This window comes from Dermacentor variabilis, chromosome 10, assembly GCF_050947875.1.
Source record: "Dermacentor variabilis isolate Ectoservices chromosome 10, ASM5094787v1, whole genome shotgun sequence".
NCBI classification, from domain to species: Eukaryota; Metazoa; Arthropoda; class Arachnida; order Ixodida; family Ixodidae; genus Dermacentor; species Dermacentor variabilis.
In genome coordinates, this window is record NC_134577.1 from 42,236,451 (window position 1) to 43,211,005 (window position 974,555).

At 48.1% G+C, this 974,555-nt stretch overlaps 4 protein-coding genes, 5 long non-coding RNA genes and 1 pseudogene across 12 annotated transcripts; 4 read left to right on the forward strand and 6 right to left on the reverse strand.

The window, feature by feature from the left end:
- Window positions 1-2,277: 2,277 nt before the first annotated feature.
- LOC142559510 (uncharacterized) lies at window positions 2,278-4,879 on the reverse strand. The gene is made up of 3 exons (XR_012823137.1): window positions 4,795-4,879; window positions 3,606-3,683; window positions 2,278-2,326 (listed from the first exon to the last, which is right to left on the reverse strand). It is a non-coding gene; the product is annotated as an uncharacterized LOC142559510 (long non-coding RNA).
- A 7,831-nt stretch (window positions 4,880-12,710) lies between these two features.
- On the reverse strand, window positions 12,711-15,872 carry LOC142559511 (uncharacterized). Its single transcript, XR_012823138.1, has 3 exons — window positions 15,541-15,872; window positions 13,860-13,946; window positions 12,711-12,887 (listed from the first exon to the last, which is right to left on the reverse strand). It is a non-coding gene; the product is annotated as an uncharacterized LOC142559511 (long non-coding RNA).
- A 2,518-nt stretch (window positions 15,873-18,390) lies between these two features.
- On the reverse strand, window positions 18,391-23,406 carry LOC142559512 (uncharacterized). Its single transcript, XR_012823139.1, has 3 exons — window positions 23,252-23,406; window positions 20,266-20,353; window positions 18,391-18,531 (listed from the first exon to the last, which is right to left on the reverse strand). It is a non-coding gene; the product is annotated as an uncharacterized LOC142559512 (long non-coding RNA).
- Window positions 23,407-26,979: 3,573 nt separating this feature from the next.
- On the forward strand, window positions 26,980-31,885 carry LOC142559513 (uncharacterized). The gene is made up of 3 exons (XR_012823140.1): window positions 26,980-27,123; window positions 29,147-29,221; window positions 31,396-31,885. It is a non-coding gene; the product is annotated as an uncharacterized LOC142559513 (long non-coding RNA).
- Window positions 31,886-60,138: 28,253 nt separating this feature from the next.
- LOC142559514 (uncharacterized) lies at window positions 60,139-117,598 on the forward strand. The gene is made up of 3 exons (XM_075671098.1): window positions 60,139-60,680; window positions 114,182-114,371; window positions 116,160-117,598. The coding sequence occupies exons 2-3, from the start codon at window positions 114,282-114,284 to the stop codon at window positions 116,409-116,411; spliced, it is 342 nt and encodes a 113-aa protein (XP_075527213.1). The 5' UTR covers window positions 60,139-60,680; window positions 114,182-114,281; the 3' UTR covers window positions 116,412-117,598.
- A 63,431-nt stretch (window positions 117,599-181,029) lies between these two features.
- LOC142560412 (uncharacterized) lies at window positions 181,030-579,469 on the reverse strand. Of its 2 annotated transcripts, XM_075672505.1 has the most exons (8): window positions 579,404-579,469; window positions 488,662-488,750; window positions 413,703-413,744; window positions 315,680-315,865; window positions 312,063-312,147; window positions 196,194-196,254; window positions 186,149-186,209; window positions 181,030-183,501 (listed from the first exon to the last, which is right to left on the reverse strand). In XM_075672505.1, the coding sequence occupies exons 4-8, from the start codon at window positions 315,791-315,793 to the stop codon at window positions 183,331-183,333; spliced, it is 492 nt and encodes a 163-aa protein (XP_075528620.1). In that variant the 5' UTR covers window positions 315,794-315,865; window positions 413,703-413,744; window positions 488,662-488,750; window positions 579,404-579,469; the 3' UTR covers window positions 181,030-183,330. The 2 variants fall into 2 exon arrangements, with proteins under 2 accessions (XP_075528620.1, XP_075528621.1); XM_075672506.1 differs by lacking the exons at window positions 488,662-488,750; window positions 579,404-579,469 and adding an exon at window positions 419,626-419,690.
- LOC142559515 (uncharacterized) lies at window positions 293,384-296,819 on the reverse strand. The gene is made up of 3 exons (XR_012823141.1): window positions 296,390-296,819; window positions 294,386-294,595; window positions 293,384-293,552 (listed from the first exon to the last, which is right to left on the reverse strand). It is a non-coding gene; the product is annotated as an uncharacterized LOC142559515 (long non-coding RNA).
- A 111-nt stretch (window positions 579,470-579,580) lies between the features above and the next one.
- LOC142560413 (uncharacterized) lies at window positions 579,581-815,516 on the forward strand. Of its 3 annotated transcripts, none has more exons than XM_075672508.1 (2): window positions 579,581-579,626; window positions 807,587-815,516. In XM_075672508.1, the coding sequence occupies exon 2, from the start codon at window positions 808,017-808,019 to the stop codon at window positions 812,475-812,477; it is 4,461 nt and encodes a 1,486-aa protein (XP_075528623.1). In that variant the 5' UTR covers window positions 579,581-579,626; window positions 807,587-808,016; the 3' UTR covers window positions 812,478-815,516. The 3 variants fall into 3 exon arrangements, with proteins under 3 accessions (XP_075528623.1, XP_075528624.1, XP_075528622.1); XM_075672509.1 differs by lacking the exon at window positions 579,581-579,626 and adding an exon at window positions 744,460-745,161; XM_075672507.1 differs by lacking the exon at window positions 579,581-579,626 and adding an exon at window positions 801,007-802,329.
- LOC142562624 (U2 spliceosomal RNA) lies at window positions 765,635-765,805 on the reverse strand (annotated as a pseudogene).
- A 35,136-nt stretch (window positions 815,517-850,652) lies between the features above and the next one.
- Window positions 850,653-854,610, forward strand: LOC142560414 (uncharacterized). Its single transcript, XM_075672510.1, has 3 exons — window positions 850,653-851,870; window positions 852,658-853,081; window positions 853,684-854,610. Exons 1-3 carry the CDS (start codon window positions 850,972-850,974, stop codon window positions 854,194-854,196), a joined length of 1,836 nt encoding a protein of 611 aa, XP_075528625.1. The 5' UTR covers window positions 850,653-850,971; the 3' UTR covers window positions 854,197-854,610.
- Window positions 854,611-974,555: the final 119,945 nt, after the last annotated feature.

Consider the following 974,555-nt stretch of genomic DNA (forward strand, 5'->3'; position numbering starts at 1 on the left):
TTTTCTTCTTAAGAGAATAAAAATTTCATGCAGTCAGGAGTTAAGTATTTACCAGTTACTCTGTCTCCAGAAATGAACAACGTGTGACCTTCATGCTCATGCTGACAGTCCTGGCAAATACTTACAGAGACTTCGGTTTGTTAAATAGCATCATGCGATACCAAGAGCCCACAAGCACGGGAGTTTAGGGACAGTGAATATAGTTCAGAAAAACGTATCCATCATACGGAGCAAACTTTGCTAACGAAAATTCAGCTTTCCAACTGAGTCGATTTCAAATTTGGCGAGCATTGAATAGTTGGTACATTCAGAAATCATGAGAAAGCGTGCAATATAATTGATTACACGCGTGATGTACATTCTTGCGTGTCACTCAAAAACAAATTTTGCAGGCATACTAATTTCATTAGTCGAGGGAATGTTGAAAGCATTAACATCGTCGCCACCGTACGGAATCCACCTGAAAAAACACAGCAACATACGGATTAGGTAAATGTTGAGGAAGTTTCGGAGAATAGGCCCATAAAAGGCATGTTCGAAAAACAAATTTACGCGAAAAGCATCACATGGAGCTACTTCATGCTGTATCATTTTTATTAGTTTTTTGAGTATTAGGGCGCCCTTTTCAGTATTAGGGCTAGCGCTTGCGTTGTGAAGAATAATAATTAAAAAAGAAGCCTTTATATTACGTTTGTTAGGGCAGTTTCTAGCATGGGTGCACTATACACGTGAATGAAAGCGGAACATTTTTTTACTAGCGATCCCATTATTCGAAAGAAAAACTGCTCGTCATATTGGGCCCGATGTTCGTTAGTTAGAAAATGGGTCGTGGCGTTTTAACCGACGTCGCTACGAAGGCTTTTTAAAATTTTATTTCGGATATTCCCAAGACACAGTGAGAGAGGAACATAGGAAGGCAGGGATGTTAAGCAGTGAAGAGTCTGGTTGACTACCCTACGCTGGGGGAAGGAAGAAGGGGAAGAGAGAGAAAGAAGACAGAAGGTAATAATAATAATAATAATATTTGGGGTTTTACGTGCCAAAACCACTTTCTGATTATGAGACACGCCGTAGTGGAGGACTCCGGAAATTTTGACCACCTGGGGTTCTTTAACGTGCACCTAAATCTAAGCACACGGGTGTTTTCGCATTTCGCCCCCATCGAATTGCGGCCGCCGTGGCCGGGATTCGATCCCGCGACCTCGTGCTCAGCAGCCGACAGAAGGTATAGAGACGTGCACGGACACCATATATATATATATATATATATATATATAGTTGAGTCAAAGCCGTTCGTGCAAACCAGACGTTCCGAGAAAGCACAAAAGTGCCTTCACTGCCTTGTGAGCCGATGATCCGTGGGGGCGGTGCTTTAGTACGGTCTGTTCACTCAGAGGACGATAATTCTAATTTGCTCAATGTGTTGGGCAAATGTCCTTGTGCTCGAAATTGAGGACAATGGCACAATAAGTGGTCAATGTTTTCCTGACATCCGTAAAGACCACATGCAGGACTATCAGCCAAGGATATTCCCAAGAAAACGTGGAAGCCAATAGAGACATGTAGCCTATATGAAGATGAGGCTTTTTTTGACGATTTGTTTTCGAGTCAATAAATCGGGACAGTCATTCACGCTTCATTGATTGAAGGGATCAGCTACTGTTATATAGGGTGTGGAAACGGGAGATGAAGAAATGGGGACAAAAATGTTTTTTTATTTTTTTGCTGGGCATGGGGGGGGGGAGGCGGAATCCGAGACGTTCGTGTCACCCAACTCTCTGGAAACATTGTGCTCGCAATCATCAATATCATCAGAAGTTGTCATCAATACATGCGTAAAACTCTGTTTATTTTTTGGGGGGGGGGGTAGGGGTGGAAGTGACTCGCCCACTGTTCACTTGCCCAAATGCTCTTTTTTTGTTTGCCAGAATCCTCCGGGATTCTTAGACGTTCACGTTTCGGTATTTGCAAAAAAAAAAAGCCAATAAAGAAAGTCATACCAAAAATAAAGACAGGCTATCTCTCAAGGGTGGGCCATCTTTTGTGGGTTTTACGATGCTTCGACATAGAGCAAATGAGTTGTTTTACATATCTTCCTTCCAAATACACAGACCCTCATGCCATTCAGCCTATGCGATTACACGGTCACACATCCGGTAAACACGCAACGTGATGATTAGACGTGCCGTTGAAAGAGGCGAGAAGTAAAGACGCTAACTCACAGCGGGCCTTCCTCGTGAAGGGACGCATATGATTTTATAATTGAGTTCTCCTGAAACTTCACGAAAATCTCCGCGAATGAGTCTTTATAATCAATGTCTCCAACCTGAAATATATCAAAGTAGACCTATGTTTACACAACAACAACAACAACAACAACAACAACAACAACAACAACAACAACAACAACAACAACAACAACAACAACAACAACAACAACAACAACAACAACAACAACAACAACAACAACAACAACAACGTAAAAAAACCGTAATGCGCCATCAACTTATGCACACTTTTTTGCAACAATTCCTGATACGTATTACGTGAGCCTGGAATTCTGAACAGTAGTTATTTGATGTAGAACATGTGTGCAGTGTGGTGAAAAAGGTATCGTCGGGCTTCCGAAAGTCAGCCATTTATTTGTCTTATCTTTGAAGTTGCCTTTCGCGCACTTAGGCGGAGGCTGTAACCGCGGGTGTTGACCCAAAACGTCGACTTCGGCTTTTTTTCTCGAAATGATTCGAAAAATTCTTCGCTGCGAGAGTCCGAATTCACTTTATTCCTAGAACACGAAGCCTTGTGCGATGCATATTTGCATATTTGCATATGCAAAAGAAAAGCGTTTTTGTCTTCCCGTACTATCTTGCTCTCTTATATGCTGAGCGAGTAAGGGCAAAAGAAAACGAAAGCAAGAGCTAAATGACTTTTCGAAGCATTATTTTCATTTTCTCAGTTTCATCTTAGTCCTTTCAAAAATGGATATATTTGTATTGAATAACAACTTCAAATTCCATTCTAAGGCGCTATGCTTTGTTCATAACGTCTTGATTTGTAAGCTAGCCGTACTGCACATGTAACAGAGACACAGACAAGGAACACACACAGATGCTCTGTACTAAGAACTCCTTAATATTTCAGTGAACCCTCGTCATATATTAATACTGTCATGAAAAATTTCGAATAATGCCCTCGGCGTGGCGTGGCCGAATACGTATGATGGCAAAGTAAAAAAGAATTTCACGCAGGTAAAGCTTTCGCAAGGGGAGAATATTTACGCCTCAGGCATCGACGAGTCGTTTACTATGTTTCACGTTTCTGAGTTTGGTGCTGCGTATTGCTTAAAGTACGTAGCACGTTTCGCCAGTTTTGTTTGCGAAAACAGTATATGCATGACGAGTGTCTAGCAAAATGCTAAACAGTGTTAGAACCCTGGATCACTGTCGTTCCGGTGGCTGAATATCTTAAGATGTGTTTCTTTTGCAGTGTAGTTTAGATATTAACAAAAGGGGCAATATGCGATTGCATGACAAAGGGCGAGAGAAAAAGGGCTTGCTAGGGATGTACGACGTACATACCCACTATTATGCGAAATGATAACTTACTTGATCAAAATGCTTATTCAATGCAGCTTCCTCCAGGCTAAAACCAGAGTGCCCAATGTACGGCCTTAGCGTCCACAGCTGTGAAGATTAGCATACGAGTACGAATAAATGAGGGGCTTTTAAAAGAAAAAAAAAACATGACCTCAACAGTTTCTGCGTAAACTTAGAAAAACACGTTTATCGCAAAAGTTATTCATCGCATCATGCGCAAGCATATAATAATCATAATATATTTTAACTGTATTATTTCTGGCTAGTAAACCTTCCCGAATTGTTTTACGAATGTTGCAAGACGAAATGTAGCACAGAAACTTATTTGTTTGCAATAAAATAAGATGGGTGGAGCTCTGACGATTATCGATTGATTTTTTTTTTATATTCCGGACAAATAAGGTTAAATAAATGGATGTTCTTGTCCCGTCCCGGAGTGGTTGCTAATTATAAACGCTGGTAGGGGGCCTGTTAATACGCAGAAACGCGTGCTTTTGGTATACCACGTGTACCATCTCCGTGCCACCTAATTAGCATGCGCACTTATCATTCACCTGTCTCTCAGGGACGGTGATGGTTGGGGAAACATGAATATCTTTTGATTCTGTCCCATTTTATGTGAGCAGGCGGGTACGTAGGCAGGCAACGCTTTTCAGTTGCTCTGTGCTCTTATGTATTCGTAATCTTTGCTATAAAGCCAGCGGGAAGATGAAGCAATTCCGTAATCTTTTAACGGGAACCCCAGCGAGTCCCTACTCGTTAGGGCCACCTTATTTCTGTTAGGTAACAACCACAAGTTAATTGTTTGTGATAAATAGCTGCTGAAGATTGCGGCAAGTTCCCCAATTTTTTTTTTACTCGTTTATTCCGGCGTTGGAGCAAAATGTCCTCGGATAACTATTTTTCCTTTAGTTTCTTTCCAACTTCGAATCATAGACTCGAATCATAGACTTCGTTCTTCCCATTATCATCCCCCATTGTGACCCTTTTTCTTCCCCTCTTCCCCTTCCCTTACGTAGAGTAGCAGGCCGGATGATCCATTATCCGGCCGACCTCTCTACATCTTCCAATCATTAAAATACTTCTTCTTCTCGAATCATAGACTGATGCTTTAGCGGAATCGTTATGCAAATGTGGTTCTCATTTATTGGGTTTCCTATATATATTTCGGAAGGGTAGCGAAGAGGGCATAACGTACTTTGTGCAAGGCCCTTCTTCTAGTTACTAGGTCCATCCAGGGCGTCGTCCGAAGGCGCCTGTGGTAGGCTTTGCCGATGTTGGAGAGCAGGTTTCTAGCCTGGGTCAAACAGTGAAGCCAGTCTCCAAAAAGGATCGTGTCAGCCATGTTGGTTTGTTCTTCATTCGTTTGCGCGCACGTAAATGGAGACACTGAACGTGTTTCCTAGTGGAAACGTTATAATCAATCGCATACGCTCAAGTGTCGCTCTGTTTATAGCGTATATACATGGAGATGACCTCATTAGAGCGCATAGCTTAGCGTCGCTGATGACTTTACTTACTAGGTGTCTGATACGCTTGTGCACAGCAAATATTAGTAGACGTTTTTTAATCGTGAATGGGCGGAAATTCTAAGGGCAAGTAAGACAGTAGCATAATATCCAAAATACAACGTCAATAAAAAGGGACTGTAGCTCATTTTCGAGGTTATTTAAGAGCGCGAGAAACAATATTGAAAAAAAAAATTGTTACTGTACTTACCATACCTTTATGGACCAGCAAGTTGCTGTTGTAAATAAATATTCGCACTCGAGTAGTCGGATGCGTTAAACAATACGTTCGCATATAGCCTACCGAGGCTCGCCTCCACACTCCCCGTTCCGCCAAACGAAGTATAATGAAAATAAAAGAAAAAGGAAGGAACGCAAGCCCGAATAAAGAGAAAGGATATTTGTTTGGGTGAAAGTGAACGTGAATGTGCAAGTGAAATCCGTTGCTGCATAAGAACGAGCAAGTAATAACACTTAAGTGGAAGTTTAGTAATTAAGTTACAGGAAATGTACTGCACTTGTCTGCATTGATTGCTATTTTCTGTATTTAGTTGACAACTACAGCATGAGCTCTTGCGTCTACCAGACACTGTAGCCAAGCTCATGGAAAGTCGAAGATGGAGTTTTTAAGCCACAAGTATGATTACACCACAAGTTGGCTGCTTCTCCGAATATGTGATTCTGTTTTAAGCAAGCCGTTCATCGAGCATTGAGGCCCTGAGTCAGAGTAGTCGCCTTATTCTTTGACTTATCTAGTTATGTTTTATTGTTATCTTGTTGTGGTCTTAACATCTATTGTTGGTTCAGCTCATCGCATTTTTCAGAAGATTTTTTTTATGTTATTGCGCTTACCTGTCGGGTATAGTTAGAGAAATATACGGTAGGTCAACGTAATGAATGAAAACCAACCACAGCGTCCATAGTAAAATAAAAATAATATGCAGGTCGCACTGATCCCGGGAAAATGTGCCAGTGCGAAGCACTTGCTGCACAACGCATGCGATAAAATGTTTTGACGCTACGGCTTGCGAGTGCTTTACTCTGTTGGGACTCGCTTGCGGGCCATTCGAAACCGACTAATGTATACCCTCTAAGCACTCGGTTTTACGCATCACGACTTTGTCATGAATCATGCGCTATGATTCCAAAGCGATGTGTAGTAGAGCCCACGCATCACGACTTTGTCGTGAATCATGCGTTATGATTCCAATGCCATGTGTAAAAGAGCCCACGCATCAGGACTTTGTCGTGAATCATGCTTTATGATTCCAATGCTATGTGTAGTAGAGCCCACGAGGCCATCTTAAGTACATGCCACATCTCCATTATGAGAAAAAGGAAATATCCCTATAAGTGCATGCAGCTTATGCAGTTTAGGGACATATGCAGTTTAGAGTTACTGCATATGTCCCCAAGGGTAGCATATACCGCAACTTTGACGGCGCTGAACCACAGGCACTATCGGCTGTGTACGAGAGAGAAGGAGGGTGAGAATGGGCTGACGTCATCACTAAACATTTGCCCATACAACTGGTTTGGCGGGCACAGCGCGGAGGCTGGAATTGAGGTAAAGCCCCCTAGAAGCTTTAAATTGACGGAACGCCTAACGTCACCTGAAAACACAAAGTAAGATGCCTAGCATATGCAGGGCTTGCCCGAGATTATGGGCGCGCCCGTGCAATAGCGGAGGTTGCAGCAGAGACAACCGGGAAACCCTGGCACGCAAGACGCTGTCGCTGAAGTAAACGCGACAGCTGCTGCATACAAAACAATCGCGAGGGAGAGAACGTTTGACGTCACTCTCAAATATCTGCTCCCAACAGCCTTTGCGGGTGCGGCGTGGAATGTGCGAATGTAGCCACCCACATGACCAGACGACAGGAAAGGAAATCAGGGGGAGTGAGCCCATGAATGCATCGCAGTAAAATGTAAGCGACAAAACTCGCTACGCAGTGTGAAGCAGCAATAATGAGGCATCAAGACGTGTTGGGTCGTTTTTAGGGCAAACTGCTCTGGGTAAAGTATGACATGTACGCTTCCGTCGCGAGCGCAAGCGGTTCGCTATGTCCGCCAGCCGCAGCTCCTGCGACACTCCGCTCGTCCGCTTGTAAATATATATATATAGGTCTGTGACGCCCTCCGAGAACCGTCGCGCGCCGCCGGATCTCGGAGTCCGCGGCCTGGCGCTCGTCTTCGATTTTGTTCCTGCTGCAACGGTCTCGTCTGCGTGCTGTGAAATTGAAGCGTAGTAACACAGATGGTTGACATCTTTCTTAGGGCTAGAGATTCTCACCTCCGCCTTCGCCTCGAACGGAAACGTGTGTTCCATGTAGAGACGGCCAATGAGCTCCTTCATGGCCTTTCGCAACAGTGTAATGCAGGTGCTCGAAGCCTGGTCGTCGCCGTCGCCGGCGCCGCGCGATTTATTTGTGGGCGGAGGATCGTCAAGCGGATCGCCATGCGGAATCCAGACATGTTTGCTGATTTCTAGCGCCTTTACGACGCCGATAAAATTGTAGAAGACCACACTGGAGAGGAAAAGAAGGAAAGAGAGAAGGTTCGATTGCTCGGAATAGCGCTTGTCATATAATATTTAAACGAAGACATTGCTGGGAAACTACGACAGCTACTACAATACGGATTACATTGCATTTCTGTCTTCACATCACAGAACGGACGCACGCTTTTACAAAACAAGTTTGATGTACACTCTGCGCAGGTGGAACAAAATTAGATCCTACTGTCCTCAGAACTGTGTATGAGTAGACTGCGCTACCGTGGGGCTAACAAAAACCAACAATGACAATGCTAACTGAAAAACAGCAGGTTTTTTTTCTTGTTGGAAGGAATTACACTTCGTATAAAGCCCACGTGTTTTAAGGAGAAAAATAAATAACAGAAACTAGTGGCGAATATTGTTAATGTAGGCGAATAGCCGAAAGCTTCTGCAATATTATTCCATTTACTAAAGGAACGATGCGCTTTCAGGTTCTTGCAGTGAGGATACTTAGGCAGCGTTCGGTGTTTCATTGCGTAATTCTGCAGGCTCTTTCAAGAAGTGCGTGTGACAAAATATGAAAAAAAAAGAACTTCGTCGCGTAAGGCGACAATTGTTAATCCAGTGGGCTTCCCAATTGCGATTGCAATAGACTTCCTTGCTTCTGACGTCACAATTGCACAGTGCGAGGAAAACAGGCCTTCGGATGCTCACGGTTTAAAGCGTTTGACGAACTCGAGGGTACGGACGATGTAGTTCAGAGCGACGACCGCGATCTTGTCGGTGTCGCGCAGTGTGACGTTGGCTGGCCGCATCTCTTGGTTCAGCAGTTCTAGAAGAGGAAGCTTTGAGGTGGAAGAGAAACAAAATCGACTTGCTCTTCCATCATAGAAATAGGATGCTTAAAATTCGTGAGGAACATACACGTAGTACCAACACGCACAAACACAGAAAGAAAGTAGACGTAAAATATTTTCTCACTTTACCCCAGGAAGGCGAGCCTCCGCGCCTTTGATCGCTTCCTTGGAGATGTTCTGTGTAACATTTCTTCTCTCTTCAAGTGGCTGCACAAGCTGCAAAAAGAACGAGAAGGGAAGTGCAAAAAAGAAGAAGGAAATAAAGAAAGACACTGCGTCACAAGCAACCAGCTTGAGTTGCGTGCGAAGGCGACAGCGTATTTGATCTTTAGGCCACACAACTGGCTGTCGGATTGATTGTGCAAATGTGGCTACGCCAGCATCGCTTCAAAAGACGGCATAAATACAGCTTGCAATTTAAATTGGTAGGAGTAGGTCCAGCTTATTAACTGCTGGTGGACTGTGTAGCTAAATCCGTAAGGTAACCTACACAAGTCCCAATCGTAAAGACTAAGATGCTTGATTACTTGGTAGGTTGGTTGGTTGATTGGTTTGTATTTATAACTGATTCCCACTAGTGCCGATTGGCCACGAATCGATTGGATTAGCCCGAAATAATTAGTGAAATAAATAAGACAACGAGAAATTTTGACTAAATTAAAGGAAAAGTAAGATAAGTCAGAATCGTTGACTGTTGGGCCAGTTGGTGAAGATAAGACTGTTTCGCCGAGTACGCCTCCTTCCTCTTTGTGTCAAAGTTCACTCCATCCTGGGCTGCAAGTGACGGATGCAGCAGGCTTAATTTGCCATCGAATGACGCTTGATTCAGAAACAGTGAGTCTTGTATGGGTCCCCAAATGAATTTTCATCATAGGAAGACGTGCTTCATGCTAACAGCAACGCTCGAGGAAGGTGTCAGTTTATCCCCGTAACTATAGAATGTATGGTGCCACTTGAGCATTACAGACGCTTCGCCCAAGTGTGTTCAGGCCGAATTAGTTCAGCTTCCTGAAACTTGCCTTGTTCGATTTTTTTTACTCCTTTAAAACACAATGTAGACGGTATTTAACGCTAAATAATTAAGTAGGCCCTCGAAGACACTGTGAAAATCCGTGACGCCAATGCAAGCTGGTGCTGAAATTTCAAGGAGGTGTCGCCACCCGTATTTTGTGATTACTCCTTTCCGGCTTACCAAGGGTGTTAACGGGCTAAAAGTGGTGGTTTTGAAATTGTAGAAGGGTAATTTACTAATACAGAAGAAATAATTTTTTTCTTTAGTGTCTCTTTAATACCAAAGGTATGTCACCAAAATGAAAAACTCTTTCTTTGGCTTAAACACAAGGATTAGTAGCTAAAGGCAGAACATTAATATACATGGAGAAAGTAACAATCTCCTAGTGATTTTAGAAAAAAAAAAGATTTCTTAGTCTAAACAGAGAGTTCACGATGTAACATCGTGTGGCATGTCACCGTGTTGACGCTAAAATCTAGATTTTCGTTTCACGTGATGTACATCAATGCACTTATGCGGTAAATAAACTCCTATTGTATTCTATTCCATCTCGCTTCATTCAAAACGCATTCGACGACCACTTTTCGTTGTCTTTGACCATGCGATGGTCTACATCAAATTAATGCCAAATTTCTCGCAAGGTTACTGCCCTAAGTACGCGGAAGAGCGTGAAAGGTTGGGCAACGACCTCAGGCGTCTCGACAGCGCACCGTTGTTGGAGGATGTTATTTTAGGCCCTTGGCCAGATGCTCAATCGAGTTTGAAGGCCATCCAGGCATTACTGAACTTTTTAAAAATTACTGGCCTGGATTGCAGACTTTGAGCATGCCAAATTGCTTGCCATATCTTCTACATCTTCCTTCTATCGTCATCGTCACCCATCATGCACCTCTTTCTTCCCTCCTTCTTTCCCTCTTCCCCTTCCCCCAATGACGAGCAGCTGGCTAGAGGAATATACCTCAGGCCGACCTCTCAGCATTTCGTATCATTAAGCTTCTCTCTCTCTCTCTCTATGCTACATTGTAATTTAACGACTTCCGTAACGTTCCGCATTGTATCAGACTTCATATTCTTAGAATTTAAAACAGCGTGAAAGACGGAACACAAGTAAAAGAAGCACACAGACACGGCGCTGCCTTCGTACGGCGAATACACGCGGCCAGAGGAGGCATTCTACGCTGTCATACGAAGAGCCCTCAGGCTTACGAACGAGGACGTATTGAGAAGTTGCACGCTCGTGGTATATCTTCGGGCGGAAGGCCGCCATTCTCACAGATCCTTACTGCACCTTTAATGCGTGTTACCAACGTCCGTTGTCAGAACCTGATCGAACCCGACTAAAGGTAGTTGAGCGCGGAGAAATACAGGGACAAAGGAAGGCGCAGTGGACAGACAGGTATACACCAACGAGCCCGCATCTCCACCCTGATCGAGCCACGCACTTTTACGCTAGAGTAGTCTTTCAATCAGCTATTCTCACCACCATCGACTATTCTCTATACCAATAACTATAGCTAATATATCAACTTGACCAGGTACACATATGCGACAAATTTCCAAGTTTCTCAAGTAGGAAGCTAGAAATGTCAGGTGGTGTGACTTCGAATGAAGGCATCGTAAGGGCGTACTTGGCGTGCGCACTTAACCATGTGATGCCCAGACATAGTCTGATAGTCACATAAAAAAGGAACAAGTGAGCCACTTGCTCACTCTATCTCGCGAAATAGAGAGCGCACTTGGCCCACCATGAAAACAACAATATTTAATTTGTTTTATTTTTGAATTAGTATAAGCGAACAATTATTACTTGATTTGCTGAACTATACTTAATGTAAAAAGCTGAGCTAGTTGAAACTTGAAAATCTGAGACATTTCCAGCGCTTCAGGAGAAACATTGAAACGGCGATAAAAAAGAGAGGAACAAAGTAAGAAAGCAGGAAATAGGCTATATTGAACTAGTTTTACTGCGTAGAAAAATATAACCCCGAAAAGTCAAGCGGCATGCTCAAATACACCAAGGCATAGCGCATACGTTCATGATTTTGAACATTTGAGTGCGACAGAGTTTATCCTGTTCCGGGGTACTCTCCTGCACATTGCCAAATTACGCCATATTGTCAAATTTTGTGCTGACGGCATTTTGAGCCAATAAAACAGGCCGTGCCAGCCCTGTGATCCAATCGGAGTTGTAAAGGTGGCAAATTCGACAGTACGACGGAGTTTAGGAATTTTTCAGAATCGCAACCCTGCAACACTATTGTCTCTTTCCTATGTTTGTTTTCCCCCTGAAGCACTGGAAATGTCTCAGATTGCTGGACCACTTACAGGCAAAGCTCGTTCTAGAGGTTCAAGAACGCTATTATAGGCTATGCGTTAAGTTTCCTCGTAAATAAATAAATGAGATAGGTGACATATCGAACTAAGTGTTGCGCAAATGACACGTAGAGCATTACACGGCTAACTGCAAGAAAAAGTTAGCTGCAGTCTGGAAGACGCACTTACATTCTCTAATCCCCTCTTGAATTTCAAGACGCTTCGGGCGAAAGACTGCAGATCACCGTCGGTGGCGTCTGGCCGGAACATCGATGCCAACTGCATGACACGTTTTGAACTCCAGGGCAATATGTCACTGGGACTCCTCACGTCTTCAGCCCCATCCAGTGGGGCAGTCGATTGTTGTAACTGCAATTCGAAACAGTATGAACCCTGAATCACTGCCTTATTCAGTTGAAATTCCGTTGACATTCAGTTGAAATTTCACAAAAAGCCGCAATACGGCTGGTGTGTGGGCTTCTCCTACGTGAACGGCGCAGGTGCCAATAGAGGCTCCATATTATGCAGAAAAGCTGCGATAAGCAAAGCATAGAGTCTCTGTTACATAGCCCCGCAGTAAAACATGCACGTAGAGCGTGCCTTCCTTCCCACACCTCTGGTGCGGCATCGATATGGCATAGATTTGCGAGTGTGATAATCATCAGACAATGAAACAAGGCATCTAAGATTTGCAAATCTGTCAACGGTATCAAAGCAAAACCACAAAACCATTTCGTCTTCACGGCAGAAAACATTAAAATTCATATTTGTCGGGGTGCTAAAAAAGAACTAAGGAACATCAGAAATGAACACTTTAGATGGGCTTCCTATACGTACAAAACGGAATTCTCACCCGCTCTACGTGATGGAATTTCAAGTGAGAAAAAGAAACAAGTACCTGGACTATTTTCGCTGACGTGTTGTCATTATCCTTTACCACGTGAACCGAGAAGAGTGACGTCAACCTGGTCATCCGAAGAACGCCCGCGAAGTCCCTGAAGGGGCTCAGCGTCTCGTTGCCGACCAAAGGCCACAAGCCTAGACCGTCTTCAGCTAACAGCTTCCTCAGGATCCTGATTCCTTCTTCCTTGCTCATTTCGTATGCTGCAAAGACGCAGAACGCAAGCTGGTAGCTCTCCACGCAAACGTGCCTACCGCAAGCAGGAATTGATTACAACGAAGGCGCCGAATAAAACAACGGACGAAGGAAGGAGACACGAGACAACCATGCAGACAGCCACGTAAGCAGGAAGCTTATCGAGTGATTCGACGCTTCCAAGAGATCAGTGTATTACATCTTGATTCGTCGGGGCAGATCGACGGGACCCAGATGGGAAGCGTCCAAATGCTAATCGTCGCTCCATTTTGATAGTCGGCTTATAATCTTCAGTGGGACGATGCCCGATAGCCTCATTCAAAGTGTTTTTGTGGCTTGGTATAAGGTTGGCAACAGAGGATATTCAGCAGAGCGCGATTTAGTACAGTTTATGACCATACCTTTAAAAAATATTGTCGCCGATGTCCTGTTTTGTTTTGACATCCACACAAGCATGGGCATTGGACAACACCTCCACTTTCTTGTTTTTATAGTTTTTTCTTCGGACATATAAATCTGTATGCGTGGATTGCTTTGATAAGCTTTCGCTAGACACTTAAGCAGTAGCCGCGTACTGCATATAAAATCGTATGCGCTGAACTAAGAGGTGCTAGAAGTTTTCATGACACATTCGCCAATATCTACTACGTTGCAGCGTACTTCACGCAGGACGTATTGTCCTAAAGGTACTTGTGCTTTCTGGCGAGCCCTTGACCTGCTTATGACAGCAAAGCGGACGTGTCTCTTGTTGACATCCCCAGCATTTCCTTCCATAAAAAAAAAAGTGTTTCTGTCCCTTCTGCAGATTAATGTGGAATCGTGTATCTTAGACCACGATTTTCTGAAGGAACAGGGAATATATGTTTTTCGTTTTTTCGTATTTATTTCGCTTAATTCTGAGTCACGAAGCAGGTGGAACTTGTTCGCGTGCTCGTCGCCTCTTTAGAACTAAAACTGCGCTCTCATTTCTAGATACTTACCGTCCCTCATGCAGGTGTGGTAAGCAACGCCAAGTTTTTCAGTCAGGTTCCGGGCGTGTGTGACGTTCTTCATCGTCTCCAGCAATTCTGCGCCGCGTGAGATAAGCATAATCATCCCGACTGCGTTACGGCAAATACTTCGGCCCGTATTTTCAGAATAAGGCAGGAAAAAGGAGGAACGAATTGCACACCGGCTGCGTCGTTTTGCAAAATCGTGTTCGTGAAATTGTACGTCTGCACCTTCACAGAGTTCAAGTGTACAAACGTTGCTTTAACGTGAACTTAGCAGTAAAAAAAACATTCGCATTTGTCAAAAGTACATAATGGTCAGGTCCTGGTTCACCTTATCGCTGCTCTTTTATTCCCTACCGTCGGAGAACAAGAATTTAAGTCTAGCGATTAATTGCGTGCGAAAGGTCCAACATTCCAATATTGCCGGAAGAGCTCTCCATGATGCGCTACTCTTTCTGGTAGTACTTGTTAATGGAATAGCTGTACGTGTCGAATAATTATAAATTTAGCGCCAAAAAGACGATAATAGCGAGGGTAGGACATAAAAACAGGGCGTGCTCTTTTCTGTTGTTCGTCCTGTCATTATGTCCTCCTCTCTCTGTGATCGCGCTCTTCGCGCTAAATGCATTAATATTTGACAGCTTCTTTTTGCTTTCTGTTTAGTTGCAATTATGTCAACAACTAATTTTATTGACGCTCCTTTCATTTGATAAAACATTTGGCAAGATACGACTCTACTGAGTGGTATCTACTGAGTGACTCTACCGAGTGGCAACAATATTGTATGCAATGGAACTGACAACAAGAACAAAACAAAAGAAATATTCTATTGGAAATTTTTGTAAATGTATTATTTTTTGTTGTGTTTCATATTACCAGCGCCTTAGAAATTGAAAGCGAAGGGAAGAGGCAGACACCAAGCACTGCATGTTTCCGTCTCGCTTATATTGGTCTGGTAGCATGAATAAAGAATTTAGCAACCAAATTGCCCGCTTGACAGAATTGCTTGCAATTTTCATAGCGGTTTCATCTCTAGTGCATAACAAAGCTTTATGTCTATGCCGTTATCAATCGAGTTTCATCATATGCAATTCAATAAGGTAGTAAGTGGGAACTACTGATCTAGCATAGTTCAGATTTTGTAAAACCAGTGCTTAAAGGAAGCGCAAGGAAAATAGGTGCGCAAGTCTTCCTCTTTGTTTTGTCTGAGAAATTTGTTTTGCTTGCTGGAAATTCGTTGCGTGCGTGTGTTGCATTTGCAATAGCTGTGGTTTTCGAAAACTTCAACTGCACCAGAAACGTATTCCCGAAACGAATAGGTCCTACTAGTTTTTAGTATTTGGTAAACTCTCGAAGAGCAACAATGTCATCTACTTTGTATGGAAACTTATTCTTCACTGCGTTATTCAACACGACCACCTGTGGTCGCCGTCATTCCAATTGATTACTCGTGTCGTTCTCGCTTAAGCACAAGTTATTCATTTGAACGAATTATTCACAGCAATTTCATGGTGCACCTTGTGAGCCTTTTTCCACCTGTCTACCTCGCCACCAATCTTTGAAAATATTGTTTCTGGAAGCAGGCGTTCCCGCAGAGTGTTCGCTACAGCGAGTGCTGCATGTTCGTGCACACATTCACTACAAAACATTATAATTGAAGTTTAGGTACCTTTGATGTCCCTCTGCACACTTTCTTCAATAATATGGAACACGCCGTAGTTCTGGAGTCCCTCGGGAATAGGATTCGCGTCGGCCCACCGCGCGCAAACATAGTCGTAGAAATCCTCGCATGGATCCGCGCTTTGGTTGATGGAATCCAGGATGATTTGTGCTGACGCAGACACAAGAGACGTAGTAAGAAATTCGTTTAAAAGCGCTCGGTTAAGTGACTTGTGACACTTGCGCGCTTGTATGTGTGCTGTGTCTTTCTTTTTCTGTTTACTTTTTCTGTTTCCACATCTGCTACTACCTCCATGATTGCTTTTTGTGTTAAAAAATGGAGCACAACACAAATTGCGCTTTTCTTCTGGCCCTGTTTGTTTTTTTCTCCGCAGAAAGCAATTGTGAGTTACCACCAGCTATCTTAGCAGCCAACCTGCTGAGTTCCTCTTTTCTCAAATTATACAATCAGCCACAAATGATCTTATTTGTCAAAAATTAAAAAGAAAACGATATAAACTATGTGTATACCGTTCAGAACTTATACGTATTATACGTGCTGCGACACACGCCAATGGTGACTTCGAACACATTCAAGCGAGCCAATAAACCCATAAGTGCTATTGTTTTCCTTATCATGGGCAGAGGAACTGTTGCTACTGCTGGAGGCATATCGCTGCTAGATCGGCAGATGAAGCTTGGACGGTGCTAGGTCTAAGTGCAGACTGCAGCAAACATTGAAATATAGCAGTTAAGCCTTCATGACACACACACACACGCACACACACACGCACGCGCACACACACACACACACACACACACACACACACACACACACACACACACACACACACACACACACACACACACACACACACACACACACACACACACACACACACACACACACACACACACACACACACACACACACACACACACACACACACACACACACACACACACACACACACACACACACACACCATCCATCCATCCATCCATCCATCCATCCATCCATCCATCCATCCATCCATCCATCCATCCATCCATCCATCCATCCATCCATCCATCCATCCATCCATCCATCCATCCATCCATCCATCCATCCATCCATCCATCCATCCATCCATCCATCCATCCATCCATCCATCCATCCATCCATCCATCCATCCATCCATCCATCCATCCATCCATCCATCCATCCATCCATCCATCCATCCATCCATCCATCCATCCATCCATCCATCCATCCATCCATCCATCCATCCATCCATCCATCCATCCATCCATCCATCCATCCATCCATCCATCCATCCATCCATCCATCCATCCATCCATCCATCCATCCATCCATCCATCCATCCATCCATCCATCCATCCATCCATCCATCCATCCATCCATCCATCCATCCATCCATCCATCCATCCATCCATCCATCCATCCATCCATCCATCCATCCATCCATCCATCCATCCATCCATCCATCCATCCATCCATCCATCCATCCATCCATCCATCCATCCATCCATCCATCCATCCATCCATCCATCCATCCATCCATCCATCCATCCATCCATCCATCCATCCATCCATCCATCCATCCATCCATCCATCCATCCATCCATCCATCCATCCATCCATCCATCCATCCATCCATCCATCCATCCATCCATCCATCCATCCATCCATCCATCCATCCATCCATCCATCCATCCATCCATCCATCCATCCATCCATCCATCCATCCATCCATCCATCCATCCATCCATCCATCCATCCATCCATCCATCCATCCATCCATCCATCCATCCATCCATCCATCCATCCATCCATCCATCCATCCATCCATCCATCCATCCATCCATCCATCCATCCATCCATCCATCCATCCATCCATCCATCCATCCATCCATCCCATCCCATCCCATCCCATCCCATCCCATCCCATCCCATCCCATCCCATCCCATCCCATCCCATCCCATCCATCCATCCATCCGTCCGTCCGTCCGTCCATCCGTCCGTCCGTCCGTCCGTCCGTCCGTCCGTCCGTCCTTCCATCCTTCCATCCTTCCATCCTTCCATCCATCCATCCATCCATCCATCCATCCATCCATTAGGAGCACAACTATTATAGCTTTTTTGTGATTGGTGTCCCAATTTTTATCTATTTCGTATTCCCTTGATGAAGACAGAGAACTCTTTTATTAAGGCGCACACAATTTTGGCGACGTACAAAGGCCATCGCCGAGTATTGGCGTTTCCAGTATATGTATTCATATAGGATTAATGGTTCAGACGCCTATCATGCAGCTAGGATTACCGGTATTATTGGGAATCCCCGTAATTCCTAACGGACCCTGCTCATCACTATACTTGCTCTCTGTATGAGCTGGGTAGGGGTTCATTAACTTTTAGGCATTCATTGCGCGACTGACTGTAAGCTCTTGCAGTGGTGAAATATGCCATGGCAACGCAATTGGTTTATAAGTTATATATTTGCCTTTCCCCCAAAAATACGCATGCTCACATTCCAAGCAAAGATCAAGTATTGGAAAGAAGTTAGGCTATGTCTAAAGCACATACATTGACAAATTATATGAAAATAGGCTTTGAATTTATTAGGCGGTACAAGCGCCCCTCAACATGTATATTTTGTGGCGTTTAAGTTTTGCCGAAATGCGCAAGGCCGTGGAAGTTTCAAGACAGGAAGAATTGGTCGTTGCTTTGCTTACGGTTTTTCTCGATGTGGTCCGTCTTGCGTACGATACGAGCGAAACTTCAACTGAACGTTTGAATAAATTCATATAGGGTGGTAGTCAAGCAGTACGCCTTCGTTATACTTAGTTATACTTAAATTACACTTATACTTCTCTATACTCACTCTGTTGTCGAGAGGACTCCTTTGCGGCATTGGTACTGCACACAGGGATCAGTAGAATTGTAAGTCCTTCCGTCCTTGATAATAACTTTGTTTGGTAGCGGCAGCTTACAATGATCTACATGGTAAAATGACGCCAGTCAGAAGTTATCACATGCGGGATGTGGTGCGGATTTGATCGCACAAAAAATACGCAACATTTTCAACAACAACAAAAAAAAACTAATATTACGTCTTGTATCCGTATCTCTGCTTGAAACGGACACCAGCGAAAGGTTTTCACCGAAACATCCATTCGGGACGATGATCGAGAACGGACTGGGTGCGTTCGGAAATAGACTTTCAACTTTACAATTTGACGCCAATATTTACATGAATTTCTTAAATAACAGCAACCTTCCTCTAATTCATTGTTCCACCTTTTCCCGCGGCGGCTTTAGATAAAAGTAATATTTATTTATTTATTATTGCTATTTTTTTCATTCGTTAGCATAACTGGAAGAACCGGAGTTGTGAATTGGTAAAAAAAGAAAAAAGGAAGAAGGACAAGAAGAAAAATAAAACACAAGAGAGTTAGACCTACTCCACATCCACAAATCATTGACTCAGTAAGGTGCTAACAACAGGACAACTACAGAACGCCCACGATGGGGGCAACTGCTGTAATGACTATCACCGCGACGCATATGGCGGCATCAGACAACAATGACACGGCACCGACAACGGTTGCGTAACGACGACGTCAGCGTCAAAAAGACGACGACGGCGGCACGTCAATAATTTTTCGAGTGACGTCAAAGACCGCATAGGCCTCTGTTTGTGAGAACTGTGAATGGCTACTGTACAGAAATCCTAACTACAAGCGCCTGCGCTTCCCTTGACCAATGATGTCCAAGTGTGTGTCTACTTGAGGAATTAATTCCTATGTATCTGTGAAGTGACGTAAATGCGCCGCGATGCAATAGGATGTACAACGTGCATTATGCGTGGTCTTATATTCATCTTGCTTTTCCCAGGCAGTATTTCATTGAGAAGTAAAAGTCGCCTTAGTTACAAAAAGGAATCCAATTTTCACGCATCCATAAAGAGAAACGTGTACAAGAAAGGCCTAAAACACGATAACACGAGTGAACGCGCTCTTATATGTTTTAACCGTAATCCAACCTGCGCCGTAAGTTTAAAAGCATGCGAGTGGCCTGTAGCTAGATAGAACCAAGGCAATTTTATTTGCGCCGCTTAGAGCAAGTCAGATTAGTTTTGTTGTATTTCGCCTAATTACATAATTAGCAAACTAAGAAGCGCTAAAGAAAGCCCGCAAAACGCATACACACACACACACACACACAATAGAAAGGGCCGTGCGACTCGTTGCCTGGCAGTTTTCGCTTGCTTTTGTGGGCTTCTTTTGGGCTTCTAAAAAATACATTTATGAAGTACTTATAGAGCACCGGAAATATGGGTAGGAAATGTCTCATGCTAGCCTAAAATATTCTTATCTACAAGTTTGCTCTGATTATACTATCTGGGAAGATGAATAATTCTTAATTTAATTTTTAGTTTTACTTCGTAGCTCCTTTTACACTATTCATGCAATATCAAGAAAAAGAATTGCTACCTAGTCATTTTTATGTAACTATGAGCAGTCAGCATACCGGCATCTCTACATGCACGCTTTAGTGACTTCAACAAGCTAAACACAAATATGAGTGCCTCGCTTCGAATGCAGTCACACTCGGTCATGTTTTATTATGTGCATGGCTGTCATTCTGGACTCGCGATACGCTCGAGCGGCAACTCATCGGACCGGAAGGAATGGTTTATGAAAAAAAAAAATGTTGGAATAAAAACTCACTTGCGCAAAACCATCCCCAAAGGAATGTAGCGGCAAGGTAAGCACAAAGCATGATTACGCCTCTGTCGCTTCGATTTCTCCCGTGCACCTGAAATACAAAAAAAAACATATCTTTATTGAGTGAACTAACAAAGTAAATCTAACGACCGGCACGGCAAGTTGGTGCGTACAGCGCCCGCCATATTAATCTCTAATCTTACCTAAGCCTTTAATCTCAACAATGTCATCTTCAGAGTTCGCTGGTTTTTATGACAACGCTCAAAAGCTAAACAATTTGATCATTGACTAAGTTACGTGTAGTAGAGCGGGGCATAATGTTTAACGTTAGTAAAAATAGGACTTGTCCGACATCTTCACGCTTGCCTTGGGCTTTCTTGTGCAGGTTTGCCTAACATTTAACCCGACAAATTGTATTTGGCGAAATTGACTGGCGGCTTGCCGTCTTCTAAGAAATTAAATGATCTGATTGTGTTTGAAGCCGCATTCTGATAAATGTAAGCTGTTGTGGTGTTTCTATCACAGCCTGTGTACGAAGCGCTGCTGTAGAAGGTAAAAGAAAGTTTGGTAAATATTTGATAAAAGGTATAAACTGGTCAAGAGACACGGTAGAAAAAATTAGCCTGCTTTCGTCGCCTAGACAAAATCAGTGTTCGGACCAAGGTAATATTATTTTTAAACGCATAATACAAAAATAAAGTTACTTTTCTAGGGTGCCATTTTTTAAATGTCCTTCTTTGGGTGGTTAAAGGTATGAATGAAGAAAGGTATGAAGGTGGTTAAAGGTATGAATGAAGAAAGGTATGAAGGTGGTTAAAGGTATGAATGAAGAAAGGTATGAAGGTGGTTAAAGGTATGAATTCAGTGGGCGTGGGTGTGGTCGTGCGCTGAACGTTCTTGTTTTCAAAGACAGTAGAAAAGATTGGCAGAAATGATGTGCATCCACAAATATGTAAAGTGAATAACTCAAATTACTGAGATAATCTGGACATTTCATTCAGGTTCGCCACTTCATCGTCATTAATTACAGGTTCATCTCCACCAACATTCGATTCCGAACGAAATTGATTGATCTCCAGGGACTGCAATAGCTGGAACTTCGCTTGCATTTGTGTTAAAATTATACTTTAAAAGGAAGCTTTCGCTTGAAGCCAACTCCAATTTCTTTGTTCAAACGTATGCAAGACACAGCAATGCTCTCTTTAGACAACTGCTGGACTGGTTTGAGTTAAGTTTTGTTGTGAGAGGCAAAGGTAAATTATAGCAACTCCAGGAAATTTTGATTCAGGGCATACGATGTTTTTTTTAACAGAAGCTTTACAAATGAAAGTTTAAACGAAAACGCATGTACAAAGGCTACAACTTTTTAAATCTGTCAGAAAAACAGATGTCGCCGTTCTGTAAACTGCACCTGTAAGAACACTTAAAACGGACAACTTTTATAAATGAGTTTACAGCTTATATGGAACTATTGCACTGTTTGGTGCAGTTTTACAAAAGCGCTACCCACGAATTAGTGGTGTATTTAACGACAATGTCCAATACAATAATTTTGTGAGCTTTAGATGCATTATTAGGCGCCGTTTACATAACTGGAATATCGTTCTTATATTGCTCAGAGACAGAATACTCCAACGTAAGGTTCTTATTTTTAATTTGAAATATTCAGAGATTTTTCTAAAAAATTGAGGGGCATGAATTGATTTATTAATGCCATTTGGACATAAGTGCCAGAGACCTCATAAAGATCTATGCAGTCGATTTTGCGAAGAAGAGTTGCTCCGTTCCCAGGCATTTAGATAGGAATTGTCGAGCTACAGCTTTCTATTAAGCTGCTGTCGCTCTTATATTATCTTCTATTAAACGTAGGCGGTAACATTCACGCTCTCAACCACATTCGTGATTCATGTCCATGTTATATGTGCTCGCAGTACCTGCATGAAGTGCCTCCTCCCTTCCCCCCTCTCCAGCCCCCTTACCCTGTCCATGCTTCCATATTATTTCCTTTCTCGGTAACTATCGGCAACTCACGCAAGAAAAAAAGAAAAAGAAAGAAAGAACGATATCAACACATTCGCAAAAACGGCATTTCAGCAACCGTTTTAACGCGTACCCACTAGATGGGCTAGTTCATACTAGCCATTAAACAGATTTAGGTAAGTCATTTTAGCTCAAGCTAGCTAGGTGACTATGTTTCGCCGCACCATTTCAAACTGTGTGCCAAGAGGAATCGTCAAACATTTTTATGACTTTTATGACTTGGATCTGAGTCGGCTATTTCTAGTATTTCAACGTTTATTTAGAGAGCTACATTTTTTTTCCCTGTTTCAAGGTAACATGACAGCTTCGACTTAAACTTGTTTCCTTACTGCGGCAGAAGCTGGAACATCTAATGGCAGCTGCAGTCATATTTGCACGTATCATTATGTACACAACGGCGGACATAGCTATTATGCTCACTGCGTTGTTGCGCCCACCGTAAAAGATTTACTCGCTATAAAAGATGGCGAACCAATTAAACAGCTGTTCATTACAAAGTGTTCTACGAGTGCATTACAAAGTGCATTACGAGTGCTCCTCTAGGAGTTGTGTGAAGGGTCCGTAGGTAAAAAAAAAAGAAGGTAGGCACTGTAAGAGCGATGCCGAGTAAAAACAAGCGCATGAACAACAGCAATAAAAAAACGGAATGTAGTTAAATATTTGTTACCCAAGAGAAATCCTGCACAATGGGCGCTCAAGTGCTGAGACTTCAACGCCAGCTGAATGAACCTTCAAAGAACCTTCAAATACTTTCTGTAAGTTACCAGAAACGTATGGTGCGAATATGGCACGAATATGGCACGAATATGGCGTGAATATGGCGCAAATATGGTGCAAATATGGCGACTAGGCTTCACTCGCGAGAGAATCACTGCTCCGCCATAACAGGACTCAATAAATCATTGTCCTACGTTTCATCAGGAGCTCTGTGACGCGTTCCGCATCTCACCTGTGACGAAACGTTGAACGTGTCAGTGTATAGGCTGCCTTTCCGTGCGCCCTCGTCGATCAGATGCCCCAAGTTCCCAAAATCGGACTCGATAACGTCAGCAACCGAGCGCCAACCAGCCACCGTAAAAGTAGTGACGTCACCCTGATGGCGTCAGCTACCACGTATGCAAGGCTGTTTTCGTACTGCGGAAAACAGTCTTAAGTCGATTGTTCCGCGGCTTTTGATATGAAAAAAGAAGAATGCAGTGACTGTCATAGCAGTGTAGCGGAACCTGCGAAAAATAACGATGCGTAGAGGACAGGAAAAAAAAATATATATGCAGCTTTAATGTAGCTTGCGGAGGTCGGGAAAAAATATTTTACCCGCAGCTGCGCCTGAACAATAGCCTCCTCTAGAATGCGAGAAGTTGATGTAACAAAGAAGCGATCTGGAGGACCGCGTTCAAGATGGACTATTTATACCTTTCGTTTTTGACAATTTCCTGGTGTCATGTATTTTTATTTTTCTGATGTAAGCGGCGTGCGCTGCGTTATAAACGTAGTCAGCTAGATTACATGTGTTAATGCCTTTCCGCACTTTAGTAGAAACGTGCAATACCGTTAAAAAATGACGCTGTGGAATCGTTGCCCATTTAAGGAACGCAGGAAATAACAGGAAAATTCTTGGTCCCTTTTGTGGATTCGAACTGTTTGCACGTTTTTTCAGCACCAACTGCCTTTATTTGCGGCTATTTCGACGCAGTAATATTAGTGTACGTTCCTTATATGCAACCTGTCAGTGCCTACTGAATGTTGTATTATATTCGCCTACTAATTGTTAGCCGGACTCTGACAGCACGCTAATAATGAACTAATGTACATGCATACTACGGAATAATAAAACTGAAAAAAAAAATCTCTCGCTATGAGGTTGATTCCATTGTGCATGTATCCAGCTCGACGCAAAAAGAAAGAAAAGGAAAAGAAAGAGAGAAAGAAGCGAAAAACACACCCTATCTGCGCCTGCTGTGCAGAGGCCATTATGTGTCAGCTTCGGTAGTCTAAGCGAAAAAAAAAAACTGAAAAAAGTAAAGGGCAGCACAGCTGCACATGTTAGGACCTTTCTATACCGTATATATTTTGGCGCTTGATTCAGATTATTAGGGTAGGAGATTCGAAACAAAATCGTAATTTTTACTGGGCAAGATTTGCCGGTGGACATGCGAATTAGCGCGATCGTAAATACGGTCGTAAATAACTGAGTCTTACTAATTACCTTCCTAATTACGTGCTTTCAGGGGCATGTATTAACCCAGTACTGCGTTGCAAGTACAAGTAAAATTACTAGTACGATGTTTAAGAATCACCCGCTTGGTGGATTAGCGGATATGGCGTCGCGCTGTGAACTACGAGGTCGTGGGATCGAATCCCGTTCGCGGTGGCCGCATTTTCAGGGACAGAAATGCATAAACGCTCGGCAAAGAACTCCAGGCGGTCAGAATTAATTCGGAGTTCCCCACTAAGGCATGATCGAGCTTTTCGCACGCAAAGCGCCTGAATTTCCTTAGATAAGCTTTTCCAAATCCCTGAGTGCGCGCGAAAAACAGATATCGCATCACTGTAAACTAAACAAGTCGGAGCGTATAAGCCGAGCAAATTTGATATGTGAATTTACAGCTTACGTGAAGAGAGTTATAATGCTCTGGAGCGCTTTGCAAGAAGTCCTACTCACAACTTCGTGCTATAGATGAAAGTGGCCTATACCACATCAATTTCTTCCGCTTTATATCTCTTAATAAATGCAGAAGATATAGTTATAGTATCCTAGTATTACTGAGTTACACATTTTGAAACTTGTATCCTTAAATTTCTTTTTCGTAAGGAAACTGGCTGCTTAAATTAAAAAAAAAACTGTTTTTTAAAGTCATTATGTATCAAGTTTTTTTTTAAGTGCAATAAACCGCTTCAACACCGAGTAAAACGATTTCTCCGTTCACTTGTATTTAGATAGGAGCCCCCAACTAAAGTTTCTTGAATGAGTAAAGGCAAGTCACAAAAGACCAGGATTGAAGAAGGACACAAAAGACAGGACCGGCGCCTTTTTTATCTCTTTATAGCAACCAAGGCCTTTTCACGAAAAACACCAGTCGGCATAACAGCAAAGCCGCCCTCCTTATCGGCCTGTAGCGCTAGAAGGTCGTTATTCTCCAGAACCTGCGAAATCTCCTGGAGGTCAGGCACTCTCGGTGAAATGGATGCACCACTCGCCATCAGGCAAGAAACACCGTCACTTACAATTATTTCTTTTTCTTCTTGGTTCATTCCGCGGCTGGCCACTCTTCTCACCATGGCAAGCAATTCTTGGCGCTGGGATCCTTGTGTCAGGCTGAACTTCTTGTTAGTTTCTTGTTAACTGTTTCTTGTTAAAAGTTTCTTGTTAACTGTGGAAGAGCGGGCTCCCTTGCAACTAAATGTGCCAGTAACACGGAGCACTTTCGAGGACTATTGAACCAAGTCGGGATCAAATTTCTCGGTCGGTTGTGATTTGCGCACTTCCGCAGTTTGCGAAATAGGGCCAAGCGTGACAGACAAATTCGATCCCGGTCGGGCTCAATCGCGATCGGAAGTGCCTAGTGTGACCGGGGTACTAGTGACCGCTTTACCAATAGCGCAACTAGGAGATTAAAGCGAAATTACGGAGTTTTACTTGCGAAATCTGCGATCTGATCGAGAAGCCCGCCGGGTAGTGAGTGACTCCGGGTCAATTTCATTAAAGTGCACCCAATACACGGTAAACGAGCGTTATTGCGGCACAGTGTTGGTCAAGATATACGGACTGCATTAAAAAAATAGTGGTTAACCGCGACTGAATGAAACCAGTGACGTATGGTTTGCCGTCATGTGGTGCTCCTTAGAATATTTCTTATATTGCGCTTAATTATGTAATTAACTAAGATCTATTACGCAAGGAAATTACATGCACTTTAGCGCCGAGTGCGTTTTGCTACGCTGTAGAGGGCATTCCAAAACGACCGATCCAATTTTTTGTGGCAACGTGCATATTGGGGGGTGATTTTTTTCCGGCGTTTAAAGAGAGTCCGCGAAATATGTAATGAAACCACGTGACTAAGCGCATGCGCTACCGTAAAGAGAACGCTGAGGTATACGCGTAAAAGCATAAAAAAAAGAAAGCCTAAAAAAGAAGTATTCACCGGGAGCCTCGCGTGAGCAGTTATCTCGGCCAGACATCTCATCCGGAATGCCGGAGAGCGGTCTGGCCAGTTGTCTAGCAAAATTGTCGAGTCATTGCCAGCCGAGCAAATAGGTGGCCGTCTTCGAGATAAGGCTGACGTATGAGCGCACTCGATTCCAGATACCGAGGTGATGCGACAGTCTCAGGGTGTGCTTCTTGTGTTTTCTTTAGTTGTGCGTCACGACATACGTCAAGGCGCGAATTTCAAATTCTTTAAGGTTAATGCGCCACATGGTGGTGAACGGAGGGAAGGCAAACGAAATTTATCTAATTCGTAGGTATGGTTAGGTGACGCGAGCATCAAAACGAAAGAGAAGTAATTTGAAATGAAGTTAAGAGACACTATGTTATTTTCTATTCCTTTTCACTAAAGCAAAAAAAGTTTTGCGTGTAAAAGAAGTTATACTTTGCGACTCGGCCATATGACTCGGCTTTCTTGCGTCACCCAGCAGCGAGCCAATGGCAGGCCAGACATGCGACAGACGCACGACGGAAGCGTGCGCGGCCGCACGCGCGTTGGACGTGCTGTTTCTTGTTTTTTTTTTTTATTTCGCGTAAATCGCGCAAACTCTGCGACGTCTTTGCGGGTCCCTGCTGCTCTTCGGCGCGGCGCTCCTGCGGTATTTGACGACGGCAAGGTGAGAAATTTCGCTTGGCAGTGTACGCTGCCTTTCGAGCAATTGAGGCTTAGGTTAGGGCACGGCTGAGGCGCAGTTAGCGAAGGACAGGTCGGCCGCTGTCGCGCAGTTAGTTCGGCGTGCGCTGAATGTTAGCGGGACAATGTTTTTCTAGCGCTAAGTACCGTAAGACGCAACGGGAATGAAAAGGACACTGGATATGAAGTGGGCACGAAGTGACGCAGAGGACCGCTCCCCTGTGTCACCTCGTGTCCGCTTCATGCCCAGTGTCCATTTCATTACCCTTGCGTCGTACAGTACTTAGCGCGAGAAAAAGGAATACACACCAACTAGCCCAGTTCATAACACTTGCTGGGACAAGTTTTTTTTGTCGTTTTCTATGGCCCGCAACAATATCCAACTTATTTCGGGACTTCTTAGCGCATGCCGGCCGCCATGTGACGCAGTTAGCAAAAGATAGGTCGGCCGCCATGGCGCGGATAGTTTGGCTAGTACTGAATCTTACTGGGAAAAGCTTAGCGACAAGGTACTGAACCTTACTGGGGCAAAGCCGACGGTTTGTGTTGGAGTGTGCGCGCTTCTTCAATTTGGAATATGGTCTTTGCTCTCTACATCACGTTTTCATTTATTGCGACAGCAGTTGTATGGACATTCCAGGCGCATTTCAGTCGTCGTTGCCGTGATGTTCCGTATGAAGTCCAAGTCTGATAACATCGTAGCCGCGCGCCGTGTGCTGCGGGGGCGAGTGAATGCGTGCGAGAATGAGCCAAGGATGGCGGCTCGATTGGGCGCATGCGAGGAAGGAAGGCGGATATAAAGCGCGCCACATTCAGTCACGCGCTAGGCACAGGGACGGGCAAAGGGCGGCGGGGGTTGCGTTCTACCTTGGCGGCGGCTGCATAAGTCGCAGCTGAGCGCGGGCCCTATCTCGAAAGCGATCTGTAATGGGAACAGTCGAGGCCTGCTAAGGGCAGATAACTTTGCGTTCCCTGCGTTCTCGCCGCGTAGTTCGCGTTGAAGCGATAGGCAGCACGCGGGTCATTTCACTCTGCTGCAGCTGCCGCTATTTCAAACGCCAGCGTTTTGACAGCCAGTGTCAGCGGTCGTCGAGTGAGACGTGTTAATGTTTGCCCGTGCGCGAGTGGCTCTATGCATGTATGGGATTCTTTAAAGGTGTACACGGCCGATAAAACTATCTTCGTATAGCTGTCTAGTAATTGCTATCAAATTGGATGCTTCGCCTTGCGGATGAGTATTTTTTTTTTTTTTTTGGCAAGATGAACCGATGAGGTAATTCATTCTGCGTGTCTTTTCCCGTATCCCAAATTAGTGGCGCCGTTCTTGATGAAATAAAATTATCTTGAAATTGGTTTGTGAAGGGGTTCCAGGAACGGAATTCTAGGAACGGTATTTGTTTCCTTGTACCTTGTATTGTACTACAAAGAAAACGTTATTTGAACGAACTGCTCTGCCGATAGGAATATTGCAGCGGTCTTGTGAAGTTCAATGAAGGCGCTTTCATCTCGTTCCGGTAGCTAGTCGAGAAACGACGAAGCAGTTCCCTTTCCTAAAGATGACGATAGTACGTACTGCAAAATACAGATAAGGCCTCTGTCGGGCGTTCTGCTGGTCATCACAATGTCACGCGCATGCTATAGTATCACAGGTGGCAAAAGGCTGTTTCGCTCTCTCACGATTTCTTTATCAATACGGCAAGTTGGGCGAATCGGCAGGCTAGCATCGTCCAGCTCAGCGTCTTTGTCGTCATTCTGTCGCGCTGTTTGATTTCTGCGTTTGGACGTTGCCTTCGCCGCAGTAGAAGGCGCTGTAGCCTGCACTGTTATCGCGGCTTGCATTTACCTTGGCTGCCATTTTGCCATATGTCGGTGCATGTGGTTGCGTGCAAAAATGCCCACCTGCTTTCGTAAATAGCATAAGCTTCTGCGGTGACGCCGCACCTCGCGCCGCTTTTTCGGAAGGACCACAGAGTGACTGAAAGAATGCTGGCTGCTCATTTATGTAGGACGTTCCTGGGGCTCGTGGTTCGACCAAAGCAGAGATGGACAGCCGGGCCAAGCTGCGTTTTCCAGCAGACGAGGTGAGACCACTTCAAGCAACGGTATTGACGTAATTACGCACAGTCAGCATTTCGCGTAGCAGCTATGCAAAGTGTCTTCCGCTCATTTCTGCACGAAAACGATTTTTTCCTGCTCGGAGAAGTACGCGTGCCAATCGTTAGACAAGTGAACTACAGCCGACAGTTCAATGCAGCGCGCCAATGAATTTAATGTCGTTGCGTTGAAAAAAGCCTGTTCGTTCCACATTCCGAAACGTAAATCAAAACGTGAAAAAAGCGCGTTCAGTTGCTATTGCAGGCAGCTTTAAGTTTGCCGGCATTTTGCCATGGTTTTGCAGGTTTCTGTCGTGGCACCGTCGGCAGAAAACATGCCGAGTCAGGGATACGCCAAGAAAGAAAGATTATGCAGATTCAAGGCACATGTTTGAATGTATTTGAAGCGAACCCTTATATTTGTCTTGTCAACTCATGGCGTTGCGTACAGTTAATTTGATCCTATGCAATGAGTAAATCGATGCTATGTTTATACAGAACATTTGCCTCGTACGATATTTAGTCGTGCTCTATACCGTTCAGAAGCTATTCCGAGACGCGAACAGCAATTGACACGTATGCACTTTGTTGGACGTTTCCCTATCAATGTCACGAAGACGATGTGAGATGCGTGACAAGGGAAGAATGCTGTTTACAAGTAGTGCTCAGAGTTCTGGGAGACATTTGCCATGACGCTTCGTTGTTGCCTCGAAACGTCGCTAATATGGGCGTATTCGAGACAGTTGTAATCTCGCAAGAAAGCGCGGTTCAGCAGCTCTGCCTAGAGACGGTCATGTGCATAAACCCTTGCAATTTTTAAAATATCGCGCGACCGAAAAGCCGATCAGCGCCGTACCACGAGGCGTATCGGCGAAATGATCAAGTGTATGCGCATGACTGATAAGCAAAGCCGAGTGAGTCTCCTCGGCTAGCTGTTCTAGTAGGCTCAATCAGCCCTTGTGCTTTCTGCTGCATTATCTGTTGCTTTTTTTTGTGAACGCCTAACACAATCACGTGGAGAGTGGGAGCATCGAGGAAGACGAGACATGCCCACAGATGTTGTTTCTGGACTAGATACGAAATGGAACTGTATCGCGCCATCTGGCACAGTAAAGAGCTGTTGTGATCGCAGCATCGGACAATACATAACGCATATATACAGCCTGTCTCAGCAGTGACTTTCGCGCTGGGTTTAGAATGCCTCCTCGAGTGCCAAAAGAAATCTGAGAGGCTGCGGTATGTATGTCGCTGCACAGTGCATCCCAGGGAGATTGCAAGCACAGTAGATATGACGCAACCCACTGTTAATCGTGCAGGCGTTCAGAGATACAGGTGCATTGGTGATGCAGCAAGAAATCTGTCCATCATACTACTGAACAAGAGGACGCTGCCTAGGCTGCCGTTGCTGATGCTAGTCCTTCCACGACAGCTGGTCAGGTCAGAGATGCGGTCGGCTTCGACGTCACCGCAGAGATGGTTCGACAACGGCCTTTTCGAAGTATTTCAGGGAACCTAAGTGCTGCCAAGAAGTCGCAGTTTCCGATGAGGCGAGGGCAGACAGGTCCGCGTTCGCTCCAGCCCATCTTCACTGGATTGCAGATGACTGACGAAACTTTGCTTTCCTTGACTAGACCACGTTTTGTACCCAGTGCAGCCAAAAACAGGTCAGTCGACCAGACCTCAGGAGGTGCATATTATTTCCGAGTTTTATTAAGTTTAATCCCGCCCGTTTCCATGCATCCTGCTTACTGTAATTGTATAGTGATCCGTCTTTACGACATCATGCCCATAGAAACATGCGTCGAAAAGCGCTGTAATTTTGCATCTAAGTAATCGATAATATTCAGGTAAGACCCCCTCCACTTCACTTTCATTTACTTAAAGACCCCTCACTGAGTGGATTACATAAGGGGTGGGGTTCACAAATGTTTATTCTAATTGGTGGCCACATGAGTTCAATGAATAATATTAAGTTTATCCGCAAACGTCAATGAACAGGTCGTTTCGGCTATGTGACGGGCGAGGCCTTTCCAGTCGGTTGATGATCGGCAGAAGAAAGATGCAGAGAAGGTAGTAGTCTACGTTCAGCAAATCGGGGCCAATGGGCGCAAGAGTGTCAACGTTTGGGGCATAACCAAGGATGGCCTTCAATCTCTACGCAGGACTCAAGGACGAATGTGCATTGAGGCCAGCATAGCAATCAAGGCCTGCTTCCCTGTGTTCTAGGTCGTCATTTTCCAGCCGGACACTGCTGGCATCGGCAAGACTTGTCACCCGCCCACACGTCACGCTCTCTGCGAGCGAAATTGCAAGATCTCGGCGTCATGACACTGTAGGTTGGCGGCCGTTAGCAGCACATACGAATACTATTCAAAACATTTGGGGCATAAGGAAACTCAACCTGTCAAGGATGTAGGCCCATCACGCAAGTTGTGACGAATTGTGGGCTGCGAATGAACAGTGGGAGGCCCTGAAAATGGAACCCCGACACCGTTCCAGCACTCTACGACTCGCTGCCGCGTCGTGTTGCCGAGTTCGTCTACTCTGCCGGTGACCTTTCTTCGTATTGACAGATCATACAAATACACAAAATGAAGCATTCTCTCCATTTTTTAGGTTCAATAAACAGCAAAATAAAGTTATTTGTCATGACTTTGTGTCTCCATCAATGTCATCGTGGTCGCAGTGGCTAAAGCACAATGGATAAAGCAAAATCTTATATAACGAAGTCCGCAAATGAATTGAGGTGTCCTAATACGTGCATATTTTATTCTCCGCGAAAGCATGCGTAATTATAATAAAAACCGTGCAAATTGGCAAGCTTTAAAACAGATTAAGTGGAGGCAAGCACGCCTAGCTGTGGGCGTGCGTCGTTGCTGTGTTGCGTCGCTGCTCCTCGTTGCTTTAAGCAATTGCCTGTGCAAGGCGTCCATAAGAAATAAAAAAATAAAAGGAATCAATAACGCAGCAGAAAGCACGGGGCGATTCCGTCAAGCAGAACAGCGCAGTCGAGGAAACTTCCAGTGTACTGCGCTTTGCACGCACGCGCGTATACTCTTGCACATTTCACTGATTCACTCCTTTGCACGGCGCTGATTGGCGATCTCTCAATGTTCAAAAATTGCAAGGGTGTACTCTGTTGCAGTTACGTGCTTACGTCGGTGAGTATCTTTGAAAAGTAATCTTATCAGTAGGGTAAATAACAGTATCTTCGAAGTTCGTCGAGGCACTAGGTTAAAATTTAGAACAATCGTGTTTACGTGGCCCATGCTGCCTCCTGGGCGAGACCAGTGTTATCGCATAATATTTGTGGGCAATATGGAGATTCAGTCTTACGTTCACTTTTTGTACCTTTCGGTTCGGGCACTGTTTTTAATTCTCTTGACTACATTCTCTTTGAATTACTTGCTGACCCCAGGGATCTGTTACATTCTCTTAGCAACCTGTAATAATACTACTAATGACAATGATAATAATCAGTTAAATGCCCAGCGCTACATGATTACGCAACAATGGTGATGGCATGACGAGGCGATGGCTGTGTCGTCGGTGGCTTGACTTAAGTGCTGCGGCAGGAAAAATTTGCAGCGCGCGCTGTCCAAGGTTTATGGATGCAGTTTTTAGCTTTCTTTGCTTCTTTGGCCCATTTACCTTGATTATAGATGGTCAGTGGTCTGTAGTCGATGGTCGGGCTGATCAACAAAGTCTCGTTAGTTCGTTAGGTCACTCGTTCAGTCATCCGTTCATTAGTTCGCTCGTCCAGCCGTTTGTTCGTTGGTTCGTTGGCGATCATCGTAGATAGTTTCTGAAGTTTATTTTTCCCACAACACTTAAGTAGTTATGCCACCGTCGTCATTGTCGTCATCACATTCTCGTCATATCACCGTCGTTTTATAATCCTGTGGTTGTCAAGCTCAGAATGTCAGTGTCGTCGTCGAAACGTTTCACTGTCGCTATGCCATCGCTGTCGTTAATGTCATGCCTTCGTTGGCTTGATGCCTTCGTTGGTTTTGTCATCGCCGTCATGTTGGCGTCATAACCGAGCTTCGTCGCGATCGTCACTGGCATTGCCGCCGTGTTGCCGTCTTGCCGTAGTCGCCATCGTAACATTGTCGCAGTGTCAGCGCCACAGCTGTTGTATTGGCACCCTCGTAGTTATTGTTGTACTTTAAAGCCGTTGTCATCCTTCGCTTTGTCTGGCGTTCGTTGTGACTTCGACTTGTCATATTCTCTCTCTCTCTCTCTCACGCACGCACACACGCACGCACGCACGCACGCACACACGCACGCACACACACACACACCTTACGAGAAGAGGTTGAATTATCTTGGAACACGGCACGAAGGTTCCTTTTAGGTAGCGAGATAGGTAGGCATACAGACCCACATAGCGGAGGATAACGTAACCACCACCTAAACACCTTAAACAGTGTAGTAGGAGCAGCTTTAGTATGCGATTTCCACAGGTTGCGTATTTGTTCAGATGTGTATACTTTATACCAAAGCTTTAGTTATCTAACCTCATGTGTTTACGTGGCTTCTGCTGGTTGGTCGTTCGGCAACTAGGAGTGTGTGTGCGCGTGTGAAGTTTATATATATATATATATATATATATATATATATATATATATATATATATATATATATATATATATATATATATATATATATATATATATATATATATATATATATGTGTAACTTCACACGCATATGTATAGAATCACAGCATCCGGCACACAAATAGTTGAAATAGAAGCACGTAAGAAAATAACAGGACGTTATTGACGTTTCGGACGGGGCCTCGCCTTCATGGATACGTCATATATCCAGATATCTTAACATATAATATCTGGATATTATATGCATGCGCGAGTGTCACATGTGCTTCGCGTGGCAGTGCCTGCAAATGGCATATACATAACCCCAGTATACGGACCGGCAATGTAGTGCCAATGTGCACTTCTGTTCGATGTAATAAAAAGAGTAAATTCCTGCGTAATATCTTAACATATAATATCTGGATATTAGTATCTCTGAAGCACACATACGTCTTGATGAATTAGCATATTACAACGAATTGATTATTTAGTGCACTTGATGTTCTTTGAAATAGCTATTCGGCAGATTCAAATACGTGTGCGACTGGGACACGAGACATACACAATCCCAAATGTATATAAACATGTCATACTTCTCTGTGCACACAACAGTCATCACCAATTTTGCATCGACAAGCATCGAAAGACAGGGAGGTTAGCCAGTGAAAGTACCGGCTGGCTACCCTGTGTTGTGGAAAGGCGTAAAGGGAGTAAAGTGCGATCGAAGTAATAAAGGTACAGAAAGATTAGGAGAGAAGACAACGAGGCGATTAGTTATGTGCGCCCTAGTGGTATATTACACCCGTAAGTTCTCTTCCGCGGGCCTAGCTAATTAGGAACTTCACACAGCTCACGGTATGTTTGTCCGTCTGCTGGTCTGTTAGTCCTTATCTGATCTGTTCCACGCCAGCTTAGGGCACAGGGCAGTCCAAGGTGTGCTGCGTAGAGGATCGGGTTGCTCTGCTTAGGGAACAGGGTTCGTTATCAGCCTGCAGACCAACTTGTGTCACTTGAGTTTTAACGGTACGCGCCGCTCCTAAATGAACTTGTTTAACGTTATCTTTAGTCAGTGTGCATATTCCTTTAGGTATGCGCCGCTTCTATAATTTCTTTTTACGTCAACTAGGGCGACTGGGGTGCTCAAGTGGCCTGGTGTCTTGGTTCCCGCCCTGCAGACCTGGTGACGAGTATTGCTGCCCGTACAGCAGACTTAGAGGCCAGCTCTTCTATCAGCCTGGTGTCTTGCCGTCAACCTTGTGCCACCCGTTCTTGCGAAGTGGTATCTTGCTGTCAATTCTACGGGCCTAATGGCCAGCTGTTGTAAAGACCTGGTAGGATAGGATAGGAATAACTTTAATAAAGTGCCGGCAAACGACGATTTAACGAGTCGTGACGCTGGCCAAGCGTCGACCCGGGGTTATACTCTACTGTGCACTAGCACCTGGTATCTTTCAATCCACCTTGCCGGCTTAGTGATCAGCTGTTCTAGCGGCCTGATCTACCGCTTATCGGAAGATTGCACGTGCGTTAAGGAATCCCATGGGGCAAAAGTTTATTTCTATCATAGTTTCTTTACAAAAACGGCAAGTTGGGCGAATCGGTAGGTCAACATCCTCGAATGCCTGGGTAGTGTGCATTGAGTGCTCGTTAGAAAACCCCCAGGTGGTCGAAATTAAACCGGAGTCTGGCACTACGCCGCGCCTCATAATCATATCTTGGATTTTGCACGTAAATTTGAATTGGAATTTTTGGCTTGGTTTAGGCAGCTCGGGAACTCGTAGCCGAGTCAAGTTTCGTGTCCCAGTTGATGAGGTGAGCACAATGCTTGCAACTGTTCTGACGTAATTACGCTCAATCAACCTTTTGTGTAGCCACTATATGCGAAGTTCTATCACGCTGCTTTTTTGCTGTAAGCGCTTTATTTTTTGGTGCCTGTGAAGTAGGCGCATCAATGGATAGTCAAATGCACTACACCTTCTTGTTCAGTGCAGCACGTCGCTGAATTTGATGTTGACGCGTAGAAAAAGTAACCTGTTCTTTCCGTATTACGAAACGCTATTCCAAACTGATAGTGAATTCAAAGAATACTGCGGGCAGCTAAGCTATACATCTGCCGAGCTATACATCTCCGGAGCTTTCGCCTTCCTACTGATTGCTTTCGTGGCACCATCGGTGGGAAAAAATTTTGAATCGGTAATACGCCGAAAAACGTGAGTCATGCAAAACAATAATAATAATCTTCAAGACTCACATTGAAATCTGTTTGAAGCAACGCTTTCTTTATTAAACGCTATACAACTAACGGAGACGTTGAATTTTATTCATACAATGAGTAAATTCATGGGTAAATGAGTAAATGAGTAAATTCATTCATGCATCTCGTACAATATGTATATTGTTGCGTCGCAGCGTTGGCAAGCTATTCCGAAATGCAAACACCAAACCAGATGGGTGCACAGTGTTAATGTCTGTGTATCGATGCGACGAGGACAAGTGTGATGTGTGTTGCTTTTCGAGTAGAACGGTAACGACAAGGGTATGCAGTGAAAAGTACGACATATTCGTATTCATATGTACTCGGGTCGTATTAGAGACGCTCGTAATCTTGAGATAGCGTGGTTTTGCAGCTTTGCGAACGTGGTCCCAGAGGACCATGTATCCTCTGCTGTATAAGCTACGTCCTCAGGCCTCTGAATATCTGAAAAGCGATCGTATCATTATGGGAAGGAAGAGATTCTTCGCCGTAGGTCGAAACACTAGAAAAAAATTTAGAACGATCGAGGGTACGTGGCCATGCTGCTTTATTGGTGAGGCCAGTGTATCGCATAACATTTTGTTTCCTCATTTCTTTGTGGAGAACTTTTGAAACATTTGTGTTCAATACTGACCTTCTGTCTTGTGTTCACGTCTGTTTGTAGCTTCCGGAAACTCCATTTTCACTTCTTTGTCGTTTTATACTCAGTTATTTTCTTACATTCTGTTAACAACCTATAATAATATAACAATAGTAATATTAATAAAATACCATTACTACTACTAATAGGCGTCAGGGACATTCTGAGGACAACAAGATTGCGACACAACGACGCTGACATGATGACGGGGTGATGACTATGTCGTCGGTGGCATAACAAAACATTTGTGGGAGGAGAAAATGGCCACTTTAGGCAGGAATAGCGCATGCGTCGTCATGGAGGATGATGCTTAACAGCGGTAGGGGGCGACAACGGCAGTGTGCACTGTAGAATGCGTCTGGTTGCAACTTTTACACGAATAGCTTTCTTTCCCCTTTCGACCGTTATCGTCGTTGTTCGGTGGTCGATGATTGGTTTTCGGGTTCGGCAAAGAAAACGTTCGTTCTTAGTTCGTTCGTTCGTTTTTTTTTCAATCATTCATTCAGTCAATGGTTCGTTCGTTCGTCAGTTCGCTCCTGCAGTCTTTCGTTTGTTCATTCCTTCACTCTTTTGTTTGTTTGCTCCTTCAGTCATTCGTTACGTTCTTAGTTCGGGCTATTTATACGCTGATACTCATCGCCGATGATTTCTGCATTTTCTTCCTGCCACAGCAGTCAAGCACTTCTGCGACTGACGTCATAGTCACAATCACATCGTCATGATGTCGTCGTGACTTTGTAATCTTGTAGCTGTCATGCTCAGCATGTTGGTGTCATCGTCATCTTCTTTGTCATTGTCGTCATGCCGTCATGCCGTCATCGTTTCCGTATCTCATTGTAGCCTTTACGGTGCTGTATTCTATAAGCCCCTGAAGTGCTTGTCATCGCCGTCATGTTGACGTCATAATCAAGCTTTGTCGCTGTCGTCATGACCGCGTCGACCGCGCGTTCGTCTTGCAGTGTTAGTCCTTGCGGCATCGTCGCAGTGTTTGTGCTATCGCTGTCACCATGGCGTCGCCGTCATTTTTGTCCTCCTTCAACGCCGTTTTCATTCCTGAGGTTGTGTGGACGTCGTCGTACTATTGCCTTCGTATACTCCCTCTCTCTCTCCCTCTCTCTCTCTCTCTCTCTCTCCCTCCCTCCCTCCCTCCCTCCCTCCCTCTCTCTCTCTCTCTCTCTCTCACACAGGCCAGATGAGCGCACACTCATGTGCACACACACTCACACACTGTTATTAATTAGGTTTCGAGATTAGTAGGCACGCAGGCAAGCGGCAACCCGCCGAGCAGATAACCTTAAGTACCTAAACAGTGCAATAGGAGCAGCTTTGATATTCACATCTCTCAGCTTTCGGAATTATTTAGATATGTATTTTAAAGCAAATCTTCCACTGCCCACTCGCCCGGGTTTAACGGGGCTGCTGCTGCTGAGGCGGTCGGCAGGGCGGACATATTTGTGGATATATGTATAGAAAACTAATATCGGGTGATCATTTTTATATTTTACAGAACTTTTAGGCATCGCCCGCGGCAGATGGTGAAACCCATGCCATCCTAAAAATTGGTTCCTAGTGGATATGCCTTGCAACCTAATCTGAACATGTGCCATAAACTGATCTTCGTGAACTTTCGCCGATTAGTTGATTGTATGTCGGTTTTTTGTGAAATTATTGTCAGCTTCTTGAAGCACTTGAGATGGCGGAATAAAATTACGCTATCTACCACAAGAGTTTTTTAGAAATTCTGTAAAACGTACGAATGATCACCCCGTATGTGTGTCGAGTGCAGGCACCATCAAACAGGCTTATATAACCTCTGTATGCGGATCAATAACGTAGTAGTAAGATAGTAGTGATTAGAGTAAATTCCTACATAACACCTTAACATCTAATACATGCACTCAAATATCCTTGAAGTTCACAGACGTCGATATGATTGGCACATTATATTTTAGTGATAACTTAGGGAACTTGATTGATTATATGACACTGTGTATGCGCCACTCGGCGTGTCAATTCTCGGCCGAACCCCCAGAATCTGTGTGGTACAGAATCCTTAATATAACTAGACATGCGTAATACCTCTTTGTGCATACACATTTTATCGCCATATTTCCCTCGAGAAGCATAAGAAAATTTTTGACCATGTGACATCGCTGCGTTGATGTTTGACGCTGTGTAGCTACTTGATTTAGTGCTTGAATTGCAGCATAGCTTGTGAATATTTATGTATGTATTTATTTATTTATTTATTTAATTATTTATTTATTTATTTATTTATTTATTTATTTATTTATCCATCATACCTTACAGGCTTCTGTATGGAGCATTGACTAAGGGTTAACATGATAAAATAAGCAAGCAAACGCATCCAAATGCAGAGTAACAATATTTGCGAAGCTGTACTGCAACATAAAAAATGTTTCATGACCGCAGCCATACCCAAGGAAAAAAATATAGCGGTCATCACCATCAGCCTATTTATGTGCTCTCCCAGAGATTTTCATAACCTTTGACTTGCGCCAGCTGATTGCATCTGAAGTCTGCCCCCCAACTTTCTTTTTTTGTCACACCACCTAATCTCCTGCGGTTCTCGACTGCACTTCTCTTCCCTTGGCACCCAGTCTGTAAACATTAATGCACCTCCCGTTATCTCCCCTACGCATTACGTGGACCGCCCAGCTCCACATTTTCCTCTTAATGTTTGCGCATATATTGGCTGCCCGATGTTTGCTAACTAATCCACATCTCATTCTTCTTGTCTCTGAACAATATTCCTATCATTTTTCCTCACAAGTTTGTTAATCCCCAAGTGGGCTCCTTATATTGGTGCCCATACCCCTTGCAAGGGGATAGCGGTAAGCTGTTATGATTTCGCAACGCGTACCGTATAGGATCCAACTGATCTTACTTTGCTGTAAATTTACTTGCCGTGATCAAAGTAAGTTAGGCTATCACATTTTCTTAATGCACATTGATATTCAACCTTCGTCTTAATCTGTCGGCTGAGCTACACCATAGCAGTCATGCATTACGTTACTTACGAATTCCAATAATCGAAAATGAATTGCATAGCGTAATGATATTCACGTTATAATTTTGGCACCAATAATCTCGTAAGATTATAGCCACGACTTGATCCTTTTAGCGAATCTTATCACAAGCGCTGCAGTCCTTAATGTGGAATAGGTGGAAGGTGAACTCTGTTATTCGACAATCGGGGATCACGTAAGCAAATCCGCGAAGTGCGTTAAGCAAGGTCTAATGAGCGTAAGCAATATGTCAGACGAATATGTTGCCGTCCAGCTTCCAGGCGCACAGTCATCGTCGAAATTTGAGACTCACAGGAATCTTGCCTATTCATAATAAATAAAATGAGAGAGCTATTTGAGGTAAACTACGGCGCTTCGGTTTGTGATGTGTTAGCATCGCAGGGTTTCGGTTGTCTCCTGTCAGGAGTTGCGGTATCGTGGCCTTTGCGGAATTGGGGCTTAGGCCCTTCTTCCCAACCTACTATATTGCGCTTTGTTCGTGCGTTTTGCTTTTTTCTCTAATGAGAGAAAGTATATATTTGCGACTTTTTGATAATGATTAATTTGTTGGTAGCTGGTGCTGTCCTTGCGTGCTTCGATCGGGTTCGCCTGTTTCGTGCACACGACCGAGGGCGGGTTCTGGCGCTCTGCAAAGCGGGCTATCTTTCGCGAGGTGTCAAGAGTGCTGTCGGCTGTATACATCATTGAGTCCGGGGTGTGAGTCTCGCGAAAGTGTCAACTATCTCCATAATTGGTCGCTCCATAATACACACCTAAATTTGCAACGTGCAAACAGCAAAATAAAAAGATATGATCAATGGCGGACACATTTAGGACTTGCCGTTGGGTCCTTTCGTCGCTAGGTTGCAGCTGACGCAGTCACGCGCAACCTAGTACAAGTAACGAAGTCTTTCTCTGCGCCACAAATAAAAAAGAACGAAAAGAACTGATGGCATATTGAGTTACACTTCTCGGAGTACCCAAGACAATTGACGACTGAAATTTTGTGGGAGATCACTGCGGCGTTTGACGTAGTGATCAGAGTAGAACCTCATGGTTTCCTGTGCCCACCTTTGTCTGTGTGCTCCTCACATACGCGTTTAATGTTTTCTTTTTTCCTTTATTTATTTCATCGGTACCACCAACGAACGGCACGAGATCGTCCTGATTGTGTCGTGGACCCATCTGTCAAGCAGTGACATTGCTGGCTTTTCCTGCATTGTCACCAGGACCAGCGTGGGAAGCAGCACGATGGCCCACTCTACCAGCCGCACCAGCAGGGCTAGCGCATCGAAGACGCGACTTCTTGCGTCCTAATCTTTCCGAATACTTTCACTCTGCAAAGGTAATTTCGTAAAAACAATTTCGCCCACACTCGAGGACGCCAACGGTTCCTATGACGCTTAGGAAGGTAGCGTGAAGAAGACGCTATAATAAAAAAAAACATAATTAGTGCAGTCACAATTATGATAATCGAATCTTGTGATTAAAAATTAATACGCTAACTGGGTACGCTTGAGTTGACCCAGTGAAGCATCGCATGAGGAACAGGATACAAGTGGCAGAAGTACGTTCCCTAACAATTAAATGTTAATTGAAAATTAGCGTGAGAGCACGTGCGTTGTACACAGTATGAATTTGACTCAACTTTCCAATAAACATTCAGTTCTCAGACATGATTCGTGTGCGCTACTTCAGTGGCTATATTTTCACTCCAGCACCCCCGCAGAAACGTGTCTTCTCGATGTACTTCGCATTGCTATCGTATACTCTTATACCGATTGTAAAAATTTGTCTGAAGCTTCCCATTAAGCAGTCTCCCAAAATCCCCGAGTTGTTTTGGAATATTCTACACCATAATTTAGATCTGCAGCAAAAGGAAGCACATTAGGCACATTACGTCGATGGCGACGCAAGCCAGTTCGAAGTTATAAAACTGCCATGCGTGCTTACCATTGGCCGTTGTATTAATCGAACCCGCACATTTTCGAACGAAAACACAAAAACTAAGAAATGACTGAGTTGGTCCCGTGTTCGTTTTCAGGCAACGGGTCGGAATTTATTGAGCAGACTGACTCAATACTGATAGCATAAGATAACGGCACAACGCTGCCTACAACGATATTAGTTCTGTGCACTGCGGTGTGTTAGAGTTGTAACTTGCAATCAGTGTGGGTTGTATTTTTGGAAACTTCACCTAGTTCGCGATACGTTTGTTTGTTTCTTAATCTGTATTTTGCATGTTTCACGCCAATATGGTTCATGGAGTAGTCCAAAGTCTAGTCTAGAACGTCGAGCTGCTGTGCTGACGGAACAGGTTTCGTTACCAATTTTCAGACCAACCTGCGTTCCTGAGTAGCCGACCTTTGTATGCACTCGTCAATGAACTCTATCTTTAGTCACGGTGCATGTTCCGCTAGGTATACGACGCCCTTGAATGAATTTTCTTCGCGCCAACAATGAACACTGGGCTGTTCTAGCGGCCTGGTGACGTGGTGGCCAGCACTTCTTGAGCACAGCCATCTCGATGCCCACGCTGTGGGCCAGCTGGTCAGCTGTTCAATCGGCCTGGTGTCTTGGTGCCTGCACTGCAGACTTCGTGATCTCTGTTCTGGAGGCCTGGTGACTCCCCATGCTGTGGACCTGGTGGCCAGCTGCTCTAGCTACCTGGTATCATGCTGCCCGCTCTGCTCGCCTGGTACCCAGGACTTTTAGCGGTCTGGTATATTGCTGCCCGCCTTGCGGACCAAGTGGATGGCAGTCCTGGCAGGCAGCCTGGTTGTTGCCTGTCCTGTGGGGCTGCTGGCCAGATATTCTGGCGACATGGTCTGCTGCTGATCAAAAGATCGGGCTTGCGGTATAGACACGCATCAGAAAAAATGTTGTTTCTTTCTATTACAATTTCTTTATAAAGAATTGCTGGTTGGGTTAGTTGGTGGGTTAACATTTCCAAATTAGCGACTCTGCTGACTTCGTTCCTTTGTTTAGTTACGGCCATTTCCCTGTATATAAATGTTGCGCTCGACTCAATTATCGGTTATGTAGGCAACCCCGATATCGCGGCATGCTTTCGCCTAGGCTACCGTTTTACCTTTGTCTATGCCTGCACTTGCACGCAAGAGTGCTTACCTGCTTTGCGCTGTATAAGATGAATGACCCGTACCAACTAGCTCGCGCCCAAACCCTTCTGAAACTTCACTCTATTCGTGATAGGTTTGTCTGTCTGTCTTGTGGCTTGTTAATCCGTATCTGACTTCTTTAACTCAACCTTAGGTCAGGGAGTAGTCCACGGTCTGATGTCTAGGACACCGGGAAGCTGCGCTAAGTGAACAGGATTCGCGACCAACCTTCAGACCAACTTGTGTCACTGAATTTGTGACAGTGTGTGCCGCTCTTCAATGAACTTATACTACGCTATCTTGGGTCACTGCATATGTGCCATTAGGTGGGTGGCGCTCATGAACGAACCTTTCTTCACGCTAACTAGGGTTACTGGGTTGTTCTAGCGGCCTGGTGTCTTAGTCCCTCGCCTGCAGGCACGGTGGCCAGCAGTTCCAGTGCACTGTTATCTTACTGCCCGACCTATGGACCTGGTGGTCAGCTCGTCCATCAGCCTGATGTCTCGCTGCCCGCTTTGCCGATCAGGTGACCCTCCCGTTCTAGCGAAGTGGTATCATGCTGCCCACCCTGCAGATCTGGCGGCCAGCTGTTCCGGCAACCGGGTATATTGCTGCTCAATCTACGATCCTGATCAACAACTGTGGTAGCAACCTGCTGCGCCGATGCCCACCCTATAGGTACTGATTGGTAGCTGTTCTAGCTACGTGCTAGGTCGCTGTCCACCATACGAGTCTGGTGGCCTGCTCCTCTAGCTACCTGGTTTGCTGCTGATCAGAAGATCACGCGCACGCTAAAGAATACCAAGCGGCAAAATTCTGTTGATTTCTATCATAAATTCATTAAAAAACAGCAAGTTGGGCGAGGCGGTAGGTCAACGTTTTCGAAATAAGCAACTACATTGACATCAATCTTTTTGCGATGTTTCAGTATGGCTACTTCTTTCTATTTAAACACGGCCATTGTCCGTAAGAACGCGCGATTCAGCCAGCACATATATCTCAGATTCCTTTCGTGTCGGCTGACATTTTGATTATGTTAATTTCTGACCTGTTAGGAAAAGTGATAAAAATGGTGGAGCTAATATTATAAAAGCTAGAGGCTTCTCCTTTTTAAATGGTAAATAATTTGCGGAAATTCGTTTATGTATAGCGTAAATAATTGTCTCAGAAAGGGACTTTCAGGTGGGAATGATCTATGCGTTGAATCTGAGCTGTTAGGAAAAGCGATAGAACACAGTGGCCCTAATATTCTACAGGGCTAACGCGTTTTGCTTCTAACGGGGAAACTAATTTGCACAAATTCATTTATTCAACGCGTATATAATTGTCTGACAAGGAGACATGAGGGTGTGAATGATTATGCGTTGATTCGGCTCTCTTAGGAAAAGTGATAAAGAGGTGGCGGTAATATTCTAAACGGCTAGATCCTTCTCCTTATTACGTGGCAAATCTTTTGCGGAAATTCGTTCGTTAGTCGAGTAAATAATTGTCTCAGAAAGTGACTTTCAGGTGGTATTGATGTATGCGTTGAATCTGAGCTGTTAGGAAAAACGATAGAACACAGTGGCGCTAATATCCCAAAAAGCTAACGCTTTCTGCTTCTAACCAGGAAACTAATTTTTCGTAAATTCGTTTATTCATCGCTTCAATAATTGTCTGAAAAAGGGACTTGAGGGTGGGAATCATCTATGCGTTGATTCGGCGCTGTTAAGAAAAGTGATGAAGTGGTGGCGTTAATATTCTAAAGGCCTAGAGGCTTCTCCTTTTTACGTGGTAAATTATTTGTGGAAATTCGTTTCTTAGTCGAGTAAATAATTGTCTCAGAAGGTGACTTTCAGGTGGGATTGATCTATGCGTTGACTCTGAGCTGTTAGGAAAAGCGATAGAACACAGTGGCGCTAATATTCGAAAGGGCTAACGCGGCCTGCTTCTAACGGGGAAACTAATTTGGGCAAATTCGTTTATTCATCGCTTAAATAATTGTCTGAAGAAGGGACTTGAGGGTGAAAATGATCTATGCGTTGATTCGGCGCTTTTAGGAAAAGTGATAAAGAGGTGGCGTTAATACTCTAAAGGGCTAGAGGCTTCTCCTTTTTACGTGGCAAATTATTTGCGGAAATTCGTCTGTTAGAAGAGTAAAATAGTCTCAGAAGGTGACTTTCAGGTGGGATTGATTTATGCGTTGACACTGCGCTGTTAGGAAAAGCAATAGAACACAGTGGCGCTGATATTGTAGAAGGCTAAGGCGATATGCTTCTAACGGGGCAACAAATTTCCGTAAATTCGTTTATTCATCGCTTATATAATTATCTGAAAAAGGGACTTGAGGGTGGGAATGATCTATGCGTTGACTCGGCGCTGTTAGGAACAGTGATCAAGAGGTGGCGTTAATATTCTAAAGGGCTAGAATCTTCTCCTATTTACGTCGCAAATTATTTGTGGAAATACATTTGTTAGTCGAGTAAATAATTGTCTCAGAAAGTGACTTTGAGGTGGGATTGGTCTATGCGTTAAATCTGAGCTGTTAGGAAAAGCGATATAACACAGTGGCGCTAATATTCTAAAGGGCTAACGGGTTCTGCTTCTCACGGGGAAACTAATTTTTCGTAAATTCGTTTATTCATCGCTTGAATAACTGCCTGAAAAAGGTACTTGAAGGTGAGAATGATCTATGCGTTGAATCGGCGCTGTTAGGAAAAGTGATAAGGAGGTGGTGTTAATACTCTAAAGGATTAGAGGCTTCTCCTTTTTGGGTGGCAAATTATTAGAGGAAATTCGTTTGTTATTAGAGTAAATAATTGTCTCGGAAGGTGACTTTCAGGTGGGATTGAACTATGCGTTGACTCTGAGGTGTTAGGAAAAGCGATAGAACACAGTGGCGCTAATATTGTAAAGGGATAACGCGGTCTGCTTCTAACGGGGAAACTAATTTGGGCAAATTCGTTTATTCATCGCTTAAATAATTGTCTGAAAAAGGTACTTGAGGGTGGGAATGATCTATGCGTTGATTCGGCGCTGTTAGGAAAAGTAATAAAGAGGTGGCATTAATATTCTAAAGGGCTAGAGGCTTCTCCTATTTTCCTGGAAAATTATTTGTGGAAATTCGTTTGTTAGTAGAGTAAATAATTGTCTCAGAATATGACTTTCAGGAGGATTGATTTATGCGTTGACTCTGAGCTGTTAGGAAAAGCGATAGAACACAGTGGCGCTAATATTGTAAAGGGCTAACGCAGTCTGCTTCTAACGGGGAAACTAATTTGGTCAAATTCGTTTATTCATCGCCTAAATAATTGTCTGAAAAAGGTACTTGAGGGTGGGAATGATCTATGCGTTGATTCGGCGCTTTTAGGAAAAGTGATACAGAGGTGGCGTTAATACTCTAAAGGGCTAGAGGCTTCTCCTTTTTAGGTGGCAAATTATTTCTGGAAATTCGTTTGTTCGTAGAGTAAATAATTGTCTCAGAATATGACTTTCAGGTGGGATTGATCTATGCGGTTGACTCTGAGCTGTTAGGAAAAGCGATTGAACACAGCGGCGCTAATATTCCAAAAAGCTAACGCGGTCTGCTTCTAACGGGGAAACTAATTTGGGCAAATTCGTTTATTCATCGCTTAAATAATTGTCTGATAAAGGTACGTGAGGGTGGGAATGATCTATACGTTGATTCGGCGCTGTTAGGAAAAGTGCTAAAGAGGTGGCATTAATATTCTGAAGGGCTAGAGGCTTCTCCTATTTTCGTGGCAAATTATTTGTGGAAATTCGTTTGTTATTAGAGTAAATAATTGTCTCAGAATGTGGCTTTCAGGTGGGATTTATCTATGCGGTTGACTCTGAGCTGTTAGGAAAAGCGATAGAACACAGTGGCGCTAATATTGTAAAGGGCTAACGCGGTCTGCTTCTAACGGGGAAACTAATTTGGGCAAATTCGTTTATTCATCGCCTAAATAATTGTCTGAAAAAGGTACGTGAGGGTGGGAATGATCTATGCGTTGATTCGGCGCTATCTGGAAAAGTGATAAGAGGTGGCGTTAATACTCTAAAGGGCTAGAGGCTTCTCCTTTTTACGTGGTAAATTATTTGTGGAAATTGGTTTGTTAGTAGAGTAAATAATTGTCTCAGAATATGACTTTCAGGTGGGATTGATCTATGCGTTGACTCTAAGCTGTTAGGAAAAGCGATAGAACACAGTGGCGCTAATATTGTAAAGGGCTAACGCGGTCTGCTTCTAACGGGGAAACTAATTTGGGCAAATTCGTTTATTCATCGCCTAAATAATTGTCCAAGAAAGGTACTTGAGAGTGGGAATGATCCATGCGTTGATTCGGCGCTGTTAGGAAAAGTGATACAGAGGTGGCGTTAATACTTTAAAGGGCTAGAGGCTTCTCCTTTTTACGTGGTAAATTATTTGTGGAAATTCGTTTGTTAGTAGAGTAAATTATTGTCTCAGAATGTGACTTTCAGGTGGGATTGATTGATGCGTTGACTCTGAGCTGTTAGGAAAGGCGATAGAACACAGTGGCGCTAATATTGTAAAGGACTAACGCGGTCTGCTTCTAACGGGGAAACTAATTTGGGCAAATTCGTTTATTCATCGCCTAAATAATTGTCTGAAAAAGGTACTTGAGGGTGGGAATGATCTATGCGTTGATTCGGCGCTGTTAGGAAAAGTGATAAAGAGGTGGCATTAATATTCTAAAGGGCTAGAGGCTTCTCCTATTTTCGTGGCAAATTATTTGTGGAAATTGGTTTGTTATTAGAGTAAATAATTGTCTCAGAATGTGGCTTTCAGGGGGGATTCATCTATGCGGTTGAGTCTGAGCTGTTAGGAAAAGCGTTAGAACACAGTGGCGCTAATATTGTAAAGGGCTAACGCGGTCTGCTTCTAACGGGGAAACTAATTTGGGCAAATTCTTTTATTCATCGCTTAAATAATTGTCTGAAAAAGGTTTGTGAGGGTGGGAATGATCTATGCGTTGATTCGGCGCTGTTAGGAAAAGTGATAAAGAGGTGGCATTAATATTCTAAAGGGCTATAGGCTTCTCCTTTTTACGTGGAAAATATTTGTAGAAATTTTTTTTGTTAGACGAGTAAATAATTGTGTGAGAAAGAGACTTTCAGGTGTGAATGATCTATGCGTTGAATCTGAGCTGTCAGGAAAAGCGATAGGACACAGTGGCGCTAATATTCTAAAGCGCTAACGCGTTTTGCTTCTAACGGGGAAACTAATTTGCACAAATTCGTTTATTCATCGCGTAAATAATTTTCTGAAAGAGTGAATTGAGGGTGGGAATGATGTATGCGTTGATTCGGCGCTGTTAGGAAAAGTGATAATGAGGTGGCGTTAATATGCTAAAGCGCTAGAGGCTTCTCCTTTTTACGTGGAAAATATTTGTAGAAATTTGTTTACCTATATATCGCGTAAATAATTGTCTCAGAAAGGGACTTGCAGGTGGGAATGATCTATGCGTTGAATCTGAGCTGTTAGGAGAAGTGATGAAACAGGCGGCGCTAATACTATAAAGGCCTAGAGGCTTCTGCTTTTTACGTGGGGAGCGATTTGTTCAAATTCATTTATTCTTCGCGTAAATATTTGTCTAAAAAGCAACTTTCAGGTGGGAATGATCTATTCGTTGAGTCTGAGCTGTTAGGAAAAGTGGTAACACAGGTGGTGCTAATAATATAAAGGGCTATCGCTTTCTGCTTCTAACGTGGCAACTAAATTGCGCAAATTTGTTTATACATCTTCTAAATAATTGTTCTAAAATGTGACTTTCAGGTTGGAATGATCTATGCGTTGACTCTGACCTGTTAGGAAATGTGATAAAAGAGGTGGCGCTAACATTATAAAGGGCTAGATGCTTCTGCTGTGAACGTGCCAAATAATTTGCGGACATTCGTTTATTGATCGCGCAAACAATTATCTGAGACAGAGGCTTTCAGATGGGAAGGACCTATGCATCGAATCTGAGCTGTTAGGAAAAGCGATAGAACATGGTGGCGTTAGTATTCTAAAGGGCTATCTCGTTCTGCTTCTAACGTGGAAAATAATTTGCGCAAATTCGTTCGTTCGTCGCGTAAATATTTGTCTCAGGAAGTGACTTCAGGTGGGAATGATCTACGCGTTGACTGTCAGCTGTTAGGAAAAGCGATGAAACACGGTGGCGCTAATATTATAAAGGGTCAGATGCTTCTCGTTTTTACGTGACAAATAATTTAAGAAAGTTAATTGATTCATATCGGATAAATAATTGTCTAGGAATGTGACCTTCAGGTGGGAATGATCTATGCGTTGACTGTGAGCTGTTAGGAAAAGTGATAAAAGAGGTGGCGCTAATATTGTAAAGCGCTAGGTGCTTTTCCTTTTTACGTGGCAAATAATTTGCGGAAATTCTTTTATTCATCGCCTAAAGACTTGACTAAAAAGTGACTTTCAGGTGGGAAAGATCTATCCGTTGAATATGAGCTGTTAGGAGAAGCAATAGAACAAAGTGGCGGTAATATTCTAAAGGGCTATCGCCTTCTGCTTCTAACGTGGAAACTAATTTGAGCAGATTCGTTTATTCATCGCGTAGTATTGCCGAAAAAGTGACTTTCGGATGGAAATTATCGATGCGTTGACTGTGAGCTGTTGGTAAAAGTGATAAAAGAGGTGGCGCTAATATTCTAAATGGCTTTTAACGTGAGAAATAATTTTAGGAAATTCGTTTATTAATCGCGTAAAAAATTGTGTCAGAAAGTAACTTACCTTATTACAGATAGATTTTATGCACTCTAGAGCGACCATTCTTAAGGCCCCTTTACTGTCGCGTCACATCAATTTTAGGGACTCCTACCTACACTGCGAACCCATCACCACGGACCTGGCGCTCTTTGGCCATACCTGGCCCTTGCGCCAATAAACACCATACATTCGTTCATTCACGGTATGTTTGTCTATCTGTTGGTTTGTTAATCCTCATCTAATGTGTTCCACACCAGCTTAGTTCACGGGGCAGTCCAAGGTCTGGTGCGTAGAGGATGGGGCCGCCCTGCTTAAGGAACAGGGTTCGTTACCAGCCTGCAGACCAGCTTGGTATGCACCGCTCCTAAATGAGCATGTTTCATGTTATCTTGAGTGAGTGTGCATATTCCTTTAGGTATGTGCTGCTATTCAATAATTTTTTATTCACGCCAACTAGGGTCACTGGGGTGTTCAAGTGGCCTGGTGTCTTGGTCGCCGGCCTGCTGACCTGGTGGCCAGCTCTTCTACAGCCTGGTGTCCTGCTGCCCGCCTTGTCTATCAAGTAGCCATCCGTTCTTTCGAAGTGGCTTCTTGCTGTCCATTCTATGGTCCTAATGGCCAGCTGTTGCAAAGACCTGGTATCTCTCAGCCCGCCCTGCCGGTCAGCTTTTCTGGAGGCCTGATCTATCGCTTATGGGAAGATTGCACGTGCGTTGAGGAATCATATGTGGCAAAGGTCTGTTTATTTCTAACATAATTTCTTTACAAGAAAGGGAAGTTGGACGAATTGGTAGGTCAACATCCTCGAACGCCTGTGTAGTGCGCATTGAGTGCTCGTTAGAAAATACCCAGGTGGTGGAAATTAAACCGTAGTCCGGCACTACGCCGTGCCTCATAATCATATTTGATTTTGCACGTAAATTTGAATTGGAATTTTTGGCTTGGGTCAGGCAGCTCTGGAACTCGTAGCCGAGTCATGTTTCGTGTCCCAGCTGACGAGATGAGCACAATGCTTGCAGCTGTTTTGACGTAATTACGCTCATCAACCATTTGTGTAGCCGCTATGTGCGAAGTTCTTTTACGCTGCTTCTTGGTGAAAGCGCTTGATTTTTGGCGCATGTGAAGCAGGCGTGTCAGGGGATAGTCAGATGCACTACAGCTTCTTATTCAGTGCAGCACTTCGCTGAATTTGATGTTGACGCGTAGAAAAAGTAACCTGTTGGTTCCATGTTACAAAACGCAATTTCAAACTTTCTGACAGTGTATTGAAAGAATACGGTGGGCATCTATAAGTCTTCCGACCTTTCGCCTTGTTCTTACTGATTGCTTTCGTGGCACCATCGGTGGGAAAAAAATTCGAATCGGTAATACCCCAAAAACATAGAAGTCGTGCAAATCCAAAAATAATTATCTTCAATGCTGATATTGAAATCAGTCTGAAGCAAAGCTTATTTAATTAGCGCTATACAGCTAACGGCGACGTTGAACTTTATTCATGCGCAGAGTGAAGTAAGGCAATGTTTATGCATAGGCTTCACCTCTTAGAATACGTACATTGGTGCATCACAGCGTTCGCAAGCTATTCCGAAATGCAAACACCAAACCAGGTGGGTGCACTGTGTTAATGTCTGTGTATCGATGCCACGAGTACAAGTACAATGTGTGTTGCTTTTTGAGGGAGGAATGGTAATGACAGTAGTATGCATTGAGAAGTAGGACACATTCGCATTGAGATGTACTCAGGACATATTAGAGACACTTGTAATATTGAGAAAGCGTGGTTTGGCAGCTTTGCGTAGGTGGTCCCGGAGGGCCATGTATCCTCTGCTGTACAAGCTACGTCCGTAGTCCTGTGAATATCTTAAAAGCGATCGCATCGTCATGCGAAAGAAGAGATTCTTCGCCGTTGGTCAAAGCACTAGAAAAATTTAGAACGATCGAGGTTCCGTGGTCATGCTGCTTTACTGGTGAGTCCAGTGTATCGCATAACATTTTGTTTCTGCCTATGCCTTATTTCTTTGTGGACGACCTTTGCAACATTCATTTGTGCGCAATATGGACCTTCTCTCTTGTTTTCACGTCTGTAGCTTGATTTTCACTTCTTAGTCGCTTCAAACTGAGGGTTATTTTCTTACACTCTGTTAACAACCCATAATAATACAACGTTAGTAATATTAATAAAATACTATTACCACTACTACTAATAGGCGACAGCGATATTCTGAGCACGACGACAAGATTGCGACACGACGACGTTGACGTGATGACGGAGCGATGACTATGTCGTCGGTGGCATGACTAAACTGCTGTAGGAGGGAAACAAGTGGCTACTCTAAGCAAGAATAGCGCATGCGCTGTCATTGACGACGATGCTTAACAGCCGTGGTGGCGACAGCGGTAGTGTGCACTGTAGAATACTTCCGGTATCAATTTTTAGGCGAATAGCTTTCTTTCCGCTTTCAACCGTTTGGTCGTTGTTCGGTGGCCTATGATCGGTGTTCGGATTCGACAAAGAAAACATTCGTTCGTTCGTTTTTTTCAATCATTCATTCAATAAATGGTTCGTTTGTTCGTTCGTTCGCTCCTGCTGTCTTTCGTTCGTTCATTCCTTGTCTTTCGTTCGTTGACTCCTTAAGTCTTTAGTTAGTTTGCTCCTTCACTCTGTTAGTTTGCTCCTTCAGTCATTCGTAAGGTGTTTAGTTCGGGCTAATTATGCGCTGATAATCAACGCCGATGATTTCTGCACTTTGTTCTTGCCACAGGAGTTAAGCAGTTCTGCGACCGAAGTCATAACCACCATCGCATAGTCATCATGTTGTCGTCGCTTTGTAATCTGGTGGCTGTCACGCTCAGCATGTTGGGGTCGTCCTCTTCTCTGTCATTGTGGTCATGCCGTTATCGTCGTCGTTTCCGTATCTCATTATAACCGTTACTGTGCTGTCTTCTTCAAATCCCCGAAGTGGTTGTAATCACCGTCATGCTGACGCTATAGCAATGCTTCGTCGCTGTCGTGATGACCGCGTCGGCCGCGCTGTCGTCTTGCAGTGTTCGTCCTTGTGGCATCGCAGTGCTGTCGCTGTTACCATGGCGTCGTCATTTTTGTCACGCTTCAGCGCCGTTTTTCGTACTTGACGTTGTGTGGACGTAGTCCTACCATTGTCTTCTGATTGTCACTTTCTCGCACACAGGCCAGATGCGCGCACACAAACTCGCACGCTGTTATTAGGGTGCGAGATAAGTCGGCAGGTAGGTGGCGACCCGCAGAGCAGATGATAGCGTAACCATAACCTTAGCAGTGTAATAGGAGCAGCTTTGGTATTCACATGTCCAGCTTGCGCTAGCTCACCCGAGTTTGGGGGTTTGTTGCTGCTGAGTCGGTGGGTACCTTGGCGGTTATATTTGTGGATATGTGTATGCGAGACTAATACCGGGCGATCATTTTTGTTTTAGAGAACTAAAAAAAATCACCGGTGGCAGATGATGAAATTTTTGCCATTCTCCAATTTCGTTTCTAGTGGATATGCCTTGCAAACTAGCTGGTTAGAATTCGTAAATCGCAACGTGTGACATAAAGTAAAGTTAACTGGTAAATGTTCGTTGATTATTTGACTGTATCTAGGTTTCATTGTGAAATTAGTGTCCGCCGCATCAAATATTTCAGATCGACGAATGCAACTAAACCATCTACCACAAGTGAACTTTAGAAATTCTGTAAAACGTAAGAATGCTCACTCGCTGTGTCGAGTGCAAGTGCCAGCAAACAGGCTTATGTAACCTCTGTATGCTGATCGGTAAGGTGGTCCTAGTGCACACCTTTGTTATCTGCAGTGAAAAATAGTAAATTCCCACATGAACCCTTAACATCTAAAACCTGCGCTCAAGTATTTCTGAAGCGCACAGACGTCGTAATGACTGGCGCTTTATTTTCCATTGATTATTTAGCGAACTTTATTGATTATATGACATTTAGTATGAACCACTGGGCGTGTCAATTTTTCGCCGAACCTCCAGAATAAGTATGTGGTACGGAATCCTTAATATAACTAGACATGTGTAATACATCTGTGTGCACCCACATTTTATCTGCATGTTTCCCCGGAGGAGCATAAAAAAATCTTTCTCCACGTGACATCGCTTCGTAGATGTTTGACGCTGTGTGGCTAACTGATTTAGCGTTTGAATTTCAGCATAGTTTGTGAAAGGTGTAATACATATTTATTTATTTATTTATTATTTATTTATTTATTTATTTATTTATTTATTTATTTATTTATTATACTTTACAGTCTCCTCTATGGCGCATTGACTAAGGTTTTGACATAAAATAAGCAAGCAAACGGATCCAAATGCAAAGTAACAATAAATATTAGCGAAGCTGTACTGCAATATAAAAAAACTTACATAACCGCAGCCATACCCAGGAAAAAAATATTGCAGTCATCATCATCAGTGCGTTTATGTTCTCTCCCAGAGATTTTCATAACCTTGGAGTTGCGCCAGCTGATTTAATTTATATCTGTCGACTTTCTAATTTTATCACACCCCCTCATTTCCTGCCGTTCTCGACTTCGCTTCTCTTACCTTGGCGCACATTCTGTAAACTCTAATGCCCCTCCCGTCATCTGCCCTATGCATTACATGAACCGTCCAGGTCCATCTTTTCCTCTTAATGTTTGCTAGAATATTGCCTACGTGATGTTTGCTAACTAATCCACATCGCAGTCTTCGTGTCTCTGAACAGTATTCCTAACATTTTTCTTCTTAAGGTTGTGTGTATGATCCTCAAGTGCCTGCTGCGTATATTGGTGTCCATACCCTTTTCAAGGATAGCGGTAAGTTCTCGGTTATTATTTCGTAATGCGTACCATATGAGATCCAACTGACCTTACTTTCTGTAAATTTACTTGCCGTGATCAACGTCACTTAGGCTATCAAACATTTCCTTAATGCACAGTGATATTCAACCTTCATCTTACTCGGTCGGCTCAGCTGCGCAATAGCAGTCATACTCATCTTAAAGCTTTTTGTGCGCAAACAAACAGGGACGAAGAATAGAAGAAACACAAGGACGAGCTCGTCATTGTGTTTCTTCTATTCTTCGTCCCTCTTTGTTTGCGCACAATAAGTTTTAAGATGAATATGATCCAACTAGGCCGACTCGCAGTCTTGCAGCAGTCATACATTACGTTACTTACGAATTCCCATAATTGAAAAATAATTGCATAGCGCAATTATATACACGTGATAATTTCAGCACTAATAATCTCGTAGCGTTATAACCGAGAATTGATCCTTTTAACAAAACTGATCGCAAGCACTGCAGACCTTACGAGACATGGGCGGAAGGTGAAATCTGATGTTCGGAAATAGGAGATCACGTAGGCAAATCTGCGAGCTGCATTAGGCAAAGTAGAATAAGCGTTAGTGAAATGTCAGAACAATATTATGTTGGCGTCCAGCTTCCAGCTGCAAAGCCATCGTCGAAAGTTGACACACCCGAATCTTGCATGTTCATAATAATCAGATAAGGCGAGAGAGAGATACTTGAGGTAAATGGCTACAGTGGTTCGGTTTGTGATGTGTCGGCATGGCATGGCTCCGGTTGTCTCCCGTGAGGAGTTGTGGTATCGTCGCCTTTGCGAAATTAGGGCCTAGGCCCTTCTGCATTACCTGCTACGGTGCGAGTTGTTCCTGCTTTTGCTTTTTGCTCTAATGAGACAACGTATCTACTTTTACCTCTCTACGCGCACTGGAAAGAGTGCTGTCGGCTGTGTACTTGGTTGAACCCGGGGGCGAGTCTCACGAAAGTGAAGCTATCTACATAAGTGATCGCTCCAGAATACATCCCTAAATTTGCAAGGTGAAAACAATAGTAAAAACATACTACCAATTGCGGACACAAGCAGGGATCTTTGTCTTCTCCTTTCGTCGCTAGGTTGCAGCTGATGCAGTCACGCGCGAAGTGAGCGTCACTAGGAGTAGCGAAGTCTTTAACTGCAGAAAAAATAAAAAAAGAACGAGAAAACACTGATGGCATATTGAGTTACTTCTTGGAGTACCCAAGAAAGATGACTAAAATTTTTCGAGAGATCACTGTGGCATTTGATGTTGTACAGAATAGAATCTCGTGATTTCTTGTGCGGCATCTTAGTATTTGTGCTCCTCACATACGCGTGCAATGTTTTCTTTTTATTTATTTATTTCATTGGTCCCGTGAACGAACGGAACGAGATCGTCATGATTGTGTCGTGGACCCATCTGGCAAGCAAAGATGATGCTGGCAGTTTCTGCAACGTCACCGGACCAGCGTGGGAGGCAGGACGATGGCCGACTCTACGAGCGCATCGAAGACGTGACTTCTTGTCCTAATCTTTCTATTGAATTTCACTCGGCAAAGGTAATTTCGTAAAAACAACTTCACGCACACTCCAGAACGCCAACGCCAACTCGAGGACGCCAATGTTTCTTATAACGCTTAGCACGGTAGCGTGAACAAGATGCTATAACAATGAAAAAAACGCATAATTAGCGCAGTGACAATTACCTGACTAATGTTATGATAAAAAAATGCTAACTGGGTAAATTTGAGCTGACCCAGTGAAGCATCGCTTGAGGAAAACGGCACAAGGGGCAGAAGTGCGTTGCCTCACAATTAAATGTTCATTGAAGGAGAGAGAGAGAGAGACAGAACGTTTATTTGCACCCGCAAGAAGAGCCCCGAGGAGTCAAGAGTCTTCCTGTCTCTTCGGCTTGCTCTTCCCCTTTCAGCTGGCTGATGCTCCTTGGAGCTCAGCGGTGTCCAGGGCCATGCGGATGACTTCTCTTTGGTCATCTTCCTTCGAGCTGGTCATTAAAGTCTCCCAGGATTGTCTATCCCTATCTGGTTTATTATATCTAGGACAGGTCCATATTATGTGGATCATGTCCGCCTTTGCCCCGCACTGTTTGCAATTCATGTTCTCAATGCTATCGTGCCATCTCTTCAGAATGTAGGGGTTGCAGATCACCCCCGCTTGGAGTTGCCTCTATGTTATCTCTTCTTGCTTACTTAGTTTCTTATGCGCCTCTGGCAGTGTTTTCCTTCCCATTCTATAATCGAGAATTTCGCTGTAAGTGTTTATGGCTTCTTCTTTTTGTAGGGGCTCCCTGGCTGTAGAGGCTGCATTGGTGTACCGGTAATTAAGCTCTCGGGCCAATGCATGCGCTTTCTCGTTGCCGGGCAAGCCTTCGTGGGCAGGAGTCCATATAAGGTTTACTAATTCTTCTGGAATTGGTCCTTTCTTCAATATGTTGAGCGCCTCTTTGGAGATTCTCCCTGCGGTATAATTCCTGATAGCTGTTTTGGAATCTGACACTATGATTTTGACCCCTTTTTGAGTAAAGGCTAGGGCTATGGCCACCTCCTCTGCAACCTCCACTCTGTTTTGCAGGGTACTGCAGCTCTTTGAGTTCTCACCGTTAGCCTGTGTCGTCACTGAGACAAAACCTGGTCTGCTTTCATATTCTGCTGCATCCGTGTAGAACACCCCTTGCTTTTTATCTAGTGATTTTTGTAACGCTTTAATCCTGTCTTTCCTCCTGTCCTGGTGGTGACTGGGATGCATATTCTTCGGGAGTGGTGGTATGCGTATCCTGTCTCTGATTTGTGACGGTATGGCTCCCGTGTTTCTTACTTTAATGTTAGTTTTGTATCCTAGTTTCTCTAGAATTCTCAGACCACCTCTGCTTCGCATTAGTCTCTGTTGCTGGGAGACTAGTGTGGCTTCGATCAACTCTCCTAGGGTGTTTGAAATGCCCATGTTTAGTATCCTATGCGTAGTTGTGCGTGGTGGCAGGTTTAGGGCTGTTTTAACTCCATTCCTAATGAGGATTTCTATTTTGTTTTTCTCGGCCCTTGTTAGTTTAAGGTACGGTGTAGCGTATGTGATCTTGCTGATCGCGAAGGACTGTACTATCCTTAATAGGTTAGCCTCCCTCATGCCTGCCTTCTTGTTGGCAATTCTTCGGAGTAGGCGGCATGTTTGGCTTACGCTCATTTCAAGCTTTCTAATCGTTTCCGTATTTCTTTCATTGTCCTGAATGTGCATGCCTAGCACTCGTATAGCTTTTACGTTTGGAATCGCGTCCCCATTAACAGTGAGTTTTATCCCGTGGTTAGGGATTTTCTTTCGCATTTTCTGTGGACTGATGAAGAGAGCCTCCGACTTCGTAGCTGTACATTTAAGTCCGGCTTTTTCTAAGTGCTCTTCAATTATATTGATGGCCTTTTGCAGCGTTTCTTCTATGTGGGCGTCACCGCCTCTATTTATCCATAGGGTGATGTCGTCCGCATAGATCGTATGTCATGGGCCCTGTAAGTCCTTAAGTTTGTGCTGCAGTCCCATCATTACTATGTTAAAGAGAGTGGGTGAGAGCACAGAGCCGTGCGGTGTCCCCTTATTACTGAGCTCTATCCCTTTCTCCTGGTTACCTCCTAGACTGACCGTTACTGTTTTGTCAGTCAGAAAGTCCTTTATATACTCCTAGGTACGTCTCCCTACGTTTAGGCTATTTAATTGTTCTAAGATTGCCTTGTGGTCTACGCTGTCAAATGCTTTGGCCACGTCTAAGCCAACGATGACTTTCGTGTCCTTCGTTTGGTGGTCGATAATTTGCTCTTTAAGCTTTAGCATGACATCGCACGCAGATAGGTGTGCTCTGAAGCCTATCATTGTGTCAGAGTACATGTCTTGGTCTTCCAAGTATCTTTTGATTCTAGATTGTATCATGTGTTCCATTAGTTTCCCGACGCATGACGTGAGGGATATTGGTCTGAGGTTTTCGAGACTCAACTTTTACCCCGGTTTTGGAATTAGGACTAATTTAGCCTCCTTCCATTGAAAATTAACGTGAAAGCATGTGCGTTGTTCATAGTATGCATTTGACTCAACTTTCCAATAAATTTTCAGTTCTCAGGCATGATTCGTGTGTGCTACTTCAGTGGCTATATTTTCACTCCAGCACCCCCGCAGAAACGTGTCTTCTCGATGTAGTTCGCTTTGCTGTCGTATATTCTAATACTGTTTGTAAAAATTAGTCTGGAGCTTCCCATTACGACGTCCCTCAAGATCCCCGAGTTGTTTTGGAATATTCTACCCCATAATTTTGAGCCGCAGCAAAAGGAAGCACATTAGGCACATTACGTCGATGGCGACGCAAGCCAGTTCGAAGTTATAAAACTGCCATCCGTGCTTGCCGCTGGCCGTTGTAATAATCGAACCCGCACAATTTCAAACGAAAACACAAAAACTTAGAAATGACTGAGTTGGTCCCATGTTCGTTTTCAGGTAACGAGTCGGAACTTATTGAGCCGACTGACTCAATACTGATAGCATAGGATAACGGCACAACGCTGCCTACAACGATATTACTTCTGTGCACTGCGGTGTGTTAAAGTTGTAACTTGCAATCAGTGTGGGTTGTATTTCTGGAAACTTCACCTAGTTCGCTGTACGTTTGTTTGTTTGTTTCTTAATCTGTATTTTGCATGTTTCACGCCAATATGGTTCATGGAGTAGTCCAAAGTCTAGTCTAGAACGTCGAGCTGCTGTGCTGACGGAACAGGTTTCGTTACCAATTTTCAGACCAACATGCGTCCTTGAGTAGCCGACCTTTATATGCACTCTTCAATGAACTCTATCTTTAGTCACGGTGCATGTTCCGCTAGGTATACGACGCCCTTGAATGAATTTTCTTCGCGCCAACAATGAACACTGGGCTGTTCTAGCGGCCTGGTGACCTGGTGGCCAGCACTTCTTGAGCACAGCCATCTCGATGTCCATGCTGTGGGCCAGCTGGTCAGCTGTTCAATCGGCCTGGTGTCTTGGTGCCTGCACTGCAGACTTCGTGATCCTCTGTTCTGGAGGCCTGGTGACTCCCCATGCTGTGGACCTGGTGGCCAGCTGCTCTAACTACCTGGTATCATGCTGCCCGCTCTGCTCGCCTGATACCCAGGACTTTTAGCGGTCTGGTATATTGCTGCCCGCCTTGCGGACCAAGTGGATGGCAGTCCTGGCACGCAGCCTGGTTGTTGCCTGTCCTGTGGGGCTGCTGGCCAGATATTCTGGCGACATGGTCTGCTGCTGATCAAAATATCGGGCTTGCGGTATAGACACGCATCAGAAAAAATGTTGTTTCTTTCTATTACAATTTCTTTATAAAGAATTGCTGGTTGGGTTAGTTGGTGGGTTAACATTTCCAAATTAGCGACTCTGCTGACTTCGTTCCTTTGTTTAGTTTCGGCCATTTCCCTGTATATAAATGTCGCGCTCGACTCAATAATCGGTTATGTAGGCAGCCCCGATATCGCGGCTTGCTTTCGCCAACGCTACCATTTTACCTTTGTCTATTCCTGTACTTGCACGCAAGAGTGCTTACCTGCTTTGCGCTGTTTAAAATGAATGACCCGTACCAACTAGCTCACGCCTAAACGCTTCTGAATCTTCACTCTATTCGTGATAGGCTTGTCTGTCTGTCTTTTGGCTTGTTAATCCGTATCTGACTTATTTAACTCCACCTTGGGTCAGGGAGTAGTCCACGGTCTGATGTGTAAGACACCGGGACGATGCGCTAAGTGAGCAGGATTCGCGACCAACCTTCAGACCAACTGGTGTCACTGAATTTGTGACAGTGTGTGCCGCTCTGCGATGAACTTATTCTACGCTATCTTGGGTGACTGCATATGTGCCTTTAGATATGTGGTGCTCATGAACGAACCTTTCTTCACGCTAACTAGGGTTACTGGGTTATTCTAGCGGCCTGGTGTCTTAGTCCCTCGCCTGCGGGCCCGGTGGCCAGCAGTTCCAGTGCACTGTTACCTTACTTCACACCCTATGGACCTGGTGGACAGCTCGTCCATCAGCCTGGTGTCTCGCTGCCCGCTTTGCGGATCTGGTGACCTCCCGTTCTAGCGAAGTGGTATCTAGCTGCCCAGCCTGCAGACCTGGCGGCCAGCAGTTCCGGCAACCTGGTATATTGCTGCTCAATCTACGATCCAGATCAACAACTGTGGTAGCAACCTGCTGCGTCGATGCCCAGCCTATAGGTACTGATTGGTAGCTGTTCTAGCTACCTGCTAGGTCGCTGTCCACCATACGAGCCTGGTGGCCAGCTCCTCTAGCGACCTGGTTTGCTGCTTATCAGAAGAACACGCGCACGCTAATGAATAACAAGTGGCAAAATTATGTTGATTGCTATCATAAATTCTTTAATAAACAGCAAGTTGGGCGAAGCGGTAGGTCAACGTCCTCGATATCAGCATCTATATTGACATCAATCTTTTTGCGATGTTTCAGTATGGCTACTTCTTTCTATTTAAACACGGCTATTGTCCGCAAGAACGCGCGATTTAACCAGCACATATATCGCACATTCCTTTCGCGCAGGCTCACATTTTGACAATGTTAATCTGGTTCAGTGAACAAGTGCTTAACTGTTCTAGGGAACAGCCTTAGCTCATACTGTCCGAACGAAATTCGTTCTCATTTGAAATCAACATGAAGTGAATACGACGGCTGCTCGTCTACGTAGGACGTTACCGTGCCTTTTGATTCGAACAAACCGCCGTCGTTGTGTAGCTGCTTTGGCGTCGTGTGCCTAAGCCCGAGAGCTCGTGATCGAATCTCAGCGGCCATGGCTGGATTTCGTTGGGGGTAAGCGCAAATACGCCACTTTCTGAGCAGAGTTCACCGTAAAGAACCTTAGCTGGTCGGAATTAATCAGAAGTTTGACACTAGGCCTTGTCGTATAATCATATCGTGGTTCTTGCACGTAAAAGGCTGCAGAATGGCTGCAGTCTTTGTTTCGACTGTTTTCGTCAAATGTCATTGTTCGGGATCGGCAAACGAAATGTTGGTTCGATCATTCGTTAAGTCAACGGTTCATGGGTACAATCGTTCATTTCGTTAGTTAGCATAAGTTAATCAGCCCACGTGGATATGCAGGAGGAATCATCCAAGCGTTGACTATCAGCTGTTCAGAAAAGTGAAACAACACGGTGGAGCGCATATTCTAATGGGCTACAAATTTCTGCTTTTACCGGGGAAAAAATTTACTCAAGTTCGTTTATTCCTCGCGTAAATCATTGTAAAGAAATGCATTGGCAGGCTGAATAATATATACGTTGAATCTGAGCTGTTGCGGGTAGTGATAAAACATCGTGGCGCGATTAAAATAAAGGGCTATAGGCTACTGCTTTTAACGTGGAAACAAATTTACGCAAATACGTTTATTCATCGCCTAAGTAATTGTCTCAAAAAGTGCATTTGGTGGGGGAATAAAATACGCGTTCAATCTGACCTGATAGGAAAACGATAAAACACAATGGCGCCTTATTTCTAAAGGGCTAGAAGCTCCTACGTTTAACATGGCAAATAATTTGCGGAAATCCGTTTATTCATCGCGTAAATAATTGTCTCAGAAAGTTACTTTCAGGTGGGAATGATATATGCATTGAATCTGAGCTGTTAAGAAAAGTGATAAAACAGGTGGCGCTAATATTATAAAGTGTAGGGGCTTCTACTTCTAACGTGGCAAACAAATTACGGAAATTCGTTTATTCATCGCGTAACTAATTACAGGAGAAAGTTACTTTCATGTGGGAATGATATATGCATTGAATCTGAGCATTTAGGGAAAGTGATAAAACTCGGTGGCGCTCATGTTATAAAGGGTAGAGGATCCTACTTTTGAAATTGGAAATTATTTGCGGAAATTTGATTATTCATCGCCTAAATACTTCTCAGAAAGGGACTTTCAGGTGGGAATGATCTATTCGTTGAATCTGAGCTGTTAGAAAAAGCGATAGAACATGGTTGCGTTAATATTCGAAAGGGCCAGAGGCTTCTGCTTTTAACATGGCAAATAATTAGCGCAAATTCGTGTTTTCATTGCTTAAATAATTGTCAAAAAAAGTGACTTGAGGGTGGGAATGATCTATGCGTTGATTCGGTGCTGTTAGGAGAAGTGATAAAGAGGTGGCGTTAATAGTCTAAAGGCATAGAGGCTTCTCCTTTTTACGTGGCAAACTATTTGTGGAAATTCGTTTGCTAGTCGAATAAATAGTTGTCTCAGAAATTAACTTTCAGGTGGAATTGATCTATGCATTGAATCTGAGCTCTTAGGAAAAGCGACAAAACACAGTGGCGCTATCATTCTATAGGGCTATCACGTTATGCTTCTCACGTGTAAACTAATTTGCACAAATTCCATTATTTATCGCGTAAATAATTGTCTAAAAAAGGGACTTGAGGGTGGAAATGATCTATACGGTGAATCTGAGCTGTTAGAAAAAGCGATAGAAAGCAGTGGCGCTAATATTCTAAAGGTCTAACGCATTTTGCTTGTGACATGGAAACTAACTTGCGCAAATTTGTTTATTCATCGCTTAAAAATTTGTTTGAAAATGGGACTTGAGGGTGGATATGATCTATGCGTTGATTCGGCGCTGTTAGGAAAAGTGGTAAAGGGGTGGCGTTAATATTCTAAAGGAATAGAGGCTTCTCCTTTTTAAGTGGCAAATTATTTGTGGAAATTCGTTTGTTAGTCGAGTAAATAATTGTCTCAAAGTGACTTTCAGATGGGAATGATCTATCTGTTGAATCATAGCTGTTAGGAAAAGCGATAGAACATAGTGGCGCTAACATTCTAAAGGGTTAATGCATTATGCTTGTGACATGGAAACTAATTTGCGCAAATTCGTTTATTCATCGCTTAAAATTTGTTTTGAAAAAGGGACTTGAGGGTGGGAATGGTCTATGCGTTGATTCGGCGCTGCTAGGAAAAGTGATAAAGAGGTGGCGTTAATATTCTAAAGGGCTAGAGGCTTCTCCTTTTAACATGGCAAATTATTTGTGGAAATTCTTTTGTTAGTCGAGCAAATTATTGTCTCAAAAATTGACTTTCAGGTGGGATTGATCTGTGTCTTGAATCTGAGCGGTTAGGAAAAGCGATAGAACACAGTGGCGCTACTATTCTAGAGGATAACGCGTTCTGCTTCTCACATGGAAACTAATTTGCGCAAATGCGTTTATTCATGGCTTAAATAATTGTCTGAAAAAGAAACTTGAGGGTGGGAATGGTCTATGCGTTGATTCGGCGCTGCTAGGACAAGTGATAAAGAGGTAGCGTTAATATTCTAAAGGGCTAGAAACTTTTCCTTATTACGTGGCAAATCTTTTCGGAAATTCGTTCGTTAGTCGAGTAAATAATCGTCTCAGAAAGTGACTTTCAGGTGGGAATAATCTATCCGTTGAATAATAGCTGTTAGGAAAAGCGATAGAACGCAGTGGCGCTAATATTCTAAAAGGTTAATGCGTTATGCTTGTGACATGGAAATTAATTTGTGCAAATTCGTTTATTCATCGCTTAAAATTTTTTTGAAAAAGGTACTTGAGGGTGGGAGTGATCTATACGTTGATTCGGCGCGGCTAGGTCAAATGATAGAGGTGGCGTTAATATTCTAAAGGGCTAGAGGCTTCTCCTTTTTACGTGGCAAATTATTTGTGGAAATTCGTTTGTTAGTCGAGTAAATAATTGTCTCAGAAAGTGACTTACAGGTGGAATTGACCTATGCGTTGAATCTGAGCGGTTAGGAAAAACGATAGAACACAGTAGCGCGAATATTCTAGAGGGTTAACGCATTCTGCTTCTAACGGAGAAACTAATTGGCGCAAATTCGTTTTTTCATTGCCTAAATAATTGTCTGAACATGAGTCTTGAAGGTGGGAATGATCTTTGCTTTGATTCGGCGCTGTTAGGAAAAGTGATAGAGGTCGCGTTAATATTCTAAAGGGCTAGAGGCTTCTCTTTTTACGTCGCAAATTATTTGTGGAAATTCGTTTGTTAGTCGAGTAATTGTCTCAGAAAGTGACTTTCAGGTGGGATTGATCTATGCGTTGAATTTGAGCTGTTAGGAAAAGCGATAGAGCACTTTGGCGCTAATATTTTAAAGGGATAATGCGTTCTGCTCCTAACGGGGAAACTAATTGGCGCAAATTCGTTTTTTCTTTGCCTAAATAATTGTCTGAACATGAGTCTTGAAGGTGGGAATGATCTATGCGTTGATTCGGCGATGTAAGAAAAAGTGATAGAGGTCGCGTAAATATTCTAAAGGGCTAGAGTCGTCTCCGTTTTACGTGGCAAATTATTTGCGGAAATTCGTTTGTTATCGAGTAAATAATTCTCTCAGAAAGTGACTTTCAGGTGGGATTGATCTATGCGTGAATCTGAACTGTTAAGAATAGCGATAGAACACAGTGGCGCTAATATTCTAAAGGGCTAATCCGTTCTGCTCATAACGGGGAAACTAATTTGCCCAAATTCGTTTTTCATCGCCTAAAAAATTGTCTGAAAAAGGGACTTGAAGGTGGGAATGACCTATGCGTTGATTCGGCGCTGTTAGGAAAAGTGATAAAGAGGTGGCCGTAATTTCCTAATGGGCTAGAGGCTTCTCCTTTTTTAGGTGGCAAATTATTTGCGGAAATTCGCTTGTTAGTCGAGTAAATAATTGTCTCAGAAAGTGACTTTCAGGTGGGATTGATCTATGCGTTGAATCCGAGCTGGTATGGATAGCGATAGAACACATCGGCGCTAATATTCTAAAAGGCTAATGCGTTCTGCTCATAACGGGGAAACTAATTTGCGCAAATTCGTTCATTCTTCGCGTAAATATTTGCCTGAAAAAGGGACTTGAGGGTGAGAATGATCTATGCGTTGATTCGGCGCTGTTAGGAAAAGTGATAGAGGTCGCGTTAATATTCTAAAGGGCTAGAGGCTTCTCCTTTTTACGTGGCAAATAATTTGTGGAAATTCGTTTGTTAGTCGAGTAAATAATTCTCTCAGAAAGTGACTTTCAGGTGGGATTGATCTATGCGTTGAATCCGAGCTGGTATGGATAGCGATAGAACACATCGGCGCTAATATTCTAAAAGGCTAATTCGTTCTACTTCTAACGGGGAAACTAATTTGCGCAAATTCGTTCATTCTTCGCGTAAATATTTGCCTGAAAAAGGGACTTGAGGGTGAGAATGATCTATGCGTTGATTCGGCGCTGTTAGGAAAAGTGATAGAGGTCGCGTTAATATTCTAAAGGGCTAGAGGCTTCTCCTTTTTACGTGGCAAATAATTTGTGGAAATTCGTTTGTTAGTCGAGTAAATAATTGTCTCAGAAAGTGACTTTCAGGTGGGATTGATCTATGCGTTGAATCCGAGCTGGTATGGATAGCGATAGAAGACATCGGCGCTAATATTCTAAAAGGCTAATCCGTTCTGCTCATAACGGGGAAACTAATTTGCGCAAATTCGCTTTTCCATCGCTTAAATAATTGTCTGAAAAAGGGACTTGAAGGTGGGAATGATCTTTGCGTTGATTCGGCGCGTTCGGAAAAGTGATAAAGAGGTGGCGGTAATTTCCTAAAGGACTAGAGGCTTCTCCTTTTTACGTGGCAAATTCTTTGTGGAAATTCTTTTGTTAGTCGAGTAAATAATTGTCTCAGAAAGTGACTTTCAGGTGGGATTGATCTATGCGTTGAATCCGAGCTGGTATGGATAGCGATAGAACACATCGGCGCTAATATTCTAAAAGGCTAATGCGTTCTGCTCCTAACGGGGAAACTAATTTGCGCAAATTCGTTTTTTCATCGCTTAAATAATTGTCTGAAAAAGGGACTTGAAAGTGGGAATGATATTTGCGTTGATTCGGCGCTGTTCGGAAAAGTGATAAAGAGGTGGCCTTAATTTCCTAAAGGGCTAGAGGCTTCTCCTTTTTACGTGGCAAATTCTTTGTGAAAATTCGTTTGTTAGTCGAGTAAATAATTGTCTCAGAAAGTGACTTTCAGGTGGGATTGATCTATGCGTTGAATCCGAGCTGTTAGGGATAGCGATAGAACACATTGGCGCTAATATTCTCAAAGGCTAATGCGTTCACCTCATAACGGGGAAACTAATTTGCGCAAATTCGCTTTTTCATCGCTTAAATAATTGTCTGAAAAAGGGACTTGAAGGTGGGAATGATCTTTGCGTTGATTCGGCGCTGTTCGGAAAAGTGATAAAGAGGTGGCCTTAATTTCCTATAGGGCTAGAGGCTTCTCCTTTTTACGTGGCAAATTCTTTGTGGAAATTCGTTTGTTAGTCGAGTAAATAATTGTCTCAGAAAGTGACTTTCAGGTGGGATTGATCTATGCGTTGAATCCGAGCTGTTAGGGATAGCGATAGAACACATTGGCGCTAATATTCTAAAAGGCTAATGCGTTCTCCTCATAACGGGGAAACTAATTTGCGCAAATTCGTTTTTTCATCGCTTAAATAATTGTCTGAAAAAGGGACTTGAAAGCGGGAATGATCTTTGCGTTGATTCGGCGCTGTTCGGAAAAGAGATAAAGAGGTGGCGGTAATTTCCTAAAGGGCTAGAGGCTTCTCCTTTTTACGTGGCAAATTCTTTGTGGAAATTCGTTTGTTAGTCGAGTAAATAATTGTCTCAGTAAATGACTTTCAGGTGGGATTGATCTATGCGTTGAATCTGAGCTGTTAGGGATAGCGATAGAACACATTGGCACTAATATTCGAAAGGGCTAACGCGTTCTGCTTCTAAAGGGGAAACTAATTTGCGCAGATTCGTTTTTTCATCGCTTAAATATTTGTTTGAAAAAGGGACTTGAGGGTAATAATGATCTATGCATTGATTCGGTGCTTTTAGGTAAAGTGATAAAGAGGTGGCGGTAATTTCCTAAAGGGCTAGAGGCTTCCCCTTTTTACGTGGCAAATTATTTTTGGAAATTCGTTTGTCAGTCGAGTAAATAATTTGCTCAGAAAGTGACTTTCAGGTGGGATTGATCTATGCGTTGAATCTGAGCTGTTAGGAAAAGCGATAGAACACAGTGGCACTAATATTCGAAAGGGATAACGCGTTCTGCTTCTAAAGGGGAAACTAATTTGCGCAAATTCGTTTACTCATCGCTTAAATAATTGTCTGAAAAAGGGACTTGAGGGTAGGAATGATCTATGCGTTGATTTTGCGCTGTTAGGTAAAGTGATAGAGGTCGCGTTAATATTCTAAAGGGCTAGAGGCTTCTCCTTTTTACGTGGCAAATAATTTGTGGAAATTCGTTTGTTAGTCGAGTAAATAATTGTCTCAGAAAGTGACTTTCAGGTGGGATTGATCTATGCGTTGAATCCGAGCTGGTATGGATAGCGATAGAACACATCGGCGCTAATATTCTAAAAGGCTAATTCGTTCTACTTCTAACGGGGAAACTAATTTGCGCAAATTCGTTCATTCTTCGCGTAAATATTTGCCTGAAAAAGGGACTTGAGGGTGAGAATGATCTATGCGTTGATTCGGCGCTGTTAGGAAAAGAGATAGAGGTCGCGTTAATATTCTAAAGGGCTAGAGGCTTCTCCTTTTTACGTGGCAAATAATTTGTGGAAATTCGTTTGTTAGTCGAGTAAATAATTGTCTCAGAAAGTGACTTTCAGGTGGGATTGATCTATGCGTTGAATCTGAGCTGTTAGGGATAGCGATAGAACACGTTGGCGCTAATATTCTAAAGGTCTAATGCGTTCTGCTCATAACAGGGAAACTAATTTGCGCAAATTCGTTTTTACATCGCCTAAATAATTGTCTGAAAAAGGGACTTGAAGGTGGGAATGATCTATGCGTTGATTCTGCGCTGTTAGGTAAAGTGATAGAGGTCGCGTTAATATTCTATAGGGCTAGAGGCTTCTCCTTTTTACGTGGCAAATTATTTTTGGAAATTCGTTTGTCAGTCGAGTAAACAATTCTATCAGAAAGTGACTTTCAGGTGGGATTGATCTATGCGTTGAATCTGAGCTGTTAGGAAAAGCGATAGACCACAGTGGCACTAATATTCGAAAGGGCTAACGCGTTCTGCTTCTAACGGGGAAACTAATTTGCGCAAATTCGTTTACTCATCGCTTAAATAATTGTCTGAAAAAGGGACTTGAGGGTAGGAATGATCTATGCATTGATTCGGCGCTGTTAGGTAAAGTGATAAAGAGGTGGCCTTAATTTCCTAATGGGCTAGAGGCTTCCCCTTTTTACGTGGCAAATTATTGGTGGAAATTCGTTTGTCAGTCGAGTAAATAATTTTCTCAGAAAGTGACTTTCAGGTGGGATTGATCTATGCGTTGAATCTGAGCTGTTACGAAAAGCGATAGAACACAGTGGCGCTAATATTCGAAAGGGCTAACGCGTTCTACTTCTAACGGGGAAACTAATTTGCGCAAATTCGTTTACTCATCGCTTAAATAATTGTCTGAAAAAGGGATTTGAGGGTAGGAATGATCTATGCGTTGATTCTGCGCTGCTAGGTAAAGTGATAGAGGTCGCGTTAATATTCTATAGGGCTAGAGGCTTCACCTTTTTACGTGGCAAATTATTTTTGGAAATTCGTTTGTCAGTCGAGTAAATAATTCTCTCAGAAAGTGACTTTCAGGTGGGATTGATCTATGCGTTGAATCTGAGCTGTTAGGAAAAGCGATAGAACACAGTGGCGCTAATATTCGAAAGGGCTAACGCGTTCTACTTCTAACGGGAAAACTAATTTGCGCAAATTCGTTTACTCATCGCTTAAATAATTGTCTGAAAAAGGGATTTGAGGGTAGGAATGATCTATGCGTTGATTCTGCGCTGTTAGTTAAAGTGATAGAGGTCGCGTTAATATTCTATAGGGCTAGAGGCTTCTCCTTTTTACGTGGCAAATTATTTTTGGAAATTCGTTTGTCAGTCGAGTAAATAATTCTCTCAGAAAGTGACTTTCATGTGGGATTGATCTATGCGTTTAATCTGAGCTGTTAGGAAAAGCGATAGAACACAGTGGCACTAATATTCGAAAGGGCTTACGCGTTCTACTTCTAACGGGGAAACTAATTTGCGCAAATTCGTTTACTCATCGCTTAAATAATTGTCTGAAAAAGGGACTTGAGGGTAGGAATGATCTATGCGTTGATTCGGCGCTGTTAGGAAAAGTGATAGAGGTCGCGTTAATATTCTAAAGGGCTAGAGGCTTCTCCTTTTTACGTGGCAAATAATTTGTGGAAATTCGTTTGTTAGTCGAGTAAATAATTGTCTCAGAAAGTGACTTTCAGGTGGGATTGATCTATGCGTTGAATCCGAGCTGGTATGGATAGCGATAGAACACATCGGCGCTAATATTCTAAAAGGCTAATTCGTTCTACTTCTAACGGGGAAACTAATTTGCGCAAATTCGTTCATTCTTCGCGTAAATATTTGCCTGAAAAAGGGACTTGAGGGTGAGAATGATCTATGCGTTGATTCGGCGCTGTTAGGAAAAGAGATAGAGGTCGCGTTAATATTCTAAAGAGCTAGAGGCTTCTCCTTTTTACGTGGCAAATAATTTGTGGAAATTCGTTTGTTAGTCGAGTAAATAATTGTCTCAGAAAGTGACTTTCAGGTGGGATTGATCTATGCGTTGAATCCGAGCTGGTATGGATAGCGATAGAACACATCGGCGCTAATATTCTAAAAGGCTAATCCGTTCTGCTCATAACGGGGAAACTAATTTGCGCAAATTCGCTTTTCCATCGCTTAAATAATTGTCTGAAAAAGGGACTTGAAGGTGGGAATGATCTTTGCGTTGATTCGGCGCGTTCGGAAAAGTGATAAAGAGGTGGCGGTAATTTCCTAAAGGACTAGAGGCTTCTCCTTTTTACGTGGCAAATTCTTTGTGGAAATTCTTTTGTTAGTCGAGTAAATAATTGTCTCAGAAAGTGACTTTCAGGTGGGATTGATCTATGCGTTGAATCCGAGCTGGTATGGATAGCGATAGAACACATCGGCGCTAATATTCTCAAAGGCTAATGCGTTCTGCTCCTAACGGGGAAACTAATTTGCGCAAATTCGTTTTTTTATCGCTTAAATAATTGTCTGAAAAAGGGACTTGAAAGTGGGAATGATATTTGCGTTGATTCGGCGCTGTTCGGAAAAGTGATAAAGAGGTGGCCTTAATTTCCTAAAGGGCTAGAGGCTTCTCCTTTTTACGTGGCAAATTCTTTGTGAAAATTCGTTTGTTAGTCGAGTAAATAATTGTCCCAGAAAGTGACTTTCAGGTGGGATTGATCTATGCGTTGAATCCGAGCTGTTAGGGATAGCGATAGAACACATTGGCGCTAATATTCTAAAAGGCTAATGCGTTCTCCTCATAACGGGGAAACTAATTTGCGCAAATTCGCTTTTTCATCGCTTAAATAATTGTCTGAAAAAGGGACTTGAAGGTGGGAATGATCTTTGCGTTGATTCGGCGCTGTTCGGAAAAGTGATAAAGAGGTGGCCTTAATTTCCTAAAGGGTTAGAGGCTTCTCCTTTTTACGTGGCAAATTCTTTGTGGAAATTCGTTTGTTAGTCGAGTAAATAATTGTCTAAGAAAGTGACTTTCAGGTGGGATTGATCTATGCGTTGAATCCGAGCTGTTAGGGATAGCGATAGAACACATTGGCGCTAATATTCTAAAAGGCTAATGCGTTCTCCTCATAACGGGGAAACTAATTTGCGCAAATTCGTTTTTTCATCGCTTAAATAATTGTCTGAAAAAGGGACTTGAAAGCGGGAATGATCTTTGCGTTGATTCGGCGCTGTTCGGAAAAGTGATAAAGAGGTGGCGGTAATTTCCTAAAGGGCTAGAGGCTTCTCCTTTTTACGTGGCAAATTCTTTGTGGAAATTCGTTTGTTAGTCGAGTAAATAATTGTCTCAGTAAATGACTTTCAGGTGGGATTGATCTATGCGTTGAATCTGAGCTGTTAGGGATAGCGATAGAACACATTGGCACTAATATTCGAAAGGGCTAACGCGTTCTGCTTCTAAAGGGGAAACTAATTTGCGCAAATTCGTTTTTTCATCGCTTAAATATTTGTTTGCAAAAGGGACTTGAGGGTAGGAATGATCTATGCATTGATTCGGTGCTGTTAGGTAAAGTGATAAAGAGGTGGCGGTAATTTCCTAAAGGGCTAGAGGCTTCCCCTTTTTACGTGGCAAATTATTTTTGGAAATTCGTTTGTCAGTCGAGTAAATAATTTGCTCAGAAAGTGACTTTCAGGTGGGATTGATCTATGCGTTGAATCTGAGCTGTTAGGAAAAGCGATAGAACACAGTGGCACTAATATTCGAAAGGGATAACGCGTTCTGCTTCTAAAGGGGAAACTAATTTGCGCAAATTCGTTTTTTCATCGATTAAATATTTGTTTGAAAAAGGGACTTGAGGGTAGGAATGATCTATGCATTGATTCGGCGCTGTTAGGTAGAGTGATAAAGAGGTGGTGTTAATTTCCTAATGGGCTAGAGGCTTCCCCTTTTTACGTCGCAAATTATTGGTGGAAATTCGTTTGTGAGTCGAGTAAATAATTTTCTCAGAAAGTGACTTTCAGGTGGGATTGATCTATGCGTTGAATCTGAGCTGTTAGGAAAAGCGATAGAACACAGAGGCACTAATATTCCAAAGGGCTAACGCGTTCTGCTTCTAAAGGGGAAACTAATTTGCGCAAATTCGTTTACTCATCGCTTAAATAATTGTCTGAAAAAGGGACTTGAGGGTAGGAATGATCTATGCGTTGATTCTGCGCTGTTAGGTAAAGTGATAGAGGTCGCGTTAATATTCTAAAGGGCTAGAGGCTTCTCCTTTTTCCGTGGCAAATTATTTTTGGAAATTTGTTTGTTAGTCGAGTAAATAATTCTCTCAGAAAGTGACTTTCAGGTGGGATTGATCTATGCGTTGAACCTGAGCTGTTAGGAAAAACGATAGAACACAGTGGCACTAATATTCGAAAGGGCTAACGCGTTCTACTTCTAACGGGGAAACTAATTTACGCAAATTCGTATTTTCATCGCCTAAATAATTGTCTGAAATGGGGACTTGAACGTGGGAATGATATTTGCGTTGATTCGGCGCCGTTAGGAAAAGTGATAAAGAGGTGGCGGTAATTTCCTAAAGGGCTACAGGCTTCTCCTTTTTACGTGGCAAATTCTTTGTGGAAATTCGTTTGTTAGTCGAGTAAATAATTGTCTCAGAAAGTGACTTTCAAGTGGGATTGATCTATGCGTTGAATCTGAGCTGTTAGGGATAGCGATAGAACACATTGGCGCTAATATTCTAAAGGTCTAATGCGTTCTGCTCATAACAGGGAAACTAATTTGCGCAAATTCGTTTTTTCATCGCCTAAATAATTGTCTGAAAAAGAGACTTGAAGGTGGGAATGATCTATGCGTTGATTCTGCGCTGTTAGGTAAAGTGATAGAGGTCGCGTTAATATTCTATAGGGCTAGAGGCTTCTCCTTTTTACGTGGCAAATTATTTTTGGAAATTCGTTTGTCAGTCGAGTAAACAATTCTATCAGAAAGTGACTTTCAGGTGGGATTGATCTATGCGTTGAATCTGAGCTGTTAGGAAAAGCGATAGACCACAGTGGCACTAATATTCGAAAGGGCTAACGCGTTCTGCTTCTAACGGGGAAACTAATTTGCGCAAATTCGTTTACTCATCGCTTAAATAATTGTCTGAAAAAGGGACTTGAGGGTAGGAATGATCTATGCATTGATTCGGCGCTGTTAGGTAAAGTGATAAAGAGGTGGCCTTAATTTCCTAATGGGCTAGAGGCTTCCCCTTTTTACGTGGCAAGTTATTGGTGGAAATTCGTTTGTCAGTCGAGTAAATAATTTTCTCAGAAAGTGACTTTCAGGTGGGATTGATCTATGCGTTGAATCTGAGCTGTTAGGAAAAGCGATAGAACACAGTGGCGCTAATATTCGAAAGGGCTAACGCGTTCTACTTCTAACGGGGAAACTAATTTGCGCAAATTCGTTTACTCATCGCTTAAATATTTGTCTGAAAAAGGGATTTGAGGGTAGGAATGATCTATGCGTTGATTCTGCGCTGTTAGGTAAAGTGATAGAGGTCGCGTTAATATTCTATAGGGCTAGAGGCTTCTCCTTTTTACTTGGCAAATTATTTTTGGAAATTCGTTTGTCAGTCGAGTAAATAATTCTCTCAGAAAGTGACTTTCAGGTGGGATTGATCTATGCGTTGAATCTGAGCTGTTAGGAAAAGCGATAGACCACAGTGGCACTAATATTCGAAAGGGCTAACGCGTTCTGCTTCTAACGGGGAAACTAATTTGCGCAAATTCGTTTACTCATCGCTTAAATAATTGTCTGAAAAAGGGACTTGAGGGTAGGAATGATCTATGCATTGATTCGGCGCTGTTAGGTAAAGTGATAAAGAGGTGGCCTTAATTTCCTAATGGGCTAGAGGCTTCCCCTTTTTACGTGGCAAAATATTGGTGGAAATTCGTTTGTCAGTCGAGTAAATAATTCTCTCAGAAAGTGACTTTCAGGTGGGATTGATCTATGCGTTGAATCTGAGCTGTTAGGAAAAGCGATAGAACACATTGGCGCTAATATTCGAAAGGGCTAACGCGTTCTGCTTCTAAAGGGGAAACTAACTTGCGGAAATTCGTTTACTCATCGCTTAAATAATTGTCTGAAAAAGGGACTTGAGGGCAGGAATGATCTATGCGTTGATTCTGCGCTGTTAGGTAAAGTGATAGAGGTCGCGTTAATATTCTATAGGGCTAGAGGCTTCTCCTTTTTACGTGGCAAATTATTTTTGGAAATTCGTTTGTTAGTCGAGTACATAATTCTCTCAGAAAGTGACTTTCAGGTGGGATTGATCTATGCGTTGAATCTGAGCTGTTAGGAAAAGCGATAGAACACAGTGGCACTAATATTCGAAAGGGCTTACGCGTTCTACTTCTAACGTGGAAATTAATTTGCGCAAATTCGTTTATTCATCGCTCAAGTAATTGTCTGAAAAGGGGACTTGAGGGTGGGAATGATTTATGCATTGATTTGGCGCTGTTAGGAAAAGTGATAAAGAGGTAGCGTTAATGTTCTAGAGGGCTAGAAGCTTCTCCTTTTTACGTGGCAAATTATTTGTGGAAATTTGTTTGTTAGTCCAGTAAATAATTGTCTCAGAAAGTGACTTTCAGATGGGAATGATCTATGCGTTGAATCTGAGCTGTTAGGGATAGCGATAGAACACATTGGCGCTAATATTCTAAAGGGCTAATCCGTTCTGCTTCTTAAGGGGAAACTAATTTGCCCAAATTCGTTTCTTCATCGCCTAAAAAATTGTCTGAAAAATGTGACTTGAGGGTGAGAATGATCTATGCGTTGATTCGGCGCTGCTAGGAAAAGTGATAAAGAGGTTGCGTTAATATTCTAAAGGGCTAGAGGCTTCTCCTTTTAACATGGCAAATTCTTTGTGGAAATTCGTTTGTTAGTCGAGTAAATAATTGTCTCAGTAAATGACTTTCAGGTGGGATTGATCTATGCGTTGAATCTGAGCTGTTAGGGATAGCGATAGACCACATTGGCACTAATATTCGAAAGGGCTAACGCGTTCTGCTTCTAAAGGGGAAACTAATTTGCGCAAATTCGTTTTTTCAACGCTTAAATATTTGTTTGAAAAAGGGACTTGAGGGTAGGAATGATCTATGCATTGATTCGGCGCTGTTCGGAAAAGTGATAAAGAGGTGGCGGTAATTTCCTAAAGGGCTAGAGGCTTCTCCTTTTTACGTGGCAAATTATTTTTGGAATTTCGTTTGTCAGTCGAGTAAATAATTCTCTCAGAAAGTGACTTTCAGGTGGGATTGATCTATGCGTTGAATCTAAGCTGTTAGGAAAAGCGATAGAACACAGTGGCACTAATATTCGAAAGGGCTTACGCGTTCTACTTCTAACGGGGAAACTAATTTGCGCAAATTCGTTTACTCATCGCTTAAGTAATTGTCTGAAAAAGGGACTTGAGGGTAGGAATGACCTATGCGTTGATTCTGCGCTGTTAGGTAAAGTGATAGAGGTCGCGTTAATATTCTATAGGGCTAGAGGCTTCTCCTTTTTACGTGGCAAATTATTTTTGGAAATTCGTTTGTCAGTCGAGTAAATAATTCTCTCAGAAAGTGACTTTCAGATGGGAATAATCTATCCATTGAATAATAGCTGTTAGGAAAAGCGATAGTACACAGTGGCACTAATATTCGAAAGGGCTTACGCGTTCTACTTCTAACGGGGAAACTAATTTGCGCAAATTCGTTTACTCATCGCTTAAATAATAGTCTGAAAAAGGGACTTGAGGGTAGGAATGATCTATGCGTTGATTCTGCGCTGTTAGGTAAAGTGATAGAGGTCGCGTTAATATTCTATAGGGCTAGAGGCTTCTCCTTTTTACGTGGCAAATTCTTTGTGGAAATTCGTTTGTTAGTCGAGTAAATAATTCTCTCAGAAAGTGACTTTCAGGTGGGATTGATCTATGCGTTGACTCTGAGCTGTTAGGAAAAGCGATAGAACACATTGGCGCTAATATTCGAAAGGGCTAACGCGTTCTGCTTCTAAAGGGGAAACTAATTTGCGCAAATTCGTTTACTCATCGCTTAAATAATTGTCTGAAAAAGGGACTTGAGGGCAGGAATGATCTATGCGTTGATTCTGCGCTGTTAGGTAAAGTGATAGAGGTCGCGTTAATATTCTATAGGGCTAGAGGCTTCTCCTTTTTACGTGGCAAATTATTTTTGGAAATTCGTTTGTTAGTCGAGTAAATAATTCTCTCGGAAAGTGACTTTCAGGTGGGATTGATCTATGCGTTGAATCTGAGCTGTTAGGAAAAGCGATAGAACACAGTGGCACTAATATTCGAAAGGGCTTACGCGTTCTACTTCTAACGTGGAAATTAATTTGCGCAAATTCGTTTATTCATCGCTCAAGTAATTGTCTGAAAAGGGGACTTGAGGGTGGGAATGATTTATGCATTGATTTGGCGCTGTTAGGAAAAGTGATAAAGAGGTAGCGTTAATTTTCTAAAGGGCTAGAAGCTTCTCCTTCTTACGTGGCAAATTATTTGTGGAAATTTGTTTGTTAGTCGAGTAAATAATTGTCTCAGAAAGTGACTTTCAGATGGGAATGATCTATGCGTTGAATCTGAGCTGTTAGGGATAGCGATAGAACACATTGGCGCTAATATTCTAAAGGGCTAATCCGTTCTGCTTCTAAAGGGGAAACTAATTTGCCCAAATTCGTTTCTTCATCGCCTAAAAATTGTCTGAAAAATGTGACTTGAGGGTGAGAATGATCTATGCGTTGATTCGGCGCTGCTAGGAAAAGTGATAAAGAGGTGGCGTTAATATTCTAAAGGGCTAGAGGCTGCTCCTTTTAACATGGCAAATTATTTGTGGAAATTCTTTTGTTAGTCGAGCAAATTATTTTCTCAGAAATTGACTTTCAGGTGGGATTGATCTGTGTCTTGAATGTGAGCGGTTAGGAAAAGCGATAGAACACAGTGGCGCTACTATTCTAGAGGATAACGCGTTCTGCTTCTCACATGGAAACTAATTTGCGCAAATGCGTTTATTCATGGCTTAAATAATTGTCTGAAAAAGAAACTTGAGGGTGGGAATGGTCTATGCGTTGATTCGGCGTTGCTAGGACAAGTGATAAAGAGGTGGCGTTAATATTCTAAAGGGCTAGAAACTTCTCCTTATTACGTGGCAAATCTTTTCGGAAATTCGTTCGTTAGTCGAGTAAATAATCGTCTCAGAAAGTGACTTTCAGGTGGGAATAATCTATCCGTTGAATAATAGCTGTTAGGAAAAGCGATAGAACACAGTGGCGCTAATATTCTAAAAGGTTAATGCGTTATGCTTGTGACACGGAAATTAATTTGTGCAAATTCGTTTATTCATCGCTTAAAATTTTTTTGAAAAAGGTACTTGAGGGTGGGAGTGATCTATACGTTGATTCGGCGCGGCTAGGTCAAATGATAGAGGTGGCGTTAATATTCTAAAGGGCTAGAAGCTTCTCCTTTTTACGTGGCAAATTATTTGTGGAAATTCGTTTGTTAGTCGAGTAAATAATTCTCTCAGAAAGTGACATTCAGGTGGAATTGATCTATGCGTTGAATCTGAGCGGTTAGGAAAAACGATAGAACACAGTAGAGCTAATATTCTAGAGGGTTAACGCATTCTGCTTCTAACGGAGAAACTAATTGGCGCAAATTCGTTTTTTCATTGCCTAAATAATTGTCTGAACATGAGTCTTGAAGGTGGGAATGATCTATGCGTTGACTCGGCGATGTTAGAAAAAGTGATAGAGGTCGCGTTAATATTCTAAAGGGCTAGAGGCTTCTCCTTTTTACGTGGCAAATTATTTGCGGAAATTCGTTTGTTATCGAGTAAATAATTCTCTCAGAAAGTGACTTTCAGGTGGGATTGATCTATGCGTGAATCTGAACTGTTAAGAATAGCGATAGAACACAGTGGCGCTAATATTCGAAAGGGCTAATCCGTTCTGCTCATAACGGGGAAACTAATTTGCCCAAATTCGTTTTTTCATCGCCTAAAAAATTGTCTCAAAAAGGGACTTGAAGGTGGGAATGACCTATGCGTTGATTCGGCGCTGTTAGGAAAAGTGATAAGGAGGTGGCCTTAATTTCCTAATGGGCTAGAGGCTTCTCCTTTTTTAGGTGGCAAATTATTTGCGGAAATTCGCTTGTTAGTCGAGTAAATAATTGTCTCAGAAAGTGACTTTCAGGTGGGATTGATCTAAGCGTTGAATCTGAGCGGTTAGGAAAAGCGATAGAACACAGTGGCGCTAATATTCTAAAGGGCTAATTCGTTCTACTTCTAACGGGGAAACTAATTTGCGGAAATTCGTTTTTTCATCGCCTAAAAAATTGTCTGAAAAAAGGACTTGAATGTGGGAATGACCTATGCGTTGATTCGGCGCTGTTAGGAAAAGTGATAAAGAGGTGGCCTTAATTTCCTAATGGGCTAGAGGCTTCTCCTTTTTTAGGTGGCAAATTATTTGCGGAAATTCGCTTGTTAGTCGAGTAAATAATTGTCTCAGAAAGTGACTTTCAGGTGGGATTGATCTAAGCCTTGAATCTGAGCGGTTAGGAAAAGCGATAGAACACAGTGGCGCTAATATTCTAAAGGCTAATTCGTTCTACTTCTAACGGGGCAACTAATTTGCGCAAATTCGTTCATTCTTCGCGTAAATATTTGCCTGAAAAAGGGACTTGAGGGTGAGAATGATCTATGCGTTGATTCGGCGCTGTTAGGAAAAGTGATAGAGGTCGCGTTAATATTCTAAAGGGCTAGAGGCTTCTCCTTTTTACGTGGCAAATTATTTGTGGAAATTCGTTTGCTAGTCGAGTAAATAATTGTCTCAGGAAGTGACTTTCAGGTGGGATTGATCTATGCGTTGAATCTGAGCTGTTAGGAAAAGCGATAGAACACAGTGGCACTAATATTCCAAAGGGCTAACGCGTTCTGCTTCTAAAGGGGAAACTAATTTGCGCAAATTCGTTTCTTCATCGCCTAAAAAATTGTCTGAAAAATGTGACTTGAGGGTGAGAATGATCTATGCGTTGATTCGGCGCTGCTAGGAAAAGTGATAAAGAGGTGGCGGTAATATTCTAAAGGGCTAGAGGCTTCTCCTTTTAACATGGCAAATTATTTGTGGAAATTCTTTTGTTAGTCGAGCAAATTATTGTCTCAGAAATTGACTTTCAGGTGGGATTGATCTGTGTCTTGAATCTGAGCGGTTAGGAAAAGCGATAGAACACAGTGGCGCTACTATTCTAGAGGATAACGCGTTCTGCTTCTCACATGGAAACTAATTTGCGCAAATGCGTTTATTCATGGCTTAAATAATTGTCTGAAAAAGAAACTTGAGGGTGGGAATGGTCTATGCGTTGATTCGGCGCTGCTAGGACAAGTGATAAAGAGGTGGCGTTAATATTCTAAAGGGCTAGAAACTTCTCCATATTACGTGGCAAATCTTTTCGGAAATTCGTTCGTTAGTCGAGTAAATAATCGTCTCAGAAAGTGACTTTCAGGTGGGAATAATCTATCCGTTGAATAATAGCTGTTAGGAAACGCGATAGAACACAGTGGCGCTAATATTCTAAAAGGTTAATGCGTTATGCTTGTGACAAGGAAATTAATTTGTGCAATTTCGTTTATTCATCGCTTAAAATTTTTTTGAAAAAGGTACTTGAGGGTGGGAGTGATCTATACGTTGATTCGGCGCGGCTAGGTCAAATGATAGAGGTGGCGTTAATATTCTAAAGGGCAAGAAGCTTCTCCTTTTTACGTGGCAAATTATTTGTGGAAATTCGTTTGTTAGTCGAGTAAATAATTGTCTCAGAAAGTGACTTTCAGGTGGAATTGATCTATGCGTTGAATCTGAGCGGTTAGGAAAAACGATAGAACACAGTAGAGCTAATATTCTAGAGGGTTAACGCATTCTGCTTCTAACGGAGAAACTAATTGGCGCAAATTCGTTTTTTCATTGCCTAAATAATTGTCTGAACATGAGTCTTGAAGGTGGGAATGATCTTTGCTTTGATTCGGCGCTGTTAGGAAAAGTGATAGAGGTCGCGTTAATATTCTAAAGGGCTAGAGGCTTCTCCTTTTTACGTCGCAAATTATTTGTGGAAATTCGTTTGTTAGTCGAGTAATTGTCTCAGAAAGTGACTTTCAGGTGGGATTGATCTATGCGTTGAATTTGAGCTGTTAGAAAAAGCGATAGAGCACTTTGGCGCTAATATTTTAAAGGGCTAATGCGTTCTGCTCCTAACGGGGAAACTAATTGGCGCAAATTCGTTTTTTCATCGCTTAATTAATTGTCTGAAAAAAAGGCGACTTGACGGGGTGAATGATCTATGCGTTGAATCGGCGATGTTAGAAAAAGTGATAGAGGTCGCGTTAATTTTCTAATGGGCTAGAGGCTTCTCCTTTTTTAGGTGGCAAATTATTTGCGGAAATTCGCTTGTTAGTCGAGTAAATAATTGTCTCAGAATGTGACTTTCAGGTGGGATTGATCTAAGTGTTGAATCTGAGCGGTTAGGAAAAGCGATAGAACACAGTGGCGCTGATATTCTAAAGGGCTAATTCGTTTTACTTCTAACGGGGAAACTAATTTGCGCAAATTCGTTCATTGTTCGCGTAAATATTTGCCTGAAAAAGGGACTTGAGGGTGAGAATGATCTATGCGTTGATTCGGCGCTGTTAGGAAAAGTGATAGAGGTCGCGTTTATATTCTAAAGGGCTAGAGGCTTCTCCTTTTTACGTGGCAAATTATTTGTAAAAATTCGTTTGCTAGTCGAGTAAATAATTGTTTCAGGAAGTGACTTTCAGGTGGGATTGATCTATGCGTTGAACCTGAGCTGTTAGGGATAGCGATAGAACACATTGGCGCTAATATTCTAAAAGGCTAATGCGTTCTCCTCATAACGGGGAAACTAATTTGCGCAAATTCGCTTTTTCATCGCTTAAATAATTGTCTGAAAAAGGGACTTGAAGGTGGGAATGATCTTTGCGTTGATTCGGCGCTGTGCGCAAAAGTGATAAAGAGGTGGCTTTAATTTCCTATAGGGCTAGAGGCTTCTCCTTTTTACGTGGCAAATTCTTTGTGGAAATTCGTTTGTTAGTCGAGTAAATAATTGTCTCAGAAAGTGACTTTCAGGTGGGATTGATCTATGAGTTGAATCCGAGCTGTTAGGGATAGCGAAAGAACACATTGGCGCTAATATTCTAAAAGGCTAATGCGTTCTCCTCATAACGGGGAAACTAATTTGCGCAAATTCGTTTTTTCATCGCTTAAATAATTGTCTGAAAAAGGGACTTGAAAGCGGGAATTATCTTTGCGTTGATTCGGCGCTGTTCGGAAAAGTGATAAAGAGGTGGCGGTAATTTCCTAAAGGGCTAGAGGCTTCTCCTTTTTACGTGGCAAATTCTTTGTGGAAATTCGTTTGTTAGTCGAGTAAATAATTGTCTCAGTATATGACTTTCAGGTGGGATTGATCTATGCGTTGAATCTGAGCTGTTAGGGATAGCGATAGAACACATTGGCACTAATATTCGAAAGGGCTAACGCGTTCTGCTTCTAAAGGCGAAACTAATTTGCGCAAATTCGTTTTTTCATCGCTTAAATATTTGTTTGAAAAAGGGACTTGAGGGTAGGAATGATCTATGCATTGATTCGGCGCTGTTCGGAAAAGTGATAAAGAGGTGGCCTTAATTTCCTAAAGGGCTAGAGGCTTCCCCTTTTTACGTGGCAAATTATTTTTGGAAATTCGTTTGTCAGTCGAGTAAATAATTTGCTCAGAAAGGGACTTTCAGGTGGGATTGATCTATGCGTTGAATCTGAGCTGTTAGGAAAAGCGATAGAACACAGTGGCACTAATATTCGAAAGGGCTAACGCGTTCTGCTTCTAAAGGGGAAACTAATTTGCGCAAATTCGTTTTTTCATCGCTTAAATATTTGTTTGAAAAAGGGACTTGAGGGTAGGAATGATTTATGCATTGATTCGGCGCTGTTAGGTAGAGTGATAAAGAGGTGGCGTTAATTTTCTAATCGGCTAGAGGCTTCCCCTTTTTACGTCGCAAATTATTGGTGGAAATTCGTTTGTGAGTCGAGTAAATAATTTTCTCAGAAAGTGACTTTCAGGTGGGATTGATCTATGCGTTGAATCTGAGCTGTTAGGAAAAGCGATAGAACACAGTGGCACTAATATTCCAAAGGGCTAACGCGTTCTGCTTCTAAAGGGGAAACTAATTTGCGCAAATTCGTTTACTCATCGCTTAAATAATTGTCTGAAAAAGGGACTTGAGGGTAGGAATGATCTATGCGTTGATTCTGCGCTGTTAGGTAAAGTGATAGAGGTCGCGTTAATATTCTAAAGGGCTAGAGGCTTCTCATTTTTACGTGGCAAATTATTTTTGGAAATTTGTTTGTTAGTCGAGTAAATAATTCTCTCAGAAAGTGACTTTCAGGTGGGATTGATCTATGCGTTGAACCTGAGCTGTTAGGAAAAACGATAGAACACAGTGGCACTAATATTCGAAAGGGCTAACGCGTTCTACTTCTAACGGGGAAACTAATTTACGCAAATTCGTATTTTCATCGCCTAAATAATTGTCTGAAATGGGGACTTGAACGTGGGAATGATATTTGCGTTGATTCGGCGCTGTTAGGTAAAGTGATAGAGGTCGCGTTAATATTCTATAGGGCTAGAGGCTTCTCCTTTTTACGTGGCAAATTATTTTTGGAAATTCGTTTGTCAGTCGAGTAAACAATTCTATCAGAAAGTGACTTTCAGGTGGGATTGATCTATGCGTTGAATCTGAGCTGTTAGGAAAAGCGATAGACCACAGTGGCACTAATATTCGAAAGGGCTAACGCGTTCTGCTTCTAACGGGGAAACTAATTTGCGCAAATTCGTTTACTCATCGCTTAAAAAATTGTCTGAAAAAGGGACTTGAGGGTAGGAATGATCTATGCAATGATTCGGCGCTGTTAGGTAAAGTGATAAAGAGGTGGCCTTAATTTCCTAATGGGCTAGAGGCTTCCCCTTTTTACGTGGCAAGTTATTGGTGGAAATTCGTTTGTCAGTCGAGTAAATAATTTTCTCAGAAAGTGACTTTCAGGTGGGATTGATCTATGCGTTGAATCTGAGCTGTTAGGAAAAGCGATAGAACACAGTGGCGCTAATATTCGAAAGGGCTAACGCGTTCTTCTTCTAACGGGGAAACTAATTTGCGCAAATTCGTTTACTCATCGCTTAAATAATTGTCTGAAAAAGGGATTTGAGGGTAGGAATGATCTATGCGTTGATTCTGCGCTGTTAGGTAAAGTGATAGAGGTCGCGTTAATATTCTATAGGGCTAGAGGCTTCACCTTTTTACGTGGCAAATTATTTTTGGAAATTCGTTTGTCAGTCGAGTAAATAATTCTCTCAGAAAGTGACTTTCAGGTGGGATTGATCTATGCGTTGAATCTGAGCTGTTAGGAAAAGCGATAGAACACAGTGGCACTAATATTCGAAAGGGCTTACGCGTTCTACTTCTAACGGGGAAACTAATTTGCGCAAATTCGTTTACTCATCGCTTAAATAATTGTCTGAAAAAGGGACTTGTGGGTAGGAATGATCTATGCGTTGATTCTGCGCTGTTAGGTAAAGTGATAGAGGTCGCGTTAATATTCTAAAGGGCTAGAGGCTTCTCCTTTTTACGTGGCAAATTATTTTTGGAAATTTGTTTGTTAGTCGAGTAAATAATTCTCTCAGAAAGTGACTTTCAGGTGGGATTGATCTATGCGTTGAACCTGAGCTGTTAGGAAAAACGATAGAACACAGTGGCACTAATATTCGAAAGGGCTAACGCGTTCTACTTCTAACGGGGAAACTAATTTACGCAAATTCGTATTTTCATCGCCTAAATAATTGTCTGAAATGGGGACTTGAACGTGGGAATGATATTTGCGTTGATTCGGCGCCGTTAGGAAAAGTGATAAAGAGGTGGCGGTAATTTCCTAAAGGGCTACAGGCTTCTCCTTTTTACGTGGCAAATTCTTTGTGGAAATTCGTTTGTTAGTCGAGTAAATAATTGTCTCAGAAAGTGACTTTCAAGTGGGATTGATCTATGCGTTGAATCTGAGCTGTTAGGGATAGCGATAGAACACATTGGCGTTAGTATTCTAAAGGTCTAATGCGTTCAGCTCATAACAGGGAAACTAATTTGCGCAAATTCGTTTTTTCATCGCCTAAATAATTGTCTGAAAAAGGGACTTGAAGGTGGGAATGATCTATGCGTTTATTCTGCGCTGTTAGGTAAAGTGATAGATGTCGCGTTAATATTCTATAGGGCTAGAGGCTTCTCCTTTTTACGTGGCAAATTATTTTTGGAAATTCGTTTGTCAGTCGAGTAAACAATTCTATCAGAAAGTGACTTTCAGGTGGGATTGATCTATGCGTTGAATCTGAGCTGTTAGGAAAAGCGATAGACCACAGTGGCACTAATATTCGAAAGGGCTAACGCGTTCTGCTTCTATCGGGGAAACTAATTTGCGCAAATTCGTTTACTCATCGCTTAAATAATTGTCTGAAAAAGGGACTTGAGGGTAGGAATGATCTATGCATTGATTCGGCGCTGTTAGGTAAAGTGATAAAGAGGTGGCCTTAATTTCCTAATGGGCTAGAGGCTTCCCCTTTTTACGTGGCAAATTATTGGTGGAAATTCGTTTGTCAGTCGAGTAAATAATTTTCTCAGAAAGTGACTTTCAGGTGGGATTGATCTATGCGTTGAATCTGAGCTGTTAAGAAAAACGATAGAACACAGTGGCGCTAATATTCGAAAGGGCTAACGCGTTCTGCTTCTAAAGGGGAAACTAATTTGCGCAAATTCGTTTACTCATCGCTTAAATAATTGTCTGAAAAAGGGACTTGAGGGTAGGAATGATCTATGCATTGATTCGGCGCTGTTAGGTAAAGTGATAAAGAGGTGGCCTTAATTTCCTAATGGGCTAGAGGCTTCCCCTTTTCACGTGGCAAGTTATTGGTGGAAATTCGTTTGTCAGTCGAGTAAATAATTTTCTCAGAAAGTGACTTTCAGGTGGGATTGATCTATGCGTTGAATCTGAGCTGTTAGGAAAAGCGATAGAACACAGTGGCACTAATATTCGAAAGGGCTAACGCGTTCTACTTCTAAAGGGGAAACTAATTTGCGCAAATTCGTTTACTCATCGCTTAAATAATTGTCTGAAAAAGGGACTTGAGGGTAGGAATGATCTATGCGTTGATTCTGCGCTGTTAGGTAAAGTAATAGAGGTCGCGTTAATATTCTAAAGGGCTAGAGGCTTCTCCTTTTTACGTGGCAAATTATTTTTGGAAATTTGTTTGTTAGTCGAGTAAATAATTCTCTCAGAAAGTGACTTTCAGGTGGGATTGATCTATGCGTTGAACCTGAGCTGTTAGGAAAAACGATAGAACACAGTGGCACTAATATTCGAAAGGGCTAACGCGTTCTACTTCTAACGGGGAAACTAATTTACGCAAATTCGTATTTTCATCGCCTAAATAATTGTCTGAAATGGGGACTTGAACGTGGGAATGATATTTGCGTTGATTCGGCGCTGTTAGGAAAAGTGATAGAGGTCGCGTTTATATTCTAAAGGGCTAGAGGCTTCTCCTTTTTACGTGGCAAATTATTTGTAAAAATTCGTTTGCTAGTCGAGTAAATAATTGTTTCAGGAAGTGACTTTCAGGTGGGATTGATCTATGCGTTGAACCTGAGCTGTTAGGGATAGCGATAGAACACATTGGCGCTAATATTCTAAAAGGCTAATGCGTTCTCCTCATAACGGGGAAACTAATTTGCGCAAATTCGCTTTTTCATCGCTTAAATAATTGTCTGAAAAAGGGACTTGAAGGTGGGAATGATCTTTGCGTTGATTCGGCGCTGTGCGGAAAAGTGATAAAGAGGTGGCTTTAATTTCCTATAGGGCTAGAGGCTTCTCCTTTTTACGTGGCAAATTCTTTGTGGAAATTCGTTTGTTAGTCGAGTAAATAATTGTCTCAGAAAGTGAATTTCAGGTGGGATTGATCTATGAGTTGAATCCGAGCTGTTAGGGATAGCGAAAGAACACATTGGCGCTAATATTCTAAAAGGCTAATGCGTTCTCCTCATAACGGGGAAACTAATTTGCGCAAATTCGTTTTTTCATCGCTTAAATAATTGTCTGAAAAAGGGACTTGAAAGCGGGAATTATCTTTGCGTTGATTCGGCGCTGTTCGGAAAAGTGATAAAGAGGTGGCGGTAATTTCCTAAAGGGCTAGAGGCTTCTCCTTTTTACGTGGCAAATTCTTTGTGGAAATTCGTTTGTTAGTCGAGTAAATAATTGTCTCAGTATATGACTTTCAGGTGGGATTGATCTATGCGTTGAATCTGAGCTGTTAGGGATAGCGATAGAACACATTGGCACTAATATTCGAAAGGGCTAACGCGTTCTGCTTCTAAAGGCGAAACTAATTTGCGCAAATTCGTTTTTTCATCGCTTAAATATTTGTTTGAAAAAGGGACTTGAGGGTAGGAATGATCTATGCATTGATTCGGCGCTGTTCGGAAAAGTGATAAAGAGGTGGCCTTAATTTCCTAAAGGGCTAGAGGCTTCCCCTTTTTACGTGGCAAATTATTTTTGGAAATTCGTTTGTCAGTCGAGTAAATAATTTGCTCAGAAAGGGACTTTCAGGTGGGATTGATCTATGCGTTGAATCTGAGCTGTTAGGAAAAGCGATAGAACACAGTGGCACTAATATTCGAAAGGGCTAACGCGTTCTGCTTCTAAAGGGGAAACTAATTTGCGCAAATTCGTTTTTTCATCGCTTAAATATTTGTTTGAAAAAGGGACTTGAGGGTAGGAATGATTTATGCATTGATTCGGCGCTGTTAGGTAGAGTGATAAAGAGGTGGCGTTAATTTCCTAATCGGCTTGAGGCTTCCCCTTTTTACGTCGCAAATTATTGGTGGAAATTCGTTTGTGAGTCGAGTAAATAATTTTCTCAGAAAGTGACTTTCAGGTGGGATTGATCTATGCGTTGAATCTGAGCTGTTAGGAAAAGCGATAGAACACAGTGGCACTAATATTCCAAAGGGCTAACGCGTTCTGCTTCTAAAGGGGAAACTAATTTGCGCAAATTCGTTTACTCATCGCTTAAATAATTGTCTGAAAAAGGGACTTGAGGGTAGGAATGATCTATGCGTTGATTCTGCGCTGTTAGGTAAAGTGATAGAGGTCGCGTTAATATTCTATAGGGCTAGAGGCTTCTCCTTTTTACGTGCCAAATTATTTTTGGAAATTCGTTTGTTAGTCGAGTAAATAATTCTCTCAGAAAGTGACTTTCAGGTGGGATTGATCTATGCGTTGAATCTGAGCTGTTAGGAAAAGCGATAGAACACAGTGGCACTAATATTCGAAAGGGCTAACGCGTTCTACTTCTAAAGGGGAAACTAATTTGCGCAAATTCGTTTACTCATCGCTTAAATAATTGTCTGAAAAAGGGACTTGAGGGTAGGAATGATCTATGCGTTGATTCTGCGCTGTTAGGTAAAGTGATAGAGGTCGCGTTAATATTCTAAAGGGCTAGAGGCTTCTCCTTTTTACGTGGCAAATTATTTTTGGAAATTTGTTTGTTAGTCGAGTAAATAATTCTCTCAGAAAGTGACTTTCAGGTGGGATTGATCTATGCGTTGAACCTGAGCTGTTAGGAAAAACGATAGAACACAGTGGCACTAATATTCGAAAGGGCTAACGCGTTCTACTTCTAACGGGGAAACTAATTTACGCAAATTCGTATTTTCATCGCCTAAATAATTGTCTGAAATGGGGACTTGAACGTGGGAATGATATTTGCGTTGATTCAGCGCTGTTAGGTAAAGTGATAGAGGTCGCGTTAATATTCTATAGGGCTAGAGGCTTCTCCTTTTTACGTGGCAAATTATTTTTGGAAATTCGTTTGTCAGTCGAGTAAACAATTCTATCAGAAAGTGACTTTCAGGTGGGATTGATCTATGCGTTGAATCTGAGCTGTTAGGAAAAGCGATAGACCACAGTGGCACTAATATTCGAAAGGGCTAACGCGTTCTGCTTCTAACGGGGAAACTAATTTGCGCAAATTCGTTTACTCATCGCTTAAAAAATTGTCTGAAAAAGGGACTTGAGGGTAGGAATGATCTATGCAATGATTCGGCGCTGTTAGGTAAAGTGATAAAGAGGTGGCCTTAATTTCCTAATGGGCTAGAGGCTTCCCCTTTTTACGGGGCAAATTATTGGTGGAAATTCGTTTGTCAGTCGAGTAAATAATTTTCTCAGAAAGTGTCTTTCAGGTGGGATTGATCTATGCGTTGAATCTGAGCTGTTAGGAAAAGCGATAGAACACAGTGGCGCTAATATTCGAAAGGGCTAACGCGTTCTGCTTCTAAAGGGGAAACTAATTTGCGCAAATTCGTTTACTCATCGCTTAAATATTCGTCTGAAAAAGGGACTTGAGGGTAGGAATGATCTATGCATTGATTCGGCGCTGTTAGGTAAAGTGATAAAGAGGTGGCCTCAATTTCCTAATGGGCTAGAGGCTTCCCCTTTTTACGTGGCAAGTTATTGGTGGAAATTCGTTTGTCAGTCGAGTAAATAATTTTCTCAGAAAGTGACTTTCAGGTGGGATTGATCTATGCGTTGAATCTGAGCTGTTAGGAAAAGCGATAGAACACAGTGGCGCTAATATTCGAAAGGGCTAACGCGTTCTACTTCTAACGGGGAAACTAATTTGCGCAAATTCGTTTACTCATCGCTTAAATAATTGTCTGAAAAAGGGATTTGAGGGTAGGAATGATCTATGCGTTGATTCTGCGCTGTTAGGTAAAGTGATAGAGGTCGCGTTAATATTCTATAGGGCTAGAGGCTTCACCTTTTTACGTGGCAAATTATTTTTGGAAATTCGTTTGTCAGTCGAGTAAATAATTCTCTCAGAAAGTGACTTTCAGGTGGGATTGATCTATGCGTTGAATCTGAGCTGTTAGGAAAAGCGATAGAACACAGTGGCACTAATATTCGAAAGGGCTTACGCGTTCTACTTCTAACGGGGAAACTAATTTGCGCAAATTCGTTTACTCATCGCTTAAATAATTGTCTGAAAAAGGGACTTGAGGGTAGGAATGATCTATGCGTTGATTCTGCGCTGTTAGGTAAAGTGATAGAGGTCGCGTTAATATTCTAAAGGGCTAGAGGCTTCTCCTTTTTACGTGGCAAATTATTTTTGGAAATTTGATTGTTAGTCGAGTAAATAATTCTCTCAGAAAGTGACTTTCAGGTGGGATTGATCTATGCGTTGAACCTGAGCTGTTAGGAAAAACGATAGAACACAGTGGCACTAATATTCGAAAGGGCTAACGCGTTCTACTTCTAACGGGGAAACTAATTTACGCAAATTCGTATTTTCATCGCCTAAATAATTGTCTGAAATGGGGACTTGAACGTGGGAATGATATTTGCGTTGATTCGGCGCCGTTAGGAAAAGTGATAAAGAGGTGGCGGTAATTTCCTAAAGGGCTACAGGCTTCTCCTTTTTACGTGGCAAATTCTTTGTGGAAATTCGTTTGTTAGTCGAGTAAATAATTGTCTCAGAAAGTGACTTTCAAGTGGGATTGATCTATGCGTTGAATCTGAGCTGTTAGGGATAGCGATAGAACACATTGGCGTTAATATTCTAAAGGTCTAATGCGTTCAGCTCATAACAGGGAAACTAATTTGCGCAAATTCGTTTTTTCATCGCCTAAATAATTGTCTGAAAAAGGGACTTGAAGGTGGGAATGATCTATGCGTTGATTCTGCGCTGCTAGGTAAAGTGATAGATGTCGCGTTAATATTCTATAGGGCTAGAGGCTTCTCCTTTTTACGTGGCAAATTATTTTTGGAAATTCGTTTGTCAGTCGAGTAAACAATTCTATCAGAAAGTGACTTTCAGGTGGGATTGATCTATGCGTTGAATCTGAGCTGTTAGGAAAAGCGATAGACCACAGTGGCACTAATATTCGAAAGGGCTAACGCGTTCTGCTTCTAACGGGGAAACTAATTTGCGCAAATTCGTTTACTCATCGCTTAAATAATTGTCTGAAAAAGGGACTTGAGGGTAGGAATGATCTATGCATTGATTCGGCGCTGTTAGGTAAAGTGATAAAGAGGTGGCCTTAATTTCCTAATGGGCTAGAGGCTTCCCCTTTTTACGTGGCAAATTATTGGTGGAAATTCGTTTGTCAGTAGAGTAAATAATTTTCTCAGAAAGTGACTTTCAGGTGGGATTGATCTATGCGTTGAATCTGAGCTGTTAGGAAAAACGATAGAACACAGTGGCGCTAATATTCGAAAGGGCTAACGCGTTCTGCTTCTAAAGGGGAAACTAATTTGCGCAAATTCGTTTACTCATCGCGTAAATAATTGTCTGAAAAAGGGACTTGAGGGTAGGAATGATCTATGCATTGATTCGGCGCTGTTAGGTAAAGTGATAAAGAGGTGGCCTTAATTTCCTAATGGGCTAGAGGCTTCCCCTTTTCACGTGGCAAGTTATTGGTGGAAATTCGTTTGTCAGTCGAGTAAATAATTTTCTCAGAAAGTGACTTTCAGGTGGGATTGATCTATGCGTTGAATCTGAGCTGTTAGGAAAAGCGATAGAACACAGTGGCACTAATATTCGAAAGGGCTAACGCGTTCTACTTCTAAAGGGGAAACTAATTTGCGCAAATTCGTTTACTCATCGCTTAAATAATTGTCTGAAAAAGGGACTTGAGGGTAGGAATGATCTATGCGTTGATTCTGCGCTGTTAGGTAAAGTGATAGAGGTCGCGTTAATATTCTAAAGGGCTAGAGGCTTCTCCTTTTTACGTGGCAAATTATTTCTGGAAATTTGTTTGTTAGTCGAGTAAATAATTCTCTCAGAAAGTGACTTTCAGGTGGGATTGATCTATGCGTTGAACCTGAGCTGTTAGGAAAAACGATAGAACACAGTGGCACTAATATTCGAAAGGGCTAACGCGTTCTACTTCTAACGGGGAAACTAATTTACGCAAATTCGTATTTTCATCGCCTAAATAATTGTCTGAAATGGGGACTTGAACGTGGGAATGATATTTGCGTTGATTCGGCGCTGTTAGGTAAAGTGATAGAGGTCGCGTTAATATTCTATAGGGCTAGAGGCTTCTCCTTTTTACGTGGCAAATTATTTTTGGAAATTCGTTTGTCAGTCGAGTAAACAATTCTATCAGAAAGTGACTTTCAGGTGGGATTGATCTATGCGTTGAATCTGAGCTGTTAGGAAAAGCGATAGACCACAGTGGCACTAATATTCGAAAGGGCTAACGCGTTCTGCTTCTAACGGGGAAACTAATTTGCGCAAATTCGTTTACTCATCGCTTAAATAATTGTCTGAAAAAGGGACTTGAGGGTAGGAATGATCTATGCATTGATTCGGCGCTGTTAGGTAAAGTGATAAAGAGGTGGCCTTAATTTCCTAATGGGCTAGAGGCTTCCCCTTTTTACGTGGCAAATTATTGGTGGAAATTCGTTTGTCAGTCGAGTAAATAATTTTCTCAGAAAGTGACTTTCAGGTGGGATTGATCTATGCGTTGAGTCTGAGCTGTTAGGAAAAGCGATAGAACACAGTGGCGCTAATATTCGAAAGGGCTAACGCGTTCTGCTTCTAAAGGGGAAACTAATTTGCGCAAATTCGTTTACTCATCGCTTAAATAATTGTCTGAAAAAGAGACTTGAGGGTAGGAATGATCTATGCATTGATTCGGCGCTGTTAGGTAAAGTGATAAAGAGGTGGCCTTAATTTCCTAATGGGCTAGAGGCTTCCCCTTTTTACGTGGCAAGTTATTGGTGGAAATTCGTTCGTCAGTCGAGTAAATAATTTTCTCGGAAAGTGACTTTCAGGTGGGATTTTCTCTGCGTTGAATCTGAGCTGTTAGGAAAAGCGATAGAACACAGTGGCGCTAATATTCGAAAGGGCTAACGCGTTCTACTTCTAACGGGGAAACTAATTTGCGCAAATTCGTTTACTCATCGCTTAAATAATTGTCTGAAAAAGGGATTTGAGGGTAGGAATGATCTATGCGTTGATTCTGCGCTGTTAGGTAAAGTGATAGAGGTCGCGTTAATATTCTATAGGGCTAGAGGCTTCACCTTTTTACGTGGCAAATTATTTTTGGAAATTCGTTTGTCAGTCGAGTAAATAATTCTCTCAGAAAGTGACTTTCAGGTGGGATTGATCTATGCGTTGAATCTGAGCTGTTAGGAAAAGCGATAGAACACAGTGGCACTAATATTCGAAAGGGCTTACGCGTTCTACTTCTAACGGGGAAACTAATTTGCGCAAATTCGTTTACTCATCGCTTAAATAATTGTCTGAAAAAGGGACTTGAGGGTAGGAATGATCTATGCGTTGATTCTGCTCTGTTAGGTAAAGTGATAGAGGTCGCGTTAATATTCTAAAGGGCTAGAGGCTTCTCCTTTTTACGTGGCAAATTATTTTTTGGAAATTTGTTTGTTAGTCGAGTAAATAATTCTCTCAGAAAGTGACTTTCAGGTGGGATTGATCTATGCGTTGAACCTGAGCTGTTAGGAAAAACGATAGAACACAGGGGCACTAATATTCGAAAGGGCTAACGCGTTCTACTTCTAACGGGGAAACTAATTTACGCAAATTCGTATTTTCATCGCCTAAATAATTGTCTGAAATGGGGACTTGAACGTGGGAATGATATTTGCGTTGATTCGGCGCCGTTAGGAAAAGTGATAAAGAGGTGGCGGTAATTTCCTAAAGGGCTACAGGCTTCTCCTTTTTACGTGGCAAATTCTTTGTGGAAATTCGTTTGTTAGTCGAGTAAATAATTGTCTCAGAAAGTGACTTTCAAGTGGGATTGATCTATGCGTTGAATCTGAGCTGTTAGGGATAGCGATAGAACACATTGGCGCTAATATTCTAAAGGTCTAATGCGTTCTGCTCATAACAGGGAAACTAATTTGCGCAAATTCGTTTTTTCATCGCCTAAATAATTGTCTGAAAAAGGGACTTGAAGGTGGGAATGATCTATGCGTTGATTCTGCGCTGTTAGGTAAAGTGATAGAGGTCGCGTTAATATTCTATAGGGCTAGAGGCTTCTCCTTTTTACGTGGCAAATTATTTTTGGAAATTCGTTTGTCAGTCGAGTAAACAATTCTATCAGAAAGTGACTTTCAGGTGGGATTGATCTATGCGTTGAATCTGAGCTGTTAGGAAAAGCGATAGACCACAGTGGCACTAATATTCGAAAGGGCTAACGCGTTCTGCTTCTAACGGGGAAACTAATTTGCGCAAATTCGTTTACTCATCGCTTAAATAATTGTCTGAAAAAGGGACTTGAGGGTAGGAATGATCTATGCATTGATTCGGCGCTGTTAGGTGAAGTGATAAAGAGGTGGCCTTAATTTCCTAATGGGCTAGAGGCTTCCCCTTTTTACGTGGCAAATTATTGGTGGAAATTCGTTTGTCAGTAGAGTAAATAATTTTCTCAGAAAGTGACTTTCAGGTGGGATTGATCTATGCGTTGAATCTGAGCTGTTAGGAAAAACGATAGAACACAGTGGCGCTAATATTCGAAAGGGCTAACGCGTTCTGCTTCTAAAGGGGAAACTAATTTGCGCAAATTCGTTTACTCATCGCTTAAATAATTGTCTGAAAAAGGGACTTGAGGGTAGGAATGATCTATGCATTGATTCGGCGCTGTTAGGTAAAGTGATAAAGAGGTGGCCTTAATTTCCTAATGGGCTAGAGGCTTCCCCTTTTCACGTGGCAAGTTATTGGTGGAAATTCGTTTGTCAGTCGAGTAAATAATTTTCTCAGAAAGTGACTTTCAGGTGGGATTGATCTATGCGTTGAATCTGAGCTGTTAGGAAAAGCGATAGAACACAGTGGCACTAATATTCGAAAGGGCTAACGCGTTCTACTTCTAAAGGGGAAACTAATTTGCGCAAATTCGTTTACTCATCGCTTAAATAATTGTCTGAAAAAGGGACTTGAGGGTAGGAATGATCTATGCGTTGATTCTGCGCTGTTAGGTAAAGTGATAGAGGTCGCGTTAATATTCTAAAGGGCTAGAGGCTTCTCCTTTTTACGTGGCAAATTATTTCTGGAAATTTGTTTGTTAGTCGAGTAAATAATTCTCTCAGAAAGTGACTTTCAGGTGGGATTGATCTATGCGTTGAACCTGAGCTGTTAGGAAAAACGATAGAACACAGTGGCACTAATATTCGAAAGGGCTAACGCGTTCTACTTCTAACGGGGAAACTAATTGACGCAAATTCGTATTTTCATCGCCTAAATAATTGTCTGAAATGGGGACTTGAACGTGGGAATGATATTTGCGTTGATTCGGCGCTGTTAGGTAAAGTGATAGAGGTCGCGTTAATATTCTATAGGGCTAGAGGCTTCTCCTTTTTACGTGGCAAATTATTTTTGGAAATTCGTTTGTCAGTCGAGTAAACAATTCTATCAGAAAGTGACTTTCAGGTGGGATTGATCTATGCGTTGAATCAGAGCTGTTAGGAAAAGCGATAGACCACAGTGGCGCTAATATTCGAAAGGGCTAACGCGTTCTGCTTCTAACGGGAAAACTAATTTGCGCAAATTCGTTTACTCATCGCTTAAATAATTGTCTGAAAAAGGGACTTGAGGGTAGGAATGATCTATGCATTGATTCGGCGCTGTTAGGTAAAGTGATAAAGAGGTGGCCTTAATTTCCTAATGGGCTAGAGGCTTCCCCTTTTTACGTGGCAAATTATTGGTGGAAATTCGTTTGTCAGTCGAGTAAATAATTTTCTCAGAAAGTGACTTTCAGGTGGGATTGATCTATGCGTTGAGTCTGAGCTGTTAGGAAAAGCGATAGAACACAGTGGCGCTAATATTCGAAAGGGCTAACGCGTTCTGCTTCTAAAGGGGAAACTAATTTGCGCAAATTCGTTTACTCATCGCTTAAATAATTGTCTGAAAAAGGGACTTGAGGGTAGGAATGATCTATGCATTGATTCGGCGCTGTTAGGTAAAGTGATAAAGAGGTGGCCTTAATTTCCTAATGGGCTAGAGGCTTCCCCTTTTTACGTGGCAAGTTATTGGTGGAAATTCGTTCGTCAGTCGAGTAAATAATTTTCTCGGAAAGTGACTTTCAGGTGGGATTTTCTCTGCGTTGAATCTGAGCTGTTAGGAAAAGCGATAGAACACAGTGGCGCTAATATTCGAAAGGGCTAACGCGTTCTACTTCTAACGGGGAAACTAATTTGCGCAAATTCGTTTACTCATCGCTTAAGTAATTGTCTGAAAAAGGGATTTGAGGGTAGGAATGATCTATGCGTTGATTCTGCGCTGTTAGGTAAAGTGATAGAGGTCGCGTTAATATTCTATAGGGCTAGAGGCTTCACCTTTTTACGTGGCAAATTATTTTTGGAAATTCGTTTGTCAGTCGAGTAAATAATTCTCTCAGAAAGTGACTTTCAGGTGGGATTGATCTATGCGTTGAATCTGAGCTGTTAGGAAAAGCGATAGAACACAGTGGCACTAATATTCGAAAGGGCTTACGCGTTCTACTTCTAACGGGGAAACTAATTTGCGCAAATTCGTTTACTCATCGCTTAAATAATTGTCTGAAAAAGGGACTTGAGGGTAGGAATGATCTATGCGTTGATTCTGCTCTGTTAGGTAAAGTGATAGAGGTCGCGTTAATATTCTAAAGGGCTAGAGGCTTCTCCTTTTTACGTGGCAAATTATTTTTTGGAAATTTGTTTGTTAGTCGAGTAAATAATTCTCTCAGAAAGTGACTTTCAGGTGGGATTGATCTATGCGTTGAACCTGAGCTGTTAGGAAAAACGATAGAACACAGGGGCACTAATATTCGAAAGGGCTAACGCGTTCTACTTCTAACGGGGAAACTAATTTACGCAAATTCGTATTTTCATCGCCTAAATAATTGTCTGAAATGGGGACTTGAACGTGGGAATGATATTTGCGTTGATTCGGCGCCGTTAGGAAAAGTGATAAAGAGGTGGCGGTAATTTCCTAAAGGGCTACAGGCTTCTCCTTTTTACGTGGCAAATTCTTTGTGGAAATTCGTTTGTTAGTCGAGTAAATAATTGTCTCAGAAAGTGACTTTCAAGTGGGATTGATCTATGCGTTGAATCTGAGCTGTTAGGGATAGCGATAGAACACATTGGCGCTAATATTCTAAAGGTCTAATGCGTTCTGCTCATAACAGGGAAACTAATTTGCGCAAATTCGTTTTTTCATCGCCTAAATAATTGTCTGAAAAAGGGACTTGAAGGTGGGAATGATCTATGCGTTGATTCTGCGCTGTTAGGTAAAGTGATAGAGGTCGCGTTAATATTCTATAGGGCTAGAGGCTTCTCCTTTTTACGTGGCAAATTATTTTTGGAAATTCGTTTGTCAGTCGAGTAAACAATTCTATCAGAAAGTGACTTTCAGGTGGGATTGATCTATGCGTTGAATCTGAGCTGTTAGGAAAAGCGATAGACCACAGTGGCACTAATATTCGAAAGGGCTAACGCGTTCTGCTTCTAACGGGGAAACTAATTTGCGCAAATTCGTTTACTCATCGCTTAAATAATTGTCTGAAAAAGGGACTTGAGGGTAGGAATGATCTATGCATTGATTCGGCGCTGTTAGGTAGAGTGATAAAGAGGTGGCGGTAATTTCCTAATGGGCTAGAGGCTTCCCCTTTTTACGTGGCAAATTATTTTTGGAAATTCGTTTGTCAGTCGAGTAAATAATTTGCTCAGAAAGTGACTTTCAGGTGGGATTGATCTATGCGTTGAATCTGAGCTGTTAGGAAAAGCGATAGAACACAGTGGCACTAATATTCGAAAGGGCTAACGCGTTCTGCTTCTAAAGGGGAAACTAATTTGCGCAAATTCGTTTTTTCATCGCTTAAATATTTGTTTGAAAAAGGGACTTGAGGGTAGGAATGATCTATGCATTGATTCGGCGCTGTTAGGTAGAGTGATAAAGAGGTGGCGGTAATTTCCTAAAGGGCTACAGGCTTCTCCTTTTTACGTGGCAAATTCTTTGTGGAAATTCGTTTGTTAGTCGAGTAAATAATTGTCTCAGAAAGTGACTTTCAAGTGGGATTGATCTGTGCGTTGAATCTGAGCTGTTAGGAAAAGCGATAGAACACAGTGGCACTAATATTCCAAAGGGCTAACGCGTTCTGCTTCTAAAGGGGAAACTAATTTGCGCAAATTCGTTTACTCATCGCTTAAATAATTGTCTGAAAAAGGGACTTGAGGGTAGGAATGATCTATGCGTTGATTCTGCGCTGTTAGGTAAAGTGATAGAGGTCGCGTTAATATTCTATAGGGCTAGAGGCTTCTCCTTTTTACGTGGCAAATTATTTTTGGAAATTCGTTTGTTAGTCGAGTAAATAATTCTCTCAGAAAGTGACTTTCAGGTGGGATTGATCTATGCGTTGAATCTGAGCTGTTAGGAAAAGCGATAGAACACAGTGGCACTAATATTCGAAAGGGCTAACGCGTTCTACTTCTAACGGGGAAACTAATTTGCGCAAATTCGTTTTTTCATCGCTTAAATATTTGTTTGAAAAAGGGACTTGAGGGTAGGAATTATCTATGCATTGATTCGGCGCTGTTAGGTAAAGTGATAAAGAGGTGGCCTTAATTTCCTAATGGGCTAGAGGCTTCCACTTTTTACATGGCAAATTATTGGTGGAAATTCGTTTGTCAGTCGAGTAAATAATTTTCTCAGAAAGTGACTTTCATTTGGGATTGATCTATGCGTTGAATCTGAGCTGTTAGGAAAAGCGATAGAACACAGTCGCACTAATATTCGAAAGGGCTAACGCGTTCTGCTTCTAAAGGGGAAACTAATTTGCGCAAATTCGTTTACTCATCGCTTAAATAATTGTCTGAAAAAGGGATTTGAGGGTAGGAATGATCTATGCGTTGATTCTGCGCTGTTAGGTAAAGTGATAGAGGTCGCGTTAATATTCTATAGGGCTAGAGGCTTCACCTTTTTACGTGGCAAATTATTTTTGGAAATTCGTTTGTCAGTCGAGTAAATAATTCTCTCAGAAAGTGACTTTCAGGTGGGATTGATCTATGCGTTGAATCTGAGCTGTTAGGAAAAGCGATAGAACACAGTGGCACTAATATTCGAAAGGGCTTACGCGTTCTACTTCTAACGGGGAAACTAATTTGCGCAAATTCGTTTACTCATCGCTTAAATAATTGTCTGAAAAAGGGACTTGAGGGTAGGAATGATCTATGCGTTGATTCTGCTCTGTTAGGTAAAGTGATAGAGGTCGCGTTAATATTCTAAAGGGCTAGAGGCTTCTCCTTTTTACGTGGCAAATTATTTTTTGGAAATTTGTTTGTTAGTCGAGTAAATAATTCTCTCAGAAAGTGACTTTCAGGTGGGATTGATCTATGCGTTGAACCTGAGCTGTTAGGAAAAACGATAGAACACAGGGGCACTAATATTCGAAAGGGCTAACGCGTTCTACTTCTAACGGGGAAACTAATTTACGCAAATTCGTATTTTCATCGCCTAAATAATTGTCTGAAATGGGGACTTGAACGTGGGAATGATATTTGCGTTGATTCGGCGCCGTTAGGAAAAGTGATAAAGAGGTGGCGGTAATTTCCTAAAGGGCTACAGGCTTCTCCTTTTTACGTGGCAAATTCTTTGTGGAAATTCGTTTGTTAGTCGAGTAAATAATTGTCTCAGAAAGTGACTTTCAAGTGGGATTGATCTATGCGTTGAATCTGAGCTGTTAGGGATAGCGATAGAACACATTGGCGCTAATATTCTAAAGGTCTAATGCGTTCTGCTCATAACAGGGAAACTAATTTGCGCAAATTCGTTTTTTCATCGCCTAAATAATTGTCTGAAAAAGGGACTTGAAGGTGGGAATGATCTATGCGTTTATTCTGCGCTGTTAGGTAATGTGATAGAGGTCGCGTTAATATTCTATAGGGCTAGAGGCTTCTCCTTTTTACGTGGCAAATTATTTTTGGAAATTCGTTTGTCAGTCGAGTAAACAATTCTATCAGAAAGTGACTTTCAGGTGGGATTGATCTATGCGTTGAATCTGAGCTGTTAGGAAAAGCGATAGACCACAGTGGCACTAATATTCGAAAGGGCTAACGCGTTCTGCTTCTAACGGGGAAACTAATTTGCGCAAATTCGTTTACTCATCGCTTAAATAATTGTCTGAAAAAGGGACTTGAGGGTAGGAATGATCTATGCATTGATTCGGCGCTGTTAGGTAAAGTGATAAAGAGGTGGCCTTAATTTCCTAATGGGCTAGAGGCTTCCCCTTTTTACGTGGCAAATTATTTTTGGAAATTCGTTTGTCAGTCGAGTAAATAATTTGCTCAGAAAGTGACTTTCAGGTGGGATTGATCTATGCGTTGAATCTGAGCTGTTAGGAAAAGCGATAGAACACAGTGGCACTAATATTCGAAAGGGCTAACGCGTTCTGCTTCTAAAGGGGAAACTAATTTGCGCAAATTCGTTTTTTCATCGCTTAAATATTTGTTTGAAAAAGGGACTTGAGGGTAGGAATGATCTATGCATTGATTCGGCGCTGTTAGGTAGAGTGATAAAGAGGTGGCGGTAATTTCCTAAAGGGCTACAGGCTTCTCCTTTTTACGTGGCAAATTCTTTGTGGAAATTCGTTTGTTAGTCGAGTAAATAATTGTCTCAGAAAGTGACTTTCAAGTGGGATTGATCTGTGCGTTGAATCTGAGCTGTTAGGAAAAGCGATAGAACACAGTGGCACTAATATTCCAAAGGGCTAACGCGTTCTGCTTCTAAAGGGGAAACTAATTTGCGCAAATTCGTTTACTCATCGCTTAAATAATTGTCTGAAAAAGGGACTTGAGGGTAGGAATGATCTATGCGTTGATTCTGCGCTGTTAGGTAAAGTGATAGAGGTCGCGTTAATATTCTATAGGGCTAGAGGCTTCTCCTTTTTACGTGGCAAATTATTTTTGGAAATTCGTTTGTTAGTCGAGTAAATAATTCTCTCAGAAAGTGACTTTCAGGTGGGATTGATCTATGCGTTGAATCTGAGCTGTTAGGAAAAGCGATAGAACACAGTGGCACTAATATTCGAAAGGGCTAACGCGTTCTACTTCTAACGGGGAAACTAATTTGCGCAAATTCGTTTTTTCATCGCTTAAATATTTGTTTGAAAAAGGGACTTGAGGGTAGGAATTATCTATGCATTGATTCGGCGCTGTTAGGTAAAGTGATAAAGAGGTGGCCTTAATTTCCTAATGGGCTAGAGGCTTCCACTTTTTACATGGCAAATTATTTTTGGAAATTCGTTTGTTAGTCGAGTAAATAATTCTCTCAGAAAGTGACTTTCAGGTGGGATTGATCTATGCGTTGAATCTGAGCTGTTAGGAAAAGCGATAGAACACAGTGGCACTAATATTCGAAAGGGCTAACGCGTTCTACTTCTAACGGGGAAACTAATTTGCGCAAATTCGTTTTTTCATCGCTTAAATATTTGTTTGAAAAAGGGACTTGAGGGTAGGAATTATCTATGCATTGATTCGGCGCTGTTAGGTAAAGTGATAAAGAGGTGGCCTTAATTTCCTAATGGGCTAGAGGCTTCCACTTTTTACATGGCAAATTATTGGTGGAAATTCGTTTGTCAGTCGAGTAAATAATTTTCTCAGAAAGTGACTTTCATTTGGGATTGATCTATGCGTTGAATCTGAGCTGTTAGGAAAAGCGATAGAACACAGTCGCACTAATATTCGAAAGGGCTAACGCGTTCTGCTTCTAAAGGGGAAACTAATTTGCGCAAATTCGTTTACTCATCGCTTAAATAATTGTCTGAAAAAGGGATTTGAGGGTAGGAATGATCTATGCGTTGATTCTGCGCTGTTAGGTAAAGTGATAGAGGTCGCGTTAATATTCTATAGGGCTAGAGGCTTCACCTTTTTACGTGGCAAATTATTTTTGGAAATTCGTTTGTCAGTCGAGTAAATAATTCTCTCAGAAAGTGACTTTCAGGTGGGATTGATCTATGCGTTGAATCTGAGCTGTTAGGAAAAGCGATAGAACACAGTGGCACTAATATTCGAAAGGGCTTACGCGTTCTACTTCTAACGGGGAAACTAATTTGCGCAAATTCGTTTACTCATCGCTTAAATAATTGTCTGAAAAAGGGACTTGAGGGTAGGAATGATCTATGCGTTGATTCTGCTCTGTTAGGTAAAGTGATAGAGGTCGCGTTAATATTCTAAAGGGCTAGAGGCTTCTCCTTTTTACGTGGCAAATTATTTTTTGGAAATTTGTTTGTTAGTCGAGTAAATAATTCTCTCAGAAAGTGACTTTCAGGTGGGATTGATCTATGCGTTGAACCTGAGCTGTTAGGAAAAACGATAGAACACAGGGGCACTAATATTCGAAAGGGCTAACGCGTTCTACTTCTAACGGGGAAACTAATTTACGCAAATTCGTATTTTCATCGCCTAAATAATTGTCTGAAATGGGGACTTGAACGTGGGAATGATATTTGCGTTGATTCGGCGCCGTTAGGAAAAGTGATAAAGAGGTGGCGGTAATTTCCTAAAGGGCTACAGGCTTCTCCTTTTTACGTGGCAAATTCTTTGTGGAAATTCGTTTGTTAGTCGAGTAAATAATTGTCTCAGAAAGTGACTTTCAAGTGGGATTGATCTATGCGTTGAATCTGAGCTGTTAGGGATAGCGATAGAACACATTGGCGCTAATATTCTAAAGGTCTAATGCGTTCTGCTCATAACAGGGAAACTAATTTGCGCAAATTCGTTTTTTCATCGCCTAAATAATTGTCTGAAAAAGGGACTTGAAGGTGGGAATGATCTATGCGTTGATTCTGCGCTGTTAGGTAAAGTGATAGAGGTCGCGTTAATATTCTATAGGGCTAGAGGCTTCTCCTTTTTACGTGGCAAATTATTTTTGGAAATTCGTTTGTCAGTCGAGTAAACAATTCTATCAGAAAGTGACTTTCAGGTGGGATTGATCTATGCGTTGAATCTGAGCTGTTAGGAAAAGCGATAGACCACAGTGGCACTAATATTCGAAAGGGCTAACGCGTTCTGCTTCTAACGGGGAAACTAATTTGCGCAAATTCGTTTACTCATCGCTTAAATAATTGTCTGAAAAAGGGACTTGAGGGTAGGAATGATCTATGCATTGATTCGGCGCTGTTAGGTAAAGTGATAAAGAGGTGGCCTTAATTTCCTAATGGGCTAGAGGCTTCCCCTTTTTAAGTGGCAAATTATTTTTGGAAATTCGTTTGTCAGTCGAGTAAATAATTTGCTCAGAAAGTGACTTTCAGGTGGGATTGATCTATGCGTTGAATCTGAGCTGTTAGGAAAAGCGATAGAACACAGTGGCACTAATATTCGAAAGGGCTAACGCGTTCTGCTTCTAAAGGGGAAACTAATTTGCGCAAATTCGTTTTTTCATCGCTTAAATATTTGTTTGAAAAAGGGACTTGAGGGTAGGAATGATCTATGCATTGATTCGGCGCTGTTAGGTAGAGTGATAAAGAGGTGGCGGTAATTTCCTAAAGGGCTACAGGCTTCTCCTTTTTACGTGGCAAATTCTTTGTGGAAATTCGTTTGTTAGTCGAGTAAATAATTGTCTCAGAAAGTGACTTTCAAGTGGGATTGATCTGTGCGTTGAATCTGAGCTGTTAGGAAAAGCGATAGAACACAGTGGCACTAATATTCCAAAGGGCTAACGCGTTCTGCTTCTAAAGGGGAAACTAATTTGCGCAAATTCGTTTACTCATCGCTTAAATAATTGTCTGAAAAAGGGACTTGAGGGTAGGAATGATCTATGCGTTGATTCTGCGCTGTTAGGTAAAGTGATAGAGGTCGCGTTAATATTCTATAGGGCTAGAGGCTTCTCCTTTTTACGTGGCAAATTATTTTTGGAAATTCGTTTGTTAGTCGAGTAAATAATTCTCTCAGAAAGTGACTTTCAGGTGGGATTGATCTATGCGTTGAATCTGAGCTGTTAGGAAAAGCGATAGAACACAGTGGCACTAATATTCGAAAGGGCTAACGCGTTCTACTTCTAACGGGGAAACTAATTTGCGCAAATTCGTTTTTTCATCGCTTAAATATTTGTTTGAAAAAGGGACTTGAGGGTAGGAATTATCAATGCATTGATTCGGCGCTGTTAGGTAAAGTGATAAAGAGGTGGCCTTAATTTCCTAATGGGCTAGAGGCTTCCACTTTTTACATGGCAAATTATTGGTGGAAATTCGTTTGTCAGTCGAGTAAATAATTTTCTCAGAAAGTGACTTTCATTTGGGATTGATCTATGCGTTGAATCTGAGCTGTTAGGAAAAGCGATAGAACACAGTGGCACTAATATTCGAAAGGGCTAACGCGTTCTGCTTCTAAAGGGGAAACTAATTTGCGCAAATTCGTTTACTCATCGCTTAAATAATTGTCTGAAAAAGGGACTTGAGGGTAGGAATGATCTATGCGTTGATTCTGCGGTGTTAGGTAAAGTGATAGAGGTTGCGTTAATATTCTAAAGGGCTAGAGGCTTTTCCCTTTTACGTGGCAAATTATTTTTGGAAATTTGTTTGTTAGTCGAGTAAATAATTCTCTCAGAAAGTGACTTTCAGTTGGGATCGATCTATGCGTTGAATCTGAGCTGTTAGGAAAAGCGATAGAACACAGTGGCACTAATATTCGAAAGGGCTAACGCGTTCTACTTCTAACGGGGAAACTAATTTGCGCAAATTCGTTTACTCATTGCTTAAATAATTGTCTGAAAATGGGATTTGAGGGTAGGAATGATCTATGCGTTGATTCTGCGCTGTTAGGTAAAGTGATAGAGGTCGCGTTAATATTCTATACGGCTAGAGGCTTCTCCTTTTTACGTGGCAAATTATTTTTGGAAATTCGTTTGTTAGTCGAGTAAATAATTCTCTCAGAAAGTGACTTTCATGTGGGATTGATCTATGCGTTGAATCTGAGCTGTTAGGAAAAGCGATAGAACACATTGGCGCTAATATTCGAAAGGGCTAACGTGTTCTGCTTCTAAAGGGGAAACTAATTTGCGCAAATTCGTTTACTCATCGCTTAAATAATTGTCTGAAAAAGGGACTTGAGGGCAGGAATGATCTATGCATTGATTCTGCGCTGTTAGGTAAAGTGATAGAGGTCGCGTTAATATGCTATAGGGCTAGAGGCTTCTCCTTTTTACGTGGCAAATTATTTTTGGAAATGCGTTTGTTAGTCGAGTAAATAATTCTCTCAGAAAGTGACTTTCAGGTGGGATTGATCTATGCGTTGAATCTGAGCTGTTAGAAAAAGCGATAGAACACAGTGGCACTAATATTCGAAAGGGCTTACGCGTTCTACTTCTAACGTGGAAATTAATTTGCGCAAATTCGTTTATTCATCGCTCAAGTAATTGTCTGAAAAGGGGACTTGAGGGTGGGAATGATTTATGCATTGATTTGGCGCTGTTAGGAAAAGTGATAAAGAGGTAGCGGTAATTTTCTAAAGGGCTAGAAGCTTCTCCTTCTTACGTGGCAAATTATTTGTGGAAATTTGTTTGTTAGTCGAGTAAATAATTGTCTCAGAAAGTGACTTTCAGATGGGAAGGATCTATGCCTTGAATCTGAGCTGTTAGGGATAGCGATAGAACACATTGGCGCTAATATTCTAAAGGGCTAATCCGTTCTGCTTCTAAAGGGGAAACTAATTTGCGCAAATTCGTTTTTTCATCGCCTAAATAATTGTCTGAAAAAGGGACTTGAAGGTGGGAATGATCTTTGCGTTGATTCGGCGCTGTTAGGTAAAGTGATAGAGGTCGCGTTAATATTCTATAGGGCTAGAGGCTTCTCCTTTTTACGTGGCAAATTATTGCTGGAAATTCGTTTGTCAGTCGACTAAATAATTTTCTCAGAAAGAGACTTTCAGGTGGGATTGATCTATGCGTTGAATCTGAGCTGTTAGGAAAAGCGATAGGACACAGTGGCGCTAATATACGAAAGGGCTAACGCGTTCTGCTTCTAACGGGGAAACTAATTTGCGCAAATTCGTTTTTTCATCGCTTAAATATTTGTTTGAAAAAGGGACTTGAGGGTAGGAATTATCTATGCATTGATTCGGCGCTGTTAGGTAAAGTGATAAAGAGGTGGCCTTACTTTCCTAATGGGCTAGAGGCTTCCACTTTTTACGTGGCAAATTATTGGTGGAAATTCGTTTGTCAGTCGAGTAAATAATTTTCTCAGAAAGTGACTTTCAGGTGGGATTGATCTATGCGTTGAATCTGAGCTGTTAGGAAAAGCGATAGAACACAGTGGCACTAATATTCGAAAGGGCTAACGCGTTCTACTTCTACCGGGGAAACTAATTTGCGCAAATTCGTTTTTTCATCGCTTAAATATTTGTTTGAAAAAGGGACTTGAGGGTAGGAATTATCTATGCATTGATTCGGCGCTGTTAGGTAAAGTGATAAAGAGGTGGCCTTAATTTCCTAATGGGCTAGAGGCTTCCACTTTTTACGTGGCAAATTATTGGTGGAAATTCGTTTGTCAGTCGAGTAAATAATTTTCTCAGAAAGTGACTTTCATTTGGGATTGATCTATGCGTTGAATCTGAGCTGTTAGGAAAAGCGATAGAACACAGTGGCACTAATATTCGAAAGGGCTAACGCGTTCTGCTTCTAAAGGGGAAACTAATTTGCGCAAATTCGTTTACTCATCGCTTAAATAATTGTCTGAAAAAGGGACTTGAGGGCAGGAATGATCTATGCGTTGATTCTGCGCTGTTAGGTAAAGTGATAGAGGTCGCGTTAATATTCTATAGGGCTAGAGGCTTCTCCTTTTTACGTGGCAAATTATTTTTGGAAATTCGTTTGTTAGTCGAGTAAATAATTCTCTCAGAAAGTGACTTTCAGGTGGGATTGATCTATGCGTTGAATCTGAGCTGTTAGAAAAAGCGATAGAACACAGTGGCACTAATATTCGAAAGGGCTTACGCGTTCTACTTCTAACGTGGAAATTAATTTGCGCAAATTCGTTTATTCATCGCTCAAGTAATTGCCTGAAAAGGGGACTTGAGGGTGGGAATGATTTATGCATTGATTTGGCGCTGTTAGGAAAAGTGATAAAAGGTAGCGGTAATTTTCTAAAGGGCTAGAAGCTTCTCCTTCTTACGTGGCAATTTATTTGTGGAAATTTGTTTGTTAGTCGAGTAAATAATTGTCTCAGAAAGTGACTTTCAGATGGGAATGATCTATGCCTTGAATCTGAGCTGTTAGGGATACCGATAGAACACATTGGCGCTAATATTCTAAAGGGCTAATCCGTTCTGCTTCTAAAGGGGAAACTAATTTGCCCAAATTCGTTTCTTCATCGCCTAAAAAATTGTCTGAAAAATGTGACTTGAGGGTAAGAATGTTCTATGCGTTAATTCGGTGCTGTTAGGAAAAGGGATAGAGGTCGCGTTAATATTCTAAAGGGCTAGAGGCTTCTCCTTTTTACGTGGCAAATTATTTGTGGAAATTCGTTTGGTAGTCGAGTAAATAATTGTCTCAGAAAGTGGCTTTCAGGTGGGATTGATCTATGCGTTGAATCTGAGCTGTTAGGAAAAGCGATAGAACACAGTGGCACTAATATTCGACAGGGCTAAAGCGTTCTACTTCTAACGGGGAAACTAATTTGCGCAAATTCGTTTTTTCATCGCCTAAATAATTGTCTGAAATGGGGACTTGAACGTGGGAATGATATTTGCGTTGATTCGGCGCCGTTAGGAAAAGTGATAAAGAGGTGGCGGTAATTTCCTAAAGGGCTAGAGGCTTCTCCTTTTTACGTGGCAAATTCTTTGTGGAAATTCGTTTGTTAGTCGAGTAAATAATTGTCTCAGAAAGTGACTTTCAAGTGGGATTGATCTATGCGTTGAATCTGAGCTGTTAGGGATAGCGATAGAACACATTGGCGCTAATATCCTAAAGGTCTAATGCGTTCTGCTCATAACAGGGAAACTAATTTGCGCAAATTCGTTTTCTCATCGCCTAAATAATTGTCTGAAAAAGGGACTTGAAGGTGGGAATGATCTTTGCGTTGATTCGGCGCTGTTAGGTAAAGTGATAGAGGTCGCGTTAATATTCTATAGGGCTAGAGGCTTCTCCTATTTACGTGGCAAATTATTGCTGGAAATTCGTTTGTCAGTCGACTAAATAATTTTCTCAGAAAGAGACTTTCAGGTGGGATTGATCTATGCATTGAATCTGAGCTGTTAGGAAAAGTGATAGACCACAGTGGCACTAATATTCGAAAGGGCTAACGCGTTCTGCTTCTAACGGTGAAACTAATTTGCGCAAATTCGTTTACTCATCGCTTAAATAATTGTCTGAAAAAGGGACTTGAGGGTAGGAATGATCTATGCATTGATTCGGCGCTGTTAGGTAAAGTGATAAAGAGGTGGCCTAAATTTCCTAATGGGCTAGAGGCTTCCCCTTTTTACGTGGCAAATTATTGGTGGAAATTCGTTTGTCAGTCGAGTAAATAATTTTCTCAAAAAGTGACTTTCAGGTGGGATTGATCTATGCGTTGAATCTGAGCTGTTAGGAAAAGCGATAGAACACAGTGGCGCTAATATTCGAAAGGGCTAACGCGTTCTGCTTCTGAAGGGGAAACTAATTTGCGCAAATTCGTTTACTCATCGCTTAAATAATTGTCTGAAAAAGGGACTTGAGGGTAGGAATGATCTATGCATTGATTCGGCGCTGTTAGGTAAAGTGATAAAGAGGTGGCCTTAATTTCCTAATGGGCTAGAGGCTTCCCCTTTTTACGTGGCAAATTATTTTTGGAAATTCATTTGTCAGTCGAGTAAACAATTCTCTCAGAAAGTGACTTTCAGGTGGGATTGATCTATGCGTTGAATCTGAGCTGTTAGGAAAAGCGATAGAGCACAGTGGCACTAATATTCGAAAGGGCTAACGCGTTCTGCTTCTAACGGTGAAACTAATTTGCGCAAATTCGTTTACTCATCGCTTAAATAATTGTCTGAAAAAGGGACTTGAGGGTAGGAATGATCTATGCATTGATTCGGCGCTGTTAGGTAAAGTGATAAAGAGGTGGCCTAAATTTCCTAATGGGCTAGAGGCTTCCCCTTTTTACGTGGCAAATTATTGGTGGAAATTCGTTTGTCAGTCGAGTAAATAATTTTCTCAAAAAGTGACTTTCAGGTGGGATTGATCTATGCGTTGAATCTGAGCTGTTAGGAAAAGCGATAGAACACAGTGGCGCTAATATTCGAAAGGGCTAACGCGTTCTGCTTCTGAAGGGGAAACTAATTTGCGCAAATTCGTTTACTCATCGCTTGAATAATTGTCTGAAAAAGGGACTTGAGGGTAGGAATGATCTATGCATTGATTCGGCGCTGTTAGGTAAAGTGATAAAGAGGTGGCCTTAATTTCCTAATGGGCTAGAGGCTTCCCCTTTTTACGTGGCAAATTATTGGTGGAAATTCGTTTGTCAGTCGAGTAAATAATTTTCTCAGAAAGTGACTTTCAGGTGGGATTGATCTATGCGTTGAATCTGAGCTGTTAGGAAAAGCGATAGACCAATGTGGCACTAATATTCGAAAGGGCTAACGCGTTCTGCTTCTAACGGGGAAACTAATTTGCGCAAATTCGTTTACTCATCGCTTAAATAATTGTCTGAAAAAGGGACTTGAGCATAGGAATGATCTATGCATTGATTCGGCGCTGTTAGGTAAAGTGATAGAGGTCGCGTTAATATTCTATAGGGCTAGAGGCTTCTCCTTTTTACGTGGCAAATTATTGCTGGAAATTCGTTTGTCAGTCGACTAAATAATTTTCTCAGAAAGAGACTTTCAGGTGGGATTGATCTATGCGTTGAATCTGAGCTGTTAGGAAAAGCGATAGGACACAGTGGCGCTAATATTCGAAAGGGCTAACGCGTTCTGCTTCTAAAGGGGAAACTAATTTGCGCAAATTCGTTTTTTCATCGCCTAAATAATTCTCTGAAAAAGGGACTTGAAGGTGGGAATGATCTATGCGTTGATTCTGCGCTGTTAGGTAAAGTGATAGAGGTCGCGTTAATATTCCATAGGGCTAGAGGCTTCTCCTTTTTACGTGGCAAATTATTTTTGGAAATTCGTTTGTCAGTCGAGTAAACAATTCTCTCAGAAAGTGACTTTCAGGTGGGATTGATCTATGCGTTGAATCTGAGCTGTTAGGAAAAGCGATAGACCACAGTGGCACTAATATTCGAAAGGGCTAACGCGTTCTGCTTCTAACGGGGAAACTAATTTGCGCAAATTCGTTTACTCATCGCTTAAATATTTGTCTGAAAAAGGGACTTGAGGGTAGGAATGATCTATGCATTGATTCGGCGCTGTTAGGTAAAGTGATAAACAGGTGACCTTAATTTCCTAATGGGCTAGAGGCTTCCCCTTTTTACGTGGCAAATTATTGGTGGAAATTCGTTTGTTAGTCGAGTAAATAATTCTCTCAGAAAGTGACTTTCAGGTGGGATTGATCTATGCGTTGAATCCGAGCTGTTAGGAAAAGCGATAGAACACAGTGGCACTAATATTCGAAAGGGCTTACGCGTTCTACTTCTAACGTGGAAATTAATTTGCGCAAATTCGTTTATTCATTGCTCAAGTAATTGTCTGAAAAGGGGACTTGAGGGTGGGAATGATTTATGCATTGATTGGGCGCTCTTAGGAAAAGTGATAAAGAGGTAGCGTTAATTTTCTAAAGGGCTAGAAGCTTCTCCTTTTTACGTGGCAAATTATTTGTGGAAATTTGTTTGTTAGTCGAGTAAATAATTGTCTCAGAAAGTGACTTTCAGATGGGAATGATCTATGCGTTGAATCTGAGCTGTTAGGGAGAGCGATAGAACACATTGGCGCTAATATTCTAAAGGGCTAATCCGTTCTGCTTCTGAAGGGGAAACTAATTTGCCGAAATTCGTTTCTTCATCGCCTAAAAAATTGTCTGAAAAATGTGACTTGAGGGTGAGAATGATCTATGCGTTGATTCGGTGCTGTTAGGAAAAGGGATAGAGGTCGCGTTAATATTCTAAAGGGCTAGAGGCTTCTCCTTTTTACGTGGCAAATTATTTGTGGAAACTCGTCTGGTAGTCGAGTAAATGATTGTCTCAGAAAGTGGCTTTCAGGTGGGATTGATCTATGCGTTGAATCTGAGCTGTTAGGCAAAGCGATAGAGCACAGTGGCACTAATATTCGAAAGGGCTAACGCGTTCTGCTTCTAAAGGGGAAACTAATTTGCGAAAATTCGTTTACTCATCGCTTAAATAATTGTCTGAAAAGGGGACTTGAGGGTGGGAATGATTTATGCATTGATTTGGCGCTGTTAGGAAAAGTGATAAAGAGGTAGCGTTAATTTTCTAAAGGGCTAGAAGCTTCTCCTTTTTACGTGGCAAATTATTTGTGGAAATTTGTTTGTTAGTCGAGTAAATAATTGTCTCAGAAAGTGACTTTCAGATGGGAATGATCTATGCGTTGAATCTGAGCTGTTAGGGATAGCGATAGAACACATTGGCGCTAATATTCTAAAGGGCTAATCCGTTCTGCTTCTAAAGGGGAAACTAATTTGCCCAAATTAGTTTCTTGATCGCCTAAAAAATTGTCTGAAAAATGTGACTTGAGGGTGAGAATGATCTATGCGTTGATTCGGTGCTGTTAGGAAAAGGGATAGAGGTCGCGTTAATATTCTAAAGGGCTAGAGGCTTCTCCTTTTTACGTGGCAAATTATTTGTGGAAATTCGTTTGGTAGTCGAGTAAATAATTCTCTCAGAAAGTGACTTTCAGGTGGGATTGATCTATGCATTGAATTTGAGCTGTTAGGGATAGCGATAGAACACATTGGCGCTAATATTCTAAAGGGCTAATCCGTTCTGCTCATAACGGGGAAACTAATTTGCCCAAATTCGTTTTTTCATCGCTTAAATAATTGTCTGAAAAAGGGACTTGAGGGTAGGAATGATCTATGCGTTGATTCTGCGCTGTTAGGTAAAGTGATAGAGGTCGCGTTAATATTCTATAGGGCTAGAGGCTTCTCCTTTTTACGTGGCAAATTATTTGTTGAAATTTGTTTGTTAGTCGAGTAAATAATTCTCTCAGAAAGTGACTTTCAGGTTGGATTGATCTATGCATTGAATTTGAGCTGTTAGGGATAGCGATAGAACACAGTGGCGCTAATATTCGAAAGGGCTAATCCGTTCTGCTCATAACGGGGAAACTAATTTGCCCGAATTCGTTTTTTCATCGCCTAAAAAATTGTCTGAAAAATGTGACTTGAGGGTGAGAATGATCTATGCGTTGATTCGGCGCTGTTAGGTAAAGTGATAGAGGTCGCGTCAATATTCTATAGGGCTAGAGGCTTCTCCTTTTTACGTGGCAAATTATTTTTGGAAATTCGTTTGTTAGTCGAGTAAATAATTCTCCCAGAAAGTGACTTTCAGGTGGGATTGATCTATGCGTTGAATCTGAGCTGTTAGGAAAAGCGATAGAACACAGTGGCACTAATATTCGAAAGGGCTAACGCGTTCTACTTCTAACGGGGAAACTAATTTGCGCAAATTCGTTTATTCATCGCTCAAGTAATTGTCTGAAAAGGGGACTTGAGGGTGGGAATGATCTATGCGTTGATTCGGCGCTGTTAGGAAAAGTGATAGAGGTCGCGTTAATATTCTATAGGGCTAGAGGCTTCTCCTTTTTACGTGGCAAATTATTTGTGGAAATTTGTTTGTTAGTCGAGTAAATAATTGTCTCAGAAAGTGACTTTCAGATGGGAATGATCTATGCGTTGAATCTGAGCTGTTAGGAAAAGCGATAGAACACAGTGGCACTAATATTCGAAAGGGCTAACGCGTTCTGCTTGTAACGGGGAAACGAATTTACGCAAATTCTTCTACTCATCGCTTAAATAATTGTCTGAAAAAGGGACTTGAGGGTAGTATTATCTATGAGTTGATTCTGCGCTGTTAGGTAAAGTGATAGAGGTCGCGTTAATATTCTATAGGGCTAGAGGCTTCTCCTTTTTACGTGGCAAATTATTGGTGGAAATTCGTTTGTCAGTCGACTAAATAATTTTCTCAGAAAGTGACTTTCATGTGGGATTGATCTATGCGTTGAATCTGAGCTGTTAGGAAAAGCGATAGAACACAGTGGCACTAATATTCGAAAGGGCTAACGCGTTCTACTTCTAACGGGGAAACTAATTTGCGCAAATTCGTTTATTCATCGCTCAAGTAATTGTCTGAAAAGGGGACTTGAGGGTGGGAATGATCTATGCGTTGATTCGGCGCTGTTAGGAAAAGTGATAGAGGTCGCGTTAATATTCTATAGGGCTAGAGGCTTCTCCTTTTTACGCTGCAAATTATTTTTGGAAATTCGTTTGTTAGTCGAGTAAATAATTCTCTCAGAAAGTGACTTTCAGGTGGGATTGATCTATGCGTTGAATCTGAGCTGTTAGAAGTTATAAAACACGGCGGAGAAAATATTCTCAAGTGTTATATGCCCCTGCTTCTAACACGGAAAGTAATTTACGCAGAAGTGTTTATTAGTCACGTAAATAATTGTCATTAAAAAGGCATTTGCTGGTGGAATGATTTATGTATGGAGTTTAGCTGTGAGAAATTATAAAGTAAGGCAGAGAGAATATTTAAATGCTTATAGGCTTTTGCTTTTAACGCGGAAAGTAATTTACGCAAATTCGTTAATTTATCGCGTAAATCATTGTCAATAAAATGTTTTTCCAGGAGGAATGATCTATGCGTTGAATCTGAGCTGTTTGATTTTATAAAGCAACCGGAGAGATTATTTTAATGGCCATATGCTTCTGATATTAAAGCGCCATGTAATGTACAAAAACAAGTTTATTCATCACGTAATGAAAAGTCACTAAAAGTGTACTAACGATATCCTCAGTAGACTTTCTCTTCTTTTAATCTTTCCGTCCCCTTTTCCCTTTCCCCAGTGTAGAGTAGCCAACCGGGCTCAGTCCTGGTTAACCTTCCTACCTTTCATTTATCATTTGCTCTCTCTCTTAAGGGGGAATGACATTCACTCATGAATGAATGAGTGACATTGCATGTCATCTGACTTCTGTCTGTGAATTATTCTTTCGATAAAAGTCGTCCAGCTAGATTTAATTGTTTAATTTTAGCCCTAGCTTTATGGGAGCATGTGATGCCGTCAACTTTCTTTGCCTATCCGCCAACGCAGTTGGTAGTTTATTAAAGTAGTGTGCCTGTCGACATGGCTGTTTACTGCAGACGGCGATCTACCTCGCGTCGTTATGGTGAAGATGTCATAGTTGGATGGATGGACCGTCATGATGACGATGCCCGCCCTGGTGGCCTGTTGGACAAAATCAGTTTAGAACGTCAGTGAAAAATGGGTTGGTTTAGCAAGGCTACATCTGCATGAAGGAGATAAACATCACTGAAGTTAAATGTGTCATCAGCAGCAGGCATCATCATCAGTAGACATTTCGCCCGGAAATGCAATCCAATAGGCATTGGCAAGTGCTATTAGCAGTTAAGAGTAGGCGAGAACATATGGTGCCATTTATTGTCATGGAATGCCACTGACAGTTCTGCACAGAGGTCGGGGTTTGCCTCGCATCGAGTCATGTCGTATAAAGAACAGCGGGTAGGTGGTTTGCATAGACTGCCCACAGGCATCGCACCTATTACCTGGTGTATTGTAGGGGCAAAGTTGTTTCAAATGTTTCATGCTGGTTATGCTATATAACACTAATAACGACTGCAAAAGGTTTTGACAGTCATGTGAAAGACAAACCTAAAGGTAACGCTCTTTTGCACTAGCTTTTATATGGACACATGCTGTAGTGTTTTCCAGGCCATACAGTACCCCTGTGGTAATCCGTTGTTTATTAAATTAAAGGAATGAACGACGCAAAATTACTCCTGATTGCTCTCTAATGTGGCGGTAACTGTTTAGCCTGGTCAATTATTCAATAAACTCAGAAAGACGAGTATATGTCATTCTCACTGTTGCCTTGGCATCATCCCAGGTCGACCTGACTTCTGCAGCAGTGAGGTGAACATCTCCTGCAGCATGCTCATCTCAAGCCACATGTAGCAGTTGCGAGCAACGTAGGTGCCACAGTGTTCATGCCACTGGCAAGGCTGGAGCACACTCTGCTGTCCTTGCGCAGCCGGATGCTCCACTTTGGACGTCGGTTGGCCAGGATGTCCAGCAAGGTTGAACCTTCTTGCTCAGCGTTTTTAAGTGCAAAAGTATTTTGTTTAATTGACTCGGCCGCTGATATTTTGAGATGTGTACGTTCTGCTACGTTTTCACATTTCATGTCAGCGATGCACCGTTTCTACATTTCACGCTAACAATCAACGACCCGTGGATGTAGATGTCAATGTAAACAAATGCACCGCTTCGGTTAATCTGACTCGCAAGGCTGCGCGCTAAGACTTATTCAATATGCGAAAGGTCTAAAGTATGTGTAAAAATTATACAGAGCGAGTTCCAACTGCTGAAATCAGCGACAACAAACTCTAAGGCAGCCGCGTCCGCAGACTGAACTCGGCACGCCTTTAACGGCCGCATTGCTGGCACGAGAGCGCGCTCAGGCTTGCTCATCCGGTGGTCGATGATTGCGACGTGGCTTCCAGGTACGACATTGCTTCCGTGAAGAAGCCAGTCGCGATCGACGAAACGCGTAACCGATGCAGACTCAACATGCGTGCAGCTCCACAAATCGAAGGGCGAAAGCCCCGGCTCCCTTCCAAAGCGTTGCCAGCGGCATGCGACAGAGCGCAGCACAGAAAAGTGAAAAAGTCGGATTAGAAACGAACGCATGCTGTAAACTACTTTTCCTTGGTGAGCTGAACATTTTCGGTCTAATCCTGAGCTTCGGAATAATTTGCTAGTACTGAAGCAAGTAAATCACATTTGGGGGCAGCATCAGCGTAGTTTCAAACGTGAACAATTCTGAAAATACTCGGGCATATCGTCCCGTTCCCAAGTTCACCTGCATTTGTTTATACGATTTGAATTAAGACACCAAAACCTACACGAGAGACTATTGCTACATGCTTAAACAGAGGCTACATAGCAATTATATTCCATGTACCTACCTCACCAGAAATTCAATTCGGTTATTTTCTGATCAGGTTTGTATTTATGCTGATGGTACTGTGGTTCAGAATTAAAATCTAGTTAAAGCCCATTGGCTAAACTTAGGCCCTCAAATTAACAGTGCGTAATTGCGGGTCTGCGTATGAAACATCTTCAGCTAGCTTAATGTGAGCCTTGCAATCGGAGCAGATAAGAAGCACTCGTTTCTGTATCGGAATTCGTACTCCGCCGATTCATTACTTGGACTCGTGCTTTTGACGCACACTGGCTCGCTTCACAAATGAGCAGCGTGCCACTGACAGGTTCCTATTTGAAATATTCAGTTCTTTGCAATTAATAAGGCGGGCCATGAAATGGCGTATATATTCTGGCTGGAATTGTCCCCTATGTAGCACGTGGGTCGATCTGTGCTTTTGAAACGAAACGCCGACTAGATGCATGCGCAACAGCACGAGAACGTTGTGGCGTTCAAATGTTTAGATAATGTCCAGTCGTCTAGTTTATATGAACTCTGTTGTGTATTCGCTTGATGAAGAGCATTGGGATTGTATTATTTTTCGTACATAGCCAATATATGTGTTTCTTTCAGTACTCGTCACCATATTACTAACCACGTAAAGCCCCCTTTCATATTGATCCGATCAGCAGCCTGTTAGATACTGCAAATAAATAAAAAATAAATACATAAATAAAACGGACTATAAATGGGCTATATCCTGCGTAAGCGGCGCTAGGAAGCAGGGTCTGTAAATTTCGCCCTTCCACTTTCCATAGCACTAACTTGGCATCGAACAGTATGCGAATTCCTGACAACTGAGGAAAACACGCGGGAAGCATTTATTTCTGCCTAAAGAAGTTGCCAGCCCACTCAATTTTTTTTTTTTTGTTATTTCCAGAGCAGCGTGCTCACCGGAAGTGGCGATGATGGCGAGGATCTCCCCACCACGGACTTCGTAGAATCCCTCGATCTGAAGCAACCTGGTGCGCGAGCCACCGAGCAGCCGCTGACCCAGACTGGAGAGGTTCAGCTCGAACGCCAGGTCTCGAACTCGCGTCAGCGAGTCCAGTTTCACTGTCACGATGACGTGGCCATTCGCACCGTTGCTGAAAAGTACGACAAGCGCTTGGTTCCGCACACACAAAAATAAAGTCTGAAAACACCGCAGGCCAAAAGGCCAGAAGACGACGACGATGGCGACGTTTAACGCCCATGACGTGCAAGATGTCTTACACTTCACGTACCACGACTCGAACTAATAAGTGTTTCCGGGGTACGTCCTGGGTAGCTTGAGGTGAGTTACGGGCGGGTCTTCGAAATAGAGCACCGATAGCACGGCGGCTTACCGAGTTATCTAGTTGGTGAAGGGGGGAGGGGAAGACAAGGAGTGGAATGTTGGTGGAGTGCATGACTAGCTGAAATAACGAAAAACCCAGGTACGACTGCAAAATTTGCCGGAGACTTTCGCGGTGGCGTATGTTATTCGCCTACTGTTATTCAATAAGCGAAGAGCTTCGTTCAGGATCATTTTTAACCCTGCAATGCATAACGCGCCTTCTGATTACTGCGACGTTCGAGACTGAATTTCAAATTTCTGCACGTGAAACAGAAGTAGCGACATATATTGCAGCAGAGTTTCACACGTGAACAGCTTAGGAATGTAACTACTAGCTGCAGTGCTAGTTATGTTTGCTGAAGCTATCTTCAGTATAAGTTTGCGCTCCATGGCGAGAAATCAAGTTGTACTTGATTCGTGTAAAGCGCTGTTTGGGCATTGCAGGGTTTAGTGCGCCCAAATACGTTTGGTGTCGGTGTTGTTGGATGCTCTGAACAGCGAACTCGTCAAAGTAAGTACTTGAAAAACTGCAGCAATGGATAGCGAAGCCTGAAAGGACACCACACCACGCTACTGCAAAATTTGGAGTTCGTCTGGGAGGCATACCGCAGGTTGAGTAGAATAGAAGACGTCGGGATGATTCATCACTCGGAACTGGCGCCTATGTTGTGTAGCAGGCAAATTTACGCGTGACATTAGGATGTTAAGCAATCGCCGTATAAGAAAAAGCTTGTTGAGCATCGGAAGTACTTTCGTGCTGTTCTGTAGTTTTCCGCGTACTTGTCTTTCGCGTTCCACAATCCTCGCGAACAGCCGTGCTTACTAGCCGGAGGCTTAGTTTCTCACTATAACACCTAGAGGGTAATCTGGCGCCACCGTCTATGGGAGTTTCTTAAAGGGGCACCGTGCCGTCATGGGAATGACTGTATATGTGTCTGCGAGGCTCGTGTTGGCTGGTGTTGTAAGAGGCTTCGTCTAAAACGTGGATATGGCTACGCAAATAACGCGTTCTCCAAGTAAAATCATCTTTAAAGATGTAATATGCGTGAATGAAAACCTTGTCGTCTGTCCTCTAACTTTAGCGGCCCGCTGATACTTTTTACGTAACATGTAGTCGTACGCACAATAAGTTCTCATAGTTAAACAAGACGTGTTTTCGCGTAATAATGAAGCTAAAACAGCTTTTCACGTGCTGTTCTAGTAGAAAATGAATCATTGTGACGGAACGGTACTTTCCAAGCGCATCTTCAAAGTGTCCTGCCTCTACGAGAACGATGCCAATCTGAATCCACAATATACCGGCATTCCCATGCATACCACAGCGCAGCAGCGCTAGCTTTCCCTCTAGGTGATGTAGTGAGAAACTCTATGGCCGGAAGCTTCCGTTAAGCTGTTCCAAACGTACCTCTAGAATGGATTTAGTTTTCTCGCACAGATACAGCCTTCTGGGTTTTACGATCTCCAGGACTTCGGAATTGCCACTAAGAATTTGTGATAGTATTTGTTTTCCCCTGCCAGCGTTACTTTCTATTCCCGGCACCTGTCGTTCTAGTAATGAATTCGATGTCATATTTGTGAGAAATTTGCACTTTCGGCGTCATGTGCGCGCATGTATACGGCGTAAATTAAGGCGAGAATGTTCGGTTTTTGATCGTCCCTCAATTTTGTTTTTTACAGGGCCGGAGGAATGATTTTTGTTGGTGTACGAATGGTTGAGCTTCGAAATAAAGTTACGGTGTGTGGAATTAACGGCCGTGCTTGTCTGGTCTCTCTTCGCTAGCATTTTATTTCAGCGTGGACAGGCGTCCGAGTGTCGCCAGTCAATCGACAACTAATTCTGTCAAAGGGGGACGTGGGTCTTCTCATAAAAGGAATTGAACAGCTTGCTATAACCGCTCCTCGCAGTGCTACTAAACCGGGTCAAGGATTCAAATAACTACAGCGTGTTCAGTGACGCCGAATACAGTTCCGCTACGCTGCTGCAAAGTGTACACAGAGTGTAGCGTAATGCGCACATGAGCACGCGGATAGAGCATGTGGTATGTTGTCGGCAGAACGAACTGTGTGGCCAGCTAGGCAGCAATAGCGGCCCAGCTGGCCAAGCTACTGGTCCACAAATAAACAGCGTTTGCTGTGCCGTTCCGGTAGTCGAGCGGCTTGAGTGTTGAACTCGTATCCTTCAGGACGGCAGTTCGAATCCCGGTGCCTGCATCGCTGAAAAAAAAAAGGCAGCGATGCGGATGCCGGCGCTCGAAGTGCCATCCATGAAGGTTCGAGGTGGACCGTTAAGGCTGGGTCTCGGACCCCAGAGGACCTCCTGCATCGTAGAACCGCCGTACGCATGGCCAATGCGCGGATTGAAGGCGGTGCGGACGTCGGCACTATGACGCAGGTGACCCCCTGGGAGTCACGGTGCCGTACAACTGGGTGCCGGAACTCCAAGTGCCGGAACTGGGAGTTCCGGCACCCAGCTGTACTCTCGGCCGCCGGAATGTGGCGGATAAGAGGGAGTTTTGTGTCATGGTGCACATCATTTCCTCTCGCTATCCCCCGGGTATCCTAAGAGGGTGGATACCTGCTGCTTTTGTGGGAAGTGCGAAGCGCACCCCAGGGAGAACGGCGACGAAGAGAGGACGTAACACCCCCAGAGGCAACCTACCTGTGAAAGACCCCCCCCCTAGAGAAAGCGCCGACCCAGCCCCTCCCCCAATCTTTTGCCGCGTGATCTCCATAGAGGTGGGCTCCTCTCGCGGCAAAAGAGGGAAGCCGGGGGTTCTCTTAGAGGTGGGCCGGGTCGGCTTTCTCTAGGGGGGTTCGGTCGGGCCGGGTCGGCGCTTTCTGTGGGGGGTGGGGTTCGGTCTCTTAAAGGTGGGCCGGGTCGGTTTTCTCTATGGGGGGGGTCTCTTACAGGTGAGTTTTCTCTAGGGGTGTTCTTCTGTTGTACTCCGTGGGGTGCGCTTCGCACTTCCCACAAAAGCAACAGGTATCCACCCTCTTAGGATACCCGGGGGATAGCGAGAGGAAATAGTGTGCACCATGACACAAAACTCCCTCTTATCCGCCACATTCCGGCGGCCGAGAGTACAGCTGGGTGCCGGAACTCCCAGTTCCGGCACTTGGAGTTCCGGCACCCAGTTGTACGGCACCGTGACTCCCAGGGGGTCACCTGTGTCGTTGTGCCGACGTCCGCACCGCCTTCAATCCGCGCACTGGCCATGCGTACGGCGGTACTACGATGCAGGAGGTCCTCTGGGGTCCGAGACCCAGCCTTCATGGTCCACCTCGAACCTTCATGGATGGCACTCCGAGCCCCGGCATCCGCATCGCTGCCTTTTTTTTCAGCGATGCAGGCACCGGGATTCGAACCACCGTCCTGAAGGATACGAGTTCAACACTCAAGCCGCTCGGCTACCGGAACGGCACATCGAACCCTGTTTATTTGTCGACCAGTAGCTTGGCCAGCTGGGCCGCTGTCGCGATCTACGCTCACATAGTCCGTTCTGCCGACGAGATAACGCATGCTCTATCCGCGTGCTGGCACCCGCTCATGCGCACAGGCCGCGGTCAGTCACGTTGGCTGCGCTGCGATGCTAGACTCTGCGTCCACATTGCAGTGGCTGAGAGTAACAGCGCCGTGCCTGGAATGCAGCCGAACTATCATACACGCTTGAATTATGTTGCAATTTGTGATCCGGTTTGGTACACTCCACAAACAGTTGCACCTATTGCGGTGTATGTTTGCCACACAAGAATTACCATCATTTGTATTTCCCGCATTTGTTTTCTTTAGCGCTGCGAGCCCAGTACTTGCAAGTTACGAACTGCATGCGCGTTGTCAGCCTGCCAGAGCGTTCTGGACTGGAAAGTAACGAACGCAGCGTTTTCAAGAAAAGGAAACGCAACCAAGGCCGATGATGATTATTATTGTGTGGAAAATATACACACCAAAGGGTGCAAGTGTTCCTACATTGAAGTGCTGTGACATGCTGCCATGTTCGGTGATAAGAAGGTGTTAGAACAAGTATCCCTTTGACAGAACAATTCATTTGTTTGCCCTCTCCGCTTGGCTGGTGCCATTTTGTCCACGCTTAAAGAAAACTCCACACGGCAGCGTAAATATGAACGCGCTATTTTGTAGGTAGTGAACGGGTCCTTCGTATGAGATACTATTCGTGAGGAAAACGAAGTGAGAATGGACACGCACGGCCTTCATTCAACGAAATTTTATTTCCAAGCTCTTAAATATATTGTTTGGACACACGCACACACATAAAGTGAAGAGGAGGCCGCCTATAAGCAAACGAATCTTCTCACCCTTTAGTTTATGCAGTGCACATGCGCACACGACGCAGTGAGTACGAAAATACGTTATGGATGTGATTTTGCTTCACGTACGTCGAAATTAACAATGGCACGGAAATCGAAACACTTTCAGAACGTCTTAGCGGAGACTCGTAAATCGTGAAGAGCGTCCGTAAGAGCTTAAAGACGGTAGCTGCACGAGGGAAGGAAGCAGCGATTCTAGAGGCAGAAACTTCAAACAGCATTAACAAAGCATTGGGCTAATCACCACGCACACCTGTTCTTACCAAGAGGGTGGAGCACACAAAAGAAAAGCATGCGATAAAACCACAAGACAGCCCGAAAGTACATGGAATGCAATTCGTGCATTCGAGTGGCTGAACCTTCAGGGGGCCAAGACCTCGTCAGGCTTTCTCGCCTTTAGTCTGCCTCCCGCAGGGAAATTTTGTGTACTTCCTGCAAAACAAGCATGTTTGATTGACTGACTCACTGACTGACTGACTGATTGTTATACGGCGATTGCACATACGCCAGTTGGGCGCGGCACGCGATAAGGCATCCCTCATTTTTTCTAACGTACCCATCCTGTGCCATGTGAAGACGCACTGTAAATACTGCAGTGGAAGTCACGTGTCTCACTCCAGGCTTCGTTGTCCATGGCTGCAGTTTTCAGATACCTACTTTGAAGAGTTTGCTGTTCAAAGCACCAACCACTGAAACGAACAGTACTTCGCAGTACTTAAACCTGCAATTCTCAAAAACAGTTCTACATTCGTAGAATTTTGATTTCACGCTATGTAGTGCAAACTTCTACTAAGGATAGTAGAATTTGTGAGTAAAGATAATTAGCGCTGTAGTTGGTAATTAGATTCCCGAGCTATTCAAAGCCGAAACTTGGCTTCCACGAATATAGCTTATAACGTTTTACCTGCACAAATTTGAATTTAGAAGCCGCAAACGGCGCAGTATACGGAAGGTGCGTTATGTATCACAGGTTTAAAATGGTCCTGAACTACCTTGGTGGGTTTGCGAAAAACACAGCAGGCGAATAGCATGCGCTGCTGTAAACATCGCCAAGCTTTGCAGTCGTACGTGGTTTTCCGTTCAGATTATCATGCATTCCACCAACATTCCACTCCTTGTCGTTCCTCTCCCTCTACCCACTGTATAACTCGGTAAGCCGCCCTATTATCGGTGCTCTACTTCGATGACCCACCCCAAACTCTGCTCAGCCTAGTCAGGACCTACCCCGCAGACACTTATTAGTTCGAGCCGTGGTACGTGAAGCGTGAGCGAGCTTGCACGTCATGGGCGTTACACGTCGTCATCGTCGTAGTCGTCCTCTTCTGGGCTTCTGGTCAGCGGTGTTTTCAAACTTTATTTTTGTGTGCGGAGCCACGCGTTTGCCGTAATTTTCAGCAACGGTGCGAATGGCCACGTCGTCGTGACAGTGAATGTGGCTGCTGTGACGCAGGTTCGAGTCCTGGCGTTCGAGCTGAACCTCTCCAGTCTGGGTCAGCGACTGTTCGGTGGCCCGCGCATCAGGTTGCTCCAAATCGAGGGATTCTCCGAAGTTCGTGTTGTGGATATGTTCGCCATCATCGCCACTTCCGGTGAGCCACGCTGCTCTGGAACTGTGACAAAAAAGAAAAAGAAACATGGAGAGGGCTGGAAACTCCTTCAGGCAGAAATAAATGCTTGCTTCGCGTTTTCCTCACTTATCAGCAATTTGCATACTGCTCGACTGACAGTCGGTGCTGCGGAGAGCGAGAAGAAATTTACGGACCCCGCTTTCTGGCGCAGCTAAAGTCGCATCTAACCTCAGTATAATTGACTAATTTATTTCTCGTCTTTCCTTTCTTTCTATATTTATTTATTTATTTACAGTACCTTACAGGCTCCTCATCGGAGTGATGTGTAAGGGGCCATTACATTGTTAATGAGAAGGTATGGTGAAAGGTACAGAAAAAAGATAACATGATACACAATGGGCGGTAAAAAGCCAAGTGATACTCAAACCACAACGCATCACAACACGCGAAAAATAAGCAAGAACGTCCCCTAGGCTGTCTACGAAAAAAAATATTTATAATCAGAATGCTCATCGTCAAGCAAGGATGCAAATAGAACAGTGCGTATGAACTAGACTAGACATTATAAAAACCTTCGAACGCTGCAACCCACGTGCTCCACGCCGGACAATTCTAGCATGGAAAGACAGGCCATTTTATTGCCCGGCTTATTAACGGACAACAACTCGAAATATTTCATATATTTTCCTGTCAATGGCATACTTGTGCTTTGTCAAGGCAGCCGAAGTGTGTCAAAAGCATGAGTACAAGTAATGAATCTGCACAGTATGTAAATTGTGATACAGAGACGAGTGCTTGTTGTCTGCTCCAATCACAAGACACACATCAAGCTAGTTCAATGAAACGTTTCCTAGCCAGTGCAATAAATCCATAAAATTAGCATGAAGACCCAATTTTTACTACTGTGCAACGCTTCCCATCTGAATCATTGCACCATCAGCATAAATAGAAACCGAGACACAATATAACCGATTGCTATGCCTGTTAAGATAATTATGGAATCTAATTACTACGCAGTCAGTTTTAAACATGGATTAGTAGTACCTAGTGTACGTTTCGGACTCTTATGAAAAACACATTTACAAATGCAGGTGAACTTGGAAACTTGGAAACGGAACAATGTTTGAATAATTTCAGGATTGTTCTCGTTTGGATTTGCGCTGATGCTGCCCCCAATTGTGCTTTATTAAGCTCGCTATTAGCAAATTATTCCCATGCTCATGATTCGACCGAGAATGTCCAGCCTACGAAAGAAAAGCAGTTTACATCATTCTTTCGTTACTAATACACCTTTCTCAGTTTTATGTGCTGCACTCTGTTCCATGCCGCTGGGAACTTTTTGGAAGGCAGCCGGGGCTTAAACCCGTTGATTTGTGCAGCTGCACCCATGTTGAATGTGCGTCGGTTACGCGTTTCGTTGATCGCGGCTGGCATCTTTGTTTTAGCAATGCCGTACCTGGAAGCTGCGTTGCACCCACCGACCACTGGATGAGCAAGCCTGAGCGCTCGGTTGTGCCAGCAGTGCGGCCATTAAAGGCGCACCGAGCTCTGTCCGCGAACGCGGCTGGCTTGGAGTTTGTTGTCGCTGATTTCCGCACTTGAAACTCGCTCTTTGTATCACTTTTGTACATACTTAAGGCATTTTGCATTTCCAATAAGTCTTAGCGCGCAGCCTTGCGTGTCGGATTAACCAAAGTGGTGCATTTGTTTGCATCCACATCTACATCCAGAGATCGTTAATTGTTAGCTTCAAATATCCTGGAAACGGCGCATCGCTGGCATAAAATATTGTCAAAATGTAGCAAAAGATACATATCTGCAAATATGAGTGGCCGAGACACATAAACAATATATTTTTGCACTTCAGGATGCAGGGTAAGAAGGTTCGACCCTGCTGGACATCCTGGCCAACCAACATCCAAAGTGGAGCAGCCGGCTGCACGATGACAACAGTGTGTTCATGTCACCGGCAAGGCTGGAGCACTGTGTCGCCTACGTTGCTCGCAAATGGCACATGTGGCCCGACATAAGCCTGCTGCAAGGGATGCTATTCACCTCGCTGCTATGGAAGTCAGGTCGACCTGGGATAATGCAGAGGCAACAGTGAGAATGACATATACTCGTCTTTCTGAGTTTATTGACTATTTGACCAGGTTAAACAGTTACAGCCACGTTAAACTGCAATCAGGAGTAATTTCGTGCCATTCATTCCTTTATTTCAATAAAAGATCGATTACCACAGGGTTACTATAGACTGGCAAACACTATAGCATGAGTCCACATAATGGGAAGTGCGAAAGAGCGTCACCTTAGGTTTGTCTTTCACATGGGTGTCATAAATTTCTGCAGTCATCATTAGTGTTCTATAACATAACCAGCGTGAAACATGTGAAACGACCTTGCCCCTACCATACCAGGCAATAGGTGCGACGCCTTTGGGCAGTCTATGCAAACCACCTATCCGCTGTACTCCATGCGACATGACTCGATGCGAGGCAAACCTCCGACCTCTGGGCAAAAATGTAAGTGGCATTCAATGAGATTAAATGGCACCATATGTTCTCGCCTACTCTGAACTGCTAAAAGCTCTTTCCACAGCCTTATGCATTGCATTTCGGGGCGCAATGTTATCTACTGATGAAGCCTGCTGCTGATAATACATTTAACTTCAGTGATGTTTATATCGCTCAAGCAGCCACGTTTCGTTTGTTAATGCAGATATGGCATTGCTAGAACAGCCGATTTCTGTCTTGAACATCCTAGGCAGCTTCATGCTCATCAAGTATGTGCGACAGGCCGCCAGGACGCGAATCGTCATCATGACCATCCACCAACCCACCTATGATATCTTTACCATGATGACACCGAGGTAGGTCGCCGTCTGCAGTAAGCCGTGTTGAATGTCTGGAGTGTGCGATAACGGGAGAATGAGGTAATATACTGCCAACTGTGCTGGTGAATGGGCAAAGAAAGTTGAGTGCATCACAGGCTGCGGCAACGAATAAAGCAATTATATGCAATTGGACGGCTTTTATAGAAAGACTTCATGTCATTAGCCTTCTCTGTCAACTAATCTCTCGCAGAACAGCGGATACCCGAGTATGGATAGTCAGTGACTCGATCTGCTTTTGTTGCCTCAATGCGCCAGATTTCGTGTAAATACGAAGTCTTCGCTCAATGTCACTATTGCTTTTGTTTGTCATGTCATGTTTGCCAGCAAAGTTTTCTCGTAGACGTCATTTTAGGCTTGTCTTGCAGCACATGCAAGGCAAACAGTATATATACATTGCGTGTAATATTACAACCAGTACTAATTGCGAACTGTAGTTCCGTGACGCAAGCAGCCAAGAATATTTGGATGGGTACTAAATGTTCTCCTAATTTGCATCTAGTCGCATGTATAAATAAAGAAGTGTCAAGTTCTACAACAGTATCTTCTCTTTCTTCTCTAAAGAGGCATTATATTGAAGGGCCGCATGGTGTACCACGGCAAGCAACGTGGTTTACTGCCGTAGTTATACTACATTGACTATCCTTGTCCGGCTTTCTAGAACCCCTCCGACAACAACATGAGCCTACGTTGCTTCCTGGCTATTAAAATATATGCCTCTCAAAACTAGTGCCACTGAAAGCTAATGGCACACCAGGTCACAGGCAGTCGTTGAACGTGATTTTAAAGAGCACTATAGGTGCCTCCTATATTTTGGGGACAATCATAACATCAGCTTTCATCTTTCTCATTCACTATTTTGCCTGTATTTAACTTTCAATAGGAGTGTGTGAGTAATGATTTTCAAACCCGAATCAAATACTAATCGAATAGCGTCAGAGGGGAAAGTAATTTAATATGGAATACATTACGAATAATTCTCTATGAATAATAAATAATTATTAATAGATACCTATTATTATAATAATAAAACTAATAATAGAGAACTTTATGAACAGTTCTATATTAACGATGAAAACTTCCGTTTTCAGCATTAATATGTAGTAGTCTTGACATCGCAATATATTCACGCCATTACTAAATTTGTGTGAACAGATTGCATGTTTCGAATTGCAGTTTATTAAAAAGCACAAATAAAGCAACAAGGTCACATAGGCAGTTTATTATCATACTCAGGACTCTTAGATAAGTGGGGAAGATAGCAGTCTAGCACAACAAAAAGGGAAGGAAAGCGGAAAGAATGCACAAAACACATTAAAGAGGCTAAAGTAAAACAATGATGCATAAAGAATTTTACGCTATACCTTACACACCGCAGTCGACCTTGTGACGCTGGACAGCATGCCACCAGAGGCGGTGTTCGAGTCCAGCCAGCGAGCCGAGAAATGTGTTGAGGCGCCGGCAAGGGACGCTTTCCCACCCGGATCTTCATAGCAATGCGCCCATGGACGTCTACAGGGCGGGGTTCTTTGGACAGCTGCTGGCCCTGTGGTTATCAGTGCACGCTTTCATAATCACAATCTTTCTATGATCTTCTGCTCTCTGATCTTTATGAGAACCCTCGTTAACCTTTCCGTAAAGCCTGCCTTCCTGAACGTTTTAAATTATCTTCTATAAAAAATCTATAAAGGATTGTCGAAAGCTTTTTGTGTGAGAAAGATGTTTGGTTGCTGCAGGCGCGCGTCAGCACAAGGGTGACAAAGATTGCTACTACTTTTAGTCACCTAGGGACACTTCAGATTCAGATTCAGATTTATGGGTTCCAAAAAAAAGAAGTAATTACATGACAAATATACAGACGAGGGTCCCAAAGTGAAAGAACTGTAGTGAGATCCTCGGTTAATAACAACATTGATGGTGATATCAACAGTCAGCAAATTAGCGTATTATAAACAACATCTACAGATTAAATACATCATTATACATGTCATTTACAATCAAACACGAAAAAGCACGTTATAAAAGAAAGTCGGAAGAAAGCATGGATGAAATACAAGAAATGTCATGCGAGATAAAAGTCAAAGGTACACCGCCAGATCTTAGTTAAGTTATCGCAGGAAATGATGCTTAAGGTTATGTTTAAAAATTGCAAGAGAAGTACAGGATTTTATGGTTGATGGTAATTAATTCAAAAGAGAAATTGCAGCGAAGGAAGATGTTTTTTTGCCTTAACTAGGTATGAACCATGGGTAACAAGAAATTGTTGTTAGCCTCAAATCTGGTCATACTTTTATTCTGTAAAAGGTCAGTTGCAATGAACGGAAACGTAAGGTTATTATGAAACAACTTGTGCAGTAAGACGAGTGTATTAAACTGGAACAAATAATTGATAGGCAAGATATTATACGCGCGAAATAACAAAGAGGCATTGGATTGCATGGAGCTAGAAGTTATAATGCGTATTGACTGATTTTGGATATGTTGAATTGATGATAAGTGACAAGCGTACGTGTTGCCCATGAAACAATGCCGTAATTAATGGGTCTATGAATGACCGCATAATACAAAGCTAGCAGAGCCTCACGAAAAAAAAAAAGGCGAGCTTTGATTAATGCACGTATACCAAACGCAGTCTTGTGCTTGAGATGTTGGAAGTGAGAGCGAAATGTAAGGTTAGGGTCAAGATGTATCCCAAGAAAAGTGACATCGGTGCTAACGGGAATTGAATGAATTCCAAGCTTTACTTCAGGAGTAGAAGTTAAGGCCCTTTGAGCACTTTTGAATAACATAAATATATTTTTTAAAGGATTAAGAACTAAGTAATTGTTGTTACACCATTTTATAACTTTACTTAATGCAATATTTAACATAGAAGTAAGAGTAGTAACAGATTTGTCAGATGAAGATATGGTTGTGTCATCTGCGTGTAAAATGCAATGAATGTAGTTGGTGGAGTTGAGAGAATCCGGAAGATCATTAATATATCAAAGGAAAAGCAAAGGGCCCAGAACTGATCCCTGTGGTACACCTTGGTTAATACATTTTGTTACTGAGAAAGTATTTCCTGCATGTACTGTGTATGGCCGGTCAAGTAAATAATTTTTAAGAATGTTAGCGCAGGACCGGTTATACCATAAGAGTCAAGTTTATTAAACAGGACTTGATGGTTAACTGTCATAAACTTTACTGAACTCTAAAAATACAGATGCGACTAAGTTTCCCGATTCAATACATTTTTTTATGTAGACACTTAGAGATAGAACAGCTAGATTCGTGGAACTTCCTGGGCGGAAACCAAATTGATTGTTCTTTAGCAATTTAAACTTTGTTAAGTAGTTATTAAGACGTTTAACAAATAATTTCTAAATGAGTTTACTAAGACAGGAAAGAATTGCAATTGGTCGGTAATTATTAAATGTGTGTTTGTCGCCTTTTTTAAACACAGGAATAATCTTGGATTTTTTTTAAAATGAAGGGAATGCACCTTCTTTGAACATAAGGTTGATAATATTACAGAGCGTGTCGTAAACTAAATGCGCAACCAGTTTTAAATGCCTGACACAAATATTGTCTAAGCCAGGCCCTGTATATTTAAGGTTAGCAATCGTGGAGCACACTTCATTTGGTGTAGCTGGTAACAAGAAGAATGATTGTGTCGTACGGCTCAAAGCATTATGAAACTGCGCTTGTATGTTGTTATTAGTGTAAACAGAAGTAGTCCCAAAAAGCATTAGCAATTTTGTTGGGCTCAGAAAGAGTGAGACCATTGTAATTTATTTTGGTTATAGAGGCATCAACAGACCATTTGTTAAGAAAAGAGTTCAGTAACGGCCATTGCTTTTTGGGGTTATCCTCATTCTGATAAAATTTATTTTCGTAGGACTTTTTTTCGCCTGTTTAAGTAAAACATTCGTAATTTACAGTACCTACTATAGTGCCTAGCTAGTCTAGTATTAAAGGGCTGACGTTTAGTTTTCTTGTACATGTTTTCCTTCTTTCTTAAACTTTCTAGAAGACCGTCCGCCATCCATGGGTTGCGCGGATATTTATACTTTTTCCCACATTTAACAGTGCGCGTGTTAGTCGAAACGGCCAATAAAAATAAAGTGCAGAATTTGTTTAGTGCTTCTTCGGGATCAGACATAGAATTGGCGACCAATCAGTTTCACTGATGGCTTGAATAAAGGTATCTGCTCTAAATACGGAAGTAGCTATTATCGTTCTCATGTATTTCATTGTTACATGTAAGAAAAACTGGAAGCTGATCGGTTATGTCAGTATTAATAACCCCGGAGCAAGGCGATGGTGATATGTTAGATAACACGTGATCAAATAAGCGTACTGCTCCCACGAGAGGCTACCCTAGTTGGGCAGTCAATGAGTGATTCAAAACCGAATCCAGCAAAACAATTTGTGTAAGTTGTGTACGAGGTAGCTTCAGTGTCAAGTAAGTTAATATAATATCACCTACAATCACCACATCCTTATTTTCAAAAGCTAGCTTGGACAATACTGCATCAAGAGAAAGCAAGAAATCGTTAAGGGAAGATGACGGTGAGCGATAAATGCAACCAAGGATCAAGTCACTTTCTGAGACAATTATTTACTCGACTAACAAACGAATTTCCACAAATAAGTTGCCACGTTAAAAGGTGAAGCCTCTAGCCCTTTAGAACATTAACGCCACCTATTAATCACTTTTCCTAACAGCGCCGAATCAACTCATAGATGATTCCCACCCTCAAATCACCTTTTAAGATAATTATTTAGGTGATGAATAAACGAATTTGCCAAAATTAGTTTCCCTGTTAGAAGCAGATCGCGTTAGCCCTTTAGAATATTAGCGCCACTGCGTTCTATCGCTTTTCCTAACAGCTCACATTCAACGCATAGATCATTCCCATCTGAAAGTCACTTTCTGAGACAATTATTTACTCTACCAACAAACGAATTTCCACAAAAAATTGGCCACGTAAAAAGGAGAAGTCTCTAGCCCTTTAGAACATTAACGCCACCTCTTTATCACTTTTCCTAACAGCGCCGAATCAACTCATAGATGATTCCCACCCTCAAGTCACCTTTTAAGATAATTATTTAGGCGATGAATAAACGAATTTGCGCCATTCGAGGCAAACGCCCGCGCCTACGCCAAGGTTCAGCAGATTTGTATGGCAAGTGTCGTCATAGAAGTGGCGGCCTACGTGGCTGCGTCGGACGACACATGTAAAGGAGTGATCCGCGGAATCAACGTGGACATCAGTGACGCAGAACTGACGGAGATGATCGTCAACCGGAGAAACCTCGGCGCTCTGGGGGTTCGAAGAATCAAGAAGGCAACAGCAGTGATCGTGTTGTTCGACGGACACAAGGTCCCCCTAAACGTCGTATGTGATGGTGTTCGCTACCCTTGTTCCTTGTATCGTAGGCAAGTAAACGTTTGTTATGCGTGTGGAGAATTGGGCCACAGGTCCGACGTTTGCCCGAAGGGCGAAGACCAGAAAAAATGCCGCGGATGTGGCATGCTCACACCACCAGAGGATCATCAATGTGATCCCAAGTGCGCCATCTGTGGTGGGGCTCACCAAACGGCAGACACGCAATTGCAAACAGCGCTTCCAGGTGCCATACATCGTGCGCCAAAAACGGCGGCGCCGTAGGCGCGCACAGCACGCGCAGCGGGCGGCAGGACCGCGTGGCTTCGACGCAGCTAGCGGCGGAGAAGCAGTGGCTGGAGAGAAACCCTTCTACTCCCCTCATCGCAACATATCGGCATCGAGAGGACGCTCCCGCTCCCGATCCAGAGGGCGATCCAGCAGATCGCGCTCTCGCTCCAGAGGGCGCGACAATAGCAGCAGACGCTCCCGTCCGAGAGGACAATCGGGTTCCAGGGTCCGAATCCAGGAACCAATGTACTGGGCAGACAAGGCCAGGATGAACATCTCCAGCGCCAAAATGGTAACACAGGGCATCTCGCCGGAGCATAAAAGAGAGCAATCTAAGATTTTAATGCTTAAGAAGGAAAATGCAGAGCTAAAAGAGGCACTACAAACACTGAGGGCTGAGTTCGAGCTCTTCCATAACTCACGTGAACCCCGCGGAGTAGCCTTACCCATCCCAGTTCAAACAGACGGGTCGAATAAACGCAAAGCTATTTCCCCCCCCCCCCTGCGACCACGGAAAGTGAGCCAATGCAAACTGAGGAGTCCCCCGCTCAGGACCCTAAGCCAGAGCCAAACATACTCGCGTCTTTGAAGGTAATTGAGGAATCGCTCACGCAGATAAGAGAGGCCTTAGCTATTCAATCTAGCACTGCCGAGCATATGGACAGTAACATCTCCCACCTAACACGTAGAGTTGGCATCCTCGAGTCTAAAATGAAAATGATAGACTCTAGCAAAATCAAAAGCATCTCCACTGGCACCACTGCAAAAGCTAAGAAAGTACAGCAGAATCCCGATAACACGAGTCCCCTGCAGGCTCTGCTAGTTCAATAGAAATCAAAATGGCGGGACAAACCGGAAACCTAATTATCTGGCAGTGGAATTGCGCCAGCTTCTTAAGGCGCAAGGCTGCTCTATTGCAGCTCATCAAAGCACAAGCGATAATGCCGCACGTCCTGCTCTTGCAAGAAACACTTAGTGAGAAGGTAAACTTATCGGGCTACCGTTCGGTTAGCCAAAAAGGAGAAAATGGCAGAGGTATCGCCACACTCGTCAGGAAAGACACCTCTTTTCAGGAGCACGAAGTCAAAATATGCAACTCGGATAAGAAATCCGGTCTTGAGGCACAGTTAATTGGAATCATCCCCCACGGAAACATCCGACGAAACATTTTCATTCTCAACTTGTACAGCTCTCCTTCCGTTCATAAGCATAATCTCCGGTCACTACTAAATAGGGTCGCAACCGCTGCGAAATCGCAGCCCTTAATAGTCGCAGTAGATTTCAACGCTCCCCACCCGACTTGGGGTAATGTAACACGAACAAAGAAAGGAGCCAACCTAGTTGCAGCGAGTACAGACCTAAACCTGACGCTGGTCTCGGACCCACGTTTCCCCACGAGGCTGGGAAACTCGGTCGCCAGAGACACGACGCCCTGATCTCAGCTTGACTAGAAATGCTGTGGCCACGTGGTCCTACTTACAGGAGAACTTGGGGAGCGACCACTACATAACAGAACTCAGGATGGAAATACTAGCAGCTCCTCCCAAAACCTATAAATACACAGACTGGGACCTCTTCAGGAAAATAAGAGGTGAAGATGAGGCAGTATACGACACGTTCAGTGAACTGCTTGTACAGATACAAATGGATGTCGAGAAGGCCACCAAGGAAATAATTACGGATTTTGATGCCCCAGGGATGGACGTAAGGTTAGCGCATCTCCTGGAAGCCAAACGCTCTCTCCTCGAGAGATGGAAGACACAAAGACTCAATCGCAGGCTACGGAAAAAGATCGCGGAGCTCAATAAACTCCATTGAGGAGCATTGCTCCGAACTTAATAAACAACAATGGAGAGACGCCTGCTCGGCAGCGGATGGAAAAATGCGCAAAGGAGGCAAATGGACCCTCTTTAAACATCTCTTAGACGATGGACAATCCTTATGTAATCAGAGACTAGTCATAGACCGATTAATTAATAAGGAAAAAATGGAAGGCATCTCAGAGGCCTCCATATTTCGGAAACCAGCGAACAAATACCTTCCAATTGGCCAAAGCACAGGTTCTCCCCTCCCTCAGTATGAGGGCGCGCCTGCCCCAGAGCTGGACGTCCCCTTCTCGGAAGCAGAGATCAGGGAAGTACTGCACAATTTAAACAGAAGGTCTGCCCCAGGCACCGACGGAGTTACAAACCGGCTCTTAAGAAATTTGGACGACAAAGCAATTCAAGCTTTAGTGAAGGAGATAAAGGAGGTATGGGAGGAGGGCGTTGTACCGGAGAGATGGAAGAAGACCACAGTGGTCTTAATTCCCAAGCCAGGTAAATCACCCAGCTTGGAGAACCTCCGTCCTATCTCTCTTACTTCTTGCATTAGCAAAGTAGCGGAACATGCAGTGCATAACAGGATATCGAGACATATTGAGCGCAAGGAACTATTCCCGTACAATATGGTTGGTTTCAGGCCCTTGCTTTCAACGCAGGATGTCATGCTCCTGCTCAAAACACAGATAATCGACTCTCAAAGCAAAGATGTAAAAGGGGTCCTCGCACTGGATCTATCCAAGGCATTCGATACAATTGCACATGACTATATCCTTCAGGAGATATCGGCCTTGAACTTAGGAGTTAAATTCTTCTCCTTCGTTGCATCCTTCCTCGAGAGCAGGACGGCGGCCATAAACTTGAGGCAATCAGTCTCGGAATATTTCACACTCGGAAACAGAGGTACTCCCCAAGGGGCAGTTATCTCACCCCTTCTGTTTAACATAGCAAAGCGCAAGTTGTCGGAAAGCCTTGCAGGAATTCCTTACGTAGGTCATGCATTATATGCTGACGATATTACAATCTGGTGTCCTGGAGGATCGGAGGCTACGGTCGAACAAGCTCTACAGGAGGCTCTGGATGTTACAGAGTCTTTCTTGAAAGGTACGGGACTGGCACTTTCGTCTGGAAAGTCGGAACTCCTGCTGTACAGACAGGCTATACGAGGTGCTAGGGGACTCACCCCACTCGATCAGGTGCCCATTAGCATTCGTACCAGAGATGGGCGCACCATCCCGAGAGTAGACTCCATCAAAATACTAGGGCTTTCAATAAACTCAAAGGGATGCAACGCTAGGACTATAGCCCAACTCACCACGAAAACTGAAAACATTATTAGATTAATTATGAGAGTGTCCAACAAGAAAGGTGGCATAGACGAGGATATACTCTTTAGGGCTCACCATGCTTTCCTCATCAGCCATGCCATTTACATAGTCGCGGTCCTCAATTGGACGAAAACAAAAATGGAGAAATTAGACACGCTTATGCGCAAAAGTATCAAAAGGGTGATCGGCGTGCCAATCACGGCTAGCACAGAGAAACTCATGACATTGGGAGTACACAACACAACTTCGGAATTAATAGAAGCACAAAGATCAGCACAAATTATTAGATTATCAAACTCCAAAGCAGGCAGAAGACTTCTGGATGCGGCAGGCCTCCGTCCTAGCTTCAATCAGGGAAATATCACGCAACTTGATATTCAGACAAGGAACTCCTTTATTGTAGACCCTTTTCCAAGAAATGTCCACCCCCAACACAATAAAGGTCGAAGGTTAGCGAGGGCTAGAACTTTCTTAAAGGACATATCCGGAACGGAGACCTTTGTTGACGCGGCGCGACACGCCAGCGCCAACAAGTTCTCCGTAGCCATAGTCGATGACAGGGGAGAACTCCTCTCGGCAGCCTCGCTGAAAACCTCCTCGGCCGATGTGGCGGAACAGGCTGCTATAGCTCTCGGATTACTGGACTCAAAACGCACAACGGTGTACACGGACTCCCGAGCAGCCGTTAGAGCGTTCGCATCGGGATTGATAGCCAAAGAAGCCGCCAGGATTCTAAACGGCAAACACCCCTCTGACATTGTTCACCATATAGTCTGGTTCCCAGCTCACGTGGGACCAGACGTATTACCAGGTCACCTGAACCCCAATGAGATAGCCCACGACCATGCGCGAGGTTTCGTATGCCGCGACGGGATGGTGTCTCGGGAGAGATCGGGAGAGCTCGTCCACAGTGATCCACTGGTTACTTTTCATGAAATCACCCCTCATTACAGAGGGAATAGGCAGAGTTTTCCTTTCCCCCATCACAAGCTCAACAGGCCACAAGCTAGCACGCTTCGCATGCTCCAGACGGGGTCTTACCCCTCTAGAGGCTTTTTGAACAGCCTCCACCCGGACATCGATCCACTCTGCCCAGATTGTGGCACTGAATTTAGCTCATTAAATCACATGCTCTGGCAGTGCCCCGTGTTACAGGATTTTAATACAGAAGAAGACTGGACGAAGGCCATCACAGACCCGAGACAGTATGTCCAGCTCCTGGCTGTCCAGAGGGCCCGTGAACGAGCGGAGAGGCATGGCCTCTCTGTTCCGACATGGGACTAGCCAACGGCTGGGTAGAGACCTGCAGGCCCCCGCGTAGCTATTCAGGACCCCAATAAAGTCGTTTGCTGCTGCTGCTGCTGCTGCGCCAAAACGTTTCCCCGTTAGAAGCAGAACGCGTTAGCCCTTTGGAATATTAGTCCCACTGTGTTCCATCGCTTTTCCAAAGAGCTCAGATTCAACCCAAAGATCATTCCCACCTGAAAGTCACTTTCTGAGACAATTATTTACTCGAATAACAAACGAATTTCCACAAATAATTTGCCACGTAAAAAGGAGAAGCCTCTAGCCCTTTAGAACATTAAAGCCACCTATTTATCACTTTTCCTAACAGCCCCGAATCAACGCATAGATCATTCCCACCCTAAAGTCACTCTAAGGCAATTATTTACGCGATCAACAAATGAATTTGCGCCCATAAAGTTTCCCCGTTAGAAGCAGAACGCGTTAGGCCTTTGGAATATTAGCCCCACTGTGTTCTATCGCTTTTCCTAACAGCTCAGATTCAACGCATAGATCATTCCCATCTGAAAGTCACTTTCTGAGACAATTATTTACTCTACTAACAAACGAATTTCCACAAAAATTTGGCCACGTAAAAAGGAGAAGCCTCTAGCCCTCTAGAACATTAACGCCACCTCTTTATCACTTTTCCTAACAGCGCCGAATCAACTCTTAGAACATTCCCACCCTCAAGTCACCTTTTGAGATAATCATTTAGGAGATGAATAAACAAATTTGCGCCGAAAAGTTTCCCCGTTAGAAGCAGAACGTGTTAGCCCTTTGGAATATTAGCCCCACTGTGTTCTATCGCTTTTCCTAATAGCGCCGAATCAACGCATAGATCATTTCCACCCTCTAGTCACTTTTTCAGACAATTAGTTACGCGATGAACAAACGAATTTGCGCAAATTAGTTTCTCCGTTAGAAGTAGAACGCCTTAGCCGTTTGGAATATCAGCGCCACTGTGTTCTATCACACATGAGACTGCGCTGAGAAATTTGACTACAGTTACAGAACTAGGTGGCGCTAAGCTCCGCTCGTACATCCCCCAGGACAGTGGTTCAACTACTGGTGTCATCTACGATGTGGACGTCTCCATATCCAGCGCCGACTTGCCGATCCTAGTGAAGCCTGCCGTTGATGGCGTCACCATAACACGTGTATCGCCTCGGCACATCCCGCTGTGTGAAAATTATATTCAAGGGCGAGACTTTCCCTTCGCAGGTCAAGGTGGGCCACTTTAGACACCCTGTGCGACCATTCATCCCAAGGCCAATGCAATGCCGCAACTGTATGAGGCTGGGACACGTGAGTGCCGTGTGCGAGAACACGAGAGTTTGCTCACGCTGCAGCGAGCCCCACGCTGCAGACTCTTGTGCAGCCACGGTTCTCAAATGCACCAATTGCCTTGGGTCCCATGATGCTTCCTCGAAGGACTGCCCCAAAATTAAGAAGGAAAAGGCGATCTTGAAGCAGATGGCGAGAGACCATTCGTCTCGTCGGGAAGCTGTTGCGGCCGTTAGAAAGCGACGTTGCCGACGCAGCCGGACTTCAAAGAACGCTGATACCTCTATGAAGAGTACGCCCCACCTGACATCACCTCCTCCTCTGCCCCGTAGGCCTGGGGCAATCCAATCTAAATCGGACAAGGCCATGGCGGAGAACAATACAACTTGGTCCTCACTACTTAAGCAACAGCCAAAGCCAGAACAACAGCGGAAGTCACAACCAAAGACACAGCTGATGCCGCAGCCGATGCCACAATCGGTGGTATGGCCGATTCCACAGCCGGAAGAGGTGTCACAGCCGGAGGCGATACCGCAGCCGATGCCACAACCGGAGGTGATGCCGCAGCTGATGCCACAACCAGAGCCGGAGCCACGTCAACTGATACAGCTGCGCACGGCTGTAGAGCGAACAGCGCGAGTTCCTGACAAATTGTCTGAAGAAGACCGGCAAGTCGTTATGATGCTCCGGTCTCTAATGAATACCCTTCGAATACTCTTAAATAGCCTGCACACTCCGTCAGCGCGAAGTGCAATGCAAGTGCTAGATGCTCTCAATTCAATACTTGCAACTCTTGAGTAAGCATCATGGCTCACCCGCATCATTATATTCGCACTGAAGTCAGAACGGTTGGGGTTTAGCTTAAAAATATACTGCCACGCACTGCAACGTACTGCTGACGCCCACCGGATCCTTGGTCTTCACTGGTACCTTCAACGTGCATCACCAGCTATGAACGTATCGACGGAGCACTTGCTTTGACTTGACTGATTTCCAACCACTTTGCTACGTGCACAGACAGTGTTCCCTCTATCCCGCTTTCCTCTTTCTGTTCCCCCTTTCCCTTCCCCCAGTGTAGGGTAGCAAACCGGACGCTCGTCTGGTTGACCTCCCTGCCTTTCCTCTCTTTGCTATCTCTCTCTCTCTGTGTTCTATCGCTTTTCCTAAACGCTCAGATTCAACGCATCGATAATTCCCATCTGAAAGTCACTTGCCAAGACTATTTATTCCATTAACAAACGAATTGCCACAAATAATTTGCCACGTAAAACGGACAAGCATCTAGCCCTTCAGAAGATTAACGCCACCTCTTTATCACTTTTCCTAACAGCGCCGAATCAACGCATAGATCATTCCCACCCTCAAGTCACTTTTTCAGACAATTATTTACGCGATGAACAAACGAATTTGCGCAAATTAGTTTCCCCGTTAGAAGCAGAACGCGTTAGCCCTTTGGAATATTAGCGGCCACTGTGTTCTATTGCTTTTCCTAACAGCTCAGATTCAACGCATAGATCATTCCCACCTGAAAGTCACTTTCTGAGACAATTATTTACTCTACTAACAAACGAATTTCCACAAAAAATTGGCCACGTAAAATGGAGAAGCCTCTAGCCCTTTAGAACATTAACGCCACCTCTTTATCACTTTTCCTAACAGCGCCGAATCAACTCATAGATCATTCCCACTCTCAAGTCAGCTTTTAAGATAATTATTTAGGAGATCAACAAGCGAATTTGCGCCAAAAATTTCCCCGTTAGAAGCAGAACGCGTTAGCCCTTTGGAACATTAGCGCCACGGTATTTTATTGCTTTTCCTAACAGCTCAGATTCAACGCATAGATCATTTCCACCTGAAACTCACTTTCTGAGACAATTATTTAGTCTACTAACAAACAAATTTCCACAAAAATAATTGGCCACGTAAAAAGGAGAAGCTTCTAGCCCTTTAGACCATTAACGTCATCTTTTTATCACTTTTCCTAACAGCGCCGAATCAAAGCATAGATCATTCCCTTCCTCAAGTCACTCTTTTCAGATAATTATTTACCCGATGAATAAACGAATTTGCGAAAATTAGTCTCCCCGTTAGAAGCATAACGCGTTAGCCCCTTGGGATATTAGCGGCCACTGTGTTCTATCGCTTTTCCTAACAGCTCAGATTCAACGCATAGATCATTCCCACCTGAAAGTCACTTTCTGAGACAAGTATTTACTCGACTAAGCAACGAATTTCCACAGATAATTTGCCACGTAAAAAGGAGAAGCCGCTAGCCCTTTAGAACATTACCGTGACCTCTTTATCACTTTCCTAACAGCGCCGAATCAACGCATAGACCATTCCCACCCTCAAGTGCCTTTTTCACACAATTATTTAGGCGATGAATAAACGAAGTTGCGAAAATTAGTTACCCTGTTAGAAGGAGAACGCGTTAGCCCTTTGGGATATTAGCGGCCACTGTGTTCTATCGCTTTTCCTAACAGCTCAGATTCAACGCATAGATCATTTCCACCTGAAACTCACTTTCTGAGACAATTATTTAGTCTACTAACAAACAAATTTCCACAAAAAAATTGGCCACGTAAAAAGGAGAAGCCTCTAGCCCTTTAGACCATTAACATAATCTTTTAATCACTTTTCCTAAGAGCGCCGAATCAAAGCATAGATCATTCCCTTCCTGAAGTCACTTTTTCAGATAATTATTTACCCGATGAATAAACGAATTTGCGCAAATTAGTCTCCCCGTTAGAAGCATAACGCGTTAGCCCTTTGGGATATTAGCGGCCACTGTGTTCTATCGCTTTTCCTAACCGCTCAGATTCAACGCATAGATCATTCCCACCTGAAAGTCACTTTCTGAGACAATTATTTACTCTACTAACAAACGAATTTCGACAAAAATTTGGCCGCGTAAGAAGGAGAAGCCTCTAGCCCTTTGGAACATTAACGCCACCTCTTTATCACTTTTCCTAACAGTGCCGAATCAACTCATAGATCATTCCCGATCACAAGTCACCTTTTAAGATAATTATTTAGGAGATGAACAAACGCATTTGCGCCAAAAGTTTCCCCGTTAGAAGCAGAACGCGTTGGCCCTTTGAAATATTAGCCCCGCTGTGTTTTATCGCTTTTCCTAACTGCTTAGATTCAACGCATAGATAATTCCCACCTGAAAGTCACTTGCTGAGACTATTTACTCCATTAACAAACGAATTTTCACAAATTATGTGCCACGTAAAAAGGAGTAGCCTCTAGCCCTTTAGAACATTAACGCCACCTCTTTATCACTGCGCCGAATCAACGCATAGATCATTCCCACCCTAAAGTCCATTTTTCAGAATATTATTTAGGCGATGAATAAACGAATTTGCGAAAAATATTTTCCCTGTTAGAAGCAGATCGCGTTAGCCCTTTAGAATATTAGCGCCACTCTGTTCTATCGCTTTTCCTAACAGCTCAGATTCAACCCATAGATCATTCCCACCTGAAAGTCGCTTTCTGAGACAATTATTTACTCGAGTAACAAACGAATTTCCACAAAAATTGGCCACGTAAAAAGGAGTAGCCTCTAGCCCTTTAGAACATTAACGCCACCTCATTATCACTTTTCCTAACAGCGCCGAATCAACTCATAGATCATTTCCACCCTCAAGTCACCTTTAAGATGATAATTTAGGAGATGAATAAACGAATTTGAAGCAAAAACTTTCCTCGTTAGAAGCAGAGCGCGTTAGCCCTTTGGAATCTTAGCCCCACTGTGTTCTATCGCTTTTCCTAACAGCTCAGATTCAACGCATAGATCATTTCCACCTGAAACTCACTTTCTGAGACAATTATTTAGTCTATTAACAAACAAATTTCCACAAAAAAATTGGCCACGTAAAAAGGAGAAGCCTCTAGCCCTTTAGACCATTAACGTCATCTTTTTATCACTTTTTCTAAGAGCGCCGAATCAAAGCATAGATCATTCCCTTCCTGAAGTCACTTTTTCAGATAATTATTTACCCGATGAATAAACGAATTTGCGCAAATTAGTCTCCCCGTTAGAAGCATAACGCGTTAGCCTTTTGGGATATTAGCGGCCACTGTGTTCTATCGCTTTTCCTAACAGCTCAGATTCAACGCATAGATCATTCCCACCTGAAAGTCACTTTTTGAGACAATTATATACTCGCCTAACAAAAGAATTTCCACAAATAATTTGCCAGATAAAACGGAGAAGCCTCTAGCCCTTGGGAACATTAACGCCACCTCTTTATCACTTTTCCTAACTGCGCCGAATCAACGCATAGATCATTCCCACCCTCGTCACTTTTTCAGAGAATTCTTGGGCGATGAATAAATGAATTTTTGCAAGTTGGTTTCCACGTGAGAAGCATAAAGTAATAAGCCTTTAGCATAATAGCGCCACTGTGTTCTATCGCTTTTCCCTACAGCTCAGATTAACCGCATAGATCATTTCCACCTGAAAGTCACTTTCTGAGACAATTATTTACTCGACTAACAAACGAATTTCCACAAATAATTTGCCACGTAAAAAGGTGAAGCCTCCAGCCCTTTAGAATATTAGCGCCACTGGGTTCTATCCCTTTTCCGAAGAGCTGAGATTCAACGCACAGATCATTCCAAAGTGGAAGTGACCGTTTCTGACAAAAATTTACGCAATGAAAAAACGAATTTGCGAAAATTATTTGGCATGTGAATAGCAGAAGCGTCTGGCCCTTTCGAATATTAGCGCCACCGTGTTCTATCGCTTTTCCTAACAGCTCAGATTCGACACATAGATCATTCCCACCTGAAAATCCCTTTCTGAGAAGTTTTTAGGCGATGAATAATCGCATTTCCGCAAATTATTTGCCACGTTAAATGTAGAACCCACTACCCTTTATAATATTAGCGCCACCGCGTTTTATCACTTTCCCTAAATGCTCAGATTGAATGCATATATCATTCCCACCTGAAAGTATCTTTCTGAGACATTTACGCGATGAATAAACGATTTTGCCGGAATATATTAGCCACGTTAAAAGCAGAAGCTTCTAGCCCTTAAGAATTTACGCGCCTTCGCGTTTTATCACTTTTCCTATCAGCTCAGATTGAACGCGTATATCATTCCCTCACCAAATGCACTTTTTCAGACAAGTGCTTACGCGATGAATAAACGTATTTGCGTAAATTTGTTTTCACGTTAAAAGCAGTACCCTATGGCCCTTTAGTATAATTTCGCCAAGATATTTTATCACTACCCGCAACAGCTCAGATTCAACGCATATATTATTCAGCCTGCCAATGCACTTTTTCTTACAATGATTTACGCGAGGAATAAACGAAATTCAGTAATTTTTCCCCGGTAAAAGCAGAAATTTGTAGCGCATTAGAATATGCGCTCCACCGTGTTGTTTCACTTTTCTGAACAGCTGATGGTCAACGCATAGATGATTCCTCCTGTAAATCCACGTAGGCTGAATAATTTATGCTAACTAACGAAAGGTGCACGATATAACTAATGAACGAATGCACCCATGAACCGTTGACTTAACGAATGATCGAACCAACATTTCGTTTGCTGATCCCGAATACTGACATTTGACGAAAATGTCGAAACAAAGAAATTCCCATTCTGTATCCTTTTACGTGCACGAACCACGATATGATTATACGACAAGGCCTAGTGTCAAACTTCTGATTGATTCCGACCAGCTAAAGTTCTTTAGGGTGAACTCAATGCTCAGAAAGTGGCCTATTTGCACTTACCCCCAAGTAAATCCAGCTATGGCCGCTGAGATTCGATCACGAGCTTTCGGGCTTAGGCACACGACGCCAAAGCCGCTATGCCACGACGGCGGTTGGTTCGAATCAAGAGCCACGGTAACGTCCTACGTAGACGAGCAGCCGTCGCAGTCACTTTATGTTGACTTCAAATGAAAAGACCGAATGTCGTTCGGACAGTACGAGCTAAGGCTATTCCCTAGAACAGCTAAGCACTTGTGCACTGAACCACATTAACATTGTCAAAATGTCAGCCAACGCGAAAGGAATCTGCAATATATGTGCTGGCTAAATCGCGCGTTCTTACGTAGAATGGCCGTGTTTAAATAGAAAGTAGTAGCCATACTGAAACATCGCAAAAAGATTGATGTTAATATAGATGCTGATTTCGAGTACGTTGACCTACCGCCTCGCCCAACTTCCTGTTTAATAAAGAATTTATGATAGAAATCAACAGAATTTTGCCACCTGATATTCTTTAGCGCGCGCGTAATCTTCTGATCAGCAGCAAACCAGGTCGCTAGAGGAGCTGGCCACCAGGCTCGTATGGTGGACAGCGACCTAGCAGGTAGCTAGAACAGCTACCAATCAGTACCTATAGGGTGGGCATCGACGCAGCAGGTTGCTACCACAGCTGCTGATCAGGATCGTAGATTGAGCAGCAATATACCAGGTTGCCGGAACAGCTGGCCGCCAGGTCTGCAGGGTGGGCAGCATGATACCACTTCGCAAGGAGGTCACCAGATCCGCAAAGCGGGCAGCGAGACACCAGGCTGATGGACGAGATGACCACCAGGTCCGTAGGGTGGCCAGTAAGATAACAGTGCACTGGAACTGCTGGCCACCGGGCCCGCAGGCGAGGGACTGAGACACCAGGCCGCTAGAACAACCCAGTAACCCTAGTTAGCGTGAAGAAAGGTTCGTTCATGAGCGCCACATACCTAATGGCACATATGCAGTGACCCAAGCTAGCGTAGTATAAGTTCATTGAAGAGTGGCACACACTGTCACAAATTCAGTGACACCAGTTGGTCTGAAGGTTGGTCGCGAATCCTGTTCACTTAGCGCAGCTTCCCGGTGTCCTACACATCAGACCGCGGACTACTCTCTGACCCAAGGTGGAGTTAAAGAAGTCAGATACGGATTAACAAGCCAAAAGACAGACAGACAAGCCTATCACGAATAGAGTGAAGATTCAGAAGGGTTTGGGCGTGAGCTAGTTGGTACAAGTCATTCATTTTATACAGCGCAAAGCAGCTAAGCACTCTTGCGTGCAAGTGCAGGCATAGACAAAGGTAAAACGGTAGCCTAGGCGAAAGCAAGCCGCGATATCGGGGTTGCCTACATAACCGATTATTGTGTCGAGCGCGACATTTATATACAGGGAAATGGCCGTAAGTATTCAAAGGAACGAAGTCAGCAGAGTCGCTAATTTGGAAATGTTAGCCCACCAACTAACCCAACCAGCAGTTCTTCATAAAGAAATTGTGATAGAAAGAAAAGACCGTCTTTCTCATGTGAGTCTATACCGCAAGCCCGATCTTTTCATCAGCAGCAGACCATGTCGCCAGAATATCTGGCCAACAGTTATACAGGACAGGCAACAACAAACCAGGCTGCCTGCCAGGACTGCCGTGCACTTGGTCCGCAATGCGGGCAGCAAGATACCAGACCGCTAAATGAACTGGGTACCAGGCGAGCAGAGCGGGCAGCATGATACCAGGTAGCTAGAGCAGCTGGCCACCAGGTCCACAGCATGGGGAGTCACCAGGCCTCCAGAACAGAGGATCACCAAGTCTGCAGTGCGGGCACCAAGACACCAGGCCGACTGAAGAGCTGACTAGCTGGCCCACAGTGTGGGCATCGAGATGGCTGTGCTCAGTAACTGCTGGCCGCCAGGTCACCAGGCCTCTAGAACAGCCCAGTGTTCATTGTTGGCGCGAAGAAAATTCATTCAAGGGCGTCGTATCCCCAGCGGAACATGCACATTTACTCCAGATGGGGTTCATTGACGAGTGGAATATACAGGTCGCCAACTCAGGGACGCAAGATGGTCTGAAAATTGGTAAGGAAACCTGTTCCCTCAGCACAGCAGCTCGACGTTCTGGACTTTAGACTTTGGACTACTCCATGAATTATATTGGCATGAAACATGCAAAATACAGATTAAGAAACTAACAAACAAACAAACATACCGCGAACTAGGTGCAGTTTCCAAAAATACAACCCACACTGATTGCAATTTACAACTTTAACACACCGCAGTGTACATAACTAATATCGTTGTAGGCAGCGTTGTGCCGTTATCTTATGCTATCAGTATTGGGTCAGTCGGCTCAATAACTTCCGACTCGTTACCTGAAAACGAACACGAGACCAACTCAGTCATTTCTTACTTTTTGTGTTTTCGTTTGAAAATGTGCGGGTTCGAGTAATACAACAGCCAATGGCAAGCACGCAGGGCAGTTTTATAACTTCGAACTGGCTTGCGTCGCCATCGACGTAATGTGCCTAATGTGCTTCCTTTTGCTGCATATCTAAGTTGTGGTGTATGTTCCAAAACAACTCGGGGATTTTGAGGGACGTCTTAAAGCGAACCTCCAGACTCATTTTTACAAACGGTATTAGAATATACGACAGCAAAGCGAAGTACGTAGAGAAGACACGTCTTTGCGGGGGTGCTGGAGTGAAAATATAGCCACTGAACTAGCGCGCACGAATCATGTCTGAGAACTGAAAGTTTATTGGAAAGTTGAGCCAAATGCATACTGTGAACAACGCACATGCTTTCACGTTAATTTTCAATGAACATTTAATTGCGAGGCAACGCACTTCTGCCCCTTGTGCCGTGTTCCTCAAGCGATGCTTCACTGTGTCAGCTCAAATTTACCCAGTTAGCATTTTTTATCATAGCATTAGTCAGGTAACTATGACAGCGCTAATTATGCGTTTTTTTTTTCACTGTTGTAGCGTCTTGTCCACGCTACCGTGCTAAGCGTTATAAGAAACATAGGCGTCCTCGAGTTGGCGTTGGCGTTCTCGAAGGTGCGTGAAGTTGTTTTTACGAAATTACCTTTGCCGAGTGAAATTCAATGGAAAGATTAGGACAAGAAGTCACGTCTTCGATGCGCTCGTAGAGTCGGCCATCATGCTGCCTCCCACGCTGGTCCCGGCTACGTTGCAGAAATTGCCAGCATCATCTTTGCTTGCCAGATGGTTCCATGACACAATCAGAACGATCTCGTGCGGTTCGTTCACGGGACCAATGAAATAAAGAAAAAGAACATTGCACACGTATGTGAGGAGCACAAGTACTAAGATGGGGCACAGGAAATCATGAGGTTCTATTCTGTACAACATCAAACGCCACAGTGATCTCTCGAAAAATTTTAGACAACTTTCTTGGGTACTCCAAGAAGTAACTCAATATGCCATCAGTGTTTTTTCGTTCTTTTTTATATTTGTGATGCAGAGAAAGACTTCGCTACTTCTAGTGACGTTTACTTCGCGCATGACTGCATCAGCTGCAACCTAGAGACGAACGGACAAGGCAAAGATTCCTGCTTGTGTCCGCCATTGGTAGCAAGTTTTTACTTTTGTTTTCCCCTTGCAAATTTAGGGATGTATTTTGGAGCGATCACTTATGTAGATAGCTTCACTTTCGCGAGACTCGCCCCCGGATTCAATGAAATATACAGTCGACAGCACTCTTGCCACTGCGCGCAGAGAGGCAAAAGTAGATACGCTGTCTCAGTAGACCAAAAAAAAAAAAGCAAAACGCAGGAACAACTCGCACCGTAGTAGGTAGTGCAGAAGGGCCTAGGCCCTAATTTCGCAAAGGCGACGATACCACAACTCCTCACGGGCGACAACCGGAGCCATGCGATGCCAACACATCCCAAACAGAACCACTGTAGTCCTTTACCTCAAGTATCTCTCTCTCGCCTTATCTGATTATTATGAACATGCAAGATTCCGGTGAGTCAACTTTCGACCATGGCTTTGCAGCTGCAAGCTGGACGCGAACATAATATTGTTCTGACATTTCACTTATGCTCATTTTACTTTGCCTAACGCAGCTCGCAGATTTGCCTACGTGATCCCCGATTGCCGAACAACAGATTTCACCTTCCGCCCATGCCTCGTAAGGTCTGCATTGCTTGTGATCAGTTTTGTTAAAAGGATCAATTCTCGGTTATAACGCTGCGAGATTATTAGTGCTGAAATTATCACGTGTATATAATTGCGCTATGCAATTCTTCTTCAATTATGGGAATTCGTAAGTAACGTAATGTATGACTGCTATTGTGTAGCTGAGCCGACAGAGTAAGACGAAGGTTGAATATCACAGTGCATTAAGGAAATGTTTGATAATCTAAGTGACGTTGATCACGGCAAGTAAATTTACAGAAAGTAAGATCAGTTGGATCTCATACGGTACGCATTACGAAATCATAACCGAGAGCTTACCGCTATCCTTGAAAAGGGTATGGGCACCAATATACGGAGCAGGCACTTGGGGATCATACACACAACGTTGAGAAGTAAAATGTTAGGAATATTGTTCAGGGACAAGAAGACTGTGATGTGGACTAGTTAGCAAACATTGCATAGCCAATATTCTAGTAAACATTAAGAGGAAAAGATGGAGCTGGACGGTCCATGCAATGCGTAGGGGAGATAACGGGAGGTGCATTAGAGTTTACAGAATGTGCGCCAAGGGAAGAGAAGCGAAGTTGAGAACGGCAGGAAAAAGAGGGGGTGTGATAAAATTAGAATGTTGACAGACTTAAAATGCAATCAGCTGGCGCAAGTCCAAGGTTATGAAAATCTCTGGTTGAGAGAACATAAACAGACTGATGGTGATGACTGCAATATCTTTTTCCTAGGTATGGCTGCGGTTATGCAAGTTTTTTCTATGTTGCAGTACAACTTCGCTAATATTTATTGTTACTTTGCATTTGGATCCGTTTGCTTGCTTATTTTATGTCAACGCCTTAGTCAATGCGCCATACAGGAGACTGTAAGGTATGATAAATAAATAAGTAAATAAATAAATAAATAAATAAATATCTATTACACCGTTCACAAGCTATGCCTCAATTCAAACGCTAAATCAGGTAGCTACACAGCGTCAAACATCTACGAAGCGATGTCACGTGGACAACGGAGATTTTTTTATGCTCCTCCGGGGAAGCATGCAGATAGAATGTGGGTGCACACAGATGTATTACACATGTCTAGTTAAATTAAGGATTCCGTACCACCTACAAATTCTGGAGGTTCGGCCAAGAATTGATACGCGCAGTGGCTCATAATGAATACCATATAATCAATAATGTTCACTAAATAATAAATGGAAAATAAAGCGCCAATCATTACGACGTCTGTGCGCTTCAGAGATACTTGAGCGCAGGTTTTAGATGTTAAGGTTTCATGTAGTAATTTACAATTTTTTCACTGCATATAACAGAGGTGCGCCCTAGGACCACCTTACCGATCAGCATACAGTGGTTACATAAGCCTGTTTGCTGGCACTTGCACTCGACACAGGGAGTGAGCATTTTTACGTTTTACAGAATTTCTAAAGAATCACTTGTGGTAGATGGCTTAGTTCCATTCCTCGACCCGAAATATTTAATGCGACGGACAATAATTTCACAATAAAACCGAGATACAGTCAACTAATCAACGAACATTTACCAGTTAACTTAATTACTTTATGGCACACTTTGCGATTTACGAATTCTAACCAGTTAGTTTGCAAGGCATATCCACTAGAAACGAAATTGGAGAATGGCAGGGATTTCATCATCTGCCACCGGTGATTTTTTTAGTTCTCTGAAGCAAAAAATGATCGCCCGGTATTAGTCTCGCATACACATATCCACAAATATATCCGCCAAGGTACCCACCGACTCAGCAGCAGCAAACACACCACACTCGGGCGAGCTAGCGCAAGCTGGAAATGTGAATACCAAAGCTGCTCCTATTACACTGTTTAGATTATGGTTACGCTATCATCTGCTCTGCGAGTCGCCGCCTACCTGCCTACTTATCTCGCACCCTGACGACAGCGTGCGAGTGTGTGTGCGCGCATCTGGCCTGTGTGCGAGAGAGTGACAATCAAAAGGCAATGGTCCGACTACGTCCACACAACGTCAAGTACGAAAAACGGCGCTGAAGCGTGACAAAAATGACGACGCCATGGTAACAGCGACAGCACTGCTATGCCACAAGAACGAACACTGCAAGACGACAGCGCGGCTGACGCGGTCATCACGACAGCGACGAAGCATTGCTATAGCGTCAGTATGACGGCGATTACAACCACTTCGGGGATTTGAACAAGACAGCACAGTAACGGTTATAATGAGATACGGAAACAATGACGATGACGGCATGACCACAATGACAGAGAAGACGACGACCCCAACATGCTGAGCGTGACAGCCACCAGATTACAAAGCGACGACAACATGATGACTATGCGATGGTGGTTATGACTTCGGTCGCAGAACTGCCTAACTGCTGTGACAGGAACAAAGTGCGGAAATCATCGGCGTTGATTATCAGCGCATAAATAGCCCGAACTAAAAACCTAGCGAATGACTGAAGGAGCAAACTAACGAGAGTGAAGGAGCAAACTAACGAAAGACTTAAGGAGTCAACGAACGAAAGACAAGGAATGAATGAACGAAAGACAGCAGGAGCGAACGAACGAACGAACCATTTACTGAATGAACGATTGAAAAAAACGAACGAACGAACGTTTTCTTTATCGAATCCGAACACCGATTATAGACCACCGAACAACGACTAAAACGGTTGAAAACGGATAGAAAAATATTTGCCTAAAAATTGATACCGGAAGCATTCTACAGTGCACACTGCCGCTGTCGCCACCACGGCTGTTAAGCATCATTGCCAATGACAGCGCAAGCGCTATTCTTGTTTATAGTGGCCATTTTTTCCTCCTACAGCAGTTTAGTCATGCCACCGACGACATAGTCATCACTCCGTCATCACGTCAACGTCGTCGTGTCGCAATCTTGTCGTCGTGCTCAGAATATCGCTGTCGCCTATTAGTAGTAGTGGTAATAGTATTTTATTAATATTTCTATTGTTATATTATTATTGGTTGTTAACAGAGTGTAAGAAAATAACTCAGTTTGAAGCGACTAAGAAGTGAAAATCAAGCTACAAACGTGAATACAAGAGAGAAGGTCCTTATTGCACACAAATGAATGTTGCAAAGGTCGTCCACAAAGAAATAAGGCACGGGCAGAAACAAAATGTTGTGCGATACACTGGCCTCACCAGTAAAGCTGCAGGACCACGTAACCTCTATTGTTCTAATCTATTTCTAGTGTTCTGACCAACGGCGAAGAATCTCTCCTTTTCCATGAAGATACGATCGCTTTTCAGATATTCAGCGGACTAAGGACGTAGCTTATACAGCAGAGGATACATGGCCCTCCGGGACCACCTACGCAAAGCTGCCAAACCGCGCTTTCTCAATATTATAAGTGTCTCTAATATGTCCCGAGTACATCTGAATACGAATGTGTCCTACTTCTCAATGCACACTACTGTCATTACCATTCCTCCCTCAAAAAGCAACACACATCACACTTGTCCTCGTCGCATCGATACACAGACATTAACACTGTGCACCCATCTGGTTTGGTGTTTGCATTTCGGAATAGATGATGAACGCTGTGTTGCACCAATGCGCATATTGTACGAAGTGAAGCCTATGCATAAACATTGCATGAATTTACTCGGTGCATGAATAAAATTCAACGTCTCCGTTAGTTGTATGGCGTTTAATAGAAAAAGATTTGCTTGAAACGGATTTCAATATGCGGGTTAAAGATTAATATTATTTTTCTTTTGCATGACTTCTATGTTTTTGGCGTATTACCGACTCGAAATTTTTTCCCACCGATGGTGCCACGTAAAGCAATTAGTAAGCAGTAGGCGGGAAGCCGGCAGACGTATAGCTGCCCACAGTATTCTTTGAATATACACTATCAGAAAGTTTGAAATTGCGTTTCGTTATACGGAACGAACAGGTTACTTTTTCTACGCGTCGATATCAAATTCAGCGAAGTGCTGCACTGAATAAGAAGCTGTAGTGCATCTGACTATCCATTGACACGCCTACTTCACAGGCACCAAAAATAAAGCGCTTACAAGACACAGCATAAAAGAACTTCGCCTATGGCGGCTACAGAAAAGGTTGATGAGCGTAATTACGTCAAAACAGTTGGAAGCACTGTGCTCATCTCGTCAGCTGGGCCACGAAACTTAACTCGGCTACGAGTCCCTGAGTTGCCTGCACCAGGTAAAAAATTCCAATTCCAATTTACGTGCAAAATCTAAGATATGATTATGAAGCGGGGTGCGGTGCCGGACTCCGGTTTAATTTCGACCAGCTGGAGTTTTTCTAACGAGCTCTCAATGCTCACTACACAGGCATTCGAGGATGTTGACCTACCAATTCGTCCAGCTTCCCGTTCTTGTAAAGAAATTATGTTCGAAATAAACAGACTTTTGCTACATGTGATTCCTTAAGGCACGTGCAATCTGCCGATAAGTGGTAGATTAGGCCGCTAGAACAGCTGACCACTAAGCCGGCAGGGCGGGCTCAGAGTTACCAGGTCTTTACCACAGCTGGCCATTAGGGCTGTAGAATGGACAGCAAGATACCACTTCGCAAGAACGGGTGGCTGCTTGATCGACAAGGCGGGCAGCAAGACACCAGGCTGTAGAAGAGCTGGCCACTAGGTTCACTGTACGGGCAGCAGTGCACAAGTAGGGAAGAGCTGCTGGCCACCACGTCTGCAGGGCGACGACCAAGACACAAGGCCACTTGAACACCCCAGTCACCCTAGTTGGCGTAAAAAACATTTATTGAATTGCGGCACATACCTAAAGGAATATGCACACTCATTCAAGATAACGTGAAACAAGTTCATTTAGGAGCGGTGCGTACCGTTTAAACTTCAGGATCTGCAGGCTGGTAACGAACCCTGTCCCTTAAGCAGGGCGGCCCCATCCTCTACGCACCAGACCTTGTGCTGCCCCGTGAACTAAGCTGGCGTGGGACAGATTAGATAAGGATTAACAAACCAACAGATAGACAAACATACCGTGAATGAGTGAATGCATGATGTTTATTGGCGCAAGGGCCACGTATGGCCAAAGAGCGCCAGGTGAACAACGCACATGCTTTCACGCTAATTTTCAATGAACATTTAATTGTGAGGGAACGCACTTCTGCCACTTGTACCATGTTCCTCATGCAATGCTTCACTGGGTGAGCTCAAATGTACCCAGTTAGCATATTTTTGCTCATAATACTGGATAATCATAATTGTGACTGCGCTAATTATGCTTTTTTTCTCTACTATAGCGTCTTCACGCTACCTTCCTAAGCGTTATGAGAAAGGTTGGCGTCCTCGAGTGTGGGTGAAATTGTTTTTGCGCAATTACCTTTGCCGAGTGAATGTATTCGGAAAAATTGGGACGCAAAAAGCCACGTCTTCGATTCGCTCACCTTGCTGGTGCGGCTGGTAGAGTCTACCATCGTGCTGCTTCCCACTCTGGTCCTGGTGACAATGCAGGAAAGGCCCGCAATGTCATTGCTTGACGGATGGGTCCACGACACAATCAGGTCGACCTCGCGCCATTCGTTCGCGGTACCTATGAAATAAAGAAAAAAGAAAACATTGCACGCGTATGTGAGGAGCAAAAAGGCAAAGGTGCGCACAGGAAACCATGAGGTTCTGTTCTGTACAGCGTCAAACGCCGCAGTTTTTCCCGCAAAATTTTAGTCGCCAACTGTCTTGGGTACTCCAAGAAGTGTAACTCAATATGCTATCAGTGTCGTTTCGTTCTTTTTTATTTGTTGTGCAGAGAAAGAGTTCGCTAGATCTACCGACGTTTACTTGAGGCATGACTGCGTCAGCTGCAACCTAGCGACGAAAGGACAGGACAGCGAGCCCTACTTGCGTCCTCCCTTGGTAGTGTGTTCTTACTTTTCCGTTTCCACCGTGCAAATTTAGGGGTGTATTGTGGAGCGATCCCTTACAGAGACAGCTTCACTTTCGCGGGACTCGCCCTCGGACTCACTGAAGTATACAGCCGACGGCACTCTTGAAACTGCGCAAAGATAGCCAGCCTAGCACAGCGCCAGAACCGCCCTCATTCGTGTGCAGAGAACAGGCCAACACAATTGAAGCACGCAAGGACAGCACCAACTATCAAGAAATGATTCATTTTGGAAAAGTCAAGAATAAATATGTTCCCTCATCAGGGCCAAAAAAAGCAAAACGCAGGAACAAAGCGCAGTATAGCAGCTTAAGGGCATAGGCCCCGATTCCGCAAAGGCAACAATACCGCAACTCCTGACGGTAGGCAACCGAAGCCATGCGATGCTAACACATGCCAAACACAAGCGCCGTAGTCTTTTATCTCATCTCTCTCTCTCTTTCTCGCCTTATTTGATTATTACGAATATGCAAGATTCGGGTGAGTCTCTCTCAACATTCGACGAACACTGCGCCTGGAAGCTGGACGCCAACATAAAAATCTTCTGACATTTTGCTTATGCTCATTGTACCTTGCTTGACTCAGCTCGCAGATTTGCCTACTCTATACCCAATTATTGAATATCGGATTGACACTTCCTTCAATGCCACATTATGGACTTCAGTGCTTGTGATAAGTTTTGCTAAAAGGATCAAGTCCTCGTTATAACTCCACGAGATTATTGCTGCCAAAATAATAACGTGCATATAATTACGCTATGCACTTCTTTTTCTATTACGGGAATTCGTAAGTAACGTAATGCATGACTGCTATGTTGTAGCTGAGCCGACAGAGTGAGACGAAGGTTGAGGTTTAATTTTAGTGTGCATTAGATTAAGGTAATGTTTCACAGCCTAACCGACTTTGATCACGGCAGGTAAATTTACAGGAAAGTAAAAACCAGTTGAGTCCTATGCGGTACGCATTACGAAATCATAACCTACAGCTTACCGTTATGCTTGAAAAGGGTATGGGCACCAATATACGGAGAAGAGACTTGGGGATTAGTAAAAAACATTGAGAAGAAAAATGTTAGGAATATTGTGCAGAGACAAGACTGGGCAGGAAAAGATGAAGCTGCACGGTCCATGTAATGTGCAGGGGAGATAACTGGAGGTGTATTAGATTTGCAGATTGGGTGTCAAGGGAAGGGAAGCGCAGGCGGGGACGGCAAGAAATTAGGCGGTGTGATAAAATTAGAAAGTCGGCAGACTTAAGGCGGAATCAGCTGGCGCAAGTCAAAGGTTATGGAAATCGCTGGGCGAGCACATAAATAGGCTGATGGCGACAACTGCTGAATTTGTTTTCTTGGGCATGGCTGCGTTCATGCAATCTTTTCTATGTTGCAGTACAGCTTCGCAAATATTTATGGTTCCTCTGCATTTGGATCCGTTTGCTTGCTTTTTTTTATCACCTTAACACTTAGTCATTGCTCCATACAGAATCCGGTAAGCTATAATAAATAAATAAATAAATGTAGCTGCGGGACTGTCAAGCTGCCTCTACAGAGAGCAGCTTTTACCTACAGCTTCCTTCGCCAGTGTGATGAACATTATTATTATTATTATTATTATTATTATTATTATTATTATTATTATCCATTACAGCGTTCACAAGCTATGCCACAAATCAAACGCTAAATCAGGTGGCTACACAGCGTCAAACATCTACGCAGCTGTGTGACGTGGACAAAGGCGATTTTTTTATGCTTCTCGAGGGAAATATAGCGATAAAATGCGTGTGCACACAGAGGTATTACAGAAGTCTAGTTATATTAAGGATTCTGTACCACATACAAATTCTGGAGGTTCGGCCCACAATTGACGCGCCCAGTGGCGCATACTATCTGCCATATACCCATACAGTTCACTAAATATTCAATGAAATATAAAGTACCACTCATTACGACGTCTGTGTGCGTCAGAGGTACTTGAGTGCAGCTATTAAATGTTAAGGTTTCATGTGGGAATTTACTAGATTTCACTGCATATAACAGAGGTGCGCACTAGGACCACCCTGCTGGTCAGCATACAGAGGTTACATAAGCATCTTTGCTGGCACTTGCGCTCGACACAGATACGAAGTGATCATTTTTACGTTTTACAGAATTTCTGAAGATCACTTGTGGTAGAAAGCTTAATTGCATTCCTCGATCTAAAATATTTCAGGAGGCGGGCAGTAACTTCCCAAAGAAACCGAGACACACTCAACTAATCAATGAAAAGTCACCAGTTAGCTTGATTACAGCACACGTTGCGATATACGGATTTTAACCAGTTATTTTTTAAGGCGCATCTACTAGGAACAAACTTTCAGGATGGCATGGGTTTCACCATCTGCAACAGGTGATTTTTTTTCTGATGAACCTAAAAATGATCGCCCGGTATTAGTCTCGCATACATATATCTAGAAATATATAAGCCAAGGTACCGACCGACTCAGCAGCAGTAAACACATCAAACCCGGGCGAGTAGGCAAATGAAATTTCTCTTTAATATACACACTTAACGGAAGACTGAAGAAGCAAACGAACGAACGAATGAACGAACGAAACAATGACTAAATGAATGAACACCTACCATCGACCACCAAACAACGATGAAAATGGTCGAAAGGGGAAAGAAATGTATTCGCCTAAAAGTTGCAACCAGAAGCATCCAACAGTACACACTGCCGCTGTCGCCACCACCGCTGTTAAGCATCATCGTCAATGACTGCTTATGGGGGCCATTTTTTCCTTCAACAATAGTTTAGTCATGCCACCGATGCCATAGTCATCGCCCCGTCATCATGTCAGCGTCATGTCGCAATCTTGTTGTTCTCAGAATGTCGGTGTCGCCTTTTATTAGTAGTAGTAATAGCACTTTATAAATATTACTTTGTTATATTACTACAGATTAAGAGAACGCAAGAAAATAACTCTCAATACGAAGCGACAAAGAAGTGAAAATGGAGTTTCCGGAAGCTACACACAGACGTGAACACAAGACAGAAGGTCCACATTGCACATAAATAAATGTTTCAAAAGTTGTTCACAACGAAATGAGGAAATAAAATGTTATGCGATACACTGGCCCCACCAGTAAAGCAGCATGGCCACGTAACCTCGATCGCTCTAAATTTTTTCTAGTGCTTTGACCAACGGCGAAGAATACCTTCCTTCCCATAATGATACGATCGCTCTTCAGATATTCAGAGACCTAAGGACGTAGCTTATACAGCAGAGGATACATGGTCCTCTGGGACCACCTACGCAAGGTTGCCAAACCGTGCTTTCTAAAGATTACAAGTGTCTCTAATATGTCACGGGAACATATGAATACGAATGTGTCCTACTTCTCACTGCATACCCCTGTCATTACCATTCTTCCCTCGAAAAGCAACACACATCACACTTCGTTTCATCGCATCGATACACAGACATTAACACTGTACACCCACCTGGTTTGGTGTTTGCATTTCGGAATAGCTTGTGAACGCTGTGATGCACCAATGTACATATTGTACGAGGTGAAGCCTATACATAAACATTGCATGAATTTACTTGGTGCATGAATAAAATTCAACGTCACCGTTTGTATAGCGTTTAATTAAAAAAGCTTTGCTTCAAACCGATTTCAATATGCGGGTTGAAGATTAACTTTATCTTTGTTTTGCACGACTTCTATGTGTTTGGCGTATTACCAATTCGAAATTTTTTCCCACCGATGGTGCCACGAAAGCAATCGGTAATAATAAGGCAAAATGTCGGAAGACTTATAGCTGCCCACCGTATTCCTTGAATACACTGTCAGAAAGTTTGGAATTGCGTTACGTAATACGGAACGAACAGGTTAGTTTTTCTACGCGTCAACATCAAATTCAAGTGCTGCACTGAACAAAAAGCTGTAGTGCATCTGACTATCCATTGACATGCCTACTTCCCAGGCACCAAAAGTAACGCGCTTACAGCAAGACGCCGCATAAAAGAACATCGCATATAGCGGCTACACAAAAGGTTGATGAGCGTAATTACGTCAATACAGTTGCAAGCAATGTGCTCATCTCGTCAGCTGGGACACGAAACAAGACTCGGCTACGAGTTCCCGAGCTGCCTGAACCAAGCCAAAAATTCCTATACAAATTTACGTGCAAAATTCAAGATATTATTGTGATGCATGGCGTAGTGCCGGACTCGGGTTTAATTTTGACCATCTGGGGGTTTTCTAGCGAGCACTCAATGCTCACTACACAGGCATTCGAGGATGTTGACCTACCAACTCCTCCAACTTCTCGTTCTTGTAAATAAATTATGATAGAAATAAACAGACTTTTGCCACATGTGATTCCTTAACACACGTGCAAACTTCTGATAAGCGGTAGATCAGGCCGCTAGAACAGTTGACCACTAAGCCGGCAGGGCGGGCTAAGAGATACCAGGTCATTGCAACAGCTGGCCATTAGGCCCGTAGAATGGACAGCAAGATACCACTTCGCAAGAACGGGTGGCTACTTGTACGACAAGGCGGGCAGCAAGACACCAGGCTGTAGAAGAGCTGGCCACTAGTTCCACTCTACGGACAGCAGTGCACAAGTAGGCAAGAGCTGCTGGCCACCAAGTCTGCAGGGCGGCGACCAAGACACCAGGCCACTTGAACACCCTGGTCACCATAGAGTTGGCGTAAAAAAAAAATTTTTGAAGAGCGACGCATACCTAAAGGAATATGCACACTGACTCAAGATAACGTCAAACAAGTTCATTTAGGAGCAGCGTTTACCGTTAAAACGCAGTGACACAAGTTGGTCTGCAGGCTGGTAATGAACCCTGCTTTCTAAGCAGGGAGGCCCAATGGTCTGCGCACTTCACCTTGAATTGCCCCGTGACCTAAACTGGCGTGGAACAGATTAGATAAGGATTAACAAATCAACAGACAGACAAACATACCGTGGGCTGCGTGAAGTTCCTAATTAGTTAACCCCGCTGAAGGGAAGTTACTGGTGTAATATACCACTAGGGCCCACATAAATGATAGTCTCGTTGTCTTCTCTCCTAATCTTTCTGTATTTTTATTAATTCGATCGCCTTTCACTACCTTTAGGCCTTTCCACAGCACAGCGTAGCCAGCCAGTACTTTCACTGGCTAACCTTCCTGTCTTTCAATGCTTGGCGATGCAACATTCGTGATGACAGTTGTATGCACAGAGAAGTATGACATGTTTATAAACATTTGGAATTATGTACCTCTGGTGTTTCAGTGGCACACGTAGTAAAACCTGCCGAATAGCTGTATCGAAGAACATCAACTGAAATAAAGAATCAATTCCTTGTAATTTGTTAACTCATCCGGACGTCTGTGTGCTTCCGAGATACAAATATCCAGATATATGTTAAGATCTTACGTACGAATTTACTCTTTTTATTACATCGAACAGAGGTGCACATTGGCACTACATTGCCGGTCAGTATACAGGGGTTATATATATGCCATTTTCTGGTACTGCCATGCAAAGCACATGTGACACTTGCGCATGCGTATATATGACATATCCACGAAGGCGAGGCCCCGGCCGGAACATCAATAAGGTCCTGTTATTTTTCCTACGTGCTTCTATTATTTAAACTATTTGTGTGCCAGATGCTGTTATTCTATGCTCCACTGATTATATATAATAATATATATTACTACATACACGCACACTCCTAGTTGCCGAGCGACCAACCAGCAACAGCCACGCTAAAACCATGAGGTCAGACAAATAAAGCTTTGATTTAAAGTATACACATATCTAAGCAAATAAGCAACCTGTCAAAAGCGCATATATCAAAGCTTCTCCTACTACACTGTTTAAGATTTTTTAGGTGATGGTTACGCTATCCTCCACTTTGTGGGTCTGTATGCCTACCTATCTGGCTACCTAAAAGGACCCTCCGCGCCATGTTCCAAGATAGTTCAACCTCTTCTCGTAAGGTGAAGTGTGTGTGCGTGCGTGCGTGTGTGCGTGTGTGTGTGCGCGCGTGTGTGTGCGTGTGTGTGTGCGCGTGTGTGTGTGTGTGTGTGTGTGTGTGTGTGTGTGTGTGTGTGTGTGTGTGTGTGTGTGTGTGTGTGTGTGTGTGTGTGTGTGTGTGTGTGTGTGTGTGTGTGTGTGTGTGTGTGTGTGTGTGTGTGTGTGTGTGTGTGTGTGTGTGTGTGTGTGTGTGTGTGTGTGTGTGCGTGCGTGTGCGCGCGTGTGCGTGTGTGTGCGTGTGTGTGTGCGTGCGTGCGTGTGCGCGCGTGTGTGTGTGCGTGCGCGTGCGCGTGTGTGTGTGTGTGCGCGCGTGTGTGTGTGTGCGTGTGTGTGTGTGTGTGTGTGTGTGTGAGAGAGAGAGAGAGAGAGAGAGAGAGAGAGACAGAGATAAGGAAAGAGGGAGAGAAAGACAATATGACAAGTCGAGGTTACAACGAACGCCAGACAATGCGAAGGATGACAACGGCGTTCAAGTAAGCCAATAACTACGAGGGTGCCCATACAACAGCTGTGGCGTTGACATTGCGACGAAGTTACGATGGCGACTACGGCGAGACGGCAACACGGTGGCAATGCTAGTGACGATTGCGACGAAGCTCGGCTATGACGCCAACATGACGGCGATGATAAAACCACCACAGTGGTGCGACGAAGGTATCACAAGAACGACAGCGATACCATAGCGACAATTAAACGTAGGCGACGACGACGCTGACATGCTGAGCTCGACAACCACAGGATTACAAAACGACAACGATATGGCGAGAATGTGATGATGACTAGGACGTCGGTGGCATAACTACTTAAGTGTTGCGGGAAAAATAAACATTTAAGAAACTATTGACGATGAACGCCAATGTAAACGAATAGCCTGTAGGAATCAACGAACAAACGGCTGGACGAGTGAACTAATGAACGGATGACTGAACGAGTGATCTAACGAAAACGAGACTTTATTAGCCCGACCATTGACTACACACCAGTGACCACCCATAATCAAGGTAAATGGGCCAAAGAGGCAAAAAATCTAAAAGCTGCATCCATAAACCTTGAACAGCGCGCGCTACAAATTTTTCCTGCCACAGCACTTAAGCAGTCATGCCACCGACGTCATAGCCATCACCTCGTCATGCCAACATCATTGTGGCGTAATCATGTTGCGCTAGGCATATCACTGATTATCATTAAAAATTATAGGGTTTTACGTGCCAAAACCACTTTCTAATTATGAGGCACGCATTAGTGGAGGACTCCACGAATTTCGACCACCTGGGGTTCTTTAAGGTGCACCTGAATCTAAGTACACGGGTATTTTCGCATTTCGCCCCCATCGAAATGCGGCCGCCATGGCCGGGATTCGATGCCGCGACCTCGTGCTCAGCAGCCCAACACCATAGCCTCTGAGCAAGTAATATAAGGCCCATAGAGTTCGAGATTATCATGAAATATTGAGAAGAGAAATGTTGCATATAACGTTCAGCGACAGAAAGACAGCGATGTGGATCATAAAGCAATCAGGGGTAGGCTATATTTTCGTTTACATTAGGAGGAAAAGCTGGAGAAAGGCGGAACATGTCATGCGTAGGGCAGATAACCGGTGCATTATTAGAGTCGCACAATGGTTGCCAAAGGAAGGGAAGTGCCGTCGAGGACGGCAGGAAATTATGCAATGTTAAAATATTCGGAAGTTGTCAGGCATAACAATCAATAAGGTGGCGCATGACAAGCGTTATTCGACATTTCTGGGTGAGGACAAAATAGGCTGACGGTGATTATGATGACAGCTGTATGTTTTCCTTCGGGGTTCACTTCATTTTCACTGCTTAACTTTTTTGAGGTCACCTTATTTTATAAATGCAATGAGCTGCAACGTGTAACCAAATGAACAACGTAATCAGTTTGGGCAGTAACCAACAAAATTAAGCGACAAAATACTCGAAAAGATAGGAGCTACCATTTATCTTCCGTCAAGTATCCCACTGAGGCAATGCATTACAAATGTACCAGTTGTTTTACGGCGAAGCTGCTTATGCGGACCCTGTGCCTTCGTTGTCGGAGTTCGCTAAAGCTATCATCATCCAGCAATGGCTCAAGCGTCTTCTTCCGCTGCTGGCTCCGTTGCCGCTCGCATTCCAGCGTAGAATTTCACTTCTGTCGTCGTAATGGAGAGGCAACGTTTGCGGGGGTTTGAGCCATTGTTCAAGGGGTTATGAACCTGATGGACAGATTTAATTTTGAAGCAGTTTAACTTTGAAGAGTCGCAAGTGGCAATACCGGGTGGATACTGCTAACCACGCCATCGAGGAAACTCGAGACATCGAAAGCAAGCGACAGCGGTGGACTGCAGGCATACCGTCAATGACGTCGTTCTCTCCCTCGCAGTGTGTATAACCTCAAAGTGAAACACAAATACATGAATCGTCAAAGCAATCCAACCAATTGTCAAAACGATTGCATCGACCGCATCTCCAGTGGTGGGCTTTGCATCCTAAACATGGAGCTTTGGATTAGAGCTTCCGCACATTCCATCCCAGCTACAACTATGGGCAGACCACGAGTAGCGCATACTTCTGAGGAAGCTGCCTATCGCGAGCGTCAGCGAGAGTTGGCTCGTGCACGGGCTCGTCGCCGTAGGGCCTGCCTCACGCGCAAACAAAAAAAAATCGCTTTGTCCGGTAAGGCGAAGGTGCCGCCCGAGTCCAAGGAATTCGAGCCGCCGCCTGAGGTCACCACAACAAAAACTGCCGGACCATTCCTTACTAAAGCTTCTTCTTCTTCTTCTTCTTCTTCTTGAGAACCACAAGAAAAACAAAAAATACTCATAAAGCATGCTCGCCACGCGAAGCATGCCTAAGCAAAAGTGAGTTGATAGGATGGTGAAACAAAAGATTTACAATGTAGATTACTTGCGAAGTTTGACTTGCATGGTACAATACTCGGTGTAACTAATACAGCTTTGCTGTTCGATCATCTTCATGGACTGGAAGGAGCGGTGATGTTTTGTAATGTGCAAGTGTGGTATTCGTTGCTTCATCGCAAAAAATTGTGTTACCCCGGAACGGATGACACGTGGCATTTATATTTCTCTTGTTTTTGATTTATTTTGTCAGAAAATCGCACTATGCTTGCGGGCTTCGCTTCGATTAGTTCATTTATTCACTATGAGAATAATTGTGTTATATTACGGATGAGCCCAAGTTGTAAATGTTTTCATAAGAATGTTTTATTTTCGCCAGAGGCAAGTGCAAGTACATTGGGAGGACTAAAAGTAAAGAATTGGGTAGGATTACGTGCTTTCTGGAGTAGCAAGGTGCAGAGCAGAGACTAAATGATTGCGCTGTCTATCAGCTTATGATTTTGTTGAAAACGGTGCAGCATATATATAATTGACTTATAGAGAACCAACGCGGCACATGAAACGTAGTCATTGCATGTGCAGGAGTGTTATTTTGCTTCCCGTATCGTCACGCTACCGTACGTCCTGCAATGTCCAAGTTGGCTCAAGTTGTCCTTTCGAAATGTCTGATACATGCCACACGTAAACTGAATTATGCTGATCCGCAAAAATATGTTGCAACATCTGTGAAGGGAAGCCTAAGTGAAGCGTACAATCAAAAGTTATACAACTAAGGACGATGCGTATAAATGTGTTTACTTTCATCCTGTTGAGTTTGTAAATCAATACTGTGTTTGCGTTTATTAACCACAAAGATCTAAACTTTATTCTCATGGATATTTTTTATATTTCTAGTCTACACCGTTTGCAATCAATGCCGAAATTACAACACTAAATAAGGCGGACGCACAGTCTTAGACAGCTACTCAGATATGTCATGAGGACAAAGGCAACTTATGCTTGTCGATGCAAGAATGGCGATGACAGTTGTACGCACAGAAAAGCATGACACACGTTTATATACGCATAGAAGTTGTGTCTCTCGGCTGTCCCAGTGTTATACGCCGAGGGGAACATACCGACAGGATAATTGAAAGAAAATGAAGTGTTTTCAGGAATCAATTTATTATAATGTGCTAATTCATTAGGACGTCTCTCTGCTTCAGGGATACTTATGTGCAGATATTGCATCATAATATTTTATGTAGGAATATACGCAGTGTTTATTATGCAGAACAGAGGTGCGCACTGGCACTACTTTGCCGGTATTCATAACGAGGTTAGATGGAGATAGAGAGAGAGAATGAGAGAGCTTCACATTAAATCATACATTTACCTCAACATCTGAGCAAGCAGAAGCGTATGCTCTTAAAGATTCTTCTATTACACTGTGTATATAGTTTACGTTATGTTTACGCTATTTGCCACTGTGTGTGGAAATGTATATTTGCCTAACTATCTCAGACACAAGTAATTGCTCCGCACGGTTTTGCCAGATGTTTCATCTCCTTTGCCATGCAAAACATTTGTGTGCGTGTCCATGCGTGTACGTTCATACACGTGCCTGAGTGCGTACAAAAGAGAGACACTGAGAAGGCAATGTACGATGACTATTCGAATTGAAGCACGACAAAACTGACGAGGACGTGATGGTGACAGCTATAACACGTACACTTTGATGGTGTCGCAAATACGACCGCGGCAAAATGACGACATGGCCACGGCAGTGATGAATGCGACCAATGTTGACACTGACGACAATTAGACGACGATGACATTACTGCAGGGGTGGGAATAAAACCGCATATAACGAAAACAATGATATACGAAAACAACAAAAATCAGGTCAACGTCACAGTGACACGTAAACGATGACACCGACATGCTGAGCACGACAACCACAAGATTACAAAATGACAGTAATGTGATGATTATACGATGATAATTATTATTATTATTATATAGCTGTTGGTCCATAATTAACTTCTCAAGTTTGAATAGACAACCCAAGTGAGATACGGTGAGATAAGAAAATGCAGACGGTGCATATTGCACACGAAAAAAAACAGGCACGGTTAGAAACAATGTTGCAAGCTACACTGGTTTTTCTAATAATGCAGCGTGGGGAAGGACCACCCGATTGTTTCTCATTTTGACTAGGTTCATTGACCAACACCAAGGAAACTGTACTTTCCCACATGAAACAATCACTCTTGCTATACTCAGTGACATAAGCACGTAGCCACCACAGCAGACAGAACGTGGCCCTCGCTGGCAGTCCACGAAAAGCTGCCCAACTGCGATTACACGAAATTGCGATCTCCCCGGATATGTCCAGAAAGCATGTGATTACAAATGTGTCCTACTTCCCTGTGCACACACCTGTCATTAGCATTCTTCAATAGACAAGCATCACGCATCGCCGTCGTCCTCGTCACGTCGCCACACAGACGTCTCGGACTGTGCGTCAGCCTGATTTGGTGTTTTCATTTCGGAACGACTCTGAACGTTGTAGCACGAAGTTCTAAAAGCTATACAAGAAGAAGGTTGCAATGTGCATAAACATAGCATGAAATGAAACAATTGTGCGCATCGCCGTTCATTGTATACCGTCTATTAAAAAACATTTCACTTCAAATAGATTATTACATCGGCTTTCGGCCAGCATTATTCTCCACTGATGCTGCCACAAGAGAAACAATAAAAAAACTTGCTGTATCAGCAAGTTTTGAATTGCGTTTTAGGATAAGCGGCGAACATATTTTTTTCAACTACGAGACATCAAATTCAAAGGTAGGCTTCCCTCAACAAACAGACGTAGTTCATTTGTCCAATTACACATACGCCAACTTCACGAGCACTAAAGAGAGAGTGGTTACAGAATAAAAACAGTAGAAGGTACTCCGCATTGTTGCCGCACCAAAAGTCGATTAAGCATGATTAATCCAAAGCAGTCGTAAGGATTGTGCTTACGTTGCATACTAGTAGGCTGAACTCGACCCGGCTGTACGTCCCCGTGTTCCTTAAACCAAAAGCAGCCGCGAAGCCCTGCATCAATGAGCAGCGAGCATTGACCGATCCACTTATTGGTGTCTTCAAAAAGGGTGGCCTGAGTTGCGCTCCTCAGTGGCTATGGTGCTAGGCTGCTGAGCACGAGGTCGCGGGATCGAATCCCGGCCATGGCGGCCGCATTTCGATGGAGGCGAAATGCGAAAACACCCGTGTACTTAGATTTAGGTGCACGTTAAAGATCCCCAGGTGGTCGAAATTTCTGGAGTCCTCCACTACGGCGTGCCTCATAATCAGAAAGTGGTTTTGGCACGTTAAACCCCATAATCTATCTGAGTTGCGCTCACGCATGAAAGGCTAAAGGTATTAACGAAAGAATGTGAGCACTCACTCGCCCAACCGCACGCATGGTCAGCGGCAAAATAGCAGCCAACGCGAAATCAACCCACGATATCGATTCAGACTACATCTCCCGTTATTGCACCGAATCCGATCTTGAAATATAAGGTAATGGCAGAAATCAAACAGCGCGAAAAGAACGAACTTGACACAGACGCTGAATTTGCGTATGTTAAGCAACTACTCGCCCAACTTGTCTTTTTCATTAGGAAATTGTGATAGAAAAAGTTTCGGCCACCTGTGATTTCATAATGCACGCATGATCATATGATCAGCAGCCTATAGGAGGCGATAAGAAGAGCTGGCCACCAGGTCAGCAGGGCGGGCATCGAGATACCAGCTCGCTAGATCAGCTGATCAGTAGGTCCGCAGGGTGGACATCAAGGCACCAGGCTGCTCAAACAGCTGGCCACCAGGACAGCACGCCAGGCTGCCAGATCCCATCGAACTAGAGAGGTTGGCCACCAGGTCCGTCGGGCAGGCTGCAAGACACCAGGCCGCTAGAACTTCCCTGCGAGCCAAGTTGGCGTCAAGGGTATTGATTGGAGCACAGCACGTACACAACGACACACAAAAAATTAGTCTGCACATAATCCAAAGCAACTCGAGGATTATTGGAGACGGCGTAGTGGGTAGACAGGCTGATTTTTACCAGAGGCTATACGGTTCGAAACCGAAGCGCGTCGACAATACTTATTTCACTACTGGCATTCTGGAGTGATAATGTAGCTGTAGCGCACTACCACTGGTCACAAAAGACGAACGCCCAGCATGCTGACGGTGCGCGAGCAGTGGCTAAAATATAAGTTGTGGACTGCAGGACTGGTGATGATGATTATTGCTTTATTTATTTTTTTACTTTGATGTTTGCTTCCTTTTTCACTGCTTCACCTTTGGGCGGTCGCCTTCGCTGATAGACGCAATGAGGTGCAATAACTAATCAGACGAACCAAGGCTGCCAGATTGGGCAATAAGCCACAACATTAAGCGACAAATATTCGAGAAGGAAGGAGGTATCGTTTATTTTCCCTCTCAAGCACCGCACTGGGGCATTACGGTACAGATCTGCCGGTTGGTTTTTGTCGTGCGTGAGTGTGGCATTCGTTGCGCTATCGCCAAAAGATATGATACCCCGCAATGCATGACATACAGCATTTATGTTTCTCTTATTTATTTTTAAGAACATCGCGCTATGCTTCCCTGCTTGGTTTCAATTAGTCCGTTAATGCACCATGAGTATGTATGTGTTATACTACCAAAGAGCCCAAGTTACAGTTTAATCAGCAGTTTTATATACGCGAGAAGGCAGGTACACTGTAAGTAAAAGGAGTCAAGAATTTAGTTGGATAACGTAGTTTCTCGAGTAGCAAGTCGAAGATTAGAGACCTAGCGTTCGCGCTGCCTATCAGCTGATATTGTTCAAAACGGTGCGCCGCATATGTAATTGACTTGTAAAGAACCAACGCGGCATATCAAACGTAATGAAGTACGAAATGTTAGTAAGTGGTCCAGAGTAGAATATTATTTGCCGTATCCTCGCGCTGTTGTACATCCTGCAATGTTCGAGTTGGCTCCAAATTATCCCTTCAAAATATTTGAGGCATGCCACACGAAAACTAAATTATGCTGATCCTCTGCAAATTTTGCAAGTTATGGGAAGCCTAAGTGAAGCATACAATCAAAAGCTTTACAACTAATAGCGAAGCGTACAAATATGTTTACCTTCATCCTGTTGAGTGCTAAGCCATACAGTGTTTGTTCATTCACCACAACAATCAAAACTTTATTCTCATGAATTTCTTTTTAATATTTGTAGACTACACCGTTCACAACTTATGCCGAAATTCAAACACTAAGTAAGGCGGACGCTATCTCGCACATCTGCGCAGCGATGTCACAAGCACAAAGGCAACTTATGCTTGTCGATCCAAGACTGGCAATGACAGGTGTACGCACAGAGGAGCGTTACACACGTTTATATACATCAAGAAGTTATGTACCTGGGGTGTCACAGTGTCACACACCGAGTGGAACATACCGACAGGATCATTAAAAGAAAAAGTGCACTGAGGAATAATTTTTTTTATAATGTGCCAATCAGTTAGGATGTCTTTGTGCTTCAGGGAAACGTATGTTCAAATATGTTATAAGTTTATATTATATGTAGAAATATGCGTATTCTTTTATTACACAGAAGAGAGGTCCAGACTGGCAATATTTGCCGGTATTCACACAGGTGTTATGTAATAACGTTTGGGGGTACTTCGACGAGAGGCGTATGTAACTTAGCACATGCATGCTGTCCCACATAAGTTGAGCCAAAGCTTTAAAAATGAAAGGCACTCCGGACGCGAGTTGAACATAATGCATAATGCTGGCACTGGCCTAGGGTTGCTCAGGCTATTGTTTATTTTCCCCTTAACTAGCGCATTAGTTATGTTTAATTAATCAACTTTTTAACTATTGACTGCGGACCCCAAGTGTGATGCACAAAGTAGCAGAGCACCTTGAGGAACCTCTCACTTAATTGTTGCCGACACGATATATCTCACATGGTCCTTTTCTCCGCGTTCGAAAGAAAGCCTGCGCCGAACTCCACCTTCAGATTACAGGTGCCTCACTCTGCCCAGATTTGGCGCGATTACAAACGTATCCTAGTTCTCTGCGCATACACCTGTCATCAGACTCTTCCCTCGATGGCATCACACATCGTCTTTGTCCGCCTGGCATCGCTACGCAGACGTGTCACAGTGCGCGTCCGTCCCATTTGGCATTTGCATTTCGGAATAGCTTTTGAACGGTGTAGTGCACAAATGCAAACATTCTATGAGGTGAAGTTTGACACCATTGCAGGGCATAAACATTCGTGAATTGACTCTTTGCATAGGATACTAGTAGTTGCACAGGTGAAGTTTCATGATTAAATTTGACAGAAATAACAGCCCTGTCTTCATTAAGAATAAAGCTTCGCTTCAAATAAATTATGAGATATACGCTAGCTCTACATATAACTTCCCTTACGGCGCCCTTTTTCTTTTCTTTTTGTTTTTCGCGTATACCTGATTCCGTATTCTTTCCACCAATCATGCAACGACAGAGGAGAAAAAGCACAGGACAAAACGTCGACAAACGTAAAGCTGCCTGCAATACTCTTTGAGTGCACTTTCAACAAGTTTCGAATTGCGTTTCAGAATTACGAATTGACCCGTTTTCTTTTAAATGAACTGAAATCAACTGCAATGGGGTTCTGCACTGAACTGGCAAGCTGTAGTGCATTTGCCTAACAGTTGATGCGCCCACTTTGCGAGCCGGAAGGAAAAGCGCTTTGCAGCAGAAATGACCCGAACGCGTATATCCAATCACTGCTATAAGCAAACTTAGTCTAGCGTAACGGGTCAACTTCGAAAGCAGCCAGCTTGGTCTGTGTTCACCTTGTGCGCCGGGAAGCGGAACTTGGCCTGCCTCTCCGTCCCGCCGTTGTTCGCATCAAGCGAATACGGCAACGGCCAAGAAACACAGACGCAGCAGTTTCGCTTTGGCGGCATGCTTCCTGACACTAAGCTGCAAAGAGGACCTGCTTAGTTCGAAACGAAACACGGTTCATTGAAACCTAACGTCACGTTTGTTTGATGCAGTTCTCAAAATGAAAATGAGTACAGCTGTACTTGATAACAACTACAGTTATACGTCTACTTGAATGTACACAAACACTCGAGGATTTTACATGCAGTGAATTGTCGTGATGCGCGCGGAAAACAGCTACGTCTCCGTGTACATATTTACCACCCAATACCCAATACCACCCAAGTTAGGACTAAATAAAGTAGCAGCAATCGGTATTTCGGAAGGATGGAATTGCCACAGTGCTCCGCGCATTCTTGCACCATAGATCACTGCACTGTGGTTGCCAAACTACTACAATCGCGTTCACAGTTTATTAATTCCAGTACGGAAGCTGGAATCAGTAAACTGCTCATTAGTAAACTATTAGTAAACTATTAGTAAACTAGTACGGAAGCAGCGATTTTTGTATTCAGGGAGAGAATAGCTATAAGAACTCGCTGGAAGTTCACTTCTTTAAAGTGCCTCAGTTTCCCTTTAAATAAGAACTCGGTTAATAACAGACCTCTCGGCGCGTGATTGCGTCACGACGAGTCGGTCAGGTGGTCTTCGGGTACACGCTGAAATGTTTGGTGGCCGAAAATCACCCCGCAGGCTCGTTAGCATGCACTGACAGCGTGGTGCATTGCGGGTGTTATTTCTTTCTTTGTTGGTTTCGAGTGCTTCCGCAGGGCCGGATGGTTATGCCAGCGAGTTGTTGCGCAGTTTGACGCGTAAATCGCCAGAAAACAAAAGCAGTGGTATCGTCTTTTTCCTAGGCAGCAATGTGAACAACAGTTTGCTACTGCAGCAAACACGCATTTGTACTTTCTGCCAACGTGGGTTAATGCCACATGGGCACTTTCGATCGCGGCAGAGCCAGATCTAGATGGAGTGCTGCTACGCAGGCTTTTGCGATCCCAATTTCGCTCGATCCGGATCCATTCAATCGTGATCGAGCTTCTTAAACGCGATCGCCGATGTCAATCGTCTGCACCACTAAAGCTCAGTGAGCTCTACCGCATACATGCCCGATCATGTCCCTCTATGGCAAGCCGAAACGCCTTAAGCGGACAGTACGGTTTCATTCCACGACGTCGCAGAATCGCAAGTCGGCCTTCTGATCATCTTTCGAGCTGTCTATAAAAGAATGATCAGGAAACATCTTGCCGCTGACGAGCAGCTGCAGGCAGCGAACTTGCGTGATTGGGGAAATCCATCGCACCATAAACCAGGGTAGCCATGACACGAGGGACATGTTTCACCCATCAGCTATTTCCGCACGTCTCATACTTCGCTTTGGGCACGGCGCGTGACGTCACGCCGTTTACGCAATGCAGCATAAGTCAATTCTCTTAGGTCGCCGTAAAAGCTTGAATATAACATTATCAAGCGCTTTCACACTCGCACGAACAGCTTCGCTGTAACCGCATGATAGCAAACTTTGAATAGCAAACTTCGGCGCGAGTTTGGTCTGCCAGATAAGCTCGCATTTGGTCAACCAGGTGAAAAAGATGACGCCATCCAGAATGCCTGTGGCATTGAGCTATTGACAGTCACGAACTGAACGAACGTCCAGTGGAAGGATCGGGCTTCACGGGAACCCCAATTCTGCCCTTTATTTCCCCCTCTGCGAGCGTTAACTGCAATTGATACTGTGCCTAAAACTGAGTTTTAGACTCGAATACTTCGCTATCTATTCTTGTTCCTGGTATTTTATGCGAAATATTAAGATTAACTTACAGAAAGGGCTTTAAGTTAATTTAGGCAGTTTTACATGCCAAAGGCACGCTATTATTATGAGGCACGCCGTATTGAGGGAGGGTAGACTAACGCATTAATTTTGACCATCTGGATTTTTTTAGCCTAAGGGTTCTAAATTAGTCGCACTGAACCACTGATGGCACCTCCAGCTTTTTGCTGTTTGTCTATTGCTGAACACGAAGATGGCAGAGAAACAATTACACCTGCTGGCAGTAGTGAATTAAGAAACCAGTTAACTAGGTTTACCAGTGTTCTTTGTTAGCTAACAGACCTTACGAAAGTTCAAAGTTGGCATTGATTGAAACTGTTCATTGTACTGACAGGCCCTGTCCTGTCGTTTGAACAGATTTCTTCAATTGAAGATGGGGATGCCACAAGGACATCATAAACACTTCTGAAAGTGCCTCGGTGCCAGGACAACAATAAGGTCGCTACAGCATTTAGGATAGCATGCTTGTAGCGGGCTAATAAATTTTATACGTAGTAGTATCTGCGGCAAATCATGGCACCCAAAACCGAATCGTTGAATGACCGGCACCAGGCGTCACATGAGCTCCTATAGTGGCGCCAATTACGGAAGCGCATAGAAAAGCTTTGACCTCGCTAAATCTCGACCAATATTTTCGCCACTTCTTCAGCAGAGAGACTTGCACGTGCGCTGCACTGTCCGAGAACAAGCATTGCAAGTAGCCACTGGTACTATTTCATTCCCCCTGCTTCCGATCAAACCGTCTGACCGAAAGTAGTGCGCTAACGACTGCGCGCTTTAGCTACAGACCTATACACATCAGGCTTACAGGGCAACGCAATATTCTGCGCCAGAACTTGGCACAAAACGCACAAAACAAAGCCTTCATCGGGATTCCCCAGCAACATTTAAAGCCATTCCTTTTTTTTTCTCACTACCGTGCCTACGCCTTGGGAAAGTGGCATTTCACTAACTTCCGACAAAAATTATTTTGAACCATTTTGAAAGAAAATTTTCAGTTCGACTCACCTTGTTTGCAGCCAGCGGCTTCCGCAGGCAGCTCTCGATACCGTTCTGTCCCTTCTCGGTGAGAGTGCGCAGGCTCGGCTGTTGCCAAGGCGACCGAGCCGAGTAGTCCGCCGTATCTGCGGTCTCATCTCCCCGTCTTTTCTCCGGCGCGTGCTAAGTTCGCGCTTTCGCACTCGTCTATCGCCCCCAACAGTAGAATATTCGTCGACACGTTCGTATAGGCTCAATCCCGGCCATCGCGTTGCCAAACGCAGATTCGTGAAGCCTTGTACACTCTAAGAACAGTTTACACCCTTTTGCTTGCCCCTTCAGCCACACAAAAATAATCGTCATCTGCCTTGATGCGTTTCCTTTCTTTATCGCTGCGAGCCCAGAACTTTCCAGTAACGAATGGCACGCGCGTTATCAGCATCGAACAGTTTACACCCTTTGGAGTGCCCCTTCTGATAACGCGCGTGCCGTTCGTCACTGGAACGTTCCGGGCTTGCAGCGATAAAGAAAGGAAACGTATCAAGGCAGATGACGATTATCTTTGTGTGGCAGAAGGGGCAAGCCAAAGGGTGTAAACTGCTCTTAGAGTGTAGGCCTCTCGCAATCTGGCATCGAATATTTGTTGGTTCCCATCGCCGGCGCGCCGCGTATTCGTGTAGCGAGATTAAAATTATTGCAAAAATATTACGATAAACGTACATCAGCGATCAAAAGCATACGGACCACAGGCTCGCTGAAAGGACTTTGTTCGTGATTCATATGCGCAAATTGAAATTGACGAATGCTCCGGACAGCTTGCCATGCCAAGTTTCGACTGATGTCTTCAATTTCAAGTTACAGCAATTTCGGGGAAATGAAATTGGCCTAATCGCGAAATCTTTAGTCCGTACAATTTTTTTTTTTTTTTTGCTCAGAAGAGTGTGCATGCCACAATTCGCAGCATTACATGCTATAGCGAGTAAAATGAGTACTGTACTCGTAGCTGGGCGTGCAATGCAGATAAGTTCGATTGCATGATGCAGGACACATTCTCCATTAACGAACAGCCAGATAAATTGTACGCGATCACTTACGAAAGAAAACGCGCCGAGGGGCTAATTCGCTCCCATCTATCACCGGCAGCGCTTGACAGAAGGTGAGGGAAAGGGTTCGAGGCGCTTTCCAGTGTTGACAAATTTCGATGGATCTGTACACATGCTTAATTTTCGTGTTATTTCCCTACGCACTGTGCAGGTCTTTGTCGAAGCCGATCGTACGAATCATTGCGCTCGTGAGAACTCCTGGACAACCATGCCTTGTGTGAGCCCATGTTGTCTAGCGGGACTGCCGCACTCTTTTTCTACCAAACCTCTTGTGTGCCGATGGCCGCCCCACTCCTCGGAACGAGTAGTGCCCGACACTTCGCTGATGCACGACCTAGTTCTCGAGTTGGTCAGAGGACAACCTGACGTCCGCGCACCGGTCGCCTTGTCCGTCCAAACGAGCCAAGACCAGCATTCTACTATGTGGGTCCCCGTCAACATGACATTAGTCGAGCCCCTCCATGGCAGGGATTGTGTCGCCGTCCATCTGCACGTCTATAGCACGAGCTTCGAACGCGTGAGTGATCGACCCTAGTGGTAGCGATCCAGAGGAGCGCGGCAGCTGACTGCTTACGGCGCCTCCGCAAGAATACCCAGCGCCGAGTTCAGGCGGCCCTCATTTATGGAACGCAAAAAAAAAATTCTCGGTATCCCCAAGCGACGACAAACAACATCACCTTGTTTCTGTTCAGATACGTGCCATTTGAATATCCTTAAAGTTTGGCTCAAGTTAAGTGAAACACCTTCTATGTGATACGTCTTCTGCAACCTGGGGCCTCGAACTATTAAGCGATAACACGAACCACCACTTCGTGTACGTATTTGTCCGCTTACAGACACATTTAGTGACCACAGTCACTGAACATTGCAACAGTGGCATTCAAAGGAAAGATAATCGTGAGTGTTGCTTTCGTTAAAATTCGGGTGGCCGTATGAAATGGTGAAGGGTTGCACGGCTTTGGAGCTTCTTAACGCAATCATCGAGTCTTAACTGACGGTAGAGTCATTGGACTTTGTAGCCATTAATGACACATGAGCACAGCTACATTAAAAAATTACAATAAAGGCATCGGAATCGAACGAGGGGCCTCACCTTCGTATTAACCGGAAGTATGATCAACGTTCGTCGATAGCACTCGGCCACGGCCTGATGCCCGAGCTCAGCAGCATGGTCATATCGATAATTTTGTGCTTGCTTTAGCGACCACACTACCAAAACCACAATATTTGAACAACTTTTTGGCACGTTTCGCGAGTACCTGTTGTAGCGAGTTGAAAGCGGAGGCATTGGAAGCTCGTGAAGCCCCTACATTAGAATCGGCGGAGTAGTTCCCTTGAAGGTAATTTTTTCTTTGCTCAGAATTCCTCTAAAAACAAACTCCCCCTCGCCCCATTTTTCAGACCCCACTATATATGTTCGCAAGCCGATTTCAAACACATTTTTATTCGTAAAAAAAAAGAACAGTACCATTCATTTGGGGTGCAGGGATAGACAGCGAGGGATCTATTATATCTGACGTTTCGCCTTTGCACACAAAAAACTTGTAGAGATATATCTAGAGGGAATATAATGTCAGGCATCTAGTCTCCACGAGCCAACATTCGCTGGCGACTGAATGAGGACACCAGCTCCAGATCCTCATATCCTTAGTTTTGTTGAAAACTTTATTGTTCGTGGTAGCTGTTAGAGCGACGCCCGCGTCACACTCTCCGTGCCCTCTGGAATGCTCGAAGGGGCCAGAAGCTACGGCTTGCCTTTGACGTGGCGCTTTCTTTTTCCAAAGCCATTCCCTTACATTTTTCATGACTGATCTTCAAAATTGTTTCGTGACGCTCTATCACAAAGTGGCACACTAAGATTGTATTGCTTAGGACAAATCTTTCCAACTTGTATAGATGCGCCAGCCAATCACGTTCCCTCATTTCAGCGACGTCATGGCCAAGGCGCCCTTTTGTCGGCCGTTATCCAACAGTTAAGATCCTCTGGATGCCGTATTCTAGAACGCTCATTCGCTCAACGCTCCGCCTCGACTCAAGAGTGCGTCTGCCAGCGCCGCCCTCCGACAGAAGCAGTCGCTGCGCTTCATTTACACTTCACGCTTCAGTCGACAGACGGCGCAGCACTCACTTTGTTGGAGTGGAGGAAGAGCATTGAGTCAAGGATCGTTCGAGAATACGGGCGTTAGTTTGGGCTCAACATGTTGTGCTTGATACCCCGGGTACCACGGCACAGCCAGAAAATGTGATAAATTTTCGCCGTAGACGCCGTAATCTCTCTTTCTTTTATTTCTTACCTTTTTCTGTGGTTCTTGAGTTCCTGAAAGATCTTGCAGGCTGGCCTAATTTGCCTTACCGTGCTACGGAGGTTGCAGTCTGCGTGGCGCTTGACGTGGTGTCCGGCGTTACTTCTGGACGATCCTACTCACCTTGTTTGAGTCACTTGGCTTGAAACGACGGCTTTCGTTTGCGTGAGCTTTCTTTGTTAAGTAAGGACGTGTGTTCAGAAGCCTTAGTGATGATTTTGATGTAGTCTGAATCACGATCGTCTGAGCGGTCCATCGGTCAATTTAACCATCCCCGTTCAAATAAATAAATAAAATAAAACGATCAGGCCGACGCTGCGCGAGACCGCGCGCGGTCAGGCCACATGCTGGTTTCATGCGCTATACGACAAATTAAGCAGAATTAGGTAGCATCTGTGTGGGTCGCTAGCGGTGGCTGCAGCAGGCCACTCGACCACTCTAGGCATGTGTTTTTCAGACTGCACCATTTGATGACTCACTTCTTCTCCATACCCCTATTCTCTTCAAGAATGCGCGAGTGCTGGTACATCGTAAAATGAAAATTTTTGCACTATTGCCATTTTAGGACTGCCTTAATGTATAATCGTTAAGTGAGTAAAGTCCCCTAAGCACGGAAAAACGAAAATAATAAATAGTGGTTGCGATGCCTCCTTGGAGATCCCCGAGTACATCACGGAGTAGCAAACTGGATATCTTACGGTTAACGACCCTGCCTTTCTCATCTTTTTTATCTCTTTCTCACGGTTCCGCCAAGGGTTTAAGCGCCTGTTCGGGGCTCTTTGTCTATCGATAAACCGTTCGATTACCTTGCCACCTAAAGAAACCACAGAATTGCACTGACAGCTTTTAGAAACTTCTGAGAAGCTATAAGTAATCAATAACTATATAAATAAAAGCCTCAAGGACGGGAAAGTAGCGAAATTCCTAACGTCAAGATTATATACAAAAATGAAGTTGGGGCTTCAGTTCCTCCGCTGTAACAATCATCTGTCGTCCGTGAGCTAAATAAAATCAGCGTATTGGAAGAACAATACCACAACAATTTGACTTAGTGATTTCTCTTTATTTGTTGCTTTATAATGAAGATTTCTTTATTTGTTCCTTTAATATCAAGGGGCGACTGGCGCCTTGTATGCCGTGTTCCTTCTGTCTCCTCCCTGAGCGCCGCGCACGACTTGCCGGCGTTCTTCGGCCGTGGCGTCTTGGTACAGGACCTCGGGTGAAGCCCTCGGCGCGGGTCTGGGGCTCGGCAGGCACTACTGCTTCGTCGTCTTCGTGAAGTGGTCGCCAACCAGCGTCCAGATGAGCTGAAAGCATACGTATGCGAAGTAAACGAACTAATAAAGCCCTGCAGGTTGGTGCTTTTCTGGTGTGTCTCGATAAACCGAAAGGTTCAGTTTCATTCATTCATTCATTCATTCATTCATTCATTCATTCATTCATTCATTCATTCATTCGCCGCTCAAACACTGTACTTCAGTGCTTTCCTCGTTTATAAACTGAAGCATTTTGTTGTATTTTAAATAAATGCAGACTTAGTCGTACTGCTATAACATGTTCTCCCATTTGCACAGTACATGGAGGGAAGGAGGTTGACGAAGAATTACCACGGAAACCGGTGTGCAGGTGTTATGAGTTCCTCATGTTTTCCAATATTGAATTACGCTAATTAAGATGAGTAGTGGAACGATCTGCTAAAAGCATGCACGCTGTAATGGCAGTTACATGTGGCACGATCGATACCACTAAGATCTCGAGCGCGGACGCAACATGTGACATCACCGTTATTTTTTTTATTCGTTTTCTTGGACACACTCGGCAACCTCTGCTCCCCCATCCCCCTCCCTCCCCTTCTTCGCCCACTTGCCAACCCCTACCATTTTCTTGTACAGTAAACCGGTGTTAAGACGAGCGCAGTTAAGACAGATCTTCGGATATAAGGACCGTTGTACTTTCAGTTGGTTTCTGATAGCCCCATCGCCAAATAAAACCGCTTAAAAGGCACCGCTAACGGAGTTAAACCGAACTTCCGCGATCGTTCCTGAAACTTGCTACTCGGCCTAGCGCGAGGGCCTGCGGACTATGCGTCGACTATGGAACATTTAAGAACGCGTTCTTAAATTCGTTAATACTTGCGTTATTAAATGTTCGTGCAAGCCGGCCTTGGAAGAGGTGACTCTGCTAACTACGTAAGAAGCAAGAGGTGATTCTGTAGACAAAAAACAACTGCGCAAGGGTCGACGAGTGATGAAAACTTGCAGGCATGACACCAAAAACCGTGATCGAGGCAGTCCTTAATGTGCCCCTTCAGTCTCATGGTTATGGTGAGGACACTGCTCAGTGGAGCCCGCGCATGATGCACCGCATAATGACCCGGATCATAAGGACCGTGAAGAAATTTTTTTCAGACTAAGAAAAATGTCAGATTCTGTGATAGTACACATGTTTGGAAAGTTCTGGCAAATAAATATATTGATCAGCTTAAAAGTGCACAAAACAATGCTTTGAACCAATAGATTGTTTTCCCAAGAAGGGTTTCCAGAATTCAACAGCTCGCTGCGTACAGGAGCAACAATGCGTCGCTCAAAGCCAACAACAAAAATGTCTTCAGCAGCATTTCGAGACAGGATTAACCCAATCCCGCAACAGGCAATTTTTCTTTCTGCCTGCGCGACACAGTTTAATAAATGGCGGATCTCAGACATGCAACAGGTTGCTGCGTCTGCAATTTTCTTCGCACTTCTGATTTTTCCCCCGTACGCATTCTGCCAGCCATTACTGGATAACCTACGTGTAATATGCCGGAATATGATACACATATCAAGACTAAAGGAAAGCAGCCCCGCAGACTTGTTCAACTTCGAAAACTCTCAACAGAATTTTATTCAGAGCTATTCGTACGTCTACTGCGACGCACTGAGCCCACAGACTGTTAGCTGCGCCATGTTGGTGAACCGAAAAATCATGTGTGACTGCCCTTGGTGCACTGGAAATCGACACAGGTCGCGCAAACACGACAGAGGACAACCGCGGTGTTACCGGCCCCACGAAGGGCTGAGAACAGCACCGAATTCGAGAAAGCCATTCACAAGATTATTTCAACATTTACTAGCATTCTGATATAAATTTAGAAAAACTATCCCTTGCCAAATAAGGTTCAAAACTCAATGGGATACTGCAATATTTCGTGGCACCTTCAGAGGAACGATATTCCAAACCAGTGATAGGTCACATCATTCCAACAAAACGAATGTGCCACAAACATTGACTCTTCAGCATGCTTCATTAAAAATGTGCGCAGAAAAGAAATTACTTAAAGGAGTTGGTCAGGAAGAAAGTCAAGCGTACGCATACACTTCATTTTGTCGCTTTTTTCGTTGTCCTAGGTGCAATATAGGGTCTCAGATCATCAAATTTGTCGAGAAGAAAGTGCCCCTTGACACTCAGTTTTGTTAGCGTAATAGACCGCCGCTTATGTCTTCCACGCATTATAAAACCAGCCCATGTTCCCCATTTTTCCTGTATTTCAACCTGAATGTCAGCCACACGTCGTTTTGTATACTCATGCCTAACACTTTCCGTATCCCCCGCTCGTTACACGGTATATGTAACTGTACGAGAACCTAATTTCACTCGCACGAAGCTTCTTTATCCACAGGTAAAATTACTCTTCGCCAGTTAAGCGCTACTTGCAAGCGGCTTGCGGTGTTCCGTTTGATTCAATAAATCAAGCTACCAAACCTTCCCACATAACCTTGTTCTTTTGCTACAGAACCTGCGCCATAAAACTGAAAGACTGAAAGAATGCAAATGTTTATCGCACATTTTATCAGTGCAATAATTTATACGCAGTGTAACACAAACGAACTTCTAGGAAATTATGTTCACCGGGATAATACACGCATTACTGCAGCTTACTGTTTCCGCCCCACAGCAAATATAAAATACCGATACCATAACACACAATATCGCCTTCCGCCCAAAAATTACTGCACCAAACGCGGCTCGTAGGCCTCAAACGAACTCGCCTCACACACGACGGCACGACCACAGCTGGTCACGTTACTGGAATTGTAGCTGGGTTGTGCTATACCATCCCAGTTTAAACAATACTCAACTTTTTCCTGGCTGTCTGAGGCCGTTTATCACGTGGTTCACATTCGACAAAACACCAATAAGGTTGACGAGAACAATATAAAGTACAGAGTGTGCTCGATCGATTTGGCGATGGTTCTCCAATGCGACCGTCAGCTCAATTGACTCGCTCATTGTTTCGGTGTCACGTAGTTCGCTTTCGAAGCCGACGTCCATATGCTAGAAAAAGGGTTGTCCTCCGAACGAACAGCGCAAGCATGGAGGACGAGAATCTCGGACTCCCTGAAGAAATAAATTTATCGCTTAGCTTTCTTTGCCTCTTTTCCGGACTTTCTGGGCGCTGCTGTGATGGTCGGCAAAGGCCTTTGTCAGGCCCTTCTGCTTTTGCTCCTGTTTCTGTTCCTGCACAGAAACAAACAAAATAAAATGAAAAAAAAGGTCTTGCCGTGCGCGCCACTGTATTTCTTGCAACACCACCAGATGGCGCTGGCCTCTGCGCATCCCGGCCGGCGCCGCCGCGGATCGACGTGCGTAGTTTGCGCATATGGCACGTGCTGTGCCTGCTTTCCTATGCAACAAAATGCATTTGCTGGGGTGTGGAGGTCACGTGTTGGCCTGTAGTAGTGTAAACATTACAAACGTCCATAGCCTGAAGAGAGCGCTTGGAGCTGGCGTCTCCACAGCGTACTGGTCCTGTATGCAGAAAGAGCATGTAAACACATGCCAGCAAAATGGCTCCAAAGCGTACAACCCAGGCTCGAAAGCGTCGCGCTGAACGCAGCGAAGCGTGGTGCATACAGCGAATGCGTGTACACAATGTATACGCATAATTTCGTAATAATTAATTGAGTTACCTACAGCCCCATCATTCAATTAAGGTTAAACATTGCTGCTACGATGAGATATGCCAAGTGGCGGCAATGAGAACGCTCAACTCTCAGAGATTAGGAACACTTACGAACAACAACGTCTCAAGCAAACATGTCTCCTTGCGTGTTCTGTGGACTACGCAAACAGCAGTAGTTCAAGTAAGGTAACGTTTAACGTCAACCGCCACCATCGTATTGGACTAAAGGCTGTATAAATTACACATTCGCCGCCAACATCGCCGCCAACATCGCCGCCAATTATCGTCAATCACAGCAAACAGCATGCAAAGCCTCGCTTACATCGATTCCCACAGTGCGTGGGATCCGCACATTTTTCTTTCATGTGCGTCCCTCGAAGGTGGCGGTTGTGGGCGTTATTTTCCCATCGTGTAGTTCTCGATCGCATCGACAAAACGCCCGATACTTCAGCGAGGCATCCTGCCGGTCTATACGCCCCGCCCAAGTATAGCGAAAAATAATTGATCTAGCACTCGCACCACGAGTGCCCCGTCCAGCACGCTTGCGCCGTGTTCGATGAAAGCATATTATATAAGCGTGCGGGACGTGGGGGCGAATCATTCACGAGTTTCGAGAAGTGAGCCACTCACGATTTATTGATGCAAGGAGGTTCGCGTGACAGAAAGAAGCACTAGAGCTACGAAGGACGCTGTATTGTCGGGTTCGGGGCAAATTTTGACCACCTGCGGTTAATTAGCGTGCACCTAAGTCAAAGTACACAAAGGTTCTTCTTGTGTTTCGCCCAGGAGTCACGGGGCGAAATTGAAGAAAATTCGGCCAGCAAATTTATTAATCTAGCCCTCGACCTCTTCCTCAGCAGCGGAACGCCAAAGCCGTTGGTCCACCGCGGCTGGCGAGCGAGTCATCCGGGTAGCGAAGATAGGCCGCTGCGCTGATCGCGCTGGGCGTATCTAACCACGCTCATAGCAGGTAAACGCATTAGCCATGTTTGAGGATTCATTGGTTGCAAATCTAACCCAGTGTTACGTCCCACAAGACAATGGTTTGTGATTGACGCTGCAGTGGGCAGCTTCGCACGAACTTTGACTGCTTGGCAGTCGAGCGTTAAAGTTTGGACGAGTTGGTGCCGATTCATATCGATGGAGCTCGCGACGCAAACGCGCACTCATGAAATAAGGGAATGGCTTTGACGTTCCCTAATATCAAGCTACAGCTGTTCTACGTGCAGCAAGAGTCTACTCTAAACGCAACGCGAATCCAACCATCGACGTCGTGGAAAGCAACAGAACGTCACAGCAAACTGAGTCACGGCGCACTGATGTCCCGAGATGTGTGAGCATTGCTGCGACAGCTGCATTGAGAGGTGTGAGCAACGGTTACTACAAATCTTACGGTACGAATTATGTGGCGCGTATGACAATATCGCTTACTTTCTTTTGCCTGTCGTCTGCACGCGGCCGCTCAGAAGAACTTGATCACGCGTGCACAGGACTTTCCGTACAATGCACTGGGAAGCTACACAGACAACGCGTCGTTTCGCAGGTCCTTTAGTTGTGACACCAACAAAAGTGGCCGAACGTCGCATGATTCAAAAACCGATTTGTTCATTGATGTCAAGTTTCTAAGCCTTCGAATTCCCCAGTCACATCTGTAAGATATACAAACTAATACGTTCGGTCAAGCCTTCCTTAGTCTCTTCTCAATAGTTTGTGCTACCTAATAATCGAACCCCCTTCCATACGTTTACCGTAAGCATTCTTACAGAAGCCATAGTTCTCGCATTAATTCGTAAAATTTTGATAACGGTACCGTGAGCTTATGCGCCTATAGGTCTACAAATAAAGTGGTTCACTAAGTCGCGGGTTCAGTACCCGGCTGCTGCGGCGGCCCCATTGGGATGGAGGGGAATAATATATATGATAATTATTACAAATAAAGGTTCAACAATGTGTTGAGGGTAAAAATGAGAAGGTCGACGTATATGGTGGTTGAAATGATTGTATCATTAAATGTTGATTATATATCTCTAGTCTATCTCTTCGGTCTCTTTAGCATGGTCGGTATTTACTCATTTCATATTTTATTCCTGTCGTACTTGATTCGCAATTACTTCGAACTCGTCTTCTTTAGCGTCGACGCTCAACTGAGCCTCCCCCCCCCCCCGCCTTTCTTTAAGGAGGTCAGTTTGGCCGATCCCGGAAATAGCGCAGCCCAAAGTGCCATCTGGTTAATTTACGAGTTTATTAGCGTTGAGTACGCGTATACCAGTAATTTCGCCCACGCAGCGACTAATTCTTCCTTCATGTGGGCACTTCCGAAGCCACCTTTGAGGCGCCACTGTCTCGTACTAGCCTTGCCTAGTCCAAGCGGATTCACTGCATTTGACAAAAGCACGCCGTAAGCGGCTTCGCCTCAATGCAACTATATTTACGGCGGTGCACCCTTTACAGGGATAAAGCGCAATGTGGTCATTCAATGCGGAAGCATTTCTACAACTTATTCAACGAGAAAAACCGTCCGTCCGTCACGTAAGACGATCGCTTTTCAAGCTAGAGCCCAAAGCAACGACAGAATTCACCTTCGTGGTGACGCTCGCTTCCACACAAACGGAGCGGCGAGAACCCAGCGCTCACGAAGCTCTGAGCACGCCGCACTCTGCCCTATTCGCAGATCGCTTTCAAAATAAGGGCCTGCGCGTATCGCCTCACCGCGAACTAAGCGGCGAGTACACAATGCACACGAAGCTATCAGCAGTCAGCGCTCTCTGTCCCCATCGCAAATCGCTTTCAAGATATGGCCCGCGCGGCCGCGCCATACGCTGCCAACGCCGGGGTACAGTTGATTACGGTTCATAATGGTTCCACGCGGATGGATAAGGCGCTAAAGAGCGATAACGGCTTATAAAGGTCGTAACGTCATAAGCACTTCTCGCGCAGCAATCTGCAATAGTTTGCTTGCGTACTCAATTCATCTTGCACCGCCGTCAGCAGCAGTACGTGTCGCAGCAGCGCTGTCGTTTATGCTGGTCCGATCAAGTTTCATAATATTGATGACGACACCGGGCTGCGGGGAGATGCGCAAGTGGCACAACGCTTATGCACGCCTAGACAACTCCCACGGGAGTTTCGGCGTAAATTGTTTTAGTATATCAGCGTTAATTACGCTAGTATTGTAAACATTACCTACTCAGTGACTCATTATCGTTTCCTGCGGGCACCGCCAAGGCGCCTTCCAGCAACCATCGTACAGCACGCGGTCTGCTTAGTCCAAGCAGCCGCGCTCCATTTCCCCAAGGTATGCCGTACGGCGGCTTTGCCTCAGCATGTCTATAACTACGGCGGTGCACTCTTTACAGGGGTATACTACTTCCCGGGTACTCTTTTACTACATTGGCTCTAATTACGCCCACAGCGTTAATTTTACTCAGTCTGAAACTGATTCTCGCTTCTTATATCATTGACTCCTAGATTTTCCGTACCGCTTACGACTGTCTACTGTGCTCTAGAGGCGCAAAATTGCGGTTTTTGTTCTGGAATTTATTGCAAGATACCCAGATCCTGGATATCTAAACCCGCGTAAGTCAGCTAAGCATACATTGTGCTAAAGGAACCAGAGCTCGTGAAGTTAGATTTAGGTGCACGTTAAAGAACCCCAAGTGGTTGAATCGCTGGTCAATGATAGACCAGGTTTTCCAGAGGAAGAGCTTCGTGGCCCGGCCCCCATATTCGCAGTCACTGTGGTCCATAGCCGCTGCCGCAGTCGGAAGGGGGCGCCGCTGTGGACTTGGCGGCCGTGTCCCGCGCTTTGGCCGACATGAGGGAGCGGATGGCGCGTGCTCTGAGCTCCAGCTCAAGGATCTCCATCTGGGCCGCAGTGCACATGCTCGAGATGTCGCGGTACTCCTGCGGAAAAGTAGTCACTTTGCTTTACAGTTTGACGTCATCCGTCCTATCTTATAAAGCTTTGTGGAGGCGTTTGACTATTCACTTATGTCGGCAATCATTGTCGATGGTTCCTGCAGCGCTATTGTTGTGTTATTGTTGTGCAGCGCTATGTTGAAGTTAGGAAACCTTTTCCCTACCTATTCTAAGATGCCCCCCATCCCCTTTCACGAAATGAAAAATTTATTAAAGTAATTTATTTATTTATTTATTTATGTATTTATTTATTTTGTAATGAAGAAGAAGAGCACAAGAACAAGGCCAGCCAGATCGTCTCTTCCATGCCTGCTGTGCAACCAGTGGGCCAGCCGGATCGCCAGTGCTTGGCACGAGTGTGAGCCGTTCGGGAAACTAGCTGTTCCTGCTCTGCGTCACCTGCCTCCTCGGCTACGAAGAGACGTTACCCTAGGAACTGTTCAGTGCACCCATTACAATTGATGGAAGGTGCGGGGTACTCAAGAACATCTACACCCTGGAACTCCGGTCTCGGACCCTGCCTCCCGTCATGCCTGACTCTCCCCAGCCGACGACGCCGCCACCCCCCGTTGCCTGCTCTGGCGCTGTCCCGCAACGCCATCCAGCGGTTTTCAGCGGTTTTCAGATAAACAGGACGTCAATTACTGGTTGGCTACGTACGAACGGGTGAGCTTGCACAATCGATGGGATGATACCGCCAAGTTAAATGCCGTCATATTCTACCTTGCGGGAGTGGTTCACCTGTGGTTTAAAAATCACGAAGCCGACTTTCAGTCCTGGTCCGCGTTCAAGACCAGTTTCGCTGCAGTTTTCGGTCGCCTTGCCGTCCACAAGTTGCGCGCCGAGCAGCGGTTACGAGAGCGAGCGCAACCCGGTGAAACATTCACCTGTTATATTGAAGAGGTTCTCGACCTATGCGAACGTGTGGATGCATCTATGCCGGAAAATGACAAATTGAAGCACATTTTGAAGGGCATCGCCGATGACAGTTTCCAAATGTTGATCGCCAAGAACCCGCGCACCGTAGCAGAGCTCATAAACTCGTGCCAAGCACTGGCGATCCGGCTGGCCCACTGGTTCCACAGCAGGCATGGAAGAGACGATCTGGCTGGCCTTGTTCTTGTGCTCTTCTTCATTACAAGTTATTTATTTCCTATTGTGTGAGCCTTATCGGGCTGTTACATCATGGGTGTTTATATTAAAAAGGGAAATAAGCAAGTAAATTGTAGCATACAGTCCAGAGTAGTAGCGAACTACAGTTTTAAATAAATACGGTGTGTCATGAAGAAAGATTCAGAGTTGAAAAATAATTATGCGTGGTTTCGGAACCAATCCCACCATCAACGCCTTTCCGGGGAGATCATTCTACCATGCGAGCTAATCAGGGGGGGTAGCAGATCGCAGGGCGATGCCGAAATGATCAAGGACTCTAAGCGCAGGGACACTGAACATGGCGAATCGATTCTCCGGAAATCCGCATGCAGGCGGAGGAATGAAAATTATTCTCATGGAGATCACTATTTCCCGTTTCGCGACGCGTCTACCCAGCCGCCTGCTTAACTCATACGGTGAAGCGACCGCCCCGGAAAGGCATTACTGCAAGGTTCAATCTCCGGACCAGGACGAATTTCGCTTTAACTGGACTGTATACAAGATAAATATGGTGACAATTTGTCACCATATATGTCACCATAGAACCCTTTGGTGCTAAGGCGCACATTAGGTCCCTGGCACTTTCCACTAATTTACCGTCAAAGACTCGATTTCCTATTTGATTACCTTCAAGCATGTGGCTTCCTCTAAAACCTGTAGCTGTAATTCCGACTACATATTTCGTATATAAAGCCAGCGTTGCGGTCAAAAAAATCCACATTATTCAGACAAGTGGGACTAAAAAATCAAATCAAGATATCAAGTTGCGTAATGTTTTCTTTTTTTTTCACTGTATTCTTCCCTAAATTTCTCCCCTTTATTTTCCCTCTCCCTTTTTGCAGTTTACTAAGCGAGACAACACTTCTACGCCGGCAAAACTCTCTGTTCTAACACATTTTTCTCTCTCTCAACTGCGAAGCCTTCTCTTGAGAAACACGCATTGGTTTCACGCTAACCTCTCGGATAGGTGACAATTCTTCATTTCGCTTAACTTTCTCCGCACTTATCTTCGCACAACTTACTTGTCATATACCCTCTCCTTTTCATATCGACTCGAGAAACTGTTTGACAGCGCCGCCTATCGACTGAAATAGTCACTGCTTTTCAATGACAATTCAGACGGATTTCTGAAAGATAATTTTGCGACGACAAGCTCTCAGGCTCTAGTGCACTGAAGCGAACGCGTGCGGCATAGAACCTTATTTAAAGTACTCGTAGTAGCCACTTCCATAAAGCGCAGTGTCTCCTTCAATAGCAGACACCACGCTAACATAGCAGAGCCCCTTAAGTAAGATTATTCACGTCCTCTAGTGATGAAAACACGCATCGAAAGAAGCTGCAGTAATTTATCCGAAACTAAGCCTTACAAACTCGACCAAGTCGCAGTTTTATTGCACATGCCGAAAAGCAGAAAACGCGACTGTACTGGTGTTTATGCATTTATTCGCCTACAAGCCCATGCTGTGCACCATAGTCTTACCTGTTCGATGCTGCTGTTTTTCTGCGCTCTCTGAGACAGGATGCCTTGAAGACTGCGATCGCTGGAACAAAGAAGAAAATAAAGTTTGAGAGAGGCGTCTTAGCTGAGAAGTCAGCTTGAAAAGAAGTTCTGACTTAGTATTGGGAAAGGGAATGAGAGTAAAGAGTGAGCGAGAGAGAAAAAGAAGTGATGATGATGAGAACTAAAGTGGTGGTCTGAATAAACACGAACAACGTAGTATTTTTAAAGTGTCAAATCGAGGTCACTCATACACAGGAGCTGGTTGAAAGCATTTAGATCATCTAGCCAACGACGAGCGTCCGGCCAACATCCGAAGAGAACTTTTCCGCACAAAAGTTGATGGTTGAAATGTTAGAAAATGCACAGCATGCCACGGGTAGATGCGCAACACGTGTTCTGTAGTTTCGGGTATTATTCCGCACTCCTCGCAGTCCTGGCACTTTGAAAGGCCGATAAGCTACAAGTACAAACCAGCGAATGGCGATCCTAGTCGTAACCTGCGCAGCAAACTTGCGCGACTTCTCTTTACGGTGGGTGGTAACTACAGTCGCACGTCTTCATTGACTCCATGAAGAGAGCGATGACAGTAACTCGACGGCACACCATCTAAGATAAGTTGATCATGACACTAGCCCAGGGGAGCTGGAAAATCTTGGCTACAGCGAATGGCCTCCGCGCTACCACAGGTGGACGGGGAAATATGCGCGGGAAACGAAACTACCCGAGCTAGACGAAAATAAATCTTCAGTAAGCGTTCTGACGCCAATAAAAGATAGATATAATGAGCGATGCACACGCTGCATGCCACCATCGGCTCGGTGAACCTCACAGTAACCAGGACATGTCGAAGGCCATGATTTTGCCGCGATGTTTTGGACATCAGCTGTTGCCTATCATAGTTCGGAAATGCGATAGCCGCGAAAGCTCTACTTTAGAACCCGTGGAAAGCTCCCCTGGCCTGATGCTTTTCCGTCTCCATTTTCTCTTACATTTCTGTCTCTGCTGTATACCTAGCCCACAGGCAAAGAACAGCGATAAGGATACACATGCCCGGCGATTCTGTTGCTGGTCACACATCGCGCGCAGGTGGTGGCGTGACCTTGTAAGGAAACACATGCTCCTGCGGTGAGCACTGGGTTAGGAAGTCTCGTGATTCAGAACGCCGACATTCCAAGTGCCCGAGCACACGCCTTTAAGACAGTCATGAGCAAAACCCAAAGCACTTAAGCGCTTAATCCACCAAAATAAAAAAACACTTTTTCGAATTCTTTTTGTTATCATTCGATTGTGTTCACCTGTTGCCATGTTTTCGTTTATGCAGTGGATGCACTCGCAGCTCCTGCTCGGGACATTACAGTAAAAGAAGCTTTGGAAATACGAGTGCAGTATTCGTCCAAAGTTCGTCCTGCGTATCCTTTTCAGAGTTCTCTCTGTGCTTAGTGCCAATATATATTTTATTTCACCGGTCCCACTAGGTCTGACTCGGCTTTCTCATCTGTCTGCACCAGAAGGCGTTCATCCGGTAGGGCTGCTTGTCCAATTCCCAGCCGAAGCGATAGTCATTAGTGACGAAACGAATAAGGGAATCACTCAGAATCACGAGGCGGGAAAGACAGAAGCGCACGAAAAAATCGGGAGAACAAGCTGACGACCAGAGGGAGCAAACGAAGAGGCCCTAGCTGAGAGAGAGAAAGAACGAGAGCGATAGCGGGAAGAGAGAATAGAGGGACGTAGTGCCGCACGAAGGAACGAGGCAAAGGAGCACACACCCGAAAGCACGAAGTCGCCGGTATGAAAATTTCGCAAAACTGCGGCGATGTCGGCAGGGAAGTTGCGCAGCGAGCTGGCGGTGGAAACGGACGCCTGCCGCGTCAATTTCATGGCGTTAAAACTGCGAACTGGAGACCAAATCTGTCTGTACAAGGAAGAAAAAAAAAAAAGAACAGAACGAAGTACGGGCGAAAAACGGGAATGGGGCTAAGGGAAGGAGGAAGGGGGCGGGGAGAGGGTGATCAGAAGCTGAACTCAAAACGACGCGACGTCTCAAGGGGGCGTTGAAGAGACGGGGACGTTAAGGATGTGTACGTGCGTGGGGGGCGTGAGGAGGGGGTAGGGGCAAGTGGGGGGGGGGGGGCGTTCGGCAACAGTGACGGTGTGCGCGTGCGCACGCCGGGCTGCGCACAAACGTTCTTCTTGGTTTACAGATCGCGAGAAAGATGGAGGGTTGAGAGTAGATGCGCACTTGGAGAACTAAAGCACTGAGAAAGTATATAGTGCAGGTATACGGCACTTTCAGCCCGGGCAGAAAAGGGGGGCACGGGAGGGAGGGGGGGGCGAGCAGATGGGGAACGGGTTAGAGCCGAATGGAGCCGCGCTGGATGGTGAAAGGAGCAGGAGCGAGAAAGACGGAGGTGTTTAGAAGGCGTGCGGAAAGGGGGAGGGCGTAGGAGAGGGGGAGGCACCGGCATCGCCAAAACTACCGGGGAAACATTTTTGCCGCGCTTACACTCCGTAATGAGCGTTTATGATATACAGTGGAACGGCCGAAGGAGGAGGTCTGCTCGCACCCCCACTGCGCGGACGGAAAGAAGTTTTGGTAAAGTACAACGGCAGTCGGTTGCAGAGATGTAAGGGGGGAGTGGGGGGGGGGGAAGCGGTTTTGGCGCGTAGTCAGGAAAACGCGGAGCAGAGAAGCGTACTCGTGGAGTTGGGTTGAGTGTGTGTGTGTGGGGGGGGGGGGGGGCAGGTTGTGCCTCGCGAATAACGCTGAAGGCCGGGGAATGCGAAAAAGTTAGTCTGTTTGGTCTTTACGGTTTTTCGCTCCGCCGCCGGTCTTTCGTTCCTTACCGGCGGGCGCACCGGCGCGACGACGGGGGCTAATTTAGCGGCGGACGCGAAAGGGGCGCTTGCGTCTGCGAGAGCTCCGGGTTGCGCGCGGACCGAAATTCGAGCACCTCGCGAGCGCGCTCTCTCTTAATTGTCGAGCCGAAATTAGGCAATGCGCGCAGGCGCCGACTGCGGAAGGAACGCACGGGACAGACAGACGGAACCGACTCACGCACACTCGCGCGCCAGAGTCGTTGCTTCGGAGGAGAACACTTAGGCTCGCTTCGGCGGCCGCACGGCTCTCTTTTACGGAGCAGAGAGGAAAAGAAACTCCGCGGGCCCAGCGGACGGGTAAATCAGCGAACTGGTGGCTAAGAGGAAAACGTTTTTATAGGCATAATCGACGCCTCCGCTGTTCCAGCTCTCTCTCTCTCACACACACACACGCACATTCGTACTCTCTATCAAAATTGCCGCGCGGCTGCCTGTTCACCACCCGAGCCACTTAAAAGGGGGAGGACGGCGAGGAAATTAGAGACGCTGCGAGATTAGGTAATAAACCTACTGCACGGTGCGCGGCTGAACTGGTCTGTCCTTTATTATGGAATGCAGCAGCGTCGCGCACCGCTACGTAGACGTGCGGCTGGCTCGAGGAAAACGAATGTTTCAGAGGCGTGCGATTATTAGGAAACACGAATCTAATGCGCCTCTGTTTCGAGCGATGACATAGGATCCGGAAAATTAACCATCGACTCCTTCCAATATTCGATTGTGCACGAACGCCTAGCGTTTCGACGATAACTAAATCCTGACTATGACGGTGACGCAAGCTTGAAGTTCTTCGGCCGCTTTTGGCTAAACGGACATTCGGTTATCGCTGCGTGTGTCGAATGAAATAAAGCGGATCATTTTTAGCGCGTTTCGTTCCAGATATATTTGCTTACAGGAGGCGATAGATATTTGAGATTCGATTCGATGTTCCGATTCCGTTTTGGCTTGTATTGATATTCGGTTAGATTGGAATAGTAAACTATACTTGGACTACAACAAAATTTTCGCTAGCTCACACCAACGCGTTGAAACAAAGTATATGGGGAAGAAGGCGGGGAAGGGGGGGGGGGGGGGGAGGGCGAAGCATCTACACATGACCTTTGAGCTCGCCCATGAACAAGAATTACAGTTCATCGGCCTAAAGTCAGTATTTCAGCAATATGACGAGTGTAGGCGCTTTTGTTTTCGCAGAGCTCAATCAAGTCAAATCAACTCTCAGTTCCTGGGCACAGCAGTAATAAATGGTAAATAAATATTTTACTGAGACATAGTCTCTCGGTCTTGCCTAGATCAATATAAATTATATGGACTAAAAGGAAGCTCAATAACAAACAAAACCTAACTATGCGACGGCATAATTAGATCGTGATTACTGTGACGTCACAACACCTCCGCGTGCGTGCGGTACGGGCGACCTTGCATGTTTACGCGGTGGCTGTAAGGCAACTGCAGGCCAACACCTTCCTCAACCTCCACTTCTTACGTGCCCGCTACGCCGCATCTTATTCCCCCCTTTCTCCGGGCGGTGGAGGTGACCCGGCGTCACCCACCCACCGCCTGGACAGAGACATTATTCCAATCATGAGTAGCTTCGAGGCTGCACTAACAATCAAATGTTCAGCAGGCGCCAGTACGGCGGGCCCGCGGCATGTCCATGGTCATTGCAACCCTGGACTAAGGGTCCTACCCTTATCTTTTTATTCTCTAGGTTTTTCCTTTCTCTCTCTCTCTCTCTCTCTCTCTCTCTCTCTCTCTCTCTATCTCTCTCTCTTATATCTTACGAAGATGCTATTTCAGGCACACTGCCGTGCACTCATGTACGCTCAACATACCTCGAGCTTTATGTGAGATATCTCCAAAGTGGGTGAGGTCCGCCCGTAATGCCATAAACAAATGTGCGACCGATCGTAGCATAGAACCACCGTCTTCCAGCAAAGCAGCCTGATGCTCTAACCATCAGGCCAAAATCGCACGCATGCTGCTCTCGCACAAAATACGCTCTTCGTAACGTCTGGCGCGTGCGCCACGCGTCAGTGCCTGGCATTCTTCCCCTCATGACAGCTAGCGCTTCGAGGCGCCGTGCTACTGCACTGCCATCTTTTCTGTCACCTCCATATTTGGTGACGTTCGCCTATAATGCAAACGCACTAAAAAGAACGTGGACCAATGTAACCGCCATTGAAGCATCACCAGAGCAATGATAAGTAAGGGAGAAATTTAAGCATTTCATTTATAGAGGAGAAAACTACTTTCCGATTCATTGATAGCCGCGAAAGGAGAGAATGGAATGAAAGTGCAAGGAATTATATCACGCTAACAAGGACCTTTGTAAGAAAAACACAGCAGCACTGTAAGCCAGCACTGTAAACCAATTCACACCCTTAAGGACTCTTAAAGGCCCAATTTGGTCTACAACTTCTATAAAGGGTGTAATAATGCTAGTTATATACAGGAAGCACCTTTAAGGATGCAAATCTGTTAACGGTGTCACACCGGTTGAAACGGAATGCTAGCGCGTATCAGCACGCGGCAGCGAATAAGATGCACCGGCAAGCATTTCGACCGCAATAGAACACTGCAGCTCAACTTGCGGACGCAGCGCTGCACTAGGCTGCAATTATGGTGATTAAGTAAATGTTATAGGTAATCAAAAGCAGAAATATTGGAACTGCTGTAACTTGGCACAGGAACGACACAGAAATTTTCAAACACTTTCCACTCATTCACTTCTGACTCGCAGTTTGTGTACCTTGAGCATCAATCGAAATTCAAACACGAAATTACTGATCAAAGTGCTCATTCCGCGTAATCAGTGAAACGGACGACTTGTAATTAAGCTAAACTAAGCTACTGCTACGAATTCACACGAAGCTGGAAAGGGAGCAACGCATTTGAAGTGCTTTCAGCATGCTCGGGTTTTAGTTAAGATGTGCTAGCGACACGTCTAACTGCTTTTAAAACTTTGAGTCCTCGTTGTGTATGTCTATCTTGTATTAAGGAGATTACCCTGCAATAGCGCGCAACAAGTAATGAAACCACACGATGCCGATCAGAAAGCGACAAGCGACGAAGTAGTTAGCCCAGCGACATGTGAGGAATGCAGAAGATGAAAGGAAGTGTGCCGCATTTATTAGGCAATAGGTCGACCTCCTTTTTCTTTCTTGAAAATGTTGCCCTGAATGAGCTGCCAACCTGTATTCGAGACCAAATAATCTCGACCTATATAACAAAGCTAGCAAGAGTACCAAGCTGATGGAGTTCCTTCGTCGCACCCACCGTAAAGCCAGTCTGGAGATTATCCACACTGGCTTTAAGAAACGCCGCATATTTATCGCGCTCGAAGACACCGAGGACAACATCATTTTGGGTGCAGAAGAGGCCTGCGAAGGGGCCTACGCGGGCGACTTCTCTAGCTATTCCGAGGAAGATGCAGCTTGTGGCATCGACTAACGAAATTTACTAGTCGAACTTACGGTAAATAAAGGTGTGCCATACTTAAAGTTCTTCGTTTTACTAAAATGATGTAGGTCCACCTATATTCGGATTGTTATTTTTTTTATTTCTCAGCGAGTTCAATATATACGGTTGGGCTTATGTTCTTGTTCGACCTATCTTCGAGTAAATACGGTAGGCCACGTCACAATACACTGTCAGGTTCCAAAGACACAGATTGAAATGGGCCTTGCGTTTCGATAGATAGTCTGCCCCGATCTATATATTATTTTTATATTATTTCATATCTCCTTCTATAATCTTTCTGCCATACTCAGAGTAATTTGCCCCTTTTTCTCAACAGAAGCAGTCCTGCCAGTCTTTACACTGGCAGACTCAATGTTTTTTTTTTCTTTTCCTGTTTCCCCTTCATATTTCGACATCTAAAATGGGTGCTTGAAACTCGCCGACGATGACGCGTTTCCGGCTCTGCAGTCGCTTCCGGCGCATTCAGCCAGCGAAAGCATAGCTTTCTAGATGTATCTCTGTTATTTGGCGGAAACCGTCGCTGGGGTATGAATTTGAACACCACCTATTCGTCACTTCAAGCTTACATCTTTATGTAAACTTTGTAGTTGTTTGAATTCGACGTTTTTCATTAATTTCTGCATGAAAAGCTGGTTTCTTGGCGCAAATGTTCAGTATTAGAAAAAAAAAAACTACCAAACCTGACGGAGAAAAACAAAATTGCTGGCCTTTAATGGCTAGAGACAAGCGGCTTTAATCGGAGACTCAGTATTATTATAGCATTGCCATATGGAGTTTAACGCAATCGAAATTTATGAGGTAAAGCTACCACATTAGGGAAGCCTTTTAAATTGGCCCCTCTCTCTCATTCAAACGCCCATTAAACGCCTAAACTGTATCGTTAGGGAAAAGAAGACCTAATATTCTATACTGCAGGTCACCGAATTTCGAATTATGGCACGCGAAACTTTAAAAATGCGTGGGAAATCAAGCAAGAAGACAAAATTGTAACAATACGTTAACGACTCCTTATCGCCGCAACGAAATGATATGATCATGCAGAAAGCAATTTTTCGGAGCTACAAATATTTTAAAAGTACTGACTGTTGGGCGTGTTGGTAATCCATACTCAAGGAGGAATGGCGCAAACGAACAGAGACTGCCCTTGTCCGTGCTTCTACCTCGTCCCAGTTCGTTTGTGCCATTCTTCCTCAAATACTTTAAAGCGGACACGACAAATATTTCCCACAACAGTCAAAAACGCACCCTTCACCCCGTTTACGTCAGCTCTGCAAATGTTTCATTCGGAAAATGTTCTTTCGGTTTAAAAACCATATGTTTTACTTTATCTTGTCTGATTTAAATGCTCCATCGGGTACAATATACAAAATTGCACGCATAATCTTTTTTTTTCTTTTTTTGCAGAGCTGGGGATATGTAAGTTCAACGTTTATCATGTTTTAAAATTTCGCTGCCTTCTGCAAGATCTTCAAATCGTCAGAACACGATTCTGAGACCCACCGGGCGCTAGAAGCAGGCTCTCAATTTGTAACGCAACGCATGTTATCCAAACGGCTTGAGCGGCTGCATGGTATGAACACTTCTGTATTCCTCTATGGTGAAAATTCAAATCGCAAGTTCGGGCGGGACCAGCCGCTGTGGGTGCAGGTTCCAGACGAAAGATGGCGCTATGTGACCACGCTCTGTGAATGTTCCTTCCACGAGTCGCTCGCCTGCCGCTTTAAGGGAGAGTCGCCTTCGTGGACTTATTTTTATATCTTGCTTCCTAAGATTCATTTTCCGGTCAAGGGACTCTAAGGTGCCGACCTTCCACAATTCCTTGTATACTGTCACGGGTCTTGCTTTTTTTTTGCCGGTAACCGTGTATCGCCGGATTATCACTATCATCCAAGTTACCGTTCGGCGCAAAACGCGCCTACTTTGTCCGAAATTTCGTAGATGTTGTCGATTCTACAGCGAAAGAGCCTTGTCTAATCTGATTGCGGGCTAAACACGAATTCTCACCGCTATCGTTGTGCTTTGAGTGTTGCTTGTGTACGTATTTGTTTTCTTTTTTAACGGGGTAATAATTGCAGGGAGGGGGAATATTTCCGACCAATGGCAATGCTTGCTTCATCGCCATCAAAACCCGGTGAAATACTGCAGCATTTGCGGTCTGTTTGGAGGGAGATTTCGCTCGACAGCTCCTATATTATTGTAAAGAGGAGAAATCTCTGCTTTTTGAGGGCTGTAAACTCTGTAAAAAAAAAGACATAGCGCAGCACTGCGAACTGCAATATGTAGTCCATTTGAAAAAAAAAAAGATCTAATGAATTACGCAGTTTGTGAATATCAGTTTTAGGAAGCTAACGTAATTGGCTTCATAATTTTATGTAAATTGTCGATGAATGTGTTGATTGTTTGCGATTAAGTGACATACTTGTAAGAACACTAAAACAATCTGCGAGGTTTGTCTTCCTCTTTTCTGAGTTTGTGGAGTTGTGAACGCGTTTGCTTTGTATTTATTTATCTATTTTCACGAATCTTTGAAGAAACATTGAAACCTCAAATAGATATAGGCTTTCAACGGCAGCTGGAATTACTTTTCTCAAACTAGGCTATTTGAATTCTCACCACAACAGTACTGTGTATATAAAATCCCAAAACAATTTTTTTTTTCGCATTTCCTTTTGCCCGCTCGTGCTTCCAATGTAGGGGTCACTGCCCCGTCAAGCCACTCGCGGCAGCAGCTTCTGTGGCCGTCTCTGTCCTTGCGTTGTTTCAATGAAATACAAACTTATTTACATTTATTAATTATTTAAAATTCATGTGCGGGCTCTGTCGATGTTCATTAGGAGAATGTTGGGCCGTGCATGTAATTAACGATATGGCTCAAACTATCCTAAGCCCGTTAAGTTATACATGCGCAGATGGAGGACTGCGTTTTCTTTGTTTGTTTATTGCTTTCAAAATTCAGGACGCACAGTCAGTATTTCAGTACAGTATTTAAAGTTTTACCAATCAGCAGAAACCTAGTGTGCTATATAGCATTTGGATTACAGTGACCACAAGAAATTCAAAACAGTTCCGAAAACACGTTAATTCACTCAAGTTTATAGTACACGAACGCTTTTGTGTAAATTGATGTCACGTTATAGGCTTGCAATAACATATAAAAACACAACACGGGAAATTTAGGCTTGCTTGCATAATTAGCTTACGTTTCCGCAACAAGACGGTCACACTCACCCTGGCTTGATGAGCGATAAAAGATCTTAAAACAAAAAGGCCGGTGCTGTCACCGCTTCGAAGTTTTCCCTCAGCACGCACTGACGTCACGAATTTAACAGCGTCTAATTGGGGTGTAGCTGATGACAGAGAACGACGAAGTACACAGCATTTTAAAAGACCCAAAAACTGAAGCTGACAAGTTTCTAAGACTTTTCTTGCGCCAACACGGCTCAAATATGAGAAAATGCTTTGGAAGCTGTGACGTCAAACTGACGTCACGGAGCTGAGATTACGACGCAAAACGTTAAGGGAAAAAAAACAGAGTTCGGCCTTACCTCTGTGAGCAATAATAAACATTCCTTCTTGCCAAACATATGCAAATAAAATTTAGAGAAAATATTTACAGAGTTTAAACTCTTTCAGCGTTTATTTTTAACGTCCCTTTAAGACTACCCACCTCGACGGCTGCAGGCCGGCGCCGTCCTTTGAGTTCGATGTCCACAACTTCACGAGCGGATCTGCGTCAGAAAGAGGCAGGGACACGCGTAAGGTGCGATGGAACGAAGTATTTCCGTGCAACTTCAATACTCCGAACAGAATAGCCGGTCATGCAACGAATACGTAAGACTTGATGCCGCACGACGCCATGTCGGCGAAGTTGAACTCGGAGAGGTGGATACTGGAGCCAGCTAATGAAGCAACAGAGGTCAAAATGAAACATTCGGCCAGGAAGGATATAGTTTTGCTTGAGCACATCAGGGAAAGTAATTCTCCGACCGCCGAAGCTCGCTGAAATCTTAATTATGTCTAGAAAGAAAAAGGACGTTCAACTTACGAGGTCACAAAGCATGCGCTACACTCAGTGCCGCTGACAGCACGTCACGGCCTAGCTTAACCTGACCTAGCCTATCCTAACCTAACCAAACCATACTTCACCTAACTTTATGTAACCTAACTTTAGCTGAACATTACCTAGCCTTACCTCATCTAACGTATTAGGTTAGGTTAGGTTAGGCAAGGTAAGCCTAGCCTAGCCTACCTAGCCTATAGCCTGCCTATTACGCTATGGGCTTCACAGTACATGGCGTGCAAGCACTTGTTTGAACTCGAAGGTCATTTTTATGGCTAAGATAAACAAACATGTATTTAAACCATTGCTTGCTGGAACGATTCAGTGATTTGGATGAAAACAAAAAAAAAAGCTGTCACTTAATTTGGTTCGTCACCTCGATACGGCGTATTATTTAACAATACAAAATCATAGAAAGTAAGAAAGTAAAGTTACTACAGCACTGTAGGAGTTTCTCGACATATGTGGAGGAGTTAGTGAGCTTAAGCAACAATAAAATGATGGAAACAAAATTAAAGGTCTTTTCCCAGGAAATACGTAAAACTGCACGTATGTACAATTAAATACAAAAAAAAATCACGAGAACGAAATACTAGGTCAGTCCTAGAGTATATGCGTAAATGCACTCAAAGTTGGACAAAAGTAATGATAGCACCGAATGAAGTTAAACAACGAAAGCGAGAACAAAACAACATTTGGATTAATAAAATATGGAGGTTGCGAGTTGCTGCAAGCTACGTAAACAAGAGTTACGTTTCAATACAATAAGTGGTACAATCTGTAATCGAATCGGTAATAGCACAATTGGTAATGGAATACAAAGCACACACAAGCGATAAATGTTGCACTTGTCATAGAAACAGTGACTTTGGAATGCTTCCGAGTACTGCGCAATTAATCAAAAAAGGGAAGAAGTATTCAGGTGAAAGCGGGCCTTGTCAACCTGGTGGGCAAAGTTTGTTCCCAAAACCGGAACATAAACAGGCTTTACACAGCAATAGAAATATTTAACCAGTTACACGCAAGTCAGCTGCATTAAGTAGTGTCCTGATAAGAGGGGGGAGAATGTGCAAAATAGTCCAAGTCGGAAACGAAAGCAATGATTACGAGTGAATTTATTGTCAAAACTTGAGAGAGCAGAGAGGCACACAGTAAGATTATACACAAAGTAAAAAAAAAATTGAATGATAGGCTCCCATTCGCCAGCGTCTAGCCCCCCCCCCCCCCCCCCCAAAAAAAAAAAAAGGTTTAGAAAGTGAAGAGTACGACAAGATGCATGTAACGTGCACGAAAATACGCTTTCTCAATTTGAAGTGAAGGCAGTGGCCATCCGTTTCTCACGAGAATCCAAGAAAGAAACACTCGAGATTTACCGTTGCAGCTCTACAAACGAGACTCTATAGGGTGCTGCCGGAATACTGACAGAATACTTACGCGCACCAACACGACCGTGAAGCAAGTATACATTGAAACGTAACCAAGCACTTGTAGCAGCACCGACGTCGAGGAAGATGAGGAGAACGGCAGCTGGCTAGGGACATTGGACTGTTTAGGATACAAGACAAGACAGGCCATTGCCTAGGAAGCGAAAGGGCGCGCGTGGCTCAGAATTCACACGCGGTCGGCGCGAGGGCCGGTAGATTGATTCGCCGAGGAATGACCGTTAGCTAGAGCCTTCTGCTCAGTAAAAACATGCTCCTGTTTATTGTGGCTCATCGTCATCACTGATTTTGCACAGCCACGTACTCTTCAGTACACACAAAGGAACCTGGAAGCTTTCTTAACTTTTGTAAGGCTTCCGCGTACGCGAAATTCGAATTACCTCTTAAATGTAACTCTTAAATATACCTCTTAAGTATTAACTCTTAAATGTCAGCTCTGAAAAATCAGAGGACACCTAATCATTTCTTATGAGTTGTGAATGCGAAAGCGTTATTGCCCAATTGAACGCAGCTGAGCGGTCCTTCAAATTTTGAACTCCTCGTGGGCAAGCGAGCGCGTTGAGACGATTGGCGCGTTTTGATTTGGCCTTACCGAGGCTCAGTTAGAACGCAGGCGAAAGCTACTGCGGACAAGTAGCGGACGAATAACACAGGCTTCTGAGAGCGACAGTGACCTGGCGTCGCGGCAATGCCCTCTCCCCTTACGCAACCCCTGACGCGCTATCGCGTCAGCTATCGCTATCGTTCCCTTTCGCATTCTCTGCTTCGTCAAGGCGCGCCCGTGAGGTGGCGCCGCAGCCAATGGGAATCTACCTTCCGTTTCGCTGCTACAGACGACCGACGATGGCTTTTTCGCTCGCTCAATGGGTCATTTGAGGCTCTCGCATCAAAAATTTGCGCGTTACATTCTCTGGGGATGGCGTTTATGACAGCCCTGCAGCTATGCAGTGCTTCAGGAAGTGGTCGAGTATGCCTGATAGTCACGCAAGCGACGCCGCAGCTAGTCGTCGAACCATTTGAGCGCCGCTGAAAGCAAAACGTTCAACACGAATGCCGTAAACCGTCGAGCAGTTGCTGACCCGTCACACGCCGAGCTGCAGACAACTCAGAGTTATTTCTTAGGGGGAGGGTAACGTGGCAGTTATTTTCTTCTGCAACAAGTATATCATTTTGTTTAGCTTGTATAGCCGGAACCGAAGGCACGCATTCTCACATGCCGGAACTTACAGAAAGTTTTACCACCGATGACGGAATGTCGCGGTCACCGAGAAATGAGCTCGGGCGGTTTCGGCGAAAACCGTACAACCGTGCAAGCGCAAATGAGAACAGACAGTCGAGAATCGGCACGAGGCACTAAAAACAGGCCGGACACGCATTCCATTCGGTGCAGCGTAACTACAGTCGGAACAACTGCGCGCGTTCTCGGCGAACTCTGAGAACGAAGTTGCCGGTAAGCTACAGCGCTCGCGAGTGGAGAAGCATTTCGGCCCATAAAATAACCACAGACAAATCGTCGTTTGCGACCGTTACACGAACTATCACAACGCGAACGCTGCGGGAGAGAGTGTTTTTTTTACGGGCACGCCACGTTAACCGGTGCATGGGGTATCCATGCTCGAAGAGCAGTGTACAGAGTGGCAAAGAAGATGCGTTGAGACTGTGAGGTAGGGAGAGCGAGTGAGGGGGGAAGCATGTGACACTGCTAGAGAGATGAAACACATAAACGAATGGACGGACGGAGCGACACGAAGGGGCGGACTGCGTGACGCCAAGTTATTCGCCTTTTTTGACGGCCGAACCAACACCCCGAGGAGCTTCCATACCACACGACCCCCACCCCCTTTTTCGCATGCTGGACATCTACAAGCGACGGCTGCTCGCAGGCACGTCCAACGTGCCCCCCTCTGGGAGCTGCAGCGGCCATCGAAGAGCATTTTTTCTCCAAATTCGCCGCCCGTCGGACGCTAAACGACCGGAGCAATTTCGGGCAGCAATGTGAACGGAGGGTGGGAAAGGAGGAAGCGGCAGAAAAGGAGAACGGCACAGTGGCGGGAGCTCATCACGATGCAGCCGAAACAAAAGAAACGGAGAAAGAACGTTAGAGGTACATAACTGTACACTACGACGAAATCCCCCTTGCACTCTCGGCGACACGCGCTAAATCATCGGTCAGTGAGCAAGGGTTGCATTCCGAAGAGTACTTTGGCATAGTTACGCGTTCGCGCGGGCTCGACTTCATTTCTGCTACCGCCTTTCCTGAGATCGACGAGAAATATGCGAGCGAGAAGGATAAAGAGAGACAGAAACGATCACGTGAAGAGGGAAGGCGCTTTTGAAACCACTCGCGATAAATCGCGTGCCTTCGTGGTCGCACCATGGGTTATACACAGTGCAGAACTTTTCGCAGTCGTAATTGTGCGCTCTGAGAGATTCGCGGCAACCTTAACGTTAAGCGTTTAACGACAACCTTAAGGAGGCCTCAAACAGCTGACAACGTAGCATAGAAAAGACCTCGACGGACTTCAATCTCCTAACTTTACCCGCCGTGGTTACTCAGTGGCTATGGTTTTGGGCTGCTGAGCACGAGGTCGCGGGATCGAATCCCGGCCCCGGCGGCCATATTTCTATGGGGGCGAAATGCGAAAACACCCGTGTACTTAGATTTAGGTGCACGTTAAAAAGCTCCAGGTGGTCGAAATTTCCGGAGCCCTCCACTACGGCGTGCCTCATAATCAGACAGTGGTTTTGGCACGTAAAACCCCATAATTTGATCTTGTAACTCTGTCATAGTTCATTCGTGTTGGTTGGCAGCGCTTCGTGATTCAAGGCTACACGCTGGTTTCCTGCGCATTGCAAAGCTCTCGATCTGCTTCTGATCACGCTTTAATAAATACGTATGGCTGTATCAGTGGCGTAGCCAGAAATTTCGTTCGGGAGGGGTTCACATTTGAGTTCGGCTTCCTCCTTATAGAATTTGTCGAGGGATCAAATACATGAATAACTGCATTGCCAAAGATGCTGCAAACGAATTCTTGAACGCTAAGCACTGCCAAGACAAGTTAAATACGAATTTTTTTTATAGAAGAATATACTAGTATGTCCCAAAAATTGCGCGAGAAATAACTGATATCAATGCTTCCATGGTGTTTTTTTGTCAATTTATTAAGTAAAGAACATATCACACGAACTTGTGACATATATCAGTTCGAAACCAGCAAAACAGTGCATGCTGCTCATATAAATAATGTAAAGCCCATTAAATGAACAAGTTGAGGACCAATATTTTAATGCAACTTTGTTATTCAAGAACAATGTTCCCATTTTTGCACATATGCAATGGCCAGGGAAAAATATCCATGACGCTGTCCTTTGTTCCAATACATTGCGCAGGAGCAGCTGTCGTTGTTCGTGTATTGTGAGTAATTGCACCGAAATTAGAGTCTCAACAGAGAGAATATATAGAAAGCAGAAGTTCTGCAAAATTTACGGGGGCGAGCAAAATGAAAGTGAGCCAATTCGAATATATGACAAACGGAGTAATTTATTTAAAAGAAGCCTACATGAGAATTTAGACATTTGTCCCACTAACTAACGAGTCGCGTGATTCCCGCTTCGTGGAACACCTTGTGTTGTTGCTTCAAAAAGTTTGCAACTGACTATCTCACGTAATCGTCCGACACGAATCATGTTCACTTGACCTGTTTTTTCAATTGCCCCAAAATGTGGAAGTCCCAATGCCACAGGTCTGGGCTGTATGGCGGATGTTGCAGCGTTTCCCCTTTGAGCTTTGCCAGTTTTGTGTTAACCAGATCAGCGACGTGGAGACGGGCATTGTCGTGGAGCAAGACAACCTCATTCGTCAATTTTCCACGTCGTTTGTTCTTGATTGCGACACGGAGCCGATCCGGCGCTTCACAATACCGAAAACGATTCATAATCTATCCAGGTTTAGCAAATTCGATCAGTAATTGCCCCTAACGATGGAAAAAGAAAGTCAACAACACTTTTCCGGCGGTAATGACGGCCTTTGCTTTCTTTGGGGGTGGTGAATTCGAATGTTTCCACTTTAAACTTTGCCGTCGTGTTTCAAGCTCGTAGTAGTGGCACCATGATTCGTGCCCATTCACAATTTCAGACAAGAAGTCGTCACTCTCAGTGTGATACCTGATCAGATGAGTCAAGGCACCGCCAAACCTCTCCGTCTTCTGGCGGCGGTTATAAATGTTGGCCAACCGTCGCGCACACAAGAGCCGATAACCTAAATGTTCATGAATTATAGTGTGAACTGCACCGTGAATGAAGTTCACACGCTCTGCCAGTTCATCTATGCTTATATTCTGTTCTTGTCTAATCAGCTAATCAACGTTTGCAATTGCGTTGGGGGGGGGGGGGGATTGCAAAGGTTGATGAGATTGCACGTTGTCATTGGCCCGGTCTTGGATCGTCTTTCCAACTTTCAAGTCCTTTTTTGAACCGTTTGCTCTAACACTTCACAGTGGCTAATGAAATGCAATGTACCACGTAAAAGGTAGCCATATAGCTAGAAATTTCTTTTGGGGAAACACCTTTCAACTGTCAAAAACCTCACGACACCACCCTGTTCAACTTTTTGAGCGCCCATTATGTCACGTAATCATGTTGAATCCAGTGTATGAAACCATTAAAAAACATGTATCCTCACACGTGCGTGTCACTTTTGTAAATGAGAGATGCCTCTTTACTACGCTCATGCCTCGCAGATAATGAACCGAACCATTATTGCGCGGGGTGGGTTGGCTCACTTTCATTTGACTCGCCCGCGTACAATAGAAATGCGAAGACACAATGGAATATACAAATGCGAAGATAGAGCTTGATAAAGGGCAAAAAAGTGTCAGTGGAAACAAACTTCACTGCACGTATACACAAAACCTCGTAACAACAAAATTAAATATACGTATAAGTCTCCAATGAATCTAGGTATATAAGAAAAAGTCATTGAATGTAATACGCCATTACAAGGCAAGTAAACATGTTGCGAAATCACAGATTCACAGATCACAGAAACCTAAGCCCCCCCTCCCTCCCTCCCTCCACTCCCTCTGATAATCGCGCGCGGCGGAAGGCGGCGCGTTTCCTCCCTGCTTTTCTCCCTTGCGCACACAAGCCACCATCGTCGGCTCACCCATGTCACCGCTACGCTTTCACTCGCACATGCAGCATGCGGCGCGCGGTGACTATGTTATCAGATGTGGACTTTGCACGAGACTTGAGGGAGACGGCGACGGCAGGAATGCGCCTGGAGTGTCCACACAATTGCTGTAGTAATAATATAATGAGAGTATCCGACACGTGAAGTTACATTACTTTCTGCAAAAGAGCAAGTAACAAAATCAAACTCTCACCACGCGAAAATTCGCTGCGCGGCAACAATGTCTTTTTCTTTCTTTGGTAGGGCGGGGGCACCTAAATGAAGAAACGCGAAGGAAAGCATGTTGACCACAATCGAATGCTACTTTGGGCACCTACCGAAGGAATATCGAAGGAAACGTGAGAAGCTTGGTCCACAGAGAACCATAGGCATACTGCTCGGTATCCAACACCCGCGAGACAAGAATTTCCGGAGAGGTTGCGCTCAAGCGAACGCGTTGCAATTCTTCGAGCCCCCACAGTGACGGCGGCGAGCGACCATTGTTTTCTTTTTCTCTCGTCTGCTAGCCATAAAGCGTCCAAAACGCTGCCAGGCGAAAATCCACTCGGCCAGAGAAAAACGAACGCGCACCAATGTGCGCCGCGCGGTGGTCGGGGCAACACGAGAGAAACGCATGCGCTCTGGCTGGCCTTGACAGCCCGCGGGCAGCGAGAACAAGAAAATTGGATAGGCTGAATGTGGGTGCTCGCGAATAAAAGTCAAAATAGAAAAATAATTGAGAACGCAGTTGCCTTTGCTGGCTTTAGTGTATTCACAGTTGGCGCAGGTGAAAAGAAACGTTGATATTCTTTTCAGTTGAATGACGGCACAAATAAACCTTCACAACGCTTCGTCTCATCAGACCTCGCTGCGAGCTTTGTCAGCTTTAGAGTAGTACACTATAGTCAACTTTGGCTTGTCTCGTTGTATGGTCCGATGCACGACTTTAGCAAAGTCTATGCAGCTTTCGCGTCTAATGTTTGTGACAACATTAAACCCACAAAGTTTCGCAATTGAAAATTTAAAGCATGTCTGGAAATGTCAATGCCCGTTTCGCATCAGAAGTTTGTAAGAACATTATAACCACAAAAGTTTCGGAATTGAAATCCATGCGCTCCGTAGATTCCGCGGTCTCCGCGAGATGCCGCGACGAGCCCGCTCGCCATCTAAACGCCCTTGAAACTTTGTGCTCGGATGTGAGTCCCGGTGCATGAGCGTTGCTACGAAATGCAGCCAGAGTTCGCAATGATCGCGCCGAAATGTCTTTTCGAGCATAAAAAAGACATCCTAGACGAAATCCGGAATAATTCCCGGCGACTGGGATCGTTTTGGTCGGCGGTGCATGACAGCACAAAAAAATTTCGGGGGGGGGGGGGGAAGGTGAAGACCCATAAGCCCCCCCCCCCTCCCTCTGGCTACGCCCCTGGGCTGTATATAAAGTTGATCAGAATGAAACACACACGAGCTTGGTGCAAGAAGTGAGTCCGTCGTATTCTAACGCGCAAGAAACTCGCACACTCTTAACAACTGAGCCCGCGACTGCGCACGATCAGTGCTCAGCAAACGCGACTCCCAAAGACGCGCAATCCCAGGTCACGTGAAGCCGCAGGCATAACGTTGACATCAGGCTCGTAAAAGGTTGGTACAGTGAATTCTCCACACTTTTCTGCATATTCAACGTCAAAAGCTGCGTAAAAAAAAAAAACGCAGGTCGTAGCGGTGTTTCGCCAATGCTGATCATTAAGGCGACTGAGCAGCCCTCATGATCGCCTCGCGGAAAAAGTAAATAATAAACGAACACACGCTGGTAAAGAAGGGTATGTAAATGAAGGACACTGTTCACTTCAACAACGAAATAAATACAAAGAAAAAACATTGTTCTGCCGCTTTTCTTTTTTATTGACCCATCTTTCTGTAAGATTCGTTCATACTCGCACGTTGAATTGCAGCGACGGACAACACGGGTGCATTCGCATGAGCTCTGCGCCCCGCACTTACAAGCGAATGCGCAAGTACGAAAACTAGAAGGGGCAGCGGACTGAAGTCGGGGGGAGGGGGAACGCTTTTACTCGGCTATGGGTCCCCGTGCGCAGCGCTCGAAAGAGTAAGCAGCGAATTTTCGCACCGTGCGTATAACGCGACTATACCGAGCTCGCCTCCGCGGACGCCCTGGGCGAGCTAGCCGTCAGGCCCAGGGGACTGCGTCCCCGGTTCACAGAAGCAGAGGGGAAGTGGGCGAGAAAGAAGAGTTTTTCCGAAGCGAACACGGGGACGCGGCCGGCGCGGTATTTCAATTTGCATAATTCGAATAATTAATGAGCTAAACGAACGGAACCAGTAAAGAAAATGTTAATTGGACCTGCGGCGAAAGGCCTCCCTCACCACCGCCTCCCACACCTTTCTCGCGCTCCTGCCTGGTCGGCATACTTGCTATGCAGATACTGTATTTGCTCCGAGCTTTTCTCTGTTCGCGCCCGCCTAGTCGATGCTCGCTCGCCTACCCCGCTTCATCTTATCAACCTGCGAGTTTAGCGGGTTATTCCGAGCCATGGCGTTGTTTTCGCTAGACAACGAAGACAACAAGCACGACTATAGCGCTGTCGTTCCACTGGCGCGTCACGTAAGAGTGGGCGACGCCGCAGAGTGCCCGCAGGCAGGATTTTCAGCGGAGCGCTCCCGCGAAAGCGCGCCAAATTGGACACGACAGGAGGGTAAGGGAGAAAAAAATGAAAGAACAAAAAAGAAAATGATCGAAGGTTACGCGGAGCTCTAGCTTTGCATCATAATTGTCATCATCATCACTATCACCGCCACCAACTCAATCATCATCATCATCATCAACAACAACATCATCATCATAATCTAGTATGTCCAATGTAGGACGAAGGCTTTTCCCGTGAGTCTACAAAAACCCCTTCCTTGTGCCAGTCGACATATATATATATATATATATATATATATATATATATATATATATATATATATATATATATATATATATATATATATATGCGCGAGCAAATTGTTCAATTTCATCACATCACCTAGTGCGCTGCCTTCCGCAACTCCGCATCACTTGGCACCAACTCGGGAAGGGAAACTCTACATGCTTTATATGCACAAAATTAAAACTCCGCAACCATTTCATGTTCAGTAACCCATACTAGACGTTCGTCATCAGGACATGCACGCTGGTAGACTATAGTATTTTACTGACACAGAAGTTGGAAGCTAAAGACAATATTTACTGCGTCGTTCTATTCGATGTGCCGCCATCGTCAAGACGACAACGTTATCGAAATTACATCGTCAGGCCACCGCCTCAGCTTCACCCTCACCATAGTTATTTTATTTTATATGTACTGCGGACAAGAGGCTCACGGAGGTAAAGCAAATATAAAGAAAAGAGCACGATGGAGAAAGCATGTGAATAAAAAAGAAAAAAGAAGCTTGAAAGTGAGAATACAATTGTCACGAAACCAAAGGACTCCAGTTAGCATTGGTGCGTAGAAAAATAAGAATGCAAAGTAGCGGGTTAAAACACTGTGATTATTGCGGCGAGTTGGTCTCATCATTAGTGGATCGACATACTTTGGCGGGTCGGGTGCTAGTTTGTTACAGAATAGTTGTCACTGAGTATGGTGAAATTCGCCCACGCCCGGTGCTCGAACTCCTCGTTACGGTGTGCTGTTGGGAGCCTGACTAACCACAGCGCTATCACGCGACTCTGGAAGGAGAAGGAGGAACGATAAGGGAGGTCACCCAGGTTGATCACGGTTGGTACCCTGAAACTAGAGAAAGGGAACTGAAAGATGAGAAGAAGGAGAGAAGCTCATCGCAGTATCCACGTATGCACACGCGCAATGAAGCGTTCGTCATTCAGTTCGCAACGAGTGGTCATTCATGCTGGTACGTCTCCACAGACGCAGCAGCGCTATTGTGGCTTTGCACATCGCGGAACTCGAGGCAACGGTCCCAAATGTTCTCGTATACAATAGGCATGTCGTCTATGCGCAGTAACGCTGTGCGAAGGGTAAGCCTCTAATCTTCGTGCGATGGGGTAGCCACGCAAGAAGTGGTATCAAGCTTCTCTTATTCAACGTGTGTTACTGCTTTCCGCAGCTCTGAATTTGTTAGCTTGTTTGGCGTTTCGTGCTCCACGCAGACTCTGAGAGTCGCGGCGCCTGTGCGCGCCTCTCGGACGCCACAATTACTATAGGGGGCAAATACACCATTGTTACTGAGTACGGTGCAATTTGCCGCTTCGCCGGTAATCAAACTCACGCCCGTCGGGTGTCTGCTGTTGAATACATCGCAAAGAAAAAGGTTATACAAAATAAAACGGCAGAAGAAACGTTTGTGTCGTGTTTTTGCTGCTGTTTTCATTCCTAACACCATACATCATACACCAACCAGACCAGCAGCAAGCTCTCCTAGAGAAGAATGTTTTTCTTGAGAAGGTGGCGGCGTTCGCTGTCAAAGCTCGCTGCCGTAGCAGAAAATAAGCCGAGCCGAAGGAATTTCTGAAGCATGCTGAGCTTTTACAATAAAAATGATAGGTATATTTGTAGATATTTTTATGTCTATTTCGAGCACATGTAGGCAGAAATAAATGGGGATCGCTGAGAGGTCCCTTCATCCGGCACTGGACAATAAAATACGCTGTTTAAAATGATGTTGAGTGCATACGCGGCGTATTTTTCGAAAATTCTTGCACTTTGTGAAATCTTCTTGATAACTTCCCCTCTCAAGATCTGAAATAGCACGCCAGACTGGCAAAACATTCCAGGTTTCACTGAGTAATTTCACCCTTCGGGCTGTCACGCAAGAAAACGCGAGCCGTAGGCAGATTTTTCATTTGCGCGGAAAACTTGAAAACCTGGCCGGGACATCGCGTATCTCCACTAAGCTCGCACGATAGGCTCGTTTGCTTGAGAGGCAACTTACACTAAATCCGCACAGCCTTCTGCACGTGTGCTTGCCTGTGCACATGCGAAAGCCTGCGCAAGTTTCGCTTTGCACAGAGTCCGCACGAGCAGTGTAACCCGAAATCTCGCGCGCCTTCCGCACGCGGGCGGAAGGCCGTGCGGATTGTGCGCAAGTCGCCCCCTTAGGCAATGAATTCGCGCATATACTACGAGCCGCGCGTGCAGTATTCGGACAAGAATATCGCGTTGCAATGACGCTTTGCATTTTTTTTTTTTTGCACTGTATATTTTCTTCATGGGCTATGAGATCGTCCAGGTTACCATACAGTAAGAACGAATATATTAGGTGGCCGATACAGCAGAGCACGGCACAATCAATTGTAGAAAACAAGGGAACGACAGAAATTGAATGGATTAGGGCAGTCGTCCTATGTACAAATACGTGCTCTTTATTCGCTAAGAACTGGTGAAATATCACTTTTAATTTACTGCGGGACGCGATGCCCCATCTTTCAAACACGATCGAACTATGCTTTGCGATCAACGGCGAAGGCGGCACAGCAAGTAAAACGCCAAGCGAGGAGCAAAAGTCGTTCGCTTAACGTGCGCAAGAACCTCGTTCCCGCATCGAGCGCCCCACGGCGGCGAAGGCATGCGAAACATGGTCGACCTCGAACGCAGCCGGACATGATGTAAAAATGGAAAAAAAAAATCTGAAAAAAAAGTAAGGCTTATTTTCGATCGACATGGTCGGCGTTCTTCTGGCACGCTTCAACGTGTATGTATAAGAGTCCCTCCCAGGCGCGCATGTACGTCTTTACGCGAAAACGTTAATGTTTTAATACCCTCGCTAATAGTTTCGGCGCGTGAATGGAAAAGTGGAAGTGGGGAAAGAAAACGAGGGTACTCGAACTTCTGGAGAGAATTAAGGCAGGGGAGAAACAACAAACATTGCCTTTGCTGCCCCCCTCTTCCTCTCCACCACCCTTCCCCAAATTTGTCCCTTGCATTCTTACATCCCCTTTCCATACTAGCCTTGCGCAAGCTTGGTCTTTACGCTAGAGAATCGGCGAGTGGAATAGGGAGATCGGGAGGAAGCGAGTCCACTTCGGCAGGCGGGCGATTCTAGCGGAAAATGCGCGGGAAAATGATGAAGAGCTGTAAAGAGAGAGCGAAAGAGTGTATCGCGGGCGGGCAGTTTGCGCGGGAAATGAAGTTTCTTGTCTTTTCTCGCGCGCTTTCCCAGAAGTGGAAGGAAGGCGGGGTCGTATATAACCGTTGCTCAACGCGCGACGCGGCGGCGGCGGCCGTGCGGTCGCCACGCGCGCTACAGCGAAGCGCGCGCTATAGCGGAGGGAAAATGCGCGCGCGGAAAAGAGCGCCCAACATCAAGTGTAGGGAGAGGAAAAAAGATGGAGACGAGCAGAATTGGAGCGTCGGGAGGGAGGGGAAGCTGTGGCGGGCGTCGGGCGCGTGGTCGTTGCAGTTGATGAAGGTAATTTGATTTGCATAATTTGCATGTCTAATGAGCCGGCAGAGCTCTTCTGGAAGTGGGGGAAGGGATATGAAGGAAAAGCGCTCGTAGTGAGCGGAATATGCAAAAGCACTTTTCAGACGTCGTTCCCTTGCACGGGCTTCTTTTTCGCACTGGCGCCCAGAGCAACATGCGTGCCTGAGCGCCAGCTATGGCGGCACGTTGGTGTATAAACTCTGTCGCTGCAGCGCGGGAAAGCGCATTATATTATACGGGGGGAAAAGAATTTCCGCGCGTGCTGCAAACACTGTTTTGGCGCGACGCGTGGGGTTGCATCGTTAGTTTCGAAGCGAGGAGACGAGAAGAAATTAGGGACGCAAGACCGGGAGGATGGGAGAGGGAAGAACGGGGAATTGAGGCAGGCGGCGGGACGTAAGGAAGACCGATGCCTAACTACGCACCCTTTGCCCAGCCTTTTGCAATCCTCTCCCCCTTTTTCCCTCCTCCTGAGGCCGCAGCGGTGTGCAGGCGAGTATATATTTGAGGGGCAACAAAGCGCTCACGGCTGATGGGAGAAACGGGTGAAGAAAAGCGGGCTCGGACTCGACGCTTTTAGGGCATCGTGTTCGGGCAGTAATTGTTCCTACTGCTATTTCCGCGGACACACGGTGTTGAGGGGCACTAAAGATCAAAATAATTGAAGCTGCACTAGCAAATTATCCTTCCACAGACACGCAAAAAGAGCATATCAAGTCTTACTGCGAGAACAGGTCCGATAAACAGAGAAGCAACAACCAAAGACGGCCGGGTGGTGAAGCCACCCGAAAGTGACTGCACCAGCTGGTCTTGACGTCACTCATTTGGACTGTGTCTGCTCCAGCCTAAGTAATCTTTCTTTTTCTTGTTCAAGATGGACTGCACTGTATTGTAAACGAGCCGAAGACCAAACCTTTACCGAGCGACAGCACGGCGCAAATACGAAAAGAAACTGAAATCCGTGACGTCGCAGTCTTGTGGCGATTCTGGATTTCGGCACGAAAAAAAAAAAGAAATATCAACCATTATTTTCTATTCTGGTGTTCAACCTATTACCGCGCAATCAATAATGAACGTTTGGAAGGATGCCTCGTCAGTCTAAACTGATCTCGCGTTTCTCTTTAGTGTCCCTTTAAGCCCGGTGGGTTAGAGGCCCAATTGAGTTACAACCCGTATTTCTTCCGCAGGTTTGACCAATCTACCATTTCTCTCTTCACATTACCAATTGAAGTGGACGATCTTAAGCAAGCGGTGAGAAATACTCGCGCCAGTTGAGTAGGAAGTGCGCGTTTATGCTACGCACGGCACGGAGGGTGTTGTGACGGCGGCCGCATATGCTAGAATCAGCGAAAACGCCACAAATTAAGTGACCCGTCGGAACGCAACGCAACTACGACTTGCCGGTCAAAAACAAGTTACACGAAGGTGAGGCACGTCATGGCATCTGACTTTGAAATAATGTAACTATGCGCCATCCAACTGTTCGGGAGAGCCAGTAACGTCGTTCTACCGTTTAGGACGCAACTAAAGAAATGCGCAGAGAATTCTGCGTCGCTTGCGTCGAGATAAAAAAAAATGTGGGTTCTTAAGTGCCAAACCCACTTTCTGATTACGAGGCACGCCGTAGTGGGGGACTGCGGAAATTTGGACCACCTGGGGTTCAGTAACGTGCAGCTAAATCTAAGTACACGTGTGGTTTTCGCATTTCGCCCCCATCGAAATGTGGCCGCCGTGGCCGGTATTCAATCCCGCGACCTCGTGCTCAGTAGTCCAACACCGTAGCCACTAAGCAACCATGGCGGGTCGCGTCGAGATCTCCAAACTGTAAACGCAAAAGCGCAAGTCCGGGAAATACAGCAGGCACGCCAACCTGACGGGCGTCCACTTTGAGACACAGCACATTGGGCAAGCGAAAGAAGCTCCGTATAACAGTCGAACGCCTTCACAACGAAGTGCCTTGGGCCTGCGAACTCCTTCGTTATACCGGTCACTTCGTAGTAAAAGTGGCCAAACCGCACCGCTTGTACAGGTCATTTCGTTGTGGAGGGGTTCGTCGCAGGGGCGTACGACTGTAGACGGTTTTGCAAACCCCGTGGCAACAGCAAGCCTTCTGTCGTGATGTGCGCAGAGTCATGCGAAGAAGAGTGGCGACAGCGCATCGGCGCCAGACGCAAGTGCTCGAACGAGTGAAAAATTAAAAGTTACCATATCGCTCCCACAAGGCGGCCCTAAAGTTCTTCTACCTCCACAGTTGTTCCAAGTTTTGTCTTCCATGCTCGACAGAGTTATGCCTCGGAATTTGGAGTGCGGTAGCCCACAATCAAATGTCACGAAAGAAAACACTGGCAGCGCACGCCTTTTATGTTAAAGCTTCTCAGACTGAATATTTAAAGTGCGCAACAATGAAACAGAAGATGGGCGCACGCAAGAGGCCGCGTTTCTACCAGACATCTCGCTTTCGCGCATACCGTTGGCCGCCAGCGTTTCTCGGTAAACATTACGGATACATAGGCTGCAGTTGCCCGGAAGCGTGAGAAGCAGTCAGGGTTCTTTGATTGCTATCGCGTTCCACTCTTAAAGGCGAAGCTTAAGCGTCCTCCAAATCTTCAGTCGCTGCCACCCGAAGAGCACGGCTCAATACATTTTTAGGGGTGTGCAAATACACGGGTGTGTGAAACTTTTGAATCACGAATCGAATAACGTCCTATTTGATTGGTTCTTTGAATCGAATAGTCAATATTCGTCAATGCGTATATTTTTTGAATACTTTTCGAATATTTCAGAACGTAAACTGCGCCAAAATAAACTTAAAATTGAAGGAAATGTGCGGCAAGCTTTCACCCCCACGAGCATAGTATAAACATAAAATATGAGAACTTGCGTAGTGGAGCAGGCTACGACACTTAAGTAGTCATACTTTACAGGCAGTACAGCAATCATTCGCTATACGCTGTACATCGTATATTTGTGACTGTGTTTAGAAATTCTCCCGGTATTGAGACGCATCTCGGCGGGGTCCACAATGCCAACAGCCTCCCGAAGATAACGCGAAACTTAACAACGTAAGTCACAAAATTGCAGCCGCAGACAAGTATGGAGGGAGCTCAGCGAGCTTTGATAAAGCGTCGTAACGACGAGCCGCACTTCGCCGCAATTTTTCACCGGTGTGTTAGGTGACATGCTCGTGCTACAACATAGTTAACATCGAAATATAAGAGAGAGAAGAACGCAGGCACCTAAACCACGTTGCTTGACTTTGGTTTCCATAAATAAGGCGACGAAAGACGACCTGCCTGCACGCCTTGTTAAGCAGCTCGGAACGCGTAGTGGGTGAGAAACGTCCGCAGAATAAAAGCAAAAGCTCGATACACCACGCGTCAGTTTCTGTCATCAAGAACAGAATGCGGGGGGGGGAAAAAAAGCAACGTAAACTTGAGGCGAGAGAGACGGGCGAAAACGAAGAACGAGGGAGAGCCGGGGCAGCTGGCGAGAATATGCGAGACTTAATTTTCGCCCACGAGAATCTGCATCTTTCGGCGAGAAGCAAAACAGGCGAACCTGCCTTAACCACGCTACAGAGGGGAACGAAGAGAAGCAAGAAGAGGCAGGGGGCGGAAGGTTTTCAAGCCGAGCCGAGCCGAGCCGGGCGAAGCGCCTCTGGAGCCTCACCCACGCACGTGTAGAGGCTCCTCCATCATCTCGCACGCATCCACAAAACTGCTCCAGCCTAACCAACCTGCCCCCTCCCCCGCCCCCTTAAAGACTGCAAAACGAAGTCAACCGAGCGAGAAAGCCACAACGCACGAAACACTCGCTCCACCCGGCTCGCGTATATGCGCTCCGAGAAGCACAGCGCGAGAGGGAGGCGTGAGTAGAACGCGAGCTCGCATATCGTTAGTTATATTTAACGATGAACTCGCCAAGCGCCCCCGCCGGCCCGTCCAACACGATGCAACTGCGCGCTAGCCGTACACAGAGCTCGCGATGCGATGGCAACTTCGCACGACGCCGTTGTTTTGCGAGTTCCGTGGTCTCTGTTTTTCTTTGCACCGTCGCTCGAGCCAAGAGCGTGCTACGGAGGCGCCCGGTTTCTAAGGGGACCGCCCCCCCCCCCCCCCCCCCAAAGAAAGGAAAAGACTGGCGGACGTGTACGCATACGACGGAGAGTTGGGGCCTATATACACTGTAAGCGGGAAGGCTTCCGGCGCTAATAGCCGTCTGGGCGCGAAGGTGATTAAATTCAGATGTTTACCGTTGGCTGCAGGCTACCGCGCCGGGAACGCGAAGGAAAGGAGTAAACGAAAACCGACCATATCTCTCTCGCTCTCGCCATCTTTAGACGGGAGGGGAACGGGCGTTTCAGGAACGGTTGGCTAAAGCCGCAAGCGCGCGCAAGGTATACGGCAAAGGATGTGTTTCGTGTTTCGTCGAGGCTCGAACGCTTGTGGCGAGAAAGCGCGCAGCGGAGCGCTGATATTTTTATTTTTGTCCCCGCGCCCAACCCATCCCTGTAACAACCGCCGTCCTCCCAGCGAGCGAAAAAGGGAAACCAAAAGGGCCACCGCCGAGGTTTAAGGTCTTCCTCAAACTTTTCTCCGCAAACACGCCGGTCGTTAAGGAGGCCTGTAATAGTATACACGGGGCCTGGCGCCGCCAGCAGGGGGCCGCAGATAACCGCGCTTTGTTCTCGTTGCTTGGTTTGTTTCTGCTCTTCAAAGCGGGAACTCGCGCTTGTCGCTTCGCCCGTCGCCTCTTTGCAGTCTTGAGCGGATAGTTTTCGCAAGAACCTCGCCAGTCCGCGTCTAATTTGTCATCGCCGTTGCGTCACGACGCCGTACCGACCGGGCGCCAGCCGGCAAGCCCGCCATTCCTTCGTTTCTTCTTTGGCGTTCGTATCTACCGGCAGCGCATCGGCACGTTCGTATCTACCGGTAGTGCATCGGCACGGCCACGTTAGGTGTGTGAGCGAATTATTAAGCTTTTTATTGCGCAAGAAGGTGAACAATGGCAACACGGTGCTACATGAGCATTAGTGCAGGTCCTTGAAAAAAATCAAGGGCGTGTGAAAGTGAATAAAAATTATTACCGCACTTGTCATTTGCGTAAAACGCATGGTTTCTGTTGGTGCAATTTTTCTCTTTTTGGAATCGTGCGTATTCCAGCTTTCATGATTTCTCCCGGTTTCCCGTGGCTCTCGTAACCCAGTTCGCGAGCTTCGTGTTTGAAATGTGGAAATCCCGAAGTATCAGAATGAAACGTCCATAGCAATGATTGCGCTTTGGCAACTGTTATTATCTGTTATGTTATGGCAAATGTTATTATTCATTGCGAACACACTCTCGCGCGTTTGGCGGTGCCCAGACAGCCAAAAAACTGACGCAGGTCAAAGTGAAATACGAATCACCCTACTGGAAGTGTTAGATGGCTATTGTTCTTTAAAAGGGCGCACAGCCACGGCAAGTACGCCTCTATAGAACGCTCTACTACTGGCCTACGAGAAATCTACACAGTATCTCGGCCAACCGAGTCTGCAGCGCTATCAAACTTTAGCGTTCACGCACCAACGCACTCTTCACACGCGTGCACGTTGCATCTAACTTTGGGTGTCATCCCTCAAGTAGCTTTACCGCGAAACTAATTCACGAGAAGAGAGCAGTATGCACTCACACTACCGTTTGTTCTTCCCGGGACGCCAGAAGAAAGGGCAGAAAGTCGGTGTCTTGCACCTTATACGCCACCGACTTCACCGAGAGCGCCGAACGGCGGCGAGAAAAACGCTGACCCCCCCCCCCCCCCCCCCCCCGACGAAGTGGCGGTCGCGAAAAATGCGCGCCCCGCCTTTTGCGCCTTCAAAACGCCGCCATGCCGTTTACGCAGTCTCTGTTCGTGCGCCCTCACGGAGCGCGCCGAGAAACGTGCCCGCTCCTTAATTAGCCAGTTTGCAGTAAAACATCCAGCGCGTCGCCACGAGCGTTTCTCTCTCTCCCCTCTCTCTCTCCTTCGTTCTTCCTCGCAAACAAATTTTCGCCGGGGTAAACAAAAGCCGAATTTGAAGGATTACACCGCCTGCAACGGCGGCGGCGGTGGCAAGCGGCCGCCCCAGAGAACCCCTCCACCCTTCCTCTCGCTTTCTGCCATGAAAACGCTTCGCTCGGCAGACCGTTTCCGCAACAAAACCTAGTCGCAGCAAAAGCGTAGCTACAGCAGACCGCGGGCACGGGTGGTGGTGGCTTCGGGTGCGGAGGTCTGGAAAAGGATGCAAGCGTGCAAGGGAGCGGGAGGGAGATGAGGAAGGGGGGACTAGGTTGGTAATGAAGTTCACGTAAATTCCTCAACACTTTCCGGGAGAAAGCCGCCGCTGCCGCCGCAGGCAGCTGGCTTTCCCGCACGGCATGACGGGCTTGAATCGCACGCACGCCACCGCGGTGGTGGCGGCGAAAAAAAAAAGAAAGCGCGCCACGCCACTTCGTGGCACGTGTGCGTCGTTCGGGCTTTTCGCAACGTCAGCGTGATTTGGTCCGTGCTGAAGTAAATGCGGAGGCAGCAATTGTATGTACGCCACGGAAAAACGTGCTAGATCGCCGCTTTCCAACATTCTTTTCTTTTTTACCCGTATCCCGTAGTTTCGCCGAATGCTGACGTTGCCGGTGGCACGAAATACAAGGCTTTCTTTTTCCGAAGAGCGTTTTTAGAGGGGATTTTGGAGTGTCAACAAAAACCTGAAAGTCCAACTTACTCGCTCTCTGTCATTTGGGTAAGAGATTACGCGCCAACTAGATACGGTGGTAACTTCTCAATGCGACAATGTTCTAAAGCAATTTACTAAAATAAAGTAAAAAAAACCCTCACCAGCAGCTGCGCTGTCATTCTAGTCCTTTTTAATGCGATCTCATTACACTCAGGCCTCACTCACTTTAGGGGTACCTATCTGAAGAAACAATACGGGCGGGCCCATACCGAAAGCAGTGCAGCCCTAGCAAAGCGTCTCAAAGCGCTGCCAAAAATGTGGGAAACCCGCACGTGACGCATGTGTTATGTGTGACTACAATCGAGCCAGATGGTATGCGTTACACAGGGCTTTCACGTGCCTGTTCTCACAGTACGCGCGTTTGAAATGCGTGAACTTGCAAATAGGGGCAATAAAGAAAAGAAAGCGATAACGAAAGAAAGCGACCACTGGGCTGCTGCTGTGTGCCATATGTAATTACAATCAAGCTACTTGATACGCGTTGCGCACGGCTTTCAGGTGCTTGTTCTCTGAATACGCGTTGAAATGCGTGAACTTGCAAATGCGGCAATAAAGAACAAAAAGGCGATCATGGCCTGATGCTCAGACCACTGGGCTGCTGCTGTGCTGGAAGGTCAAGGTTCCATCCAACCATCGGTCAGGCATTTTCTTTCTCTTTTATAGCATTACAGGCGCACTTCAGCCACCATGGCAATACCTAATCAGAAAAATGGAAGTGTGTGCACGAGGTTGCAAGTTTGTAAGAGATACGAGATAGAGGCACGTCACTTCGATGGACGACTGCGTTCAAAGTCGCCCGAAACGCATGCGCGCTCTCTTGTCGAGACTTCACAGTCAGCATCGCATACTTAATGAATCAGCGGCGCGATGCTATGGTCCCTTTTTTTTTGTAGCTTTTTTGAAACGGCACACAGGGCGCACGTGACAGAGCAGTATATGGAGCCGTATTTCTTTGCCATCTATATATATATAAAGTGAGAGTCTGCCGGGATCCGGTATTTGAACAGGCACTTGTAGGTTGAGGACGCACGTACGAAAGAAACGATGCTTTATTTCTTGCGTTTCGGCCGGGTTCAGGCCTTAGTCAGGGAAGGCCGTACCCCGGCCGAAAGGTAGGAAATAAAGAATCGTTTTTTTTTTTTTTCGTACGTGCGTCCTCAGCATTCAAGTGCCTGTTCAACTACAAGATCCCGGCAGATTCTCATTTTATATATATAACGGGTACGCCAACTATCATGCACCGAGATTTAAAGATATGCAATGGCACGTAGCTGGACAGAACCAAGGTAATGTTGTTTGCCGTCGCTTGGAGATACTCAGGTTATTTTGTGCTTTGCACCTGATTACATAATCACTCCTAATTAATTAATCAACCTCAAGAGAAAATCAAGAGAATCAATGAAAAATTGTAAAGCAACACGACAAACTCCCGATACAGCTTTCTGCTGCTCAATACGTACTACATAAAAGTGTTTTTCCGAGCGTGAAAGAGGCCCGCGAGCGGTCAGTGGAACGGTAATTTTGCCTTTCCGTTGATGAGTTGCATTTCAGACCTTATGTTTTTAATATGTTTTTCGACCTTTGTGAACGTCAGTTCAGAAATTCTAAGCCATTCACAAGACATTTTCCATTAATTTTGCCTTCAGACCATATCTTTTTCAGCTGTGCTCACCAAACTTAAATTCAAATATATAACAACTGCTTTATAACGACAGCATTCCTTCGGCGTGTATGAACTGTGTTTATGCTGGAAAGGCCTGAGTGTCATGCTCTACCGACTGAACTAATCAGGCGATGAAAGAACTGAGAAAAAGCTAAAGCGTTCACTGAATGTCATAAACACGGTGCGGTACGTTCGGCTGACCGCATTAGATGTGCCTCAGGGTTCGCATCTCGAGCTGCAACATGTGTTTGGACCGCAGTCTATCGTCGCCCGCGCATCCGGCACTACAAAGGCGCTCTTTGCTGAGAACTTTATTATTGTCCTGTAGAAGGCGTTGTCACCTGCCTGGCTAGTCCCATGTTGGGACCGGGAGGTCAAGCCTCCTAGCCCTATAACGGGCGTATTGGACAGCCAGGACTTGAGGGATATGATCGTGCAGTTTAATCATTCCTAAAAACCGATTCCGGGAAACGTCAGGGCCGAGCGACCCACACTCCCAGAGCATGTGTTCAAGCGTGCATATCTCCTTTTTGTCAAGCTGGTGCATTACAAAGCCGGTCCGCACCACGTAGCACGACCAGACTAGAGCACATGAGCGCTAGCACGCACTCAAGCCCAGTCGTGCACAAAGCAAACGATGCGCATGCGCACTACAGTTCCACGTAGCTGCGGTCTGCTACGTAGTGTAGGTAGCGCGACCGCCGCGGGTTGCCGCGACGAGTCCGCTGGCTAAGCGCACCGCGGCTCGCTGAGGACAACCGCGTTTGGCTTACGTTTGGCGCGTCGCAGGCGCCACAAACGGAAGCAGTGGAGTCTACGTGAACATCCAAAATCAAATTTGAACTGCGCGCCAGGGTGACGCTCAGGAGGCGGAGCGTTGTGGGTATGTTCCACTCCACCGTAACCTTCGTGGCGCACGGTATTGAAGAAGGAGCGGAAGCAAGGCGAAGGGGGTTGTTTGACTGCCGACAACTCCACTTCTTCTGAACACATTGAATCAATTTTGCGGCAAAGTATTTGTGAAATAGCCTATTTAGACTTGAAATGCGTTTCGCCACTTCGATAAGAACTTGTTCAGGGCCGCTTAAGTGTCTTATGCCCCAGGTGCATCAATTAATTTATCAACACAATGACCTGAAGTAGCATTACTGCCGCATTACCATCTTATGTGACTCAAAGGCAGCTCTTCAGTGTCTGATGTCTCCTTTCAACCATGGACCAAATGAGCACCTAGTCGCAGACATCCGACTGCTCCACCATCACGCAATCAACAAGGGACACAACATCATCTACCAGTGGATACCGGGACACTGTGGAATTTCAGGAAATGACAGTGCGGATGACGCTGCCCGGTCGGCTCATGATGGTGCCCAGATTATACCCATACCGCTGTCAAGAACAGACGCAGCCACAAGTCTTCGCTCCCTCGCCCGCGAGCTTACGCAGAATCTGTGGAACACCAGTGATTTCACGAACGCACGTCTCCACAAATTGGATCCACGTCTGCAACTCCGCCTACCACCAGGGTTGCCACGAGCGGAAGCAACACTTCTGTGCCGCCTGTGGCTCGGCGTGGCATTCACGAACTCATATTCATTCCGCATTGGCATGGCCGACAGCCCTACTTGTGACACCTGCGGCTGCGAGGAGACGATCCAACACCTCCTATGTGACTGTCCCCGTTACGCAGTGCGAAGAAAAGTGCTCGTGACCGCTCTCGCAAAACTGGACAATCGCCCCTTTACAGAGGAAAAAGCTCTAGGACATTGGTCCAGACGGGCTTCGGCACTCAAGGCCTTAAGGGCTTTGTTGAAGTTTTTAAGGAACTGCGAATTGTGCGACCGCCTTTGAACGTTGTAGCGCGTAGTTTCGCGTTACTGTGTGAATTTTCTCTTTTTTTTCCATTTTTTTCCCTCTTCTTCTTTCTCCTTTTATTCCCTTTACCCCTTTCCCCAGCACAGGGTAGCCAGCCGGTACTTACACTGGCTAACCTCCCTGTCTTTCCTCTCCTTTGTCTCCTCCTCCTCCTGCCGCATTATGTCACGAGGAGGCAAACGCGCACTAACGTGCTACGCCAGAGTCTAGATTTCTTGCAGGTCACAGTCTGCGACACCTGCTAAAGCTCTCCCTGTGTGCTTGCGCAACCGGCACAAGAAACACCACAGAAAGCTAGTTTCTCCGCATCAAGATTCATTACGAGGTGAAGCCCACTTATTTCCTTCCCTTCGCTTCGCAGTTGCTGCATCAAAAGCAGGCGTATTTTCAGTGTGTAAACGAGGACCTTAGGACAACCTTACAAAGAAACAAAAGAAACTAACTAACTAAAATCCTTGGTGTTGATTAGGAACAACGAACTAATTGTAATCGTAGAGTACTTTCATAATATTTTTCCGGTCCTGAAGCCTATAGGCTCGTAATGACGTAAACAGCAATTAAAATTACGTTTCGCGTCGTGTGAAGGGTTCTGGCATTCGGTCAGATGATGCAAATATGCGCGAATGTCCACGTAATCCGTTTAATAGTTCACAGTATACTTCAGCCCGTAGAAGAAGCGGAGTGCTCCGTCAAAAATAACCAGGACGATGCATCGCACACGACGAGTGTGCACTAGAACATGGCCGACGTTACTGCAGAGAAAACAACCCGTAGCTACGGCTTTGCGCTGCTAAACGCGAGGTCGGTGGTTCGATGCCGGCCGCGGCAATCGCATTTCCACTGGGGCGAAATGCAAAACGCTCGTGTACTTAGACTCAGGCGCACGTTAAAGAACCGCACGTCGTCAAAAGTCTCCCACTAAGGTACACCTAATAATCATGTATTGTTTCTTTTCTTTTTTTAGTAATTAAAACCCCAGATTTAAACTGTGGTACACCTTCGGAATGTTAAAACACACACACTGATATTTCCATTGACATACGTCACTGGTTAAAAATCAAAGAGAGAACTCAAATCCCGTGACACACAAACGAATACGCACACGTACAGTGAGATCCATTCGTAAAGGCAACATATGAGCGTAGAGCTCACGCGAATTTCTGTCTTTATTTTTTATGGAAAGTGCACAATCGCTTGGCCTCACAGCAGATAAATTGTGGCTGGGCTGGTGGCGATGACACCGTTCTGTACGCCACCGTGATATACACTGGCATCGTTTCAGCCGGCATCTGGAAATAGAGCGCCAGCGAAGTGTCAGCCGTGCATTAGAATGCTCTTTTCTTTTTTCGTTAGGAGGAACAGTCGGCAGAGTACAGCAATATTTTTGGCAGCAGACGAACGACAGAACTATTCGCTAGCTCAACGAACTAATCTTCAATCGTCGGATGGACGCGGCCGCGAACAGTTACTGTCGCCAAACTACTGTCGACTCTTTCAACTGGGTGGAGTAAACGATTACCGAAGCGGAGGAAAGTCTTACCCCAGCAACCTCGTGATGAATACAAATCGCAGTACAACAAAGTAAAACGTGGAATCCATTAACTACCCGGGAAAGCTACGAGGACGGTGACGCGTGTACGAATGGGAACTGAACGAACCTCGACAGCTAAGCGTAAGGTTAGAAATGTTCTCATCAGCTCAGCAGGTAGCGACGCCATGGCAAGAGCGCACCGAAACTTTCTGAAGCTTTTTGGACGATGGGCCGTAGTTATAGGCGTTGACAGTTAAAAGGGAAAAAAAGAGATTATGATGATATCTATCTACACACGCGCACACACACACACACACACACACACACACACACACACACACACACACACACACACACACACACATATATATATATATATATATATATATATATATATATATATATATATATATATATATATATATATATATATATATATATATATATATATATATATATATATAGCGAGAGACAGACACAGCGAGGCAGAGCCATAAACTCTGAGCGAAACGAGCAAAATAAGGAGTGTTCGCGTTTGCTGACGATGACGGCTTTCAGCGGTGGTAAAGAGGGGGAAAGCAAACAGCGGTGAGAAAGCACACGAGCCGGCATGTTCGGCGAAAAAAAAAATAAAACAACGTTCACCGTCAGCGCTGGTGGTGGAAACGTCATCAGGTTTCTCGCAATTCGATAATTGCACTCCGGAAAAAAAAAGGCAAGTCGTGCGGGAAAGGCGGGACCGGGAGGAAGCAAATGAAGAAGAGGAGCGGAAGCAAGATTGATTTGTGTCCCCGGGAATTAAGTTAAAGAGAAAAAGCGGCGAAAGCCAGCGGCGGGAGTTTCGCACCACGCGGTTTCGAAGGAAAGGTAACCGCATCAAAGAGAGAGAGAGAGAGAGAGAGAGAGAGAGAGAGAGAGAAAAGGTTCCACGTGCTTATGAGAGGTGAAGAGTGACTCGCCGAGAGTTGCAAAGGGAAAGGGAGAATGCAACGTTCGTCAAAACGCAACCTGCCAAACTTTCTCGGCAGTTATCACACTGAAGAACGTTATGAAAGAACGGAGTCATCACCGAACGCAGATGAGTGGGTCGAGATTAAAACAGAAGTCGATGGTGTTCCGCGCTCTCTCGGCGTCACTACACGCGTTCCAATGGTCGCTGCATCGGCTGCCGTAATATGACGCTGTTTCACCTAACGCATTGTTCTCTCATTCTCTTCACAGTCCTTGAAAATTTCCAGCGGTCACGTGAACACTCCTTTCCCTTCAAATTATCGCCAATAATTCTCGGAGGGCGGGGGAGGGGGCGAAAATAATATTCTTGGAGTAGTAAAAAAGATGTAAACACGACAGATTCGTCACTCCGTCACACAGGATGTTCGTAAGTTCAGATTGACGACCTTTAAAGGTATACTTTAGAATGCATGCCTTCCTTCGAGAATGCTAGTTTGCCTGTAATTCAGTCTATGTGTACATCAAGCTCCAGATGTCCTAGTCGCCCGGTTGCTAGTCTGCAACCTGCTGGCCGCGGACGCCATCGCTACATCTTACGTCACTGTTCGGTCGCTATGCATATGTACAGTACTCACGGATTAAAACAGGACATTCGGAGCGCGTGGCCGTCGCTACATGCAGCGCCGCCCGTGTGTGACCATAGAACCAAAGTGCTGCATTGTGGTATAGCGCGAGGGGGAGAACATCTACGGTACAGAATTGCTCCTTCCGGTCACCAACGAGCCGGCCTGTGGTTTAACACACTGCCAGTGTGGCGCTGCAAGGCTTGCGCGCCTTCGTGTGCCGGCCAAAATGGCTCGACGGTGCGCGCCTGCGCGAGCAGACGACGCTCTCGTTACACGCGCTTTGGCGATGCGGCACGCATGCTGCGCAAGCAAGAGACGGGATTCAGCTACGAGATTGCGCCTTACGTGCGTACGTAGATATGATAAACATCTGCACAAAAGAACAGCTTATTTCGTGCGAACACCTGCGGAGTAGCCGACGAGAAACTGCCTTCTTTAGTTCAGCCCCGAAATGATAACTCCCGGCATTGTTGGTCGTACTGACGTCAGCAGAATCCGAGCCACAGGTAGTTATATATAGCGAACACAAGGCGCGCCTCCGTTTCAGACACGAGCAGGAATGCCAGGCATGCCCATCTCGGAACGGATGCAGATTGTGACTGTCTGCAGCAGGTTTACCGGAGCAACAAATCGCCGACATGACCGGACGCCCCCGCTCGTCGGTGAGCAGAAACAGAAGGGGGAGATAGAAAGAAAGGGAGACAAGCACGAACAAAGCGCGCACACTACAGAACGGTAGGGGGCGGCATTCTTAGAGTCTGTCGTGAAGCCCTGTAGACCGCAAGAACGTTAATAGCGCGAATAAGGCCTTCAACGCGGATGTTCTTTCGGAGCATTGGCCTAAAGCTTTTAGTTCTGAAAGTGGACGATTGTCCAGCTGGTCCAGTACCCTGCACATCACTTGTCTCTCAGCACTGTATCGCGGGCAGACACAGATAATGTGTGCGAGCGTCTCGTCGATGTTACATGTGTCGCACGTGGGGCTGTTGGCCATTCCTATGAGGAAAGCATAGGCGTTTGTAAACGCAACGCCTAGCCACAGACGGTAAAGCATGGTCTGTTCACGTCGTGGTAATCCAGGCGGGAGGTGCATCCGTATGTCCGGAGACAACGAACGCAACCGACACATGGTGAAAACATTTGAGTCCCACAGGGGCAAAGTGCACTCGCGGGACATCAATCGCAGCCCAGCCGCAGCGTCTGTTCGCGAAAGCGGAATGAAGACTCGTTGGCCACTGTCATGTGCCGATCGGATTCTGCGGGCTTTCAAGACGGATGCTCGCTTCACAAATCTGCCCAGAGAACACCGACCGAAGGTGACGACCGACTCTGACGACGAGCGTATTGTCAAAGCAGCGAGACGAAACCCGAAGTTGACGGCGAAAGAAATACGAAACGACCTGGGACTCGCAGCCAGCACACAAGTAGTACGCGAGCGCCTTCACATGGGTGGCCATCGTAGTTGTGTGGCGGCGATTAAGCCCTTCATCTCTGCAGAAAACAGGACCAAGTGGCTGCTGTTTGCATAGGAGCATCGGTTTTGGACAGTGGAAGAGCGGAAGAATGTCATTTTTACGGACAAGAGCACGTTCACATCAAAATGGGACCAGCAGCAGCGAGCGTGGAGGACACGAAGCACGAGGTAGGTGGACTCCTTCACAAATTCGGGGGTTACACAGCTTCTCTAAAAAAATCCGCCAACGTTTATCTTTCTTTACATTCCCGTAGCGCATGATAGATGGGATAGATGGTATGTGGCGGCTAGGCATGCGTTTTCATCAACAACCACGTTTTATATTCCGTGCGCTCCGCTACAGCGAGCAGAGAGCGCACGCCGAAAAACTTTTCACCGGCGCCTAGTTTCGTGCGTTGGACACAAGCAGTTAGTAGAAATGGTCACTAAAGGCAGTGCATTCTGCCAACATTCAAGAGCAGGACTCTCTATCGTCGCGGTTATTAATCGCAGTGAAGTAAAATAACGCCTTGTGTTGTTTCCACTTCTTTCACCCAGGTTCGACGCCCCCAATCTGCATCGTGTTGCAAGCAACGGTCGATGTAGTGTCAACGTGTGGGGGTGTATTTCCAAAGACTGCCTGGGTCCGCTTGTACGCCTGGACGGCCGCTTTAATGCCACAGCATACTTAGGCCTCCTCGACACCGTCCGTATGCCGTACGCCCTGGACGGCCCATTTAAGGACTGCTTGTTTTACTTCCAGCGCGACCGGAGCCCAGTTCACACCGCAGCACCCGTGACTCGCCTGCTGGACGACAGGTGTGTGTGTTGGTGTTGAACTGGCCTCCGCAAGGTGCGGACATGAATATTATTGAGAATGTATGGGTTGAAATAAACAAGGCTCTGTTTCGTCGGCCGCTCCACAGGTGTTCTTCGTACAACCTGTGGGCGGCTGTTCAAGAAGAATGGGAGACGCTAGCGCGTTCATCCTTGCCTGATAGCCTCTACGAAAGGAGTAGATTTTAATGAAGAGAAAGGAGAGCCTCTACGAAAGCTTGCCACGCAGAATGGTCGCCGTATTCGCTGCTAGGGGCGAAGCAACAAAATGTTGAGACTTCGTTTAAACGTTGCACGAGGACAGGCCTGTGACTGGTTTTCTTTTTTTTTGTCGTTACAAAACTGACGAAAAACTTTCTTTTCTTTTGTGCAAGTGTTGATCATGTCTACGAAGGCACATACGGTGCTATCTCGTAGCTGAATCCTGTGTCTTAATTGCACAGCATGCGTGCCGCATCGCCAAAACGCGTGTAGCGAGAGCGTCGTCTGCTCGCGCACATGCGCAAGCAGACGATGCCGCAAAACGGGAAGTGCACATCGCCGAACCATTTTGGTCGGCACACGAAGGCGCGCAAGCCTTGCAGCGCCACGCAGGCAGTGCGGTAAACCACAGGCCGGCTCGTTGGCGACCGGAAGGAACAATTCTGCTTTGTAGATGTTCTCCCCCTCGCGCTATGCCACAATGCATCGCCTTGGTTCCATGAGCGTCCACGGGCGGCGCTGCATGTAGCAACGGCCACGCGCTCCGAATGTCCTATTTCTGTGAAAGCATAGATTGAAACAGGCACGCTAGCAGTATACACCAGTTCGAAGTACCAAATGACTTAATGAAAAATAGCCCCTACATTCTCATATTTTCCCGCAGTATTTGCTCCATTTCCTTGAAGTACATTATAATGCGATATACGAGCTCGTAGAGCTCGCAATGTGCTCCCCTGTAGAGTTCACCAAATGTCCGTCAGCAAATAACTATTTGTGACGAGAGCCTCGAGGTAACAGTGATTGTAACGACTGAGAAGAAGCCAATACACGTTCGTGGAAACACGGGGTAACGAATGTGCGTGCACGCCAATACTGAACAGGGGGATCATTTCTAGGGACACAAGAACGCGCGGCTTAGAATATTAAAGAGCTTGAACTCCGGGGTTTAACGTTTCAAATCTGCGAATTCGGCTTCAAGAAGCAGCGCACTGGAACACTGGGGCGATCAACCAGCTGGGGTTCTTCAACTTGCACAGTACGCGGACGCTCTTGCATTGCGCCTCCATCGAAATACGGCCGCCACGGTAGGGCATTGAGCCCACGACCTCGTGATGAGCAGCAGAACGCCAAAACCACTGCGCCACGGCAGCGGGTCTCTGAGTGGCAGTGCAGTTTTGAGAAGAAGTATTTAGGTCTGTATCCCCCAGGAGCACGAATAACTGCGTTCCAAAACGCCGTTATAAGCTGCGAGTGGTAAGCAGAGCTTAGATGTTTGAAATCGGTTACAGATGGAGCGGAAGGCTGGTCGTGTTGAAACTCGTGGAGTCGCAGCAATGACAGCGCCGTAACATCACGAGGCGGCGAAACAGCTCGGACATTCTGTCGAGCTGCTTAGCTTGATAGAACGTTCAAGGTGTAGGGACATTTTCCGCATCGCGTCAGATCGCAGTGGGACAAGTCCGGATTCGGACTACAAGCAACATAACTCAGCGCGTTTGTTTCCGGTGAGTTAAGTTGGTCTCAAGCTCAATTAGGCAGGTGGTGGTGGTGGTAACGTTAATTCGGTGCACTTCGCCGGTGCGAAAGCACGGCCGGCTAAGCACCGCCAAATAAATGTTCGGCAGGAGAGAACGACTTGTCGTTGTTGTTTTTCGCCGTAAGACAAGCACCGGCGCCTGCCGAGAGGTCTGAAGCCACTAAAAGCGTCAGCAGCGTAGCTCAACGCGCAGAGTTGTCGAGCTTAACTCGCATAGCCGGACACAAAAGACACAAGAGGAGGCGACAAGGGCGCGACGCGAGCGAACTTTTTCGGCAGTCGTCGTTCTCGGTCGCTTTCTCGCGCGACGACTTGCGAGCGCCTTTAGGGAGGGCGGAAAAATTACCACGCGCCGACGGCTGTGTACACAGGGAGGCGAGGCGAGGCAGCTAGTTAGCACGACTCGGACGCCGCTTCGTCAAAGCTGTACCCCGCGCGACTCCGACGACGCCACGGAAAAAGTTTTCGCGGCGAGTAAGAGCGAAAACACGAAACGCGGCGAAAACAAAAGCGAGGCCTTCGCGCGTGGAGAGCGCTTGTGCTCAGTAACCGCGAACGCGAGCGGCGCCTCTCGTAGGAGAAAGAATGCTAGGCGCGCACGGAGAAGTTCTTGAGGCGGAACAACTCGAAAACTGCCCGCGCGTGCGACACTGCGTAACCGCCACGCGCATGCGCAGTTTTGGTTTTGTTTGCAACTCTCTCTCTCACTCTCTATCTTTTTTTTTCGCCATGCAGAACTTCGGAAAGCGGTGCGGCAGAAGCCCACCTGGTGAGGTTGCTGCGTCATTTCGCTGCCGGAAAGTGAATTCTGGGCACAGGCTTTGCGAATGAGGCAGCGGTCGCTTGTACGCTGTTTCCACGTGGTACATCGTCTGGCTCTGCAGCAGTGTGACGGATTTAACTCCAATAAGTTTGAGCATTGAAGTAACGCGCTCGCAGAAAAGAAATCGTAGGTCGAGGCTCTGCACAGCCAAGCTCAGCGTTTAGAACCTTCACCCTCCAGCAAGGATTTCAGGGTTCGTGCCGTACTTTGAGTTCGAAGTCATCATCTCGATCGTTTGGCAACTTAACGACGTCAGTAAACTGAACACATTCAGTCTCGCTCTGCACATAAAAGTGTCAGAATTTAAAAGTTTATAAGTTTGTAGCTTGCGATATAAAGTTAGTTACGATAAGGCACGATACCAGAGTAGACAACACGATAAAAAGGCGATAGTACCCGATACTAGAGGATAGGATGCAATAGTACACGATACAATACGTTGCGGTGCATTCAATCAAGCTCCACTGTGAAAAGAGGCGCACTTCCGTCACTACGCGCTACGTCTTCCAAAACTACAACGACGGCGTGGAACAAACCTTACAGGCACGCTTTTGCACAACCCACTGCGTCCCTGCGCGCCTTTTTCTCGCTCGCACTTATTTAGTCCGTTTACTATCGCATGCGTCTTCACCCGCTAAGTGCATTTGCTCACCACCTAGTTTTGGCCGTCGCTGCGAAAAACACGAGAAAAGCTACAGCCGTCCTCGAGCTGGCTCAAAACCAAACACACTTCCTCCTTTCTCGCAAACCAGCCCTTCTTCCCAACCACTCTTGCTCACGACGAAAGGCCCCCTTGTTCCCGCCGAAAACAAAACTTTCGCGCGGAGCAGCGCTGTGAAAGGACCAAGAAAAAGCGCGCGAACGCCGAATGCGCGCGCGCGCTTTTCGAGCGAGGCACTCGACACGCGCCGTAGGCCGCGACGCGAAATCTCGCTGGCTGACGAACGAAAGCGCGGGAAAACAAACAAACAAAAGAAACGGGGAATAGAGAAACAAGGAACGACGTAGGGACGTACGAAGTCAGGCATGCGTGGAGAAGCGGTGAGACGGGCTAGTGATGTGGGGAAGGGGTGAGCTGCGCGCGCTTTTAATCGTGTTACCGCGCAAACCGAATTAATCCAAAATTTTCTGCGGACGAACCCAGGCACGCTCGGCATAACCAGCTCTCCTTTCCGCCCTTCCCGGCTCGCTCCAGCGCTCCAACGCGGGAAAATGCAACGACGTGTACTGTCTCGCCTCGTCTACAGGCACGTGGAAAACATTGTTGCGTCTTACTCACAAACTTCGCCTTTCGCGTGCGCGTACAATTTCTCCGCTTTCTCTTCGTGTTCCTCTCCCTCTACTTACTCTAGCGCTTTGTCTGTTTCGTGCCCCGAATCTACGTAAACACTAATCAGCCTGAGCTGCTACCTGTGGGCCACGACCAAGTTTTGTTGTTATGCAAACGTCGGTTCGTCGCGCGAGTCATAAAGATGCGACGCGCATAGGTCTGAACTCATGCCACGTTGGTGCAGAAAAAATAAACAAACAAGTTATGTCCTGCGCCGCGATAGTAAAAAAACCTCGTTATAACGAAGTTGAAGGCGGAGCCAGAATGACTTCGTTACATCCATTACTTCGCTTCATCCATCACTGCGTGTACTGCAGTATGAATCCTTATGAAGTTTTCCAGGAGAACTCCCTTTACTTCGTTATATCTCGTTTCGTTATAACGAGGTTTGACTGTAAACAAATATGAAGTAGGAACTGGCAGCTGACAAAAGCACTGAAAGTGAGAAAGCCCAGATACATCGACAACACTCCTTGACCGGTATTGATTCTGATTCGGCGACAAGCAGCCATGCACGCATATAATTGTGTTTGCAAGTGTTGCCGCTTTCTTTCCTCTGCCTAAGTTCGCCCAATAAAAGGTTTGACTCTTCGTTCACTTTTCTGGCATCGTCTCTGCGTCATACCCGTCAATGACCCTTCACAATACATCATACATTCCAGGAATCACCTTCATCTGGGATCACCTTCATCAATTGTATCCAATTCCCAGTGTCTACGCTGGAATATAGGCAAAGCAATTTAACCACCAGACATTCTGATTAATTCTGAACCTTTAAAGTTCGCTGAAAGACTGGCTCTCAAGCCTCACCGGGGTATGAAGCTCTCCATTGGCCTATTTCTAAAGCAATGAAAAATGACACAGCTAAACAGCGACGCCCATAGGCTTGTCGAATGAAATCGCTCGCAAACTGCACGAAGTATCTGAAGGAAAATCCAACGCTGCGTATCTCAGAGGCGTACTGTGCAGAATCTTCGACCTTTATATAACCGCAACTATTTGTGCTGCCGTCTCTAATTTACTTTTCTAGCCTGTTACTAGCGCCCATCCACATCACGCCGCGCAGGACTTCTCTTTCCACGCTGCGGCTAAACGTCGGTTCCCTGCAAGAGGCGAATTAAGGCGCGCAGCCGTCGAACCGCGGCTGTACCCCGTTTCACGGCTCAACTCATTCCAACGACAGAGCGGCGGAACGCGAAGCGATGAAGAAGGGGAGTTGAAAACAGACGCAAACACACGCAGGAAAACGAAGAAGAAAGCACATAATCGCTACGCTAGGAGAAGTTGCACGTTACAAGAAAGAAGAGACAAGCGAAGCTGGCACGGAGGCCACGCGCAGTGCGTTATTTGCCATGTGCGCAAGCTGCGCGAAACTTGCGTCCGTGCGTGCGTGCGTGCGTGCGCACTTTCTGGCGACACTGCAGCCCGACACGGACGCGACATTTCCGCGTCGCTGGCGTCAACGTCGTCGTCGTCGTGACTCAATCACGCTCCGGCGACGTTTTCCATCTTTGCGGGCGTCCTCTCGTACCACCCTCTCTCTCTTTCTTTTATATTTCTTTTTTTTTTCTTTTCACCGCCGTCCAAATTCACTTTGTTTTACTGCCACACACAGCAGAAAACTTCTGCCGAGCGTTCAATTCCCCAGCATCGCCACGCGCTGTCTCTTTTTCTTTTCCGTTTCTTCTTTTACCGGATTCATAGGGCCCCGCCTTTTCCCCCAATTACCTCCGCGCAGGCATTTTCGTGCCGCCTCCTGCACCGACTAAGTTTGAGTGCTGAAACAAAAAAAAAAAGAACAATCAAATGATAAACACCCATAAGCAACGGGTACAAATGACGAGCACTTGTGAACGCGAATAGGGTAAAAAAACGATAACATATACATACACATAAAACGAAGGAAACAAGAGTTAACGCGGCAGCTATGAAGACCGCGGGCCGGCTTCATTATCGTCAAAACTTTCGGCTGGTGGAAAACAAATACGCGGCCGCGCTCATTCGCGAGAAGCGAAAAACGGAGAGATGGTCTTCGCTGAAGCGGGCCACAACAGCGGCGCGTCAACATCCAGTCGACGCCGCGAGCGCAATCACGTAATCAAATAAGAGGGTCGAGGAAATAAACAAAACGCTTAAGAGGGATTCAGAACGGCTGTAAATGCGATAGTAAATTACAAAGCCAAGCCACCAGGCTCGGAGCGCCGCAGCGTAACGAAGACCAAGTCTCTTGAAGCGTACACGATGAAGGAAAGAAAGAGAGAGAGAGAGAGAGAGAGAGAGAAAAAGAAAGAAAGAGTGCCCGGCGAATCCGACTGCAACAGTAATTTGCCGGCCCTTGTTCAACTGGGTTCTCCAAAAAATCTCGAATTTCCTCTTAAACCACAGTTGCGAGAAAAATCATGTACACCACCGATGCAGCCTTATTCATTCGCAAACAAGGCGGGTAGGCTGGACTAATGTGGCATACAGTTCATGCCCGCGCCTGTTCAACCAGTGTAACACACTCAGACAATTCTACGCTGTACGGCCGTGCTGAAAAAGAAATTAAGATTTTTCTCTTCTTCCGATGCCACGGTCGATAGACTTCAGCTTCATGCTGCACGCCTTGACTGTTTGTTCTTCAAGCAGAGCGCACGCACTCCGTATATAAGAGAGCTTTTACCTGCCGACAGATCATTTTGGGGAGATCCTGGAACCTTGGCTGAGGCAGTGGTGCGAGGAAGGCCACAAAAGCGTTCTTGATACTCTTGGAGGCAAGTGGACCGCCAACGGGAGTGACTCTTACAATGCCGGTGAACGTTCCTCTGTGAGCTTGCGCGCGTTCTCTCTCTTATTCATTGCAAATCACTCTTTGCCTCGACTATGCATTTTCTGGTAGGTTCACCCGGTAGGTCTGTCTGGTGGTCTATCTAGTGGTCTATCTGGTGGTCTATCTGTTGGTCTATTTGGGAGGCCTATCCGTATTGCCTATCTGGTGGTATACCTGATGATATAATTAGTGGTACACCTGTTAGTGGTAGGTCTTCGTTGTGGTCTATCGAACTTCGGGATCAGCTCAGGTTGTAACGAAAAATGCAGCAAAATATATTCGTCGGGTGGCAATAAATCCGCTTAGCACACTGATTTAAACAAGGTACAGCTGACGCAGAACGCCACGCGACATTGCTGAAATTCCAGATTGAGAAGATATGGGAATATATATATATATATATATATATATATATATATATATATATATATATATATATATATATATATATATATATATATATATATATATAAGCATAATCGTGTATAAGAGCATTTGCGCTTGAGCGAGCTGGCAAAACTGTAACTGATGTGCAATAAAGTTTTGATTATATACTTCAGCAGACAGCGTGCCTTATTCGGTGTAGTAGGGCACAGTCTACGATACAGAAGCCCATTTCTAGCATTTCTTGCCCCAATCCTGCAATTTTGCGAGTAGAGCTGTCACCTCGCCTCGATTCCAAGTGTACCGCCTTTGAGATTGGTCGCCCTCGCACAGTGGTCTCGTCGTTGTCTCCTAGGTGCCATCGTCATCATGACGTCCTTGCGCCCGCTGCCGCTGCGTACCTTACAGCATACAGAACAACTGCTCGCCTTGCGCGTTACGCCATCTGGTAATCATTTTTGCAATCCCAAACGAACTTGGAGTGCCAGGTACCGCCAAAAATATCGCGCAGTTTCGCCAGAAGGACGAACCAATGAATGCGATAGCAGCATGTTAGAGTATTAAACAAAGTGTAAGACTCACAGCTGCAGTGACAGCATGAACTGAAGTAAACGTAAGCTAAGTCAAAATGAGCCGTTGTGCAAGGGGCCCTCTGTTTGAATCCTGCCATCGGACAATGTCATTTATGTTGAATGATTAAAGCCAACGTTTTTCTTAGCGACTTAACCACAACCTTTCAGCACCGCGTATGTTTCAAACCTCTTTCCTGGACCCATCCCAGAGGTAGTGCACAGCGGCACCAATAAAGTTACATGATTTCCAGGTTGGGGCTCTTTTACTGCTTCGGAATTTTAATATATAAGTCTGAGAAGACTTAAGATAAAAGGCATGCGCTGTCTGTGTTTTGTTTAATGACATTCGTTTGTGGGCTACCACTCTCAAAGTTCTGAGGAATAATCTTGACAGGAATGTAAGACCTGGTATGAGCAACTTTAGCAATAGAATGGTGTGGCAATATAACCCACGTATACAGCATGTCATATAGCCTGGCATGGCAGATAGCATATATGTACCTAAACATATACGGAACCTCACAGCGAAACCGACGACAAAAATTCGCCTGTAGTGTCCATAGAATTTCTATCGCAATGAAATAAAAGCGTCGCATAACAACTACGATATTATCAATGCACTAGTTCTTCGTGGTATTTTGCGGTTTTAGCTTTTCCCACTTTGCGGTTCGTATATTTTCTGTGGCCAGTCATGTGACCTTGAGGGTGACCTTGATGCGTTCATGCATATGTTGGTATTGCAGAGCGTTTTTCTGCCGTTTCCAGATGGTGGAACAGTCTTTGTAGTAACGACGCTTCATTCAGCAGGACCGCACGCCGAAAGGTATGACACTGGCCATGATGATGAATTTATATATGCGTGTGTGCATACAGATGAATAATATGAAGGGTGAATATCATGATGACACTATTTCTTCCGTGCGCGCAAGCGGCGAACCTGGCCGCTGGTTATGGCGGCGAACACCGCACCAAAGGCTTTTAACACGAAACATGAACCATCTCGGGGGCACGGTAACGGCCGTCAAAACGCGTGAGAACGGAAGTGACGCGAAAGGTCACTGGCGAAGTTTGTTCCCGAACAGTATAGGGCCCGATAACACGGGATTGAAACTTTTTCGCATAATCCGGGAGCTCAATCTGGGGTCCCACAGCAACCATTCCTCTACAGCGCAGAAGGAAACGACACGGTGGGACGCATTCATCGTAGCGAGTTTTGAGGTCTTGTTCACTGGCATCGGTGTTGAGGCCGGCGCGGTGACGACACCAGGCAATTCGCGAAACGAACTGCTCACACATCGCTGTCGACTTGGCAAGGGGACACCAAAGAAAGACGTCGAAGAGCGTGGTCCGTTGACGGCCGTACCCGGAGAAGAATGGTGAGTACCCCGTGCTGCGATGCACGGCGGTGTTATGTGCGAAAGCCACGAATGGCAGAACTAGATCTCAATTCGTGTTGTCAGGGTTGAAATGCATCGATATCGTCTCGGACAGCGTGCGAAGAACGCCCTCTCAGGGGCCATTTATTTGAGGGTGGTAGCGGGTGGTAAGTAACCAGTTGTTTGACGACGGTGGTAGCGGACAGCGAGAAAGAGCATCGGCACCCTAGATGTTTCTTTCCAGATTTGTAGGCGACGTGGAAGTCGTGTTCATGTAAGCGAAGTATCCAACGACCGAGACGTCCCGATAAATTATTTGGCGCCGCCAACCGCCACAAGGCGCGGTGGTCAGTAACGACCGTAAAGTGGCGGCAGTGCAGATAAATAAGGCCGAAATTTTTTGGATGGACCAAACAACGGCGAGGCACTCAAGCTCGGTGATCGCGCACTGTCTTTCCCCGCAGCTATCACCGGGCGACTTGCGTATGCGAACACCTGTTCTTCGGAACTTTTACGGCGTTGCAGAAAAACAGCGCAGATACCGTGGCCGCTAGCGTCAGTATGTCAGAAGAGTGGACGCACGCGATGCAGTCTCAAATGACAAAGCACCGGTTCTGGCGAGATGCCAGGCTTGAGGGAGCCAAAAGCAGTTAGGCATTCTACCGACCATACGTAAGGAGCTCCAGAAGGACGGAGTCGATGGAGCGGCGCCGAAAATGGTGGCTAGTCAGTGGTCACCTACGAAGCACCGGAACTACGAAGCTTGGCCAACGAAGGCACACAAGTCTATGGCGCATTGAGGCACGGGGAAGCGAACGACGTCGGTAACCTTATCGGGGTCAGGTCAAATCCCGCTCTTCATGACAAGGCGGCGGAGTACTTTAATTGCTTCGCTGGCGAAGCAGTCACTTTTTTGTATTCAGCTGAAGGCCAGCAGCAGTCAGAAGGCATGTCAAAAACGTCGAAAGGGAGAACTAAAAATAGAACAGAATATGAGTAGTTGAGCGGTGAATGTCAGACATCGTTTCTGTAGGAAATAAAAGAATTGTGTTCTCTAATTCGCGGTAGTGGTGTGGCACATTCAACAATGATGATCCTCCGGGCGTTTACTGTACATGGAGCCAGTGTTCGATCTGGCTTTACCTCTACGCATTATCACGCAACACCCGAAGTGGCACAGATCATCTTTGGGACTATTTCCTGGGCACACATTTCAATTCTCCCCCAACCCCAAACCGGTTGAGATTACAAAAAGGTACACTGCACACTACGAGTATTTTCTTATATAGCGAAAACAGGTTAACATTTCTTTTTATTGCAGCGCTAGTTTCAAAAGGGAAGGTTCTTGAATCTTGTCTCATGTTCACGCTGCACAATTCTTGCGACGTCCCATCCTCTTATACATAATAAGACAATCACATATATCATTATACAACGGCATAACTATGTAGCAGACGCTTCCCAAATTTGTCCTTTTTTGCGCTCCATTTGAACCTTACGCATTCCTATACAATATTACACAGTTATACAAGATTGGTATCCCACACTTTGCAAATCCCACCTCTTTGTTCTTATGATGTTTGGTGCGTGTGTGTTTGCTTCCTTTTCACTCAGTGCGATATCACTGACATATATAGTTTAACATAACTTATTGTGAAAAATCTCGAAGTTCGATTTCACGACTAGGAAAGGAGTGAGTGTTTACGCTAACGTCACCTCCACGCTTTTTTATGCTTATACCGCAGTGGCACTGATTACCACCGAGATTATTTCGCTGGCACATCTTTACAATCTCTCGCAACCGCAAGCCATTTGCAATAATAATAATAAAAACATACACCGCACTCGACGCATATTGTTTAAACGAATGACACTGTGACAAATGTCGCAAGCACGAAATCACATTTCTGCGCTAGCGAGATAAAAGTGCGATGACTTCGAGTGACTGCTTGAGCAATTGCGAAGTGCTTGCTGGTGCGGCGGCGTTGTGGAGTATCGTACTAAAATTTGCGAGCTGGGGAAACCCTGCGCTCGGTTCTGCATGCGACATCGGTGAAGTAGCAGAGCCAGATAAACTTAAGTTATGAGTGACTCACTGATTTTTTTCAAGACAGCCATTATGCGAACGCTGGAGGCGCGTTCATGCCGCCGCAGTTCTCTGCCTCTATCAACAGCGCATGCGTGTACCACGCGCTCAGGGTTAGGACGTCTTCAGAGACGTGGAATGCGACTGTCTATAAAAAATATTGGCTGGGGCTTAGCTAAAGTTAAGCCTGGATATCTCGAAGCGAAAAGGTTCGGTGATGCTTATGCTTTATCTTATGTTTATGCTTTATGATTTAGCCTATGGTTATGCTTACAGTTTAGCTTATGGTTATGCTTTATGATTTAGATTATGGATATGCTTACGGTTTAATTTATGGATATGCTTATGGTTTAAGTTATGGATATGCTTACGGTTTAGCTTATGGTTATGATTTATGATTTAGCCTATGGTTACGCTTACGGTTTCACTTATGGATATGCCTTGGTTAGCTTATGGTTATGCTGTACGTGTGCCTTGTGTAGTTATGCAAATTGCTTATCAATGCATCAATACCATAATCAATGTCTTATCAATACCATAAGTTATGCACTATTATTAAACTTCTTTAGTCATCATTGTTGGGCACATTGTCTTGCGATTTCTGTACAGCCACAAACACAGCTCTCTGTATCGGTAGTATCACTCTCTTCTTCTTCCATGTTGAATGCGCACGCCTATTCTCTGGCAAGCGGTTATACAGTCGGCCTCCGCGATAAACACGCGCTTGCGGCGAACGTCAAACGACGACGCATAGCGCGCGGCAGTGGCCACCTGCGCCGACTCCGAACACGCTTACGGAGCCAATTCCGACATACGCCGGCTCGCGCGAAGCGCGGTGTTGACTAGCGTAGTGAAACGACCAAGCGAAATGGACGCACTGTCAGCGCAACGCTCAGCCACCCGAGGTGGATGAGCGTAGGGCAGCGTTCTACCTTCCGCCGCTGTCATGAGCTCCGTGCGCATGCGCATTATGAGCCCTCACACCAGTAATCTAGTTGAGCTGCTGCGTGTATGTACTTCTCTGGGTGAAAGTAACAGTGAACGCCAAGCTAACCTTGTCCAATATTTCACCGCGCGCCACTAACTAACGCGAACTGCTTCTCGTCGGTTTCATCTCGTGCACCGCTGAGCTGCAACGCCTGGAACGCCTGCAACGCCACAGGCGGGATTCCTGGTTACGCCAGCGTTGTGAGACGCCTGGTAGATGTCAAGGGCGCTGTTTCTTTCTGTCCAGCAGGAATTACCTTGGCTTGCTGCACAGCGCCGACAATTCTCAGCCGCGTGCAGTTATAACACCGTCAGAGCAGCTGAAGCGCAACGCCAAACCTTGCAATCGCTGCGAATGCTTGCCCTTCGGGCGAAACTGCCAACTTTGACAACGTGAGCCGAGGTTACGTGTATTCGTCACAGATCATGTGCCAACTATGCATTACGCAGGATTCGCTCAGATTCTTTCTATACTTCTTCTGTATTAGAATTTATTTCATTATTTGTACAGGGCGTGTAGTGTGTATCTTTCAATCTAAGATTGCGAAAGCTTCTGGTTTACAATTATTGCTAATGATATTTTGCTCTCGTCTAGCATTCTCCTTTTAAGTATGTGTTTGTTTAGCCACGACTCTGAGATAGTGGGAACTTTCCACACTTTCGCAGTTAATGAACAGCAACCTTCACAGGGTGCGATCTGCATTACTCCTTATTCATATGTCATACCACAAAGGTTCCTAAAAATGCGTACGTAACATTATTATTATTATTATTATTATTATTATTATTATTATTATTATTATTATTATTATTATTATTATTATTATTATTGTCGTCGTCGTCGTGTCGTTGTTGTTGTTGACCAATAACACCGGTGTACATGGGACAAGAATGGCTAGTGTGAACAAGTTCCTTATTGAAAAAGTGCACGAATGTACATACAGAAAGTCGATCCCAAAGCAGCAACTACATGTGCAGGCTAGACCACGTTTAATCTACATTAATAATAGACTAATGCTAAATCAAAGAGGGACTAATGTAGTCTAGCTTCAGCGTGGAATCCTTGGTTTGATCGTTGTTCTCCGTGCACACACACACACACACACACACACACACACACACACACACACACACACACACACACACACACACACACACACACACACACACACACACACACACACACACACACACACACACACACACACACACACGCACGCACACACACACACACACACACACACACAAACACACTTGTGTCTGTTTCCAATAAACAATTTGTTGAAGCCACCACTAGTCCTGCGTTCTTCCCGATTGACCTTCGTATTGCGCGTTTAACCAACTGCAATGACAACATAGGCCGAAAACGTCCCAGCCTCCAGACTTATCAACACCCAAAGGACGCTGTGGGGGCAAGAACACGACGTGATGGGGCCCCAAACAACGATGAAAAAGCCAGAACCTACGTTCTTAACAAAGCCCCATCAAATCGTAGGAATCTGTTTGCACGACTCGTAACGTCAACCACGACCGAGAGGTTGCGACGTCATATTTCTCTCCCCCAGTAATATGAGCACGAAGCTCTAACGGACGAGCTAGCATAGCTCCACGTCGAATGACGACACCGTCAGCTGTGAATTCTTCGAACGAAACGACAGGATTCGGGGCTGCGAAACCGGAGCGAGACGTAGTTGCAACAGCGCTGGCCCGGGCTTCTCATTTGACTCGGCTTTGCAAAGGTGCGCGTAATTCCATTAACTCTCGCGCTGACGGCGCGCCCAATGCAGCCACAAACAAAGCAACAAGCGCGGCGGGGAGAAAGCCGCTCTCGAATGGCCGGCGTCTTTTTAAGAAAAGCACAAAGAAAGAAAATAAGACAGCGGGCGTGATCGCATCCCTCGAGCTTCGCACGGAAGCCGTCAACGTTCATTTGCGGGCAAATTAAAAAAAAAAAAAAAGCGCGGCTCAATGAAACGAGGCGAAACCGCGCGGACAGAAAACGGGGTGGCGGGGGAGAGCGCGAAACAAACAAAGTTAAAGGATGCAAAGCAAGAAGCAAGTAAACAGCAGAGGACGAGAAAGAAGCATGCGCGCGTCACGTTTTCGTTCGCAAGCTTATAGCTACTGAATCTCGGCGGCAGAGAGAATGCGGGGAGAGAATAAGGGGCGGGGGTTGCATGGTTAGAGGATGGAGTCGAGCGTCGTTCTCCGGTGTATAAGGTGGGTTGGGGGCTTGCGATATTCGTCGCTCAATCAAATTATAAAGTCCTTGTTTGCTAGTATTTCCTTCGTTTTGCTTTCTTCCCGAGCGTGGCGAGGAGGAAACTCGACCGAAAAGAATTGGGATGTCGTAAACTGTAGCGTGTGTCAGTACGCGAGGATTGCTGTCACCGCCGGACGAGGGGTGCGACGAAGAGAGGAGACGGAGGGAAAAGGGTGGAATCGAGGACACGAGAGGAACGCGTCCGCGGGCATTCCTGCGCCCGAAAAGAAATACTCAGAAGTGCTTTCCGCACGATCTGAATTTCGCAGAAAAGGATCCGAAAGCGGAGGACTCGGTACGAATTACTGGATGAGGCCGGTATCGAGTCTGGAAAACGAGGAAATTGATTTCTGCTGCGTACCATCCTTGCTAATGCCGCCGGTACGGTCGCAAGAACGACAACGATATTTACATTACGCTGCCAATGTTTCAAATCAATCAATCAATCAATCAATCAATCAATCAATCAACAGACAAGATGCAAGTAATTGTCTTCGATGTGTTGCACTCCTTGATTCAACTACGAAGCCAGATGAACTTGCTCGGTTATCTGTCTCCTAACATAGGTAGTGAACTAACGCCACGCTGATCAGTTGGGATGATTTGCAGAGAAGCGGCATATCAAGCGTAATTTACCCAGTTACAAAAGGGTAAGCTCCATGAATTTCTGAAGGTGTAGCGACAAACAGCGCTTGTTCACGCATAGAACTTAAGCTTAATAATAGGGCGACATAGACGAGGACGAGAAAGACCAAACAGGTGAAGTTGTCACTTGTCGACGGTCTTGTGCCTGGCTTAACTACGTGTAGTGGAGGCCGAGCTTATATATGTTAGTTTTAGCTTTTAGAGCGAAGCTGTTAAGGGCTAGTTTACCGGCTATCATGTCCGCGTGTAGAAGAAAATCCCGAAGGTAGTGCAATGCCGGGCCGACCCGCGGCGGAGGTGCAGTTCGCCATTAAGGAGCCCCCATACACAGCTTCTTTGGTCATCCTTGTTCACAAAGCGGAAGGGTTTTGAGTTTTTTTATGTAATGCTGTCCTTTCTTTGTATTGCAATGAAAATGAATAGAAGAGTCGCTGTAGCCGTTTGCTAACGACCGCTAGCAAACGGCTACATTTACATATATGCATATGTACAGGGTGGCCATCTTTAAGTTGTACGGAATTTTTAAAAATCGCCTGTTGCAGATAACATAATTCTTGTCCTTGAGCTGCATTATTGAGAGATGGGGACATTACTTGCACCAGAAATCGAAACGCATATATATCTTATTAGTAAAAAATTATAAAGTAACTTCTTAATGCATTACTTTACGGCACAAATTGCAATTTACGAATTGCAGCCGGTGAGTTCGCAAGGCGTATCCACTTGGAATGAATTCCCAGAATGACATCACTCTGCAGACATAATTCATCAAATTCGCCGTAAAATTCCACTGCTCTTTCACTTAGTTTTTCAACAAAACACTTGTTTATGCACTGAATCACGAAAGTAACTGGGACGCCCATGTATTTCGACCCACAATTTGGGAAGCAATATCTCGAAACTGGTGTCATCCTGGTAACTCATTCCAAGTGGATACTTCTTCGAAGCTCACCGGCTACTATTCGTAAATTGCGATATGTGTGCCGTAAAGCAATAAATTAAGAGGTGGGAATTAGTGAATTTTGGTCAATTAGATGAACGTGAGTTTCGATTTCTTGTTCGCCTCTCCGAATAATCCAGCTCGAGGACAAGAGTTACGCTTCCTGCCACAGGCGATTTTTAAAATTTCCGTAAAACTTTAAAAATTATCCCCCCGTATCAATTCTTGCAATACATTGTAGCACTTAAAATAATGAAACAACTCAAATGCAGCCCCACCACAAGAGTTATCTCTCGAGACCTTTCGGTTGAGGCAATAGGCGCGTATATCTGAATTACAGATGTTCCACGTAGACGTACGAATGAGAACAGAAAAACTTCAAAACCTCGCTGCGCGCGCCTTAGTACAATTTTAGGAGGAATCAAACATATCAGAAAAATTCTCAGTTATACAATAATTATTGCTCGAATTGTTATTATTAACAGGCGCCCTTAATTACATGTTCATGACGTCTTCGTATTCACGTAGCATTTGTATTTGTTGTGTTTAGAGTGCGGCATTAAAGTGCCCAACATCATCTGTGTGAACGTCTTCGTTTTGTGAATATTTATGATGTGTGAACTCATGTATTGCATGTGAACATTCGGTCACGTGAGCACATTCGTTTATGTTGTAGTACTGAGACTTAGCAAGTGAATGTTCGTTTATGTGTTTATAGTCAAATTTTCTGATTGCCGACACCTTTCCGCCGATAAGTATCATGTAAGAGAAGAGGCGTAGCCGGCACCACACATAGGCGCCAACTTCTCCTTAAAGGCATTTACTAAAGGAGAGAGAGGGAAAGAGAGAGATAGACAGGCACACGATAGGAAGTCAATCGGTCACATATGATGATGTCTTCAAAGAAGTGTTGCAGTGCCCTCATTGTCTTATGCTGCACTGCTCTTTAAGGCCATGGACTCAATACATCTGCAAGTGGGAAAACCCCGGTGTCAGTCAATTAACGAGAGCTATCTTCCGAGGTGCTCTCTATGCGTAACATGCTTGGGGAGAGTCGAAGAGTAGGTGGCATACGTCCTCGTCGCTTCGGCCCCACTAACATGTTCGTTCCGTCGATCGTTCTCGTTTGGATCACTGTTGGCCATAGTCGTGCCTTATTCACTAAACCAGCGCGTCATAATTCTAAATCCTTTCAGAGAAGCGGAGAAATCTCGCTCGGCAGGATCACCGATGTTACTGCACTGGTTGCCAAAAGGTTACCTATGCTTGCGATTAAGGCTTTCACAGTTGAGTGCAGTACGCTTCCATTTTATTTTCTTCTGTTTTTTCTTCAACAACATATATAATGTAGTCGTTAGAGAACGGAATATAAGAAGGAAGTCTCGGCGTCAGACACTCTACTGGAAACCGCTTTGTTTAATGTATATCAATCAGAACGTCAATAAAATATAATTAGAATAACAGAATGTATCAAGAGTAACCAGAGACAGCTTAAATAAAAATCGTAGACCTCCCTACAATGCGATGCTTCTGGAAAGCAAACACGCGCAAACCCAGCCGAAATGTGTCCCGCGGTCGTCCGAGTTCCAAAGAATGCAATGACGAGAAAAAAAAAAAAAGCGGTGGCATTAGTGATACCACCTAAGGACAAAGAGAACACAAAAAGGAGCAACCTGATTACCCGCCATCAAAGGCCGGCTGCCACCAGCTGTCGGCCTTCTCAATTCTGGCTCAATTACGGGCGGCATTGAATTACATCGCCGGCGAGAAAACGCAACCCGGACACCGGTGAGAGAGGGGGGAGAGAGGGGGAAACAAAAGGCACTGAGAGGGCGGACGTAAGAAAGCCAGGACAACACCAACGATAAAAATGAAATGGTAACGTTTCAAAACAAAACAAAATAGGGACAGCCGGAGGAAGGCACGCCAATCGGAGAGCGCGCATGCGCGAGCTCCAAGTTCATTACGCCGGAGGCCCGTAAATGAAAGCGACTGCGTCTCGGCGACGAGACGTTCGCAGGGGCCGCGCGAAGTTTCGCTCTCTCCCTCTCTCTCTCTCTCGTCAGCACGTGTACGACAGCGGCGGCCCCCTAATTTCATTAAAATGCGTCCTTAATGAGGCATAAATTGAATTAATATTCTGTCGTGCCGCGTATATATATATAACCCTTTCTTCCCTTCCACGCGCCTTCGCGTTTCGCCGTCACAGCTCGCTCTCGTACCTCGCGTTTACAGGCGAGCGGGCAGCCAGGCGGGCAGCGCGGAGCTCATGAAGACGTCGCGAGTACACAATTTCGCTAAAGCAAAACGCTGAAAAGCGACGCAGTATATATACATATATATACATATATATATCGGAGCAAGTAAGTTCCTTCGTGACGACAACGAAAGCGGCAGCCCAGAGCCAGCTACAGCCTTTAATATCGCCGCCAGATACGCAGCGTTTCCGATCGTTCTGCAAAAAAAGGGGGGGGGGGGGGTAGAAGACCGTTCAGAAGTCTTCGTTATTAGCGCGACGTTAATTAAGGTTCCTGCTAAGCACACGCCGCGCCTATATATACGCACGCACTGTCGAGCAGCAGCCGCAGTGAAGCGCGCGGTGTTCGCATTAAAAACGGATTAAAGTTCTCGCGTTCGCAATCCGCGGTGGTCTTTTCGTACCTCGGATTCGCGCACCGCGCAAAAGTGGTTGCGAGGGCCGAACGAATGAGAGAAGCGGAGGAAGGAGAGGGGGAGGGTGGAGCGAGACTGAGATTTCGGCGGCGCCCGGCTATTAACGGGTCGCGTTTTTCGAACACTGCAGCGACGAGTGAGTGAGACTCCGATTTCACCATTCAAAGCGTTTTGATGATGGCGCAAGTGCTGTGTGCGTGTGGCCGCCAGAGAGCATGAGGAAGTGATTATCGATAGAGAGTGACCGCCCCAGACGCGGTGATTTTTTTGGTAGAGGCAGCCTTGCAGTTGCCCTCAGAAGCTTCCTACCCAAAAATGCATGAATTATCGCTTCGTGATCGGCGTTTCAACGCGTGTTAAGAATGTCGTGTTGCTGTAGCAAAGTAAACAGCGCTTCGTTCGAGAATAGTGACGAAGGTGGCTCGCTGTTTCCTCGAAAAAGCTGGCTTACTTCGGCATGTTCTTTTCTAAAAGCCACTCTCTCACTTGACCGGGCGAGAAATCCGTCACGTTGCTATCGATGGGCTGTCTTTGCAGCCTGCTCCTAAATAAGCGTACGTCTAGGAAGGTCGCAGATGATCTTTGAGCTCCACAAGCTTAACTTCGCGAAAGGTTCCGAGTTTCGTTATTTTAGTGTTCTCCGTGCGATTTTTTTTTTTTCATTTTCAGCGGAAGGTCTGAACCAATAAATTTCAAGTAAATCTCGTACGCTTTCACTCAGAAAGAAAGATTTGCGTTTCCTTCAAGTCAGAGAGGAAGCATCGCGCGCTAGCATAAGAACCAACGAACGCCTCCATTTTTAATAAGGTTACGTGCTTGAATGCAAAGGTGAAACAGCTTTTGCGTTCGGTTGCTTCAAAATGCTCAAAAACTGCTACTACTTCGCCTACATTAAAGAAAATCAACTGACCAGCGTTCCGTAAGCACAAAACCATATGACAAATTTTTCAGAGGTGCGTAGTTAAGGGCCCTTTCGTGTGCCAAGCTTTGGGATCATCGCTTCACAAATGCCACATTCAAGGTACCATGGGTGGCAAGGTTCAAGGTTCACCATGGGTGGCAGAGCGGCAATCAACGCGTCTACTCTGAAAAAGAAAGTCGCGAGAACAAGTTTCCCCAAGAGCGGCCGAAAAAAAATCTGCGGTGATCCAGAAGAGGGAAAAAAAAGAAGAACTAGAATTAACGCCGGCAGAATTCACTGAATGAAGTCCTTCTTTACCCTAACTCGTACTTTCCCGGCGTAAACGTTCTTCTTTTCTGACGCCTATTTACCGAGAGCCGACACGTTTCTGGTAGAACGCCGCAGCCGTCCTCATGGCTCAGGGTTTCGCGTTCCGTAATTGCTTCAAGCGGTGTTCTCCCATTTCTCGCGTTCCACGAGGAAACCGGGGCAGATTCCAACGGGTCTCGTAAAAGGAGCGTGCACCGCGAAAAACTTTCGTTCGCAAAACTGTTATCTCGGAAAGATGGCAAAACAATCACCCTAAAAAAGAAACACAGGGAAACAGAAAGTGTTTGGAACGTGTACGTCGGGTTTCGAAACTGGTCGAGAGAGCGTCGGTTACCAGAACCCGGAGAAAGACGGGGAAAAAAAAAAGCAATGTATAAGAAGTCAGCCACGATGAAGAACCGGCGCAGTAGTCGCGGCACCGAAGCCAACGGAAACCGAAAGCCCATTACTACGTCACGCCTCGCTAAAGTTTCAAGACAGTCGGGGACAGATGCAGGGTCTGGCATACGCGGGTCACGAAAGCCATTACTCGCCGAGCGCCCGCGATTTTCTGCCGCAAAGTGAGCCTATATACGGCTGCGAGTCGTGGTGGCAACTTGTCGGGCGCTCGCGCTCGCTTCCCGTGGCATCGGGGAACGCGGAGAGCGTTACCCGGAACCACACGCGGTGTCCAATGACCGGCAAAAACGCGGCGGCCCCTCCTGCCCGACCGGCGGCGCGGAGACGAAAAGATGAAGCGAGCCAAGCGTTCATATGAGCCAGCAGCTAGCGAAACTCGCGCGATAACGCTGAGCAACGGACATTCATCATAGGAGCTAAAAAGAGAGAACAAGGAAAGCGAATGTTGCATCAAGGTAGATAAGTTATCAGGTGGCGGCCCTATCACTTCCACAACTCTATACAACCTACTATTCTTCGAGTGCTAAGTGCACGGACGGCATTTTCGAGCGATAACTTTCGGGGGACATACTGTTACTTTCACGGCATCTCGCGCAACCCGCCGCGGTTGCTTAGTGGCTTCGGTGTTGCGCTGCTAAGCACGAGGTCGCGGGATCGAATCCCGGCCACGGCGCCGTATTTCGATGAAGGCGAAGTGCAAAAACACTCATGCACTTAGATTCAGGTGCACGCTAAAGAACCCCGGTGGTCGAAACTAATCCGGAGTCCCCCACTACAGCGTGCGTCATAACCATATCGTGGTTCTAGCACATAAAACTGCATAATTTAGTTTAACATTTCGCGCGACTCGGAACCGGACGCGTCGGCGTCTTACGGCCGACAATGTTCCTAGCACTTGTGCCAAGACTGCTGTCTCTGCGCAGTACCAGGAACAGAGTCAGCTGCATAGTTCAACACGTCCGGTGCCGAGTCACGCAAATATGGCTGCACCCACGAAGATGATCGCTCCGGAAAGGTTGTGCTAAGAGAATTCGGTGCTCTTTTTGTAACGAGATGAATTATCTCCACGAATCAACTTTTCATCCATAATAAACCTATCTCGCTCTCAATCTATGTAGTAACAGGAAACGAAAGTTAACCTATACGACGATCAAGGTAATAGTGTCGGAGTATATCACTGTCGTAACATTAGCTTCGGACTTATATTGAACTCACAGCTGCCCATTTGCTTCTTCCCCAAGTTCCTCGACGAAGAAGAATTAAAGAGGAGAAATTAAAGTAACGGGCTCCAACCGACCCGTACACGGAGCTCACCGCTTCGTTAAGCTTAACAATGTTCACGCGTGCCGAAACACAACTGCCCCGAAGCCGTCGCTAAAGCCTAGCGCTTGCCCTCACGCAGAAGTCAAGCGCTCGCAACACCACCGTTCCCGCGTAACGGGCTTCGGTCAAGCACGGAAACGGTAGGGCCTCCGGTCTCCGAGCCACCACAACGCCAGCGAGTACCGGCAACGCGCCGAGGGCGAAGCTGCGCAAATTGCTTCCGCGTGTCGACCCGCTAATTATTTCGTTCATTGGAATTTTAAACTGCAATCAAGCTTCTCGCCTCGCCGAGGAAGAGCAGGGCACGATTTCCAGGCTAGTGGCAGCGGCTCCACAGAACTGCCAGCTTTACTGCGCGCATAGTCGAGGAAACGGGCTCTCGGAAAACGCGCCAACACGTTTCCGGTGCCCCCACCCCGCTCTCTCTCTCTCTCTCTCTCTCTCTCTCTCTCTGTTAAACGTTGGTTCCCTCCAATTCTCACACACTCCAATACCTTTCCTCCTTCCATCTCCGCACTCCCCCTTCAGCTTACCTTCCTTAATACCAAGCTTTCCTCTCCAAATTCTAACCTCTGTCACTCCACAAATCTCTCTCTCTTTGTCAAACGGTGTGTCCCCACACTCTAACGCCTCCCTCCCCCTCCCCCCCTTCCAATCCCTACCGTTTACCTTCCCTAATGCCTAACTTTCCTCTCCAATTTCTCACCTCTACCCACCCTACAAATAAGACTGCCGAGAGAGCGGAAGTGGGGCGGGAAACAGGAAGAGGCGGGAGACGCTCGTTTCCACAAAACTGCTTTCCGCTCAAACTCCAATCGGTGAAACGAGCGGAACTGAAGCCAGTTCATCCCCCCTCCCTCCCCCCGCACTCACTCCCCGAACAATTAGCGGCGCGACGTCGCCGCGCCGAACGTCATTTCAGCGCTCATTCAAACGGATGAACTGTCGCGACTTTTTTCGTAACGTCGGGAAAATACGTGGGGAGGGAAGAGTCAACAACAACACAATAACTGCACATTTAGCACACGGCAATACCGAAACTCTTCGCATGGTTGAACGCTGTGATGACTTAACGAGGTTTCCTCGCTCGCGGAATAAATAGTTGTTCATAAATTACGCCGCGTGGCGCGAGCAATTATGCCGCAAATTTCAAATCGGGCGCGTAAACATACTGGCGGAAATGACTCAGGAGGCACGCAACCCGTTTAGAAAAAGTTCAGGTGCGATAATTAAACGAGACTAACAAGACGCGGCGACTGTGCTTTCCTCGTTTCCCTTGGCTACCCTCCATGCACGCCTTGCTTTTTTTTGTCTTTCTTTCAGGAAGGCTACATACCTTCCCTTGTTAGTTCATGTTCACTGCGCGGACAAAAAGCCTCACTCAGTCTGATGAATAAAGCCGCAGAAGAGAGGCAACGAAGCTGCCAAGTCTTTCCCAAGCTGCGTTCCTGCAAAGGCGTGCTCGTTATCAGAAGGATATTAACAGTGTTTCGTTCCGAGCTTTCTTATTTCCTTCAGCTCATGCATTTTCTTTGTTTCACGCAAAATAGAGTGAAGGAAAGGAGGGCAACAGTGCCGGCGCCCGGTTGGCTACCCTACACGCGGGAAAGGTATAGGAGGGAAACGCGTGACACTCTTGCAGATGTGATGGAACTATAGAGCCCATTAGGTGCAATTGTCCAAACTTCGGCTATTCATCCTCACGATCAACGTATTCTCTATTCTTTCTGTCTACACCCTTTCCCCTTCTCCCAACGCCCAGTAACGGGTCAGATCATTGATTCAGGCCAACCTCTCAGCTTTTCTATCATAATAAATACTTCTCGGCTCTTCAACAATATGCTTTTCGCACTAATCTCGGATCGTTAGATCAGAGACCCCTCACAGAAGCTAAGATACTGGTGCCTTGCCCCAAGAACTCTAGTACGAACACGGAAACCAACGCTCTAATGCGCCTTGCTAAGAGAACCGGACTAGATGAGTGCTTGTCACAATATACGTGAGTGAACCTTTCGCGTGAGTAGTCATTGTTACCGTTCCGATTGAGAGTTAGTCGCCTGACGCAGTGAATGCGCGAAAGGCTACGACGTACTCTTACTGTGCACAGGGTAGCAAGGAGGCACTTCTTGATAATGCGCGAGGATGTAAGGAAAGGCTGCGGTATGCAGAGCACCGTCTTTAGGTAAAGTTATTGCATTTAAATTTTATTGTGTTAGGGTTCTTAGGGTACTTCACGCACTTTTCGAGGGCCAACTATCTATTTATGTATGTTCACCACCTATTGTGCCAGTGTCCTAAGTTTGAAGCACAGAGCAAACCTATGAGCACCGCATTCAGGAAACTAGATGATCGTCTTCTGAGTGAACAGACAATACTAGAACACCAGCCCCACTGAACGTCCGCTCACAAAGCACTAAAGGCTCTTTTGTGCTTTCTGAGAACTCCTGGATTGTGCGAGTGCCTTTTGCTCTGAAGTGCTGTTCATCCACGTCTCTCTACCCTCATCTCTTTCTTTCTCTTCCTTTCTTCTATTCCCTTTCTCCCTTCCCCCAGCACAGGGTAGCCAACCGGACTCTTGACTGGTTAACATCCCTTCCTTCCTTTTATTTGTCTCTCTCCCTCTCTTGTATCCAACCGTTCTCCAGCCTACCTGGGTCCCTGGTAATCCATTATTGAAGGGGTAACGAATTGGGCTGCTGTGCTGAGGGAACATGGTTCCAAGCCAATTGTAAGATCAATTTCGGTCACTGAGTATGAGGCAATGTATAAATAGGTGCTGCACATCAACGAACCTCTTTCGCAGTGACCATAAGTCATTGTGAAAACGCGACTGGGATAAAGCTCTTTGACGCCGACTAGAAGCACTGCGTATTTGTCAATGGCTCCGTATGGGTCTTCAATGACTGCCTTTGATGTCAACCTCGGTACGTGCCAGTAGGTGCGGGCCGATCTTCAATGAACGCCTTTGACGCCAAGTTGACTAACTAGTTACGTGCGATTGGGAATGTGCCGCTCTACAGTGACGAAAGTAATCCCTTAAAATTCCCCTATGCTGAGCGCAAACGACGCCACATCACGAGGGTTCCTCAAGAACAGCAGCGCTACACATTAGCAGGCTGCGATACAAATGTACTGGGTACGTTACACTTTTCAACGAACGCCTTTCACGGCAACCTTTCAGCGAGCTGCGCCACGAATGCATTGGCTATGCGCCACGAATGCATTGGCTATGCGCCACTCTTACACGGGCCTCTAGCCAACTTGAGTCACTAAGCATGAGCCACTGAGTGTGCGGCGAGCGAGGGAACTATTCTCAGCGTTCGCATGCACCAGCGCGCCACGCTTCTCATCTCGTGGCCCACGCGCGGACTTCTCGGCAGCGCCACTAGATGGCGCAGCGTGTCCAGGAAGAAGCACGAGAGAGGAGCCGAGTTCCCCGCATGAGGCGTTTCTCAGCGTTCGCACGCACGGGCCGGCCATGCATTTCGGAGGCCACGCGCAGGCTTCGCGGTGTCGGCGGCGCTAAATGGTACCGAGTGTCTTTAGGGAAGCGGGAAAGAGGAATGGCGCTGTAGTATACGCCTCGCACATAACTCGTCGTTTCGACGGGGGCAATACGTTGTGTAGCTAAATTGATTCGATGCTAAACGCATTAACGTCGACAGTCATTGTGAGATGAGTTCTGGCGAATTTCATCTATCTATTTTTACTTCCCCGGGGACAAAGAAAAGGAGCGGGAGGGGGTCCAGATCCAACGCTCAAACCAAACCATACGGAGACCCTGCTGATAACTGTAGTCTGCCACAGACAACGTGCAGCGTTATGCGAACGCCAGAGGAGCATCAGTCAGTGTGAACCAACCAAAGTGTGATGAATGAACATTACAAACCTTTCTAAAAACACAAGGAGTTGCAGGCAAGAATGTGGAAGGTCCTTTGTGTTCTCAAGAGGAACTCCCGTTTCCACACACTAGACTGGGCACAACAACTGAAATCTTTCTGTATCTCCTGGCTGGTTGCATGAAGAGGCGCTGAATCGTGCTCCCTAAGGTGTCGCAGAAAATAGCACCTCTTCTGCGCTCAATCTCTCTCTCTCTCGCTCTCTCTCTCTCTCTCTGCATGAAGTCCAAAGTGTAGAATCGCTACGTCCTTTCTTGAATTACCACGCTGTCGTATATACAAAGACCTTGTCTTTATAAGATGCAGTAGCTTTCTGAAATGTTTGAAGGACTTATTTGATGAACGTACGGTAAATACCTCAGGGACACTGCAACTACAACCGACGCTTAGGTGTACCAGCTGCCGGCCTCGATCACGAGGCTTAATTTGCCTGTCCACGACCAACCGCGCCACCACAAAGATAGGCGATGCTCTCGAGTAAGGCCAGGCGTCAGAAATCTCGATCTGCGCATAGAAACTGTACAGAGTCGGACAAATGTTGTAAGCCTGAGCTGTTTTGCTCTATCAAAACAGCTCGGGCTTACAGGTTAATTTTGTCAACCAAAAGAAAAATTCGAGCGCGAATGCACACTGTAAAGCGTGCTCTGCCACCTGCATATCATTTGTGAAAGAAAGCCCGCTACCAGGAGAAAAACAAGATGATTGCAAATGAGCGGGCGCAGTAGGGGCGAGAAATCGCCAGATAGACGGACCTCGCATCTTTATACATGTAATTTAGGTCGCGCGCTCTATCGTACATCAAAGCACACGCGAGCGCATAAAGTACGTACGCTACGCACGTACACAAAAACCATTCCTGCGCATTAATCTTGCCACAGTTCCCAGCCATCGCGGCCACCTCGGCGGGCCGCAACGACTCGTCTACAACTAAAGCACCGTGACGGTGACGTGTGGTCGATGCTGTCCTTCGGCAACGCCCCTTTCTAAACCGACGTCCCTGGTTCACGTAGGGGCAGCGCGCTTCCCCGCGCTATTCTCCGCGTTCGCCCTTTCTCAACCTCCTCTTCCAACGCGTGCGAAATGCCCGGCAGAGAGACCGATTCAGGGTGCCTTCCATCAACCATTATTTATGCAAACCACACACACACACACACACACACATACAGACGTAGGGACAAAAAAGCGCTCGGTACGAGACGCGCCGGCGGAAAAGCGAGACTAGCCCGTCGCCCCCCAGCGGGCGAGCAATTGAGGGCGGAACTCGCAATCGTAAATGTGTGTGTATTTATGTCACCGCGGCCCCTCCGTGTAAGCCGCGACGGGCTCGGACCATCAGGGCCGAAGCTCACGTATGTACTTGTGGTAGTAGTAGCAGTAGTAGAAGTAGTACTCCAGCCGCAGGTAGAGGCGCATGCTAAACGTGAAGTATATTGCCCGCTGCGCGCCGCTGGCTGCTGTTCGGAAACGAGTTTCGCATTCAAAACGAGCGCGCTCTCTCTTGAGAGGGCGGGGAGCCATCAGTTCCCACGGAGTGGAGTCGCGATCATGAAAACTGCGGTACACCCGAAGGATAAAGTACCATGAAGAGAGAGAGAAAGGTAAAGAAAAGACAGGGAGGTTAACCAGAGATTATCTCCGGTTAGCTACCCTATACCGGGCGAGGGGCTAAGGGATGCGATAGGTGAGAGAGAGAAAAATAATTAACTTTACAATTATAGTTACTGGTGCCACAATAAACGTTTCGGTCGTCTCTTTGAAGTCGATCTGTATCGAAGTTTTCTAAGACTATCTAAGTACGAAGTTGGAGTGACTAGAGAACGATCACTGTAGAACTTATAACGTGTAGTAGTGCCTGTTACGCATTGGGTTATGTCGACGCCGACTCAGTGAGGCCCCGCGGGGCACCGGCGCCACAGCCTTATCACTCTGATGAGATAGAATGGGCTATCCCATGACTGAATAAGCTGTGGCTATCAGACTGAGTGTCGAAGCGTCTTTAGGTTGACGATCGTATCGTATAAGCTTGAGCTAACTTCAAAGACAAAAGCACGCGCAAAAAGATACCGACAAATAGTTCGCCACTATATTATACTAAACGAGCAAACGGTTTGCTCAAGGACAGAAAAATACCCTTTAAGAAGTGTGTAGAGTTCGCCTTCAAAACTTGTCTAGCGATTATTCCTGGCCAGAGAAAAAAGATACGTAAATCGTGAAAGCAATGAACCATGTAAGAAAAAAAAGCGAAGATTAATAAATACGCTCGAGGAGGTGGACGAGGAGAAAAATGAGTTATTGAAAAAAAAAAGAAAGGACAAGCAGGTGTCTAGAGACATGACGAGTGAAAGCTAGTTTAATGCGGTCAAAAGATGCTCTCCAACTATAGGAGAAGTATCTCATCATCAGTGCAACAGTATATCAGTCTCAGTTAAATAGTCTTAGCGTATCGTACCCCAATACTAGTAAACCTGGTGGGTGGGCGGCAATAAAAGCGCTAAATGCGAAACATTGAGACGCTCTGCGTAGAAAAACTCGCTCTGAGACGTTGTCGCGTGGCAGGAATCTTCTCTCAGAAAGCAAACAAAAAAAAAGGTTCCAGAAAATGCCTCCATCAACGTTAATATATTGTTAACTCTCCAATATAAAGTTATTATAGCATAAACTTTAAACGTACTGAGAGTAGTGCTCGCTTTGCTTGGGCGCACCACGACAATCTGCCGCCACCAGTGCAGCCTATCGTTGCTCTGGCGCTGGTAATGCGTACAGTTTAAAAAAAGAGACTTTAATAATGTGCAGCGAGGTAGTTGCAACATTACCAGCGCAGTGCGGCACCGTCAGATGTCATTACTGGAGATATACGTTCTCTGGGCTGATTCCAGATGACGATGCACATTTTTGGATGACATAAAAGGAGGCATGATATAACACTTGCAAGAGGCAGTCTTTGGTAGGAGACGACAAAGCATCCTATAGCAGTCGAACCAAACTAAAGCTTTCGTTTGTTCGTGAACGCTCGCCCACGTTTCACCCGTCACCGGGCACCAGCAAGGCTTCTAACGCAACAGAGTTGACGATTTGGGTGATGATTTGAATTACAAAAGTAGCCGCTCGTATTTGTGAGCTTCAGCGCTAAACCAGAGCAGACAGAACGAGATAAGGGAAAGAAAGCCCACAGATCAATCCACAGCGCCACATGTTCGGACACACGGCTGCTCCGTCACAGGACAGGTAGACATCCCGAAACGGTGGGCTTCAGAAAAGAAAAGAGCGAGAGAGAGAGACCAAAGCAAGGGGAGGAGTAGGACTGCTAGTCTTGCATGTCTGTCTTTCGGCAGCCGACCATTGGCGAAGGTACGTACCATCGTGGAGCCACTTTTAATGTCCCGCGCGGCAGAGCGCTTGTCACACGGCTGAATAATCCTGAACCCATTTTCATTTCGCAGACGACGCCTTTCGCATTTATACCGCTTCCACTCTCCATCCCCCCTCCCCGCACCTCGCCCCCCAGCCCACTTGCCCACCTTCCCACCGTGCACATCCTACTATGCAACAACCCTTCGCCAACATTCATGTCGGTCCCTCATTGAGCTTGATGATTTTTTCCCGCTTCGTTATTTCACTTCGGTCACGGCGAGAGGGCGGGCTGTGAATCCGAAATGACGAGCACTGTAGAGGGTGTCCAAAAAAACGAAAAATGCTGGAGGGAAGTCAAGCCACCACGGCGCCTACCTCGTCGTACAACCATCAGCGGAGCGAGACGGCGCGTTTTTGAGAAGAGCTTGCATTCGAAATTACGGCAGGCCGGCCAGCCGTCCGCCCCGTGGGTTCATTAATATGGACACTTTCGGTGGGGGCGCCTGGCGCACGCAGCGCTGCGGCGACGAGTACAAAAAAAAAAAAAGAAACGGGTTTCGATGGTTTTTCTACCTCAGCGACAAAGGCAGCATTCAGCACTAAGGCCAGGTTAATCAAAAACTGGTGACCGTCAGTGACGTCACTACGGTGAACGCTTGATAACGCTAGGGCCAAGTCGCAAAGACACGCCCGAAACGTTAAAGAAAGTGTGCATGATGGTAAAAGGAACACCGCGCACGTCGTCTTCGGTATGGGAAGATTTTGTAGGAGAACGAGCTCGTGATAGAACAATATTTAACGCATTTCTGGCTTGTCTTTTGGGCGTGCGACGCTAACCGGCGAGTTCATTTTACACTGCACGATGACCTGACGACTTTAGGGATGACCAGGTCACGTGCACCACGCGACATTAGTTTTCACCGGCGATCATCTGGGTAACGTCGTGACGGAGACTACGACGCATCCACCCCGTAGCCTGACACGGCTGCGTCGACGCCAAGACACGCCTCACCAACAATGCGGCGGGAATGGTTTACATAAAACTGCCGCTTAAACACGCACTAAGAACATGGAAGAGTCACGTGACTTCAGAGTTGCCGAAGGTCGCATCTATTCTTTAGAAAGAGAGTGAGAGAGATAAGATAAAGTCAGTGAGATTACCCAATCGCACGTCCAGTTCGGTACCCTCCACTGAGGTAGAGAGGATATAGGCACCAGAAGAGAGAAAGAAGAAGGGGACAAAGAGAGCTAGTATAAGCACAGACTGTGAAAGCACACATCGCATCAGTAAACTGCCGCTGAGACATGTCGGCTTGATCTGCAGCAGTCTCGTTGCTCCTTTTGCGCCGCCGACGTCCCGCGGACGTGGTACAAGCACATTCATTCTCGAAAACGTTCCTTCCATTCCCTACGTTGTACGAATTACCAAACGTGTACCCAAAAGGATGGCTAATAATTTTTTTCCTCATAACTGAAGAGGTTAGTCAAGCGAGACGATTCGCCTGATACCTCAAGGTGTAATAGATGAGGAATTTAAAAAATAGGTTGAGAGAAAAAGACTTAAAGGAGACATGCAACCTCACGCGAAGCACACTTGCACGACAACTCAAAGAACTTTTCAGTCGTTTACTGAAGCATGTACCCCGCAGCGGGGCTAATTCGAGAAATAAATACACAAGAGAGAGTCGGCAGCGATAAACGCAGCCCCACATCGTCGACACGGCAAGAACAAAGTGCATGGACCCGAACACAAAACCCACTAATCTTGTTCGCTCTTTCGGGAAGCAACAGACAATAGAACGTAACGTCACTCCGTTAAGAGCCTAAAACCACGCAGCCGACAATAAAGCAGATAGAAAAAAAAAGCGCAAATGGAAGGAACAGGGCAGTACCAGCCTATGCGCTTTCATGGCTGTACAGCCGTACAAGCGTAACGCTGTTTTTTTTTTTTTTATTACTGCCATCCCGTCGCTCAACAAACTTTCGCTACACTGTGTACAGAAATTAGCAGGGCATTTGCTCCACACGGGACAAACCGCGCCGGCCGATAACATCTACGAGCCTGTGCTGAGAAAAAAAAAATAAAGAGCCGGGACGTAGCGGATGACCAAATGAGAGAGAGAGAGAGAGAGAGACGACACGCGAAATAAGCGGCGCAGCCAAAACGACGCGCATGCGCACGGGTGGGCGGTGCGACTTTACTTGACTGTCAGGGCTGACTCTGCGGGCACGGCGAATGACAAATTACAAATTCGAGTCATAAAAGCGTCGGGGCCGCCGCTTTAATTACGTAAACGAGGTTTTTCGCTCTTCCTAATGGTTCCGTAATGTGTTTCAAAGTTGCCCCAGCAGTCGTTTCGCAGGCGTGTTTGCGTACGGACGCGGCGCAGGAAGGGTAATGAGCGGAGGGAACGTAAGAAAAAGATATAACTCAAAGAAAGCTAAAAACGGGAGAAGGCAGCAAGAGAATGCAGAAAAAGAAAAGAAACAGGTAAATGTTTGCTGCTCTGAAACAATCACGAAACAAGCAGACTTTCTCTTGCAATAGAGTACCAGCTTCAAACATCGACGCATCCTTAAGGGCCTAAACTAGTACCAGTTTAATTAATATTTAGACCCGCCCTTCTGCTTTGCCTCTCCAGGTCAGTGAGCATGCATTGCAGTTGGTCCCCTGAGTTACTAAGCAAGGCAATATCATCAACGAATCGCAAGTTACTAAGGTATTCTCCATTAACTCTTATCCCCAATTATTCCCAATCCAGGTCTCTGAATAGCTCCTGTAAACACGCTGTGAATAGAATTGGAGAGATCGTATCACCCTGCCTGACGCCTTTCTTTATTGGGATCTTGTAGCTTTCTTTATGGAGGACTACGGTGGCTGTGGAGACGCTATAGACATCTTTCAGTATTTTTACATACGCTACACCCTGATTTCGTAATGCCTCCATGCCTCCATCAATGAAAGCTTTATTTAAGGTTTGGTTATATTCCGCACATTTCTCTGTCATCTGATTGATAGTGTGAATGTGGTCTATTGTTGAGTAGCCTTCACAGAATCCTGCCTGGCCCTTTAGTTGACGGAAGTCTAAGGTGTTCCTGATTCCATTTGCAATTAGCTTAATAAATACTTTGTAGGAAACGGACAGCAAGCTGATCGGTCTATAACTTTTCAAGTCTTTGGCGTCCCCTTTCTTATGGATTAGGATTATGTTAGCGTTCTTCCAAGATTCTGGTACGCTCGAAGTCATGAGGCATTGTGTATACAGGGAGGCCAGTTTTTCTAGAACAATCTGCCCACCATCCTTCAACAAATCTGCTGTTACCTGATCCTCCCCAGCTGCCTTCCCCCTTTGCATAGCTCCCATGACTTTCTTTACTTCTTCCGGCGTTACTTGTGGGTTTTCATATTCTTCTTGACTATTCTCTTTTCCATTATCGTCGTTGGTGCCACTGGTACTGTATAAATCTCTATAGAACTCCTCAGCCACTTGAACGATCTAATCCATATTAGTAATGATATTGCCGGCTTTGTCACTTAAAGCATACATCTGATTCTTGCCTATTCCTAGTTTCTTCTTCACTACTTTTAGGCTTCCTCCGTTCCTGAGAGCATGTTCAATTATATCCATATTATACTTCCTTATGTCAGCTGTCTTACGCTTGTTGATTAACTTGGAAATTTCTGCCAGTTATAGTTTAGCTGTAGGGTTAGAGGCTTTCATACATTGGCGTTTCTTGACCAGATCTTTCGTCTCCTGCAATAGCTTACTGGCATCCTGTCTAACGGAGTTACCGCTGACTTCTATTGCACATATCTTAATGATGCCGGTAAGATGCCATAAGATATGGCGTTCAACCTGTCATCAAATAAACAGGTTTCGAGAGACGGCATAACGGGGGACTCCACATACATCAAGACCACTAGGGTGAACTTAACGTACATCTAAATATAAGTACACGACCGTCGTTGCATTCCGTTCTCGTGAGAATACGGCCGCCGCGACTTGGAAACGAACCCGCGACTTGGGAACGAACCCGCGACCTCGTACTCAGTCGGAGAACGCCACAGCCACAGCGACGTGCCAGACAGGGACCTAAAAAATGGGGAAAACACCTCGGTCTGCGACGCCAAAGGCGAGGCGGACGAAGATGTCGACAACGCAGTCAACGCCTTCGAAATTAGAGAGTGGAGAGACTCTTCTTGCCTCGGAAGCACGGTTTATGAATGTGAGGCCGAGGAACCACGTTACGCTCAGCCGATGCGAAGAACAGCTGGATTCGGCGCACAGACTTACAGCGCAGTCGACTGTACATGCTTAGTACATACTTAGTGCATACTTAGTGCATACTTAGCACAGTATGTACATACGTAGTACAGTCGCTACCGCCGATGACAAATTTATTGCGCGTGATCGCACCGATGCACGTGAAACTCGAGACTGCCAGACGACGGGAAACGCAAGAAAGGAGAAATTCCTGCGCCCTGTACGAGTCACGCTGTTGAGGGCACCTTTAAAAGTCAGTTACAAACTTCCGTTGCGAGTATCACCACTAAACACAGGGGACAGAAAGCGAAGAACCACGGGACACCGTGCTGTGACCCATCCTTATGTGTTAGAGTCATGTTGTGCTAGCCTAATATGTTACAAACACGGAACCGTAATGTACTGTGGCATTTGGTCATTCGTCACGCTTGTAGAGTACAGCGTACTTGAGTGCGAGGGCGAATATATGCTTGACAAGTGCTTCCACGAGTCTTCCATGCATACTGAACCATATACACTTAGCTCGACGTACCTTTCCCGCCACCATCATCACATGGTATCATTTTGATGTAATCCGTTCATTACATCCTTTATTCACCATCGTCCGCCTTAGCGGTGTGGCCTTGGTCTCTAACGTAAGGGCAGGCATCGACACACCGCAGTAAGCGCTGTCCCATACACTGACAAAAAAAAAAGAAGGCTGTAATGACAGGAAAATCAAACTTGGCACCTGAAGCAAGGGCGTAAAAGCTGTGAGAAAGACAGAGAGACAGAGAAAAAAAATGTAACGAATACTTCGGCACGTGGGCGAGAAAGGCGCGTCAACCGTGGCCGCCGTCATTACCGAATTTCATCAACCGGCCCCGAAAAAACTCCCGTGGAGGGGGAGGGGTTGCAGCGGCGGCCCGGCAATTACACACCGCGGGAACAACGTCCTCCCGTTTGCCTTTTCTTCTCCCTAAAAAAAGTGCCCGCTCGGGATCTCTTCCATGCTCTCTCTCTCTCGGGCTCGCGCAAAAACGGATGGACTGCTACAGTGTCTACCCTTCCCCCCCCCCCCCGCCCCCAACAGCCCCTCGCCTCAAACTCTCACTCCGTCGCCCCTCGCGTCTCGAGCTGCTGCCTACGTCTCGCTTAATTATGCCAGAAAAGTTTCAAGCTGCGGGCCAGCCTTGTTGCAAGCAGCGGCGTACGGCTCGCCTTGTCTCTTTCCTTTTGTTTGGCCCGCAAGGCTGCAAGGGCACACTCACTTGGGCGACGGGAAAAGCGGTGGACCGGCTCGCGCTTCGCATCGCCTCCCTCTCTATCCCTCCATCCCTCCCTCCCTCCCTCTCTCTCTTTATATATATCTACTATAAGGAACGCGGAGGCGAGAAAGTGCGCGCGTCTCGTGTATACGGTTTTCCGACGACGACCTCATTACGTCGAAACAGCCAAGCCGAGCCCGAAGGGTTTGCGACAGTGAGGCGCCGTTGGGTTGGATATGGGGGGCGGGGGGGGGGGGGGAGACATTCGCTTTTCTCGCTTCGGCAACACTTTATCCCCCCTCCGGCGACCGCAGCGTTGACGTCGGACGGCCGCTTTATTAATAAAATAATTCTTAATAACGAGGCACCCGACAGCTCCGTCACAGTTAAGTTGCGAGTCAATCCAGCGACGCTCCGTCGACGTCAACCCTTCGGGCCCTCGCGACGCTACTTTGCCCGGGGTCTTTGTTTACTTGCGCAAGACTCTTCACGCCCTCTTTTTTTCGTCCTGCCCTTGGGGCGCAAAAATAGCGGAGCCTGTTTTGTAGCCGTTGATTAAAAGAAGGTGAAAGAGGCTCTGAAACGCTTACCGCGTTCACCCTTTCATGTGATTCGATACTTGATCTCTCGACCTTTCTTTCAGCAAGATGCCCGCAAGAGCGTCATATGTTACGAAAGGCAGCAGTGTGGTTTTTCAACCGTTATGGGAGCAGCACGAGCCCCGAGATCGGGCAATGAAAAACAGCGCTCGCGATCTCGAAGGTCTGTGCTAACTTGGTGGTTTTGTAGCGTCTCATTCTACGTGCAATGCTGAAGAAAATCCAGCCAACCGAATTTAAAGGCCGCACACATCCTCTACACAGAAAGTAAGAAGGCGTTCTCTTGATCGAACCTCGTTAGAAAAGACAGAGCCGTCAGCTCAAACGTGATAATCGAAGATACGTAGGGGTGTGCAAGTAAGCTATTTTTAAGACCGAATCGAATACAAATCGAACAGTGGCAGAAGAAAATTGAATCGAGCACTTTTCGAATGGTTATCTAATGATGAATCCCAATTTTCGCAATTATTATAAAACAATCTTCACCGTACTAAGGACGCCAAGTTCCTGTCATTGGATAGCTCATTATGAAGCGCTGTTCTATAAAGGCACGAGTGGAACATTAAGACCTAACAAACATTTTTTTTTTCGTGCACAAAACTCTCCAGAGAGTGAGGATGGTCGCTGCATAGATGATAATGTATACGGCTTCCTGATTGACGTAACCTACTCCATTAAGCAATTTCTAAATTTTTTCTGTGAATGCTATGCCCACAGGTATGAAAATTATCGTAAGTTTGCTGGAATTTCCTGCCTAATTGGGCACTGTTAACCCACTAAAATGCTCCAAAGCTATTCGAAAACTATTCCGTTCGATTCCAAGGCCGAATTAAATACGGCATTCGATACATTATTCAAGAAGTTTCTTCGAGTACTCGCACACCCTCTAACGATGGAGTGTTAGCGAGTTACTGACTGCTCTGTAACGCATTTTCTGACGTGGCTCCAATGTTTAGCCGCTCGAAGTAATTCCTCGTGCGTATAAAGACATTAGAAATTAATGCAAACCGAATCAAACGGTATGAATATTACTAGGGGGAACTACTGTCGCGCTACTTGGCGTCGGACGAAGCGCAGCGAGACGCCAGGACAGGGGGCGCACAACAGGGAACAGACACACAGCGACAAACAAAAACGGATTCACGTAAGCGCAGTGTGTGCGTCATTGCATCTCGTGCGCGTGTCCTGGCGTTGCACTACGCCTCATCCGGGTTCAACATGTCTGACCGACAAACCGACATCGCCACCTTCGTCGACTGAACTTGTCCAACTGCCGGGACGGCCATGCTTATATTGCACGAGTCTGGCTGTCAACGTGGAAATCATTTTTCTTTGATTCTAAACCACGTCAAAAAACACGTGCATGATTTCACCACGCGGTGTGCTGAAGTCGTCGAATCGTAGCAATAAAGAAAAAGGCAAAGAAGGCGAATCAGGACAATATAAGCATATACAGTGAGTTTACGTTACGTGATAAAAACTGTGTTCACTATTTTCACGGAATGTCAGTCGCTTGCAGAAATTTCTGGAGGGGCATTCGTGTTCGCCTTTGCTGCGTGTCTGTGACATTTAATCCAGTCACTGATCACTGATGTGCGAACGCCCACTATTGATTGATTGATTGATTGATTGATTGATTGATTGATTGATTGATTGATTGATTGATTCATTAATTCCTTCATTCATTCATTCATTTTAAAAGAAAATAAATTTCCATTTCGTCCCCACCTAAGTGCGCCCGCCACGGTCGTGAGTTGGACACCCTACCTCGTGCTCAACGGCAGAACGCCATATTCACTGCACAATGGTGGCTGCCACTTTTCGGATAACAGGTGCATGCGGCTAATACACGCATAATACACGTGGCGATATTGAAAAGACGGATAGCGCAAAGTATCAGAAAGCAACGAGAAAGAACGCACATGAGCGGCGCCCCCTGTCCATCGAAGAAACGTCGAAAACAGTGCTTTATCTCCGCCTCATATTTGTCTTTTGTACATGCCGACAAAGCATCGCGACAATAAAAAAGCGCGCCTAATCTTAAGGGAATCTTCGCACGCTCTGTTCCCGCTGAAATAAATAGGGTCACGGAGGGGTACATTAAGGGGAACAATGGGGCCAGCTCCCCCCCATAAAACCTTCTTCAATAACGTACGCCACGTAATGACGTTACTTTATTTAAACTATTCCTATGCGTTCATTCCCAAGGCTTTCTTTGAAAGCAATTGTTTCTCTTTTTAAGTGTATAGCTGTCTACCTCACGTTTTTTTTTACATTTTTATGTCTAGGTTAAACACCACGTCTCTTTCTTTCTCTTTTTTTTTTTTTTACTGCCTTTCGCCCCACGCACTTGCTTTTTTATCACTCGGCTGGCTTTTCTTCCTTTATTTCTTTCCTTTTCTTTTTTTTTTCTAGATGCTTTTATACACGAGGCCCAAACTCCCTACCCCATGGCTCTCCTCCACCCTGCACCCTCATCGCCCCCCGACCCCTGCAGGGCAACCTCGGAACCCTCCTCTCCCGGGACAGTTAAGGTGGGTGCGGTTCGTGTTTTTAATACCACCCGCACACGCGCCTCCGCTAGAAATAAGGTGTTCCGCGGGCCGGAAACAATGCGCCGACCTCGACGAAGCTTAATGACTTTCTTATGCTGTCGCCGTGCTCCTAGAAGGAAAAGCGCGCGCAATGTGGAACGGGGCAGTAAAAGGAAAGCGGCATCGCGACAGCATACGGGCTTGAAAGTAATGAAGAGGTGAAAGGCCACAAAACTTATTAAGGAGGCTTTAGAGCCTTCGCCGCAATTTCTTTCTCGTTTTTCACTTGATGGTGCATTCATATGCCGCATATATTGTTCTTAATGATATTAGTCACAACGCCACGTCTTCATTTTGTCTTGCTGGATTAACATATACAAAGTTTTCGAAGTTAACTTCGTGTACCAGGGGTTTCATGTAACTTGAACTAAGCATTTAAAAAAAAGAACAAAAATGAAAAAGCAGTACACTTTACGCGAAAGACAGGAGCTGCATGCTTTTCGCTATCGAGAATTCAGTCGCTTACACATTTTTTAAGTGCACTTAGTGATCTAATCAGCCAAGTTCGAACATGCAAATGTTTAAGTATTCGTATTAGTTCACACGTTCGATTACAGAATTTGTAGAGGGCGCTCACGAAACAACCAATACATGCTCTTTTCGCGATGTTATCTTTTACGCGGTGCTTCTCTCCGGAGCTCTGAAGAAAGCCGGCAAAGTATACAAAAATCTGACCTCAAAGCGCGTTTGCGCATCTGGCCTCCAGCGTGCCCAACCGAGTTTGTGTTCTGTAGTGATGTTTCTTTTATTTGTGTTCCGGAAGGCAGCTTAGAGAGAAAATGAAATAAAATGAGAAGCGGAGAGGTCAGCCCACGTGGGAATATTCGGATTACCATCTTGCACCGGAAAATGAGGGAATAAAAGATAAAGGAACGGAGAAGTGCACAACCCGAGCGTGGAAAGCGATAAGCAGAAAAAACATAACACCGAAGCGTTAGGGTCGAACGCCAGCAGTTCGAAGAAATTGACCCATTTTCTCCGTTCACTCGCTTTTGTGATGCCCATCTTTCGCGCACAATATGGTTGTATCTCTACTCGAGATGCCAGCGATTCAGTGCCAGAGCAATCTTTCGCTAATGAAGAAAACTAGAACAAGTATCCCCCAAAGAAAGAAAGGGCCAACTAAGGGTCGACGTTAAAGAAGTCAAGGTCGACGTATATGCTGCTTCAAATGATTCGATGAATAAATTCCGATTATATCTTTCTGTTCTCTCTCTTTTTCATGTTCATTATTCGCTCACTTCGTATCTTATTCGTACAGTGTTTAATTCATGCGCAATTACGTCGACCTTGCCTCCTTTAGCGACGACACTTGGATAACTTCGTCTTTTCTGACAGTAGTTGCAAGATAGCCAGATCCCAGATGCGCGAAACTTATTTGAAGTCAGCGAAAAGGACCTCGTCTTCAAAAGCACCCAAATTCGACGGCCGCGGTGAGAGCGTGGGGGGATGCGGGAACATCCAGGATGTCCCGTGCGCCCGTATAAGTTAGCTCATGTTCGGCAGAAGGCACTAGTGGAAAAAACTCTTATCAACCCGCGGTGTCCACTGCTAATCATACTCCTTTTGGCTATACCCTTATTTTCTTACTATTGCTACGTGATATCGGCACGGAGAAGTATAATTTGATAGCATTTTCGTGTTCATACAACGCCTGCAAGTCATCTAACCGATGTTCTTTTTTTTTTCATGCAAGAAACAAACCTAGTCGAAGGAGAAACAAGAAATGATCTCAATAAGGCTAAGCAGTGGGAGCTTTCGGAACAGAAATCCACTTTATCATTGGCTCCCAATTTCCATTATCCACGCTTCTCATGGAACAATATTTGGTGCTCTTCAAGAGAATTTGAAGTTTCCTTTACAAACCTAAGATCCCATATTCCGCCTTTAAATTTTCGCTTACACAGGTCTCGTCTAGCTGTGTGCCTCTGTTATTTTTCAATTTACCTGGATCTATTGAATTTTTTTCTCACGCCGGCGATCTCTGAAAAAAAAAAAGAAAACGCTTAGAAGTAATATTTCGACAAATTAGTCTCATAACCGCGCCAGCTATATTCCTTTCGGGGTACCTTCGCTGATATTCAGCCACATAGATCCTTTGTTCACAATTTATACTTTTGTTAGGAACACAAAAAATTAACTTGTTGAATTTCTAAAATTATCAGTCATTTCTCTTATTTTAGTTTCTGATATCAAATTAGTCTATCACAAATTTTCAACCATTATTTTATCATTCTTCAATTTATCTTTCTGAAACCCATACTCTGCTATGCAAAAAAATATTACTTTGCTTACAATGCTAAAAGAAAACAAATGTGAAACGGCCTCCTATTTAGTCAATCCCCCGCAGTGTGTAATGAGCTAGTATTTGGGCACAAGAACGTGAAATAAACAGCGATAGCCGCCTTGTTAGCCTGGTCACTTGTATTTCTACAACTATGGCGTAGTCGGATACGGGACCTTCTGCTACCCGCATGAGCCGCTCCGATTTTCCACGGACAACGTGCACCGACATTACAGCCGCCCGTGAAGATGGCAAGTCTGTGAACGTCGCACAGTGTGTCCGCGGTGATTAGTGGTCCTGTTCAGATCAGCATTAATCATATTCCCCTTTTGCGGCTGCTAGCTTGACTCCCTGAAATACAACGCTGGCCCGGGCTCTCAAGCTTGCCACGAGTGATCGTCAGCATGACGCAGACGAATCGCGTTGTTGCAAGTTTCGCGGTCCCACCGCAGCGAATCCAGCCTTCGCGAAAACGGAAGTAACCTTTCGTAACCAGGACGCAGATAAATAATCTCCGATTTGATGGTGCTAATATCGGACAACGGGCCTGCGTTACTTAGCGAAAAGCTTCAAAAGCGGCAAGGAGCCGTGGCGTCACGCTGCGACGTTGTGCTACCTGTCCCCCGCAAGCAAATGGAATGGCGGAGGATGTGACACGGAATTTCAAACAATTCACGTCGACGTATCCAAGTATTAAAGGCTGCTGGAAATGGTGCCCGGAAGCGGCTCTGGCTCATCGGAACAGGACTCATACAAGTAGGTTTCGGTGCAGTCCATATTTCTGCTGCCTATATGGTAAGGTTCCAAAGCTAAGTGCACACAAAGAGCTCGTGATTGCAGACAGGTACTACTGAACGAGCGTTGCAAAACTATCGGGGGAGTGATACAGATATAGAAGTGCCACGAAGTTTCGCTTTGACAAACGGCGCCAAGGCCACATACCATACGTTAGACTGCGAAACCTGGTGCTCCTTTGGAAAGGACTACCGCCGAAGCCAAGATTCTAGGACCTCTTGAAGTAGTGAAATTATCGGTGCCACAAGGTGTACTCAAGACTGTTGGGTGCATGAATAATGAACAGCTGAAGTTTGCAGCCGCAAACAACGTTCTTCGCTATCACTCCAAGAGGGGTGACGCAGAAAAAGGAGGAAATGTAAGGTAGCCGAACAATAAGAAGCGACAAATGATGTCATTAAGATTAATAAACACCGATGGCCACCTTGTTGGCCTGGCCACTTGTTCTTTTACAAGATACCCAGATCTCGAATACGTCAAACCTGGGTGAAGTAAGCTCAGAAGAGCTTGTCTTCAAGAAAGCTTTTGCTCTAAAATAGATAGGTCACTGCCGAAACCTTAGTAGTAAACTCTACGGGGCTGGACGAGAGAAAGCAGAAAAAGAAAGATCCTGGTGCGTGAACAAGAAGTGAGCAAGCCTGATAACGTGGGCATCAGCATGGTATAGTCCCCTACATTTGTCAGGAAAGGGAGAAAGAACTGCAGCGTTGCTTCTATTGGAGAAGAATTACTATGCTCACGCGACCTGCCTGCAAGGAGGCCAGTCTGCCCCGCCTTTACAAACACGCCACTGCAACAGGATTCCGAAGGGAAATGTTGGTAATTACGAGCATCTATCCCTTTTAAAAAATACTACGCAGAAAGAATACATTGTGACCTCCATAGCGATTACGTCATGCTTACGGCATACATGGTCATTATGTAAACGTTTTATATATTTTAAAACAACCGTCTGCGACGACTACACCATCCCCCCTCCCCCACTATCACCACACACACACACACACACACACACACACACACACACACACACACACACACACACACACACACACACACACACACACACACACACACACACACACACACACAGTCCTTTTAGATTAGTCGCACCATATGAGTTTATAAATAAACAGTTGAATTGAATTATGGGGTTTTACGTGCCAAAACCACTTTCTGATTATGAGGCACGCCGTAGTGGGGGACTCCAGAAATTTTGACCACCTGGGGTTCTTTAACGTGCACCTAAATCTAAGTACACGGGTGTTTTCGCATTTCGCCCCCATCGAAATGCGGCCGCCGTGGCCGGGATTCGATCCCGCGACCTCGTGCTCAGCAGCCTAACACCATAGCCACTGAGTAACCACGGCGGGTAAATAAACAGTTGTGTCATGTTAGCTGTCATCAGCGTTTACGGAACACTTTGCGCCTTAGCACAGTACCCGTCATCTCCATTGCACACAAGCAAAAAACAAGTTCCTGTTTTGCTCGTGCACACTCGTTTCAATGACCTGTGCTTCGGAACAAAAGCATTAGACACACTTGTGAAATGTGGTTGGCTTAACCGCACAAGCCCAGTCAGAACCTCAAGCCGCTCAACCATCCAGATTCATTCATACACTCACTCTTTTGCTCGCCAACGAATTGGCTCGCTCGATAACATATCGCCTACAAATGCAAAAAGGGTGCTATGTGTTGGCGCAACGAATATACAGTGCAGGGAGAAAAAGGCGAGCGAGAGGCTTCTTTGAATAGATAACAAGATCGCAACCTAGAACTCAACTTTTTACCGCTTTCTTAGTTACTAGGCCCTCAGCACAGGCATACATCAATAAAGAAATCTTGCTACGAGTTTAATAAACTACAATACTACCAAGGCGGACACGAGCGACAAAAAAAAAAAAAGAAGCAAATCCGATAAAAGTAAATTTCACCGACGGGCAATTCAATCGTCTCCTGTTTCTCTTGGCTGGCGGTACCACCGCCGCCTCCAATTCCATTCTCCTCCCGAGACCCGGCAAGGCAAACACCTAAATTCGTTAATTAACCACAGCCTTAATAAGTGCACACACATACCCGCGTCTCTGAGAGTTCGCCGCCGCACGCTTGCAAATCAGAGCCCCAAGGCTAAACTCTCCGCCGCACTCGGCTTAATTTACTTTCGTCTCAATTGTTGGCCAGCCCAACGAATCAGTTTCTTTCTTCGTTCCTCGTTCTCAAGAAAGCATACACACACACGCAAACGACAGCCCTGCTCCAAATTCCAAGGAAACAAAACTGAAAACTCAGTAAAACGCGAAGCAGATGTAAAACTACGCCCCATACAAGAAAACGGAGGATTCAATTGGAGAAGTTCAACTCGGGAGGTTCCTCTTGCGGTTTTGATTGATTTTCCTGTATACCTGATTTGCATCGAGGAATTAGCAGCTAATCATACGAGCAAGACTGCGGGGCAGAGCTACTAAAGTCAATCTAAAGAGACGCACCAAGCTAGAAATCGAAAAAGGAAGGAGAAAAATTAGATAAGAAGTCCCGAAATGCAAACGCCAACCCGCCATCTCCTTCCCGTCCCAAGGCGAAGCTATGAAAACACTAGTAGACTAAGAAAGCCGTTGCACTAAGTATTGCTGTTGATTTGTTTGCCCAATTTTTCTTTTTCATTTCTGTACTTCCCGCGGGCTCGTTTAGTTGCGCCGAAATCTCTTTCTCGACTTTCACCCTCGCACGGAGAACGCAGGCGCGCGGCAACGTCGAAATAACCGAGTTTGAATAAGGTAAGCGGAGGCGCTTCGTAACTGAAAATAATGAAATAATCAATGGTATAGGTGGGCAGGGGGCGGAGGTGTAAACTCTGGAGCTAGCGTGGATGGGTGTCTGCACGTGTGTATTTGTGCTCCGTGGGATGGCTGCGGTTTTCGCGCTAACACGAAACTTGCTCTCCCCGGCGGGCAAAGAAGCTCGAGAAAAGGAACAAGCAGAAGGTGAGTGAAAACATCGAAAAAGAAAGAAAGTATTGGCAACTGCGAACTGGGGGCGCGGGGCCGGGGGAAGAAAATTTGCATAGCGAACAAAGCGTGCAGAGACGACCCTGGGGCCGAAAACTGCGGAGCAAGATGAAGAGGAGGGAGCCGGAGCTTGTTTATTTGCGTTCATCAGCGCGCGCGCGCCCGGCGCTGTCGGCTTATTAATTTGCATAGACAACGCGAGCACAACGCGAGCGCGGGAACGAAATACGGAAAGGACCGAGGGTCGCAAACGCGCAGCTACAGCGACGAATTTCGGCGCGGGAATTTACATCCTGCCTGCGCTCTCACGAGAGAGGCACAAGTGCGGTTTTGCGAATGCGGTTTGTCGTGTGTGTATACGGTCGTGGTCGAGTGAAAACGCGATAATAAGAGAACGCGTGGAAGCCTTCTTTAAGTCCGGGCATGGAGCTTGCGGCTTCCCTCTGAACTTTTAACAACCTGCATGCGCTTACGTTGGCAGATTTGAATCCCTGGCGCTAATATCTTGTTATTATGGGCCACTTGCTTCGTAAGAGAGGTTTATAAACGTGGAACGGCCAACGGTTTGCTCGCGATAGGCGGAACTCATTTGCGTACGCCTAAAGGGGGAAAAAATATATCAGGCTTATTCAACGCAACAGCTCTCCGATGCCGCGTCTTTCTATCAGAAATGTGGCCACGTGTCGAGGCCCCGATGGGCAGGAGGCACGGCTTCTGAGATAGGTGTGCTGGCGCTGTCATCGCGCGCAACGCCGGATCTCGGGGGCCATGCAGGAGGCACAGAGTTTCCTACAAAAAATTGCTTAGCGTGCTCTGGCGTTACGATCGTTCGGCTACCACGGCAATGATGGTTATTACACAGATTCGTCTGATCTTCGTGCTTGTGTGTTAAATGGTTATCCTGACGGGTTTTTTTGTTTTTGTTTTCTTATTAATATAGTCGCTGTTAAGAGGAATCTATAGCTCGGGCCCAACTCCGGCGCGCCCTATTCAAGTACATGTAAAACGCAAAAATGTTTTTCTGAGGTAACCGCTGGACCGATTTTAATGAAATTTGTTGCATCTGAGAGAGAAAGCTAAATTGTAGTGACTGTTGGAAGCGGAATTGCTATTTAGGGCCTGAATTTCGCTAAAAAGATTTTCAAATATTCAACCATTTGAAAAAAAATAGAAGCACAAAGTTTACAAATTCGTAGCTCTGCATCAAGAACAGATATCGCGGTTCTGTAAACGACATCCATTAGAGCATTCAAAGCGGACAAATTAGATATGTCATTTTACATCTTGCGTGCATTTGTTACGTTGGTTACAAGGGTTCTGCAAAAAGCTGTATTTTTTTCTATACATGTGTAACATATCAATTTTGTCCGTTTAAGATCTACTGTTAGATTCCATTCACAGAATTGTATTATCGTTTTTCGTTCTTGAGTTACAGAGTTGTAAACTTGACAGTTTCGTTTTTGGAAATGTTTTATTTTTTCCCCATTTTTAATAAATAATTGACTATCTAATTCATTATTTCAAAAACAGCAGTCACTAGATTTTAAGTTTTTTTTTTAATGCAACAAACCTCATCAAATTTGGTGCAGTGGTTGCCGAGAACAACGTATTTTTCTTTTACATGTATTTAGATAGGAGCACTCGAGCTACAGCTTCCTCTTAAGCTGTTTTTCTTTACAAACTTCCAAGAGTTAAGTCTTCTAAGAACAGTAAGCCAATAACTTTGTGCGCACGTACGCAATCATTGCCAATTCTTTAATTTTGCGACGGAATATATCCTTACATATGATCGGTTTCCAAAGCCGGAATGTCTTCTGCAGCCAAAAGCGCGGAGTGTTCGGATCAGTTTTCGCCATCCGAGGTTGTTTAATGTACACTTAAATATAAATACGCGAGCATTTTGCATTTCGCCACCATTCAGATGCGGCCGCCACGGCCAGGGTCGAACCGGCGACCTCGTGCGCAGCAGCTCGGCGCCATAGCCAGTGAACTACAGAAGCGAATGGCAAGAGTGTTCGTGAACGCTATCGCTGAAGTGTCCTGTGATAGAGTAGAACGGAAAGGAAAGCTTGTAAATGTTCATTTTCTTTTTGATGCGAAAGCACTGTCTCACGAAGCGGAACCTCCAGTGGCGTGGCCGGAGATGGTGCAAAAAGTCACGTGATCACAGAGACGCGCTCGTGCCCCTGCTCGCGCGTTCGTCATCGTCGTCATCTTCCGCAGACGGCTCCGATGCCGCTCACCGTGCCAGCTTTCCCACACTGCCCCTCCCTCTGCGAAGGCGCTGACGGCACTGGCCCATTGCCAGTCGGTGCGGTGATGTCGGTGAGTTCTGTCGTGCCTTCCGATAGGCGAACCTTCGACGGAGATGACACAAAAGGTCACGTGGTCACAGAGACAGACCGCGCCGGTGGCCGGCCTATATATATAGCGCCGAGCGTCATGCCGGCGCCATTCGGTGCAGTGATTTTAGTGAGCTCTCTCTTGCGCTCCGATGGACGAGCCTTCGACTTCGACTTCCCAGTCAGTAGCGACGCCCGGTTCCTTTGGACGTGTACGCAAGCGCGCGAACGAGGACGAGGTACGTGATGCGAGAAATGATACAAGGCAACGTGAAAACAATACCATTACCTTCCGCAAAAGAAGTCGTCATCGGGAAGATGCTGCAGTGCTTTGGCATTCATCCACGTACACATACGATGACTTTAGTTTCTTTGCTCTTTAAGGATACCGTGACGGCCGCACATTTGAGACCCGGCGAGTGCCACTCAATGTCATTGCCAGTATCAATTTACATCTAGTTACCTCTGTACTGGGTTTAACATGATCTTTAAATGGCGCACGTGGTATAAGAGGCTGTAGTTCTTTACTAACAGATTCTTTCTTTTATCTCTCCTTCTCAAACAGTTAGCGATTCTGAATGGTCCTCGAATGAGCCATTCAGAGCACTATCGTTTCGGGTAAGAACCATTGGCCCTCTTTGGCCATATCTGGCCCTTGCGCCAATAAAATCTATACATCATCATCGGGTAAGAACTTCGGTTGCTGGAGCATCATCAATTCGATGCGTCCCGGTATCACTGAAATAAAAGCGAGTGCAGCAGCATAATCAGTGACCGCCAATTATAAGCGTTTTCCGTCACATAAACAGGGTAGAGATAGAGAGAGAGAGAGGAAACCGAAGAATGGTAACAAAGTTATTGCTAGTTTGCTACCCTACACGAGGGCAATGGATAAGGAGAAAAAAATGAATAAAGGAAAGTGTGAGAAGGTGATGCCTAGGCGCACCTGCATCGTTCGCTATCCAAACTGGGGTAGTCTAGACCAGTCATGATTGGGAACTGCACAAGTTGTGCGTTTCTTGTGTGGAGGTAACGCCCAACACCAGGGCCCCCAACATCCCCTGCTCAATGAGCGGTATGTCGTCCGACCGGTCTATCGTAGCACGCAGAGAACTTTTCTTAGTAAAAGAATTAGGCAGTGGCAGACGATATGTGCTCAACAGCCTCGCCGCAAATGCACAAAACTAACACGAGGGCGCAACAAGAAATCGAGCCCTCGACCAAATCCTCGTTACGAAACCGCAGAACGTGCGATTCATACGAAAGAGGTGCCGTGAAAAGTGTTCCGTTGAACACAACGTACCAAATAACACCTCCGAGCCGGCCAGGTATAATGCCCAGCGATGCGAAGAAGCCACAGCACTTCATGCGCGGATGCTGAAATTGCAAAGGAAGAAAGAACATAAAAGCTAAATTTTTCCCCATTTCGTTCAAAAAATAAAAAGTCACGAGCGGGTAGCATTTTTTTTAATAAGAAGTATTAGTCTACGTCAACAAAGCTCGCTTTTGAGATACAAATGGAAAAGTAAACTAATAAAAAAGCAAGCGCAAGTTAAGTTGATCACAGTCATCAGACTCTTTCACTGGATCCTAACGAGACCGAACGACGTGATGCCACACAGAATGAACTCAACGGTGCGTCAATTGCGCGCCAGGCAATGTAATGAACTCTGTCAACGACTGCCCTTTTACTCGAGAAGCGCGATATCCCAAAACGACATAAAAAAGAATTTATTACAAATCGAAGCAAGCGAGTCTTCTTTCTTGGGTGAGTGCTTTGCCCCAATGTAGACAGACAGGAAAAAGAGAGAGAAAGGGTGGGAGAAGAGGAAACCGAGAGTTAATCGCACTTTTAGCCCCAGTTCAGATCTGAACTGTTCAAACACGACAGAACCGTCGTAACACCGCTGCTCGTCAAACCGAAACTAAACGGCGGGAAATCAGAGAGACGCTGACGTGGCTAAGTGTACTCCACCGTGGAGCTATGTAACCGAGAGTACAAAAACTACACACACAAAAAAGAGAAAACGAAACGAGTGAACAAATCATTTTCATTACCTCGCGAATTACGGCGACGACAGAAACGCCAACGAATCTTCGAACAAGAGAAAAAATAAAATTGACAAGAGCGTGTTTGATCAACCGCAAGCAGAAGTAAAAGGGGCCCACAAAGAAGGGCAATTTCGGCCACGTTTTTACGCCGATACCCACAACCTATCTGCCTGTTTGAAGAGAGTACAGAAAGAACGCACGCACATCACAGGCGTACGGCGAAGTTCCGGGTCTTGCGCATTCAGATCCCTCGGCTGAGCTCCGCTCTCTGCGACCGCAGCACCGCTTCCGTATCCTAACTCCGGCTCCATAAAATCGCCGTTAGAGCAAACCTTGGAGAGCGGGGTTCAAAGACGAAGGAAATAAAAACTGCATAGGATTCGTTTCGACTCCTAGACCTTTCTGCGGCGACGTCGAAAAGAACAAAACGTTATAAAAGAACGACAAAATATAGATGAAGCGCCACCGGCATTCGCTTGTTCCACTCCCCTTCGCATCCGATTTCCACCTTCCATTCGGCACTGAATCGTTCCTTTATTTCACACTGCCAAATTAGGTTTCCTCCCCAAACTTCTTCATTCATTCTTTCTTCCTCTCTCTCGCGACCCTTGCCTTTCTGCGCGGCGCTCGCGAGACCGAAATTAAATTTCACTTCCCCGAGAAAACGGAATTCGATTGGAGAGCTGAGACGCGACGGCGTAGTAACTCAATTCAACGCACCGGGACTGAAAGGGGAGAGGAAGAGAGAGAGGGGGGAGCACGGCTTTGAATGTTGAAGGCGATGACATGAAACAGAGAGAAAAAAAAAGAAAGAACGAGGAAGAAGGGGGAGGAAGCCTGGGGAAAAGAGGGAAGAGAAGGATAGAGTTCCCTAATATGAAAACTCTGTGGGATGGAAGAGCAGCCTGGACGGAGTTTAAATGGCCTCGAACGGCATGCAAAGAAAAGGGGGGAGGGGGCACTTCGGTGAGGAGAGGATGGAATATTAGTGGATAGAGGATACACGGAAAAAGGGACAGCGAAGAAGGTTGAACACGGGCTAGCGAGCGAGCGGTATGAAAAGGGAGAGGGTGGGAAAAGACGCTAGAAGAGCCGAGCCCGTAATCAGTTCGATGCATTCGCTGCAAAAGGAAATAAACAAGGAAGTCCAATCAACTGTGAGGACGAAGGCAATGCGCGAGGAATGTCAGAAAGACGACAGGAACGCGAGGAAGGCAGCCTGGAAGGCACAGCGAAGAGTGACCTAAATTCAGCTTCAGCGGGAATACGCAACTCCACTTGTTGCTAAGCTAGTTGGTTCGTGCGCATTGTGGTGCAATGGGACGAGAAATAAAGCGAAGAGCGAGACAGGAAAGAGACGATCCTTACTGTCCTCGTCTTACTTTCGCGTCCCATTACACTATAACGGGTTATGTGCAGAAAAGGCACGGACGAGAACTGAGGCACGCATAGGAAACAGCTTCCGTACGTGTGTTTATGTGCGCCTTAGTCATTGCCCAACTGTGCACGAACAAGAGGTCACTTTGACCGGGGCCGGCGTTTCAACAAGGCGACAAGTCTTCGTGGAACGCTGTTGAAAAATTGACTCTCCAGCTCAATCATTCCTTTGTTCTCACCTACTGCACATCAATTCAAGCCTCCACCAACTTGTGAACATTTGCCTTGTATGCATAAAAATTAAAGCATGGGGTTTTTCGTGCCAAAACAACTTTCTGACTACGACGCACGCCGTAGTGGAGGACTCCGGAAATTTCGATCGCCTGGAGTTCTTTAACGTGCACCTAAATCTAAGTGCACGGGTGTTTTCGCATCATTTCGCCCCCATCGAAATGCGACCGCCGTGGCCGGGATTCGATCCCGCGACCTCGTGCTCAGCAGCCGAACACCATAGCCACTGGGCAACCACGGCGCGTGCCTTGTACGGATAGTCATTTGATGTGTTTAGCGTGTCATGACATGGTACTCGTAGCTAGCTTGTCCAAGAGAGAGAGAGAGAGAGAGAGAGAGAGCAAGTACAGGCACGGAGGTTACCCAGACGGTCGCCCGGTTGGCTAAACTGCACGGGGTTAGGGGATCAAGAATTAAAAGAAAAAAGACGAGAACGCAAAAAGAGAGGTAGAGTCAACTTGCACCACAGTAGACTCTCGGTGTCTGTAAGCGGTTTCTCAAGTCCGTTGATTTCAGGAAAGCTATATAGCACGCTTATCTTCCTGGATTGATGATGAAGCCGCCCAAGAAGTTGAACAACACTGAGGTTATTCATCGCTGCTCATTTCCCTTCACGCTGTTTATCCCTTCGTTTTCAACCAATTGTATAGCAGTGAGTGTTGGGTAGTCGGTCTGAGGTATGCTGCTCAGGCCAACTACTTTTAATCAGCAATCATTAAGAGCGTCTTTTGAAATTCGCAGGCACTGTAAAACGGCGAAAATTATCGGCGTAGAGGAGGGACCGGCGAGAATTAGACATGCGCAAAGGGACGTTTCACACTCGGTCGTTTGACAGGCGAACAAAGTCGATTCTAATAGTCACCATATTCCCTGTTCATCTAACTCGTTCGAATTTCGACACTGCCTGAGTAGGGAAGTTCTGGGTTCTGCCTTTTGGCACACAAAATGCACAGGGACAGTTTAGACTGACGTAGACGAGCCCTTTGTCTACGTTTGCCTAAAGCGTCCCTGCGTCTTTTCCGCACTAAAGGCTAAAATGGAATACAAACATGCCCAAACTTACGTCCTTTCAAGTTATGGGTGTTGAAACAGGCAGCGTTGAAGTAGGCGTACCGCATGTTTTCCCAGTATCGACAGGAAATAACTTGTCCCAGCGAAAGTAAAGAAGTGTGAAAGTGCCGGACTCTGCAAGAATAGAGCAAACCTTACGAATACACTAGGTGCGAATATATATATATATATATATCCGCTTGTTATATATGCCAGTGTAACCACTGTCGTGGTTAAAATAAGTGGTCTTTGCAAGAAATAAATAAAAACGCACGAGAGAACACCGAAGCGAGGCCCACTCGATTCAGAAAGTTGTCTTCGTCGAGATCTTGACAAAGATGGATCAATGTAATCGAAACGACCACCAGACTTGTATGGGACAACACCTAACCTGTTTCACATCTCTTTTTCCACGGCGCGTTTTCGATATCTCTGCCTCGAGATTTTGACTTCCAATTTGCTCTTGTCGAACGTATTGTCTGCTACGACAAATCATGGAGAGCATGACTCAGCAAGAGAAAGAGTGAGAGATTTGCACGTTCATTTGTTTCTTGCCCGTAGGTACGCGTTCCTAGAGCCGCACAAAAGAATGCAACATTACTGAATGGCATACAAAAGTAGTCTGCGCCGGAACGAAAGCAATCATATTAGAAAATGTTCTGGCGCGTACACTAATTAAACAGCCACGTACGAGAAAAAAAAAGAAGACAGAAAAAAGAATAATTTGAAGGCATCCAACGAGCGCATGAAGACTGGGAGACCCTGCACTAAAAGGATTCGCTTAAGTAACCGTATCACGCAGGCTAGCAAGCAAATTAAGAGCGCAAAAAAAAAAATAGAAAATCAAATTTGGAGTACAGCTCACACAGTGCAATGCGCAGAAGGGACCCTGCGAATCAGCCAAGAACTGAGAAAGAAAAGAAACAATGGAATTCCAGGCGACAAAGTGAAACTCACGAGCGTAAGTGGCAAGGAAAAGGCAAGAGCAGGGTGTTTACCGGCGAGAGGAAGCCGGGGGCATCCTGCAAGCAGGGCAAGAAAACAAGGAGAGCGAGCGCAAACGAAACGCAGCAGCCGCTCTCGGCAAGTGGCATTCCACGGAGGGCGGGCGCGTTCCGTTGCTGAAAAGGTCCCGGCGCGCGGCAAAAGTGGATTAGGGGGCACGCGGGCAGCACGGGAGTCCCGGCGGCTAATTAAAGAGTATTTTAAAAGGAAGGGGGCCCAACCCGCGAACGGTCCGACGCTAAAGGCAGCCCCGCCCCCTCCCTACCCCTCTCTTCGCGCGCGGAAGTTTAAGCGGACGAGAGGCACGGCGTGGCGCATCCTGCTCGGGATGAAGATGCACACTGACAGCGAGCGCGAGGGCGGAGGAGACGACGAGAGGGAAGATGGGGGAGCCTCGCACATGCGGCGGGCGCACTGTTCCCCGCGACGCGCTTAAGGCAGACACCGGAGGTAAATTATTGGCCCGAGCTAGATCGATACGTTATTTCGTCTATAAGTCGATCGTAGCTTCCTGCGTTGCCGCCAGACTCTTTGCGTGGAAAACTGCCGCAGACGGTCCCGCCGCTGCTCCCGAATTTGAACAGCCCGCGCCGAAAACGGACGAGTTGACGCAAGCTCCGCGTGACCTCCTCCCTCCCTGCCGCTTTCGGCGGATCAGTCGGTGCTGACGTCACAGAAGAGGTTACCAGAGTCCACAACCGTCGGATGCACTTGCTCGAGGTCGTCAGTTCATACTGCTTTCTGGGCCACAGAAAAACCTGTACTGTTGCATGGCCCACATACAACGCGTTTTTGGTGAAATATCCGGAAATAACAACGGCGCGGTTCGGCGGCACCTTCTATCAGCCACTCAGAAAATTACACCTATTACCTCCACGATTTCTGCACACATCTTCATGTATTTTTTACTTTATTTCTCGAATTTATTTCTGGGTGATTAGACACATAACACAGAAGGACCTATCCCAAGAAAAGCATTGCCTGATGGCACATGTCGGAGGCGTTAATAACAAACAACAGGCTTAAAGAACAAGTGCAAACGGAATGCATAAATTCCTTTTCAAAGTGACTATGACTGTGGCTAGAGGAGTTCAGACAGTGAACTCCTCTAGCCACAGTCATAGTCACTTGAAATCCAAGACCAGGGCGAACGATGCCCCGAAGTCAATCATCGAAACGCCATTTCACGACATGACCTACTTTCGGCCACGGCATGGGCCGACATTCAACCGGACCTACATGTATGCGAGAGGCCTGGCTCAATGGCGAAACACGGCTTGCCACACGCAATGGCAATGCACAGTGCGGACAGGAAAAATGCGCATTTGCGCTTCGCCAAGGCGACACAAACAGCCGAGAAAGAAGGGCACGTTCTTCGCGGTACGCGTCGCGTACAGCCGGGCTGCGTGCAGTCCACGGAACGGAAAATTGAAAGCGGCTTCTCCGCACGTGTCACCCCGTTCGCCCAACGAAACGTCAATGTTTATTTGCTCTCACGAGATAGGCTTTTTTTTCTTTCATGCATCGGAAGTGAGTGGGCCCTCCATCTTTTGGAGTGGACATATAGGCTTCGATTCGCGTTTGTACTTTTTCCATTATCTCAAGCAACACGCGAAAAACGACGAATAACGCACAGGAATAAACACATCGGGGGGGGGGGGGGGGGAGGAGCTGTGAGCGGGTTGGCCAGGGCCGACATTTCCGGACGCTGTTTTGTATACAATGCTAAACGGCGTCCACGGCGACGACGTTAAGCAGGAGAGAGCTGCCTCGCGAGAACCACTTCGCGATTTGAGAACGCGCCTGCTTTATCCAGTGTTTTATCGGCATTTCCCCATAGACGAATGCAGATAGGCGGAAATAACGGCAGGAGTAGGTACAGAGGTAACACCATACACACATGTCACCTTGTGCAGGAAGCTGCGGGCATCGCTCCGTCTAAGCGATATGATAAAATGCGCGCGTAAGAAGAAAGCCGAATTTGCAACCGGTAATGCGGTTGCCACGAACGTAAAAAAAAAAGAAAAAAGGAGAGAGAAAAAAAGAACGAGTGTCGCTCCACGTGAAATGAACCACGTAAACAGAAAGAATTGAACGTCCACAAGCGAAGCAGTATTTGACATTTCAGGTAAATAAGCACAACATCGATTTGCAAGAGAGAGGGAGAGACAGCGAGAGAGAGAGAGAGAGAGAGAGAGAGAAAAGGAAAGACAAAGCGGAGCGGAGAAAGTAAGCCTGAACGAAAGCCTTGGCTACGAGCAGATGCGCTGGAAAGAACACACACACACACACACACACACACACACACACACACACACACACACACACACACACACACACACACACACACACACACAGAGAGAGAGAGAGAGAGAGAGAGAGAGAGAGAGAGAGAGAGAGAGAACTGCTAGCACGCTTGAAAATCGTTACAAACGCTTCCTTTGCAATTCATGACGCCAGGGAATCCACTTTACTCTCGCAAATACACACACATACGCGCGCCCGGTCCTTCCGTAAGACACTATTTGTACGCAAGGCAGAGCCGCTTATTTTTACATTATTTTTTACCAGCCTCTTGAAGCGAGCGTTTTGCGACCGCACGATGAGACAAATATAAGTAAAAAAAATAGGAGCCAATATGAAAACGCGCGCGAAAGCGCGCTACATGCGAAGCAACTTGAGCGAAACACATCGTCCGCGGGTTATGTAAATTTAATTTACCTTCCGCTAAACCTCGTGTCCATTCGAGGCCCATGTTTGCGGGTCGTCGGGCGGGATTCTTCATTTTCCTTTTCTTTTTTTCTTTTTTTTTTTTTTTTTTTTGTTTCTCGCAGCCTTCGGCCGTGCGTCGCTGGAGGGGCTCAAAGATGAAATGAAAAGGCCGGCCACGCGAGCGCCCCATATAGACACGCGCTTATGTTGCATTTACGTTCCGCATTACACCTCTATTTTTTAGCGTCTTTTTTTTTTTCTCTTTCTTTCTTTCTTTCTTAGCCAGTTTTCACATGGCCATCGCGCTGAGCAGGATGCTCTTATTACCATTCTAGAACGGCGGCACCAGAAAATAAAAACGAGATATTAATAATAATAAAAAACGAAATACGGTGCCGCAGTGACGTTCTTGCTGGCACCCGAAATAAAGAGGGAAATAAAACGCCGCTCTTCAAATGCCAGTTTTGTTTGCACTGGACGCAAAGTCAATAAGCGTGCGCGCACGTGAAAACCGTTTTCCGCCTGGCGGAGTACCGCGCTGTCCTTTTTTTTTTTTACTTGATTTATTAACTTTCTTTTCTCATTTCGGCGTGTTTGGCATTGAAAGAACATTGCTAGAACGGCGGAAACGAATCGACGATTGGGTAACCTATATGAACTCGGCGATGCCCGTATGTATACGTGAGCTCCGCGGTTGCCCGTGAGATGATGGCGAGCGGAAAAAAAAAACCAAGCATTGATCGAGTTCGCTAGATACGTAAGTCGGACGGTGCCCCTTCAATTCGGAACGAAAGTTCGCCCAGAGAGCCAAAAACGAAGAGGAACAAAAGAAAAATGAAGGAAAACATAGTCTGAGCAAATGTCTCGGCATTTAGCGAGAACATGCAAAAATGCATGATTTACTGCGCGTTCGCCTTTGGTCATTAATCTTACTTCACGTCGGACAGACGGGCCCCGTTTCGAAATCACACATAGACAGAATCGCGCTCACCTGCAGGACTTGCGTTACTTTCCGTTCTCTAAAAAAACCAAGCTGACGGTCATTCTTGAGGCTATGTTGCGACACGTACCTCGATCACATCGATTTAGAGTACATCAGGTACCGTCTAAAGCCAAATATTTATTGAAGATGATGATTTATTGGAATCCCCTTTGAAACGGAGCGGCGAAAAACAGACACCTAGCTTGCTTCAGTTGATCAGTTATGCTATACAAGCTTCTCATTATAGCATTTCTGTATGCATCTCCTTAATTACATTTTTTTTTTACTTCCTCGTAACTTCTGCATTTTGTACGGGCTACCTATGTCTGTAACGGATCCGGTCGTATCAATAGCTTCGCTGCTGTTTTTTTTTTTTTTTTCTGCCAATTGTGCCGTGGTTGGTAGCGCCACCTATACTCGTGGTCTCGAAAATACGGGTACGACGCCAGCACACCTCCTCAATGACGGCTTAGCGCAAACACAAAATAAAGAAAGCGTTCTAATAGGCGTAATTAATTAAAGCTGAAAAACGGAATCCCGGGCTTACCCTTTCGGCAGGTGTGTGTGCGTGCGTGTGTGTGCATGTAGTCCTAGTAGGTGAGAGAGAGAGAGAGAGAGCGTGTGTGTGTGTGTGTGTGTGTGTGTGTGTGTGTGTGTGTGTGTGTGTGTGTGTGTGCGTGCGTGCGTGCGTGCGTGCGCGTGTGCGTGTGCATGCGCGTGTGCAGGGGCAGAAAAGTGTGTCGGGTTGACGTAACCTACCTCACGCCGCGAAGCTCCACACGAGAGGGCGGGTAGTGTTTAACGACGGCTTCCTTCTCGCGTTTGAAAAACGCAAAAAAAGAGACCACAGAGAGAAAAGCGGGGACCCTTTTTCGCTGAGTAATCTTGCCTCTCTTGCGCCTCAAAATGCGCCTTCGCCTAAATATGCTAAGGAGCACGACGCGCTTCGCTTCGTCGGCTGCCAAAAAACTTCCGCCCAAACGGGATACACAGTCGTAAAGAGGTCCACACATAGTCTGTAAAGGCGAAGCGTCAGTTTTATTGTCGTCAGTGGCCGGCCCCCGTTATTGGGACGCACTAAAGACAAGGCTTGCCACTTCGCAGTTGGTGTTCGGCGCCCTGCCAGTCTGGCGCGACAGTCGGCGGCGACGGGAGGAATATGTGTCACGTGGGCACGTTCAGCGTATGCGCCACCCAGCCCTGAACAATACAACTTCAATACAACGTGCAGTTGAATACTGAGCACCAAACGAACTCGCAGTGACAACGTGTCAGTGTCCATTGGACTGCGGGAAGCTCGAGCAGCATCTCCCTAATCGGAACTCTACGACACATAACGGTAATTTAAGTCATTTTAAAATTTAACTCACGGCGGAAGTTATGTACGAACGGGTTATCGAGGCCGAGGAAGAAGCTGGAGAGGAGCCGCAAGAGAATCTGCCTAAAAGCGAGGTGAGGGGAGAGCGAGAGAGTTCAAAGTTCGTTTACCGCACTCCGGAATGTCGGGGAGTTCTTAGTGAAAAGGGGAGAATTTGGTGTGTATCTCAGCCCACCGGTCACAAACAAGAACAGTTTTCGGAACGTGGTATTCGGGGAAAAAAAATTTTAACGGCAGCCAATGTGCCTACCGTCTGCGCGAATGCGTCGCCAATAGATCACATCCATGTCATCAATAAGGTAATTTAGCAATCTTCAGAGTACAATCAAGCTACGTGCTTTCATAGATTATGAAAAGGCATTTGATTCAGTAGAGATACTATCAGTCATAGAGTCAATGCGTAATCAAGGAGTGCGGGACGCATACGTGAATATCATGGAAAATATCTACAAAGGTTCCACAGCTACCTTGGTTCTCCACAAGAAAAGCAGAAAATTACTTGTCAGGAAAGGGGTCATGGAAGGAAACACAATCTCTCCAATGCTATTAACTGCACGCTTAGAAGAATTATTCAAGCTATTAGACTGGGTATGTTTAGGAGCGAGGATCAACGGCGAATATCTTGCCCTATTCTAGATAACATTGCCCTATTCAGTAACACTGGAGATGGACTGCAATAAATTATTGAGGATCTTAACCAAGAAAGTCCAAGAGTAGGACTGAAGATTAACATGCAGAATGCAAAGCTAACGTTGAATATCTTTGCAAGGAAACAAGAATTCATGATCGCCAGTTAGCCCCTAGAGTATGTACAGGAGCATGTTTATATAGGTCAATTACACACAGGCGACCCTCACCATCAGAAGGAAATTAATAGAGGAATAAAAATTAGTTAGGGTGCATACGGCAGGCATTACCAAATCCTGACTGGGAGCCTACCACTGTCGTTGAAAGGAAAAGTGCACAATCATTGCATCCTAGCGGTGCTAACATATGGGGAAGAAACTTGGAGGTTGAGAGAGAACCTCGAGAACAACTTAAGGACCACGCAAAGAGCGATAGAACGAAAAATGTTAGGCGTAACATTAAGAGACAGGCAGAGAGCAAACGCGGATAGCCGATATTCTAGGGGAAAAATGGAGCTGCACAGGCCATGTAATCTGTAGGGCAGATAACCTGTGGACAATTGGAGTTGCAGAATGGGTGCCAAAAGAAGGGAAGCGCAGCCGATGACAGCAGAAAATTAGGTGGGGTGATGAAATTAGGAAATTTGCAAGCGTAAGTTGGAATCAGTTAGCGCAAGACACGGAAATTGGCGATCACTAGGAGAGGCCTTCGACCTGTAGTGGACTTAAACATAGGATGCTGCTACTGATGATGATGAATGCGGCTACCCTCTATTAGAAACGCGCGCTGCATACATTTCCCAGCAAAGCAAAGTAGAGAGGGAAGAAAGCGATTATTCTTTCTTCCTGTTTTTTCCCTCCCTTCTCTCTTCCTTCCTTTCATCATTGCTTCATTTCTTTCGTTCTTTAGTGTGTGTGTGCGTGAGCGGGGGGGGGGGGGGGGGGGAGGGAGAATTTCACTCTTCGAAAACTGAAGATTGGCTACACATAGTTGCCTTCGCGCTAGTTTGAGTACAAGGAGGGAAACCGGAAAAGTGTTCTATTGGCTGCCCTATATAAACAAGGCAAGGAGGAAGGAGCTTCCCGAAACACATGAGCGCAGGAGTATCACGCGGCGAAATGCGATCAAACAGGCCCCCTGATACGGAACGCGGTGGCACCTTCGAATCCTTGTGCGCAGATGAGCCGCGAGGTCTCAGTTCCCGCATCTCGCTCAACAAGGTGATGGGCTGCTACAACAAGTGAGCCGTTGCTACGAAGCCGGCGGGGCGCAACGACAACCCGAAGTAAGCACAACGCCAAGGCTACACAGGCGCAGGAACAACTCAACGAAGGCAGCTACAGGCGTAGCCGCAGAACGAACACGCGTAGCGAGCATGAAGAGGTACAGCTAAACACGACAATTTTTAATTGCAACGCCAAGCTTACTTACGTTATCTTTTTTTTTTCTTTAACGCAACCCTTTCTGCTCGAGACTGTGCGTTCGCGAGCCAGTTCCCCCCCTCTCTCTCTCTCTGTCTCTCTCTCTTTCAACCTCGAGGGCGAACAAAAAAGTGGGTCCACGCCGATGCGTCTCCCCAAGAACGCGCCTCCCTCTGCCACCTCTTCAGTAATCAAGTTTTAATCTCACAGGAATGGCAACTCCATTATACTAGTCAATTACCGCGCCATGTGACCAACTAATTTAATTAATCAGCACCACCGGAGTGGCAGTCGCAACTCCGCAGAGTAAAGGAGTAAGAAGGGAAGGGGGAAGAAAAGGAGCGGGCGCCGCGGCGAAGCAGGCGACTGTCCGAAGCCGTATGGCACCCGGCCGTAATTACTTTATAAAGTTCCTAATTAATGTTAATATCGCGCCAGCCAGGGCGACGACAACAACGCCGCCGCCGACGACAACGACACGCGCAGCCGAGTCACACTAAAAAAAACAGAAAAGAAAAGAAAAGAAAGAAAGACGCGTGAAAGTACGTCCTCCCCACGACGACGTGGAAGCTAGCAGAAGCGCGCAGAAGGATGCGAGGAAACGAAAGCAAGACGTCACTCTATGCCGGTAGATGGAGCACCTTCAACGCCCTCTCGAGACACGCGAGCGCGCGCACTGTTCTCTTTGGCAGAGTGCACTTTCGTAAGACACTGCAAAAGCGAGCCTCAGGGCAGCCCGCGCATAGTTTTACGCGATGTCGGGAAAATTCCTCTCCCAGCGCGCGTAATGAACGAACGCATGCTCGTCGGAGAAAGGCTCGAGAGAACGCAGCCAAAAGATGCAACAAGGATGCCGCTTTTTTTTTTTTTTTTTTGTCGCGAGGAAACTTCAGATGGTGACGTCATGAATACTTACTGCGAGTTTTAGACGAGATTCGCGGCAGATCGGTTCGAAGTGTGACAGATCAACACCATCCCACGGTGTGAGGTAAACGATGACGCTTTCTTTGCGGGCTCTAAGCCCTGACGACAACTTCATGAAGGAAACGCACAGCGCAAGCGCCACTTAAGTGGTAAATGTAACGCTGATAAGGTCGAATGAACAAGTAACAGCTACGTGCTAACGCAAGTGTATGGTGCACCTTATGGAAGTAATTAAGCGAACGCGGTAGGTAGGACAGCATACTCGGCCACTGATACAGGCATGCGAGCACAGCAACCCCTACAGTTACTGTGTCTACCTATTCTATAATGTGGTGCGGAATCTTGAGCCTGCCGTGAAATCGCGCAAATGAAATATATTGCCGTTCAGGTAAGCTCGCTGCATTACGATTCATTTACCCGCGATTTCGTGACCACAAAAAAAAAAAATCTAAGGCAGCACGTTCCTCTCGATATAACGTAGCCAATAATCATCCATGCAATCAAAAAGGGCGCCACGCCCCCAACCCTCGGTAACTTGGCAAGTACATCGACCCTCTTACCTTCGCTTACGGGCTGCCGACTGGCCTATCACCGTCACGTGATCGATTACCGCCATATGTGGACTACTCCTCGACGGTGTCTACCGCCACGTACGTCAGCCACCTAAGTAAATACATTTTGTAATCTGTGTCGTGTAAAAGAATAAAACCTCTTTTACAATTTGACATGCCCCCCCCCCAAACCCTCTCGCATAAAAAAAGAAAAGAAAAAACTATCTCAGGGTGCTGCGCATCCAGTAGCGGAAACAGAGCACGTATCCTGCGAAGATCCCTGAGGCGATACTGTCGCCTTCACGTGACGTAGTGCTCAACCAGCCAATCAGCCCGCGCTTGACGGCGGTACTATCGGCGAAAATGCTCGTCGCAGAATTCGTCCCCGGCTTGGAGTCCGCCAATGTGCTCTTTATTCTTTTTTTTTTTACGAATACCAAATGCAATAACAAACGGAAGAAACTATAGCAGGCACAGTGAGCACCGAATAAACGTGAGACAAATTCACTCACACCCGAGTTTGAGAGGCAAACGTTTATAACGATAAACGTTTTGAAAGAAGCGTGGCATGAAGCATTTGCGTACCGCTAATGCTTGAAAGTGCCTCTGGAACGACCGCACATACAAATTATGCGAACAGTTAGTGCAAATGATATGAGGCGCGAGGCGAACTACGGTACGGCAAACCAGGTATACGGCCGCGTAAAAAGCTCTTAGTTGCAATACAAATAAAGCGGCCGTGTGGGCGGCCTGTAAAGATGTATTTGCCACGGTTTTAGCCGCAAACGGGGCGAAGCCGTCTCCCATAAGCAGTGGCTGGTGCAAACGTTCCAGAAGAATATCGACGCCCTGTAAATGAAAAATAATGCACAGCGGAACCCGTATGCAACAAAAGTAGCGACTAATAGCATTGTAACCGCTGTGTAATAAATTAAGACGCTAAAGAAGTCAAAAAGCTTTTTTTTTTTTTTAGGAACAACGAGACCCTCGATTCGATTTATTTACGGCGACTTCAAAATGGTACAATCCGAAGCCATTCACCAACTGTCTTTCTCACAACTCGTTGACTGTTAGCACGCCAGACTCTACACTAAACCAGCCCATGCCCTATAACCTGACGCAGGAACATGTAAAACTGCAGACCGCGTTTCTCACACCGACGTAGAAGAAGACAAGTGATTTACGATGCACAGAGAAGCCGTCATGCACAAAAACAAATGCGAAATTTAATAGTGAAGAAAATACATTGTCAGATGAAGCGCAGTTTCGCAGTACCGTAAACAAAAAGTAGGGAAAAAAAGGAGAGAGAGAGAGAGAGAGAGAGAAAGAGAGAGAGAGAGAGAGAGAGAGACTGGAGACACCCGGACGCAGGATGCGGTAAGTGCGGCTCTCAAAGTGCGCCCCCACCCTCGCTTTTTTTTTTCTCCCACCACGCAGTCGTGTTTTGCAACGCCCGGGCAGCGAAATTAGTATTCATGCAAATTCAGCGATAGTTCGCCCGGTCTATGCCGCGCACGGGCACGCGCGCTCTCCACAGGGTGCGTCTTTGGCGCGGCAGAAAAAAATAAATAATGAAAACCTCGAGCACGCCCCAAGAGACCGACTACCGCGGTATCGCGCGAGCCGAGCTGAGTGGCCGAGCGAAAGGGTGGTGTGAGTGCCAACTCATCAGGAAAAACTTGCGAGTTCGCGCGTTTTCGCCGCGTGTGTAGTAGTATATTACCGTGTTTACTCGTTTTAAGACCCCCCATTCCCCATTTGGAGCGTGAACACTTACTGATTTCTGCAAGCCGCATCTAGATGGTAGTAGGTATCACGCGCCGTTCGAGCAACTTTGACGTCATGATCGTCACCGCGTATTCCACCGAATCGCGCGTCACGCTTCCAGCGCGATTCTACGGTATCGGCTTTGCTGCAGAGCGTTGTTTAGCTGCGTAGTGTTTTTCGGGCGCTCGTTCCGCTGGTGACCGCGTATGCCGTGACATTCAAGCTACGGGAAATGATTTAGGCCAAAGAAAACAGTAAATATGCGGCGGGGAGAATGTTAGAAGTGAAAAATAGATCTGCGCGTCACTTACGGTGGGCGCCACTGAGGCGAGTTCCTGAAACTACGACGGCAGCGCGAAGCTGACGACTTGAACAAAAGCTTTCATGGTCGGACGCAAGTGGCTGCGCTATTCTGCATAGCAGTCTGACCGCAGTTCGAGGCTTCAGCGAGTAGCCACGAGCCTTGCTCGTGTAAGACGCGCATGCTGCGGGCTTTACACGAGTCAATGCGGTATACAGCCGGGAGGGACGGGGAACGCGGGAAACTCGATTTGGGTCGGCGCGGTATGGAACAGAAAAGTAGGGAAAATAAACTGAAAGCGAGTTTTAGCTCCAGAAACCACTTCGAGGTAATGCCGGCGTTCCGTCTATATACAACACAATGGGTGGCCGGGGCGGTGAAAAAAAGTTCTTGCGCCAACGGCAGCCTGGTTGCGAGTTGCGCGGGGCTCCGTGCGAGGCGATGACGAGGGGACGTCCACGTGAAGCGTAAATTGTGGGACAGGCGAAAAACCGAGGGCTTCGGGTACGTACATACATATATAGGCAGCTGAAAAGTGGGAACAATGCCAGGTACAGTAGTTATAGCTCGAGGGAGTCGCCACGCGCCCGAGCTGAAAGTTTTGCGAGCCGTTCTCTTGTAATTAGCGCCATTACCGAGAGCGGGCTGTAGGCGTGAAAGACGCGGAAGCACACGCACACGCACTTACGCACGCACACACACACACACACACACACACACACACACACACACACACACACACACACACACACACACACACACACACACACACACACACACACACACACACACACACACAAGAGAAAGATCTCGATGGCGAAACACAAAAACGCAGCGCATAGGCGATCGCGTCGAGCGGTGTTTTGGGGCATTAAGCAGTGCGCATCCGTTTTCTTTTTCTTTTTTTTTACGTATAACCTACAAACAGTGGTTGGATAGGGCCACAAAATGGATGCTCAGGGTCGGAAAAGGCAGTCGTAGCCTTCAGAGGTTTAGGTGAAGTGATAAGTTCAAGAAATCGGTGCCTATTAGATCGAGTCGGTTCACGAAGAACAGGGATAACAGGGAATAACTGGGAGAGGCCTTCGTCCTACAGTGGACTTAAACAGGATGGTGAAGAAGAAGCATAAACTTTATTGTACGAAGGAACTCCGTATGGTTAGTATGGTTAACATGGCGACGCAATAACGAATGTGGACACACAGCAGCTTTTGCAAAATAACTTTATTGCACGAAGCACGTGAGTTTATGTAGGCACGGTGAGTTGCTTATCAGCACACGTGTGATGGGTTTAAACGGAAGAGCATGCGCAATGAACGGGTTATTCAGCCAATTCATGCTGCAGATTTTAATGACGATCATGATGATAAGGAGGAAGAAGAGGATGACGGCTGCGATGATTGCTGTTTGAAGAAGAAATTGCGGCAGAACTCATCTCACGACGACTGTCGAATGTGGTTGAGCCAATGTAGAAACACAACGTATTGGCACAGTCAAAACGAGTTTTGGATCAGGCGTGTACTGCAGCGGGACTCCTCTTTCGCGCTTCCCTATGAACACTTGGCGCCATCTAGCACTGCCGCCGCAAAGCCTCTAATTGGCCTCCGAAATGCGTGGCGCGTCGGTGCGTGCGAACGCCGAGAAACGCATCATGCGGCAACCAAGCTCCTCTCCCGCGCTATTTTTCTGGACACGCGGCGCCATCTAATGGCGCTGTCGAGAAGTCTGTGCGTGGCCTCCGAAACAAGCGCGGCGCGTCGGTAGCTGCAACGCTCAGAATGGTTCCCTCGCTTGCCGCATACTGAGTGGCGTATACTCAGTGACCCAAGTTATCGACAGGTTCATTGAAGAGCAGCACGTGCCCATTGCATCTGTGGCCCAGACTGCTCACGCATCGCGTCCAATTGTGCTCAGCATCGGAGAAATTTAAGGGATATTTTTTCCCATTGTAGAGCGGCGCATTCCCAGAAGCACAGCTACCCAAGTTGGCGTCAAAGGCGTTCATTGAAGAACGGCACACACCTACTGGCAGACGCTAATGACACAAGTTGGTAGCAGAGAGTTTATTAAAGACTAGCACAGACTGAGTGGTACATACCCAGTGCTCAAAGTCGGAGTCAAAGAGTTTCTTCGAACAGCGGTGGCTAGCCAGTCCCACATCTACATTGACCCATGTCGGCGTGAAAGAGGTTCGTTGAAGAGAGGCACGTATGTGCACGTTAGCACATACTCAGTGACCGAAGTTGGTCCGATAGTTGGTTCCAAACCCCATTAACTCAGCACAGCAGCCCGACGTGCCAACGATCCGACCACTGACTACCCAGTGAAACTGGTAGACGAGAAAACGGTTAGCTACAAGCAAACAAACAGATAGATAGATAGATAGATAGATAGATAGATAGATAGATAGATAGATAGATAGATAGATAGATAGATAGATAGATAGATAGATAGATAGATAGATAGATAGATAGATAGATAGATAGATAGATAGATAGATAGATAGATAGATAGGTAGGTAGATAGATAGATAGATAGATAGATAGATAGATAGATAGATAGATAGATAGATAGATAGATAGATAGATAGATAGATAGATAGATAGATAGATAGATAGATAGATAGATAGATAGATAGATAGATAGATAGATAGATAGATAGATAGATAGATAGATAGATAGATAGATAGATAGATAGTCAAACTTAGAAAGTACGTGAAGTTCCGAAAGATTGATTAAAAACACGGTGACGTGCAATAACTGTAGCCCTCTGCTGTTAAGCTTATGTAGCCAGTAGTCAATAATGCGGCTAAGTAATGAGAATGCTTTTGTGCTAATTGGCTCACGTTACGCTTAAAATCTTCCTCGTTCACTCACTTGAACTTCAGAGAGGTAGCAAGCATCTCGCTGAAAAGTTCTAACGCAGAAACACTCTCGCGCGCGAACGCACTCACACAAAGTTCTTGCGGTTCCGAGCAAGTCGCCCGCGGATCCCGCGGTCCGCCCTCGCACAAACACGCGAACGACGTGCTCACAAGCCCCGTCCGCCAAGTGACGAGACATTTCGGTGTTCACCGTCGGTGCGGCCAACCCTGTGCCACGCTCTATAGCCGCTCTACGGAAGCTAACTTCCCGACAGCGTGCGCAGGACAGGGGCCGGTCGAGCGCATTAGGTGGTCATCGTCGAGAAGAGACGAAACTCTTACCTGCAGCGTCGCCATTCACCGAGATGGCAGCACTCGGCGCGACGAATTTGCGTTTCAACCGTCCGGCGTAGGGAGTTTAGACGAGCTCGCGTCCCCTCACGTGGCACTCTGTCGCGCTTACCACGAACGACAGGGCTCTCTCTCTCCCTCTACCCGGTTAGGCTACCGCAAAGATCGTTTCCTGCGACAAACGCTGGCTCGCTCCGACGGATCCGGCATTCCGCGCGGCCGCGGGTGAAAATTAACTCAAGGATCCGAGAAAGGCCAGTTAAGAGCGGTGCGGCCACGCTAGCGCAGCTTCGAGAGACTTCTTGGCGGACACCGCTTCGCATACTGCAAAATGACCGCGACGGTGGGGCCCCGGCCCACGGTGAGGGGAAGTATTCTTCGCGAATATTTAACGATGCATGAGTCTGCCGCTGTGCTCGCGCCGCCCGCGCCCCTGCGGAAAAGAAGCCATCAGAAGTGGCGCTCTAACGGACGGTGTGGGCGCGCTGAAGTTGACAGACAAATGCGCGCGCACGCCGCTAACGTCGCCCGAACTCGGGAACTGGCGAAAGCGTCTTTGACGAGGCATCGTTTCGCTTGCGCGGGAGAAGCGCCGCGCGCGTCTGTGTGCACAACTCTGTCGCGTCATCTCGGTTGCAGTGGGGGGTGCGACTTTTGCTGAAACGTGGAAATCGCACGTCAGCGGCTAAAGCGCTCGCCGCTCGCTTGACGACGCGCGTCGGGAAGGTGAGGAGCTTGCAGCAGCACTTCTCGGACGATACGTAAGCGCGTGCGTTGTGCTCATCGCTGTGCGCACGTAAGTTGCGTTCGTTGCGATCGAATGGACTGATCAGCCGTAGAACTGGACGACAAGTATCCATCATAGAACGGAAACGTGTAACTACGTAGTGCGGCTACTGGAGATTAAGAACAACGAGACAGGGACCATATGGACGTACACAAAGTGCAAACGAATTTGCGCTTTGTATGAGCTGGTCTCGTCCCTGCGGTTCAACTTTACAACGCTGCTTTTTAAACGCAAATTATGTCGCTATTAGAAACAAAAAAAAACTGAAAGAAAGAAAACCTAAGAGGAGTGACTGGAGTGACCGACTCCATAGTATTACAAGATCGTATCATTCAATGGTTATCTATAGGCATAGGAATGCTTTCTGCATGATCATCATCTGTGAGTTCTGATATTATAGTCATCTGCTGCTGTCTACGAGTCCACTTCACCCACGGGCAACCAGCGCTGGCCAGGAGGCGCTACAGCAGCTTGAGTGTGCAACCTAAATATGCTGAAACGATCCGACAGGGATGCTTTAAAAATGATGCGACGCTATGGATGAGAACACAGGCGCGTTAGCTGCTTTAGCTCTATGCGTTCCGCCAAGAGAGGGAGAGAGAGAGAAAGGATGCATAGAAACGGAAGTAGGAAGTTCCGGTTGCCTATCCTACACGGGGAGGGAGTAGGGGGATAAAAAGAGAAAGAGAAAGAGAGACGACTACGAACAAACAGCGTATATTACAGTTGTAGAGGCGGCGCTCTTAAAGTTTATCGTAAAGCCCCGTAGACCGCAGGAATCTTATCCATCTGAATAGCGCGAACAAGGCCTTCTGCGCGGAGGTTCTTTGGAAACAGTGGCCTAGACCTTTTAGTTCTGATAGTGGACTATTGTCCAAATGGTCAATCACTGTGCACATTACTTGCCTTTCGGCACTAACGCAGGGCAGACACAGATAATGTGTGCCAGCGTCTCATCACAGCTGGACGTGTCGCACGTGGGGCTGTTGGCCATTCCAATCAGCAGAAAAAAAAAACAGAAAAAGATGCAGCCTCAAATAACCCAAAAAAGAAGGCCCAAGTGTGCTTCCTCAAAGAAACTATGCCCCCCTCCTCCCAAAAATATCATCTTACAAATGTCAGCGATTCCCGCCGTGGTAGATTAGTCGTTATGGCATTCCCTTACAAAAATTTTTTAGTAACATTTTATAAACCGTCTTTAGACACCGTAACAACTTCCTAGTAACCTCCTACCGACTATTGGCCACCGATATTGAATTGAAAGTATAGACATAGAATGTCGATAGAATTCTTATCGACTGCTTATTATCTTATGTCGGTAGAAAGTGTCAACTGTGAAGCGACTATTTATTGGCTACCTTTATACATCCTAACAACGTGCTAGTAACATCCTGTCGACTATTCGCCACAGACAAATAGTTGACAGGATGTTAGTAGGAAGTCGTTAGGATATATAAAGGTGGTTAATAAACAGTCGCTTCACAGTTTTTAGGAAGTACATAAAATTTTATTCAGAGGTAATTACTTTTGCAATTATATATTGCAAAAATAAGCTTTCATTGTCTCTGAATAAAATTTTTATTTACTTCCTAAAAACTGTGCAGCGACTATTTATTAACCACCTTTATATATTCTAACGACTTGCTAGTAACATCCTGTCAACTATCTGTCTGTGGCGAATAGTGATTTCCAAGTGTCTAGGTGTGACATGCAACAGAAGAAGACAGGTTTACATTTGTGCTTGAACACATCCATTTAATATCCCCGGGCTAGTAATGAGGACGAGTTCTCCAGCTGCCCTGAAAGTAGGCTGAAATGTTGCGTTGTGTAGTCTAGAAAAGAGAAGAAAAAAGGCAATATATTAGTTTTGCTGCAGTGACATTGCAACACACCATGCATCTGTTTCTTAAAAAGGAAGTGCACAAGACACAAGTTTTCAACCCTGTGAGCTCTAAACATCTCCACCTGTTTTGTGCAAAGTCCTAAAATGCATGAAATGACCGAATTAGTGCATTAGAGCTGGGAGCGTGATGGATGTGTGTAACACCAACAGATGCATGACACATAAGCTCTATCATACCAATTGTCATCTACAAACAAAAGCTGTAAATCAACTTCAGTTTAATGAACTTCGATATTCGTATTGTGACCAGTACACGGAAGTTTCATGTGTGAATTATCTTAGGAAAGGCAAGGTGCCAGTCAGAACTGTGCTGCAGCTTTGCTTGGGCACAGGTACATAAAAGAGTTGACTTTTGTGTTGCACTTAAGAACCACGAAATGATACAAGCAACATGTAAGCAGTTGAACAGGCATTATGGACATTCTACAGCAAGATTAGAAAATGCCTTTGCTGTGCAGGCAGACATTGTCAAAGCGAGCTTGTTACTGAACATGTTAGCTTTCCACAAGAAAGGATATTATATTATCAGTGCATTCATATGACCAGGGCCTCTATCACAAAAATACATATGCCAACAGTAATGACAATTTTCTAGTTATGGTGGCAAAGCTTGCATTATAATATGCTATTTTAATCAGGTTAATAGCTATTTTAGCAGGAAAGAAAGGAGTATACCCTAAGATAGCACTGAAATTGCCATGAAAGGAGTTTTGTTGAAAACTGCACAAAGAATATTAAGATGCTTCTTTGTGACACACACACCTAGTATGGTGTTGACCTTCTTGGAATCCAACGGATCCTTCTGTGGAAGGCATTTGACAGCCGCCCAAAGAAGGACCTCCCTTCAATGTCTTCTATTGAAAAAGGGGCTTTAAGGAGGCGCTCCGCGAAGTGAAAGCCTGAGTTGTTAGCATCCAGGCACAGCCTCTTCAGCAGGCCCTTTTCAACATATACACCGCCACCGATGTCTACCTGTGAAACAATACAACAAGCACAGATTCATTTTATACACATATGATCAAGGAATGGTTAGGAAATAGGGTAAGGTTTGCAAAAACAGAAGTAGCTGCTCTTGTTGATTTGGTTTAAAGAACAAAGCAGCCTTACGTATACCATACATGCATTGTACTGAGCTGTGTACTTTTACGTAAGACTAGAAAGTACTGCGAACTTCAATGCGAAAGAAAGACATGCATCTGCCTAGCACTAAGCAAATGTGTGCCACCCCTTGACACAGAGTGAGATCTGGTGCTGTTTTAGTGATTAGCAGACATTGAAAGCTTCAAGCCTCATCGAGTATTGGGCCAAGCTGTGCTCGATTAGTGACACACAAGTGCTCGAGAACTATCAAACAAGATGCAATTGTCTTCAAATACAATTCTGACTTCCCCTTGCAGACACGCTGTTTTCAATTTACTGACTGCACTTAGGTGTAAAGACTTTGTCTGACAGAGTGAATCAACCACATACACAAGCAGCATTTTCATAGTTAGCATAGTCTTTAATAGGTACTGATACCTTCAATTTAGAAAGCCCTCTATATTGGGCCTCATCAAACTAATTTCATAAAAGGTTTGTCAAGGTAGAAGCATAGAACTTTAGTCATTAGAAGACAGGTGAAAGGAGTTAATTATTGCAATGATTACTGAAAATTAAATTTTAGACAGCTCATCCCTATGAGAAATTGATGCAAGCAGTTTGTACATGTCACATAAGCATTTAGATATCAAAAATAGGGATTAGAGAAAACCCTCCCTTGGAGGTTCATTAGTGCAAGCAGCCATGCCCTAAGAGACATAACTTCTTTTTCTGTAGGCAGAAAGAGGCTCGAGTATTTTATTGACACATATATGTGCCCATGCATATATGTTGTCTCTGTTGTAAACCTTCTTTTTCATGTACATGCAAGGTGTGTTTATAACATCTCATTGTGCACAAAATTTGCGTAATAATTTAAAGACCGCGATTTTGTAGCGATGCTATTCCTTTTCGCTATTCGTTAGTAGTCTGACCGACGCCCCGGCCCGTGCTACGTACTGCAACTGCCGGCCGTTAGCGGTGGGCGAGAAGAGTGATATAGAATCGAGGGGTAAGTAACGCTACAAAATCGCAGTCTTTAAATTATTACGCACTGCCGTAACCTACGATTGCAAGAGCTGACATCTCGTTATTAAGATTTGGTTGGTCTGTGTTTCTTAAAGGCCGGCGTTTGATTGAAATGTCTAGATTAAAAATAAACCTCGTTATTGTAATATCGGCCTATATCCGCTCTAACACAGAAGACAAATACGCGAAGACACTCAAGAACATAAACAATACACACAGGTTCTCGCGACGCGGACCTCCAAACCGAACTGTATACATACAAAAACCTTCATACAAGCTTCTATCTGCTTAAGCGTCAAACATAGCAATCGTGTGTCAACGCGCAAAGCCCATGATACATCGACGTATACATTACACATGTACTTTACTTGCGGGAATGCCTATATAGCGAATAACTTCTTGCCAGGAAACTACCGAACGAACACCAACTTTCAATGTGTTTTCATAATTGTGTGCCCATTCAGGCATTGCAATCAAGGCGGGTAGCAGAATGCAAGTACGTTGTAACATCAGAGGAAGCTTTCGTGAAATTGCTTGCTAAATGTGCACAGCAACATGGCTAACATACGATAGGAAAGCGCTTTGCTCTAGCTAGTTACACAACGCTCATTACGTAAATCATAAGCTTCAAGAATGCGCGCAAGCGCCAAACTTGCTTACCTTTCAAGACTTGGCAAACGCTCCTTCGTCTAACAGGTACAGAGGCACCGACGTTTCTCTGGCGCAAGCACTGTAGAACTTGCGATGAACTCCAGCTCCACAAAAGCACAACCTTCAACAGTCTTCCATACACTACGATTCGAAGCCCCAGTACCAGACTTTTTCACGAGAGCGCGGGCAGGCAGCTCGGCAGAACAAAGGCAGCTCGGACGGGCGCTGTACTAGGGCACTCACTGTCGACACTGGTGGATCGCTCGAAACACACGGCGAACTAATGGCGTTACACGAGTCCGGAGGGTTTGGGATGGTTACTGCACACGACAAGGAGCACATTTTGTCTAGGCACTTCTAAAATATAACTCAAATACCACCTAAATGCAAGGAGCATTCACTACAACCAACGTGGTGTGTCGACCAAACAAATACTGCCGTAGCGCCACTCTGCGGTTTTTAGAAAAATGTATCGTAAATAAAAAAATTGCGTGTTTTTTCCTAATAACATTTCGTAGGGTCCCTTAATATATTTTTTGGGTCCAAAAGAGGGTATATTGTACTTTGTGATACGAAGTTTAAGGAAATCTATATATAATAAAAACGAAGCGGATGTTGCCTTCAAGATTCGCAATTGCTTCAGGTGCATGCAGCTTGCAAAAGCACGGCCTCCGAGATCGGACTTTGTCACTCAAAGGAAGCCGTAGCTGGGAGGCGGACAGGCATTTAGGCCCCAATCGTTGGATTTACAGTGTCTAGGTAGGCTTCCTTATTTATAAAGAATATACAGGGACTTAAGCCGAACCATGAGCGAGCTATACAGACACACGCGGTACGATTCGGTGTCTGATCCGACGTCCGGCGCTGCATGCTCCGGCGATTCGGGGGGGGGGGGGGCACACGGTGCATGCACATGTGCGCATGGCGTGCATCCGAAAGATTGAGCAGCGCGTAAGCTCCGCCCACATCCAGCTCCCCAGCTTGAGCTCATATCCACGTCGAGAAACGCAATATCAACAGCTCTGCACAACACTGCTTCGCTTTACGCGAACACTGTCGATAAAATTATCCCCCTGCGAGTGACAGAACACTTCACGACGGCGCGTTGTCCACTGACGGCTCCACTAAAGCCAGCGATAGGGCCGGTAGGCATAGCTAGGCGGACGCTGCGGCCGACGGCGCTTGCGATCCAGCCCGAGCTCGTCGAAGAGTGCTTATTTTTGCCAAAACAATTAACACTGTACACATTAGGTCGGTCGTAATTAACTACAATTGGTTTACTCGACGCAGTCGTTGCGAAGGGCAAACGTGCAAGCGAAGCGAGCGGCCTCGCTCAGACGGTCGGTGTGTGATGTCTGCCCGCGAAATGCCCTCGCGTCGCGGCTCCCGATCTCGCCAGTAGCTTAGTGCTAGTGTACTAGGCGCTGGTTTGAATAACAGGCACACGTTCGAGATAATTTTACTGAACTGGTAACTATTTCATGTCGGAAACAAACTGCAGCAGGCAAAGAAAAAAAAACTGCGAGTAACCGGCCAGCCAGCACCGCCTCCGTTGGACGATGAAAATCTGCCCGGTTTGTCGCACGCCGGACGTCCGATCCGGCGCTTCGGCACGGCAAAACACCTCGATTCGGGCTGCCGTTTCGGCGCGTCGGACGCCGGGTCGGACACCGAATCGGACCGTGTGTCTCCCGTTTTGGTTGGCGAACTCGAGCCGATCAGCGCGCCGTCCGTGCAGCTCCGTCTGCTTGCAATGGTGCATGGCCTACGGACTTCTTTGACACCTACTGAGCACGAATTCATGATCACCGCTCATATACACGCTTCCCATGGCGCTAGCTGTCGTGTTTTCAAGAATACGTGCCCTCATGTTGAATTGGTGCGACCATATTTCCTCTTAGCGTCCGGTATTAGAAGTAATTTTTTTTCTATGAACATTCTACTATCATCTGTTACTAGGAAGTTGATTAAAAATTAGGAAAACAGTTACTGTGCAAAAAAGCATTTTATTTAAAGCAGCCAGTCTTTGCATATTCATTTATAGTTGAGATTATATTATCTGTTCATTTTTCACTAAATAATTTTTAACAACTTTCTAGTAACCAGTGTTACTAGAAAGTTGATTGAAAATTGAGGAAATTTACACCTGTGCATGAAACAAGACTGTCTTGCACCAGCCATGTTCACTGAATAATTATAACCTTATTTAATAATATTCATGCATGTTTTGTAACTTGGGTTATGTACTTTAAGAACATAATTATTTTTATTGACTTCCTATTGAATGGTGTTTCTAAAAAGTTAAAATAGTGTGTCTTAACTTTCTAGTAACTTTCTTTTTACATACTGAAGTTAGAAAAGAAGCAACCAACTTTCTTTTGACAAACGTTACTAAAAAGTAAATGTCAATAGGATGTTACTAAAGTTGATAGGAAGTTGATAAAAGTTCTAAAGAAAGTAAGGAAGCATTTTTGTATGGGTTGCACTGCCAATCTCGAGGTAGCAGGTTCGATCCTGGCCACCGCGGCCGCATTGCGATGGGGGCGAAATGCTAAAAAACACTCGTGCGAGTTATAGAACCGCAGGTGGTGAAAATTATTCTCGAGTTCGCCAATGCCGCGTGTCTTATTAATCATATCGTGGTACTGGCACGTAAGATCCCAGACTTTAATTTCTTTCATTGAAATTCTCGCAAGGGTCTCAATGATTACTGCTATACATTTTTCTCCAATGACTTCAACATATAAAGGTCCGAGCTGCCTGCTTCACTGTGAGCAGTCCCTATGAACTATATGTGGGATTCAGACTTCAGCCATTTGGACTTCAGCCTGTTAGCGAAAGCGCTGAAAGCACCCGGAAAAAAGTAACGAAATGTTATCTAACGTGAACGCTACTGCGACCGTAATGGAGAGCAACCAGCTGCTGAGTGAGTGAGTGAGTGAGTGAGTGAGTGAGTGAGTGAGTGAGTGAGTGAGTGAGTGAGTGAGTGAGTGAGTGAGTGAGTGAGTGAGTGAGTGAGTGAGTGAGTGAGTGAGTGAGTGAGTGAGTGAGTGAGTGAGTGAGTGAGTGAGTGAGTGAGTGAGTGAGTGAGTGAGTGAGTGAGTGAGTGAGTGAGTGAGTGAGTGAGTGAGTGAGTGAGTGAGTGAGTGCGCTATGCAGTACTGAGCGTATCCATCCAGCGCAACCTTTTAGAAATCTTAGAGCCACCTAGCGACGAAGTTTTACAATCAGTTGCGGGTACACACTATGTTGCGTCATCCGACAGCCCCATTTTCTCCCCCTCCGCGTACGTCCATTTCTTGATGAAAACAAATTTGCCACGCGCGGCTTGCGCTGGTCGCGATAAGGCTGTTGCGTACGAACATTGTGAGCGGCACGGCATCAGCCTAGCGGGTGAATTAGCCCGCTTTGTCACAGGGACATCGCATTTGCAAGCTCGGACAGATTCAGCCCCCCCCCCCCCAAAAAAAAAGCACTTCACGAGAGGAAAGGAAAAAGTGCAACAAACAATTGTTTGTTCGTTCTCCACACCGTGCTGTTCTTAAAAAAAGGCAACACATGCAAACAAACAAACAAACAAGAAACTGGGACTCTGATGACCGAGAGGGACGACGCGGGCGACAACAGCAACAGCGTCGAAATGCGGCTTCACTCTTTAATCACAATTTAGCCTCGCGAGGAAAGTGGGGCTGAAAGCTAGAAATAAGAAGAAAATATCAGTTACAATAAACAGTAGAAAGGCCGTCAGATGATGCTTAGATGTTAATCGGGCGGCGAGTCTCGAAAAATAGAAAGAAACATAATAAATGTAATTACGAAGATGTGAACACACGCACCGAGACCGCGCGAAGAGAGACAGAGTCAGCGGAGTGGATGAAAAATTCTACAGGGTTGGTGCGTACGCTTGGCACCACCGAGGCTGAGTAGTAAAAAGTAACAAGAGAAGAAAAAATGGCGGAGAGGGAGAGATGCGTATCACCGTCGCTGTTCAAATTGGGGCTCTAATTAGCCGCAACGACACCACACGGCCATCCCTCAAGCCAGCGCCGTGCAACCGCTGACAGTTCAAACTAGAGAAACAAACAAAACAAAATAGCGTGCGCGCCAGGCAACGGAAAGACTATGTTTAATGACCTCAAATGTGCGGAGCGTGGGTAGAAAGAAAGAAGGAAAGAAAGAAAGAAAGAGTGACTGAACTAGAGAGAGAGTGAAAGAAAGAAGGCTCGGGCTCAGCGCGGCGGTTCAAGCACCAAGAAAAGAGAGCGAGGAGGCGACGGCGCGCGAAGAAAAAAAAAGTAAGCAAGTAAAGTGAGAGTACAGCAATCGCGATGTTGTCCTAAGCACAGTGTGAAGGGAGAAAAATAAAATAATAATAAAATGAATTTAGGCCCAACACCGTAAACTCCGTTCACTTCACGGCTCCTTCTCTTTCTCGAGTTTCCCTATTTGAAAAGTTCGTTTAAGTTCTCGAATCCTTCATCGTATATGCAAAACGTTGTTGCTGCAACGCTCCCGATGCGGATCACAAACGCGGAAATCCATAGCGGACGCAAAAAAAAAAGAAAAAAATTCGCGACGTGCGTGTTTAGGAGTGTAGAATTATATGGTTATAAAGACAAGCTTTTTTTCGTACTTTCACACTTCACCCGCACGCAGACACTGAACACGGCAAATCGTACCTACAAGCCCAGACCCAAGAAAGAGAAGGAGCGTACCGAAAGCTCGTAACTGGGCGGGCTGGCTCTGAATCACTTTTAAAATCATGCTTAACACGAGGGACAAGAAAAAAGAAGCAAAACAGAACACAAGCGTCGACTATCCCCCGTTCAGTGGAGGAGAGGAGAGGAGAGGAGACAAAGGAGAGGAAAGACAGGGAGGTTAGCCAGTGTAAGTACCGGCTGGCTACCCTGTGCTGGGGAAAGGGGTAAAGGGAATAAACGGAGAAAAAGAAGAAGAGGAAAAAAAATGGAAAAACGAAAATTCACACAGTAACGCGAAACTACGCGCTACAACGTTCAAAGGCGGTCGCACAATTCGCAGTTCTCTAAAAACTTCAAAAGAACCCTTAAGGCCTTGAGTGCCGAAGCCCGTCTGGACCAATGTCCCAGAGCTTTTTCCTCTGTAAAGGGGCGATTGTCCAGTTTTGCGAGAGCGGTCACGAGTTCAGTGAAAAAAAAAATAAAGGAACAGCACGTACGGTGCACGTCACCACTCGTGTAGGGCGCGCGAACGGCGCCCTTACTTTTTTGGCAGCTACCGTTAGACGTCGCTGGCTGCCTCCGCAGCGTGCTCTACACAAGAGTGACGCGCACTGTACTGTAAACGCCTAGCAATACAGTGCGCGTGCGCCACCCGAGCGGGAAAATATCCATCAGCCGAACGTCCGTGGTAGTAGCGGCCGATCGTGAACCTCAAATGCTGGCTACGCAACTACTGATCGCGGTTTAGTTGCATTCGTCGCCCTACCTTTTCTGACACGTAAGATGGAGGGAGCGATGGGGAGGTCCGGGAGGCGCATGCGCGCTGTCTTGTTTCTTATTTATTTACATGCTGTATTTTTCTTTCTTTTTTGTACAGCGAACGTTCAGTTGTAGTCGGCGCGCGCGTCCCGTCTTCCTTCTGCTTGTCCTTCGCTTTACGGGCATTTTTAAAAATGTTACTTGTTACCACTTTACCTCCCCCTCCCCTCTCTCCCCAGTGTAGGGTAGCCAACCGGATCTTTTTCTCTGGTTAACCTCCTTGCCTTTCCCCTTTCCTCTGTCTCTCTCTCTTTAAAAATGAAACGAAAACAATCTCGTATTCAGAGAGCTGCCGCTGTCACTTAACGCTGCAGCACGTAACGCTTATAAAAGCAAAAGGAAAAAAAGAAAACACTGCAACTAAACTCAGGAGAGCTCGGAGAGAAAGCTGGGCTTGGAAAATGCTAATCTGAGGACCGTTACGCCGGCGTGCGGAAGAGAGAGAGAGGTAGAGAGAGAGACAAAATGTTAAATTCATTTCTTCAAAGCTGGGAAACAAAAGCTGTCCCGAAGAATTAACAAGAGAGCAGAGGAACCTTTTAAAGCCCGGTCGATGAAGCGATGGCCAGTCAGAAAATGACACGTGATGACAGGAGCGGAGGTGATGATAATGGGTGCCCTGGCGTTAATCACGGCTCATTAGCACTAATGATGAGCTGCGAGAGAACGCGGAAGACAGGGAGGGGGGGGGGGTCTCCCCAAAATGATGTTTTCACTGAAAAGTTACTTAATCAGCAGGATTTCCTTCTTTTCGTGAGGAACAAAAAACACACCGCTTCGCTCTGACCAAACGTTCCAGGTTTCCGTCAATTCCGTCATGCACAGTGGCGTAGCTAGGTCGTCTGGCACCCGGGCCCCTTAGATCTTCTGTCACCCCCCGCCCCGGGTGTGGCCGGCGGAATGAGGGGTGTCTTCAGATGTATATGACACCCCCCCCTCCCCCTGGCCCCTTGCAACCGGGGCCCACGGCCCCCCGGCCCCCCCTGTTGCTACCCCACTGGTCATGCACGTACCTGTGTGAAGAGACCATCAGTCACCTTCTGTGCCACTGTTCTCGCTTCGATAATCAACGTGCGACTCTCCAGTGTGCCTTGAATAGACTGGATGACAGGCCATTTACGGAAGCGAAGATCTTGGGAGCCTGGCCTCACAGCTCATTGGCCCGGAAAGCAGTTCGAGCGCTTTGTCGCTACCTGAGGGCAACAGACTTGAGTGCCCGACTATAGACATCCTACACCTAAGTTCTCTCTCTCTCTCTCTCTCTTTCACTCCCCATTCCCCTCCCCACGTGTAGGGTAGCAAACTGGACTCAGTCTGGTTAACCTCCCTGCCTTTCCGTCTTCCCTTCTCTCTCTGGTGTACCGGATGTCCCTGGATTCCATCACGCAGACCGATAAGAAGACTATCGCAATCAGAAGAGTTCCCGTTGAGAGTGCCCGGCAGCTTGCAGCTACCCTTAATAAAAAGTGTGCAATAGCGGTACTTACATATGGGGAAGGAATTTGAAGGTTGGCCATGAATCTTGAGAAAAAGTCTATAGGACTGCGCAATGAGCGACGGTAAGAAAAAAAAGTCGCAGTCTCGTCCGAAACGTGAAGCATTGATTGTTATAGCAAAAATTTAGGCAGCTATACGAAGTAGGGGTAGTAGTTTTATCACCCGTATAGAGGGCAGTAAACATTCGCGTACTAACTAAATTGACAAGGATGGCGCCACGCGCGCAAACGCAAAGAAGAACACGGCCAACGCCGCGGACGCCGACACCGACGACACCGGCTTTTCTGCGACACGAGCTCCTTAACGCTATCGCGTTAAAAGATCGCGTTCGATGACCACGGGTATTCGATGTCAGAACACTGGCGTGATCATGAGCGGCGGCACCGGCGAGCGAACGCTTCCTGTTAGCTTCAACGCGCCTCCCAAATTTGAGAGGCAGCAGCGGCGAGCGAACGTTTCCTGCTGTCTTTAACTTCAACGCGTCGCCGAAACTTGAGATTGCGCGACGTCCAACACTATAGGCTCGCGGGAACACAGTGCACGCGAAGCCGCGCACCATCTCGGCTCGACCACTGTTGCGCCCGCCGCAGATTACTGTAAAAAACGGGAATATAGGTCGAACTTTTTTGAGAAAACCGCGGCCGAAATTCGACTCCCGTCTTATACACCGGTATACCGGTCACTTTTTCCCGATATATACCGGTATACCGGTCACTTTCTCCCATTATATACCGGTTTCTTTATATATATATTTAAGAATTAAAGTTCGGGGGGAGGGGGTTACCTACATTCCTGTACTACCTATATTCCGGTTTTTACGGTACCTCCGAGATTGGGCGCGCGCGGCCGCGTCAAGCGCGGCCATGGCCGGGCTTCCGTGCCTCACCCAACGCGACTGCGGCTCAATAAGGACGGTCGCTTGTTGCTCGCCCGACGCTGAGGCGCAATCAGTCGGCTCATTCGTGGATGAGACTCTTCAACGGGACAGTTGTGCTCTTTGGCTGTTTCCGTGCGAAATCGGCAGCAATTATATACGGTGTAAAAAAATTTAGCAGCGTCAACTTTTTTGTCTGCATTTCGGGATACGGTTATAAGCTTCAAGTCCTGCGCGCTTCGAGTCCACCGTTCGGGCCAATCGCATGTCTCTTTTAGTTAGAAAAGCAATTATTCTCACTTGCACAATTACTTGTCTAACTACTATAACGAATCCTTTTTAAATGGATGCCTATGTGGTAAATGAAATCCAGAGGAAATCATTTATTTATCTCAGCTTTCCTCATTTTAAGGAATTTTGAACGCATTTCATGAAGAACCCGGTATATCGAATCGTGTTATTGTAGCCCCCGTCTCAGCTACGCCTACAGGTGTGCCAAAGACCGGCTTCGTCTTTACGGAACGACTTAGTGTCGTAGCAAAGAATGCCCAAATACCCTAGTGCAAATATACCCTTTCAAGAGCATAATTGCTTAACTGAAATAAATTTACTGTGCCTTCTCTCCCAAAGTTTGGCGCGTCTGCCACGTCAGCTCCTTACCGAAATAAGTCCGCCCGCCCTGGACGTATTCCAGTGGTAAACTGTGCTGATCCCTGAGATGGTTTAATGAAAAGTGTGCCGACACCGGAGATGGTGTAATCCATGGTCACGTGGGTCGCATGGAAGTAGCCTCCGCGGCTTGCCGGGAAGGCACGTGGTCGCTACGCTACGAAGCGAGGAGCGGAAAATGAACCGTTTTCCAGCACTCAATTAACCGCTACGCGAAGGCTTCGCTTCCCACAGATTTGCGTTGAATCTGCAAAATTTTAGCCTGCGGCGCTATTCGCTCGACGTGTGTTTCCGACGCCGTCCGTACGGTGATTTTTCATCGTTCTCTCTTATTTTTTTTTCCTTTGCGCCATTTCGCCTCTTGTATGGTGTATACCTTTAGCTGGCATGCGCTGCGTCTCGTTGCCCGCTCGAATCTTTCTTTTCAATGAATAGGGAGAAGTCGACGCCATTCTCTGGGGCAAGAAACACAGTATACACGGCGGGCTCTAGCGAAGCGGCCTTTGTTGTTGGATATAGGCGCCTGGAAACAAGAAATTTCCCGAAAGCGTTTGAAAAAAATCATCATCATCATCATCATCATCATCATTGTGTTTTATGTCCACTGCAGGACGAAAGCCTGTCCCTGCGGTCTCTAATCACCCCTGTTCTGCGACAACCGATTCCAACTAGCGCCCGCGAATTTTCTAATTTCATCGCTCCACCCAGTCTTCTGCCGTCTTGGACTGCGTTTCCCTTCTCGTGGTATCCATTCTGTAACCCTAATGGTCCAACGGATATGGTTATCTAACCGGCGCATTAAATGACCTGCCCAGCTCCACTTCTTTATATGCTCCCTTTTCGAAAATTGTGGGCTTTAACGTCCCAAGTTAGTTATTATTATTATTATTATTATTAGTAGTAGTAGTAGTAGTAGTAGTAGTAGTAGTAGTAGTAGTGTTGATCAGGGTTGTTGAAATAAACGAACTTGGTGTGCTTTTCGATAGTACGTTAAGCTTTTCCACCCACTTTATGCGTGCAGCATTACGAGGCCTGCGCATGCTCGATTCCGTATGCAAACTAACGAGAGAATTCGGTACCGAACTTTCTTTTCCAGAGATTGTTTGCATCCACACGGCTCCCTTTATTTGAATACACCTCAGGGGTGTGGAATGGATCAAGCGATCCATACAGAATATATACTAGTTGAGCGTGCATTAAAGAAAAAGTTCTTGAACGTATAAACATCGCTTTTTGACGGCACGGACTTACAACTTTCCGTGTCTGGATAATCGTCCTACAATTCTGTCATTTAGCTGCAGACGTAGACGTACCGACGTCCTTTTTTTGTGCAAAATCATTCGTAAAATTATCACGCATACAGATGCACCAGTTTCTGTTTCACTGCTGGTTTCGCAAAAGACTTCCATGGAATATGGGCCTTTAAGCTTTCCTGCCTTTTTTAAGCAGACACTCGCCTCTCCACAGAATACAAAGTATATGCAACTGTCATTTCATCTAGTTTCATGTCGTTCAAAATGTGCTTTCTGTTCCGAGCTTCGCACTTTCTCATGAGGCTGATCTTTTCAGCTGCAATCCTCTCCTGTTTTCTCATAGTTTCTCCCTCCTTTCGTATATGTACTCCATATCTCAATTGTGTGTCATTGCTGCATTTTTGCCCATTATGCAGCTGTTCATGCAGTTATTCTTTGTTTTTGTTTTCTTCGTTTTCATTTTAATTCAAATTGTTGCAGTCGATAAATTTTAGTAGTAGTTCTTTCAAATTTCTGCCATTTTTGTTTTAATTCATCTGTGCGCCAACGCTCAGACCAAAGCGTTGTTCCTGGACACGATAAATAAAAGATTGATTGATTGATTGATTGATTGATTGATTGATTGATTGATTGATTGATTGATTGATTGATTGATTGATTGATTGATTGATTGATTGATTGATAAAGCTACATACAGTTTACGCCTTGCCAGCTAACGAGGTTAATTAATGAAGACGCCCGCATAACGATCATCTTCGGTAACGATTACCAGGAAACGCAGCCTTCACTCAAAGCCATTAAGGAGAGAAGCTCGGGGGCTAGCAAGCATTGTTCGTTGACGATATCATCAAGAAAACGCGTTCCTCACTTTCAATTTACTCAAAGGAAACAATGAGTACTGCAGTTACCGCTATGAAAGCTAAACATTACGCGCGTCAACGGGTCGCCAGGTGTCGCTTTAAACGCTGATCCGCGAAACGAGCTCGTTAGTTGTGGTCCTCTTCAAATGTGTCCGCGATAAAGAAAGGCCGTTTCGATACAACAAAGCGACATACGTTTGAACGAGCTTCACTAATGTCGCTATTCTCCCACAATCTGTAACGACCGTACAAATTTTGGTGATTATTAAGGGACCATGAAATGACATGGCGCGAGGCATTAGAAAGACGTTCTTATCACCGCCTTTATCGCATCGAAACACGGTGACGTTTATCCCGAGGGCCGTATTTATCGGAAATCGAAGCCCACAACATTACAGAGAGATATTTATCGCAACGGCGTACGTTCCATGCCGCGCTTAACTCCTTTGTAGCGCACTATTATTCTCGGCTCTTCGAATGGCATTGTAAACCGCTCTGACGTACGGTAAGATATCCACAATGTCTGACAAAGTTTCCCAAAGGACAACTTTCCCAAAACGTGGGCGCATGCGCGTGCGATGCAGAAAGCGGCAGACCAAGCGAACAAAAAGAAAAACCGTAAGGCTCAGTTCACACTCTCTCCCGCGTATGTCGAAGGCGTTCACATTCGTTTCGTCACCGCCACCGGCGCCTTTGCCAGATCTATACCTGCCGTGAGCACATTTGTCTGCATCGTGGCGTACGTCACCAGACCATTTCAAACATCCTGGTCACCTAAACAGGGTGTTTCACGTGACTTGAACAAAGCTTGAAAATGTGCCAATGCCACATGGCTGGACAGAAGCAAGGTAAGGTTGTTTGCCTCCCCTTGGAGACAGACTATTTTTTTGTATTCCGCCTAACTACGTAAGTAGTCTTAATTAATCAAGTTATCCGTTATTATATTTAGATGAAAAGCACCAACGACCAAATTGTAAGCCAATATGAGAGACTCCCGATACATCTTTCTGCTGTTCAATACGTGCTACATCAAAGTGTTTTTCCGAGCATGAAAGAAGCCCGAGAATACACGCGAAATTTCCGCGCGACTGGCCGCTCGAGGCAGCGCTTAGTAAACACGCTGAGCGCTACTGAGCAAACATACAGATTTATTGACAAACACACACATACCAATGTGGCACTATGTGTTTAGATAAAACATTACTTCACAGACGATTAAGACCCAACAAGAGTTCAATGCACTCAACACTATGCACAAGAGGCACTGTACGAAGTTTCGTAAGGATCACAAAACACACCTCGCGTGTCACAGTACCGCGACAATCATGGCAGAATCTATCGCACACCTACAGAGTCTGAAAACAGCATCGTGACATGTAGTTATCTAGTTCTCTGTTCTGTTATGTAGTTATATGACGAGACGTGAGGCGCCTCGTCTGCAAGACCGCCAACCTCTGTGCGTGTTTTTGGACTCCTTTCTCTACTTTCACGACCACCTGCGGCTCTTTGACAACGCCCCAAATGCATGGGATCGAACCCACGGCCTCGAGATAAGCTGCGTAAAGCCGTAGGCTACCGCGGCGGGCCTTTCTTCCGCGCCTTCCTAAACTCCCGTGCGGAACTTCGCAAATGTTCGTGACATTTGACTGCCTTCAATGGTTCTGCAGTGTTTTTTTCATGCTTTAGCATTGTTTGCCCTGCGGAGAAGAGTAACTGGGGCAATAAAAGGCCCCGACCTCTCCTCTAAATTCCTATCAATAGAAAAAGGTATTTTAAACTCGACGTTGTAACGAGTAAAAGATATATATATAAAAATAAGAATAGCGCGAAGCACACCAATTGCAATAGCCGTGGCCATTCCTAAGCCGAACGCCTCACAGCAGAACACGTCAATTGTAAGAACATCTTGAGAGATTGTGTACAAAGCGGTGAAAAAAAATTGTGGCAATGTAATAGGGTTTCTCGACAAACATTACTGCTACCAAATGCTTAAAACTTGAAAGACCACTGACAGACAACGTTGCCTGTCAATGGTTGCACTCGCCGTCAAATCATTTTGCAGTGTAGTGCAGACTACGACTCCTTTCCCACAATACCCGCACCCCGTGACTTGCCTTGCACTAATAGATACGTACAAACGGCGCAGAATAAACGGTAAAGACAGGCCACGAAGACGCAAACGGGGAGTGCACTTCGAAGCTGCTGACGTAACGCGCACATGGCAACGAGGACGGAACATCTCGAACGACAGAACGTTTTCTTTCGTGGCTAACCTCCGGGCGCCCGCGGCGAAACATGCTGCACGTCAACTTCCTCCTCCAACGTGCCGCGCGCGCTATACGTGAACCACGGTGCTTTCGAGCTTGCCGTCCTTCCGCTGCGGACAACGTGTACGACATAACGCGAAAAACGAAACTATAGACGCCGCATCCTCCGCATGCGCAGCGCCCGCGCACGTCAGTGGCAGTGGCCTTTCACGGGTCGCGAGCGCGGGCGGCGAAGCGAGGTTCTCCATCGCGACCCGACGACGAGACGAGAGACTGCGCGTTATAAACCGCGAGCCGGAAAGGGGGGGAGAGGGAAATAATTAAAACGCGAGCTAAAGACGACGCTCGGCGTCCGCGGCAGCATTCACGGATGCTGAACGGCTTAACGAGCTAGCTGTGGCGGAAAGGGAGCGTCTTCGCGTTTTGGGACACCGAAAAAAGCGGCAGGGGAGGGGGGCTGTCGGCACGTTGACAGCTAGCTGCGCCCGGGACTCCTTCAGTCACTGGCGCGAACGAGCCGCAAGACGCGAGTCCTCTGAAAAAAAAATAATAAGTGTGAGCGAGCTGAAAGAAGCGGGTTTCGAAACACCTCCACCCAAGACGGGCGAAGGATCCTGCCTTGTCGCTATAAGCACGTCGTTTACACGTGTTAACCGTCTACTTGAAAGAGTCGACGCTGTTTAGAGGACAAGGGATGCGGGCGCCTCGGCAGCAATGAGAGTGCGGCCCGCAAGCAACTTCAGGTCCAGCGTCCTACAAGCATAGAACGCCTGAAAACATCACTCAGTTATGATGAAGGAAACAGCGGGCTTGGTTTCGAGGGTACAGTATAGGTTTCGCAAGCAATCACTGCAAAGAATGCTACGCACTACATGAAAATGAAAAGCGCAACTGTTTAATAATACAGCAACTGCAATATTAAGCAATCATTATGTTGTACTTAATAACAGCCGACATACGTACTGCAATCTCATAGACTACATCCGAAGTACGAAAGATTTCACCGCCAGGCCTCGCCACTTACTGGTTTTGAGACTTTCTTTGCCAACTTAAAATTATAATCCCTACTGTAATCGCGAACAGCGTGCTCGATTCTATGACTCCAAATAATTATAATTTCATTTCCATCAACGTCTCGCAACACATATTGGCCACTTGTCAGTCCCTTTAATGGTGCTTATTTAATGACATATATAAAACAGTACTTTGCTTAAAATGATGAGCTTACGAAGGTATTTGAAGCCAGAACGACGACGTAAAGGCAAATATACGTGTTGACCATCACTCCCATACTGGCTGACAAAATATCGCGTTGGAGATTCGTGCGCCCGCAGGTAGCTGGCGGCAAAAGTACAGAAGTTTGTGTATTCATCGAAATTCACCTGTTCAAGCCTAGATGGCGGTACTGATTTTTTGGGACACGAAACGGAAGGACGAACGGAACGGAGCAGAAAACGACCCCGGACACCTAGCCAAAGACTACTACGCATTAAAACGATCGAGTTTTCATGTTTGCTCGACGTGAGAGACGCCCATTTGTGCGTCTTAGAATTAAAGAAACACCAGTCATGCTTCAAGCAGGAATGATGTTGATTTACTGCGTATTAACTGCAAGATCGATATGTACAGTTGTGATTACCTGCAGGGGAAAATTGTTGAAGATGTATTCGGCTCTATTTTGCCGCACGACTGCGACACACGGGTTACAGTGATACGTCTAATGGTGAACCATTTCACTCGTTGCAAGCGAATTTAGTTTCTCGATTTCACCAAGTGACTCGCAAACTTCTTCATTCGCTTGTACAAGCGAGTAAAGAATGAAAAAGCCCAAGGAAAACGTTACGTATTGCTTTTCCTAGGCTTGTTTGGGATCGAGCTACCTTGGGAGAAAAGAAAAAATGCACGTAACTTGATGAGCTTCAGAACAGTGGCTAGCCGGGCTTCTTGATACGACAACATGCTTCAGCAAACAGCCCAATAACGGAACACAGAAAAGGGGCAGCGCTGTCGTGTGCCCTTTTCCTGCGTCCCGCTCTTGCGCTGTTCGGTGAAGCATGCGTACGTAATTTGATGCGCTCTGGATCCCTCGCGCACCATCAAAGCTGCAGGTGGACTGAGACATCATTCATTTAGACCAGTAACTATAGGTCAATGAGCAGCAACCTCAAAGCTATCTCGATAATTGCTGGTTGCAGTGCTGGCCTGTACAGAACGGTTAACGGGTGATTTACGACATTCGCTCCCATTGCAGCCCGCCTGACGCGGCAGGCCGCATTCTTTTTTCTTTTTTTATTCCAGCGGCCGTGCTGCACTCTAAAAACAGTTGCACCCTTTGGGGTGTATATATATTAGTCACACAACGATAATCGTCACCTGTCTTGCCCGCATTTCCTTTCTTTAACGCTGCGAGCACGGTACTCCCAAGTCACGAACGGCATGCGCGTTATCAGCATGACGGAGCATTCTCGACAGGAAAGCAACGAGCGTAGCGCTTTCAAGAAAGGAAACGCAAGCAAGACACACGACGATCATTGTTGTGTGGAAAATTCACACCCAAAAGGGTGCAACTGTTTCTTTAGAGTGTACCACTTTCTCGTGACGTAGCAAACGGCGCGTTGTATGATTCAAGCGGCGTTGCTCAGACAGCCAATCAGCGCGCGCTGAAATTGATCTGTGACGCCACAGAAATTTAGTGCCTACAAGCAACACTGAAAAGTCAAAGCAAGCGCTGGCCTACACTTACCTTGGAGAACCGCCAGGAGTCGCGCGCGGGACATTCGTTGTAGTTGCACCATGCAAAGTTGCTTGAGCTCTTCCAGCGGTATGTGCTGACGACGTCGTTACCACCGGAAATGGATGGGGGGGGGGGGGGGGGGGGGGGGAAGAAAGAAAACACGACATCAAAGGGAGACAAAATGGGTGTCACCAAACGATCGCTCTGCGGCAGTGGCAGAGAAAGCTTAAAGGTGAACTAACATGATATTTTCGACTTGTAATTTCCTGCGTTGAATGAAAGGCCTTCGACCCCGAAACACTACGATACATACTGGGAAGCCTAGGCGCTCCCTAAATAATTTGCCATATACATATAGTTGAAACACGATCTAACGAAACACGATTTTACGGAGTTCCCGATATAACGAAGAAATTTCCATTCCCAGGCAAGTACTCATAGGGTTCAATGTCATCATCAACACCATTAACGACGCAAGGTTGGCCGAACTTGATTTAACGAAGTTTTTCCGTGAAATAAGTGAGTAAAAAAAGCGGTGATCTCTTTCTGATTTTGACACATACGGGTTCGTCTTCGAGCATGCGCTCGAAAGGTATCGCGTTATAACATCTAGGCACCGTAGTCACATCGCTACTTTTATTTTGACGAGGCTGCACGCCGCGTCCATGCACGGAACAGCCGACTCAACACCGCCTCGGTACACTCTAAGAACAGTTTACACCCTTTGGCGTGCCCCTTCTGCCACACAACAATAATCGTCATCTGCCTTGATGCGTTTCCTTTCTTTAACGCTGCGAGCCCGGAACTTTCCAGTAACGAACGGCACGCGCGTTATCAGCGCAGAACAGTTTACACCCTTTGGCGTGCCCCTTCTGCCACACAACAATAATCGTCATCTGCCTTGATGCGTTTCCTTTCTTTAACGCTGCGAGCCCGGAACTTTCCAGTAACGAACGGCACGCGCGTTATCAGCGCAGAACAGTTTACACCCTTTGGAGTGCCCCTTCTGATAACGCACGTGCCGTTCGTTACTAGAAAGTTCCGGGCTCGCAGCGTTAAAGAAAGGAAACGCATCAAGCCAGATGACGATTATTATGGTGTGGCATGCAGAAGGGGCACGTCAAAGGGTGTAAACTGTTCTTTGAGTGTAGGGTCGGCGGTTGCCGCTTTGGTTATTTCATCGTTTATGCGACAGATGGCTGGATTAGCGGCCAATACAATGCCGCGGTAGCTTTTGCGCGTCGGCACCTTACAGTTTTAGATTTCGAAGGACCAAAAAATGTCTTTCTAGGTTTTACGAAGTTACCGATTTAACGAAATAATTTAAGTGTGCCCATCACTTCGTTAAATCGAGTTTCAACTGTAATAGCATTCCTACGAACCAGTACGCATGTAATTGGAACGCCCTTCCTCTTATCTGTTACTATTATTTTCCTCAGGTATTTTTTTTTGTGTGTGTGTCTTTCTCTTTACCCTCTTTCCAACCCCTATTTCCCCCACCCCAGTGCAAGGTAGGAAACCGGAAATTAGCATCTGGAAAACTTCCCAACCTTTTCTCTCTCTCTCTCTCTATCTCTCTCAACGAACCAGTACAAACTCGTTCTGCGAAAAAGCGAGCAGGAACGAATGCTCAAAGGTGACTACATTCTGTGTCCACGTGATCGCCTGCTTTACTATGACGTCATGATGCACATCTCCTGGGAAAAACAGAAGTGCTTCGTAGAACAGACCCTATAAAAGCGTATTTAGTCCGCTCTGAGGAATGCCAGTATTTTTTCTAGGGTTTCGACGTGCAAGAACTTCATATAACGAAAAAAAACATATTGATAATACAGAAATGAAACCTCGGAAATTTCAATACTCATTTAAGCATGCAACACTTTGGCAGGTAAAATGCGCGAAATATAAAGAAAGCTAAGCACGCGGTAAATTACTGTGTATATTCACCCACACTTGAGCGGGAAAGAGGACACCACATTGGTAGCGCAGCCTACATATTTATTAACATGATTCACTTTGCAGCTTACATTAGAATTACATTCTGCTCCCCTTGCTCGCCTTTCGATACCGCCGGACAAATAGTCCTCAATTTTCCTGGAGCCAAAATGACTAGCTGCACCCCATAATAACATGCAACGTTCTTCAGGCCATGGGACAAGCGATGTACATAGGGTACAACTACCACGTTCTTATTCCTGCTTTTTCCTTCGGCATCCTGCCTCCTGGAGTTTTTTGCCCATTTAATCAACTTCTCAGAACTGGTTCCTTACCCACCCCAGTGTTAATGACTCATCTATACCCAAAATTATATGTGAGTGATGTGTGCCGCGAGTGCCAGCGGGAGAGGGCCACCCTGCCGCACATCCTATGGGATTGCACCAAGTTCCCCGATGAAGCTTCGACAAGTACAACGATTCCGCCGCGACTCGCGGCTGCGGCGGAATGCTACGACCACGAAAGCCAAACCTGGGCCGTCCACCAGGTCTCGGCGGCTCTTGAAAGACAAAGGCCGAGCGAAACTGACGGAACGTTGCCCCTCAGGGCGACCGACCGCGGGAGTAACACGCGCTGGAGTTGAGTAGAGACCACCTGCTGAGAAGACGTCAGGGCCCGCGTCACGGCGCCATTTAGTCATGGTGTCGTTCTGCATGCCACTACATCAAGTTGTTTCTCTCTCTCTCTGTCTGTCTGTCTCTCTCTCTCTCTCTCTCTCTCTCTCTCTCTCTCTCTCTCACACACACACACACAGAGCTTCACGTTATTAAGCTACTCGCGTAACCAGCTTCCTTCAGCTTGAGTACCTGACGTGCGAAGGAATCACCCAATGCATGCCCGCACGTTTTTACCAGGGCGGCTGGAAGTACGGAGATGCAAATCTCTACTTTGGAATGACCTGAGGTGAAGTTCAACAGAGGCCTGGCAGAACGGGGGAAATATTCCCAACAGACATGGTCGTCAAAAAACGTCGTCTAAGATCAAGGTATTGCAGTTCATCCTCTTATGCTTGCTACTTGATCTTACCTGTCGACAAGACGTATATAGGTTATGCAGGTGAAGGCAAAGCTTCTACATAGAAACAAGACAGTCTTAATAGACGTCCACATAACGGCTTTCTAAATGTGCACTTATGAGGATTACAGACGAATAAAACAAAAACAAAACGTTAGGAAATGAATACCTGACTCTGTGTAGTCAAGCATATGTCAAGCACGCATGACATATGCTACCATCTGACACCACTGGCGCCGAGCGGGTAACAAAGTGCACAAAATAGCTACTCTGAGCCGCACACTGCAAGATCTTTAAGACAGGCGCAATATGTCTTTATAGTTGGCGTGACAACTAAACGTTCACAAACTATAGGTCCGTGCACTCTCTCGCGAGTCTTAACTGGGCCTCACTTTACCGTCAGATCAGTAAATGCACGCAAAAGCACACACACGCTGTATCGAATGCTGACGCAGAAGCAAAACGCTAGGCCCTTGTGGGCGCTCACCCGTTAGCCGTCTGCGGTAGACGGTTACGATGAGATTGGCAGCGAATATTTCTTTGCTTTCCTGCCTTCCTATTTAGTTGCCCATTGTTCATTTACTCTTGAAATAGACAGTCAATTACTACTGCTATACCTGCAATTCCACGGGAGTAAGAATATTCAGCTCGTCGGGAGCGAGCGCACCGAAGGCCTCCTCCAGAAGATGCTCCCGGTGGTCGACGAAGGAGGAGAGGTCATACCACGTCATCGCGAGGCCACGTCAGTCACTCGTCCCTCCTTTCCAGTGGCACGAGAAGGAAGTCGATCCACGGCCCGGTATCTGCAAGAACATGTGACAGGGGAGTTGAGTTGAGTTGAGTTGTTGTAGGCTACTGGTGGGATTAGCCTTGCAGTTGCTGCCGGCAATTGCTCCACCGTAGCGACACTTAAAATAAATAAATCACATAATCAGACACAAACCTCCCAATTACAAATGGTCACTCCTCAGCTCACCATGTGGAAGCCAAATCCGTGTCCTGTAGGTAATTTAACAGAAGGCGAGAGACCTCCTTCCTACACAATCGGTTCCCGCGCGGGAAAACAATGTCCTGAAGAGAACTGTGAGGAAGACCTGTGTTCTTGAGGGACCGGAATAACACCCTCCTTTCCGCGTTATACACAATACAGCACATTAGGTAATGTTCTATGTCACCGTACACACCACACGTTGAACATAATGGTGATAACGCCAGGCCAGTCTTATACTTCCACGCAGGGGTACGAGCAGAGCCCGTGCGAATGCGGAGCAGTAAGGTGGCTTGGTTTCTTTTGAGACCCTTGATAGAACATGTGACAGGGCTCACTGTAATGCCATGTGAAATCGTGGACGATCTGTGCTCTGTTAAATGTAGCGAAGAAGAGGCGGACGGGCGATGAATTCGGAAATTTCATAGTGTGAACAGTTTAGTCGATTCTAACTAGTGAACTTGCTTCAGCGCTGACAGACCCAGTAAGGGGCATATGACACACGAAGCTCTACTTTCAACTAATTTATTTCATGCGCTGTCGTCTTTAGATAGATCTTGCGCCCGTTATTGTGCCTATATCTGTCAGCGCCAAATTAATTTTGATATGAATAACTAACTCACCAAAATTACCACCCTGACTGAATCCTAACCAGCTCCGTTGGTGATACCGTGCGAAATATGTAGCCAGGCGACGCTAAACAAATGGATAGTGGACTGAATTTAACGGCTTAAGTGCCGTGACGTATTCGCAGAGCCAATAAAGGGTCATGCGAGCCGCATATGATACATTTGCTATATTTGCTACATTGATACATTTCATATGATACATATGAAAGCATGCATGTTAATCATGCATGCTTTCAATTCCTACAGACCATACAAAAAAGGAGTGACAGCGATGGATACAGAAAGGTCGTTTCAGTCGATGCAAAGGCGACGAAAACAAGAGTCACGATGACAATTCGTAGTCTAATAGGCGCCACTGCAGGCTTCCGTTATGTGGGAAAACCTCTCGTTTCAGTGTCAAGTTGCAAATGTTAAGCCCTTCGAAAAATGCCAAAAAATCGACTCTACTTGCGAGGTGATGGAAAAATATCGCCGGTGAATGGTCTCAATCATGCGAAGAGAGACAGAAAACGAAGCCAGCAAAAAAACATATGCGATGTTAATCACTAAGCCTAATCGAAGCGTAGAAATGGTAAAAAAGTGAGTTCGCCGCAGGCGGGGACCGGAGCCACCTGAAATTGTTGGCCGGGTTGTTGCAATTATAACGCCATATTTCGCTGAAAATGATCCACTCGCAAAGTCACGAAGCCGTTAAAAGCCGATAGGACGAAGCAATAAGGCAAATTCACATATTATCCATAATTCCCACGCTGGATGAGCCGCCGTAGTTGCAACTCCCGCAGGCACTATAGCGCCAGAGTTTCCTGCAATACTGTTCGTCGAAAACGCCTACGCGCCGCCGTCCACAGTCATCTCCAACCAGTTAGCCCGTCGACATGCATTGAGCCGCAGCAGCGCTGTGTACTTGTGGCAGCCACACAGCATCTGCCATGTGTTTTCATACCTCGAAAATAATGTTCCTCGTTCCGCCGCTTTCGCGGCTGAGGACCCTCTAAAGCAGCATCATGGCGCGCGCTTGCGTAGCTTAAACCGCTGCTCGCGGAGTAATAACCCACACCGTGGCGAGCACTCAAGCCTTTCCCTTAAGAGGTATATGCTGTCTACTACAAGCAACGTTCCTCGGAGACCCGGCGTGCGAGGCAAGCGAACGCGGTGGTATAGGCCGACCAAGAACACCGCATAGAGTACGAGAAACGGCAAATGTTCAGTGAGACGCCCTGCAGTGTGCAGAACCGAGAGAGAGAGAGAGAGAGAGAGAGAGAGTCTCACTCTTAGTAGTTGTTCGCGAGAGAAAAATTTTCCGTGCGACAGATCGTTAACGCCTCGAGAGCGAACCCGGCATCCAGGAGCCAGCCGCGAGAGTTGATTAATATTAATAACTCGCGGCAATTAACCTGCATACACAACGCGCCTTCCCCTCCCTCCATCATTGCTCGCCATCTTTCCTCGGGAGACGTAGCCGCTTCCGTCGGTCCCGAGCAAACAAACGTGCGACCGAGCGAGGCGTAGGAATATAATTATAAAGACACAAATAAAAATAACGAATATGCAGCGCACGGCGAGTGAAGAGAGGGAGGCCGCGGACTGAGACAAAGAACAGCGTTGGCAGCCGCGAATTGGACGCACGTGCTCATGCACTGGAGGCGCGTGAAAATCGCCGAGGCTAAAACAAACACCTGCTAAGGGTGAGAGGAAATTTATCTCGCTATATATAGCTGCGGTCGAGCGCTTCTACAACGAATGCCTGTATACAACGAAATGACCCGTTTAACTAAGGAACGATTCTGTCCCGATTCTATACGGGCGTTGTACTTCGGCAATATGGAGCGGCCGCGCGCAGTCACGTGGGTTTTATCTTCAAGGCTATCTGAAGGCCAACAGCAGAGACACTAAACATACAGCAGAAATTTAGTAGCTGACTTGTGAAAGTTTCGTATCGTTTCGAATTACGTAATGTAGAAAGCAAATAAATGGTCAGCAATTTCCAGCAGTGGTGTGCCATACTCTATTCATGACCAATAAAGTTTGACCGCGAAGCGAGGCATTTCAAGACCAGACTGTGCTTGCTTAGACATAAGGCATCAGTAGGGAAGCCGTGCTCTAACCTTTGAAGGGCGGATTTCGAATCTGTAAGAATGACAACAGGTTGAGGCGTACAAAACCGTAGCTTCTTTAGAGCTGCTTCAATGGCAACGCTTTCGGCCGTTGTGGAGGACACGACTGCAGTGAAGCGAACGGACCAATCGTACTTCAAAGAGGGAATGTGAAAAGCAGCTGCACTACGCTCGGTGCAAAATCTCCATATCAAAGGCTTCTCCATACGACTCCAATGGGTGCCATGACACATAGGTATCATAGGCAACGAGATGGCGGACAGCCTCGCCCATAGAGCGCTGTCTGGGAATCCTTGAGAAATGTGCCTCAAGAGGACAAGAGACTCTTCAGAGAAGCGGTGTCGTGCCACTTCAGTTCTTTGTGGAGCTCACCTCACAAGCCATGTGTGACCAAGGGTCTCAAAAGAAACCAAGCCACCTTACTGCTCCGCATTCGCACGGGCCCTGCTCGTACCCCTGCGTGGATGTATAAGACTGGCCTGGCGTTATCACCATTATGATCAACGTGTGGTGTGTGCGGTGACATAGAACATTACCTAATGTGCTGTACTGCGTATAACGCGGAAAGGAGGGTGCTATTCGGGTCCCTCAAGAACACATGAGTTCCTCACAGTTCTCTTCAGGACATTGTTTTCCCGCGCGGGAACCGGTTGTGTAGGAAGGAGGTCTCTCGCCTTCTGTTAAATTACCTACAGGACGCGGATTTGGCCTCCACATGGTGAACTGAGGAGTGACCATTTGTAATTGTGAGATCTGTGTCTGATTATGTGGTTTATTTATTTTAAGTGTCGCTACGGTGGAGCAATAGCCGGCAGCAACTGCAAGGCTAATCCCACCAGTAGCCTACAACAACTGAACTCTGCAGCTCAACTGTGACTGTGCTTGGAGCCAATGTTCGATCTGGCTTTACCCCTACGCCTTATCCCGCAACCCCAGAAGTAGCACAGATCATCTTTGTGACTCTTGCCCGATGCACATATTTCAATTCTCTGTTACCATAAACCATTTGAAACAACAAAGGATAACATTGTATCTGTAGCGAGTATCTTTTTACATAGGTAAACGAAAATACAATTTTTTTTTATTGCAGGGCTAGTTTCAATGGGAAAGTTTATTAAATATTGTCTGATGTTTACAACAACCTGCATAATTTTCCAATCGGTTTTTGTTGCAAATCCGCCAACAGCCCTAGGCGATAGGTCTGAATGGCCGGGGTCAAGCCCGCACAGGCTAGGCCCGAGTCGTTCTGACGTATCACTGAAAGCTAATGGCGGATTTTAAATAATAAACAGACTAGAATAGCTTTACTTTACACCGGCCAAGCGTTTCTCCTTCCACTGCCACTGTTCAGCGTTCCTGCCGAGCTGGTGTGTGTACGTCGTATTGCTCTGAGCGTAACGGGCATTTAACCCCAAGTTAACGCTATCTGGTATTTCACGGGACACCGACAACCGACGGTTTCCCGTTTCCAATGTCTCGTCTCGTGCGCCATCCGAGGTGCGACGCTCCTCATAACGCCAGCGTTTTGAGACGCCTGGTGGCTGCCAGGGCGCCGCAGGAGTTGCCGTGCGCGATGCGTCACTACATGTCGCACCCGCGTGTAGTTAGGAACCGGTCCGAGCAGTTGAAGTGCAGCACCGAGCCTTGCTATCTCGCTCAGCGCTTCACCGTTTGGGCGAAACTGCCATTTTTTTTTTATCACCTGCTCGACGAGTCTGTTCAGCAGTGCCTTGTCGTTCGATCCAGCTGTTTCGTTAGCTGCAATAGGACTTCCTCTGGTCCTGCTACCGTGTTATTATGGAGAAATGCTAAAAGCGGAGGGCGGCCCTTAGAGTTATTCTACGTGGCTTTCGAAAAAAAATGTTAGTAACCCTAAGTGCCCCGCTATTTCGCACCATTTCTCGTGCATAACTCGAGAGTTGACGAATGCGTTAGTTGGAGTTGCACAAGTGCCCGTCAATGATTGTCCGCTACCCTCGGACCATGTCCGCTACCACTGTCCACCTGCTGTACGAGTCCAATCCTACGGCATCTTTATTCATTCGATTGATCGTGTCGTCTCCGTGAGAAACACCGTTCCATAACGTGTACAATCTTCAATATTTCAACGCTCAGATGGACTGAGCTAGCTGACCCGCTCAACCGCGTCCATCAGGGCTCAGCCTCCGACTCTGTTTCTCGAAGCTGTGGAATCTGCGGCGGTTTACGTAACTTTGCACTGAACTCGCATATACCTCGCACACGGGATGCTCCTTTCCCGACCTCTGCTTAACACTAAACCGGGCACTCGCCTAGGAGTGCGTTACTACAGCTGCCCTAGTCCCTTCTGACCACCGTGGCATACACCTTGGTACGTTCATATTCCTCCCAAGTCGTGGCCCCCATACCCACTTCGTCCAGTCCTATAGAAATAACATTCGGGCCACCTGCTCCAACTTGCTGCTCTTATGCCCCAGAGAGACAAGAACTTGCCAAAGCTTTCCAAAAACTGGACAATCGGCCGCTTTCTGTGCATGTGCTGCTGGAACACCGCCCCCATCGCCCGACGGCCGATAAACCGGCGAAGGCACTTTTGTGCTTCTTAAGGACGACGGGCTTGTGCGACCACCTGTGACTATTAATGCAATTTCTGTAAGACTGCACGCGTCAGCGAACTCACCGCAATTTCCTTCTTTCCTTCTCTCCTCTCTCTCCCTGTGATCTCTGTTTCCCCTTTCCCCTCTCCCGCTGTAGGGTTGCCAACCGGACGTTATTCTGGTTAACCTCCCTGCCTTCTACTTTTCTCTTTCCTCCCTCCTCCTATGCCTTGCGATACTGCACTAGTTGAACCCAACACCAACTATACGTACGACCTTTATACGTCCAAAATGACCTCCCTATAGCGTCTGACGCCGCCCATTCAAACGCTGTCGTCGTAAACACCGCGCACCGTAGCTTACTGGCAATGTTATAACGTTACGCAAGCGCAAGGGGCCAGACGTTCCGTCTTGGTAAGAAAAGCCACTGCCACGGCGACTTGCTCGCTGCTGAACAACCACAGCGGGAAGTCAAGGAGGAAGTCCGAATCACCCACTAACGTTTCCTCGAAGACACTGCCAAGAGAGCGGTTAGAGAAACAAGGCTATTCTGAGCATACGTAAACTCCCATTCAGCCACCAATTGTCCTCAACGTGTACAGCTAGCACATCCTCTTTCAATCCCCTTTGCCCCTTCCCCGGTGCAGGGTAGCCTACCGGGCTCAGCCTGGTTAGCCTCCCTGCCTTTCCCTGATGACTTCTGTCTCGCACACCGCCGTCTGTCCCCTCCGAACCTACCGATAATCCTCTCATACCTGCCTAGATTCCTACCCTACATATAAAAGTCGAACATGCTTTAGAGGCAGTGTCGCACATTAAACCATTTCAAAGCATCGGTCCCGACAGCATTAGTTCCATGGCCTTCAATTTCGCAGCTGCATCTGTGGCCTACATCCTCTGCTCCCTCTTTCAAAAACAACTAGACTCGGGAACGTGTACCGATGCGTGGTTACATGTTTACGTCCCGGCTACGAATATACGGGCCCTGGTGCGTGAGTAGGCCTCCTATCGTCTGTCGTCCCATCTCCAACGCGTTTATCGTGCGTCACAACTTCAAACATGTCCTTAACGCGAACACTGACACGTATATTGAGGTGCATGATCTTTTGTCTCCGGCTTGGCACAGCTGTCATTGCAACCGCAGTTGCAAAACAGCTCTTGGCACCACGGTACACGTAACAAGTACCCATCTTGATCAACACACTCCTTGCGACCTCATTCAGCTGGAACCGTCTCGAGACTTTGACCGTCAACCGCATCTCACCCTGCTTGTTAGCATCGAAGTGAAGGGTATCTTTGGAGCCGTAATCTGCTGGTTATCATCACTTCTCAGCAACCGCACCAAACGTGTTGTCTACTGCAGCGGCTAAAGTTTGGTGCCCCTGCGTCACGCGGTTCACAAGTCATCAGGTTATTCACAAGTCATCGCAGGGAATGAAGTGCCACATGAACAGCGTTCCTCTCGACTAGTGCGCATCGACAGAAAGTTCACTTTCTGCCGCTGCAAGTTCAAAATATGCGATTCAATCTTTACATTTATCGTTGCGAACGCACGGTGCGAAGTACTTTTGAGCAGGCGTTGGCGTGGGCTCGCGACAGCCCATGGAGACAGAGTCACCGCGATGGCCACGGGGGAGATTACGTCGGGAAGATCTGGTAAGGTGCCGAAGGCGTCACTGCTTCTTTGCTACGCGTGGCCCCTTTCTCCCCCTTCCACCGCAGTAGCTTAGGGGCTGTGGCGTTCTGCTTCTGAGCGCGAGGTCACGGCTTCGATTCACGGCCACATTAAGATAGAGGGCAAAAAGAACACCATGCGAACGAAATTAATCGGCAGCCCTATGCTACGACGTCTCCTACAGCCCAAGAGCTTCTTTGGGACATTAAACCCCGCGAATACGTCAAGTGCATTATGCGCCAGACATTTCGACGAACTGAGTCCATTCCACGACGCGCGAGCGCAGACAAAGCGCAACGACCGCCTAATGCGAAGCTATCAGATGCGCAGTGCGCAAGAGCGCGATGCCTTGGCTGTGCGATATCGCATGCTGCGATTCGCTTATTTCTACCAGCTGGGAGCGCTTTATTCTGCATGTTCCCGAGGGAAATCGCTCTTGCAGAAAAACTCGATGCAGCGAGTTTACTTATATCCGCCTCGCTGCGTAACTCCGGCACCCGCCAACAGACCGAGGGAGGCTAAGAGGTGTTTCTGAATTCGAGGAGGGCAAGCGAAGCTTAGGCAGCGAGTGGCACAATGCAGTTCGTGCCTCCGGTCTGCATAACGTCGACGGCGCCACACGAGAACATTAATAATCGTAAACAGCGGGGACGCTTCGCGAACCTTCGTCGTTATCACGGGGAACAGAACGACGAGAAGTAGAGACGGGTTGTTTACTCCACGCGGAAAATGCGAGATGGACCTGCTTTCCTCAAATGTCCCACGGTTCTTCTCTGGGTTCTCCCGCAAAGCTTGCCTCGCAGCAGTCTCAATGAGAAAAAAAAGACCAATTAAAAGAAGGCGACCTCGCCTAGCTGCGCATAAACATTTGACGAACGCACGGCGCGGGAAAGCTTCTGCTTCGTAACGCTCGTGACCGAGGAAGATCTGCGGCAGACTACAGCAGCCGCAAGAACAAAAACAATCGGACTCGAGGGGTAGCGCGACGCCGGCAACACCGCTCGGTCTCCAGTTCTCACCTAAAACCCGGGATAAACAGGACTCGTCAACCCCTACGCGCCCTTCATACACGAGCGCCAACGCCTATCCCACTACAAACCCTGCGCCCTCTAGCGGCAGTTGCACGACCGAGGTACACAGCCGAAACCCGTAAAGGTGTATACGCGGCAGGGACGTGGCAGTTGCAGCGCTGTAAGACAACTGGCAGGGGCTTGGCATCCTCTCGTAGAACAAGCAGCGATCCAGTTCGTGGCCGACACTCGACGAGCGCACTAAAAGCGTCCGTTTCCCCGCCGACTTTGTGTACACAGGGATACGACACTGCGTGCACCGAGCACCCGAGTTTGTGTACTCTCGCACTCTCTCGCGTATTTACGGAGAGCTCAGGGCTTGCGACGAGGCCACTAGGCGATGGGTGCCAGAGAGAGAGAGAGAGAGAGAAAAGGTGCCAAATAACAGGTTGCGATATAGCGGTAAAAGTCTTATTAGAACGAGAGGCGATATACGAAGAAAACAAAAAGCGACCTGCTACCCCGAGCGTAGGCGTCGGTAGGAAAATGAAGGGGCGGTGGGAAGCGGTAGGCGAATACCTCGAACGCGGGAGGTCTCTGTGCGACAAACAGGGCTTAGAGTTCGCGCAAAAGCAGCGGGCGTCAACCGGCATCAGAAGCGTTAGCGTGGAAGCATAAAGAAGAAACCGCGGTGAAGTCGGCCGAAAGTTAGAAAAGAGGAAGGTGTGTTTATACCCGTCGACGCGCGGGTAATGCTTGCTTACGAGCAAAGTTGGTCCTCGCACTCGCTCTGTTCCCCCAAGGTTCCCATGGGGGACAGGCTTGAAATGCAGCGGCCGTGTACGTATACCAACTTGCCGACAGCGTGAGCGCTAAAGCCTCGTCGGAAAGTCAGATCCCCTCCCTTTTTTCTTGATTCGTTTCTCTTTTTTGTTACATCACCTTGTTCCTTTTGTTTAATCTTTCATAACAGCTCCTGCTCCCAGCTTCCCCCGCTAGCTCAACCAGCGCAGCGAATCGCTGTACATTCTCAACCGTGAGAAACAGGCGAAAACTTGAGAACGGGCGGCGCACTTTGTGTACGTGTCGTCTGCGCATCGTCTGCCGGACTTCTGCTCTATGAAGTTGAAAATAAAGCACAACAAACCATGCCAATTCACCCGGGAAACGAGTTCACTTGACTGGGGGGGGGGGGGGGGGGGGGGGGCGGACTTGTATGCTATAGGCATAGCGGGTGCCAGTGATGCGCGGTTTTCATTTGTAATATACCACCTCTGGCGGGCGGCTGACAAGGCGCGATTTTTCGCTGGCTTTTGAGAATGGCGACAAGAGCAAAAGAAGTGCACAGGAAGGAACTATAGCCTTTCTAGATAACGCGTCACAGCAGAAGCCAGCCGGAACGACGAAAGCAGCTCAGGCGTAGCTAGCGCAAGTCGTCGCCTCGCGTGGGCTTCAGCTGCCTGGAAGTTGACGCAGCAAAAGAAAAGACGATGGGGGATAATGCAGGGCTGCTTAATCCGGACAAAAAAGAGCGAAAGTTGCACAGTTCTGAAAAATAGACGTTGCGACGCAACTCCGGCCGAGAACGGAAATGTAGTTGCGGTTGTAACAGTTGTCACGCGAGTAGCTCTTTATAAGCACTGTGCACGGGACTTTTACAAGGATGTCGCAAAGTGCTGGTACAATCTCCGCGGTGTGCTCTGGCAACCGAGGCTGAGCTTGAGAACAAGCTTGGAACTGGCCTTGGAACCGAGCTTGAGAACGAGCTTGCAACTGAGCTTGAGAACGCGCTTGGAACTGAGCTTGAGAACGAGCTTGGAACTGAGCTTGAGAACGAGCTTGGAACTGAACTTGAAACTGAGCTTGGAACTGAGCTGAGGCCACTTTGGTGCAGAGGAAAACCCGGAGTAGGGTAGGCGGACATTCGAATGATTGTACTTCCTAATGGCTGACACCGACTGCATCTAACAATCGCACAAACCATTAGCATGCTCCAGAACTACGATTCCGGTTAATTGGAGCCAAGTAAGGAAGGTGTAAACTTTTCATGTTGCATTCCTATGGAAAATTTCAGATTTCTTAATATCTGCAAAATAAAAAAAGTATTACCCATTGTAGGTAACTTTTCTGCAAAATACAATAAATTTCACAACACGGCCAGCGGTTGTGCAATTCCGACGATAGCGTGTCCTTGTGCATTTCATACGCACATTTGGGTTGGAAAAATGTTCGGGCACGAGAAAAGAGGATTTCGCAGCAAAAGCTTCTTCTAACGCTTGGCCGCGCACACAACTAAAACGGTGCCTGCTAAAAACCGTCTTTCGGTGAATGTTCCGTCCGTTCCACTTCAAGCGCGCCCCTTCGAGCACGGCGCGCGCGCGTTTCGTTTTCTTTTTTTTTTCTCTCCGCTAAACATTCGTCCATCTCATCCGGAACGACAACCCAAAGTTGTTCGTTCTCACGAGACTTTCCTTCCGCACACTTTCTCCCTCTTTCACCTTCCACGTACATAAACTAAAACCAGCTGACGATACCAGACGACAGGACTGCTGCAACGTACAGGCAAACATAGCAAAACCTCCCCATCCGCCTAACACCCGCACGAACAAACATACAACCCATTCCCCCAGGTCTCCCATTCCGCCCCTCCTCCCCCCGCCTACTCCCCACGCCCACTCCAAAATAAACTAGCAGCCCACCCAAATCGCGAGAAACGTGAGCTACTACACAGCCAAGGCGACGGCGGCGGCGAAATGGGAAAACAACAACAGCGCGGCGACGGCGCGAAAGCATTTCGTTTGCGCGCTAAATGCACCGTTAATCCGCTGGAGAGCGAACAACGGCGTCCTCGTTGTCGCCGTCGCCGTCGTCCTATAGCTCCCTGTTATATGGCTGCAGAGAAGGAAGCGCGCCGGGAGACTGTGGGCTTGTTTTACGCCTATCGCCACATCCTCGACGCTATATATATACGCGCCGTCGTTTCCTGCACCCTCGTTTTCTCTGAGTCGTTCGCAAACAAGGACGCAGTGGAGGGAAAAGGGAAGGAGGGGGGGAGGGGGGGGCACGTGAAAAGCCGCAGATGTGACAACGCCCCAATCCTCTCGACAGGACCGGGAGATGGTAACAAGGAGAACTATTACACTTAAACACCCCGGGCTTTACATTCCATTTCTTCGCTACTTTCCCTCGGCTGCTGCGGCCGCTGCAAAAAGAAAAGAAAGAAAAAAAGAAAGGTTGGGTGCTACTATGAAGACAGCAGTTGCGGGTGGAGGAACTCTCTACTGATGTGTAGAACGCGTCGGGATTTGGCAATAATCTGTCGAGCAAGCGGCAGCGTTTTCACTGTCGTCTCTTCTTCGCTGGTGTAGGCGTACACACACGCGTTACGAGCGTTTCGCTATGCGGCGTACGCATCGCGCGCGCGAGTCAACAAGATGAAAACGAAAGTATGCGACTTATTTGCATTCAATGATAATTGCAGGGTGGTCGGAGAGTACACGCGGAAACTGTAAGCCGCAGGTTTTACTTAATGCTCGGATGACTACACGAACCACTTTGAGTACATTAGGTAAGTTCGCAATTAACGTTCGGCCTCGAGAAAACAAAGGCAAATAAATCATCGTCGGAGTAAAAGAAAGAAGGAACAACAAAAAAGGAGGACGGAATGAGAGGATTTCGCTGAGCGCACGCTGAATATACGACGAGGTGAAATTAAGGAATCCAGAGAGGCGCGCAATGGGGTTGGACGGCTCGGCGATATTGACAGTCGTCGAGGGATGAAATATTAATAGAGGCTATACGTGGGCACAAGTCTTTGCTCCGCTGCTCGTGAAAACTTTCCGGGCGAGTGTTCTGGGGCGCTTCGCGTAGGCTCGCGTAAAGAGCATTCCCTGCGCAGTACGTGCTGGGAAAACTCATCTCTTGGGCGCCCGACTAAATCATTTTCTTTTTGCTCGCACAGTTCCACTTTTCATGATGGTAATAAGCAGAGAGAGAGAGAGAGAGAGAGAGAGAGAGAGAGAGAGAGAGAGAGAGAGAGAGAGAGAGAGAGACAGAGACAGAGACAGACAGACAGACAGACAGACAGACAGACAGACAGACAGACAGAGACAGACAGACAGACAGACAGACAGACAGACAGACAGACAGACAGATAGATAGATAGATAGATAGATAGATAGATAGATAGATAGATAGATAGATAGATAGATAGATAGATAGATAGATAGATAGATAGATAGATAGATAGATAGATAGATAGATAGATAGATAGATAGATAGATAAACCCACAAATGAAATAAAGATGAACGTTTTGCTCTAATTATCTATGACAATATGTTCGAACTCAAAAAGAAGTTAGTTTCCTTTTTTTGTACAAAAAGTGTGATCCGTGGTCACAAATAAAGGTGAGCATTTTGTTCTAACTTTTCAGGACACAGGATCGCGTCCGAGAATCAGCAGGTTAACCCTGTCAAGAAACATCGCTGCGACCAAGGACTGGGTTTGGTGGCAGAACCGAAACTTAGGGAACGAAACCACTGCCCGTAGCAGCGGATCGGGCGATATGAACGCTGGATACACTGACCGGTCCACTGAGTCCAGATTCAGAGACGAAAAACAAGAACAGAAAGAAAGCAAACACGCAAAAAAAAAGATTAGTCGTGAGGGGGAGAGAAAGGCCGCAGAAGCGTGGCGTGGTGTACGTAGTGTGTGTGTGTGTGTGTGCGTGCGGTTTCAATTAGGACGTCCAACGCCCCGAATCTTGCACGCATGACGTCAGCCGTGCGTCTCAATTCACTTTATATTCCGCGCTTGCGCGACACTCGTCGGGGGCAACAGTACAGGTCGGGCTTCACTGCGCAGCACCAACCGGCGGCCCAGAGAAGGGAGGCTGCTCCGCCGGTGTAGCGGCGCGCCCTGAATTAGCCCGGGCTTGGCCGCAATGAAAAGGAGAGAAAAATAAAAGGAAAACGCCTCGACGCACTGGACGTAGAGAAGATTATGGATGAGAAGAGAAAAAGGCGTCGCACTGCCGTCGACTCTTTGGAGCTATAAATTGCCCCCTCAGTCGTTGGTGCGAGTCGAACACGGGGCGGCGAATCGGAGCGACGAGACAGCGTCGCACTGGAGCGGGGTTGTTGCTCGATGCGACACCATACCGAACTCGAAGTTGTTCGTTAGTGCTGAGAAAAAAAAAGCACTCAACGGCCCTTATTAAAGAGACGTCAAGTCAACTTCAACTGGTCAAGTTATTCTTCAATACTATATTTTTCATTTGTTTAGCAGTGAGAACTGCTTCCCTATAGACATCATTTTTAACTGCCCGAAAAGCAAGCACCCCGCGGAGAACAGGACACACGTAAGCGTGTTCTCAGTGAGCTGCGGGTACTCTTGTGAGCTGCAGATTAGTCGACCATGGCGTGTGCTCACGACGCATGCGTGGAAGGAAGCAAGAAAGACTTACGAAGAACAAAGGAGAGGAGTACAGCCAGCCGACTCACCGGCGACGGTCGCTGTAAGCGTTGCCTTCCCGCCGCAGATGAACAAACTGGAGTCAAGCACCAAGCAAGCGCCCGTAGAGATCAGCCGCAGGCGTTACCGGCGCTAGAGAAAGGCTGTGGGCCGGCTGCCATATTACGACCCAGAACGTCTTCAAGAGCCGCCATGCATCCATCGGCGATAATATGCCACTAACCGTGCTAGCACCGTCAGTTCACGTACCCATACGCAAAAAAAGGACATTCCTCGAGGAAGTGGTACTCTGTGAGGACAGTGTAAGCAACCATCTGAGACACAGATGACAGTTCAAAGACGCAGAAGGTGACCACAACTTCCGTGCTTCATTTTCACACTGCAGGCAAGCTGCTAGGTGCTACACTGCCAGGTGGGACAGAGTACCCCGTGCCGCAACAGCGTAGGTCGATTGCGTGGAATTTTCTTTAAACGTTTCATACAGGGGAGGGTGAGGGGGGGAGGGGGGCAACAATGGCGTACTACCAGTGCCTGCAATCACGGATTGTATTTATTGGAGAAGGCTCACGGAGCGCAGCGCAATGACACTCTCTGCGCTGTTTCATTTAATGCGATCGAGTTCGTCTCCTTTACCGAGACTCCAGCTATGCAAGACCAGCGATGGCGATAGTCGGCGATGAATGTGACGCTACGGCATCGCCCCTGAAGACGTAGAAACTGACGAGCGGATGCTCGCGCGCATAAAGCAGACTCAAACCCGCTTTTTGAGAAGACCGAAAACTCTTTCTCAATTCCAAAACTATTATGCTGCACGCAACCCACTCGGCCGCGTTGACGTGAGACTGCTATCGGAAGTAGAAATGTCGGGACCTTGGAAGAAGTGAATGCGTTTCTCGAAGGCGATTGGACTACGCGAGCGCTTGCGACAACACGCGAGCGAAAATTCGTCTGCGAATGTGGGCCCCACGCTCACTCTTTCCTTCTTCCTTCTTATATTTGATTTCTTCTTCTACGTGTGTAGGATAGCCAACCGGCTGCGACCGTGATCAACATTCCTACCTTTCCTACTCTATCTCGTACTCTCTCCAAGAGGCCCCCCTAAATTACGTTCATTGAACATCCACCTTAATAATTTTTATCCAGACGTTTCCCGCTTTCTTCAGGCTGCACTATGGCGAGGCTTCAAGTGAGTCATGGAGTTCATGAAGGTACCTTTTGTCGGTAAGCATTAGAGAAACTGCAGCCGCTTAACTTATAGAATGGTGTAAGTTCACGTGCTAAATGCTCCCAGTTCCACGTGCGCAGCCAACGAAAAAAAAACACAAAAGAACTAACTTTACTCTCCTCCGTCGCTTCTATGAGCACTGAATCCAATTGTCGTCCTATAACACCGACACGCGATTAACCGCTATATATTCTGACGCAGGTACGCCTACTTCCGAGCGGTTACAGGACTCGCGACTGAACATTCGACAACTGCCGCTCCAGGAAGGAGGCAATAAATTTGTCCAGATTGGATGAGCCGTACGTTATAATCAGGACGGAGAGCGGAGCAGTAAGGGGAGAAATTATTTCCACTACTTGTTTCGCTCAACCATTGCCGATTTTCTCTTTGCTACGCGCTTTCCTTCTACTGGCCCGCTGCGCACTGTCCGCCTAATAGAGCTCATAAATCCGTGCTGGAGCGCATTTTACGCGGACGTTCACGAAAAACATGCGCACGCACATGTACAAAAGCACACGCGCTCACGCTGTACGCATTGCGAGAGAGAGAGAGAGAGAGAGAGAGAGAGAGAGTGGCCTGCTTACGGGCCAGCTACTTTCCGTTGCCCGTCGCGTCCGACGTCGGCAGCCGGGTAGAACAAAATCGCGCTCGACCGTCACCTGTTACGGTCGGCCAAGCTCAAACACCCTGCGCTCTCAAATTACACCGCGCACCATCGGTCATTTGGCGCCGCCGACCACCAAAGAGAAGGGGGGCGGGCGAAGCGGGGGGAGCGGGGTGGCAGGATGCTACGGGTACCGCGCGTTGTTGCTGCGCCCCAAGAATCGGCGCAAACAACGATTTGGCAAAGACGAAAAAAAAAAATGTGGGCCGGCGGAGGAGAAGCGACGTAGAAACCACGAGGTGCGCGGAATTCCGCTCACGCGTCACCCGCGAGACGGGAATACCAAATCGAGAAACCAAAAAAAAAAAAAAAAAACACCAGCCATGCTTCTTGAAAGGTGAGGCTTTACGGCAGACAACGGCCGGCACGTGATCAGCGGAGGTGTGTCGTTCGATCCGTTCTCGTGATTCTAAGACGACCGTCTGAGAGACCTAGAGGTGGAGCTGGAATAGAGGGAAGGCAGGGAGGATGACGAGGCGCGCGTCGGGTTTGCTACCCCGTGCAGGGGGAAGGAAATACAGGGAGAAGAGAAAGATAACTAAAGGGCGCCTCAAACGATTTGGCCTCTAACCGCTGATCGCGATGTCTATACGGTTCCATTCGCAGCTGTACCTATGACAACGCAGCGGGAGCAAAGACAAAAATAACGAAAATAAGAACACGAAATACGCCGGCGTGTTGAAAACATGGCAGTCAAGTGAATTAGACTCTTATGGCCAACGTGTAGCTTAGGCAAGTAAAAATAAAAAATAATAAAAATAGCTATAACATCACTGTAGCTCGAAGGCAGGGTTCCCAGAATGGGGGACCAGGCCTGCGAATATCCGTTTATTTTCACTCACGTCGGGAACGCATAAACTGTATTATAGAAATAAAGTAGTAGCCAGAATGATCACAAGTTTACAATATCCTGTATGTTAAATAGCACACTCCAAAGAGAACAAGTCGAGAGCTTAGATGCTTCGAGCAAGAAAGAACGCTTCATCGGCATCGATCGTGCAGCCTCAAAAGTCATTGGGCCCTATCCAACCGTGAAGTTGTCAATGCACAACCGAGTGCTATGTTAGGCGCAGCCGCGTATGTTTCCATAAATGCCACGCGGCTTAACTTATAGGTAAAAACCCCCGAAATTCAGCAGCCACCGATTCTGCTCTTTACGAAAGTACTTCGCAATTTCAATGGCAATACCTTTCAACGGCCACCTAAGTTCCTATAATATGACACATATCGTTATTACAATGGTCTGAAACTGCCGCCTTAGATCATCGACGAAATCAATTCTCTTTCCTCCCTTGGAGTGAAAGCAACGCGCGTGGCGGATGAACGATCGAACGCACTTATTGCTCCAATACTGCCCTGCTCTCCACCAGGTGGCGACAGACGTAGCGTGCAGGTAGAGTTACTGTATATGCTACCGTAGGTAGCAGAGTTGCGCGTAGGTCCGCCATCTTGCCTGAGAAGCAACCAAGTCTATGCGGCGAAGCCGCACTCCGTTTTTGCAGGCGACATGCCTAGCGTATCGTCGATCGACCGTGGGCGCTTTTGCATCGCTGTGCACCGCTTTTCCGCCTAATCGCAAACAAAGCGCATCGAAACAGCTGACTGGATTAGATTGTGAAGAAAAAGGCGCTGCCCTTTTTTAGCGCGCGCCGTAAGATGCAGCGCGTATATTAGTTGTTTTTTGGACTTGCATTCACTTGTGCACTTTCTCCGCCCTAATAACGCATGGGCACTCGCGTATCTAGAATAGATTGTGTATTCTATATACGCCGATCAGAAGCAGCATTCGTGAACCGCGACGGTAACGATTAGATCGCACCGAATAAACTTAGGGAATATGGTGATGTTATTTTATAGATTCCGGAAATCCTACAAAAAGCTTTGTGCGAAAAAGCTACTTCACAAGGTAGTATAAGGTTCGAAATAACATAGCGTATTAAAAACTGGACGAACGTTAGTAATTGAGGTCAACAATCAGATACGTTAATAACCTTCATTCGCTTGAATACTGCTTGGCACTCAGGTTTTGTTTCAACAGAGATAAATACGCTACTAAAAGCAGTGCTCTTTTAGCATGTAAACAGTAACAAAGAGCACCGAGCCGCAACTGCCTCTTTTTTGGCAGTAAAATCACAATGCGAATTTCAGAGAAAAAAGCAAAAACACTAGTGTATGTGCGTGCAAATATTGTGATGTAGTGAGCTTTATCAAGTGGTGCTCTTTTGCAAAGGGAACTGTACTAAATATAATGAGGCCCATACTTGCTTATGTGCCATAGCTCTCAACATGTAGCCAGTCTAAAATATTACTGGTCAATCAATGACCAACCATTGATATTTCGACTCTGGTACCCCATTAGATCTTGTGTAGGAACATATCCATCTACCAGCAAGCAATGGTTATCAGCTACACCTGCAAGTGTGATTTCATTATGTGCCTTTTCACTGCAGGGATTCCAAAAGTAGCCTTCTGTGGGAGTGTAGCGAAAGTTTTTCTCACAGGATTGACATAGCTACATTATAGGGAATAATTCAAAACACAGTTAGGCCCTTACCGTATGTTAAATGACGACATTCATTCCTCTTGCATCCTGCTTCACATAAGCTGTAGTGGATTAAATATATTTACTTAGTAGTAACCTCTTTCATATTCAGAAACAACCCAAGCAGTGCATAATCATGAAAATGTGAGCTGGCTTTTTTACGACACTTCTGTGAAAGCAGTGTGGTGCATCACATGCAGAAAACTAGTAACTCCAGCTAAATCTCCTGTATAACTCTACGTGCTTCCATTATTTAAAAAAAATCCAGACTTGCAGTAGCTTTTAATATTCCAGCTGTGGATTTTTTAGCACAGCCCAAAAAGCACGTAGCTGTTAGTCAAGCAATTTCATCTCATACACACTTGACGCAATAGGCAGTTGACTGAAAATTTGTTTGTTCAGGTGTCTTTACCTGAACACCCTTCACTAGTTTTACAAAGGAAGAAAAACAATTACTGCAGTAAGGTGTCACGAGGCAGGCCGACGAAACAAACGTGAGATGCGCTGCGCACGTTGCGTTGTTGCTACGCAGCTAGCACGCACGTGAACAGCGAACGGCAAGATCGGCCGGATTGGATTTGAATTTGACTGGCGATAACTTGTGTCAATCCAGTTCGCTGCAGCGGCGGCGTCGGGAAATACAAAAATTGGCCCGAACATCTGCTTCTCCGCAATGCACGGTTGCTTGGCTACCACGTGATGACGTTCTGCCAATAGAGGCGCTAGCGGCGTGATAAAACAGACGCGCAACTCTGCTACCTGCGGTAGCACATACAGTAACTCTACGTGCAGGTGGTAAACGAGCTTCCGTTGTACTCCTCCAGCGCAAGAGAGTATTGTTAACGTGAGACATATTGGGATGAGCCTTTACGTTAAAATCTTACGCTACGCCGACAGCAGCATATACGGAGGGGAGGAAAGGGGGGGGGAGGGGCCCCAGTCCACAGTTGCGCAGGTACGACGTGCGTGGCTTCAATAATTCATCCCGCGATCCGCGGTGGCTTCACGAGCGCGCCCGCCTGCAAAGCAGCCTTGCGCGGGTCTACTTGTCCAGTCCAGTCGTCATGGATGCGTACTTTTTTGTAAGCGGCATATATAGCGCATGTAACGCAGCATGCCTGCATTTCCTACTCCACCCAACCAACTGGCTCCCATTTTCCTTCTATTCTCTTTTTTTTCCAACCCAGACACACGTTTGTTCAGACCCTTTCACTTTCGCGGAGTTTCCTGCGCGTTTTGATGACCGTTTCTTTTTCTTTCTCTCTCTCTCTCTCTCTCTTGAGCATGTTAGTTTGTCAGCGGCGTATGACGCAGTGTAGTTTTTCATCTCGCAAAGTGGGATTCGCCGTACTGATCTCTCCCGCGCGCACGAGGGTTTTGTTTGCGCTTTCTTTGCCGAGAGACCGAACGTCGCGGGTACGCCGCTGTGAGGCTCTTGCTCGCGAGGCTTAATAATGCATATTCTGTGGAAAGTGGACGTCGGAAGGCCGTGTGTATTACGAACGGACGGACATCCGCAACGAACTGGAATCTTCCCTCTAACATACAGGATGATGCAGCACAAATTACAATCTTACAGCGTGTCCAGCACTAAAGATTCCGCGCGTGAACCGAGCTCTTGTACGTGCGTGCTTTATTGTTCCTTTATTGACTTTATTGGTTATTGGTCCTTTATTGGAATGCCAGCAGGCATTCTGAAAAACGGCGCTAGCGGCCGGACCATGACAAGACGGACAACACAGGCAGTGTCGTCCGCGTTCGAGTCATCTAAGTCTTTATTATTATTATTATTATTATTATTATTATTATTATTATTATTATTATTATTATTATTATTATTATTATTATTATTGCGATCAAGACTTGTCCTAAGGCATAATGTTTACTGTGCACTATATGTGTGCTGTAAGACATGTGTTGCGCACGAATTCAAGCCCTGTTTTGCGGCATCTGTCGTCATGTACCCAGCGGTCACATGTTGTCGTGGCACTGCACCACAGGCCAGCTTGCAGTAGGACACCGGGTCGCAGCGCTTGTAAGCCTGGGCGAGTCCAAATGAGCGGTAGGCCTCCGCTTCCGTCAGTGGAAGGGGGACAGTACGGACACGTTGCAGTCACTGGAAATTGTGGCCAGCTCCAAGTAAAGGCGACAGCCGGGCTATGGCCACCACCACGGCCAAGAAGCCTCGAAGTTGTTAGCGCTGTTTTTCGGAATATCAGTGCTTAACCAACTAGCCCAACTTTTTTGCTTGTTGGTGCCCTTGCTTGCTTGTTCTTCAACCACACCAGCAATTTCCAAAGCTCCGCTTCAAAGTCGTCATGTGCCCGGGTATCATTATACATGTGCGAGTGGTGTCCACACGCTGGAGGGGAATATGTATTCGATTAACGCACCATCAGTGAGCGGCAGGATGAAACTCACTGTCAGCCATCGACTTCTAAAACGTGCTTGGAATGGCTATTCTGGGTGAGCAAAGTACGCCGATGTAAGATACCGGTTGATTGCGTTTGTTTACGATGCTTGCGGATGCCTTTTGCCATTGTGATAAAAATAAGTGCAGTTTTATGGTTTGTTCTGATATCTCTACGAACACAATGAATGCTCTATGTGGAGTATATCTTTCATCAGATCTCGGGGACAAAGACATAGTCAAGCCGAAGCTGTAGCTTTTCGTCTGTGCCTCTGTCCTCTGTGTCTTGTGAGGATGCGAAATAAATAAAGTTCAAGTTCAAACACGATGACCGTGTTGGGCCTAGGGTTGGGTTTAAAAAAAAAGATAAAAATTTAATTGTCGTTCAACGGACCTTCTATTGCGCAATCGTTTCGTTTGCCCCCTTCGAGCGCTTCAGAAGCTTCGCGAAAGAAATTATGTAATTTTGCGCTGCCTACAGTGCGCTGCTATTGTGCACGCTACTTCGCAGACCCGCAAATGTCCACACAAATCAAACTTGACGCCCAAATATCCTAGTTTTCTAGAAAGTGTCCACAGCTTTAATAAATCAGTTACGCTAGCTAACCAGCCATTAATCAGATATGCTAACAAATGTTTCCTGGAACCGATAAAGTCAGTATGTTTTGTTTCATTTTTTTTTTTCTGTCGCAGCGAATTTCTTCTCTAAAAAAAGCTTAGTGAGACGCCAGAATTACTGTCCCAACCTCATCTATTTCATCATCATCATCTATTTCATCATCATCATCATCATCATCATCTTTCATGACCAGTGTAGCACGAAGTCTTGCAGTGAACAAAAGAGTGGTTTCATATTAGCCCTGTCTTCCCCCAGCTGACCCCATCTCATACCAGCAAATTTCCTAATTTCTTCCTACCACCTAATTCGGTGCCATCCTAGACTGCCCTTACCTTTTCTTGGCACCAATTAAAAAGAACAAAATATTGTTTTCAAAATTTCATTCTAGAAATTTTATATGCCTCAACTACGGGCTTGAATCTAACTATAGGTAGTCAAATGACCCCAGACTTGCAACAGAGTTCATGAATAAAACACTGACCATTTCGTTCATCCACTACCGGCGGCGTTTAATTACGAAACGAAGGCGTTGCCGACGCCAACTCGACGGAGCAAGCGTATTCGCATTCTCGCTGCGGTAAACAATATTCAAAACAACTCATCAAGCGAATGCGTCACAGAAACGCGCCTACGAAATGGGCGAGCGAAATGCAGGGCCGGCTCACTTCCTTCGAGTCATTTTGGGCATCTGTGAAATGAGCAGGGGAAACACTGAAGGCAACCAACCAACCTTTTGTGGCAACCAGTCACGCGTCACACACTCGGCGAGGAATCGATGGAAAACTATTCTCGGTGGTTTCCAAGTATACATTAGAACTCTGGAACGCAAGACTTTCTCCCTTTCTCTCTCTTTTTTTTTTTTTCCAATGGAGGCGAGCACGCCAAGGAAATTAAGCTCTTCGCGCACTGGAAGGCTGCAAACAATGGACACACACCGACCGATGCACGCCGTGAAAGAAAAAAAAACTAAGAAAACAAGGAACAAGAAATTAAAAAAAAGAAATATAAACCCGAAATACCAATCGTAAATAAACGAAACAAAGGAGCGCGGCGCTCTGAAGAAAGCTGCCAAAGGGCGGAACACGACATCCTCTAAAGTCAATAACGGTCGAAAAGAAAAGAAGAAGACCAAAGGAAAGTTCCAAAAGGAAACGGAGACGAAATAAAAAAAAAAAAGGAAGACGTGCGTTCAGGAGGCAACTTCAACAGGAGGGCAGGCTGAAAAGAGGAAAAGTCATCAAAGCTGCGGCCGAAGTCATTTAGAGCGGAATAATGCCCTTTGACAACGCGAAGTCTCCCGCACGAACAGCAAACAGGGGAGTCACGAATGCCATTTCTTTTATTTCTCCCTCTCCCCCACTGCACCCCCCTTCCTTACCATTTTTTCTTTTTTTTTTTTTATAGCTGAAGGACGAAGGAGTAACAGTGCGAATGTATAAACGCGCGTTGCCTCCGTACCGCAGTTGTCCAATAAGTCTATACGCGTCGGTACGGAAGTTCTGGCGTTGCGCCGCAGGTTGAGGGTTTGTTTGAAAGTGACTTGCGTAGACAAAGGTGAGGATTCTAGTCTGTGATGAGGAAGAGGCTGTAAAGGAGAAACGTGGACACAAGCGTGCGTGTGCATGTTCGTGCACGAATGCACTCATGCCCTCACATTACTGAAGCTCAACTCACACTATCACTAACTTATACCGCCACTCACTCACTCACTCACTCACTCACTCACTCACTCACTCACTCACTCACTCACTCACTCACTCACTCACTCACTCACTCACTTCATAGCGCATTGACTATCTCGCTCGCTCTCTCGCTTCACAGTCACGCTGTCAGGCACTCACTTCCTTACATAGTGACTAAATGAAACTGTCATTCACTCATACAGTCACCCACTTACACAGTCGTTCACAAAGTAGGTGATTGACTGGCCATGTGAGCAAGTGAGTCAGTGTCTGCGTTATTGAACAAGCTGGCGAGTGAGGGAGAGAGTCAGTGAGTGACTACAAATGAGTGAATGAGCGAACGAGTGACCCGCACTCTCACTCAGTCACTCGCGCACTAACTAACACGCTTAGCGACTTGCTCACTCACCTCCTCACCCACTTACGCGCACATCTGCCTATTCAAAAACATATTCACTCACTCATACTGTTGCTCACTCAATCTTGAACAGAAACTGCGCGCGGATAACTGGCAAAACATAAATGCCAGCGCATTGATGATTCAAAGCACGGTGAGGCAAGAAAATGGTGCCGCAAGGACACGCGCCGGCTACGAAAAGCGACGAATGGCTAGGAAAATGTAGAACAGAAAAAAAAAATGTAAACCAGACGAACGACGACAGCAGTAAAATATTACCCGTTCAATATCGCGGCGGAAAGAAAAGGAGTTCCGTGTCATCGGCAAGCCCACAAAAGAAACCGTGGTCGAATAAAACGCGAGCCCAGTCGAGGGCGTAATTTTTCCGGCACACGAAATTCATCGCTCGATAGGGATCGAAAAACAGAAAGTAACAATTAAAAAAAACACAAGAAGGAACCCTGCATGTAACGCCATCTTTCCCCCGCCCACTTCACCTGTCCTATAAGAAAAACTTCACCGAGCCGTGGTAGCAATAAAAACGCGCAGAAAGAAACGAGCGTAAATTGAGACAGCAGCATTGAGAAAAAAAAACACGAGATAGCTAAGGAACACGAAATGTATAGCCGCGTCCGAAACCGCGAGCCATCGGGCACACACAAACGCGAGCCACGCACATCGAAAACGACTCGGAACCCGCATGTGCGGTTGTATTGAATTTCTTTTCCAACCTCTTGAATCGAATCGACCCGCCACGCGTATACACACCGATCGACGTCGACGACGACCGCAAGTAGCGCGAAATCGCAAGAAAAGAAAGAAATAGCGGGGAAACCGAAAAAAAGAAATAAAAGACTACTTCGAAATCCGACACCAGACGGCGTAACCACCGAGTGTAAAGGGGCAGGCCCGACGCAGTTACATACACTTCAATCGTTGCACGGCTTCGGACACATCTCGCCTCTCCAGCACTCCTGCTTTCTTTTTATCTTTCTCTCTTCTCCTTTCTTTCATTCTTTCTTCTTCTTCTTTTCTTTTGCATACTGATTCGAAGGGCCACTTTTCAATGCTCGTCTCCACTCCCTTTCCATGATGTGTTCTTTTCTTTTCTCCAACTTTCTTTTTCTTTCCCCCTTTTTTTTTTGCACGTGCATGCTTTAGTGGGGCTCCGTTTGCTGTGAGTCCTTCGTACAGCCGACGACCGTTTTATTCGCAATTGTATTCCGATGCCGCCGTCGCGGCCGCCGTATAAGCGCAGGAGACAGATCTATAACTTACAAGAGCGGTTTCCCGTCCCATCGCAGGGCACGCACTGGTATCGCTGCGTTTCCGGTATAAGCGCAAAGAGTCTCCGAAAACGGCGAGTGTTTTCGATATTTAAACAAGGCTGTACCCAGCTCGTTGGCGATGCAATGCAAAGAGCAGAAACGTCGATGCGATCGACACGTCCATAGAAAAAAAAAGTATGCTATGTCAAAAATGACCGCAAGGAATAGGAGACGACCGCAGGAGTACATTCGAATCGCTAATGCCTCCTCCGTATTTACATATTTTATATTTTTTGTGAGCGCTGACGGAAAGGAAAAATAAAATAATGCTTTAAACGGCCTCTGCCAGCGCTTCCTCCGCAACACCGACGGGCCGAAACAAAACAAGGCTGAAATGCACGGCGCACATGCAAAGCCGGTTCAGTATTGACACGAAAGCAATCGGGACTTTCCTGTTCAAATATTCATGCAGGCGCCAGTCCAATGTAGTGGCAGTTCAATGCCGTTTCGCGAGGGTACGGTGTCGTATTTTACGTCCTCAGGAGTGAGCAGGTGGCAGTGAAAGAAGGCTCCGAATAGCGCGCTACATGAACCAATATTTAGTTCTCCAATGTTTAGGCGTTTCACGTGCTAATACGAACGACATAGTGTTTCGGCGAGGACGCTCCACAAAAGAGTTTTTTTTTTTTTTAACTGAGCTGGTTGGCTTATAGATAAAGCGAGTTTTGAACAGCTGAACTGAAAACACTGGACAAAAAGAGACAGACAATGACGTCCTTCTATGTCTCCCTTCGACCCGTGCTTTCTGGTCAGCTGGCCCAAATTCGTTTTAAACACTGGGCAATCCGGAGTGAGATGTCACGATTACTCCCGAAGTGTAATTGGCTACGATTACCAGGCCCGTTCATGGCGTTACATGTCGGCCGGGAAGGCGTGGCGTCGTCATCGGGACGGCTCGTAAGCTGCGGCCTTGTGTCCTGTTCCGCCTGGCTATGCGCGTCGTCTTGCCCACACGTCCGGCGATCAGCTTGGGAATAACGAGGAAATACTGAACCACCGGCCTATGGAATTTCCGTTTCATAGTTACCGTTGAAAGAAGGCACTCGGGTGGAGCCGGCATGTTTTGCAAGCCATGATCCGCTCGAAGCCAATATCCTCCTCCTCCTCCTCCTCCTCCTCCTCCTCCTCCTCCTCTTAAGTTGCGTACCCATAATTCCCACATAAAACGGCCATGTTCAGTTACCTCGTACCCGCTTTCGCTAAAACATTTTACCTAATTAAGTTACCTGAACAAAACACCAGGCTTGTGCGAAGCGAATAGAACACGTAAAGCATGCTTTCCTGCTTAGATACCGCGCTTGAGGCAGAGCATTCCGACGCAGTTCTGCGAAACTGAGCGAGAATTGAATTGGATTCTGGGGTTTTACGAACCACATCCACGATTTGATTATGAGTCGCGCCGTAGTGTGGGACTGCGGATTAAGGTTTGCCAGGTGGGGTTCTTTAACGTGCACCCAATGAACAGTACACGTGCGCGCTTGCATATCAACCCCATCGAAATGCGGCCGCCACTAAATGCGGCCGCCGATTTAGATGCGAAGTTAAGAAAAACTTCGTCATACTAAATAGTCTGACGACGTGCACATCGGCGTATACGGCTGACAGCGTTTCTTGCACTGTAGCAAGCTCGGTACCTTCACACAGTGCCAAGAATACTATCAACCGGGTTACAAGGTGTCTCACCTAATCTTAATGAAGCTGTTAAAGAAAGTACAATGTACAATTATCAGGCCCACGGAGTTCAGACATCAGTTCCCTTCCGCAAACAGGATAACACTTCTGTACTAATTACATAAAAAAATAAAAACGGTTCACTAAAAAATTCCGAACTAAGGGCAACACCTCCAATGGGAAAGCTGTTATTGCATTATAAAACATTCCATTTACTCGCTTTCAGCAAGCCCTGAAATGCGAAATTCGTTTTTACGCGTTCTAATTACACCGCGCGAAGTAGAAGAACTGCCGCGTGATTACACACCCAAGGGCATTAACACCGCCGACCCCAACAGTGGCTTGAAGGAACCAAGACCGTTCATTGGCTGACTCGACGACCATGTGACCGTTGCGTAGGATGCAATCGTCACGCGAAACACCCAGCTCGTGATCAGCGAAGGCTAACGCCAATAACAACAGCTTGCTACATGCAAGCGATTATCGGGTTCGAGAATGAACGTAGTCTTTTTTTCTATTTTTTGTGCATAAACTGTGAGACCATTGGTTTGGCTGCGCGCAGGCGCGCAATCACGTGTCCCTTTTCGTATTTTACGTGCTACGATTCCAACGCTTCACGTAGGATCCAACATGTGAGTTGGAACTGCATTGGAATCGCATTTATTTATTAACGCGATAGCGTTAAGGAGCTCGTGTCGCAGAAAAGCCGGTGTCGTCGGCGTCGGTGTCGGCGTCCGCGGCGTTGGCCGTGAGCGATAAATCACGGCAGGCACTTCATAAATAAAAAGCAACTTCCAAGATGGGCTGGGTAGGAATCGAACCAGGGTCTCCGGAGTGTGAGACGGAGACGTTACCACTGAGCCACGAGTTCGATGTTTCAAAGTGGTACAAAAGCGCCTCTAGTGAACGCGGTGTTGCCTTAGAAACGAGCTGTTTCTAAGGCTCCGGCGTGCGTCGCTTGCTCAGGCGCACATTTCGTTGTCGCGCCGAACGCTGCGTTGCTCGACGCTCACCGCGTCCGATGCGGGGCGCGTAGTCGCTGCGGCGTAGCCCATTGTCTTACACCCCTTGGCGGGTCGACGGGAACGCTGTCGCGTTCCACTCTTGAAGGCGAAGCTTAAGCGTCCTCCAATTTTTATTATTATTATTATTATTATTATTATTATTATTATTATTATTAAAGTATGGCACGATGAAGTTGAAGTTTACTCAAAATAGGGAAAGTACACAGGAAATCTTGTACAGGACAGCTTAATCCCTAGCTCAAGGCTAGTTGGCATCCATGCTAGTTATAATTCACAGTCTTACCGGCAATACTTCAAAGTATTAATAAAGCATATATACATAAATGTTCCTTTATAAACATAAGGCAGGGTACGTGTAAGGGCTACGAGAAACCTACAGAAAGGAATTTGTATTTAGCAAATTGTACACTGCAAGTGAAAAAGGAAAACAGATATGCACATTAGCGAGATGAAAACCCTATGCAGATAATAGTAGTGAGTGATAATGGGATTTCACTGATATTGAAAAACATTTTGCTCCAGTGAGACATGCCCGACCGCCAAATTGGCGCGTAAGAGCGGCACACATCGAGTGGTACATGACTATTGACCTAGTGGCACATGTCCAATTGCGCATACACAATGACCCAAGCTGTCTGTTGACAAACGATCTATTCGAACACATACCCAGTCGGACATGCCAAGTGGAACATTCCCAGTGGCTCGAAAAAAAGTGACGAGAAAAAGGTTCGAAACGGACATCATACTAAAGAGTGCGCGAAGTTCCGAAATAATGCCAATCGCATTAAAACGAAAAGCGTAAGCATATTTTATTCCGAACAACTGTTAAATTCACAACGCAGACGCTATAAGCGTCGCGGACATTATCAGAACTCCTCGTGGTGATCTGATCTGATTGAAAACTGCGCCGACGGTAAAGTAACGCGTGTTCCACATGTTTAGAGGAGCTTGGTGAAATAGCACCATTACACGTTGCAGGGTTGAAGGCCGAGCGTGAAAACACAAACACGTAAAGCGTGCTTTTCTGCGTAAACAGTGTGTACAATGAGAAGCATCCTTACAAGGAGACGTCTGCGTTCCCTTGTGCTGACTCCGAGAACAGGCTACTGAAAGGCTTGCTACCTCAAAACCATAGCTGTGCACCATTGAGGTCGAAAATTTATTTATACACTTCGATAGAGTAAGATAGGGGCCAGATATTATTGAAAAGAAGAAATAAACGGGACTCGATCTCGTTATCTATTTATCACTTATCTATTTTATCGGAAACTTATCTCGTGCGACGGTTGTAGATTCTTATGAGCGGAAGCAGTACGTTATAGCCATGCAGTTGAAGAGTCAAACGCAATGCATCTCGCGAGAACACATGGTGCGTGTTGCTTTCACTTGTAAATAGACAGCTTAGAAGTAGGGGGGCACTGAGAACCATTTTTCCTCTCGAGTTTTATGCTAGATGTGGGGCCTGACCAACCTCTTCCGTTTTCGTTGAAAAAAAAATCCCTCCCTCTATTCGAGGGCCGTGAAGTCGTACTGCTCTTCACCTGAAGCCCACCCAACCCGGACGACGACTTCTGCTCTTACGGGATAAATCGTTTTCTGCACCCTTCGCCAAGCGGGATCTTGGCGGGAGATCCAATAGCGCTTTTTCTGTGTTCTCTTGCCAGTGCGAATAAAGTGTGGAACAGCTTCAGTAAGGCGTGGTCTAGCGTGCGAATTTCTCAACGTTAACGCCTCCTATCCTGTAACGCAAAGCGTGAACAAGCCAGATGAGCTCGCTTGGTGGGCTGAACAACGTCACAAGCAAAGCACTCTAGTAACCACAGAGGAGTGTGTCAAGTGTTGGAAGAGCAAGGAAATGGTCTGGTGCAAAGCAAGGCCACAGGCGACACTTATGAAAATGTCATAAACGCAAAAAAAAGGGGGGGGGGTGAGGGGGGATGAAGACACGTACAATCATAGACTCGAGTTTTGTCGCAGTAGCTCAGGGAAAGTTGCTTTCTTTTTCTGTTATTTTGATACAAGAAACCAGCACCTGCCAAAGTTGTCACGGAATATTTCGAGAGTTGTACGCTGACGCGACTTGGCACGCGGATGTCTTCTGACGGAAAGAGAGGGTCGATTCCCGTCAGAAACAGCGCAGGGAGGGGGGGGGGGTGCGGTGGGCAACTCAGAGGGGCCAAAATCGATGTGTCTTTTCGCTCAGTCTCTCTCTTTCTATGTATCTGTATTTTCGTCATTTTCTATTACGTGTACCGGTACAGCTCGAAGCCACTGCTGCAGCCATTCAACTTGACGCTCCATCATTTCGCACGAACGAGCCCCGCACACGACCGCTGTCGCCAGATGGGGTGGACGCGGCTTCAAACCGAGCGCCCTGCGTGATTTGAGGTGTGCGTGCGGCACAGCGAGGTGAACGTAAGGAGTTGCTTGCCCTGTCACGTGCACGGGTCCATTGCGTATAGCGCTGTGCCACGAGAACAATCGAGAGAAAGCCATCCGACGGCGTAACTATAACGACAGACAACCATAACTATAGAATGTCTAGACCTTGAGAATGACTCGGTTTGCGGAAACCGTCCGTCCCTCCCTGACCTAATGAGAGCTCCATCGCGTCTTGCTCAATCGCCGGTCGACAAGAAGAGTTTCGCGCTACCACCTGACGATGTTTCGCTGCTTGTAAGCTCTAAACGCAGCTTGCTGTGCACGTCTGTCCATCCCGTGACTCCGACAACTACTGTCATCGCCAAGTCGATATCGCATTTGAGTCGCCGTCAGTACACCCCGTCTGGTCCTCAGCTTCGCGCTCGCTAAAGTGCGACGAAAAAAGTTCAGCCTAAACCTGTACATAAGAAGTAATACTTCAGAGTCGGCGCTTAATAGTCTTAAGATAAGCAGGCGAACGTACAAGAGATATCACCGCAAGTGGGCGCAGGTGGGTGCTGGACGCCCCATAACTGCTGCTTTGTATATTGTGCGGGCTTTTGCGTGTCACGCAGGTTATGAGTGTGGTGATGCCTAAGCGTATATTTTGGAAGCCGCGCCAGGCAATGCTATAGCGCACAACCACGACACAAAGATGAGACTGCTCGTGAGAAGACGGTGGTGCCCTCTACGAGAGCCTGCTGACGTCACCGTATATGCGTTCCGAAACGGAGGAACCCTTTATCTCTATTGTCTTTTTTCTTTTCTCTCGCGCTATTCTAATTAAAATTGCAACTCTCGCACGAAAGGCTTGGCGACAACCAGAATGCGCCTTTTCGAAGTTACATCATAATCACTCACTATTAATGGAAGGTGATAAGTGCCAACTCGAAAAGAAATACGTTGACACGCACATTCTTGCGAGCGTATTTTAGATTCCTGCGTTAGTTACAAGATTTACAGCATGTGAGCGTGCATTGTGAGCACAAGCTGGCTTCAACTCTACAATGACAACGTACCACTAATGCTGTTAATTGAATGCCAATTAGGTTGTTATAGTTTATTAGTATTTCCGACGATAGTTATCACATGTACTCTAGAAGCAGAGACAGAGAGAGAACAGAAACGAAAGAGGTTAACCGGGCGGAAGTCGGATTCGCTACCCTGCACAAGATGTAAAGGGATAAATGATCATGACAAAAACGGAACGTTCGCCGCCGTTAAAGAAATGCCACCGAAAAAAATATATATATTTTCCCTACTATTGCTTTCTCGATACTCACTTAGTTTTTGCCTGCAACACAGCTACAGTTATTCCCATCTTCCACGTCCGACGTGATTTGTTAGTAGTGACGGGTGTGATGCAAAAAGAAAAAAAATAGAAGCAACCGTAAATTCTGCCTCAATATTTGCTGCATTTTTGTGCCGGCCATAACAAAGTCACAACGGCGCCAATATTCGTATCCAGCCATCGTCAAAACGTGCGGGCCAATTAAAAGCGACATCCTCGGACACCACACGGGCTATTATATGCGCTTCATTATTGTTTCTCGTCAGGCGTAAAGCACGCGTCGGTTTACAAAAGCGCAATACAAAATAAAACGAGGAGTTTTAAACGCGGAAGACAAAACGCAAATTTTTGCAGCAGGTTACTGACATGGTGTCCAATACTCACGTGCCAATTAAGGCGTTGCAAATCAAGTAGGCTTCCCGTTAACGCGTTGTTTCGTGTAGGCTTCACCCGCCGCGATGGCTCTGCGACTGCGTCATTGTGGTGCCGTGTGCAAGGTCGCTGATGTTTCATTCCTGTAGCGTATAGACTCTCGCAAACAGTGCATTTATGTGCTTGCGGACATTCGGATAACCACAGGTAGTAAATTATATCCCGGGGCCCTCCAATTCAGCGTTTCTAATAGCCCACGTGGAGCTTCGGGACGTGGCAGTGGATAAGTTAGGTTGCCTCCTGTAATGTGCACTGAGCCCCACATCTGAGCCCTAGCTTGCCCTCGTTACATACCAACTGGTTTCGTTTCCAGTGAGGAAACGTTTTCAGTGGCAGTGTTCGAAGCTTTGGTCATCGTGCTCTCTGCGGTGGCATGAAGATGAATTCAGTGCGCGGTAAAGATGAGCTTTTTTCGTAGCTATCCCCCTACGAGAGTGAAAGAAGGGAAATAAAAGGGGCAAAAAATAACGGAACAGAAGTTGCGCGTGCTGCAAAAATAAATGACCAGCTCGGTGCATTACGATAATAAAAACCTCGGTGATCGCAGACCACGCAAGTGGGGGGGGGGGGGGGGGGAGATTTTGTTGATGACGCTGTCAGCGAGCGCTCGCGTGCCCTTATCGGTCGCCAGGGGCCGCAACATGTTCTCAATTTCATTACGGAGGAAAACAAAAGAGAGAAGGCGTACGCACGCACGGACATTACCGGCGCTCACGTGAAAAATGCGACCGGGGCGCCGAGGGGACAGTTGATACTGGCGCAGGGTTCAGCAAACAAAAACGGACCGGAGACTCTCAATCAATCACTTTGGCTGCGCGGCGCGTTATAGCGAGGTAAAGTAACCGATGAAAAATAGCGTACACTTGTAGCGAAGAAAAGGAAGAGAGACGAGCAGATAAAGAAAACGGAACGACGACGACGTCGGCATAAACAGTAGCGATAACCTCCAAGTGTCCGCCAAGCGACGGCTGCGGTGCGGCACAAAAGCCGCGGCAATCGACGAAGCGGCTCTAATCTAGAGCGGCAAACGTATGCACCTTTGGGGAAGCACGTATGTTTCAAGTTTCAGGTTTCGAGTTTCAGGTTTCACTTTCAGGTTTCACATTCAGGTTTAAGTTCCAGACTTCAGTTCCAGATTTCATTATCAGGTTTTAGGTTAAGGCTTACACTCAACAATGGTGTCACTTGTAACCAAGTACACAAATGTACAAGTATGCGTATACAAAGAAGCCCCAAAGTTAAGAACTGTTAGGAGGACTCTCATACACGAACGAGATAACAAACGAATTTCAACACACAGCGCGTATGGTATCTGGTGCCGCGTAATCCAAAAGTAACAGAGAAAGAAATTCGTGATTCGAAGACTATGCAGAGTTTACCACAACTGCGCACATTTTACTGAAATGGCAGCACTGGAGTTCAGTAAGAGACAAATTGAACTTCTGGCGTAAAAGTATAGAATACAGGAAATGAATGGACATTGCACTACAATAAGAAATTCTTTCGTGACTTGTTAGCACGAGTTATGTATATCACGGGCCGATAATGAACGCAAGCGAAATGTAAAAAATGACGACGTTGGTCGCGCTAGCTACCGCAACCTCCCAAACAGGATGTTAATAAATTTACCCTTCTTTGCATCCGTCCGTCCAATCGAGTTCAATGAAGTTCAATCCATACTTTATAGGATGACGCGACAGCCTTGCCTCTCGCGCGACAACCATTCTTTTTTTTAACAATAACTGTTTGAAAGATAAAGCTTGCTGCTATTAAAAATAACTCAAAACCGCAACTTGCTGCAGTCTATGATGTTCGAATTAATCAATTTTTTTCTTACGCCGCCACTCATGGATCACCGGGTACATCTTTTCTCTTAAGAAACGGAGCCACTAGAGCGCAAGGATGTGGCTGAGTTGTAGTTGTGTCATGTGGTAACCGATGAAATCATAGGGAGGGAACGCTTATGACCGCAAGGACGAGAGTCCGGCTCCCTCCTCAGACCATTCAAGCGGCATGGATGTAATAAGAGGCGCACCGGAAGCATCCAGAGAAAAAAACTGCTGTCGGTCGTGCGGTGGTTTCGTTTCTAGCGAGAAAGGCCGGTATTTTAGGAACACCTGATTCAGACAACTATACAAGTAACAGGTGCGGATGTTTAATAGTTGACGGTTGCGCGTCACGAACCACGTACGCTGTAAAGTCTGTCGCCAGCTACAATTCTTTGCTTGCTGTTTCTTCTGGCGTCATACCGACCCGGATGCGTGCATCACGGGTACAGTCTCACTTACAGCATTGCACCACAGGAATGCGGCAATGAGGTATCGATAGACTTGGCCAATGGAGATATTGAGGCCTGACATCAGGTACAGATAGAATAATGTACCAGCTATAGAGCGATGTCCTGGTGCTAAAGAGGATGTCCTGAACCTGGCAACGTTTAACGCTAGAACGTTATCTAGTGAGGAGAGTCTAGCAGTGCTACTGGAGTAATTAGAGAGCAGTAAATGGGATATAATATGGCTCAGTGAAGTTAGGAGGACGAAAGAAGCAAATACAGTGCTAAAAAACGGGCACGTCCTGTGCTACCGGGGCTTAGCGGAGAGACGAGAACTAGGAGTCGGATTCCTGATTAATAAGGATATAGCTGGTCACATAAAGGAATTCTATAGCATTAACGGGAGGGTGGCAGGTCTTGCTGTGAAACTTAATAATAGGTACAAATTGAAGGTCGTACAGGTATACGCCCCTGCATCCAGTCATGATACCAGGGAGTCGAAAGCTTCTGTGAAGACGTGGAATCGGCAATGGGTAAAGTCAAAACCAAATACACTATACTGATGGGCGACTTCAATGCCAGGGTACGCAAGAAGCAGACTGCAGACAAGTCAGTGGGGGAATACGGCATAGGCTCTAGGAATAGCAGGGTAGAGCTATTAGTAGAGTTTGCAGAACAGAATAATATGCCGATAATGAATACTTTCCTCCGCAAGCGGGATAGCCGAAAGTGGACGTGGAGGAGCCCGAATGGCGAGACTAGAAATGAAATAGACTTTATACTCTGCGCACCCCGGCACCATACAAGATGTGGACGTGCTCGGCAAGGTGCGCTGCCGTGATCACAGAATGGTAAGAACTCGAATTAGCCTAGACTTGAGCAGGGAACGGAAGATACTGGTACATAAGAAGCCGATCAATGAGTTAGCGGTAAGAGGGAAAATAGAGGAATTCCGGATCAAGCTACAGAACAGGTATTCGGCTTTAACTCAGGAAGAGGACCTTAGTGTTGAAGATATGAACGACAATCTTATGGGCATCATTAAGGAGTGTGCAATAGGAGTCGGTGGTAACTCCATTAGACAGGATGCCAGTAAGCTATCGCAGGAGACGAAATATCTGGTCAAGAAACGTCAATGTATGAAAGCCTCTAACCCTACCGCTAAACTATAACTGGCAGAGCTTTCCAAGTTGATCAACAAGCGTAAGACAGCTGGCATAAGGAAGTATAATATGGATATAAGTTAACATGCTCTCAGGAACGGAGGAAGCCTAAAAGCAGTGAAGAAGAAACTAGGAATAGGCAAGAATCAGATGTATGCGTTAAGAGACAAAGCCGGCAATATCATTACTAATATGGATGAGATCGTCCAAGTGGCTGAGGAGTTCAATGGAGATTTATACAGTACCAGTGGCACCCACGACGATAATGGAAGAGAGAAAAGTCTAGAAAATTTGAAGTCCCACAAGTAACGCCGGAAAAAGTAAAGAAAGACTTGGGAGCTATGCAAAGAGGGAAGGCGGCTGGGGAGGATCAGGTAACAGCATATTTGTTGAAGGATGGTGGGCAGATTGTTCTAGAGCAACTGGCCACCCTGTATACGCAATGCCTCATAACCTCGAGCGTACCGGAATCTTGGAAGAACGATAACATAAACCCAATCCATAAGAAAGGGGACGCCAAAGACTTGAAAAATTATAGACTGAGACGTGGCAGTGGATAAGTTAGGTTGCCTCCTGTAATGTGCACCGAGCCCCATATCTGCGCCCTAGCTTGCCCTCGTTACATACCAACTGGTTTCGCTTCCAGTGAGGAAACGGAACAGAGTTCGCGAAATTTCTGAATACGCCACCTCCAACAGAGGTCTGCCCGATAAAAGCGTGCATAAATCACTCTTAGAACGGTATAGTGTATACATGTTCACATTTTCACATAGTTCATAGTGTTCACCTAGTATATGTTCACATTTCTGAGCAACAATAAATTGGAAGTTAAATGGGAGCATACTTTAGTAACCTGCATCAAAGGTACACCGAGCCTTATAACATACTTCCATAACATTTCTGACACACTCTACAGCGTAACCTCTTGCATAGGCATACAGTCGAGCACGCCGTCACCTATAAGTACTGTGAGTTAGGTATAAATACCAGTAGCTTATGTTTAACCTACATTGTATAGGTTACTCGCAATGCTAGGCTACGATCATGGTTACCGTGCTACACTGAGCGTTTCGAAGCTCCGAGACGTTTATTGCGTTGGCAGAATTTCGCCTAGCTTATCAATAACTTCTAAGTTATCGGCGAGCAAATTTTCGACTTTAGCAGAAGTGTTTCCACGACAGGACTGCGCAGAGGTTGCAAAAAAAAAAAAAATCTGCAGATTACTAATATTCTTTTTTTTTCCTTATTTGCTGTCCCGAAAGCTCTCCGAAGCACCTGCACGTTCGTGATTGCGAAAGGACTCGTACCGGGACTGTCGACCGCAAGACTACGGACGCTGCTAGAGACCAAGAATGCTCTAACGGCCTCGACAACGTCATGCGTTGGGACTGCGCGCCGGAGCGTTTCGCGCCCTCAGACATTCTCTACCGCGGCGGAAATAACATTTTTTTTTCCTCTCCGGTGCCTCGTTTCTTTGTTTTTTTTTCTGTAAGCTAACATCCCCGTTTACTTCTTTTTCTGTTTATTTACATTTTGTTTGTCTTATAGCCTTCTACCCATCCTGCCATCCTGAAGTCCATTTCCGCTGGGCCGGGGCCGTCGTTCACAGCACCGACCGCTCCGCTGCCGGTCAAATCGAAACAACGCCGGCACCAGCGCGTGCGGTTCTCTATTATGCAGAACTTCCACGCGCAACGAGAACAACACACTGCATATTCGCTTTCGAACACACACGCACGCACGCACGCACGCACGCACGCACGCACATACACACACATACTCACTCGCGCAACCGCAAGTTCGACGCTGCCCGTTCGCCAGCACCCTCGGGACTGTTAAGATTTCCGCTCTTCTGAATAAACAGCTCATAAATGATTGAGGTTCCCAGTGGCGAGATCGCGTCGTCCGCGCGTGTTCGAATGTACGCCCAAATGCCGTCGCCGATTGCCGCACGAGGTCGCCCCGAGCGTGTAGGAAGTGGTGGTGTACGTAGAGCACGTGGAAACAAATACGTACAGAACATTGCAATAGATTACTTTTAGTGCGCTGTACTTAAAGCGAGGCTCATTTCCTGCCGAGTGCCTCCGCCTTCATACTCGGGACCTATTACTACTCCGTCGATCTCACTTCTTTCGCCTACTCCGTCGAAGACAATCTAGAAGAAAGCTAGTCTATATGGGCTATTACAGCCAAGCTGTAAGGCTTTATATGTCGAAAGTAGTGGCACAATACAAGAAAGAAGGAAGGGAAGGCGAAAAGAATGACTTCCCTCTAAAGAGTCATTCCCTTTCTGTTTTGCTCTCTCCCTTTCTATCTCGGCTTCTTCAGCTCAGCCATAAAAGCCAGAGCTTACACTAAACGGTCGATGAGCCCGGCGCCATCAGCAAAGAGTACTGGCGACGATCATTTTCTTCTCGCAAGCGAAGAAACACTCTACCATTTAGTGCGTCCGAGCCAGCCACGCACAAACATTGGCGCCAAGCACCTTTCCAAGGTTCTTCCGTCTCGCATGCGAAGAGGTCCTCGTCGATCACCGGCGGTATACGTGAGGGCGCGACGTAGCGGGTTGCGACATTTCCCGTTCACAAGAGAAGCTAATAGATTCGCAGATCGCGGAAACGTAAGATATCTTTTTTTTATCGTTCCATTTTTCTTCTCTTAGCTTCGTCGGGCGGGCCCTGTTGTGTACTCTGTTTTCTTTACCGCATCTCGCCACACGCACGGGCGCGCTAGCGGTCATGTTTGTTCACGCACGCGAACGATGCCTGCGTACGCATAACGGGCGGCCGGGCGGCCCGGCGCTGCCCCGGATCGCGTCAAATGTTTGCCTTTGATCATGCCTCCGGAACACGCCACAGAAATTGATAACTCGCCGTGCAATTTGTGAGGTCGACGCGCGCACTTCGCGGGCAGCGTATGATGACGCACACAGCGTACAACGCACCACAGCCGCGGCAAGGTACGGTGAGCGAGCGAGTGCGTGACACACACACACACACACACAAGTGCAATGGCGAGTCAGGACAGGCTATGTACTATGCAGTGTCCACTTCGGTTTTGACAAGGAGGACGGACTATAGGAAATGAGCGCAGTTTTGGGACTAAAAGCCTTCCACGCGAGATCGCGCGTTGCCTTTGATGTTTACTGGTGCGCCTCGACGCCGGACCTTCTCGGAACGCGGCGAACAATCTGAGACGGGAAGTATGGCAGCGGTCCGGGAACGTTTGAAGAGCTGTGCAGGAAATGTCTCAATATACATAGCAAGCCTGTCGTGTGCGGGGACATTATTTCAATACGTTGCAGGACAGCCTCTAAGAGGGGCAGCCTCCAGCGCAGCACTCTAGGATGGTGCTTACTTCCTTTCTTCTGTTTTTTTTTTTTTCATTTTTGTTCTAGGCTTCGAACTCTCTATCTCGCGGCAGTAACGAGAAGTTTGACCTGGGGAAGACGGCCGTTCCCGTACTCAGGGACGGACGAGGCTCAACGGGAAGGTATTCACGTTGGTATTCTAGTGACGAAACTGATTCACGATTTAAAGTTAGCGCGATTGTTAAAGCACCGCACACACAGTGCGGAGAATCTGCGTTCGGCTCCCCCTCTGCGACGAGCTATCTTATTGGACGCTTTCGCCACCCTTTGCCTTATTATTGCCAAATTTCGAATAAACGTAACAATTCATCTTCGCGCATGCATTATGTAGCTTCGCTGTCTGTTGCTTGCTATTGCTGTGACTAACCAAAAATCGAGACACTCAGACCCCCTTATTCGCCTCGCTCGTGATACATGCAAATACACTAGAGCTTGCATGGCGTCACACCCTGACATGAAGCTTCTTTCAGACAGGTATAGCGGTAACTCTATAGGCAGGATGTCATTTAAACGGACGATGCTCATAAGATGGTTGTCATGACCTCACCGGTTCTTTTTTGAGCACTGCAAGTCGGCAAAAGCATTGCATTCGAGATCAGTTTCCATTCTGGGTGAGCTTACGCTCGCTCAGAATGGACGCCACCTATTGAGTTCAAAAACTCGACGACGTTTGGCTTCACCATTCGCACTGCTTAGCGTATGGCATTCTAGGCAGATGATGTCAGAGCAGCGATTTTGTAGTGATGCCTTTTCCGGTCCCATTCCTTTTCGCGCTTCGTCAGTGGTTAGAGCGACGCTCCGGCCGCGTTATCAACCGGAACAGCAGGCCGTAAAGGATGGTTGATGAGAGTGATAAGAGCAGCAAAGAATTGAGCGTAAGTCATCGCTGCAATATGGCGGACCTAACACACGTGAAGCAGTTATACTATATCTCAGAGAAGTGGGTTTCACAAAAAGAACTTTAAAGATAGTTTACATGCATTAAAGGAAGTTTCACGGGCGAATAACATACGAGTCAAGGAATGTAAAGAAATTAAAACTCGGTGGAAAAGGATGAAACGCGTCGGAAGTGTCTAAATGCGCCTGCAGAGTCCGTGGTCGTAAAATATCGACTACGAAGGGCAACATTTGACGTATGTACGTTCTGTCTAGCAACAGTTGCTACTGCGACAGTTTCTTTTTAAGACGTCCGTCGCACGTGCGAATGGAAAACATAAAATAGTATAAATCACGATCACTGCTGAAAGCGACCGTGCAAAATTACAATGCGGCACGCACGAAGAAAATCAAAGCAAACGCTACCCACGTAAGCGCCTCAATAACTCAGAGCAAACTCCAAGCCACAATTACGCGCCAAATCAAATGGCCCCCGTCGCTTCGGCGAACATACTAATCAAAGCATCGATTGGCTTCTTTTTATAAAGACAAATAATGCGATGTGGAGAACGACAAGCACGGCTCCGAATTACATCGCTTCGTTGTATTACGTACATACGAATACGCCTGCTAGCTCGTATCGCTTTATAAGGACCTCATGTATATAACCTGCCCGCAAGGAAGGCTGCGCCGCGAACGTTGCAATGCAAATGTTATCTCCGTCATTTTCGAGGCCGGCAACAACCGCGAAGATCGGCTTTCTCGAGCCCAATCGTAGCATGCATAAAATAACCCCGCGCGGGGCTCCGATTAACCGCGACGACCGCGCACAATTTAAGCGCAAACACAGTCACCTCTTATCTACACGTGCTCCTTGAAAACGTAAAATCGAATCTCCGACTGACCGGTCGAGGCGCAGTCGATTGAAACGACCATGCACGCCCCCCACGCCCCCCCCCCCACCCCCGCCTTCCCCACACAACGTCGGCAGTCGCTTCGCGGGGGATTCGCGAAGCGACAGCTCAATTCGCCTCGAATGGAGACAAATGGACGCGAAGCTGAAATTGAAGCTGTCCGTTGTTTGTGGGGGAAGAAAGGCGGGCGGAACAGGCGGGGAGATACCAGGCTGCCAACGAGCGAGGCAACGCGAGGCGCTCGGCCGAAGAACATGACTAACGCCGCTTAATGATCTGTTCGGGTCTCCGTTACATACAGTACGAGGATTGAAGAGAGAGAGAGAGAGTCGTTTTCTAAGATAGGATAATACGGTTTGAGGAAATGACAGAGACGCCACGTGTTCTATGCGCACTACGAGTGGCCGCTCATCGCTGTCTGTACTCGAGAACGGTGGTTCGCAATTTTCGTAAATGGACAAACGAAATCGGGAGGAGTGTGTCGTGCCTGAAGCGGGAGCGAAGCGAACGGTAACACCAACGCAGCGATCTATGCGAGTTTCAATGAATTACCGTATATACTGGCGCGATTGCCGCACATATGTAAACGCCGCACCCAGAATATTGTAAACAACAATAATGAAGAGAAATATATTTAAAGATTACCCGTGCATAAGCCGCAACCTTAATTTTCGAGAAGGCTGGCAGTATTGTCTCTTTCGGGGTGCAAAAATTCCGAAGCTTTTCTTTTTTTTTTATCGGTGGTGAAACAAGGCAGCCGTGTAAAATTTTCCGCGCCTGAAAGTAGCAAAAGCATAGCCTCCGAGATTTAGCGGCTGCCTTCGAGACGCTGCTGTCGCTGGTCTGTGGAGCGTCACCATTTATTCCAGCCGGCAGGTCACGCACTACGGAAATAGACAAGAATAGCCAGAGTCAGTACAAGCGAGTACTGTGGTTCAATAAAGACGAATACCATCAAAAATACTCACAAGAAAATGTGTCTTTTTTCTCCGTGTAAGGGCCGCACCCCTGATTTTCATCCCAAATCTCGGAGATTACCCGAGTGTATATGGTACTTCACTTCAAACCTAGAGATAGCAGCTCTATAGGCCTGTGCTTTGAGAATCGGACGAGAGCAAAATATATTGAGCGAAGCTAAAATTTAAAAAAAATGTTCACGCTGACTCCAAACAATAGCAGCAACAACAACAACGAGTAAGCAAAAGAGAAAAACAAAGTGAAGTGCAGTAAATGTAGTTGTACGTAAAGAATTGCATGTAATTATTACTTGTAATCAATTACGATTTTGGTAATTTTGTGATTTCACCATCATGTTGTTTACTTGGTAACGCTCGCTGTAATTAAAATAATTTTTCCAGTAACCAAAAATTGTAACCAGTTACAATTTTTTTACTTAACAAGCCGTAACAGTCGACGCGGCTTTGAGCACTTAATGGGACACTAAAGGCACATACTAAGTCGACGTGGACGATTTAAATACCTTTCCAGAAACCTCGCAACGCTTGTTTTGTGCCAAAAAGACCTAGTTTACGAGAAAATTGTACCTGAACTGTCCGAATACATTTCTCGAAATTCAAATCTCCCGACACCCAACCGGGAATTGGTGACATTTCATACGCCATCAACGATCTTTGCTGCCGTCCATGCTTCCGTCGGTGAGCAAAACTGCGCCCGACAGACGGCGACACCGAGCCAAGACAGAGCGGCAGATTCGCCGCTGCAGCTGCATTTTTACGCGAGAGCGGTAACGAGCTCCTGTCGCAGAAAAGCTGGTGTCGGCGGCGGCGTTGGCCGTGTGCGAAAAATCCCGGAAGGCAATTCGTAGATAAAAAGAACTTGTAAGGTGGGCTGGGTGGGGATCGAACTAGGGTCTCTGGAGTGTAAGACGAAAACGCTACCACTCAGCCATGAGTTCGATGGTTCAAAGCGGGATAAAAGCGCCTCTAGTGAATGCGGTGCTGCCTTGGAAACGTGCCGTAAAAAGTTATACTGCGGTGTATATTGGTAATTATGAGCATGTAAATTACAGAAGTCGCAGTTAAACGAGCAGCGAAGTACGTTTCCGCTACATTTCTTCTGCGCATGGCGCATGGCGCATCTTGCGGCAAACACAGAAGCCTCCCTCATCGGAATGTACGGCGCTGCCCCGACAGGTGGCGCGCCACTCGCCCGCTTCTCCCCTTCTCGTTGGAGCGCATTGGGGCCGTGCGGGGACCGGTGCGAGGATGCCCCAATACTTTTGCGTGCATGCCGAGCGAATGAGTGGGCGGTGCGAACGGGGTGCGATAACTCTATCGCGTTCCACTCTCGAAGGCGAAGCTTAAGCGTCCTCAAATTTTTGTTCAAGTGACGTAGACCGTTCGGGCATCCCGCGACATCACATGGAAGTTGAATTCTCTGCTACTCGCAGTTTGCTCGAGTTTCGCGAGCCAGCAAAACGAGCGCAGCACTACACGATGAGAAAAGTACTGAAACGCGAAAGCGTGGGCGGCGCAGAGTCGAGTGAAAACGAAACCTTTCGACCGCCCGCGTCGTTGTCAACGGTAATTTCAATTAGTTCTTTTTTGTAAACATGAAATGCAACTCCACAAGTAGTATTTTATTTCATCTTATAATACAATACGAGGATGTCTTTTTGCAACGAGTACTTGAGTACTAGTGACAGAATTTAACTGAGCAGTGCTTTCGTCATCGGGCAAGTGCTTTAATGTGCCGGGGGAGTCTCTAATCATGTCGTGCATTTAGCTCGAGTTATCGATTACTAAGGCTCTGTTCGCGATAATATTGACGCCTTAGAGATTCTCGAGCACTAATTTATCACTTTAGCTTTACTTAGTATTTTCCTTTGGTGTCCCTTTAAATAGGGCGGGAACTACACACTTCAAAGGGATGAGAGCACGTACTATCGCACTCGATACGAGCTCCAACACGCCAGCCGTGGCTTTAGCGACACTCTCAAAAAAAAAAAAAGTGGGGAGAGTGTCGCAATTGTAAATGCGCAGCCAGGGCCAGAGGCGGCACAACACTGTCACCTCACAGCGGGAACCTTTCGACGACACTTGTAGCTTTAGGGATGGATCAAGTTAGGAGGTTCGGAGAACAACGATATTTGTGGGTCATAACGTTAGCCACGCAACGAAGCTTTCTTGCAGCGTCGGTTCTGGATACGGGGATCGGAACTGGTCGGGCTCCTACACGGGCGAAACAGGGGGGTGGGGGGTGGGGGGGGGGGTCGTTTCTCTATCTCTTCCATGGAAGCGCTTACTAGGCAGCCTTCATAGGCGGTTAACTGCTGCACTATTCTTATGTGCTTAGTGCAGTTCATGAGTTTTCTAATAAAGGCAGAAGCTTTCGGCCGTTAAACGAATGTTTCTACGTCTGATGCGTGACTCACATGCACCTGTTTCTGTGGTGGTAACACGCGAACAGTATCTTTGGGGCTGAGGAATATCCAGCTAGGTATTGGCTCACATTAAAGATTTGGTCGACTTCTCGAGCAGCACGAACGTTTGCTGGCGTCTGTTACAACTGGACGTTGCGGGTAAATGGCTAACAAGTGAAGGGCGTCGGCAGGAGGTCCGCCGTATGTTGGCCAAGAAATTAAAATGGCGCTTCTATGGTTGCATAGCAACGGCCACTTCGGACGCTGAAACCAGGGAATCGCCAATGGACGACTTTTCAGTATCTCACTGGCCGTATCACGAGCGCCTTGCCTTAGCACCAGCAACAACCAAGCGCTGGGCTTCATAGAGGGCCTATACCCGCGCATCGGGTTATTCAGAACCCCAATCTTGCGAGCAAGGTGTTCGTCAGTTACAACTTAGCGCTTCTCTCCGGTGCGCCCCTTATGCAAGTTTTCGGTGCGGCCGCAGTTGTCATCACAGGAATGCGAAGGAAGATTAAGGAATAAAATTTTGAAGGGCAATTCTTAGTGAAGGTAACGTGTGAGGGGTTGCAGAGCACGCATTGAAAGAGCGAAGTCAGCTCGTTCCATTTACCGTATTTGCGCAATGTCAATAAATGTAGGGATGAAAGTAACGTTGAGTAATTCATTCCTTTTTAGTGATTTCTCAATTACTTTCATAGAGCAGTAACTGGTAACAGTATTCACTTACATTTTGGAAGAAATATTTCAAATCGGTTATTTTTTTTTTCCTGTAACGTGTACAAGTCTGGCAGTAATGCAGGCTAGGTGCCTTTATTTGCTGTCGTTGTTGCCGCAACGGTGAAAGTACAATTTGTCTTTTAGAGAACTAAGAGTTCAACACAAATGTAGTTGATAGATGTAACGACGCATGATTGCTGACACGAATGACTGCTGCAGTTACGCATGAGGGATATTTTTTTCTTTTAGTGGAGGCTATAATCTTCTAGACTGCCTAAAAAAGACATTACTAGTTTGTCTTCTACATAGCAGTTCTTTAACGTGCTGATCTCACTGGTGTGTGGTCCTTACGTGCACAAGAAGAGACTTGTGTGGACTCCTTCACTCCTGTATAATCAGCGACCATCCCTGGACTGTGCTTTCACTAATGGTGCCCGTGGATGAGACAATTAACCTTTGTGTGCTTGCGTTCGCGTGCGTGTAGGATTTTTTAAATACATTTTATTAGTTCTTGTTCTTTTTTTTTTTTCTTTTTTCTTGAGTAACCAACCTAGAATTTTGGCATCGCCGACTGTGACGTGGCCTACATTGTTATGCTTCTAAATATAAATCAAAAAAGCATTAATTTCTAAGTGTAAGGACTTTAGAGATTACTCAGCGAGCGCATTCTTCATAAACAGTGAGCAGCGTGAAATACAACCATTTTTCTTTTTCGAAGTATGGTGTCCCGAGTATGCGCCTCCTATAGCGTTTGACTACAAAGGCTCTTAGCAGTCTAAGATCGAAGTCCGTTTTTTGTTCCTGCCTCATAAAGACAAAGCGAAAGGACTTTATTCGTATTATATTAATAAAATTTTCTTTTTCTATATGGCCAATGCAAGATTACTACCGTGTCCGATTATTATGATATGCGGGATCTCACGTTAAGTCCCCTTCCAAGCCGTGTAAACGCCGAAAGGTATCGAGTAGTTAAGACAGGATGAGCAGGAGTGAGCACAAACACCGCACCAAGTGCAAAGAAAACAATCATCAGAATTTGCTTAGTGTGCGCAAGAATGAACGTTAGTGCCAGTTGTCATTAAAAAGACGTTTGTGTACGTATCTTGTGCTCTCTATAAACGTAAAAGACATCACCACGGTCAATAAAGAGATACAGTGCTTAACAGATGATTTGGTAAGAAGGTTAACCGTAAGCGCATCCAGTCCGCTACCGGTATTTTCCACGTTACGCTCCTGCGTTACGGGATCCAAAACAATGTTCGGAAATCTGCTCCGCCCAACGAAATATGGAGTTAATGGAGCAACATAGTTGGCAATACAACACGTAAAGACAACAATTAAGAAACCTTACGCAGATTTCAAAAAAACTTAGCCACCGCACCGCAATACTCCACTCGGAACTCAACGTCACACGCTGAATAACAAAACGAAAAGCCTAAACAAAATGTCCAGCCCTTGTTCGGCATACAGAGTTTAAACGCCGCCGCAGTTGAACACCACGTTGCTTCTCACGAGGATAACACAATCTTCCATTCTTCACCTCCACATACCCCTGCCTCCCTCCCCCCTCCCCCCACCAAAACATAATAACAACGCAGAATACGTTCCGCGGGCCTGGCACGTTTTAGCGTACATCAACTATTTTTGCAACACAGCTGGCACCGCTCTTTCGATCAACGCACGCTTTAACGGCTTTTCGGGTCTAATAAGTTGCGCGCCAACGGCTCGGGGGCAAACTTTCTCGCGCATCCATCGACAAACAAGTCGCCCTCCAGACACGTTCGTTCGTCCGGTAAGCGCGCCGCGTTCTTGCAGAACACTCCCGAAAAAAAAAAGGAAACAAAGAAAATTCCGCACATTTCTCCCAAGCACAGAGATTGACAGGGAGCGACGAGAGAGGAAAAACGCCGCGGATACAGGCGGCGGGCGTTGTCCATCCGACGGCACGCTCCGAGACCCGCCGCGCCACCGTTGTTTAACTCGGCGACAAATCGCGCGAGTAATTGAGAAAAGACGCTCCTGCCGCCAGCTTATACGGGAAAGAGCAGAGAGAGAGGGCGGGAAGAAGGGGTGGACGGGTGGCGTGCTGGTACGGCTCGCAAGAAGACCACAAACAGCGCGCGCATAGGAGGCCAAACGAAACGAACAACGGCTTATGAGCAGAGCGACGCTCGAACGTACTTCTTTCTCCACCGCCTTTCTCGCCCCCCCCTCCCCCCCACCGGTAGCACCCCACCCTCCCTTCGGGGGCTACGGGCTTATTAACGGTACCGGCCGCCACTCAACCCTACTGGCTCGCTGCAGTTTGCCCGCTTTATTGTAGACGGCCCAACTCCCCTCAGCTGCCCGTCTTTTTCGGCCATCGGCTCTCATTTCACCTGCTGTTCTTGCCTCCACAAAAGTTAAGCCGCGCGGGCAGCAAAGAGGGGAGGGGGGGGGGGGCAGCGGTAGGAGCACGCTTGAGAAACGCGCGAACGCGCTGCACCTTTTGAAGGTGCCTAACGCTTCCAGCCGCGCTACGAACGACCTGACAGCGAAGCTGGCAGCCTTCACCGTACAATTTCCTCCCTTGCGCTACTTAATAGGCGTGCAGTCCACTTCGCGAAAATTATTTCGTTTTTATCTACCGCCATAATCCTCTCCGAGAACCTCGCGCGTTTAGCGCTGTCTGCGTGCACCTGTTTCGTCTTCAGCGGTGCAACTTTTAGCTAGACTGTTGGCTCGCCTCTCGATAATGATATTTAGTGTCGCTATTCTTCCTTTTTACGCAAATTTGTTTCGTTTGCCGAGTGACAAGGAGCAGCCGGTGCCACCATAAAGGCGCCAACCTCTCCTAACATTCACTTCAATAAAAAAAAAAAGGCGCAGTGAGCTCAGAGGCGACGGTTCAGCGTGCTGCACAACACCTCACGAGAAGGCTAAGGTGGACCCGCGCATCGGATTCACCCAATTTGTCTATTAAAGCCTCCTAACCATTGCTCAAAACTTGCGATCATGACACTTCGAGGGAGAGAAACAATCAACTGAGCGTCGACGAGACATAGAGAGAAGGGAGGAAAGAAAGGCAGCGAGGTTAACTATAGACTTTTTCCAGTTGGCTACATTAGAAATTGAGCTTCAGCCAAACTGACGCAGTAACAACACAACCACAATAAATAGTGTCATAAAGTGATTAAACGGCAGGGGGCGTGCGGCACTCGGGAAGAGTAGAGTTACTGTATATGCTACCGTAGGTAGCAGAGTTGCGCGTAGGTCCGCCATCTTGCCTGAGAAGCAACCAAGTCTATGCGGCGAAGCCGCACTCCGTTTTTGCAGGCGACATACCTAGCGTATCGTCGATCGACCGTGGGCGCTTTTGCATCGGTGTGCACCGCTTTTTCGCCTAATCGCAAACAAAGCGCATCGAAACAGCTGACTGGATTAGATTGTGAAGAAAAAGGCGCTGCCCTTTTTTAGCGCGCGGCGTAAGATGCAGCGCGTATATCAGTTTTTTTTTTTTTTTGAGTTGCATTCACCTGTGCACTTTCTCCGCCCTAATAACGTATGGGCACTCGCGTATCTAGAATAGATTGTGTATTCTATATACGCCGATCAGATGCAGCATTCGTGAACCGCGACGGTAACGATTAGATCGCACCGAATAAACTTAGGGAATATGGTGATGTTATTTTATAGATTCCGGAAATCCTACAAAATTTTCGTGCGAAAAAGCTACTTCACAAGGTAGTATAAGGTTCGAAATAAGATAGCGTATTAAAAACTGGACAAACTTTAGTAATTGAGGTAAACAATCAGATACTTTAATGACTTTCCTTCGCTTGAATACTGCTTGGCACTCAGGTTTTGTTTCAACAGAGATAAATACGCTACTAAGAGCAGAGCAGTGCTCGTTTAGCATGTAAACAGTAACAAAAAGCACCGAGCCGCAACTACCTCTTTTTTTGGCAATAAAATCACAATGCGAATTTCAGAGAAAAAAACAAACACTAGTATATGCGCGTGCAAATATTTTGATATAGTGAGCTTTATCAAGTGGCGCTCTTTTACAAAGGGAACTGTACTAAATATAATGAGGCTCATACTTGCTTATGTGCCATAGCTCTCAACATGTAGCCAGTCTAAAATATTACTGGTGAATCAATGACGAACCATTGCTATTTCGACTCTGGTACCCCATTAGATCTTGTGTAGGAACATATCCATCTACCAGCAAGCAATGGATATCAGCTACACCTGCAAGTGTGATTTCATTATGTGCCTTTTCACTGCAGGGATTCCAAAAGTAGCCTTCTGTGGGAGTGTAGCGAAAGTTTTTCTCACAGGTTTGACATAGCTACATTAAAGGGAATAATTCAAAACACAGTTAGGCCCTTACCGTATGTTAAATGACGACATTCATTCCTCTCGCATCCTGGTTCACATAAGCTGTAGTAGATTAAATATCTTTACTTAGTAGTAACCTCTTTCATATTCAGAAACAACCCAAGCAGTGCATAATCATGAAAATGTGAGCTGGCTTTTATACGACACTTCTGTGAAAGCAGTGTGGTGCATCACACGCAGAAAACTAGTAATTCCAGCTAAATCTTCTGTATAACTCTACGTGCTTCCATTATTTAAAAAAAATCCAAACTTGCAGTAGCTTTTAATATTCCAGCTGTGAATTTTTTTAGCACAGCCCAAAAAGCACGTAGCTGTTAGTCAAGCAATTTCATCTCATACATACTTGACGCAATAGGCAGTTGGCTGAAAATTTGTTTGTTCAGGTGTCTTTACCTGAACACCCTTCACTAGTTTTACAAAAGAAGAAAAACAATTACTGCAGTAAGGTGTCACGAGGCAGGCCGACGAAACAAACGTGAGATGCGCTGCGCACGTTGCGTTGTTGCTACGCAGCTAGCACGCACGTGGACAGCGAACGGCAACATCGGTCGGATTGGATTTGAATTTGACTGGCGATAACTTGTGTCAATCCAGTTCACTGCAGCGGCGGCGTCGGGAAATACAAAAATTGGCCCGGACATCTGTTTCTCCGCAATGCACGGTTGCTTGGCTACTACGTGATGACGCTCTGCCAATAGAGGCGCTAGCGGCGTGATAAAACAGACGCGCAACTCTGCTACCTGCGGTAGCACATACAGTAACTCTAGGGAAGAGAGGCGAGCAGGTTGGGCGGCAGCGTCTGCGACAAACCTATGGCATTCTGCGTAACCAGAGGCATACAAGGCGCGAGAGTAATGCTTTAATGTAAATTGCACTCTGGGCATACTTAAGCCAATTTCTTTATCTGTCTATCTAGCCTCTTTATGGCACTCTTAAATAAACAAAAATCATTCGAAGTTTCTCCGGTGTTGGTCAGAACCAAACCCGCGTCGCACGGGTATCTCAAGCATAGTAGCCCGACACTTTAAGGGCGCTGCGCTACGTATGCCCGCGGGTAGCCGGGGATTATTTGCGCGCGGTAGCACGAGCTGCCGTGTCACGCATCTCGGAGGTCATGTAAAAAAGGGGGGAGTTCACGCGAAATTAGCGCGCGCACCGCTAGATGGCGCAGCGCGTCCAGAGAGAACCGCGAGAAAGGAGGCCGGCTGTAGAGCACTGTAGATACATGACGTGTTTCGGCGGTGTCAATACGGTAATCGCATTAATCGGCAGTCATCGTGAGATTGGTTCTGCCGTAATTGTTTTTGTTTAAATTTAAGCCTTTAACGTTCCTACTGAGATGTAACTGTACGACTAATTAGTCCCTGAAGGTTATGACCATCATCAGCGTTCAGCATGCTGCGTAACCGCAGCGCCCTGCGTCGTGAAGCACTAGGGCGCATATTGACCGATTGTGCCCTCCGTTCAACGCCTTGCCTTCAAAGCTGAAAGGGTTCGATCTCGGCAGATGCGCCTATTTATTCATTCAACAGCCACGATTACCGATCTCGACTAACTGCGCACATAACTAATCAAACGTGTAATGCGGAGTTCAGCAAGGTTGAGTGTCTTCGAGCTGGTGACGAAGTTCGCCGTGACGTTGCTTAAGTGTTAGCGATCTGGTTAGTCCGAGCGGTAGAACAACTTTACAAGTTACGCAGTTGTTAGAAGCTCCACTCCCGAACCACGGCCAATTATTTGAAAAGCTGGAGTGACCATCTGCTGTCCGGACGGCGTCCTCCTTTTGAAGGTGCAGCGATCACTCTCACCGACTGCGTCCCAGTGGTTGATGACGGTGGTGGTACACATCTAGGAGCTATTTTCAAGGAATCCATATGGGTTTGCATTGTAAAACAGACAACGCTGCACCTTTGAAAGGCAAATTTCCTATTTACATAAAATTTATACTTAAGAGGAAGCTTTAACTCAGGGACTCCTACCTCAATACGTGAGAAAGGAGAAATTGTTTTTCTGCGCAACCACTGCATCAAATTTGATTAGATTTGTTGCAGTTAAAAGAAAACGATCAAATATAGTGAATGTTGATGGCGAATTTTCCATTTAGGCTGTCAACGGTTTAATAAAACTCTTTAAATTCGCAAATTCTACCGAGAACAAAACTATAACGCTTACAACTCTGTAACTCAGCATTGATAAAGGACATAACAATTCTGTGAATTGCATCTAATAGTACATCTAAAGCGAATGAAATTGATGTGTTAAAACATGGCTCTCACACATATCACTAATATACGAGCAGGACTTTTGCAAAACCCTTATACACAATGTAACGAATTCACGTAAGACAAAATCCACCATATCCAATCTGTCCGCCTTGAATGATCTAATGTATACACGCTACAGAACTACGATACCTGGTGTAGGTCAACAGCTTCAAATTTGTGAAGTTCCCGCTTCTATTTTGTCAAACTTAGGAATCTTTGAACATTCCTTTTTAATTCAGGCTTTCAGTCGAGATCACGCTTCCAACAGTAACTAGAATTCTACTTTCTCTCGTAAATGCAACAAATTTCATTAAAATCGGCCCAGTGGTATCTCAGAAAATCGTTTCTGCATTTTACATGTATTTCAATAGGAGGCATCGGAGTTGGGCCCAAGCTAAAGCTTCCTCTTAATGAAAAAAAAAAAATATCACGCTCACACCCAGCAGCACGGTCGACACTAATTTATACAATTTCAACAACGCTTCCCGCTACTATCGTGGAGTTCTCGCACGGACATAAGCGTGAACCCCCCCATCTACGATTATACATACTCGCTCTTCTCACCCCGCCGAACCAAACAGAGCGAGCAAAGCGCGTTTCTCCGCACAGCAATCGTAAATGTGGAAAAGCCCGCTTTCGGGTGTGCTTTAATTTGCGGTTTGCAACGAATGCATTGAGAACTGGTGAGACGCGTTGAACGCAGAAAAGGGAAAGGGACTTTATGATTGCCGCGAACCAGTACTTCGTCCGTATGGTCGGTACAGTAGTTTCATTAAAGCTATGCAAAGCTTCTAAACACTAATGATTGCGCGTCCCGCTGAGTCCCAAACACTGCATGCAGCAAAAGACCCCGTCAGCTTCTTTCGTTCCTCCGTGCACCGAGTTCCCTTAAAAGACCTTGTGATAAACGGTGCCCCTTTACCAAATGTCACCGATGAACCTTGGGTTGCAAATACTTTGTACATGCTATAATGAGGTGCTGGTACAATAGGCATCAATTATTATTAGGCGGGTTACCGTACTGCCTCAACAAGTTCCAATGTTTCGGGTATTTGTATCTAACCATTTTCCCGTTAACCTGGATAACTGTCCTGCCCAGTAGTCGAAGAGCTCGAGTATCGGGCTGCTGTGCTGAGGGAACAGGGTCCGAAACCAAGCATCGCGCTAACTTGAGTCGCTGAGTATGTGGCAATGTGTACATATGTGCCGCTCTTCAATGAACCTGTTTCTTGCCAACATGGGTCACTGTACACACACACACACACACACACACACACACACACACACACACACACACACACACACACACACACACACACACGCACGCACGCACGCACATACATACATACATACATACATACATACATACATACATACATACATACATACATACATACATACATACATACATACATACATACATACATACATACATACATACATACATACATACATACATACATACATACATACATACATACATACATACATACATACATACATACATACATACATACATAGCCCCCGGAAAGTGCGCGAAGTATCCTAAGAACGCTAACGCATTGAATTACCCTTTAAATGTCTCCAATGGTTGGCAGGATCGAAGCCACGTCACACGCGTTGCTCAAGGAGAGCGTTCCAACGATTTAGCAAGTAGCGGCACAAATGCACTGGGTATGTGCAGCTTTTCAACGAACGCCTTTCACGCCAACACTTTAGCAATCTGCGCCACGAAACGTCGCGCTCTTCAAGGAACCTTTCGCCAACTTGGCTTATTGAGTATGGGCCACTGAGTGTGCGCCAAGCGAGGGAACGATTCTCAGCGCTCGCATGCGACGGCGCGCCACGCTACTCGTCTCGGAGGTCACGCGCGGAACCTCTCGGCAGTCCACTAGATTGCGCAGCGCATCCGGAGCGAAGCGCAAGAGGGGAGTCCGGTTGCCGCATGAAGCATTGCTCGCGTTCGCACGCACCAGCGCAGAATTCATCTCGGAGGCCATTCACAGGCTTCGCGGTGGCGCCGCCAGATGGCGCCGAGCGTTCTCAAGCAAGCGCGAAAGAGGAGTCCCGCCGTAACACAGGCCTCATACATAACTCGTTTCGACGGTGGCAATACGTTGTGTCGCTATATTGATTGAATGCTATACACATTCCCGTCAACAGTCTGGATGCGAGGAGAACATTGACCACTTATTGTGCCATTGTCCTCAATTTCAAACACAAAGACAATCTTTGTCCAACGCATTCAGGAAATTCGATGATCGTCCTCTCAGTGAACAGACATTACTAGAGCACCATCCCCACCGATCATCGGCTCAGAAGGCAGTGAAGGCACTTTTGTGCTTTCTCAGAACGTCTGGTTTGCGAGAGCGGCTTTAACTCAAGTACTGTCCGTACACGTATCTACACCTTCTCTCTCCATTCTCTCTCTTCCCCTTCTCCCTTCCCCAGCGTAGGGTAGCCAACCAGACCCTTGACTGGTTAACATCCCTGCCTTCCTATATTCCTCTCTCTCTCTCTAACCGTCGACAGTCAACCCGAGATGGGTTCTGCGGCAATTTGTTTAGTGTCCCTGTGAAGATTTTGCCATGTTTCAAAACGAGTGCGAGGACGCGTGCCACGCGCAGGCTTCCGTAGTAGCCATCGACGAATGCGCCAGGATGGTCGAAGCGAAAGGAGGCGACGAGCAAGCAACTTTGCGATTAACCTAATACGAGGAGATATGTTTAAGGACACTAAAGTAACAGATAATGGCCCGGCGTTCCGTCCTGCTGTGACGTTTAGTATCGTCGGCACTGTGTGAAAGCCTGTAATCCTTGTCGGAAGCCTTCATCGTGTTTGTGCAGACAGGTTCTTCTCATATCTTCTTGATCACCGAGTATTATCTACCCTCCCGCGCAGTGCGGATTAGCCAACCGGACGGTTACTCTGTTTAATCATTCTGTCATTATATCTATTTTATCTCTCTCCCTCCCTCCCTCCCTCCCTCCCTCCCTCCCTCCCTCCTCCCTTGCTCTCTCTCTCTCTCTATCTGCAACAGCGTTGGCTACCTTTTGCCACATTCCGATAATACAAAGGAGCGGTGAGAAATATTTGCAAGGCACAAATGAAAAGAAAAGAAACTAGAAAGAAACGAAAAAGCTCGTTTATCAACGAAAAAACATTCCAGACGCCCCAGTCAGTTGCAACATGTGGGAGAGAGTTTGAGCCAACTGTATACCGATACCTGAATTTCCAATCAGGATAAGTAGTGCCTTGTTCCTATACACCACGACGCAACACGCTCATGACGAGAATAAAACGGTAAATTGATTTTCTGCACCCCCCCCCTCCCCCACTCACGCACCCGGCCGGTGATCAGACGTCGTTTACGGACCACAGGGGTATAAAAACATAGAAAACATAATAAAAAGATGTACAAAGAGAGACCGGCATCACAAGTGTACGACGGTGACGCGACCCAAAAACAACCAACTTTCTTTTTTTCTATTTCTCCCCTATTACAGGAATCGGCCATCTTTCGCTCCTTACCGGGCAATAACGCTTTCCCAATATATAGAAACGCGGCGAGAAGAAGCGCTGTTCTTTATCTGACTTCTCTCTCCTCCTTCTGAAACAGGCGACCGCGCGGGAGAAACGACTGCGTCGTATTTGGCTCACGCAGGCAACGTCCTTTAGCTTAGATGGGCGGCCTTGACGAATCAAATAGAAATGGAGGCTCGCTTTATCTCGATCACTCGCCGTTCCCCACGTCCGGCGCTTTTACGGCCCTCGTCGACAGCGATAAACGTCGCTCTACGGAAAACACATACGACGGAAACTCGTCGCACGTGGCGGACATCTTCGGAATAAAGAAGAAATAAATGAATTAACAAAAGGTAGGGAGGAACTAATATTCGGAATTCCAAACGTGAATGCAGGAGTTATAGCTACTCGACCATACTGGTGGTACTATCGAACATGCAAGGCAGTTGGTAATCCATACTTAATACACTTTAAGGCAAAGTTTACAAAAACCGCGAAGGGACACGAACGGAACAGGCGCTAACTTCCAACTAACGTTCAATGTAAGATGTGAATACATGCGGAAAAACAGACAAAAAGAAACAGAAAATACAAGAATGAACATAACTAATCATTTTATCGTAGCGTCTAGCATGTGTGCGTTACTAAACAGTTGTCACCAACTTCCCACAAGAAAAATTATTTCTCTGGCAGATAACAGAAGAGACGGTGAGCTGACGCACACAAAAATATCACTACTCCTTACTGCAGCTTCCACGATACCGCGCGTGCACAGATTTTTGTCTCTAAACAAAAGTGCAGAGTTGTCAAGATATGGCTTTGTTGCGTTTCGCCTGCGACACGTGGTTTTGCCGGCGCGACGGCGGCGGGGCGGCGGACATTTTGGCCCGATCGTCGTCACCGCAACACTCATCGCCAGGTGTTTCCAGGCGCGTCTGCGGCGATGCGACCGCCTAGGGATTTCGTTCCAGTCATTGTGCCCGAAACAGGCGATGCCAAAGCAGGGATCTCCTTCCAGTTATTGGGCCCGAAACAGGCGATGCCAAAGCAGGGATCTCGTTCCAGTCATTGTGCCCGAAACAGGCGATGCCAAAGCAGGGACCATCTTCTCGTTACAGTCATTGTGTCCGACCGGCAGCGCCACGACAGTGTGCTGCGCAGCGCCACGACCAGGTGCTACGAGATCGTGCGCAGCGCCACGACATGGTGCTACGGCATCGCTACGACAGTGTGCGTCACCATTAGCCCATTGTACTTTCACGTGCTCGTCTTTTGAGGGGTTCCTTCTTGCCCTCAACTGCGAGAGTATAAAAACAGCTGCCCCCGGACGCCAGAGGAGGGCTCCGATTTCTTCCGTTGAGTGAAGTGCTCTCCCGTCTCTCTACTTCGGTCAAACCTGACCGCCAACTCTTTGCGATGTTAAAATAAACAAGTTGTTTCGTTGTTACCTGTCGACTCATGCTTTGCCGGGACCTTCGGATGCTTGCAGTTGTACCCCAGGCCGCCAGGCCAACGCTACCCTTGGGGCTTGCGACCCAGGTACAACCACGGGCGTCAGCGCCGAGTTCCCATCCGATCGCTCCAGTGTCGCGATCCAAATATCTGGTTGGCAGCGGTGAGATCGCCTACGACTTCAAACAACGGTCTGCCAGCGGCGAGATCGCGACAACGGAGGCCAGCAGCAAAGAGATGCAGTTGACTGTATGCTGAGCAGCTCAACGTCGATCCGGGAGCAGTGCAACGAGCCCGTGTGACGACTGGTTGCCTGCAGCGGAACGACTGCGCGGAATTCCTGCCTGCGAGGTTTGGTGAGTGCGGGACTTTCTTCTACTGAGCTTTGCCAGGCTTTTTGTTAGTGTCAGAAACAGAGCTGGTAATTGTGGTTGTCGTTGCTGCCGGGTTAGTTTGCGGCAAGACAATAGTAAGCAGTAGAAAAAGCAGCATTCAGAGCAGCCATGGATTTGAAGTCGTTGCGCAAACCGAAATTGTTGGAGCTTGCAAGAGAGTTGGGTCTGGATGTCTCAGACAAACTAAGAAAACCGGAACTGATAACGGCTATTCTTGAGTTAGAGGCTGAGGATGACGAGCTGTCGGAATGCCTTGAGACTATTGAGGAGAGGTCAAAAAGACAGGAGCGCGAACTTAAAGAGCAGAAAGAAAAAGAAGAGCGCGAACACGCTTTGGAAATGAAGCGTCTCGAGGTAGAGATGGAACGCGCTCGTAATGGAAGTCAGGCACACGGTGCAGGAGAACGCGTATTGTTCAAAATGACTGACCTGATGCGGCCGTTTAAGCTTGGAGAGGACATTGGTTTGTTCCTGGTTAACTTTGAGCGAACGTGCGAGAAGCAGGGGTTCTCTCGGGAAACGTGGCCACAGCGCTTGCTCACTTTGTTACCCGGCGAGGCGGCCGACGTAGTCGCTCGCTTGGATAGAGAGGAAGCAGAGGATTTCGACAAAGTAAAATCGAGTCTGCTAAAAAAGTACCGGCTGTCTGCGGAAGCGTTCCGTCGGAAGTTTCGGGAAAATGAGAAGGGCAAAAGTGAGTCATATACAGAGTTTGCGTATAGGCTTATGTCGAACATGCAGGAGTGGCTCAAAGAAGAGAAAGCGTTTGGTGACCACGATAAAGTTCTGCAGTGTTTCGGGCTAGAACAGTTTTATAGTCGGTTACCGGAGAACGTGCGATACTGGGTCTTGGATAGGCCAGACGTGAGTACGGTGGCTAGAGCCGCTGAGCTAGCCGAGGAGTTTGTGACGCGTCGAGCTCGCGGAGCTAAGGACGGTCAAAAGGGTGAATTTGGCTCCAAGTCTGAGAGGCCAAGGTTCACGCCCATGAGATTTAAGGGGGACACGCGTAGTGAGGATGTGAGTGAAAGCAATCCGACCAAACGTAAAGAGACGGCAGCCGAAGCCAAACGCAGAAAGCGGTTCGAGATGAGGCGAGCGGGCGTTTGTTATACGTGCCAGAAGCCGGGTCACTTTTCGGCGCAGTGTCCGGAAACAACACCAAAAGTTGTGTTTTTTTCAATAGGCAGCACGGACGAGAACATGAAGCTTCTCGAGCCTTACATGCGAGACCTCCTCGTAAACGGGAAAGAGTGCCGAGTGCTTCGCGATTCCGCAGCTACGATGGATGTAGTTCACCCGTCTTACGTAGAACCCCATATGTTCACGGGCGAGTGCGCGTGGATCAAGCAAGCCGTGGAAGCTCATAGCGTGTGTCTGCCGGTAGCAAAAGTGCTTATTGAAGGACCTTTCGGAGCGCTTGAGACGGAGGCGGCAGTGTCATCTATGCTGCCACCCCAGTACCCGTACCTATTTTCAAACAGGTCCGATCACCTCCTGCGCGAGAAGGGGCTTTTGTTTGGTGAAGCTAGTGTTCAGGCCTTAACCAGATCGAAGGTTCGGGAGCTCGCTGCAAAGGCGGTAGTTGCGGGGCCGACGTTATCAAACAACGAAAAAGGGTCAGAGGCGCAGCAAGCTGATATTCAGAGCACGCCCGAACTGAATAGACTTGAGTCTGTAACGTTAAAGGCACCAGATACTGGAGAGGAAACGCCCGACGCGGGAAAGTTAGAAGAGCTATCTACTGATTTGCTCATCGCGCCTACGTCAGACGGACTTGATAGGTTGCTAAAAGTCAGCCGGACGGCTTTGATAGCCGAGCAAAAAAAGGATGGCAGCCTGGAAAACGTGCGCTGCAATGTCAAAGACGGTATCGCCAGGAAAACTGCGCGTTTTGTGGAAAGAGGTGGAGTCCTGTACCGGAAGTATCTAGACCGAAGAGGAGTGGAGTTCGATCAGCTGGTCGTGCCTCAATGCTATCGTCAGGATCTGTTGCGCTTGTCACACGGGGGTTCGTGGTCCGGACACCTAGGAGTTAAGAAAACTAAGGACCGTCTCTTGCAAGAGTACTATTGGCCAGGGTGTTTTCGGGACGCAGACCATTTCGTGAGGACATGTGACACTTGTCAGCGGGTGGGCAAACCAGGGGACAAATCGAGGGCGCCGTTGAAATTGGTACCTATCATTACGGAGCCTTTTAGACGGCTCGTTATTGATACTGTGGGACCTCTGCCGGTAACAGCCACGGGGTACAGACACATTTTGACTGTGATCTGCCCAGCGACAAAGTTCCCTGAAGCAGTGCCGCTTAAAGAACTCAGCTCAGTTGAGATAGTTAATGCACTACTGTCCATATTTGCGCGAGTTGGTTTTCCTGCAGAAATTCAATCAGATCAGGGCACAGTGTTTACTAGCGCTTTGACGACAACTTTTCTCGAAAGGTGTGGGGTAAAGCTGCTACACAGCTCAGTGTACCACCCACAGTCGAATTCCGTTGAGAAGCTCCACTCCGTCATGAAGCGCGTGTTGAGAGCCTTGTGTTTTGAACATCAAACTGACTGGGAGCTGTGTCTGCCTGGGGTGATGTTTGCTTTAAGGACCGCGCCGCATGCGGCTACGGGGTTTTCGCCAGCTGAACTGGTGTACGGTCGCTCGCTTCGATCTCCGCTTCGCATGCTTCGAGAATCGTGGGAAGGTAGGGGCGACGACCCAGTCGTGGTGGAGTACGTACTTAAGCTCCTCGAACGCTTAAGAAGGGCACAGGAGTTGTCAGGTGAAGCAATGGCAAAGGCCCAGCAGAGGGCCAAGGTTTATTATGATCGGACAGCCAGGGCCCGTCGTTTTGAGGTTGGCGATGAGGTCATGATATTGCGCACATCGCTAAACAACAAACTAGACGTGCAGTGGGAGGGCCCAGCGCGAATTGTTCAGAAACTGTCGGACGTTAACTACGTGGTAAGTCTGCCAGGAAAGCGGAAAGCACAGCAAGTTTACCACTGTAATCTGCTCAAACCTTATAGACAAAGGGAAGCAGTGGTGTGCATGATGGTAAACGTTCCTGAAGAGCTTCCGGTCGAGCTTCCGGGACTAGGCTCAGTGACGAACAGGGAAGACACCGGTCAAGTCATTAGTGACCTTATCAGTAAAGCACCGCTGTCGCCTGAGCAGAAAACCGAACTACACCAGCTATTACAAGAGTTTCAAGGTCTGTTCTCTGAGAGGCCTGGTAGGACTTCTGTACTTACTCATGATATAGAACTTACCTCCACAGAGCCAGTACGATCCAAGGCGTATCGGGTGTCACCCCGCCAGAGCGATATTATGGAGGCTGAGGTAAAGAAAATGCTACAGCTCGGTGTTATTGAGGCAGGTGAGAGTGATTATACCTCCCCTTTGATTTTAGTTGAGGTACCGGGCAAGGAACCTCGTCCTTGCGTCGACTACCGCAGGCTTAATTCCATCACTAAGGATCAAATTTATCCGATCCCTAACATCGAGGAGCGCCTTGAGAAAGTTAGTAGCGCTCAGTTTATTTCCACCCTAGATCTTGTCAGGGGTTATTGGCAGGTTCCACTTACAGAAGAGGCTAGTAGGTATGCGGCGTTCATTTCACCAATGGGAACATTCCGTCCTAAAGTGTTGAGTTTTGGTTTGAAGAACGCGCCATACTGTTTTTCAAGTCTCATGGATAAAGTGTTGCGGGGACAGCAAGAATTCGCTTTACCGTATCTAGACGACGTAGCGATATTCTCCGCATCCTGGTCTGAGCATATGACACACTTGCGGGCAGTGCTAACCCGCCTGCGCGAAGCAGGCTTGACAGTCAAGGCTCCTAAGTGCCAGTTAGCACAGGCCGAGGTTGTCTACCTCGGTCACGTTATTGGTCAGGGTCGTCGCCGCCCCTCTGAAATAAAAGTGGCCGCTGTGCGAGACTTTCCGCAACCGCGCACAAAGACCGATATTCGGTCGTTCTTAGGTGTCGCCGGCTACTATCAGAGGTACATCCCTAGGTACTCTGATATCGCGGCTCCCCTGACGGATGCTCTAAGAAAGACAGAGCCTCAAACAGTCGTCTGGGACGAGACAAAGGAAAGAGCTTTTAGCGCCCTAAAGAGTGCCCTAACAAGCCAGCCTGTGCTACGATCGCCAGACTATACAAAAGGGTTCATTGTTCAGTGCGATGCTAGTGAGCGAGGCATGGGCGTTGTACTGTGCCAACGGGAAAATGGAGAAGTAGAACACCCCGTCCTGTATGCTAGTCGTAAGCTGACCAGTCGTGAGCAGGCGTATAGCGCCACCGAGAAAGAGTGTGCATGTCTCGTGTGGGCCGTTCAGAAATTGTCATGCTATCTAGCCGGCTCGAGGTTTATCATTGAGACAGATCACTGCCCTCTCCAATGGCTGCAGACCATCTCTCCCAAAAATGGCCGCCTCCTGCGCTGGAGCCTCGCTTTACAACAATATTCCTTTGAGGTGCGTTACAAAAAGGGGAGTCTCAACGGTAACGCCGATGGCTTAAGTCGAAGCCCCTAACGTAGGAATCAGCCTCAAAATTGTTTGTTACTGATGTTTTTCTTCCTGAGGCAGGATTTTTTTTAACATATTGCTTTTGTTTAGTGTTTCAAAGTGATGATATGCTTTCTAGTGCAATTTTTCAATTTGTGGACGCGTTCTGAGTGATGCTAGACTACTGTAAGGAACTAGGCAGTGGTATAAAAAGGGGAAAGAGCCTGGCAGGGCTTAGTGAGGGTTGTGCCGTGCTTGCTGACTGAGCGGTTGAGTTTTCAGCGTAGTTCTAACGCTTGCCGGGAACGAGAACAAAAATGTGAACTTTCCCGAAGTCACTTTGCAGTGTCCCGTGCGAACCTGAACGAGAGAACGAGGCCTTCTCTGTGCGCTGCGCTCAAGAAACGTCAAGGGACGCCCGACTTCGGTTATGAGCATCATCGAGCGACATCCCTCCGGACAGCGGATGCAGTCCCCTGTCCATCGGGATCTCCTTTCCCCGGCGGGGCGGTCTGTTGCGTTTCGCCTGCGACACGTGGTTTTGCCGGCGCGACGGCGGCGGGGCGGCGGACATTTTGGCCCGATCGTCGTCACCGCAACACTCATCGCCAGGTGTTTCCAGGCGCGTCTGCGGCGATGCGACCGCCTAGGGATTTCGTTCCAGTCATTGTGCCCGAAACAGGCGATGCCAAAGCAGGGATCTCCTTCCAGTTATTGGGCCCGAAACAGGCGATGCCAAAGCAGGGATCTCGTTCCAGTCATTGTGCCCGAAACAGGCGATGCCAAAGCAGGGACCATCTTCTCGTTACAGTCATTGTGTCCGACCGGCAGCGCCACGACAGTGTGCTGCGCAGCGCCACGACCAGGTGCTACGAGATCGTGCGCAGCGCCACGACATGGTGCTACGGCATCGCTACGACAGTGTGCGTCACCATTAGCCCATTGTACTTTCACGTGCTCGTCTTTTGAGGGGTTCCTTCTTGCCCTCAACTGCGAGAGTATAAAAACAGCTGCCCCCGGACGCCAGAGGAGGGCTCCGATTTCTTCCGTTGAGTGAAGTGCTCTCCCGTCTCTCTACTTCGGTCAAACCTGACCGCCAACTCTTTGCGATGTTAAAATAAACAAGTTGTTTCGTTGTTACCTGTCGACTCATGCTTTGCCGGGACCTTCGGATGCTTGCAGTTGTACCCCAGGCCGCCAGGCCAACGCTACCCTTGGGGCTTGCGACCCAGGTACAACCACGGGCGTCAGCGCCGAGTTCCCATCCGATCGCTCCAGTGTCGCGATCCAAATAGCTTGCACTTGCAGTCTCGGCAGTGGAGCGCCACGTCCTCCTTTTTTCACGTTCCTGTCTTGCTCCCTTAACCACTCGTTTAGACATGCAAGGCAACCTTGCGTGAGCTTAGAGCAGAATTCCTCATTACTTGTTTGAGCTAAACAACAGTTAAGAGTGCAGGAACATGTGTGCGCTCACAGCAGCTGCAAAAGTTGTGTAGAAAGCGCCTTTTTGGCGCTACCCACGGTTGGGCACATGGTTACGTCGAGAGCTGATAGCAGACATTACAACTTTTAAATAAGCATCCACTTACAAAAAGATCGGGCGGGAAGACAAATTGTGGGGGTTTATCCGCGCAATTCTGGTTTCACGTTATGGTGGTAAAGTTCGCGCGCGTTACCTGTGAGATATCGGTGAAAAAACGGTGAAAACCGGTACTCATTAATAGAGATTTGAGCGCAGCTCTGTACAGGATTTCATTTCGCGATATATTGACTGGTGCCGACAATGTGTCTCGCAGGGCCCTTTGCAAACGGATACAAGTGTGGCTGATCTCACTAATCACGAGATCGCGAAAGGCAGTGCGTGGGTGACGCGTGGGCGCGATTCACAGCAGCCGCTGCAGACAGACAGCCGCTTATGCAGCGCTTTGGTTTCATATATGGTATCGGTGGCGTGATCGGTGAATAGACGATGGCGCTACTCTGGCACCATCTCGTAGCCATCGACGCCGCAAAGCCCACCATGCGTAGCACTAGACTTTTCTACTCACGCTTTCGCCATACCCTCCTCCTCCTCCGTTTTCCGCCTCGCGCTCTCTTCGCTATCGCTGGCTTTCATCACCCGCTGTACTCAGCGTTCGTTCTTTCATCCTCCGCTGAGCCCGTTCGCTCTCTTACGCTGAGGACTCCAAAGGACGCCGCAGGAACGGGCGCCTAAGATCTGCGCTCTAAAAAATTGAAAATGCAAATCTTCGGGAACGGTCACCGCGCGAAGTCATAACTCTTGCGGTGACCTAGCTGTGCTTCCTAGATCGTGCCAGCGCCCCTGGAAGCTCGTAGCAACGTGACACGATTCGAAAATAGATGCAACTGTGGTGCAACCTTAGCGCAAGCTTGGTGGCGCAACCCACCGCCCCGTTCCAAAGGGGGCGGTCGGTTGCATCCATCCGTCCAGGTAGGACGACTGGATACCGCGCAGGCAGCGCTAACATCGAGGGCTTCCTACTCCCAGGGCTACTCTTTATACACAAACAAATGCCTAAGAAAATGGACGGTAAGGACAGCGGCCACGGTAGCGTGCTTTGTAAAACACGGCACGCGTAATACAACATAGGTGGGCTCGGCTCCCACCTTCGTCAAGTTATCTTTTCGTCCACTATCACTTTCTCCTTTCCTTATTATTTATAGATTTAAGTTAAACATAACACTTAATTTTCTCTATGTTTACCTTGGCTTCGTTATCAGCATTCGGCCCATTTTTATCTGCGATTTCATTGCTATGAAGTTGAGGCGCACGGTGCAGCTAAGCGTTGTCAGCAATGCACGGGCAAATGTGGCCCGTCATCTTACCCACTGCATGCGCTCTCCTGAAAGTGTCCGTGCTCGTTCCAGCTTGCCAGACCATATCTCTACGACGATAGGAAGGTTACCGTCTACTACAGACGTCTAAACAGGTTCAAATGCATCCAAGTCGGGAAAATGAACAGCGTTCCACTCTGCTCAAGCTGCCAAGTGCGCACGCTGGCACCGCGCGGCTAGGCGCGCTTCCAGCATACGCCGCCAGATGGGGCAAGGCGGCGCGGTAGCGTCGGGGAAATCGAGGAGCGCGAAATACGAAACGGCAGTCTTCGCGATGCTGGTTCCGCGGCGTACTGACACACGAGGACCTTGACTCACCACTCGCATTCACCCCCCCCCCCCCCCCCCCCGCCAAAACTTATCTCAGAAGCGTGAGGTAGAGAACTTTAGTCAGTGACAATGAATGTAAGTGGATGTTAGCACTAGGCAAGTCACTCCAACACCGATGATTCGCATTTGTCATACACTGTGCATGAAACGCAAGCTGTTGAAAACGCTCGACAAGGCAGCCAACGAATAAGAAAAAATAATGACCTGTGCACAACCGATACAATTGAAAGAAAGACCACAGGAGATGGACGTCTAGCGTTGGGTTGCGTAAATTAAAGAAAGAAAGAAAGGAAGAAAGAAAGGAAGAAAAAAAGAAAGAAAGAAAGAAAAAAGTCGTACCAGTGTCAGAAGGGACACCCGAGTTCCGTTGAAGAAATAGAAGTGAATTCGCGTTTGCTTCAGCCCAATCGTGAGCTCTTGAAGTACAACAAACCTTAGATAATCTGTATTCTCCAGCGACGTTCACCGCCGACAGGTTTCAGCATCAATGTATGAGAAGGCAAACACGAAGCTACCAACACGTTAGGCCGAAAAGCGACCCACTTCCTGCGGTGTAATTGGATTGCTCTTATCTACACAAGTTCTCGTCACGCCTATGATACTGGCGGTATGACAGTTTTTTTTTTTTTTGCATTTATTATTTTTCTTTCCGCTCGTCCGAGTTCCTTATGACCGAAAATGGCCCCATTCTGATTTACAGGCGAAATGGTATTTCATAACAATATTAGAAGTTGCAAAGCTATCACCATCAATGCTGGTGCAAGGTAAGATTACTATCAATGATTCCGACCACCTCCAGAAAATTTAATCAGGCACTTGAACATTACGACCTAACTTTCCAACAATGTCCGCTGACAAACACTCGTCCCGTAATTATCGACCCATTTCGCTAACATGCAAATGCTGCAAATTATTTGAACATGTTATAGCTTCTCATACATACGGTCACCTTGAATCAAATAACATTTTTTTTTTCTAATCAGCATGGGTTCAGAAAAGGCTTTTAATGTGGCAGTCACTTATTTGAATTCACGACTGACCTTCACATTAACACGAACACTAACGATCAAATCGATTGCCTCTTTCTTGATTTCGCTAAGGCGTTCGATACTGTACCTCATTGCCGTTTGATTTCCAAATTGTCTGCCCTGTGTATCGATTAATTAACACTGTCTTCGCTACGTAACTTCTTGTCTTCCCGTCAGCAATTTACAGTGGTCAACAACATTTCGTCAAACCTTTGCGACGTCACGTCCGGTATCCCCCAACACAATGTGCTAGGTCCATTACTCTCCTTAATATACATCAACGACTTGCCCGCTAACCTTTCATCCTCAGTTAGGTTGTTCGCTGACGGCTGCGCCATCTACCGCAATATTAAATGTTTTGATGATCATTCTACTCTCTAATATGTCCTTGAACTAACGTATAGATGGTGCGTAGCTTGGCATACGTCCCTTAACGCCCCAAAATGCAAGTTAATCTCGTTTAGTCGAAAGCGCACTAACTCAGTGTTTCACTATTTGATTAACAATACCGTAGTTCCGACTGCCTCCTCCTACAAATATCTCGGCGTTTACCTTTCATCGTACTTACCCTGGACAACGCATGCAGCAACTCTCTCATCCAAAGCTTCTCAATCCCTCGGCTACCTGCGTAGAAACTTGCGCCACGCGCCTTCCAATGTACGAAAATTAGCATATCTTACTTATCTTTGTCCACAACTAGAATACGCTTCATCCACATGGCGCCCATATCAAGATTATCTGATCCGTATGTTGGAAGCTGTTCCGAACAGGCCAGCCAGATTCATCTCTGGCAAATATGACTACCACTCGAGTATTACTCGAATAAAACAAGACCTTGCATTTCAGTCATTGGAAGATCGCCGCATCATTGCTCTTTTATGTCTGTTTCACAAATACATTTACAGTAATATATTTCACTGTTTGCCACTTCATACCCCTGTGCACACATCTCGACACATTCACAACACACTTAGTTTCATGGTCAAACACAGGCGTTCAATTCATCACCACTACCTAGAGATATTGCACACGGGAATGGTCTCCTGGATCACACTGCATCCATCTCTAATCGTGAAACATTCCGTGACAAGCTGAATTCGATGCCTGTTAATATTTTATAACCATGTTGCACTTTGCTATTTTGCTGTCATGTAATTACTGTTGCCCCCCTTGCACAGTGCCCTTCAATGGGTCTGTAAGGTATTGTGAATAAATAAATATAACGTAATTTTATGCATACAACGTACATATGTGATTTCAAGGAACAATAACTTAAATTAGAGTGCTTAGTGTATACGGGGTGTCTTATTTTTTTCTTTATTTATGAAGAATATTAAAAAAAATTACCAGAGGTCTATCTATAGACAGCACAACTCTAATGCTTGAACCGTACCGCTCAAAGAGGAGGCCACCACTTGCACAATACATTGAAATGCACGATTCCCTAATTAAGAAATGTTCACTAAGTTATTAACTAATTACCCTACGGGAGATCTTCAATATTACAGATTCTCAGGATGACAGCAGCTGCGAGACATGCATTCCCAAAATATTCGAGGAAATACATTGGCGTTTCTGTAATTTTTATGCTTCAATGCCAAGAAACAGCGTTTTCCAAAAAAGAGGTAAGTGGAACGACATTGCATTTTTTTTTCCTCAAGTTCGACGCAGATACGTCGAGACCGGTGTCATCCTAAAAATTCGTTCCGATTGGATACGCCTGGCAAACTAACCTGGCTACAATTCACAAATTGCAATGTGATCCGTAAAGCAATTAGATAAACTTGGTTAATGAAATTTCGTCATAGAGTCCATCATGCACTTCGGCTTATTATTATTATTATTATTATTATTATTATTATTATTATTATTATTATTGTGGTGGTGGTGTGGTAATGATGATGATGCTGTCTTTATTTGTGTCCCGTAAAACATACACCACACGGGAGACCCGCAGTAATGGTTGTCATGAATGACAGCCTGACAGAGCCGTAGGCCCCCCATAAACGGAGCAGTTACATAACGACAAAAAAAAGCATATAATACATGCTCACGTTTGGAATTGCTCTTTTGAATTGTAAAAATTCTGCATAGGCTACAAGAACATGAAAAATATATTAAATTAAACGACTGGTACCATTAACCGGACATTCCGGCGATTTTTTTTATTGTTTTTTTTTTCTTTTTCAGACAAGCCGAGGGTGTCACCGTGGGCGAGTTGGGCAGTTCGTGCAACAGCCTGTTGCGCCAGTTCAGCATGTCACACTGATTTTGGCAAAACACGGACGTGGTAAGTGTGCCTGTCAGTCAAGCGAACTCAATTAGGTGTGATACAGAAAGTGAATGGCAATCAATTTCCCTTACGCCAAAACTTAGGATTTTGTCACCACGTTTTCGAAACGACACGTCATAATTATTAGAACGTTTCCCGCCTTCTGGCCACGGAGCATATAACTAACACGTTGTTATGATCAAAAGCTGACTAAATTAGCTGTAGAGTCTGTTGACGCTGGGCAGGCAATGCACAATAAACAAAAACATCGTTACGAGACATTTCAGAAGCTTATTTCTATCAGCATGAAATATTGAGGGACACTTATCCGCTTAAGGAAAATAGCGGTTACTGCTAAAATGTCCTCTTTTTTTTTTCGCTGGCCGTTTTTCCTTATTTATGTCGTGTAATTGAACGACAAAGAAGGCACCGCGAAAAATATTTGAACGTGAATCGTCAAAATGCCTGAACGTCATCAGAATGTCAGTGATCTGAAAGTGTAAATAGAATTAAATGTGAATAACATGACGAAACGTCTCCTACAAATTAAATGCAGATGCATTTAGCATTTTAGGAAATCGCGTTTCATCGACGTATACGCCTGATTTACAGACAATACCACAGAAGCATCGTGCAAAGGTTCAGCCAAAGGATCCACGGAAGACACCTGCCTGAGGGTCTTGAATGGACAATGAAAAGAAAAAGAATAACAAATTTTTAATTACGGATCCGCACTAATATAATTTAGGCCTTTCGAAATGAATAAGGGCGTAAATCGGTCTACAACCCACACCCTTACAGCTTTCTGAATAGGGGTGTAAATCAGTCTAATAATCCGCACCATTACACCCTTAATAAGGGTGTAAAGCGGCCTATAACGCACACTCTTACACCCTTTTGAATAAGGTTGTAAATCGGTATATACCTCACACCCTTACACTCTTCAATTACTTTACAGTGTAGGCTTTTTATTGAGCAAATGGGCTAGGAGAAGGGAGCTTAAGTGTGGCTCACTGTGAAAACTACGAACGCGAAGTCCCATAGCAATTTCAAGGTCAACTGATACGAAATTTTGGGCCGCGTGAAACGCAGAGTTTCGGATAGCGCAGACACAGAACAGCCTCCGTTCGAAAAGTTACGTTTAGAATACGAGCGGATGCGCCAAGAAAGGCTAGCAAAAGGAAAGATGTTTTTACACCGAAACTGAAAAAAGAAAAGAAGACACGCCGCCATTACAGCTCGCCGGAAGTGACGCACTGCTTGGAACGCGCGGTCCCACGGCACGGATTCCGGGCTTAGGCCCCGCAGAGCGGCTTCCCGCGGCGCACAGTAAGAAATCTCGGAGGCTACGCGCTGGTACTTGCCGTTATACAGCGCTAACAACGAGGTGCACGAATAGTCTACTTAGCCGCTATTTAAAGGCTGCTTGCAAGAACATCAGACAATCACCAGTCCTGCAGCTTTGCTACGACTGCTTCAATATACGCATATACTACACTGATCATGATTATTAATCATGACACGTCATGATTATTAGAACGTTTCTCGCCTTCTGGCCGCGCAACATATGCCTAACACGTTGTTATGATCAACAACGTGTTAGTGCGAAAGACTCGAGACGTACTGCAGGAGATGTGCCGGTGTATGAGAAAGTGCGGCGTCGTATGCGGACTGGGGCTGACCACTTGATAACGTCAAACAGAGACCGAAAAAGTAAAAATAAGTTGAACTCTAATAATAAATTAAGCTTCTGTAATATCGAAGAAGCAAATATCACCGTAACAGAACCTTGATAACCTGTAAAAAATGCATAAAATACAAAAACGGTCAGTGGCGCCACCGTCTTGAAGTTATCGCACAATCTCGCCGTGGCGTACGTCATGAATTTGACAGTGTTCTTGCGGCCTAATTAGTTCTTTAAGAGTAAAAAAGAACAACATTGTGCTCTAAAGCATGCCAAAGACCTAGCATGGCAAGATTTAGGTACATTTAGTGTCCCACAAAGACTAAGGTGCGAGAAAGTAATTCGAAATCAATGAAGCTAGATTGACGTATATATACCGGCGCTTAGATTTCACAGCGGAATTCACGAACTGGAAGTTCGGCTTCAATTTTCTGCACAGGAATCTCTCTTACCGACCGACAGTGCAGCATGCGCTCGAGGTCTGCGGCATCGAAGAAAATATCGACCACCTGCTTTGCCACTGTCCACGATATGCCCCATAAAGACAAGAACTTGCCAACGCTCTCCAAAAACTGGACAATCGGCGGCTTTCTGTGCAGGTGCTGCTGGAACACCACCCACATCGCTCGTCGGCCCATAAAGCGGTGAAGGCGCTTTTGTGCTTCTTGAGGACGACGGGCTTGTGCGACCATCTGTGCCTATTAATGCAATTTCTGTAAGACCACACGCGTCAGCGAACTCACCGCTAATTTTCTTCTTTCCTTCTCTCCACTCTCTGCCTGTCATCTTTGTTATCCCCTTTCCCATTCCCCCAATGTAGGGTAGCCAACCGGACGTTACTCTGGTTACCCTCCCTGCCTTCTGCTTTTCTGTTTCCCTCCCTCCTACTCTCTTACCGCGAAATTAATGAAAGTTTTAAAAAAATGTTTTCATTTCTTTTTTTCAGTATAATCTGATTGGGTGCTTCTGTTTAGTGCACCTTCATTAAACGATAAATTACTGCAAATGAAAGCGGATGAAAAAGCAACCCTCGGCCAGTTGTTTCTACATTCACTTTCATTTTCATTAATTTATGATTTCATTAATTCAAATAGTAGGTACAACTCCCCCTAATGTTGTCCTTGGTTGTTGGCTTCTCATACTATGATAAATCAAATTCGGACCCGTCGGTTCCCTTTCTTCTCCTTCATTACATTACGATGGTCTCGAATCCGGCAACATTGATGCCTTCAGGTAGCATGTCTGGGTTTATTGACCAGTTGCCATCCCCCAAAATAGATCACATACTCGTGATGCCTGTGACAGAACGGATGTCGCACATCCGCCGACTAGTCTCGTGAGTGATGGCGCTGGCTAACGTTCGCAGGGTTAGTTGCAGTAGATAGAACATAAATGCCCCTGAAAGCGGATGGGAAAACAGCACCACGCTAGCTCAACTGGTAAGAGCATCGCACATGTAATGCGAAGTCGCGGGTTCGTATCCTACCTGCGGCCAGTTCTTATCCCCTTTCACTTCGATTAACTTGTCCTTCGTTTAATTCAATTATTAGGTACAAGTAATTTCTCCTACGTTGTCCTTGGTGTCTTTGTCTGTTGGCTTCTCTCATGATATGATTAATAAAAATCGGGCCCCCTCGATTCTGTGAAGAAAGGGCGGACCTACAACATATGGTTTGGGCTTGTCCTCGTACACCCATACAGAATAAAATAATTAAGACCAGAGAGCAGTGGGAGACCGCGTTGCTCAGCTGTGCACCCGAAGACCAACTCAAGGCAATCCAGCAGGCCGAAGATGCCGCCAGGGCCCAAGGGCTCAAGGCCGTCATTTAGGTAGAGGCCTAGGTCTCAAATCTGCTGTGCGCAAATAAAGTTTATTCCTCCTCCTCCTCCTCCTCCTCCCTCGGTTCTCCTTCTTCTCATTCACATATCTACCGCCGCCTTAACAAGATCATTCTCAAGGACGCCCACACTCTTCCGCGTACAGACGACGCGATTGGCAGTGTATACGAAGCGCAGAATCCTCTTTTCTCTCTAGATTTGCGCTCAGGAGCAATGTACCCATCGCAGATGCCGATGGGCCGAAGAGAAGACAGCTTTTGTCACACCCGAACGGTTATAGTAATTTAACGTAATGCCTTTCGGACTTTGTATGCGCCCGTAACGTTTGAACGCTTGAAAGACACGGTTCTGCGCGGCTTCAAGTGGCACACGTCCTTGTGCCACCTTGACGACGTTGCTGTTTTTGCTCCCGACTTTACCCCGCCCCTTCACTACTTGTAAAGGCGTTTATTAGTCACCGGCGTTTGGGACCGACCGTTAGAGCAGGGCGCGGAATCTCACCACGAGTGGCGTCTCTTGAGAGCAGCGCTGGTGAGGATGGCCCACTATAGTGTTCTTCTTCAGTTACTATATATATACCTTTTTAAACCCTGATGAAGATCGGTCCACCGATCGAAACTGGTGAAATTAAATACTTGTTCTGTTTACCTTGTAGCACCGCTCAAGTTCTTTACGTTTGAAAAATAGCCTGAAGAACTCCTCTTTATATATTTATATATATATATATATATATATATATATATATATATATATATATATATATATATATATATATATATATATATATGTGTGTGTGTGTGTGTGTGTGTGTGTGTGTGTGTGTGTGTGTGTGTGTGTGTGTGTGTGTGTGTGTGTGAAGAATGTCTAGAATTGGCCTTTCTTTCTGCAGGGTGCGTCAGTACAAAGCTGCTGGTGGTGAAGATGGTGGTGATGAGGTCAAGGCCGAGAATGAAAATAAGTAAGGCAAGCTAGGACAATCTATTATAGAAAGGCACCCGTCTGAGGACAACTGGTAAGCTAAATGAGAAAAAGCGGGAGGGTAGGACAAAAAGAAAACTAAAAGACACTCCTTACCTGTATAGGTTCTCATAGTGGCACTGTCACCTTTCTTTTTTTTTCTTTTTTGCCGAATGCCTCGCTCGATCAAGCCGACACTGCCACGACCGCGTACAAAAAGGCTTTCCCAAGAAAGCGCCGCACCGCTATAGAGAGGCGCGCAGCCGCCGACACAACAGCTGCGACTCTCCAATCCCTAATTACTCGAAGGAGAAAGGCGAGAAGAGAAAGAGCGAACAGCTAGCGCAGGTAAGAGTAAAGCGCAAGCGAAAGAAAGAAATGACTCACACTCGCGCCGCGAGTGACTTGGTTTGCCTTGCGCGCGGGCGAATCCGCTCTTCTTATACACTGCACCGCGAAGTGCCGTTTCCTTACAGTGAACCCCAGAAAGCGTAAAGGACAGAGCATTCGCGCCGAGCGGTAGACCAAACATGGAGTTTGAGGTCAAGCTAGAGGAGGGAGAGGGCATACGGGACAGACAGGCACAAGGCTGAGCCCAGTAGGCACACCCTTCAATAGCGAAGGGGGAATAAGGACTGAAAGGTGCACGAGGAGGAGAGTATAGTTCCCACTTTGCCCGGGTACGCAAGCAATTAAGGGTTCGTCGTTCTGACACGCCGCGGTCGCTTAGTGGCTATGGTGTTGGGTTGCTAAGCACGAGGTCGCGGGATCGAACCCCGGCCACCGCATTTCAATGGGGCGAAATGCGAAAATACCCGTGTACTTAGATCCCCCACTAGTTCCCGACCACGGTGCGCCTTATAATGAGATAGTGGCTTCGGCAAGTAAAAACCCCGTAATTCGATTTTTTTAATCGCTTCGTTACCATCAAAAGTTTGGAAGTTCCCGCACACGTGACCAAGCCAGTCGCTGGCAAGCGCGGAAGGAACCTGCCATGTTTATTCCTTTCTACAAAGTACTCAATACCTTACTGGCCAAACGCTCCTCATTCTCTTCAGCTTCGGGCTAGGCAACATTTGTGCCATTCGGCGGCCCTTCCAAACACGGAATGGCTTCGCAAGTTTCGACAAAGGCTGTACCTCGAGTGATAGGAAAACCAAGCCTACTATCAAGAGAACGACGGAAGGCTTAGGGCTGAACGGCGCCAACTGTTTGGCAGCGCAAGTATAAAGCTGCGCTTTCCCTCGCGCGAGGCTCCGAGTCGACGAATCGGGGGAGAAATCTTAACGCCATAAAAAGAAACAGAAAAGATACGCAAACGCGCAGATAAATCACGTAAGGAACGCGAGCACCAGCTTCGAAACATTTCAGAAGCGTGAAAGCGAAAACTACAAGAGAAGATAAAAGTTGAGTGGGGGAACGAAAGAGGGGGTTCGGGGAGCTTCGGGTTGGAGGAAAACCGTGCCGGTATCCTCCGCCCCCGCCCCAATTTCTTCCAAAACTGCAACGGCACTGGCTAGCAAGGAAACCACGGAGGCGCCGGGAGAACGGTAGGGGAAGAAAAATGAAAGAAGGCACTTGAGAGAGCAACGGCGGACGAGGCCGCCCGGTGAAACTAAAAACTAGAGCGCTCGCGGGCACACACACGCACGCGGCGCGACTTAAATCCCGCCTCCCGACGGAGCAAGAAACGCCCCGCGCGCCAGCGGCGGCGGCGCTTCCCAAAAACTAGAAACCCGAGAAAAACAGCCGTTTTCCGCAGCGCGCCGACGAAAAACGGAGAGCGGCTTTTTTTTTATCACTTCCTTTTTTCGCCGCTCTCCTTCCACTCGCTCCTCCAAGGCAGCGAAGCGCGCGGCACCCTCCAGCCACCGGAATCCTCCACGTTCTGAGGGCGCGCGCTCCGCCGCTGCCGCAGGCCGCCGCCGCTCGCGAAATCGCGCGGAGAGAGAAAAAAATCGGCGCGCTCGCGACAACCGTGACGTCACGCAACGCCGTTGGCGTCGGCGCCGTAGCGCCGGCGCGCATGCGTCCTGACGCCGTGACGGCGGCGCCGGGGCTGCTCCCCCCAGCGCCAAACCCCGCCTTTACTGCGTCCCCCGGAGCCGGCCCTCCCGGGGCGACCGCCCCCCCTTCACCTGAGACCCAGTCCCCCCCTCCCCTCTTATACCCCCCTACCGCCGCCTTTTCCACATTACCAGCCCCTCGCCCTCTTTACCGCGACGCAACGCGCGCTACGCGGCGCAGCGACGGCCGGGCTGCTCGGCGGTGGGAAGCGCAGCGCGGCGGCGTTTTTTCGCCGCTAGAAGCCACGTGGTCCGTATTTATAACGACGTCACCTCCTCGCCGCGCGCCACGCGCGAAGGGGAGAAAAATTTCCGCAAAGAAGCCGTGGTCCCGTCGCGTGCGCGTTTTAATATCGCGAGCTCGTGCAGCAGCAGCAGCAGCGCGACGACGAGCAAGCCGCCGCCGCCGCCGCAGCCGCTCTCGGCGTTCGCTCTCAAGCGCCGGCGTTTTCGACGGCGTGTTCCTCCGGACCCGACGCTCGCGCCGTGACGCGCTGCAGGCGCAACCTGGGCTTCAACGCCGCTCCCTGGGGGTTTCTCGCGCGCGCTCGCTCCGCATGACGACGGAGTCGACGGCGATCCCCGCTGCTTCTTCTTCTACCGTGTGTGTCACTCGGTGCCCCGCCGTCACTGATCGTGAACCTTCGCCGTCTCGAGACGGAACGATCTCGACACGTCTCTGCGACGCTTCTCCCTCCGCCCCTGTCGCCACTCCCCTTCGTCTACGAGTGTCGCGCGCCACCCTCGCGGAAGAGGCGCGGCGAGGACGTCGCCTCCGGCGCCGCGACAACGTCTCCTAGGCTGCCGTCCAAGGGACGACGCCTCGAGCCCTCCGAGGGCCCTTCTCTCCCATCTCGTTCTCTCGCACAAACCGACGTGGTAGCGGTGGTGCTTTGGAGCGAAGCCGTGAACTTCCTTTCGGTACAGTGCGAGTGACTCGCCCGAAAGAGAGGGTGACGATCAGGGGGCCGAGAAGTGTTCTCAAGGGTCGTCACATCCCTCTCCCCGGCCGGGTCTCCAAAGGCGCCGCATACCAGGACTGCTTCGCCTTTCTTGGACCGGAGTCCGATTGAGAGAGGGAGCGTTTGTGTCCGGGAGGTGGGGAAGAGCAAACCCGACAATGATCGGAGGAGGGTAAACGGCGACGGGCGCGTGATTTGCGAGCGTCACTCCTCCGCTCCCCGCGTTTGTGTGCTCGATAGCGCGACACGCACGCACGCAGCCCCACACCCTTGCTCGACGTCGCGCGTTCGTTATTTTCTTTTCCTTTCTTTTTTTGTGGTACCGGCGAAGGAGCGCGCGGGGACCCCTCGCCGTCGCTGTGCGTAGTATAGTACCTGTAGGCCCCGACGCGCGCTGGTGTATCTATCCTCTGCACGAGTCTTACAGGTAACAGAGCGCGCACGTGTTGATTTTTCTTTCTTTTTTTTTTTTCTGTCCGTCGCTGTGCGTCGTCCGTACACATCTGTCGTGTTTCCGTCGACGTGTTTTCTTTCTTTGGCCTCAAGTGAGTCCATTCGCTATAGCCACTGTACCTAGAAGCCGCCCTTACCCAAGTCCGCAACCAACCTGTGTGTCTTCTGCTCAGGCAGGTGACCAGCCGAACCGTCGGTGATTACACCTCAATCACGGAATCTGTGCGTACGTGATTAGTGTACTTGTATCGTACGTTAGTTGTCGTTATCTTTAAGCTCGCCTGGTATGATCTATACGCGAGCTAGACTCAACGTCGTCGCTAGAGACTGAAACTAAGCAAAACTGAACTGCCAACACTGAAATCTGTGCACGCAGCCACTATAGTGTTCCCTGCTGTCACGTGGTGCGCGTTTTCTTCCCCCTCTCTGGATTACGCTACTCCCCCGATGACAGTGCGTGACTACGTCTATAGTTCTGCGACGGTAATGCCGGACACGGGTTGTGTGTGAATTCTGAACGACATTATTGTGCTCGACTATGACCTCCGAAGCGCCGCGCAGCGTTGGATTAAGGAGGCTGTGTTGACACAAAACCCATTCGCTTTGCTAGTGCACGTCGAGACGTCATCTGGACAGGCTTCGGATATTTGTGCGTCAGCTTTCGCCACTACCAAGTTTGCCAGCGAGCCGGCGTCTTCGGCTTCACGTAAGTACATCCTTCAATTGTTCTTCTTTCTTTCTGTTTTTTTTTTCTGGGGCTGCCTCTATGCACCGTAGTAGGAAACAGTGGGCTCATTGCAACAAGACGCGTGCTTCACAATCGTCGATGTAAAGATTCGGAGCCTTCAGACACAGTGCCGTACCAGAAGGATTGCCAGCCCAGTATGCCTTTCTTACAACCTTACACGACAAGCTTACGCATGATTATGCGATTTCATCAAATAAAAATATTAATACTTATACTAACGCATCAAGCATCTTAGACTACAACTCCAAGAAAGACAATGACAGACACACAGCGCCACGTACAACGACGGGTAGTGGCAACTGAACTGTAGGCTTCACTGTATGAAAATGTTCGCTATATGGTTCGATGACCGGAGCTCGAGACTCTCCAGCGCCTGAATTAATTGCAACGAGCAGTGTAACCTCAATACAGCCATATCGCCTGCGCCAGTTACTTTCAAAGCAGCTCGGAATCCAAGGACTTTCCCGGGCACGTTTCGCCTGAAAGCTACGTGCCTTGCGCGTATACATATGAGCGCACCACGCGAAATTATACCACGAACAAGGTCAAATAAACACCTGTGACGCAATACAACGTCCCTGTAGCACACCAATGAAATTCTGGCCGCATGACCTGTCGATTTGTCATGGCGGCGACCAATGAGGCTGCGGCACCGAATGTATTGGCCAATCACGGTCAACCCAGGCCACTGGGCCTGTGTATTACTTTGATCGGCCCAGAAAGCGTGCCCATGCCGAAGCAGTTTGGAGCGAGAGAGGTGAAGAGGGCGGAGGTTCGTCGATGTGTCGCGCATCGTAGCGTGAAAAAAAAAAAAAGAAAAAAGCGAGGTTTATGCTAGAATGGTACCAAATCACACACATTTAGCCCATTGCATTGAATCCTGGGGAGTAACGTATGGCTCAGGTATCTCGAGAGGCTTAGCCGACCGCAAAGAACGCGCGGTGAGAGTTGTAATGTACTTGAAGTCAACCTATCACGGTGCACCTGCTTTTCTAGACCGTCGTCATTTTAGCATACGTGCACCACGTGATATGCAGCCGTCTACACGATTGTGTAACACGTAGCCGCTGATGACGTTACAATCCTTGTTTCACTCGCTTGCGCTCGTCCCGTATCTATGCATATCAATCACATCGAGCATTGTCACTCAACAGCGTGCGCATATGCAAGGTTCGCAAGGGATTTATAGAGTGTTAACCTTTTTTGGCTATAACCATATTTACATCACCTACACGGAATACCAAAGCCTACGCTTATATCAATGCACTCAACCTGCCTGCTCGCAAAAAGAATGTTTCTGGAACGAGATTAATCGTATTTAATAGGGCCCTAATTTGGAATTCTATTAGAAAGATGTTCAAACGAATAATCTTTTTTTTCTTGTCGCCGCTGAATGAGTTATTAAATATGCGATTACCTGTTATGTTGAGTCATGAAGTTCCTGTATATATTGCTCGTATTACTTCGAAATATTGGCGTGTGCTGTATATGCTGTGTTGCTGCAAGAGAGAGAGAGAGAGAGAGAGAGAGAGAAGCCTCTTTGTTTCGTATATAGCCGCGATGGCTGTAAGGTTTGACAATGTTCTGAATTTGTACTTGTAAATTTTTGGGCGATATCTGCAAAAAACAAAAATATTTCAATATCCTTAAAGAACTGGGGGATTTACCGTGCCGCTGTGGAGGAGGGGGGTGGGGGGAGCTACGGATTAATTTCGACCAGCTGAACGTCTCTGACGTGCGCTGAAATCTAAGTGGACGAGCATTCTTGCATGCCACCCCTACCGAGATGCAGCCGGAGCGTCCGGGATTCGAACCCGAGACCTCCTGCTCAGCAGTGCAGCGGCCATATATCCACCGAGCCACCATGGCTGGTAATACACGAAAAAAGTGCGACAGATTTTTTTATTCGGGAATTTCGTCCGGTGCATAATTTTTTTTTGTGTGTGTGTGTGTGTGTGTGTAGACGTCCTATATGCCTTTGTCAATCTGTGAAAAGATCTTCGTCAACGAGTGCATTTTCTATAAGCCTTCCGTTTAAGGAACAGCATATTGGAGAAACGCCGCCAAATATAGCAAATGAGCGGTGCACACAGTGAAAGTGCTATATGCGCCGATTACGTTTACTTTTTTCTTCTTCACGAATGCAAACATGCGACCACAGAAAGACTGAAAGCCGAGCAAGTTCGTAGAGGGACTCGCGTCACTGAGAGGCAGGCTGGCAAAGACGGACACAAGAGAGAGAGAGAGATCGTAAGGGAAAGGCCGGGAAGTTAGCCAGGCTGAGCCCGGTAGACTACCCTGCACTGAGGAAAGGGAGAAAGCGTTTGAAAGATAACCTAAAAAACAAAAAAAGGGGGGGGGGGGCAGAAAGCAAACTCCAACTATCAGCTGAAGGTCGCACAGTGGACGGAAGAGAAAGAAGACACAAAACCTATGCGCGCATGCTCTGGCAGGCACCGCCAACCCGTCAATCATGGACGCGTACGTTCACTCGCGAAAGATAACTGTACCGGCCTAAAGCTTCCGTGTGCAAGATAATCGCGAGGGTCGACGTAAGCACTTGACACACCGCTGTTAATGATATGTGCCAAAGACTCGATCATAAGGCAAACGTCTTCGCCCTCATGTCATGAACAAAATCGGTACTGAGTGCCAAAATTTTGGAGTTAATCTTGCAATCTCGAAAGTGCAACGAAAAAAAAAAAACATTACACGATGTTCTACCAGTCAACAAGCGTCTATGTTCACATAATATCTGACTGGTCCAACATGTCGTGCCTTGCTTCTTATTTTCCGCCATTGTGCGACCTTTAATTTGATGGTCGGTAAGAGTGCTCTCCTGCTCGTTTTACTTGTGCCCTTGTTTGCGCGCCTGAATTTCGGTAACATGGAATTATAGAGTTTTGTAAATCACATCATCACATCACTTTATTACTGTAAAGAACCCCGTTTAGGGGGTATTACGTAAGGTATTACATATTACATGATAATATATTATCATAGGGAGCTCTGACACTGCGAAACGGAATGCAAAGATAGAAGCCTAGCGAAACCATTATAGGTTTCGCTAGGCTCTCAGGTCTCAGAAGCATTGCGATTCAAAGAAGAGGGATGCGTCAACCTGTCAGCAGTCGAGTTAAGTAAGAGACCATTAGAGTATTCGGCAGATGAGAAGAGCGGAAGAGACAGAACCGGAGTCACTGCATGCGTATGTAATGGTATACAGTATAGTGATAGAGGTTTTAGACACGCAAGTTAGGATCGATATCGGATACGCAAAATGCTAGATAGCGATACCTGTTCTAAAACCTGATTAAATCAAGCCAGCTAGCGGACTGCTTGTCCTGCCCCGTTTCAAAGGGATCCCAGTAAACAACATTATCATAGGTTGACATAGCCGGAGTTGTCACAGGCATAGGTAAATGTGCAATATATAGATAGAGGTTTTAAAGGTACACTAAAGGAAAATATTAAGTCGAGCTAGATAGTGAGGTTAGGCTTCTGCATTAACGAATCCCTCATCATTATCGAGAACAGAGCTTTTGAAAGCGACAAAATGACGAAACTTGAACATTAGAGCGCCGCCACCTGTTGTGAACTAGACTACTCCTGTGACGCCAGCACTGCCCGATACAAGGATGCCACGTGGAGATTCCGTCTACTCGTTCGTTTTGGCGCGGGCGGTTTAAATTAAGTAACTGTAGTGCGAGCATTCAGTGGCAATATTCTACGAAACAAGCGCATAAATGGCACACAGAAAGCGACGATACACTTCTATATGAATAATCTATAGATCTAGCTCGACTTGCTATTTACCTTTAGCATCTCTTTAAAGAAAGATTGAATAAATTCTGAGGTATCACGTGCCAAAACTACGATCTGATTATCAGGTACGCCCCGGTGGGGGGACACCGGATTAATTTTGACCACCAGGGGATCTTTAACCTGCCCCAAATGCACAGGACACGGGCGTTTTTGTAATTTAGCTCCATCGAAATGCGACCACCGCGGACGGGATGCGATCACGCGAACTTCTGCTTAGCAGCGCAACACCATAGCCTGCTTAGCCACAGCTGCGCCGGTTTACCTTTAAAGAAGAGAGATGTGGTCAAGAGGTAGGCAGGATGCTAGACTGCAATAGATGTATAGAATACCTGATCGAATCAAGCAGGCTGGGCGACTAAATGTCGCAGCCATGTTCTAAAGGCCGGGCCAGTTGAGACCATCATCATCGTTCAGCTACCATGAGAATGATGGCTATCACGTAAATTTGTCCACTCATCAATATTGTGGCTTCAAACGTTGTTGTCACGCTATTTATTACGCGAGATATCTTTTCAAACTTCCAAGCGCTAATAGTGTCTTCATTTTTTTTTTTTTTTTTTGCGCAGCAAGGCGTCTCCACAAACATACGTAGTCATTGCGAATCGTTGCATTTGTAACGCAATAATTTGCTGGAAGCAATCCATATGCGAAGTCACAAAGCCGTCTGAAGCCCGTATAAGGAAACTCAGGCCAATCCACGTACGACCCATGGTTCTCACGCTGGCTGAACCGGCATGTCCACCTGCAGCTCAGCTCACGGAGACATTATGGCGCTGGAGTTCCCACTAGTAATTTTCGTATGAATCACTGTGCTTGGAATAGAACAACCAACGTCACGTGCAGACTCGATCGGGCGACGCCCTTACATCGAGAACAAGTTATCTAAATATCCTTATTTGCATACGAGGCTAAAGAATCAGGAAACTAGAGATTATATGCAGGCATGATTTAGCTGGGGGATCAGGCGGATTCAGCTTCTGTACGTACAAAGGCGACACACGCAAGCTTCGCGTTTGTAAACAAGAAAACTATGACGTCAGTAGCGCCGCAGGCGCATTGGCACATAAAAAGCAAACTCTTTTTTTTTTTGCTATTTCTCGTAGAGCCACTTGAATTCGTGATCGCAATAACCTGTGGCTTCCTGCACGACAACAAAAGACTGTGGACCAACAGAATCCGGTTCACGGTAAGGGACGGCAGGTAGCTATCAGTATGACGTCATGGCCTGGAACTGCTGTATAGGCGATGAAGATCACTTAACAAAAAAGTTAGTCGGTGACGTCAAATTCTAATCACCTATTGACACAAGTACATCGGTAATTTTTCTCCCGGTGACCGTTTTCCGTCTTCTAATTACTGTTACGGCGCCACACGCTCGTGCTCCGCGGCTATTAATAGATGGCACATGGTACATTCCAGCGTATTTACTGCTGCTAGTGCGTGTTCGAGAATATACGCCACGATTCGCGTCGCGCGCGGAATGTGATTGGATATGCCCCTCTATGGAATCGGCGACAACATTATGGAAATTTCGGATGCACGTACAGGCGCGTCTCGTTCATCTTTTACCAGTGAACGCGCGTTTCAGCGTCTAACCACTGCTGCAATGTGAACGGACTGGAGCGGAACGCTTTCGTCGGATACGACGAATCCGAATTGGGCAGAAGCGATTGGCTTTGGGGTTTGGCAGCTTGTTTATTCGAATATTTGTGTTCCTAGAATTGCTGAATGGGAATTCGCATTATAGGGCGAGTTTTCTTGCCGGATATCTATCTATCTAGAGAGAAGAGAGGGAAGGCAGGGAGGTTATCCAGGCACACGTCCGGTTTGCTACCCTGCACTGGCGAACGGGTATGGGGATCTAACTAAAGATATTGGCCGATCCCGAATGTAGTGCTAGTGCAGTCTAAAAAATGTGGCCCGTTCGCCTGGGTATGTGCCATTCGGTATGTTCCCAGACAATGGGTGCGTGCATGTCTTCCATGAACCTCCTTGGCGCCAACTTGGGTCACTGGGTCTTTGCCACTGGTCAGGCGCGGACTTCGCGGCGGCGCCGTTAGATGGCGCAGAGTGCCCAGAGGGAAGCGCGACAGAGGAACACGGCTGCAGTACACGCCTCATCGGTGACGCGTTTCCGCTATTCGCATACTCGGATAGTCATCGTAGATTAGTTCTATCTTGTAATGGTTCTGTCCAGTGGCCGCAAAGAAGAAACCGCGGCCGTTGAGCTTCGGCGAAGTGGCACCTTCCTGCGTACCCAATGTGGTTACAGTTCAAATCAATCTCAGTCTTTATTTCGCATGCATTCATTTAGAAAGAATGAACGCTGGGACAAGAACTAAACACTGCTTTTTTGCAGCTTGACAAGGTTCTTGCCCATATTCATGACAACGGGGACATAATAAAATAAAGTTTGTACACTTTAGTGCGTGCAATCTTCAATCAATGACAATGTATAAGTGAAAATGTGTTAGGTGAAATGTATAATCCGTGTTACAAAGCAGTGTGTTTAGTCAGTACAAATGACATATATGAATATACAGTATATAACAGATACACATAAATATTTTTGATTTCTGAAGGGTTAAAAATCATTATATTACATTCTATTAACATACGGAAACACAGACACCAAATAAAGGTGTCTATAAATGTCTTACAGGTTACATCCTATATGCGAAAATGTTATCAAAACGTAAAACCACTTCATTAAAGGAGGTAAGCAGTGACTTCCCCTAGCCAAAGGAACGTTATAAAAATAATTACTCAATTCGAATCGGCAAATCTCGTATTGTTTTCCTAATCTCAGTTATCTCGACACCGTTTTCATATGGTTTATTTAATAACGAGGGGACGCGATTGGTTAAACGATTTTATCCGTAATTTGTACGGTGCTTAGCATTTCTGCACACGATCGGTTTGCTAAATTCACTACCGTGTTTCAAGGGATGTTCGACGTGCTCCGGTCCGGCAGCAATGGCGAATGAATAGTTTTTCTTTACTCGTAATGCCTGCGGCCAGCAATTAGCTGGCGCACATGATTTGACCACTCGATTCAACTATTTTTATTAAAAAGGTAGCATGTCTTACTCAACAATTAATTGATATTTAATTACTCTACAATTACTAGGTTCCCGCTGAGACGCGCACAAAGCATCGCCCTACCATTCTGAATTTCTTTCAAATGGAGTTTGCCACGGATTGGAATAAAATTACGAAACTTTGGCACAGCTGTCGACAGTGCTTCACAACGTGACTCAACGGGATGTAAACAGACAGCGAGGTGCACTGGCCCAAATATCACAGGAACATGTAGAACGACGAGCTTAGGTGGCCGTTACCTGTGCCCGTAACTTAGTATATGTCACTGTGTCGTTTGCTGATATATATAGCTGGCAATGGCCACAACCAACGTCTGGTTATCTCGTCCATCGCCGGCACGCGTATCACGCGCCTGAATGCTGACAGATAAGGAACAGCTCTTATGCATCAATTAGCATCAGCGAATACGAGAACCGCATGTAACAGACAAGAGGTGTCATGATTAGAATACATCCCAGCTAAATATGGTCACAGAGCGCAACTGTGCATACACGTCAAACGGCCACGCGTCACCTTTGAGAAAAGTTAACCGAAGTTAATGAGTGTCTCTGCTTTTATGACAACTATTAAGGGAACTATTCACGCCGTTCAGCTGATTTTAAGATTGGGGGGGGGGGGGGGGGTGATTATGAACTCGCTCTCCCTTGAGCGTATTATCAATGACTGTGAGCATACAATGCGGCTCAAGGCATAGTTAGACGATTATAGGTTTTACTGGCTCCAAATAGTTGTAAACGGCATCCTCCCGGCTATTTCACTTGGCTTTTCTGGAACGTGAGTGGCGCCCCATCTGCGAATTGGGCGCGAAAGCCGCAGTCTGTACTATAAACGCTTTCTCATGCAACGTCATGATCATGACGCACTATAATACGTCATTTACCACAATGAAAAGGCAAGCTAAGCTTCCACATATACAATGAACCAGTAGCTTACGGTCGCAGAGATCTTTCCACACTCAAATCCCTCCGCTCCTCAATTATGCAATTAGTGCGATGACAAAACAGCGGAAGAAACTGTTGGTATAACCGTGACAGGCTATATACGCCGGTTCATACTAAGCGTGCAGTGCCGTGGAAGCTGCGCAAGAAGTTCGGTTTCGAAATGTACAACTCCGCGCGTTCCATCGGCAAGCTTAGCGGGTGCGCAGGCTCGCACGAGCCCAGCGCAACCACGCTGCGCGTGATGCTGCCGCGACGAAATAAATATGGCAAGTACGAGCAGCACTCGTACGCGCCATCGTCATGTCAGGAAAGGCGAAATTTTATTTCGCATGAACTAACGATAGTAGAAACCATGGATGAAGGAATTAAACTAGGAGGGAGCGTCATATTTCGTAGGCCAGCTCTCCGTGAAGACATCCCTTTCACTTTTTATCCTTCAAAATGTCGGCCCAACACGTGACCCACCGTTCGGCGGAGTGGGCCCAGTGTGTTTGGTTTCAGGTAGGTTTTAACCGATACGCACTTGGTTCGGGCACTTTGCCAACCACTCGGCGCACATTGAAAACCAGATCTGCAGACTTCAGTGATTATTCCCGCACTGAAACCATTTACTACGACAACTGCAGCACCTTCACCGCAATTCACAGTGAAATTCAATGGCTTTCTTATTTTTAAAGTGCTTATTGAGAGTACACAAGCTCAATACAATATCTATAGAATGTCAAGAAGACTTTGGTCGGACAGGCCCTCGCAACAGACACTTGCAAGTTAACTGCGGCCTCCGAAACTCACGCACGGAGGTGCCACCACTCTCTGAATCTGTGAAGGGAGCAGAGCCAAGCACAAGTTACATCAAGCCTCTAAGGTGCGCCATAGTGCAGTGGCATGAGACTTTTTTTCATCTTCTTTTTTTCCATACGCTTTCACACAATTAGGCTTCTGCCGTTTAGGAATACTGGCGGTGCTCCATCCGGCCTGTTCATGTTGCTGGGTACGTACTGCAGCCTCTGGAAATTTTAAATGTGCGAGATCGACATGACAGAAGCGCGTGATATGCCAGATTTTTTATTTTCGTGAAACATGTGAGAAGTGCCTATCCTGTGCAGGAACTTCCACCGGGCTGCATGCACTCGGTTTAGTCGAGTTATGAGTGAGTGTGTATAGCGATGTTAACTCTGTAATATTTTCTGGTCTGTCTGTCATGCATGAAAATATAAAGGAAGCCCCATGGGCGCATCGGTCAGCGCGTCTGTAGCTGCCAAATGGTTATAGCCGCATGGCCATGGGTCCGAATCCCTTTGGCAGCGGTTAATGTTTCGTTTTTCCTTACCTTGTGACGATAGTGCAGGTGAGAATTAGTAGGTGGCCTGGCGACAAGATAACAATGACGGTTGGACTTCACAAACGCGCCTCACAGCTCTTAATTGCTGTGGCAGTAAAACCTGCACTGCGTTATCTACGTTGAGTTTTCAGGACACCACGTTATAAAATTTATATTTTTATGCGGCACAGTGTCTGCGTATAGGACACAGAAAGAAGGAAATGACGAAAGGAAGCAACACAGACTCTGCGACATTTCAGATTGACTTAGTGACTGAGATTAAAAGTGAGCAATTATTATCGTTGGCTTCTATTCTCTTGTTAACGTTTCTGCAAGCGATCTTTTTTTTTTTGTTGTTGGTCGTGGTGGTGATGCTTTCTTCTTTGTCTTTTTGTCCACGTTTCACTGAGCACCCTTTGCTTTATAATAAAGGAAGGTAACATATTTCCGTTGATATTTATATGCATTTCAATAATGTGCTGCTGTTGTTTACAGCATGTCTTAGTTTATTTTTTTCTGTTGGAACGAATGCCTTAAGAACAATAAACAGTTGTGCACATTTGTCGTAGCGGGGCTGTTGCTTTTTCAAACTGCGTTGACCGCACATTTTGGCTATGTCCCGCTCTTTCTTGTACAAAAAGAAAGGAATAAAGATTATTCATTCATTCATTATCGTTGCCGACACACGCAATGTCATACGTCGGGGACGGGCGACTTCGATCTAAGAACGTTACAGACATTTATTACGCCAACATTGCGCATCTCACGGCGGTCTCATCTTCTTAAGTGGACAAAGACTGTTACGAAAAACAAGTACTTCATTGTTTATTTCTCGCTCTCTCTCTCTCTCTCTCTCTCTCTCTCTCTCTCTCTCTCTCTCTCTCTCTCTCTCTCTCTCTCTCTCTCTCTCTCTCCGCGTTGTGCGCCGGGTACACGAAGTGGTTTCATTACGAGGTAGATAGCGCGCTTCTCAGCTCGTCCGAGCTGCATCCGAGCTGCATTCTAGCTTAGCATGCGTCATGATATCCGCCATAATCGACGCATGTCCTTGCAGCTATAGGAGCGGGCCAGCTGGCGCGAGACAAGGTTAATTGCAGGTCGCTGGGAGAGGCCTTCATCCAGCACTGAACAAAGATTATGATGACATAATTATGGTATCAACGACTGTGTGCACATCACGCTGACTGAGGGCGAATAGCTGCTAATGTGCGTGTATTTCGGAGGCAGGCAACAGTCAATGCTGTAGCGGACGACGTTGTAAACATGGCGAGGAAGAAGTTGTTCTCACTTTTTGAGGCAGTCATTAATCCACACACATTGCACTTGCAAGAAACGCTGGGCATAATGTCTACCTAGCGGCCGCAGCGCTATGGAATTGTTCAGCTATACTATGGCAATGGTTGTGGGTTCGTCTGATCTGCGCGCTTGCGGCTTCAGACGCTCTTGTGGCCTGAATTATTACCCTTGATCTTCCAAGGTTTCTCAGGCAAATACATCCAAGCTCAAGACGGGGGCTGACAGATGGCGTAGCACACTGTGGTATAAAGGTTATAAACAGGGATAATGTGCCTCAGAAAGGCTGGCCAACGTTTCGATAGTAGGACCTATCGGCATCGAAACCTTGGCCAGCATTTCTGAGGCACCTTATGCCTGTTCACAACCTGCAGGCAAATACATGGTTTTCTATATTTCGGCAGGACGATTGGTCTCTGTGCACATACGTAATCGTGTGAATTGTTGCATTTATACCACTGCACATTGTGCAGTCAAACATGGAGGAACGAAAGAACAAGGCGGTAGCATTCAACACGACTGAAGCCGAGCGAGTCTGCCAAACACGTGATCGTCACGTCAGAGCGCGCCGTAGGTTTCAGTGCGCCCGATATGCAGGAAGAGCTACGGCACAGGGCAGCCGAAGTACGCGTCGTTGAAAGAACTATCGGCAGGCGAATATTCTCGGTCAATACGCCGAGTCCGATAGGGTCACGTGCTGGGCTGACACGGCGAGGCAGAAAAAAAAAAGTTAAGGGAATGGCTTCTAGGAAATTTCGTTTGTCAAGGCTGTCTGTGTGACGTAACGCTTCCTCCTAGTTTACTTCCCTCCTCCGTGCAGTTGCAAGGTACATGCGCTGGCCACTACGACATCACGCAGCTTTGGCGCTTGGTAATTTGTATGAGAAATGAATATGTCTAACCCATACAGACAGTAAGACAGCGGCAGATATTAGAGAGCAAACGTCGTAGTCGATATTCTATGTTCGGAATTAAGAGAAAGAAATGGAGTTTGGGCAGGTAATGTGATGCGCAGGACACACAACCAGTGCTCTATATTATAGCTAGAGTATGGGCGCCAAGAGAAAAGACGCGCCGTCGAGGACAGCAGAGTTTGTGTGAATGAAAATAAAAAAATTGCAAGCACATAGGATGGGGGTCAGCTGGCGCAAGGCGGGTAACCGGAGATAACTTGGTAACTGGAGGTAACGTCGACCAGCAGTCGACGTAAATACACAATGATAACGACGATCATCATGATAATGACCATGACAGCGACGACTTAGCTCGCACCACGCTGATTGAGAGTGCATGGTGGCTAAGAAGCACGTATACTTCGGAGGCAGCAAACAGCAATGTTCTCATACGGACGACGTCGTGAACGCCGCCAGGAAGAAGTTCTCGCTTTTTGAGACGAAGGCGATGTCTCACTTTGAGGGCCTGCTGCTGACGCAGTAGAGGAGTTCGGATCCTGAGCAGACGTTGAAGTTTGCCGATATATACTTTTGCAAATTCGACTACAATGAGACCATAGCGGAAGCTTGCCGGACCACATATCCAGCGCTGTCATGGAGCGTTTTGAACTGAAATATCGCTGCAGATTCATATGGTATAAGACCACTTTTGCTGTTTACATAGACAATATACTGTGTTTCATACATAGCGTGTGATGCTGTGGAGGCTAGCAAGGCTCCTTGAAGTACCTATACCCGCGGTGATTGCTTAGTGTTGGGCTTAGTGTTTGGTGTTGGGCTGCTAAGTACGGGGTCGCGGGATCGAATTCCGGCCACGGCGGCCGCATTTCAATGGGGGCTAAATGAGAAAACACCCGCGTACTTAGATTTAGGTGCACGTTAAAGAACCCCAGGTGGTCGAAATTTCCGGAGCCCCCGACTACGGCGTGCCTCAATTCAGAAAGTGGTTTTGGCACGTAAAACCCCATATTTTAATTACTTCTTGAAGTACCTATGTTCGCACCACGAAATGTAAAGGTTTTAAACCTGATAAATGTACAGACTGTGTTATACAACTACTCTTGATCACTTTGCTTTTCCTTCTCGGGTTTTTTGTTTCGTCGCGGCAGCGTCACGCGGTTGCGCTGGGCTCGTGCGAGCCTGTGCACCCGCTATAAGCTTGACGACGGAACGCGCGGAGTTGTACATTTCGAAACGGAACTTCTTGCGCAGCTTCCACGTCACTGCACGCTTAGTATGAACCGGAGTATATAGCCTGTCAAAGTTCCGGTATTCGTCACCGCTGGTAAACAGACAACGGCGAGCCGCGATAAGCCGGCGAAACAGAAGCACGCAACCTTTAGTTTTATTCCGTCACTAATGGCAAACTTTCAAATCAATGCCGTCTTACGTCACGTTGTGCCAACATTAAAACGCGCATTTAAGTTGGTATATCAAGTATGTGTGTTAGCGATATGTAATGTTATGTGCGCTAAGTACGTTAACGCTTGCCTTCATTGTTTCCGCGATAAGCTGTTTGATCACAGTGAACGAAGTAGGTATTGCACGTTTTCATTGACGGATTAATAGTCTCAGCGATCACCTCAAAACTGATGAGTGCAAGCTATCCTGAGCAACCTCAGTCGAAGCTCAGGTTTCTCGTGAAGCTTTTGTTAAAATATTTTTTTTATCCGTTGCCGTAGTCTCGTAACTTGAAATGTATAACGAACAATTTGTCCAGAAGGCCGATCTATTTTACTAGTGCACCCGTGGAACGTGTACAAACGTTAAATAAATCAGGATTTCTACTCCTAAACTTGCCAGCTGCTGCTGACACGAGCTCATTCCCTTACCCAATCTGGCACCGAACTTCAAGCCCCAACAATCAGGGCGCTGAGCCATAGGGGCTGGACTGTAGAAAAGAGCGCGTCTCCCTTTCTACAATCTCTCTCTCTCTCTCTCTCATCGGTCTCGCATAGGCCCCGGACGGCTGCCGGTTTCGCTTACTGACGTAGCCCGCCAAGTTTAGCGAGAAAGAAAGACATTGCCGGCAATATCGAGTAGCAAGTGTGCGTTAAAACCTAAGCCCGCAGGTTTTCAACACTTTCCCTCTCTACATAACGCCAATTTTACAAGGCAAAGTTGCCGTAACTTATACTAAAAAAACATTATGCATAAATATTAAGGCGCAATGCACATGTCTTTTATCTAAAAACTTAAAAATAGACTTTCCGCACAGTGGAAGAACCTAAAAACACGCTTTGCGTTCCGGCGCAGGTGACTGATAAGGCCTGTGACCGGAAGTTTCTCGGGGCCGCACTCTCGCTGCTGTGATCGCTCGAGCGAAACACTCTATACCTATGCACTGTACAGGATGTCCCAGCGAACTTAAGCCAAGGCTTTAAAGAAATCCAAGGACACCTAAGCACTTATGAGGTGTGAATACGAAAGCGCTAATGTCCTATTGAACGCCGCTGAGCGGTACTTCGAGTTATGAACTCCTTGAGGGCAAGCGAGCACGTTGACATGCTTGGCGAGCGCCTCCTATGATCTAATGGGGACGCGCTATCCTCCTGCGTGTTACGCATTAATAAAACAATTCAGCGATGCTCTCCGGATCAGTGAAATCTCTGAGCCGCTTTCGGAGTGAAAAAAAAAATTGCTGGACACCTTTCCGATTACTAGTAGCAATCCGTTTACGAAAAAAATGTCACCTGTCACCTTTATTATTGAAAGCGCTGACGTGCACATGCCATGTTGCAACTCATATTGAGCACGATAGCACGTCGACTTCATTTACAAAGATTACTTCCCAGTATAAAAGTACGGGTGCAGTCATTGACCACGCGACCCTTTTCTTCATGTTATGGCGCTAAGTTGTCATTAATTACCTATGCAGCGAAAATACTGAACATTCTCATGCTACACAAAAATTCTATTATCGCGCTTTTATATGCAGCTGTTGAAACAGAACATTAAGTGCTGGCTCTCCCGTAATCGAGAGTAGACGTAAGCATGAAATGGCTACCGGCAAAGCAGATTGGTTAGAGTAATTACGACGATTACTCACAGCCATCTCACAACTACCCGAGCGGACCGGACGCTGCCGGCCTGGTCACGCAGCGTGGCGCCATCTCTCGAAGGAGGCGGCGCAAAAACCCTCGCCGCGGAACTCACGGACCGCTGGCGTTAAAAAGAGCACAGTCAGCGCCAAAATATGACAATCAAGTGTATGGTGCACTTTACCTGCCTTTTGTGACGTCGCTATTGGAAATGACAAAAAAAATAGAACAGCATACTAGAAGTTGCAGCTTGAGTGGTATTGCGAACAAACATTAGTAAGAACTCGGAAGCAATATTTTTGTAACTTGCTTGGGCAGTAACTAATGTATGTAACGCGGTCTTAAACAAAGGGTTGGGGAGCCAGAGAAAGCATATTATTGAGTTTTTACTGGCTGCCCGGATGACGTAATTTTGTTCTCGGAACAATGCCCGGATGCTCTCGTCTGACCGCCCGAATAACGGCTATGCCTTTTGGCTCAATGTCACTCGAAGGTCGCCGACAAGAGGAGCTAAGAGCATTTCATACTTAACATCTCATGCTTAAAATGTTATGTGTCCATCAAAATTAAATAGACATAATTACTATTTCAGTATGAGAACGATATAATCAGTAGACTCATATTGTTCGACCGTGTAAACAACACGGGTTTGGTTTTAATTGCACTACAGACGAAATCGACAAATCAGATCGCTGATTTAAACGTCGCAACCGATTGATGCTATTTCGCCTTAAAGCAGAGAGCCTTTATATTCCTTTCAGCTAGGCGACAGAAATGAATGTAAGCAATCTGTATTTGCCATTTCTATCAGCTTTTGGCAAGAAGATTTTTTTAATATACAGGTATACGTATACGAATCCCACAGGCTGTGGTAATCGGTTTAATGGTGCGTGAGAGAGGGACATAAATAATAAGGGAAAGGTAGGGAGGTTAACCAGGCTGAGCCTGGTAGGCCAACCTGCACTGGGGAAGCGGGAAAGCGAACTGAAAGAGGAGGAGGATCGTCTAAGTGCTCCAAAGCTGTACGAAGGACACTCCTCTCATCGTCGTATATAGGGCAGCCACACAAGTATATGTTTGGTCGTTTCTTCTACGCCACATCTGCTGCAATTGGGACTGTCCGCCATCCCATTTAGGAATCAATTGCGAAGTTTTCCTTGGTGTCCAGGAACTCTGCTTTTCTTTAACCAAAATCTGATTTTGTGTGTGTGTGTGTGTGTGTGTGTGTGTGTGTGTGTGTGTGTGTGTGTGTGTGTGCGTGCGTGTGCGTGTGCGTGTGTGTGTGTGTGTGTGTGTGTGTGTGTGTGTGTGTGTGTGTGTGTGTGTGTGTGTGTGTGTGAATTGTCCAAGCGCCTAACGCGTGGGCAGCACGCGCCAAATTCAGCTACCCCAGCTGTAGGAGAAGCTGCTGAGGCTCGGCCACCGAAGAATGGGTCGCGTCATGCTGGGCACGCGTCGCGCTATACTTGTATGGTGACATTTGTATGTTTTCATTTTTCAACCCCACGATGCGTATTTACACACTGTGCTCTAACATTACGCTGTGAGGGACAATAGTGTGCGTGGCTACTGATTATAAAAACTTCCGGTGTTTTGTGTCAGCATAGGGTCAACGCCTCGGCCACGCATCTGACATTAGCAATCATGATATGTTGTTCCGTGCCGCTTTGTAAATCCCCACCTGGTAAGACGTTTGACGTGTCTTTTCACCAGTTCTTTGTCGTAGAAGTGCAGTGTTCTAAACGGAGAAATAGTAAAAGAAAGACAAGAGAGAACATTACGATAAATGGCAAGTCGCCATCGACCACTGTATGCAGCAAGCGCAGTTCCTTCAAAGTGATTATGTTGATGAATGCCATGTCATAAAGCTGCGTCCAGGCTCCATGCCAAGTGCCTTCAAACAATATCCGTCCTATATATTTAATGCTGAGCGCAAAGAAGACCAGCAGAAAACCCACAGCTCCCGTGCCTAGACAATTGACTGGTCTTCGATTGCCCAGAGAGCGCGAACATTGGTCATGGGATACGGTCGGCCTGACTTATCTCGGAAAAAATTATCAGACTGCTTCTCATCAACCACGTGACCACTGATAAAAAAAATGAGAAAGCGCTAGCTTTTGCCAGCAATTGCCGCCAAGAAAGTACTCTCGGTCGTACTTTGCGTCTCTGGGGCAAACGCAGCTTCAAGAAAGTCAATTGTAAGTGCCATTGTAGCTTATCAATGTGACACTGGTTTTGGGATTATCTCTAATTGTTCTGCAGTGCACCGGCTATATTACCGGTCAGCAAGCACTTGTAAATGAACTGTCTTTTTCGATGTCTTTCCGAAACGATGAGCGTTTCTTTTTTGTTACTTGTGTTTTTTTACGACAAACGTATGTACAGAAAAAAAAATGCGGGCATCACTAATATTTCGTGTAGTCAAACGCGGGCCTGCATGTTTCTATTATTATTATTATTATTATTATTATTATTATTATTATTATTATTATTATTATTATTATTCGCAGCTCGACTTATCTTTCCGCAGAGCTGGGCCTGCGATCGCGCTCGCAGCTAGCGAGAAAGATGAGGGATTCTACATGCAAGCGCTAACAGAACTTGCATGTAGGTTTTCTAACAAAGGTTCGCCCACAGCGCTCCCAGATAGCGGCTGTCGCCGGTGGCAGACGCTCCCCTTGCAAATGCCGCAAGGCAGGATCGCACGCGGAGGCCAGTTCGGTCGCGGTTTAGCCTAGGCAACACTCGAACGCAACAACAACGCAGCAGTGCATTGCATGCAGCGTTCCAACGCGGTTGTTTCACGTAGCACAACAAACGCCTTGCTCAACGTAACCTTTTGCCTCTCCAACAATGGGCTTTGCAGTTGTGTCGGCGACCTGGCTGGCCTCCGAGATTGCGTCATCTCGGCGGCCGCACTAATGAATTAGCGGAGGTGGAGTGGCGTGCTGGCTGTGAATGGAATGGCGATGCGAGCAGACGACGGCAGCAGCCAGGAGAGTGACTTCCGTTCACGACGCTTTTGGGGGTGAAACTTCGAACAGTACCCGGCAGCTAGGTAACGTGACCGTCACGTACCCTTCGGCTAGAGCTAGTCAGAGAGGAATAGCCGGACGGTTTGCGGACAGTCCGCGGCTGCACAATCGAAGCAGCCTATGTGCAGACACGCCCCAGAGACACGAATCTACCGCGCGCGCACTCCACACAGAATCGAACTCTTCCTGCTGAAAGTATTTCTCTTAACACTTCTTCGCACACGTAAATGACGCGGTCAGCTTCCACTGCTATACGTTCGTTGGACAGTTTTACCTTATCCCTAAAGATGCTCACGTTTGCCGAGTTTGCGGACAAGTGTGTGGCCGCAACAAAGGAGGTAACGACATCTGGTGACGCAGAGTCTGACGAGAGAGCATAAAGAGCTAATACTGCAATTACTTATACATTCCACTTAACTGCTGGTGTAAAGCGTCGGTAACGACGTAATCGTTAATCTACAGTAGCTTCACCACTTTCCTTAGACGATAACACTTACGTGATAAAAAAAAAATATAATTGAAACGCATTATAGTTAGAAAAATCGTCACTACATGTCTATCCTTGCTGCTGCGGTACACGGCTCCGGTAACCCGGTTATCCGGTTTACGGTTAAGAAGTTTGCGGACTCTCAAAAGCTCTTCATTGTGTGTCGACGTTGTCCTGCTTCGCGTATACGGGCGAGCTACCTCTGGCGTTCTAAGCTGCGCTTCGCTCTGCACAGAAAACGTTCCGCCTTTGATCCAACGATTCTTTCAAGATTTTTCAGTTTTCCAGGCCCGTAAGTACATATTTTCAACCCGTTTCGTTTGTGGGGGCCATCGCTTCTCCAATTGGCCTATAAAACTGCATTAAAAGTGCGGACAGCCAGGCAAATTGACACGCTTGTCAACTTCCTTATGCTCAACCGGTCATCCGCTAAGCAGAAAACAATAATGCACCTGATGAAACCATGGTAGCGCAAGTAATAACCGAACAGAAGGAACGCATAAGCGGACACCACAGGTGGGGCCCCGTCTAGTGTTCTTTCTGTTCGTTTTTTTTATTTGCGCTACAGCGGCTCAGTCAAGTACTAACCAACTAGCCCAAGAACAGGTTATTCTAATGTGCGTGGTTGAGGAATAAATATGGCACTATCTCCGGGACAGGGGGTCCATCGCTCGGGATACCAGCAAACACCCGAAAAGTGCGCGGACATAAAAGAGCTAGAAAAATATATGCGCTAAAAACCACCGATATTGAATGCTCCCGGTTAACTGAGTCTGCCGCGTGCTGAGTCTGCATCCGCTAGTTTAGTGATTATAACTACGCACGAATAATTTGCTGAAGGTACAACCAAGTTCAACGAGAAGTTCGATGGGCCACGTTAGCCACTGCGAAAACGCAGTTTGTTTCTGGTAATGTCTACAACCACATGAGCCGGTGAGTCAATTCTCTCTATACAAAAAAAAGAAAGAAAAGAAGAAGAAGAAGACAAGCGTAGCGTAGCTGATTGTACAATAAACGTAGATTTAGGTACTCTGATTGTGAAAACGCACTAGGTCATTCCCGAAGCGTCACGAGTACATATAAAGTTTCTTTCAGTGGCGTATGCATGCCACGCCCTGGAACCCCCTCCCCTCACCCCCACCCCCGCCTAGGCGATTTCAACTATTCAATTTATCGACGGTCACACGCAAATTTCTACTGAATGCGATATCAGTCGTATGTTCTATAATATAAAAATTACGCTTTCGCTTGTTCTTGTATACATAACAGCCCGTTTCACTAAGGCGCCGATGCACCAAGTTCTCGAGCAGGAAAACTATCAGGCTCATTTGAGAGCGAACTGCAGACGCCATTGGGACAGCAGAAAGTAGCACTCGTTTCTTCTAAATGTCTACAACAGCAATTCACGCCGCATTTCTGCCATTTTCGGTGTAGTGACACCACACATCAATTTGTAAGACTACTGGTTCACTGACATTACGTATAACAGGTATTCCAGGTTTATTGTACGCCAAACGAGGAATCTGGCCGCACAACTTAAAGCCATTCTGTCTTCGCCATTGTCCAAAATAGCGTTACTATTTGCTCTATGCGCTAAAAACCACCGATATTGAACGCTCCCGGTTAACTGAGTCTCCCACGTGCTCAGTCTGCATCCGCTAGTTTAGTGATTATAACTACGCACGAATAATTTGCTGAAGGCACAACCAAGTTCAACGAGAATTTCCCTAGCAAATAGCAACTCCACCAGGTTCCGGCACTTCGCAAAGCACGTACACGCATTTGCCTCATTTTCGTTCTTGTGGATCCGGAAGGCTTTGCGGACTTCGCACATTCACCAATATCAACAACGTATTGCGTTATGAAGTGGAACAATTCACAGTGAACACACACCTCTGCGCGGCGCCTCACTGACTGACTTGTTGTGCTGGAAAAGCAGTTATCGCCCAGAAATTTAGAAAGACGAAGCGTAATGAATGACGCCCCAAGAACGTTTGAAACCACAAGCCCAAAGCTTAAACAAATCCAGGTAGAATGCCCATCCTTCACATGATGGCTGAACGATCGCTGCACCAGAGCTCCCAGAAGTAAAAAAAAAAAAAAATGTTTGTAGGAAGTCCTATCGCGCTTTTAACTGCCTCATCGCACCTGAGCCGAGCTGCACAATGCCATTACTCACAAGAACTGCCGTCGCGCTGTAGTTATAACACATGGCGATCGCAAACGAAATTACATTTTCTCGTCTACTATCCATTCGGCTGATTACGCAGTGAAATCACTTATAAAACGGTTGTGTATACTTGCAGTAATATATGGCGTGCGAATACACTTCATCAAGAAATGGTAACACGGAAAAGAGAGAGAAGGTGCTTCGGTGAAGCTCAGAAAATACTGCCGGCGTGTATGTAGCTGTACCTACGTGCAGCTTTTCATAAAGAAAGATATTGAGGACAAAAAAGCACAAGGGAGAGAAAGGTGGCAAAACTAATTAGAAAAAACTTTCTGTCGGCTGAGAAATATGATATCGAACCATCCCCTGACCTGCAGCCGTAAGATGCATATGTAGTTTCAAGTCGCATGGCTCGAACCACGTCCGGAGACAAGGATGTGGCCGAAGGATTTCCTTTTAATCACAAACGAACAGCTTCGCCGTGGGTAGCGTTTATGATCGCATAACTGGCCGCAGCCATTTTGAGTATCAACGAATGCAGTCGCCCGACTGCATCCCACGACTGTATCGCGAACGTTTTACGCAGCGTGACCATGACAAAAAAGACAGGGTTGGATATGCCTGCGACTATCCGGTCCCTTCCTTCCTTCCTTTCGCCCTCGTGACTTCGGCAAAGGGTGCAAGCATCTAAAATTTATAACAGCATGAAAAAATTAGGCAGAACCTAACTCACAATGAATGTCGACATCAATTCGTTTAACACCGAATCAATATAGGCGACACAACGTATTGCCACCGTAGAAACAAGTTATGTATGACGCGTGCGCTACAACGAGACTATCCTTTCGCGCTTCCCGAGGAATACGTGGCGCCATCTAGCGCCGCCACTGCAAAGCCTGCGAGTGGCCTCCAAATTACATGGCGCGCCGGTGCGTACGAACGCTCGGGAACGCGTCGTGCGGGTAACCGGGTTCCTCCTTCGCCCTTCTATCTGAACACGCTGCGCCATCAAGTGGCGATGCCGAAAAGTCAGCGCGTGTCCTCCGAGACGAGAAGCGCGGCGCGCCCATGCCCGAGAATGCAGAGGATTGTTCCCTCGCTTGCCGCATATATATCCAGTGGCGCATACCCAGTGAGCGAAGTTGGCGAGAGGTTCTTTGAAGAACGGCACATACTCAGTGTACTGATAGCGCAGCTCGCTAAACCGTTGACGCGAAAGATGTTCATTGAAAAGCGGCACATATCCAGTTCATTTGTAGCACAGCCTGCTAAAGCGTCTGAGAAAGTAAAGCCCCTTAAACTTCGTAAAGTAGTGCTACGCTTTGAAGAATGCCGCCTCCTCCTCGTGTGCTCTGGCCGAGGCCGACGCCGCGTCGCTATTGGCCTAGTGGCATCACGTGGGCCCTCGCGCAGTGCATCAGCGCCACTTTTACTCGAGAAGCGTCTACGGAGTGGCGAGGAGCGCATGTTGGCGCCGTTGCTACGCTCGAGCAGTGTAGGAGGCGCCACGGTCGAGGAGGGAGCGTGAACGAGAGGAGAAACGAGGAGGAGTGACGGCGGAGGAGGAGAGTGTCGCTTCTTTACGAAGTTCAAGGGGTCTTATGAGAAAGTTGTTGGCAACGCCACCGCGCGACTTCAATGGTCACTACGCTCCTCGCCGTCCGTTCGAGTTCAATAGTGAAGGTGCGCTTTCTGGAGCGACTCCTCGTCGTATAGGCAATGCCCGAGGCACATTACTGAGTTGCGCAGCGGCATTTGACAGCCAAGGGGTGGCGCTGTGCTCCAGACGGTCGAGTGGAGGAGTACAATCGAGACGATGCACGTTTGTGAAGGTGGGAGCGAAACTGCAACCGTCTTAAATTATGTAAAAAGCTCACCTTTGCTGTCTTCTGTGCGACACCTTGCTGAAGGCGAGGTTGCTGCAATTGAATGAAAAGAAACCTAAATGTGACGTTTCACTGATAGCAATAAAGAAACGCAGCCAAATATTCTGAACACGGTGCATAGTCCTCTCCATTGTAGCACGCCCATGCCTCATGACCAGCGTTCCTATTTCTTTCTTGACTGGGCGACCTTCGCACTGCCAAAAATTTCGGCCCTGCTGTTTTCCAGAATTAGAACGTTCGTTTTTCAGAACATAGTGCCGAATGTTTACTACATCTAATGCTACCAGTTATACTCCCCATCATCACTGCCTGTGTCATCAAAATTACAGGTAAAAGGACATCCGGTACTGATTATCATTTGACTTCGAGTGAAATTAGATACGATGACCACACCTACGACGGACACAGTTTATCCAAGTGCAAGACACTGAATCGTATTTTTGTATATTTATTTATTCCACTCTCATATACAGGGCAACTTACAAAATGAACTCTAAATTTTCTTTAAGGGATGAAATAATATTATTCGTAGTTTCACGAGAGTTAATCATAAAAATCAGGCTAATAACATTTTTTACACCGAGATTGAATCCAGACCGAGGAACCATAGACAACATCTCTGCGGAGCAGTGAGTTGAATACCTTTATCTACCTTTATTTATTTCGGAATACTGCAGGCCATCAATTGGCCCAAGCAATAGGTGTTACACCACACATGATTACAAGTGATTAAAGCAGAAATATTACCAGTAGCAATCGCAATGTCACGTCAGCAACACATGAAGACTCAAACTGCAAAAGTGGACGGGTACAGTGCAGCTACAAAGTCGTTAGCTTCAAGAATATCTAGCGGTAAAGGAATTCCACTGTTCCACAGAACTATGTGTTGGAAGGCTCCGGATAATTCCTAACCACCTGCGCTTGTTCAAAGTGCATCCAGAGGGCGGTGCACGAGCTTTCTTGCGATCCGCCCCCGTCGGAATGGGGCCCACGTGACCGGAAGTCGAACTTGCGACTTCCTGCTTAGTAGCAAAATGCCATAGGCACAGAGCCACCAAGGCATATGAGTAATGAGTTTATAATAATTTATAATAATTTCTTGCAGAAAAAAAAAACCTGGGGCCGTGTTACCACTGTTTCCAGCAAACAAAGCTGACCAGTTTGAAGACTCCCTTCGTTTGCGTCCGTCTACGCATTTTGAACACGCCGCCAGGTGCCGCTGCGTTGCTCTATCTCTTAAAGCCCCTTAAACTTCGTAAAGCAGTGCCACGCTTTGAACAATGCCGCCTCCTCCTCGCGCGCTCTGGCCGAGGACGACGCCGCGTCGCTATTGGCCTAATGGCATCACGTGGGCCCTCGCGCCGTGCATCAGCGCCACTTTTGCTCGAGAAGCGTCAACGGAGTGGCGAGGAGCGCATGTTGGCGCCGTTGCTACGCTAGAGCAGTGTAGGAGGCGCCAGGGTCGAGGAGGGAGCGTGAAAGAGAGGAGAAACGAGGAGGAGAGAACGTGGAGGAGGAGAGTGTCGCTACTTTACGAAGTTTAGGGGGCTTTACTATCTTTGAGATATGAACGAACATCGTGCGCAAATTTGATTACGTTTACGACCACTGCGTTGAGGAATTTGTGAACTTTCGTGCATAATCGAGGCATGGCGCTAATAACCGGAGGCGCGCTTGTTGAAGCGCTTCGTACTAAGCACATATATAGCGCGCTAACAACGCGCTGAGCTGCGCTGGTTGCGTAGTACTTAACTACAATGCATATTATCACGCCAATAAGGACAGCACTATATATATATATATATATATATATATATATATATATATATATATATATATATATATATATATATATATATATACATATATTAATAGCTTCTTCTTAACTGTAGTGTTGTCCTCGTTCGCACGACCATCTCTATAGCGTGCTATACGCAGAATGCCTCTCGCATACACTCAGCTTTAGAGAACTATGCGCAGCTACACAACAAAGGGTTTACAGGAAGATGAATACTGAAAATGATCAACAATGGTCTAACAAGGGAAGCCTTAGCCATGCAAAAACGTTTGAACAAGGAAACCATGCTACTCGCAACAAAAAGATATTATAAAAACGACCCAAATAAATAATCTTTAAAAAGATGGACTCACGTATGCGCATCCCATCACCACGATGGATCTGTATACACCAAGTTACCCAACTTTCGGCTCTTTTTTTCGAACGAAAGTGTTGCTCCAGTGCCGACTGTTGGGTGTTCCGGGTTCCCTGAATTCACGAGTGTTTCTTCGGTGAGCTATCTTTGCGTCTGCGGTGCGGTCTACGTCTGATCAACTGGCCGCATGCCAACGAGCGACGTGTGAAATTGTGATTACCCGATACCAACAGCCATCAGACGATATGCGTATTCGTACAGAATAGCGTTTTCCTGTAGAAAGCCATTAGCCTATTGGCTCCATTAGCGCGGCGTCAGAGCACAACAGTATAAACTTCCATTTTACATCCGGTCAGGATTCCTCAGCGTCTATTCTATAACGGAACACGTACACCACGTTACATCGCTGGCGCCTACGCCGAGGACAAGCTGCCAACTGTGTTACCTGTCCGCCAACGGTAGTGGCAGAACCTTCAGGCCCATTAGTGCAAGCGCATCACGCAGCGTGTGCTTGGTGATCGGCCAACAGTCGCCAGCGCACGATATTTGATTCATAGCCCCAACTATTACGAGAGAGCAGAGACCGCAATAAATGGACTTTTCAACATAGAATATTTCTTTCTTCTTTCTGCCTTTATTTTCTTTACCCTTTTCTTCAGCACAGGATAGCCAGCCGGTACTTGCACTGGCTAACGTCCTTGTCTTTCCTCCCCTTTTGTCATTCCCCCCCTCTCTCTCTCTCTCCGTAAAATCAATGAACTGTAAAATTTAATGTTAGCGAGTGTTTAGACAACGCTGTGGGTCCCATTAATACCTCTCGCGGTTAGTTGGCCAAAGAAAAAGCGGAAATTCGTGTGTTCTAGGCAACTTGTGGAGTGAGACACTTACCTAAATTTCACTTTACCTCGGAGAAGCTGAAACATCCGCGAAGCAGGGTTCTATAGATAGTTAAGTCGTGGACGCTGACGGCAGTGAGAGCTTCATGGCGATCAGCGAGGCGCCTATCGCGTATTTGCTTTGGATATAAGCCCATCGTCTTTTCTGCCGAGTCACCACCAGGATGAGTATCCCCAGTGGCCCACTTACTATGCTACTACCGTTAACATCAACGCCTTAGTCGTTCAACGCCGACTACCAGCGGTGCCCAAGTGGAGCCAACGAAGCCGCGACGCCTGCTCGAAGGTGCGATCCCGCACTTCGGCCCTTTAAAGCTCCCTACGTTCGATTCCTGCAACAGGGAAACGTGATAACCTTTCGTATATTCCCTGCCTGCGCTCTACTTCTTTTTCTGCTTTATCTGTATGTATAAGGAGGTTTTGGTGCCTATTATACGGCGTCGTCCACTCCTCCTCTCTAAATTCATACATTAGCTCAAGACAGTTTCAGACAAAGACTACAGAGAAAAGACTATAATGACAAAGTTCTTTAGTCCTAAGGCATTTGTCTAAGTGCCCGTACCCATCGCTAGAGATGTTTAATTTAATTACGGGGCTTTTGTTGCCAAAACCACTTTCTGATTATGAGGCACGCCGTAGTGGGGGACTCCGGATATTTCGACCACCTGGGGTTCTTTAAGGTGCAGCTAAATCTAAGTACACGGGTGTGTTCGCATTTCGCCCCCATCGAAATGCGGCCGCCGTGGCCGAGATTCGATCCCGCAGCCCAACACCTTGGCAGCCTAACACCATAGCCACTAAGCAACCACGGCGGGTTGCTAGAGATGCTGTTATACGCGAGTTTACACCGGCGACGCGCCGTCTCTCCATGCTTCAATCGCGCGCGACGTTTCGATATAGACGTAGCACACTCTTTGACAACAGCCACGCCTCGTACGCGTCGTAAATAACACTCACTTTCCTCGCTGGATATGGCCGTCTCTCAAGCCTGATTCCGAACGGGGAAAAAGAAAAAAATAAGTCCCGACGAACCGAAAGTGTCCATACATCTTGCTCTCTGACCTCAGGTCCAATAACATACCATAAAAGAAAGAAAAAGAAAGTGGAGGTGCTCAAACGGCAAAGAAGTCAGACATCGTTACCGAAAACAGATTCGACGCAAGCCGCGCGAGACGGGCGGGAGTCGACGAGACGGCGTTACCGTGTAGCGCCTGCGAAACATGCATATATACGCCGACTTCTCCCGGTCACTCGCAAAACAAACCTGACGATAATAACATGCGAGCATGAAGGAGAAGGCCAGAAAGGAGTTCAAAAAAAGAAAGAAGCGGGTTCGGCTGGGACAACGAAAGGATGTGACGAGGTGTAGGGAGGGGGGGGGCAGGGGGATAGAAGCACACACTCGGCGAGAAGATAACGAACCTTTCACGCAATCGGCCTCAAAAACTCCTCTCGGTAGCGGCGGCAGTCACCGCGCGCGCTACCGGGTTCCCGCACCTGCGCCTCACGAGCACGTGCCGGAGAGAGAGGCCGACAGAGAGACCCAAGCACGAGAGAGAGAGAGAGAGAGAGAGAGAGACGGAGGGAGAGGCCGACGACGAAGTGGGTGAGGAGGGTGACGGCTTCCACAGCGCCGCTCGTTGCCGCCCGCGCGTCCTTCTCGGTCGCCAAACGCGCGGAGGAGACGGCGGGCCGGCGACGCGGATCGCCTGAGTTGCGCGCTACGTAATTTGCATATGCGCTCGCGTCGCGCGGAGGGTAAAGGTTCCGGGGTCTCGCGGACGGGACGGGGTGGGGGGGAGGGCAGGGGCGAGAACGGGCGCAGAGCGAAAATGCGGGTAACTGGGGAAGAGGTGGTGCCGCCGCTCTCTTAGATACAGAAACGTAAGAGAAGCCATCGGCAGCAGAGAGACAGGCAGACGGACAGACGAAAGGAAGTCCTGCGTCAAAGCATGGCAAAGTGAGCGTGGCTCGCTGGAGCCCTCTGTTGCACGTAGATACAGTGAACACTTGAAGTGAGAGCGATGAGAAGAACAAGCGTACTACTCATCCACGGCACCAGGTGGAGGAAATAAAGTTGATAGGCAACCCCACAGAGAACACCTTCGAGACAGTCAATGTGTTACACTTTACTTTGTTTATCTTCTTTTTCTACACTTAATTTCTTTTTTCTTGTAAGCGGTCTCAGAGGCGATAGAGAATGGACACGCGAGCGGGGTCGTGCCGCAAAGAACTGAAACCGAAAGCAATGACAAAGCCGCGCGCGCGCGCCGTGAAATCCGGCCACGTGTGTAAGCGGTCTCAGCGCTGGCGTTGCTGCGAGGACGCTTCGCGATTGAAAACGCAAACGAACGAACGAAACGAATACACAGGTACACACGCGCGCGCAATAAAATAGGAGAGACGGAGAGGACAGCCGACAGCAAGGCGGGGGGTGGCAGCAGGTCGGACGCGTGTGTTCGAACTAGAGAAGCGGCTGAACAGGGCAGCGAAGTACGGCTTAAGGTGTCTAGAAGGTGCTCTGCTAAGGAGGGGCGGGTGTATAAAAGCAGGGGAGGAGGGAAAGGGAGCTCAGGGAGTGAAGGACAAGTGAGAGGACGAGGAGGAAGGGGGGAGTTGGAAGAGGGGGAGGAGCTCAGACTGATTTGAGCTGGCGCACGTGGCGGAGTCATAAAGCAAGACACAAGAAGCAGCAGCGACTGTACGGCAGCGCGGCTGTAACAACAACGGCAGCGGTAGCGCTCGGGTGCGCGCTGCGAGGAATGCGCCCGGTAACAAGCGGCGCGCGAGCCACGCGTCACAAGGAGCGCGGCGTGGAGCCGAGATAGAAGAAGAAAAAAAAAAACACATCCGCGCCGGACTCACTCGATGATGAATCAAGATCAGCAGCGACAGCGGCCGCGGAACGAACGCTTCGGCGATCGGGAGGGATGGAGTGCGGCGCGAAGCAGGGACAGGCCGATTAGAATAAGACCGAAAGCCGGGGGAATGTCGAACGGACAAGGCTGCGCGGCAGCGGTGGAGGGGGGAGGGGGGGGAGGAAGGAAGGGCAGGAGTCGGAGAGCCGTCTGGCGAAGAAGGCAGGCAAGGTCGATAGAGGGCGCTCGGGGGAGAAACTGTTATACATGCAAAGGAAAAGCGAAACGTCATTTTCAATGAGGGCCCCTTTGTCTTCTCGCGTATACTTGGCGCGCACGGCACCTGCATCGAAGATAGACTCGTACTTATAGGTGCGAGGATGGCGCAGCTACGTAGCATGCACTGGAAGTTGGTATTACAACGCCCCGCGGAAGTCAATCGCGCTCCGGGTGACGTATCACTGCCAAAAGTGTTATTGAAGCCTATATGCCGAAAAAAAAAATAACATTCTCGTGCGCGGGATCGCGTTTAAGGTCGCGGTTGCTGGAACCAAAATATTTTCGTCAAAAGCGATCGACAACGATGCCGGTGGGCCCCCTGCCTGTCATCTACGAAAAAAAAAAGCAAGGGTCCGATGAAACGACCCAAGTGATGGAAAGCGTCACCTGCATATTCGATTGATCCGCGAGATCAAAGATTAACTGTCGTCTATCGTCGGCTGCTAAAGCGACCCTTGAGCAGTACAGTGGTGGCTGCGATGAGGAGCACTGCGACAGGCACGTGGTATGCTGTCTTCTTCGCTTTATGTTGCATCTCTTCTTAGTTTGAAACTCACCGACGGGTCGAGCCCCCACACAGATGCAAAGTATGGTGCACTCTCAATGGGAACACTTAAACGTGGCGACGCGAACGCATGTACGATACTTAGTCAACTTTATTTGAAGGTATCGCATGAATCGCCATGCAGACAGTTGTCCAAGCGAGTGTAGCCCGCACGCCTTCATGTCATATCTCTGCTGCGATTGATCGCTATAAGTTTTAACTGGATGTTCACTGTAAAAGTGCACTGTACTAGCTGTACGCATCGCCTCTAAGTGGATGGGACAGCGTGTAGTAAACCTGAGATCGAATCGTGCGGAATTAATCGAATCTCGTACAAACCGAATCGATTAATAGGCGAGTCAGAAAACGGCGCCCCCTTCGCCCCGCTCTGTCTTTCCATCCTTCTACAATATGCATTTTCCTCTGGTTTCGCTCATTTTTAATTCCAATTGAGAAGACATGCTAGCCTAGTTGCGTCCCTACGTATTTAAAACGCGTACCTCCTTTTCGTTTATAGGCCTCCGTCCATCTCGAAGCAAAAATAGGGAAACTAGGACTATTCGTGCAAAATCTGTGCGGTTCACTTATGGGAGATAGACAGAAAGAAACGAGTCAGGAACCTCAAAAATATTAAGATGTGTGCAAGAAGTGGTGGAATCCATGTTTTTACCCGCCGTGGTTGCTCAGTGGCTATGGTGTTGGGCTGCTGAGCACGAGGTCGCGGGATCGAATCCCGGCCACGGCGGCCGCATTTCGATGGGGGCGAAATGCGAAAACACCCGTGTGCTTAGATTTAGGTGCACGTTAAGGAACCCCAGGTGGTCAAAATTTCCGGAGTCCTCCACTACGGCGTGCCTCATAATCAGAAAGTGGTTTTGGCACGTAAAACCCCAAATATTATTATTAATCCATGTTTTTGTAAAGCGTCCGCGCAATCTTTTCCCGCATTTACGAAGCTCTGAATTATTGCGGCATTATAACTGTCAAAACTGCCGGGGCAAAAAGAACGCCCCGCGACTCGCGTGAGAGGAATAGTAGGATGAACAGAACATCCGTGAAAAAATAAGCCGGGCAGGGTAGAGGAGGCAGATGAAAGGGGAGAGGAAAGCGAATCTATTCCGGTGGCGCGGCGGGCGGCATTTGGTTCCGGCAGCCCCCGCTACCAAACGAACTATTGTTGTTCGACTTAGTAGTCGGCAAAATGATTGCGACGGGCGGTGGTTTTCCGTTTCTGGTTCGCCTTCTCGCCACGTCGAATGCACTCTTCTCCCTTGAACTCTACCCGGTCTTTCCAGCTATCTTTCACTCACATTTCCTTTTTTCTTTCTTTCTTTTTCTTTATCTGTACGTGCGTTTTTACTTACCCTTGCGTAAGCAGCGGCGAAGGCAGGTTTCGGTTGTTGTGTCTGTTCGCATGGCTGCCCTAACCTCGTTTCAAAACACTAACGCCAAATGTCTTCTCATCGGCTCATAAGTATGAATCGTAATTCAAGTGTTCAAATATTCGTTTTTTTTGTGTGTGTGTTTGTGTATGTTTGTGTGAACTGCTCACACTATAACAGGATCCTTCGCATTTCTATGCACTTCACCCTGCGGCCTGCAGCAAGCCGCCTACAGCGTACGCCAGTGAAGCTGCGTTTTCGGTAACCAGTGTTCACGGTCGCACATGCCACCTCCACCTGCAACTCTGTCTCACTTCTACCACCCTCTATCCAACGATCCCAACTTTTTCATTATTATGCATTTCTTTTTCTTTCAGTTTTTGCGAACTCTTAACAGGTCCCAGCAATTTAGGACCTGTCAAAGGTTCGAGTGCGGCTCACTTGTGTATATACTGTATATATTGGCTTGAACATACTGCACTCCGGGTTGCATAGGCTTAATTCATCAGTTCACGTTGAACTAAATCTACGAAATGCTATTGCGCGGTGTGAGACAGTAATTATGAGCTACGGTCGCGTCAAACAATCAATGACATTAGCGAGAGAGAGAAAGAAAGAGAGAGAGCATACTTATTGGTGTACTCAGGCTCGATATACCATGCCTATGAATACAGATAAATATGTATTTGAATGTGGCGCTTAAGCACGGCGAAAACAGGTCTGTGTGACGTCATATATTTCAAAATATGATCATCAAAGCATGATCGTTCACCGGGACAGTGAGCTCTTTTTTGACTCTCTTCTGTATTACCATATTATTATTTATGCATTAAAGTATTACCGTAGTGTCACGCAATGCTTAACCAGTTCGCAAACAATACTACTACTACACTGGCGTACCAGATTTCACTTAACTGCTGGTGCGCTCATGAGCGTGCAAGTGGCACGTTCATGAGCCTGCACTTCCTTTTATTGTTTTCCTTCGACGAAAACACCGACGTACGCGAAAGTGCTTCAAACGTATTGTAGTTGGACAAAGCGTCACACGATGTCGCTACCAGCTATGCTTATTGCCGTCCACGGCTGCGGTAATCTGCTAACTTTTAAAACGGTACGTAGTCATGGGATAAGCTAAAGCTCAGTATTGTACAAGAGAAGTTAATTGTCACTTCGATTTTTTTCTTTAATTATAGTTTAAAGAGAAAGATATAAACTCAAAGACATGCAGGATAACTGCAAGATACCTCCGGGCGGTTCCCCTGTACTTGTGAAGGGGAAGCAGGAGGCGAAGAATTGGCACGAAAAGAAGGCATGAATGAACAATATAAACTTTTTTTCCGTGTGGGCGCTGTCACGCCGTCGGTGAACGCACCACACAGTTATACACGGTGTCAATGTGCCGCTGACCCATACAGCGTCATGCATTGCCGCACAGTGTCAATTCGTCACACTATCCGCTACATTAGCAAGTAACGCTGCAGCGCCTTTGTAGCGGCTCGCGCTGATGCCGGTGTAGGCTAGTGTCCAACAATTTTGCTTTCCGCGAGTTGGGCGCTCGCCCAGCTGGTCTAAGAAATTGCAGGTAAATCGAATGAACCTATAAGGTAACGGTAGTAAACCTGTCGAGACAAAACTCTGCCTTCAAAGGAGAACGTTCGACACAGATCCAAGGATTGCTCAAGGTCTCCGCGCGCCATGTCTAACGACCACACACGAGTACAAGCAGCGCTACTGCACGCCTCTCGCCACCTCACCACCCTTGAAGAAGGAGAGCCGGTCCGGCTCTGAAAGCGTCAGTTATACTTCAAATACAATTGCGGTTGTAGCTTCAGCTGCTACCCGCATAGCTGCAGACGCCGCTTGACGCCAGCGCCTCCGAGACATTTGGTAAAGCACGTCTCATCGACGGCCACCAAGCGTCGCGCGCCTCAGGACGCGCGTAGACGCGAGCCTTGCAGCCGCCACGTGCCACAGTGACGCTAGGAGAGCGCGCCGGCGCGCGCCGTAGGACCACGACCCGGCTGCGACGACACACGCACGCCTCCGTGCCGGTTCTCCTCGCCACCTTCCCACCCTCTCTTCTGCCCACTTGGGCCTCGGCACAGCGGCGCCTGCTAGCTACTGCGCGTCGTACAACGGCGGCAGCAGCAGAGCACACATCCACACGCGCGCGCACCGTAACACACACGGCGCTGCAGGAGGCGGCCGCCGCTCCGTAAATCAACGACTGCGCGATAACGATCAGCGACGCGACGCCTCGCGACCGCGCGACCACAGGTATATATACATACACGCAGACGGCGTCGCGCGGCCGCTGCGCGCTATGTCATTGGAAAAAAAAAACAAAACAAAAAAAAAACAGGCCCGCCTGCGGTGAAGTATGTATACTGCATGCGCCGCTGTGAATTGGGCAATCGGACGCTTCTCCCGCACAGTTACACGCGCTCTAATCGCGGTACCATTTGCGAAGGTGTCAATTCGTCGCATTTTGTAGATGACCGGCTGTTTTCAGCTTAACTGACGACAATAGGGGAAGTTTATCGCAGCATATATAGCTCGTTTTCACAGATAATTTGCGTGATATAGCAACAATGTAGACATTCATTTTATCACGCACCATTTAACTGACCACATACTAGGCACCACATCATTCCCAGTACCATGTTTCTGATCACCTGATTTGTCTCTATTGATATCCCTTGCGTACTGAGTTACAGTTTGCCTTTGCATACCGACCATCTTTGATCGTTTGTCGACGTTAGAATGCAAGTATGCTCAATTCTAATGCTTCATTTCTGAGTTTAAAGAAGCGCATGTGCCACCGTTGCAGGAAGCATTCTTGGTTTGGTGCAAGCTATCCGTTAAAGGGGCCCCGAAATGATTTTGACGTTTCCGTAGTAAGGTGCTCAGTCCGTAGGGTATGTGCTTCCGATTATTAAGAGACGTATTTAAGCGCTCCGCATAATTAATATAAGACAAGAGCAAACGTGCATCCCTACCGATCGCAGCGTCGCCGTTCCCCCGGCGTTTTTTAGCCGCCACTTTACACGCCCCCTACCGTGACCGTGACGTCACTCGTGCGAGCGATGCGATTGGATAGCCACGTTACGTCATTGGGAACCCTTGAAACATCCGCTGCATGCCCCCCCCCCCCCCCCCCTCACTGCTGACGGCTACAAAGAAATCTTACGACCGAAGTATAGAGACAGTCATAGTATTTACATGTTATCAGGCAATTATCAAACCAAAATAAATGCCACATACGGCTGCTTTGTAGTTCGGACATTGCACATACGCTCGCAACAGTGCGGCGAACGCCCGCGGGGGCATCCGTCTCTATCCGCGTCAGGTAACGCAGGCTACACACCATTGCACGCAATGCCGCCGCTCTGCTACACCTGCCGCGTGAACGTCGTCTTTAAATTTCGCTATGGCGTAGCGCATGCTTAACGAGAAAAGCTGCCTATCGGAAAGAGACGCGGGAACAAACTGGGTTCAAATCGACCAGAAGTCGATGAAATTTGCGTCAGCGCTAGGAGGAGGAGGAGGAGGAGGTAGGAACGCAGCGATGGCCGCACGGTGTAAAAAGTTGAGGGGCAACACCGTGGCTTGAGGGGAGGGTACAGCTTCACCGCTCGTAGCTGTGTCATTATAGCGCGCTAACGTGAAATTCTTGTGAGAAAGCATTCCATTAGAGACACCCTCCATGTCTACAGGCGTACGCCAGAAAAAAAAAGCGTTTCAGGAAACCTTTAACGAATCGCCAAGCTGATAGTTTCGTTTTCTGTATAACCGGGAATACTGGTTCTTTTCTAAGCTTCTGAAAGGTTTCGCCTCTTAACCCGCCCTATATAACCCGCCCTGGTGGCTCGAGGTCGCGGGTTCGATCCCGGTCGCGGCAGCCGCGTTTCAGCGGGGTCCCAATGCAAAAGCGAAACGGTGCATTGCGAAATAAGTGAAATTCCCCTTGAGAGCTTCATAGAGATGCATAGTGCACTGCATGTAATCATGGATATAACTAGGTAATGGATACAGCGAAGTAATTCTGGCTCCCACGTCAACTTCGTTATAGCGGGATACTACTGCATACCCGTATAGCCACGGGTATATGTAGCTATAGATTACCAATTTAGCAAACTCAAATTTCGTTGCAGTTGGTCTTTAAGTCGTCTGCAGTGTTCCCCATTTTTAACCAAAGTCGGCGACGACGACTCCTCAGCCCTGATAGACCACTTCACAACAAATTCGCTCCGAGATCGTCAAAGCGCTACAGACAATACTCCGCCAAGCCATCCTCCACGTTCACAGCCAACTGGGGTACATTGTCGCGAACAGAAACCACAGGCAAGAATACGGTCACGGCCAGTCATACAACATAGAACAGTCAGCGACAGTTACCAGCTTATTCGCTCCCGCCGCGCACGTTACAAAGGCGGCGAAACGCGAGTGCTATAATATATACATACAACGGCGCCGACCAGTTGTTTTTCTGCATCCTCGCGGGCGCCGAGCAGAAACGCGCAACAGAGAGGGGCACGGCGATGCGATAGGGTAAAACACCCCAAAAATACAACGGCTAAAGCAAAGACAGAAACAGTAAAATAAAGAAAGGCTGGTCGGACGAAGGACACGCAGCAACAGGGACAGCGGGGAATGGAGATCGGCAGGGGGGGAGGGGGGGGGGAGAGTGTCGACAGCAGTGTGTCTCGCGGTCGAGCCACAGCAGTACGCAAGCTCCGCCACCGTTAATCGTCCGTCGGAGTGTCGCCCCCCCCCCTGCCCTCATCTTCCCCCTCTCTCCCTCTTTCCCGCTACCGCCGTTCCTGCCACTAATTGCGGGTTTATGCTGCCTTAATTTAAAACGGTGAAAAAAAAGAAAAGGGAGGCGATAAGAGAGGCTTCCCGGCGTGTAATTAGGAGAAGCGGCCGTCGCGGGCCATCGGCTCCGCTCGAAGGGAAGCACGCCGGTGTAGCAGACTTGTTAAAACATCTGGCCGGTGTATATTTAAATAAGTGACCGCCGCCGCCGCCGCCGCGCTGTACGGGCCGTGCGGCGCCGTTATCTTTTTTGTACATCTCGTCGTCGTCGACGGGGGAGAAAGAAGTGCGCGAACAGCTCTCCGCGCTGACGCGTACGCACATCGAATCGGTTCGTCGGTCGTCGGTGCCTCGATGGGCTGCGTAAGCTGCGGCACCTACAACCTCACCCTCCTACTCCTTCCCCCCCCCCCACCCCACTTCTCGGACTCTAGATGGCGTGGTCGTCGGCGGACTGGAAAAATATAGATTTACAGTGCGCGTGCGTGTGTACGCGTATGGAGACGTCATTTGGCGCGTCGTCGTCGTTTCCGCTTCCTCAACTTGTCATTTTAATTCGTCTACGTTATAAGACCTCCCTCTCGCTTTCTCTCTCTCTTGAGTCGGGCTCGTCACACCTTCACTGGTTGCTTCTATGTTAGCTTTTTTTGATCGCAGTCAATCTTTCCTCTTTTACTTAATGACGCATTCGTACGTAACTTCAGCGACAAAACTGTATTTTCTCGACCGAGACTTCTGGGCCCGGATTCAAGAAAAGCTCTCACGCTAGAATTGTTCGTAAGAGAAAATTTCAACCAATCCTGATCGAAGCTGGACATATTTATTTATTTATTTTGTGTTGTGCCCTCAGGGCTAGAAGACACTACAGGGGGAAGTGGGTTGGGCGGAATAAGCACACAAAAATAGATGACAATTAAGACGAATAATATTGTTAACGAAGACCACCAGCCAATGGCGAAGAGCAATTACGATTGAAAAGTGTTTGTTACTTCAACCACTGCTGCTTAATCTTTTGTCTTCGTCCCTCTGGTAGACTTAAAGGGACACTAAGTCGACGTGGATTGTTTAAATACCATTCCATAAACCTCACAATGCTTGTTTCGTGCCAAGAAAAAGCTTATTTTACGAGAAAATTGAATCTGAAGGGCCCGAATACCTTTTTCAAAATTCAAATCTCCCGCCATATAACCGGGGGAGTAGTGACGTTGCATACGCCATCACCGCCCTTTGCCGCCCTTTGCGCCGGACAGACGGCGGCACCGAGCCAAGACAGAGCGGCGGATTCGCCGCTGCAGCTGTTTTTTGGTCGAGTGACGTAGACGGTGCGGCATTTCGCGACATCACATGGAAGTTTAATTCTCTGCTGCTGGCCGTTCGTGCGAATGTCGCGAGCCAGTAAAACCAGCGCAGCGCTACGTGATAACGAAACTACTGAAACGCGAAAGCGTGGGCAGCGCAGATTCGAGCGAAAACGAAACCTTTCGACGGCCCGCGTTGTTGTCAAGGGTAATTTCAATGAGTTCTTTTTTATTTAGGAAAATGAAATAGAACTGGACAAGTAGCACTTTATTTCATCTTGTAATACAATATAAGGATGTTTTCTGCAACGAGTAGCTGAGTGCTAGCGACAGAATTTAACTGAGGAGTGCTTTCGTCATCGGGAAAGTGCTTGAACGTCCCGGGGGAGTCACTAATCATGTCCTGCATTTACCTCCATGTCTGGATTATTAAGGCTCTGTTCGCGGCATTATTGACGCCTTATGGATTCTCAGGCACTAATCTGTCACTTTAGCTTGACGTAATATTTTCCTTTATTGTCGCTTTAAGAGCGCCGCCATTGCAGAATTTGACAATGTGATGAAATTTTGAGCGCCCAGAATTACCTCCCTCGGTCGCTGTCTCAATGACCACCTCTGAGGAGAATACAGTGACGTCGAGAAGGAAAGCAAAGGCACATCAGACCTCAAACTGCAAGAAACTGCACCTTCGCTGCCAAATTTGACAACTCTACTGTTCGAAATCGCAAACAGTAGTCAAGGCTTATTATCGAGGCGAAGATGATACGCGAAGAAGAAGAACAAAACGGATCAGTACACCTATAGATTCAGTGACGCTGACGGAAAAGGAACTTTGGCTTTGGGATGTCACGTGATCGCAGTGCAGTGTTGATCTCATGCTCGCCGTTCGGGGCAGTGCAGTTCCTTGATGAGCAACAATCGTCGGGAGCTGTTTACCCGTCGTGAAAAGAACACGCGGGTTGTTATCGCCACTTCTCGGCACAGTAACAGATGAACAGCTTGCTTCCACACTGAGACTAGTGGCGAAGCAAGCGACCACTAGTGCGCACCCGTACGCGCTAGTGCGCGCTCACATGGTGTGTTTCATATTTCGCGGATTTATGACGGAAAAAAAGTAAACACGCGACGGTGTACCTTGCAGGAAACACTTCATTTTTACGTCTCTTACGATTCTCAACGACCCCCTAATTGACATCTTATCAATTAGAACAAGAATGAAAAATTTAGCTATTTTTTTATTTAAGACTTGAACGTTAGGGACCAAAATTTGCTCGCGATTCCTCAGCAAGGCTCGAAATAATATGCGCTGCGTTTTATTCGCGTAGAATAACCGGTGATTTTTGTTTTCTTATCTCCGTGTGATATAGTTCGTAAACCCTGTATATTTGATAAAAGTGTTTCTGACACACTATGTGTTTCCCGTCCTTTCTGTCGTCCACGGCTGTTAAGCGCCCTTACACGTTCGTAATGCTCAGCCAATTCGCGCAGCTAGCTTGTTGACCAACTTCATGAAAAGTGTCACAGGAGCTAACTTTTTTTTATAAGACCTAGTCGGCCGACGTGTCGACAAATGTCACGGACCAGGAATCACACTACACGCGAGCATTGGAAATGCTCGCTGCTGTTCCATGTCACGCAGTACCAGACACATACCTCGGGTCTTGCCAAACACAGTTCGTGTTTGGCCGTCATTGCCTGCAGCAGCAAGATAGGTTTGGAAAAGAATATCAAGGACACACCCAACGTACTTCGCGGAAATCGCAACGAAAAGCACGAGCGAGGGAGAAAAAATGAGCACCGAAGGAAGTTCAAGCAAGCAAGGACACATAAGTCAACCACATACACTAACAGGAAATTCCAAGCAGATGCAACCACCGAACAGGATCGTAAATGTGTTCGCTCCCTTACGCACGAACTTGATGACCCCTGCCAGACTAATTGATAACGGATGGCGTTTTGCCTACCAAAGCCGCACCTTGCCCCCGAATGTCGCTGTTGCGGTTGACTCCGCGTTAATTTAAGACCACCTGGGGTTCCCTAGCTGCGTCCACGTCTCAGTACACGGACGCCTTTCGCATTCCGCCCTTCTCGGAATGCGGCTTGCACGTTCAGGAACCAACCACGACTTCGTCTACACGGGCAACCTTGTGCCATCGCTTTCCTCCGACTGCAACGATTGGGCATTGAAAACCGGTGGTACTTTTCAAACCCTACGCAGAACAACGTTGTCCTGCCCCGTAAGATGTGCATTAAACAAAAAACAGAGTATGAAAAAACAGGAAAGGGGGAGTGTATTCGGATTCTATTCTTTATGACCTCAATTGTTAGACCGTACCAACGACTATATGTCGCCGCTATCGCTGCTGCTTCGTCTGCGTAGTCGTTGCTGCGGCACGTATTTATCCGTGTTGCACGGGTACTACAACCACTAGTATAAGGATCAGCACGTCTAAGACTATACCAGTTCCACTGCTGGTAGTAGAAGTAGTTGTTGTATTACTGGCACAACCAGTTCTATCACCAATGCTGCTGCTGCTGCTGCTGTTACTATTAGCAGCAATACTACCAGTATTAAAGCACCTATAGTAACTACTACTACCAGCTTTCAATACTGTTATAGTAGTAGTAGTAGTAGTAGTAGTAGTAGTAGTAGTAGTAGTAGTAGTAGCAGCAGCACCAGCACCAGCACCAGCAGCAGCAGCAGTAGCAGTAGTAGTAGTAGTAGTAGTAGTAGTAGTAGTAGTAGTAGTAGTAGTACCACTACTACATGAACTAGTGCTGTCCCTAGAACAACTACTTCTGCCAGTAACACTGATACTAGTAGTAGAAGTAACTATTATCGTCGTGGTCGACCGGGTTATCCTAAATGTTACAGCCTGTTCGCTACGCGCATGCGAGCGAGCAGTCCAACTTCGGGCATACTGTTCGGCGAGCCTCGCTCCGTCCCATCTTCCTCCTCCTCCTCGTCAGTCATCCGTTGTTTCCCTCTCCCTCGGGCCTCGTGCGAGTTTCTGTCCGTGCCTTCAAAGCGCGGTGCCGAGCGAGCGTCACGAGGCGAAGCTGGCGCGCAGCCGAGCGCATCACAGTCGTGCAACAACGGCGACGCGTCAGGTGCCCCGACCGCCGGCGCCTCGTTCAATAAATCGATCACCCCCGCGTCCTTCCCTCCTTTCTTTGCCGTGTACGCAGATATCAGACTCGATATAATACAGACGGCGTCGGAAGACGACGCGAAGCAGTACGTCCGGGCGTGTGCGTGTGTGAGTGCGTGCGTGCGTCAGTGAGTGAGTGAGTGAGTGTGAGTGAGTGAGTGAGTGAGTGAGTGAGTGAGTGTGTGTGTGTGTGTGTGTGTGTGTGTGTGTGTGTGTGTGTGTGTGTGTGTGTGTGTGTGTGTGTGTGTGTGTGTGTGAGTGAGTGAGTGAGTGAGTGAGTGAGTGAGTGAGTGAGTGAGTGAGTGAGTGAGTGAGTGAGTGAGTGAGTGAGTGAGTGAGTGAGTGCGTGCGTGCGTGCGCGCGTGCGCACTCACGGCTGCACATTTCCCGGCGCCACGTGTGGGATCGCTATCTCCCATACAAAAATTTCTCCATTCGCTCCGCAGAAAGATCACGGACGCTCACCCGAGAAGTCGATAGACTGTCTACAGTCAGCCTATAGACCAGCGCCGTCGCAACTTTTCGCTGATTAGGATCGACACATTGTAAGAAAGCTCCAGAACCTAGGACGATGGACCACAAGAAAGAAAGAAAGAAAGAAAGAAAGAAAGAAAGAAAGAAAGAAAGAAAGAAAGAAAGAAAGAACACGTTTATTTACTCCTTTTTTTCCAAAGCCACCTGTAAAATAAAAATGAATACGTCTACAGGAAGGCGCAGCAGCCTACGACTCCCCACGTTCGCTGCTTCAAGCCGTCGCCCATTTCAAGCCTTTCCGGCTCTTTTTTTTTTTTTTTTGCGCAATCGTGAACCCATCTTTTCTCGCTAATTAATGGAAATGCAGAGAGGAAAGTTAAAACTGACTTAGTTCGGCTGTTCAGTGCGTCTTCCCCATCGCTAGACAGTGTATAAAGGTTGCTTTCAAGATTCCATTTTGTGTTGCGACATGCAACAGGCGGAACTATATTCCTCCGCCAACATCTCACTGAATTAGGCATGCATTTACTACTTGCACTGTTCATAACAGTTGCCCACCGTGCTAATTGCAATCAATCAATCAATCAATCAATCAATCAATCAATCAATCAATCAATCAATCAATCAATGAAATGTAATCACAGATTTCGTTCCTCGCTGTTATACACTCGTAAAGAAATAGAAGTTATGCAAGCATGAGTAAACCCGACTGAGGACAGCTTACAAGCATGACACTTAAAAGCAAGTGACGTTGACACCATCCTCACAATTCCATCCACGACCACTTCACACAGAGAGAAAGACATAATGAAAAGACCTGCAGAGAGTAAAATATTCAGGATTCCTTAACCATCTCCCAAGCTAGCCTAACGACAACGAAAATTGATGACGAAAGCGACGAAGATCTCAGCGATGGATTTCCCCGAAACAGCGGAGTATCCGGCTTCAACATTTTATATTAATGTTATTTTATCCTTGGCACGCTTACGTAATGATTATGATGATGACAGCAGCATATTTTTAACAGCATAGGGACGCGTACATAAGTCTGGCGTGTTTATTTTGAGCTGTCCAAGCAAAGCAACGCATTCACTGAACAGTCTGATGGCCGTCGCCAATATCGACAGCGCAGTACTTAACGACTCGAACACTCCCCGTGCCCTTACTTCAGCACAAATGTAACGAAATAATCTCGGCACCCGCTCTTCGACTGCGCACACGCATAAAAGGGGACAAAATAGAGGGCGACACGGTAGCGGCGCGTAACAAGTCGAGACGAGCCAAGCTTGCTCTGTGCGCCGATGGCCCCTCTTTAAAGCAGGCGCGAAAATATTCCGTCCGCTCACGTACACGTCGTCAACGACGGAGGACATCCGGGCAGCTTTCTTTCTCTTCTTTCTGCCCCCCCCCCCTTCCCCTCCCAACCATCCCGTTTGTCCTTACGTTTATTTCGGCCCGGCTCATTTGTCTCCTGTTTCCGCCATCGCCTCATTTGCAAACTTTCGCACTTAGCGTCGAAGCGCAAACGTAACAAAAAAAAAAAAAAAAGAAAGAGGAGAGAACGGAAGGTGTACGGCATTAGTTTAACACACACACACGTGGGCATACACGGTGCGGGACTGTCACATCGCGGAAGCGTGCCCGGGCGCTGAAAAATCAAATGATAATTACTCCGGCGCTGCAGAACCGACAAACCTTATGACGGGGACGGTGCTGGGCAGAACTACCGCAGTCCGCTAACGAAAAAAAAAAAAAAAAAAAGCAAATAAAGAAATGAAATAGGAGAGGACGACGAAGAGATGAAACGTCACGCGGCTCGGTGATGTCGCAGTTTACATAGCGACAAAAAAGAAATACAAGAGAATACGGTTTAGCAAAAAAGTGAGAGAGCCGAAGTTTCGGAGAAAAGCAAGAAGTCCCCCCCCCGCTCCCCCGCTTTACATTTCTTATTACCGGAGAGATTAATATTTAAGCATCCCTCACGCCTCCCAGGCGAAGCACCCCTCGGTGTGTCCATCGTGTCTCTCGTCACTGAAGCACATCTATGCAGGAAAGCGACGGGAACAAGGGAACATAAGAGAACAGGAACAGAAGCAACTGATGGCACAGAACGGTGACAGAGACAAAAAGAAAAAGAAGGGTAAAGGAAATATCACGAGATAAAACCGATGTGCGAGCAGTGAGAAAGGGTACTGTTTGTTCAAATGCGAAAGGGTATCGCTTGAGGTGACGACGACGTCGTTTACAACGACAAAGCGGGAAAAGGGGGAAGCGAACCCTGACAGAAAGTTTTTCAGAGAGGGAAAGAAAAAAAGACATCGAGCTAGCTAAACGTTCCGAGGTGCGTTTGTTAGGGGGAGGGGGGGGAGGGCAATGACTACGGATAAGACGAGGGGGAAGCCAAACAAAGCGTATTGTCCTTATCTTCTGAAAAGGAGTCCCACGCACTACGGGTAGCTAAGTAGCCATGGCGCGGCGCTACTGAGCGGGTTCGATGATATTAGCGATAAGATATTCTTTGGTTTCACGGTGTTCTTGCAGCTTCCCGTATTCTTGATATGGGCGTTCAGTTCAACGGAAGAAAGCATGCGAGGCCCCTCATCAAAAGAATAATAACGATAAATTTTTGGGTTTGACCTGCCCGGACGACAACGTGATCACGAGGCACGCCATAGCGGGAGACAACGGGTCAATTTCGGCCGCCTAGGTTTCTTCAACGCGCGCTTAAATCGAGCTACACGAGCGTTCTTGCATTGAGCGTTCTACTGCGCCAGGTTCAACGCTACATGAAGAGAGTCCGTTGCCAGCGCCGGGGCAGAGCATTTTTTTGACACTCCGCAGTGTCTTCAGGTGCCGGGCCACAGACCTAGCACCCGCACAACGCTTACAACGAACGCCACAAGGGTAAAAACAAAAAAAAAATCTGCAGAACAATTGCTAGCGTTCGTACAAAGTGGTCATTATTTCAATATGCATACTCGGGCACTAACAGACACGCTCAACCAGCCTGATGCTGTGTGCTCGCAAATAAATTCCGTCAGAGAGCACGCACTTCTATATAATATACCCCTTCGTGTAACCTCTCCGTATTTTGATTTGATTTGATTCAGTTTGTCGATTCATCCTACATTCGACAGGAGTCTGGGACGAAAGGCCGGTAGCCTTGAAGAGGACCCGCCTCCTTCTAAACAGTTTTGCATCGGTATACATCATACAACATCGCGTTTACAGCAGTCATCGATACATATCCCAAAACAAAGCACTGTTTAAACGAATTCCGCTGAGAACACTCGTAACATACAACAATCACCTTCACATGTAAAGAAAACTTTGAACATTTTACGCTAATACAAATTTTAATAGTACGCTTTTTGTTCACATAAAAGAACGAAGAATGACTGATGATGACCTCATCGTCGTCATCATCATCACCGCCGTCATAGTTTGTCTACTGCAGTACGGAGGGCTGCCCCAGCAATCACCAATTACTCCTTGTCTAGCGGCAGCTGACTCCAGCCTGCAAAGTTCCTAATTTCTGAAACCTCCCAATTCGCTGCCGCTATACGACTGCGCATACCTAACAAACGAGCGACGGAACGAAATAATGGTAGGCGCAACCTTGAGACCCAAAGACAGCGGTGTCGATTAGCGAGCGAAATGGGGCAGCCACGATTCTAGTTGCGCCAGTGTACGCCTGTGCATATCGACGCACCACTCCTCCTGTAAGCGCTCACGTACGACTAACGAAGAGCTACCGCTCCTTCTCCACGAGATGAGGGGGGCCCGAAAAAGAACGAAAGCAATTAAAAGGCGTTCTCAATAAAACGAAATTATCGACGCCATCAGTCACTGCAGGAGTGGGGGATCCGGCAGGCACACATTCCCTGTGGACGTCACGTGCTTGTTCTTCGAATCAGTTTTTTGCAACGTTCTCTGGAGGTGGAACGGCAAATATTTCTTCACTAAGGACGCGTCTACATCACTCCCCCTCCCGCCTCTCTCCGTCGCCCCCCCCCCCCCTCCTAACACCCTCCAAACCTTACCTGTTTCACTTTTTCAGTGGCAAAGTCACGTTTCACCGTTCGCCCCTCCGCCGGACCGAAGCGACGAGTTTGCATAGTTAATTGCGGACAACGCCAACAGCTCGCTGCGTCGCGCACCTGCGCTGTCCGTTGTTTCAATTCGCCTCCTCGTCCCCACTTTGCAAACGTAATTTATTTTCCTGTCGTCTTTCAAGCGCCAGGCACGCGCACTGCTGTCAAGGACAGAACTTGACATAACGTCGCCAACTCGGGCAAAAAAAAAAAAAAAACAAAGAAACGTAAGACAATGGCATGAATAGCGAGCCACAGAACAGATACGAACTGCAGCGAAAAACGCCGTACAGGAAAAGCCGACGACCGGATTTGCATACAGCAACGCCAAAGTGAAAAAAAAAAAAAAGGAACACAAGAACTCGAAAGACGGATACCGTGGCCGAAACTTTACGACGCTAATTTCTTATCACAAACGCACAACACACGGGCGACAAAGGCAAGCGCGGACCCTCGTTCAAACAAGCCCTAGGGGTAGACCGGCTTCGCATAATCCTCTTCGCCCGTGTTTCTTTATTTATTCTTATTTTCGAAACGAAAAAGGAAAGCGAAAGACGATAAGCAAGCAAACTGTACTACTAGACGCTCTCGGCCGGCCGTTTGGGAAGCCGAGGCGCAGAAACTTGTCATCATCCACCACGAACGACGAGGACATTTAGGGCCTCCGGATATATAAATTTTCTCCCAATTTACATAAGGCCAGGCTTCCACGGCACGCTCATTCCACGGCAGTGGCCGCAGGAGCGCGTAGGCAGTGTGGGAGAAGGGAGGGAGGGGTGTCCTCTATTATACGACCCCTAGCTCCCTGTGCTCGGCTCTCCACCTCCCCCATCGTAGACCCCTGCTCTATACGCATAGAAACTTCTCAAAACATTTCACTCCCCCCCTTCCCCCCCATGCTACTGCCTCACACACACACAAACCCGGTCTAAACCCCGAACGCTAACAGCCAACGCACTTTCGTGCTGGCGCGACCTAGACTAAAACTTGTCGCGCTCGCCTTCTCCTGGGAGTTTGAACTGCTCGTTATCGTCGCTGTTAATGCGAAGAAAAACGTCGGAGGAAACCAGAAGTTAAGAAAGAAAGGAAAAGAAAATGAAGAAAATGGACAATATATACGCTGCCCCATAACGAGAAGCGACGTAGGAAGGAGGGCAGAGAAATTAATTTTCATTCGAATATACCGCGCCTTGCTTCCTTCGGCTTGGCCTGAGCTTGGAAAAGTTGAAGAAAGAAGGAAAGAAAAAGAAAGATGAGTAGAAGCCGGTGTTCCGCCATGATTGTTTCTTTCTTTACGTTCTGGTTCTGCATCGTCAGTAATACGAACACAGTGAATAAGCTGCAGCTGCAAAGGCCTCGGTTTTAACTAAGTGTTCAAGAAATGTCAAGCTACGCACTATAGGACAGAAAGTAAAGGAAAAGAAAGAGGAGAGAAAGGGAGAAGATATAACGGAATAAGGAAGCCAAGTGCGCGAGAACTTTTACGTTACCAACAACCGTTGTTCAGCGCACTTTCTTCGGAGGCGGCAGCAGCAGCAGCAGCAGCCGCAGCCACTCCCATCAAGTAACGAGCGAAATTCATAATCGAAAAAAAGAAAGAAGAACAACAGAGTAAAGGCTCGCGGAATATTAACGCGCCTCATTTCGGTGCTGTAAAGTAAGCATTGCGAACGAAAACCGAGTTTCTTAAACAAAGAGACGCGTCTTATACTTTTCGCGCATATAATCACGCATACCGAGACGGACGGTGCTGGTGTTTAGGAACTTGAAACAAGAAGGAGAGCTGTAGAAATGGGGACAAGGCTCCGGACGAGAGAAGAAAAAAAAAATTAATGAATCTGGGAATGAAGACAGATAACCCGAAAAAAAATTATTAAACATACGCCGAAAGAAGCGACCACTGCAGACCGAGCCGAGGAGTTGTCGCTCGTCGTCACCGTCGTCGACATGCAAATGAGCGAGCGAGGTCGTTAAGTCGAAAAATTTAAATTGCAAATTGCAGGCCCATGGCAGAGCGAGCGTGTATTACAGTCTTCTTCTTTTTTTATTGTTATTATCGTTATTACTGGGTATTTTTCCCGTCCGGGTCCCTTCCTGCCAATTAGCATACAATAAACATAAGTCATTTCCGGCCACACTTTCGCCACTAGCGACAAAAGAAGGCCCCTTCTCCTGCATGTAGGCACGACCTCTTCCTCTCCGCTCAAACGTTTCATTTTTGGCAACCTCCTCAGCCTCCTTCTTTATTAATAGTTTTTTCTCCGTCTTCCACGGCATTAAGCGTTTCCTCGGCTTCTTGGACTGACACTTTTTAGCGTGCGGCTTCGTGCCGTGTTTTATTTTTTTGGCCACGAGCCGCGCCTGCGGCAGGCCTAATCTAACTCCCAAGTCTTTGTTAAAGAGTGCCGCAGGCGATATTGCATAGGCGTATGTATATGTACGTTTGTGTATTGCCCGTGGAGCCGGCTCTGATGAGAGAAGGGAGACGATGCATACATTGAATCCGGAATTACAGCTAATGACAAGCGGGAGCGTGAATATACGGGTATAGCAGCGTCGGCCTTATAATCATTGGCGCGGCCGAAGCCGCGGACGAAACAAAGGCGGGAAATATGCGCCGGGGCGGAACGTCCAGAAACGTTAGGTGACCGAGAACGAGTTTTATTTATTTATCTATTTCAAAGGAGTAACGGTGACAGAAGAAGCAACAGCAAGAATACAATGTAACACCTGACACAATCATGAGAATCCATTCGATAGGGCCCTCAACATTCCCACAGAAAACCTTTCGGTCTAATCTTGCTCTCAGAGCGAATAGCCAACACCAGAGAACAGCACGTTACAATGCAATCTGTAACGATCGTCCTTTCATGGAATCATGAATAAAACCTAAGGTACTGGCGCTGAAAAAAATATATATATTGTTCTCTCAATTCGACAAGGAAGTAGGAAAGTAACGAGAAGTGCTAGGTATCTACGTAGGATAGGAAACTATGGACTCGACTCGTGAGAAATTGCTGAACCGATCGTGGTCCGCATTCGCCCGGTCCACTTGCCACTGCGAATGCTTGGTGGAGCTGACAGTACGACAAACAATGCGAATTTCACCGCAAGTTCGTTTCTTCGCGAAAAATGGCTTGCGACTGGAACACCAGGCAACCTGTAGGTGACATCGTGTCGCATAATGTGCCGACTTGGAATTTCTTACGGAGGACGCTTTGTTAAAGGAGAAGCTAGCGCTTGAAACGCGTTTTTGCTTGGTGGAGCTGACAGTACGACAAACAATGCGAATTTCACCGCAACTTTGTTTCTTCGCGAAAAATGGCTTGCGACTGGAACACCAGGCAACCTGTACGTGACATCGTGTCGCATAATGTGCCGACTTGGAATTTCTTGCGGAGGACGCTTTGTTAAAGGAGAAGCTAGCGCTTGAAACGCGTTTTTGCTTGGTGGAGCTGACAGTACGACAAACAATGCGAATTTCACCGCAACTTTGTTTCTTCGCGAAAAATGGCTTGCGACTGGAACACCAGGCAACCTGTACGTGACATCGTGTCGCATAATGTGCCGACTTGGAATTTCTTACGGAGGACGCTTTGTTAAAGGAGAAGCTAGCGCTTGAAACACGTTTTGTGAAAGTGCCACCGCGGCACAAAGTGCTGTCGCGGGAATCGATACTTAAACGTCAGTTCAGAGAGTGCAGTTACCGAGTACGGAATTCGCGACTCAAGGCTGCGACTAGAGCACCGTGGTGTGCTAGCATCCATCATTCATCGTACCCCCTATTCTAGGCGCCATCGTGCACCAGCCCTCTTTTGTACCGTTCCTCAACACAGAGCAGCAGGTCAGACTGCATAGCTAGGCGTAGGCCGACCTCTGCATTTCTACCAATAAAGTTCCTACATGGAGAGACTAGCTGCTGCAGGCTGTACGGTGTTTTAAGCGTTGTCCTAGACACCTGCAACCCAGCTGCTCCGAGGTTCGCATCGGGGACAAGCTGCCTGGAGACGTGGTTGCGTTGGCCGTCGTCGTGGTCGTTGTTCTTTGTCGCAACTTTTTCAACCAATCCAAATCGAAGCGAGGTACGCAGCCCCGAGCACGCACGCTACAACGTTTCCATCATCAAAGTTGTCAGCGCCGCCGTTGTAACCTCGAGCGAGGAAGAATCATTTATTTTGGGTGTCGTTTGCCACAACCGTGGCGTGCTCAGTGCGCGCCGCGCGGCGTATAGTATCACTCGCTTCTCACGCTGCGTCCACAAAGCCGTTAAAGCAGATGCGACCGGGAGTGCATAAACAAAAAAATTTCACAAATACGAAAGTATAGAAAACGCGCACCAGCGAAACGGCGAACAGGCGCTGTAGAGGCCCAGCGTGGTCCAGCAGAGGATACCGGCCGGAGCAATCCAGCCAGGCTGCACCCAGACGATCCCGAGTCACGCCACCTCACGCGGCGACTTGTTAAAAGTAAATAAACGGCGGCGGCGGCTGCAGAAAAGTTGTTTCAGGCCCGTGGCACCCGGCCCGCGTTATTTCCTCAAAACACACCACGAGCCCGCGTGCATACGCTACTGAAGCGAGCAGCGATAAAACAGCCGTAGAAAAAGAAAAAAAAAAGTAACATTACGCAGATGCACCCGAAGCGACACAAAATAACGTCAAAAAATAAATAAAAAGAGCCGGAGCTTCGAGGCCGATGTCCAGGCGGGATAGAATCATTAACTGTTCGGCACGTGTTAAGCACACGCACGCACGCACGCACGCACACACACACACACACACACACACACACACACACACACACACACACACACTATACAGGGGGAGTGACCGTCGTGGTATAAAGTGGGTCTGAAAGTGAACACGAGCTCAGGCACGACGCGACAGCGCCCGGGGAAGTGCAGGGGGGGGGGGGGGGGGGAGTTGGTAGCGCAGTCTTCGTATATACAGCCCCGGAGCATGCTTACGTATATGGTATATGCCAGCGCCACACCGACGTAAGCTAAAATTTGCGCCCATTAATTAAAACCGGGGAGGGGGGAAGGGGGTGCCTCGCGCGCAACTTAATTACGAAAACGTCGATGCGACGGTGACACAGCCCCGGACCACCGCAGCCGCTGAAGAGCGAAGGGGGCCCAACGGGGGCGGGCAAGGCTTATAATACTCCGGCGTCAAAGGGAGCGCTGATGCGGTTGGCACATGCGTTCATAAACGCAGCGTAAGTACTCTCCCCCTTTTTTTCAGGGCGTCGTGTACGCGCGCGCCATACCTGTATACTTTCCGAAAGGAACGAGGGGGGGAGGGGGAGGTAAGGACGGTGGGGGAGAGGAGGCGGAACCTAAAGTGACTGCGGTCAGAGAGAGAGAGAGAAAGAGAGAGACACACACGTAAGCCAAACGACAGCCTGTTCCGAGTCTCGCGAAAGTTTTAACCGCGCTCGGTTCACGGGGACGACCCCCCCGCGACGTCTCGGTCGCGCCGCTGGGACTGCGGCGAATTTGAATAAAACGTCGATCAAGGACCGGTAGAGGGGAAGGCGGTAGGGTATGTGTAACTGCAAAGTTCTCCCTCGGTTCTACGGCCGTACAACGCGAATGGTTTTTTCAAGAAGGCAGGCTCAAAGCCGTTGCGCGGCCGTGTATTAAACGCGCGCACTCGCAATTAAGAGACTTCTAATAGAAGACCGCCTGCCCCCCCTTCCCCCCCTCCTTCGTGCACGCTCGAAGTCCCTCCGTTGCGAATGGAACGCACTCGCTTGGGACAAGTGAAAGGCCGTTGTAATCATTTCACTGGACGATTGTCGCGTACACGTTAAGTTTCCCCCTTTCCTCCTTCGGCGAAGTTGGACGCAGCGTGCAAGACCCCTTTAAGTGTAATTGGTAATGAGACACTAAAATTGCGTGGTTCTAATTTTTCTTTTCTTTTTTTTTTTTTTTTTTTGGGGGGGGGGGGGGGGTCACAGCTCGAAAGGCGGAAGCATCTGCACTGTGCTACCGCAACTATTCGTCTAAAGAGAGCGAAACGTTGGAGTAAATGGAGAGTGAATGAAAGCACGGCGACGGTTTCGAGATGGAGTATACAGCAAATTCGTAAATACGGGTGCGCCAACTAAAGCTAACGCCCCGCCGAGGACGTGCTAGCGGCTTCCGTTAGAAGCCAAGCGCGCGGTTCGCATTCGGTCCGCGTTGCGTGAGGTGCGCTTCCGGAGTGCGACGGTGGTGATTTTGGCGACATCGTAAGCGACACCAATAGAGCGTTACAGGCCCCTTCCGAGAATGAAGTCAGCGTGCGCCCTTCACACGTGAAGCAATGGAATGGTGCTAAGCGTTTGCTAACATATATAGCTTAAAGCTACCTTATAGCCTAAAATGCCGCCATTTCAAGGTCGTAGGTCGTGCGTGCTTTCATGGTAACACGAAAGCGATTGGTCGGCTACTTCTCCATCCATGAGAATTGCTTCTTAGAAAGAGCAGCGCTTTCGAGGCTCTTCAAAATATAACTGCTGTCAGGACAATCCGCAACGCAACATGCAGTGTGCTCCAGTTTACTTAACGTGCTGGACTAGCACCTTCACACGCTATCTGACAGTCAGGGTTGCAGATCGGACAGTCAGATGACATTGTGTGTACAGCGGTATCCGCAATCCCGGCGCTGCTTCGAAGATGTATCGCAAACACAACGAGGCACGACGGAGCGAGGCGAACACGGGAGGACAACGTTGGCGAGCGCTCTTTCATCCAGAAGCGCCAACTAGCCCATATACCTGGCAGTCATCAAGCGATTCAAAGGCAGGTACGGATAGCCCAGAAACGACCAGACAAGTCTTGCGCCATACGGAAACACAAACTGAACACAACCGCTTGTTGCGGCTAGAGTGGTGTTAAGGGCATGGAATCCACCAAGCCCATCGATTACGACGTCAAGTTGTAGAAAATGAAGGAAAAAGGGTTTATTGGCTTAGTTACACGGCTCCAGTACGGAATCCGACTCCATGCAGGAGCTAGTTAAACGTCTCAGTTAACATCAGGACCCTCTGTTCTCACTCACGAAAAATCTCTGCTTTTAATCCCGTCGTCTTCCCTAGGCGAGTCGACTAGGGAATCTGAAGACTGCACAGCGGTAAATCACCATCGTCGACTCCGTTACGATACCACGCCCATGCTATTCATAACCCGCGGTAACTCCGCCTCGAAGAAACTGGTGTTGAGACGTAACAGGCTGCACTGCTTTGCAGTGTTTGTTAGTCACAATACACAAAAATTTTATATCGCGAATTGTGGACTTCACCTTTCTTTATATTAGCTTCTTTTTTATTAGCTTCGTGAAAGTGTATGACAATGTAAACAAAAATCCTTGTGCCTCTGGTGTCGTCTTTGCCAGTATGTGGGTGAAGGACTCCCTCAAGCTATCCTTCAACGGCTTTTTCCCTTCACCTCCCATCACATGTATCGTGATAAGCCAATAATCAATCATTCGATCGATCAATCAATTTATATTGCTTGTTGAACTCTTGGTGCAGGAGGCTACTCGGCAATCTTTCACTCGACTTGACCTGCGGTCAGGTGCGGAGCCACGCACTTCCCGAATCGGTCGTCGACCATCCTGCTCTTCGCTGTTCGGTGAGTCTGAAGGAGACGCGCTGCTAATACTGCGACGACGTATGCTCCTACACGGTGTTTACGCGAGCCAGCAAATGTTTACTGATGGCTCCATGCGGCGCGACTGTATAAGAGAGATGTGCGGAAATTGACGATACATCGAAAGCCTGTCTGCTTTTCCGCGATTCGTCTGTCCCATGCGAAGGCAAATCGCTAACTAAGATTCTTGTGAAACGAAGGATGCAAGGAAAGCCTCAACGATTAGCAATCGTTGAAATCGAAGCACTTTCGTTTCGGAGAGCTTTCACTCGCCGAAAACCTAATGCCATCAAGCGTTTGAAGCGAGAAACGAGGGATCTCTTTATACTTATTGTTCTACCGTCACCGAACCGCAAAGGCATTTAGCCACACAGATACAATGAGGCAGAAAATTCTATACTCACCCCTTACTGCCGATACTCAATGTCAGTGATTCTCAAAGTTTGGGTCGCGGACTTGGGGTCACTTCATATAGCTCATCTAGTAAGACTACGTGAAGTTCATGATAGTAGCCTGCTGGGCCAGTAGGCGTGCCATATCGTCAGCCCTGTTGGCCCTGTACGACTACATCTTGTGATGTGTTCGAATGTAGACGCGCGAATCACTGCTTCCGTGAACAAATCTTCCAGTAAACGTCGGTTCTTCGTGAGCGTCTGTCCTGCCACATTTTTCTTCACCCCTGCCGGCAAATCGCTCATACGTTTACGTTAGGCTATGTGAAGTTTTGTTATTAACGCTTTGTCAACCGAAAGTGGCATTATTAGCCCTGATTGAGTTCTGCGAACCTCACTTTCTCTTTTTTAACGAAATACGACTGAGGAGGCGCACAAGTATACGTAAAAACGGAACGAATACACCTATAAGAAGCATATAAAGGTGCCGAAATTCAGCCTTCGCTTTACGTGATATTTTCCGCGTCTCCTTTCCGATGCTCCCCCCCCCCCATCCCACCCAACCCCTCCCCACTTTAAAATGTTCACTTTGAGTGGGAAAGAAATAATAAATGAAGTTAGTCCTAACGAATACTTTGACTTAGCTCGCGGGCTTTAGCACTGTTTAGTTGAGGTTTTAGTTCGTCAACAAATGGACGATCCGCCGAACGCGAGGCGCGGCACACCGCGCCAGGATTCGGCAAAGCGTCAATTTGAGGGCGAGTGTGACGGGAGTAACTGGTGTATCTGTTGGGAGCCGGGCGAGTAAAAGACTGTGGGATATTAATCTTGGCGATCAGCAGAGGGAGCTAGGAGCCGCTAGAAGCGAAAGACTGCCACGGGAGCACCACAAATCAATGAACTGTTTTTTTTTCTTTCTTTGTACGTATGTATACTCGTTCTTCGTTGACGTGTGGTAGCTGAAAGGGTTCATGAAGGGCCAACGTTCAAGAGGCAGTCATCACCAGTGCTCGCCGAGCGCGTGTTTTCTTTATTTTTTTTTACGTGGTGCAAGGTTTCCGAAAGGAGATGCACAATGTTCTATGCATGCGATCTGTGAAGGGTGTGGCCTGTAAAAGTTTGCGGACAAAAAGAAAACGCAGTATGTGGCTTTATGTGCTCCCAGAAGCACTGTTTTCGATATGCCTATTCACTGAGATGGGAGCGACAGATACAGATATATATATATATATATATATATATATATATATATATATATATATATATATATATGTGTGTGTGTGTGTGTGTGTGTGTGTGTGTGTGTGTGTGTGTGTGTGTGTGTGTGTGTGTGTGTGTGTGTGTGTGTGTGTGTGTGTGTGTGTGACTGTCTTTTTCCAACGGTAAAGAACAAATGCTCCGATGCCCTGAGTCCTGGGCGTTGTACGGAACGAAGACACCGAGAAGTACCAAGAACAAGCCGGCCCGAAGCCGCCGAAAGACGCCAGTGCAGGTTACGGTACGAGGACGCTTAATTAATACGAGTCGAAGGCTTGTTATGAGCGGCACAACGGGTACATTCACTCGCCAGGCACACCCAACGCGCGCGTGAGGCCGAAAAGAAGAATGAAAGACGGTTGACGCGCCGCGCGAATCTGACCGAGGCAGGCAAGGCCTCGCGAAGAGTCCCGTGTAGAGCGGCGAAGCGAGCGGTCAGACAGAAAAAATACAGGGCGCGAGCGAAAGGGACAGACCGGGTTCGCGGTAATCAGGGCGGCGATAACGATCGCGAACACAATGACAGCGTTTCGAAAGGGCGGGATGTGCGCGTGCGCGCGGCATAGAGACGGAGCAGGGCGAGGAGCGCTCGCGATAATTTAATCCGGCAGAGCCAGGGCGCCCCCCCCCCCCCCCCCCTACAGACAACCTGTGCCGACAACGTGCCCGCTTTTGCGCGCACGCACGCGAGGGCGTCTCACGAGTCTAGTACGTCGCGAGAACGACTCGGACACAACCTCGAGAACGCGCCACGATTGCGCGCCGATCGGAACAACGACGCGCGCCAAGTCGATCATTCGCGGCGGGCCCGATGCACCGTAATTCCTCGCGAATAGCGCGCACAGGGTTGTCCTAACGTACAGAAACAGAAGTGTCGGATTTCGCAGGTTCAGCTAACCAGAGAGAGAGAGAGAGAGAGAGAGAGAGAAGAATGAAACCAATGAGTATATCTTTGTATTTGTTTTTTTTTTTACTTTAACGTCCCGCAACCTCTTTTTATTGTCAAGCTTAAGCAAGCTGACATACTAGCAGCGCAAGCACTCCGCATTGCTTTGGTAACTAGACAGTCTTGCACGTCAGGTCACAGGCAACATAATAGAGCGCCAATCACAGCGTGAACTGCGTTGCTGGAGATAAGGCGAAGATAAGCGAATCCGATAACAATGACAGTTTCCAACGCTTTCCGAACATCACCACGGTGGCCCCGAAGACGTCAGCGCCAGCCACCAATAGGAAAAATAATGCGGTACCCCACGGGCATAGGACATACGGCGAGCGCTAGTCAAACTGTAAGAAAAAAGAAAGAAAGGAGGCGGCTATACGGAGTAAAAGAAAGAACCGGTGATCGCGGATCCAGAAAGAGGTGGAGAGAGAAAGACTATAAGAGCCGAGAGAAGGGACGCGTAGAAAAAAGAAAAAGAGGGCGGAAGAATATGTCCAGAAATTAGCAGTGTCGGCACGCAGCCCCTACAACCAGCGACGGGGCGAGCCGTCACGCAAACGGAAGACGCTCCTCCGCGGCTGCAGAAGCAAGCAGCAGCAGCAGCTTCAGAAGCCAGCAAAGCTCCTCGACGGTCTGGCATTGCATCGCGCGGCGGCGGCGGCGGCGCGGTGGTCGAGAAACGCGAAGGCAGCAAGCAAGCAAGCAAGCAACGGGCGGCATCCCCGCCGTGCAGCTCGGGGTGGTGGTGGTGGGGGTGAGGCGATGGGCGTGAGCCTTGATGGATCGCGCTATAGGGACACCGCCGACGGAGCTGCCGCTCGGCGCGCACAGCCCGAGACGCCTTCGCTGCCGGCAGCGGACGGGCGAGCAAGCGATGCCGTGGTCCAGTATAATACGCGGCAAGGCAGCAGGGAGGGCACGCAGCCCCGGCCCGGCAGCGTGTGTACGCCTGTGTCAGGCTCCGTTCTGGCGATCGTCCGGTCCCGGCGTGTACACGCCGTCCCGCTGCTGTCCTTTTGTGTTTTTGTTTTTCCTTCCTCTTTTATGCTATCGTCGCGGTCGCGCGCTGCTGGAAGATGCGCCGACGACAATAGACCGGGAGAAGCAGAGTAAGCGAAAAGACGATGCGGGAATTGAAGGAGAGAGACACGATCGGCGGCAGCCCGTGGCAGCCGGTTGCGACAGCGTGTGTGGCGAGAGAGAGCGGGAGGAGCACGCAAGGTGGGAGACAGTGGGACAGATGAGAGAGAGAGAGGGTGACTTATTAAAAATGGAAGAGGAAGCTACGTGTACTTCACTGTCACTTCTTCGAATTAATAGACGGTTAACACAGAAGAAGACGAAGAAAAATAAAACACCGAGGGCGTGTTAAATTATAAGAGTAGAGTGGACCAGGGACACAGCAAGGTTAAAGTGGTCATTAGAACTGCGAGACGCGTTCACCAACGAAGCTGCACAGTAGGACTATACGCAGGAACGGGCTACATGACAGAGATTGGGCTAGCTGCGTTTAAATCCGGATATGTACACCTAAATGTTTATAGCTCTGCACAGTGCACATGTGGAAACTTCAAAGATGCAAGCGCAAGCGTTGTCCCCTGACTTATTCTACTCGCGTGCTTTGTGACTAAGGTAATGCTCACTTGACAGACGGTTATAAAAAAAAAATAGTCAGGAAATCCTTATAAACAGCTCGCTGTTGGCCCGACTATGGCAAGTAGACGAGTTTACCTGCCAGAAAAATCCGCGTACAGTGCCCGCTCCTTCTCTCCGTGCCCTGCCCAATTGCCCTGGTGCCCATGTCTCACAGGCTGTTTAAAGGCGCAGAACGGCCGCGCAAAAAAAAAAAAAGAAAAGCCGCCTCAACGCGGAGTTAAAACAGAAAGTAACCAGCGCGCTATCAAAGGTTCCCACCTCGCCCAAGTACGTTCCGCAGTACAGCCCTCAGCTTCGTTCAAAAGAAAGGCCGGACAGGCGCACGCACAGCGCGCGCACATACTCGTACGCAAGCACTTACAAACATACGGTAGGGTCTGCCCGTCAGAGGCAGCAGCAACGGCAGTAGTAACTCAAACGAATGAACCGGAGAAGCAGGCGGAGGCCGCGCGGTCAAGGAGCCAAGCGGGCGCTTCCGGTATGTGCAACAGAATCGGCTCGCTTCTCCGTGCGTATATGCTGGACGTCTACCAGACGGCGCGCGCTATACCTCTACGAGCCGTCGCTGTCTACTTCTCCGACGCCCACGTAAAGGTCTTCGCCGCCGGTGGCAGGGAAGAACCGCTCGGGCGCCCGGGTTTTAGCATGACTGCCGCGTACAGCGTTCGCATAGCGCATGTGCGAATAATACACGATCGCGCCTGCGCCGTCCCTCTCTTCTGATGAGCCTCAATTAGCGGGAAGCGGGCGGCGGCGCGCGTAGAGAAGAGACCGGACTCGTGTATCTGGTATGCGCGCCCCCTGACGGCCGATGTGCCGAACGAGCGGCATACGCACACGGAAGGCCTCTGGATGCCCGGCGCGCACAGTAGTGTGTTGCTGGCGCGGAATTCAAGAGCGCGCTCTCCACTGCAGAAGCTCGGTAAACGAGTGGAGGTATACTGCGAGTGGTTCTGGTGGGGGTGGGCTATGTGAGGGTGGGGGGGGGGGGGGGAGGAGAGGGGTACGATGCCGATGCCCTCGCTTCTGCTGCTGGTGCCCGGCCGTCATGGGCGGACCTGCGCAAGCTGCAAGACGCGGGCTATCGTGAAATATGGCGGCGTCGTGAAGCGTGGGCGTCCGGCCCCCTTCGGCGTGCCCTCTTCGAGACGAGCTGAACAAGACGTTTCCCATAGGTCGCCCCATCGCTACGGGCCCACTACGCGTATATATAGATGTTCCCCGGGCGGGCACGTTACATGCGAATGAACCTGGCCTCTCGTGGTTTACATTCAGCGGTGAAGGCGGGTGGGTAGCTGCATGCGTTTGCAGTCTCAACGCGGCTTGAGCAAATGTGAGTGACCCTTAGCTGGGGAGACTCGCAGAAGGCTCACCGCGGAAGCTCGAGGAGGGCAGAGCTAAAGAAGGGCACCGCATTTAATCAAAGGCGTGTTTCTGATTCCGACAGAGTAGCTAACGCTCGCAGAACACGTTTGCAGCAGCTATATTAGGGGTCAAGAGTCCTAAGAGTCCACACACAGATACGTAAAGCACGCGTATTGTGTTCCATGTTTTCGGTATCACGGCCCCTTTTACACACTGAGCTGAATGCGACGTGTGGTTGTCGGCAAAGAATACGCTTCCCCGAGGATTCTTAACCAATATCTTGTGCGTACAAAGTTGGAAATTCGTACATTAATTTGCACGTTGCCTTCAATCCATCTCAAAGGTAAATATTGTCAACACGGAAGGATGAACTCCTTAAAACTTTGCACAGGCAGGCGCCAGCTTGTCTTGTCTCCAAATATTGGCTCATGCCCACTAAGGGGGAGTGGTCAATAAGCAGGCAGTTTCAAGTACGTTTACAAGAATTAAAACACAAAGTAAATTTGCATAGCAGAGCGTGAGTGAAAGAAATATAGTTCAGAAATTCGAAGAAAAAATACTGTTAAAAATCTTCACAATAAGTAACGTGACATAAAAAAGTGAAATCATAGGGATGATGACAGCAAACTTCGTCTTTGTCGTTTCAGTTCGCTAGCCGTCTTTTTCACCGCGACAATATGAAAGCGATTACGTAACATATTCACCTCGGCTGCGATGTGAGGTGCATTCAGAATTGCTTGACAGTGGTTTAATCATGTCATGTCGACGAAAAAAGCGATTACGAAGCCCGCATCGAATGCCGCGAAATTACGTGAACATCCAGCACGCAGCGTCCACGTGGCATTCACGTCCCATCCAGTCGCCACGCGATCTTGCATCTTCGTGTTTGCGTTTATGCAAAGAACAACAGTTTTCACGGCATATCAAGCGCGAGGAGGCGGTCACTTTGTGCACGTTCATGGAAATGCTGCTTCTCACTTCTAACAGTGGCATGTAAACAACGAAAAAAGAATTGCTGTTTAAGGGGGGTATAAATTCTTGTCTTACAAAAGGCATCGTACGTATCGAGAACGCGAAACGTTATTGAACTCCATCCTAGAGTTTCTTTGTACGGTGCACCGGTTTGTATGGTAGAATTCCCACCGACTATGTAGTGCCAGTGAGAGCATCTACGCTTTGCGTAATTAAAGAATAAATCGCGACATAAAACCTGTGCGCAAAAAGTCGGCTCATGGGTATCATTAAGGCGCGCAGATCTGTTAATGTAATTGCGCACGATATCCAACCCCTTCTTTGATTTCCAGTATTTCGGCTAGACCGCACTATATAGCGTGGGACACGGGATCTTCTGGCTAACCAGCTACCTCCAAAATTCTTAATATAACATCGATATCGACAGTGATTGGGGTTTGGAATTGGAAATTCTGATTGTCCTGACATTAGTAAAACGTCTCAAAATTTCACGTCCTTGTCCTTTTCCGCAGGCTGTTCTACAATTTCCCGGGCCTGCGTTAAACGCTACTTCTTCCACCACATCGAGTTTCACGTTGCCTACTTAAGTACTTTGACTTCTTTTAAATGCAGGAGGCATGTTTCCAGAGTGCCACCCCTGGCTACGACACTGCAATTTGAGGTTCCTTTTACTCACCCCCATTTCTTGATGCGTAAATCTGTTACGTGATTGCTCTGATTGTGCAGTTTGCATTACGTCTGTAACTTTTTTCTTCTTTTTTCTTATTTTCATGTTATTTGTTTCTATACTGATATATCTTTGATCTTATAAATGAGCACTGTTTATTATTGCCGATTTCTTTTTTTCTCTCTTCTTTTATATTTTAGTGCCCTAAGGCGCCAGTCAGCAAATAATACCCGACTTGGAAAAGTTATTCGGGCCCTCACCTGTCTCAAAAGTCTCAGGATGACAGGATGGATAGATGAAAAGGGACGGTCAGCACGGCTGTCACCGTTCTTCGATGGCACCGCCATACCGTCAACTGGCCAGCGAAAATTGGGGGGGGGGGGGGGGGGGGTCACTACACAGCCAAACACGCGAGACCGCGTCTAGGAAAAAGACGGCCGGTCCGCGGCGGGCTGCGGTCGTCACAGTGGTGATTGAAACGGAAGACAGGGGCGTGTGCGCTAAGGAACAGGCGCCGTCGCGCTCCCTCGCGGACGCACGGACAGCTTAAGAGACAGGCGGAGTGTGTTATTAGGATTACGGCACCGGACGACTGACACGACGCGCCAGCTTTTCAACCGTGCGCGAACTCGCCTGTTCCGCGAATCAAAGTAAGAGAAACGAGAGCGCCTTTAGACACACACACACACACACACACACACACACACACACACACACACACACACACACACACACACACACACACCTCTCTCTCTCTCTCTCTCTCGTTGCGTCTGAGTACGCGTTGTCCACGTGCCAGTCACTTTCTTGCCGCGGAAGGGTGGGTGAACAAGAAGACGCCGAGCTCCGACGAAAGCATCGACGACTCCAAGGAGGTATACGAGCTCAAGTATAGAGCACGGGAAGACAGGTTAAGAATGGACGCAAATTAAGAGCCGCGCGCAATTGACGGACGTCCGCGCAGCGATACTGCTGCTTGACGTATACGCACGTGTTGTCATGTCATTTCCCTGGGCGCGCGTGGTCTGTGAAGGGACGTCTTTAGGTTGCCGCTTGAGGAAGACGCACTCAACGCCGAACCCAGAGAGAGGCTGACTGACACAGTTCGTTCACCTGTATACGCGGACCTTCGGCTCCGTTTGCCGTCAACAGTTTCTCTGTTAACCCATGCCGGTACGTTCTCGCTCGTGTGGATCTCTGGAAATGACGATCGTCAGCCGTTTTTCTTTCTTTCATTGTGCATAATTATTCAAGGTGTTGCCTTCGAGAAGCAAGCCAGAATAAGAGACGAAGCGAAGTTCGTGCACATGCTGCGATAAATACGTATGCAAGAAAGTAAAGGCCGGATCCGTCGCTGAGCAAGTCGCTAAGATGCTTGTGACAGGTCTGGACAGGACTCGCCCTACTTGTACAACACAAAAATTTTTAGGCGTGAAAGGACCGTGACACTTGGGAAGGCTGTAAGTACCCACTGGACGGCTATTTTTCACGCTTTTTTTTTTTCAAATAAGTTCGCCCCTATTTGCAAACACGAAGCCAAGATATCGGAGGAAGACCCTGCGCACGATTGCGAAAGTCGGTGAAGTCATTAACTCTTGGGGAGCCATCTTTTTTTTTTTTTTTGCGCGCACGTTCTTGTATACACATTTCCAATATATAAGCTGGAAGCGTGTCGATTTCAAGTGGCGCTGCCGAAGCCTGCGCGCACGACGGAACGCGCCAAGAATCGCGGATCACGACAGCCGCGCCCGCGCTCGAACTCGCATAAAACCGTTCCGCGCGGTGCATAGACGTACAAGGCACCGCGAAAAAGAACACGCACGTTTTCAGACCCTCTAGCGAATGCAAACGCGCGCAAAAAAAAAAAAAAGAGGCAACGGCGAAAAGCCACGCTAAATTCGCCTCCGCCAGGGTTAAGGCGAGCTCCCGGCGCGCTTCTTGCGCAAGCGGGCTAGAGTTATAAGCACCCGATCATGGACGCAAAGAATCTGCGTGAGCGTGTGAATAGGTAAGGGGAGGGGGGGCGTGGAGTAGGGGGGGGGGCATGCCGGTGGAGGTGGGGGGGGGGGGCGGAGTAGGAAGCGGTGGCCTATGGCCGCAGCCCTCGGCTACCTATTACTCCGGCCAGACGCAGATTACGCGAAGCCAGTTCGCCATCACCGGCACAAGCTTATGTGCCCTATAGACATGCGCACCACCGGTCCCCCCTCCCCCCCCCCCCTCCCTCGTTCGAACCACTGCCTCCACCAGTCGGCGCTGTTGCTGCTGCTTCAAAGAGCAGCGCCGCTCAAGCTGCTTGCCAAGAATGATGGGAAAGAAAGAAAGAAAGAGAAGAAGGAAAGGAAGAAAGAAAGATAGGAAGAAAGAAAGAAAGGAAGAAAGAAAGAGTAATAAGAAATTTAATGAATCGTTAAACCGCGCGGGCCGCGCTGCGGTAGAGACTTTTCTTGCGTGCCTGATTCGATTGCGCGCCGGCGAATCGGCCAGTTGACGACTCAAATTAATAACGCACCGTTAATGAACAAACCCCTTACGACGGCGGCGCCGCCGCTTCCCATACACTGTGTACATATACGGTCGGCCGTACCCACGCACTTTCGCCCTCTCCCTTGGCTTCCATAGATTTTGTTCCTTCTCACTCACTTCTCTCTCTCTCTGTCTCCAGCATATTCGTATAGAGCACCCCTTCTTCGAGCCAGCCCTTGGCTTCCGCTCCGCCTCGTGATGAACTTGGACGAAGGGAAGCCACTTTCGGATGTGGGAGAGGGAACCTGGATCGAGGGAAAGGGGGATTGCTCCCCCAATCATGCTGCCCCTGTACGAGAAAGATACTCGATGTTTGCGGCCGCAGGGTCGTCGTAGGCGTTCGAAAATTGCATTCCGCCGCACATATATATATATATATATATATATATATATATATATATATATATACACACGGACGCCTGGGGAACAGCAGCAGCAGGTCCGAGCAACGCCTTTTGCCCTCCCATAACACCTTCCGAGGACCGGCGTTCGTTTAAACTCTTTCCTGGCTTGGTATACGCGCATTTTTTTTTTTCTAATCTCGTCGCTCGTCTCGTAGATACGGCACCAGTTGATTCGGGGTGTGAACCCGGACAATTTTTCAAAGCCCCCGTCCCACACGGCCTCCTCCTCCTCCTTCTTCCTCTTCCTATTCTCAGACTGTGGGTAAAGTGGCTCGTTTTTCTTAAATATCTAGGGAGCGGCCCGGGGCGTTGGTATTGTAAAGTTAATCGGGCCTCCCGAGAGTGGCCTGGGAGGTGTCTAAGAGTCGCCGGGCGACGGGCGAGGCGCGTAGAAATAAATAGACGCCGTCCCGAAAGCGCACGCTCCCATAGAGCGAGCCGCGAGGCCCGAAAGAAAACAAGATAAAGCCGGGAGAGCGATTGAAAATTCCTCCGCCTTGATTCACTGCACAGCGCTGCTGATAACTTTTTTTTTACTCCATACAAAGCAGAGGTCTGTATAGGCGCGTAGATGCGGCTTCGGAGGACGAAGGGTACGTGCTGCGATTCGGTATATGTGAGCGAGGCAGCTGGCTCGACAGCCGCGAATAGTACGGGCCGGTTATGGCTGTGTGTCCTAGCTAACATTGGCCAAGTTGTTCAACGAAAGAAAAAAAAAAGATTAAAAAATACGGAGCAAGATACGCATAAAGAAATACGGTGTTCGGTATTCAGCGTTCTGACAATCGAATACTTAAAATCGTATCTTGTAGGCGTGCTTTTTAAGTCGTTCTTTCAGTTAAACACTTTGCCTAACGTTAGCTGGGACTCCCTATATACGTTCTGGGACAGTACATATGCGAAGACACCCAAACGTTTGTTTCGTAGCCGATAGCCGCATCAGTCAGTCAGTAAGCATCTTCACAGACATTGACGCGTTCATAGTTACAGATGTTCACAATCGTCACAGATATTCATAGTTCATAGACGTTGGGGCGTTCATAACCGTCACAAAAGGTATACACATGACGTGAACGTCTTCAGGAGCGCAGGTTCCGATATACGTTCACAAGCGAACGCATCGCAGGTTGGAACGGTTAAAAGCAAAACGTCCTCTTCCTCAGGGCTGGTGTCTTCGTCACATACACAGAACAAAAAAAAAAAAAAAAAAATCAATATCGGCGACTACATGATATCTACGTTCGGCCCAATAATTCATTAAGTAACCAACGGTACAATTTTGTTCTCTACTGCATTTCTAATTGGTTTAAAAAAGGAACAAAAGAAGGAACAAGGAATATCGTGGATGGCTAGTAACGTCTTCGCATGAGTTGACCGAAGAAATTTCGCTGCACAGTTGAGTAGCCAGCGCGCCCCTTATTTCTGAAGGCTACAGCAACACGACGATTATCCATTGCAATTTTGTGTGTCATTTTTTATACGATTCATAGCTAATCTTATCAAATGTGGTTTAGAGCGCTCGAATTAGGGAATATAAAATGAGCTTTCATTATTGTAATTTTAAAGAAGCAGTGCACTTACAAAGGAAAACAAAACCAGGGAAAAACGCAGGTGCACCATTTTTAAGGGCTGAAGGAGGGGGAGAGGGTCAGGGACACTGCGGTTTCATGTAGAAGAAAGGCACCCGATGTGGAACTAGTTCTGTTTCTCCGAACACAGACAGCAATATGCGAACCTGCAGCGTAGAGGCACGATGACTATATAGTACATGGAGCAAAACCGCGACGCCGATGAGGATACCCCTCGCCTAATAGGTAATAACCGTATAGATACATGAACGGCGGTAATGAGCGTCTCGCGGCGGTGAGCATGCCAGCGCCACCTATACTTGCTTAACTCGGCCCTTTACGATCTGTAACCAGCTCTCCTGGTTTGGTTAATGGGCCTCCTCACTTAACGGAGTGCAAGAACCAGAAAGGGGCACTAAAGAGAAAAACAATTTGGACTGTGTTGGTGCGTTACCCTTCGTCAATGCTAAACAAACAAACAAACAAAAAAAAACGAGCCACTCTTGCCGTGATAATAAGCTCGGTAGGCTAGGTGAGACGCAATAACGAAAGGCTCGACGCCGCCTTAAGATTCGTCGTCGCGCTATGAATTTTGAGGACGTCTGTTAAGGCGTAGTCACTTTTATATTGGTAAATATGGACTGCGCTGGCGTAGTAGGTCTGCGGAAACCCGCAAGGTGGAGAGAAGTAATTAATAGTTCGACTTCGCCCTGCCATCTGCCAGCCGCCTGGTTAGCTCAGATGGTAGAGCGGCTGCCCCGGAAAGGCGTTGGTCCCGGCTTCGAGTCCCGGATCAGGACGAATTTTTCTTCAACTCTGAGGCTTTTCTTTCGAGGAACCCGTATGGGTTTCCTTTGTAGCAATCGCTACGAACGGATGGATGTCTGATTTTTTCCTTTAATAATGGATTGCACTATATTCTAAAAAGCCAAAGACTAAAATTAGCATGTTTCGAGAACGCATTTTTGAGCCTGTCCAAGTTTTAAAAAAAAATTTGAAATCAGTGACGTCACACTGATGTACAAGCGCTGGAATATCGACGCGAAGTTCTGGAAGGGGAAGTTTGACTTCCATTTTCTCTTCTAATAACCTAGCCAAACGAAAGTAGAGTTTAGAAAGAATAGTTTATCATTATAAGCTTATTTACTGTTTCTCTTTAATGTGCGTTTAAGGCGAAAGATATGAAAGGGTCGGAAAGGTATGAAATGAGTAAAGGGTAATAAAGAGTTTTAGCGTATAAACGAAAGCGGACCGGGCGTTTTACCAGATGAGCGTAGGCCCAAACGTGAACGGCCTGCCAGATGAAGCCACCCGGCGGCGCAGGGCTCAACCAGACAAACACAGCTGATATGGCAGCAACCAACCAAGTGTATTTTAACGCGTTAAAGGTCCTCGTGTCGCAGAAAGTCCGCCGTCGGCGTCCCACGTCGACCATCTTTTCGCGAAAAATCATTCCGAAATTAACCACGCATACCCAACCACGGAAGCCATCCGTGTAGCGCCGACAAGTTGCTGACCAAATTTAATTTCTCGAAGTAAGATTCGTCAGAAAAGTCGTAAAGTACGACTTACGCACAACCTACAGAGATGATAGCTTCGGACTGTAATTGGAATAGACAAGAAAACATAATTCTGTTACGCGGAAACTCAAACAAAAACCCCCTTTCCAGCGTTTCTACCAATCACAGAGCGGCTCGACGAGTTCCTTGCAACACCGCCAGATGGCACTCGCCTCCGCGCATCACGGCCCACGTGTGAGGCGGCGTTTCTACCAGAAAGCTCGCCTTCGTGCATAGCGTTCGGCACCGGCGTTTCCCGCTAAGCATTACGGTTACATAAGCTGCAGTTGCCGGGAAGCGTGAAAGAAAATTTTCAGCAGCAACACGATTACGCCGAGAATTTACACCAGCAGCGAAGCAGAATACACTTGGTTACTGCAATATTAGCTCTGTGTTTGTCTGGCTGAACTATGCGCCAACAGGTAGCTGCACCCTGCAGGCAATTCACGTCTGCGCACCGGTTCATCCGGTAATATGCCCAGTCCGCCTGCGTTTACCCGGAAACCGGACGCGCTAAATCTCTATAATGTTTATTTAACGTGAACAGAGGAGCATATAGAACTAAAGGAGCGCGAACTGAGGAAAAAAGTGAAGCAGACGCACACAGAGGTGACAGTTTACGCCCATAATCACAGGAGACTACGTTGCAGCGATATAGGTCCGCAAGCCCATAGTACAGAGCGACAGGATGTCAGCGTGTGCTACACCCGCTACGGAATGCCGCCATACTGGAGACGCAAACGTGGGCATCGACAACGGTGGTGCCACATGGTGACGCCGAGCTCGACTAGATCGTACAAGGACTTCGTGATACTCAGCTGCTTGATAAAGGTTTCACGAACAAAATGATTATCAATGTATATTGGCTTTGCATTGTGAACTTGCTTCGACAGAAACGTCATAAAACAAAAGCGAAAAAAGAACGAGAGAGAAATTTTTGACTCTTTGTAACTGCCACTTCGTGGCCGCAATATCTCGGTAAGACCACTTCGTTACAGTATTCAGTAAACGTTATTGCAGTTTGCAGAATACCAGACAGACAGACGTCCGCAACAGCGATAGTGGAGTCATCATGTGACGCTGAAATAAACTAGAGTATAAAGTCTATAGTTTTGACATCTGTGTTCTATTCGCTGGGCAAAGGCGTCAGTTAGCAGCACCAACCACTAGCATATCGTGTTTATATTTTTACCGCAGATGCGGTTTTCGTAAAGATCTCTCGCAAAATTGCGTCGCAAGGATGCAACGGATACTACGTCATTACCATACATAGCGGTACCTGGCCTGCCAAGGCCTGCCCGCTTCCATTTCTAACCCGTTTGTTTCACTTCCCGGAAAATTAGTGGTGTTGTAGACATCAGCTACGCATTATCTCACATCGGCAGCAAAGTTCGGGCGTTATCTCCGCAGTCTTCTAAATATTGGTTCTCTGTATCAGAGGATGGTGGCCTTCACACAATGGCAGCTCTCGATGTCGGTGGCGCCATCTGTCATCGCTACTGCAGAACACAGCAAAACATGCTGCACGGTGACAGATATCGCCACAGTTCCGTTTGGGAGAAATCAGCATCTTTTGAACCGTGGTACCGTAAGCGGCACGCACTCGCAATTGGCTTGTTTTCGCGTTCCTTATGGTAGCGTACGCCAGCGTACAGGATGTCTTATTTTTATACAATATATATTATTTAAGTCAAAAAGTATATGACCATTAGGCACCTATCCTCTTCGCATGCAAGCTCTGGGGCGAGGCGGAAATACTTTGCCGCTGCTAAAGTTACTCTCAAAATACTAATTAACAAAAAATATTAGTGAGCTTTTTACTACTAACTTAATGGCAGCGGCTTATATAGAAAATTTGTAGGGCGTCACAATTTATGCCAGACCCATATTTTTTTTAGAAATCCGAAATATCGCATGTAATTTGAGATGTTCACCATGGAAACTGAAGGCCGAATCCAGACAATATCGAGACTGAGCGCGTCCCGCTACGCGTCGGCGGGCAACCCCGTAGATAAGTGTGGGGCGGAGTTTCAACGCTATCACGCCGCGGCAAAGCCTGACTGGCCGGGACGATTAGTTTCAAACTTCCTTGCGCTTGTCGTCACGGGGCGTTTTGGTCTGATACGATAGCGGCGCCACCATTACTGCGCTCCTGCGGCGCTCGCTTTCGATATTGCCCAGATTTACCGTTTAAATTCGGCGATAACTATCTCGAATTAAGTGCGACTTTCAAGATTAAAAAAAAAACGAGGGTGCGGTAAAATGCGTCTACTTTCAAATTCGCCATTTAAACAACTGCCCCAAGGGACTAATAAATTAATATTTTTTTGTGTGTGTGAATTAGTCTTGAAGTTCACGTTATTAGCGACAAAGTATGTCCAACTCACCTAGGAACTCCTCCGCACCAACGCCATGTTTGCTGTGCTTATAATCTTTTCATTGAAAAATCCGAGGACACCTAAGCACTTCTTATATGAGTTGTGAATACGAAAGCATTATTCTCCAATTGAACGCCGCTGAGCGTTCATGAACTCCTCGCGGGAAAGTGAACGCGTCGACATGCTTGGAGAGCGCCTCCTAGATAGCACAAGGCCAGTGCGCTTCAACGCGTGACGTCATGCTACATTGCCCGACTGCCAAAGGAGCTAACGGGGACGCTCCCGAGTAAGCCGTGGAGATTTTAACGTCGCCGCTTTCGTCACACCGGACTTGACAGTGGAAATTTTGGTCCAAGTAGCATGACGTCATAAAGCAGAGTGTGCAGGCCTGCTATGTAGGGCGCGTTGGCTCGGCGCGTTTTGATTTGGCCATACCGAGGCGCAGTTAGAACACAGCTGCATTCCTTAGTTATCGATGAACTTTCAACTATATTCTCGTGCATAAAAAGGTCAAGGTTTAATGACGCCACTCAGACATAGCGCGCGGGAACGTCTAGCTGATATGTATTTCGTATTTGCGGCTTCTTTCTGGCTCATCGACACTCCATGCATGTACGGGCAACGCTGACGTTTCTTGTATTCAATATCACCCGTAGCCTCTTAGCTCACACTTAAGTGAAACCGGGCTCAGTCCTGGTTAAGCTCCCTACCTTTCATTTATCATTTTCTCTCTCTAAGTGAAATGGAGAAAGCAAGAAGCAAGTACTTCCAGCCTTCCTGCTTCATTCCCTAGCTAAATTTAATCAAATCTCGTATTCGAGAAGTGTGTCGCGTGACCTACCAGTGTAGCGTGACATCTTTCTCATTAGTATCCTTTGAAGTCGTCTCCCTCGGGAGGATATTGAAAGAGAGAGAGAGAGAGAGAAATAAATAAAGAAAGAACGAAAGAAAGAAAGCACACCACGTTCGCTACACGTCTACCAAGTTCCCATTACCGTCGTCGATCATTGACGGCGTCTCCGCATCGGGCAATTTGCAGCGGCCAATATCAGCACCTCCAGCTACCCGCACACACGCCATAGGTGCGGCGTAATCCTCAGCTTAGAGACTCCAGCGCGCCACTTTAGAGTTCAATGAAGGGCGTATCGTAAACGATCCGGCTCGGAGTAGCCAAGCATATATATAGGCTTATGTAAGAGCGAGAGATAGCGAGATTACTTTAGCATTGCTTACTTCATAGGCTCTACTTTTGTGTTATTCTGCGTTTGCGGGGACTCCCTCATTCGTTCCTTTGCTTCGAGAACTATCTATATTTAGATTACGAAAGATAAAAAATAATGAGACCTGTAAGAAGAAAAAGGACGAAAGAAAAATCCTGCAAGTAAAACCTGCACACATCCTAGCCCTGCTAGAAATGGAGCACTGAAAACAAATAACTTAAAAAAAAAGATATTGATACTTAGAGAATGCGGTGGAACGCAGAACCGCTGGTGTTCTCTGATCTTCCCCCCCCCCCCCCCCTCATCCACACTTACAGCACCCCTCCCCCTCCCCTATCGAAGCACCCGTCGAAATGGGCGCCGCAAGCGGTGGCAGCGGTGTGAGCGGGCCTCGTTTCACAAGTTATTAGACGGACTAATTGAAACGCGCTCGCGCGCCAGGTTCGTTTGATGGGTTTAACGCGCGCGCACACGCACGCACGCCCTATGGCTCAGCCGTTGCTGCGCTGCCGTTCACTGATTTATGCGCGGTAATTATCGGTCCCGCGTGTTGTACGGGTCGCGGCAAGATAAGGCTGCTGCTGCTGCTGCTGCCTCTGGTACTGAGGCATGCTGCTGCCTGCTGTGTCCGCTGCAGCGCCTGACAAAAAGTCAGATCGCGATCGAGAAACAGCTCGTGGTGGCACTGGTGCACATACACACGCGGTGGCGGGGATGCTCGGGAAGCGCATGTAGCTAAGTTCCACGCGTAAACGCCTATTAGATAGTCGAACATTTCAGCTCCTCCGTATAACGTGTTACTTTTTCACAAAATGCCGGGTGATCGGAGAGACGGGCTCCAGCAGCAGCCCTGCTAGCGGCATCTTGTGGCACTTTGTCCAGTCGCAGTGCGTTGGGAACGTTTGTCTTGTTATGTGGGTGCTCTCTCGTCGAAGGAAAAATAGGAAAATAGGGCATATTAGCCATTATGTGTATACCTGCCGATTGTTTAGAGTAGCAGTTAATAAGAATGTAGTTGGTCGTCGAAATAATAGCTGTGTGTCGTCCGGTTAAACGCTGTGCCACAATATGGCGCCACCTACGTGGCGTCTCCCGTTTACGTCTCCGGTAACCCGGTATTATGTTCTCGCTTGCGGAATACCGGGCTACTCGCGAGGTGTACGGCAGCAGGTGTCGGTAGCAACATCTCGTGACGCAGAGCTTAACGATAGACCACAGGAAGTTAATATTGCGGTAACTTTCATCCGAGTTTCCGTACCATTCTTACCTGCTGGAGTAACGCCTTGGGTGCAGCATAACTGTTAATAATAATAATATTTGGGGTTTTACGTGCCAAAACCACTTTCTGATTATGAGGCACGCCGTAGTGGGGGACTCCGGAAATTTTGAGCACCTGGGGTTCTTTAACGTGCACCTAAATCTAAGCACACGGGTGTTTTCGCATTTCGCCCCCATCGAAATGCGGCCGCCGTGGCCGGGATTCGATCCCGCGACCTCGTGCTCAGCAGCCCAACACCATAGCCACTGAGCAACCACGGCGGGTAAGGCATAACTGTTAACGTGCCGTCCTTTTACGATTTTTCTCATGCGAGAATACTGACGAGATACAAAATAAAATTTTCAAACGCATCTTTAACTGGACAAGGCGTCACAAGATGTTGCTAGAAGCTTGGTTACTACCGCCCACGGCTCGGATTGCCCCGTAATCCGTAAATGGCGCGAAGGTATTAGGCACAAGCTAAAGCTATCTAATATTGCGCATACTGACATGCTAAAACGAGTGGGTTTAAATTGTCCGCAAATGTGTTAATCTCTACAAATCAGCAGGTTACCGGTGATGCAAACTGCAGCAACGTGCTGGAAGCGACACCTTGTGATTTGTCCAACCATAACGCGTGAGACGTTTTCGTGCTACGTGAGTGATCTTATCGAAGGGAAAAAAAAGAGGCGACACGTTAACGATTACCTCATTGCTGACACTTTCGACCAGGAGCTAAGTAGAATACGCTAGTCTACTGCGATAACAGTTGTGTGACCTTCTCCGGTTGAACTCTAGCCCGCTAGATGCCGCCACCAATCCGGCGGTTCACTATTACATCTCCGGTGACTAGCGGTATTCTAAAGAACGCAATGCCTTTGCGTAAAAGTTACATCACCCTAATCTAGTATTAGCCTGTCCGTCGATGTATTGCAGTTTGCGGAATACCGGAGGACAGGAGACGTCGACGGCAGTATTACCGCTGGCACTGCATTTATGTCACGCTCTGTTCGACCACGACACTTTAGGCTTTTTTCCTGCGACACTCTTGTTGTAGAAAAAAATAATTTTTAGAAATATTTGATTTCTAATCCAAAATAAGTCACCCCAAAAGGTGCGAGCTGCATTGATTTCTTTGGCGTCAATGCATAGATGCCGCCATAGCTCTTGACGGAGGCATGCAGGGTTGTCCCACACGTCACCGAAGCCTGACGTGAAGTTTGGATGCGGTAAAGAGTTATGAAATGCTGATAAAACCAATTTGGCTCGTCCGAGCGTTGATGCACGAGAGAAGGGAGCATGTACAGAGTGTTCTTTTAGAGAATACAGATTTTGATGCGAAAGCGTCAAATGGCCCACTGAGCGAAAAAGCCGGCGTCTGTGTCTGGACAAGCGAGAATTCTAAAGATGCCACTAAGTCAGCCTAGCAAACCTGTATGAATTTCTTTCTCAGCAGAAAGAAGTAGAAAGAAAAAGCAAGCCACCAACGCGCGAAAACCCTTCGAAATGAGCGCTGTCACGAAGGGCTGAATGAAGGCTAGCTGGAACATGCGTTCAGTATTTCCTAGCGCTACGAAAATGTAACCTGACAACGGAGACCACATGATAGAGCACGTGTAATGTTCGCTTGTTTCTGCCACACTATATCGCGCGCTTTTGCCAAGTTAGGTCTTTACAACGCTAGAAAATTTCTCAGTCATGTCATCGTAATGCCCCGGTGCTGTGCTTGGAACATCAACGCTCGTAGGAGTCGCACCGTTCCTTTTCGTGGCGAAAGAAAGAAAGAAAGAAAGAAAGAAAGAAAGAAAGAAAGAAAGAAAGAAAGAAAGAAAGAAAGAAAGAAAGAAAGAAAGAAAGAAAGAAAGAAAGAAAGGAAGCATCATGCCGCATCGTGCGCGTCCAACTATAGAGACAAGCTGGCCATACACGGGTAGTCGTTCGCTTCTGGCCGCGTAGACCATCTCTTTTTGTTGCGCTCTTGTTTTTGTTTTTCGGTCGTAGGCATATGAGGCCGGACCCTCGGCTGACGGCCGGCAGTTACACGACGGGGTCATGTAGATCCGAGCCCGCGGCCCCTGCCACTGCCTCCTCCTCGCCCCCACCCCTCGTTTGCATTTTATTGTCGACAGTAACGGCACGTCCACGCAGGCCACTACAAGTCGTACGCGGACTTACGCGGTTGTCTCGCGCGATCAAAACAACAGAAAGACATGCAGATATGGAGGCGGATGTTCGAGTGCGCGCAGAACAACAGGAGACACGCCTGTGTACGGGGGACTCGAACAGGACCTCTTCCTTCCCTTTTATAGGGGCATGACTCAATTAGAGAATGCGTTGCCTAGGAAAAAATAAATAACTAAAGAAAAAAAGAAAGAAAGGAAGAAAGAAAGAAAGAAAAGTATAGTATGCACGTAATGATGTAATGTCGGACGTTTTCCTTTTCTTCTTTCTTTGCATTCGAGTAAAGAGGGTCATAAGCTCCAGACGTCGTCTCCCTTATTTTAGGAATTTCTTCGAATTAAATCAAATACAAATATGAAAAAACTTATTTTGAATTTAGAATCGAATACAGGAAGTGTTCGTATTTCTAAAAACGTTAAATATTGGTATGGGGACAGCTTGTGTTAATAATTTAAAAGGTAGCGAAAGTCATAAGCAGCCCCGACGCGTACAAAGCTCTAGTGCACCTCCGACTATTCAGTCGTTGTCACCGTCTTTTGACAGACAGTACCAGTCTGTCTATATTGTCGATGACCATGTAAAGGTTGTGCGGAGTCTGTTTGATAAAAATAAAAGATGAAGGCTTATGCATGCATAGGTAGGCGATCTCTCCCGGTATGTTTCCTTTTGTGCCATTTCTGCAACACATTCGAAACGATCGAACGTTACTTACTAGACTTCCGGCGTTTCTCCTCCCTGAGAAAAAAAAGGACATTTCAAATTACAATGCGACTGCTCGGCCTGCCACTGAAGCCTCCGGTGCTTCTGTCTTTCGGAGCTTCAGTGCTTGGACACTCACACGGGGAAGTATGCATCGCCATAGAGAAATTAGTTGTTGAACCAAACCGATTTCAGTGTTATTCGTATTATTTTTTCATCCTGCCCTTAGTGCCTCATCTATAAATATATTTACACATTTCGTTTATTTTTCAGTGTTCTGTTATATTGACTGTTTACTGAATCGTCTTGAATTTTACTCGTTTCAATTTATGTATAAAATTATGAATTTATAAATTTATTCACTTAACACATACGTAAAATCTGCACGACTGAGCAGATTTTACGTATGTGTTTGTTTACGCATGGCACATGCCCACCGTGAGTGGGCATGTGCCAAGGACATCAAGGTCATCATCTTCATTATCACCATCATCATATATATATATATATATATATATATATATATATATATATATATATATATATATATATATATATATATATATATAGATATATATATATGTATGTATGTATCTTCTGAGTGAGTCTGAGCGAGTTCCGTTCGTTTTGCCGACCTCTGGATGCATACAATGTCGTTCAGAACTGGGCGTCTGGTCAACTGCGGAGCTAGTGCAAGAGCAATAACTCAGACGTGATCGTGATTGGCATACCATGACAGTAATGAAAGATGCGCAAATAATACATTGCGTCGCCTAAATCAAGAAGCCGAATTCCCAACTGCCTTAGGAGTGAGGCATCATTTATAATATGAACGTAAATTGTTAACGTAAACGTACGAACGTAAACGTAAATTGACCAGCAGTTTGCCACTCCATGTGTTTGCATTAGGAAATGGTGCTTGCCTACAGCAACCGCGGCTTCCTTGCAGCAAGATCATCCGGAACAATCACCACGAGCTTATGCACGTAGCCCTGTAAACAGCCGTAAGTGTTGTTATCCATCATATTCGCACAGAAACGAACGAACGACCACTTCAGATAGCGAATTGCAGCATCGAATAAGAATCGAACAGCAAATATTATGTGCGATTAGTACCCGAAATGTCGAATACTCGCCCACGTGTAATTTATTTTGTTTTATGTGTCTTTGTACAACGCGGCCAGACAGAAAGCGTCACGTGAGAATTTTAAGGGGGGGGGGGGATATCTCCGATGCGCCCTTCTTTCTGCAAACCGGGATCCAAGTGGTGAGACGTATTGCTGAATCAGTCCGCAGACTAGAGCGACGTGACTGAGCTCCGACTAATCGCGTCGTCACGTGACTGAGCTTCGACTAATGGGAACACTATATAGCGTGAGTGACGTCACGTGAATGATTTTTGCTAGTTACATCCCAGTGGATTAAACGCCTAAATAACGGTAAGCGTTTGGTTACTCTTACGTTCTAAGAGGACACTGGATCAAACTTCAATACTCATCGGTGGGTGAACAGTTTTCGTTCAAGTTTACGTAATTTATCTAATAACGATTGCTAATCGCCCTCACGGTCAGTCGGTCAAGCTATGCCTGTTTAAACCCTGGACATGAATGCCTCCTAAGCCCGAATTTGAGCCACGATACCTTAACTTTTAATATATATATATGACGCCATCGTAACTTACAACGTTAGGCCATGGCACCGCGAACAGTTCCAGCGTAAGTTTGTGGCTCGAAAACCGTACTACGTTCGACAAATAAAATGAACAGCGAACGCCACTTACATTGTTTATTTACTCAAACGATGCCGCTTCCAACATTTCACAGACAACCAGATGAAACGTATAGAGTCATTTTTTTTCCGCGAGATTTACACGAGCGGCGCGCGGTGCCGATGTATCTGGTTATCTATAACCGACTCGTCTTCGCGATCACGTGGCAGCAGCCGAGCGTGAACTCCACTCTGCTCACATACCCAACCTTCCAGCTTCGAAGCGCGTACATCTATACGTGCATAACAAAATGACATCCGAACACCGCCGAGTCCGATATGGCTGAGCTGGGCGCGGCACTCATGCCGGTTTTACGACCAGCTCTCGATAAGCGGCCGTATAACGGGGCCGCCATTGTGAGCCCGTCGCAGCACTCCCCGGTTTATAACTCGGCATAATCTCCGTCTCCATATTAGTTCTCTAAAAAAACCCGTCTCTTACAAACATCATTGAGTGAGCCCGCCATCCATCCCCTTACCCCCCCCACTTCCCCCCCCCCGTTTACAAGCTGGGGGGGGGGGGGGTTAATATGTTTGGTACATTGCACTGCGTATATGTGGCGGTGCGCTCGCGTACACCGCTGCTTGACGATCGGAGTATTGAGAGGTCCTTCCCGCACTGTCGTTACGTCGAGGTCGATGTCCTCAACCTGTGTGTAGATGAAAAGTTATTCATACGGAGACGGGAACAAACGAAGGCGCGAGATTCAAAAAGGAATATATTCGGCGAGTCATTGTTCATCGTGGTCAAATTACTGGGGCCTACACACGACGCAGTTAACACGTGAGGAAACGGAAAGACACCGAGATGAGAAGAGCTCCCGTCAATGGGTTCGTCGCCGGAGTTGAGATGTTTTGAAAGTGAAGCCGGATAGCCGCCATTTTATCAAGGGCGCGGAAAGAAACGTTGGAGTATAGCTTTACATATAAGAAGCGCTTTCTTCCCACTTCGCGCGTGTTTAAGTGTTTGCAAAGTCTCGCGTAGTTTTCGCGCAGCTGCAAACAACCCCATATTTTATTAATTGTATCAAATAATACTGTTTATTAATACCCGATTCGCTTACATTTTCTTTCTTGTGTGCGATTTCGTTGATATTTCGTTTCCCAAGATTTCACATTACGTATTGCGTCCTTTTGAAGTGTCATTTCGTCGTTACCTGCTGACGTAAAATGGCGCTTGCGTGTCGCGCCTACATGATGTATGCTGGTACATGGCTTCTGGGCCCCAGATGTAGCTAATGTTCTGCATCTTTTTTGTCTGGTAGGAAGGAAAGATAGGGAGGTCAACGAGAAGCGCGTTAGGTTTACTACCCTACGCCAGGGGAAATGGGGTTAAGGAGTGAAAAGAAAGAAAACTGAGAGGGAGGAAGGAAGATACTATCAATGTGAAAACGTGAGGCTAGCCATCACTTGACGGCTGCAATCGGTCACCGAGGCAAGTCGATTTCGTGCACCGTTCAGCGACCCAGAGGAGAACACCGGCTGTGAGAGGCACCGTATGTCGCTACGGATAAATTTCGACTAGCCGGTGTTCCCTAACGTGAAGTTAAAAATGTGTGAACGAGTTTTTTTTTCCTTGCCCCCATTGGGATGCGCCCGTCGTGAGTGAGAATCGCACCTGCGACCTCGTGCTCGCAAGCGGAACGCCGGGGGTGCAGCATAGAGCAGGATGTACAAGTGTTAGGTTGAGTAATGGACAGTGATCATAGGTTAGTGAGGTCAAAGATTACTCTCCATTTGAAGTGAGAAGGCGGAAAGATTATTCAAGAGGAAACAGGCCAACCCATAGAAGCAGTCATGGTAAAAGCAGATGAATTCAGGCCAGTGCTCGCAACATATAAGCAGATTTACAACAGGGAGAAGAAGATAACGTAGAGGTGGTGAATCGGACCGCCACGAGGCTGATTTCAGAAGCCGCAATCGAACTGGGAGGCAGCTAGGCAAGAAGTAGGTAAGCTCCCACAAGTAACACAGTGTCTAATAAAGAAGCGACGAAGTATGAGATTGTCCAACTCAAGGCATCAGATCAAGCGACCCTCAATGCGGGCGTGCTTATCAATGCCGTGACAGCACGACGGCGACGGCGCCAACGCGTCTAGAGTTTCGGTATAATTGCAATCGCAATGAAAGCATCCCCAGCAACATGGCTAACCAGATCTACCGGGAAGCAAGCTATCGCTTCATTTTGACAATCCTCATTCGATGGTCTCAGTCAGTCAATGAACATTATTGGAAGGTCCTGCGAGTTTGCGGGATGGGAGAAAGGTCTCGCCCAGGTGACGGCCAGGAGTCTTCCTCGGCCCGCTGAAAAGCCCAAAGTTCATCGTCAAGGTCAGAGCCGAGCAACACAGTTTCCCCAGCGCGCGCGAAGGCGATCGCAAGAGGCTGTATCCCCATTATTGTTTGTTGCGCTTCGACATTTCCGTAGTATATATTCCAGAGCGGCCCTAGAAATGCAGTTCTTGCATTTATCTGTCTTGCACAAGTCTGGGTAAATAAGGCGTGAGATCACCGGGTTCGGATAGGTACTAGTCTGTAACTGCCGCCATTAGACATTCAATGGTTTCTGCTTTATCTTTTTTTGTAGAAGCTATGGTTCAAAGATCGTAAACACTATCAAATGACATTAGCGGCGGCGCTCACGAAAACAGCAGTTGCCGATTTCGGAGGACGAATATTATTATATACAAATTTCGGCTACATCCACTTACACTAAGCTAAAACGGCTCATGCTGTGGATGAACTATTTGTCACGGTTATGCAGCCTTCTTTTGCAATTGCTCTTTAAAAAAGAAAAAAAAATCCGAGAAAGAAGCCGCACCGAAAGCCAGGGCTACTATAGAGAAGTTACGCAGGACAACTTGCGGTTGTAACACATACGCGTTTGTCTCTACTACTTATGCGTCCTTCAGGTGGTGAAGTACGATACCTTTACAGCGAAACTGTTCACAGCACGTAGTCATAAACGTGCGCAGGAATGAGCGTAGAAGACAGCGTTTGAAAACACAGTGTGCACAGCAAGCGTCCGCATCTAGTGCAAGACAACCGTGAAAAAAATGTTTCAGAGACCATCGACTATTGTCAAAGAGAAACGAAGAAGCAAGAAGAAAACAGGTACGGAGGGGGGGCCTAACCAGGCGCAGGCTCGGTTGGCTACCCTGCGTTGAGGGATATAAGAACCAAACGAGGCGGAGGGGGGGGTGAAATGGAAGAGAAAAAGCACTGGTTGCGCGCACTCTTGAAGGTACCTCTACACCAAGTCTATAAACGGTCGCAGTGACCTGTCGACTTAATGTACCGTAGCGACGCGCACTGCGGCCATGGTCCAAGAATCTTCACTTCTGAAAAACGGTCTCGAGATCAGTCGGCTTAACCTGGAGAGGGCGGCGCTAGATGTTGTAAACGAGAAGAAATGTACGAGGGGGGGAGGGGGGGCGAGGTGTTCAATGGCTTCTTCCCTACCAGAAGAGTCACACGTTGACGTGTCACCCATTCCGGCGCGGAACTAGTAAATGTTTTTGCGAATGCCACCCCGACCCCTGCACAGGCGGCGTAACAATGTTGCGTTCAGTTCGGAAGGTTCGTGATGGTAGTGAGTTCGCAGGCGATCGCAGGCAATAGGTTAGCGGACGAGAAGGATGTTGTTTTCGCAGCACAGGAGACGCTGTTCTACAAAAGGTGGGGGTAGTCTGCGAGAGCCTGTTGCCGTCGCAGCGCATACGAGTTCAGAGCTGCGGAGGAACCGCGGATAATCTGCTGACATTTATGCGCTCCCACTCCCACGTGCTAGAACGTTGGTCCTGAAAAAAGACATCGCTCCAGACCGATACGAAGCGCAGGCGCTGCAAGAGGCCTCGATGAAAAAAAAAATTAATAAGCGCACAGACAATTGAATGGCTTATTCCCCACCACAAGTGTCACACATAGACGGTCACCCTCTCCGGCGCGGAACTAGTAAATGTCTTTGCGAATGCCACGCCGACTGCCAGGCGCCGGTCCTGTCCCATCGACTAAAGAATTCGCATTGATCTATCAGTTCGATTGAACCGAGCCTCACGGTAAACGAATAACGAAACAAAAGAAACGGCGTCTTATAGCTGGTTTCTCGCTTTTCAACGCAGGCGTAAAGAAAAGAAGAAGAAAAACAGGGGGGCAAGGGGGGGGGGCGGCCACACTGCAGAAAAGCGAACGGCTGGAGTTGCAAAATGTGTACACGAAGCTCGCGACGCTGCGGACGTCTGTCGGCAGTGATGGAGAGGGGAGGCCCAGCAAAAACAATTTCCGAGCATCGATCTATAGCGTCGGCGGCCGCCCTCGTCCCCGTTCCGCCGTCATTCGGCGTATGCGAGCAAATTCTGAAGTCACTTCTGCCGCGAGAGGCGCTTTCATACGCGTATGCGCCGAAGCCACGACAGCGCCGAACGAAGCCGTGCGCGCGCCGGTATATAGCTTCGCGAGAGCACACAAAGAAAAGAAATAAAGAGTAGGACTGCCGGCATGAGCCTCAAGGCAGCGTATATAAACGAATCGAGACCGATACGTCTTGATCGAAAAGAAACGTTCCACGTGGCGGCGACAGAGAATTGCCGGCCGCGCTCATAGGAAGAAATCGCGAGGGGAAACGCGTGATGAAAAACAGAAAGACGGGGAGGTTGTGGGGGGGGGGGGGGGGGGGAACGAAAGACGTTAAGCATTTTCCCGCTTCTTCTCCGAACAATCCTTCTCCCACCCCCTTTGGGCCTGAGCCCCTTTCCCCCGATGTCTTCTTCTGCTCTATTCTTGATATACAAAAACCAATACTTACAGCGAGCCTCTGGCGTTCGTACGTGGAACGATTAGACCATCCGGCCTCTTGCATATACACACACAGATGAAGCCACGCGCGGGGATCCGGGCTCGCGGCGTAAGAGACCAAGCCGTAGGGAAGCACATAGGCGCGGCGCCCGAGGGCTCCCGACAATATTGTCCCAACACGCCACTCGGCGGCGCTGCATGCCTTACCGACTCGGGCTCCGTCGGCCGGTGTTTTACTTCGCTCTCTCTCCTCCTCCCCCTCGGACGCGCGGCGGCATTGCGGGTCCGAATTGTTTCCCGTCTATTTCCGCTCGTGTTTCCAGACAATTCGCGCACTGTTTGCTCCGAAATCATGGGCTCGAGCATATGTGGTCCCCTTTTTTTATTGCCATTTCGTATCTTTTAACTGTTGTATGCCCCCCCCCTTTTTTTTTTCTTTTGCCATTACCAGCAACAAAGAACCACCTACATGAAGTGGCCGCGCCCCCCTCCCCCTCTTTCGTCCGCCCTCCTTTTTTTTCCCGGTTGCCATAATACTGGCGTCGGCGGGCACCCGACAGGCACTGGAAGCGACACAGGCTCACTTGGAAAGGCCATGATCGAAGGAGCGATCGAATGTCACGTTCCCGAGTGTTTATGCACCGCTAATGGGAACCACGGACGCGTCGAACGATACGAAGGGACTACATCGTGTAGCACCTCCTCCCGCAGCACAGAAGTGGCCTTTGCAGACTTGCGATTCTTACGCACACGGCGGAACACCGAGCGCGCAGCGCAGCTAATCAAAAGAAGCGTCTGCGTCTGACAGGAAGAGCTTCAAGTTTTAAGTCGCAGAGCTGCATGCATCCTCCGAGGTGTACACCTGCATTTGTGGGAGTACACCGCACAGGGGAAGGGCTCCAAATCCATGCCGTTCGTTGTGCGGCAAATAATTAGCAAACTGATGGCTTTGTATAGTTCGACGTCTTGAAAGGAGGTCCCAGGAGTCATGGAATCGGGTCGACAGCGTGGCTCTCTTCCTACAGTTCTTTGTTCTCCGTGTTAAACTAAGCTAACGTGCTAGTGCGCGCCTTATGTGTGTGTGCATGCGCTCGTGTTTGCGTGTGCGGGCGCGCGCGGGGCGACCGCAGTCACGTTTAAAATTTTTGACATCCATCGGAGGCAAAATTAGCCGACGGGCACATCGGCCCCGCCGCAGAGCCGGGAACGTTCTAAACACACGCTCCCGTCACCGTCATCCTCTTCGAACAGGGCACCATTTGGAGACGGCAGCACCACTACAACAGGCTACACATGGAGCAGCACGCCGAGCCTGTAGCAGGCCAGCTTTCAGTTATTATTAAACTTTATCTCACATCTCTCTCATCTCGTTTACAAAATAACCTGAGGCAAGTTTGGGCACTGCCCCTGTGCGGTCCCTGATCCTACTTTGCTGGCACGCAAAGCCGCTTGCGCCTGTTGTTTCTAAAATTCTACCGTGAAACGGTAAGTGGGCACAGAAAATAAAGTAACAGGAACAAGCGATCGTAGAGAATGTGGCTGCTCGGGGTGCCCCACCTCTGTATGGCTGACGACCGTGGTATAAATATAGTCTCAAGCAGTAATGCATTCCTCTCCGTGCCAGGACCCCTTATTTGATCTCAAGCTTGCGGGTAGTCATTCAAAGAGCTCGATTACACTGGAAGCGAGCTTCGCGCACGACTCATGCAGTGACCCGCTGAACGACCTCGAGAGAGAGAGACGCGAGTAAGGAAGAACGATGCAGGCGAGGAAAGACTTGCGCGTGGCGTGCGCTTATGATGTATGTATACACACACGCCGCACAAGCGTATGGTCAAGATAGCCGATTCGCACATATAGGCATAATGACAAATGGCCATGCACGAACAGCGAATCAGAGTCGGCCGGTCGTGGCCTACTACGCGCGGAGGCGCTATCCAACGGGCACGCGAGTTTCGGTCACAACCACGTCCCGAATGTGAGACTAAACTTCAGCACATTCTTAGAGCTTGATTAAAAGACGACGTTATAGGGGAGCTTGTTAATCATAGTCAACGCAAGTAAAAATGTGATATCGCCACAGCTATACACTCTAAAGACAGTTTGCACCCTTCGGGGTGTATATTTGTCCCACAACGATAATCGTCATCTGTCTTGCCTGCGTTTCCCTTCTTTAACGCTGCGAGCCCGGTACTTCCCAGTCACGAACGGCATGCGCGTTATCAGTGTGACGCAGCATTCTCGACAGGAAAGTAGCGAGCGCCGAGTTTTCAAGAAAGGAAAGGCAAGCAAGGCAGATGACGATTATTGTTGTGGGACAAATATACACCCCAAAGGATGCAAACTGTTTTTTGAGTGTATGCGATGCAACAGCCATTCTATTGCGTGCACTTGCTAAAGACAGAGCATCCGCTACAGAAAAGGCAGTGTTTCTATGTTTCACCGTCACACGTTCTGCGAAAGAAAGGAGGATATCTATTGAATGAGCCATTAAATTCTTATTTAAGTTCAATACGTTTATATTCGAGTCCATATTCGAGCGTCTACCACTGCAGCCAGCGGAGGCACATCTGACGAAAGGAATGATGACGCGCACCTACAGCTAGCGTTATTTTGACGTCGCATTGTTTCTGACTGTACTCGCGGGATGTCCGTTGAAACGCTAAAGCTCCGTGTTGTTGGAGGTTGCCTGAGGCGAAAATGAACGTAGAGACTGTTAGCCTTCTGGTAGAAGTATTTAAGTTTACGAAACACCCGAACACTGGAGACGTAAAAGTGGGCGGCCACGCTGGTGGCGCCATGTTTGTGACGTCACGTACACTACAGTACAAAAAAAAAATTATAGGGTTTTACGTGTCAAAACCGCGATCTAATCATGAGGCACGCCGTAGTGAGGGACTCCGAAATAATTTGCACCACCTGGCTCTATTTTTAACGTGCACTTAAATCTAAGTACACGGGTGTTCTCGCATTTCGCCCCCATCGAAATGCGGCCGCCGTGGCCGGAGTATGAACCCGCGACCTCGTGCTCAGCAGCCCAACACCATAGCAACTAAGCAACCACGGCAGGTCACTAGAGTATACAGAACCACAACTTTACCTGCCTAAACCATCCGAGATATTTGTGCATTATGTAGGTGGTGTCCAAATATACGCCCACGTGTATAAGGTCCAGCGACGACTCCCTCTCAGTAACAAAAAACAATCTCGAAGGACATTATTTTATACGCTGCAAACGCTGGATATGATTGCAGAGTCGCAAACGCGTCGTAGCCGCTACGTTTTAGACACAACGTATTGCGCTACGCCTGGACTTCTATTCAGATTTTAAAATATTCGTCCCGTATACGAAGTCAGACGCCTGCGGAACCGTATTAAAACGTTTTCGTCACATTCTTGCCGTCAGAATTAGAGAAAACTCGTATTAAATTATTCACCAAGTCTGCCTGTGCTAATTAGGTATGCTGTACACGCTTTTCAGTCTAGCATGTTGCCTACACCTCCCTAATATTTTTGTTTGTTTTTTTCTTCCTGAGAACTTATATTTCTACCGGGTACCGTTACCTATGCCTCTTAGCTTGTCTCTTCCTAGCGGTCTTCCCACCGATATTCCAAACATCTATTGCATACTTCGACTGCTGACCGGTTAATGCTAACACCCGCATTAAATCCAAGCTCTTCTGGAAGGTGTAAGTTACCTACAGGTCTCACTCGGTCAATCCCTTCGCATTCCATTAGGATTTGCTGAGCTGCCTCCGGATTTTTACTGCGGCGGACGCATGCCTCATCTTACTGCGAATATTTTCTCCGGTATGTTTTTGTCCTTAGGCAGCCGGTTCGAGCCTCGCATATCAGGGCACAGGCTTTTGTGTTATAGTACACATTTTCCATTCTAGTTGCTTTCTTCCCATTCTTTGTAAATCTCCATGGTCATTTTTGTTTCCATTCTTTTCATCTAATTCGCTGTATCTGTTTCTCTTTCTTTCTTTCTGAGGACTCCTGGTTGTGCCACTCACACTTTCAATAACCCTATACTTGATTGCCAACTTTCCTTGGCCTCTTCCTCCATTCCATGTCGACGCTTTTCAGGTACCTATACTTGTGCACTGTAGCGACGCATTTATTTTCATCCATGTTCCTGAGCCTTTCTTCGAAACCAACCTTGCTCTGCGCTTGTTTGACTTGAAAAGAGACCCAACCTATGTGAACCTGCACAGCCTCATTTGTTAATTTACCGCAGGCTCCCAAAGCTAACCGGCCTACCGATCTTTGGTTAACTTGCAACCCCGGCTGGATCACCGATTTTAAGCACAGAATGGCATTTCCGAACGTTATAGGGCTGGTACATTTGCGCCTTTCAAGATTCCACACACTACCTCATATTTATCGTGGCCCCAAAATGCTCTAGGTTTCATTATTCCTGCATTCCGCTTCCCCTTCATATTTGCATTTCCTTGGTGGGCGCCTGAGTAAGTCTTTCTTTCGCTTATGTATACACCCAGATAATCATATCGATTGACTATGGGTATGACTTGCTGTTGAATTGATACCGCGTCATTACTCGTCTCTTCAATAAAGATTATAATTTCCTATTTCGGTGTGCAAAATTTAAGGCCTGGATTTGTTGCTGCATTGCCACACATATTCGAAAGTCTCCGTAAACGTCTTGCATTGTCTTCTAGCAGCAGGTACTATGCCGTCCGCATACATCAGCACAGGGGCTTTCCGTTGCACCCATTGCCCATTACAGACCTAAGACAGACCAACACCTAATTCACAGTTTTCCGGTCGTCTTTCTATGCACTTGAAATAGAGCGTGAACAACAATGGAGCCTTCGTACCATTAGGTAGCATACGAGGATTTATTAGCCACGTGCCGGCTATCCTAAGTCCACGTGTGGCTTGACGTCATCAGGCAAAAAAGGCTGTTCCACATCTCATATACTAATATCAGTAACGCTAGCACACTGCGCTTTAGGTGCGCTTCAGAAAAACGCCACGTGGCCAAAGTTCACGCGCTACACTTTCAAGTAATAAGGACCAAAATATGCACGCACTGTGGTCAGGACCGCCAAAAAGCTTCGAGTAAAACGATATTTCGAATAAAGCGATTTCGTTATAACGAGGGTTTCCAGTAATCGAGCGAGGCCACAAGACCCGACCGTTTACTCATTGCTAGCGGAGGCTACATAACGGTTTCGGCTGCAGGACCGCGCCGATCGTTGCACTCTCCGCAGGAAGGGGGAGGCGCTGCGCGGATCGCATAGCAGATCGGGATATACGGACGGGTACGGGAGGTATTCCAAAGAAAAAAAAAACCTGCTAGAGGCCACAGGCACGCGAGCGCATCGCACGAGCAGTTGGAGAAACCACGTGCGCACTCGCGCGTGTGTGTCTGTACGTACGTGTTGCACCCTTTAAAAGAAGAACCGTCCCGCAGCCACCCGACCGGACGCTTCAAATTGGCCGTAATTACCCGTTGGCCACGGAGTTGGGGGGCGTCCGTCCGTGTCTGTAGGGTATGTATGCGCGCTCAAGCTGCCTGAGTGATGGCAAAAGCAACGCCGCGCGCGGCACGTGTATAGTATGCGTCGCACGCGCGCACACGAGTTTGTGTCGTTTTCCTGAGCAGCACTTCGTGTTTCTGTTTTTCGCGCGAAGCTAGCTAGTTATGCTAGACCGGTTCGTTTCGTTTGTGCGTTTGCAACTGTTGCCCAAAGAGCCGCACCGCCTAAGCACGCATTCTCAAACCTCGTTCCTAACGCAGGGTGCGCATTTTCTCGAGTTACATACAGATGTGGGAAATAGCGCGAGGCCTTGAGAACAACCCTGCGTCTCCCGGCGTCTAATCTTCCGTGTACACTTTTACACGCACGTACGTGACTTGGCGTCCGCCTTTACGTAATCGAGAGAGCTCGGGTTGTCGCTGCCGCCGAACCGCGTAAACGATGGTGAGCGACGGCACAGCGAGCACGACGTGTGAGGGCAGTCGTCGACTTGCCGCAGCACGGCACGAACACTCGCCGCAGCGAAACAGAGGGCGCCTCGAACAGCAGCCGCACCCCTCGAGTCGTGGTGTTCTGCACGCCGTTTCCGGTTCATCCGCTGGGTCTTTGCACGCATCTTTGATCGCCGTGTACGGCTGTTATCAAAAGTTCCGAAGTCGTCGCAAGCTTGGGATGCGTGGCTCTCGTGATGGCGCCCCCGTGAATACATCGGTGCTCCAGAGCCGAGATTTGATTGATTGATTTATGGTTGATTGACGTTGCGGAGTTCCAGCTCAGCATGGCCTGTGACATCCAGCGCTACACGCGGGAGACCGTGAATCTCGGAGGCCATGGAGCGAGCAGGATAACTGACAGGACGACCACAGATTGGGGTGATACCGCGCCGCAGTGACTTGATAGTTGTTCCTGTCGGTTTCACTCCGATTGATGCTACCTTTCGGCTTACCCAAAAAATTACCGAAACATTAAAACAGCCCAGTCATTATCATTATTACAATAGTAACGACGTTTACATCCAATATCTAAGTTTACCTAGAGGCATAATGAGTAGTCGAGAATTGCATTGCGCGCATTCTTATGCAAGCACCACGAGGCTCTTGACCCTTCTTTACTGGAGCCTCGCGTTTGAAAATTATCGCGTGCAGAATCTACTCAGTGCTACTCGAATCAAATATGCAGCGCTTCTCTTCTTTTTTTTCTCTACCTTTTTCTTTTCTTTACGTTCTACTAAGGTGGGTCACACGGTTGTTCCAACTAGTTCGGCTTCGATACCTAACAGGTATTTTAGCGCTTGTTACAGCCTATAATAAGTGCCCAATGTCTTGCCCATATTACTTTTTCTGGGTGATGTTACTTGATCGCGTGTGAAAAGTCGTCATTTGTGTTAAGAAATCAGACGAAGCGCGCAAGTGGTCTTCGTTTGAATATTGCTAACAGGCGCGTAAAAAGTTTGTTCTGCAAAAAATCCAGAAGGATGAGGAAATTTCATAACCTGGATAAATTGTCACCTACCCGAGAATAGCACGAAGCCACGAAAGAAACCAAGAACGGGTTTCTTAAAGGTTTCGCTGTCGAAGGAAAATTCCTGCTCGTTCGGAGTTCGAAGCCGTGACCATCGGCTTTGCTGGGTGGTCGTTTTACCGTCTTAGCAAGAATCTAGCAGATATGGCAGCGTCACGCCGAATCAGTCGATAACTCGAAAAACAGCAACACGGAGCGAGTAAATTAGTTCTGCGGCAATCAGTATAAGACAATACACAGCAAGGCGACCGAGCTGAAAAAAGTGTTGGCGACCGAGCTGAAAAAAGTGTTGGCCCGAGGTTCGAACTTCGGATTAGGACGATTTTTTTTTTCTTCAACTACGAAGGCACTTTTTGTCGGGTGAACGACAATTTCTCGGGTGGACATACGACAATTTTCCCTCGTCGTAAAACTTTCTCGGCGTTGCTTATTTCCCCAGAGCTGATTTGACTCATGCAGGGTTCAAGCAATTCTTGATCACACCTGACCAACTGCTTTCAGAACGGTCGCTCTGCCGTCCGAGTTCAGTACTAAAAGAAAATAAACAAGGAATAATAATCAGGGGTCTTGCGCGACAAAAGTGCGATCCGGTTATGAGGCATGCCGTAGTGGGGGACTCTGGATTGATTTCGACCACCTGGGGGCACTGTAACGTACACCTAAATCTGTTTACGCACCCGAGCTTTTTTCTTCTTTCTTTTTTTGCTTTTCGCACCCATCGAAATGCGGCCGCTGTGGCCGGGATTCGAAGACGGAACTTCGTGTTTAGCCGCGCAGCGCCATAGCCACCAAGCTCTACACGCGGTCTTTTTCTTTTTTTTTCTTTTTTGTCTTTTGTAGCCTGGTGCCACTGACTGGGAGATGCCATCCTCCTTGTCCTTATTTATGGTCCTTCTCACCCTGTTTTGCCCAGTGGCTCCTGTGTCACTTCAAGCTAGCCGGCATATCGAGTCACGTGATAGAAGCATTTTCAGCCATTAAGTTTTCTATAGAAACTAGAGGGAACTCTAGCGCTAGCGTCTAGCTGCGAACATCGGCAGTTGGGGCGACGTGGGCGCGATGACCAGTATACACGTATTTGCCTGAATTTAGTCCTTTATATAGCTGGCTTCAAGCGACTTCTGCTAGCTGATTTCTTTTTTAACGAGGCATCGAATTAAATATGGAACAATTCGCAATGATTACGCATGTAGACACATAGACTAATGGCCTCGCTGCGTTTGGAAAACGGCGAATACTCGGAAATTTATAAATCCAAGGCTCCACAAATAGCATCGCAAGAGCGTCTTGAAGCCACATAAGAACGAAAATTAGACAAATCCGCGCATTATAACTATGCACCCCCGCGGTATGTAGCCGCACTGTATTAGCGCCAAAGTTCCTTCTCGTAATTTTTTCTCGCGGGGAAACTGGCCGTTCTTCTCGCGCTCTCCTTCTCCCTCAATTAAGCAATGAGCCCTCCCACGATGCCTTAACTATATATCGTCGTTCAGTTCGGGTTACTCCCGGCCATCGTGCAGGCTTCGGAGCTCGCGCCAATGTGCGCCCCGGGTGAGCTCTCCCCTCTCGAACCTTCATAGCCGGCGGAATCGGTTCTATCGGCAATTTGTAACCGCATCGCGGATGGAGATAACGCGCAATATAGCTTCCGCGCCAAGGTTGCGGGCGAGACGCGATACGCCCGCTTCATTATCAATTCCGCGGCGGCGGCAGCTCTCATCCGTGCCATGTGCAGCCTGGTATGGCAAAAAAAAAAAAAAAAAAAGAAGCACGCGCACTCGTATGTATCGGAAGGAAGGAAACGGTGGAAAGGGGGGGTGGAACTCGAGGTGTATGCTTCCCACGTGCCTTACCCCTCCATGTAGCGTAAAGGCGTGGTCGTTTTATTCGGCCGGTCAGTGGCGGCGGCCGCCGGACGAACAATTAAAACGCCCCGAACGATAAATGCAGGAGGCCCTCCTCCTCCTCCTTCTTCTTCTACTTCTTCTTACACCACTATACTTCTTGCCGTACACCTGAGAGAAGGGCAAAACGCCGCAACGCCCCGACACATAAACGTGTGGTTTGCGTCAGAGCCATCGCACGTGCGCGTACGCGCAGGTACAGACAAAAAAAAAAAAAAAGAAGAAAGGAAATATACCATCGCGCATTACGCACAGCGGCGCAACGGAGAATCACCGCGCGTACCGCTCCTATACAGCTATGCAAGACTTATGGAGCGCGAGGCACCCGACCGCGCGGCCGGCTCCAATTTACGCGAGGCGTTGAGCCATGTATCCCTCGCACCTATGTGGACCGTCGGCGGCTCTCGGAGGCTATATGCGCCATGTATCTGCGGCGTGAACGCGAGGTCACGGGTTCGATTTCCAGCCGGGGCGGCCTCAATTGACCGATAAAGGCGAAAAGCAAAGAAAGAAAGAGAGAGAGAGAGAGAGAGAGAGAGAAAGAAAACAGTCGTGTGCTTTGATTTAGGCGCACGCGCGTGCAGAACCCCTGGAGGACGAAATTATTCCGGGAGGAAGATCGAGAAGGAGGAGGAGGAGGAGGAGGGCACGATAGGTACGCTAAGTTTGAGTGGAAATCAAGTTGCGAATGCACGGAAAGTCGCACAAGACCGCAGGGTTTCATAGATAGCTACGTCTATATTACTTGCAGTTCCGTCTCGCTGACTGTATATACGTAGTACATTGAAATGCTAAGTGTCGTAGTGCCGGCCAAATCTTTTGACGAAGACTGCCACGGCTTCGTTTCTCGGCGAATAACGAACGGCTTGGCCACTGCGAACCGCTAATCCATCCGGTAATCCTTCCGTTCAACCTAATACGCGCGCTGATGGACTATAGCAGAACACTACGGACAACCGAACGCCCTCTCCTCATCCTCGCCGCCTCTGATAGGCTGGCGCGCGAGTCCCAGAATCCCCTGCGGCGAACTGAGTTGATCAGATATTGGAATATTGAATGCCAATACACGTATGCGGCAGCAGTGAATCTGTGCTGGTGTATACCTGTGTCAAAGGGGCGTGGTGGGTAACGTACGACTCCCTGCGTGAAGTCTATTAGCCCCGGTTTCCGGGCAATTCATAAACAAGCATTTGCAAGAGCACAAATATCATCAAAGGCCACCGTTGACGGCAAATGAATTTTGAAAAAGAAGAAGAAAAAAGCTTTTGGCCAGCAGCAGCCTCGCGGGGAGACGATGCGCTGTGAGGCTGGATATAGATTTCTTTTTTTAACTGGTCACGGTAGCGTGGCTCGCTTCATCATCGGACCTGTCTGTGTACACATCATCGCGCGTGAACGCAATCGAGTGCTTGACGCCGCTGGCGCTGCACCCACTTAGCACCCGAATATTGCGCGTAGAAAAATAGTGCCTTACACGGACGTTCAAGCCCAAACCCGTTTAGCAATACTGGATCGTTGGTACACTAAAAGGGAACGGGCAAAGGGAAAGAAAAAAGTTTAATCTCACGAAAGCTATACCAAAACCGAGAACTCCCTCTTCCCCTCAACAAGAGAAGAAGAATAACCGCAAGGAATAAGTAGAACAACAACAAAAAATTAATTTTTTTACTGCCTGAATGGAACGCGCCCGGAGGAACGCGCTATAGTATAATGGCCGAAGCGCGAAGCACCGGTTTCTAGCTGACCGCGAGCGAGAAGCCGATAACGAACTTTTTTTTTTTTTTAATAGAGATCCCGAGACATATTACGAGCGCATATGCGCGCGTACAAACGCAAGCAACTAAGGACGAAGAGCAGCGACGCTGCGTGAACGAACGCGTATATACGGGGAGGAAGAGAACCTGTTTTTTCCACGCAAAATGCGAGGAGCGGCGCGCAAGGAACCCGCGCCACAGGGCGTGCCAGATTCACCGCGCCGCGGCATGTCGCAACGTGGCCGACGAGAAAACCAACATCGAAAACGAGTAAACGCGCACCAGAAGACGCCCAGGAGAAATTAAAGAGAACGCTCACGTTCCTGATTGTTCTCAGTACATTTTTACTTCTTTTTCATTTCTTCTGCTTTTTTTCTAGCGCCTTACACCGGCATACGCCCTTACTACAGCGCACCGCCGAACCGGTACGGAAAACAAAAACAAACAAACAAGCAAACAAGAAGCTGAGAACCGCTTTAGCCGCCGCCGAACGAACCGAGTGAATGAAGAGAGAGATTCGCGCTAACCACCGACAACCAGCAGCGAGCAGTCTGCACGGTTGCAGCAGCCGCCGCAACCCTCCAACGCGGGCTGACCGCGCAACAGCAGCAGCAACACCGACGTCTACGACAGCGTCCACGCAATGCGAAACTAAGGAACTCACGGCCAGAAGAAACAAAAAAATAATGGAGCAAAGAAGGAAGAGAGAGAGAGAGAGAAACGAGTTGTGGTATGGAATATGCGGCGCGCGCGGCCGTCGCTTCATTAATTTAAGAACCGGGGAGGGCTGATTGGAATGAGTAAAGAGGATCGTCGCACCAATTTATTCCCATAGCGGTCGGAGGGCCCGCCCGGGGGACTACTATATACTATAGGACGCTGCGAGCGCCGGAAAGGGTCTGCCTTCCATTCCACTTCCCAGGTGTCTGTTCTTATCCGTTTCTTTTTTCTTCCTCCCCCCCTCCCCCCCCCTCGTCGTCTTACCTTACTACTTCGTGTAGTCCGCGGCGGCTACAGCGCCGTGGCCAGCCGAGACGGCAACGGTGGCTTACCGCACCGCACACGGCAGAGTTTTTTTTCTGTCGAAGTCGCCTCTGGCTACATGTACAAGCGCGCGCGCACGATGTCCTCCTGTGCGTACACCATACACGCGTGTGTACAGCATACGCCGAGTATGTGCAACGAAACGCGCCGGGCAAGTGGGATCAGGAAAGAGAAACAAAACAAGCAAACAAACAAAAAAGCAAAGGAACGCGAGACTACGCCCGTGAAGCGAGAGCCACGTGACTGAACCCCACCGTCCCCGCGAGCGTACAACACGTATACACGTACGCACGCTAAATTACGCGCCTGCATAACGATGCTGTCTCTCCGCCGTCCCACTACGCTTCCTCCTCGTCCTCCTCCGCTGCGAGGAGAATGAGGTGGACAGAGCTCGCGCGGCGCGGTGCGGGCGTTAGCTGGACGATAAGTTTGCGCGTATTACGCAACAAGCCAGGAGCACACACAAAAAGAAGAAAAGAAAAAGAAAAGAAATTTGAAGTACAGTACCGGCAGTCACAAGGCGCGGGACTTGGATCAGGAGAAGAAAATCCAGGAAAGAAAAAAAAAGTTCATTAGACCAGCGTGCACCGATTCATGACCGGCAACTTATCGCTATATTTCAAGAAAGAAAGTGTACAGTGATTACGCGTTATACCGGTACTTGCACAAACTCCGAGGCTAACAAAGAGGGTTAAGAAGCTTAAGAACCGCGCCCCCCTACTCCACTCTCTTTCTCATGCCCTTTCCTATCCGTACTAGAGAGGCGTCGAAGGAGTACTTGCTCGGACGATTGCCAGTATTTTTTTTTTTTTTTTCTACAGCTAAAGAGGCTTTGGGACCTTCATTGCACGCAAGAAAAGGACAATTCGGAAATGTCATGTCAGCGCTACTTTAAGAAACGTGAAAGTCTTGGATAGTTGTGTTTCTCAGCTTCCACACAAGAACAGGCGCAGGAAAAAAAAAAAGGTCAGAAAGAAAACGTTTTTGAAACTTCCTCCGCAGATCCTTTGGCTCCTTAGTACACAATCTACTCTTTTTGTTGATAACTTCTCTAATCCTAAGCAGGTGCTATCGAAACACATGGCGTCACGAGATTCTAGTGCATGAAGTTTAACGTGGCGTCGCCAGCTGTCTTTAGCTACCTCTTCTTCCTTCTGTGTATTTTTAGCGCTACAGAACAGTTCACCACCCTCACTGGAGTGGTTTGTACAAGGCTACAACGCCCTTCAGATTGCACAGCTAGGACTAGCACACGTGATTCAGATGTTTACAGTGAAGAAAACTTGGATTCAACCGATTTAAATGCAACTGCAAACAAATGCCGACTCCCTGCTACTTAACACTGCCCACTGATGGCGATGTGAGCTCTCTTAACCTGCAAGGCATCATACTTTCAAGTCCAAGGTATGAGAGCGATACTCTGAGTTTTATACCTCAAAACGCTAATTAAACGCACGAAGCCTAACGCAATATTACAGTACCGTTTTCGACACGCTGTTGTGAAGTTTCGCTAGTGGATAGCCCATCAAACTGATACTAATTAATTACTATATTAATTACATTTTAACTGAAACAACGATTTTTTGTAAGAGTATAGTATCCATGGCAAGAAATAATGACGATCAAGTTATGCTAATTGTTCTTGGCGTGCAATGGTGCTTGCTATTTCTGTAGGATTAAGCACTCGCCCTTCGACGTCGAGGACGAATAAACCTTGCGACTGAACGCGTCAGCACCCTTTCCACAACCTGGTCTTTCGTCAGCTCTATCAGCGACACAAAGCGAGATAAGCTGCTTCGGAATCGCACACACGAGCAGTCGCTGAGTGTACCGCGAACGCGCTAAAACCCCTTGACAACGTCTGGGGAAAAAGCGGAAGGCGAGCAGACGGGCTTTCCAATGTGACGCCTCGGTGACGCAATTGACGTACGGACGAAAAAAGAAACGTCGCGGATCTTGGGAGACGGCGAGGCCAAGGCAACGAACGATCTGACCGAAGGAACGAACCAAGAAATTAGACCGAGACGCGGAAGGAGGGAGGGGGGCAGAGGAAAGGGGGGGAGGCGTACGTCGCCCCGCCCCCTTATTATAAAAGCCGATCTCCGCCCTGGCATTCCGGCGCTCCGATTTCGATTTAAAGAGACACCTGGCGTGCGTCGCAAGCGAGAGCTGAAAAACACACACACAAAAAAAAAAGGCTAAGAGCAGACGGCTAGAGGAGCTCCGCGGGTAGCTCTCGGAGGACGAAGACTCGACGACGACGTGAAAGCGTGACGTCCGCAGCAGAAAGAGGTCAGCGGAGGCGACGGAGGCGTGGGTCGAGGGGGGCCCTTCGTTTCTGATGTTGACGCCAGATGGCAGCAGGAGCTCGAGCGCCTGCGCAAGCGGCAACGCGCGGAATAAGCGAGCCTGCGGGCCAACGACGAGGGGCCGGCACCTGGGGTAGGGTGTATGGAATGCCCAACCTTACCAAAGTACGGTTGCTCAACGCTGCCGTTAGCCTCAGAAACTAAAACGAGTGCTGATGTAATATTTCCGATTTCTTTTTCATGCGATAAATCGATGTTCTGGATCTCTAAAGAGCCCTAGACAAGATACTGCCAGGCCGCGGAGCGCCCTAAATGATTCACTGTAATCGCTTTTCTATACAACCAGCCTCGGTTTCATTTCGCAGGAGGTGTACAGCCGAACCTGAATATATTAAACTCAAATGAAGGGAATTGTTCCGTATATCGAACGCGCCAAATTTTCCGATCGATACCCATGTAAATTAACTCTCTCATGACGAACCGGACATTGGATATATCTGGCAGTGCTCTGCCAGTACCATGAAGCATCTTATTTATTGTTGCGTACGCAGCGTCCTTCTTTTTTAATTTTTTTTTGCTTGTTTTTGTCAAGCTTTCTTTTCGAGTGGACTGGATCAGTTCTACGCAATATCGCGCATCGATAACAACGTTTTTTTTTTTATAGTGACGCTGAGAAACAGTTCTAGGCATAAGCAAAAATTACTGCCTACTACGCGCAGTCTTTTTTTTTTCTTTTTAGCGTGCAGATTACTTGCTAACTTCGTTAGTCCACTGCAGATAAAATATACGTATATAACGAAGGCACGACAAAAAAAAAAAAAAGCGTGAAAGATCGTTGTAGGCGAAGTTGCTCGACACAATCGAATTACTTGATATATCGAACTACATTTTACCGCACAAACATGTTCACTATACCCGGTTGTTACGTCATGACGCAAAAGGCGGTCACGTGGGAGCAAAACATCTCGATGCTTTGGGCAGCCGCTCCGACTCGCTCGGTCGATTACTATGCTGCTCGCTGGTGGTTGCGCGGCCGGATGCCCATAGGCGTCGAGCCACGTACAGCCTTTTGCAAAAAATATATACGGGCTGCTCTGCGCCTTAACTTTCGGTTCACATATGAGATTGTCCTGTTCAACAACAGTGGAGATAAATTGCAACAAATGATCGAGAACCTTAACCAAGGAACTCCAAGAGTGGGGTTGAAGATTAATATGCAGAAGACAGAGGTAATGTTCAGTAGCCTGGCAATAATAAAAAATAAAACTAGAATTCATGGTGGTCAGTGAGCCTCTAGAGTCTGTACAAAGATACGTTTATCGAGGTCAATTAGTCACAAGGCACCAGGCATTACCAAATAATGGCTGGGAGCTTACCACTGTCCTTGACAAGTGTACAATCACTGCATTCTACCGGTGCTAACATATGGCGCAATAACTTGGAGGTTAAAAGTGAAGCTCGATAACAAGTTAAGAACCGCGCAAAAAGCGATGGAACAAAAAACAGTTGGCGCAAGATTAAGAGGCAGGAAGAGTGCGGTGTGGATCAGGGAGCAAACGGGGATAGCCGACATTCTACATTACACTAAGAGAAAAAACACGGAGCTCGGCAGGCCATGTAGCGTGTAGGGTAGATAACCGGTGGACCATTAGGGTTAGAGTATGGGATAGTATGGGAAGCGCAGTTCAGGGCGGCAGAAGACTAGGTGTGGTGATGAAATGGGGAAATTTGCAGACGTAAGTTGGAATCGGCTAGCGCAAGACAGGGGTAATTGGAGATCGCTGGGGGAGGCTTTCGTCGTGCAGTGGGCCTAACATAAGCTGCTGCTGATGATGATGAAGACGACGACTCCGCGCATTCACCATATGCAGTAAACCCTCGTTATAACAAAATCGCTTTATTCGAGATATCGCTTTATTCAAAGTTTTTTTCATGCTCCCACGTTAATAGGGTTTCCCTGTATCACCTCCACTTTCAACGAAATACTCCTTATAGCGAAGTCAATTTCCTGTCTAGTTGCTTTGCTGCAGCGAGGGTTTACTGTATGTCGTTAAGCTGTGCGGCGCGCTTCCGTGGTGCTCCCGACAATCTAGTTATCTGGCACATTCCTGACATTTTCCTTCCCGAGGACGCTGGAATTTATGACATACCGAATAAATTGATTTAAAGGCGAGTATTGGACAGGTGAACTGAAAAACAAAGGACTAAGGAAGATAGACATGCATGTCGCGGTGACAGGGACGGTTTAGCTATGAACCAACCAGCTCAGTTGAATAATATTCTCACTTAAAGAGCCTCTATTTAGCCTGGTGCTCGCAGGCAGCGCCGTGGCCCGTATACTTTTGAGAAAGAATGTGCCTGCCTTTAGGTGCACGTCACTGGACAGGTTCAAGCTGACCCGAAAGCCATGCAACACCTATATCCCAGTTCGCGGGTCAAGAAGGAGGCCGCTAGGGTTGCCTGCGAATCCGGTCTACGGGCCTTCAGCCCGGAACTTAAGTGTCCTCGTATCGAACCGACACGTCACACACAAAGAACCGTATTCAGGACGACAACAAGGCGCTCACCGTTAACGTGTCGCTTCGAATATTTAGTGCAAGTGACACTAAGGGTCTTAACGTCCCTGATGCTGAGCTGCAGCGATCGCTGCCCCTGCTACGCACGATTACGCGAAACATTTATTCGAGGGCTATATGCGAATATTCGAAATTCCGAATTATGCGGTTCGATCCGTGTTCGGTTCCATAATTCGCTATTCGAAATCATCGGACATCCGCTTTTGTGCGAATATGAGCGATAACAGCGCTTATTCGCACTGTTATCTCAGCAGAGCAAGACCGATGCCAGTGGCGGCTGTTCCAAAGGATTTTGCATCTCCAGATCAACGCTTGTTGCGCTGAGGCACCGGTTCTTAAGAAAACGCACGGAGCAAATGCCTTCCGCTGAATACTTTAGAGCCATTAAACAAGATACGCCTTTGTTTTAGACAGCCGACTAGATTGTTGCCTCAGTTTGCGCAAAGCCAACTACTTTCGAATCTCAACATGTTCGCACACCTTTTAACCAAGGGGCGGTGCTGTATTTCCTCGCGTGAACGTTCATATACATGCCTCCATCAACGAACACGATACTCTCCATGCACTTGTCAAGGTTTTGCTCGCTCGTTTCCTTAATCTACTGCGATACTGCACCAATTAACCAAAAGTATAATTCTTTGTCTTTTACAAGTTCCTCACTTGATTGGGCGCGCTAGCTGTGAACGGCGTTGTATTCAGTTTGACTAGTTCTTCCTATTCTTCTTGTTAATACGGGATTGTTCGATATTAGGTTCTATACTGTGAGATCAACTCCTTTAGAAATTTGGCTAATCGAACGCACATTTCTTAACAGCGCGCTCCGTTCTGTTTCGAGGCGAACGCATGCGCGCAGAAACACGCAGGGCCATAAGAAGACTGGCGAAGTAAAAAAAAAAAAAAAGCGCGTCCAAATTGTTCAGCAAAAAACTGAATTGTGAAAGCTCCGCACCGCACCCGCCTGGGCTTCAAATGTGTCCACTGCATGCGAGCGGAGCAGGACAGAAAGAGGCTTAACTCAAGCCATCCCCATCTCCATTCCGTTATCTTACAAGTTGCGTGAAGCAGCAGCTCGCGCAGAGTCCTACATGACGCGCTCTCCGCGCGGGCGTCGGTTGTGACAGCATACAAAAGAAATAGCTTCTTACGTTTTTTGCGAAGCTGTGAGCTTTGCCGTGAATACCCGTCAACCACTCAAGGCGGGGAACCTTGGCGTCAATTTCGGAGCGCTTAGAACCTGCGAAGGACACGAAGACAACGAAAAAAGCAATTATTATACAAGCAGGATGACTTCGGCGAGCATTATAACACGCATTCACGTTCAATTTCGAATTGAATATATCCTCCTCTGTGTGACTCTGATCTCTTAAAATAACATGTTCGTCGCTCTGGCGGACACTTTATTCCCCCAGTGAAGTGTGGAGCAGGTATACACTTCTGTCAGAAAGGCTATGGAGGGAGAAGAAGGAGGGGGTTAAGGAGGCGCTAGAATTAAGGGGATTATATTGAGGAACAGAATTACATCATCAAGGGCGTAAAATTTTTAAGGGCAATACACTGATGGGCAGTGTTTGTTACACAGATGCTCTTATTCCAAAGAAGTGTGCACCACCGCATACAGTGTACAGAGACGATCGCTGATGGCAGACCATTGCCTGAACCGACCACTTTGGAACAGCGACGTCGTGGGCCGCCAGAGCAGAGGACAACAATGTCAGTACTGCCAACCTTAAAGACAACAAACCTGCAAAAACGGCTGTAGCCTGATCCTGTGCTCTAGCATGCGGTGAACGCGACAGGCTGCGGTCGTGTGTTTGTGCGGCCTGTCTCTTTATGTGCTTTCTTCTTCTCCTTGTACCTACCGCGCGCTCAACATCAAATGCAGGGTAGCGAACCGCCTTCCCTGACATGGTTAACTTCTCTGCCTTCCTCCTCTACTTAATCCCTCTACCTTTTCAGCACGCACTGCTCCAGCCGACTAACGCCAAATGCCGATGGCTTTTACAGAGTAAATTATCAGTAAACCCAGCCAAAAACATGTGCGGTCTTATCTCCCTGTTCACCACTTTGCATATTCATGCGTGTGTCACATGCATGTGGCCGCGTCAGCTATTGTTACAGCTCATCCCCACTCGCTGAGGAAGAAGCTTGCAAGTGATTTTCAACCGACACTCATGGGCACAAGAAGAAGACTCGACGAGGACAAATTTAGCAGGGACTGAATACATCTGGCAAGAATACAAAATGGTGGGAACATTAAACTGCCAGCGATCAAACGCTAAAACCCACAGTGAATTACATAATTTACAGTTAACTTATAGGCAGAGCCGGCGTGGAGCACTCTCGATGTTTGTAACGGTCTTGACGCAACAAGCTTTTACAGCTGGTTTGAGTGACCTCTCTGAAGATTCCATAATCGGCTTAGCATTGCAGTGGAAATCATTGGTTAGCTCTCAGCTAAGGCTGCACGCCTGCAACATATGGTGCGACATTGACGTGTGCCGGATCACAATTTCCGTTTCGAAACTAATCTTTCTCCTCTCCTATCTCTTCAAATGCCCCCTACTCCCCTCGCAGGATAGCAACCGGACTTTTTTTTCGTGATTCACCTTCCTGCCTTTCCTTTTTCCATCTATATCCCTCACTAACGCTGCCCTTGATATGTGTCTACTACGAGTGCGGATCCACCGTTCCTCTATATTTAATAGTGCAATATCGTTTTCACTCACTTGTCTCCAAAGTTTGCTGGCACAACGAGCGTTCTGAAGAGATGCAACATTCCCATCCACCTATACACCACGCGCCTCCATGCAGGCTCCCGGTTTGTCAGTTCAACTTCTATACAGCAGAACGGTAGAGCGGCAAGTTGGACTAGTTGGTGGAAGTTCATCTTGTAATACTGGGGTTACTGCGCTAAGACACACGGACAACAGAAGTATAGAAAAAGTAGTCTTACTTTTTCTGCTTCTGTTGTCCGTGTGTCTTAGCGCAGTAAGCCCCCTCCTTAGAATAGCAGAACAAGTAAAAAAAAAAAAAAAAAAGAAAGAACTGCGCGTTTACTCGGCAGTGGCGTCATTCCAGTTAACAATCCTCGCTCAAGTATGCGGCGCGAGCCAAACCGAACTCGCGAACCGCGTATACACCTCGCTCAGAACGCAGGCAAAAAGAGAGCCAGGCCGCGCAAGGGAAACGGCAGAGGAACACCGTCGTCCACGACAAACAGTGCAGGCATTCCGCGGGCCCCCGACGAGCACCTACAGTAATTATCGTCGCCTACTCCCATAACGAAACCGTCGGCTTCTGGGCCGAAGCGCAACGCTGCGTCACGCAAGACAACGGGCCGTAAGAAGGACGAAAATAATAGGGTAAAAAAAAAGAGAGAGAGAAAGACGATCACGCCGGCAGCTTTGCCGACGAAAGAAAGAGCACCAAGAGCTGACCGGGGTGAAGTATAAGCATCCAAGACGAATGAAGGGGGGGGGGGGGGTGCAGAGGAAAGTGATGAAACAGGATATCATCTCCTGACTCGCTGTCACTGAACTATTTCTTTCCGTCTCTCTGTCGTTCTTTTTCTATCTCTGGGCTATACGGAGGAGCTTTCCCGAGCCCTGTTTGTCTTCGCCTTTTCTCTCCCGACCGTCTTCGGTATATTTCCACATTTCTTTCCTCTCGGTCGCGCGTTTTCGGCCGTCTAAGCAGCAGAGACGTACACCGCCCCGCGTCCACTATCCTACACCCTGCCGTCGTGTGTGTCCGAGCCGCCGTAATACCCGAGGGGGTTATTTCGACTCAGTCGCGCAGAATTCTGATTGGATTAGCCGGGGCACCGCTGAAGAACAGGGCCAATCATAGCGCGCGCAAGCGCGGATGCGACCAGCAATATAACCCTTCGCGGGACAACGCATTTTTCTTTCGTTTCTTTTTTTTTTTATTTTCTCCCTACGCGTCGGTCCTTTCGTACACTTGCCTCTCACGCTCTTCGTCGCGACGCCCCTTCCTCCTCTCCACTTTGCCTCTATTCCTTGTCCAGCTTTCTGCGTTGTCTCCACGTAGGTGCGTTTCATCTAGATTTGAAGCCCCGACGCGATATGCTTGCGAAAAGTTCCCCATATCGCGACGCTGTTTATTTCCCGCTGCCCCCTTGTCGACTTCTCCTTTTCGGACTTGATATTGTTAAGTGATGGGGTTTGGTGTCCTCGAGCGGCACGGGGGGCGCTGTAGTTCTGTGACTCGCATTACTTTACAGACACGGCAGTCTCAACTGTGTAGCGGTGCCCCAAACGCCGTTAGAGATCAAGCGAAAGTAAAAGGACTCGTTCATCTTTAGTTCTGACCAAGAGGAGTGCATTGGTACAAAAATCAACTAAATGTTGTACTATTCAAAAAAATTATTCTAATTACAGTAATAAATTAAGTCGTTCGACAATTAAGTTCAGTAAGTGGTTTGCTGATATACCCGCGACTGAAAAGTTGCACCAGCGTATCAAAAACGCTACGGGCCCTGCGTTAAGCTTTCCGTGCTAAAGCAAAGCGTAGCACAGATACGCCAGGCATTGTAGGGATACTACGGCGCTAGGAAACGGCTATGGCACTGGAACGGCTCACCGACACGATCCTACATCCCCTCCGTCCCACGTCCTTGCTTTTGCCCTCACTCTCTCACTCTCTGCTGCTTTTAGCACGCTTTCGAATCGGTTGGGCCTTCCATGAGCGCTCATCGTATACGTATACCTACCTGCTGCGTTCCATAATTCATGGACACGCTTAACTTGTGCCGGTGGCAATGGGTCCCTGCCTCTACTCTCATCATCCAGTATAGGCTCCTTGTCTCTACATTTTGCTTCACTTTGTTAGCTCCAGCCGCAGTTTGCTATTCTTTATAGCACATTTATTTGTGCACGTTTGTTTGGTTGTTGTTTTTTTTTGTCTTTGCATGCTTCTGTGTAGCCCGGATTTCCGTAGCCATTCACCGAGCGTGTGCCGCTTGCGCTGTTTGTCGAGTTTCCCGCAGGAAAAAAAAGAAAAAGAGAACGAAGCGGCGCTGTTTCGCGGAAGCCAAAATATGCGCGACGCACATTATGCGTCGAATATACGCATCACGTGGGCCGTTTCTACTGCATAGATGCTTCACGAAGCACTTATAACTATAGCTTTTTTTTTTTTTGCTCGAAAGTGACGACCTGCGAATTAAGAGTTGGTCACGCGGACAAATATCCGGGTGCAAAAATTTAAAGACCCCTCACCAGGCCACAGAGCAAACTTCGGTTATACGCTGGAAGTTGTTACGTGTCTTCTAGAAAGCGTTCTGCGTGCAAAAATTTTTTTTAATCAGCTCGTTAATAGCCGAGATAGAAACATTTCAGTGCCGCGAACCCATGACTTCAAAAGGCGTGGGCCACTGCCAAAAGAGACACTCTCTCTCCACTTGCCCCGTCTAGCCTCCGCAGGCGAAGTTCTTTCCCTGCGTTCTCCCGTACCGGACCTCGAGGATCGAGCGACGCATACGTCAAGGGCCCCGCCTCCATTTTTCTCTTCTCCTCACTTTTTTTGCGGCGCGACGCACTTCCGCTGACGGCGTCGGGCGCGAGCTGTTGCGATTGTCTCGTTTCGCGCAGTGCGCGATTTCGCGCGTTGTGCACGAGGACACCTTACTGGCGGTGTAAGACAGTGCTACACGAATACTGAGGCAGACACAGGCAGATCGCAGAGCATGATCCCGCGCTGGAACCCGGTAGAAAATGACACAGTTTCGGTGTCTGCGCGCGCGACTACACGACGTGGGAAAAAGCAGACGAAACGGAAGTACATCTCTATTGCTGCGGTGCGAAGTAAAACAAAAACACGCAGACATTCGGTTTGTGCGTATTATTATTTCTCTAAGCTTTAATTCGTCTATTCTAGCAACACATTACACAAATAAGAGATGCTGCCTTTAATAATTCTCGAAGTCACGTGCCACCACGAGCGACGTCACAGCACGAACGCGTGTGGGTAGGCGAGCTAGCACGTGTACGTACCTCATCGTCCGGCTTGGAGCGCGGCGGCCGCGAGGGAAAGGGAAAACGGCGTTCAGTTCGGAATTTCAGACCTTTTCGCGGCGCGTAGCGATGTGATACTTTGTAGACAAGATCGGTATCGCGCACTGTACTTTCCTAGCTTGTCAGCTGAAAATGGCCAGACCTCGCGAGAGGCCCTTTAAGTATAAGGAACGCTGGGAGGTGGCAGCTTATGGGTGCATATACTCGCGCCAAATGTAGGACGCGTTTCAAGCGTGGAAGACCTATGACACAATCCAAGATGAAAATAATAAGTGACATAAGTAACCACAGTACATTGCCTGAAGACGTAATTGGCCGACTTCCTAGTTACCCGAACGGTGGGCATGTTGGTATACATGTTTATCCTGGGAGCAAAGTGCCAGCACCCTGATCAGACATTCGAGCGGTTGTGCCAGACAATTGTGGCGGTGCTACAAAAAGTCCTGAGAGCCCGCTTGGAACCTTCATTACGAGGACAGGCAGATCAAATAGCGCTAGCAGGGCGCATGTGACTATCGTCATCGGAGTCCGTTCGTGCTCACAACGTATAGCTCCAGATGTTGTTTTGTACACTCAAACTCTGAAACTACCAGTCGAATAAGCCAAGAGAAGGATCATCTTAACTCTGTTGGCCAACACCTGCAGCGTAAAGCCTGCAGCTTCCTCTCTTGAATGTTGCGTGCCGGTGAATGCGCGAAGGTTTTCAGTAAACACCCAAACGCGTCACAAGCGAGGTCTCTCTACACACCATCGATGGACTATATACTCCAATCACTCTCGCTCTCAAGCTCGCCCTAAAGAAAGGAAAATAATATACGAAACAAAGGGGGCCCTGATACGTTTTCCTTACCAACAAGACGTGTATCCGAGCTAACCAGAGCGGACAGCTTTCTCACCAACAAGAAAAAAGATGTAAAGAAAAAAAAAGGCTTACGAGTCTCGCATATAGGAAAAGGGCTATACGAGAAGGAAGAACGTGATCGGGTTGCGGGACCTCGCAGAGCAAAACAGGCTTTTCATTCGCCTCTTGGCCCTCTCTCCCAGGCCACGTGTTTTCCACGTACAAACAAAGAGGGGGAAGAGAGGGGGGGAGGGAGAGGCGCTCTGTTGCGCGCTTCCGTACGTGGGTTACAAAAGAATCGCGAGGCGATGCAGCGGTAATAGACGGATGCTACATGGAAGTAAAAAAAAAAAAAAAGCGAAACTCAAAGTAACAAAAACAGAAAACAGAAAAAAAAAAGAGCGGACAAACAGAGGGAGAAACAAAAAAACCTCGAAAGCTGGAACAGGCTCCGCGGCAGTAATACACACAGCTGACCGCTGCTGCTGAGCGCGCACGTAAAAAAAAAAAAAAAAAAAAAAAAAAAAAACAGAAAGAAAACACGCGTCACGTGGTGCTTTTCGGAGGAGCGCAAACCGCCGAAGCGTGCCGACGCAATGCTATTAGACCGGGCGGACGCTTCGGTATCAATTAGCATCGTGCGAGGGGCGGCATAGACGGGGATCGCGAGGGGGAAAGAAAGCACGGAGATGGGGGGGGGGGGAGGAAGGGGGGCGAGGGGGTGCCACCGAAGTGGGGAAGGGGTGGAAGGGGGCTGCTTTTCGAGCGTGTATCCCCCGCGCACACTGTGCTGGCGTGCACATACGGTGCGGCGCGTTCGGCGGCCCGACCGAGAATGTTTGACCGCATGGCGCACACGGTCACTTTGGTATAGTGCACGGGCACAGCCAGACGCGGCAGCCAGCCGGGCCGAGCCCGATATTTCATACACACCTCCTCACGCGCGCATATAACACACCGTATAGAAGAACCTCGTTCTAGACTTCTCTACCTTCTTTTTCCTTCCTTTTTTTTTTCTTTTACGTTCTGTTTTCTTTCCTACCAAGCCTATTCGTGTGCAGCAAGCAGCAACAGTTCATTAGAGTCAGGTCTTGTTATTCCGCGCGCCCCCAAGAACCTTTCATTCGTTATTATTTTCTGCGGTTGGCTGGAGAAGAGAAAAGCAAAAAAAAAAAAAAAAGAAGAAGAAAGAAAAGATCGTTCGCAGGCCGCGTGACGATCATACCGAAGCGTCAAAAGCAATCTCCTGGATCGAGGAGAAGAGAAAAAAAGCAATTAATTATGATTATCGCGCCTAGGCGCGTTTAGTCGAATTTGCTATCGCGTGCGTACATGCCGGTATCTGCCTATAGCTGCCTCGCCTCAAAACAGACGAAGGCGGCAACTCGTTTGCTCGCGAAAGGAATGCGACTACAGACAGCGCGGCGCGGGTTTGGGGATGTAAGCAAGGGATTCGTGTAGCATTGCGATCCGCGGCGCCAGCGGAGCAGCCACCTGCCACGATTGTTGAGTCTGTGCACGTTCTGGTGTCCCTCTGTTTTCTTACTTTTTATCATTTTGTTGATTTTTGTAGGAATTTGAGGAATGTAGCGCATATGGTATGCGCCATGAGCAGGAAATTCGTGCGCCTAACGCGATAAAAAAGCGCGACAGTCCTTAATTGCGTCGCGGTTTGTCGGACGGTAGTGTGCAGACCGCTTAGTAAGTGTCATTAATCATCGGCTCTATATGTGAGTCTCCGTAGCGAATCTGTACGAACACCGAATTAATAATTATGGCTCGCTCTCCATTAAAATGTTCGGTGTTTCGACGGGGAGAGAAGCTCGGGACGCTTTCTCGCCGTCTTCCTCCTCGAGGAACAGAAGGGACGAGACACTCCTTCTTACAAGAGGCGAGTGAACGGGCGCACTCGGCCGACTGCTTTGGCTCATGCTTAATGTGACCGACGAACGGTACACGTGAGAACACAATCGCGCGCGCGCGCACGTTATATTCAGCTGCGAGGCCTTGGCAGCACGTGCATTTTGGCGGGTATTGGGTGCAACGCATGTATATTGCGTATATACGATGAGATAACGGGCTCCGCAATTAGACAACAAAAATTGTGGCGTACCTTTCTTTGAAAGCGGAGCCGTTTGCTTTGCCAACTGAGAGCAGAGTGTAGTACAGATGCTTTGGCTCATGCTTAATGTGACCGACGAACGGTACACGTGAGAACACAATCGCGCGCGCGCACGTTATATTCAGCTGCGAGGCCTTGGCAGCACGTGCATTTTGGTGGGTCATTGGGGTGCAACGCATGTATATTGCGTATATACGACGAGATAACGGGCTGCGCAATTAGACAAAAAAAATTGTGGCGTACCTTTCTTTGGAATCGGAGCAGTTTGCTTTGCCAACTGAGAGCAGAGTGTAGTACAGAGTTCGAAACCTTCGTGCTTCTAAAGCAAAAGCCAGTGCTTGTGAAAGTTGGCAGTGATGGCCTATGTCCCGCGTGCGGAGGTCACACACTAATACGTAACAGCAACTGTTATGTGCAGTTCGGTCTACTGTTAAAAGGAAAACTTTAATTTACGGCTCTTCTTTATTGTTTTTTTATGTTATATAAAAGATCTTTTTATTCACGTTTTGTGTGTGGTTGTTTCCGCAGTGATAGTATTTTCAACTGGACCCAACGCTATAGCCTCCTGCTGTGGGTTCAAACATTGCTTTACGCATACATTGTGAATAGCAGCGGAAAAATAACATTCGATTTAATTCAATTCACTTTTTGTTGACACTGTAGATGCAAGCGCCGGCTGAGGCTATTTGGTACGTTAACGCACTGTATACGGGTTCGTAGACAGTTGCTGCAGCGCCACCAACTATACAAATCATGGGCTTCCAATCCGGGCGATTGTGTATACACTACGTAGAGTAAAAAAAAAGAAAAACAGATCGCGTGTGCTTTACACTAACGTGTTCCTGTTAACAATTTAGGGTGCACTCTATACTCCATCAAGTATTTGCATCTACCGTATATAAGGACCCAAATCATGACGTGCGCACGTTCCGAGTCTGACAGCCAGTTGTGCATCTACCGACACACACACACACACACACACACACACACACACACACACACACACACACACACACACACACACACACACACACACACACCATATATATATATATATATATATATTTCGCAGATGCGTGCATGACATAGGGCGGATAGCAAACAAGCAAGTGGGTGAACTATATACGTTCACAATATACCGAGGACACACAAAGGACGTTCCATCGTATATGCTCAGAGGTTCCGCGCACTGTTTAAGCACAAAAACGACACACAGACGTGCAGGCGCGAATCGCGCAATGTCTCAAAGCGGCCGCGCACCCGCTGCTAACCTTCCGCGGCGAAGTGTCTTCGATAACGCGCGCAAACCGCCAAAGTCACACAAGAACTTTTCTTTTTTTAGCTATACGCACCTTATTAAGCGCCACCTCTCGTAAACGACAAGGCGGCTGGCCGACAGCGCCGCGCACAATTTTGGCGCTTTGCGCAACAACCGTGCTCTCCACGTGCATCAGCACAAGAGAAAACGAAACATGCTCGCGCAGAGACTCCGGACAGAACCGGAGGCACGTTATACGTGTCGTCATCGGGCGGCGGCGCGGCTCGTACGCATTATAATAGCGCCAGCGTCGACGAGGTCGCGGGTCGGAAGCCGCGCGAACTGACGTTAGAGCGCGGGAAGCGCGAAACAGGTACACGATCGACACACGCGAGCGGTGCACGTATAATAAAGACGCAGAACGTAAAAAAAAAGATAAGAATAAGAATAATATAACTGGCAACGAGGTCTGTAATCGAGCTCGTAATGAGAAAGCGAACAGGAGGAGGCACTCGAACGGAATGCCGCTCCAGCATGCGTGGCCGCGGCGGGTGCATGCAATTGGAAATCGGCGCGGCGTCCGTGCGAGAGAGAAAGAATATGGATGTACGGCGGACGTATAGATTCGTCAACGCGAGAAGGTGCAGGCGACGACGAAACAAAAAAAGCGGGAGACAAATATACATATATATACCCTCGAGGTATACTCGTATACCTACACAGGCCATATACCGCGGTGAGCAAGCTTTGCATACAATGCACGGACGATCCAGTTCACGCTTCCTGCGGTGAGCCCGCCGCAAACCTCAATTCCGACCAGGGCGCTCGGCGGCGAAAGCACGTGTATACCCATAGGTATACGTGTACGTACGTGCGGAGGAACCGAATGGCGAGCGAAACGCGCGTAGCGCGGCGTTCCGACGGAGGACGGCCACCGGAGCGAACTCGGTGCTCATTTCAACGAACGTTAACGTTCAACGAACGTTCAGCGGACGTTCAATGAACGTTCAGTGGACGTTCAATGAACGTTCAGTGGACGTTCAATGAATGTTCAGTGGACGTTACATGAACGTTCAGTGGACGTTCAATGAACGTTCAATGAACGTTCAGTGGACGTTCAATGAACGTTCAGTGGACGTTCAATGAACGTTCAGTGGACGTTCAGTGGCCGTTAAATGAACGTTCAGTGGATGTTCAATGAACGTTCAGTGGACGTTAAATGAACGTTCAACGAACGTTCAACGAAAGTACAACCGGACAGTTAGCCCTAAAGAGGGCGGTTTCGCCCTTCCGGGGACTAACTACTGCAGAGAGTGTGAGTGCCGAGTGCAAATTTCGGAGAGTGATTGTTTTAGTCCCGGGTCAGAAAGAGAGCAACCTGAGGACGAACGACAAGAGTTACTCCCCCATTTCATGGCAGATCACGGTAAAGTGCGCCCAAATAAGGGCAGAGTGAAGAGTAGACAACACAAGCGCTTTCGCAATCAGGGAAGCGATGAACGAAGGTTCTACATACAGACGTGAAGAAAGTGAGCCCGATGTACTAGAAGTAAAGTTCAAGAGCACCGACTTTTGGGGTAGTAGGTCAAGCATAGCAGATCACGGTCAAGTCATGTCCAGGAATTCACTGAAAAGCTGTACGACAGCCAGTTCTCGGGGCGACAGCGTCTAGTTCTACCACATCTTTACCGGTAGGCACCCGGTGGCAGCGATCGTCTGTCACCCGCAAGCTCGCTGAAATAGTCGAGCCTCTGCCGCTGCCGGTACAATTGGTACAAGCGCAGTCCAGGTCTGGTGCTCGGCAAGAGTTCCAGACGTTTGGAAGCACAACCCCCAATTCGGAAGTTGTCGGTATGGGACCGCCGGACTCCTTTTCTTGCGAGTTGTTTGGTGTTCTTTATTTCTCTTTTTCTAGGTTCTTGCGCAGCAAGCATAGCGATCTGTAGCAGTTGTTACTCTCGACAGCGACGCACCCCTGGAAACCAGACGCCTGGCCAGGGGTCGCTTATACCCGTCTTATAGACCGGTGGGTGTGCATGCGGCTGTGGGGATCGAACCACGCAGCCCCCGCAGCCTAGCACCCGGGCGTCCCATTCACTTGGTCGCGGCGGCGGTTCAAAACGCTGGATTTCGCCATGGCCTACAAGCACGCGCAATCTCTCAGAAGGTCCAACGTAGTTTCCCATGGCTCGAGGATCTGTCGTCGTGCGCGTATGAACTCGACGGCATTCGGCGTGTCGTCCGCCGGCGCGGTGCGGGAACTTTTATTCCCCGCTGTACGCGTACATCGTTTCACAGGCCAACGATTTCGCGGGCGACCCGATCAACAGGAAATCCAGATCATTAAGTCCCACGCGCGCATACGGCGTGCCTATGCGCCCTCGAGGTCCCTCCGTGAGTTATTATATTTCAGTCTCGTTTAGCTTTTCTTCTTTGTCTACTTTGCACGCGCCTCTTCGCAATGCTGTGCATATTACTGTATATACATACCGGTGCCTCTGCTACCCCCCCCTCCGCCCTCCAACAACGACAATGGCGGGATGTGATGACACCACCACCGGCAGTGCGCCAGCCGCGGCGCATATCGGTCGCCGGAAGAAGAACGAGCGGGGGCGCGGCAAAACAAGAGAAAACTACGTGAACCCGCATATCTATACATCTCGGACGAAGTTCATTTACTTTATTTTTTTTTCGTACCCGATCCTCCAGCGGAATACCGACATTCCCGTGTGACGCTTGCGCTGTGTACACGCCGCACGCGCGCACGGTTGCCGTTCCGCCCCCACCCGCGTCTCGAACTTTATACGCCAACAAACTTCCTGCGCGCACTCGCTGTGACACTCTTTTTTCTCTCACCCACCCACTCCCTTATCTTTTTTTTTCCCTCGGAAAATGCTGAGTCACGTACGTCAGGTTTCCGAACGTTCCTGCGGGACTGCTATTTTGGGACCTCGTCAAATTCCGCCACGTTGTCAAATCTTGTAATCGATGTATTGCGAGCCAATCAGAGAGGCCGTAGCAGCCCTCTCGGCCAATCATAGCTGACAAGATGGCGAATCCCGCGATATGGCGGAATTTGGCGATGTACAGAAGTAGCATTCCGGTTGATGCGCCACGACGACGGCGACTATGATGATGATGATGATCCACTGACTTCCCCTTTGTAAAAGGGCGGTTACAAATAGTAACCTAGCCTGCTTGAGTTAATCAGGTATGCTCTATGCATTCTTTTTGCATTCTAGCATTTCCTCTACATCTCCTCAGTCTTTTCTTTTTCTTTCTTACTCAAAACTTCTACCTTTTAACGCACTACCTATGCCTGTAACGAATCCAGTCGTATAAATCTCTTCCCTGCTTTTTTTTTTTTTTTCAGCCAATACTCTAAGCGTACCTTGCTTATCTCGACTGCTGACCGGTTGATGCTTGCATCCCCTTTAAATCCGGGCGCTTGCCGAAGGTGCAAGTTACTTACGGGTCCCACTGGGTCTCACCTTCCCATTCCATGAGAATGTGGTGAGCGGGTTCCAGAATATTGCTGCAGGAGACACAAGCCTCATCTTGTTGCGAATATATGTTCCAGTATGTTACGGTCTTCAGGGGTCACTGCGTATCAGTGACACCTTACAGTGATTTGCGAGCTAAGAGTTTGTAAAGGGATGATTTCATCGCTTACTCGAATGCACAGGAGTAGAAGAGCGTTCTTATAAAGCAACTTCTCTTCGTAAGAATCTCCCAGGAGAGTTAGTGTAGTGCACTGTCCTTTTCATTCGGTGGGCAGCGCCGTTACACAAAGGGAGATGATCCTATCACATCACCTATTTCAGAATACAGGGGTTAGGAGTGTCGCATGTCAAAACACGGCCACAAAAGGAAAGGTCTCTTCTAAACGCCTGTCCCATTACTCTTCAAAGCCTCTCTGCGCACTAGCAGAGAAATGTTAAGGTTAGCTTTGAATAAGCCTTATCGCAGTCTACCGGCCTTAAGGTAATAAGCACCACCAGCAACGCTTATACAGGCGTAACATCTATGTGTCCTTTCTTTCTTTCTTTCTTTCTTTCTTTCTTTCTTTCTTTCTTTCTTTCTTTCTTTCTTTCTTTCTTTCCTCCCGTGTGTGTGTGTTCGGGCTCCCCTTTCAAGTAACTGCGACAGCGTACAAAGAACAACTTAAAAAGAAAGCAACCAATGAAGAAACAAATTGGCAAGCCAGAAAACTGGCTTGAAAATCGCGCATTGGGGCCGTTATAGCCAGACCGGCGCTTGCACAGAGGCAATAAAGAATAAAATAAGAGGAGGAAATCGCTTAACGTAAGTCGCGACTTGGAGCTGCCGGCTCAGACGCGCATGTCACGGCTTATTAACCCGCCCGCGCGGTGGCTTTTCGGTTCACTCAACTTTGACACCGCGGGCACCCCGACGCTATATACGTAATTCGTTCGTTAAGAACCGGGTGGCCGAAACGGCACCCCCTCCTCCCCCCTTCCTTCTATACGGACCGCACACGCGAATGTATCTACAGCAAAAAGTGTACCTACACGGTGCCACCAAACACCGGTAATAAGTATACGCTCTCCATAAACTTCGAAACTGCATGCTCACGCACGAGCGCGCTGCGAGGACGAAAAAAAATTCGCTATAACGAGAGAAGCACACACGGCGAAGCGGAGTAGCGCAACGCACAGGTCTGACCTATAGCACACGCGTCGGCTGAAGAAGGGAAGCCGCAGATATTATATACGGGTCGTGTATATAGTCGAGAGGTTCACGATTTCCATTTCGTGCCCGAACGCTGCACGGTACGCTTGGCTCCTTGATTCATTTTCCGCTTCGTGGTCCTTTCTTCGCCCAGGCGGATCCGTTTAAATCGCCGTCGAATCAATACCGCGGTAGCCTCGAACGGCAACCAGGAACCCTGTGCCATCGTGCTCGCCTGAACGTCGCATTTAGAGAGAAGTACTAGCGGCAACTTGGACGCCCGAACGGAGTGTTTACAATGACGGACAACTATGAGCGGCGACTCGGACGGTCTACCAACCCCAAATGTTAGAATGTCCAGTCTACTAATGGTTAGAATGTCCAGCCTTTAGCGGTGAAAGAACGTTTCGTGATAGCCAAAGGGACAAGAATTAGACGCCGCTGACCAAACGACAGTATTACGTTCTCCACAAATTTCGGAACTGCATGCTCACGTACGGACGTGTTGGAGAAGGAAAAATTTGCTTTAACGAGAAGAACACATACGCAGAGCAAAGAGAGGAAACGCTACCCGTAGAATAAAATAGTTAGCTGTTGGGCTAGTTGGTTTGACATGATTTTTGCAAAGGAGAGCGCAAAAGCGTTGCGGAAGAAAGGATACATGGACAGGAAAGGCTACACGTATGTTTGACCTCCACCTATCGGGTACGGCGTTAGCTGAATAGAAGGAGCCGTGAATACTACGCGAGGGGGGGGGGGGGGGTCGTGCGTATATGCGAGAGGTTCACGATTTCCATTTCGTGGCCGAAAGCTGCACGGTATGCAGTCGGTTCCTTGTTTCATTTTCTGCTTCGTCATGCCTTCTTTGCCGAGCCGGATCCTTTAAATCGCCCTCGAATGAGCACGCCGGTAGCAGCTGTCTTTATAGCGCAGGAGATTATGTAAGCGAGCGCAGAGAGGGCCTGCTTATGATTGAGCCAGCCGAGTACGGACCGCCTTACGGCAGCGCGAATAATCGATCTTGAAGAGCACGGCGTTCACATGACCATGTCTACGCGCCGCTTTGACGATGCGAAGGCTGACTTAAGCTTTAGCTCTCATTCACACAGCCGTCAAGCCTTCCGTCGCGTCACCGTTTATGGCATCGGTTTTCGTCAGGGGGAGAGGGTTTCCGAGTCGTTTTCTCCTCAAAAACTGGTCGGTCGCCGGAGACGCAGAGCGGTGCTTTACGTTTCCGACGCCAGCGCGGTGACAGAGCCCCGCCCCTACAAAATGGGCCAATCAGAAATTAAGAAGCCGTCGCTAAATACACGTCGCTTCACAAAGCTGAAGCTGGCAACAGCAGCGGCTGCTGCTTTGTTTACATCGGCGTTCCCCGTGAGGCACACCGAATACCGAGCCGTGCGTTTCAATGGGGCTTAAATGTGCGACATGGACAACGCCGATATCAATATTGCGTTGGTAATGAACTATTAAACAATTTATTCTAAGTTTATGAAAACATTAAACCAACATAGCATTGTTTGACAGATTCAATGCATATAACCTAGGCTATATTTCTCTGAGTTTAGGCGAACACTTTCAATCAACACTTTTTAAAACCGTGCTGCTGTCGATGGCACCACCACCGTCGCCTATTTGTATAAACTGACCCGTCGCGCCTGCTGTACTGTATCTTTCTTTTTCTGACGTGACGGTGACGCGAGGGAACGTTTGGCGGCTGCGTGAATGAGACCTTAAAGCGAAGCTGTCCTAGCGCACCTTCCTGGAGATTGATGACAATGGCTGCAGCTGCTGCATCCCTTGACTTACAGCGAAACAGTTAGCCTCTCGGTGGTCGGAATTTTTCGCATCCGCGTCCGTTAGCAAAAGCGTAGACCGATCCCAGCGGCAGTGCAGGGCCAGTAGCCGTGCCTCGTGACCCTGTAGGGCAGAAGCTTCAACCACTCAGCAAAGTGTGACGAACAGTGCATACATTCTTTGGAACCATACATAAGACGTACCGAGCGGCATATGTTTCAATAAAGAACAGGCACAAAACAAGCACTGGAACCACATAATTGATAATATGGCGTTCCTGATAACAATGCGAAGCACGTGTACCGCTCCCCGCATACGTTTCCCGCTAAAGATTACTGCTGCGCAACCTGCCGCGGCTACGGCAGCTTGCGAAGCGGGGAGTGACGTCCCTAGCCTTTCGTATGTAAAAGAACCGACCTAGCAACTGATTTCAATGTTGTTTCAGCACCACTATGGGCGGCCTTTTGGTGTCAAAATTACCATTGCTCCCATTACTTTAAATTACCATTGCTATCATTACTATAAAGCAACAAGGCATTGCATACCCCCCCCCCCCCCTCAGCAGCTGTAACTTTCGCCCGCCTCGGATAGCGAGTCAATTTTTACTGCTACTCTGCCGCTCTTCCGAGTATGCGCTGTTAAATGGACAAGAATATTGCAAGGGAGCTTGACAGAGCGTATCGACAACCGCTACAAGAGAAACAATACGCACAAGGAAATGTTAACACAGGTTACAAATCAGCCCAATTCACTGTACTACATGAAAACGTTAGTTTAAACAAGACACTGAAAGACGTTTGAAACGACCTCGACACGCTGACAGCAGAGCAGGCAATGTTGACTGCATTCCGGCATGTAAGCTTATTCCATCTACACTGCAACAGGCGTTCTTGCGCGGTAGCAAAAAGAACAGGAGATATAGAAGGATTATCTCCGCCGAACTCCGAGTAAAGCTAAGCAAGGAGGTTTTCGCGACGTCTTTACAGCGACCTCGCGCGGAATGGGAGAACACGCGCTGAATCGTATCGCAGTCAGAAGAACAAAGGGTGTCGCAAATGCCAAACATTTGGCTACTTGTGTCACAACGCTGTTTATTAATGGTTTCCACGTGGGCTGCGATATATGACCATTCCACGAATCAGCCACTCATTCCCCCGAACCCCAGCGTTCCTGCCCTCCCGCTTCCGCAACCAAAAACCCCGAGACAACTAGGTAACTTCTCTTCGTTTTGCCTCCCAACACGCATTGGATACGGGTGCGATCATAAATACTAGGCACGCGTTATGTAGCAACCCGCGTTCTTTCCACAGACGCCCCCCGCACCTGACTCAGTCGCTTTGGCATTCAAAGTGCCAATGCATTCCGTTCGATGACCGACCAATAACTTCTTCCCGCGAGAGTCGCGAGGCGCTGTACGCGTAGCCGCCGGCACACCTCCAAATGACCTCCGCTCATTATACCGCAAATGCGCCGTCGTTAACGTCTGGTTTGTCCTCGTACGTGGATGACGTCGCCTGGCCCGCGCGCGCCCCCCATCGGTTGGGCTCCACCAACCCTACACCACGAGACGCGCACCAATCGCATTGCGCTGTTACGTGCACGGGGCAGTCGAGATAGATACAGAGAGAGAAATGAAGAGAAGCCGCACCGAACCCATACATATAGGTGCAACGGAGAGGAGGGCAAACCGATACACGCCTACGCGGCGTACATACACGGGCTGTACAAAGATGGCCGCTTGTTCCACTCGCGATCCGGCCGCGACGAGAGCGCCACCGCCGCAGCACGGACCATGGCGCAGACACACACGTACGACAGTGCGCAAGCGTGCCGCATTCTTTCTCGTCATAAATGACAAACAACCTTTACGTCACGGAAAGGAGCTAGCCAGCGGCGGCAAGCGAGCGAAAGAAGAAAGAAGACCAGAAGAAGCGGAGAAGACAGCAGGCGTGCGAAAGGAAAAAGGCGAGCGGGGAGGAGGGAGGGGAGAGAGAGAGAGATGAGCTAGACGCGATACCCGGCGCTTTCCTTTTTACCTATTCAACGTCCCATAAAGAAGGCACGCTTGTAAAACATTCACGAATCTCTCCACCGGCATCGGTGGCTTTATCATAACGCAGTGGCAAACGCAGAGGCGAGGGGGCAAAATACACACAAACACACAGACACGCGTCCAATAACTAGAGCCCCGGCGGTGTCCGCAGGACCACCGCTGCCTCCCTCCTTCCGCCCGCCGTCTCTGACGCTGCTGGTACTGCTTTCGCTGTAATGCGTCCTCGCCATAACCGAGCGATTCATGTAAGAACGGACACGGCGCTCGGAGAGACAGTAGCAGAGACTCCGCGGGCGTATGCGGCGCGCTCCGTCTCATCCGCGAGGCCTGCCATGGCTGCTGCCACAGCTCGCCCCGCTTCGCGAAAGACGCGTTCTTGTATGTCCCTTCCCCCCCCCCCCCGCCTTCCCTTTTATCACCGCCCCGTCGGCCTTCCTCTCAGTCGCGCATCCTTGTCCATTATTTCTTCATCCTGAGCAAAGACACGGAGAGGCCGCGCGGCGCATTCGATGGAATAGCCCGTGGCGCGTTGTGGTCGGGCTCCCATCTGTCTCGCTCCCCGTATATAGTCGCTTGGAGCAGCCAAAGCAGAATGCGCTATGTGCCGCTGTGTGTGTGCGTGGCTGCGAGGAAGACGTCGTAACCACGCGACGAGACAGCCTGAAAGTGTCGGGTCTGTTCGCTGGCGGATGTTGCGTACGACGACAGTGCAATGCAGAAGAAAACGTAGGCGTTCCAAAGAAGCGTCACTGTTCGGTGCCCTTGAACGCACTGCTCTACCAAAAGTCTTGTAAGCCGCATAAACTACGCAAACAAACAAACAAACAAACAAACAAACAAACAAACAAACAAACAAACAAACAAACAAACAAACAAACTTCTGTACGACCGGTACAGAATAATCTCAGTCTTTAATCGGAATCATTTAGGAAAAATGGGATTATCAGTTAACGAGACAGTAAGTCACGGTAGAAGAGCGAAGGCGAAAGGCGATTAAGTCCAGAGCAGCAGCGTTTGACGGAAGACGACAAGTCAACCAATAAATTTTCCGAAATTTGTTGCATGACGCTACTCATCGTATTTGTAGTTCGTGAGGTCAATCTCATTCGTGGGTATACGCGCCATGTTGAAAGGAATCAACATGAAATCGCAGGACCCACACGTTGCCAAAGCAGCGACATAACGCTATATGAGAGGCGGCGCGCAATTGGCGCTTCCCGATTAATTTCGACCACCTGGCGTTCTATTAGGTGCACCGAAAGAAAAAAAAAAATACACGAGCGTTTTTTGCGTACAGCCCCATCGGAATTGCGAGAGAAATCGAACCTGCGACCTCGTGCTCAGCAGCACAACGCCATAAACCACTGCGCCACATCACGTCATTTCAGACTACAATTCTTGTCCAAAGATAAAGGCGCCGAACTGAGGCATTTGCTCTGCTTGCTCTGCCTTTTTTTTTTTTTTTTCCTGCATTAAGCCCACCTTAGAAACACCGTTCCCCAAAACCTAACATTTCATGCAGATATTTAAATATCATAGGATTAAACGTCTACATCGAAAAGTTAGAAGGCGAAATCGACATTTATGTACAAATTTTCAGCGCTTACTGAGTGTCTTAAATCGCGACAGACGTACCTTGTATGCAGAAATGTTCTCTTTAATCTCCCAAGCAATAAAACTGGTGTGCAAGGCGGAGTTACAGTGCTCCCAGGTATACATGGCGTTATGCTTACGTACGCCATGAAAGTGTCAGACTTTGTTCTGAAGCAGGACATGAAGCAGCCTCAAGGTGGCCGCGGCATCCGTGGTTTCTGAAAGTGCGTGACACACACACATACATCTCTCTCTCTCTCTCTCTCTCTCTGCGCGCAGAAAGAGACAAAGGCAGCGAGATGAACAAAACATGTCAAAGAAGAGTTGGAGTAGCGAAGAACACCGCAAATAAATTACGCCATGCCAGAGAGGCTGCTACAGGTAAAGCTAGTAATGCACAGTTAACAGGAGAAAAGAAAAGAGAGAAAAAGAAAAAGGAACTGCAGCGATACAAAGCGAAACGAGAACCAACGCCGACGAACACCCGCACCTATACTTGTTGCAAACGCTGATATGCATTTACATGCAGATATATCTGCGTAATGAACACAGCGCAGCTATTGGCGCTGGCACGCTATACATCAGCTGATAAAAACAAATAAATGTATGGATCAGAGTAATACGGACGAGAAGATCGTTCTCACTATACAGACGCCCGCTTATCCATACGTAATAAGCCTCTGCACCCCGGTACACCACGAAACGCGCGAGAACCGGTAACGACGAGCCTCGAGCAGCGAGACCACAGCAGGCTAAAACCAATGGCTACAGGGGTGATCTATAGCACGTCTATGAGAGCGCGTTGAACGCTCTGGATGCTATGTAGTACACCATGGGCGATCTGCAGGACGCCGAGCACGACGTCGCGGGTACGATTCCCGACGCCAGCGGTCTCATTTGAACGGAGGCGCAAGTCAGAGACTCTCGGGAATGCTTAGATTTAGGAGCACGTGACAGAAGTCCTGTAAGAGAAAAAAAAAGGGGGAGGAAGGGGGGCGCTAACAAGTGACTGTAACCCCAAGCAACAAGAAAGCAACAGAAGGTGGCGGTCTTTCCTTTGAAAGAAGTGAAGGATTGAAATGGAAACGTTAAGCGCTATGCTAGGTACACTCACCCCCCCCCCCTCCCCAAGCACAAGAACGACAGAAAAAAGAAAGAAATTATAAAGCAGAAAGGTAACAGACAACAAAGTTGAAGCGGGAAAGAGTTGAATGACCTCGAGGGTGGAAAGAAAAACGAAACTATAGCCTGTAATAAAATATTCCAAGTACGAATTTAGAGCCCAGAAAAAGTACTTTAGCGGCACGTCGAATAAACATATAAGCACTGAAGTGCTAGGGTTCATTCAGTCATTACTGAAGATGAAAGTACTTCATGTTGAAAGTAAAAAAAAAAACGTAAAAGGGCAGGAAATTAATAAACATCGAGCACTGGTCAAAGCACAACACCAATAAGGGAACCCAGGCGCGCCAAAATGCACACGCAAGATACACGGTTCCCAGTCTCAGCGTGTCTACCTGCGCGCACATTGTGTGCGTCTTTCCTTTTTACTTACTGCCCGTTCCCTGAGCATCTTTCGTTAAAGAAAAATGTTACGAGCCCATAAGGTTTTGCTTCATCCCTCTTCGAACAAAGAAAAGCAGGAGGGAGAGAGAGAGAGAGAGAAGGACAACGCCATCACTGGGACAAAGGGGACGTGCTAAGGACAGAGGGAAGGAGGGGGAAAGGGAAAAGGGGGCTTACATACCCGGAGGCATCTTCAGCGACGGGAACCTGGCATGTTGCGGCGCAACGCTCGGTGCGCCTTTCCGTTGTTTTTTCATCTTTGTTTTTTTTTCCGGAAAGCCTTCGCCGACGCGCGTACCGTGGACTGGCGCAGATGACGCAAGCGTGAGTGCGGAATGGGGATAACGGGAAGAGGACAGCCGACTCCGCGACGGGAGAGAACGTACGGACGAAGAAAGGGAACAAGGAAAAAGACGGGAAGGTGGGTGCGCAAAAGGGGGGTGAAATGCGCAAGAGTGGGGCGCGCGAGGGATGAGCTTGGTAGGAGAGGTGGCTAATCGATACACTGTGCAGTACGGTCCACTGTTATAGTACCTAATCACCAACTGAGCACGTAACGTGACATAATTAAACAAGTCTTCGCAGTTTAAGGAGATCGGCGAATGGCACGATGCATTATGCCGACATAAATTGCTGAAAGCTCAGTGCGGACGACGTGGTGGTTAATCATATTAGTAGTACGGCGCTGGTGTTCTAATGAGGTGCTTTCTTTGCCAATAGACCACAGCGTGCGCATCGCTTCAGCCCCTGGTACTCAATTACACGAAATGTTATGCGCGATATGCAGGTAGACGACAAAAATCAGCATCATTCCCACTCGTATACACTGATGGAAAACACATCCGCCAATACAGCGAACCACGGCATACCAGAGTGAGCACCATATTGAAATGACTAAACATTTATTTTATGTCACGGCAGGGCAAGAACCTTTATAAATGTCGTCAGTACGTATTCATCAATAAGAAAGGCCCCTAAAATTCGGTACACACAGAAGTACTCAATAAGTTTACGAAGCGTATGAATGTTGAAGTATATAGCTTGAGACAATACAATACCGACGATTTGTCTCCATTGAAGTGAAACTGAATACCTATTGATTAGAGAAGCGAACACCAACAAAGCGACACCTCATGAGAGAAGTGAGCATGAAAAGCCGCTAATCGCGGAGTTTGCTTTTGCTTCACTCGGCGAGTAGCAAAGTCCCGACATAATGCATAAATCAAAAACCCATCTAGGCAACTTTCGCTTGGCAAACGTAAACGGACCGAAGAACAAAGACGGCTGCGCGTTGCCAAGGCTGCAATCAACAAACAGGCTCTCCCTCAAAATAAAATGATAAATAATTAAAACCTTGCAACAATAGGTGGCATTAACGCTGGCTGCTGAATTCGGTGGAAACGATATTGAAAAAGGCGCGACCTGTGCTGAATGGAAAGAGGCAAAAAGAAAGAAAGAAAGAAAGAAAGAAAGAAAGAAAGAAAGAAAGAAAGAAAGAAAGAAAGAAAGAAAGAAAGAAAGAAAGAATCAACAAATAGTAAAGTGAGCTTATGCGCAATTCTGAGCAAGACAGCTTATGACAAAGACGAGAAAAATTGTCCCGGTCAAGGCACGAAGAAAGAAGACCAGAAGCCCCACCGCGCGGCGCATACGGGCGACCTCCCAACGACGGGACCTCCACGGTCAGGCGCAGCAACACCAGCACAAAGAACAGGCACAAGTGGAAGAAAAATGAACGAAAACAGCAGGTAAAACAAACGCGTGCGCACAGAAAAACGAGACAAACCGGGCAAATACGAAGAAAATGAGATCGACAGAGACGGAACAGCCGTGGCAAGTGAAGACCGGTGACGGGGCTGGAGTGGGGGGGAGGGGGGGGAGGCGCACAGAAAAGGGCCGGACGAGACGATATCGTCGCAACAAGATTCTCCGGCGCGCATCTATCTGGGCGCTGTCTATCTATTTATCTATCCATCTAAACTGGCCAGCTGTGCACTCGGAAGCGAGCAAGGAGGCTGGCTTCTCTTCTCGCTGCACGAGTGGCAAGCAAGCCGGCATCGAGGAAGCCCGGTTCTTCCGTCGGCCCCTTCGCCCTCGCCGTGTGTCTATCTTGCTCATATGGGACGTGCACGTCGGCACCGCTGGTGCCAGCAGCGGTGCCGAGGGCCTCCACATCTCTCGCCCTCCCCTCGCTGGACATCGCGGACAAGCAGCGAAGCGTGCGCCGCCGTTCGTACTGTATACGCGAGGCGCGTAGGACGCGGCCCTTGCCACGATGAGGCACACGCGCACGCACGCACGCACACGCCGAAGACGACGAAGGCAGGACGGTGGCAAAAAGAAAAATTGGGCACGCGGTTCGAGGAAAGGAGGAAGAACACGGGGGGGAGGGTCATAGTGGCTTTCGGGAAACCTGCGGGAGGATGGTGAAAAAAGGGGGAATGGGGATCCGACCATAATTGTGGAAGATATTCGGGAAATGGTGAAGTTTATTGTGGAGGAACTCGTAGAAACCCGAAAGGCGAGAAAAAATGTGCTAAACGAGAAAAAAGATGGTGGAAAGGATGGAAAGCGCATAATCAGAGAAGGATAACCACTGGGACTGCTCTATTTTGGATGATGGAATTCACTGGAATAGTATAGCGCTGGTTAACACTCCCATGGTTAGTTATAGTGGCTAAACATGAATACCATAGAAACTGGATAAGAAAACGGCGTCGCGGTGGCTCAACTGACAAGAGTATCGCACGCGTAATGCGAAGACGTGGACGTTCGTATATCCCACGCGGCCAGGTACTTTTGTCATGCATTTTCATTTCCATTCATTTATCATTTATTTAGTTCAATTCAGAACTACAAGTACTTTTCCCTATGCTGTCCTTGGTGTCATTGTTGGCTTCTTACATGATATGGCAATAAACATCGGTCCCCTCGAATTCCTTTCTTCGAGTTCATTCACCCTCGTTATAACAAAATTGAAGGAGCCAGAATTCGTTATATCAATTACTTCGTTATAACGAGGTTTGAACGCATCGGGAACATGACCTATGAGGTCATCCCCAAGTGGCTACTACAGCAATGCAACGGTTCTTAAAGAAAACTGAACTCAGCGATTCAGCGTCGAGACGCGTTGAACACCACTGTGCGCGAATCCACTCTCTATCCTTTTCTAATCTCGTTTCCTGTGTTCTATTTCCTTATATACTTACGTAGGTTGACAAGCAAGCACGAACCTGATTACGTCCCTTACTTTTCCTGTTCTACGTGCTTTTCTACTTGTGTTTCGCGATATCCTTGTACGCATCTTGCTCCTCGCCGACTTGTTGAAATGCGCACATTCTAGGCTGTTGTATAGATGCTCCGGAACAACCTTCGACGCGCCTGAACCGTGGTTGAAATCAATGGAACCGGAAGCACCACGTACAAGACAAATCGCACAGAAGTAACTAAAGACCGTATAGATAAACGCGAAGACATCTAAGTAAAAACAAAAGCCGATAGGTGCCCGGAAACACGAGAGGCACGGGCAGCGCTGATCGAGCCTCGCCAGAACGAGAAAGGACGACAATGCATGCACAACTCAGCCGCGCACGTGTATTGTCCGAGCAGATAACAGAGAAAGGACGAAGTGCGAATGAGCAGTGAACAGGAAAAAAAGAAATAACGTTAGGGTATAGAGAATGGAGCCGCAAAACAAAGGATTGTGGATGGTTAACGATCGAGGCTAGAAAAGACGCGAAGTTGGGAGAGGAGATTGGGTACAGGAACGGGTGGAGAAGAAACATCGCTAAGGTATATGGGCGAGGAAACCAGAGAAAAAGAAACGGCCCACTCGGAGGCAGCAAGCGGTAGTTTTGTGAGGCGATATGCTAACTGGACGGTGAGAGGGAAACGGCGCGAAGGTGTAGAGTACGGTAAGGGAAAAAAAGGAAATGTGTTGTGGCCGGCCGATGGGAGTTAGGTAGGTAGGAAAGGTGGAAATGGGATAAGCTAAGTGGAAAGAGAGAATAAAACGGAACGAAGGCATAGGGAATAGGCGAGGAAAAAGGAAAGAGAAATCGAAGCCAGCCGATGGAAGGTACACGAAGGTTGAGGAGGAGGAAAGGGGTATGCTAACTGGACAGGGCAGAAGAAAGTGTCGCTAAGATATCTATAATTAGGGAAGAAAAGGGAAAGTGTAGGTGCAATAGGGAGGTAGGGAGGATGGATACGGAATCTTGGGAGAGATGTGTTGGCCGGGGAGGAGACATTGGGAGCTACACGAAACCGATCTTTAAGTGCCCTAATGGCACTAATTAGTTGAGGCCCGCCTGGCACTAAAGGATTACCCTCGTTTTCTCTGCCGGCGGCCCGTGATTCTTGCGTGTCTGTATCCGTGCCTTCTCCGCGGGCTTTCTTTCTTTCTATGTGCTGCGTGCGTTCCGTCCAATCTCGGCCAGGAAGACGGATAATGCACAAGTGAAGAACAAAGGCAAGCGATGCGCTGCGTGATAGCGTTATAGAGGCGCTAGACGACGCGATTGTGCAACGAGGCCACCTAGATGCGGAAAGGGGCGGGCAGAAAGGAGTTGCACGCTAAAATCAGCGAAGGCAAAGCGCTAGGACGTGATGAGAAGGAAGTGGGAAGAAATGCTGTTAGGTATTCCAATCCCTTTTATCCCTGCCGTGTGCCCATGGACGCTCGCGCTTGTTTTTGGTCTGTTCCTTCTTCTGTATGTGTAGATGCTGGCCGCGTCAAAGAACGCTTTCTGCCGTGCGTTGGACTGAAGCTCGCGCACTGCGACGATGGCTATCGTGTAATGTTTGGGGATGATTAACGATATATAAATACAAGCTTTAATGATATGCTAGAGATGTTAGTCTGGCTGTTCGCCGGATGTGCTACTCCAGGTGCTGGGATTATGATACATACATTGACAGACACTTAACCGCTCACACACACACACACACACACACACACACACACACACACACACATATATATATATATATATATATATATATATATATATATATATATATATATATATATATATATATATATATATATATATGCTATCGATAAATTTAAAATGTTTCGGTAAGGCCCGTGTCCCGCATAAACGCCAGCAGCGCTTTCGTGGCAGGTAACGCACTGGCGGTGCTTTACCATGGGCCGAGTATGCCGTGGGGCCAAGCTAAAATCCCATTGAAGGTGCAGTGCCACCTTCAAACATACACACTCTCTTTCTCTGACGCGTAGTGGCAGCAGTCACACAGAACATATTGCAGGTCTTCAAGGACGTTACATTCAGAACACATTGGCGAGTCCGTGTGTTGAATTTTACACCTGAAGTTGTATGTGTACACCACGTTGAGTCTTATGCGGTGAAGGCATGGCTGGTCTTGTCTTTTGAGGCCTCGAAGCATGTCAAAGTCACACGATGGATCTATTTTGTATAGGGGTCCATACTGGTAGCTTGCATCTGTCCAGAAGGATAGCTGGAGAGGCCAAGCTTGTGCAGACAGATAGCAGTGTCGCCACGTCTTCCCTCAAGAAAGGTATTGGTACGTCTCAACACCACAAAGGCGTTAATTAGACGTTTGCCACGAGGAAAAGACCCACCCATTCATCAGCGCTTATCCAGACGTCAACGCTGAGTGGATAACGACTGTTGACGGGTCCACAAAAGGCCACTACCACTACCTGATGGCCTGAACTAATGAGCAGAAGGGCCAACAGCAAGTGCCACCGAAAGACAACAATCTTGGATTCGTAGTTAATTAGACATTTTCCACGAGGCAAACTCCCACCCATCCATCATCGCCTATCCAAAGGTCAGCGCAACTTTAACACCGACTGTTGACGTGTCCACAATAAGCCACTACACCCCACCACTACCTAACAGCCTTAACTAATGCTGAAGGGGGCCAACATCAAATGCTAACGAAGAACGACGGCGACCTTGGATTCGTAGGTTGCTATCCTGCCACAAAGTCCATACCATCGGGCTTCGAAGGCGGAGTTACTGCGCAGCGTTGCGATAGCGTGGGCGTGCTATCACAACGAATTCGACGATTGTGATTTGCTGCTAGGCAATCTTCAGATTTCCTAGTCAAGTCGCCTAGGGAAGACGACTGTATTAAATGCGGATACTTTTCATCCAGTATGGCAGAGGGCCCTGGTGTGAACTCGGACGCTTAACTTGCTCCTGCATGGAGTGGGCTTCCGTAACTGGAGCCGTGTAACTAAGCCAATAAACAGCCTTTTTCCTTCATTCCTGCAACTGGACGTATTCGTCGATGGGCTTGATGGATTCCTCGTCATAATGCTACCTCGAGCCGCAACAGTATCCGGACCATTTTTCTCTAACTATCGTGTCCAGCTTTGGCAGCATGGTCAGCCCGGACGTTGCCTTATATTCCGCCGCACTGCAGCGCAACGTTGTGATGCTGTTCGCAGACTTCATTGCATAGGCGCCTGATGTGCATTAGGAGTAGTTCCTGCGTGTGTGGCGACTTCGGGGACTGCAGAGCGGCTGTTCAATCGGTGACGATGGCCCAAGGCTCCGCTGGTTGGTCGACGATGTAACAAAAAAAAAAAGCGGCCCACAGTGCAGCTTGTTCAGTGGCTGTAGCTGAAGTGCGGTGACTAAAAGTGCGAGAGATGGTAACACTCGAAGACAGAATCCACACACCAATGGCAGATGATGTAGGCGCAGCGGAGCCATCAGCGTAATTATGTCGACGAGCCCCGTAGCTGGCGTTAACGTGCTCTAGAGCAAAATATGTCAGCGCTGGACCAGGAGTATTTCTCGTGCTCTTGAAACCAGGCACTAAAGTGAAAATGGACCAGAAAGGGATTTTGCGCGGTGGTTCAGTCGGCAAACATGGGCTTTGATAAATCAGCGGGAGCAAGCTGCGCACTACAGGATCGCTGCCTGAAGCAAGCGGATGGCCCGCCACTGCAGCGGCAAAGCGCATGTGTATCGACATGATTGCACGTGTGAGAAGTTTGTCAGAAGTGCGCTGTTATTACAGTAGTTTCTAAGGTGCATTATTCTTGCTCTTTAATGTAACGGGCGTGTTGGTTTTGTTGTTTCAGATCTAAACATAACAGCCACCGACATAACGTTTGTGAGAGAGCTTAACGCGTAACTTCGGTGTTGAGGCGTCTTACGTGTATAGCATGTAGATCACGACCTCTGGCGCTAATTCCTGCGTATTTGCAACTGCAACTTTGACATTTACACCTCGGAAAATACGAACTCAGCGCAGTGCGTCTGAAATGTTTCATTGGCCCAGTGAACTTCAGAAGAGAGAGGACTCCGAATCGTAGTGTGGACGTCGTATTGTAGTATAAGCACTATTTGGAGGAGGAGTAGACTTTAATAAAGAGAAAGGAGGAGAGGTCGGTCTGGAGAGCGTGTCTCTAGCCTGCTACTCCTCACTGGGGAAAGGGGAAATAGAGTTTCCTCAGTGGCTACGATGTTGCGTTGCCTGATTTGTGCCCCACCTACAGAATCTTGTAGCGACTGTAGCGTCTCAACGATCCCTTATATACAAAAAAAAAGAAAGTAAAAACATAAAACACGGACGCAGAGCAAGAGAACGGGACAGAAAAGGCTGAACAAATCAGACGGACGGACGCAGTTGGAGGAACCGTGCAGCGGACCACTTAGCCGTAGCAGCGTACTTCTGTGTCGCATATCTTGTACTCTGTCCCCACCTATTGACACTATACGGTTTGCTCCTACAGGGTGAGGCCCTCCAGCCCGAATGTATGCTTTACAAGATCGTTGCGTCGCGAGCGGTGCGATTCGCGATTCGCCGTGGGAACAGGGGGGGGGGGACACTGCGCACTTAGGCTCGTGCTCGAGTACGCGCCCTTCCAAGCTCACGCAACCTCTCACTTGTGCGAGACAACGAGGCACACCGAGACGAGATTTCCGTAAATATTCCTGCCGGACCAGGCCGGCCGACCCAGCGACAGCGCAATATAACGACGTTTGCCGAGGTTCCGGTAACGAGATTGGTTTCCTCCTCGCGTCCGGCTCGGGCGTACGCAACGGCGCCACGCGACCTTCGACATGCACCTTTAGGCACGGGCCCGAGGCCCTTCTTCGCCCGATGCTGCGCGCCCTTAACGCGGCGGGCTCCACCGCCGCCCCCATCTCGCCCTCGTATAGCGATCGACGGTTGTTTGCAATTCGCGCCGGTCATCCTTTCGCCCAGATCTGTGTTTCTTTGTACACCTGAAGTGTCTCGCGTTGTTCTTTGACGCGTGCGGGCTCCGGGTGTGGCGAAAGCAGGGCGTCGTGAGACGAAGCGTGAGACGGGCTATATATATATATATATATATATATAATGTGACGTGCTACTCGGAGCTGATGGATACCCCCACATCCACGTAACTAGAGTGGAACTCTCGTTACATGGGTATGGTAGTTGTTGTATGGCAGTTACAGCCAGCTTTCTTTTTCGTCCACGTTCATACCGTTATTGATCATTTGTTTATTTCAAATAAGAACTACAAGGTTTTCACCCTATGCTGTGGGTGGTGTTATTGTTCCTTGGCTTCTTATATGTCGCATTATCTATCTATCTATCTATCTATCTATCTATCTATCTATCTATCTATCTATCTATATATATATATATATATATATATATATATATATATATATATATATATATATATATATATCGCTTTATGTTTGCGGTCTCGCGTTTAAATCGCCCATGTAGGGAGAACGCACCAGTGTTTCAGAGAGGAAATTGCCGAGTCTCATCGGAAACGTGAACGCTGTGCGAGGCACACCCCGGTTGCAAATAACGAAGGAGAAAACATTCGTTACTCGCTCATAGCGAGAACGCTAGTACCATGCGGGTTATAAAACCCGCGAGTTCAACAGAAAGCGTCAGTGTGACAAAATACTAAAGAACAATCACATCTATAGTCAGATTCAAAGCCGGTCTCCCATTGTCAATGCCTTCCCCTTTTCCAGTCTTCGACCACACCCGCTCGGGTAAAAATCGCCTAAACATCAAGAGTATACCGCAAGTTGACCGAGTCATGCCCCCACTGATCCTGAAACAAATTCAAGTTTTTCAAGTTTATTTACCAAGTAATATGATGGAAGCTTCGTTGGGAAGCTTCGTTGGGCTAAAAGCCGTGAAAACGGCTTGACGGGGCCTAGGTCAGGGCTTGACGGGGCCCATGAAGAATGCCGCTTAAAACGACGGGGGAGAGGAATAATCCCCGATCTATCGCTGCTGCAGCTGCACCAAGCTAGGTCCGTAGATCCTATCCTGTGTTAACGTTCTGCTGCCTAACCGAACCATCGCGAATACTCCTTTCTCTCGTAGTAGTAAGAAAGACAAGTGACGCAGGGCTTCAACATCTTTGTAACAACTATAGAAGCTGCTGCTGCAATATTCTACCAATTTTACCACAAGGAAAGTGGAAAAAGAACAAGACGGTCGTCGTGATCCTGCCTCGTTCCCTTTTCCTGCACTCTTAAGAGCGTTGCAGTCATCCAGCAGCGCACCAGTATGGCGGTTGCCGCTCAACATCGAATCATCCAAACGTGCACGGACAGACAGGAGCGCTTCAGGAGCGCTCCAAGAGTGCTCCCGCGAGCGTTCGCGAATGCCATTGGCGAGACCAGCGACGCTGGCGCAAGGCACTCGCTGGAGCGTTCTTCGAGTATACTGTTCGTCCACTTAATCGCGCGAACGCCGCCTTCTGCGCATCTGAGACAAGCACGTGATTAAGCCTGCGGACCACAAGCAACCTACGCGAGCAGAACACTGTACAATGCAGCCGTACGTCTTCCCACCTTCTGCCTCGATATGGACCGAAATTTACAGAGATACGAGAGAAACTGGCCACGCAAGACAGACAAAAAACGCCAATGAAGCAGAAATTTGGCGTAGGTGGGAAGCAATTGTTGCGGCAAATTGGGATGAGAGAGCGAGAGAGAGAGAAAGGGGCGAGCCGAATGAGCCAGGAAAGAGATGGCGCCGCAAACAGGGAGCCCCCCCGCTATTAGTCGTCGAAAGAAGCACTTGTTTCCCCACTGCGTTAATTCTCTCCGTTGACCGGCGCGGCGGCTACAGCGACCAACTGCGAGGCGGCTCCGCCCACAACGGCCAGCGTCCCTCGGCAGGCCTCCAGTGTAGGCAAGGCCGTTTGGCGCGGAACCGTGTGGACTGCGTCTCTGCTGCTGTTGAGCCGGCGCGGCGTCCGAATGCGCGCGCTCGCGCCTCCGCTTGTCCGCGTACGTGTCTCTATGTGTGCGTGTGTGTGTGCGTACGCGCGCGTCACTAAGTCGGCGCGTGTGTGCGTGCTTGTGTGCACAGGAGGCGGTGGCGTGGAGTTGTCTCGGCGCGTCCAGTAATCTCGTTAACCTGTTTCTCTGCTGATGAGATTACCGCGACGCTCCCCCCTCCCTTACCCCGCCGTGCTGATTGCTTGGCGACCAGCAGCAGCAGCGGCGCGGGCATGTGCTTCTAAGGAGTGAACGCATCAACGCCGAAGTACTCCCGCTAGAGATGTACATCGAACATAAGACGGAAAGTGTGTGTGTGTGTGTGTGAGCGTGCGTGCGCTGCGAGAAAGGGAGGCAGAGGGCTTGCCAAGTGTCGCCGCCTGCGGGAATGTCGCCCGCAGACCGCGCGACTTGGCTCGGAAAGTGCGCGGACGCTGGTATACAGCGCAACGCGAACCGGTTTTGCTGTTGTGGCCGCTATACCGGTATACGCTAGGCACCGGAACAGCGAAACAGGTACACACCTTTACCAAAAGGCTCGATAGATCTTTGAAACTGGACTGAGGAAGGAAGCACCTGCAGGCTGCACTGATAGTCTATCGACATTGAGAGAAATGTATAGTACGCCTACGGAAGTTGCTGTTTCCCAATTACGCTGAGAAAAAGGCGACTACAACGCTGTCTATATATTACGCGTACAGTTCTGCTTTCACTTACTTTTTTTTTCCTTGCTACTATTCTTCACTGCAGGTGACAAATCCGTATGTAGCGAACGCATCAGAAAAGTTTATTCGAGTTCGCTATAGGCGAATTCGGGTGTATCGAATTACCGGATATAACGAACCACTTTTATTGGCGCATTGAGCCTTTTCGTCATAACCGGGTTTGACGGCGTACAACCTCACTGTCCCACTGCAGTTTGTCGCTAAGCGGTGCACGCGGCTAAGACGTCCATTGGTGTAACCGTAGCTCTGCACTGAGAGGGAAATATTCCCGATGTCGCATATATACATTGCACGACCGCAATAGGCCGAAGGCACAGTTTTGCAAGTATTTGCCGACGTTTGCTCGTGGTTCGAACGTGCATTGGCATCATGGGATCTACGTGAAGTTTAGCGAAAGGACGTCTCTCTTTCGTGGATGGCTGTGGATATACAGCGTAAACAAACAAACAAACAAACAAACAAACAAACAAACAAACAAACACGGTTACTAACGGAACTGCCAAATCAGCGCAAATAGGGGATATGTGAAACTCCGCAAAGTGCGCTTCCCCAAACACCTCCCTCCTTTGACCCACAAAAGACTGCAGATATCGCTGTGTAGAATTGCATCGAACGAAACCAGGAGAGCGCGAGGTAGTGCCGCTCTCCTGGTTCTCAAGTACCAAAACCAGGATACAGTTATGAGGCACGAAGTGGTGGGGGACCCCGGACTAATTGTGACCACCAGGTTGTTGCTTAGCGTGCACCCTATCGCTACGGTACGCGGTCGTTTTCGCATTTCGCCCACAGTAAAATGCGGCCGCCGCGGCCGAGATTTGATACCGCGCCCTCGGACTTACCAGCTCAGCGCCACAGCCGCTATAAGCCACCACACGGCGGGTAAGCATAAACAAAGGTTATTCTTTTTTATTACGTCATCAATTTAATCTTTCTTTCATCGTTAATTCGTCACCAACTGCCGATAATTGTGTCGTCTCGCTGGAACAAACGAGGATGCGAGATGGGCGCGGTTTTTACGAGACGGGTGCGCCATTTACCGTGCTGCGTTCATGCGGTCGAATGGCTAGAAGAAAAAAAATACAAATACATAAATATACACATAAATCAAGAGCACAAAGTTGAAAAGAAAGCGTACGGCCCGTCGGAACGACGGGGCAGAGTGATCGTTTTAAACAAAGGCGAGTCTCCCTAAAAGCCAGCAGCCGTGGACATGCAGTGAAGGCGAGCGCAGAGAAATACAGAATCATACATAAAAGGAAGCGGATCCCTAAAAGATTAAAACTCCGAATGAGAGAAACAAAACAGGAAAGGAAAAGAAGGCTGTGCGGACGCTGCGAGCGCGGCCGTCCGAGGGAAGTGATCAATTTAAAGAGTGACGAGACCCGAATAACGGGGACAATACATAATGCGATGGAAACTGCGGACGACTACAGTTCACCGCGCCTTATAGCCAAGCCGCTGCAATCGAGGCTGGTCTCCGTTTCGACGAACCACGTATACCGCGCCTTTCAGACTTTTCTTTTCCCGAGTTTCGTTCGCTCTTTCCGCGGTGGTGTTGTTGTTTTTGGTGTCATTGGCGTCCCAAAGTTGTCTTTTTTTCATTAAGTATTGTATACTATACTGTAAAGCGCACACGATCCGGTCAGGCGACGTGCTCAAATTCCAAGCGAGAGCATTCGTCAGTTTCGTACATTTTTTCCCCACAACGCGCGCGGAGAACAGACGCGCGGGGTCGCCGCGTGCGACGCATACAAACACAGCGACAACAGCGCCGCGTCGTGGACGCATTGTGCACCTGACAAATCGCCATGATGGATGCGCGACGCCGGAGAGGTGGGTGCGCGCGCTTGGCGTGCACGGTGAAAGTGTGCGTGCTAAACTACACCGCTTCGGGCTGGCGCACTTTGCTGTATACACTTCCCCCTCCCCCTTTGTCTCTTCCCCTCACCTTCCCCCCTGTGCTTTTATTACAGTTATCGCCATTCCGCGCGTGTCATTCCTGTGACAGCGCCGTTGGGAGCCAAGCTCACTAAGCAGTAAATACGGATTCCCTTTCAAAAAGGCATTCACAAAGTGTACTACGTTGATTGAATGCTGAAGGTTTCGCTCGGGTTATATGGTTTGTTTATCAACCAAATACCCTGAATCTGGTCCAGGCGCTCGGACAATGAGGCGGACTTCAAAAGCGGCGTTAGAAAGTACATAATCGATTGCTTTTCAGCGCAGAAATTGCTAAAATGAAGTCGACCAAAAAAAGAAGAAGCGCAGTTCGATAGGCCCAGTGGGAGAGAATGCAAACAAATAAAATTAAGGCTAGTGCGGGTTTTTAAAGCAATAGTGGGGAGTCAACTGCGCCCAACTATCACGATCGCCAAAGAGTTTCGCAGTCGCTCATGATTCGTGTCAATCCGGATAAAACGTAATGAAAAAAATTTCACGGTTACGAACGCGAAGGGAGGAGGGGAAAACGGGGAGGTGGGGGGCAATATATTTTTTTTTCACAACAATGTGAATTTCAGAGATAATGAAACGAGAAATTATTTGTTGTTTTTAATTGAAGCGCAGAAATAGCCAGGTAAAAGGAAAATTAAACTGAACGAAAGAACAACTTGCTGCTGGTGGCGGCTGAACCTACATCCTCGGAATCACGCGTGGGACGTTACAGCACCACTAATCTACGGCGACGGCTGTCCCCATGTCCACACTCTTTGGTGTGTACGTATTTGTATACTAGATCTGACCATGGGTGCGTTAGCCAGCGCCACCTGTGGCTGTGGTGGCGGATATGGTGCGTCCATCTGATCACTGGCGTATGTTGAAGACAAGAGAATTGGAAGACAGATCGGATGAACGCGCTTTCTTGTCTGCCACATCGTGGTAGCTCTGGATGCAGCAATCGGCAGGCTCCTAAAGAGGGCACTGCCGTCTAATACATTAATAAATAATTAACGAAAGACATTTCGGGAGAACACTTGTGGCACGAAACGTTTGAGCCTGTTAAAAAGTTAAACGCTAAATGATTTCGGCTCATTTATGTGCCCGCCGCTCCGCTCCACTAAGACGACGGCTGGAAACATAGCATCCGAGATCTGCGGGCGCGCGCTGGGGACACGCGCTGCAGGATCTTGCAGGCCATGCTGAAGGCGTTTAGTTTCTCCATAATAATTAGGAGCGGGAACCCTGGCGTTAGTGTTTGCGGAAGTATGACAGCTCAGCCCGTATGGGTATAAACGAAAGTACACAGTTTCGCCCAAATTTCGTACTTTCGGCTTCAAAACGTCTCGTGACTTTCCAAATCGATCACTTTCAACAAAACATCGCGCTATATATGCGACGTTTCGCAATGATTGCGCGAGCCCAATTGCCTTCGCCGCGTTTAGAAAACTACGAGTGCTCGGAAACTTAGAAAGAGGATGGAGTAATAAATGACGTCACAAGAACGTCTGAAGCCACAAGTACGAAGATTAGACACATTTGCGTACTATAACCATCGCCTCTGCGGCAGCGGAACGATCGCAGCGCCAGAGTTCCATCTGGTGTCTGTTTCTTGAGAGAAACTCTACGGCTGAAAGGAGCTGCATGCAACGAACAACCTTAACCGCGTCTAATTCCACCCGACCCAATCGTCATCGACACAAGTCCCGAGTCAGCACACGTGCTTGTGCGAGCAATATACTATATGGAGACACCCGCCCGCGCCACAAACAAATTACGCGGAGAAAAAAAAAAAAAAAACAAAGCGCTGACGCTGGGTAGCAGTGCGGCGTCAAAAAAGCAAACAAACACAAATATAAATAGGAGCGCGTAGGCAAAAGAAATGCGCAAGTATACAGCGCCGCTCTCGCAACGGCCGCTGGCCACCGCGGCGAGGCCAGTTCCAGTCCCACGTTAATTAAAACTTGACCGTCCGCCGCGGTGCTGGCGATGCCCCACGAGCGGCATGCAGCAGCTGCGAGGAAACACGCCCGCACACCGACGGACCCGTCACTTTCGCCTTCTTTCATTCTCGCTTCCCCCTTTCTTTCAATTTTTCTATTTGTTATCTTCCGTGCCGTCCGCGGGCCGAGCTTCCCCCTCTCCCTCCCTCCCTCTCTCTCTTGATGTCCAGCAAACAAACTCCGAGCAAACAAATGCCCTGACCATCTGTGCGCCTGAAAATGCTTCGCCCTAGGGGCGGCTCGCATCAACGGCAAAGCCATCGCTGCTGTGTGAACTAAGCTCTCCTATACTCGGCTGAAGTGCGTCGGCAGAGAAACAACACAACGACCGCACCAGCACACACACACACACACACACACACACACACACACACACACACACACACACACACACACACACACACACACACACACACACACACACACACACGCACGCACGCACGCACACACGCACGCACGCACGCACACACGCACACACACACACACACACACACACACACACACACACACACACACACACACACACACACACACACACACACACACACACACCTTCTCTCTGTGTTCCTTTATTTAAGTGAACATCGGTTCATCAAGTTGCAAAGTCCAAGAAATAAGCCGAGTTACACCATGATGGTTTCAATCGTTCTCTTCTGGCCAAATGTGTACACACTATTCCACGTTGTTTACAGAGACGGGTCCCGGTAGACGTTCGGTTGCGCCTTCTGGAATATACCATTAAATTTAGCCGGGGAAAGAACAATGGCGTGCAACAGTGGAACGCCAACGGAAAATACTTGATAACAGAGCTTTATCAAACAATTTCTGGCACAAAATGCAATGGGAATTCTATGGGCACGCTCCAGGCCGCGCATGATGAGCGTAAATTTCGATATTCGAGCAGCTAAAAAACAGAATAATCACAAACGCAGGTTCACCAAGCGCGGGCGAAGTGAACGAAGTCTTTCCAAACGTCTCTCTTTCTTTTCTAGCAAAACCCACTATAAGGAAATATCTACAAACAGGAACTAAAGTTTCCTGCGGAAATACGTTGGGAATAAAACTGACGAATCGTCGACGCCGGATAATGCATGGACGTTCGTGACGACGGTAATAGTGCAGCAGATGCCACATCGAGAAGTCTCTCGAAAGATACACGAGACATAAACACCGAAAAAAAAAAATACGAGCCAATCGGAGGACTGCCTGCAAAGCAATTTGGCTGCCTCAACTTTTCGTAAGAAATGGGGATAAATGCAACGCCGACTCAGGCTTCCCACGACCTAAGCCTACGTGCATAACGCGAAACAGACAACTACCATTCTGAGGCCAGACACATGCAATGGACCATTTCAAAAAAGAAAGAAAGAAAGAGGTGCTCGCCACTGCGCACTTAGCCAATGGAAACCCTATGCAGCAGTTCCACCTGCATGTGTTGGTATATAGATGGCCATAACTTCAGCAGTGAAGCTCCCTCATTTCGGCTCCATCTACCGGATGAGCTTATCGATGATGTAGTGAAGAAAGTACCTTTAAATCAGAATCGGATTATACGCCGAATCCTTCCCGAGTCATTGCTTGCAGGAGTCGTTGTTGCAGAACGTTTCGCCAACTAACACCCCTACAAGTCCATCGGGGAAAAAGAAAATCTCATAGCGGTTCATCACTCGCCCATCCCCTATAGCTTGCGGTGCTCAGAAGTCGGAGAAACTGCGGCCGTAGATTTCTTTCTCCATACTGCTCGACAACAGCCCACCAATTTAATCCGCACAAAAGCCTTCCCTTCACGCGCACCACACGTCATCGCCACGTGTGTAGAACGGCCGGGCACCACAGTCGGTTCTTTATTTACCCTCCGGCCGAAGCGCTCAGTAAAAACACTCGCACTTCTTTTTTCGCGTACGCCCGAACAGAACACAAATCCAGTAAATAAGGAATCCAGAATGGAGGACACTTCGTGTATCTGCTTCGGGCAATTGGTAACGTACAAAGGGGAGCTACGACGGCTCTCTACATCCCGCCGCCTTCGGCTGCCGCTGCTCAAGAGCCGAGACCGTTACGGTTGTTAAGGCTCTTCGTCCGCAGAAACACACCCCCTGCATCAAGGGATCTGTGAAGTACCGAGCGTGTGAATCGAATGAAACGCACGCAACTGCGCGCATTGAACGATAAGAAAAAAGAGAAAAAAAAAGGGGGGGGGGGATAGCCAGGAAAGAAAGAACGATGACCGTTACGGTTGTTGGTCGGTCATCTCGAACTCAAAGCTGTGAAGAGACGCCGTACTTCGCCGTCGCGAGTTGGCACAGACAACAAATGCGAGCAGGCGCATGACGCAGACACAAAATTAAAAAAAAAAGAAAACAAAAACGAAAGAAAAGAAAATGTCCAGCACCCACCAGCCACAACCGACACACAAATAAACACCCCACTGGGACGACGAGACAAGCATAGCAGTAAGGATGCGCGAGGCGTCCATCGGAGGTGTCAAGGCAAAATGAGACAACAAGACAATAGTAAACACTCCGGACAGACTCCCCACGCTTCCCCTTCTTGTGACCGGCCACCACCCCTCGAAAAAGTGTGGGACCAGAAAAGCGCCCCGCCGCACACAATGACGCGCTCAATTTGAATAAGAGGGGGAGAGAGAAATATTAACAATGAGGCGGTCAAAGCTCACGCGCCGCACAGGTCGCGCCGTTCGATATACAAAACGCCTCGCGTAGCCGCGCGGCCGAAAAAGCGTTCACCGCTGGACGCGCACATAAATACAAACAGCCGGTCGCCCCCCCCCCCCCCCCCCGACCCCTCCAGCTGACCAGTCGCCCCCTTTTCTTTTTTTTTTTCAATTACTTCTTTTTATTGACAAATCACGGGAGGATAGACAACAAAGCCACGTGGACCGACATCCTGCTAGTGGCCAGTCCAGTGAAATCTAACTGCGATTTTTCCTCTCTTTTCTCTCTCTCTATTTTTTTTATTCCTTTTATTGAGACCATCTGACGTGAGGTTCCCAGAGGTGAATCGCCGAATTAATCTGCTGGGTGAGATTGTGAGAATATACTACAGTGACAAAAGTGAAAAGGATGGCGTAGCTGGTTCAGGTTAGTTTAACGTTATCCTAACGGACATAACGAGAAGAAGCAAAGACTGCATAATAGCTGAAAGTTTAACGTTTGTTTGTACTGCGAAGCCTCCTCACCTCGTCCGGGTACCCCATTCAGCTGACACAAAGGTCAGGCTCAAACCATGGCGAAACTAAACAGAGTAGAAAGTTCGCGTAAAAAGGAAGCAAGAAGAGTGCATGAAGACGCGAAGGCCGAGTTACCCTCAAGCTACAACCTGCAACTTTTTCGCCGGGTCATCCTCGGGACTTTGCTGCACAACAAATTCATTTCGATTCACTTCAATACGGGAATAAGTCTCTTGAGTAAACACTCGGCAGTCGTTCAGACTCCCTTGCACAGCATTTCAAAACCTGTTTCTTCCTGTGACTGCACTCGAAAACTTGACCACCGCGTCCGCTAGCTGGATAGTCTTAGACAGCCTATCATTCATTCTTCCTTTTTTCGTACCCCGGTGATCATACCAGCCGTGGTACCTTAGTGGCTACGTCGTTGTGCGGCTAAGCTCGAGGTAACGGGTTCACTCCCAGCAGCGGAGGACACTATTCAATGGGGATGAAGTGCAAAAACGCTCGTCTGCATAGATTTACATGCACGTTAAATAACCACAGCTGTCCGGAGCTTCGCACTACGGGCGTGCCTCATAATCGGATCGTGGTTCTCTGGCACGCAAGACCCGATAGTTTAATTAGTTAATTGAGTCACGACGTGCGCTAAGACGACGTCCTGAACTTCCATTGACGACGCTCGCGGGCTGCGCGCGCGTACGGTAATATCTGGAGTACGAGGCACGTTGCCACAAAAGTAGAGGAAGAGCCAGCGTGACTGCATACGCACGTGAGGATGAGAAAGGCGGGCAGCCCACACTCCCAGTGCCACGAAGCGGAGCGGTACGGCCGAAAAGTGCACGGAAACCGTCGCGCGTGCACACAAACACACAAACACCAGGAAAGAGGGGAGGGGGGGTCGAAATAACCCGCCGACCGCCCCCGCCTCCTCGAGAACCTAGGCCGCTTCACATCTCTTTCACTTTCCCTCTACTTGCTCTCTTTCCCATTTGCCCCCTCGTGCCGCACGAAAAAAAGAAACCGTCGAGAGGGCGTTGCGGTCAGTAGTGGACGGTATAGTGGACACAACAGACCCGAGACCGACCCTCGGTGAAAATGTTTGTGGCTGTTTTCGCCCGCTCGGTGCGTCCTGTTTAAACTGGGTGGCCCGTTACGTTTCTGGGAAAAGCGCGGCGCTGCCGTCGCAGCGGAGAGCGCAGTAATTTCAGCCCCCCCCCCCCCCCCCCCCACCCCGAAAAAGAAGAAACAAGATGGAGGCAACCCAACAAGCAGGAAAAAAACTCAGCAAAAAGCAGTCTCGCGTGCGGCAATACTTTGCTTTGATGACCGGCAGCCATCACGACTGGGCCTGAGTTTACAGTTGTGGGTAGGTAAATGCGGGTCCCCTCCCTTCAAGCGGATGAAGGCGCGAAAAGAGAAAACACGCAACGAAAACAAAATAGCACAAGCGAGAAAGAACGAAAGAAAGAAAGAGAAATGAGCCTTCCAACCTATGGGTCAGCTGAGTGGGCAGCCCACGGCGGTATAGAGCTTCACGCAACGATAGGTTCGCTTGTGGCAATGCAACCCGCACGAGCGCGGTATGGGTAAACAAAAAAGTTACGGTCAAAATGATTTTTTTAAAAAAGAGAAAGACTCGCCATCTATTACGCACTAGGGAAGAGTGCAAGAAATCCAGGTGTTGTCTGCCCGTCGGGCTTGAACGATAACGGCAATAGCGAAAAGGAAAAAAAAGAGAGAGAGAGAGAAAGTGCGACGAATAAGAGACGACCAGACGCCCGTTCCCGCGCTTTCAATCTCCACCAAAGGCCACTCTGAAAAAGCGTTAAGTTCCGATTCCGCTGCAGGCGCAGGTGCGCCCGGGCGTCATCGAAGAGCGAGAAGAAAGGCGAGTGATCAGGCGCAACCTGGCTGGTCTACGTGCCTTGCTACCCGTCGCGTCTCCCTCGCGCAGTGAGTGCGTAGCGATGACAACAGCAACTACAACACCGAAATTATGACCGGGAAGTGTGGCGTTAACGATATCATACTGAAAACAACGCAGTTGACACGCACGAGCGAGGAGAAGACGGGTACTGTAGCGCGTCACCTTCTCGTTCGAAATCTTTCGCGCCGCCTTCGGTATGAAACTTAAGCGAACAGCCCAACACGTTATACTTACGTGGGCCACAAAGTCAGTGCGATAAGCACAAGCACCGCCCGAGACAAAACGCGCTACAGGACTAGAGTTCCTTTTAAGTGTGCTGTTTAATGTCCAATACCAAGCCCCAAGAGACACGGGCTAATAGAGTTTTAAATTACACTCTAAACATTTTACACCCTTAAGGGTGTTTTCTTGTCGCACTGTAACGCCCTTATCGTTAGGGCCTTACAAACACTTATAGAGGACGACAGCGGAGCTCTGACGAGACGCGCGATGACAAAAGACGTAGTTGAAAACTATGTAATCATTCTGACAGCCTTGGGCGCATATAAATATCCGACAGGAGAGTTTCCTATCTCTCCGTGTGAAATTCTCTTGTCGGATATTTCTGTGCGCCCAAGCCTGTCAGAATGATTACATAGTTTTCAACTACGTCTTTTGTCATCGCGCGTCTCGTCAGAGCTCCGCTGTTGTCTTCTATAAATTTTTTAGGGCTTTGACGGTAAGGGTGCTACCACGCGACAAAAACACCACCAAGACATTCTTAAGGGTGTAAAATTTCTTAGAGTGTAGGGGACGCGAGCGGCTTGCGTACGCAAGAACTAGGTGCCACGGTACTGCGCATGCGCCGAACCCTACGTGAGAGTCTGCGCATGCGCAGAACCGTCGCCCCTAGTTCTTGCGTACGCAAGCCGCTTGCGTCCCCTAATCTAAAACTCTCCATGAAAAAACGCCGCAGTGAGGTGCTTCGGTTTAATTTCAGGCACATGGAGGACATTAACGCGTACCTAAAATGCAAGCACAAGAACGTTTCTCTTTTTCTTTTTCTAATGCCACCACCCCCACCATCTGCGGCCGGAAAGCTGCGGCCGGGAGTCGCACCCGCGCCTTCGTGCTCAGCGACAGAATGACAAAGCCACTGGGCGAACGCGGCGTGTGTACGACTACATACAGCTGCGGAACTGCACCCCTTTCTGCCAACTGGAACCAATGGCCGCAGATTCTCAAAACTGACGTTCTTAAGCGCGATCTTCCGGAGAACATGTACCACAAGAAACGTCTGAAACTGCCACTAAATTCTAGCACTAAATATGTCACGCGGTCTTAGCACTAAATGGTAAGACCGCGTGACAGATATCTTTCTTTTTCTAAGCTGTTTTCGTTGGAAGCAATGGAACGGAAAAACAGTATAGTCTGACGTTAAGAGGCAGGAAAACGGCAGTGTGAATTAGGGAGCATATGGATGTATTTAATATTCTACATGAGATTAAGAGTAGATGTAGGCTTGCGCACGCCATTATAACTCAGGCTGGTCTGCTATAGAGTGAAAAAAAAGAAAAAGAACGAGTCTTGTGCTTCGAAACGAAAACGCAGTCGCTGCACGCGAAGTATTTGGTAGTCCGATAAGATTGGGAAATCTTTAGGCATGTATACGATGGAGGCGGTTGACGCTGCACACAGGTACACTTGGAAACACACGGCAGAGACTTTCTGCGGTCGACTTACAAAGCCCTCGGTTTGACGAGCGTGGCGATGAAGACGACGAGCGGCCACAGTTGGTTGTGCCTTTCGTTTCTATTTCGGCGTCACCCCCCCCCCCCCCCCCCCCCCCCGCCGTGACTCTAGAACATATACCGCCTGCCGACTCGTCCTTACTGACGCCTGCACTGCACTAGCGCTCTGTCGCGTGTTGCGCTGTTCCCGTTCTTGTTCGACAGATGAACAAACCAGCCCCATTGAACACAGTGCACTGTACTGCAGGCGTCTGTCGGGCCGCGTCACCAACGCACGCTAACCGAAGGCTAAGTTCCAGATCGAGAAATTGAAACAAAGGCGAGGCGCCGGAACATCGAGACAGACTATACTTACATAGGGCCTGAAGAGTGGTACACACAATTGAAGAAAAGAAAAAGGAAGAAAAGAAGTGAACATGACGCACTGAATAGGAACTAACATAAAACTTCACCCACATCGAGCTGCACACCGCTTCCAACCCACCCGAAAGCGGTCTGTCGAGCTGCCACGGTTGGTTTAAGTTTAATTAAAGCCTACGCCAAAGGCACACCTCGCACCGCCGCGCGTGACTACGCAACCACTAAGAGGGGTGGGGTCGGGAGGAGGCGGGGGGAGGCAACGCACTGTATACAACGTGAGCTCGGTTTAGAACGTGCGCACGCAACACCCAGGGGCACAAAAAGCGCAACCGCGAGGAAATTGTTCGAAAACGAAGGTGTATATATATATATAACGGGGCAAGCTCAACATCTAAAACGACGCGGGTTCGCAGGCGGAGGCCCACGCCAAACCACGCAATGCGTTCTCGGAAGCCTGCAACGCCCAACGGTGCGTGGACGAGTTTTTCTCGGTTGAGACACGAATACCTGATTCCAACAGAAGCAGCAACGCGCGCGGTGGTGGTGTATGTAAGTTGGTTTTGTGAATAAACTGCATACTACGTTGATGCGCTGAACAGGCAAACGTATAGAAGACAAGCGAGACTTCACTGAAGGTGCGGAGAGCGTCAGCCGAAGCCACCCGCTTTGATTGTCTGCATCTCGTTTTCTTTATTACGCGCAGCACGACTGACGAAACAATACCGCACGCGCAGTAATCTTTTGAGACACAAACCACAGCTGCGGCGAAAATGGAAAAGAAGAAAAGAGTGTCAAAAAACAAATCGTAAGCGAAGGAGAAGCTTGTCATGCGCGAATCGAGAACGGGGTGTAGAGATGTATAACGCGGAGAAAAAAGATAAGCCAGTTTCTTTCTTTTCATTTCTAGCCTTTCAAAGTTTTCTCCTCGTTGCAAGCAGCTTCAGCAGCAGCTGTTTTGGACTTATGAGGTGTACTCGTTTGCATGTGAGCAACGTCCTCGCACTTTGTTGCGGCGTTTCGTCATTGTCTTTGTATGTTTGCTCGTACGTGCGCAAGATCTTCAAATACATCTCAACACAAATTCTATTGAAGGCATCAGAAAGTCAACAAAACGGGGCGTTACCTATATATAGACTTTTGTAAGGGCTTACTGCGACATTCTTCAAAGACTGCATTTAGCGATTCTTTGTCCTCGTTGAAATTTCCGAGAAAGCCAACTTTGTTTTCCCCTGCTGCATCGTCCGGTGCGACGCTCTGAATTTCCTTTCTGGCCTGGTTTGTCAAGACAATATATAGAAAGCCAGCAGGGATGAACGCCAGTAAACCTTGCTTACTTTAGTTGCCTACGCAATCAAGTTCAGGTTTATCCCATACCAGTACAGTACAGAAGAGCACAAGTGGCTTTCGCCAAGTCTTAGTGCATGGCGATATATCATGGACAGCCTCTGAATGACGTCATGATCTCTCTGCGCTCCAGTGTACTTACTTTCCTTTGTAACCTTCCGTCTCCTACATGTCAGATCATGAAAGCTACGGACGCTAAGAAGACTAGAAAGACTTCTCTCACTGTTCGCGTACGCGACCAATAAATAAATAATAAAATAACAGAAATTGTGCGTCGCGTACGAAAGAGAACACATAAGTATACGTCATGGAATTTGACGCAACATTAATCAAGACACATACGTTTGTATCGCTAAATATGTCCGTACTTAGTACATCGTCGCAGATCTAACGCTGTTTACCACCGAACGCGCGGAGGGACACGTTCCTGCGTTAAGCGGTGACCGCCCACACGGCTTGCGCTCGCGACTGAAAAAAATAGTGCGATGCAAACGGGCAGCGCAGAGACGCACGAACAATACGTCATTTCACGAAACCTTGCATCAACAAGTTCTACGTGTGACATACGCGGCAGTTAGTCAGTAGAAGTGGCGTCGCAGATCGAATACAATTGCACGAAGAAAGCGGCGGAGTAATACTTCAAGGATGGCACTATATACTTGATTGCGTAGCCTCCGCAGTGTTGCCTGTTAAGTACGAAACGGAGTTTACATGTTGTTTTCGCCTGCACATAGGTTTACGCACAAGTTTGTTGCATCTGTATATAAGTGGCCATCCTAATAAAACTCAATTCAGGAATAGCAGAACGCGAGCGCTTCCAACATACCTGTATAGTGCATAATACTCAGGTTAACAACGCTTATTATTCAAGACTGCCGAAAAAAACTAGGAGCGCGTTCAAACTGGAGCAGAAGAATATATGAGGAACTGTATTTTCAGGCGGAATAGGCGAGAACGCACAATAAAAATCTGCTTCCGGTGAAGACGGAAAGGCGCAGACGCAGAGGACGAAAAAAAAATGTTAGAACAAATAACATTAAACAGCTCCGAAACAAACCAAGGAGAAAAGTAAGAATACAAAAAAAAACGCACATTAGCATTCTTTCTCCGTTTGTGGTCTATACCACTACGATTCTTGGCCACTTTTGGCATGTCCCGTGAACCATAAGGTCATCATCATCATCATTACTAGATCGATGAAAACCACACGGACCTGACGGACCATCACAAAGTGTCTTATTCAAACACGCAGCGACAAAATGGAAAGGGACAAACAAAACAAACAGTCTTGCCGACGTGATACACCGCTTCCTAGATGTAACCGTGGATGTGACATTTGCAGCAATGCTTTGTGATGTACCTTAGATGACCCCTTGCCGTCAAATGTGCATCACAAGGCTATGAAATCACTTCAACGTTTTTTGAAGATACTGACATGTGCGACGACTAGTGACGCGTACTGCATCGTGTGTAATCGTGACTGGTTTGTACGTCCTAAATCTGTTCATGTTAGACATTCAGGGACTTCGTTTCAACGAGAACATTTTCGAAAAAGACTTTTATTCTTAGTGTGCCACGCGTTCTTCTGTATAACGATGACCGATTGCAAGAATTACCCTGTATTTTTTTACCCTATCCTAGTAATCAAGCGAAAAGGGGTAGCCGTCCACAGCAAACGCCTACTACAACCCTTCTATGTTTAGAAACTTTAAATGAATATAAAAAAATAAAAATAAAACAAAAAAGGCCAGGCATGACGGGGGGCAGCCAAGAGCCACTTCGGAGTACACAGTGTTGAGAACCTGGGTTTGTGGAAGAGGAAAAGCGCCTCAGTTAGCAGATCTAGGGAAAAAAGGGAGGCGTGAAGGTACATAGGGAAGAGGCGGACATGCCGAGAGACGAACTGGATTGGCTCCCGCTAATTCACAGAGTTCGTCACGTAATTCACGTAATTCGTCGTTCAACAAACGCAAATCCTAAAACCGGGCTGTCTACGAACGGCAAGTCGTTTCTATACTCCGTTTCATACATAGCAGTCAACGCTGTGGAAGCTACGCAAGAAGTTCGGTCAGGAAAAGTTATATCACTCCGCGCTTTCCGTCCATGCTTCGCTGCGCGCGAGCATGCACGTGAGGCTCCTCGCGACGGGCTGCAAATAAAGAACCCGGAAAGAACAACAAAAATAAAAGTGATCTTAAACAACGCATTAGCAGCCGTATACCAGTGTGTTTGTTTCTAAGGATTAAAACTTGTTTCATTCGATACTGAACCTATATAAAGAACAGTTGCGCACGATTTCGGTAAAACGGAAGCACCGAACTATATCCAAGTGCGAACGATGTCACTTCAGGAAGTCTCTCTAGCCTCCACAGCGTTGAATGCTATGTATGGAACGGAGTATAGGTGTACTTACTACAAGGTCGTGTGCACAACTCACGTAGACTGCCTGAACACATTTGTGCTGGTCGAAGAATCGACAGGGCGCCGGAGAGACGAGTGGCCATCGACACGAAGGAAAGCCCCCAGAGTAAATGCGGTGTCGAAAGTGAGGGGAGACGCCCAAAAGTAGTGGTACCACCGACAGAACCGAACCCACGACCTCCAACGCGACGCGCCGTGTGCTCTACGACGTCAGCTACAGATCGTTTTAGATTTTCAGCACTCCCGCTTTCGAAACTCCGAGGTCCCCTCCTATATCACTGAGACATAATTTACACCGTTTAATACATAGGGGCGTAAATGTGTCTATTACTCACACCCTCACATGCAAGGGTGTTAAAAGGGTGTGTTATAGACACATTTACGCCCTTATTCACTTTAAGGATGTAAATATGTGTCTATTACTCACACCCTCACATGCAAGGGTGTTAAACGGGTGAGTTATAGATACATTTACGCCCTTTTCACTTTTAAGGACGTAAATTATTTCACACCCTTATTTGCACTTCTACAGTAAAAAACCCGATAACAGAAAAAGGAATAGGAAGCCAGACAAGAAAATTAAACGCCCGTATCACCACCGATTAGGAACTCCAAACAAATTAACCCACCTTTTCCTGTACGCTGTTTTCAGACCATCAACATCCCCGCGCTCGAAATAATGCTGATTGCTTCGGCTGTTAGACGGCGAAGCATTTGCCCCCCAAAACACGAACGCAAACAAAGCGACCTCTTAATCACACTTTGAAATATACAGCTTTGTTTAGCAAGCACGGATAAGTTTCCGCAGCAAATGGATCCGTCTTAAATAATGCACGTTATCGCGACCCAATAGATGGATGGCTGAAATGAAGCGGACGCACGTTTAGAGTTGCCATAAAAATGCAAACGAGTTCAGGAACTTCCGATATATACTAAAACGCAATGGATAACCAAAGCGAAGAGAGAGACAGGGAGACATAAAGAGAAAAAAGAACTAAAGAAGAAACAAACGACAAGCAATGAGAGGCCCAATTAAAAGGCAAACACGCACCGTTGTATACAAAAGGAGACGCGAAACGACGCTGCCGCCTGTGTTCGTAATCGCATAATCGCAGCTTAAATCTGGCAATAAACTTGCGGTGCTTCGAAAGACAGTAAAGTTGTAAAACTGCATGGTCATTCTGACGCACTGAACCCGTGGCGCGCACCTCAATCTACACCGCACGAGCGGCGCGGAAATCGTTGTTTTCCGCGCGGGTTTGTACTTATTTGATGTTGTATATAACGCCCGCGTGCAGCAAAAAGTGCGGACGCCCAAGATATTCGCTTCGTACTCGTATCCGTGATCCCTTTCTTTACATTTCCTTTTTCTTGCTACGTTTGGCGCTTTCTAAGCGAGTGAGGCAGCGTCGCCAAACGACTTGCGGAAACAACTGAAAAGTGCGTTCAGCATTTTCAATGGCTCCGCTGCGCCACGGTCGCCGAGAGAGCGCGGTATGAGAGTACGTAAAATGCCGATACGGGGAAGCAAGACCGACTCGGGTAGCACCCCGAGCTACGGGGTATATAATTGCTGGATGAATGAGGGGACACTAACGAGCGGGACGGGCGAAACCCCGTGAAGCGAAAGATCGCCGGCTGATAAACTCGTAGCTGCAGTAACAACAACTGACGCGACGCCGGCGGCGGAAGCGGCACGAGTGAAATGCGCATCGCAGTTTCGACCGAAACAGTCTTATTTTTCGCTGCAGGAGAAAGCCAAGCAGGCGCCGCAGCTCTTAAACATGCATTGCACAGCAACGTGCCCATAACTGCCGTCATCACAGACAGAAGATGTTTTCTTGTTGTTATCATTACTGTTTCTTTAGGACAGTTTCGCACGAGCGCATCAGAACGTCTACTCTGTCGACTCGTCTGAAAGCCGCCACAATAAACAAATTTTTAAAATATTTTGGGCAAGAGATAGATAGATAGATAGATAGATAGATAGATAGATAGATAGATAGATAGATAGATAGATAGATTTTGATTGATTGATTGATTGATTGATTGATTGATTGATTGATTGATTGATTGATTGATCACACACCCGGCCAACTGAAAGATACACTGTGCGAAGTGACTGGGTGAGTGAGTGATTGAGTGAGTCGGTAGCTGCCTGAAACACGAGGGAACCCTAATTAAGAATAACTACGCAATGGAAATACTTCTTTGCTGTCGCTTGCTGTCGGGCACCGCTCTTATACGTAATTAGTCGTACGAAAATACAGTGAAGCCTGTTTTCGTACATTCTATCTCTGTGAGTGTGGGGGTGGGGGGGGGGGGTTGATTGTAGAGGCAAGACGCTTCTCTTGTATTCCAAAAACAAAGCGAGCAAGCACGGCAAAACAAAGAAAGGCCGCAACCGCGGGTCGCGCGCGATCGAGCGCGGGCCACTTAGAGAAAATCAACACCGCTTTTTCATCAAAATGAAGTTGAACAACGCAAGAACTCGCCGACAGTATAATAACTCGAGATCATTAGGCCCCCAGCGCGGTGCTGCATCACCGCGTTCCGCCGCGCGTGGCGTTAAAAAGTACAGGCCTGTATAATTCAACAGTTTATGCGGAGCACAAACGGCACGCAAAAATGGTGCGCATATATTACATTCCTCGAGGCTGTCATTAACGCGTGACGCGGCGTATAGCTGCTCGCCTTCCGCCAGGAGCACTTTATGCTTCGGCGGTTGAAGCCACGCCTGGGCATATTTACCTTAGAATTTAGTACGTTTTTTTTTTGTCCATCTCGGCGTTAAAAGAAACTGCTCGCGACCGAAATTGCTGCGCCAGGCGAAAAATTATACGCGCATCTAATGCACTCATCACGGCTGGCTACACGCAACAGCCGCTTGTTTTGTATTATTCAAACGCCGCGACCACTCGCGGGAGCACGCGAAAGACCATAGATTACGCGCGTAATTTACATATTTGATAGCGCTAATTACCCGACGCGAAAAGCCCACGAGGCTGTTAATTCCGGCCCCCAGCCAAATAGTGCGGTTGAGGAAAAAGAAGAATGAAAGTACGCGAGAGAGCTAGTCGTTCCATACGCTCGCATGAGAATTTGCCCGAAGAAAAAGAAAATTGTAAAAACTAGATAAGCCGAATCTCCACCGCACCGTTCGATTGCCATGGAAGCTATAGTGGAAGCGTATACAGTTATCGGGAATGAGCCCGTTATCCTTCCTTTTTTTTTTTTTGTCCTACTGGAGTATACGCAAGTTGCCTCGGAGATGGAGGAGCTGCAAGACCTCTATAGAAGACATGCAATGGCGTCATCGTGGTCAGCACGATGTACAGCGAGCAGCTGAGCCTTACACCGGACCATAACTTCGCACATAAAAAAAAATTAAATTATGGGGTTTTACGTGCCAAAACCACTTTCTGATTATGAGGCACGCCGTAGTGGAGGACACCGGAAATTTCGACCACCTGGGGTTCTTTGACGTGCACCTAAATCTAAGTACACGGGTGTTCTCGCATTTCGCCCTTATCGAAATGCGGCCGCCGTGGCCGGGATTCGATCCCGCGAGCTCGTGCTCAGCAGCCCAACACCATATCCACTGAGCAACCACGGCGGGTAACTGCACACATCCCCACACATCGCTGCAATATTCACGAACAGGATAACCCTGCACGGCCCCGGTAACGCCAAGCGTGTATAGCACATCTCTCAGAAGATGTCACGTATAACCTGGTCTCTCACCGCCCTTCTCTCGAGTGGTAGCACCTTTCGGCTCGACTTCTCTCTTATTTGCTACTGATCGCGCTAGTTAGCGGACACGACTGAAAGAACGCTTGCATATGGGATAACAACGCCAGGAAGCGCGAGCCAAAGTGAGGTGTGTATACCGACCGCACCGATGTCATTGCTTCCACGTTTGCCGTACGTTAGTTCTGGTATGGTCCGCACCTTTGGCTATATGGATTTGGGCTATTAGTACGTGCGCACAAGCAAGCTCTCGGGGCAGCGTTCGCAGTAGCCGATCGCCAAGTGCCAAAACAATCCGACGCCAATCACTCGATACACACCGAGGCTCTGTGATTCGCTGCAATAAGATAATACGAGAAAGGCTCGCTCTGGCGCGAGTAAAGACACGTACGCGCAGTGTGAGCTGTCGTTTGACCATCTCGTAAGTCACACTTATACATTTCATAACTCATACGCGGTTTCAAAACGCCCTCGAAATAACGCTGCCCGTAAAGGTCGTTGTATATAAGCTTGAATCGCAACTTGAATATTAAACGTCCAATTTTAGCGCGCGCTTGCCAAATTTTCTGCGCAGTTTTCTGCGTCAGTTCTGACAGTCTTCACGTTACGGCTTTGACATGCATGTTGGGTTTTACCCTCAGCGCATGATCCCAGCGACATCGTGTGTTTTTGTCGATTACGTCAAGCATGTCGCATGCGTGCGTTTCAAGATGAGTGAAGTCGCTGCGCCCTTGCAAGGAGTTACCGAAGAGTACAATGTTGAAATAGGCAGCGTACGAAGTCAGCAAGTTAAAGCCGTTGACACTTCTCATGTATGCCTGGCCACGTTTCCACGCCTTCTGCGGGATTTTTTTTTCCCCTGCTCTTTTGGTCGAGCGAAACTAGTAATGCCGAAAACAAGACGGTGGCGAAAAAAAAAGAAATCGCAGCACCAGTAGCTTTCACTTAGTGCGTTCGGAGGACAGCAAACCTATCAGGCATCAACGAAACCGAGCTGTAGACCAGGAAAGCGAGGAAAAAAAAAAAAACTATACGAGCACCTCGATCATGAACATCGTAGACCTCACGCACGCTCATAAATTTCATCCATAAGAAAACGAATCGCCGTATATCATGAGACGTATATGACACGCGAAACGATACAAGGTGTACAGCAATCAATAAGAGGTGCCAGCAGAAAAAAAAAAAAAGATTACGCGTACAAGACGAAAGGGGGGATATACAGGATGATGTAGCAAGAAATCGAGGCATCCAACGCACGCGCGAACGCTTCAAACGTACTATGGAAGTAAGACGTAAGAAAAAAAACTGGAAATTCACTTCCAGTGCACGCTTGCGCAGTAAGTGGAGAGAAGGCAAGAACCACTCGAACAGCGCATAAGTTGATAAATTATATCGACGAAACGAGGTCGGATTGGGTGGCCCGCTTCGAAACTCCGCGGCACGTAAAGCTTGCAGCTGAATAAAATCTAACGAAATGAGTAAAAATTAGGCAAGAACGAACTACATACAAGCTATCACCCAATGCGATATATATGTATGACTATAGGCGCAGGGTGAAAATGCGCGCCGAGAAATTGGTCTCCCAACGCCTTCGAGCGGGGTAAAAGAGTACGGCTGGCCACTTCCAGAACGATGGCCAACTAACAAAGAAAAAAAAGTATCTGAACAAATCAAACATAGAAGGTTAATAGCATGAATAAAAAAAGAAAGCCGGCCACGTTTCCAGCGCGGAGGCATCAGCTGCGGTGAGGCACCTATAGATCACTACACGCGCCCAGAAACAGCAGCAGCAGGTGAAACAGTTGGCTAAGCACTATAGTGCCTGGACGGTACTCACACCTAGCCATCAGATGACCCCCTTCTTCTCTCTCTCTCTCTTCCCCTCCTCCACAACTTGCGAGGCTGTAATTTACGGCGAGCCGCTATAAATTAAGTCTTTTGGCCCATCTTCGCAGGGCCATGTGGCCGCCGCCGCCGCTGCTGCTGCTGCTTGCTGCTGCATGCTTTTGCCGTTGATACCGATGCCGATGCTGCCGCTCAAGCTGATGGCGCATGCGAGCGGTCCCCGCTCAATTTTCCTCGTGGAACACCACGATCGGCGTAACTTGTAACCTCCATCGCGTCGACATCGCTGTTTACTTGTTTCAGCGTTTGAGGGCTGCCGCGCGCGTTCTACAGCAATGATGCACCGGACGTTGTTCTTTGCATGCTCGACGTTATTAGTGTATATATATATAGTAAGCGGGGGAGATGAAGAACGTTACCGTGTCCGTGCACCGCCTTTGAGGTTGTTCTTGCTGTTGTTTGCACCCTTGATTGCGTAGTGTCGGCGTTACTTGTTTGCTGACGCTAAATGTAGCGCACATACAGCATCGCCTGCGCGCCTGAGTTCTTTAGTTTACGTTTATTATATATTGTAATTACGCAAACGGGCGCCCCCGTCAGGGACGACGAACAACTCCGAATCGCGCGTGTGCTATCGCAACTTCCGTTTGGAAAGAAAAAAGTTACTGCTTCACCCGTCATCATTTCCAACTTCAAATCTCCGACCCCCATTCGAACTTTGCAGGTCATCTTCGCGACCTTGGAGTGGCAGTTATCCTTCTCTGCGTCGTCCCTCTCTCAATCTCTCTCTGTCTTCGTATAAAGCGCTCGCAACACCTTCGCCGCACAGACACCTTTCTTTCTTTCTTTCTTTCTTTCTTTCTTTCTTTCTTCCTTTCTTTCTTTCTTTCTTTCTTTCTTTCTTTCACTTTTATCTCTCTTTGAGTGGCTCGTCCATCATGTTTCTCGTACCGGGTTTTCAGAAACGGGCCGCGTGCTACCGCGGCGGGATCGCGTTCGGAGAGAACAGGGGTCGAGAGAGTGAAGCCTGCGCGCACGTCTTAATTTTCGCTCACGTCCAGCGCGGTGATCGAGAGCTCGCGCTGCCGCCTCTGCTGCTGCCGGTTTGCGTTAGCGCCGAATGAAGCAACGAGACGCGAAGTTCACGAAGAAGAAGAAGGAGCAACGGGAGCCGAAGAAAGATAACCCTCGGACGCGTATAGAGATTGAACAGATGGGCAGGCCACGGTCCGGGCGGCGGGAGGAGGATACCGTGTGTACTATGGGGAAAGAGGAGTATTACGTAGGGGAGAGGGGCAGTTATAATGGTTACTTCCACAGGCCCGAACCAGCGCGGGAAAGGTGTGAGAGAGGGAGGAGGTTGACGAAGGAGGAGGTCAGTAGGAGAAGCACACACGGGGTTCGAAGCACAAGCACGGCAGCGTGCGGCCGCCTGGCCGGTGTTATAGCCATCATACTACTACTACTACTAGTGCTGCTGCTGCTGCTGCCGCTGCCGCTGCGTGCTGGCCGTCCGTTTTCTCGGAACGGCATTTGCGGCCTCTCTCCTCGTTATAATTTACGGTCTCCCTCCTCCCCCTCCTCCCCTTACCACCAACTCTTTTGCGCGTCTCGAGCCGGCGATTTATGCGATCATGTATTAAACATCGCCCACGCGGGCAGCTACGACGTCGGAGTGCTGCCCCCGAATGAATAGTAATAATAAAAAAGCGTAAGCAAATAGATTAGGAGCAGCAGGAGTAGCTGTAGTAGTAGCAGCAGCAGCAGCAGTATGGTTGAAGAGCTGCCACGTTGCATTATATGCTACCCCCGCGAATAAACGCCTCGCCTCTCGCGAGTATAGGAAGCGACAGAGATGGGTCTGGCGATCTGCGCTCGAGAAGCCTGTTTGCGTAGTATCACTCCAGCAAAACTTCTGACTCCGCGCGCGAGCCTTGGTCGTGTGAAAGGAAAAAGAGAAAAAGAGAAAAAGAAAAGAAAAAATCACATTCGGAGAGACGGGGTGGAGTGGCACGAAAGAAGCGATAATTGTATGCACGGGAACACCTTTTCGATACGCAACACCTACAAGACGGAAATCAGCCCTCCCGTTTAGTGAAGGACAGTGAGGAAGTCTGGCATTTCATTTCACTTGCAAGACAAGGTGCTTCCATCCACAGATGGTTTGAGGTCGCAAGGTGATCTAGCGGTGTGATTCGAACCAGCACCTCCTGGATGGCTATAGCTTCCAGAGCTGCGCGTCATGCTGTATACATGAGGTCACGTGAGAAATGCCGGCTTGGACGGGACATATAAAATAAAGGCTCAGGGTTAACATACGAGCAGAAAAAAAAGGCACCCTGAAACTGAAACAAGAGTTCCCGAAAAGCCCCCTCGCGTCTGTATAAGGTGGGATAACGACTGGGATACGGATGACACAAGGAGAGAGAATTTATTTGAAAAATGGCTGAGAGCTCGGCCTTATACGGCGTGATTCTTAGCGTGTTACTTAGCACAGTGAATGAGTGACGATACGCGAACTCAAGAAAGCGAAAGTGTATGCATATCTACAAGGCTGCGCCACTTACACAAAGCCAAGAGTCCGCCAAATGTCAGGTGAATTGTCCCAAACAGCCACGTGGACCAGAACTGAATTGAGAAATCTGCAAATCTTCGTTATTTAAAGTATGCACCATAGCCTACGCTCGCTAAAAGCGGTATAGATGCATTTCACGCGTGGCAAAGGTGCCCACGCGCAGCGCGTCAGGAGGTCAGCCACAGACCAACCAATAGAACAATCAAGCCGGCAGGGGTCATACTTCTTCGAGCGACACGCTTATCTGACCAGGTCCTTCGCTAGACTGCGTTATTTGCGCTCCGCGAACAACAAACGCAAAACATCGAGAAACCGCTAATCACCGTAACTTCGCTCAAATATCGGAGGAAACACAATTAGACGCCCGAGGTGTGGAGCCGCTTTCTCCCCCTGCAGATCCGTTTTCACACACACACACACACACACACACACACACACACACACACACACACACACACACACACACACACACACACACACACACACACACACACACACACACACACACACACACACACACACACACACACACACACACACACACACACACACACACACACACAAGCGCGCGCACAGACAGAGAGACAGATAGACGCATCAATTCTCACCGCCCGCGTTGCGTTAGATTAGACGAGTTAACGCTCACCGTCGCTCCACACCTATACGTGGGCGTACGACGCGAACGCACGCCCCTCGACTTAACCTTATCGTCGACGACAACAACCGCGCGGAAATGAAATACCGCGCCGTTAAGCGTTGCGCTCGGCCGCCCACCGCCGCCGCCCTCTCTCGTGCGTCCCCGACACGGAAGCGCCATCGCAATACCTGTCTCGCCACCGTCGCAGCGCCGTCAACGTTGGCAATGCCATAGCGTTCCGCGCTCAAGTTGCCATAGGAATACGCGGCAAACGATACGGAAGCACAAATACGAAGGGACGTCGGTTAGTAGAAACACACAGAGAAATTGCAAAAATAAGACAGAAAAGAAAGGCTAAGAGAGACGAAAAGAGACCGGCGCCTAAAATGCGAGTAGTTTTTGCTGTCTCGAGATAAGAGAAGAAATACGATAACGGCCACGAGAGCGTATAGGGAAAGAAAATGAGTAAAAGAAAAAAAAAGAAATTAGGCGAAGTGAACGATATGCCGCAATCAGGACGTGCGAGGTTGGGGAGGCCTGCCCGAAATGGATATATGTATATATATATATACATACCTGTACAAGTGGCACGCAGCACAACATACGGCGACGGGTATTATAATCACCAGCTGAAGCGCGCAGTCGTGGCGAGTATAATATGTAGATACACCCAAGCCCGGCGTGCGCGGGAACAATTCAGATGCCAAACTGCAGGAGGCAGCACCGAATCATATAGGAGAGAATTGCGTTGGGAAATCCAATGCACGTGCGAGACAGGAGAAGGATAGAACGAGGAAGAAAAAAAAAATGGAACGAAAGATAAAAGAACAATCTCACTCACCGACGAGGCCATAACGCTCGGTCGAGTAGAAAGTAAAGAAAAAGAAAGAACGCAGGATATGGGGGCACAGTTAAAACAAAAGGGAATTGGCCCGTAGATCAACGTCAGCGGTGCATAAGAAACAAAGAAGGGAAAAGAACATGTTCAGGGATGGAAATAGGGGTGAAAGGGAGCGGACAACATTTCAAACAAGCAGCCCTGTATACTGCTACGTAATAACTATACAGTGCTATATGGCTGTGTGGTTGAGTAAGGGAAAGGGGGGTGAGCGGTGGGAGGGGGGGGGTGTTACTTGCGGCCAGGGCTACGCACAAAAACCATCATTTTAACGAGGTCCACACACAACTTGTTCCCGCGCCGCCAAACGTCACACTCGTCCGCTGCTGGCCACTGCAACACTTTCGGCACCGTGCGCGAGGGGAACAAAAATATATGTAAACGCAAAATATCGACAAAGCACAAAGAAGAAAGCGAGAGTTTTAACTGCGTCCCGGAACGAGCAAACAGACGAGCGATATATACGTACACAGAAAGCGGCACGCTGTTTTCGGGTGGGCCAGTGGTGACCGTGCCGTAAGGGAGCGACTACAGGACGAAAAAGAAACTGCGGCCCCCTTTTGTGGGAGATGAAAATTACGTTTCAATGTTTTCTCCCGTACGACCCGGTTTTTCTTTTTTTCCTTTTCTTTCTTTCTTTCTCTGTGTTTTTTTTCTTCTTCTTTTTAACGCACAACTTGCGCCGACTGCCATATCTTTCTAGCTGTTTCCCGTGTGACATCTCCAAGCAAAAAAAGTAAAATAAATAAAGGTAGAAAGGAACGAGTAGGATATGGGTACATCGCGCAGGGAATGTACCGTCGTAGGGGGCTCGCGCTGCGTGGCCAGTCCGTTTATAGAGATAGACGGAATCGCCACGGGGCCGGGAAACAAGCGCACCACTCCGTCGCTGAAACACGTTACGCGTGCTCTCCCCGCCTTCTCCTATATTCTGGTTTGTTGTCTCGCTCTTTTCGAGCGTTCGTTCATTATTACCTCGCGTTTAGAGAGAAGACCGTGCCGTTCGGCAACAAATACGGGCTGCTCAACTCGCAGAAAGAGTTTGGGCTCGTCGCTGCCATAACTGCCGGGAAAAAGATATATAACGGAAAATCTATACACACTCTTGTGGAGAGAGGGACAGTTAGAGAGAGAGAGAGAGAGTCAGCAACGCGGACGTGTTTGCGAAACGTGACGTACACTCTCGAGAAGCATATACACCTATAGGCGGTTATACACCGTCCACCCCCTTCAAACACTCCCCCTCCCTTTTTTTTTCTTTTTCTAACCCCAACCCGCTTCGGGCAATTTCTATTATTTATAGTGTTGTGCATAGGCCGAAATGCGCGCGTGCGTCCGCTACTGTGTGGCGCGGCGAAATGAAGAGGTAAAAAACTAAGGCCCGGCGCAGTACAGGAATACGGAGAGAGAGAGAGAGAGAGAGAGAGAGAGAGAGAGAGATTGAGAGGGCGAGACGGTCGGAAGCGCCGCGAATAGTTTGCTTTCTAGTCTATCAACACGTCAAACACAGCAGCCCTGCTGGAGGGAGAGATAAAAAAAAACAAAGCAACAGCAGAATTCAACCTATACGCGCCCACAAATGACTTGAGTTAGAAAGGAAAGAAAGGTGCAAGAGATTGCGAAGAGTAACCAAGGCACGCCGAAAACTGGGGAGCGCAAAGGGTGTTGGGGATGCGCGCAAAAGTTAAAAAGCAGCGGCGCTCATTTTCTTTTCGCTTGCTCCGAGAACCATTACAGATAGGCAGGCAAGAGCAGAAGCGAATGCCACGTCCCCTCCCCCCTCCCCCCCCCCTCGGCTAGAAAATAAAAAGACAAACAAGAGAAACATCTCACATTCGTTACGGCGCTATCTCAAATGGCCTCCTTTCTTCTAATGATTCTTTTTTCTTTTTTCATTTTGTCTTCACGTAGCCAGCCAGGCAGTTTCGAACTTGGGAGATGGCAGCAGAAACCGAAAAAAAAGCGACGCCGCTTATACGGCGCGCAGCGCGTTATGGATGCGTTTTAGACCACGAGTTGCTCAGAGGAAAGAAGCCAAAGGGGTTTGCGGTTCCCTTCAAACTTCTCTCTTCTTTCCCACGTCCGAGCTTGTTCCTTTTCTTTTTTTTTCTCCTTTCCCGGCTTAATTATGATTTTCTTAGTTTTTTCGTATCTCCAGCAGCGTCTGAGCAACGCGAAGTTTGTTTCGGGGGAAGGGCATCGCCGACACGACGGAAGGAAGCCACGAGTTAACGCAGCCGGCGGGAATTGCCCCCCCCCCCCTCCTCAAGCCCCCACGTCGCAAACAACAACAGCGCTCCCCGGTGGCGGACCGGAAAACAAACCCGCTCTAAAACTGGCGAGTGAAAGTTTCTGCCGTTGTTGGAGAGGAGGAGAGGGCGAAAGAAACGTGGAATAGATAAACAGTCTAATGCGGACTACTGGGCGCGCGGGGACCTGAAAAGTAGACAAAGTGAAACAACAAAAAAAAAAAAAAAAGGGGGGGAGGGAATGAGAAGAGGGCGAATGATGAGGTCGGAGGTAATAACTACAGCGACGAAATAGGAAAAAAGAAAGATTAATTAAAAAAAAGACAGAAAAGGGAGACGAGAGCACTGAAGGTTGTTCCAGAGCGGAGAGGCGCGCGCCACCACTCCGGCATTGCAGGGAAGCCAGCCACGCCGGCAGAAGCAAAAAAAAAATGAAAACGGGACCCGGCGTAGAGCGTGCTGTATACTATAACGCCGCAACACAAATCCGTATCGCACGATCGTTGCAATTCTCCACCGCAATTAGTTTAATGACCTTTTTCTTTCTTTCGTTTTTGTGCCCTTTGCGGCGTTTGCTCTCCTTCTTTCACCTCTAATGCCGTCTACCTTTCTTTTTTTTTTTCACCAATTTACTCCCTTTTACTCTTCTTTTACGCCACTAACTTCTACTCCCTTTTGATGACGTCGCCTTTAATCACTGTTTCGCGGTAGTGAAGCTCAGAGTAGAGAAACCCTCAGAAGGCAAATGTCGGCAATAAAGTGGGCAAGGGCAAATGAGAGGTAAACGGAGTTGATATGAAAGGGTGGTGGACTGGTTATGCATCATTACTGCCGCTTTGTTTCGGTTTCGTTCCGAGCTCAGCGTTACAGCCTTTTATTAGCTCCCCCACTCACAAACGCGCGGTAAATTTCGCGTCCGACAGCGTTCCTGCCAAGCCTGCATACGTGGTTTGTTTCGTTCCGTTGCTCCCACCAACATGCTTCGAGAAACAAAATAAATAAATAAACTCTGCTAGGGATAAAACCTTCTTGTTTGTTGGGCGCCTGTTTATTCAGAGAGGAACTCGTTTCGGTGGCTGATATATATATTTTTTAGCCCAGTTGAAAACGTGGCGTACGCCTTTCATTACTATAATTCGCGTTCTTTCCTCCAACCGAGCTATGCCCCGGTGCTCCCAGAGGAAAGGGAAAGGCTGGAGAAGGAAATGGTAGGACACGAACCTCACTCGTTCACCTTCCTCGCTTTCCGTTTTCTGTATTACCTGCTTTTTAGGGGAGGGGCGAGGGAGGGGGGAGATGAAGCTTGCTCTTTAATTAACCCCGACTTTTCTCTAATTGGGTGACGTCAGCGTCGTTTCGTCCGGCCGTGATGATTGCGACTGCGGCGCAAAATGGGTAACGGTGTGCGGGCGCCATGAGTATAGTTATGTAGAGCCGGACACCGGGTACAGACCGCAGAGAAGATCGCTCCGCACTCGTCTTTATCTCATTGTCGCCGGCTTTTTCTCGTCTTTTTTTATCTTTCTTGAAGTAATAGGCAATTGTGTGTTGAGTCTGTTCTTTTTTTTTTTTTTTGTACCACGGGAAATGAAAGAGGATTACAAAGTTAAGCACTATTAGTAAGTTACTATTACGCAGCAGCAAAATGAACACTCTTACCGCGAGAAGGTTCATGGTAAGCTGGAAAAGACGCACGGAGTGAGAAAAAAAAAAAATGCGGCCGGCGACGACACTCTGACGTATCCCTCATTATAGTTCGCGATGACGTCACAGATTCTGACATGGTAGGTCAGGTCAGTTAATTATTTCGTTAATTGTGATTGCAAGAAGTCCGGTGCGTTGTAAGGTTATCAAAGACTGAACCTATAGCAAACTTCGATAAAGGTTACAGTGTCACAAAGGCCCGAAAAGAGGACATGCTTTTACACCTATGATGTCACGCAGACGAAGCACCGCTAAGGCTTCGTAATTCAGAAACACGGAACCTCAGCCTTCGCTTTCTCCGTGAGCACTGAACTTTTTCCCGTCAAATTAATAAAAATAGGTTTTTAAAGGCATACGTTATCGGTCACACCTGATTCAGTGTTGCTAACAATAGTCACTCGTTAAGATGTTATATTGAAAAAACTTCAATTAGTCAGTAGACTGCGACGGACTATTCTTCGCATCTATATTCTGCGATTGCTCCATAAGCGGTACTTCTGTCCCTTACCAACACCGACATGTTCCAGCGTGACCTACAGCAAGCAATTTTAGCCTGGCTAAATCAGACATCGATAAAAGTGTGCCGGTTACAAGCCAAACGTGAGCAGTACAAGACCGAAGCAGTCTGGCTTACATCTTCCAGTTAACCTCAACTGCTCAAATTAAGGTTAACTGCTTAACTTGCAGTAGCAGATGACCTTCACACGGCAGGAAGCTTTAATAAGGAGAGCGGACAGCAGCAGCAACTACTGCACAAGAGAGACCAAGAACGCGAAAGCTCAGTTCAAGCGATCAACGTTTACTAACCAACAGCCACGTTTAGACAAACACACACAAAAAAAGAGGAGAAAAACTAGCAGAAAGCGTCGCTAACTACAAGCGGCGACCAAGACAGATCAGCTGTCACGAACGCAGCCCTGCAGGCCAATAGAACGCTGGCGCATACGCGTTGCCTCTTACAGCGGCCGTCATCACATCATTAGGAAATTAATTACACGCGCCACAGGTGAACAGATAAGTAATAAACTGGGCTCGTCGTTAAAGTACGAGGACATGCCTCCTGCTGAGGATAAACCGTACAACTGTGTCGATCATGGCGCGCACCTCGACTGTATATACTCGGCTCGGCCGAAGGCGAGACCGTCAGCCAAGGTGTCTCACAGGTGGCCCGCCATAGGTGGTCTCCCTTCTCAACTAATGACCGAGTATACAATAACGCTTAGTTTCGCTGATCGGACGAGAAAAGTAAAGCAGAAGATCTCGAAAGAAATATTGTTGTGTCGTTTATGAGAGTATGTCGCTTTAAAGCTCGGTAATAAATTTCGTTTATGTGTAGCACACTATATATATATATATATATATATATATATTTTTTTTTTTTTTTTCAGGAAAGACAGTAGACAGAGTAGTATCTTTGGCGTTCACACACTGTAACTTATACTATTTAAGGTGAATAAAGGCGTAAGTGTAAAACTTGTAGAACGATTTACACCCTCATTCACTGCTAGAGGTGTAACTTATCCTACAGTGTAGCGTTGCCTGACCATGACATGTGTGAGATGAGTATAGCATTCCAAGATTATATTGTTAGAACGGCCAATATATGGCCTTTCACGACCACAGCGCCTCAGCATCTGTTTCTTTTTTCCTACTCCAAGCGTCCTGTCATACGAAAAAAAAAAAAAAAAGCGAAACAAGAATCTGCATCGAGCTCTCGACGCCCCAACTGCAATTAGCACTCATTGGCTTCCCGGTAAAAACCTATTCGACGCGAGCGACGAGGATGATGGACTCGGATTTTATTAGCGCAGCAATACTAGGCTCAAGCGAAGGAACAACAACAAAAAAAATAATAGAGAAAGGTGCAGTAAATGTCTCCCGAGCAAATAATGCGATTTCAGCGAATAAGCCAAGACTGATTTATTTTATTCCGTTCTCTCGAGCGTGCGACCGCACGTAGCACTTCTCGTACGCGCCCTTGCGCGTAGACGGTGATAAAGTATTGGCGGAAGCCGAAATGCGAACGCGATGGAAAACACGCCCGCCAATTACGGGCCGCTCCGTACGCTTCGCAGGCGTCACACCCAAGATTTGCTCAGCCGCACGGATGGATATGCATACCACAGACACTCGCGTTATAATTCGCACGAGTAGATTTCGATGCCTCTAAATTTTTTTATGCGAAGCATATTACTAGAGCTCAACCCAGCTCCTCAGGCGCGGCGGTGTCGCCTTCAATACCACGTGACACTGTGACGTCACGAGAGAGGAGAAACGGGGCTCCAACTCGCGCCGTCGCTCGCGGCGTCGCCCCCCGCATCGGACGCGGTGAGCGTCGAGCAACGCAGCGTTCGGCGCGACAACGATTTATTCATGAAGTGCAACGCCGCAGACACCGACACCGACGACACCGGCTTTTCTGCGACACGAGCTCCTTAACGCTGTCGCGTTAAAATAAAGGCTAGTATGCTTCGCATCCTGGGCGTAACCTTAGCTAAGCCACAGCCATTTTTTCTCAAAGGGGCGAAAGAACGGGCATATTGGTAACGTGGTACGTTTGGTTAGCGGCGCGACGACCGACAATGCAAGTGAGATAAGGGACGAGAAAAAAGCGATGTGCCTCGTGTCGCTTCTTACGTCGGTTCGGTTCGCGCTGCGAACCACAGATGTAAGTTTTGCGCGCCGTTTACGTTTCTCCGCTCACGTTCTTCCCCACTTCCTTACTGTCGTTGTCGTCGTCATCATCGTCACCATATGTTAATGTCCACTGGAAAACGAAGGCCTCTCCCAGCTATCTCCAGTTACCCATGTCTTGCTCTAGCTGATTCCAACTTGCGCCTGCAAATTTCCTAATTTCATCACACCACCTAATTTTCTGCCGTCCTCCACAGCGCTTCCGTTCCCTTGGCACCCATCCTGCAATCCTAATGGTCCACCGTTTATCCACCCTACGCATTACATGGCCTGCCTATTTCCATTTTTTTTTCTCTTGGTGTCACCTATAGAATATCGGTTATAGCCGTTTGCTCTCTGATCCGGACCGCGCTCTCTTCCTGTCTCTTAAGGTTACGCCTAGCATTTTATTTTTGCTCCATCGCTCCTTGCGCGTTCCTTAACTTCTTTTTTTTTTTTTAATGCGAGGTCCTTAACTTGTTTTCGAGCTTATTTGTTACCCTCCAAGTTTCTGCTCCATATGTTGACACCGGTAGAATGCAATGATTATATACTTTTCCACGACAGTGGTAAGTGCCCAGCCAGGATTTTGTAACGCCTGCCGCGTTCACTCCAACCCATTCTTATTCTTCTGTAAATTTCCTTCTCACGGTCAGGGTCCCCTGTGAGTAACTGATCTAGAGTCCAGCTCTGATGGGTGGCAAACCGGACCCCAGTCTGGTTAACCTGCTTTTCATTTTCTAAGCTCTATCACACACACACACACACACACACACACACACACACACACACACACACACACACACACACACACACACACACACACACACACACACACATACATACAGTCTGGTTAACCTGCTTTTCATTTTCTAAGCTCTATCACACACACACACACACACACACACACACACACACATACATACATACATACATACATACATACATACATACATACATACATACATACATACATACATACATACATACATACATACATACATACATAGGAATACATTCGTAGGAATTTCTATGCTACAAAAGGCCGATTCCGCCGCTTCTTATCCCAAAGTTATCCGTCCGCGTGCTGACGCTATTATACGTAAATAGATACGGTATACTGTCGCAGTAACCCAGCAGTGGCGAGCGTCTGTATGTACGTGCGCGCGGACGCCAGCACCCAGGTCTATCCGGTCAAGCGGTGGCGGCTACTACGAGGGCGAATATGAAAAATATTCTCACGGACTACGCTTTCCTGTGCAAACATAAGCAAAGTGAACCCGAGGCGTTGCATCCAAGGAAGGGCCGACGCGGAGAGCGTGCACAGAGACGCGGGAGTGTTTCGGCCAGCCTCCACACGTACGGCGCGGGGAAAAAAACCAATTACGAGAAGGCTTGAAAACTGCGAGATTGCGCGGGCTGACCTCACCGTAGGGGCAGCGCCCTAAACGGATCGGCCGCGAACGTTGGCAACGTTGGCGACGAGGTGCCGTACCAGCGAGGTGCAGTTTCCACCTCGTCATGGAGAGAGAGAGAGAGGGAGGGAGAGAGAGGAGGAGGAGGTGGAGGAAGGGAGGGAGGGATGGAGAGAGCAATGGCAGTGAGCTTACCCATGGCCGAGTTCGGCTGGCTACCCTGCATTGGGAAAAGGGGGGGGGGGGGGAAGGAGGCTGCATGATAGGAGGAGAGAAGTTCGCGGTACGCTCTCGCGCGAGCGCGAAGTGTTCGTTGTTTAGTTAATCGCCAAGCGCTCATATACGTCATTAGCAAAGAACTGCATAGCAGCGCTTTTTTGGGGGGCTTTGCACCTAGTATACATCTATATCTCTAGACTGCCTGCGCCAGAAGGGTTGGAAAAGCCCGACGACGAAGGTTTCACCTAAATGGTGTCCTGCGTTGAACCACGTGCCAAAAAGAAATAGCAACAGACTTCAGCGATGCCGCCGCTTCGAACGGACACGTACAACAACCATCGTTCTCTAGAATGACTTCACGATCGCAATCAACGTCGTATTCATCTGATAGGTAGGGAGAGAGAAGGAAAGAATGAAAGGTTATCACCAGATTATACCTGGTTTGCTACTCTACACTGGGGGATGGGGTAACCAAAGTATTCGCTGTTTTACAGCGGAGGTTTATATGCCGAAGTACGCGGGAAGGCATTCATCTTATAAGCTCGCGCGAGATCTCACACGTCCGCATATACGAATACGCACGCAAGAGAGGCGAGAAGTACAAAGACACAAGAAAGAAGATGAGGCTCCAGCGAGTGAATTATCAAAGTAGAAAAACTCGTTTGCCAGAAGCCTCGTGCGACGGCGCCAAATGCGACTTCGCGTCACGCGTATACACGGGCGCCAATCCAGTCGCTGCGTTCCCTTTACTCCGCCGGCTATTTTAAAATGACCCCACGGCCCGGCCTATTCGCCTTGTATGTGGCTCCGGGCGAAGGGCGCGTACCGTATCGAGGCGGCGGCCCCAGCGATTAAATATCAACCGCTCCGCGCGCGATTTAGGCGAGATTCAAGGACGCAAAACGCCGTACACGCATAATAGACGTTATTTCCCCGACGCGCACGCACGCACGCACACACGCGCACACACACGCACGCACGCGCGCATGTGCACAAAGAAATAACAGCAGCACCGGTTCCCCAAGCGCAAGACCGGCGTAGCTAAAGCGCAAAGCGAGGGTAGATCACGCCTTCTTTCTTACCTTGCGCTCCTTCCAACTCACTCGCGTGAAATATAGACTGCCAACAGCGATATATACCAGCACGTGACCTCCTCCCCGAGTTCTCGCTAGCGCGCGCAAGCCCCTGTGTTGACTGAGCACATATCAAGCACGAATAGCCACTTTTGTAACCATTTGCTATATACTCATGAAGACGTGCGGAATTCAAAAGATTTGCGCTACTAAGGATGTATTTTAATCAATACTTCGGTAGTTTTGTATCCTTAACGTTGCCGGAGAACGGTGCAGGTAAACGCAGCAAGGCATGTTAGAGCAACAACGCAGCTTTTTGTGAGTTGTCATCGGTACATCGTCACGGAGATCGTTACTGTCGTCTGTATAGCAATGCCGTATGTAAAACGCTATGCCGGTGCCCTTGTCACACGGGCAAACTAATGTGCATTTTCTGCATTTTGTGCAAACTAATGTGCACTTTGAGCAAGTGCATTTCAGCGCGCTGAGCTCACAGTAGTTCGGGGTGAGGGGGGCGCTGCTACAGGATAAAGTGTAAATTGGTGGCGATGGCGATCGGGAGTCAGAAGTGAAACCATATATTTGTAAACAGCCCAAGAACGAAACTATAGGTTTTGCGGGGATTCCTTCTTTCTTTTATTTTTTGCGGTATGACACATTTTTATTACCTTGTAGCGTTAGCAAATTAAAAAGGATATGTTATTTAAAATTACTTCTGGCTCTGCTTTCAACATTAGGTACTTTTTACTCATAGCTAACGACGCTACGCACTTCACCGCCGCGAAGTGTGTTCGCCGAACACACTCGCTGATTATTGCGTCGCTCTGCAATAATTGTCCCTAAGTGTCCTCGTGTGGCAGCCTCGGAATGACACTAGCGGCGATTAAGTCTGCCCTTGTGAAAGGGGTATTAGCCACGTATTTCCAAGAACGTTCCTTTGCTCCAACTCGACTCGATGGATGGATGGATGGATGGATGGATGGATGGATGGACGTTATGAGCGTCCCCTTTGGAACGGGGCGGTGGGTTGCGCCACCAAGCTGAAATGCAGATAGCAACGCCACCCCTCGGCACGAGTTGTCACGGAGCTTTGCGATCAGCCTCGACAATTCTTGAGAAATGCAGCGTCCTCATCAGGCCAAGGGCCGCGCTGGGCTCAACCCTGTAGAATGGAGGATGAGCTTCGAATCGAGTCCGGAGAAAACGAGTCACAGCGCTGGACAACGCGACGTGACTGCGACAAACGAAGCGCTGCAGTCACGTCCCGATCCCGTCGTCTCAGTCACGTGCCGTTGACAGGCGCTGTTACTCGTTTTCTGCGGACATGTACCGACCAGCCCAAGTTAGCACCTCATTGCAGTTCGAATCGAGGTTCATCTGAGGATACGCCTGGTCTAGATGTATCACTGTATACTACTGATTTGAATTGCGATGGCAATTACAGTGATGCCGGAGACGCGTTCGCGCCGTCGGCGTCGCCGTGCTGTCCCGCTATGCGTGCCGTCTCGCGCGGAGAGTTATAGAGGATCTTCAGAGACACGGATTGAGCTTGACTGCAAACACACACACACACACACACACACACACACACACACACACACACACACACACACACACACACACACACACACACACACACACACACACACACACACACACACACACACACACACACACACACACACACACACACACTTCGCTTCGTCAAACTTCGCTCAATCGGCTCGTGCTGCTGGACGCCGGGACAGCGTTGTGCCGCTGCCAGCCTTTCGCTCACAAGACAAACTTCGAGTAAGCAGTATATCTCTACGCTGAGTGTACTACTACTTCGACACATTCAGTCTTTATACGATGAAAAGAATGTGACACTGATAGGACTGATACAGGGGAGAGGGCCTGGCCGCCGGAGTCTCATCGTCCTCTCGGAGATAACTCACAATGACATCTTTAGCGCATCTTGCGTTTTCTTCGAGCAACTTTGCCACCCTATAGAACAAAAATGAAAGCCTACACGTCACTCGAATATCTCAAATATTTTTACGAGCGGGTTGGTCAAAAGCCTGTCGGCAGAACAATTCCAGGAAGATAAAGCACTCTTACTTGGAGAGGTACGCCGAAGCTTTTTTTCTGGGATTTAAACTTTGCAAGCGCATTCTGTACAAATGCCTTGTCAGTAACTGCGTCATCATCGATCAAAGGGGCAGTATCGGCATTGGCACACGGCTTTATCTCTAAATTCTCTAAAAAGCGTATTTTACGCGCTGCCGTCCGCTTCTGCGCATGTCGCTTTCCTGGCGTGCGTAACGCACGGAACTTTCGGACTTGATGCTGTAGCCCAGCCGAAGGGTTGGAGCCCAATGCGTACGAGTATCCTCAAAAAGCTGCGACGTTCTTCCTGCAAATATGTCGAAAGTTTACTTCGCGCTGCATCGAAATGAAGCCGACCTCGCGTGTTTCCACGATCGACACATCGCCAAAGGCATGCAGGCACCTCTTACGGGCTCACCTGTTACGAAGTGTGCGGCACAATCTTGCGCGTTGAGGCTCGCTGCGTAGAAATTCCCAGCCGCAAACTGCACCCTCTTGCGTTTCGAGACCTTGCGCGTTCGTATTGGCCCTAAACTATACCTTCGGCACGCTACGAAGTTCGTATTAGCTGGCTCCTGCTTCGTCGCTTTACTTGTCACTGCTGTCGGAGAACCCCACAATTGTGCAGATAACCATATGGAATCTAAAGAAATTCACACCCGTCGCCGAACGGCACCTTCAGTTACACCTTCAGTAAACCTTCAGTGACACCCTCAGTAACACATTCAGTGAACCTGCCGTGACACCTTCCATGGTACCTTCAGCGGCGGTCAGTCGGTGGTTCATGTATCGCAGTGCCGTATTGCTATCCCACGATTCTAAGCTGCGACGTCTCGGTGCAAGCTTTGTATTTTTCTCAACGCGAAACTGACAATTCTTTTGTCCACGCCTGTATTTTCCTTAAATTAGTTTTTCGCACAATGTCTGCTATCCGTAGGGGCAGGAATTAATGCTGGTGTCACTGAGAAAAAGTCGGGACGAAAGATAAAAGCTATGATTCCGCAGCGTGGTTATAAAATCAAGTAAATATTTTATGCATTTCACGTCGCACGTGTACGTGTGAAATATTAGTTAAGGTGGCACCGTGTGTATTTGTCAAACTAACCACACACTTTGCTACAAATAGCGGTCATTTCTACGGACTGACATCGACCATATGTAGTACACAGGATACAGTTGGCTAGTGTTGTATCATTGTGGTGATACTGCGTCGTTACGGCGCAGAGTGAAATTCTGATCGTTTTACATTACACTCTCGTTAATATAACGGTTAAGCAAGAACTTTCGGATATGAGGAACAATTTTTGAACGTCTGGTTCGTTTCCGACAGACATAACGCATGGAAATGAAATCCGCTTAATACGAATCGCTAATCGGGTTACGCCAAACTTCTGCAGCCGCCACAGGCTGTTGTTACTCGGCACAGCGATTGGCAGACTCGGACTGCTGTGGACGTAGCGAACGGCTATAGAAAGGGCTGCGGAGATGGCAAACGGTTCTTCTGTAGACATAGAGTGTTACGCGAGCGTCCACGACGATGCGAAAACGTGCAGGGCTGGCAAAAGAGCGATGAATGAGTCCACAGAATCCCACTGTGGTGTCTGTCAAGCCCGCGTGCCACACTGAGACGGTAAAATCGCAAAGTGCGACAAATTGAGCTCCAGTTGAGCCTCTCACGAGTTGATACAAAAAAATCCGTCTATACATGCCGGTTATCCCATGCATTCCCTTCGACATTCGAACGGAACCGATCGCCATGTGACTAAGGGCATCCTCTTACCTAGCGTGAGCTGGCCCATGTGACAGGAATCGCTAATTAATGAATTACTATTTCGTCGCTGAATCCTGGGTGTTGCATTCGCCAGTGCATACTCATAAGAGCAACTTGTTGGGCGAGTTATTAAACAGGTTCTGAGTCCGGGAAACGCCAGCGAACCCGCCACAGAAATCAGGAAAAGAAAATCGAGAGAAAGGACTATATTGAAGGTATGGCGCTGAATCTCCTCCAACGCATAATCATTATCGCTATAGGAATGACCGATAGCGCCGGTTGCAGTCCCTGTAGTGTTGATGGAACTGCGGAACAGTTTCTGCGCTACTGCCCGTCCTGCGAAAAATGAAAAGTCTTGCCCTCCAAACTGCTCTAATTTAGCCGGACCGGAGACCTTTTCCCGTTGGGCACGGTCTCGGAATCATGACCTCTCATACCGTAGGTGCATAGGACACAACATCACACCTGCGACTCCCAAAGCCAACCGGCCAGAACGGCCCTCTGCCACACAATGCTGAAAATTTTCTTCACAACAAATATTCCAGTACGAATCAACTCATGACATCCTCCCCATCCCTTAATCATTTCCTCTCCTTGTCCTCTTCTCTCAGTGCAGGGTAGGCAAACATACTAAATCATGGTTAACCTATACCTGCATTTAATTTATCATTTCCTCTCTCTCGCTAAGAGCTACGTGGTGTTGTATAAATTATCAAAATTTCCAGCAGCCCCAAGTTTAGCAGCACGTGTAGATCATTTGGTCGCGCTAAATTTACTTTTCTAATCGATAAGCCATACCTCCCATTAACTAATCTTTCTTTGGTCAGTCACGACCACACGAAGTAACAATGAAATCAGAAATAAGCATAGGGGGAAATTAAATGGTACGTTTTGGACGTCCAAGTAATTAGTAATTAGCATATGAATGGGGGCGACACACCGAACCTCACGTGCTTCGATTGGATATCCTGGCAGAATGTCAAAGGCCTCCTGTTCGAAAGCGGGAAGCCTTATAGGCACCGAACCAATGCGTGCGGCGTCGATCAACGAGGCAGCCTCTAAAACGGGTGCGCACATTACAGAACGAACGTATCTCGGAGGCCTAATTTCGCAATCATAGATGCCTAATTGCCCACGCTGATTAGTGGCTGGAGCACTGCGCTCATACATAAAATTGTTCAGATACCGATCACTCGCACAGATCAGTTGTTGAAAGAGACTTAGGCGTAGTTTCCTAATGACCGAGCCTAATGAATGGTGACATTATTCGGGCCGAAAAATACAATCAGCGATCAACATACGAGAAAAGTACTCGCGGGCATAGGCGTCGGGCAGGTTACACTCGTTGTCAAAAGGTATGCGGGCGACGTTGCCTGCGACCACCAGGCTGCACTGCATACCGGCTGCAGCAGAATCGTCGACTGGGCGACTTAGTCAAATGTCATAATAGAAAAGATGTGCGCGAACGGACGGGGCCACCAAGACAGGACGAAGACACGGATGCTTACTAACTACTTTTTTTTTAATACTCAAGTTTTTTTTCTCACAAACGCATGAAGCGCAGCACACTGCAGCTCGTAAGGCTGCGATCCCGATTTTCGTAAAACAACCGCCGTGGGTAGGCATCGTAATTAGATGACAATGCGTGAAAGTATCGACTTATTTCACTTCGAAAGAAAAGGATCAACGTGTGTTCGCCAGGCGCAAGTTTCGCTAAAGAGTTTGCATTTCTGAAAACCATTTGTACTGTGCCCTGAGTCATTTGCAATCATTGTTAAGTTACCACGCGACCTTTTTTTTCTGCACCTATCGCTATTTGATATATCGTGTATTTCCTTCAATAAAAACTAGTGAGTAAACACTCGTGTTGCAGTCTTTCCCTTGGGTCTGTGTCCCATTCGCGTACCTTTTTTTCGCCCATTACACAGGCTGTTTGAGGAAGTCCCTGCGGTATACCACAAGTTCCAAGACCCTGGTTAATGAATGAAACTGTCGAACTTACCATTCAGAGGCCCGGAGTTTCAGGAGGACCGCAACAACCACACCACACCGTCAAGCGATATATATAGCCGAGGCGCGGAGAAACCTGCTCACTTTTGACAAAGGCTGTACAGCTATACACGAGACACGTATCGGCGACACAGTTGCAACGGTATGAAGTGCACCTAACTTGTACCGCACGGGGCCAACGCATGCTGCGGCTAGCTATCGATCGCTCCGCGGAGTGTTCTTCTAAGGCCACTTCGTCATATTCACCAACAATGGGCGAAGAAAAAGCAATGCCTTGTCAGAACGTCTTTGCTGTATCGCTTGAGGACGTTTGGCGCGACGTTAAATAAGAATTGGCGAAACCAACCCGCGGCGTCCCCCGCGCGATGCATTCTGCCAGTGGGTAAACGCTACCGACGGTTCTAACCTAACCTAACCTAACCTAACCTAACCTAACTCACAAGAGAGATAGAGAGAGAAGGGAAGACGGCAAGGCAGGGAGGTTAACCAGACTGAGTCCCTACACGTGGGGAGGGGAATGGGGAGTGAAAGAGGGAGAGAGAGAACTTAGGTGTAGGATGTCTATAGTCGGGCACTCAAGTCTGTTGCCCTCAGGTAGCGAAAAAGCGCTCGAACTGCTTTCTGGGCCAATGAACTGTGAGGCCAGGCTCCCAAGATCTTCCAGGCCAGGTGTAACCTGGTTAACCTCCCTGCGCTACCTTTTCTTTCTTAACCTATTTACATCAATACCATCAGCTTTGACTCACCTGTACGTAGCCACGATGGTATACTTTGACTATCTTTTTTTTCCCGCCCCGCTTTCAGCCCCGATTCCTTTTCATATGCAGAGTAGCATAAATATTGGCGCCTACACATACGCCGGCAGAATTCTATGCAATTGATTAAAAAGCCTTCTCTCTCCCTCTCTCCCACCGTTGAGAAGCTTCACACACGTGATATTACGTTGACGCACGGTAAACCATCGGCCACCATGCACCCTAGTTTGCGAAGAGTTATACTGACACGTGGAGCCAAGCTTTTTCAAGAATAAGATATGCAATCATCCCCAGTCGAAAAGTGCAGCGTCACGCTTCGTTGTTATTAGACAGTTAATGAAAAAGACGCTATATCTACAAAGCAAGAAAAGTATAAAGTGTGGATATAAGATACAAAAAAAAAAAATTCTAAGAACTCGACGCAACCCACGAAGAAGGGAAGAACAGAAGCTTTTCGAACCGCGCAAACTTCACAGGTCGGCACGCAGATATCTCAGGTTTCGATACACCCTCGAGCCCAAATTTATGCAGCTACCCTTACACTTAACCCTAACACGTAATTGACGTTCTTTCATTTGTCGTGCAGAGAGCGCCGGAGCACATGATCGCGATCGCACCTTACTGGATGCAAACCTATACGTACGTTAAGAATTATGCTCAGACGCGTACTTGTACGCTGCGTTTCTTGAATGGGGCCACTTAGGCGCACGTCTAGTGTTATCGGTTCAAGCCCGAAGGAACCCGTACATTCAGGACACTATTCGACCTGTAAGGCCAGCTGGGAATGAACCCTTTCGCATTTCTGTTCACTTTTCACCACTAATCAGATAAACCGAACTATCATCGCGTTCTCTCTCTCTCTTGATTATTTTTAATTATTATTATTATTATTAATTTCTTCTTTGTGGCACAAGCTCGGCCGCAGTTGCTCGCACACCAGATCTCGTTTCCATCTACTGAATGGACCCCACCGGTTGAGTGTCCGTAATGACGCAGCAATTAGCGCCCAGCGAGAAATGCGATCGCCTAAAAAATGAAAATAAACAAAAAAAATGATACTAACCGACATTCGAAGGGGGGGGGGAAAAGCGAAGCGATGGCAATCGATAATTACCCGCGCTCTATCATGACACACCGGCGTGCGATCTCGTGTTGTGCCTTCGAAAATAAAACCACTTCACAACGGCCTGCACTTGTTTATTATTATTTTTTTTTTCAAATAAGTCTGCACCCCGCCGCTTTCTGCAGCTGCGTTTCTTTCTTGTTTCCCAAGGTCGAAAGCTTCACGTGTGAGCTCTACCTTTCTCTCATTCGAATCCTTCGTCGAATGTTGCACAACGCAAGCAGCGAAAATTAATCAGTTCAAAGAACGAGCGGTGTACACAAATGAAAAAAAAAAATCGAGAACAAAAAACAAGAAAAATGAGAAAGACCCTCCGGGATATTAGTCCACACGCGAAACGGCCGGCCGGACACTTCAACTCGCAATTAGGCATCTGCGACCGGCGAGCTAGAGCAATTATGTGCGAAACGAAACCGAAATAAGAAAAAAAGAAAGAAAACGTCGGCATGCCAGACGGGAATAAAAATACTATACAACATATACACACAGCAGGCATATGTATACTTGGCAACGCCATTGTAACTCCTCAGCAGCAGCGATCCTATCGCAGACACTGAAGTCGTTCTAACGAGGAATGCGACAGACGGAGGTGGCTGCCGACACAGAAAGGGCGGCCTTACAACCACTCGAGTCGTGAGCCAGATTCGGGGCCAGAAACAATGTTAAACCAGCGCACGACGCCTGCTTGAAGTGCGCGCGCGAAGAAAGGCGTGTCCGCGCGCTCCGTGGGTATCGAATTAGCGGGAGCAAGAAAAACACGCTGTCGACGTAATGAGGGAACAAGTTCAGTTTGTACGTTGATCCGTCATCGGAGCCGGCTTATCGCTTGCCTTTGCCTTCGATACGTGATGGTATGGGCGCGTGGCATGCCGCTATTTAGCGCGATTTTGTTGGCAATCACGTACATTGTTGAATTGAATTCTAGGGTTTTGCGTGCCAATTAAAACGACGATTTCATAATGAGGCACGCCGTAGTGGGGTACTCCGGGATTAATCTTGAGCGCCAGGGGTTCTTCAGCGTGCCCCCAAGTGAACGGGACCCGGGCGTTGTTGCATATCATCCCCCATGGAAATGCGGCCGCCACGGCCGCGGGATTTGATCCCGCGACCTCGGGCTTGGCAGCGCAACACCACACCCGCTAAGCCACCGCGGCGCGGGTAGATGTATACACTGTGACGAGCACGCCTCTCTATATCTGACGGACAGAAAAACTGAAGACGTTTCCGGGCATCGAGGTTTTGATGCGCGCAGCAAGCGGTGGTGACATCTGGAAAGCCGCGGATGCATCATGTGACCGCAGTAGATACGGTTGCCTCAAACACTGTTGAAGAACACTGCCGAGACGTCACTTTCTATTCGTCGAGGTATATGCATCACGGTGCTCGAACAAGCATCTATGCAAGTTGCCCGTTGTGTGTGTGTACACGGGCACACACACACAAACATGTAAACGCACAATAAGCACGTGGAGAAATGTGCACTCAAACATTTACAGACACGGAGGCACACGCGCGATCACTATAGCGCGTAAGAAAAAAAATGAAGCGATGAAATTGCTAATCAAAGCTTGAGTTATGACACGACTCCGTATTCTAGGCGTGTGACTTGCGAGGATACAGCTCCACTTATGTGCGACGTCGTGACCAGAGCGACGTCCAACTGGAGCGACGGGCGTCAACGCAAACGTCCACTGTGTGCAGTCAGACGTAACACTGCAGTAAAACAGTGCGATACATTTCATCCGCGTGGGCACAGTATAAGCATAAAACACGAGTACTTACGCAGTGGAGTAGGCTATACGTTGCTGATACAGTCAGACTTGGCTGGCTCTACAGCGGTTATACGTGTTCAGAAGAGTCCTGTGCGGGCGAACGAATGAACAATTCGTTCGTAATGCTTCGTTTGTGGTTTTGACAAACAACGCTCCATAAAATGCCACGCAACGGCATGAACTCGTTAGCGTCGGGAATAGTACTAGGATTCATCAGAAAACATCGTTTTGCGATGCGTGTGAGAACGGATGAACATTATTAAAAAAATTATTCGAGATTCTATTCGATTCTGGCGCAGTTCTATTCGTGTCCGACTGGGTCTCAAAAATTGCTACTCGCACACCCCAAATAATTTTCGAATTTAGAATAACTTAACGCTTCTCCTTCTCGTCCCACTATGAAAGGGTTCAGTAGTATAAAGCTCGATATAACAATGTCGGTGCGCAACATAAGCTCAACGCACACACGCGATAGAGGCTCAGGAAATTACTCACTGCACAAAACAATAAGTCTGCCGCGGTGTGGTACCCATTCGCAAGCGTACTATGACGGGCAACAAATACCGTACAACGAAGACACCGAAGCCCAAGAAAGTGGAATAGGACGAAGCAGCTGCAGGGGTTAGAGCCGGAGACGGACACGAGTATTCGGAACACGTCCGGCAAAGATATTTCCTGATCTTCGCGAGCCTCCGCACCTCCTAGTCCACCACTTCCCCGTCCCCCACTCTCCACACATCTTGGCAAAAGAAGACGAGGTCCTGCGAAAAATGTCGCGCGCTGTGACTGCTCATATCTGGATGACAGCCGAAGACAATGACTCTCTGCCGCGGCGTCTTGGGGTGCCTCGCTTTGACGCAAAAGGGCAACAAAATGGCGGACACCGGAAGTAAGACTCCAAGAACAAAGGAAGCGCAATTGCTATTTTTCTTCGTAATAATTACTGCTCGTCACAAGTTACCATGGAGGAAGGAAGAATACTAGGAGGGAGCGTCACGTGACAGTATTCAGGCCTAGTTTATACAGTAAACTATAAAGGAATGCTCATGGGAAAAGCGCCGTCGCCACGCGAGAGGCAAGCGGTGACCAAGTCGCCAAAAACAATAGCTATGACCTATGATCGTGGTATGATGGCGCCTCAAAATCCGCGTGATCGCAACCGACAGTCTGGAAAGTCCCGATACTGTTTCGAAATAACGGCGTTCATCTTATGCGTGAACTCTCGGATTTCCGGTTGTTCGGCTGCAAATATAATTCGCGTGCTTTATCCGCACCCTATTCGTAGCTCGCTAACGCCTGTGGAACTGAGTCTGGAGTGAACTTCTCTCATTTGTTCCCACTTAAGCCCACCTCAACCTCACCGGCATTCACTCCGGTTTACAATCACGTTCGCGCACCTTATTGGTAGCTCGCTAACGCCTGTGTAACTGAGTCTGGAGTGAACGTGAGTCAGGGCGTTCGTAAGTTAATTCGCCGGCTGATGCTCTCGAGTGTTCATTTGACGGGGACAAAAAGCGGGCGCGCGTATATCCGTATAGAGCTGCTTTCCCGATGTCCTTCGAACGAACGAATTGTGTGGAAGAAGTCGACTATAGCGAATCGAAATGTCGCGCTTTTCAACTCAGCCCCGCCCCGAATCTATCACTGGTGCCTAAATGGATGCTCGGATCAAGTAACTGCCATTCCATATGTCGATTTTTTTTTTTACTTTCTTTCGATTAATCCACACTGACTTGTACATGATTGGCAAGCACGCGGGACGTAGTCACCTCTCTGCACAACCACGAAAAAAGAAGGCCTAGAAATGATCCAGAAAGTGTAATTATAACACTCCGCGATATCGTTGGGAACCTTACTCGGACTCTAATAGAAAATTAATCGACAGCTATTCGAAAACTACTTCGTACTTCTAATCGGCGACACCACCAATCGATTCAGTTTCCGATGTCACTGCTTGACCCCTCCTGTATGGAGTGTACCGAGGCTGTTACCAAAGTCACCAAACCGTAACTTTCGTGAAAAAAAAGGGACTGGAGAGCGGATGTCTCGCCAGCGAATCGCTATCCTATAGCACCGACGCTTGCTGAAAGCATTGCGCGAATGGCAGAATTTCAGCCGTAAACACGTACGGACTGCTAGTATGCCGCACGTATTACCAGCTATGAAACTGGGAGCGACCTGCATACGCAAACCTGCCCCTATAGGCTCACTACGCGTCCTTGCTTCGCGAGAGCTGCAGGCACAATCAAGCAGCATAGGGGGAGCTACGCGAATCCAATTATTGCACTGCCGGTTTTTTCGATTAACCGACCAACTAGTTTCCTTAAGGATCCCCATATTGACTTCGTTATGGATCACCAGTTTGTAAGCCAAATAACCCCGCGAAGTCACACGCACGCATACGGCAACTACTCTATAGAGCTCGACTTCAGCGAGTGGGGGGGAAAAAGAAATTATCTAATTTGTCAAAAGCGGCAGCAGGCCGCGATAGAACGACGTTCGCCTACTTTGTGCCGCAACAAGAAAGCAAGCGATCACAAGGCGAGAAACGGTGCACCCTAAGCGGAATCTTAATCGACATCACGAGCAGTACTTATTGAAAGTTAGGCGAGTTGGCGATGGTTATAGTTCTAGGAACGGCGTACGACGACGCAATGCGAAGAAGTAATACAGAAGCCGGCGCTAATCATTCGACTGCATTTTTATTGCAGAGAGGAGACTATATATAGGGTGATCACTTCCAAGTTTTATGGAATTTAAAAAGAAAAGAAGCCTGCGGCCGTATAGCATAATTTTTGTCTTTGAGCCTGATTATTCAGAGCCGGACGTCACTAGCACGAGAAATCAAAACGCGTGCCCAACTAAACGACAAAAAAAAAATCACTTGTAAAGATGTTTATTGACAGGGTACGCAAGGAGTCAGAGGTCGAACTCGGCGCGTTAGTCAAAACCCTGCGAGCAGTCAGAACCGGCCCCGTACATAAAGCGCTGGTGATACGCCTGACTAACCGGCATTTCTTCGTTGCCATTCGTACGCTGGAGATGCGCTGGGCTAACCGGCGCTTCTTCTTCGTTAAACACTAATTAACTTCTTAACTGTTTGCTTTACGGCGCATATTGTAAACTACGAATTGCATCCGGTGAGCTTGCAAGACATATCCACCGATTCGGTGGCAGTAAACGATCGCGCAAGGTATTAACGAAATCGAAAATACAGTGAGAATTTAATCGTAAATCCTAGAGAAATACGTTATAGCGTTACGTCGCATCTCTTTGAGGTCCAGGATCGATTATCTAAGCCGCGTTCACCACATTGCAAAGCGGTGTTCAAAAGATCACTCGACAGACGTCCTGCCTTTCCGAGAGGAAGCATATATATATATATGTATATATATATATATATATATATATATATATATATATATATATATATATATATATATATATATATATATATATATATATATAGTCACTTGCACTTGGCTCGTCTCGAAGTGTGCAACTGACGAACACATACACTTCTTTCCACTTTGGCACTCTTAATGCCATTAAAAACACATTAAACTCATTAAAAACACAACCACTCAAGCTTAAAGGTTATTACATATCAAGAAACTATTTCTTCATTTTACGTAACAGTACCTAGCTGGCTTACACAGGACTCAGCATCTTTGTCGATATCGTAGGTCTCAATGATTTGATTCGTGCTTGTTTGTCGACATCCAGTTCGCTATCGGCATATACCGTGTGTCCCAGCTAACGATAGCCAATCGTCTCAACGAAAAAAAAAATATTGGTTTAGGGAAACACGGTGCAAAGTACAATTATGAAATTTACGGTGTTCGATTGTCGCAGATCTGACGAGTGGACACCGTATGTCTTACGACTGTATCTTACACAGTGTTATTTAAACATCTCTTTTTTTCCCGTTGCACAGCTTGGCTAACGTTAGCTGGGACACCCTACATACCTATAGCACGCCGTCTTCAATAAAAAAAAAATCCTGTTGATAGTCCGCGGTGTCATGACTTTATCTCTGCACAGCTCTCAATCAGCTAGACAGAACAACGTTCAGCTTGAACAAGATCTTGGGACCATGGCCTCGCATATCGCAGCTACAGAAAGCCACAAAAGCGCTGCTGCGATATTTGAAAGCTACCGGATTGAGTCACCGTCTGTGATCCGGACTGAGTAACCGAATGATATCCCCAGTAGACTTTCTCTTCTTCTTTAATCTTTCCGTCCCATTTTTCCTTTCCCCAGTGTAAGGTAGCCAACCGGGCTCAGTCCTGGTTATACCTCCCTACCTTTCATTTATCATTTGCTCTCTCTCTTTCTTTGCGTCCCGCTTTCTCGCACCGTTCCGAGAATGAACGGACACGTCGACTTCGTAATGAGCGTTATCAGACGCAGCAGAAACGGCCAGGGGTCGCAAGACATTTGAGCAAAGTCGTGCGCCGGTTTCCACACTTCAGGAGCGCATATACGCCGCTACCGTACGGACCCTACAATCAAACCGGCGACTTCATCACACGTTGATTGGCTGCCGATCACGTTCGACACCATTTCCTCCATTGCTGTCCCTATAGATACTGGCCCGTTCGCAATCGGAATATCACTTGCCGGTACTGCATACCTGAACAACGCGGATCGGCGAGAAAATTATAGGACCATGCACGGAGAACACACTGAAAAGCTTGGCGGTGTTGCGCAGTGCAGTCAATTGGCCGAAGAGCACTGTGAATAAACGAACCTAAATGTGCAACAACTAGAAAACCGCAGCTAACGAAATAAGATCGACGTACAAGGTAACAGTTCAAAGTGCAAGACGTTTAAGGGGGGCACTTGCTATATCACCCGCAAGCGCGTCGCTCCAGGAAGCACGCGGGATCTTCGTTGCAGAAAAAACGTAGGCGCGATTAAGTAAACGCATTTTGATCAACATGGTTCTTCTCTCTCCCCTCTCTCTCTTTTGCTTCTTTTTTTTTTCCGAATAGAAGCAGACGATCTCCAAAGCATAATCGAAGAGGTCCCGACTCCGCGGGCCTCCTGCCAACAAGAGGCCACCAGTCTGTTCACGCGCTCGGCCGAAAAAGAAGCAGCCACAGCCGCGTTCATTTCACCGCCTTATACCCTCCTACCCTCCCCCCACCCCAACTCCTACGTTCTCTCGCTTTATCACCACGCTATCTGGCTCCCTCGGTCCGCCCACTGCAAAAGGGTCAGCGTGTTTAGGCAAGAGTCATGTGTTCTCGGCTCTCGGGGTCAACCCTTCGGTAGGGTAAAGCCCGTGCGGACGCGTACAGTTCGCCGTGCCCTCTAATGTTGGGTCCACTAAACGTCGTGTCGCGCGCTGCCCGGGAGGCGAGCACTGTATAACGAGCGGTGAAGAAAGCGGAGGCAAGAGGGGGGGGGGATAGTGGGGGAGAGGGTCAATTAGAGGGATACGTGCGTAGTGGATGCCCCCGCTTCGCCCGGCAACGGCGACCTGCGCGCTGCATCGGGATAAATCACGTGCCGAACATCGCACACACACAGTGTGTGTGTCTGTGCGTGTGTGCGTGCGTGCGTAGATTTTGCACGAAACAATTCATAATTCATGGTGTGCCCGGGATTATCTGACCGCGGCTGAAACGTGCCTCCCCTTCTCGCACGGTGCCCCGAATGCGCAGAAGTCGGCACCGTATGCTGCACAGTGTAGATAGGTGACACGAGGCGAAAGCCACGGACTTCGTTCCGAGTGGCACAAAGCCATTACGCCGTATCGTGCCTGCGACACGAAGCTCGAACACGAAATTTCGTTTAAGAAAGGAAGCGAAATTAGGACGGCCTGCCGGGAAGCGAGGCCTGGGTCATGCGAAAACGTTTTTTTTTTCTTCCGAGTTAGCGCTATATACATAACACCTCAATATATATCCATATATATCAAGCAACGTCAGTATTTGTTCAATCTTACGTCGTTTCAACCCGAATTAAAGGCTCTAAAGCTAGAACAATCACCATAAGTCAGCGCCGTGGCAAACGTTGTCGTCATTTCGTTGCCGAACGCAATATCCTATCATTGTGATGGTGCGCACACCCTCGGTCAACGTCTTCTCATTCATTCATTCATTCATTCATTCATTCATTCATTCATTCATTCATTGCGACTTTCTCTCTGTTTACTTCCAGCCTTAGTATACTTAACCTTCCCCGCCTGCGGTGCATACTAGCAAACCGGATTTTCTGTTCTTCTTGACCACCCTCCCTCTTTAATTCCCATCCATCCATCCATCCATCCACCCATCCATCCACCCATCCATCCACCCATCCATCCACCCCATCCATCCATCCATCCATCCATCCCATCCATCCATCCACCCCATCCATCCATCCATCCATCCATCCATCCATCCATCCATCCATCCATCCATCTATCTATCTATCTATCTATCTATCTATCTATCTATCTATCTATCTATCTATCTATCTATCTATCTATCTATCTATCTATCTATCTATCTATCTATATATCTATCTATCTAAACGCCATGTGAACAAACCATTCGTAATTGGCCCGGGCGTTGCACGTGCCGATGCGGAGCATCGAAGGGGAACGGAGTTCACGAAGACAAAGGTCACGTTTTGCGGTTGACGATTCTCGCACGTTTCCAGGCACGCGAGTCGGGATGTGCAGCCCCCGTTTTCAACCTCCCGGCGGTGCGACGAGACGGTGCCGCTGCAACTCCACCTCAAAAGAAGGTTAAGATCTCGTCCGTGGGCGTTACTCGAGCCGGTGTTCAAAACACAATGCGCCTAGCGCAGGACAAAGCCACCGTACGAGCCGCAGGTTCCACGCAATAAGTGGTAAACATCTAGTATCCACGATGACCGCAACAGAAAGACGCGACGTGTGTTGGAGACGGCGAAGGCGGAAGAAAAAAAAAATATATGCCTATGTCTAACGCGAACAAAAAAACCAGCCCCGCGAGAAATGCGTCGCACGTCAAGAAGAATAAGAGGCAAAAGAGCGAACCAGTGTGAGAGAGGAAACGAGAACTTGACGCGAAAAGAGGCGGGTACACCCGGGAGCTCTTCCTCTTACAAAACAACGAGACGGTGCCTCCTTGCGTGCAGGGGCAATCGCCTCCCAGCAGGCGTGCATACACATTTGGCGCCAACGACCGATCGTGTGGACCTGGTTACGTAACCACCGAGTCGACGGAGCCGTCCGGCGTGCGTACGTGCGTGTGCTAGCGCCTTCGACCTTTGCCCCCAGGTCCTTCTTCATACTTTGTTTCTCATGCGCTGACCTTCGAGGGCGCTCTTTGTTGCCAGAGGAATTCGAATTCAAGAACGCCAATGAACGTGCATTAGGTTTAGCTGGGGGTGTGACGTGGAGAACTTTAGCGGATGAAAATAAGATTTGACAGCTTGAGTTGGGGAACAGCGCTTCAATGGGCAATGACAGAAGACGCACACAGCGCTACGTACAGTGACATGACGTGATCGCATGCATATAAGTTTCACTTTCTTTCTTTCACGTGATGTTTTTATTTTGCGATCATGAAGCGCTGCAAGCCAGAGCTGTGTGCGCCCTGTTCTGTCCATGTCCTTTGCTGCGCGGTCACAACTTCAAGGTGGTCGAGCAACAAGCCCAAATTGTGACGTTTTCAAGACGTGGTAGCGCGTTGAGTGATTGATGCACCGGGTTTATAGAGCTTTCAGCCAACACCGGAACTTTGAGAACGCCGTAGTGAAGATCTTAAGGTTAACTGTGACCAATCCAGGTTCCTTAAAGGGAAGCTGAAACACTTTTCGAAAAAAATGGGTTCTCTGCGGCATTCTACAGTTTTTAGTCCATTGAACACGAATATCTAGTTTAAAAAGGGCGGAAACAAACGCAAGCGGCTGTTTTTTTGCAAGAAAACGCGCACCAGTGCCTCAGGGCATCGCGCGAACGCCGCTGTTGCCCGTGATGAGTTGGGACCACTGTGACGTCATTCACGGGGATCACCGGTCGGTGCGGCCGTTTCAGAGCGTAGGACACTGTTCTGGTCTGGCTTCACAGATGAGTTGTAAGCATTATGGAACGCTCTCGCTGTCTCGGACAGCTTGTATTTTCGCCTTACATGTTCGAACCCACAGTCGATACAGAAAACGATGGCGGCAACGACGATGTTGAGTGTGCCAACAGCGAAAACGATGTGTGCATCATCTCGCGCATTGGAAATATTAGTTGGTACGTATGTTCTTTTTTTTTCATGTAGCTGCACGTTGCAATGACAGGAGAAAAAACGCGCTAAAGTGTCACTGGGAACTTGCTGCTGGAAGAATGCCGAAGAACTAACTTCTCATTAGATTGTAAACACGGGTGCAATTCCGCGATGTCAAGCACCTTGCCGCTGCTTGTCTGAAGTTCGGTGGTTTTTTGCGTGTTGATACACGCAAAAGGGTTACGGACTGGATCCCAAGGGAAGGGAAGCGTAGCAGGGGGCGGCAGAAAGTTAGGTGGGCGGATGAGATTAAGAAGTTTGCAGGCATGGCATGGCCACAATTAGTACATGACCGGGGTTGTTGAAGAAGTATGGGAGAGGCCTTTGCCCTGCAGTGGGCGTAACCAGGCTGATGATGATGATGATGATGATGATGATGATGATGATGATGATGATGATGACGACGACACGATCGCGAACTTAAGTGCCGCGTTTCAAAGCGCGCACATGCAGTGCTGTGAGGTACAGTCATGGAAGTTGCTTATCATACACATCCAGATCGAGATGGTCCTGCAGGGCGATAATATGTGCAATATTCAGACTATGGTTCGACGACTTTGCGATTGTGGCTCGATCAAGAATCGGTATGCGTGCTGAATGCTAGTGTTGACATATAGATATTAGGCAGTTTTAGCACCACCGTGTGGTAAACACGGTAACTTTACGGTAACTGCAACCGTACGTCGAATGTCGCTAGGCAAGCCTAGCAACGCTAGCAACAACGCGTTTCCGCATTGGTCGTAAGGCTATCCGGCTACGCTAAAACTGTGTTACCAGACGTTCATGGCTCTGGGAAGCGACGGGGGCGTGTCCGCGGAGGGGATTTAGAAAGGAATTTCTGCGGCTTATATTAACAAAACGAAAAAAAAAATCAGAACCGCAAATTAATAGGCCTGTTCTGTCCAACCCCAGCAATTCATGGAATTTGGAAACCGTTTCAGTTTACCTTTCACTTAGTGCACCAAAATCTAAGTGCACGAGCGTTGCAGCATTTCGACCCTGTCGAAATGTTGCCGCCGAGGCCGGAATCTAACCGGCAACTTCGAGCCTGTAGCAACGCAACGCTACTCCTTTCTCTTGTCCGCGTCTCTGTCATTTGTTTATTTCCTATTTTATTTCCCTCTTCTACCCTTCTACTCTTCTCTTTTCATTCCCTGCCCCCGAAAGAGTAGGCAGGCGTTGTGCCCCTCTCGGTGGCAGTTTCCTTGTTTCTTTTGTGTACTTGTATGTTTCCATAACTAATAATATAGTAACAATAAACGCCTTGGCCACTAAGTTACCGCGGCTTGTCCTTATATTTTCCTGTGATATATTTAGTGCGTTCGCCCTGACGATACAGTCCGCTCCCCAACCTAAAGACCTCGCTGTTTCTTGCGCCATTTCTCCGAAGGTAAAACTCCCTAGTGTCAAGGCCTTCCCGTTTCATCTCCTACGTCCCTTCTCCGAAGTGAAAGCCTCCTAATGTCAAGACCACATACTCGCTTTCTCTCATATATTGCTCCTTGACGTCAAGCTCGCCTCCCCGTTTCTTCCTACTCGTCATTTCTCCGAAGTTAAAACTCCCTAATGCCGAGGTCCTCCCGCTGTCTCTTCCACGTCACTTCTCTGGAGTTCAAACTCCGTAATGCCCAGTTCGCCATCTCGTTTCCACTCCTAACGCCGCATCTCCCTAATGTCAAGCCCAGCCTGTTGTTTTCTCTCTTAATTCCCTTCTCGGAAATTAATAACTCGTAAATGTCAAACCTGCCTTCCTGCCGCCCCTTCTCCAAAGACTCCCTAATGTCATATCCGCACTCCCATTTTCTCTCCTACTTTCCAAGTCTTCGAAGTTCCCGAAGCCTCGCGCACAACCCCAGAGTACTAAATTCCAATCCTCCAACTTCGCAACAAAAAATAAATAAATAAAAAAGCCGCCGGTGCCAGGCATGCCTTGTTCAGAGTGCGCGCGGGCTCCGTTAATGTTTGCTAATGAATCAAGCGTCGGCTCACGCCAATGAGGAACGCGTGCGAGAGAGAGAGGGAAATTTTTTTCCACCCTCCGGACAAACGAACGCTCACACGAACATAAAGGCGACGATGGCGAGGACGGGTGTACTCGCCGCCAGGCAGAAACGCTGCAGGTGGTGCGGCGAAAGCGAGGGGATCATCCTGGGACGAGCATAGAAAAGTGGTGGGGAGGAAGGTCGTCTTCGAAACGAGGAAGGAACTCCGGTACGGAAATTGAATTACAGATGCGAAAAACCGGGCTCGAAAAGATATACGCAGCCAGCAGCCACGCGTAAATCGTACCACAGCCACACGCGCGGACGTACATAAACCAAAATTGAAGAAAACATGCCGACGTCAGTGGTAAAAAAAAAAAAAAAGAAAAGAAAAAAAGAAGAGCCGCGTAAGTGCCAGAAGGAAAATAAGCAGCGACACTCCGCGATGAAGGCGGCGAGGGCGTGTGTTTTTCGAGAGAAAATACCACGGCTGTAAACAAGAGGAGCGAGATGTGTGGAAGGAGATATAGGCCGCGAAGGGAGGGGGCATGCAGACAAGGAAGTTGAAGGAATACCCGTTGAAGACTCGAAAACAAAGCTGATGGAAGGTGGTTGGGTGAAGGAGAGAGGTCGGGGGAAAGCAAACCGCGAAAGACGCTATAGCGAGTCTTTGGGAAGATCGAGTGCGTGGCAGAAATGCGCTAAAGGCGGCAGAAAAGGCAGAAGCAAAAAAAAAAAAAAAAAACAGATAACTGATATGTGAACGAACGGTTCAACACGGAGAGCGCACACAGTTTTCACTTTATCTCTGTGGAGACGCGCGCACAAATCCGGAAAAGGACGCGTGCCCGGCGAAATGACGGGATGAGTATGTGAAGATGCAAGTTGGCGAGGGAGAAAGGAAGGGGTCGCTAGGGATGGAAAGGGAACAAGACGGGGGATAACCAAGCGCTAAACATCTCTTCCTCTGCGAACGAGCAGCACAGATCCTGCTTTTTGGGGAGGGCCTTGCGCTGCTTTGCCGGCAATGTTTTAATTGCATTAAGAACTGCGTGTTGAATTAGTGGATTACCGCAAAGGAAACTTTCAATTCCTTTAATTGCGTTAGCGGTGGCATCTCAACGTTTCCCCCTCCCCCCATCCTCTGCCTTTCGCGTTCTCACAGCTCGAGCCTCTTGGAAAGGCGGGCTCGGGTCCAAAGGGTTTCAAGCTCCGACGAAACCCGAACTCCTTTTCCCCTTGTTTTTTCTTATTCCTTCACTCGCTCCCTACCCTTTATTCCCTTCGCATTTTTCCTTCTTGATCCCAAGAAAAGAACGCTGGCGGGCTGGCTCCCTATAGCGGCGGAGCCACACCAGAGCTCTTAATCAGATTACTCGAATGCGAGTTATAAGAATTAGCGCGGATTAAAAAAAACAGTGTACTGCTAATCAACATGCGAGAGACGGAAGCAGGGGCCAGGGGAGGGAGGTGCGGCTGGAAAATGAATTAGATGAAGACGGGGCAACACAACGGAGAGAAAGGAAGGGGACAGAGGAGAATGGAAATGTACGCTCGTCTTCATTTCGACCCTTAAACTCTGCGCATTCCATGACGCAAAGTACTGGGAAAGTTAAAACTAAAAGCAATGCAAGAAGCGAGGAGCAAGCAAATTAAACACGCGTGGGCGAAATGAAACCAATCCAGGTTTACGAACGTGGCATGAAGTATACGGCTGTAGACTACGACTAGGAAATCGCCGTTTTCGGCGCACAGACGTGTGAAGCATCGACGAAGAATCGCACGGCGTAATTCCGTCACAAATTGAGAAGTGTTCCTAGTGGACATTAAAACAAGCCTATTCGGCGTCTAATATATTTCATGAAAACGCCTTGTCAGAACACCTACATAGCGGGTCCGTTCTAATGTTAGGCAAGCTGCTCTATAAAAAAAGATAAGTGTAAGGAAACATGGTGCAAGATACGACTTCAAGACCTATGGTGCTCGGTCGTCAAAGGTCTAACGACTGAACCGTGCAAGTCTTAAAATCGTATCAATTCTTAAAATCGAAAATCTTGCACCGTCTCTTCTTTTTTCCCGCTGAACAGCCTCGCTAACGTCAGATAGGACATGCGGTGTACTGTATATATAAACTTCGTACGAGAGAAAGATGGAGATTTGAACAGATGTTTCTGCAGCCAACGTTCCGACAGCAAAACTTCACTTAATTTGCACCACCAATTTGCACTACCAACTACTTGTAACAACTTTTTCTATCGACCACTTGCACCAAACTACTTGCGTCAACTACTTCACTTGCTTGTACAAAGTCATGCATCAACTAGCTCACCAACGCGCTGTGAAAATTGCTCATCGTCAGCGCAACTGGCCCATGGCACCATAGATATGTTATCACGCGTACATTATTTTGCTCCCTCGAGAATGACCGTTTTGCACAGGCTTGCTGTGAAATGCAAGGTAATGCGTGTATCATTAGCAGACGGGTTGGACCCTCGAAATCAGATTTGGATGACTGACGACTGCGCTCGGCGCCATCGTAGTGCTTTGAATGTTACTTTTTATCTTTTTTCTTCGCCCGATGAGAGTTAGATTCGCGGCTCACACAGTTCTGGCACTGTCTGGTTCTTCACCGTCAGTACAATGTGACAATTACCTACAAAATTACCCATACAAACACCTTACCTACATGCTTTACACAAAATATGCTATACCTGACCTATACACTTAAGTTATCGGGTGCTCTTGTTTCGATATTTTCCTACAAGATGCGCACTTCTCCCGCCATGGAAAGAATGATGCGCATTTCGGTTAATGACGGGTTCAAAGCTGATAGAGCGTTAACCGGTCAGCGGTCGAGACAAGCGAGAAACGTTTAGAATACTGGTGGGGGAAAAACTGGAAGGAGATGGGGCCGGGGCTGTTACAGGCGCAGGCAAATTTACCATGTACATATAGAGGTCTTAATGAAAACTGAGAATACAAACCGAGATACGGGGAAAATGCTAGAATGCAAGAGATGTAGCAAAACCTGATTATTCAAGCGGGCTAGATCACTGTATTTCGCCACCCCGTTTCAAAAGAGATGCCATTAGAAATCATCATCATCATCATGATCTATTGTACTGCCACTGCCATATACTTTCAAAGTTGTTCATTTTCATGGTGCTCACTATTACCAACACTTTCCGGCTTGAGCATTGGTGCTTTCGCGCGTACGTTTGTATTTCTATACGTGTTGGTGTATGGCGTTTGAGAAAGAGAGTGTATTTGTCTCCCTTCTTTCCTCTTGTGATTCATGTTCTATTTGCCTTGTAGTAACATGACAACCCCGTCACTTGGTTAGATCTTTCGGGTTACGCTTGTGAAATATTGGTCAATGTATACGGTTTCCTTGCGACTCAATACTTTAACATGAAAGTTTCGCTGACAATGGGCAGGCCGCAATTTGCGATAAACGTGGCGGTGAGCGTTGAAGAGGCCACTGAGCAGTTTAGCTTTAAATACCGAAAGTAAGATATACTGTGACAGTTCTCTTTTTTGAAATGTTTTTAGGCCATTACTGCATCTCAACACCTGGTGGGCCAGTAATGCGTAACAAAGACTACACATCTGAGGGTTCGACTAATTATTTGCTTATAGGTACAGCCCTACAGTTGCGAGTCAGGAGTGGACTCTTTCTCTCAATACCAGTGAATTGATTTTTTTTTTCTTACGTTGCGTGTAGTCTGGTGCTAAGACAAGTCAGTGAAAGAACCTGCACCTGCGTGTGGTTTACACTCCAATGCATTCTTTATTCTCTGTTATTCAGCAAAGTTTTTGTTCTCTTCCAGTGAATTCCCACTTCCTACAGTAAGCTTTTGAAGTCAGTTATGAAACGTACGCTCGAAGAATAGCTGACATTACGAGTAAGTAGTGACCACACTTGTGCTTGTGGTGATCGATGATAATGTCGTGCATTGGCGTTAACTCGCGCATACCAATGTGAAAAGGCACGAAACAGACGGTCAGCCAAGTAACTGACAACGTCGCGTTACTTAATCCACACTTTCTTTTTCCATATAGCATATAGCTTACAAACATTTGTTTGTGAGCATTTCGCTGCAGTTGCAAAAACACTACGCTGATTTAGCGAGTTGTGTATTTAAAACAGCTTTTCTTAATGTCGGGTCATTGCTGCAATACGAATTTGGCGCAAGGCATGCTGATCGTTATTCTTTCTTTTTCTTCGCAGCCCCGCATGCCCGCCAGTCGCTGAGCAAGCCTCAACAGCAGCCTTGGTGACCTGGTAAGTCCGCCAATTTCGTCATCATTCTGTGCCCTGCTGTGTTGAGTAGCATATCATGATGTTTCCTTGACACTGTCGTCCTTCGTGATGGAGACGACGCTGCAGTTTCGAACGCTCGCTTTGTCTTATCTCCGTGGCCTCATCACACGATTTGATCACGAATTGCTTGATTTTCACTGCACAGTATAGACGTAGATACTTGACGGCGTAATTTAAGTCTGCGGGCTTTTACCGTAATCAACGAAAACCACAGACTACAGACGAATAGCTGGGGCTTAATACGTCGTATCTGTTTTACCAGGCAATAACTGATGTATGTCTCGTCAGAAGTCACACGTATACACACGCAAAAGGAAGTATCCAAAGAGTAGCGGCCACTCGATGATGCAGTGGTATGAAAAAACTGCTAAAAGCATTACACTCACTGATACATGCAGAATTTCTAAGGATTCGAACTGTACACATAATCTATTAGGTGCCCGTGTTCCGTTCTTAAAAACTCTGTTGCGTTCCGGAGCAAGTCACTAAAAGCGAAAACGGGAGCTCGTGTCGTCTGCTGCCGATCCGCCCGACTCGCCGTAAGATGGCGCCACGCATCCATTCGGCCCGCCGGGTTCAGCTCGGCGTGAAAGCAACTCGGCGCGGACACCGAGTTTTTTGCATCTGCAGCATGCAGGAAGCTTTACTGGACACACTACCGCGAATAAATTATCTAAATCAGAAGTGCGAGCTGCTATGCCAGAAGTAAATAGCTGTATGCTTTCATTCGCCGGTCGTTTGTTTACATTCACCACGACGGCTCACGAAACACCGGTTCCACTTTCCACCTGTTCGAGCCGCACTAGGAACGCTTGCGGCCACTATATGGTCTGAATAAATTATGGGATGCCTACATCGACCATTCAGTGTCCTCTCTAGGCAGGTATGTCTGGGCACGACAAGAAAAAGCGCCTTTACCTTCGCTCCGGGGTCCGCGTACGCCGAAGTCAGACGCGTCCTCCCATGCGCGCCGCCATCTTGCTCGGTTCGCGAATAAGGCGCGCGATGGCGCCACCGGCGCGGTCGCGCGGTGAGTCCCGCGGAGAGCGAGGAGGAAAAACCCGGCGCGCGCGAGGGCTGTCGGGAGAGCGTTCTCCAAAACCAACATGGCTGCGGCACGGTGTCAGCTGTGAGGATCCGTGTGAGTACCTTTTCGCTATTTGGCATGATCGCGGCCCGTTCCCGGGCCCGGTACCGGCGCGAGCGCGACGCCGAATGCGGTACCCACCGGACCGCAGCGTACCAGGAGTTCCGGCACCGACGCACGGACCACGGCGAGCGTCGGAAAAGGCGTCAAGCTCGCACCGCGCGCGCGCTACTGCTTCTATTGCTGCTGCTCCTCTAGGAGGAGCGGCGATGCTGCGCTCTCCTATCGGGAGCATGGCTTTCATCCCTCCGTGGGAGCAGCCCGCTGCTCCGCGTCTTCTTCGGCGCCCCGTTACTTGTCGCGCGCGCGCGCGGTGCTGCTGCTGGCACGCGTCCGCCTCGTGCGGATGCTGTTGTGTGGAGTGCGCGCGCCTCTGACGCGGATACGCGTGTCCTGTCGCTCTCCCGACGCCCAAGAAGCGCAACAAACGATCGGTCCCTTCGCTTTCGTGGCCGTACCGTGGACGGCGTGAATCACGCTGCGGATCGCATTTCGTTGGCATCTACGAGGACGCGCTTGCTGCAGTGAACGCGTGCGGGATGCTAAAGCAGTCGTGGCCAAGATCAACTCGCCGGTGAACAGGAAGATATGACGACAAATTCAGTTTCGTTTGAGACTTGCCGCGAGCGCGGTGCGCTGATTTTGCTGCGGCCGTGGTGTTTCGGGAGAGATTTCTCTTCATCGCCCGTTGGACTGTCGCCTTATGTTTCATTCTATTATGTGTGTCGTGGTTGGCAAATAAGTTAAGAATTTTTCTTTTTTTCTTTTGTCCGCTTTTAGGCCGCGCATCTGGTTCGAGATGCTTTGTCAAAACACTTATTCCAGCTTTTTCACTGATGACGTTGTCGCAGTGCAACATATATAGGTGTTACTACTTGCGTACTGCATTAACAACGGGACTCTGCGTTAATCTGTATTCACCGTGTGATTCTAAAATGCCTCAGAAGAGCACGAAAACTAACGGAGTCACCCACGAACATACCGGCTAGAACCGGAAGCGCGCTACATTGCGCGTATTCGCATTGTACACGAAAACTATGATGTCACTTCGGGGGAGACAGCTGATTCAGCGCAGAGTACGCAAAGCGAGCGCCCCGCGTGTAGTGCCAAGTTCCGGATTACACGTCGCCCGCTTCCGCAGTTCTCGCCAACGTTGGTTCTGGTCACTGCGACGATCACTTCGAAGTGATTTTTTTTATATATAGGAAGGCGAAAATTTTCAGTCTTCCAAGCAACCCCAACTTAAGAAACCGTTACTACGTTTAGAGGATTTACGGAGAGGACTGATGTACTAGACGGTGTAACAATGACGTTAGACGACGCCATGGAGTACCTAATTCAGTGGTTCAGTTCGGTACGCGAGACTTTAAGGTGAAGCGAGCATTTCAATCTGCACCGCTTCCCCTCTTCTGTGGATATCGGCATCTATGAGCACATTTATCACCTAGCATATACGGAAGCGCGTCTAGTGTCTCGTTTTACGCAGTGAAACGTTATGTCGGAGGAAAAACCCCGCAGCGAATGCATCAAATACATTACAAGTATTTTGCCTGCTAGAAACTCGTGTACAAGCGTCGAACTTAGAACACCGACCGAGCGTGAAGCGAATGACATCAACCGTCGCTAACATCATCTTTGGCTGTTGTCAGATTCCCGTCAGGTCTTTTGATGACGCCGGCCCGGTTAGTCTATAGCTGTCGGTTTATACTGCGCCAGCGACAAAAACCGATCGATTGAGCCGTTGCGACTCGACAGCCAGAGACGCATTTGTTGCACGTCTGTCGCCAGCGATGCAAGCTTGCTCTTGTGATCTTCGTCGCAGTTTGCTTCGTGACGATGGTGTGGTACCATCCTATGTGTTGTTCATGATGTCCCGATTCAAAAAAAGAAAGTTTAAACGGTACAGTGACCGTAGTGATTGTTCACTACGTGTATCCTCTAAACAAATACTACGAGCATTCATAATTGACTTCACTGTATCAAAATAACGATATAAAAAACAATGGTTTGCATCAAACACTCCATGCGGAATATTAAACGCGGCATTCAGAACACGCATCTGGAAGTGCCTAGAGTACACACTATTCGAACTGTCGTTTCTGCTTCTGAAACGCCCGTGTTGTTTGCTGCACGCTTTGAAAAGTTAGCCTGTATGTGATACCGCAGGTTCCGAGATTTCGCATAGTTTCTTCACCCGGAATCGGAAGGGACTTACTTTAAAAAGAATGATTAGAACTGCGTGTACTGCAGGTTGTCACGTCAATCACATTACGGTGAAGACTATGTTAACTGTATTTGACTTTCTACAACTACTGTCTTTTGTACTTTCCATCTCGTCGCGTTGACATGCAGAAGCTTGTTTCGTATATGTGCCATAAAGATAAGACGGCATCAAATGCTTTGAAACAGTTTGTTTCACCTTTTCATTTTTTTTTTCTTGCTTGTTTCACAAATACGGACCTCAATCATGTGTTTAGGGAAATTCTTCTGTTTCATCGCTTGTTTTATGAATGAACGTGTTTATAACGAAAGGGAACCCGTGTATAAGTTTGTGTCATTTCCGTAGCAACTAGGCGACAGTTTTGGATCTCTCTGTAGGACTCTGTAGGAATCAAGCAATATCATATTGTATGATTTTCTTTCAAGCGATGCGAAATAATTGCGCCTGCAATGCCTACAGTGCGTACGCCGTGTATAGCTAGGTATACAAACATTTGTTGCAACCGCGGTTCTGATCAGTTCCGCGCGACTACCGCAGTTACAACCTGCAGATTACTGCCCTTACACTGAATTACTTCCGAAATATACGGATGATTCATCTTCACTCAGGAGACAGAAGAAGCCATCGTTGCAGCACAAACACTGTTGTAAGCTAGCTAAGCGCTCCATATAGTGTACACCTGTGAGCAAAAGTATACGGACCAGGGGTTGCGCGATGAAGTCGTTTATTATTATTATTATTTTTTGCCTCTGTCTGTGAAAGCAACTTTAAGGACTGCAGTCCAAACTTGGCATCGCGAACTTTTCAGTGTACGCGTTAATTCGAGTTTGTGTTAGTTAATTACGAAGAAATTCAGTTTCTTCGGCGACCCTGTAGTCCGTGTACTTTTGCTCACGGGCGTACATTGTGTAAATGACTCGACGCTGTTCCATCTTTATGCAGTTTTTGCAAGAATTACCGTTTTCTTCCGACTCAAGCGCTCGACTCTGGCGGAGTGTAGAGACTCGTGCTATGTAATGAAGTGTCGAGTTGAAACGCTTCAGCATTTGCGCTACCGCTCTTCAAACTCGGTCTCATGAATGTGGGCTGATTCCGAATTCCCTTGCGGTTTATGAACTTCAATGGCCGCTGTTCCTTGGTGATCCGGTACCGCTTGTCTGTAGGCGGTACACGCGGTGAGATGTTCTAATCCTTTTAAGTTGCCTTTTGAAAACTCTTACCTCCTCTGTCTTGCGACGCGAAGATCTGTTTTGTCAGTTGTCGCGATCGCTAAGGTTACTATAGAAAGTTGCTCAATTGATGGCCCTCGGATAATAGTTTGCGTTTTGCTAAACACCATTCCTTCTTTTTTTTTACCTTCCCTGTTATAGTGCTTGCGTACTGGTCACCATGTCGAGTAACGTTGTGTCATATTGCTTACCGAAGGAGTTTGTGTCGTTTTTTTAGTGCCCGCGTTTACGCGTCGAAATGAAACAGAGAAACCACAGAACAAAACGAAAATAAAAATAAAAAAACCGATTTACATTTAGCGTCGGATTTGCTTCTGTGACAGAACCAACAAGCATCGATGTTCATTGGAACTGCGGGCAAAGAACGGCGCCCTTTCTCACAATACAAGTCACCTTCGTTTACAAAGGCGTTTATTATTATTTTTCATTTGAGAATATGTGTTCACGTTAACTGACTCGATATTATAGCACATTCGTTCAATTTTGCGAAAATTACCGTTTTGTTCCAGTGCAAATGCGAGGCGCCGCGATTCCAACCGAGTGTTTTCGCGAAATGCTAAGTTGAGATACACCGAAGTTCTTGAAGTATACGCAACCCCGAATTCGCTCGCCCGAAAGAGACGGCCCACCGGGCCGCTGGTCTGCGCGCAGCTTTGCTCTGCAGACATCATTGATCATCTTTCCGAGTGCACAGAGTTTCAGCTAAATTTGTGCGGTGAGGTGAAAAGCGCTACAGGATCCTTACAGGTTCTTTCGCTGCTTAGCGAACAGAGAAGCGTAGTGCAGAGCACAGAGATAGTTACGACGCGTGAAAAGCGTATCGAGAAAGAAAACCAAACGCGCATTGCATCAAACTGTCTGAAAATCGGACGAGAGTGACGTCACACGCACACTTGATCTCGCTGATCGTCTTCGAACATCGAACAGCACGGACCCGCTGGCGTCTTTTCGACGATAAGTCTCTACGGGACGTTGCCTCTCTGTATACGGGATCCTGCAGACTGCTGCGACGCACGCTTGCAGCTACGGCGACATTTGAAGCACTCAGGGCTTTATCCAAGCGTTCGCGACACTACAAATTAGCGCTACCAGTATGTGACATGGACAACGGAAAGAGAGGCACGAATACCGTCTGGTCTTTCGATACACTCACCCCCCCCCCCTCCTTTTTTTTCTTAACCCAGAATGTACAAACCTTGGGAAATGGCTGTATCATACGATTCACGTACATCGCAGTGACTCTACGACCGCCAGCGTTTGGCAGCCGTAGAACACGTGACGCTGACGTTGACAGGGACTGACCGAGATGTCGCCTTGATTTCGTTCCACCATTAAGAGCCACGTCTAAATCGATTCCCGCGAGAGTTCACCGACATTCAGATGCGAGGTGCATCCGGAGAGCAAGTTTTGTTTGCATATATTATCGCGACGAGCGCTGCAGTCGGAAATGCGCACGTCCGTGCAGTCGTGTCCATCCGGTGGTGAGTCAGAAAACGCCATTTTGAAACCGTCCATATTGTACAAACACATAACTCGCAACGATGTACATTGAACGAACCATCTTGGAGCCTGTGGAACACACGCTGTGATCTTTTTTTCATCGTGAAAGGAGCGTGAATATGTGGAGTTTATAGAGGCGTAAATTTGCGTAGTGTACAAGTAAATTGCTCCTGTGTAGATACACCGGTGAGCAACTGCGTTGAATAATTCAAGCGGGTTCTCATAACCTTCTGTAGCTGTGCCCCAGTACCTGCGATAGTAGGCACAAGATACTCGGCGATTCCAAACTGAAGCCTGTAAAGTTCTTGATAGCTAAACGGATAACCGTTTATCCTGATAGGATAAGCGGATAACACATGCGTAAACACATTGCTGCAGTATCTGCGTCACAGAGAGTGGGTTGTATGCGTTATCTCATGTTTTATCTGATTCCTTATTGTTAATACTGCTTTTTTTACACATGCCTTGCTGTAAATCTTCCTATGTAATAAACAAACAAAATGTAAGAATATAAATAAAGTTCGGTAAGGAAAACGGAATCAGCCGGCGCCATGTTTGGTAAATAATTCGTCGATTCAGTTCAAGCGGAAGTTCGCGCGAGCCGGCAATTCGAAATTTCGTTGGCTTCCACGGTCCTTCTTGTAACCTCATTCACATTTATACTTACTGATAAGTTTCCCCACTTTCAGTCATTTTAGCCGTGCCCGAAGACATTAAGGATACCTCGCGGACTTGACACAAATCACACGCATCATCATTTGACAGTCTACAACTGGTGCAAAAGCTCCTGCTCCACCGTGAAATAATTAAACCATCTTCACAGCAGCGCAAACTGTGTACGCAAGTAAGATGGATGAGTGTTAACTCTTATAGAACTGTTCACATGTTCTTTGAGGAATAATGGTAGTTGTTACTGTAGGACAGAAGTTCGCGTGCACAGCCATGGTTGAAGCCCAAGAGTATGTACGCATCCGTATGCAATATTACGATTCGAATTTCTTATCCGATTTTAGTCGTAACCTCAAAAGTGTCGCAGGTACGTCTCGGACTCCTCCTTTCGCGATTAGTCTTTCTTTCTCATTTTTTTTAATCAACGTTAATCACTGCTGCGTCCTTCCACTTTGTTTCACGGCAACCGCTTGTAAAAGCGAACACTCCCGTGCCCGGTGGATGACTGACCTGAAAGGCATCATCATCATCATAATCATCAGCCTATTTTATGTCCACTGCAGGACGAAGGCCCTGCGATCTCCAATTACCCCTGTCATGCGCCAACCGATTCCAACTAGCGCCTGCGAATTTCCTCATTTCATCGCTCCACCTAGTCTTCTGCCGTTCTCGATTGCGCTTCCCTTCTCTTGGCACCCGTTCTGTAACTCTAATGGTCCAGCGCTTACCTAACCTATGCGTTATGACCTACCTGCCCGGGCCTATTTTTTTTTCTCTTAATGTCAATTAGAATATCGACTATCGCTGTTTACTCTCTGATCCACATCGCTCTCTTTCTGTCTCTTAACGTTACGCCTAATATTCTTTGTTCCATCGCTCTTTCCAAGGTCCTTAACTTGTTCTCAAGCTTCTTTGTCAGTCTCCAAGTTTCTGCCCCATGTGTTAGCACCGGTAAAATGCACTGATTGTACGCCTTTCTTTTCAATAGTAATGGTAAGCTTCCAGTTAGAAACTGATAGTGTCTGCCGTATGCACTCCAACCCATTTTTATTCTTCTGTAAGTTTCCTTCTCATGATCAGGGTCTCCTGTGAGAAGAAATTGACCTAGGTAAACGTACTCCTTCACAGACTCTAGAGTCTCACTGGCGATCCTGAACTCTTGTTCCCTTGCCCGGCTATTGATCATTATCTTTGTTTTCTGCATATGAATCTCCAACACCGCTCTTACGCTCTCTCTGTTAAGGTCCTCAATCATTTGTTGTAACTTGTCCCCAATGTTGCTGAACAGGACAATGTCATCTGCAAACCGATGGTTGCTCAAATATTGGACGCTGATCCTCGCTCCTAAGCCTTCCCTGTTTAATAGCTTGAATACTTCTTCCAAGGGCGCAGGCATGCGTAAAGTCGCAGTCGAGGTGCTCGCTTTCAATGACGACTGGAACCAAAGGTCATTGAAATCTGCGGGCTTAATTCGGTATATACTTTGCGCAGGAGGAGGAGGAGAAGGAAGTAAGGAGAAAAGGCAGGGACGTTACCCAGAAATGCGTCTAGTTGTATACTTTGTGCAAATGGCAAATCAGTTCTGCGTAAGCTGCAAGGTCGAGGAAGATTCGCGAAAGGAGAAAAAAATGTGCTACGTTCTTGTGGATGGCAATTTTCGCTTTCACGCAATCAATTGTGCATACTCACTGAAAGGTGCAAAGGCGGGGCTCGCAGATTTCACTGACCTGTGGTCTCAGTTGTCCTTAAAAGTGCAGCGAATCTGGCGGCGGCATAAATCGCTACAGCAGGATCTAAGGGAAATCTGTACGAGACACGTATGGTCAAGGCAGCATCATTCCAACCGAAAGGCGCGTGGCACCGTACACCTAACTATACATACCTCTAAAATGGCGGCGGTGCCAGGTTGACTATATACTGCGCCTGGCTACATACCCCGAAAATGGCGGCGGCGCCAAGTTGGCTATACACCGCGCCTGGCCTCTTACGAGATCGTTAACGTTATTGGCGTACAGCACGCTCTGCAGCTTTACCCATACACCGGAGAAATTAAACGAAGACAACGCTACGAAGCGCGAGGTGTCCAGAAAAAGAGGTCGACGAAAAAAGTAACCCGCTGCTCGAGTTCGCTGCTTGGGAGCGCCACCTCCACAAACGCAGACGACTATATGGGCCCGCAGAGTGATATGGTTTTCTCTTTGTTTTCTGACGGTTTGCGCGCATCTGCAGATCTTTACTCGCACCGGTACTACAGGAAACATTGAAAGATATTACGCGTAATACTGATGCGCCACTGCTTTGTGTTAAGCGCGAAACTGTAACGTTAAATTGCGAAGCTTTCTTTCCGAGCCACCCGTCTATCTCTCGTACAGCTTTACGATAATTTCACGTGGATTTCGAATGCCCGTTAGCAGGAACAAGACATAAAGTTTTAAGAATACCAATAATAAACTCTGCCTCGCACGTCGGATTACTCTATTATTGCACGTTTGCCGCCGTATCGTAGCCAATCGTGGCCACTGGATTCCTCCGCGGCCCTCGTCACCGCGGCCCAATCACGCTCGCAAAACTGTGACGTCATCTCAAGCGCACACATTCATTCTGTGGCACATTACGCGCACGTCGCTGAGTGTCTTCGATTTCGTGTCGTCAGTCTCTGCGCCTTATATGCATGCTAAGTGCAGCTCGTCTTCTCTCGGCACTGATTGAGCTGCCGGCGAGGCCGCGCTTCCTTTGAGGATATACGTCGCACTTTCGGGGACATTGCGCGCTGTAAAGTGGCCATCACCGCGTCCCCTTCACAACGATTACAGTGCGGCTAACAAAATGTTCTCTTTGCCAACCAGCGGGTACGCATTTACAGGGATCACGACGACACGGTTATGGGCCATTGTTGAATGGACGCGTCAGCGCTGAATGCACGACGAGTTGTGCACGGCTTCCTGTGAATTGATTGATTGATTGATTGATTGATTGATTGATTGATTGATTGATTGATTGATTGATTGATTGATTGATTGAGTTTAACGCCCTAGAGCGACGTCTTTGTGGGAACCTCCGTGATGATTTCGACCGCCTGAGGCTTGTTTTGACGTGCTCCTATACGCGAATCAAAGCACAAGAACGTTTCTGCATTTCGGCCGCCATCGAAATGCGACTCGCCGCAGCCGGGCACCGAACCCGTGACCTTGTGGCCATTTGCAGAACGCCACAGCTACTGATCCACCGCGGCGGGTAAATTGCTTTATAATCACATCCACTGCTCTATGTGTTATAAGACGGCTTCGTATCTACAGCCTGCAGCCTCGCATGCGTGCCTGCATCGTCCTTTTCGAATAATGTCGCATCCAACGCTTTAAAAGTCGTTTCAGTTTCGATCGTCGTTTCACCCCGCGGGACGGGGTCATTGTTCACCTGAAGCATACATTCCATGACGGCTGTAGCTCTGTTATCATCATCCACAGGGATCATCGCGTATACCCGTGTACGATCATTACAATGTATGCCAGTGTAGTTTATTCCTCCTTAACGCTGTTTTCTTGCCCTTGCGCAATCTCTCTTTTTCTCTTTGAGTGTGTTTCGATTATGGGTAGCTTTGAAGGCACTGTACTTTGACTGCTAAGCAGACAGCTTCGAGTTGAAGTAATGGAAAGCTTCTGGAAGACATCACGTGAGACTTGGCGCCACCTGGCGAAGACAAGCAAAAAAGCTAAGAAGGTTACAGATTATCGCTGTGTTGTAACACTTCTAATGCGCGAACCGAAAAACGCTACGTAGATTATACAATAAGCACACCAGGAAGCGTGATCACGTTATCTTGTGCACACGCGACCTTCCCTTCGAGTTCCCAAGCATTCCGCTCATACGCCATCTTGTTTTGACAGCAATGCAGCCATGCATCGTCTTCGACTCCGACGGTCCCTTCGCGAAGCTATTCCCTTTAAATTGTCCGCTTCGTCAGAACTGGAACGAGACTTAAGATGACCGCTGTCCGCCTGGCTGTCCCTTTAGCCGTCGGCGGTGAACACTGGAACACGGCCTCTATCTCGGAACAAAATCGTAAGGGTCTCAGCGTAAGTGAGCGACTTTTCTCGCAGGCTGAGCGTGTTCGAACGAAAGGTCATACAGGCGAACGAAACAGGGAAGACGCATGACCTCATCATCAGCCTGGCTACGCCCACTGTAGGGCAAAGGCCTCTACCATACTTCTCCAGCTACCCCGGTCACGTGCTAATTGTGGCCATGTTGTCCCTGCAAACTTATTAATCTCATCCGCCCACCTAACTTTCTGCCGCCCCCTGCTACGCTTCCCTTCTCTTGGAATCTTGTCCGTAACCCTTAATGACCATCATTTACCTTCCCTCCTCATTGCATGCCCTGCCCATGCCCATTTCTTTTTCAGCACCGGGCGCATGATCTAGGGCGTGCAAAAATGCTTCCTCCGAAAATTTCGTTGTATCTCGCTCTACAAACAGCGAAACAACTGAAGACGCGAAGTCACTATCAAGTCGAGAGGGGTGACGAAAGGCGTACACGATTCGTTCAACTTCAGTGCTTAATTAGAAGCTTCTGCAGATTACGACACGAGGTGCACCCGACAAAGTGGCAGTAGCGGTTGCTGCCGTCGTTATTATTCCATAGCAAAACTCAAGCTCGCTAATAGGGTTACGCATAAAAGAACAATGAAATCGGGTTCCACTAGATGGCACGTGAGAGACATATGTGCGTATCCGTTTTATGGAGGTTGAACAAGCAGTTTGGTGCTAGATGGGGCGTTTCGGCTATTCGCTACTAGGCCGTATGCTTCGGCAATGACACCATGCAAGACGATCGTACATTTCCAGCTGCAAGAAGCGGACGTAACACTTCTCATCGACACCTATGTTAGAATGCAAAGTGCTTAGGTTAATTTAATGTGTGCTGCATAAAACGTCGACTAATGTCCCGCTACACCCTCCTATACCGGCTTTCTGCGTTCAGCACCGGACGGATTCCTTGATTACGCGGTTCGTAATGGACCCGCGTGACACTTCAGTTTTACAGTGAACACTGAATAGCACGAAGAGCTGAATGGCGCGACATTGACGCTCTTATCGGTTCCTCGGTACCGAAGGAATACCTGCCTGGTTCTCGAAATTTAGTTTTTGTTTTACTTGTACTACCAATTAGGACACTTTCCATAGCAATTGACGCAGTGACGCTTGGCGGTAGCAGCGCTCGACAAATGCCTGCTGCGGACACGTAGTTATTCTAGAGCTTCACATTTAAGTCAGTGTCCCAAAGTGACGACGAAAAAACAAAATCTGCTTTCGGGACTTCGCATTTTCTTGCCTGCGCTTTAGCGGCTTCTGAAGAAACAGCGCCCAGTCTACTGAGCAGCGGGTGCTTTTTTTTTTCTCTCCGAATATCTGAAACAACTGTGCAGGCTCGGGTGTTTCAGCTCTGGTGCTACACAACTGCCTCGAATGTCAGCCTGCGAGCAAATCCGTTACTGCAGCGAGCATGCGACAAAGAGAGAGAGAGAGAGAAATTTGGCTATCAGTCCCAGTAGGTCCGCGCAAGCGGCACTCGAAGGCCACGCCGAAGCACGCCGGTCGCACATAGCCAGCATCAGTAGCAGTCGTACTGGGCCCGGTGTGCGACGCGTCAGACATCCGAACGGACAAACGCCGAGCGGCGACGGGCATTCGCGGAGGAAGAACAGCGGTGCGCGCTTAGGACGCGCGCTCGGGCCGGCGTTGGAGGGGGGGGGGGGTGGAGGCGGCGGCGGCGACGGGAGGCTGGATATGAAACGGCTCGCCTCTCTTCTTTTCCCGGCGGCCAACAAGCGCTCCGCCGGTCTCCATGGAAACTGCGAGTATTTCCAGCCACCGCTGCGCGCCTCGCTCGCGCCGGCGCCCCCCTTCCTCCCGGCTTTACTTCATTTTCCACTCGTCCCACATCCTCCTCCTCCTCGCTTCTTTATTTTTCTTCCCCTCCCTCTCCCAATTGCCCTGTTCCCTTTCCTGCGTTCTCCATCCTCGGGATCCTTTTTATCCCTTCGTCTTTTTCCCCTTTTCGCCCTTGCCGATCCCCGCGGTCAGTTGCACTCTCTCCTTTTTTCCTGCTCGCGCTCCCTTCCTCCTCGTCTTTTCCATCGCGCTCGAGAGAAGACGGCGTCGAGGGAAAGGGAAATACGAGAACGGATCTGTTATTGCAAACCTCTTGGTCACTCCGTCCTTATTATTATCGTTTCACTTCTTTTTTTCTTTCTTTCTTTCGCTTCCTTCACCACCACCCTCCCGGCCGCGCATGCCTCCTACACCGACCAGGCGCCGTTTTGATGGTTCGTCGTTAGGTTTCTCTCGATCATTTGTTTACCCTATATTTTATTTTCTTACTCCTTTTTTCCACCCCCTCCCACTTCTCCTTCCTTCATCTACGGCGGCGTCCCTCCTCCCCCCCCCACCCTCCTGACTGGACAGGCCCTTCCGTCTCTTCTTGTCGGCGCTGCGTTCGCTGATTTCTTGGGGGAGGGGGGGTGGGGGTGCTCCTGCGCGCTGGCTTGCCACCGGCCGCTGTTGCTGTCCTGTCCGATTTTCGCTTTCTCTGGCATCCGCGGGAGTTTTTTTTTGTTTTGTTTAGTTTTGTCTTGGCCTCCTTCGGCTTATCCGTACGCGCGTGTTTCTCGCTGCATCCCTTGATCTGGTTATGATTGCGAAGAGAGCAGAAGGCGGGAAGGAACGTCACGCATGACGCGTTGACGAACTCCCCCCCCCCTCCCTTCCACCTATCCCTTCCCCACCCGTCTTCCCGTTCGCTCCCCTTTCCTTCTTACCGAGGCCTTCGCTCTTTCTCTTACATACTGTTTCTTTACTTGCGCACTTCTCCCGAAGCATTCCCTTGGAAACCTTGCCGCATTTTCTATCGGCCTCTATCTTTCCATCTTCTCACTCCCTAGACGTATATTCCTCTAGTTATCTCTCTCTCTCCCTCACACTCTCTGTCTACTCCCTCCCTTCGCAGCCGAAACGTTCTCGCGGACTCGTAATTGGATTCTGTCGATTCCACGCGCGCGCTTGCAGTGTACAGTGGCCGCTACTACCGCTGCTGCAATAAGGGAAAACGATGCGATGCGAACCGCGTTCGTATCGGTTTGCTTTGGATATTAGCCCCGGGCGCGTTAATATGGCTGCGGGTCTGCGCGCCCAGCAACATGTCGACGCCGCGAACGATGTCGCCTCGATGCTGTCCGAAAGGTCGACGGCTACGAGGCTCAGGCCCCAGTTTTTGCGAGGCGCATAGGGCGTGTGTTCCCATTCTTGACGAGCTTCGCGTAGAGGCCGGTAAGCTATTACAGATGAAATCTGTGAATTCCGTCATTGTTTTCTATTCCTTTATTTTTCTTTTTCGAGCTGATCAGAGAGGCAGCAGTCGTCCCAACAGCCGATCGGAAAAGGCGAATTTCATAAAACGGTCGAATCTGACGGCGTCCAGAATAGAAACACGTGTATTTGGAAGGCTAGGAAGACAAAGTATTGGAACGTGTATTGGGTTCGCACCACATCGAGTTAGGAAAAATTATTTTAAAAAATATATTAAGAAAAGCTATATCGTAACTCTTGCGGACGCAAACCTGGTTTTTCATGTATAACCGTGGTACGACCGCGCATTATCTATCTATCTATCTATCTATCTATCTATCTATCTATCTATCTATCTATCTATCTATCTATCTATCTATCTATCTATCTATCTATCTATCTATCTATCTATCAACATTTCTCGTTTTTTTTTTTTCGTGACGTTAATCTGCGTCAGAAACCGTTTATAGGTGCAAATAGCTGGCCACAACACAAACAAAGAAAAACATTAATTCTGCAACGACAACAACAAATACTCTTAGGATTGATTTTTGTAAAGTGACGCGCTAAAACGAGTACGCTTATCGCGCTCTTCAATATGCTAATCTACATTTGGAGTGCCACTCGTAAAATAGGATTCTTGAGAGCTGAAGAGTGGCTAACAGGTTCGTGAAAAAGAAATAACAAAAAGATGAATAAGCACGGGGGTAAAAATGGAAAAAGATACCTGATGAGATATCGGTTCTCAGAAGGCGTGCTTTCCTCTGCAGCTATAGAGAACGGGGTCTCACTTGGTAGGCGCGTTCCTCCCTGTGTATTACGGGAAGTGGGGGTGGGCCGGCGAGTCAACATGGCTATATAGCATGGCCTCCCCACTGTGTCGTACAGCAGCCGGAAGAAGAGCAATACGTGCCCCGTGCAAGAAAAGAGAGAGAGAGAGAGAGCAAGGAGAGGAAAGAAAGGGATGTCAACCAGATGAGCGTCCGGTTCGCTACCCTACACTGGGGAGTACGGGAAGCTTCATAATAAGGCCTGGGTGCCTAATCGGTCTTGCCATCCGACCGCGATGACGCTAGTCACGTGTTGGAATTTTTTTTTTTGCTGACCTTGTCACGTCCTTTCTCTTCGTCAGGAAAATATATTCCAATGCGCATCTGGATGATTGATTGATTGATCGATCGATTGATTTGACGTCCCATAGCAGCATACTGGCACTGTGAGAGATGCCGTCGCGGGAGGCTCCGGTATAATTTTGACCACATAGAGTTCGCTACCGTGCGCCCAATGCACGGTACGCTAGTGACTTTGCACTCAACCGCCATTGAAACAGGACCGCCACCGCGGGCAATCGAACCCACGACTTCGTTCGTGCTCATGCGGCAGAATACCGTAACTACTGGGCCACCGCGTCGCGTGCATTTGCATGCTTGAATGAGCAGATTAACACGAGACAGTTTCAAGTTCGCGCTTAAGTTTTGGTATCTTTCACGTTTGTATGAAAAAAAGAAAGGCCGAAAAAACGGCGACGTCGTCTGCTGCTGAAACTGTGCAGTGCAACATGAACGCATACAAAGACCAGGTGATGCGAAGCAACTGCGTTGCTCTAAATTGACACTACGGAAGGGTACTATACTCTATCAATAAGAAGTGTTAAGTTTGCAAAAAAATTTCGCTTACCTATTTTACGGCGATAGCAAAAAAATTATGCTCGTCTGGAAAAAGACAAAATTTACAAAAACAGGGGGAGGGCGGGGGTAGTACACTTTTTGTCACGCTTCTTGAGTGATTCTACCGGAATGGGGGCAGGCGGGGACAACCGTGGTGCATGCCTTATTGAGAATAGTTATAAGCTTCGTTAACGACTCTGACAGGAAATTCAAGCATTCGTCTTACGGCTTCAATCTCCCAGACAGAACCAATCCCTACAGTGGGCCGGCAGCAACTTGGCAAGCCATCCTAAAACCAGCTGTGCCGAACTCTCAAAGGAAGCAGAAAAGGAAAAAGCAAGATTGGCTGAAAACAAGAGAGAGAGAGAGAGAGAGAGAGAGAGAGAGAGAGAGGGGGGGGGGGCAACGGGTAGTATCACCCAAAACTGATAGGACCGGCACCGTCGGCACCACTCTAAACTCGTCCATCACGTGTTCGCAGCTGTCTAATAAATTCGCGGCTTCGGCAGGGCGTTGATGGAACAGGCCTGACTGGAGCCACCGCGGAAGCCAGCGCTGACGGCGCTGCTTATTTTGCCCGCCCGCAGTACACGCAGAGCTCACGAAACGCAAATAAAAATGGAAGTGGGTACGGCCCCACTTGAACGAGGACGCTCTCTGCAGTCCAATACGGTGTTGTCAAATAGAAATTAAGAAAAGAAAACCCAAAAAAGAAACCTAGATCCCGCGATACGAGCACTTAGAATCCGCTAAAGAAAAGCCGCTAAATGCAAACAACATTGAGAATCGCATTCAAAACACGTATTATCGCCTAGCTTGCCCTGTCGTGAATTACCAGTTTCCCAACGCAATAACCTGCAATAGGCCGATGGATCATCCCCATTTTGATGAATTTTCATCATCATCATGTTGAGAAACGTAGATTGTTGAGTCAGTTGGTGCATTATGTAGTGTCGTTGAGCGGAAATACGGTCGAGAAGAAACGAAGTGGATATGGCAGACGCATCTGTCCCGTCCGCTTCGTCCCTTCCCGCCCCTATGTCCGCTCACTCAAGGACAATACTTCATCATCATTGCGTCTACATAAAACACATTGAAAAATAGTTACACTGGGCAGAAATGTCAGTGTTGTTGTTGTTTCTTTTACACAATGAGATAAAAGGTAATTTATCAGTATCAACAAGCGTATCGCGAAACAAAACTAAAAAATAAGATGCTTTTGTGAAGAACTACATTCACTGGACGGATGGAACATTGAATGACCGGGCGGTAGTTCAAATTGCAGAAGAAAATGTCCCGTTTCATATTGGTACGTTCGCGCGCCCTCCGTGTCCGTTTCTTCGCTGGTGCGGCTGGGTCCAGGGTCGGTGCCGTCGCTGACCCCGCAGAGCTCCATCGTTCCGACCTCGTGAACAACGTGTTAGAGCCGCATGTAACTGAAACGGCATTTATCGTTTCTTTGGAGACCAGGCCGCGCACTAACGTTTGGTACTCGTCATCTCAGTGGACATTTGTTTGTTTAGCTTATATCATCTGCTCGCGTGCTGCTGACTGAAAACACGCTCAACATCCCGTGCTCTACGACGGCAGAACGAGTACTGCTACGAAGCGAAATTATCCCAACTGAATTTTTGCACGTATTTCACAGCAGCCATCTCACGACGCAAAATACCCTCTAAAGCAGGTCTGCGAAAATTGGCGACGAGTGACACTGCTTCGGACAGCACTGTAAAATAATTTACATCCTTAAAATGAAAAAGGGTGTAAATGTGTCTATAACTCACACGCTTAGGGTGCGATTTATACAACTGACACCCTAAGGTGCGAGTTATAGACACATTTACACCCTTTTTTCACTTTTAAGGGTGTGAATTATTTTACAGCGTTCCCATACTGCTAAAGCTTATTGTTCAGTGGGGGAACGGAGGCATGGAGAAAGAAGTGTGGAACGCACTGTCTAGCGGATGAAGATCTTAGTTCCCTCTTACTCCCAGAGGGGCATTAGAAGCTATATGTTTACGAGACGCCAAGCACGCATTACTGTAAAGAAATCTGAATTTCTTGTACCGGCAGCACGCAAGTGCAAAAGATTTCTCGGTAGATAAAACAAGCTAAACGCGCTAAATTTAGCGGAGGAACCGCTAAACTGGCAAAACTGACTCGAATGTGTCGAGGGAAGGCACTCAGTGTCCCATAGACTTGTAGAAGTCAACGAGGGTGATTTTATTGGATGGGCTTGGATTCTGTAGGATTCGTGTCTCTCAGGTAACCGTGGCTGCCGTTTGTGAATGGGCTTGGATTGCGTAGGATTCGTAGGATCGCGTAGAACTTAACGAGCGCATAAGTACACCTCTGTCGGTGTAACATTATTATTACGGTTGTTTGATATGAAAGCACACATAAACTGGGCCGTGCAATTCGTTAGAACTTGTAAAAAGACACAGGTGGGGCCAGTGGGCGTGCGCAATGGCTAATTTACATACCCAGAGAATGGAGTTAGGTGTGAATCACTATGGAAATTCGACACGCGGACGTCCACAACGAATTAGGATCTCTTTGACGTTGGCCCTTGATCTCGCCTCAAACGACTATGACCTGCTTAGACCAATGATATTTCTCCTAACATAGAGCCACGGTTTAAGTAAACTATCCTCTCTCCGTATCTCTATAGTTGACTCCAACTTGCGTCTGGAAATGAGGAAATTTAGCATAGGTACATTGCACGATACGATCCGTTGAAAAATATGCGCATGTTTGTACAATCATGCGTATCTTCAATGCGTACGCACGCTTGCTATATAACGCAACAAGTTTCACTTTTTACGTAGAAAATACTATTTCAAGCAGGATACAAACGTTGTAAAGGACTTAGTATTCACAAGTATAGCATTCCGAATTTAAGCATGACTGAACGAGAATACTTGGAGACCATAGTTATAAACACTGATTTTTTTTTCTGGTGAGCTTGCCTTGTGTTAGATGCAGAAAATACAAAACATAAATAACGTAAAAAAAGTGCCTGTGTTGAGTATTTTGTGCCGAATTCTCCCAATGCACACCGAGTCAGTAAGACTTTTAAATGAATCAATCAACTAATCGGAAACAGATCTCGCCAGAAGCGGTGATCCGCGTGTTCTCATTACCAAAGTGCGCGTTGACGCGGCTTACGTAGAATCCCGCTATCCTTATCTTGCCGCTCACAAACGCCGTGCATTTCAGATCGACTCCTATTTTATCTAAAATCTCGAATAATCGTCTCATCGCCGTCACTGGGTGCCAAGGAGAGTCGCGAGATACTTTTCGCCGTCAGAAACGGACCACGAGAAAAAAATGATATATAAGTGGGCTCGCGTTCTCTAAAATTGTTTCTTATTTGCCTGGCTTATACTTAAGGCGCCGTGTTACTCGCGGCCACAGTGTACCTACGCCCTCCTTTTTTCTCTCCTCGCTAATTTCTGCTATAGTCGCTGTCCAGAAGCGACGAGCGGCCGACCGATAACATCGGCCAACGAGTTCTATTTAATGCCCGCGGCTTGGATTGGATCGTTTCTGATAGCGAAGTGTAAAGTTGAACCGCCTTATATAGAGAGCAAAAGAAAGAAAATATGGAGATACGTTTTTGAGCCCCTTAGTCCTGCTCTGCCGGCTCGCGATGGCATCGATAAGTAATCGTTCATCTTGTGCTATAGCTGTCTGGGCCTCTCGCGGTATCCTCGTGAGCCGACTGCACGATGCATAATCTCCTTGACGCCGGGCGTTGATCGCATAATTATATAGCCGCCAGGTATAAAATTCGCGCCCTAAATTAGTGTGCGCGGAAAATGGGGACGGTACAGAAGGACAAGTTCAAAGGCAGAATAAATACCTGTACAATGTCGAAACGAGAAGGAAGGGGGTTAACCGCGGGGCCCGATTTTTATTAGTAATATCATAAGAAGCCAACAAACACTGACACGAAGGACAACTTAGGGGAAATTACTTGCGCTTAATAAATGAAATAAAGAAACGAGAAATTATTGGAAATGAAAGTGGATGAAAAAAAAAAGTTGCCGCAGGTGGGGAACGATCCCACAGCCTTCGCATTACGCGTGCGATGCCAATAAATGAAATAAGGAAAAGATAAATTATTGGAAATGAAAGTGGATGAAAAAAACAACTTGCCGCAGGTGAGGAACAATCCCACAACCTTCACATTACGCGTGCGTTGCCGATAGCCAATGAATGAAGCAAGGAAACGATACGTCATTGGAAATGAAAGTGGATGAAAAAAAAAAGTTGCCGCAGGTGGGGAACGATCCCACAACCTTCGCATTACGCGTGCGATGGTCGTGCCCGTATGCACCGCAGGCGTAATGCAAAGGTTGTGGGATCGTTCCCCACCTGCGTCAACTTTTTTTTTTTCGTGCACTTTCATTTCCAATAATTTATCGTTTCTTTATTTCATTTATTAAGCACAAAAATTTCCTCTATGTTGTCCTTGGTGTCAGTGTTTGTTGGTTTCTTAAGATGTGGCTATACAGTGTCGAGTGTGTTGTTTGACGCTCTGTGTGTCGTATGACAAAGCAGGACGGAAACGGCAAAGGTGACAGAATGCGTGGGCCGCCGGGAAGGCCATTCGCGACTGTTGAGCGCCCACAGCTGCAGTCGAAGTGACGAAGGCGTCGAACCCTCAGCCTGCAAGAAGAAAACCGTTTTGAGACGCAAAATGTGTGGCAACTCTGCTAGCTGCAGTCGAGGCTGACTAATATACACTTGCTCTTCGTTTACAACAGGAATCAAGTATTGATGCAAATTAATCAGCCGTCTTGTTTGACTAATACTGGAATTCCTTACGGACGTCCACTTCGGCATACCAACGCCTTTGGCACTGCAGCGATCACAACTTTATCTCGGTACAGCCATCTAATGGCAATAATTTCAATCGCTACCGCTTATATGCCTCGTTGCGGCTTTTCACGTGTATCCGACCTTTTAAAAAACGCGCGAACTCATTCAGTGGGGGATCGAACCTCCGTCCTCTTCTTTTCCCCTTCTGGGCAGCAGAGACAGAAGATTCATACCCTCCTGCAGCGCGGCCAGTCCTGTGCAGGCTTAAGGAAAACGGGAGTACTCGGCACTCCTTTGGGAATGGAGTCCCGTATATAACAACATCTTCGACGGCTCCTTTACTCCCCAAGTGGAGTCAGTTCACTCGTCAGGGGAATATGGGAACTCCCCTGACTCCAACCGGGAGTACGAGAACCATTGCAAGATAAGAGTTGAATCTGGGTCAAGCATTTACTCTCTCAAGATGAGTTACCAGGACTCCTTTCTTTCTTTCTTTCTTTCTTTCTTGCTTTCATTTTCTTTAAGAGTGCGCTCCTGAGATAGCATTGGCTCAGCCTAAGAAGGGCGTTTGTTACTCATCAAGGATAATATTAAAAAAAGAACGCACACACAGCCACACAAGGAAGGCTGCCTTGCAAGTGAATGACAAGGCCTGAGGTGTAAAACCGGAAAAACCTTTACACCGGGCGTGATAAGAAACACCTTGTCGGCACATCCGTGCGAGCGCCCGCAACGCAGCCGCTTCGCCCAGGGGTGGGTTTCGCCGAGCTGCGGCGGAAAAAAAAAAATTGTTTGCAACACGTGAGGCGTTTCGCAACTGTGCATGTATAAACGGGGGCGCCGCGCAGCGCACACCCCCCTTTTTTTTTTTATTTCGCGTTCCGCGCGCGTATAACGCCGTCTTCCTCCGCGGCGCTGTATATTAGACTTTCAGCGGGTATATATATCTATATATACATATACATATAGACCCGTACACTCACATTAAGCGCTTGCATTCGCACAAACGCATTCCCGAGGCCCCTGCGCGCGCAGTCGCGATGGTTTATAAGTACGCGCGTTTCTTTCTTTGAAACCTGCAAACGTCTCCACGTCGTCTCCTCTATTGAAGCTGCGATTCCGTGCCAAAGGGTTTGCGCGTGCGAACGCGCGAGATACACACATGCGCACACTCGCACGTATGCGCATTCTGCGTTGGAATCCGTTGCGAATCGTGCGCGGTGATGTTCAACAGTAGGGGGGGGGGGGGGGGGGCTGAATTGGCACGTTTTTTTCCTTTTTTCCTTTCTGGTATCTTGTATTTCGTTATCTTGTATATACACTTTTCTTTTTGGATGCGTATATGGAAGCGTCCGTATATATGCAGAATGGCATATGAGCGCGTTCTCAAGCGAAATGAGACGTTCATTTGCTGAAAGGATCGAGCGAGTGGAAGAGACAAGGTTCTGTTTGGGCGTCGGCGCCATTAGCGAAGCGTGAGCTTTCGCTACGGATGGGGTATTTATGCGGTCGTAAAAGGGTCCTTTCGAAAAAAAAAAATAAAACGGAACGATCATAGAGGGGCTTTGAAGTTCTCGTGAGTAGTATTAGGCCGAACGTGGCAATTGGGAATGCTCAGTTCGTCATCGCATATTGCAGCGCTCGCTGCGTGAATATGCTTTTGAGAATTCGACGCTGTTTTGCCTCTTCTTTTTTTTTTTTTTTTTGCGCGAGATATACAGCTGACGTGAGGTACAGGTATAAGAGTTGGTTCGTTGTAGAATGCGTTCCTACGAAGAGGAAACGTACGAAAGCTGCGTTACTTAATTCCACGTCGGCAGCGAAGTCGCGCCTTATGGAAATATATATCCTGAATTGCATCAAAGCTGCTATCCGACTGCTTTCAGGGTGACTGGCGCGCTCTTTGGTGCTTCCTGGAAAGGTGTTATTTATTCCTATCTTTCGGCACCGCTGAAGCACTGACAATAGGTGGTGTCCAAATACACTCCCCAGCGACGACGGCTGCCTCTGAGTAACAGAAACGGATCTCAAAGGCGATGCATTTGCAGGCTGCATGCGCCGGAAGGAACTGCGGAGCCGGAAACGTGTCGTTGCCGCCATGTCTTAGACAGCGCCTATTCTCTCCGGTTTAGCAGATTACATTGTGCTTGCTGTTCAGCAACGCTGCAGATGAGCTCCAACAAATTATTGAGGACCTTAACTGATACAGAGTAAGAGTAGGGTTGCAGAATATTAGGCAGAAGACATTCAATAGACATTCAATGGCGAGGGAACAAGAATGTATGATCGCCAGTTAGCCTCTAGAGTCTGTGGAGGAGTATGTTTATCTAGGTCACTTACTCACAGGGGACCCTGATCATGAGAAGGAAGTTTACAGAATGAAAATGGGTTAGAGTGCATACGACAGGCATTACCAACTCCTGGCTGATTGATTACCACTGTCTTTGAAAAGGGAAGCGTACAATCATTGCATTCTACCGGTGCTAACATAGGAGGCAGGAACTCGGAGGGTAACAAGAAAGCTCGAGAAAAGGTTAAGGCCCTCGCAAAGAGAGACGGAATGAAAATTGTGAGGCGTAACTTTAAGACATAGTAAGAGAGCGACGTCGATTAAAATGCAAACGAAGATAGCCGCTATTGTAGTTGACATTAGGAGAAAAAAATTGCGCTGGGCAGGCCATGTAATGTGTAGGGCAGATAACCGTTTTACAATTAGAGTTGTACCACGGGAAGAGTAGCGCAGTTGAGCACGGCGGGGAACTAGGAATGAGGAAATTAAGAAATTTCCAGGCGCAAGTTGGGATCGGCTAGCGCAAGACAGGGGCAATTCGAGATCGCTTTGGAGAAGCCTTCATCTTGGGCAGTGGACATAAATATAGGTTGATGATGATGATCATGACCATCCTCTCTGCAGGTCGTTGTACCGTCACTGCCACGACATAGTAACGGAAGCAGACGACAGTCTGGTGGAAAAGGGACCGGACAATACACGGTCGCCCTCATATTACCGTCCAGTATCAGCTTTATTTTTTTATTTTTACGTGTCACTTTGCGCTCGGCTAGCACTTGCTTCAAACAAAATTGATTTGTGGAAAAAGACCCACAACCATTGGCATGTTCGGTGTCTGATGGCACAACGGCAGCGTAGGCCTTGGCAATTATGCCGAACGTAAAAGCAATTTTCTGCACCGGTGCCCGAAGGATGGGGCGCGTTTCTCGCGACCTTTGCGAACGGTCATTCTCGTTTCTTGGCACCTGGATGTGCTCCCTGCCGTCGATTTATTAACCTTGGCCGAGGCATATATATATATATATATATATATATATATATATATATATATATATATATATATATATATATATATATATATATATATATATATATAATGCGGCGGCGGCAAACTATGGCGAACACTGACAGCTTCGTGCCGCACCTTTCCCGGCCGGCGCTATAGTGATCCTACACGTCTAAACGGCAGCACGCAAAAACTAAACAAAGAAAGAAGAAAGAAATGCAGCACGCGGTTTAGGGGCGTATTCAACCTTTTTTTTTTCTTTTGTGTGTGTGTTTGTGTACGTCCAGCATTCTCGGCTGTGTAATGGCGCGCCCTTGGACGATCGTTTCTTTCCACTATATACGCGTGGTCTCTTGGAAAGCGCTTGAGAGGCAAATCACATTGTCTCTCGGTCGCCAACGTTTTCATTGTTTGAATGAGGAGAGAGTGCCCCCTCCCCCTCCTCCCCCCAACTTCCAGCCCCCGCTGCTCGATGTGCACGCGCATTCCAGCGAGATCGCAACCGCGCGCCAACGCCCTGCACGTCGAACGGCGCTGGTGTGCTATGTATGCAACCCCCGAGGCAAAATGATTGATGGATTTACACGCGTCTGAAACGGGGGAATGTTGGCAATCCTCCACGCGGGCGCCATGACGAATATGAGTTCTTGGGTGCTAATTTAAGTGGAAAAGCATTAAAAAATGCCAATTAAAAGTTGTGAAGGACGCCGAAAACACGTGGGTTCTATAAAGTATAAAATTGCGCAAGGAAAAGCTGGAAGAGGAAGTGTAGAAGGGGGGGGTGCGTCGAAGGAACGGGATCAATGTGTTTGAGCAATGTGCTCGACCAATGAGAGAGAGAGAGAGAGAGAGAGGGATCAATGAAAGGCATGTATGTAACAAGCAAGGACTGAGCCTGGTTGGCTACCCTGAAATGGCTGAAGCGAGAAAGGGGAGAGAACGATTAACACAGGAGAGAAATACAAAGGCTGTAGTGCACTTGGGGACATCGACGTAATGGTGGCGCTACTTCACGGGCGGTCGCGCCCAATCCGGTCGACACGCAGGAAGTGCAGCAGCGCTTCCTGCAGCCGCCTGCAGCTGTGATATTTGCGTTCGATCACGATCGTCCCACACTGCCATGCGCCTCCAAGCGCATGCTCGTGTTCCGAGACCGTACACGGCTGTTTCCGATTTTCGAGCGGCAGTTTAGAGAGACATGTAACAAGCTCGACTAGGAAGATTTGCAGCCTCAGTGCGCATGCGTAGCCATCCCTGTGTCCTGAAATTTCTAAACATATCACGTCGACCGCTCTCGCTGCGCGAGCTTTGAGGTACGCCGACCAAACGCCACCGTATCGTTTATTTTCACGAGTGAACATATCAATTTATTGCACAAGGCTTCCCTCTGGCAGCTCTAATTATGCAAGCTGATGTAGCGAAGTGTGCAGCGATTGTCAAGTTCTAAAAAAGCTGGCCCGCTATATGCTCTGTACAGCTCAGATCCGTCCGCCAAACTGCTAAGCGGAGATTTCAAAAGCAACGGAGTCAACATTTTTGATAAATGTGGCGTCCTTCTTATAGGCTAGAGTTTTCAAACCGGTCACTCGTCTGGTTGACCTCCCTGCCTATCCTCTTTTTGCTCTCTCTCTCTCTCTCTCTCTCTCTCTCTCTCTCTCTCTCTCTCTCTCTCTCTCTCTCTCTCTCTCTCTCTCTCTCTCTCACACACACACACACACACACACACACACACACACACACCTCTTCATGGAGCCAGTCCTCCGGAGATAGGCGTGGTGCTCACTAGTCTTTTTCGAGATATGTATATTGAAATGAACCACTGTCGTCATGAATCTGTCGTTTCCAATCTCCGATTCAAATTCACTTCAAAGCATACGTTGAAGAAGGACCTTGTCCTAATCGATTGCTTACACCCAGTGTTTAAAGAACGCGTTGTGTTCATGACATAACAATGCGCGTTTACGGGATGGTGAAAAAGAATTTCTAGTGGGCGCCACGTAACAACCCGAGAGTCACACGATTAAAAAAAAGAAGAAAAAAAGGACAGCGGGCCTGTTTACGACAGCAGCAAATAATATCATTCTCGCTGGGCGCGGAGTGACGTCATCATGTACGCCGGACATTGACAATGCTGTGGAACGGGGGAGGAGGAGGAAGAAGAGAGGTGTTTGCGCGGTCGCCTGCACTGAATGAAGTGCGAATAATAGGCGACGATTTCGGATTGCGAGCTTCCGGATGAGGACAACTGATCCCCAGCTTCCGCCAAGGTGCGCGAAAGTGTACGTTCGCGGCAGCCGCGTTGTAGAAAGGAGGTGGGAGAGCAAACTTCGCGAGTATTCGTTGCCGTTGCGTATATTTATGTACGTATATACATATTTCCGCCCAATTTCTTTTGTTCTTCATTGTTTTGCTGTCCCCCTTTATCTACTGCTTGTCCCCCGACAGGGCTCGTCTTCCACTCACGCATCCTGTCTCGGATGCTGTCTCGTACGGCCAGCCAATCAGCTGTCGTGCTTTTCTTTTTTTTTTTTTCCTCCTGCGATCGGCTTTCAAAGAGGAATCGTTCGACTGTCGCCGTGGCCGACTGGACCGCGCGGACATATTTCTTTCCCCCTCGCCACCATCGTCCAGTTTTTTCCTTTCTCGATTGCCGACGATGGGAAAATTACGGAAATTTACCGAACGCGATCGTAAACGTAATGCTAGTCGCGTGGAACACATTTCGAGGTAATGTCTGTTCAAGTTATTGTTTGTTTCGCCTGCTCAAGAGTGATATCTGGTTGAGTGAAGTGTTAAAGATGGATGAGTGAGTGAGTGAGTGAGTGAGTGAGTGAGTGAGTGAGTGAGTGAGTGAGTGAGTGAGTGAGTGAGTGAGTGAGTGAGTGAGTGAGTGAGTGAGTGAGTGAGCAGCGAACTTACAGGCCGGGTGAGCCGGCATGAAAGGTAACACTATAGATTTACGTCACCGGTCAGTGATTTTCTTTATTCTTGCGCTTAAATAAAATAAGATGTTCCATAATAAGGATTCAGCGACACATCAACAGGGCAAATGGCAGTCGCCGGTTAGTACGTACGGCTGTGACTTACACTTCCGGAAGCATACGTCGCTGTAAGTGCCCCACCTCGTCCGCTGCTGAATCTCTGATTGGCTGGATGCGCTTGTCTCCTTCCGACGCTCACCCTAACTCAGCCAATCAGAATTTCAGCAGCAGATGAAATGCACACGTCCACTAGGTGCACACTTAAAACATAGACATACTGTCCCATTTCCTGGTGAATGCGATAATATCAATGCAGCGATACACACAGGACATACGACACCTCCTTGCACTCCAAAGTATCGTCCCGATGACTCTACTAAATGTAGCCCAGGGCTCGCACTCGGAGCTACAACGTGTATTCGGACCGTGGGCTACAGTGTCACCTGTGCGTCTCGCGCTACCAAGGCTCTCTATAACTTTTCCGCGGGACGCGAATTTAATAATGTTGCGTTACGCGGCGTGTCAAGTGTCGTATCAGTCACGCGACTTCAACCGCGTCCAGTGCCGGACATTCCTTAGTAGGTTAACTGCGCTGCATACGACTTCATTTCGTTGAAGCACACCATGCGCAATGCTCACGGCCCGCGTACCGCCGGCGCATTTCGTCGGCCCACCAAACCAAGGCCCGCCCGCGCGCCCGGTTCGTGCGCCACGCTATACTCGTTCGCTCGCTCGCGCGCAGATTTTTTCTGATTGAAAGGAAATGCCTTCCGCGCGGGCTCCATTCGAGTACGTGTCACCGCGCGATCGCCGACAGCAGGATGTGGCGGAGGGGAGGGAAGAGAAAGGCACGTCCGAATAAGGGAGAGGAGGTGAACGAGATCGCTCGCGAGGGAAGCGGCAACGGTCTCTTTTATCCTTTTTTTTTTCTTTTTTCCTTCTCCCCGAGTACATCCTTCCAGACATCCTCATCTTTTCTTTCTTTCCCCCGGCTGTTTCACGTTCTTCGCTGTCTTACACTGAAGTCACACGCTGTGCGAAAGGGGATGAAATGAGAAAGGAGGAGGGGTGGAGACGCGCTCTCTCCTACTCTGAGCTCATTCGTCCGATATAAGTCGAAGGCTCTTCTCTCGTTTGGTTATCGCCTTCGAAGACTTGTCTTGCCGCCTTCTCTTTCTCCTTTAACTTCGTTTCACTTGCACAGCTGAGGGGAGACATGATATTATCGCTTAATCAGACAAATAATAACCTAAACGCACAGTTTAGTAAGATGTTGTACGACTTCGTGCACTAAAAAAAAGGCAGCACTGCTAATAGGCGAAGCAGACTATACAACCAAATCTCAACAGGTCACGTAACGAGGGGAAGCTATCGGCTAAGTCTCGTTCCAGGTTCTCGCTCTTATACTTCCTCGCGCAATTGGTTCTGTGACGCCGGTACTCCATTCGCTCGAACTTTTCGGACGCCAACGGCTGAATACCGGATGCCGGACAAGGCTGTTACATTTTCAGAGATTGACGATCTAAAGTGGAAACGTTGGCGTTTTGCGAAACCCTGTCTTCTCTTCGACGTCGCTGTAAATGCGCTTCGCGTTTTTGTCCCGTTAAGCAAAGCGCTGGAGGCAGCAGCTCTGTGGGGCAAAAAAAAAAAAGAAGAAAGGAAACAAAGACGTCAAAAGTGCTTCGACCTGGACAGAGGTGGTTGACGAGAATTACGATGCGTCGACTCGACTAACGCGCGCTCCGAGCGTCCTGTACAATTAAGCCTGACAACGAGAGCCAATAATGCGTGATAAAGAAGAAGCAAAGGATAACTGGTTACAAGAAAACCAGCGACTGGCCTCCGAATCGCCTCGAGTCAACGACGGCTTGCATAATGAGACGCCTTTTTGGGCGAAAATCCGCGCGCTTGAACTACGGTGTGTGTCCCCCTCCCACTTTTCTTTTTTTCTCGTTCGATAGGGAGGCAAAAGCGTCGTACGCCAACCGTTATCTGCACACTTCTGGGCCGTAATACGAGAGTAGTGATAATGTTTCCCGCTCGCTGTCGATCGCGATTTGACGACCGATTTCGCAGAGAGGCGCCCGAGGGCTGGTCGAGAAGCGGCACTGAAGCCGTGCGGGAATTCACACATGCCGTTATACCAACGGGCGCAAGCAGACAGAAACAATAAGGCCGGTTTGCGGGCAGGTCGCGCGCACACCGTTTGAAGGGTGGCGGTGAAAGAGCGAAGCGGTAATCGACGGATCGAGATAGATGGCGCCGCGTATATCCTTTTGGACGAAGCCACCGTCGCATCGGGGCGCTGCGCGCAGGTTCCGAAAAAACGTCGAGAATGTGTCCTCTCGTTTTTTTGTTTGTCCTGTCGCTAAGAGACCGACCGGCTGACCGTTTTTTGCTCCTATAGCCGCGTCGCCCCCCCGCGCGTTCGACTAAGAGATACCCTCCCTGTCCCCCCTCCCCAGGCCTTTCTCGCCCCCAGCCTTATCTGCAGCCTCCTCGATCTCCTTCGACCTAAGCATAGCGGTATGGTGTCTGGTTCCTTGCGGCGCTGATTGAGTCATTACCACTGGCCTCGGGCCCGCCGCGCGGCGGCTGCTGATAGTTTTGGGGGAGATCAGCGCCGCTGATGCACCTGCGTCGCGACGAGATTACGAAGTATAGTCTGCCTGGTGTGTGTTTGTGTGTGTGCGTGTGTGTGTTTAGGCGCGAGCAATTACTGTGACGTTAGGTCGAAGCGTGGCGGCACGATATAGTGCATTTCCCTTTGCGGTGGTATGGCGACGCTCATCGCTCACATCTCTTGGTGCCAGTGAGGCGGCTGGAAATACAACTTCGGCTTTCTTGACCGAGCGTCCGAGAGGTCAACTTGAATGGAGTTCTTTTTTCTTTCCTTTTCCTGAAATCAAATGGGTTTTAGCCAAATTTAGGCCACAAGGCTCAGTGGCCGAATTCGCGGTGTTTTTTTCGCTCGTGAGCACTCTTTGCCACAATGGTCGGCTGCCGTCGCTGATGATAAGTCCACCGTCTGGGTTCACTTGAATTTGTTTATAGGAACAATTCTAGCGTTAGAGCCTTTTTGCGAACATGGGACCCAGTTCACGCGGTTGAGTGATGCTTCCATTTTGCAGATGCCTGCGCGGCATTTCTCTGCATTGCAGCATTCCATTAAAAAACTGCGCACGCAGCAAGTCTTCCTTTGTCTTACTTTTTCTTTCCGTTTTCTTCAAATCGTAGCAAATACGTGGCTTGCTTCTGGCTGGAGGCGATAAGTGATACAGGACGATGCAAGGCCATTGCCGTAATCGATGATCGTTCACCTGTGTTTGCGCGTAAGCCAGTACCCTTCACTGGCTTTACTAAAGGGAAGGAGGGGGGGGGGTATTATGTAAGAGTTCACCTAGTGCACTGTCCATTTCGGCCGCAGCTTATTTACCGGAGCTGAACGAGCGGCAAGAAAACTGGCTGTGGGCACCTGTTTCTTTCGGGTTGATACCCCATCCCCAACCAATCAGCATTTCAGCAGCACACGAAATTGACATGTCCGCTATAGGTAGACGTTTACAGGATAACCGCCTTTGGTATGTTTTCTCTCTCTCTCTCTCTATGTTTTCTTTTTTCACTCTCGTCGAAGTTCAAACACCCGCTCATTGCTCAAACCTGAGTGATGGCGCTTGAATAGCGAGAGCCATTTTCATGTCTCTCTCACCGAAAAGGCGGCCAGTGCAGGTAAGGGGTAGATGCGAATCGATTGAAGAGGCGAATAGAGAGAGGGAGAGAGAGAGAGAGAGAGAGAGAGAGAGAGAGAGAGAGAGAGAGAGAGAGAGAGAGAGGGGGAGAGAGAGAGAGAGAGAGAGAGAGAGAGGGGGGGGGGGATTCTGTGCTGTCCAAATTGTAACTTTTCCTTCGAGACGCTTGTCCGAACTGTAACGAAAAGGAACGATCAGCACTGGAGTTCCCGTGTGGTCTCTCAGAAGGACTGGCGTACCGTGCTGGTTAATTTCCGTGAGCTGGCATTAAACAAGCGTGTCCAGCATAAAGTGGCCGATGGCCAGCAACCTGAGGAGGGACCCTTAGTTTCTGTGTATCTGAACGGTCAGGGATAAACAGAAACAGCTTAGTTCGGCGTCCTTGTCACGAAATAAATAAACAAAAATCTATTTACAGCAGACCCGGTAGAACAGCGGAGAGGAGCTGGCCAGCGAGAGGCGGCGTCTGGCGGGTGCCCGTGTGACGTAACGAAGAGGCGACGAATCGCGTCATTCTCCGCCTCTGACGCAACTGTCAATCCCGACGCCGCGACGAAATGCGGGCGAGAGAGAGACAGAGGCGCTTCAGTTTCCGGGGACTTCCGGTCGTTCGTTTCTCACATGGACGAAAAAAGAAAGAAAGAAGAAAGTAAGAAAAGAAAGCAGAAGCGAGCGTTACGTGACAACCTTGGCGAATAATAATAAAAAAAGATAAAAAGAAGAAGAAAGAACCAATAGGAAAAGGTCCCTTAGCACGTGTAGGCAAGCGGTAAATTCTAGCGGACTCGCCACTGCGGAGAGCCAATGCATCTGTGACGGCTAGTGCAGCTAAAGGCTACCACGAACCGACCAGTGCAACCATATGTGGTAAAGAACTCAAAATTAAGCCCACTTGACGACATGCCCCGAAAAGGGAAGCAAAAGAATACGGAATGGGCGGCGCCAGATGAGATTGGCCTCTTTATACGCTCTAGGAGGGCGGCTTTCATTGCTCTCTGGCAAGCTTTCGGGGATGAGGTCTAATGTGCCACAATAACGAATTTCGAGATCGCCGACGGTTGAACCGAGACCGCTTAGGCGAGTGCAATAGTGAATTTCGCGTCCGCTCTCACTGTTGCTTGAGATCTACGCCCTACGTTTCCCTGCGATCTCGGTCTTCAGCTTCAAGGAAGACGACCTACGCCTCGTCGCTGACAACGGAGGCGCCAAGATGAGCGTCTGGCGCAAGCCTCGTGAAAGTCGTACAGCGCGCCGATGCGATACAAGTTCGTTGAAGTTTAGGTCCGTCTTAACGGTAGTGACTTCGCAGCTCATAACCATGCGCAGCTGCTCCTTAGCGTGGCTTCGCTGCCTCGCATGAGCCGGCCAGCGTGCTGCAACGGTACAGGTTAGTTGAGTTTAGGTTAATCTTAATGAGATCTGGTAGTGACTGCAACTTCTATTCTGCAAGCGTGTCTTCGCTCTACAGCTGTGCGACTACTACGGATGTTAAATTTCCGCAATCACACAGGCAAATGGTCTAAGAAACAGAAGTGATAACGGATGCAAGACTCGCGCGGGAGAAAATTAAACAAAGAGGAAAACGCATTTAAAAACTTGGTACCACTCCAGACTTTCCTCGACAACCAGCCTGCCTGCCTCCATGTCCTGCTTTCTGAATATATCACCCGTTTAAACTTCTCCATGTAACGCTCATTAGCCGCAATGAGCCAAACGCGCGCCCCGTTTCGCAACGATATAATTACGCGCGGCTTTGCTGTTGCCCGTGGCCGGCGCATTTTCAGTTCGCTTGACGTAACATAAACTACATAGTACACTCGTCTTGCGAGGCCCCCATTACTTCAAAATCCTTTCGCATTCTTACCGAACCACGCGTTGCGGCCGTTCCACGAAAACGACGCTTGCAATGTCGTCTGGAAAAAAATTTAGTCCACACCTACATTTCTCTTCGAGGAAAAAAGAAAGAAACGGAGTCAGAGCCACCTACGTTCTTCAAACTTTCTGTACGCTTTTCTTTTCCTTCTTATTTCTCCCCCCTCCCTTTCTGGCCGCATCTATAACTACACTCTCCGCCTTTAATTCCTTCTATATTCATTTTGTTCTTTGACGTCTCGACATTCTTAATGCGCATTTATTTCAAGTGGCATAATTACGGGTCTCCCACAGAGGTATACACACGTGCGCGCCCACCCCACCCCGATGTAGTTATGTCTGTCGGCTTCTTCGGCCACGGCGTTCGATTTCTTTTTTTTTTTTTTTGGTCTCCATTTTCGTTCTTCTTTATTTCTCTTTTGCTTCGGTATACAGACTTTAATCGACGTCGCTCCGCACTTTCGTATACCGCTCCTATACGCGTACACACACAGCCCACGGCGTTTTCTTTTCAAGTTTGGAAAACCGTGCCAGTGATACCCCCCCCTTTCCCTTCCCTTTTGCAGGTAACCACTTTAATTGGGCGGGTCGCCGCAAGCGTCGACCAAGAAGGTTTCTCAAGAGACCGCGCGCGTAGACACACACACATTTCTTATTTGCGTCCTTGCGCCCAGACGGTGCAAGTTTTCTGTTTTTGTTTTCGTCATTTCTTGCCATCTTCTCCTATCTTTTTTTTTTTTTTCCAGCTCTCTCCATTTCCAAGCCGCTCGTTTCGCACCAGACGGCATTAATTTATACACCGAGCTTTCCGTCCCGTTTCTCCCATATTTTCTCATCTGTGACTTTAACGTTAACCTTTCTTTTTTTTCTTTCTTTCTTTCTTTTTGCACACGATTTCACGGTACTCTACGTTCGAGCGGGCGTGAGCATGCTTATTTTCTTCGCCCGACATACTTTGCTTCGTTACGCCGACGCTTCGATAGCGCACGGAGGCGTTTCGTGCTGACTCACGTTGCGCGCCGGTGTCGGTAGGGGTCGCTCGCGTCGGCACCTTGTACGGGTCGCCCGCTACATGCGCGGTGAAAGAGACGGAATCGTTAGATGTGGGGGAAGGAGGCGGTGGGTGTGGGGCTGTTTGGAGGCGTTAATTTTCTCGAACGCGTAATTTCGACTCCTTCACCGTTCCCTCCCTTTCACGAGCATAACGTCAATCCTTCGCGCGCAAGGCCCTAACTTATCTGCAATATCTGTATCCCCCTCCCCCACCCCCAAGTTCCCCGCTATGTCTCACCTTCATTAGTCGACCTCTCTTCACCCTCACTCCGTACATCTTTCAGCAACTTTTCGTCACTTCACGAACCCACGCTGGTATCCCTCTTTTTTCCGAGAACTCTGCAGCAGTCGGGTTGCGTCAAGCCGGGACCACCGCGAACATAGATTTCCTCTCCGGAAAGAACGTAGAGAAAAAGAAAGAAAAGCAAGAAGTGGGTGTCTGAGACCTTGCGAAACGCTTAGTAGTTATTATAACCATAAAATAAATCAACAATGTAAAAGCGTCTAAGGACGCAAATAAGCTGAGGGACGACACGAGGGTTGAAAATGCATTACCGCGAACTCGAACGAAGTAGTAGGTTAAAAAAAAAACGAAGGTGGCAGGAAGGCATGTCGCCAGCGCCTGCAACGCGAATATCCCTGCCGGCGGTATTATACGGCGAGTGCAGTTTATGTGCCATGGTCTACAAGTATTACAGTGCGCGGCGCCCAGGGAATGAGCTGTATTTGCCAGCAGTCATGAAACATAGCCGATGGCAAGCGATTGGCTTGGTCAGCAATTAGAAACGGACGCGCCTTTCTTTTAGAGTACCTCGATGTTCTATTCGCCCGCCGCTCCGTGCGGGGTGGAGACAACCGCGGCGTCTACTACGGCGTTGGGCACGCGAATGGCGGATGACCACGAGCGCCGGCAATACGTCCCTGCGGCGTCCACCAACGGCGTCTACTACGGTGCCCGCCATTCGCGTGCCCAACGCCGTATTAGACGCTGCGCATGTCTCCACTGTGTACGGAGTGGAGGGTGAGGAGGATATCGAGGCACTCTAATTTATTTATTTATTTATTTAATTTAGAACGTCACCTCGCGTTCTATCGATGAACTATAGTGGCTGATGCTGGCAAGTAATAGCAGCAAACATAATATGCAACCACTGACCACCCACCGACCCTACAAAGTCATGCTCAATTACAATCGGTTTTCTTTACAACCATTGTAGTAGAGAGCACAAGGTGTACCCGGAAGAATACCTTAGCATACCACTTCACCAACAAGCGTCCATATCCTTTACGTATGTGGATATGTGGGTATGTAGGGTAAGCCGAAGGTGGAAAGACGGGAAAATTCATGTTTGAAATTACATTGAAGCGCAGTACTGTCTACTTCCCTAGCTGTGTCCCCGTCTTATGTAAGCTTCAATATAATTTCAAAAATGGACGTCAATCAACTAGCCCAACTTGCCATCTTATTGCAGACAGGAAAAACAAAGGGTAAATGGCAGATGACCATACGATGGCAGAATAAACTATACAGTCATTGTCGAATCGGGCTTGCCGAGCTGATGAATGAAGCCTATCCACCGCTTTAAGACCTGACGTAAACTGTCAACTAGGTAACAGAACAAACACTTAGTCATCGGGGATATAAACAGGCGGAGAAAGAAAGGAAAGGGAGGTTTGGAACGCAGAGAGGTCAATCTAGACGAGCTTTCGGATTGCAGTCATCGGAGATATAAACAGGCGAAGAAAGAAAGGAAAGGGGGGTTTGGAACGCAGAGAGGTCAATCTAGACAAGCTTTCGGATTGCTACCTTAAGCAGGAGGAAGGTGTTTAAGTGACGGATATAAGAAAAGAAGGTAATAAAGGCGACACAGCACTGTGACCGCGTCCATGTGGATGTACACATCGACGCCGTATGGCTAGCTCTGTCGATTCGTGAGCTGCGGCAATTCGGGTGTAGCTACGTGAGCTTGCCACGCACGTGGCTATAGTCCAAGGGCCTTTGTCACCGAGAGTGCTCGGAACCGAACTAAGCACCTGTCGCGTAGCCTTGTCTGTGATCGTGACGTGTGTCCGCAGTCAGCGTAATCCATTCCTGCAGCGTGACCTGCTTTAACGATTAAGCATTCCTCCGTACCGAGTTGCAGCCAGCAAGTTATAGCGAACATCGTAAATACCCAACATTAATTAATTAATTAATTGATTCATTCATTCATTTAGCGATGCGTTAGAGAGAGGGAGAGAGAGAGAGAAAGAAAGCAAGGACAGGAAAGGCAGGGAGGTCAACCGGTTTGCTACCCTACACTGGGGGTGGGGGAAAGGGGAATAGAAAGAGGAAAAAGGGAGAAAGTAAGCACTGAATGCGTGTGGGAGGGACAATATGCAGAGGGACACTATAAACAGTCTCTTAAGCAGGTGCACTTCAAGTATTGCACTAGTTCATGAATCGCTTTTCGTGCCAGTGGCGGGTGTGGCCACGGTCCGAGTATCTTTGACTCAGTGGACGCAGACTAATGGGAAGGGGGAAGCAAGAGGCAAAAGAAAGAGCGTTTTAGTTGGCTTCCTAACACATCGCAAAAGCATGAACAATCTAGCGCAGCAAGAAATATTCATTCATTCATTCATTCATTCATTCATTCATTCATTCACAGGGAACTTGCGCCAGCGCAACTGCCCTGTAAACGGCCTATGTATACCGTCGGTAAAGAGCACCGCAAGTTTATTTCTGCGAACGCATAAATAAAGTGCAAACTCGCCCAGCCTTCTTTCGCACCCTTATCTAGCTCGCACGCGCTTTCGACGACGTAAACGCCGGCGCGTTCAATGTGCCCAAAATTGCGCACGTGCGGACGCCCCCCAGCGGCCGTTTCGCGGGAGGAATTAACGGGGACACGTCGACACCCGGGGCGCCAATTGGCAGCGATCTGAAATACGCCAGCAGACGGCTGGGTCGCCGGCGCGGTGTACAAGTTTGCACATGGGGGGAAAAAAGAAAGAGAAAACGCCGTCCTTCTTTTCTAAACGGCCGGCCCTGTAAAGTTTTTCACGCTGTAACCGTCACAGCGGCAACAGGAGGCAAATAAGATGTACGGGGCTTGTCTTCATACATTGTACATTTCATTAGTATGCGACAGTTCATTGGTTTCACAACACACTGAGCCGCACTATACATTGGGAACGAGACGCTGTCGTGCGAAGCGAAGCGGCAGTAACGTGGGCTAAAATTAAGTAAAGCGTTGCTGAAACTGCCGACGTAATGTATGTTCTCTCAATTGCAAGGCATATTGCCTTGCGCTTGAGAAAACTTTGTTGCCGAAAGCCTAACGACCGGCGCCATCGTTCGACGCGTGGACTGGGGCGGCGAGACCTGATGACAGCAAAGGCAGTAGAAAGAAGCACGCAGCTCTCGCATATGGCGCTCAGTCGATTGCCTTTTTCGCGGACTCTTAAATGCGAAACCTCAGTCTTCCTGCGAACCCTCAGTCTCGTTTTAATGTAACCGCGATGAACGAGTTCGCCACCGATTTAAGACGGAATTTGGGAAATGCCATGTTGGTGATGATTATATGTATTGCTGGAGTTTTAATGACGTTTTACGAAAGGCCTCTGAAAGTCTAATAGATATGGCCAGCATGCATACTGGGCGACAGCATGCATATACAGTCAGGGCGATCGGCATGGCGACAGCGTGTCTCTCAGCCATCACTAGAACTAGCCACCGTGGTTACAACCTGTCTCTCGCTATCAGGCACAACTACAGTTCAAACACACAGGTCTTCTTAATGTTTCACTATATATACCGAGACGGGGGTGGGGTGGCCTACGAGCATTCTCTTTCGAAGGACGTCATTTTCAATCAGCGACGTTTTACGAGACACAGGGATCCCAGCTCCCTCACTCACTGATTCACTCACTCACTCACTCGCTCGCTCAATCAATCAGTCACTCACTCACTGATTCACTCACTCACTCGCTCGCTCAATCAGTCACTCACTCACTCATTCAGTCCCCCATTCGCTCACTCGCTGACTCACTCACTCACTCACTCGCTGGCTCAATCAGTCACTCACTCACTCATTCAGTCACTCATTCATTCGCTGACTCACTGATTCACTCACTCACTCGCTCACTCAATCAGTAACTCACTCACTCATTCAGTCACTCACTCACTCATTCGCTCACTCGCTGACTCACTCACTCACTCACTGATTCACTCATTCACTCGCTCACTCAGTCACTCACTCACTCATTCGCTCACTCGCTGACTCACTCACTCACTCGCTCGCTCAATCAGTCACTCACTCGCTCCTTCAGTCACTCACTCACTCATTCGCTCACTCGCTGACTCACTCACTCACTCGCTCAATCAGTCACTCACTCACTCATTCGCTCACTCGCTGACTCACTCACTCACTGATTCACTCACTCACTCCCTCACTCACTCGCTCGCTCAATCAGTCACTCACTCACTCATTTAGTCACTCACTCACTCATTCGCTCACTCGCTGACTCACTCATTCAGTCACTCACTCACTCATTCGCTGACTCACTCACTCACTCTATCATATCGCTGTCGCACAAAAGCCGCGCAATAGGACTCGGCACGCGCCCCCTAATAATGCACGTGCCCCATTCGCGGTGTGTGTCTCCGTGCGAGTAACAGGAGACCAAGTCAAAGCGGGATACAATCTTCGTTAGCCCTTTCTTTTTTCTTTTTATTTTGTCCCAACTCGAAAGAATGAGAGAACGAGAGTCTTGCATTCGTTAGCAAGTCTTCTTCTGCGAAGGCCGGCCGTGATGTATCTCCGACTCGACGAGTAACCACCATACGCCGCCGTCGCTGCTGCGGCGAGAGAACCTCTTTCGTCGCCGAAAAGAACTGCCGGAAACACGTACGCGGAGCCGAGATTAACGTAACGAAGTATATCAGTCAAGCCGACGATGACGATTAAAAAAGAAAGAAAGAAAGAGAGAGAGAAGGATCAGGGGGTATAGGCGAGCACTGAGAAATGAAAAGGAATGAGAGAAGTTGAAAGAAAAGAAAAATTATTAAAAGAACGTATACGCAGAACCCAGAGTCGCACGCGCGCGAGCGAGTGGCTCGTAGTGCGAGGAAGCAAGCATAAAGAGCGTCTCACGCAAGACTGCAGCCGCGGCCTAATTTGCATAAGTAGCTACCCCCCCCCCGGCCGCCAACTTTCTGTCTTCGTCGCTACTTCTTTTTTTCGCATTTTGTTCTCTTCTTCTTACTTTTTTCCCTGATTTGCTTTGCACACACACACACACACACACACACACACACACACACACACACACACACACACACACACACACACACACACACACACACACACACACACACACACGCACTACACAGATAGAACTGCCGCGTGCATTCATTTCCCAGATGCATGCCTAGACGCAGACGTGCATCACCGCTACGCCGCCTTCTTATTCGGTTGTACTTATTTCCGTTTCTTCTTTCTTTTCTTTTTTCTCACTTTCGATTCATTTTCTTTCTTTTCACCGTTTTACTTGTTTACCGTTGACTGCACGCAGCAGGCAGGGAAAATGTTCCGCTCCTTTCTCTCTTTCATTATTTCTTCTTTTTTCTTTACTGACGTTTATTGTTCGGTTAGTCATCGCTCGCCCCTCGTCTTCTTTCCTTGGACGTCCCTTTCTCCTCTGCTCTTTTTTCCTTCCTTCGCTGCGCAGTCATGACTTTTAATGACTGGCCTTTTTAATGAATCGCTTCGCTGAAGTTGCGTCGTCGGTGCGTCGTCCTTGGAAGAGCCCGCATGGTTCGACGTTTTTGCTTTTCTCCCTTCTTCTTTTTGGTGACTGTTGCTTTCTTGTATTTGTGCCATGTATACTAACTACGTTTCCACTCACCCTTCGCTATGATTGACTGACTGACTGAGTGTATTTCTTTAAGATTTTCTGTCGCGACTCACAACCGGGAAATTGTTGGTGGTATAAAAGTTTGACAGTGGTGCGCCGAGAGGCGGGCGACACTGAGTAGTCAACCGGCTTCGCGAAATCGTGATATGCGTTAAATTAACAATCTTGCGGAGAAACGACCCAGTCTCCCAGCTAATGTTGAAAAAAAAAACTGTTTGAGAGCCAAACTCTTCGCCGTTGTTTCGTGCGCCCGTCTCGATTGCTTGCAGTAGTTAAGGCGTTCCAATGCTCAGCCCGAGGTCGCGGGTTCGGCTCCCTGCTGCGGCCGGCCGGACTTCGAAAGGGCGCGAAATCGCTTAAGCACTCGTGTAGCTCAGATTTAGGTGCACGTTAAAGGAATGCCCGCGGGGTGGTCGAAATTAATACCGGAGAGCTCGCCGTGACTACACGACGCCCCTCGCCACCGATCCTGCACAATTGAAGGACCGTTGAACTCCGGAACTCGTGAATGAGTGAGTGAGTGAGTGAGTGAGTGAGTGAGTGAGTGAGTGAGTGAGTGAGTGAGTGAGTGAGTGAGTGAGTGAGTGAGTGAGTGAGTGAGTGAGTGAGTGAGTGAGTGAGTGAGTGAGTGAGTGAATAAACTTTTATTGGGTCCAGAAAAACGCGATAAAACGCGCACCCGGCTAATCCCACGACGGGACTGACAGATCTAGCCAGCCGGCCACAATTTTAATGTTCTTGACAGGCCGCTATAGCGTCTTCGATCACGTGCCCGGACGCATGCAGACTTTTTAGAGAACAGATGACCGCTGTGTGTAAGTTTGTGTGTGTGTGTGCATATATATATATATATATATATATATATATATATATATATATATATATATATATATATATATATATATATATATATATATATACATATAGAAGGGGAGGTAATAAGGAAAAACATCGCCACGTAGTCTCGCCTGAAGTGAGATTCTCGAACCGTGTCTGTCTGTCTGTCTGTGTGCGCGCGCGCGCTCTTGGGCATGCGTAGTCTTTAAGCCCGAAGGTGGCAGCGGTCAATTAACCGACTTCCACAGAGATCGCGCGCCACCCAAGAGCCCCGGAGCACCTGGGGTTCCTTCTTCAAGTTTCAAAGAGTGGCGCCGATAAAGGAGAAACGATGGTGGAGGGCGATGGGAGGGAAGGGGGAGGGGCAGGCATGATGTGAGGAGGGGAAAACCCCGAGATACAGTGCATGCATGCGCGCGCGCTCTGCAGCGCAGCCAATGTCTTGTCGGGCTTGACCCACATCGGGACTTTTCGGGCCGTGAAAAATGGACGGCGCGCGAGAACCACGAGGAAAAAACTTTGCTTGTTTGAGAGAACGAGAGTAACGGGAAGAATAAGAATAAGAGAGAAAGCGAAATCGAACGAAGCGGGAGAAAGCAGTGAGAACTGGTCGGCCAGCGGTATTCGGATCTTCTTAATTACTCAAGGTGATCGAATCAAAAAGAATAATAATAATAATAATACAGAAAGCAGTGCGAAGAAGCTGGCCACCGGAGAGCTCGCTACCTAAAGACGGTGTTGCGAAGTCCTATGCAACAAGCTTGCAAGCGCCATATGAGCACCCCGCACTGGAGTGCCATTTTCTGGACGTTGTGAAATAATTTCGCCGTGCTGCCAAACACGCCACCTTATATTATAACGCTATATTATAGGCGTCCCTATCAGACAAAAGAAGCTCGGCCGGGTATAACTTGCTGGAAGCTTTGCCGAGTGCGTTGTCGACACAGCTATACTGGCACAATGGATGGTGTTTTATTTACAAAAATATCGTATCGCACCTTTAGGCATTCTTGAAAGTACGTACCGAAGGTCCCGTGCTCTCCCGCCGTGTTTCAAGCTCCCAGAGATATAAAGATATATAGTCTCGTGGTTTGGGCCGGACGTTGAAGTATCCCCAGGTGGTCTAAGTTAACTTGGAGCCCTCCACTATGCGGGGACCTCGCTTTACCTAGAGACGTTGCGCTTTCAGGGTTTAACTTCTTGAAATATATGTCGGAGAATGTACGCATTCACTGCTCTCTCGTGACACTGTCAAGAGGAGCGCGGCGCGGTAGAGAGGTCGTTTTCCTGAACGCCAGTCCCCTCATATTGGATCGCAAACGCGCTAAGCTTAGTAGCTGCAGATAGGCCGGAGACCAGAGGCTGAGGCTGCCAATCTCGGGAAGGGCGTGGATAGATCAGCGCAAGGACGGCTCCGTCGGCTTCGATTACCGGAGCGGCCGAGCGTCAGGTGTGGAACGCTGTCAATCCAACGACACCGGAGATAGAGCTGTAGCGCGGTGTAACGCAAGACGTTATAGCAGAGAACCCGGTATTACGAGGGCCCAACGCGTACGCAACGACATAGTTTGTAATTATACGTCATCGGAAAGCAGGCGAGTGACGAAGTCATCAGCAGCTGACGCAGCGATTGGGGAGGACAGGTGACGCAGGTGAACGGTAACTTCATGCGAACCCACTTAACAGAGGGCCGAGCGTGGACTGAAGGATACAGTATAGTGCTTCCTTCCGTTTCTGCAAGTGCTACTGTGCTGTGCGGTGACGGTATGCGGTGACAGTGGCCGACTGTGATTATATGTCTATGCTCCTTTCTTTCTTTATCTCTACTTTGCTATCACTTTGCCTCCCGCGCCCCTCTTTCCCCAGCGTAGGGTAGCAAGCCGAATCTTACAAACTGGTTAACCTCCCTGCCTTTCCCCTTTCTTCTGTATCTCTCTCTTGTGCTATTCACGTAGGGTTTCAACTGTGCTCGTATCGTCTTAAGTTCTCAACGACGTGCCACAGCACTGCGACGGCGACCTTCGCCTATCGCTCGTGCGCATATCCTAACGCATTATCTCCGACGCCATACATTAAGGAGTTAACCAGCGTAACCTCAGGTCAAGAAGAAGGGGGGGGGGAGGCTAAATGAGCGGGCGGCAACATTCAATCACGCCTAACCGCGACCGTGTATGCACAACAACGAACGCCTAACGCGCAGCAACAACCAGCGGAGATCATGTTGCGAAAGCCCGTGGAAAGCGCGAGCATTAAGGTTTTATCACGGCCCACACTCGTTTAGATCGCAGTCGAATAATGCGGGGCGGTTCCGTGTATATTTCTGCCAGAATCGCGCAACGCACTGCGGAGGGCAGGGTGGGGATAATTTCAACCCTGCGAACACACACAACACACGCACGCACCCGTTTACGCCGGCGCTCCTCGATAACCTTCCATGGAGAACGCCGGTCGGAAGAAATCAAAGAAAAAAAGAAAGAAAACGAAGGAGAGAAAGAAAGAAAAACGAGGAAACAACGGGGCTTCAAACGGTTCGAGGCAGGAGTCGGCCGCGGGAGCGGCGATCAAGGTTGTTCACTTTCTTGTTTCACCTCCGCCGCGCGCTCTTCGAACCGCCAAGTCGCCGCCGCATTGTCTCGGGCTGTTTAGTTGTTGCTACCCTCGCCGCAGCACTGTTCGCGGTTTTTTTTTTTTCTGAACACGCGCCGCCGCCGCCATCTTTGCTCTTTCGCTCTCTCTCTACTTCTCTCTCTCTCTATTTTATTTTCTTTATTCGCCCTTCTGACCATTGTCCAGGAGCCCGTGCCACACGCCTATGCAAGATACCTGCGTTTCCCCTTAAAAATTAAAAGGAAAAGTGGGAAAACGTTACTTAAATTCGTACAATTAATATAGAATTCATGGGGAAAGGAAGAAGGCGACAGGTGTTGCCTGTCGCCTTCAAAAAGAGGTTTTGTGGCAACTGCGGCTCAAATTTTGCAGTAAGATAGCACTTCAGGGAGCGCGTCCTTGAATATAACACTCGGCACTGTTCACTCTTAACAAAATTACACCCTTTTGCCACACAACGATAATCGTAATCTGTCTTCTCCGCATTTCCTTCCTTTAACGCGGCGAGCCCGGTACTTCCAAGTCACGAACGGCATGACAGAGAATGCTCCACAGGAAAGTTGCGAGCACAGTGTTTTCAGCGAAGGAAACGCAAGCAACACAGATGACGATTATTGTGTGGCAGATATACACCCCAAAGGGTGTAAGCAACATTATTTGCTTAATAATGTTGCTTGCCATGTTTCTCAGTAGCCTCATTGCACCCCATCAGTGATTATTGGAAACTGATCTCAAAGGTCATACTTCGCCGCGTTGCAGACACCGGAAGTGACATAGGACAGCTATGTTTCAAACTTTATTCATTGCCTGGGGCGCAGACGAAAGTACAAACGCAGGCCTCTGCTCAGCAATACTTTTTTGTGCGATCCTTTTCTGGTCACACGCACCCGCGCACCAGTTTGTTTGTTGCTGCCTCTTTCCTCGCCTTGTCGAAGCGACACGCGAGCGTGGCGTTCATTTACTCCTTTTTAACGCCTTTGTTTTCTATCCATATCTATTCTTTCTATTTCCGTATACGGCGCGGTTCTCGTTCCAGCTGGCGCCCCGCCCCCTGGTCGTCGTCGACGCTTAATCGCAAATTCGAAAGGAAGGGTACGAGCCGCTATACACCGCCCAACTGATCGCCAGTTATCGCGGCCGCCTTGTATATATTACGCTCTAATTGCGCCCGCACGCGTTGCTGTATGCTGCTGCGCGCGTCGCACTCACAACACCGCCGAGAGCTACGCGCAGAAAGGAGAGAGAGAGAGAGAGAGAGAGAGAGAGAGAGAGAGAGAGAGAGAGAGAGAGAGAGAGAGAGAGAGAGATTAGAGGGAACTACGCCCAGCAGCGTTTTATTCTAAATGTCGCGTTTCCATCTCGGTCAAATATCTTTCTCTCCCTCTCTCTGTCTGCCCCTCTCCGTATCTCGCCCTGTACATTCTTGTCGTTCGCGAGGGTCACCTGCTTGGCACTCCAGCGGCGGTGCCAATGCGGTGACGAGCGATTATTCCTTCGAGCCGTATACATTAAGCTTTGAACGAGAGATTGAAAAAAAAAAAAAAGGACGTGAATGGTCACGTTCATGGTCTCAGATACAACCTCGCAACATAACGGGGACGAAGTCCTTCTACACAGAGGGGGGTACCCCGCGGGCGTATGATAGATTGAAAAAGATAACAATTTTCATGTTTGTGGTCTTGGATACAATCTCGCAACATGGCAGGGACGAGGCCCCCTGTAAAGGTTGTTTCTTATCACGAACAGAACCCTGCAGGCGTGCACCATGTTGCGCTTAAAGTTCTTTCGACACGTGCATTTGTCATGTGGCTTTGAGTCCGCCTGGCATTCAATGCGTGGCATGCCTAAAGAAATACGGAAGTGTTATTCGATTGAGAATCAACATCGTCGAGAGATCGTTGGCGTATTCGTAAGGACACGCAAACGCGCTTCAAACATTGGCGGCTTTCTCAACAGCAGAGCCTTTCTCGAACATCGCGACCTTGCGTTTCATATTTATGCCTGCTTTGACGACTTTATTGGTACTTGTTGCCCAATAACAACTGGCACAATTTGGGGGGAAAAAAGGGAGTTACGGTCGTCTTTGGCCCGTGAATTCTGGTCGGGTAAGCGTTCAGTACCTAATTAAGGAAATTCGGCGTTCGCTGCATGTTATAGCAATAGATGGCTATAGTTGCACATTCAAGGTCGAAAAAAAAAATAATAACACCCGCAGAGTTTCCAAACTGGCCAAGTGCTTTCTTTCTCCGCGGCTGGTCCTTTCTCTACTGCGCTCCGGTGGCGTCACGAAAGAGCATTGAGGCGAAAACTGGCGTAGCTATACGGCGGCAACTCCACGCTTGTATTGTCCAACTCGCAATGAAGTGGCCGAAAATTCCGAAACACGGGAAGCGGTTACTGGGCGCTTTTCTTCGCGGCCAAGCGCAAATCAACCCATATAACGGCCGAGTTCCGGCGACGATAGTACACCTGTTCAATCTGTCTGCCAAGGATAAGCGACGAAAGAAAGTAACTAGTATACTAAAGCGACGCGCAAGAGAACGGAAATGACAGATACAAACGCTGACTGTTTTTACTCTCCCCCGGATTCAGAACTCTGATTCCCTTTTACGTGTTCAAAAAATAATAAAAAAAATGTAAAGAGAAAAAGAAAACGCTCGCTTCCGTAGAGCCAAGGTCTCGGAAGGCTCTCTGCTCTCTTCCGGTCAAACTTCAACGCTCACTACCTCCGTGTTCACAGTGATCTCACCGAGAGCTGTCAACGGCGTTTTGCAGCCCAACCAATCAGTCACCCGCCGTCTATCGCCGTGCGGCACTGGGCGACACGCCAGTCGCGCCGGTGAGGCCGCTGCCACGATTGTAGCGAGGTCGTCGGTGCGCGTCACAGGCGTGTCAAATACAAGAGTGGCACGAATATAGCTCACAAACGAAGCACGAAGAAAGCAAAAAAAAAAAAAAAGAAAGAATAACGACAGACCGGGAACTGTTCTTCCTTCTTGAATGTCTAGGCACAAAGGAAGCGGTGTCGTTCCTCTGAACGCTGTGTAATTGACGGACGGAGATTTCCTCGGCGATGACCAGGTGATAGGTTGAAGAACTGGGCATCGCCACCCCCTGAAGTATCCCAACTCACTTAGTTCCCCCGATAACTGCGAAATTTTGTGCAAATACTTTCCACTTACCTAAATGCAACAGCGTTCCACGTAAACTCGCGAAATATATAGAAAGGCGTTCCACATATTAGATTTTTATTTTTCGCTTTTAAATACATATTGCTACGAGGCGGAACATTGTGGAACTTTGTTCCAGTGAGATAGTGACTGCTATGCTGAAGAGTGCTCCAAATACCTGTAACATTTAGCCGGAACATTGTTTCGGACATCACGACCTGTAACCGTGCTTAAGTATGGTCGACGTCCGGCATACTTCAACATATTTCCATGTACGATTTACATAGGTAAACTTACGGTTCCAGGTAGAGACTTGTGAAACAGTGTTTCAACTAAAAGTTACACGTATGTGGACTTAAACAACGGTCGGACAGTAAACTTGCTTCCGAGCCCTGAACTGCCTATCGCAGTAAAATTACGTGTATCTTCGAATGAAAGAAAAGAGAACTATAGAAAGGAACAAAAGGTAATCAAGGATCCGTCCTCTGCTAATCGACTAATGTCAAGCGAGAAAACAAAAGAGAAAAGAGAGGGAGAGAGATTTTACTAAATAATAATAAATGAAGAAAAAAAAGAATGCAAGAAAGAAAGAAAGAAAGAAAGGAACAAAGAAAGAGTTTCATAGCGGGCGCGGTCGGTCACGTGGGACGTCGGCAGGAAAAGCAAGGGCGGCGGTTTGATGGCAGGGTGGGAAAAGAAATCGACTGGAAAAAATCGCGCGCACAACGGAGCCGCAGGTAAGCAGCGCGGATTGATGAATTTTGCGAGCGACCCTCAGCCCCTCCTCCTCGCGCCGCGTATTATACGAGCTGCCTCGCACCACGGCCGGGCAATTCTTTACACGAGATAATTAATGCAAATACGCGTTTCACTTCTGACGCGAGCTCCGCTCTCGATGTGCTATTCTGTTTGTGCCAATCGTGGGCAACCTTGGTTTTCGCTTGCCCGTTCGCTGCTACCACTTACGCGGGCGCACATTCTATAGCTGTGCTCGTTGTCAAAAAAAAAAAAAAAAAGAAGAAGAAGAAGAAGAAGAAAAAGAAAGAAAGCAACTTTGGGTGTTTCTCGGACGTCTGTTCGAAGGTTATAAAGGGCGCTAAGGTCGCACCAGCTGTATATCTATGCGTGCCCGCGTGCTCCCAGTAAAGTAGTAGATGCCCTAATGCTGCCTTTACAAGTGCAACACTACAGACATGCATTCAAGGCAGCTCGCGAAAGCGAAAAGCTACCCACTGTTTGGAATTCTTCGTGTACTGTTTAATTTCTTTTTGTTGTTGCTGTTTCGTGTTTTGTGGCAGGATCAGAACTGACTCTGCCATAGAGCAGTAATAATTCATAATACCATCTGATACGACGCAATGTTAAAGCATTAGCAGCTCTTTCGCTCTGCCCTGCGAGAGAAAGAAAGAAAAAAAAAAGAAAATGTACGCCGGTTTGAATACTGCCTTGGGAAGATGGTCTTTTTAGGTCAAGTTAGGTTAGGTTAAGCTAGTCACATTTTCTTTTTGCCAAGCAAAGCGTACAGAGGAGCCTCAGTATATAATTTAAGAGGCCGGCGCGTTCCCCTCAAAGTCACCGTTTCATTTTTATTTTATCATTTTAGAGAGGGAAAACAGACGAGAGAGAGGTAGATGGGTGGCACGTTAAGTTTTCCCAAGTTTCTCATAATGGCACCGGATTTCTCGGTTGATCGGTGCGTTATGTGTCATCGCTGGATCCGACAGATGAGTAGGCCGCTGTGGGCTGAATGGATTTCGGGGAGCACATCGACGAGACGCTCGCACACATTATCTGTGTCTGCCCGCGATACAGCGCTGAGAGACAAGTGATGTGCAGAGTACTGGACCAGTTGGACAATCGCCCACTTTCAGAACTAAAAGCTTTAGGCCAATGCTCCCAAAGAACATCCACGTTGAAGGCCTTACTCGTGCTATTAAGGTTCTTGCGGTCTACGGGGCTTCACGACAGACTCTAAGAATGCCGCCCCCTACCGCTCTGTAGTGTACGCGCTTTGTTCGTGCTTGTCTCCCTTTCTTTCTATCTCCCCCTTCCACTCTGTTTCTCTTTTTATCCCCCTTAACCCTTCCCCCTGCGCAGGGTAGCCACCCGGAACTACCTCTGGTTAACCTCCCTGCCTTTCTCTGCATTATTCTCTCTCTCTCTCTCTCTCTCTCTCTCTCTCTCTCTCTCTCGGGGAGCCTATACAGAAGTTTGTCAGCACTTCGTCCTGGGCACTTAATGCGCGCTGGCCTCGTTCCCCGAAGCCATAGTGCCTTATTTTGAAGAGTCTTCGCTCCTACAGTAACGCGATGTTTGTCATAGCTCCTACCACCAGCGGTCCTCACCACCCTCCCGTTTCAATTTAAGGACTTCGTTGTAGCGGAAGTTCGTTGTTGCCGAAAGCGCGCGTGCTGTGGCCTCTCCTTTTCTGTACCTCGACTATCTGCGTTACTTACGCTCGAGTTGGCGGAACTGCCAAGTCAGTTTAGGAAAACCAGGCACTAATTCGGAAAACCAAAATCTTAAAAAAATTAAGTGAAGGTAAGAGAGAGAGAGAGAGAGAGAGAGAGAGAGAGAGAGGAAAGGCAGGGAGGTTAACCAGAGAAAAAAATTACCGACGATTACGTTACTTCCTAATGCGAAATTTGAGCGCAGCAAATAAGCTGTTTCACCTTTTCGATAGATTGAGGCAAAGAAATCGAGCAACACATGTATGCGCTATCACAGAATTTTTTTTTTTATATTTCCCGTACTCCTGGATCATCTCGACGGCGGCGACGGTAAGCTTCTGCTTCGGCGGCACGCACCTCTGGATTCTGACGGCGACGGCGCTGGCCCTCTGCTGTGGCAGCTCGTTTAGCAGCAGCAGCAGCAGCAGCAGACGGAGGACTTCCATCGGTCGTCTCGCTCATGGCTCAGAAAGAACTGGCAGATAATTTTGCAGTGGCGAACGGCAGCGGCAATTTCGGCTCGGGCGGTGCACATATACAGATCCGCCGCCACCGATCTGGCTCTCTGATTGCCACCGCACAGGGCGAACGGCAGCGGCAATTTCGGCTCGGGCGGTGCACATATACAGATCCGCCGCCACCGATCTGGCTCTCTGATTGCCACCGCACAGGGGTTGCATTGGAGGAGGAGCGAAGAAAGGAATTAAGTTCGAGCCGGCGCTTTGACAACCGGAGACTCGCAGGAAGAGGGGGGAGGGGGGCGGCGTGTACACCCAGCGGCAAACGATGGGGGCAGAAGCGCGCGCAGAAAGCGGACAACACGATAAAGGGAGGAGGGAAGAGATAGCAGCGACTGACTGATGCCGCTGACGCCGATAGTGAGTCAACCCCAGCTGCGGAGTTGGTTTCAGGGACAACGCCGCCGATGCCGATACAAACAATATGATACCCTCGCTTCCGCAGCGCTAAGAACCAGGTCTAGCCGTGGGAAGGTGGTCACGTATTCGTCGACGTGCCGGGGCCTACGTGAAATAACCGGCGCGTCGGCAACTGAAGAGCACCCTATCCGCCACACAAGAACAGGGGGGGGGGACCCTTTCCTCCTCTTTCTGCATGGCGGCGACGGTGTTCTATGCAGTCACGTTATCTTGACTCTCTAGCGGCGTCAGCGACATCCAGCGGTATCAGTCGGTCGCTGCTAGCGCTGGGGGGATGAAAGGGGGGCGGAGCTGGTTACGAGGCCGACGACGACGACGACGCGAAACCCAGGAACGGACGCCGAAGAGCTGCGCTCTAAAAGATCCGGTTGGCTACCCTACACTGGGGAGAGAGGGGAGGGGGAGGTAAAGTGGTAACAAAGTAGAGATAAGGAAAGGAAGGAGCGTAGACACACAATCACAATCGGTCACTGGCACTGAATACTGTCATCGCACAGCACAGTGACACTTGCCACACTATCAACATATGTTCAGGCTACAGCCTCCTGTCCAATTCTGTCGCCCTCAAAAACCGCAACAGTGCCCTCGTCGCCCTCTGCTGCGATGGCTTGTGATGGCGGTATATTAAAATAAGTTCCTCTGCGAGAGGTCTTTGGTCAAAGCGCGCTATCGCGGTTGCGAGTGATTAAGTGAAGGTAACGTGGTTAAAACACTTCTGAGGAGTACTACAATTACTGCCCCAAAGTCTATAATTAGGAAACAGCTAGAGACAAAAGCGTACCACAAGAAACAATGGACAGGAATAAAACGGAGGAAACAAATGCTATTGAGGTCTGTATAGTCGAGCTCCGAGGAAAGGTTATAAAGGGGGAGGGGACGGGAAGGGGGCCGGGCGAGAAGGTGGCCCAGAAGGGGAGGGTGGCCGATTGTTGGCCCGAACGACGACGACGCCCTTGTAAAAACGCACCCGCCGCACGCGCTGTCAAGAGGGAAGCGAAACAACAAACGAAGACAAGACGAAACAATCCAAAGCCAAATCAGACGAGGGGGCGTGCGAGGCGCCTAAAGGTCGCCGAAAAGAATGAGAAGACTTTTCGCCTTCACCGCGGACGAGGCAGCCAGTGCGCGTGAGAGAGAGAGAGAGAGAGAGAGAGAGAGAGAGAGAGAGAGAGAGAGAGAGAGAGAGAGAGAGAACGCGAATATAGGGTCTCGTTTTATACTCATTTTGCGCCGGGCTTCCTCTTCTGATTACAGCCGTGAAGCCAGCAGCAAGCTTTCCTTCTCGCAAAGGCGCCTTGATGAATACAAGCGGAACGAACTTGCCCGTTTCTTCGCTTTTCATTCCTTTGTTACTGCAGCTTCTATTTGGCTAGCAGTGTTTCTCGGCGCCGCGTGGCGCGTTCTCTTGTGTCCATTTTTTTCACGCTGGGGTTTATTTTGAAAGTTAAAAGCCGAGCGGAGGTGCGCGTCGAGCCGAAAGCCTTTAATTATTTTTTTTTTCTCCCCAAGTCCGGTTCGAACGAACTTGGCGAGAAGAACGCGGTGCGCGCGTTTGGAGGTCCGTTCGGGAGCCGCGCCGGGCCGGGAGGCGGTTGACCACGTGCGTTCGCCTTTTGAGTGACGTTTCAAGGCGATTTCGTGATCTCCGCGTCAAACGGGCCCGGCTTGGCGCGTTACTTCCTTTTCTTTTTTTTTTTAAGTCTGCCCCTCCAATAGCGCTGCCTTTGTTTTCGAGATACCCGAAGTGTTCTTTTAACAATATTCGAGGGGGTATAGGGGGTGTTGGACTGACCACAGACGAGGTTTTATTAAAAAGCAAACAAGACACTTACGAGTAAAGTTGGCAGGGATGGGAAAGCAAGAAGTTTGGCAGCGCGGTTGTGTGGACGTGCGTGCGTGCCTGTGCGCGTGCTGTACATAGAAGCTAAAGAAAGCGGAATGCAGGTGTGGTGGGCTCTGCCTCGGCATCTCTTCGCCCTTGACGTGCTGTAAGGCGTGCGGTGCATTTGGTCGGAGCCGTGAAATCCGTTGAAGAAATAAACGTGGACCAAAGTGCTGCAAGTGAGGCTCGTGCGCTGGGGCGGGCTTACACACGCACGCTCTGTACGGCGCTGTCACGAGTCCCGCCTGGACGTGGGTGGCTGCGAAGATTGTTTTAAAGATATGCACGCTCTGGAAACTGCAACGGAAGCCCCGTGTGTTCGTGTTGAATCTTTTTTTTATCGTTCTTTTTTCGGTTCAGTCCCCACGTCATTGTGTGACTCCTGAGTGTCGTCGCGACGGAACCCTTTCACTCAATTTTTAGTCCTTCATTTCTGGCGTTTGCTTTGCGTCGCTGAGCCTCTTTTTCGCAGAAGCTGGTTTGGTTCGCTGGAGCCACTGACAGCCAGCTGTGATAACGACGTGGCTAAACGATCTACGAATTACTTGCGGGGTTCCGAGATTGTATATATATATATATATATATATATATATATATATATATATATATATATATATATTCGCGCAGTACTTTGTTTTCAACCAGCTCCAAGATTCGAGAAAAAGCAAGACTGCCATCACACAACGAAGGCAAAATAATCGTACGCATACATATCAGTAAACCGAGACGGGGAGGGCGACGGGAGTTCTGAACATTTATGGAGCGATCACCGAAGTAGTGAACGGTCACTAGTATACAAATGGGAATGCGTGTGACACACTTCTGCGCCGGAAAAGAAGGAACACGCAAGTTCGCGTCGCTCGAACTTCTTTTCCTTTTAAGTTCCTGGTGTAGGCGGCAGACCGCGCATAAGTAAACCACCTCGCTGTGCCGGGGTTCTGCTCAATTCTGACCCTACTACACAATCCTCAGTGTCTAATGGAATGGTGGGACGGATGACGTGACATACGTGCATGCTTACACGATAGGGCCTTTTTTCTTTCCTTGTTTGCTTCTTTTCCTGTTAGAAAAGACGGCTCGCGTCAATGACATATCGGAACGCTCCGTACACGCAGTAATCCTGGAATAAATGGACAACCGCGTCAACGAGCGATATCTGTCCTCTACGAACGGCCCTGGGGACCAGCCATAAGCCAACACATAAACAACAACAACGTGGTAAAATGAACAAAACGCACAAATGAACAACAACAAAAGTGAACAAAAGTGAACAAAAGCGCACAAAAGCATCTTCTCGGTGTGAGAGGTGAAAATTCACCTCGCAGCTCGACGGCTGACGGCGCCGCGCGCGGCCTCACGGGAGAGTGACGTGTCCGCGAGGTTGAATAGAGAGATTGTCTCATTTGCAATACGCGACGGCCGGTTTGAGTACGGCAAATGAAAAAAAAAAAAAGGGGGCCAAGAAAGTGCGTATACGGGAGGCGATTCGAGACGACGGCGGCGTAAGCGCGGTGGCAGCACCCACCGCGCGCGACCTCTCTGCGTCTCGACGTGGCTCATCTTCCGCGCTGACCCTTCGCCCAGAGAGAGAGAGAGAGAGAGAGCCGGCTTCCTCGCCTCCTTCTTGAGACTTCTTGAGGACACGTGGAAAGAAGCGCTGGAGCTAACCTGAAGAAGATACAACACGTTCCGAGTCAAACGGTGCGCGCGCCCGCGCTAAACGTAACGCCATTGCCGTGACGACGACGCGTCAAGGTTGACGGGACCCGGCGTCTTTTGAAGCGTCCAGCAGCGGGCAGCGTGCGAGCGTCTCTTGTACGCGTGTCTTCCTTCCGTTGTTCTTCTTTTTGTTTTCCTTTCGCGTGGTTCTTTCTTGCCTAGCTTTTTCTCTCTCTTTTTTTTTTTTTTTTTTTTTTTTGCATTTTGCGCGTCAAGTGCTCTTTACACGTTGTCCCTGATCCGCATCGTATGTCCTGCACGGAAGAGAGAGAGAGAGAGAAAGGAAACGAAGGGCACAAAGTGTCGTGCGCTATGCGGCAGAACTGCGAGTGCGAACGCGCGTGCTTTCGTGTTTCTCTCCTTGCTTTTTTTTTCTTTTCTTTTTTACAAATTTACTCGATTGGGTTGCCACGCGTCGTAGCTCTAGGATGACATTAAATGCAAGCACGAAGGCCAGCTTCATGCAGATAGAGCAAAAGGCCACCTATGGAACGTGTCGTCCACGATCCACCTTTCGCAGTCGTCTTCGGGTTTGCATTTCGCCATCCTCTGCCGAGTCTTACAGAGGTAGCAACTTCCGATAGGAATCGTGTTAACCGAAGAGGGAAGGAGGATGAAGAAGGCGTCAATAGCGTCTAATTCTTCTTTCTTTTACTTTTTTTCATCATCATCATCAGCAGCAGCAGCAGCAGCAGCGAAAAAATCGGGAAGCTTGCACGGTTGGGTTGCTCTTTGAGAGAAATGTTCATCCCGTATACACGGACTGCCGGCAGCGCAACCGGAGCCGATCAGTACAGGTCGGTGCCGGTACCTTCCTGCGCCGGCGCCCCCCATATATCGCGTCGCAACCGCCAATGAGTGTGCGCATACAACAAATCTGGAAGCCGACAGCTCTACACCTTTCTCACGTGCGTGCGCCGTCTTCTCTCATTCCGCCGCCTTTCTGAGTCAAACTCGCGCGCTTCGCGGCGGTAGTATGGGGGGTGGGGGTAGGGGGGTCGCTTTCCTTCGGTGACAATAATGTGCCCGTCGCCGGTCTGCGCTCCGGTTCTTGGCGGCGCGCGATGGGCGACGCTTTTCCCACGAGACGCCGGATGCGCGGAAAGACGATCGCGTTTTTTTTTTCTTTTTTCTTTTTTTTTCTCCACATGACCGCCGGCGGCAACGGCACAGTTATCGGCGTCTCTCTATATGTACACGGCCCTCAGCGACGTCATACACAGCGCCGTTACCGCCGCGACAATCTCCATTGTTCGGCACGTTTAACCAGGGTAATCGCTTGTCGATTCTGACCTGCACTTTTAACGTCTTTAGAGACGGACTAGAAAAGGAGACACGCAGGAGGAGAAGGCCGGCGAGAAGATCAAGGGAGAGGAAGAGAGAGAGAGAGAGAGAGAGAGAGAGAGAGAGAGAGAGAAATTTATGTACAGAAAGGGAGAGAGATCGGCCTGAGCTATGACTTGCTCTGGCCTGCTACTCTACACTGGGGAAGAGGGACGGGAGGGAAAGGGCTCATGAATGATGATGGTATAAGAAGTGAGAGGAAGTTAACTCCGCAAAGCGCCTTGAGATAGCGTAGTTGCTCACGTAGTGTTTTAATGTAGAAAGAAGAGACCAAGGAGAGATAGGAAGAACGGTAGACTGCGATAGATGTAGTAAAGCTTGATTAGATCAAGCAGGCTAGGTGACTGTTGGTTGCCGCCCCGTTTTAAAGTGAATGCCAGTAAAGATTAGTATAACAGCAAGGTTTACGTAAAAAAGCGTTGTGTATACAGGGGCGACCATATCTGCTGATGGCGGGAACATTACTGTAGCTTTGTATTTGCGTGTCTTTTCTCATTCTTGTTATTGGGCCATATCTGGACACGTAACGTCATTTTACCAACGGCATCAAAAAGAAAGGAAGAGAAAGAAAAGAAAGGATAATCTAAAGTCGGTCAAATTAAGTATTCCGAAAAAACGTAGAACCGAAATTACCCGCCCCCAAAGCACGTCTTGCTGATGTTACACAAAGCTCTAATGTGGCCGGTAACTAGACGAGAAAGTAAAAAAAAAAATTGAAACAAGAATAAGTAGAATAAAGACGAAACAGGGGCTACCGACCTCCGGGAATAAAGATAAAAGCGCCACAGGCAGGCAGGCCAAAGAGAGCGAGGCAAAATGGAGAGTGAATTGCACAATGGGCACAGCTGCTGAAATACGCAGCAACCAGGAGAGTTGGGGGTGGGGGGGGGGGGTGGGGGGAGGCAGGTCAACTTTCACTGCTGCCAGCGACTTCCGTATCTCAAAACTCCGAAGTTCTTTCCGTCAGGACCTCTCTGTTTTTCTTTTTCTCCCTCCTTCCTTCCTTTTTTTTTTTTTCTCTTTGCACACACGCGCCACCACTGGCGATAAACTCGGTCCAAGGGGCAACGGTGCGCCTGCAGAAGCGGAGGCGCCCATTTGCATAAACAGGCAACATGGCGAGCGAGCGCGGTGACGACGACGACGACGACCCAGTTCACCGGTCAGGTGGTCAGCCGCCGCTAGCTCGCGATCGCGCGGCACCATGCAGTACTCCCCGCAATCCGGTCGTCGACCGTAATTTCAGATTAGCGTTTCACCGTTATCTCTCAGCGCGTGACGTCGTCAGCCTCGGTCGTCGCATAGCATTTGCGCCTTAAAGTTGCAACCACACGCGGAGCGTGTTTTGCGACGCGTTTTCGGCGGCGGCGGCGTGGCGGGCGCGTCCGTCTTGCACGCCGCTCGATAGCCGGACTGTGAACCACATGGCGCCAAATGACGCGTTCCATGTGGTTAGCGATCGAGGCGCGCGTGACGCACGTTAAGCGCTTGTCAACAGATAGCCGCTCTGATGCCGCGAGGAAGATACCACAAGGTTAACGTTCCGTACGATCGCCAAGTTAAGAAAGAGAGATAATAATAATAATAATATTTGGGGTTTTACGTGCCAAAACCACTTTCTGATTATGAGGCACGCCGTAGTGGAGGACTCCGGAAATTTTGACCGCCTGGGGTTCTTTAACGTGCACCTAAATCTAAGCACACGGGTGTTTTCGCCCCCATCGAAATGCGGCCGCCGTGGCCGGGATTCGATCCCGCGACCTCGTGCTCAGCAGCCCAACACCATAGCCACTGAGCAACCACGGCGGGTAAGAAAGAGAGAAGAAAAGGATAGAAGGTGCGAAGTGAAACGTTTGGAGCACCGCCATTGAGAGACTCCGACAATTACAATGGCCATAACATGATGTCTTAGGATAGCTGTCACTTCGAACGCATGCGCTAAAGGCTGCTGCTGGTAGGCGAATTAGTTTTGCATAAGGCTAAAAGCCTACAAGGCAGGCGGTGATATAGTGATGCGTGCTGCCTCTATATACCGGGTGTCCCAGCTAGCTTTAGCCAGAGTTTAAAAATACGCGAGTGTCACGTAGCTGGATATATAGAACCAATGTAATGTTGTTTGCCGTCGCTTGGAGATACTCAGATTATTTTCTTTTAATTCCGCCTAATTATATAATTAGTCCTGATTAAGTAATCAACTCCTCAAATATTATAGTTAGCTGAAAAGTGCCAATGAGAAAATTGTAGAGCGACATGAAAAACTTCCGATACAGCTTTCTGTTGCTCAATAAGTACTGCATAAAAGTGTTTTGCGGAGCTTCAGAGAAGCCCGCAAATTCACGAAACGTGCCTCGAGAAGCCAGTAGCGCGGAAATTTTGCGTGCATTTGCGGGCTTCTTTCGCGCTCGGAAAAAATACTTTTACGTAGCACGTATTGAGCAACAGAAAGCTGTAATGCAGTTTTTCACGTCGGTGTACAATTTTCTCATTGGCAGTTTTCGCTTAACTATAATACTTGAGATGTTGATTAAGTGCATAGGACTGATTATATAGTTAGGTGGAATGCAAAAAAAAAAAAATATTGAGCATCGCCAAGCGACGCCAAACAACATTACCTTTGTTCTGTGCAGCTACGTGACATTCGCACACGAGGTAATATAATAATATTTGGGTTTTTACGTGCCAAAACCACTTTCTGATTATGAGGCACGCCGTAGTGGAGGACTCCGGAAATTTTGACCACCTGGGGTTCTTTAACGTGCACCCAAATCTAAGCACACGGGTGTTTTCGCCCCCATCGAAATGCGGCCGCCGTGGCCGGGATTCGATCCCGCGACCTCGTGCTCAGCAGCCCGACACCATTCGCACACGAGGTGTTAGAAACGGACACACACACTACGATACGGTTCCGCGTGCACTCCGACGAAAACGATCTATTCTACCAACGTCACCATCTGAGCAGTCTCCAATTGGTTGCAGCAGCTTCCAAGAGTCGCACAAGCCACTTTCTTACACTCAGACCCTGTTTTAACGAATACAGGCACAACGAACAGCGCGAACGAAGTGTACATTGCTGGCATCGAACGCCCAGCGCGTAGAACCTGCGCCACAATCTGTTCAGCACCATTTTTATTATTTCTTCCTTTTTTTTTTCCTGCTTATGCCTTTCCGTGCATTTTTTGCGGTTTATTTTATTTATGTGCTCAGGCGTAGCCGGGTCGCGCGTGATATGACGCATAAAAGGAGAGAAAGCTTGCTATTCAGTTGCTGGGGTTATTACATACACAAGAAGCTCATGCACGATATAATCTGATCGCCATGTGGTGTTCCAGCAAAGTCGCGCAGCTTAGTTCCAACCGCGTATAACGAACTCATCAAAAAAGTTCGTTATACCCGGGATATGTCGAATTACTTGACATATAGAAACTGATTTCTTCTTATTTTCTTCAGCGCGCCAATTCTGTCGTTATAACCGGTTTGCCTGTATACATGCGTCGCCCGTCGTATTAGAGTCCCCAACGCGTACAGAGCGCGTGTGTTTTGCGGAATCCCTTCATTATACTTGGAGGTTATTTTCCAAGATACTTACAAAACGCGGGGGTGCGTTGCGAACCGTTTTACACCCTTCAGCGTCCTTAAGGGTGGAAGCCGCTTTATAACTGACACCGTTACACCTGTAAAGGGTGAGATGGTGTTAGTTATTATACAGAAAGCACCCTTATGGATCTAAATCGGTTTATAGTGTCCGGCTTGCTCGCGGGAAACACGGCGACGCATATAATATTAACGCGAAAGCGCTAAGAGCCCCGTGTGGCAGAAAATCCGGCGTCGGCATCCCGTACGTTTAGAAAAAGTTTATGTCATCGAAAGACGACACGAACAATGACGGAACAACGACGGGACAATTCCACCAGGACGATAACATCTACAGAGTACGAACCATTGTATACGTGGCACGTTTTGAAAGTGTCCGAGTCCACACTCACTAACATATAACCACGGAAACGCACAGTTACACATGAACTAATCGTCGCATCGCGTCTGGCGTCGGACGTCGCCTCGGCAAAACGAATTTCGCGCCGAATTCTGAACCGCGCGTACCCAACCACTCGTCTACCACCAAAGTTGCTCGTACCTTCCATTTCATTCTTCACAAAGTTATTCCTCAGAATTTTGAGACGGCAGCCCACAAACCAATGCAATGGCATAAAAGACATCAACAGCGCATATCCTTTATGTTAGCTCTTCTGAGACTGAAATATTAAAAGTTCAAAACAATAACAGGAGAGTGACCCACGCAAGAGGCCGCGTTTCTACCAGAAAGCTTGCCTTCGTGCATAGCGCGTTCGCCGCCAGCGTTTCCCGGTAAACGTTACGGCTACATAAGCTGCACTTGCCGGAAAGCATGAAAAGCAGTCAGGGTCCTTGAATAATATCGCGTTTAACTCTTGAAGTCGAAGCTTAAGCGTCCTCCAAATTTTCTTACAAGCGTATGTCTCGTCGTCGCAACGGGCGTCGACGTGAAACAAATAGTGCAAGAAGCGTTCTCTGCTCCGTCCTCGCCGCTGTTGCGTTTCGCCTGCGACACGTGGTTTTGCCGGCGCGACTGCGGCGGGGCGGCGGACATTTTGGCCCGATCGTCGTCGCCGCAACACTCATCGCCAGGTGTTTCCAGGCGCGACTGCGGCGATGCGACCGCCTAGGGATCATCCTCGCATTCCAGTCATTGTGCCCGAAACAGGCGATGCCAAAGCAGGGATCTCATTCCAGTCATTGTGCCCGAAACAGGCGATGCCAAAGCAGGGATCTCGTTCCAGTCATTGTGCCCGAAACAGGCGATGCCAAAGCAGGGATCTCATTCCAGTTATTGGGCCCGAAACAGGCGATGCCAAAGCAGGGATCTCGTTCCAGTCATTATGCCCGAAACAGGCGATGCCAAAGCAGGGACCATCTTCTCATTACAGTCATTGTGTCCGACCGGCAGCGCCACGACAGGGTGCTACGAGATCGTGCTCGACATGGTGCTACGGCATCGCTACGACAGTGTGCGTCACCATTAGCCCATTGTACATTCACGTGCTCGTCTTTTGAGGGGTTCCTTCTTGCCCTCAACTGCGAGAGTATAAAAACAGCTGCCCCCGGACGCCAAAAGGAGGGCTCCGATTTCTTCTGTTGAGTGAAGTGCTCTCCCGTCTCTCTACTTCGGTCAACCTGACCGCCAACTCTTTGCGATGTTAAAATAAACAAGTTGTTTCGTTGTTACCAGTCGACTCTTGCTTTGCCGGGACCTTCGGATGCTTCCAGTTGTACCCCAGGCCGCCAGGCCAACGCTACCCTTGGGGCTTGCGACCCAGGTACAACCACGGGCGTCAGCGCCGAGTTCCCAACAGATCGTACCAGCAGTCGGATCCAAACATCTGGTTGCCAGCGGTGAGATCACCTCCGACTTCAAACAACTGTCTGCCAGCGGTGACATCGCGACAACGGAGGCCAGCAGCGAAGAGATGCAGTTGACTGTATGCTGAGCAGCTCAACGACGATCCGGGAGCAGTGCAACGAGCCCTGTGTGACGACTGGTTGCCTGCAGCGGAACGACTGCGCGGAATTCCTGCCTGCGAGGTTTGGTGAGTGCGGGACTTTCTTCTTCTGAGCTTTGCCAGGCTTTTGTTAGTGTTAGAAACAGAGCTGGTAATTGTGGTTGTCGTTGCTGCCGGGTTAGTTTGCGGCAAGACAATAGTAAGCAGTAGAGAAAGCAGCATTCAGAGCAGCCATGGATTTGAAGTCGTTGCGCAAACCGAAATTGTTGGAGCTTGCAAGAGAGTTGGGTCTGGATGTCTCAGACAAACTAAGAAAACCTGAACTGCTAAAGGCTATTCTTGAGTTAGAGGCTGAGGATGACGAGCTGTCGGAATGCCTTGAGACTATTGAAGAGAGGGAGACTGCAAAAAGACAGGAGCGCGAACTTAAAGAACAAAAAGAGAAAGAAAAAGAAGAGCGTGACCATCAACACGCTTTGGAAATGAAGCGTCTCGAGATAGAGATGGAACGCGCTCGTAATGGAAGTCAGGCACACGGTGCAGGAGAACGCGTATTGTTCAAAATGACTGACCTAATGCGGCCGTTTAAGCTTGGAGAGGACATTGGTTTGTTCCTGGTTAACTTTGAGCGAACGTGCGAGAAGCAGGGGTTCTCTCGGGAAACGTGGCCACAGCGCTTGCTCACTTTGTTACCCGGCGAGGCGGCCGACGTAGTCGCTCGCTTGGATAGAGAGGAAGCAGAGGATTTCGACAAAGTAAAATCGAGTCTGCTAAAAAAGTACCGGCTGTCTGCGGAGGCGTTCCGTCGGAAGTTTCGGGAAAATGAGAAAGGCAGAAGTGAGTCATATACAGAGTTTGCGTATAGGCTTATGTCGAACATGCAGGAGTGGCTCAAAGAAGAGAAAGCGTTTGGTGACCACGATAAAGTTCTGCAGTGCTTCGGGCTAGAACAGTTTTATAGTCGGTTACCGGAGAACGTGCGATACTGGGTCTTGGATAGGCCAGACGTTTGTACGGTGGCTAAAGCCGCTGAGCTAGCCGAGGAGTTTGTGACGCGTCGGGCTCGCGGAGCTAAGGACGGTCAAAAGGGTGAATTTGGCTCGAAATTTGAGAGGCCGAAGTTCACACCCATGAGAGCAAAGGGGAACACGCGTAGTGCGGATGCGAGTGGAATCAGTGCGACCGAACCTAAGGAGACGGCGGCAGCCGAAGCCGAACGCAGAAAGCGGTTCGAGATGAGGCAAGCGCGCGTTTGTTATACGTGCCAGAAGCCGGGTCACTTTGCGGCGCAGTGTCCGGAAACAACACCAAAAGTTGTGTTTTTTTCAATAAGCAGCACTGACGAGAACATGAAGCTTCTCGAGCCTTACATGCGAGACCTCCTCGTGAACGGGAAAGAGTGCCGAGTGCTTCGCGATTCCGCAGCTACAATGGATGTAGTTCACCCGTCTTACGTAGAACCCCATATGTTCACGGGCGAGTGCGCATGGATCAAGCAAGCCGTGGAAGCTCATAGCGTGTGTCTGCCGGTAGCAAAGGTGCTTATCGAAGGACCTTTCGGAGCGCTTGAGACGGAGGCGGCAGTGTCATCTATGCTGCCACCCCAGTACCCATACCTATTTTCAAACAGGTCCGATCACCTCCTGCGCGAGAAGGGGCTTTTGTTTGGTGAAGCTAGTGTTCAGGCCTTAACCAGATCGAAGGTTCGGGAGCTCGCTGCAAAGGCGGTAGTTGCGGGGCCGACGTTATCAAACAACGAAAAAGGGTCAGAGGCGCAGCAAGCTGATATTCCGAGCACGCCCGAACTGAATAAACTTGAGTCTGTAACGTTAAAGGCGCCAGATACTGGAGAGGAACCGCCCGACACGGGAAAGTTAGAAGAGCTATCTACAGATTTGCTCATCGCGCCTACGTCAGACGGACTTGATAGGTTGCTAAAAGTCAGCCGGACGGCTTTGATAGCCGAGCAAAAAAAGGATGGCAGCCTGGAAAACGTGCGCTGCAATGTCAAAGAAGGTATCGCCAGGAAAACTGCGCGTTTTGTGGAAAGAGGTGGAGTCCTGTACCGGAAGTATCTAGACCGCAGAGGAGTGGAGTTCGATCAGCTGGTCGTGCCTCAATGCTATCGTCAGGATCTGTTGCGCTTGTCACACGGGGGTTCGTGGTCCGGACACCTAGGAGTTAAGAAAACTAAGGACCGTCCCTTGCAAGAGTACTATTGGCCAGGGTGTTTTCGGGACGCAGACCATTTCGTGAGGACATGTGACACTTGTCAGCGGGTGGGCAAACCAGGGGACAAATCAAGGGCGCCGTTGAAATTGGTACCTATCATAACGGAGCCTTTTAGACGGCTCGTTATTGATACTGTGGGACCTCTGCCGGTAACAGCCACGGGGTACAGACACATTTTGACTGTGATCTGCCCAGCGACAAAGTTCCCTGAAGCAGTGCCGCTTAAAGAACTCAGCTCAGTTGAGATAGTCAATGCACTACTGTCCATATTTGCGCGAGTTGGTTTTCCTGCAGAAATCCAATCAGATCAGGGCACAGTGTTTACTAGCGCTTTGACGACAACTTTTCTCGAAAGGTGTGGGGTAAAGCTGTTACACAGCTCAGTGTACCACCCACAGTCGAATTCCGTTGAGAAGCTCCACTCCGTCATGAAGCGCGTGTTGAGAGCGTTGTGTTTTGAACATCGAACTGACTGGGAGCTGTGTCTGCCTGGGGTGATGTTTGCTTTAAGGACCGCGCCGCATGCGGCTACGGGGTTTTCGCCAGCTGAACTGGTGTACGGTCGCTCGCTTCGATCTCCGCTTCGCATGCTTCGAGAATCATGGGAAGGTAGGGGCGACGACCCAGTCGTGGTGGAGTACGTGCTTAAGCTCCTCGAACGCTTAAAAAGGGCACAGGAGTTGTCAGGTGAAGCAATGACAAAGGCCCAGCAGAGGGCCAAGGTTTATTATGATCGGACAGCCAGGGCCCGTCGTTTTGAGGTTGGCGATGAGGTCATGATATTGCGCACATCGCTAAACAACAAACTAGACGTGCAGTGGGAGGGCCCAGCACGAATTGTTCAGAAACTGTCAAACGTTAACTACGTGGTAAGTCTGCCAGGAAAGCGGAAAGCACAGCAAGTTTACCACTGTAATCTGCTCAAACCTTATAGACAAAGGGAAGCAGTGGTGTGCATGATGGTAAACGTTCCTGAAGAGCTTCCGGTCGAGCTTCCAGGACTAGGCTCAGTGACGAACAGGGAAGACACCGGTCAAGTCATTAGTGACCTTATCAGTAAAGCACCGCTGTCGCCCGAGCAGAAAACCGAACTACACCAGCTATTACAAGAGTTTCAAGGTCTGTTCTCTGAGAGGCCTGGTAGGACTTCTGTACTTACTCATGATATAGAACTTACCTCCACAGAGCCAGTACGATCCAAGGCGTATCGGGTGTCACCCCGCCAGAGCGATATTATGGAGGCTGAGGTAAAGAAAATGCTACAGCTCGGTGTTATTGAGGCAGGTGAGAGTGATTATACCTCCCCTTTGATTTTAGTTGAGGTACCGGGCAAGGAACCTCGTCCTTGCGTCGACTACCGCAGGCTTAATTCCATCACTAAGGATCAAATTTATCCGATCCCTAACATCGAGGAGCGCCTTGAGAAAGTTAGTAGCGCTCAGTTTATTTCCACCCTAGATCTTGTCAGGGGTTATTGGCAGGTTCCACTTACAGAAGAGGCTAGTAGGTATGCGGCGTTCATTTCACCAATGGGAACATTCCGTCCTAAAGTGTTGAGTTTTGGTTTGAAGAACGCGCCATACTGTTTTTCAAGTCTCATGGATAAAGTGTTGCGGGGACAGCAAGAATTCGCTTTACCGTATCTAGACGACGTAGCGATATTCTCCGCATCCTGGTCTGAGCATATGACACACTTACGGGCAGTGCTAACCCGCCTGCGCGAAGCGGGCTTGACAGTCAAGGCTCCTAAGTGCCAGTTAGCACAGGCCGAGGTTGTCTACCTCGGTCACGTGATTGGTCAGGGTCGTCGCCGCCCCTCTGAAATAAAAGTGGCCGCTGTGCGAGACTTTCCGCAACCGCGCACCAAGACCGATATTCGGTCGTTCTTGGGTGTCGCCGGCTACTATCAGAGGTACATCCCTAGGTACTCTGATATCGCGGCTCCCCTGACGGATGCTCTAAGAAAGACAGAGCCTCAAACAGTCGTCTGGGACGAGACCAAGGAAAGAGCTTTTAGCGCCCTAAAGAGTGCCCTAACAAGCCAGCCTGTGCTACGATCGCCAGACTATACAAAAGGGTTCATTGTTCAGTGCGATGCTAGTGAGCGAGGCATGGGCGTTGTACTGTGCCAACGGGAAAATGGAGAAGTAGAACACCCCGTCCTGTATGCTAGTCGTAAGCTGACCAGTCGTGAGCAGGCGTATAGCGCCACCGAGAAAGAGTGTGCATGTCTCGTGTGGGCCGTTCAGAAATTGTCATGCTATCTAGCCGGCTCAAGGTTTATCATTGAGACGGATCACTGCCCTCTCCAATGGCTGCAGACCATCTCTCCCAAAAATGGCCGCCTCCTGCGCTGGAGCCTCGCTTTACAACAATATTCCTTTGAGGTGCGTTACAAAAAGGGGAGTCTCAACGGTAACGCCGATGGCTTAAGTCGAAGCCCCTAACGTAGGAATCAGCCTCAAAATTGTTTGTTACTGATGTTTTTCTTCCTGAGGCAGGATTTTTTTTTAACATATTGCTTTTGTTTAGTGTTTCAAAGTGATGATATGCTTTCTAGTGCAATTTTTCAATTTGTGGACGCGTTCTGAATGATGCTAGACTACTGTAAGGAACTAGGCAGTGGTATAAAAAGGGGAAAGAGCCTGGCAGGGCTTAGTGAGGGTTGTGCCGTGCTTGCTGACTGAGCGGTTGAGTTTCAGCGTAGTTCTAACGCTTGCCGGGAACGAGAACAAAAATGTGAACTCTCCCGAAGTCACTTTGCAGTGTCCCGTGCGAACCTGAACAAGAGAACGAGGCCTTCTCTGTGCGCTGCGCTCAAGAAACGTCGAGGGACGCCCGACTTCGATTATGAGCATCATCGAGCGACATCCCTCCGGACAGCGGATGCAGTCCCCTGTCCATCGGGATCTCCTTCCCCCGGCGGGGCGGTCTGTTGCGTTTCGCCTGCGACACGTGGTTTTGCCGGCGCGACTGCGGCGGGGCGGCGGACATTTTGGCCCGATCGTCGTCGCCGCAACACTCATCGCCAGGTGTTTCCAGGCGCGACTGCGGCGATGCGACCGCCTAGGGATCATCCTCGCATTCCAGTCATTGTGCCCGAAACAGGCGATGCCAAAGCAGGGATCTCATTCCAGTTATTGGGCCCGAAACAGGCGATGCCAAAGCAGGGATCTCGTTCCAGTCATTGTGCCCGAAACAGGCGATGCCAAAGCAGGGATCTCATTCCAGTTATTGGGCCCGAAACAGGCGATGCCAAAGCAGGGATCTCGTTCCAGTCATTATGCCCGAAACAGGCGATGCCAAAGCAGGGACCATCTTCTCATTACAGTCATTGTGTCCGACCGGCAGCGCCACGACAGGGTGCTACGAGATCGTGCTCGACATGGTGCTACGGCATCGCTACGACAGTGTGCGTCACCATTAGCCCATTGTACATTCACGTGCTCGTCTTTTGAGGGGTTCCTTCTTGCCCTCAACTGCGAGAGTATAAAAACAGCTGCCCCCGGACGCCAAAAGGAGGGCTCCGATTTCTTCTGTTGAGTGAAGTGCTCTCCCGTCTCTCTACTTCGGTCAACCTGACCGCCAACTCTTTGCGATGTTAAAATAAACAAGTTGTTTCGTTGTTACCAGTCGACTCTTGCTTTGCCGGGACCTTCGGATGCTTCCAGTTGTACCCCAGGCCGCCAGGCCAACGCTACCCTTGGGGCTTGCGACCCAGGTACAACCACGGGCGTCAGCGCCGAGTTCCCAACAGATCGTACCAGCAGTCCGTTCCAAACACCGCCTAACGTTAAGTACACTACAAATGAATAAGTAGACAAAGAAACCTGCAATACCGAGTGGTGCGCGGTCGCCAATCAATCATTGCGGCTGTAGGAAACCCGCAGCTCGCACGAAGCTTACTTGCAGTCTGCTGTGACGTGTGCTCCAAATGCGCATCGAGATGCAATTGTCGCCGTATAGTACCCGAAGAAATATCGAAGCAGCAAATTTGAAAGAGCATCGGTGGAACGCTCGTCCATTGAACCCCGTGCCAACCTTGTATCAGCTCTCTTCAAGTAATGCTCGAAGTGGCTGAGGTTGGCGGCGTGCATAAATAATTTATTCGGCTAGTTCAACGCTAACATCGGTCCACTGCGCCGAGGTACGGAAAATCTCGTTTCGCCCAACAAAGATCCCGCGGTTTCTTTCTTTCCTTCCTTCTTTCCTTCCTTCTTTCCTTCGTTCTTAATTTGTTTAGTTTCCGGACTGCTCACCATCTTCGTCTTATAAGTGTACGAACTTACCGGGATGCATCTGTTAAAGAATGTAAATACTTCACAGCAACATGTCAACCGACGTTCCGCCTACTGTTTGAATAACATTTTGTTGGAGATAATAGCAGAATGCAAAAACTTAATTACGAAATTTAATATCTATCTATCTATCTATCTATCTATCTATCTATCTATCTATCTATCTATCTATCTATCTATCTATCTATCTATCTATCTATCTATCTATCTATCTATCTATCTATCTATCTATCTATTTCTATGCCACGTACAGAAACACCTGAGAACGCGTTGGCTATAATATAAAGTGGAAAATATACACTTGAGGAGCTTCCACCCTCCGGTAGCATGACATTCAGCATTAATGTAGATTTAGTTAATAATTACAGTGCAAAATACAAACAGTGATGCAGGAGCATTAGTACAGTGATGGGGTACAGAGATTTCCACTACTGTTATACGGCACAAAGGTGTCACGCTACAATTTACATTGTTGATTACAAGAGGTGAGCGTTAAAGTTGCGGCGCATGATGAATCTTAGAACGTAACAGCATCACCTAAACACACACACACACACACACACACACACAAACAAAAGTACTTGGCATCGCACCATCAGTGTTATGTCGACTGCGTGTTTCCTTCGAGCTTACGCGTGGTTGCGACAGCTCCGCTGCTTATCGCAAAAAAAAAAAAGAAGAAAGAAAGAAAGCAGGGAGGACCACCTAGCGAGAAAGCTGCCGGTCCTGTCAGCAGGTTTTTCTTATCGCATCACGGTGCGACAGCGCTTTTAGAGAAGAAACTTTACGGCCGACGAGGCGCGAGCTCGCGTGGCACACCTTTTTGCAAGCGCCTTCCTCGCCCTTGCTCCGCTCACGCACGCACGCAGCCACCAACATTTCTCGCACCCCCAGCTTTTCCAGAGTCGTTCGAGGTGCAGGAGGGGGTGGGGGGAGCAGAAAGAAACTGGTTCGTTGTCGGATTGGTGGTATCGCGAATCTTTCGCGTTCGTGTATCTCATGCCAGGAATTACACATCACCTAGCGCTATATATACTTCCTTTCCACTTTTTTTTCTTTTTTGGAACTGCTGCTTCAAGATTGAACGACGAGCCGCTCCCGTTGCGAAGAACCAGTCTTTTGCAGCCGTTGCTGCCGCCAACGTTTGCATCTCTCAATACAGATGCGTGTTGCCAATTCGGGTCGGGTCCTCCCTGCCGATAGACGTCCGTCCGTATAGCTCCTTGTTACATTTTGTCGTTTCGCTTTCAGGCGGGTGACAAAAAAAAAAAAAAAAAAAAAGTGATGAAGCGGTTTGCAAAGAAAGGTGGCGGTGACTCGAAATCAAGAAATACATCGAGCCCCCTCACCTCCTCACCCCCTTTTCTTTTTTCGCAGCGCCCCCTGGTACTTGCTTACCGCTGTAACTCGCCGGCTCGTTGCGCCGGCGCAATCGAGTCATTAGATTCGCGCTGCTTTTTTGACAGGTGTCGTCGCATGCGGGACTCGATCTATTTTCTTTACAACATGGTCGTCGCCGATTTTAGTTGTCCGCGGCGATAGTGTTTAGAAAAAGCGGTACCCCCCCCCCCCTCCCGCCACCACCACCCCCCGCGCGTGTGCCTCTGCCGTAGTAAGCGGCTCACGTCGACCGACACGTCCTCTGTACGCGTGTAAAGACGGCGGGCAGTTTGCGAAGAAGTCGTTCCGATAAGACGGAGAGAAATTGGCGAAGTTTGCAAGCCGCCGATGATCGACGCGTAAACGGTTGGATGTTGTCATCTGCGTAACTGTTAATTAGCGCACTCGTTTCCTTTTACGCCTTTGTTTCTTTTTTTGTCGAGGGAGGGTTTCTCTCCTTCGAACAGCCGGTGCCGCACAGCGGAAGGTTTGTGACACATTACAAGCAAATAAATTTTAAAGATATTTCCTGCTACCCGTATGATAATAACGCAGTTTGTAGGCTGCCTCTGTACACCCTTCGTAGATTGATTTGCCTCGCTGTACAGAGCTTCTTTCCGCTTCGTGATACATTGTCTGTAGAATGTTCCCAGGTATGGCCGCGCGACCGTTACACCTCTGCCAAGTAGATAGTGCGATGAGATTGCAAAATTTGCCGGCATACGTAAGTCTCGGCTCGCGCGAGGCTGTTGTTGTTAGAGATCGATGGCAGAGTTTTACGGGGCTGCCGCAAACATGAAAGATGATTATTATTATTATTATTATTATTATTATTATTATTATTATTATTATTATTATTATTATTATTATTATTATTATTATTCCAACAAGTTAGCGGCCGTGCACCTACAGGATCCCTGTGGATAGTCTATGGCCTCCGTGCAGCGATATTTATAGACGTGCTACCGACCGAGAGCAGCATGGCTGCTTTGTTGACGCTAGAGAAATAATGTTAAGGAATGTGAGGAGACGGCGAGCGGCAGTGGATATAAAATCTTGCGTTATTTTCTCCGCAAGCGCTCCTCCATAAGGTATACCTGTGAGAGAAGTTTCATGAATACAGGTGGGCGACAATTTGTTGCACGCGCTGAGCGAAAGAGCGCGTGCTCACAGAACGAAGCTCGCAGTAGTGTACGAGACTGTCCGGGCCACATACCTGTATTTCATACGCCGCGCTTTGGAAAAAGAACAAAGAAAAAAAAAAGAGAAATGACGCTGTTGAAAGAACTACGTGAAAGCAAATATAAATGCTGTTGATGAATCTAACAATATAACATGGACGCATTCCGGAGTTCTTTATTTACTGCCCCCCCCCCCCAACTTTCATGTTCAGGGTACCATGTCAGGGGTCACATGCGCGGCGATAATAATATATGCCTTCCAAAACAGGAGCTTCTCTCATTTTCTTTTAGACCAGATCAACTCCGACGCAAGGTGCCTAATAAACCCATTTTTCTTCCAACCACTGTGGCTTTCTGCGAGCATTTAAATGCGCTGTCTGTGGGTGCTTAAAACACAGTAGTAACTTGAAAAGTTTGCGCAAAGTACCACGAACACCTCCCAGAAGTACAGAATCTCAAGTACAGTAACCCCAAGGAGAACGCGCCAATCTTTTTTTTTTTTTTTGCGTGCTTTCAGATTTTATTTCCCGTGTTTTAGTTCTCTCTCCCTCGTCTCGTCGTCATTCGCGTTCACACCTCGACGTCAAGAACAGAGAGAGAGAGAGAGAGAGAGAGAGAGAGAGAGAGAGAGAGGAGGGGGTGGGGGGGGGGGGGGCGTCCTTGTGGACAGCATCGAAGCAGGACCGCGACAAGGTCGGGGGCCCGCCCATGAACTTCTGCAACGGAAACGAGCGAGAGGAAACAAAAACAAGAAACGTCGTGAAGTACGCCGAAATTCGTTATAACGGGGAGGTACGTGCAGTTGCAAGGTGAATTTGACACCCCTATGCTCACGCCTGCCACCCACTTCTCGTTCCTCTTGCGTTCCGTCTCCCTCCCCCGGCTTTCGTCGTTTCAATCGGCTCTTCAGAAACAAAAGAAGCGAGAGCAAAGCGTGACAAGTCGTTGGCACGCCCGCTGGATCGGGCAACGAACGCCTACGGCCGTCGTCGACCTTAGCCGTGTAACGCAGAACGACAGCGGATGCCTGCATGTACACAAGCGTTGCGGGCTGCTTGCAACGTGACGTTCTTTTCGCAAGGGCGCCCGTTTTGATGGACGAAGGTCAAATATCGCCGCGACTTCTTTTCCTTGCTATTTTGCTGTCGCTATATTGTCCGGCTCGATCCCTGTCGTTACAGCTCCCCTCGGTCGTGCTTGCGTGCGATATTCACATTTTCTTTGTCGAGAAGTGACTGCGAGGAAAAGACTATAAAGGTTCCACCTCGGCTGACTCGCTATCGCCTGTACATCTCCCAAAATTTGATTCGAGCGAATATCAGACATAATAAACATCAAGATACAGATCATATGTCGTAGTAAACCATGCTTCTTAGGGAGGAACAAAGGTTGATATGACGGACGGACGGACGGACGGACGGACGGACGGACGGACGGACGGACAGACAGACAGACAGACAGACAGACAGACAGACAGACAGACAGACAGACAGACAGACAGACAGACAGACAGACAGACAGACAGACAGACAGACAGACAGACAGACAGACAGACAGACAGACAGACAGACAGACAGACAGACAGACAGACAGACAGACAGACAGACAGACAGACAGACAGACAGACAGACAGACAGACAGACAGACAGACAGACAGACAGACAGACAGACAGACAGACAGACAGACAGACAGACAGACAGACAGACAGACAGACAGACAGACAGACAGACAGACAGACAGACAGACAGACAGACAGACAGACAGACAGACAGACAGACAGACAGACAGACAGACAGACAGACAGACAGACAGACAGACAGACAGACAGACAGACAGACAGACAGACAGACAGACAGACAGACAGACAGACAGACAGACAGACAGACAGACAGACAGACAGACAGACAGACAGACAGACAGACAGACAGACAGACAGACAGACAGACAGACAGACAGACAGACAGACAGACAGACAGACAGACAGACAGACAGACAGACAGACAGACAGACAGACAGACAGACAGACAGACAGACAGACAGACAGACAGACAGACAGACAGACAGACAGACAGACAGACAGACAGACAGACAGACAGACAGACAGACAGACAGACAGACAGACAGACAGACAGACAGACAGACAGACAGACAGACAGACAGACAGACAGACAGACAGACAGACAGACAGACAGACAGACAGACAGACAGACAGACAGACAGACAGACAGACAGACAGACAGACAGACAGACAGACAGACAGACAGACAGACAGACAGACAGACAGACAGACAGACAGACAGACAGACAGACAGACAGACAGACAGACAGACAGACAGACAGACAGACAGACAGACAGACAGACAGACAGACAGACAGACAGACAGACAGACAGACAGACAGACAGACAGACAGACAGACAGACAGACAGACAGACAGACAGACAGACAGACAGACAGACAGACAGACAGACAGACAGACAGACAGACAGACAGACAGACAGACAGACAGACAGACAGACAGACAGACAGACAGACAGACAGACAGACAGACAGACAGACAGACAGACAGACAGACAGACAGACAGACAGACAGACAGACAGACAGACAGACAGACAGACAGACAGACAGACAGACAGACAGACAGACAGACAGACAGACAGACAGACAGACAGACAGACAGACAGACAGACAGACAGACAGACAGACAGACAGACAGACAGACAGACAGACAGACAGACAGACAGACAGACAGACAGACAGACAGACAGACAGACAGACAGACAGACAGACAGACAGACAGACAGACAGACAGACAGACAGACAGACAGACAGACAGACAGACAGACAGACAGACAGACAGACAGACAGACAGACAGACAGACAGACAGACAGACAGATAGATAGATAGATATGAAGCGTCGATTAATTGGTGAGAAACAGCAGATAAAAAACAGTTTGCCAGCAGCTTGCGCCTACGAAGCTTACGTTTTCTTTCTAGGTACGCAAATCATGTCGTAGGAATGTGTTAATCAGATTACTGCATTCAACCGCCGATACAGGAGAGAGCAAGAATATAGTTAACGACAGTCGGATCTTCGGGCGTGGACAACCTGACGGGAGGCGAATTTGGCTCCGCCAAGTCGGAACCACGACGCCCTGTAGGCGGCTATAGGCCTGCATTACAGGCTTCCACGAAATCCAATGCGCGTCATCAAGGGACGAACTTTCTTCAATCACGGGACGCGCAAAGTGACGCGAGATGCATGAAGAAAAAAAAATGAAACAAAGCAAAAAAAAGCGCATGAAACGCATCTAACTTAGCGGCTACTTACGTACAGGCCTCTGTACGTAGCCATAAGAAGGGAGACCGCCTGGCCGCGTCAGCTAACCATTGTCGTGGACGCTTACGCCAATTTTCAGAGAACAACGCACAAACAGACACACGCACGCATCTCTCCCTCTCTAATTCGGCGCTAACGCGAGTCCCACCCCTTTCGACATTAAAGGGCTCCGGCCGACTTACCGGGCAAGGAAGACGCGTAGATGCGTGCGCGGCAGCAAATGACATCGTCGCGACGAGCCAGTTCGTGCGTGCGTGTCAGCGAGAATCGAAGAGCAGCGCGCGGGCACCCGTGGGAATCGGGAAGAGGAGGTTTTTCCACGCCGATTGCAAAGTATATACCTAACCTCTTCCACTGACCGAGAAGGAAAAAAAAAATAGCAGCGGTGCGGCGGCAAATGGCCGATTCGTAGGTTCGTTATTTCGGACGCATCGCCCGACTGTGTGTAGAGACACGGGCGGGCCAACGAACAACTCATCAGCCCTCGCGTTTATACAGCTATAAACTTCCCCCGTTTCCCGACACCGGTGGTCGACAAGAAAAGACGCGTACTCTCAAATCGGGCGTCGCGCTGCGTGACCTTCGTTTGTAATACGCGTCTAAAGTGAACCAGATCGTTGGAGAGACAGAGAACCAGGCTGACTGGGAAGGAAGGAGGCAGAAGTGATCATTGTGATCATCGCCGGGGGACGCCGTCCTTCTCGTTTCGTTCATTCCGTTGTTTTATTTTCTTCCCCCCACCCCCCCCTTCCATTCTAATGGGGAGCAATCACTCCAGCGCTCCTTTCTAAGCGGGACGCGGCGTAGGTTGTTATAATGCGACGTCGACGAAAGAGAGCGCCCTGTTTCGGGCCCGCTATTATACCAACCACTGCCGCGATAGGGCGATGACGTTTCGGACGCTGGCCTCCCTCGTGGTGGCGGTTGCGGGGCGACGACGCAAAAGTACACGCCGGCGAAAACCGAACGTTCGTTCGGCTTTATCGACACGCCCCGTTTCAATGAAGCGCGAGAGAGAAAGGGTGGTTGGGAGGGAGGGAGAGAGTGGAGGAGTTTATTAGGAATCGTTTGGGAGTAGTATAACTGGAAAACGCGATCGCGCGCGGGCGCAGCCCGGCCTTATGCGTGTTATTAGCGAGTGAGCCGCCGTTAATACAGGGCCCCGCGAACACCGCGAGATACGCGCTCCGGCCACCGCCGCCGCCGCAGCCATTTCCTTTTTGTTACTCGTTGCTGGTGTGTCCGACCTGTCCGGCCGAGGAGAGAGAGAGAGAGAGACGGCCGGTGGAAGCGAGAGGGGCATGACGTTTCGACGAAGCCTGCGCGACCGCAACGTAGTATCGAAAACTCGCACCGCGTAATCACGACATGTCGTCGACGCCGGTGATCAGGAACTAGAAGAAGGAGACCGCCAGGACGGCTGTGCCGAGTATTACGTCAAGAGTCGGCTCTGGGGTCTTCGGGAGGAGTCCGGCGCCTGCGACGTCGTGATTGGGACGACTGTGTTTCCGCGGTGGCGCTTAGAAACACGCTTAACCTAGAATGCTGCACGGCTGCGACGTGAGCTGGCACGGCGAATGCTCGAGCAGTTTGGCTGCGCTAATCAAAGCGGGACTTCTATAAAGTCGGGGACGGCCTAAGCGTACGGTGCAAGATACAAAGCTGCCCAACTCCAAGGGAACTTGTATTGGTGCGCCAACCAGGTTCGTTCGTTTCCGTGACGCCTCACCGGAAGCGAGCTGCTTTCAATATCAGCGTCTCTGGGCAACTACGTATACGTTTTTGGAGCGTGGAGGCCCAGAGGGCTGAGGTACTGCACTTTTGTGAGCAGAACGCAAACTTAAATCTTAGGCGGTCTTCAAAGGGAAATAACGCTCGAATCTGAGTATAACGAACATAGATATCAAATTATCGGATATAACGAAGTCAAACTAAAACGTTTCTCGCCAATAGCAACATGCAACGAATGCATGCATATAAGGAATATTGGACATAATAGAGGTATTTTTATGTCGGATGCAACTTCGTTATAACAAGGCTCGACTGCATTGTCGTCCGCCCGGGAGTAACGCGAAGCTACTAAAGAAACTCATACGTATTGCCCAAAAGGAAAAATTCGTGGTCAAAGAAAAAACATTCATCCTGATGCGCGGGGATCGACCCCGGGACAAGCGGCTTTCCGGGGCAGTCGATATACCATCGAAGCTAACATGGCGGCTGGCAAATCGCAGGACGAGGACGAATTAATTGAAAATTCGAAGTGCAGTAACACTTAATACGACGAATCAATAGGGGAGTGCGATTAGGTATTTTTCAGACCCAATCGAATACGAATCGAATAGTGTCAGAAGCGAATGGAATCGAATATTTTTTCGAATAGTTTTCGAATAATGAATAGCTGTTCTCGCAATTCATACAAAACGACGTTCACATCCCAGCATTCCCAAAGTTGTCAAGCTTCTGTTATTACATAGTATGGTATGAAGCTTTGTTTGTTAAAAGAACAACTGGAGCATTTAGAAGCAAACAAGTAGTTTCTTCGCATGCACATAGCTGTTCAGAGAGCGCGAATGATCCCCGTAGGGTACAGCCTGTAAAGTATGGCAGCCCAAGTGACATAGCCTGCTCCTCTACGCAATTTCTCGCGTTTTTATGTCTATACTGTGCCCACGGGGGTGATAACGCACCGTTCCTTTGCTCCAATTTTGTGTTTATTTGGGTGCAGTTGGCGCTCTGAAATATTCGAAAAGTATTAGAAAAATATTCGCATTCACGAATAGTGGCTATCCGATTCGCAGACCGCGAATCGAATAGGACGCTATTCGGTTCCGCTGTTCGAAAGTTTCGAATGTTCGCACACCCCTACAAATCAGTCCCGCGGAAGCCCTCGAAGTGGAGGAAGGAGTTGCCACAGCGATGCGCTCACGCCGACGTAGCGAGCAGCGGAAAGACGGGTAAGCTTTAACAGCAGGAAATTTTCGGTTGGCAATCCTGCACTGCGGAAGGGAAAGAAGGGTAGGAAATATAAGAGAGAGAAATAAAGAAGTAAAGAACGTACGGCTGTACAACAGAGTGCCGTGTGGACGCGGTATACCGTTCCTTGTACGATTCTGTATTTGACACTGACACGGTGAGCGAAGATGTGACCCCTTAATTGATACGTCGGCGATACGCTGGAAGAAAGTAAAGACAGGGCTGAAAATATGTTAAGAATGCTGAATGCGGCGAAAACTATATCTTACAAGACGTTATTGCATGCCTACCTAAATTGCACGCCCATCTTGATCAACGTCAGTGATTGGCCCCTTCTGCACGCACGAGTCATCTTCGGCAGATGTCTTCTGGCGACTTCACTCGCGCGTGTCAAAATATCTCTAGCGAACGCCGTCGTGGATAGACGAGTACTGCAGTATGGCGTACTTGCGAACTGCATGGACGTTTGCCGCCGAGAAACTGTTCGCACCACTACACTGATGTTTTCGTCGCGACGACCTCCACAATAGGAGAGTGCGAACGAGGTCGAACGTTTGACCAGACCCTGGTGGTTTCACGCTTGACAAAGCACAAGATCACCCAAGCCCTTTAACGATCGGCGGCCAAGCCGCACGATGCACCGAAGCAGCGATTCTAACGAACAACTTAAGCCAAGCAAATTCTAAGAGGTCGCCCCTCACGTTCGTGTCTGTCTGAACAGATCATGCTGGTTGCTTCTTAGCTTCTTAGCCGATCCCTCCCTTAATGATGTTGAATATTGCGAGGGCGCTCCGTGCTTTTATCGCAGTGAGGTATGCTCGCATAACCAGCGGAACAGCCTCTTTGCTCGATCTACAGTCGTTATTGGAAGATTAATTAAATTCTGGGGTCTTACCTGTCAGAACCACGATCTGGTTGTAGCTCACCCCGTATAGCAGGGGACTCCAGCTTAGTTTTGACCACGTGGGATTATTTAGCCTGCGATGTACTTGCGGTGATCGCCGCTGGTTTAATGAGGCACGTTCCTCGTAATGCTACGGTGGGGGTACTTTCGCCCAGCATTCCGCCCAACTTAACGACTCTAGCGCGACGCTTGCGCGAACCCCGCAAGACATATCTAGGAGCGCTTGTGGCGACGAAAAAGGCGCTCAGCTTTATGGAAGCGACATCGGGACTATTGGTGTAAAAGTAAGAGAAAGGTGCCAGCCGTGGATGGGGGCGGCCGTTGTTTAGGACTTCGCGTCTGACACCTCCCCCAACAACTTCCACGTTTAACAAATCCTTCGGAGGAACCACGCACGGTTGGCCACCGAAGAGCCGCGAAGTGTCTCACGAGTGCTGAACCGGTAACCGTGAACTGGCTCTTCAAGTGTATTTATTCGAATGCATAAAAGCATGATGCACCGGCGAGACAGTTATTAACGCCACGATGCACGAAGTTCTGTCGAAAGATAAGGCGCAGTACAGACGAGCCTAAACTACATGCACTCGCCTCGCAGTTCATACACTCGTTGTCCAACGAGGAGTGAGCAGGGCGTGAAATACAGCGCCGTACACTGTTAAATGGAACACATAGGTGTAAAGCGTGCGCCAATGTTTCTTTTCTGAAAGGTGTGGAATAGAACGGTTTTGTAAGAGAGAAGCTGTAATTCGTGGCGCTGGCACCTCTTAGCATCCATGTGCAGTGCAGTGACATTATTTCAGCCAACGTTCAGCGCATTTGGAGTGAACGCCCACAGTGGACCATACTTTCTGTACAGTATACACAGTTCGCTAACGCCTCATATCCTGGTATATAGCAGTTCGTTATTGAGTTGGAATTTGTGATCGCCGTTTTCTTCGACATTTTGATCGTCTTCCAAAGAGCTCCAGGCGACGTACATGGCGTGCTATTCGTTACTGGTTAGTATCTCGTCGTGAGCAAGGTGTTCCGGAACGCCGTCGACTGTTTAATTTTGACGCAGTGAGGGACCAGTGTAATTTTCCGGACACGGCTGCTGCAGGAGGTTCCACCAGGTTGTAATCAACGGTCGTGCGGCGATCCGCCCGATAGGTCGGTCACTCGCTATACTTCGTCTGTGTAGCTGCAGGTCTCTGTAACCCGAGGCGCGGTCGTGACGGATCATCCTGGAATCCGAGAACCGGAGAGATAGAGAAGGGAGGACGTGGGACTCGCACTTCGAAGGCTCAATTGGAGAACGCCTAACGCACCGCAGACCGAGCTGCGGAAAGCACTTAGACCCCGCGAATGTTCGCGCCGAAATCGGCTCGCCTCGACGTTCGTTGGTCCAAGGCACATAAACGCCAGCGTCCCGAAGACACGCCAGTACTCAAAATGGTGGCGTCGCAGAAGAAAAAAAAAAAGAAAAAAGAGAAGAAAGCTGCGGGCCGACCGGTAAGAACGCTTTTAGACGGCCATCAACGTTCGGAACTGCCGTATCCATCGTCATCTCGCCTTCGACTCTCTCATCGTGAGCACCCCGCGAACGTAGCGAAAGATAGACTGCCAGAGCGAACAGATTCATCGCAATTACATTCATTTCGGGGCCCGTCGATGCGCACCTCGATTCACGAGAGGCTCTAGAAATATCTCTCCAGCGGTGGAAAGAGAGTCGTCGTGCGTGCTTGCTTAGTTATGCCCGAGTCCGTCCATCTGTCCGTCCGACCGTCCGTCTGGTTCTGCGCTGTTCTCCTTTCGTCTGCTATCTTTCCTTACTTTCTTCATGGAATTCAATGGTTGTTTCGTCTGCAGTCTTAAACAGCCCCCGGGCGTCGTCTGCACGCCGGTATACATACATACGCGACAGCGCCCCGCGCGGTGGAGCCACAGTCGCGTATGTATATATACGAGCCGCGTGCGCGCTCAACAGTCCGTCGGTCTCGTGGAGCCGAAACGTCTGTACACGCAGCCGGGCTCGCTATGATGGACGAGCCAACTAATGTATCATTCAGCACTCCTTTTGGCCGGCAGCGCTGCTGCGTGTGAGTCTGTGTGTGGGTCTGAGTATTTGCGAGAGGTTTCGCGAATGCAAGAAACGACGCGCCACGTAGGAGAGAGAAAAAATAATAATGATCATAACACGCAAGAAGCAAAAAAAAAAAAAAAAGACGATGCAAGCGGCTTCAGGCAGTACGTGTGTGTATATGCAAGGCGCCGAGTGAGAGAAAGAATACGGAAAGAGATAAGAAGGAGGGGATAAAAAAGAAAGGTGGGGGGGGGGGGGAGGAATAAACGAAACGAGATTCGAAACTGGAGATTGCTGGGGGAGATATGAATAATACAACAAAGGAATGAGAGTGAGAAGACGATGTACGGAGGGTAGGGAACGGGGCCGATAAGAAGGACAGACAGCCTCTCCTTTCTTGTGTATAATGCCTGGCTTGCGCCCGGGAATCAAATGCCAATGTCGAAGGATTCCTGAGCAGCGCGGTACGGTGAAGGCGGAGAGAAGGAGAAGGGGAAGTAGTTTCTGTGAAAACGAAAGAAATAAAAGAAGAACGAAGAGTCTGGCGAAAAGCACAGACGGAGGAAGTTCGTAAAGACAATCGCTAAAGGACGGCTATGGAAGAAGAAAGGGAATAAAAAAGACGAACTGCGTGCGGGACTCCCTCTCATCATCAGGAGGAGGCAGAAAAAGAAAAAAAAAAAAGAAACGTAATAAAAGAAAACGACAAAGTGCGCGGAGCCTTTCTCAGGGCTGGAAAAACAGGCAAGGAAAGAAAAAAGCGAGCGTAGCGAAGATTAAGAAGCGAAAAAGGAAGGAATAGAAAAAGAAACGACGAAGCACGCGTTGCAGGCAGCCGCAACGGAGCGCGCGCGGACAAAACGATTTTTATCCTTGTTTATAACGACCGGAGAGCATAATGCTTATTATTCGCTCGAAAGATTCCAGCCCCCTTCGTCCCTACCTACCGGCCTGAGATTTCTGCTGCAACCCCCCCACCCCCCTTCATTTTTTGTTTCCTCCTCGGCTTCGAATAATCGCTTAGAACAAAGAGAGAAAAACAACTGTATCCGGTTTGGTGTTTGAATCGAAGTGAAGACCTTGAATGCCGAGGTTTCGCTCGGCGTCGGCTCTCGTTCTCAGGCTTGTCGTCGTCATCGTCGTCGTGATGCGTTTCCTCTTTTTTTTGGTTTTGTTTTGTGTGCGTTCCCGTTCCTTCGCTGCCACACCTCCCCGTGACATACACTTCGCCCGTTCTCATCTCGCTGCTTCTTCAATACCGCCTTTGAGCATTCTCTTGATGTTAGGATGGGCGCGGGCAGTTCAAATTTTTTTTCTTTGTTTATTTACGGCAACGCTGGAGGCCTGACTTCACGGCGCAGCTTCGCCGTTCTTGTAGTCGTAGTTTAGCTCGGAGCTGCACGAAGCATATGGCGGAGTTCCCAGTCGTCGAGCGCAATTGCGGCGACTTCATCGTCGTACGGCTTCGAATTCCCGATGCGTTTCAGTCAAACAATGCGTCATACGCTGTCTGCCCTTAACTGTTCGGTAGTCTTCTGGCGCAGTAATTCGGAAAGCTTTTCGACCGGTGCCTTCCTAATAACGGTGCACCTTCGTAATTCGCCTGCCGCTTTCGTTGGTAAGTACGTTCACTGTGGCGTTTAGCCGGTGCTTATAGCTTTTCTTAGAAACAGCGCATTGTACCGTGCTGATTACTATGCGAATACCGGCCCTGTTTGCGACAATCCTGCGTCCAGTTTTCCGCGTTAACTTGCGTTAGTTTGCAACTGAGCGTCCTCTCCTCCGTGAAGTGTGGGCGCGCAGAACTAAAGTCCAACAAGGCGGCATATGGGAGTATGTGATGTGACGGTGGCCTTCTTTGTGCAAAAAAAAAAAAAAAAATGCTCGCTGCAGGACCTCAGTGGCTAAGGCGTCTTGCCGCTTAGCACGAGGTTGCGGGTGCGATTTCCGCTCAACGGAGTGGCGGAATATGCCAGAACGCCCGTGTATACTGGAGATTTAGGTGCACGCCGCAAATACCGCGAATGGCCAAAATTATTCCGAAGCTTTCTACTTCGGCGTGTCAATCAATCAATCAATCAATCAATCAATCAATCAATCAATCAATCAATCAATCAATCAATCAATCAATCAAACGATCAATTATGTGCAGAACCAAACGCTACACGACGAATCACTCCGCACGAATCAGGCATAGACTAATAACACATTGCACGTTAAGACAAAGAAAGGCCGCCAGCACACACTGATGCCGATCCTTCACCCGTATGACGTCACAAACGATCGCGCAGCATGGAGTCAACCTGCACCGTAGTGCCTAATATATTGTCCCTATAGGAACAACGCAATATATTGTCTATTCCCTTCGTCTATCATCTTTCGTCTGTGTTACGTCACGTTGCCTGCAGGCACGTATCTATATATCCGCACCAACTTGCCAACTTTTCTGTCATCATTTCACGGCTCAAATTTGAGTGCGAGAAGAGCGCACGCACACAACATAATAGAGACAAGCATGTTTATAGCAGTGAAATGATAACGCAACAGTATGAATAAAAAAAATATAAAAAAAGCAGATCTGCTTGAACTGCCGCTGTGTCACACCTAGTCTACAAGATCGCGAATTGTGCGTTTCGCTATCGCGCACCAATTGCCGTTGCCTTGGACTCCCGTCTGCGACCAACGTGTCTTTCACAATCTCTATTATTTGTAAATTATGGACTGGGGAGACCAAATAATGTTAGGCAGATTAGTGACTCATTTCAACAACGAGGCCTTAATAATTGGCCCGGCGAAATGATCGTCTTACTCCGATTTCTTTTTTTTTTTCCCTGATCGAAAGTGACGAACGTGTAAATGCAGTCGTGTGGCTGTCGTGTCGTGAGAAAAAAAAAAAAAAAAAAGACATGAAAAAAGAAAATGTAAGTTTTCTGCCTCATCTAATGCCATTGTTTTACCACCTCGTCTTGTTGCCCGGCCAGCTGTAATTAGGCGAAATGCGAGACGTCTACAAAAACGGTTCGTCGACTCAATCTGACAGCTTGTGTATACAACGAACTGTAATTATGCAGGTAAGCATCTTTCATCAGCTGGTTAACGGACACGGCTTCTCGCTCACCTAAGTGCAAAACACCAGAGAAGAGCACATCACGCTAGGTAGCGTGTTATCAAGAACCATTGTTGTTTCACCTTCGGCACGTCATTTAAGCGTTAAGGCAGCATTGAACCTTCCGCAGCCTGCTGGGTGCGAGGTTTTATTGCCGCCGCCATTAACGCCGCGGGCGATTCAACGCGTCTGGTTCGCCGAGGCCACGACTCGCGCTGCGCGCAGTTCCGATAAAGAAAACGGCTACGAAAAAAATAAAAAAAAAACAATAAAAAGAAGGAAAGCCGACATTTTATTACTTTGCTGTCGTCGGCTACGTTGCCCACAAAAGAAGAAAGGACAAAAATTGTAACCCTTTCCTACATGCGGCTACTCACAACCTGCAGCAGACACACAAACACACAAACACACACACACACACACACACACACACACACACACACACACACACACACACACACACACACACACACACACACACACACACACACACACACACACACACGTAGACGCGACATAGCCGCGTACGCTTTCCCACACACGCACACGAATACACGGGCACGCAAAACACACACGTAGACGCACATGCCCACACATAGAATAACACGAATACAAAGTGAGGAAAGGAACACAAGCTCGTCTACACGGATGAACAAATGCAGACAGTGACGAAAAAGTAAAATGGCGCACCCCATTATTGCGTTGGCAGGCGGTGGAGTGTATTTAAGCGGGTAGGTATAAAATTAAAGTCTCGCGGGTTTTATAACAGAGCCGGCGCGCATATGACATGCAATAGAAGGGACACGCCCGTTTTAACCCTTGCGACACCTAATAGGCGGTTTTGAAAGAATGCCGAGGGGTTGCTTCTTCTTTTTTCTCACCGCTAATTCCCTCTCTCGTCGGACCTAAGCAGCACTTTTTTCCCTTCTGTTCATATATTCATATATGTTCAGCACGAATGTGTTGGTGTTGTAGGCAGGTAGGGCGGTTGGTGTGTGCGTGTGTGTGCATGCGTGTGTGTGTGCGTGTGTGCGTGCGTGCGTGTGTGCGCGCGCGCGCGCGTGTTTGTGTGTGTGTGTGTGTGTGTGTGCGTGTGTGTTCATTTATATTTATTTTCTTGGCAACCCTTCTTTTTTTAAACAGACTGCGGCGACGTCAGGTGGTCTCAGACGCCACTGAACAATGCTTTCGTAACCTTGCAGGGCGTAGTTGCGCTGTGGCAGGGTAAACTGTCAGCACCGTGTATTGTGCACTTTGAAGCGAGCGTAAGTTCGGTAGGAGGAAATTAACGGTCTGACAGGAACGACTCTACGCCATGTAGCTACTTTCTTTGCAGACTTCGCGCCATTGTGGATTTTCACCAGCTTCAGTTCTTTTGTTAGGGGCAGCGGGAGCTGTTTCGTATGCGAAGTGGCTGCTACTTTTGGAATTTTTCTTCTTACATTCTTTTCATTGCGAACATAGAAGAAGCATCCCGGGTCGCTGAACAAACTGAACATAGACTTGGTGCGTGTGCGTGCGTGACTGCGTGTGTGTTTGTGCGTGTTTGTGTGTATGTACGCCTGCGCGTGCGCGCGTTTACACGCGCGCCCGATATCTGGGAGGACGTGTGTTTGCACTGTCCCGTGTAAGAATGCGACTGGCTTCGAAGCCCCGTGTCCTGGACCCCCCGCCGTATTTTCCGCGACTGTGAGTGACGTCAGTGTCAAAAAATTATCGACAGAGATATCACGTACAGCGACGAAACGAATGCTTCTGTGCTTGGTGGCTATCTCCGCCTGTGCGAACGGGGTGCTAGTAGCGCCAACTGGTGCGAAAGCGAGGCACGAAGTGGACGCCAAAGCTGGGAAGCACGGACCACCTTGTTGTATATGCGTGACGATTTGTGTACGTGAATAACACGGCCTGATGGCGCCCACTTTGTCACACATTGGCCAATGCGCGTCACCAGGGCACACGACTTCTTGTAACACACCGTGAATCAGTGCACACCACACAGATAGACTGCTTGTCGGCCGCAGCTCGAGCAAGCTGACCGTTTGCACTGCACGTTTTATCTACAATGTAAGCGTTACGTAGAATGCAGAAGACAGTGCGACCTGTCGATATGACGTCAGAGGGGGCGGGGAAGAAGGGGGTGTGGGGGGGGGCGGGGAAACAAAGTCCCAAACGATATCAAGCGCAGTTTATACCATGGGCAGAGCCCATCAAACGTATATTACGTTCGGCAAATGCAAAATGCTTGGTTTAGGCTCTCGAATGGAAACAAGCTTGGCGCTATTCTTTCGGGGCCCTAACAGCCTACACGTCGTGCCGCATCGCCGGCGGAGGCGCAACTTTCGCTTTCGCTGTCAGCAGCGTGCGATTAAAAAGAAAAAGAAAAAAAAACGAGATGCGCGGTGGCGCTGTCGTCACTTTCACTGTAGGCACGCAATCGTCGGACACATACCCTACTAACGTTAGTTTACGCGAAAGTAGATAACACTACTACTATACAGAAGACTCTTTACAGCGGGCGAAATCTAGCGAAGAAGCGTTATGTGAATGTGCTATCCTCCCGATCCATTTGCCTGGGAGAAAGAAAGGCAGAAATAAAATTAAGAAGCATGCCTTCGTTGTAGGATGACAGGTTCCTGTGAAAGTATAGATTCCTACATTGGCTAGGAAAGCGAAGAACCGCGTGTCAACTTCTGGCGTTCGCTCTGCGCTAAAGACCGAGTCGCTCATTATTATTAGTCGGCTTTCACTTTGCAGCCAATAGCGCACTCCATACAATGGGCACCGGCCAAAAAGAAGACTGTTTCAAAATGATATTTCTTTTTTAAATTTAATAGTGGTTCAGAATCCAAGTGAAACTCATATTCGACTATGGGTGCGCCAAGAGCTTGAACATTCCCTCGGACATCAGCTTTTTTGTTCGCTGTCAGAGGAAGAAGAAAAAAAAAAGAAACTGCACTCGTACGTGTAGTCGCATGCACAATGCGCTTCGCAACGCCCCTTTGTTTACTAGCATGCGGCTCGTCAACGCGCTTGACGGGCAGCACAGGCACGCCTCTTCTCCCTCCGCGATTATTCTCGCGCTCGCCACCAAAGCGATCGCGTACCATCTCTCTCTCTCTCTCTCTCTCTCTCTCTCTCTCTCTCTCTCTCTCTCTCTCTCTCTTCTTTTCGAATTGTTTCTCAACGGTCCGACGATCTCACACAAGCGAAAAAAAACGTAAAATAATAATAAGAAAAGCTCCTTCACCGTGGCCCGACCTAACACGCTCCGTCATAAAAGCGCAACCTCAGGGGAGAGTGCGCAGGAGAACCGCTTCTCTGCTGAGCACGAGCTGTCACGAACGGACGCACATACACACAAACACAGACCCACCGCTCCGGGGACGTATAGGGACGGCTGTGGAATGAACGCACGGCGCTCTATGAAAAACGACTGTGTGCAAAGAGTCGTGTTAAAAGGTTGCCTGCGTTTAGAATGTGAAATAAAGGATGTAAAGGAGAGCGGCGAAAAAAAAAAAAAAAGAAGCCGAGCTTTGCCATTCCCCGCAACCAAGGCGTCGTGTACACGTGAAAAAAAAAAACGCAGTCTTTCATTTCCATGGGCCTGGCATTGAATTTTCTCTCTTCTGCGTGAGCCCGCGAGCGGGCGATTGCGCTTCTTCCAACATCCTGCAATTAACGCGTGCGCGCGTGCGGGCTGCTGCTGCTGCTTCTTCTTCTCGTCAAGGAACCGTGACGTCACGCTTTCTTGCCGCCCCTGCCGGTTCCGTTAATCTCTCTTCTCGGAGCGCGCGCATTATTTCTCGGCCCATTCGAACGCGTCTCGCATTTGGCAATATGGTATAGAGAATACGATGCGATCGTGGCGGGGCCGAGAAGTCCTCTTGCCGAGAAAGAGGTCGCGGGTTCGATTTCACGCCCCTCTGGCGGTTGCATTCCGAAGCCGGCGCCATTGTTATCTGCAGTAATTTTGGGGCACTTATACTCGCATGCAATGTTGCGATACAGCGGCTCACTATATATATGCCCGAATAGAAGAAGCTTGCGTTCCGTGTGGCTAAATGTCTAACGGGAAAGCTGCTTGGTACAGTGGGCAACAAAAGCTTACGGAACCACGGATTTGCGAAATAAAAAAAAAAAAACGAATTCCCGGGAAATCTCGACACGCAGCCTCGAGCTCGAATTTTCAGTGTGTGATGTATACAGCCGATCCGTCAAATTACAGGAGCGCCATTCTCGAAAGAGCGTAATTCCACGTTTGACGTGGAAACTGTGTAGCGTAATTTTTTTTTCTTCTCGCAACTGTACATACACCGGCACGTGTTGAAGTCGAACCTCGACCTCACGAGTAAAGGGCACCCGAAAACAAATCCTGCATTCCCTCTCGCAAAACGCTCGCACTTTGTACGCTACACGTCGTGCGGCAGAGTGTAATACAAGCGCTCCGTGAGATGTTTCATCGCGTGCAGAGGCCAGCCGGCGGTGATGCGAGCGCGCAACCAGGAGGCGATTTTTCACAGCCGCCCGGAATATGAAATCAACCTATCTTCCTTTCATATTCATTCGAGCCCTTGGCTCAGGCGAAGGTGGAACGAAAACAAAAACAGAAAAACAAAATCGAAAAAACAAATTCGAGGTACGAGCGCAGTATTAAAACGAAAGGAAGGCGACTCGTAATGTAACCGCTGGGGTCATACGCGGATATGCGCTCGCTGGGAGTGGGCGGAGAAGACGCGCGCCTTCTCTGAGGCAATATAAAATATCGACTCGCAGCTCGCGCGCGAGCGCGCATAGGTTGTCGAGCCAAACTCGTGACCAGTTTCCTCGGTCGAGCGCCTTCGAAATGTGCCTCGATCCGCCGGTGCGGGAGCGTTGGAAAGTGCGCGCGCGCGAAAATGCAAACTAGTTAATTAGCACAAAGGGCAGAAGAATCGTCGAGTGAAAGAGAGCGGCCAATAGCAATTAGTGCCTTGTTTATTTCAGCCTCGGTTCACCTTGAAGACCGCCTACCACCTCCTCTCTCTCTCTCTCGTGTTCGTTCCTGGACAAGTCACGCTCTCGCATAACCTTGCTACGAAAGGCGTTCGAAACGTTAAGCACTCCGCGATGGCCGCGGAGAATTTAGCCGATTCGTTTACGCGCTGTTCGAGGCTGCAGATTTTCTTTTCTTTTGCAGGCTTTGCAGCCCTTTTTGAGACAGTCGTGTGTCGTTTCGTTGCGTTCAGCGATAAACTAGTTAGCTGAGAAAAACCGTCAGCGACCATCCTTCTTCGCTGCACTCAAGGCATCGAGTATAATTTCAGGGAAGCTAAATGATGCATTAGATTTCTTGCTTTTAACATTCCGTCGTGCGAAGAAGCACGTTCCTTTTGTGGCGTTCGAACTACTGGATAGGTTTCCCGGTTAGCTACCGCAAAATTTTATCTTCGATTCCGGAAGCGAGGCCGCGTATTAACATGCCGCTGTGGATTCATCCATGGAGCAGACATTCGGGCTCGTTCCCTTGTCTGTAGCGGCCTTTCACGGTACATAAATGCAGCGTTTTGTAGTACGCGTCTCTGCTTTAGGGCTTGAAACCTTACTCGTCGCCAAACTGTTGACCCGCACCGAAGCGCAAGGCTGCACTAATCCTTTAGTGATGCAGCGAACGTTCGCGAGTGTCGCGGCAAACGCCAGTGCGTGAAAACCCGTGCGACCGGCGTGCCTGCCAACGTGCGCACGTGATACGTAAGCTACGCGACGTCTTCGCGTTAGGTTAAGCTATACGACAATATTTTCCCACATATGTTGCGTATGTCGATAACTGCCGCCTTGCGCAGCGTTCACTCTACTGCGGTGTCGGATGACGCGACTTCGCGGACGAATGCAGCCATTACGCGTGCTGCGCCCTATAGCGGGAGACTTGGGGAAGTCGGCGCTCCTGTAGCAACTCGCCCGTTACGACTTGCCGCTCAAAACTCGGGAACCCGTGCCCAACAGGTGCTGCCGCCGCGAATCTCCCTCTCGCGAATGTTCCGCGGCGGTCTCGAAGTCAGCCCTCCACACGCGCGCGTGCGCGCGCACACACACACACACACACACACACACCGCCCTACCTGCCTTCAACACCAACACATTCGTGCTGTTCGCCTCTCGAGGCTTCGATGCGCCCTACCGTCGCAGTCTACGAACCTTACGGATCCGGGCGGCAGTCTCCGATCGGGACTGTTATACGACGAGACCGGTGCCAGTAAATACCCTTTCATGACGAACTCATCCGCCATCAAGCCGTGGATATGGAAAGAGAGAGAGGGGGAAGGAAAGTCCCGCGGCAACCATATGCTACCTACCACGCGCGCGCGCCTATGCGACCGAACGTATACGTTCGTACACAGCAGCAGGGACTTCCACCCGGATGTACGCATGCCTCCGGCAACAGCCCAGCGGCGTCCGCCTCCTCGGAGAGACGTCGTAGCCCCATCTTGGAGTGCGCCCTCCCAGTCGCCGGTCATTTCAAACACACCCTTCCCTTTCCGCCGCTCATTCCGGCTCGAACACTTTACCGTTCCTTTTTCTTGATCGTCTTTCGGACTGGACACATTACAGCCCGTCCGTGGCGAAGAGAGGAGACGCAGATGGAATGCGAACGCCGCTGTTGGTTTGAACAACGTTAAGCGGCCCTCGAGGCCCGTATATCATGCTAGTCGTAAAGTTCCAAATCCCCCTCCTCTCTTCATTTGTATATTTTGTTATCTATGCTATTATCAGCCCTTCCCGTTTAGTGCTACACGTCTCTCTCTCTCTCTATCTCTCTCTCTCACGATCACGCGCTCGTATACCTTCGCACGCGACCCTATGACTCTCGGGTCTTGTTTTTGTTTCGTCTCTGTCCGCATGCAGATGACTTCGTCATCGCCCGCTCGTTGTATGAGAAGCTGGGAAGACGGCGCCAGGAGAAGTTACCGAAATGATTCCTCATACACTTTTTCACGCGGTTTGATAGTCTTCGATTCCTGATAGACGATCCATAGAGCACACAGATCGATGAAGCGCTGGAATTTAAGCGGATAGTCAAAGGGAGCTTATTAAACGAAATGAAAAGACAAGCAAGAAGAGACTGAAGAGCTCTATTTCGCTCTGCCTGTCTCTGGTAAAGTGCTGCGTTGTGAACACATTCAAAACCCTTGCACGGAGACTGGAGGATCGGCGAAGTACAGCGACAGGATGGACCTGTTATAACGATAAGGAAACAGTCCTTAAATGTATTTTTATATGCAGCAAGCAGAAACGTGCCGTATTATCGATGCATGCAAAGCACAAAACTCTAAGCTATCGTCCGATCGACGCTGCACTATTCGCGTAGGCCCGCGTCGACACTTTGTAGGGCGGATGTTTGAAGACGGGCTTATTTTTCCTACAACTGATGATTCGAGGACATATGTAGCGTTGGGAGGGAACCAACTGTGGAAAGCCATGCTTCACGATCGCTGTGTGCCTCGGCGAAAGCTATTGCGACGCACACTGACAATCACTCTGGTACACATATTGCTGAACTATAATGACAAGACAATGTCCAGCCATTAATATGCATCAATCACTTGCTGCTCACGGTGAAGTCGTCGTGAGCAAGTCTACGACATCGACTACCTCAGTGACCACGGCAAAACCCTTTAGGTGCTCCATTTCAGCGTAGAAGGAAAACCGCTATATATGTACCACGCTCGACAGGCTTGACAGCCGTCCTTATTGGGCCCTGAGCACGGGCGACGTCAGCTCCAGTTGCTCTAAAGGCGCTAGTTAGCTCCTTTATTTAAGAAAGCATCGGGAGTGAACGAAAAAATGTAGTCAGTTTCCTGCACCGCGTGCTTGCACGCGTACATCCCCTTCATATATTGTTTCGGATCGGACTGCTGGTACGATCGGTTGGGAACTCGGCGCTGACGCCCGTGGTTGTACCTGGGTCGCAAGCCCCAAGGGTAGCGTTGGCCTGGCGGCCTGGGGTACCACTGGAAGCATCCGAAGGTCCCGGCAAAGCATGAGTCGACTGGTAACAACGAAACAACTTGTTTATTTTAACATCGCAAAGAGTTGGCGGTCAGGTTTGACCGAAGTAGAGAGACGGGAGAGCACTTCACTCAACAGAAGAAATCGGAGCCCTCCCTTTGGCGTCCGGGGGCAGCTGTTTTTATACTCTCGCAGTTGAGGGCAAGAAGGAACCCCTCAAAAGACGAGCACGTGAATGTACAATGGGCTAATGGTGACGCACACTGTCGTAGCGATGCCGTAGCACCATGTCGAGCACGATCTCGTAGCACCCTGTCGTGGCGCTGCCGGTCGGACACAATGACTGTAATGAGAGGATGGTCCCTGCTTTGGCATCGCCTGTTTCGGGCACAATGACTGGAACGAGATCCCTGCTTTGGCATCGCCTGTTTCGGGCCCAATAACTGGAATGAGATCCCTGCTTTGGCATCGCCTGTTTCGGGCACAATGACTGGAACGAGATCCCTGCTTTGGCATCGCCTGTTTCGGGCCCAATAACTGGAATGAGATCCCTGCTTTGGCATCGCCTGTTTCGGGCACAATGACTGGAATGCGAGGATGATCCCTAGGCGGTCGCATCGCCGCAGTCGCGCCTGGAAACACCTGGCGATGAGTGTTGCGGCGACGACGATCGGGCCAAAATGTCTGCCGCCCCGCCGCAGTCGCGCCGGCAAAACCACGTGTCGCAGGCGAAACGCAACAGACCGCCCCGCCGGGGGAAGGAGATCCCGATGGACAGGGGACTGCATCCGCTGTCCGGAGGGATGTCGCTCGATGATGCTCATAACCGAAGTCGGGCGTCCCTCGACGTTTCTTGAGCGCAGCGCACAGAGAAGGCCTCGTTCTCTCGTTCAGGTTCGCACGGGACACTGCAAAGTGACTTCGGGAGAGTTCACATTTTTGTTCTCGTTCCCGGCAAGCGTTAGAACTACGCTGAAACTCAACCGCTCAGTCAGCAAGCACGGCACAACCCTCACTAAGCCCTGCCAGGCTCTTTCCCCTTTTTATACCACTGCCTAGTTCCTTACAGTAGTCTAGCATCACTCAGAACGCGTCCACAAATTGAAAAATTGCACTAGAAAGCATATCATCACTTTGAAACACTAAACAAAAGCAATATGTTAAAAAAAAAATCCTGCCTCAGGAAGAAAAACATCAGTAACAAACAATTTTGAGGCTGATTCCTACGTTAGGGGCTTCGACTTAAGCCATCGGCGTTACCGTTGAGACTCCCCTTTTTGTAACGCACCTCAAAGGAATATTGTTGTAAAGCGAGGCTCCAGCGCAGGAGGCGGCCATTTTTGGGAGAGATGGTCTGCAGCCATTGGAGAGGGCAGTGATCCGTCTCAATGATAAACCTCGAGCCGGCTAGATAGCATGACAATTTCTGAACGGCCCACACGAGACATGCACACTCTTTCTCGGTGGCGCTATACGCCTGCTCACGACTGGTCAGCTTACGACTAGCATACAGGACGGGGTGTTCTACTTCTCCATTTTCCCGTTGGCACAGTACAACGCCCATGCCTCGCTCACTAGCATCGCACTGAACAATGAACCCTTTTGTATAGTCTGGCGATCGTAGCACAGGCTGGCTTGTTAGGGCACCCTTTAGGGCGCTAAAAGCTCTTTCCTTTGTCTCGTCCCAGACGACTGTTTGAGGATCTGTTTTTCTTAGAGCATCCGTCAGGGGAGCCGCGATATCAGAGTACCTAGGGATGTACCTCTGATAGTAGCCGGCGACACCCAAGAACGACCGAATATCGGTCTTGGTGCGCGGTTGCGGAAAGTCTCGCACAGCGGCCACTTTTATTTCAGAGGGGCGGCGACGACCCTGACCAATCACGTGACCGAGGTAGACAACCTCGGCCTGTGCTAACTGGCACTTAGGAGCCTTGACTGTCAAGCCCGCTTCGCGCAGGCGGGTTAGCACTGCCCGCAAGTGTGCCATATGCTCAGACCAGGATGCGGAGAATATCGCTACGTCGTCTAGATACGGTAAAGCGAATTCTTGCTGTCCCCGCAACACTTTATCCATGAGGCTTGAAAAACAGTATGGCGCGTTCTTCAAACCAAAACTCAACACTTTAGGACGGAATGTTCCCATTGGTGAAATGAACGCCGCATACCTACTAGCCTCTTCTGTAAGTGGAACCTGCCAATAACCCCTGACAAGATCTAGGGTGGAAATAAACTGAGCGCTACTAACTTTCTCAAGGCGCTCCTCGATGTTAGGGATCGGATAAATTTGATCCTTAGTGATGGAATTAAGCCTGCGGTAGTCGACGCAAGGACGAGGTTCCTTGCCCGGTACCTCAACTAAAATCAAAGGGGAGGTATAATCACTCTCACCTGCCTCAATAACACCGAGCTGTAGCATTTTCTTTACCTCAGCCTCCATAATATCGCTCTGGCGGGGTGACACCCGATACGCCTTGGATCGTACTGGCTCTGGGGAGGTAAGTTCTATATCATGAGTAAGTACAGAAGTCCTACCAGGCCTCTCAGAGAACAGACCTTGAAACTCTTGTAATAGCTGGTGTAGTTCGGTTTTCTGCTCGGGCGACAGCGGTGCTTTACTGATAAGGTCACTAATGACTTGACCGGTGTCTTCCCTGTTCGTCACTGAGCCTAGTCCCGGAAGCTCGACCGGAAGCTCTTCAGGAACGTTTACCATCAGGCACACCACTGCTTCCCTTTGTCTATAAGGTTTGAGCAGATTACAGTGGTAAACTTGCTGTGCTTTCCGCTTTCCTGGCAGACTTACCACGTAGTTAACGTCCGACAGTTTCTGAACAATTCGCGCTGGGCCCTCCCACTGCACGTCTAGTTTGTTGTTTAGCGATGTGCGCAATATCATGACCTCATCGCCAACCTCAAAACGACGGGCCCTGGCTGTCCGATCATAATAAACCTTGGCCCTCTGCTGGGCCTTTGCCATTGCTTCACCTGACAACTCCTGTGCCCTTCTTAAGCGTTCGAGGAGCTTAAGCACGTACTCCACCACGACTGGGTCGTCGCCCCTACCTTCCCACGATTCTCGAAGCATGCGAAGCGGAGATCGAAGCGAGCGACCGTACACCAGTTCAGCTGGCGAAAACCCCGTAGCCGCATGCGGCGCGGTTCTTAACGCAAACATCACCCCAGGCAAACACAGCTCCCAGTCAGTTCGATGTTCAAAACACAACGCTCTCAACACGCGCTTCATGACGGAGTGGAGCTTCTCAACGGAATTCGACTGTGGGTGGTACACTGAGCTGTGTAGCAGCTTTACCCCACACCTTTCGAGAAAAGTTGTCGTCAAAGCGCTAGTAAACACTGTGCCCTGATCTGATTGAATTTCTGCAGGAAAACCAACTCGCGCAAATATGGACAGTAGTGCATTAACTATCTCAACTGAGCTGAGTTCTTTAAGCGGCACTGCTTCAGGGAACTTTGTCGCTGGGCAGATCACAGTCAAAATGTGTCTGTACCCCGTGGCTGTTACCGGCAGAGGTCCCACAGTATCAATAACGAGCCGTCTAAAAGGCTCCGTAATGATAGGTACCAATTTCAACGGCGCCCTTGATTTGTCCCCTGGTTTGCCCACCCGCTGACAAGTGTCACATGTCCTCACGAAATGGTCTGCGTCCCGAAAACACCCTGGCCAATAGTACTCTTGCAAGAGACGGTCCTTAGTTTTCTTAACTCCTAGGTGTCCGGACCACGAACCCCCGTGTGACAAGCGCAGCAGATCCTGACGATAGCATTGAGGCACGACCAGCTGATCGAACTCCACTCCTCGGCGGTCTAGATACTTCCGGTACAGGACTCCACCTCTTTCCACAAAACGCGCAGTTTTCCTGGCGATACCTTCTTTGACATTGCAGCGCACGTTTTCCAGGCTGCCATCCTTTTTTTGCTCGGCTATCAAAGCCGTCCGGCTGACTTTTAGCAACCTATCAAGTCCGTCTGACGTAGGCGCGATGAGCAAATCAGTAGATAGCTCTTCTAACTTTCCCGCGTCGGGCGTTTCCTCTCCAGTATCTGGCGCCTTTAACGTTACAGACTCAAGTTTATTCAGTTCGGGCGTGCTCGGAATATCAGCTTGCTGCGCCTCTGACCCTTTTTCGTTGTTTGATAACGTCGACCCTGCAACTACCGCCTTTGCAGCGAGCTCCCGAACCTTCGATCTGGTTAAGGCCTGAACACTAGCTTCACCAAACAAAAGCCCCTTCTCGCGCAGGAGGTGATCGGACCTGTTTGAAAATAGGTACGGGTACTGGGGTGGCAGCATAGATGACACTGCCGCCTCTGTCTCAAGCGCTCCGAAAGGTCCTTCAATAAGCACTTTTGCTACCGGCAGACACACGCTATGAGCTTCCACGGCTTGCTTGATCCATGCGCACTCGCCCGTGAACATATGGGGTTCTACGTAAGACGGGTGAACTACATCCATCGTAGCTGCGGAATCGCGAAGCACTCGGCACTCTTTCCCGTTCACGAGGAGGTCTCGCATGTAAGGCTCGAGAAGCTTCATGTTCTCGTCAGTGCTGCCTAATGAAAAAAACACAACTTTTGGTGTTGTTTCCGGACACTGCGCCGAAAAGTGACCCGGCTTCTGGCACGTATAACAAACGCCCGCTCGCCTCATCTCGAACCGCTTTCTGCGTTCGGCTTCGGCTGCCGCCGTCTCCTTAGGTTCGGTCGCACTGCTTCCACTCGCATCCGCACTACGCGTGTTCCCCTTTGCTCTCATGGGTGTGAACTTCGGCCTCTCAAACTTCGAGCCAAATTCACCCTTTTGACCGTCCTTAGCTCCGCGAGCTCGACGCGTCACAAACTCCTCGGCTAGCTCAGCGGCTCTAGCCACCGTACTCACGTCTGGCCTATCCAAGACCCAGTATCGCACGTTCTCCGGTAACCGACTATAAAACTGTTCTAGCCCGAAACACTGCAGAACTTTATCGTGGTCACCAAACGCTTTCTCTTCTTTGAGCCACTCCTGCATGTTCGACATAAGCCTATACGCAAACTCTGTATATGACTCACTTCTGCCTTTCTCATTTTCCCGAAACTTCCGACGGAACGCCTCCGCAGACAGCCGGTACTTTTTTAGCAGACTCGATTTTACTTTGTCGAAATCCTCTGCTTCCTCTCTATCCAAGCGAGCGACTACGTCGGCCGCCTCGCCGGGTAACAAAGTGAGCAAGCGCTGTGGCCACGTTTCCCGAGAGAACCCCTGCTTCTCGCACGTTCGCTCAAAGTTAACCAGGAACAAACCAATGTCCTCTCCAAGCTTAAACGGCCGCATCAGGTCAGTCATTTTGAACAATACTCGTTCTCCTGCACCGTGTGCCTGACTTCCATTACGAGCGCGTTCCATCTCTACCTCGAGACGCTTCATTTCCAAAGCGTGTTCGCGCTCTTCTTTTTTCTCTTGTTGCTCTCGCTCTTTCTGTTCTTTACGTTCACGCTCTTCTTTTTCTTTCTGTTCTTTACGTTCACGCTCTTCTTTTTCTTTCTGTTCTTTAAGTTCGCGCTCCTGTTTCTCTTTTTGCTCTTTAAGTTCGCGCTCCTGTCTTTTTGACCTCTCCTCAATAGTCTCAAGGCATTCCGACAGCTCGTCATCCTCAGCCTCTAACTCAAGAATAGCCTTTAGCAGTTCAGGTTTTCTTAGTTTGTCTGAGACATCCAGCCCCAACTCTCTTGCAAGCTCCAACAATTTCGGTTTGCGCAACGACTTCAAATCCATGGCTGCTCTGAATGCTGCTTTCTCTACTGCTTATTATTGTCTTGCCGCAAACTAACCCGGCAGCAACGACAACCACAATTACCAGCTCTGTTTCTGACACTAACAAAAAGCCTGGCAAAGCTCAGAAGAAGAAAGTCCCGCACTCACCAAACCTCGCAGGCAGGAATTCCGCGCAGTCGTTCCGCTGCAGGCAACCAGTCGTCACACAGGGCTCGTTGCACTGCTCCCGGATCGTCGTTGAGCTGCTCAGCATACAGTCAACTGCATCTCTTCGCTGCTGGCCTCCGTTGTCGCGATCTCACCGCTGGCAGACAGTTGTTTGAAGTCGTAGGCGATCTCACCGCTGGCAACCAGATGTTTGGATCGGACTGCTGGTACGATCGGTTGGGAACTCGGCGCTGACGCCCGTGGTTGTACCTGGGTCGCAAGCCCCAAGGGTAGCGTTGGCCTGGCGGCCTGGGGTACCACTGGAAGCATCCGAAGGTCCCGGCAAAGCATGAGTCGACTGGTAACAACGAAACAACTTGTTTATTTTAACATCGCAAAGAGTTGGCGGTCAGGTTTGACCGAAGTAGAGAGACGGGAGAGCACTTCACTCAACAGAAGAAATCGGAGCCCTCCCTTTGGCGTCCGGGGGCAGCTGTTTTTATACTCTCGCAGTTGAGGGCAAGAAGGAACCCCTCAAAAGACGAGCACGTGAATGTACAATGGGCTAATGGTGACGCACACTGTCGTAGCGATGCCGTAGCACCATGTCGAGCACGATCTCGTAGCACCCTGTCGTGGCGCTGCCGGTCGGACACAATGACTGTAATGAGAGGATGGTCCCTGCTTTGGCATCGCCTGTTTCGGGCACAATGACTGGAACGAGATCCCTGCTTTGGCATCGCCTGTTTCGGGCCCAATAACTGGAATGAGATCCCTGCTTTGGCATCGCCTGTTTCGGGCACAATGACTGGAACGAGATCCCTGCTTTGGCATCGCCTGTTTCGGGCCCAATAACTGGAATGAGATCCCTGCTTTGGCATCGCCTGTTTCGGGCACAATGACTGGAATGCGAGGATGATCCCTAGGCGGTCGCATCGCCGCAGTCGCGCCTGGAAACACCTGGCGATGAGTGTTGCGGCGACGACGATCGGGCCAAAATGTCTGCCGCCCCGCCGCAGTCGCGCCGGCAAAACCACGTGTCGCAGGCGAAACGCAACAATATTCGCTTCTTTTCTCCTTATCCTCCCTGCCCTTACCGCGTACCCCAGTGCAGGGTAGCTAATCCGGATAACCCCTCAGCCTTTAATTTCTCAATTTCTCTCTCCCTCTCTCGCGTATGCCCAAAGCATTCGAGAGACGATCTATCGCGCCTGCGTTATACTTTCCGGGACGACGCGTTGTGGTGCGCCCGCGTCGTACAGTCGTTGTACGGTAACACATTTACCTGCGCCCTCTGTTCCTGTAGTGACCCGCGCTCCATCGCTCATTCAAGGCGGGCGCGAAGGGGCACGATCGCTTCGAACGGGCGCTCGGCTCGAGATCAACCAGGAACACCCGAGGCTCCACAAGCGCGCTCATCAACTCGAGTTGGTCCCGGGCCGAGGTGTGTATATTGTGACGAACACTCGCTAAACCCCCACCGTGCAGTGAGGAACTGCGCAGGCCTCCTCCATAAACCCAGATGGCTTCGTATCGGAGGGCGCCTTCGCAGGCATCGGGCGTGATCCCTGATCTCCTCTGGCGCGAGAGAGAAAGTAGCAGTATGCTGCACTCTCAACCCTCTCTCTTTTCTTTCATTTTGTTATTCCTTCCTCCGATGCGGCGTACACGATTGCGAGCACGTCCGTGTACGTATTCGGCATGAAGCTGCGTAGCCCTGCAGCAAGCAAGGAAGCGCGCGGTGAGTTGTGGTGACTCGCGGTTAACAGCGATGACCCGTGACCATCAGTCAAGCCAGTCCACTTACAAGTCCCCGTTCGACACTCTAAGGACCGCGCATCGGCCAACGTCGCCTGCATCCTTTTTTTTTTCTCGAAAAACCGCCGAGGAAACCCTCTTCCTTGATAGAAACCGGTGCCGTCACGAGACGGGGGCGGAGGAGGGCAGTGTGAATGAGGCCTGAGACAGAAGGTCCTGTCGTGGTTGTTTGAGACTGTCTGTTCTTCCGCAAACACACCCCATGTGTTTCTGATACTCTCTGTTCCGGTAGTTATTCCGCTAGAACGCTCCTTATGTAGGCTGCGTGTCGAGCCAAGCTTCCCGGCTTTGCGGTCAAGATCGCCTACGCCGGCACTGGCTGTTTGGAGACCTTTAAGCCGTTCCATAGACAAGGTTTACGTCTGCGTTCACTGCGGATACTGTCAGTCATTGCTGCGCCGTTATATCACTTTTTTCGCACCCCTGTTGAACATTAAACTACAGCGCTTGACACGACGCCGGTGCTATCCAAGCTGAATTGCGTGAGATTTAAACAAAGTGAATTCAGTTGGAGGCCTAGCTGTTTCATTAGTCCTTACTATCGTACTGCTGCAGTCAACCTAAGCAAACACACATACGGTGTTTTCTACCTCTCTTTCATTTGCGGTCTTAGAACTACATTAAACGTCTGAGTAGAACTCGTGGTTGTAAGTTGGAACACTACTTGAAATGAACAACAAAAATGATGATCAATTTCGATAGAGATCTGCATTAAAGAGCGAGACGAAGGAAAGGTGAAAGGCAGGGAGGCTAACTAGAACAGAAAAGCCGGTTTGCTGCCCTGCGCTGCGGTACGGGGGAAAATGAACGTAGAACCATAAGAGGGAGCAAGGACAGAGTCGCAGCCAGTCGCGATCACCGCGCAGTATGTACCACAGCACAGGATCACGTGGGCGACGAAAGCAGGCTAAAATTCTTAAGGACGACAAACCTGCATAAACCCAATGTAGCCTTAATCGGTATTCATTACGCGATCTGTGTTCAAAAACACATTAGAGGGCGGGGGGAGGGTAACTGAACCACAAGTTCGATTCACAGCCGAAAGAACGCTTGCCACGTGCATCGCTTTACGGAGACCGCAAATGTAGAGTTCGTTGCAAAAGACAGCAAGAGTTAACCACAAACAGAGTAAATTAGAGGTTACCGTTCTTGCTTACAGCTAGCGGAGCGCGCGCGTTATAAGGACTTCCGTTACAGCGGGGCAGTGACACCTTTGACGCTTTTCTTTCGCACCTTCGCGAAATCTCTCGCACGTTACCGAGCGCATTGCCATTCCTAGCGTACCTTCGAACGATGCGCGTTGTTGCTTCTCGTAAACGCAAGCGCGCGCTCTCCAACGAAGGACCCCAGGTGCTAGAAACTTCAGTCGCAGCGAGACGCGCACAACCGCGCGCGCGAACGGCGTGGCGTTTATCGGCGTGTACGGCAAGTAAAACATTGTTCGCGTCCGTGCGGTACACAAACGCATGGCGTGCCGGCCGCTTCGGGCCGGCACTTCACGCAGCGCTCGTTGGCAAGAAGCCGTAAAACCTTGACGCACGGCTAGAGGGAGCGTAGCATACAACGACTGCCAGGAACGGAAGCTTAAGCAGACCCGAAATAAAAATGCGGGCACGCCGCGTCCGTCTACCTGCAACGTCGTGCGGAGCGCGTTATTCAGTTCGGTATCGAAAGGGAAGAAATGTGCACAGTATACGCTTCGTACGTACGGGCATCGATACACAGAGATACTAGAGTCGTGGAGAGGCCCCCGAGGCAGCCGGGTTGGCGGGCACAGAGTGGGAAAGCCCGAGGGGGGTGAGGGATGTATAGAAATCTCGGCGCAACACAAGAACGGCCGCCGCGGAGGAGCGTTTTAAAATGGTGATGGTTCGCGTACTTGCGTCGACGGCAAAGGAGCTGCGAGCTGCACTGGAGCGGCAGTCCAACGCTGCCACCTATATAGAAGAGCGATGGAAGCCGAATGCCGGTTATTCTGGTCAGGTGGCGGCGCACCCGTCGTCCTCCCCCAGAAAAGATGGCGACCACATCACCAGTCGCTTCTGGCACCTACAGGATCGACAAAACATGCCATTCCAGATTGCTGTCTGTTCCTCCGAGAGAGGGCCGGTCACTGGCGCTGCGATATGGATGCCAGCTATGGAAAAAGCCGCAGTCAGTGGAATTAGGCGATTAGTTATGCTCCTCCTAAATGTAAGTTACGTGAAGTAAAAATGAAAACACGGTGTTCGCAGTTGAAACAACCATTTCTGAGCTTTACTGGCACAAGTTGGTAACAAGCTCTTCATATCAAGATCAGCTACGGGCTGTCCAGAGGGTCCACGATGACGCCATAAGGCTCGGCCTGGCGGTGCCGACGTGGACGCGGCCCGCATCGGTCTGAAAAGACCGGGCTTCAGGACAGTAATAAAGTTTTGTGAATGAATGAATGACAGACCTCACAGTTTTCGACGAAACGGCCAAACTTGTCCGGACTTTCAAATCGTACGCGCGAAAAAAGCTACGACGCTAAAGGAACCCTTCGATCAAGTTCCGCGAGTTTGATAGTGATAGTATACAAACCCAAAAGCGCGCGTGCTATATTTGGCTGCGGCTCTGACGCTGAAGCGACAAACACATGGAATTCGTATCGCTTTGTAACGCGTCGACGTGCGTCGCGGCGCGCGAAATCAGATGGAACAGATTTCGACGGCGATTTCAGCGCCACAATCGCGACCGAAATTCGTTTCGTGCGGTTTACGATTAACCAAGATGTGAATATCGCTCACGCGACAATCCAAGGTTATCGCGGTACGCAGAGATCTAGGCGCGCCGACGTATGCCCGGTGACGCGACGCAGGCGCCCGATGTGCGTCGAGAATGCGCGTCATGTGGTTGCCTCCTGCCCGATGACATGGAAACGGCGCGTCGGGCTTCACTTTCGATACGTAATGTCCACTCCATAAGTTTTTATACAACCTCTTCCACACGCGGCGCGCACGTACAGGTTCTGCGGGCGCCGACACTCGCGTAAAGGGAAGAGGGTGTCAGCTAGGCCCCGAAGGCTCCGCGCGTCGGTGTGTAATAATATTCCTCGGTTCGGTTCGACATTGAGGTCATTTCTTCATAATTACCCCCTGGGCCACAATTATTGTACACGGCGCCTGTTTCTTTTCTTGCTTCGCGTTCCAAGTCCGATTTTTACCTTTGGCGCTGACCTCCTCCTCTCCGACAGCCGTCCTCGCGCTCGGGCCCATTGGAGCGCCATTAGAAACCGATGAAAAGCCGCAACAAAAAGGAACGACGCGATCCGGCCTGGAGCGCGCCGGGGCGAAGCAACACAAAAACACGAAACAAGAAGAAGCGCAAAGCAGACGTGTAGCGTACAAACAGAAATGCCGGCGAAGACGCAGACGACATGCCTTTGCGGAGAGTGCAGCAACTTTTTTTTTCGCAGACGAACGTCAGTCGGATTTTCGACTGCATGCGGGAGGGCGTTGGATCGCCGAGATTTTAGTCTTTTTTTTTTTATTATATCGTCGGTATGAAATATTTATCGTGTATAATTACATGCTCGGGCAGCTGTAGAGACCTCGCGGGTGGCAAACGTGCTTTTCTTTTTCCTTTATGTCGTGCGCGGGTTGCGGATGACGCATTTTGATCGTTTCGTCTGCTTTTGAGAGTCCTTGCCAGGTCATCAAAAAGGAAGAAGCCTACGCAGATGCAAATTTGTTTTCTTTCTTTTGTACACTGTTTAGAGCTGGCGTCATTGTGCGTTCTGTGTACAGAGGCTGAAAAAACTTCTCTTTGGCGATCTCTGTCCATTTATTTTTCTGCTTAATGTTTCGCCACTTCCGGCGGCGATTGTTCGTTCCTCCCTGTCTATACGCGCCACGGATCTTGGAAGCCATTACTTGAATTCCCATAAAACTCGCATTTAAAAACAACAACAACACAAACACACCCACACACATACACACGAAACGCTTTCACGTCTTTCATTTAACGGTTTCTTTTCGTATTATTGTTTTCCCGCGTCTGTCTCTGTTGCCCATAAGGTTGCTGTGCGCTGATCGGCCGACAGATACGAAACGTTCTTCCTTTCTCTTTCACTGCAAAATGAGTCGCGATCACGCTTCAGCTGTACAGTGAATACGTGCTGACTCTCAAATGGGTGATTTTCTCTTCGTGCTTGTGTATAAGTTAATGAACAGAGGTAAACCAAAATAGAGAGAGAAAAAAGAGGAAGGAGGCAGCTATGAAGAAGAAGCCGTCGGATGAGCGAGCTAGGGGACATTGGGAGAGGTGCCCCAGCGCAGGAGTCGTATAAATGAATGTATATGCAGTCTTGTACATTGTAACGAACGTACACAGGTGGTGCGGATTTGCGCAAGTTTGCCTGCCTCTTAATGAAGCGAGGAACAACGCAGCGCTTGGAAGCATTTCTCACGTTACTACTACCGCTGTCACACGAGCACTTTCGATAGCGATCGAGCTCGATCTCGATCGAATTTTGCGATCGCGATTGGCTTACGTGCCTAAGCTCGCATAAGGGAGCCAATGCAGATTTCAATCGTCTTCGGTTTGAACCTTCTTTGAAATCGCACGCGCGCAGACACCGGTATTTATGTACCCCTGTCGTAGTAGACCGATCTAAGCAGCACAGTAGCGTGTTCGTGCACGATATTCGCTCAATGACGTCCGATTTCCCAGTGAACTTCAAGTCGATACGCGGCCCAGAAAGCCTCTAAGATTCTTTTCAGCTACAGGGCTCTACTGTCTTCGGTACTGGACCTCCTCACCGTTGTTGCTTCTTCCCCTAAGCTAGTAATGTCCTTTGTTCAGGAGACACTGCTAGGCTGCTTATCTTTCTTCATTGGTTACTGCTATAAGTTGGCGCACGGTGAAGCAGGCCAAATTTTCAATCCAGGAGTAGGAAGTATGAAATCTGACAACATTCGTATGAATCAATCAAATCAAGCAATCGAAATGTAATATGTCGTTGAAATTGAAAGGAAGGCAGTAGTACGTAGATAATCAATCCTTTTCTCGCCATCGCAGCGAAGCGCGACTGGGGCTCTGTCCCACTTTAAGGACAACAGAATTGAACTGAAGTCTAAGTCTTTTAAGACAACATACAACAGAACTGATGTTTACAGTGCTATAAGTGCTACTGTGCTGTGTGGTTACGGTATGCAGTGACAGTTACCGACAGTGATTGTGTACCTGTGCTCCCCTTTCATTATCTCTACTTTCCTGTAACTTTCCCTTTCCCTTTCCTCTCTCCCCAGCGTAGGGTAGCAAACTGGATCTTCCCCTATGGTTAACCTCCCTGGATTTCTCCTTCCTTCTGTCTCTCTCTTTCTGTATACGTATAATCTTTTTTTAATTATCATTGGAAGAATATAATCAACGGAAAAATGATGATCGACCGTCAGTACAAAAGTACCGGGATTAAAGCTGCAGCGAACAATCAAAATACAATGGGAACTGACATATAGCTGAACTGCGCGCCCGCCATTCAATGGACACTTAAGTCAGATCAGATCTCACTTTTCTCCTTCCCCACAAGAACCACTTCTCTCTCACGATCAGGTTTTATTGCTTGCTTAATTGCTTCCTTGTTTCGGAAACACGACGTTTTTTTCTTTTGGGGGGGGGGGGTTTAAATAATCCCTGTTTGGATGGGTAGAGGAAGCTACGAATGTTTTTTACTGAAAAGCCCTGACGTGGACTACGCCATTTAATGACGGCACCAATTTAGCCGCAACCTCGCGTATTCGATTTCTCTTCGGGCGGAAAGACTTGGTCAGACAGGTTCCAGCTTACATTCGAACGCAATGCACCTCTGTTTCACTAATAAACAGCTAACTGTTCTCAGCGAGGCTGTGCCGCAACCTATGACGTCACATGAAATAAGTTCGAGGACCTAGGGTTGGCGTCGCCACCGGTGTTGTCTCGCCTGGTAAGCGTCTGTTTTCAAGAAAATTCACCTGTAGGGTATGATTCCACGGGCACAATCATCTGCTAAACCTTGTGTAATCTCGCGGTTAGGACGTGTTTACTCAGCACAGTCCAAATGCCGCGATGAGAAGGCGTAAGCTGTAACAGCCACGCGGTGTTGGAAGAAGCGCTAAGGTATACGGAAAGTTAAACGGTCAATACCACACGGGAGACATCTTCTCGAGGACAGGGTATGCGAAAAGAAAAGCTTATACGGATAGGCACACGATTGCCAGCGTTAATGCAGCATTTATATACCGCTGCCTTCGACTACCTCCCCACACACTCTTCTCAGTCCCCCTTCTTTCTGTGTTACCTTCATCTATCTTGCGCACTCATTCCCTCTGCGGTGTGTGCTATTCACCTACGCCGCCAGGAGGCGCCTATTAATTTCCGAGACCCGAAAATTACAGGACGTCATGGGGGGATAGCAACCGAATGCTTGCTCGATCGCGCGATTTATCAACGTCCCTGCCGTCTCGGGTTTCAAATGCGGACTCGAGACCGCAAACAAATGGTCACGTGCGGGCTTGGTCCAGCCTTGCTCGCCGCGGCATGTCGACGTTGGGGTGTCGGGTTTCGAGGATAGGGTCGTTGACGTAACGCCTGCCCGAGGCTTCCTCCCTCCCCTCCCTGCCTGCCTGCCTGCCTGCGTTGTGCGCATGCGCAGAAGCTGTGCGGCCCCCGCGCAGTGAAAAGCGCGACGGTGCGACGGCATGCGCAATGGTCATTTAGATAGCCTCGGGGGCGATCAAATTTGCCGCCTCGCCTCGTAAGCTGTGTGCGCCGCGACATGGGAGAGACAGGTGTATACGAGAGGTCGGCCGGATTCCGTTGTGACGTCACGAGTCACCGGGTTCGTTTGGAAACGCTTATCTCTTTGCACTGCGCCAAACGAAAAGAAAGAAAGGAACAGAAAAGAAGTGGTTAAAAATTTGCCTTCTCCCGCTAATTTCGTTCGAATGTGATTGCGAAGGTGTCGATGGCGAAGATGCCTGTTACGACCTTAATGAGATAAGCGAAATGTACGTTTTCTGCAGTTCGCTATTTCTTAAAAGTGGGAGTGAAATTAAATGTAAAGTGTGCAAGCTTGCAAGCTTGCAAGAAACCTGCGCATACTGCTGTGGAGGCTGGGGCAAACAATCACCCTTTTCAGAGTGTAGCGGTCTAAAACGCATTTGAGTCGACTAAGCTTAATCACTGGAACGTTCCATTTGAAAACGCGATTTCGTCCCTATGTTGTGTTTATATAGGAGAAGCTCATAAGAGAAGGCAGGCAAGCCCTAACTTATGAAAATTGAGAAGCAGCTTTCTACACCAAACTGCTGAAAGAGGTAGAGCTCACGCAGCGAAATAACTTGAGCGTCCAGTCGACGTGCCCGCTTACAACAGATTGGAATCGCCAACCATCGCTGGGTGGAAACAGGAAGTAAGAACCGCCTGGCTTTTCAAAAAGAAATGGAGAGAAAGTGGAAACAACGCAATCACGAGTGGCCCAGGGCAAGGACAAAACAAAAAAAAAAATGAAAAGAAACCCAGCAGTCTTCTGTCAATCCCATCAACCAAGGTTGCTTTTCAGGCGTTCGTAACGCCCGCGGGGCTTTTTTTTTTTTTAAGGAACGAAAACGGGATAAAAGCTTAAGCAGCAGGCCGGAGAAAGCTGAAAAACATCGGCGTTGCAAAGGACGGCGCCGGTAGACGAAATTTTTGAAGCAAATATTAAAAAAAAAAAAGAGACAGAGCCAGAGAAGAAATTTAAAACCGTGGTTTCTCGCTCGTAGACAGACAAGAAACGCGCGTGCGAGCGCGTGTCCTCTTCTTTCTTTTTATCTCGCGACATTCACGCTCGAGTGCGCGTCCCCTAGTCGTCGCTTGTTTTATTCATGGCTTAATTCTCAACGCGGGTCATTTTTCATTCCGAGTTGTTCGTCTGACTGCCTCTCCGCAAGAGCCGTTTCCCAATTTCCTTTTCTTTTACTTAAAGCTTTTCTTTCTATCTCCTTCCTTTTCCTTTCTCTCTCTCTCTTTCTTTTCTCCTTGCTTTCTTTCTTGTGCGAGTTTGAAAACGCTGTAGAAAGAGAACGACGCGACCTTGAGACACGCCTCCGCGAGGAAACACACGCCGAGACGAACGACACGGAGATCAAGCCCGCGTGGCCTGCCGGTGATTGCAATTCTTGAAAGCCGCAGAAGGCAAGGGGGAACCAATCGAAATTGCTGGCCGTTTGGAGGGATCGGACTTGCAACGTTTACATGGACACACGCGGCATTACACTTTGCTGAATTGTGGTACGGGAAAGTGTGCGCAAGCGGAAAATTTCGCTCTCGAAGCAGCTTTCTTTCGCTTCGTCGTAGCTTTCTTTTTTTCTTTTTCCTGCAGCGTCATCGCAGCCGCAAACGCTGTCTGTCGATGGCTGCAAATTTTGGACGCTGGATGGCAACGTTAGATCTGCTTCACATTTACGGTGGCTGCTCCTTCGAATTGCAACACGCTCTTAGACCTCAGAGCAGCGCTAGAGCACTGCTCTAAGGTATGTACCTATGTACGCTATGTATCACAACATACCTTATGTACTCGTACGAGGTACATAGTACATACTATGTACCTCGTAGCATGTACTGTGCTATTGTGCATCACGCGCGAACAACCACGCTCTCATCCTTCAACAGGGACGCTGAGCTCAAGGAGACACTGTAGCTGCCTGTTACAGCACGTGCTTGTTTACGTTGTGCGCATCTACGCTAAATGAATGAGTCATTCCGTGCATCACGCTCGCAACTGGACTAGGGCGCTATGCGTACGGGCGCGGAAACATCGCCAAGCATCCACGAAAAAATCTCTCTCTCTCTCTCTCTCTCTCTCTCTCTCTCTCTGTAGGCGGAAGTAAGAGCTCGTCCGGTGCGTATGTTCATTTCACGGAGGACTCGCACTCCCTGACCTAGAACGTTTACACTTTCTCACCGCAAACACAGTGTAGGTGCACCCAATTTAGTGCATGGTGTACAAGGAATCTCGAAAAGAGAGCTGATGACGCAACGAGCGGCGTTTTGATTGTATAGCCGTGGCGTGACGTCAGACAGAATAAAAAAAAAAGAACCTTATTAGGGGTCCCCGTGACCGGGCATTGAGTTTGATATCGAAGACTTCCTTGGCAGATTAAAGCAAATAAGCAGACCTTGCAAAGGGCCTTTAGTTGGCGTATAGCTTTACCTGTTCTATCGGTGCGCCGTGGTATAGGCACGGCGTTGAGCTGTTGCGCGTTCCATTGCGCGTTCCGTTGCGCTTTCGTGTGTCACTGTGACTGCCACGGCGCAACAGAGCAAAACGATCTTCAGGGCTGAGCACCCTGTCGGGCAGCCCCCCCGATCCGCTCTCCTAATATCTTCTAACCTCAGCAGGTGCGACGATATCGGCAAGTTTGCTGGCACAGTATTGAGCCGACAGGCGCAAGACAGCGGTAACAGAAGGTCTCTGGGACAGGCTTTCATCTTGCAGTTACCGTGCAGTATACGGCGACGATGACGCATGCTGCTGCTCCTGATGATGATGATGATGATGATGATGATGATGACTACGACGACGACGACGACGACGACACGAGAGTTGCTAGCAGCTCACTTGTTGGCCAATTATTCCGCCAGATCCGTTCGACCCTAAGCACACCTGAAGGAACACGCTCAGACGCAGGCCACACGGCGTGCGCCAGAAGGTCTATTCAATCTAATCAACTGGCTAGGGGCTCGGAACTTCGCTGCCGCTTGCCCACTCTTCACCGCATCAGGCTCGACGTGCGATCGTGTACGAACGACTTTCGTGCACAAAATTCAGCAGACACAGCCGGCGGCGCGTTCTACGAGCAATGTTCCGGAGGGCTTGCGACACGTTCTCGACGCGTGCAGTCTGCTGCTTATCTTCGCGACAATTCCAGAAGGTCGCGCTCACACATTTGCATCGCGGCTCGTGCTCCGAAGTGTGCGGCACAAACGGTTCGCGGGTAAGCGCAGTCTCTCTTCCTTTTACATAAGAGCATTCTTATAATATATATATATATATATATATATATATATGTGTGTGTGTGTGTGTGTGTGTGTGTGTGTGTGTGTGTGTGTGTGTGTGAGTGTGTGTGTGTGTGTGTGTGTGTGTGTGTGTGTGTGTGTGTGTGTGTGTGTGTGTGTGTGTGTGTGTGTGTGTGTGTGTGTGTGTGTGTGTGTTTGTGTTTGTGTTTATCGATGTCATAAATTGAAGATCTGCTTGCCAGAGTTACGAGAACCTAAATCTCCATTTCAAATGCAACAAACATCTCATTCAAAATCAGCCTGGCGGTTGTCTCAGAGGGGCATTTCATGCATTTTACGTATACTCGTATTTGAATGCGGTTCACCTTGTGGAATATGGAAACTGGAGTTGGCCCTGAGATTCCTGTTAAGCATGTACGTCTACGGTAGCTCCGCAGCGTAGTCAGCAGAGGTAGGCAATACTGGCAATAAGATCAGAGAGAGACAGACGGAATCTGCTGTGTTTCTAAACGGTTGTGTACGCAAGCTTCAAAAGAACTTTGCACGTGTACACCGAACCTTGCAGCGCTGTATAGGCTACGTCCTATATTGTTGTCCTAAATCGTGCCTAAATAGAACATAAAAATAAAAAGAATAACAAAAACATAGCAAAGTTTAAAAATAACAGAGGGAATGAGAAAGAAAGAAAGCCAATGACGTTGGTACAATTTCAAGCGAATAAAATAATAAATTTTACTTCCGAATACGGAATTCGGCCGATTGCAACCAAAATTGATGTACGAAGAAAGAAAGAAAGAATACATGATCGAGAACGCCAAGCCATAATCGCCATCGCCAAACTCAGCGGTGCGTTTCATCTCCTGAAGAATATCAAAGCATGGTATTCGAAATAAGTTTTTTTTTGTTCCCGTAAACTTCGTGAGAGCCACCAGCATATTTATAAGCGACCAAATGATAGCCACATCCTCCAGCTGTGTCGACTTCCTTTTTTTTTTACTTCGTCGTTCAATGCACATGACCTGATCCGATTTGTTTTTGAAAAAGCGGTATCTTTTTCCTTTTTATTTCCTTTCCGTATACCGCTCAAACTTCCTTCTAAGCTTCCTCCAAATGGTTCACTCTTTTCTTCTCTCCCCCTCTCCCATATTTTTTCATAACCGATAGCTGCGTCTAACACAACCGCCCTCATCGATACTAATGGAGACCCACTTGCGCGAGCGCGGGCCTATTCAAGCTCCTTCCTCGTTTTCACGTGGCACATTTTCTTTCCGTTTCGTTTATTACCAGGCCATATACATGGCTTCTTCCTCTCGGAGACTCTACATTTGGACGCGTAACTGCGTGCCATTGAGACGGGCGGCCAATTCTGAGGATCGCGCTGTCGTTCCTGAAACCAATACACCGCTCTGTCGGCGTGAACACGTGAGCGATGACGTCACTGCTCGCTAAAGACCGCTTTTCGGGGCGTCACATGGAGGTGATGACGTTGCCCGAAAAACGCCGGTAAAGGTTCAAATAATGATGAAACTGCGAGAAGCCTGACGTTGCATATGTAACGCGAAGCACGCGCCTTCGCTCAGTTTCGCTTCGTCTTTTCCTCGATACTTTTGTCAGTTAATTGAGAGCTGCGGCGAGGCTGGGAAAGGTGTGGAAATTCGTAGGTGCTGGAAGGGAAGGCGATCGCAGTTTCTTCGACGGTGTTGTCTGCAGGCGACAGTTACGATAACGTCTTGCAAACGAACCGCGTCTTTCCATTTTGACGGAGTACATTTTTAATAACGCCACGTTTAATAACATCCCGGCCACGGAGGCCGCATTGAGATGGGAACGAAATGCGAAAACACCCGTGCACTTATATTCAGGCGCACGTCAAGGAACCCCTGGTGGTCCGAATTTCCGGAGTCCCCCACTACGGCGTGTCTCATAGTCAGCTCGTGGTTCTGGCATGTAAAACCTCATAATTCTTCTTGAAAAAAAGAAAGAGAAAAAAAAAAGAACGTTGCACTATAATGCTTTTGTATATATCGCACATGCCATCTGAAGACACGGCGAAGAGCTTGTGAAACAAAACCGCACTTACTTTAAAGCTGCCAAGGCTACTTAACACCACATCTAAGGGCTATTCGAAACAAAAACATGGGCTGATACCTACTAGCTTACAGCTCCATAGTAGACAGGCAACTTTCCAAGATTATATCAAATCTTGGCTGACCTTCGGGCTGGACAACCGAAACTTTCCACAACATTCAAGGTATCGTCGAGTTGAGTCAGTTTCAAACAGTGCTGTTACCGCGCCGAGCTAAGATTTACGAACACGGACGGCCGAGCACTAAGCAGTGGTTGCGTATACGCTATTTTATACATCGTTTCCGACAGGCGATGGCGGATAGAGACGCTGAAACCGGAGACGAAGGGACGCGGGCTCGTCTTGCCAACGGCCAGTTCATGCGTGCACTTTAGGCACGCGTATTTGGAAAGCTGAATTAAGTCTTACGCAGTTCCCTCCTCGGCCGAACCACTCGCCGAAACGGCCGGCAATAATTTTCGAAATCCATTATGCAAATTTCCGCAGACGCCAGACGCGGTTTGGTGCGCAAGCTACCAGCGGTGCGAGCGATGGGCAAATTATATGCAAGAAAAATGCGACACAATATAGTAAAGAAACGCATAACGACGGATAATGCGAGAAAAACCGCGCTGGCGGAAAATGGGAGAGGATGATGGAGGGAAAGAGGGCGCGCGGGAAGTAATGCGGAGAAAACTGCGAGCGAGCGCGCGAATGCAAGAATGGAGAAAAATGTGTAGTCGACGAGGAAAGGAATTTACCTTTCGGACAACAAGGTTGCGCTAGAAGGGAGCGAAGCTGGGATTTTTTTTCTCTCTTTCTATCTTTTTTTTTCTTTGTGGACACAGAGTCTGTGGTTTCTATATTATGCGTGATGCGAAACTTGAGACAACTCTCTGCCTTTCGTCTCTTATCTTCGATAGATCTTCCTGTCTTGACTGACTTGCGCGACCGACTTTGTCCGATTGACATATCTGATTGATTTGCGTCTCATCGTAGAAACTGCTGAACGTGCCGCTTTTCAGTTCTTTTACCTTTTTTTTTCTTTTTTTCACAAAACATTGTACGTCTAGGCACATCTGCATAAGGTGCTTAAGTGCCGCAGCGTTTTATTTTTCGTATTATACATTATCGCCCTTCGATCATTGACCAATTTATTGTTTTCTTTTTGAAGACTCCGGCAATGCTATAGTTCCAGCATATTAAACTTCAAGCAAATAAATCAGCCACTCGCGCGCAATGCTGCGCCAACGCTATATCAGGCTTTCGACGTGATTGCACGGGTGGCGTATAGCAGAGAGTATAGAGTGATGCGATGGTGCAAGTGGCTCTGCGCACATCGACGATTGTTTCCCGACGTACATACAGCTCAACGCTAGCGCAGTCACGTGGCATATGGAAAGCACACTCATATTCAGGGCGGCCTCTGTAGCGGGCAGGCTCAACCCATGCGCAGCCTTCAACCGGGACTTCTCCGATGGTGCTGTCCTTAGAACGCCTCGTAATACGCTTTTGACGGTTGCCACGTGCACATACGTATAGCGTTTACATTCGAAGAGGGACAAGTTTGCGGCGCCGTCTGAAAAAGTTGCAGGAACAGCCATTTGCAACGCTATCGTTCCGCACACGCCGTTTACTACACCGCTCGTCCTGTTTCTTACTCAAGCCGATACGTCGAATAATTTCCAAATATATTTCGCCTTTATCCGCCAGCATTAGGTGCGCGTATCATATAGGCGGTTGACAGGCTGCACGCCTGCGGTTTTGACGAACAGTCACCCCGCTAGCCGCAAGGAAATAAGGGGAAAGAGGCGTTAGCAATTAGTATTACGTATACTACTCTTACCGTTAGCGTTTGGAGCCGTCAACAGCTTTTCCCCTCGACGCCTGACCGATGCTCCTTCTCTTTACTAACTACGCAATGTTTGTCCCGTGAAGTTTATGTTTAGACGATCGAGGCTAACAGGATAACAGCAGTCGTCGCGTACGGTTCGCTTTCGTAAGCCCGTCTCTCAATATTAAAGAAAACCACGTGATATATATAGGCCCAGACTAGTACGATACCTGTGCGTAGATGTGCGAGCCGCGCTTTGAATCCCGCAGTAAGGGGACAACGAATGCAATGAAGCCATTTTGGGGAAAGACTTTGGGTCTCGGGCGCAATTCTGTTCTCCGCGAAGGAGTGGTTCAAACGAAGTAACACGTAGAGTCGACCTCGACAGTTTAATCGTTTTATCGTTGCCATAGCGAAACGTCCTACGCGCGCCAGGCAGGAGGAGATGAGAGATAAAAAAACTTCGCTGACTTTCCTTGGAGTGCCACGCGTTTCACTGACATCGGTGCAAGGTCAAACACGCGCGCACACACACATATAATGGCCGGTTCCTGCGATTGTAATTACCTCGTCCGCAATCTCAGCGATGGTGATCTTGGCAACTCACCGCACAGAGCGCGCGTTCTCGAGAGTTTCACTGAGCTCAGTTCTACTTTTTAGCCGAAAAATAAAAGAGGAACAAAAACAATACGGTTCCAGATTTTGAGGAAAGGAGGCAGCATGCGCGCTGGAAATACGACAGAGATAAACGGCAAACACGCGCAGATAGTGTTCACGCAAAACATCACCTGAATCATCGCACACATCACTGGGTGCCATGTCGGCGCGACAGAATACCGACAATATTTTATTTAACTTGGAAGCAGCTAGTGCGAAAAAAACGAAAGATGCGCGGACGCTTCAGCAAGTAAGCCTCGGCAACACGAATGAGGCGGAGAAAGAAAGATTCCGCAGAAGCTATCGACGATGATCGTCCAAGCTAAGCGAATAACCCGAACGAACGAACGAACGAACGAACGAACGAACGAACGAACGAACGAAACGAACGAACGAAACGAAACGAACGAAACGAAACGGAACGAACGAAACGAAACGAAACGGAACTAACGAACGAAACGAACGAACGAAACGAAACGAACGAAACGAAACGAAACGGAACGAACGAACGAACGAACGAACGAACGAACGAACGAACGAACGAACGAACGAACGAACGAACGAACGAACGTTTTCCTTGCCGAGTCCGACTACCGTTCATCGCTCACCGACCAACCACGAAAATGGGCGAAAGAGTCAAAGAAAGCTATTCGCTTTAAAAATACTGAGCTGGAGAAGGCGACACGACGTAAACAAAAGGATAGTGGTGGTGGCGGTTATATTTATTACTTGAAAACAGCGACATAAGTGGCCCGACGAAGAAAGGTGAAACGGCCACGGCGCGTCTGGCCATTTCACCCTGCTTCCGAGCGGTCAACTTGTGCGCCATAGTCTTGAAGTTATATGTGACTAGGCGTTTAAGGACGGCTTAAGATGGTCCCAAAGCACGTCCTGGCTTTCGCGGTGTGTGTGTGTGTGTGTGTGTGTGTGTGTGTGTGTGTGTGTGTGTGTGTGTGTGTGTGTGTGTGTGTGTGTGTGTGTGTGTGTGTGTGTGCGCGTGTGCGTGTGCGTGTGTGTGTGTGTGTGTGTGTGTGTGTGTGTGTGTGTGTTCTTCGAATAGCTTTTTCTTTAGTGCGAAATTTCGTAATAGCGCGAACTTAGATTCACGTACGATTCAATTTGTGAAAAAGGCGGGGAAGATCAAACTGCGTCCCAGTGTAGCTTTTCTTTCCTGTTTTTCTCTTCAGAACGTCATTCACGTGGATGTACTCGATAGTGAAAATTTAAAATAAACCAAACTCAAACGTGGCTCAAATGGATCGAAACGTCGCAACGTTCTGAAGTTACGCCGCGTGGCAACCCAAGAGAATAAACAAAATATATACTAAAGGAGGGGACGCCGGGAAGGTTCCCCTCTCGAGGCAGCTTCTCTTCGGATGTCCCCGACTTGTCCACTTGCCGATGCTGCGGCGGAGACTGCGGGTTGGTCATCCATCTTGTCCTGCGTCGAGTCGCCGTCAAAAGTGTCGCGACCATTTTGGGAATGAGAGAGAAGTTGTTTCGTCCGCGTAGCACGCGCCGCGTCGTGACCACCGCTAATACAGCGCAGCCCTATTCCGCTTGTGCCACCTTTGGCAGGCGAGTCGGCACTGGTCAATGCAAAGAAGCACGGAAGCATTTAGAGACACAGGTGCAATGGCCGTTTACTACGCGTTGACTGGTCACGTGCGCTTGATGATGAGATTAGATAGATAGATAGATAGATAGATAGATAGATAGATAGATAGATAGATAGATAGATAGATAGATAGATAGATAGATAGATAGATAGATAGATAGATAGATAGATAGATAGATAGATAGATAGATAGATAGATAGATAGATAGATTTCGATAAATGGTGCGGCGATGCGGCGTGCAATGCAAACTAGGAATCAAAGGCGAGTCGTTGACATTCTGGAAGGGATGAACAAAGAGTGAAAGAACGAGGGTCATACAGATTCCCGTAATGCACCCGAAAGTACGCTGCGTCACGTGAGTAACACGAATTTCTTGCAGAAAATGTTTTAGTGGCTTGCGCATATTTCACGACCTTTCTGTCTTTCTGTTTGCGCGAAGCAGCAATGACAAAGCTGGCCATTGACTTTCATACCGGAACAATTTGCTTCTATGTCTAATTCTTCTTTCTTTCTTTTTTTTTCCGACACGCTCTATTCTTATTTTGATTGCGAATTCGGCCTGTTCCTTTACTGCAGGCCAACGTTGCTTCGTTGAGCTTGTTCAGCTGCCGTTTTTAATGTTTCAGCGGTCGTGCGGTGTTTGCCCTTTTTACTGCCATTTTTTTACGACCGCACAAAATCAAGAAGAATGCGTTCAGAAATCTACGGAGCGCGGTCGCCTGGGCAAACAAAGTTTAGTCAAGCGAGCAAAAATAATTGCCTCTTCATATTTTTTTCTTTTCTTTTATTCCCCCTCACATTTTCTTACTTCCAGCTTTACCGCTGCGACAGTTAGCGCCGCAGACAATGTTTTATATTCCTCTGCTATATATATGTATATATATATATATTTTTTCCCTGTGTCCTTGCACGTTTGACGGCATATCCAGTATAAAAGACTCACGCGGGTTCTTATTATTTTATTTTTTTTATGATCCCATCGTCCATTCCCTCTCTGCACACTGCCCCTCTCCGCTCCCCAACCCACAACTTTTTTCCTTCCGTTTAGCCCGCCTCTTTGTGCATACTTCCGCTTTCGTGCGCATGCGTAATGCAAACACGCCATTGCTAGCGCGCTACTCGTCCACGCGGTAACCAAGGACTTGCAGGATTAATCGTCGAGCTCTTACTGAAGCCGAAGCTCATTTACACATTGAACAAGAACGGACGGACGAACCGGTTGGTTCATGATTGCGATGACCGAGCGCTATCGGACAGACGAGGCGAGGAAGGACAGAACATAATGAGTGTGTTCCAGTACTCGCCACATATGGGGCTACAGAGACAGCACAGTGAACAGCGGTTGTCTCGTTTCGAATTGTGACGAATCTGGCGAAAGTGGTAGCTTAGCGAAGACAGCATCGAAATAAAGAAACGTTGCTGTACAAACAAGATGGCGACTAAGCAGCCTGCCGCGAAGCTCGGCGGTCATTCTGATCGTTCTTTTTGCCTGAATTTATTCCATTATTTATCAAGTTGTACAACTGGAACGCAATCATTAGATTATCCCCGCCCGGGGTTATGCGCCGACGTCGAAAAGCTGGGGTTATCGAACTCCCACATCGCTTGGCATCCTGTTTTCGCTCTCGCAGGGGGCTTCCAAAGTCGAGATCATAATGATGAGTTGTGAAAGAAAGTGCGAGCAGGAGAGTTGGTCCTCAGGGCAAGGTGGCAGCTTCCATCTGACCTCGTGACACCTTCATAGTTTCTGTCTTCTTCAGTTAGTTTCTGTATGCGTAAACTAACGAGCTAAGAAATGCCGACTCCGTCTTTTTGTCGTTGTTGTTGTTGTCACAAATTTGTTTCTTGTTACTTCTGCACGGTCTTCGTTACTCTGCTGAAATGCAGCGGAGCAGCAGCAGGTTCGTTTTCGTCTGCTTCGCCTCAAGCAGACGACGATGCTCAGGAGCAGAAGACGTGCGCGTCTCGTCTGGAGCGTTGATCGGCGCGTTCCACCGGGGGCGGCAGCGGCCTGGCGCGCGCTCGTATAATTCCACCTGTCGAACAGGCTCCCAGTCACGCGATGATTTACATGGAAAGTCCATTTCACTCGAAATTGCGCCTCCCGACGATTCCCTCGTTCTCGTCCGCCCCTCTTTCTCCTCCTTCTCCGGGACCTTGCGGTGGGGGCCCTTCCGCGCCAGGCTTGCATGTCTGGCTTTTTCTCGTCATTTGCAGTTTGGCTGTCATCTTGCTATATTACCGGCCATGCACATCGTTGTTTTCTTTTCATTTGATGCAAAACCTAAGAGTACTTGATGTGCTTGTTGCTGCGCCCGCCGGGTCTTGCGTACATTCACAAGACATGATACATCATGGCCCCAGAGATGATTCGCGCGCCCCGCCCGTGCATCTCGGAGGCTTTGGATGCATCAAAATTTGGGATCACGCATTGGCCAGATGTCGTTCGGACGCTTGCTGTGTCCACACATTCTTCGAGTTCGTAGACGAAACGCAGCGTGCCAACAAGGTCGCTCGCGCTCCTCGTATCTTTCCTTTTCTTGCTGAGTGAACCATCGCCTTCAAGATAGCGCGCCACGCGTTGAACGTCTGGGAGGCTACGAATGCAGTAGCAGCTTCACCATGTGGCTGGAAGCTTGCGTGTTGAAATTAGCGTCGGTAGCTAAAGCCGCCAATCCGGTCAAAAGATTCTGCCTTTAGCTCTCGATCTGCTTGGCGTCTCGGCGCTGATGTGGGCGTCGAGAGCTACATTGATGGTTGCTTCTCCGGCATCATATGTCTGTCGATTCCGAGACGAGCAAGCGAACAAGTATTAATAGTTCCGTTCGATTCACCTGCACCATTGTGAACCAGTTCACGAGAAGTTCAGAAATTGTGCCGCTCCAATGTATTCAGTGTAGGCACAGCGCGACACTCTTAACGAGTGTCAAGGTGCAGACGCGGTGCAGGCGTTATGCTTTCTCCGACTAATGTGCACGGAGTGCGCAAGTTCGAGAGGTCCTGAAGTGCTGGTATGATCGGCTTTTGAGGCGTAAGTACACCCGAGCTTACACAGACAGGGCTTACGCACGTAACCGGGCTTTAAGGGCGCTTGTGCATGTGTGCTATGTCGTGTGCTGCGCTGCTACTTCGCATCTGTACGTCTGCACAAAGCCGCCGCCGAGAGTAGAGAAGGTGAAGGTGCAGCATAATCGTGAACCAGCCCTTGCATCTTTTGGAACGAACGGCGTGGTCCAGAGGGCGCCATTGCTGCAGCGGAAACGAATGAGGGTGCAGCACCTCGTGAACATGTTCAGGGAGCGCAGGTGAATCGAACGTACCTAATTTGTACATCTCAACCCGTCGAACACCTGCGTCGAGAAGATGCCGGATGTTTACAGTGCCTTTGCAATGAAGTCCGCATCATTAAGAGTGGCGAGATTGTGAGCGTTCTGTGATCGCCGCGATAACGCACGCCCTTCAACAAAGCGGCGCGGTGGGAAACGTCAGGGCGACGCGAAAGCACACACGCTCAATTGCCTAAAACACTCAGTCTTGCTCCACCTAATGACGCTCTAGCTCCAGAAACGTTGAAGCTGCGATAAATTATTCCTCCATCACTACACTTTGAAAGGGTACGAAGCGAGTTCACGGAGCTCCTTATGATATTATGTGACTTCTACGCCGGTCACATGCAATACAACGACACTAGCGAAATAAATGTGAAAGGTTTGATTATCAAAGAAAAGCTTTCACATCGAAAGGGAGCATGTTTAAGACTTTGAAGGCTAAACGAGAAAAACCGATAGTAATGTCGGAGATTACGAGAGAGAGAGAGAGAGAGAGAGAGAGAGAGAGAGAGAGAGAGAGAGAGAGAGAGAGAGAGAGAGAGAACTCAAAGCAATATGCGATATGCGGATTTTGTAATAGGTTTGACCAACTTCGGCTCTTTAAGTTGCACATAATTCTCAGCGCGCCCGTTCTTCCCACAGCTGGGAATCTTACGCTCGAGCTTAGCGGCAGAACGCCAGGAACGCCGAGCGTTATGGCGCATGCCTTTATTCTAGACTGGTCGGTATCAGAGGGCTTATAAAGCGGTGGCGACTTCGTCAGCGGGGACTAACTTTGATTACCACACGCCGAAGAAGCCAGACTAAAGGAAATCTATCTCCGACATGGCGCAAAAGTCACTTCGAGAGAACGCCTACAGTTTAGCCATTGACACAGAAGGAACGGCCGATTTTCTGGAACGCAGCCGGGCATTACATAGCGAACCTGTCGTCTCCGGACACGTGAACTGCCTGTACGTGGGTCCTAAATATTTCCCCGACGTTTAGGTTTCGGTCAGGCGAACAACCAATGGCGACAGATCGACTGACCACGATGCCGTTAAATGACAAAGCTTAAACGGGAGCACGCATTTCGTGTGTGTGTGTGTGTTCGAGGTATACACGTACGGCCTATAATAACTGTCGCGCGGCTTTGCAGATAACGGCGATGTAATGAAAAACGAATCTCGCGTATGTGGGGGACCCGCGACGCAAACCGGACTGCAGAGATACTCGTTCATTAAATCCACGTGCACTATATGTGGCGTGTGTGTGTGTGTATGGGGGGGGGGGGGGGGGGTTGAGCGAGGCCCACAAATTCGTCGCAAGCGTATGCACAAATAACGCGAAAAGTAATCGTAGGAAGTATTTATATACAGCCCCCGAGAAAGTACAGATCACCCACGTACGATAGCTCGCTGTTGCGAGCTCGCCTCCCACGCGACTAATACGTTTGAAAGGTTTGCCTTTGCCATCCGACGCTCGAGGCTGTTTGTCTCGAAGATCGACGGAGCGCGTTGTTGACATTGCGCGCTGTCGATATCCAAAAGGGAAAACGCGTGAAAGTAAAAAAAAACAACATAAAAGTAAGATAGCCAAAGTGGAGCAAACATAAGTTGTCGAAGCGCGTCCAGCAACGCTGCCGTCCGCACGCGATGACAAAAGATCGGGAAGCATGAAAGGGAAACGCTCCCGTATCGTCCGTACCAGTGTCTTTCAATTACGCGGAAAGGGAGATAGATATGCAAACCACCCTCGCGGTGCGCTGTTTGAATTGTAGGAGTGGCCGGCAGGGCGCATGATAGTTCCCCGACTGGGCAGTTTCTTTTATTTTCCATCCAAGAGCCATTCGGTGTTCTTTGAAATGGACATGAAATGGTCTTCGAGGGTTCCGTGCGGACTCGAGATGGGGCCCGATACAGAGCGTTCATTCTACTTCGACTTGTTTTTCCACAACCGTCCGTTCTTCGTGCGTACAGAGGAAAGAAAGGCACGTGGAGGGCGTATCGCACAAATCGTCATGGGCGCGCGTTTGCTCCGAATTTTCGGACAGCTCGGCAAATGATGACACTCAGGTCTCCCGTGTTTTATTTCTGTATAGACATTTTCCTTGTTGCCCTTGTTCTTGTTGTTCCTTTTGCACTGTTTTTCCTTCACTACATAGAAACCGCGAACGGTTGAGAACCGGCTGAGTACGCTTGAACGAAGCAAGCAGGGTTGCATAGGAATACTAAGCGGATTCCTTCATGGCATCAGATGGTTTTGCTTGCTTGCCTGCTTGTTTGCTTGTTGTTGCATGCCAAAAGTGAAGTCGGCAATAAGATAAATTTGGTCTTGTCTCACAGGAAAGATGAACTCTCTGCATTCTTGTGTGATCTCACTCCAGAGTACTGGCTGACCTCAATGCTGCTCAACTTGGGTAATCTGAAGAAAACCGACGTAGTCAGCTTGATGTATCCCACGCCTGGCGGCTTCCCATGTCCTTACAAACAAAAGAAGTGCAATACAGTCAGAGAGAGAGAGAGATGATACTGTTATTGAGGGCGAAAGCAAATAGTACGAGTTCGCGGAAGAACGGTCACCGCGTACTCAGTACGCGGTGTAGCTAGACCCGGCTGATGTTCTTGGCCTGTGAGCCTGGCCTCACGATTTGATCAGCTTTGAAAGCCACACGAGCTCTTCTGCAGCAACTGAAGGGACAGACTTCACTGCCTGGCTGTAGACACGCTGCGCCTTGCCTGTAGTGTGTGATAGGTCTATAAACTCCTCTGTTCTTGCTCTCTCTGTAACTGCCCCGTCGCCCTTCCCCATGTGCAGGGTAGCAAACAGGTCAATGTCCTCTTGACTCCCTCACCTTTACTTCGTTCCATGTCTATCTATCTATCTATCTATCTATCTATCTATCTATCTATCTATCTATCTATCTATCTATCTATCTATCTATCTATCTATCTATCTATCTATCTATCTATCTATCTATCTGGCACACGCGGTGACAAAACTTTGCGAAGCCACCGCTGTCACAGCTGAAGTCTCGCGCTCGTGAAACACGCTGGAAGATCCCTCGTCAGCTCGTATAAGAAACTTGATACGCGCGTTGGTACGATTATTCGGAAACTCCGCTGCCTTTTTTCTGTGCTCGTGGTAAATTGTATCCGCTAAAAAAAATCACGTAACTGTGATATGCAGCCATGAGCGCCAGTACTCTACCGAGCACGACTGCGGAACGAAGCGGCGGGCAACATGAGAAAAAAAAAAAAGAAAGTTCAGGTGGGGCACACCTGTCCGGCGTATACGCGAGCGGTGTTACACGGCCCCTAGCTTCCGCCGCCTGCTCGCCGGCGGGAGCCGTAATCCATTTTGGTCGCTTTTATAACGAACAAGCGTCCGTTTCACACGCGTTCGCATACGTATTATACAGCTACCGCAAAAAAGTAAATAAATAAATAAAATACACGAGCCAAGCGAGCGAGCAAACGAGCCAACGTATACAACACACACTACGCCCGGTCGCCTCTGAAGCCGTCTCTTTTTTTCTTTCGTTTTTTTTTTAACCACTCGGACACAAGCTGCGCGAAGAGCACACCGCTGCAGCGGCCGCTCCCACCGCGTTGCTGTGCTGCTGCTCTGTTCGTTCTTGTTTTCCTATTTTTTGTCTTCACTCGCGCAAAACAATGGTAATAACAAGATGTCCGCGTCCCAAACTGACCGGTACTGCGCAATGCCGCGCCCCGGCCGCCGGCTGTTTGGCGGTGGTCCTCCTGTCTAAAACGAGGAAGGGAGAGGATCGCGATGAGGAAGAGGAGGAGGGTGCTCCTACGCGAAAGACAAAGCGACGCCTACAGCGCGCGCCCGCACGAACGTCTGGCGGCGGCGGCGCGCGGACTCGTCCGGCACGTGCGCCGTATTCTGCCGCGTACAGTCCGCGGACGTGCACTAAGTTGTGGGACTGTTTAGGCTCCAGCCACCCATCGCCGCAAGCCACACCGCACGCGTGCGGTCGTGTGAAAAAAAAAAAAAAGATGTTGTTTCACATATCCAACACTTGTGCGAAAATTTCGATTTGCGCTGTGTACGGTTTACACTGCGGACACAGTGTAAACTGAAATTTGTGCACAGCTGTTCGATATGTGCAATTTTTGGCACGACCGCACGCGTGCGGCGCGGCTTGCGGCGATGGGTGGCAGGAGCGTAAACAGTATACGTCCGCGTGGGGACGCTCTACAGGTGCGGACTGCGCAAGAATTGTGCCCTAACATTTCTGCCTATGTTGGTAGCATGGGTGTATACGCCGCTACACCGACGCCCGGTTTCCGTCTCTGCATATCGTTAACTAGGTAACTCACGCATGCTTTCTTTAAAAAAAAAAAAAATATCGGTTCTCGACTTCTCACGTATACCGTATATGCGTTACTTTGCTCGCACCATAAGTGGCAACCGCAAAGTACTGTCGGTTGTTCCGCCAAGTTGCGCCCCGCTCGTTAAAACGTTTGTCTGCTGCAGTCTATGCAAAATAGCCCTTATTCACAATACGCTCTTATGCTAGAACTGATCCTGGACCTGATGCCGAAGGTATTATTAGCCAAGCAAATGACAAAGAGCACTTACAAACAAAATAGCTTTGCGGATTCCGTCTGAGGTGCGGAAAATCTTCAGCAGCGTAATGCTTTCAAACATTATGACAACTCGCAGTCTGACGAGGCTATCGCTGGTCAGCCGTCGGACAACCTAAGCCCTTGTCAAAGGGTGTCCTGTACCTTTTCGTTTGTTCTTCGTCTGTTACAGTTTTGTCATATCCACCACGAACGGATGATGTTATTACTTTGTTTTAGCCGATCAACTGTGATCGAACAAGCTTGGATGTCGTGGATTGGAGTCAAACGTATCGACAGTGGCACTTATCTCCGATTCAGTTTGAGCCGCAATTTACCGATGCGGACTGTAGCCCGGAAATTACTGTATATAGCCCAACCTCCGGCAGGGCTGCTCTCGTGTTCCGTCGGGCGGTCAGTCCATGCCGCAGGGTTACATGCGTAAAATAATAAACGGGAAGCGAATCAACAATAACACGTACGTACATGAAAGCGCCTGTCGCTGAGAGAGGCAAGAGAGAAAAAGAGAAGGAGAGGGGGGAAATGTGTGTGTGCGTAGGTGTGCAGCCCTTCCACGGCGTATGCGTATATAGTACGGCACAGCGGCGCTTAGCCAACTGCGAGAACGATGCGTCGTCCTTTTCTATTGTGCAAGTCAAATTTTCCCACGCTCCCTTCAGGATAGATGGACAGAGTAACCAGCCCTTTTTTTTTCTATGTGCTGACTTTCGTTTCATATGTATATCATTTTGTTCTCGTTGCTACGTACAATGGCGAACTCGCCAGAGGGACTCGTTCTTCCTCCCCCCCCCCCCTCACTGGACCCTTCTTCGGTATACGCATCTTGCGTTTCGACCAATTCAGTTCGCAATGTCAAAGAGTGACCAACACACGAAAGAATAAAATAAACTAACAGATGCGGCGCAGAAATCGCACGGACACGACATAATGCGAGGCGAAACGTCAGCCCTTGCTGACACGCGAGGATAAAGCAAGACCACCGGAAAACAGACGAAGAAAAAAAAAAGTAAAAGAAAACGGACCCTGCTCTGGCAAGTGTTTTGAGCGGCATGGCGAGCACTATGGATCCGAAAGTGTATGCACGCCAGGCGCTGGGCTTTCTCTAACGGCCGGTTCGAAATGTAAACACAAGAAAAAAAAAACAACAAAGAATGCAAATGGACATATTCCTAGGCGAGCGCACCATGGAACAGACAAGCGGAAAGCAAAGCAGACGAAACACCAAATGCGTTCTTGGTGAGCGTAGCAGACGTAAGTGGTGAAAAAGTAAACAGAAGAAGCACGCCTGCACCGCACCTTTAGCTATGCGAGAGAGAGAGAGAGGGAGAGAGAAGGTCGCCCGCAGCTAAAAATTGAAAAACAATGGCGCCGCGCCACCGATTGGCGAGTTTTAGCGCGCACGCCTCGGGGCTCCCAGGCGCACGACCCTCCCGTATACAGCAGACGTCCGAGGTGGCTCACGGAGTTGACCTTCTTTCTCTCTTCACTGGCTCGCGCTTTCTCTCGCGCCAGCGCGATTTCGATTCTGTTGCTCCGTTCGCACGCCGTCGTTATACACTCGTCTGCTTGTTTCCTTTTTCCGCGTGTTCTATCCCGTGCCTGGAGTTATCTGCGTTATACGACGTGCCCTTACGACCGAAAGCCATATAGACGTACCACGTCCTAAGCAGAAGCGCGGCGTGCGCGACGAGCGTACGCCGTAATGTTGGTTTTAGGTCCCTCAAAAATCGGACCCCCCCCCCCCGCTTCCTCCTCTCCCCTACCCTCTGTACGATGGATGCTGCAGAGCGAATGAGAAAGACCGAAGAGACGAAGAGAAGGGGGGCCAGAAGAGACGTTGATGTTGAACTCTGACCCCTCCCCCTTCGTACGAAGACATCAAACTTGTTTCCCTTACCCACGACTGAACCTCCTTCCCTTATTGTGTTTTTCCTTATGCATTTTGTTCCTTATTCCGGGAACGAAAACGGGTATTGGCAGGCGAGATGATCGAGACTTATGGATGTGCGTTGCCCCTCTACACCCCCCCCCCCCCCCCCACCCTCTCAGGCCCTTCTATACCCCCGAAACCTGCGTAATGCACGAATCATGCCGTTCTGTTCTGCGTGCTTTGATTGTTGTTTTTTTTTTCTATTCTTGCCTTCTTCGAGGTTCACCTCGCCATGCAACTCTGATCATCCTGTGTGCTTTATTATTTCGGCGCTAACGGCTCTCGGGCGAATGTCCCGGATAGGCCCGTCACGCGGAAATCGTCGACCGCGTCGTCGAACTCCGAGGAAAACAACAAACGAAGCTTCAGCGAACGCAACGTTACGTACAAAGAACGCGACTTTTTTATTACTTTATCATTATTATTATTATTATTTTATTTTTTCATACGCCAAACAAGAATGTACGTCGTGCTGGCGTTCACGTTATGCGTCGCGATCATTTAGTATGCCTCAAGCGCGTGCACGTGTGTACGGCAAGTTTATTTATTTATTTATTTTTTCGTCGATGATGAGAATCGAATCGCGAAGGAATACGGCAACGACAGGCAAACGAGACCGGTGCTTGTAGGCCACGAAGAGGTTAGGGAGGGGGTGCTGGGAAGGGGGGGGGGCGAACAATGGCACCTTTGAACCTCGACCGAGTCATATGGGTCCCTTATATTGTTGCGACGTTCGATCAGACGAGCGGGGCAGGCTGGATTAGAACGATGCGCGTCGTTCCGAATGTCTTCTCCCAATCAGACGACGAAGAAGACGAGGACGCTTAAAGTAGGGGGGCCGAGCTAGCTAGCTGCGCCAGCAGACGTTCTCTCTGATGATACGGGGTCGCGTTCCAGTTGCCACAACAAAGGGTTTGCGGTGTATGGCGAGTGTGCGTCTTGAAGAATGGATTGTGTGGGAATCTCACACGAAGGAAGGCGCTGCGGCAGCCTCCTCACTCGGTGTTTCGCATAACGTAATACGCGCACACAAATCGGCTGGAGGGGGGGAAAGAAAGAAGAAAGAAAGAAAGTTCCGTGGATGACAATATGGGCGAGAGAGGTAAACGGCCTCGCGAGACGTTAGCACGGAGGCAAACTGAGAACGATATTAACGAGATAGCGTTAAGGGCCCCCTCCGTGTTTCGGAAAATCCGGCGTCGGCTTCCCGCGTCGACTGTCTTTTCGCGAAAATGCCTTCCGAATTACGCATAGCCGACGACTATTCTATCACCGATGTTGCTCATACCTTGTCTTTCATTCTTTACGAAGTTATTCCTCGGAATTTTAGGAATGACAGCTCACAAACAAATATCATAAAGAAAAATAGCGATAGCGCACACCTTTTATGTTAGACCTTGTCAGACTGAAATATTAAAAGTCCGAAACAATAACAGGACAGCGGCCAACGCAAGAGGCCGCGTTTCTACCAGAGGGCTCGCCTTCGTGCATAGCGTTCGCTGCCAGCGTTTGCCGGTAAACATTGGGGTTACATAAGCCGCAGTTACTGGGCAGCGTGAAAAGCAGCCAGGGATCTTTGACTGCTATTGCGTTCCACTCTTAAAGGCGAAGGTTACGCGTCCCCCAGTTTTCTTTAACAAAAATAATAAATTCTGGGTTACCTGCCTAAATCGCGATCTCGCTAAGAGGTACGATTCTGGATTATTTTGACCGCCAGCTTTTCTTTTTTCTTTTTTTTTACGTGTACGTAACTCTAAGAACACAAATATTTTTTTTTTTCTTTTGCATTTCTCCCGTGCCGAAATGCGTCCTCCACGGCCGGGGTCGAACCAGAGAGAAAGAGAGAGAGAGAAAAAGTGGAGGAAAGACAAAGAGGTTAGCCAGTGTAAGTACCGGCTGGCTACCCTGGGGATCGAACCATCTGTAGCTTGCGCTAGAGCGAGAGCGCGCACTCAAGCGCACAAACTACAGCGCGTAGTCTTCGTCCACGTGGTCAAAAGGGAATCTTACTACGTGCTATCACGAGCAGGGTTCGAGCCCGCGATTATGTGAATTTTCGATTCCGTGAATCTGAGTAAAGCCCGCAAACGAGTATATACTATTCCGCGAGCCCGATCAGCTTGAACGAGCCCGTTTAACATCAAACATTGCTAAGTCTGAGTGAGTTGGGCCCGCGTTTATTTTTTCTGGCGGGTCTGAGTCGTGAGTTTGTGAGCATAGGAGCCCGTGCGAGCGAGCTTCGTTCACTTTCATTAGCGACCTGTGCCAGTCAGTCTCACTCGGGGGTCTGTAACGAGTGCACTGGACTCGCCGACCTACGGAAGACGTATTATACCGCAGGCGGCGATGTGCATGCCAACGATGCGTAGCGCGGGCACGCGAATGCAACGTCAAGCAGTCGCCGTAGTCAAAACTTGCCCGAAGCGATGAGGCCGGGCCAAAGCAAAGTTCAATGGTTTCATCAGAACTGTACAAGGGCCGAGGATTCGGCGCCCGCCGGGGAGGGATCGCGAGGAAGAGAAAGAGGCGGTCACGATTCTTGTCGACACGCACGCGCGCGTCTCGAAAGTTCACGAAGAAGCGCGTGTGCACATTTCGGACGCGTGTATCCATACACATACGGGCAGCCCCGGGAGAAGGGCCATCGAAACGCTTGTCATTACGCAACCGGTACTACTCTCTCTATTACCGGTATATGTATACGCGCTGCACCTCTCGTGCTGCCGTCGCGTGAATCAAGAAAAGGAAAGAAAATTAAAGCTGGGAGGATGACCATAAGCGGAGGGCAGGTATACGTTTCCAATGCGTGCGCACGCATGCAGCCTATAGCGATTTGGCATCACCCGCTCTGCGGGGTTCCGGATTGTCTTGGCTTGTTTCCTCTTTCGCTCGCCCCTCCCTCTCTCTCTCTTTCCAAGACACCGTCATTTCATTTTTAACCTTTCAAAGTGGCCGATCGAGACTGGACGTCGGCTTGGCTAGTAGTGCTCGAAGGCAGGCGAATGAAGAGAGAAAAATCTTACGACCCCGCAGACAAAACGAAAAAAAAAAAATACAGATAGAAAACATCGTCGGCTGACCTCACTGAAGAAGTTTTGAACCCTTGCTCCGCACATTACGCAGCTTGCGAAGGTCCTCCACTCTTCCTCTTTCTTTCTTTCTTCTCGTTCTCCGCTTCTCTACCTCAGGTTTCAACTCACCAAACGGCGCTGCCGTGTTATTCTTTTTTTCATGCCGCGCTCCGCGAGATCGCCACCAACTGCAACGGCGGCAGCAGCAGCAGCATCAGAAGCAGCAATAATCACGGCCACGATTCGAAGAAACGAAAAGCAGACACCGAAACGCGGAGTCAAATGCCCTCTACGAGTAAGAAGACGAAGGGGGAGGGTGCAGGGGGTACAGGGGATGAATGCGAAGATACCGATGGGTGAGGGTGGATAGGTTTGGAGCGGCTCGAAGACGGCACGGGTGTAATTAGAATAAGCAATGAACGCGCGCGCAAGCGCGCACGAGGGAGGCCGAAATCGGCAGTAGAAGAACCGGAGAGAGGAGACGCGGCCAGCCGACTTTGAGAAGTCGGAAAAGCCAAGCATGAAGCGGGTGGGTTAGGCAGGACGCGCGCAGGTTGTTGCATGAAACGGCACGCACGATCACGACGCGTTCGAGAAAACACGAGAACCGCCGTCGACGACCGACCCCGCGCGGGGTGCGTGTAACGAGAGAGACCTGCAGCAGCAACTCACGCACGCACGCACGCGCTTTGATTAAGCGTGATCATTTTTTCTGCCTATTTGCATCGCCGACAGAGTGATGGATGCGCGCGCGGACGATTTAAGGGTTGAGGTCAGGTAAAGTCTCCATTTTCGGCCTCCTCCTCCTCCACCCTGCAGCCATCCTCCTTCTCAACCCGTTCTGTCTCCATCTCTCCGCAGTCCCGAAAACTGCAGCGAGCTCGAATCTCGTCTCAATACGCGTCACCGCTTGCGTGTTACCTTGTGCGCGTGCGTAACACCTGCGCCTCCGCATATGTACGTCGCTTGTATATAGCTTCGCGGGACCACTGTCAAGCTGCGGCACGCGATGTGGAACCCGTTTTTTCTTTCGAAGATGGCGCCGGTGACGGCGTCGGTGCGGTTTACATAAGGAGATGGATCATCGGCCCGCGCTGTGTGTAGACTTCAGCGCAGAGGAGGTCTTGCGAGCCGCTTCAGGGTCGGCGTGGCGTACCGAAGTTGATTCCCTTCCCACGGAATGCGGAGCGCGCCCCAAGGATTTTTTTCATTGTTCGTTATTATTTATTTATTATTATTTCAACTGTTCTCTTCATTCGGTCTCAGATGCACACAGGCAGGATATGTCTGTCTTGTTCCCTCGCTTCGCAGCGAGCGATCCGCTCCACAGCATATATAGCACCGCTTCTGTGGGAAAGAGCCAGGGATGAGGGTTGAGTCATGCGACCGCAGCCATCCAGTTGGTAGCGCGCACAGAACACTAAACTGTCGACGATGGCAGCATAATTCCCGAGCGCTGTGGGCGCAGTTAGCATAGCCTGTAGTCACAGGGCGGGCGCATGTGCAGTGGAGGAACGAGTTCGGATCATTGTTTCACTCGGGAAAATGATGAAAGACGGTGTCCGCGGCGGGTGCCAACGTATAGCGCCACGCCCATACAGCGCGACACTGTAACGAACACGAAGCCGTGCGCTTTCATGTGGCGGTGAGGTATATCTGGCGACATAAACGATATCGCCCCGAGCCAAAGAGATTCTACTAATGGGCAATGAAGGGTAAACACTGTGTGCAGTTTAGAGTGGGGGGTCACTTTTTCAAGACTATAACCGCCGCGGTATAGCCCAGTGGCTCTATGGCGCCGCTCTGCTTAGGTCGCGGGATCTAATGCCGGCCACGACGGCCGTATTTCTATGAGGGCGAAATGCAAACACCCACATGTACTTCACATTTAGGAGCGCGTTAAACGGTCCGAGGAGATCAAAATTAATCCGAAGTCTGCCGCTACGGACGTGTCTCAAACAGATCGTGGGTATGCCACGTAAAACCTGAGAATCAAATTATTTGGTTCTTATAATTAAATCAATTAATTTTAAAAAAGTCCGATATTAGCTAGTAGAAATGAATGCCGCACTTCTCGCATTTCGCGCAATATAATGCGGCACTTGCCACGTTACTCGGACGGCAAGGATGTCACCGTCCATGAAGGTCGCTATAGGGTTGAGTCGCTGCGCATTCCCAAATGGAACGTAATCGCGTTTATTTGCGTGCAATTGCGTTGACGAAATTTGTGGCGTCGCAGAAACCTATTGCGAGAACGTCAAATTTGCGTCTCCAAGCCTCTTTCGTTTCCGCGTCGTTTCGTTGTTCACCTAATGCTCTGTCACCACAACACTGATTTGATTTGTTCTTTAACCTAATATCTATCATTAAAATCGGTAAGCAATACCGGAGCGCCACTCTTACATAACGGTCGCTGAGCTTTCGGCGCGAAATTGGAAAAAAAAATGAAGCTTGTTTTTTAATGCTTCCTGTTGCAATCAATTAACTTCCGACATCTGAATGATTATAATGTACAGCTTCGAAATAATACATTACCAGCATAACATGGCGGTAGTGTCGCTCTTGAGCGCGTCTTTAAGCTGCGGATAGCAACCCGAATATCGGCAGGTGCAGCAGCGATCTCGCCAAAATATTTTGCCCGTATCGCCCCGCGCGCGTGCTCCCCAATACGCGGGCGTACACGTAAAAGGCTAATTTAATTTCGCCATTGGTTCCTCCATATGCGCTGGAGTCGGCCCAGTGTTAACATAAGCGTGACCGGCATTACACGCGTACTGTTCAGCGCCTTTGCTCGCGCCGCCGCTTATATTTCGCAAATGATTTTCGTCTCCACAGTTTCTTTTCGTGCGGTGCTTCATTATCGCCGTTTTAATGTAACCTCGAGCGCATTGCAGGCCCTTCCGCGCCGCAAGGCGGGTGTGCGGTGCCGTATATTCAGATTGCGAAGGGTTCATGTCGTGGGAGGCGCGCTCGAAGTGGGGGGGGGGGGGGTGTAAGGCTCGTGATATTCACCATGCCGCGTGTGCGCATCCTTCACGCTTGATCCGCGCAAAAAGACGATATCGATACGTGCGCGCGAAGTTGCATCGCATTATGCGCGCTCCATCGACGCGGCCAGCGCCACGGGGTCAAACCACACGAGATCGAAGCCATGCTGAAACAGCGCGGAGATACCGATGAGAGAGGGAGGGGGGTCGGGGGGGGGGGGTGAGGAGGCGACCATGAATACTCAAGAGGCCTCAAAATCGTGCCCGCGCCATCCCACACCGCACGGCCAGCTTTGCTAGCGTGATTTGTTGTTTCTCGTCTTTTTATAGACGTTGTTTAGACGTCTAGGTTGAGAGGTCCGCGTGAGGACCCGCTAGGGACGTTCGCAAGCGGTCGGCCGGTAAGCGACGAAGGATTCGCCGGTACTACACACATGCACACGAATACGTGAAGAGGCCGCCAATACCCGGTGATCGTTCGCTTGGGGTGCCGAGCTGCTGAAATAGCGGGCACGAGACGAAAAGGCAGGTGCTGGCGGACATTTCTTTTCTTTGTCTTGTTGCCCGTTGTTCTTCGGATTTGCTTTCTTCGTTCGCCGGTTCGTCATTACCGCGGGCCTGCGATTCGCAACGCCGGACTGGCGACAGACGCCTGTTTCCCGCCGTCGGTCCCACGGCTCGGCGATTGGCGAGAAGCTATGCAGCCGCCGCCGCCGCGTGAACGCGCGAGTGTAGGAGTGAAGCACGACGAAGAATCGCACCCAAGGTTGTTTTCCTTCTTTTTTTTTCTCTCTCTCTACGTTTCGGCGCCGTTTTCTCGTGTCTGTGAAGAGTCTTCAGCGCGTATGGGGCACATTTCCGGCGTAAATATTCGATTTAACTTGTCCCGGCGTCATTGCAGGTTTATTTCGCGCCGTAACAGCGTGGATCACACTTCTCAAGAGTGATCAGTCGGCAAATTTGGTCGCCATTTTTCTTTCTGGAAAAATGAAGTAGGGCTTGGACGCCGCAATAAGACTACGCGTGCATCGTGCCACGTGATCGGTTTATGCGCTGTAGTAAAGGAAACAGATCTGGAACCCAGCGGCTTCTGCTGACTCTCGCGCATTCCGCAACCGGCCACTCGACCGCTTGAGTCTGATTCGCACTGTACGACGGCGACAACGCTCATCGATTAATAAATGTTATCCCTGCGAGGGCCCCTCATTGGCAAACGAGTGCCAGATTCATGTTAAAAACGTGACAACTGTGAACGAAATGTGTCTGTAAAGGGCCTATGAAACATCCGATCAAGCTCAATGCCTAAAGCGCGGTGAAACCGCTTTGATCGGTAACGAAGTGCAACACATATCGACTGGTTAAAAGCGCAGTCATCGCCTGGTGTGAGATAGATGCACAGAATCAGAGAGACAATGGGCGATAAGTTAGTCGACAACACGCCCGGAATACGTATTTCTCGCGCAAACAAGGCAAACAAGGTCACAAGAAGTTGTAGACAATATATCAACGGCGGGAGAACGAGCGACGTCCTAGCCAAAACCCAGATCTAGTAAGCACGAGGAAGACAAGGGAACCTGACTTCATCAAACTCACCTTACGCTTGCGAAATTATCGTTCTGCAATACCTAAGTGCCAAACCCCACGTACGCTTGCCGGCGCGCCTACGCATGCGCAGATTGTGCGAAACAGATCGTACGCGCCCTAGGCGCGGCGCGACCGCGAGAGATAAATAGAATAAACTTTATTCTCCAACGGACAAGGTGATCTACCAACCCCCGAACATCGGTTCCAGACGGAGACCGATCCTGGGCTGCATCGCGGTTCCACGCGCCTGACTACGTAGCTACGGCTTGGTACAATCAACATTCAGTTGCGCAGATTATGGCACGATAGAATGTGGTTATTCTGTTAACGTTTTGCGTTGACGTTATCGCTAAAAATAAAACAACTGCGTTTGTCAATATTTCAGCATTTTGAAGCACTGTCAATGACCGAGTACGAAACAACGTCTGCCAAAACGTCTCCGAGTGATCCAAGTGGAAGTGCGCTGGCGCGCGTCTACGGTAGATTCAAACCGCCATTCCTCGCAAGGTGTGGCAAACGCAAGGCGCGCAGGCGCCAGCTTCCGCGCGTCGGCAAGCGTACGTACGGTCGGAACTTAAGAAGACTCCTAGACGCTCTTACCGTGAGAGTAGGCTTGATGAGCCGGAAATGACGTGCAAAAATGAAAGCCGGGTGGCGACGCCGCCTCTACAAGTTGCTTCACCAAGAGGTGCCGACGTCATTGATCGTCATTGATCGTTGAATGTCGTTGATCGGGCCTAGTTAAGACTATCTTTTAAGCCATTAGGAATGTATTACCTTGTATTCTAAAGATTATAGGAGCCAAAGACTGAAATTAGCGAGCTTCGAGAACTTTTACTGGGTCAGGATCGCGTGCAACTATACGAGAAGATAACGTGAAATTTGTCACCTCACACTCACGTATCGGCGCTGCGTGGAGTTCCTGCGCGAAGTTCGAAAATGAGAAATGTGACCTTTATTTTCTCATTTATTAACCAGCCTCGTTCTGCAAAGTTAACGAGAACAAAGTTTTCAAGGCAAATTATGTCAATGCAAGCTGACTTAGCGTTTTTATTTAGTGTCCCGTTAAGCTAGTTCAAAATCTTAGACGTTGTGTAGACCAGTCTTCTATCCCTCTGTCGGTGCCTTTGTCTTTATTTATTTGTTTGATGGTTGCTGCGTTAGTTCGAAACCGGTTGAGAAGATTGTTCCTCAACAGGTTCTGCCTTATAGGCGCTGAATATATGACCGGATCCTGTGATACTTCAAACCGGAATAAGAACGTTCATACCATCCTCACCACCGCGATTCTGACAACTTCCGTATAGATGACTGACTGTAACGACAAATCCGCGAGAGGAATATCGTGCGCAATTACTTTGTTCTTTGTTTTTTCGTTCTTTTTCATTTCATTTTTTTTTCGCCTGGCGCTCACATGCCCAAACGCGTCGATCGCTAAATTGCACCTTGACAACCACCTTCTGTGGTAGCTCGCAATGTGCCCATAATTACGCGGAAGAAAAAAAAAAGGTAAGAGTTTCAATCACCGGACGTTCAATTGGACGGTGGCCCATCAAATTGCAGAAGCGACAGTGACGTTAACATTTTCACGTTACGTTCGGACTTTTCTTTTTTAATGCACAGACACCATACATCTTAAGATGTCGCTCAGTGGCGTGGTCTTTGCCTAAAGCCCTGTCAAACTTCCTTGTTATTCAAGAGTTCCTCGAGACGAAGGTAAACACGATAGGTTCCAAACGTGGGGATGTTTAGGTTGTAATACATGCGGCCGGAATATCGCTTTAACTGCTTCAACATTTCCTCAAGTTCCTTACTTTTTTCTTGTTGTGGCTGTTATTTCTCTATACGATGCGGTTTGTCGCATTCGGCTTATACGCTCACGTATGGACGGAGCGTCTTGCGTTCCATCATGCAGCTTTCCTCATGTTTTTTGTCGCCGTTTCATTGTTAGCAATCAATTTTCGTCTGTTTTCCTTTCCTCGTCCAGACGATTCGAGAAGGAAAGAAAATGCAGACGACACATCTGCTTCGTCCGGGAGGGGGGGGGGGGGGGAGCGGGGTCGGAGGGTGGTGGGGCGGCGGGGAGATGGAATTAAGAAGCGAAGTCATTATGACTCTTACGCACGAAACGTTCGATGAGAAAGATAATTCCTCAGTCGAGGGACGCCACGGAAGAAAGGAAAATATAGTCGTTATGGTACCCGTGGCATGTCGAGACGGCGCAGCGAAGAAGAAAATGCGTGGAGAGATTCAATCGATGCCATTAGGCCCCTAAATTATTAGTTTCTTTGTTTTTATTCGTTTGCCTTCCCCTCGCGTAGCTCTGCGTACGCGCCTTGAGGAGGCACTCGCTCAAGGTTGAGATACTGCGGAATTTTACCGCGGGACAATAGTACATAGCGAGATCGCTGAATTATTGACGCTATATATGACCACATATACCATAAACATCGTTGTTTTGAGCATATACTGATTGCCTGCTTCCCAAACAAGCCTTGAACGAAAGGAAGTGCGTAAAATGGCATAAAACAAGATACCATGGCGCGTCAGTTTTAACTAATATCAAACGTACAGCGCATTGCGGCACACTGTTTCTTGCTCAAGTCGATCTCACTGATAAAATGAGCCAGTACGTGGTGGATCTTTTTCCGGCTTCCATAGGCAGAGTATGACAACAGTTACTGAATGTGAAGGCGAATACGTGCCAAAACAACGATGCGATTAGGAAACACGCTGTAGTGGGGGCACTTGCCATCATTTTTTGACCACCTGCGGTTGTTTAACGTGCGGCTAAACCCAACTACACGAGCGCTTCTTGCATTCTGCCCCGTCGAGATGCGGCCGCCGCGGTCGGAATCGTACCCACGACCTTGAGCTCTGCAGCACTACGCCATGTCCACTAAACTACCGCGGCCGGCGGTTAACCAGAAGTGTTCGGAAACATATTACCATAATGGAGATCGTTAACAAGCCTAGGATTCTTGTACCGTGCGCCTATTGGTGCTTGGTAAGAGGCTGCGCGTTCGATCTCCTTCGAAACGCTACAACCGTGGCTGGTAATCGAACAGCGACCTCACTGATCAGCGACTTCAATCAATCAATCAATCAATCAATCAATCAATCAATCAATCAATCAATCAATCAATCAATCAACCAATCAATCAATCAATCAATCAATCAATCAATCAGTCGATCGATCGATCCATCCATCCATCCATCAATCGTTCGATCGATATATTGAAAAAGGTTTGACAGCAAAACCGGCAGGCACTCGGGTTAATAGGAATGAACTATACGTAACCGACGTCGCTTCTTCAACAAGCACCTCTGCGGAGAAGACGACGAGCACGCGGGTGTTCATTTAAAAATCTCCGGTCGAGCGGCGCGGGACGGGATAAAGCGCCGTCGTCAGGCAGCGCAATGCGTGTTTTTCCTCCTCTGGATTCGCTCATCAACTATACAGTTTTTGTCTGTCGCTCCTCTCCCGTTTTTCCGTTGTTCCTTCTCTCTCTCTATTTCGTCTCCCACCCCACGCGTAACGCTGCTGCGATTTCGAAGCGATGTATACGGCGACGCACCGTGCCAGCCTCATTACTAAGCATTCCGTCAAAAAAAACGTCGCCTGTTTATTGCGTGTGCGCTCTGCCTCGAGACAAGGAGGAAGCGTAGTACTGTCGCCACGCGTGGACTCCCCCACCTCCCATCACCGCAAAACGGTTTTCTGAAGTATATATAATTCGTATCGGGATTACTACCGTGCCAGTCTGGCGTTGTGCGTACGCATAAGTACTTTGTTGTGCTCGTCGTGTTGAACGCGGCTGTCACACGCGGGCGGACGGCGCTTTGCTGTTTCTTGCTTGTCCTCCACCGTCTTGTTTGTCTCGCTTCGACATTTTCTTTGTTCGCTCGGAACGGCAGGAAGATTTAGTTGACCAAGCGGTGAAGGCAGCCGACTCGACCGCTGTAAATGTTGACGACCACTTCAATTTTTTAAGAGGCTCGCTGTGCAATTATGGCTGGCTGTGCTAGCCATTTCAGTCTCTCTACGAAGCATGTAGGTTTGTCAAAGCACACCAAACATCGCTCAACCCTCATACATCACGTGCGCTAAGCTCTCCTAACAGACCTACCTACCCTATGGGCTTGAAGATCGCCCTATAAGAGAGCGCGCTCGCTGTTGCCATTACCATTTTTCAATGAACTTTAATGTTCGTTCTAAATTAAATTATGGGGTTTTACGTGCCAAAACCACTTTCTGATTATAAGGAACGCCGTAGTGGAGGACTCCGGAAATTTCGACCACCTGGGGTTCTTTAACGTGCACCTAAATCTAAGTACACGGGTGTTTTCGCATTTCGCCCACATCGAAATGCGACCGCCGTGGTAGGGATTCGATCCCGCGACCTCGTGCTCAGCAGCCTAACACCATAGCCACTGAGCAACCACGGCGGGCTAATGTTCGTTCTACATGGAGCACGATGCACTTCAGCGCTGGTCCACCGCTGGCTCCAAAAGACACCCGGCATTCGAATACGTTACATGGCTCAACTTAAGCGCAATATGTGGCCTTTCTTTGCCGTGTCATTTCTCGCGCTGCCGGGGACTCGAGAACGGAATAACAACTAACCCAGGCAGCTATCCATCCGAACTGTGGCCTCCTCGAAGCCTACGTGACCTGTGAGCTGGCCGTGCGTACTAGCTCCGCAGGCTGCAACTCTGAATTTCACGTTCTGATAGCTGGGTTTCCTCGCGCGAACTCAGCTCTTTCGTACATCGCGCGGCTCGTCAGCTCCCTACGGCCATGGTACGCCAGGGCAAACGAAGTCACAAGCGTTGCTTCCCGCTGAGGATGCGTTTATGTGCATAGCATCCGTGGACCATCGCAGAAATCAACGATGGTAGGGGAAGAAAGCACGCGCACATTAACGAACAAGCGAGCGCGCGCGCGCACACACACACACACACACACACACACACACACACACACACACACACACACACACACACACACACACACACACACACACACACACACACACACACACACACACACACACACACACAAGCAATGCGAGTCAATCGAGGAATGTGGAACAGGAAGCGACGTAACCAGGAGGCGACCAGAGAGTCAGCGGGTGCATATCACGCAAGATGAAGGTTTGCGGGGGCAGTGGGGAGGAAGAGGCGCGCTTACGCGAGCCATTTTACACCTCCCTCCTGCTCACCACCGCCGCCTCTACCAACCCTTGCTTCTACAACCTCCTTCACCCTCGCCTGCCCAGCTCCCGGCATCATCGAAGCATGAGCGGGCTAGAATGTGCACGTGCGAACTCGGTTAACCAAATCAATGTCTCTCTCTTTCTCTCTCTCTCTCTCGACGAGCATCCTTCGACGCCACGCTTCTACAGAAAATTCTCTCCCGGCTCCTCTTTCTTGCTTGTTTTTATGCTTGTCCTCCACCTTCTCCCGCTTGCGGCAACTTCAAACCGTGCCTTATTCCGAAGGCAGGCGTTGCATCAGTGGTGGCGTGGCCTCTCGCGCCGGGACGCCTGTAAAGTAAGATGCAGCAGCGCTGAATGCAAGAGCGCGAGTAACGGCACAAGCTGGTGCGACATGCGACGTGCGGCTGTGGTCCTGCAACGTCTCCCTGGGCGTGTTTAATAGAAACTCGTTTCTGGCAAGCCTGGCTCTCTTGATACCAGAGGGTCACGGAGAGTGTAGAGCAGGTCCGAAATCGTTGAAATTTGCGGATAGCGATCCTGCACTATGTCCCCCTAGCTACAAAAACGACACCACCTTCGCAAACAAACACGACTAAACGCAAGGGTCTGGAGCCAGCGTTTTGACATGCGGGCTGGTCGTCACCAGAGGATGACGTCACGGCTTGTCTTCGTCTCGAACAAGAAGTGGACAAGTCCGTTTGTCGGAACGTTGGCACCAGGCCGAGGCTTCGCTTTGTTCGCCCAATTTTGATCGTTTTGCAGGAAGGCTATTTGCAAAATGCAAGCTCACCACACCGAACATTTTATATTGCAGAACCGTGCTTATACTTCCACCCGAGCCATCCACAAATTTCTTTTTTTTAATCCGAATTGATTGCGATTGTGTCCGATTCTAATCAGATTTTTCGATAGCGATTGGATCCTAAGTGCTAGCTGCAGAAGGGAACCAATAATGATCGAGAAATGCTACCTGAGTCAGGCGCGATCACGATGAAAATGCTGCGTGTGACCGGGGTAAGCGATAATGGGTATCTTTCCTCTTTCCCAAGAGACAAACTCGGGGCAACAGCACCCAGCTTAATGTACTGTCTCCGAGACTTCTAGAGCAGTTGACCATATGGCGGTGGAGTGTCGTGCTAGCCAGAAGATCTTAATTGTCATCCTATAGAACTAGAAGGGTTTGGGTGCGATCTTGTTAGTATGGGTCATTCATATTAAACAGCGCCAAAACACACACACACACAAACACGCACACACACACACACACAAACGGTCCTGTGCTCTTCCTTGCCCGTGTGCATTTTGGCGCGGTTAAAGTGAATTCTACAGAAGGCCGTGACACCGTCTTTCGACACACTGCACGAAACTGTGTTTTCGAAGAGCGAGACGTGGCAGCACTGCGAGGCAGCACGTCGCTGTTACGTCACGATGATACCGAGAAGGTGGCAAGCCAGCAGTGCTTAACCCGGTGCGGCAACGAGGCGCGCCTGCTGTCGCCGCGCGAAGACGAGGACCGTTTTTTCTCGGAAATCCCTCCAAACGTGTCAACTACGTGGCGCCTCAAAACCGCGGCGCGCCTTGCACAGAAATTCGCTTAGCCACATGCAGCTAGTCGCCGTAAGGAAACGTCTTCACGTCGCTGCTGCATTACTGGCAGACACACTCGCTTTCCCGAGATGTTGCGTGCACCACTCTGTGACGTACGTATGTCGAACCCATGAAACAAAGTACGAGCACGTGGCGCAAATACGCGCCGAGAAGCAAAACTTTCTAGAACATCGCATGTTGCCCGAGTAGTTTTTAAAAATTATGGGATTTTACGTGCCAAAACCACTTTCTGATTATGAGGCACGCCGTAGTGGAGGACTCCGGAAATTTCGACCACCTGGAGTTCTTTAACGTGCACCTAAATCTAATAACACGGGTGTTTTCGCATTTCGCCCCCATCGAAATGCGGCCGCCGTGGCCAGGATTCGATCCCGCGACCTCGTGCTCAGCAGCCCAACACCATAGCCACTGAGCAACCACTGAGTAGTGAGCAACCACTGAGCAACCACTCAGCAGCCACTGAGTAGTTTTGTGAAGCATGCTATATCTCTAGTTTTAGAGGTAGAGTGGGTTGACCTGTGGAAGTCAGCTCCTTAGACAGGTTCTCCGGAAGTCGACATCCGTTCGCTACCTTATACTGCGAGAGAATTGAAGAGAGACACAAAGATGGAAATGGGAGGCGAGTCAGAAAAACACATTAGACGCTTGCAGAAGTCACGTGATCTCAGGAAACTCGGTAGCACGCTGAATGTTCTCTTTTGTCGCGAATGATGCACCGACGCTCGGAGACTATGTACACACTAGGAACGGTCGGTCGTCCAGAAAAAAACGCAGGCGTGAATTAAGACAGCAAAAGTCCATAGAAGCACTCCAAAATTTTGAGGCAGACTTTTGTAAGGAATATCACTGTAACAGGTGGCTACCATACGCTCGCTTATACGGCAGGAAGACAAACTTAGAACCAAGTAATGAAAGAAAAAAAAACACATAAGTAAAAACTGCTCTGCGGAAACTAAGCAGTGCTTCAGTACACTTCCACCCTGTTTACAGTCGTCCTTTGGAGCGCCGGCATTTGCAGCGCCGGCTTTTACACCGACGTCGAGACTGATGGGGGTCTTCTCTAACAATAACACGGGACCATTTTCCCCGCCTTAAATATCGATATACGCTCCTCACTTGATTTCCAGAGCGCTAGCTAGACGCCCTGTAGAAGAACCGGCATAGTTTTCGGCAACAGTCGAAACTTTTGGAGCTGTTTCAAAACTCCGGCAAGGGCTGCGCGCGTCACCTCGAATCAACTGTTTGATCACGTTTCAGTGCAGCAACACAAGCATTAATCTCGCAGTATGTTGCTCGTCTGAGGTTTTGCGAGAAAATATTTCCGCGATCCGGCCTATATAAATAAGAAATTCGTGCCGACGAGCCTCAGCGCCATTTCATGTCCTTTTTCTTTTTTTTCTTGCGTTTCCTCGGCAACGCGCCTTGGCCCTATAACTGCCCTCATTTCCTCCATCTCTTAGCTGCTACGATGATGATAAGGGCGGAGGGGCTTCCAATCCCCCTCCTTTTACATAACACCTGCCCGCCCGGCCCTTCGACCTGCTGTACGTCGCAGCCGCCCAAGAGCCGTCCAACTAAGCGGCGGGCAGTCGCCAAACAAAAACAGCGCTAAAAACGTGGCCAGAAGGCTTGAATGGCGCACTGTACTTGTTGAACATAAAGAAGATAACGAACAAACAGACAAAGACAGCGCAGTCACTTTCTCCCAGGCCCCACCTACGCAGTTAATGTAGCCGACAGAAAAGAGTGGGCTAAAACAAGGAGTCTGCTACGTTGTGAAGTCGAGATAAAGAAGACAAGAAAGACCTACAACGAGAAGACAAAAAAAAAAAAAAAACGAGCTCAATTGGCAAGAATAAGAGACTGGAAGAAGAACGACGACAGCGTCAGTCACTGCGATCGTGCTAAGTCGTCGTCGTCGTAGGAACGTACAGCGCGGCGTGGCGCAGGGCGCACTTCGACAGCAAACCCGAAAGTGAGAAAAACGCACAACAACGAAGTCGAATGAGCCAAACATGGCGACGTCGTCGCTCCGCGTCGTCGGCACACACGCACGCAGCGGCGAAAGGGTCCGGCCCACCTTTCAATCCGCCGAGAGGCCACTTCTATAAAACATGATTGGACCGCCCTCTGGGGGGGGGGGGGGACCCCTCTCTTCCCTATATAAGACCGTTCCTTTTCCGCGCTCTCTCTATTTTAGCTGTTCCATTCTCTCTCCTTCTCCTGCCGCGACGATACGCGGCGGCCATTTTTATTTCTTTTTTCCCCGCCGCCGAGCGCAGACTCGAAGGAGAGACCCGTCGAATGGAGCTCGGTTGTTCAGGGGCGTTGCGCAAGACTCCTTTGCTTCGCGATAGATTCTCTCGAAGTCTATCGCGAAGGGCTTTACCTGCTTTTCCTGCCTTCCTTGTTTTATTAGTCCTGTCCCCCTCCTCTTTCAAAAGCACGCCGTTGTTAAGAACGTCGTCGCGTCGTTGGATAGAGGGAGAGAGAAATTGAGGCATGGGCGTGTACTCGCGAACCAGGTCGAAACACTAAATCGAGGAAGGAGCCGCGAAGCGGCGAGAACGACAGCTCCGAGAGAACACCCTTCTCAAGATTGATCGAAAGATAGAAAACGCGCGCCGAAGCGGAGACAAATGGGTCGACGGGTGCAGCTCGGTCGCTCGCCGCGAAGGTGCGAGTAGATGGAGAAGTGCGGCATTTATACACAAAAGACGACGACACCGCCTTTCCCCACTGAGTAACATGATGAAAAATAATAAAACAGGGGGCGGGGGGGGGGGGGGGGGAGGCGGGCGGCCTTATGGCACTTAGGCTCCACCTTTCGCGTTTGGGGTGAATACTGCATGATTGTGAATTCTCTAAGACAGGAAGGAGGGCGGCTTACCGCCGAAATGACGGGCGTATGAGAACGCGTGTTTTGGGCTGAGCGGCCCAGCGCAAGTCGCTGTTGCGCGCTTGTGTGAAGAGCGTTTCCGGGTCTCGCCCTGTGGTGGTGCGTCGGTAGAGATGGCTCGGCGTTCGCGCATGCGCACACGTCGAAAGCTTATAGGGCAGAATTAAACGTAGCGACATGAAGGGAAGGCAGGGCACGTAATGGGGACAAAGACGTATATAGCAAAAAAAAAAAAAAGTTCCTTAAGGGTGGGGCCTCGCACGCTCAAGGATGTCGTTTCATGTTCTCGGCGCTTTAAATGAAAGACAATGTGCGACGAGGGCAAATCCCTTAATGCGTCAGTTTTCTCGAACCATGTACTTGACCTACGGGGCCGGTGAACACCTCGTTCGCTGCCCTGTACCTACACAAACCCTTTTTTTTTTTTCTGTTCGTGTCGGAAACATTTTTTTGTGCCTTTCTCTTTAACAGTACCTGATAGTTCAGCTTTTGGAAGCTGCTCTTAAAGGCGCGGAGTGTGAGACCGTCAACGTTGCGTTTCGTATGCTTGTATTTCTTGCACATGTAGCCGTTCATCGTCAGTTCCTTATGGCTGCTTCAATATACAGGTGTACTGTCGAACCCCTCGTCATTCTGTGCCTTTCAACAGCCGCCCAGTTGGCATATGCTTGGGGGCCCAGGGCACAGCTGGTGCCATATCCCTGGTGAGGACGCCTACGCCTCAGGCTTGATGGGGCGTGCACCTTTCCTCGCATATTTGAAAATAGAAAAAAAATGCGACGCGGCGACGATGATTGCTGCGGCAAAAACGGCACCGATTGGCCCTATACCGCCATGGGCTATCGGGAAGGGGCGGGGGGGGGGGGGGGGGGGGGCTTAGTGCGAGCTGCTACGATGTCTTCATCAAAGCGGCGAGAAGCGGGCGCTTTCGGAACATGTACGTAAGCGACGTCGTGCCGACGCCTCTGAGCGGGTTCCAATGCTTCCCTTTGTTGCTGGAGTGAATGAAGTCCTCAGTCCGCGCCGCTGATCGCAGACCGCGTTTCCCGCTCTTGATTCGGCGCTCGCGAAACAATGCGCAAATCAGGGATTTGCCGCAAGCGCGCCGCCCCGAAACCAGTGGTAGAAGAAGGGCAAGGCCGAGCCAGGACGTGGAGGTGACTCCGTGCCACCCTGCACAAGCGTTGGCAGCGTGAACGGGGAGGCGTTTCCGCGAAACGAGTTCCTTTTGTTCCGTCGACGAGGTTCCGTTCGGTACGAAGTCATCTTCGCGCGGAGGGAACCTGCGATCGTGACGTTGCAATACGGTAAAACGTTCTGCGGGTGCCGTGTTTTCCCAGTGCGTTCCAAGTGCGCCAGGCTGCGTCGCATGAATTGCTGGGAACCTGCACGGTAACACTGAACACGGCTGTGCTTGTAAGGTATACACGTGATGTAGCCGCACCAGGCGCCGTAAGCCAAGACCGAGAAAGGGGTGCCCGAATTGCGCAATCGCCTATTTCGCTCTAAGACGCCGTATAGGAGAACCGATGACTGCGTCAGAGCAGTATTCTTTCTTTATTATTATTAAAGGAAAAGAAAGAAAGCAATCCGCTTCATATGCCGTAGGTACGATAGGCAGTTTTCACCGTATACAGCGCTTTCATCCTTAGGCTTACAACCGCTCTGAGATCGCCGACGCACGGAATTTCTGTGAAGTTTTTGCATTGCATTATGAACTGTTCTTGCCGTATACCTTCAGATAACCTAACTACTGCAAAACCATCTAATACTAGAAGTCACCATCACCTAGACATCGCACCTTATTTTGTCCGTACGGACACTTTTAAATACAATTTATTTCCCCGTGTAATTGAGTACTGGAATTCTTTGCCTGGTCCTATACTCGTTCTCTTCCTTTAAACTTATTCTTCGCGGCCATTGAATACTTTTTGTTTGTATTGGTTTGTATTGTTCCTATTGCCTGCATTACTATTTTCATTTCTCTGCCTGTCACACCCACTCCTACAATAGCCCGATCGGGCTGCAGTATGTACAAATAAATAAATAAAATTATTATTTTGCATGTTGGATGATGAAGAAATAGACGAGTACTTTTCAAATGCTCATAACAACTGAAATTTAGATCATACCCATCTTGCTACCTGCCTGTTGGGGAGCTCTTAGTGCACTGTAAAACCTCCGTTTGCTGGGGCACGACCAGGGCCCAAGGCACGTTTCAGTCCACAGAGAAATCGCCTTCATGAGTAAACCACCGACACGCAAAACGCGTGCCAAGCCGGAAGGCAGCACACACCTGTAACTGCTCTTTGCAACTGCGCAAAAGAAGCACCGCACGCTCAGCAACGGCGTTAGCCGCCCGCCGCCGTTCGCAATATCGCCAGGGCGCTTATAAGGGCCGCGAAGCCGTCGGAAACCGCGCCGCACGCCGTGATCCGGAGGAAATGATCGCGCGGTCCGTCATCGTGGGGGCCCTCCATCGGCCCGGCCAAGGAAGCAACACGCCCTGAAACAAGACTTTCGCGGGGCGAAGTTTTGTTGATCGCCGACCGCCACGGGGGGAACCCTACGGCGGGCTCCGTAATCTACGCGAATCGCCCGAGTGGGGCGCTTTACGCCTCCTCGGCAGCGCGCATGTTGCGCGCCGCGGGCCCGGATTCGGCCGCCCAGTCGTAGCAGTAGGGACGTAGAAGAAGAAGAGACTTCGATTGCCCGCCCGCCGAGCTCTCAATGCGCGATGGGAGTTGCGCGCTAATCCCGGGGCTTCCTTTAAAACTTTCTCGGCGGTATAGCGCGTGTGCGGGCTTTCTTTTTTTTTCTCACCCGCAGGACGGATCTGCCATGCCGTATAAGCTTTTAAGGCGGCCGCCCATAAAGCAGTCATATTTATTTATGAAGAAGGAGTAGCAGCCGTAAGTCACCGCTGCCACCACCTTCCCGCCCAACCTTTCTCGCCTCTGTCTTCGGTTTTCTTTCTTTTTTTTTTCTTGCTTCCAGTTTCTTCGGTATGCCTTCTGTATATATTCGTCTTCGTGAACCCCTCGTGCCTTGAGAAGCTGTTTTGATATTCACTTCAAATTCTGTGTTTTCTTTTTTTTCGCACCGCGCTAGAAGCATTCGCTCGTCGCGAACCGCATGACGCAACGCAACCCGTCGGCGTGTGCGCGAAAAAAAAATAACGATCACGTACGCGATAGGGCGACGAATATCTCGTTTCTTAATCATTTGGCAACCTCCTCCTCTTCTCTTCGCCTTGTCTGGCCTGGCTTCTTCAGGAGCTACCGGAATGGGTCGTACGCTACCTTGATCATCATTATTTCGTTACGGTTCTGTCGCAGATTGCTTGCCGTGTAGATGCTTCGCGGCCTGCCATGACCTGGCTTGGCTTGGCGTTGCTTCGACTCCGTGCATGTGTAATGAAACTCGACAGGCGAGGACAGTCAGCTACACCGTCCCGCGTTCAGCACCGTCGAACAGCATTTAGCTGTATACTCATACAACGGATATAACGGTCCGCCAGCTCGCTTTCCTATACAGGGGGTAACAAGGCCTCAGGTCTAATAGCAAATTGAGTTGACGTATGTGGCAGGCGAGAAATGTGGACGACATACAGGGCCGACAACAGATCGCGCTAACCAACCCTTGCGAGTTCCTTTCGCGAGATGTCGGCTACGGTTTGCACTGATAGAGGTCGGCGGAAGATGAGGATCACTCCACTAGAATCTCTCTTAAAAAGAGTGGGGAAAACACGGGGAATATATACCCACCTATGCCACCCCACCCCCACCACCCACCACCCCACCTATACATACTGTGGCGAGGAAAGCGTACGTCATCTTGAAGAAGACAAGTCCACTTGTCGAAACGTTGGCTCCTGCATTCGCCTTGTTCACGTTTTGCTCACCGTCTTAAAAAAGAGTGTCATTCGTTCATACGCTCGTCTGCATACCACAATCTCTACCACCTAGGGGAATCGCGCAGTTCCCAATTCCCGTTCTGACGCTGTCTCAACTGCTGATGCACGCAGTGAAAACGATGTCTATATCAGTTAGCTGACTGATGTGTCGCACTACTAGCGCACGCTAATGAGGCTCCGTCAGAAACCCTAGAGCAGTAGGTGTGTCGAATTCGCTTCGACTGCTGTTATGCAAAGTCATCAAGTTTGCTCGAGTCGACATCTAAACGAAATGTGCGTGTGGGGGGGGGGGGGGGGGGAACGGGGTTCCAGCTTTCACGATCGAGATGACAGATACTGCCTTCAGAGAGCATCCTTATCTCGCTCTCTTTCGTACATGGTAGTGCAGATGATAAAAGCTCGGCGAGAAGTCTGTAGGGACCCGCAGTCGCATCAGTAACGTAGCGCACGCGCTTCCGGACTCGGTCGGTCTCGACGAGGCTTTTTGTCATACGTCGCGCGCTCGTCTACCATGCCTCGGCGCCACGTGGCCGTGCGCAAGGAGAAGAACGGCGAGAGACAATTCAAAACGCGTCACTAAAGAACTCAAAGCCGGCGCGCGCGCCAGCCTCTGCGGTCGAGCTGCACGGTCGAGCGAGCGTATATAGCCTGCCACGCGATATCGCTGCACCAACCTCGCGCATACAGAAAGACGCGACGAAATGAGAAAAGAAAGAAGAGCCGCCCTGTGGACTCCGCGATGCGCAAGTTGGCGCAGAGAACGCAGTGAATGTTCATTGCGGGGAGGGTGGACAAAGTGGCGGCGGGGAATTAAAAAAAAAAGAAAGGGGGCGCCGGGACGCCAGCAGCAGTCTGGCAAAGGCTCTTCCGAAAGGCATCCTCTTAATCAGAGCAACAACGTCCCCGCGGGCGGGCGTCTCCTCCCCCTTTTCCCCCCTGCTTCGGCTCTTACTCTTCACATCCTGCCAGTGAATGTGTGTGTATACAAGCGGCGGGAGATATGTAGGACACGATAAGACAAGTCTTGCGCGCCAGAGAGCGCCGTGGCGTCGACGTCGTCGTAACGTCGTCGGCGGGTCATTGTTTTCCCCCTCGAAGCAAGCGGCACGATGCGGGGACGCATCGCGCTGAGTGATTGTGAGACAGGGCTCGCGGTTCGCTCGTTAGAGACCCCCCCCCCCCCCCCACAAGCTCCTTCTGGTGTGGTCGACCGTTTGATTCTCCCGGGCTTTGTGAGCTTCGCCTTCTGATGCGCAACCGGCGGTTGCCCACCCTCTTGTTGCATGGGGGAAAAAGGCTCGCGCGACTAGATGCGTGTGCAACGCTTTGGAAACAAGGCCAACTATACTTGAAAGAGAAGCTACGACTCGAGGACGGCGATGCGATGTAGTACTCTCCGAAGGTAGATCGCCGTCGTCCGGCATATATACATGCCGGCTCTTGGCCACTCGTGCTTCAATCTCGGCGATTAAGCGGTTGTTGACTCAAAGCTTTTGAACTATTAACGGGCCGCCGCCGCTGCTGCCTCGGAGTGCAGTGCGCGCGAAAGGCTCCGGCATGAAGCACAGTGGGTGGTGGATAGTACGCATGGACCTTGCAGAGAGGCGTGCAGATTGTACAGACTAGATCCTTCGTTCAGACAAAGACCTAAAGATACGTGCATTTGACTGCGGAGCTCGGGACGAGCTGATTGGAATTCGTTTCGCCGAACGGAGCTCCGAGTAACAAAATATCAACCTGGGAGGAATAACGAACGAGCTCTGAAGGGTTCAGTTATGGCGCTTTTTGGCTTCAGATGCTTTTGCGCAATCAAAACTTATCAAACAATCAATAGGGGTCTCCTAGCATCGCCTCCGACAAACGTGCGTTGACTGATTGTGTGCGAGTGTGGTGGTCAGTTCTTCAATAACGCCAAGATCTTGAACGACTGAAACGATAACGTTAGATAAAGCGCATGCGTTATGTTTTTACTGCGTGATGACGAAGATGTGGCGATGAAGGTGCGCCGTGAATCTCACTCGGCAGATAGTTCGGCAGGCTCGAAGCGCAGTCACCGCTTTCTCCTCCTCGGTGTTGTATCGCTCCCGCTGTTTTGTACCATGTACAACGAGTACCAACTCGCCTAGCTTTCGCTTCCACTGAGCGCCTCACCAGTAATGGTGCCAGGTAGCAGGGCGCAGCTGCTGTCCGAGCATACAAGCATGAGGAGGTCGTGGTTTCGGTGTTCCTGTGAGGCGTGCCTGTACTTAATGCATTATCTGTAACATAAATAAACCACGACAGAACTTACCACAGCGTCGAAAGTGTCATCCTTTCCGCTGTAATTTTACGCACTTCTCCAACAGCTACAGCTTGTTTCGCTTGTGGCACTCAGGAAGTTTTAAATGGTCTGCGACCGCTTTTAGACTGTCGACTACTCCCCCCCCCCTCCAACGTTTATCAAGCTCGAAATACAAGTTCGACAGACCTGACTTAGGCAACGACCACTGACAACAAGCAGCCATTAAACTCGGCGTCGGCGCATGTTCCGTAATTTGTCCTGAAACAGAACGTTGGACGCCCAGCTAGGCCCCTCACACAGTGCACAGTATTATCACATTATCGATGCTTCTCAAAACAGTCGCGTCCAGGTTTTTGACAATTACATGCTGGAGAGTACGTATACCCTAATTAGCGAAGAACGTGCAATTACGAAATCTGCGCGCGTTGGAAGAGCCGCGCACTTTTGGACAAATCCAGCCACAGCGGCCAGGGCGAGTCTCGAGTTCCCTTTCCGCTTGTAACAAAGACACGCATGGCACACGCAGCTGCTTCTTCTCTACACATACCGGCATCTAAAGTGGTCCACGTGACGCCTGCACAGCGCCAGCAGCTGCCGTCACGTGCCCCCGTAGCTGTCAGGATAAGTACATTTCAAAGAACGACGCCCTCGGTCGCGTGTAAATTACGCGACAGGCGCGCACAGTTCGCCGCTGCTGGGTGACAGATGAGGGCGCTTTAATTAACTTTAATTAGCACCTACACAGCCATGCCCGGTTGCGAAGCGAGACTACATTCGCGTGCGACGTCGTCGCGCTGCACCCAGTGACAGTCTAAGGACCCCCACACCAATTTCCAAACCGACTTTGTCTGGGCGCTCGTTCAAGCTAAGTTTGTCTTGCGCCCCGCGAGCCTGCCCTGTTAAAAGAGCACCTGCCAAGCGCTCCGCCCTCCACTCCAGCGGGGAAAGCCGTAGTTTCGTAACACGCCATATTTACAGAGTCCACTCTCTCACGTTGCCTTCTAAAGAGCACCTGCTTCGCTCTGTGCTTCTTACTATATATATATATATTTTGAGCTGGAGGTATTGATGGAGAAACTTATGCCACATTTCCTGCTCTGTGTCTCAATCATTTACGCCAGATTACACAACCACACTGAGTTTTGCTTCAGCTCAACTAAATCTTAAAAGTTACGCGCATCGTGTCTAGATGTATCTAAAGTTGCACCCTTTAGGCCTTTCTTTCTCTTAGTACGTTACAGCTACCTACGTTGCAGCTACCTGCAACGCAGCTCATAGGCGAATATTCTCCGCCTAAACACTATGCTCTTCGTTAAAGAGCTCTGTTTCCCTCTCTTTCTCCTTCTATTACATCCAAAACGTTTCCCGTCAGATCGTTTACGCGTCTAGTGAGCCGACACGGTCACGCTCGACAAGCTCGAAAGAGATGGCACTGTCGGTTTCACTCGTTTTCGGTGGCGGCCCGTACAACAACCACATTGCTTGTAGAGTATGAAAAACACCGTGTCCCTAGAAGTGAGAAATGCCGCTTGACTCGAGGCCGCATCAGGTTGCGTACCTCGCTGCCATCACGTGAAGTCATCGGGGAAGAGTGTGAAAAGGTGGCTGCGGCCAGGGGAACGAAGGAACGCTGTGTGTTTGTGGTCTAGGACTTCGCTGTTTGACAGGGATGGCACCACGCCTTGCAAGCTCCCTGCGGGACGGATCTCTTGGACACTGTTACGCATGATAACACGTTGAATCCCTACAGAATCTCTACGGTAGGCAACAAAAAGCCAACGACACAACTTCAGATATTATATTAGGGCTCCCGTGAGAAATGCGAGACTGTTACGCACGATAACACGCTGAATCTCAACAGAATGTCTACTGAAGGCAACGAAAAGCCAACGATACAACCTCAAATTTTCTATTAGGACTCCCGTGAGGAATGCGACACTGTTACGCACGATAACACGTTGAACCTCAACAGAATGTCTACTGAAGTTAACGACAAGTCAACGATACAACCTCAAATTTTCTATTTAGACTCCCGTGAGAAACGCGACACTGTTACGTACGATAACACGTTGAATCTGAACAGAATTTCTACTGAAAGCAACAAAAAGTCAACGATACAACCGCAGATCTTCTATTAGGACTCCCGCGAGAAATGCGATACTGTTACGCACGATAACACGTTGAACCTCAACAGGATTTCTACTGAAGGCAAGAAAAAGTCAACGATGCAACCTCAGATTTTCTATTAGGACTCCCGTGAGGAATGCGACTGTGTTACGCACGATAACACGTTGAATCTCAACAGTATGTCTACTGAAGGCAACAAAAAGTCAATGATACAACATCAGATTTTCTATTGAGACTCCCGTAAGAAATGCGACTATAACTGGCCGCGTGTGTTTCAAGTATTTCCAGGCCCCTGCAGCCTGGTGGAAGCGCACTGAACATTGCACACAGAGTGAAGTGCTACAACGCAGCCCTCCCGACGTCCAATATTTAAACAAACCCTTAATGATAATATTAAGTGGAGCTAGATCGAAAGGTTACGTTGTTATAACGGATTCGTCATTGGTAGCTACAACAGAGCTTTCGTAAGAGAAAAAAAATGACGAAAGTAGAAATATCTAGGTGGCACCACCGATTTCGAGCTATGCTAACCTCTCGTGTGACGTCAGCGCTGGCTGATTCACCGACAGCGGCAGAGAGGGAAGTCGCACGAGCATTGCGACAACCCGTCCGTTCTGGCGCGGGTCATCCAAATCGAGGAGCCGCAAAACGACTTTTAGTGGCGATTCAGTCTATATACGCAAGCTGCTCATGTAGTTATCGGCATACAGAATTCGACTATAAACTTCCAGACGAATAACCTGTCCATCTAATTAGGCTTAATATTTTTCTTTATGCCCCTTTCATGGACCGCACAGCCGTTCCGCTTTTCCTTTCTTCTATTCTATAGAAATTATTCACATGACGTCACCGTACGCCGGTTTGCAATTTTATTTACAGCTTCCAGTGTGCTGCTGGAGATAAGCGTGTTGAGACAGAGCGACACTTTTCACCGTGCCGGCTGTACAACAATATGGCGGCCTCGATGACGTCGCTGCATACGCGTTTCCGCCGCAGTCGCCGCGGGAGGACGTCACCTCGGCGTCGGCGGCAAAGCGTGGCAAACGGCGCTTCAGACGAGAAGTGCCGCCGCGCCGCACGCGGTCGTCCGCGCCCGTATAAAGGTCGTAAAAGTGTCGCGGCGTAATTTACCACGTCAGCGCCGCCGACAGGAGGACACACCATCCCGCGACGACGACGCGAAGGCGCTTTCCTTTCTTTTCGTTTTTCTTTTTCATCGACTCCTCTCAGCGCCCGGCTGCCGGCTCATCGCGGCAATCACAGTGCGGCCACGGCGATGCGCCCAGCCGCCGCTAAATTCTGAAGCGCTCCCCCTTTGAGCCGCCATCTTCTTTCCACTCTCCAAACTCCCCCTTACAAGCACACACCACGCACACCCGCTCGCCACTTTCTCCTCCCGAGCCTACCAGGGCCGCTTTTTGATTCCCTCTGCGTCGGGAGTTTCTTCTTTGCTTGAGCTGCTCTTTCACTTGTTCGCCGAGGTTGTCTCTTCACGCCATTTCATTACTACATTATTTTTATTTTTTTGTATTCCTCATCCTCAGAGTTTGTCAGATACCGCATCAACACGCGCGCTTCATTTATCGAAATTAAAATAAGAGATGGAAGGGAAAAAATTATCGTACACCCGGATTGTTGCACGAAGCTACAAAAGGAAACCCGTACGGGTTTCTCAGGCAGAGATGCCCGGGGATTCGAACCCGGGATTGACGCCTTTCCGGAGCTGTCGCTCTACCATCTAGCTAACGAAGGGGCTAGCAGATCGCATAGCGAAGGCGCATTAATCGACAACTGAAGGCACATAGACACTGAACATGTCAGAGTAGTTCAGCGGAAGCCCACAAGGTGGAGGAAACTACATGAAAGGGAATACTGTCATCCAGCCGATCGTAGCACGAAGCTACAAAGGAAACCCACGCGGGTTTTAAGAGATCAATAGAGCCGTATTATGCGACAGTTCTTTTTTTCCGGTTACATACTGTTGTCACCCATAGCAACAAGTGCCTAATACCGGCAACAACGTAGGCGTAGTGTCCTGTAAGCCAATCTGTGACGATTGACGAAGGAGGCAAAGAAAATAATAAATATCACCGCCCAAGAACCCCGTACAGATGGTTAACCAGCGAAGCTGAAGCGGTCGGCCCCGATATTTATCAGTGGGTTAAGCCCGACGGTTAATTTAACGATGGCTCGGTAGGCTGCCGGATCCTCGGTAAGAAGTTGCTGCTTGCGCTCGGCTGCACGAGCCTGTTCTTGTGCCCGGGCTGCAGCATCCGCGCGGCGTAGACGAGCTCGTTCCCGGTTCTGCTCGCGGCGTTGCTGATCGAAAGCCGCTTGCTCCTCAGGAGTACGTATGACGCGTGGCCTACCCATTTCGAAGCCGGAGAGAAACTACTGCGCGCGATCGGTTGTGACGTACACCAACGACGTCGCTAATGGCGCAGCCAATCGCGCATCTTTTTCTCTCTCTTTTTCGCGCATGCGCATGGGTTTGCGCCGGAGGAGTTTTCGGCGTGCAGGCGACGGACGGAGGGACGAAGCGGCTATCCAGATACCAGCTTCACTTACAATAAATTAAGAATGGAAAGCATGTTTACATTATACCGCCCCTATAGTCACACCATAGTATTGGTATCTACTACTTTCTTTACAGAAGTGTAATTAAGATGGTTCATATGATTTCGGATTATTTGCTGGAATAGTTATCTTACTAATGAATTAGGTAATTAATAAACGTAATTAAAAGAATGCTGCCCGGAAATCCACCACTGGAGCACAGCTACTGCGCCGGAGCACCCTGGCTCGAATCCCATCGACCGACACGTTGTTTTTTTTACTTTCTTTACATTTTTTTTCAACGATGAGGCGCCAAACCAAACGAGAGACAAGCCTACCTACTGCAGTGTTGGTAATCGACAAAGAACGTTTCTCATTAAAATGAGTTCACACAAAGACGCGCAAAATGCAATACTGCGGTGTTCATTCATCGGTAAGGTGTGCGTCCTTTACACGATTAAACACGGTACGTGCTTCTTTCATCCAAAACGTTCTCTTGCGGTAACCGCAGCGGATATATATACCCCCCACCCCCTTTCGCTCTATTTCCACTTTTCCGCAATTTCATCTCCTGGCGATAACCGCGCCGCCTTTCTTCCCTGCTTGCCTGCCACCCTCCTCGGCTATCGTATATACTACGACGTGTCGCGCTTCCCCCCGGCGTCTTTGTCGGCATGAAAAGCGATTCGAGGACACTTTAAGAGATCGTGTGTCTTCCGCCTCCTTTGTACGCGACCGCGACGCCTGTCGCCTTTTCCTTCCCATCAACTCCGCCGACTCCTCTTCTTCTTCTGTACTTCTTGCCGTTCAAAGTGGGGGGGACGCTTTCGAGCTATAAAATTACCACGCTCGAGTTGTCGCGATCCGTCGGGTTGCGTGTGCGTGTTTATTCTTTTTAAACGGGAAGGTCGACGAAGCTTGGGAGGAGGGCGGAGATGGGAGTGTGTTCGTGCGTGTGTGCGTGTGCTTTTTGTGGCTGCGATTGCTGGAGTAGTTGAACGCCGGCGTCGAGAGGGGACAGATAAAATTTAAGAGAAAGAAAACTGGTTCGCGAAGTTGTCGCTTGACATTCTGCGCTGGAAGAGGACAGGTGTGCTCTTGTAGCGCGACGACTGCTGACTGTGATCTTCCTTGTTCTGTGCTCTCTCTCTTTTCTTTCTTTATCTCTCTCTCTCTGCACCTGGGGGCGCGCGGTTATTTAAAAGCGTAGCGAAAAAGCAATGGAATTTGTTTTCTGTCTTGAAGGTGAGATTGGGTTAGAGGCTCTTCGCGCAACATGAAAGGCACAAATTGCTTTTTTAATTTTTTTTGCAGAGGAGGTTCTAAGACAAAAATTTTTGTAAAAAGTGCATGCGTTCCATGGGAACGCGCTGCCGAATGGCGTAATGATGTTAATTCATTCATTTTCTTGATGGGACTTGACATACCCTCACAAAAATTATACATTAAATTCAATTACATCTCAATAGAAACTCTATTGAGGGCAACAAAACTCAAAGACAGGCAACGTACTACAGCGACTTTTCTAACACGATAGTCTTTCATTTTCCCTATTCAGACAATTGTCTACTGCTGGTGGTGTTACGCGATAAAGTTGACCGCCGGTATCCAGATTGTTTCTTGTTAGCTCTGAAAGAGTTCATGACAACACGAATGCATTACAACAGTGACGTGAGATTTTCATTCGTATGACGGTGAGTTGATGGGAAGTGTACGGAAACAGAGCGTACAAATTGTGCCTCTCAGAGCTGAATTGCAGGACGGCTGAAAAAAAAACGCAAGGTAATGGGGATCACTAACACAAGAAGCAACACTGTAAGGCAAACGTTGAGCCGGCTCTGTTGCGAAAATCATTGAGGATTGTCGCCACACAACACTTCGTATATGAGATCTCCCTGACTTTTAGAGAAGATTGCCGATTGCCTCTCCAAGTCACACAGATGGACAGCGACTATCACTGTATCACTGTATCACGACGTACGCTGCTGTTGCTTACTAACTGACAGTGTATGAAGTTTGGCTACCGAAGGACCCGCTATTCGAAAATCGCAGCTTAAAACGAACAAAACACTGAACGGAGAACACATATAAATTAATCAAATATACTTACAATTGCTCACAGTGAAAGAAGCGTACAACAAACTACAAAAAGTATGAGGAACCTGACAAACTTGGGAATGTACAAATCGTGCGTGATGCAGAACCAGCGCACGACCGCGGACAAGCAGGGGGTTAAAATAGTTCATTTCAAAGCAAAGCGCATACATGAAGTTGTATAAGCACATAACCTTCGGCACGTTGTTCTATTCACGCTCTGGCTTATATCCGCGCGCCCAGTACGACGTAGGGTGAAACCCATCGCAACCCGCCGTGAAACCACAGCAAGCTGGGCTAGCTGGGGGCGCCGTATGCAAATCCGCCGAAGTCTGTCTTCACCGCGGGCTTGCTCAAGGATAGGTGAACCGATTAAGACCGACGAGAAGAAAAGTGCTTCGATGTTCATCACAGGCTTCCCTTCCACTTGAAGCCACTGCAGGGCCATATATATTCGCGTAGGGAAAAAAAAACGAAAAATAAAGAATGGAAAAGAATGTCAGTGTATAATGGAATTATAGCGAACAATTCGAAACCCCCTGCTTGAGCCATGCCTAACTACGAGGCCGTGTACACCGCGTGCGCCGTCTCTTCAGAAGCCAGACTGCGTACGGTCTGCAGCCAAAATCCAGTCCGTCAAAATAAAAGAGAGAGAAAAAAAAATGCGGTAAGTAAAAAAAGCTGGAGGCAGCGCTGGAGAGTCAGACGCGGTTGCTAGCGCAAGGGCCACATGAAAAAAGAAAAAAAGAGAAGAATATGAAAACAAGATGCAGGGAAAGGTAAAGATGAACGAAGTGGACGTGAGGAGGACGAGAGAGAGAGCGCGCATGGCCGGCAGCACGCTTGCGGGTGCGCGTAACTCATTTCAAATTCATGCAGAAAGAAGAGAATGCCGACGCCGGCGGCAGAAGCCCCGCGTGTGCGTGTCTGTACGTGCGTGCGTACCGCGCCGTAAATCCCCGCGGATCCCCCCGCCGCCGCTCGGCGGCGCAACCGCCTTACTCGTCCCTGTCGCATCTCTTCTCTCATACGCCGCTGTTTTCGGTGTATTGTTTCTTGTTTTGTTTGTTCGTTTACCCATCCCCCCCCAACCCATCGCCCCCCCCTCTTCCACCCGCAGCGCTCCCCCAACCTCCTCCTCATTGGCGTATTATTTTTGAGCGATCGCTGTAAGCCGTTGCCTGGCGGCCGCCGCCGCCGCCGCCTTGCCGGCGTTCCGCACCGCACTATACAGCAGCACGCAGTCAGCACGTGCAGATCTCGGCCCTCCGCTGCGCTAGAACGCCGGTGCGCTGCGTGAAAGCTGTCGCTGAAGATCGCCGTCGTATCGGTTTTAAAGCGAATAGCTTTCCTTGGCTCTATCGGCCGTTTTCGTGGTTGGTCGATGGTCACTCGACGGTCGATAGTCGGTCGATAGTCGGTCAATAGTCGATAGTCGGTCAGTAGTCGGTCGATGGTCGATAGTCTGTCTCGGCAAGAAAAACAATCGGTTTCAGTCATACCTAAAAGGAAGTTTATCAACGTTTCGCCTGGCACGTGCAATCGACGTTCGAGTGTGAGGCAGTGACGATCGTTCGCGTCGTCGAAGAAATAAGTTCAACCGAACTTATTGCTCTGTAGACTGTTTCAACGCAAGCAGTGGCATCACACATGCGCGATGGAGTATTTACTAACATAGAAATGGTATCTACTTAACGTAACATATTATCTACGTTAATGTGACATCACACAACCTCAACACGGCGCGGCGTCAACACCGAGCATCCACGTACATAAAGGAAGCTTCGCATACACAGATTCGCGAACTGCGTAAGATTCTGATTTTTTTTTTTTATGTTAGCGTAAGCTAGTAGATGGGTGACTATGAGCTTTCACACAGTTGTTCTTTCTTCTTAGGGCTGTTCAGTCTATCTGGCGTACAGATCTATCTAGCGTGCAGTACAATCGTTGGCGCTCCAGCAATATGCAAGCGCAACTGTTCGTGCTTTCCGCATGTACTCTGTGACAGCGAAGGGTTCCTAAAAGTACTTACACAGATGGTACTTCCTAAGTAAGGTAGCGTCAGCGTTACTTTCACGTCCCTAACAAGCTTGGCAACAGGCGAAGGTGGCCTCTTCTCCGTCACAGAAGCGAGAAATGGACTTCGGAGGCGTCGGTATAGCGCCTCCAACGAGCCCAATTACCGACGTAATCGGATTTCCGTGTAAGGCTGTAGAGAAAGCACCGGCGTACACTACGGAAGTGGCGGTCAACTTTCCGAAACAGCCGTCGAGAGTTACGTAGCTCGCGCAGACGCGCGCGGGCCCCACGCGGCGCGCAGTCTGGCAACCGCGGGGCCCTTAGCAGCTCGTTATCGGGAACAAGCAGAGCGCGCGCGCGCCACCTCAGTGGCAAACCTGCGGCAGCCGCCGCCTTCTTCTCGGCAGCCTTTGCTGCCGCGCGTCTCCTCACTCGCCCAAAACATTTGGTTCGGTCTTTTTCTTTTCTGGCCTCCGTTCGTTCCTTCCACGGTCGCGCGCAAGCGTGCGTTGTTCTTGTTCATTCCATTTCTCAACAGCCCTACTGCTCTTCACCCCCCACTACTTCACAACTCCACCTCGTGGGCGGCGCGAGCAGGCGACTCTATGAGGGAAGGGCGGCGGTCCGCGGCGCAAGAACCTGGCGCGCGTTAATACGGCGCGGAAATGGCAAGGCACGGGAAAGCTAGAGGGCAAGAAGGAGAGAGAGAGAGAGAATGTGGTGGGGGGGGGGGACGAAATAAAGAGAAATTGCAGCTACTTAGCTATAAATCACCAGTCACCGCCGCGCAGCCGCTAGAGCTGGGCTTGGCCGCAAACTTTGCAGATGAAGAGACCGGCAACGCCGCCACCGCAGCTCTAGAAGGAACGAGCGTACAGCTCCTCCCGAGAAACTGCTGGGCGGAGGAGGGAAGGAGGGGGGTGGCAGATTTTCATTATTCGCTCCTAAATGGGGTGCAGTATCCTGGCGTGCCCTCTTCTTCTACGAGGGGCTACCGCAAAGCACAAAACACAGCGATGCTGAGGGGGGGTTATAAAGCAGGAGCAAGAAGAATTCCTCCTTGTTCTGTTCTCTTATTCTTCCTTTCTTTCTTTCTCTTCTCTCGTTTCTACGCCTTCTCCGTCCCTCGCTCTCATCGGCGGCCACGGCATATAGCGCTCTTTTTCGCGACGGCTCCTCGGACGCCCGAGAGGGGAGCTTCTTCTCCTGCCGCACGGGAGTCCAAATCTGGTTTTCCGCGCGCTCGCGGCGTTGGCCTCGCCTCCGGATGAACGGAAGGAAGCTAAGAAGAAGAACGCTAGGAGAACTGGAGACAGACAGACGCAAAGCAAAAAAAAGTAGAAAGGCACATAAGAGGCGAGCGCTGTTGCGGCAGCCGAACGCTTCTTCGCTCGGCGGCGGTAGAAGGCTTGGCTCGGCTCGGGGCTCGGCTGGAGCCGCCGTGGTAGCCGCCATTAAGCGTGATTTACACCGTCGCCTACACGAGTTCTTCCTCCTACGCGCTCTGCTTTCTTCATCGTCGCCTCCATAGTGAGTTTGGCACAGCCGCGTACTGTTCGCCTGCTTTCCATCACCCTCTCTTCATCGGGGATTTTCTCCGTCGGGATGACCGCTTTAATTCCCGTCTCGCTGCCGGGTGCAAATGCGGGTGTACTCCCGACTGCCTCCAGGGATGTTCGTTTAAAAACGTGCCCTCTGGCAGCACCTCACGCCTACACAGCTGTTCCTTGCCTCTCTCGCTCTCTCCATCTCCTCCCGTTCATTCCAAGCGGCTCTAGGATCGGGTTCTCCGCGGCACATCCAACGATCCGCAAAATTTGGTCATTCGTGGATGATAATTCCTGCAGCATTACGCTCCTGTCATTCCTCATTTTTCACACCAATATACTTGTAAACGTGCTAGCGCCTCATCGGCCGCTCCAGGAAACTACCAACGATGGTGGCTTTTTTTGTCTGCGGCGATGAGTCTTTATATGCGTATTTGTCGAAGCAAATGAGCGCGCGAATTTCGTAATCGATTTCTTACTATGCAACCCACTCTCTCAATTAATTAAATAATTCATTCATTCATTCATTCATTCATTCATTTACCGTACAGGCTCCCGCAAGAGTATTGCGTGAGGGGAGCATACCGGGAATTAGCAAAAAGAAATGGGTACAAAGAAATTATACACTGGTAGCGAGTAAACATGAATTCGCTTGTAATCGCTATCTCGTGCCCTGAAATAAGCCGATTCCGATTCTGGAAGACAGAACGACGAACGGGAAAAGTTGCTCGTATATGAAGATTCAATTGTCCTTGAAAAGCAGGCGATAAATAAGTAAACAACTAAGCGAACAAACAAAGAAATGAAACAACATATTGATAAATCATCATCATCATGATCATCATGGTCACGCCCACTGCAGGGCAAAGGCCTCTCCCATACTTCTCCAACTACCCCGGTCATGTACTAATCGTGGCCATGTTGGCCCTGCAACCTTTTTAATCTCATCCGCCCACCTAACTTTCTGCCGCCCCCTGCTACGCTTTCCTTCCCTTGGAATCCAGTCCGTAACCCTTAATGATCATCGGTTATCTTCCCTCCTCATTACATGTACTGCCCCCCCCCCCATTTCTTTTTCTTGATTTCAACTAAGATGTCATTAACTCGCGTTTGTTCCCTCACCCAATCTGCTCTTTTCTTATCGCTTAACGTTACACCCATTATTCTTCTTTCCATAGCTTGTTGCGTCGTTCTCAATTTAAGCAGAACCCTTTTCGTAAGCCTCCAGGTTTCTGCCCCGTACGTGAGTACTGGTAAGACACAGCTGTTATACACTTTTCTCTTGAGGGATAATGGCAACCTGCTGTTCATGACCTGAGAATGCCTGCCAAATGCACCCCAGCCCATTTTTATTCTTCTGATTATTTCAGTCTCATTATCCGGATCCGCGGCGACTACCTTCCCTAAGTAGATGTATTCCCTTACCACTTCCAGTGCCTCGTTACCTATCGTAAACTGCAGTTGATAAATCAACTGATCGGTTAATCAAAGCCAGCAATGAAAGAAGGCAGACCGAAGACTAACCGGAGAACAAATGTGTTGGCGCCAAGCGTGCGCGCGAGGTAAAGGGCCGGCAGAGACAGTCTAAAGAGAAAGAAAAAAAAAGAAACGAAAAGAAAAAAAAGAACGAGAGGTGAGACCCTGACATTTAGGACGTCCAAAGTCTGCCAGATACGCTCGTCGGCTTTTAAATAAACAGGCGGAACTCGGCTTTTAAAGCCTGCTGGACAATTGCACGTCGAGACCGACAAGCAGCCGAGAGCCCTTCGTTCATAAAGATGACGCTCGTCAACCTTATCTCCAGGGTGTCGAGAAGCGCCTGCCTCTTCTGTTCGGCAAAACCCGTCGAGGGCGGTTGCAGACTGGATGTGCCATCGTCTAACCACAACCACGTCCCTCACAAACTGGGCTGTTGGGGATGCCAACGCAGAAGGCATGTTTTCTTTTTCGAGAGAGAGAGAGAGAGAGAGAGAGAGAGAGAGAGAGGGGGGGGGTACGCCACGCTGAGTGAGTTACGGAAGACACAGCCACAAGGTGACTGATTGCCGTTGAAGCAGGCCACGAAAGAACTCGAGAGAGAGAGAGAGAGAGAGAGAGAGAGAGAGAGAGAGAGAGAGAGGCAAAGGAAAGACAGGGAGGTTAACCAAAGATTATCTCCGGTTGGCTACCCTGTTCTGGGGGAGGGGAAATGGGATGAGATAGGTGAGAGAGAGAAAAGGACAAAATGATCCAGACACTAAGATGGAGAGGAGGCGGGCGCAGATGCGGGAGGTCATTTCGATGCTGTTGAACATTCAAAAAAAGAAAAAAAAAGCGACGAAAGGCTATGAAACTCATCACCACATCACCTTTCCACGTTCCCATGCAGCAGCATGCAGTTGTTGAACGCCATCAATTACGGAGCAATGGAATATACTTTTTTTTTTTCAGGTTGTGCAAATTAGAGAGAGAGATAGAAAGACGGGAAACACAGGGATGTTAACCGGATGAGAGTATCCGGCGTACTGCTAACCCTGCACTTCATGGGGTTGAGTGAAGTTGGGACACTTCGCTCAACTCAACTCCACTTCCCCAACCAAAACCTATGTGGTACAGCACACGCCATATAATGAGGGGCTCGCATTTAACCCCTTCCACGCCGCACTTATGTCTCGAATTTTGAGCAAGAAATGGCCACACCCCAGTTGTCAATATATATTTTTTAACTCCCTGAGAAAGAATGACTTCGCTGCTGCTTGCGCTGTCCTGTCGATTGTCTTCTGTCATCTACAAAAAGCACAGCCAAGCATTCAGAGAAAACTAGGCGAGCCCAGTTTCGACCAATGCACGGAACAGGCTAATATCGACCACCTGAGGTCCTTTGATATAGACCGAACTTCCTTTGCATTGAGCCGCACCGGATTGCGATCGCCGCGGTTCGACATCGAAGATGCGATGTCGCGCTCAGCAGAGGGCCATGCACAGCCACACAGCCGATGCGGCTGGTAGGAATGAAAGACCGCGCACATCTGAAACACGGTGCACGGTGACCAGAAGTTTTGTGCTAGCGAAATACAGTGGCCAGCATTCATTCCCGGCCCAGTCGCGCCAATAATCGTTCTCTAAGCTAAATTTCAAATTGTTTATGGAACGGCTTCTCAACGCGCGTCCGGCTCTATCAACCGATAGGCGCTCATTCTTTGCAGAGTTTGGTTTACGATTTCTGCTACAGTTAACGGCGGACTGGTCAATTGAGGCGCAGAAGCATAAAGCGAGAGAAAAAAAATTCACTCGTTCCTCAGTTTCGCCAGCACAATGGGGCATAAGGGAAATATTATACGACTTTGAAAGCTCACCTTTCATGTACGCGGGTTCAAACGTCTTCTTGAATCGAAACACAGGTGCGCGATAGGTCGAACGTTCCCAAACTCGCCGCACAATTATTTGTATTCTTGCTCTAAAGGCTTGGCTGTGTTATTCGGAGGTGAGTATTCGAATTTTCGAGTTCTCAAATGTACGTGTCATCGGGTCACCCCTTCGTGATTGACGCCAAGGTTACTGAGAGGCACTGCATGTACTCGTCAGTGGTGCGTACACTGGAGTTTCGAAGCTGTAAAGAAAGGCAGAGTGCGAAATAGCGAAGTCGTTAGGGAAGATAACAGCACCACGATATGTCGTTGGGGTCACTGTGTCTGTGTGCGCGCTCTTGTACGTTTCCCACATGTTTGGTTACGCCCACAATAAGATGATTACGTGTTTGATTGCCTCGAGTTGCACCTATGCTGGGACAACGCACGCGTTAGTATTCTGCCCGTAAAACTACGTCTATGCACACGTGTTTGCGCTAGAAGGCGGCATCGCCTACAGCGCAACGATGTAATCTATGCTGCATTTCATGTTCCTTCGACGTCTGTGCGCCTCCCTTTACCGGTCCGGGTGAGAGCTTCCTCCTTGGTGGCGTGTGTGCGTATATGTGCGTAGAGTGCACTACGCACATACGCCAAATGACGATTAATTAAATCATTGGGGTTTGCGTGCCAAAACCACGATACGCCAATGAGGCGCGCCGCGGCCGAGAATGAGATCCGCGACCTCGTTCTTAGCAGCTCCATACCACAGCCGTTCACACCGACGATTTGAGGAGTTCGCGCGGCCGATAGCGACTGGCGACCGAAAAGCGACTCAACGCGCGAAGCGTGTTCACACCGGCAAGTGCGACTGGCCAGTCTCCACACTCCGTAACGGACCTTGATATGCCATTCGAGTCTGCGCGCACTGCTATCGCCAAGTAAAAAGTAAAGCGTCAGCGTATACAGACGTCCTCTTCCTACGCATCTGATTGGTTCAGCAGTTTCGCGACTATATATATATATATATATATATATATATATATATATATATATATATATATGTGTGTGTGTGTGTGTGTGTGTGTGTGTGTGTGTGTGTGTGTGTGTGTGTGTGTGTGTGTGTGTGTGTGTGTGTGTGTGTGTGTGTTTGGCCGCGCGACGGCAAAATCGAGCAGCGAGCGACTGGCCCAAAATGGTCGCGTTTCGAGAAAAGTGACCGTTCTAGATTATTTGCGACGAACTTGGTCGCGCGACCGCTGTCGGTCGCCTGTGTCGGAAGGAGCCCTAAGCCAACGCGGCGGGCCAGTGACAAAGCGACGCGTGAAGTCTCCACTCGCGAAGAATGCCCGTTTGAGCGCGCCGCAAGAGGACTTCCGCTTCTGAACTCTTGCAGGTCCTCGTGCTACAGTTCAGCGTCCGTAATGCGGTAGCGTTATGGCACGTCCTGCCATTCCACGATCATACTTCCACATGGACATGAGTTTCATCGCATTTCGAGTGGCCGTCCGTGAACTGTTACAATCTCCGACAGACTGATGCCGTCTGCCAACCCCATTACGACCTTGACCTACCGGCGCTTGCTACTTCGACTCACCCCGACTTTATGACCTGCCGGCTCTGTCTACACTTACGATGCGTCGTGCCACTCTCAGTAGTACACCTATAACGCAACAGCGCAACGACTGCAGTTAAACGCGCCAAGTGCGGTTAAACGCCACACTTTTGTCGATCCTGGCGCCTCTGTCGCATTACGGCCCTTGCGAGCAGGCCGAGGACACGTATGGCGCACTGGTATAGCATCAGGACCGGCCTACCTACGCCTTAATTGCACTGCCTCAGAGATCGGCGCGCTTGATGTTTTACGTCACCAGAAACGACATCCGGCAACTTCCCTGTACAACGCTACCCCATTAAGGCACGTGACCAGTGCAACTGGACGGGACAGGAGCAGTGGACGCAAGACAGCACAGACGTTCGTGTGGTGCGTCGTCTAACAGAGCTAGTGAAATGTTTAGTGCTTAAACTAACGTAATAATTGCTTCCGAACGCTTACTTTAACCTTATACCTGCGCAAATGCAACTTTTCTTGTCGGTTCCAACATTACAGAAGTTCGCCCGTTCGCCACCGGGGCCTTTAGTTGCTATCGCTGTATTGACTTATGTTACTGCGTTGCTGCGCAACGCGTTCAACATCACCGAAGAGTAACAGGGGTTGGTGATACTTTAAAAGATGAGCATTGTACGATTGGAGGGGGGGGGGGGGGGCGTACGACGACAAGCGCAGACTGGACGAAAAGAGGCGAGAATGAGCGGCACTAACACCGCCGCAGTTACCGCAATGGTCACAACATCTACTATCATGGTAAAACATTTCTGCTCAATTCGAAAGACCCAAATTTCTTGTTCCTTACGTCGTTTAGATACGGGTGTGCCAGTCAGCGTGTCTCGGAAAACCTTAGTTCGGCCAGAGTCCTTTGATAACAACACTGGCCTGACCCTTTCGGATGATCTCACAAGGTGTATACCGAGAACGCCAGCCAAATCTATAGCTAGAACCAAGTGCCCCGAACATACATTCCCCACTCCCTTTACCCTTTGCAGTGCTGTTGAGGTGTCCTCCTTTGAGAGACAGTTACGGCACTGCACTTCTCTCTTCCTCTCATCCAAAAATCACTACACACACACACACACTGAACATACCACAAGGCGCACTTGCTGCAAAGGTCACGCCTCAAAGTGTCTCGCTAATGGTTGTCTGAGTTATGTTCAAGTTAACCGTTCGGTGCTTCAGCTGAAGCACCCCGCGAGCAAAACTATTTGCCGAGCAGAACCAGCCGCCTATGTAGGCAGTTCGCGATGTGGCGCGACGTTCGCTGCACATAACCTGAACTGGGAAAAACCAAAAGAAACGGGAGAAATTTCGTCGGCGGTATAAGTTACCGCGAACCTCATAAAAGGAGCTCCGGGCTCAGTCGGCCTCCTAGAGTTCATTTTTTCTACGACCACGCGCTTCACAACGAGCGCATAGGTAGGTCGACCCTCGCGTTGGTTGGGGAGTGCCGCCTCTTATCTCGCTTCGGAGGGTGCCCAAGCGCTAACTCGGTTGCAGATAAGGCGAGTTTGTTGTCTGGCTTCGACACTTTTACATTCTCTTCCCATGCCAGGTGCTCCATTTTTCTTTTCTGACCCCCCCCTCCACTGGCATCCCCCCCTTTGGGCATATCTTGCTGCCTTTGCTTGCTTTTTCGCACTTCTGTTTGTTTACGGCCTTGTTTTTTTCTCCCCCATCTGCGCTGCGAGCACTTGGCCAAGCCTCGTGCGCTTTCTGCGCAGCGGGCGATGGGGCACGCGCAAATGTTGATCCGCTCTTTGCTAAGGTCGGAGGTTCGAACCCCCCTTTGGTCTCGCAAAAAAAGAAAGTTAACTTAGTTTACGGAGTTCGGTATATCGGAAAAGAAAGCACGATAATTCGTTCGCGGTCTTTTGGCGAGATGACGAGTCACGTCTATTTCTGAAGGTTTATCTCTTCCGTCAGAGGTCGGTCGTCCGTCCAACTCTAAGCGCAACATTGAGCAAGCGTCTGAACACACAGTGCTGCGGACACTGGCACAAAATACAGCCGATGGTACTTCCCGATTTTTGTTTTGTGTTTCTTTCTCCTCTTCCTTCTTTCTAAAACCCCTTTTCTACTGTCCACCTGCAGGGTAGCGAACTGGGGAACTCGCATCTGATTAACAGATCTGCCGTTTCCTGTCTCGCTATAATTAGTTGTGTGTGCAACGTGGTCTGTGCAACGTAGTCTGCTCAACGTCTGTAGCCGGTTTACTGCTAAGTTTAGTCTATACCTGCAAGCTTGAAGCTTACGGTGTTGCACCTCTGGCGAGTAGTGTTTATGCAATTGCGGTGAACAACCCTTCAGGAATTGTACAGACCACCATAGCCCAAAGCAAGTGCGCTTGTTGATGACTTCTCTTTGTAGAGAGTGCGTATAATTTAGTTAGCGAGAAAGACAAATCTATAAACCAAAAGAAGAAAAGAAAGGCGGCTTTGTAAGGGTATATATGACGGTGTGCAGACTGTCGAAATTCTTGAGGGTAGCGCGATACTTTCGGAAGCTGGAATCGTTCTCAGACGCGATATTATCCACGCTATATTTTTGATCACTGGCAGTGAACTCAAATCTATGTAGTCATGGCAAGAAAAAAAAAACAAATAACTTAGAACAACGTTTCTTGTGATCTCCTCGAAGGCCATGTTACACAACCGAATGTTACCGGCTGACAAGTCTTTATCGCATCGAATAGCCTTCGTGTTAGATGGAACTGATGACCTTGTTTCGGATCACCTCGACTTGTTTGTTCATTCTCCGCGATATTGGCATGACATCAGCAGCGTTCAGCGAGATAGCGGTATATGTATCAAAACGTTTATTAAATAGTAGTATTTCTTGCTTTTTTTCGCTTTCACATCCGGCCAACAGGCTGCTTGATCGTCACTTAGCTCTGATTTCATCTTTCTGGAGCCCACTGCACTGCGACTGATAGATAAGAGACAGGAAACAACCAGATATTGAATTAGTTTTCAGTGAGAATCTGGGATCGGTTTCCGAGTACTCTACATGTGTGCACACAGTGACGTAGAGGAGACGTCTAGTCGGTATACGTTCAGTACACGGAGATCGACCCTTTTTCCGGGCGTTAATGCAGGCACGCGCTACAGGAAACTTCGTCTTCCGCTACGGCGCACCAATAATTGATGACCTGGAATCACCTAGAGCATGACACTCGGCGGAGAACGCTGAAGTGGGGATCGTGGGGATACTTCTGGAAGCATGTTACACTTCCGACTTCATTTCGCATTCGAATAGACGTGGACACCTAACCTAACCTAACAATGTCTAACCAAATGTTAACACAGGGACTTATGGCGTTTTTTTTTCTTTTTCCTTTTTGTTTACTCTCTCTCTCTCTCTGCGCTCTGAAAGCGCCTCACCACATCCGCACTTTTCAATCTAAACCAACATCCTTATCGCCTGGCGTCCTTCCGATAACGGTGGCGTTATAAACCAGTCTCTCCATCGCCCGTGCCGTTTCTCCCTCTTCACGCGTTATCAATGTTTCCGCCTCCGCCCCCGCCGAGGGCCTCTCGCGCATGTCGCCATGTTTTTCTTCCACGTTTAAATTGCGTGCACATTCGTCTGCGCGTTCGCTTTCACCGCGACCCGAAAAATGCCCCCTCTCCAGTCGCTGGGCTTTCGTGGGCAAACTCGTCCGACGCGCTGCTGTTTACCAAAAACCTCTCGGCTCCGTCACACGTCAACGCCACGGCCGCGCGACCCCGTGGCGCCGAATTCGGAACCACGCGATCCTTGCGCCAATTCAGCTAGCCAGCCGGCGAGCTAGCTTAACGACGAAATGTCGCAGCAATAAAAGAACACACAGAAGACGAGAGCGATGAAAGTAAAGAAGAAAAAAATTTTTGAGCAAGAAGAACGGTGAGTTAAGCGCTCCGATAAGAGGGGCTCTCGCAACCTCTCCGTCCTCCTCCGCCGTACCCTCGCTGTTGTTCTCTCCTCTTTCACTGTCTCTCTCTCCCTCCTTCGTGTTCTCTTCCTTTCTCTCTTCAGTACACTTTGCCGCACGCGTCTTTTTTGAAAGCTGTGCGAAAGCGTATCCACCGCCTAGTGTAGAAGAATCCCTTTCCTTTCGAGCGTAGTGGCACTCTCGCAAACTCCTCGCGCCCTTCCTTCTCTCTCTTTCGTTCTCTCCTCCTCCGTTCGGTCGCGCTCGCATTTTCTTTTCTTTCGCCCTGGACGTCGACGAGCAGACCGTTACGCGACCGACTCCGATGAGCCGCCGTTGGGGACTCCCTGGAGCACGCGTACGCGACGAGGACGTTTCGGCAAGGAGGCCACGAGACCCGACCTGAGAGAGAGAGAGAGAGAGAGAGAGAGAGAGAGAGAGAGAGAGAGAGGCTCGCGTTGTTGCTCGATCGCCAAGACCGCTGGGACCACGTGCGACGGGTGTGATCCAACATCCCTGACGAAGCATTACACGCAGGGCGCGATGAGCGGTGTCGCGATCGCCACGGATTTTTCTCGCTTAACGACTTTGGTTTCGACTGCGACTTGGATTTGACTGTGTGTGTGTTTGTGCGTGTGTGTTGACTGTATACACAACCTGCATATCGCCTTGACGTCGCGATGGATTGTCCCCCTAGCACTGTGCGGCCGAGCTTCGTCCACACCGCGGAGGAGTGAATGACGGCTATCAAGCTATCGTGAGTCTTGTTCCGGTGTCGGCTTTTCGTGTTGTCGGCGCGCTTGTCGCTCTCTTGCTGCTGCGCTCGGTCTCCCCTTGTGTCGGAGGGCACCTCGTAATCGCAACGGGCCCGAGCATTCCCGCTGTGGGCGTGGCAAGTGTTTGGGGAGGGGTGACGTAACGCTATGACGACGCGACGATGTTATGCTGGTCAGGCACGTGCATCGACCAGGATAGCCTTTGCGCGTGTACCAGGTATCTGAGCGCTGTCTTCTTATTGTATACGCCAGTGCCCTGGTCTTACGTAACTTCCGTTTCCTGTGCATTTTCTTTTTCCTTCCAAACTAGCTGTTCATCGTTTAGAACGAGCAATGGGTTGCGCTTATCATATCACTTGATTGCTTAATGGGCACTCAAGCCACAAATTATTCACGCGAAAAAGAAAAAAAATAATACTCATATGTTATGCCTCCATACGTAGATATAAGGCAACGTTGCTTAATTTATTTAGATACATAAATTTTTATTGTACTTTTTTCCAGCAATCTCATTGTATACTGTGTTTTTCTCGTTTGTTCGGGCTGTTGTTGCTTATCTGGAGTCCGGCACACATTTGTTCGGGAAGAAAAAAAAAACATTCTTTACAAGCCTCCGTTTGCGCAGCGTCCTTCGTGTGCCACTGAAACCGGTGTTTTCAGCTTTGCCAGGTAATAGCGATGCGCTGCATTTGCCGACCATTATGTGAACGAAGTTATTGCTGCACGAGTGGGGCGTCGATATCTCTCGAACAACTTTTTGTTAATTGAAGGGGGCGAGCAATTTACGGCAGGATGAGCGCACATGGTTTCGCAACATGGTGTTATGCTAGCGACTCTTGGAACGTAAACAGCACGCTATATCGCTGTACGGCTGCCTTCGTTGCGACAAACGCACAGCATATATTGCTCGTTGTCTGTACATCGCTATGTGACCTTGTCTGCCGTATGGTTAAAAAAAAAGATTGCCTGCGGTGTTTTGTAGGACAAGCTGATTAGGCTTGTAGGCAAATTAACACTCCGTAGGTTTAAAATGTTGCCGTCACATATGCCGTCACGAACTTTAATTGACAACGTAGGTAGAGTTCTATCAACAGCAATCTCATTAAACTTCAGACATGACTTGTTGCTTCGGCTGGGATTCTCAAGCGCGTTCGTCGGCGTCGCCGTCCCCGTGATGTTCCGTATAAAGTCCAAGAGCGATAGCACAGTCGCCGCGCGTCGTATGCTGTATCTTTCAGTGAAAGCACGCGAGAGAAGCTGACGATCGCAGCTCAATCTGGCGCGCGCAAAAAAGAAAGCGGAGAGCAAACGCGCCGTTTCCCGTAGCGCGAAAGGCCGTGTGGGGAGGGGAGGGAGAGGGGGCGGCGCAGTGCTCTTAAGTGCTTCGACAGCAACTGCGCATTTCGCGACCCGTTGCAAGGGCAACTGACGATCGCGGCTCAATCTCGCGCGCCATATGTGAACGAAAGGGGGGGGGGGGCTCCGACTCCACTGACAAGGGCGTAGCATCTTGAAAGAGATCTGCAGACGGCTCACACCTTTGTGCGCGCTGTGTTCTCGCCGCTCTCGCGTTGAAGCGATACACCGCACGGACGTCACTTCGCTCGCTGCTGCTGCCGCGCTTGCTCACACCAGCGTTCAGCGTCTTGACAGCGAGTGTACGCGCTCATCGAATGTGAGGTGTTCATGTTTGCTTGTCCGCGCTTACACCATGCTTGTTAATTCAGTTAGTAAGCGAATGCTTCGAAGTTTATACGGCCGATAAAACTACCATCCTTACTCCGCACAGCTGTCTAGTAATTTGCTATCGCAATAGAGGCTTCGCCTTCCGGGCGAAACTGCGACTGTTGTTTTTACTTTTTTACGAAGTCTGAAAGGAACGTGTCCACATTCTCCAAGTTGAGTTCATTGTTTCGCTCGTCACTCATACAATTTCTCCTGGGCTGCGCATACAGATAAAGGCTAGTCCTCCGTGGCATTCCGGATCACTTTTCTTATCGCTTGTAAACAGGCCGTTTCCGGGAGAATTTTGCGCACACATAACATGACTTAGCGCAGCAGGCACGTGGGTACCATTGCCACGTCTTTCCCTCTCTTGCTTCATGGCGCGGCTATGTGTCCTCAGAGCGATTTGCCGCAGTTAGTACTTACCATACCGCGACCGCTTTCGAACGAATCCGGATAGCGCCGGTATACATATATAGCGCGACTGTGTCGCGTGAGAGGCTGGTGTGTGACGTAGTTTGTGACGCAAGTAGATAGGCTTCCGGAACGACAGGCAATGCATGCAACAACTTCCTTGGGGAAGTAAACTATTTGTCCCATGCATGGCTATTTTCGAGCAGTCTCGCGTTCGTTTGACGGAAGCACTTTCGGTCTACTTTAATGCACACCGTCGACACCGAGAACGATGTCTCTCGAAGTTCAATAGGGCAATTGCAGTATTTACTAGCAACTTGAGTTTCCAGCGCTCCGTCTGTTCTTAGAGTAATTATCGTGACTGTCGTCTAAATTCTGTGGTTTTACGAGTGAAAACCATTGTTTCAATATGAAGCACGCCGCAGTGGGCGACTCGGGCTTAATTTTCACCACTAGCGGATCTTTAACGTGCCAATTCACGGGACACGGACGTTCTCTTTTTTTTCCTTTCATTTCATCCCCATCGAATTGCGACCTCCGCGGCCGGGATTTGTTCGCGCGACCTCCTGAAATTAGCAGCGCAACACCATCGCCGCTACGCCTCCGCGGCAGGTCGTGACTGTTGTTATGACTATGATAGCATAAGATAATATACCTCTGAAACGATATTCAGCACAACGCCATTCTAAGAACGCTACCCAACCATCTCTGTTTGACAGATAAATGAAGAGCTGCAGAATATTACAGCGGTTGGCTGCTCCATTGTAAGCTAGCTAGACTAACAGTTCCCAAATGCCCCAATCGGTTGGTTGGTTGGTGTGGAAGGCAAACAATAACTTCGGGAATGACGCAATAAGTGTTGCATAAGCCACTGAATGGTCCGGTTGCTGCTCTCCAAAGCTATTTAGCTGGTATAAAAGTACCACATTACATTATATGAGTGTGCCACTGAGACATTTTGCTTATTCCTCTTTGTTCACAACTTGCTACCCTCGTGATTAATTTACTCGCTGTTCGCCCGAAAGAAAGTTTCCGAAAGACGTGCTGCAGGCCAACATCACAAGCCAAGCACCATTAAGTCCACCATTCTATGGTCTATATATATATATATATATATATATATATATATATATATATATATATATATATATATATATATATATATATATATCGTCTATAGATGTCTCATGAACTGCTTTGCTTGCCTATCAATGTTTCTTTCTCTATGCATACTACGCGGACATATTTGCGACAATAGTCGAAACGTGTAGAGCCACATGCCGGTAACTAGACCAGACCGTCTATTTACTGGATGCGCTAAAAAATGTGCTGCGTATAGCTGGCCTACACACTTACTGTACCCGTAAACATATACGCACTTCTTCTAAAAAAGCATAACAGGACCACGTAAGCGCTACCAAACACCCTTGCGCAACCGCTCGGTTTTTTTCCGCACCATTTCAAAACGGTTTCTACACGTCCTTACTCGCAAAGAAGCGGAACCGAGGGCGCTATCTTATCTGGCGCTCCAAACCTTTTTATCTTCAAGGCTTAATAATAACGTAAACCGAGGTAAGTGGGGCTCGAATCTCTGCCGCAGAGGAAATGGCGGGCATTCTTGTTTCGTCGAAAAAAACACTCCAGGGACAAGGCGTTTTAACACCAGAGGGCGCAAGGCCAAGTGGAGAGGAGGCAAACCGCAGGCACCGCCGTCTCCCGGCATGCTTCGGTATCATTCCCTCACCCACGCCCGTGCTTATAATAACGGCAACATCTCCAAGTACAGTCAGGAACAGCCTTGAGAAGAAAAAAAGAAAAGCACTGGCAGCAGTCCCTATCACATGGCTAACAGAAAAGAAAAATGACACGCCGTTTGGAAATCATCGAGAATCCATTGTTGTGGTAACGTTGGCGCCCACGCTGGAGGTCGTGTATACTTGTCCCGTTACGCCTCTTATACGAAACGCATGACAGCATTTGCACTTGCGTGGCAGCAGGTAAAATTGAGTGCCATGCATTTAAGGTAAAATGCCCGTTGAAAAACAGCAACGTTTATTTCGACGTTCCGGCCGAGGACCGCCCTCAGTGAAGAATAGTTCTTGATATAGCCTGGAACGTCGATATAAACTTCTGTTTTTCGATTTTTCAAATACCGATACAGCTCACAGGCGCGCTTATCTTTATATATATAAGGAGAGAGAGAGAGAGAGAGAGAGAGAGAGAGATCTTGGTAAACTTATAATGAAACCAGAAAACTTTTCAAGCGATGGTGCGTTACCCGAAATCTAAGTTAGGTGTTAAGTGTGGTCTGCGATGCGCAGCTCATTGACTCAGCCGGAACTTATTTCCTGGGCTTTATTATGCGCGTGATGAACTTCTGAAGGCGTTCTTTTACAGAAGAGGAATTTCTTATCACTTTTCTTCCTGCGTCTTTTTCTGGATGCGTACATATAGACAAGAAAAAAGCAGCGTTGCGCGAACAATCCGCCCTAGAGTAGCATATGGCCCGTGCTTCCTCACATTTTCATGTTTCCTACCCTTGGGAACGTATATGTAATTACAATTTGCCGTCGCGTCGTAACCACGTCATCTTGATCGCTGCCGGAAGGCTGCCCGCGAAGGACCTACGGCGACGTCAAGAATGCGGCTCCAGCGAATCGCCGCATTCGTGGCTGATATCGACTGTATATTTGAGCTCGCTTAACTGTACACCCGTGTCACGGCAGCTATCAGCTGTCTGTGTAAAATAACAAGTTGGATGCAGCGCAGCAAAAGTGTGAAAGTAGAACGCAACGAGGAAGAACGTCTCTGAAAAAAAGCGCGGAAGCAAAACGTAAACATTCGACTGTGGCGCTGAAGAGCACCGCGCTCAACGGTGCGATAGCCACGAGTGCCTCGCGCAGCTACTCCCCCCCCCCCCCCCCCCCGCCCCACCAGGTCGGCCGCTATCTCGACAAAAACTTTCTCTTCTCTCGCCAAGCAACGGCAAAAGCTAGCAAGCTGGCGGCTGACAGTTTGGCCGACGTCGCTGTAAACTACGTTGTGGTCAGCGTACTTTTTGCAGCGCCTTTCAAGGAGGCGGGCCAGCTGTTAGCTTCCCGTCTTGCGTCACGGTTATGCGTCACGGTTACAACTCTAATAATAATAATATTTGGGGTTTTACGTGCCAAAACCACTTTCTGATTATGAGGCACGCCGTAGTGGAGGACTCCGGAAATTTGGACCACCTGGGGTTCTTTAACGTGCACCTAAATCTAAGCACGCGGGTGTTTTCGCATTTCGCCCCCATCGAAATGCGGCCGCCGTGGCCGGGATTCGATCCCGCGACCTTGTGCTCAGCAGCCCAACACCATAGTCACTGAGCAACCACGGCGGGTGGTTACAACTCTGTAGCCCAGCAATGAAAAAAGATATCAATATCCTGAAAACTGCATTTCATAATAAACCTGAAGCGGAGAAGCTTTCAAGCTTGATTATTTTCGGTAATATTTACGAAAAAGATTCAGGACATACATTAAACGTTTGCTGCCTACAGGCACTAGAATGTGCCTTTCTCTCTCAAGCGCAACGAAGTTTATTAAAATAGGTCCAGGGGTTATCTCAAAAAAGCATTACTGCATTTTACATGTATTGGAATAGGCGGCCGGAGTTGGGCCCAGCTAAAACTTCCTCATAGAAAAGAACTTCAGGTCACGTTATCACTGTCACACAAAGAATATCGGGCTGACGAATTGGATTTTGTGAAGGATGTTTGAAGCCAGAAAGACTAATTTTAGATAAACCCCTGTACTACGCATCATTCTATATGAGCACTTACTTGTTATATATACGCTGATATCCTGCGCAGACAGCGGCGCCAGATTTTCCTCTATGCTGTGTCGAAAATCTTCACGCTATATCATGTGCCTCAAAAAGAAAGAGCCAATCTTCTTCAAGACAGTGCCGCGGAGACCTTTTTCTCGGCACACATCATTGGAGGCGGCAATAAGTGCGCAATAATCACTGAATACCTAATTAATTACCTACCGTATACTGCTCAACTCTGCAGTTATTACTTGTAGCCCATGATGCATCTGTTTAACTTAATCTCGTCAGTGCTTCTACCGCACGTGTAGTTGCTAGGAATCCCGAGACCCGCACCAGCTTCGAAGTATCACTCCCCAGGCTAGCGGAGAAAAGCATTGGGACAAGGAAGGAAGGAAGGAAGGAAAAAGTGAAGAAGGAAGGCAGGGAGTATAACCAGTGTAGCCTAACCGGTTTGCTACCCTACACATGAGAGCGGGATGGGGGGGGATGAAAGATGGGAGGAGAGAGAGAGCACATAACACAGCAAGCACATCGTCAGTTACAGTCCGTCACTCTTGCGCGGTACGCGACATCACTGTCACAGCCGCTTGTCCAAGCCCGTGTCCTTCATAAACCGAAGTAGTCCCTTCGTCGCCTTCAGCTGGGATGTCTTCTGTCGGCGATATGTGAAAATGGTTGCAACTGACAATGGTCTATTGTCCAGGTGCGCTAGAACGGACGCCATGGACTGTCTCGGAACATTATATTCAGGACAGTCGCATTGGGACAAGAAATAACAGAATGCGAAAGTATGCGTGGAAAGGCAACGCGCGCACGGGCTATCTGCATTCAAATCGCGCTGTCCACCCTTCGTACATTCCAAGTGCAGGGTATAGTCAACCACGCGCGAAGCTGTCTAACATCCCTGCTTTTTTCGTCTCTCTCACGACGTTCTGTAGACGTCTTATGAAAACATCTGCAGACTTTCTAAAGACTGCCCAGCAAATTTGGCCACGCTGAAGCCCGGCACATGGTCGCTGATAGTCCGGAGCATTCTGCTGAGGTGGCGCGGCTTTAGGGCGGATCGGTATTATAGCGTACGAGGTATTATACACCAAAATTTTATTATAATAATACCTGGCCATATTTTTTTCCTTTGTGAAGCGTCATTGCTTTGTTTCTTTCTTTCCTTCCTTGTCCAAGAAACAGGATACAAAGGAAGCTGGAAATTAGATTTGTCAGGAGGTATGCAGTATTTGCCTCATTTTGTAACATCTCGTTAGCCCGTTGTGAACATGTCGGAATAATTGATGTTGATTTGATTGGTGACTGTTATTTAATCAATTCATCATCCTGGGTGCAGTGTGTCGTGAACTCCCTTTATGGAAACGTTGGCTTGCGGACGGATACGTTTTTTGTTTTCTTTTCGTTGTTGCACAGAACGCCTAATGAAAGGCATATTCGACTCTTGACAAAGCCACCTTCCTGTCGCTTTGTCTGTGTCTGCTTCTCAATTTTTTCTACTTTCAAGTTTGCTGGCATTTTCCTAGCATAACCGCATACCACCAACTTGCAGCACGGGCTGATCCAACATATCGCCACGGTGTACTGACGTTGAGGAACACGCGGCATTATCGCAACTTTCGGGATTTATCGAAAGTTGCGGGACGGCGTGCCGCTTGCAAAATGTACGATAGCCCCCTTTGTTCAAACAATAAACGCCACAAAGCTCGAACGTGGCCCAGCGATGCGCAGCTATGGCGAAACTACTGCCCGTAGAGAACGCAGTGGGGCGTAATTGAGACCGGTTGATTCAAAATGCCCACAGGAGAACGTTTAGATATTTAAACTCATGACAACGACCAGCACTGCACAGACGTCGACGCTCTTGCCGAGAGAACCGCAATGCAGTTTCAGTTCATTTTAGAGTTGCGTTTCTGGTCGACCTAACCGCAAAGCACTTGTGCGCCTCACCTGTCAGGTGGCGAAGCGTGGCCAGCAGTGACATAGCAAGACTTTTTACAAACACATGCTCTCGTCACAGCAAACACCCAATACTCATTTCCATAAGTAGTAATGAAGTAAGACAAGATTACTAAAATGGTCATGAACGCACGTTTAGACAAGCAAATACGAATAAAGAAGAAATCAGATAGATACTGCAGAGTGTTGCACGTTTTCTAGCTCTTCTGTGTTCCGTTATATTCTTTCGTCATTCCTGGACAGGCTGAAATGCGGAGTACATCTTCACCGATATATATCATCCAATAAAAATAGTAGTAAATACCAATGCAGCGAATAGACTGCGTAAACCGCGGTAAAAACTGTGGTACTCACGGGTTCAGGTGACACTATTGTGGCCTCACAAACATAGTCTGTAAAACCAAGCAGCAACAGAAAATATCGCTGTCTTCGCCTCTCAGTGCAATACTCAAGCGCTCTAAGCAAAAGTGTAGAAGTCTGTACACTTCAGTACATGGCATTCTAAAATAGCCAGAGGTAGAAATTAGCAAGTCTGGTAATGTATCACTGCAACGTGACGGCCGAATACGAGAACATACGTCGCCTTCCTTGACCTCAAACTGGCGTACTGGCGCCATAATTTCCGCGCGAAATAATAAAAATAACGAAGAAAAAGAAGACAAATGTTGCAGGTTAGCCTTAAAGCCCCCTCTCCTAGTAATAAAACTCTTACCACAAAATTAACGAAATTATTGTTGAAAAAACACTTTATTAGTCTAAACTTTATTGCCTACCTTTAGAGACTAAAGAGAAAAATGTTTTCTTCTGTATCGGCAAACTATTCTGCAACGTCAAAGGCACCGCTCTGACCACGATAAGACGCTCTCGGTAAGCCAGAAAAAGCTCAATAACAAGACACAGGTGGCGACGCCTTCTTGCACACCCCGTATCAGCTCGCTGTGACGTCACTGGTTTCGACAGCGCCTTGTAGGTCCCAGTTAATGCTTTAGCAGTACCGATATAGACTGCATTATGTTCTAGAGAAGCCCAAGATTAAACATGGAGAGTTTCGGGAACTTTTTGCTGAGCCAACGTAGCCTAAATACACAAAAAAAAACTTTGAAATCCGTGACGCCACAGTGACGTAACATAGCAGAGTGTGGGTGTAGGCCAGTTGGTGATTCATGATTTTGGGGAAGCTGCCTCAACCAAAACATGACACTTGAAGGAAGGGACCTTCCTCGAAGTCGCCGTCCCTTTCTTCAAGTCTCGTGTTTTGGTTGCGTCAGTTTCGCAAAATCAAAAAAAGTCACAGTGACGTACCGGCATTGGGGATTCGGCGCGAAATTCAAAAGTACCGAATTTCTGACCTCCCTTTTCTCTTATAATAATTTTTCGAAATTAACGGCAACAGACTTTTGAAAGAACGCTTTGTCCGTCTAAACTGCTTTAGGGTTCTGCTTTAGTGCACGTTTAAGTGTTGTGCGTTGGTGCGCGCTTGAACAGCCCGCGTTGAGTGTTTCATAAATGACAATGACGCAAATGGCGCACACGTTGGAACATTTCGCGCTCTTATCGATCCTAAAAGCGCCAGTTTCGTAACCAGTCTCTGCCTCAACGATACTTTTCACACAGACCCGTGGATACGACGGCAGTCTCAGTGGCAGAACAAAGTGGAAGAAATAAAATAAACATGCACTTCTGGGAAAAGGTGTTGTGACAGAGCGAAGGGCACTTGATGACGTCGAAAAAGTGTACCCGGGTTTGAGGAATCTATATGTGCCGTTCGCCCGAACAGTTAAGTGTCCTCTGCACTGGCGGGTCGCGTCTGTAGTGGAACATTTCGTAAACGCGGAGTACTCGGAAAATTACTCAACTTTCGCGACAGTGACTATAAGCCCGCAGGCGAGCCTTAGGTATCTCAACAAGAACTGGGAGCCCCCTTTTTTTTCTTTTCTTTTTATTCTTTGTTTCGTCCTCCCCGCCGGGGCCAATGTATCGCCCTGTTATCTGACGCCCGGTGGATCAGCGCTGCCCAAATCACATCTTCAAAAAAAAAAAAAGAACACTTACAAAAACGAGTGGAAATACAGAAGTGGACAGTACACTACATAGCGGCACGGCCGGACTTCATTGGTCAGCGCTTTGCGCTTTCGAAACAAACGATTGTGTGCCGATAAGACTGGTTTTCTTTTTTTACTTTTCTTTCCGCTTTCCGCAAACCGCGGCCTCGTTATGAACTTTGCGAAACCTGCACAAACGGCACAATCCGACATTCCCCTCATTATGCACAAGAAGAGGCGGTGACGGGACTCTATGTTCATTTATGTTGCGCCGTGCGGCTTGAACTATGTGCGGACACTGCGGTTTCCCTGCATTTCCCCGCCAGTGTTCTCCCTGATCAATGTTCACTGCTGCCATGCTTGATTATTGGTATTCCACTTGGCGATCCAACTGTTCATTTACCCGCAGGCTTCTCTTAAAAGGGACACTAAATGAAAAATAAGACAGAATAAGAAAAAATCAATTCTGAATTTCGCGCCGATACCCAAGCGCGGATACGTCAGCGTGACTTCGCAGATTTCAAGGGCTTTCTTTTTTTTATCTCTTCTTTAAGACATGCTTGGGCTGCCGTGCCGCATTGACGTCAGGGCACGCTGGGAGGCAAACTTGAAGGCGACGTCGCCACCGCGCTGTTCATTACAAACACTTCGCACAATACTGCCACTCAATGAACATGCTATTGCAACTTCTTTCGTTGGCACACTGTGCCACTGACGCAGGTTTTCTTCTTGGTCATGAAAGCCGCTTCGGGTGCACTTTAAGGAACTTGCTGGCAAGGCGCAGATACCGTACGCAAGCTGGTAAAGCCTTTACCTATGGTGTATGTGGCTCCATCTGACGTATACTCAGCGAATGACCGATGTTGCCTTTAAGTATTCATAAACGCGTGCGCGTTTCACCGTGTTTCTCTCTCTCTCTATCTCGTTTTGATTTTATTTTAACGCGATGGCGTTAAGGGCGCCATGTCGCGGAAAATCCGGCCTCGGCGGCTCGCGTCCAGTGCCGGACGTCGTTTCTGGCAAAAAAATGATTTCGAACCAGCCGTACCGAGACCCTCTATGTGGCACAAGGAAGCTACATGAATTAATTGGACTTCTCGAGCTAATGTGGAAAAATCGTTAAGTACGACTTACACACAACCTACAGATATGATAGTGACGGATTGTAATTTGGGTGGGGGGGGGGGGGGACTATGCGAGAAAACATAATTCTGTTTCGCGAAAACTCAACGAAACCACTTTCCAGTGTTTCACCATTCGTAAACCAGCCACGGCGTCCGCCATATTGCGCGCCAGCACCCGAGGGTCATGGCGACCAAGAGCGGCGCGCCCTGTTCCATGCAATACCTCCAGATGGCGCTCGTCTGCGCCGCATCGCGGGCAATGCAAGAGGCCGCGTTTCTACCGGAAAGCCCGCCTTCGTGCAGAGTGTTCGCGGCCAGCGTTTCCCGGTGAACATTACGCTTACATATGCTAGAGTTACCGGGAAGCTTGAAAGACAGTCAGGGATCTACGAATGCTATCGCATTCCACTCTTAAAGGCAAAGCTTAAACGTCCTCCATCGTTTTTATTTCTGATTTTTTTTTCTGATTGCGAGTACGACATGCCAGATCTATCAGACAAGTCGACAGAAAAAAGCGCTAACACTCATTATTGCTGCCTATCCGAAGTTACGTCCCAGAGGCACATATGACACACAAAATACTTCAGACAAGACGCTTCATCAACTGCTGCAAACACGTATAACTTGCTATGGCATATAAAAGGACAGAAAAGGCCGATAAGTTTGCGGGCACACGAACGAACTCATAAAGGATGTCGTTATCAGCAAAATGTTATTGGCTGCATTTGACCGTTGCACCTACGCTACACAAATTTGCCGGCTTTCCAATTTCGTCTCTCCAACTCCCGACCTTTGCTTCAATGCCTGTTGAGTGGAGACAGCGTCAAAGGTTAGAACGTCGCGTGCAACTAATAAAACCCGGCGTGGACGTAAAGTGTTTTGCAGTACGCGCAGTGGGCAAGTGGGGAGGGGGGGGGGGGGGCGGCAAGGTAGACTTATCGATTGCACTTTGTCCACTAGAACGTCCGCACATGGTTTCCTGCGCATATGGTTTCCTTAGGTGCTTGCGCAATCACGTGAGATAAGTTTACAAGCACCAGGGCGCGCGAGTGCCAACCGACGCAATTTCTACATAACGCGGACAGAGGAAGTGGTTGTTTCCCACTCTCTTTTCTACTTGCTTCTTTTGTGGATACGCCGAAGACCAGGTGGTGCTACAGGTGGGGAGCGATAAGGAACAGCCTAATCGGACATTAAAAGAAGGCAGATTGGCACAGGAAGAGTTATCAGAACTTGTTGAGTCTCCTGCCCTTTTAGAATGGGACGCAGTCCTTCCTAACCGGTAACCTATAAACCGGGGCAGAGTTGGCGCCTTCAAAGTCGGTGACGTCGCGGTGATTTGTAGCGCGGGGAACTACAGCGTGGCGTCGACGACCGCCATTGGTTCTGCCTTAACAAGCCCCGTCTAACGGAAAGAGTGACCGTTTTGATATTGCAGAGGCATAAACCACGAATACAGGTTATCTTAATGTCCCTTTTAAATACCTTTATAAAGCCCACATCTACGATATAAATGTATGTCTGCCTGTAATGACGCAATTTCGGCCACAAGGTGTGATGGGAGGTCAACGCGAGAACTAAGTGAAACATGCCTCTGCACTGAAGGAAGCAATGAAAGGACACACCGAGATAGAGAGAAAAAGACGGGGGATGAATTAAGGAATGAATGAATGAAGGGAGCCATCGCTATCAGCGAATTTCGTTTATTGTCATAACTCATTCAGGTCCCCACGCGGACAGGTGTTTCCGTCACGGCCTCTGACGTCAGAGAGGTTTCAAAACGGGATTCAGCCCTCGCCATGGCACAGGCAAGCTGTCGCACACATATCGACGAGCAGTTGAGAGCTCGCGGCCTTGTTTACTGGCGCAAGATAAAAGAAAGTTGGGAGGGCGTAGAGAGGCGAGAGGGGGGGCGCAGTTTTCGGAGAGGGGGCAGACGTGTTCTCGTGGAGAGCATGGAAAGTAAGAAGTGGAACAAACTCTTTTCATGTGGGTCAAAGCGTTATCATAGTCGAGTATACGGAGTGGGGAAGGAAGCTGCACTATACGTGTACACGAGCGAATGGCTGTTTCCCCGGTGACGAAGGTCGACATATGAGCTCACCGTATGGGAGCGCTCTCAAAAAAGGAGAAGAGTTCCACTTGATCCAGTCGGGCCACGTGGCGGTAGCGAAATGCCTATACGCCCGATCTTCGCGTTGTTTCGTCGAATTCCCGAAGTTTGTGAGGTTTAAGACAGTCATATCTCGAGAAGTAGGAGGCTTAACACAGTCCTATCTCGAGAAGAAGGTTTAAGAGAATTGAATAGTCGCAGACACTGCAGCTATGCCAACTCGTTGCAGGTAAAAATTCGTCTTCCTTGATCCTGTTGCTTTCCCGTTATCTACCGTTCTCAATTTACTGATCCCGGTGATGAGGTACACAGGCGAAGCACCGCGCAGACCACTGAGGAAGTTGCGAAAAAGGAACTTGAAACAGAACAGCACGGTTTTGACGGGGACGCGCAGTGAGAAACGATACGGACGAACGCTGTCCGTGACACGGACAGCGCTGGTCCATGTCGTTTTTCCCTGCTTGTCTCCGTGAAAACTGCGCTGTTCTGTTTCAAATATGTCTTACCAACTCGCCCAAACGTCTGCTGAAAAAGGAATGTCCCGCTGGAATGGAATCGTTACCTCGTCCGCGCCTTTAACTGCGTGCTACGGCGGTGTGCGTCCGTTGTCCTGCGTCATTAGTTTGGTTGTGCTGCGCCCGCCCAAAATCCAACTGTATCGGCCGGGCTAGATGACAGCAGAAGTGGTGCCATCAGCGTTCCCAGGCATTCTCGCGTCCAAGACCTTATCGAGCCCGAAGTTGCTTATCAGCCTCAGAGCTTTGACGAAAGTTCAGCGCAACGTTGCCGACGGCTTTTTCGGGTTCCGCCATTTGCTCGTCGACGAATCGAGCGAAACGTACCAGTACGTTTCTTCGTCTCTATAGAGGGAGAGGGGAATGAAAGGAAAGGGCAAGAAAGCTAACCGCGTGACAATTTCCGGTTTGCTACTCCGCACTAGGAAAGAGGTAAAACGCAGAGGAGCAGAGAAGGTACACCATTAGAGTGAGCAAAGTCCACGGCGCGGAATCTGAGACAAGGTAAAGTGCACAGTCGTTTTCACAGGCAGTTGTGCCCAAAGGAGGCACACCATTTTCTGTGCTGACGATAGGTGTGGCCGTTTCTAGGGTATTCTGTGCGCGCAATCATGGTAGCCTGTCGAGCGTTCCCCTACTCAAGGGATGCGTGCATCGTCCCCGGGGAAGCGATCACGTGGCTAATGGAATACGCGTAAAGTTGAAAACTCAAAAGAGGATACTTCTTTACGGCTGAGTGTGAATGTACAAACCTGAAATTAGCCCTACATTCTAACCAGGTCGCATTCATAGTGCTGTAAGCAGTGTTCATGAACCTCTGTTCAAATGATTCAAGGTCGAGGAGGTCTCAATGAACGACACGGAGGTTCCCACACAGCGGAAGAGACATTTAGCTCAATCTGCATAAAAGCCCAATTGAGCGTTTGGCCTCTAGCTATCAATCACGAAGAGGCTGGCATTTTTTTTTTCTCTCTCGGGAAGCGTTCAGGTGATAAAGTGCAAACTACAGTAGTACCCCATCGGCATCGCCTTACTTCGAGAGCTCGCTCCGGCGAAGGGCCGCGCTGCTGGAACACGACAGGCCTCGATCCCGCGACCAATACGCACCCTTCTCGGGGCGCAAAATAGATGCCTAATGCGCCTCCACAAGGAAAAAGAAAATTGCCAGGCTACGCGCGCCGCGTGCGTTATGTTCTTGATTGCAATGCCTTAATGCTACAAGATGGAAGGAGAAAGCAAAACGCAGAACCAGAAACATGGCCTCTTTGTCATGTTCTTATAGCTGCATTCGAGCAGCTCTTTAGCTGTCCTCTCTCTCTTTCTATAAGCCAGCCATAGCTTCGCCGGGTCGGTCCACCAAATAGCGCGCTCGGCATTCATGCACGCACGTGGGGGCCCCAATCCGCGCAGCAACGCTCGCGAATCGTAATCATGCGCATCTTCAGTCATACGCCAGACGTTTCTCCTTGCTGGCCAGTTAGAAGAAACAGAGACGGAGGAAAGATTGGAAGGGGGGTAGGGGGGGGGGTACGATTTACGCGTTCAGATGTACGAGTAGAAACGATCTTGTACCTCCAGGATCTCCGTTTCGTGTAGCTCTCCAACCTGCTCCTTCTCAGTGTACGCACCGCTCGGGTTGCTCTTGCCATAGCCCTCCTCCGCTCTGGTCACTGTTGCGCCCGCTCGGAAAACACACACACACACCGCGGACCGAGTCAAAGAGAGAGAAACGGAGAGATACAGACCCCCCGACGTCGGCCGCCGCGACCGGCACGCAATTAAAGTTATTACTCATATTCAAGTGGCGCATTAAATTTGACCCGCGCGCCTTCGCCGCCGACTGTGATTCCTCTTCGCCTCGGCTCGCTGTTTCCTCTCTCTCTTTCTGTCTCTCTCTCTCTCCATGTTTTCATCATTCCCTCTCTCTCTGAAAACTTACGCACAGACAGACGGAAAGAGCGCAGAATGCCTCTGCGGCACAGTTGGAGTGGTACGTAGCTGTTGAAGCACAGTTCACAGACCTCGCACGGGTGTGTGTGTGTTTGTTTCTTTTTCTTGTTTGCGTTGGTGGTCCGCCGCGTACCGTACAGGGGCTCGACTCCTCTCTTGGTGGATTCGTTTTTGATTTGCCGGAGAACTTGGCGCCGTTGAGAGAGAGAGAGAGAAAGAGAGAGAGAGAGGGAAAGCGCGCACTGCCTCACACACCTATCATCCTTCTCTTCTCTAGCTCCTATTTTCATCCTTCTCACTTTCTTTGTAGCCAAGTGTGCAAATTAGCGAATAGCCTATCCTTTTCTGCACCCCCTCACCTATTTCCGATACCCTTGCTCAGCTCTTATCGTTTCGGTTGTCCCGTGGAAGGGAGAGAAAAAAAAGGCTGAAGACAAGCGAGTACAAAACCAGCCTCACAAGAAGCGCCGAGTTAAAGAAAGAACTCGCGAATCAGCGGCGCAACGCTGCGATAACTCGACGGGCAGCGCCCCAAAACAAATGGAACTCGGGAGTCGTTTTCTCCCCTCGAGTCGAGAATGGCGAGGAAGGAATAAAAGGATGCGAATTGAGAAAGAGAGGGAGAGAGAGAGCGCGCGAAGGGTTTGTAGGTATGCACCTCTCGTGCGCGCGCTTGTTGGTATAGTTTTTCGTGTAGTTCCTCCGGTCCACTACCTTATTTTGTTCTTTTTTTATTCGTTCTCTTTGTCTTTCTGGTTCGTTTCGGGAGCGTTGCCGCCCGAGGGAGGTCCGTCTGTAGGACGTAATCGTCGCTGGGTAGAAGATACCGACTTGTTTCTGCCCGCTAGTTCGCATTTCGCATTGCCGACTTCCCCCCCCCCCCCCTCCCCTCCAGCACCTCCTCTAGGCTTTTTCGTCCTGCCCCCGCCAATTAATCCGACTGCGCGTCGTCCGAAAAGTGTAATCGATAGGCCTACAAGCACCTCCATTCCTGATCCATCACACAACGCCTCTCTCGCTTGGCTCGCCTCGCCTAAACGTCTCGCTTCGTTCCTTTTCGTTTCTCTCAGAAACGTGTGTTTGCTTGGGGGGGAGGGGTGGGGGGGGGGAGTGGCCCACGACGACGCCTTCAGTCGGACGAGTCGGAAGAACGTACCGTGTCGAAGCCTTTCTTAAACTACGGCAAAACAAAATAGTTAAAAAAAAGGAAGGCATCATTTAGAAGACGAGGGAAAGTGAGAAATGGCCGGATGAAAGTGGCTACAAACGAGCACATGGAGCGTCGGGGCAAAATACTGCGAGACAATCGGTAAAGCAACCGCGCGCCGTCCAAATGGGGGCGAACCGTGCTTTCTTCACTTCTTTTCGTTCTTGTTTCAAAACCAGCCTAGAATTAGAGACAAGGGAGAGAGAGTGTGTGTGTGTCGGGGAGGGGGGGGGGGGGGTGTAGTGGTTGCGCATGTGCGCTGGCCGCCTGCGCACTTGTGTCCTCTTTCCAATTTAGATTTGTTCTTTCTCCTTCTACGGTCACCCTCCTCCCGGCTTTGCCGTTTACCCCGACAAGGTTTTCTTCGCGCGGAGTCGTCTAATTGATGCTGTGCGCGTAGCCGTTTTTCTCTTCGGAGGCGTGGCACCTTTTCGATTTTTTTTTTTCGTTTATGACGGAAGCAGTCTTTTTGTAAACACTCGCCAATGGCGCCCACCCGCAGTATATAGCGCATTTTTCGCGAGGGAGCAACTTCTGCCGGTCCGAAAGGAAACATGCGGCGTCGTCTATACTCACAGCGCATCTTAGAAGCAGCGCGAAGACGAACAAGGGACGCGGAAGACAGGACTAGCGCTTGGTTGTCTATTTCCAGTTCCTTCGCGCTGGTCCGAAGATGCATCCGTTCCCAAGCGCCAGCTAGAACCTCACTTAAAAGAGAGCTTTAGATTAGGGAACGCAAGCGGCTTGCGTGCGCAAGAACTAGGGGTCACGGTACTGCGCATGCGCGGACCCCTACATCTGGATCTGCGCATGCGCAGTACCGCCGCCCCTAGTTATTGCGTACGCAAGCCGCTTGCGTCCCCTAAACCTAAAGCTCTCCAATGTTAACTTGGCTAACAACGCAAACGCTACAGGGTGTGAGGCCTGAATAGTTGGTGTGTCATGGCATCACAAAAACGCAGCTTGGGACCGGATAGGGTAACAAAAGAAAAGGAAAGAAAACAGGCGCGTGGGTGACAACAAATGGTAGCAACGCAACAGGACTACGTGACGAGCACAAACGGTGCGCTCGCTGCATACCTAGCATTTGCGTTGTTACGCACGCACCATAGAAAGTCACGAGCTGGCCCAATCCGCCACGTTTAATGGTAACGTCGTTCCCGCAGGGATTATTATAAATATCGGAAGCTAGAGGCTTAATGGCACCGAATTAATGAGGCCGATTATAAACGATTATAATCGGCTTACGTTTGTGGTTCAGGCGAACGTCTTGCGACGGCAGCGGAGGGCGCGGGAACTGTGTAAATATATCGTGGTGGCGCTGTATAGCGCCCACGTAAAACATGTCTACACTGACTGCATGGTACCGGCGTCCCCGATAATTCTATTTATTTATACCGATACTCCCTGCATCGTGTTCCTCTTCGCACCGGACAGCAAGGACTCTTCGCGTAAGACCTGCCCACCCTCATCCGGATGCTCGCATATAGCTGGTCCTGGAAGTTTACAGATGGTGGTTTAAAGCAATATATCCATAACCCGAGGCTATAACCCGTAAGGCGCTGCTGTAGCACAGTGAATGCTTCGTTCTGCTTCTCAGCTCGAGGTCGCGGGTTCGGTTTCCGACCACGTCGGGGGCATTCCGATGAAGGGCGAAAAGCAGGAGCGCTCGTGTACCTTGCTTCGGAGATACGATTAACACATCCCCGGTTAACCCTACCCGTGGTTAATCTGAAGCGCCTCTCATAGCCCAAGTGTCGCTTTGGGACGTCACATCGCCACCACAGACTTCGTGTGCAAAAGTTGTTGCGTGGAAGCACTCCATAGCAGTTCGCGAATCTGTAGACGAGACAACGACCTATGCGTTTCTGTGACGGACGGTTCCTTGTCTAAAAACGCTGCCGACCAGAGCGCACGTGTCAGGGCGAAAACAAACTGTGATGAAGTCAAACATTGAGGGAAAAGACTAATGAGCGAAGAAAAAAAAAATCGCAGCGATTTCGAGGAAGCGATTGCTGCTGCCGCCACGGGCGGTGTCATCGTTCGCTCTACGAACGAACCAAGAGCTCAACGAACGAGGTGAAGCTCTCGTTAAAGAAAAAGGGGGAGGATGAGGAGGAGTGAACGGAGAAAGAGAGAGAGAAAAGAACGATGCCTTGTGCACGCCAGAGGCAAGCAACGCGGAGGCTAACACTGCTGGCAGAAGCAACAGCAGACAGAAAGCAGTCGGTGGTGGCGGGGTCAGAGAAGGGAACGGATTACGAATCTAAACGCCCGGGCAAGGACGACCAGTACGCGCAAGAGACGCACGAACGCACGAAAAGAAAAAGGAAAGACAGCAGCAGAGAAGAAGCAGAAACGCAGCAGAGAATCCGAGACGCCGGCCAGGGTGCGGGAGGATGGAAGGAGTGTAGAGTACAGGAGAAGCCCTTGCTCGTGTTCGGCGTACGCACAGTCGGCACCGAAAGGGTTGTGCTCGCGACGTTAATTGCCGCCGATTACGGGTTGCAGCAAAGCGAGCGGGACGGCGACGGCGGCGCGTTTTCAGAGGCAAGAGAAGGCACAAACTCGCGCGAGTTTGTGTACGTGTGTGTGTGTGTGTTCCGTTCTCTCGGGGCCAAACTCGAAGACCCCCCCTTCGTACTCCCTACTGACCTCTCCTCCACTCTTACCCTCTCAACGCGCCCTGTTGAATAGTACTCTTCCAAATGCCACACTGAGATGTGCTTCGTTCCGTTTCTGCTCCTTCTTGTAACCCCTGAGCCCTCCGTTCACTTGACTCCTTTCCTCCATTATATACAGCTCCTTATACAAATCGTGGCTGAATTCCTCCGAAAAAAAATGAGGGACCCTGAGGCTATACACGGGCAGTTTCCTTCGGCTCGGGGCCTCTCAAGAAAGAAAGCGGCATAAAGTGGCCCAGCGACAATTGCGAGGCGTTCATTTCGTCGCGTGTCTGTCCCCTCCGGAGGAGCGCCACCCCCCCCCCCCCTAAAAAAAAAAAATACCGACGCAAGTGTCATTGCCTGCTGCGCGCAGTGGGTGTATTCAATGTAGCCGCGTCCTACACACAGCGAGCGCGTACGTCGCCCGAGGCGGCACAGCCGTCGAAGCGCGACAACTGGACCCGTCGGGTGGTGAGCGTGTTTGTATGCGTAGTTTCGGGGGTGATTTGGGAAGAATGGGCTGCGAATGCGTATTGTTTCAGGTTACGGCGCTGTTAACGCGGTGGGCAGCCGCGATAACGAAGACGCAGTTATGCCTGAACGACGCCGGAACTGGTTGTAGCGCGACCTTCCCGCGAGACGTTTACACGCGTTCCCGCTGGGAAGGTCCAAGCGGGCTGCCGTGTCTGCGGAATAGCATTTCTCACGGGAGACCTTTTTCCAGCGAAGCTGCATATGTGGCTAGGTTCTGGGGAAGAGAGAAAACAAGGAGAGGAAAGGCAGGGAGGTCAACCAGAACAGCATCCGGTTTGCTACCCTACACTAGGGGTGGGGGAAAGGGGAATAGAAAGAGGAAGAAAGGGAGAGAGTAAGCACTGAAAAATTTCGCGCGTCTATCGAGCCGCGTAGATGGAGAATTTCTCCCCAAACGTGGGCCGATCCCGAAGATAGTCAAATACCGGATGGCGGCGGAGGCGAAGCAGGCTTTAAGCACTCCGCCAACTTGCAAACGTAAGTTTAATATCTTAGGGTCAAATACAACCCGCAACAGGCATTAAGCTGATAAAAGCAGACACTACAGTTTGGCTTGCGTCGGCCATGTCTACGTTCGCGCCGCCCTCTCATTGTCGGCGTTCTGTTGCGTTTCGCCTGCGACACGTGGTTTTGCCGGCGCGACTGCGGCGGGGCGGCAGACATTTTGGCCCGATCGTCGTCGCCGCAACACTCATCGCCAGGTGTTTCCAGGCGCGTCTGCGGCGATGCGACCGCCTAGGGATCCTCCTCGCATTCCAGTCATTGTGCCCGAAACAGGCGATGCCAAAGCAGGGATCTCATTCCAGTTATTGGGCCCGAAACAGGCGATGCCAAAGCAGGGATCTCGTTCCAGTCATTGTGCCCGAAACAGGCGATGCCAAAGCAGGGACCATCTTCTCGTTACAGTCATTGTGTCCGACCGGCAGCGCCACGACAGGGTGCTACGAGATCGTGCGCAGCGCCACGACAGTGTGCGTCACCATTAGCCCATTGTACATTCACGTGCTCGTCTTTTGAGGGGTTCCTTCTTGCCCTCAACTGCGAGAGTATAAAAACAGCTGCCCCCGGACGCCAAAAAGAGGGCTCCGATTTCTTCTGTTGAGTGAAGTGCTCTCCCGTCTCTCTACTTCGGTCAAACCTGACCGCCAACTCTTTGCGATGTTAAAATAAACAAGTTGTTTCGTTGTTACCAGTCGACTCATGCTTTGCCGGGACCTTCGGATGCTTCGAGTTGTACCCCAGGCCGCCAGGCCAACGCTACCCTTGGGGCTTGCGACCCAGGTACAACCACGGGCGTCAGCGCCGAGTTCCCCACAGATCGTACCAGCAGTCCGGATCCGAAACATCTGGTGGCAGCGGTGGGATCGCCTACGACTTCAAACAACTGTCTGCCAGCGGCGAGATCGCGACAACGGAGGCCAGCAGCGAAGAGATGCAGTTGACTGTATGCTGAGCAGCTCAACGACGATCCGGGAGCAGTGCAACGAGCCCTGTGTGACGACTGGTTGCCTGCAGCGGAACGACTGCGCGGAATTCCTGCCTGCGAGGTTTGGTGAGTGCGGGACTTTCTTCTTCTGAGCTTTGCCAGGCTTTTGTTAGTGTTAGAAACAGAGCTGGTAATTGTGGTTGTCGTTGCTGCCGGGTTAGTTTGCGGCAAGACAATAGTAAGCAGTAGAGAAAGCAGCATTCAGAGCCGCCATGGATTTGAAGTCGTTGCGCAAACCGAAATTGTTGGAGCTTGCAAGAGAGTTGGGTCTGGATGTCTCGGACAAACTCAGGAAACCGGAACTGATAAAGGCTATTCTTGAGTTAGAGGCTGAGGATGACGAGCTGTCGGAATGCCTTGAGACTATTGAGGAGAGGTCAAAAAGACAGGAGCGCGAACTTAAAGAGCAAAAAGAGAAATATGAGCGCGAACTTAAAGAGCAAAAAGAGAAACAGGAGCGCGAACTTAAAGAGCAGAAAGAAAAAGAAGAGCGCGAACACGCTTTGGAAATGAAGCGTCTTGAGGTAGAGATGGAACGCGCTCGTAATGGAAGTCAGGCACACGGTGCAGGAGAACGCGTATTGTTCAAAATGACTGACCTGATGCGGCCGTTTAAGCTTGGAGAGGACATTGGTTTGTTCCTGGTTAACTTTGAGCGAACGTGCGAGAAGCAGGGGTTCTCTCGGGAAACGTGGCCACAGCGCTTGCTCACTTTGTTACCCGGCGAGGCGGCCGACGTAGTCGCTCGCTTGGATAGAGAGGAGGCAGAGGATTTCGACAAAGTAAAATCGAGTCTGCTAAAAAAGTACCGGCTGTCTGCGGAGGCGTTCCGTCGGAAGTTTCGGGAAAATGAGAAAGGCAGAAGTGAGTCATATACAGAGTTTGCGTATAGGCTTATGTCAAACATGCAGGAGTGGCTCAAAGAAGAGAAAGCGTTTGGTGACCACGATAAAGTTCTGCAGTGTTTCGGGCTAGAACAGTTTTATAGTCGGTTACCGGAGAACGTGCGATACTGGGTCTTGGATAGGCCAGACGTTTGTACGGTGGCTAGAGCCGCTGAGCTAGCCGAGGAGTTTGTGACGCGTCGAGCTCGCGGAGCTAAGGACGGTCAAAAGGGTGAATTTGGCTCGAAGTTTGAGAGGCCGAAGTTCACGCCCATGAGATTAAAGGGGGACACGCGTAGTGCGGATGCGAGCGAAAGCAGTCCGACCAAACGTAAAGAGACGGCGGCAGCCAAACGCAGAAAGCGGTTCGAGATGAGGCGAGCGCGCTTGTGTTATACGTGCCAGAAGCCGGGTCACTTTTCGGCGCAGTGTCCGGAAACAACACCAAAAGTTGTGTTTTTTTCAATAGGCAGCACTGACGAGAACATGAAGCTTCTCGAGCCTTACATGCGAGACCTCCTCGTGAACGGGAAAGAGTGCCGAGTGCTTCGCGATTCCGCAGCTACGATGGATGTAGTTCACCCGTCTTACGTAGAACCCCATATGTTCACGGGCGAGTGCGCGTGGATCAAGCAAGCCGTGGAAGCTCATAGCGTGTGTCTGCCAGTAGCAAAGGTGCTTATTGAAGGACCTTTCGGAGCGCTTGAGACAGAGGCGGCAGTGTCATCTATGCTGCCACCCCAGTACCCGTACCTATTTTCAAACAGGTCCGATCACCTCCTGCGCGAGAAGGGGCTTTTGTTTGGTGAAGCTAGTGTTCAGGCCTTAACCAGGTCGAAGGTTCGGGAGCTCGCTGCAAAGGCGGTAGTTGCGGGGCCGACGTTATCAAACAACGAAAAAGGGTCAGAGGCGCAGCAAGCTGATATTCCGAGCACGCCCGAACTAAATAAAATTGAGTCTGTAGCGTTGAAGGCGCCAGATACTGGAGAGGAAATGCCCGACACGGGAAAGTTAGAAGAGCTATCTACTGATTTGCTCATCGCGCCTACGTCAGACGGACTTGATAGGTTGCTAAAAGTCAGCCGGTCGGCTTTGATAGCCGAGCAAAAAAAGGATGGCAGCCTGGAAAACGTGCGCTGCAATGTCAAAGAAGGTATCGCCAGGAAAACTGCGCGTTTTGTGGAAAGGGGTGGAGTCCTGTACCGGAAGTATCTAGACCGCAGAGGAGTGGAGTTCGATCAGCTGGTCGTGCCTCAATGCTATCGTCAGGATCTGTGGCGCTTGTCGCATGGGGGTTCGTGGTCCGGACACCTAGGAGTTAAGAAAACTAAGGACCGTCTCTTGCAAGAGTACTATTGGCCAGGGTGTTTTCGGGACGCAGACCATTTCGTGAGGACATGTGACACTTGTCAGCGGGTGGGCAAACCAGGGGACAAATCGAGGGCGCCGTTGAAATTGGTACCTATCATTACGGAGCCTTTTAGACGGCTCGTTATTGATACTGTGGGACCTCTGCCGGTAACAGCCACGGGGTACAGACACATTTTGACTGTGATCTGCCCAGCGACAAAGTTCCCTGAAGCAGTGCCGCTTAAAGAACTCAGCTCAGTTGAGATAGTTAATGCACTACTGTCCATATTTGCGCGAGTTGGTTTTCCTGCGGAAATCCAATCAGATCAGGGCACAGTGTTTACTAGCGCTTTGACGACAACTTTTCTCGAAAGGTGTGGGGTAAAGCTGTTACACAGCTCAGTGTACCACCCACAGTCGAATTCCGTTGAGAAGCTCCACTCCGTCATGAAGCGCGTGTTGAGAGCGTTGTGTTTTGAACATCGAACTGACTGGGAGCTGTGTTTGCCTGGGGTGATGTTTGCGTTAAGAACCGCGCCGCATGCGGCTACGGGGTTTTCGCCAGCTGAACTGGTGTACGGTCGCTCGCTTCGATCTCCGCTTCGCATGCTTCGAGAATCATGGGAAGGTAGGGGCGACGACCCAGTCGTGGTGGAGTACGTGCTTAAGCTCCTCGAACGCTTAAGAAGGGCACAGGAGTTGTCAGGTGAAGCAATGGCAAAGGCCCAGCAGAGGGCCAAGGTTTATTATGATCGGACAGCCAGGGCCCGTCGTTTTGAGGTGGGCGATGAGGTCATGATATTGCGTACATCGCTAAACAACAAACTAGACGTGCAGTGGGAGGGCCCAGCACGAATTGTTCAGAAACTGTCGGACGTTAACTACGTGGTAAGTCTGCCAGGAAAGCGGAAAGCACAGCAAGTTTACCACTGTAATCTGCTCAAACCTTATAGACAAAGGGAAGCAGTGGTGTGCATGATGGTAAACGTTCCTGAAGAGCTTCCAGTCGAGCTTCCGGGACTAGGCTCAGTGACGAACAGGGAAGACACCGGTCAAGTCATTAGTGACCTTATCAGTAAAGCACCGCTGTCGCCTGAGCAGAAAACCGAACTACACCAGCTATTACGAGAGTTTCAAGGTCTGTTCTCTGAGAGGCCTGGTAGGACTTCTGTACTTACTCATGATATAGAACTTACCTCCCCAGAGCCAGTACGATCCAAGGCGTATCGGGTGTCACCCCGCCAGAGCGATATTATGGAGGCTGAGGTAAAGAAAATGCTACAGCTCGGTGTTATTGAGGCAGGTGAGAGTGATTATACCTCCCCTTTGATTTTAGTTGAGGTACCGGGCAAGGAACCTCGTCCTTGCGTCGACTACCGCAGGCTTAATTCCATCACTAAGGATCAAATTTATCCGATCCCTAACATCGAGGAGCGCCTTGAGAAAGTTAGTAGCGCTCAGTTTATTTCCACCCTAGATCTTGTCAGGGGTTATTGGCAGGTTCCACTTACAGAAGAGGCTAGTAGGTATGCGGCGTTCATTTCACCAATGGGAACATTCCGTCCTAAAGTGTTGAGTTTTGGTTTGAAGAGCGCGCCATACTGTTTTTCAAGCCTCATGGATAAAGTGTTGCGGGGACAGCAAGAATTCGCTTTACCGTATCTAGACGACGTAGCGATATTCTCCGCATCCTGGTCTGAGCATATGACACACTTGCGGGCAGTGCTAACCCGCCTGCGCGAAGCAGGCTTGACAGTAAAGGCTCCTAAGTGCCAGTTAGCACAGGCCGAGGTTGTCTACCTCGGTCACGTGATTGGTCAGGGTCGTCGCCGCCCCTCTGAAATAAAAGTGGCCGCTGTGCGAGACTTTCCGCAACCGCGCACCAAGACCGATATTCGGTCGTTCTTGGGTGTCGCCGGCTACTATCAGAGGTACATCCCTAGGTACTCTGATATCGCGGCTCCCCTGACGGATGCTCTAAGAAAGACAGAGCCTCAAACAGTCGTCTGAGACGAGACAAAGGAAAGAGCTTTTAGCGCCCTAAAGAGTGCCCTAACAAGCCAGCCTGTGCTACGATCGCCAGACTATACAAAAGGGTTCATTGTTCAGTGCGATGCTAGTGAGCGAGGCATGGGCGTTGTACTGTGCCAACGGGAAAATGGAGAAGTAGAACACCCCGTCCTGTATGCTAGTCGTAAGCTGACCAGTCGTGAGCAGGCGTATAGCGCCACCGAGAAAGAGTGTGCATGTCTCGTGTGGGCCGTTCAGAAATTGTCATGCTATCTAGCCGGCTCGAGGTTTATCATTGAGACGGATCACTGCCCTCTCCAATGGCTGCAGACCATCTCTCCCAAAAATGGCCGCCTCCTGCGCTGGAGCCTCGCTTTACAACAATATTCCTTTGAGGTACGTTACAAAAAGGGGAGTCTCAACGGTAACGCCGATGGCTTAAGTCGAAGCCCCTAACGTAGGAATCAGCCTCAAAATTGTTTGTTACTGATGTTTTTCTTCCTGAGGCAGGATTTTTTTTTAACATATTGCTTTTGTTTAGTGTTTCAAAGTGATGATATGCTTTCTAGTGCAATTTTTCAATTTGTGGACGCGTTCTGAGTGATGCTAGACTGCTGTAAGGAACTAGGCAGTGGTCTAAAAAGGGGAAAGAGCCTGGCAGGGCTTAGTGAGGGTTGTGCCGTGCTTGCTGACTGAGCGGTTGAGTTTTCAGCGTAGTTCTAACGCTTGCCGGGAACGAGAACAAAAATGTGAACTCTCCCGAAGTCACTTTGCAGTGTCCCGTGCGAACCTGAACGAGAGAACGAGGCCTTCTCTGTGCGCTGCGCTCAAGAAACGTCGAGGGACGCCCGACTTCGGGTATGAGCATCATCGAGCGACATCCCTCCGGACAGCGGATGCAGTCCCCTGTCCATCGGGATCTCCTTCCCCCGGCGGGGCGGTCTGTTGCGTTTCGCCTGCGACACGTGGTTTTGCCGGCGCGACTGCGGCGGGGCGGCAGACATTTTGGCCCGATCGTCGTCGCCGCAACACTCATCGCCAGGTGTTTCCAGGCGCGTCTGCGGCGATGCGACCGCCTAGGGATCCTCCTCGCATTCCAGTCATTGTGCCCGAAACAGGCGATGCCAAAGCAGGGATCTCATTCCAGTTATTGGGCCCGAAACAGGCGATGCCAAAGCAGGGATCTCGTTCCAGTCATTGTGCCCGAAACAGGCGATGCCAAAGCAGGGACCATCTTCTCGTTACAGTCATTGTGTCCGACCGGCAGCGCCACGACAGGGTGCTACGAGATCGTGCGCAGCGCCACGACAGTGTGCGTCACCATTAGCCCATTGTACATTCACGTGCTCGTCTTTTGAGGGGTTCCTTCTTGCCCTCAACTGCGAGAGTATAAAAACAGCTGCCCCCGGACGCCAAAAAGAGGGCTCCGATTTCTTCTGTTGAGTGAAGTGCTCTCCCGTCTCTCTACTTCGGTCAAACCTGACCGCCAACTCTTTGCGATGTTAAAATAAACAAGTTGTTTCGTTGTTACCAGTCGACTCATGCTTTGCCGGGACCTTCGGATGCTTCGAGTTGTACCCCAGGCCGCCAGGCCAACGCTACCCTTGGGGCTTGCGACCCAGGTACAACCACGGGCGTCAGCGCCGAGTTCCCCACAGATCGTACCAGCAGTCCGGATCCGAAACAGTTCCAAGCGCTTGCCTTTCGTTCCGCTATCCCGTGGTGGCGGTCCCGTAAGCGTGCTGCCTGCCAGGACCGTGAGGCGGGAAAAAAAAAAGCGAACTGTCGATGTGGCCCCGATCCCGCAATCTCGGAAAAACCGGAGCAACGGCCAGGTTTCATGGGGAGTTTGTGGAGAACCGATTTTGTGTGGCCTGTGTTATGTGTGACCACTTGTGGTTTTATGAGTGACCTCAAAACCATTACTGCACTGCGGGACGTCAACCAACGCTCGATCGCCTTGGCTACGGTGAAGCAGCGCAGTGCGTGCGATGAGGTGCACGTACGTTCTACGTGCTGGGATTCGTTATTAAAAGGTGTCGTGCCGCGTTTTGCAACAATACGCGGGTATGTACACGTCCCCGCTGCCTCATCATCTCCCGAGGCTCAACATCGTGGAGGAGCGGCCAGTCGGGCCTCGCCTGCCATTTATATGTGCGTACGGCGTTTGACGCACGGCAACGGACAGTTCGCCATTGAGGGGCCCACATACACAGAGAGCTTCACTGGTCTTCCACCTTCACAGAGTGGAATGTCACTGTATATTTTTTTTTGTATTTGCCTCTTTCGCCCGTTTTTAAGGTTCTCGGCAGCGGTCGGAGCTGCACCGTCTGGTTTACAAGATGGCTACGAAGCAAAGTGCGCGTGCTCTTGGGCAACCGAGTTGCCGGGAGCACGTTCGAGGTCGAACGCCTACTATTGCAACTCTGAGACACATGCGCTCTCTACGCAGCTATTCTACCGCTACACATGCACTGGTTAATGCACTGGTTAAACAAAAAAGCGCTAGCTAAACATTCTCGCTGCAACAAATACACGTCGTCGTCATCTTCGATGGTTCCTGCACATTTTCTTTTCGTCTGTTAGTCTTTAGCGTAACAATTCACTTTAATTATTTCATTTTAATAATCCGGAGTCGCATGCCGGTAGATTGCCGAACCTGGCTATACGCATTCAAGTCTATACCTCTCTTGCCGGGTTTTCCCCAAACGCTATCAAAGAGAAGGTCAGTTCGAACCTGCGTACAGCGCTTATCCCGACGCAATTGACACCGTATCGCTTTTCACTGAACAGCTGCCGCGCCAATTTGCTTCGCGAAGGATATATTGCGAGAATTGTGGAAGGCGATGGAAGATACTGTACGCGATTACTGTACGCGATGCGAAATTTCCACGTGTCAAGCACCGGCGGCCTCGACTGTTTTTTTTCTTTGCTCTCTCTCCGGGCCGGTCGGCCACTATCTCTTTATTGCATTTGCGATCCTCAACGTTTAGCGTTATCTCGCATTTTGAAATACCGGAGCTGGTGAAACCTCACCAGCGACTAACCGCCTCCGTGCGCCGCTGCTGTCCGCGGTGTTCGCGAATTCTTAGAATCGTCCTCACTTCTAGTCCGTGTGGGCACGAAAGCAGCTGCAGCAGCAGCAGCACTTGAGGACGCAGCTACGAAGGCTGAGCACTTCGAAGACAACGGAAGCAAAGAAGAAGAAAAAAGAAAAAGAAGTGTCGTCCCCCCCCCCCCCCGCCCCCTTTCGACAGGCTCTAAAATCTTCCCTCGAGTTGCCATCGATAGTTGCCTATCGCGAACTACTTTAAACGATAGCGATAAACTGGCAGCCGAAAACTTTATCGTTTCTTTATCGTCACCGCACAGCCCCGCCAACGCGTCTCCGGGTCGATAAGTGGACGAAAGGTTTCGCGGAATGGGGGCAATTTCAACGCTTGCGAAGAAAAAAAAAGAAAAAAGAGAGTGTGCAGCGGCCGATATGAGTGCGCCTGGAATTCATTGCACACGAATAATTGCGATCGATAAACTTACTAAATAACTGTATCTCTTTTTCGCCACGTGGCCTCGGCATTGGCCAACTGCGAGGGTTTCAGTATCGCAACGAGAGGAGACGTGGACGAGATCCGATTGGGTTACGAGGAGGGGAGGAGGATATGGGAGGGGGAGGGACCTGGAGGATGCGGCTCGGCGCTACCCGAGTACAGGGCTTAATTGCTGCCTGTAGCGTTTACAGTTTGGCTTCATTTTAATTTTGTCAGCTAAGTCCTTTTTACAGATATCGGCCGCTTCCCACCCACCTCCACCACCACCTCCACCTTTCTGCCACAAGTGTTCCGCTTATCTCCCACAGCGAGTAAAACTGATATCAGAAACATTCTAACCAAATGAAAGCCCCTGGTTTCTCAGCTGTTTAATCACGCCACCTACAATATGTGCATGATATGTGCGACGGCCACCCCTTGTAGGGTTGCACATTCAAAGCAAATTTCACTGGAAATCGTTTTGCGAGAATTTCCTGCTTCCACCCCCCCCCCCCCCGCCCCGGCGACACGACGCAAGCTCTGAGCACACGACAAAAGCAATGGTTTGTTGAAAAACGCAGGGCTGTCAGTCGGGGCGCTTACGGATATGCGACCTGCAATTGCGTTTGTACACCTGTTATCGACTGCCTATGGGCTATGGCAGTCTCTATAGAAAGGTGCGTGAATAGATTATACGAACAATAGTAGGCAAGCCTCGAGGTATAGATGTCTATTATAGAAAAAGTACATTATTAACAAAAGAATTACCGCCATTTTCTATGAAAGCATTGTTTGCGTATTCGCTGCAGTATAAACCGAAAGGCCACCATCATTGTTCGTGCTCGGTCGTCGATGGCATGCTGACCCCTCGAAAAAAAAAATTTTTTTTTTGACAGTATGCCTAAACTATATCGGTTTTCTTTCGAAGTGGAGGAGGAGGCGGAAAGAAAGAGAATGCATGGTTGTTAAGCAGATATGCGTCTGCTTGGCCACCGTACACCGGGTGACGGGAAAAGGGGAATCGAAAAATGAGATAGGGGAAGGGGTGGATGGGAGGGGGGGGTGAGGGAAAGACGCGGTGAGTTTGATCACGCGCACGGATGGCCTCACCAAGGAGTGATTAGAGCCTCTATAGACAGCCTCAGAACTATATATAACGTTGAACTTTTTGTCGGCTAATGTCCATAGCTGCTCCTTCGGAAATCTGCAGACCCCAATAAAAGCAAGGAAGTATGCTTGTTGGGTCCCTTTCTTAATATACAGGCATATACAGATGTGCTTAGATTAGGGGACGATGGCGGCTTGCGCACTAGAGAATCAAAAGCATGCATAGCATTTGCTGGGACTCAAACGGCTTCCGCACGTAAGGGGAACGGAAGCTTCTTAGCTCCATTAATATTTAAGATTTCTATTAAATAGGCCCTTGCAGCCCAAATGATAGAAGGCAAAGCTGTGAACGATAAGTGTGCTGGCGGCATACAGGGTGTCCCAGCTAACTTCAGCCAGAATTTAAATATATGCCGATGCACTCTAAGACGACGAGACCAAATGCATGTTGCTGACTTTTGTATGGACTAAGTCACACTATTCTTTGTATTTTGCGTAATTGAATAATTAGTCATGATTGATTAACCAACTTCGCAAGCGAGGTATCTTTGGCACTGTTACGTGGTATTTTCTTGTATTTCGCGAGCATCTGCAGTAAGCGGAAAAACACTAATACCTAATAGACAAAAAATTAAAAAAAAAATTTTATCGGACGTTTTCCAAAGCGCTCTACAACTTTCTAATTGCAATTTCTTGCCTAATTTTGTTGCTTCAGAAGTTGGTTAACTGATCTTGACTAATTATGCAATTAAGCAGAACAAGAAAGAAAACTGGGTTACTTACTCCATACAATAATAGTCAGCAACAGGCATTTGGTCGCGTCGCCTCAGCGTGCATCGTCATGTTTTTACACCCTGGCTAGGTTAGCTAGGACACCCCGTATAGATTGCCCCAAGTTCGGTTTTTAAGAAACACATCGAAGTTAACCCATAGGTGAACACCCTTAAGTCAAAGCGGTCTACAAAACGTCTGCTGACACTCTGTAGACTTTCTAATTCCCCATAAGCGACCCACGGGAGTGAGTGTAGGTGAACCGGATAGCGTCGTGGATCCCGGCACTATAGCTGAGTCTCGTGCCGGGGAACCAGTTACGCTCCAAATTAGGAGCGATCGAGGAAAGCGTGCGAGAATGCCAATCGCAGATAGCGAAGCACGCAGCGCTATTCATTCACGGCAGGAAAGCGGTCGCTCGCCGTGGCCATCTCTCCTGCGTACGTGCCGTGAAGACGAGTTCCTACCAGAAGTCCCATTCACAGCACGCCCGCCGTATCGGCCTCGTTGACCATAAACTGCCCGACAAAATATTACTAGCGGTAACTTTTGTGCTAGTGTCTACGGGGACTGCATGTATACATGGCTGTCCGGCCAGCGTAGAAGCGTGGTGAATTGCATGAAATTGTTTGACCGTCGTCGGTGTGGCTTCAAACGGCTTTGCGACTTTGTAAATCGGTCATCTACAACAACATGTTTGCATTAAAAACAAAGCGATTGGCAAATGTTTAGGAATACGCGCGAGGATTTATTGCCGCAGGCCTCTGGGGAAAAAAATACGATTGCTGGGAAATTTAGAAAGACATCGCAGCGCGATAAATAATGCCAGAAGAATGTTTCGAGCCGCGCAAGCACAAAGACTAGACAAATGCACGCGTTAGTCACCGTTCCCACGGTACAGTTGAACAACCGGGGCGGCAGAGTTTCCTTCAAGTAGCTTCTGAAGGAAAAACTATGCGCCAGGGAACGTGGCCTCCGAAATCGGGCGGCGAGTGCCGTGGTTGCGCGCGTAGCGTGATCTCAGAGGCCACGTACCGGATAATCCACGCAAATCACGCCGCGCGGGAGATCACTGGCGGGGCTGCGTGCGGTACAGCTGATGACCGCGTCTGCGGGCAGCCCGACTGCAGGCTCCGGTTAATCTAGCCTAACGCGAGCGAAGTGCGTGGAGGAACCGCGAATGGAGTTAAAGCCAACCTGACTTAACAAGTATACGGCGAGAGAGAGAGACAAAAGCAAGAAGCTTCCCATCTAAGTAACCGAGAGACAGGCGAAACGAAGCGAAGCGAAGCAACGAAACACGTGACGCAGCGGCCCAAACGCGCGCCGAGCCTGCATCAGCACGCCGTACACGTTAGGAATGAAGAGCGTTGCCGCGGCGCGGCCGGCACACCTTCCGATGCGTCGTACCCCTCCCTATTGCGAAGTCGTTCCCTGCATTTATACAATGGCTTTCTTTCGTTCCACAGCCTTTCACAATACAAGCGCTCGGCGTGCCTTCTCGTCTCCCTCTCTTTCAATTCATTCTTAGTTTGTGTTAGTTCGCATTTTCGTAAGCTGCTGGCTTGTTGTGCTGTCCGTCGATCTCCGCGCCAGCGATAGCGCTCGAAACGCCCTCCCTTGAGTCCTCGGTCATCTTCCAGTCTCGGCGCGTACACGCCTGCCGCTTCATCTCGGTAATTCTCGTTCTGCATTCTTTTAAGTTGCATTGAAAGATGAGACGGTTCAAAGAGAGGAACAGAAATAAAGAACATTCCTAGGAGAGAAAATAAGAAAAGCAAGGGGGGGGATGGGGGCTGGAATGGGCGGCGAAATGGCAGATACGTCCACACACACACACAGAGAGAGAGAGAGAGAGAGAGAGAGATAGAGAGAGAGAGAGACTTGCCTCTCTCTCCAGAGCATGCAGTTTGGGAGAGAATGTATATAAACGGCTTTGCCAATGAAATGAGTGGTGGAGTCCGCGGCAGTGTAGAGCGGGAGATGCCCGAAGCCGATCCGATGAAAACAGACGAAGAAAAAGGAAGCAATGAGAAAACCGGGTGGGTCGCCTTTTGGGGAGGTTATAACCCGAACCTAACCTGTATTTAACAGAGGAACTGATGGCGGTGAGGGGGTTGACGAAGTGAGAGAGGAGGGAAAGGAATCGAATGTGTATAGTGGCGCATACACTATATACGGGCGAGATCTGCTGCTGGTGCCTGCTAGAAAAAAAGAAAGAGGAAAGGACGGGGAAACAACAACAACAGCTAAAAAAAAAAAAACAAGCGCGCCTCAAGGAGGCGCTCGAGACGTCAGAGTTGGTCGGCGCGGCGCGTCGTGGCATTTCGCGCTCGCCGCCGAATCATCTCGCAAAACAAAACGACCGAACGAAGTTGTTGAAGGAACGCAAAACGCAGAGAGGGTGCGTAGGGCAGCGAGGGGGAGGGCGGACGACGGTGGGAGTGAAAAAAAAGAAAAAGGCTAACTGAGATGGCATGGCGAGCTTTGCGAGGACAACGAGTGAGAGAGAGAGGAGGGGGAGGGGTGCAACGAGAGAAAGGAAAAGGAAAGATGGAAGAAGGGAGACGGGCATCCCTTCCTAATCGCGACAAATTACACGCTTACGCCACACGGGGCTCCATCAAAAACGAACGTCTGAGCGCCGACACGGCGGCGGAGAAATCGTAAAGTTGGCCTTCCCCAAGAGTTCGTTGGCAGGTGTACACCGACCGAGTGTGTGTGTTCGCGTGCGTGCGTGCGTGTGTTGGGAGAAGCTGAGAAGCAGAGATAAAACAACGCGGACCAGAGAATTGAGAATTAAAGGGCGGGGGAAAACTTTCGCGCAGAGAGAGAGTGAGAAAAAAAGACTAAAGGAAAAACCGTCTCGATGTGCTCGATGGAGTCTCGCGTCTCACGGTTTAGAAGGAGTGGCCGCGATTGAAAAATAATATGTTTTCAGAAGACGGCACAAGGTGAAGGTCCGCGATTGTTCGTGCTCGCGATGTGCGTCCCGTGGTGCTTTTGGTGAAGCTCGCTTTTTAAAACGGCGCGATGAGAAATCGATTAAGATAGTGACCGCGAATCATGTGTCCCTTGAATATGTTTAGGACCTACGGAATCGGCTGGTAGAAAAAAATTGCTGAGTTATGCACGTGACGATGATGACATTTGATGAGCTTCTTTTGAACACCTTGAGTTCCAGTTCACTTACATCGCAGGTCTTCCGCCACAGGTATTTCAATTCATTTGGAGAAACACCTCTTCTATGTTCAAGACAGCGTAACGACACTGTTCCATCTTCGCTTTAAGAGGGAAAGAAGCCGACTTTAAGAGTAATACGGGCATCCATTGACGAAAAAACTGAGTCTACAGTCCTTGGATATATTTTTGGTGAAGTGTAGATTAGTTCTGATATCGTTGAATTTCCGGTGGTAATCGGCATTATTAAACAAAGAAACAAAGAAATGGAAGTTGGCGGACAGCACCTGCTTAGAAGGCGTTCCTCTCACTGTCATTGATGTCATGATGTCTCATGATGTCATTGATGACATCACAGGTCCTGACCGCGCTTGCTGAGGTCGTTCAACCGCTCCGAAATGTCTCCGCACGCGGTTCGTAACTACTGTACCATGCACGGAATCGATTACGACTCCCTGAATTTCGTATCACTTTCTTTAGAACGAGGAGGGAAACGGTGTGCAACGCTTCAGCAGTTAGATCAAGTTGTCCGGCAGTGCCACGGGTGTGTGTGCTTGTGTATAACTGCTGAAATCTCCAACGGAAACAATTCATTACCTGGCGACTGATAGCTCTGTGTATCGTTCCTTCGTGAAAAGTTTTGCGAAATTAAACAAAATGGAGCCGAAACCACAGACGACCATTGTCAATGCAAGCGAATAGAACGAACTAACGAACGAACGAACGAACGAACGAACGAACGAACGAACGAACGAACGAACGAACGAACGAACGAACCAATGTTTTCCTTTTCGAGTCTGACCATCGACCAACCACGCCAACGTGCGGAGGCAGAGGCGGCTATTCGCTTTAAAGGGAAAGGGAAGAAACGCCAGCTATACAACAAACGACACTATGTGCTGATCTACATTTAAAATAAAAAGTTAATTATAGAACGCCACGTGGAAGAGAAGGGCCCTGATTTTGTTTAATGAATGCGACGCGCACACCGAGAGACCGTAGCGCCAGAGGGGAGCAACCACACAACGTTCGCTGAACCGTAAGAACGTCCAAAATGAACGCGTACGTATACGGGGAAACGCCGCGAAGATTTCGGTCGAAATGAGGCCATGCCTCTCGGTGCGCGCCATAAATTTTGCCACTTTCAATTTCCCTTTGGGCGTTTCGCTTTTCTTTCTTCTTTTTCTGCCGCCATCTCTCATTTCGGCGTCGTCCTTGCCTCTGAAGGCGTGCTGCATAAACACCGCAGGCTGTCATCTAACCCCGCGCGATAGCAAATAAAATGCAGATCGAGGCGATCAGAATGCCGACCCGTGTAATAAGTGAGGACACGATCAAAGACAATTACGATGTTGAGGTGGAAGAAGGGAAAAGGTAAGCGTGACAAAAAGAAAGAAAGCTGGCGAACCCGCAAGCGGTCCTACTAGACAGGGGGAGGAGAGGCGACAACTGTTTCATTTTTTTTTTCTTTTCAAAGCGGCGATCAGCAGTTGTCCTGAATTCGGACAGCCATTAAACTCTAATTATGCGTTTACGATTGGGACGCGATTAGGCCGTCGACTCGAGACGCTCAACGTCTTTTCCTCTCTCTCTCTCTCTCTTTCTCTCTTTCACCGTTTCCGTTTTCCTTCACCTATTTTCAGTTTGGCTCCTCTTTCTCGAGCCGGCCGTTTTCTCTTGTGGCGTTCTCGGTCGTGTACCGTCAATTATGCCTACATTTCATGCCGCGATTTATTTATTTTCTGCAGCTTTCTTTGCTCTCTCGGACTTCGCAGGTGTCTGCCCCCGCGGCTTTCTTACATTTCTTTTTCTTTTTTTTTTAACGCTGAATCATCGATCTATCTGTACTACCAGGTCGGCCAATTCAACGCCTCGAAGGCGTCATCCATAGTGCATGCAGATGCTGGCGCAAAGATTGCGAGCCCCGTTATGGTTTCCCGTCCGTTGCTGAAATATGGGTGTCGTGGCCGCTGAGTTGTGCTGCTGCCGCCGTTACGCAGTCGCGACATACAGTCAGTTTGGTCAGAGGCGCTAACCACTGCTAGGTTATGCGGGGTGTTTCAGGTAACTGGAACCGTAGGCGTATCGACCGGGTAGGTGGTAGATATGCCCATGGTTCAAGTCACGTGAAACACCCCGTATACATTGTTCTTCGCTTCTTCAGAGATTTGTCTTGCCTTCTGACTTGTGTTTTCACTCCCTGTTACATTACATAGACAGATTTATGGGGCCGATCCGCCTTGCTCATGCTCACACTCTCAACCGTTCATGAACGCCGTCAAAAACTAACAAAAAAAACGAAAAAAGAACGGACACGGTAAAAACAATCCGGGCTGAGCTTCTGCGTCCTTCCAACTCTTTCCGCTAAGCGAGCCGTGTTCCGCGCGAATTCGCAATCGAAAAACGCGGACTGAAAACGCGACGCTGAAAGTCAGGCGGGCGCTGATCGACAATTACTCCGAAACAATGAATGGCCCGGAGAAGACCGTGCACCTATACATGCTGTGACCTATGTTTTAATAGTAACAGCTTTAAAACGAGCTTCTAGGCTTACCGTTGCTTTAATCTCGCCTATATTTCACAACAACACTACGCTGTTTGGGCCTCGTATTCAAAGTATAGAGTCGGCATCGTTGTTTTTCCGACTTGTCTGGACTTGCACTTGCCGACAAGTGGTGATATGAGCACGCGTCTGTAAAAGAGTTCGCTTTTCTATGCCAAGGTGAGAACAATGGGTTTCTTTTGTATTCTGCACAAATTGGGCAAGAAGACAATATCATATATGGAACATTTTAAGCGGAAAGGAAGCATCACGTAGCGCACTATCTCATTATAAAGCTGTTAGACTAAAACGCTAGATCACTGCATCTGCCGTTGTCCAAAATTCGCACGCGTTGCTTTTTCTTCTTCTTTTCTTCTTTAAAGCAAGACATGTTCATGAACGGAGTTCTCGCAAATCATACCTCTCTGCGCCACGAATGTTCTTGCTGGAGCGCTTCAGCCAGGAGCCAAACACGCGCTTTCCTTCCTTGCCTCCGGCTTGCGCGTGAAGTCACAGTCACTCTCCCATTGGCCTCCAAGGATCCGGGACCACGCACCTCGCTGTACCACATATTGCTCAACAGTTCTGTGCAGTGTTTACAGAACGCGCGGTCAGCGACGGTCCACTCAATAGTATCCAACTACAGCTCATCGGATCGATATCTCAATACTGGCTATAATACTGCTCCAGCACTGCTGGTGTACTAATACAGTTTGGGAAACGGTGTTTACTTGTCTTACACGCTAGTAAGGTGCATCAGTATGGCAGTCGAGCGGCCTTTCGAGCGGGGCAGGAAAACGCGCGCTCGGTGTGCTCGTTGCACGTGTGCCATCTTTGCCCCGCTGCTTCGAATTAACGGTTGCGCGGCGTATGAACGCATCCCATTCATGAGGCGGGCTCTCGTTCAAGAAAACCCTTGCGTGAAGTGCAGAAGAAAGCACGTCAGGGAGAAACGCTCCTATTCAAACGAAAAGAAGACGGTAAACAAAAACAAAAACACACACACACACAAGTTACATAAAGCTACAGGAGAATCTTACATCAAAATGCTCTTATTCAAACGACAAAGAAAAACGAGTATCTAAATAAAACGAGAGGATGCGTACATAGGAAAGACTGGAATAACAAAGGCGGAGAGAGAGAAAGGGGTGGGTGTGGGAGGTGACGGCGATGAAATGCGAATAAGTTAGGCTTAATATCGCCGTAAACAAAACCTGCTTCCCACCGGGCCACTTCACAAGGGGTACGCGAATGCGACGACGGCATATTCTTTTCAAGAGAGATGCGCTTCAGTGTGAGGCTCTTGGAAGTGAAAAAGAAAGAAAGAAAGAAAGAAAGAAAGAAAGACACCACACAGAGGATTGAGGTGAACAACGGCGGGTGAAAAGGCATACACCTGGAGAGATCGCGACGAAATACAGAATAAAACTCGGTTGAATCGTGGGCCACGCGCAGCCATGGATGGATGAAATTCGCCACTATAGTGCGGAGAAATGCGCGCGGCGACGTTGTCGGCGGCGCCTTCTTCCTCCCGCCGGCGAGGAATGAGTGATGGAGGATTCCGCGTTGCGGATTCACTTAACATGCGAACATGCGTGCTGTATGCGAACCGTGCACGGGTGCTCGCGGCGCTGGGCTCGCGTGATGAACGCTCATCATCTGCGAAGAAAGCCCGAGCAGTCGGCGGGCGCCGTTCCAGAATGCGCGCGGTTGCGAATACTCTTTATACATATCGCGAAGATCGTAATATTAAGAAGCACCCCTTTTCGAGTCCGCGCGTACACGCTTGTGTGTGCGTACGGAATATCGGCGCATCTCGCTGAGAAAAAAAAATTTAGAGCCCCGAAGCGTGTTCGTATGGTACGCGGACGTGCTTGCGCATAGCTTGTATAGGTGTGTGTAGTGCACGCCACTGCGTGTGTCGGTGGCTGGTATTCGAGTGACGTAAGCGTGTCGAAGACTGGTCGAACACCCTACGGAGAATCCCTAAGGGAGTCTTGAATGATCGCGAGTTCTTTCTTTCTTTCTTTCTTTCTTTCTTTCTTTCTTTTCTTTTTTTTTTTTTTTTTGAACTGACAGGTAGTGCTACTCTGCATGCAGGGTGAACAAAGAAACGAAAGGTTGAAGTACAAGATATTCTTCCCGCCGTCGTTGTCACGTCATCTCCGTCAGGCCACCTATCCATTTACAGCTTCAACTTCACCGTACGGCAAACAAGATGTCCACCCGGAGAAACTGCTGAAGCCAGCTGATTCTCTATCTTGAGTGCCTGTTTGAGAGAACCTGCGCTGTAAAGTAATTTTACACGCTTAAGAGAGACGTTGCGTGTAAATCGGCTTATAACACACACCCTTACACCCAAAAAAAAGGGTGTGAGTTATAGCTCGACTTACACACTCATTCAATTTTAAGGGTGGAAATTATTTTAGACTGGTACTCTGCTCACGCCCATAGTGGCAGATTAGAGCGCACGAGCTCGGGTCCGATCACCCTGCTCTTCTAGAAATCAAATCTGTCCCTGCTCCACCTGCTCGCATTGGCGTAGAACTGGCACGCCGAAGTGGCACCCCCTACTCCCCGGCCATGGACCGCCTCTGTCTCTCCTCGGTGGCATCCTCCTCCGCCGTTCCTGGGGCTACCGCGACGCAAGAGAAAAAACTGAAACGGCGTTGTCGTCGAGTTCGGGCGTCTCGTTGAAAAACGACGAACCTTGGCGAGCCGAGGGAACCCAGGAGGGAGAAATAGAGAGAAAACGCTCGACGACGCGCCGAAACCACGCGGTGTTGAGGCGAGAAAATAACGAAGGGCACCGAACGCGGAGGGGGGGGGGGGGGCGCTGTCGAAGACGGCGGGGAATATAAAGCGCAACGCCCCCGCGCGTAGGGCAGTGAGCGCATTTGTTGCACGGCCGGGGCGTCGCGCGCAGCGTGCGCCTCATTTTCAATGGCTGCTCCTGCCGCCGCTGCTGTTGCTCGCTGCTGCCGCCGCTACGGGCGCGCGCGTGGGCACCACGACGGTGGGCGTGATCAGTGCAGGTGGAGCGACCGTGCGTCTGTTCTTCACATACGCGCCTCGAAGAAAGCATTTAGAGACGGTCAACACAGCTTGCGTAACGACGTTCTTGCCTCGTAATTTCGTCTCTTTCTTTCTATCGGCCAGACAAAAACGGAAGATGTTGGCGTACAAATGCGGCGCCCGCATCTCCCTGTCTCGAGCAATGGACGCGTTAGGTTGGCGCCAACGTTTCGACAAGGAGGCTTGATTTCATCGTGAAGGGCAACCTAGGATGTGTTCCAATTCTGGCCAACATTGCAGACAGTCCAGGTTGACAGCTAAGGAGACAGTTTAGAGCCAGAGTGACGTAACGGACGTGTAACCGTCTGGAAGACGTCTCCGTGACATCACGTGTAGTCTACGATAATGTCCTATACGATAGCACCCCGCGTGATACGCCGCACCGTCTGATTAGGAGTAGATGAACCTTTAATCGAGCAGAGGACAGGACACGAGAGCAGCGTCAGGCGTTGGCGGCGTTTTTCAACCAGGGCAGCCCAGGCAATCTCGAGCTCGCCCCCTCACGCCCCCCCCCCCCCCCCCCCCCCCCGTAGACTGGCGATGTGGTTGCAGCGCCCAGCATTCCTCTTCACTACACTGCACATTCGTTTAACCGGAATGTCTATTTATTTCGGCATGCTTGCGGTCCACGGACTTTCTTGCGGGTTAGCTTAGCATTCATTTAGGGGCAATATCGGCGAAACACTGCAATGTTGTACACTTGTATAGGTGTTGTTACAGACAATCTTGGCTCATAGATAAGTCTGCACCTCATAGTACTGGGGTAGCGTGCCAGGCGAACAGCCAGGCTAGCATCTCCAACACATCCTTCGTCACAGAACTCCCTCAAATAGTTAAGAACACTTTGTTCTTAGGGCGCACGGGGCAACGTGGACTCGGAACAAAGGCCGGCCGTCGTGCAGTACAGCCGCTCCCTGCGACGGCGGAGACTCGCTTCGCGCCTCGCGCCCCCAGCTGGCCGCCACGGCGGCCGAAAAAGAAGAAAGCTCGGCCCCGTAGGCGAAAAACCAATTTAAATATTACGTTAGGGGCCGGCGCGTGATTTATGGCGACACGGGAGTGCCACCGCGGCTCCTCCTTTGAAAGGACGATTCGCTCGCGCGCAGAGAGCTCACACGCAGCGGGAGAAAAAAAAAAAAAAAGTACTCTTCGGAGTAGGAGGCGGCGGCATCGCTCTGACGGTGCTAAACAATAAGCTATAGCACCCGGTGGCCGCAGCCTCGCGCGCTTACTCTTTCTCTCTCTCTCGTCTGCATGCGCGCAAAAAACTGCGAAGATGGTATGCGCATGCGAGAGAAAGAAAATCCAGCGGCCGCACGAGTTGTGTTCGCGCCTGCTCATCGCATCAGCAGCGTGCGCGGCGGCGATCACGCGCCGCTGAGTCCAGATCGCGGTGTTTGCAGGGATTCGCGCCCTACACGCATCTCAATGCGACACCGATGTGGTGTGTGTGTGTGCTTTCATTTCTCTCTTCTTTCGGAGGAGCGGGCTTCTTCAATGTAACCGTGGAGGCGCGCGGGAGCGCGTGCCTGCGTCTTGCATACGGAGCGCGTACAGCTGGGTTTTCATTTTCCCGAGGGTCTTTCACCCGTCTCAAAACACGCTCAGCCGTCACATAAGAACGTATGCTTGTGTACACTCGCAAAGTACCAGCGGGGTGTTGCATCCTCACCTGGCGACGCCCACCGTTCGCGAGCGCGCGTGTCTGCACCCGCAGCCGTGGCTCGGCGACTGTGGTGCCCTGCGCTTTTAAGAGCGAGGTCGCGGGCTCGATTCCTGGACGCGGCAGCCTCAATCCGTCAGTGGGAGGGAAATGCGAAACCGCTCGTATCGAGCTTTGGCGCGCGTTACGAGGACTCTAGGTGGTCAAGATTATGTCGAAGCACAATATAAGCTACGTTGCCCGATTGTCGCGCGGACGTTGCTTCTTGACGTCGAACGTTATCCATCCAGGAACTCTGCGAGCGCGGTTGGGCGCGTGCTAATGAAGAATTTGTCTGTTTTGGACTTGGTTGCCACGGCGAGGGCCTATTGCTTCTAGATGTTACGTGTAACCCCCTCTTATGTCTCTCATTTTCGGGCATATTGAGATTGGCATTCTTGCATTCTTCCTTTTACATTTCATTCGCGCATGACTCCGCAGTCCCGGAGAATCCGCCCGAGGGCGTTGTTTTTTCTACGTGTGCTAATGTGTGAGAACTGCGAGTGAAAAATCTAGCGTAACCCCGTGCGCCGAGCGTAGATGAACGTGGCACAGGTGTCATGCGCATCCACGACCTCTGTGCTATACATCCGAGAACAAAGACTGCTGTCGACTCCATTTGCGGTACTGTAGCTGCCTTTCCCACATTTAGCTCACCTTTCGAGAGCTGGTCACACGCTTGCGACAACGCACGTCACCGTGGAGTACGGCGCGGAGCTCGCTTGCTCCACACACGCTCGTGCGTACCGGGCAACAAAGGTGCGTAATACAAGTCCGGCTACGGTATATCTCTCTCGTCGAGGTTCGGCGTGTGTCCCACCGGCATCTGACTGCCCGCACAGTGTAGCGCGTATACAGGACGCGCACGCAACCAAAAAAGGGGGTCTTAAAACGAACAGAAAAAGGTGTCGCTCCTTTATTACTCGGCTTCTCGGCCCGGTGCGGGGCCTCAACGCGTCGGCCCCGCAGTTGAAAAATGATGTGTCCCGCATTAATTCGACGACGCGTGTAAAGTCTCTTTGGAGGGAATGACGCTTCAAGGACGATCGCGAGCAGCTCGGGCGCGCTGGTCATTTCGCCTGGCCCGTGGAGCAAGTAAATGCGTTTTGCCGTGCCTCCCTGCGCGCGTGTACTTTTCGCCGGCTTTCGGGCGATCACGCCTTGACGACCCCTACGGGTTTTTAATCGTGTTTCGCCAGCGCGACGCGAGCCATATAGGCGCGGCGAGCCGATCTTGCAGAGGGGGGGGGGGGGGCGTTTATAGAGCGACACCATTGTGGAGCGCTCGAAACCTGTTTAGCAAAATTTCATTCATGGTTGTGCATAGCTGCGCTCTCTGCGAGGCGCGACCATCGTCCCTCGTGCGCCTTGGAAATATCGCCCGAGGACCTACCAGGCGTTGATCGATAACGGCTCGGCGACTACATATCGTTGCCGCCCTTGTCCCTGTCTGTCCGTATATATATATATATATATATATATATATATATATATATATATATATATATATATATTCTGGATATCACAAGTTGCAACACCGTCGCTAGCGCTAATCATTTTCGGTCGTTCACTGTTGCGGAGAATGCTGGATTGCAACACGGCCCATTTATTTCGTCGAGAATTTGTGAATTAGCATCAGTACAAAGCTCGCAGTGCCTGATTTTCTACTGACTGCGATTTGTATAGACCGTGTCGTAGCTGGATGTCTGGACACCCTAAAGGAAAAGGAAAGGAAAGTAAGGTAACACCGGCGAAGAAAAAAAAAAAAAAATCAAGTAACCCCAGTTGCCTCGACCGTTCGTTCGAATCGTTGGACAGCGAAGGATCCAGCAGGCTTACGGTTGTGACGGTAATATAATAACGTTAAGAAAAGAAAAAAAAGGAAGTAAATATTACCGTGAATGTGCGTGAATCGAAGGCGTCGCAACTGTAATGCACACGATCAAATCGAAGGCGTTCTGTGTATGTACGAAGGGAACCCCAAAACAGCTCCCTCGGTTCCTTGTGGAAAGGAAAACGGGCCAGAGCTAAAAGCCATGCTTTAACGATGGACCTCGATTTCTACTCCTCTAGGCTCTAGAAGTATGGAAGAGGCCTTTGCCCTGCAGTGGGCGTAGCCAGGCTGCATGATGCTAATTATGGTGATGATGATGATGCTCATCTTATCTGGACCGTATGCGATGGAGATATATGAACTCTCGCGCCATTATGTCCAGGAGTTCCTGCGCGTTAGCTCATGGTATCGAAAATAAAACGACGAAAACTGCACTTTGTGTCGCGAGGTATAGAGTTAAAAAAGACGGATGACTTGAGAAGAAGAGTGCATGAAGAGAACGCATCTGAAAAACCCATTACTAACGGAGCGGTAATGTAGGGCATGGTCGATCTCGCTACAGAGCTCGTTCTGTGATCCAGTGTTATACGGCAACTGCATTAAAGTGGCCAAAGTTTTCGTCGGGAAAGAAAAATGTGGGGGAGCGCCCGGGGGTTTCTCTAAATGCGATGAAGTAACGAATCAAACTAACCAAGAAGAAGATGGACAAGTGATGGCGGATAGTAGGTACGACTTGGATTTATTAAGGCCGCCAGGCGTATTGTATATATAAGCGGCAATGTTAAACGCCGAACAATGCAGTGCGGTCTATAGTTGACGCTGCACGTGAACGATGGTAAGTTGATATAGACTCCCCAGCTTTTTTAAAGGCGCATGTAATTTAACAGCACGATTCGACATCCACCCTTCACCGGATCGCTGCGGACGGAACATATTACCAGACTGGTGCTTTGGAGCAGGACACCATCTATAACAGTTGCTAATCCGCCGCGGCAACAGGGGCGTGAATGTATAGTCTAAATACCTCTTAAACTGCTCTAACTTGTCACAGCTTAAAGCGACGCTAAACGTGAAAACTCAAATAGCTTAAGCCCGCGAAGTTTTATTTCGAAATTTTAATTTCGTTGATGTCGCGGTGAGAGGCGTATCACCTACAAGAGAAGGCCAAACTTCTGCTTCTTGAATTGCGCGCTGGAAGTGCAGCGCCGATACGTCAGCGTCACGCCAGGCGGATTTGAAAGTAATTTCTCGTATCTGTTTTTTTTTGTCGCTCAATAAACGTTCTTCAAAACTTCTCAAGTTCTGCATTTGGCTCTTTTAGAGTACAATGTAGTCCCATCTTTACTAATGTCAAGTTAACTAGGCTCGATCAGACGCCGTCGAAATCTGTGACGTCACAACGAGCTGGTGCAGGAGTTCACAAGGCGGCGGCGCCCCTCGTCTCCGTACTTTCTGCAACTTTTTCTCGGCTTAACAAAGCCACTTACACGATAAGAGTGGCGTTATTGGCAGTCTGGAAGTGTAATCTACTAATACAGCTCCAATAATTTTTAAAGCGAGTAACTTTCTTTTTGTTCTTCCAGCCGTTTTCGTGGTTTGTTCGGTGGTCGTAATCGGCAAACGTTCGTTCTCTCTCTCTCTCTCTTTCTCTCTCTCTCTCTCTGATGCTCGCGCTCTCTTTCACTCAGTCCGGCTAAATGTTCCATCAACAATGATTGTCAACCGTTTAAGCACACTGTGCTTATTTACAGCCCCTGAAGCGCAGAGTGAGCCGTTTTAAACACACTAAGGGCCACTAAAAAAATTCAACCCAGCTTCAGCCCAGCCTGTGTCAAGACGCGTCATTACGGGCATTGCGCGTTCGGATAGGCCCACGCAGCCGAAAACGTAGCCGAAAGACAAGCGGGACAGAACGGGTTTTTCTACCTGGAACTACTGCGTGCTTCGTGTGACAGCGGCGTCGGAGACACCATCGGCAATTGCGGTTGCCTGCTCATTCTATCATGCACGGCCCTAAATGACACTGCGCGACCGTTAGGCCTATCCTTAAATGCCACTGCACGATCGCTTATTGCCTTTCGGGGCGGAGACAAGACGTCGTCGCTGCCGTCGACGAGCCAACCGAACCGGCGACCTCGTCCGGGGTAGTTCAAGTAGCAGAATGCGCCCTTTTCGGCTTCGTCCTTCCGCGTACTTGGAAGGTCACATGTATATTACACCTGTCGAGATTGCACTTCTGGCTTTCTCGTATAACGAAAACAGCTTTGCGTTTCCGCCTCAATCTTCGCCGCTGTATTCGATGGAAAGAAAAAAAAAAACTCGACTAGAAAGGGGGACATTGGGCTGGGGGGTAGACAGTATACCGGCGCAAGAGACATACTCGCACAAGAGAACCAAGATTGCAAGAGCATAACGCATCAGAGATGACATATGGTGAGAATACAGATTGCATTCTCGAATCACTCAGTATACACAGAAGAAGGCGCCCAAATCCCCTCGTCTCCTTCCTGTATACGCTTCCATTTAGGTATAGTTTCCTTTCGCATTCTTATTTCATTTTTATTTTTATTGCGCCTTGTTGGCGTCTTGCAAATCCTCCGCTACGCACATCACGAGACGGGAGAGGCGTGCGCGAATATAAAGCTCGTACATAGGAGCCGCCAAACGAAGCCGGAATTCCAGATTCCTTCTTTTAATGCACAACCGCCGCCGCCATCCACCGCAGCATATGACGACCACCTATCTCTCAGGTTCAATTCCGCGTATACGCACACAATTCACCCCCACGCTGTGCCGCACAGTACGCAGACAAACAGCAGAGCACGCCATAGTCGAAGAAAACAAACAAACAAAAGCAGCGAAAGAAATGACGCTACTTCTTCCGAACAACACCACCTCGTTTCATCGACGGCATCGTGCGTCTTTGTCACTTCTCCGCATTTTCCTTTTCTCTCTCTCCCTCTATCTCCCTTCAATCCGCGGGCCCGAACGAAAATGCGATGCAAGCACACGCACGTACTACGTAAGTACAACACCAGGGACCGAGAAAGAAGCAGCAGCAGCATTAACAGAGAGAGAGAGAGAGAGAGAGAGAGAGAGAGAGAGAGAGAGAGAGACGCCTCGATTGGATGGGAGCCTTCTCGACGTAGCGTCATCTATACGTATACGGTCGGGTCTTCCAGGAACACGCGCCACTGCTGGGATGGGGTGGTGGAGGGGAGGAGGGGGGGGAGGAAATTGAGATATCAAACTTCTCAATATACTCTCGGGTCGATTAAAAGAAGCGGGGAGGTCGCCGTCGGCGCCGCTCAGTCGACGACTGCGCCGGAGGTGGTGGCGTGCTCTCCTGCACCGCGTGGGGGAAGCAGCAGCAACAGAGCCGCGCGTATACATTCACACACGGTTCTCGCATCTTCGATTGCGCGCTTCTTCCCTGCACGCATGACGCTCGCGCGCGTTCTTACAGTTTTTCGTTTTTATTTCTTCACCTTCTTTTCATTCTCAATTCGTCCCTTTCTTATGTTTTGCAACGTTTTCCGCACGAAGAAGAAGCAGGAGACGCGAGGTTCACCGCGGCGTCGGCTCCGTCTCGGGCAACCCAATCCATTTTGACTGACACCTCCTTCGCACCCCTCGCCCCCAATTCGCTCGACGGCGGGAGTGCGCGCGATGCTGCCGCCACCGCCGCTTCTGTGCGAAGATAGCGTAAGAAAACGCGTAAGAAGAAAGAAAGAAAGAAAGGAAGCTATACGGCAGATATAATAAAGACGGTAGGCGCGCGGGCTGGCTGCCGTAAGTACGCGAGGACGAACGAAACTTAGGTGGCGTTGTAGCGTCGCTCTTTTGATCGCCCAACCGCGACGGGAAGAAGCTTAGGAGTAATACCGCCACGCGAACACAGACACCACCTCCTCCCTCATTCGTATGACTTTTTCTTTTTCGGACAGCTATGCGGAGGTTCGCTCTGTCTGTACGCGGAGCTCCTTGCACCTACGCCGCGCGCTTTCCTGTGCGAGGACGTTTCGGCAAATGTGCGTGTGCCTTGAAGTCTGCTACCGCGACTGAATATACGAGCCTACCTGTCTTTTTCTTGGAAAGTTCAATAGACTGATAGAACACAGTTTCAAAAGAGTAATCCGGGCATGCATGCATGCATCCATCCACGCATCTATCTATCTATCTATCTATCTATCTATCTATCTATCTATCTATCTATCTATCTATCTATCTATCTATCTATCTATCTATCTATCTATCTATCTATCTATCTTTATTTATTTATTTATTTAATTTGTTCTTTCTTTGAAGCTCGCAAGCAAGCAATACTTTTCTTTGCCATTGTTTACGTTGTTCCCTTAATATATGATGGGACAGGACAGGATGGGACAGGTATATGATGGGACAGACAACTCAAATTTCCCAACTCTTCTTTGAACAGCTCTTCGCGTTTTCGGCCAGCAGACAGTTTTATAGAATAGCGTTTGTCGCGGTACGCACGTTAAACGCAAGGATCTTGGCAGGTTTTACGTATGCGACTCTTTAAGGCTTTTAGTTCAACGTACGGGAACGCAAACATGAAGACGACCTTAAAATACCAGACATGTCCAAGAGCCCAAACATGTCTAAGCCAAGACAAGAAGAATTAGCAACCATCCTGTCGTTTCTATGCCGACGCATCTCGTTAGGCCTACTGACACTGGAATCGACAAACGATCTCAGAGATTGGATGCGCCATGCACTCATAACTAACTCTTTGGGTAAGTTTAGAGGAAGCTAAAGCTAATTTCGAGAGCCACCAACGAAAGCGAGATCGTAGCCGTCACGGGAATTGACGGTGAAATGGGAGGCAAGGGGTGGCCGCCACTTTCGACAACGGTATTTCTTGGCGAACGTAAGCATTACGTACGTAAACTCGCCAAATAACGTAAGATAACATAACGCACATAAACCGCGGAAGCCGAATAATCTACCGAGCATGCGTAGTGAGGACAACGGTATTCCTTTACACAGGTAATACGCTTACGTTTGGTTGCAAACGCTATTCTGAAGCTCTCTAATGTTGTTTTGTGAGAGATGCTTACATTTATATAGGCTGGTGGTGCTGTTGAAACTGTGCACGGTCTGTATGCCCTTCAATAAACGGATTACTAACGTTCGCACTAGTATTGCATGGTCACCCTCTAATTACTTTCTCCCTTTCCCACTCACTCAACCCCTTACCGCTCAGCTAGTTAGAGTATATAGGAATATCATATACGCAAAGTTATCAGGCAACTTTTCTACGCTTCGCCAGTTTTTCTCACTGTCTTTCTACAACTCCTCCAAATCTCAAGGACAGACAACAGTGTAGAGATGTATACCACTGGGCAGATACATTTGGACCCCCTAGACAAATATCAAATTTCGATCCTCATTTCCTCCCGCTCCCTCCTCTCATACTTTACTCTGTTTCATTGGTTGCCTCCTCGCACAATTCCTGCTCCTCTGCTCCTCCTCCTCGGCCTCACATTCGACTCGCGGGTCGAAAGTTTCCGGCGTCGCCGTTTACTTCGACCTCAACCAGAAAAGAAGAAGAGGAGCAGAAGTAGACAGTCCACGCGATTCCGACCGACCAGCATCACCATCGTGTTCCCTTCTGGCGGTGCACGTTTCTCCTTTCTTATTTTTCACTCGCGCCTCCTTTCTCTTCTTTCGTTCCGTTCACGTCGCGTCGCAATTATCATTCCAAACTCGGCATCTTTCTCAATCTCAATAACCTCTGCGCCGTCTCCACCGCTGTTCAGGCGCCGTCAGCGCACGCACACACGAGCTCTCTCTCTCTCTCTCTCTCTCACCGCTCCCAGCTTTGCTCTTTTCCTTCTCCGCTTGTCCCTCCTCTTCCTCGTTTCTTTCTTTCTTGGCTGTGTAGGCTACAGGACCCGATCCCTACAGGTTTGTTATGTTCCACCTTGTCTGCCTGCCTGTCGATCCATCTGTATTTACAAGTGTGCTCCTCCGTGCACCGCCGTGTGAGCGAGACGGCTGGCGCGCGGTCTGCGAAGAAGAGACCTGAAACAAGCGAACGTCCCTGCACCACCTCGCAGGCTCGTATTGGGCAGGGTGTATGAATATGAAAGAACGCCGGGCGCGTGCTAACACACACACACACACACACACACACACACACACACACACACACACACACACACACACACACACACACACACACACACACACACACACACACACACACACACACACACACACACACACACACACACACACACACACAAAAACGCGCGCGCGCGCGTCTTTATTTGAGCAGTACGAGACGTAGTAGCGAAAAATGTGTAAGAGCTGCTTCCACGAAAACCGCTATCTTAAACAAGTGTAGCTGTATTGGAAAGTGCGATAACGAAGAATATATCTCCTGTCGGGTTCCGTCGAATCGTCGAACGCGACGGCGCTGCTTTTTTTTATTTAGTTAGATAAGGGAGTAAATAGAGAAAGTCGAGAAATACCAATATCGGTTTACTAGCAATCACTCAGGGTAAATAAATGGCTATGCAGAAATCGTTAGGACCCAAGTTCGAAGCAAATGAAACAGCCTTTATTTCGAACAACGCCTATGATCGTTATGGTAATGCTCGCTGTTCCCACGCACAATACATACTTCCAATATATACTCAATACTACATCATCTGCAAGGCGAATTCTGTAATTGTGCAATTACAGAAGCGGGCTTCGCCTCACAATGACTCGTGATGCGGGGAAGTTAGCTATGACGAACGCCCTTTCAGGGAACTACACATACACGTTTTAAGCCACATTGAGGTTTGCGAATGCACCGGTGAAATTATCACCAGGCATAAAAAAATTAATTCTGGCGTTTTATGTGCCAAAACCGCGATACGATTATAAGGCACACCGTAGTCGGAGACACCGGATTAGTTTTGACCATCTGGGGTTCTTTAACCTTGACTCGATGCACGGTACCACGGGGGTTCTTGCATTTATCCCCCGCGAGGCAGATTGTTCATTAGGAGAAATACATATATAGTACCACTAACGTGTTCGCTTCACGGCTTTTTTTTTTCTGAGCTTACTGTTGCATCATCTGCAGACGTGTTCCGACGACAGGGGACTCCGCGTTAGCCGGCTGTCCCAAATCTCGACTGCGACGCCTCGTATTCCGGACCTTTCCGCTAGCTTCCACCGCCTGAACGTCTATGCCGATCGTACGTCGTCTCCCGCTAAGGCGGCAATCCTTCATCAGAGCTGCAGCACGGTTCTTCAACGTTTCCATTTCCCGCAGCATCTCGTCTTCCAAGGCGCCCGAGCAACGCGGCGCCGTTGAAAACGCAAATTACGGCGCCAGACAACAGTTCCTCGATTTGATTGGAACGCATTCACGTCTCTTCGCAGTCGTCGCCGCCTTTGAACAGGCCGCTGCGTGCCACCTTTGCAGCCATAACGCGGGCTCAATCCGTGATGCCCCTCGAGAAAGTTCCTTTTTTGTTTCATATCTCACCGCCTTAACGTTTTCTCCGCACGTCTCTCTCTCTCTTTCTCTCCAAACTCCTGGCCTCAGCCTTCATCTCACCTTTTTCCGTGTTCTTTATGGAGGAAGAACGCAAAGACACGGGAACGGGAGGGGATTGCTTGGGGGGGGGGGGGGGGGGGAGAGCGGGAAGAATACGAGGCTTTTGTTTCACCCGGACAACCGTGCCCCCTCAACCTCCCAACACACCCCTGTGCCACACCGCTTCTGGCCCCCCTCCCCCCTCCCCACTCCTCCCCTTGCCCTCAAACCGGATTTTAAACAGACGCTTTGCCGACCGGCGGTTCCCTTCTCAGTGCGGCGGTTTTCTGTACGCTACGCGTCCGTCTGCTGCGGTCGCTTCGAACAGACGGCGCTCGCGCACGCACGTACAGACACACACACATAGGCATTTCGGCCGTCTGTGTAAACGCCAGACGACGCGCGTTTGCATACATCACGTGCTAACACACACAGACCGGCCGCGGCCGCCGGTAAAAGCGAGAGGAAGGGAGGCCGGAATGAAGTTTGTGAAGTCGGATGGACGACTCCGCGGCGCAGTGGGATGGATGCGAAGGAAAACACGGCGGGGAAAGGTTGGGATGTTTGAAATTCCTTTCGGCTATTCATGCCGGCCCTTTTCGCCCTTTTGTCTCGTAGCTGGAATCTGGACGCGTGTTCAAAAAATACCTATTAAGTTAGAATTGTTCGTAAGGGAAAATTATAGCCACTCACTATGCGTGCTGGACTTATTAGGGCGAAGACGACTGGGCAATGACCAATAGCAATTGCGAACGAAATGCTTTGTGAGCTCGGTCCCTGGGTATTTCGGTTCTTCTTATTGACTAGTTATATTTCTCGACATAATTCGAATTTTGGTACTCTTGCGACAAAGCAAGACAGTACGTCATCAGCCTTTTCCCCTCTTCCAGTAAATAATGATAATTAAAGAAATATTTCGAGCTAGTTGATTTAAACTTACGATGGACGATGAGTAAATCATCAGCAGCTCAGCACACGTGACGCCAGGAGAGAGTTTTAAACTGTGCAGTGCAAGTATCAGTGTTGTCGCACTACCGAGTGATGCCAAGACGTTGGACAAAAGCCCACACAGCCGAGAACAACTTCCCTTTCGTCTACATTTGAAACCTAAGTCACATTGCACAATATATATCGTGAACGAGCCCAGTCGAAACAGAACTTCTCGTCCGCGATTGGCTCCCTCCGGAAGCTTGCGCGAAGGAGCTAATCGCCACAGAGAAATTCGATTCCGATCGAGCTCGATCGCAATCGAAAGTGTGCCTTGTGACACCCGTATTAGAAAGCTTGTGCGCAACCAAAGCGTGCACAGCGCTCATTTCAACATAAAATTACTTCCTGTTCTCCCGCTGGCGCAGGTGTTTTGGCCGCCGCCTAAATTTTCGATAACCTATGCGTCAAGAACGCTAAACACTGTAGTTCGTCGTAGTGCTGCAACGTGTCGCCAGCAGCGCTGCAGTTCCCAAATGAGTCTGGGTGTCACGGTAATACGGTGACGAAAACGAACGCACGCGAGGCTGTAAGCTCACGATAGCGTCCACTCTAACCAACTCGAATAAGTCGAACTGTTCTGTTTAGTTCCTTCGTTCCGATGCCCTGAAATTTACGCCTTCACGCCCTCGTCGTCCTGGCAGCTAACGCAGACACGACCGCCGCATAGAGACGTCGTTGAGAGGCATCCCGATGTGACATCTCATTTTACTGCGGCGCCCGCCCGGTTCTTCACTGCCCGCGAAGACAAGGGAGCCTCAGTGCAGATCGAGGCAGCGGAGGAAAGACGACCGCCCCGGATTAGCTTCGGCTAAGCTGCGCTAAATGCCGGCTACGAACGTATCCCTCGCCGTCCCCAGAGCGTTAGCTTAACGCCTACATACTGGCCATCCCGAGCGGGCACGAGTCGGTCACATAATGCCGCCGTCTTGTTCGACGATTCTTCTCCTCCGCAGCCCCTTAACCTCCATCCACGTACTTCTGGCGCTGAACAGCAAGGGACTCGCCCACGACGTGGAAGACGGTTTGTCCAGACCTACTTCGCATTGCTCGGGTTCCTTCGTTGCCTTAGCCTTGCTTCGCCAGTCTACTGTCAGTTTATGCTATTTATTCGCGTCTTGCTATTGTGTTTCCCTGAAAGCGTTGTTCATACTCCGGCTGCGATCTTCTCGCTTTCTTCCTCGTTTCATAACTTTCGTCTTTGTCATCGCTTTTTTTTTCCTGCGCCTTCGATTCGTAGACTGTTTTGCTGCGTTGTCGTCGTTCTGTTTGCTGAATCAATCGTATCTTGAATACGTGTTCGTTCTTCTACGTCTTATTGCAAACCTCCATTTCTGTCGCCAGTTCTTCGCGTGACCCGTAGCCTTTCTTTGGATGTCATCGTCGACGTATTCTTAAAAGCATAATTCTTAAGCATGATTTTGTGCGTTCTTCTACGTTGCCTTCCTTTTCAAGCTTCTGTTGTTCTTCTTTCTCTTCAATTGTTCCCGCGCTTAATATTCCTCCAGCATTTCCTCCTCCTCTTTCCTTTCTCCTCGCTTTTATGACCGTCTTTTCATTCATTCTCTCGTTCTCTCCCCGCCGTTCCGCTGCATCTGTTTTGGTGGCCCTGTGAAAACAAAGGCGGCGGCTGTGGGAGCGCGGCCTGTCCTGCCTGGCACGTATGATATATGGATTACTGTTGCTTTGACGGGCACGCCATGAGAAGCGAGCGGAGCCTTATGGCCGCCGGTAACTTAAGGCTACGAAATAAGGCGAAGGAAAAAAAAAAAAAATTCCGGCGCAGTACTCCGGCTTGTCTTGGCTGTGGCCGGCTCGTTTGTTAGCAGCTTCTTCTAGCCCTCGGGCGCTTGGCCTGACCCTCCGTCGGGCTTGCTAGCATCGCTGTATAGAGGCGCCCATGCGAGTGAGCGACGCCGTCCGTAGCCAAGCGCGCTAAGAGGTATACTAGTCATCGTAGTGCCGAGCTGAAGCCTCTTACCAGTTATTTCGGGGACCCGCTACAGCGGCGACGTTCACCTAGCTGTTGTGGATGAGCTAGCTAGAAGTAGTTTTTGAGCGGAGAGAAACGGGACACGAGCTTACTTCCTGTCGTCGCTGACTGGTCCTAATCATAGATGACGCTGAAATCGAGGTCATCACGCGACATTATACGGATAGATTTTATCTAAGAATGAGTACACGTCAGGGTTCCGGCATCGCCCGAACGCTCCACGGCCGAAACGTTGAATCGATGCCCCTGTAAATCTGGCTTCGCGGAACTTCTTACTGCATTCGTCGAAACTTTGTCACTTGAAAGCATGTAGCCTTAGTTCTAACTTCTTCTCCAGAGCCTTCCCCGCTACCAAGTGTACCAGTGGGTGCATCTAGGAACAAGCACGAGCTCCGCTAGAAATTTATTCAGGATATTCGGTCGATATAACCGAAAGAGGAAGAAATTCCCCGATCACCGCTCCCGCACGCATGCTGTTGCTTGTGTTCTCGCGAAAAGCGTGTTTGTTTTCATATGCGCAAGCGTTCACAGAGGTTTACGCCCGCAAACGCGGTATACCGTGCACGCGCGGGTGAGCGGAGCTTTCCTCCTTTCCAGGTAAAATAAATATCCGCCTTCTCGTCGCCATCGCCGAAGTTCTGGCAAAATCGCGCTTCTTTATACTTCCACTGCGGAGAGAGGAAGACCGCTCGACTTGTAGAGAGACTTACAAAGGTCTTGTTTGGTACAACCGTACCGTACATCCGCGCGCTCAGAAAGCGAGCTAGGAACGAACGAGCTGGGAGCGTACGGCCCGGTAAACATCTAAAAGGAACGCGCGCAGTATGCCAAAGGGGGAAATTTGTATACATAAGAAGGGGGTGGAATCGAGGAGAGGAGAAGACTGGGGTTCGGCCATAAGCAGGTCATAAAAACACAAAACTGCGGGTTAAGGTTGGGAATGGTTTGGGAGAAAGAAGTACACACACACAACAGCGCGCAAGGGGCGCCACCGAAAAATGAACCAAACGAAACGGGGAACAACAAAAGAACACACACCGTCCAGCTAACACCGCTTCCACCCCCCACACCCAGTCATTCGTTCGTTCGGTTCGCCCTCTGATTTATTCGTTCGTCGTTTCCCGAGCAGCCACGGACGGACGGACGCTGCAGCAGCGGCTGGCCCTTTTTCTACTACCATTTATTTCGCCTTGTCTTTTTTATTTCTACTCCTAACATATACGTTTTGTCGGTTTCCGCTTTACCCTCATCCACAGGCGTGGTGACGGCGGTGCTCTCTCTCTCTTGTCTCCCTCTCTCCACATTCGGCAGTATGTGCACCAGCGAGTCGCATCACTCGTCATACCCCCTCTCAATGTTTTCTCTTGTTGTATTTTGCCCCACGCACACCACGTCGCTTATTATTATTATTTTTCTGCCCCCCCCCCCTCCCCTGTTCAAAATGCCGATTCGTAAAAACGGAGGCCGTAGAGAAGGGAACGCTGATGTGGCGAGCGCGAGAAAGAGAGAGCGGGAGGACCGCAAAATAGGCGAGGAGGAAACGACGACGGCGTGTATATAAAATAGGGAAATAAATACAACGGCGGTGAGGGAGAAGGACGACGGCGTTAGGTAAGGGGGGTACGACGTGGAAAGGGCCACCGGGTTACAGCGGCTCGCCGCGTAAAGAGAGGAGGCAGGAGAGGGAAGAGAGGAGGGGTGCCATTACCGATGTCGCGTGCTCGCTCGCTCGCAGCACCACGCACACGTTCACTCGCTCGCGCTGGCTGCAAGCGGCAGCAGCGGCCGTACTCGTCATTTCTTTGCGCCGCCGCGGTGCAGGGGAGCTTCGCCGCCGAAGCGGCCCCGGCCGGACGATCGCCGTTTACAACTATCCGCGCGTGCTTATTTCATTCGCGACGTGTTTGTTCTTCGAAGTCACCGGCTATAGCGGCACGGGTCACCAGCAGCTCGGCCCCTCCCCGGTTTGACCGTCACTACTGTACCTGACTCCATCTACTTGTCGCTTGGGACGAACTGTGCGAAACAACAAGACTCGTGTCTGTGTGGTGTGTGTGTGTGGGCCGGAGCGCGACGTATCTGCGAGCGCAGAGCGGCGTCCGACCTCTTACCACGTGCGGGCTCTGCATCTTCCGACATCCGCAAGAGGAAGAGGGGGGGGGGGGGGCGAAGTCCAGAGAGAGTTTGTCGACGAGAGCCGACGGTGCGCGTGTGTCTGGCCTCCCTGCCTGCTTGCTTGCTTGCTTTGCTCGCGCTCGCCGTGCGTGGCCTTCTCTCTTTCTGACAACGGCGGCAGCAGCCAGCCGCCGCTCCACCTCCCCGTTCGTGCATCTCCGCCCGTGTGGCGCGAGACTCCACCCCCCTGGAAACGGCGGCGACGCCGCGCGAAAGGCGACAGATCGGCGGCGGCCCGCTTTCACAAGCGCCCCGAGTGCGCGTGTCAAGCAACGCGATACGCGGCTGCCGCGAGTGTGGGCGCCCACCGTGTTGCGCGTGCGTGCGTGCGTGTGTGTGTGTGTGTGCGTGCGTGCGCGTGTGAGCGTCTGCGCGCGTGTGCTGCCTCGTTTTCTCCGCTTACGATGTCGTCGCTGAGCGCGCGCCTCGTTCTGCGTCGCTGAAGGTGACAACGAACAAACGTTGCTTCCTCGGACTCGCCGCCATCGAGGCCGACGTAGGCCCCAGCGGGATATTCGAAACAAACGAGTCCCACACCTCCAGGGAACGGATAACCATCCCTACGACCTGGCGTCCGCCGAGAGCACGAGAGAGGCGACGGCGTGAGAAATGAGTCCCGACAGTGACGCCGAAGCGGGGCCGCTCACGCTGCCGGTCGCGCCGGCGTTGCGACCTTTCGCTTTCGTCGCTCCTGCCTGTGTTGGCGATGTGCTGGGGGTGCGCTGTTGTTGTTGCTCCTCGTCGTCGTCGTCGCCGGGAGTTTTAGTTGAGCGTATTGCGTCGCGAGGTTCCACCGTCCAGCAGCGTCGTCTAGGAGGCGCCGTGCCACGCGAGAGCCACTGACATCGTCGACTTGTCGGCGACGTGATTCACGCTGCCTCGAGCTGCGCGCGAGGCAATCGCATAGTAAGTGAAACGAACGCGGCGCGCTCTTCTCTATTTCGGGTACGGTCGAGGATGAGTCGCATCTAATTGTTAGGACAGCGGGACAGAACTATAACACGAGACTTTCCTTATTCTTTCTAATGAGCGCTTACATTATCAGTTGATAAAGCTACAGTTACGCTGGTAATTTCAACGGGAAGAAAGAGAAACTGTGTTGGGGCGCCATGATGACGCAGAGTCGATGGTTGTTAGGTCGAACGATTGCGGATGCAGCTACGATGAAACGTAGCATACAAAGCGTGTCTTCCATCGTGCCAAGTTTGGCTTAACGTATTCTTACTTTCAAGCAAGGATTGTACAAGTACATACTTGGCTTTGTGTGTATATGTAGACTACGTCAATCATTCGATTCCTAATTAGGTAATACTGTCCACGCAAAAAATTTTACTGCTCGTTCAGACTTGATGGCCAGTGCTCAGTGGGGTTCGACAATTACCGTATAGTTCCCATCACTTAAGCAAGCTACAACGTTAGGGACGTTGCTTTTCTGAAGTGTGAAAAGCGGGCTGTCATACTGGGTATAAACGAGTTTTCTATTTGGCGTGGCAGTAACTTCGTGTAACGCCGTAGTTGGCTTTGACTCTCATCGCGCCTCTTATATGCCTAGTGTACGTCGTTGAGATTCAACGTGGTTCAAAAGCCTAAGCGCTCGGCTCGCTCGTAGACTATTTCCACTGCTTGTGTCGGAGTTCAGTGTCATAAGCCTATTCAAAATGTCGCTTTTCAGTGTTTTCATAATAGTTTTGACGCTCTTCGGCACAAATCTCGCATCGATGATTCGGTTGGCTGGGCGCTACATCGCAACGCATAGGCGTCATACGACGTCATCTCTCAACGTCGTGCAATACTGGATATGAACATTACTCCCGCAGGGTTACTTGAGTGCTGCCATAGAGGCGTACTAATACAAATGTGAAGCCTGCATGATTATCGTGTTCGACTCTGAACCGCAAATATTGTGAAATCTTCGTATATTGGGGGCATTCCCTTCAATATGCGTCGGATCTCCAACTCTTTTGTTTGACAAGATCGAAGTGGCAGCAAAGATAAATCGTCAGTCAGTGGGCGTTATACTGTATCGGTTCTAAACGCATTCGAGCTCTGCGCGAAACGTCAGATGATTAAAAGGCCAGGAGATATTGGTTCTCCCGTGAATGATTCTCGCACTTCGGGTGTTCAGATTTGATTGTCGCTCTGCTACGTTGTTTGATCGACAGCTGACTGTGTTCGGCTGTGTCTCGCACTGGAAGTAAGCATTCAAGTATTTGCAATAAGTGCAAATATCACAAACTCCCATACCGATGCGCTGGGAACCGTTCTCTTCCCGCAAAAGAGTGTTGCGTCACACAGTGGGCGAACAAGCTGGCACCACCTTGCGACTCCCTGGGCAGGGATAACATAACGATTCTATCCCAGCGCTATAGGAGGTGTCCAAATCCACGACCCCGCGACACTTGCCTCTGAGTAAGAGAACGAGACACCAAAGGCTATGCTTTAGCGGGCTTCACACGCCGGGAGTGATTGCAGAGTCGAAAACACGTCATGGTCGCCATGTTTTAGACGTCACATATATTCCGCGTTTTCTCAGTGGTCCGAGCAGCGCTGTGCCGATGTTATCACTGGGATCTGCCGGCCGTTAACTCTGGATGATAGGAAAGGAATAGAATCGAGCGAAAGGAATCGTTTCATTATACCTGCTCTATATTGTTCACCGCGTGATTTATATGTCTGGAATATCTGCAAATCGAGAAACACTTGTACTGAAATGTAGATTACGATATATCGGGTTTTATGGCTCAAGTGCTGGGGATGGCCGAATAGCGCCATGAAGTGGTACGAAGTAGTCGATGGTGCGGTCAATGACAAAGGGTATATCATATATCAACTATGGAACCCAGCCTTCAAGACGCAAACACCACGAGAGTCTGGGTTCCATCGTTTCTGAAAGTATGTAACAATAGGCCCAGCAACAGACTCTTCTACAAGTATATCAAGCTAGTATATCAACCCTTCATGGCATAACCTTTGTGTTCATAACACACCTCGCTAGGCTAGCCTTTGTTGTAACTTTAATACAGATATATGTCTTGCACACTTGTACAGCGACTGATTTTAGGCCTCTACACAGCCATGTGACATCTACTGAAACGTCGGTATGAGACGCTGATCAACAGCCATTGCCTAGTTAAAAACGATGTGCGTACTCGAACTTCTTCATTTATAGAGTTCAACGTTCCAAAGCAACGCTGGGGCTACGAGTTACGCGTAGTCGGGGTATCCGGATTAATCTTGCCGACTTGTAGGCAAGCGTTTCTGCATTTCGTCCGCATCGAAATGCGGCAGTCGATACCGCGGGAGTCGCACCGGTGACCTCTTGCTCAGAAGCAGAACGCAATGGCCACTGAGCCGCTGTGGAGGGTTTGAACTTATTTCGTTGTTGGGCTACGGGACTGTCGGCCCCAGTCATCAGGTCCGAGCGGTCGCTTTCAAACCATGCTTCTTTCCTTCCAAACTCAGCTTGGCTGCACTCATCGACATGATTGCTACTCTTGACTTCACCGATCGCAGAAACATAAAAAAAAAAAAACATTGTTCGCACATTCTATAGAAAGTTTATAGACGTCTTGCTGATGAAGTATATAGATTGTCTATATGCAACCCACAAGCTCATGACCTCGCAGTTTTTCTTTTTTCTTCTTCTAATGTGCGTAAACTTTTTCGAAATAAATGATAAGAATAATGCGCGTAAGCTGTCTGGAAATGAACCGATCAGAATACTACGAACCGCAATAGGTCAGAGGTAATAGAGTTTCTAGTGATGCTTGTCTCGAGACATTATGTAGACTTCGACATGACCTAGAAGATAAGGAGCCTACCAGAAATCCGCTATCGTTTCTACGCCGTGGCAAGGCAGCACTTCGACACAACTGTCCATTGTGCTGCTATTGCACACTCCGCCGGCGATTCTTATGATGAGGGGTACAGCTTTGGCAACATTCCTTTCCTGCCATGGAATTTCGCACTGAAGTTACAAGAAGGCGCTGCGAATCGTTCAGCTGCCACGGGAACGACAGATATAGTAACAAGGATATGCCAGCTTCAGGCGTTCTTGATGCGTTACTTGTCACAATTAACCCGTCCTTATTGGTCCAAATTTCCCAGTAACCGCTGTTTTCTAAACGCGTGACGTCAATAGGAATGGGAACATGCATATGCATTGCAAATTATTGGATTTACATCGAAATATATTGTTGAATGCAATCAACTTGCGTAGCCACAAACTTGTTCTGAAGCCAGAGGGATGAAGCGTACAGAAATTCGTGCACTATAGCCATCATTCCAGTGCCAGCTATAAACCGCCACGCTTGCAGGTTTTCTATAAACACTAGCTCCGGATTTCAGTATAATAATTTTTATAGGAAACTACGTTTACGAATGTGCTTTGATTACCGATCTCAGAAACACGCCACAACTTGAAGCCCGTGCCTGATTTCCTCATTATAACGCCTCACGCGAACGGGCCCAAGGAAAGGCAAATGAGCATTTCGGGCACGTCCGCCCCTGGCATTGTTTTGACCAAGTCAAGCGTGGGCTTCAAGTTGAGACACGTTTCTGAATACGCTGGCAAACCCCGTCATTAGGAAGGGCACCGCCTTACACTCGGTGGAGGAGATGAGAAGTCGACGAACGTTTGCGAATAAGGCCGTCGTGCAACACAAAACTCAAATCAATGTTGCCAGGGTCCAAGAACTTTCGTTTCAGAAAATGGTACAGAGTCTTTGCAAGAACGTGCACCGGCCTCAGTGAGCGATTGTGGACCTGCTGTGCGTCCTACTGCAGTGTTATCTCCCTGTCTTACCCTTCCTATTCTGCCTTTCCCTCATAGGGTAGCAAACCGGACCCGGCTCGTCTGGTTGACCTCCCTGCCTTTCTTATCCTTGCTATCTCTCTCGAGTAGAATGCCTATGTCACCAGCCACGAGATGACACTGTTCTCGCACCGATCTTGAGTATACCGGTGTTCAGCACCACTAGAGCGCTGACGAGCAGCCTGGGTGTGCATACGCGAGCTAATTCGAACCGGTTCCACGCGACATTCAGAGCTGTTTGGAACAGCGAAACATAAAGCTGTTCGGAATTCTCAACTGAGGGCAGTTAACTTTTTTTTTAGCAGCACACACGCCTCAGGGCTATTAAAGATGGCATGCGTTTGTACAGCTTAAATGCATCTGAGTCACCATTTTCTATTCCGAGCTGTGCCGAAACGTTCTAATTTAGTGAAGAGCTACAGTTCCCGTATTTTGCAGGCTTCTTCGCACAACGCTTCTTTCGTTTGGTATTTGAATGTGTTCTTTCCGTCGCCGTAACAGATCGCGTGCAGCGTTAAAAACGCGCTCTGTTACGGTAGTTCGGATAAGGGAACAGGTTGCGTTTACGCCACGAAATTCCACCTCTGCAGCAGCGAGATCTACTGCACATTTTCGGAATCTCTGTCGGGTAACGAGGCTAAGCAGTCTGATTTCTGGCGGAAGATGTCCGCTTGCAAGACTCCTCGTGGGCGTATTCTGTCTCGTGTGCACTGTGTTGCAATGATAGATTGCTTCGCGCAGCTTAATTGTTGCTCAGAGATAGTTGTGTGAATTGGCCGTAGTGGCCGCAGGCGAAAGTGACACGGACATGTCGGCTCTGCCACGGTGTCTAAAATTTCATCGACAAAACCGTAATGTGCAAGGGATTTAGACCAACTGAACCGTACTGAAGCTCAACGCTTCAGCACAGCGTGTTCTGGCACTATTTATTCAGTATGACGGCAAAGTTTTGTGACAGCGCGGTACCGAGTAGTGAGCGCCACAGAGCGTAAAAGAGCTTTAGGTTAGAGGAACCAAGGGGCTTGCTTTCCGCTTGGATACCGCAAGCTACTTGGGTCCTAGCAGGACCCAAGAAGCCTTTGGGCTTTGCTGAGTACCCCGTTGTGTACAGAGTAGCCGTTGTGTACAAATGTTATGCCTTGGCAGCGTTTTGATCGCCATGTCACATATGTCTGCGTACTTCTTCCTGTAATATAAGTATTTACCGCCACGATTTGGTCTATCAAGAAAAGCTCCTACAAAGTTGTCTCATAAAATTCTGCTGTGAACATATTATGTCTTGCATTTCCTTGTTTCAGTTACGAGAACTTATTGTGTGAATTATTTCTTTCTTCCTTTCGTTATGCGCAGGCCTGCAAGAACGGGAGAGGGAGCGAGAACACACAAGCACAAGCCAGGCTCGCAGCACCCGTAAAAAAGAAAAACAAGAAACTACAAGAAAACGACGACGAAGAACTACAACAGCACCACAACACTCAAGAGAGCGACAGCGCGAGCACAGTCTACTCGGGGACCGGGAGGGAGCCAAGATGCGTCGCACTCGATCCGCCCAAAGCCAGCGAGGCCGGTCGTGACCGCCATGTAGTCAGCGCCGCTCCGGCCAGAGCCACCCGAGCGGAGAGCGCGAGGCGCGCTCCGAACCGACATACGACCGCAAGAGGGTCGTCGCTGGGTCGTGTCGTCCGCAAGCAACCACACTAACCGCGAGGAGGCGTACCGGAATCGACGAACGACAAGGGACTGCGAAGGCCCGCTAGTCGCAGCCCCCGCCTTGCAACCCATGAACCTTGACTGCTACCCGGCCGACGGGACGGCGGGAATGTCCCCACCGCCGAGAGACGTGTCGCCACCGGCCGCGCCCTGCCACGCCGACGTCGCCGGCGGATCCGGCGACGAGGACCCGCTCGCCTACCAGACAGACCCGGGCCGCACCGGAGCCGACGAGCCCCGCGCCAAGAAGCGGCGCAAGCAAAGCAACCCCGTCCGCTACCACACGTCGCCCGTGGTCCTTCCGGAAGGCCCCGATGACCTGGTCGTCGCCGCGGCAACGGACCCAGTCGGGTCGCCCACCGACGACGACTGTATCGACGACGTCCCGGGCTCGGCGACAAGCCCCGCGGCGCAGAGCGATGACACGGTCGTCGACTCGGGCGTCCTCAACCTCGAGATCAGCAAGCGTCGCCGCAGGGACGAGTCCAACGGGGAGCCCTCGGAAGCGGTGGGCCCACTGCGCTGCCACCACTGCAACGCCGGCTTCGCCACTGACGACCAGCTCCGGCTACACATCGAGGAAGAGCACGTGCAGAAGCTCCTCGAGAAGCAGCTCCAGCAGCAGGCGAGCTACAATCGAGCTTTCGCCGCCGCCGCGGCTGCGGCTGCGGCCGCCGCTGGGGACAAGAACTCTGGCTCGACTAGCTCGCTGGAGATGCAGAACCCGCCGCCGTTCCTGGACCGGAAGCCGACGGTCAGCGAGACAGCAGAGTTCGCCAAGAATCACCCGTTCCCGTTCCCAGCGATGCCGCCCCTCATCCCGATCTCACAGAGCGGCAACGAAGTCAAGCCCGGCAGCCTGCCTGTCCCCCTCGGCATGTTCCCCAATCCAATGGCGCCGTTCCTGTTTCCTGTGCTTCAGCAGCAGGGCCAGAACGCGTCGACGCCAATGCCGAACGGGAGCTCGGCGCCTTCGGGTAGCATGCGCATCTTCAACCCGGAAGCATTCTGCGAGCTGTGCAACAAAGAATTCTGCAACAAGTACTTCCTCAAGACTCATAAGGCTAACAAGCACGGCATCTACTCGGTGGAGTCCCTGGTCAGCTCCCCGTACGCACCGGGTTTCTTTCCGCCGGGACTGAGTGGCCCACCGTCCATGCAATTGATGCTTCAGGGGCCCATGTCTGATCCAAGCATGGCCGGCCGTCAAGGTATCATCAATATGGAGTCTTTCTGCGAGATCTGTCAGAAGGAGTTTTGCAACAAATACTTCCTGAAGAAGCACAAGCAGAAAATCCATGGCATTGTGGACCCCACAACTCAGCAGCAACAGCAGCAGCAACAACTTCCACAACAACAGCAGCAGCAACCACAGCAGAGTAGCTCCGCCGATAATATTGTCGAGCGAAAGATGAGTACGTCACCGACAGGCTCCTCCTCCACAGATCCAGCGGGCGTGGCAGCGGGCACTGGGAACGACAAGAACGGTGGCCCGATGCCTCTTGAGCAGCAGCAACAACAGCAACAACAACAGCAGCAGCAGCAGCAACAGCAGCAACAGCAGCCGCCTTCCGATCCGTTCCGCATGGACTTCTCGAGCCTGTATCCGGGCGTCAACGGCCGCTTCAGCATGCCGAGTCTCACTCCACCGACAGGAACGATGGTGACGTCGGCGTCCAGCAACTCGCCCATCGTCAGTTCCTCCGTATGCGGCGACCCGAAGTCGCTTCCGGCGTTCTTCAACCAGAACTCTTCTTCAAGCACAGAGAGCGGTTCCACCACCGTGTTCACGCCGGAGAAGCTTCGAGAGATGGGCGTCATCAACGCGGAGGCATTCTGCGAGATTTGCTGCAAGGAGTTCTGCAACAAATACTTCCTCCGCACCCACAAGCAGAACAAGCACGGCATACCGGCGACAGATGCGCCGAAGGGAAACCCGCCGCTGGGCCCACAACATCATCAGCACTCGATGTCACACCACCTGATGCCGCCGGCAGTTTCCATGGCGCCGCCCGTCGGCGCAGCCGCCGCCGCCGCCATGTCGACTCCTCAAGATACACCCGAGAACTTGACGACTCCCTCAAGAACAGCGGGAGGCGGGACCAGTCCGGAATCCGCAGTTTTAAAGTCCACCTTCGCCAGCGACTTCGAGCCGACAGCGGACCTGACCTGCGAGATCTGCAACAGGCCCTTCTCCAGCCAGTACCTGCTGAAGATGCACAAGTTCTACACCCACAATGTTCCGTACGTGAAGGAGGAGGACGAGGAGTCCAAGCCGCCTTCGCCCATCAGCGGCGGCAGCAACATCCAGGTCAGGGCCCTGTGTTCCACGCCACGCGAAGACGTCTTGCGGCTGGGCCGGCAGCCGGAAGCTTCCGGCGGTGGCGCTTCTTGCCATACGGAGGACGCGGCGAGCCAAGACTTGCAGAAGCTGCAGAGCATGATACGCGACCTGACGGCCTCCATCGCCAACGAGAACAAGGTCGTCTGCAACGTGTGCCGCACCGAGTTCGACAACAAGTACTTCCTACGGGCGCACATGATGAACGAACACGGCGTTCTCCTCAACGAGGACGGCAGCAGTCTGGCACCGGGCTCCTCATCGCCCGCGAGCGCTGCCTCCACGCAGCAGCAAAGGGGTCCCGGAGACCTTCCGCCGCCGCCGTTCTCGGCGGTCGCCTTTCCGTCGCCCGTGTTCGACTCGGAGGCCTTCTGCGAGATATGCCAGAAAGAGTTCTGCAGCAAGTACTTCCTCAAGACCCACAAGCAGAACATCCATGGCATCAACATGGATATCGACGTGGCTTCGGCTCCCAAAAAAGACGACGTAGGCCAAGCCAAGAACGCCGTCAGCAAGGTCAGTGGCCCGCTGGTTCCCGTGCCGCCACCGCCGCTCTTGTCCATGGCGATGCCATCGGTGCCGACGCCCGACAAGGCCAGGAGCTCGGTGACGGGGCGCAACTACTGCAACATCTGCAACAAGGAGCTGTGCAACAAGTACTTCATGAAGACCCACATGTTGAAGATGCACGGCATAAACCTAGACGAACACCCTGCCGAGGCGGCCCGCAACAGCGTCATCGGCGGCGTCACCTGCGAAATCTGCCAGAAGGAGCTGTGCAGCAAGTATTTCCTCAAGGTTCACAAGCAGAACACGCACGGCATCATCGAGGATCCGGCCAAGGAGAACTCAAACCACAGCTCAGCGGGAGGCAGCAGTGCGGACAGGGGAGAGATGCCGACCTCCTTCCAGCCTGGCGAAGTGAGCGACGGCAGCAACCGAAGCTTCAACCACTACACAGAGGTGTGCCCGCTGTGTGACAGGCGCTTCAAGAGCATCAAGTGGCTCAAGACGCATATGGTGAACGACCACAGCGACATGCTCAAGGAGAACGTCTACAGCCGCATGGACAGCGTTCCTCCGGGCGCAGCGAAGCTGTGCATCATTTGCGGACAGGGCTTCCCGGACAAGGTGGCCCTTCAGATTCACCTCATCAAAGACCACCGCACCACGAGCGAGGAGCTGGGCCTGATGAACTGCTCGCCGGCATCCGCTGCCTCGGAATCCCTGGCTGCCGTGGCCCAAGACACGGTGAAGCTGAACGGCGCTGCTCCGCCGCACCCTGCCGACAGGGCCGCGCACCTCTTCAAGCGGCCCGGCCTGGCGTCCGCGCTAGGCGGCAGCGGCAGCACCCGCATTTACCACTGCTCCTACTGCGTCTATTCTACGCGATGGCTTTCCAACCTCTACGCGCACGAAAAGAGGCACACGGGAGTCAATCTGGAAGGCGAGAAGCGCTTCGTCTGCCGCATCTGCCACCGGGCCTACCGTTACAACCACTCGCTGCAGCGTCACCTTCTCAATCACCGCGCAGCGGGTCTCGCCTCGGCCAGCCTCGCCAGTGCCGCCGCCTCGATCAGACTGCCCAAGACGTCCCAGGAGCAGCCCCAAGACCTGTCCTCGGCGGACCCCGCCAGGGCGTCCTCCGCGGCGCCCGCCCCCACGCAGCAGCAGCCGTCCAAGCTGAAGCGCTACCGCTGCAGCAAGTGCAACCGAAAGTTCCGTTCGCGGGAGCTCTGCCTCAACCACATCTACACAGCGCACGACGCCAAAAGGCCGATCAAGAGCGGCCGACCGTTCCGTTGTCGCGTCTGCGGCTTCGCCACCAGGGCCTGGAACATCCTCAAGATACATATCATGAAGCAGCACCAGGAGGAGGCGGCCGAAGAGAAGAGCGTCGGCAGCCAGCCGGACGTTTCGGTTCCCGCCGCGGCGAGCACTACCGACGACGAAGGCAAGCCCACCAGGACGCCGACGCCCACCAAGGCGGCGGGCCAGCTGCCCATGACGTACGCCATGCCGCAGAGCCCGCCCTCGGCCGGCACCTTCATCATGCAACCGTTCCTAATAGCGCAGCCCGAGTCGGAGGACGCCAAGAACGACACGTTCGTGCCGTCGCTCGTATACCTGCCCGTCTGCCAGAAGGTGTCCCAACCCATGACCGTGGCGTTCACGCTGACGCCCGCTTGAGCCGGGCCCGCTGTTCGGCAAGGCGAGCCCCCGAAGACTTGTACCCCTGCTCCCGCACTGACGAGGGAGGCGCGGCACGCGGACACCCGAAGACACGTCATCACAGTAGTTCGCTCCTTCCCGGAGAGGGTGCGCGCGTGTCGGCTGCAAGCTCTTCGACGCGAGCCTCGCGACGGGTCCACAAAGTCACACGCTACACAAAGACACGACAGAGAAGACACACGCCGCCCGAGGACTGCCCGCGGCAACAGCGAAAGAAATACATCGGAGACGCAGCCACGTTTTGGTGTACCACCAGACGCAAGACGACGATGGCAGCGCGCCGTTCGCGCGCTTGCTCCCTCCCTCCTTTGAACATACGTGCAATTTTCTCTTTCCGTCGCCCCTCGGCAGGCCTCGCGTCGTCGCTCTCCGCGAAGTACGAAAACAAGAAGGGGAAGCAGAAGCAAGCCTGGCAGGCACCGACCTCGGGTCCTCCCAAAGTCTCGCTTGGGAGGACCGAACACAGCATATCAGCTACACCTGCAGCAGCAGCCACAAAGCAAGTGATCAGCAGCATCGGCGGCACACGGCCGTTGCCAGTGTCTTCGTCACAGTTTCGTGTGTGCGCGCTACGTGAACTTTTTTTCTCGTCCCCTGTCCCGGACCCCTGCGGGAGAGCATCATTCGCAGCCTATACAAGAGGGAAGAAGACTGGCCTTCGCGCCTTCGGCCGCGCCCCGCCGACAGGGATGCAAGACAATACTACAACAACGGGGTCCACCGGCCGGTGACGCGTCGGACCTGCTTCTTCGCTGCAAACAGTGCGGGACGTTCCCGTGTCATGCGCGTACCGTAATATCCTTTTTTTTTCTTCTTCCGGAACTACTACTTCTTCCGCGGAACTTGCTGCACCAGTTCCATCACTTCAGGAGGTGTGTGTTTTTGTGTGTGCCTCCGGAAAGTGTTCGCTTCGGAGGTGCCCCGACGTTCGTCGGTTTCACAGTGCGTCCTGTGCGCTCCACCGTGTCCGTAACGTAGCCGTCTCGCATCTTCTTCGACGAAGACGACAGTTTCCGTGGTTCCTGGGCGTCTCATCGGCACCGAGCGAGTCTTCGACCCGACAGCACAACCGCACCGAGGACGAAGGTATCCGAGCGTCACCTTCCCCGTACCCCGGGGAAAAGTCGCCAAGCGTCCGTCTACGCCAGAAACGGTCGTCGCCGACCCTGCACCTCAGAGTCAGCCTTCTTCGAGAGTGAGTCGTCGCCCCGCTGTGCCACGTTGTCAGCGGGGCTCGCGGACAAGCGAGCCTCCTCCAACTCCTAAAGACGACCTGGGATTAACCGGCGCGCCCGTTTAATTTCGTTTCTGTTCTTTGTTTGTCCTCGTACCTTGACCCCCGCATTGTCTTCTTGTGCGTCGGATGTGCTTGCGGCGACTTTGACAAGGTCAGTCTCTGCCCGTTCCATCACTCGTCTCGTGAAGTTCGCATGTCTATTCTGGGACGACGTTCAGATTGATGACCACAAGGATGGTATATCGCTGCGCCATGCAAGTGCCCAGTCCGAGATTTCTGTTCGCACAGCCCTTTTCCGGTCTGAAAGTTTATCGGCGGCGCCACTCCGAGGTTCCAAAATCGACTTGGCGTTTGACTGCCGTGGGACTGGTATGATACGTGTCATGCCATTCCCAAGGTGTCAGACAAGTTGCCGGATGTAATCACACTGAGATTTTCAATGACGCGCGAGTGTTGAGGTAAAAACTCCGCAATGCGGATCAGTAATACGCGTCACGAAAAGAGAGTCACGAGTGTTTTTGTAAACAAATTATCGTTTTACGCATCACCCTCAGACCGGGCCACGAACTAAATGTTACCGGATTGCCAGCGCGGCCCTTGGGCCGCATAAACTTTCCCGGCAGTCTAAATTTCATGTTCTAATAACGCTGACATTTAACGAAACGACGTATCACGTGGCGCACGCGTTTTGAACCTCGGATTCGCGTCTGCTGAAGAACAGGGATCATCAAGAATGTATTGAAGGGAAGCCGAGCTGCGGGAGTCGGTCGATGCCCGAACCTGTGCCACCGTAGAAGTAAGGTGGCGCGTTGAGAATCAAAACTTTAGTCGCATTGTGATAACACGCCGTTGAGCAGGCCACAAATCAAAAGAGACACGCTGTTGTTACGACTTGCGCTAAAAGTCGCTTCGTTTATCATTTCTTTATCGTTTCTTTTGCACCGCGGGCATCGACCTCCGGCGAAGCTTCACTTGTGACTCGGCTAAATTCTGGAAATAGAAATGGCACTTGCTGTAGCAGCGTATTTTGCAATCGCGTCGGTCTAATCAGAGAAACAAGGGCGTAGGAAAAAAGGAAAGGCCTCCAAGATTGGTGGTATAAGGCTTTAGTGCGAAGTGCAATAACGTCGAAAGCGCGAGCACGTCTTCTCTGAGGACGTGTGGAAAGAAGGAAGATGTCGTGAGCGTAGCTAGTCGAACAGAGTATTTCATGTTTTTTTTGCCTTTTCTGACTGGTCGAAGAGATAAGACGTATTGCTAGAATAAAGATAATACACAAGAGTAGGTTGTCAAGTCCCAGCCATGTTAACTAATCGACGAACTCATTACATTATGACCCCGCTGACCTGATGGCCATTGCGACATTTTCGTAAGTTTTATCGCACTTGGAAAGATATGAACGTATTGCTACAAGTACATATAGAGTACTGATTCAGTCAAGCTCGAAATAAAACAGATTGCAAGTTGCTACACCTTGTTGTCCAAATTTCAGGGCGCTGATTCGCAACTTCGTCGAGTCTAGAGATCAGCGTATAGTAACATATAGGTTTAGCAATGAAAACATTCTGTAACTGTAAGATTAGTACGATAACGGAAGGCTTAACCAAGTATAGTAGACGTAAAACAAGACCAGCTATACGCCTTTATTTCTTAAAGTGTTTAGCTCAGCGACAGTTTCGTGCCGTTATGACGTCTCGCCGATGCAGCCCAGTTGAGACGGTTAGTTCAAGGTCACAATTCCACGAGGGAACGTCGGTATATATATAAAAAAAAAAGAGCGAGAAAAGCTAGCTATTCGTCGAAATGATCGCGGCAATCGGGACATCTCGCTTTAAGCCGAATCGCCGGCTGTCGACATTCGTCATTAATCACTCGTCTCGACATGCCAGCAGAGAAGTGCGGTGGGTGCTCCGAGACCGTGCACGGCGATTGGCGGCGACATTGTTGTTGTATTTGTGTACACGTGCCGTGTTCTCATTTCGGACTGAACCTGTTTGTTCGCATGTTGTGTATGATGGATTACTGCTGCCTGTCTTGCGTATGCCCTCTTGCACGTGCACAACCTCTCCCTCTATACCTGAATGCCGAGTCCATATCGCGATTGTCCTTCTAGTTTGTTGTATATGTTGACGATAGGCTGTTTCCGTACACCTCTATCGGTGCCCGCGAACTAAGGCCTGACAAAAGTGCGTTCCGGTTTTGAAGGCTTTACTTTTACAGATTATGGTTTTTTTTTTTCGTAAGCTAGTCTGTGCACTGTAGTAATGATGTTTGTTCCCAAACTGAATCATTCCAACGCCAGCGTGTGAGGCTGGTTGCGACGATTGCGAGAGACTATACACACGCACTCACTACTAGCCTGGGCTTATTACACGCATTTCCGATTGTTCGGGCATACGTTAACATTCAATCGCACTTCAACGGAAATTATATTGAATGCCATAAAACGTATGAGAAGTACAACGCAATTCCTACAACAATTTTTTTTTTCTCTGTCAGACTTTACAGTGGAGGCCTCATCGTGTGTAATGCGCTGGGAAAACATCGATTATGTAGCACCAAATATCCCCACTCTCAACCTTGGGGTAACTCTGGAATTCGCTGACGAATTTCTGCGAGGCCGACCGAGTCAAGGTCTCGCTCGCCAACTACAGAGCGCTCGCTTCAATATGTTCACGCGGTGGGCACGCAGGAGCCGAATCAACTTGCTTCGTTTCGATGACGAAATTGAAACATAACAAATTCGCATGTTCACGAATCTATACCTGAGTCGGGCACTAAAAAGTCTGCAGCCGCGAAATGTCCGCTCTTAATATATATATATATATATATATATATATATATATATATATATATATATATATATATATATATATATATATATATATATATATATATATATATATATATATATATATATATATATATATGACTCCTATAGGCGACGGTGCAGCACTGGCTGATTTAACGTATTCGAAAGAAGAAGCCGAAGACAATTGGTATACGCACACTTTAAATGGAAGTCGCGTTATAAAAACTCGCAGCGTCTTGAAAGCACGAATACCAAAGTGAATAAATTTTGTCCGACAACGCAATACGCCATTTTATATCGGCGTCTAAACGAACGAGGACGACAGGGACGACAGAGGACAAGCGCTTGTCCTATTGTCCTACCCGCTGTCTTCATTCGTTTGCGTGCCGGTTCGAAAAGGGACGACTTCCAAATGGCCTCTTCACCACCCTCCTAGACAGTAATACGAGTAGTATAAAAACGGTGTCGAATGAAGCCAAAAAACTTATGCTATACAGCTAAATAAATGCAACATAGAGTTTTATCAGCGAGGACAAAAGATTAGGAGAAAAAGAAAAGCAATGCAAGCGCACTCACAGCGGTTCTTTTTGTTGCCGGACCACTCGCTGCCTCGAATTATTATTTTCTGTTCTTCTTGAATCCCCGTTTCATTCGGCAGTGAAAAAGAAGCGCGCAGTATTCCCTGCTCCCTCTTTTGATGAAGACAAGCCGAGGAACCGCGTCGGTGTAAATTACGCAGCGTACGGATAAAGCTGCGCCACCCGGCTACATACATAAGTCTGCTCTCCTCCGAATGTATGCGGGGCGAATTTTCTTTCAACTTCTTTTATTTTTTTGTATCGTTTTTCTTTCTTTTACTTTCTTTCAATTTCGTTCCCCGCGACACCGCGCAACCTGCAAGCGGGCTCAATTCGCGTATTCCTTTGTCGTTGTAACTTTCAACAAAGGTCCCAAGCTTCGCGCATCGCCCCAGAGCGCCAGTTTCCACACACAACGTGCAGCGCCCGGTGTTGTAGGGGGAGGGGAGTAATTGGTGGGGGGAGTTTGGGGCGACGGTCGAACGCTCGCAGGCAAAGCGAATGGTGAGTGGCAGATATAGACACGGAGACAGGTACCACGCGAGTAAAAAAAAAAGAAAGAAAAGAAGAGGAAGGAAAAGAAGTGCAAATAGACTAAACACTCCAATTGCGCCAGGTCGTATGTGAAAAGAGCTCGCGCCCGGTCCGCCGCTGTAAAATATATACTTCGGGGATTTCGGGAACGGCGGGAAAGCCTCTCGACCGGGGCATTAGGACCGGGGTCGGAAAGGAATCGAGAAAGATACCAAAAAAAAAAAAAAAAGTACTCTTCGGAAGATCAACAGTGGGAAAAAGAATAACACTGAACTTGAGAAGAAAGAAGGAAGGTAGAGGGCAGCACTGTCGCGTCGTTTCCCTGCCTCCTACATCTCGTTTTCTAATCTACTCGCTCGCGCTGCTTTTGTCAAAAAGAGAGGAAGAAAGAAACATAACAGAACCAAAAAAAGAAAACTGCCAAAAGGAACACAATTCACGCAGGCCGCGGTGAAATCGTGATCAAAGCCGCTACGCGCTCTTGGCTCTCGTGGCTCACGTTACTGAGGTCGGTGCGCTGTAAAGAAATGCCGTGAGAAGAGAGATATATATAAAAAAAGAAATATCACACCGGGGTGGGATTGTGGCAGTGAAAGGCGATCTGGTGCTAAAGCAAGGAGAAGAGGAATATATATATATATATAAAAGACATAAGATAGATATAATTGAGACAGGCTTGAGCCAGTCTCATTGAAAATCCATTAAAGGGAGCAAATAGAGGCTCGCGAGAGAGGGCGAGCCACTCCGATTTCTGATGAGTGGCGCATAAATTTATTTCCGCTGCGCGCGATAAAGAAAATGGCACCCGACTGTTACGCGCGGGACCACCTGTGTCACGTCGCCACCGAGTTGCAACCGGAGTGTAGGGATCAACTAAACTGGCAATAAAGAGGCAGGAGACAAAAATAGTGTCGCAGGGGGGAGGCGGGGGGGGGGGGGTACAGTCTGCGAAAATTATACTTAAGGAGGAAAGACAACACGGAGAAGAAAGAGCTATATGGTGTGGTCGTTCGTATAGGAAAATAGGGACTGCGCAAACGGTAAGAATCCTGATATTTCAGCTTCACGGAAACTGGCAACCTATCGCCTGGCGGGGCCGGAAAAAAAAACTTTCTTGCTATTCGCAACATCTTTGCAGACATATTAAGAGAAGGTTCTCATATTCGCTACAGGCATTATACGCAACAAAGCATCTTGATGGCTTTTCATTGTTCCTTATCTCGGAAAAATCAAAGACGCAACGCGAAGGCAAGAAGCCGATAGTCAGGGAGCACGCTCGCGTGATTAGCTTGAGGAACACGTTAACACACACAGACAAAACTAGGTGTTCAAAATTAAGATGGAGCCCTCCATTACGACTCCCCTCGTAGCTCTCCGCGCTCTTTGAGGACATTAACGCTAACGATTTAGATTACTTGAACTGAACGGATTTCATCTGACGTCTTCCTGGCTTGGTGCTCCTGCGCTGTATCAGCCTGATGCCGCGGTAAATGTCTCCCACCAAATCCTTTGAGGTTCGTTTATAAAGAACGGGCTCACTGCGGCAGTGCCTGCTAAGCAAAGCGCCAACCGCCTCCGCATTTTTCATTTCTTATGATACGCGTGCGCAGCTTGCCTCCACGTACGCCGCGGTATCGCAGCGCCATCTAGTAGCGAGAAATGGCGTCATCGGTGAGCAATGACGTGTGCCACCCACCGTACCGCTCTCCCCAACCTCCTTTCCCGTTTCGTGCCCTCTCCCTGTCGACTGGACAGCCGCGCGCTCTTTTCAATGCCGACTCTTTTTTTTTTTTTCTTAATATTCTTTCATCTAGTCTGCTTCCTTCTTTCTTTCTGTCGTTCTGCGCCAATGCCTCGCGCACTTTCGTTTTCCTGTTCTTGGTCTCCGTGTCTCCGTACTAACTTCCTCCCTCTCTCTTACTTTTATATATATTTTTTTGAGTTACGCAGACAGACTGGGACCGCTTGTCCGCGGACAGACAGAAGCGGGCGACGTGGCGTTGTTTTCACAGCTGCCGAAATTTATAAGAACCGTGGGGGAGGGCAACCTTGAAATAATAAACGGCTCTTCCATTACTCGCACGCCCAACCAAGTCGGGGCGTGGTTCGGAATGCCCGTCTCGAACGGACCAAGGTTAGAGGGAAACCTTACGTGAAACAAAAAAGTGAAAAAAGAAAACGTGGCACTCGAAATAAGCGCGGAAAAAAAAATGATAGAACGCCAGTCAAGCGTTCCAGTTTGGGAGGTCTGAGTGCAAAGTTGGATAACTGCCTAGTCTACGTCGAGATTGGTTACAGACGCAGCAAAACAAAAAGAAAGCGAAAATCTTGGTCTGTTTCCGCACAGCATTCGCCAAATTTCGCGTTCTGGTTGCAAAGGAACCTCGTGGTATTTTGCTATATCGCCTTTTTTTTTTTTTTTTTTTTTTTACCCGTTAGTTCGCAGGCAGTTGATCTTGCTCGAGCTGCGGGCAACTTGCTCGGCGCTAGAGAACGGCCGTGCTCGTTCAAGGGTTAGTTCGCGTGACCCAATAGCCGCTTTTATCCGCTGTCAGAATTCTTTAAACGAACTTCTGTAAAGCTACTTTAATGGAATGTGTTAATGTGCGTAATTCATCTTCGTATGTAAGATCGAGATAGCATTAGTCCATATTTAAGTGGAATTCTCGCAGAAATAACATATTTACTTACTCACGAAACTCAGATAAGCGGCCTTTGAAGGCAAACCGATACCATCTCATTCCAGGAGGAAAGAAAGCTGCAACAAGAATAATAATAAGAGACTGGGGACAGTGATACTAAAAGCTCAAATTGTAGCATTATTAACCTTAACGAAATATGTATTACGTTTTCCTACGGAGACTAAAAATAAAACGAATTATTTTGACGTGCCGTGTTGATAAGCAGGCTAGGAATGTGTTTTTTGCGGTTGATAACATTTCTCGAACGCATGTACTAAACTGTTATTCATACTGCATTTACCTAATGCGATCTCTTTTTTATTGAAAGACTATGCCATTTGGTGAGACAGAGGGGCGACACGATGACTACGATAGACCGCCAAAATAAGCAGGAATCACGCGTGCAAGGAAACATCTACGTGCAAACAAAAAAAAAAGTTATTCTGATAGAGCTTAAGCGCTTTTTTGAAATTCACAGCATCGATTAGCTCCATTTCTCAGTAATTCGCTGGTCGATTACACGAAATATCTTTTCTTCCTTTTTAAATAAGAGCAGTGATAAAAGAACACTTTCTTTGAGCGTACTTCTATCATCGGATATCTAAACCATCTTCCGATTCCGGACAAAAGCGGGCCAAGCCGAGCCGTAGAGTGGGAGGGGGGGGGGGGGGGGGGCTCTTCAAAAGGCGTCGCGCGACATTGTAGACGCGCGGTTTCGATCGGGCACGCGGCGCCAACCGCTCCCCGGGGGCCGAAAAGGCGGCTTCGCGAGCGAACGACGCGAACCACCTGTTTCACGCGCCGTTGGCACAGACAAGCGGTTCGATGGAGTTCAGGAGGCCGCGAAGGTTGCGGTCGTCGTTCAATCTCTCACGCGCCGCCCCCCTTTCGAGTTTCCATTTCGATTTCGCCCCCCCCCCTTTCTCTCCTCTCACCAGCCGACGTCGTCAAGTCGCTCTGTCGGATTGTCGCATTCCTCATCTCCATGCTCCACTCCTTCGATCTCGCGCTCTCTCGCGGGAGGGGAGAGTTTTTCGTTTTAAGTGTCGCCGCAGCTGGAAAACATCTCGGTGGCAGCTACCGACATTCGTTCCTCCTTTGCCTTCACGGGCCCCACTACTCCCCCCCCCCTCTCTTTTATTTCTTTTTCCTTGGCCGCAGAGTTCGGATGACGTTTGGCAGCGGCGCTGTTTAGCTGATTCCGCGCCGGAGACGATGTAGCATGCGCTGTCGCCTCCTAATCCAATAAACAAGCGAGTAGACGAAACTATTTCATGTATTTATACCCTCACGATCACCAAGTTAACTTGTCCTGGAAAAGCGATCACGCCTCTAGTCCGTTCGAATTCAGTGCGCTATACAGAATCCTCAAAATGGCGTCGATGCGACTCTAAAGATTAAAAGTAAAAAGACTAATTATATCGAAAGAGAACACGAAATACAAAGACACGAACTCCATGGTGTAAGCCGTGCCTCCCTTTATACAGGCTAACTCGCGATTTGCTTCGTGCCGGTCGGTTGTCAAACATCTGGCACGAAATCAATTTGCTCCTGGCGCAATCCATCGATCGATTCGTTAATTCGATCGATTGCACGGAACAGAAAGGCGTCTGGAGAAAGGAGTCAAACGATCAAATACATTGTCAGACGGAAATTCACTTATTGGGCAGGCGCCTGTCAACTGCGTCGGCAGCGCCAGCTAAGGACGACGTCCCCGAAGATATGTACCCATCTGCAGTGCCTCGCCTCGGAAGCGTCCCTCGGTACTGGCGTGCCTAACCGCCTCCTCTTGCAGCGGCAGTAGAAAACCTCCGACAGCGTTTCGGCGCAGAACAAATGCATGTCGGTAGCCGAGCAGCCAGCGAAGAAGGAAGCATCCGAAATTCGTGTTCGCCTCGCGATGCCGAGCTACCAGAACTGCGGCTCCAAAGACAATCCGTAAAAGGACGAGACAAGGAGGAGGACGAAGCCGTGCTGCTGCTGCTCTCTAAGGCAGAGAGTTAACTTTCCCTGCAAGAGCTGAGCGGGAGGGACCACCCGTGACGGCATATCGTCAACAATCCGCTGTCGTTCCTGCGTGCCATCTTTCCTTCTTCGAAGCCCCTCGCTATCCACCCCCCCCCCCCCCCCCGCGCCCCCCGCGCCGTCGCCTCCGTCCTGCCTACAGCCGTTGACGCATATATGCACCGAAAGCCTCCTCCCCGAGAATGCTGAGGGCTCTCTGCGCAAGACAAAACCCGAAAACGAAACAAAAGGAGAAAGCTGAGGAAGCGCCGTATAGCCGCCGCTGGTCGCGCGTAGTCTGGAAGGCTAGTCCGGCTTGACGGAGGGCGCAATCCAAACATTTGTCAGAAACCGAGAGGTCGCGAAATCTGCGATGCAACCGTAAAAGCATGGATAGACAAAAAAAAAAAGGAGCAGAAAAGGAAATAAAAAAGCAAGTCTTAAGGATAAAGAACCAGCCTGACAGGACAGGGGAGGGTAACGGGCGGTTCGACGGCTGGTGGGGGGTTGACGCAGTGTTCGCGTACTTACGCAAGAGGGCGCTGGGGGCACTTCTCTTTCGGCCCGTTTCTCATCAATTTGAGAGAAGCCAGACTAAACTGTTTGTCTCCGCGAGCGGGCGTCTTCTCGATGTATACCACCTTCGTCTCCGCCCGTGTCTCCCCAAACCGCAACGTGCGGAATTCGGCATGGATCTCGTTCCGAAAACGAGCCTCCTCGACGTTCCCTAACCACGCGGTCGCATCGACATCGCATCCCCCCAAAAGTCTTTCGATTCTCTATCTCTCTCTCGCTTGTCTGCTTACATCTTAAGGGAAACAGAAGGAACATCGGAGCAGACGAAGAGCGCCAGCTGGCAGGCTTCGGCCGGCCGGCCATACGGATCGCTATGGATTCGGCTCGTTCTTCTCGCCCCTTTTTTTCTTTTTGCTCTAGCCGTTGCTTTAGGCGTAAGCGGGAGGCAACACCACGGCATAGGCGCGCTGTACGCAGCTTGGCGATTCCAGTAAACGTCCGTTCCGCTCCGTTGGCGGACAAGCTATGTCGGTCTCGTTTGCCGCGTTCTCTCTTTCTCTCTCCCCTTTGCCTGTCCTTCTGAAAGATATATCGCACATCGCTTCTCATTTCCTCTCAGTCGCCGCTCGTTCATTGTTTCAGGCTTCCTTCGCTCGTTCATGCCTCTTTTTTTTTTTTTCTTTGCGTCAGTTCCATCGGCTACATACGCTCGACGTCAGATATGACGCTGGTTTCGCGAAGTTTACAAGACCGGCTCGCAGCTACAAGCGTGAAACAGGACAGAACAGACGTATGGACCGACGGACGCTTTCTTCTTCTTTTGCTTTTTTTCTTTATTTCCGGGCTTGTCCGCTCTCCTCAGCTCTTTGTAACTGGCTGTCTCCGGGCGATAGGTTACCGCTGTTTGTTTTCCTGCCCCTGGTACAGCGCATAAAGATCCCCGTCCTCCGACCCACTCTCCGCTATATACCCGATAGGCGAGCGCTGGCTGACCCGTGGGGGGCCGAGTCTGCGGACGGACCCTCTTGCCTGAAAAACGCGCACTGTGTTTACGTCTTGAATTCCACCGTGAATTCACGAAAACGAACGTGGTCTTGGTTAATAAGATCTGTGCTCCCGATGACGAGGCGTTCAAGGATTGGTCGGCATCAAAAAGAAAAGCTTCGTATTCGAGCGTCTTCTTGACGAATACGTAACACGTTCCACCCCTATAGCCGAACGTCCTCCCTGACCATTCGTTTCATTTAGATTTTAAATCACGCTAAAACAAAAAGACTAATTCCACTCACTAGCAAATACGCACGGTTTTCACGGCCTGTTGCAGGCAACCTCGGCTACCGCTGAGAAACGAAGTACATACTTTCGGAATAGGTGGTCTGGCACTGACTCCGGGACTGTATAGAGCTTAAGCAACGCTGACATGCAAGGACAGAAAAGACGAAGTACAGACAAGACAACGTGCTTGTCTGTCCGCGTCGCTTAAGCTGTGTGGTCCCCGCCGAAAAAAAAAAAAAAGAGAAAGCGGGACGAAGGTCGTAAATGTCAAACGCATTAGTGCGAGCGTCAACCGCTAGAATTCGCAACGTCTTCGAACGTTGAACACTTGTAAGCTTGAGGGCAGGCTCACGTCCCTGTGCAACATGGTAAATGTTTATCCTTACGCGTTTCTTTGTTCTCAAAACGTCACGCCCATTTACAGGCTTTATGATCAATAGCCGGCAGACCGCATAAATAAGCAGTAGATAACGTACCCCTAGCGCTGCCGAGAGGTTATCGTCGGAGGGGGTCCCCCCGCTCAGATGTGAACGAATGTCGATAAAACTCCGACGTTGAGCGAAAACTTCCGGGCACCAGTCCAGCACGCGTGAAGGGCTGGGTTAACTCTTTCACCATCTCATTCCTTTAACTGTGCCCCCCCCCCCCCCTACCCCCTGAGAGCCTTTTTATACATTTTATATTTTTCCCTTTCGCTTCGAATACGTTCTATTCTGCCGCTTATCGGTGGTCGATGATATCACGGAGTAAAATACAAAACCTTAGTGTGATCGGCCGTTCGCATATATCCACAAGGCGTGTGCCACGCTTCAGTCAGAGCCCGCTTTCTTTTTTTCTTTTTTTGTCAACGTGTACGTCGCAACAACGCATACACTGCATTATTCCACTGCATCTTCCGTAGCCTGCGTTCGAGGCCACCTTGGTGCGCTTGTTCCTCGCATTATAGAACTCGATTTTCGGCATTGATGCATACACGCGACCTGACGCAAACGAAACGTCATAACCTAACACTGGCTGCGAGTAGACGCTGCCTCCTATGCATTCAAAACGGCCTACGAATCGGCAGCCAACGTACGGCGACCAGAAAGAACACACGAAATCACAGAGTTTAGCAACCCCGTCAAAGCAAGAGAAAGAGAGAGAAAAAAATTGAAAAAGAAACAAAAGAATTCGAGGCGGTGCTTTCGACGGCTGCAAACTTCGCGTCCTATCAGGACTCGTCGTCGCTTTCGACAGGTTATTTGCACGCGAATAAAACGAGAACCGGCATCGTCTGATCGTGCAGCGGTGTTCGGAACGACACCCAATGAGAAGTCGAGGACGAATCGAAAGAAAACACAAACGAGTATATACATACATATATCCTGAAAACGAGTCCCCGAGATCGCTGCGACAAACGCCGGCGGCAGGGGACGCAATGAAGGGGAGAGGGTGGGCGGGGAGAGAAAAGAAAACGTCGCCCATACGGGTATAAAACGAAGGTATGGGCGCTGCGCCAGCCGATATGCGGGCCCAACCAGTTTTCAAGAAACAGATGCTGCCACCGCCGCGCGCGACTTCTTAATGCTTTTGCCAGCGGCTGCTGCTGCTGCTGATACGGGACAGGTAGATCGACGAACGTGATGATGGAAACAAGCAGAAAGACGGTAGTAAGACGAAGGTTGGGGTCACATATAGAAAAAAAAAAAAGTTGTAGAAGCCCAGGTGTTGTGAGTGTGTGTGTGTGTATTTCTCTGCGTCGCAATCGAAACAATCAAAACGACCAATCAAAAGGGATTATGCGGCGAGGGAAAGCACGGATTGCCGGCAGAGTTGCTTCTGACTTACCCTCGCCCCACCCAACTCCGGTGTACTCAAGAAAGGATAGTATCGGAGTGTCGACTGGGAGGACAGGCGACAGGGTAAGGTAATAAAAATAGAGTCGCAAGAGTGGGAGTAAGAGAGAAGAGGGAAGAGGCAGACAAAGCCTGTTCTTCTTCTTTCTCCTCCTCCTCCATTGCGAGCACTTCACTCTTTTATGTTACTCGTTCGTGTATCAACGTTATGCCCGACAGGCCGAGCCGTGTCGAGGCTGGCCAATCACGTAGAGGCGGCCCAGCCGCGAGCAACCAATCAAAAGGAGAGTTTTTTAAGAGACGCGCCAAGAACGAGAGAGAGCGGCAGATTGAAGGAGGGCTGCGGTCTCTCGTTTGTCTGTTTTGTTGACTTTATTCCATTTCCCGCTGTGTCTTAACGCGTTGTACACGTCGAAGCTGTCCTCCATTCCTTCAGTACACAGTTTGTGATCTTGGTTGTCTGTTCTGCTTTGCTGTATTGAAAGAGACTGCGAGACAGGGCTGGCGATGTTTGCAGGTGACCGCATAGACCCCCCCACCTCCCCCCCACCCCCTACGCCCGTCTTTATACTTCCAAGCTTTCGCACTTACTGTTGCTACAGTCCTTGCATACCAGCAGGTGGCGCCGGGTGCGTAGATGGCCTGACTTTCTTGCGCTGACGACGTGACGCTAAATCGCGAATAGTCTTTTTTTTTTTTTTCCCCGCTCTGAGTTGGATGACCGTCTGCGTCGACATGTACTTGACCCCATTTAAGTAGGAACTCAACAAAATCCTGCCAGGCTTCTGTTGAGATGTGTCGAACTTTCTTTAAATTTGCGTACAATCCCGTTTTCCACGTGGGATGTCATTTAATAACCGATGTAGAATGCGTGAGGCTGAAAAAAAAAAAGCAATTCGCAACTCAGAATTTTGAGCCCTCGAGAAATTTCAGAACGCTCATTGGATGACAAAAAAAAACGGAAATTTGCAGACACGAATGAAATTAGACATTCGAAACACAACTAGGAGAAGTTATGAAAGATTGAGTTGGCGCGTGCAGTCATTCTGCCACACGATATCGAAATTCCTTGGTTCGAATAAATTATCTGCATGCAGGCACCAGTTAGGCTGCGCATATGCTAGAGTGCATATGGGCGTAGCTTTGTAACGCAAATGCATCGACATTCCCATTGCCGGTTCCCAACCTGAGTTTATAAAAATGCTAGTTTAGATCGCACTGTATTGAGAAGCTCTAACGATTCTTGCTGGAAATACGCGAAAATAAAGAAAAAATACGATGGTTGATTTCAACTTTTAGGTTGTACCATCGCGAAACACTGGCCTAAGTGAAGCTAAAAATCGTCAATCAAAAACATAAACAAATTTTTTTTAGTAATATTTTATTGCGCTGACGAAGACAACGCTTACAGTGTTCGCGGTTCTCGAACAAATGCGCCACCACCACTTGGAGTCTAACAAAAAAATATTGCATTCCCGGTTGAAGAAATAAACACCTTTCTTAAACATTTCTTAACACCGCGCTTAGTTTAGCATGTCTTCCTTCTTATTTTATGCGAAAACATTGATTTTTTTTATCCCACGTGATGGGCACGCAAGCTCTCACTACACAATTTTTCTGTTAACTTTCTTTCATTTCTTGTACATGGCGCGCTAAGCTTTCTTTTTTCTTTTTGAGTAATATTACTTTAGTGCATCGCAGGTGCACAGCGCCCGCCACAATACACAACATACATACCCTTTACGCATACACGAGCTCCCCACTTTTTGTATATTTCCTATTTATTATATTTTATATACCACGGCATTACGTCTCGAGTTCGTATCCCATCTTTTCTTCGTTTGGTTGTCTTCCCTTAGACCCGTGTACATAGTTTCTTGCCCCCTCATCCCCCTCCCTGTTCCTCCTCGTTTATTCTGACACTTTTTTTTTGCAAGATGCCTTAGAAGTGTCTGTACGCGAGGCGTGCCCTTCTGTATTCAAGTTCAGTTTCGTAATCGCCAGCTGTCGACTGAAACCCACGGCGCAGCCAAGTCGTAAACTATTTACCACAACCATCGTGCCCCATTCGAGTACGCGAAATAAGAAAGGACACGTACGAAGAACGTACGAGTGTCAAATCGTAGAATTCTTTTCTTCCCACACTTCGATCAGCGGAGTAACTCTTCCTTTACTACACCCATTTTTATTCATAGTGTTCCTTACAGCAACATCCGGTGTGTTGACGGCAGTAGCCGCATTTTCTAGGCCACCCTTCCAATTTGTTCCTCAGTTTAGGATTCCATATCGTTTTGGCATGTTTTGTGTTACGGTCTGTAGGCACGTCATCTAGTCTTCACCTACCAAAAGAGCAACGTAACTGTATGAAGCTATACCCGCATACTTCCGCTCACTTGTAGGCTTTAAGTAAAGAACACAGTGCCCGCTGTATACAGGCTACAACGCTTCGCTTCCAAGCTGCCTATGATAGGCACCGTCTGCAAGTGCGTGCGAAAGGCTAGGCCACGCGCGGACATCTCGTCTCAGGCTTATTGATCTGGGAACGGGCTTATCGTACAAGGCGAATCGAAATGCCAGAAGCGCATGTCTTAAGTAGCGGGTGAACCGTGGATGTTTCCCGTCATGCTGTATGCGAAAACACTCCTTGCTTTTCTTTCTTTTTTTTATTTTTCATAGCCATGCAAGGCTACGGCCGACGCACGCCGATGACCTTGTTATGCGTCCAATGCTTGGAAGGTTGTCACGTCTTTCTTTACACCACGCCGTGTCAAACGCATCGAGCCTAGAGCGACCGTATGTCTTTGTTTGCAGAAAACGCTACCGCACTTTATGTTAGCTTCCGAGTGCTTATACTGAGAGGATCTACGATAGCGTGTACAGAGAAAGATTTCTTTTTTTTTTTAATATAGGATCGTATTGTCTGCCTAACTACATATTAGCCGGAGTGGAACGATGTCCCTGTGAAGTTTTCTTTGATACTGTTGGCGCTGTATCAGTGATTATAATGCTTGTGTTATGTACAAGTTCGTCTTCATATGAGCACTCTGCCCTGAACATTTTTCTTGCGCTTTGCGTGCATGTGTTCATTCTTGACGTCTTGTTCTTTTTTTCCCCCACTTTTTCCCCCTTGTGTTTATTTGTTTGTTGTGTCGTAAATCTGTCCTCCTTGGATAGCTCTGGATGTTATTATAGGAAGCACGCGAAAGCGAAAAAAAAATCTTGAATGCGTGCCTGCATTTTTTTCTCGTTGTCTCTTTAGTTCCATGCGTATGTCTGTGCGTATGCTTGTACTGTGACTTTCTTGTTTTTTTTTATTTCGCGACTTCCAAAACCGGACGGTGCAACGTAGAACGTTAACGGTTTTTGGCTGCAGTGTTTTTCTTTTCTAAGTTGCTTGTTTCTACTGTGACGGAATCAAAAGAATGGACCAACCAGCGCGCTATACACCCTTCTTATGAATATTATTATTATTATTATTATTATATTATTATTGTCTGTCTGCGATCATATGTAGTATTTTCACGAATCCCAGTGCACTTTTTCCCCCATATTTCTTCTTTTCTTTTTTTTTCCTGCGATATTTTTTTTTCGCGTCCTTTTCTTCAAAGTGAGGAAGGACGCCGAAACCCACAGAGAGTGTTATATACATATTATACATATTTTTATAAATAAAATCGTCACGCCGAAGGAAAAAAAAAAGGAGAAGAAAATCATTGAACCACAAAAAAAAAAATTGTCTCGGTGTCTTTTATTTACTTGCTTCTAACGGCAGTTTCCGGATGGGCGAACAGGAGCGGTGCGACGTGCTACAGACATCTCCATTATAGAAAGTGGAGCGCTATATGAAGCGCTCCAAAGCGCTCCGCCGCTTATTCGCGCAGTTGTTTGATTTGTGTATCTGCCTTTTGCTTTTCAAATTCCGTTGCTTCTCTTCGCACTGAAACGCTATTGGTTATCTAGTACTGCTTTTCGATGTTCCTCGATTCAAGGCTTCTTAAGGAGCTTTTAGGGCCTTCTGCAAATAAATGAAGTGCAAAACAAGCACGGCCATTGACGCCTACACCACAGCGCGCAATTGCGAAGGTGCTTTCGGATGACATAAAAGTTATCCAGTTCACTCAATAAAACGCACCGTAAGATAAAGTGCAGGTGCTCCTGTTCGCCCTACAGAAAACGCCTAAGACCAGCCATGAAGTGGCCTGGTACCTTTGGTTCTTTATTTCCTTTTTTCTTAAATATAGTTGTTTCGCTCTCCCGTTAAGTTTTGCATGTTGCCGGCGAGATCGCATACGAGTTACCTTGTCCACCGCTGTACGTTAAGGAGAGTAAAAAAAAAAAAAAAGTGGAGAAATGCTCTTGCCTGACACACGAGCACTGAGCGTCTGGTTGCACGAACTCTCTCAGTCTGCCTGCGAAAAAAAAAAGAAAAAGACAGCGTGACCTGGATGGTATATGTCATGCATCTTGGCTCGCAGCATGCTATCTGTCGCCCTAGTCACGGTTTCAGCTCCGCTACAACAACCCACCCGGACGGAGGCTTCACTGACGTCGTGACGTCGACTCTGACGTCGCCAAGAACCGCCGTCGCCGTGTGGGGCACTCGGATCTTTAGAGCGAACCTGGCAACGTGACTCAGCTTAACTAATGTTAAACGCGCGGAAACAGAAACGATAACATAGTTGCCGGTTCGATGTGGCCAAGTACATATTTTCTCTCACTGAGACGGGGGCCGGCGAATTACGTCATCCACTGCACAGCTGGCATAGTGTAGGCGCCTGCATTTCGAAATAAAACGTAAGAAATAACACGAAATTCGCACGCTTCAAAGTGGTAAGGGTGTCACTGAAGTCAGAATCAGAATTTATTGTTAGAAGTTGGGTCAAATTACTAGTATTTAGTGTGCAGGAGGAGGTCCCATAGACAAAGACGAGCGACTAATGAAGTTTTCTGTCACGAATGAAACATCAGGAAGGTCCAAGCTTAGAAAACGTGCGCTTTAAGGACAGCGGAGTCTTCTCTCAAGAAGTCATACTTCGTAAGAAGAGTGAACAGTTGAACCGAAAAAACAACAACAACAAAGGATTAAAGGAGACGGTGAAGGACGTCGCTGTACTAACAAGTCTTAATCCTTTGTTTTAGTAGTTTTTCGGTTCAGCTGCTCGTACTTGTCTTACCTTTGGACAAACTAGCTGAGTTAAATACTATTGTACTACTACAAAAACTAGTCTGTTATCTTTTTTGTTCAGGTAATGGCCATCAGGACGCTGGCTAATTAAATAATTGCGCCTAGTCTCACAGAAAAGGTAATATATTATTGAAGCAATATAGATCTTTTACTGCTGCTGGTTTAAAGGTTAGCCCTAATGCTTCAAGGCTGATGGACCTTTTAGTTCCCGGCGAGTTTAGCTCATCATTGAGCGCGAGACCAAAAAAACAAAGAAATAAAAAGACGTTAAATTAAGAAGATGCGAACAATATAATTGTCTTAAACAATGCTACAACGTCTAGCGTAAGCCACTTCACATACTACTGGCCTAATAATGCCAGTGGAAAACACGCAGCTTTCGATGACGGAAGAGCGAAAGCACAATCTGTAGCTCGAGTCGTCAAAAGCAAGGACGACACGATGAGATGCGAGACAACTACGCTACGAAACGACAGTGGAACCCAGTACGCAAACGGGATTCGAACCCCCGGCTGTCGGCAGGGTCTGGGGCGGGACGGGAGTCGAACCCAGAGGACCAAAATATTACACCGCAGACTCTCGTCCTGGTAAGCCGCCCGCCCGGCTCGAACGTCGAGATATGCTCGTTACGAGGTAAACGAGACTGTGGCTTGAACACACACGCTTAATCGTCGGACGATAGGAAAACCTATTAATCGCTGGAAGCTTCGAATTGTTATGTACTTCCAGTTTAATATGCAGCACGGAGAAAAGGTAAGTCAGTGTTCAATTCGGCGAGCATTCAAAAAGATTGCTGCTCGATGGTATACAGAGGTAAAATAATGGTGCTTCGTTTGCTTCTCGGTAAGTTTTCCAAAGTAACGAGTGAAACAAAAAAAGGGAAGCAAAAGCTAACATTTTTATCTCAATTAATGGGCGTTTTCTAAAATTTCAGTGCTCGTTCTCACACGGGAAGAACTGAATTATTATTACGCACAACCGCTTCTTTGAAATGTCTTCACGTATGACAACCGAATAAGCTTTAGGCCTAGCGTGCAGCGCTAGGCCTAACGCGTTCACAAACGTTCTCAGACAGCGCATCGTAACAATGATTTGCAGTCGATGTGCTGAAGTAGCACTGACGTTCCCGGGCTGACACCCATCATGGGCGTAAACAATTGCGAATCCGCGAGATTCGACGCCGTTTTGCTCCCCTACGTGCCGCTACGCGCCGCAGCGCCGCACTGCGGAAACCACCGCAACTTGGAAGCCGTTGTGCGCCGCAACCGTAGCGGTCGCCGGCGAGGCTTATGTACTCAAGTCATGGCGTCGTCGGCACGTGCTTTTCTTTAGCGCTTCGCAGTCCACACCGAGAAGAGGAGGTCGGTGATTCCTGCCGACAGGTGTAGTTGCTCGAGCTATACACGAAGCAACGAGGCAGGCTTCACCGTGGCGTGCCTAAGAATAATAAAAAAAAAAATTCAAAACCGCTCAACGCGTGTTTTGCTGCCGTTTGCGATTGTTTGCTCAGCAAGTGCGTATACCAGTTTTCGCTTCTCAGGAAGCCCAGGAAGCAGACGACATAACGCGCACCGTTCACAGCGTAGAAGCTGCAGCAAGTAGCAGAAGTTCATGTGTATGGCGCCTGTTCTTCGGTTTGCTTTTGTTTTTTTTTTTCCTTTTGTGGTGTGAAAGGACACATAGCGCGAGTGATGTGTTTTTTTATTTTTCTCGTTCGCCGAGGCGAACCATTAACGCGCGCGCGCACGACCCCAGAGTACAAGAAAACTGCAGGACGGTGAGAAAAAAAGTAACTTATTTTTGATAAACGTTGAAGGCTCTCAGGAGCGACTACAACATTGCCTTAAACGTTTAGACATGTTTCTTGGTGTGTGCGTGTGTGACTGTGAGAAAGACTTTAAAAAAATAATGCCGTGCTTGTGCGTATGAGACCCTTCCTCCGTGCTGTTTTCTTTAGACGTTGTTGTATGAAGAGACAGAGAAAAGCGACTTGACAGATGGCAGCAGCACTTGCACACGCCAGTCCAGAAAAATTTAGCTTACCGCGCCGCTCGCTACACTTTCCAGTGAAAAGTCGTCGCCGGGCAGAAGACGTACCGCGATTAGAATCTCTCTAAAAAAAAGAAAAGTGTTGACACTGATGAAACACATCAAGTTTCACCTGTCAGCAGGCAAACAAAACTTAGCCTGCATTAGATTATTTGCCCCCTATAAGATTGTATCGTGACGTCGCGGATTAATGCCGGGGGAAAAAAAAATGCGTGTCTATAATCATGAACTGTCCTTACGGGTTGCCTGTCTTGGTGATCTCTCGGCTGCAGTCCTTTACCTCCGCGTGGAGTTAGAAGCCGATGCCCAAATGTGATATACCGTTCTCAAAGTGAAGTTGGGCGCCAAGTCGGTTTTCGAGCTGTTCGCATGTGAAGGATCGAGTCGATGTATCCACAGCAGCCCTCGTAGGACTCTCATCTCTGAGCGCGTGTGCTCTTTTGTATGCATCTGGCTTGCGTATTTCAATAACAGCGGATTCGGTTGGAATGAAATAAGCGTTGACGAACTTTCTTCCGTGTCCTACGTACCCACGTAAGGCTTCACTGAAAACACGCCTGGCTTTAATCTAACGGTCTGGATATACGCAGACAATGGCCTGAACGTAGATTATCTTATTTTCCGTAATGACGCGGTCGGGAAGTACCTAATTACGGGTTAAATTTCGATTGCCTTAAACAAACGTCTGTAGATTCAACGTATATTTTGTTTCTTTGAAGAATGAAGCAGACCAGGTATTCCACAAGTAAATGCAGGTATGCAAACAGATCTACTACTTTAGAAATTAGCATGAATGAACTTAAAAGAAACAAATTGCAACCAGTGCTGGAATACAATTTATGTTTCTCTCTTAGCAGGAATTTGCATAGCGTGTTTGCAAGATTTGCTTGGGCTACCGTAATCGGGAAAGGTGATATGAAAATCGGGAGTGGAACGAGAAAATTTGATCTTACGGCGACTCAGATAACACAATGAGTCAAAGGGTTTTAAGTTCTAACGAAGAAAAACTCCTGACTCGTGCTATGATTAGCCGAAATTTTCGCGGCGCGCTTTCTTTCAAGTCCTCGCAACGATTGACGTTCTCGTGAATCTCGCGAGCTTTCTCGCCGACAATTTCTATAATTCACTGAATAAATCGCAGGCGAAAACGCCCTTTAGTTACAGCGAGTCCTCTCGGCAAGATTTCTGGCTGGGCTTTAGTCTCCTTCACTGATGACGAGTTTCAGAAAGCACGCAATGCCCGCAGCCCCGCACAGCACAGGTGCAATGCAGGTGTGCACGCAACGCAGGAGTAAGTCAAACGAAATGTGCAAATACAGCATTCCCGTGGCTACAACACGCTCTGTAATTTGTGTTTGGTTCTGTATCAAGTTATGACCGTTGGAAAACAACCTAGTGGGCAAGGTTTACTAAATTAAAAAAAAAGAGAGGAAATATGATGACGAACGGTAACGTTGATATCTTACTGAAATATCGTTTTCTGCAACTTGAAGCAAAACTACATTGTCCCAACATAAAACAAACTTCGTGCAATTTTTTTTTCTCTACTTACACTGAGCATTATGTGCTCGCATGCGAGGACAAGCCTACTTTCTTTCGCTTTCGGAAAAACAAAACAAAGAAGAAAACAAAAACAAACAGCATCAGGAAGAATAGACACGGTGTACAACCGCCAGAAGACCCTTCCCCTCCCCCCGCCCCACTTCCCTCCCAGCCTTACCCAACACACACACACACACACACACACACACACACACACACACACACACACACACACACACACACACACACACACACACACACACACACACACACACACACACACACACACACACACACACACACACACAGTTCGCTTTTCTAATTCTATTGACACCAAGCTGGTCCAGGGTTATAGACTGGAGCCAACTACGTAGCAAGCTAGAGATTCTTCACTTAGCTTGCCTATACCCCAAGCTCACACGCGGCAAAAACGCACCGCTCGCTTCGTCACGTTTTCGCAACTGTTCAAAACGGCCAAGTGGGAGCGAAACAAAAATGACGCCTAAGAGCAGGTAAAACGTGGTAATTATTATGCGAAGAAAAGATAAAAAAAAACGTAAAATTTAATCACGACGCCAACGTCGGCTCTCTTTCAGTTTTCGGCGTAGCGAGCACGTTTTTTTTTTTTTTTCCGAGACCCTTGTGAACCATTCACCGAGTTTCTTCCACTCTCAAGGCCTTCAATGCGGAGGAGAAGAGGAGAGCGCCGACTCCCCCCTCCCCTTCCCCCCCAGCCTTCTCCTCCCCAACCGACTGTTCCACTCCTTCATTTTATTTGCTTAACGCCCTCTTTGCAGATGCTAAATGCCTAGTCACGCAGGGCTGACGAAAGACCACCGGAGTGAACGCGAGGACAGAAAATAAGAATACAGACGCGAAAGAAATACCTTATACACGCGCGTAAGGGCCGCACTCACGTAAGAGCGGCACCTTGCGAACTTGGGAGCCCGAACCTTGACAACAACAACAAAAAAGAAAGTATAATGTAAGAGTGTCACCGCACCTGGTCCGCATTTTGAATCTGAGCGCGTGGTACTCAGTGTTCTCGGACGTTGCTGTGAAAAGCTTTGAAGAACGAGGCATAGCTAACGTCACGGATGGCACGAAGGAAGACTGCATCCACGAGTGCGCTGCCGAACGGACCGTGACCAGCGGCGACAGCGACAGCAGCGAGCAGTGGACTTGAACCAGTTTGCGTGGCCGTTTATGTTTCAACAAATAAAGTCATCGGGAGAACAGAGTTCGCTCTGTATACCGTGTATTGCGTACAGCGGGAAGAAAAATTAAGCTGAAACGAAATGGCTCGCTCTTGCGGAAGGGCCACACCTCGTCAAAATCTGAAAAAAGAAAAAGAAAAATGAGAACAAGTGGGGCTCGTTATACGCGAGTGTATACGGCAATCAAAAAGTAAGCGCGCACACCCCTTTCAAGCTGATTCACGACGCTAAGGTAGTAGTGGCTGCGGCTGACCTCGAAAAAAAAAAAAAAACAAAGCAGCAACAAAACTTAATGAATGAATGAACTTCCAGATGAGAAGATGATGTAAACAGTCAGGTGCTAAGTTCTATCAAAAGCTCGCTCAGCGTCTCGTACGCATCTTAAAAGAGAAAAGAAAAAAAAAAAGAAAGGAAGGAATTACAAAACTAAATCCGAAACTTGGGCGGCGAGATAAAAGCGAAATCCCAAGTGGCAAACTTCCTAAACTCTACTTCCGTGCACCGCAGCAGTCTTCTGTAGCGCGCTACAAATTGAAGCTCACGCCCCTCGACGCAACACGTGATCTCCCTCCCTCCCCTCACTCTCTCTCTCTCTCTCCTTCTTTCTCGAGTGCTTTCACGTCCCGTTGATTCATCTTGAACGAAACCTTTCTCGCACACGTTTCAAAACTCGGCTGAATGAGCGAAAGAAAACGAAACCCACGCGTAAGAAACGAGCAAACTAACTTTAAAAAGAAAAGCACCGTTCGTATCGCTAGAGAAACAGGGTCCGAAAACACTTCACCAAGGCCAAGGTCAGTTCACACTCCTGTACATATTCGTTAGATGGATAGATATAGCTTAGTGACCAGGGGGAGAAGCTGGAAGCGTGTGCATGTGCTTACTACTACCCTATTTCATGGTCACCTAACAAAAGCAGGGAAAAAGCGAGGGACGAACGCAGAAGAGACAACACCGTGTAATACTACTAGGGTGAAAGCCCCGTGAAGAATTAGAATTACTCGGCAGAAATACCGATGGACGTGGAAGAAAAGAATAATAAACCGACGATTGATGCCCGCGCTTCAGATGCACGCGAAACAGCACCACAAAACAAAGACTCTCGCCGTAATGATATTTCACCATAAAGTGGCCGTCACTACACCGGGATGAACGTTGCTGTAAGAAAGCACGCTCGGAGCCGGAGGCAAGATCCGTTCAAAGGCTACACCTTCAACAATTGCGCGTGGTCGAGCACTTCTCATTCGGAGTCATCTGAAGCCGTTCCCGTACGACTGCTGTCGTCTGGGCTCTGCAGAACTGTGACAGAAATTTATCTCGAGTTGTAGCACGTGACCCTGCGTCCTAACAAGGAACATTCCCCGCGAACGACGCCATCTTGAAGCGTTCGAAATAAGTTGCGTACTCGTACGAATGTGCCTTGTGAATCTCGCGAATGGCAAGGTCATATTACCGAATAATTCTCGAAGAGAGAGAGAGAGAGAACGAGAGAGAGAGAGAGAGAGAGAGAGAGAGAGAGAGAGAGAGAGAGAGAGAGAGAGAGAGAGATGACTTTGCACTTTGTACAGGTGGAGACAAGATGAGAGCGTGGAGAAACGTTACGAGCCTAATTTCTTGCTCACTACTACGTGTGCATATACGGAATGATATATGGACGAGGAAATATAAGACACGCGATACATTTCCCAACCGCCCGAGAGAAAGCACTGCGACGAAGTAATACCGCGTTAATTCGACATTACGCTTTTTTTTTCTATTTTTTTTGTCGCTCTTATCGCGCCGCGGTGCTCTTGCAACTCGCGCGTAACGAGCTCGGTTACATCGTTAGCAACAATTATCAAACGACGTGCAGCGACTGCGACTTGGAGAACGATTAATCAAAAAAGAACGAACTCCGCGCACAGCTCATTAGAACTACAGGGGGTTTAGATCGGTCCACGAAAGGCGAGCCAAAATGTGGGTAATGAGCGCGGAACTCAAATTGCCCACAAGACACAGAGGCTCAAGAAGAACTCGCAAATAGCCGGCGCGGATTTTACGAGGCCAACGCTAATGACAACACGCGAAATAGGACCGCCTACGAACTACTGCAACGTGTAGTGCGTTTGAAAAGCTGTCAAAGAAAGGAAAAAAAAACCGCACTGAAGGGAAAGCGAAGATGCAGGGTGATTATGCTGGAATCAAATAATAATAAGAAGCTAACTTGCCGTTCTTACCTAATGTGGGGACTTTGAGGAATGAGGGCCAAGCGATTCGCGAACTAACGCGAAAGTTAGCGAACCTAAACATGAGTGAAAATTACACGGCACGGCTGTGGAACATCCCAAAAGCGGCTCGGGCAACAGAGTGTACTGAAATTTTTGCCAACGCTTCTGAAAGCCTGCACTCAACATTACCGACGCCGTAAGAACTGGAGTAAATATACATAAACATAAAATTAACGATAGAGTGCATTAAGTTCTCGGAACGTTACCTCCCCCCCGTTTTCAGAAAAAAAAAATCTAACATCTCATCTCCTAGAAAAACGTATTAGAATGGGTGGAAAAACCACATTAACTAGCATGCACCAATCGAGGCAGCTCGTCGGTAATAATTTGATAAACACGTGAACGTTGTTTTTCGTTAATTAGCGCGTAATTAAGTCGATGCAGTGCGAGTCTAGAATTCCGAAAACTTTGTATAGTAATATTTGACCATCAAGCAACGCTTGTTCAACCTAACCAACATCTGGGCACCTGTATAGATCCCGGCATGGTACCTTTCTTTTTGTTTCTTTCGTTGATCCTTGGTTCATTTCATTTATTCGTTTCTTATGGGTTAGGAGGCGTCAGGTAAGGTTAGATTAGATATGATAAGGTTATACATCTTTCCACCAAATGTGCAAAACCTTTTGCAGAACATTTCATTAAAGAAACACTCGGCTTGTCAGTGGGGAGCTTTGGAAAGAAGGCACCCATATTTAGGGAACGCTATCGGCCGTACATCCGTGCTTGCGTTTAGGTTTTGGAGCACATTAAAGCGCCTCCGGTACCGATATCTAAAGCTCCGCAAGCAGAAGCTTGATGTAGGCGAGTTGGTTTAACATACTTGAAGAAAAACAGCGCTCCTGAAGCAGCCCGACGTTTCACGCATGTAGCTTTGCCGCACAGCACATATGCGAGGCCAGAAACAATGTCACGAGTCGCGCGACGACAGTAGTTGACAGTCGCGACACGGGGACAAATTTACATCACGCGCATCGCGACCGACGCGGCGGCACACTCTTTCAACGCGCGTGCCCATTCAATCGAGGCAGAAGAAAGACGTTCCGAGAAGATCCGGCAAGCAGACGACAAATCGTTTCAACGAGGCCTCAACGGGTGCCCAAGGGCAAAACACGAACTCACAAAGGACGCAAAACGCGGCACTAAACGGCAGTTGCGAGAGCAGCGAATTAAGTTAGGAGGCCAGTGGGTTCGTTGGGAGGGAGACCTCCGGTTGCTGCTGCTAACAGTGACGAGAGACAATTGAGGAAACCATCAAATCCGCCATCCTGTTGCCGCCTTCTCCTTACGCTTGACGCGCCGCGAGCTGAGATTGAACAGTGACGCGTCCCGTGGCGCTCTGCCCTCGCGACGACTCTGCCGGGTCGCGTAATCTGGACTGCTCGCCGACGAGATTTGAAAGGAGGCAGGGTCCCACGAGGAAGGGAACGACACAGTACAACGAAAAACACGCGGAAAGGGGTGAAACGGGGGAGGGGAGAGATGGGAAAGCGAAACTATGAGATCAATAAGGGCATTGCAATATTTAACTAAACACTACGTAACTAGCGCAACTGATATAGAAAGTTAAACGGGCAATCGCAATCCGTCACACCACTCGGCGACAAACGGTTGCGAGGTGAGAAAAAAAGAAGAAAAACGACGAGAGCTCACAAGTATAGAACACAGTATTGTTTACAAGGTATATCCTGCTTAGCTAAGTGACAATTCAACTTGGGAACCAACAGAACATCTGCAATCTGTACTGTCCAAACATTTGGCCCCACAATCCAATTCCACGTACCAGGAGACACGTTTTAATCTTCAATCAGAGAGTGAAGTATAGATTAGAACGCTTAATGGTCGCACACGTCACAATTTTAGCAGTTTCCTTTACTCGGGAGTCCGTTGGTACCATCTGGAACACAATCGAGTGAAATGGAATCAATTAAATTCGAGAACGGGTTGATGACTCACATACACCAAAAAGTGTGACGTCAATCAACCTAAGCGAACGACTGGACAAACAAAAAAGAACAGACAAAAAGCAAAATACAAGCAAGCATAGGACACAACAACTGAAGAAATAACAAGACGCGCAAATTGTAAATATTGGTGCTCAGCAGCAGGAAGCGATCGGCGGCCCTCTCTCAACTTGGAAAAAAAAGGAAAATGACCGTCTTCCCGTCGTTGTTGACGTCCTCGTCCACCAAAAGCTGTCACACGCTCTCGAAACCTTCTCCTTCACACCCCCGCGCTGCAACCATCACACAACAACGCTACGTACATGAATTGCGAAGTCGACCGGGGCTCTCAGACGAGAGAGAGAGAGAGAGAGAGAGAGAGAGAGAGAGAGAGAGAGAGAGAGAGAGAGAGAGAGAGAGAGAGAGAGAGAGAGAGAGAGAGAGCCATGAGAGCTGGCACACGCCATGCGACGTACTTAAATACACACACATCAGCAACTTCCCGCGGTGTCCTCGTTGACTCCCGAAGGGGGGGGGGGTGCAACGAGCGGACGCCGAGTTTGATTCGATGAACTACAAACACAAGGAGAAACGGAATAGACAGACAAAGGCAGGCGACGCTAGGCGGACAACAAACGAAAAAAAAAAGTACACTAGAAAAAATAAACAGCACCAGTAACAAGCAGCAGGACGAAGAACGACGTCAATGGGAAGATTCGCCGCGATCGATGGCGCCAACAGGCGAGAACAAACGGCAAGAGAAAACAAACACCGGCACTCGAGCGCTAGCGGCGGTCGCGCGACGCGGCATTGACACGTCGTAAAACAATTCCACTCGACTTGCCTCCCCCCTTTTCACCCTTCACCATTTCCTTCATTGACTCACCCACCGGCAAGTCTGGTTACGTAGTCTCCTCAGCTCGTTCGCTACTCCCCCCCCCCCCCGCCCCTTTTGTCGCATCCGGCATAGCTGGTGCTCCCACGCTTAACGCTGTTGAAACTCAATGTTGAAGTCGGGAGATGTCCGAGCATTGTCAAATAGAACACATTTAGAGACGAAGGAGGAACGGCGGGCTGACGGTACGGACTAAGCCGAGACTAGTGATTCTCGCCTTTCACATCACTCAGGTCCGAGGTGAAACATTAAGGCCCGTGGGCTGAATGCTGCCGCTGACGTCGCGTTACGGGAAAGTTACTTTAGTGTAGAGAAGGTGAGGAGAAAAAGACATTGATAGCGAATTCGTTAAGGAAGAAAATGGGAAATCTAGAAGAGAGGCGAATGGCATGCGAGAGGGATGGTGATCTAGGCGCTGCGCGAAGAGAAAAGCACAAGGGGCACGGTCAGGTCACGATCTTAATTCTTACGACTTTATTAAGATAACACAAAAAAAAAAGATACCCGCAACCGAATTCCGCAACCTCTTTCCCGAAAGATCGCGAAAAGAAGGAAAACGCAATTACAAGGGACAACATTCAAGAAGCAAGGCCACGTCACAATATATATTCTGCAGGCGTTCCTAAGATGGAACGAAAAATTATATATATATCCGTTCGTTGCCGAGACGGCGATAGCTTCACCCAAGCAAACCAAAGGACAGAACACAGTCACCGCATTTGCCGACAGAAGTCGATGGGCAGGAAAGCGCACAATCGGAACCCTCAAAGGAGAAAAGATGAGCGAGGGGTGTCCGAACAAGCAGCGCCGGGAGAACGAGGCAGTGACAAATGCGTTTTGATGCGACTTCCTCCGGCTGCCACCGGACTTCTTCCCGTCTCCAATCACACTCCATTCCCTCGCTCTTCTGCCGCCTACGCTTTAGTCTCAACACGGACTTCGCTCTCCCGTGCTCGCCCCACCTCCCCACCACCACCCTTTCATATCGCCGCCACCATCCCAGTTTTCTTTGGCTCGTTGCCGTCAGTCGAGCGAGCTGCCACTACCAATCTGTTTCGCGTCCAATCCTTCGGCATCCTTCTTGAGGTTCGACGCGTTCCAAGAGCAGCCAGTCTCTCCGGGATTCAGCGTTGCTCGAACGTTGCCGGACGCGTAGGCCTTGGTGTCGTAAGCGCTCTCGATCGAGTCACTTGGCCCGACGAGCCTTTCTCCGTTTGCTTTCGTTTTGTTTGCTGCTCCAGCAGAGAAACGAGTGCACCGCCTAAAACACTCGGGCGTTGCGCTTGCGTGCTCGACTCTTCTGTAGCGAAGTCAGTCGGTTGTAGCTTAAGTCATCGTTGCGCTAAGGTCACGCCACCGCGAAGGCAGATCATTAACACCTATGGCGCCGCCTTCAAATGACCGAGTGAGAAGCCAACAGACGAATGACACAGACATTTCAAGTCGCGTGCATTTGGTTCATGTTATACTGCAAGTTGGGCTGGCCTCCCGATAAGAAGCGACTCGAAGAAAAAGCAAAAGTAAATTCGATGGGTTGGTTGGAAAGGGGCATTTCGGAATGTATCACGTATATCAAAAGCCGTTTCGTGGGCTTTAATATCACTGGGCTTGGCCTGCAAAGGAATTCACAGTGACTAACATCGTGTGTGCGTCACGTACAAATAATTTCGACCGCGTCGCGGGCTTAGCTCTGCACAAACAGACAAGGCAACCTCAGTAAAACCAGAAGTGACCAACAGGGGACAAACAAGGGAACAAATTAACGAAATGCCGATGACACTATCGTTCATAACAAGTTTCAAGCTGGAAGGACAACGTAGTAATGTGTCCTTAATTAAGCAAGTGCGTCTTGCTCAACTGGCGGAGAAGGCACCGCAACGGAATAGACGTTGGTACTACAGACACCTCGCGACTCGCTGTCGTGAGCGATGAGTAAGGTAATGAATGCAAGGTCTTCAATGAGAAAGGAAGAACCGCGGCCTACTCCCACTGGAAAGCAACATTTTGTCACATCTGCCAAATAACCACCGTCCCTTTCAACCCGTGACAACTGTGGGCCGCTGCATCCGATTAATGCACAGGCGCCGCGCACTCGCACACACGCACAATACCAGACCTCGCTTGGACGGAAAGCTGAAACGTCTCGACCTTGCTACAAAACTCGCATCCTTACCCGGGCCGTAGGTCCTCCATTCTTTTCTCCGTCTTTCTCATTTCGTATTTTTCTACCGTTCGCGCGGGGCCAGCGCATTTACAAAAAACAAAAATCAGTAAGTAAACGCTGGGGTTCGGAAATATAATTGCCACCCGCGCTGTAAGTGCCGTCATCGCCGCGGCTCGAATAGCCACACAGCCTCCGGGCGGATCGTGACCGAGCGTTGGCAGCCTTCGACCGAAAACAATGGCCTCTCTCGCCTCCTATCGAACGCCGAAAGGTCGAACGCTTCCAGGGTGAAACGCATACTGAGAGAGCGGCGCCCTTCCTCGCTCGCTCGAATCAAAAAACACACGCGCGCTCGCCCGCCAGATACCGCGGAATCTCGTGCGTAATACGAATGCCGAATAAACATACTATGGGCCAACTTGGAACTGCGATGTATATCATGAAGTTATTCGTACGTAATAGGACTAAAAAGAAAAAAACGACGCAGTGCGAGCGAAATGGTGTACACATTTCAAGTTGCGCGCGCTTTGTTCCTGTTTCACTGAAACTTTTGACAAAAGCTCGACTAGAGAATGAGCTAGATAACATTATACTTTTAAAAAATTGGTCATTGTCTTCCTCCACTTGCCGTCACTTTCCCGTGCATTCCTTGTTAACTGCAGCTTTTGGCCTCTTTCGCATTGTTAACTTGGTTATGGATAACGCGAAACGCTCTAACTTCCTACCCTCTCCGCAACACCCCCCTCCTCCCCCTCCCCCAGATGCCGCAAAGAAACACAGAGAACACCTAAAAACTGTGGTACACGAGTGCTATAGAAAAAGCACGCTCGAGGGGTCGAAATCAAGAACAATACATCCCGCTGTACCCTATCAATTTGGCTAATTGCTTGTTTATGACCTCAGGACTCGCTACCCCGCATGAGGACAGGTAGAAGGACCAAAGCTTATTTACGTTTTACCTTTCTTCGTCATCGTCCGATGCAGTCTGCAGCACGTACGATGTACGCGAGATATGACGGTACTCCCAACGTCAGCCTCGTCTTCCTCTCGTCGTCTCATTTCGTTGCGTCGCCCGACGTAATAGACGGCTTTCGAGAGCCATTTTCTGTCCCATACTGGCACACACAGGGCGTCCTTCGGGCATCGAAATTACTGAGACCCCCATTTTTTTTTTCTCCACAACTACATACCCGTACCCTTTCCCGCCATGTCGGCTTCCTTTTATTTCTCACTGCTGGGATGCTGCCAGAAAGAGGGCTCGCAATCAAAGCGCGTTTCGAATACTGGGTCCGCGTATATAATCACAAACTTCGCCGCCGTGGGAGCCGACTGACCTTCGATTCTTGATAGGCAGTAAGCCACTAAATGTTCGCGGCTCTTTGTAATTTCTGCCGGCCGACCACGGAACCTGTTGTTCGGGCGCTTCCTCTGTTCGGAAACATCAGGAATCGGTTAGCGGAAACGCTTCTAGAGAGTCCGATTAATTGCCGTATCCTACCACGGGTTCCCATAACGGTGCAGCGAAATCGGGCACGAGTAATGGTGTACATCTGTGGGACAACTCATTAAGGACACCTGTCTAATGAGGCTACTGCAGCATTGGTAGAAACATGTAAAGAAGCCTCTTGAAGAGAGAGAGAGAGAGAGAGGAAAGGGGAAAGGCAGGGAGGTTAACCAGAGAAAAAGATCCGGTTGGCTACCCTACACTGGGGAGAGAGGGGAGGGGGAGGTAAAGTGGTAACAAAGTAGAGATAAGGAAAAGAAGGAGCCTAGACACAGAGGTTCTAACGATATTATAGGCTAAGCTTCTAGCGGTAAACCACACTTCGTTGACTGGCGAGAACGTCAGTCATGCCGTAAGTGGAGGCTTTGCAAGCCTGAAAAGCAGTAGGATAAACGAAACACTAGGGGCGCCGCCACCTAGCTCCAGTGACGTCATGACGTCACTAGCTGCTGTGACGTCATGGATTTTGACGGCCACTGCTAGAGACTACTTAATAGTTTAATCAAAACGATGGATTACATAGCCTTTCAAACGAACCAAGAGCTCATACCAACTAGTTCTTAAATTTCTTTTCTGTATTTTTCTTCTTTCCCCCCCCCCTTTTTTTTTTCACGAAGATGCGTCCCAAACTCGCGAAGTGCTTTGAAATCCTTGACCTCACAGCTCCGCAGTTTTCGGGCAAAATTCAAAGTTGAGATATGAGAAAAACGAAGAATATCAGACGTCCGCTATGGCCTCTTCAAGCTCGCTGTCCAACCTCGCGACTTTGGACTTCTTTTCTTTTTTCAATATGAGATCATTAGCGACAAGCGAAAAAAGAAGTGCTCTAAAGTGAAGCCAGATGCATGCGGCAATATATATAAATTTTTTAACTATCATGTTGCTGCAGGTAATGCTTGTAAATTTACGCTACTTTACGATGAGATCATCATATCAGATTACATTGCAATCCCGGATAAAAAAAAAAGAATATGCTGTACAAATCGCCTCACGGCTTCTATTTAGCTAACCAAAAATAAGGTTTTTACCTGAACAAACCTGAGATAGCGTGACTTTGCCACGTACGCGGAGATACTGCTCCATTTCATCAAACGATACGTTTTTTTTAATTTCTTGAGTAACTGCTTGCTGACACGGACAGACTACAAAAAAGTATCGTGTCCATTGGGCTTTTGTTGGGTCTGAGACGATGGAACAAAAGGCCCCCCATTCCACGCTTTCCAAAATAAAAAAAAAAGATTGCCGCGGTAGAGGCAGACAGGGATGGTGGACGCTGAACGATTTCGGCGTCCCAAGTTGAACACGTGCCGGCCACGCGAGTAGCACGCGAGGAAGCGACGGCAGGTGACGCAATAGTCTCTCTTCGCACTCCTCTCTCTTCGCTGTCTCTCTCTCGCCCACTTCCGGTGCCGTCGAGCCCAGTTTGTTTTCTCGGTCACACTTTCTTTCTTTTCCATTCACTTTCAGTTTCGGTCGGGCGCCCGTCGCAAGGCCACTTCTTTTTTTTTTTCGACTCACTCCCCTCCAGACGACGTTTGCCCTTCACCGACATAAGGTACAAGAGAAAAAAAAAAAAGAAAGAAAGAAAAAAAAAAATGGTCCGTCTGACTCCCTCCCCGCATGTATTCCCCCAATTCTTTCCCTCTCTTTCTTTTAAATAAGCGCACCAAATGTCCACCTCCCCGTGCAATTCCCCCCCCCCCCTCCCACCGCCTCCGCGACCGACCCGGGTTCTAAATACGGAACTAAGGGTCCACGCGCCATCCCGGAAGTAGCTTCCGCCTCCTCCCCAAGAGTTCCACTGTCCCCTGCACCCCACCGGTGCCTTAGTCAAAATAAGATTTTCTTAAAGAAGAAATAAACCAGTAATGAATCAAAAACTCCAGAGTTGAAAGAAAACATAAAAAAAATAAATGCCAAAGAAAAGCTCTAAGTACCTAAGTCATCGTGAAAAGAAAAAAATAAAGCATGAAAGACATTTCGCAAACACGCTCCTAGCAAGTGACCGCGGCTTCAAGGGAGGCTGGCTGACGAGGGACGCTAGGGAGCAGGGTGTCCCTGTGGTTTATTTTCTTCTTCGATCAACTCCCCTTTCCGTCTCCGTACTTGTGTGTGTGTGTGTTTGCTTATTTGAGAGCAGTTCCGAATATAACCCAAGCAGACATTTCCGGTTTATTTGACAAAACGGAAGAAAAGAAAAAAGGGGGGGAGGTGAGAGAAGGTATTTCTGTCCCATTTTTTCCCGCTCTTCTAGAAATTTCGTGTATTCTCCCTCCCCGCTGAACCTGACACTAGTAGTCGCGTGAAGAAAAGTTCGCGCACCTTGCAGCTTTGAATAACCTCCAACTGGCTTCCCCTTCTTCCTTTATTTTTTGTCTGTCATTCGGCGTTCGGATTCTTAGCACTGCTACAGCGGCCGGCTCTACGCCTCCCTTCGCTTGCGTTGAGAGCCGCGTCAGATTTTCAAAAAGCCGGGTGGGGGCCCCTTCGGAGACGGTACACCGGTGGCACGTGGGGCAACCCGGAAGTTGAATCGCATCCTGCGCCCGCTTCCCCAAAAGCGGTTTCGGAAATAGAAAGTCGTCATCCGCGAAGTCGGCTTGGGTGGAGGCTAAAGTCAACAACAGCGCTGTGGCGGCGCGTCCGAAGGTGAAAGCGAGTGTTTTGTCACGGTTAGGAAGAAAGCAGGGAGGAGTGGGAGACGGAAGAGGGAGCTGGGGGGGGGGGGGGGTAGTGCTAACGCGGAAACAGACTTCCTACTTCCGGAATGGAGCGGCCGAAGAAAGGTTGAATACCCGCGTCGCACCGCCTCTATTCTCGTTCCGTCGGGAAACTTCCCGCTTCTACCAAAGGCGCAGCGCGGCAACGCAGAGAGAAAAATAAAATGCAGGCACAAAAGACCAGACGGCACGCGACAGACGTCGAGTCGGAGGGAGAGTTTCTAGGATCGTGTTCCCGTCACACGGAATTTGTTCCGTTTTATTTTTAACCTATTTTACGGCGTTTCTGGGAAGGCATTCGTTAGCGCTTTGTTGCAGCGATGTTCATTCCACATGGACAGATACTGTACGCTGCCCACGTGTTCAGAGAACGTCGAAAAGCTGCAAGTTTTGCTAACCGCAGCGCGAAGATTTGTGTGCTCAGTTTCACAGTTAGATCACGTGGGTGGGGGGGGGGGGGATATTTTGATCTTTTGCGTCACCTACACGAGGTTTGACTTGCGCGTATCAATCTTGGTTGCATGACGAATGACGTTTCATAACATAAAATGAGGAACGCCGTGTTTTGATCTTTCATTCCCGCAGTCTTGTCATCAAATAACACCTTTGGCTAGCACCGTTGCTAAATACTGGCCGAATTTCAATTTTTACCGACAGCTGTTCCCGATGCGCTGAGGATACATGCATGAGGAAACGACTGCAAGCATCGCAATGTTGCTCACATTGCTAAATTATTTCGCAATTGCATAGTTAGAATACTGCATCAACTTTTCCTAGCGCCTCTTGGTCTACACGGAACGATGTCAAAATTTCATTGTACTTACAGTCTCATCACATTACAACTACAGCAACATTACTGGAGTTGTCTTACTACGATGGGGAGGGGGGGGGGGATATTTGCAATACAGTCGGCGCACAGCGGCGGCCTTCGCGTCGAGCAGAAAGTGAGATGCGCTACCGGAATCTTACTGCGTTAAGCTGAACTATTTATTGGCCGTTAAGATATTGTAAAACGTGAAATAGAAAATGCTAACACGAAAAGGTGACTTAGGTTACACGGAATAAATAATAGTGCGCTTGAGCGGCTAGCTTCTTAATTTAGCGCAGTGCTCTTCATCGCGCAGTGCTCCGCCTGGCCCCAAAACAATGTTTACAGCCTCCAAGCCCACTTCCCGTTTCTGGATTTTGGCTTGAGATGCCACGTTTATAAAAAAATAGACGTTTCAGAGTATCCCGAATTCTGTCTTTTGCCGAGTAACCATGAGGTTCTTTCTTTCATTCTTTCTCTTTCTTTCTTTCTCGCCTACGCTCGAAATGCGACGTCCTCTGACACTTCTTCTTCCACTGACAACCCCATCTATGACGTTGTCATTTTTGGCACACTCGTGACGAGGCCTGGGGCTGGCTGCACACGATACGAGGTCTGTCTGAGTGACCGGCGAGAAACGTCGCGTGACCACCGCTGACCGGCGCGGCTTCGAATTACGTGCGGACTCCCAAGAAAGAGAAAAAGAAAGCAAGCTGTCAGAAAGATAGTAGACAAGCGGAGACAGCCCGCAGTGCAAGGGAACAAAAAAACGAGGAGAGCTAAGAGAACTGCACAGGGTGACGACAGAGTGGCGGGCGATGGGAGAGCGCGAACAGCGATATATGTACAGGCGACGTAAGAACGAGACGACGTTCGGCACTTCCACACCATTGACGATGATTCCGCGCCTCGTGGTTTCGGGTTTCCGGCGGGAAGGAAAAAAAAAAAAAAGATCATTATTCTAAGTCATCCCCGTCAGTATACCGAAGCTGCAGCGCTCTGAGATTGCAGACTTTCGCTTTCGTACTTTTGTAAATTTTTTTTTTGTCTCTTGTTTCGCGTGGCATCGCTCAACGCCAACACGCGCGAATGTCAACCGTCGCCAAAGATAATAAAGATGGCAATTTTCGGAAGCTTCAACCGTTGTGAAGGATACGGCGAAACGCGAGGACCCGTAGATCATTGTTCATTGATGCGCCATCACCGCAACAATTTCTCATCCCTATTGGACCCAAGGGAAGGAAAAATCGGCGATGCTCAGAGTTAAGACAGTGCATGCTTGCTTCTTGGAAAGATAACCCGGGACTTTTCCCGGGTAGACCGGCTATGCCGTTTATCATTGTGTTGTGTTTAGTTGGCCACTTCGCGGAAAAGTTGGGCGCTCTTAGTATGCTGTTGTTCAACTGAAAGCTGCGAGGTTCAGGCGTAGAAACGCGAGATGCAAATTCTCAGTCTCGCTCCACGTAGCTTCCGACACAGTGAGTGGGACGTTCTTACGAATAACTCGCGTTTACTTAGTGGAATAACGATACATAGTAAGCAGATAGAATGAATATTCACCAAACTGAAGAGCTGACGCCCAAAAAAACATTTATTCAGCATAGGATCATCAACTTTCCTTTTTTCAAAAATACGTTTCACTTAGCATAGCTCAAGTGGAATCAGATTAAGGGTCTATGAAGAACGTGTGTTGGAGCCGACAGACACGTAATAAACGGGGCACAAAACAAACGAAGCGCTCGTCTGTGTCCGTCAGCGCCCAACACAAGCTCACCGCGAAAACCCCCCAACTCGCTCAAATCACCAACTCTGACGGGATTAAATTTAAAAAATTAACACTTCTGAATTTGACTCCGCGAACCGATTGATATCGTATGCAACGGGAGCAGTAAAAATATGCACGTCCGCAGTTATATTAAGCGCTAAAAGAGGCTTGTGTACTTTCTTGCGAGATCATCTCCACGTACACTGTGGAAATTAGTCAGGTATGCGTTTATGCGCCACGAGAAAGTACCAGTATACGTCGGCAATGGAGCCCGCCCTGCAAACTCGCGTTTTTTTTTTTCTTTCTTTTTTTAATATGGGAAGCAGCAAGAAAACCTTCCGACGCTTTTCACTGCAGTAACGTGTATTTATTTATTTACTTATTTATGTTCTTGCCAATATTGTGACTTTCCAACATTGTGACTTTTCATACACATGGACAAAGCGTGTGGTATTTATTTTCTCCGGTTCTCTTCTTGCTTCTCACCAAGTATATTTCGTGTTCCCTTTCTTTCTTTCTTTCTTTCTTTCTTTCTTTCTTTCTTTCTTTCTTTCTTTCTTTCTTTCTTTCTTTCTTTCTTTTTGTTGCTCTTGAAAGGCGGGCTGTTCTTGCATTCATTCATTCCATTTAGCCCCACCCCATTACTCAGTAGGTTACCTTATTACTTAGTGATTCCTTTCGATCACTTTGAGATCAGCACCCTTCCAACTTTCATACACACATTCTTTCAACCACCGAGGTGGCAGCAAAACGGCCATATGCATCAACTGGGTCGAGGCTCGCGCGTTCCTTCGATCTGTCGCTAGCTCGCCCTCGTGTATCGCGAGCCCACGCCCCGATCTGCGCGCGCCTCCAGCCTGCCAGCCTTCGTTTCGCCCGTCTCGACGAACCACACTTCGCTTCTGCTGACGCGGCAACGCAGTCATGAGCGAGGAGCCAGCAAAGACCGATTCGAAGGCGCCCCACACCGGCGAGGAAGCCAAGAGCGTCGAGCACGCCACGACGGAACCGCCGAGCGATCACGGCGCCACAGAAGCCAGCCCCGAGCACAGCGCCACAGAAGCCAGCCCCGAGCACAGCGCGAAGACAGCGTCCAGGGCATCGCGCGGTGGCGACGAGGAGATGGCCAGCGCGAGTCACCATCACGCGGCGAAGCCGGACGCCGAGCGTGCTGCCTCCGAGACGGGAGCCGAGCGCGGCGGCAAGACGACGAGCGTCGAGCGCACAGGATCCGAGATCCGCGCCGAGCGCGACAGCAAGAAGTTGAGCAGCGAGCGCGACGCATCGAAAAGGAGAGCCACGCACGGCGGCGGAAAGCCGAGCGCCGAGCGGCCCAAGGCCGAGCCCGAGGCGCGCAGCAGGCGCGACCTCAAGGTGGAACCGGGCGCCGCGCTGGGCGCTGCGGTCGCGCCGCATCTGCCTGCCTCGGCCGACGGCACCGTTCCCGGAGGCAACAGTGGCAGGCTGATCGAGATCGCCGCGTTCGTGACGGTGGTCGTCGTCGTCGTCCTGATCGGCGCCGCCATGTTCAACTCGGCGTACGGCCGCGTCCCCAAGGCGACGGGACAGCACGCAGACGACGACCCGCTCCAGACGGCCATCTACCGGGGCGGCCGCTCGTGGCACGGGTACGGGCCGCAGCTCCTGGTTTGCACGCTGGGAGAACGCCGCAGTGTCGCCTCCCCGGAGTCGCTGCCGCCGGACGGCCTGTGCGACCTGGTCTTGTACACGCACGTGGAGTCGCTCGGCGCCGACTTCGACGAGGGGGCGTCGGCCAATCTGCGAGCTCTGTGGACCCGCGCGAGCACTGCCGTCAAAACCAGGTTCGCCATTTCGTTATGTTTTTTTCCTGGCTTCGCTCGTGTTAACGGTCGCCGCATCTTGTCTAGCGGACGCATATGTCTATGGCTGCAGTAAGCTTAGCAATGATACGTGGTATAGCGTCATAAGCGAACTCTCGACCTATGAGTGTGTATAAGGGGTTCGTGATTGTACCCGTATGGGCGTGCGACTAGCAGCCGTTTGAAACGAGCGAAAATTGGTACACTGAGCACGTTTCGGCTAAGTAACGTTCGGTCAGGTTAGTTACTTTCAGTTTGCACCACGTGGCGTTCACTTCAATTCGACTTAGGTCACTTCCTCAATATACAGGTAACAGAGCAATTTAGTTTTCCTGGCGTAGTCTTCGTATACAGTCCTGTCATCCAGAGAATATTTGTTTTGAAAGCTTAGTACTAGTTTTGGAACCTGACTGCTTAGATAATCTCTTACTTTAGGGCACATCCCATTTTAATCAACTCCTTTATATTACTCAAATTTCACTCACCGCGAACATCTGTCATTCGTACATTGTTTAAGGCCCACCAATCCGCAATTACTTTCGCTCCATTCGTTGCTCCTCGCGAGAAGCTGCGCATTCATTCCTTTTGTTGTATGGCCCTTTAATGTACATCTTTCCTTTTGTTTTGGTAACAACCCTCATTACTACATTAAGCTTGTTATGCATGTTCATAAATATTTAAATTGTAACGAAACTAAATAAAGAAATACGTCTTAGGGGGACAATACTTGGGCAGAAACGTATGCGTTCCATTCGCCTTCTTTCTTCAGATTCGGCTACTCGTTCTCCGATTCGCTGCTGCCAGTCGACGAACGACAGCTCGGGCCGTTCGTCCGAAAGGCGGTCGACGACAAGGGGATCAAAGCGTTCGGAATGCTCGACGCTCGCCAGGACGGCGACGCCAGCAACGCCTCGTACGCGACGTTCGCCGCAGCGCTAAACTCGACGGCGAGGCAGCTGTCCAAGGACAAACGGGTGGCGCTGGTCTACGGAGTCCGCGTCGATTTCGACACGGGCAAGCGCGGCGTCGAGTTCTGGCACTGGCACGCCGCCATACTGGAACAAGCCCACGTGCTCGTCTACCAGGCGCACTTCGACCTGCCGGTGCAGAACGACAGCGCAAAAGCGCAGTGCAGGGTCAGGTTCCCGTCGCCGAGGTTCAAGCAGGTCAAAAAGAAGGACAAGACGATGCAGGTGAATTGGCTCGCGGTCGCGTAAGGCGAGGCAGCTGTTTATATCGGAGATCTTTCAGTCCTATAGTCCCAGATCGAGTGACGCGTCATCCCATCTCGGAGGCAGTGCTTAACTCGTAGCAGTCGTCAAATCTCAAGTTTAGAACCTGGGCACGGTGACTGGCGAAAAAACATCGCCGTAGGGCGTGGACTTGCTAACAGTCGTGCCACCTAGAGACAACAAAGTGCAAAGCGCCGCTATTCCGAGCACCAAATCACTAAAAAAAAGAACCAAAAGTATTATTACTTCGCAGTAAGGGAAACGAGATAAGCAGCATTGTAAACCAGCAATTTCTGACGGCTGTCGTATTCCAGCCCGTTTTAACTGCCGCGATGCCGTAGTGCATAGCGAAGCACGTTCATTTCATTTTTATTTCGCTTGTTGGTGCGGGTCAATCAGGCAAAGTGTGCGTAGTTTCTTTTAGTCGAGAAGTAAAAAAAAAAAAGAAACATTTAAGGCGATATGCGAGCCAGAAAACCGTACTAGGAGTTGAGACGTCAGTGCTACAATAGCGTCCGCGCCATGTCTCGACGTAAGCTTTGGCGGAACGCTCGTCGGCGCAGGACGGCGTGGCGGCAATCGACACGGCGCTGCACTTTCGGCAGCCCAGTCTCACCGCCGACATCTGCCTCTCGATCGCCCTCAGCGTCCACCGCTTCTCGCTAAAGAGGGCCCCCTCCAAGGGCGAGGAGCTGGGCGCCAAATGCGTGAGCGCTTCGGCCGTCGCGTACGGCGACGCCTGCGCCAATGGCACCGGCGTCGTCGCGGAGGGCCACAACCTCACGTCCATCGACGTCGCCGAACGGACGGTAAAGATCACCGGCGAAGGCGTGCTAGTCAATCGCATCGAGGACAAGCTGTTGGACACGTTCGACGACGTCGAGACCCTGGCCCAGAAGCTGCGCACGGCCAAGCTGGCGCTGTCCCTGTCCGCCCAGCCGCACTGGTCCTTCTGCCTGGCCGCCTTCAATGTGGAGCACGCGGACAGCGAGGGGGCCTGCGGCGGGCACGGCTTCGAGAGGCTAACCGTCGCCAGGAGCTTCCTGCACGGCAAGCTCCGGTGGCACGATGACTGACCGTCGCCTCTTCTCTCCCTTACCGCCCCTCCCCCTCCCGATGGATATTATTAAAAGCGACCTTCGCAGACAATTCTTGTCACGTGGTGCGAGAGAGGCGCGCCATTTTATCCGATTTGTACAGTAAATATTTGCGCAGTGGTTTGCGAAGACGGAAGAGAACGAAAAAGGAAACGAAAGAATATTGATTTCTATAAGATGTTGATCTCAACTGTCAACTACTGGACTGTACAGCATACAGGACCGTATACCGCATCCACGTTTCTGTTAAGTTCGTTTTTTTTCGTCGTTCCGTGGAGTTTGCTCGAAACTTGTATGGCTTTATCAATGAACCTTTGAGTAACGGTCAGTTGCAGTAATTACTGACTTCCAGTTATTCATCTTAAGATTGATTGATTTCCCAATAGGAATTTGTACGTATCCCCTCTCCCCTCGATGACGTTTACTGGGCAAAACCAAACACTTAGCCGTGTCCCTCAATGTTGCAAGTGCAGCCTGCGATAGCCTTTTCACGCCAACCGCTGTCACGAAGAACGGGGACCTGAACGTCGGCCAGTGACGAACGGAATGGGAAAAGCTATGCTGTAGAATTTGTTGGCACACTGTCTCACGTCAGACGGCGTGCCATCAAATTCTACAATGGAGCGTGAGAAATTGCCGGGACGCCTGTAGACCACGCGGCATTCCCCAGCATTTACAGGACCCCAGGCGGCGTTGGCTTTATAGTCCAGCATTCTTGTACGAATACGAGGGAAGGCGATTACCTAACACACAACTTTCTTCTTTTTTTCTTCTTTTTGACGAATGCCGGCCCAGGCCAATTCGGCGGCAGAAGAGGGTTCTCTGCGATTGGACGGAAACTCAGAGAGACTGGCGAGACAGGCGGGCAAAAAGACACCGCAGTAGGCGGCACGCGGGCAGCCTGCGGTGCACGCTCTGTGCCGGCGGTGTGCGCGAAGTCGAGCAAGAGGAGGAGTTGGACGAGAAGGGGGAGGAGGAGGGTCGCAGTACGTACTGAGCGCAGTGCCCAGCAGTGCCGCTCCGGCCGGCCAAGAGCGGCCTACTTAGCTGCAGCGCCGGCCGCTCTTCGGCTCGGAGCAAGAACGACGCCTCGTTCTCCTTCGTTCCGAGAAAGAGAGAGAGAGGGGGAGGGAAAGCAGCGCGCTAAGTGAGCGCTAAGTGCGACGGGTTACGCGCTCGTAAAGGGGCCGCGCCGACGCGCCGTAAACGCCCACCTAACCAAGACGAGTGGCGTCGCGGCCGCGGTCCGTCTTGGCTTCCGCGGAAGTGAGTGGCTTCCTTCGGGGCTGGACGAGCGCCTCGAAGCCGAGCCGCGGGCTTTGTAGTCTTCCACGCTTCCGGACGACGGCCGCTAAAGCGTCGGCGCATAGTTAACGCCGGAGTGGCGTTCCAGCTCTCCGTCGGCTGTTTACCTGCGTTAGACGGCGCAGTTATTGGGCGGGGCTGCCGGAAATCTTTGCTGTCCAGCGTAGATTCCGGGGACCAGCTTGACCGGGTCAGGGGAGACCGCGCCGTGCGGTTACGCCTCGTGGGGTCCTGGACTGGTGACTCTAACCGCGGCCAGGGCCTCCCGCAGGGAGTGGCCCGGTGCGATTGCGTACTGTTAAAGTGTGTCCTCTCTCCGGAAATCTGCCAACCCAGCACAAAAAGATGCCCAAGTTGACGAAAAGTAGTAAGAGCTGAGTGGAGCAAAAACAAAATACAAATGAATAAATAAACACGAATAAAAACCGCAAGAACAGCACGCCAGCGAACCAACCAACCGGCCAATGGCCAACGTCTCGGTTGTTCAACAGCAAAGGCAAAGTGTGAACAGTGCGACTTGGATGACGTGTTTGCTATATGTGGGACAGCGCCCACGCAGGTATCTCCTTCTTTCCTATATTTCGTTTCGTTTTCTCTTGCCACTTCTATTCCCATTTCTTTTTCCCAGCGCGGAGGGTAGCTGACTGCGGATATCATCTGGTTAACCTCCACATATTTTCCTTTTCTTCGATCTTTCTCTGACTAAATTATCTTGAACGACTGCGCCCGTCCACATATTAGTAAGAAAAGTTGCGAGAAAAACAGCAGAGAAAAAGAAAATACTCTAGCTTCGTAAAACATAATAACGAATGCAAAGCGCATAAAATAAGCAGAGTGCATTCACCTCTGGACTAAAGATGATGTGGCATACAAGCTACAAATTAGGGTAGGTATCGAAAGGAAATTCATTATGAATTCATTAAGAGAGTAGCTGCATCCAGACGCGATGGTCGGTAAGAAGCAAACGAAATGACAAACAGAGGCTTCTGGCCGATGAAAGTACGTGGCCATAGCAGGACGATGACAACAGGACAAGCACTCCCGAAAGAAAATAAGTAAATAAATGTGATTGCATTACGGATGAAACTCAGAAAGGGTAACGGGGGAAAAATAAAACAAGGGCAAACAAAAACACAAACCAGAAAACAATGCACTGCTCGCAGATAGCAGGAAAAAAAAAAGGATTGGCGTCACAGGGATGGCATATCTCAAAACACGCGATCGGGTGACCCCGTCCCAATTGTAATATTAATCATCCTAGCAACAGAGGCAGCACGGCACCGCGAAGCTGCAAGAGCCGCCGCAGCAGCAGCTCGCATGCTCGCTCGCAGGGTGCAGACTGACATGCGGATGAATCAATGTGTCACCGAGGGATGATGCCTCTGATCCCGCGGCAACGGCGTGTTTTCCACGTTGCGCGGAAACTACCGCTTGGTGAGGAGGGCGTTTTTTCTTCCTTTTTTTTTTCTTTCTTTCTACTCCTCTCATTTTCTTACCCGCTCGCTTCTTCTGACTGCCAGCTCGTTCTTTGCCAACATCTACCACTGCATCGCGGCTTATTCCTTCCAGCTACCCGCCCCCCTCCCCGCGCTCTCTCGCTTCTCGTTCGATCTCGTTCCGACGAGAACGAGGGAATGGCTTGCAAGTGCGTGCCACCCCGCGCTCGAGCGCGTGTGTGCGCGCGAGAGAGTGCGAGAAAGGGCGAGAGCGGGGGCTTCTGTCCGGCAGCAAGCCGCATCGTCGTCGGCGGGAGAGTTATTTTCCTTATGTTTCCGTCCGGACCCATCGTGCTTGGATAAGAGCCTTTCGCGCGAAGAGGGAAAAGAAAGGCCAGATGGCGGGGCAGCAGCAGCAAGGCTGGTGGTGGTGGGCTCGGCTTGACTTGTCTCTCGGATCGGCTACAGGCCGTCCGTCCTTCAGGGGCCGGCTCCTATCGCGCCGACAAGGAGAAACTTTGACGGCTCCAACGGCACGGCCTGCTATATACGCGTCCACCGGACGAGCTATACCACTTCACCCCCCCCCCCTCGTGCCCTCGTCTCGCAACATCGTCGTGTAGCCAGCTCCCTCTTTTTTTCCTTCATCCTTTTCTCCCACTTCTTCCCTTGTAATTGGATCTCCGCGCGTCCAATAACAGCCAATCACAAAGAGCTCTAGCTCGCTAGCCCATCCCCACCACTTCGGCCTCTCTTCGCCCTCAAGAGCCCCTGCTTCTTCGCTTCGCTTCTGCGTCCGCCGCTTTGAGTTCCCTTTTTATTCTTTCCCCTTTTCCCCGACGTCTTATGTTGCTTTCCAGCCCTACCTTTTTTGCGTCCTTACGGGAAGAATGTGCCGGCCGGAAAAGCTCGATCCGTAATGACAAGATACAGCGGCAGCGTTGCCGCTCTCGCCGGCAGCGAAATCGTCTCATCCCAACGCCCCCCCCCCACTTTCCTTCCCTACGTACGATTCCACTCTTCCCCACCGCTTCGCCTTCTCCCTATTCCCCGTCCCTTTCCTCATCGACTGACATCTCTCGCATTTCCGCGAAACATGCGAGACGACGGACGAGGAAATCCGCTGGTATATAGTAGCGCGCGCGCGCCCGTAGCAAAACAGCCTTTTACCGAGTCTGTTCGGAGGCGAACGAAACTTCTAATTAAAGTTGCGGTTGCTGCTCACACAGCTTCGCGTTCTCGCAAGCGTATCGCTTCTTAGGGAGTGCGTTGGCATTTCCTGCGAGCTCCCTTGCGTTTCGGGGAATTTGCGGCGAGCGCGTTGCCTAATATGCCGTGCAATTTCGTCGACTGAGTTTTGGCAAACCTTCCAGTCCTGTCATAGATATTTCTTTTTCTTTAATACGTGCGCACATGTTGATATATATATATATATATGTGTGTGTGTGAATAAAGGAAAAATCAGACATCCACCCGTTCGTAGCAAATGCTACAAAGGAAACCCATACGGGTTCCTTTGTAGCAATTGCTACGAACGGGTGGATGTCTGATTTTCCTTTTATTCATTACTTCTCTCCACCTTGCGGGTTTCCGCAGAACTACTACGTCATATATTATATATATAAGCTTAAATGCAGCACCTAAACTTTCTTTCTCCCTACAACCTAAAAAGTTAAAGGAAACGACTGGTTGGCGTCAGTGCTCACCGGCGCTTCGAGGACATGGAGTATGAATAAGTACTAACCTTTGAATACCAGTTATGGCGCGAACGAACACATTTCGACTCTTTCCACGATAAAAGATAAGCGAGCGTAACGAAACACTATTGTTCCAATATAAATGAAACACTGTTGTTGATTCACTCCAGGACCTCCGGGTCTGCCTTTTCTTGCGCAATGTCTCCAATTTCACTACGGCCAGTCGCCGTGCGGCATCGTTCTACAACGCGTGCTGGAGCATTGCACCATCGCGCAGCGCATATCTCTCTACATCACCCAGCGCACCCTTTTTCACGCTTTCCCGGTCGCTGTAATGAATGACGTCAGCCTCACAGACTATAGCCCTGTTTTTCTTTTTTTTCTTATCTCGAGCCGTAACCCCTACCCGTACTTTCCCGAGCGCCCCTTTTTCAGCATCCGCTGTTCCTACCCACCCCTTTCAGGTCCTTTACGCTGGACCGCTCTTTTCTAGCCCTTCCAAGCGAGAGAAAGTTGCCACTGCGCTGCCCACTCTGCGCTGATGGAGGAGATTGGAACAACCCTACCCTTCGAACACATCCAGCCGCTCCCTCCATTTTTTCCCCGCTCGCTTAGAGATCATTACATGTCATTCAGACATCCGGTCGAAACTGGACCACTGACAGACTCCTCTACCCCCCCCCCCCCCGAACCCCTACCTCCCTCCCCTCTTCCCGTCGCTCGCTTGCAATCTGTACGCTTTGCGCGCTTGCGACATCCGCTAAAACTAAACGAAACAAAGGAACAACTCTACAGTACGCAAAAGCAAACAGCCAAATACAGCCTTTAAGCAAGCCAACTGGGCGTTTTAACACCTTGAAGAAAATTTTGATCGATGCAGCCGAGTATTTTAAAACACCAATCATCAGGACACGTCAACCGCTTCGAGCGAACTAAAACGAACGCCCGGTTGGGCCACTGGTATATTTCAACTTTTACTTCGGACAGAAAGAAAAGTAACCCCATTGCAAAATACCTCTATGCCCTTTATTATGATCTTATATGGTCGGATGGTTCCATATGACAACATACAGGTTTTCATACCGGGTCTCATATGACCACGTAGGATTATGGATACAGAACATAAGGAGTATACGGATTTTACCAGTAGGGAAGGGAAGGAGCCGGCTGAAAGGCAGACGACGTCTACCTACTCTTAAGCAAGGACGAGATGAAGTCGCGACAGACGATAACAAGCAGCTGTGCCCGTTTATATTCAGTTAATGGCTTCAATTGCAAACATCTTGGAACTTTCACGAGTCTGTGGGGCAAGCTTGACGTACCCGAAGGCCTTCCAACCGCGCGCAGCGCACAACAATAAATAATAGCAGCTTCTCAATCAAACGTGACATTGTGCAAGCATCGGCTGACCAACAAATGTCCCCACGCAATTGAAGTAACTTGCACCGCGAATTCAAGGAGGTCTGTAAATTCAAACAGACAGAATCCACATGAATTGAACGATATCATTGGTGTCCTGGATATAAGTGCGTGGCACTCCGAGCAAGTGTAAGAGAAGGACACGAGAAAATGCCAAAATTTGATTTGTGTTGTCAGATCTCCCATGGCTTTCATAATTCATACGCTCCCTCTCTCTCGCTTTCTCCCCTGACTTCCTCCTTTCCGCAACAACAACCGCTGGCACCATCTTTGTGTCATGCAGTGCTGGCGAGGCCGGCCAGAACGCGGGGTTGGGTTCGGGGAGAACCGCACATAGAAAGGAACCCCTTTTTTCCCGCAGTCCAGGCAGACGGCTGGGGCTGCGATCGGTTTTACGCTCTGCGTCTTTTAGTTTTCGTTTCTTCAAAGCGGTACTGACCAGCCGATGATTCATCCCAACGGGCGACGCTGTATCTGAAAGTGCCATAGAAAGGGTGCTCCCTGCGAAAGAGGCTTTCTTTTTTCTTTTTTGCATTTGATGTTGATATATTGTAAAACTTTCTCCTTGCCCTATCTTTGTTTTGCTGCGAAAGCTGAAAGCTAAGCAAAGATATGTAGCGGAAGGACCAACGCAACGGACGACGATCACTTTTCCCTTTTAGTTGGTAGCTTTAGAGTTAGCGTGCGCAAAAGACCAGACCCCCCCATTGTGGGTTTTTCGCCTACTTTTGTGTTCCCCTTGCATTCTCTTGAACACCGGGTGGTTTCCGACCCCTAACTTGGGGTTCTCTACTAAAACTCTCTACTAAACTCCCTCCACTTTGCACAGAAAGCACAGCTACGAAGAGAATTTACTTCCAGAATTGAAATAACTTTAAACTGAAGCAATCGGTAATGCCATGCCACAGGTTCACTTCAGTACAAGCACACAGACGATAACAGTTTACACTGTAAAATAATTTACACGCTTAAAGGTGAATTATGTTGTAAATCTGTCTAGGACTCCCCTCAAAAACACATTTACAGCCTTATTCACTTTTAAGGGTGTAACTTGTTTCACAATGTACCATTGGTTTGGTTCAAAACTAATTTGATTTGGAAGCAAAGCGAGCTGTTCGATGCGCTTCCTGAATCGTGGTTCGTGTTACCGTTTGGATTCTTGAAGCAACATCAATTATAGCGGAAAGCTGCCTACAAACGTTTGCTCGATACAGGATTTTCTAAAACGTTGAATTCCAGCGAAATCAAAGTCTCGGATTCAAAGTTTCAATCTGCAATTGTTCTCGTCACCTACATACTGCTATAAAACATAAAAGCGCGATACCTTACCGGAGTACTGACATGACATTGTTAACATTCGAACGCTCTATGCCTTAGAAATAAATGTTGTCAAGTGTCCGAGCATCCAAAATAATTTGCCGTAATACTTGTTTCTGCAAACTGGTTTGTTTCTCGACCCATCTATAATCGCAGGGCATTTGTTTTTTGTTTTTTAATTTATTTATCAATGCCATCGTACTCGCCCTTACTGCTTTACGACGCCTGTAAATTGCCTCCATCTCATGACGTCACGATAACGTCGATGACGCCTGTTCCGACATTTCGAGTCCAGCTTCAGTATGAAATCAGGACAGCTTATACACTCTCATTGTAACGAACTCACCAGTACAGGAAATCGTTATAGGCAGTAATTCGTTCAAAGCGTAAGTGTTACAGTCGAGTTGTAGTAACGCGCGAAAAATGAAACAATGCCAAAAAGGCGACATTTCGAATTAAGCGATTTCGCTATACAACGAGCGTTTACTGAAAGTGTTGTTCGACTTCCATACTAACCGCCATCCTTTTACGTGCAAGAAACGCGTGTCACTCTTCCTTTTTTTAATAACTTACAGAATGTGAGTCCCTACTCTTATTGCAGAGCAGAAATTCACATTTGTTGCGAAACCCGGGTCCCGTACAGGGTAGCCAACCAATCCCCCGTGCAGGGTAGCCAACCGGAACTACCTCTGGTTAACCTCCCTGCCTTCCTCTTCATTCTTCTCTCTCTCTGCCGTGGGCTGAACATCTCTAAGACAGGAGTAGTGGTGCACGCCAAATCTGGCCTACTTCGTACACTCGGCAACCGAGCGGCGGTGCTCGGACGATTTTACCGCAGCGCCCCCTACAAGAGCCGCGCTGGGGTAAGTCGAGGCATCTGGACGCGCTCAGGGTTTCGGCCCGCGATTTCGCGCGCGTGCGCTGGCGTGTTTGGACTCGCATTCGACGTTCCGTTTACCGTGGGGGCGGGGAGGGGGGGGGGGCGAGCTCGCGACAAGGCCTGCATTGGCGCAGCGCCCCGGCATTCCGCAGCCGCGAAACGAGCCGCAGTTCTAGACATCCATAACGAAGGCTCTCAGAGACAGCGCCGGGTTTATACTTCGTGGGGCCCATTTCCCCTCCTCACATACTACCAGACTTAGCTGCGATCGCCTTCCTTTTTTATACCATCCTTCCATATTCTCGTTGGTCACCCGAGTCTACGAGAGCTAGAACGCGTGCGCGCCCTGCTAGGTCTTTCTCTCTCACTCACTTCTATTTTTACAATAAACACCGGATAAACGAAGCTTTTGGATAACCGGAACAGCGCGCCCAGTGTTGATTGGTGCTCTTCCTTTCCTGTGATAACATCGTTTAGAATAATCGAAAAAGCTCTATTCAGCATTTCCTTCTACGGAAACTGCTTTCGCGGTTACCAACGCCAATGATCGCCGACTTTATAGTGTATGCTGAGCTAGTTATTGCAGCGTAAATCATCTTAGCAGACGTTAGACTCAGAAGCGCAAATTAAGGAGTGCCGCAAAGCAGGGCGCACTGCAGTTTAATATTATTCACCGTCATATTGCAAATAATTCTGCAGCAAGCACGCAACATGTATAGCAAAAAAAAAAAAAAAGGCACGCTGTTACTTCAAACTGGCACTTTATGAGTGACACTCGGTATTTCGCAAAAACGAAACTTCGCTTAACCGGAGCGTAGTTTCGAGTTCCGTTTACCCGAAGTTTCTAGACACTGCCCGCGGCCCGCGCTCTCGATTCGGTGGTCTGGCTTAAAATGTGCACCCGTTTTTCGATTCCCCGCATCCGACCCATTGCGTAGGGGGAACAGTATATTTTGCTTTCGCTGGACCCCGCGGAATGAGGAATAACAGCCCGAGGTCTCTCACTGCTCGAAGGAGGGGGGTGGGGGGTTTATGTGGGGCCAATATCCTCGGCCCAACTCGGGCTTGCACTTCACTCGCCAATCGGCCAAAACCTCTCACCCCCTCTCTTTCTTTCTATTTGCCCGTGCATTCATTTCACTCAGCAGCCTCAACCATTTCCGCCTCGTCCCCCCCCCTCTCTGGCGCGCAACAACCCAACAATTCACCCCCCCACCTCCGCCCAAACCTCTCGTCCTCTTTGTCTTCATCAAGAGATGCTTCCTACTGTTTACGCTTTCCGCCGTTTCAAGCGAAAAGAGGGCAAGCAGGAGAGAAAGAGCGGGCGTAGGCGAAATGAACGCATCTGCAAGAGAAAGGAGCGGGAGATCCAAATATCTCTGGTCTTCGATTTGCAGTGGTACACTCGAGCCCCTGCTCTCTCTCTCTCTCTCTCTCTCTCTCTCTCTCGGCCGGCAACAGCCACCCTCGACTAGACCCCACGAGAAAAAGCGACGAGAGCGGCAGTGCATGCCAGTAGTGCCAGGGCGCAAGAAAGAGTCCAGTCGCCAACGCTAGAATTCGAGGGAACAGTCAGAAACGAAGAAACCAGAGAAAACGGTCGACGCTCAGAAGAAGCAAAGACAAGAGATTCGCCAGCGATCAGATCAAGAGAGCGGAGACGAAAAAATAAAGATGACAGCGAAAAGAAAAGAAGCCCGAGCGGGGAAATTCGACAACCCTGACGAGGGGAGGACGTTCTCAGAGTTGACAGAGACGGAGGGGGGTGTGGGTGGCTTTCCAAAATTCCTGCTCCTTGTTTTGCAAAGGCCGGGGAGCCAGCGAGGGGGTTGCAGGAAGAGGTTGCGAGTAGTCGGCGAGGGGTGGTTCCCCAAGCTCTCTCGCTCTCCTCTAACCTTCACCGCCTCCCTTCCCGGCTGCCTCACGAGCGCGTGCCGTGCCTTACTGGCGGCCCTTTCGATATCCTCTCCCGGATTACGCAACTTCTTCTCTTCCATCGCGGCGCGAGTGTTCCTTCTATCGCGATTCCCGCACTTCAGAGACGTGCGCGAGCGCGCAGACACACAGACGCACCCACAAACACAAAAGACTCCCTTTTGCTTGGCCTTCCTCGTTCGCTCGTGGCACACACAGAGGAAGAAGACCGCGTCTTTCTCCTTTTGGCCCGCTTTGCTTTTTTTGCCACGTACCGCGTGCTCTTTCTTTCTCTCTTATCGCGAGACTTCTTCAGAGAGTGAGAGAGCTTGTCCACGCGCAGGCGAGCAAGCGGGCGGGCGGGCGAGGAGCCGGGAAAGAAGGAACAGGAGGCCCCCTCGCAAGAAGGAAAGGAGAGGAGAAGGGGCGTAATTTCCCTTTAACCTTTCCCCCTTCTCCTCGTTCCCGTCTGGTAGCTGTCTGCCGGCACGGTCGTGTTTACTCCGTCTGCCACGCGCTTCGAGGGGGATGCAGGGTGAAGGCAGTTTAGTGTGAAGCTGGTAGAGGGGGGTCGTACGCGAGACCCCCGGGTTCTTCGCGTTGGGGGATCGGGACCGTATACCAACAGCTAAAAGACGCAAAAAAAAGAGTAGGAGAAGACGTAAACAAGCCGAAAAGAAAGAACGAAAGACAGAAAATTGGAGCGATAGAACAGTAGGAGGGAGAACGACGCGCGCATGGTGTGGGGGTCGAGAGCTGAAGTCCTTCGCCTGCACCCCCCCCCCCACCCCATCCCCCACCCCGCAAGTGCCGCGCGGTTTTTGAACAACGAAGCCCCGCGATTATAGACACACGCCTACCCCCCCCCCCCCCTTCATACTGGTTCCCTTTCTCGGCTCCCTTTCTTGAGCGCACCCTGTGTTGTAGACTTTAAGGAAAAAACGCTCCCGCATTTTTTTGGTCTCGCGTGCGAGCTCTGCGAGCTGCATCTCCGGGGCGACGCTTCGGGAATCGACTCTCGTGGGCCCCCCTTCAAAAGCGGCACCGTCTATCCCGCCTTCTCGACTTGCAGTGAATGCGCCGCATTCTATCTGCCCCGGCTCTCAGTGAAAGATGAGACGGCAGCAGGGATGTTGCGCAACGAATGGATATACCTGTTAAGATGAACTTCTTCGGTATTATTCGCTTCACAATTTATCGTGGAACTGGTCAGTTGTGCTATCTATTGCTTTTTCCAACGTCAAAGCTATCAGCTTATGTTTAACATGCTATTGCTCATATTGGAAAAATATTGTTCATTCGACAATTTCTGTTGCTCACAAGAAATTTCAGGCGTAATTGTTAGACGCTTGTCGGACCAAAGTCTGTCCTCACGATGGCGTTCTTTGTTCCACTTCACGGTCGCCCTGAGAGGCACTCTGACAAACTTCTTGCAACTGTTATTATGCTAAGCATATAATAAGGTTCGTAAGCTATAGGATTGGTTAGGCTACTTAGACTTCCAAACACTAGGTAGTGCTGACTCAGCCCTGCGTTAAAGAAAGTAAGAAAAAAAAGAGAGAAAAGAAAAAGAAAAAAGGCGATGTATACTCAACGGTTAGAGAAACTAACCGCCCCTTGTAATGCCGATGTCACACATGACGCTGTGATTATCAGTGACTTTCTGTGAGAAATGTCGATAAATTGTAATTACTAACCGCCGCACAACCACCTAAGTGATCGTTCGAGAAATCACAGGTGACGTATAAACAGAATAAATAGAAATAACAAACAAAAAAAGGACAAGTCGATTCATCGCATCGAGTAATGAGGACATAGGAACAGAGCAAAACGAAAACAAACGACAGATCTTGCACGAGTTTGATTCAAGTATTTCGCGCAGTTCTTGCTCTCCGCGCTATATAACGGCACAAGGACAAGCTGAGTGATGCGCTGAGTGAGAGTTTAGCGAAAGCACCCAAAGTGCCACGAGCCGCACGTAAAAGAGACGGAACAGGCGCCGGTGTCACGACGTTTTGCCGCTGGAGCTTTTCGGCCGACTTTTGGAAGGACCCCGAAATAGAACCACCCCGCCGCGCAGCCACATAAACTGCACTCTACCAGACCTCCGCGCCGTGTATTCTGGTCTTATTTGCTAGCGGAGCGAATGGCGAAGTCCTCGTAACAGTTTCCTGGCAGCGCACAAACGCCCCGCAGATCATAACGGCCATCACCCTCCCCCGTGTATCCCCCTCCAGAACGTTCCTCCGCCTTCTCTCCCAGAGTCCTCCGCCCCTGACATTGAAAACGGAACCTTCTCAAAAGACGCGACTGCGGAACGCGCCGAGGACCGCGTGTAAATACTCCGGCTAGGAATAGTGGCGAATGCCTGCCAAGACCCGATTTTTTTTCCTCCTCGGCAAGGCGCCCGCGCCCAACGTTCGCGGTGGCCTTTTCGGGGAAAACAGAGCCGCGGAGGCCCAAGCACAAACGCCGCTTAACGCCACAACACGTGACGCCACTGAGCTCGCAGAAAAAGCCCTGTCTTTGTTCGAAAACAGCGCACGCCGACAGTAGGTCGCGCGAACGAACACAGCTAGAGCATTGTGGCAAAGCTGCGTGTTTGTCCTTCCAAACCCCCCGCCCTCCCTTTGTCTCTCTCACAAATAAATAAATAAATAAATAAATAAAATTGAGAGTTAACTGACGCTAACATATCCTCAAGGTGTTCCGAATTCCCCAATCGACGGACGTTATCGAAGGAACAAGCGGATTGTAGCGTATAAGCACTGCAGAAAGGAGCTAGCAAGCTGGCTGCGTAAATTTTACGAACGTCAGGTAACGCGAATCACATGACACCTTACACAGGACCGAGTTTATGACCAGGGGAGACTTGTCCGACAAACTCCCCAAGTCGAAACGTTCTCTCCAGAGACATCACTCGTTTGACTACCGTTCATAGTTCAATGTCTCCATCTGCCCGGTGAACGTCTGTCGTGTTTCGATTAACACTAAGCAACACAGCCGAGAAAAAGTCGCGAGCGACTTGCGAGCAGAGATCTCCAGCCGCCGCTTGGCGACTCCCCGCCGCCCCTCCCCCTGCATATATGCGCTTCGTAATGTCTCTGAGCTGCAGGAAGAAAAGCGGAGGCGCGGAGGCGGAGGGAAGAAGCACGGAATGGGATGGGGGACGACGACGTCGCATCGTCGTCGAGCTTCCCGGAAATGCTTTCCGAGCACCGGCACACGACGGTCGTCAGCCATCCGTCGCGTTCGCCCTCCGGCGGTCGCGTGCCCCGGACCCCCATGCGCCATACGCGTGCGGCCCGCGTGCGCGCGAATGCACCAAGGGCCGGTACCCCCCCCCCCCCCCCCCCCGAAAGAAAAGAAAGATAAAACTGAAAGAGACGGGAGAAGAAGAGAACTTGGGAGCCTTTCTCCGCTTCTTGAACCGCGTAGCGTCTCCACCTGCGCTTTGTTTTTGTTTGTTTGTTTGTTGCCCCATCGAGCGACCGAGTCTGCCCCCCCCCCCTCCTGAGGGGTTTGAGGTCCCCATCCGCAGGCGACGGCAGCCTCCCCCCCACCCCCAAACTCGTGTTTCCCCCAGTACACGCGTTTTAGAAGCGCGAGCCGCGGCGTCTATTTTCTACTGACGGGCATTCTCCACAGTCTCTCCTCTCTAGGCTTTTGTCGCTTACAATTTTTATCTCTTTCTGTCATGCTTGGCTTCGCCTCACCGAAAGAAAGTCGACCCACCGCCGGGATCACGTGCTTCTTCACCATTTTCTTTTTGTTGTTGTTTGTCCTTCTAACTAGTGCACATTTCTGACCGCCATCTGGAGCAAGTTCTTAACGCTATATTCTTTTCCTTTCTCTATTTGTGTTTTTATTCGTTTTTCTTTACGCACAAAAAAAAGTTGGTTTGAGTAAAGAGGGACTCACCAGAAGGTTATTTTCCGTTTACGTCATCTGCGTTTCTGCTTCATCTTTTGTGGCGCTGCTGTCATTTAAGTACAAGCGTCTGGTTAGTTTGTTTGTTACAACCTCCTTCGCTTCATTTTCTTTTTTACTTTCTTCCTTGTTACACGGGAGAAAGGGAAACGAGGGGTCTTACTTCAAAAGGGGAAGGGAAGGCCAACTTTGCTTGAGACAACCTAATCCTCTTCCTCCCCTATCTTCTTCGCTCTAAAATCAGCAGCTCCATTTTTCCTATAGCCGGAATAGCTGTTTATCGTTCCAGACAACACCTAAAATGCCTCCACCCCAATAGGCCAAGCGATGTCGTCTCTGTGCTCCCGCAACCACTCAAGCTGGGGAAAAAAAACAAAGAAAGTAAAAAGAAAAGGGCTTGAACACAGAACGCAAGAAGAACACAAATAAGAAACAGAGCGTATTGACCATTTTTGTGGTGTGATCCTGGAGTAGCGAGAAGGGGAACGGCGACGACGGCGCATAACAGGCACGCACATACGGGCGCACAGAGACAAAAAAAAAAAAAAAAGAATGATGACTACGCATTACTTGAACCCGCGTAAACTATGCTTTTTGTTTCCGTCGTTGTGTTTGTCCTTCAGTCGCTTCCCTCACCATAGCGCCGTAAAAAGAAACCCACCGAACGCCCCCGCACATGGCGCGGATTATTACTTGTCCCCTCCACTACCTCCAAAACGACGCCGCCCCATGAAGTATCCGGTTTTCTTTTGTTACGGGATTTAACATTGCCCTTTACACTGTTCGTTTTCTTTGTATTTGCATCGTTAATAGTATCCACTACCTTCTTACCCTGCTAATATTCTTTTCGTCTTACTATTTTGTTTTCCTTTATAGCTACAGGGTGGCGGCAAAACCAAGCTCGGGTCGGTTACGAAGCGTACCCGCTGTTATAACTAGGAGTGACATTTTTTCCGCCTAGGGGGAGAAAATATATCACCGCGTTACAACCCCGTCCGATGCGTATACACTGTTGTATTACAGAGTATTGGACCTTCGCTCGCGTCCAGATTTTGGTTTACTAAAACCAGGAGCTATACGGCGGCAGGACGGAATCAACGCGGGGGTGGACGAAGAACTAAAATATGCGCGGGGCAAGTGACGTTAAATCGGAACGGTGGGCACAGGGTGGCGATCCGCTTCCCTCGCTAAGCCTAACGTGGCGGCGGCTGCCGTCGGTGTCACTCTCGAGAGGTTCTCCGCGGCCCACCGACGGCTCCCCGTCGCCCCCTTTTTCACTTTTTTTCGTCTCCCGCTTTTACTCTTTGCGGTTCGGCTTATCGGGCTCCAAAGTAGCCGGCTGCATTACGTAACCGAGGTGTCTAGCGGTCGCTCCCGCCAGCAGCGTTGGCGGTTCCTCCAACACGGCGTCACACGCACGAAACAACCTAACAAAACAAAAACAAAAACAAAAAGATAAGGCTATAGTGCATGCCCCACAAAGGGTGCCTGGTATTCGCCCTGCTGTAAATTGTGCGTAAAGTTCTGGAAAAAGCAAAAAAAAAAAAGAGGTGAAACAGAAAGAAGAAAAAATGGGTGGTATAGGGGTTGCACAATCGTGTGACGTAGGACTACAATAGTCGGTTATTGGGTATAGAGAGGATTTGTGGTTAACCCGTGTAACGGGAGCCTGCGCGTGTAACGGGAGCACTGCTTTATCATTTCCTGGCTGTATTTCGGGTTTACGAAGGGGATAAAAACGCAAAAAGCCGTTCGCCTGCGTTACGCAGGCCGACCTCGAAATTTCGTTCCCGGTGTCGCCACAAATGTAAGAATCCGTTCGTGCGTGGGAGGGTGTGTGCGGTGCTCGGGGCGGATGTTCGCCATTTTTCGTCGGTGCTTGTAAGCGCGAGCACCCGAAATAATCCGGCTTTTGAGATTCAAATTCTATACCCGTCGGATTGTATTTGGTGGTATCCACAGTTCACCGAGTTGTGGTTGTGGATTTTTTGGGGGTGTAACACAACGCCGCGCGGGTTAGCTTAGGTAACAAGCAGAAAACTTAGGATGAAAGCACGGCAAGAAAAAAAAGAAAGGTTAAGGGAAAGGATCGAATGATATTGGCAACTGCTGGTGCTGGAAATCAGCTGCGTGGGCAACACAGCAGGACAACGGCGGCGTCCTGACAAGAATAAGGAAGATTAACGTTAACAGGAGTGCGTGATAATATTGTTCTGTGAGAGCAGCAATATGAAACCGCATTATACGCATCCTTATCACACCTAATACGATGGGTAACGACACGATTAATTAGTTTAGACGTCTGCTTTTACCATGCAGCCGCTAATAATAAGCGCCATATAGAGGGCTCCCATGTGCCTAGGAAAATTGCGTGTTCTATATTTCACTACTCCTGACATGAATATTGGAGACGTCGCGGGAGTCGTAAGCTGCCTTCAACGCGAAGAGAAAAAATAAACGTCAAATTCTTTATAGTACACGCACCTTTCACCTAATCCTGATTATACCGCGTTGTATCGTGCAAGTGTCTAACATGCAAAGAGGAGGACTGCGGTTAAAATTCTACAGCACTTCCGGCTCGCCAAGCAACAATCAAGATTCGCACCCGAACGGACATTTTACTGCCAACTGAACACAAGTCAGCCATAAATAACTCGGCGAGAAAAGCAAAAAAAAAAGTCGGTCCAGGAGCTCATAAGCACAGAAGGGACGAAAGTTCGCGTGTACTTCTTAGCTATTCCCTAACGCGTCGGAGCTGTCACAGTTTGACGGCGCAAGCAGCATTCGAAACAAAAGCAAACGTACTGAACATCGTTTTAATTTCGTTCTCCTTTGGCATTTACATTGCGCGCGAGTGGAGTAACTCATTTAGATTTACGGCATGCAAAAACCAACTCCATTCGACTGGTCAGGCATGACGTTCACGCAGATTGCTTCAGCTAGCCCGGCCTCCGCGCTACCAAGACTTCTAAATTGGGAGGTTTTTTTTTTTGCTTTTCTTTAAAGTGCAGAACGCGTTAACGTTCCAGCTACATAAATCAGCAACCGAAAAAACTGCCGTCCGCTTCGTCTAAAGCTGCCAGCTTTACCCTCGCACGACGCCTGAGCCACGATGCACGATCAATCTTTCTAAGGATTTTGTGATTGTAGTTGGTGGAAGTTACAAACTTATACAATATGTATATGAATACGCGCTGCGTTCGAATTGTCTCTGGCATTTACTATGTGGAAGGAGCCTCATTCGATCAATTTGAAAAAGGAGATTCGTCCCCAGATAGATGCTAAGAACAGACAGAATTGCTGCACAGGTCAAGGTCACTGTAAATATCTGCCTCAATAAAACGCCTTGAATGCTTCGCGTAATCCATTACCACGCATTGGATCGTTCAAAAAAGAAAAATATCAGACACCAACGCTCCTTGGGTAACAGTGGCAGTGGTTCTGTTGAAGGTGTAACTTTTTTTTTTTAAATAGCGTTGAAGAAACTGGTAATTAACGAGCACGTCCCAAGACGGCATTTCTCTTTTATTTATCTAATATGTAATAGCCTTACTTAATACTCCCTCGAGGGGTCTTTAAGGACAATAAACTGAACTGAACTGATCTAGCACCGAAAAGCAGCCCTCGCAAATATGCGGCTAACACGTTGATGCCTGTCCCAGTCAGATAAGCACGCTCGCTTAGGTAGCGTTAGTTTTGTACACATTGAACAAAGGTACAACTTCAAGCTCGAGTGCGGGTTTTCAATCAATGAAATTCACACTGAGTTGCGAAACTGGAGTGATGGGAGCACGCCTGTGCAAGCTATGACAATTTCTCGTTCTCAATAATTGCCTCCTAGCAGATGCCACTTTGCTGTCGATACGTTATGAGTTACATGCCCTTTCTAAATTCGAATCCTTCGCTGTCATCGATCAAGTGACAGGCCCGGAAAAGACAACTCGCGGTACTTTGGCGCGGCGAGCTACTTGTGGAAACGCCCGTGTATTCCGAGAGCATCGGTCGAAAGAAAAACGGAATCAAGAGAGACGGGCGTGAATCATTCACCCTGCTGTCCCACACGAACAAAGTGAGGCTCACTAAATCTTCCCGCGGAAAATAGACAAAGATAAAAGACGAGAGTTCGATCGAAAAAAAAAAGAACACAAACCGCAAGGCGTCAAGCCTGAGCAGTTCGCGCAACAAGGCGAAGCGCGAAACAGGAAATGCTTAGTGCGGGCTCAGAATGGAAAGGCGCGTGATAAAAACATAAAAAAAGAAAAAAAAACAGAGAGAGAGAGAGAGAATGTCTAAAAGTACACACGAGGGTCTACAGCACTCGAACACACACACACACACACACACACACACACACACACACACACACACACACACACACACACACACACACACACACACACACACACACACACACACACACACACACACACACACACACACACACCACCGGTATACGCAAGGCACTCCAACAAACACTCAACCGAAATGTAAATACAATAAACAAGAAACACTCAAACGCCCAAAACCCAAACAGGCCAACAACTCGCGCGGGAACGTATATTCCGGCACACTCACGGCGGCGATGCAAAATCGACTGGCGACGTCACCGCGCGAGACGAAGTCGAAGCCGACGGGCGCCGGTCCGGTCTTCCTCGGCGAGATTTACGGCGCATTGTGACGGGCTTATTTATTGCGCCCTCCTCCCGCCCGTTATTGTTATTAGCATTATCGCTTTTTGTCTATTATTATTATTCTTAGTTTCGCTTCGCGACTAGCGCGACTGTCTGCCGCCGCTTCAGCTACCGACGCCGCCGCCGCAGGCGCTTCTCTGCGGTAAAAGCAAAGAGAACGAGGCGTCGCTCCACCGACCCCGTCGGTGCGCCGGTCGACAATGGACGATTGTTGTCTGGTCTCTACCATCGGCCACCGTTGTGTTTCTGAGTGCTTCCCTGCAAACATCCTCCCCCTTAAATTCAATAACTGTCCTCTCTTCTTAAATCACCCTACACCCTCTCCCCTTCACTCACACACACAAGAAATAAGTTGTTTGTGTTTCTTCGTCTCACTAACCTATCGCTAGAATTTCTCGACACTTTAACACCTCGCGTGGCATACGGAACGACACGAATTCTGTTTCCCCTCCACTACAACCTCCCCCCCCCCCATACACACGCAGAAAACCGAGATAGACATTACAAAAGCAAAACAAGCGAAGAGAAACCGAAATTTATGAGACGCATTAAGCGGGAAGTTGTTCTCGGGGTCCGCACCTATAGAAGACGGACATGACGCGTCGGCGCCTAGAGCGGAAATTACGATCCCCTCCCCCCCCCCCCCCCCCTCGCCGCGAATGAAATGCGAAGTTCCTGCTGCCGCGGTTATAAAGATGTCGTCAGCTGTTGAATGCATTCGCGGCTGAGAAGAATTACGCGCTATTGGTCCGAGGCGCCGAGGAAAGGCTCGATTTGAATTGTGACTCAGCGCTGCGGAGATGAGTCGCGTGGCATTTGACAGCGATAGGCACAGCGCAAATGGCACGGAGAGAAGATGGCGGCATCATTTTAGCCACCGCCTTCGATATAAGCGAGACGGAAGTGTGCTGCGGTGGCGTGCAATTCAAACATTTTTGGCCTAGGTCTGCAAATTCTGAAGTTCTATTTGGACTCTATAGAAAAGAAGAAAAGAAACGAAGCGGGGGGAGGGGGGGGGCAGGTGGTCATTCCTGACAAGGGCCGACTGGTGTTTGCTCCTTTTTTAATGGGGGGGGGGGGGGCGTACTGCACATCCGGAAGCTTTAATTCTTGGTCACATGACATAAGCGGCCGTTACCGCGTGCAAGTACGTAGCACCACGAGTCAGAACGTGGTCACGAAGTTCGTTGATCGGTATGCGTTACATGGCGGTCCTACGATAGATAGACATGGACACCCGGCAACTTTGGCCCGTTGATTTTAGCGAAGTAAAATATTCAAGCTAATCTACTTGCGTATTTCAGCATTATACGTACGTCTCCATTATGTTTATCGATTGATTCCGTTTACTCCTCGTTTTCACACACATCTACAGAGGTAAAGCATTTATTGTCAGTATGTACAGCCAGCTGACTTATGAGCTTACATTTCTTGTATACAGGTTTATACAGAATTAAACAAAGAAATGAAAAAGAAGGAAAAACAAGACAGTTCGGTTCACTGTAATCTCGTAAATTGACAGAACACACCACACTCGTGACGAAACGCACAGCACGACAGCTAGGATACAAGTGACCATACATTCGGATAACGAAGGTTCCGTAAGCACAGTCTAAGAGAAAATAATGCGATAAAGATTGCAGGGGCATTAACAACCGCCACGTCTGCAGGGCAGACATTAGCCCCTGCAAATCAACAACGCATCAGGTTCATTAAAGGAAACCTATCAACTGATCAAAAGAAAATCATGTATCGCTTACGTCCGTTTGATATTCTTTACGTCACGCACCACCCAGCTCGCCTATGCTTTCTTTTTTCTTCTTTTCTTTTTTTTCTGTGTAATACGTTCGGTGGTTTATGCGTCATAACAGACCACTATAGCCATCGTTTACCTGTAGCCAACAACTTCTACCTATAGGCAATATGGACAGTACACAACAACCGGACCATCCTCCCCCTTTGCTGTTCGTTGCTAGAAAGGGACAGTTATATGCTTGCTGCATATCCAACCTAGTGCTTGTGCGAGTGCTCATTATATTTTGACTGTGGACAGTAAACGGATTATAGTGCTTCCAATGGAACAACAACAACAACAAAAAAGAAAAGCCAGAGAGAGGAAGCTAAGATCGGAAAGGCATGGAGGCGATCAGAAGGCGCGCCCTGTTTGCTACCCCACACGCCGGGGGTAAGGAGAGGCGGGAAAAGAAAAAGTAAAAGAGGGAGAGGGTGAACCCTGCGTACACGCGGGAGTATACACAGGAGAAATGTAAATGCTCACTCAGGCCTGTGCTCTTCAAGAACTGCACGAGTGCGCAAGTACCCTTTTTTGTGTACACCTTAAAAAGCCAAAAGGACAAATCCGTAAAAAGGCAAAGCCACCCCCACAAGGTGCCCACGGACAAAATACATAGATTCTGAATTCATCTTTTTTTTTTTACTGCAAGCGTCAACTGTACACGCACGGCCTAGTCTCGCTCGACCAGCGACGGGCGAGGACGGAAGCCAGGCGGGACGCCGGGCACTTCTTGGATTCGCCTCCTGCATCGAACGCGCCCTTAAGTGCATCTCGATGGAGAGAGAGGGGGGGGAGGGGCACGCGCTACACGCCTCCTCTCCCCCTCCCCTTTCCCGCGCTCCGTGCAGCCTGGCTAATAGGCTTAATGCCGGAGCGCGCAGCCACTCAGGCCGAATCGGAGGGACAATTAGCACTGATCGCATGTAGAACGCGGGTTAGGGAGGGGAGGGTCCGCTTAGAGAGCGCGAATGGTCAGCGGAGCGCGAGGAGGAAAGAGAGAGGAGGAAGAGGAGAGCAAGCAGACGATGGCGTAAGAGGCGGAGGTGAACGAAAGAACGCGAAAAAAAAAATAATAAAGGAAGGAAAAGAAGGTGCGCGTTCAGAGGGATGAGGCGAGGAGGAGGGCAGAAATGACTCCACGAAATTCTTCTTGGCCTCCTGCAAGTGATTCCATTTGCGACCGGAACGCGAGACGAGAAGCCGAGATCGAAGTACGACGGCGGCAGCAGCGGCGACAGAAGCGGCAACAGAAACGCAGTAGGCGGACGTGAGGGAAGCGAAATGTAGCGAAAATGACGCCGCTTCGGCCCGCGTTATCTCGCAGAAGAAGCGAGGAGGCGCCGGTGACAGAGGGCACGCCGTTTGCGCACTTATCGCTGATGAGTGGAAGTAGATAATTGTCGGTTATCCGAAGAAGCAGAAAAAGGAAAACTGGGAGGCGGCTTAAGGAGTCGGCAACGTAGACGAGTCGCCGGTAGCCGTCGGCAGCGGACATACGCTTAGAGGGAAATCGGAGCAAACGATAAACTACCACGCGGTTTCTCCTTAACTAATGTATTGCGTGTGTGGCTTGCAGGGTGAAGACGAAGCTGTCGGGCAAGCTTCCTTAACGAGGGCCTCGGGCTGAACAACTGACGAGGCTCGTATGAGTGGAATCACTGGCTAATCTGAAGAGCTAGAAACTGCCGTCTTTAAAAATCTGCCACGTTGCGCACTAAGCCTCGTTAATTTCGAAAACAATAATAAACAAGTCAAAAAATAATAAATACGAGAGAGAAAGGACTTAACAGCAAAATACATTCAAACAGCACGTTATCCAGCCTGGGTTCACTTTACGATCACCCGCGAGCGATATACACGCAAGGTGCCGCTGGCAAGCAACATTTGTCACCGGCGTTTGAACGCGGTGTTACACGACAGGCGAGTAAAGAGAACAAAGGCGCCGCTTCAGCTTAAAATGACGCAGGTTCCCAGTTAAACCGTCAGCTGCTGCTGCCGGAGCAGCGATACCGAAAGCAGCAACGAGGCCGCTTCACTTTTCTGCATTTTATCTTCTTTCCGATCCCAGCTAGATGAACGCAGGAGTCATGGACGTCCTAAAGCGTCCGACATCTGTGGCCATTCCGATCGTTGCCAAATGAATCGGAAGCCCCCTCCGGACATGCACAGTGACGTCGTCGTGTCCGGCACAATGAGCGCGAAGAGCGCGCGCACATTTTATCGCGTCACAAATAAATCAGTCGCCGCGCTGCTGCGACGCTGCCCACTGTCCAGTCCGCTTGCGAGGACCTCTTGTCGGGACCACCGAACGGAGCACACAAATCACACTTGCAAGCCCCCCCCCCCCCTTCCTCCTACCTCTCCCTCCGCTCTTCCGCATCACGCGACCCCGGCGACAACCCCTCCCTCCTCCTCTCCCCTAATACTCGCCGCTGTCAAATTCTGTGTCCGAGTACGGTGCTGGTCAGTCGACTGCTCCAAACTCGCCCTAACACGCGCTCGTGCGCGTGCCTTACGTTCGAATCCAGTGGTGACCACACGCGTCGTTCATCAGCCTTCTCCTAAGCGCAGGCCGCCTAATCTCTCCACATCAGTAACATTTTCTTTTTCTCCCGTTTAGCTTAGTTCTCACTCTCTCTATATTTTTTTCGTGCCTCGTCAATACGAATGTCCTGCTCCCATTAACCCTCCCGGCATTTTTAGAATGCCCCGCCAGATGTTCCTTTACTTTTGTTTTTCCGTCGCGCGTTCAAAGTCGTTTCTCCCGGTTTGAGTTATGCCCTCTGAAAATGGAGACGTATATGTGCCTCATTTCCTCTCCTCGCGCCGCTTCGTCACTGTGTGCCTATCTCGCCCGTCATTCGGCGTGGTCATCTCGTGTCCACTTTCATCAAAGCGGCATCTATTATTGTTATTTTTTCATTGACTTTTCGTTGTTATATTCGGGGTCGCACTTGTCTCGTTTAAGCGTTCGCCATCCCTCGACGGGGCCCATTTTTTACGTGATTCAACGCGCGGTCCGCTCCCGTTTCCTCGAATCGAGCTGACTAACTCCTCTCAAATCCCGCTGCGTCATCCACTGTGGCCGCCGCTGACCACTGTCCACCGACAACTGCGGGGTGAAGTGAAGAGAGCTACATTTCTGTTCACCACGAACAATGTAGGCTTTAGTTATGATCAAAATAACTGGCAAGTTCTTCATCTGACTTGCCTTTAGCCACCCGACACGCCAAGAGTAATAAGAAGGCAGCCTTTGTTCCAAGCTTTCGCGTCACGTTACACGTGATCTTACACGTTACGTCTCATCAAGCAGCACGTTAAACTGCGACAGCCCACACGCATCGCACGGGCGAAAGCTGTCAAGTTCGAGCCGAAACTTGCCTACTTGCTTTTGCATAACAAAAGATGGAGATCCAAACGCGCCGGATCTTCCGACACCATTATGCGCACATATTACACCGAGAATTCACAGCTTATTTAACCGCACTTACATCTCACTCCTGGTATTTTACAGATAACGTTACGTAGCGGAGTATTAGGCAGTTAAGCAGTATTGAGTAAGGATACCGCAAAAGATTTCAGAGCAAACTTATTACAAATTACAGCGAGTGAAACGCAGCGCATAGTATTTTAGCAGTAAACTGTCCTTTTGCTCTTGGTGAATCGCACCTTAGATGTCGAACAGCGGCAGCATTGCACTTTCCAGCGTCAGTTGCAGCTTACGTCCTTTTCTAGTTGACGCTACCTGAAACCAAGGAAAACAAACGGGTGAAATGGGCGAGCAGGAAAAGCAGTTCGAGACGATGTTTGAGACAACACAAGCTATAAGTACCAAAACGCGTAATCTACCATTCCGGAAATTTCCTATCGATAAAACCGTGTTACTTCACAATTTTTTTTTGCGATCAATATTTGTGGCATCGTGGCATCTTAGGTTCCTCTTACAGTAAACGTGCCCCCAAGTCACTAGATACGCCAGAACGGCCGATAAATTCGCAGTCGTCAAAGAAGAAAAATTGAAGGTATAACAGAGTAAATCTTCACCGGGCTAGACGGCGGTTTCTTTCGTTGCGATTAATTTATTCGCGTCTCAAGTAACCAAGTCAACAAAGCTCGAGTTCCATTTTGCTAGACAGCAAGGTTACTCCAAACACACTTGCTTAGACATTTAACCCACACGATGGCAAAAAAGAAAATAAAAGCCCTGGAGATTGAGCGCCACCGCAAGCGCAGTAAAACGAGAACAGTCGCGATAATAACTGAAAAAAAGGAGAAAAAAAAAAAGAGGGATCACTTAGGGATATATCGCGTCCGCAATGCCCGGCAGGGGTAGCGTATATGTATTACGACCGGACGCCGGGCCCGGCCATAAATTACCGTAGGACACGCAATATTCGTCTAAAATTTCGGTACCACGGCGATTGTCAAGCCGCCACTGCGGAGATTTATGCGACCGGGGGTGTGGGATAACAACAGACGCGCCCGGCTGAAATAAAAGGAAGACAGATAAGGCATAAGGTGTTCAAACCAATCGGAAACACGGCGGATCGTATTCGTGCGAAGTAGGCCCAGTGCGTAGACATATATCATCGGCAAACTTTGAAAATAGATAATAACGATGTGGAGGTTCGTGCTGGGTTATTATTACTGCTCGCCCTGGAGAGCTCGGCCCGTTTCTGCTTACTTAATTTTTTTTATCTTCGCATCTGCTTCGACTTTGCGCTCTTTTTTTCCCCCTGTGATCCCATTTTTTCCCGAGTCGCACATGATGACAGGGCAATAAATTAGACTTAGCGAGCGTGGAGGCAGAAAAATTATGTTTCGTTGTCAAAAAGCAAATAATCTTAGCCGCGGGAGCGGTTTGGCAAACACAGCGGCCCCATTAAACAATTCGCGTTCTTGCATTCCGCCCTGAAAAGCCACGCCCAAAATGTAGGTAATGAAAGCGCCGCGATGACAGGAAGGTAGCTTCTCCACACTGTGAGTGTCTTTGCGGCAAAGCAAGCTTTTCGTTACCGGCTCACTTGTGCGAAAGCCTCAGCTCGCACTCGTCCTCTCTTCCGAGATAGTCTCTCTATGTTTCTCTCATATATATATATATATATATATATATATCGTAAAGTAGCATCTCCACTGTGCAGGCTCTTTGGATGCCCGCATGGCAGGCCTATTTGTATGCGTACAGTGCTGGATGACTGCTCATACTCGCGTCAGGAATTTTTTCTGCGGCAGGCCGGGGAACACATTGTTTGTCCCAGGTGCTGATTACAAACAGCTGCTGCATAAATGCCGTCAAGTACCCTTTGATCACTTGTGCCGCCTAACCGAGAAATGTGGCGATACGTTCAGGAAAAAATAAATAATAGCTATTACGCATGACAGTTAAGCATGGAAGAATGCTCGTACATAAATAGACAGCAAGCTAGGAAAAAGATGTAGGCTTGGACCAAAGGGACACTATGGCGCAGTAGCTACTTTAGTTGCGAGAATAGGTCTAAAGACAACCAACCATATGCCTAGGTAAACAATGCCAAAACAGACCGCCACGTTAAGGGCAATAAATTGGGGAAGCGAAGCACATAAGAAAGGTAGCTGGTCTGCCTTATAAAAAGAAAGCTTCTGCGCAAGAATAGCGAAGCGTATAGCACGTGCCAATCTGGTATTGCGCGATACCGAGCCGTATTTTGATTCTAAAGTATATCGCTTCGGTTAAAATTGCAAATCTCCATGCTGCATATAACAAACACCAAGCAGTACCGAACATGCGGAGCTACGTGAGATCAGCGACGCTAACGTCAGCAAATCATACCAACTGTCTCATGCGTTCTGCCCAACTTCTGGCTCAGCTACCACAATGACACGAGAGAGCGTTCGCTGGCATAAAGGTACAAAAGACCACTACCATTGTGCACAGCTCGGAAACGCCTGTACCAATTCGCCAAGTAACCAGTAAAAAAAGCAACTCAGCCGCGACCTGTCATAAGGCTGATGAAAAGCCTGGGAACGATGTCGGCTGTCCAGCCCCGTCGGCTCCGGGAGAAAAAAAAAAAAAAAGTTCCGCACGACACTCTGAACTGACGATGGCAGTGCCCTCTCCCCATGTACGTCTCAGTGCTGATTCAAACAAATAAGAGCGGCGTTCGGCAACAATTAAATCAACCGCTTCTGGAGGAAGTGTCGTCGGCAGGACGAGCGCACAGAACTCGGCAGTACAAGACACGTTGAACGCGTTACCGGAGAGAAACAAAAACAAAAATATTGCGTGCGTTGTCATCGTTTCGCGATGACAGCTACTATAGACAGGACGAGCTGACAACGGCAGGATTCGATGAGCGAAGCACGAAAGGGAAGGGGCCCCATTCGATCCCGCCTTTGCTCACGAAGGGTGCAGTGGGCAACGATAATACACCACACTAGTTTCTATGCTTCACGAGTGTTTAGCTACACTATGCTTCACTGCGCTACACTTTCTCGTTCTATGCTTCGCCAGCATTTATCTACTGGTCGCCAACATTTATCTACACTAGTAGATAAGTGCTTCTCGTAACGGGCTTCGATTTCCACCGCACTCGATAAATGGCGCATAGGTGCAGCGATTGCTGGCAGTTCGCGCAAGACTGGGTGCACCTGCGGCTATCAACAGTCATCTTCCACTCCGCAACTATGCAGAGAGAGAGCGACGGAGAAAGAGAAAAAAAATGTAGACATTTCTAAATGGACGCTGGAGACGTTTGCGTAGCCATACGGCTGGCCTGCTACTCCAGATGCATTCGTACATAGTACGCACATAAACACAAGATACGCAAGCACAAAGTAACAAGTTACCGAAGTGTAGGTGTAGGCCAGCAGAGGTGACGTAATTAAACGAATTTTACGGTAAATGGGCTCATTCAGTACGACACAAAGAACACTTTGGTGCGCCTTCTAAAATTATTTGTTCATGCTGCAAAATAGGCTGCGCATTGTAAAAACGCACAGCCCACGCATGTGGCCCTTTGCGCGAAAAGTTTTAAGGAAAACCCGATTTATTTTCTTGACACATTTTCGTTTGACGTCAGCGCTGTTGGCGCTTAAGTTCAAATTAGCCTGTCTCTCCTAGTTTGAGAAACATTGGAAGTCGCACGGAGAAACACGCATTCTCCGCTGGCACCTCTTGGGGCAAGGAAGAAACAGAGAAGGAACATAATTAACGAGGAAGGCAGACCATTTGGAGGAGGTGGAGGGGTTGTTTCGTCATCGCCCTCGGCGGCAGCCACACGCGTTCGACGAGGCGCGGCGGGGATTTCTCTGATAGGGCAACTGGAGCGAAGAGAGTAAAGGCAAGAAGAGGAGGAGGGCGAGAGGGTCTCAAGGCAGCGAGCGGCACGCGCAGCGCAGAAGACCCCGAGAGAGATCGTAAAGCGTCGAGGACATCGTCGTAAACGTCACCCGGGGTGCCAGACGCCGGGCGACGCGGTACGACGAGGGCGTTGATCGGGGCTTCGGGGCCAACGACGGCGGCTGCACGCAGAGAAGTGCGGGAACGGTTTCCTCCCCCCTCCCCCTCCCCAACCTCTCCCACCCCACCCCCTTTACTTCTTCGAGCCTCGCTTGTTCGCCAAGCGTCAAGAGAGAGAGAGTTGGTAGTCATCTCGCGCGTATACACGCCGGGCCATAGCGCAGCTATACGAAATGCAGCCACTTGTGCCTGGAGCCGGAGTAGGTGGTGCCGTGCGGCGAAACCAGTGCGTGCGGGGTCTTCGCCGCTCGAGCTCTTCGGCGATGACCGGCTAAAGCGTTAAGCGTAACGCTAAACAGCTCGACTGGCGAAATGATTTTTTTTTATTGCTTCACTGAGAGCCACAATACTATAATGGTAAGCGAAGGGGTTCCCGCCTAAGCAAGTGCGAACAGTTCGTACCTAAGGAGCGTAAAATTTGTCGGCGATGCTAATTGTTGTAGAAAGAGCGGTGCCTGGCTATGTAGCCCCTGTGTGTGTACGCCACTGCAGGGTTGCTTGGAGGGAGCTTACTGATGAGTTGTTTCGATTGCTCGTGAGATTGGATAATTGTGTTGTTTTACGACTCGTACATTGTTTTCGCATGAACATAAGGCCTTCGTGGTTTCAAAATAGAATGCGTGAAACGTGGGAGATAATAGCCAATAGAAAAGAAATGTCACGCACTGCCTCAGCAGAACAACGCGGTTCAGAAGAGGCCGAACTCAAGGGTGAACGTTCATTCCGGTTGCGAACTGAATTTCGGGAAAATTATGATTACAACACCACAAACGGTTGGTATTAAACGATCCACACACGCACACAGACTCACAAAAGCACTCAGCAGTCAGGAAATGACAGCGCAAAAATACTCAGCGCGACACGAGAATTTAGGCGCTAGTGAAACTTGACACTGTTGAGTCGATTGCATCAGCGCTGGACCAGATAAATATCCCTCTTAAATATAATATCTAGTTTCTTCTTTTCTTTCCTCAGGGGAAGACCCTTCAGGTTTTGAGTTGATTTGTTTATTTACTATACATGGGGGGAAACGCTGGGAACAAATAAATTATGTCGCTCGCTTCTCCACAACGCTCATTTGTTAAATAACTCAAGGATAAAATACAAGTCAAATATTTCAGACACTCGCCAGTTCGCAACCATATGCGTGCTAGCCACCTGCGATTAAAAATAAGAAAAGCACTAAAATATATATTTCCTCAAAGTCTGACACACATCTAAAAGTATTTTATTATTCGCATATTTCTTGTTTCAAGCTGCATGTCTGTTTCCTAATCCCATAAGACACCAGCGTAGGCCCTGACTATACGTCGCACACACAGAAGCCCATGGCCCTGTCACCTTGTTACACTTAAACGCATCACAAAAAAAACTAAATTCTACGATACTTCGAACACACCGCGAGCGCCAAGTGACGTCACTCCCATTCGCCTATAAAGCCCGACAACGCAAAAGCGCTAAACGAACGCTAAAGCAAACGAACGAAACAAGGACAAAAAAAAAAAGAAAGCAAGAAAGAAAACAAACCCAAACAGTGAAAGCGAACGCAGCGCTCTCTGCCCCCCGCCTCTGGGGCTCGTTTTCTCGCCACTAAACGAGTCCTCGTTTGGGGTGGGGGCGTCTTGCACTAACTGCCATCAGTGCCCGATGCCCACTTTCTCGGCGCTTTCCTGGATTTCGCGTACGTGCGTGCGTGCGTGCGACGGAGCCCATCGACGTGGGCTACACCGCGCCGAGAACGCCACTGTGCCGTAGCGTGCGTAAGCCTTTCGATAGTGAGCGTGCCATCAGGAGAGAAACGCGTTTCTTTCGATTTACTGCGCCCATAGAGCGAGAAGTGCACGGCTACATCGGCTATATACGCTAATTTCCTCGTTACTTTTTTTTCTCTCTCTCTCTCTCGTTGTGTTTATCGCTACAATGAGCGTCTTTGGTTACTTCCGCTCGACTCTAGAACCCGCTCGATGAAGCCAAAAGTATGCGTCTACGTGGAACAAACACAAGCACGTTCGTGCTTGAAAGCGGTATTGATGTTATTGGTAATTCGGCTTGAATCGCCAATCTGACAAAACAGAAAAGTCTCCGCACAAATATTAAAGGCAAGGACAATTTCCTTGTTTTTTTTTTTTTCGAAAAGCTTGACGGAGGCTTCGAAAATTGCTACTCAGGCGTGAAGCGTGCTTTCAAGTTAAAAGCAATCTGGCTGTACTCGTTCGTTTGTTTGAATTCGGCTGCTGCTTCCAGTCGATTAACCAACATTTCGGAATTGCATTTCGCGAGTCAAGGGATGCTCGCCTCGGGCAACAAAGTACAGATGCCGTGTTCTACTAGTCCAAAACATTACAGTTCTTAAACATTAAACGATATTGACAAATGTCACTGGGAAGTAGGGGTGTGCGAATACAGGCTTTTGAGACCGAGTCGAGCACTAGTCGAATAGGGCCATAGCGAATCGAACAGAATATCGAATGTTTTTCGTATAGATTACGAATAATGAAGAGCCGTAATTACACTTATTACCAAACAATGTTCACATTCCGTTATTTCTAATGTGAGGAATTTCTTATCATTACACAGCACGTTATGAAGCGTTGCTTATAGAAAGCACATACGGAGAATTAGGAGCAAACCAGTGGTTTGTTCGCACGCACAGGGCTCTTCGAGTGCGAATGATCGCTGTTCGCAGACCGGATAGAAAAGAACACTATTCGATTCGTCATTCGAAAGTTTCGAACATCCGCACACCCCTAGTGGGAAGGCACACGCCATCCCTCTCACTTGGGGGTCCGAGCTGAAAAATCACAAAATTCCTATTTTGCGGCGCGAATGCGCGTGGAAGCCGAGCCACGTCAGGAACGGTTCTGCAATCCGAGAGGCCAGGGAATTTTAACCCAGCAGCTGTCGCTTGGGAGACGGTCCCCCACTCGCTTCTTTCGCCTCCCCCTCCCTTTTTTTCCTTTCTCTCCTCCGTACCAGCCGGTCACTCGAGAGGCGCGAGCTATGGCAACACCGACGAGGGGAGGAAACGCGAAATAGACCGGGGACGCCGAAGAGAAGGCAACGACGACGCAGCAGCGAAAGAAAGGGCGTACGCCGCCACATCGCCAAAAACGGGAGCGCTACATCGGCGAGAGCAGCAGCAGCAGCCGCCACCGCATTCCCGAAGAACGCAGCTAGGGTGGAAGGGGAGGAAAATGGGGAAGAGAGAAGAACGAAAATTGAGAAAGAGCGCCAATGAGGATAGGCGAGAGCAAAATATCGGGAAGAGACAGCCAGCGAGGAGGGAGAGGGGGAGAGAGTTCCATTGCGCGCGCACACTCACCGAGAGACACACGCACAGACTCGCGGCGCGCACTGCCCAACAGGCGCGCATTTTCATCCTTACGCAGCCGAAAACATTTCCGCCAAAGTGGACTCCGCCACCGCCGCCCCGAAAGCTGTGACGTCGGAGCGTGCGGTCGGGCTCCTTACCTCCCAGAGTCCCCTTCGCCCTCCCCCTCTACGCTGACCACCTCGGATCGCGGCGCTTCTGAATCGCCATTGGTCAGTTTCCTCTCCCCTTCTCGTCATCCTTTCCTCTCCCCATTTTTTCATTTCTCCTTCATTCCTTACTTTTTTCCCTCCCTTTCCAGATATATCTTCCTTATCCTTTTGCCGCACTCCGTAGCTTAATTTTTTTTCTTTCTCTCCTCTGCCGTCATCCCTTCTCAGCGCGAAGTCTCCGTCGCTTCCTTACTGGCCTTTCTCTTCGTTTTGATTTTTTCGTTCCTGCCACCCCTCTCCCCGTTCATCATTCTCCCCTGTTCTCTCGTTTCTCCTTCCGACGAGGGAGGGGAGGAAAAATAAAAAGGAAGAACCCCTCGTCTGTTTCCTCTCTCCCCGCTGCCCAATGTAAAAATCGATAACTTTTATATTTATAGATACAGTTCGAGCCGCCGGGCCTGCCCCCTCCATCCAGCCGACCGGCTGGCTCGGCACATCGGAACAAGCTTAGGGAGCCAGAGAAGATGGGGAGGAGGGAGTAGACTGGACGCCCGCCATTTTGTCTCTGCACGACTCTCTCTCTCTCTCTCCCTCTTTCACTCTCCACGGCGCGCACAAGCTTCGAACGCAAAAAGCACTCCCCCCCCCCCCCCACCCTTATCCATCTAGACATCTATGTGTGTGTTCATATACCTTTATGCCACTTGTGTTTCTCCTTTTCCTTTTCTTTTCGTTCTGCAGTTTTGCCCACTGGTCAGAGCCCCTCGCCATTTTTGGCCGCTACTTTTGCGGCCGTCCACCCTCTCGCGCTCTCTTCTTAGTTCGACACGAAAAGCTGACGTTCTCGGTTCCTAACCGGAAGTAAAGAAGAAGAGAAATAAGAACCGGTGACATCACGGACGGCCGTTCGCCTTTGATGATGGCGGCTCGGAGGCGACGCGTGGCGGAGTTGAGGCGGTGACGACGAGGTGTTGTTGCCTTGTCTCCCTTTCTCTCTTTTGTTTAACTTTTGCTGTCTCGCAAGAAGGCGACAGTTTGAGAGCTTTTGTCTGAAATCAGTGGCCCTCGATCGATGACGCCGGGCCGTTTTCGTGGAGAAGTGGCGGAATGCGGCGCTTGCCCGACGTCCGTGACGTTTTGGAGGAGCCGTACGATGGTGTGGAGAACAGCCACCAGCATTGACCGGTAGGGAAGAATGCGCTGTTAAAGGATGCGATCGTCATAAAGCACGTACGTTAGAATGATGGAACAGATTTGCAAAAGTGTCTAAGAAACATACGGGCAAGACACTGACAGAGAAATTGCCATAATAAAAGGATTAACTGTGAAGTTAAACAGTCAAATACGCAAAGATACCTCAAAAAAAGACAAGTGCTTTGACGAAGCGACAACACTGGGATCCCATTTGGTGCTCAACAGTGGATAAGAATAGCTATGTTGGCAAGTTGGTCTACGTTCGTGGTGTGACTTCTGCAGGGCGAAGCATTGAAGCTCGGAGAAAAAGAAACAGAGTAAGAACGGAGAGTGAAGAGCGTGTACATTCTGCTTTCGCTAACCCGTCGTTCTTTTTCTTTGCTTTCCGCACTTCAACGTCAGGCGCTGCAGGAATCACACAATGTGCTTAATATCTCGAATGATAAACATACGCTCTCGTTTAGACATTAACAAAAAGGAATGAGTAGATATCACCCTATAAACCCGAACTACGGAGCTCGAAAAGAGAAATGCGCTTGCTACCTTGTGACGTGAGACGCGGTCTGTGAATGAACACTCGCTATAGTGTTGACATCAACACTTCCAAGACATCAACACCTCCCACGTATTCTATACATACCCCCCCCCCCCCACGCTATGTTTTGTACACACTGTCCAGTACTACAATAGCATACAAAAAGCTCCAATACAAATCTTTGTAAGTGCTCTGAAACTACATAAAGGGTGCCGAATATTGATGCTAATTTACTTGAATGTGTGTCGTACTCGTTGGAAAGTTCGTCAACACGTTACGCATATTCTTCTGCCCGAGCGACGACGTTAAAAGTTAATATACTTAACTGTCAGCTCAGGCGTCTGCTTTCTCACTGAATAGGGCGGCGACGATCCGCCGATACAAAAAAACGTCCGAGAATCCGCGCTTTCTCCGAAGCGTCCAGTGTGCTGCCGCTGGGCAATGCTCACAGAACGCGCCAACCGACGCGCACGATCGACCGGTTGGTGAAACTATATGACGTCACGCGCCGTAGGGGAGCAAAACGAGACCATACTGCACTGAGGAGGCCATCGTGCCCCTTGTTCTTCTTTTTTTTTCCCTCGCTTTTTCTTCGAGCCACAGTCTCAGCCTCTCCAACCTTGAAACAATGGCGGGAGGCAAAAAGGCAAAAGTTTGCATTCCACGGCGCACTGACGAAGAGCGTCAGTTAAGCGCACGTGCAACGCGAGTTGAATCCATGAGACGTTCGCCCCGGGTGGCCGGCTTACGCTGCTCGCTGAAATTCCGCCGACACCCGACGCGGTGCCGGAGACGCACTACACGCTTCACTGAAAAACGTTGCGCTCCCTCTCTCTCAAGAGTGAGAGATTCTTGGCCACGTGGTTGGTTATGGGCGAGCCAACTCTGGGGTTCGAATCCCGCCTATTATCTCACTCCTCTCCGAAAGAGCTTCTTATGTCTGCTCCTTCTTCCACTCTTTATAGGCGAGTGTCGATGTCGATTGTGCTGTTCGTAGATAACACGATGGTAAAGCAGCAAAGCGAGCGCGTGAGCTGGGCTGCTGCCGCTGTTAGCGAGATTTTAACTTCACATTTAAACACAAGCTTTCGAGAGGAGCAGAAGGAAGTGCATGTTGTGGTTGTCACAGTTTAAAAAAAAAAGGAAGACGATGTAAAATCAAAAGAAGACCCTTACGAGCGGCGGTTTCCAAACGCCGCGGTAACGGGAAAGTCAGGTTCTGTCCCGGTTCGCCGCGAGGCTTGTGTGTTTGTGAGTGTGCACGTGTATTAACCAGTATTCTCTGAATAAATGCGAAAGTGTTCTATAGTTGGCTGAACTGACGGTAACATGTATGCTTCGTTTAGTCTTGAATTGTATAACGATCAATGTGAGCTTCTGTGTCTGTTGTGTTCGCGCTTTGGTGCTTGTTTTCGTTTTTGAACTCGTGACATTGAAAATCAAAATAGAAGAGCAGTCTCCAATCTTTACATACATGTTTACGTAAGGAACTAAGCTCGTGTTTTCGTTCCGGAAAAGAAAACACGTGAATGAATGTTATGAGAAGGTCGAATCATTGTTAATCCTCAAAATTAAAAATCCTTCGTATATCATAGAAAATCAAGATGACCTTCGTTTGCTACTACGTGGGCATATGTGTTGTTCTCATTACTGTTTGTTTCAAATGAGTGTGAAATCAAAACTTCGTCGCTCTTAAGAAGAGCGAATGTGTTTGGCAAACCACTGTTCCACTTTGGTTGCTGTGCAGTACGTTGACGGTGATATGGCAGCGTGTGCTTCTGTAAGCCTCCCTCGGAAACAGATGGCGAGAACTTAACGTATAAACTGAGATTTTACGCACTGCCTTCTGTGTAAGCATGCACATTTGCAACTCGAAACTACGCACAGTTGTTCACAAACGTTTGCGAGACACATGATAAGTGAGATGGCCGAATTCTGGAAAGGCCCGAACACCCACAACCGTGAATTCAAAGTACGAATTAAGATCCGCATTCAAAATTTCTCCGAATTCAAATTCAAACAAATTCGATTTTAAACTTGACATTTCGAGTTCCCCTTCCCAGTGTCAATTATTATTATTATTATTATTTTGTGACACACAGTGGTCAATTAAATTGACATCGCCCATTCCTTGTCGGAGCAGGAATGTTGTATCCCTGGAAGCAGTGTCCCGTAATGTTTTGTGGCCAACTGTACATGTTTGCCACACGTGATCTACCAGAATCAATTGTCATTGCCATCACATCAATCGTTTCTTATATTCGGGGCAGTCTGTCGAGATCAAGAACTTTTCTTATCAGGAGTGCACGCTGCCAGACGCCACTTTTCTCAAATCAACACGTGTAACAATGTTTCACTCATTCCAGTGTGTGTTCTTTTTTTTTTTCTCTCATTGATCATACCGAGCACGGGTAACAAAATAGGAAAAAAAAAAAAGATCGGTGTGCTCCGAACCAAAATCATTATCGCTGTGTTGGCAGTGGAAATGAAAACTCAAAAGCTGTGAAAAGCAAAGAGCAATGCATTTCCGATGCCGGCATCGTTGCGTGGAAAGGCCAGGACCAATCAAGAAGAAAGGTGTCGGTAGTCTTCTTGCTGCCCACCTCATTCCATTTTTTTCCGCATGTTTTTCCTCGCTTATACAGTGTTGTGCGACTAAATTTCCAGTGTCTTTTTGCTTTGTTGTGTTGAAACGTGTCTCCAGAGGTGCTACTGAACGATGATTTTATCCGTGCGTTTTATGACGTCTGTGCGCGAGCTGCGCACTGAGAACATGACTCAAGGTCACTCTTAAGCCTGCCCGCAAATGCGAGAACACGACTCGAGCACAGACCATGAACGAAAAATTGTTTGAAATTGCTCGATTCTCATTTTGATGATGCTGACCAGTTCAAAACTTGAAGTCTTCTCTTTTTTTTCTTTTCCAGAAAGAAAAGGAGATTTGTGATCACTTCCACAAAACAACTCAGTAACGATGTTTCCTCGAATACTAAATTGCATAATTATTTGCAATTCATGGTACTGTGTCGAGGCTGCATCACGCACTGACGGGCTTGCTTGAGATATCGAATCAACGTGAATAATTTTGGGTCATGTTAGAAGCGTTGCGTTTGCGTTAAAACTTTCCAAGAGAAAAAACTTGACGAGATGAAACGACTGCTTACAGGTGGTTTAAAGAAGACCTGACATAACCAGGGTCCCTGTCTTCTGTTCACATTTAGCTGTTGAATTGTATTCTGTCACGTGACTGAGTTTTTGCGACAGCAAGAAAAATCCGGTGCTAAAGTATCTACTTATGAATTAACCCACTTGTTTGTCAAAAACACACATACACGTAGCGAAAAGAACGGGAATGTATTGTTGATTTATTTCACCGACCATTCATTTCAGGAGTGAAAGTAGACAGAGATACAAAGGTTAACACACAGTGCACCGCCATCGAAACCTACTCAGGGGGTTAAGAATGAGATAAAGCAAGCAAGCAAGCAAGGAAAAAAAAAAGAAGAAAAGAAAAGGAACAAGTATTCCGTGAATTTGTACAGTCGATGTAGTCGATGTGTCGCGTCTTGTAGCCGTTATTTTACACGGTTTCGGTGTTTAATTTCTCGCGTGGCTACGAGATTGGCACCACTCGGGAAAAAAAAAAAAAAAGCACACGGTGGTCTCTTCTCCCGTCGCTTCGCATTCATTCGTACTCGTTCACGCCGCCCTCTTTCACGAACTGTCCGGTCCCTTGCTGCTGGCAACATTTCGCGGCGCGCACCGACTCGAGGCGCCACCCAAGAGCGAGTGGATTGCTCGAACTGTTTGACGGTTTGGAGTAAGGAGCCATTGATTTGCGGTACCGCTCGCGGTTAACCGTAAAACAAGGTATGGAAATCAGGTTGGTCCGATAGCGTCAGCCGTCACAAACAACTGAATAACACTGAAGCTGGAACTGACTACATGGCAAGCGTATGGTTCAGCGTAATCGGTCGATTTGAAATGCAGCATCGTTATGCTTCTGACCTCTTAAAAAAAAAGAAAAAGAAAAAAAGCCGACTACGCCGAAGCATGGGACCGGACCGTTTCATTAGGTGAAACGAGGAGGCGCTTAGAGCTAAGTTAAGAAGAAAAAAAAATAAGCACACAGTTACCTAACCAGAAAGATTGTACGTCGTGTGAATGTCTGTTTAACCAGTTCGCGATGAAGGGGAATGTGTTTTTTATATACATAAGACATATACTATATAAATATATAGAGAAAGGAAAGAGAGGATAAATACATGCCTTTCTTCGGTTGTACGCCGGGAGCTGCTTTCCAAGGCCCCCGGTGCGGGCGCCGCCACCAAATTTGGAACAGGTACTCTTTGACGTTCCATACGGGTGATATTGTGGCGGCTAGAGGCCCGCACCAGCGGCGCTCCTGGGCGAACAAAGAAAAAAAAAATCAAAAGTTATCTATCCTCCCAAGTGTTCCCTTGTCCTTCCAAGCAAAAAGCCCCCTTTTTCCCGCCTTTCTGTCGTTTCTAACGAAACCGCACTCCATAAGAACAGAGACAACCAGAACTATCAGTGTAACCTCCCCTGCCGCGCGTGAAAGAATACCGTGCTCCCAACCATCTCCACGACTCATTTTGTTCGCGACGTCACTCTTTAGTTTAGGCGGCAGAGGTGGAGCGGAGTCAAATTCGTCGGCCCTTGCAACTGACTGCACCGAATCTCGTACGTTGACGAGATATTGCGCACTACATTGTATAGGCGTGCTGTATATACCTCTTACTTGGGGGGCGTTACCCTCGATCGGTCACTTCCGGTGGTGTTCCGTACAGCGCGAGTCGATTGAATGAGCGAGCGGAAGTGGGTGTGACGAAAGGAATGGCACACATCCCACCGGCGTTACATTCACGTCTCATACTGCTCTCTTCGCGTAGACGGCACTGCCGATCTCTCCAGCATGGTGTGTAGCGCCGGAGCCCAACGTGAAGTGAATGCGACCCTAGGAAGTGAATCGATCGGTAATGCAGCCCCTGAGGAGTAGGCAAGCCGTAACTCTGAATACGGCTGTGGGCTCACAGGCGCGACACTTGTGCATGTCTGAATCGCTTAATGAAGTCACCAACGTAAGTGTCGTGGTACGGGTCGTCCACGCCTTTCTATGTCATCTGTGCTCAGCATGAGAGTCTGTAGAAAGCGATTCACGCAGCCCCTTTTTCCCGGAGCATGGACGCCGGGGTTCGCAGGCCACGTCACTAAAAGAGCTAGAGGAGCAACTATACAACGATTTTCTAAGAGCCGCCCTTGTAAAACTTTCTCCGCGCACAGATGGCGTGGCAGTCGAGTGCAAGTCCGCGGGCTCGACACCTCTGACGTCATTTCTTCCGTTCGCCTTGACCGACCCAACATCCCTCACGCCAACGTTCTGCCTGCTCACGCTAATGTATAGGAATAATAAAAAAAAATGGCAATTTGTGACATAACTTGTGTATACGGTAGTAGGGTCGGCGCATGCGCAGTAGGCATTGCGTGCCAAGCTATAAACGACCCTGCGGCCAGCGCGAAAAGTGCAGCGTGACGTTTTTTGCCGTCTTTTCTTTTTCGTACGCAGGGGAACCTAGTTCTCTGGAAGCAAATGAAAAAAAAATAATAAAAGACACGCAGCGGCAGGAGTTAAACAGCTGTACGACCAAAACACGCGCAAACAGAATTACACAGACGTATCGTCGCGACAGAATACGCAGTTCTGAGAAAATACAATGACAGCAGCATCAAACACTACGACTAAAAAAATAGAAGCAGTTTAATGAAAGCACTGTTAAGTACTTAAAGCAAAACGATTAAAATTGTAAACCAGCAAGCGCACAATGTTCGAAATCGAGCGAACAATTCAAATAAAAATGTGATAGTTAAAGCCTTCGTCTCATTTCAAATATTCAGACATCCCAGCAAGGATTGAAAAGTGCGAAACTAAAAAAAAAGAAAATGATTGTGGACAAAAATATTCTTCCTACCATTTCAAAGCGCGTGACAGGAGTAATGAGCTCACAGAGCAAACACAAAAACTTATCGGTTCAAGCTTTTCAGTCACGGATTGACTCTGGTGCCTGCTGTTTACTACATACAGCCCCACTCCTGCATGTACCCCCGAGTTAGAAAACATTATGTTCATTCTTTCGTGCTTCTTTACCCAAGCTTGGTTTACCCAGCAGGGACCTCGCTTACCCAATCTAAAAGGCAATGCCAAGCTTCCCCGGAGAGCAGCAGTTGGAAATCTGTAAATACTGTACAGTGTTGGGAGTTTTAGCGAGTCTGCTGCGTTTCCATCATGAACCGGCCACACAGGCTTGAGAGCCATGCGAGGAGGCGGCGGAGAAGACGCGAGACTCCGCCTGCCTTTTACCGTGCTTGCAAACCACACTGGGCGAAAGCTCGTGGACTGCGTACCACGGTATCTCTAGGCCTAACGTGCTGCTATAACGTCACGCAAGGAGAGCGTGACGCAGCAGCAGACGGCATGGCACGCGTGCTTGGCTCGCATTGCCTCAAGGCGACGAGGAGCGTCGCTACTGGTCGCAGCGCCTTAGCTCACCGCTGCGGCGATTCGGGGAACTAGACACACTTGCGTGCAGAAGCCGCTGCTCAGTTCTGAGTGGACTTAAATGAGGCGCCCGATAATTCCTCGTTATCCAGAAGTACACTTCACTTAGAGGAACAAGCGAACGCTACTGCTCACAGCCGCTTCCACTGGGCACCGCAATGATGCTTTCAAAGCAGAAGGCTTCCTTGAATCGAAAGTAAATTACGTCGGACTTCTGGCGTTACATGGTTATTCGGTTCTACACTGAGATGTTAGACTGCAACAGTCCCCTATAAAGTAAAAGCTACGCCTGCCCTACCATCCAAACTTGCCGCCGGCGCTTTTGCGGGTCTGTATAAACTGTACATAGTGTATCTCACCCTCCGTCTGAGGCAACAGAAGTGCCAAGACCCGCTTGAGTGACCGGCGTTACCCTACCTGCCTGTTCACCACCCTTCAACTCGTACGATGTTTCTCGTTAAGGCTTTATTTTCCACGTCACATCGCTTCGATTTTGACGCAGTGCTTTTAAGTACAAAGTTTAAGCGTGGCTAAGGAGAGCCGCGCATTGTTACAGCGAAATGTATAAGCACTGGACACTTCAGGAAGCACGCACTGTGTTACACTATTACAAGTATAAAAGTAAAATGCTCGAGAACAATGCACAGTTCTAACTTTTTTTTTCACCTTCAAGTTTTGAAGCGCCGTTTGCACCCGCGTGTATAACCCTACCCGACCCTCTAGTCCACTGAAAAGCTTGAACCGAAAACGCGATTCTGTCGCAAGTCTGAACACGCCAGCACCATACACATACAAACAAAAAACACCAAAACCACAGACAGACATGACAAAAAAAAAAAGAATACCTAGAAGCGCACCACACGAGACACTCAGAAACGTTTCCCGCCTCTGTAAGATAACTTCACTTCCCTTTTGTCCGTCGCATTCCCCAGTGAGTGTAAGTCGCGACGTCGACCGAGAGGCATGACGTCAGCATAACAAACGTAATTACGGAGCGTCAACCGCAGAGCCAGCTGACTATATTAACTTCGTGTTTCATCGCCCCCCACCCATTCGCTCATAAGACGCGCGTCAGCAAAGTTTTCCAGACAAATCTCGACGCCAGATCAGTGTCCGTGTCGTGTACCGTCGAAAGCGATCTCGAAAACGCGGCTGTATCTGTCTTCACCGAGAGTTGAATAAAACAAAAAGTGTTCGACGTGTGTCTCGCCTTATTGCGTTGCCACCTAAACAGTTCCTCCCGACGTAAGGACGCAAACGGGAACATTCAGGTTTTACCTGTTGTCCTAACTGCAATGTTAGGCAGTGATTCTCTCTCTCTTTTTCCTCATTTGTACCACTGATCTCTCACTCACTGAACGATTCACACTGTATGTCTGTCTATGAATTGTGATTCACTGAAGCATTGCCGCTTTAGAGCCGCACGGTAAACGTTAACTTTTGGCTGCCAAGGACTGTCTGTCTTCCTGGCACATTCCCCTCTGCGGTGTAGACTCTTTGTGAAGCATTTCTTTTTTTTTTTTTTTTTGTCCGAGAGCTAGTTATTACCAAAGTACTTGTGTTTTTGCCTTGCGTCGAGTGTCGCAAAACGTGTCTGTTCAACCTCGGAGTCTTTCCTCCGATGGCTTTTTGTAAATCAAAATAAGAAGAAATATCAGTGAAATAACATAACGTTGCATTTTGATGACTGTGTTTGTTCAACCATACCCTTGTTCGCCCAGCATCACGTCTTGTATAACGCTGCCACTACACCGCAAGCCCTTAACCCTGAAAAAAAAAAAAGAAAACCTCTGAACCGGAATAACGAAAGTGCAAATGGCATTGAGGAGCGTTCTAAGCCCTCGGGAAGCTTCTATGCTGTGTGAATAACTGTCTCGGAAGAGGAGGGTTCACCGATCCCACTTGTTCTGGTTCTAAGCCTCAGTCCTACGTGGCTACACATGGACAAAGAATCCGGGAAAGGTGTGTGCACATGGGTGTGTTTCTGAGCATTGCTTTCTTTGCCCAAACAGATGCAGTCCGCTTGCAATGAGCTGATCCCGCTTTTTGTGGAAGCGAGATCGTGGCTGGTCGTTTGCTTTTTGCATCCTCTCTCGGCAACACCGAATGGGTCAGCCGCCATTTAACTTGTCACCTCACCACGTTGCATTTACTCTTCTTTTATTTATTTTTTTCTTTCGCTGTTGCTGATAAAGCGTCAGTGAAGGCGAGAAGCCCGAAAGATAAGAAAACGGGAGTTGCCGTTGGTGAGGTGGCATGTGAAGACCATTGTGCTTGCCGAGACAGAGAGGATTGCGAGGAGCAGAAAAGGTAGAGAAAGAAAGTGGGCAGGCGCTACACGTTGATTCTGATTGTATGTCTAACAGTGTGGACTGTTTCTTTCGCGACAAAGACGCTTTCGACCGAGCCTCTTTCCCAAGTACCCGAATTCCTCCCCACCCCCATGAACTTGACGCCTAGTGTTCCATACTTGTGTTCTTGAAGTCAAATAAAAAAGTGTGACATACAGCAATGTGTTGCGTTTGACGAAAACGAAAAAGAAAGAACACAGCGACATGAAAGGAGACTCACTGCAAGCCAAACCAAACAATATTCACTGTGCCAACGATTTTAGAAGACCCAGGAAGGTCACTGGAGAGGCGAATAATAAACCAAAGTACGCCAACGTTTCTTCCCGATGTGCCTCAAACCAGCAGACATACTGCTCTAGATTAGACTGGCAATGCGCCGAGAATTTCATGCAAAGAAGGGGAATGCAACTTGCTTACACAGGAACATCAAAAAAAAAAAGAAAAAAAGGTAAGTCGGTGAAGTTTACTTCTAGTACTAATATAACACTGCAGCAGGGATGAACGCATGCAAAGCAGGAAAGAAAGGCGACAACATAGTAACTCCGTATCTGTGTGTTAAGTAATCCGCAGGCGAATAAACTTGAACTTGGCTGCGCGAGAACATGACGACGTCCCGCAGCGGGAATGCGCCTTATTTAGACTCAAACAGAACCAGGCCTAGTAAACTAGGAACACAACCATTTCGGACAACAGAAACGCGGCATTGACTTGCCGTTTCGCACCATCTGCTCAACGAGCTCGCACAGCTAGATCCCAAATCATTAGACTATATGGATGGAACATTGGAGATAACCCATGCACACTCTTATCCCGCACCAGTTAGGGTCCAATTATAAGCGGCAAAGTTTCGCAAACATCTTACGCTTGCGTAAATAGAGCGGTGTTCCGCAATTAAATCTCAATATATATGAAACGGAAATACATGAAATTTATATATTCTATTTCTTCAATTCTGTTATTTTTCTTCGCTTTCTATGTACACATAACAAAAGATATGCAGAACTGTGGGGTGGTGGAATGCAAAATACGCTCGTGTACCGTGCTTCCGCTGCGCGCTAAAGAAACCGAGGGAGTCAAAGTTATCCCGGAGTCCCCCGACACGGCGTCCCTCAGAAGAAACTGCGCAATTCCGGTAACCCTGCGATGTATTTCGAAATACATCCCACAATTTACGTGACGCAACACGTGCACCATCCCAAGTTAAGGAATAAATGCTGAAAGGAAGAAAAAAATATGCCAACAATAAAAAGAACAATCGTCACTCTAACATTGGTGTCCTGCTTAAGCATGCGCGAAAAATGCATTTCCTTCTTTGCAAGTGACAGTGACGTCTTACTCACACGTGGATACATGCCGCAACGACACACCAAGTTCTAATAAGAACCCTGATCGACATCAGCGTCGCCGTGTCAGTAAGCTGGCCAACAAGGTTTCTTTCTCCTGTTTTACTCGAGACAGATGGAAAATACATGTCGGCGCTCCATCGTCGGCAGGCCAGACAGTTGCCTTCGTCCGCGTCCCAGCGACATCATTATCAGCGCTGCCACAATGACCGGATAACCGCCGAGATAGAAAAACTGTAATATTGTTATGACTAAGAGCCTTCACCAGCTACTCGATCTCTGACTTAATACACACACTGCCCTGCAGCACAGTCGCCTGGCGTTGACTGCGGGCACTTAAGGGACGCTTTGAAATCGTAAGAGGTGGCTGACGTTCAAAGTACGTCTTCCTATAGGCGTAACTTACAGCGGCACTGGAGCGACACGCAAAATAGCCCAGAGCACTGCTAAACGGGGCGCACTGATTCTGACAGTAGCCTCTACAGCGCGGTGTTTCCAGTACCAGACTCCACAAAAAGACACTGCGCACGCGATGGAATCCTACGTCGAATGGCGCACGTTCAAGAATACAAATTTCACTGCGCGATTACTCACTGAGCCAGCAGAAGCGAGGTTTTGACAGGAGGAACGACAAACCTCTCATCAGCGTTAATTTCATGTTCTCGAACACACTGATTCAAGGCCACTGGATTCAAGGCCACTGGATTCAAGGCCATTCAGCGAACCCTCACAACATTGCTGCTGACCAGCAGGCACACTGCCCTCCTAATCCTGATCCTCCACCTATTCCCCTCCCACCCCAACCCCGTAACTCGCTGCGAGCCCGTAAAAATGTTCTCCGGCAGGACACACGCGCTCTTATGCCACCGTGTGTCTGCTCCCTCCCCCTTCACCTTACTAGGGCGGAGGAAGTTGTGCTTAGGAGGCTTCGGGCCGGGGTGGCCCTTACACCGGCTGTTGTCTCAAGGTGGAACTGGTCGCATTTACCACTGGGTGCTACGTGTCCATACTGCTCCGTTCCTGTGGTGGAATCAGATGCATACCACCTAATATGGACATGTACGGGTTTACAATCGGAACGCTCGCGTCTCCTACTGGAAGCCGGCCTCCGCTACAGTGTGACAACCAGCTATGACCGCTGGATACATGACAACAGATTCCACAAAACAATGCTCCAATTCATACACAACACAGGCCTCACAGCACACATATAATACACATATACAGTGCAAGAATTATGCCTTAAGGGCAAGCCTTATCGCAATTAAAAAAAAAAAAAGAACACACTGATTGTCAGGAAGCGCTCCTCTGGACGTTACACTGCGTATAACTGTAATCCAAACAAGACACGGAGTTCACATCGCCCAAGTGCAATGTTGGGCTAAGTTGGCGCATAGCTGCCAATGTTTGAGGCGCTAATAGCACACGTGGACGGTAAAGTGAAATAAGGTAAGCGTGGGCGAAATGCAAAAACGCCCGTGTACCGTCCATTGGGTGCAAGGTGAAGAAGCCCAGGCGGTCAAGTCAAAATCAATCCAGAATCCTGGCACGTAAAACCCAAGATCTTTGTTTTTTCATTATAAAGTAAAGCAAGGTAACTGGAAGCAAGTACAATTGTCCATCCATCTTATCGCCCACTTGTATATTGCGTCCCAAACAGTGATAATTCACGTTAATATTAAGGAAAACGAAAGCATGGAGCAGTACGTAAGCGAAGGCCCAAGAGGTGGCAAAGTGACAAAGATCATTAGCACCAAGACGAAGACGTGCCACCGGGTTAAAAACGTTGGCTTCAGGCTTAGGATTTCATTCATCGCACACCACAAAACGAAAAGTATCACCAGAGATGCTCGTTCGATAACGGGATCCACGACAGGAGCAGGTGTTCCATTTTCCGGACTTGCAACACCGCCGACAGCACTCATCCGGAGGTAACCTCAACGGCAGACGGAAGCGACACAAAAGGTAAGGCAACCACACACGGCACAAGGCAAGTACGTTCGTTTCATTCCAGGGGCGAACCCTTCGTAGGGTAAAAGCGGAGCTGATGTTTCTCCGATCTGTGTTTTCGTCAGCAACAAGTCGTCGCTACAAGGAGCGCCGTCGTCCCTGGTGTTAGTATTTACCAGCACGAGGCGCTGGCTGCGCGGTTCGGAGTTCCCGCATGAAATGTCAAACAAGCCGAAAAAACGACACGAGAATAAGCCACTGTGCTCGCTATGATTTTGACAAACCGTTTTTTTTTTCTAGAGGCTGCTCGCCTCCAATTGCTATACGTTCCATGCGCCTCAGTAGCTGTCTCGATCCGGGGGCGCAGCTCACTGAATGCGCTTGTCAAAACGAGCTTCTCCACAATAATTCACCTCGACCGATTATACCGAATTCCTCGCGCATCAACCAGTGGATTTCGCACGACAATTTTAGCGCTGTACGACGATGCTGCAGAGAAAGCCGGCCCCAGGAACGTGTACAATTGACAGAATATCGTTAACACGATATGATTGAACGTCTACGTCAGCCTTATGGTGGTTTCTTATCACGAGTAAAAACGTAAAAATAACGTTAAACTCCTCCAATCTGCTTTTTATTCCAAACTCCTGATGCCAAACTTATGTAACCACCGACGCAAGCATTGGGCCGTGACCCACAGCGTTATTTGTAACAACCAATCAAACGGTCTCCTCGTTTATAGGAGGTCACTTTCGTTTGCTCTGAAAACGAATAGCATTGCATGTCTTCAAAGTTTTTTTTTTATCTAATTGGCTGACAAGAGGAGAGGAGCACACAGCAGTGGAGAGGGTTTCGGAGGGCCGAGCTGGAGCAGTGAGAGTAGACAACCGGAAGAAGAGGGCGTTGCCGGCGTCTGCGATTGGCCCGCTTCCCTTCGCTTAGCTTGCAGTGGCTGGTCGAAAATCGCGGCGGCGTGCAACGGAAGGCTAAAAGGGCCGCTAAAACCAAACCTCAGCGAAGAGTGCGCAGGGAAATGTCGTAGACGTGCCGAACCAACGTGACAACGCTATACTGCCGCGCAAAAATAAATACATGGTCCCCGACGGCACTCGTAGCCAGCATGCCGACATCTATAATTCCTTTCGAAAAGGGGCAGTATCCAGCTTATTAAAGAAATCAGTGTTGTTTAGCATATAATGCATCTTTGATGCCGACACGTCACTTTGACGTTGCCAGTTCTCGCAGTTTTGTGACCTCGCGTGACATGTAGGCGAAATGGGAGCAGCCTGAAATGTTTTGATCGATAGCGGAGTGTTAACGGCAAAAAAGGTGTACAACCAGAAATAATAATTTTTTTTTGTTCACTCTAATTATGCATAATCAGAGTGTACACGTCATATCAGATTATGAGTTTTCGCGATTTTGGTGACGTCGTGTGACAGACAGGCGCAGTGGGGTGGCCTGAAAAATGTTTCACTAATCGTGGAGGCTGATTGGAATAGCTTTACAGTTGCAATAGCTTAAAATAGGTTGCAATAGCTCAACGTTAAAAGCGCCCCATGTCGGTTTTGTGGTCAGGTATTGCTATAAATGTCATCGCGTTTAGTGATCATGTTACGTACGCCAAGAAAACAATTCTTACAGTTATCGCTTGTCAACGAAATCGAAATTAAAGCTGAAAGCACAGAAAAAATAATATGAATCGATTTCTTCTTTGTAGCATTTCATTCGTTTCAGTAGGTGAGGCTTCAGACGGCCTGCGTGAGAAAGCATGGAGTGTATATGTACAGTGCGCGTCACACTTGTGTAGAGCGCGGGAACGGCGACTTCCGAGAATCTCAGGAGCCAACAACATCTAACGGTAGCTGCAGGTTTCGAGATAAGAAGTGTCTGGGCGCGCGGCGGCGGACATATCTAATCTCGGGCCCAGCCACTACCGTTAGACGTCGCTGGCGGCCTCCGGAGCGCCTCGGCGGCAGCCGTTCCCGCGCTCTACACAAGTGTGACGCGAGCTGTACTTTGATAATGTGGCAACGCAAGCAAGTGACGGAGAACGCTGAGAACATACGTGAAAAGCAACCACACCGGCATTCAGCTGTTTATTCTTGATGCCAGATCTATGCAAACCTTCTGTAACCATGCAACAAGAACATCGTTAGCTGATAAAGGACCGGTTAGTACCTGCAAGGTTTTTCTTATATTTTTAATTTTAGATGTAAGACGCTTTCGAGGTGCAATCGTTTGCCGACGGTAATCTTTGCTGCAGAACACTGCAAAAGTTTAAATGAAGGCTATTTGAAATAATTGAGCGATTTTCCGCCAACTGCCGCGGAGCCAGCCCCCTCTTCAAGGTCTCTACATAGAACATTTTTAATGCATTACGGGCTTCGAAATTTTACCATACGCCCTTCAAGAGATACTAAGAAGAAAAGGTTGAGTGGAGCTGTATTATTAAATTACCCCTTGAAAGGCACTACAGGCGCAACTTGTAACGCGAAAGTACGCCTGATAAGCCAGAAAATATGCTAAAGAGAAAGACGGGTGCAACGCAGCCTTGAAGTTCGAGCACCAGTTAGCCATGACGTCCGTGATTACAACAGCGTCTGCGCAGGCCTAGTTACCGTTCGATCAGTAAATATAAAATATATTGCACTGCACATGAACTAAATATTGTAGTTCTCAAATTTCGAGAACATTTGTAGTGCCACAACGGCGCAAATGCGAGAACTATATACTTAAAAATTCGCAACGCTACGCTGACGTATCGGCGCTGCGGCCCGCCGCGGAATTCAAGAAAGGAAAGTTTGGCGTCCATTCTACGTTTTAGTAATCAACCACTCACGGCAAAATATACGACAAGGGAGTTTTGAAAGAGTACTTTATCGCTCAAAACTCATTTAATGTTTCTCCCCAAAAGGCTGTTTCGACAGCACTCACGCAATGTCAGTTCGGCTTACGACAACTAATTTTGCACATCCTGCGTAGTGCGGGAGTCGGTGTATGCGCGAAGGTCTAGTAAATCGGCAAAACGAAACGAATCCCGACTACAGAGACGCGCAGGGGGCTATACAGAGACGAACGCCCCCGCAGCCGTCTGCCAAAGAGGCAAAGAACGTGACAGTGCGCCATACCGATCGCCACATGTGAACCTTTGGGCGCCACCACCACCATCACCACCACCACCACCAGCTATCAGTGGCAGACACTATCGTTCCAAATCTGCCGAGAGACGCATGAAGAACGCAGTTAGAAAAACACAGCCTTTATTGAGCGCTGACAAGTTGCTGTCATTGAGATAGTATAAAAAAAAGACCGCAATAAACGCGACCCTCCAGTGCTGACCACATAGCTGCCATACATGTTGTAGAACACCAATACTGAATCAACGCAGCCTTCGAGGCACTAAACAAAGCGGTTACATCTACGTAATAAAACAAAAATGCGAAATACCGCAGTTTTAAAACACTGGAACTGGAGACATCTGTTTAGAAGAAGAACTAAGGGTACTTAATCGGTTCATCCAAATGACTTTGAATACAGGATTATATACTGCCGGTGATGAGCTGACCTTGTGCAAAGCAAAATTGAAGACCGCGTAGACGAATTGAGCTCGTCCAAAACACTTACAAGGGTATGTGCCACCTTGGGCGGCACCCAGCTCTCGCGCGGGAGCCCGTGCGCCTGAAAGGAAACTGGCGCGGAATACTCTCACGGTCACGTGATACGAGAAGTAGCAGAGAATTTTCAGCAGAGAAATTTAGTATCCGCCAGAGTGAACGTTGAACGTTCAAAATGAACTGAAATGGCTAACAAGAACGGAGATGTTCGTTCGTGCAGGCGCTCCGTGACCTGTCGGAGTCCTTGCTTTCAGCACGCAACGAAACAAAGGAGGCATCGTCGTTTGAAGGTTTGAAGGTTTGAAGGTTTATTTCCGCAACACCAGTTGCGGAAATAAACCTTCAAACCTTCAAATAGGCGCGGGGAAAGGCCTTCATACCAGACAGCCATCGCGTCAGCACGCCTTTAGCTTTATTTTGATTCTGCTGATGATGATCCATTCACCAATGGCGCAAATTCTCTCGTAGTGGAAGGTTGGCCGTGAAATCGGCGGTATTACCACAACGATATGAATGAAAATGCGCGATTAAGCTGTCGTAAATCAAATAAAAGAATGCGTGCTATAGGGCAGTTAGCCATAACATATGTTATCACGTAGTAGTGACCGCGAATAACACAGCGGCAAATCTGTGAATGACCAAACTTTTATTGGGCAAACTTGTGCCCACAAAAGCAAGTTACGCTTAAAGCACAGCGATAGCGGCGAACACGGTCGGCGATCTGCGAGATCTGCCCGTCAAGGGCATCGGCTATTATGCATGAGCCATCGAAGGTTCGAATAACCATATCGAAGGTTCCGAAATAATCGCTGGCGCCACGACGATCCGCCACGACGATCCACTTATTTCCTAATGTTGACGTCAGAAAGAGTCCCGACAAGTCCATCCCGATCTGCTGAACTGGTCGGCAAGGAGGCTCGATCGGCTGTAGTAACCCCGCTGGCCTTGTCGGTGGTGTCTTGGGTCGCTGACAGTCTAGGCATATCTTGACGTAACGGGCTACGTCGGCGGTCAGGCGCAGCCAGTAATACTTTTCGTGCATCCTCGATAACGTTCGGGAGAATCTGAGGTGCCAAGCGGTCGGATCATCCTGTAGGGCACGCACTACTTCTGGACGCAGCGCTGAGGGAACAACAAGAAGGTAGTTGGAGCGAACTGGTGAGAAGTTTTTCTTGACGAGCAGGTTGTTTTGAAGCGAGAACGAAGACAATCCTCGCTTAAATGTCCTAGGGACAACGTAGGTGTGCCCTTCCAAATACTCGACGAGGCTTTTCAGCTCCAGGCCTCCTCGTTACTGTTCAGCGAAGTCTTCCGCGCTTATTATTGCAAGGAAGGCGTCGAAAGAGAGAGAGAGAGAAATTATTTTCATTTATCCGCCTAATAAAGAACACCTAGTTAACCAAAAGCTGGTAACTGCGACTTACCTCATCTTCGACGCCAGGACTAATACGTGAAACGTCCTAACGTCTCAAGACTGCGCCGTGATGCAACTGCAGCTGACGGCGCAGATTTGAGGGATTAACACCGACAGGGTATCAGTACTGACACCGAGCAATCACGAGTTGAAAACGAGGTGTTGCGTACCTTTACGCTTACGTACTTGCATCTTATACACTCTTAGGCAAAGTTACACCCTTTGGCTTGCCCCTTCTGCCACACAACAATAATCGTTATCTGCCTTGATGCGTTTCCTTTCTTTAACGCTGCGAGCCCGGTACTTTCCAGTAACGAACGCCTCGCGCGTTATCAGCATAGAACAGTTTACACCCTTTGGAATGCCCCTTCTGATAACGCGCATGCCGTTCGTTACTGGAAAGTTCCGGGCTCGCAGCGTTAAAGAAAGGAAACGCATCAAGGCAGATAACGATTATTGTTGTGTGGCAGAAGGGGCAAGCCAAAGGGTGTAACTTTGCCTAAGAGTGCAGCCATACGCTCACTGTAATTTTCACTGCGCTACCAAACACTAACACCTTGAACAGCCACAATTACCGTTGTGAGCGTGCTTCCCAGCCCTCTTTATTTTTTTTGGGGGGGGGGGGGGGGGGGGGCTTTGCTGCACCTGTTTCATCTCACGATTCGTACACGGCGATAACTTGCACGTTTCCACGCTGCAAGGCAGCCAATAATCGAGTGTGCAGTGAATTCGATGTTTCGTAACGCTTTCCCGAGTGCGTAGTCACCGATTCAGTCCCAAGTCATTAACAAAAAAAAACGCGGCACGCATCGCTCGAAATCGGACTGGAAAACTTCGTCAAAGAGCGGACCGTTACCCTCACTGTCATCAGCGCGTCTGCTTTTCGTATTTTTGTTCGCGAAAGATTAGCAACACGCCCGCCGCCGTGGGCCGCCGACGGTACTCTGTAATTAGGAGGAAATTAAGAGCGGACGAGGTGGGTGCCGATACGCGGCGCGCGATTTCGCTTTTTCGCATTTTCGCAGCGACGGCCGCCCATGCAAACGCCTCGTGCCGATGAAAAATTGAACGCTCGCGTTCCCTTCGCGACGGGGAAAAAATTCTAGCAGGAAAACGGGGATCCGGAAGCTGGGAAAGCAAGAGAAGTACGTCTGCCAGGCAAGTACGTTTAGCCCCCTTCGTATTTAACTTTCCGCATCCGGAAACAAAGCGTTGCCCTAATGATCGGGACAAAACTTAGTCAGAAACTCATTAACGAGCTTCAAAAGAGCACGCGCGCGCACTGCACTTGGATTGCAATTTTTTTTTTGCGCGCGATTTTCTTCGTTATGGGGCGAAACACGCGAGTCAGCAAAACTCGGCGCCTTACGCGCAGAAGGCGTTGAAAGGTGCGAAAAGAAGAGCGCCAAAAGAGGAAATAAACGAAGCTACCAGAACGGTGGACGAGAGTGGAAAGCCAGCCACAATCGAAGCTGGAAAGTTGACGACTGAAACAATTATCGCGCGGTGAGGAGGAGTCCGCGCTTGAGGAAGAGCGAAAGCCAGTACTGGCGGTGCCGATATTAATTGAGCCGCTGCAGCTGGGCACAGCTCGGAGCGTGTGCAAAAACACAAACGAACGAAGTTGCGGATGAGGCAGCGTTTCCACTGAAACAGACGTCTAGCCGCCTCCCGATTCCATCCCTAGGCTTCTTTTCTTTTATTTCTTTCCATCGCGCCTTCCCACGCAACCCACTCGCCCCGCCTTAGGCCTCCACGTGGCTCCTACCGTGCCCCGTTAACGAGAAAGATTCAGCAACCGAGCGCTAGACCAGCAGAGCTGCAACTGTTTCCGCAACCGCGCGGTTCGCACTGACTGGTTTGCCTTTTTTCTTATTATTATTCGTTCTTTTACTGTGGCGGCTCGTGTTGCTTTCGATCTCAGTCGAGTGCAGGCGTCGCAGCCGTGCCGCGTTGCGACGCCGGAAACGACGTCATTTCGCCGAGACGTCTGCCGCGCTTGCAGTTGGCAGGAAAGGCACGAAAAAGAAATTAACAACTCGTTAACCCAACGGCTCTAAAACAACGCGAAAGGAACGACCGCCTTATATAGTACGGAAGTCTGTACCGGGAACTCAAACGCAATCAGATGGAAGCAAACAACGACTTGCCAAAAACATCCGATCCGGTTGTTGATGAAACAGACTGCCCCTCCCGCATCACTTCAGCACTCAGATCGTCTTATCAGTGGGCAAGACGCCGCGTAATACGGGCCTGAGATTACACGTCGATTTTCTTATAAGGGATTATAGGGGATTGCGATTCTGAAACTTCCATGGCGTCAATTGCAGGTTTACCGCTGATTCGATTCGAACCTTAGGGAAAACAGCCACCAGAAAAACTCGACTCCTCACAAACTAGGGTGTAGATTCATCGCTCTAGCTCGGTGGCTACGATGTCTCGCTGCCGAGAGCGAGGACGCGGGTTCGATCCCATCCACGTAGGCCGTATGCCGGCGGCGGGCGGAATTCCAAGCACGCTACAGTGTGCTCAGATCTACGAGCACGTAGAAGAAACCGAAGTGCTCATAAACTAAGCGGGAGTCCCCCCCCCCCCCCCCCCCCCTCCACTTCGTCTCCTCCCCGGCGGCTCTCGCAGGTAGATCGTGGTTTCAGCACGTAGAACTCCAGAATTAAATTTTATTTTATGCCCCCATGCAGGGGCACTACTCTGGCCACATTCGAAATTACTCTATGTTGTCTCTCATTCACGCAGTGTTAGCCACATTCTGTCACGTTGCCGAATTACGTTATGCTGGCGTTTTTGAGGCAATCGAAGAGGCTGCAGCCGCCCTGTCAGCTGCTAGTCGTGGAATATAAAGATGGCGGAATTCAATCACCGTTCAAGAAAAGCACACCTGGGGAGGTATTCTGTAAGAGTCCACCTAGTGGACTGTCCATTTCCGCCGTTCCTGATTGGCTAGGGCCGCTCGTCGCTCGTACAGCTGCATCCAATGAGCAGCGGCCGAAACGGACAGTCCACTAGGTGGACACTTACAGAATACCACCCCCCCCCCCCTGGAGTCAGACCTAGGAACAGGGGCGTCGGAGCAATGATGCCTTCGTCGTTGTTCACTTAGTGCTCGTCGGGCCAGTTATACTGCAAATCGATTTACACCTTTAAGGATGCAAGTCGGTCTATAACTCCTATCGTTACACCCCTACGAGTGCAAGGGTGTATATTGGACAGAAAACACCCTTAAAATGTAGAACGATTTACAGTGACTAATTCCGTTTTCGGCTACACTTATTGTCTTATCCTTTCAAGGATTCGAAGCAATCTCTAACGACGCGGAATGACTGAAGATATCCGCGAGAAAGGGGGTATGCCGTATACAGGCGTGCGCGATGGCTTCTCAAGACAGCAGGAGGTACCGGTCGAAACGCCCGCACGTGTATTGGGCGGCGAAACACGGAAAAATGACTGCCGCGCGAAGCCAGAACCATTCCAAAGAAGCATCGCTTCTCGTTAGAGCTTCATCAAATATTTCGCAAACCTCGCTGCGCTTGCTTCACCTGCGGTCCCGCGCTGCCTCTGAGGGCGCAGTGGTGCTCGCACAGAGGAGCCTTCTCTCACGAAATCGGCTCCTCTGTACCCTGTCTCCAAAAAAAAAAAAAAAAAAAAAACTTCTCTCTGACTTCTCACCGAAATACGCTGCAGTTTGTTCTCCCGACTTTTCCCACGTTGAACTAGGGAAAGAGGAAAGGCGGGAGTGTCGAGTGTACAGTTTGCTAACCCCCCCAAGGAGTGAAATCGGGATTTATAGGGAAGGGAAACGGAGGGAGGTGATGCGTATCAGTTTTGGTGCTCTGGGAGGGAAACGTACTCATGTTGATGACAATGTTTCTTGGAAGCTTCTATGAAACGAGGCGCGGACGAATAATCTCCTAGACAGCTCGACTTAATCTAGTTTTACTACATTTATCTCTATGTAGCCTTTTGTCCACCTGTTCCCGATCTCCACTTTCGTATTTAAAACCTCACTCACTATACTGTATACCATTAGCACCACTTACAATGATTCCAGTTCTATCATTTTTTCGCTGCTTTTCTTCCGCCAGTACTCTCTAATCGTCTCTTATTTCGACTGGCCACCAGTTAATCCTCAAGGAGGGGCGCGAGGGGCCACGTGTACGCCGACAGCGGAGCATATGGCAACCAAGTTGAGTTTCCGAGAATTCGAATGTCCCTCTGGGCAGTGCGTTACAGCAATAACGAAAACGGCGAGCGCTTCCTTTTCTTTTTTGCACCATCTGCGCCCACCGCTTTCCAAGGTCCTATATACGGGTCGGCACTGTTCACATCTAGCTCACTCAGATCATTTAGCGCATCTGATCACAATGCGAGTCGCAGAAAACACCACAGAGGCTCGCCGAACTCCCGTTATGTATCCGATGCGATTCAGAAGAGGCATCTCTTGTTCTGAACACGTCGCCCTAGGAACACGGGTCGGATTTGGAGCGCACACTTCAGTAGTACCACTCGTGGCGGTCCCAGTGGCTTGCGCCAATGTCCACGAATTGGGCGCATTTCGTACAGTTCTAGGATTGACGTCCCACCAGGAATCCGAGTAGTTGCGAGGTATGCCACTAGGGGTGCCTGTCGTCTGCTAGGGTGGGACGGTGAACGCTGTTAACTAGGAAGTGTGTAATTGCTATCCGTATACGACTTTGCCGCAGTTACTCTGCCGACGGCCACTACCCCGTTCTTTAGGAAACAGCTCGACATAGATTTTAGAATACAGCACGGTTCATTTCCTAATAGTGGGAATGAAATGTTATTGTATCGGGGATGTGACTGCAGTACGATTTGCTTGTCTGTGGCCTTGAATATTACTATGTTCCGGTACACATTGAAGTACTATTGCGTTCCGCGCTTGGTGTGAAAGGAGCAGCCAGCACCGTACCAAATTAAGCGGAGCTTTCTTTAGAACCACAAGGACCTTCCCGACCGGGGCTGATGTTGCTGTCTCCCAAATAGCTTAAACTTACAAAAAATTGAATTACGTCCCCTACGGTGGGATCGAACACCGGTCCCGCTGCGTAGCAGCGCGAAGCTCTTTCCACTTTCTTTTTACAAACCGCTTTCACTTTACACAGATTTCAGGATGTGCGCTGGTTCTGCAAAACCTTTTATGCGTCAACTCCTCTTCATATCATGACAGCCGTGCGAAACTTTTTTTTTTTTGGGGGGGGGGGGCGATAGGGGAACAAGGGAAGCTCGGAAATTGCAGCCCGAAATCAATCTACCTGACCAAGATACAAGACAACACTACCACTGCAAAACTGACCAGGGGCCCAGAGCAGAAACCACAACGCGCCGCGCACAACAGGCGAGCCGGCATCATCAACCAGCAGACCCGGCTCTCTTTGCGCGGCTCCCATTCGTGCCCATAGCCTGGCAACACACCATGTCGCAGTGATCGCGCCCCATGTGCCAAAATGGACGAGTCTGTTTGTGTGTGCTCGCGCGTTCGTTCTTGCCACCGGGGGCTCTGCAGCACACGTGCCCCCTCCTGAAAGCCGCGCGTGGGCGCAAACAGACTCATCACTTTTAGACGGTCAAGCGAACGCCCAGTATTGACGCTCGCGCCGTCAAGTCATTAACGCATTTTTTTTCTCTTTCTTTTTTTCTCTCCCCTGGCAACGATGGACCCTTCCTTCCCTACTCCCAAGCCTTCGCTTTCATTATTTGGCAAGCCATACAGTAAGAGTCGGAGGGGGTAAAAAAGGGAAGAAGGCTGTCAAAGGGAGAGGAGGTTGCACACACCTCGCTTATTTATTATTTCGTTCCTCCACTGAACGGCCTCTGCCGCGCGGTTATGCACTCTTAATCACCCGTCGCCTATTTCCAAGCCCGTCTTTCTCGCCATACGTTCGCGGTTCGTTTACATCTTTTATCATTACCCCCCCCCCCCTCCTCCGCTTTCTTTTTACATCCCGACGTTTCTCTTCTCGCGTAGTGCGAGCACGTTTCAACGAAATCAATTTTTACCCAATGCGTTGCTTAGTTTCACAGACGCGCGAGTTTGTTAACGTGTCTGCGCAGACTAACTGTATAGACTGGCGTGTGCGCTTATTGTATATATATCTTTTCTTTCCTTTTTTTTTTTTACTCTATTTCACGCTACTGGTTTGAGTCGGAAAGCACAAGCGGGAGACGGAGAGGGCGATGCGGCGGAGGGTGTGACAGAATGACGGCGCCGGTATTTAGTATTCATACCTGCAACCCGACGCGCCACCGTCTGGGTTTCACTGAACTTCTCGCTCAACGCTCCGGTGCATTTTGTTCGTGCCCTCCCGCACTCTCCTTCGCGCTCCTTATTAATATTGGTACTGTCGTTTTGTTTTTACTCGAAATTTGTTTTTACACGTGGAAAAGGTTTCGGCTGGCTCAGCTATGTCACACGCCAGATAAGCACAGTGAAGTAGCTTTTTTTAGAGCGAGAGAGAGAGAGAGAGAGAGAGAGAGAGAGAGAGAGAGAGAGAGAGAGAGAGAGAGAGAGAGAGAATAGTGGTTGGTCCCAAAGTAGGAGGAACGAGCGATAGCGATCGCAATATCACGCATAGTAACAGCCATCAGATGAGCACACATAAAGAAGGAAAGGCAGGTAGTTTAAGCATATACGCTGCGACACGCGAGGAATAGGAGAAATAGTGGCGGATTCAAAGCCACATTTACAAGTCGGTCGTCCGTCTGATAAGAGGTTACATTGGCGCGGTCCCGTCCAGAGGCCCGAGACAAAGCAAGAGCGACGACTTATCGTCCTACCAACAGGCCGACCGAGTGAGTATGTTGACTCACTGGTAGATTGAACGAATAACCTTAACGGCAAACTAAATTGGGAACAGTATATCGGCTTTCGAATGGTTAGGCATTTAGTAAAAACTGTTTGCAAATAATTTCCCGGTACGAGGTTGATTATTAAGTCAAGGCAAAATCTCTACTTTCTTTTAAAATCTCGCTTCCAAGCCCCAGCGCCGGAACATCAATGCGATGTCCCAAATTTCGAAGTATTTCTTCGTATACAGGCCTCGCATGGCGCGGTCAATTTCCTCGCACCTCTCCGTGTTCATTCTCCGTTTTCGGCTTCTTTAAAATAACACGTAATCCGTCTTTACCAATAGCAAGGATTGCACACGCCGCCAACACCCATGCCATCCCAGGTGGCCAGCGTGGGATACCGTTCGCGGCGGCGTCGCGAGCCATCTCACGTTTTTGCGTCTTTTGTCGCTTACCACGCCAGCTCTTAGAGTAAGAGCGGTTTTTTTTTTATTGCGATAGCAGTTATATGGACACTCCAAGCGCATTTCTGCCGTCGACGTCGGTGTCGCCGTGGGGTTCCATATAAAGCCCTAGGGCGATAAAATCGCCGCCGCGCGCTGTCTGGTGCTGTGCGAGTGAAAGCCTGAGAGGGTGAGCCGGCGACTCCGGCTCGATCTCGTGCGCGCAACGGCGGAAAGTGGGAAGGAAGCGCGCCGCCTTCAGTCGCACACAATGCTTCCGGGGGAGCATAGGGAGGAGGGGTGCGTTCAACTCCGGGCTGTGCGGGCTGCCCGGGCGGCCGCGTGCTCCCGGCTGGGCCGCTGTATCTTGAGGGCCATCTTCGACGGGTGCAGAGTCAGCGCTGCGCTTGTTTTCGCGGCGAACTCCGCGTTGATGCCCGCGGCTGAGCGAAGGTTAATTCGCTCGCTGCTGCTGCCGCGTTTTTACAGCGAGTTTCCGCGGTCATCCAGTGAGACGTGTTCACGTTGGCTTGTGCGCGCGTGACACCATGCTTGTTAATTTAGTTAGTGCGCCTATGTTTAGAAGTTTATACGGCCGATAAAACTACTATCCTTAGTTTATGCAGCTGTCGACTAATTTGCTTTCGCAATCGATGCTTCGCCTTTCGGGCGAAACTGCGACTTTTTTTTTTGTTGTATTGCAGAGGCATAGCTTACTACTGAATAGTTCAACTTATTAAAGAGCTTTCTTCGGATATCCTCCCGGACTTTCCTTACCGTGGCCGGCTGCTGCTGTCCGGCCGAAACGTCTCACACGCCCAAGGCAGCACTACAACCTGTACAACACTCACAAGTGTTCCTGGCTACTGGACTTGTTTTTTCTACGGAATTAATGGGCCGAAAGAAACCGTGCCTGCATATCGTCATGACAACAGATGCATGCCAAAAGCAGAGTTCCTTAATTAAAGCAAACCTTTCTATGCACGCTTTCCTAGAGTTCGGGGGGGGGTTTGGCGCATCTGCTTGGTGAAACTTTCGCCGTGCAAAGTGGAGTTTACTGTCGCAGCATCTACAGGAACGGCCCACTCCAGTCGGCGCACCGACACAGTGTCACAGCAAAGAGGGCCAGTCCTGGAGATAAACATAACGCGCGGTCACGCGAGCAACGTGGCGAGGGATCTCCATGACTTTGGCGTCTTCGGTGGCAGCCATGTAACCGCTATGGGCGCAAAACGCTATGCAGAATGCAATCAGTTGCCCGGCATTTATTTAACCGCTTAAGGAAACTTTCGCTTCTCGGATGTCAACATGTGGGTTCGACGTGCATAATTTTTGTTCTATATTCATTGGTTCCTTACGTCTGAGAGAAACGAAGACCATGGGAAACGCCGCGGTAAAGGTCTCCGGAATAATTTTGGCACACCTGGGGACCATTCACCGAACGCTCGCTGAAAAACGACCGTCTTCTTTTTTTTATTTCTTGTGCTCTGCAACCATGGGAACACGGACTCCGTGGCCAAGAATCGAGCCCGGGACCTCATACTCAGCAGCAGGGCGTTATAACCACTAAGCCAAGGCGAAAACAGAGTCAAGTCCAGCAAGACCGGTCAGATGAGGTCTTGAAGGTCAGGGGCGGAATGAGCGGATTGTAGATGACACTGCGGGTGGATTCACTGTACGTACCGAACCAAAGGTCGTTAAAAATGCACGCCATCTTGAGCCCCTTTCGTTAGTGATCGTTAAACTGCACGATAATGTTTCCGAGAGTATATTTTTGTTTAATAAATGTGCGTATTAGGATATCGTGAATTCCTTGAAGACGTCTGCTACAATTACTCTCATTTGTGACGCACAACCAGCGTCTAGCGATAGCATATGCAGCCTTAGCTGATGCTGCACACAACAGAGCTGTTCCGGCTTCTTTGAACCACCTATCACAATTTGTTTAGACTACGTAATTAGCTCTATAATAAGACAAAACTAATGCAAATGTTATCAAAACAGGTGTTAAAGAGTGCCTAACTGTTTGTAACAGCAGCAGGCAAATAAAACGAAGACTCCGAAAAAGGAAAAGAAGTGGCGAAATGATATTAGAAAAGAGATACTACAGATTACCTGTGCGAAGTAAGATTCACGGTCACACAGAGAAAGTGCTTTCCTCTGCATTACTATGAGCCATATATCTACACAACACAAGACCCCATAGAAGCTTCTTCATCAGTTATGAGCGGCAAGACCATAAGAGAAGCGGCGTGGTTGGCAGAGTGTTTGGTTTTTGGGGCTATTTCAATGCGCTCCACTCTCAGCATACAGGTGAAAGTGCGGGCCACATCGACTGAACACCAGACGTCTCTGCCGTCACTGCAAATACCTTGGAGACCGCACCGACAGCTATATATAGAAGCTGCTCGGAGCCTGCGTCTTTACCGACACAAAGTCAGACGCGTTCTCTTCACGGTCTTCTACGTAGAGGGCGTAGTAGTCAGCGCAGAAGTCTCATGTAGTCTGTGTCCTGTGGCATAACGTCAGTGGCAGCAGCGGAGCTTAGGGCCAGATGATAATTTAAATGACCTAAAGACTTTTAACAGTAATGCACAAAGATTGAACCACAAAATTTTCCATTCTGCCTCCGTCAGGATGTGGCCTCTGCGACCGGATATCGAACTCACGACCTTGGGCACGGAAAAACGCGCCTAGCGAGAAGCTCAGCAGTAGAACGCCATAACCGCTCTGCCAGTTCCACGAAGAGGTCCGACGCACAACATAAAGATTCGTGCACGGCTGCAGTCCCCTATCGCAACACCCCGTCCCTCAGCGGTTGCGGATTAAACTCTATAAAACTCGGTACACCTCTGTATAACCTTTGCTGTACCGGTTCGCTCGCTCTCGATTTAATGGCGCATTTTATATCCGCTCCTCGCCGTCGCCCTCGCGTTTCATTACCAAAAAGCGCGAACGGGAGCTGCCCCTTTTTTTTTTCACCCTCCTCCCCTCTTCCCCCTAACCTCGCGACGAGGCGGCGCTTTCAAAATGAAGATGATATAGAACAGCCGGTGCCCCGTAATAAACTGAGACAAAGGATGTGGCAGGAAGGGGGGAAAGAGATGTTACGATCAACCAGCCGCTCATACTTTGCACTCCGCTCTCTCTGTGCGAAGCCAGGTGAAAAATAAAAGGGTGAGAGAAGAGCAAAAAACGAAGTAGACAGGGGGTGTGTGCCGGTTATAAAAAAAAGATGTTGGTATGACACATGAAAACGCGCGTTCGCACCGCGTCGGAGTGCGGTCTGGCTGCTGCTGTTGGCGGCGTCGAATATAAAGACAAGCGAGGTGGAGGGAAAGCGGGAGGGGGGGGGGGGCGTTAGGCAGGCAAGATGACAGGGGAGTGGCTTTTCATTTTCCAAATGGAAAAGTCGTCGCCGTTCATTGCGACACGCCGCGAACGCTGCGCGTGCGTGCGTGCGTTCGTGCTCGCTCGAACGCGCCACAACCGCGCTCCGTATAGAAGTGAAACGAAAGAAAATAAATATACCAACGCGAAGCATAAATACCTGGCGCGGGTAAAGAGAAGCGCGCAAGTGAAAAACAAAAAACTGGGCGAGGAAAAAAATAAGTAAACTCGTCGCCCTCGCACCTGGCGACGTTTATATAATATAAGCGACAGCGTCCGGACCGCAGGCGCCTCTGAGCCGCTGCGGCGGCCATCTTTGCATGCGGCACCGCCCCCTGTAGGAAAATGCGCGCGCCACAGTTCACGCCTCCGCGGCGAGCTTACGGCTGAACGCGCGCACCCGCGGGCGTCGCGGAGGGCTCATCAAAATGCGACGTAACGCGCCGTCGCCACGTGTAGCGCAACGAGGCTTACCGGCCTGAACGGTTGCAGCTGCAGCACCGCATCAACTGCAGGGCTCGGTTTCAATAATTAATTCAATTTTGTGCGTCTTCTATGTAGTAGTTCACGCACAATGCCTGTTTTTCTGACCGTTGGGCCGCAGTTAGCATCGTGAAACTGTAGTTCCTAATTGAACGCGCCCAGAGGTGCTGCGAGGCTATCAATGTAGAGGGTTCGACTCGAAGCTCTTCCGCGACTCCATGATGGCGATCATACGAATAACTACTGTTTAAACCGGAGGTGTCTCATGCCACCACCGTTTCCTTGAGCTACTAATCTTTCAGCCATCTTTTAGTAGTCTTCACAGAAGGTTAAGAGATGTTCCCACCGTGGTCAAGCCTATTCTACTTCCACATATATCGCAAAACAGATACTCTGAGAGGAGAATAACGCCGCCGCTCGACTGAAGAAGATGCGCACCTTCTCACCAGCGCACCTGAGTAGACGGCAGAGAACACGTGATTACAAATCTTGCGCTCAGAAATTATCCCGGCGTGTAATAGAAGCACAGTGATCACACAAGTCGACAGGTGGCGCTGCCATCCACTCGCTGGAGTCTGTACGGAATGTCGAGTGGAGTGACGTTTCAGAATACGAGGGTTACCCCGCGAACTACCCACTATCGGAGGCCACAGTAATGAACATGAAGGAAGGACAAAAGAGACTCGGAAGGATCGTCCCGTGATGACTTTGAAGCCTAGTCATCGAAATTATAAAGGTGAGGCTCGTGGCAAGGAACCGCCAACCACGTGAGAGCGGAGCGGTAATTTCTAGCTCCCGAGCGCGACGAGAGTTGCGCGGAGTAGAGCGGAGAGGAGAGTTGGAGAACGGGTGGAGAGCGTGATCGTGACAGAAGCGTCGCTAAAGCCTACCGCAAACCAAACAATGCTTTGTGAGGTCCGGCAACCAAGGAGGAACCATTTCTTTTCTCAATAGTCGAGGCGAAGATGGGCCTCAATGGAAAGGAAGCGTCGTCGTCAAAGGAGGTTGGTTTGGTGAGGCTACCTGCCTAACCTCATGTCTTTTCATAGCCTTTTTTCCTTCCTCCATTATTACGAAGCAGAGTGGGCACTTCAATCGAAAGGAAATACTGTTCCGCGTACGGTGCTGAGAAGGAGCCTTAAAGTCGGGGAGACGTGCGGACACTTAGGTTAGCAGAATCGTACGCATTTGGGCTCCTTGGTTGATGACATAAGCGGAAATAAACAGCCCAAGCAAGAGGACGCGAGGCAGGAACTGGCCTCTGCGCTGAGGTCTGCATCTTTATTAAAGAAATGAAGGTAGAGCTGACGTTTCCGCTTCCACACGAAAGCCTCGTGAACAGGGAAACATTGCGAAGTCGAAACGTCGAAACCCCTCTGACAGCAAACGTTGCTCGATGTTCTGCTTTTTCCTGTTTCTAAAATGAATCTACTTCCCGACTAGACGAGATGTCGTTCAACTACTCATTTCAAAGCAATTTAGGCGTCGCCATTTTGAGAGGTTTAACGACAATAAGCTTTGGAGGATAAATACGGTGCGGCCTCAACATCGTTTTCCCGTAAGCTCTTCGGTTTGTTCCAAATCTAGGCGAAGGCAGCTATTTCTCCGACTTCGCCAGACTGCCCCCACCTTAAGTCCTGTTCGAATCCTGAATTATAGAGCGCAATGAAGAAAGCTTCGAGGATATGGCATCGAAACCTGGAACGATGCAGGTTACGTTGATGTCTAGCGAGCGGAGGACGAAGACGAGTAACAGCCTTCATTTTTTCTGGCTTGCTAAACTTCCTCCTAATGTGAAGGTTACCGATTGGCTAATTCAGAACTTTGTTTTAATTACTTAACACAATATCCTGATTAGGGTACGTTGACATACTACTCGTATATGAACGTTTCAAAGCACCTGAATTGATTTCGTAGTGTTATAATTCTTTCTATTAGTGCGCTTAAAGGTGTGAAGTTGAGAAGTGACCAATCTGAAGACTACGAACGATGTATCATCGACAATACATTCTATAACTCGCTTTTGCGGCATACGTACATATGCATGAAACGGGCCTACAGGTTTACACTCAATTTCATCCTGAAGTTATGCCGCGCGGAAGCCCAAGTGGAGAAAAAAAGAAGGCACAAGAAGTCGGAGGAAATGGAGCGCTTTTAGTCTGATTCCCCTGACTGAGCTATGTAACTCGGTGAATGGTTCCCTCATTCGATTGTTTGCTCACTCTCTCAACTCTTCGTCGTCAAACTGCGGGAACTAGATATTAAAACGATTGAGTACGAAGCCGTGGAAGGCGGCCGGCACTGTGGTCTTATTTCCTGTCCAATTCGCGCTAAAGCAAAACCAACGCAAGGCAAAGCAAGTCGAGCAAAAAAAGAACAGCTAGAACAACCAAGCCAAGCTTCACAATATTCCCCACGCGGCGCTGCCGCATGCATCCTAACATCCAAGCAGCTCCACAACGTGCGAGCGTGAAATTTTGATGAGAGTATAATGATGACTCGGCTTTCCCTACAGCACCGACGTCATTGGCTCAGCCAACGCTCATCCATTGTATCTGCATTTCCCGGCAACCACCGACGCAGTGCTGCAAATCTATCTTTATTATTTCCATCTCTCGTTATTATTTTTTTTCGTCCAGTCACCCTTTTTCTTTCTTTCATAGTACTGCGCGCACAACTCCTCAAACCAAAACCTCCGAAAAGAAAAAAAAGTTCGGCAGCAGTTAGAAAAATGAGAATATAGAAAGTAGAGTATGTACCATAACGCAGGGATGCACCCATTTCTTCTTGTTCACACGACCCTCCGTTTTGAGAGCGGCGAAGCGAGCGCCTGTTGTGTACGACGTGCTCGTACACGGGAAGCGAACCGAAGGGAAGCGAAGGCGCAGTACACCGAAAAGGCAGAGGGGGGGGGGGGGGGGGCGTAGCTGGTGACACCGGCGAAACACGCGAACTCGAAACGTGCGTACCGGGATGCGGGTGTCCGGCGCTGCCGTGTTTCGAGCGAGTCTTCATTACGAGATGTCTTCATCGCCGCCCGACGCACCTATAATATGGCTCTCATTTTTCTCCCAAAGTTCACCCACCGCTCGGGTCCTTTTCTTTTTTTGTCATCTTAATGGTATCCCTAATGGGTTTTCTTCGTTTTAACAAACTACTTCTGTTTCACATTTTTATGGGGTCGTCCCGGTCGCTGTTTCTACGAACTGATCACGCGCACTCTCACTCGTAGCATTTCTTTGTTTTTAATGCGCATGGCATACATCATTTACTGAATCACATTTCCGTGCTATTGCTTCTTGCTGTAGTAAAAACAAAGTAAACAAAGAGGACGCAGCATATTTCTTGCAGATTTTTTGTAGGGGAGGCCTTTTACGAGGCAGTTTTGGTAACGTGTTGCGAAATTTTTGATGCGCCCGCTCCGCGAGCGTGAATGCATCGATTCAACCGCGCCAGAGCTTCAAGCGTGAATGCAACTCCGTAAAGTAGCAGTGAAAAACTGCAATTAGGCAGAGTGACTCGGGGAGGTGCAGTCGAACCAGCCGGCATCCCAAGCCAGTATAACTATCACTAAACAAAGCCCTAAAGTAAACTGTCAGCATAGTAAGGTTAGAAGTGAAGCATCTAGCGACCTACGTACGCAACTGGCCCGCAACCAAAGACCAAGCCGATCAAGTTACGCTCTAACAAGATTATTTCCTCGACAGCGCTCACGCGCTGATTTGACGAATGGACGTCGAATCAATCAAGTCATTGCGGACATATCTGTTGAAGTTTTCATCAATGTATAAAAAAAGAAAGACGAAAGGACAAGCTATGTCTGTACAACGGGGTCCGATTCCGAAATTCTGTAGATCCAGGACGCAGATTAGATCTTATCTCTTTGCCCCCTTCAAATCAACGTCGAGCATATAGAATATTTTTTTTTTTGCGTCTCCTCAAGACACTCACTTAATTGGCAAGCGATAACCTGCATACAGGAAACTACAGGAAGTTTGCAGGGACGGCATGGCCACAATTAGTACATGACCGGGGCTGTTGGAGAAATATGGGAGAGGCCTTTGCCCTGCAGTGGGCGTAACCAGGCTGATGATGATGATGATGATGATGAACCTACATACCTCTACGCCATCAATATAATCTCACCAGTATTTGTCATGATTGCATACTTCATTATCTTTTCTCACCCTTATTTCCCTATAGGCCCTTTCTGTCGCCAATCCCTTTGCTTATGCGAATTACTGCACTGCCGGCCTACACTTAGTGCACGCCGGCAAAATCATCTGTATTTCATGAAACACCTTCCTTTCTCTTCTCTTAAGGTCGGTCAGAAGTTGCCAATGTTTACTGTAACAGCAGTACAACACTCAAAACTAATTCCGTCTGTTCGTTTTTTCTGATGGACTGACGATGACGGCATCGTCCTCCCTCCTCCTCCGCAGTGCCCTCGTTATCAAGTCATAAATAGGGAAAGTTTAACCCAAAGAAAAATATTTCTTCATCGAACTTCGTGATAGTGATCTGGCTGCTGATATTTTTTGTCTTCCACAACACCAGACACTTCACTAATTTAGCACGAACGCCGTTTCATAGAGATAGGCATGCCCTCAGCCTCACCACCATGCCACTTCATCCATCACCACTTCATCAGGGGACAGCAAAAAAGCTAAAGCATCCCTGCCTCGTTCTGTCAGCGCGATATGCACGCCAGGTGAGTTCTTTCACTCCACCTCTTTGTCTATTTGCTTCAAATCTCAGAACCTTCCCAACTTTCACTTGCGCTGTCGTGATGAAACAAGTACGCAAGATGCGGGCGCCTAGATTTGAGTAAATGCAGTAACTTCGATGCAGTGATGAGTCAGTTTGCCACCAGGGGGCGTCGAACGACACGCACCAAACACTAGACGATCGTGGCCGATGGTCCAATGGACTCTTTTCGGAGCCCAGGAGGGAAGACAGAGAGAACCAGCGAACAAAATAAAAGAAGGAAAAATAAACCATCGATTCCGGGTGGGAAGACGGGATGACATTTCTTCGCGACGAAGGTTGCGCGGGAAGCATCCATACAGGCACTGCGCCAGTCTATAGCCATTCGCCTGGCAGTGCTGCCGCTGCTTCGTAGGTGTTGTTGTTACGCTTAACGTAGCCTTCACTGCCCACAGAGATTGCCTCGTTCTGCAAATTGACGTCCAGTCTCACAAGGCCCATGAACGGTCGTCGTCCAGTGCGGAGGTCTGACCAGGGATATGTGTTGCGAAGAACGGAGGCGTACGAGTCACGACGTGACAAATAAAAGAAAGAAAGAAAGAAAGAAAGAAAGAAAGAAAGAAAGAAAGAAAGAAAGAAAGAAAGAAAGAAAGAAAGAAAGAAAGAAAGAAAGAAAGGAAGAGAAAGACGGGGCGCAGAGAGGAACTAGGTAGAGATAGCGGCTGGGTACAAAGATCCACACTGCTTCCCATTGTGTCATAGTCGTTACAGTTTTTTCATGTTGACGCCCAGCGAGAAGCTTAATGGTTCTTGTACCATCGCTTACCACCACGGTTTAGCCGTTATGTCATTTACACAGTTAAGACGGCATTGCAGCGATTGCGTGAGACACTGAATGAGTCGTCCAGCGCAGGCGAAAAGCAAGACATCGGAACGGAAAGACGGTCAGAAGACTTGCCCGTCTTTTTTGTCTGTTAACAGCGACTGCATAAGCCTGCACGCAATTGCGGTGAATGGGAATACACATTTCAGAAAGAAATGGCCTCGCCGTTAGCGCATGTACGCTGCTGCCTGTTTTAGCTTCTTGCAATGCTACTCCTAGGGCCCATCTCGAAAAACATTTTTGAAAGACCGTGCGCTGAAATCGTCTATGTTGCTCTTCGGCAATGCATTAATGTATCAGGAGCGGGGGCGGATAAAACTATTAACGCACTGAAGCAATTAATAACCTTACGGAAATTGCAATTTATTACGGGAATGATGAAAAGTTTGAGTAGTTTCCGGTATATATGGTCTCCGAGACCATATCGGGTTATACCTTTCTGCCTTGATTGACACCACTCATCTGAAAGCAAGCACGAAGCATCGCAGGTCGTTTCTAAGCACGCCAGACGCAGGAACCGCAATCAAACAAACGACAACACCGTCATATCTGGAATGGTGTATATACACCCGCAGATATCGCAGGGACGAGACTCGGGTTCCGCTCCCCGCAACCAGAAGACAAAACGCCTCGCGGCTGCCAAAAAGGAGTCCAAATGAACAGACACGCGGCACCACGCCAGCAATCTCGTCTCGCTTTCTCGATCGAAATCGAAGCGGCTGCGTGCCACCTCGGCCGAGCATCGACAGCAACGACAACAACGTCGCGCCGGATCGAGGCGCAGTTACGAACGCCCGCTACGCGAGCCGTGGCAAAGAGAGACGTCGGGCGCATCACGCTCAGCAATGGACGTTTTGGTCGCGTATACTCCTCCCTCGTTTTCTCCGAACCACCGCGGAGGCGCCGCGCAGAAGCCGCGTCCTAGGCACGACCGACAGAAGCATGTCCGAGAGTGGGTGGCCCGCCGTCTCCGGCGACGCCGATGTTCGACGCGATTATTATGAATAATGACGCAGGAACGGACGACATCGACGGCGGCTTTCATCGAGCGAACGCCGTCCGTCCCGCGTTCCTTCCTCTTCCCTGCAAGACGTGAACGTCGGCAGCAGAGCGACTGCGACACACTGTATATAAGTACGCGTCCAGTCCCTTCCGTCCCGTGGCCTTTGTTTCTTTCCTCGATGTCTATCTGAAAGGACCGCTTCAGCTTTCCTTCGTCTTGACCATCTCTGCAGTGGAAAAGGAACGTTCATCGTCCCCTCGAACGCGTTTGTCGCGAGTGAGGCGCGCACGCGCTGGGTATACTAGATACGTGAGCGAGCCCGCCGGACAGCTTGGCTGTGCGCTCGGAGCGTCTGGGCCAACGGTGGCGGCCGTCCTCGCTTCCTCTCTATCTCGGTCTTTTTCCTTCGGCTGTCGTTCCTGTCTTACCGCGTTGCGTCTCTGTCCCGTCTCATGTCCGCGTATGTCTGGCTCATTTTCTCGTTCCCTCTGAGAATGCGCACAGACCGCTCCCTGTGAAGCCGATGGGTGTCGAGGAATAGAGAGAAAGGTGTAAAAGGACCGGCGGGATACGCGGGAGCTATAGGAGAGACGGGAAGAGAAAAATCGGGGAAGCAATGTTTCCCCATTGTCGCACAGTGTCGCCCCTTTCCCGCTTCCATTTTGATGCTGCGTTTTCTCCTTCTCCGCTGTTCTCTATAGCGTCGCTTACGGTGGCCCATCCTTCCTTATTTCCCGCTCTTCATCCGCATGCTCTTCTTTCTATTATCAGCATTGCTTCCTTTCCCTACGCCTTCGCCACTTCGCCAGCCTCTTTCAGTCTCGGGAACCGACTGCTACAATTCTTTGTTTTCTCTGAATTCACGCGTTCTTCGCCGCCTCCTACGGCGCTCCTTATACGCCACTTTCTTCCTCTACGCCATCCAGCCCCATCTCCACTTTGCCACGTTCTCATCCTTTCCCTTCTCAAAGCTCTTCGCACCCTCGGCTGTTGGGTGCCGAAACAACGGAATCGCGCCGGCCGGGACCTTTTACACAAATGGGGGCTCCTTCTCGAAAGGATGGGCCGCGGCCGGTCCCGCATACAAATCGGCAGCTTAAAGGGCGGGCAACTCTTTCTTGACTCTTCCGTTTCCCACAAGAAAGACAGAGCGAGAGAGAAACGGGGAACATCGCGGGGGCAAGAACGCAGGTTTCGGAACACCCAATAAAGAGTAAACGAAGTGAAACTTACACCTCTCCTTTACCCATAAAAAAAAAATTAAAAAAGCAAGAACCTGGGGCCGTATTCAGAAAGCTTTTCGTTTTTAAGTGCCGTTTTGCTAATGGCCGGTCGCCTTCGATATGTTCAACATCACCAAAGCGTGGCATCGCGCTCTTGAAAATCAACTTTAGCGCAAGACCCTTCTTAATGCAAAGCTTTATTGTCGATTTCCAGGCACGTTTTAGTACGTATCTGGCCTCTAGCGCCGAACGCCACAGACGCATGCTTCGACAAGCGGCATAGAACACCCTTTCTCGTGGCCGAGCCAGCGTCTTGAGACGCTTGGAACGTTTCGATCCGCAGTTGCACTAGAAGAAACCGACGCATCAGCGACACCCCGAGTACAACACAACGGTATGGATCCCCAATGAAATTTAAATAGGTATGGCGTACTGCACGTAAATATGTTTATATAATATCCAACCTATCCATAATTCACTACACAGAAAATAAGTTATCCGCCTAACACGCCGCTCTTTATTACTCGCTACTCGTATTTAGATTTCGGAAACCACATTTCATGTGCACACTATTGAATCTGGAGGATAATCACACTACTGTCTACCAGTTATTGGATATTGCCGTTGAGTGCGGGAGTTGCCCGACGTTGAGGAAGGTTTTGAGAGGAAAACTGGAGGTCTATTTACATTATTTACAGTAAAAACATGAAGTAATTAACGGTCATAAAGTCATTGATGGCCGGCAGCAAATCGGACGCTGCGGACCTTGGCAAGAAGCCCGAAAGAGATGAATGAAGGAATGAATGCTCTTCTCTGCTCCTTGTCTCGTCACGTCATTTTTGGCCAATCGTCGAGCCCGCTCAGTTGTCATTTTCCTCCAATGGTAGGCGCCCGTGCGAGTGCAGTCACATTCGGCTCAGGGGGTCGCTCCATGGCGATGGTCTTTGGCTCCATGGTCCGATGGATGACATGCCACCGGTATTGCCTCCAGGTCTGCAACTTCCGTCACAATCGGCAGATGGTGTGGCTCCGAGGGCTTAACGGTGACTTACAGCCGTCGTTGCCTTGGTGTTGCATCCCTGTCTGACAGCACTCAGCTGAAGGAGACGGGTTGTTTTCGAGCGACCTTTCAGAGCTGCAAAACAACTTCGCTTGGGACCCAGATTACCTGGAACCGTGCCAGGCTCCCGTTTCACTTTAGGTAAGAGTCAAGCAGTAGGACAATAGCTCCACGTGCGACGCACGAAGTGGGTGGAGGTCGCCAACTTGTCTGAACGTGCTGAGCTTTGGGAACGTGTTAGATGCCCTTCTGCGCACATTAATTAGGTGCGACGGCGATTCGACGTGATCTGGTTACTCGAAGAATGCCAGGAAAAAAGGCCCGTATCTAACAACACACACATGGATGACAAGTATGACAAACCTGATAAATGGGAACGTTTCCGGTCCAAGCGGAAAAAAAAATTCCGATATATTCAACACCCCGAAGTGATATAACGTCTATGAGAGAGATGTGTTTGTGGGCTAGTTTCGACCAGTATTAGGCGCTTAGTAAGACGCAGTGTCAACACAGTCACAAACGTACGTTTCGTTTTTCTAGGATTTTCGCAATAATAAGCGGAAAAGAGGAATGTTTTGCAATTTACTATAAGATTGCTCTTTCGGTTGTGATCATAACGCATGTAGTAACGCTGATATATACTATATAGTAGGTAAATGAGCAGTTATTCAGGCTAGAAACATTAAATTTGATCTTGAAAACTCAATTTACGTTAGCCCCAGTAAAAAAAGATAGCAAATTAACGGAGGAAAGCTGGGTGATATTTTATTTCAATGGCGACAAACTTTTGTCACAAAACAAGTGCTATAGACTCGGTTGAGCTCTGTAGTATGACGTCAAGGACAGCTTGAGCGGAAATTTCAAGGCGGCGTCGCCACAGGTCTCGCGTTACCTTTTATGGGACGCCAAACCTGCGCCCGAGTAAAAGTGATCGACCTGGTTTGGCACCAAGCCAAAAAATAATCCTCCAGGCCCTTCAATAATCTATTTTATTCATTGAAAGTGGCTGTAACGATCAAGAAAGTGCTTACGATAACATTATCTTAAAGAAGTTTTTCCATATAGGACACACCTTGCGTTATACGGTGACTTTTGCTTTGGTCATGCCGCTGAACCTGAATGCATGCCATGTAACTGCGACAGAAAGTTAGACTCACTTCACCTATTCGTGAAGACTTTTCTGAAGCCTTTTGCGTGTCATGTGCGTCTCCGAGATGTGGAGGGAAAGCAGGGGAATGCGGGAGATAGAAATTTAGGACGCTCAGCAAAACGAAAACAAGATGAGAGCAGGAGCCAACGTTTTGACGAGCGGACTTGTCTTTCTAGTTTTGCTCATCGCCAGAGATGCGTATTCATGCAAAATTCTACTTCCGATAGCCGGTAGCGCTCACAGCAGTTCCTGTCATGTATTAAGCCTTCTGTGTGTCATATGATTACAAAAGGATGGATAGGTGGGCTAGTTGGTAGCGCGTTACAATAAAAACTTAGAGCGCTAAAAACACAAAGGATGTAGAAGAAGAAATCGAGCGCGTGTGGTGTGTTTCTTTTTCTATGTCCTTTGTGTTTTTAGCGCTCTAAGTTTTTATCATAATGATATGATTAATCGATGCTAATTTGCACTTGTTACTGCCTTCCTGCCCTGAAAGCAAGAAATAAATGGTAGAATAAGCCATCACTTAGTGCAATCGCTCAATGAGTGCAAAGCATCAGGCATGTTTGGTTGTTATAATTAAGATAAGCTGTTTTGGCGCTGTTAGGACAACAGAGATAATGCCAAGCCATAAAAGAGATTTCATTTTTTTAGCCAGCAAATGGCGCCACAGCATCAGCACTGGTAATGCGATTACGATGCGGTACTCTATAAAGGCGTATTGGTTCACTGCAACATTAATTTACTGCTCCGCTTTAGTACGGCACATGATGACGGTGGCAAACGTAAAACGTTTGTGTTATCGCCATGACCATGACAAACGCCAAATAGACGCCTAACGTACGACGCGGCATTTATAAGAGCGTTCCCTCTTACTACTGGCTAAGGAGGCTGCAATTAACTACGGAGAAAGCGTGTAGATGAAGCAGAGTCCCGCTGACGCCATCAAGTAAACGCGGCGCACAGTTACTCCCAAAGCATTCGTTGCGTCAATGCACCAACCGTGGAGGATGGAAGAGCAGACGACGAGCAGACAACGCGGCGCAGATAACATTGTGAAGGGTATTCGGGCTACCTATTGGCTAAAATGTCCTCTGGCTTCCACAATGCTGCATGAAAGTACCGAAATAGAGCATAGGCACCTTACGCTGGCGTGACCAGAAGAGTTCCATGCATCGCACCTGGACGGTGCATGAAATGAGACTGAAGGAGAGCTGTCGGCTTCTGTAGCTTGAAGTTTACTGCGTTCCGCTCAGACCACTGTATATACACAGCTGCGCAGAAGGAACGACACAGTGTTTGTGTGCGCATAGCTCATGTCAGGAACGGCAGGCGGTACACTGCGCTAGCTCCGTTGCGCAGCCGATGGAATCGAGCGTGATAGCGCGATTATTTGTACTCGTCGATTTTCTTCAGACTAAGTTTCATGTGCTTATGAACTATGCTTACTTAAAGTGTGACATGAAAGGCCGTACTATCATTTTAATGGATTTGCAGCAATATACTAAACCGAAAACATAGGTGAACACTCCCATACACGCCGCCAGCCATTTCATCTCACTTTTGAATCTCATATGTTCTTCCGGATGTACAGTTATCGAACTCGAGCCAATACATTTGGCGCGAATGAAAATTTTAATGCGCTGCCATGTTGGCTTTCAGGAAATCATTAACCAGAAATTGGTGATCCGGAAGGCTAGCGCTCATGTGCAATCATATTTTCACGCGGAACACGCCGTTTTTATTGCTTTATTCGGCTGCATTATAAAGGTGTCAGTTTTTCAGTCGACAATCCATCTGCTTATGGACACATCCATAAGCAGATGCATGTGTCCACGCGCTTAAGTGGCTCGCGGTTCTCGAGTGAGCATGGCGAACCGTACCGCCATACTTTCCTTCCCTGTTCGTTTTAAGCGCTGTTCAAGCTTGTTGAAAGTGTCTAGTGCACCTAGCCGCTTTCATCGTCGCCTGCTTACGTGCTTCTCGGTACCACGATGTTAGAACCACTTGGAAATAGTGCTACACACACTGATACAAAACGCGTTAAGTCGCGCTCCGTTAGCTTTGCACAGCTTTCTAGCATAAATTACTTACAGCTTTGTCCTTCCAGTTTATCTAAGTCACGGCCGATGGCTCGGCCCCCGATGTAGCGCATGACTTGTTCTGGTAACCATTTATTGCACGGCTGTCCCCCTGCGCGAAGTGTACAAACCATGTTTGACTGATGACACCGTCTAGGTGACAGACGCGTTTGACGTAACTAATTAAGAGGCATAATATTCATAATTATACAGCGACAGCGAATGAGGCAGCTAGAACCGCCAGTAAGCAGATGGGTGTGTCCCCATGGTTTGTCTCCGTACGTACCCCGAATGCGTCTATCGCGGGTAATTCAAGTGAGTCTTTAGACATATAGGATCCTCTGGGCTGGTCTTCTGCGCCACAAGGCGGCTTTGCAGCCTACAGGGTTATCTGACTGAGCTATCTCGGTTGCTATAGTAGAAGTTCGTGGCGCTTCTCGTGGAAGGGTTCGGCATTCAATGTTAGAAAAACATCAGTGTGGTCACGACGCGTCATCCGTCGTGTATAGACCTTACATTGGCCAAGAACCTTTCCAGTGTCGCCGCAGAGATACTGGCTCTACGTCATAGCGGTCAAAAAGCGATAATTAGCTTCGTGACCAAATAATAAATCTAAAAAAGGCAAACAGAAGAAGGTTAAAAATTAGAAAAAAAAAGCATTAAGTATGCAATTAACAAAACAACAAAAATCATGAAAGAAGTGAATTAATTGTGGTATGTGTATTTTATTTCCATTCAACATACTTATTATTAAAATGTTTAACACTATATATACAGCTCCGCTAGTCATACCCCTTCACAAAGCGGAATGGCTCTAATATTTTTTCCCTTAACATTAACTCGCTATTCTTTTCAATCTTCATTGATCACCACTTACGATCGCTTGTAATTGAGTCGAAGTAATAGGAACCACGGTAGCTTGATTGGTACTCAAAAAGAGCTCTTTCGTTTGCACATAAACTGTAGCCCAAGGTTTTTCAACAACTTTTGCAAAAGTACTACTCCTAAATACGATACGTATTTTGGCGCCGAAAAGCAGTTAGAGAACGTTTCACGGGTTGCACAAGGCCTTACTTCAAGCTCTTGAATACAGTGAAACACGCAAGACCTGATATGAGGAACATTAGAGATCGAATAGTGTAGAAGCACCACCCGCACATACAGGATGTATAAGCAAGTAGCATACATATACGTAAACATATTCGGAACCCCCATGGCGACGCCGACGACGAAAATTCCCTTGGAGTGTCTAGATAATTGGCAAAGCAACAAAATAGTTTTTAAAGACAACACGAGGAGTGTCACCAGGTGGCGTGGTAGGCGCCGCCCCTCGATTTAGGCACCACTGGCCTCTTTCAAGCCCTTGGGTTCAGCGAGACCAGTGGAAAAGTAAACGTGTCCGCAATAGGGATTAGTAAGAGGCGATTGGAGGATTGGTGGGAAAAAAGTAAGGAAACGACAAAAAAAAAAAAAAAAACGGAGACGTGCAAAAGCACAGTTCACAATAGGGGATCAGAAAATTTGGTTGTGAGAGTTCATAGTGTTTATTTTTAATTATTCTTTAACCTAGGTAGGACATGAGGCAGTATAATAACAAGAGCTTGGTGGCGCAACCCACCGACCCGTTCCAAAGGGGACACTCATAATATCCATCCATCTATCCATCCATCTATCCATCCTCGAAGGTGCACGACATGAGACGGAGGGGAAACCGACCGCGTTAGTTGGCGCCGCGTGAAAATATTAGATAAACGTTGGCTTGACGTATTCTGCCCGCCCAACGCACAGCACAACATACACACAGCAGCTCAGCAGGCACGCCAGGTGGTATTGAAGCAGCGCACTTAATCTGACACGTACCCGCATACATAGAAAGGACATACACGCGCACTCTCTATGCGCGTATGTATATGTCATATGTGAGTGCGCTGGTTCGCTATCATGGCTCACCAACTAGCCAATCAGTATCTTTGACGCTAGTGTGCTTGTAAGCACGTGGCGTGCGCAACAACGCTCATGCCAGCAGCGGAAGGCAGAACGCTGCGCTGACAACCGCCACAACCGCCACAGCCGCTGAAGTCAGACAGGCGCCTAAGTCAGAGAGGCGCATAAGTCGCAACAGGCGCTTATTATGTGCGCCTTCACAGTGCGAGTTCTTCGACAGGTTCAACCCGAAGCGGCCATTTATTAGCAAAAGCACGCACAGCCACCATCGTTCTCAAAACCGAACACGCTTTGCGCCTTCCCGCTACTCCTGCCAAGGGCACTGCAGATTTCTGGTTTGCGGTGTCTTGAATGTGCTATCCGAGAGGGACTTCTTGCCAAAGTGCGCCATGTTTGTTCGTTACAAAGCGCGTTTGTTAATGTTAAGCCATCTTATACGGCTTTGTTCGGGTTAAGTTTGACGGTGGCTGTACGTCCACCGTCCAGTGTGCGAGGGTGACCCGAACTTATATCGCTCGCTCTTTCAGATGTCGTTGTATGCGAACAGTCTTTATAGTGTCGTTGTTCTTGTTCTCGTTGACGATGTCCGCGAAGTGGCCACGTTGCGCTGGCAGCCTACTGTTCGTCACCATTTCTTTCTATCTGCGCAGTTATTGGCAACAAACAAGCAGAATGCTTCGTCAGCGAGCTCCCTCGAGCCCTTTCTGTCGTCGCCTCCGAGCTTGCTGGCGGGGCAGAAACCCGTAAAAGGAGAAGCCGTCATTGGCCACGCGGATGAAGATAAAACAAGCGAGCATCTCTATGACGGCCATCTTTTTTTTTTCCCTTCCTTCATCATCAACTAGCGGCGACGACCGAAGAAGAGGACTGCCTCCTTGGAGTGCGGAGGAGTTCACCACGCCCGACACCCGCCCGAGAAGTTCCCAATGAAATATGAACACGACTCTGCTCCTGACAGGCCCGCGCGGACTCGACATCGATACCGCGAAATCATTCTCCTTTCGCTATTTCTTCTTATGCAGTTTTCGTTGCGCGTCTTCTTTTTTCTTCTTTATCTTCGCGCGACGGTGGGTTCCAGAAGAGTCCCCTTTGTGTTCAGGCAAGAACACGGGGCACGGAAAGAACGATTCCGAAAGGAAAACAGCAGAATCAGCAGCCACGTAAAGAGGGGAAAGAAAGGCGCAGCCTCCATTGATCACTCCCCGAGTCTCACACGTTACTTCTCAAGTGAACTTCGTCGACAAATCACCCCGAGCGCTGAAATGATCTCTCTCTCTTTCTCCGGTCCGTGAACTGACCCGCTGATGGACTCGTTGCGATCGTTATTCTTCGGACTGCCTCGCTCAACATCCAATGTAGAGATTGGGCCGGAAATACGAAGTAGCCTTCTTGAGAGGGTGACTTGAAAGGAAGGTCGAGGTCCTTTTAAGAATGAAACCACACCCAACGCCGGAGCTTGATTCATAAGCCCCTGGAGAATAATAATAATATTTGGGGTTTTACGTGCCAAAACCACTTTCTGATTATGAGGCACGCCGTAGTGGAGGACTCCGGAAATTTTGACCACCTGGGGTTCTTTAACGTGCACCGAAATCTAAGCACACGGGTGTTTTCGCATTTCGCCCCCATCGAAATGTGGCCGCCGTGGCCGGGATTCGATCCCGCGACCTCGTGCTCAGCAGCCCAACACCATAGCCACTGAGCAACCACGGGGGGTGCCCCTGGAGAAGAAACATCGACTGTTGTAATTTAAAACCAGGCGCCCGCGAAACCCACACGTACCCAATCCCAGGCTTGTTGGTAACAGTTTCCTAGTAAAATTGCTAGATGGAACTCTAACGCTGTGATTGTGAGCTGCCAAGGGAACGATGAGTAGCACATATTGTCTAGACGAATAATAGACAATATCGTGTCATCGTGATGATGATGAGGATGACATGATATTGTCTAGTATTCGTGCGCCTGGCCTCGAACGCTTTGATACTTTTTTTTTTCTAAGGACAAACGGCAATATGTAGTGTGCAAATTGCACTCCCGGCAATGGCTTCCTCGGAGTAACTGAAGCCAATCTCGAAGGCCATGCATTGGTGTACTGCAAGAACCGGAACATATAGCGGAGGCCGGAGACACGTCACGGTCGCCATGTTTTGAACACCACCCGTATATGAGACTTTGCACACACGTAAAATGATTGCAAACTCTTGGGATCTAAAACTCGATATTTTATTAAATACGATGAATTTTCAGAGGCACAATGTCGTTTGAAGCCAGGAGTACTAAAGTCCTACCCACCAATCCCAAGCTCGCTGGAACGAAATGCTTACAGCTCCTGCAGGGGCAAGCACCAGATTTGCAACTAGTAAACTTTGTCGTGAATTTATAGAGCGGATATTCAAGTTCTAGAGACCACACATTTATTTACACTGTAAGGATTGAAGTTACACTTTAGTAGTTTAGACTGCTAAGCTCACTCTTGGAAAGCCTGTTTTTATTAATTTAGCGCTATGAGGTTGTTTACTCGTAGAGAACATTGAGATCACACTTCCATTTCTCTAATTTCGCTCGGAAACACCACGTCCCGTTACATCAGCATGGCGTTAGGGATCACGCATTTTATCGTACTTGCGTCGTCTTGGTGTTCTAAAAACTTGCAAAGTTCAGTCTTTGTTTCTGTTTGAATAGGACATAGGGTAACCTTTACCGATAAAGACTTTCGATAACTGGGCCTGCGATGACGCCGACATAATCTCATGATGTCACGGCGAGAGGGTGCGGGAACTTCAAAGTGGCCTCGCCACCCGTCATTGCTGGATTACCAGCCCTGCTCTCGCGGTCAGAATTGGGTATTTTTGATGCTGTAGATAGTAAACTAACGCAGTTTAACTTATTCCTCACTTTAATGTCCCTTTACCGTCCCAAAACTTCACAATGTGTCATGAGGGACGCAGTGCGTGGAGGGACGGATGGATGCTTTCGCCGTGGCGGTGCTCCGAGGAGGCGCATGATGTCACAACGCGCGCCTCGCCGCGGATATTTCTCTTTCTCTCTCACTCCCTAGTCACTACTGCGCATGCGCCACAAGTAGCACCGAGCCACAGGTGTCCCGCCGCTGCGCCGCGCCTTTCCGCCTCCGCCGGTTGGTATGACGTCACACCGCGTTCCTCGTCGTTGTGCTCGCTTCGCCAGCTGCATCGCATGCCTGATAACATGTCGGAGGATTGAAAAGGAGAGCTCACGCGCGCCGCAACCACAGTTGAGGCGGCACTATGGAGGGCGACAATTCTGAGAAGCAGGAGGAGGCCTGGAATCGATATCGGAACGAGAGGAAGAGGAAACGAATCGCCCAGGAAACAGACGAACAGCGCAACGAACGACTGGCTAAACGCCGCAACATAGCTAGACAACCAGACTAACCTGGACTTGCAATCAAGATTAACCAAGGCTAACCATGCTATGCCTTAGCTTTCGCTACGTATATCCTGGCATAGCCGAGCTAAGCCACTGCCAATTTTTTGTCTATTGTGACTTTATGAACCGCAATCGGGGATGTAATTGTTGTACGCCTCCGTTTGTGGCCTCCCTGCTTTTCTGTCATAAAGCCAAAGACAACAGCCAGGATCCGAAGTGATTTTGGCCACCTGGTGTTATAGTGTGCGTAAGCATACGCACGCGAACGGTTTATCTGTTTTCATTTTTTTTTTGCATTTCACCCCCATAGCAATGCGGCTACCGCAGCTGCCAATCGAACCTGCGACTTCGTCCTCAGCAGCAGCACTCCGTAGCCAAAGACACCACGGCGGATCACCGGATACTTGGTAGCGATATGTACGCGCAATCACGTGCAAAGCATTTTTAAGTCTGCTGGACCTTTGTTAGGAACGCGTTTACATTTAATTTCATCCTACCCGAGTTTCCAAAGGTGAGTTGAATATGTTTGAAAATACGTTTTATTTCATTCGTAGAACCAACCTGGAATGAAGGAAGCGCAGTCCAGAACGGCCTAGAATTGGGCCATGCGACGAAATGAGGAAATTCATAGGCACCACTTGGAACCAGCTTGCCCAACGCAGGGGAAATTGGTGATCTCTGGAAGAGACCTTCGTCCTGCAGTTGACATAACAACAGGCTGATGAACATCTGGAACGAGATTGAGGTGCTGCACTTGCGAAACTTAACTGCAACGATATTAAGAGTGACATACAACAAAAGCGGAAAGGACCTCGACGAAATTAAGAGCAGACGATCAAACACATTCGTTCCACATAGGGTCATGTAGACCACATAGGTACACGTTTTTCGCAAACACGCTCCACTTAGTGAGGAACGAGATTGAAAGAGGGCACGCACCTCTGGATCTCCATTGTGACCTTTCCGTTATTCGAAGGACCCGAGAGAAGGACAGGGTAATTTCTTTCCCGCTGACGCTAGCGCCAGAGACAATTTTGTCAGCCACCGCGAAGATTCATGTCACCCAGGCCGGATTCTATCAGAAGACAGGAACCACAGAAAGAGATAGAGAGAGAGAGAAGAAAAAGAAAGACGCTTGCCGTCGAACGACGAGATGGAAAAGCGGAGGTGCGGACGGCACAAACAAAACTGCGTCGCATTCGTCTTCTCGGTCTCATGCCGTGGTTCCCCGCGCTATCTGGGTCATCGTTCACAGGCTCCCCGAAAACACGAGCGCGGATCAAAAGCGGCAGAGGGCGAGGAGGAGACGCCAAAGTATTATGCTGGTCTGTAGACGAGATAGGCAGAAGGGGCGAGTCGAAGACAAATCCGAAGCCGTAGACGGAGACGCCACGACGTTTGGAACACGTCACTGGCTAACCGCACAGTTTCCCACTAAAGTTGCTACGAGTAACTCTGGCCAGTACCGTTCAGCTTCCACGGGAATGTACTACGCGTGGTCGAAGCTACGCTCAGTCGCCTCGGTGGTATCGTACACCAAGGCAGCGTTCCGCCTTACGCTGCGGGCATGATCATTGAGCGCGCGCACACCATATAAGGACACTACGTTACCGTCTAGCTGCAATGTGCGTGTATTGATTTCAGCGGAACGAGCAGTAAACGTCAAGCTAACGTTCGCTAACATTTCACTGGCCGCTCACTCCAGTCGGTGTCACCTCGCGCGCCATCCAGGTGCGGCGCATTCAACGGCACTGGTGACACTCATCACGCCAGCCGTTGTGAGACACCTGGTAGCTGGCCAGGGTGCTGTTCCTCCTCCTCGCTTGAGCGCTGCGTCGCGGCGACATGTCGCAACGTCGTATAGTGTAACCCCGCTCGAGAGCACTGACCGCAACGCCAAACCTGGCTGTAGCTGTCAATGCTCCGGCGTTTACTCGAAACCTTTAACGCGGTTGGCATTCTTACGATAGTTCACGGACTTTCCGGTATCTCTCTCCGTTCCCATATCCAATTATTTCCATTTCCCGCCAACCTGGATTACAAGGTAGTTCATGGTCTAATAGGTAGAGCATCAAGCTGCTGAGCTGAAGGAAGCGGGCTTAAAACGAACCGTCGGACCAACCTTGGTCACTGGGTGTGTGCAGCTCTTCAATACTACTACTACTACTACTACTACTACTACTACTACTACTACTACTACTACTACTAATAATAATAATAATAATCTAAGCGCTTTAAGCTCAGTGCCGCGAATTCGCGACATACAGAGCAATCGTCGACCCCACATTAACGCGAGGCAATTATGAGCTGCTTTTGGTCTGTGTGTAGTCCATAGACGGCGCCTTCCTTTAAATATTTCTATCGCCACTTTAGGACAACAATCCTAATAAGGAGCGAGTGAGCATTGAGGCAACTATGCTGCAATAAATAGAGCATGCGCAATTTCACGTTTTTCAGTTTCTCCACTGATGAAGGAGATGAGACTGATGATACAACAGATTGTTAGTCTCGTTCACGTAAAGACATATTGCCACTATAAACCCTACAAAATGTGGCTTTAGCCGTACAGTGCTCGCAATTTCTCTATGTCGCGAACGCGCGCTCGCGCCTTCTTGAATACTGCCGCGGTTAGGAGGCAACGTACTGCCTGATAAATACAATACGGACGCTATTCAGTAGCACGGGTGAAATGAGGTCAGCAGGCGGACTAATGACACCTGTTGTGACGCTCTCGGTCCTTTTAATCGTCAATCTCACACATTCTGCCGCAATGCAACTCTAAGTGCGTGTTTGTGTGTAACGCTCGCGTGCAATTTGTCTATTTTTTTCGACGTGGGTGCCAGTCCTGGGAGAAAGGGTCGAACTAATTGCGGGGTGATGCGCTTGTTTCGTATAGTGGATGCACAATATTGCGCTTTTTTTTATTGTGGATCAATTTGACTGAGGAGACTTCTTCCACCCGAAGGCGGCAGTGATCATAGGAGCCTCAACGACGACGATGATAACTATACGCAAGGACTTCAAGATACGAAGTCTCCAATAATAGAGACAACCATTGAGGACGCCGAAGACAGAAAAGTACAGTCGCTCCGAACGTGTGCCTCTTAAAAATAGAAAAGATGGAGTGAACGAAGATATCCAGCATTGAAAAATGTGAAATGCTGCCGTGGCAAGGATCTGCCAGAGGGTGAGAAGGTGCAGACAGTAGCTCAGGGTTTCAGAATTTTCTGTGGAGCAACATGCCATAAAAGAGGAAAAACACAGTGTTACAAAGCAAAGCTGCAAGGTGTCCTCATCCATGAAAACGTTCCTGTTTGAACTCCGAGCGTCAGGATGATAGCTCGTGGCACTGGCCAGTTGTAAAAGAAACGCGTCAGCGGCGCCAACGACCCAAACGTAAACAACAGACGGTTTCCATATTCTCCAAGTGGCAATGTGTCCTGTCTGTGCCATAAAAAAAAACCAATGACTCATCCGCTAATTTCTATCAGCACTTGAGCCAGCAAGACCGAAAAGCGTGGCCGCCTGATGAATGTTTATTCGCTTCAGATGAACGAAATGCCGAATTTTGCGAATTAGCGACCAACCGATTTTGATAAATACAGCTGAACAATAGGTTTTCCAGCCTAATTTCTTTACTATTATAAAGGCGACAGCAAAATAAAACACAAAGTGAGATCTTTTGCTCGCATTTAAATATATCGGGCATCAAGGGGCTAAAATTTCGCCTGTTTCGGGTTGAATCGAACCAACGTCGTATACACTCAGGTGCCACGCGCGAACTTCGCGGCGGCGTCGTTGGGTGGCGCAGCGTGTCTAGAGCGCAAAGCGAGGTAGGAGCCCGGCTGTAGCGCACGCTTCCTACATGACGCCTTTCAGCGGTGACAATACGGTGTGTCACAACGTCGTTCCTATGGTAATCCTATTAACGTCGACAGTCATCTTGAAATTGTTTTCACCAGTATTCGTTTACTGCTTGTTGAAAATTTTCAAGATGTGCCCGTGCGTACTTCACTGGCGGAGAACTTTCCGAGGCAGTAAAGGGAAAGCTACGGGGCCAGAGCGCGCACAAGAGAGAGAGAGAGAGAGAGAGAGAGAGAGAGAGAGAGAGTTCTTCTGAAGAATGAATGAATAAAGCCTTTATTTTAAGGAAGGGGATGGCTCTAGGCCGCTGCTGGGGATTAGGTGGGAAAGGAATGTGGGTTCCCGGATTGTTGGCTGAAGCACACCTTCATCTCAGTCTTTGATCTTCCGCTTTATGCAGACTCAGGTGCATGTTCAGTTGCGCCGCTCTCGCAAGAGCTGGTCGACCACTTCTACACTGCTCGAAACAAGCCACTTTGTCTGCCACATGTCGCAATGGCTTTCTGTGTTTCAGGGTTAGCTTGTATTCCAATTCCTAGTGTTTTAATGTCGCCGTGTAGTAAATGTTGAATGTTCGATCTCCCCTGTGAAAAAGCTGCACAGCTCCAAATGAGGTGTTGCAAGTCTGCTCTGCATGACTCCTGGCAATGTCTGCATCGGGTCTAAGTGTTCGTAATCGCAGCTTGTCTGGGTTCGTGCCATTTCTCAAGTATGTGTGGTGTGTGTGCAGCGTTGGCCACAACCTTATTCAATAAAACCTCTCCCGTGCGAGAAGAGAGTTGCACATTTTCATCCGCGTTAGATTAACCTGGGAATGAGAACACAGAAACCCCCATTCACAACAGCTAAATAAGACAAAACACACCACTGAGCGTTGAAACCGACGGCTCTTCCCTTTCGCGTTTGGGCAAACCTTAACCGTCACACGTGGCCGCTGCGTCGATCCAACGTCTGATTCGAGAAGTGGTGGTGGTAACAACTTTATTTCGTCAACAGAAAAGATTTGGTTAACTTTAGTGGGCTTCCAGGGTGCGTGAGGTGGCCGTCCGATCAGTTCCTCGAGAAACCAAAAGCGCTGCCTAAACGCCGCCGGACTACTTTGCGCGCTAACGTGTGTGCAGAAGCTCCACCCCTGTAGGTTTCGCTTCATTTCCAGATAATGTTGTCCGTGGGTGTACAGTCTGTTTCACACTTAGGGGAAAACTCGGAGCGCGTGGCATCGGCGATGCGGCGAGCGCTGGAGTCGCGCGGGGGAAGCAGCTCGCGCAGGCGCAGGCGCTCTAGGGGCGGGGTCGTGATCTGCGTCGTCTGCTACGGCGGCGCGCGCTGGCCGCATTGTCGGGAAGAGTGCTACGGTCAGAGGCAGTGTGCGTATTCCATTGTTACTGCGGTAACTGAGCCGATATTCCTTATTAAGCGTTGTGCAGCGCCAAACTCTGAGCTTTCATTGGCCACATTCGAGTTCTACGAACTTCTTTTGACGACATGCTTCTTTCGTTCTTTCGAAAGGCCGGGGTACTTAGTGCGTGCACGTATATTTCTTCGCTGTGTGTGTTACCGTAACACGCAACGACAAGAAAGGGACACCGAACTGTGCGCGCAACGTGCTCGGTCTCTATTTGGCGCGAAAGGAAAACAGAACACTCAATATAATGACTATGCGAGTCGAACACGATGAAACAAACGGGTAAGAATGAAAGAATGCTTTGGGTTAAGGTATTGAGCTCAAAGCGTTTCTTCTGGACAATAGTTCATTACACAAGACAGGTTCTGTCAGCCGACGAGGAAATGCACGCGGCACGCTCCGAACATCCCTTAGTATCTCGTCATGTCTCCAGCGGCAGCGATGACAGCGCTCATTCTGGAGGGCAGTGAGTTGCAAATTGAATCTGCAAGTCATGCGTTCATTCGCAGCACGTCCGACTCGACGACGATGGTCGACTTTGTGGTGATTCGGCGCTCTTTAAACTTCTGAAGATAATGAAAGTAAATGACCTTTGAAAAGGAAATGCAGCGTCATCTCCTTCCTTCGCTCATTGGTGATCGAAGAACGGTGCGGGTCTCTACAGACACAGGAAGGTTTACATGATACAAGGCTGATCTGAATAAAGCTGGCGCTTGTCCGTCTTAATTCATTCCAGCTTTTTCATCTGACCAGAACGGTGCTAAATCGTTAGCCTTGTTCTCATGGCCCGTGTACCAGAGAAAGAAAGACTGAAGATTATTGAACTGTGCTCTAGGAACTATACTCAAAAAAAGATATCAGAGATGACAGGACGGTCTCTTAAAGCTGTCAATAGGATATTGCAGGCCTACAAGAAAGAAGGGCGCATCAAGGATGCCCCTCGCGGACGTCCCCCAAGGGCCACAACGGACGAGGAGGATTTGTCCATTGTTGCGGCTGCTGTTGAAGCCCCCCACGCTTCGCTTCAAGAGCTACGACAAAGTTTGCAGCTGAAGGCTTCGCGGTCTACCGTCAGGCGGCGGCTCAATGAAGCCGGCCTGAGGAGCAGATCAGCCGCGCAAAAGCCATTACTTAGAGCCACAAATAGAGTAAAGCGGCTCCATTTTGCGCAAGAACTTGAAGGGTGGACTGTGTCACAATGGAAAAACGTTGTATTCAGTGATGAATCCACGTTTACGACCGCTGGCGACCAGCGAGGCCGAATTTGGCGCCCTGCCAAGACACGGTAAGTTATTTTCTGGAAGCAATTGTTACTCAACCTTACAAGTAAGACAGTAGTTCATAATATTTAAGTTCGTTTACCTCGCATGCGGATCCAGCCTAATTTTATTTGCTTTGGGAAGACGAATAATTCAGTGTTAAGATATTTCTCCAATTAAGTAAAAAGTGCAACTATAATAGGCTAATATATTTGCTTAATAAAGTAGGCCTCTGCACCTCGAGTGAACAACTTATTGCGGTAAGGATTGAAGTTTCACCATCGCAGGAAGTGCATGCGCTTGTGATTCGAGCCAGTGCTCGCAATGCATGCTGTAAACATGAACTTCTGTGTGGTTGGTCCAGATTATTAGACAAGTTCATTATCCAATCTAAAATACCCGTAACCAATAGGTGCTTTCTTTTCTTGTCCCAGCTATATGCCGCGGTACCTGCAACGGGTCGCTGCGAGCGGGCGCACAAGTGTGAGCGTGTGGGCTTGCATTACCAAAGATGGTCTTGGCCCACTGATACGCTTAGAAGGCAAGTTCACCGCTGAAAGGTACGGGGCAATCATAGACGATGTACTCATTCCCCACGTTCTTGACGGCCCGTTCCCGGAAGGCGACTATATATTCCAACACGATAGGTCGCCGATCCACACTGCTCGTGTTGTCCAAGAACTGCTGCATGAGCGCGGCGTCACTGTCCTGGAGTGGCCGCCCCAATCCCCGGACCTCAACATCATTGAAAATGTCTGGGGCTTACTGAAATTATCGCTGGCGCGCCATCCTCTGCATGGGTTGTCCGAGGACAGGCTCTGGTCCATCATTGTGAGCGAGTGGGACGTGCTCCGAATGGACACATCACTTACGGAGTCACTTTACACATCACTGCCCTCCAGAATAAGCGCTGTCATCGCTGCCGCTGGGGACATGACGAGGTACTAAGGGATGTTCGGAGCGTGCCACGTGCATTTCCTCGTCGGCTGACAGAACCTGTCTTGTGTAATGAACTATTGTCCAGAAGAAACGCTTTGAGCTCAATACCTTAACCCAAAGCATTCTTTCATTCTTACCCGTTTCTTTCATCGTGTTAGACTCGCATAGTCATTATATTGAGTGTTCTGTTTTCCTTTCGCGCCAAATAAAGACCGAGCACGTTGCGCGCACAGTTCGGTGTCCCTTTCTTGTCGTTGCGTGTTACGGTAACACACACAGCGAAGAAATATATGTGCACGCAATAAGTACCCCGGCCTTTCGAAAGAACGAAAGAAGCATGTCGTCAAAAGAAGTTCGTAGAACTCGAATGTGGCCAATGAAAGCTCAGAGTTTGGCGTTGCACAACGCTTAATAAGGAATATCGGCTCAGTTACCGCAGTAACAATGGAATACGCCCACTGCCTCTGACCGTAGCACTCTTCCCGACAATGCGGCCAGCGCGCGCCGCCGTAGCAGACGACGCAGATCACGACCCCGCCCCTAGAGCGCCTGCGCCTGCGCGAGCTGCTTCCCCCGCACGACTCCAGCGCTCGCCGCATCGCCGATGCCACGCGCTCCGAGTTTTCCCCTAAGTGTGAAACAGACTGTACTTCCGCATTTTGCACGAATCGTCGCGAAACACATAATCGTGTAGCGTGACGCAAGAACTGTCGAATAAACTAACGTCTAAATAAGTAATTTCTTTACACACACAAACATACCGACAATAACATACACGGAATATGTCGACCTAGTGCTCAAACGCAACGAAGCGAAACGTACCTGATTTACCAATTATATGCCCAATTTGTCACTTGTAATTAGCCGCTTTACCGTTGAAATAACTCGATCTCGCTGCGAGGCACAGAGCTTCCACTCACAGTTACACTGTCGCGGTGTCAAAACTCCGTAGCTGATTTCCCGCCAGTCCTCCGGCAGACTCGGATGCAACGTCGATCCGAGATGACTTCACCGAACTCCGACATGTCTTCATCGAACTCCGAGATGTCTTCATCGAACGACTATAGGATAACCGTAAGTTCCAAACAAAGGTTACAGACACTCTTAAAACAAAGGCGCTACCACCGCGACTTGAGGCTTCGCAAAGCAGAGAACGGCTGGGGTAACGCGCCATGGCGGTCAGACGTCGTAGGTCTCAGCCTTTCAAAAGAGAGACCCGACTGCTGGTGGCGTAGCAGGCAACCACAAACTTCTCTGGTTCCACAATGTTCGACAGCGGCTTCTTGTCGGATGTCCGGCACTGCAGGGAGCGCAACTGTTCGGCCTTCGTGCCCGAAGAAGCGCTGCGTCACTGCAAGCGATCATGGTCACGCGTGACTCAAAGCCGCAACTGCTGATGACCGTTGCTGCTCGTCGCATTTCGAGAGGCGCTTTCGTGTTAGCGATGTGAAACTGCTAGCGACACTGTTCGAATGTTTGCGACGGAATAATGACGAATATTAGTCAGTATGCGGATCGACGACGTCATACTAAGCCGTGCTGGCGCCGATTCCATGTCAATACGGCCTGTTGTTCTGCGAGACACTGGTCTTCACATTAGACATCACATTAGACACTGAACGAGACGCTTCATTAAATTGTGCGCTTTACCATCCCAAAACTGTACATGAGGTTACGAAGGACACGGTATGGTGGAGGGCTTCGAATTAATTTTGGCATCTAGGGTTTCTTAACGAACACCCAATGGGCGGAACACGAGCTTCTTTTTTTGCATTCTACCCCCCCACCCCCCACCCTGGAATGCAGCCGATGCGGCCGTGGTCAAACCCACCCCCTTGTGCTAAATTTACAATACAGCTCAAAAAACGTTTTCCCTTTAAGAGCCTATCTCTGTCTGATTTACGTGTGCAATTCAGAGCGGCTTCGTAAGCAGCTATAAATTTGGGCTACTGGTATCCTCTAGCAGGATCGCTATAACATAAACTTATAGTCGAATAGCGAAACTTGAGGCCCAAAAGCAAAATCCACAGCAGACGAGGGACAAAACAGTGAGGACCCAGTAAATAAACAACGCGGCACTCCTTCGCTTATGCTCGGAGACAATATGTCATCGGAATTCTCGGATATGCCTCTCTCCCCCCCATCGCCTGCCGCAGAAATCAAGGCACGGGGGACCACTCGAGAGAAGACTGCGTCGTTTGCGCACGCTGTGGCGCTTCGCCCCCGACTAGGCGTTGGCGGTGCAATCACGCCAGCTGCGCTTCATCAATCAAAATACACGGGGCGCTAACTCGGCGCCCTACTGCGGTGGCTGGATTGCCATCCAGCCGGCTATGGGCAAAGCCAAGTCCCCAGCCAGGCTCCAAGCCAATCCAGGGTTGGACAGCACCGTCGCGTTAGCCTCGTGAGGCAGCCGTCAGCATAGAGTTTCTCACTATAACTATGGTGTTCTAGAAGGGGGTAGTGGGCTCAGGAGCCGGAGCGCCCTATGCATTGAAGCGAGGCGGCGAGTGTGGACGGGACGTGGATTTCGGTGGCGGCGCTGTAGTCGCGTGGGCTGGCTCCCTCCGCTGCTTCGCCATAGAATAAAGTGCTTCGCGCGCTTGTTCATGCGGGCTTGATTCGCGACGTTGACTGTTTTTTGGTGTTTCAACCTACCGTTCGAGTCTGTTTCGCGCGCAGTCGGCCGAACACGTGAGCAGTAGGAAGGTCGAAACGTCAACGGCAGCGACCCTGCTTCGCTCCCGGCTCTGAAACAGGATATAAGTAGAAAAAAAGGAAAGCAGCCGTCGTTCACCGCGCCGAAAGATGAATAAACAGGGCGAATTTGGGAACGCAACTTGCACCGCCAAGACAAAAAATTCGACGAAACGTGTGCGGTTTGTGTGCGAAACACGCTAAAAGAGTAGGTGGATTTTTAAGCGATTCAACTGCAGATGGCCTAAGGGTGACGATATCTAGCGCATTATCACTGCTGGATTATCTTGCCAGCCAGGGATTTAGGTACGTTATGACATCCAGGTTAAGCCAGGATTCGCTGGAAAACTTTTTCGGTATAGTCAGGCAATCAAGTGGGTCTAATGTCCACCCAACACCAACGCAGTTTCTAATTGTCGTTAATTGCCTATCCTTTTATAACGTTGCGAAAATAGTACGCTCAGGCAATGCTGACCTTAATGGAGCTAGTGTAGAAATGAGTTCTCTCCTGAGTGCGCAAGATGCTCCAGCTCAATAAGCCAGGGCTGCTGCAATCGACCATATCATTGAGGAAGGAAACCTAGCTTCAGCCGACCGCATGCTTCGTAGTATTCCTGCTGAGCACAGAGAGTTGGTGGAGCAGAAGAGCGACGACCGTCTAATACATGGCAGGATATGTTGCTCGAAAGTTTCTGAAGTGTTATGACTGCATGTCTTGCAAGGCCTTTCTTATGGAAACCCCCAATACAGAAAGCAGAAACTCTGAGTTCACTGTGACATGCGACAAGGGAGGGTTGTTATATCCTTCGCTGGAGCTTTTCAGGGCAGTGAAGAAGTTGGAGGACATCTTCACTGTGTTCTTTAGCCGAGAGAAACTCTGCAGTGACAGCATAGTGGATGTAATGTTGCTAGTGAAGGACAACTTCGGCTATGCCTTAGGCTGCAGCCGGAACTCAGATGCGCTCACAACAGAGTTGACCAAGTTCTATGTGCTGACCAGGCTGTACTTCTATGTAAAATGGATCAACCAATCGCGACAGGAACGGCGCAAAAAGAAGTTGCACGGGAAGATAAGCCGTTCCTCATAGTGCCTCTCTCGTAGCAGCCATGCACTTTGAGAAAGGAGTAGCTGCCCATCTTTTGTACCAATAAAGAGTTGTTTGTGGCTACCACGAGTTCTCTTTATTTTGCTGTGTTACATTTCGCTACCCCTGGTAACCACTACGACCACATAATAGTGGCATCACCATAGGATTGACTCCCTAGCTTTCAGTGGATATATGCTTTCGTAAACAAAATCGCAGTTAAAGGAATAAAACCTCATCATATCAGGCCTCTGTTCCGAATGTGTTAGTACACGCGCCGCAATTGTTTGGCTCACTTGAACTTGTGAATGCAATTGGGTCCTGACCTGTATAAAAAGTATTAATGGCAAATGAATTAAGCAATTTACCCATTCACATATTTACCTCTTCTACGGTGTTCGCGAGCTTTTAGTTTAAATATCAGTCGCATCGTTGTGCGGCCGTTAGTCTGCACTCGTTGAGTCGGCTTTATTTTCACGCAAGCTTGAAGAACGTCTGTCTTTCCACCTTTCTCTGCGCCTTGTCTTAATGTCAGATGAAGTTTTCAGAAAACATGCTACGGAGCTGCGCGCTTTCTTTTTTCGGCGTGACACGAAGCGCACACGGCTTTCTCTACGTTGAAAATGCCCAGTTTCGCGTTCCGTACAGCCCATGCTCTAGTGGCGCCATCTGGCGGCGTCGACGTGAGATGCCACACCCGCGGGCTCTCCCTGACCCCACTACCCCCTTCTAGTTCACTATACTATAACACCTAGAGGGTAATCTGGCGCCACCGTCAATGGGAGTTTCTAAAAGGGGCACCGTGCCGTCATGGGAATGACGGTATATGTGTCTGCGAGGCTCGTGTTGGCTGATGTTGTAAGAGGCTTCGTCTAAAACGTAGATATGGCTAGGCAAATAACGCGTTCTCAAAGTAAAATCTTCATAAAATGTTTCCATTCACGCATATTACATCTTTACTCACCCACAATGCATGACCAAGCGAAGAAAAGCAAGAACAAACGACCAACTGTTTCAAAGAGAACGCGAACCTTGTCGTCTGTCGTCCAACTTTAGCGGCCCGCTGATACTTTTTACGTAACATGTAGTCGTACACACAATAACAAGTTCTCTAGTTAAACAAAACATGTTTTCGCGTAATAATAAAGCTAAAACAGCTTTGCACGTGCTGTTTTAGTAGAAAATGAATCATTGTGACAGACGGAACGGTGCTTGCCAGGCGCGTCTTCAAGGTGTCCTGTTTCTACGAGAACGGTGCCAATCCGAAGTCACAATATACCGGCATTCCCACGCATACCACAGCGCAGCAGCGCCAGATTTCCCTCTAGGTAATGTAGTGAGAAACTCTGTGGCCGTCACATAGGAGGACCAAGAGGAAGAATAGCAAAAATAAATGCGAGGTCACCTACGCATGCGTTGTGAACGTGAACGCATTGAATGGCCAAATGAACGCCGCTGAGCGGTCTTTCCAGTTATTAATTTCTCGCGGGCAAGCGAGCGCGTTGAGACGCTTGGCGTGCTTTGACTTGGCCTTACGGAAGCGAACTTAGAAGGCATGCGAGAGCTTGCGCGGTCAAGGAACGCGCGGATAACACAGGCTTCCGTGAGCGATGCTGACGCAGCGTCGCGGCGATGCCCCTTCCCCTCACGCTAACGCCCCGGCAGGGGGCGTATTCTGCAAAGAGCGCCCTAGTGGACTGTCCATTTCGGCCGCTGCCGATTGGCTAGGACCTCTCATCTCCTCCTCTCTCGTACACCTGCATCCAATCAGTAGCGGCCAAAATGGACAGTCCACTAGGTGGACTCTTACAGAATACGCCCCCTGGTGTCCCCTCTCGTCCACTCAGCTCCGTCCAGGTGCGTTCGTGACGTGGCGTCGCAGCAACTAGCAATGAGAGCTCAGTTGCCATTTCGGTGCTACAGACGACGGACGCGAGGCTTTTTCGGTTAATGGACCATTTGATAATTTGGGATGAAAAAAAATCTCAATTTGACTTTTCTAGCTAATTGTAATCGGCGCATTAAGACTACATGCGTGATCGGTATCAGGCGCGAGAGCGCTAAGCTGAAGGAGCGCAAAGAATCTATAGTATATACAGGAGTCTTTAGCAGGTACCACTTCATACGGAACACGTAATGCGGCCCCACCACCACCAACGGCAAACGGAAAAGGCATATCTTAGAAGGTATGCACCTCGGTGAAGAGAGAGAGAGAGAGAGAGAGAGAGAGAGAGAGAGAGAGAGAGAGAGAGAGAGAGAGAGAGAGAGAGGCAAAGGAAAGACATGGAGGTTAACCAGAGATTATCTCCGATTGGCTAACCTGTACTGGGGGAGGGGCAAGGGGAAAGTTTGATGGACCGTAAAATACCTTAAGAGCCGTTAAGATAACTTAAGAGAATTTCCTGATGGCGTAAGTGTTACCTAGCTGCCTTGTTGCAAATATTCAAGTTAAAGTCCTTTCCGACCTTACGGCACTTTATCTGCCGCTGCTGAAACCACGCAGCAACACGTATGTTTTGGTGCGCTTTCTTTCTTTGTTTTCTCACAAGCGCTTGCAAAACAGTCATAAAAACTACTCTGTCATTTAATTTCAACTTTCCTGCCTTCAGGTGGGCGCAGCACATCCCAAAGAACGCGGATCATTCATCTGAAGCGCAGGCATATACTGCTATACTCGCGGACAACTTTTCTTAGCTATGAAGAGAAGGCTATGAAAACTAAGCGCGCCTCTTTCACCGCTGTTGGAAGTAGTCCCGCAGTTTTGCTCACGTTTCATTACGTGGGAAACAGGAAACAATACTTTTTTTTGTTTTTTACAGTACCCAATTTGAAACAATACGTAACATTCCCCAGTCGAATATTGGTATTTTATTGTACCTTTAGTTTGCTCTTTCAAGTTTTCGCACACCCGAGACCGCCGCACGTTTTGCACATTCATCAAACGCAAAATGACGCCCGTGTCTTCTGGAGGGTGTTCGTCGCTTGCTGTCCCGCCAATCAACTCCCCTCGGGGGCTGTTGACTAACTTTAGCAATTAAAGACTGTTGAAGCACATAAAAAAATTTTTCCAGCGTCTGCGCGGAAACCAAGCGAAACCCTCTGGACGTCGAAACCATCGGCACGTATACAAACGAGTGAGCGAGCTGACTGCTGCGCCGGCTCTACGGACGGCAGCGTCGGTGGCGCGTCGTCATACGGCTGCGGCGGAGCTCAGACACAGGCTGCGATGCTGGCTGTTAAGAACTTGGTACATATCGTATGTGAATAAACATTGATTCACGCCGAGTTATTGTATCTGCCTTGACTAGAGAGGTTGTGCGAAGCTGGCAAAACCGAAACCGGTGCCGAGCGTGCCCGGACTACATTGCGTACGAATAGCGATGTGCGAAAGCTCCACCCCCGTAGCTTTCGCTTCACAGCCAAAAAAAGGTGTCCGCGAGTATAGCGGCAGAACGCAAGTGTCACATTAACTTGAGGTGCACCGGCTTAAGAGACCGTTTATAGCGTCCCTGTGCATCCTTCCACACGCACTCATTGCTCCCTCTCTCTTTCTATTACCCTTACTCCACACCCAGTGTAGGGTAGCAAACCGGGTGCTCGTCTGGCTGACCTCCTTCCCTTTCGTGTCCTTACTTTCTCTCTTTAAACGCCGTGTTCAGTTACAGCTGGGCTCTCATCTCACCGTCGCTATACACACACGTAACACATTCCGGTCTTTTCGGAGCATCTCCGGCAAAATCATCACGAAAGCACACAACGTCGAATTTCGGAAGCACAGCTTCCGTCTGTGACGCTCATATAAAATCTGATACTAGTGCACTGCAATGGGCTCACTAGCGGAACGAGGAAAATATACCCACCTCACGTTCATAGCAGAAGTGAACAGCTTGCACGCAAGTTTATTCACACCTCAAATCTGAATGCTGGTCCTAAAACAAGCCTTTCGAGGCCTGCATGCTGTTGCCATCGCCTATAGCTTCACGAAACGTTGCGTGCAGCGTACTGCCCCTCCCCTTAATTATCGTTATTAAATCGTTAGCTCAAAGCTGATCAACGAGACATTAGAACGTGCCCCACTTACGACTTACCCACGAGGTGCTGGTGCCGATCACTGTAGAGGCGCCTCCTCATGTTCAGGGTAGCTCCGCACAGTAGCTTTATATAACACGCATTCCCCGAGCCGTCGCAAACCAGCAAGATCCAAGTCTTTTTTTTCATCGCTTACACTTACCAAAACGCGCTTCCTGCACAAAGGAAAGTGCTCGAGGATTCAATACTCGTGGAACTCGCAAGGGCACACATACATACACACATACACACACGTCGTTCCACACACACAGGCGTCGTTCCACCGTCAGAAAGCTCCTAACTCAATGTTCGGAGACTGAGCAGCGAAATGTTTTCACGAACAGTGTTTGTTTTTCGCAAAACCTGAAGCAACGGTCGAAAAATCGTAACACTAGTGCAAATTCGTTAACTTAACGGAAATTTCGGGAGTTCGCAGGTATATCCGAAGCACTGGCATCGCAGGAACAACAGGGCTGTTTAAGTAAACGCGGCGGCAAGCCGGCTCTTCTGGTCAGAAAACTCGCGATCGCGCCGCCACGACTTGGCATGGCTTGGGATGAACCGAGGCGCTTGCTTTACCGAAGAACAGCGTCGGATCTTCAGCCGAATGTTCTGAAGTTGTCTTCATTAAATAAATAAATAAATAAATAAATAAATAAATAAATAAATAAATAGATAAATACACAATGAAGGAAGGAAACCTTGCGGGCAGTCATACAAGAGTCCGATACTAATGCACACTATTTATGCAGACATATACACAACTGATAGATGCAAAGTCTGTGGCACCAGAGCCACGCTAGAACACATGCTATGGGAATGCCAGGGACTAATACGGAACACTGAGAACGAAGCCTCCATCGACAGCCTCCACGCGCGATGGCAGGCCGCGCTGCTCAGCTCGAACCTGGAATACCAACAGTGGACAGTCCAGCGGGCCAAGGAAGCCGCCGAGAGGCAAGAACTCTTGGCCGTTCACTCACTCACTCACTCACTCACTCACTCACTCACTCACTCACTCACTCACTCACTCACTCACTCACTCACTCACTCACTCACTCACTCACTCACTCACTCACTCACTCACTCACTCACTCACTCACTCACTCACTCACTCACTCACCTTGAGCGCAGTTCCAAGTTGGGCTGTTCATGTGGACCAGGTTGCACCCGCCGGGTGCGGCGGCGTTCCTTCAGGTTGACGATCATTATTTCTGAAACGACAAATGGATAAATCAAAATTAAGAGGGTAGCGCAGATGCAGGTTTCAAGCGCCACAGATAGAGAGTGCAACGACACCTCGGCGTGAATCGTATTTTGGAGACCGCGACAGTAGCAAATGTTGCTGCTGACGTGAAGGACAACGCGTTTCACCTCAAAAGAAGCACGGAGGGAGCTCGCGCAACACGACTGAAGCCAAACGACATTCCTGCATGCCAAACAAGTAGAGCCAACACGTGATCGCCACGTCAAAGTGCGCGGTAGGTTTTAGTGGACGCGCTGTGCCGGCAGCATAGAGTTCCCTACAATTACTCGAAGGTGCTCCGGCGCTGCCATCGTTCACTCACCACGGGAATGATGGGTAGTACACGAATTTGTCTGATTTTCGTGCTTGGGGCTTCACACGTTCTTGTGGCTTCGTTTGTTACGCTTTACTTTGGCCTAAATTGGCCTAAATTTATAAGCAATTTACACTTTTCTTTTTCCTAATACAGAAGGTAATAAAACTCTACACGCACGCATAACCGCTGCTAATTGTAGTGGTTCCGCTTGTCCATGCGTCCTTGGCGTAATTGTTTCAAATGCGATTTTTAGCGTGTCCGGTATTCCGGCAAACGGGGGTGGTTTGGGCGGATTGCCGGATGGCCGGGGGCGCAAACGTGAGCGGCCGGAGCGGTGCAGCCGCCCGGTGGCGTAGAGATCAACCAGGCAAACACAGTGCTAAAATTGCAGTAACCTACTATATTCTGCTTCGCTGCTGGTGTAAATTTTCGACAGCGGCGTAATTATGTTCACAGCTAAGAAGAATATAGTAATTGGCTCTGTGTTTAAGTGGTCGAACTTTGCACCATCAGCTGGCGCCACCTATCTGGACGGTCACGTTTACGCCCCCGCTCATCCGGCAAACCGCCCACGTTTGCCGGAATACCGGACGAACTAAAATTCTCTATTATCGGGCTTCTGCGCTGGAGGTCCTGTGCTCGAATCTTGCCGTCGGACAACGTCAATAATGTTTGTTTGATCCCATTTATAACGCAGTACTCTTCTTAAATACGATCACCTTGCAACGTCACGACGCCGTTTGACAGTCAGAAGGACAAAGTTTAGGCAAAACCGTGAACTACCCATCACTCCCATGCTGGCTGAACCGCGCCCAGCTTGCAGCTACCGTGGAGACCAGCGCCACAGTTCCCTGTCGTGATTGTACGAAACTCTATGGCAGGCTGAGTAGGGGCACGGCAGCCGAACAACTGTCTCTTGATTAGAAACCAGCGGGAACCAAACATACACGGCCAAGATAGCTTGCGCGTGATGTCCACGTACGCCGATTCTTAGAGTGCTGGTTCGCCAACGTGGTGGCTAGGATGATATCAGGGTGTCATGTTCACTGTCGCGGTTAACGTATGTCCCGACACGCGAGTTATCAATGTTATTTAAACATGCTCGGAACGCTGCTGGCGCCGGTGCCACGGAAGAAACGGCACAACCACGACGCGAGAAGGTAAACCGAACCAGGTTCTTCCCACGCTCGTTATCCAGAATGACGTCAGTGCAAGCCTTCACCTATGTGAGGACTCTCAGAGGTCACGTAACTCGGGTGTCGGGACATACGTTTCGAGGGGGAAAATGCAAAGGGAACGGCTTCAATAAGAGTTGCCTTGCCAAAGCTGGGTGCATGAAGTAGTGCTCCCTCCTGGTTAATCTCCTTCCTCCATGCAAAGGAGTTCCTGGGAAGATGGCGCTGTCCACAATGAAATAGCCAGCTGCCGTCGTAATAAACGAGCTCAGAGGAGGAATAACCTCTGAGGTCTATCCATAATGTGCATAAATGTGAATTTGTTTTAATATTGCAGTTTTTGTAGAACGCTCTGTTGAGGTCCTCAGGAAGAGTGCGCAGTATATATATATATATATATATACCAGAAAGAAAGCAGTTCTGGGTCCGGGTAAATATTCACAGTGAAGTAGACGCGCGTATGAAGCGGTTTATTGACGTTATGAGTTTATATATATATATATATATATATATATATATATATATATATATATATATATATATATATATATATAAACTGATTATTACTTAACAAAAGTTTTCTTACGTTGCTTTTTCTCGTAAATGCATCACGATCATGTCACCAAGGTCTGAACTGCAACAACGTGAAATTACTAGCAATTTCACACCTAATCTTGCAAAGTACTAATTTATAAGATACCTACACGATAAATTTAGGAGTTCTTGCTGAGTACGTAAGCTACATAGATTATCTATACGACACATATAACATAAACTGCGCTGCATTTTTGAGAAGTACGCTCAACAAGTTCCAATTTATCGCGTATTTTCTGGTGTATCAGCCACCATGGTTGCTTAGTGGCTATGGCGCTGCGCCGCTAAGCGCGAAGTCGTGCGATAATATCCCGGCCACGGTGGCCACATTTCGATGGGGGCGAAAAATGCGTAAACAACCCTGACTCAGGTGCGCGTTAAAGAACCCCAGGAGGTAAAAATTAATCTGGACACTCCCCCTCTCCCCCCCCCCCCGATCGCGCACACACTATACGGTGTACCTCATAATCAGATCTTGGTTTTGGTACGTAAAACCTCATAAGTTAGTTTTCTGGTGTATTTGTTACATATATATAAAGTAATTAGGGTAAACGTACGAATTTGATAAGCTCCATTTGATGCGGTCAAACGGAAACGAATTTAAATATTTTCAAACGTGAGCCAAAAGGAGCACACAGCATGAACATAGGGTTATCGAAAACACCGAGAAGTAACTAAACGGCAAGGATTAACAACATTTATGCGTTTGTTCATATTGCACACACATTTACACAATCACACACACACGCATACATACATATATATATATATATATATATATATATGTGAGAATAGATTGTAGATTGGCTTGAAACAATCAGTGCACCACACTGAAACGTGTACATAGTGTTTCCGCAGGATGTTTGGGAGTAACTAGATAGTGGAGTAGCGCCGCAGGTTGTGTTGTGCGAACGTCCCGCATGCTTCATCTCTTTCGGGAAGTTATGGAGCAAGGGGACAGGGCCGCGCGAGGAAGAGATTACCAGCAAAGGGCGCAACCACTGACAAGCAGCCAAACCTCGCTTCCACAAGGCCTCTGAGCTTGGCACGGCAGGCACGTAAAGAGGTCAGCTTAGACCACCCAGATGACAAAGAAAAGATAGGAGACGGCGGAAGAGGGAAAGGCAGGTAAATGCTGGCCAAGACACGCCGCGAAGAAGGAAAAAAAAGAAGGGGAGAATAACGTAAAGAGACCCTAACCGTGACAGGCAAAACTGTCGCGAAAAGCGCGACCGAGTCAAAAGGACAGGAAGTTGTGAGGGGGGAGGGGGAAGAGGGATAAAGAAGGAAGAAATGGGGAGGGTGAAAAATAGGGCGCGCGTAAGGGAGTCATTTAGGGACTTGCGAAACACGGGATGCGTCGAAAGGAACGACAACGCGGACTGAAAGACGTAGACGAGGCGGCGCGGGCGGCTAACGTCCCCCAGCCCGCCGCCGGACGCGCCTGTAGGCGACTCTCGCGAAAGAGAATGACAAGGAAGAAAAGCTGGGGAAAAAGATATAAGGCGAAACGATGGACTTTCGCAGCAAAACATGCTCCTCCGCGTTTCTCCAGCAAGCGTCTTCTTCCTCTTTTAGGGTCGGAGGGGTTTAGTCGGCGACAGAGGCGGGTCGTAACACGGCAGAAAGATAAAGCGTGAGGAGAAAGGGAGAAAATGTGTGCAAACGTCGGCTCGCAGGACACACCCTGTCCTAGGCGTCCAAGAAAAACGTTGATGCGATTAAGGAAGGAAAAAAATAAGAATAGGGAGGGCGCTCCCTACTTTCCACCACTCGCCTAAATATCTCCCCCTTTTTTTCCTCGTTTCTCGTGGTCATCATGGGAGGTGTCACTAAGTGCTGCTTTCTTGGCACATGCGCCAGCGGCAGGCCCCGGGCGCTCCACCGAGAAAGCCGTCCCACGTCCGCGCTGCAGGAAGTGGGAAAAAACGAGGACGGTGCTTGGCTGAATGGGGAAACGACGGCAGGAACAGACACGTTGAAACAGTATGTGGCAGTCTTGTCTGTTCAGGGCGGAGAATAATCATTGTAAACATTCGGGTTTATTCCGTATACGCAGGCGAACTGAGATGCCACGGTCTTGATGTTTGGCTTTCAGCTTCGTGATGCACAGCGGAAAAGAGGAACGCGGGAAGAAGTAATTACGAAGGAAGAGTCGAGAGGTCCCTCTGTATAACAAAGTTCTGAGCGGCTATTCAGCACTGGAGAACAAGAAAAGAGGCCAGCTATTACGGTGGGGACAAATATAGAGCTGAGAATGCAACACATAATGTAGAGCAAAGTTCAGTGCAATGTATAAATTAGAAATGAGGGCACGATGCGCGGAAAAAGACAAGTTCGACGCTGGGGAGTGCCTCTAAAAGATAAGCAGGAGCAAGGAGTTCAATCTTCTCCATAAGCATGGCTCGATGGTGGACGCAGAGTGTTCTAGTTCCTTTTTATGCATCCTAGCGCAGTCATTGCGCCGCCTGACTATCGCGACGAATAACACTTTTTCGAAAGGGAGTAGGCCTAAGTTGCTGTCGCCAGGAAACGCAACGAGCCTGTATGTCAAGCCGAATATATAATCTAAGCATATAAATCCTGTTGGCTTTGTCATATTTATGTCCATTGCAGGACAAAACACTCTCCCAGCGATCTTTAATTACCTCTTTCTTGCGCTAGCTGATTCCAACTTGCGCCTTCAAATTTTCTAATTTCGTCATCCTACCTAGTTTTCTGCCGTCCTCGACAGCGCTTCTCTTGGCACCCATTCTGTAACACTAGTGGTCCACCGGTCATCCATCCTACGCATTACATGGCCTACCAAAGATCATTTCTTTTTCTATTTGTCAGCTCGAATACCGGCTATCCCTGTATGTTCTTTGATCTACACCGCTCCCTTCCTGTTTCTTGAAATTAAGCTTAACATTTTTCGTTCCATCGCTCATTGCGCAGTCCTTAAGTCGTGCTTGAGCTTCTTTGTTAACCTCAAAGTTTCTACTCATATGTTAGCAGCGGTAGAATACAATGATGTACACTTTCCTTTTACACAATGGTAAGCTCCCAGTCAGCATTTGGTAATGAGTGCCGTATGCAATCGAATTCATTTTTATTCTTCTGTAAATTTCCCTCTCATGGTCAACTTACCCTGCGAATAACTGACCCAGATAAACGTATTCCTGTAGAGACTTTAGAGGCTGACTGGCAATGATGAATTTTTGTTTAATTGCCAGGTTATTGAACGTTACCTCTGTCTGCTGCATATCAGTATTGAGCCCCCTCTTGTATTTTCTCGTTTAAGGTCCTCGATCATTTGTTGCAATTCAACCACAGTGTTGTTGAACAGGACAAAGTCATCAGCAAACCTACCGCTGTGAAACCAAACATCTAAGCCGAACATATAGATCTTGCTGGATTTATATAGTCGGCTTATGTCGAGTCCCTCTGTTTCCCTCGTTCGAGCCAAACAAGACTAGCGTAACTCATGTGTTTCCGGCGTGTTCTTATTCAAACTTCAAGTACACTGCCGCGTATAGGACCAACACAAAGGGGGCAAAATGACGCCACTGCTTAGGGAGTTGCCGTCGAGGCGTTTCCTGCGTCCTCAAAATAGGACTCGCACACCCCAACAGCATTAGCCACGCCGGGGAGCATAATCGCGCAAGGCAAGAAAAATAAATAAAAAAGAATAGGTGACCCAGTGAGGGTTGTATTTGATTTGGCGTTATGCAGAAAGAAAAACGTTCACTCAGATCGACATCCCTATAGCAGCGAAACCTTCCGGACGTGGTTTTGGGCTTTTCGACTTTCTTGAATAATATGCTCAGTTTAAAAGGCGCGACTGAAAACCAAACTTAAAGGCAGCTTCGGGCAACGGCGAACAACGTGTGCAAAAGTCGAGCTGAAGTTGGGTGGCTGTCACAAAAGTCAAAATGCCCGAAATCGCGCGATGTTTGCATAGATCAGTATCTGCAGAGAATAGAGATGCCGGTCCATTACGAAGGCTAAAGTACTCATCAGGAGCGGACCAATATCCTAATATTCCTACAGACGTCCACGTGAACTCACACACACAGAGAGAAAAGAAAAGCACCAAGAACATAAAATACACGATAAGTTGATTCCGCGTTCACCGGGACTTAATAGCTTGGGCAATAACGCCCGTAGTAGGACCGGTCATAACGCTGTATTTTTTTTTTATGTACCATTCTTCTCTCTCCGATTGTTTCCTAGGCTTTTGCTTTAGTGCCCAGCCGGCTCCTGCTATAGCGCGGTCCGCTCGACGGCTCATGTTTTCGTTCGATCTCGGAGACTTTCTCGCGCAGGCCAGTCCCAACGTTTCATCACGGTGTTGACACTGGGACGAACGAAGGTCGGTCCGGCACACACAGCCAAGGAGACGAAGTCAAAGCCAAGGAACTACCGCGAGTCCGAGACGTCCAGAAGAAAAAAGGATAAAAAAAAAAGAACGAAGCGAAGAACCGGATTCAAGGGGGGAAAATACGATCCCTGCCCACCGCGGCACAGCCAAAACCGAACACAAAGGGGGGCGACATGTTCGCCGATCCAGGCCGAAACTGGCTCCTCTCTCTGGTCCGAACCATGGACTGACTGCCCGGCTGTCCTGCGACTTGGTAAACGTCCCCCCGTGCCGAATAAACACTGTCAAATGGATCTGGATCCCAAACATTGGCCTCTTCCCCACGTGCCCGTTTGCTAATGTGCAGGCACCGCGCTTTTGTTCCCGTGGCTTAGCGTTGTATTCTGTCTTCCGTCGCAAAAACACATAGACCAGTAGCTATCCTTCAGTGTCAGAACGTGTTCCTGCTCGGGCGAATCGCTCTTTTCGCCACCGCCAGCGACTCTGACAAGCTGACTCCATCAATATGGTGGAGCGAATAGCTTCAACATGACTCAGCTAAAAGAAAGAAGTATTTCACAGATGTATGCTAATCACGCGAATGACACGTCAAATGGAGCGAAACTGTGCACAAGTGAGTTCTCACCCCCCTCCGGCAGCAGTACAGGCTTGTACCGTGCTCGAACGCAGCATCAGTTGCTTCTCAGCCTTAGCTCGAGCGCGGTCGTGGAGGATCGAACCGCGAACTCGAGCTCATCAGCGACACGCCGTAGCCGCTGGGCTTTCCCCGAGGGTAATTGCAACTTTACCGAACGTACCGGAACCAGCAGAACGAACCATAAATCGAAGCTTTATTGAAAACAAGCCGAATAAGCGAAAGATCGAAACCTACCAAGGCACGACTTATATCCGAGCACGAGAAGCAGGCTCGAAGTCCTGGGGAAAGCGCCCGGGCACAGCGGCATAAAGCAAGAGACGACTCGACCCGAATGAATGAGCGGCAAGCGAGCGACGTCCGAGAAGTCAAAAGGAAAAAAAAGGAAAACAGGCCACGAGACGAAGGAAGAACTCCGAAGGCGACGAGTCAGAATAAAGCTCCACTGGGCAAACAACAAGGCCCGATCTACGATGCTCAGCAAACTGGGGCTCGCGTGAGAGACCCCGCGTCCGCGCTATACATGGAAGAGATAAAGAGAGGAAAAAATAAAGGCAAATCCCGGCGAAGGTTCTTTCGTCAGCGGAACTGATCTTCGCCGAGTTCGCGAATGCCAAATGTTTTGACAGTCGGCTGACGTGATCTTTTGGGTCCGGGACGTTACTGGCCCCGTACGGACTGTGCTTGTTTCCGAGCGCGCTTGTTTCCATGTGCCTCGATCGCTCTGTCCTTTTGTGACTTGTCTGCCTGCCTGTCACACGCGCTTTTATCTTGTCTTGCCTTCCTTTCAAATTGAGTTAGCGATCATACGCGGAACTTTCTGCAGGCCACAAAGTGGCGTCAGTGAGGGAAGTTACAGTGTGCCGTGGGCAAAGTGTTGCCGTAGCAGCGATGGCAGACGCCATGAGGAAAAAGATGACGTCAGTGTAAATTACGCGCTAGCCGTTTGTTTTCAGATTTATCTTTTTCCAATGTTCATTCGTTTCTGATATTATTATCTGCGCGCACAACTACCCGGTTCGTGGCCCATCAGCAATTGTGGGTGCGTGCCACGTTTCGAAGGATCAGCATCCTAATCAGAATCCGTCAACAGCAAGCAACGCAGGAAAGGCAGTAAGGCGCCCTACCAATGTGAGGCAAATGCGTACAACTACTTCATAATTTCTTTGTTTTCGACGTACGATAGAACCCTCTTTCGGAGTACGTAAATCGGAGAAAAATCTGCCTTCTCTCGCGCGTGGCTTCCCCACTCAGAGTTGTTTTCACAAATTGAGTGCGGTAGTTAAAAGTGTACATACACAAAAGTGTCGCGGTTAGAGCGCGAAATCCGAAAAGACTCGTCTTCATTTTCGAAGCGAATAGCTTTTAACGCTATTCTTACAAGAGAAACAAAGTACGTTTAGGGTGGTTCATGTCGTAGGTGTTGCCACCGAGTAATCGTATGTTGCAACACTCAAGAGCGGTTCAACATTTTTTTCTTCTTTTCGTTAAACTCGGAAGGAGACACTTCGCATTTATTTATTTATTTGGTAACCGCTTCACCACTGTAGGTACTACAGCAGACGGGGGGAGGGGGGGGGGTTGAGGTGTACAATTCAAGAATATTAAACACACCATTTTTCTAAAACGTGGGGAAAAATCACAATCAGAAGTACTGTTAATAAGGTCGGGTGACAGAACATTCGAATCCCTTATTGATCGTACTAAAAAAGAAAAAAAAAACCCTGCGAAAGGCGCCATCCCTGAAAGGAATCTCGCGTATGTTATAGTCATGATGTCGTCTTCGGGAGACGTAAGTGGGCGGCTCAAAATACAACTTTCTATCGGTTCCTGTTTTAGAGTAACAGACATCACGAAAAATTTTTAATCGAAGACTTCAGCGGCGGTCTTCCTATTTCTCCCAATTGAGCACTTCTTTACTTTCCGCCGTACTAAGCGTCTTGTCATATTCACCAAGGGCAACCGCTCTGCACTTTTCCGAGTTTCAGACCTCAGCAGCCCGCGGATCCTAGCAAAGGTCGAAAACGGGAAACAGACGCCGGCCAAGGTGAATTTTCTTTTCTTAACTTTTTTTCTTTACGCCGGTCACATCGATGAAATATAATGGTTGTTTAAGCTTCCTTGGTAATCGGCTAAAATTGTCTTAAACACCCATAGCCCCAATTGCTTTGTTTCTAATGTGGTCAACGTGCCTGCTCCATCTTAAAGCAGCAGTAAACAATGCACCCAGACATCTACATTCTACCGCGTTGTCACTAAGAACATCGTTTACAGTATAATAATTGTTACCGCGCCAGCGCTTCCTGATAAAGGTGACCTGAATACTGTTGCTGACATTAAGTGACATATCGCACTTATCGTACCATGAGGCACTTCACATTGTAGCGGACATCACGGACAGATGGTCAATAAACTACTGCCGGCGCAAGCAAAAACCCGATCTGTACTGTGGCTTACACCAGTGGGAGACCCTATTCTTTAGACGTAACACCTGACAAGTAGCGGAAGTTTGCGAGACACACCCAGTAGAGCTGAAGAACACACACTACACAGCCTGGTCTCAGGTGGCGTGGTTTATGAACCAACTTGAGATTCCATCACCATCCTGCGTACTTCCCAGGTCCCGCTGCCGCCATGTTCACTATACTTCTCCATCCTTTTCCATCCAACACGTACTCAGGCTATTTGCTGATACCTCGCTTCACGTCGCATTGCCAGGTACCTGTTGTACGTAGCGCCTAACGTCAGGTAGTCTTATCCGCAGACTACGGAAAACGCGTGCGTAGAAACTCAGAATAAAGGGCAGTATATTGGGTCAACTCCGATGGTGGCTAGTGACAAGCGATCCTCTTGCAAATGAATACAAATACCTCCGATCGAACGATCAATTTCCGTTCCTTGAACACCGCGTTTTTGCGGCTTACGTACCAGAACACGGATACCGAATCCTCGCTGCCAATTAATTTGCCGCGATCGGGCTACGAAGGCGCACGCCCGGTGCCCTGCTTTATATGAGTTTCCAGCTCCCACGTCATTTCTGAGGGAAGGCAACGAGGATTTCAACGTGGATTTAGGGCGCGTGAGATGCACTGTACACCGACTTCGCTTCTCCTCGCGCTTCGCTGTATACCAAGTGAAGCAGAGCGCTGCTGTTGGCAACAAAATGCCAGCGGTGGTTCGCCACTGGTCATTTATCCTTGATTCGGCGCGTCCTGGATAATCTCTCGACCGGGATTAAGCATCGCGGCGCGGCCTGATTGATGACTCATGCGGATTAGCGTCTCGATGCCGCTCGCGCTGCCCCGCTGATCCGCGCAGAATTCACCGGTCACGTGGCCCTGACCCTAAACCGAGCCAACCGGAAATTTCCAACTTTACAGGCCTATTTATTCTGCGCGTACGTTCCTTGATACTTACACGCACGTCTCATGCGTGACGTTGAACAATTGTTAAGGCTTCGTCGGATTAGGTTTCCCGGTTTTGCTTAGGGGCGTAGAAAGAGTGAGTTCTGAGGCCAAAATAATACGAATCGAATACATTTCGCGCAGTTCTCGAATAACGAACAGCCGTTTTCACAATTTAATAAAGCGACGTTCACATCGTGATATTCCTAATGTTAGAAAGTTTCTGTCATTGCACGTTATGAAGCGTTCTTTACCAACGTACAAATGGAGCATTAGGCAAAAGTAAGCTGTTTGCGTACACAAGATCCTTCGAAGAGTGCTGCATAGACGTTAGGGATCACGATATGGCATATACAGTCGCGCTCCCTCACCGTTTAGCCTGTTCGTAAAGTCTTTTGCTTTTTCTGGATACTATGTTGGCGCGGAGGCAATTTCTCGTATTTTCGCTCGAATTTTACATTCGATCGCGCACAATTGGCGTTCCGCAATATTCGAAAAGTAATCCAAAGATATTCGTATTTACGAATAGCGACTATTCATTCGGAGAGCGAATCGAATAGGGCACTATTCGATTCGTTATTCAAAAGTTTCGAACATTCGCACACCCCTAGTTTTGTGTTCTGAAGACGTTTATTGAAAATTCCTGCGGAACGCTCCAAACGTAACCTAACAATTGCATTCTGTTCTGGCACCCAATTTACGTATTGTTTGCACCATAATGTTTAGTGGTACGAAGTTTCTGCTTTGCCCATGAATAATTCGCTATCTCACGATGCCTTGCGGTAGTAATGAAACAACGAGCAAATTATCGACTCGTGTGCTTAGCAGCCTTGAGTGCGACGCACTCACTGCCCGTTGTAGGCTATTTCACGAACTAAGTTTACCGAAAACCCAGGCGTATCCGTCAAAGTCAGCCGAAGCGAGTGCCGAAAACCTGGTGCTTTCTCGCGCGCCGCGCATGCACACGAGACCAAACAAAAAGATATTCCGCCCACTTAAGAGGCTACAAAGTAACGCTACAGATTTTCGTGCGTCCAGGTGTTGCTTGTCAAGGCGGTGGCGCGTGGTCGACGTCAAGAACCGGTGGTTACGGCAGGTCGCACAGCGGGGGCGGGACCGTGACGCGTCCACAGCGCGGCGGGAACACAACTTGACGGGCCCTTCTGACGGGCCAGGTGCGAAGACCATTGACCTCGGGTCGCGGGTGCCAACCGAAATGGCGGACATCGTCGCGGCAAAGGAAGCGGAGTTATGAGGTATGTTATGCGTAATTACGTGCACTTGCGTTGATCCGCTCCGCTGCTAAACCGAACTTCTGTGCGTGTTCTCGGATGACTCAAAGTAATTTTGTGTATATATAGAAATGCGCATGTTTCTAAAGTGCTTGGACAAGTTTGTGTGTGCAGAACTTTGTCTGTGCTCGTGCTCTTTGACTGCGTTCAGTATTTTTCGGCGTTTTCCGCATTTATTTACTTATTTATTTATTTATTTATTTATTTATTTATTTATTTATTTATATATTTTGTGATGGGGCGAGGCTTAGCCGGTGCCACCTAAAGGCACCAACCTCTTCTTTAAAGTAGAGTCATAATGAATAAATAAATCAAACAAATAAACAGGACACATGCACTGCCCCTTAGTTGTTTATCTAAAATTAACATTAGGTTGCATTGGTAAATTACGGTTCCTAAACAGCAAAGCAGCTACTGTTACCTTGATAACAATACTTGTAAACCAGAAAATACAAAAGAAAGGGCATGACGCCACACCGAGGTTTCTGCACTAGTTGGCTGTAACGTTATTAACGTTGACAGTGTCCATACACGGATCTCGTTAAGTTATCTTATTTATTAACTTATCTCACAGGCTTCCAAAGAAGTATTGATTGAGGGGAGGATACAGAGAATTACAAGAAAAGGAGGGGGGAGGAGTACAAAGAAATTATACAATGTTAACGGATAAAGATGAAAGATATGGGTAAAGAATAACTATATTGCATTCCAATGGGGCCGAAGGCTCAACATATGACATTTAACGGCAAATCAGTTCTGCGGAATCCCGCCAGGTGGAGGAAGTATCATGAAAAGGTAAAAATGGTCATCCACCCGAATTGTAGCACGAAAGTACAAAGGAAACCCATACGTGTTTCTCAGAAAGAACGCCTCGCAGTTGAGGAAAAATTCGTCCCGGACCAGGACCAGGAGAAGATGACTGTTGCCACAATGTCATCTATTATTACGAAAGACCGAACATTCTGACTGAACATTCTGCTTAAGAGGGGGGCTCCTAACCTATGGTGGGTGAGCCCCGCGATGAAAGGCTAGTAGCAACAACCAATGATGCCGAACTCGCGAACACACTTCCCGTTTGTAAACAACAAACCAATGAGGTCGGTATAAAAGAGGCGTATATGGGCACAATAAAAATCGAAACACAGTTCTTGTTATTTCTCCTCGAGTTACCTCAATTCGTGGCCACAATAATCGGCGGCTTAGCTAGTTTTCGTGGGACGACGATGAGAAGGCTGACGACCAATAGAAACTCACGCATATGCCAAACCAGCAGACTCGAGGTAGATAGCTATCTGCACGACGTCATCACCTGGGGAAGGTCTACGGAGAAAGAAAAAAACGCTGTGATTCGGTTTCCTGCTCTGGTCCTTGTCTTCCGCCGCGCTCACTTTCGGTACGACTTAGCTCGCCCAAGCCTCTATGCGTTCACAAGCCACACGGATGAAAACAGAGCGATACCAAAGAAAACAATATTTCCCTCACTTCATGAGTGAAATAAAGATTATTATTATTATTATTATTATTATTATTATTATAATATGAACTCCCCGCAGATGTTTCCCGAACGTTTCTTGATCCCCAGATCGATTCCAGTCGGCAAACGACTAAGACCCGCCGCTCTGCCAAATGACACGAACTGAGTGTAGTACGCCGTCTCTCAGCCAGATGCGTGCGCCCCGACCCATCTTCACACCAGCGGGGGGTCGGGAATGGTCAGTTCCGCGGCGAGTTGGATCACTGCTGTTGTCACAGCCAGAAACTACGGAGTCCTAACTGCCTCGACCACGTGCGCCGATGTATATGCGAGTGTACTTCCCGATTTGCTGCTATGTTCTCTCAGAGGATCAAAGCAGACGTAATACCTAAGCCGAGAGCCTAGCCTATACCAGACGCTGGGGGTGGGCTTGTTGAAACAGGACATCGGAAGACATGAGATCCAACAGACATAAAACAGGAAAAAAGAAGAAACAAGGGTAGGCGGTGGAGGCATGAGGTAAACACTAGGGAAGGGCGGGCGGCTGGAGCTCGAGTTAGGGAGAGGCGGTGAAGGAAGGTGTGTCCAGGGGAGTGGTTACGTGAAGACAGGAGACTCGAGGTCCAGTCAAAGCCGCAGCTAGTTATCCCGTGCAAAATGAATGAACGGTGAGCCGGCTGTTTGTGTCCACCTTTGTGGCCGCAGATGCAAGATCAAGTACCGCAACTACAAAGAGCAACGTACGGGCAATAAATGAAACAATCTGGAACGCGAGAAAGCGAATCACAGCCATCGTACTCAACGTAGAACAGGAGAGAGAAGCTGGATGGTCGTACACGCAGACAGCGAATACACACGGGAAACAGAATACCGTAGGATTTCGCGTGTAATGCTAACCCGAACGTACAAATAGAAGTATAACCTTGGGGCCGCAAGCCAAAGAAGTGATAAGAATCTTCTCCTGCAGTACGTCTCTCAAAACGTATCGTTTTGTGTCACAGAAAAAAAAGAATCAACTAATGCACAGAAACACCTAAAGCATTCGAGGACCTGAACCTAATACTAGACGGAAAGTTTACGTGTCAAAACAAGAGAAAGAAGAGAAGCAGAGCTGGGGTATTACGTGCGGTAATTTACGGTAGTATGGCGCCTGGCATGGCAGGCTGTATGGGCTGTAGACATAACGAAAAGCTGGCCCGAGGGTTACAGCTTGACAGGATTGGCGAGTCTGACCACAGGAAGCGCAGGCCAAGGCGAGGAAAAATGAAGACAGAAAAAAAAAGAGGAACGCTTCAATGAATAACGCCTGAACAACGAAATGATTTCGCCTGATGCTTCGACAGGTACAACATAGGAACTAAACCAAAAACAAAAGAGGCAAGTATTTCCTTCTTCCAAAAAAAAAAAAAAGAAGAACGAGGGGTTCAGCCGTAGGCAGGGTGCGCATGCGGCCAGCCAAGAGGTCAGTAATTACGGGTTTCGGGGGCGACAAAGGAAACAAAACGGCCACCGGTGCCAATTTTCGAAGCGGCCGCAGCTGGCCAAACACTAGCCCGTGCTCGTGCCAAGCACGGGCGGCTCATAACGAACGCCCGTTGACAGCGGCGTGCTTAGGAGAAAGGAAAGCAAGCAAGCAAGCAAGCAAGCAAGCAAGCAAGCAAGCCAGAAAGAAAGCTAATCCACAAATCCTGGAAAGGTGCAACGCTCAGGAACGACCACGCGACCTTATCCCTCGGTGACGTGCGGGTCGTGCCTCCGCCGCCGTCGCGCGCTTGCGCAACCATAAACGACGATCGCGGTTGTAATGCGAGCGCGTGTTCTCCGTCAGTACGGCGGGGCAATAATTAAAGGTTAAAGGAGACGCCTCTAGGCCGCCCTTGCGCGTCGAACTGGCGTTTTAGCAGCGAGCGAAATTGACGACTTTCGGGCGAAGAAAAAAAAAAAAAACGCAGCCGCGCGGAGACGCGTGGCCGGCCGAATTGTTACCGCTCGATTCCCGAGCCATCGTTGGGCTGTACTTCGTAATGTCGAGAGCTGCGTGGACGGAGTTCGACACTACGTAGACTCACTGCAGAACGATAAAATGAGACTAGGGGTCAGTATTCATCCATTTAAAAAATGGAGACTCATTAGCAGTTGACGACGAACTCGCACGCAGACCGTCGTATCCTCGTGTGAACTCCCATTCTGGTAAGCGGTTTAGTGCACCTCTGCAATATTGTGGGTATGGCCTATGATTTGCAGGTGCACACGTGATGATTCAGCTAGTATTTTATGAACAGGACTTCCATCCTTGCACACCAAGTGTTCTTTCTTATTTTTTTCTAGAAGCACCAAGTTTTTCGAAATTAGCTATGGTAGATAGCATAATTCTAGCCATTAGACTAAACTACACTATGAGGCGACCATTACTTTTACAAATCAAAACGCTTATTTAAATATTTAGATAATTACATTAATAACTTTGTAATTAATTGATTGATGGCATTGTTTAAATTTACAAGTTGCAGCCCGTGAGTTCGCAAGGCTTATCCACCTGAAACGGGTTCCCAGAACTACACAAGTTCCGATATATTAATTTTCAAAGGGTCCGACGAAATGCACTGGCGTTCAAGTTACTTTTGCGCTTCAATCCGTAAAACAGCATAAGAAACTAAGAGGAAGAACAGTACAATTTTACCGTGTTTGACGGCCAATATTTTGAAACCGATGCCATCCTCTCAATTCGTTCCAAGTCGATATGCCTTCAAAGCACACTAGCTACATCCCGTAGATTGAAACAACTGCTATAAGTAACTAATTAAAAGGGCAATTATTGCAATTAAGCTAAATATGATTAAGGATTTTCATTTATATTACAAGTAGTGGCCGCCTTGTCGAGTAATTTAGATCAAGGGTTAGAATTTCGCTATCTGCTACAGGCATTTTTTTTAATTGCTGCAGCTAAAGACAAACACCCCATGTACATGGCTGTGAGTGTTCCGTGTGCCTCCAGCGACTGCTTTAGGAGTTATTAAGCTGCGTCTGTCTTGCCAAGGAGGCCGCCAACATTTGTGCACGTGCAGGAAAATGAATGAAAAAAGCGAGGTGTCGACGAGTACGAGTCTTAGTAACCTTTCTCCAGTGTGTTTGAGCATGTGTTTGTGGGTGCGAGCGTGCGTACGTACTAGAGTGAGCATGTTGATATTTTGCACTCCCTTTTCTTGACTTTGATTAAACAAGAAGGTCAATATGTCAAATTATGGCGTTTTACGTACCAAAACCACGATCTGATTATCAGGCTCACCGTAGTGGGGGACTACGGATTAATTTAGACCACCTGGGGTTCTCTAACGGGCGCCTAAATCTAAGTGTGCGGGTGTTTTCCGCATTTCGCCCCCTTCGAAATGCGGCCGCCGTGGCCGGGATTCGATCCTGCGACCTCGTGCTTAGCAGCACAACACCAAAGCCACTAAGCAACCACGGCGGGTAAGTTAAAATGTTAATGTAACGTTCTATCCACGCTCGCAAAACCACCATGAAAGTACCGGAAAATGCAGTCCAAGCGTAACACGTCTAGTTGACCGGTGGGCAGCCTCCAAAAAACAATTTTTTTTTTTAATGCACGACGTAATAACACTCCGGACGGTTGCCCGTCGGCGTAGCTTTTGGGCGTCTTCGTCGCTGGCTTTCAACGTTTGCCAATTACGTACATGCTCATCCAACAGCGAAAACCCGACCACACTAGGCTGAGTTGACGAGCTGCAACTGCCTGAAGTAAGCCGCAAGAAAAAAAAAAGAAGAAGAAGCAAAACGTTGAGCTAAGAATAACCAGACAGATTATACGCCGAATGCCACCAAGGCGCTAATTCCTAGAATTCGAGAAAATTACGGGCTTGAGGCAGGTGGTTCACTGCAAGCGCTATAACCCGACGCCTGTATGTTTTAAACCTAGATGAAAAGGCCTGTAAGTACATAACACTTCTTGCCCGAACCCGCCGTCCTCTCGTCCCAAAGAAGCGTCTCTATCGTTCTAGCCACGCCCTTAACGTCTCTGTTCCTTCCACCCATTCGTTTCTCTCCTCTTGCGTATTCCGCCTTTGACGCGCGATCCATCTTGGCCTCGGCGAGCATGCGCGTAGTTTGCAATTAAAATGGCGCGGGCTACCGCACGCCTCGCCGCACGTTACACAGCCCCTATGCCAGCCCTTCTTCCTACACTACACACACGGCCGGTGGCAACTCTCGGAGGGCCCGCGGCTTCCGCTTTGAAGCGATGCGCGGTTTGTTCCTTTTGTGTGCTGTACTTCAGCGGCCACCTTGCGAGCAACGAAACGCGCTAAGACAACAATCGAAACGGGCCTTCCGAGGGAACGCGAATGCCTTGCTCATAGAGCCCACCCCCGTACGGCGCCCCGTACGCACACAAAAACAAAAGCGAGCTTAGAGAACGGGCAGCGTATATACGTACGCGCGCGCGCGCGTCTGGTCCTGGGCTTAAGTCTAACGAGACCTAATTGAGTCCGCCCGGTCATCAGGAAATGCGCCGCCTTCTGGACCACCTCCGCCCCTCGTTCTTCTCTGCGGCCAATATATATATATATAGGGCTGTAGACTCGGAGGTTCGCCACTGCTGTTTTCCTAGTTTCCTTTATATTCCTTTCTTATGACTCTCAAAAGCGGGCCGGCATTAGTTTGCACGACGTGCGCCAGATGTCGCCTCGGTTCATCCGCGCGCACCCCCTGGCAGTGCGGAGTCTACTGTGAAGCGGAGGGAAACAACAGCTAGGAAAAGAAAGTGACCAAGAAAGGAGGTCATAATGTCGGAGTTGGAGGAAACTATAGAGAATGAGCCGAAGAACATTTGTTCGTTTGTATTCTCTTTCTTTCTTTCTTTCTTTTCAGGGCATGTGCGCGTCCGAAGTACTTATCCAGCAGGCCACGTGTTTTCTGGCCAAGTCAGGCGGAGCAACGCGGGACGTTTAATGACGGCTAATCCCGGGATTAACGCCGCCTGAGGCACGTGGCTGGGTCCGATTTCACCTGCGCGCTATTCGCCGGCGGTCTCGCGGCGATGACCCCCAAATGCGCACTGACATGACAATTGTCTCAGCCTCGGCTACTTTGTTACTGTTTTCGTTTTCGAGTGAGCTTGATCATCGGTAAATAAGACAGAGAGCGATATATATGTATAAGAGTAGTAAGAAGCCTTCTCGGTGTACCTATAGTCTACGTATCTTGTTCCAATTTATAGCGACGGCAAAAACAGTTGAAAGTAAGCAAAACTGCGAATACATCAAGTGCTCGGTAAAGTTACGCAACAGAAACTCAGACGACAATGTTGCATATTTCAAAGCAGTGAAATTGTGCGCCCGTACTTACAAAATTAGAGCTTCTTGTATTTTGGCCGCGTTGTGGGGCCGCAAAAGTTTTCTACACTGTCTGGCTTCACTTTCTCGTTCCTTTAGAATAAAAACTACCCCATCTTCACCAACAATAATTGCCCAGGCCGAAGCGTGAGGCATGAAACGCGACGCCACAACAGGATGACGCATACGCGCACTTCAAGGCGCCAATACGTCATACGTCTTTCGTTCCAGCGTCTTGATAGGCTCATCGAGCCTACGTTCACGGTAAGCGTGGTCCATTTTGGGTATTTCAGAAGCCTAATTCGCTGATAGAGTTCAAGTTATTCCGCTCTTCAGTGTCTTCTTAAGGAACAATCACGGTAGGACTGACTCAGGACTGACTCCAGCTCCCCAAGGACGCCGTAGCATTGCCCCTTACCACGTCCGCGTCAATTCGACAAGCGCGCACACGCGATCAGAGCGGAAAGGAGCCACTGCGCCAAGAAGAAAACGAGGAAGGGCAATATTCTAAGCGAGACCGTGTGTTCATTATACGAGGACAAGGAGAACGATTTTCCTTCGTATCGGGAAGGAGAAAGTGGGGAGTAAGGAGGAGAGGGAGGACTGCTAGAAGGAAGATAAACGAGGAGAAGCGCGCCGGACGCGAAGTGGTGCGGCTAGGGAAAACGTAAGGAAAGAGGGAAAAGAAAGTAAACGGAAGAGCAAAAATCGAAGCAAAGAAGTCGCAGCCAGGAAAGCGTGTCCTAATGGGGTCCACAGCCGGCAGACACGGGCGCGCTTACATGAGCTATAAGACTCAAATGGGCAGAGGCGTCAGGAGGCAGCGCGAGCGAGCGCGAGGAAGGGAGGGGTGCAGAGAAAATGGGGAAAGCCGCGCGTCGGGAGAGCGAAAGACGTAAAAGTAAAAATAGGGAAGCGAAGGCGGTACAACACGGGAAGCAAGAGCGTCACGCGATAGTCGAGCTAAGCCTAGTTGTACGCGGAGTCGGGAAAGAGAAATAAAGGTTAAAGGGAAAGGGCATTAGTCTATGAGACAGAGAGAGAAGGGGTGTGAGAGAGAAATTGAGAGAATAGAGGGTGGACAGACACCAGAGATGGGGTTGTGTGCGCACACTGTTGCAGATGGAAACAACAGCTTGGTGAAAAGTGAGAAAGAGAGAATATTGGGGAATACTAGCGACAGTGCCACGGTGGGGGAAACGGGGAACACCGTGGACTCGAGAAAGAGAGAAGGCGAAATAGCAAAGCGCAAGCGTGTTGTGTCGCAGCCGTTGTCACGAAAAACTGGGAAAGGCTAAACAGGAAGACGAAAAGAAAGCGGGAAAGAGGGAGAGGGTCGAAAAGTATAGCACGAACGTATCGGGGGAAATGGGGAAAGGGGAGTGCGAACGGTCAGGAAGGAAAGGATGGGTTCGCTTTGGAAACGTGCTTGCTCGCGAACGTGTGCGTGTTGTGTGCGCTTTTATGTTGCGTGGCGCTCGGAGATCGCGTCAAAGCGACCAGTCGCGCACACGGCCGTGCCTAGAGCGAGAGCGCGCTACAGCATTATTAGAGCCAAACGAGCAAATGTCCGTGCTTCCTGTATAAAGGATGAGCCGCTGCCGACCAGCCCCGTTCGTCCGAGTAGCATGCGGCAGCAGCCGCCACCGCTGGACACCCCTTTCGCGCGGGGCGCTGAAGCACTCATCAGCACCGACGTGGAGGCATTTTCTCCTTCCCGTCAGTCCCCCCATCATAGCCGAGAAACGCTTTTCCCCTGATTCGAAGGGGAAAAGCTGGTAGCGCCGCGCGCTTCCCTTTCGGCTAAGCGCTGCAGTGCTTCTCTCCTATTTCTCCGTTTTGATACCGTTTATTTTGTCACGGTACATTCGCATCGCCTTGCGTCGATACACTTTTCTACACACTCCTAATCTCACTCTACTTAGGTTACACCTACAAGGGCAAATTGTTTTCAAACTGCCTCAAGCGGCCAGTCGCGCAGCAATTGTGCGTAAATTCGCGGCCTTTTCTTATGCTTACAAAAACACTTTTTTTTTCTAGCACGTATTGAGAAACAGAAAGCTACTCGGGGAGTTCTTCATGTTGCTCCACAATTCTCTCATTGACACTTTTGATCAAATTATAATATTTGAGAAGTTGATTAATTAATCAATACGAATTATGCAACTTGGCACAACGCAATAAATAACCTATCTCGAAGCGACGGCAAACATTACCTTGGTTCTGTCCAGCTATGTGGCATTTGTATATCTGCAATGTTTAGCCCAAGTTACGTGGGGCACCCTCCGCATGCCGTTAAACGGTAGCATAATTCCTACCGTGTGTTTATTATCGAACAGTTTTACCTCGTTCACTTCGTTTGTTTTACCGTCTCGCTCCGCTATTTGGACTTCAAGGCGCGATGCTTGAGTTCGCACGTGCTTATACGCTCACCTGTTCGCACACCGCAAGGGTGGCGTAAACGTGGCGGTCGGCGTCGAAGCGAGGAAGGATTCCTGAACTCACCGCCACGCCGCCGGCTCCTGACCACGCCTTCTTGCTAGACTCTCAGTATACATAGCTCCGGAAGAAAAGCAGAACCTCTTCGAAGGAAAGTGGACGGCAGTACCGCCCCTCCTAATTTTGTAGCCGCTACGTTTCAGTGACATGTCAACGTCGATACGACAGAGACAGTGTTTTGTGACCAGGCGATTTGACGCCCGCGCGAGTGCACTGCAAGAGAAGCTTTGTTTCTCAAGCAACTCCTAGTCGTTTGAACAAACGCTGGGAAGCGTTGAAGCGAGATGTCTCCTTCAAGCGACGGGTAGCGCTGCGCTCCATTTGGAAAAATAAGAAGCAGGGGAGAGAAGGACCAGGGGTCGTGCACAATACCCATAGAGCTGTCAAGGAAGAGACAGAATATAGAGAGACAGGCAAAAAGCTGCCCTGAAATAGATTTGTAAAACCTGATTAGGTCAAGAAGGCTAGGTGAATGTTTGTTCCCGCCTTGTTTGAAAGAGGATGTCCTTAGAAATAATCGAAATCCTCACCTAGACTCGAAGCTCTTCCTTGATTCCCTCGTTTGTGAATGCGGCGTTAAGAGCGAAAAGATACAAATTTTGAGGAAAGCAACGACGCGACCGGAAGTATGGCGTCGGCCAATTCTCAGAAATAAAACGCTAAACCTCTTGGGCGTTTCCAATACCCCTAATTCGCACTGTCTCGCCGGCAAAAGAGGCGAGCACGAACAAAGCACGAGTTGGTCAGAAAACAAACGCTGCGAAGCAGCGACGAAGAGGCGGAGAAGCCGCGGCGTCAGCAGCAGCAGCAGCACGCCTGGACACTCGTCCCGCTCACAAGCGCCGAAGGAGAAGGCAATGACCAACGACGCAGCTCGGCGCGACGCGGCTCGGCTACCTCTCAACGGAAGAACACGTAAGCGACCATAAAGGAGTGAACGATGGAGACCGAGCGAGGAGGCGTAAAAAATAAAGACGCAAACACGCCGCAAGCAAGCCCAAAAGAAACTCGCGGAGAAACCAGAAGTACACAGGGAAAGCTCGAAAAAGAAGGAGCGACGGGGAAAAAAGGGAAGAGGAGGTGATGGGGAGGAAGTCGACGGCGGGAAATTTATGGCGCTAAGCGGCCAAATTATTGCTTCTCCCGCGACCGGGACTTCGGTGGGGAGGAAAGGCTGTTGGAGCGCGCCAGAAGTTGCGCTGCTGTCCCTGTTCAGTAAGGAACAGCAGCAGCAGCAGTGGCAACCGGCGTTCTGCTCTACAACTGCGCTGCGCTAGGTACAGACAGCGTCCAAAGAGCACCCAGCTAACGCTCTCCCTCTCTACGCTTCCCCACTCCCCTCGACTGCGCCTTCTAGCGGTACCCTCAGCTCTGTAGCAGTTTGCTTACCGCACCAACACGGCTCCCGAAATCTACAGGGGGAAAAGAACGGAAAGAAAGATAAAGATAAAAGAAAAGGGAACGGCACATAGCGTGATGATAAAAAAGTGCCCGCAGTAATAGGGAGCAGTGGTAGCCAGTGGCACAAAAGATAACGCGCGCGCGCGAGCGCGTATGACGTCCGGATGCGAACGGAGAGGGAGTGGGCGCCGCGAAAGTGGTTTGAAATATCGCCTCCGCGAACGGTCAGTCATTATTCAACGGGCGAGTCCGCCCGTAGAGTACCGACCACCTCCCACTAGCCCACTTCCACCCCCCGCCCCTTCACCCCCCTTCCTTTTTCTTTCTCTTCCCGTATACACCTTTCGTTTGTGCCGGAGCGGTGGTAAGTACACAGCGCGCTGGTTTGTTAGTTCACCCTGTATTATACGACCCCCCTATGACGTCCACTGTCGGATGGTGGCGCTGAAGCGAGTATGTACGCGCAAGAGCGCATGCGTCCGTAAACTGCACGCTCCTAAAGTCTAGTGACTGCGTGTGCGGACCAATCACACGACGGTGCTCATTCGAGCACAGCACAGATACACTGACGCGTTACGAGAGGGGTTCAACGCCAGAATTCTCTCACGACCATGTTCCTCTTCTCCCTTCGACCTTAATCGCTGTGTCTGCAATTAAAGGCGCGCCGATATGAGGGAAGCTTGCTCCCGCCCTTTCCCCTACGCTGCACTACGACGTTTCTTTGTTTCTCGTTATCTTTAGAGGCTACGCCGTTGGAGCCGGCTTATCAGCCACGGAACAGTTCGCGCCCAGGGAGGAGCTCGGGAACTTACAGAATTGAACGCTGCTTCTGCGGCAGGAAGCGGTGTGATTTAGCGTTGTCGCCACGTGTTCGGGCGTGCGTTCGGGTGCCCATCGCGGGAAGATCGTACGCTTCATTGTTTCGATAGCAACAAGGTCACGCTCGTTTTGCCGCTCTGACGAGCACGTTACCATAATAGTTCGGGACAAAAGGCGGCACTGTAACTGCTCTTTGGAGTGCGCGTGAAACAGGCTCTGGCACTGGCGAAGTTCAGAATATACATTTTGGCTTCCAGGTTCAGCGAAGAGCCTTCCGCGCAGGAAACACAACTCGAGGAACGTATTGAAAATAATACTAAAAAAGTACTTACGCCTCAGGACATGGACGTTTGGCACTTTCCCACTGCTGCTGAGCAACTAACTGGTTGAGGAATCGTATATAGGCACGCTTGCAATTAAAGCAAATTTATTACAATAGTTACTACCGTACGACTGACAGGAACATGAAGACACGACATCATTAAAATAATTGGTGATGATAATTGTGTTCATAAAGCGGTTTGGAAGTCAAGCACACCGTTCTTTGTCCTTTCGTTTTTCTTGTGAGATAACGAGGATAACGGTGGAACCACTCGAGGAGAAAAAGAGCCTGAAATAAAATGGCGCAGCCTGCGCCGTACCACGGCACACATTCGCCGGCCGCGACTATCGCGTTGCCTCGTTACTCCATCCTGTAAAGAACTGCAGAACCTGCATACGGAAGAAGACCAAGGAAACAAACGGCAGACGAAAGAAAGCCTGCCCAAGGAACCACCACTCTGTCACGAAGCGTGGGTCACTGTACTCACGTCTCAAAAATGGACGTCGCGCATGGCATCCAGACGCGAGCGTTCTTACGCACTCGCTTTTCTTTTTTTCTTTTTAAGCGGAACTGCTCCTTTTGTTTTACTGTTCCCTTTCCCGCATTTCACCACCCTCCTCCACGCCCGTGCGCCCATACGATCTCGTCGTCCCCTCCATTAAGGAAGAGGGGGTGGAAACTTTCAAAACAAGAATCTCACGGCGCGCATGCTATACGCGCTCTGGTTTACCACTCGTCTCTCCGCGGACTGCGATCAGCAAAAGAGCGCAGATAGCGAGAACATAACGCACGCCACTCGAGCGCAAGGTTACGAGGAACACAGTGCGGTCGACTTTAAGTAACATCGGCGACGGAATTCTTTCTTAGTTTCTTTCACTTTGGCCCGCTCCTTTACACTCGCGTTTGGTTCTCGTCATATTCCACCACGCGCGGCGTTTCGAAGAGGCCATCCGTCTTCCTTGGCTGTCGCTTCCTCGAACTAAGTGACACTGCGCAGCCACGCAGCGCGAGTTTCCTGTGAGCGTCTTTTGTTTCTTTTTTTTTTTTTGCCTTGCTTTCCTTTCTTCTGCCTCTCTCCTTCCGTCACCGCAGACGTGGCCGCGAACTCAAAGTGCGATGTCGCCGTAAGTCCGCATCGCTGTCCTACCGTCGACATCAAGGTCACGCGTTCGACTCCCGTGACAACCGACA

Excerpts from the sequence above, each read along its gene's own strand:
- LOC142559514 (XM_075671098.1), top strand. The coding sequence starts at position 114,282 with ATGCCACTGGCAAGGCTGGAGCACACTCTGCTGTCCTTGCGCAGCCGG. Across the intron at positions 114,372-116,159 it reads TGGCCAGGATGTCCAGCAAG|AGCAGCGTGCTCACCGGAAG; the intron begins GTTGAACCTTCT and ends TGTTATTTCCAG.
- LOC142560412 (XM_075672505.1), bottom strand. The coding sequence starts at position 315,793 with ATGACGTGGTATGACCTCTCCTCCTTCGTCGACCACCGGGAGCATCTT. Across the intron at positions 312,148-315,679 it reads TTACTCCCGTGGAATTGCAG|CACATACCGCTGGAAGAGCT; the intron begins GTATAGCAGTAG and ends CGACGTCGTCAG. Across the intron at positions 186,210-196,193 it reads GCCGGCCTGCAGCCGTCGAG|CGATCGCAGTCTTCAAGGCA; the intron begins GTGGGTAGTCTT and ends TCTTTGTTCCAG.
- LOC142560413 (XM_075672508.1), top strand. The coding sequence starts at position 808,017 with ATGAACCTTGACTGCTACCCGGCCGACGGGACGGCGGGAATGTCCCCA.
- LOC142560414 (XM_075672510.1), top strand. The coding sequence starts at position 850,972 with ATGAGCGAGGAGCCAGCAAAGACCGATTCGAAGGCGCCCCACACCGGC. Across the intron at positions 851,871-852,657 it reads AGCACTGCCGTCAAAACCAG|ATTCGGCTACTCGTTCTCCG; the intron begins GTTCGCCATTTC and ends TTCTTTCTTCAG. Across the intron at positions 853,082-853,683 it reads AGAAGGACAAGACGATGCAG|GACGGCGTGGCGGCAATCGA; the intron begins GTGAATTGGCTC and ends TCGTCGGCGCAG.